Genomic DNA, 1,085,392 nt, shown 5'->3' with positions numbered 1-1,085,392 from the left:
AAACTATCTTGGATCAAAAAATGTAGAATTTATATGGGTGGAGGTAAGAAATAAAAAAGGGAAGAGGCCATTGGTAGGAGCAGCTCATAAGCCCCCTAACAGTAGCTATTTGGTTGGACAGAGCTATAAATCAAAAGTAATGCAGACATTCAAAAGGCAGAATGTTAAGTGTGGGTGGCTTTAATCTTGTAAATTGAGATAGATTGGCAGATATGGCCACAAGGAAGAATTCATAATGTGTATTTGTGAAAATTTCATAGAGCAGCTTGTTGTGGATTCTACCATAGATCATGTCATATAATGAGACAGCTTTAATAAATTATGTCAGAGTAAAAGAGCCTTGGAAACAGTGACCATAATATGGTAGAATTTGGCACTTCGTTTGAGATGAAAAACTCAAATCAGAAACAACTATGCTAAACCTACATCAGTCTAATTGTGGAGGAAAGAGGACAGATCTGGCTAGAGGGGGCGGGGACTGGGAAAGGGGCTTAGCAGCCAGGACAGTTGAGAAAAATGGCAGAAATTTAAGAAATAGCTCATGGTTCACAGCAAAAATATATCCCAGTGAGAAAGGAGGATTCTCGGAGGGAACTAACCAAGCATGGTTAACCAGGGAAATTGAGGTTGGCATCATATTGAAAGAAAACACATAGTGTGGCAAAGCTTTGTGGTAAGATGACCAAACAATAATAGATGGAGAAGATTAACGTTTGAGGACAAACTTTTTTTTTCTCCTTCATGGGATGTAGACATCACTGGATGGGCCAACATCTGTTGCCTATCCCAGAAGGCACTTTTATGGAGTTCAGAGTTACATGTAGGCCGACCTGGATAATAGCATAGTTCTTTCTCTGAAGGGCATTAATGAACCATTAGGGTTTCTAAACAATCAAGTGGTCACCATTCGGCTACCTTTTTTTAAAATTCCAGATTTTATTGAAGCACATCACTCCATTTGTCAAGTAGGATTCAACTCCTGTCCACAGATTATTATCTTGTGTTACTGAATTACTCGTCCTGTGACGTTACCACAAGGCTACCGTCTCCACTGTTGTACGTCATATTAAGACAGACGGCAAGCTTCTTCAAATGTATAAAGCTAAGTTAGAGCCCTAAAATCATGTGCAGCCCTTAGAGAATGAGGCTGGGGGAATGATGGGGAACCAGGCAATGGCAGAGGAGTCAAATAAATACTTTGCATCTATCTTCACAGTAGAAGATATTAATAGCGTTCCAAAATTACTAAATAATATAGAGCAAAATGAGGTGGTTAGTTTGTCTCTTATTGGTGATGATCATAGCCTGGCCAGTTGTCAACCCAAGCCTGGATATTGTCCAGATCTTGTTGCATTTGTACATGAACTGCTTCAGTATCTGAGTCGTCATGAATGGTGCTGAACATTATACAATCATTGCACATCCCCACTTCTGACCTTATGGAGGGAAGGTCATTACTGAAGCAGCTGAAGTTAGTTGGGCTTAGGATACAATGCTCAGGAACTCCTGGAGCTGAGATAACTGACCTCCAACAAAAATAACTATCTTCCAATGTATCAGGTGTGATTGTAACCACCAGAGAGTTTGCCCCCCGGGTTCCCACACTTGGTTGAATACAGCCTTGATGTCAAGGGCTATTGCTGTCACCTCACCTCTGGAGTTTAGCTCTTTTTTTTTCCATGTTTGAACCAAAGCTGTATGAGGTCAGGAGAGGAGTGATCCTGATGGAAATCAAACTAGGTATCATTGAGCGAGTGCTGCTTGATAGCAATGTTCATGACACCTTCATCACCTTACTGATGATCGACAGTAGACTGATGGGATGGTAATTGGCCATGTTGAATTGGTCCTGCTTTTTATATACAGGACATACTTGGGTCATTTTCCACATTGTCGGATAGATATTAATGTTCCTGTGCTAGAACAGCTTACCTAGGGGAGCACACGTCTTCAGTGTTATTGCTGAAATATTGTCAGGGTATGTAGCCTTTGCAATATCCAGTGTCTCCAAGTAAATCAAATTGGTTGAAGACTATTATCTGCAATGCTGGTGACTACTGGAAGAGGCCGAAATGGATCATCCACTCTGCACTTCTGGCTGAAGATTGTTGTGAATGCTTCAGCTTTACCTTTTGGACTGATGTGTTGGGCTCCTCTGTCATCCTGTTGTCTGCCCCCCATTTCTTCTCCCACCCCCCAAGTCAAAGCAAAATGCTCAGAGTCTCAGTATATTTTTACCTCCTTCACTTTTATTCTGGGCCCTGGAGGGAGAGAGAACGATCTCCCATATGCACAGAGACATGAGTTCACAGTTTTCTCTGGAACAGCAGTTTCTCAATTAAATATATAGTCATTTTACAGGGAGGAACATCCAGATAATTGTTCATCCAGATAAGGCAACATGCATATTAATTGGGTGACCATTACAGTCAATGAGTATCAGTGGTAAAGATTGAGCCATCTGCTGTTATATAATAAATACTTTTCACCTCGTTAACTGACCTTGCAAACTAAATGCTTCCAATATTGTTAGATGGCTCAAAATAATGACTGCTTTTCCACCTTGTTAACCCATTATGCATGCCTCCAGCACCCCATTGTTAATTGTAACTTCTTATCTGATCTGAGTCATGCTCAGCTGAACCTCTTGTTTCGCAAAACTCAGAACGTAACTCTTCCCCTGCTTGCTTATACCCTATACACATTCTTGCTTCCACTATTGAGGATGGGGATATTTGTGGAGGCTTCTCCTCCAGTTAGTTATTTAATTGACCACCACCATTCGCAACTGGATGTTGCACGACTGCAGACCTTAGATCTGATCCATTGTTTTTGGGATCGCCTGACTCTAATTATTTGCCTCTGCTTTTAGGGTGTAGGTTTGCTCGCTGAGCTGTAGGTTTGGATATCAAATCTTGCAAACCTTGCATTTGCTTCTGCTGTTTGGTAGCTTCACTCGGTTGATATCTCATCTGCAGGTATGCCTCATGCTGCTCCTGGCATGCCCTCCTGCACTCTTCTTTGAACAAGGTTTGATCCCTGGGTAGCTAGTAACGATGGAGTGGGGATAAGTTGGGCCATGAGGTTACAGGTTGTGCTGGAGTACAATTCTGCTGTTGATGGCTCACAGTGCCTCATGGACGCTCACTCTTGAGTAGCCAGATTTGTTCAAAGTCTGTCCCATTTAGCACTGTGATATTGCCACGCAACACAATGGAGGCTATTCTTAATGTGAGGGTGAGACTTTGTCTCCACAAGGACTCTGCAGTGGTCTCTCTTACCGATGTAGTCATGAACAGATGCATCTGCAGCTGGCAGATTTGGTAAGGATTGGTGTTGTGATTTTTAACTCTTATCAGAAGAAGTTGAGTAGGTTGGGCTGTATTCGTTGAAATTTTAAAAGAATGAGTGAGGACCTTTTTGAAACACAAGACTTTTGGGGAACATGACAGGTTAGGTGCAGAAAGGTTGTTTCTAGTTGTAGGAAAATCAAGGACCTGAAGGCATAAACTCAGAATAAGAGGTCACTCTTTTAAGGTAGAGGTAATGTGGAATTTCTAGTGGAACTCTTCAGTGCAGAGGCTGGATTGATAAGTATATTGAAGGTCTAGATAGGCAGAATTTTAATCAGTAAGGAAAGCAAGGGTTATGGGGAAAAGGCAGGAAACTAGGGTTGAGGATTAAAATATGAGCCATGGTCTCATTGGTGGAGGAGACTCAATGGGCTGAATGACCTGCTTCAGTTCTTGCATGTTATGGTCTGAGAATTTACTGCCTACTTGTTTAAACAGCCAGCAGTTGCACCTAAACGTAAGAAAGTAGTCACTAAATGTTGCTAATAGACCGAGGAGCTAATGTTCACAACTTTATCGAGTGCACATAAATTGTCACAAGGTGTGGGAAAGGGAGAGTGTTGGAAATATCTTGCACCTGAGTAGTTAACTTTTAAAAATTAGTTAAGATGTACAATATAGATAGAAGTTTGAATTTCTGTGAGAACATGCGACTGTTATACATTGAAAACATATTTGCTGATAATCAATGAAAAATGATACAGCATCCTTTGAGTCTAGCACTTAAAAGATCCCAGTTTGGCTCAGTTCTTTGTCTATTCAGCTTAGCCTGAGGTCAGACAAGAGGCACTTATGATTCTCCTATTTCTTTGTGAACAATTCCAAATTTTCTTGTAACGTTCAGCTTATACTGCACTTACATTTTAATCTTCGGGCAAATGAAAGAATAGCATTATGGACAGTTCACCAAAATCTCTAACAACTATATATGCTGAACTGTGTAACATAGAATAAATAGATTATGATGCAAAAAATCATGTTCATTCAAGTGGTTAGAAATAACTACTAGAACATTTAAGATATAAGCGTTGCAATTTGGAAGAAGCATATTGTGAATCAGAGCTGTTAGAGTTGGCTAGTTCAGCCTTGATTGTAGCATGTTAACACGTATGTGGAAACATGCCTACAAAAGGTATGGAAGTTTGAAGACATTTCTGCCCAAAGTTATGGTAAACTGGTTCAGCTATTTTGCTAATTTAGTAAGCCTATCTTATTAAATTATCAATAACAACAAATGGTGAAAGAAAACCAAATTGTTTTGTTAGATATTTCTGGAATTATGGTCTTTTCATTGTGGCTCAGAATGCATACAGATTAGCTAATTGCTCAATTTTCTGATTTGTACAGAACATAGTTGTCTCCTTAATTATGCCTGATCAAAATTGAACTGTAGTAACACCACTGTATTAACTGTACGTATTGTCTGGTGTTTCAGACCAAGTACTACAAATTTTGTACAGTCTATATATTTACAATAACAAGTCTTACATTATCATATTAGAGTCAGGGATCTCTCTTCAGAACGTCAGTGAAGTCTTCTTTTGTATAGTGCTACAGGCTTAACTGTTTGAACTTAACACTAGCCTGACAGTCAGCTTAGTGGTTCCAATGTGTTCCAAATTGAGAGTTTGCTAGCATAACAATAACATATTAGAAATATTTTTTGTGTCCATCACACAACCTTTGCATAAGCTTAATTTTTTTTTCCCAGAGTGAAAATTAGAATTTTTGTACAAGCCAATTGTGATCTGGAATACAGTGCCTGCAAAGGTGATGTAAGCAGTTTCAGTAGCAACTTTCAGAAGGGAATTGAAGGGAAAAAAATTTGCACAACTATGGGAAAGGGTAAGGGTATGAGATTGACTAGATAATGTTTTCAGAAGGGCCAGCACATGAATGGTGGATAGAATGGCCGCCTTTTGTGCGGTACAATTCTGCATTTCAGCCATCTTCCAGAGTTAAGCAATGGTTTTACATTTACTATATTACTTATTTGTAACTGTAAAGTATGCTGTATTGTTTGACAAAAAATTTAAGTCATTGAAGCATGTCTTTTTTTAATAGCAGTACATCAAAATTCCTGCCCCTAAATCAGACTACCATGATGGTGTGCGATGTTTTTCATTCTACTTGTCAACTGACAGCAAGGACAAGCCGCAAGCAAGTTTTGACTGTATTCACCAGTATGTTTCAAGGTAAAAACAAGGCATAGCTGTCAAAGCATTATTTTAAGTGCCACTATTGTCGAGCATGTACCTTCTACGTATTGGGCTAAGACAAATCACTTGAGTAAGCACCAATTGACTGAAGACTTCTGTTGCTGTTTTGAAAGCTTGTTTTATAAAGCGTGAAATCTCTTGAAGTTGGATTTTGCAGGCTAACTGTTAGTTTTTACTTCTTTCACATTCTTGTTGCTCAGTTGTCCACTTGTATCTTCCTCCTCAGTCTTAGATTAGATTAGATTTTCTTCAGTATGGAAACAGGCCCTTCGGCCCAACAAGTCCACACCGACCCTCCGAAGAGCAACCCACCCAGACCCACTCCCCTACATTCACCCCTGACTAATGCACTTAACACTACGGGCAATTTAGCATGGCCAATTCACCTAGCTTGCACATCTTTGGACTGTGGGAGGAAACCGGAGGAAACCCACACAGACATGGGGAGAATGTGCAAGCTCCACACAGACTGTTGCCTGAGGCGGGAATTGAACCCAGGCCCCTGGCGCCGTGAGGCAGCAGTGCTAACCACTGAGCCACCTTGCCACCCAAATTGTCCCCATTCTTTCCAGTGAAATCTGGAACATGGAGATCTTATACTTTTTGCCTGTTGCTTTCATGTAGATTTCTGCAGCTAGAAATTTTGATTTGTTACTTTTGACTGAGTTCTCAAAGTTTGTTTAGTCCGTGCTGGGTATTTAGAAAGAATGATGTTCCAATTACCCACAGAAATATCAAGTACTTCATTGATGGATTCCTCCAGTTTAATTATTTAGAGATAAAGCTTTTGTGGTGTCATGGAATCCTTAGTGTAATTGCCACTGCAAATTTCCATTGAGGCTTCTGATTTGAAGTAAGGAAACAATCGAACTAATTAGAAGCATAATATCAAGAACCTTCCATATTCATATATTATGGTTGACTGTTATTAAGTTGTGTCGCTGCTCAGAATTTATATTTTTTTCTTCAAAACAGTTGTTTAAACTGGAACAAAGGAGCTTTATAGGGCATTTTTCACATCCTTCACATGTCCTCAAGTGATTCACAGTCAATGTATTATTTTGGAAGGGAGGTTACTGGCTACTGTCTTCGCCAAGAAAATCACACTGTGCAAGGTCCCATAATGAGAGAAATGGCCAGGTAAATCAGTTTGGTGTTGATCCTTCTCTTTTGCACCGACCAAAATAGGCCTCAATTTAATATTTTGCCCAAAAGGTGGCACCCGTGATAGTAGAGCACATTTTCAGTACTGTATTCCTGTGCTCAAGTCCTGGAATGAAGCTTGAGATCATGGCCTTCTGGTTCTGAGGCAGGAAATCTATGAATGAACTCAGCTCAAACTTTGTTTTTAAAACTCTGATCACAGTGCAAGCATCTTCAATAATTTGCTACCAGATCTGCCACTTTGGTGTTAATGGTGTGCTAAATTTGTCTCTGTATAAAAGCTGTTTTGTTTAAGTACACAATCTTCCTTATTCACTGCTAGAATTGAATGACGTCTGGAAAACATTCTAGGGAAATCGAGTGGTGGGCTATTCCCCCACTAGCCATGTGTTGAGAGCAGAAGCTTATTTCCCAGCCAAGAATAATGTTCTGCTCCCCTTAGTATTGCCTTAATAACAGATCTTTCTTTTGTTGATATTCTTGCGTTTTAAAATTAGAAAATGAGATTCAAGTAAATGAACGATTAACTTTTGTTTTACATGTTAATGAAAATATAAGTCTCTTTAATTTAATTCACATCTTTTTTGATATTGCTAATATTGTCTTTTGGGTTTGCTAGCTGTTGTGGTTGCTTGTTTCTGTTCAATTTCCATTGACATTTTATTAATATTTTAATTTTTAACAAAGTTAAATTAAAAAGTGAACAAGTTCACAGTTGCCTTGTTCTTGGTTAACGTCATTTTAATGTGCTTTTCTATCTGCACATCAAAAGGGCAAGTTAAGTTGTTATGATGTTGCTCATGGATAAAAATGTCAAAAACTGTATTAATTAAGCAACCCACTGGAATAGGAGGCTCCACAAATATCACCATACTCCAGAACTTGCAGCTGCCCAAGGCAAGTTCTTCCAGTACAACTACAACACTGGCGTCTACCCAACATTGTGGAAAATTGCCTAGGTGTATCTGAAATTAAATGGTGTAGCAGGCTGGAAAGGCTGAATGGCCTCTTGCTGCTCCTATTTTCAATCCTTCTAAGGGAAGATCACTACTTTCAACAATGATTTGCAGTTTAGTTCCATGGAAACCACACTTCAGCTATATGGTCATTCGAAATGAAAGGCAAATCAAGAACACTTTGAACACATTTGGATTTCCTTCTAAAAATAGTCCATTTCTATTTTGACCATGTAAATTGTAATTCCTTCATTTTATCCATTACCTCTTAAAGCCTCACACGAATGTCATTTCCACAATGTGCAGCCCATTAGACCTTGTGTCTGACTGCAGAATCTGCCAAGTCATTTTGTCCAGGAGCCAATTGAAACCAGCTTCTAAACAAAGGTTATAGAACGGACAGTGGATGGTAATGAACACTCTGGCAGAAGGCTGCATCTCTCAGGAGATGGAAAGATGCCCATGGAATTTTGTTTCGCCCATTCAGTAGTGCTCTACAGCATTTGAGTTAGCTTCTGTTAACAACTTTTCAAAGTCATTTGCGTAGAATAATTTCTGAATGTTGGTAAAACCTACCAGGAATAGACCTGTCTGGATAGCTCCACAGAGAGTTGACGTGGACTTGATGATCTGTCTAACTTGTCTCTTACTGAACTATAATTTCTGCCCATTTGTCACAGAATTTTGATCGGATAGAATATGCAACTTGTGGCATTTATATAGTGCATCATTAAGATACTTTGTGGCTTGGCATAATACCAATGTCATAGAGGGCATTGACCATTATTAGAAATCATCAGTGTGACACTGCAAAGTGTGTACAGGATTGTGTATGTTTTGAGTCAATCCTTAAGTTGCAGACAGAAAAACTGCAGATGCTAGAATCTAAAGTAGACAAGCAGGAGGAAAGAACACAGCAAGTCAGGCAGCATCAGGAGGTGGAGTAGTCAATGCTTCGTATATAGAGTCATAGAGATGTACAGCATGGAAACAGACCCTTCGGTCCAACCCGTCCATGCCGACCAGATATCCCAATCCAATCTAGTCTCACCTGCCAGCACCCGGCCCATATCCTCCAAACCCTTCCTATTCATATACCCATCCAAATGTCTCTTAAATGTTGCAATTGTACCAGCCTCCACCACATCCTCTGGCAGCTCATTCCCATGCATGTACCACCCTCTGTGTGAAAAGGTTGCCCCTTAGGTCTCTTTTATATCATTCCCCTCTCACCCTAAACCAATGCCCTCTAGTTCTAGACTCCCCCACCCCAGTGAAATAACTTTATCTATTTATCCTATCCATGCCTCTCATGATTTTATAAACCTCTAAAAGGTCACCCCTCCAGCCTCCGATGCTCCAGGGAAAACAGCCCTAGTCTATTCAACCCCTCCCTATAGCTCAAATCCTCCAACCCTGGCTACATCCTTGTAAATCTTTCCTGAGCCCTTTCAAGTTTTGCAACATCCTTCCAATAGGAAGGAGACCAGATTTGCATGCAGTATTCCAACAGTGGCCTAACCAATGTCCTGTACAGCCGCAACATGACCTCCCAACTCCTGTACTCAATACCCTGACCAATAAAGGAAAGCATACCAAATGCTGCCTTCACTATCCAATCTACCTGCGACTTCACTTTCAAGGAGCTATGAACCTGCACTCCAAGGTCTCTTTGTTTAGCAACACTCCCTAGGACCTTACCATTAAGTGTATAAGTCGTGCTAAGATTTGTTTTTCCAAAATGCAGCATCTCACATTTATCTGAATTAAACTCCATCTGCCACTTCTCAGTCCACTGGCCCATCTGGTCAAGATACTGTTGTAATCTGAGGTAACCGTCTTCACTGTCCCGTACACCTCCAATTTTGGTGTCATCCGCAAATGTACTAACTGTATCTCTTATGCCCCCATTCAAATCATTTATGTAAATGACAAAAAGTAGAGGACCCAGCACTGATCCTTGTGACACTCCACTGGTCACAGGTGTACATTCTAAAAAACAACACTCCTCCACTGTCCTCTGCCTATGAGCCAGTTCTGTGGGGTGAGTGTAAGGGGAGCTGCAGATAAAGGGTGTAGGGGGATTGGGGCAGGTTTTGGTGGGGAGAGGGGTGGAGTGTTGGTATAGAGATAGGTGAACAAGGGAAGATGGTATGATCTGGTTGGTTGGTCGTGGGAATGAATCTGGTAGGTAGCTGGAAGCAAGGATCGATCAGAGGAATGGAAGGGAGGGGAGGGAGAGGGACTGGAAAAGGAGTCAGGGGATGGAAAAGGAGGTTATTTGAAATTGGAGACCTCAATGTTGAGCCCTGTAGGCTGCCCAGGCAGAAGATAAGGTGGTGTTCCTCCAATTTGCCGTCTGATTCGCTGTAGCAATGGAGGAGGCCAAAAATGGTCATGTCGGAAAGGGAGTGCGAGTGGGCCTGGCTGTGATGCTTGGTGAAATGTGCCCTAAGCTTACATTTGGTCTCACCGATGTAGAGAGCACCACGTCGGGAGCACCGGATATGGTAAACTATGTTGGAGGAGAGGCAGGTGTCTCACTTGGAAGGACTATTTGGGGCCCTGGATGGAGGTGACAGGGGTGGGGTGCTGACAGGTTTTGCATCTTTACCGGTGCAGAGGAAGGTACCTGGGGGTCGGGACAGTTGGTGGGGATAGTGGCACGAGCTAAGGATTGGCAAAAGGAACAGTGCTTGTGGAAGGCAGAGAGGGATGGGGAGGGGAGGGGAAGATGTTCTTGATTGGAAGGTCTAATTGAAATTGGTACAAGTGTTTAAGGATAATGCTTTGGATATGGAGGCTGGTGGGGTGGTATGTGAGGACAAGGGCGACCCTGTCTTTATTGCGTTTGTGGGGTGGGGCGGGGGTTTTAGAGCAGTGGAGTGGGGAGTGGAGGTAGTGTGATGGAGGGCGGGAGGAAGCACGTTTTTCAAAATAAGTGAATGGTTGGGAGTGGAATGTCTCCTCGTCCGAGCAGCTGCGGTGGAAGAATTTGGGAAAGGGGATGGAGTTCTTGCACAATACTTGGCAGGGAGAGGTGTAGTCCAGGTCGTTATGGGAGTCTGGGTTTATAGTAAATGTACATATGTACATTTGATGTACATATGAGATGGAAACTAAAAGGTCAAGAAAAGGGAGGGAGGTGTCTGAGCGATCAAGTGAATTTAAGGGCAGGGTGGAAGTTGTGGGCAAAGTTGATGAACTGCTCCAGTTTAGCCTGGGTGCAGGATACAGCACCAATGCAATCATCGATGTAACGGCAGAAGAGTTGGGACACAGTGCCTGTGTAGGTACTGAAGAGGGACTGTTCAATGTAGCTGACGGAGACAGGTGTAGTTTGAGCCCATCTGAGTGCCGTGGCCACCCTCTGGTTTTGGAGAAAATTGTAAGACATGCCATAAGACATCATCCCATTCTCCCCATTTAGAAAATAGTCCATTCCTGTACTCTTCCTACCAAAGTTACCTTCCTACGTCGTACTTCATCTGCCATTTCTTTACCCACTCTCCTAACTTATCTACATCCTTGTGCAGCCTCCCTATCTCCTCAATGCTACCTGTCTGCAAACCCAGCCAGAATGCCCTCAGTTCCTTCATCCAGATTGTTAATGTGTAAAGTGAAAAGTTGTGGTCCCAGTATTGAGCCTAGCAGAACACCACTTGTTATTATTTACCATCCTGAGAAGAACCCTGTTATCCCCACTCTCTGCTTTCTGCCAGACATCCAAGCTTCTATCTATGCTAGCACCTTGCCTCTAATGCCATGGGCCCTTATCTTAGCAGTCTCCTGTATGACACCTTGTCTTGAAATCCAGATAGGTAACATCCGTTGGCTTTCCTTGATGTAACCTGTTTGTTACTTCCTCAAAGAATTCTAGGATATTTGTCCAGGATGACCTCCACTTGGTGAAACCATGTTGACTTTGCCCTGTTTTACCGTACACTTCCAAGTATTCATAAATCTCATCCTTCACGTGGATTCTAGGATCTTACCAATGACTGAGGTTAGGCTAATCAGTCTGTAATTTTCTGTCTTTTGCCTTACTTTCTTTTTAAACAGGCGTATCACACTGATGATTTTCCAGTCCTGTGGGACCCTTCCTGTTTCTAGCAGTTTTAGATTAGATTACTTATAGTGTGGAAACAGGCCCTTCGGCCCAACAAGTCCACACCGACCCGCCGAAGCGCAATCCACCCAGACCAATTCCCCTACATTTACCCTTCACCTAACACTATGAGCAATTTAGTATGGCCAATTCACCTAACCTGCACATTTTTGGATTGCCAGAGGAAACCAGAGCACCCGGAGCAGTTCCTGAAAGATCACCACTAACGCCTCTATTATCACTTTAGTTATCTCCCTTAGGATTCTGGGGTGTATTCCATCTGGTCCAGGTGATTTATTCACCTTCGGGTCATTCAATTTTTCGAGCACCTTCTCTTTGGTGATGGCTACCCTACTCAGCTCTGACCCCTCAGTGCCTTGAATTTTTGGGAAATTACTTGTGTCTTCTACCTTGAAGGCAGTTGCAAAGTAATTATTCAGTTCCTCAACCATTTCCTTGTTCTCCATCACTATCCCTACAGTGTCATTTTGCAGCAGCCCAATGTCCAGGTTTGGCGCTCTTTTTTTCCCCTTTATCTAAAGAAACTCTTACAGTCTTCCTTTATATTACTGCTAGCTTACCCTCGTTTGTTCCTCTTGCCCCTTACCCCTTATTTCATTTTTTTGTTGTCCTCTGTTAGTTTTTGTAAGCTTCCCAAACCTCTGGTTTCCTGCTCCCCTTCGCCACATTATATGCTTATATGCTTTTGTGCTATCCTTGAATTCTCCAGTCAGCCATGGTTGCCTCATCCTCCCTGTACCATGCTTTTTATTTTCCTCAGGATGAATCTCTGCTGTGTCTCCTGAGTTACTCACAGAAACTCCTGCCATTACTGTTCCGCCGTCTTCCATGCTAGGGTACATCTGATTCTACCTTCTCCCCCTCAAATTGCGCATATTAGATCAAGCTGAAATTGTTTTATACAAAAGGATTTGTTTAATTTTTGTAAGGATGCCATTAAATAAGCATTTACCATTTATGCTCCAGTATCTTTGCAATAATGGTGATGCTGTAAAAATGTTGTCATCACTTGTTAGCAATCCATAGTCCCCTGAATCGCTACCTGATCAATATTCCATGTTATCAAACCAAAGGCTGCAGTGCCATTCTCATTGACTGCAATCATCAGGAGACTGGAGAAGCAAAGAACTGAGCCCGTTGTTTCTGAACCGCAGGCTTATGGGCCCTAGAGGTCTAGCCCTTCTAATTTGTATGTTCATAATTGCCGTGAGTGGATGAAGCACTTCAACAAGATACAAAGAGAAAGATGTGATTCACAAATCCTAACTCCTTTATCAAACTACTTTTTGAAAACCAACATGCCTTAATAGTGTTGAATTTCCATACGTTTAATTGTAAGTTTTCATGTTTCCTGTGCAGCTACAATAAGACGTTCTAACTCTTATAGGCAATGCACTGTCATGCAGGACCTGATCAGGTGTACTGTAGAGCTCTGTGGGAAGTTAGGGAAGTGATTGCTGGGCCACTTGCTGAGAGATTTGTGTCATCAAGTCAGGTGAGGTGCCGGAAGATGGAGGTTGGCTAATGTGGTGCAACTATTCAGAAAGGTGGTCAGGAAAAGCCAGGAAACTATAGAATGGTGAGCTTGACAGTGGTGGTAGGCAGGTTGTTGGAGGGCATCTTGAGGGACAGGATTTACATATATTTGAAAAGGCAAGGACTGATTAGGGATCATCAACATGGCTTTGTGCGTGGGAAATCATGTCCTTCAAAACACTCGATCAAGTTTGAGAAAGTAACAAAGAGGATTGATGAGGACAGAGTGGTAGACATGATATATATGGACTTTTAGTAAGGTGCTTGACAAGGTTGCTTATGGGAGACTGGTCAGCAAGGTTAGATCTCACGGAATACAGGGAGAGCTAGCCATTTGGATACAGAACTGGCTCAAAGGTGAAAGAAAGGATGGTGGTGGAGGGTTGTTTTTCCTGACTGGAGGCCTGTGACCAATGGAGTGTCACAAGGATCGATGCTGGGTCCATTACTGTCCGTATTTATATAAATTATTTGAATGTGAATATAGGTAAGGTTAGTACGTTTGCAGATGACACCAACATTGAGATGTAGTGGAAAGAAAGAAAGTTACCTCAGATTACAACGGGATCTTGATCAAATGGACTTAGGAATGGCAGATGGAGTTTAATTTAGATAAATGTGAGGTGCTGCATTTTGGAAAAACAAATCAGAGCAGGATTTATACATTTAATGGTAAGGTCCAAAGAGACTTTGGAGTGCAGGTTCATAGTTCCTTGAAAGTGGAGTTGCAGGTAGATAGGATAGTGAATAATCCATTTGGTACGCTTTCTTTTATTGGTCAGAGTATTGAGTACAGGAGTTGGGAGGTCATGTTGCGGCTGTACAGGACATTGGTTAGGCCACTGTTGGGATATTGCATCCAATTCTGGTCTCCTTCTTATCAGAACGATGTTGTGAAATTTGAAAGGGTTCAGAAAAGACTTACAAGGATGTTGCCAGGGTTGAAGGGTTTGAGCTATAGGGAGAGGCTGAACAGGCTGGGGCTGTTTTCCCTGGAGCATCCGATGCTGAGGTGTGACCTTATACAGGTTTACAGAATCATGAGGGGCGTGGATAGGATAAATGGACAAGGTCTTTCCCCTTGGGTGCGGGAGTCCAAAACTAGAGGGTGTAGGTTTCGGGTGAGAGGGGAAAGATATAAGAGAGACCTAAGGGACAACATTTTGATGGAGTGTGGTGTGTGCATGAAATGAGCTGCCACAGTAAGTGGTGGAGGCTGGTACAATCACAACATTTAAAAGATATCTGGATGGGTATATGAATAGGAAAGGTTTGGAGGGATATGGGCCAAATACTGATAAATGGGACTAGATCAGGTTAAGCTATCTGGTTGGCATGGACGGGTTGGACCGAAGGGTATGTTTCCGCACTATGTAACTGACTGACATGTTTCTAAATCCCATTCACCCCCACTCCACCTCACCGTTGATACCCTTACTAATCAAGAACATGCATTGCAGTGCAAAAGATTGGAAGGGACAGGGAACTGTGGGAAGCTGGCCCACTTGCACCAGCTCCTCAAAAATTGTCATTACCTATAGTCAAAATCTCCTGACGTTTGCCCTTGTACACGCACCCAATTTCTAACTAACTAACTAATTTGAATGCCTCAACTGAACTTGCCCCCACCCACCCCATCTCCAGGCTGTACATTCCCACACCCTAAATTCTGTCTCTATCTTAAGGGACATACTTCAAGATAGGTCCAGTATAAAATTACGATGCAGTCAAATTTCTTTGAGATATTTCTATATTCTGGTTTTGTGTGTGTGCATGTCTCAAATTATTATTTGAAAAATAGTTTAGAAATTACCTCCATTTTTGCTTTCTTACAGGAAGAACATAATAGTGTATTTTGCATAAGTTCAAAGGAAATGTTTTTGAGTCTTCAATTTGTTTTGCTTTTATTTAAACCAGTTTCAAAAAGGATCATCTTGACTGCTTGGGAAGTATTCAGGATAAAATCACAGTTTGTGCCACTGATGACTCTTACCAGATGACTCGAGAACGTGTGTCACAAGTAGAAAAGGAGTCATGGAGTCGAACAACTATAGAAATTAAGCCAGGCTCATCATGTCAAGGTATAGAAACCACACAAATGAAATCACTGTAAATCCCTTCCTAAGGGCATTGAGTTGATCTACAGCAGGTGGACTTGAAGCAGTTCAAGAAGGCAGATCATCACCACTTTCTCAAGGGCAACTAAGAACAAGCAATAAAGGCTGGCCAGCCAACGATACCCACCTCCTGTGAATAAATATAAAGAAACTATTTAAGTTCTTAATTCAACAAAATGTGCCTGTTGTAACCACACATTCAGCTGGTCTAATTTGTTTCCAGTTGAAATAAGCCCTTGTGATTTGTTGCAAACTGTTGGAAAACTAAATTGTGCCTGGTCTCACAATTTCAGTTGTGGCATGTTTTTAGGAATATATATTTCTGTTGTGATCATAGATACATTTTTGATAAATATTTCCTATTTTGTTATCATTGTAGTACATTTGTAAATGTATGAATTTCCATATTATGAAATATTGTTCGTATCTTCCCAAATAAATTAGTCACTAAAATGTGTAGAATAAAATATGCACTAATCACACTTTATTTACTCAACCTGCACATCAGAGTTTGTGCATCCTCATTCTGGAAACTGAAGACCTGTGGCAAAGTAGTCGCTTAATAACCTATATCCAAATTACAGAATACAATAATGATAAAGTCATTGTTCTACTTTTTATTGTTTTTACTGCTTTGCCAGTGCTGTCCAGTTAATTTGCTGAGCAGTTGCTATATAAATTAACCTGTTTCTGTTGGTTAATGTGAGAGCTGGGCTGCTGGATTTAGTTTTCTAACTAACTGTATCATACTTAACACTTCCAAAGTATCAAGTAATTGTGAGGTTTTGACCAAAGTATATTTTTCATGTACTTTGTGTACATGGCAACCTTAGTTTTACAGGAGGTAAGCTCAAAACGTTTAGAGCAGGGGGGTATTTGAGCCTGAAAAGAAAGAAGTGTTATTTTAATTACTTGGACTACAATGAAAAAGGCAACTGTGAAACCAACCAAATACTTCTCAATGTGGGTAAAAATAACAAACAATACGAATCTTAGTTGTTGTAGAAAGTACACCAAAGTAATTGTAGTGATGAGTTAGTATAAATGCTGATTAGTTTTCTTTTTAAGAAGGGGCTGCTCAGTGGCTAGCACTGCTGCCTTAGTGCCAGGGACCTGGGTTCATTTCCACCCTTTGGCACCTGTTTGTGTGAAATTTGCAAATTCTCCCAGTACCTGCGTGAGTTTTCTCCGGGGGCTCTGGTTTCTGCCCCCCAGTCTGAAGATGTGTAGATTAGGTGGATTGCTAAATTGCTTGGAGTGTCTAGGGAAGTGTAGATAGGTAATCATTGGAAAAGCAGAGTTACAGGATAGGGTAGGGGTGTGTCAGCATGGGCTGCTGTTTGGAGGGTTGGTGTGGACTCAGTGGGCTGAATGGCCTGTTTCCACACTATGGATTTGAGTGAATGTTGTCTGGACTTTTGCATAACGTGGCTCAGTGGTTAGCACTGCTGCCTCACAGCACCAGGATTGATTCCAGCCTCGGGCGACTGGCTGTGTGGAGTTGGCACATTCTCCCTGTGTCTGCGTGGGTTTCCTCGGGGTGCTCCGGTCTCCTCCCACATTCCAAAGATGTACAGGTCAGGTGAATTGGCCATGCTAAATTCACCATAGTGTTAGGTGCATTAGTCAGAGGGAAATGGGTCTGGGTGGGTTACTCTTCGGAGGGTCGGTGTGGACTTGATGGGCTAAAGGGCCTGTTTCCACACTGTAGGGAATCTAACCTAAGAGTAGAAGTTGGGCTCACTGATCTATTGCTAGCAATGGAACAAAATAATTGTAAAATGTACTAGAGCTGTAATTATAGGCTGATTGTCTTTGGCAGCAGCGTATGGTTAAGAATATTGAATAGAGGATAGAGTTGAAAAGTTTATTCACTAAACTTCAGCTCCTTTTTATAAAGAGTTGATAACTATTTCAATTAACTATTTCAGCAATATCTCAGATTTCTAATCATGTCCTACCTTCAGTGTAACCCAAAACAAACGCACCTGTTGCTCTTGTAAAGGTTGACCCTATGTTATTTGTCCTAAAATGTTGGTTTTTACTGCAAGTATACAGAATAGGTTTTATATGATAATACTTAAGGTAAATGAGTCAATTCAATAATAATTTTTCAGGTATATTTACAGCTTTTAAAATCCAGTTTTGTTTTCTAGGTGTTCGAAAGCCGGTCCATTTTCGAAAGCAAACTTCAAGCCCTGCTGGTGATGGCATTCCACTTCGAAAACACTCTCCTACCATGAATTCAGGCTTTGGTGTGAAGAAAACCTATGCTAGTACAGTTACCCAAAGACCTCTTAAAGATCGTGTCATCCATCTTTTAGCTTTGAAACCCTATAAAAAGCCTGAGCTGCTTCTATGGTTGGAAAAAGAGAAAGCAAATCCAAAGGACAAAGCTGAACTGTCTTCTGTATTGGAGCAGGTGAGAAAAACAAAATAGAACTTGAATTTCTGTGGTGCCTTTCCTGGTTTTAAGATGAATACCTTGTGTGTAACAATGTTCTGTTTGTCACTGTATGCCATTACTGAATTTATTTTATAAGATTGTCACAAATTTGAATGTGCTTCTCAATTTCCTTATACATTTCAGTCTTTCCTAATTTTGTGGAAAAGATTGCTTTGATCAACCTTGTATGCAACATTATTTTAAAATGTCAAACAACCTTTTGACTTTTTACAATTGTTTAGTAAATTCAATCTTTGAAAACCTTCAGTTTATAAAACGTATAGTTAACATTAAATATTTAAAATACACTGTTACTAACTCTTATTGCTGGACCAATTAACATGTTCTTATGCTGTGCTTACATAGTTCTTTTAGATGCTTTACAGTGATACAAAGCTGCTTGTGTCTCCTCTTGAGAGAATGGGGCAGGTGCTCTGGTGAAACTGAGTAAGGGTTTAGTTGAAATCTATTTTCAGAAGTTAGACATGCTGACATGCTATTAAGAAGCCTTAAGTGAAAAAAAAATATGTTGCTAATTGGTAGATCATATAATTAATTAACCCAAATTAATTTCAATGGGAATATAACCTGGAGGAAGAAGCTCCTTGCCAGTCGGAATATTTCAGTAACATTCAGTACTTCGCTGCAAATGTCATATGTTACCTGATAAGAGTCGCAATGGACACACTTTTTGCTATGCCACTTTTTTTAACTGATCTCTGCCAATTGTTTATAGTCAATCTGTTCCAAATCCGATTCAGATTCTGTTTTGTTGACATCTTCACAGTAAGAATGTTTGTGCATGTAAAATAACACTCCATGTCCCAACTGTAGTGCCTACTTAAAGAAATATTACTTACCTTGCTTGATCTGAATTAAAATCATCAGAATTTGATGTAGTCCTCTCCTGTGCCAATTCCTTCCTCATGCTTCTTAATGTTACAGTTTATTAGCATTTTTGTAATCGTGGTAATCCCAAAAGGTATCTGATTTTCACAAAAGGCAAAGTGCCTTGGGGCATCTAACTATTTGAAAAAGGCTATTGATATTGTCACCTCTATTACTCCAGCTCCACTCTCTGTTCAATAGTTCAATTGACCAATTGCTCATTTCTGTCACTGTTATGTTTCTGTTGTCCAAGATTGATATTAATTTCAAGTTTTTGAACTTCTTCCATTCCTGTTCCAATTCAACAATTCTAACTGATTTCTTGTGTAGTTTTAGAAAAATTCCCTTTCTCAGTCTGTGAAAACCCCATTGACACTCAACCCATTCACAAACCTGCTCCCTGATGTGAACCCTCTCAGATATTTAGCTTCAGTCAATGGATTCATTGCTACTGTCAAAGCAGTGATTTCTTTCTGTTGGCAGTCCTGTTCAAGGAAATCGACTTGCTGTCTCAGCTGTGGGCTGGACCCACTGCTTTAAGAACTGTCCTCGTTCTGTGGAAACCCTTCTGCTACCAGAGCGAGTGGCAGGCTCTGCTTACTGCCAAAACATTGTTTTTCAGCACTGAATTCAGATCTTAACGTTGGCAATTCATCACTGTGCCTTGTCTCCAAATCAATTCTGCAAGCCCCAGTGTCAGTTGCTAATTCCTGCCTCCTTTTTTCTTCTCTCCTTGTTTCCAAGATTGTCCCTTTCACTGCAAGAAGTATCTTTATTGTTATTTGCTTATATTTAAAGATGAAAGAAAACTGCCACCAGTCGTGTTAAAAGATTGATTCATGTGTAGAGTAAAAGTTACTGAGGAAGATGCTTTATAAAGTCATAGAGAACAGAAACAGCCTTCGGTCCAACTCATCCGCCCTGGCCATGTGTCTTGCAGAACAGACATTTCATAAGTGTATGCACCCTACAGATTCAACAACTAAAATCAATATATATTCGCTTTGAGTGATTATTGGAGATGATTTCAGTCAGATTTATCTTTGTACAAGTCATTCTTTGTTATCAGGTCCTGCGACAGTGCATATTGTCTTTTTACTTGCTGCGTTGAGTGTATTGGTCACATTCGAGCAGTGTTATGCTTGCATAGTCAGCATTACATTAGCATCAGATTGACCTTAGTACATCCTTAGAATAACAAAATTATTCAGAGCACTTTGAGAACCTATCCTTAATAAAATAAAAAAAATTTGAAAAGTTTTGAGACAAATAATATAAATAGTTTGCTTCTAATTAGTCTCCACCTATCAGATATCCAATCACTGTTTCCATGTCACAGAAAGGTTATAGAATATGCAGGACATTTGTATAAAAGCCTAATATTAAAAAAAAACAGCATATTATCCCATTAGTGTGATTGATATACTTGGAGGTTAGCTTGTTTTTGCACCAGGATCTGTCTATGTACCAAAGTACTACTTAATTGTTTTTAAGTCTGAACAGCACAATTGCATACTACAGTATTTGCAGTAATTTGAAATTGCTTAAATTGAACCATTTGAACATCTGAACACGTTAAGGAACGAGCCGAATAAGCTTGTATTGTTTGTGTTCTGGTGGAACCCATTTCTCATGCAGATTTTGCTAATATGAAGTTGTTTATTGTAGAGCATCTGCTAACTGTAAAATGACAATTATGCCATATGGAGTATCTAAATTCAAATACATATTAAACAGTTTGTGCAAAGCATGCACTTCTAACTACAAGATTTACTTCCTGCTACACAGCTTGTGTCAACATTTGGCGTTGATACTCCTAGTTAAAATTTAAAATCTACATCTGTTTGTATTATAATTCGAATAGCATTCTAAGCACTTAATGATTTTTGTGCCATGATTTGTTATCAATGTTTTTAGAAAAATTTGCTTCGGTACTATTTTTTCACGAAAGTCGATGTCTATTGTCAGACTAAGGTATTTTTAAAAATTTGTTAAAATATATTACGTAATGGTACGGAAGAACAATTTAGATTTATATGCGTCTTGGGCCATTAGAAAGTATTTTACAGCTGTTTAATTACTTTGGAATATAGTCCTGTGTTTTGTAGGCAAATACCACAGTTGATTTGTGCAGAATGCCACAAACAACCATGAGATAAATGGCCAGTTAATAAGTAGTTGAAAGAGCAGAGAATACATAACATTGAAGCATTAAAGCAATCAAGATGTAGCATAATTGGCTGACAATGCATAGTAGCCCCCTTTATTTTGAAAATCTGCTTTTAACTCTTTTTGCAATGTTTAAAATCAACCAAATGCAGTAATTACTATGTAAGCTTGTGTTCTCAAGTCATTTGGAATAAAGGTATTTATCACATGCTTTAGGGTATTAGTGAGTAATAACTTGATAGCTTGCTTTCAGATTAAGACCTGCTATGGAAGTGTTTCAGCTAGTCTAAATAATGCAGTAACGTTCCATTATAAAGCGTTAAGTGTGCATGATCAACCCGATGCAATGTAGCTGAATTTTAGCTGAACTATGGCAGTAAAATTTACTCTTTTTAAATATTGCATTTAAAAATTAGTGATTACTACGTCTTATCAGAACTTTGGACTGTGCTGACAATGAGTCAAGCAATCTTGCGAAGTGTATCATAAAACTCTTTAACTTTCTTTTAAATGTTTTAGTTGTGCTAAAATTTGTTGACTCTTAAATGGATGTTGTGTCAAGTTGACCATGAGTGCTAAGGGTTTACAATGGGTTATGGAATATATTACATCTGACAGCTGAAATTCTGGCTTCTGTAACAAGATATGAGCAAGCCACACTAAGCTGTCATAGATTTTGTTTTTTCTTTTTATCTGATCAAAGATGTCATTGCACACTTCTGGAGCAGGTAGGACTTGAACCTAGGCCTTCTGACTCAGAAAGAGTGACATTTGAATTGCACTACCAGACTTTTTAAAAAATTATTCATTGCTGACACCTGGATTTGAACCAGAGACGTTTCATTTCCAGCCTGAGGGTCTTCCAATAAAGTTATTTCGATGGTGTGGTCAGGCGTGCAGACAGTTACTGTGTTCCTGAATTGGCACTTCATGTCCTAATAACAATGTAAAAAGTAACTCTTGACCTTGGCATTTGATGTTTGTGACCTTAAATGTATACCCATAACTGACTCAAATAAATCACAATGCTCATTTATAGAAATATCCAAATTCAATGATCAGGACTGCAGAATGAGTAGTTTGCTGCAGTACGTTTTTACTTTGGAAAAATTGATTTCAACATGAAGTAAGTTTTAGTCCAATGTTGTATATTACTTTATACAGCATGGGAATGTTTTTTTGTGTTTGAAGAATGTGCTTGTTTATTTAATAAAATAAAATTGAAACATAACTGTTGTAACACCTATTCTGTTGGAACTGACAATATAGTACCCTGGAAGTTCACTATGTAGCAGTAAAAAAAAATCTATTTTGCATGACTTTTTTCTGCAATCATCCATGCGTGCACAGACTTTCAAATAAGATGACGTTAAAGTGTCAAATCCTGGTTTGGTACCAACTTGTTATTTGGTTACTTCGTTCTGACGATGCTTAGTATTTTCTCCGTCCAGGTAGCAAAAGTGAATGTGAAGGACAACAACAGCTATACGTTAAAAGATGAGCTCTACAAGGAAATCCAACAGGATTGGCCTGGTTATAGTGATGAAGAAAAACAATTGATTCGAAGACAGCTGATAAGGTAGACATTTGTAATTATTACATAAATCTGCATAGCTATGCTTTTCTCCCAACTCTAATTGCAAATTATTGAAAAATGTTTTGGGGGGAAAGGGAGAAGCACTGTCAATTTGGGCAAGGTTTTCAGACTTCACTTTCACCTCTCACCTAGACCAAGAGTCTGGGATTTATAAGCAAGTGCCGATCTGGATACATTCCAACAGCAATTAGGCTGTAGTTAATCTCCAAATATATTTGTTTAAAATGCACCAGTGGAGGCCTGAGCAGTGAAGTGGTTTATATAGATGTATATGTAGAGATGAATTAGGCATTGGCCAGACTAGCCAGTTCCACCTTCACAGATGTCATATCCAGACTACGCTTGGGTAATCTCCTGGGAACTCAATGACAATATCTCCCATTAAATTGTTTATCTAACTGATACAAAATGCTCATTTACAATATTATATCAGTCATTTTAACTCCGTGTTCTACACTGCTGTGGTGAAGCTGTGTTTAAACTGCTCTGTGTCATGACGTCAAGAAGCTCATTATCATTGTTTTTTTTAAGCTATTTTATCAAACAGATTTGTCACATCCATGTATGATTCATATTGACAAAATAGCAATGAACAGCAAAAATAACATCATAAAGAAAAGCTCAAAATTCATTCAAATGTCTAAACTAACAGTGAGCAGTCAGAAAACACTGCCATTACCAAGGAAACTAGCAATCTCACTGCAAATTATTTTCAACAGCATATTTGCCTTCCATCTCAAGTTTTGTCACAGATTCTCACCCACAATGCACTTTATAAGCCTTAAAACTACAAAATTCATGTAATTATTACTTTAATGACATGATAGTATTTTATTCAAAGTGAATACCCTGAATTCTGACTTCAGGTTAACCATCACCACCTCACATGCTCTCGCATGTGCATTTACACTCGGTCCCTCTCCATCTCCCATTCACTTGCTCCCATTCTCTCTCCCTCGTGCTCTATCTCTCCCACATGCTCTCTGTTTTTCAATCCGATAGAATCCATACTGTAGGTACTTTTCCGAGCTACATAGTGCCAGATAGCTGACTGAGCTAACTAGCTTCACCATTTTGATGGTATACCTTACAAAGTAACAACACAACTGATGAAACTGCACAAATATAATACATAGATCTGCCTTAATCATTGAAATCTAAATGCCTTTGTTTTGGTTAATTGACAAACTACAAGTTAGGGAATGCATGAAACTGTCTGGATTTTAAGCCAGTTTAAATTGGGTTAAATTATTATGTCAAGCAATAATACTTCCTTTGAAGATCCAGATTCACTCTGGAAGGTTTTCTGTCTTTTGTCCTTCTCTAATATCAGTACAATAATCAAATGTATTGTTGAAGTACTGTAAAGTTTCTTAATTTAAAAATTTAAGGAAATGAAGTAATATCTTGTTTGAGCGCCAGAAATTTAGTATACTGAGTTGTGAAAGAAGCTTGTAATACTTAGTTCTGCTACTAGTTCTAGTACTACTACTAGTTTTAGGGCCAGCTGTATAACTGTCTTTCTTGTGTGTCCAACATCCGCAATAAAAACACCGGAAAACCAGAACCTATGCCAAAATATGAGTCATCAAGAATATGAAGTTATAGTTTGCATGTTTTTGTCTGTCTGCTGTTTTTGCAGATGAAAGCCTTTTATATCTATCAGTGGGCTCTGTGGTTGAATTACAGTCCATAAAATCTCCTGCCTGGGACTTTCCAGTATCCATGGTTAGCAAACTGTGCTTTATTTATCGTAAAAGTCCCCTTTACCAGAAAACCTGCAATGCTTTATACCCGGAAGACATTTCTGTAGTAATTTGTGTTTGTCTGGATCTGGCGAGAATACTTAAGACAGTCTGCTTCCTTAGATCTCAGGAAATTGAGTAGAGATGTGTTGTTGGAATAATGCAGTGAACACCCAAAATTGTTATTGAACATGGAAATAGACCCTTCGGTCCAACCCATCCATGCTGACCAGATATCCCAATCCAATCTAGTCCCACCTGCCAGCACCCGGCCCATATCCCTCCAAACCCTCCTTATTCATATACCCATCCAAATGCCTCTCAAATGTTGCAATTGTACCAGCCTCCACCACATCCTCTGGCAGCTCATTCCATACATGTACCACCCTCTGTGTGAAAATGTTGCCCCTTAGGTCTCTTTTATATCTTTCCCCTCACCCTAAACCTATGCCCTCTCGTTCTGGACTGCCTGACCCCAGGGGAAAAGACTTTTCCTATTTACCCTATCCATGCCCCTCAATTTGTAAACCTCTATAAGGTCACCCCTCAGCCTCCGACACTCCAGGGAAAACAGCCCCAGCCTGGTCAGCCTCTCCCTATAGCTCAAATCCTCCAACCCTGGCAACATCCTTGTAAATCTTTTCTGAACCCTTTCAAGTTTCACAACATCTTTGCGATAGGAAGGAGACCAGAATTGCACGCAATATTCCAACAGTGGCCTAACCAATGTCCTGTACAGCCACAACATGACCTCCCAACTCCTGTACTCAATACTCTGACCAATAAAGGAAAGCGTACCAAATGCTGCCTTCACTATCCTATCTACCTGCGATGCCACTTTCAAGGGCCTATGAATCTGCACTCCAAGGTCTCTTTGTTCAGCAACACTCCCTAGGACCTTACCATTAAGTGTATAAATCCTGCTAAGATTTGCTTTCCCAAAATGCAGCACCTCGCATTTATCTGAATTAAATTCCATCTGCCACTTCTCAGCCCATTGGCTCATCTGGTCAAAATCCTGTTGTAATCTGATGTAACCTCCTTTGCTGTCCACTACACCTCCAATTTTGGTGTCATCTGCAAACTTACTAACTGTACCTCTTATGCTCGCATTTATATAAATGATGAAAAGTAGTGGACTCAGCACTGATCCTTGTGGCACTCCACTGATCCCAGGTCTCCAGTCTGGAAAAACAACCCTCCACTACCACCCTGTCTTCTGCCTCTGAGCCAGTTCTGTATCTAAATGGCTAGTTCTCCCTATATTCCATGAGATCTAACCTTGCTAATCAGTTTCCCATGGGGAACCTTGTTGCACACCTTACTGAAGTCCATGCAGATCACATCTTCTGCTCTGCCCTCATCAATCTTCTTTGTTACTTCTTCAAAAAACTCAATCAAGTTTGTGAGACATGATTTCCCACGCGCAAAGCCATGTTGACTATTCCTAATCAGTCCTTGCCTTTCCAAATACATGTACATCCTGTCCCTCAGGATTCCCTCCAATAATTTGCCCACCACCGAGGTCAGGTTCACTGGTCTATAGTTCCCAGGCTTGTCCTTACCACCTTTCTTAAACAGTGGCACCATGTTTGCCGACGTCCAGTTTTCTGGCACCTCACATGTGACTATCGATGATACAAAAATTTCAGCAAGAGGCCCAGCAATCACTTCTCTAGCTTCCCACCTGATCAGGTCCTGGGGATTTATCCACCTAACCTTCGAAGTAGTGCACCCTATCTGGACTTCCTTAAATTCTCTATAAATTCTTAACAGTGTTTATTGGAATGTGTCAATTTATTTAGCCAGTAAAAACCCGCATGCAGACATTTACAATTCAACGATTGAGTAAACCTATGTATCCTCACGATAGTTGTTTTAGTTGTCCTGTTGTTTTATAAGACATTCCACCAAAACATGCAATTAGTGTACATTTCCCACAGTCACACTCCCAGATTCACCTTTTGTTTATTTGATAATTAAATAATTTTGTTTCCATTAGTTATTGAGAAACTTTGTATTAGCATCTGGCCTAAGTTATTTGTTACCTGCTTTCGTGCTTGATAACTCTAATGCTAAGTACGCAGTTAACCTTTTCAAATATTTTTGAGAGTGTAACTAAACAGATTCTGAGATTTCATTGCTTTTCTTTACTGTTTAGTAGAGTTTATGTATATGAAAGTGAGGGTTACTAGCATTGGGAAATGGAACATTTTTCTATTTTGGTTACCCAGTGTCAACACCAAGCACTCAGTGTGGTTTCAGCATGCCTGAATACAGAATGAGCTTTTCTCCATGGTGGTAGACCTGAGTGGAAACCTAAAGAGCATTCCTTGACTGTGCCACTGCAGTGTTTTACCAATTCCTCTGGAAGTCATCCTGTTTGTCCTCCTTATTGAGTCATTTTGTGTGGTCAGTAATGTCAGACGTTACTGGTACTTCACACAGAGGCTGACACAAAATACATCTGCCAGCATATGTTACATTTTAGAGTATAAGTTTGAGTAGGTTCAGTTGAAACCATTTACTATGTGTTCTCACTGGTGATCTGATTTTTCTTCACATTTTGCTTTTTTTGAATATTGCCATTTTAAACATGCACAACAGTGTCGGACTCTAAACTATCTAAACAGCTGATCTACTTGAAGAGTAATAGTCTTCCTTACTGATTTTGCATAAAAAATTTGCTAACCATCTTGTGAAAATCCAGGTAAACTTTGTATTTGATTATCCAGTCCCTGTACTCTAGCTTGCCAGGCATTTCCAGTGGGTTTGCTAGGTATGGCCTTTTAATTCTAAAACTGTGTATTTATCTGTACTGCTTAAGTTTTCATTTTCAGTATCCTGTGCAATGCCTTCTGTACTTTCCTACCTATACTCAATGTGTTCTTCGCTGCAATCTGGAGCATTTGAACTACATTTGCTGTCTCTAGGTCTTCTGACATGACTCCTTTTTGTTTGTGAGGTAGATCACAGTGTCATTAGTTTCCTCCTCAAATTCTCAACAATCTATTACCCATCCCATCATGTTCGTCAGTAATCTTGTTAGAAGTTAAATATTTCTGTTTTTGTGAAGCATGTTGCTTATTAGCTTTTGTAGTCAAAACATCAATTTATTATAATGAAAAGTTGTTTTTATCCTATTCATTTTAGAAAGCAATTCTGAAAGATCCATCTACATTTGCCACATCCAAAAATAGATTCAGTAGTTTTATCACCTTGTCTTTGCTGAAGTTCACCATTCAAAGGAATTATGAAGAAAGATAAATTGACCACTATTATGACTGAATTAGGAGGGGTAGACTATTCTTTTCCATGGCCACCCCTCTCAGTTTGAATTTTAACAAGGTGATCGTGTCAGCTGTGTTGGGTATACATCTGTATAAATACGCACTTTTATATTTGTTTTATATAGACTGCAATATTTAGTATTATGTGTATGTATACTATAGTCTGTGTGTGTGTATGTGTGCACTTACTATTATAATAAACATAGATCATTATATATCTATCAAACTATCTAGCTCAGTATCAGAAAGAAATCCTCCAGGTTCCTGTAGTGCCAAATGAAGAACTAGCTTATTGCAAACAAAACTTACTTGAGCAAAAATGTAGCAATGGTTGACAAAAGGTTAAAGCTGTCCCATATATATACAGCTGTCTTTCTTGAAAACTAGTATGTGCACGCATACATGCCTTCCAAAACTGTATTAAAATAGCATTTTAAGGACTAGGAAGAAAATTGTAATTCATTTAATGTCTGTTTGGCTAATTCTTTTTGCAAGGCAATAGCATTCTAAACATGAATTGATAAATCTCTTTGTATACTTCAGACTAGCTCTAACCAATGTCTCCTTATTGTAGGAAGCGGCAACCATCTCATTCTAGTCAGACCAAGAGTTCTCAACTCAGTTCTCCATTCCAGAAGTCCTCAGGGGAATCTTCACCACAATCTAGCCCTGTCAAGAATTCTTTATTGGTATAAAGTGATATTTATTGTTTTTATGTCATTACTGTAATTTCCTGCATAACCTGCCTGCTGCAGGTTATGGTTTGGACGTTTGGGGAGCTCTTTTGAATTTTAATAGAATGATTGCCTTGTTAACATTTCCTTAACATTAATATGTGATGTTTTAGTGGGAACTGGGATACTTTTGAAAATGAACAAGCACGGAATTTGACTTAGTTTTAAGGTGAAACTAGAAATGAGCTATATATATTATCTGTGTGTGTAAATGGATGAGGTTGAAAAGGCATAGAATAATAGTTTATGTGAAAGGAAATGCATGATAGAAATTGAAGATGTTTGATTCAAATGAGTAAGGATCCAATTGTGTTTGGTGGTTATAGGATGTGTCTTTGAGGCTGTGTTTCATAACTCATGTAGCCTAAGCTTTTTAATTTCTGCAGTGCAGCAGCTGAATTTACTAAATCAGTTCTACTCAGACTGTTAGATATGACAGTCAAGGAAGTTTGACTGATGGTAGGTCTGGATTTTGAAACTAGTTGTGGTATTTGACTGGCTTTGTTACAGGAACATTGTTGCTTCTGTTATTGGCCCAATATTTAAGCTAAAACCAACCCAAACCAATAAGCCCAAGATTTTCCAGAATTCAGAGATTAAAATATAACTTTTAAAATAACCTTTTTGTAAAATTCAGTGCACCGAGATACCCTATTCACATTGGCCATTAAAATTGGATAAAGCTGAAACTGTTCCAAAGATATATGATCTTTTTACTTTTTTTGGATGGTTCAGTGTCCTTTGCCCTCCCCCAGAACTTTCTCTTCATCTATTACAATTAACTTCAGCAACTAACCACTTTAAAATGTGGTATTTAAACTAGTCTGTGTTCATTAAACTTAGATCTCACCACATGAATTGTGCTTGTCATCGAATTCAGTTTAACTCAATTTCTCCACAGATGCTGCCAGACCTGCTGTATTTCTCCAGCATTTTCTGTTTTTAAACCCTGATTTCATTGATTTTTTTTTTGATTGGCAAATTTCAAATTTGAAGTTGAAACTGAAAATATTTAGTGTTTAAACTTCATATTATTAAATTGCAGATCTCATTATAATGTCAAAATATAGCGGAAACTAGTGCTGCTCGCTGGCACCAGTACTGAGAAGCAGCTGCTCAATAAATTCAGAACATAACATTTGTGCCCTATGCATCATTGTCATCCCTCCCATCGTAAACACTTAACTGGAATTAAATTGTGGTTGCTACAGAGGGCCTAGTGAAGTTGGGTCAAGGAAGCCAACATGTAAATGGTCTCCCTTGCATATGGTGTCAGTAAAATATTATGTGCCTTCTATCATGACTACATGAGATAATATATTGCTGTAGTAAAAGGATTGCAGCTGTGTTCACTTTTTTAAAAAATAAAAATGTGCCTTTATTCCAGAAAAGACCAGTGCCTTTGGAGCGGATAGATTTGCACACAAACAAAAGAAGTAAAGTATTACAGTCCAAGGATCATCCACAGCCTGTTTTAAATGGACAACATCCTCATTCAACATGCCTTACTGCCACGGCAAATTCCTGTGTAACTGTTAAAACAGAATTCCAGCAGACTCGTACTTCACTGTCTGGGTGTCCAAATGAGTTTAATGAACCATTTAAAGAGTGCAACAATTCTTCAAGTGATGTAAACAGAAGTGACAAAGATTTCAAACGCAACAGGGATATTACTGGTAACCCCAGGAGCCAGGTTACACAGGCGAGTTTAGAACAGACAGCTTATCCTCTTAGAGAGAGTGCGGAGCTCTCTTCTAGTCACAATAAAAAGAAATCCAAAAAACACAAAGAAAAAGTGAGGCAACATGCAAAACCTGAAATAAGAACGTGGCGAAAGGAGAGTCCAGCACATCAGGTTGGAAATCTACGTGAGACAATTGAAGGTAACATCTGTGTCAGAGATTTTGAAATTGCAATGCTCCTACCTTTTGCAGTGTTCTAAGTCATTAAAATATCAGTCACTCTGGATGAATGATTAGAAAATGTTATCACTAGCTCTGAATCTTGTAGAGGTGGTTTTGATACTTCTCATTTTAAATTTTAAATGTAGCGAGTTTAACATAGCTCTTGATAACTGTTTGCTTCCTCCCAATCCTGCATCTGTGTTGATGAAGCTACTCTGGAAAATAGATTTTGTTAGGGAAAAGTATTAAGGAATACAGAGCTATGGTGAGTAAATGTAACTAGAATGTAGAGCTGGTGTTTTCCATTTGAAGGCTGAAGAGATTGGAGGGGTTGAATGGCCTATTCTAATTCCTGTGATCCTTGAAGTCTCAGAGACCCATAGCCAATAATGAGGGCATAATTAAATACCGATTGCTCAGTAGTAGGTAGGAGAGCAAAGGAAGATGGATGGGCATGAACAGAATTGATGAATATAATTTCATATGAAAAGGGCAAGACCCCTTAAATATATAATTGCAGCTTGAAGATTTGCTGCAGTCACAACAGCAGTGACCGGGGTTGGCACCAGCATGTAATTGTAAGTGAAATTTAGAGTATTAATTTTGAGTTAATGAAATGAGATTAACTATAAAGTGTTAATTTTACTGTACCTTTTCGAAAAGTATGTTACTTAATACAGCTTTGCAGGAATATCATTCAAATCTGGTAGATACTAACCTGTATGCTCTTCTGTAGGTTTGATAATAGGAGATTAATTACTTTTATTTCCAGCTACCTTAGCTGTTCAAATATCGTGTCTAAGGTTCTGTGAAATGTGACAGGTGCAGTATACACAAAGTGCATAAGCTTTTTTTGTTTTGTTGATTACTGGCAATAAATAACTATGAACATCCATTAACCCAAGCATCTGATGCCAGTGAAGTCTTTAAAAGAAATTGATCATACATTGTTACCAATGTCTATTACCAAAAAAAAGCCTTGTAATTACTAAAGGCAATTAGTAAGGTCCATTGACATTTAGTATTTTAGATAGTCAAATAACCTGTATGATCTTATCTACAGAGCATGAAACCACAAATACATCTGCAACCGCTAGTTCAACAGTGGAAATGCCTGACTATTTATTGTGAGTAGTATTAATTCAGTAAAAAAAAAAATTTGCATTAGGAAATTGCTATATTTAGTGAAGGTACTGTTTCTTTGAATCTGTAGACTAATGCATGTTGACAATAATTTTTCAGAAAATACAAAATGCTTTTGATCTGCACACTGAAGTTTCCCTAGTTTTATACAATGTGGTGTCTAAGCTGCATTGTTGCTCACAGTGCATCGAGAACTCAACTACTGACAAATCAAGTGCCAAAATGCAGTGTAATTCACAGGTTTGAAGGTGGAAGATCCAACTGCTTGCATTAAATTTTTTGATGTTGACAGAGAAGACAATCTGACCTTTGTGGATCCTCTCCAAACTAACTTACAACAGACCATTCCACAAAACATCACTGTCTTGAGTGAGCAGCAAAACTGTGCAATTATTCTTTCACCCAGAACAGTGGATTACTTTGCATGTTACTTATACTGTCCTGCAGTGCGTTTTAAAAATGGTAGTAAGTTGACCATTTGATTATCTACATGAGGGAAGGAGGAAAAAAGACACACTTAGCGATGCTGCTGTTTTAAAATATAAACACAGGGTTGAGGCCTCTTTCCCCCATTCTGAGGTACAGCCTTGTTCTGGAATAATTTAATCATTCTTCTTCAGACTTCACAATGACTAACAAGTGGACAAGTTCCCAGTTTCTAGTTTTGATTTCTCCTTCAAATTCCTAGTTGTTAACTGTGTAGCAATGTTCGTTTATTTTAAGATTTAGTTTTTGAAGACTTGTGTTGCCTGCTTTCAGTTGATATCCAGAGACTTCAATAGACTGGATTGTGTTGGTTAAAGATTTTCATCAAGTGGGATTTATTCCTGTAGCAGTTGTTCATGCTGCTGTCCATTGATGTTCTTGATATGACTGTCTTGTTTTCCCTGGTGGCTTGATTAGCAAGAGACTTGAGCAGAGGTAGAGATTCTATTTGGTAATGACCATTTAAAGATGCACTGGCTGAATAATGCATTGTGCTATTCAAACCTCAAGGGAAGAGGCATTTGTATCTCATGAGTTGTCATTTCCTTATCTGGTCATAGATTCATTCAGTATGGAAATAGACTCTTCGGTCCAACTCGACCAAGTTTCCTAAACTAGACATAGTTCCATTTACCTGTGTTTGGCCGATTTCCCTCTAACCGTTCCTATTCAGGTACCTCTCCAAATATCTTTTAAATAGTGTAACTGTACCTTCAGCTACCACTTCCTCTGGCAATTTGTTGCACCCTCTGTGAAAATATTGCCATCCGATCCCTTTTAAATTTTTCTCTTCTCACCTTAAAAATGTGCCCCCTAGTTTTGAATTCCTTCACCTCATCTATGCCCCTCATAACCTTAAACCTCTATGTTTCAGCGATAAAAGTCCAGCCTACCCAGCCTCTCCTTATAACTCGAACTGTCCAGTCCTGGCAGTATACGGTAGATCTTTTGTGAACCTTTGCCAATTTAATAATATCCTTCCAATGACAGGGCAACCAGAACTGCACACAGTACTCCAGAAGTGGTCTCACCAATATCCTGTACAACATTAACATGATGTCCCAACTCTTATGCTCTGGTCTGAGCAATGAAGGCAAACCTACTAAACGCCTTAACTGATCTGGTGATCAAAAAGATGTTAGTAAGCAGACTTTGTCAACGAGTCTGCTATCCGATGATTCCACTATTAAGTGATCAAAGGATCTATGTGACGAACTGACTACAATATGCAGTTTGATGTTTTTTGCTTAGGAAAGCCTAGTTTGCAATTTAAAATTGCACTAGGATACCCCAGATAAATGCAAGACATTTGGCGTCAGCTAATTGCACCTGCTATCAATTATTCTTCAACTGCAGGATTAGGTTTTTCTGTAAATATCAGTTAAATCACTGCTTGGCGATCAATCTTTCTGTCAAAGAGTAGTAGTAAACTGGATCTATCTTCCCCAAAAATGCTAGGATCAGTTGAGAAAATTTGAAAATTGGAATTTGAGGCTGAGGACATGAGATACTTTTGTTAGGTAAGGATAGCACTGGAAATGGAGATCAGGGAGCTAAATAGATCTGACAAACTAAACATTGGTGATGTTGCCGAATGATGGACAAAACTGCATGAAGCTGAATGCTGTTGTTGCAACCAAACTGGTGACTCTGTACAAATTGCTTTCAGCATTAAACTGGATAGCTGTGTTTCAGCCAGAACAGACCCAATGGACCAAATGGCCACTTTCTGTGCTGAAGGTTTTGATGACTCTGTGCTTCAACAAATTGGATTAATTGGCAGGAGACGGAGTGGTAGTGGAGGATTCTTTTTATGGGCCTGGAGGCCTTTCGCCAGTAGTGTTTCACAGTCATCGGTTCTGGATCCTCAGTTTGCCATTTGTATTTATGGTTTGGATGAGAGTATAGAAGGCATGGTTAATAATTTCGCAGATGACGCCAGAATTGGTGGCATAGTAGACACTGAAGAAAGCTTTCTAAGGTTACAAAGGGGCCTTGATCAAATGTGCCAATGGGCTGAAAAATAGCAGGAGGAGTTCAATCTGGATAAATGTGCAATTGGATTTTGCTACAACAAACAAGGGTAGGTTTTATGCAGTTAATGGTAGGGCCTTGAGTCGAGTTGTAGAATAGAGGGATCGAGGGGTGCAGGTACATAATTCTTTGAGGTTTGCATCACATATAGACAGGTTGGTTAAAAAGGCATGTGGCATGTCTGCCTTCATTGCTCAGTCCTTTGTATGATTTGGGAAGTCATGTTGAGGTTGTACAGGACATTGGTGAGGCCTTTTCTGGAATACTGTATTCAGTTCTGGTAGTCCAGTTGTATGAAGGATATTATTAAGCTGGAGAGGGTTCAGAAGAGGTTTACCAGGATGTTACCGTTTATGGAAGGTTTGAGTTAGAAAAAAAGGCTGGATAAGCTGGGGCTTCTTTCACTGGGGCATAAGTGTTGAGAGGTGACCTGATAGAACTTAATAAAGTAATGAGAGGTGTAGATAGAGTTAATGGTAGTTACTTTATCCCTAGATTAAGGGATTTCAAGACTGCGGGTACGTTTTTAAGGTGAGAAGAGAGATTTAGAAAAGGCAAGGGGGGCAAATTTTTTATACAGAGTGATTCATGTGTGGAATGAACTTCCTGAGGAAGTGGTGGATGTGGGTACAATTAGTGTTTACACGACATTTGGATAGTTACATCAGTCGAAAGGTTTTGCAGAGATATGGGCCATGAGCAGGCATTTGGAACTGATTTAGCTTGTGATTATGTTTGGCATGGTCTGGTTGTCCAACAGTGTTTTGTGCTGTCTGACTGTATGATTCTGTGGTCCTTGGGTTCATATTGATCAATGAGTCTTCTCTGTTTTTAAGCCTGAAGGGTTTTAAAACTTTATCTTGTCTTTGCAGATGTGGGTACCAATTGCAAAGAGTAGATGCAAATGAGCACAAGTGAGAAGTAATCGAGGTCTAAAACTCTGGGGAGCCGACTCCTTATAGCCTTTGATTCACTGTTCTGCACAGCTGAACAAAAGGCTGTTGGTATTGGTTAGTGTGTTTAGATTGGTCTACGTTCCAGTTCCTCCCTCGGTTCTATTCAATTTTCATGTTGTCCACTTAAAGGTAATTTGAAAAAAAATCACTGTAGACTGCTTCAGTGAGACTAAGGCATGACATATAAAGGTACTCTGTGTAAGATATAACCAACTATGTTTATATGTCTTCCTACCGTGGCATAAGATACAATCAATGAATGCTGAGTGTGACTGTATTAAACTATCTATGTTGGCTAATAGCCAAATGCCTACAATCAGGGTCAGGTACTCAAACATTGTCTGCCTCTGACTTGGACTGGGGTGGACAAAGTTAAAAATCACTCAACTATTGGTTACAGTCCAAATGTTTATTTGGAATCATTAGCTTTCAGAACATCACTGGCGCTCTGAAAGCTAGTGCTTCCAAATAAACCTGTTGGACTGTAATATGGTGTTGTCTGATTTTTTAACATTGTCTGCCTATATTCACCCAATTGAGGTTTTCAAGATCTCAGACAGAACTCACTTCAGGGTCTAATTACCTGTAGCTAATCTCTTCCATGGCAAAGTTTGTTTGGGGAACAAGCTACTTCTGCCTTGAAATACTTGTCTTTTTAATGGAGGGTTTCCAGGTTAGGAGGGCTAAGAAAGTGGGATGTCAGGCAGGGGTCAGAGGGCTGAGGAGGTTTTATTTTAAGGTGATGATGAAGCCCTGACTTGGCACCTGTATAAGAAGTAATTCAACAGGTGCAATTCCTAGTCACTGTCTAACTTCATCTGACATTACAAGACTGGATCATCGAGACTGTTTTGCCAGGTACCCATGCCAGTAGGATGAGTGAATGGCACCACAGTATTTTAATCAGTGTCCTGAATCTGCCAAGCTATGTGTTAAGTGACTCTAGGGTTACACAGCCAAAACATTATAGCTTATATTGCAGATGTGCATTTTTTTTTTGTTTTTAGTTTAGCTTCTTTCTAGTGTTTTGTTTTTCCTTCAATTTTATTCTTTTGCCTTGTTTCCATGATGGTGCAGGGCCCTGAAAGCGTGTGATTTCAAATAAACCTGTTGGACTACACTCTGGTGTCATGTGACTTCTGACTACATGAAAGAAGTCACAGGCCTGATACTGAATCTTTTGAGTGATGCTGAAGTCAAGCGGTCCATATTTGTATTTTTGGATACTTAGATTTAAATCTGGATATTGATGAAGGATAACTCTTTTTACCTTTATAGCTACCATCCTTCTCACTGACTGCAGGGTGCCTTTGTTCACAGTGCATCCTCCTTGTGCCCATATGTTACAATGGGATGGCTAGGCTTAAGGTTGAGGCATGCATGGTGCATATACCGAAGACGCTGTTACGTCTTCTGGGGATAAGAACCGAGGCTTTTGGCAAGTGAGAACATTAGAGTTATCCTAGGCTTTGGACATAAAGTGACACTTGTGTCATAATGTCCTCATGTAGATGGATAAATGCATTTGTGTCTTTTATTCATTCATGGGATGGGAGCTTTGCTGGTTAGGCCAGCCCAGACAGGAGGTGAAAGCCATCTACATTGCTATGGATCTGGGAGTCGTATGCAAGCCATATCAGTTAGTGACAGCAGATTTCCTTTTCCAAGGGACATTAATGAACCACATTTTTATTTTACAACAGTTGACAGTGGTTGCCATTAGACTAGCTTTTTTTTAATATTTCAAATTTTTATTGATTTCAAATTTCACCATTCCATCATGGTGGAATTCAAAACCATTTTCCTAGAAGATTAACCTGGGGCTCTGGATTTCTGGTACAATGGGAAATGAGGAAAATGCTCTTGGAGTGAATATTGGGGAATTCCAATACAATTGTCTTGTCTCTGCTTAGTTACATTTAGTCTTTGAAATGTTAACTGAATGTTTTTGTTCAATGACATCTAGGAAAGTAGCAAAGCTTTATTACTGATAAACTTTAAGGATATAATGCCTTTGATTTTCTTTCGCTAATTTTAAAAGCAGAGTCAGTAATTTTAAATTTTATTTGCAAAATGTTTTGAAAGTTTGTATGGTGACTGGCTGTTTTAAGCTTGTTTTATTGAACTTCCTTTTTTTTGTTGACTTTCTTGAACTCAGCTGTGGAAAGCACATGTTTACTACTTGATGTTTCATAATTGAGTGGATTAATACATTTTTGCAGAAGTGAATAGAATGATTGTCACAGACCCCTGTAATAGATTCTTACTGGCTAATTCCAGGGATCTAGTCTACTTGAAGGAAAAAAAAAGCTAGGCGCAAGTTTTGAGAGCATTTCTCAGGAAGACATGATCTAAATATTCTATGCTGTCCTTCCACAGTACGAAGGCTTGACCTTGGTATGGTCATTTTGGGTCTTTGTTCTGTCAAAACCTGGTGTCATCTGATGTTTCCATCTTGCAGTATTGACTGTCAATATTTATAACACTGACCCTTGCTGGAAGAAAATAGCTAGTTATTATTTATGCAGTACTGAATGTTAATTCATTCTAAGTATAAAGAGGAAAGTATTCAGAAAGGATATTTTAGTGATTTGTTGGAGCTTTTAAGAAATTAAGTTTGTTTTGCTGGTGAGTAGCATAGGTCCAGCCGACCAAATGGATATGGCAGGTTTACAGTCCAATGTTGTGCATTAGGTGTTGTTATGTCAAGGGTTCTATCATCATATTTGGTTAGACTGCTATTCCAGCACTTGACTGAATATTGGAGGGCATTGGTATAGCAGGGCACAACACCTGAGAGGAAAGAAAAATTGGGAAAACCAGTTTTGCTAGTATTATAGGTGGAGAGAATTCAGGGTTATTGTTTTGGTTCGAATGACCCTTACTTCTGAGTACTTACTTGACCTGAAACGTTAACTTTGATTTCTCTCCACCGATGCTGCCAGACATGCTGAGTTTTCTAGCAATTTCTGTTATTGTTTTTGGTTTATAGCATTCACAGTTCTTTCAGTTTTTATTTGCTAGTAGTATTTTATTTTAATTGGGATACTTATTGGTCCATAATTAGACTGCTGACATTTCCTGGTTAAAGGGATAATTTTTATTGTTTTATAAGTATTTGCAAGGTGAAAAGAAAGATGAGTTTCTTAAGCTTTCTGACTTGTACTAGTCAGGAGAAACGCAAGAATGCCAAACTTTAAACAATCGCTATTTATGCTGCAACATAAAAGAATGCTGTTTGATTAGCAAGTCATCTCTGGTTGAGATGTTGCCATGGAAAAATCATGAGGGAATTATAGGCTCCCTAACTCTAGAGTAATTCAAAAAAAGATTTGAGTCATCCTTTTTATTTGCAGAGATTCGGTCCCTGTATAGGAATGTGTGTCACCTTTGACTTATCTGGGAGCTTCAGGAGCTCACTACTTCCTGTTGCATTATCTGTGGCAAATTTGGCATTTTGTCTTCGAGTAAAAGACCAAATGTTTTGGCAAAATGTCTCTCTTTGCAACCATGTTCAAGTCTGTACTGCCAAGAGATTCTACACAAGTTGCGTAAAACTCAGTGATAAAACTCAACCAAACAAAATAGACTTGCGGTAAAATCTATTTACCAAGTGCCTTCATAAAACTGTTCCAGGAATTGTAGGACACTTGTTCTATCATTTCAACAATGAACTAAATTATATCTGGGGCACAGTTTTGATGTGGCCTGTAAAGCCATATGACATTTATGGCGATAGCCTATCCTTTAAGACTATGAGACTCAAGAGCAAAAGTAGGATACTTCGTTCATCAAGTCAGCTGTACCATTCAATGAGATCATAGCTGATCTGGCAATTTTCAACACCAGTTCCCTGCCTTTTTCCCATAGGCCTCAATTCCCTTTCTGATTACAAAATCTTTCTACCTCGGCCTTGAATATATTTAGTGACCCAGCCTCTACAGCCCGCTATGAAAGTATTCCACAGATTGACTAATGTCTAAGAAAAAGAAATTCTTCCTTATGTCTGTCTTAAGTGGACAGAAGCCCCTTTTTCTGAGACCTTTCCCTTTGACCCAAGACTCTACCACATGGGGAAAAAAACTTTCTGTATTAACCCTGTCAAATCCCTAAGAATCTTGTATTTCTCAATGAGGTTGCCTCTCATTCTTCTAAACTTCATTGAGTACAGGCCCAACTTACTCAGCATCGGCTCATAACACAGTCCCTCCAAACTCAGGATAAGCTTCATCAACCTTTTCTGACCTGACTGCAAAGCCAATATATTGCTACTTAGATAAGGGAAACAAAATTGTTTACAGTTTTGCAGCTGTGATCTGACTCATGCCTTACAGTTTTAGCAGGATCTGACTCTTTTGATACTCATCCCTTCAAAACAAAAGCCACAACATTCCCTTTGCCTTCTCTATTAACTGCTGAACTTGTTTGCTATATTTCAATGATTTATGATTGATGAGTCACAAACATCTCTAGTTTTGTGCAATCTTTCTCCATTTAAATATTATTGAACGCTTCTAATATTCCTGCGAAAGTGCATAACGTCACATTTTCTCACATTATTTTCTATTTGCCAAGTTCTTTGTCCGCTTCCTTAACCTCTCATATCCTTCTCCAGAGTCTTTGTATCAAGCTTTCAACGTGCTATCCCATGTATTTTGTGTCACCCAAAATGGAGGGCCATATAGTGCATTCACTTTCCTTATCCCAAGTCACTCATATAGATTGTAAATAATTGTGCCCCCACAATTGATCCATGTACTACTCCATTTTAAGCTTCATTCCTTGCTGACACATTCTTCATTTTTGCTGCATTCACTGATTCTACCAGTTCTGAGAAATTAATACTTTTAAAAATCAGATTCCTAACCTTCAGGTTTTATATTCTAATAATTTCTAGAATTTTCTTTCCATTTTAAGTTAAATAATGTCTACTTAAAAGTTAGAGACAAAAGTGATGTTATTGTTTCTGAAAAGGCATTTTGGGCATATATTTTGTTCAGATTGCTTCTTCATTTAATTTTGGATGTTGAAGTGTTTTTGTGTGTTAAAACAATGCAAGAGAAAATTCTACATATAATACAAATGTTATGTACAGCAGAAAAAAGCAAGCTGGACAAAATCTTGTTAAACTTTCACATTTGGGCTGTATTAAATCATATGGGTTAAGAGTTTGAGAGTCCTTGAGTAAAAGTTAATATAAATTAAAACAATTATTGTATCAAAGAAATTGTAGAAATCCCAGCACTTTCTTCCCATCTGCCCGTCAACAAATTTCCCATAAATAGCTAGAGTGCTTTAACACAGAAAATTGAAGAACCTTTGTTTTTTCTTTGTTTTGTGTTCAGTTATTGCTTTAGAATTCTGTGGTTTTGGAAGCTTGGTAACAACATAATTATTTTTGCAGAAAGTACACTGCCATTTCATCTTTAGAATTATATCAGAACTATCGGAATGACTTTAATGCAGAATACAGTGAATACAGGGATCTTCACGCAAGAGTTGGAAATATAACTGAACAATTCATGCAGTTGGGATCAAAAATCAAAGCACTTAACCCGGGAACAGAGGAATACAAGGTAAGAGAACGCATTTATTTGATAGAATTTGATGCTGTTCAGTTGTCTCCCACTACACACGCAATCTTCTCCCTCATAGATCCGCCCACCCACTATCGCCTTACCCTTGCTCTTGCTACCGCCTTTCCCCTGTCTCTCACCCCTGCCCAGCCTCTTGCTCACCACCTATCACTTTCAACCCCCCCTCCACCTATCTCTTTCGTGTCCCCGTTTGAATTTATTAATAATCATATTGTAACATTGGTTTTACCTGCCCTAGTACAATGTGTTAATTCAGTAGACCTATTGTGTTAAACATGTTGAAGTGATAGGTGATTTATTAAAATGGAATGATGTGCAGCTGCCTTCCTGTTTGATTTGTGCCAGTTCAGGAAAGCTGCAGAGCTAGAGCAATTTCATTTGCTGTTCACCGTACTCCATGTCAGACTTTAAACTGAAAGAACAAAGACATAAACAAACCATAAAATGCTGCTTCAGTTTAACCTAAACTAATGTTTCTGACGTAATAACTGGATTCCTGTTCAATTATTCAGTGGCCAGGCTGCTTCACATTTGCTGTTCACGACTCTAACCCAATTTGTGACTTCCTTTCTTAAAAATCTGAATAGGATTATGTTCAATAGACTAGTCACTCCAACATGTAAAATTGAGTGGTAGACTGAATTTTCAAAAGAAAATTACAATAATTCAAAGAGAGTATACTTTTCAAAACAATGTAAAAGTTTGAAAAACTAAAGGATTGAGAGCCCATGGTAATTTCCATAGCCTGTTCATATTGCCCAATGGGCATGAAGTAATTGGCAATAGTTGTAATACAGCAACCACTAAAGTGAATGAAGTCAGTTTGCTTGCTGCAGATCAGTACTAGAAGATCAAGATTGATCTATTCTATGCATAAGTGATGTAAACAGCTCTTTCTGAAGCTCTAAGTCACAGATCTTGAAGAGGATATGCTAGCAAATAAGAAACAGGAGCACCAAAGTAGAACCCGATAATCTGAACCTCAGGAGACAGATTGTAAGGGCAAATGTGGTCCCAATCTGAACACACTCCCTTAAACTTTTAATTGAATTTCATGAAACTATATTTCCAACTAATTGATTACTTATAGTTTAAGACCATAGTCGTTTAGAATAAAATTGGCTCTATTCTGTTTAAATTCTGCTAAGAATGCTTAACTAATGACTTATATTTAAAATAGAATTGGTGAAATACAAATTTAGATTGCCATTTAAGTTGGTAATATTGGAAGACCATGGTTGAATTTCATTGCAGTGCATATGTATTTTGACTTGGTGTTAAAAGATGTAATGTAACCACTTCTGTTTTTGAACATCTCAATTATTTACCAACAAGCTGTGGCCTGATGAATTGATAACTTAACATGGGTGAGGGGGTGATTCTGGATTAGTGGTGCTGGCAGAGCACAGCAGTTCAGGCAGCATCCGAGGAGCAGTAAAATCGACGTTTCGGGCAAAAGCCCTACATCAGGAATACAGGCAGAGAGTCTGAAGGGTGGAGAGATAAGTGAGAGGAGGGTGGGGAGAAAGTAGCATAGAGTACAATAGGTGAGTAGGGGAGGGGATGAAGGTGATAGGTTGAGGGGGGAGGGTGGAGTGGATAGGTGGAAAAGAAGATAGGCAGGTAAGACAAGTCAAGGGGACAGTGCTGAGCTGGAAGTTTGGAACTGGGGTGAGGTTGGGGAAGGGGAAATGAGGAACTGTTGAAGTTTTCCAAGGCGGAAGATGAGGCGTTCTTCCCCTAGGCATCTGGTGGTGAGGGAGCGGTGGTGAAGGAGGCCCAGGACCTCCATGTCCTCGGCAGAGGGGGAGTTGAAATGTTGGGCCACAGGGTGGGACACCTGCATCAATCAGCCACACCGCCGCACCCTCACCCTCACCACGCCTGGAGGAAGAACGCCTCATCTTCTGCCTCGGAACACTTCAACCCCAGGGCATCAGTGTGGACTTCACCAGTTTCCTCATTTCCCCTTCCCCCACCTCACCCCAGTTCCAAACTTCCAGCTCAGCACTGTCCCCATGATTTGTCCTACCTGCCTATCTTCTTTTCCACCTATCCACTCCACCTGCCCCCGACCTATCACCTTCATCCCCTCCCCCACTCACCTATTGTACTCTCTGCTACTTTCTCTCCACCCCCACCCTCCTGTCACTTATCTCTCCACCCTTCAGGCTCTCTGCCTGTATTCCTGATGAAGGGCTTTTGCTCGAAACGTCGATTTTACTGCTCCTCGGATGCTGCCTGAACTGCTGTGCTCTTCCAGCACCACTAATCCAGAATCTGGTTTCCAGCATCTGCAGTCATTGTTTTTTTATGGGTGAGGAGTGAGTTTTGTATCTAATGCTTAATGTCTGAAACCATGTTTGAATGTTTGACATGATATATAAATACACTTATGTTTTTAAAAACTTGATTCCTGTTTTATTGGTATTGTATTTTAGATGGTGGAGGACCAAATATTTGAGGAATATAAGAAATTTAAGAAGGTAGGTTACTCATTTTGGGGGGAGTGAAGGAAGCTTTACCAAATTTTTTGATCTTGTAAATTTGGAAATTGATTTATGCAATTGGTCAGAATTAAAGTTTCTGGATAACTTAGCTGTTTGTCTTGCTGATTTCTTAAGCCTTAAATTAGAAGAGACTATTTCATTAACTCTCTCCAAATCAAGTGCTAGATTTTGTTTCCTTCAATTTCACAGAATTACAGTATAGAAAGAGGCCATTTGGCCTATCCTGTTTGTACTTGCTCATTGAACATTATGACTCTGTCCAAACTCCTGCATGTTTTTCTATTTAAATAGTCATCAAATTCCCTCTTGAATTCCTTAGTAGAACCTGTCATCTCCACAGTTTCATGCAGTGCACTCCCAACTTGGAACACTGCTCTGTGAAAAGATTTTTATCTTGCTTTGTATTTGCTACTTTTGCATAACGCTTTCCTACTGTGTCGTATGGTTTTGATCCTGTTTGAGTCGGAACAGTTTCTTCCATCTTTTGTGTCCGTACTCATGATTATGAAAACTTATGTCAAATTCCCCCCTTAACCTTTTTCCTCTGTCCTAATTTCATCAGTCTATCCTCATAATTGAAGTTTCCCATCCCTAGAACCATTCTCGTAAAGATTTTCTGCATGTTCTCCATTGCGTTTATATCCTTCCTGAAGTCAGTACCCAGAACTGTACACAGTACTGCTGCTGAGGTCTATCCAGGTGTTCTCCATAGGTTCATTGTAATCCTCCTACTCTTGTACTCTATGCCACTATTAGTGAAGCCTAGAATATTATATGCTTTAACAGCTTTCCCTTCCTGCCTTTCCACCTACAATGACTTATACACCTTTTAGCATAGCACCATTTTTTATACTGTCTCTCCATGTTCCCCGCATCAAAGTGTATTGCCTGTCAATTCTCCACATTTGAACTTTTTCTGCACCTATCTGCCCACTCCACCAACTTGACCATGTTTGTTTTGAAGTTGTACGTAACCATCCTTATCACTTACAGTTCTTCCCAGTTTTTTTGTCATCCACAAACTTTGAAATGGTCCCATTTTTACCATACATATATCAAGAAAAGCAGAAATCTCAATACTGACCCCTGGGGAAATTCCATTATAAATCTTCCTCCAGGTTAAAAACAAAAACCATTACTTTCTGTTTCCTTTCCCTCAGTTGTTTTTTTTAATCCACATTGCAACTGTGCCTTTTATTCCATTTATGTATCACTTTCCTCTAAGTGTCACATATTTGAATGCCTTTTGAATATCCATGTCCACTATATCAATAACCTCGCTCTTGTCAAATTTCTCTGTTACTTCATAAATGTTAGTCAGATACAACGTTTCCTTAACAAATCCAAATAACTCTTGCAAATTAATGCCCATTTTCTGTGACTATTATTGCTGTGCTGGATAATTGTTTCTAGAAGCTTCTTCACCACCAAAGTTAAACTGACTGGTCTGTAATTTGCTGGATCTCTTTGCAACCATTTTTGAACAAGGACATAATGTTTCCAATTCTAGAAACCATTCCAGGACTATCCCGGAGTCTGCTGAAGGTTGAAAAATAATTGCCTGTGCTTCTGCAATTTCCACTCTCCCATCTTTCACTCTCCTTGGATGCATCCCATTAGGGCCGGGTGCTTTGTCAACCTAAGTACTAACGGTTTATCCAATACCTCTTCCTTAACAACTTAAAAATTTCCTTCTCTATCACCATGGCCTGGGCAGCATCTACCTGATAAGTAAATTCAGATGCAACGTATTAAAGTCACACCTCAACTATGCCTATTGCTTCCATTATAAATCAGCTTCTTCCTTAATCAGCCTCCTTTTTATCACCCTTTTGTTATTGATCTGCTTCCAGAGTTCTCTTTGTTAGCTGCTGGACTTTTTTCATCATCTGTCTTTGCCTGGGAATGTTGTAATGTGGGAAATGGGTATTTTCAAAATACTTCAGAGATGATTGTTTTTGTTTATCAGTTTAATGTTGATCATGTTTTATTTTGCATACACTCCTTTACAATGCAAAAAAAAATCTCAATTTTGACAAGGTCCATTTTTCTATTTCTCAGCTTAATCAGCTCTCCAGATTTATTCAGTAACTTTATCCTATTGTTCAATTGTCCCCTGACTCTTCTCTTGTTTCTTTCAGTATCACCTGAGGTCATCAATATCTATGGAAACTTATGTCCTTTTATCACTATTTCTAAATTAGCAATGAGTGCAACTACCTTCTCCATCTAACCCATTATCTCTTGTACACATTGTGCAATTTGGTTGTGGCTATCATCACAAGCTATTTGTTATATGTTGTGCTTTTTGGCAATTTTGGTAGTGTGAATTTTTTTCCTCCCATCTTTTGAAACAGACCCATCCTGCATATCGGGAAGAGAAGGTTCGCTGTGAGTACCTACACAGGAAGCTATCTCACATCAAACAGTTAATACTGGAATTTGACTCAAACCAGATGTCATCATGATGTTCACTGCCAAGACTTCCTTTTCTTAAACATTAAGACCAACTTTGTTGCTTCTGGACACCAATGCAAGAGAACTTATTAGTCTGGATGACAATTTGTAGCATTATTTTATTACAAGTGAAGCCTTTTGACAGTTGAAGTTTGACCATTGAAAGTGATAGTCTGCTATTGAAGGACTTGAGAGTCTCCATGTTTGTGACAAGGTTTGACTACCTGCGATTAACAATGTGAACTGAGCCAGAAGCTGCATGTTGTTTCTACACTTTTTGCAATGTATATATGTACTACGTACCAAATCTCCAAGCCAGAAAATAACACTGTTTTAGTATTTTGGCAAATGTTTATCTCCTCTAAGATGCCTTAATATGAATTTAAGACATTAGTCTGCCATGCAGTTTTGTGGGGTCAGTCTTTATATGCAGCATGCATTTCTGATCATAAATTCACCACCTAAGGTTACAGTGTCCTAGATTAACAGCTTCAGGTGACATTATCATGGTACCTAAGACACAAATACCTAGCTTTAGCAGTAATACTGCCTTAAGGTGTTTCTACTTAGAAATAACACTAGTATGTGTTTTCTAGTGACTTTTGCTTTGGCTTAGTTTGCTTTTAAACCAGTCAGACATGATTTATTGTCATTCGAGGGAGGCGATGACCTAGTGGTATTAAAACTTGACTGTTACTCCAGAGACCCAGATAACATTCTGGGGACCCAGGTTCAAATCCTGCCACGGCAGATGGTGGAATTTGAATTTAATAAATATCTGGAATTAAGAATCTAACAGTAACCACAAATCCATTGCTAATTGTCAGGAAAAACCCATCTGGTTCACTAATGCCCTTTTGTGAAGAAAACTGCCATCCTTACCTCGTCTGGCCTATATGTGACTCCAGACCCACAGCGATATGATTGACTCTTAACTGCCCCCTGGACAATTAGGGATGGGCAATAAATGCTGCCTAGTCAGCAACTCCCTCATCCCATGAACAAACAAAGATTCTAGATAATAAGTGTCACATAAATGTCTTTTAATTTGAATAATATATTCATCCAAGATTGCTTACAAAGCTTTTGAGGTAAAAAAACAAAATAGTAAATGTGTTCATGTTTTACCCAATGTGGATTTTTTTATATTTAATTACAATTCTCAAAATGCTTAAGAGGAAAAAGAAAAGTGATTTTAAGTTCAAGAAAATTTAAAGCCCAATTTGGCAAACATTTTTTACAAATAATGTTGAGATCTTCAGATTGACTGACTGCACAGTGTTTTTGATGCAAGATTTCCTGTATATTTCACTTAGTGAAATATGCTATCTATACTCATTTAAGCTGCTGCATCCTTGTGCATCAGCAGATTTACCTGATCTGAGTACAAAATAATTTATTGCTCAAATGTTTTGCTTTTTTGCACGATCAGAACAAGATGATTTTAAAATGTAGGTGCCTGAGCTAAGTATGAAGTATGCAGACTAAAAGATAATTATGTATATAACTATACATATAATGGCAGAGATATTCACCAGAAAGAATTGCATACCAACTTCATAAACTTGGTGTAAGACCCTAACATGGTTGTGACTCCTCCGTCTTTGCAGCAAGAGCTCTGGCTGTCTCCTGTTTTACCTTGGCTGTGCAGCATTGTAGCATGCACAGGCAATGAAACATGGCTGGTGTGCTTTACAATAGTTCGTATGGTGAAATGATCATAAATAACCATGCTCTGTGAACTGTACCCTGTGTGGTTGAATTGGTGTTTGCGAGATATGTAATCTGTTTTATCACTGAAATTGCATATCAATGAATGAGAGCCATTCTGATATTGTTCGTGTAAATTTGATAGTTTTGCTGAAAGTTTGATATGAAAGCATTTCTGGGGTTTTGATAATCATGTTATTGCAGGTGGAGGAATGGAGAATGTGTTATCCCTGGCCAAAAGATCTTGATTAGATCAATCACGCAGAATGTTGGCATGGTGAAACATAGCAGCATTCCATGTTATGTCTGATTTAATATTTTGTCAGGCTGAAGACTTCAGTTACATGAATTTCCAAAGTTCAAAAATGCTTGTTGCTGTTCGGCATTACTGAAATCTATTAACTGTTTTTCAGGACAGGAATTAATTAGTTTCATTTTCAGCCTTGTTTAATCTTGTTTCTATCAATTATGTGATAGGAGGTTGAAATTGGCTTTTACAATGTAAAAATTGAAAAACAGCAGTGTCATATTGTTGCTTCAATATGCTTTCCAGGCATATCTGTGCTAATAATTCCCATTTTTAGGTACCACTTAGGTACTAGCCTTAATTGAATTTTCAGAGGTATGCTTCACCCTGAACTTCTGGTTTGAAATTGTTATTCATATAATTGCCATCACCATTAGTTTTATTACCAACTTCATTTCATTTCTTGGATCTTTCTTTATTCATCTCTCATTTCCTTTTCATTGTCCATTTCTTGCCACTTGGCACTTCACAAAATGAATTCCTATGTGTACATGTGAACTACATTTGACCCGCACTGTTCTGAGCTGAAAACCACAATAAAAATAATGAAACAGATACAAGACACATTGGAAACGAAAAGCATTTGTGAGAACACGAGTTGACATTTGGAATCCCTAAAACCTCAAGCCTTGTGTTCACTCGGCAGACACTGCCTTACATCCTGAGTTTGTCTCAAGTATTTAGTTGTTTGTTCACAAATGTTATTGTTTTGTTAACAGATGTAACTGTATTTGGCAGAGAAATATTTGTAAATCTGCTTGGGAGTCTTTTTTATGTATCAGGGGCTTTATTTGCATTTCTTTCTGAAAAAAGAACCTAATTTAAACCTCCTGTTCTCAAATGTTTTTGAGGATCTGGGATTTTGTTTTACTGAAAGATTTTTGATCTTTATTTAAGCTACTTGATCTACTCCCTGAATTTCCTTAGGTGCAAGTCAAATTATTTCACTACACAAACGTCTAAACCTTTGGTTTGCTTTCTTAATATTAAAAGTCACGTGGTTAGCTCTGACGTTTTTGTGATAGATTGCAGTGTGTATGAGGAATAATGCTGTGCTGTAGCAGCAGTGTAGTAATAACTTACCTAACTTTGCAAGTGCAGAATTAGCTCTATGGTTTGTATGTGTTTGCCTCTGGCTGATTGCCACAATGTGGCTCATAATTTGGCTTATTGAAAGAGTATCTCTATAATGGCATCAACTAAAATTTGCCTTCTGCCAAACCATGACCATAAGATTGAGATATTTTGACTATATCAAAAAGAACTCCGCATTTTTTTAAAAGCCTTTCACATTTTAGAATTTTTTTAATGTTGTTAAATTCCATGTTCCTCCTTGTGTTTTCTTATTCCACACTGTTTGAATGTCACCCTTACTGAAGGAGTTTGCTGTAAGGTGAGTTTAGTATGTAACAGCAGGGAATTATTGGGGAATCCATTAAAATTGAGCCCTAACTTATCACGTGTTGTAATGTTCCTGGCTACTATTTTCCAATATTGCACCACAACGTTAGATATTTTCAGTAGGCCACCATTTTGGAAAAGGCCCTCTCCTGCTTCATTCTATTTTAGAGCGCAATTCACTGGAGTATAGACTTTAAGTATTGCAGAAAATAGAGATGTTTGTAAATGTTTTTCATGTTGCACTCATCAGATGCAAAAATACCAAATTTCATAGGGAACAACAATTTATATTGCATGAACTTTACCAACAGAAAATGACCAAGCATTGCACCTTTTTCAGTTAAACAAAATATTGGAAAACAACTGTTTCCTGGTGCATTTCCCACAATAAATGTCTTAAAAAATCAGATTTGACTTGTCAGTTTTTATGTTAAAGAAAAGCTTGGGAACAATTCCCAGGTCCTTTTTCCATGACTGTACCTGGACCTATTTGTCTGCTTGCAGACCAATCAGTACCTTTTTCCCATGCAATACATGTTGTTGTTCCCTTTGAAATTTGATATTTTTGCATATGTCCTGGTAAGTGCAGGATGAAAACTTTTGACATGTCTGTTCCTTCAGTACACTTCACAATACAATTATGGAAACTTTTGAGTGTATCTTAAAATACAAATTGGGGTGAATGGTCTTCTAAACTTGAAATCATCCAGAACTTTGCCCAGTCCCAAATTGCACCAAGTCCTGTTCCCCGATCAGCCCTATTCTCTGACCTACATTTGCTGTCAGTCAGTGCCTTAATTTTAAAATTCTCATCCTTATTTTCAACTCCCTCCATCTTGCATACATAGAAACTACACACAAGGAAGTCCATTGTGGACAAATACAAGGAAAATCTCTCTCGAGATGCTGTCATGGACATACACTTGTGGACACTCAACGCGCGAGCACACACACACACACACGGATAGTCACATGGGAGACTTTGTAAACATGTAGCTTCTTACCTGCCTACCACTTGTAATCTCCTCCAGTGCCCCAACATTCCATATCTAATCCTAGCCCCTTGTGTACCCCTGCTTTCAATCACTTCATCATTGGTGACCATGTCTTCAGTTCTTTTGAGGACTTGGAATTCCCTCCTGACACTCTTCTACCTCATCTCCCTCATTTAAGGCAATTCTTAAGTCCTACCTCTTTGACCAAGCATTTGGTCATCTGACCTTAATATCTCCCGTGTGGCTTTTATGTTCTTATGTAGGACCTTGGGACATTACATTAATAGCACTATATAAATATTAGTAGCTCCATAGGCCATAACATAATTCCTTAGTTATACTCTGAAGAACAAAATATATAAATGGAAAACACAGTACAGCATAAAGCAATTGTTGTTTTCCAGTCGTCAATCAACAGAGCCAAATCCAGGTGCTTTCTTGTCACTTTCTGACTGGAACACCTTACTGCATTTTTCATCAGAGCATTTGCCTCGAGTGGTGTTCAGTTGAAACCTTTTCTAATAACTCTGAAAAGTCATACTCCATTCAGAGTCCTTTTAGATACATCAGCTGCTCTGGGCATGAAGTACCCTTTGAAACAGGCTGTGTTGAGTGCAGGGACTGAGTTAAATACCAACTACTAATCGCAATTGAGGCAGCCTTATAATTTTCAAGATTGAATGTAGGACCGCAGAATGATACATCCAGACCTCCCCTATCTTCCTGACAACACTATTGGTATCATGTCCAGACAGTTAAACCACTCTCTGCTACAGCTCTTCTAATCTACTTACTGTAGCACAGCTTTAAACTAAGCTGTGGTCTTGATTTAAAAAGGAAAGTTTTGCGCCTGTGTCTCTGGACATTTCAGAGTCTTGGATCACCAATTTAAGTACTTTGTGTCTGTCACCGTTATGATATAGGAAACATGGCAGCTAATTTTACACACCGCATGATGCCACAACTGCAATGTGATCATGTTCAAATTTTGTTTATTGGTTTGAATTTGAGGGATAAATGTTAGCCATGACACCAATGAAGTCTCCATTTTCTCAAAACAGTGACATGGAATCTTTAATCTCCACCCCAGAGGGCACCAGGATCTTAATTTAACATCTGATCTGAAACAAACAGCACCACTAGCATCTAGTGATAAGATCAGAATCATACATTTAGTTAAACTTCAATAACAACCTGAATACAATTACAAATCAATGAACCTTGGCTGTTTTTCTTAAGCGATCCCCATTTGAACCAATGGGGATCGCTTAAGTTTCTAGGTGAGGAATGCAAATTGAAATTACATATGTCAAGACACCTCAGCCTATTTTAGGGATCCCTAAGTAGAATGCTAACTTTTCACATATATTAGGAACCCTGGTAAAAAGATGCACTCTTCTGTCCAGCACCTGTTCATTAGCCTTTGGAGTTTGGTTTTTCTCTGTCAGGTGGGAATGGTTAGCCTGATTTTTGTTTTCATAAATATTCACACCCCCATTGAACAATCTTTGAAATCTGTAACTTTAATTAGCAATATTTGCGTGTGACTGTGTTAGTATGATGCTGTCTACACATGGCACAATCTCTCAGTCCAGCAGCTGTTTGTATAATTGTGGTCAATTCTCCTTTGTGTCATGTTGAGCCTTAGATACTTACAGAAGATTGAGATGGAATAGTTTTGTTTCCCTGGGTGACCAGTTCTGATATTAAAAAGTCCCAGTTTTTCAAAAGACCACCGTTATTTCAAATAACCTCCAAACCTTCACATTTCACTTCAGAGAGACTTTTGATTCCTGGTTGTCATAGAAACTGACATAGGTGTAAACTAAATGGCTGAGACTCATTGAGTTTAAACATTACAAAACTAAGTGTGCTGGTATATGGCATATATTGTGTTTGGACTCATTTCGGCATGCAAATGCTATTCATTGTACACAGAAAATATAACATGTTGAAATAAGGTATAACAGCAATCCAGTGTTTTCATAATTTTAACCATACATCATTCCTTTCTTTAAAATCATTCCAGTGTTGTAGATTGATCCCTCTCTGGGTTCAGTAGGAAAATATTTACTTGCACCTTGTGCCCAGTTGCTCTGGATCCCTTCACTGATTGTTAAAAGGAAGCCCCAAAATAATTCAGCGACATTTGAGCAATCATTGTCAAATCAGAAATGAGGACTACTGCTACCTAGCTTGAACTCCTTCCACTAAAAATACTTTGCAGGATGCTAACAAATGGAATTATATTTTCCTACCTGAAACGTTTTTGCTTTGTCAGTGAAGTTAGCTCTGTTTGGCAGCTTTGTGAACTTAACAGGCAGTTCCTGATTATTCAAACAATGTGATTTATCAACTCACATTAAGTAACAAAAATAACACAAGTAGATGTATGGTGCTCAATGATTAAGTAGCTTGAATTGGGTTGACTGTAACAAATATGGATAATGTACAAAGTTGAATCCCAAAACAGAAACCATAGGAACCCTTCAAAGTGTTGCACCCTTTTCAGATGCACGTTCTACTGCCATCATGGATTCTAATTTTTTTAAATAATTACCCAAAGACACTTTGCCATCCATAACTGCCCAGACATCTTTCAATTCTGCTAACATATTGCTTTAAAAGATTGGTCTACCAGCAATATAGTTTAGGACATTAACATTCAGTGAGTGGATGATATTTAATTCCACTGACTTTAAATCTTGTGCAGAAGATTATTCAGTACTTAATTTATATTAAAAAGTGTTTTATTTAAATATTTATTAAATAGGCAACACTATTATTCATCAGGAATGAACCAACATAATTGGATAAAATTAGATTGATGATATAAATGGTCCTATGTTTAATCTGAACTATTCTGAAAGAAGACTGGCCTCTCAATGTTCAGATCAAATACTTTCATGTAAATGTGATAAATGCAGCTTAATTTTATCTAGTATTTGTTTGCTTTGCCATTTATGTTTCCTTACACAGCAGTTGGATTTGTCCATCGATTTTGTGAAAATTTTAAATTGTATTACTGCAAAATGGTCAACAAAGTAGATGAAATTTCAAAATGTATTTTTCTTGTAGCAGCTGTACTTTGTTTCGTCTTAATAAAGTACCCTTGATTTTAAAAAAAAAAATGTGCATTTTCAGCCTGAATTGTATAACCATCAAATCTAAGTGTATTAATGGCTTATTTAGAGTAAGGCAGGAAATTTATTGGTTTCAAGTGACTATTGTCTTCATGCCTTCTCCTTGTGACTTTTTTATTGTGTGAGGTAGCTGATAACTAGTGATTTCTGATGAAGCAAAAGAAAACTTCTGCCTGCATCAAAAAGAAAAATATGAAAAGGGGAACACCATCCCTTTTAAAATATTGTATTTAATTCAGACCTCAAAGGTTTTCATTTAAACTTCAATAAAAGCAGACAACACACACAGCAGGCCCGACAGCATTTGTGAAGGCTTAATGTTTCAAATCTTCTTTGGCTTATTTTTCTTTGCTGCTTGGAATAATTTACACATGCTAGATTACAGTGAGGGGTCACAGTTCTTAAACTTCATCATAGAACAGTACAGCAGAGGAACAAGCCATTTGGCCCCCACATCTGTGTGAACCATAATGCCATTCTAGACTTACCCATCCACCTGCAACAACAAAAGCAGAAATTTCTGGAAAAAAGCAGCAGGTCAGGCTTTGTCTGTAGGGAGAAATCAGAGTTCATATTTTGGGTCCAGAGACCCTCCTTCAAAAATGGTTTCTTCAAAACTAGCTTTCCCATCTGCCTGCACATGGGCGGTATCCCTCTATTTCTTGCTTATATGCCTCTTAGAAGCAGTTTGTCACTTCCCCGGCAAAGCATCCACATGCCTACCACCCTCTGTTTCTTAAGTGCCTCACCCATCTCCTTTAAACTTTCCCGTTCTCAACTTAAACCTATAATCCATAGAATTTGACACATCCTGGGGAAAACACCTCTGACTATCGACACTATCCAACCTCATAATTTTATACAACTCTTATCAGGTCACCCTCCCAGCTTCTGACAATAGTGAAAACCATCCAAATTTGTCTAACCTCTTATAACTAATACACTCCAATCCAGGCAGCATCTTGTAAACTCCTTTTGCACCCTCTCCAAAGCTTCCATATCCATCCAATTGTGTGGTGACCAGAGCTACACACAATACTACAAATACAACCTATCTAAAGTCTTATATGTCTGCAACATGACTTGTCAACTTTTATATTCAGTGCCCTGACTGATATAGGCAAGCATGCCATATGCTGCCTTTGCTGCTTTATCCACTTCTGTTGCCACTTTCTGGGCACTATGGGGCTTGCTCCCCAAGATCCCACTGTATATCAATGTTCATAAGGATGCTGCCATCTACTGTATCCTCTTGCATTTGGCCTCCCAAAATGCAATTTCTCACACTTGTCCAAATTTACATTCATCTGCCATTTCTCCACCAACTTTCCACCTGATCTATATCCTGCTGTATCCTTTGACAAACTTCCTCACTAACAACAACTCTTTCAATTTTTGTATCTTTTACAAATTTTCTGATCAGAATCATTTATACATATTACAAACAAGAGGTCCCAGCGCTGATCATTGCAGAACACCATTGGTTAGAGACTTCCAGTCAGAAAAACACACCTCCACAGCTACCCTCTTTTATGACCAAGCCAATTTTGATCCAAGTTACTAACTCTGTGGATCTCCTGTGACTTAATCTTCTGGACCAGCCATGAGGGACCTTGTCAAATGCTTTACTAAAGTCCATGTAGATAACATCAACTGCCTTACCCTCTTCAATCATCTTTGTCACTTCCTCATGAAACTTGATCAATTTTGAGACAAGACCATGCTAATATTCTTCATAAGTCCATTTCTTTCTAAATGAGTAAATCCTGTTCCTAACTATCTCCAATAATTTCCCTACCACCTGATGAGGTTCACCAGTCTACAAATTCCTGGATTATCTCTGGTGCCCTTTTTAGACAAAAGAACAACACTGACTATTATCCAGTCTCTGGGATATTGCTTGTAGCTAAAGAGGATACAAAGATCTCTGTCACGGCCCTAGCAATCTCCTTCCTTGTCTCCCTTAGTGTCCTGGGGTTGATCCATCAGTCCCAAGGGATTTATTTACCTTAATTTTTTCAAGATCCTCAGCACTGTGTTTTTCTTAGCATTGATATGCCCTACAATATCAACATACCCCTCCCAAATCTTACCATCATTCATGTCCTTTTCTCCTCTTGGACCTATCCTTTGCCTAGCTACCCTTTCGTGCCTAATATATGTATAAAATACCTTGGGATTCTCTTTAATAAAGTCATACTGATGTACAGCATGGAAGCATACCCTTCGGTCCAACTTGTCTAAGCCAACCACATATACTAAATTAATCTAATCCTGCTTGCCAATACTTGGCTCATATCTCTCTCAACCCTTCAAAGGTTGTGAGAAGATTTGTAGCTCGGGTGCTCGTTGTGGTTCTGTTCGCCGAGCTGGGAATTTGTGTTGCAGACGTTTCGTCCCCTGTCTAGGTGACATCCTCAGTGTTTGGGAGCCTCCTGTGAAGCGCTTCTGTGATGTTTCCTCCGGCATTTATACACATAGACAAGGAAGAAACTATGGTCTCATTCGATGTAACGGCATTGTTCACCTCTATCGACAAAACCCTAGCCAGAGAAACAATAGCCAACCTGCTGGACATACAGAACAGACAACAAGACGATGAACCTATCAACAACGATGCATACTCAAACTACTGGACCTGTGCCTCACAACGCACTTCACATTCAACAACCAAATATATGAACAAATCAATGGCTCACCCATCTCTGGACTCATAGCAGAAGCTGTAATGCAAAGATTAGAACAAACAGTCTTACCGCAAATTCAACCCAAACTCTGGGTCAGATATGTGGATGACACCTTTGTAATCATTAAAAACACAGAAATAGAGAACACACACCGGATCATCAACTCCACACTCACAGGAATCCGATTCACTAGAGAGGAAGAAAAGGCCAACCAACTCCCATTCCTAGACATGATGGTACAAAGAACACCAAATGGAGAATTCACCACTAAGGTACACAGGAAAGCCACACACACAGACCAAGTCCTAAACTACGAAAGCAACCACCCCAACACACACAAATGAAGTTGCATCAAGACACTGTTCAAAAGGGCCACAACATACTGCAGCACACCAGAACTGCAAAAAGAGGAAGAAGAACACCTCTACAATGTATTCACCAAAAACAGATACCCCCGCAATTTCATCAACAGATGCCGAAGGGAAAGACAATGGAATGAGGACATGCCACAACCCAAAGGACTAGCCACGTTACCATACATCAAGAACATTTCTGGACTGACAGCCAGACTACTACGACCACTAGGACTCATAACAGCACACAAACCAACAGCCACTCTCAGACAACAACTCACCAGGACAAAGGACCCGAAACCCAGCATGAGCAAAACCAACGTAGTGTACAAAATCCCATGCAAGGACTGCACAAAGCACTACATAGGACAAACAGGAAAACAGCTAACGATCCGCATCCATGAACACCAACTAGCCACGAAACGACACGACCAGCTATCCTTAGTAGCCACACACGCAGATGACAAGCAACGTGAGTTCGACTGGGACAACACTACTATTATAGACAAGCCAAACAGAAAACATCCAGGGAATTCCTAGAGGCATGGCACTCATCCACAGATGATATCAACAAACACATCGACCTGGACCCAATATACCGGCCACTGCAGCGGACAGCTGGAACTGACAACCGGAAACGGCAGATACGAACCACTATAAATGCCGGAGGAAACATCACAGAAGCGCTTCACAGGAGGCTCCCAAGCACTGAGGATGTCACCTAGACAGGGGATGAAACGTCTGCAACACAAATTCCTAGCTTGGCGAACAGAATCTCTAAACCCTTCTTATTATGCACTAATCCAGACGCCTTTTAAATGTTGTAATTGTACCAGCCTCCACCACTTCCACTGGCAGTTCTTTCCATACACGGACCACCCTCTGAGAAAAAGCTGCTCCTTAGGTCCCTTATAAATCTTGCCCCCCACCCTAAATCTATGCCGTCTAGTTGTGCCAAAGACATTACATTGGCCCTTCTCACCCTCCTAATTCCTCCTTTAAGTACTTCCTTACTTCCTTTTATATTCCTTAAGGGCCTTATCTGATTTCAGTGTCCTAAACCTTACATATACTTCCTTTTGATTTTTGTCTAAACTTTCAATATCTCCTGTCATCCAGGGTTCCCAAATCCTGCCATCCTTATCTTTCGTCCTCACAGAAACATGCTGATCCTGAACTCTCATAAACCGTCCTTGAAAAGATTCCCACATGTCAGATATGGATTTACCTGAAACAGCGGTCCACAATCTAATTCCTCTAGTTCCTGCCTAATATTGTAATTAGCCTTCCCTTAATTTAGCACTTTCAAACAAGGATCAGTCTTATCCATAACTATCTCAAAACATTTAGAGTTATGATCACTGTTTCCAAAGTACTCTCCCACTGAAACATTGATTGTTTCATTCCCCAATACAGAGTTAGCATAGCCTCTTCCCTAGTAAAGCAATCTGTGTGCTGTTTTAAGAAACCATCCTGAATGCATCTAATAAATTCTCCTCCATCTAAGCCCTTGTTAGTAAAGGGGTTCCAGTCAATATTGGGAGAGTTAAAGATCTGTTGTTTTCACAAGTTTCCATGATCTACCTATGTATCTGTTCTTTTATCTCCTGCTGGCTATTGGGGGGCCCGTCAGATAACTCTATCATAGTTGTTGAATCTGTCTCATTCCTGAGTTTACCCATGTGGCCTAGCTGGATGAGCCCTCCAAAATATTCTGTTAGTGCAGCTGTGATTCTCTGTATTCAGAACTGCAACTCCCCCATCACCCTTTATCATGCCTGAAACATTTAAACCCTGGAACATTGAGCTGCCAGTCTTGCCCTCTCATAGTCAAGTTTCTGTAGTGGTGTCACAGTTTCAAGCACTAATCCAGGCTCTAAGCTCATTTGCCTTATCAGTTATACTCCTTGCATTAAAGTTAGTATACTTCAGACTGCCACTCTGCCATGATTTGGAGGTCCAGTGTTGGACTGGAGGGTACAAATTTCAAAAATCACACAGCAGGTTATAGTCCAACAGGTTTATTTGGAAGCACTAGCTTTCGGAGCACTGCTCCTTCATCAGATAGTTGACTACTGGGTAAGGAAGTACTGCTTTGTTTCAGATGTGCCTAATCCAGCAAGATCATGTCCTGGTCTTAGTGTGGACTTTACCCTGAATTATAGGCACTAACTGCATCGAAAACTCAATTGGGTGACCTGATACAAGTGCCTTGGTCCTCACTCTTGTGAGCAGTAGTCAGTAAACAAAAGGGGAAACTAATCTTTCTATCCAACTGAATTTCCATCCGTTTGCCGTGGCCTCGAATAATTTTGCCGCAGACTGTGAAAAATGTTTTTGTTTTCGTTGTGCTTGTCACAAAAATAAGTCAGACCTTTTTGCTCTCAGCTGCTGTCACTCCTGAATGATTTCACAATGAACTGGAGCAGCTCTCAAGGGAAGTAAACTTACAGATCTATGGGGATAAAGGCAGGGAAAAGGACGGATGGGATTACTCTGGTGCGGACTCGACAGGCCAGATTGCTGCCTCTGTGCCTGTAGTGACTAGATTTTGCATCATAAAACAAAGGTTATCAGGTACATTTCCTGTAAACAGCAGTATTTATGGAGTCATAGAGATGTACAACATGGAAACAGACCCTTCGGTCCAATCGTTCGTGCTGACCAGATATCCCAACTCCATCTAGTCCCACCTGACAGCACCTGGCCCATATCCCTCCAAACCCTTCCTATTCATATACCCATCCAAATGAATTTTAAATTGTACCAGCTTCCATCACTTCCTCTGGCAGCTCGTTCCATACACGTACCACTCTCTGTGTGAAAAGGTTGCCACTTAGGTCTCTTTTATATCTTTCCCCTCTCACCCTAAACCTATGCCCTCTAGTTCTGGACTCCTCCACCCCAGGGAAAAGACTTTGTCTATTTATCCTATGCTTGCCCCCCCCATGATCTTATAAACCTCTGTAAGGTCACCCCTCAGCCTCCAATGCTCCAGGGAAAACCGCCCCAGCCTATTCAACCTCTCCCTATAGCTCAAATCCTCCAACCCTGGCAACATGCTTGTAAATCTTGTCTGAACCCTTTCAAGTTTCACAACATCTTTCCGATAGGAAGGAGACCAGAACTGTACACAATATTCCAACAGTGGCCTAACCAACGTCCTGTAGAGCTGCAACATGACCTCCCATACTGCTGTACTCAATATTCTGACCATTTGTAGAAAATGTTCATGACGTTGTGGACTGACAGACTTCACTGTGCTGCCCTTTCGCTCAGTTCAGTGAGTGGACTCCTCTGACAACTCTTTACCATGTTCCCCAAGTCAGGCAAACCCTGCCCCACCCTGCCTTCTGCATTTAAACCAACATTTTCCTCACCACCATCAGTTCTGAAGAAGGGTCACTGGACCCAAAACGTTAACTCTGATTTCTCTCCACAGATGCTGCAATTTCTGGATTTATTTCTGATTTCCAAGCATTTGCTGTTCTTTCAATTTGAGTACAGCCAGAGTCGCAATGTAGGAAACACAACACGACCTGTTCTTACGATGTTGACTAACAGATACATATTGGCTGGGACATTGAGTGTAACTCCCCTACGCCCTCCCTGTCAGTAGTGGGATCTTATGCTTCCCTCTGAGGCAACAAGCAGACTCTGCGTTTAACATGAAAGGAAAGTCATTACCTCCCAATGCAGCAGTCAGGTCCCTCAGTGCTGCACAGGAGTGACAGTCTTTGTGGTGAAAAGGGGCTTGAACCCAGAACCTTTAGAGTAAGAGGATCAGAAACTGAATGAGTCGAAGTAGTCTCACCGTATATAAATTGGTCATTAAACCAGTTTAATTTTCTCAAGTGTCCAGTTGTAGTCTCGAGTAACTGTTTAGCAACAATAAAATTGCTGCTTTTGAAGCTGCTACTCTGAAAATATTTCTTCACAGTGCCAGTGAAAAATTGGCAAGGAAGCATGGTTGGTGGCTAGGACTAAAGGACAGTTGTTGATTACAAGCCTTTCAAAGTTCCGAAACTCACATTGAGGTTTCGTACATCACTTAGAAATCTACACTTTACGCGGTCATAAAGTGTGGTGCTGGAAAAGCACAGCTGGTCAGGCAGCATCTGAGGAACAGCAGAGTTGTTTTTTTGAGCATAAGCTCTTCATCAGAAATCGATGTCGATCCTGCTCCTCAGATGCTGCCTGACCGGCTGTGCTTTTCCAGCACCACACTTCTTTTATTCTGATCTCCAGCATCTTCAGTCCTCACTTTCTCCTACTTTTACACGGTCAGCAAAGGATACCTGCTCAATCGGAGTGTCTGAATGGTTACCGGGCAAAATCGAAGGATGTTTCCCAACCACGTTACATTTTGATATTTGAGATTTAAAATTCAGATTTGCTGTGACTGTTTAAATTGTTAAATCAAATTTAATGCCTTTCATGTAAATTCCCATATGGGTAATTCAATTATTTGAGTAATAAAGAAATAGGATGTCAATAAATAAATAACATGCAAATAGTAAATTCATTTCATTTTGATCTCAGAACTTTAAAACTAGAAGCTAATAGCAATTAAAACATAAATTAATGGTTGTCAAAATGAATAATGGATGTGTTTAATCTTAAACATGGAGGTCTATTAATCTTGGTTTATCTGTTGGGGATACCTTTACTACTTTGTATGGAAAAGGTTCTTGCATCAAAAGCCCACAACAAAGACAGATTTACAGCATGAGTTCTTTTTGACTGGTAAATAATTCCCAGACAGTGATTGAATGCTGCCATCTGGTGGGGTATGATATATATAGCTGTGCACAAGGTTAAACTATTGTCAACAATTGATGTGAATTGGGCACAAGGAATGAGCCTGAACTATTCGGCCCAAAGGAAACCAATTTTGGGCCATGGATCTCATTCAAAGGAGAGAGGCAAGCTTTGGTCACCTATAGGCCATTCCCCAACAAACTCCCTGGAAAAGAGTAGGGAAAGGGATAAGCTAGGAGGCAGGAGGATACTGAGACGGAGTGGCAATCAGATGCATTACAATATCTTCTTTTATGCAGTTAAAAATCACACAACACCCGGCTATAGTCCAACAGGTTTAATTGGAAGCACTAGCTTTTGGAGTGACGCTCCTTCATCAGGTGATTGTCTTTTATGCACATCCTTTTTAGGGAGGGGGTGGGGGTGTCCTTTAGGGATCATCTGTTAAGTTGCCTGTACTTTTCGTAAACACAGCCCAATCCAAGTGTCTTAGGGCCAGAGCCGTACAGGAGAGACTTGATGGGCTGATTGGTCTCTTTTTCCACACTGTAGGGATTCTATGATTATTGACTGAATGTCCTGCATTAAAACCTGCTACTTCTTTCATTCGTGATCTACAGTGACTTCTATTAGAGAATGGCTAATCCATCTAGCCTGCACATCCCCAGACCCTTCAGGTCATTTCCCATTGCCAATCTTTATAACCTGCACATCTTTGAACTGAGGGAGGAAACCGGAGCACCTGGAAGAAACTCACCCAGATGGGGGAGAATGTGCAAACTCCACACAGGCAGTCACCCCTGGGTGGAATCGAACCCAGGTGCCTGGTGCTGTGAGGCTGCAGTGCTAACCACTGTGCTGTCCTAATGGGGACGTACAGCCATTTATGGAAGGTGGAGAAGTCGAGTTTCGGAATAGTTGAGATGAGACGTGACGAAGGAGTAGATGGGAGTTTTAGTCAGGGCCGAGGTGGGCAATGTCACAGATCAAGAAGAGTGAACTGTTTGCGATAATGGTGGGAGTCAGTTTGGAAAGAGGTCATTGATAGCCTGGTTCAACCTGAGACAGCAACAAGTAAGAAGATGAGAGCCAAAGTTTGCAGGTATTTTCAAACACAATGTCAGGAAGAAACTGAAGGTCTTCACCATGGACGTCCAGTCCCTATACGCATCTATCCACCACAGCGAAGGGTTCCAAGCCTTCTGTTTCTTCCTCTCCTGGTGTCCCCACCATTATCCCTCCCTGACACTCTCATTCGTTTGGCTGAACTGGTCCTCGCCCTCAGTAATTTCTCCTTTGAATTCTCCCACTTCCTCCAGACCAAAGGGATAGCCATGGGCACCCACGTGGGCCCCAGCCATGCCTGTCTCTTTGTCAGCTACGTGGAACAGTCTATCTTCTGCAGATCCACTGGCACCATTCCCCACCTTTTCCTCCACTACACCAATGACTGTATCGGTGCCCCCTCGTGCTCCCACAAGGAGGTCATCAACTTCACTAACACATTGCACTTCAACGTTAAGTTCACCTGGACCAGCACAGACACCTCCCTCCCCAACCTGGACCTTTCCATCTCCATTTCCAATGATCAACTCAACATGGACATCTACTTCAAATCCACCAATTCCCACAGCTACCTGGACTACACATCCTCCCACCCTGCTTCCTGTAAAAGTGCTATCCCTTATTCCCTATTCCTCTGCCTCCACTGCATCTGCTCCCAGGATGACCAATTCCACCACAGAACATACCAGATGGCCTCCTTCTTCAAAGCCTGCAATTTCCCTTCCCACGTGATCAACAATGGCCTCCAGTGTATCTCATCCACTTCCTGCACCTCTGCCCTTGAACCCCACCCCTCCAATCGCAACAAGGACAGAACCCCACCTGATCCTCACCTTCCACCCTACCAACCTCTGGATACATTGCATCATCCTCCACTATTTCCGCCACCTACAAACCGACCCCACCACCAAAGATATATTTCCCTCCCCACCTCTATCTGCTTTCTGTAAGACTGTTCCCTCTGCAACTACCTGGTCAGGTCCACCCTCCCTAACAACCCACCCTCCCCTCCTGGCACTTTGCCCTGCTGCCATAGGAATTGCAAAACTTGCACCCACGTATTTCCCCCCCCCCACCTCCATCCAAGGCCCCAAAGGAGCATTCTACACCCATCAGAGATTTACCTGCACATCCACCAATGTCATTTACAGCAGCCGTTGCTCCCAATGCGATCTCCTCTACATTGAGGAAATTGGATGCCTTCTCGCAGAGCACTTCAGGGAACATCTCTGGGACACCGCATCAATCAATCCCACCGCCCCTTGGCTGAACATTTCAACTCCCCCTCCCACTCTACCGAGGACATGCAGGCTCTGGGCCTCCTCCATTGCCACACCCTAACTATCCGGCACCTGGAGGAAGATCGCCTCATCTTCCACCTCGGGACCTTTGAACTCCAGGGCATCAATGTGGATTTCACCAATTTCCTCATTCTCCCTCCCCCAACCTTGCCCCAGTTCCAACCTTCCAGCTCAGCACCATCCTTATGAGCTGTCCCATCTGTCAATCTTCCTTGCCACCTATCCACTCCACCCATCTCTCCAACCTATCACCTTCCCCCCCACCTCCATCCACCTATTGCACTCTCAGTTACCTTGGAGCAAAGAAGGATGAGAGGTGACTTGGTGGAGGGAGGAGGGACTTGGGGGAGGATGTGGTGGCCATGAATTTGTGGTGGACTTGTGGTGACCATGAACCCATTAGCGATTGTCAGGGGAAAACCCGTCTGGTTCATTCATGTCCTTTGGGAAAGGAAGCTGTCATCCTTGCCTGGTCTGGCCTACATGTAACTCCAGACCCACATTAATGTGGTTGACTCTTAACTGCCCTCTGGGCAATTAGGGATGGGCAACTAATGGTCCAGACAGTGACATCCATGTCCTATGAATGAATAAGAAAAGACCAGTGCCTCTTCCACGGATATTCTATTGAGGTGTATCTTCTACATCATAGATTAGCCCAAGACAAGACCCGAGGAGAATCATGGCAGCAAACTGCCCAAACCCAGAACCACACAACGGTCATGTGGGGAAATACCACAAGGTGCGAAGAATGATCATCCACCCCTCCCTCTCTCTTCCTTTCTCCTTCCATCTCTTCCAAGTTGTAAACACAATGTGTGAATTAAAATTCTCTATCATCCACTGATGTCATTCTAAGGGGGGGGGGTGACAAAATGCTTTCCGACTTTTCGTGATTTTTTTTTCTGTCAGTAAAGCCACGAGGTGGGGTGTCTCTGTGGCAGAGAGTCACACTCCCTGGGGTGAAGGGCAGGATTTGTGTGGAGCTGGAATATTCTGGAAAATGAGCCAGAATTCTCAACTGGACAGCTACTCCATGTGCAATAACTACACGATATTTTGTCACAATGTAGGAGCAAGTTACTGCAGATGCTTGAGTTTGTACTGAAAACAACACATGCTGAAGATCATAGTGGGTCAGACAGCGTCCTTGGTGAGAGAGAGAAAGCCAACGTTTTGAGTCTCAAGGACTCTTCATCGGTTGTTTAGGCTTGGGCATAGGTTGAGGGTGAGAGGGGAAAGATATAAAAGGGATCTGAGGGTCAACTTTTTCATGCAGAGGGTGGTGCATGTGTGGAACCAGCTGCCAGAGGAAGTGGTGGAGGCTGGTACAATTACAGCATTTGAAAGCCATCCAGATGGGTACATGAATAGGAAGGGTTTAGAGGGATATCGGCCAAATGCTGGTAAATGGGACTAGATTAGGATAGGATATCTGGTCGGCATGGACAAGTTGAACTGAAGGGTCTATTTCCATGCTGTACATCTCTATGACTCTGCAACTTTCTCTTGTCCTTTATTGATGTGTATGAGTTATAATTTGAACTAAAGCCTGTCACCAAATTCTGCGACAGGACAGCTAGGCCAGCAGTTGTCCTCAATTCTCCTTCCTGCGGACATGTGAATTATTGTAGTCTTGATGCTGCCTGAGCAAGGTCACAGCTGATTATGTGCAGATTGACTCAGAAAATGCTGGGAACAATCAGGGGGTCAGACTGTTGGCTGGAGAGAAAAGTACAGTTACCAGGTGGACCTTGACTCTCTGACGTTGGTCTCAGAGTTTTCCCACCCGTGAGCTCACCAACCTCAGTAGGACTCCGGAGGCTGGAGGCTTGTTTCAACGCCAACCCCACTGTGGAGTTGGCAAGGGAACGTCGACAATGAAAGAGTGCCATCTTGCTGCTGTGGGGAATTTTCATCTGGAGCAGAGGGGGCTGATGCCAAGCAGGAATCTTGTGGCCTGATCGGGGGCCTCCATATCCTTCAGAGAAACTCCCAAGATGTGCCCTTCAACCCCCCTCCCCATACCCTGACCATCCCATCCTCATGTACCCGCTCCCCTTGCCTGAACCACAGGCTCTGTGGACCCTCTCTGGTCTTTGGGACTGAGCGCAGTGCTATAGCTATAAAGCAGGTGAGACAAGAGAGTCACTGGCCGTTTGATGTTTTTTTTGTGTTGGACCTCCTCTCCTATGAGCACAGAACTTCCGCCTCATGCTAATTAAAGGCCCCAATGGGGAACAGGCCAAAGATAAGTGAGCTCTCTGCTGGCTTTTATCCCGTGTGTCAAAATCCCAATCTCTTGAGTAAATCCATGGATTTGAGTGCAATATTGAGGGAGTGCCACATTACTAGAGGTGCTGTGAGTTTGTGAGATCGAATGCATTTGCCCTCTGGAGGTGGAGACCCCAGGGGAGTTGAGTGTGTGGCGCTGGAAAAGCACATCAGGTAAGGCAGCATCCGAGGAGCAGGAGAATCGATGTTTCGTGGAAGGGTTTATGCCCAAAACATCAATTCTCCTGCTCCTTGGATGCTGCCTGACCTACTGTGCTTTTCCAGCGACACACTGTCGACTCTGATCTGCGGTCCTCACTTTCTCCTAGTACACCCCAGGGGAGATAATGGTACTATTTGGAAGAGGCATTTTACCTGGTGTCCTGGCTAATATTTACCCTGCGTTCAATATCAGTTGTCATCATCACATTGCAGCCTGTGTGAGCTTTCATCAAACAAACTGGTTGATGTATTCCATACATTACCGCAGTGAACAGACTTCCAATATTTGCCCGTATTGAGACATGACAAGGTGTAAATGTTCACCTTACTTGAACTGCATTGATGATGCAAATTGCACTTTTTTTTGTTGTGTTATTTCTCAGAGGCTGGCACCAAGCCCCCCTTTATTTACTCGTGCCCAGTCCACTGGCTGTGGCCAGCCAGCTTGGAGTCAGTCCCCTGAACTGCGAAGATTCTAAATCCCCTCATTATTGTCTTTTTGTTATCCCCACACTATTGCTGCACAACAATAGCACTTACTTTCCCCCACAGCACTGTGGAAGTTGGAAAGCCACTAAGGGATCAGTTCCATGTTTTACTTCTCTTTCAAGGTATACTGGGGACTCAAGGGTTAAACATTCCACTACCAAAGAGAGTCACTGCTGTATCAATTGCATGTCTGTCCTCCTCTTACAGAATAAACAGAACATCTCAGTAGGAAGGAGGCTGGCTGAACCTTACAGAAGGAATCCTCAGACAGAAGTATTTGTCGTCCCCAGACAAGACTGAGAGCTTTGGCCACAATCTTGTTAAACTGCCTCCTGCTCTCATTATCTTGATTCCCTTCCATACTCGCACAGATATGTGAATTCCCCACTGAGACTAGGTGAAACCCTTCTATTTTAATCTCTTCCCATCAACACATGATCATGAAGAATCTAATAATCAGTCCCTGTTATCCATTCACTTGTTAGCACAGGACATCGACATTCACCGGGCCTTGTAAAATTATAATTGACTATCTTAAACAATATAACGACAATCAACCATGTGACTTATAGACCTATTGTACTATTCATATAAAAAGTACTGTCTTTGTGTGTAGAGCAGAGAGTCATGGAGAAGTGTCACCACAAGTAGACACATGACTACTTTTGGGGACATTGAGAATCTCTCGCTGGCTGTCCGATAATAAAGCATCTACCGTTGTACTGAAACTTGTGTTGTCCGGATCTGTGGAACAAAATACACATTAACATTCGGTGCCGTGACTCGGATCTCAGCATAGGGAACATCTCACTGGGCTGAGTAAGTGACATGAAAGTCTGAATCGAATAGAACAGAGTGGTAAGGGCACCCCAGGGTATTGATATGGCCGGTGGAAATTGTTTATAGCACAGCAAGGAGTCATGAGGTAAAATGGGACAGTCCGTCTGTGCAGTTGGAAAGCGGGATAATCTGTGAGAAAACACCTGATCAGGAAAATGGTTATAGGGGTTGTAGGCCCCTCTGAGAGATTGGCAATTTTGGTAAATTGTTATATACAAGTTAAAGGATATCCAGTTTGATTTTTTTGAGTGATTGTGATGATATGTGTGGTGAAAGCTTTCATTTGAATGGTGAATTTATTCCAAAACTATGACATAGTTTTAATTGTTTTAATGCGACCTGAGTGCCAGTGTTTAATCCTGTCTGTGTGGGTTTTGTGTTGTTGTTTGTTCTTTGTTTCTGGTTTATTTGCTTACAGAACGCTGGGCTGGACTCTAAAATGCCAGAAAAAGGCTGCCCCCCCCCCCGAGGAAAATAAATCTTGTCCCACTGAGAAGGGTGGCCAAGCATCAGTCTTCTTTCTCTCTCTCTCCTTTCTCTCTGTCTCTCTGAGATAGAAGTGTCCCGTTGCAAGAGTAAAGTGGGGGGAAAGGAAATACAGAGGGTGGGTGCAGAGACCCTTTGTAGGGTAGGATTCGTGTGATCCAATGCCTGGATGTGTTTGGGAACGTGTTTGGGGGTCATCAGTCCCCTACAATTAAAGGGACTGCTGACAGCACCCCGAGGGCTCTTTCTGGAGACCCTCCCACCACCCCGTCACCCTATTCCCCTCAGTATTCCCAAAGGTACCGTCACTGCTGAGCAATCTGACCCTCAGGTGGGCGAGGTCGCTGCTTTGGTCACTTCTGTCCACTCAGGGAGAGGCTGTTACAATTATCAACACTGGGCTACAAATGTCAGTACCCAACAGAGCTGAAAAATGTGTTGCTGGAAAAGCGCAGCAGGTCAGGCAGCATCCAAGGAGCAGGAGAATCGACGTTTCGGGCATAAGCCCTTCTTCAGGAATCAATAGGGTCCTAGTGTCCGGACGGAAAGGAATGGTGATTTGTGAAGCTTATCTGCTCATTCCTTAACAAAAAACATTCCTTAACCTAACATTGAGGAAAATCGCCTCAGACCTTCACATTTGTTCATTAAGTGGAGGAATTACAGTGAACTTTATATAGTTTAATTTAAAAAATTGTAAAACAGTGTACAAAGGTGGATCTGGATGTACCAAACCAGCAATATTGTTTTCAGAAAATGATACTGGTTGAATTGAATCTTCATTTCGGACTCATTTACCTCCACTTAATTTTCAGACTGCTGCATCTCCTTTGTCAGTGTGGAATGCCATTATCCTGTGTCAATTTCCCTTCCTCACTAAGAACTGAAATGTCAGTTCAACATTATCTTCCAAACAAAAATCATGTAACAGGAGTTAAGATACTGTTGTAAATATCTGTGTCTTTGGGTTAGTCATTATTTGTGCATATGAAGCATCTTGACAAGACTTTTACTAATGCTTCTGCAGTAATTTCACAGCCTAGGACATTATAAATGAGCAATGACTGATCAGAACTGCTTGGAAAAAGAAACAGAATGGGGATTTAAATTGAAAGACTAGAACCAGGTAATTATAATGTAGTTCAGAGTTGTAAACTGTTGACATTCTCCATTATAGCTCTGGATTTTGATTAAATGTATTAAACTCCTACTCAATAGGAAAAAAACTTGTGATTTGGTCAGCTGAATGCATGTAATTGAACAATCCTGCTATAATTTCATATATACAACACTAAACAGATTTGAATAATTTCTATGACTTTGAAAGCTGTTTGTTCATTCTTATTATTTCACAGTGCGATATCTAGTCACTTGTTCAGTTTTCCATCTCTCATTGAATATGCTTTTTACTTAATATTTTAAACAATTTGTACTATCCCGAGCTGTATTATCACAGTTAATTAATTAATGAATTGGCAAGGCTTTATACCTTTCCACGTTGTCAGTGATCTGTGTCATTGCCTTATTGTTACTTCAAAGGATGGCTGCATTGATTAATGTCTAATTGATGACAGAAGCTATGGCAATATGGGGAAACATGTAGGTAGCATAGCGAGTGAGGAAACGTTAAGAGAAAGTGAGACTTTGTGTTCCTTGTGCAAAGCACTGGCCCTGAAACAAGTGGTTGAAGACCCTTCTCTGTGGTAGCCACCTTTAGTTTTACTCGATAAGCTTGCCTAGGAGTAGGACAAACCGAATTGATGGGATTCTTTACACTACTATTTCTGGACAGTATGAACACAATACTTCTCTTAGATGTTGAAATTGGATGTATTAATAACATATTTTTAAAAAAGGGAACAGTAGAAACAGCGTAGAGCTGTATAAGATAAACAAGAAGGGCTAAAGCAACAAAACTGTAGAGAGAACCTCAGCTCTTCTCAGGATCCCAAGCTCACATCTGGCATTCCAACCCTGTTTGAGGGAGGGATGGAATGATACCGAGGTTGAGGGGGAATGGGGATGTTACCCTAGTGCACCGGTGCCTCCTGTTGAGCCACCTAAGACTCCGTCCCCGCTGCTGTACCCGAGCCCCTGTATAGCTGATCAGGTTAAGAGGTGCTCCAGGAAACCAACGGCACTCTATTACCTTTGCACTGGAGTTCACCATCTCCATGTCACCCTGCACCCTAAAACTGTGCTCCCCATAAGACAGCTACTGAACCCAAGTCAAATGAGGAAGATGAGCCACCAGTTATCGGGGTCAATGTCCCCTGGAAACCCCAAGAGATGATCGTGATAATGAATCGGGCTCCGGATCGCTAAAGATAGATCTGCCCAATTCACCCAATATGTCCGGCACACAATTCAAATGGACAACGCAACAGCCCAGGATCTGTTTGCCCTCGGTTGTATGATCTTGTCACCAGAAGAAGTTATAAAATGGCAGGAACAAATGGGTGAGGGAGACAGAAAGGGACCGGTCCACAATTATGATGATTTAAGCGACAGATTCAAAGAGGACACCTCGAGTGTTGCAGACATGGTAAGCACATATTACGTGGATTGGTCTGAGAACACCAGGACACAGATGAGGAGAGCCTTTCTTTATTACTGGGATGACCAAGGTGACCCCAAGTTGCGCTGTAAAGGTCACACAAAAACTGAGTTTGTTCAGCTGCCCCACGATCACAATGCACCTTCAGCCAGTACTGACGAATTTCATTGGGAGCGGGATAACACAGACCTTCCACTTGAACATGTGGATGGCAGCTCTTTTATTTCACCCACAGGTCAGTAATTCTCCGGATACACGATTGCTATGGATTCTGAAGTGGTTGAATGTGCAGGCTTTGAGACTCCGCTGTCAGTACAGAAGGCTGAATTGTCTGCCCTCACTCAGGCTAACATCCTGGTGGAAGGGAGTTTGGCCAATATTTATACAGACTCTCGCTATGCTTTCAGTGTTGCCCATAACCACGGTGCCTTATGGGAGTATAGGGGATTTTTAACCTCTACGGGATATCCCATTAGTAACACTGTTTTTGTGCATATTCTTTTGCAGGCCTCACAGTTACCATCCAGCCTAGCAGTGATCAAGTGTTCAGCTGACACTGGGGCCGCTGACAGGATGCCCAAGAGCAACGCGCAAGTAGATGCCGCCGCCAAGCAGGCAGCCTTACACCCCACTTTCCTGGTTCTGTCGGGCTCACAGCAACACCTCGTTTCAAAACGCATGAGGATGGGTATGCCAGACCTGGGTGAGATACGTCACTTACAGAGGGACACCCCTGCAGAGGACTGTGGGCCACAGATAAGGTGCACCCTTGATGTTCATACCAAACTGTGGGACAAGTCTATGTTCCTTCTTTGCTTTTACCAATCTTGGTGGATTATGTACATAACTGTACACACCGAGGCACAGAGGGAACGGTCAGCACTTTGCTACAAATCTGATCGCATCCCTGATTCGCAAAGCAATGGCTGAGAAATGAGCCAAAGCATGCTTGATCTGCAAAAAGAGAAATGCTGGAAAAGGGATGCCTTGCAGTTCCGGGACTACCCCCTTGCCTGGTGGGCCTTTCAATTTGTCTACAACTAGATTTCAGAGAATTACCCAGGGTACTATGTTATAAGTATTGTTTGGTAATAATTGATGTCTTCAGTCAATGGATTAAGGCAATCCCGAAAGGGACAACACGGCTGCAACACTGGTAAAAATATTGTTGAGGGAAATAATTCCCTCCTATGGACTCCCAGAGTCAATAAGCTCAGACAATGGACTACACTTCATTCCTAAAATGAACCAGGGGATCTGCAGGGAACTCGCAATAAAACAACATTTCCACTGCACTCACCACCAAAAACCCGCTGGAGTGGTGGAATGAGCAAATGGTACCCTAAAAAATTAGCTGGAAAAACTAAAACAGAAAACAGGCTGCAGTTGGTTGAAGGTCCTACCCTTGGCCCTGTTCCACATAAGGGTTTATCCCTTCAAGCAAAACCAGTCGGTCTCCTGCTGAGGTGGTTTATGGGAAACTCATGAGGATCCCATGGGGACCTGGGATAGTCCGAACCCCCCCCCCACCCTCTCCCTGAGAGACTAGACGTGAACACCCTAGGAGGTGGGGGTGTACCTACAGAGGCTAACCAAATCTCTCCAAAGTTTGCATTCACAGGTTTGCCAGGTTCACCGAGAGAGCGACGATCTGCCTGAAGGAGACTACCCAGCCAGAGGACTTCATCCTGATAAAGAACTGGGAGCAGAAGTAGCTGGGACTGAGATGGAAAGGACCTTTCCAGGGGCTGCTGACCACTCCCCACAGCTGTGAAAGTATAAGGGCACCCCTGGTGGATGCTCAGAACCGACTGCAAAAGAATCAGCATGGAAGCCGACACCGATTACGGACAAGGATGTTTTCCATATTTGTGACTTTGGTGACTTTGGGAAACCGGGCCTTGGGAACAGATGGACTTCAAACTGACACCCCTCAGCATAATACCTGCTTGCACCTGGCCTACCAGACAGCCTGTATAACGGGGAGAGACACCAGCTGCTGGGTATGTGCCAACATGCCACCGCACTGGCACGAAGTGGCTGAATGGCTATCGCGTCGAGGCCTTTCTGGTGATCTTGCTAACATCGATGGTGCACAGGAATGGCAGTCAGCAGGGTATAACCTGACTTTATTCAGGTTATACCTGAAGAAGAGCTCATACCCGAAACGTCGATTCTCCTGCTCCTTGGATGCTGCCTGACCTGCTGCGCTTTTCCAGCAACACATTTTCAGCTCTGATCTCCAGCATCTGCAGTCCTCACTTTCTCCTAGATGACCTTATTCAGGGACTGGTATCAACCTAATTACAACCAATCACATACAGCACCCTCCCTTGTCATTCTCAACAGCACCATCGACGACACCATTTGTTTCAGACGGGAAGGGGAATCCCTCTAAAGGTGCTTATGTGGGGACGAGTAAATGCTGTTTTGCTATCCCCCGGTCAAAGCTATTCAGAATTTAACAGAATATGGCGACTTTGTATTTGATTGGTCTGCTGTCCCAAACAGAACATCAGGCTGCCTCTGGAATAACCCTGCTCCCAGGCTTTTGGGGGAGATGGGGTACACAGTTTCCACCTTGACAGCTTACAGTGGCACATATTTTATTTACAGACTGAAGCCTACCCCTGGCTTCCCTCCGATTGGAGGAGGTCGTGTAAATGGGGTATGTTGTACCCTGCATTCACGTTTTGGACAACTTACCCTCTCCTCCAAGACCTAGAAGGTCCCTTACCGGGTTCCTCACTTGGGTGGGAATGTTCTCTACCCCAACAGGAATCTATTTACATGCCCAAGAGTTTGGTAAGCTCAGGACCGTTATGGGAAAGAGTCGCCAATGATACGGCCAGTGCCTTAACTGAAGTTAACGCATAGCTACTTGCAGCCCTCCAGAATCGTTTGGCCCTGGACTTCCTGCTAGCCAATGAGGGTGGTACCTGTGCTATTGCTGGGGCAGAGTGCTGCACCTACATCCCTGACGAGTTCACTAATATCACTGGCCACTCCAAACACATCACATGGAAAATCCAGACTCGCCAAACTATTGACAATGGGTTTAGCAATGGCATGGAGGAGTGGCCACCAGGGAGCATTCCTGGACGACTGGGAGGCCTGCTGGAACATATTGGAATTGCAACATTAATTGTAATCACCTGCATTCTAGTGGTCTGGTGCTTATGGCCACTATTGTCCGAGTGTTTTCGTTATAGGCTCTGAGGGGACTTGGTTGATCATCGAATGATCTGTAGGAGGGAATGAGGAAGTTAGAAAGCCACCGAGGGATCAGTTCCATGTTTTACTTCTCTTTCAAGGCATACTGGGGACTCAAGGGTTAAACATTCCACTACCAAAGAGACTCCCTGAAGTATCAGTTGCATGTCTGTCCTCTTACAGAATAAACAGAACATCTCAGTAGGGAGGAGGCTGGCTGAATATTAGAGAAAGGATCCAATGGAGCCTCAGGCAGAGGTATTTGTCCTCCCCAGACAAGACTGATAGCCTTGGCCACAACCCTGTTAAACTGCCTCCTGCTCTCATTATCTTGCATCCCCTTTGTATTAGCATAGGTCCCATTGAGAACAGGCAAAACCCTTCTGTTTTAATCTCTTCCCATCAACACATGATCATGAAGAGTATGATAATCAGTCCCTGTTATCCATTCACTCGTTAGCACAGGACATTGACATTCACCAGATATGTAAAATTATAATTGACCATCTTAAACAATGTAACGGCAATCAACCATGTGACTTATAGACCTATTGTATTGTTCCTGTAAAAAGTACTGTCTTTGTGTGTAGAGCAGAGATTCGTGGAGAAGTGTCACCACAAGTAAACACACGACTACTTTTGGGGACATTGAGAATCTCTCGCCGGCTGTTCGATAATAAAGCATCTACCGTTGTACTGAAACTTGTGTCGTGCGGATTTGTGAAACAAAATATACATCAACAGCACCCGTGTGGTATGTGTGTGTAAATGCAGGGCCTCAGTGAAGACATCATTGTGCAAATAATTTTATTCAATATTTCCACGACCAGGAAACCTCACCCCCCCCCCCTCCCCCCCACCCCCCCAACCAAGTGACCAGGGAATGCAGCTACAAGCAAAGCCTAGTAGGGGCAATGCTTATGTGAAAAAATGTGAAGTGGGAGGGTGGGGATTAAATCAGAATGGAGTTGGAGGGGGAAATGAGGACCCCCATTGCCCGTGATGCTCACCTCTTTCAAAGGGCATTGAGAGTGCTGGTGGACACTACGTGCTCCCCCTCCAAGGACACCTGGGTTTGAACATAACTACAGAAGAGGGGCAGGCAGTCAGCAATGATAAGCCCCTCCCCGGCCCGCTGCCTGGACCTGTTTATGGTCAGGGAGGAGAAAATGAGGACTGCAGATACTGGAGATCAGAGCTGAAAAATGTGTTGCTGGAAAAGCGCAGCAGGTCAGGCAGCATCCAAAGAGCAGGGGAATCGACGTTTCGGGCATAAGCCCTTCTTCAGGCCCAAAACATCGATTCCCCTGCTCCTTGGATGCTGCCTGACCTGCTGCGCTTTTCCAGCAACACTTTTTTCAGCTCTGTTTATGGTCAGTTTGGCCAGGCCCAGGAGCAGATCCTCCAACCTGCCCTTCCCCCTCCGCACCAGGTGCCCAAAGATCAGGAGGGTGGGGCTGAAGTGCAACCGAAGGCATAACAGAAGGTTCTTCAGATAACTAAGAAGGGAGTGCAAGTGCCTAGAACTAATATATACATGGCCTACAGATTCCACAGTACCACAGAACAAGCAGTTGGGCTGGGAGTCAGTGAGTCACCGCCATCTGTGGTTGCAGGGGACCGCTGCGTGCAGCACCCTCCATCCCAGATCCCTGAGGGAAAAGGAGAGGACTCCCACATCGAGAGCCCTCCACTGGGGATCACCACCGCAAATGGGCACGCCAAGGTGTGCCCAGGTGGTAGATAAAGGAGAAGAGGTGGATGGTGTGCAGCAGCAGTCTGTACGTGGCCCTCCGTTTCACTTCTCTATAAGACACACGACATATATCCCAGAGGCAGCTCAGGTTTTGGGGCATGGACATCTGGGGGAGCTACGGGATACTGGGGTCAATGTGAAATTCTGTCTGAGCCAGGGTACATGCAGACCTACACTGATTTATTTAGTTTTTTTGGATTAGTTTGATGGGTCAGAACTATCCTCATGTTTAATTGCGCAAGAAGATGTACACAGTTGCGCAATGTTCCTAAATCTCCACTTTTTCTCTCATTTAGTAGGAATTACTGATCCAATCTCACAATTGTTTTTGGAATAATTTTAATAATGCACAGAATCTTCTGCCAATATAACCTACTGTATGTATCTTATACATCTTTGTTCGCATACACATTGTGTACACGTTATACACACGATACTTATTACACACACAATACTGTTAGTTTTACTGAAAGAGAAACATTTGAGGCCAGATTTTTGAGAAGGAACGAAAAGCATCACAGAAAGACGCGCTGTGTTCATTTTGACATGGGGATGTGGGGTGATCCTGTGAGGAGCAGGATACATGACAGGTCACACTGAGCCTGAAAGAAACCACAAGGAAAGCCCCTGGTTGGGGACTGATTTTAATCAGCCTGGTAGCTCCACAGCCAAAGGCAATGGTCAAATAACTCCACAGAGGCCAGTATCCCATCACCCTTTATCTACACATGAACAGTCCCTGACTTTAGTACTGCATCATTCAGAGTCAGCTATCAGAATGGCAGTACCTTTGACCCTCCTCTGTTTATATCTGTCAGCCAAGACTCCCTGACTGGATCAGTTTAACAGTCCCAATCAGGGAACTCATACTCTATGAAGTCCAGCTGGCTGACCTCATTATAATCCCTCCGCCACTGAGTCTGAGGACATCGGCCAGTCCTTTCTCTTGGAGAGCCCCTGGGGCATTATGGCACCGGGACAGGTGTCTCTGACTTGCTGTCCGATATGGGTGGCGTGTAACACACAGGAACTCACCCCTTGCACCGAGAGCACCTCAGGTAGATTTTCACTCTATTCTTCTGGTGGCAAAGACTTCGAGGTGTCTACATTGTCATGTCCATCTCGTCAGCACTTGATGGAGAGGGAGAACCCATGGGTTCCAGAAGCCTTTCCGAATGTTCCAGGGGCCAGGGCATATTTTGCTCTTGCATTGTTTGCAAATTTGCAGCTTTCATATGATCCTCGCGTTCGTTCAGATTCTCACACCAACCTGAATTTCGTACGTCACTGATCCTGACCTTGTGTCGACCATGCCATGATGGGCCATTTCTGTGATTTTTACACCAAACGTCATCCCCTACACAAAGTTGTCTCTCTCCCTTGTGGATCCAGCATTGACGATCCTGATGTCATTTTACCCCTCCTCCCTAGGTCAAGGAAGATCAGGATTATCCTGGTGCAGAGTCTTCTCCCCATCAGCAACTCTGCTGGAGCTATCCCTGAGATTGCGTGAGGTGACCCCATAATCAAATCGGAACCAGGATAGTTTGGTATCGAGTGAACCTGTAGGCTGTTTCTTTAAGCCTTACTTTGGACTGCTCTTTCTGCCAGACCATTAGATGATGGATGGTATGGAGCTGTTCTGATATGTCGAACTTTAGGAAATACTCAAATTCCCTGCGGGTAGACAATGGCCAGTTATCTGTGACCAAAACTTGTAGGAGTCTGTGTATTTCAAAAGATGTGCACAGTTTTTTCTATCATCGTCCCTTGTCTGACAACTGAACTCTATGCACATCCAGCCACTTTGAATGGGTGACTACAATGAACATTGGGCCCATGGAAGGACCTGCACAGTCGACATGTAACCGAGCCCAGGGTTTACCTGGCCATTCCCCTGAATGCAGGGGAGCTGCTGGCATAATTTTAATCCATGTTGGCACTCTGGGCACTGCCCCACCAACGCAGCTACATCTGCATCCAATCTTGGCCACCTGACATCACTTCTTGCCAACATCTCCATTTCAGTTAACCCTTAGACGACCCTGGTGGAGTTCAGCCAGTATCTGGCAGTGATCAATGCTCAGGACAATCACTCTTCCGCCCCAAAACAATGTGCCATCCTCTACTGTGAGGTCTAGTCTCTCCGGGTCCAAAAAGGTTTCAATTCAGGTTGTGATGGCTCTTTGGTTTCCCCCATCACCACTAGTGGTTTCAGTTTTGCCAGGATTGGATATTTCTGCGTCCAGAGTCTGATATTGTCAGCTGTGACTGGAAGTGTGTCCAGAAAATTTAAAATAATTATGGACTCTTCCAGTGGCAGTCCCACCGGCGGTGTATCTGTCAGTGGGAGGCGCCTCACAGACGGTGTTCCAACTTACGTTGATTTGCACTGGGTATTAGAGCCCATGGTTAAATTTGGCCTGAAGCTATGTGGACACTGACCTGTCCTCTTTAAGTAGACCTAGCAGGAATTTATAGTATTATTACAAATTTACATCCGTAAATGTATCAGTGGAACTTGCTGATTCCAAATATAACCACCAAACATTCCTTCTCTATTTGCATTAGCCAAAGTCCTGGATGCATGTGCTTTGGCTCAGTGGTTAGCACTGCTGCCTCACAGGGACCTAGGTTCGATTCCAGCCTCGGGTGACTGTCTGTGTGGAGTTTGCACATTCTCCCCTGTGTCTGCATGGGTTTCCTCCCGGTGCTCCGGTTTCCTCCCACAGTCCAAAGCTGTGTAGGTCAGGTGAATTGGCCATGCTAAAGTTGCCCATAGTGTTAGGTGCATGAGTCAGAGGGAAATGGGTGTGGGTGGGTTACTCTTCGGAGGGTCGTTGTGGACTGCTTGGGCTGAAGGACTTGTTTCTACACTGTAGGGAATCTAATCTAAATTGTCCCATAGTGTTCAGGGATGTGTAGGTTAGGTGCGTTTGTCAGGGGTAAATGTAGAGTAGTATGATAGGGGAATGGGCCTGGGTGGGCTGCTCTTTGGAAGATTGGTGTGGATGTGATGGGCCAAAAGGCCTGTTTTCACACTATAGGGATTCTACGATTCTACTGAATATTCCTCTACATTGGGCTATCCATGAGCTAATACTATCTCGGTGCCATACGGGGAGATATTGCATGTCAATACCTGATCTTAGCGATTTTTGAGAAGATTTGTCGCTCAGGTTTAGGTTTTGGATGTAGGTTTGCTCGCTGAGCTGGAAGGTTCATTTTCAGATGTTTCGTCACCATACTAGGTAACATCTTCAGTGAGCCTCTGGCAATATTATGGTGACGAACCGTCTGAAAATGAACCTTCCAGCTCAGCGAGCAAACCTACACCCAATACCTGATCTTGTTTGGGATCACAGCGTGCCAACATTTTCGAGGATGAGAGCTGTTTCTTCACTGCCCTGAAAGCCATGGCTTGGTTATGCGACCATTTCCAAGGCTGACTCTTTTTTAGGAGATGATGTAAAAGTGCCAGGATGGAGGGAAGGTTATGTATGAACTTCCCATAATAATTCACAAGCCCAAGGAAAGACTTAAAGTCGAGTGCAGTGGGAGCTGGGGCACTTTTGATTGCTCTCACTTTATCTTCAATGGGTGGCACCTGGTCTTATCGACTCTGAAGCTGAAATAGGTCACTGGAAGGGGGGAGGGGGAAGGCATGGACAGACATATTTCTCTTCTTAGGTTGGAAAACTGCCTTAAGATTGCATCCAAGTTCTTTAATTGTTCCTTAATAGTTATCCCTGTTATTAGAATGTCGTCTAGAATAAAGGCGACCCAAGGTAGACCTTGCAATATTTCTTATCATCCGCTGCAACATTGCCCAGGCTGACAATACCCCAAATGGCAGTCTCCTATATTGGTACAAATCCTTATGGGTATTAATTGTGACTTACTTCTGGGAATCCTCATATAACCGCTATTGCAAATACGCATGGCTCATGTCCAGCTGTGTAAAGGTCAGTGTCCCCCTCCCACCAGCTTTGTGTATAAATCCTCTGTGCGAGGGATTCGGTATTTATCCAGCTGCGAAAAGTGGTTTACCATTTGTTTAAACTCCCCACAAAAGCAAACTGACCCATCAGGCTTCAATACAGGTAGCACCAGTACTGCCTCCGCTACAAATTGACCTGGTTTGATGATTCCTTCACTTTCCAGGCTTCGGGTTTCCATCTGTACGTTTGCCCGCAAGGCAAATGGCCTTGCAGCATTGTGGAACTGCTTCCTGGTCAACATGTCGATTGGCCTAGGAGATCAAACCTAGGACTGAGCCTCTTAATGCAGCCACTGCAGAGACTCGATATTGATTCCCAAAGCCTTCTGAAAAGAAATACTCGAGAGAAACAAAAAGTTTACATTTACATAGCGCCTTGCAAGCCTTAGAGTCTCCTAAAGTGCTGAAGTAAAGAAAGAGAAAATAGTGAAGAAAGCACCAGCAAATGTGGTTTGAACTGGGAGAGAGTAATGGCATTAAAAGGACAACAGGTGGCACCACGAACAAGGCCACGGGTTTATTTTACTGACTTTTTATGGCTTTTGGAACAACAACATTGGGCTGGCTTTTCCCAGGCATCAGCAGTGTTAGGTTTGGTGAGGTCTGTGATGAATTACTCTCTGTGAGGCCTCACACAATCCTCTCAAAACTCGCCTCATTAACTATTCACCACCATCAAACAGCCCCCCACCCCCCCCCCCCCCCCCACGCAAATCATCCGAATTGCCCACTCTCTTTTGCTGGAGATACTTTCCACCCCCGGTCACCCCCTGCACCCCGCCTCAATTCCTGGCACCACCGCCATCTTCTGAAAGGCCACGTTGACCTGGACGATGTAGTCAGTCTGGAGCTGCCCTGCACCGTTGGTGTCATTTCTCTGGACGTGGCAGACAAGAGGAATCCCTCAACCCATGAAGGAAGCAGGGGCGACGCCCCCAGACCCTGACTGCGTGGTCAGGGCAGTCTCTACATGGGGGACAGCGTCAATGACCTCGGAGAGTTGAGTAGATGAGGATTATTTTCATTAGAGCTTGAGGGGGGACCTGATTGAGGTCTACAAAATCATGAGAGGTATAGACAGGGTGGATAGCAAGAAACGTTTTCCCAGAGTGGGGGACTCAATTAGTAGGGGTCATGAGTTCAAAGTGAGAGGGGAAAAGTTTAAGGGAGTTATGCGTGTGAAGTTCTTTATGCAGAGGGTGGTGCGTGCCTGGAACGCATTGCCAGCGGAGGTGGTAGAGGAGGGTGCAATAGCTTCATTTAAGGTGTATCTAGACAGAAACATAAATGAGCAGGGAGCAGAGGGATACAGATCCTTAAAAAATAGGTGACAGGTTTAGATAGAGGATCTGGACCGTCGCAGACTTGGAGGGCCGAAGGGCCTGTTTCTGTGCTCCAATTTTCTTTGTTCTTTGTTCTCTGCTCTGCCCGAGAGAGTGCCACACTCTGCCACCCTACACTTACTCTATCACCATTACTGCGCCCACCTCCCATCAAGGTTCATGTTCTATCACTGTCACTGTCAGGTCCAGCTCCTCCCCTCACTCACTCTCACCCAAACCCCACCCCCAGTAACTAATCTCTGCAGGGTGTCTGTGCTGCCTACCCACTCACTCACTGGGAACTCCTCACCACCTTTGTGCCAGCTACGCCAATACTCCAAGCGGTGGCCACCCACGTTCACCTCACTCAATCCCTCCCTTTATCTCATTCCAGGAGAAAGTGGCCCAGAATGGAGCAGAGTGAGGGAGGGGTAGGAAGTGAAGTCCCTCACCCCTTACAATGAGAGGGTCTTGGCAAAGCCTGAGCTTGGTTTCCCGTGGAGATGCTGAAATGTCCCTGTCCTGAGAAACCTCTGTGAAGCATTGCTCATTGGAATACTCTCCCAGCTTGTCCACTATGGGCGTATTACTAACACCCAGGAACTCCTACCCCTTACTAACAATGTTCTCTCTTCTGCCTCCTGCTGGAATAAGTGGTATCAGCACCTTCTCCTTGGCCAAGAGGCCACCCACTGCCCCTAAGACAGCCCCTTCTCCACGTCCAAGGGACAAACCACTGATCACCGAGACGCTCCATCAGCTCAGATACTGACCCCTCGGTGGGGATGTTACCTGGGTTAGAGTCGAGAGGACCCGCCGGGCAGCAGATCGCTGCCATGTCTCCCGTGCCAGTTGAGGGAGAAATGGCCCAGATCATTGGCACTCGTAGGATTGTCTCCTGTGAAGGAGAGGAGCCTGTGGTGACATCCATTAGCAACCCCTTAATGGAAATGCACAGGCGGGGAGAGAGAGGCACCAGAGCAGTTGGCAGGTTTGTCAGGAGCATTGGGCAACCTGACCCAGAGGTTATGGGATGGCAGCAATGTGGCTGGGACCCTGCTGCCTCAGGTATTTGAGCATCTAGCTGTCAGCATGGACAGGATGGGCAGAATGGACAGGGTGGGCAGAATGGACAGGGTGGGCAGGATGGACAGGATGGACAGAATGGACAAGGTGGGCAGGATGGACAGGGTGGGCAGGGTGAGCAGGATGGGCAGGATGGGCAGCTGTCAATGTAGAGCCAGGTCCAGCATCTTCCAAGCTGCTCGATATGGGCACAGAGCCACATTTCCTAACTCTAACCTTTGGTGCTCAGTAGTGGTGCCGGGGAGGGCATGGGGAGTACACATGGGCCATTGACCTCATTCCTTTTGGCCTTTCCTCCCGAGAAGATACTTGGCCTTCCCACTTCGGCAGCCACCTCCATCTCCCTCATACACTGGTTACTTACTGCACTTCTCACACTGAGATTCCCCGGCTCAGATTTGGTGAACCCTCAAACCTACACATTCTCTCCTTAGGAACGCTCTCCACCACCTCCATCGGCTTTTAACTTGCCCCATGTTCTCATCTGAGGTGTCTCTCATGATCATCGTCTCCCCACATCAAGTCAATCGAACAGGTATCCTCGATACCATTCCCTTGTCAAACCTAGGACCTTGAGGAGAAAGTGAGGTCTGCAGATGCTGGAGATCAGAGCTGAAAATGTGTTGCTGGAAAAGCGCAGCAGGTCAGGCAGCATCCAGGGAACAGGAGAATCGACGTTTCGGGCATAAGCCCTTATTCCTGAAGAAGGGCTTATGCCCAAAACGTCGATTCTCCTGTTCCCTGGATGCTGCCTGACCTGCTGCGCTTTTCCAGCAACACATTTTCAAATCTAGGGCCTTGTTGACTGTCGATCACACCTCCCTCCCACCCCCCTCCCCCACCATCCCACATTACCTCTTTCCATCCTGAACCCCCTTTCACAATTATTATCTCACCTTTTGCCTCCGATTTGCATAATTGAGTTCCCCGGCTTCCCTCCCATAGCAGTGGACCCTGATAAGTCAACCTTGACCTTTAGTGGCCACCAGGAGTTTTGGTGAATTATCGAAGAGATGGTGTACACTGCTGCCACCATGTGTCCACAAAGGAGATTGCATATCTAAAGCAGAGATTTGGTGAATACCTGAGGTTGTGGAATACGTAGGGGGAAAATTTGGGAAACAAGGAGTGCCATGCCAGAAGGTTTGAGATGAGACAACTCGCAGACCTCAGTACTGCAACTGGGAATATATCCCTGTGCTAGGACCCACTGTATTTCAGCTCTTGGGCAAATGGAGTGGGACAGAAAATTTAAATACAGTAATCAAAGTTTCCCTTCCCACCCTCTGCCTACCTGCCCTGCTTTTTCCAGCATTGAACTGGTAGGATGAGGAGGTGCCAACTCCTTAAAGATTCCCTCTGTGCAGCTGTCGGGTGTACTATCAGGGAGGCTTCTCTCACTCCCCCCCCCCCCCCACCAACCTAATGGACCATTCACATGCAACCTGTACCTGATCCAATCGGGTTGACCTATCTGTCCTGGGAGGGGAGGGGAGCAGAGCAGGGTCCATGTTAAGACAAGTGAGATGGTGCCATAGTAATCACCTCATTCGACCACGATGCAGAGGTGCAGGCTAATGCTTCTGGGACTATAATTCAATTAATAAAATCTGGAACTGAAAGCTCCGAAATGACAAAACCACCATCAATTTTCATAAAAATCCTACAGTGTATTTCCCGTAAAGAAATCTGTTGTCCTTATTCTGTCCAGTTGACACAGGGGTGCAGGGTCATTGTTCTTTGAAAGTGGAGTTGAGGGTAAACAGGGTGGTGAAGAAGGTGTTTGACACACTTGTCTTCATTGGTCAATGCATTGAGTATAGGAGTTGGGATGTCATGTTGCGGCTGTACAGGACATTGGTGATGTCACTTTTAGAATACCGTGTACAGTTCTGGTTGCCCTTCTGTAAGAAAGATATTTCTAAACTTGACAGAGTGCAGAAAACATTTACAAGGATGTTGCCGGGACTAAAGGGTCTGAGCTGCAGGGAGAGGCTGAATAGGCTGGGGCTTTTATCCCCAGAGCATCGAAGGCCGAGGGGTGACTTTAGAGAGGTTTATAAAATCAAGAGGGAGCATGGATAGGATAAATAGACAAGGTATTTTTCCTAGGGAGACCAAAACCAGAGGGCACAGGTTTCAGGTGAGAGAGGAAAGGTTTAAAAAGGACGTGAGGGGTATGGACGAGTTGAACCAAAGGTTCTGTTTCCATGCAGTATGACGCTACGACAGACAACTCCAGACCCATGTACGGTGTGGTTGACTCCTGACTGCCTCTGAAATGGCTGAGCAAGCCTCTCAGTTCAAAGGGCAATAAAGGATGGGCAAGAAATCTGTAATGCCCACATCCCACGATGAAAGAAATTTCAAAGATTGTCCTCTGCTAGGGTCTCAAAGTCTGTGGGAAAATCCAACCCTGAATGTCATTGATATTGATAACTAATGATCTTCAGCTACTGTAATTTGTGATCATTTTTAGTTATCATAACGTATGAATGTGGTGTGTGTCAGGTAGCACTGATAAATTCAATGGGTTTTTAGGTGGATTTTTACTTCTACATAGAAACATGACAATCGCAGGCCCATGGGTGAGTGGGGTAAAGCTAAGTAATTCAGATGGTCTGGAGCATGCTTCCTTAACATGTCATACTGTAAGAGGATGCTGTAGAATGGCGACTGAGATTCTTATGCCACTAGGTCAAATATCATGAGTCTTTTCCTTAAAGGTAATTGACAACGAGACATTAAAATAAAAACAAAGCAGAGAGTGATGATTCAAATAGCAGAATTGAGACTCCCCATCTCGACATTTGAACAACCCAACAGTTTCCTTATCATGATTTGGGCTCTGTGGGCCTTTCCCAATGATTACCCACACCATGCATGGCAGCACCTGCTTGGTTCACCTGGGTTCTGTCATTCTGTGAAACATTTCCAGTTGTGGAGAGTCAGTTTCTGTTTGAGAGAGACCCCAGAACCAGAGAGCACATTCTCAGAATACAAAGTCGCTCATTTAAGTCAGGGATAAGCAGGATTTGTTTCTGTCAGAGGGTAGTGAATTTGTGAGATTCTTTACCACAAAGAGTCATAGAAGCTGCGTATATTCAAGGCTGAGACAGACAGATTGCTAATCAGTAAGAGAATGGGAGGTTATCAGGTAAGTCAGGAAAGTCAAATGAGGATTATCAGATCAGCTGTGATTCGATGGAATCCCTATAGTGTGGAAACAGGCCATTTGGCCCATTGCTTCTCCGAAAAGCATCCCACTCAGACCCATCCTCCTCCCCTATCCCTGTAACCCTGCATTTCCCATGACCAATCCACCTAACCTGCACATCCTTGGTCTGTGGGAGGAAACTGGAGCACCCAGAGGAAGGCCATGCAGACACAGGGAGAACATGTAAGCTCCACACAGAAAATTGCCCGGGGGTGGAATTGAACCCAGGTCCCTGGCACTATGAGTTAGCAGTGCTAACCACTCAGCCACTGTGCTGCCCCCCGACTGAGCCATCATGCCCCCCCCCCCCCCCCCCCTCCCCCCACTGAGCCACTGTGCCGCCTTGATGTTGAATGGTGGAACAGAATGTGTCTAACAGTCTACTTCTCCTTCTCTGGTCTAACAAAGGTGGCATCCTCAGACCAGCCTAGAATAGTCTGGCATCATACCCAACGCTGCTGGTCCTGGTGTAAGAGGATGTCCCACCTCTTCCCCAGGATCTCCAGGTCTCTGCCTGTAAATCCAGGTACCGATTTCCCAGATGTGCCACATCCAGGACAAATCCCAGGCAGCTCCTGAAAGGCATGTTTGTTCAGATGCACCACAGGCTTGTGGATGATGATGTTCTGGGAATGGTGTGTGATAAGATGGGAGCTGAATCAGACATCAGGGCTGCCATTGATGCTGGGTAGATAGTTAATTAGGCACATTTGGTAAGATGCAGTGTGAAAACACGTTATGCCTTATGGTGGAAATCCCTCCAAAAACCTTGGACTTAACCACAAAAATATATAGGTCTTATTTTCTAACCCTCAGGTTTTCTATGTTCCCTATTCTTTACAAAGTTAGGCTTGTAGATTTTTAAGATGCCTGAGTAGATTAGATTCCCCTATAGTGTGGAAACAGGGCCTTTGGTCCAACAAGTCCACACTGAAGAGTAACCCATCCAGATCCATTTCCCTCTAGCTAATGTACCTAACACTATGGGCAGTTTAGCACAGCCAATTCACCTGACCTGCACATCTTTGTATTGTGGGAGGAAACTGGAGCAAACCCACGCCGACACAGGGAGGATGTGCAAATGCCACACAGACAGTCACCCAAGGCTGGTATCAAACCTGGGACCCTGGTGCTGTGAGGCAGCAGTGCTAACCACTAAGCCACCGTGCAATTTCATCAAGGATTTGACTTGTATCCTCATAATCAAGCCAGTATGAAGTGAAAAGTTTTTTTATCACAAAATGTGAAGTTACATAAAATTGTTTGTGACATTTGATATTGGAAGAGAGAATATAACTTAAGGTTTCAGATTAATTTCATCCATCAATAACTAATTTACAGAACTATGGCGTATTTTCCCATTGGATTTAATGTGGAAACACCTTACATTTAAGCAAATCATATTTAAAATAACACTAGGCATTCGTAAAATTAAATGAACTTGCCTTGTGCTCTCAAATATTAGGATCTTTTTAAATTAAGTTCCAGACCAGTACCTGTAGGAGGAAACATACAATATGAGCAAACAGTGGGAAAAGATGCCATTTGACAGTTTGTGCATTGGGACCTACAGCACTCATATCAAATTATACTACTGTGAGATTACAAATTAGTTTTACCCCTGGTGTAAAACAGCCTTTAGCTCTGCTGAATAAAATTTCATTGTACTGTATATTTCAAGATTACTTTCTTGCTGTTGCCACCATGGTTTTCATGATCTTTCAGGGAGGAATGATTGTATCTGATGCTGGCTAATAATATGGACCCCTCCTCACCATCCAAGGGCCTAAAACAGTCTTTCCAGGTGAAGCAGTATCTCACCGCCACCTCCTCCAATCTTGTGCATTGTGTTTCCTGCACCCAATGTGGCCAACTCTACATTGGAGAAACCAAATGCAGACTGGGTGATCGCTTTGTAGAACACCTCCGGTCTGTCCGCAAGCATGACCCCGCCCTTCCCATAACCAATCATTTTAGCACAGCGTCCTGCTCACGTGCCCATTTGTCTGTCCTTGCCATGCTGCAGTGTTCCAGGGAATCATAGCGCAAGCTGGAGAAACAACATCTCATCTTCAAACTGGGCACTCTACAACCTTCTGAACTCAATATTGAGTTCAACACCTTTAAATTGTGAACCCACTCCCATTCCTTCCCTTTCTTTTAGCATTACTTGTTACAATCACCATGTCGGCAAAAGTGAGGACTGCGGATGCTGGAAACCACAGTTTAGATCAGAGTGGTGCTGGAAAAGCACAGCAGGTCAGGCAGCATCCGAGGAGCAGGGAAATCGACGCTTCAGGCAAAGGCCCTTCATCAGGAATAGAGCCTGATGAAGGGCTTTTGCCTGAAACATCGATTTTCCTGCTGCTTGGATGCTGCCTGACCTACTGTGCTTTGCCAGCACCACACTGATCTAAACATTCACCATGTCCCCTTTCCCCACCCCAGTGGGACTGTCTGTTCTTTCCAGTCTGGCAGTTAGACACACCATTGTTCTGCCATTCTCACATTCCGGTCACTTAGTCTGAACTGTCAACATCTTTTCTCCCCTAGCACTCCAACCCCCCAGTATTGTGTAAATGCTGCCCCCTCCACACTTCACTTCCGCTCTGGTGAAGAGTCGTCTAGACTTGAAATGTTAGCTTGCTCTCTCTCCAAGGATGCTGCCTGACCTGCTGTGAGCTCCAGCATTTGTTGTTTTCAGCACAGATAACAGCACCTGCAGTCATTTGCTCCTCCAGAAATTTGTATATCTTAGATCTATAATTAACAATTGGCCCACATCAATCATCATTTGAAGTCAAAGTATCTACTACCTCTCGTGGAATGAAATATTTCCTAATGTCAATCCTAAAAGGTCTGGCTCTATGTTTTTGGCTATGTCCTTTAAACATCATTTCCATAAACAGAAAAATTTTTCTTTTCTCTAACCAGCCTTTCTGTTCCTAATACCATCATGAAAACCTCAATTAAATATCCCTTTTATCTCATTCCAAGAAATACAGCCAAACTTTGTGGAATCTTGCTTTGTATTTCAATGCTTAGACTCCAGGTATAATTCCAGGCAAATCATTTTGCTCTCTGCTCGAAGTCTTATATCCTTCTTTACCTGTGGTGCCAAGGACTCTCACAGTATTCCAGATGTTCCATTGTTTAAAGGTTCAAACTGGATGCTGAGAATGAAATCCTTCTGCCTTCTGCCTCTTTTGCCCATTCATTTAATGCATCAATGTTTCTGTAACTTGTAAACACTGTAAACACTGGAAGAAAGTGAGGACTGCAGATGCTGGGGAGTCAGAGTCAAAGACTGTAGGGCTGGAAAAGCACAGCCGGTCAGGCAGCATCTGAGGAGCAGGGCTTATGTCCAACACATCGACTCTCCAGCTCCTCAGATGCTGCCTGACCAGCTGTGCTTTTCCAGCACCACACTCTTCTACACTGTAAACATGGCCTCCTATTTCTGTGTTACTGGTAAATTTTGAGGTATGGTTTCCCCAACATACATCCACAACAGTCATAAAGATGGTGAATAGTTGATGCTCCAACAGTGACCCTTGTAGAAGTCTAGCAGTTACCTGGAGTACCTGCCTACGATCCCAGTGGTCACTATAGTTGATGAAAGTACTCCGAGCATGCTGTTAGTATCAGCATTTATAGAGTTGGACATGACCGTGAGATTATGAAGGAAAATGTTCATGTGCTACACTTGGTTTTGTACTTGAAGTATTTCCTCTTATTATACATTGGCAGTCTTAGTTTGGCATTCCCACTGATCAGAAGAGGATATGGCACTCTATTCAGGAAAATCCCATTAACTCTCTTTCCCTGAATTGCACCATCAAAGGCATCATCTAGTCTGATCTACACTATGAATTAGAATTAGAATTAGCATTATTCTCACATGTATTCGCAGTGAAAAGTGTACAAGTAGCCACTGACAGCACCATCTTAGCTCCACAGGTCCCTAGGTACAGCTTCTTCAGTTATAGTTCTTAGAAAAACAGAGAAGTAAAATGCCCAGCTTTGCAAACTGTAGGAATGAATTATAAAATGGAGAAAAAAAACAGAGCAACTGTCTTCCCGTCCAATCCACGCTGGCACCTGACATCCAGTCTGTCCTGGGCCTTGATTCCAGACCACACCAGGCTTCACCTCAAATAGGAGGATCTGTGGGTACGAGAGACTCATGGTCGATGTGTTGCTTGTCAGGGTCTGGGATGTCTCAGATTGTGTTTTCGGAATCCTTCAGGGGAGGATGAGCAACCCCAAGTCATGGTCCACATATGCACTAACGACATAGGCAGGAAATGGGATGGTGTTTGAAGGCAGAAATTCAGGGAGCGAGGGTGGAAGCTTAGAGCTAGAACAAACGGAGTTGTTATCTCTGGTTTATTGCCCAAGCCACGTGCTAGTGAAGTGAGGAATAGGGAGACAGAGCAGTTGAACACATAGAATCATAGAGTCATAGAGATGTACAGAATGGAAACAGACCCTTCGGTCCAACCCTTCCATGCTGACCAGATATCCCAACCCAATCTAGTTCCACCTGCCAGCACCCGGCCCATATCCTTCCAAACCCTTCCTATCCAAAAACCTTTTAAATGTTGCAATTGTACCAGCCTCCACCACTTCCTCTGGCAGCTCATTTCATACACGCACCACCCTCTGTGTGAAAAAGTTGCCCTTAGGTCTCTTTTATATCTTTCCCCTCTCACCCTAAACCTATGCCCTCTAGTTCTGGACTGCTTTACCCGAGGGAAAAAACTTTGTCTATTTGTCCTATCCATGCCCCTCATGATTCTGTAAACCTTTATGAGGTCACCCCTCAACGTCCAACGCTCCAGGGAAAACAGCCCCAGCCTGTTCAGCCTCTCCCTATAGCTCAAATTCTCCAACCCTGGCAACATCCTTGTAAATCTTTTCTCAACCCTTTCAAGTTTCACAACATCTTTCCGATAGGAAGGAGACCAGAATTGCACGCAATATTCCAACAGTGGCATAACCAATGTCCTCTACAGCCGCAACATGACCTCCCAACTCCTGTACTCAATACTCTGACCAATAAAGGAAAGCATACCAAACGCCTTCTTCACTATCCTATCTACCTGCGATTCCACTTTCAAGGAGCTATGAACCTGCACTCCAAGGTCCCTTTGTTCAGTAACACTCCCCAGGACCTTACTATTAAGTGTATAAGTCCGGCTAAGATTTGCTTTCCCAAAATGCAGGACCTCGCATTTAACTGAATTAAACTCCATCTGCCACTTCTCAGTCTATTGACCCATCTGGTCAAGATCCTGTTGTAATCTGAGGTAACCTTCTTCGCTGTCCACTACACCTCCAATTTTGGTGTCATCTGCAAACTTACTAACTATACCTCTTATGCTCACATCCAAATCATTTATGTAAATGATGAAAAGTGGTGGACCCACCACCGATCCTTGTGGTACTCCACTGGTCACAGGCCTCTAGTCTGAAAAACATCCCTCCACCATCACCCTCTGACTTCTACCTTTGAGCCAGTTCTGTATTCAAATGGCTAGTTCTCCCTTTATTCCGTGAGATTTAACTTTGCTAACCAGTCTCCCATGGAGAACCTTGTCGAACGCCTTACTGAAGTTCATATAAATTACATCTCCTGCTCTGCCCTCATCAATCGTCTATCTTACTTCTTCAATAAACTTTCCAAATACATGTAAATCCTGTCCCTCAGGATTCCCTCCAACAACTTGCCCACCACCGATGTCAGGCTCACTGGTCTATAGTTCCCTGGGCTTGTCCTTACCACCCTTCTTAAACAGTGGCACCACGTTAGCCAACCTCCAGTCTTCCGGCACCTCACCTGTGACTATCGATGATACAAATACATGGTGACAGTGATGGTGCAAGAGGGAAGGATAATTAGGAGTCATTCTGGGGTAAGTGGGACCTCTATAAACAGGATAGTCTACACCTAAACCAGAAGGGTACTAATATCCTTGAGAAGGAAATTTGCTAATGCTGTTCGAGTGGGTTTAAATTAATTCAGCAGGGGGGTGGGAACCAAAATTGTAGTTCTAGTGTCCAGGAGGTTGAAAGTAGTGAGGTCAGAAATGAGGTTTCAAGGTCGCAAGAGTTCACAGGCAAGCAGGAAGGTGGTTGAAATGTGTCTACTTTAACGCCAGAAGCATCTGGAAAAAGGTGGGTGAACTTGCAGCATATGTTAGTACCTGGGACTTCGATGTTTTGGCCATTTCAGAGATGTGGACAGACCAGGGACAGGAATGGTTGTTGCGGGCTCCATGATTTAGATGTTTCAGTCAGAACAGAGAAGATGGTATTAGAGGGGGAGGTGTGGCACTGTTAGTCAAGGACAATATTACAGTGGCAGACAGGACCTTTAATAAGGACTCGTATACTGAGGTAATATGGACTGAGGTTAGAAACAGGAAAGGAGAGGTCACCCTGTTGGGAGTTTTCTATAGGTCTCCAAATAGTTCAGAGATGTAGAGGAAAGGATAGCAAAGATGATCCCTCAATAGGAGTTAGAGTGACAAGGTAGTTGTTGTGGGGTCTTTAACTTTCCAAATGCTGACTGGGAATACTATAGTTCAAGTACCTTAGATGGGGCAGTTTTTGACCAATGTGTTCAGGAGGGTTTCCTGACACAGTATGTAGACTGGCCAACAAGAGGTGAGGCCAAATTGGATTTGGTACTAGGTAATGAACCCAGCGAGGTGTTAGATTTGGAGGTAGGTGAGCACTTTGGTGATAGTGACCACAATTCGGTTATGTTTACTTTAGTGATGGAAAGGGATAGGTATGTACCGCAGGTCAAGAGTTATAGCTGGGGGAAAGGCAATTATGATGTGATTATACAAGATTTAGGATGCTTAGATGGGGAAGGAAACTGCAAGGGATGGGCACAATTGAAATGTGGAGCTTATTCAAGGAACAGCTACTGCATGTCCTTGATAAGTATGCACCTGACAGGCAGGGGGAAGTGGTTGAGTGAGGGAGCCATGGTTTACTAAAGAAGTTGAATCTCTTGTCAAGACGAAGAAGGAGGCTTATATTAAGATGAGATGTGAAGGCTCAGTTAGGGAGCTTGAGAGTTGCAAGTTAGCCTGGAAAGACCTAAAGAGAGAGGTAAGAAGAGCCAGAAAGGGACATGAGAAGTCATTGGCGGATAGGATCAAGGAAAACCCTAAGGCTTTCTATAGGTATATCAGGAATAAAAGAATGACTAGAGTAAGATTAGAGCCAATCAAGGATAGTGGTGGGAATTTGTGTGTGGAATCCGAAGAGATGGGGAAGCACTAAATGAATATTTTTCATTAGTATTCACACTGGAAAAAGACAATGTTGTTGAAGAGAATGCTGAGATACAGGCTACTAGACTAGATGGGATGGAGGTTCTCAAGGGGGAGGTGTTACCAATTCTGGAAAGTGTGAAGATAGATACATCCCCTGGGCCAGATGGAATTTATCCTAGGATTCTCTGGGAAGCCAGGGTAGAGATTGCAGAGCCTTTGGCTTTAATCTTTATGTCATCGTTGTCAAAAGGAATACTGCCAGAAGACTGGTGGATAGCAAATGTTGTTCCCTTGTTTTAAGAAGGGGAGTAGAGACAACCCTGGAAATTATAGACCAGTGAGCCTTATTTCGGTTGTGGGTAAAGTGTTGGAAATGGTTATAAGAGATAGGATTTATCATCATCTAGAGAGGAATAATTTGATTAGGGATAGTCAACCTGGTTTTGTAAAGGGTAGGTCGTGCCTCACAAATGTTATTGAGTTATTTGAGAACGTGACCAAACAGGTTGATGAGGGTAAAGCGGTTGATGTGGTGTATATGGATTTCAGTAAGGCGTTTGATAAGTTCCCCATGGTAGGCTATTGCACAAAATATAGAGGCATGGGACTAAGGGTGATTTAGCGATTTGGATCAGAAATTGGCTAGCTGAAAGAAGACAGAGGGCGGTGGTTGATGGGAAATGTTCATCCTGGAGTTCAGTTAGTGGTAGTGTACGGCAAGGATCTGTTTCGGGGCCACTGCTGTTTGTCATTTTTATAAACGACCTGGATGAGGGCGTAGAAGGATGGGTTAGTAAATTTGAGGATGACACTAAGGTCAGTGGGGTTGTGGCCAGTGCTGAAAGATGTTGCAGGTTACAGAGGGATATAGATAAGCTGCAGAGCTGGGCTGAAAGTGGGCAAATGGAGTTTAATGCGGAAACGTGTGAGGTGATTCACTTTGGAAGGAGTAACAGGAATACAGAGTACTTGGTTAATGGTAAGATTCTTGTGGATGAGCAGAGAAATCTCGGTGTCTATGAGCATAAATCCCTGAAAGTTGTCACCCATGTTGATAGAAGTGTTAAGGTATATGGTGGTTAGCTTTTATTAGTAGAGGGATTGAGTTTCGGAGCCATGACGTCATGTTGCAGCTGTTCAAAACTTTGATGTGGCTGTACTTGGAGTATTGTGTACAGTTCAGTTTGCCACATTATAGAAAGATGTGGAAGCATTGGAGAGGGTGCAGAGGAGATTTACTATGATGTTGCCTGGTATGGAAGGAATATCTTACGAGGAAACGCTGAGGGACCTGTGGCTGGTTTTGTTAGAGAGAGGGAGGTTAAGAGGTAACTTAATTGAGACATACGAGATGATCAGATGATTAGATATGGTGGACAGTGAGAGCCTTTTTCCATGGATATTGATGGCTAGCATGAGAGTGCATAGCTTTAAATTGAAGGATTATAGATATAGCACAGATGTCAGAGGTAGTTTCTTTACTCAGAGAGTAGTAGGGGTGTGGAACACACTGCTTGCAACAATATCAGACTCGCAAACTTTAAGGACATTTAAATGGTCATTGGATAAACAAATGGATGAAAATGGAATAGTGTAGGTTAGATGGGCTTCAGATCGGTTTCACAAATCGGTGCAACATCGAGGGCCGATTGGCCTGTACTGCGCTGTAATATTCTATGTTCAGCAACACACCCCTTTAACTAAGTAACTCAGTTATGTATGTTTTTGAAGAGAAAGACAATTAGGTCAGCCCAAGTAACTCTGTTAAGAATGTAGGTTTGCTCGCTGAGCTGGAAGGTTCATTTTCAGATGTTTTGTCACCTTACTAGGTAACATCTTCAGCGAGCCTCCTTTTGTAGACTCACTGAAGATGTTACTTAGTAGGGTGATGAAATGTCTGAAAATGAACCTTCCAGCTCAGCGAGCAAACCTACATCCAGAACCTCAACCTGAGCTACAAATCTTCTCAAAACTCGCTAGCTCTGCTAAGGGACAAGAAGTCCTGCTCCAGAATAGAAACCAAAGGAGTTCCCTCCAATGTATATGGTGGATCATTGTGGATGGCAGTTAGAAATATCGGCACTTGGTCTGGGAGTTCATGTCAACCAAAGGATAACATGGATCTGAGCTGTGAAAAGCAGACCCAGGAGAAGAAATAATCACCATCCAGAGGATATATTTGTGAAAGTTAGGTAAAGTTCATCCATGATTTACTCATTTTCGTCTGTGTTTTCTTTGTTGATGTTTGTACAGGAAAGGTTTTTTTTTGGTATTTTCATTTAATCCTGGATCCTTAGCTGCTCAATTTCTTACCTTTACCTCCTCCATGCATTATATTTTTGGGCTGTCAAGGCAGATCCTAACAGCTACCTAATTTTCCACCACTGCCACGACTTGGGCTGTAATGTTGAGTCTAGATTAGAGTGGTGTTGCAAAATCACAGCAGGTCAGGCAGCATCCGAGGAGCAAGAAAATTGATGTTTCGAGCAAAGGCCCTTCATCTGTAACGTTGATGCGAACTGGGCATTTGCAGCAATTATTACTGAACAGTAATCCTTAACTTCAGCAACTCAACTTTACTATGACAACAACAACTGCCCCTAAATGCAATTTTGAGGGTAGCTCAGTGGTTAGCACTGCTGCCTCACAGTGCCAGGGGCCCAAGTTCAATTCCAGCCTTGAGCGACTGTCTGTGTGGAGTTTGCGTATTCTCCCTGTGTCTGCATGGGTTTCCTCCCATAGTTCAAAGATGTGCAGGTCAGGTGAATTGGCAAATAGTGTTCAGAGATGTGTCAGACAGGGGCAAATGTAGAGTAAGGTTGAGGAATGGGTTTACTCTTCACAGGGTTGGTGTGGGCTTGTTGGGTCGAAGGGCCTGTTCCCATACTGGAGGGATTCTGTTCTAATCTAATTCAAAAATGAGAAATTCAGATATCCAGTATCACATCCAGCCACTTTATTCTTTACAAAGTTATAATACCAATGGAAACTGACTGAATATTAAACCAACATCACTTTCATAAATAAGATTAACTTTGTGTCCTTTGCAGTCGGGAGCAAACTTTTCATCAAGCAATAAAATTAGTTAATTATGTTGTGTTTTAGCTCGGACGTTCTCTGTAAATTGTGGAAAGTGTCCACTACGAGCAAATTCTCTCCTGCTGAAAGAAAACACAATTACTTTGAACAGAATGTTCCAGAGAGGTAACATGAATTGAGGAAAATGAAAGCACATTGGCATGTTGAAGCAGTCTCACAAATTAACCACAAATTCCGTTCAATTAAATCTAAATTAATGTTGAAATTGTGTCCCGGTTTACAGATGGAGTAGGATGTACTTTTCATTTCCATCAATATGCAAATGACTGTTTTATAGATTTGCCATCAGTGTAGAATTTATTTTGAAGTCTCCAAAAGATCATGCAACGCATAAAACATACTTTAGCAATACACCAAAATATTCATTATCAGCTGGTGCGCACTTTCGAAGGGTTCCCAATTAACTCTGTGCATCATACCTGTAGCAGAGTCTGCATTAAGGTTAACGTTAGGGTTAAAGTACTCACAGACCACTTGTATCATTATCTTGTTTGCCTTAAAGTTGGCAGTGATAATGGATAGGATTCAAATCAGCAATGTACCTGCTGTCTTTAAATGCTAATAAAAGGTATTTAACTGTCTTTGGAACAACTTCTGATTAAATGCAATCAGCACTGTCTTCTCAAAAAGCCACCTCTCAGCTTGAACATCTTCTCCATCTGCTGCTGCACAACTGACCTGCTTTGAATACCTCTTCACCTCCCAACATTATGCTTGAAAACTGCCTGTTCTGATGCCATGTATCTAGCAGGTGGCCTGCTCAAAACACCAAAGACTGCCCTGCCCAGCATCTCAAACAGCTTCCTCTGCAACAAAGGTGTGTTAATGTTCCTTATCCTCCTTCACCTCTCTGCAATGTTTGATATTGTCATCATCTTACTTCCTCATTCCCTCTTGGTTATCCAGCCCGAGAGTTTTCCTGATTTATTCCCAGTTCCAGCAATGACCTGTCCTCTGGAGGACCCATCGCTTTCCTAATACCATCCACATGCTGGATGCCATCATCTTCAGGTATAGGCAGGTGACACCTAGATCCACATCTCCAACACTTGCCATTTGTCCTTTGTAGAAAATAGGAGCATAGCAGGTTTTTTTTAGATAGATTTTTTTTAGATTACTTACAGTGTGGAAACAGGCCCTTCGGCCCAACAAGTCGACACCGACCCGCCGAAGCGCAACCCACCCATGCCCCTACATTTACCCCTTACCTAACACTACGGGCAATTTAGCATGGCCAATTCACCCGACCTGCACATTTTTGGACTGTGGGAGGAAACCGGAGCACCCGGAGGAAACCCGGATATATTGCTGATTTGAATCCTATCCATTATCATTGCCAACTTCAGCCCTTCGAATCTGTTCCGCCATTCAATATGATCCTGGCTGATCATCCATCTCAGTAAGCTGCTCCTGCTTTCTCCCCATATCGTTTGAACCCATTAGCCTAAAAACTATATCCAACTTCTCTTTGAAAACATTTAATGTTTCGGCCTCGACCACTTTCTGAAGTAGAGAATTCCAAATGCCCAGAACTCTCTGGGTGAAGAAATTCCTCCTCATGTCTGTCCTCACTGGCCTACCCTGTAACCTTAGACAGTAACCCATAATTCTTGATTCCCCCAGAGGTCCTCAATGAATATTTCTCCTCAGTGTTTACTGTAGAGAAAGACATGAAGACTTGGAAACTTGAGGAAGTTAATGGTCATATCTTCGGGACAATCCATACCACAGTAGAGGCAGTGTTGGAAGTATTAGAGTGTACTCCTGTTTCTAACCAGGTATATTCAAGAACACTGCAAGAGGCTAGAGTAGAAATTGTAGGGGCTCTGGCTGATACTTTTGCATCATCATTAGCCACACGTGAGGTCCCGGAAGACTGGAGGATAGCAAATGTTGTGCCATTATTCAAGTAGGGCTGCAAAGAAAAACCTGGGATCTATAGATCAATAAGCCTAACCTAATGTATGTTAATTGAGAAGAATCTGAGAGATAAGATATTCATGCATTTGGAAAGACAGGGTTTGATTAAGAGTAGTCAACATGGCTTTGCGCATGGGAGGTCATGCCTCACAAATTTGTTAGAGTTCTTTGATGAAATGTCAACAAATGTGGTGCTAGAAAAGCACAGTGGGTCAGACAGCATCCAAGGAACAGGAGAGTCAACGTTTCGAGCATCAGCCCTTCATCAGGAATGAAGAGCTTATGCTTCCTGAAGAAGAGGTTATGTTCGAAACTTAGATTCTCCTGCTCCTCGGATGCTGCCTGATTGGCTGCACTTTTCCTGTGCCACACTTTTTGACTCTGATCTCCAGCAGCTGCTGTGCTCACTTTCTACTAATTCTTTGATAAAGTGACCAGGAAGGTTGACGAGGGCAGTGCGGTAGACGTAGTCTATATGGATTTCAGTAAGGCCTTTCATAAGGTTATACATGGTAGTGCTACAACACGGAATTGAACCTCTCTGTTAATTAAACCAAACACCCAGAAAAGCTCACTACGCCTCATAATCTGATAAAATATGAGTGACAGAGAACTCCCAAATTCTACTATTTGAAGAAAAACATCAATTTTCTTAACTCTAAAAGTGAACATTAAACACCATCTATTCACAACCCTAAGCCCCCTTTCTCTTTCTGCTTACTATCTGCCTCCAACTCTATAACAATATGTTTTTTCAATAGGATGCTTATTACAATTAAATCAACTTAATTTCAAAACCACACAGTTGCTGTCTTCTTCTATGTCTTCACTCTCCCAGCTGAGGATCTCCCTGGTTGTCTTCCTTCTTTTTACTGTGTTTCACATGAAAGGCAGCTTTGATAGAGAGTGCTTCCTAATTTCTTTGACAGCAAGATGTTATAATGGCAATTAGCTCTCTGGCTCTACGGCAGTTGCTCTCTGACCAATTTTCAAAGTGTCCGCATTTTTATACCCCAGAACATCAGATTGTTTCATTGGTTCAATATTGGCAAATCAATAAATTCCAACTCTATTGGGTTGTAGTTCTCATGGGGCATAATTTAAACTGATTGGTTAAGTTTGAATTGTTGTCAAAACAGCGACTAAAATTCAGAGGTATCCATTTCACAGCCAAATGTTACATATTTTAAGTTTTCCAGAGCACTCTGGGATTGCCATCTAGTCATGTACACAGGTGCTTGTAACTCTCAGTACAGAACAGCATTCTCTCTCTCTTAAAGGTACATTACATGTCTTCAAATGCATAACGTAGGCTGCTCTGGAAGGTTAGATTGCAAGCAATCCTGGGGGAGCTGACAAATTGCTTGCACAATTCCCTTGAGGGTAGGAAGCAGAGAGTAATAGTGGAAGGATTCTTGTCAGACTGGAGGCCTGTGGTTAGTGGGGTGCCTCAGGTGTCGCAGCTGGGCCCATTGCTGTTTGTTATCTATATCAATGATTTGGATGAGAATGGACAGGCATGGTTAGTAAGTTTGCTGATGACACTAAAATAGGCCGTATCGTGGACAGTGAGGAAGGTTCTCAGAAATTGCAGCAGGACCTTGAGCAGCTGGGGAAGGGGGCTGAGAAATGGCAAATGGAGTTTGATACAAATGAGTGTGAGGCCTTGCATTTTGGCAAGTCAAATCAAGGTAGCAGTGTCATGATGAATGATAGGGCCTTAAGGAGCGTAATGGAACAGAAAGACCTCGAAGTTCAGGTGTATGGTTCTCTGAAAGTGGAATCACAGGTAGACAGGGCAGTGAAGGCGGCTTTTGGCACACTGGCCTTCATCAGTCAGGGCACTGAGTACAGACGTTGGGAAGTTATGTTACAGTTATACAGAACGTTGTTGAGGCCGCACTTGGAGTATTGTGTTCAGTTTTGGTCACCTTGCTATAGGAAAGATGCTGTTAAACAGGATAGAGTGCAGAAGGAATTTACAAGGATGTTGGCAGGACCCAGGGTCTGAGTTATAGGGAGAGGTTGGACAAGCGAGGAATGTTTTTCTTTAGAGCGTAGGAGACTGGGGGGAGGGGAGACTTGTAGAATTTTATAAGATCATGAGAGGCATGGATAGGGTGAATGCGCTCAGTCTTTTTCCCAGGGTTGGGGAATTGAGGACTAGAGGGCTTCAGTTTAAGATGAGAGGGAAAAGAATAAAAGGAAACCTGAGGGACAATGTTTTTACACAGAGGGTGGTACACATATGGAATGAGCTGCCAGTGGAGGTTGTTGAGGTGGGTACATTAACACCATTTAAAAGGCATTTGGACAAAAACATGGATGGGAAAGGTTTAGAAGGATATGGGCCAAGTGCAGGGAAATGAGGTTAGAGTGGATGGACATTCTGGTCAGCGTGGACTAATTTGGGCCAAAGGGTATGCGATAGGACTCTATGACTTTATGACACTATGATTCTATGAGGTCAAGAGCAGTCTTTCTGCTTTTACCCTGTCTAGTCCTGTTGAAATTTCTGAGGTTTTGATGAGAGTGTGGCCCTCTCTCCAATTCTGCTCAACCCTAGTGAATATAATCCTAACTAATCCAGTTTCTCTTCATATGTCTGTCCTGTCATCTCAGGAATCAGTCTGGTAGCTTTTCATTCCACTCCGTCCATAGCCAGACATTCTTCCTCAGATAAAGAAACCAAAACTGTACCCTGCTGCTTCAGGTTGTGGATTATTCATCATTTATTCCATTGAACTTGGAATGTAGAACAGAAACAATGAATCAATTCACCACGGAAAGCTAAAAGAGATTCGAAAGTTCACAAAACTTTCTGGATATTCTGGAGGCATACTGGAAATCCCACATGACTGCTGAAAATATTGAATTCTGCGGATAATTATGCAGAAAATAAATATTCAGTTTTACATAAATTAAAATGTTTTTCTCAATTTCACTGTCAGGGTGCTACAAAGTTATTGGGATCATTGATGTCACACTGTTGTCTACGAAAGAACAGGACAGAGACTGGGATTCGACTATATGTGGCTGATCCGCTGAAATCTGAAATCCTTTCCACAATCTCCAAGGCTAAGTCAGGAATGTGATGGAATACACACAATCACATGTTTGGTTGGGTCCAACTGCAGCAACACTCAAGAGCTTTACATTACCTCTAACCCTATCGCAGGTTTAATTCTAATTCATTCACAGGATGAGTGTGTCGCTGGCTAGGTCAGCGTTTAGCGCCCATCCCTAATTGCCCCAGAGGGCAAACAACCATATTGCTGTGTGTCTGGAGTCACAGAGCAAGTAAGGATGGTTGTTACCTTCTCTAAAGGGCATTAGTGAAACAAATGGGTTTCCCCCAACAATGACTTCATTGTCATCATTGGATTCTTCATTTCAAAAATTTATTGAATGCAAGTTCCATGATGAGATTCGAACCCACGTCCCCAGAACACTACCTGAGTCACTGGATTACAGCGTACTATGCCATTGCCTCCCCTTAAGGAGCTGTTTGAACTTTCCTGACTGTCCACTGCCCCTGAACTCAATAACTGCCATCTCCATTCTGTGGCTGCAGTGAGTAGCATATACAGTTTGCACTGCTGTGACTCACTAATCTTCTTGTAAAAGCTCTTTTCAGTTTAACAACCATTTCCAGCAAGGACAACAAAAGCAGCAATACTAATCCCAACAAGTTCTTTAATGCACCATCCTGACTTGAAAATAAATCATTCTTCTTTGTGCGTCCAAAAACTGGAATTTTCTAATATCCTGGTGGGAGCACAGTCCCCCGCGTTGTTTCAGTATCTCAAAAGGCAGCCCATTGCTGAGTTCTGGTCACCACGTACATACTGTATTACCAAAGGACATGAAGGTCCTTGAAAGGGCATAGAAGAAATTGACCAGAATGGTTACAGGGTTGGAGGGGATGGGTGGGGGGGAGGGGGGGTTGCGTGGGTTTAGCCGCATGGTTAGACTGGAGAAGCTACAGTTGTCCTCTTGCGGGTTGATGGGAGATTTGGTAGATAGTGACAGGTTTACATCCCATTAGCTGGTAATCAGGGTCACAGATTTCAGGTTTTGGCTAGGCAGCATGGTGGCTCAGTGGTTAGCACTGTTACCTTATAGCACCGGGGACCTGGGTTTGATTCCAGCCTCTGGTGATTGTCTGTGTGGAGTTTGTACTTTCTCCCCCCCGATCTGCATGGGTTTCCACCCACAGTGCAAAGACATGCAGGTTAAATGGATCTATTCCTGATGAAGGGCTTTTCCTGCTCCTTGGATGCTGCCTGACCTGCTGTGTTTTTCCAGCACCACTCTAATGTAGACTCTGGTTTCCAGCATCTGCAGTCCTTGTTTTTACCAGGTTAAGTGGATCAGCCAAGCCAAATTTGCTGAGGAAGGGCTTTTGCCCAAAACAGCGATTCTCCTGCTCCTCGGATGCTGCCTGACCTACTGCGCTTTTCCAGCACCACACTCTCAAGCTAAATTACTCCTAATGTCCAGGGATGCGCAAGCCATGAGGGATGTGAGGTTACGGGTTAAGGTGGGATGCTCTTTGGAGGATCAGTGCAGACTAGATGGGCTGAATGGCCATCTAGGGATTCTATAAAGGGGACAATGTGAAGAACACTTCCATGCAGCAAGTTGTAAAGACCTAGAACACATTGTCCATGAGGCTGTAGGAAGACCATCAATAATTTTAAAAGAAATTTGATGAACACCTTGAGGGGAATAAACCTGCAGGACACCTGGGATACAGCAAGGGAATGGGACTGCCTGGATTGCGATACAGAGAGCTGGCATGGACTTGGTGTCTGAAATGAACTCCCTTGGCAGTGTAAGAAGGCGTGGCCATCACAGCCCAAGAGATGGACTAGTTTCCACGTAAATACTGAAAGAAGCAAATCTTTGAACCTGGTCATTTCAATTCTCAGTATCTGCAACCGCTCTATTTGCATTTGTTATTTCATCTGCCATTCAATATGTGACAATGCAATGAGCCGAATGGATCTTCAGGGTTCTTGTGATCCACTGGGAATCTCAAAAACTGATCTATATCCAGTCTATTCTCGGACATTGCCCTGGCATGAGGGCTTCCAATCAATGGAAATTCCCAGAGATTTACTTGAAATTCACCTTTGGAGTTTGAAGTTTCATGCAGGGCATCTTTTCATGAGGTAGAGATTGTTTTATCATGTTTTCTGTTACTTTCTTAAAAACTGTGCCACTTGACGCTAGTTCATCCTTAACCAAAACAGAAATGGCTGGAGAAACTCAGCAGGTCAGGGCAGCATCTTTGGAGAGTTAACATTTTGTGGTCAAAATTGGACATTCTACCTTAACTCATGGCTGGAGAAATCAGGCCTGACAGAAAATTGGCCAAAATAAGTTGATCAGCAACCAGCAGCTATTGGCTACAAAGAGATTGCAAAAACGAATCCAACTTTGGGCAACTCGTCTGCGTAGAGTCTGCACATTCTCCCCGTGTCTGTGTGAGTTCCCTTCAGAGTCCTCCAGCTTCCTCCCACAGTGAAAAGAACTGCAGGTTAGGTGGATTGGCCATGCTAAATTGCCCATAGTGTCCAGAGATGTGCAGGCTAGGTGGGTTATCCATGGGAAATGCAGGGTTATAGGAATAGGCTTGGGGCGGTGGGTCTGGGTAGGATGGTCTTTAGAGGATCTGAATGACTTGATATACTGAATGGCCTGCTCGTTCACTGTAGGAATTCTATGATATCTATGAAAAGTTGAAGGGGAATCAGTTACAAATAAATGAAGGCTCTGTATTGGAGAAGTGTTGGTCTGACATCTAGACTACCTAAGTATGTGCACTTAACACCTCCTAGTATGGCAACGGTGAAGGGTGTTGGTGTGACCTCATTGGCCAAAGGCCATAGAAAATTCCAGAAGGTCCAGTGTGAAGGGGAATAAGAACACACCTGGGCTGCAAGACCCGTGGTGGAAGACCAGGAAGACCTGACAACCTAAGAAGACCTGCAAGAACCACCATTGTGGAATAGAGCCAGCCTTACGTTGTAGAGGAAAGAGATTGCAATGGCCCAGCTCAGACATGTGGATGGTTGTAGATAATATCCATTCTCAGGTGGATAGAGCTAAATAGAGAGTAAATTTTGTGGGAATTTGGGAAATGCTCACATGGTGTTTTTAATACGAAATATTGTATTAGTAATATCGAGTTGAACTGCAGTCAAAAACAGAAATTGCTGGGAAAGCTCAGCAGGTCAGGCAGTATCTGCAGAGAGAAATCTTTTCAGGTCGAGTGACCCTTCCTCAGAATTGATGGTAAGTAGGAAAATGTTAGTTTATATACAAAAGATGGGGTGGGGGTAGAGGGTAGGAAGTAAACTATAGGTGGGGATAGAGCCCAAAGAAAGAGAACAATTGGACAGAGTGGATAATGATCTGGCTGGGAACATGAATAGCTGTTAATGGAGACTTAATGGCAAACAATGGGTGATGTGTAATAGTAGACTATATGATAACAAGGCCTGGTATGGAGGGATTTGGAGTAATGACATAGGACAGCTCAAACCCCAAAGTTATTGAACTCGATATTGAGTTGCAGGGTCCCCAAGTGGAGTTGAACTGCAAACTGAATTCTATGTCCCTTTCTCTGTGTCACTGACAAGAGTATTTGGGTAAAATGTTCAGAGAAGCTTCACTCAACTCATTCGTGGGATGTTGGAGTTATTTTATGAAGAAAGGTTAAACAGATTGGGTCTTCACCCATTAGCACTTAGAAAAATGATGACTGGTCTAACAGTTGGATCCTGAGGTAACTTGACAAGATGGCGTCTGAGAGAATATATTCCCCCGTCAGAGAGACAAGAACTAGAGACGCTTTTTAAGAATAAGAGCTCTTGCTTTTAACAAGGGTGAGAAAAAATGTTTTTTCTCTCAGGCAGTCACTGGTCTTTGATTCGTCTCTTTTGCAGAAATCTGTAGAATGTATTCAAGACTGATTTTAGGCAGATTTTTTTATAGGAAGAAAAATCAGGGATTGTGGGAGACAGCCATGTTTTCATCGGGTGCAGTGGATGCAATTCTGCAAGTAGGCGGCCTGTCTCCCCAATATAGAGTCTGCAAGTAGGCAGCCGTATCTATTGCATCCGCTGCACCCGATGTGGCCTCCTCTATATTGGGGAGACAGGCCGCCTACTTGCGGAACGTTTCAAAGAACACCTCTGGGACACCCGGACCAACCAACCCAACCATCCCGTGGCTCAACACTTCAACTCCCCCTCCCACTCCACCAAGGACATGCAGGTCCTTGGACTCCTCCATCGCCAGACCATAGCAACACGACAGTTGGAGGAAGAGCACCTCATCTTCCGCCTCGGAACCCTCCAACCACAAGGGATGAACTCAGATTTCTCCAGTTTCCTCATTTCCCCTCCCCCCACCTTATCTCAGTCAAATCCCTCGAACCCAGCAACGCCTTCCTAAACTGCAATCTTCTTCCTGACCTCTCCGCCCCCACCCCACTCCGGCCTATCACCCTCACCTTGACCTCCTTCCACCTATTGCATTTCCAAAGCCCCTCCCCCAAGTCCCTCCTCCCTACCTTTTATCTTAGCCTGCTGGACACACTTTCCTCATTCCTGAAGAAGGGCTTATGCCCGAAACGTCGATTCTCCTGTTCCTTGGATGCTGCCTGACCTGCTGCGCTTTTCCAGCAACCCATTTTCAGCAAATACACATTGATGCCCTGGAGTTCAAAGGTCCTGAGCTGGAAGATGAGGCGTTCTTCCTCCAGGCGCCGGATAGTTAGAGTGTGGCAAAGGAGGAGGCCCAGGGCCTGCATGTCCTCGGTGGAGTGGGAGGGGGAGTTGAAATGTTGAGCCAATGGGGGGTGAGATTGATTGATGCAGTGTCCCGGAAATGTTTTTTTTTAGATTCCCTACAGTGTGGAAACAGGCCCCTTTGGCCCAACAAGTACACACCGATCCTCCGAAGAGTAACCCACCAAGACCCATTTCCCTCTAACAAATGCACCTAGCACTATGGGCAATTTAGCTTGGCCAATTCACCTAACCTGCACATCTTTGGACTGTGGGAGGAAACCGGAGCACCCGGAGGAAACCCACGCAGACACGGGGAGAATGTGCAAACTCCACATAGACAGTTCCCGAGGCTGGAATCAAACCTCGGTCCCTGGTGCTGTGAGGCTGCAGTGCTAACCACTGAGCCACCGTGCTGCCCCACCGTGCTGTTCTCTGAAGTGCTCTGCGAGAAGGCGTCCAATTTCCTCAATGTAGAGGAGATCGCATTGGGAGCAACAGCTGCTGTAAATGACATTGGTGGATGTGCAGGTAAATCTCTGATGGGTGTGGAAGGCTCCTTTGGGACCTTGGATCGAGGTGACGGAGGAGGTGTGGGCGCAGGTTTTGCAATTCCTGCAGTGGCAGGGGAAAGTGCCAGGAGGGGAGGCTGGGTTGTTAGGGGGCGTGGACCTGACCAGGTAGTTGCAGAGGGAATGATCTTTACAGAAAGCAGATAGAGGTGGGGAGGGAAATATATCTCTGGTGGTGGGTCCGTTTGTAGGTGGTGGAAATGGTGGAGGATGATGTGATGTATCAATAGCAATGTGTTCAATTCCCACACTGGCTGAGGTTACCATGAAGGGCTCGCCTGATGTATGGTGACCCTTAGGTTAAACCACCACCAGTTATCTCTCTCTGTTGAAGTGTAGGGTCCAATAGAACAAATGGCAACTTTTCTCTTCAAGTGGGACTATGAGTTTTTCAGTCAGGAATATTTTTTGAGTTGCACCTGGGAAAGCATGTAATGTGTCAAAGAATCATTAGAAACCTTTCCGGAGATCTCTTTACATTCAGCAGCCTGTAGAATTAGATTGATAGAGTTCTTATTTTTGAAGCTTGAAGTATGATTATTCACCAAATTCAGAACCCATATCATAATTGGTAAGTGAATCTTGTGAGAATAGGGTTGAGAAACATATCAGCCATGATTGAATGGTGGAGCAGACTGGATAGGCTGAATGGCCTCATTTCACTCCTATACCTTTGGTCAATTTATCAGATAATTTTCCATCATTTCTACTTTGACACTGTGGAACTGCACCATCTCTTTTCTACACTTCATCCAGATCACACAAGTTCTGATATTCAGCCTAATTGACAATCTCAAAGATCAAAACAGAAAATGCTGGAATTCTTCAGCAGATCAGACTCTGTAGTGAAAGAGAAAATCAGAGTCAACCTTTTAAATTGTTGACCCCTCATTATAAATGAGGATAGTTAGAAATGCAATAGGTCTTGATCAAATGAAATCAGAAGCTTAGGTGATCTGTCAGTATCTGTAGCATTGGATCCCTCCAGTGTGGAAATAGGCCATTTGATCCATCGAGTCCATGCCAATGCTCTGAAGAGCATCCCACTTACACTCATTCCCTTACCCTTATCTCTGCATTTCCCATGGCTAACACATCCAACCTACACATCTCCGAACACCATGGGCAATTTAGAATGGCAAATTCATCTATGCTGCACATCTTTGGACTGTGGGAGGAAACCAGAGCAACTGGTAGAAACCCATGCAGACATGGGGAGAATGTGCAAACTCCACACAGCCAGTCACCGAGGCTGGAATCGAACCCAGTTCCCTGGTCCTGTGAGGCAGTGGTGCTGACCACTGTGCCACTGTGCGGAGAGAGAGAAACAGAGTTAACGTTTGAATTCAATTTCACTCCTGAGGGACAACTTTTTTACACAGAGGGTGGTACGCATACGGAATGAGCTGCCAGAGTAAGTGATTGAGATGGGTACATTAGCAACGTTTAAAAGGCATTTGGACAAATCCATGGAAAGGAAAAGTTTAGAAGGATATGGGCAAATGCAGGGAAATGGGGTTAGAGTGGATGGCCATTTTGGTCAGCATGGACCAGTTTGGGCTAAAGGGCCTGTCCTTGTGCTGTAGGACTCTATGACTCATGTTCAGAAACGTTCCTCTTATTTCAAAGTTAATAATCACACAACACCAAATTACAGTCCAACAGGTTTATTTGGAAGCACTAGCTTTAGAAATACTGCTCCTTCATCAGGCGATTGTGGAGTAAAAGTTGTAGGACATAGAATTTATAGCAAAAGTTGACAGTGTGATGCAACTGATATTATATATTGAAAAAGACCTGGCTTGTTTGTTAAGTTTCTTATCTTTTAGAATGGGCATGTTAGTTTCAATTCTTTCATATGGTAATTCCAGAACTTTCTTAAAGTTACATTCTCAAGTGAACTTTAACAATAGGTGCTATGTTGGCCCAGATAATGTATTGAAGGTGTGAGGTGCCCTGTGTGAGTCTGCCTGTACCCCAGTGGTCAAACTGATTCTAATCTAAGAAAGGGAATTACAGAATCTCACATGGATTCATGGAATTTTTGAGCAAAATAGCATATAATTCTGCAAGTACAAATTCACCCCACAAACTTGGATATGTGTGTGGGTGCGTGTGTGCAGGGGTGAGTATGAGTGTCTTTGAGAGAGTGTGTGTATATGTGTGAGTGTGAGTGTAAAGGGGTATAAGTCTGTGAGAGGGTGTGTGTGGGTGTAAGTGTGGGAGTGTATGTGTGAGTGTATGTGTGTGTGTGTATAGTGCAATGGGCTCACCTGTAGTGTGACATGAACCCAAGGTGCCGGTTGAGGCCATCCCCATGGGAACCAAACTTTGCTCTCAGCTTCTGCTCAGCCACTCTGTGTTTTAGCCTGTCTCGAAGTCCCCCTTGGAGGATGGTCACCCAAAGTTCTGAGGTCGAATGTCCGAGACCACTGATGTGTTCCCCAACTGGAAGGGAACACTCCTGTCTGTTGATTGTTGTGCGTTGTCCATTCATCCGTTGCCGTAGCCTCTGCTCAGTCTCACCAATGTACCATGCCTCAGGTGTATGACATAGACAACGTTGGCCTGGTCACATGAGTACCTGTCACATACACAGTGGGAGGTGTCCCCACGTGTAATGGTGGTGTCCGTGTCGACACTCTGACATGTCTGCAGCGTCTACTGTGACAAGGTTGTATGGAGTTGTCCTGAAAGCCGGGCAGTGTGCTACAAACTATGATCTGTTTGAGGGTCGGTGGTTGTTTCAAGGCGAGCATTGGAGGTGTGGGGAAGGTCTTGGCGAGGTGTTCATCCTCATTGATAAGGTATTGAAGGCTGCACGAACATGGCATAGTTTTTTGGCTCCTGGGAAGTACTGGACAATGAAGGGTACCCTGTCGGTTGCAGCACCTGTCTGTCTCCTGAGGAGGTTCATTACGTCTGAACTGGCAGTTGATGAGTTGAGCGTCATACTCTGTTCTTATGAGGACATCCTTGAGTACCTCCAAGTGCCTGTCATGTTCTTCCTCATCTGAACAAATCCTGTGTATGTGTAGGGCTTGTCCGTAGGGGATTGCTGTTTTAATATGTTTCCAGTGGAAGCTGAAAAAATGTAGCATTGTGAGGTTATCCGTGGGTTTGTGGTAGTGTGAGGTGCTGAGGTGCCCTTCCTTGATGGAGATACATGTATCCAAGAATGAGACAGATACTAGAGAGTAGTCCATGGTGAGATGAAACTTGTTGGTATCACTGTGTGGTTGTTTCAGTGACTCCTCGCCATTGGTCCAGAGGAAGAAAATGTCATCAACGTACCTGGCGTATAGTATTGGTTGGAGGTCCTGTGTAGAGAAGAAGTCCTGTTTGAACCTGTGCATGAAAATGTTGGCATATTGGGATGCAGATTTGGTCCCCATGGCTGTTCCACGTATCTGGAAAAGGTGAAAATGTTGCAGTTGAGGATAAAGCGGATGAGTTGTCAGACGGTGCTTGGAGATTGACAATTGTTGGTGTTGAGTACCGAAGCTGTTGCCGCGATGCCGTCATTGTAGGGGATGCTGGTGTAGAGTGCTGAAATGTCCATTGTGACGAGGAATGTTCCCAGTTCGACTGGTCCGTGGGTGCTGAGTTTCTGTAAGAAATCCGTAGTGTCGCGACAGAAACTGGGGGTCCCCTGTACAATGGGTTTCAAGATGCCTTCGACATAGCCAGACAGTTTCTCACACTGGGTCCCATTGCCTGATACGATGGGACATCCTGGTGTGTTGGCTTTGTGTATCTTCGGAAGGCAGTAGAAGTCGCCTACGTGAGAAGTACGTGGGATGAGGGCGCATAGGGAACTCTGAAGGACTGGATCCAAAGTCCTGATCAATGTGGTTCACAAGTGTGCTGTTTGGTCGGATCAGCCAGTAGTTGCCTGTAGTGTTATTGGTTGTTCAGTTGTCGGTACACGTCTTTGCAGTAATCTGTTCTATTCTGAATGACAATGGCTCCTCCTTTATCTGCTGGTTTGATGACAATGTTGTGATTGGTTTTGAGAGTATCATTGTGATCAAGTGATGTTTTGCTTTACCCACACCTACTATTTCAGATTTCCAACATCTGTAACATTCGTTTTTATTTGGTCTTGAGCAAGTTGAAAGGGGGAAGGGAGACGGAGTAGAAAATGGAAGATGTATGATTGGGTGGAGGGCAGGAGTCAATGACAACATTTTTTGGTGATGGGTAAATTAAGGAAACAAAAGTCCCGATGAGCTGTGAATGGCTGGGAAGTAGCATGGCGAATATGAGGTGAAGAATAAAAGCAAGAGAAACTGAAAGAGAAATTAAATTTTGAAACTAAACATGAAATGCAGTGGAGGGTAAGGCTATGATTTAACATTGACCAACTCAATAATGAGTCCAGGAAACTGTAGATTACTGAATGGAAAGAAGAGCCACAGCTCCTTAAGCTTAGGTAGAGTTTCAGTAAGACTTGTGACATGAAACTGACTGTTTTACCCGCTGGCAAGATCAGTGTCGAGCTCTCAGTCTTTGCTACAAAGCCAGTGGAATTATACTTGGGTCATGAACTCTGATTAGTTGAATTTGGAACCTGCAATTCATGTTCGGAAACTCACACTTTACCACTACATGTTGTTCCACTCCCACTCCTGCTCCTACTTGCGGCTGAGTTGAAATGAAGTTGTTTCATCAGTATTGGGTGTGAAATAACTGTCTGTTGCTACTTTGGCACTGTAACTGTATGGGCTGGGGCTGTTTTCCCTGGAACGTCAGAGGCTGAGGGGTGACCTTATAGAGGTTTATAAAATCATGAGGGACATGGATAGGGTGAATAGACAAAGTCTTTTCTTGGGATGGGGGAGTCCAGAACTAGAGGGCGTATATTTAGGGTGAGAGGGAAAAGATTTAAAAGGGGCAGCTTTTTCAACACAGAGAGTGGTACGTGTATGGAATGAGCTTCCAGAGGAAGTAGTGGAGGCTGGTACAATTACAATTTATTTGGCATCTGGATGGGTATATGAATAGGAAGGGTTTAGAAGGATATGGACCAAATGCTGGCAAATGGGACTAGATTAGTTTAGGATATCTAGTCAGCATGTCTGAGTTAGACCGAAGGGTGTGTTTCTGTGCTGTATATCTCTATGATTCTACAACATTGCCCTCTCCCACCCTACTCAGAGTGCCAGTACATCCTTTTGCTTCCTAACTATTGGAATGAGGGGAGAGCTCTGAACGCCACTCATTGCCCCTTCAAACACTTTTGGCCAATTTATACCAGCAAAAGTCTGCACCGAATACAGATTCTGAGAACATGGCATTACTTTTCCAAGACAGAAACAGGCTACTCAGCCCAACTGGTCCATGTTGGTGCTATTATCCACACTAGCCTCTTCCCAATTTACTACGTCTCAACCCAAGGCCAGTCACACAAACCATAGATCAAAATAAGAGTTACAACACAGGAACAGGCCATTTAGTCCATGCCAATTTTGTCTGCCCATGGATAAAGTGAATTGTCGAGGTCTTTTTCTGAGCATGGGGGAGTCCAGAATTAAAGGGCATGGATTTAATGTGAGAGGGGAAAGATTTAAAAAGGATCTGGAGATCAACCAATTGCAAGGTTTGTGAAGGTTTGTAGCTCAGGTTGAGGTTTAGGGTGTAGGTTTGCTCGCTGATATCCAGACATTTCATTACTTGGCTAGGTAACATCATCAGTGGCAACCTCCAAGTGAAGCGAAGCTGTTGTCTCCTGCTTTCTATTTATATCTTTCTCCTGGATGGGGTTCCTGGGGTTTGTGGTGATGTCATTTCCTGTTCGTTTTCTGAGAGGTTGATAGATGGCATCAAGATCTATGTGTTTGTTTATGGCTTTGTGGTTGGAGTGCCAGGTCTCTAGGAATTCTCTGGCATGTCTTTGCTTAGCCTGTCCCAGGATAGATGTGTTGTCCCAGTCGAAATGGTGGTTTTTTTTCTTCCGTGTGTCGGGCTACGAGGAAGAGAGTGTCGTGTCTTTTTGTGGTTAGCTGGTGTTCGTCTATCCTGGTGGCTAACTTTCTTCCTGTTTGTCCTACGCAGTGTTTGTGGCAGTCCTTGCATGGAATTTTGTAGATGACGTTGGTTTTGTCCATGGGTTGTACTGGGTCTTTTAAGTTTGTTAGTTTTTGCTTGAGAGTGTTGGTGGGTTTGTGTGCTACTAGGATTCCGAGGGGTCTTAGTAGTCTGGCTGTCATTTCTGAAACTTCTTTAATGTATGGTAAGGTGGTGAGGGTTTCTGGCTGTGTTTGGTCTGCTTGTCGTGGTTTGTTCTTGAGGAATCTGTGCACTGTGTTATTTGAGTATCCGTTCTTCTTGAATACATTGTATAGGTGGTTCTCCTCTGTTTTCCGAAGTTCGTCTGTGCTGCAGTGTGAGTGGCTCGTTGGAATAGTGTTCTGATACAGCTTTGTTTGTGTGTGTTGGGATGGTTGCTGGTGTAGTTAAGTATCTGGTCAGTGTTTGTCGGTTTTCTGTATACGCAGGTTTGTAGTTCTCCATTGTCCTTTCTTTCGACTGTGACGTCCAGGAATGTGAGTTTGTTGTCAGTTTCTTCCTCCTTGGTGAACCACAACACCATAAACAAACACATAGATCTAGATGCCATCTATCAACCCCTCAGAAAACGAACAGGAAATGACATCACCACAAACCCCAGGAACCCCATCCAGGAGAAAGATATAAATAGAAAGCAGGAGACAACAGCTTCGCTTCACTTGGAGGTCGCCACTGATGATGTTTCCAGGTAATGAAAGATCTGGATATCAAAGCTACAGCTCAGCGAGCAAACCTACACCCTAGATCAACCAATTCATGCAGAGGGTGGTGCGTGTGTGGAATGAACCGCTCAATGAAGTGATAGAGGCTGGTACAATGGCAATATGTAAAAGGCAGCTGGATGGGTATATTGATTGGAATGGTTTAGAGGTATATGGGCCAAATGCTGGCAAATGGGACTATGTCAGATTGGAATGTCTGGTTGGTGAGGATGGGTTGAACCGAAGATTTTGTTTCTGTGCTGTATGACTTTATGATTATATTTTCACTTGTTTCATAGCCTTGAAGATTACAACATTACAAGTGCAGATGCAAGTTCCTTTAAATACATTGAGGGTTTCCACCTCAACCATTGCACGCCACCTGTGCAGTGATATCCACCCTCTAGGTGAGAAAAGCTTTTCCTCATATCCTGGCTAATCCTTCTACCAAACACCTTAAATCTGTGCTCCTTGGCCTCTGCTTCCTTTCTCCTGTGTATACAAATCCAGAATCTCCTTAAACATGTGTATACTAGTACCCTCAAGCACTCCCTATTATAGCAAGATTCGCATTCTAGCTACTCCCCAAGTCAAAATATTTATCTTGAATTCTCTACTGTTTTTTTCATGACTAGTCTATAATCCCAGACCTTAATTTTGAACTCCTCACATGTGGAAATATCTTTGCCATGACTACTCCATCAGAAAACAAAACAAAATTATTAATTTGCACCTCAACTTTTTTTTTGCTGTGAAAATTCTATGCAACACTGCATTGGAGATCCTACAGAAAAGGCTGTTTCATGTGTACAGCAGAGCAGTATGTTCAACATGAGGTCTTCATTGAAGTGAAGCTTCAGATATTTGCCTACAATGCGGGTGGAGGTTGTATGACTGTGGCAAGCAAGGACAGACATTTGTGCACATTGCATTTCAATCAACACACAGTCTATTAAACCATTTATTTTCCCCATTTGTAGCCACTCTTCTCAATCTTCATCATTAATGTGTGTGGAATTAGGTTTCAAATAAATTTTGGGTTAGTCATTCACGGGATGAGGATGTCTCTGGCTAGGCCCATCCTGGATTGCCCAGAGGGAAGTTGAGAGTCAACCACAGTGCTGGAGTCCCACATAGGCCAGACCAGGTAAGGATGGCAGTTTCCTTCCCAAACAGATATTAGTGAACCAGATCGGTTTTCCTAACAATCTATAATGGATTCACAGTCGTCATTAGAATCTTAATTCATGTGGTTAGCACTGCTGCCTCACAGCACCAGAGTCCCAGGTTCGATTCCAGCCTCGGGCGACTGTCTTTGAGGAGTTTGCACATTCTCCCTGTGTCTGCATGGGTTTCCTCCGGGTGCTCCGGTTTCCTCCTACAGTCCAAAGATGTGCAGGTTAGGTGAATTGGCCATGCTAAATTGCCAGTAGTGTTAGATGCATTAGTCAGAGGAAAATGGGTCTGGGTGGGTTACTTTTTGGAGGGTCGGTGTGGACTTGTTGGGCCGAAGGGCCTGTTAGGGAATCTAATCTAATTCCAGATTTTCTTCTTTTGTTAGATTCAAATCCTGCCATCATTTGAACCCAGATATCCAGAACATTACCTTAGTCACTGGAATAAAAGTTCAGGGATAATGCCACTAGGTCTTTGCTTCCCATAGCGGGGCATAATTGACATAATAATGGAACATAATTTGCCATCACTGATGAGGGAATGCCATGCACTGTTTGTTAGATTTGCCTTTGTTTCAATTCCATTCAATTTCACTTTATTATCCAGACAGGAATTCATTTCAGCTACATTGCTCATTCATTTAAAAAAAAAATCACATATAAATGAACTACAACAATAAAAGGAAGAAATTACCCTATCACGTAAGTCTGACTTTAATTAAAATATATTAAAAACAATTCCAATGCATTAATACGATTAGGGAGGGCAATCATAAATGTCTATCCTCAACCATTTATCAAATTCCTGTTAAAGGTTCTTATGGTGAAAGGCGCTTGAAAACTGATCTTTTCTGCATTCCATGAATGCATTCCACAGGAATACCCAAGATAATGGGTGATTTGGAATGAGATCAGTCTAGGATGTCTGGTCGGCACAGAGGATTCGGACCGAAGGGTCTGTTTCTATATTGTATAACTCTGACTCCATGACTCCTTGCTTGCATCAAAATTTGCGAGGGCAGATTTCATCAAGAAAGACTTGTTAATTAAATTTGCGTCCTGTCAGGGCAAATAAGCTTTGTGCACTTTCCTCAATCAACAACAGAAGGACACACTTGGAGTCATAGCGTTGTACAGCACGGAAACAACCCGTCTATGCCAAACTGATGTTCTAAATTAATTTAGTCTAAAAGCGATAGCAATCTCAAGGACAGAGAGAAAAATTTCCGTGAGTTTTTTCACTGCAGTTTGCTGTAAATTAGAGCCTTAAACACCAGAATCTCTTCTCCTGGGGATTAGAGGTCAGGGAATGTTCACTCCTGGGTATGGAGGGACTGCTTCATGAGGAGACGTTGGATGGGTTGGACTTATATTCACTGGAGTGTCGAAGAATGAGAGGGAAACTTGAAACATATGATACTTTGGGAGTTTAAGCAAGGTAGATGCAGCAAGGTTGTTTCCCCTTGTAGGAGATTTGAGGGCCAGAGGACATAATCTCTGAATAAGGGGGAATGAGGTGGAATTTCTTATCTCAGGGGTGGAGATTTTGTGGAATTATTTACCACAGAGGGTTTTTGAGGCAGGACCATTAAATATATTCAAAGCTGAGATAGACACACTTTAATCAGTAAGAGAATCAAGGGTCACGGTATAAAGCAGGAATATGGCGATGATGGTTATCAGATCTCATTGGAACAGACTCCAGGGGTTAAATGGCCTAGTTCTGTCTTACGTCTTATGGTCTGATGATGAACAGGAAAAGCAACTGTGTCTTCTTAATCAAGAAGAGTCCGACCAGGAAGTCTCAATAGTATATTATACATTTTGACTTTTACTTCAGTAGAGGCTGAGATCATTCTAATGGTCCATAAGAGACAGACAGATGTTTGCGGTCTTTCTGTATTACAGACTTGAGGTTGTGTTCTTAGGAATCAATGAAGCGAACACAGATAGCCCAAAGTTGCATTCACCTGCCCCCATCCCTCTGTGAATAGCTGGCCCTCTGTAATTCCGCGTCTCCGTCTATCCTGAAGTCTCAAGGGAATTAATACTAACTTGAACCCCATGGCCATACAGGTCACACAGAGCAATCATTCTCGGTCCAATTCCAATCATCGAGTTTCACTCTCAACGACATGAAGGAAGAAGATAGAGGGGGGAAAAAGGAGAGAGGGAGGAGGAGAGGGGATGAAAACTGAACCTTTGAGGTAGAAACAGCAGCATTTTGGGGCCTAGGCCAGCACTAACACGATAGGCTGAATGTTCTTCTCCTTCAGTGCTCCATGTTTCAATGATTCTCAAAGGCTGTGCTTTAAATGTAAAAGCAGTAAATGTAAGGACTGCAAGACCAAGGCTCAGAAAAGAAAATTAGACTGCATGAGGGAGAGAACTAAATGTTAACACATAAAGAGTGAGAGCGACAGAAAGCGAGGGTTACACTGACTCCCATCATTAAAAACAAACCTCCACTACCACTCTTTATCTCCTGCTGTTAAGCTAATTTTGTATCCAGTTGGCAAGCTCTCCCTGAATTCCATGTGACCTGACTTTACTGATCAGTGTACCATACAGACCCTGGTCAAAGTCCATGTTGACAATGTCTACTGCTCTGCCCTCATTAATCTTATTGGTTACATCCTCAAAAAACTCAATAAAGTTTGTGAGTCAAAATCTAAAGTTTGTGAGACACGATTTCTCACTCACAAAGCCATGCTGACTATCCCTAATCAGGCCTCTCCAAATACATGTAAATGTTATCTCTAAGAGCCCCTCCAACTGATGTCAGACTCACCGGTCTCCAGTTCCCTGGCTTCTCCTTACAGTCTATCTTAAATAAAGGCACAACATTAGACACCCTCCAGTCCTCTGCCACCTCACCTGTAGCTGTTGATGACACAAATATCTCTGCTAGGGGTCTTACATTTTGTTTCCTAACTTCCCATAATGTCCTGGGATACATTTGATCAGATTCTGGAGATTTATCCACCTTTATGTTTTTTAAGATCTCCAGCACCTCCTCTTCTGTAATGTGGACTGTTTTCAAGACATCACTATTTATTTTCATGTTCTCTACCCTCCATTTTTCTCCACAGTAAAAACTGATGCAAAATGTTTATTTAGTATCTCTCATGATTCCTGTGATTCCAAACATAGATGATCACACGGATCTTTAAGGGGCCCCATTCTGTCCCTAGTCATTCTTTTGCTCTTAATGTACTTATTGAATCTCTTTGGATGATCCTTAACCTGATCTAATTAATCTAAGTAACAAATTGATCAATGCTATGCAGACTCACGGATGCATTGAACAGCTATGGCTCACATCACAATGGAAAAGTTGCCAAAAAAAGCAAATGCAACCCTGTGGTGATTGTAATGAGGTCGGTCGGGTGGACTCAGAGAATGTGTTCCCTGATTGGGTCTGTTAATCTGGTCCAATCAGGGAATCCTGGCTGACAGAGATATGAAAAAGGAGTGTCAGACATCCTGTTCACGCTGAGAACTGGCTCTGAGGGAGCTGCCAAGTGTCAAAGGCTCTCCCTGTATAAATAAAGGGCGACTTGGTGATGGGATACCAGACTCTGTGGAGTTATTTCAGTGGCGATGAGAGAAAAATAAGCTCCTGAAGAAATTTGCTCGTAACAGTTCTCTTTGAGCTTGGGTAAGCATTTCTCACATCATGCCATTATTTGGGAAGCTTGACTCATTTGATCCTGTCTTCAAAGGCTAGGCCCAGTATGTGGAAAGAATGCATTAATTTTTCCAAGCAAATTACTTTGGAGCAGATGAAAAGCAGTGTGCAATTCCCCTAACAGCCTGTGGACCTGCATCCTTTTCAGTTATTAGGAGCCCAACTTCCCCTGAGGCAACAGATGCTCCAACATTTCAAAAGTTGACAGATTTCTTTAAGGACTATTATGACCCTAAATTCCTCTAATTCTGAGACACTACCCTTTGTACTCGGCAATTCGAGGAACCGGACAATCTGTAACTGGATTTTTGACGATATGAAGCCAACTGGCAGAGGCATTTGACTTTGGTTTAACCCTTAATGAGATGCTGAGACACCATTTGTTATATGAGCTTTATTGTGTAACCATGCAAAAGCACCTAACACCTGAACCCCAACTGGACTTTAATCAGAAACAAAAACAGAAGTTGCTGGAAAAGCTCCGCAGGTCTGGCAGCATCTGGGAAGAGAAATCAGAGTGAATGTTTCGAGTCCGGGGGGCCTTCCTCAGACCTGGTCTGTAAACACAGGACGGACAATAGAAACACTGCATGGATCTTTTGTAATACATGGACTCCTGGAAGTGTTGGTCACAGATAAAGGGATATCATTTACCAGCAGGGAATTTGAGTATTTCCTGCAGTTGAATGGCATTTGACATATAAGGACAGCTCCATGATTCAATAGTCTGGCAGAAAGAGCAGTCCAAACTATGAAGTCAGGCTTAAAGCAAGAGCCTACAGCTTCACTAGATACCAAACTGTCCCAGTTGCTGTTTGATTATATGACCACGCCTCATACAATGACAAGGGTATCACTGGCAGAGTTGCTGATGGGGAGAAGACTCTGAACCAGTTTAAATCTGATGTTTGTAGACTTTGACGAAGGGGTTGTGAAATGATGTCTGGAACGTCAATGCCGGGCATAAGACTCCAATGAGCAAGAAAGACAGTTTACTTCAGAGGACAACGTTTGATGGAGGAACAACGGGAATGCCATGGTCAACATGAGGTCAGGTGCAATGACATCTAAAGTTCATGTAGGGATGGTGGTCCTGAACAAGCACGTGAACGATATGAAAGCTGCAGACATGTTAAGAGTGAGAGAGCTAAATGTGCCGGGCTCACTAAAAGGCTGGTGGAAGAGACCTCAGAATCTGAGATGGATATGCCAGATGTCACCACCTCAATGCCTTTACCGCCTGAAGAAGAGAATAAATTTCTCCCAAGCCACTCTGGGTGCAAGAGGCAAGCGCATCTGAGGCAGAGTCAGAGGAACCCTCCAATTTGCTAAAATGCCCCAGGAGGACCTACAAGTAAAAGGGCGGTGCATGCAACGCATTGTAATGAGGTCAGCCAGGTAGACCCTACAGATCATGAGATCCTTGATTGGTGCTGTTAATCGGGGAGTCCTCGCCGACAGATATAAACAAGATTATCAGAGGCTCTGTTCACTGTGAGAGCTGGCTCTGAGGGAGCTGAATCAGTGTCAAGGATTCTCCACATTAAAATAAAGGGTGAGTTGGTGATCGGCGTTTGTGTGGTTAGTTCACAAACAATGGTAGATCGTAAACATAGATGGGAGAAATACTAAACGAGTATTTTGCATCAGTATTTACTGTGGAAAATGGCAAGGAAGATATAGAATGTAGGGAGATAGATGGTGACATGTTGAAAAGTGTCCATATTACAGAGGAGAAAGTGCTGGATGCCTTAAAACACATAAAAGTGGATAAATCCCCAGGACCTGATTAGGTGTATCCTAGAACTCTGTGGGAAGCTAGGGAGGTGATGGCTGGGCCTCTTACAGAGATAGGAGAAAGTGAGGACTGCAGATGCCATGGGCACCCGCATGGGCCCCAGCTATGCCTGCGTCTTCATAGGATATGTGGAACAGTCCATCTTCCACAGCTACACAGGATTCCCTCGTCAGGTCCACACACCCCCACCAACCCAACCTCCACTCCTGGCATCTTCCCCTGCAACTGCAAGAAATGGAAAAATTGCGCCCACACCTCCCCCCTTACTTCCCTCCAAGGCCCCAAGGGATCCTTCCATATCCGCCACAAATTCATCTGCACCTCCACACACATCATTTACTGCAACTGCTGCACCCAATGTGGCCTCCTCTATATTGGGGAGACAGGCCGCCTACTTGCGGAACGTTTCAGAGAACACCTCTGGGACACCCGGATCAACCATCCCAACCACCCCGTGGCTCAACAATTCAACTCCCCCTCCCACTCCACCAAGGACATGCAGGTCCTTGGACTCCTCCATCGCCAGACCATAGCAACACGACGGTTGGAGGAAGAGCGCCTCATCTTCCACCTAGGAACCCTCCAACCACAAGGGATGAACTCAGATTTCTCCAGTTTCCTCATTTCCCCTCCTCCCACCTTGTCTCAGTCAAATCCCTCGAACTCAGCACCACCTTGCTAACCTGCAATCTTCTTCCTGACCTCTCTGCTCCCACCCCCACTCCGGCCTATCACCCTCACCTTAACGTCCTTCCACCTATCGCATTTCCAACGCCCCTCCCCCAAGTCCCTCCTCCCTACCTTTTATCTTAGCCTGCTTGGCACACTTTCCTCTTTCCTGAAGAAGGGCTCATGCCCGAAACGTTGATTCTCCTGCTCCTTGGATGCTGCCTGACCTGCTGCGCTTTTCCAGCAACACATTTTCAGCTCTTACAGAGATATTTGTATCATCAATTGTCACAGGTGAGGTGCCGGTAGACTGGAGGTTGGCTAACGTGGTGCCACTGTTTAAGAAGGGTGGTAAGGACAAGCCAGGGAACTATAGACCAGTGAGCCTGACGTCGGTGGTGGGCAAGTTGTTGGAGGGAATGGATGTACATGTATTTGGAAAGGACTGATTAGGGATAGTCAACATGGCTTTGTGGGTGGGAAATCATGTCTCACAAACATGATTGAGTTTTCTGAAGAAGTAACAAAGAGGATTGATGAGGGCAGAGCGGTAGATGTGATCTAGATGGACTTCAGTAAGACGTTCGACATGGGAGACTGATTAGCAAGGTTACATCTCATGGAATACAGGGATAACTAGCCATTTGGATACAGAACTGGCTCAAAGGTAGAAGACAGAGGGTGGTGGTGGAGGGTTGTTTTTCAGACTGGAGGCCTGTGACCAGTGGAGTGCCACAAGGATCGGTGCTGGGCTCTCTACGTACGGTGGCACAGTGGTTAGCACTGCTGCCTCGCAGCGCCAGAGACCCGGGTTCAATTCCCGACTCAGGCGACTGACTGTGTGGAGTTTGCACGTTCTCCCCGTGTCTGCGTGGGTTTCCTCCGGGGGCTCCGGTTTCCTCCCACAGTCCAAAGATGTGCAGGTTAGGTGAATTGGCCATGCTAAATTGCCCGTAGTGTTAGGTAAAGGGGTAAATGTAGGGGTATGGGTGGGTTACGCTTCGGCGGGTCGGTGTGGACTTGTTGGGCCGAAGGGCCTGTTTCCACACTGTAAGTAATCTAATCTAATAAATGATTTGGATGCGAGCATAAGAGGTACAGTTAGTAAGTTTGCAGATGACACCAAAATTGGAGGTGTAGTGGATAGCGAAGAGGGTTACCTCAGATTACAACAGGATCTTGACCAGATGGGCCAATAGGCTGAGAAGTGGCAGATGGAGTTTAATTCAGATAAATGCGAGGTGCTGCATTTTGGGAAAGCAAATCTTAGCCGGACTTATACACTTAATGGTAAGGTCCTAGGGAGTGTTGCTGAACAAAGAGATCTTGGAGTGCAGATTCATAGCTCCTTGAAAGTGGAATCGCAGGTAGATAGGATAGTGAAGAAGGCGTTTGGTATGCTTTCTTTATTGGTCAGAGTATTGAGTACAGGAGTTGGGAGATCATGTTGTGGCTGTACAGGACATTGGTTAGGCCACTGTTGGAGTATTGCATGCAGTTCTGGTCTCCTTCCTATCGGAAAGATGTTGTGAAACTTGAAAGGGTTCAGAAAAGATTTACAAGGATGTTGCCAGGGTTGGAGGATTTGAGCTATAGGGAGAGGCTGAACAGGCTGGGGCTGTTTTCCCTGGAGCGTCGGAGGCTGAGGGGTGACCTTTTAGAGGTTTATAAAACATGAGGGGCATGGATAGGATAAATAGACAAAGTCTTTTCCCTGGGATGGGGGAGTCCAGAACTAGAGGGCATAGGTTTAGGGTGAGAGGGGAAAGATATTAAAGAGACCTAAGGGGCAACGTTTTCATGCAGAGGGTGGTATGTGTATGGAATGAGCTGCCAGAGGAAGTGGTGGAGGCTGGTACAATTACAACGTTTAAGAGGCATTTGGATGGGTATATGAATAGGAAGGGTTTGGAGGGATATGGGCCGGGTGCTGGCAGGTGGGACTAGATTAGGTTAGGATACTTGGTCAGCATGGATGAGTTGGACCGAAGGCTCTGCTTCTGTGTTGTACATCTCTATGAGTCTATGACTCGATCTGAAATACATATTGATAATACTGGAAAACATGGCGCAGGTCTGACAGCATGAGGAGTGATAGAGAAACAGAGTTGAAACATCAAAGACAAACATGAATTCTGTTTCCTTTGCTGCAGATGTTGAATATTTTCATAATTTTGGAAAGAGAGCTTTTTGCTTTTGTGGTCTTTTGCTTCACAGCATTGAGGTCCACCTGTCAAAACAGACCAGGCAAGCAGCGTGCAAATGGTACCTTCACCACGGTGTCAGCATGAGCCATGGTGAGAGAGGGTAACATATTGACAGAGAGAAAGAGAGAGGGTTACATATTGATGGAGAGAGAGGGAGAGGTTTATACATTGATGGAGAAAGAGAGAGAGTAAGAGACAGAGAAACAAAGAAAGAGGGTTACATATTGATGGAGAGACAGAGAGAGAGAGAGAAGGAGGGCCACACATTGGTGGAGAGAAAGTGGGAGGGTTACACATTGATGGAGGGGCGGAGACAGAGGGAGAAGGGTTTACACATTGATGGAGAGAAACAGAGAGAGAGAGACAAAGAGAGAGAGGGTTACACAATGATGGGGAGACAGAGAGAGAGAGAGCGAGGATCACACATTGATGGAGAGAGAGAGAGACAAAGAGAAAGAGAGTGTTACACAATGATGGAGAGACAGAGAGAGAAGCAGAGTTACACATTGATGGAGAGAGGGTCACACATTGATGGGGGAGAGAGAGAGAGACAAAGAGAGAGAGAGGATTACACATTGATGAAGAGAGAGAGAGAGAAGAAGGTTTACACATTGATGGAGAGAGAGAGAGAGTTACACATTGATGGGGAGACAGAGAGAGGGTTACACATTGGTGGAAAGAGAGAGAGGGTTACACAATGATGGGGAGACAGAGAGAGGGTTACACATTGATGGAGAGAGAGAGAGGGTTACACAATGATGGGGAGACAGAGAGAGGGTTACGCATTGATGGAGAGAGAGAGAGGGAGGGTTACACATTGATGGAGAGAGAGAGAGAGTTACACATTGGTGGAGAGAGAGAGAGGGTTACACATTGGTGGAGAGAGAGAGAGGGTTACACATTGGTGGAGAGAGAGAGAGGGTTACACAATGATGGGGAGACAGAGAGAGGGTTACACATTGGTGGAGAGAGAGAGAGAGTTACACATTGGTGGAGAGAGAGAGAGGGTTACACATTGGTGGAGAGAGAGAGAGGGTTACACATTGGTGGAGAGAGAGTTACACAATGATGGGGAGACAGAGAGAGGGTTACACATTGATGGAGAGAGAGAGAGGGAGGATTACACATTGATGAAGAGAGAGAGAGAGAAGAAGGTTTACACATTGATGGAGAGAGAGAGAGAGTTACACAATGATGGGGAGACAGAGAGAGGGTTACACATTGATGGAGAGAGAGAGGGTTACACAATGATGGGGAGACAGAGAGATGGTTACACATTGATGGAGAGAGAGAGACAGGGTTACACATTGATGGAGAGAGAAAGAGAGGGTTACGCATTGATGGAGAGAGAGAGAGGGAGGGTTACACATTGATGGAGAGAGAGAGACAAAGAGAGAGAGGGTTACAGAGTGATGGAGAGACATACATTGATGGAGAGAGAGAGGGTGGGTTACACATTGATGGAGAGGGGGAGAGAGAGAGACTGTTACACAATAATAAGGGAGAGAGAGGGTCACACATTGATGGAGAGAGAGAGAAAGAGACAGAGAGAGAGAGGGTTACACAATGATGAAGAGACAGAGAGTCACACATTGATTAGATTACTTACAGTATGGAAACAGGCCCTTCGGTCCAACAAGTCCACACCGACCCTCCGAAGAGCAACCCATCCAGACGCATTCCCCTACATTTACCCCTTCACCTAACACTACAGGCAATTTAGCATGGCCAATTAACCTAACCTGCACATCTTTGGAGTGTGGGAGGAAACCGGAGTACCCGGAGGAAACCCATGCAGACACGGGTAGATTGTGGAAACTCCACACAGAGAGTTGCCCAAGGCGGGAATTGAACCTGGGTCTCTGGCGCTGTGAGGCTAACCACCTGTGCCACCCTGCCACCAATGGAGAGAGACAGAGAGAGAGAGAGAGAGGGTTACGCAATGATGGAGAGACAGAGAGGGAGAGGGACTGGGTCACACATTGATGGAGAGAGAGAGAGACGGAGGATTACACATTGATGGAGAGAGAGAGAGGGTTACACATTGACGGAGATAGAAAGAGAGGGTTATGCATTGATGGAGAGAAAGAGAGAGGGTCACACATTGATGGCGAGAGAGAGAGAGAGAGGGTTACACATTGATAGAGAGAGAGACACACAAAGAGAGAGAGAGGGTTACACAATGATGGAAATACAGAGAGAGAGAGGGTCACACATTGATGGAGATAGAGAGAGAGAGTGGGTTATACATTGATGGGGTGTGAGAGAGAGGGGAGAGGTACACATTGATGGAGAGAGAGATAGAGGGAAGGTTACACAGTGATGGAGTGAGGGAGATAGAGAGAGAGGGTTAGACATTGATGGAGAGAGAGAGCGAGGTGGACAGTTACACATTGATGGGGGGTGTGGTTACACGTTGATGGAATGAGATAGAGAGAGAATCACACATGGAGATAGAGAGATAGAGGGTTACACATTAGTGTAGAGAGAGAGAGAGGCTTACACATTGATGGAGATAGAGAGAGGGTCACACATTGATGGAGAGAGAGAGAGAGGGTCGCACATTGGTGGAGAGAGAGAGAGGGTCGCACATTGGTGGAGAGAGGGAGAGAGAGGGATGGTTACACATTGATGGAGAGAGGAAGAGGGTTACACATTGAAGGAGAGAGAGGGTCACACATTGATGGAGAGAGAGAGAAGGTCACACAATGATGGAGAGAGAGAGAGGGTCGCACATTGGTGGAGAGAGGGAGAGAGAGGGATGGTTACACATTGATGGAGAGAGGAAGAGGGTTACACATTGAAGGAGAGAGAGGGTCACACATTGATGGAGAGAGAGAGAGAGAGGGATGGTTACACATTGATGGAGAGAGGAAGAGGGTTACACATTGAAGGAGAGAGAGGGTCACACATTGATGGAGAGAGAGAGAAGGTCACACAATGATGGAGAGAAAGAGAGGGTTAGGCATTGATGGAGAGAGAGAGAAGGTCACACAATGATGGAGAGAAAGAGAGGGTTAGGCATTGATGGAGAGAGAGAGTTACACAATGATGGGGAGAGAGAGACAGGGTCACACATTGATGGAGAGAGAGAGAGGGAGGGTTACACATTGATGGAGAGAGAGAAAGAGGGTCACACATTGATGGAGAGAGGGAGAGAGGAAGGGTTCACATTGATAGAGAGAGAGAGAGGGAGGGTTACACATTGATGGAGAGAGGGAGAGAGGGAGGGTTACACATTGATGGAGAGAGGGAGAGAGGGAGGGTTACACATTGATGGAGAGAGGGAGAGAGGGAGGGTTACACATTGATGGAGAGAGGGAGAGAGGGAGGGTTACACATTGATGGAGAGAGAGAGAGGGAAGGAGGGTTACACATTGATGGAGAGAGAGAGAGAGGGTCACACATTGATGGAGAGAGGGAGATAGAGAGAGGGTCACACATTGATGGAGAGAGGGAGATAGAGAGAGAGTTAGACCTTGATGGTGGGAGAGAGAGGTGGACAGTTACACGTTGAAGGAGGGGGGTTACATGTTGATGGAATGAGAGAGAGAGAGGGGATCACACATAATGGGAAGAGAGATAAAGAGAGGGTCACACATTGATGGAGAGAGTGAGAGAGAGTGAGAGTTACACATTGATGGAGAGAGAGAGGATCACACATTGATGGAAAGAGAGATGTAGAGAGAGGGTCACACATTGATGGAGGGAGAGAGAGTGAGGCTTACGCATTGTGAGGCTTACGCATTGATTCAGTTAAAGAAGAATACTTTTTCTTTGACTACCAAATGATTTGGATCCTGCATCTTTACCCAATGAATCTCCAGAGGGAGACAAACTATAGGAACAATGTGTGTTATATGGAAGCAATGCAGGAGCTGAGTTGGGACGTAAGGTTTGCTGCACGTTTGCTCAAGTCTGGAGTGACCAGACACGTTTGCTCAAGTCTGGAGGAGAAAGGCAGATGGAAAAGTTTGAGAGATTTGCTTTGAAGAGTGGTTTCAAGACTGGGGGAGGTTACTAATCCAGTCACAGATTCCACCTGTGGGCTGATTGTTGGTTTGTTCATTTATTGTAACTTTTTTTTCGTAACATTAAGGCACCAGTTGTACTGATGGTAACAATATCCGATTGATTAGATACAAGGCATTTGAAATAAAGGGGAAGGATTATGGATTATGACCAGGGCATGTTACGTATAATCTCTTCCATGTCAAACAAACTCAAATCTCCTTGGTCCTTTTACTGGCTGAAGGTAATTCTTTGTGCTTATGTCAGTCTCTCTCAGCTTTTCCCGATTTCCTCCCCTTCTCATGACTCAATCATGCTGACTTTGTATTCTCCTCTTGAGTGGTGAACTACCCTCCCTCAATCAATCCCTACCTCTTACCGTGTCTTCCCACCCTTGCTAACAGTTATACTTCCTGAGTCGACAACCTTTGTGTCTGCTCACAGTCGTATTTGTTGCCATTTCCTCTCTCACTGACCAACTTCCTTCCTGTTGTGTTCCACCTGACCCAGCATTGTCCCCTTTTACTCTGACCAACAACCACCATCCCTTTTCACATTGTTTCTGTATGAATGGACAGCAATGTCCACGTGTGTATAAACATTGGTATCGACAGCTCGTCTTTGACCAGGTCTTGGTTCACAGCTGGTGAGACTTTGCCCGGTCTTACCTCACTTGGTTTTTATTTTCAGTAGGGTGAAAGAGAAAAACCAGGATTTTTGAGAACATTGAGTCTAACACCTGTGGCGAGAAGTGTGTTGGAGTCCCTAATCAATGATAGGGTAACTGAAGGCCTTGAAACTTTCACTTGCTCAAGTAGAGCCAGTATGGAATCATGACAGGTAGGCCGTGCCTGACAAACCTCATTGAATTTTTTTAAGAGCTGACTAAGGTACTGTACAGGGGAATGTCTATGAATGTTGTTTATGTGAACTTCCAAAAGGCACTTGATAAAGTCCCACATAAGTAACTGTCAGCTAAGGAGGAGGGTCACGGAATTGAGGGCAAATTACTGACACAGCTGGGAAATCGGTTGATTGGCAGGTGACAGAAAGTAGGGGTAATGGGTAGAATCAGAGAATCATAGTCTAGATTAGAGTGGTGCTGGAAAATCACAGCAGGCCAGGCAGCATCTGAGGAGCAGGAAAATCGACGTTTCGGGCAATCCTGATGAAGGGCTTATGCCCGAAACGTCGATTTTCCTGCTCCTCGGATGCTGCCTGACCTGCTGTACGTTTCCAGCACCACTCTAATCTAGACTTTAATCTCCAGCATCTGCAGTACCCACTTCTGCCTCATAGAATCATAAAACCCATACAGTGTGGAAACAGGCCACTAGATTCTCCTAACTACACATTCTTCCACATTATTTGGTCGATAATAAGGCAAGGTATGAGGTTCATCTGATAGACCACTCTCCTCTGAGCCAGAAGGTTGTGCATCCCACTGTAGTGACTTGAGCACAATCCAACTTGACACACTGGTGCCTTGCTCCATGAATTGCTGTCCTTGGGAGAAGACGTTAACCTGAAGCCTTGCTACCTCTTTCAAGTGGATCTAACAGATCCTGGCAAGAGTTTGAAGAAGAGCACAGGAAATTTCCATCAGCGTCCTTGACAATATTTATGGGCAGGTGATGGTCTAGTGGTATTATCTCTGGGCTGTTAATCCAGAGATGAAAAGGGTGGCTCTGGGCCGGCACAGTGGTTCAGTGGCTAGCACTGCTGCCTCACAGCACCAGGGATCCAGGTTCAACTCCAGTCTGTGTGGAATTTGCACATTTTACCCATGTCTGTTTGGGTTTCCTCCAAGTACCCTGGTTTCCTCCCACAGTCCAAAGATAAGCAGGTTTGGTGAATTGGCCATGCAAAATTGCCCCATAGTATTCAGGGATGTGTAGGTTAGGTGCATTAGTCAGGGGTAGAAAATGTAGAGTAATAGGGTAGGGGAATGGGTCTGGATGGGTTACTCTTCGGAGGGTTACTGTGGTCTTGTTGGGTCAAATGGCCTGTTTCCACATTGTAGGGATTCTATGGTTTCTAGCACAGCAGGCCAGGCAGCATCTGAGGAGCAGGAAAGTCAATGTTTTTGGCATTAGCACTTCATCCGGAATGAGGGGGGGGAAGGAGGATGAGAGATAAATAGGATGGTGTGAGTGGGGCTAAGGGGGGAAGGCGATGTAGGTGGGAGGTGATAGTGGTAAGTCGGTGCTGAGGGTGAAGTGGATGGTGGGAAGGAAGATGGACAGTTCAAGAGGGCGGTGCTGAGTTGGAGGGTTGGATCTGGGATGAAGTGGGGGGGGGGGGGAGATGAGGAAACTGGCAAAATCAACATTGATCCCGTCAGGATGGAGGGTCCCAAGGCGGAAGATGAAGCGTTCTTCCTCCAGGCATTGGATGGCTTGGATTTGGTGGTGGAGGAGGCCAAGGACTTGCATGTCCTTGGCGGATAGGGATGGCGAGTTGAAGTATTCGAACACAGGGTTTGTTTGGTGGGTGTGTCCCAGAGATGTTCCCTGAAACATTCTGCGCGTTAGCGCCCTGTGTCCTTAATATAGAGGAGACCACATCGAGAGCAACAGACACAGTAGATGAGGTGAGTGGATGTGCAGGAAAATCTCTGCTGGATATGGAAGAATCTTTTGGGGCCTTGGATGGAGGTGTGGGGGGAGGTGTGGGTGTAGGGTTTATACCTCTTTGGTTGGCAAGGGAAGGTGTTTGGTGTGGAGGGTGGAGTGGTGGGGGTGTGTGGACCTAACGAGGGAGTCACGGAGGGAATGGTCTCTGTGGAATGCAGTTGGGGTGGGGAGGGAAATGTATCTCTGGTGGTGGGTTCATAGCTATAAAAATGGCACTCATGCATTTGTTGACATGAATGCATGGTAAAATCATCAGCACCAGCCTATGTTCTCAGGAATATGCTTAAGATGTATTCACCTACTGATCATTTTATACCATCTGATGCTACGTAGCATTATAATTTTTAAAAATTCTTTTCAGATGTGGATGTCATTGTCTGGACCAATATTTATTGTCAACCTCTAGTTGCCCCTGAGAGGGTGCTGGCAAGCTGCCTTTTTGAAATAGAACCCCTACAGTGTGGAAGTGGGCCATTTGGCCCATCGAGTCCACACTAACCCTCTAAAGAGCATCCCACCCACACTCACCCCGTCCCTATAAGCCTGCCTTCCCCACAGCCAATCCACACATCTTCGGACTGCGGGAGAGAACCGGAGCACCCATGCAGACACGGGGAGAATGTGAAAACTCCACATAGACTGTCACCTGAGGCTGAAATCAAACCTGGGTCACTGGAGCTGTGAGGCTAACTACTGAGCCACCATACTGTCCTCTATTTACTGTACTCGGGTGGAGACAGCCACAATACCATTAGGGAGGGAATATGGCAAGTAACACTTGGTGAAGTATTTCCAGGTTGGGATGGTGAGTTGGGGGTTCTTGCTGGCGTTGATGTTCCCATGTGCTTCCAGATGGAAATGGTCATGGGTTTGGAAGGTGTGGTCTGAGAATCTTTGGTGAATGTCTTCAGTGCATCTTGTAGATAGAACACACTGCTGCCACTGAGCATAAGTGGTGGAAGGAGTGACTGTTTATGGATGTGGTACCAATGAAGTGGGCTGCTTTGTCCTGAATGGATGTCAAGATTCTTGAATATTCTTGGAGTTGAACCCATCCAGGCAAGTGGAGAGTATTTCATCACACTCCTGACTTGGGCTTTGTAGATGGTGAACAGACTTTGAGGGGTGAGAAGGTGAGTTATTCACCTCAGAATTCCTAGCCTCTAATTGCTCATAGTATTTAAATAGCTGGTCCAGTTCAGATTCTAGTCAATGGTAATTCCAGGGTATTAGTAATGAAGGATTCATTGATGGCAAAACGTTTGAATGTTGAAGGGTAATGGGTTAGATTCTCTCATTTGGAGATGGTCATTGCTGGAAATCTGCATAACACAAAAGTTACTTGCCATATGTTACTGCAAACTTAGATGTTGTCCACGTCTTGCTGCATTTGGACATGGACTACTTCAGCATCTGAGAAATCATGAATGGTGTTGAATATTGTGCAATCATCAGCAAACACCCCTAATTCTGGAAGGAAGACCAGCTGAAGATGGTCAGATCAAGGATGCTATCCTGAGGATCCCCGGCAGGTATGTCCTGGAGCTGAGATGACTACAACTATCATTTGTGCAAGGTGTGACTCTAACCAGTGGAGAGGTTCCTCCCAATATCGATTGATTCCAATTTTGCCCTTGATGCCACATTTGGTCAAATCTGGCCTTGATGTCAAGGGCTGACACTACCACCTCACCTCTGGAATTCAGCTCTTTTATGTATTCTAGAGGTCTGTAGCTCTAATGAAGCTAGGAGCTGAGTAGCCTTAGCAGAATCCAAACTGAACATCAATGTACCTCTACACTGTGCTCCTGAGAGGGTTGAGTGTCTGAGGACAACATCGATTCATAATTATATTGTGCTTTTACCAGAGCAAAACATCACAAAAACTTCACTAGAGAATTATGGAATAAAATTTCATACTGAGCCACATAAGGAGATACTTTGCACATTTATTTATTTATGGGTTGTGGGTGTCACTGGCTGGGTCAGCATTTATTGTCCTATTTGCCCTTGAGAAGGTGGGGATGAGCTGCCTTCTTGAACCATTGTAGCCCACTTGCTGTGGGTTGACCCACAATGCTGGTAGGGAGGGACTCCCAGGATTTTGACCCAGCAGCAGCGAAGGAATGGCGATATATTTCCATGTCAGGATGTTGAGTGTCTTAGAGGGGAACTTAAAGATGGAAGTGTTCCAAAGTATCTTCTGCCCTTGTCCTTCTAGATGAAGTGGTTGTAGGTGCTGTCTGAGGTACTTTGGTGCATGATCAAAGAGGTAGAGATTAAGAATTGTCTTAAAAGGGGAAAGATAAATGAAGTGATTTAGGGAGAGGGAATTTGTGAGTTTAGATCATAGACAGTTGAAGACACAGCACCAACGATGGAAGAATTATAATTCTAGTAGCTGAAGCTGCCAGGATTGGGCAGACCAAAAGGATTCAGGAGGGATTATAGAGTTGGAGGAGATTCTAGAGTTAGGGAGGAGGAGAGTGATTTCTAAAGAAATTTAAAATCAAGATATTTCTTGAACGGGAACCAATGTGAGCCAGTGGGTAGGACTGTGCCAGTACACAGGCACGTGGGGGATGAGCCAAAAATGTTCCAGACTCATCTGAACCATGGGGTGGCACGGTGACTCAGTGTTTAGCACTGCTGCCTCACAGCGCCAGGGACCCAGATTTGATTCCAACCTCGGGTGACTGTCTGAGTGGGGATTGCACTTTCTCCAGCTCTGGGTCCTCTGGTTTCCTCCCACAATTCAAAGATGTGCAGGTCAGGTGAGTTGGTGATGATAGATTGCCCATAGCGTTAGGTGCGTTAGTCAGGGGTAAATGTAGAGGAATGGGTCTGGGTGGGTTACTCTTCAGAGGGTTGGTGTGGACTTGTTAGGCCGAAGGGCTTGTTTCCATACTGTAGGGAATCCAATCTAGTCTGGCAGTAATAAAGGTACAAGTGATGGCTTCAGCAGCAGATCAGCTGGGGCAAGGTCAAAGTGGGACAATAATGTTGTGGAAGTGAAAATCTTAGTCTGAAGCTCAACTTTAAATAACACATGACAGTCAGGTCGTGAACAACCTGGTTCAGTCACACAGTTGCCAGGGAGAGGGATGGAGCTAGTAACTAGGGAACAGAAACTGGAATGAGAGATTGAAGGAGAATGTGTCTTCATGTTTTTAATTGGAGGAAATTTGCTCACACAATTCTAGACAGGACGAGGGGGATAGCAGCCTTTATTGAGGAGGGAGCGGTGTCAATGTTAAGATCTGTTAAATAATAATTGTTTGGTGCAAATCTATTGATATTAAATTAAAAAATCTTGTCAACAAACTGAAAAGCCAAATTAATGAGGATGCTGCAGGGTTTTTTTTTAGGTTAAAAAGAAAGTATCTTTTACATTTCACTCTCTGGGTCCTGTGGACCCTGTTGTGAAAGGGATCGTGAGGGCACAGGTCCACGTTTCTGACTGACACAGGCATACAAGGGGAGAGAGAGTGCACACATTACACCCACACTGGAGCCTGGCAGAGCTGAGCATTTACAATCGGCAGAAACAGAGGACCTCCCCTTTAAGGTCTGGATGAGGAAGTGAGAGAGAGGGAGGCTTCCCCTGACTGAGGCTGGAGCGAGGGGGAAGAAGACACAGAGAAAAGGCACAGCTGGCAAGAGCCCTCAACACTAACGAGATGGTCGCAGAAGGTGTGTGCATCTTTATAATCTCTCTAATTGTTGCATTTAATCCGTCTCTCTCTCTTTTTACAACCGACTGCAAATCGGCCAGTTTCCTAATTTGCAGAATGCATGTTTGAAATCTCCTGGTTAGAGAAACCCTTCAGCTGTAACAAAACAAACAAAGCCTGAAGTTGGTCAATCGAGTCGTGAGTTTGCAGAACTTTGAATCATGTGGACTGAAATTCACACTCTCCTGTCTTCTTAAACAACAAGAACAAAATTGCACTGGTTTCACCAGTGAATTCAAACCAGCAGCGATTGAGGAGAAAGATTGATGTGTTCCAGCCACATTTAGTGTAGTCTGTCCATCTGTGTGTTGTACGTGGTTGCGGCTGAGGAGATAGAGTGAGGGATCCAACAAACTGGGTCCTCCCTATTCGGTCTAATGTTGAAAGTGCCACCACATCAACCATGTGGAATATTTAGCCTGCCTCCCTCTGTCCAGTCTGGCGATGCATTGTGCAGGGCAGGAGCACTGCTTTGTTTTTAAATCTCCTGCTTCAGAGATATTCTAACCATCAAAAACTGCTCTGAAGAGTGCAGATATGAATCATGTGTGCTGTGGTAATCTGTTACTAAATAATACTTGCTTTTTGCTACATTTTGCACTTGTGAATTCACAAGTTGAAGTTGTTATTATTCATTTGGGACATTTATAGAAACATATTCTCAGCTCTTCCAACATGGGTACAATGCCAATGACCTAATTTTAGAGGAATAAAAACGTGTCATGAGAGAAACATAAAGCATTTTCCTGGTCACGGATAGTAATTTCTAGGCTTTGCTCTTGGAATGAATCATTTGCTAATATAATCACATATTATAAAACAAAAATAGCTTTTCATTGCAGTTATTGCCACAAAGCCTTTACATCTTCACCAGTATTTGGCAGGCCATGCTGTTGTGACCTTGTGCGATTTACTTTGCATTTCTGGCCTCAGAATCCTTTGTGGTTATAGAAAGTTTAATTTGAAAGTGTGTCAGAACCAGTGGTGACACAGTTGGCAATTTGAGGGGTGCCGTTTTAAGATGAATGACAAAAGATCTAGTGGGGATTTTAAAAAAAAAATCGTCAGGATGTGAAATGTGTTGCCTGAAAGGATGACGGGAACAGATATAACAATAACTTTAAAATGATGAAAGTATTTCCAGTTTCTGGACAGGCCATTTGGCCCGTGACAGTATTATTGCTCCATATGAACCTCCTCCCACCCCCTCCATTTAACTCTGTTTGCAGATTCTTCCATTCTGTCCTGCATGTTTAGTTAACTTCTCCCATTTATAATAAATCGTGCATTCTATGAGAGATTTGTGTGTTATTTGTCTCATTTTCTGTTTCTGGTAGTCAGTTCACCATCTCTGGATAATGAAGTCTCCCCTGAATTCCCTGCTGAACTTATTAGTTATTGTGTATGCTTTGTGTTACAGACCTTAAATGTTGTTGAAGCAAGAAACATGCTGTCAAAGATTTGCATTTCACATTCATCAGGACAAACGCAAGAATACCAAATTTCAAACATTCTCAGCAAATTATACTCCTAAGAGAAAACAGTGCTGATTGGTTGGTAGGAGAAAGTGAGTACTGCAGATGCTGGCGATCAGCGTTGAAAAGTGTAGTGCTGGAAAAGCACAACAGGTCAGGCAGCATCCAAGGAGCAGGAAAATCGACGTTTCGGGCATAAGGCCTTCATCAAGAATATGGGTGGGGGAAGGGGACTGAGAAATAACTAGGAGGGAGGGGGTGGGGGAAGGTGATAGTTGGGGGGTGATAGTGATGGAAGGGTGGAGTGGATAGGTGGGAAGGAAGATGTATAGGTAGGACAGTTCAAGAGATGGTGCTGAGGTGGAGGGTTGGATTGGTTGTTGAGTGAACTCTGGCTGTTGGTTGCATGGGAAAAGCAGCAGAATCATAGGCATCGCAAGCTCCTTCTAATAGTTTCAGAAATAAGGCTTGAACATATTCCTTTTGTTTGCAGCAAACAGACTCCTAGTGTGAACGTGTGTCAGCTTTAGCAGACGTAAATGAGCCACTTTATCAGCTCGACAGAATGGTGGTGTGGAAATCCTGTTGCCATTCCCATTGCTTGGTCCATGGCAACACATTGGCCCAACTGAGCCAAGTTGCCCTTTGTTCAGGAAGGGATTGAATCAGGTTCTATCTAAATGATGGAAAAAACAGAATCAGGGATCCTTGGTAGAGTCTGGGCACTTATATCATTAAAATATTACAGCAGGTAGATAAAAAAGAATCATAAAGACGAACAGAATGATAACCTTCAAATCTAGAATACATAGGGTAGAGGTCATGCTTTGCCTGCCCAAACCCATGTTTAGACTTTACCTAGTGTGTCATGAGCAGGTCTTGGCACCATACTGTGGGATGGATGTATTGGTCTTGGAAAGAGTGTAAAATGTTATCTGGACTCCAAATGTTAAACAATGAAGCGAGATCACACTGGAATGTTATTCCAATGAATTTAGGTTAAAGAATGACTCAATCAAATTATTTTCAAGGTAATAAAGTGAACAGATAGACTATGAAAAATGATTTTCCCTGATAGGATTGTCCAGAATGCAAAGTCAAACACTGGCCTTTCTGGAGTGCAAGTAGGAAATAATTCCATGCACAGGAACGTTGAAACTTTTATTTTAGAATTTTCGCAGACAGCGATTAATTTGAAATCTGAGAGTAATAGATATTTGTTAAATAAAGATACTAAGGAATATGGAGTAAGAATGTCTCTTATGGGCTAACGTTGTAGACCAGTCGTCATCCCACAGAGTGGGGGCTCACGTGTTGACTTCTGCTCCTGTTTTTAAGGAGACATTTCCCTCTGAATCATACAGAGGTACCGGCCCTCCAATCTGGCACCCTGAGGTATTGCCAGGTGGTGGAGGCTGTGATCAGTTCAGGTCAGCCTGGGGCTGGTGGGATCAAGGGCGAAACGCTGGCTCAGTGGTTAGCACTGCTGTCTCAAAGCACCAGGGACCCAGGTTCGATTCTACCCTTGGGCGACTGTGTGGAGTTTGCACATTCTCCCCATGTCTGTGTGGGTTTCCATTGGGAGTTGCGGTTTCCTCCCACAGTCCAAAGATGTGCACGTAGGTGGATTGGCCGTGCCAAATTGTTTGCAGTGTTCAGGGGTGTGTAAGTTAGGTGCGTTAACCATGGGAAATGCGAGGTTATGGGGATAGGCTAAGGGGATGGGTCTGGGTGGGATGCTCTTTGGAGGGGGTGGACTAGTTGGGCATTCCTGAAGAAGGGCTTATGCCCGAAACGTCGATTCTCCTGCTCCTTGGATGCTGCCTGGCCTACTGTGTTTTTCCAGCATGACATTTTTCAACTCTAGTTGGGCGGAATGGCCTGTTTCCACACTGTGTGGATTCAATGGAATATGAGAGGTCTGTTCAGAAGAGTTGAGTGGAGCATGGGATAGAGGGCATTCATAACTGATACACGTCTGGATCCATACAGCTCTGATCTGGATAGACAAAGCAAGTTATTTGTTTATTCTGAAATGGCCTGTCTGAGACACCCTCAGTGTCTGGATAACCTGAAATTATAAGGAAAATATTTGGAAGGCTATGGGGAAAGGACAGAGGAATGCGATTAATTCAGTAGCTGAGTGTAGGCATGAGTTACATAACGTTTTACTGTTTGAGTTCTTCACCCAGTTGGCGAATAAAGGGTTTCAAATTAATTCGCTATTGCCTGTGGTGGTACCACTATTCCCAGCTAGAGGTTAATTTCCCCATCAAAGGTGCCTGGAGACAGTATTGTTGTGAGTGACAAAGAATATATATCTACTCACCACAGCTGGCTGGAGAAATTATCTTGGTTTCATTGTTGCTGTGGATCCTGCCTGAGGATCTATTTGCTGTAGTTTATGATAGATTTTTTTTTGAAAAGAGACTCTTGATTGTTTGTTATAGTATGTGCTACAGTTTGCTGAGTGAATAGGTTGATTCAGTGAACAATGTGCGTACAGCTCCACCTCCCACATTCACTGACACATCAGTGGGCACTCGGTTAATTTATACTTGTCAAGTCTGTTAAGGTGAGATTCAGTTAGAAGACTTGGAAGAGGTGTTTCTGTTAGAAATGTTGATGGCCATTTTCTTTTTTTAATAATGGAGACTGCCCACGCCAAGATGTCACATTTTAATTCCAATCCCTGGAGATGGGAGAATTCAGTCCCTTGCCACGGCTGGTGTGTATGGCGTTTACACGTCAAAGGGGCAACTTCCCGTTCAGGTCCTCGTAGGCCTGAGGTGCTAATTCTGTAGAAGTGGGTCATCGTTTGTGGAAGGTATGTTGTTGAGGACTGAGCAGTAACTTGCTTGTAATTTCAACAGTGGGAAGTGTTTTAGGAATTAATTTAAACAGCCATTTAAAGCTTTTTGATAGGTTTCCTGTCAAAATTATAGTCCACAATTGATGACTCTTCGGAAATCCTGCTGTGATTTTTATGACCCTTAGTGTAAAGACATTCTTTTCAAGCAAGCCTTTGGACACAGTGGCGGAGTGGTTAGCACTGCTGCCTCACTGCACAGGGACCTGGGTTCGATTCCAGCCTGAGGCAACCGTCTGTGTGGAGTTTGCACATTCTCCCAGTGTCTGCATGGGGTTCCTCCTGGTGCTCTGGTTTCCTCCCACAGTCTGAAGATGTGCAGGTTAGGCAGATTGGCCAGGTTAAATTGCTCATAGCGACGAGGGTAGGTTAACCATGGGAAATGCAGGGATAGGGTAGGGGGTTGGGTCTGGGTGGGATGCTGTTTGGAGGATCGGTGTGGACTTGATGGGTTGAATAGTTTGCTTTCACTGTCGGGATTTTGTGATTCTGTGATCTCTCCTAATATGGTGGTTCATATGGGGTAGTACAGTGGTTAGCACTGCTGCCTCAGGCTGCCTCAATTCCTGCCTCAGGCGACTCTGTGTGGAGTTTGCACATTCTCCCCGTGTCTGTGTGGGTTTCCTCCGGGTGCTCCGGTTTCCTCCCACAGTCCAAACATGTGCAGGTTAGGTGAATTGGCCATGCTAAATTGCCCGTAGTGTTAGGTGAACGGGTAAATGCAGGGGAATTGGTTTGGGTGGGTTGCGCTTCAGAGAGTTGGTGTGGGCTTGTTGGGTCGAAGGGCCTGTTTCCACATTGTAAGTAATCTAACCTAATTAGAATATTTTAGTACTGCTGATAAGGCACATTTTGTTAAAGCTTTTTACCTCTCATTTCAGGACAAATCATAAGAATACCAAATTAAAGGGAAAACCTCATTTAAACTGCATGAGGGGAGAGTGCTGATCAATTAACAAGTGGACTCTGGTCCATGGTAAAGCCTTGACCAATGAGAATGCACTTTCCAACCAATCAGCACTCTCTTCTCATACTGTGTAAATGCTGATTTTCTCCTAAATTAGTATTCTTGAGAATTGTCCTGATGTGTGTAAGACAAAATGATTGAACAAAATGTTGTTTCTTTTTCAGCAAAACTCAAGTCCTATGCTAACGATTGTCTATTTGTATAACATTTTGTTTGATAATTCTCCATCTTGGGATGTTTTATGCTGTCGCTGTTGAAGATGCTGTATACTTAGATTAGATAAGATTACTTACAGTGTGGAAACAGGCTTTTCGGCCTAACAAGTCCACACCGACCCGCCGAAGTGCACCCACCCAGACTCATTCCCCGACATTTACCCTTGCACCTAACACTACGGGCAATTTAGCATGGCCAATTCACCTAACCTGCACATCTTTTGGACTGTGGGAGGAAACCGGAGCACCCGGAGGAAACCCACGCAGACACGGGGAGAATGTGCAAACTCCACACAGTCAGTCGCCTGAGGCGGGAATTGAATCTGGGTCTCTGGCGCTGTGAGGCAGCAGTGCTAACCACGTGATTGTTTTATGCCTTTGCCGTGGACAACAAAAGTGTAATCTTGGCATGCCAGAGGAGAGTTGCCACTCCTTGAATTTGACTGTCGAATTACTCAGAATTACTTCAACATCTTTCTGGCAGAATGTTAATCCTCGTTATAATGCGACGTTGCCTGGAGGAGGACCATCATGCAGTGCAAGCTGGTGTTAAATGGAAGACAGATCTGTTTTTCACTCAGTGGCTGGTGAGGGAGGTTAGATTATTTCCTGGTGAATGTTTTGTGCATTTTCAGAATTACTGGATTGGGAGGGATCTCAGAGACTTCTGTGTTGTGGATTGTGGTCTTGAGCGGATTTGTCAAATAAAATATTTATTGGCACTCGGTCAACAGAATGTTTCTAGTCAATCTTCAGTGTAATTTAGGAGTGTTCTAGTCAGCAGGGTGATTGTGTAATTGTAAAATAAAAGGAATCATTACCTATAATTTTAGACGTTTCCAGTGAACTTTTTGGAATAGAGCCTGTTTGAAATATTGCTGCCTCAAGGTAATAATAACTTGGCTTCAATCATTGGAATGTTTCTGAGTACTTAGTTGTGATGAAAGTACAGAACATGCACAAGATTGAATGTGTTTAATTGGGCTGATTTTAACTTGTATAACCTCATCCAGATGAGAAATATTGTGCACAGTATGTGGAATCCTTAATTTAAAAATAAGGACTGGTCTGTTAAAAAAGTGAAAAGGTAATAATTATTATTAGGATCGTAATCATGTAAGAAAGACTTGCATCTATGTAGCTTCCTGAAAGCGTTTTATAGTCAATTTGCACACAGCAAGGAGATAATAACCAGATAATGTGGGTTAAAGAATTAATATTGGCCATGACACCAGTGGTAGTGTCCATCTTAGAAACAGTGGAAAAGTGCTATGGAGCCTTTATTTGTTCATTTGAGAGGCTGGATTTGATTTGATCTCCCATTGGAAGATGGCACCTGTGATAGTGCAGTGCTCCCTCAGTATTGCATTAGAGGCTCGGCTATAAGTTTAATTCTTTGGGGGAATACATGATCTGATCAAAAGGATGACACAAAATAAGTTATAATGCAAGGCTGTCAGAATGTTATTGACCATAAAGGGAGTTCGTCACCTTAGAGCCATTGAAATGATAAAGCAGAAAAGGGGGCTGTTTGGTCCATTTTGTCTATGCTGACCCCAAAACATCTAGCTGCTCTTTCTAATCCGGTCTTCCTGCACACTGTAAGGTGCAGTTCAGGTATTGTATAAAAGAGTTTGGGGTCTCTTCCTCCACTAGCAACTCAGGCAGCGAATTCCAGATACCCACCACCTCTCTGTATAAAAATGGTTTTCCTCATGTCCCCTTTAATCCACTGAGCTGGGATCTATGACCTCTGGTTTTTTGAACTGCTGTCAAAAGCTTGCTATTTCCTGCTCTCTCACCCGGTATTTCTCAGTCAGGGAAATGAGCAAGAACATTTAGTCTCAATCCATTTGAAAGCGACTGAATGTACCAATGACTTGGATTAATGTGATTCTTCTGTGTTTGAGAGCCTCACTCTGTTTAGATCCATTTTAGTTGGATGTTGGAGCTTTAATCTGCTTTTGCTCCTGATTCCTTTGTGTGTCAGACTGACTTTCCCAATCATGGGTTGTCAATCCTGGTGTGAAAGACAGTATAGTGCAGTGTCATAGTCATAGAGTCATACAGCACAGAAACAAACTATCCAACCAATCCATGCTGACCATAATCCCAAGCTAGACTAGTCCGACCTGCCTTTCTATATCCTTTCCATAACAGGGTGATCAGAACTGTCACAGTACTCCAGAAGAGGTGTCACCAACATACTGTACAACCTCAACATTCCTTCCCAACTCTTATACTTAAAGGTCTGTGCAATGAAGGCAAGCGAGCTAAATATAGTCTTTAACCACCCTGTCTACATGTGCTGCAAATTTCAAAGAATTATGTACGTGAACCCCCCCCCCCCCCGCCCCTGGTCACTCTGTTCTACAACACGTTCAAAAACCCTACTTTTAATTGTATAAGCTCTGCTCTTGTTTGCTTTACCGTGGGCAGCATGGTGGCACAGTGGTTAGCACTGCTGCCTCACAGCGCCAGAGACCCGGGTTCAATTCCCGCCTCAGGCGACTGACTGTGTGGAGTTTGCACGTTCTCCCTGTGTCTGCGTGGGTTTCCTCCGGGTGCTCCGGTTTCCTCCCACAGTCACAAAGATGTGCAGGTCAGGTGAATTGGCCACGCTAAATTGCCTGTAGTGTTAGGTAAGGGGTAAATGTAGGGGTATGGGTGGGTTGCGCTTCGGCGGGGCGGTGTGGATTTGTTGGGCCGAAGAACTTCCACACTGTAAGTAATCTAATCAAAATGTAATACCTCGCATTTATCCAAATTAAACTCCACCTACCACTCCTCAGCCCATTTACCTAATCGATCAAGGCTGTCAGAATGTTATTTTGGTCATGATTTTGGTCATGATTTGGAGATGCCGGTGTTGGACTGGGGTGTACAAAGTTAAAAATCACACAACACCAGGTTATAGTCCAACAGGTTTAATTGGAAGCACTAGCTTTCAGAGCGACGCTCCTTCATCAGGTGGTAGTGATGAAGGAGTATCGCTCCGAAAGCTAGTGCTTCCAATTAAACCTGTTGGACGATAACCTGGTGTTGTGTGATTTTTAACTAATTTTGGTGTCATCCACAAACTTACTGACTCTGCCTTATATGTTCTCATCTAACTCATTTGCCTAAATGACGAAGAAAAGTGGACACAGACGTCCAGTCCAAACAAAAAACCCTCCACCATCACTCTGTCCCCTGCTGTTAAGCCAATTTTGTATTCAGTTGACAAGCTCTCTTTAAATCCCATCTGATCTAACTTTGCTCATGAGTCTACCACATGGAATTTTGTCAGAAAGGCTTTCATGGTTTCAGCAGCTGTTCAAACTAAGGTTCTAACTCATTCTAGTTCACAAAATCTCAATTGTGACAGCGCAGAAGGTGGCCATTCAGCCCATTGTGCCTGCAAACATTGTTACCGTGTTGAAGTCTGCTTTGTTCCACAAATCTGGACAACACAAGTTTCAGTACAACAGTAGATACTTTATTATCAGACAGCTGACGTGAGATTCTCAATGCCCCAAAAGTAGTCGTGCGTCTATGTGTGGTGATACTTCCCCATGAATTTCTGCCCTACACATAAAGACAGTATTTTTTATAGAGATTAAACAAAAGGTTTATCAGTCATGTGGTCAGTTGTCAGTCCATGGTTTAATGGGTAATGATGAATTTACAAAGCCCAGTGAATGTTGATGTCTTGTGATAATGTGTGAATGGGTTACAGAAACTGATTATCGTATTCTTCATGATTATATGTTGATGCGAAGAGATTAAGACAGAAGGGTTTTGCCTGCTGTAAATGGGGATTCACATACCTATGCTAATACGGAGGGGAAGTAAGACAATGGGAGCAGGAAGCAGTTTAACAGGGTTGTGGCCAAAGCTGAGTCTTGTCTGGGAAGGACAAACACCTCTGTCTGAGGCTACAGGGGAATCCACATGTGTGGCTCCACTAGGCTCCTCTTCTGGGATACAGTCAGCCTCCCTCCTACTGAGATGACCTGTCTATATTGTAAGAAAACAGGCTTCCAGTTGATACTGCAGTGAGTCTTTTTGGCAGTGGAATGTTTAACCCTTGAGTCCCCAATGTGCCCTGAAAGAGAAGTAAAACATGGAACTGATCCCTTGGCTTTCTAACTTGCTCAACCGTGTGCCATTCTTCCTGCCTTTTCCCAAATCCCTCCACTCCATTTTTATCTGGATAACCATCCAGGGCCGTCTTGAATGCCTTTAATTGAATCTGCCTCCACCACGTTCCCAGGCAGTGTATTCCACGCTCGCTGTGTGAAAATGTCTATTTTTCTCTCATCACCTTTACCTTATTTACACATCACTTTAAACATCAGCCTTGTGATTCCTGTTCCTTTTACAATTAAAAGGTAGCATCTCCCCCTCGACTTTGTCCAGCCCCCTCATGATTTTGAAAACCTCAATCAAATCTCCTCTTAGCCTTTTCTCCAGAGAGAACAATCCCTACTGCTTCAGTCTCATCCTCATAACCTGAAGTTTCTCATTCCTCCAACCATTCTTGTAAATTTAAAGAAGTTTTATTGAAAAAAATACTTGGATAAAGTAAACAGTAACAATCCTTAAACTTGCCAGGATAGTTTGTGAAGTGGAGAAAGTGAGGACTGCAGATGCTGGAGATCAGAGCTGAAAATGTGTCGCTGGAAAAGCGCAGCAGGTCAGGCAGCATCCAAGGAACAGGAGAATCGACGTTTCGGGCATAAGCCCTTCTTCAGGAAGTGTCAGTGAAGTGTTTCTGCGTTTAATCATTTATAGTTTCATTTTCTTCTTAAGTACTGAAATTAAGCTTCTTGTTAGCTGTTCTGACAGGCTGTTGGTCTGTGTTGCAGTTTCAAGCACCAAACAAATTTTTGTTTCTCGATTATACATTGCCAAGGCATTGTGCTGGACCTGTTTAAGAAAGAAACTGTTGACTAGTGATAAACGGTGACTTTGCAGCGAGTCTGCAGGAAACTAGTTTGTGGTACGTTCATCTGAGATGAGAAGTGAAAGGAGTTCCCATTAAACTGTCAGATGTAGAGTAACTGAACTGTCGTTACAAAGTTCATTCACACGTATGCTTTCAGTCATTGACAAACATGCTTTACAATACTTAGAGTCATAGAGATGTACAGCATGGAAACAGACCCTTCGGTCCAACCCGTCCATGTCGACCAGATATCCCAACCCAATCTAGTCCCACCTGCCAGCACCCGGCCCGTATCCCTCCAAACCCTTCCTATTCATATGCCCATCCAAATGCCTCTAAAATGTTGCAATTGTACCAGCCTCCACCACACCCTCTGGCAGCTCATTCCATACATGTACCACCCTCTGCATTAAAACGTTGCCCCTTAGGTCTCTTTTATATCTTTCCCCTCTCACCCTAAACCTATGCCCTCTAGTTCTGGACTCCCCAACCCCAGGGAAAAGACTTTGCCTATTTACCCTATCCATGCCCCTCATAACTTTGTAAACCTCGATAAGGTCACCCCTCAGCCTCTGACGCTCCAGGGAAAACAGCCCCAGCCTGTTCAGCCTCTCCCTGTAGCTCAGATCCTCCAACCCTGGCAACATCCTTGTAAATCTTTTCTCAACCCTTTCAAGTTTCACAACATCTTTCCGATTGGAAGGAGACCAGAATTGCATGCAATATTCCAACAGTGGCCTAACCAATGTCCTGTACAGCTGCAACATGACCTTCCAACTCCTGTACTCAATACTCTGACCAATAAAGGAAAGCATACCAAACGCCTTCTTCACTATCCTATATACCTGTGACTCCACTTTCAAGGAGCTATGAACCTGCACTCCAAGGTCTCTTCGTTCAGCAACCCTCCCTCGGACCTTACCATTAAGTGCATAAGTCCTGCTAAGATTTACTTTCCCAAAATGCAGCACCTTGCATTTATCTGAATTAATCTCCATCTGCCACTTCTCAGCCCATTGGCCCATCTGGTCAAAATCCTGTTGTAATCTGAGGTAACCCTCTTCGCTGTCCACTACACTTCCAATTTTGGTGTCATCTGCAAACTTACTAACTGTACCTCTTATGCTCACATTCAAATCATTTATGTAAATGACAAAAAGTAGAGGACCCAGCACCGATCCTTGTGGCACTCCACTGGTCACAGGCCTCCAGTCTGAAAAACAACCACCACCCTCTGTCTTCTACCTTTGAGCCAGTTCTGTTTCCAAATGGCTACTTGAGTGAGTTTAAATGCTTGAATAACTGAATTGGGCAGAATTCCTAGTCCAAGGTTTGATTTCTTAGCTGCTGCTTGAATGTTTTAAACAAACCGGGTTTCTGGCTGTGGAAGCAGGAACGATGCGGCTACAGAAACTGTGATCTCAGAATCTGGTTAGTGTGCAGTCAGTGTAAAAGTCACCAGCACCAGACTTTGCAGGATTTTAAAACAAATAGTATTTTTTTATTTACGCATGCTCAGCTGGGAAAGGCTATGACACACATCCAACAAACTTGTCAGAAAGATGTATTTTAAAGGCAGGAATCCATTTTTACCAAAATAGTAGAACCAACCCAAACATGTTTCCGCTGATGGGTGAGGGCCGAACCAGAGGACACAGCTTAAAAATACGGGGTAGACCATTTAGGACAGAGATGAGGAGAAACTTCTTCACCCAGAGAGTGGTGGCTGTGTGGAATGCTCTGCCCCAGAGGGCAGTGGAGGCCCAGTCTCTGGATTCATTTAAGAAAGAGTTGGATAGAGCTCTCAAGGATAGTGGAATCAAGGGTTATGGAGATAAGGCAGGAACAGGATACTGATTAAGGATGATCAGCCATGATCATAATAAATGGTGGTGCAGACTCGAAGGGCAGAATGGCCTACTCCTGTCTAATTAGCCATTCACATGTCTGTAAGAACCTGATGGCGTAGGGACCTTGCTCTCACTGTCGTGTTGAAGTTCAGGTCTGTTCAGATGGTGGCGGTCAGAGCTTTTGCATAGTGCCTTTGAGATAAAGATGCTCCAGCATGTTATGTAGATAGCTCCTGGTAGTCCTTGTAACCAGAAGTTTCTTTATAGACGAAAATGGTTTAAGAAAGTTTTTAACAAATTTAAAGGCTCTTGAAATGACAAGAAGATCTAGCTTTGTTTCTGCTGTTCTTTTGCAGACTGCTTCAGAGTAAGCAGGGTTTAATCAAAACAGTCATAAAGAAGGTTTGATTACATGATGAATGACTGTTAGTGAATGGTGAAAATTGCTTACGCGATCAAGAAGTTATTGATACGCCATAGAAGGTAGATACTTTAGAACCAGTCTCAATAGCCCTCCTTTGTTACCGGAGTAGACTAAAATGAGGGCGGCTTGGGGCTGCTTATCTCTGTGTCTTGTGTAAAGTGTAGAATATCAGGTGTGGAATAAAACAGAAAGGTCCTGCTTTAAAAATGTCCATTATCATCCACTTTGGAAGTTTCAAAAGCTTTATTACTGTTGCAGGCTGGAAAGTCAGCTGACCATTCAGCAGCCAACTTGTAGTCCCTTGAAGAAGGAATAGAGTTTTAAAAACATGTAATAATTATTTGCCTGCATTTGTCATATTGTAGCTTCAAGACAGTGTCCTCTCAGTTTTAATCTGTTTATCAAAGATGGTCTGCTTTTTGTGTAGTTACGAGCTGACAGCAGGTAAGAGGAAGTACTTGGTAATAAATGAACCATGAATGTGTTATTAAAGTGTCAGTGCCACAGACAAAGATCAACATGATTAAAAATAATTTACCCATTAAAGCTAGCCTCATTACAGTCTTATAAAATTGTCCATAATCTTAAATTAGATTGGACTTAGTCCTGGTGGTTTGTTGTCTGATGCTTGTGTATCTCAGTGGGACGCAGAAGTTTTACTGTACAGAGTGCTGGTGAGACCACAGCTGGAATACTGCGAGCAGTTTTGGTCCACTGGTTTAAGGAAATATGTCATTTGATTGGAGGCTATTTAGAGAAGGTTCACTCAGGTGATCGATGGGATGGAGGGATTGTCTTATGGGTAAAGGCTAAACAGGTTGGGGGACTCTGTTGACTAGAATTTAGAAGACTCAAAAGTGATTTTTGTTGAGACATATCAGATTACGGGGCTTGACAGGATATATGCTGAGGGGACATTTCCTCTCAATGGAGAGTTCATGCCCATGGGTATAATGTCAGAGTACAGAGAAGGAGAAAATGAGGACTGCAGCTGCTGCAGAGTCAGAGTCGAAAAGCACAGCTGCTCAGGCAGCATCCAGGGAGCAGGGGAATTGACGTTTTGGGCGTAATCCCTTCCACAGGAATGGGGAAGGGGAAGGGGGCTGAGAGATAGATAGGAGGGTGTGGGTGAGGCTGAGGGGAATGTAGCTGGAGAGGCGATGCATTGGGGATGATGGTGATAGGTTGGAGGGGAGGATGGAGTGGACAGATGGGAAGGAGGATGGACAGGTAGGACAGTTCAAGAGGGCGGTGCCGAATTGGAGGGTTGGATCTGAGATAAGGTGGCAGGAGAGGAGGTAAGGAAACTGGTGAAATAGACATTGATCCCGTGTGGTTGAAGGATCCCAAGGTGGAAGATGAAGTGTTCCTCCTTGGGTGGCTTGGATTTGGTGGAAGAGGCAGCCCAGGACTTGCATGTCCTTGGTGGAGTGGGAGGGGGAGTTGAAGTGGTCGGCCTCAGGGCGGAGGGGTAGTTTGGTGCGTGTGTCCCAGAGATGTTCCCTGGAATGTTCCATGAGTTGGCGTCCTGTTTCCCCAAGGTAGAGGAGGCAACATTGAGAGAATAACGGACACAGCAGATGAGGTGATTGGATATGCAGGAAAATCTCTACCTGATATGGAAGGATCCTTTGGGGCCTAGGATGAAGGTGAGAGTGAGGTGTGGGCACAGGTTTTACACCTCTTGTGACAGAGGAAGGTGCCGGGAGCGGAGGGTGGGTTGGTGGGAGCTCTGTAGGGAATGGTCTCTGCGGAATGCTGATAGGGGTGGGGAGGGAAATATATCTCTGGTGGTGGGATCTGCCTGCAGATGACGGAAATGGCGGAGATGATGCACAGTAGCCGGAGATTAGTGGGATGGAAGGTGAGGATGGAGTGGGGTGGGGTAGGGGGGTTCTATCCTTGTTGCGGTTGGAGGGGTGGGGCTCAAGGGTGGAGGTGCGGGAAGTGGAGGAGATGTGCTGGGGGGCATTGTTGACATGTGGGAGGGGAAATTGTGGTCCTTGAAATAGGAGGCCATCTGGGATGCTCTGTGGTGGAATTTTTGCCTCCTGGGAACAGATACAGCAGAGGCTGAGGAATTGGGAGTAAGGGACTGTGTTTTTACAGGAGAGGGGGTGGGATGAGGTGTAGTTCAGGTAGCTGTGGGAGTCGGTGGTTTGAAGTAGATGTCCGTGTTGAGTCGGTGGCTGGAGATGGAGAGGTTCAGGAAGGGGAGGGAGGTATCAGAGATGGTCCAGGTGAACTTGAGGTCAGGGTGGAAGATGTTCGTGAAGTTAATGAACTGTTCAACCTCCTCGTGACAACATGTGGTCGTGCCAATACACTCATCGATGTAGCGGAGGAAAAGGTGGGGGATAGTCCCAGTGTAACTGCAGAAGATGGACATACCTAACAAAGAGGCAGGCATAGCTGGGGCCCATGTGGGTGTCCATGGCTACCCCTTTGGTCTGACGAAAGTGGGAGGATTCAAAGGAGAAATTATTGAGGGTGAGGACCAGTTCTGCCAATCGAATGTGGGTGTCATTGGAGGAGTATTGGTTGGTTTGGCGGGAGTGGAAGAAATGGAAGGCTTGGAGGCCTTTGCCATGCAGGTGGATGTGTACAGGGATTGGATGTCCTTGGTGTAGATGAGGCACTGGGGGCTGGAGGAACGAAAGTCTTGAAGGAGGTGGAGAGCGCGGGTATCCTGAACGTATGGAGGGAGTTCCTGGGCCAAGGGGAACGGGGCGGTGTCAAGATCTGAGGAGGTAGAGGCGATGGGTCGTTCGAGACAGTCAGGTTTGTGAATTTTGGGTAAGAGGTAGAATGGGACAATGCGGGATCCGGGACTATGAGGTTGGATGGGAGATCCCTGAGATGACGAGGTTGTGGATGGTCTGGGAGTTGATGGTTTGATGATCGGAGGTGAGATTGTGGTCAAGGGGATAGGAAGTTGGTTTGTTGGTGAGGTTGGGGTTGGAGTGGAGGGCTGCGCGTTGTGAGGGTGAGAGGTTGGAGTGGGTGAGAGAGGTGGACAGATTGAGACAGTCACTGTCGCAGCGGCAGTTGGAGATAAAGAGGTCAAGGGCAGGTAACAGACCAGGATGAGGTGTCTAAGTGGCAGGAGAAGCGGTCCTCAGAGGGTGGGTGGGAGTCCCGATGGAAAAAGTAAGTGCGGAGGTGGCAGAAGAAATGTTCAATGTCACGACACGTATGGAATTCGTTGACCTGGGAGCATAGTGGGATGAAGGTGAGACATTTATTGAGGACTGCTCGTTCATCCTCAGTGAAGGGGAGGTCTGGGGAGATGGTTAAAAACACAGCAGGGCTGAGGCCTGGGGCCTGGTGTAGAACTGGAGTGGAGACGGAGACTGTCCCTGGAGTGGGTGTGGTCATGGTATCATTAGTGACATCAGAGTACAGAGTGCCAGTTTAAGACTCAGATAAGAAATTTATTCTCAGGGTGTGGGTCTTTGGAAATCCTTGCCACAGAGAGCTGTGGGGGCAGAGTCCGAGTGTGTGTATAAGGGCCCGATAGATTCTTAATCAGTCAGGGAAATTAAACATTACAGGGAAAAGATACAAAAGTGGATGTGAGGAATGTTGGATCAGACATGATCCAATTGAGTGGCAGTGCAGGGTTGAGAGACTGAATGGACTACTCCTGTTCCCATTTCTTGTAGTTTTATATGGTCTTATGGTATAGTGTTGTAGATGGAATATTTTCTGAGCTAGGTTAGGGTGAGTTTGTCACCAATAGAATGTCTTATATTATTTCCTGTAACACAAGCCATATTCGGATATTATGGTATTAAAAAATCTAACAGATACTTAGCATAGCTAACTTCTATAACATGACATTGCTAAGGCCATCTGAGCATCTGGGCTAATACTAAGCTATAAATTTCAGCAGTGCAACATGCTTCCAGTAGAGTATCTTGCTTCAACCACTCTGAGGCAAGACTGAGTCTGAGACCTTTATACCCCTGGGTGACATGCTACGATGCCATGTCTCTTAAAGGTATACTGATTGTGACACAGAGGTTGGCTTGAATTGTAGAGTTCATTGTCTCCCCATATTTTCATGAGTAAAGTGTATTCTGAACTCCTTATCCAGTTGAAAAGGATGGGGTTAGGGATAACTGATAATCTGGCCAATGTACGAAATGGCTCTTCTTAATGGGCTGCTTTTCCTGTAAAACAGTGACTCCCCCTTAATGGGGAGTGAATCGCCCAACTTGGCGTGTTGAGCCTTGTGTTGCCGGCTTCACATGCCTGAGGTGAAGTTGGTCAGGGCAAGAATGTGAGATGGATAAGATTGCATTCCCTCCTTGGATTGGGTGTTTTCTGCCTTTCACCCATTCTCGAAAAACGACCTTTTCAATAAATGTTTTTATTTTAAAAGTCTGGCGAGGATGGGGCATGGTCAATAACTTCATTATCTAAGAGATGGAGATGCTGTGAACTCCTGACTGTAGTAGCTGGAGTATCTGGTTCAGTGTCAGAGTCATTACAATGCAGAAGGAGACCATTCAGTCCATCGAATCCATACTTGTTTTCTGCAGAACAATCATCTTTGACGTGGGACTGTTCCAGCAGTAATTGTGACCTCTCCTCATGGATATTTGAAAAATATCAATCATAGTTTTCTAGTCCCTTTTGCCTTTAAGTGTTGGGTGAGCTTATCACCAAGAAAAGATGAATTAGCTTGCACAGAAGTTATGGGAATCCTCCTGTCCCTCTCTGTGGTATGGAATGATCCAACAGGCACAGGGAAATGAGTCCGTTGTAAAATGGTTGAGAAAAGAAAAGAGTTTTCTTGCATTTGTGTAGTGCCTTTCATGTCACCAGGTCCTCTCTGAAGTGCTTTTCTGTTAACTCTGTACTCTTTGAGAACAATGACAATCATAATATTTTAAAAAGATGCATGGCAGTCATTTTGAACAGACCAAGTTCCTCCAAACAGCACTGAGATTAATGAACAAATCTGATTGAGTTTGGCTAAAAGTAGCCTGGGAGAACAGGAGAAGTCCAACCATTTTTTCAAAGGGTGAGATCTTCAGCATCCACCTGAATCTCCAAGGAAATTGGTGGGGCCTTTAGCCCTTGGGGTCCGAAGGGTAGCGCCTTTGACAATGCTGCACTCCCTTAGTAGGCCGAATAAAAATAATATTCTCTTGCGTTGGGGCCAAAAAGGAGGGAGCAATATCACTGAAACACGTTGTAAAGATGTATATTTTTATTTTTCTGTATTTTTGATTGTGGACTGAAATGGGAAAAGGGCTGTGTTTTAAAAGCCAAGGATTACCACACCTTTTTAAAAGTAAGTGACTTGACACTCATACTAGACATGGCCGTTTGTTCAAGCAGTGGAGAATGTCTGTCTGCAGATGAGCTTGAGCTATGGGCGTGTCTGAATGGAGTTTCCACCGACAACAAGGAGCTGATTGGTCTGTGATGACGGAAGCCTTTTGCATATAAATAACTGTGATTGGCTCCCCGGTAGCTGAACAACTTCTGGATTTGAATGTTTGGGAGAAGTCAACAGATCTTCCAAAGCTGTCCCCTGTCTCTGCAGTTGAAAGCACTTCAAGTTTTAAGAAAGCCTGTTTATTTCCCCATAACAGTTACTGTAAGCTGTTTCTTTTTAAACCAGTAAGCCAGGGGCATGATAAATATGGATCAGTCACCCTGTGTCTCCTGCAAACCAGTAGAAATATCTGGAGAAGGAAGATAAAGGGACAACCAGTCCTGACAAGCCAAAGATCATCTCAGTGAACTCTGGGGTTATGGACCACTGAACTGTCTTCCTTGTCTGCTCCTCTGTCCAGGGCACCCATTTTTTAATTGTGTTTGTGTGTGTGTGCATCTGTGTTAGGGGAGGTTAGAGTTTGTAATAAGTATAATAAAACTTGTTCAGTCAGAAACTTGCTCCATGCTTTCTGTCAACCTGGTTCTGAAAGACAGCTAAATTGGGGAATTCCAAATACTTTAAAATAATCTGTAACTTTTGTGATGACTCCAGCTTGCTTATCCCAGTGAGGGATAGTGACATGTCCTACACAGGAATTGTTCCTGTCTGTGGTGCATTTAATAGCATTGCCAGAGGACTTATGAAGAACTGTTTGAGTTTAGTTGTGATGACTGGAGCCAGGAGGACTCTGTCCTGTAAGTCCAGTTTGTGCTTGACCGCTGGCCAACAGACACCCATTGAGTGTCTCTGCTGAACTGAAACCCTTTCCTGGATGTGCAGAAATTCTGATTGCACTTGATTTCATTGTCTGCGTTTCGAAAGTGTGAGAGGGTGATTTACCAAAATGAGACCCGGAGTGAGGGACTTCAATTCCGTGCAGAAATGTGAGAAGCCTGGATTGTTTTATCTGGAGCAGAGAAGGTTAAAGGGAGATTTAATCCAAGCGTTCAAAATTGTGAAGATTTTTGGCAGGAAAAGGTTTCCAGTGACAGAGAGGGTTAGTGACGAGAGGAAATGGATTTAAGGGAATTGACAGGAGAACTAAAGGCAAAACGTGAATTTGTTTTTAACACAACAAGGCTGTGGAAAATGATTCACTAGTAATGTTCTAAATAGAACTGGGCAAATACTTGCTGGAGGAAGAGATTTCAACTACTGCGGAAATCATATCATGTCTACCTTTGCCCAAAGGCAGATCCTTGGCACGTTGTCAGTTTTGTCCTGAGAGATTTTCTTGGCAGTTTTCATCAATGGTCAGTGGTATTTGTCCCTTTGACTCTCAGGGGCAGGCGACAGGGGCCTACTTCAACTGGAACTGGAGCCAAACCTGCCTCATGTTTGTGTTATTTTGAATCACACATTGGCCGTTGAGCTAACTGTCACACACACGCACACAGCTTCCCCCCCCCCCCCCCAGATCTTTACAAGGGAATCCAAAAGTCGCCCATAGTGGGTGGGCGTTAGTAGTCATGGATTTACATGTGGAGTTGAGAGTGTGTTGCTGGAAAAGCACAGCAGGTCTGGCAGCATCTGCGGAGCAGAAGAATCAATGTTTCGGGCATAAGTCATTCCTGATGTAGGGGTTATTCCCGCAACATCGATTCTCCTGCTCCTCGGATGCTGCCTGACCTGCTGTGCTTTTCCAGCACCACACTCTCGACTCTGATATCCAGCTCTGCAGTCCTCACTTTCTCCTAATTTACACGTAGAGACAGAGTGCATGCAGAGGGAACTGAGTGAGTCCTGTGCACTGACTACTTCAAGGAAGTCAATGTTGCTAATATTTCAGTGCTGAGGGTAAATTGAAGTCAGGACTGTTCTCCTTAGAGCGAAGAGGGCTGAGAGGTGATTTGAGGCATTTGAAAGGGCACTGGATGGTTATTTGTACATAAATAGCATGCAGGAATATGGGGAAAAGGACAGAAATTTGCACGAGGTAATAGAATTTGTACCTTTGTTTTAAACTAAAGCACTTTAGTTTAAAACAAAGGCACAAATTCTATTACCTCGTGCAAATTTCCGTCCTTTTCCCCATATCCCTGCTAATTATTTCCAACTTACGTTGAATGTGGGTGTCGCTGGCTCAGCCAGCAATGTTTTGCCCATCCCTAATTGCCCTTTCTCTGGTTGGCTTGCTCGGCCATTTCAGAGGGCAGTTCAGAGTCGCCCACTTTGCTGTGGGTCTGGAGTCATGTGTGACGATAGCTTTCCTTCCCAAAAAGGACATTAGTGAACGTGATGGACTTTTACAACAATCGACAATACTTAGACGGCTGCCAGTTGTCTAATTTTCAATTCCGGATTATCTTATTGAATCCAGTTGCCATGGAGGGATTCTTGCTCATATCTCCTGGGTTCTGGAGTTCTAGCCCAGTGACTTTACCAATAAGCCACTGCTCCCAGGAGCAAGTGGCTATACACTTAGCACAATTTTCTTTTATATTCATACAGCATGGAAACAGACTCTTCGGCCCAACCAGTCCACGTTGAACATAATCCCAAAGTGAAATAATCCCACCTGCCTGTGCTTGGCTGATATTCCTCCCAACATTTCCTGCTCATAACCTTATCTAAATATCTTTTAAATGTTGCAACTTTGCCGGCATCCTCCGCTTCCTCTGGAAGTTCATTCCACACAAGAATCACTCTGTGTAAAAAAAAAAAATATCCTATACCCTCGGGGAAGACACCTACCATTCACCTGACCTGTACCCTTCGTTACTTTCTGAACCTCTATAAGGTCACCTTTCTGTGAAAGAAGCCTATCCAGCATTTCCCATAACTCAAACCCTCCATCAGAACATAGAACATTACCGCGCAGTATAGGCCCTTCAGCCCTCAATAGTCCCACAGGTCGATGCAACATTCTGAAGCCCATCTAACCTACTCTATTCCATTTTCATCCATGTGTTGATCCAATGATCAATTAAATGCCCTTAAAGTTGGCGAATCTACTGCTGTTGCAGGCAGGGTGTTCCATGCCCCTGCTACTCTCTGAGCAAGGAAACTACCTCTGACATCTGTCCTATATCTATCACCCCTCAATTTAAAGGCATTCTCGGCAACTTCCTGGTAAATCTTTTGTGAACCTTCTCCAGCACGATAATATCCTTAACTTTCCAAATGTGAGCTTTGTTTAGTAGGTAGGTAGGTACACTTTAGTTCATGCAGTGCTGGAGGACGCTGTTGGGGAACGTCTGGGTCTCAATGTGGTCCCCATGTGGAAACCATTCCTGAAGCTGTGATAAACCACCTCTTAAGTGCCTCAGCCAACCTGAACCTATTGTGTTTCTCATTTTGGTGTCTGCACTCCAGTTATGCTTCCCCTTTCTCTTGTCGTTGGGTTTCTGCAGGTGAATTGCCTTAGCCCCACATTGCCGGCAAAACGTGTGGGTCTTGTTCTGCTTCCTACCAAATGACAATGTTCCTTTTGTCGGAACAAATCACTGCAGATGCTGGAATCTGTGTTGAAAATAACGAATGCAGGAGGTCATGGTGGGTCAGACAGCATCCGTGGAGAGAGAGCAAGCTAATATTTCGGGTCTCGGTGACTCTTCATCAGAGCTGACATGAAGTGTGGAGGGGGCAGCATTTATTGTATAGTTGAGGGGTGGGGAGTTGGGTGCTGTTGTGGGGCATGCGGTTGTGGGGGTGGTGGGGTGCAGATAGTTCAGATTAGATATCAGCGCAGTGTTCCCTTTGTCAACTTCGCTACAGGCTCAAGTGTGAAGCCAACTTTTGATCTTTTCTTTTGAAGTTCTCCTTTTGTTTTATAGTTTAGTTCTGTGATCTGATGAGCTGTTTCACTAAAATATTATCTTTAATTGATATATGTGATTTTTGCAACTATAGTCATAAATTACATTGTTACCATAAAACCCTTACAGTGTCAAAACAGGTCATTCAGCCTAACAATTCCACACTGACCCTCTGAAGAGTATCCCACCCGGACCTATCCCCTTACCCCATAACCTTACATTTCCCATGGCTAACGTACCTAACCTACACATCCCTGAACACTACGGGCAGTGTAGCATCACCAATTCACCTAATGTGCACATCTTTGGACTGTGGGAGGAAACCTACACAGACACGGGAAGAATGTGCAAACTCCACACAGACAGTCGCCCGAGGCTGAAATCAAACCTGGGACGCTAGTATTGTGAGGCAGCAGTGCTAACCACTGAGCCATTGTGCCCCATTGTTGCTAATGGGCATGTTCCTTTGTGTCAGCAAGTGCAGTCATTATCAAAGTTTTAATCTGTTGTGACCTGGCATACACTGAGGGCATTGGAATCAATCATGTCTTTTGAATGATTGACTCTGTTTTTAAAAAAGCACCTGCAAGGTGCAGTGGAGCTCATTAAAATTAATTTTTGGTTTTAAACCCATTTCTTGCCCAGGACTATCTCACAAAGAGGATGGGGGGTGAACAGCTGCTATTTGTGTGATAGTGCCTCCATATTTTGTTTTTCACTGAATTGAAAGCAGGATTGCAATTTCAGATAGTGGGCGATGATGCATGGAATTCGTGACTTAAGATTTGGATGAGAGGCATCGACATTTGAGCTTGGACTGATATGTGCCAAGTATCAGTTGTATCGTTTGAGTGCCAGGCAATGACCCTCGCCAATAAGAGGAGAAAGTGAGCACTGCAGATGCTGGCGATCAGAGTCAAGAGTGTAGTGCTGGAAAAGCACAGTCGGTCAGGCAGCATCTGAGGAGCAGGAGCGTCAACGTTTCGAGCATAAGCTTTTCATCCTGGTGAAGAGCTTATGCTCAAATGTCGATTCTCCTGCTCCTGGGATGCTGTCTGATCGGCATCACCAACCATCCGCATTTGGCATTCAATTGTATGACCATCATTGGATCCCTCAATCAATATGCTGTGGGTTACCACTAACCATAAACTGGACAGGGCTCACCATGTAAGTACAAGGGTAGGTCAAAGCTTGGAAAGTTTGTGGCAAGTAACTCACCTCCTGGCTCTCAAAAGCCTGTCTACCATGTACAAGGCTCAAGGGGGAAATGTGATGGTATGCTCTCCATTTGCATGGCTGAGTGGAGCTTCAACAATGCAAGAATCTTGACACCATCCAGAACAGAGCAGACCTCTTGGTTGGCATCACTTCCATCATTCACTCCTTTCATCACCGTCTACAAGGTTCACTACAATAACACACCAAGCCAACCTCAACAGCACCCTCCAAACCCATGGTTCCTACTATCCAGAAGGACAAAGGCAGCAGATACATGAGAGAATCACCCCTTGCAAGTTCCCCTCCAAACCTGAAACCATTCTGGGTTGGAAATATATCACTGTTCTCTGAATGTTGTTAGGTTAAAACCCTGGAACTCCCGTTCTAACGTCATTGTGGATCTACCTACACCACATAGGAATCTCACCACCATCACCTCAATGGCATTTGAGGTTAGGCAATAAACACTGTCCTAACCAGCAATGCCCACACCCTGTGAATGAACAATAAAAATAAATTGCAAGTTATATTTTTTCAGGCAGCACAGGTCTCTGTGACGTACATTGGAAATTAGACAATGTCAAGTAAAGTGAATCAGTGCCTCTATGTTGTATTTGCATCTGATTGAAGTCTGTCCCCAGAACTGCACTTTACACTGACATTGATAGACCGAGGGAGAGGGTGATGTCGACATTGGAGAAGTAATCCAAGATTATTCTCTGGGAACCAAGGGTTTATATCTCGCATTTGACCTTGCTGGAATTTAAATTCAATTCATAAAGTCTGTCTCCAATGATGGTGGCCACCATAACAACTATTAATCTTTGTAAAATTCTTCTTGGCTCACTGAATGTCCTATAGGGAAAGAGACTGCCATCCTTTCCTGGTCTGGCCTTTGTGTGACTCTAGACTATGTTTGACTCAACTGCCCTGTGCAATGGCCAAATGAACCATTTAGCTCTTAAATGAATAGGGCCAGGCAACACACTGCCAGCGATGCCCACCTCATGTGAAAGTTTTTTTTAATGTGTAAGAAGTCTAGCCATCAGCGCTTTAGGCCAACTCTTCTCACTTTTTCTGATGTTTCTTGCACGGCGATTCCTTCATTATTCGAGTCATTTTTTTGACCCTAAGGTCAAAATTGCTTGACTTACACGGGTGTCTTTTTACTTGCTGCAATGGAAGCTGTTGGGTTTGAGGACAGTGTATTTCCTGCCCCAACTGCTGTTTGCTATCTGTTGTGGTCTCGAGTAGGTGAGCAGTGTCAATGTGGAAAGTTGCTTGTATATCTCGTCCTCTGGTGTGTGGCAGCTCTATTCTATTTACAGCTCGTTTTGGTTTCGTTCTAGGAGCTGTGTTGTTCCATGAACTGCTCTTTGCGGGTCATACACAAACATTTCTAATTCTGGAACGGCACTTCTCTAGAATGAGGCACTAAGACTTTTCTAATCATACAATCTCCCTCAATCGTAAGGGAATGACACCTTGTACATCCCAAGATGTTAAAGTTCACCCTGAGAGGAATCATAGACTGCGGTTGTCATCAGCATTAAATTTTGACCTTCAGGACCTATTCCATTTCCCTAACAAAGGCAAGAGGATGTCTGGATCATATAACACCTAACTTATCTGATTAATTATTGTGGTTCCAATGGAAACTTTAATTGTAGCGTTTTGCTTTTGACTTCAGTCACCTTTTCTTAGCCTGATTCAAATATGACTTGCAGGCTACAACCTTTCACGTCTAGTGAGTTTGAGAAGATTTGTAGCTCAGGCTGAGGTTCTGGATGTAGGTTTGCTCGCTGAGCTGGAAAGTTCATTTTCAGATGTTTAGTCAGTAACTAGGTAACATCTTCAGTGAGCCTCCAGACAAAGCACTGCTGAGGATTCCTGTTTTCTAATTATATGTTTGGGTTTCTTTGCGTTGTTGATGTCATTTCCTATGGTGATGTCATTTCCTGTTCTTTTTCTCAGGGGGTGGTAAATCGGGTCTAAGTCAATGCGTTTGTTGATAGAGTTCCAGTTGTAATGCCATGCTTCTAGGAATTCTCGTGCGTGTCTCTGTTTGGCTTGTCCTAAGTTGAATGTGCTGTCCCAGTCAAAGTGGTGTCCTTCCTTATTTGTATGTAAGGATTCTAGTGAGAGAGGGTCATGTCTTATTGTGGCTAGTTGATGTTCATGTATCCTGGTGGCTAGTTTTCTGCCTGTTTGTTCAATGTAGTGTTTGTTACAGCTCTTGCACGGTATTTTGTAAATGACATTAGTTTTGCTTGTTGTCTGTATAGGGTCTTTCAGGTTCATTAGCTGCTGTTTTAGTGTGTTGGTGGGTTTCTGGGCTGCCATGATGCCAAGGAGTCTGAGTAGTCTGGCAGTCATTTCCGAAATGTCTTTGATGTAGGGGAGAGTGGCTAGGGTTTCCGGACACATTTTGTCTGTTTGGGTTTTGGGTTGTCCTAGGACAAGACAAACCGAGGCATGCACGAGAATTCCTAGAAGCATGGCGTTCCAACCGAAACTCAATGAACAATTAAATTCAATGATTAATATGTCACATTTACGTATCTAGTTTTGGACCAAAACTTAATTATTCAAGTAAAAACTGATGAAACTGCAGATATTGGAAACCAAAAATATAAAAGGAAATTGTTGAAAAGGCTCAGCAGGTCTGGCAGCATCTGTGGAGAGAAATCAGAAGGAAGGGTCTGTGGTAGAGATATTGAACCTGAAACATTAACTTTGATTTCTCTCCACATATGCTGCCAGTGCTGCTGAGCTTTTCTAGCAATTTCTATTTTTGTTAATTATTCAAGTTGTAACTTTTAAATTCTTCAAGGTTTAAAATTGATCAGTTCTTTTCACAAAATGTAAACGTCTTTGATTTATCATTTGTTCCTAATACTCAACTTTTCATAAAATATACAAATAACTTGAGTTTCTTAACCTGCACTTTTTTTTACGATAAGGAGAAAATTTGGTGGATATTTTTCAAGTTGATCTTTATTTTCTGTGGAATGATTCCTGCTGCTTGATAGGGTCTACCACTTGTGCCATGTACGATACTCGCTCTTAGACGCAAAGCAAATGGTGATCGAGAGAAGATGATGTGGACAATGGGGAGTTGTTTCCTTGGGGGAGACAGTTTCTCATTGTTGTGCAGTTCTCCTTCGCTGTGCGACCTGCTGTATTCCTGATCCAGTGAGGCAGAACTGCACCAGTAAGATGATGAATGCAGGGGATTGTGGCTGTAGGTGTACTGCTGTCAATCAGTCAAGTCTTGACTGGCTGAGTGCAGAGAAGCCTTGTCCCCTGGTGATTTTGTCATGCAGTTTTGAGAATGCAAAATGGGTGGTGGTTAGGGGGTGTGAAGTTGCTCTGCCTCCTCTTCCCTTCACAAATGTTGAGGGGGAAGGTTTCAAATACTCTGTGGTGACATTACAGCAGACCATAGTTTTCTCCATATTTGGATAATTTACATCAGTGGAAATTCTCAATATTTATGACGCATCCACTCTACCTGCTTATAATTATGAGTTAGCTAAATGAATGGGTTTGTATATAACAGATGCAACACAATGTCAATAAATGCGAGATTATCCACTTTGGTAAAAAGTACGGAAGGCAGAATAACACCTAAATGAGGAGAGGTTGGGAAATATTGATCTCAGAATCCCTACAGTCCCTTTGGCCCATCGAGTCCACACTGACTCTCCATCCAGATCCCTGTAACCCAGCATTTCCCATGGCTAACCCACTTAACCTCCACATCCCTGGACACTAGGCAATTCAGCATGGCCAATCCACCTTAACCTATACATTTTTGGACTTCGGGAGGAAACTGGGGCATCAGAAGGAAAACCATGCAAATGCACAAACAGTCACCCGAAGCCTAAATCGAACCTGTGTCGCTGGTGCTGTGAGGCAGTAGTGTTGATCACTGAGCCATCATGATGTCACTAAATAATGCACTCCCTCTTGGGGAATTGAACACAAATTTCCTGCGTAATAGGCGTGGGTACTAACTGCTATACTAACCAGGAAGTGAGATGTTCATAGGGGTCTAGGTGTCCTATTCAAGTCACCATGCTGACCCAGCAAGCAGTTAGGAAGGCAAGTGGAATGTTAGCCTTCATTGCAATGGGCTTTGAATTCAGGAACAAAGACGTCTTGCTGGCTTTGTATAGAACCTTGGTGTGACTGCACCTTTTTGTACAGCTTTGGTTCCCATATCTGAGGAGTGTTGTACTCGCCATAGGAGTGCAGCAGAGGTTCAGGAGGATAGTGGACAGCGAAGAAGGTTACCTCAGATTACAACGGGATCTTGACCAGATGGGCCAATGGGCTGAGAAATGGGAGATGGAGTTTAATTTAGATAAATGTGAGGTGCTGCATTTTGGGAAAGCAAATCTTACAAGGATGTTGCCAGGTTGGAGGATTTGAGCTATGGGAGAGGAATTGAACACCAGTCTCCTGCATGATAGGTGTGAGTACTAACTGCTATACTAACCAGGAAGTGAGATGTTCATAGGGGTCTAGATGACGTACAAAAGTAGGACCTAGTGTCTAGGTAACCTACAAAGCCTCCAGTCTGAAAACAAACCCTCCACTACCACTCTCTGTCTTCTACTTCAAGCCAGCTCGGTATCCAAATGGCTAGTTCTCCCTGTTGGAGCGTTGGAGGCTGAGGGGTGACTTTATAGAGGTTTATAAAATCATGAGGGGCATGAATAGGATAAATAGACAAAGTCTTTTCCCTGTGGTGGGAGAGTCCAGAGCTAGAGGGCATAGGTTTAGGGTGAGAGGGGAAAGATACAATAGAGACTTAAGGGGCAACTTTTTCACGCAGAGGGTGGTACGTGTATGGAATGAGCTGCCAGAGGATGTGGTAGAGGCTGATACAATTGCAGCATTTAAGAGGCATTTGGATGGGTATATGAATAGGAAGGGTTTGGAGGGATATGGGCCGGGTGGGACTAGATTGGGTTGGAATTTCTGGTCGGCATGGACATGTTGGACCGAAGGGTCTGTTTCTGTGCTGTACATCTCTGACTGTATGAGTCTCGAAGAATGAAAGGTGACCTCATTGGAGGTTTAAAAAGTCCTTTCAAAATGTGACCCTTTTGATAGCTGCAGAAAGGATGTTTACCCAGGGTGGGGCAGGTGACATTACCTGAGAATATAGACAATCCATGTAAGACTGCGATGAGAAGGAGTTTCTTCATTCAGAGGACAGTGAATCTTTTGGAATTTTTTTACCCGAGGGAGCTGTGGAAGAACTGTCATTGAGTAAGTTCAAGTGAGTAGATTTCTGGAGACTAATGGCATCAAAAGATAGGGGGACTGTGGGGAATGCTGACATTGAGGTAGATGCTCAGCTGTGATCTAACTGGGTGGCAGAACAGGATTGAAGGGCTGAAAGGCCTGCTCCTGCTCCTATTTCCAACTTCTCAACTATACATCACTTTGGAGGTAACCGACTCGAGAGGTTCCTCCTTCACTCAACATTACCAGAAGAGCATAAGACAAAGGAGCAGAAATTAGGCCAATCGGCCCAACATGTCTGCTTCACCATTTAATCACAGCTGATATGTTTCTCTACCCCATTCTCCCACTTCCTCCCTGTAACCCTTAATCACCTTGACAATCAAGAACCTATCTATCTCCGTCTTAAATACACTCTATGACCTGGCCTCCACAGCTTTCTGTGGCAGTGAGTTCCATAGATTCACCATTCCTGACTGGAAAAAGTTTATCCTTCTCTTCATTCAAAAAGGTCTTACCTTTACTGTAAGGGTGTGCCCTTGGCATAGATACTGTCAAGAGTGGCAAGTCAACCATACCGTCATACAGCACCGAGACAGACCCTTTAGTCCAATCAGTCCATGCTGACTATAATCCCAAGCTAAGCTAGTCCCACCTGCCTGTGCTTGGTCCATATCCCTCCAAACCTTTTCTATTCATTAACCCATCCAAATATCTTTTAAACATTGTAATTGTACCCACATTCACAACTTCCTCTGGAAGTTCATTCCACACACGAACCACTCTCTGTGTAAAAATAGTGCCCCGCATGACTTTGTTAAAATACCTCTCCCCTCACCTTAAAAATGTGCCCCTAGTCTTGAAATCTCCTACCCTAGGGAAAAGACACCTGCCATCCACTTTATCTATACCCCTCATGATGTTATGAACCTCTGTAAGGTCACCCCTCAACCTCCTCTGCTCCTGGGAAATAAGTCCCAGCCTATCAAGCCTCTCCAAGTTGAAATCCTCTAAGCCTGGCAACATCTTGGTAAATTTCTTCTGTACTCCAGAACTGGCCTCACCAACATCCTGTCCAATCTCAACAGGACATTCCAACTCCTATACTCAAAAGTCAGCAAAGAATCCGACCTATTGCTAGGCCAGAGCATCACCAATTCATGTCCTTCTCACTAGTTGAAGGTATTGTTTCTGTCTGATAAGCAGCAGGCCCGCCATTAGTGAACTGTCCTCATTGTCCGGGAATATCATTTTGGTTCAACTCTGTCACACCTGATGGGGCTGCATGTGTACACTTTTTATTCAAAAACAAAACATCAGGTTAGCCTTGATGCTTGTCATAAATAACATAAATTGGCAAGGCAGCAGTGTTGTCATAGCGACAGAAAAGCAAACCTTAGCAATCAGGACGCGGTTATCAAGTCTGCCCTGTGGAGAAATCCACGCCTTCTCTCTTTCTAAACTGTCTTTGAATGCCTCACGCTTCATACATTGACATAATTGTGCATGATGCATGTTTTTAACTGAAGTGATATTCTGGTGTCCAACTCTCTGGCCTTGTGGGAGCCTGCTGTCAATGACCAGATCTCCAGAGCCATCTAAACCTGCCCTAAGGGTCTGTGTGCACCATCTAATTTGATCCTAATGAATCTTACTTCCTTATCTATCACCCATACAGACATATCTGCTCAAGACACAGACACACACACACATATTATACGCACACACAGACGCACACATATACACATATATATACACACACACACATATACAAACACTCCTCCAATGAATATACCTTATGTACAGTTTTAAGCAGTTTTGGTTGTGCTGGTGAAGATTAATGATATGTTGTAATCTTTCCATCTTTTTAAAAGGAACCCTACAAAACCCATCACTGTCCAATCAGAAGCTGTCAAGATTTATCCTTTCGGATGTTAACTCTCGACATCGAGAATATAGTGAGATCTTCCATGAAGGAAGGGTGGAGATGTGGACTGGCTAGGGGTGGGGAGGAAGGGAGTGGGCTTTGGTAGTGAAGGGGATTATGTAGCAGTGGGGCTGACCAACTCTGGTGAGAGGTGGGACTGAGTGTGGCTCGGTGCGTGGTGTATGGACTTAATGCCCAAAGTATGGATAATTGATGTGGTGGGGAATTTGGCCTGGAAGAGGGAGTTGTAAGCAACTGGCTGTGATATTAAAGAGTTAATTTGCTCTGCTCCTGCAAGAAATTGAATGCCGTAGGGGTAGGGTGGTGTGTCTTTGTCTTATCAGTGGAATGTGAGAGGTTTACATTCCCATCGCCTGCCATTCAGGGATGATTTACATTGTCATCCAGAAATCAATAAGAGCATTATAGTTGGAATTCTAACTACACCCTGTAGTTAAAAACACAATTCACACCAGATCTGGCCATTAAGGGATGATTTGCATTACATTGTTTCTGCAGGTGAGGTGGTCACTGCATTGTATCTTGAGCGGCAGGTGACTGTGAGGGAGTGACTGGGGAGGGGGGTTATCTTGTAGGCATTACTAACTGTGATGTAAAGATCTTGTATAAAGGAAGGGCTGTTTCCTTTGTTTGGGAAGAGCGCTTGTCACGATCCCCGTAAGCCGTGTAAGGTGTATGTTAAAGGTTCCACCAGAGATACCCGTGGACATGCCTCGCAAGCGTGGCGAGGAGGATTCAGAGTTCCTCCAAAGCTTGTGCTGTACTGTGCTTAATAAATTGTTGTTCACAGAAGTTGGTGGTTTGGAGCTGCATCAAGTATGTAAGAACCTCAGGAAAAAAAAACTTAACGTGGCTAATGGCTGTGCTTGGGGAAGGGAGTTCCATACTTCCTGCTCACCTTTTGGGCACACAGTAGACTGTTTAATTTCGGCCCACGTTCTTGGTGTATGTGGTGTTACGGCTAAATCAGTTGCTTTCCTGAGGGTGATGTGAGAAGGTTGGCGGAAACAGCTACCCAACAATGCAAATTAAGTGGGATATCTTATCATTTGAAGATTCATTTTCTAAAGCAATCTTCATTCACGCGGTAAAATACAAAGTTCTAATTGCTTTCAGTAGGAAAGACAGGTTGAAACAAGTAAAGAATATGCTGCTGAATGTGTTTATAAAGTCACCCTGCTCCTCATCTTACAGCCATCACTGCTTCTGCACAACCTCGTGACATTTGTTTATGTTATTATTTTGCTGTTCAAAGGTAGTATTGTGATTAGTGGCCAGTGTTTGGATTCTGAGCCAGACTCTTGAACTCCAGATGTCTCCTTGACCTGAGACACACTGTTAATTAATCTTATCACAGAAGTTGCCTAATCTACTTGGTTATTTTCCCATTTTTTTTCTGTTTTTATTTTGGGTTGTCTTACTATTCGACTGTCACCTGTGATATGACCGAAGCTTTGTGTAATGATTGGAACGAGCTCAGCCAGGTGGTCCTCATAGAATTTGAGTTCCCTGATTGGGGCTGTTAACCTGGTCCAATCAGGGAGCCCTGGCTGACATATAAACAGGCGTATCAGAGGTTCTGATCACTCTGAGAGATGGCTCTGAGGGAGCTGGACCCATGTCAAGTACTATGTGTAAATAAAGGGTGAGTTGGTGTTGGGATATTGTGGAGTTATTTCACTTTGGAATTGCATTGTGAGGTCATATTGTGTTTGGGTAGTGTTTAGTCCTCATAGAAACCTATAAAATTCTAAAAGGACGGGTTAGGCTAAATGCAGGAACGCTATGTTCGTTGACCAGGGAGTGCAGAGCCAGGAGTCACATGCTAAGGGTACAGGGTAGACCATTCAGAACTGAGATAGTGAGAAATTTCTTCACCCAAAGATTGGTGAGCCACAGAAGGTAGTTCAGGCCAAACATTAAATGCCTTCAGGAAGGAGTTAAATATAGTTCCTCGGGCTAAAGGGATCAAAGGGTATGGAGAGAAAGCTTGAAGAGGGTACTGATCTGGACCATTAGCCATGATCATATTGGATGGGGAAGCGGGCCTGAAGGGCTGAATGGTCCACTCCTTATTTTCCATGTTTCTGATGTATGTGCCTCTGAACTTGGAAGTTCCAGGTTCAATTGGGGCAGCACAGTAACTCAGTGGTTAGCATGACTGCCTCACTGTGCCAGGGACCTGGGATTATCGAAGCCTTCCCGCGAGCTTCAGTGGGTAAGGGAGGACTCCCTACTGGAGTCTACTCAACCTTCCCTTGTTCTTTCCCTGAGATCATTCAATTGCCTGAAGTAAAATTTTTACAAGACGACCATTAAAGGTTTAGCACGTTTAAATAAACATTTACGACAGTGTCACAGTTACAGAGTAACAAGATACCAAGTCTGAGTTTAAGCCGAGGTTCTACAACCTCAGCAGAGTAGCGGTACCCAGCACTTACTAACCTCGTGCACTCTCAGACTACTCTGAAAATGGCACTCTCAATCTTGAGTATCTATTCGGTTTTTGCCCTCTAAACATGTCAATTAAACTCGTGCTGATGAACGTGATGTCCTCCCCACATTCCTGATGTGCTTGTGATGAACTTGTTAGTCTTTTGTTGACCGATCACATTACTAGAATAGCGATAATGAAACTGCCCTTGTACTGACTCAGGTAATGACGTTAAGTGTTGAAATTCTCTAAAGTTTGGTCACATATTCATCAGCCCATGTCTTTGCTTAAACCTGATTATTGATCTTTTTACGTCTTAAACCCATTCCTCATTGCTTTCCACCTCACACGCTTGGTCAGTAAACTCTTTATTCAAACCCTTACTGTCTTTCTTCATAGGTACTTGATCTGGCAAAGGCTTTTTTCCTCCTTGATGACTAATTTTTAAGATTCGAAGCTGCCTAAACTTGTTCTTGTACAGAGCTGGATTTCCTGCTTTTCCCAGCAAAGCTATCTTACTTAATACTTTTTCCTTTTTCTTTATTTCTAACATTCTTTGCTTTCTTTAATTCCATGCTTTCCCTTCGTGTCCTTTCGCAGGATCGATTCCAGCCTCCAGTGATTGCCTGTGTGGAGTTTACACATTCTCCCCGTGTCTGCGTGGGTTTGCTCTCTCAGTCCAAAGACGTGCAGCTGAGGTGGATAGGCCTCCTGATGAAGGGCTTTTGCCTGAAACGTTGATTTTACTGCTCCTCGGATGCTGCCTGAACTGCTGTGCTCTTCCAGCACCACTAATGCAGAATCTGGTTTCCAGCATCTGCAGTCATTGTTTTTACCTAATGTTAAAATTACCCGTAGTGTGCAGGCTATATGGGTTAGCCATGGGAAATGCGGGATTACTGGGATGGAGTAGGGGGTTGGGTCTGGATGGGATGCTCCTCAGTGAGTTGGTGTGGACTTGAAAGGCCGAATATCCTGCTCCTATACTGTAGGAATTCTTTGAATTGGCCACCAAGTCCTGAAGTGGCAAGGAAGAACAGCAGAGACTATACTTTTTGTTTTCCTGAGTTGATGTTTGAAGGACAGAGGTTGGCTAGGATACCAAGGAAGAATCTTTCCTGCTCTTTTTTTTGAACAGTATGTTGGGAATTTTTACATCCACCTCGAGAGCTGACAAGATTTCACAGTTCAATGTCATGTTCAAAAGACAACAGCACCATCCAAAAAGCACTGCTTCTGTCAGTGCCAACCACAATAATTTTTTTTTTGCTCAGGTTTTTGGAAAGGGGCCGTGAATGCACAGCTTTCTGACTCTGAGGCTAGAACACGACTCAGCAGTGGTATGTCATTTTAACTAGGACGGGGGTCAAAAATTGCCCCACACCACAGCAAAAGCAAAATCCTCTTGATGCTGGAAATCAGCTGGGGACATAACACAAGGCAACCGGAGAGATAAAACTGAATAAAACTAGGCACCAATATAGAGATTTGAAGCATTTGAGGTAAATTGTTTTAATTGACTCGCAGGGTGTAGACACCTAAGGCTGTGTCAGCATTTATTGCCGGTCCCTAGTTACCCTAAGGAATGGCAATATATTTCCAAGTCAGGGTGGTGAGTGGCTAGGAGGGGAACTCGCAGATGGTGGTGATGGTCTTATGTATCTGCTGCTTTTGTCCTTCCAGACGGAAGCGGCTATGTGTTTTAGGTGCAATCTGAGGATCTTTGAATATCTGCAGTGCATCTTGTAGATAGTACACACTGCTGCTGCTAAGCACTGGTGGTGGTGGGAGTGGGCTGCTTGTGGATGCAGTGCCAATCAAGTTTGCTTTGTCCTCGATGGGGTCAAGCTTCTTGAGTATTGTTGGGGCTGTACCCACCCAAGCAAGTGGGGAGTATTCTATCGCACTCTTGACCTATCCCTTACTTGTGGTGGACAGACTTTGGGGAGCCAGGAGGTGAGTTACTCACTGCAAGATGGTGAGACTCTGAGATACATTTAAAGGGAAGCAAGACATTGACATGAGGAATAGAAGAATCCAGAGGAACCTCGATTATCCGAAGGACATGGGCAGGGAGTATTTCATTCGGTCAATCGCATTCCAGATCATCAAATGCTGGATAGCATGGTTTAGCCAAGCATCAGGACCTTGCGATCTTGCCGGATAATCTGATATTCGGATACTCGAATGCCAGATAATCAAGGTTCCTCTGTACATTGATGGGGTGACATGAAAGGGAGAGGAGGAGGAGGAGGTTTGTGTGGAACATAAACAGCAGCAGCAGAGATTACTTGGGCAGAATGGCCTGCTCCTGTGCTTAATCCTATATTGTTATTTAGAAAGGTGTATAGTGGAATGGAACTCTGCTATTTCTATGAACTTGAAGGAAGTAAAAGCATAACTGGAATAAATACCTGTTTTAACGACTTGAATTTTTCCTATATACCGTTCAGAGAGGATAATATTTTAGTTAAAGAATTCTTTACTTCTGTGCCAAAACCGTGCTTGCATTTGAAATGTTATATTGTTGTTATTTTGTTGCTTTTAATAATGCTAGATAGATCTCTCAGTTAACACGCATCTAAGAGGGAGAATTTACAGAACTAGCTGTTGAAAATTGACTTATTCTGGAAGAACTTTAACATTATATAAGCATGAAGGAAATGTTATGAATTAACATATCCTGAACTTTGATATAGGGGATAGATTTTCCAAAGTAATGTGTGATGGAGAAAGAAAGATGCCAGTTATTTTAATCCTTTGGTAACAAATATAAAGCTAATAAGATTTATGTTTCAGGGCTGTCTCTAATTCAGGTTAAAATAGAGGATTGCGGGGGGAATCATGTGACATGTTCTAAACTCTATTCAACAATAAGCTTAAGTGATTTGGAGGGAAACCCAAGTCGTTTTACATGGAAGAAAGTGCAAGATGCTTTTAGTGACAAACAATGACCAGAGCAGCGCTGCTGTTGCTATGGAGTCATACAGAATGGAAACGGACCCATCAGTCCAACCAGTCCATGCTGAACATTATCCCAGTACATGGACTGTTAGTCTCAAAGTACTAAGGAAACTCTAACAATATCAAGTTTTGTAAAGAGCTATACTTTAAATTTTCTGTTTAATTCTAAGATAGAAAAGACCTGACGTCTAGAAAATAGCTAATCAGTGTTTCTACCTAGATGCAAGGCCCATGTGATTCATGTTGTCATAGAGATGGGTTTTGAGCGAGTAGATGTCTGTGGAATTGAGTTAGATTTTCCTGAGAGGATCTTTCTCACTCCTTTTGAAAACCCTTGTACACTGTCTGGATTCAGAGTGGAGAGTAAAGAGGTAAAGGCAGCAAACCTCTCTTGTCTACCTTGTAATGGGAGATCACCTTCTGACTGAACAAACAAATTTCATGAGGGTTTAAACGAAGCTGGCAGATTGGCCTAGCTTTGGCTGGGAAAAGTGACTTCCAATTTGTCTGTCACCATGAAAGCCAGTTTGGGATCCTTAAGTTATCTGGCAAAAGCAAAAGGAAGTTAGAATGTCTTTTGGCTGTTGAAGAATGAACTTTTCACCGAAGGGGAAATGTGTAAAAGTGAAAGGAGATTTTTGGTTCTTTAACATGTGCAATTGAAGGATCTGTTCCAAATTATTGAGTTAGTATTTAGTCAGTTTTTGTTGCAATTGTTTCGTCCCCTGGCTCGGCGACATCATCAGTGCTTGGGAGCCTCGGCGAACAGAACCACAACAACGAGCACCCGAGCTACAAATCTTCGCACAAACTTAGTATTTAGTCAAATAAACCAAAGAACCATAGACACTAGAAAGCAGAAGCAAACAGAGAAGTTGCTGGGAAAACAGCAGGTCTAGCAGCATGTGTGGTGAGAGAGGCAGTTAGCATTTTGGGTCCAGTGATTCTTCTTCAGAACTGACTGTAGTTGGGAACAGATTGGTATGTATATTGAAGATGGGATGGGGGCGGGGGGGAGAAGGAGGAGGAGTAAACACAAGTTGGAGAAGAAGTCACTGTTGCTTGCCACTTCCTGTTGCCTGCCATTTCAACATACCACAGTGTTTCCTGGCTAACATCTCTGTCTCAGGCTTGCTGCAATGCTCCAGTGAAGTTTAGCACAAGTTGGATGAACAGCAACTTCCTTTCCCCTTGGGGAGCCTACAGCTTTCAGGATTCAATATCAAGTTCAATAATTTTAGCGCTTGAACCTATATCCTCTCTACAACCCCCATATACCAGGCCTTGTCTTCACATGGACTGCTTCCACAAACAAAACTGTTCGCTGCTAACCATCCCTATTAATAGCTGTTGATTCCCCGAAGCTGACGTTTACCCACTCCTTTGTCTGTCCAACTCTTGTTCTCTCTGTCTGGGCTTGATCTCCACCTCCACCACCTCCTCCTCCTCCTCCCCCCCCCACCCCACCTTCAGCATTTATACCAACCTTTCCCAGCTACAGTCAGTTTTGAGGAAGAGTCACTGGATCTGAAATGTTAACTCTGCTTTCTGTCCACAGATGCTGCCAGACCTGCTGAGTTTTCCCAGCAATTCCTGGTTTTTGTTAGTTTAGTCAATGTTGCTTTGAGTTTGGTATTAGAATAAAAGTCCTACAATTTTTGAAACCTTCTTATTTGATCCTTTCAGTTATTCATTGGAAATTTCTTTTCAAAACATTACTGATTTCTATAGCAACAGTAACACTTGCCTTAATTTTGTTACCCTCCCTCTGAAAGCACATATTCTAACTTTGTGTAATGGCTTTAGGACATTGGAGTTACCTTGTGGTGATGTCTTGGAGCTACTCCTCACTGGGTTTAAAAAGTGCAGTGAGTGGGGAGTTTAAGAGCAAGCTAGAAAGAAGTGGAGAGAGTGACTGAAGCCTGATGTTGAGCCATGTTGTTTGAAACTTGTGGGGAAAGGTTGAGTAGACCAACCAGCATTAGGTGTAGGGTTTATAGAATAGTCTTTTGATAACATAACAGAAAATTAGAGCCTGGTGTATGTCTGAGTACGATGGATTCTATTTAGTTGTAACACGTCATAATGAAAGCCAAAGCTGGAAGATAGCTTGTGAGACTACCTTCTCTTCGACTAGCCTTGAACTTAAACTAATGCGTAATGTCACAGAAAATAGGACTAACGTAATGGACAAATCTGCTTATTCAATACCCATTGTTATGTCTGATGTTTAACTGTCTCATCAAATGTTATCCCATCGAAATATATAAAATTCCTAAAGGAAGCTTGGTTATGGAATCTAGAATGAAAGGTCACAATCTCCTAATAAGTGCTAGGACTGAGGTGAAGAGAGACGTCCACATTCAAAGGATTACAGATCTTTGGGATTCTCCACAGCAGAGGGTTGTGACTGTTCAGTTGGAGTGGATTGTATCCCTAGAGGATTGCTTCACATAGCCATCCAGCCGTACAGCCTTTTTATTCCTGTTTATCCCTGGGGAATATTTGATGGAAGTGACAGTAACCGCCTTTTTTAATGTCTCAGTAATTTTTCTCCAGGATTGCACGCAGCATTATCCTTGAGACTGGTCTTCAGTAACTGAAGATCAGGCCAGGTCTGTTGGGTTGGAAAACTTCGTGGCAGAGTATGTTCGAGGCTGAAATGCACAGATCTTTACAATCTAAGGAATTCAAGAGATCTTAGGTTCGTGCACGAATCATAGAATTGCTGCAGTGTTGAAGCCATTTGGCCCCTCCTGTCCACACCGACCCTCCGAACAGCGTCCCACCCAGACGCACCCCCCCCCCCCCCCACAATTTATACATTTCCATGGTTAATCTACCTAGTCTACACATCCCTGGACACTACGGGCAATTTAGCATGGCCAATCCACCTAACCTGTACATCTTTGGACTGTGGGAAGAAACTGGAGCACTGGGAGGAATCCCACACAGACACCCGTCCAAAGGTGGAATCTAACCTGGGTCCCTGGTGGTGCTAAACACTAAGCCACTGTGTCCACCCACTGGGGAGGTGGAGCTGTCGTGAATGATCATCTTGAATCTCATTGTTTTGTGGTGCAGGTCAGGCAGGTAGTTTCTTACATTATTACCTTGGCGGAGTTTTGAAAGCATTAGCCTAGCTTTGACGAAATCGGGTTCTGTTTTAGCTGAGCAAGAAAGGGACGATGAGTCAGGATCTGCCAGGTAAGATAATATACTGATTGCAAAACCACAGTGCAGTAGAACAAAATGATCAGTTTCTTAGTGGAAGTTTCTTCCGTGCCAACCGTGGGACATTAATCCTTGCCACGGATCAGCGCGGCTGGTTGCTGTTAATTAAAAGAGCAGGTTACTCGGGTTTCTGAAAAGGATATTCAAGCTTTGTTATTGGTGAAATTGAGTATGTACTCTCGCCGATGTTATTGTAATTCAGGAATGTTAAGTCTGCACAAGCAGGCAAAGTCAGTTTGGTGCAGAAAATGAACAATTGTGGATCAGGTCATGGGGAACCAATAATCTGTTGGGTTTCGTGAGCTGCATTCAATGCAGTTGCACAACCTTTTTCACCAAATGATTGGCAGAGGATTCATTGGGAAGGAGACTGGATGTGCTTCAGGGCAAATTGTTTTCAAATAAAGAAAGATGTCTTTTTGTTTGACGTGACTCAATCTTTGATGCCTTCAGCAAAAGTAGAGGAACAAAGGCTCAGGTTTGCTTTTCTTACGACAGACGTGGTGTATATGGAGGGCTAGCACCAGCAATAAATGTAAGTGCAAACTCCCTGTATTGCAGCTCAACTTCCGTGTGATTGTTCATCTCTAAACAGATGGTGTCACGATGCATTCAGTTACTCTGCAATTTCTGACCAAGTATCTGGTGGACTCTAAAAGCTTGAGTAAGAGTCCAGAAATGGGAACACCATCCCAGAAGCTGTTTCAGTTTTAGTAATTTCAATTTAATATGTTTTTCTTCAGTACTTTACCATTTATACAGCTTATTCAGAACTTTATTCTGTAATCCGAGATGGCGCCAAAACATGGCGACATTATTCACTTTTCACTGTGTGCAAGTGACAATGTATTAAATAACCCGAAATCTAAATGAATCAAAGTGGTGACTACATTCAAGAACATCTTTGTCAGGTCCAAGGTTTAGAGTCAAAGTTTATCTTTCATGGTGAAATCTGATACAGCAGGAAGGTGAGGGAGTGAAGAATTTTTAAGGCCATATGGAGATGCATGGGGCGGGGGGAGTGGGCCTGGTATAGTGGCTCAGGGAGTAGCACTGCTGCCTCACAATGCCAGGGACCCGGGTTTGCTTCCAGCCTTGGGCTGTGTGGAGTTTGTACATTCTTCTCGTGTCTGCATGGGTTTCCTCCATGTGCTCCGGTTCACTCCCACAGTCCAAAGATGTGCACGTTTAGAATTGGCCATGCTAAATTGCCCCATAGTGTTCAGGGATGGGTAGGTTGGGTGCATTAGTTAGGGGTAAATGTGGAGTGGTAGAGGAATGGGTCTGGGTGGGATACTCTTTGGAGATTGGTGTGGACTTGTTGGGCCGAATGGCCTCTTTCCATATTGTAGGGATTGTATGATTCAATGCAGCCTTTTTCACTAAGTGAAATCCTTGAGTGAGCATGCTCAGATTGACAGGAAACTTTGAAGATTCAGAGGGAAGGAGACCTGATTTAAAGTGTGGACATGCTGTAAGGGGAAATTGTTTTCAACTTGGCAATAAAAAACATTTTTTTTCACGCAGTTCAATCTTTGAACCTTTTATCCATTGTGTTCCCTCACTTTAACAGAGATGTCAGCTGTTCCCAGAAGAATGTCAATACTGTATTAGCTTCACAACATGGGAATAAATAAATGGCTACCAAAGCTGAGTAAGCTTGTAAAATTTGAACTAATGAGTTCAGTACTGAAAGAGCTATTCTGACCCATTGGGAAGCTGTGCCGTTCCTTTTTTATTCCCCCCAAACTGGGAACTCAAGGTAAAAATAACCACAGATGCTGGAAATATGAAATAGAGAAAAGGATTCTGGGTAATCCAAGATGGAAGATGGGAATAGTTTCTGGCTGTAACAGGCTATTCCTTTTTTGAGGTATTTTAGGTGTTGGAGGTTATTTCCTCAAATCCCAGGATCAGCAATTACTGTTTTATGTGCTGTTGCATTTTTTGGAATTTTGGAGAAAAAAGCAATCAAAACAACAGCACCTTTAAAAGAGAGAGGAATAGACAAAGGCCGCACGTGGTGAGGTCAGTGCAGGAGAGAGAGAGAGAAAGAAAGAAAGAAAGAAACCCACACTCCTCCCTGACACAGCAGTAAACCTGCGAAGTTACTGCCTTTGCTGTTTGAATTCATGTATTGCTCGACACCGGAGTGCATCTGGGAAAAGTTTTAAATGTGGCCTTACAGTAAGTCTGCAGTAGTGAGTAGAGTGGGTTCTTTCTTGATTATATGTTTTATTGAGATATGTTTCCTGATTAAACTTAAAAATATCAGCCATAAGTGTTAAGTTAGCCTGGAGCAGTGTTTTGTAGAGGAATAAGACAGTGCTATTTTCTGGGTCTGTAGATTGGAAGAAGCAAAAATGGCCTTTAGTAGAGTGATGTGCTCTTCTTGTCGGACGTGGGAGTTTAGGGAGAGTTTACAGGTTACTGAGGATTATATCTGCAATAAATGCCATTAGTTACGAATCCTATCAGATCGAATGGATCAGTTGGAGATACAGTTTTTTTGATTAGATTCCCTACAGTGTGGAAACAAGCCCTTTGGCCCAACCAGTCCACACCGACCAATTAGAGGCAATGAGGAATTTGCAAGAGCAGGGGGATGTGATGGATGGCAGTTATAGGAAGCGAAAAATGTTGCATATGGAGCTATGAGGGAGGAGCTGGCCAAAGTTCAATGGTGCAATACCCTAGCAGGGATGGCAGTGGAGCAACAATGGGTATTTCTGGGTATAATGCAGAAGATGCAGGATCAGTTCATTCCAAAAAGGAAGATATATCCTAAGAGGAGGCAGGGGTGGCCGTAGCTGATGAGGGAAGTTAAGAATCACATAAAGTCAAAAGAGAAAAAGTGTAACATAGCAAAGATGAGTGGGAAAACGGAGGACTGGGAAGCTTTTAAAGAACAACAGAGAATTGCTAAGAAGGAAATACACAGAGAAAAAATGAGGTACAAAGGTAAACTGGATAAAAATATAAAGGAGGATAGTAAAAGCTTTTTTAGGTATGTGAAAGGAAACAAAAATGGTTAAGACTAAAATTGGGCCCTTGAAGACAGAAATTAAATATATTATGGGGAACAAAGAAATGGCAGAAGAGTTGAATTGGTACTTCAGATCTGTGTTCACTGGGGAAGACACAAGCAATCTCCCTGAGGTAACAGTGGCTGAAGGACCTGAACTGATGAGAATTTATATTAGGCAGGAAATGGTGTTGGAGAGACTGTTAGGTCTGAAGGCTGATAAGTCCCCGGGGCCTGATGGTCTACATCCCAGGGTACTGAAGGAGGTGGCTCGGGAAATCGTGGATGCGTTGGTGATTATTTTCCAGAGTTCGATAGATTCAGGATCAGTTCCTGCGGATTGGAGGGTGGCTAATGTTGTCCCACTTTTTAAGAAAGGAGGGAGAGAGAAAGTAGGGAATTATAGACCAGTTAGTCTGACCTCAGTGGTGGGAAAGATGGTGGAGTCAATTATAAAGGATGAAATTACGACACATCTGGATAGCAGTAACAGGATAGGTCAGAGCCATCATGGATTTATGAAGGGGGAATCATGCTTGACTAATCATCTGGAATTTTTTGAGGATGTAACACTGAAGATGGACAAGGGAGATCCAGTGGATGTAGTGTACCTGGATTTTCAGAAAGTCCCACATAGGAGGTTAGTGAACAAAATTAGGGCGCATGGTATTGGGGGCAAAATACTGACTTGGATTGAAAATTGGTTGGCTGGCAGGAAACAAAGAGTAGTGATAAACGGCCCCCTTTCGGAATGGCAGGCGGTGACCAGTGGGGTACCGCAAGGATCAGTGCTGGGACCACAGCTTTTTACAATATACATTAATGATATAGATGATGGTATTAAAAGGAATATTAGCAAATTTGATGATGATACAAAGCTGGGTGGCAGGGTGAAATGTGAGGAGGATGTTTGGAGATTACAGGGTGACCTGGACAGGCTAGGTGAGTGGACAGATGCATGGCAGATGCAGTTTAATGTGGATAAATATGTGGTTATCCACTTTGGTGGCAAGAACAGGAAGGCAGATTACTACCTAAATGGAGTCAAGTTAGGTAAAGGGGCAGTACAATGACTGATTAACAAGAACACCGAGATCTCAACGAAAGCAAGCATGCAGGTACAGGACGCAGTGAAGAAAGCTAATAGCATGCAGGCCTTCATAACAAGAGGGATTGAGTATAGAAGCAAAGAGGTTCTTCTACAGCTGTACAGGGCCCTGGTGAGACCGAACCTGGAGTATTGTGTGCAGTTTTGGTCTCTAAATTTGAGGAAAGACATTCTGGCAATTGAGGGAGTGCAGCATAGGTTCACGAGGTCAGTTCCTGGAATGGTGGGACTAGCTTATGTTGAAAGATTGGAGCGACTAGGCTTGTATACCATTGATTTTAGAAGGCTGAGAGGGGATCTTATTGAGACGTATAAGATTATTGAAGGATTGGACACACTGGAGGCAGGAAACATGTGTCCGCTGATGGGTGAGTCCGAACCAGAGGACACAGCTTAAAAATAAGGGGTAGGCCATTTAGAACAGAGTTGAGGTGAAACTTCTTCACCCCGAGAGTGGTGGGTGTATGGAATGCTCTGCCCCAGAAAGCTGTGGAGGCCAAGTTTCTGGATACTTTCAAGAAAGAGTTGGATAGAGCTCTTCAGGATAGTTGAATCAAAGGTTATAGGGATAAGGCAGGAAGAGGATACTGATTGTGGACGATTAGCCATGATCATAATGAATGGTGGTGCTGGCTCAAAGGGCAGAATGGCCTACTCCTGCACCTATTGTCTATTGTCTATAGATACAGTCACATAGATGGGTTAACTTCTGGAAAGGTAAGAGAGGTAGGCAGGCAGTGCAGGAGTCTTCTGTGGCTATCCCCATTTCAAACAAATGTGCTGTTTTGGAAAATGTTGGGGGGTAAAGAACTCTCAGGGGAATGTAGCAACAACAGTCAAGTTTCTGGCATCAAGACTGGCTCTGATGCAATGAAGGGTATGTTGGGTTCCAAGAGATCAATTGTGTTGGGGGACTCTTTAGTCTAAGGCAGAGACAGAAGTTTCTGTGGCCAGCAGTGAAAACACAGAATGGTGTCTGGCTTCCCTGGTGCCAGGATCAAGGATATCTCCGAGTGGGTGCATAATGTTCTCACGGGAGAGAGGGACCAGCAGGAGGTCATTGTACACATTAGAACCAATGACATAGGAAGGGAAAAAGATGAGATTCTGAAGGGCGAATATAGGAGTCAGGCAGGAATTTAAAAAGGAGGTCCTCGAGAGTAGTAATATCTGGTTTACTCCCAGTGCAATGAGCTAGTGGGGGCAGGAATAGGAGGATAGGGCAGATGAATGTATGGCTGAGGAGCTGGTGTATGGGAGAAGGATTTACATTTTTGGATCATTGGAATCTCTTCTGGGGTAGAAGTGACCTGTACAAGAAGGACAGATTGCACCTGAATTGGAAGGGGACTAATATACTGGCAGGGAGATGTGCTAGAGCTGGGATCTAAGTGGGACCTCCCACCCTCGGCTCCACCCCCTCCCCCCATCTCTCCCCACCCCCCCCAACACACACACACACACACACACACACACGCACACTTTCCCTGGGTTCCACACAGGGATGAACCGTAAAACCCCCACTTCCCCAGATAATCTCTCCAACTTTATTGTGTACAGGGCAGAGGTCGAACCTGTCAAGAAATTGTGTGTGAGAGTGTGTGTATATACACGTGCACTATTTGGGGGTAGTGGTGGGTGGGGATGGACGGGGGTGAATGGGGTGGGAGCAGAGAGTATTGGGGGTGGCGGTGGGTGGGCTCTCATACACAGTGTGCTTTTTCCTAGTCTCCTGAACGGGGAGCAGACTTCACAGAAAATTCTGAGACTCTGAGGAAATCATTAACCGAATAGTCAATTATCAGCCCATCTCGTTCAAATAGTCAAGGTTCCCCTGTGCATGTATTTGGAAAGGCTAGGACTGATTACGGATAGTCAACATGGCTTTGTGCGAGGGAAATCAAGTCTCACAAACTTGATTGAGATTTTTTTTTGAAGAAGTAACGAAGAGGATTGATGTGGTGGATGTGATCTTTATGGATTTCAGTAAGGCATTCGACAAGGTTCCCCATGGGAGACTGATTAGCAAGGTTAGATCTCATGGAATACAGGGAGAACTAGCCACTTGGTTCGAGAACTGGCTCAAAGGTAGAAGACAGAGGGTGGTGGTGGACGGTTGTTTTTCAGACTGGAGGCCTGTGACCAGTGGAGTGCCACAAGGATCGGTGCAGGGTCCAATACTTTTCATCATTTATATAAATGATTTGGATGTGAGTATAAGAGGTATAGTTAGTAAGTTTGCAGATGATACCAAAATTGGAGGTGTAGTGGATAGTGAAGAGGGTTACCTCCGATTACAGCGGGATCTAGATCAGATGGGCCAATGGCCGGAGAAGTGGCAGATGGAGTTTAATTTAGATAAATGTGAGGTGCTGCATTTTGGGAAAGCAAATCTTAGCAGGATTTGTACATTTAATGGTAAGGTCCCAGGGAGTGTTACTGAACAAAGAGACCTTGGAGTGCAGGTTCATAGCTCCTTGAAAGTGGAGTCGCAGGTAGATATGATAGTGAAGAAGGCGTTTGGTATGCTTTCCTTTATTGGTTAGAGTATTGAGTGCAGGATTTGAGAGGTCATGTTGCGGCTGTACAGGACATCAGTTAGGCCACTGTTGGAATATTGCATGCAATTCTGATCTTCCTATTGGAAGAATATTGTGAAACTTGAAAGGGTACAGAACAGATTTACAAGGATGTTGCCAGGGTTGGAGGATTTGAGCTATAGGGAGAGGCTGAACATGCTGGGGCTGTTTTCCCTGGAGCATCGGAGGCTGAGGAGTGACTTTATGGAGGTTTACAAAATCATGAGGGGCATGGATAGGGTAAATAGACAAAGTATTTTCCCTGGGGTGGGGAGTCCAGAAGTAGAGGGCAGAGGTTCTGGGTAAGATGGGAAAGATATAAAAGAGACCTAAGGGGCAACTTTTTCACGCAGAGGGTGGTACGTGTTTGGAATGAGCTGCCAGAGGAAGTGGTGGAGGCTGGTACAATTACAACATTTAAGAGGCATCTGGATGGGTATATGAATAGGAAGGGTTTGGAGGGATATGGGCCGGGTGCTGGCAGGTGGGACTAGATTGGGTTGGGATATCTGTTCGGCATGGACGGGTTGAACCAAAGGGTCAGTTTCCATGCTGTATATCTCTATGATTCTTTGACTTTCAGCAGAAAATACTGGAGAAATCTGACAGGTCTGGCAGCATCTATGGAGTGAGAAACAAAGTTAATGCAAAGTTAACCCTTGTCACCATTTTGTGGTGACGCTGTTTTTCGGTTATCAATGCCACTGACATGTCGTGACTTGATTATCTTTTAAATTTAACCCTCTTAATATTACCATAGTCTGAGTTGTGAAGTTATTGTATTTTATGAATAACTATCAATAACTTTAATCGTTAAACCATTTCCCCTCAAAAGCATTTGTTAAATCGTCTCAGTGGCTTATTGTGATGAATCCCAATTTCTCACCACAGTTTCTGCAAAAATTGATTTACAAATTCTTTATCGGATTTATTAAGCACTGCCTTTACTTTTATGGTCTCCCCAAAATAGGAAATGTTTCTGTACATTTATTCACTTGCAGTTTTGAAGGCTTCTGTGAGTTTCATTGTTGTTTTTCCATGGGGACACATGCGCACAAAAACAGGTGTACGTGCATGCACACACACATGGTCACGCACGCATGCATGAATGTACACAGACAAAGGCATGCACGTACACGTACATGCAAAACACACATGAGTGCATGCAAACACACAAAGAAAAGATATGCACATACACAGGCAGGTGCACATACACACACACACGTGTATATACAGACGTGTACGCACGCACACTCCTCCTTGTTGAAGATGTTGGAAGGATTAGCAGGCTCGTCATCAACCTGTTAGCCTCCTTTTTGATACTCCTCCATAAGCAAAACATTGCAGATGCTGGACATCTGAAAAAACAACTAGAAAACAAATTGGAAAATATTGGCCGGTCTGGCAGCATCTGTGGAGAGAAACAGCACGAACGTTTCAGAGCAACGACCTTTCATCAGAACTTTGGAGAACTGGAACTGTCCGTCTCTCTCCACAGCTGTTGCCTGGTGACCTGAGATTCCATTTTCTCTTTGTTCTTATTTCATGGACATTTGGTTCTGTCATCAGCAAGACTTGAACCCAGAGCTTCCAGCTCCGAGATAGGGAGCTCTGTGAGATTTTCTCAATCAGGCCATCTCTCAGTTATCATCTTTTCAGAGAAAGGATTTCCAGACTATTCAGAATTTTCTGATAGTTATAGCATCTTCAATGTTACAAACCTGAGGGAGGGCCTTGCCCTGAGCGATCACAGCCTTTGTCTTTGATGCAGCCTTTTGTTGTAAAATTCTGTGGTAAGTTCAAGTTGTACATTATGTGCCAGGCATTGTGTGCGTGGTATAATGGCTCCTTGCATCGAGGTATCTCGCCAGTTTTCTGTCTTTGCTGTTTCTCCAATCTTTTGCTTATTAATGAATGCACAAAGTGGGAGTTAGGGGCTGAATAGGTAAATGTTGACTCTGAAATGAGTCATACTTTTCACGGTCAATACATTGCAAGATGAATAAATCCATTTCATTGATTTGCAGGTTTAAATTTTTGGATTTCATAGAATCCCTACAGTGTGGAAATAGGCCATTCAGCCCATCAGTGATCTTCCGAACAGCATCCCACCCCAACCCATCCGCCTACCCTATCCTTGCATTTCCCATGGCTAAACCATCTAATTTGCACATCACTGGACACTATAGGCAATTTAGCATGGCCAAACCACCTAACCTGTACAGCTTAGGACTGGGGGGGGGTGGGGGGAAAAAACTGGAACACCCGGAGGAAACCCACGCAGACGTGGGGAGAATGTGCAAACTCCACACCGACAGTCACCCGTGGCTGGAATCGAACCCGGGTCCCTGGCGCTGTGAGGCAGCAGTGCTAACCGCACTGCCCTGTTTCATCCACTTAAATTCATCAGCTGATTATTTGTCTCAAAAATCACACTTCCAGGTGCTTGTGATCTATTTGTACTTCAGATTTAACGGGAGAAACAGTTTAGAGTGTTGCATTCAACTAAATTTCCTGCAAATGTCAGTGACCATCAACCAAACGTTAGACTTCTCCATATAGTGAACGCAGCTTAACGTCTGTGATAGGAAAATAATAAAGTTTGTTGCAATGCATAGAACACCAGAACATTTTGAAATGAGAAGTCTGGTAATGAAAAGCATGGATTTCAAAAGTGAGAAACTTACTTAACCGAGCTGATTGAAGAGTTGAGGAAGTCACAGAAGAGTAGATCTAGCAGACGTGACAAATATATTGGTCGTGCAGTATTTTTGGTTTCTCTTAAAGACCTTTGGTGACTCATGATCATCTAACAAGTAAGGTCTGACAATGTGGAGACAGTAGACGAGTGGCCCAACGAATTGCTGGCTGCTTTCGAGGTCATGCAGAGTGTCGGAGTGAAGGGAATTTACTCAGTAGCAGAAAGTGGGAGATGACACAAAGACAGAAATTGCTGGAGAAACTCAGCAGGACTGGCAGCTTTTACGTGAGAACATAAGAACTAGGAGCAGGAGTAGGCCGTCTGGCCCCTCGAGCCTGCTCTGTCATTCAATAAGATCATGGCTGATCCGCCCATGGACTCAGCTCCACTTACCTGCCCACACAACATAACCCTTAATTCCTTTACTTTTCAAAAATCTATCCATCTTTGCCTTAAAGACATTCAAGGAGATGGCCTCAACTACTTCACTGGGCAGAGAATTCCAAACATTTGGGTGAAGATGTTTCTCCTCAACTGAGTCCTAACTATGTTCCCCCTTATCTGGAGGCTGTGCCTCCTCATTCTAGTTTCACCTGCCAGTGGAAACAACCTCCCTACCTCAATCTTATCTATTCCCTTCATAATTTTACATGCTTCTGCAAGATCTCTCCTCGTGCTTCTATATTCCAAAAAGTATTGTTCCAATCTACTTAATCTGTCCTCACAAGCCAACCCTCTCTATGGCAAGAAAGCAGAATTCACATTTTGAGTTTGGTGACTGTTCATCAGAAGTGGGCAATGATGTTTCACTAGGATCAGTGCATTGTTTCGGAGTGAAGGGTGGGCACTGGAGACGTTGCAAGGCTTGGCTTAGGCAATGCAGATCCTTCATTCAGAGATGAAAACCCTACTGTGAGGTTGGCCTCGGGAGTCTTCGATGCAGGAGTTTTGGAGTCAGGCGTGAGATCCTGAAGAAGGGTTACACCCGAATGGTAAACCTCTCCACCCCCTGATGCTGCCTGGCTTGCTGTGTTCTTCCAGCCTCCTGCTTTGGGTCCTGGGGCAGTTTGAGTCCGTGTTGGTGTAGGGTATCTGTGGAGTTGCCTGCATACAAGGTTACAGTCAGTGGTGAGTTGCGGAGGGTCAGTTTAATAGTTACCCAGGAGTTACAGTAGATGTTAATCCCTCTACATAGTCCTGTACCTCAGGCAGAACTCTGAGGTCTCTGACCCTTTGTCAGAGTTGCAGTCTGTTTTGGAGGATTCCTGACACTGTTAATTGTCCGTCTGAAGTTTTGCCTTCCGGGGCAGTTTGGAGGGAGTCAGCTGAATCTGGATTTAATTCTTGAGTTCCCTGCTGTAATAACTGGAACATTGGGTCCATATGCGAGCACTGCAAAGTGAAGGGAGCCTTTGCCTCATTCATTGTAAGTTCCTTTTGAAGAAAGGTGAATAAATGTAAATGAGTTTTAAAATCACCTCAGGCAGATTTAACAAGAGCCTCACTTGTGGCTTGTTCCTGACCCGTTTAGCTGAAGACACCAAGCTACATTCAGTGGAAAAAACCCCTCTTTACTCTCACAACCAATTTCCGCTCTGGGATGTGCTAATAAATCTCAATCTAATGTGAACAGTTGTGGCTCTGTGGTAGTATCCCCATCTCTTAATCAGGAGAGCCAGGTACAAGTCCCACCTGCCCTGGAGTTCTGCCTGAGCAGGTTGATTGAAAATATCATTTTATAATCTGCCTCCACCATACTCTCACGCGGTGCATTACCGCTCCTAACCATTTGCCGCGCAAGTAAATTTGAAGGGCAATTTTTGTGCACTGGTATTGTCCCTGCCTCTGACTGTAAGGTGCTGGAGGGATCTAGGATTGAGTCCCATCTGCTCCAGAATTTTGGCTCTTGATTTTTGCTGTCCAACTATTGGTTATCCTACCTTCAGCTGCCAAAGCCCCAAACTCAGGAATTCCTTCCCTAAACCTCTTTGCCTGTTTGTAACCTGATCCTGAAAACTTGGAAGCACTAGCTTTCGGAGCGCTTTCAGTGGACAACCACCTGATGAAGGAGCAGCGCTCTGAAAGCTAGTGCTTCCAAACAAACCTGTTGGACTATAACCTGGTGTTGTGTGATTTTTAACTTTGTATACCCCAGTCCAATACTGGCACCTCCAAATCCTAAAAACTTGGTTCTTTTGATCATCTGTCATGATATCTCCTTGAAATGTGGCAAATTTATTCCCAATAATGCTTCTGTAAAGCACCCTGGGAAATGATGTACCACATTAACAAAGCAAGTTAGTGTATTGTTGCTGTTCCTTCTGCTCACCGTTCTTACAAGTTTCAACTGCTTTTGTGAAAATGGACCTTCACAGACAGCTGGAGTGTTGGCTGAATTAAATCTGAGTTAAAGCCAAATTTAATTTAACAGCGTTACAAATTAGCCACAAGCTTCTCCGAAATATAAATCATGAACAGACAATTCAGCCTCTTGAGCCTGCTCTTGTTATTCAATACCATCATGGCCCTGTCTCATCTCGGCCTCATCGCCACTTTTCTGCCCACTCTCTGTAACCCTTTAATCCATTACGAACCAAAAATATGTCCATCACCTCCTCCAATTTATCCCAGTCTCCACTGCACTCTGGGATGATGTGAGAGAAGTGGTTCCTCCTTATCGCTGAATTAAATCTACCATAAGGTAAAAACAATGACAATGACTGCAGATGCTGGAAACCAGATTCTGGAATAGAGTGGTGCTGGAAAAGCACAGCAGTTCAGGCATTAAATCTACCATCCCTTACGACCTGTCGTTCTAGATTGCCCCATAAGGGAAACATCTGTTTGACATCCGCTTTGTCACTCTCCTTCAGCGTTCTGGATCAATTCGATCTCTTAGCCTTCTCAACTCTAGTGAGCACAGGCCTAAACTGCTTGATCTCTCTTCACAAGACAAGCCTTTTATCTCTGGAATTAATCTTGTGAACTGTCTCTCAAAAGCATTTGCACCAATGCAGTTGCATCTTTCCTCAAATAAAGGGATCAAAACTGCTGTACAGGAAGTCCCTGGAGTAGGAACGCCCGACTTAGAAACGTCTCGTACTTACAAACCTACCTCCGGCTACTCATTTTTAAAAATTATTTATAAAAATCCGAGTTACCTACAATGTTTTGTCCTAACGAATGGGTGGACTAATGAGCTCGTATCTGTTCCGAATTGCACACAACTTCGGCTTATGGACAGCGGAAAAAATGGAACTCATTCATAACCTGGGGACCTCCTGTACTCCAGATATAGTCACACTAACGCATTGTCCAATTGCAACAAGATTTCCCTATTTTTACACTTCCTCCATTAGCAATAAATGCTTAAGTTCTATTAGCCTTCCTTTATTACCAATTATACCCACATACTAACTTTCTGCAGTTTGTACGAGGACACCCAGATCCCTTTGCACCGAAGCATTTTGAAGTTTTTACTTAAATCCATTTGGACAATAAGTTGCCTTTCTATTCATCTGATGAAAATTGATTACCTCACACTTTTCCTCATTAAACCCTATCTGCCAGATTTTGGGCCATTTACTGAACCTATACATATCCATCGCCCACAAACCTACCAACACACTGAAACAGCTACTGACTCAGTCCCAACAGCCAGCAAAATGAACGTCATTTACCAAATACCCTGCAAGGACTGCAACAAACATTACATTGGACAGATGGGCAGGAAGCTAGCCACCAGGATACATGAGCACCAACTAGCCACTAAAAGATACGACTAGCTATCACTAGTATCCTTACACACAGATGAAGAAGGACATCACTTTGTCTGGGACAGTGCATCCATCCTGGGACAGGGTAAACTGAGACATGCACGGGAATTCCTAGAGGCCTGGTATTCGAACCAAAACACCCATCAACAAACACATTGATTTGGATCCCATTTACCAACTTCTGAGAAAAAGAACCAGAAATGATATGACCCACCGTAACAGACCAAGGCACAGAAATAGAAAGTGAGAGAGAACACCAGCGCCTCACCGGAGACTCACTGATGGTGTTAGCGAGCATGGTGACAAAACGTCTGAAAACAAGCCTTTCAGCTCAGCGAGCAAACTTACAACCTGAACCCTCAACCTTCTCGAAATTTGCAAACAACCAACCCAACCTATCCATATCCATTTGCAAGTTTCTTATTTCTTCATTGCAACTTATACACGTGGCAATACACAAGTGTTCTACAGGTATTGCTGTAGTGGAAACTGTGAATATGTTTCCCAAACTGGAAATGTTTGAAACTATAGGCGTTCAGCACAGATTGTCAGAACTGATGGGAGGACCCGCTGGGGTTTGAGTTGAGAATGTTGTCCTCGGGTGTTGCCCCTAGTCAGAATTATACGCTCTCCCAAAAACTGCAGGTTAACAAGATGAAGGGATGCTTAATAGACGACCGTTAGTGGAGATTAGTTTGAGTATAACTAATTTTGATCAGTTTGAGTATAACTAATTTTCACCCAGCTAAAACCTCATGTCAAAGCATAGTGAGAGTAATTGAGTTTGTGTAGCTCATTGGTTGACCAGTTTAACCAGGAATTGGCTGTTCATGTTGGGATATTGGATGGTCCTGCAGTGGAATATGTGACTAACTGTTCAGACGCATTTGGAAATCAGCTCCTCCGAGCTTTCCGTTTGAAATGAGGCAACCTGTGTTTCACTTTACCCGCATTCTGGTGTTGCAACTGCTGAGCTGCATCCTGCATTCAACAAACTTATAAAATTGTTCACCTTCCCTTCGGGTGAATTCATGTTGATTAGCCAGATTTAAAGAAAAATAATGGACCTCTTGGAAGGTTTTACAGTATGGCAGGTTTCTGTTACCTTAATGTCTCCAAATCTTGGACATTTACTCCAACTTTCCACACCTGCGTGTACGTACCATAAACACACCTGACAATAGCCCTTTCTGGGGAAACGCCAATCCATTTAAACTTGCCCATTTGGCCCGGTTATAGTTTGGCTGTGATATCTGGAACGTGCCAGTTTGAAATGAACAAGTACCATGTCTTGCCAGATCCTGTACAGTTGTTACTGAATTCCAAGAATTGTATTTTTAATGAGGTCTGATTTTCAGTTTGATTCCAGCCTCGGGTGACTGTCTATGTGGAGTTTGCACATTCTTCCTGTGTCTGTGTGGGTTTCGTCCAGGTGCTCTGGTTTCCTCTCTCAGTCCAAAGATGTGCAGGTCGGGTGAATTGGCCGTGCTAAATTGCCCACAGTATTAGTTGCATTAATCAGAGGGAAATGGGTCTGGGTAGGTTACTCTTCGGAGGGTCGTGTGGACTGGTTGGACCGAAGGGTCTGTTTCTACACTGTAGGGAATCTAACCGAATCTAATCTTCCATTAGGGAAGGATCTGCAGCTACAGTGTTGCTCCCCTGCTAGTTACCCACTTCCTCTGTTGTCACCTATTGCTGGAGATCACATTAAATATTAGGAGCACAAGTGTGTCATTTAGCTCTGTCAAGCTTGCTATGCCATTCAGAAAGACCATAGTTGATCTCAGCTCTGATATACTAAATTCTGTGACCAAGCATAACCCTCTGGAACTGAGAACTCATCAATTTCTTTACTTAGGATATTTTCTTCAACTCTGTCCTAAATAGCCTTAAACTGGGACTATGAACTCTACTTCTAGACTCCCCAGCCTGGGAATGTAGTGAATGTAATCCGGTCAGCCAAGTGAGCTCACAGAATATGAGTTCCCTGATTGGAACTGTTAATTGGATCCAAACTGAGAGCCCTGACTGACAGATATAACCAGGTGTGTCAGAGATGCTAACATTCTGATACCTGACTCTGTATAAGGCAGTACTACTGTCAAGGATTGTTAATAAAGGATGACTTGGTGATGGGATACCGGCCTCTCTGGAGTTATTTCAGGGCGGTCAGCAGAGAACGTAGGCCCTTCCAATTTATTTCAGTAGGTGTTGGGAAATGAGAGACTTAATCACAGCTTGGATGTTGGCACCCATAAAGAAGGCAGGGGAGAGGATGAGCGATGCACCCTGATCCCCTCAGGTTAGCTAATCTTACAGACAGTATAGTCTGCAAGGGCCTGTTGGGAGGGCCTGGATTTGGGCCTTGAAGGGTGGGCCCAAATAGAATGAGGTGGATGGCTCAAAAACTGTATCGCCGTTGACTTGATGTTAAACTAATTCCTTCTCCAGCAAGCTATTTATTCAGAGTGACTGTTGGAAACTAATATTTGTGCAGTTTCCTGCTTACTGGTCCAAACATGAAAATCCTTTGTCTGCCCACTTGTATAGCCTAATGCGAGCACTCTGCACTGCCATGCTAGAGATATTCTTGTTGAGTTGTTAATTTGTTTTTGGATGAGGTTATCTGAGGGATTCCAGCACCAGAGAGTAACCTCATGCCAGTTTAGATCTGACATGGGCTGGCATTTTTGTTTTAGTGGTGGGAGACGGGAGAGTAAGCTGTTTCTAGTCCCCCACCCACTGCCTCTGGGGGACAAACAGGCGCCCTTTGGAACTTTGACGAGGGCATCTCTTTAAATGTCATGACGATGGATGATTAGTCCGAACCTCTCAAAGCCATCGTGTCTTTTGTGAGGAACATTCAGTTGCCCTAAATGGGAGGTAACTGAGAGGCTTTTCCACAGGAAGGTTTCCCTCTTAGCTACTTTTTCAAAATTTAAACAAAATAAAGAATATTAAAAAAAAGCCAGGCTACAATATGGCTGTGGGGGAGGGAAGGGCTTGTTGGCCTACCTGGAGTGCTAACTCTTTGCCTGCCATTAGGTGTCCACATCCAAAAAGGTGCTAAGCAAATGCAGTGTCTTTCTTTCTTTAGATTGTGTCTTAGAAAGGTACTGTATTGTATTCCTGCACAAAAGTCCCTTGTTGTACAGTCATTCCGCACGGAAACAGGCCCTTCAGCCAACTTGTCCATGCTGACCAGATTTCCTAAACTGACTTGTTCCACTTGCCTGTGTTTGGCCTATATTCCTGTAAATCTTTCCTACCTATCTACCTATCCAGATGTCTTTTAAATGTATTGTATTCGCCTCTACCACTTACTCTGGCAGCTGGTTCCTTACATGTACCTCCCTCGGTGTGAAAAAGTTACCCCTCAGGTCCCTTTTAAATCTTACCCCCTCACCTTAAACCTAGGCCCTCGAGTTTTGGGCTCCCCGACCCTGGGGAAAAGACCTTAACATTCACCTTATTTATGCTCCTCATGATTTAATAAAGTTCTGTATCGTCGCACCTCAGCCTCTAACGTTCCAGGAAAAAAGGTCTCAGCCTATGCAGCCCATCTTTATAACTCAAACCCTCCAGTCTCAGTAACTTCCTTGTAATTCTTTTTTGCAGCCTTTCCAGTTTAATAACATATAATCCTATTGCAGGACGACCAGAATTGTGCGCATTACCCCAGGTGTGGCCTTAAATGTGGCGTACAGCTATAACATGCTGTCCCATAATCATGAACTCCGACCAGTGAAGATAATGGTGACAAACGCCTTCTTCATCACCCTGTCTACTGATGACGTCACTTTGTCTTTTGTATCTTACTGATGCTAGTCCTATAGAGGTATGGCTTCATCTCTGGCTTTGGTCTTTAAATTAGCTTCCCTTCTGTTTTAGTCATCTGTCATTTATGTTTGACCCATTGTGCCTTAACAATGTGTATGTCCTATTAATTGTAAATGGTTGTAAAGACATGGAAGGGAGATGTAGAGAAAAAAGGCAAACTATACCAATAAGGTAAAAACAATGACTGCAGATGCTGGAAACCAGATTCTGGATTAGTGGTGCTGGAAGAGCGCAGCAGTTCAGGCAGTATCCAAGGAGACTATACCAATACTCTAACAACATGAGGATGTGTATATTTCATTAAATGTCAGATCACATGGGACTGAGGCCTGATGGGACGAGGCCTGATGGGACAAGGCCTGACTGAAACCCTGGTCTGCTATGAGTGTGTACATCATTGATGATATTAATGGAAGAGGAGATTCAAACTGTGTTGGTCTGAACGTGCTTCGGAGTCCATGTGGGATCAGTTGGTTCTGGAGACAGGCACTGAGGAAAGAGATGTGGCTGTGGTAGTGAGTCTGTTTGAGGACGTGGTTGAAAAGCTTCAGGGCAGAAGAGATGACCTGGGAGTTGCAGCGAGAGAGCGACTCACTGAGATCCTTGTACAGGGAGGAGCAGAACTTCTTCAAGGTAAAAATCACACAACACCAGGTTATAGTCCAACAGGTTTATTTGGAAACACTAGCTTTCAGAGCGACGCTCCTTCATCAGGTCGTCATGAACAATGACCTGATGAAGGGGCAGTGCTCTGAAAGCTAGTGTTTCCAAATAAACCTGTTGGACTATAACCTGGTGTTGTGTGATTTTTAACTTTGTACACCCCAGTCCAACACTGGCATCTCCAAATCATGACTACTTTTTCAAGGTAGGCTGTGATGAAGGGCTTTTGCCTGAAACGTTGATTTTCCTGCTTCTCGGATGGTGCCTCACCTGCTGTGCTTTTCCAGCACCACTCCAATCTTGATGGATATTAATGGTTTGCACTTGCCTTGTGTTCAGCTCTCAGCTCCTTATACTAGCCCACAAACTTCTCTGTTTAGAAAGCAAAATTTATCAATTCCTCACAAGGCCCAGCTGCCTCCTGAATCACTTCTGTTACCGGCAGTGCATTTACTGTGTGAAGTGTCTGGTTTTTAATTTGCCCTTTATAAGTAGAAGATTTTGTCTTTAGCACTAGTGTCATGGTACATCTTGAAGTATTACACGGCTCACAGCAGATTGTTGTGTCACTTGCTCACTGCCGTGTTACTTTTTCCTGTTACTTTAAGTCTTACTCTCACTTTCACTTTCTGTCTGTGCCTCTATAATTTTCTCGTTGACGTACTATGCCTGATTTTTTGATGTTTCAGCAGATGCCCCTACAACTGGAATCATCTGAAAACATTCCCAATGTGGAGTTAGGGCTGTAGATTTTAGATGATCCTCATATAATTGGCCTAATAGTTCACCAGGGGGCGGCATGGTGGCTCAGTGGTTAGCACTGCAGTCTCGCAGCACCAGGGACCCGGGTTTGATTCCAGCCTCGGGCGATTGTCTGTGTGGAGTTTGCACATTCTCCCCATGCCTGCGTGAGTTTCCTCTGGGTGTTCTGGTTTCTCCCACAATCCAGAAGATGTGCAGGTTAGGTGGATTGGCCAAGCTAAATTGCCCCTTAGCGTCAGGTGCATTAGTCAGAGGATCTGGGTAGGTTACTCTTCGGAGGGTCTCTGTGGACTGGTGGGGCTGAATGGCCTATTTTCACACTGTAGGGAATCTAATCTAAAATAAGAGGAATTAAAACCTACTTGAACTCTTGGGTAACCAGTAAATGAACCCCATCACCATTTACACTTGACCGCTATGCACATTCTGGTCTCTGCAGTCAACTTACCACATTGGGAATTGATGTGTCTGCAAAAAGCCTTGGAGCTTGATGATAACATTGTGTTTGATTCTCATGTTTTTATTGTAACTCAGACCATCTACTGAAGGAAGGGAACTCCCTCTTTTGTTTTCACAATACAGAACTTCCACATACTCCTATTTGTCAGTCACTTCGTTCATCCGTATTGACCACAACTGCTGGAAATAATCTGTCAAAATCCTCTCAGCTTCACCTCCGTGACTACAGTCTCTACTTGTGAAGAATGAAGGGAAGGTTTTGAGGTACAACACTTTCCAGGTTCACAGTGCTGAAAGCGGTCTTCCAAATCCAGCTCAGAGCAAAGATAATTAGATTAGATTAAATTACTTATAGTGTGGAAACAGGCCCTTCGGCCCAACAAGTCCACACCGCCCCGCCGAAGCGCAACCCACCCATACCCCTACATTTACCCCTTACCTAACACTACGGGCAATTTAGCATGGCCAATTCACCTGACCTGCATATCTTTGGACTGTGGGAGGAAACCGGAGCACCCGGAGGAAACCCACGCAGACACAGGGAGAACGTGCAAACTCCACACAGTCAGTCGCCTGAGGCGGGAATTGAACCCGGGTCTCTGGCGCTGTGAGGCAGCAGTGCTAACCACTGTGCCACTGTGCCGCCCACTAATAATCCGCTTGACTTACAAATGGAAATTGTCAAAACTGAGTTCAAATCTAGTCTCCATGTTGATCTCATTCATTTTGGTCAGAGTAGAGCAGATTCAGCAAGCCCTGTCTACTAATGGTTAACTCAAGGAAACCATCATCAGGAATGGCCCAAGCACATTCATCTTCATCCCTGAGCATGTACTTCTTTTCTGCCCACTCAACGGTGAACTAGGAATATCTAGGAATGTAATTTTCAAAGGCAATCGGGTAAGTTTTCCACAAGCACTATGTTGAGATCCGCATGACCACATACATGTAGGTCACATGGGCACTGAAAGAAAGATCAGCGATTGGCACGTGATCTGTCTATTGGCCCGACATCAATAAGGACATGAAGCAATTGATCGAGTCATATATAACATCTTAATCAATCGAGAGAGCCGCTCATCCCACATGAAATTCCTTTTGAGCCGTGATGCAAAGTTGTGACAGACCTTTTCCATTTCGAGAAGCCAATCACACCCTGACGAATGATCATTTCACCAAATTCTCTTCAGTGAGATAAATCAAAGATGGCACTACTGCAATAGTCATTGACACATTAGCCACCATATTCATTATGTTTGTTCCTCAACAGGTTGTTAGGTGACAACAGTCTGTTGTACACTGGCTGGGACAACTCCAGTGTTTAAAGGGCATCTGGATGTGTACAGGAATAGAAAGAATTTAGAGGGATATGGGCCAAACGCTGGCAAATTGGACTAGATCAGCTTAGGATATCTGGACAAGTTGGACAGAATGGTCTGTTTCTGTGCTGTACATCTCTGACTGTGGTGCACCTTTCCAAGACAAATACAGGAAGTGGGATTCATTGCATTATCTGTTTCATCACTACCCTAAGTGTAATGGTCTAGCAGAAAGTACTAGGCAAAAGTGAGGACTGCAGGTGCTGGAAACCAGAGTTTAGATCAGAGTGGTGCTGGAAAAGCACAGCAAGTCAGGCAGTATCCGAGGAGCAGGAAAATCGATGTTTCGGGCAAAAGCCCTTCATCAGGAATGTTATCTCCATTCCTGATGAAGGGCTTTTGCCTGAATCGTCGATTTTTCTGCTCCTCGGATGCTGCCTGACCCACTGTGCTTTTCCAGCACCACTCTGATCTAAACTCTAGCAGAAAGTACTGCTCGTTCAGTAAAGGCCCTGATGATTAAATGCAAAGCTGTTTGCCAAGACTTTCAGCTTACCGTAGTAAATGTCTAAGTTGCTCCTGAAGGTAATGGTTTACCCTTACTGACCACTCTCCATTTGGAATATACATATCCTTCCCACTCTTACCACTCAGCCATATTTCATTGCACTGTTGGAAAGAAGTGGGAAAGTTGTAAAAGAGAGAGGTCACTGAGTATGGAGACAGTTTTCCCAACTAGAACCAAGACAAAGCATCAGAGTTGAAGATTGCTCACCGATTGTGAGAGTCTGTGGAAAGCAACTGAGACATTGTGTCCAGCCCATGATCAAACTCTGCCGTAAAACAGATGACACATCTGAAATATGCATGACCTCCTATCCATCTTAAAAGCTGAAGACTCTGAAAGAATCACACCATACATCCATTACCCATGATAAACATCTATCCACCACGTAAGATTTCACACTGCAGAATGAAGCTGCACTACTGAATTATGACATTTATATGAAGAGTAAATGTGGTTGCGTCGTGAGGCTGCCAAAGTGTTATTGTGAAGTCTGAAGTGAACATACTAATGTGCATTTCTTTTATTTTGTAAAATCTATCAAACCAGTCTCCGTTCTTCGAAGGCAGAAAGAGGGAATGTAACATTCTTGTACAGATCTAAAAAGGGCACTAAGCATTTAAGACAGTGAGATAACATCTTGACATGTGATGCAGTATGTAAGAGGTCTCCAACTTTATCTTTCTCAGTCAGCAGCTTAGCAAGCAGCCAGCTAATTTGCTGACCGGTCTGTTCATCAACCAGACAACTGTGCACAATAATGATAGAAGTACGCATAACTCCTAGTCTGGATATGTAAGTTGAAGGGAGTTGTTAACAAACTTCCAGATAACTGACTCAATATGGACCAGATTCTCAGGTGCTGCAAATTGGTCAAAACAAATTGGTAGGAACGATAAGAAGAAACACTGTTAGAAATAGCTTTAACAAAATAAAGAGTCACAAAAGGAATTGAGTTTTCAAAGTAAAATAGTGAGAGAACAACATTGAGACAAATAAAAGTGGACACAAATGAGGGAACATAGGAGGCCTGCAGTGCATCTCCAACTGGGCCAATTACCTGCAGAAGGGAGCTGGAACCTGAGGGGGCAAGGTCAGTACGGAAGTAAGTAGAAATCATTGGAACCACGCAGATTGGGAAATGCGAGTGTGTGGACTAAATGAGTCATCACTCGGTGTAATAAATAGAACTATAGCATGTGAAAACTGGCACAACAGAAAGATCGCAACAAGCAAACTATATGGGAAAGAAGTGTGATGCTTCAAGAATATGTGCGCTGTATAAAAAGAGAAGTATAATAGTATAATTGAATCTTTGTAAGTATTTGCTACTTTGTAATGAATGGGTGTGATTTACTGAACAACTACATCTCTCAATGTCCCACCTTTAACACTTGGTTGTGCAGGCAACACGGGTCCACTCAATTTGCAGTGACTTTCGCTTGTTTGTCTACAAATGTAATGTGTCATCGGTCTGCTAACTTTATTTTTATTTTGTGTTGTTTGTGAATTCTTGCCTTTGCATCAACTCTCCTCCCCACCCTTTTGTGTCAAGGTACATTGCGTTTCTGAACTCAACTCATTGTAAATTTAAAGTATTAGTGGTTTTTGGATCAATCCTTGCAGTTTTCTTTTAAATCATTCCGGGGATTTGGTCCTTGCTGGCTTGGCCAGCAGATCACCCATCCCTAGTTTCCCTTGAGGAAGTGGTGATGAGCTCTGTGCTGACCACCTTCAGTTCACTGCTGAGTATCTGTTCATTCATTGCTTTCTTCACAAGTACCTACATTTTCCTTCACAGTACTCTTCTGCAGGTCTGTTTAAATTCTCCACTGGTGCAAATTTTGAACACTTGTTTTAGATTAGATTCCCTACAGTGTGATAGCAGGCCCTTCGGCCCAACGAGTCCACACAGACCCTCCGAAGAGTAGCCCACCCAGACCTATTTCCCTCTGACTAATACACCTAACACTACGGGCAATTTAGCATAGCCAATTCGCCTGACCTGCACATCTTTGGACTGTGGGAGGAAACCGGAGCACGCGGAGGAAACCCATGCGGACACGGGGAGAATGTGCAAACTCCACACAGTCACCCGAGTCTGGAATCGAACTTGGGTCCCTGGTGCTGTGAGGCTGCAGTGCTAACCACTGAGCCACTTGTGATGGGCCGTAGATGAATATGTGCCTTGGCCATTGTCACACAGCAACAAGTCAGTGAGTTTACATCTCTACTTTGATGTTGGGTGACACGGTGGGTTGTCTTCCTTCCTATGTGATTTTGAGGGAACCCTGTTTTGCCAAAGCTGATGCCCCAGGAGAAAATGAAGTCTGCAGATGATGGAGATCCGAGTCGAGAGTGTGGTACTGGCAAAGCACAGGAGGTCAGGCAGCATCCTGAGAATCGAAGGGGATATTTGGGCATAAGCCCCTGATGGAACATCGATTCTCCTACTCCTCGGTTGCTGCCTGACTTGCTGTGCTTTTCTAGCACCACACTCTCAAAGCTGCTGCCCTTCAAGTTAACCTGAATCCTCCTCAATCTGTGATGTAGTGAGCATCTTCCCTTGTTTTGAACCAGAAACCCCTGATTTGAGTCCTGCACCAGGGCTGGTGCCTGTGGAAGGAGCATTTCTAACTTAAGAGTATCAACCTGTAAATCTTTCCAACGTGCCCAGGCACTAACGAAAATCAATGCAGCCCTTGAAGCTCAAGCAAGGCCCAATTCTTCGAAGCGAGAACGAAAGAAAAATCAAACTGACGATTGGAAGAAGAGCAGAAGGCTGTCTGAGTCATCAGTCTTCCCTCGAGCATCACCATTCGTTACAGATTCATTCATGTTTGTAAGCTGCAGGATTGCACCAAGAGAACGTGTCACCACAATTCCTGACAAACATTAGTCACTACGCTGCAGGCTGGTGAGTGGGTTTGGACCACATTGGGGAGTCCTGAAGATGTGAAAGGTCTAATGTAAATAAAATATTTCTTGTTGGTTATAGTCACTGGTGCAATAAAATGAGACTAAAAATAGACAGAATCCAGATTCCTTGATGCCCTTGTTTAGGGAGATGGTGATATGGAGGTCATATCTCTAACTGGACCAGGCATCCAAAGGTGCAGGCTAATGCTGTAACAACCATATGGCCATAAGAAATAGGAACAGGAGTAGGCTGTTTGGCCCCTCAAGTCTACTATGCCATTCAGTAGGATCACTGCTGATCATAGGGTGGTACGGTGGATCAATGGTTTGCACTCTTGCCTCACAACACCAGGGACCCAGGTTCAATTCCACCCTCGGACAACTGTGTGGAGTTTGTGTATTCTCCCTATGTCTGGGTAGGTTTCCTCTGGGTGCTCTGGTTTCCTTCCACAGTCTAAAGATGTGCAGCTTAAGTGAATTGGCCATGCTAAATTACCCATAGTGTCCAGGGATGTGTAGGTCAGGTAGATAAGCATGGTTACAGGGATGGCATCAGTCTGGGTGGGATGCTGTTCGGAGGGTTGATGTGGACTCATTGGGCCGAATGGCCTGCTTCAGTAATGTGGGGATTTTGTGATCTGACATTCCTCACGTCCATTTTCCTGCCCTTTTCCCCATAACCCCTGATTTTCCTTTTGATCAAGAATCTATCTCAGCGTTAAATATACACAGGGACATATGTGTGTGTGCGTGTATGAATATGTAGATCTATATGTGTGTGTATGTACACAAATATAAACATATATATATATATATATGTTGTTATTCTTGGATGAGATGTTAGCTGTCTTATACTGTATAGTAAAAAAAAAGAAATTCAAATATATCCATCTCCATTTTGAAAGCTTGAAATGTAAGATAAAGAAGATTAGAATGTATATGGATCTCTCTAGCATTAGAGATGTGGTATGTAAAAATCTTCAGTGAAGAATGCTATGTAATAATGAAAAGTCAGCAACAGCCATATGAACTGATCCTGGTGCTCGAGAGAAGCAAGCAGAGCCTTTTTTGGGAAGATTGCGATTTTTTTTTCCCATTGCCTCCCTTCCTGTTTGCTAGTGTGATTGACCTGACTGTAGGACGTGTCCACCCGTCGATTGTGCTGCCAGAGTAACTTGTTTCTCTGTAGCTATCCTGCTGAATCTCTTGTCATAGTTTAAACATATTGATCAGATCACTCCTCATTCAGAAAGCCAAGTTTATCTAATCTGTCCTCATCATTTCATACTTGAGTTGGCTTAAGTAATTATCCAGTTATTGAAGGAAAAGCTGTCAAAACATCTCAACTTGCGCTTATCAAAACCTGCGTAGGAATGCTAAATTTCAAAGGGAGCACTACTATCCACAGCATGAGAAATGGGTTTTGATTGGCTCTGATTGGTCAAAGGGTAGCACGCGGTACTGTGTGTGTTTTGCTGCTGACATAAACAATGATGATAAGTCTGATACTGTACATCCCATTGCATTAAATTGTTGAGTGAAGCTAAATGCTCAGTGATATTGTGTAAATTGTATAAAGAGTAGCTGACAATTTGGGGCTGACACCCAGTGACCATTTGTCCCTCCATTTCTCACTGACAGATCCTGCATAAACAAGAGGCTGAAGAGGCCGTCTCTGAGAGAGCAGGACCATCGAGGACTTGGCCGAGTGCTCAGCGACATGGAGTCGCAGAAGGACATTACCACGTGGGAATCCTTCCGTGCCAAGACCAAGCCCTTCCTGCAGAACTTAAAGAAAGGCAAAATGTTGAGCAAGAGGAAAGAAGGGAAGAAGAGGCACCTTCTGGACCAGCGGATGAGCGTGTCGGAGCCAGACATGGTGCAAGTGGGCAAGACGTACAGTGAGAGCTGCTCCCGCATAATTGTCAAGACCTCTGCCATCAACTACTTCAGCAGCCCGTCCACCCCAGTTAAGAAACGGGATCAGGTCATGGTGCCTCAAATTTCAGTCTCGCCAGGCCACCCTCAGAAACCGGAGAACTCGTGTCCTGAAAAGGAAGCTTGCACACCCACTACATTACCTGAGTTAGTCAAGGAATCCAGCAGCAATAGCGCTGAAGACCTGGTGGAACGCAGCTTCTATCTTGGAACGGATGACAAATATGCGGTAGGTGTTTAAAGGAAACGCAGAGGCGCATTTCCTCCTTTTTTGGGCTGGATGGTGGATTTGTAACCAAATCCAGCCGAGGTACATTTGGCGCCTGCCCTGCGAGAGAGGCATGGAGCGGGAAGCCGCCACTGACAAAAAAAAACCTGCTAAGATTAACAGTTTGAAATGAACTTCGGCAGATACTTATCCAAGGGTGTAAAGTCATCCAGAGGAACGAGTGAGACCATGGCTGGAAAACTGTGAACAGGTTTGGTCCCCATATCTCAGGAAAGATAGACCACCATTGGAGCCAATCCAGAGCAGGTTCTCTAGGCTAATATCAGATTTGGAAAGATTGTCTTCTGAGGAGTAGCTGAGTAGGTTGGGGCTTGTGCTCATTGGAGTTCAGAAGTATGAGAGGAGAGCTTATTGAAACACTTATGATTATCAAGGAGTGTGACAGGGTAGATGTGGAATTGTTTTCCTGTTGTGAGGGAGTCTTAAGACCAGAGGGCATCATCTCTGATTGAGGAGCTATGCATTTAAGACAGAGATGAGAAAGAATTTGTTCTCTTGGTAGTGAGTCCGTGGAATTCTTTACTGTTGAGTTGGTCATTTAGTGTATTCAACGCTGAGACAGATTTTTAACTGAAGTTTCGAATCAGTCTGTTCTGAGATGCTATTCGAAGCCTCTGGAGCAGGTAGGACTTGAACTCAAGCCTCCCAGTCCAGGGGGAGGGATATTACCACTGGGCCACTAGGGCAGTAAGGGAATATAGGGTTACCAGAAAAAGGCAGAAGTTGGAATTGAGGATTATTGGATTAGCCATGATCTCACTGAATGGTGGAGCAGACTTGGTGGCCTGAATGATCTGTTTCAACGTCTGTGCCTTTATGCTCTTACATATGGCCTCACGTAAAATACAAACAAAATTCATCCAGAATCGGAGTCTTGAACAGAGGGCATTCTCCAAATCCGTCTTTCCAAAAAAAAAAGCTTTTGGAAGTCTGTAATTTTCACTCCCATCCACCCCCCACAAAAAAAAGAGAGGAGAGAGGTTCGATCAATTGAAAATTTCAAAATTGGTATTGGTTAAGGCTTTTGTTGGTTGAGAGTCAAGAGCCCTGTGCCCCCTCCTATTTATCTCTCAGTCCTCTTGGGATACCCCCTCTCCCCCCGCTCCCCCCAACATTGCTGATGAAGGACTTATGTCAACTCTCCTGCCACTCAGATGCTGCCCGACCGCCTATGCTTTTCCAGGGCCACCTGTTTTGACTCTGCTGTCCAGCATAGGGGCCGCACAGTGGCTCAGTGGTTAGCACTGCTGCCTCACAGCACCAGGGTCCCAGGTTCGATTCCAGCCTTAGGTGACTGTCTGTGTGGAGTTTGCACATTCTCCCCATGTCTGTGTGGGTTTCTTCCCACAGTCCAAAGATGTGCAGGTCGGGTGAATTGACCCCATGCTAAATTGCCCATAGTGTTAGGTGTATTAGTCAGAGGGAAATGGGACTGGGTGGGTTACTCTTCGGAGGGCCGGTGGGGACTGGTTGAGCCGAAGGGAATCTAATCTAATCTGCAGTCCTCACTTTCTCCTGGTTATAGAGTCATACAGACTAGAAGAGCGTCTTTGGCCCATTGAGTCTGCACCAATCAGCTTGCATTAATTCCTCGTCCTCGCACTTGGCTCATAGCCTTGAATGTTAAGCCTTTTCAAGTGCTGCTCCTTGTAATTAGGGTTACAGAATGAGATGGCCAAAATGGATTGACTGATTCTGATCTTCTGAAACAGCTTGATGGGCTGTGACCTGTTTTGATGATCATTCTGCTTTTTCTCTCTCTCTCTCTCTCTCTCTCTCTGCTCTCTCTCTCTCACACACACACACACACACACACACACACACACACACACACACACATTCTGTCTTGCTCTCTCACACACGCACATTCTCTCTTGCTCTCTCTCCCTGCAGATGCAGCCGGCCTGTCTGTTTTCACCATTTTCTGTGTTTCATTTTGCCTCATGTTTGCAATGGCCATGATATTTTAATTTTGTAGATTAAGGGGCTGAATGGCCTTTAACTAGTTCCTGCCTTGCTGTAATGGCAGAGTCTTGCTATTGACTCACAGGAGAATTCTGTATAAAGACACAAAAACTGGAGTGTCCCCTTTTGGAGTCAAAACAGTTTGGTGCCTGGTGAATAATTTGGAAATGAAAGTCTGTTTTGACACAAATAAGGTCTCCACAATAACCTGGGGCTTATGGTACATGGATTGAAAACTCCAAGTGTGTAAATTAGATATTATTGTGGGAAATTAGAAGTTTTGTATAAACTAAAATCTAGGTGTAACAGGATTCATCTTTCAATGAGAAGTTCATGGGCCGACAAGTGATTTAACTGTTCTCACTGTGGAGGGTTTTGTTTAGAGTGGGTGTGTGTGATTACTGATAATTTATTTCCTTGTTGACTGTTTTGCAGTATGTAGGCAGAATGTGTCAAAATATAAAAATCCCTTTCAAATCGCATGACCCTCAGATTAAGGATCCTGACCTAGATTCTCTGAATTGCTGATTTACAGATCGATTAGGATTGGTTCAAATGCTGTCTTTATCAGCAGCAAAAAGCATTTGTTTGATGCACAAAGTGTTTATTCTGTGCCGTACGCATATGAATCTGAGTCATTGTTGTATATCGGCTAATACTATCTTGGAAAGGGACAAAATATTTTCTTTTTGAGAGGTTCTTGGGACCACTGTTTGTTTTCAGGGGTTAATTTTCATTCTCATCAATTTATAATGCAGTACAGCCACTTCGTACTGTCTGTGTTTGTATTAACATGTGAGGTTTCAACTCTCAAAGAAGCAGAAATTGAATAATTTATCAAAGCTCTCAATTATAAACCCTACGTCAAACTTCAAGTTACAGCATTCAAGGAAAACATTAATTTCCTAGGCGTGTTGTAATTACATAGGTGCAAGATAACAGACTTAAGTTAGAAATAAAAGTTGCTTTCAAAATGACTGATTCACTTCAACATGCAAAAAACCATCACTCAAAGCACACCTTCCATATCGTATGAAGTTGCATTTCCATCACATATGTCCAAAACTGAAAGATTTTAACTGGAGAGTCACTACCATTTGCATTTGAGATGTAAATTGGGTAATTGACAGTGTTCATTCCAATGGAATATGCCCCGTTATTCCCCCATCTAGCAGCTCCTGAACATATGCAGCCTTAGGCTAAAGATTCCACATCCATTTACCTGCAATCCATTACCTTTAGTTTTCCTGGCTCCAGGTCAACAGTGCGTTACTTAGTTGGCAGGTTTTAAACTTTCTTGCTTCTTCACTGTCACCTCTCTCTGCCATCACAATTGCCCTCTTGTCTTCATGTCTCTTGTAGATTCACACCACCCCCACTTGACCCTGAAAGTCCCCACACATCCGACGGATGGAATTCCTGACATACAGGTCCCTGCTATCATCCCTCCCAATCCTGCTCCCAGAAAAAGGCCTTCCCCGATGTTTCACTCACTTACAATCCTCACTCTCACTTTCACTCTTACTCTCACTGTCGCTCACTCTCTGTCACACTCACTCTCTGTCACACTCACTCTCTGTCACACTCGCTCTCTGTCACACTCGCTCTCTGTCACACTCGCTCTCTGTCACACTTGCTCTCATGCTCTCGCTCGCTGTTGTGCTCTCACTCGTTCTTGCGCTCACGCTTGCTATCATGCTCTCTTTCTCTTGCTCTCGCTCTTTTGCTCGCTTTCGCACTCTCTTTCACGCGCTAGCTCTATCGCTTGCATGCTCTGTCACGCTCTCGCTCTCACCCTCACCCTCGCATGCTCACTCACTTAGCCAGCTCACCGCTGCTGTAGTCACAGACTGGGTCTCTCTTTTACCCATGAAACCCTAATGCTAGAGAGAACCAGCCCATGATTGGAACAGCCCCTCTCAGATTCTGCCCATTCAACTCGCTGGGAAAGGTTTGTAATTGTTCCCGCCCACAGAGTCATTGCAGGGATAAGGTTTGTAATTTTCCTGCCCACAGGGTCATTGCAGGGATAAGGTTTGTAATTGTGCTTGCCCATAGGGTCATTGCAGGGATAAGGTTTGTAATTGTGCTCGCCCACATGGTCATTGCAGGGATAAGGTTTGTAATTGTGCTTGCCCATAGGGTCATTGCAGGGATAAGGTTTGTAATTGTGCTCGCCCACAGGGTCATTGCAGGGATAAGGTTTGTAATTGTGCTTGCCCATAGGGTCATTGCAGGGATAAGGTTTGTAATTGTGCTCGCCCACACGGTCATTGCAGGGATAAGGTTTGTAATTGTGCTTGCCCATAGGGTCATTGCAGGGATAAGGTTTGTAATTGTGCTTGCCCACACGGTCATTGCAGGGATAAGGTTTGTAATTGTGCTTGCCCATAGGGTCATTGCAGGGATAAGGTTTGTAATTGTGCTTGCCCACACGGTCATTGCAGGGATAAGGTTTGTAATTGTGCTTGCCCACAGGGCCATTGCAGGGATAAGGTTTGTAATTGTGCTCGCCCACATGGTCATTGCAGGGATAAGGTTTGTAATTGTGCTTGCCCATAGGGTCATTGCAGGGATAAGGTTTGTAATTGTGTTTGCCCACAGGGTCATTGCAGGGATAAGGTTTGTAATTGTGCTCGCCCACAGGGTCATTGCAGGGATAAGGTTTGTAATTGTGCTCGCCCACACGGTCATTGCAGGGATAAGGTTTGTAATTGTGCTTGCCCACAGGGTCATTGCAGAGATAAGGTTTGTAATTGTGCTTGCCCACAGGGTCATTGCAGAGATAAGGTTTGTAATTGTGCTTGCCCACAGGGTCATTGCAGAGATAAGGTTTGTAATTGTGCTTGCCCACAGGGTCATTGCAGAGATAAGGTTTGTAATTGTGCTCGCCCACACGGTCATTGCAGGGATAAGGTTTGTAATTGTGCTTGCCCACAGGGTCATTGCAGAGATAAGGTTTGTAATTGTGCTCGCCCACAGGGTCATTGCAGAGATAAGGTTTGTAATTGTGCTCGCCCACAGGGTCATTGCAGGGATAAGGTTTGTAATTGTGCTCGCCCACAGGGTCATTGCAGGGATAAGGTTTGTAATTGTGCTTGCCCACAGGGTCATTGCAGGGATAAGGTTTGTAATTGTGCTCGCCCACAGGGTCATTGCAGGGATAAGGTTTGTAATTGTGCTTGCCCACAGGGTCATTGCAGGGATAAGGTTTGTAATTGTGCTCGCCCACACGGTCATTGCAGGGATAAGGTTTGTAATTGTGCTTGCCCACAGGGTCATTGCAGGGATAAGGTTTGTAATTGTGCTCGCCCACACGGTCATTGCAGGGATAAGGTTTGTAATTGTGCTTGCCCACAGGAGGAGGCTGTTTGGCCCCTTGACTCTCATGTGCCTTGAAGCATTCGAGAGGGCGTTGGATGGTTCTTTGGATAAAAATAACATGCAAGAGTATAGGAGTAAAGCAGGAGATTGGTATGAGGTAATGATGCTCGTTTATCAGTTCAGACACGATGGGACCGAATGGTCTCTTTCTGGGTGTAATACTTCTGTGATTCTGAGTCCATGTTCTCTGTAAAATATCGGAGATCAGGAAGGAACTTGGGTGCTCGGTTGGCCAAAACTGCAGTGATCAAAGTGGGTGCCATTTTCAAGATCAGCCCCTATCCTACTATTGCCACGTCCAGGAAGGCAAATTGCAAATATATCATTTTTAAAAATGGGATGTGGCCAACATTGATTGCCCATCCCTAACTGCATGGAGGATATGTAAGAGTTGAGCATGTTGTTGTGGGTCTGGAGTCACATGTACCCCAGTTCAGGTAAAGATGACAGATTTCCTTCCCTAAAGGCCATTAGTGAACCAGATGGGTTTTTACAACAATCGAGGAGCTGACTGTTAGACCTGTTCTTCATTCCAGGTTTTCTGCCTTGAAGGGATTTGAACAGTGTCCCCAGTGCATCAGCCTTCAATTCTGCATTCTAGTCAAGTGATGGTTCGTTGAAGTTTGTGTCACAGGGAGACAGGGTGGTTACGAAGGCGTTTAGCATGCTTGCCTTCATTGCTCAGACCTTTGAGCGTCGGAGTTGGGACCTGATGTTAAGGTTGTTCAGGACATTCGTGAGGCCTTTTGTGGAATACTGTGTCGAGTTCTGGTCACCCTATTATTAAGCTGGAGAGGGCTCAGATAAAATTTACCAGGATGTTGCTGGAAATGGAGCGTTTGAGATATCTGGAGAGACTGGATAGGCTGGGGCCTTTTTCTCTGGAGGTTGAGCGGTGACCTTGAGGTTTATAAAATTGTGAGGCGCATATGCATAACATTAATGGCAAGGGTCTTTACCCTGGGGTAAGGGGGAGTTCAAAACAAGGGGATAAATTTTTAAGGTGACAGGAGAAAGATTGAAAAAAAAGGTAAGGGGCAATTATTTGTTTACACAGAGAGTGGTTTGTATGAACTTCCAGAGCAAGTGATGGATCGGGGCACAGTTACAAAGATTAAAAGTCTTTGGATGTGTATGTGAGTAAGAAATATTTGGAGGGATATGGCCCAAGGGCTGGTAGGTGGGACTACTTCGGTTTGGGAACATGGTCGGCATGGACTGGTTGGACCGAAGGGTCTCTGTTTCCTTGCTGACTCTGTGACTCTGCAGATGGATAACGGTCACTATTGGTCTGGCCTGACTGGATTAACCAAACGCAGGCTTCCTCGGGACTAAGAGATCTTCAAAGAGACAGGGCACCTGTCCCAAACATGGACATCGAATTCCTCCTTTCCTGCTTTCCTAATTGACGCTCTGGAAATGTGAACATAATAATTTCTGCTCAGTGTTTTGGGGACTTAGTAGGTTGTTTCCTACCCAAAAAAAGACTTTTCTTGGCAGACTATAACACTTAACAAATGAAATCATCAGAAAATGATTTGTAACATGCCAGGTGTAGATCACCAGAGTGGATGTTCAGTGTCATCGCCTGTGTTTATGACAATTCCATTCAATATCACTTGATACCAGACTGTAGTTCAGTCTATTTTTTGATACTGGATCATGTTCAGTCGGATATTTTCTAGTCAACCTTCTCAAAAATGTTATTACATACCTCTGGAGCAGGTGGGATTTGAACACAAGCCTCCTTGGTCAGTGGTCAGGACACTACCACTGCACTACAAGAGCCCTTTAGTTCCTACTATATTGCAAAACACAGCCAGCTGGTCAAAATTGTTCAATGGCCAAAAGCTGTGATTCATATGTTAATGCCTGTACGTTTCTTTGCCTGTAAAATACCACGGCCAGGGTGATATCATATGAATGTTGTCATACATGTTAGCCCTTATAACATGCATCTCAGAGTCTGGATTCTTTATGAGACAGATATGTTGAAATTTGTTAATTATTCGACTTCAATGAAAGATAGAAAGAATCTGGAATTGAGAATCAACTGATGACCATGAAACCATTGCTGATTTTCTGAAAGACCTGTCTGTCTCGTTGGGGAAGGAAATCTGCCATCCTTAGCTCTTCTGACCTTAATGTGACTCCAGACCCACAGCAGTCTATTTAGCTTTCAACTGCCCTCTGGAATGGCCTAGCAAGCCACTCGGTTCAAGGGCAGGAAATAAATGCCGGGCAGCCAGCAGCACCCATGTCCCATAAGTGAATCAAACAAACTGCGCAATGATGTGATGTCTCGGATTTGCACGTAGCCTAGGTTCTACACTTAGTGTATTACTGCTACATTCTATACCAGCTGGGGCAGGGGGTCTGTTTAGCTCAGTTGGCTGAACGGTTGGTTTGCGAAGGCGGTGTGATACCAAACAGTGTGGGTCCTTGCATTGGTTGAGGTTAACATGAAGGACTTTCCTTCTCAAACTCTCCCCTTGCCTCTGAGGTGTGGTGACCCTTGGGTTAAATCACCACCAGTTGTCTCTTGCTAATGACAGAGCAGCCCCAGGGTTGGTCGGATTATGGCTAATTGACACCAGCTGAAAGACTGGGGATAAAATGAGACATTTTATAGTAGACCATCCCATTTTGTGATGTTGATTTCACTCTTAAAGGTACAGTCCCATTCTGAGGTTCTGCAGTGATGCAGCATGTATAACATGGTGAGCAATGTCCCTGTTGGTATTAGCCAAAATATTGATGCCACTTTCTTAGCATTGGGTGCTTTGTTCTTTTATCCACTTCCAATGTGCTTCATTTAATATCTTGGTGCTCAGTGCGGTATGAATCTCTCACCGGTCAGGCCTGACTATTGTGCAGTGAGAAAGCAGTATGTTATGATTTCAAGACCACATACAATCCGTTGCACTTGCTATTTTAGTCAGATTTTTGGTATTCTCTCTCTCACTGAGCCTTTAGTCACGTGAACAAATGCCACCTCCTTTGGCTTGGTGTCAGGTGTTGGTCGTTGTGAAGCACCTTTGGGAAATTTTGCTGCGTTCAAAGCGCTGCAAGTTTGCGTCACATTGATCCGCACTGGAATTTAAAAGTTATTCTTTAAGGCATACCTAGAGAAACCAGCACAATTTGACATCTTAGGCACAAGACATTTCTTCAGGAATGGCTGGAATGTTGAGAGACTGGTTCCGAACTCTTCAGATTTGCTGCTAGGCCTGCTAAGATTCTTGTCATAGAGTCATAGAGATGTACAGCACGGAAACAGACCCTTCGGTCCAACCCGTCCATGCCGACCAGATATCCCAACCCAATCTAGTCCCATCTGCCACTCCTGGCCATATCCCTCCAAACCCTTCCTATTCATATACCCATTCAGATGCCTTTTAAATGTTGCAATTGTACCAGCCTCCACCACTCCCTCTGGCAGCTCATTCCATACACGTACCACGTGTGAAAAAGTTGCCCCTTAGGTCTCTTTTATATCTTTCCCCTCTCACCCTAAACCTATGCCCTCTAGTTCTGGACTCCCCGAACCCAGGGAAAGAATTTGTCTATTTATCCTATCCAGGATTCCTATTTAGGAATAAAAGAATGACTAGGGTAGGAATAGGTCCAGTCAAGGATAGTAGTGGGAAGTTGCGTGTGGAGGCGGAAGAGATTGGGGAGACACTGAATGAATACTTTTCTTCAGTATTTACTCAGGAACAGGGCATTGTTGTAGATGAGAATACTGAGTCACAAATAAGTAGAATGGATGGCTTTGAGGTATGTAGAGAAGAGGTGTTGGAAATCCTGGAAAAGGTGAAAATTGATAAGTCCCCTGGGCCTGATGGCATTTATCCTAGGATTCTCTGGGAAGCAAGGGAAGAGATTGCAGAGCCATTGGCCTTGATTTTTATGTCCTCTTTGTCTACAGGAGTAGTCCCAGAAGACTGGAGGATAGCAAATGTGGTTCCCTTGTTCAAAAAGGGGAGTAGGGATAGCCCTAGTAACTATAGGCCGGTGAGTCTCACTTCTGTTGTGGGCAAAGTCTTAGAGAGAATTGTAAGGGATAGGATTTATGCACATCTGGATAGGAATAATGTGATCAAGGATAGTCAGCATGGTTTTGTGAAGGGCAAGTCGTGCCTCACAAACCTTATTGAATTCTTTGAAAAGGTGACGAAGGAGGTTGATGAGGGGAAAGCGGTAGATGTGGTATATATGGATTTTAGTAAGGCGTTTGATAAGGTTCCCCATGGTAGGCTACTGCAGAAAATACGGAGATATGGCATTGAGGGTGAATTGGAGGTTTGGATTAGGAATTGGCTGGATGGAAGAAGACAGAGGGTAGTAGTTGATGGCAAAGTTTCTTCATGGAGTGCCGTCACTAGCGGTGTTCCGCAAGGATCTGTTTTGGGACCATTGCTGTTTGTCATTTTTATAAATGACCTGGAAGAGGGGTTAGAAGGTTGGGTGAGCAAGTTTGCGGATGATACGAAAGTCGGAGGAGTTGTTGACAGTGAGGAAGCATGTGGCAGGTTACAGCAGGATATAGAGAAGCTGCAGAGCTGGGCAGAAAGGTGGCAGATGGAATTCAATGTAGCTAAGTGCGAGGTGATTCACTTTGGGAAGAATAACAAAAAGATGGGGTACTGGGCTAATGGTCGGATACTTGGTAGTGTGGATGAACAGAGGGATCTTGGTGTCCATGTACACAGATCTCTGAAAGTTGCCACCCAGGTAAATAGTGCGGTGAGGAAGGCATATGGCGTACTGGCTTTTATTGGTAGAGGAATTGAGTTCCGGAGTCCTGAGGTCATGATGCAGTTGTATAAGACTCTGGTACGGCCGCATCTGGAATATTGTGTGCAGTTTTGGTCGCCATACTATTGGAAGGATGTGGAGGCATTGGAACGCGTGCAGAGGAGGTTTACCAGGATGTTGCCTGGTATGGAAGGAAAATCGTATGAGGAAAGACTGAGGCACTTGGGGCTGTTTTCACTCGAGAAAAGAAGGTTTAGGGGTGACTTGATTGAGGTGTACAAGATGATTAGGGGGTTAGATAGGGTAGACAGTATGAACCTTTTCCCGCGTATGGAGTCGGGTATTACAAGGGGGCATAGCTTTAAATTAAGGGGGGGTAGATATAGGACTGATGTTAGGGGTAGGTTCTTCACTCAGCGAGTCGTTAGTTCATGGAATGCCCTGCCAGTAACAGTGGTGGACTCTCCCTCTTTATGGGCATTTAAGAGGGCATTGAATAGGTATATGGAGGATAGTGGGTTAGTGTAGTTTAGGTGGGCTTGGATCGGCGCAACATCGAGGGCCCAAGGGCCTGTACTGCGCTGTATTCTTCTATGTTCTATGTTCTATGCCCTTCATGATTTTATAAACCTCTATAAGGTCACCCCTCAGCCTCCGACGCTCCAGGGAAAACAGTCCCAACTTATTCTGCCTCTCCCGATAGCTCAAATCCTCCAACCCTGGCAACATCCTTGTAAATCTTTTCTGAACCCTTTCAAGTTTCAGGATGCTGATGGTGGTGTTCTGGTAATGTCACTGGACTAACAATGCAGGGACCACAGGCTAAGGCATTGGGGGTTACAGTTTCAAATCCCCTCTGACCTTAAACATATGGCCTCTAATTTTGGACTCCCCCTACCCTGGGGAAGAAAAAGACCTTAGCTACTCATCCTTTCCATGTCCCTCACAATCTTATAAGGTCACCTCTCAGCCTCCGATGCTCCAGGGAAAATAGCCCTGGCAGTTGGTGGAATTTAAATTCAATTCATTAACCTGACAGCTAACACAGAAATGGTGACCATATTAATTGTTTTTGTAAAATCCCATCTGATTCATCCCAATGTCCTTCAAGAGGTTTCTGAGCGACGCGTGAATCTAGACCTACAGCAATCTGTTTGACTCTGAACTGCCCTCTGAAATGGTCTAGTGAGCCGTTCAATTCACGTGCAGTTTGGTATGGGTATCAAATGCTGGATTTACCATATTCCGTGAAAGAATAAAGAAAATGAAAGGTAGGCCGAATCCCACAGGAAACATGTGATATTTAGATGAATGCAAAAGATCTCATTCTATTTGAAGAACAGGGAACATCTCCATCTCTTTTGGATAATATTTATGTCTGACCCAAATTATCAAATCAGATGAACTCTTAAAGAGTCATATTTGATTATTTCTTTCTGACAGAGAGACCTGGCCCTGTTGAGCTTTGAGTACTTTCCTCTTCACAACCATTTTGCTTTAGAAACAGGAGTAGGCCATTCAGCCTATCGAGCCTGCCCCAGCCGTCAACCCAATTGATTTGGTTTATCAAGTACTTTATCCACCCCATCTCCTTCATCCTGTACACCACTGGTCATCAGCAATCTATTGGTCTCTATCTTAAATACACTCAAAGACTGACCCTTCCATATCCCTCTGTGGTAGGGAATGCCAAAGGTTCACACTGCTGAGTAAAAATCTTTCTCCTTGTCTTAGGCCTAAGTGGCATCCTCCCTTATTTTTAAATTGTGCAGCTGGTGAAAGAACTCCATGAAGGCCCCGTCACCAAGTCACCCTTTATTGACATGTGCAAAGGACATGGCAGTGACCCATCTAGCTCAGAGCTAGCTGCTGGAGTGAAGAGAATCCCTCAGATTACTGTATTTTTAAATTTTATTAAACAGTAGACAGCTTAAAAACCATTAACATGGACAGCTGTAGGGAGAGGAGCGGCAAAGCCAAACCCTACTGTTCAACCTGTTTTCAGGGAAATGGGACCAAACTTCAAATCTCACTTTCAGTCATCACAGAGGTAACAGTAACAAATACATACAGGACAGTCCAATTAGATAAGAAACAGTGCATAGAATACAGACTCTCCCCAGCATGCCACCTGTCCCTCCCACCTTCTGGCCACTCTAAGGCAGCCAGCCCCTGTGCCCCTTCTGGCTTTCGGTCCACCCTGACACACCTTCCAACCATCTCTAGGACAGCCTGTCCTGTTTCCCCAACTCCTCCCAGTACGACAGTGGTCAGGACGAGTTTCTTTCAAAAAAAGGACAATAACTACATTTGTTGACTGTAGATGCCTTAACTCTGTGTTTCACCATGTCATAATACAATTTAATTTTCTTTCTTCTGCAATACGAATGAAAGTAAAAATTCCTGCTTATGCATTTTCTTTGGGCTAACGAAATTTAGACAAAATATTTGGAAGCAAAAGTAATTTCCTTGCTCTAAACTAAGCCTCACTCGAAAATCAGTTGACTTTATTCATGTAGAAATCAGTGAGTGACTGTAAGATCAATGAAGCCCATAAACTTTACTTATCGCCAATATCTAACAGCGGTGCCAGATCTGTTAGCTGCTGTTTTCTTTCTCTGAAGTTTATTGCTCATTTGTTTGTTTGTCTGTGGGAAATGAGTGGCATTTAGTGTCTGCACAGTGGGAGGCTGGGCTTGTGGGAGACTATTAACTCAGCTATTGAATGGATTGGTTGAGACATAGAAGCCAGACTGCTGTGTAGTTGGAAGCTGTCAGAGCTGGTGTAATGTGTTGTTGGCCCTTGTCTGGCCCAGTACAGAGGGCACAACCTTGCACGCCAATGGTCAAGAGAAAACATTGCAGCAAATGACAAAAGGGATGTGGTGGCTTCACAGCGCCAGGGACCCAGGTTCGATCCTAGCCTCAGGCAGCTGTCTGTGTGGAGTTTGCACATTCTCCTGGGTGTGGGTTTCCTCCAGGTACTCTGGTCGCCACCCACAGTCCAAAGGTGTGCAGGTCAGGTGAATTAGCTATGCTGTACTGCCCATAATGTCCACGGATGTGCAAGCTGGATGGATTAGTGGGGTTATGGGTACAGGGTGGGGTGGGGGGGGCGGTGGGGGTAGGGTAGCTGGGTCTGGGTGAGATGCTCTTTGGAAAGTTGGTGCAGACTCGATGGGCCGAATGGTCTTTTTCTGCTCTATTGGGATTCTGTGGTTCGAGATCATGAGACTGATCCTCCTGGAGAATTCAGCTCCCCTCTCTCCAGGTTCTTTGGGGGGTGGGGGAGGCGTTTGCTGTTGTCTTCCTGTATTTCCATGGTTTGGGTGCCGTGTTCCCTTAATGCTTTTGCCTTCTGCACAAACTGCTGGGGTGTGTGTGGGACAGCGACTTCTGAGACCGGAATGCAGACTGCCGTGTTTAGGGAATGGCGGTAGTGCTTATTGGATGTTCAGACAGGAAGCTGGTGCTGTGCTTCATCCTGGGCAGTGTGGCCTAGCAAAGGTGCAGAGGGAGAGTGAGGACTGCAGATGCTGGAGATCACAGTCAAGATTAGAGTGGTGCTGGAAAAACATGGCAGGTCAGGCAGCAACCGAGGAGCAGGAAAATCGACGTTTCGGGCAGGAGCCCTTCATCAGGAATGAGTCTCATTCCTGATGAAGGGCTTTTACACGAAATGTCGATTTTCCTGCTCCTCGGATGCTGCCCGACCTGCTATGCTTTTCTAGCACCACTCTAATCTTGACAAAGGTCCAGAGGGAATCCATCACCACGCCATCGAAAAGACACAAGTGGAATTGGGCTTCCTCAGTTTTGATGGCAATAGGTATTACCCATCCCTCCTCTCAACTTGTCGCATACAGCATGAAAACAGATCCTTTGGTCCCAGCCGACCAGATACCCTAAATTAATCTAGTCCTATTTGCCAGCATTTGTCCTGTATCCCTCTAAACCCTTCCTATTTTTCCCTCACTCCTTCCCCCTCAAAGCCGGAAAGGGAAGAACTAAATTGTCTCAGGGTAAGGGATTGGGCATTTTGGATTGAGATGAGAAACATTATCATTCACATCGTATAGATTATTTACCTTGAGAGAGCCTGTGGATGACCTCAGGCTGATTTCATTCAAGGCTGAGGTTATTATTTTTTAAATGTGGAGGATATGAGTGTCAGGGTGAAAGCTTGAGGTTGAAGATGTTTGTACTGAATGGTGGATGGAGAAGGCTGGAAGAGAAACGCAGAATGGTTGAATTGCTCAGCAGGTTTGCTAGCATCTGTGGAGAGAAATCAGAGTTAGCCTCCCTCAACCCTTTACGTGAACTCTGATTTATCTCCACAGATGCTGCCAGACATGCTGAGCAATTCCAGCAATTTCTATTTTTGTTTCTGATTTACAGCGTCCAAGGTTCTTTCGGTTTTTTTGTTAATCTCTGATTGGTTTGTCCAATGTATTCCCATTCTAAACGGGATGTCCTCATCCTGTACGAGGTGGTGTGTGGGGATGGAGTGGGATGGGGGGGCGGGGATAGTATACTGGCTTTCCTCCTTTATGCAGCCACCTCCTCAGTTTGTCTTGGTGAGGGTCATTTGAAATGGAGTGTGTGAGAGATGCCCAAGATGGCTGACAGAAATGGCAGCTGCCTCCTGTACTCTTACCGATGGTGCTGCCGACACTTGGCCATTTGCAGCCATTGCCCAGGCTCTGAATCAGCCGTCGGACTGTGGTGGGTTGCAGCGATGGTGAGGCAATCACTGTAAAAGGAAGTAGAGAAGCTCAGGATCGAGATCAAGATCATTTAACACGAGAAATGCTCCCTTCCTGTTCTAACATGACTCTGCGGCCTGCCTCGTTCTCAGCAGAAATAATTTAATACAAATACTGTAGATTATACATTTCATTGGAATTTAACAGTTGTTAAATTCCGGGGTGGCATGGTGGCAAGCACTGCTGCTTCACAGTGCCAGGGACCTGGGTTCCATTCCTGTCTCAGGCGACTCTGTGTGGAGTTTGTACATTCTCCCCGTGTCTGCGTGGGTTACCTCCAGGTGCTCCGGTTTCCTCCCACAATCCAAAAGATATGCAGGGCAGGTGAATTGGCCATGCTAAATTGCCCACAGTGTTAGGTGCATTAGTCAGGGGTAAATGTAGGGTAGGGGAATGAGTATGTGTGGGTTACTCTTCGGAGGGTTGGTGTGGACTTGTTAGGCTGAAGGACCTGTTTCCACACTGTAGAGAATCTAATCTAAATTGTCACTTTCCCTGTTAGAATGTCTGGTAGGTATTTCACTTGACCTGTTTGTGCATGCACTTATTTTCCACCATCTAACAGTGCTAATTATACAACACACACCCTAATTTGATAAGAATCTCTGTCCTATGGCCAATTTTGTCTGACCAAATGAAAGTATACTTTAAAAGGGGCCAGGGTTTCTTGCGTTAACAAAAGAGTTATGATTATTGATTACTAACCACAATCAGGAATAAAAATACAGACTTAAAATAAGAAATGAGCCCAAAAAACAGTTTAAAAAAATACATCGCAGCTTGAGTTACTCTTGAGGATAACGTTGCAGCCATGACAATAGACGTTTGAGTAGACATTGGCTGTTGAGCAGGTGATTTTGAGATTTCTGGGGTACTTGCTGTTTTTGAGTGTAGATGCTGTGTTAGAACACTATCAATAGGCACTTATTCATCAAAAACACACTGTAGGTTTGCTGCAGGTGTATAGTCTGGAATTGGGAATTGGACTGAAATAACTCCAGGAAGGACATTATCACATTATCAAGTTGCCCTTTATTGACATGTGGCGAGTCCTTGACACTGATCCAGCCCCCACAGTGAACAGAAGCCCTGACACTCCTGTTTGTACTTTTTAATACATTTAAAAAAAAAATAAAGTACAGTTGACAATAAGCAAAAAACAGCAGTTCATAAGAAAAACCATTATACAGGGGAAGGGGCAGAAAAGCCAAACCCCAAAGTTCAATCAGTTTTCAGGGAAATTTGGTCAAACCTCAAGTCCCACTTTCAGTCAAAGGTAACACAGTAACAAATACAGTTCACAAAATCCTCACAATACAGTTTCCAGTATCTAGGCAGAGTCCACAACACACACGCAGGTGTTCAGTCTCCACACAGGCCTAGTCCATCCGAAGGACCCGGCCCACTTACAGGAATACATTGTAAAGGCACAGTTAACTTCCAGGGGTTTAGTCCACTCTCGAAGGCAGCAATTGCTCACCTCTCAGCACCCGCAGGTGTTCAGTCTTTAAACACCTAGTCACCCACAAAGGGCCAGGCCTAACCACAGAAACAGCTCATCTGGAAAGATGTATTCTCTCACAAAGTCTCAATCCAAACATCAAAAAAGCGAAACCACATTCAATAAACAAAGAAAACCAGAGTGCAAGGGCTAAGCCCTGACACAAAATCAACATTGTCCTTTTCTCAAAGTAAAAGAGAAAAGAGTAATGCACAGGCTGTAACCAGCCAGTGAAACAACAGTTTCCTGATGAAAACTGAATTACACATGTAACACATTGACTGGGTAAATCAGCCAGTTTAAAAGTCAGTCCTCAATAAAAAGGAATACCAGTTGACAATCTGGCTATATGGTTCAGCCAGTTCGGGAATCGGGGTTCCTCTAAAAAAGACAAATAGAAAAAGACAAACAGAAACCAACAACAGCAGTACACACTGGATGTGGGCAGTCAGCTCAGAGTCAGTCCCCTCCCTGACACAAATGGAGAGTCCTTGACACTGGGCTAGCTCTCAGAGTGAACAGTACCCCTGACACTGCTGTTTATATCTGTCAGCCAGGGCTCCCTTAATAGACCAGGATAACAGCCCCAATCAGGGAACTCATTCCATGAGGTTCAGCTGGCTGACCACATTACATTCACAACAGGACATTGTGAAAGGGTCAGTTAGTTCAGTTTGCTGGACAGACAGTGTGATACAGGATGATGGCAACAGTGTAGGTTCAATTCCAGCCAAGGCCACCGTGAAGGACCTTTTTTTCTCAATGTCTGCCTTGACCTGAGGTGTGGTGACCCACAGCAGTCCGCTCTCTCTCACACACTCTTGTCTCTCCTCTTCCTTTCTTGCTCTGACATGCTATCTTTCTCTCTCTCTGTCTCTCTCTGTCCCTACAACGAGAGAGCTGTTCTCACAAGCAGCTTAACCTTTATTCCTGAGAATTAGGAGTGGGTTTGGCAATGATCTGATCCAAGTCTGTGCCTGGATCAGTTTACTTAGAAATGTTTCTGTATTGTTCCAGCTAGCTGGGAGATGACTTGTTTGCTGAACCGTACAGACTGGAAACAAACTTGCCTTATTTCAGAGGCTCCACGTAAAGCCAGAATGATTAAAATGCATGTGATTTTTGCTGGTAACATTCATTTACTTGTGCTACTATGGGGATGTGTTACTTTGCTCATTTGCTTATTCTATATTGTCTGCACTGGCTTCTCTCGCACCATCGAGCTGAAAGCCCCAGGATTGAGTGGCATGGAATCGTAGAATCTGTACAGTGTGGAAGCAGACCATTCAGCCCATCACATCCCCATCAATCCTCCAAAGACCATCCCACTCAGACCCACCTCCCTACCCTATCCCTGGCTAACCCACCTAGCCAGCACATCCCTGGACACTATAGGCAATTTAGCACAACCATCCTACCTAACCTGCACATCATTGGACTGTGGGAGGAAACCCATGCAGACACGGGGAGAATGTGCAACTCCACAGAGGCAGTTGCCTGAGGTCCCTGGCGCTGTGAGGCAACCGTGCTAACCACCGAGCCACCATGCCACCCTGGTAAATCCTTTCACTGGACCAATAAAGAAAAAGCTGAAATTTCTGAACTCAATGCAATGTCCAGCTGTAAAGCATCAAGTCAATAGATCCTTTAGCTTCACTGGAATGGTGAAGGAGACTGAAAATCGAGTGGGAACACATTGGAGAGTAAACTTATCAAAAATTGCACCCTTTACCCCACTTTCTTCTCTTCACTGGTTTTGCTTTCTTGTTCCAGTTTCTTTTTTTTCCTTCTCGGTTTTGTTTTCTGATGTGTTAGCTCTACGTGATTCTGCCATTAACACCTCCTCTAGGCAATTCTTTTATTTTCTTTTTTGGTTCCATTACCATCCTCTTTGACACTGCACCGTGAACCCTTCTCGTCATGTCATCTTTCCCGTCTTGCACCCCGTCACAAGCTAATCATGTGGGCTGTGATTGGTTCAAACGTCACCTTCAGATGATACCTTCAGCAAGTCTGTGTGATTCAGAAGTGGGGGATGTTTGTGTACTGACTGTAATAAGTGAAATGGTTTCACATAGTGGGAAGCCCTTACTACCACAGACTGCTTTTGACCAAAATGTCCAAGAGACTTATTCCTGAAAACACTAAGGAACATTAACAACCTCAAATTTGTCAGAGAAGCAATGGAGCAGAGGACATTTACCAAGTCTTTGGATTACATAACTAACTTCAGTATTTAGGAAGCAGGAAAAATAGAACAGCTTGTAAAGTCATTGGACAGCTTACTTGGAGTGATGCACAGAAAACTGACTTCTAAAGTGCAAGTCACCTGTAAAGTATATGTAAGCTCTTGCCGCTCAATCAAGTGCCAAACAGGACCGAAATCGAAAGAGGGAGGGACGGACCAGCATTGCTGCCTCAGACCCGGGGTAGATTGGTGTGAGACGCTGGAAGGGGTTCCATGGTGAAACATTGAGGCATTATTGGTCGACACTTCTAAAAACAAATTAATATGAAATAAAAATAGTGGAGCTTGAGCATGCGTTGGTGCTGATGACACTGTGCACCTAGTGTGATGACATCTGCGATGCATTGGCAGATTAGATTCCCTTCGGCCCAACCAGTCCATACTGACCCCCCGAAGAGTAACCCACCCAGACCCATTTCCCTCTGACTAATGCACTTAACACTATGGGCAATTTAGCATTGCCAGTTCACCTGGCCCACACATCTTTGTGACTGTGGGAGGAAACCCACGCAGACACGGGGAGAATGTACAAACTCCACGCAGTCACCCGAGGCTAGAATTGAACCTGGGACCCTGGTGCTGTGAGGCTGCAGTGCTAACCATTGAACCACCATGCCACTCCAGATGATTTGGTTTGATTTGATTGGATTTGATTTATTATTGTCACGTACCAAGGTACAGTGAAAAGTTCTGTACAAAGTGCATTGGATGCATCTGGAATCCTTTTGTGGCCAACTGATGTCATTGGCCATGCCTGGACAGGGGCAGGTGGCCATTTTGGCATTCGGAGTAATTTCTGTAAATTATGTTGAATATATGCAGGTAGAACACATTAAATTGGGATTTCACTTGTGCACATATAAAGTGACGCAAACTGGAATAGTAGCGCGGTTGAGATGGGAGGTGTATGCTTGTACTGTTTTACTCTAAATAAATTCATGATTGAGCAAATTTTGGCTCAGGTACACTACTTGCTTTGGGGAGTTGCACATCACTGACCTTCTCTTCCACGGTGCTTTCATTCTGCTTTTATTTCACGTTTCTAGCGACCACAGTATTTTGCTTTTGTCTTTCTGGTGACAATATTTGCCGATTTACAAATTGAAGACGTCAGTATCAGCTTGAAGAAATTTACTGCTGTTAATCATGTCAGTGCTCTCAAGTTGCCAGATGGAAACTCAGTACGTTTTCTCTGTTTAAGGAAAGTTGTCTCGAATGATGTGGATGAAATCATTTTTTACATATTAAAAACTGTCAGGCTCTCTTCTCTTGAATAGTCAAAACTTGGTGGTGGGGGGAGGATGGGTGAGCTGATCATGGTTTAAGATTACCAATTAGGCAAAGATTGGGACAGAAATAAAGCTGCTGTTTTTATTTGTAAAAGAGACCAAGCCAATATGATAAAATACAGCAGCTACTGACAAATCCAGCCAGAGATACAGGAGAGAAAAAAATGTTCTTTTTCAGATAAGGACTTCCTTTAAAATAAATCACATACTGTAGAGGTGGGAGATCTGAAATATAAACAAAGTGCTGGAGAATCATTGCAGGTCTGGTAGCATTAAATTGAATGTGAAATTGACCGAATGTTTTGAGTCTGACTCTGTCTCAGAAGAAGTCACAATGGACTCAACCTTAACTCTATTTCTCTCTCAGCAGATGAGGCCTGATTTGCTACCAGCACTTTTGTTTTTATTAGAGAATTTCCTTTTTGTTTTTTAGAGTGTGTAACTTGCTACTGCCTGTAGTAGTTGAGGCACACAGCGCGGAAGCAGTTGAGGAGAAACGAGAGTAAACACATGAGGGAGGAAGTAATAAAAGAGAAGGTAGGAGGAAGCTTGCATGGAGTAGAAGCACTCGAGTCAGCTGAGCTGAATAGCCAGTTTTTGCGTTTTACATTCTACATAAAACTGCATCTGCTGACACTGGCCTCCTGCACGTCCCTGACATTCCCACCTTCGGCGGCCGTGCCTCCTCCTATCCAAGCCTTGACACTGGAATTCCGTCCTTAAGCTTCTCAACACATCTATCCTTCACTCTTTCTTTAAAGCATTAAAATATTCTCTTTCAACCAAGCTTTTGACAATCTCTCCTACTATCTCCTTAATATGGTTTGATTTCAGATGATTTTGATAATGTTCCTACAGTGCATCTTAGAATATGTTACTGTGTTAGTGATGCAGTAAAATGCAGTATTGTGTCTGTATGTGTTTGCGTGTGTCTGTGTATATATGCATCTGTGTCTGTACGTGTGTCTGTCTGTATATACTGTCTGTATATATGTCTGTCTGTATGTGTGTGTCTGTCTGTGTCTGTGTGTGTGTATATATATATGTGTGTGTGCGTCTGTATGTGTGTGTATGTGTGTGTGCGTCTGTATGTGTGTGTATGTGTGTGTGCATCTGTATGTGTGTGTGTATGTGTGTCTGTGTCTGTGTGTGTGTGTGTCTGTGTCTGTGTGTGTGTGTGTCTGTGTGTGTGTGTGTTTATGTGTGTTTATATGTGTGTCTGTGTGTTTGTGTTTAGTCAGTGCAGGACTCGTGAGTTAAGATACAGCTTGCCGATTTGTTGGCGATCAGGTTTATTGAGGCAGAGAACGGAAGACAAACCAGAAATTCTTTTTAACTCTTTTTATAGTAATGGGTGAATCACTGATGTGCGGATTAGATACAGGAATTCAGTGACGTTATTGCAGAAGCTAACTAATCTATAATCTAATGCACCACAAGCTGAATGCATATCTCAGTGGTGTTGAAGTTGTGTGTTGGTAAGCAGAATTATACTTGGCTCAAATACCCACTTTCTGTTCAATCACACACCAGTCAAATGCTTGATAAGATGTGTGAACAAGTCAGTGGGTGAAATTAGCAATGAAGAATAGGTAATCCCCTCAAGTTTCAGATTTTACAACGAAATAACTATCAGTAAATAGACCAGACAATTTTTAAAAAATCATTCACAGGACATGGGCATAACTTGCCAGACCAGCTTTTATTATCCATCCCTAATTGCCCATATTACTGTGGTTCTGGGGTCACCAGATGAGGAAGGCAGTTCCTTTCTCTAAAGGGCATTAGTGAACCAGATGGGTTTTTCCGACAGAGAAAATGATTTCATTGTCATAATTTGACTCCTATGTCCAGTTATATATATTTAATTCAAATTCCATCATCCTCTGTAGCAGGGTTTGAACCCAGGTCCCTAGTACATTAGTTAGGTCTCTGGATTAATAGGCTAGCGTTAATACCAGTAGGCCATCAAGTCCCTTTACTGAGAAAATTTCCTCATGCTGTTATCAGCCACCATTTCTTCATTCAAATTACTTCATACAGTTTGAATTATGTATATAACTCAACAAAGAATGAATCAATTATTTTGAAGAAATCATTAACTTCCTTATCATTTATTTAATAGGGGAGATGTCTGAAAAACATTCCGCCTCCACGTTAGAGTCTGAAACTTGAGTTGATGCAGTAGTGAGACAGTATGGCTGGAGTAGGCCGAGGCTTGTATGTGCTGCCTGCTGGAAAGGGTGAAACTCGATCCTTGGCAATGTCACGTCAACAACAGCTTCTGCTTTTGAACTGAAGAGGAAAGAAAAAGCTTTTAATCAGGAAAGAATTGGAGTTGAGTCATGAGAGTTGAAGAGGAGGCAGTGACATAGTGGTATTGTCACTGGACTAGTAACCCTGAGTAAAAACAGAAATTGCTGGAAAAGCCCAGTATGTCTGGCAGCATTTGTGAAGAGAAATCAGTCACCGGACCCAAAACGTCAACTCTGATTTCTCTTCCCAAATGCTGCCAAACCTGCTGAACTTGTCCAGTAACTTCTGTTTTTGTTTCTGACTTACAGCATCCACATGTCTTTCGGTTTTTATTGAGTAATCCTGAACCTTCAGCCAACGTTCTCAGGATATTGCACCTTTTCAGATGGTGAAATTTGAATTCAATAAAAACACAGAACTCTGTAGGAAATAGAGGTGGCCATTGTTGTAAAGACCTATCAGGTTCACTCATTTTAAAGTGATTTGCTAAAGAAGAAGCAAGGGTGTAGTGAGGAAAGCCTTCTTCACTCAGTGAGTAATTTGAGAATGAAATGCAGTGCCTGGAAAAGTGGTGGAGGCAGGTTCAACTGAGACTCATTTCGTAGAATCATCGAATCCTTACAGTGTGAAGACAGGCCCTTCGGCCCAACAAGTCCACACCGACCCTCCGAAGAATAACCCACCCAGACCCATTCCCTGTGTTTTAACCCCTGATTAATGCACCTAACCTACACAAGCCTCAGCACTACGGGGCAATTTAGCACAGCCAATTCACCTAACCTGTACATCTTTGGACTGTGGGAGTAAACCAGAGCACCCAGAGGAAATCCACACAGACACAGGGAGAATGTGTAAACTCCACACAGTCAGTCACCTGAGGCTGGAATTGAACCCGAGTCCCTGGCACTGTGAGGCAGCACTGCTAACCACCAAGCCACCGTGCCACCAAAGAAACCTCTGGATAAGTACTTAAAATGCCAAGGCATAGCAAACTGTATACCAAGTGCAGATAAATGAGATGTGTAGTTTGGTGTTTATTGGTGAGCAGGGACATGGTGAGCTGAAGGGCCTCTTTCTACGCGACATAATTCTATTAAAGAGAGCATTGAATTGCTATTTGGATAAAATTCATGTACAAGGGTATTGAAAGGAAAAGCAGCAGATTGGCATTCAGTAATGATTTTCCCTTTTTCTCGCAATTAAGTCCTGTTGGGCCGAATGGCCTCATTCTGTTAGCCAATCCACCTAACCTGCGCACCTTTGAATTGTAGGAGGAATTTGGAGCAACTAAAAGAAACGCAGGCAGACACTGGGAGAATGTGCAAGTTTCACACAGACAGGCTGGAACTGAACCCAGGTCCCTGGTGCTGTGAGGCAGCAGTGCTAACCACTAAGACACCGTGCCATTCATTTAAACTTGCCTTGTGGTACCTAGTACCACCTAAAGGGGTTGCTGCTTGCCTTTGATTTGTATCCCCTCAGTCCCCACCACGAGGGTGTTTCTGCAGCTCTCTAGGAAGGTCACTGTGTTTCATGTTTCTGACAAAACCAGTCTTGGAATACCAGGCCAGAAATGCAGAGCAATCTCATGGTGGGATGTCAGGACTGTATTGGCCATCCTGGCAACGGTTGCCATGTTGTGGAATGTCTGTTTGTAAGAGGGGTCCTGTTGGAAGATTAAGGTGTGGGCTGAGTGGTACAATGTTCATCTTAGTACCACAACCGTTTGTAATCTACGCCCCTAACTTTGATTCGAAAAGGTGAAAAGTGCTCAAATTTGCAGATGACACACAAGGAATGGGTGAGCGAACAAGCAGCTTAAAAATGGCAAAATAATTTGGATAAACCATTGAACGGTGGCTGATAAAACTCAATGCAGGCAAGTGCAAAGCATTGCATTCTCCTTTTTAGCTGTTTCAGTACCATTCCAGATGTTGAAAGAGGGAGCCCAATTCCCTTTGACACTCACCTTTGCGAGCACAAGCGTATCTTGTAATGGTTTTTGTGAATTTGCCCAAATTTCCGACACACTCTTGCAATAATTGACCCCCTATTGCAGCATGGTCCAGTATTCACCCTCCTTGACTCCACTTGGTAGTTTGCTGAAGAGCCAATTATTCACGAATGCATTTCAGCAATGGGTTTTGATTGATTTTTGTTTGACAACGGTTTGATGTAGTGTCATAATGGCACAGAAGGATACTGTCGAGTCAGGGCTGGCTACGCATAGGGCAATCTGGTCAGTCCCCGATCTATTCCCATAGCCCTGCAGAGTTATGTCCCTGATGTTTCCTTCCATTGTCTTTTCGATATCATTCATAATCTCTGCTTGCTGGGTGCGTTTTACCAGCAGGACTTGTTGCTGGATGATCAGGCATGGCAGCCCTAGTAATTTTCCCTTTCCTCAACCAAGGCTGCTGTTGACTTCCTAACCAGGGGTCAGGGCATCAATGGCTGTCTTCTCATCATTGGATAAATTCTTTAGGTGGCATCAGTGTGCCCCTGCTCCTACTCCTCCGCCCCCCCCCCCCCCCCAACCCATGGTTGATTGGGTGGTGGTGATGAGGTGGGGTCCCACCCACTTCTTCCCTAATGAAAGCTATTGTGGAAAGGCCTGTAGACTGTGTCCTGGTCTGGTGTGAGGCACAGCGATGGGCAAGGGGGCTCATGCTGATGAGCCAACCCAACATGGAGACTCATGGGGTGGAGGGATTCCTCTTTTAAAGGCACCCCGGGGAGATGTGAGGAGGTGGGGGGATGCAGGCGAGGACACTTGGCACTGTCCTTGCAGCCAATCCTCTTTGGCCTCTTCTCATCCTCAAGTTCCCCGCTCCTCCCGCTGTTGCTAAGCTGGTGCCCGAGGGTCCAGTGTTGATCCCAGGCTTTGGGCGGGTGGAGCTTCCTCTTTCCTGGCAGAAAGGAGCACGGAAAAAGCTGTTTGCCTCAGAATGACAGCCGTCGTTCGCTAATTCCTTGCTGTGTGTTCCCTGACCCTGAGGGAAGGCTCACCGATGGCGTGTTGGTGCCTGAACGGCAGAGGATATGGAAGATTGTCTCAAAGGGGTAGGACATGTTTCACGTGATCTCCAACCCATCACATCCACTGTAAATCACCTATTGACACACCAGAATAGTTGGTTGATGAATGAATCCCTTCGTCATAGTCTCTCATTAGCTTGGTGTTCAATCACTGACTTCCTTCATCATTGATGGTGGAGGCACTGGGTTAGTAATTCAAAACCAAGCTAACATTTTGGTGACATGCGTTCAAATCCAATGACGGTAGACATTGAGATCTGCAAGAGGGCATCGATTTAAAATGGTCTGCAAAGCAAGTAATGGAACCGTTTGGAGTTTGCACATTCTCCCCGTATCTGCGTGAGTTTCCTCCGGTTCCTCCGGTTTCCTCCTACAGTCCAAACATGTGCAGGTCAGGTCAGTTGGCCATGCTAAATTGTCCATAGTGTTCAGGGATATGTAGGTTAGGTGCATTAGTCAGGGGTAAACATAGAATAGGGGGAATGGGTCTGAGTGGGTTACTCTTCGGAGGGTTGGTATGGACTTGTGGGGCCGAAAGGGGTTCTATGAAAGATGACTTGCAGCTAAATTTTAACCTCTCACTCCATCCCAAGTTAAAATTTCTGCTTGGAACCACATATAGTGTTTAGATTTAATTGTTGTACCTCACCTGCAATGAGAAAAGGGTTTTGTTTTAAAAGTGCATGTATCAGTTGTGTTTTTTAAATGGTATGATTTCTTATTGAGATTTTTACATCTCTGCCCCTCCTCCTGGAGAATCTTGTGAGGTAGTGGATGAATTCCTGGCCCAATTAATAGATCCTCCTTCCGTTACTGGGTTTCTTGGCTGATTTGGAACTTGTTACAATCGCTACTTTCCCGTTGCGCTTCAAACTGGAAATCAGGGAATCAAACCCGAAAGAACTGCGGACGCTGTAAATCAGAAAGAAAAACAGAAATTGCAGGAAAAGCTCAGCAGGTCTGGCAGCATCTGTGGAGAGAAATCCGAGTTCAGGGTCCAGTGACCCTTCCTCAAAACTGAATGTTCTCTGGGTTCAGCTGGGCTGGAGTCATCTTTGCATCTGAGCATTGTGTGTAAAACTCAAAAACAGGCCATTTGCCCCCCCCCAGTGGCATTTGTTCTACAAGAGTGTTCTTCTATCCTCTTTCACACCTTTCTCCCTCTTCAAGTATTCATCCAGCTTGCCTCTTACGTGCATATATTTTCATCTCTTCAATTACTCCGAATGGTCATGTGTTCATCATCCTTGATGTTCACCAAGTAAAATGTTAAGACTTTATTTGATTTTTAGTGACCATCTAATGTATGATTTCTAGCTTCGGTCTTCCTCTCAAGTGGATACATTTTCTCCTTCTATAATCTCAAAGACCCTTCACTAGGCCCATGCTTCAATCTTCTAGTTCCCAGATAAACAAGCTAGTCTCTTTGGACTTTCCTGATAGTTATGACCCCTCGGTTTTCATTTCATCTATTTTTGAATCACTTTTGCACTTCTCTGCAAGTCAGAGACCAGAACTGTTGTCCCAGCTGTGGCTTGACTAAGATTCAAGATAAATTTTCATGTGAATTTTCAGCTTTTTAGTTCTACCTCTTTGAAACAAGCATTGCATTTTTTTGGCTCTAGGAGGGAATAGTGCTCACTAACCGAAAGCCTTATCCTTTCTAAGAATAAATAAAAGGTGTTTTCAGAACTGTTGACCAGAAAAGACAGAGGGCTGAGGTGATCAGTATGGGATGCTGATTATGGATTTGCATTAGTTGAGTCGCTACAGCAAATATATTGATCGACATAGGCACACATTGTTGGTTTTGCACACATCAGGACATAATCGCAAGAATGCCAAATCTCAAAGGGCATGATAATTTGTACTGCATGAGAAGTGGATGTCGATCGATTGGTAGGTGGATTCTGATAGAGGTGTTGCTATGGCGAATGTACCAGGGAACAGTTAACTGTCAATATTTTGTTTAAATTCAATCCAGGCAAGTGGACTCTGGTCAAGCCATTACCACGAGGAATGCCTCAGGAAATCACTGCTCCACAAGTATTTTTTATTTAGGTGAAAAGACACAACACATGGTTTTATTTGTTTTGTTTGCAAAGGGCTGGGCCCAGAATGTGAAGTTGGGGGACGTGTTATATGTTAAGGCCTAGGATATTTACTGAAGGTGATTATAAAGTGTCCAGATGGGAGGCAAATGGAAGGCTCACTCCCACATACTGTGGTGGGTTAAGGAATAGATTTCTTCCTTCACCGATTGTACACTGGCCTTCACAGACCTCTATTTGATATCATTCTGTTGAATCATGGATTTTTTTCTTTAAATATTGCATCAACAAAGCAAATAGCCTGCTTTTGTTATGACAATTTTGACTTTGTTCATTGACTTGTAAATTAGTAACTCCCAGCTGCTGGGAGTACCATATTTGTCCTTGACCAGATTTCCAGCAACTGAATCATTGCAGTGTTTTCCAGTATTCCTTTTGGCTCTCTTGTCCTGTTTATTTCAACAAGGTTTTTTCTTGGCAGATTGTAATTTCTTGACCACGAAAGTAGATTTGGTTTTCTTCCTTTTCTCCTGGAGTTTTGCTTTTGTTTCTAATTTGAAAATTCCTTTTTATTGTTGCATTAAGTTTTATTTTGAACACATACTCAACTTTCTTCCGTGGTCTGCTTTTTGATGACAATGCCAATTATTTTGTTATGAAGAATTTGTGTGATTGTTCATGAGGGATGCAGTTAGATGAGAAACTTAAATTTCTTCGTAATCCAAACTAAAACACTGTATATATCCATGTAAATGTTGAATTGTTTTCACTAGAGTCATAGAGTCCTACAGCATACAGACAGGCCCTTCAGCCCAAACTGGTCCGTGCTGACCAAAATGTCCATCCATGCTAACCCCATTTCCCTGTACTTGGCCCGTAGCTTTCTCAACCTTTCCTATTTGTCCAAATGCTATTTAAATGTTGTTAATGTACCTGCCTCAAACACTTCCACTGGCAGCTAATTCCATATGCATACCCCCCTTTGTGTAAAAACGTTGCCCCTCAGGTTCCCTTTTATTCTTTTCCCTCTAATCTTAAACTGATGCCCTCGAGTCCTCGATTACCCAACCTTAGGAAAAAGACTGAGTGCATTCAACCTACTTATGTCTCTCATGACTTTGTATACTTCTGTAAGTTCCTCCCTCAGTTCCCATGCTCTAAAGAAACAAGCCCTTGCTTGTCCAATGTCTCCCAATAACACAGACCATTGAGTCCTAGCAATGTCCTTGTAAATTTCTTCTGAACTCTTTACAGTTTAATAACATCCTTTCTATAACAAAGTGACCAAAACTGAACACAATACTCCCAAGTGTGGCCTCACCAACATCCTGTACACCTGCAACATAACTTCCCAACGTCTGTACTCAGTGCCCTGACTGATGAAGGCCAGTGTGTCAAAAGCCTTCTTCACTGCCCTGTCTACCTGTGACTCCAGTTTCAGAGAACCATACAACTGAACTCCAAGATCCCTCTGTTCCACTACACTCCTTAAGGCCTGAACATTCACCATGAAGCTCCTACCTTATATTTGACTTTCCAAAATGCAAGACCTCACACTTATCAATATTAAGCTTGCTTTGTCATTTCTTGGCCCACTTCCCCAGCTGATCAAAGTCCTGCTGCAATTCCTGATAACCTTCCTCACTGTCTATGATACCACCTATTTTATGTCATCTGCAAGCTTACTAATCATGCCTTGTACATTCTCATTCAAATCATTGATATAGATAACAGACAGCAATGGGTTCAGCACCGACTCCTGGGCACTCCACTAATCACAGGCCTCCAGTCTGACAAACATCCTTTCACTATTCCCTTCTGCTTCCTACCATCAAATCAATTGTGTGTCCAATTTGCCAGCTCGTCCTGGATTCCATGTGATCTAACCTTCCAGAGCAGCCTACTATGTGGAATTTTATCAAAGGCCTTACTGAAATCCATATTGACTATGTCTACCACCTTGCCCTCATCACCTTTCCTGGTCACTTCATCAAAGATCTCTAACAAATTTGTGAGGCATGATTTTCCACTCAAAGCCATGCTGACTATTCATAATCAAACCTTGTCTTTCCAACTGCATATATATCTTATCTCAGATTTTTAAGGTTAAAGTTATGGGGTTGACTGTTGCATGGATACTACTTTTGAGGGGCCACAGTCCAAAATACTGTGTCATTACCAGAAGCCCAATTGATCTCTAAACAAATGAAGAGAAAAAACACAATGAATTACAGTAATTACTGGATAAAGGCAATAGAAACAAAAATAAATTAGTAAACTTTATACACTTAAATCATAATTATATGGTACATCTTAAATTAAGCATGTCAAATACAAAAGTCAATTAAAATCCTGCAAAATCACACTGTTCAACATCTTCAGCACCAAATATAGGTTCATAAGCATCAGGATGAATGATATCATCGTCTGGATCCTCTTCACGTTTGGTGTCCGTAGTTAGCAGTAGCACATTATTGGCTTCTTCTCCATCTGTGTTATCCCATGGACGATCGTCCTCTCTACCATCCGATGCATTTCAACTTTCACGTTTCTTGAATGATTTGGAAATAGTGTCAGCTTTTACTTCCAAGGATCCATTTCCCAATCAGTGGCAGTGATGGAGCCCACATACTGCCTCCTTTTGTGTATGCTTTTATCTTCATCACTCATCCAGTTATTCCACTTCATTCTCATCGTGTCCTTAATGGCTTATTGATACCACCATCTATTCGTTGCAAAATCCGGGAATTACAGCTACGTTAGTGTTATGTGATCGGATGTTATCAACAACATTCCTCACTAGGTATGATCCAATGTGGTCCCAGATAAGCAAACTCTTTTCCTTGTGAAGTCCACCAGGTCATAAATTCCAAACTCCCTTTATCCATTTGATACACCCACCTTCCTGCATCCAGCCTTGTGGATGCGCGTGGACAACAATTCCGTTTGGAAATTTCTCATTTGGCAAAATTTTTCTCTTAAAACAGCCACAGGTTTTAACTGCCAGCAGCCATAAACTACTTTTCTCATGGTCAGTGATTTTCACCAATAGTTTTTTTTCTCCTTTTTTGGTTCATGGTCCGATTCTCAAGAGTAATAGGCGCTTGGTCCATGTTTCGAATGCGTGGTAACTTGTAGCTTCCCTTCAGCTGATTTCTGCTTACAAACTGGTGAAACTGTGATATCTTCAGGTAAAAACAAAGACTGCAGAGAAGGGCTTTTGCCCGAAACGTTGATTTTCCTGCTCCTCGGATGCTGCCTGACCTGCTGTGCTTTTCCAGCACCACTCTAATCTAGACTATGATATCTTCAGGTTCAGAGGGCAGCTTTTGTGCCGAAGTACTAAGCAATGCCTTCTCAGGAACCTTGTGCACTGTCCAAGACTTGCCTTAAAATCTGAAATTCCATCCTTCCTTGATTGGTTTTGTACATGAATTCGGTTGGCTTCACAGCAAACACGTTTTCCATTTTGGCGATTTTCAAGTACCCACTCAGCAACTTTTTTCTCCAGTTGTGGTCACTAGCTGGGTTTACCTCTGTTGGTTCGATATCATTCCCTAGTTTCTCTCCAGTTTCTCTGAAACGTAGTTCAGTTGCTGTTACTCCATTATTTGTCTTCTCTGCAACTTCAGTGACTTTCATGTTTAAACTTATTTTTTTCTGGAGGGCATTTTTATACAAAATAATGGAGAAATTTAAAAACCCCAAATAGGTATATAACTGTATTCCATGTGTTCTTTGACACCTGACTCTGACCCTGACTTTTAAAACTTTCTCGTCAAATTAGTGTGAATTGTACATCAAAACAGATAATAGCACAAAGAAAAATATAGTTGTACGTTATAACATTGATATACCGGATAATACCTTGACTCACAAATGTTGATCTGCTATCTTTGAAGAACTAGGGTCGACGTTTACATGAAATGTTTGGAAAATTCCAGATTTCTTTTGGCCAAAAATAGGGGTCGACCTTGACATGAGATTGACTTTTACTCGAGTACCATATATGGTCTGTGAACTGGGTTGAATTTGTCCAATTTGGTACGTTCTTTGACATTGTGATTCCACATTGCAGCATTAAAGATATTAGGTCTAAGTTTATGGATTACTCATAAAAGAAAGCTATCAAGTTATGCAAATGAGTCTTTCTTTGACCAGTATATGTTAAAGTGTAGTTGGAGAACAATGATTTAATGTTCATCAAAATAATTTAATAATGCCATTCTAGATTCTGAAGGTTATGTTCTCCAAACCATTAGATTTGTAAAGTTTTTAGAGCACAGAGGAAAGCTGCTTCGGCCCATCTTGCATGGGCTGGTCAACAAACATTTATCTATTCCAATTCCATTTTACAGCACTTGGCCCATACCCATTTTTGCTATGGTTTTTCAAGTGCTCATCTCGATAGTTCCTAAATGTTTTAGGATTAGGTTTTATTGTCGCACGTACAGAACAACTTCGGTTATCCAAATGTCAATTATCCGAACTTCGGATTAACCGAACAAGATCTCGAGGTCCCGTGAAAAATGTTGTCAGTTATCCGAACAGTCAGTTATCAGAACAAAATACTCACTGCCCATCTCATTCGGTAATCGCGATAATCAAGTGCAGGAATGCAGTTTACAATGTCACCATTCACAGCGCCATCTTCGCTGCAAGGTACGAAATCTCAGAAAAAGAATAGTAAATAAGAAATAAAGCTAAAAGTTCCAAATAATATTGGGCGGCACGGTGGCACAGTGGTTCAATTCCCGCCTCAGGTGACTCTCTGTGTAGAGTGGGTTTCCTTCGGGTGCTCCGGTTTCCTCCCACAATCCAAAGATGTGCAGGTCAGGTGAATTGGCCATGCTAAATCGCCTGCAGTATTAGGTGAAAGGGTAAATGTAGGGGAATGAGTCTGGGTGGGTTAAGCTTCGGCGGGTCGGTGTGGATTTGTTGGGCTGAAGGGCCTGTTTCCACACTGTAAGTAATCTAATCTAATCTAAACAATCCATTCTTAAGCCATGGCTCTGAAGTCACTCCACATGGGCCTGATCTCTCGATCCTCATGCCTCTGTGCTGCCTCTGTACCTCTACCACCCTTTTTGTCAGGCATTATTAGAGGTCTCTTGACAGCAAGTTTTGTATCAATGGAGTGTTGGATGGCCACTTATCTGGTGGCAGCCTGTAGACCTCAACATTAAGTTGTCTGATTCGGAGAGCATGTGTCGAGAGTGTGGTACTGGAAAAGCACAGCAAGTCAGGAAGCATCTGAGCTAAGATTTGCTTTCCCAAAATGCAGCACCTCGCATTTATCTGAAATAAGCTCCATCTGCCACTTCTCAGCATCACTGGCCCATCTGATCAAGATTCCATTGTAATCTGAGGTAACCTTCTTCGCTGTCCACTACACCTCCAATTTTGGTGTCATCTGCAACGTTACTAACTGTACCTCTTATGCTCACATCCCAATAATATATGTAAATGACAAAACGTAGAGGACCCACCACCGATCCTTGTGACACTGCACTGGTCACAGGCCTCCAGTCTGGAAAACAACCCTCCACCACTACCACCCTCTGTCTTCTACCTTTGAGCCAGTTCTGTACCCAAATGGCTAGTTCTCCCTGTATTCCATGAGATCTAACCTTGCTAACCAGTTTCCCATGGGGAACCTTGTCGAACGCCTTACTGAAGAAAGATCACATTTACCACTCTGCCCTCATCAATCCTCTTTGTTACTTTTTCAAAAAATTCAATCAGGTTTGTGAGACATGATTTCCCACGCACAAAGCCATGTTGACTATTCCTAATCAGTCCTTGCCTTTCCAAGTACATGTATATCCTGTTCCTCAGGATTCCCTCCAATAACTTGCCCACCATCAACGTCAGGCTCACTGGTCTATAGTTCCATGGCTTGTCCTTACTGCCCTTCTTAAATAGTGGCACCACGTTAGCCAACCTCCAGTCTTCCGGCACCTCACCCGTGACTATCGATGATACAAATTTCTCAGTAAGATGCCGAGCAATCACTTCTCTAGCTTCCCACAGAGTTCTAGGGTATACCCGATCAGGTCTTGAGGATTTATTCACCTTTATGCGTTCCAAGACATCCAGCACTTCCTCCTCTGTCATATGGGCATTTTGCAAGATGTCACCATCTATTTCCCTACAGTCTATATCTTCCACATCATTTTTCACAGTAAATACTGATGCAAAATACTCGTTTAGTATCTCCCCCTTTTTTATGGCTCCACACAAAGGCCGCCTTGCTGATCTTTGAGGGGCCCTATTCTCTCCCGAGTTACCCTTTTGTCCTTAATGTATTTGTAAAAACCCTTTGGCTTCTCCTTATTTCTATTTGCCAAAGCTATTTCATGTCCCCTTTTTGCCCTCCTGATTTCCCTCTAAAGTATACTGTCTTTATACTCTTCTAAGGAGTCACCCGATCTATTCTGTCTATACCTTACATATGCTTCCTCCTTTTTCTTAACCAAACCCTCAATTTAGATTAGATTACCTACAGTGTGGAAACAGGCCCTTCGGCCCAACAAGTCCACACCGACCCACAACCCACCCATACCCCTTCACCTAACACTACGGGCAATTTAACTTGGCCAATTCACCTGACCTGCACATCTTTGCACTGTGGGAGGAAACCGGAGCACCCAGAGGAAACCCACGCAGACACTGGGAGAATGTGCAAACTCCACACAGTCAGTCGCCTGAGGCGGGAATTGAACCCAGGTCTCTGGCGCTGTGAGGCAGCAGTGCTAACCACTGTGCCATCGTGCCTTCCCTTTCACCCTGACAGGAATATACTTTCTCTGGATTCTCGTTATCTCATTTCCGAAGGCTTCCCATTTTCCAGCCGTCCCTTTACCTGTGAACATCTGCCCCCAATCAGCTTTTGAAAGTTCTTGCCTAATACTGTCAAAATTGGCCTTTCTCCAATTTAGAACTTCATCACTATTTTAAATCTAATGGAATTATGGTCGCTGGCCCCAAAATGCTCCCCCACTGACACCTCAGTCACCTGCCCTGCCTTGTTTCCCAAGAGTAGGTCAGGTTTTGCACCTTCTCTAGTAGGTACATCCACATACTGAATCAGCAAATTTTCTTGTACACACTTAACAAAGTCCTCTCCGTCTAAACCCATAACACTATGGCAATCCCAGTCTATGTTTGGAAAGTTAAAATCCCCTACCATAACCACCCTATTGTTCTTACAGATAGCTGAGATCTCCTTACAAGTTTGTTTCTCAATTTCCCTCTCACTGTTAGGGGGTCTATAATACAATCCCAATAAGGTGATCGTCCCTTTCTTATTTCTCAGTTCCATCCAAATAACTTCCCTGGATGTATTTCCGTGAATATCCTTCCTCAGCACAGCTGTAATGCTATCCTCTATCAAAAACGCCACTCCCCCTCCTCTCTTGCCTCTCTTTCGATCCTTCCTGTAGCACTTGTATCCTGGAACATTTAAGCTGCCAGTTCTGCCCATCCCTGAGCCATGTTTCTGTAAGTGCTATGATATCCCAGTCCCATGTTCCTAACCATGCCCTGAGTTCATCTGCCTTCCCTGTTAGGCCCCTTGCATTGAAAGAAGTGCAGTTTAATTTATTAGTCCTACCTTGTACCTGCCTGCCCTGACTGTTTGGCTCTCTTCTGTTCTCAGCTGTACCCATCTCAGATTGATTTGTTTCCTCACTATCTCCCTGGGTACCACCCCCCCACCTTACTAGTTTAAATCCTCCCAAGTAGTTCTAACAAATTTCCCTGCCAGTATGTTAGTCCCCTTCCAATTTAGGTGCAATCCGCCCTTCTTGTACAGTTCACTTCTACCCTAAAAGAGATTCCAATGATCCAAAAATGTGAATCCTTCTCCCATACACCAACTCCTCAGCCATGCATTCATCTGCTCTATCCTCCTATTCCTGCCCTCACTAGCTCGTAAGCACTGGGAGTAATCCAGATATTACTGCTCTCGAGGACTTCCTTTCTAAATTCCTGCCTAACTCTCTGCAACCACTCTTCAGAATCTTTCAACTTTTCCCTTTCTATGTCGTTAGTTCCAATGTATACAATGACCTCTTGGTGGCCCCTCTCCCCCTTGAGAACATTCTGCACCCTCTCTGAGACATCCTTGTTCCTGGCACCAGGGAAGCAGTACATCATTCTGATTTTTCGCTGCTGGCCACAAAAACGTCTCTCTGTACCTCGGACTAGAGAAACACCTAACACAATTGATCTCTTGGAACCTGATGTACCCCTCGTTCCATTAGAGCCAGTCTTAATACCAGAAACTTGGCTGTTCGTGCTACGTTCCCCTGAGAATCCATCACCCAGTCCATTTTCCAAAACAGCATACTTGTTTGAGCGTACCTGCACCAGGTGCCTACCCCTCTTACCTTTCCTGGAGTTAACCCATCTATGTGACTGTACCTGAGACCTACCCCCCTTCCTATGACTACCATTCATCACATACTGTTGTTGTTGCAAATTCCTCATTGCTTCTAACTGTCTCTCCAACCGGTCCATTCAATCTGATAAGATTCGCAGCCAACAGCATTTATTGCAGATATAATCCGCAGTAACCCTTAAACTCTCTTTAAACTCCCACACCTGACAAGAAGTACGTGTCACTGCAAAGGCCATTTTTCCTCCTCCACAATCTACAGACCCAGAAAATAACATTGTCTTATTCCTCTACAAAACACTGCCCCAGGCTAGATTAATAGTTATGGCTTATATTTTAAGTTTAATCAAGAGACATAACTCAAAAACATATAATCAAGAAAGAACCCACTCTATTTAATACTGCAGACTTTCTGTCAGCCACTCAAAACAATTAACTTATCTGACTCTGTGCTGTGAACTTCGCCCAAACAGTTCCTCCATGATGAGTTGTGAATTTCACTGTTTGTTAATTTTCCCAGACGCACTCTGATGTCCAGCGATACATGAATTCAAATAGCAAAGGCAGTAACTGAAGGTTCATTGCTGTGTCAGTTTCTTTCTTTCTCTTTCTCTCTCCTGCACTGACCTCACCATGTGCTTCCTTTGCCTGTACTTCTCCCTTTTAAAACTGCTGCTGTTTTGACTTTTTTTTGCAAAGTTCCAAAACAATGCAACAGCATATAAAACAGTGATTGCTGCTCCTGGAATTCGAGGAAATCACCTCCAGCACCTAAAATACCTCAAAAAAGGAGCAGCTGTTATAGCCCGAAATTTCTCCGTCTTCCAGCCCTTCAGAGATAGAGAACAGCAGCCTTGTCTGGTCTGGCCTATATGTCACTCCAGTTCCACAGAAATGTGGTTGGCTCTTGACTGTCCTCTGAAATAGTCTGGCATGCCAACTAATGCAAAGGTTACTTGGGATGGTCAACATAGACTGAGGGAAAAAGTGAGGTCTGCAGATGCTGGAGATCAGAGTTGCTGGGAAAGCACAGCAGGTCAGACAGCATCCGAGGAGCAGGAGAATCGACGTTTCGGGCTGAAGCCCTTCATCACGAATGAGCGTGACAGTGACAGGCTGACGTGACAGTGATGCCATGAAAGAATACATTAAAAATTATGTATTATCTTTTCTATACATATCATTTCTATATCTATATGCTATTTTACATGTTTATTATTGTTATTATTATTTAAAACTTCTAATATATTTTCATATGGTGCAGTCCAAGATTTTCACCTCCATTGGTACAATTTACCATGTTTACTTCTGAAGCGGAACTTTTGCCCGAAACGTTGATTTTCCTGCTCCTCGGATGCTGCCTGAACTGCTGTGCTTTTCCAGCACCACTCTAATCCAGAATCTGGTTTCCAGCATCTGCAGTCATTGATTTTACCTAGCTGGATCTGACTTAAAATGCAGAATCACCGCTCAGTTCAGGAACTGCAAAGTTTGACTTGTGCTCTTTTAACACTTCTAAAAAGAAAATAAGCCAATCTGTTGAGGTGCTTGTGCGGTCAAAATTCAGAAGTCACACACTTTCTGCTGGCAGTTTTGCAGGAACAGCTTAAATGAGTTCATTACTCAATATGTTTCCAGCACAGTCCAGTTTCCATGGTAAATATGATGAGACTCAATGATCTGTCGTTTAAAATGAATCTTTTAATCTCCTGTCACATCATTAAACTAGTGAACTGCATTTATTCCACTCTGAGAGTGATAGATTTGAAATGGTTTGCTCTAATAAAGTATAAGAAGCTTATGGCCAGATGCTGTGTGACAATGGAGACACAGAAGGAGCATTCTGGAACATTGAAATGCTGATTTAGAGATTTCCAATTCACTGGCTAACTATTAATGACAAACTGCTCCTGTGGCTAAAAAGGAAGCATTTTTAATCATTCAATGATTGCAGTGCTCTCTGAGATTGAGAAACAAGTTTGCATCCTTCATTTTTACAAAAACACATTTCATTCATGAAATTTTGTAAAAGTATGTTTCAAAGATTGAAAATGATATGGCAATAAAAGTCAGTTTGTCTCCATACATCATGCTCCACTCTTGGGTCCCTCAGTACATTGCTGGTATTCCTGATGAATGGCTTTTGCCCGAAACGTCGATTTTACTGCTCCTCGGATGCTGCCTGAACTGCTGTGCTTTTCCAGCACCACTCTAATCTAGACTCTTAATATTACAATGTATTTTCAATATCACATTTGTAGCCTGAAGGAAAATCATTTCAATTTTTTTTTGAATACTACTTCCAATTGTGGACTCCCTGCTATCGGAAAGCTGTTGTGAAACTTGAAAGGGTTTGCAAGGATGTTGCCAGGGTTGGAAGACTTGAGCCAAAGGGAGAGGCTGTATAGGCTGGGGCTATTTTTCCTGGAACGTGAGAGGCTGAGGGGAAGAGTTCTTCCAGAGGTTTCTAAAATCATGAGGAGCATGGATAGGGTAAATAGACAAGGTCTTTTCCTCAGGGTAGGGGAGTCCAAAACTAGAGGGCATAGGCTTAAGCTGTGAGGGGAAAGATTTAAAAGGGATCCAAGAGATATCGTTTTCACACACAGGGTGGTGTGTTTATGGAATGAGCTGTCAGAGGAAGTAGTGGAAGCTGGTATAATTACAGCATTTAAAAGGCACTTGAATGGGTATATAAATAGGAAGGGGTATGAGGGATATGGCCCAAGTGCTGACAAATGGGACTAGATTAGGTTAGGATAACTGGTCGGCATGGGTGAGTTGGACGGAAGGGTCTGTTTCCGTGCTATACAGCTCTGACAAAAAGTGCGATAGAATCAAACATTTTCTCCCTGCAGCATTTCCTACTCTGGGTGTCAAGAGTGTGTTGCTGGGAAAGCACAGCCAGTCAGGCAGCATCCGAGGAACAGGAGAATCGACATTTTGGGCATAAGCCCTTCATCAGCAATGTGGCTTGTTGGCCGGGGCTGAGAGATAAAAAGCCTCATTCCTGTTGAAGGGCTTATTTCTCATGAGTGAGAACTCATGGGACACCTTGGGAAATATAAATTTGAGAGTAATTCCTGATATCCAGGAGTTTGGTTTGGATTTCTGGGTTGTAGAGCTCTGTAGCCTAATTCTTTCAAATGTACCGCACCATCCCCCACCCCCTCGCCCCTTACTGGTAGTTGAGGATTGCTGAAATTCCCTTGTATTTATCTTTCAATGCACTTATCAGGAGGCATTATCATGGTACCGAAATGGATATGTTCCTAATGAAGCAGTTTCTCCTGCAGTCCCCTTTGTGCAAACGTGATTATTATCTCCTGTTCTCTTTCCTGCTGCATTGTATACAGTGACTCAGACGGCAGCATGGTTCCAAGAGGGAATTGGCAGCTCTTTTGGGCCTTCCTTAAGTGACCATTCATCAAGTGTAACCTTTTGGCAGTAAACGCTGGCTATTAAACATCTGTCACATGTGATTCTGTCTTGACACATGTTCGCTTTCCAGCTCAGCTCTCTGTTGAGCGGTTGGAAGTGCCAGTTCAGATTGAATATTACAGCAGAAGATCAAGCTTTTTGGCAATGTTCAACCTGTTCCTTTTCTCTTTATAAAGAAAAATCACCGTGTAGGAAATCTGGTTTCATCCCATTCCACTGTTGTCTTCACATAAATGTTAGTATTAATTCTTTATCCCCAAGCAACATTCTTTTTCAAACTGTGTGCGGGCTGTTGCCTCTTTGGTACTTTCTGGGAGGCGGTTATTCTACATTTTGAGAAGAAAGCAGTGCTTAAAATTTAATTGAGTTTTTTTTCTGAGTTTTTTTTTCCAAAGCTGGCTGATCTTTATAAATGTGCATTTGCCTCATGTTTTGGTGTCTGTGTTGCTGTCTGACGTGGGATGAAATCAGGCCTCAGGCTTACCTCATCTCAACTCTTGTTCTGCGTGATGTTTGAGTTTCATCACTGGACCACTTTAACACTTTTATTTGACAGCAAAACACTGAAGTTAGAGCACCAATAACACAACCGACCAATGAAAATGTCACAACTTTCAGCTAGAACAATAAATAAGTGGTTATTTTGAAAGCTCTTAATGGTCCAAGCCCAAAACAGGCACAAGTCAACATCTACTGTGTCCATACGTTTTTGTGTTATTCCTTCTGTCTGGGTGTGTGCGTATGTGTGTGCAATATACTGTCCAAAATGTAAACTTAGCCACCTGCCAATAATTTATTGCTTCAGTTTTTTTTATTTTGTTGAGTTTTTTGAACTCACTAATTGATTATCAATCTGATCGTCAGAATTTTGTTTTCACTGACCATGTCTGGGTATAGCTATAGTCCCACAAAATAATGTTACCTGATCCCCATCACTAAACTTGTGTTTAACATAGAAAGTAAGAGCAGGAGTCGGCTACTCAGCCCTTCGAACCTGCGGCTCCATTCAGTATGATCCTGGCTGATCATCTAACTCAGTCCCCCCGTTCCCGCTTTCTCCATATGCCTTGCTCCCTTTAGCCCCGAGAACTATTAGTGAGTTTTGAGAAGACTTGTAGCTCAGCTTGAGGTTTTAGATGTAGGTTTGCTTGCTGAGCTGGAAGGTTCATTTCCAGATGTTTCGTTACCCTACGAGGTAACATCTTCAGTGGGTCTCAGGCGAAGCAATGCTGAAAATTCCTGCTTTCTATTTATATGTTTGGGTTTCTTTGGGTTGGTGATGTTATTTCCTGTGGTGATGTTATTTCCTGTGGTGAAATCACTTTCTGCCCCTTTTCTCGGGGGGTGGTAGATGGGGTCTAACTCGATGTGTTTGTTGATGGGGTTCAGGTTGGAATGCCATGCCTAAAGCCGGATTTAGGGCTGGAGTTCAGTGTAGTGGAAGCAGGTTCAATTAAGGCATTGGAGAGGGTAATGGATAAATATTTGAAATATTTGAAATAGAAACAGTTTGGAAGAGTCTGGGAAAATTACAATGATGGTTGGATAGCCAGTACAGATCCAATGGGACAAATGGTCGCCTCTGCACCCTAACAGTTCTGTAATTGCGTGAATCATTTCCAGGAGAACCGGGTAGATACTTGCAGGAATATATACTGAAAATCTTCGTTTTAGGGTTACTGGCTTGTTTCCAATTCTGTAAAAAGTCAAGATGCTCTTGATTGAGAGAGATCTCTTTTGCCGGCCTTTCAGAAAATACTCCAATCTCTCTCTTTTGTCAGAGCTGTTTCAGGAAGGTTCATTTGTGTTTCTCTGTTCTTCACTGCAAGTCTTTTAACTAATCACTGGGTAATCTCAGTGAGTTACAAGACAGGCACTTCATATGTTTTAAATGTGACAGCCATGATTGGCTCTGGGAAACAGAATTTGCTTACTCCGGTCTCCTCAGTTCCTTCCTGCCCTTCTGAGGTTGAACGAGAACTGTCACTGGGGAACCACACAACGGAACTGTCCCTGGTGCCAAAAGAAGGTGAAGGTGGTCAAAGGAGGGTGCCCACTGTGGTGTATTCTGCTCTTTTTCCCAGTTCAGAGTTTTATGACCTGTTATTGAACCACCTCCTGGTATTTCTCTGGCGTCATTGGTCACAGATAACGCAATGAGATAATCCCACACGCTCAGCAGGATCCCTGTTCGAACTCAGCATCCATCTGTTGCTGCCGTGTTTAAAGAGGAAAATTGATTTAATTTATTACCCCAAATGAGTACAGAAACTGTAGGAGACAACTCAGAATCTCTAAGTGATGGCAGATTTTTTTTCTCTAAGTTGGTATCGCTAAAGGTCAGGAATTATTGCTCATCCCTAACAGCTCTTCAACTATGCAGCTCGCTAAACCATTTTCAGAAGGCAATTAAGAGTCAATCCCATTGTTGTGGGTCTGGAGCCTGATCGGCTAAAGATGGTAGAATTCCTTCCCTGCAGGGCGTTGAAGAACCATGTGGGTTTTTGCACCAATTGTTAAAATGCAACCAGATCTTATTGAATGGTGGAACAGATTCAAAGCACCTACTGGCCTACTCTTGTTCTCTGTGTTTCAATAAAAGCAAAATACTGCAGAGGCTGGAAATCTGAAATAAACTGTGGCTGAATAGTTAGCACTTCTGCCTCACAACTCCAGGATCCCAGGTTTGATTCCAGCCTTCCTGAAGAAGAGCTCATGCCCGAAACGTCGATTCTCCGGTTCCTTGGATGCTGCCTTCAGCTCTGATCTCCAGCATCTGCAGTCCTCACTTTCTCCTAAGAGGGTGGGATGCTCTTCGGAGGGGTTGGCGTGGTCTCAATGGGCCGAATGGCTTGCTTCCACACTGTAGGGATTCTGTGATTCTTAAAACAAAGTCTGGAGAAACTCAGCGGGTCCGGCAGCATCTGTAGGGAGGAAAAGAGGGTTGACAGAGTTTGGAACAAGGGTGTAATGAAAGCAGGGGAGGAATGGGCCTGGTGAAACACAAACTGCTGGTTGAGCCGGTAGTTTGTAGAGTAAGTGTTCCTCGACAGCACTGTTGCTGATATATATTCTGTCTCTTTGGTGATCGAGAGGAGGCTGATAGGGAAGTAGTTGACCGACTGGATTGAGTTTGCCTTGCTATTTCTAGATGTATCACGCTGAGCTATTGCCGGGTAATTACCTAGAGGATGGGAAAGAGAAGTGGAAGAGGATGTGAAAGAAGTCAGAAAATAGTTAGGGTAGCAAAGAGAAACTTCAAAACTATTGACATGAAACATAAAGAGTGAAGTGTACTCCATACAGATTCCAGGGCTGCAGTGGTAGTTTGTCTGCATCAGTGTTTCCTGTGGAAAAGGACACGGAAGATGTAGAATGTAGAGAAATAGATGGTGACATCTTGCAAAATATCCATATTACAGAGAAATAAGTGCAAGATGTCTTGAAATGCATAAAAGTGGATAAATCCCCAGGATCTGATCAGGTCTACCCTAGAACTCTGTGGGAAGCTAGAGAAGTGATTGCTGGGCCTCTTGCTGAGATATCTGTATCATCGATAGTCACAGGTGAGGTGCCGGAAGACTGGAGGTTGGCTAACGTGGTGCCACTGTTTAAGAAGGGTGGTAAGGACAAGCCCAGGGAACTATGGACCACTGAGTCTGATGTCAGTGTTGGGCAAGTTGTTGGAGGGAATCCTGACGTACAGGATGTACATGTATTTGGAAAGGCAAGGACTTCTCCTGTTCCTTGGATGCTGCCTGACCTGCTGTGCTTTTCCAGCAACACATTTTCAGCTCTCATCTCCAACATCTGCAGTCCTCACTTTCTCCCCTGATTAGGGATAGTCAACATGACTTTGTGCGTGGGAAATCATATCTCACAAATTTGATTGAATTTTTTTGAAGAAGTAACAAAGTGGGTTGATGAGGGCAGAGTGGTAGATGTGATCTATATGGACTTCAGTAAGGCATTCGACAAGGTTCCCCATGGGAGACTGGTTAGCAAGGTTAGATCTCACGGAATACAGGGAGAGCTAGCCATTTGGATACAGAACTAGCTCAAAGGTAGAAGACAGAGGGTGGTAGTGGTGGAGGGTTGTTTTCCAGATCGGAGGCTTGTGACCAGTGGAGTGCCACAAAGATCGGTGCTGGGTCCACTACTTTTCATCATTGATATAAATGATTTGCATGTGAGCTTAAGAGGTATAGTTAGTAAGTTTATAGATGACACCAAAATTGGAGGTGTAGTGGACAGTGAAGAAGGTTATCTCAGAGTACAACGGGATCTGGATCAGATGAGCCAATGGGCTGAGAAGTGGCAGATGGAGATTAATTCAGATAAATGCGAAGTGCTGCATTTTGGGAAAGCAAATCTTTGCAGGACTTATACACTTAATGGTAAAGTCCTAGGGGGTGTTGCTGAACAAAGAGACCTTGGAGTGCAGGTTCATAGCTCCTTGAAAGTGGAGTCGCAGGTAGATAGGATAGTGAAGAAGGTGTTTGGTATGCTTTGCTTTATTGGTCAGAGTATTGAGTACAGGAGTTGGGAGGTCATGTTGCGGCTGTACAGGACATTGGTTAGGCCACTGTTGGAATATTGTGTGCAATTCTGGTCTCCTTCCTATCGGAAAGATGTTGTGAAACTTGAAAGGGTTGAGAAAAGGTTTATAAGGATGTTGCCAGGGTTGGAGGATTTGAGCTATAGGGAGAGGCTGAACAGGCTGGGGCTGTTTTCCCTGGAGCGCCGAAGGCTGAGGGGTGACCTTATAGAGGTTTACAAAATCATGAAGGGCATGGATAGGATAAATAGACAAAGTTTTTTTCCCTGGGGTCGGGGAGTCTAGAACTAGAGGGCATAGGTTTAGGGTGAGAGGGGAATGATATAAAAGAGACCTAAGGGACAACTTCTTCACACAGAGCATGGTACGTGTATGGAATGAGCTGCCAGAGGAAGTGGTGGAGGCTGGTACAATTGCTACATTTAAACGGTATCTGGAGGGACCTATAAATAGGAAGGGTTTGGAGGGATATGGGCTGGGTGCTGGCAGGTGGGACTAGATTGGGTTGGGATATCTGGTCAGCATGGACGGGTTGGACCGAAGGGTCTGTTTCCGTGCTATACATCTTTATGACTCTACCTCTGAGTCAGTAGATAGCAGATTCAAAACTACTTGCACCAGATATGTATCATACTAATCTCTGAACAGTTTGATTAAACTAAATACAATACTGTAAATATCAAAACATAAATTAAGATAGGAATAGAGTGAATAAGGGATGTAGAGGATAAAGCTATGAGAGAGTAGAAATATAGACCGGTCACTTTGCCTTTGTCTTTACGGGGAGACTAAAGTTCTATATGTGATCTTTGAAAATGCAACAAAGAAGATATCACAGAAGATTATTGCTGAAGTAATCATGAGGGGGTGTGGATAGGGTAAATAACCAAGATCTTTTCCCTGGGGTGGGACAGTTCAAAACTATAGGGTATAGGTTTAAGGTGAGAGGGGAAAGATTTAAAAGGGATCTAAGGGGCAACATTTTCACGCAGAGAGTGGTGCGTGCATTGAATGAGCTGGCAGAGGAAGTGGTAGAGGCTGGTACATTTACAACATTTCAAAGGCATCTGGATGGGTATATGAACAGAAAGAGTTTAGAAGGATAGGGGCCAAGTGCTGGCAAGTGGGACTGGATTAACGTAGGGCATGGATGAGTTAGACTTAAGGGTCTGTTTGGAGAGAAAGTGAGGTCTGCAGATGCTGGAGATCAGAGCTGGAAATGTGTTGCTGGAAAAGCGCAGCAGGTCAGGCAGCATCCAGGGAACAGGAGAATCGACGTTTCGGGCATAAGCCCTTCTTCAGGAAGGGCCTTCTTAAGGGTCTGTTTCCATACTGTACATCTCTATGACTCTATGACTCTAATCAGACTTGGTAAGGGTAAAGCCTCTATGTATATTAAAAGCTTATAACTCGCAGCAAAAACTGAACTGGCCAGAGCTGTCTCTTTTACTTGAAAGGAAAATACAGAAGGGTGACCTGAGAGAGGGCTTTAAATAATAACTTTTCATTTGTTGGAAGACCAAAACTCACAACCATAAATGTAAAATAACTGCCGATTAAATCCAATAAGGAAGTCAGAAAGTCATCGGGAGAGCAGTGAGGTGATTTACCTGACTAACACGAAAGGGTATTTTAGGAGGAAGCTCGATAATGAGGCAGAAAGGAATAGAAGATCATGTTGATCGAATGAGATGAAGAGATGTTGGGAAGAGGCTGTTATGGAATAGAAATGGCAACAGCGAGCAGTTGGGCAGAATGGCCTGATCTGTGCTGTGGTTTCTATCCAAGCTCATACTGCTCATTCTGGACACGTCCCCTGGGACCATGAGTCAACGTTCAGGATGTCCAGGGAATAATTATAACTTTGGTATAATACAGATGATGTGAAGTGGACTCCTCCATTACACATTTCTGTTCCATTGAAGTGAGTCGGAAGGATAATAAGGTGGATATATAATGTTGGCCTGCTGTCCCACTATTCACACCATTGTCCAGTAATAAAACGAGCAGCAAGCATTTTGGTAAGGTAATATAGATGGGTTGATAAAATGGGAGTTTGTAAACCATTATATTGAGTAGCAAATTCCATATCATTTTGGTATTCGCACAACAGGACGGATACCTTGTTTTACTGGAGATGTTGCTGCATAATTGATTGTGTTTCCATGGTACAGAGAGTGACCCACAGCTCAATGACAGTGTGTATGGAGCACTCAATACCTTTGTTCCACTTGCGAAGGCAAAAGGTTTCACTTGTAACAACGTGTCGACTGTGATTAATTAGACTGAGCACTGTAATTATTCGCCCACAGACAGATCTATTCAGCACAAGTGTATTGTTACCAGTTTGGTCTTAAACAGTGCCCTGCCTTACCTTGCAGCTTCTAATTACCTCCTTTGTTTTCCTTTTGTCTGCTAATGGTGCGCTCACTTTAAAGAGCAGTTGCTGATGGTGATGAGCTGAAATCTTGACCACAGGGAGACAGTGATTCTGCCCAGAAGCCTGTGCCCAGATTTTGAATCTCCTCCGTTGGGGTGGCATGGTGGCTCAGTGGTTAGCACTGCTGCCTCACAGCGCCAAGGACTCTTGTTCCACTCAGTCCTTGGGCGACTGTGTGAAATTTGCATGTTCTCCATGTATCTGCGTGGGTTCCCTCCAGATGCTCTGGTTTCCTCCCACTGTCCAAAGATGTGTGGGTTAGGTGGATTGGCCATGGTAAATTGCCCATAGTGTACAGGCTATGTGGATTAGCCATGGGTAATGCAGTTTCAGGGTAGGGGAATGGGCTGGGTGGGATGCTGTTTGGAGGACCATTGTGGACTCAATGCGCTGAATGGCCCGCTTCCATACTGTGGGGTTTCTGTGATTCACTTGTTCAGATATTGGGCACAGCGATTGATGGAATGGTGGGTAAAGCGAGAATCTTTAAGGACTGCAGGACAAATAGAATCCAACTGCTCCATCAGCCTCCTGTCAATCATCGGCAAAGGTGTGGGTGACACAAAACAACTTAATTAGCATCAAGCTGCTCATGGGTGCTCACTTTGGGTTTGCCCAGGAACACTAGCGCCAGATCTTGTAGCTGTGTTGGCCCAAACCTGGGGGAAAAAAACCCAATTTCAGAGGTGAGGTGCAAGTAAGTACCCAGATATCAGGGCTGGATTTGACTGGCTGTGCCAACAAGGAGACCCCAGTAAAACTGCAGTTGGTTCTTCTCAGTGGAAAACTCTCCACTGGTTGGCACACTAGAAGATGGTTGGGATTACTGGAAGTCAATTTTCTCAGCTCCAGAAAATCTCTGCCGGAGCTCTCCAGGGTAGGTACATTTAATCAGTCTTCAGGTATGCTATGATACACCTCTGGAGCATGTGGGACTTGAACACAACTTCCATAGTACTTCAGCACAGTCCTAGGCCCGACCATCTTCAGCTGCTTCAACAATGACCTGTCCTCCATCCTAAGGTCGGAAGTAGCGATGTGCAATTATCACTGAACAATGTTCAATTCCCTTCACAGTCTGCAGATAATGAAGCAGTTTAAAGGCTACTCTGCAATATTTTTTAATATGAAGCACAAATTAAAACAGCAGGTTTTAATTTGGCAATGATCTAAATGTTTCAAAGCTGATGTTGGAAATAATCACTTGGAGAGTATTCTCTTAAATTCTGGAAAACAAATATTTAGCCTCGTGTCTCATTGTGTTGCTGTGATTCATTAATTTCAATTTGAACACTCATTAGATTTACAAATTTGACTTCCTTTGCTGTGATTTCTAAGGATTACAGCGTTTATCTCTAGTATATTAAAGGAAGAACTTTATAAAACATTTTCTGAGACTGGAGGACAGCTTGCAGCCCCTTTTATATCCAATGGTCTGTTTCTGAAATGTATTAATAAGTGAAACAATAGTATTTAATTTGTGTGCAGAATGTTTTTTGGCAACAGGAATGAAATAATATTCAGATAGTTTGTTTTGAGATTGCATCGTTGGTTGTGGATAGGCTTTGTCCAGGATATGGGCGGATCCCTCTGGCTACCTTTCATTAAACAGTGCATGGGATCTTACCGATCTATCTGAGTTTGTGGACATGGTCTAAGTTTGCTGTTTTGTTTTAAAGGTGACCTCTCCGTCAGTGCAGCATTCCCTCAGTACTGCACAGCAATTAGTGCCTGAGGAATGTGCTCCAAATGTAAGGTGATGCATTTAGGCAAGACTAATTCTAGAGCGAATTATACAATGAACGGAAGAGCCTTGGGAAAAGTTGATGGGCAGAGAGATCTGGGAGTGCAGGTCCATTGTACCCTGAAGGTTGCTGCACAGGTGGATAGAGTGGTCAAGAAGGCATATAGTATGCTAGCCTTCATTGGATGGGGTATTGAGTATAAGAGCTGGCAAGTCATGTTAATATTGTACAAGACATTGGTTTGGCCGCATTTAGAATACTGTGTACAGTTCTGGTCGCCACATTACCAAAAGGATGTAGACGCTTTGAAGAGGGTGCAGAGGAGGCTTACAAGGATGTTGCCTGGTATGGAAGGTGCTAGCTATGAAGAAAGGTTGAGTAGGTTAGGTTTGTTTTCATTAGAAAAAAGGAGATTGAGGGGGGGACCTGATTGAGGTTTACAAAATCATGAAGGGTATAGACAGGGTGGATAGAGACAAGCTTTTTCCCAGGGTGAGGGATTCAATAATGAGAGGTCACGCTTTCAAGGTGAGAGGTGGAAAGTTTAAGGGGGATACACGCGGCAAGTATTTCACAGAGGGTGGTGGGCGTTTGGAATGCGTTGCCAGCAGAGGTGGTAGAGGCAGGAATGGTAGATTCATTTAAGATGCGTCTGGATAAATGCACAAATAGGTGGGGAGTAGAGGGATACAGATGCTTAGGAATTGACCGACAGGTTTAGACATTACATTTTGATTGGCTCAGACTTGGAGGGCCAAAGGGCCTGTTCCTGAGCTGTAAATTTTCTTTGTTCAGTCTCTACATTGGGTCTTGAGATCTCAGCCACCTTGATTATAGAGTGTGAAGGCTGTGCTTAACACCTGGCAGGACACCATCTGAAACCCTTTGGCTTCAGTGAATCAAAAAAATGGCTCATTGCTATTGCCTCGAAGGCAGTGGGGATGGACGATAGATGCTGACTTAGCCAGCTATACCCACATTCTGTCAACAAGTGGAAAGAATCCCTGATACAATTATATTCTGGTCTAATAAAATAATTGGACAATGCTATAGCAGCAATAGCATCTACAACACATCATGTGGCCAATGTACTTGTCACATATTGCCAACTGGGAAGCTGGCTGCAGCTAGAGTTATAGAGTCTTGGAGATGTACAGCACGGAAATAGACCCTTCAATCCATGCCCACCAGATATCCTAAACAAATCTATTTGCCATTTGCCATTTGCCAGCACTTGACCCATATCCCTCTAAACCCTTTCTATTCACATATCCATCCCGATGCCTTTTAAATGTTGTAATTGTACCAGCCTCCACCACTTCCTCTGGTGGCTCATTCCATACACGTACCACCCTCTGTGTGAAAAAGTTTCCCCTTAAGTCCCTTTTAGATCTTTCATCTCTCACCATAAACCTATGCCTTCTAGTTTTGGACTCTCCCACCAGGGAAAGACTTTGTCTATTCACCTTATTCATCCCTTCATGATTTTATAAATCTCTATAAGGTCACCCCTCAGCCTTTGATGCTTTGGGAAAACAGTCCCAGCGTATTCAGCCTCTCCCTGTAGCTCAAACCCTCCAACCTGAGTAACATCCTTGAAAATCTTTTCTGAACCAATTGCATTTCTAGAATCAGAGTTAGACACCACAGAAACGGATCCTTCGGTCTAACCAGTCCATGCTGGTCATAATCCTAAATTAAACTAGTTTTATCTGCCTGCGGTTGGCCCATATAATCCTAAACGTTTTCTAGTTCATGTACTTACCTGAATGTCTTTTAAACATTGTATCTATATACGCACATCCACCACTTCCTCTGGAAGTTCATTCCACACATGAATCAACTGTAGGAGACTCACCAACTTTAAGGGCATTTAAATGGTCATTGGATAGATATATGGACAAAAATGGAACAGTGTCGGTTAGATGGGCTTCAGATTGGTTTCACAGGTCAGCGCAACATCGAGGACCGAAGGGTCTGTGCTGCGCTGTAATGTTCTATATTCTGTGAATCGTACTCTATAAAAGGAACTGTCCATTGTGTCTTTTTAAAATCTTTCTCTTTTCACCTTAAGAGTATGCCCCCTAGTCTTGAATTCCCCCACCCGAGGCAAAAGACACCTACCATTCACTTTATCCAGACTCCATGATTTTATAAAACTCTATAAGGTCACTTCTCAGTCTCCTACGCTCCAGTGAATAAAGTGCCAGCCTGTCTGGTAAGCGAAATGTAGTATAGACATTGCTGTCAGTCATGTGATCTCAGTACTCATTTACACAGCATGTGCATGATGTCAGTGTTAACGTTTTTGTCTGTATTGTGGTAAAATAGCAAGGTGATAAACAGGGGTTGTGTTGCCTGCTTTGCTTCCATCACTTAGAATGGTGGGAGAGATTTATGTAATTATACACCTGGAAAGCACGTTTTGCGTGTGGGTGTGTGTGAGGCAGATAAAGTAAGAAATTCTATGCAAAGAAAATTAAGTGCAAACAAGAAACTTAGTGTCCTATTGGGACATGTGGGAGTGTGAAGAAATGGGTACCACCAGAAATGAGATGAGTTCAGGATTAATTGGAACATTGGAGCCAAGGAAAGCTTGCCTAGTTGCTTTGGTATTTTAAAAGATTAATATTGATAATCAGATTTGAGCTATTAACAGAAGTGAGGTTCAGAAATATTTGAGTGTTGTGCACCATGCATTTAATGTGTCTGGAATTAAATTCCAAACGATAAGTTCTGAGCATTGCTCTCTGTCTCTAGATTTGAGCAGCAGTTTAAACTGGTACGGGGAGATAGCAGTATTCTGTAAAATGTATAAGAGCAGGAGCAGGCCATTCAGCCCCACCATATAGTATGATTATGGCTGATCAAACACTTTAAAGCCTTTTACCAGTCCCCAACCTCATAGTCCTGTACACTACTAGGAATCTGAAAGCCAACAATTTCTATCTTAAACACATTCAAAGACTGAGTTTGCACAGCCCCCTGTAATAGAGAATTCAAAAGGTTCACAAACCTCTGACTTAAAAACAAAATTTGCCTCATCTCGGACCCAAGTGGCTTCTCCGTTTATTTTGAAATAGTGCTGCCAGTCATAGACTCACCTAACCAGGCAAATACATCCTACCTGCATCAACCCTGTCCATTCCTTTCAGTATTTTGTAAGTCTCAACAAGATTCCCTCTCATTCTTTGAAACTTGAGAGAGTCTAGGTCCAGTTAGCCTAAACTCTTCGGAGGACAGTCCCGTCACCCCGGGAATGAATCTGGATGAATCTAGATGCACTCTCTCTATGGCAGCAACATCTGTCCTAACAAAAAGAGACCAACACTGCACAACTGAAGCAAGACTTCTTTATTCCAGTACTCAAATCCTATTGCAATAAAGGCTGACATTCTATTATCCTTCCTGATATCCAACTACACCTGCATGCCAACCTTCAGTGACTTATCAATAAGGACACTTGAGGTGATAAGAGTCATAGAGATCTGCAGCACTGTAACAGACCCTTCTGTCCAACTCAGCCATGCCAACCAGATTACTCTAAATTAATGAGGAAGAAGGGCTTATGCCCGAAACGTCGATTCTCCTGTTCCCTGGATGCTGCCTGACCTGCTGCGCTTTTCCAGCAACACATTTCCTACTCTAAATTAATCTCATGCCATTAGCTAGGATTTGGCCCACTTCTATCTAAATCCTTTCTATTCATGCACCCATCCAGGTGCCTTTTAAATGTTGTGGTTGTAGCAGCCTACACTACTTCCTTTGGCAGTTCATTCCATATACGCACCACCCTCCGCATGAAAACGTTACCCCTTAGGTTCCTGTGAAATCTTTCCCATCTCACCTTAAACCATATATATCAGCAAGGCGGCTAAACCCGAGACTCTACTACTGTAGTGTCTCCCACCTGCCCTCCTTCTCTAACCTAGGTCATAAGTAGGAAGAGCGGGAGCGATGACCAGGGGACTGCCGGTAATATATGTGGGCAGTGGCTGAACCCGAGACACTACACGTGTTGTGTCTCCCCCCCCCCCTCCTCTAACCAAAAATAGGACTCTGGTTTGTTAAGGTAAGGATTTTCTATTTCTTTATCGGTGAATGGTTGGTTAAAAATTTACTTTTTATGGCTTATCTATTAATTGGTTTTTAGAAAAAGACTACAGCAGAGAGGTATCAGAAAGTATTTTAAATCAAACCTATACAAAGTAATAAAGTAATTAACTAAGCAGAGATGGCTGGGCAGGTGATGTGCTGTAGCTGTATGATGTGGGAGCTGGCTGATCCCATTGTGAATGGCAGTGACCACATCTGCAGCAAGTGTTGGTTGCTGGAAGAACTCTGGCTCAGAGTTGATGATCTGGAATCTGAGCTTCAAACACTGCGGCACGTCCGGGAGAGGGAGAGTTACCTGGACACTTTGTTTCAGGAGGCAGTCACACCTGGGAGATTAAGTAATTCACATTCATTTAGTGATCAGGGACATCAGAGTGTGACTGTAAGTGAGGCAGGCAGGGAGAACTTGAGTTCAGGAGTGGAGGAGCCTCAGCCCTTGACCTTGTCCAACAGGTATGAGATTCTTGCTCCCTATACGGATGAGGAAAAGGGCTCTGGACAGGATGAGCCAGCTGACCATGGCACCATGGTGCAGAAGGCCATTCAAGAGGGGGGAGCAAACAGACAAGTAGTTGTTATAGGGGATTCTATAATTAGGGGGACAGATAGTATCCTTTGCAAGCCGGATCGGGAGTCTCGCATGGTGTGTTGCCTACCCAGTGCCAGGGTGCGGGACATCTCCGACCGGCTTGAAAGGATATTGAAGCGGGAGGGGGAGGATCCAGTTGTTGTGATCCATGTTGGGACTAACAACATAGGCAAAGCTAGGGTGGAGGACCTGTTTGGGGATTATCAAGCACTAGGAAGGAAATTGAAGTACAGGTCCTCAAGGGTCATAATCTCTGGATTCCTGCCCGAGCCACGTGCCAATTGGCATAGGGATAAGAAAATTAGGAAAGTAAACACGTGGCTAAGGGATTGGTGTGGGAAAGAGGGATTCCATTTCATGGGGCATTGGCATCAGTTTTGGAACCGGGATCTGTACCGTTGGGACGGTCTCCACCTGAACCGATCTGGTGCCAATGTTCTAGCGAAGAGGATAAATAGGGTGGTCAATAGGACTTTAAACTTCTGAGTTGGGGGGAAGGGAAAGTGAAAGCGATAGGGAGTATGGAGTTAAATGGAAAGATAAGCAGCAGGATGGCATGTATGCAGGTGGATTTAACCTTGAGGCAGATTAGGAATGCACCAAAAAGGAAGGATAACTTAGGACATCTTATGACTTCCAATATCTCTAATGATAAGAATGTTAGCATTAAGGCACTTTACCTGAATGCTCGTAGCATTCGTAACAAAGTAGATGAACTAACGGCACAGATCATCGTGAATGATTATGATGTGGTAGGCATCACAGAGACGTGGTTACAGGGGGGTCAGGACAGGCAGTTAAACATCCAAGGGTTTACAACTTATCGAAAAGACAGGGAGGTGGGCAGAGGGGGCGGGGTGGCCTTGTTAGTTAAGAACAAAATTAAATCTATGGCACTGAATGACATAGGGTCGGATGATGTGGAGTCTGTGTGGGTGGAATTGAGGAACCACAAAGGCAAAAAAACCATAGTGGGAGTTATGTACAGACCTCCTAACAGTGGTCAGAACCAGGGGCACAACATGTCCCAGGAAATAGAGAAGGCATGTCAGAAAGGCAAGGTCACGGTCATCATGGGGGAATTCAATATGCAGATGGACTGGGTAAATAGTGTTGCCAGTGGATCCAAAGAAAGGGAATTCTTGGAATGCTTACAGGATGGCTTTTTGGAACAGCTTGTCATGGAGCCCTCAAGGGAGCAGGCTATTCTGGACCTAGTGCTATGTAATGAACCAGACTTTATAAAAGATTTTAAAGTAAGGGAACACTGAGGAAGCAGCGATCATAATATGGTAGAGTTCAGTCTGCAGTTTGAAAGAGAGAAGGCAAAATCGGATGTAATGGTGTTACAGTTAAATAAAGATGAGGGCATGAGAGAGGAACTGACGAAAATCGACTGGAAGCAGAGCCTAGCGGGGAAGACAGTAGAGCAAAAATGGCAGGAGTTTGTGGGTATAATTGAGGACACAGTACAGAGGTTCATCCCCAAGAAAAGAAAGATTATCCGGGGAGGGATTAGACAGCCATGGCTGACAAAGGAAGTCAGGAAATCTATCAAAGAAAAAGAGAGATCCTATAAAGTGGCCAAGAGCACTGGGAAATCAGAAGATTGGGAAGGCTACAAAAACAAACAGAGGATAACAAAGAGAGAAATAAGGAAGGAGAGGATCAAATATGAAGGTAGGCTAGCCAGTAATATTAGAAATGATAGTAAAAGTTTCTTTCAATACATAAGAAACAAACGACAGGTAAAAGTAGACATTGGCCCACTTCAAACAGATGCTGGAAGCCTAGTGATGGGAGATAAGGATATAGCTGGAGAACTTAATAAGTACTTTGCATCAGTCTTCACAGTGGAAGACATGAGTCATATCCCAACAATTAAAGGGAGTCAGGGGGCTGAGTTGAGTATGGTTGCCATTACAAAAGAGATAGTGCTAGAAAAGCTAAAAAGTCTTAAAATTGATAAATCTCCTGGTCCCGATGGGCTACATCCTAGAGTTCTGAGGGAGGTGGCTGAGGAAATAGCAGAGATCTTTCAAAAGTCACTGGAGTCAGGGAAAGTCCCGGATGATTGGAAGACCGCTGTTGTAACCCCCTTGTTCAAGAAAGAATTAAGACAATAGATGGAAAATTATAGGCCAATTAGCCTAACCTCGGTTGTTGGTAAAATTCTAGAATCCATCGTTAAGGATGAGGTTTCTAAATCCTTGGAAGAGCAGGGTCGGATTAGAACAAGTCAACATGGATTTAGTAAGGGGAGGTCGTGCCTGACAAACCTGTTGGAATTCTTTGAAGAGGTGAGAAGTAGGTTAGACCAGGGAAACCCAGTGGATGTGGTCTATCTAGACTTCCAAAAGGCCTTTGATAAGGTGCCACACGGGAGGCTGCTGAGCATGGTGAGGGCCCTTGGGGTTCGAGGTGAGCTACTGGTATGGATTGAGGATTGGCTGTCTGACAGAAGTCAGAGAGTTGGGATAAGAGGTTCTTTTTTGGAATGGCAGCCGGTGACAAGCGGTGTCCCACAGGGTTCAGTGTTGGGGCCGCAGCTGTTCACGTTATATATTAATGATCTGGATGAAGGGACTGGGGGGATTCTAGCGAAGTTTGCCGATGGTACGAAGATAGGTGGGCAGGCAGGTAGTACTGAGGAAGTGGGGAGGCTGCAGAAGGATCTACACAGTTTGGGAGAGTGGTCCAGAGAATGGCTGATGAAGTTCAATGTGAGCAAATGCGAGGTCTTGCACTTTGGAAAAAAGAATACAAGCATGGACTACTTTCTAAACGGTGAGAAAATTCATAAAGCCAAAGTACAGAGGGATCTGGGAGTGCTAGTCGAAGATTCTCTAAAGGTAAACATGCAGGTTGAATTCGTGATTAAGAAAGTGAATGCAATGTTGTCACTTATCTCAAGAGGGTTGGAATATAAAAGCAGCGATGTGCTGCTGAGACTTTATAAAGCTCTGGTTAGGCCCCATTTGGAGTACTGTGTCCAGTTTTAGGCTCCACACCTCAGGAAGGACATACTGGCACTGGAGTGTGTCCAGCGGAGATTCACACGGATGATCCCTGGAATGGTAGGTCTAACATCCGAGGAACGGCTGAGGATCCTGGGATTGTACTCATTGGAGTTTAGAAGGTTAAGGGGAGATCTAATAGAAACTTACAAGATAATACATGGCTTGGAGAGGGTGGACGCTAAGAAATTGTTTCCGTTAGGTGAGGAGACTAGGACCCGTGGGCACAGCCTTAGAATTAGAGGGGGTCAATTCAGAACAGAAATGCGGAGACATTTCTTCAGCCAGAGAGTGGTGGGCCTGTGGAATTCATTGCCGCGGAGTGCAGTGGAGGCCGGGATGCTAAATGTCTTCAAGGCAGAGATTGATAAATTCTTGATGTCACAAGGAATTAAGGGTTACGGGGAGAATGCGGGTAAGTGGAGTTGAAATGCCCATCAGCCATGATTAAATGGCGGAGTGGACTTGATGGGCCGAATGGCCTTACTTCCACTCCTATGTCTAACGGTCTTATGGTCTTAAACCTATACCCTCTAGTTTTGGATTCCACTACCCTGGAAAAAGACTGTTGCTATTTTCCCTATTCCCTCAGCCTCTGCGCTTCAGAAAAAATAGCTCCAGACTATTCAGCCTCCCCCTTTCACTGAAACCCTCCAACCCTGGCAACCAGATCCCTTTGAACATCTATACGTCACAGCTTCTTACCATTTGATAAACGGTCTGAAGAGAAACACTCTGTTTCTCTTAACAAAGTGGTTAATCTCACATTTTTTCCACATTAGAATCATAGAATCCTCACAGTGTGGAAGCAGGCCATTCAGCCCATTGAGTCCACACTGACCCTCCAAAGAACATCCCACTCAGATCCACCTCACTATCCCATCCCTGTAACCCTGCAATTCCCATGGTTATTCGACATAGCCTGCACATCCCTGGAAACTATGGGCAATTTTCCATGGTCAATCCACCTAACCTGCACATCTTTGGATTGTGGAAGGAAACTGGAGCATCCGGAGGAAACCCACGCAGACACTGGGTGAATGTGCTAACTCCCCACAGGCAGTTGTCTGAGAGTGGAATCAAGCCCACTGCTCATCACAGAGCCAGCATGCTGCTGATGAGTTGGTAGCCCATCGTGCATCTCTCCTTATTGTTGTTCCCGTCAAAAACGGTGGAAGGCTCAACTCAGCACAAGAGAACAGGTTTCTGTTTAAATTTAATTCAAATCATGCTTTCTTCGAATCCTCTATGGCATGAAATAGCATCAGTCTCAACTTGGAGAGATTGTGCAGTGCCGGTCTTCGGCAAGTTTATAGAATCATAGAATGCCCACAGTGTGGAAGCAGGCTACTGGGACATTAGAATGTCACGCTTCCTGCAGAGGTAGAGAAGGTGTAGGATTTGCTGGCCTCTCGTTTTCCCTGGGCCCTCTGTTTTGGTGAGCTGAGATTAGATTAGATTAGATTAGATTAATTAGATTTCCCAAAGTATGGAAACAGGCCTTTCGGCCCAACAAGTCCACACCGACCCTCCGAAGACCATCCCACCTAGACGTATTCCCCGACATTTACCCCTGACTAATGTACCTAACACTGTGGGCAATTTGGTATGGCCAGTTCATGTAACCTGCACATCTTTGGATTGTGGGAGGAAACCGGAACACCCAGAGGAAACCCACGCAGACACGGGGAGAATGTACAAACTTCACACAGTCGCCCTGGGTGGGAATTAAACCTGGGTCCCTGGTGCTGTGAGGCAGCAGTGCTGTCCACTGAGCTATCGTGCCACCTTTAGAGATGTTTGTTTCCATCTGAGTGTTCCATGGCCCCTCCTAGTACTCTGCCTTCTCGAGGTGATAACTGTCAGCAGCAATCCCCCCAATGTCAGTGTCAATGTCTGCCATCTTCATGGAAAGGGAAAGTCAAGGCGATAACATTATTGTTTACCTCCCTCCCAGAGAGTATCTCGCAAATATAGGCTGTGGCCACAAACGTGTCATTTTTGATGGAGGCCTTCATTGACTTACCTCTTACTGAGCAGATTCATTTTATCACCTGGGTGAGGATAGAACATGGTGTCACCATGTTCCTTCAGAGATGACTCTATTTCTTCTTATTAATTCACACATGGAAGGAATGTGGGTGTCGCTGCCTGGGCCAGCATTTATTAGCCATCCTTAGTTTCCCTAGAGAAGGCCGGGATGGCATTTTAAGCTCCTGCCCCTGGCAAGTGTGAAGGTAGGGGGCATTTAATCAGGTGCAAGGATTCCTGGTGGGGACTGGGGAATGTCGCATCCTTTCTGATTAGGATGGTGGCCTGACCCCTACACTGGTCAATGACCAGAAAAAGGTCTTGACCCGTTGCCAGTGGTGTTCATCCTGTGGGAACAATATACAATGGTTGCTCAGTGTCCTCTCTTTCAAAGGCCTTTGGTGCTTGGCTTTGTGAAGGATGCAGCCCCTTTTCTTGCCTCTTTCCCATTCTCCCTGAAACCCCAGCCTCCATTTTCTCACACCAAGGGCACTTCCTGATCAAGTCATGCCCAGCCTCTGATGAGTGTAGCATCACTGCCTCACCAATGGCACTGCCATTTAGTAGGGTCACCAGTCTCTGAATGGCAGCTCGCAATTGGTTGGACGTTCTGTGCCCTGGGCTCCTGATTCTGTGCAAAGCCCACTGATGCCCTGATTCGGCTTGTAATTCAGCCTTCCACCAAAGGAGGCAATGTGGGTCTAGCCACTGGATACAAAATTAGCTTGGCGGTAGGAGATAGGATGTTGGTAAGGGGTTGTATATGGATTGGAGGCCTTTGACCAGCGGTGTGCCGCAAGAATCGACGCTGGGTCCACTGTTGTTTTATTTATATAAACGATTTGGAGGAGAATGTAGGAGGCATGGTTAGTGATTTTGCAGATTACATCAAAATTAGTGGTAGAGTGGACAGTGAAGAAGGTTATCTAAGAGCACAACAGGATCTTGATCAGCTGGGCCAAACGGCCGAGGAGTAGCGAATGGAGATTAAATCAGATAAATGGGAGTTATTGCATTTTGGTAAGGCAAATCAGGGCAGGACATACACCGTTAATGGTAGGGGCCTGAGGAGTGTTTTCAAATAGAGAGACCGAGGGGTGCCGGTACATAATTCCTTGAAACTACTGTCACAGGTAGACAGTATGGTGAAGAAGGTGTTTGCTTTCATTGGTCAGCTCATTGAGTACACGAGTTGGGACATCATGTTGTGGCTGTACTAGACATGAATGCGACCACTTTTGGAGTACTGCGTACAGTTCTGGTTGCCCTGTTATAGGGAGGATGTTATTAAACTGGAAAGGTTGCAGAAAAAAATTTACAAAGAAGTTACTGCTACTGGAGAGTTTGAGTTAGAAGAAGAGAGTGATTAGCCTGGGACTTTTTTCCCTTGAGCATTGGAGGTTGAGGGGTGACCTTACAGAGGTTTACAAAATCATGAGGGGTATAGATAATAGCCAAGGTCTTTTCCCCAGGGTGGGGAGTCCAAAACTAGAGGCATAGGTTTCAGGTGAGAGGGGAAAGATTTAAAAGGTACCTGAGGGGTAACTTATTCATGAAGAGGGTGGTGCAGATATGGAATAAGCTGTCAGAGGAAGTGGTAGAGGCGGATACAATTACACATTCAATAGACATTTGGAACAGATACAGAGGAACCTCGATTATTCGAACATCAATTATCCGAATTTTGGATTATCTGAACAAGATCTCAAGGTCCCATAAAAATGGCATTAGGCAACTCAGCATTCAGTTATTAGTTAAACGGCATTATAGTGTGCATTGCTGGATAAGCAAGAAATGTTCGGATAACCGGCCTTCATGGGTTACTGCTTGTTTACGATCAGATTGATTATCCGAACAATCAATTATCCGAACAAATACTCCCTGCCAGTATCGTTCGGATAATCAAGGTTCTACTGTATATGAATGGGAAGGGTTGACAGAGATATGGGTCAAACACATATGGCCAAATGGGACTAGTTTAGCTTGGGATGGGCATGGGCGAGTTGGAGCCAAGGGTCTGTTTCCATGCTGTATGACATTGACTCTCTGGCACAAATGGCAGAGGAGATGGCTTAGAAATGGCCAGGTTTAGGTATTTTGGCATCAAAATGTTATTCTGACTTAAATCCGATGTTCTGCTCTAAATGCCTCATTTGTACAGTTAACAAGAATTTTACAAATGGAAATCTGAAGTATCCCATTGTATTAATTTGCAGCAGCTATAGAATTTGCAATGAACTGTAAACCTGGTGACAGGTTGGCATCAGTGAGTTTGTTGATGCCTTTAGCTGGTACAAAGCTGGAGCTATAAGCAGCCCCTAGAGTCCTGCCTTCCTACGATGCCACTGCACTATAAATGGAGGGTATGCCTGAGGACTGGCTTTAACATCAGATGGCAATGTCTCCTCACCTATATGGAATTGTCCTGCTGTCTGATGGGATCCCATCCTGAAACACTCACCGTCACTCTATCTGCAGGGTGTCAGCTTTGGCTAAGTGGGTAGCATTATTACTTCTTGAGTCAGAAGATTGTTGGTTCAAGACCCACTCGGGACATCAGAGCACACATGAGCCAAACTAGTGCAGGAAATCTTTTATTAAATGGGGAATGTGTGCAGAAGCTCAGCTGGTCTGCTGCAGGTCTGGTGAGAGAATGAGTTCAGTTGTGAGGAAGAGTCAGACTGGACTGGAAACGCTAACTCGGTATCTGTGGAGAGAGAAACAGTCAGACCTGCTGAGTTTCTCCAACATTTCCGATTTCCAGAATCCACAGTATTTTGCTTTTATTTTTTAATATCATTCAAAACCCCGTCTGATCTCAGTGTTGATTGAGAAAGATCATGCTCTTCTTTAACTGATTCCTCATCAAGGTTGCCCCAGTGCCTTGGAAAATATTTACCCCTGACCAACATCCGTAAAAATTGGTTGTTTGGTCATGCTGTTGTGGAAGCAATTATTGGCTGCCGTGATTCAATAATCATTTTTCACAAACATTTCCTCACCTCTAAAAAAACCTTTGAGAAGCTCCAAGCTTGTGAAAGGCTCTGTACAAGAATAATTTATCTGTTCCTCTTTTTAAAAAAAATCTCCTTGTATGGTTCCAAGCCACAGTTAAACACGTGAAATTTTTCCTGTATGTTGTTCAATTCTTGCTGTCCGCTTTATGTAAGTCCCCCACCCCCACCACCCTGCTCCATTCCCACAATATGATTGAAATGGAGCAGAATCTAAAATGTTAGCAACCTCCGCACATTGTGCAACTAGCTGCCAACAACTGCGAGGCCTGTGGGCCAGGTGAGATGCAAAGGCATGGATTTGAATTGCTCCAAGTCTCATTTATTTTGAATAGGGTTCAAATGTCCTGAAGCACTGTTTTTTTTTTAGAGGTAGCATCATATGGAAATTGGAAGTGATGAACCATTTTTAATCACCCAAACTGATTTAAGAAAAATTGTGGCTTATTACCTACCTGACCTTTAAATCCAGTGTCATAATGTCCCTTTAATTATACCTGAATTCAAACTCCCTAGTGTCAAGCTGAAGGTGAGGGCACTTGAGAAATGAATGGTTGCCACAGAAACAGCACTTTCTGAAGTAATGAGCGGTTCTGAAATGCAGCTCGACATGCTGTGTCTTAATGCAGGGCTCTTTTCTACATCTTTCTCCCACACATCCTGATTCCTGAATGCTTCCCTCCCCATTAATTTGTCATTTCTCACCATGCCTTCCTCGGTTTAATGTTGCCAGAGGGACCGTCTGCTGATTGGAGGCGAAATTTCAAATTCAGAACAAGAGAAATGATTGCATGTGTTTGACTCACTCGTCTCTGAGTTAGTTCATGCCTCACTATAAAGGGAAAGTGCATGATCTTGTCTCACACTTTGAGATTCAGTGGGTCTTGCTGAACTGAGGACCACTGTGTCTGATTAGGTGGCTGGAAACTATTTCATGGCACTGCTTAAAGGAGGGAGTACCTCTCTTGCTCTCCCTATGTGTAGCTGTCTCATTCCCTTCTGAAACATCAATATAACAGATTAAAGGCAACATGCTGTGGATGTTGGGAATCTGAGACAAACACCGAGATCACACAGTGATTTGAAATGCCAACTCACGACTCATAACTTCAGATTCTCTGGTAAATACTCAATAGGTCCCGCAGCATCTGTGGATGCAACAGATTAACTGGTTATTGACTCATTTGCAGTTTCTGGGATCTTTCTGTGTGTAAGGCTGCTATGCCTATGCATTAAAAAAAGACTCCATTGCCAGAAAAGCGTAGTGACTATATAAGGCAGCATTGCCTGCACGTAAAAATACTCAGTTCTTTGAAAAGTATGGGAGGATTTAATAAGGCTGTGATAATGAGCTTTATTAATACAGATTCTTTATTTGGAGCAGACAGGGACAAGTGAAAGCAGCAACCTGACAATGACGTTCTTAGTAAACTATACATCAAATGTACGAGTTCAATGTCTTTCAACTTTTTCATGTAACAGCAGGTTGCTAGTCATTTCTGTCAGAAGTTTGCAACATTAATCTAATCCGAACCTGTTGTAACAGGTCTGGTTGTCAATGGAAATTGAAGTAGGCCTCAGTTGGTCAACTACATTGGGTCCCAGATGGCTAGTTACTATTGGCCCCAGATATCAGTTGAGGTGCAGAAAGCTCCGCCTCTTCTCTATTTTGTTAATCGAGTTCCTGCTCTGACATTAAACCTTGATCCATTGGGCATTGGCTTCATCTCAATGAGCTGAAAATGTGTTGCTGGAAAACCGCAGCAGGTCAGGCAGCATCCAGGGAACAGGAGAATCGACGTTTCGGGCATAAGCCCTTCTTCAGGAAGGGCTTATGCCTGAAACGTCGATTCTCCTGTTCCCTGGATGCTGCCTGACCTGCTGCGGTTTTCCAGCAACACATTTTCAGCTCTGATCTCCAGCATCTGCAGACCTCACTTTCTCCTCAAAGATATCATCTCAATGAGTAAAGGCAGTTCCGCAGGGATCATTCCCTCCGCGACTCCCTTGTTCAGTCCATGTCCCGCCCCCCCCTCCAATCAACCCATTTTCCACATCCAGCACCTTCCCTTGCCACTGCAAGAGATATAAAAATCTGTGCCTACACCTCCCCCCTTACCTCTGTCCACCGCCCCAAAGGTTCTTTTCACCTTGGCAGAGATTTTCCTGCACATCCGCCCACCTCATCTACTATGTCCATTGCTCTCGATGTGATTTCCTCTACATTGTGGAGACAGATTGCCAACTTGTGGAGCTTTTCAAGGAACATCTCCAGTACACACGCACTAAAGAACCCCATTGCCCTGTGACTGAACACTTAAACTCCTCCTCCCAGTCCCCTAAGTCCTGGGCCGCCTCCACCACCAACTTCAAGTCACCTGATCACTGGAGGAAGAACGCCTCATCTTCTGCCTTGAGACCTCCAACCACATGGTATCAACGTCGACTTCACCAGTTTCCTCATGTCCCTTCCCCCACCTCATCCCAGATCCAACTCGGCACCACCCTCTTGATCTGACCTACCTGTCCATCTTCCTTCCCATCTATCCATTTCACCCTCTCCACCGACCTATCACAATCACTCCTTACCTGCATCCACTTATTGTCTTCCCAGCTGCCTTCCCCCCCCAACCCTACTGTCCTATTTATCTCTCAGCCCTCCTCCCCAGCCAGTGATGCCCACATCGCACATGTGCCTTAAAACGTCCCGAGGTGAATCACAAAAGAGGAACAGTTGGCTATGTTCAAAAATAATTTAGCTCAAAGAGGATATGGTGTGTCGAGGTAATACTATTGGACTCGTAATCCAGAGGCTCCGGTAATATTGGGGTCACATCAACTGGTAGAATTCAAGATCAATTATTAAATCCAGAATTGAAAATTGTAGTGATCATCAAACTCTCGATTACTGTAATTTACGGTCTTCTTTATTGTATAAGGACATGGTCCTGACGTGGTCATTTTTGGAGACTGCATTGAGCCCTACCCAGTCTGATGATGTCATACAGCCTTGGGTAGGGACAGGTAAAATAAGAGGAGGTCTCATGGGGTGAAACCCTGTACCTGCAGTTCGCTTCTCTATCTAGCTAACAATGTTTGTCTTACTAATATAACTTGTAACTGGTGGTGAACATGAGATAAATGACATGATAAGGGCGTCTTCACGTTAAGACTCTCTAGCGGTTGACACTCCAGCATTACTGTGAACCCCATAGGCCCTTGAACCCAGTCAAGGAAAGAGGATTGACGACAACATCATTGTATTGTCAAATCCCAAATAGGTCACCCTTCAGGGAAGGAAATCTGCCATCCTTACCTGGTCTGGCCTACATGTGTTTCCAGACCTACAGCAATGTGGTTGACTCATCCTTGCCCTCTGATATGGCCTGTAGCAAGCCACTCAGTTCAAGGGCAGTTGGGGATAGAGAACATAGACTGGGTTTGCCAGCAACACCCACATCCCAAGTCAAAGTGAAGATTTAAAAAATGAAACCGATGTTTACCCCCAACAGAGAGAGAGAGAGAGAGAGACAAAGAGATGCTAACTAAATTAATAGATCATGGTCGCCAAAGGGATTGAGACATAAAATGGGTCTGGGTGGGTTACTCTTCGGAGGGTTGATGTGGACTTGTTGGGCCGAAGGGCCACACTGTAGAGAATCTAATCTAATCTAATTATCATCTCTAAAGAGCACTTGAAAATTTGAAATGTAACACTGTTGAAGGCAGTAGGATAGTACAGTGTCTCAGTGGTTAGCACTGCTGCCTCACAGCATCCAGGGACCCAGGTTCGATTCTGGTCTTGAGCGACTGTCCATGTGGAGTTTGCACATTCTCCCTGTGTCTGTATGGGCTTCCTTTGGCTTCATCCTATACTCCAAAGGTGTGCAGATTAGGGTGGATTGGCCATTCTGAATTGCCCTGTAGTGTCCAGGGATCTGCAGGTTAGGTGGATTAGCCATGGGAAATGCAGGGTTACTAGGATAGTGTAGGGGAATGGTTCGGGGGGAATGTTCTTTGCAAGGTCGGTTTGGATTCGATGGGCCTAATGGCCTGCTTCCACACTGTAGGGGCTCTATGATGCTTCTATGAAGGAGAGTGGTATAACAAGTAAAAAAAGGCAGCACTTAAAAAAAGAGTAAGACTGAAAAAGGAATAGAAAAAGAAAGATGCATGGGGTATCAAGGATGAAAATTTTCTTTGCAATTATATTAGGAGGAAAAGAGCAGTGGAAGGTACCAGAAACTGAAACTGCTGGGAATGCTGATTAAATCAGACAATATCCCTGGGGAGAGAAACGGAGTTAATGTTTCACATCCATCCAAACGGGAAAAGCTGGAACTGTAATAGGTTGTACATAAAGGTGCCGAATGAACATAAGGGGTAGAAAACTGGAGAGATTAAATGATGAGAGTTTGTAATGTCAAAAGGACTGGTAAAGAAGTGAAAGATTTATCGACCGGACGGTGTAAATGCTGAATCATGTGAGACCGCCAAGGAAAAGAAACAATTAAAATTAAAATCTTCAAAGAGCAAGGAAATGAAATGGGGACATAAACAGCGTGGGTGTATAAACAAAATGGAAAATTGTTGAATTGAGTTATTGAAAATTTTTTGATTTGATTTATTATAGTACCGAGATACAATGAAAAGTATTGTTTTGCATGCTAACCAGATAAATCATCCTTACTGAAGCACATCAGGGTAACAGAACAGAATGCAAGATATAGTGTTACAGCTACAGAAAAGGTGCAGAGAAAGACAATCTCTAATATATGAGAGGTCTGTTCAAAAGGCAGCAAAGTACCTTATTGAAAGCTGAGGACCTGTTCCTTGAACTTCAGTGAAACATAGAGGAGGCTGAGGATAGAGGTGAGTGTGGGAGCAAGGTGACAAAGCTTAAAATGACAAGCTCAAGGTTACGCTTACAGATTGACTTGGATGTGTTGCACAAAGTCATGGTGCGGTTTGTAGTGGTGCTCCTCACGTGGTGGTGGCTGATGCGAACACAGGAGACTAAATCGAAAAGAGTACATGTGGTGCAGTTTCACCCAGAAGGAGTGTTTGGGATCCAGAATAGTGAGGAGAGAGAGTGTACGAGGAAGGGTGCTGCATCTTCCGCACTTCCACAGGAAGGTGCATCATGAGGGGTATTGTTTTAAAAACCGATTTGGTGACTGTTGTAAATGGAAATAATAGAGCTGTAAGGTAATTACTTTGTGTTGATCTTTGCAATAGAGAGCGAGGATAAATTACTTGCCTTTATCCGGGGAAATTAATAATGAATCGAGGACTGAAATACATTAGCGTTAACATAAGCAAGAGAACAAGATTGACAAATTCTCCAGAACAGAATTGCAGTTCGTGGACTCAGAGGGTCAGTGTCAGCATCATCTTGCATTTTAAAAAAACAACTATTGGACCGAAACAATGCATTGTGACAAATGGTTATTTATCAGACTTGGTTGTCCAAGTGTAAGTGCTGAGGGGGCACTTTCTTTTTTGGTGTGTATTAATGCTTTGAGCATAAGAGAACAAAGTAAAATTTCAAAATTTGTCAATGGTACTGTGAAGTAAAGGGTTAACTATACTTTTAATCACAGACAAGCTAGTGGGTATGAGCATAGGGAGCTATATCTTAGTGATGTCAGGTCACATGGAGCATGAACCTGGCTCTGTAAGGTTCGAGATGAGGGTCTGTCTTACCACCTTATGCATTTAATTAGCGTCAGTCAAACCTCTTAATGTTCATTTAGCTGAATGTAGACCTGATTCATGCTTCAGGGACCAGACGTAGAGATGATACCACTCAGTTGTGACAAGAATACAGAAATGAGCAGATAGGACAGAAATGTGGCAGATGCAATCCATTACTGAGAAAAGTGAGGTGATCCATTTTGGCAATACAGGTGGGAAAAGGCAGTATAACATTAATAGCACATTTGGAAAGAATGTGCAGAGACATGGGACCTGGGAGTTCCCATGCATCGATATTTGCAGGATAGGAGGGAGCAGTCACCAAAACACAGCCAATCTTGAAATTAATATAGATATTGAGAACAGAAGCAGAGAGGAGATGATGAAGTTTATAACGCTTTAGTTTGGCTGCATATAGAAGTCTGATTTTGGTCACTATACCTTATGAAGAATGTGAGTGTCCTTGAGAAGGTTCAGAGGAGATTAACCAGAATGATTTGTGGTTTGAAGGATTTTAGCTTTATGGCTAATTTGGAGATGCTGGCATTATTTTCCTTGGAGTGAAGGGTCACTGAGGGAGATTTTATGACCGTGTATAAGGTTGTGATGGGTTAGGATGAGATTGAGAAAGAAAAAGCTGCTCCCATTAGCTGATGTTGACGGATTACGAGAGATAGATTTGAGGCTTTGGGCAAGAGATACAAGGGACTTTTGAGGTTAAAAGTTAGTTTTTAATGCAGTGAGTGGTAATGATCTGGAAGTTAGTGGAAGCAGAAATGATAAAATCATTTCAAAAGGAAGTTAGATGGGCACCTGAGGGAATGAAACACACAGGGCTAGAGGAAAGAGTGGGACTGGACTGACTTGATGACTCTGCAGGGAGCCTATGTGCACCTGATGGGCAGGTTGTTCCCATCTGTGGCAAAAATGATGCTCTGAGGCAGTGGTTTAAATGTCAGCCCTGTCACCTGACTGTAGAACTAAAATAAGGGAAGGTGGGAATCCACATAGAATCCCTACAGTGTGAAAGCAGGCCATTTGGCCCATTAAGTCCATATTGACCCTCCAAAGAGCATCTCACCCAGACCTAGCCCCTCACCCCCCCCCACCCAGACCCAACACCCTCATTGTAACTCTTCATTTCCCATGGCTAATCCACCTAATCTACACATCCCTGGACACTATAAGGCAATTTAGCACGGCCAGATCACCTAACCTGCACATCTTTGCGCTGTGGGAGGAGACCGGAGCACCTGGAGGAAACCCACACACTAAGGGGAGAATGTGCAAACTCCACACAGACAGTCACCCGAGGCTGGAATCGAACCTGGTCCCTGGCGCTGTGTGGCAGCAGTGCTAACCACTGAGCCACCGTGCCGCCCCAGTGGACTCCCAGTCTGAACCAAAAGGGTATAATCATAAGTAAAATTCAACAGGAGGACAGTCTCCAGTGTTTGTTCCAGCTTTCTTTTCAAAAAAAGAGTATTGTTGGACTGTGGATGTTGTTTGTGTTATGTAGAGCGAAGTGAGGGATTTACACACACCATTGACATCATTGTAGACCTGTTGGGCTGGAAATTCTGTTTCTGAGCCATGAATTTACTGCAGTTTTATGTTTCTTTTTCTAATTTTGAATTATTTCCTGGTGATATCCTGCTGTGAATCAGAAAAGAAGTCATGCAGCCTCTGAATGTAGCTTTAGCGGTATTCGAATTATAAAGGATGGATGAGGTAATGGACGTTAAACGTGAATAAGTGTGTAAGGTTATAATTCAAAAACATTCAGTCACCAGTTATGAAAGGTGAGAGTTTTGCTCCTGTTTTTTGTGATTTAATATGAACTTGTGCAGTAAATTACACTGCAATTACTCAATCCCATATATTGAGAAAACGAGATAACCTCTGCTCCCTTCTCCCGCATGTATTTATGTTTGACGGGATTAGATGAAGAGGGCTATGAGGAGGTTGATGTGGTGCAGAATAGACTATTTGGGTTGAATGGCCTATTCCTGTGCAGCCCATTCTCTGTTATTTGTGTGTAATATGTTGTCCTATTGGTTATCCCCAATACCAGTTGTGAGTAAATATGTGTGACTGCCTGTTTGGAAAGTTGGGATTAACCTTGAAATGTAAGCTTTTGGCGTGGTGACAAGGACTTCCTGGGAATGTGGGCGAACATCCAGTTTGTGCTTCCCTGGGATTTCCCACCCTCCTCAAGGTAATATACACAGAAAGTCCCAAACAGGTCAGTCATCTCTCAAAGCCTGCCCTCACATTGAGGTGTACTGCATCAGCAGCACTAACCGTAGGCTCCTGGTAATTTTCATTTAGGTGTGGAGCAATGTATGTACAAATAGTCCTGGGCAATATTGATGTCATGTAAATTGGTGAAAGAAGCTGTAATTTGTTTTGAACTGGAGCAACCACCTCACTCCCAAAAGATCATTTTGCTCCTTGATCCCTTTGTTAAGTAGACCAAGGATTAATTCTGAAACATTGCTAAAAAGAGGCGTGAATCTGAAATGTCTCCAGTTTTGTACGCATCAGGACTGAGACACAAGAAAAGCGAACTTAGCAAGGAGCTAACAAATTATGCAGTAAGAGATGATGGGATGGATTGGTTGTCAGTGGGAACTGTTGATCTTATTGCTTTTATTCAAACCAGTCAAGTCAACTCTGATTGGCCAGGGTATTGCCATAGGTTATGTTGTGATGCAGGTCTAGAGTAGGGATTGGTCGCATTTCTACCACAAAGGTAACTGATTCAATTGTTCCAACCACATATACAGTGTTTAGGGATCGTGGGAATTAGTGGATTAGGAAAGACCAGTTTCCAGCTTCTACTGACCTGTCAGTGACATGTCACAGTGATGGTCTCGATCAGTCAAAACAGACAATCTCTTCTAATGCCATGGAAAAGATGTGAGGAATGGGGGGAACATTTTACCTTGCAAGGAGACCCCATTTCAAACATGGAGTGCGCTTTGCTACCATCCAACTTGCAGTTTTATGAAGGACATTTACTTGACCTCTGTCATTCAATTAATACAACCTGTTTTCGCTGTCTCTCTGGGAACTCTGTTCCATTGATTGACCACTCGCTCATCGAGGGGAGTGGCTGGCAGACGATGGATGATAAAATTGGGCACCATAGCAGTAGTGCCTACTCACCTCCATGGAAGTTTTGACAGTGGTAGCTGCCCTTCCATTGGGATCTCTGGAGACCACTGAGATACCTGTTTCTGTTATCATAGGGATGTTACCTGCACAGCCAGTCCGATGGCCTTGTGGCTGGGTGAGATGCACGTCTCCTGCTTGGATACCCTATGTCTAGTCCAGGCCCAATCCCCCACTCCACTCAACCACTTCCAGGGAGTCAACCCTCATTTTCCCAGCCCCCCCCCAACAAGGCTAAAGTTTGCTCACCCCCACCTGCCGAGGTCTGCCAACCCTACCCCAGTGAAACCCCGAGCTTAGGGTTAAGTGCAAGCCCATGGTGTCTTTTCTTCAGGGACCGACTGCAGTCCCAGTGATGACCATTGCTCCTGGTGGTGCTGCTGCAACTGCAGCCAGTGCCTGAAACCTCGGAGAGCCGTTGGCCTTCTGATTGGATGGTTGCTTTTAGAGTTGTGCTTCCTCCCTGTTTTAAGGGTATTGTGGGATAAACATAGAATTTATGGCTGGAGCCAATTAATTGCTCACCAGTTAAATGACTGCACGGTGACCAAGCTGGGAAGGAGGGTTGTTGGCCAATACCTACCAAAATTCTAGACACGTTTTCAACCAATTCAGATTGAGGTCCAGGACACGGGAACTCCAGAAGTACAAAATTCCTGTCACTGCTCCCACATTCTTTGATAGTACAGGCTGTGCCAAGATTGGACAGTTCTACGGTCAGTGATATGGCAAGTGGATTAAGTTAAAATTGGCTGTGTAATATTGGCTTGGAGCTGAACCAGACGGTGCAGGAAGGACCTGCTTTGAAATTATAAACATTGAATGTATTTTCAGTTAAGATTATCGTGATGTGATTTGTCTGCATTGCTATTGGGTGATTTTAAAAATAAGTCTTTGATTTGGGAATGTTTCCTGTAAGGTCTGCCTTTTAACAATGAGCAACATGTTTTGATGAGGAACACACGCCATGGATTTGTTGTTATATCGAGTGAAACCAGAACAAAGGAACTCTGAGAAAGGAAAAAGTTTTTGCACTTTTTTTTTCAACTAAGTAATTACACCTTTATTTGTAATTACAAGCCTGGATTTAAAGATCCTCAGAATACATTGAACTGACTTGATAATTCGGAGGGTGAATTACAGTGTTGACATGTTTATTTTAATACTGTGGGAGTTGAAGCTTAATTATTTGCAATCACGCTTTCTCTGGTAGTACTGTTATGAAACTTAAAATAAAGAATAATTCTGTTAGTGTGCCGTTAGGTGTCAGATGCATTGAGTCACCTGGTGGACTAATTCTCAAAAGTAACTAGGATGTGGGAGAACATTGGCTTTAATCACCGTGACAGAGACTCCTTCGATGTGGTGACAGTTCATCAAAACCCACAAATTAAGACAATAAATTACAGGGCACTGGAGCAACACAGTTGCTCTGTTTGATAGTTATACAAGTTTCAATTGGTAGAATTGATTGTTCACTCGCGTGGATTCAGGCGTGCTTAAAAGGTCTTCCTTATGTAGGTGGGTAATACAATTCTACCACAGAAGGTGGGAGCAGAACTCTTTCTTGTTTGTTGGATGTGGGTGTAACTGACATTGCTGCATTTATTGCCCATCAATAATTGTCTTCGAGAAGGTAATGGTGAGCTGCCTTCATGAACCGCTGCAGTCCATGTGATGAAGGGGCACCTGCGGGGTTGGTGGGGAGGGAGCTTCAGGAGTTTGACCCAGCGACACTGAAGGAAAGGTGATCTGTTTCCAAGCCGCAATGGTAGGTGGCTTGGAGAGGGATTTGCAGATGGCGCTAGTGGCCCCATGTCCCTGCTTCCCTCGTCCTACTGCAACAGAACTTCCCAACCCGTGAGCCCATCTTGGTGTGTAAATATTGGTGCAAGCCCCGAGTGTGTGCAGGTTGGAAGACGAGGATGGTTTTGCCCGTAACTATTGTGAAGATTCTGATAGGGCACGGCACCATTCATACATGCATGGTGGAGCCAATCCCAACACTGTTCCCACCAGACTCCCCACTCAACAGACATTGTTGCTGCTTCAGGAGCTCACAACTCCAAACGATTATCCCGAATTTCCACTGTCAGACATGAACCCTGTTCTTCATGGTTTGGAGCATCAGAATGAGTTATTACAAATACTTCTCTGTGCTGAATCTTATGGACTTTAGACCTCACTGCAGGGGTGCACCAGAGGTGGAGGGTGTGAATTGTTTATTTTTTAAGCTGTGTTGACCAAGAGGTGTTGCTTTGTCCTGGATGGTGTGGAGCTTCTGAGTGCTGTTGGAGTGACAAATGATGCTCCCCTCTGACTTCTCCAGCTTTTGCACAGATCTGTGAGGTACTGTGGGTGGTAGTGCCCGGGGAGAGCTGGCAGTGAAGACATCAGCACAGTGGCATGCTGAAGCCCTCCTCTGCTAGACAATTGACGAGCAGGCCTGATGTTTGCCTTGTAGATGATGGACAGATCCTGAGGAATCGGGACCCTGTGTTAGACCATCCGTGTGACCTCGGTGTTAAAGTTGAGGAACCTTTTGCATCAAATGGACAAAACTCTGCCAGATTGAAAGGGATTAAAAATGCCAAAGCAGCCCAAGGAAGGATGTTGTTTACAAAAACTGGGTAGACCCCCGTTTATGGAAGGCTGCAGGCCCCTTTGAACCAACACTGCGACGGTCAATTGATTTCTTTTTGAATGGTTATGGTAAAGTCGTTTCGAGGTTAAGAGAAGATTGTCTCTCCTCAGTGGACTTGCTTGGTGCCATGCTGAATGGATCACCCATTCGGCAGGTGTATGGCTATTCATGGATCTCGTTTTTCCTCAGATTTTTACCATTTGTAGTCATCTACGTCTGAGTGGGACTTGCCTTTAAAAAAAAAAGTGTTTCTAAGTTCATTCAGTTCCAGGATGTCGGTGCTGTTGACATGACTAGCATTTATTGACTATCTCTAATTGGCCAGTAGAAGGTGCTGTTGAGCTGCCTCCTTGTGCAACTGCAGTCCATGTGGTGTCAGCATATACAGAGTTCTGTTAAAAAAGGGAGAACTGATCCAATGCCAGTATGGTAACAAGTCAGGATAGTGAGAGACTTGGAAGTGAACTTGCAAGTTGTGGCTATTCCCAAGTGTCTGCTGCCCTTTAGGGGTGGCACAGTAGTTAGCACTGCTGCCTCACAGTGCCAGAGACCGGCTTCAATTCCCGCCTCAGGCAACTGTCTGTGTGGAGTTTGCACGTTCTCCCCGTGTCTGCGTGGGTTTCCTCCAGGTGCTCAGGTTTCCTCCCACAGTCCAAAAATGTGCCGGTTAGGTGAATTGGCTGTGCTAAATTGCCCGTAGTGTTAGGTGAAGGGGTAAATGTAGGGGAATGGGTCTGGGTGGGTTGCTCTTCGGCGGGTCGGTGTGGACTTGTTGGGCCGAAGGGCCTGTTTCCATACTAATCTTGTTCAGACGTAGATGGCTACAAATGGTAAAGGTTGTGGGTTTGGAGGGTGCTGTCTCAGGAGTCTTTGTGCAGTGCATCTTTTAGATGGTACACACTGCTGATACTGAGCAGCAGTGTGGAGGTACTGAAAGTTTGGAGGTACTGGCAATCAGGTAGGCTGCTTTGTCCTGGATGGTGTCAATCTTTGTGAGTGTTCTTGGCGCTTCACTCACCCAGGCAAGTGGGGAATATTCCATCACACTCCTGACTTGTGCCTTCTCGATAGTGACCAAGCTTCAGCGATTCAGGAGGTGAGTTACTCACAGCAGGATTCCTAACCTTTTGACTTGCTTCTGTCTCTACGGTATGTATGTGGTGAGTTCAGTTCAATTTCCAGTCAATGGTAACCTCCAGGATGTTAAAGGAATCAACAAGGATAGTACCATTGAATGTCAAGAGGAAATCGATGCCTTGTGGGAATTAGCTGTGGAAGAATGAATGCTTTCCTGTCCCAAACACTTCATGGTCAATAGACCTTTGAAGTATAGTCAAGGTTGCAATGTAGGAGACAGGGAGATTTTATTACGTAAATAAGATCAAAATCATCTTCCTGACGGGAGTGTCTGCGATTAGAGGACAACGAGTTAACAGAATTGGCAGGCGAAACAGTGAGGAGATGAGGAGAAATGTCTGTGATTTCTGATTATCTGGAATCCAGTGGCTGAACAGATGGTGGAAGCAGATTCGCAAGTAACTTTCAAAAGTGAATTGGATCAATATTTGAAAAGGAATAATTTGCAAGGCTAAAGGGAAAGATCGGGGGAGTATGTCCAATTGGCTTGCTACTTCAAACAGCTGACATTTGCATGATGGGTTGAGTCTCCTTCTGTGCTGTTGGGTTTCAGAATGACTTCTCTGACAAGAGCTCCTCTTCATCCATATTGGCAATTCTGACTTCCATCCTCTAGTTGCTGTTTGTGTCCAGCAGGCTCCATTATTTGGGGCCCAATATTGAGGTGATTTTTAGGCCTTGTTGATCTGAAACAAGGGATGCACATTATACCCCCACACACAACCAAGACCATGTTTCAAAGCCATGCTATCTGGTTCAAACCAGAAGAAAATACCACTGTTACACATTGGATTACATGATGTGGAGGTGCTGGTGTTGGAAGGGGGTGGATGAAGTTAAAAATCACACAACACCAGGTTATAGTCCAACAGGTTTATTTGAAAGCACAAGGTTTGGGAGGTAGCTAGTGGGGCAGAATCATAGGACATAGAATTTTTACTAAAAGATCAAATTGTCATTCAACTGATTCAATTGAACAAATGTGGATTGATGTTCAGTCTTTAATCACTTAAAATGGGAATATAGGTTTGGGGGCGGCATGGTGGCACAGTAGTTAGCACTGCTGCCTCACAGCGTCAGAGACCCGGGTTCAATTCCAGCCTCGGGTGACTCACTGTGTGGAATTTGCACATTCTCCCCGTGTCTGTGTGGGTTTCCTCCGGGTGCTCCGGTTTCCTCCATCAATCCAAAAATGTGCAGGTTAGGTGAATTGGCCATGCTAAATTGCCCGTAGTGTTAGGTGAAGGGGTAAATGTAGGGGAATGGGTCTGGGTGGGTTGCGCTTCGGACAGTCGGTGTGGACTTGTTGGGCCGAAGGGCCTGTTTCCACACTAAGTAATCTAAGTAATCTAAATCTAATCTAAGTAAAAAAGTAATGCCTTGTGGGAATTAGCTGTGGAAGAATGAATGCTTTCCTGTCCCAAGCACTTCATAGTTTGATTGAAGTATAGTCAAGGTTGTAATGTAGGAGACTGGGAGATTTTAGTATATAATGTAACGGCATTAACCCCCCACCCCGCCAATTTAAACCTGCAACACAGAAATGATTTAACCCCTGCTGTAATCTATAATCTATAATATAATCTATTGGGACGAGATGCAAAGAACTATCCCAAAAGTCACTATTTAAAGTACAAAAACAATTAAGAACTTTATTCTTTAAGTCTAACGTAAATATTAACTAACAACTATTTACAACTCCTTTCTCTCATTTATCTTTTACTTTCCCTTCTCCAATACTGGTCCAATAAAACCCCAATTAAAAATAAAATTTCAAAACCAGCCAGCTGTCGAACCTTCTCTTTATATCCTCCTCTGTCTTCTTTTCTTCTTAGGGATTTCTGTTTCATAGGTCATTGATCGATAAAGGTACCTTTTAAAAGAGCTATTCTTTGGGCAGTCTGCACATGCTGGTGGTTGGGCAGTTCTCCTCCAACTGTTCAATTTTTCCCAGTCTTATACCCCAAAACATCAGCTTGTTTTGTTTGGCTTAATATTGTCAAAATACTAAATTCAAACTTGATTGGAGGTTATTATCTTGGGGGCATAATTTAAATTGATTGGCTGAATTTGAATTTGTTTTTTTGTCTCATAACAACCTGGATACTGCTAGCTGCTGGATTAAATGTTACATTGTAAATTCTCAAGTACTCCGTGTTCTTGCTAAGTCCATCAGTTTTCTTAAAGTTACAATACCCCTTACACCTTCATAAGAATAAATAAGATCAAACTCATCTTCCTGATGGGTAATCTTTTGAAATCCCATTCTAAGTAATTAAAGCCATAACAGCAATCTAGCTTTGTTCAATACTTTGCATCAGTTGTATGACACTTTGATCTTTCACTGTAAATTCTGTGTCATATGGTCCTGTTCTACAGCTACTAGACGAAGGAGCTGTGCCTCGAGAGCTAGTGCTTCCAATAAATCCATTGGACTGTTACCTGGTATTGTATGAGTTTTAACACTGGATTGCATTATTGTTAAATTATATATTCAAAGCATTTTTAATGGAAATGATTGTTGCGTCAGAAAAACATCAACATTGATTTCATATTGTTGTGACTGTGATTGAATTCCATGTTTTGATGAATGGGCTAAATACTTTGTTCCCTTTTTCAAACAAAAAAACCCTGCAAATACAAGACATTGGTCAGGCCACGTTTGGAATAATGTGTGTAGTTCTGGTCACTCTATGATAGAAAAGATTTACCAAGATGCTACCTAAACTGGAAGGTTTGAGTTCTAAGGAGAGGCCGGATAGGCTGGGACTTTTTTCCCCAGGCGCGTAGGACACTGAGGCATGACTTTGTACAGGTGTATGAAATCATGAGAGGCATGGATACGATAGATAGCTAACAGCTTCTCCCCATGGTGGGTGAGTCTAAATCTGGGGGGGCCATAGGTGTAAAGTGTGAGGGGTCCATTGTTTCACAGTGTTTTGCAGTGGGTAGCCAGAGGTAATGGTGGAGGCGAGTAAAAATTTTGTCATTTAAGAAACATTTCGCAAGGTACATGGACAGGATAGGTATGGAGGGATGTGGACCAAATGCAGGCAAATGGGACTAGTTTAATTGTTAAATCTGGGCAGGATGGGCAAATTGGGCCGAAGAGCCATGGAAACAGGCCCCACGACTCCGTCTTTCCCTGAATTGCAAATGTGGCCTTCAGATTGACCTAGCAAGCTGACATTTCTGACGAGGCAGCTGTCCCTCAGGATTGTGCTGTCTTGCAATTTAAGATTACATGCTCAAGTCATGAGACGAGGTTGGAACTGCATGGGCACCTCCATCCCACAGTTTTCCAGCAGCTTGAGTTCTGGTCTGCAAAGGTTTGTAAAATCAGTCCTTCCAGGAAAAATATGCATTAAACTTTGGACCCTCATCCCGATCTTGTGTACAGTGTAAACAGGAAATCTAGAGATGGGCTTTATTAAGTGCAGAGTTTTTTTACTCGCTGGACAGCGTCCCTCAAATCGATTCCAAGGAGCTCCCTCAGTGGAGTGGGGGTTGGTTCCGGTTCGGGTGAGCCAGTTTGGGATTCTGTGCTTCCAGACCAATGCTTTTCCAAGTATTATATGATATGTGTACTGTTATGGAACCCTCTGCTTTGAAGTGGAATCATAGAATACCTAGAGTGTAGAGGTAGGCCATTCAGCCCATCAGGTGCATACCAAAGCTCTGAAAAGCATCCCATCCAGACCCAGCCCCTCCCAGCCTATCCCTGTAACCCTGCATTTCCCATGGCTAATCAAAGAACAAAGAACAAAGAAAATTTACAGCCCAGGAACAGGCCCTTCGGCCCTCCAAACCTGAGCTGATCCAAATCCACTGTCTAAACCTGTCGCCCAATTCATAAGCATCTGTATCCCACCTTCTCATGCATCTGTCCAGATGCATCTTAAATGAATCTACCATGCCTGCCTCTACCACCTCTGCTGGCAATACGTTCCAGGCACCTACCACCCTCTGTGTAAAGTACTTACCGCGTGTATCCTCCTTAAACTTTCCACCTCTCACATTGAAAGCATGACCTCTCGTTATTGAATCCCTCACCCTGGGAAAAAGCTTATCTCTATCTACGCTGTCTGTACCCTTCATGATTTTGTAAACCTCAATCAGGTCCCCCCTCACCCCCCTCAATCTCCTTTTTTCTAATGAAAATAAACCTAACCTACTCAACCTCTCTTCATAACTAGTACCTTCCATACCAGGCAACATCCTTGTAAGCCTTTTCTGCACCCTCTCCAAAGTGTCCACATCCTTTTGGTAATGTGGTAACCAGAACTGTACACAGTATTCTAAATGCGGCCAAACCAATGTCTTGTACAACTTTAACATGACCTGCCAGCTCTTATACCCCGTCTGATGAAGGCACGTATACCATATGCCTTCTTGACCACTCTATCCACCTGTGCAGCAACCTTCAGGGTACAATGGACCTGAACTCCTAGATCTCTCTGCCCATCAACTTTTCCCAAAGCTCTTCAATTTACTGTATGATTCGCTCTAGAATTAGACTTCCCAAAATGCATCACCTCACATCTGCCTGGATTGAACTCCATCTGCCACTTTTCCGCCCAACTCTTCAGTCTATCTATATTCTCATGTATTCTTTGACAGTCCCCTATGTTTTCTGCTACTCCACCAATCTTTTTGTCATCTGTAAACTTTCTGATCATACCAACAGTGCCCTCTTCCAGATCATTTATCACAAACAGCAGTGGTCCCAACACTGATCCCTGTGGAAAACCACTGGTCACCTTTCTCCATTTCAAGAAACTCCCTTCAAGTACTATTCTCTGTCTCCTGTCGCTCAACCAGTTCTTTATCCACCTAGCTAGAAATACCATGTGACTTCACTTTCTCCATTAGTCTACCATGGGGAACCTTGTTAAACGCCTGACTAAAGTTCATGTATATGACATCTACAACCCTTCCTTCATTTATCAACTTGGTCACTTCCTCAAAGAACTCTATTAAGTTGGTAAGGCACAATCTCCCCTGCACAAACCAGGTTGCTTATCACTGATAAGCACATTCTTTTCCAAATATAAATAAATTTTATCCCTCAGTACCTTTTCCAGCAACTTTCCCACCATCAGACTCACTGGTCTGTAGTTACCTGGAATATCCCTACTACCCTTCCTGTACAGGGGGACAACATGAGCAACTCTCCAGTCCTCCGGCACCTCACCTGTGTTTAAGGATGCAAAAAAAAATCTGTCAGGGCCCCAGCCATTTCCTCTCTAATCCACCCAGCCTGTACATCCCTGGACACTAGGGACACTTTAGCATAGCCAATCCACCTAACCTGTACATTTTTGGACTGTGAGAGGAAACCAGACTACCCAGAGGAAACCAACGCACACACTGGGAGAGTGCCTGTATGGCGTTTGCACAGTCACCTGGGAGGTGGAATTGAACCTGGGTCCCTGATGCTGTGAGGCAGCAGTGCTAACCACTGAGCCACCGTGCCACCCCGCTTCACCTTGTAAAACTGTAGTTATATCTATTTTAGTTAACTTCTCCATTTATGGGATACTTGATGAAGTTCCCTCTCATCCAGCTTCCTGGTGAGTGAATGCAGGATTTGCAATTCAGCAACACCTTTTGGCCAACTATGGGAGATTGGCCGTGTCAGTAACATTAGAAATATGGCAACATGGCCACGGGAATAGACATTGAGGGGCGCTGTACAGTGAGTGAATCTACGGGACAGTCTCATTTGGGGAAGAAAGGGACAGCTGGAGTGTTGGTTTACTGCTCGGGTTGACCGATGTGCACTGGAGACCTTGGGTCGTGTTTCTTATAACCTTTCACTCCGTGGAGTCCATTCCACAACAGCACACCATTGCAGTGCTGCTCAAATATGGATGCCACCAGGGTCAGCACTCCAAACTTCTCCACATCCTGTAAGCTGACCATTTTCAGCTTGTTCAATAACTGGCCAATTACAGCTGTCAAAAGGAATTCATTTATAGAATCATAGAGTCAGACAACATGGAAACAGACCTTTCGGTCCAATCAGTCCATGCCGACCGTGATCCCAAACTAAACTAGTCCCTCCTGATTGTGCATGGTCCATATCCCTACAAACATTTCTTATTCGTGTACTTATCCAAATGTCTTTTAAATGTAACTATACCCGCATCCACCACTTCTTTTGGAAGTTCATTCCACACGCGAACCATTCCCTGTGTTTAAAAAAAAAGTTGTCCCTCATGTCTTTTATAAATCATCTTCTCCTTAAAAATATGCCACCTAGTCTTGAAATCCCTAGGATCGAGCAGCTTTAATATTAATCTAGAGACTGTTTTGGCTCCTTTGAATCCATTTTGTCATTGTCCTACAAGAAGGGGATATTATAGTCTGTATAGGCATGAGCACAGGCCCCAGAGGAGTTGCATTAGTAGCTGTTAGAATTGGTGTGATCTGTAATGTTCTCTACCTCCACACCTACTGCTGCACATGTCAGCCTGTCCGGGCTGATGGGAAGATAATGTTTTTTTTTGATCAGTCTGTGAGGTTGGAATGTCTCTTTGGGGAAGTAGAACAGAAGAAGTGTCTTTTTGTTACAGAGCGTCAAACTGACATCTGAGAAGTAATCTTGTTTTCATAAGAGGTTCTTTGTAATGTCTCATTCACTTTTGCTCAGAACTGTAGTCCTGGATTATAATGTTCATCACTCTTATTTCTTTGCTCATCCATGAGATGTCCGCATTGTTACTGAGGTTGGCATTAATCACTCGTTCTCGAGCTGCCCCCAGAATTTTTAAGGAAGTTTCTTAAGATCCATCTCTTTAAATCAAATTTTTAGCTAACTCTCATCGGAACATTACTTGATTAGAATTAGCTTTATTGTCACATGTATTCATGTGAGCACAATGAAAGGTTTGCACTTTCAGTGCCAGCTTAGGTACCAAGGTACATAACTACAGATTCTCAAGTATAGATTCTGAGGCAAAAAATATTGAAAAATAAAGATAAAAGAAAACAGTCTTTTCAAACCAGACTGCACTGGGCTTCACCTTGAGGCTGGGATTCCAGGCCTGCGATTATTAAAGATCTTGACTGACCCATTGTCATCATGTGGGTGATAGTGTTGGGGGTGGAAAACTCCACCTTTCCTTTGTTTTAGACATACATAGATGGAAAATATAATTGAGGGGTGATAGGTACAGGACACGTGTCAGGGGTAATTTCTTTACTCAGAGAATAGTAACAGCATGGCATGCCCTGCCTGCAACAGTAGTAGACTCGACAACCTTAAGGACATTTAAGTGGTCATTGGATAAACACATGGATGATAATGGAATAGTGTAGGTTAGATGTGCTTTAGTTTGGTTTCACAGGTCGACGCAACATCGAAGGCCAGGGGGCCTGTACTGCGTTGTAATGTTCTATGTCCTAGGTAGAAGGAGACCATGAAGCCCTTGGGTCAACTCTACCTTTCTATCATATCATGGTTGAACTATTCGTGTTTTGAATTCCACATCCTCATCTACCCAAGATTCTCCTGGGTAAGTAGTGTCACAGAATTATCGAACTGTTAGAGGGAGGCCATTCAGCCCATCGTGTTTGCACTGGAATCTATCAACCACTGCCTTAAAAATATTTAATGACCTCACCTTCTCCACCTTTTTGAGGCAAAGAGTTCCAAAGTCTTTCAGAACACGAGAAAAAAAAAATTCTCTTCATCTCTGTTTGAAGTATTTAGTGATTTTGCTAAGTTGACAGGCTGTAATTATTATGACTGACTCGCTAGACTAGACTGTAACTAAGATTCCACCATTTTGATGTGCGACAGAAGTTAGATTAGGGAGTAAGGATAGCAGGGGTCATCCTTTCCTGAACGGTACCAATGAACCAGTTGGCTACTTAGGATTCCCTATTCATTTCCTGAACTTTTTTTTCTGCCACCAGGTCTTTGTTGAACTGGATAGAAATGGCTTATATCTTTAGAATTTGGGAACGTTAAGCTTCTAAAGTAGAATCATACAATCCTTCCAGTGTGGATGCAGGGTATTCGACCCATTGAGACCTTCCGAAGAACTCCCCACCTGTACCCACCCCCACCCTATCCTTGCATTTCTCATGGCTAATCCACCTAACATCCCTGGACACTACAGGCAATTTAGCATGGCCAATCCACCTAACTTGTACATCTTTGAACTGTGAGAGGAAACCGGAGCACCCGGCAGAAACACACTAAACACAGGGAGAATGTGCAAACCCCACACAGACAGTCGCACGAGGGTGGAATTCAACCTGGGTCCCTGGCGCTATGAGGCAGCAATGCTGACCCAGCTGCCATTTCTTGGTGGTGGAATTCATGGATTTGGAACATACTGTTGAAAATGCTCAGGTGATTTACTGCAGTGCACCTTTTAGATGGTACACGTGACTACCTTTAATCATTTTCTTGCGAGAAGGATGAACGTTGAAAGATGGCAGGTAGACTCGAGAAGTAGATGGGTTTTGAAGGTGATGTTCCTTTTAAAATGGTCACAATTTTTTTTTAAACAATGGTGAGCTTAAACAGTAATTTCAAGAAATCATGTGACTTGAGCTGAATGAGTAGACAAACAATCGAGAGACAGAATAGCTGATTTACTAAGTTGAGCTTTTGTGAGCCAGTGTGGGTGGGGGGAGAGGCCAGAGACAACTTCAGCTTGAAGGACAAAATGTCTATTCCATCTGTTTAAGAACCTCAAAGTAACTGCACAAGAGCCATGTATATTTTGCCCTAGAGATCATTGAGGAAATTTCAGTGAGTTAGCTTGTGTCTGAGACTGTTGGGGAGAGACAGCAAAGGTCATATCTGAGTGAGTGTGCACAGTTTACTGATAGGAATGTGAATTTAGGAAGAAATTAAAGAGTGATGATGAGAGTGATACCTCACTGGGATAGAGTGTCAGTAAAGGATATTGCTGGGAAGAAGGGTTGAATCTTTTTGGTATTGTGATAAGATGTTTGCACTATTTTTAAGAAGAGCACAGAAGTTAGCCCAGAGTTCTGCCCAGTATTGATTCCTCAATTGATGTTTCAAAGAAGAAACTGACCATCTGGTCTTTATCAGATTGGAGAGCTTGCTGCGTGCAAATTGACTGCCACATTTCCTATACGATAGCAGTACAGTTGGTGGGAAAAGTCTTTGAAATGGCTAGTGATGGTAGAAAGTGCTTTATAAATGCAAGTTCTGTCTGGGGAAATCCAGAATTTTACAATTTGAGGTTGGTGTTTCAGGAGAGAAATTGGGGAGTGATTCCTCGACTGCGGAAATATGGGGGTGTCCTGCCCCACCCTGCCTCAAAAGCTTTGGATTCTGGGTGTTGATGAAAACTGAGGTGGAGGGCTTTTTCACAGGCAATGGTTGAAGGAGAAGGAGCAATATTGGGTGAAAGGTGCTGAGGCACAGGTTAAGTGATTGATGGAATGAGGGACTGGACGGTCTGGTCTTGTATCTACACATTCTGCTTTTACTGCTGTTTTATTAATTGAATTTTCTTGAGCTTGCGTGGCCTGATGATTGTCCGTTGAACTAAGCATTCACGTTGCTGGAGTGCAGTACTCTCTGTGCATTGAATTAGTGAATAAACTGTCAATGTTCCCACTGATAAAGCAACTGGGGCAAACCGGATCTAAGATTATGGAGAGAAAGTGGGATCAGGCTATTGAGTTGGACGATCAGCCATAATCGTGATGAATGGCAGAGCAGGCTCGAAGAGCTGACAGAGATTTTCTTGAAGGCAAATTGGAGGGCAGCCCGAAGATGGACGTCAAGAGCGATTTGCAGTGGACTGTGAAGGTGGTACAGAAATGGTCCAGTGTGACAGAATAGCTACATAGAGCAGGCACCTGCTACTGGGATCCTGATGAAGGGCTTACGCCTGAAACATCGATTCTCCTGCTCCTCAGATGCCGCCTGACCAGCTGTGCTTTTCCAGCACCACACTCGTCAGTCCTCGTCTGCAGTCCTCACTTTCTCCAAGAAGTCACACGACACCAAGTTACAGTGTAACAGGTTCATTTGAAATCACAAGCTTTCGAAGCGCTGCACCTTTGTCAGGTGAAGTCTGTCAATATTCTTGGAGATCCTCTCCGCTTTGAGCCGGCAGTTTACGGTGTCATAGGAACATAGAAGATAGGAGAAAGAGGAGACCATTCAGCTCTTCGAGCCTGCTCTGCCATTCATCACGATTATGGCTGATCGTCCAACTCAATAGCCTGATCCCACTTTCTCTCCATAATCTTAGATCCGGTTTGCCCCAGTTGCTTTATCAAGCCACCTCTTGAATCCATTCAATGCTTTGGCATCAACTACTTCCTGTGGTGATGAATTGCACAGGCTCCCCACGCTTTGGGTGAAGAAATGTCTCCTCATCTCCATCCTAAATAGTCTATCTCAAATCCTCAGACTGTGACCACTGGTTCTGGACACACCCACCCAGTCTAGTCCTGTTAGAATATTATAAGTGTCTGTAATATCTCCCCCCCCCCCCCCCCCCCCCCCCCCCACCCCACCCCCACCCCACTCCTCTGAACTCCAGTGAAAACAATCCTAACCGAGTCAATCTCTCCCCGTACGTCAGTCCCACCATCCCCGGAATCAGCCTGGGAAACCTTTGCTGCACTCCCTCGAGAGCTAGAGCATCCTTCCTTAGAAAAGGAGATCAAAAATACACACAATAATCTCGATGTGGCCTCACCAAGGCACTATCTATCTCCGTGGTGGTAGCCATGATGTGGAGGTGCCAGTGTTGGACTGGGGTGGACAAAGTCAGAGGTTACATGACACCAGGTTATAGTCGGGCCCGCAGGTTTATTTTAAATCGCAAGATTTTGGAGCGCTGCTCCTTCGTCAGGTGAAGTTCGGGATCTTTGTGGCAGTGAAGTGTAGCATTGTCTTTTCCTGTAAACAGACTTGCCTGCTGACATTCATGATTATCCGCGGCACTGAGTGGCTGTGCCAAGTTTACGAGTGAGCACGGTGCCCAATGCCATTACAACAAGATCAATGCCATTGCAATTTACTCCTCAGATATTATTTGTATTTTTCATTTTTGTTGAGCAGCAGATAGTAGCAAATCAACTCTATTAATAGTAAGGGCATCCTATTAAAATTGTATTTGTACAAAGTGAAGTACTAGATTTGATGGAACTCTGATCTAATGCACTTAGTTAGAAGGATGTTTGCTCCAATAAAAAAAAACCATTACACCTCAAGTCTGTGCAGTTGGCTTTTTAAGTTAATAACCCATTTATCATCTCTCAATACTCATTGTCACCTTAATAAAAACCACAAAAAAAGGTTAATTTTTTGAAACGTTAACTCTGATTTCTCTCCATAGATGCTGCCAGACCTGCAGAGCTTTTCCAGCAGTTTCTGTTGTTGTTTCTTCTTGTCACCGTGACTGTTAGTATTGGGCTTGGTGCTGCTGGGGAATGTTTAATGTGGTGTCCTTCATGTAACTAAACTGAACCTTTTATCTTTCAGGATGATCTCAGTGAAAGCACTGACCTCGAATCATCGCAGAGTTCACAGTTCCTCGAACAGGTAAATGCTTGTGTTTAATTGCTGAAGAAATTAAAGTTCCTTAGCTTAGAATGAAATGTTATTGACATCGATGTTTGAACACGTTTATATCAAATTCTTCTCAAGATTATTTCAATTCAAGTAAATTCTAGGAGATGTATATAAAATTTGGGATTCTAAGGCTAAATTTTTAGTTAAAAACACAGGACTTGACTTTTACACAATTAATATTTTGGAGAATTTAGCTTGCTTTGGTGGAGCTGCCAGGTCAGAGTTTTCCCACTAAGCCACCTCTAACAGGAGGAGCCAGATGTCCAGTCAAAACCAGAGGTTGCCTTGTACATTCTGTAGAAAGTGAGGACTGCAGATCCTGGAGGTCAGAGTCGAAGATGTCTTGCTGGAAAAGCACAGCAGGTCAGGCGGCATCCGAGGAGCAAGAGAATCAACGTTTCGGGCACAAGCCCTTCATCGGGAATCCTCGGATGCTGCCTGACCTGCTGTGCTTTTCCAGCACCGCACTTTTCTACATTCTGTAGTTCTGTCAGGAACTGAAGGTTTTCACCTGAGTGGGTTTGACTTTAGCAGCGAGTGGGTAGTGAGCAGGAAGAGTTAGCGGGGGGAAGGTACGGAGGAAGCAGAGGTGTGGTCAGTGTATCTTTTGTTTATGTTATCTGGCTGTTTCACTCAGAACAGGCAGTTTCAATTTTGCTTCAGTGTAGACTATCTTACTGGAATGAGAACCTATTGGGAATGAATCTTTGTGAGGCCTGCACTTTGTGTAGAGGACATACGAACTTTATCACCCCCCATACACAATCCTCTGTGTGGATTCATTGGAGAAATGCAGCCTAAACATTTCCTAGCTTCTTCCTAAAGGAAGACATCTACAGTGGGCCTCATGGAACCTTGTGGCAGGAAGCAGTGGGAACAAAGTCACAGCAGGTGAAGGATGACTTTTCTCACATGGTAGCTCTGAGAGGTAGATTGGGTAACCATAACAAAACGCTGAGGTATCCACAGTGGTGAAATCTGAAAGAAAATTGCAGAAAAGCACTTTGCTTTTGTCTAAGAATCGATCTCCAAATAATTTTATACTTCGGAGAGTAGCTGGAACCAAGGAGAGGTCAAAGTTGCTTTTGTGGGCTGTGGAATGCCTTTGCCTTCATTCCTAGAGACATGAATAAACCAACATCAACAGCTTTCTCGGGGAACGAAGGAACTTTCTAACAGGATCGGCCATTTTGCCTATTGAGCTGAACTCACCACTTAATCCAATCATAGCGGATGAGAGAGCATTCTTCTAACTTCTCCATACCCTGCGTGTGTAGAAGTGCTTTCTATCATCAGCCCTGAACACGTGCTGTAGTTTTATGGTTATATCTTGTTGTTCTGGGCTTCCCCCAAGCAGAGGAAATGGTTTCTCTTACTCTCTCTGCTCAAACTCTTTCTAACCACGACCGTGAGATATTATCTGTCTTTATCCTCATTAACATTGTCGGGCTACATAACCAGTCAGTGTCTCCTACTCCACTGTCTCCTCTCTGTGTGTTTCAACTCTGTAGATCTTCCAGGGAGCTGGTGGTGTAGTGATAATGTCACAGGCCTAGTAATCCAGAACCCTAGGCTAATGTTCATGCATTCTCACCAGCTGGTGAGGTTTATTCAATTGAAAAAAAAGTCTGTAAAAACCCATCTTGTAGAATAATATCACTGAGGGAAGAGAATCTGCCATTTTTATTTGGTCGAGCCTGTATGTGACTCCAGAGCCTCTGCAATGTGACTCACTCTTAAATGCTGACCCAGCCAGCAACACAATATCCCGTGGACAAATAAATACAAAGCTGACTTTTCCTCAATTCCTACTTGTCCTAATTTGATGTCATTTCAGCAGCTTTGCCACCCATCCCCTATCCTGGGTTTCTCCTTTTGTGATCAAAGAAGCCACAGGTGGTTCACTCTGCCTATGAGTGTTCTGAAATTAAGACGGTATAACAGACTGATCTTTGTGGTCACAAATTAGCCCTGGCCTATCAACGTGGGACAAAATATAGTCCGGTCAGCAATACGGTGCCATCATGCTCGTCCCTGATATTGTAGAGGTGAGTGCACACGGGAGTTAAATCATAGAATGCAGGCTGCGCAGGAAGAGGCCATTTGGCCCATTGCATCCGTACTGACCCTCTTAAGAGGTCCCAGCCAAACCCACCAACCCAATCCCTTTAACCCTGCATTTCCCATGGCCAGTCCACCTAACCTGCATATCTTTAGAATGTGGGAGGAAACTTGAGCAGCCAAACGAAACCCACAAAGACACAGAGAATGTGCAAACTTTATATAGTCACCCAAGGGTAGAATAGAACCTGGGTCCCTGGCGCTGTAAGGCAGCAGTGCCAACCACTGAGCCACCATGCCATCCCAATGGATGCAGCCAGCAAATAGGACCTGCAGCAAATAGGTTGCTGCAGACATAACTGAGAGCATGACAGATAGGCACAGCTCAGCTTGGACTCTTATTCGTTATTCTCCAGGATAGCTTCCCTGTGCACCTGAAGTTGAGACCGCTGTTAATGATTCATTGTTAAATCACATTGTTAAGTGAATCCAGCGGAAATTCACACAGATGATCCCTGGAATGGTGAACGGCTGTGGATCCTGGGATTGTATTCATTAGAAGGTTGAGGGGAGATCTAATAGGAACTTACAAGATAATGCATGGCTTAGAAAGGGTGGATGCTGGGAAGTTGTTTCCGTCAGGCGGGGATACTAGGACCGGTGGACACAGCCTTAGAATTAGAGACGGTCAATTTAGAACAGAAATGCGGAGACATTTCTTCAGCCAGAGAGTGGTGGTGCTGTGGAATTCATTACCATGGAGCGCAGTGGAGTCTGGGATGTTAAATGTCTTCAAGACAGAGATTGACAAGTTCTTGATCTCGTAAGGAATTAAGGGCTACGGAGAGAGTGTGGGTAACTGGAGTTAAAATGCCCATCAGCGTGATTAATTGGTGGAGTGGACTCGATGGGCCGAATGGCCTTACTTCCACTCTTGTGCCTTATGATTTTAAGGTCTTAAGTTGCTTCATGTCTTTATTTGACTCGTTAATGCGTGAAGCAAGTAGGATCCTTTTAAACCTGTAACTTCAGATCTGAATTGTTTTAAAGTATGATGTATTTGTGACACAAATGTTTTAATTGCAGTCCTTCGAACATGAAGAGCCAGGTCGAGAACCTTCTGCGTGTGGTTTGCCCTCGTACCTTCTGACCATCCAGTTGAAAGAGGGACGGAATCTGGTAATCCGGGATCGCTGTGGTAAGATCCTGAGTTTCGTAGCTCAATCTAACTGGCTGTGTCGGGACACTCAACTAGCAGCAAGCGCAATGAGACTCACCGGGGATTGGTTGAATGTGGAAGTACTGTCTGCGTGGTCTCCTCCTCCTCCTATTCCCCAGGCAGTCGGCAGGAGCAAGCTTAGTTGTAGAGAACTGGCTGGAAAGAAAATAATTTGGGCAACCTATCTGTGTGGTCAAAGCTAAAAACATCGCACAACACCAGGTTATAATCCAACAGGTTTGTTTGGAAGCACTAGCTTTCGGAGCGTTGCACCTTCATCAGGTGGTTGTGGAGGTTAAGATCATGCTCACAGAATTTGTAGCCAAAGGAGTCCAGTGTCATGGAGATGTGATACAGCAAACAATCTGGGACTAAAGCTTCCATTTTTTTTAATATATAATGGGATATGCTGGTTTCTGTTCTTTGACATGCAAATCCCAGAACTTCTCTTAAATTACATTCTCAAGAGAGCTCAGCTTTTTAAACAGTGTGTGAAATCTGTCTGTGTCCCGATGCTATGTCAGACTGACAAACCCTCTGTATAGTTTTACAGAGATTTACATGGATTCATGCAGATTCATGCCGTACCTGCGTGGTGTTTGGCTTAGATAAGAACTGAGGAGATAGCAAGTGCAGAAAGCTGAAGAACTGAGCGTGGGGCAGTTCTCAAGTGGAACGATGAATATGTCTGTGGCTTGAATTGAAGAGAAACAGTGAGGTGTACAAATGGGTAAAGAGCTGAGAGACCAAGTGAGGAGATGTGACCAAGGTTAGGGGGGAGAAATAGAAATCAAGATTTTTGCATCTTTAATTTTTTTTTGATAAAATAATTTATTGATTTCCTCTCATCCTGCAAATGCTCCTTATGTATTTGTATCTGTTCGGGCAATTGATAGCCATCGCTTATGCCTTCTTAACTTCAAATAACAACATGTAGCTACTTAACAATGATACATTGGTCTTGATTTGAGGTGCATTCTTGAAGAATAATGGATAAAGGTTTGGGCTGAGCTGTACCTATCTTTTTGTGTTCTCTGTTATGTTTGGAGCAATCCAGTCAATCCTTTTTGCTGGCTGGAGCCAGGTATGTTAATTTACTTCAAAGCCACTTTCCTTTTGAAATCATTCATCAGCTCTGCTCCCACTCTCCTTTCGGTCAGTGAGTTCCAGGTCAGTGCGAAAACAGCTTCTTCCTCGCATTCCCTCTCCACTGTTGGCCCAAAATGATAGCTCCTGAGGATTGAGAGATTTGACGCTGGTTGGGTCCGTGAAGCAGTGGAGGAGGGATGGTGGTGCAGGCCTTGTTGATGGTGCTGAGCTGGCTCAGGACTGGTGGACTCTCTTCAAGCTAGACCTTTCTTTTATTTCCTTATTCGTAAGCTATCCAAAATGGCGCCGTATCGTGATGGCAAATTAAAGCTTTTCACTGTATTTTATTGTGGCCTTACTGTAAAATACAGGTGACAATAAATCATTCATTCAATCAAAACGTCAAACCTGTACCTCACAGTGTTGTAATATGAAGAACCATTCCTTTCCGTCTGCCTTTTCCAAACTTTTCATAATTTTGAAACGTCCATCAAATCTTTACCTCGATCTCCTTTGTGCTTAGGAGTCCTTGTCCTCATTAGGACTTGGCGAGTTAGAGGAAAAGGCCATTTCATTGGTTGGGGAGTCACGGTATAGGTCCAGCTTGAGATGGCAACTCTGAGGTATTCTTGGTTGGCTTTGTCACCCAGCAAAATGATCTGAGCAAGCGGTAGAAAAACTAGTTTCCTTTGCAACACCGAGGAATGTAACAGATTTACCAAGGTGTGACTGCTGGGTGTCTCAGTCAACATTTCCACAGATCCTGCCCCCGTGGGAAATGCTGCAGGACCTTAGCACTAGTTAAACTTCAGATCTATGAACAGTGTTCACTGCTGACCTTTTTCTAAATAAATGCGACTTTAAAAATAAATCAACCTCGAGGATCGGTGAAGTATCAAAGGGTGGGGAACAATTTTAGATTGTGGGATTGGTCTAAAACTGGAATCATGTAATTTTTCTGCCTAATGCAATTTTCAGTTCAACTGAAGCTGTCCAGAATTGGTATCACCCATTTTATCCCATTGTCAAAATGTAAAATTATCCCTAGAACAGTAGGAAGTTTCATTTCTGATGTTTTTGGGTGACATGGTGGCTCAGTGGTTAATGCTGCTGCCTCACAGTACCAGGGACCCAGGTTCGATCCCACCCTCGGGCAACTGTCTGTGTGATGTTTGCAACATTCTCCCTGTGTCCGTGTGGGTTTCCTCTGGATGATCTGGTTTCCTGTCACGGTCCAAAGATGTGCAGGTTAGGTGGATTGGCCATGCTAAATTGCCCATAGTGTGCAGGCTGGGTGAGTTAGCCATGGGAAATGCAGGATTTGTGGGATAGAGTTGGGTTGGGTCTGGGTGGGATGCTCTTCGGTAGGTCATTGTGACTCGATGGGCTGAATAGCTGCTTCCACGCTGTAGGAATCCAAGATTCTATGATCTTGTTTATTGTGTGTTATTGAGACCACACTGCGAAAGATTTTTGCTTTTCCTTTTCTCCTCGCTAGCCAAGTGGTCTGGTGTTTTAGATTCATGGTTTGATTGCTAAATTGTTCGCTGAAATGTTTAAATTCTGTTTGTCCAGCCAAGACAAAACTGTCGCAGTAGATCGAGTTGGATATCTGCATTCTGTCAGATCCTGACAGAAGATTGAAGCTAATTGGAGTCTTTTCTAATGTTTGAGGCAGCTGATATTGTGCCAGACATGATTACAAAATGCAACCTCGCCCCTCATTGTTGTCTTTACTTGGTTTTATGTCGATTGTTGGAAGCGATCGGCCATTTGAATCTCATCACTGAAAATACAATAACTCTTCAGTGATAAAAGCATTCACTTAGATTAACAAAGCCATCTGGATGACTCCAATTAACTGTTGTTCTATTATTTGATCTTTGACACAGATCTTCAACTGCAGATCGAAGCCAAACATTTGTTGTTACTGTTTGTTGAATGTTGGATTTTGTATAGGGATTAATGTTGGCCCTCCATTTAAAGTTACATTTTTAACCTCCAGTTCGTCACCTGCAGTATTTCAGTCCACTTATTTTGAATGTTAACACAATACTATAGGATTGTAGAAGAATTATAGCATGGAAGAAGGCCATTCTGCCCTGTTAGTTCCCCCCTTCAAGGGTAGCCCAGCTAGTTCCACTCTCCTGCCTTTACCCTGTAGCCTGCAAATTTTGTCCACTCAGTATGAGCAGTAGAACTGTGTTCAGCCACAAGTGTCAGTTAAATCTAGATGTTGTACCTTTTTATAGAAATTAAAAATAGCATGGTTAGCACTGCTGCCCCACAGCGCCAGAAACCTGGGTTCGATTCCAGCCTCGGGCTGTGTGGAGTTTTGCACGTTCTCCCTGTGTCTGCATGGGTTTCCTCCGGGTACTCTGGTATCCTGCCACAGTCCAAAGATGATTTGGAGATGCTGGTGTTGGACTGGGGTGTACAAAGTGAAAATGACACAACACCAGGTTGTAGTCCAATAGGTTTAATTGGAAGCACTAACTTTCAGAGTGCTACGCCTTCATCAGGTGGTGCCAATGAAGGAGCCGTGCTTTGAAAGCTAGTGCTTCCAAATAAACCTGTTGGACTATAACCTGGTGTTGTGTGATTTTTAACTCAGTCGAAAGTTGTGCAGGTTAGGTGAATTAGCCATGCTAAATTGCCCGTAGTGTGTTCAGGGATGTGAAGATTAGGTGCATTAGTCAGGGGTATATATAGGATAATAAGAGAATGGGTCTGTGTGGGTTACTTTTCGAAGGTCGGTGTGGACTTGTTGGGTCAATGGGCCTGTTTCCACACTGTAGGGATTCTCAAAGACTTTCTAAAGTATCAGTTAGTGCCCTTGAGAGAGTGTGTGTGAGAGTGTGTTTGTATGTGTGACAGAGAGAGAGAGAGAGAGAGAGAGAGAGATTGTGATTGTTCAGTTCTCATTCGATAGCTGTGTATAAATCTGCTTCACCTTACTCTCAGGAAATGCATTCAGATCTTAACCTCTTGATGAATAAAAGAAAAATGTTTATCCACTTTTTGTTGGTTCTTTTGTGAAACACCCTCAAATCAATCTCCTCTGATGCTTAACCGTTCCGTCAATAGAAACGGTTTTCCCCATTGTGTTTGTGGACCTCTTGTATTTGCAAACCTTAGTCAGATCTCCTCTCAAATTCCATTCTTCTGAGGAGGAACCTCCCCACCTATCTCATCCGTCTTCGTAACTGAAGCTCCCTCAGCCCTGGCACCATTCTCGTCAATCTTTTCTGCACAGTGTTTAAAACCGTTAGACATAGGAGCAGAAATTAGGCCATTCATCCCATTGAGTCTGCTCTTCCGTTCAATCATGGCTGAGAAGTTTCTCAACCCCATTCTCTCGCTTTCTCCCTGTAACCCTTGATATCTTTGATACTCAAGAACCTATCTATCTCAGTCTTAAATAGACTCAATGACCTAGCCTCCACTGCCTTCTGTGGCAATGAATTACATAGATTCATCACTCTCTGGTTGAAGACGTTTCTCTTTATCTTCATTCTAAAAGGTCTTCCCTTTACTCTAAGCCTGTGCTCTCAAGTCCTAGTCTCTCCTACCAATGGAAACATCTTCCCAACATCCACTCTGTCCAGGTCATTCAGTATTCTGAATGTTTCAATTAGATCCCCCCCGCCATCCTTCTAAACTCCATCGAGTATAAACCCAAGACCTCAAACGTTCCTCATATTTTAAGCTTTTCATTCCTAGGACTATTCTCGTGAACCTTTTCTGAACACATACAAGGGTCAGTACATCCTTCCTGAGATATGGGGCCCAAAACTGCACACAATACTCCAAATGTGGTCTGACCAGAGCCTTATAGAACCTCAGAAGTACATCCTTGCTTTGATCTTCAAATCCTCTCAAACTAAATGCCATCATTGCATTTCCAGGTTATAGTCCAACAGGTTTAATTGGAAGCACACTAGCTTTTGGAGCGACGCTCCTTCACAACCACCTGATGAAGGAGCGTCGCTCCGAAAGCTAGCGTGCTTCCAATTAAACCTGTTGGACTATAACCTGGTGTTGTGTGATTTTTAACTTTGTACACCCCAGTCCAACACCGACATCTCCAAATCATCATTGCATTTGTCTTCCTAACTACTGACTCAACTTGAAAGTTTACCTCGAGAGAATTCTGGACGAGAGCTCTCAAGTCTCTTTGCACTTCAGACTTCAGAATTTTCTCCCCATTTATAAAATACTCCATGCCTATAGTTTTCTTACCAAAGTCCTTGACTTCACACTTTTTCCCCGTAGTACTCCACCTGCCACTTCTTTGCCCACTCTCCTAACCTGTCCAAATCCTTCTGTAGCCTCCTTGTCTCCTCAACGCTACCTGTCCCCCTAACCTAGTGTGCCTTTAATTATAAAGACTAGAATCCTGTAGGTCTTATTAAATATCAACATTGCGTACCATCTTCACTGATATTTGAGTATCTGCAGCTCCCTTTGCTCCTGTACCCTTTTATTTGGAATTGTTTGTATCGTCTCTTCCTATTCTTTCATCCAACTGAACTATCCAAGCCTTGTTTACATTGAATCCAAGACTGCTCTGTGGTCAGTATCACAGCTGTTTGTGAGAATGTGTGGGGGAGCCGGCTGGGAGGTTTCCTACATTATTGACCGTGATTGTATTTCCAATGAGATTTGAGGTTTCTTGAAGTTGTGAAGGCGCTGTGTAAGGCAAGGTTTTGATTATGTTGTGAGTGAATTGCATTCAGTGGTCTTGGAGTTTCTGAAAACATTTGCAGTAGTTTTCTTTGAAAATAAAACTGCGAAAAATAGGTCTCGCCCACAAGATTAGTCAGTACTTCTCTCTTTCTCTTGCTCACTCTCTCACTGACACCCTCACTCTTGCACTCTCACACTTTGAAACACTCACTCTCACACTCTCATATTCACTCACTCTCACACTCTGCCTTTCTCTCTCTCATTCTCCCTTTCTCTCTCTCTCTCTCTCTCTCTCTCTCTCTCTCTCTCTCACTCTTGCACTCGCTCTCATTCTCACACTTTCACACTCACTGTCACATGTACTGTCACGCACAAACACACTTACACCTCTCTCCCACACGCTCTCTCGCTTGTGGGCAAAAATGGTACTTTAGAAATCCTGAGCAATGTTTTAATTTTTGTAAAAGGTATTACACTAGATTATGCTGAGCTTTAACTTACAAACAGTCATGGAACTATACAGCAAAGAAACAGACATTTTGGCCCAACTTATGTGTGCTGACCAGATATCCTAAATAAATCCAGGCCCAGCTGGCAGCACTTGGCCCATATCCCTCTAAACCCTTCCTATTCATATACCCATCCAGATGCCTTAGAAAAGGTTGTAATTGTACCAGCCTCCACCATTTCCTCTGGCAGCTCATTCCACACACGCACCACCCTTTGCATGAAAAAGTTGCCCCTTAGATCCCTTTTAAATCTTTCCTCTCTGACCTGAAACCATTGCCCTCTAGTTTTGGACTTCCCCACCCTGGGGAAAAGATCTTGTCTATTTACCCTATCCATGCCCCTCATGATTTTATAAACCTCTATAAGGTTACCCTTCAGCTCCTGACACTCCAGGGAAAACAGCCTCAGTCTATTCAGCCTCTCCCTATAACTCAAACCCTCTGATCCCTGGCAACATCTTTGTGAATCTTCTGTGTGGCTGAAAACATTGTTGCACTTCTCGTCACACAGCAGGAACTTGGACTTGTGAAATTGAATTGTGATTTCTGTGAGCATCATTTACTGAGCTAAATGGAGGGACATGGCCCATCAATGTCATGCGGCAAGATTGACTTCTTAAATGAGCAATTCCATTGTGATCCAGTGATTTTGAGAGGAAAGTCTTGCTATCATCTTGTCAGGCCAACTAGGGATAAGCAATTAGTGTACCTTACATGCGTCATTCATGTCCTGAGCACAAATTGAAAATAGAAGTTAAAAAAGGAAAGAGCTTGTCTTTTTTAACAGTGGTTGTTCCTCTCTCAGTGACACGGAACACTGCAATCCTGCTGCTATAAATTCTGTGTCATATGATTCTGCTGCTCCACCACCTGATGAAGGAGCAGTGCTTCGAAAGCTAGTGCTTCCACCTGTTAGACTATAACCTGGTGTTGTGTGATTTTTAACTTGTTACACCATGAGAGAGAGGCAGTCACCTGGGCAATGATTGGCTAATTTAATAACAAGAGGGCAAGCGCACTGTTGACTTAAGGCTGGCTAGCAGGAGGCTAGAAGAACACAGCAAGCCGGGCAGCATCAGGAGGTGGAGAGGTCAATGTTTCAGGTGAAACCCTTCATCAGGTTACTCCATGCTTCAGGTTACACCCATTGACTTCTCCACCTCCTGATGCTGTCCGGCCTGCTATGTTCTCCCAGCCCCCTGTCCCTCTACCTTGGATCCCAGCATCTGCAGTTTTTTTTTGGTCTCAAATTAAGGATGGCTGCCAGCCAGTGGAGGGTCGGTAGGAGACCAGGCAGCTTGGGAAGTGCAGGAATTTGAATTTCAGGTAAAAGAGAGCGAGGGAGAGGGGGTGGCTGAAGGTGAATGCACCCCTTCAACAACATTTAAATTTTCACATTGGCCTCAGCAGTTGATCCAAAATGGCAGAATTGCTGTGAGTCGCAGTTTCCAAGTCAGGGCTGGGCAGAAACCCTGAGTTGATGAGAATCCTCTATGGCATAAAGGAGGGTTGAAGAGATCCTTCAAGGCTATGAAAGGCATGAGGTTAAGCAACCCAGAGCAATAGTGAGCTGAGTTAGTAGTGTGTTTAAAGCTCTTGGAGAGAAATCAATTGAGGAGATAGCATTGAGTGAATGCCCAAAATCTTGCTGAAAAGGAAACTGATTGTAACAATTCCATCTGAACAAGGCGTTTTAATTTGGACAGCGGGCTAACCCTTCATTGAGCTTGAGTATCTGTCAGGTTATTGTTGGGGTAAAAGAGTTGAATCTTTTCTTTCTTCCTTCTTTCATAATGAGTTCATTTGAAATATTTCTTCTCCCATACAATATAGTTCACTTTACGTTTGCATACACTGACAGTCTCGTGTGAATTAGTTCAATGACTGATCTCCGCAGTGAGCATTGTTGGGAAAAATATTTTGTCTGTTAAGCCAGTTCTCAGTCTGACAGTATTGCCACCAGCATGGATCGTAGCGTGAGATCCTCAGTCCCAGCTTGTAAAGAGCAGGTCTGTTTTGCGTCCCACCTAATCCATTACCGGTAGTCCTTGAGTACACGGCTTTGATTAATGCATTTTCACCATGCCATGGCTTGTAACTCCACCACCAGTCATTCCATTAGTGCATGTCTGATTCAGGATAACACAGTTCTTATTCAATTCCTGGTAGCATGGAGTAATAAACGCTTGCCAAAGCTCAGGGCTCCTGTACAGCTTTTGGTTCATTCAATTCATTTTGGTCATTATCTGCCTCACTGAAGGCTGGATAGTCTTGGTCCACAGCTTTCCATCTCCAGCTTAGCAATCTCGTGAACAAGGCAGAAACATTAAAAGTTGTTCCTTGTATGTATTTTCTTGTCTATTTTGGTAGTTCTTTAACTGCATGTTTGCAACCTGTACTTTGCTTTTGATTAGATTCCTCATATTATGGAAACAGGGCCCTTCGGCCGATCAAGTCCACACCGACCCTCTGAATAGTAACCCCGCCAGACCCACTTCCCTACACTTACCCCTGACTAATGCACTATGGGCAACTTAGCACGGCCAATTCACCTGACCTGCACATCTTTGGACTATGGGAGGAAACCAGTGCACCCAGAGGAAACCCTCGCAGACACGGGGCGAATGTGCAAACTCCGCACAGTCACCCGAGGGTGGAATCGAACCCAGGTCCTTGGCGCTGTGAGGCAGCAGTGCTAACCACTGAGCCACTGTGTCACCCATTTCCAGGAATGTAACCCTATGGATACAGGCTGGGCAACTTAAGAATGCGATGAGAAGACGTTTCTACACCTAGAGTCAATCACAGAGACATACAGCACGGAACCAGACCTTTTGGTCCAACCACTCCACGCCAACCATGATCCCAAACTAAACTAGTCCCAGCTTCTTGCTCTTGGTCCATAACCCTCCAAATATTTCTTATTCATGTACTTATCTGAATGTCATTTAAATATTGTAACTGTATCTGCATCCGCCACTTCCTCTGGAAGTCATTCCACACATGAACCACCCTCTATGTAAAATAGGTTGCCTCTCATGTCTTGTTAAAATGTTGCTCCTTTCACCTTAAAAATATATCCCTAGTCTTGCAATTCCCCCAACCTAGGGAAAAGGCATATGCCATTCCCTTTAACTGTACCCCTTATGATTTAATAAACTTCTATAAGGTCATCCCTCAACCTCCTATGCATGAGTTTAAAAAATTCCCGGCCTATCCAGCCTTTCCTGATGACTCAAACCCTCCATTCTTGGCAACATCCTGGTAAATCTCGTCCGAACCCTCTCCAGCTAAATAATGTCCAGAGAGTGTTGAGCCTGTGGGATTCATTACCACAGAAAGATTTGAAGAAGGAGATAGTGATAGTTCTGGGGGAGAAAGGGATCCAAGTGTCTGGGGAGAAAGCAGGAACTAGGTACTGAGTTGGGTACTGGGTACCGTTCCTGTTACCTATTTTTCTAGTTTCTAGCTCAGGCATTTATGTGGATTTCTGTGTGTTTTGCTTAACACAGTTTCACTTGACGAGTTGATTGCATTAATTGAGGATTACCCATGCTCAGAATGTCCCACTGCAAAGTATTGGCCTGGAGATGGGGTTTTAGCACCATGTATTCCCCCCTCCCTATTACATGAGTGACCATACTTCAAAAAGTGCTGTGTTGTTGGTAAAATACATTTGGAATCCTAAGGTCACTAAAAGCATTGTCGAAATGCAAATCACTATTTTATGTCTTGAGTTGGCAGACAGTGAACTATTTTACATTTCCTTTTACCAGCGTGATTCAGATCTGTTGTACAAAGGCTGTTAGCGAATAAAGTTTTTATTTAATCGAGAGGGCCAGTTGATGCTGTAACTTTAATTAAAGAGCTATTGAAGCTGTTGGATGTTACTGAGACAGTTGGAAGTTCTCGGGCTGTTGGACTGTGAATTACGATGGGCTGGGAAAGAGCATTGTCTGTGCTGGTAATACAGGTGATCTGTTAGATGCTACTGCTGCTCATGTGTGATCTGTTACTTGTGTGTAAGTATTTAATATCACACGGCAAGGCTTGAACGCAATCTCAAGATTTGCATTTTGGGAAGCTTGTAAATAGAGATGCAGATTTGCTTTATTTTTGAAATCGAGAGGCTTTACGCTCCCTTGCTGAAATGGGCTGTTCCCTCTCTCCTTCCTGACCCCATGTCTCTTTTGTGATGTGACGAAGTGGTAGCTTTTACTGTTCTCGAAGCCTGGGAGGACACCACAGATATTGTTAAGAGTTGTCGACACTTGTTTTTTTTCTTCTTAGACACTCCTTGGGGACTGAGGGCGGACTTCTTCCAGTCCGCTGTTGTGGATCCTGACGTGACTGAACACTGTTGAGAGGCATAGATAGAGTGAATAATCAGAGACTTTTCCCCAGGGCAGATATTGGCTATCACAAGGGGGCATAATTTAAGGTGATTGGAGGAAGGTTTCGGGGAGATGTCAGAGGTTGGTTCTTTACACAGAGATTAGTGGGTGTGTGGAATGCGCTGCCAGCAGTGGTAGTAGAGTCAAATAGAGTAAAGCTCCCAAGCTGGGTCATGTAGGAGTTAAGAGTGTTGAAGCACGTCCCAGTGTGACAGACACGTGGGGAGACTAGGCAGAAGGACATTTAAGTGACTCTGGGATAGGCACATGAAGGATATGTAGGTTAGTCTGCTGTTAAGATTGGATAAAAGCCAGCACAACATCTAGGGCCAAAAGGCCTGCACTATGCTATATTGTTTTACGTTCTATGTTCTAACAGTGTGGCACTAAATCCACACACACTGTTGTAGGTGGTGTTTGAAGATGTCCTGGGGGTTGGGGATGCCTTACACATCCCTTTAATCTCGTATCTGCTCATATGACCTGATGTACACAGAGGCTGAGGGCTCTGGCCTTTTCTATTTGAATTCCTAAGACAATGTAACTGTAAATGCAGGGGGAATGGCCTATATCTTTGTAAGACTAGAACATAATAAATGTGAACGAGAGTAGGTGAGTCAGTCCTTTCAGCCTGAGTTGCCATTCAGTCAAATCCTGGCAAGTCTGATCATGGCTTCTACTCCACTTCCCTGCCACCTGTAAGCAAATACACAAGATGGCCTTCTGCGTAGTCTCCCCACGTGTCTGTCACACTGGGACGTGCTTCAACACTCTTAACTGCTACATGACCCAGCTTGGGAGCTTTACTGACTGAGTTGTTAGACGGGTCCTGTGGTGTTGTGCAATGCTCTGATGTGCAGTACGTACAACATTCTCGTACATATTGTATTGTTATGAGGTCAAAAGCATGTATGTTTACTTTAAAATGGGGAGTGTTTTCTGAATTTTGAAGTAAATTAAAAGCGCAGGTTCAGCTGCCTGAGCAGAGTGGCTGGGAGATGAGCTGTTCCAAAATAGCTACATGTAACAATCGTTTATTAAATGGATACTTAAGTTTTAGTTGTTGTTTTGACAACAATTCAAATTTAACCAATTAGTTTAAACTATGCTCAGGTTACTAAAACACAATCAGTGGGGGGTATAAAAACACGGCCATTTTTGACAATTGGTCAGAGCAGTTGCCACCGAACTGAAGAATTAACTGCCCATCTAAAATCTTGCTCTCGAAGAAATTAGAAGACACTTGATCAAAATTACCTTTTCCTGTAAAATATACTCATCGTAAAAGGAAAGAAGGTCACCCAGGAAGATCATCAGATGGAAGTTTGAGGACAGCAGAGAAGGCAGAGACAGTGTGGATTTGAAATTAAGTTAATATAGTATTTAATATGTGTGTTATTGGAACGGCATGTTAATAAAATTGTGTTCAGTTAAGGGAAAGAGTGTTCGGTTTGTTAATAGTTTTGTTTAGTGTTCACTATTAGAATTTGGAAAATAACTTGTTATTTTTCTTTAAATAGTGGGAGTTAGGAGTTCTCTGTCACTCTCTCACATTTTAATGGATTATAAGGCAAGGTGACCTTTTCTGGGTGTTTGGTTTTAATAAACAGAAGGGTTCATTCTCCACATTGTAACAATACACTTGGTTTAAAATTTAGATGTACAACTCCATGTATGAAACCTTTTGAAATAAAGTAAAGCTATTACAGGACAAATTAAGTTCACTTTTTTTTTCATGGGAAAGGGGCAAGACCAAAGTTCTTTGCCCTTCCCTCGTGGTACTGGAATTGATCGACCATGTCAGAGGGCAGTTCAGAGACCAGCGCATTACTGTTTGTCTGGAGTCACGTGTAGTTAGACCAGGTAAGGATCTGATGCATTCAAGAGAAGGTCAGTTGTTTATTTGGATAGAGTTAGTGTGCAAGGTAATAAGATAAAAGCAGGAGTTGACACTAGGTAATGATGCTCACTGGCACTGATGGGCAGAATGATGTCCTTCTGGGCCCCTGCAATCCTGTGATTTCTGTGAGGGGCAGTCGCTCTCTTTCCCTACAGCTTCTCAATAAACCAGATGGTTTTTAGGGTAATCAGAGTTTCATCGTCACTATTATTAATTGCATTTCAATTCCCAGTGTGATTACTAGTCCAGTGACATTACTAGTACAGTCACCATCTTGAGATGTATTTAAGTATAAATGTTTCCATTATGAGATCCCCTGGCAGAATAAAGGTTGTGGGTACAGGGGCTGCAAACACCTCAAATGTTCCCAACAAGTCATACATCATCCTGACATGGGTATGCATTGCCATTCCTTTGTTGTGTCGGTGTCAAAATCCTAAAATTCCATTTCTTAACAGGGAAGTGGGAGTCTATTTACACATTCTTCAGTGCTTCAAGCAGTGACTCGCTACTATGCTCTGAAGTGAGACTACAGAAGTGGGCATTAAATGCCAGCTGTACCATGTGGTGCCCAAGCTCAATAATTAATATTGTAAAAGTTGCAGGTTGTTTGTTCGTTGTGGTGATTAAGATTATTTGCAAAAATATTTACCTGTGAGGGAGCTTCAGTGGTAGTTCTGGTGGTGGGAGGGGACCCTTCCAATGCCACTGTTAATTCTGAATATTTCACGCTCGGTTTCAATCCGTGTCTATGTGAAGCTGGGAATGATCATCAGTAATGTCTGTTCAAACCAAAGGTTGAAAGGAGATAATAAATATTATGTAAATTCAATCATGCCTTATAAAAATTGTGGGTGTATTTGTGGAACTCTGCACATTTTAAGATTGATCTTGAGAAGACTACTTAAGTGTAAATGTTATTTGGTTCAGAACTTAGTGCCGAATAAAGTAGTGCAGTTAACCTTTAGCAAAGGAGCAAGTCACGTTATAAATTGCACGTGTTCCCGGGTTTATTCAAGCCCATCAGGAAACTAATTGTGATAGATTTGTATTAAGTCAGCTCGTCCAGTCGTTTTGCTTCGGAATGTGCAATGTGTTTAGTGAGGAGTGCTGCTTTCATCAAAAGGGGATTAGAATTGAACACTACGATGTTTGATTGAACCTTAACAGTAAGTCTGGTGCTCTGTTTCTTTTCCTTTGGAAATCCACTTGCCTTCAGAGCTAAGGGTGCCACCTGTGGGCAAAAGCAGATCGTTCTCTTCTCCAACAAGACCTGATCAAGTCCTAAGGCCCTACTTTGCCACCTTGTCCAGCAAAAACCTGTCCACTGTAGTTGTAACATTGTGTGAGAAGAGCGTGCTCAGTCTCCACTAATGCTCGTGTGAAGACTTTTGTTTATTTCAAAAATATACTTTATTCATAAAATATTTTGATGATCTGTACAATTGGTCATGCCATACATACGTAAACATTCCATTTCTTGGCATACAGAGACAGAGTAATCATTCCTATATACAGGTCTGTACGATTACTATCCACATATTTAGCTGGGGGGTCAGCAGAGCCCTCTTACTGCATCGGACCCCTGTGCTTAGGCAGGCAGATGTTACACGGTGGTCTTTCCCCACCGCGCCTTGGCGGCAGCTGCCTCAAGCTTCAGCGCGTCCCTCAACCCGTAGTCTTGGACCTTGGAATGTGCCAGTCTGCAACACTCAGTCGGGGTCAACTCCTTCAGCTGGAAGATCAACAGGTTTCGGACCACCCAGAGAGTGTCCTTCACCGAGTTGATGATCCTCCAGGCACAGTTGATGTTCGTCTCGGTGTGCGTCCCGGGAACAGGCCGTAGAGCATGGAGTCCCGCGTCACGGTGCTGCTTGGGGCGAACCTCGACAAACACCATTTCAGTGAAGACATGTTTCCGAGACCAACCCTCGGAACAGGTAGCTTTAGCCAATGCATCTATCATCATCCAGGGTCCAGCTCAGGAACCCACAATAAATAGCAGCTGATAGAAGCACGAGAAGAAGATCTTGTTGATAATGTTGCTATCTCCCAGTTAGAAACTCCCACCTCAGGACTTGATGGTCATAGTGCATAGGCACGTAGACAAATAGGTGTGTCTGTCCATCTCCCAATATTTCGGTGGTCGGTGGTGAGAAAGGGAGAATCTCCTCGTCAGCCAGACTGTGTAATAGATTCACTTCTTGCGTCCTCCTCTTTGAGGGACTGAGGCACATCCAACTGTGAAGAACACTGACAGGTGCAGTGAGGATGCTGACTTTGTCCCCTTACTATTCAGTCCCAATATCAGCAGACACTCTCTTTGTTGAGAGTCTGACAGTGGGGAATTCAGTGATGGTAATACCAGTGAATGTCAAGAGATGATGGTGAGCCATGATTGTAATTTGCCATCTATCAGACCGAGGTGGGGCATTGTCCAGGTCTTGCTACAAATGGATACCAACTGCCTCAGTATCTGAGAAGTTCCAAATGGTGGAAGGTCATTGATGAAGTAGCTGAAAGTGATTGGACCTAGGACAGGGCTCTGAGGAACTCCTGCAGAGATATCCTGGAGCTGAGATGATTGATGTCCAATAAACACAATCCGCTTCCTTTCTGTTAGATGTAGCTCCAACCAATGGAGAGATTTCCTCTGGTTTCAATCGACTGTAATTTTGGTGGGATGCATTGATAGTGTAGTTGTTCAAGTGACTGCCTTGATCCAGGACAGTCACACACTCATACAAAGATACATTTCTGACAAATGGGTTCCTAAGGACAAGGTTGAGTAGGTATGGTTTTCTCCCTTGTTGGTTCCCTCACCACCTGCTGCAGACCTATCCTAACAACTGTATCCTTTAGGACTCAACCTGCTAGGTCAGTAGTGGGAATACTGACCTTGACTCCTGACCCTGGCCCACAGTGTCCAGACCTCAGACTTTGACCTTGTCCCAGTGTCCAATACTGGAACTACAGGTTAGGAGAAAGAGAGGACTGCAGATGCTGGAGATCAGAGTCAAAAGGTGTGGCGCTGGAAAAGCACAGCCGGTCAGACAGCATCCGAGGAGCAGGAGAATTGACGTTTTGGGCATAAGCCCTCCATCAGGAATGAGGGTGGGGGGATGGAAGTGAGGTAGCCGGGAAGGTAAGAGGTAGATGCAGGGGGGGGGGGGGTGATGGTGGTAGGTTGAAGGGGAGGGTGGAGCAGATAGGTGGGAAGGAAGGAGGACAGATAGGACAGTTCAAGAGCAGGCAGCCGAGTTGGAGGGTTGGATGAGGTGGGGAAAGGGGAAATGAAGAAACGATTCTGCCATGAACATGCAAGTCCTGGGGCTCCTCCACTGCCAAATCCAAGCCACCTGACGCCTGGAGGAGGAACGCCTCATCTTCCGCCTTGGGACTCTCCAACCATATGGCATCAACGTCAACTTCACCAGTTTCCTCATGTTCCTTTCCCTCACCTCATCCCAGATCCAACCCACCAACTTGGCACCACTCTCTTGACCTGTCCTACCTGTCCATCTTCCTTCCCACCTATCCACTCCACCCTCCCTTCCAACTTATTGCTATCACCCCCCAGCTGCATCTACGTATTGCCTTCCCAACTACCTCACTCCATCTCCACTTTCCTATTTATCTCTCAGCCCCCTTAGCCGCTCCCACGTTCCTGATGAAGGGCTTATGTCCGAAATGTCGATTTTCCTGCTCCTCGGATGCGGTGCTTTTTCAGCAACACACTTTTGGAGCTGCAGGTTGTCTGGGAAAGAGGGAGGTGGAGGATCAACCTCAGTCCTGACTCTAGGAGTGACCTTGCATATCTCTTTGAGGGGCGTGGGCAGACTGGGTTTGAAAGACTGTGGTATGAGGGGAAGAGGTGAGTTAAAGGAGGAATGGTGTACTGTCAAAAGAGGCCCCCTCCCTCACTCACCCCCCCCCCCCCCCCTTCTCACCAGCTGCTGTTGCAGTAAAAGGTACCGGGGCTATGAGCAAGACAGAGGCCTCCCCCTCACTGTGGATACTCTTCACTGGCCACATAGGGGATGCAATCGGTTGAAATGGGATTGGGGAGTGTGGGTTGTGAGAACCCCGCCCACTGTAAATTGGACCAGGATAGATGCCAGCTGTTCCATTTCATGAGAGCCACCCCCTCCACTGGCTGGGAGTGGGGTAGCTCAGCCCATCCCATTCCCTCCGTCTCTCTCTCTGTATGTTGCTGAGTCTTTCCAGCATGTTCTCCTTTGTCCCTGTGTATTGCCTCTCACTGAATGTAATCATCTGCCATCTCCAGGCCCTTTGACATTTTGTCATCTCAAATTGATCATTTTCACCAAAACATAACCGTGAGAAAACTAAACCTGTGCCAAATCCGCAAAAGCCAACGATGAGATGCCATTTAGCTACGGGACATTAGCCTGCTGGTTTTCTGTTGTCATGGCGCCTAATTACATTTTGGCCAATCCTTGATGTTGTTTTCTTTCCAGATTATTCCAAAGATTTTTCAGTTCCGATAAAAGTGGTTTGATTTTCTGACATCTGTTCTAAATTTACTTTTAGCATTATAATCTGACTTCCTGGCACTGGCTTCCTTTACGTGCTATGAAGTAATTAGGTTTGCTTTATCTGCTAAGTTTAGCTTTTTTTATTTACTGTTTACCTTCACAACCCTCTTTCTTGACTGTGTTATAAAGTTTATATAATCTTCATAATTCTCTGCTTACAGTTGCTTCCACTGCTATTTTCTGGATTCTTTTTAAATTTAAATTTGAGTTGAACTTGGGTAGATTTTCAATTTGATATATAAACATGTGCAACTTCATGTTCATTTGAAAGGCATAAGAGGCCCAGTGGGACCATTAGATACACTTCATGGTGTACATATGTAACTTCATGTTCTCGCATGGGATATGGGTGTCCCATCCTTCATTGTCCTTGTGACTAGTCACTTTGAACAGCTGCAGTCCCTCTGGGCAGTCCAGGAGGGTAGTTGTGCTGTTAGGGAGTGAGTTTCCAGGGTTTTGACCCAGAAACACTGAACGAATGGTGATGTAGTTGCAAGTCGAGAGTGTAGTGCTGGAAAAGCACAGCATCCGAGGAGTAGGAGAGTCGACGTGTTGGGCATAAGTCCTTCATCCGATGTAGTTGCAAGTCACCATGGTGCGTGGTTTGCAGGGGAACTTGCAGATGATGGTGACCCACATGTATTATGGGCGGCACGGTGGCCCAGTGGTTAGCACTGCTGCCTCACAGCGCCAGAGACCCGGGTTCAATTCCCGCCTCAGGTGACTGACTGTGTGGAGTTTGCATGTTCTCCCCGTGTCTGCGTGGGTTTCCTCCGGGTGCTCCGGTTTCCTCCCACAGTCACAAAGATGTGCAGGTCAGGTGAATTGGCCATACTAAATTGCCCATAGTGTTAGGTAAGGGGTAAATGTAGGGGTAGGGGTATGGGTGGGTTGCGCTTCAGCGGGTTGGTGTGGACTTGTTGGGCCGAAGGGCCTGTTTCCACACTGTAATCTAATCTAATCTAATATGCAGGCTAGGTAGATTGGCTGTGGGAAATGTAGGTCTGAGTTGGGGGGGTGGTCAGTGTGGTCTTGATGGGCTGAATGGCCTGCTTCCACACTGTAGGGATTCTATGATTCACCCAGTCACTTTGTTTATTTAGCTCACTTTTTGTCACTCTGTTATTTCTGTCTTGAAACACTCTGCATTGATCCCTGCTTCCCAACATCGTGTGCATTTGGTGGCAGCTACTGTGTGTAAGTTTGTGAGACTCTTTAGTGTGAGTCAGCATGAAGTCCAAACAGGAATTGAAATAAACCCTTGTATAAGCAGCTGAAATGATTTTGAGCAAATTTTATTATTATGCCTTGTGTTTGTTCAATGTTTTGCAACATGTTTGCAATAACAACATTATGTTTAATTAGTGCTGCATCTACAGAACAGACCTCCTGTTTACTGCTAATTCATTGGTGCATCCTCTGTCTCCACAACTCCCTGTTTTTATGTCATTGCCTAATTAGAATGAGCGCCTATGTCCGAGCAGTTCTTTAGATCAGGGACAAAGCTTGCTTGAGCACTGACAAGTGGGTGGCACAGTGGTTAGCACTGCTGCCTCACAGCACCAGGGACCCAGGTTCAATTCCCGCCTCAGGCGACTGTGTGGAGTTTGCACATTCTCCCCATGTCTGCGTGGGTTTCCTCCGGGTGCTCCGGTTTCCTCCCACAGTCCAAAAATGTGCAGGTCAGGCGAATTGGCCATGCTAAATTGCCCCTAGTGTTAGATGAAGGGGTAAATGTTGGGGAAGGGGTCTGGGTGGGTTACGCTTTGGCAGGTCGGTGTGGACTTGTTGGGCCGAAGGGCCTGTTTCCACACTGTAAGTAATCGAATCAAACATTGAGTGTATACTCGATATCTTGTTGAATTATGCTTCTCACAACTTAAAATGATATTGCCTCTTCCGTACAATACCCCCAAGATACTTCAGCAAATGTAGGGAGCAAGAGAGCTGTGAGGTGAGAGACGTGATAGGAAACATAACAGGTCAATGCGGGAGAGAAGGTGCTGAGTGAAGTAGTGACAGTGAACCAACGGCGAGGTCAGGTCGGTGTGTGATTTGGCAGAGAGCAGACAGACAAACGTAGGCCATTCAGCCCTTTAAACCTGTTCTGCCATTCAATAAGATAATGGCAGACCTGATTTTAACCTCCACTCCACATTCCTGCATATTTTATGTGGTCATGGTCTTGCTGTCTTTGTCCTTCTTGGTGGTAAATGTCATGGGTTTGGGTCAAAGGAACTCTGGTGAGTTGCTGCAGAGTGTCTTGTAGATGGTGCACATTCCCTACTGCTGTGCCCAAGAGGTGGATAGGGTGCCTGTCAAGTTGGTTACCTTTCCCTGAACGCTGTTGAATCTCTTGAGTGTTGAAAGCACCCCATGATCTGTTAAGAATATGGTGACTTTACTTGATACAGGATTCCTAACAGCCCGTCTCCTCATTCCCACACTGTTTATATGGTAAAGAGGTTAATGAGAAATGATCAAAGTGTGAGAGGGTGTTGACTAAGGCCCCGTTACCAATGGTGGATAACTCAATGCAAGGAGACCGGAGCTGGCAAAGGGGGAGATGGGCCCCGAGAAGATTCTAGAGGTGGAGGGGAGCTAGATTCCAGAGGAGTTGAGAGATGAGGTGCTGGCAGCCGAGGAGATGGATGGGTATTCGTGAAGTAAGGCACTTGAGGATCTTTGTGCAGTTTTGGCTATCGGGTGCGAACTTGTACAGGAGTTGGAATTTGTGTGGAGAGCGTTAGAAACATCTCACCCTGGGAATGACTGAGATGTTCCTGAGCGTTACCTTGACAGCAGGAAGAGATGCGGACATGGCCAATGGCTTCTCGGTAGTGGAACAGTCGCCATCTTGTTAAGGGGATTGGACTTGTTTTTTGAATTGGAGATGCCAGTGTTGGACTGGGGTGTACAAAGTTAAAAATCACACGCCACTAGGTTATAGTCCAACAGGTTTAATGGAAGCACTAGCTTTCGGAGCACTGCTCCTTCATCAGGTGGTCAGTTGATGAAGGAGCAGTGCTCCGAAAGCTAATGCTTCCATTAAACCTGTTGGACTATAACCTGATGGCGTGTGATTTTTAACTTTGTTTTTTGAAACTCAGCTCAGGGTCACAGCCAGGAAGTAAGGTTGTACGCCATCAGGAAATTCTCACTTCCTGACTTTTTAATTCCATGCCTGTTGAGATTCAGGTGGGATCCTGGATGCGCATACTTTTTGTGGAAGTCTTTCCTATGGCAAGAACCTTGTGTTAATGTCATGCCAGTGTGTAGTCTGTGGTGGAGAATGGACTGCAAACAAATCCGAACAACAGAGTCTGATTGTGGGACAACAGGATGCAATTTATTACATCGTTGTGACTACAAAGGGCAGGCCCCAAGTTACGGATAGACTCTGCTCATTCGCAAGTCAATTTGCACACATATTAATACGACCCTACATGGGATCTGATTTGTAAGTGCAAGCATTTATAAGTTGGACCTTCTTAAATCAGGGACTGCCTGTACATAAAGGTTACATTAACTCTGTGAAATATTTAGCTATTACCATCAAGAGGTAGACACCAGGGTATCTCCATGAGACCCTGCTCACAGATTAATCCTTTCATGTCTGTTGCCTTCTATAAGGGATGAAGTTTGCGTTGTGTGACACTATCACTATGATCGGTTTTGAATAGATCTAGCAGTTCAAAACCTGCATCGGAGAGTCCCTGTGAGTCTGTGGCATTACTGCATACAACTACAACCTGTAACATTGTGGCCCAGTCAATCCCCCCTCTGCCAACAGCAAGACTCTGCTGGGAGATTAAACCAGGCTTAACGAAGAGTTTCTTCTTCAGGAACACATGACAGGAGCAGCAGCGTATCTAAACGCAAGGTGTCAAACTGCTCCAGCTACAGGGCTAGCTTGATAGAGTCATACAATGGAAATAGACCCTTTGGTCCAACTTCCTCTGGTATTTCATTCCACTACGCACCACTTTAAACAGCGGAAGCTGCAAGTGATAGAGAGGTTTAGGTCATCTGACAACTGATTGAGATCTGAGCTTTGCAGCACATGCAGTTGTAAATGCTGGTGGACAATTACCACAGCAATAGGAGGAGGAAACTCCATAAGTAGCCTCATTGTCAACAATGGGGGAGTCCTTCAGATCAGTGCAAAGGGCAAGGCTGAAGCATTTGTATCTTGTTTTCAGTCAGAGGTGCCAAGTGGATGAGCCACCTCAGCTTCCTGAGGACTCCAACATTCACAGATACTGGTCGTCAGCCAATTAGATTCACTCCACGTGACATTAAGCAACGGTTGGAGGCACTGGATGCTGTCAAGGCTAGGGGCTCTGACAACGTTCCGCAATACCATTGAGGATATGGTCCAGAACTTGCCGCTGACCCTAGCCAAGCTCTGTCAGTACAGCAACAACACTGACCTCCAGCTGACAATGTGGAGAGCTGCCCAGGTATGTGCTGTATGCAAAAAGCAGGACAAATCCAACACTAACTCTAACACTTCATCAGTCCACCCTAAGCCATCAGCAATGTGATAGAAGGTCATCAATGGTACTATTAAGATTCTCTTGATTCTCGCCAATCTGAGCTTGGGTTCCACCAGGGCCATTCAGCTCCTGATCTCATTACAGCCTTGGTTCAGACATGGACAAGAGAGCTGAATTCCAGAGGCAAGGTGATCTGAGAGTGACAGCTCTTGACATCAAGGCTGCAGTTGACCCAGTGTGACATCGAGGAGCCCTGGCAAAACTGGAATCATTAGGTATCAGGGGGCAGGTTTTCTGCTGTTTGGAGTCATACCCAGCTCAAAGGAGAATTTGGAGGTCATCATCTCAGACACATCTCAGTCTCAGTACAGAACTGCAGGAGTTCCTCTGGGTGGAGTGCTAGGACCAAGCATCTGCAGCTGCCTCATTAGCGACCATCCTTCCATCAAGTCTAGAATTAAGGATTTTTGCTGACGCTTGCACAACATTCAGCACCATTTGCAATTCCTCAGATGCTGACGCAGTCTGTGTCATATGTCAGACAACATCCAGGCTTGAGTTGAAGTATGTATCATCTAGAAGCAGCAAGTCAACCTCTGCAGCATCCTCCAAGTTTGTGAGATCCACCATGGGCAAAACATAGGAAGATGAACTCCATCCAGGTCACCCACCATCCTGAGTTATACCGCTATTACTTCAGTGTCACTGAGTCACAATCCTAGAATTCTCTTGCTCACAGCCCTGTGGGTGCCCCTCTGCCTGAGGAATAGCAGCGGGGTTCATGAAGACAGTGCTCCACCGCCTTTTGCGGGGAGCTGAAAGTGGTAATAAATGTTACCATCGCCAGGGACACCCAGTCCCCATGGCTGAATAGAAAACAATTCAAAGGGTGTAAACAAAGGACTAAAACATCTGGGAATCCACACCAGGCCAGTGAGCCTTGCAGAGAGGAAGCAAGTTCATGTTTCAAATTGGTGACTCTTCTTCAGAATTGAAGACAAATGGAAATGTTTTGCTCCTCTTCACAGATGCTGTCTGACCTGTTGACTTTCTCCAGCTTTTGGTTTTCCTATTTCAGTTCTCCAGTGTCTATGGCGTGCTGCTTTTGTGTGAATAAATGAATTGCTGGGACACTCTGGGGGGGATTAATCAGGAAGCTGTGATGTGTCATGCTGCATCCTTTGAATGAACGTGCTGTCACGGAGAGGCTGTGTGTCTTGTTTTATCTTTCCCCATCTGAATTGGCTGCAGTGCTGCCAGAGAAAGTGGTGAATGCAAGTACATTAAAAGACATTTGGGTAAGTTCATGAATAGGAAAGATTTGGAAGGACATGGGCCAAGCGCAGGTGGGTGGGACCAGTTTAGTTTGGGAACACTGTTGACGTGGACTGAAAGGGTCTATTTGCATGCTGTATGACTCTATATTTAACACCGTGTTCAAATGTTGCGAAGACCCCAAGCAAGGTGTCTAGTTTGTGATTGAGACCACCAGTATCTAGTTTATTTACCATCCTCCAACTTGTGAAGAGGATTCATTTTTAAAATAATTGTTTCTATTTTTTTTCTTGGGGTTGCTGGCAATTTATTATCTTTTCCTACTTGTCTGCTACCTGTACCCTTCCCTGATGCAGGATATATACGTCCACCCACAATACTTTTGTTTGTAGTAGTTTGATCCAATTGATTGGCTTGCTCTGCCATTTTAGAGGGTGGTTAAGAGTGAACCACATTGCTGTGGGTCAGGTGTCACATGTAGACCAGGTAGGATTGGTAGATTTCCTTTTCTAAAAAGCATTTGTCAACCTGAAGGGTTATTTTTTTCATGATCATTATTCATCAGACTTGCAATTTCCCACAACTTTATTAATTCAGTTATTGATTTTTTTTGAGTTGCTGTGGTCGAGATTTAATGTCATGTCCTTAGACCTTCTTCACTCTAGTTCCTGGATAGTACTCCAGGAACATTATTCCAATGCCAGTACTCTGTCTTTGCACAGGCCTTTCCTCCTGTAAGACCACAGTGATTGTTCTACATTAGAGATAGTCCCCCAACACAACCTTGAATCGATGCCTCTATAATGCAAAGTTAATTGGAATCTACTCTTGTTCTCTTTCCCCAAACGTTCAACATTCGTTCCTGCTACCTCAGTCCTCGTGAGCCTATGTTTAGCAATGCTTTGTGGCGATCTCCCCTCACAATTCGGAGATGCCGGTGTTGGACTGGGGTGTACAAAGTTAAAAATCACACGCCACCAGGTTATAGTCCAACAGGTTTAATTAGAAGCACACTAGCTTTTGGAGCGACGCTCCTTCATCAGGTGGCTCAATCCTAACACAGAATTTATAGCAAAAATTTTGCAGTGTGATGTAACTGAAATTATACATTGAAAAATTGATTGTCTGTTAAGTCTTTCATCTGTTAGAATACCATAATAGTTTCACTTCTTTCATGTGTAAATCACAAAACCTTTTAAAAAGTTGCATTCTCGGGTTAGCTGTTAACAATGGTGATAGCTAGACAATATGTTGAAGGTGTTAGCCCCCTGTGTTCTCTGTCTATGCCATGATGTTTAGATTGATTCTAATCTAAAAAGTGAGATAACGGAGTTTTACATGAATGCATGCAGTTTTTGAGCAAAGTACAATGTAACCCTGCAAGTACAAATTCACCACACAAAATATATTTGTGCATGTGGGTCTTTGTGTGTGTGTCTGTCTGGGTTGGGGGTTGAGAGTGTGAGAAAGTGTATGTGTGTGTGTTTAGTGAATGTAGAGTGTCTTAAATCTGTGAGGGGGTGCATGTGAGAGTGTGGGAGTGTGTGTGTCTGTAAGGGTGTGTGTGGGTGCCTGTGTGCGCGTCTGTGTATATGTGTGTGTGTGTGTATATATGTGTGTATAGGAGTGTGGGTGTGTGTGTGTATAGGAGTGTCTGTGTGTGTGTGTATAGTGCAATGGTGGTCACCTGTAATGTGGTCTTGGGCCACACTGTAAATCTTTGCTATAAATGCTGTGTTAGGATTGAGCCCTCCACTACCACCTGATGAAGGAGCGATGCTCTGAAAGCTAGTGTGCTTCCAATTAAACCTGTTGGACTATAACCTGGTGTTGTGTGATTTTTCACTTTGAGCTCCCCTCACAATGCTCACATTTTCCCAAATCTCACTCTGCAACCTGTGATGTGCAGCTTACGCCTTGGGGGAAGTGTGTGTAATTTTAATTCCACTTTCATTTAACCCAAAGGAATGGCCTTAAAATTCTCAAACAGGCAACCTGCAATACACGAGTTAGGTGATCAGTTAACGTGCTGAGAAAGTATTCATACGCATCGTTTAACTAGAACCTTCAGCACGCTATTGTATTTTAATGATACACTGCACTCTCTAGCTGCTGGTATCCTGCTGGAACATTCGGGGAATGTTTTATTCTGTGAGTATTGTGCTAAGGTTCCTAGCAAATCAGCTCCATTACATAGAGTAATGCTTTGGGTGAAATTGTCTCAAGTCAGATATGGATGGTGCAAAATTCTAGTTGTTGAATTTCTCGATTATTCTCACTGATGGAACAGCAAATCCTATAACATGCCCACTTCCATTTCACATAATTATGTAATATGTTACTTGACTCAGCTTATTATGTGGCCACGCAGATCAATCAGTAAGGTGCTGGGCCATATACACCGGGAAGTCACAGGGCAGTGGACAAGCCAGCCTCTGGTGTCGAGACTCCCTGTGAAATGAGGCGCCAAATGGGGAAAACCCTCCGAGAAGGTTACAAGTGTTGTCGATCAGAGAGATTTTGATACAACAAGTAGGAAAGCACAAGCCAGACATTGTAAAGGAGAGTGAAGTTCCACCAGTGCAGCTGGTCCACTAGTTGCAAGACAGAGCAAACAGTTTGGAACAGGTCCATCAGGCAGGCATTCCCTGTCTGCACCTGAGGAAGGGTTCAGCTGATTGTTAAAGATGCCTTGCTAACACAGTGTAAACCAGCACTGCAGCAACTCATCAAGGTCCTGTCAGACAGCGCCTCCCACTGTTGGGCTGATGCAAATACACAGCTTGCTCAGTGATGTCCTTCAGGCAAAGAGAGCTGTCATGCTTACCCTGGCTGCTCTACGTAGTGACCCCTGACCTCCAGCCACATGCTAAACTTTTGATGGTTCTCCCATGTGGCCTGGTGAGCAAAAATACCTCTCATTTCTCTTTGGAGTGCGTGCGCATTTTTATGTGTGTGGCCCCTTGAAATTTGTTTGCGGCTGGATATGTGCACATGGTAACGCCAAGGGGCAGCTGGGAACCATTGGGCTGCTAATTGGTTGCCCAGTTCAGAGGGAAACTTGCCGGTCAGTCACTACTTTGTAATGCTGAACCCCTTTGTCTCCCAGGCTAAAGACCAACTGAGCTACCATCTCAGGGCAGCTGGGATGAATAATAAATACAGACAGTAATCTCCAGGAATGTATGAATTCTCAGTAACCAGGCCTGGCTATGGGTGTCAGATGGCAATAAAAATTATAACTTGGAAAAGCACTCAGTAGCGCACTTGGCTAATATTTATCCTTTGACAGTGTTGCTGTAACAGATAAGATGTTTTTTTTATCTCATTGCTGTTTATGAGATCTTGCTGTGCATGTGTTGGGTTGATGTGTTTCCTACATTATGATGAGGAGTTAGCTAGATGGTTAGTTTGTGATGAAGAGTGACACCAACATCGTGTCTTCAATTCCTGCACCAACTGAGGTTACTGTGAAGGACAAATCATCTCAACATCTCCCCTTGCCCGAGGCATCGTTACCCTCAGGTTAAACCACCACACGTTGCCTCCCTTCTAATGAGGGGGTGGCCTTATAGTCTGGAAGACTATGGTGACTTTGTCCTTTTGCATGATGATGGTGACGACAGTTTGTGATTGTGGATTGTGAAGCACTTTGGAAATCCTTGAAATCGTAAGCGATGGCGTGTAAGTGATGCCTTTCATTTCTTAACACTGCTATTGATTTGTAAGGAATAATCAAGAGAGTGACTGACAGTTTCTCTGTGATGACGTTTACTGGGTTGCTTGAGTTTTCTGTGTTTGAATGAGGAGAAAGTGAGGTCTGCAGATGCTGGAGATCAGAGCTGAAAATGTGTTGCTGGAAAAGCGCAGCAGGTCAGGCAGCATCGAGGGAACAGGAGAATCGACCGCTTCGGGCATAATGAGGGAAGCCTGGTGACTCAGTGGTTAGTTTTGCTGTCTCACAGCACCAGAGATTGGGTTCGATTCCAGCTGTGTGTGACTGTGTGGAATTTGCATGTTCTCCCTGTGGTTGTTTGGATTTCCTTTTGAGTGCTCTGGTTTCCTGCCACAATCCAAACAGGTACAGGTTGGGGTGGATTGGCCATGCTAAATTATGTGTTGCTGGAAAAGCGCAGCAGGTCAGGCAGCATCCAGGGAACAGGAGAATTGATGTTTCGGGCATAAGCCCTTCGCCCGAAACGTCGATTCTCCTGCTCCCTGGATGCTGCCTGACCTGCTGCGCTTTTCCAGCAACACATTTTCAGCTCTGATCTCCAGCATCTGCAGACCTCACTTTCTCCCCATGCTAAATTATCCAAGGGTGTGTAGTTGATATGGATTAGCTATGGGAAATTCAGAGTCAAGGGGGAGTTGGGATGGTCTTCAGAGGATTGTTGTGAACTCGATGGGCTGAATGTCCTGCTTCCACATTGTAGGTGTTCTGTGAATGCATGGTTTGGTGTTGCGTTGTGGTTTGACGTTTATTACAAACGTATGAGTGAGAGCAGGGATAGACTACTCTATCCCTCTGCCTTTTCCACCATTCAATAAGATCATAGCTGATCTCACCTACCCTCCCCCCCCCCCCCCCCCCACCACCCCCCACCAACCTTGCCAAATAACATAACCTGCATCCCCCCTTTCTTGTCAAGAGCCAACTACCTCTGCTTTGAAAATATTCAAAGACGCTGTTTTTGAGGATAGAGAATTCTAGAGATGACCCTCAGTGCAGGGGAACAAAAAAATTCTTATGTCTGTCTTAAATTCACTCCTTATTTGTAACTTTGTAGCAAAGTTAAAAATCATACAACATTGGTTACCTGACTAGTTACCTGGCGAAGGAGCAGTGCTCTGAAAGCTTGTACTTTCAAATAAACCTGTTGGACTATGCGTGGTGTTGTGTGATTTTTATCCGTATTTTTAGGCAGTGACCCTAGTTCCAGACTCTGTTGAACGAGAATGCAAATTTTTTCACCTCCACCCTTTGAAAACCCCTCAGGATCCACCCTTTGAAAACCCGTCAGTCAGTGAAGCTGCCTCTTACTCTTTAGGATGAGATTCCTGTTGTATGCGTCTCAGCAGTAGCTTTCTAAGTGGTGGTGACTCCGTCAATCATGTTTAGCCACAGTGTAAACTGTAGAAACAGCACCACCCTTGGGATAAACTGGGGATTGCCACAGCAATAGTCAAACTAAACACCGAGTGATAGCAGCAGTCAGACAGATAAGTGATTTTATCATGTACTCCAGCTAATGATATAATGTTACAGGTAGTTCTATTGAAATTGTAATCTTTCACATTGTCAGCTCTGTCTACACTGCCATGCACTGTGTTTATTTTCTACACGATTAAAATGCTTATTACAGTTTTAATTGCATTTCATAAGGCGACTGAACAAATCCAAACATGCCTTGAGGTCTTCTGGATGGAGTGACACTGTTTATTGTCAGCATTATTAAAAACTGTGGCTCTGCTTGTCAAAGAGCTCACTTCTTCCAGACTGCCCCCAGGCTGAACTCCCCCACCAATGAGATGCTAATTGCTGAACTTCAGGCTGGTTCGGGAGATATGAGTATAGAATCACAGAATCCCTACTGTGTGAAAGCAGGCCATTCGGCCCGTTGTGTCTACACTCACCCTCTAAAGAGCTTCCCTCCCAGATCCAGATCCAGCCCCCTATCCTATTCCTGTAGCCTGGAAGTTCCCATGACTAATCCACCTAACCTGCACATCCCTGGACACGGTGGGCAGTATAGTATGGCAAGTCCACCTAACCTGCTCATCCCTGGACACCGTGGGCAGTATAGTATAGCAAGTCCACCTAACCGGCACATCCCTGGACACCGTGGGCAGTATAGTATGGCAAGTCCACCTAACCTGCTCATCCCTGGACACCGTGGGCAGTATAGTATGGCAAGTCCACCTAACCTGCTCATCCCTGGACACCGTGGGCAGTATAGTATGGCAAGTCCACCTAACCGGCACATCCCTGGACACCGTGGGCAGTATAGTATGGCAAGTCCACCTAACCTGCTCATCCCTGGACACCGTGGGCAGTATAGTATGGCAAGTCCACCTAACCTGCACATCCCTGGACACTGTGGGCAGTATAGTATGGCAAGTCCACCTAACCTGCACATCCCTGGACACTGGAAGAATACTGGAGCACTCGGAGGAAACTCACGCAGACACAGGGAGAATGTGCAAACTCCACACAGACATCTGAAGAAGCCATGAAAGGTGAAAATCAAGATGAGAATTTTAAAACCAACACCAGAGTACAATTATCCCTTGTGCTTTAATATAACACCACTTAAACATTGACGTAGATCTGGTATGCCAAGGCCTGTTGATGATAGATCAAACATCAAAGAATCGCATTATTATAGCACATACTGTAAAGGTTCTGATGTCAGGGCTGCATTATCCCTGAGTGTTCCTGACCACTTATCCCCATTGTCAATCCTGCTTCACCCCAGAGCCACGCACGAGCATGTTTGACTAGTAAATGGGTGGCAGCCATTTTTAAAACAATTCCGTCACATTAAAGAGAAATGTACAGTCACTCATAGCAACAATCTGTGGAGCCAGCTGGAGTATTTTCCCTGCGGCTCTTTGAATGAGGCTGTGGGATCTTCCCATGCACCTGGGAAGGCAGCCAAGATGAGTTTGACATCTTCTCCGAAAGCTGTAAGGTTGCAGCTGGCAGTGCCCCAGTGGTCAGTCCTGAGACTAGAAATACTGGCATTCCTGGGGCATTGCATCACATTCTCTTGGAGCATCTTAAAACATGGCTTTCATCAGAGAGTTTATGATCTGCCGGAACTGATAGATGCATTTTCAGGGGCTGTTTAGGTGATAAACAGCCTCCCTTTCCTGAATAAGCAGTTTAATATTATCGTCAGTGATGATTTCTGTGTTAGAATATATATTGGTTTCCAAATCCACTGGCTCTCTTCATTCTGTTTAGACTACAAGAGCGAAGATGTTTTGCTTCAGTTATGTAGAACGCTGGTGAGATGGCAGCTGGAGTACTGTGTGCAGTTCTGGTGGCCTTGCCAAAGGAAGTTTAGAGGGAGTGTCGAGGAATTTCACCAGTCTGATTCCTGGGATGGTGGGAGTGTTCTGTAAGGACAGATTGAGGAGGTTGGGCCTTTATTCCCTGGAGTTTAGAAAAATGAAAGGTGCTCTCAGAGAGAGCAACAAATTTCTTAAAGGGAGAGACAGTGTTGGTACAGAAAGCATATTTCTCCTGGATGAGATCCAGAATCTGGGAATGCAGTCTCAGGATAGGAGAGAAGCCTGTGAAGACTGGGATGAGGGGATACATCTTCACTCAGAGGGTGGTGAATCTTTGTAATTATATACTCCAGAGAAAACTCTGTCATTAAAATAAGTTCAAGACAAAGATTGATATATTTCTGGTTAGTAATAAGATCAAGGGATATGGATCGTCTAACAGGGGAATATGGTATTGAGACAGATGGTCAGTTATGATCTAGGATAACAGAACAGACTTGAGAGGCTGAGTGGTCTAATCCTGGCCCTAAGGTCCAGAAGGGAAGCAGACCATTTGCTCAGAATCTACACCTGAAGTTTATTCACATTAACCTCGTTTTGCTGTTCGGTTGGAACAGAGAAACATTAAAAATAGATCTCTTTAAAAACGGCAGTAGTGATACTCTTTCCATTGTTTGAAACTAATTACATTTAAAAGGGCGGCTCAGTGGTTAGCACTGCTGCCTCACAGCACCAGGGACCCGGGTTCGATTCCAGCCTCAGGCGACTGACTGTGTGGAGTTTGCACATTCTCCCTGTGTCTGCGTGGGTTTCCTCCGGGTGCTCCAGTTTCCTCCCACAGTCCAAAGATGTGCAGGTCAGGTGTATTGGCCATACTAAATTGCCCATAGTGTTCAGGATGTGTTGGGTGCATTAGTCAGGGTTAAATGTAGATTAATAGGGAAGGGGAATGAGTCTGGGTGGTAACTCTTCGAAGGGTCGGTGTGGACTTGTTGGGCTGAATGGCCTGTTTCCACACTATAGGGATTCTATGATTCTATTCAGTGAAAATATTAGTTTAAACTCAAAGTGGTGAGTTGATGGGAAGTATTTTTTATGCATTGAGTTTTGTGATCTAGAAGGCACTACCTGAAAGGACAGTACCTTTTTTTCCATCTATTTTAATTGAGTAAAGTTTAGGAAAGATAACTTTTGGTGACAATTCAGTAGGGTGCTCTGTCGGTACTGAGTGGTCCTAGACTAGTTACCCACTTCATGTGTCACTCTATGACATGCTCCAAGTGAACCTTCACTCCACTCGACTTGGCCTCACCCCAACTGAGAGGGACCAGTGAGGATAAACCATTGTCTAGAGAAGTAGCAGGTACATTTAACATAGCCATCAGGAAATCATGTCATGTCATTTCATCTCTTCAAACATTGATAGTCAAATATGATGTGTTGAACATTGCATTTCCTGCACATGTCCTGGAAAGGTGCCCTGCTGTGTTTTGGACTGTTGTTAGGTACAATTGATTGAGGAACAACCAACAGACCTAATTTGGTGGTTGGTGTGTTAGCAGAGGTATGTTGATTTGTTGCACAAAGACAGTAGTTCAAGAAGGCAGCTCAGCTCTGTCTTCTCAAGGACAACTAGGGACAGGCAATAAATGCTGGTCTAGCCAGCGACGCCCAGATCCCACCAGTGACTTAAACAAAAACGAAAGGAAATCGGATGTAGTCAGTGATCAGAATGTAATTGTGTCTTTGGACATGGACAATATGGGTCACGATTTTGCACCACAGTTCAGAAATAATTTTGTGTGAGTGGACAGAGTCTCTCGATTGTTGGGATTAACAGGCCCCAGTGTTGTGGTCTGGAATCTTTCCTGTTGCATCTGATGAGTTTATTACCACATGGATGACAATATTGAGAATGGTGTATGCTAACAGACCAAAGATAATTGGTCCAGCTTTTTCAGTGATGTGAAAGGTTTGAGGTGACTGTTCTGAGCCAGGTTAAGATTGAAGACGGATGATGCCAATCCAGTGGAAGCTGTTTATCATGTGTGCATTGTCTTTTCCCTGTTAGAGCATCGTGGGATGATACTTGTATGTACACCAGATTCTAATCAATCTGTTTAGAGATGGAGCAGGTCTCCTGGGTAATGTTGACATATGAGGCTGTCCATTCCTTTTGAGGTAAATCACTTGGTTGGAGGCAAAGGCTTCAGCTTTTCTGACCGTGTTCATGTGGTCTGTTTGTTTGACAACATGTACTGTCTGTGACTTCATACACATGATTGTGGGCAATCCTGGAATTCCCTCCCTAAAGGCATTGTGGGTCAACCCCAGCAGGCGGACTGCAGCGGTTCAAGAAGGCAGCTCACCACCACCTCAAGGGTGAATAGGGATGGACTATCAATACTGGCCCAGCCAGTGACACCCGCATTCCACAAATGAATGATAAGCAAAGGTGGAAGTTTGGAAACATCCTTGACATTGTTCCTCAGTTCACCCTCCCCCCCCCCCCCCCCCCCCCCCCCCCATGATGCTGTAATACGTTGGGGTTCTCTAAGCACTTGGATTTCTTGTAGGTTTTATCCTTTTGTAGAACATCGCTCGCGTACGTCGCAATGTTTTTTAATCCATCCATTCACGGGATGTGGGCATTGCTAGCTAGGTTATTGCCCAGGGGGGCAGGTAAGAATCAGCTACATAACTGTGGGTCTGGAGTCACGTGTGAAAAGGTCAAGTCACCGTAGTCTTACCAGACAATAGGACTGCTCTGTGGTGGTTTAACCTGAGGTCACCATGTCTCGGGCGAGGAGAGAGGTTGTGAAGGAGAGCCCTCTAAGGTAATCTCAAACAGTGCAGGAATTTAACCCATACTGTTGGTGTCACTGTGTGTTATAGACCAACTGTTCAGCCAGTTGAGCTAACCAACCCTCTCTTAGAGTCACATGTAAGCCAGACCAGATATGCATGGCATTTTCCTTCCCTAAAGGGCATAAGTGAACCAGAAGGGTTTTTCCAACACTCAGTAAGAGTTTCATGATCATCATTAGATTCTTAATTCCAAATTTTTATTGAATTCAAATTCCACCGTATGTCATGGTGGGATTCGAACCCAGGTCCGCAGAACTTTTTAAACAAAAAATTGTCGTGGGATGAGGATGTCCCTGGCTGGGCCAGCATTTATTGCCCATCCCTAATTGCCCAAAGGTCAACACGTTGCTGTGGGTCTGGGGTCACATGTAGGTCAGACCAGGTAAGGATGGCAGTTTCCTTCCTTAAAGGGCATTAGTGAACCAGATGGGTTTCACTGATAATGGATTCATGGTCATCATTAGATCAGAATTCCAGATTCTAATTCTACCATCTGCTATTGGCAAGATTTGAACCCAGGTCTCTGGATTAACAGTCCAGCGATAATACCATTAGGCAATACGTAGGTGTCTGGATTAACAATGTGAAGAGGCCATTGTCTCCCCAGAACACTGGCCTGTTATATGAGGCAAGCCACATCTTTTTGAGGATTTTGATATTTTACTGAATGTGTTGATGGGTGCAGCAGTGGTTTTGGAATCAGGCATCGGGAGGTGTTGCTGACCATGTACAATTACTTTGAGCTTGTGTCCTTCTCAGAGGAGATTATAAATAGCATGGTCTTCAGGTTTGTTTAGAAGTGCTTTTCTGAACAAATTGATGGGTACAGAGGCAAGTTTCAGCCTTCGGCTGAATTCACTTTGGGGAAAGCACACCATTCTTTACCTTGAAATCTGTTCAGGAAAACATCATCGGGATCTTTGTGGGCGTCATTAGAAAAGCTGGGGGATATTATCATTCTTGAACCTTTCTTTCCCAAAGCGATATGAAGTCTGACTGTCTGCCTTTCCTTAATCACCAGGATAGATGTGGGATATGGGCATTTAAGATCAAAGTTTGCTGACTGCTCCCTCTGAGTCTAAGATTCTGCCCAGAACGCAAAGTCCTGTTTGTAACACTTTACATTATTACTTGTTTTTCCAAGGAATGCAGACATCATTTGCTGCCCTTCCCTAATTACCCCCTCGGCCTACAGGACTATTTCAGAGGGCAGTTAATTGCCAACTGTAATTGGTTAGGCCTGGAGTCACATGCTAGCCAGACCAGGTAAGGGTGGCGGATTTCTTACCTTTACAGGACACGATGAACTGTTTGGTTCTTTTCAATAATCACCACGGTCACCATTATAGCGATTAGCTTTAAATTTGAGGTTTTATTAAATTGAATTTAAATTCCTCGAGTTGTCATGATGGGGTTTAAACCCATGGCCCCTTGAGCATTAATTAGCCTGGGGATCTGGGTGACTAACCCAGTGATGTGACCACTAGGCCACTGCAGCCTCCTAAGCAATCAGGCTACTTCAGAAGAAAGATTAATCAGTCTCTACTCAGGGCGGCACGGTGGCCCAGTGGTTAGCACTGCTGCCTCACAGAGTCAGGGACCCGGGTTTGATTCCACATTCTCCCCATGTCTGCGTGGGTTTCCTCCAGGTGCTCCAGTTTCCTCCCACAGCCCAAAGCTGAGCAGGTTAGGTGAATTGACTGTGCTAAATTGCCCATAGTGCTCAGGAATGTGCAGGTTAGGTGCTTTAGTTAGGGGTTAAATACAGGGTATGGGAATGTATCTGGTTGGGTTATCCTTCGGAGGGTCGGTGTGGACTTGTTGGGCTGAAGGGCCTGTTTCCACACTGTAGGGACTCTGTATAAAATTCTGCTCTATATTCCAAATGAACTGTGACCTAACCTGAACTCTGGAGGCCAGCATTTCCCTCACGGAAAACTGGAATGAATACACATCACTCTCTGTTAGTAACAAAGGGGTTAAAGAATCTATCATGCAAGTCCTGAGTGGCCATGATTTTAATGACAGGATGTTACAATGAGGAAAAGTGAGACTCCTCTATTTAGCATTAAAAGGAATATTTAATATTTGTGACAAGTACTTTACTGAGTGCCATTATGTCGTAAATAAGATTCAGTGAAGCCCTCTGTTATCCTTTACCATAATGGGCGTCTATTGAGTCGACAGAACATTGCTGCTCGCTGCGCATTGTTCAAATGCAGGAGCCCTCTGGTGGCTTGCTTGTGAAGTGCATGATTGAAATCATTTTACTTCCATCAGGAAATTTGCAGTGAACTACGCTTAGGGTTTTTAGGAGTGAATGAGGTGCCTTTGCTAAGTTCATGTTTTATTAGTGTAGGCGATTCAGTTTGAGTTTGTAATGTGCTGTATTTAGGGGACTTTCTCCTGCACAGTACAGGGAGCATGGAAGAATTGCTGTTAAAGTCTGAGATGCTCAGTGTAGTGTTTTAGGGTGATTACACCCTGACTAACTTTCAACCAGTTTTCACTAATCCTTTCTAACTTGGGGCGTTATATGGTGAGATAGACAAAGGGGACAAGAGTCAAGGAAAGGTCCAACACAACTTTAATGAACACTTTATCAAGGAGAAACAATATTTTTCAGATTCTACTATTGTACTTGAATTAAACTCTATCAATCTCTTCACAGGACTCTTCAGTAAACAGTTTTATATCTCCTAAGTAAACAGTCTTAAATCTTCTGACACATACTTCTGAAGGTTTGCTTCACCCTATCCACACGTCGGTACAGCTGTATTTGAGCTGTTTGTCTGAAAGGGTTAGTAATTCCCATTCAGTAAGGCTGGGGCAGACTGTTCCTCGGTCTTTGAGGGTTGGCTGATGTTTCAGGATCTGCAGTTGTCGATTTGGTCTTCCCATGTCATCTAGGGCTGGTTCTGGTCTTCGGGTCATCTCATCGAGGTGGTCTTCAGGGGCTGGTCAGTCTGGTGATGCTCACCACGAGGTACAAGGAGCTGGAGATGCTGTGCAGCTCGGCTGCCAAAGGGGCTCTCTGGGGACGCTGTTGAAGAAGGTACTAAAGCAGAGCCAGGTTGGGACTCCAGATTGCCCACTTATCCCTCTCTTCATTCCCTTCTTGAAGATTCTGTGGCCTGTGTCCAATACTAGCATCAGGCAGGGGCAGGAAGATCCAATGAGGTGGCTGTGTTCCATATTTATAGATGGCAGAACATAGTTTTGAAACTTCTGCTGTTGAGTGCTGTCCTTGCTACACTGTACCTCTGGCCTCCTACTGAGCTGGGCACCACCAAGTCTGTGTAACATGCTTCTAGCAAAGCACTTGCACTGGAGTAAACAGTGTGGCCATTAACATCAGGCCAGGCAGCTCCAGGCCTGTCTCGGTCTGATGGAAAGTTGATTGTCCAAAACCTGGCGATGTGAATACTGTCTGTTCCAGCTGTACAGTTTGCAAATTGCAGAGTCCAGTTCGGTTTCCACATTTCAAGTTTTATCCATGCTCATGACAAAATGTCAATATGTCTGTAACAATCCCAGAACTCAAGAGTCAGCTGACCACAACAAGTCTTTTGAAGTCTCTAAACCAGAGTTGTCCAAAAGCTAGGTGTTTTTAGACCGTTCAGCTAGGTGCTGGAAGGTTCCAGACTTGTCTGTTTGGCTGCTTACACATCAGGCAGCACCCGAGGAGCAGGAAAATCAACCTTCATCACAAAGGACTTATGCCCGAAACATCGCTTCTCCCGCCCCTCGGACGCTGCGTGACCTGCTGTGCTTTTCCAGCACCACACTCTCGATTCTGATCTCCAGCATCTGCAGTCCCCAATTTCACATTAGTCTGTTTTTTTACACAAAAAAAACTCATTTCCAGGATGTGGGCATCACTGGCCAGGCTAGCATTTATTTGCCCATCCCTAACTAGTTCAGAGATAACCACATCGCTGTGGGTCTGGAGTCAGGTGTAGGGCAGACCGGATAAGGATGATTGTTTCCTTCCCGAAAGGGGGTTAGTGAAACTGATGGGATTTTACAACAATCAGCAGTTATTTGGTTGCTATTAAAGCAGCTTTTTATTCCAATTTTTGTTTTACTGAATTCAAATCCATCTGTCATGGTGATTCTGCTTCAACAGTGCCTCATTGGGTGTGGAGCACTTTCCAATGTGCAGTGACTGTGAAAAGTGCTTGATAAATGCCACATTGCTGTTTGTGGGGCCTTGCATTCTTCAGATTGGCTGCTACAGGGCTAGGCTGACAGCAGGCGCTACATTTCAGAAAGTATATAATGGGCTGTGATACACTGTGGTTGATCCTGAGACATCACAGATGCGATATATCTGGGCTTTCTGTTTCACTTTCTCTCTCTCTCTCTGAACTCCCTGTCTGTGGATCTGGAGGATAATGCCAGGTGAAATTGGTAATGAGCAAGGCAGCACCCCCCCTTCCTTCAGGATAAATGAACATTGTCTGAAGCCTGAAGTGTGTTGGACCTTCACTGAGACAGATCTGGCCTACTTCAGAACTGGCTTTCAACACCTTGTACAAAGGCTGCCTTACATGCACAACCAATAAGGAAATGTGAAACTGCGTATTTGTAACTTACGCAGTGTGCTCAGACTTTGTCCACAAATTGTATTTCTTTTATTACTGTTATTGTATTTACTGAATCAATAACACAGTGTAATTAGGGGATGGTGATGGCCCAGTGGTATTCTCATTGGACCATTTAATCCAAAGTCCCAGAAGTATCTGGTGACCTGGGTACAAATCCTGACTCGGCAGATGGGGTAATTTGAATTCAACAAAAACAGCTGGCATTCAGAGTCTATTGATGACCATGAATCCACGATTGTTTGAAAAACCCATCTTAGATCATAGATCATAGAATCCCTGGAAACAGGCCTCTTGGCCCAACAAGTCCACAGTGACCTTCTGAAAAGTAATCCTCCCAGACCCATTTCCCTACTCTATTACTCGACATTTCCCTCTGACTAATGCCCCTAACCTACACATCCCTGAATACTATGGGCAATTTAGCACGGCCAGTTCCCCTAACCTGTACATCTTTGGACTGTTTGAACTATCTGGTTCACCAATGTCCTTTCGGGAAGGAAACTGCCGGCCTTACCTGGTCTGCCCTACATGTGACTCCAGACCCACAGCAATGTGACTGCCCTCTGGGTAATAAATGCTGACCTAGCCATCGGAATCCACACTCCATGACTGAATAAAGGACCAGCAGGGTTCTGTGGCGAGTGTGTTGAGAGCCCATATACAACACCATAAACCATCTGTTAGTGTCCTTTATGTATTTTAAACCTCTGATTGTGTGAACTTCTTGTCATTGTTTTTCCATTTGTAAACCCTTAGACTGGAGCTACCTATGTAAACATGCCACACTAACTGCAGCGTCTTCTCCCATATAGAGGCACTGCAGCACCATCACTGGCAATGAAGTTGATTGCAGTGTGACACGTTTACATTGAAATTTATGGTGGAAATTCCGGGGCTGAATGTCTGAGCTGAAAAGGGAGCTCTGCGTCTGTGTGTCCTATTGCAATGACCTCTTACCCTTTTACCCTTGAAGAATGCGCTAGGAAATAGATGCAGTTGGTCCAGCAGCCCCTCCTCGATAACTGTCAGATTTTGTCCTTCATTAAAGCTTTGGCTTAAATTAACTGCTGTTTTGGTGCTGGCTATGTGAAGTCTGGGTTCCATTTCGCAGTAACTTTGTATTTGTGGTTTCATTCTACATTGCAAACTTAATTCAGGTCCTGTAAAACACGAGAGTAGATCGTTAGTCTGCGGAGTGGATTGCTTTTCCGATGCTAATTCTTTCTCGCAAATGCAAATATTTTCTCTTGTTGGTAATTAATTGTGATTCAATATTTCTGTCTGAGTAAATGATACACCAATCTGCAGCTCGACAGTCTAATTCCCAGTTACAGGTTTAGAGTCAGGAAGCATTTGCAGCACAGAAAGGGTCACTTGGCTTGTATTGTCGGTGTTTTGAGTAATAAGCAACCCCTGGATCTCACTTTCCAGTGGGATAGAATCAGTGACCGTTTTCAGCACAGGTTTTCCATATGTACCAACCCCTCATTCATCAAATTAATCTCAATGCCCAGGAGTAGTTTAGTTTGTGAAAGTTGGTCGGCGTGGACCGAAGGGTCTATTTCTGTGCTGTACAACTCTTGAGTAGGAAGGATTGTGCCTGTGGCATTGTAAACCTCTAATAAACAATAACTGACTGTTACTTATTTCATCGGAGCTCTTGTGGCTTGCAGATCCAGGTTCTTCTTTTCCAATCATTCAAGGGATGAGAGTATGTTTGGCCAGGCCATGTTTAATTGCCCAGAGGCTAGTTAAGAGTCAACCACATTGCTGTGCGTCTGGAGTCACGTGTAGGCCAGACCAGGTAAGGAGAGCAGCTTCCTTCTCTGAAGGGCATTAGTGAACCAGATGATTGTTCCCCCAACAATTGACAGTGGAGCCATGGTCATCGTTAGACTCTTGATTCCAGATTTTTATTGAATTCAAATTCTGCCATGTGCCGTTGCAGGATTTGATCCTGGGTTCCCAGAACATTACCTGGGTCTCCATGTTAACAGTCTAGCTGTATTATAACTAGGTGATCACCTCAAGTCACAGAATCATTGGAGTGTTACAGTGCAGAAGGAGGCCATTTGGCCCATCATACCTGCTGCTGACCTGGAGGTGTGGTATTAAATGTTGAAACAGGTTGGTTTAAGTAATATTTTATAATCCTGACAGAGGTTTTCATCTCTTGTGGCATGTGATCGCTATAAAACTGAGACTGGACCATCCTCCAACCGACTCTGCCTGTCTGTTTTCATTTAGAACCATTTACCTGCACTCCCACCCTGGAGCTCAAGGTAGAAGGACAAACATGGGCCTCTGCTGTGTCTGCTTTGGACGCTTTGTGGGAAATGAGGGGCCAGGCTTCCATTTGAGATCTTATGTGAATATGATGTAAATATCCTGTTCCTGTTTCTGAACCTTATTAAATGGCAGAGTAGGTTAGAAGGGCCAAATGGCTATTACTGTACCTACTAAACCCTTCCCTATTCATATACCCATCCAGATGCCTGTAATTGTACCAGCCATGCTAAATTACCTATAGTGTTTAGGGATGTGTAGGTTAGGTGGATTGGCCATGCTAAATTACCCAGAGTGTTCAGGGAGGTGTAGGTTAGGTGGCTTGGCTATACTAAATTACCCAGAGTGTTCAGGGGGTTGTCCATGCTAAATTCCCCATAGTGTTCAGGGATGTGAAGACCAGGTGAATTGTCCATGCTAAAGTACCCAGAGTGTTCAGGGGGATTGTCCATGCTAAATTGCCCATAGTGTTCAGTGATGTATAGGCAAGGTGGATTGGCCATGCTAAATTCCCCATGGTGTTCGGGGATGTGTAGGTTAGGTGCATTAGTCAGGGAAAATGTAGGATAATAGGGTAGGGGCATGGGTCTAGGAGGGATACTCTTCAGAGGGTCAGTGTGGACTTGTTTCCACACTGTCAGGAATCAATGATTCTATGAAGTGAACATATGTAACAGAGATGGGTCCCAACAACGTGCAGTAACTGAATTTCAACTGTAAATTGGGGCAGAGACTGAGTGAGTTTGGTTCTGAATTCTTGTATGAATTGAATTCCTTCAGTACAAACTCTGGCAATTATAATTTGATGAAGAATCTGATTACAAATGTCTATAGGTGAGCTATTGAGATCCTAGTGAAGACCCTTGTTGGGAGAGAGTTGTATCCTCAGGAGCAGTGGTCTGTGAAGGTTCACCTCCAGTTTTTGTGCTTGTGCATTGGCTCCTCGTGACCTCACATGGATCATGGTCAACTGAGGCCTTAAGATTTAAAATTCTCATTGAATGTTTTCCATCGTCTCACCCTCCCTATCTGTGTGACCCTCCCCAGCTATGTAAGACAACCGGTCCCTCCAAAGGCCCCTGTTTGAAGGAAAGGGCACTCACCCCTGTAGAGTGAGTGTCTTTTCCTTCAAACAAAAGCAGAAATTGCTGGAGAGACTCAGCAGCTCTTGTAGCGTCTTTGGAGAGAGTCCAGTGGCCTTTCTTTAGAACTGTGCTTTCCCTCCTTGGGTTTCTCCTCAGAGAATCCCTACAGAATGGAAGCAGGCCATTTGGCCTATCGAGTCCACATCGACCCTCTGAAGAATGTCCACCCAGGCTCACCCTCCTACCCTGTTCCTGTAACCCTGAATTTGCCATGGCTATTTGACCAAACCTGCACACACCTGGGCACTGTTTAGTATGGCCAATTCCCTCAACCTTTTTAAACACAAATTAGGAAAGGGTATTTCTGTTATTTGCCAACTTTGGTGGCCACATTTGGAGGTGGAGGGGGACTATCTGAATCCAATTATTGGGCTGCCATTGCCAAGCAGCTCTCAATTCAACATTACCTCATATCCTGTGCTCAAGGTGAGAAGCCAAGCAAACATCTGTTTCAGTTCTAGAGAGGTACAGTCAAAAAGCAGAGCAGTTAGGCTAAACCTGTACAGGGCCTCAGTCAGAGAGCGCTTGTGTTCTGTGAATAGTTCTGGTCTCCGTACACCATTCACCACCTCCAGCGTTGGCACACTCTGGTTGCTGCAGGTACTGCCCACAGGTAGCACTGCAGCAACGTGCCAAAGTTCCCTCACCATGAACTTCCAAACCCATCAACTCAACCAGACGGAAGAACAAGAAACATGAAGGGGCAGTCCCCCCTACAAATTTCTTTCCAATTCTTACATCATCCTGACTCCATCCATGTTCATTCACATTTGCTGTGTCCAAATGCTCAAACAGTGGATCTCCATATACCAGGGCAGGTCATGTCTTACCAACAGGATTGGATTTTTCGAGGAGGTGTCAAAGATGATTGATGAATGTAGACTAGTGGATGTTGTTGACATGGATTTTAGTAAAGCTTTCGACAAGGTCCCTCATGGTAGGCTCATCCAGAAGATTAAAATGCATGGGATCCACGGTGACCTGGCCACTTGGATTCAGAATTGGCTTACCACAAAAGGCAGAGAGTAATGTTTGAAGGGTGTTTTTGAGGCTGGAGGTCCGTGACTAGTGGTGTTCCACAGGGATCCATACTGGGATCTCTGCTGTTTGTGATATATATATATATATATAAATGACTTGGACGGAAATGGAGACAGGAGGTTTTGTAAGTTTACAGACGATACAAAGATTGGTGGAGTTGTGGATAGTGTAGAAGGATGTCAAAGGGTACAGTGGGATATAGATCAGTTTCAGATATGGGGGGAGAAATGGCAGATGAAGTTTAATCCAGCTAACTGTGAGGTATTGCACTTTGGGAGATCAAATGTTAAGGAAAAGTGCCAGGACTCTGAACAGCATTGTTGTACAGAGGATCTTGGGGTTCCAGTCCAGAGCTCCCTGAAACTAGCCATGCAAGTAGATAGGATGGTAAAGAAAGTGTATGGTACACTTGTCTTTATTGGTCAGGGAACTAAGTACACGTGTCAGGATGTCCTGTTGCAGTTTTGGTTCGGCCATGTTTAAAGTATTGTATTGAGTTCCACTCACCACATTACAGGAAGGATGTGGAAGCTTTAGAGAGGGTGCAGAAGAGGTTTACTAGGATATTGTCTGGATTAGAGGGTATAAACTATAAGGAGAGGCTGGAAAAACTCTGGTCGTTTTCTCTTGAGCGGGCAGAGGCTGAGGGGAGACTTGATAGAAGTTTATAAAATTATGAGATGGATAGATAGAGTTGACAGTCAGAATCGTTTCCCAGAGTTGAAATGTCTAGGAGGCGTGTATTTAAGATGAGGGGGGGGAGATTTCAAAGGAGATATGAGAGACAGTTTTTTTTAAAAACAGTAGTAAGGGTCTGGAATGCACTGCGAGAGGTGGTTGTGGAGGCAGATACAATAGGGGCTTTTGAGGGACTTTTAGATCACAACGTGAATATACAAGGAATGGAGGAATATGCAGGCAGAAGGGATTGGTTTAATAGGGCATCATGTTTGGCACTTCGTGGTGGGCCAGAGGGTCAATTCCTATGTTGTACTGTTCTGTGTTCAATGTTCTGTGTTCTACCAGAAGGACTGCAGCTTTCCACCTTGTTGAGGCCAGATACAGATGGGCAATGGATATTGGCCTTGCTCTCATCCCATGACCACATCTAAAAAACCAATCACTGTTCATACCAGTGACTCTTCGCAGGATGGTTTCGGTTCTCCCTCATTGGAGATGGTCACTCCTTGGCATTTGTTGGGTATGGTTCCTTCCAGATGAGTGGGAGAGTATGCTCACTCCCTGCTTCCCATGGATTGCTCCCTGTGGATTGCTCACTTGTTTTCTTTCCCTGTTGCCTTGTTGGGTCCTGATTGTGTGGTCCTTCATGGTAGATAGTAGACTTCCATCATAGCGGTGCCAGCTGTATCTATTAGGTATGGGAGGTCCATGCCCTGAATGAGAATTCAGGGTACTCCCATCACAATCCTGACGTGTGTCATGCAGAGGTTTTAGGGAGTTAGCGGGTGAGTTACTAGCTACAAGATCCACTGGACAATGGCTCAATTTCCCGATCTTGGGAGGCTTCATTCAAAGAAACATAAGACCGTTGAAACAGGAGTAGGCCATTCAGCCCCTCGGGACTGCTCTGCCATTCTAGATTACAGCTGATCACCGACTTTGACAACATATTCCAGTGTTATTTCCGATATCCCTTGATGTCATGAGTAACTAGAGATCTAACAAACTCTGTCTTGAACTTGCTTTAATAACTTAGCTTCCACAGCTCTCTGGAGTACAGAATTGCAAAGATTGACCACCCTCTGAGTGAAGCAATTCTTCCTCATCTCAGCCCTAACTGGCCAACCTCTTATTCTGAGATGGTATGCCCCTGGTGCAGGACCACACAGCCAGAGAAACATCTATTCTTTAAGAATTGTGTAAGTTTCTATGCAATTGCTTCTCATTCTTTTAAACTTCAGTGAATACAGGCACAGTCTCCTCAATCTCTATTCACAGGACAGTCCCAGCATCATGGAATCCATTCTGTGAATCTCCACCGCACTCCTTCTGTAGCAAGTGTATTCTTGCTATATTGCAGGAACCAGAACCCCCCCACACCCCCCTCCATGGGTTCTCTGCACCATTGAAGCAAGACTTCACTCCAGTTCTCGCAATGGTGAGGGTAAATGTTGAAGATTCAATAAGGCGTCACTGTGGGCTCTACCTTTAGCTGTCTCAGCAACCGTGTGTTGGAAGATGAATACAGCAAACCTCACACCAAACTCTTAGACGAATGTCAGCAGTGTTACCTGAAATAATTCCATGAGGGCCATTACCAAGTTACCCCTTACTTGCATGTGGAGAGTCCTTGACACTAATCCAGCTCCCTCAGAGCCAGCTCTCAGAATGATCAGAACCCCTGACACGCCTGTTTATATCTGTCAGCCTGTGCTCCCTGATTGGGTCTGTTAACCTGGTCCAATCAGGGAACTCATATTTTGAGGTTCACCTGGCTGACCTCATTACAATCACTCCATTACCCACCCTCCTGCATTTGTTGGATATGTGGATAATGTATTGCAGTTATTGCAAATCCCAAGGGGAATATCACTAGCGTCCTTCTACAAAGTCCTACAAATCCCGTGGTAGGCTGTGTGATCCAGTACCTGGATATCTTTTCCGAGTTGAGAATCCCCAGTATTGAGGCTCGATTTACTGTCAGAATGCTATGGTGAATGGCATCAGCTGGAGCAAATTTGAGGTCTCTGAGAGAACTCAAGGATTTTGGGCGTTCGAAAGGATGGAAATCTCAATGCCACTGGACAGGAGAAGACGAGGCACAACAACACATGACAGCAGGGGGTCAGGGGTCAAATCCTTGGGTGCACCTGAGCAACTGGAACCAGGAATGTTGCATTTAAGGAACACCTTTCGGTTGCATGGAAAGGCATGTGGTGTAGATGTTGTTTCTATGGTTTTTCAGCTAGTTGTTTCACAAGGGAAAATTGAGCTTCATGATTAAAGTGGATATGTAGCAGTATGGGTAGAAAATTGGTTGAATATTCACACTGTGGAAACAGACCCTTCGGCCCAACAAGTCCACACCGATCCACCTAAGTGCAACCCACCCAGACCCATTCCCCTATGTTTACCACTTCACCTAACACTATGGGCAATTTAGCAAGGCCAATTTGCCTAAACTGCACATTTTTGGACTGTGGGAGGAAACCGGGGCACCTGGAGGAAACCACGCAGACACAGCGAGAATGTGCAAACTCCTCACAGTCAGTCGCCTGAGGCGGGAATTGATCCCGGGTCTCTGGCGCAGTGAGGCAGCAGTGCTAACCACTGTGCCACCCACATGGTTGATGTTTGATGTTTGGGTAAATAGGTGTTCCTCGGTCTGGGAATAATGTATCCATGTGGTCAGTGCTGACTCCAGCTTTGTTGACAGTGACATTATAAACAGTTTGTATTTATCCTGAGCTTTCTAACAAAGGGACTTCTCCCAAGGCATTCCTCTGAGTGACTGAAAGGACCTTGCTGACACATTTTCAAAATGGCGGCAACTTGCCTGTCAAGTTACAGCAGACTAGGAGGGTACACTGGCTTAATGAGGAAGCAGAGCAGTGGTAGCGAAGTTAAAGAAACGAAACAAATTCTGGACTCCGTATTCTGTTGTCCCTAGAGACGTCCTGGCCCGCGTTATCGGCCCATTTATTTACAGGGTTATTGACCTGTTACATTTTGGGGAGGCGATGGCCTAGTGATTACAGAGGTTTATAAATCACGTGGGGCGTAGATAGGGTGAATAACCAAGGTCTTTTCCCTCAGTGTAGGGGAGTCCAACACCAGAGGGCATAGTTTTAGGGTGAGAGGGGAAAGATTTAAAACGGACCTGAGGGCACAATGATGATGTGTATGTGGAATGCACTGCCAGAGGAAGTGATAGATGCAGGTACAGTTACAACATTTACAAGACATTTTGATGGGTACATGAATAGGAAAGACTTGGAGAGATATGGGCCAAAGGCAGGCAAATGGGGTTAGTTTAGTTGGGGAAAACTGGTTGACATGCACAAGTTACACTGAAATGTCTGTTTCAATGCTATATGACCCTGTAGTATTATCACTGGAGTATTAATTCAGAGAGTCAGAGAATGTCCTGGGGAGTTTTGAGAAGAATTATAGCTCAGGTTGAGGTTCTGGATATAGGTTTGCTCGCTGAGCTGGAAGGTTCATTTTCAGACATTTCGTCACCATACTAGGTAACATTTTCAGAGAGCCTCCGGAGGAAGCACTGCTGATGATTCCTGCTTTCTATTTATATGTTTGGGTTTTTTTGGGTTGGTGATGTCATTTCCTGTTTTTTTTTCTCAGGGGGTGGTAAATCGGGTATAAGTCAATGTGTTTGTTGATAGAGTTCTGATTGGAATGGCATGCTTTCTCGTTGGAATTCTCGTGCATGTCTCAGTTTGGCTTGTCCCAGGATGGATGTGTTGTCCCAGTCGAAGTAGTGTCCTTCCTCATCTGTATGTAAGGATTTTAGTGAGAGAGGGTCATGTCATTTTGTGGCTAGTTTTCTGCCTGTTTGTCCAATGTAGTGTTTGTTACAGTTCTTGCACAGTATTTTGTAGATGACATTAGTTTTGCTTGTCTGTATAAGGTCTTTCAAGTTCATTAGCTGCTGTTTTAGTGTGTCGGTGAGTTTGTGGGCTACCATGATGCCAAGGGGTCTGATGCCAGTCATTTTCGAGATGTCTTTGATGTAGGGAAGAGTGGCTAGGGTTTCTGGATGTGTTTTGTCTGCTTGTTTGGGTTTGTTGCTGTGAAATCTGCAGACTGTGTTTCCTTGGGTACCCAGTCTTTTTGAAAACACTGTATTGGTGATTTTCCTCTGCTCTGTGTAGTTCCTCTATGCTGTAGTGTGTGGTGGCTTATTGGAATAATGTTCTAATGCAGCTTCGTTTGTGGATGTTGGGATGATTGTTTCTGTAGTTCAGTATTTGGTCCGTGTGTGGTGTTTTCCTGTAGATGCTGGTTTGAAGTTCCCCATTGGCTGTTTGCTTTATTGTGACATCTAGGAATGGCAGTTTGTTGTTGTTTTCCTCCTCATTAGTGAATTTTATGCCAGTAAGGATATCATTGATGGTCTTGAAGGATTCCTCTAATTTGTTTTGTTTAGTGATGACAAAGGTGTCATCCACGTAGTGGACCCAAAGTTTGGGTTGGATGGTTTGCAAAGTCTCTGTATTGCTGTCTCTGCTAAGAACCCTGATATCGGAGATCCCATGGGTGTTCCGTTGGTTTGTCTGTAGGTTTTGTTGTTGAAGGTGAAGTGGGTGATAAGGCATTGGTCCACCAGCTTGATGATACTGTCCTTGCTGATGGAGTTGGTGGTGTTTGGTGTATTTGTCTTTGGGTCTTCTAATAGTGCAATCAGTGTTTCCTTGGCTAGGTTGATACATCAAAGGAACCCATTATTTCTTCCTCTTCAATCTTGGTGTCTTTGATGGTCTTCAGGAATTCTTGTCTGAAGTGGATGGAGTGGTGTGAGTCTTCTACTAAGTGTTTTAGTCTTTGGTGTAGCTCCTTAGCCAATCTGTATGGGTCTGAGGGGGGGGGGGGGGGGGCGGGCTCCTGGTTTGTGAATTTTGTGAACATCAACTGGCCATGTGGCTCTAGACCACAGCAATGTGGTTGACTCGTGACTGCCCTCTGGGCAATTAGGGATGAGCAACAAATGTTGACCTAGTCAGCAACGTCCTCATGCTGAGAATGAATTTTTTAAAAAAAAAGAGCCCAGTGGGCCAAGAATGACTGACTTGTTTTGGTAGATGTGGATCCATGACAGGAACTCATGTCCTTGAGCTGACTTCATCCTGGAATTGAGTGACAGCCTATGACAGTGAATAGAGTATCCACGCTAAACGAAAGGAAGGAACCTTCAAAGAGGTAACCATAAATTTTCTCACTGACTTAGACCCTCCTTCAGAACTCCTTTAAAACCACGAAGTAGAGAGTTTATGGAATGGAATTCCGAAATTTAGAGTCTCAGTGGCTGCAAGTATGGTTACCATTGAAGGATGCCTAAGAGGTCACAGTTGGAAGATGGTCAGTTTTGGTGCTGCCTAACAAGTCAGGGTTGGAAGATTGTCAGATTTAGTGCTGCCGGAGGTTACAGTGTGAGGAAGTGGTGAGACCATGAAGGTATTTGAACTTAAAGATTTCATATCTGAGATATGAATAGACCAGGAACCAGTGAGGGTTTGTGAGCAAGGCTAATGAGTGAGGAGTGAAATTTGTGTTGCTGGAAATGCGCAGCAGGTCAGGCAGCATCCAAGGAACAGGAGAATCGACGTTTCAGGCATGAACCCTTCTTCAGGAATGAGGAAAGTCTGTCCAGCAGGCTAAGATAGAAGGTAGGGAGGAGGGACTTGGGGGAGGGGTGTTGGAAATGCGATAGGTGGAAGGAGGTCAAGGTGAGGGTGATAGGCCGGGGTGGGGGTGGAGAGGTCAGGGAGAAGATTGCAGGTTAGGAAGGCGTTGCTGAGTTCGAGGGATTTGACTGAGACAAGGTGGGGGGAGGGGAAACGAGGAAACTGGAGAAATCTGAGTTCATCCCTTGTGGTTGGAGGGTTCCAAGGTGGAAGATGAGGCGCTCTTCCTCCAACAGTCGTGTTGCTATGGTCTGGCGATGGAGGACTCCAAGGACCTGCATGTCCTTGGTGGAGTGCACCAAGGGATAGAGGTAGTTGATGTTTGAGAAGTGGGTATGAGCATATCTATTCCGTTCACTTTCATGGAAATGTGTTTAGAACCTGGGTAAATGGAGCTCCTTGGTCTTTGTCCATGGTTTCAGCTTAATCACAATCTCAATTTGCTGACAAAACAAAAATAGGAGATTTAATTGGCAAAGATTGAAGAAAGCCCTCAAAGATATCGGGAATACACGAGTGGAAAGGAGCGACAGCTGGCTGATGCAATTTGATGTAAATAATTCTGAAGTAACAGATTTTTTTCTCGCCCTCTCTCTGTATCTATTTGGAGTCAGAAGAATAAACACTGGGCTCGTGTTAACCCCTGGAAGTGTGAAGGCAGGTACAAAAATGGCAACTAGAGTTTTGGATCTTATGAGTTGGGATATCAAGTGTAAGATTAAAGATTTGTAGGGTGTAGGTTTGCTCGCTGAGCTGTAGCTTTGATATCCAGACGTTTCATTACCTAGCTAGGTAACATCATCAGTGGCGACCTCCAAGTGAAGCGAAGCTGTTGTCTCCTGCTTTCTATTTATATCTTTCTCCTGGATGGGGTTCCTGGGGTTTGTGGTGATGTCATTTCCTGTTTGTTTTCTGAGGGGTTGATAGATGGCATCTAGATCTATGTGTTTGTTTATGGCGTTGTGGTTGGAGTGCCAGGCCTCTAGGAATTCCTGGCATGTCTTTGCTTAGCCTGTCCCAGGATAGATGTGTTGTCCCTGTCGAAATGGTGGTTTTTTTCATCCGTGTTTAGGGCTACGAGGGAGAGAGGGTCGTGACGTTTTGTGGCTAGCTGGTGTTCGTGTATCCTGGTGGCTAACTTTCTTCCTGTTTGTCCTACGTAGTGTTTGTGGCAGTCCATGCATGGAATTTTGGAGATGATGTTGGTTTTGTCCATGGGTTGTACTGGGTCTTTTAAGTTTGTTAGTTTTTGTTTGAGAGTGTTGGTGGGTTTATGTGCTACTAGCATTCTGAGGCGTCTTAGTAGTCTGGTTTGTTCTTGAGGAATCTGCGCACTGTATTATTTGAGTATCCGTTCTTCTTGAAAATGTTGTATAGGTGGTTCTCCTCCGTTTTCCGAAATTCGTCTGTGCTGCAGTGTGAGTGGCTCGTTGGAATAGTGTTCTGGTACAGCTTTGTTTGTGTGTGTTGAGATGGTTGCTGGTGTAGTTAAGTATTTGGTCAGTGTTTGTTGGTTTTCTGTATACGCAGGCTTGTAGTTCTCCTAGTAGAAGAGTCACAGCACTTCATCCACTCCACCCAGGAATTCCTAAAAATCATCTAAAAGACCAAAATAGAGGAAGACGAAGCAATGATCTCATTCGACGTAACAGCACTGTTCACCTCCCACTTCGACCTGGCAAAGGAAACACTTACCACACTTTTAGAAGAGACCATCTCACACACCCCAACCACCATCAATCACATTACCAACGAAAACATTATGAAGCAAGTGGACCTGTGCCTCACCACCCACTTCACTTTCAACAACATAGTCTACAAACAAATCAACGGCACACCCATGGGATCTCCGCCATCAGGATTCATAGCAGAAGCGGTAATGCAAAGACTAGAACAAACAGCCCTACCAACCATCAAACCAAAAATCTGGGTCCGCTACGTAGATGACACCTTTGTCATCATAAAACGAAACAAGATAGAAGAGACATTTAACATCATCAACAACACCCTCACAGGCATAAAGTTCACCAAGGAGGAAGAAACTGACAACAAACTCGCATTCCTGGACGTCACAGTCGAAAGAAAGGACAATGGAGAACTACAAGCCTGCGTATACAGAAAACCGACAAACACTGACCAAATACTTAACTACACCAGCAACCATCCCAACACACACAAACAAAGCTGTATCAGAACACTATTCCAGCGAGCCACTGCAGCACAGACGAACTTCGGAAAACAGAGGAGTACCACCTATACAACGTATTCAAGAAGAACGGATACTCAAATAATAGTGCGCAGATTCCTCAAGAACAAACCACGACAAGCAGACCAAACACAGACAGAAACCCTCACCACCTTACCATACATCGAAGAAGTTTCAGAAATGACAGCCAGACTACTAAGACCCCTTGGAATCCTAGTATCACACAAACCCACCAACACTCTCAAACAAAAACTAACAAACCTAAAAGACCCAGTACATCCCATGGACAAAACCAACGTCATCTACAACATTCCATGCAAGGACTGCCACAAACACTACGTAGGACAAACAGGAAGAAAGTTAGCCACCAGGATACACAAACACCAGCTAGCCACAAAACGTCACGACCCTCTCTCCCTCGTAGCTCTACACACGGATGAAAAAAGCCACCATTTCGACAGGGACAACACATCTATCCTGGGACAGGCTAAGCAAAGACATGCCAGAGAATTCCTAGAGACCTGGCACTCCAATCACAAAGCCATAAACACACAGATCTAGATGCCATCTATCAACCCCTCAGAAAACAAACAGGAAATGACATCACCACAAACCCCAGGAACCCCATCCAGGAGAAAGATATAAATAGAAAGCAGGAGACAACAGCTTCGCTTCACTTGGAGGTCGCCACTGATGATGTTACCTAGCCAGGTAATGAAACATCTGGATATCAAACCTACAGCTCAGTGAGCAAACCTACACCCTAAACCTCAACCTGAGCTACAAACCTTCACAAACTTTACATTAAAGAATTGTCTATTTATATCAGTAACAGGCCATGGTTTTGATAATATTATATCTAAATGCAGGCCTTCCACTACACACAGGAGTTTGAAGCCATAAACACGCACATATTGTGATTTCACCAAGTCACTGCTAGGAATGGGGATCCATGGTTAAGTTGAGAGATTTGAGGCTCTCCAAGAGCAGAGAAAAGCTCAGAAGTTGAATAAGCAGAGGTTGTTTAAAAAAAAAACAAGAATTTAATAAAAGTGAACAGGGGAAGTTGGTTTTCCTTTGATGCAAATGAGAAAGAAGGCTTGTCAAAATGGTCACTTATTGACTGAGAAGGGACGTTATTGGGAATTCCCTGAAGGAGAGGGTTGCTTGGACTTGCTTTGGCTGAGACAGAGACCATTGTTTTTTGCATGGGAAATGGTATAAGTGCTTAAATTAGAGAAAGATGCCCGACGGTGAGGAGATAGCGAGGTAGTAAGATCAGTTGCAGATTCCACAGCAGAAAATTGATGCAGACAGTGGCCTCTTTCTGTGCTTTGCATGTTGTCACTCCATAATTCTGACCTCTGCGGGAAAATGTAAATTTGATGTTTTAAAACCGTAAACATATGCGGAAGTATGTTTAGCTCAGCTGGATTGGTGGTTAAAATGTGTTTCTGAACGACGCCAATAGCACAGGCTTGGGGCCTACCCCTTTGCTCTGTGGGTGAGTGGCCCTCTAACAATGGCAGGAGCTAGCTGGAGAAGAAGGAAAAAATACTGTAAAGGGAAGACTCAAGTTTGGGACTGTGGGTATATAGATTCTTTGGCATTGCATGCAAGGTATTTGCTCAAAAATGTAATCAGGTGGAGCAAAACTGCACCCTACTTTTAACGGAATAGTTTCAGACACAATCACCATACCCAGTGTTTGCCTGAAGTTCAAGTCATAATTGCGATGACCTGAAGCTTAGCTGCATGATAGCTGTGCTCATAATTAACACGAGAGGTAAAATAACATTAAACGTTGGCAACCGGAATGTTGGTCAGATCGGGAGCAATTAATTATTTTCATTCACGGAATGTAGGCATTGTTGGCCATGCCAGCATTTATTGCCCATTCTGAATTGCCCAGAGAGTAGTTAAGAGTGAACCACATTGCTGTGGGCCTGGAGTCACATGTAGGCCAGACCAGGTAAGGATGGCAGTTTCTTTCCCTACACGTCATTGCTAAAGTATCGACTGCAGCTCCAGTTAAACTTAATGTGTAGCTGGCTCCTGGTGGCCTTATTTTACAACAGGCTTATTTGATATTCTGTGATTCGCGTTGAGGACAGCGATGGGGTAGAATTTCCTATTTGTCGCCCAGATATCAAACTCCTGACGGAAATGAAAGTGGAGCAGTTTCTGTTGTGGTTGACCAACTGGTGGATGCTGCTGTTACATTCAGATTGCAAGCTAAAAATCCATTGCAATTTTTTTTGAAAGTATACTTTGAAAAAGTACTTAGTCACAAATGCAGTTCGGTTCTGTACAGCACCCTATCAAGAAAGCAAACAACATTGGAGTTTGACTCTATCCAAACAAGCCAAATCCATCTCTTACATATACAAGACAAATTTAGATGCCTTGAGGCACTAGGAGAGTCCGATAACTGAAGAGACCTCCATTTGCCTTCAGCAGGAAGACCTCAGGCAAGGTCTTTCCCCACTGGGCTTTGACAGCAGTTGCCCCAAGCTTTAGTTCAGCATTTAGTCCTGGACCTTGGAATGTGCCAGTCTGCAACATTCAGTCAGGGTCAACTCCTTCAACTGGAACACTAACAAGGTTTGGGCAGACCACATAGCCTTTCACCAAGTTGATGATCCTCCAGCCGCTGTCCCTGTTTGTCTTAGCGTGCATCCCGGGGAACAGACTGTAGAGCACAGAGTCCCATGTCACAGAGCTGCTCAGGACAAGCCTTGACAAAAATCCATCCCAAATATGCTTCCATTAATAGAACGTGCGATGAGGAAGAGTGTTAAACTGAAAGTGAATGGTCATTGCGTGATCCAGACATTTGGGGTAATAATATGGTAGGGGTGATTACATGACATAAATATTATGGCACTTGGCTGCATGCTCTCTGCCTCACAATATTCCAGGATATTCACTTCGTTAAAGTGAATGGAATTGAATTTCAGACAGTGATTCTAGTGGTACTACAGCTACTGTGCCATGGTCAAAGTGGATTTGTACCCTGCAAACTCTGAGCCAGGGACCTGGGTTCAATTCCACCCTCAGGTGACTGTGCAAACTCCACACAGACATTCTCCCTGTGTCTGCATGGGTTTCCTCCGGGTGCTCCGGTTTTGTCCCACACTTCAAAGATGTGCAGGTCAGGTGGATTGGTCATGCTAAATTCCCCACTGATTCAGGGATGTGTTGGAAGGCCACAGGGAGGGGAGCGAGTCTGGGAGGGATGCTCTTCGGATGGTCAGTGTGGACTCGATGGGCTGAATGGCCTGCTTCCATGTTGTAGGGATTCTGTGATTGTATGACTTGCTGGATCTGCAATGAGGTTTTGCCTGTTTGCAGGAAGAGCACTCTGCCCTCCCTCTTGAGTCATTTGCTTCCCTGTAAAACACTGTAATGATGAGCTGAGCAAATACCTTTTTATTGCTGAACTATTAATATCTAGCTTCAAACCTCATCTGTGAGATTAATGCATAAGGAGTTTTATTGTGATTTGTTTTCATAAACTCTTTGCTGTGCCAAATTTTAAAATCTCTGCAAACTAATAGACAGATATGTTTTTGTAACCAAGGACCTTGAGATGTTAATGTCACAGTGTTTGACAAGCCTGCTTTGAAGTTATAAAGATTATGTGCTTGATATCTAAGAAGTATATAACTTCTCTTCTTTTCTAGATTTTTAACACATGCTGAGTGAACCTCTAGGGTCAAACTTTTTTCATTGTTTTTCTGTATCTTAATGTCATAAGATTGTTCGACTTCCTTGACATCTGCTTTCAGTAAACTTCAAACAATCCCTGTTCAGAAACTCAACACTTTTGATTTTCTAATTTGTTATAAGAAGTGATATGAGGGCACGAATCCCGGAAACAATGTCCAGAGATCTGAGACGCTCTTAACTGGTGTTGTATCAACGCCAGTGCACTCGTTCAAGTAAAGTGCAGGGAGAGAGAAAGGAAAGGAGCTGTTCATTGTTAGAAGGTCTCAGAAGTTGACTGGAAACATTTAGTAAGGCATTTGCAACACTTTGTGCATTGAAATCATTTACAAACAGTGGTTTTGAGGTGCTATCGCTGAGGCCACTCCTGCCAGTCCAATTTTTCTTCAACTGTCCGTACAGAGCCTCAGATTTCCTTGAAGGACTTGTGAATATAAATCCATTTAGCTGGCACTCACCCGCCACCCGAGCATCTGAGCGTTACACCCCATTACACCATTGTAATGTCTAGGAACGGTGGAAATGCAGGAGATGGTTACGAACGTTGAACATTGCTGAAAAGAGAGACATACTACCAAAGCTTTTCGTCCTGCGCCCATCAGGACAAATGCATAATTCGCCACAATTCGGGTGACAATAGGTTGGCATGTCAACCTTGCTGTTTGCGACGTTGACATGGAGAGAGCTGCAGATTCCCCAGTTCTTGGAGTAATTTAAAAAGGACCGAAATGTGAAGGAATGACCTTGAGAAGTTAGTGCCACTGAGTGGCTGTGAGGAAGAGCCAACTAGACTCAAATGGTAGCTTGTTCCCTGTCCATGGATGATGCTTGATCCGCTGTAATTTCCAACATTTTTTGTTTTCAGTAATGCTTGAACATATTCCTTTAGTTTATGGAGTTTGGAACCTTGTGAATGGTTGTATTTCACCTCTAGTAAGTCTCCATGAGCTGTGTTGCAGCCTCAAGTAAGTAGTGGGCTTTTAGCATGTTGGTGAGGCCACTTATGGAATGCTGCATGTAATTCTGGTCTCCCTACTATATAGGAAGGATGTGAAACTTGAAAGGGTTCAGAAAAGATTTACAAGGATGTTGCCAGGGTTAGACGGTTTGAGCTACAGGGAGAGGCTGAACAGGCTGGGGCTGTTTTCGCTGGAGCGTTGGAGGCTCAGGGGTGACCTTTTGGAGGTTTATAAAATCATGAGGGCTGTGGATAGGGTAAATAGCCAAGGTCTTTTCCCCAGGATGGGGGAGTCCAAAACATGAGGGCATAGGGTTAAGGTGAGAGGGGAAAGATTTAAAAGGGACCTATGCAACAACTTTTTCACACAGAGGGTGGTATGTGTATGGATGAGTTGTCAGATGATGTGGTGGAGGCTAGTACAATTGCAACATTTAAAAAGCATCTGGGTGGGTACATGAATAGGAAGGGTTTAGAGGGATGTGGACCAAATGCTGGCAAATGGGACTAGATTAATTAGGATATCTGGTTGTCAAGGACGGATTGGTCTGTTTCCGAGCAGTACAGCTCCATGACTATGACATCTCATGTAGTTCAGTGGTAAATTTGACACCTTGAAAGCAAGTTGGATACACTTGCCTTAATCAGAGAGCTCTGAATTTGAAATCCTCTCATTGCTCTGAACTTGATCATCCGCTGAATTTTTTGATCAGTTCTGGACACCATTGTCCTGCTATGTTCGGAAACTTCCCACTATGTTATGGGATAACGCATAATCAAGACACAAGAAATAGGAACGGGGTAGACGCTGACCTGCTGGATCTGCTCCACCATTCAGTTTGATCCTGGGCTTCAGCTCTGCTTTCCCACCCGCTTCCCATTCCCCTGATTCCCTGAGTGATGAACAAATCTGTCCATTTCAATCTTAAAAATATTTAGCAATGAAGTATCTGCCGCACTGTATGGTGGGCAACTTCATAAATTCACAACCCTTTACATTAAATAATCTCTCTTCACCTCAGTCTTAAATAATTGCATTAGAATTAGATTTTATGTCACCTTGGCCCCTTATCCTGAAAATGCTTTAGATTTCTGACAACATGTGTCTACCCTGTCAAACCTGTTCAGCATCTTATATGTTTTAATGAGATCACCTCTCATTCTTCCAAACTCCAAAGGATATAGGCCCTCAATTTGCTCAGGCTGTCATGATAAGACAACACATTATTTGCACTGTTAAGGATGCCCATGAGTGAGCAGCACAAGATGGCCGCCAGCTACCCATGGCAATTGTGGCAGAACATGGCTGGCAGCACCATTTCTTCCCCTGCACCACCGCCCCACAACCTTTCTCATAGCAGGGCCCAATTGTGTGAACCTTCACTTACTGCCTCCAATCCAACTATAATGTGGAGACAAGACTACACACAGTCCTCCAGATGTGATCTCACCACAATTCAGTAAGACCTCTCTATTCTCTTATCCCTTTGCACAAAGGCCAACATGCCATTAACCTTCCAAACTGCTGCTGCACTTCACGCTGACTCTGCGCTCCTTGTCCAAGCATGCTAAATGTCTGTGAACATCAACACTTAACAAATGAAACACTTATAAAACATAATACTTGTAAGTATAATAAACCATGAAAAGGATAGTGATACATTTCAAATAGCTGATGGGAGCAGGGCAGGTGCTGAGAAGGGTGCGTGAAACACCTTAGAAAGTTGGGGAGAGGTAATAGGTGGAATTCTAAAAATCACAGGTACAGGAGCAGAGGGTCCTGGCACTCTATGTGCACAGATCATTTGAAAATGTTTGGGCAAGTTGAGGAAGTATGTGGAACTCTGGGCTTCATAAGTTGATGCAAAGAGTACAAATGCAAGAGTTCAGATAAACTTGCACCCTGGTTTGACTGGAGTAATGTGTTTGCCAAAGCTTTGGGAAAGGTATGAAGGCATTAGAGATGGTGTGGGAAGGATTTGTGAACATGGTTCAAAGGATGAGGAATTTCAATAATGTGGATAGAGTTGTAGAATCCCTACAGTGTGGAAGCAGACCATTTGGCTCATTGAGTCCACACCAAGCCACCGAAGAGCATCCCACCTAGACCCATCTCCCTACTCTCATCCTTGTGACCCTGCCTTCCCCATGGCCAATCCACCTAACCTGCCAGTCTTTGGAGTGTGGGAGGAAACCGGAGTACCCGGAGGAAACTCACACAGACACTGGGAGAATGTGCAAACTCCACGCAGACAGTCAGCCGAGGCTGGAATCGAACCTGGATCCCTGGCACGGTGAGGCAGCAGTGTTAACCACCACGCCGCCCTTTGGGGGTGATAGATGAAGAAACTGGGGTTGCTCTCCTTGTAGAGGATTGGATGGAGAGTAGATCTGACCGAGGAAGCGGTGCAAAATCAGGAGGGTTCTGGACAGAGAGCACACACTCAATGGGCTGCATGGCCTCCTTCTGCATTATAATTATTCTATGATCCGCAGGTATCGCCAGGAAAGCCCAAGTATCATTGGAGCCAATTTTTGTAAAATTGGATCTTTAGGAGACTGTTCTCATTGCTGGAAGAATAAAGAACCAGAGTGCACCACTTTAAAATGATTGACCAAAGAAGTAATGCTGGCCTAAAGAAAAACCTCTTTAGGCAGAGAGTGGTCAGGATCTGAAATGCACGGCCTGAGGGTGTGGTAGAGACAGGTTCGATCATGACTTTCAAAAGCGAGTTGATAGAAATCTGATGAAAAAATTGCACAGTGTTAGAGTGGAAAGGAAGGTGTGTGGGATTATTCAAGTAGCAGAGGATTAACAAGAATGTGATGAGTTGAATGATTTTCTGTACGGTGTAACCCACTCTGAGGTTCTATGAGTTATTTACAAGGTGACATTAGTGATTAAGATTGCTGGAAGATTGCAGATTAAACAAATTGAGGCTACAATTTGTCCTTGATGCCTACAAGCACTTGTACTTGTAAGTGTCTATAATATATTAAAATGTCCTGAGATTTTCCACAGGAGTGTTCTCAAACAAAATTTGACGCCTGAATCTCAAAACAGACCTTCAGGACAAGTGGTCACTATGGTAACGTCATAAAGGAGGAGAGAGTGGAATCTTACTTCACCCATTTGTCAGGGGCAGAAAGATCCAATTTTACAAAAATTGGCTCCAATGATACTTGGGCTTTCCTGGCGATACCTGCGGATCATAGAATAATTATAATGCAGAAGGAGGCCATGAAGCCCATTGAGTGTGTGCTCTCTGTACAACAATCCAGTCAGTCCCATCCTCCCACTCTAACCCTGCAAATTTATTTCCAACAAGTGTCAAATTGTTCAGTTGAGACCCAGTTGGGCCCAATTTTAAGTGAGCCTTAGAGTTCGGGTAATGTGCATCTTTTTTGGACTCAAAATGGACTTAAACAACCTCCCCAGCCTTGCATTTATCCATGGAAGCTCAAATTTGTTTGCAGAGTTGGTTTGTGATGTTTTATTTTTAAAGTGCCATTTAATGATAAACATACTTTGAGTGCAAGGATACCGATATTTTAATACTACAGGAGCTGCAATAGTTCCCTCACTGACTTTTGATGGTTGCTTTTGTGTTTTAGATATAATATACTGACCTTAAAAGAAGTGCAATATCCTTTTGCACTATTATGTGAATGTCTTGGCTCTGTGACTGTGTTTTATAAGCTTTCTCTGTTAGTGAGGGAGCAATAAATGATGTATATTTGCATCGTGGGCTATTATGGCATCAGATGTAATGCAGAGATTGTCCAGAATTCTTCCATTAGAACTATAATAATTTCACTGCACGTGAAATCTCTGAAGACACAAAATTTGTCTGAGAGGCTTTAATTGAGGGAAAAGACAGGCATCGAAAAACTATCTGCTGCAGTGTATCAATTCCCGGATTTCAAAAATGGAACGTTAATTGCCATCAATGATTGAGGCAAAACCTCCATCACCTCATGACCGGAAATTAGAACTTGTTAATCAGTCAGTGAAAATGCTGAAAATAGAGCACATCAGAATGATAAAGCAAGAAAGGATTCTGGGAACACACTCCTGGCTCGGAGACCACTTTTGATCTCTGAAATAAAGAATTTTCATTTATACAGGACTTTTCATGATATCAAATTTTCTCTAAGTACTTTAAAACCGATGAAGTGCTTTTGAAGTGAAGTCCATGTTGTATTGCTCAGAAACTGAACTGGACCAGCCAGTGTAGATTCTTTGGTGACAAGAGCAGATCAGAGGCTAGGAATCCCCCAGAGAGTAACTCACCTCCCCAGGGCCTGTCCACCAGCTACAGGGCACAAAGTCAGGACTGTGATGAAATATACCCCACTTGCCTGGATGAGTTCAGCTCCCAAAACAAAAACTTGAGAAGCTTGACACAATCCAAAACAAAACAGCCCAGTTGATTAATACCACATATACCACCTGAAACATTCACTTCCTTTACCACCCATCCACAGCGACAAGGGTGTTTACCGTCGACAAGATGTCCTGTAGTAACTCACCTTCAACGGCAACTCCTGAACCTGTCACCTCTCCTGCCCAGAAAGAAATGGGCAGCAGATGTTTTGGAGCAACAAAAAGAGGAGTTTTGAGCATTGCAATCTGTAACTAATGGAGTGCTACAGCGATCGGTGTTGGGCCACATTCACTTATAATAAATATTTATGACCTGGATGAGGAAAGTGAATATTCTTTGGCCGGATTTGCAGATAACGCAAATAGATAGGAACACAAGTGGTGTGAATGATACAAAGAATCTGCAGAGGGCATACAGATGGGTTAAGCGAGTGGGCACAAACTTGGCAGATGAAGTATAATGTTGAGAAATGTGAGGCTATGACTTTGGCAGGAAGGATAAAGGAGCTGAATATTAAGTGGAGAAAGACTGCAGAAAGCTGTACCTGGGGAGTCCTCGTGCATAAATCACAAGTTAGCATTCACGTTCAACAGGTAATAATGAAGGCAAATGGGATGTTGGCCTTTATGCCAAAGGAATCGGGGGATAAAGTAGGAAGATTTTGCTGAAGCTATGCAAGACCCAAGTCAGGCTGGAATACTGTGAACAGTTTTGGGCCCCTTATCTAAGGAAAGATTTACAGGCATTGGGGTCAGTCAGGAGAAGGTTCAGTCAGCTGACACAAGGTTTGGGGGGGAGGGTCTGTCATGTGAGGAGAGGTTGAACATGTTGTGCCTGTACTCATTGGAGGTTATAAGAATGAGAGGTGACCTAATTAAAACTTGACAGGGTAGATGTATCAAGGTTGTTTCTCCTTGTGAGAGAGTCATGTACCAGAGGGCATGAACTCAGAATAAGTGGTCACACATTTAAGACCGAGGAGGAGGAATATTTTTTTATGATGGCGGTGAATCTGTCGGATTCTTTACCGCAGAGGGCTGGCAGTGCTGGATCATTAAGTTTATTCAAGGCTGAGGTTTTTAATCAGTAAGGGAATCGAGGCTGACTGGGGATAAAGCAGGAAGGTGCAGTTGAAGGTTATCAAATCAACCATGATCTCAGTGCGGTGTGGAGCAGATTTGATGGGCTGAATGGCCTACTTCTGCTTCTGGTCACATTGCCAGCATCTGTAAGTTCTCCTTCAAGTTCTGCCATCCTAACTTGGAAGTATATCGCTGTCCCCTCTTTATTGCTGGGTCAAAATCTTGGAACGCCTTTGCGAATGTCACTGTGGATGTACCTGCACCATATGGATTGCAGTGGTTCAAGAAGGTGGCTCAACCAACCTTCTCAAAGACACTTTGGGACGAGCAATAAATATTAATGCGAGCCATTATAATACTGATGCCCTGCAAAAGAGTACGAATGGTAGTCAGTTTGTGCACAGTAAGCGCCCACGGACATTATTGACTAAGATAGCATTTTTTGTTTGTGATATTGATTATAGAATCGTAGAGGTCTACAGTATGGAAACAGGCCCTCTGGCCCAACTGGTCCATGCCACTGATTTTTCACAATTTATACTCGTCTCATTTGTCCACTTTTGGTCCAAATCCCTCCACACCTATCCCATAGTTAAAGGATAAATATTGTTCAGAATACGTGAGTGCTATAGTAACCAGCAAACGACACAGCCAGGGACTTTGGCAATAATCTCTGTCTAAGAGTGTAGGCAGGATCTGGGTTTGAAGTCTCGCTGGTGGACAATATGTCTTACGTTTCTGCATTTCTTGCAATGCATTACATTTGTATGTCCACTTGATTTGGAGAGTCAGCCTCAGCTACATGCTCAACTCTCTGGTACGGCACTCAAACCCACTACCTTCTGATCCAGGTGATTAGATTAGATTACTTACAGTATGGAAACAGGCCCTTCGGCCCAACAAGTCCACACAGACCCTCCGAAGAGCAACCCACCTAGACCCATTCCCCTACATCTAACACTATGGGAAATTTAACATGGCCGATTCACCTAACCTGCACATCTTTCGACTGTGGGAGGAACCCGGAGCACCCGGAGGAAACCCACGCAGACACGGGGAGAATGTGCAAACTCCACACAGACGGTTGCCTGAGGCGGGAATTGAACCCAGGTCTCTGGCGCTGTGAGGCAGCAGTGTGAACCACTGTGCCACTGAGGCACAGATGACACTGAGGGTGACTGTGCATACGATATGGTGTCGGTTTTTTAGTGTATTGTGTTGAGTTTTATTGTTCTTCCATTTGTGTTCTGTCTGTAGCACCTTATTGCTTTTGTTGAGTTGTAGTCAAGCCAAAATAGTCGGATTTTTGAGGGAGTCAATACCGCAGAAAGAGAGAGGTGTGTAAGCTTGTAGACTTGCAAAGAGTTTACTTGCATAGTTTTCCTGAAATCTTTATTTTTGTTGCATCGGGTGAAGTTCAAATCCCTTCTGTAACATTGCAAATAGAGTTATAGAGATGTACAGCATGGAAACAGACCCTTTGATCCAATTCGTCCATGCCAATCAGATATCCTAAATTAATCTAGTCTCATTCGCCAGCATTTGGCCCGTATCCCTCTAAACCCTTCCTATTTATATACCCATCCAGATGCCTTTTAAATGCTGTAATTGTACTAGCCTCCACCACTTCCTCTGGCAGCTCATTCCATACATGCACCACCCTCTGTGTGAAAAAGTTGCCCCTCAGCTCCCTTTTAAGCCTTTTCCCCTCTCAACTTAAATCTAAGCCCATTAGTCTTGGACTCCCCTCCCCGGGGAAAAGACTTTGGTTACTCACCCTATCCGTGCCCCTCATGATTTTATAGACCTCCATTAGGTCACCCCTCAGCCTCCGGCATTCCAGGGAAAGTAGCCCTAGCCTATTTAGCCTCTCCCTGTAGCTCAAACAGTCCAACTCTGGCAACATTCTTGTAAATCCCGAGTAAGGATTACTTAACTCAGATTTCACTCCACAGATGCTGCCAGACCTATTGAGCTTTTCCAGCAATTTCCATTTCTGTTTAGATCCTTGTAAATGTAATTGTCCAAGACAGAGTAGGGGGTGAGATCATGGAGATTTCCAAGTGAGCTTTATGTGGTGCATGTAGGGGAATTAATAACTTTATTCCAATGCTGAAGAGAGTAGCAGCTTCCTGCATCCCAGTAGAGATTAGTAGAGGTCACTCTGTTGGCTGAGAAGTGCATGAGAATGATCGATGAAGGCGCTACATAAATGCACGTCTGCCTTTCAAGTTTGCTTTGCTTACGCGGTGAATTGCGGCGAACGGTTCGCAACATTTTGATTCCTTTCAAGATCACATCTTGCTCTGTTTGACTGCACCAGTTGCTGTGTGTTTTGCACAGCTCCTCCAGCCTTCGTTGATAACTACATCATTATCTGTGGAGCACCAGCATTTTGACAGCGCCACTCTCCAGTGTAATTCAACAGGACCTGAGTGACTGTCGAATCTCGTTGAAATAATCCCATCGGAATATATTAGTTATGCCACAGAACTAACGTTGGCACAGGCAAAAGATTTGTTTCTCTTTCCCACAGCTTTCCATCAGGTACTAATTGAGTCTTGCAGCCCTCGTTATTTGTCTTGTAATTGAATTATCTCAACACTATCTTGCTGAAGAAACTTTTTAATTACTACACCGCAATCTTTATAAAAGAGATGTGATTGATTGAAACACTTACTTTTCCCACCACTGGATTATATAGAGTAAAACTCAACAGTGTTTCCATTTTTCACAAAGCCCCTCTCTCTTTCTCTGGTGTTTAGACCAATACTGGTCTTTTTTTGTTGTCTGCTCTCCCTTCACTGCCTAGTTGAGATGTTACTTGTTTGACAGGAGACACATACCTTCTGTATACAATCACCACACACATTTCTCCCCCAATTATTTTACCAACAGTCAAGGTCCACTAAGTTGACACTTCTCCTGAGCAGCTTTGTGAGGCGTAATCCTCCCCTATTAATGCTGAGTTTAATATCATCATTCACTCCAGTGTTTTATTATTCAAGCTTTCCAATTCTTGTAACATTATTAGCCTGTCAAATGTTGTGTTCCACCTGTCTGGGGGATTACCCATTATCCCTTGCATGCAGGGAAGTGACACTGATGAGTGAAGTTTTGAGATATTCATTTAGTGTTTAATCTGACGGGCATGACAGCTGATCCCAAAGCTCCTCACTGATTAAAGCTAGGCCTCTCTGCCTCTCCATCCCATCACGCCTCTGAATACAACAGTAAAGGGATAAAGCTGCCAGTGAAAGGTGCTCCAGGCAGATTTGCATAGGCTCCACGTAAGTGAAACTAACAGACTGATTATGTGTTGTTGCACAGGAATTTATTCAGTGGAAAGGAAAAGTTGGGGGGGAGGGAATAAAAAAAGGGAAATCAGTCAAGGCCTGCTTCAGAGCGCTGGGCATTTTCAGTAACCGTTCTTCCACTTAAGTTAAACTTTGATCTGCACCTCCACACAGCTCTTCAGATGTCAGAAGTTGTTGTGGGAAAAGTACGCAGTTTAGGAGAAATTAAACTCTCAGTCTTGCCCTTTTTTTGACACTGCAGTATGCAAGGGGACGCTATTCCCTGACTTACTTTAGCTGTCGTTTTTATATTTGGGTGAATCCAGGGAGTACAGACAGTTACAACAAAGTGATCAATCAAGAGATATCTGCTCTTAATGTTTGTTCAGATATTTTGAAAATGTTTTGATGTTGCAGTGCGGGGGTTGGTGCATAATCATTTGCTGTTTTGGCTGGGCAGCATTGTGTTTCGTTTGGTTGATCATGTTTAAGCAACTTTCTGTTGCTCACTCAGTTTCCTCTCTCTCCCTCCTCCTGTCTTTCACTCACTCTCTCTGTCTCTTTTTCTCACTCTCTCTTTTCCATCTCTCACTCTCTCTCTCTCTCTTCCCCTCCTCCTGTCTCTCACTCTCTCTCCCTCCTGCTATCTCTCACTCAGTTTTCTCTCTCTCCCTCCTGCTATCTCTCACTCAGTTTTCTCTCTCTCCCTCCTGCTATCTCTCACTCAGTTTTCTCTCTCTCCCTCCTGCTATCTCTCACTCAGTTTTCTCTCTCTCCCTCCTGCTATCTCTCACTCAGTTTTCTCTCTCTCCCTCCTGCTTGCTTGCACTGTTGCTTGTTTGTGTCTTCCCCCTCTTGCTTAAATGCAGAAATTTCTCTCACTCACATGTTTTTCACTTGCTGTTGGTCGTGTTTGCCCGTGTTCTGTCTTCCTCACTTGCATTTTTTTCTCCATCTCTTCCCCTCCTTTATCACTGTCTTTTCCTCATTCTCACACCCCCATATGTTGCATTCTCAGATAGCACTCCTGCCACCATGAGATACTCGGCTTTGAGTAGCTTACTGCCTTTTGTTCACGCTGGGTCCAGGAGTTGTCCAGCGATCAGGGGATGGATCACTAATGAGTCCAAATGAAAGAGGCACTGACAACACCAAATGTTGGAGATCATAGCGATTCAGACAGCATCTATGGAGAGAGAGCAAGCCAGTATTTTGAGTCTAGATGACTCTTCATCAGAGTTGAAGTGAAGTGTGGAGGGGGCAACATTTATGCAATAGTTGGGGACAAAGACAGGGGAGGGATGTAGCGTGCTGGGGGAGAAAAGGTGTTGGACAGTTCAGACTAAGTGACTGGAATGTGAGAATGGCAGAACAATGGTGGGTCTAACTGCCAGACTGGAAAGAACAGACAGCCCCACTGGGTTGCTGGGTGGTGGGAGGGGACATGGTTATTATACCAAGTCAAGCTAAAAGAAGGGGAAGGAATGGGAATGGGTTCACAATCTGAAGGTGTTGAACTCATTATTAAGTCCAGAAGGCTGTAAAGTGCCCAGTCTGCAGATGAGATGTTGTTTCTCTAGTTTGCGCTGAGATTTTGTGGAACACTGCAGCATGCCGAGGACAGACACTTGGGCACGCGAGCAGGATGCTGTGTTAAAATGACCGGCTACAGGAAGGTCAGGATCATGCATGCGTTCAGACCGAGGTGTTCTGCGAAGCAGTCACCCAGTCTGTGTCTGGTTTCTCCAATGTAACAGATTTCAGCATCTGCAGTAATTTGCTCCGACCGGGGAGAGGCACTTGTCTGACATAACCAGTGGTTATGGTACGTGGTAGCAGTGGGTACAGTTTACATTAACTTGCTGGCTGCTAGGAACTGGATCGTTCTGTCTGGGTCCTTCTGCAAATCTCAACTGTCTTCATTCAGAGACTGAGAGACATGAGATTGGCAGGAGATCAATGTAACATGAACATTAACTCCTTCTTTGCTATTAGCTCATAGAACGCACATGCACACACGCGCGTGCTCCCCCCCTCTCTCTCTCTCACTCACTCTCTCTCTCTCTCTCTCACACACACACACACACACACACACACACACACACACACACACACACACACACACACACACACTTCTCTCTCATATACACACACACACGCACTTGTATCTACAGCATATTTGTAAAGGTCCAAATGCTGTGAGAGAGCTGTGTTGTTTTTCTGAAGAACTCTGGTGGCTATGTTGGAATGTCTTTCCCCAAATATGCAATCCCAGTTTGCATCCATTATTAAACTTTGTGTGCAGATGTTCACAAAAAGCTGTTTAGAACTTCCAAGCGTGACAGAGTTTTTATTGAGCCTCAAAAGACTATGTTACATTTTGGAATCCAGGTTGTATTGATTGTAATGAGGTCTGCCAGGTGGACTCAGAGAATATGAGCTCCCTGATTGGGGCTGTTAATGTAGTCCAGTGAGGGAAACCTTACTGACAGATAAGCACAGGAGTGTCATGCATCCTGACAGTCTGAGAGCTGGCTCTGAGGGAGCTGGATCAGTGTCAAGGACTCTCCAAATGTAAATAAAGGGTGACATGGTGACGGGATACCAGCCTCTCTGGAGTTAATTAAGTGGCATTGAGGGCAAAGCATGCTCCTGAAAACATTCACTCACAACAGTCATCTTTGAATTGGGGCAAGCATTTCTGACATCGTGCTGTTAATTGGGAAGCTTGACTCATTCGATCCTGCCGTCGAAGACTGGGCCAAGAATGTGGAAAGAATGCGTTATGTTTTCCAGGCAGATGATGTCGGGTCAGATGAAAAGCAAAGAGTAATTCTCCTGACTGCTTGTGGACCTGCAGCTTTTTTGCTTATTAGGAACCTTAATTTTCTTGAGGCAGCAGATAAGAAAATCTTTCAAGAGATGATGAATTTAGTTACGGAATATTCCAACCCCAAGCCTCCTGTAATTCTGAGTTGTTATAGTTTTTACTTGGCACTTTGAGAACCCAGGGAATCTGTATTGGGATTTTGGTTTAACCCTCAATGAGATGCTGAGGGTCTGTGGTATGTGGGGTTAATGATGTAACTATGCTAAAACACCTGCTAGCTGAAGCCCAACTGGACTTCTAACAGAAACCACAACTGGCTTTGTCATTAGAAAATACGGCAAGTGGAGCATATGAGTTATAGGATATGATGATGGAAGTGGACACACTTACCAGTCCGACTGAACTTGGAGAAAATTATTTGAGTGCAGGCAATTGCACAGCCTCACTGAGGACATCCTGAATAGAAGGACTCTAAGTCAGCCCACAGAAAAACCCAAAACAAAGCCAAGTCTCAGCCAAACAGTTAAATGTTTCTTCAGGATCTGGGCCGACAAGCCATTGCAGTGGACGCGAGACAACAAGAGAGTCCCACTAGACCTAAATTGAGTAACAGAACTTACAGGCCATTATCCAAGAGAGTGCACACCCTGCAAAGTCCAGCTACATTTGGTTTGGAAATGTTAAATTGCATAGCAACATCCAAATCAGAACCAATCAAAATAAACGTCTGATTAAATAGTCATTGGGCTTTGATGGGGATCGATACCAGCGCGGCCGTTTCAGTGATCGCAGAACCAGCCTTTAACAAAATTCCCTCTGGACTCCAAGCCTTAAGGTTACACTAGATCTCGGCTAGACTGAGAACCTCTTCTGGGGAATCTTTACAGATTAGGGGTACAACTTCAGTTCCGGTCTCTTATGAGAAACAGCTAGTTCAATTGCTACTGATTGTAGTAAAAGCCTCGGGCCCAAGCTTGATGGAGTGAAATTGGTTGAGAAAGATACACCTGGATTAACTCAACATTTTTCGATTAGAAAATGGCTGCCTGAGTGAGGTCCTAATTAAATGCACAGAGGCTTATCAGGAGCGTCTAGGGACTATCAAAGGAGATGAGGTCACCTTGCATGAAACAATTGCACGATTCTGCAAGGCCTGTCCAGTGCCATGGGCACAAGTTGAGACAGAAATCGGGAGGCTGAAAAGTGAAGGAGTCATCAAACCAGAATGGGCAGAACTGGTCAAACCGATTGGAAGCTTAATGGATTATTTTGTCTCTGTGAGGATTTTAAACCAAAAGTAAACTGCTTTTTGTGGCTGGATATATACCCAATTCCTCGCACAGAAGATTTATACACAAAGCTGATGGGGGGGGGGATGTCTTTCACAAAGTTGGACATGAGCCATGAGTAATTGCAATTATGGTTAGATCAAGAATCCAAGACGTATGCTACAATTAATACTCATAAGGGTTTATACCGTTTTACAAGACGGCCATTTTGGGGTATTGTCAGCTCGTGCCACTTTCAGTGAATAATAGAGAAAATTTACAAGGTCTACCCCACATTGCCATTTATTTAGATGATGTGTTAATACCAGGGGAGACCAATAAAGAGCACGTAGAGAACTTGGACATCGTACATTCTTCGTAGAGGGCACATATCTTAAAAGGGAAAAATATGTGTTATAGGCATCCCAAGTGACCTACTTGGACTACAGAGTCGACAAGACTGGGTTACACACGTTGGAAGATAACGTGAGAGCAATCAAAGGGGGCCTGGCTCCAATGTTTGTACCGGAGCTCAGGGTCTTTCCTTGGGCTGGTGAATTATTGTGGAAATTCATACATAACCTGGCCTCCATTCTGGCACCTTTGTATCAACTCTTAAAAATGGGTCAGCCTTGGAAATGGTCACGTAGCCAAGCAATGGCTTTCAGGGAAGTGAAGAAGTAGCTAGCATCTTCGAAAGTGTTGGCATGCTGTGATCCCAAATGAGATCAGGAATTGACATGCGATGCCTCCCTGTATGGCACCGGGATAGTATTAGCTCATGGATGGCCCAATGCAGAGGAACACTCGATAGTGTATGCATCCAGGACTATGGCTAATGCAGAGTGTTAATAAGATCAGATAGAGAAGGAAGGTTTGATGATCATATTCGGAGTCAGGAAGTTCCACCAATACCTTTACGGGCATAAATTTTGCAATAATAACAGACCACAAATCACTGCTAGTTGTACTTAAAGAGGACAAGGTAGAGCTGCCCATAGCTTCAGGCTGAACTCAGTGGTGGGCTCCAATAATAATTGTGTATAATTACAAGTTGGAGCCTGGGAGGCCAAATAGCAAATGCCGATGCATTAAGCCGCCTCCCACTGACAGATACACCGCCGGTGGGACTGTCACTGGAAGAGTCTGTAATTATTTTAAATTTTCTGGACACACTTCCAGTCACTGCTGACAATATCAGACTCTGGACGTACAAAGATCCGATCCTGGCAAAACTGAAACCGTTGGTGCGATGGGGGAAACCAAAGAGCCATCACAACCTGAATTGAAACCTTTTTGGACCCGGAGAGACCAGATCACAGCAGAGGATGGCACATTGTTTTGGGGAGCAAGGGTGATTGTCCTGAGTATCAGGCACTGCCAGATGCTGGCTGAACTCCACCAGGGTCATCCAGGGGTTTCCAAAATTAAAATGTTAGTGAGAAGTTATGTCTGGTGGCCAGGATTGGTCGCAGATATAGCCGTACTTATGGGGCAGTGCCCAGAGTGCCAACAAGGACAAAGATTACTGCCAGCAGCTTCCCCACACCTGTGGCAATGGCGGAGTAAACCGTGGTGGACCTGGTCACATGTTGATTTTGCAGGTCCTTTCATGAGCTCAATGTCCTTAGTCATTGTGGGATGCCCATTTAAAGTTGCTGAACTTGCTTTGAGTTCATTCGTTAAGAACTGTGCGCATCTTTTGCAATTCCCAGACTCCCGGAAGTGTTGGTCACAGATAATGGACCATCGTTTACCAGCAGGGAATTTGAGTACTTCCTAAAGTTGAATGGTATTTGATATATCAGGACAGCTCCATACCATCCATCGTCCAATGGTCTGGCAAAAAGAGCAGTCCAAACGTTGAAGGCAGGTTTGAAGAAACAGCCTACAACTCCACTTGATACCTAACTGTCCTGGTTCCTATTTGATTATAGGATCATCCCTCATGCACCCACAGGGATATCTCTGGCGGAGTTACTAATGGGGAGAAGACTCTGAACCACGTTAGATCTGATCTTCCCAGACTTGGGACGGAGGGTGAAATGACATTGGGAATGCCAAAGCTAGACACAAGACTCTGCTAAGCAAGAGACAGAGTTTACTTCAGGGGATGAGGTTTGGTGTAGGAACCATGGGAATGGCCCTGCATGGGTAGGCTGTATGGTCAACACGAGGTCAGGTCCCGTGTTGTATAATGTTCGGGGAGGTGCGACAGCTCTGAATAAACACGTGGACCATAAGAAAGCTGCAAACGGCACCGGAGCAAAACGTGCCCAGCTCTTCGACTGCCTTTCTGACTGTTCCAGGACCCATTGGTTCTCCCTCTCCAAGCGTTAAAGATAACTCGGAATCTGAGATGGCTACGGAGGATGTTGCTGCCACTATGCCTTTGCAGCCTGAAGAGGAGAATGAATTTCTTCCACCGTGTTCTCGGTGTGAGAGGTGAGCTACTGTACATTGCACACTGCCTGTATCAGAGACAGTGTTGGAGGAATCTGCCATGGTGCTAAAACACCCCTGGAGGAGCTACAAAAGAAAATAACCAGTCTATGCCCCAGACTTAGAGAGGGAGGGAAGTAGTGATTGTAATGAGGTCAGCCAGATGGACCTGATAGAGTATGAGTTCCCGGATTGGGGCTGTTAATCTGGTCCAATCAGAGAGCCCTGGCTGACAGAAACAGGAGTGTCAGCGATCCTGACACTCTGACAGCTGGCTCTGTAGGAACTGGATCAGTGTCAAAGACTCTGTGTGTAAATAAAGGCTGACTTGGTGACAGGATACCGGCCTCTGTGAAGGTATTTCACAGGTCGTTTAGATAAATTCCTTATAGCCGATGGTGTCTCCACTTCAGCTGCCTGCTCCAGGTTCATCAAATTGGAGACCCCCCAACCCAGAGTGAGCACTGCTTCCCAACTGGCTGTTGACTGTCCATTCAGTCACACCTGACTGTGGGCGATTTTGACAATGCACTCTTCAATCCCATTGTTCCAGTTTGATTATAAACTCCAGGGTGTAGTTGCCTGAACTCTGAGATGAAAATGGGATTAAAATTGAATGTGTTAGAATAGAAACCATCTCTAACATCTTATTGTTGTGTGAGAATCAGTGGGAAAGTTCACTTCTGCTGTAGAAAATACGGGGGCAGTATTCTTTTCAGATAATGTTTTGCTGATAGTGCCTGGTCCATCATTGCTTGGAGTGCTTTTTCTCTCACAATGTTCTGCTCTTCACCTCATTAATTGTACGTCTACACTCTTGTTTGTCTCTCTTCGGGAATAGTGCCAGCAGAGACCTGGGAGTGCTTCCAGCAGCTGGGGCCTTGCGTCTTTCTGGCCCCCAGGTTTACAACCCCAGCTGCTCACCACGTCAGGTACTGCAAACCAGGAACTGTCTCCCACCCTGTAGTGCCCCCACCATTATCACTGAGGGCAAATATCTCAGAAGACAGGAAGGCTCTCCGTAGGAGTCTGGAGATGTTTGCTGGAGAGGATGGCGAGAGGAGGATAATGCTTTTCCCAGCTGGCTGACAGAGGAAGCCATGCCACTGGACCAACTCAGCTTGGACACGCGTGGCAGCCTGTATTAGGGCTGTGTCTGGGGGGGGGGGGGGAAGCCATGCCCAGCAGGAAGTACCTCTGTGCTCCACAAGGCTAGGTGTCACCACTTTCTGTTCTACCGCCTCCTAATCACTTGAACTCTGTCACTGTATGCACCTCATAAAAGCTCATTGAAAGTTCATTGGTATGGTGGCTCAGTGGTAAGCACTGCTGCCTCACAGCGCCAGGGTCACGGGTCTGATTCCCGCCTCAGGCAAATGTCTGTGTGGAGTTTGCACGTTCGCCCTGTGTCCCTGTGGGTTTTCTCTGGGTGCTCTGGTTTCTTCCCACAGTCCAAACATGTGCAGGTCAGGTGGATTGGCCATAGGAAATGCAGGGTGACTGGGATAGGTAGAGGATGGGATGCTCTTAGGAGGGTTGGTCTGGACTCAATGGGCCAAATGGCCTGCTTCCACACTGCAGGGATTTTATTCTATGATGGAAAACAAATGCCATTATTCCACAAATCCACTCAACAGCTCTCTCCACCTCATTTTCCCAAACTACTAAAACCCTCCCTGTCTTCTGCACTTCTCCCTTCTGCTCCTGCCTCACCACTAACGTCTCTTCTGGTCAATTTCATCATACTCAGTCCCTCCCTTTGCCATATTTGCAGGAAGAACTGGTCCACCCCTTTTCCCCGATTGATGGCTCAATGCCCTATTTGTAATCCCCAGACTGGTCACTCTCGACCTTAAGACTGACCATAGCCCAAACCCTGAACTGCAGGGACACGGATCTCAGGACTCTGGTAAGACTAAGGGCCTGACTGACTGTAGCCAATCCCTTCTAGAGTGACAGTACCCTGCAACTTCTCTTATTGTGCACCTCTGACTTTCGCACATGGCTATTAACTTGAAGCACATGGAGTGCGCTACCCACCTAAGCTGCTGGCTCCAGTGTGACGCTGATGTGGCGCAGTGCCACACAGACATGTCTACTCCCTTGTCCATTCAGTGCTCCCACCGTCGCAAGCTGCCCAGCTCTCCCTCCGCAAAGCTGCGTGAACTCCAGAGGCTGGCCGCTAGGTAACCGGGCGCTGAGGACCCATGAGCTAAGAAAGCAGTGTGACCCGCACAGAGGCTAGCAGGAAGTGGGAATGCGTGAGTGCTGGGAAAGCAAGCTAAACGCTTTGCAGTGTTGCGCGGATGCAGGCTGAGGGAAAATGGTGTCCAGCGACGTTATTTGTGAAGAGGCGGGTGAGCCACTCTGACTGGCTTGTGAGGGAATTTGCACTGTCTAATTGATTACTTTCAGAAGGAGAGTAGAATTAGAAATGGTGTAAAATAAGGAGAGAGAGGTTTGGATGGAATGAAAGGTGGGGGTGAGCAGAATTATTTTTCTTGATGTCAAAAGTCTGGAGTTTTCATTTGCACTATTTTTCTTCAAAATAGTTTCTCAAGTAACACCATATGCTGTCATTGATACTTTGGAAACCTGACTGAAGTTAGCCCTTAATCTTCTGAATTCCAGGGAATTAAAAACCTCGCAGGTTAAATCTCCCCACATAAAGTAACCCTCAGAGTGCTCTTTACATGCAGTGCTAAAGTAACCAGCTCTATGTTCTAAACAGCTCAGGGGGAGGGAATCAAATACAATGGATATTGAATCAGCAGAGGCTATGCATTCATGCTTGTGATGGGCAGTCAGAAATAGATCAGCATCTCTCAGATAGAGTTGTTTGCCCAGGACATGACATTCACAAACGACCTTTAATGAACTTGACCAGGTTCACCGATGAAGATCGGGGTAGGATGTAGCTCATCTGAAAGACTCTTAAATAGTTGTGACCAGTAAATGTAAATGGATATCGGATTAGTGTGGTTATATTTCTCTTGGGAAATGGTGTGTCCCGTTTTCCCTTTCAGCAGCGAAATAGATCAGCCAAAGTTCTGGTTCATCTGGACAGTATCTACTTTTCAAAAAATCACATGGGCGACTTTTCTGATCATGATGAGAAAGATTCTACCTCTGAAGTAGACGATTGGTATTGTTGTTAACAACAGCTTGGGCCCTACAGGCACAAAGTGGAGTTAATTAACTGAGTATTAGAATCATTCAGATTGAAATGTTGAGGTTTTCTGTATATTTTAGTTTCAATTAACTTTACCTTGTGTCAGGTCAGTGACCTGTGGTTACTAAGGCCTGATGCTGACCCCATGTTTTCCAGATGACATGGTAATGGGTGGGCTGAGAATTGAAGCAGGTTTGAGAGTGTGGTGCTGGAAAAGAACAGCAGGTCAGGTAGCATCTAAGGAGCAGAAGAATCGACGTTTCAGGCATCGGGAATTCCTGATGAAGGGCTTTTGCCCAAAACGTCGATTCTCCTGCTCCTCGGTTGCTGCCTGACCTGTCGTGCTTTTCCAGCACCATGCTCTCGACTCTAACCTCCAGCATCTGCAGTCCTTAGGTTCACCTGAGAACTGAAGCAATTGAGGCAGTGACTTAGCTGGATTTGTTTTAATCTTTTTCATTATGAAAACCTTGCCTCGAGAATGTTATTGAAGAGAATTGAACACGATGTTGAGCATACTTAAGAGTTTATCCATTCACCATAACACAAGAACCCTTTTTATACACTGCTGTTGGTGAGTGAAAAAAAAATTCAAGTTTTGGAGCTGTTCCCAAAACAGAGAGCAAGGAGGAGGAAAATTCTGTCCTGTCACCTGCAATCACGATAGCTCAGATCATTGTGGACTGCTCTTGGTAATTGGTTTACTTTGTTCAGCCGTCTAATGAATTGCAGCTCTGTGAGGTCTCTCTGGCTGCTCACAGACCTTCCTCACTATCGGACATGATTAAAGCCGCTGTAATGGAAGACAGCAGTACAAGTATAAGTCGAACTCTGGTTTCCTAATCCAAGCTGGCTCGACATGCCTTTGCCTGGAGTTGTCAAGGAGATTTGGCAGGATGGTGATAAATAGGAGAGCTGGAACCCAGTGGAAAAAGCACGAGAGTCGATTAAATACCCAAGCTTGAATTGATCCCTGAGAAATGATCAGACAGTATCAGGCTTATGGACTGTGCCAAATGCAAATGTATTTCAGCAGTTCCATCAGATTTTGTGGATAGTATAATTTGCCTCTGGTCAAACCTTCATCCTATTTGTTTAGTACGATGGGAAAAGCTGTCCACTGAAAAAGGAGCAACTCAAAGATGGTTTTAAGGTAGGCCTTAGGCCTTGTGAATGCAGAGAGGCAGGTGTACGTGCAGCTTGATGTAGCTGCAGATCTAAAGAGCCCTTATTTCTTTTTAAAAAAAATGCAGAAATTAGAGTTTTCTGTAGTGGAGAATGTTAACTAAGTGTGATGTGAATTCTTGAGGTTTTATATTTTTCCATTTTCCTCCCAAAATGTGTTGACACATTGGGTAATATTTGACTGTATCATTGGGATCTTGCCCAGAGCTGAGAAGAACTCCACTTGGGCACAGGTGGGCCATCCCTGGGATCAAGGAGCCGAGGATACAAGTCCCATCTACAGAGAGTTGGTCGTCCAGCACTCGCCCATATCGCTCAGAGCCAGTATCCTTTTGAATACACCATTGGTTTTCGGAGGCAGCTATATATGTTAAAGTGGAAATGTCCTCCAATCGATCCAGGTTTCACAAATAGGATTCAGAAAACAAAACTTGTGTGCTTTAAACTTTTCACAAGAAGTTTGAAGCTGTCAGAGTTAATTGGAGAGATGGGATGCCTTTTAGATAGATCCAGGAATAGGTTCAGAAGAAATGAACTCAGGGACTGACCGTGCTGCTGGGGAGGCACCTGCCTTGAGATTGTTGACATCACGGATCCCAGGCCACAGTTGATGGACAGCAAGAGGGAGTCACCGTAAGAGGCCTGTGGTGGGAGTGGGAGTGAGGAAGGGAGATGGCAGCGAGTTTGGTGAATGACTCTCACTGGACCTATCCCCTCCCGATCCTGGGCCTCTTATTCAGGGAACTGAGTGCTATTATGCAAGATAGCCCCCTCTCCCCCACCCCTTCAAAACTCACATGTAATCCTGTACAGATCTGTGAATCTTGCTCCCTGCGTCATTACACCAGAAGACATAGGAGCAGAAATTAGGCCATTCAGCCCATTGAGTCTGCTCCGCCATTCCATCATGGCTGATCAGTTTCTCAAGGAGAAAGTGAGGACTGCAGATGCTGGAGATCAGAGCTGAAAGTGTGTTGCTGGAAAAGCGCAGCAGGTCAGGCAGCATCCAAGGAACAGGAGAATCGATGTTTCGGGCATAAGCCCTTCCTCATTCCTGAAGAAGGGCTTATGCCCGAAACGTCGATTCTCCTGTTCCTTGGATGCTGCCTGACCTGCTGCGCTTTTCCAGCAACACATTTTCAGCTCTGATCAGTTTCTCAATCCCATTCTCCAGCTTTCTCCTCATAACCCTTGATCCCCTTGATACTCAGGAACCTATCTATCTCTGTCTTAAATATACTCAATGACCTGGCCTCCACAGCCCTCTGTGGCAATGAATTCCCTAGATTCCCCACTCTCTGGCTGAAGAAGTTTCTCCTTGCCTCCAATCTAAAAGGTCTTCCCTTTACTCTAAGGCTGTGCCCTTGGGTCCTAGTCTCTCCGAACAATGGAAACATTTTCCCAACATCCACTCTGTCCAGGCCATTCAGTATTCTGTAAGTTTCAGTTAGATCCTCCCCTCATCCTTCTAAACTACATTGAGTATTGAGCCAGAGACCTCAAATGTTCCTCATATGTTAAAGCTTTTTATTCCTGGGACCATTCTTGCACCATGGAAATCCAAACCCCCCTCCCCCCACCACTACCTGGTATGGTACTTTAAACTTGTATTCATGGGATGTGGGTGTTGTTAGCTGGCCCAGCATTTATTGCCCTTTCCGAGGTGTCCTTGAACAGGCTGGTGAGCTGCCTTCCTGAGCCGCTGCAGTCTGTGTGCTGTAAGTTGACCCACAATGCCTTTAGGGAGGGAATTCCAGGATTTTGACGCAACGATACCCGAAGGAACAGCGATGTATTTTCAAGTCAGGATGGTGAGTGACTTGGAAGGGTCTTGCAGGTAGTGGCGTTCCCATCTACCTGCTGCCCTTGTCCTTCTTGATAGTAAAGGCAAAGTCACCATTGTCCTACCAGACCATAGGGCGCTCTCTCATTAGGGAGTGACAACTGGTGGTGGTTTAACCTGAGGGGCATCATGCCTCAGGCAAGGAGAGAGGTTGACAAGGAGAATCCTTCATGGTAACCAATCCACCCTGTTGGCGCCACTTCGTATGAGTAACCTGCCATCCAGCCAATTGAGCTAACCGTCTCGATTGTAGTGGTTATGTGTTTGGAAACGGCTGCCCAAGGAACATTGTTGTATGGTAACAAAGGGTTTTTCATCCATAAATACACAGGTTAAGGATGGAAATGATCAGCATGCATCTATGAATGATTGCCAATTAAATTGATCACTGTAAGAATACCTTAAGATATTTTCGCAGATATCATTGATGCAATGTATTTATTTTGTCCCACAGGTACGAGTGATCCTTATGTTAAGTTCAAACTGGCTGGCAAAACGCTGTACAAGAGCAAGATCATGTACAAAAACTTAAACCCTCGATGGGATGAGACCTTTGTCATACCAGTCAAGAACTTGAATCAAAAGCTGTATGTCAAGGTAATAAAGAGCTGCATGTTCAGAAATGATATACTGATTCAGCTAAATACTGTTACTTTGGGAGTTAAACTTAGTGTGGTTCAGTGCTTATGTTTAGATGGTTTGGTTTGATGGTTATGATATAGTTAGGATCGGTGATGGGGTCAATGGTCCATTCTTTGTTTGGGATTCACTGATTAGAATTTTGGTTGATTTCACTGGCTACGGTCAGTGGTAATCGTTTTAGGTCACCCGACCCGGTATCAGTGGTTATAATTTGGTTTGAGGTCGCGCGCAGTGTTTAAAAACAGTTTGTTGCATTTCTAATTCCTGTGTGACAATAAAACAAAGTATTAACACTCTGCTACTTGAATGGTTAGGATCTGGAGCGCGCTATCTGAGAGTGTAGCGAGAGCAGAGTCAGTTGAGGCTTTCAGAGGGAACTGGATCAGTATCTGAAGAAAGAATATTGATAGGGTTACCGGGACAAAGGCAGGGGGTGTGGAATTAGCTGAGTTGTACTTACAGGATCAGTTTCCATCCTGAAAATGTCCCCTTATTCCTTATTAGGCAGATGGGACTGGTTTAGTTTGGGATTATGGTCAGCATGGATTGGCTGGACCGAAGGGTCTGTTTCTGTGCTGTATCACTCTACAACTCCTAGTCTTCTATTAGTTAGCCAATCCTCTGTCCATGCTAATCCAACATAACGAGATCTCAATAATTAGCGCTGATTTAAGGTTGTGTTAATAAAACGATGTAAGGGCCCTAGCCAAGGTGTGACAAAGACTTAAAAGGATGGTCCTGGAACTGAATAGACTTAAATGTTTAGCTCTGAATTTTTGTAAAGACTCCAGCTTAGCCAGGAACCAGAACACTGATTCTGGAAGCCCTGCTGTGGAACACAACACCCGCCCATATCACCCAGGGCCCATTGGTTCATGGTTCTGGATGTAGGTTTGCTTGCTGAGCTGGAAAGTTCATTTCTAGACGCTTCGTCACCCTTCTAGGTAACATCTTCAGTGGGCCTCTGGGCAAAGCACTGCTGGTAATTCCTGCTTTCTATTTATATGTTTAGGTTTCTTTGGGTTGGTGATGTCATCTCCTGTGGTGATGTTATTTCCTGTTCTTTTTCTCAGGAGGTGGTAGATGGGGTCTAACTTGATATGTTTGTTGATAGAGTTCCGGTTGGAATGTTATGCTTCTAGGAATTCTCGTGCGTGTCTTTGTTTGGCTTGTCCTAGGTTGGATGTGTTGTCCCAGTTCATTGTTCATGAAGGCAGCTATATATGTTCAAGTGGAACTTTATGAATAGGATTCAAAAAACAAAACTTGTGTGGTTTATACGTTTCATGAGAAGGTCTGAAGTTGTCAGTTATTTGGGGAGATAGGATACCTTTTAGATAAATGCAGGAACACTTAGAACAATTGGAGTGCCTTTTGGGATTGTAAATAATAGAGAGGAATATGCATAAAAAATGGATAAACTCATCACAACCTTCAAGCTATCGAATCATTTCAAACTACTGACTTGTACCTTCAAGCAGTAGGAAAAAATGCATTGCATTTAAAAAAAAGTCCGTTCTAGCTATCTTACTCTGTGTGTTGAAGTAAACCTGAGGACCATCATTATAGGATTAGTGTTTCGTGACTGATGTTACTACCTATCATTATCACAGTGGGTGGCCTGTCAGTTTGCAGTTTGTTTAATAGCTCAAATTGCTTATATGACCAATGGAGCTATGAATATAAATGCTTATTTTTATACAGGATTAAGTAGTTGAAGAAAATTAAATATAATGAATCAGTTTTTATCAATGAGAGCGAAACTCAGGACAAATGCAGGCCTCATTATTAAACTAACCCATTCAAGACCTTAAGCCACTTTAGGAGAAAGTGAGGACTGCAGATGCTGGAGATCAGAGTCACAGAGTGTGATGCTGGAAAAGCACAGACGGTCAGGCAGCATCTGAGGAGCAGGAGAGTTTACATTTTGGGCATAAACCCTTCATCAGGACATCAGATTCTGTTACGCTGCAAATTATTATCCTGATTAGCTACTGACAGAATATAAATATTCCAAACAGTCGCTTTCAGTAGGGGGAAAAGAGAATTAAGTTTGTGCGCAGAATATGACTAGATAGATGCAATATGCAACCCAATTGGCTTGGCATGTGAAGAATATTTTAAATATGGGATGTGTCAATGGCTGCTAAGGCTGTGCTTTCTCACTTCTTCAAATTTGCAATTAAATTAACAGAGGGGATTTGTTGAGGAGAAAGTGAGGTCTGCAGATGCTGGAGATCAGAGCTGAAAATGTGTTGCTGGAAAAGCGCAGCAGGTCAGGCAGCATCCAGGGAACAGGAGAATCGACGTTTCGGGCACAAGCCCTTTTGTTGTTCTGAAGTGCCAAGAATTTGTCAATCATGTATTGTTGAAACTCTTGCAGTTCCTGAAATATCGCAGGATTTCAAGTGATTCTGAATTCTGTGGAAAATTTCGTCCACGCATGTGCGTACACACCTACACACACACGCACACACCTAACATGAATACACACCTACATGAATACACACCTACACGCACGCACACACACTTACATGAATACACACCTACACGCACACACACTTACATGAATACACACCGATGCGCACGCACACACCGACATGGGCGCACACACCGACACGCGCGCGCACACACCGACACGCGCGCGCACACACCGACACGCGCACACACACTACACACACTGCAGTATGTTTCCATTGATCAAAGAGAAGGTTGGGCTGATGCTGAAGTTGATGTTCACATTTGGGACCAACTGTAGGAATTAGTTTTGGGCTGATCCACAGTTATTTCGAGTTAATGCGTTTTGTGATTTCTCATTTATTATTGTGCTCAGCTCCATATTGCAATCGACTTACAGCACAGATTTGGACCATTCGGCCCAACTATCTGTGCTGGCGTTTATACTCTACATAAGCTTTCTCCTGCTCTGTTGCGTATTAGCTTAAACATCCTGCTAACGTTGTCTCCCTTACATATTTATCTAGCTCCAGTTAATGTCTGTTCTATTTGCCTTTACCACTTCATATTCTGGGGGTATGCTACTTGGGTAATGCAGCTAAACTATGAATAGAGCGCTTTAGTTTCTTATTGTAGATGTCTCTTTGTAGCAGGTATGGTAGCTCAGTGTTTAGCACTGCTTCCCCACAGCACCAGGGATCCCAGCAACCCGTTTCCTGCTTTGGGTGACTGTATGGTGTTTGCATGTCCTCCCCTTGCCTGTTTGGGTTTCCTCCGATTTCCTCCCACAGCGCAAAGATGCCCAGGTTAGGGTGGATTGGCCACGCTAAATTGCCCCTTAGTGTCCAGGAATGTACAGACTAGGTGAGTTAGCTATGCTAAATGCCGGGTTACGAGGAAAGGGTAGAAGGGTTGGGACTGGGTGGGATGCTCTTTGGACGGTCAATGTGGACTTGATGGGCTGACCAGCCTGCTTCCAGGCTATAATTCCGATCTTCTGACAGGACTTTTTGTGTGATCCTTATGTCAGGAAAACTGCTCATGGAGAGGGACTGAGTGGAGGTTGGCTGCGATAGATTTTGGAGCAGGCCTATTGTGGCGTGGTGTGGCTCTCAGCTCCCGTGGTATCTGACAGAGTGTAAATCTAATGGACCCACATTGTTACACAATTGCACCTCAAGCCTGAGCAACCAATTCATTGTACGACAAAATGATCCAGTGTTGCTACCGCAAACATGGCAGAATGTAAATTGGATGCCTACACGCAAGCCAAGTATTTTGTGCCACACTCCCTTTCCCCTTCTGATCTCACAAAGTGGCTACTGAAGACACATCCTTCTCTGGCCCATGAAGAGTTGCGAAAATAATTAAGAGTCTGTATCCTGAAACAGATGTGTCGGTGCTTTTTTTACCTCACAAAATGGGGCAAAATTGGTTGCCGGAGTGAGTTGGGATGTCGATCAGCTTTGGTTAACTTGGGTACATCAGAGAGTCCAGGAAATTACAGATATTCTGGGCAAGCTGCAGAATTAAATGTGATTGGTTTATTTAGACAGAGTGCTTTCACACTGTAACGGCAAAATCCACTTTCACGTCTTCATATTGAAACTTTGGATCTACCATCCGAGAAGCAAGGGAGTCGACATTTCAGGCAGGGCCATGAAGAAGTCTTGTTCCTCAATTGCTGCCTGACCTGCTGTGCTTTTTCCAGCGCCACGCTTTATCAACTCTGCCTCTCCAGCACCTGCAGTCCTGACTATCTCCTACTTTGGATATGGTGTCAATGTAACCTCATTCTGGAATCACAGCAGTGACTCATACCAGACCAAAGTGTCTCGCTGGGATAGTGAAGGCTGGTTGAGCGTTCATATTTGCTTCAATCTCTCTACTACATGTCTGTGATGAGCTACAATCCTCTTTGAGGCAGAGACAAAATTGTGGCATTGCAGCTGTAGTTCACCTCCACATACTGCAACAACTTGAGGATAGTCTGTCCTTCCTGTGATTATGAGAAGCTCCGTATTCAACCTTTTGAGGCTTCTCTGTGTTTTGGTTTCAGTGCCAGATCCAGGTATTCCCTTTTGACTGCAGTGCAGCATTGTCTGTCCCATATAAGCATTAGGAATTTGTGTCATCGCCCATCCATTGACCTGTTGTGTTTACGTTCAGCCGTATGCTCACCTGTGATACAACTGAGGGCCAAGGGTCTTGTGGTACAGTGGTAATGTCCCTACCTCTGGGCCAGAAGGTCCACTTGCCTGGAGGTGTTTCATCATGTGTCCACACAAGATGAAGAAAATAATGGACACCTAAGAGTTTACGTTCCTCTGTTTTTGTAGAGTGTTCAGTGGAGCCATAATGGGTCATGTCATGTCATGGTATGACCAAGTGATGTTGGGTGACGCATTAAATTCTACTGAAGGTAGGACTTTGGAAAATCAAGAAAGCTCGTACAGGGAGTTTTGTATGAAAGAGGACATTTGGCCCATCTTAATTAACCAGACTCATTCCTCTGCTGTTGTCTCCATTATTTTTTTCAGCCATTGCAGTTTAATTCCAGTTGTTGATAACTCTACACACAAGAAACCTCCTGATGCCAGTCTTAAATTGCACTTTTACTGCCTTACCGTTTAATTGAGAGAGGCATGATAAAGTAGCATCCCATAATATTTCTTATTTTACAGACCCTGATTTTCAGACTGAAAAGCCCAAATGTCTCCACTCTTTGCTTATAACTCGGACTCTGACACCACTGCCCAGCCTCATGACTCCTGTCATTGCGACTGGTGTCTGAATGTCTCCGTGATTTCTTGACCATTGGAAATGGACACACATCTCCGGGTGGGGACTGATCGGAGCACTGAATTATTTCCTTTTGACTGAGGTGGTGATCATAAAATTGATTCTACAGGTTATGGTCCTAAAGCATTTGTCTTGAACCACGTGTTCATTCACTCTCAGTTAACGTAATAATGAAATAAAACTCTCTCCGCAAATAGGTTTACGACCGAGATTTGGCCACGGACGATTTCATGGGTTCTGCATATCTCAGTCTGAGCGAGCTTGAAGTGAACAGGTTTGTAATCTAATGGTGAATAATACTTTACTGTTTGTGTACTGTTGGTTTGTTATCGAGTGAGTGATTGAAGAGGGTTATCTGATAGAGCAGTACCTGAGCTCTGAATATTGAAAAGTGTTCCTTGGATTTAGGCAAGGCAAATAAAAGATATGAAGTACTCAGACTCAATTGTCTGGAGCTAAGTGCTATTAAAAGCTCAGCAATTGTTCACTGGCCTGGAGGGATTAAGAGATATAAATTATAAATTAATGGAGACTGGATTTATGACTGTGTTGGCATACACACAGAACTTCAGTGAAGTGCTGATATGACTTATAATAAGGCACGGGAACTGGGCTAAAGTTTTGAAGTGTTTGAGTTAATAGATTGACTAAAACTGATGGTGATATGATGAAAACAGAGTAGTGACTTTTGATTTAGCTCGTAGCTGAATATCTGGTCTATTACAGACATATATACGCACACATTAAAATGGTGAGTGTAAAGTTATGATATTGAAGCAGGCAGTTCAGCCCATCAAGCCTGTGCTAGTTGTTTATTTTTGGAGATGTTATCCAATTAATTCACTGTGTTCTCTCCTCATATGAAAGTTTCAATAAATAGAATGAAACCAATCACTGTTCAGCAGGTGAATCTCGAATCTTACCTCACATTAGTTAGAACTGGACAGATCCTGCACCAAGAGGGCTGCACAGTGTTAAATGGTGGATTTGTGTTTTACTGTCATACATTCACAGTGAATACAGTTTCCCACTGGGGGTAGCAGGATTGCAGACTTGGCCCTTAAAGAGTGCTCCATTAAGTAGAGAAAGAGCCTGATCTTGGCCGTCTATTTCCATTAGCAGCACATTTACCATTGTACACTTTGGTGTTATTCAGATTGAGTATTTTCCCCTTTGACACCACTGAATTAGTAATGAATGTGTAAATGGTATGTTAATGATCTATTGAGGAGGGAGTGGGCAGAGAAATGGTACAGGGACCGAGCACATTGACTTGATAAATGAATTCAATAGGATTGGGTTTACAATTTTGTAATAATGGGAATAACATCTCCCAACCCTGTGGCAGCCATTTTGCTTGTCTGCCTATTGGACTTTTATATCTCTGTGGTATCCAAACTATGAGTGCGTTTCTATTTGATTGTTCAGTAATGCTGGAAAAAAAGTTTATATTCTTTCGAATTGAACTCTACATACTGGCAGCAAATATTGAGCCTTATACTCATGGAAGCCTATGCGTTCCTCACAATTATTTGCCTGGTGAAATTGACGCTGGTTTTGTGGATTAATTATGACCCAAAGAAGGCCTACCTGCCCATCTCGTCCATGATAGCTCTCTGTAGAGTCAGTCAGTCCCATATTCACTGCTAACCCTGCAAGTTTTCTTCCATTCCATTATCCATCCAATTGTCTCTTGTAATCACTGCCTCATCTTCTCCTATTTATATTGGCAATGGGTGTGAAATTCAAATTTTCAATCGTGTTATGGTGTTATCATGAAGTTTTAGGCACTCGCAGCTTATTTATGAAACCTAGGGCCAGACTTCCATTGTTGCGGCTGAAAACCTGAGTTGTAAAATTTCTCCACTCATCCCCTTTACCTCTCGATGCAGTTTGAAGGTGACATTTAGGACAGGCAAGTGCTGAGGTAGACTGAGTCATCGCTCTTCTCTGAAATAGTGGCCCAAACCTAATGCTACCACAGCACAAATAAGTTTGCCTATAGCCTGTACTTACCTAGTATCCACTTCGGGCTCACTTCAGCCCCATGTGGGGATGAAAGAAAGCATGGACGTGTAACCAGCTGTTACATAGCTGATACTGCAATCAAGTCTCATTCAAAATACCCAATGATAAAACGGTTAATCCGTTGTAAAAACAAAAAAGCTTCTATTACGAACCACATCAAAGACAGTTAATCCTTTAAAAGCCTCTTAAATCTGCTAGTCAAATCGTGAACTCTGTACCCCTGCTGAGATAACGTGGATCTTTCTGGAAATCAGTCAAGCATCAACAGTTGGCCTACCTGTAATAACAACCCTTGGGAAATATCAACAATGAGATGTGTTAAAATGGCAGAAGCAGATGGTGATTTTTTTTTTGCTCCAATCTAATTGAGATATCCTTTGAATCTATTGAATCCAGCAGTGGGTCTACATAGTTTTTGTTTTCGTTGACAGCTGCAGCCTGTTCTTATTTTCTTTTGGAAAGGAAACAATTTGTGAACCTTTAACAGATCTTACCTTCCCTCAGGGTCTTGTCTGTGTCCTCCATAGAGTCGCTGTGGGTTGAGTTGCATTCTCCACAAAATGTGGGGTCTGTTTGAACTCAGCACTTGTCACAAATAGCTCTGCTGAGTTTGGGATTCTCAATCTGGCCACAACTGATAACAATGAGAAATGGGAAAAAGACCATGGCTATTCACCCTATCCATGTCCCTCATGATTTTATAAGCCTCCACAAGGTCACCCCTCAGCCTCTGATGCTCCAGGGAAGATAGTCCCAGCCTATTCAGCCTCTCCCTATAACTCAAACCCTCCAACCATGCTAACATTCTGGTAAATCTTTTATGAATCCTTTCAAGTTAAACAGCATCTATCCTATAGCAGGAAGATCAGAGTTGTATGGGGTATTCCAAAAGTGGCCACACCAGTCTCCTGTACAGCTGTGACTCCTATACTCAATGCAATTGACCAATTATGGCAAGTGTATTTCTTCACAACTCTGTCTACTTCACCTTCAAGAATTCCAGAGCTGGAGTGACTGAATATCTGGTTTCTATCCTCTATAGTTCAAAGGCTGTCGGCATGATTTGAAAACACTTTTTAACCTGTTGGTCTGCTCCCTTCTCTTAGCACGGTACTAAAGCAATTGCAGCTCGATGATCCAAATAGCCTGGAGGAAGACATGGGCGAGATTATCCTGGAGATAAAACTTGCCAACAAACCGAGGGACGGCATAAGAAATGTGAGTAAAGGGTTCATTCTTTCCTGCTGTGCGTTTATTCCTACATTTTCATGTGTCATTAGGTGTTAACTTTGGAAATTATATAAGGTGAAAGGAATTGTTTTTTTGCATACGCAAGAATTCATAATGCATTCCAGGGTAGCATGTGTCAAATAATATCCACTCTCACTATCACCGATGCTCAGTAACAGCAGTGTGGACCACCTATAAGATGCACTGCAGAAATTCACCAAACACCTTCCAATACCTTCCCCAGGCACAGTCACTGCATCTAGAAAGGCAAAGGCAGGCAGTTACATGGAAAAACCAGCAATGCCAGTTCCCTGCGGAGTCACTCACCATCCTGATGTGGAAATCTATCACCGTTCCTTCAGTGTCACTGTGTCAGAATCCATGAATTCCCTTCCTTGTGGAATTGTGGACTGCATGTCTCACCACCACCTTCTCTAGAGATGTGAAATAAATGCTGGCCCAGCCAGTGAGACTCATGTCCCATGAGTGAACAACAAAGCAGTGTCAAGTACCAAAACTTGGATTATGATGTGATTTAATTAATGATGGGAAGTTAGGGATGAACAATAAATCTAGTGATGCCCATATTCTATGAATAAATATAATTCAAAAACTTGCAAACTTGTTTCTTTGGATTGATTGAAGACTATAGTAACTAACTGAACCATCAGCAACGATGGACAGCATGTGAGGAAGCTCAAGGCTTCCAAGAACCCACAATGTACATCACCTCCAATTGGTACTGACCACAGGGAAGATCAGATTATTGTGCACCCATTAATCTGTGAAGTATTCTCTATTACTTTGTGTTTCAGGCTGCCTCCCATTTGGATTTATGCTTTTTAGAAGGTGATAGGCTTAAGTCCAACTCTAGACACTATATCCTGCCTGATACTCCAGAGTAATACGAGCATAAGAACTAGGCGCAGGAATAGGCCCTTCAAGCCCGCTCTGCAATTCATTGCGATTATGGCTGATCTTTTCATGGACTCAGCTCCATTTACCCACCCTCTCACTGTATTCCTTAGATTCTTTTCTGAACAGTAAAGAAATTATCTTAGCTTTAAAGACATTCACTGAGGAAGCCTCAACTATTTCACTGGACAGGGAATTCCACAGATTCACAACCCTCTGCGTGAAGACATACCTTCGCAACTCAGTCCTAAATCTGCTCCCCCTCATTTTGAGGCTATGCCCTCTTGTCCTAGTTTCACCCGCAAGTGGAAACATCCTCTCTACTTCCACCTTATCTATTCCCTTTCTAATTTTATGTTTCTATAAGATCGCCCCTCATTCTTCTAAATTCCAATTAATATAACCCCAGTCTACTCAGTGTCTCCTCATAAGACTCAACTCTGAAATCAAACCTAGTGAACCACCTCTGTACCCCCTCTAGCACCTGTACTTCCTTTCTCAAGTAAGGAGACCAAAACTGTGCGCAGTGCTCCAGGTGTGGCCTCACCAGCACCCTGTACAGCTGCAAGATAATCTCCCTGCTTTTAAACTCAATCCCTTTAGCACTGAAGGACAAAATTCCATTTGCCTTCCTAATTACTTGTTGTACTTACAGACCAACCTTTTGTGATTCATGCACAGGGACACCCAGGTCCTTCTGCGTAGCAGCGTGCTGCAATTTCTTACCATTCATGTAATAGTCCTTTTTACTGTTGTTCTTACCGAAATGGATGACTTCACGTGATGGAGCCTCACTAATGACAGGTTGTGACAGGGAATTCCCATTCGCTATTGGCCATAAACCCATGGCCCAGGAACCCATCAGGCTTGCTGAAGGAATAAAAATGGTGTGAAAGTTTACTTAGCTGGGGTAGTTTCAGGTGTGAGGTGTTGGTGCAGCCAATTGGCAGTAAAATTGATCTTTGAAACCCAGTGGATTTTTATCAGATTTGCTACAATATCTGTGCACCAGGCTTCACTTCTGAGTATTTTCTCTTGAATTCATTGCTGTTGGTTTATTAATGATCTGGTATTGACACATGGGTGCGTCCTGGCTGCTCTGATTCCCCCCCTGATCCCAGTTGCTGTGAGTTGAGCTATTATTGCCTGGTTTCCCTGTAGCTGCTTGGTGTCATTCCCCATGGTTAATGGGATCTATAACCAAGAAGAGTAAGGGGACGCTTATTTTCACTAAGAGGATGATGGAGGTCTAGAATTCACTGTGTGAAAGGTAGGGGAAAGCAGGAACACTTACCGCATTTCAAATATGTGGCATACATTTTGAAAAGCCATAACTTACAGTCCAGGAAGCAGAGAGTGAGATTAGGCTGGATGGCTTCTTGTACAGCAAGGATGGGCTGAATGGCCAGCTTCCATGCTGTAAAATTGTTATAGTTGATGTCAGCTTCGAGATTATCCTGCTGTTTCAGCATTCATGTAAAGTAGTGTCTGGGTGTAATTGACAGTGTAGCTTAGTTTAAACAAATAGCAGTCATGATTTGCAGTCCATACACAGCCTTCCACATTCAGTCCCTTCAACACCGACGCACAGCAGCATCAGTGTGTACCCTCCAAGAGGTGCACTACAATAACTCACTGGAAATCCCTTACAGTCTCACAGCCTCTTCTACACAGCAGATACGTGGGAACACCACCCTCTCCAGCTTCCCCTCCAAGCCACCCGCCATCCCGATTTGGAAATATATTGCCGTACCTTCAGTATCGCTGGGTCAAAATCCTGAAACCTTCCCTGAGAGCACTGTGGATGTACCTGCACTAGTGGACTGCAGCAGCTCAAGTAAATAACTCCCCACCACCACCTTCTCAAGGGGCAGTTGAAGATGGGCAGCATATGTTGGCCTAGCCAGGGAATCTCGAGTCCAATAAATGAATAAAAACTTCTGCGTGTGTTAAGGACAGGTGGGTGGTCTTGAAGGTGGGGAGTTGGGCTTCATGTTGTGTTCAGTATGCCTCCAGCCTAGTACTGATGGTGCACTCTTTATAGCTTGTGAAGCATCAACCTTCAAGCACTTTCTAATCTGGACATTCGATGACTATCTCCCATCACTTAAAAAAACAGGCAGAGTGTTGTGTATATGGACTGTGGACCATAAGACTGGTGGCAGTGCTTGCTCAGTAAACTAACATGAGTCTGCCAGTTGAACATCTTAACTGCGCAGGGCCAGTACTGGTGGGGGAACTGCAGCCTAACGTTATTATGAACCTTAATTAAAATAAAGCCCAATCTCCGCTCTGACTCTGAGTGCCAGTTCGGACCCTCCTGTCGATTTACTGAGGGTATTTACTCTGCTGTTCCCGCTGAGGGGAGATGATTATCTTCCGTGTTCCTGAGGAGATTGGGATTGCAGCAGGTTTTCTGAATGGCACTTGGCAGATTCCAGGATGGTGGTGGCATGTTTTGAGATCCTGGAGGTTAATTTGCACTGGATTTGCCCGTCCAAAAAAATTAGCAGCATAACCATGTATTGTTGCTGGCAGCATAATCGCTCGTCATCCTGCTGTTAAATCCCAGCATTAAAAAACCAGCAGAACAGAAAATGACAGCAGTGTAATTAACAAAAAGGGAATCACACCAACCAGGTCTATCTAATTAGAAAAACATGAACCAGTGCAGAAAGCCACATGACTGGCACAAGAAGGTTAAGTGACATTGTTTGGAAAGGTTTGTATTTATACAAGACTAACTAAACCTTCATTTTCATTAAGCCTTGTAGCTTCAATATGTAGATTTAACTCGGGGAATCCGTGTTTGCTGATACAATGTGCATTTATAATTAACATTGTAACACATCTCAATACGTGTCACTTGAGAGCAATCAGTCAAAATGTGATAGTAAAAGTATCCGAGCCTTGTAGGGAAGCCTGGCTCCGGTTAGCTGTGGAAGCAGCCCTTTTGCAGGCTCTCGTGGTGTTGCTCAGAAACGCCAGCGTAACCCTCGCTGCGATTTATTTGCAATTATTTATTCGGATTCCAGAGCAGCTTCGGTGCGTGTTCTCTGTTGTTAGGCAAGACCAATCCCTTCAGAAACGGCTAATTTGTCATTAACAACTGCATTCCTCTGTTCATTCCCATCTCCTGCATCCTGTGCCACCTTGCATCCCATCTGTTCACCAGGCCGGTCCAGTCAGGAAGAAGCGAGGGACGCAGACAAAGGTAAAATCTTAAGTCTTTTATTGATTGTTTTCTTAGTTTGATGCTTTTGTCAGCCAAATGTTTCTAAAAGAAACAATTTATTGACAGTGTCAGGAATTTTGTTGAGTCTATAGACAACGTAATGTTTGTCATGTTGATTCACCATTTGCTAATTGAGTGGCCAGCACCATTATTACCAAGTATCACAGAGAGTTTTAATTTGTGCTCATTCCTTGCATTAGGTTGTTCGGAAACAGCCGCTCAGGAAGTTTCCAAGGGTGAATGTTCCATCTTAGTCCCTCAAACAATTCTGATACATGTTGTCAGCAAATCACTTGCATTTTCGGTGAACTAAACGTTTTTTTTGTGGCAGTGATTTGCCAGGGTAGGGTTTGACACTTTGATTCGATGTATTCCTGGGGATTAAATCATGTGATCCATGTCCACATGACCTCTTTATAGTTTCTGATCATGTGACAGTTTCCAGTTCATGCTACATTTAATGCCGAACAAAAGAGGCCCATATTGTTGAGGGTTATTTGCATTAGGAGTTCAGTTTACACTTGCAGCAAGTCCTGTGCCAGTCTTGAGCGCCTGGGTCAAAGGTCACAGCATGATTCCGATAGGAATTCCCACTGACTAGGGGATTGTAACCAGTTTCCAGGCAAGGTCCACCGATCCGCAGCTCCAGGCAGCATGCTCTAATCTGTTTATTTCCTGGATGAGGAGTGAGGAACGGGCTCCCCACTCTAGTGACACAACTTCTTGGTTGGTTGCAAAAATGCCTAAAAAAGCCACATTGGACTCTTGACAGTGGTAGGCCCAGAGCCTGGACTCTCAGTGGTGGTAGGCCCGGAACTTGGACTCTCAACGATGTAGGCGTGGAGCCTGGATTTTTGGTGGCGGGGGTGCCCATCACAGAGTTTCCTGGTGATGGTGGACCCAGTGCCTGGGCTCTTGGTGGGAGTCTTCGAGTACTAGAACACCTTTCAGAGACCCTGAAGCTATGCTTTAGACCCCAATCTGAACAGAAGGTGAACTCTTACTTGAGTAATTTCTTTTTATCCTCATTGTACATCAAAATGGTGTAGGATTGAGGCGACAAAATACCTTTCCCTGTATCTTTAAGATAGATGTGATAATAAATAAATCATTCATTCAATCTAGTGAGCCTCCTGAACCATTGAAATACAAACATATCACCAGGTACGTCAAAGTGAGCTCATAGAATCTTTGCACACTACATCGAAATGACTGCGTGTTAGGAGGGATTATCTCACCTGTCTTGTACTGAGGCCAGCCTGGAGGCTGGGGAAGGTTGACAGCATTGGAGTGAAGGAGCTGTAGGTTTATGGTGTGTTCTTTGGATTTTTACCAGCAGGCACCTGTGTGTAGGGTTAGCAGGAACTACTCAGTTACATATCTCTACACGTGTGCCTGGAGGTGTCAAACTCATGACAATCACCCCATTCCTCTGCTTCCACCAATATGTGCATCTTCAGAGCTAACTGCCATTCCCCACCAAGTCCTGCTGCTATAGAAACCTTTGTTTGTGTTTCCGATATCTCTAGATTTCACTGTTTTAATGCCTTCCTCAACTGGCCTCTCATGCTGCACTATACAATGTGCTGTAATACCCCGATCATTTCAACTCCCAATCCTGTCTCTCTCTGCTGCAGTCTTCCTGGGCAGTAAGTACTGGCCCAATCAGTGAAGGCCCATAATCCCTGAGTGAGTTAACAGAAAAATCAGAATGGGACTAGATTCTTCATATTCAGTTGTGTGAGTGTTGAGTATCATCCACCTATTGTTTGATGGTGCAGAGTTTTAGTATTGTTGGAAAGAGAAACATGTTGCTGGAGTTTTTTGTCCTGCACTCCTCAGGACCAAATGCAAGAATGCCAAAGTTCACAGAATCACCGCCATTTATTATGGAAGAGAAAAGATAAAGGTATAGTCCTCACAATCCCAGAGAACTACAGGGCTCCTCCTCTCATTCGAGAGAGATGACTCATGGTGAATTTAACTGATGGCCACCAAGATTCGGTGAGGGCAAGAATGAGGCAATGGGACCTTCGTGGTGATCTTAGCCAATACAGGGATTGACCCTGTGCTTTTTGCATCACTCTGCATAGGGAGCCAGCTGTCCAGCCAATGGAGCTAACTGACCCCGAATTACAAGAGAAAAGGGCACTGATTGATTGGCATTGCTTCTGCCGATCTATGCCACCATGCCACGTTAAAGGCACCTCATCCTAACCTTTTTCTCCTGTGGGATAAATTTGTGTGACCTTTTGAAATTTGGCATTCTTGCATTTGTCCTGAGGCATGCAGGACTTTAGCGACGTATCTCCTGTCAGCACTAATCATTCATCACCTCATGGTCTGGGATCCTATGTTCCTATAAAGAATAGAAAGTGCTCACGAAAACATAAAAAGCCCGGATAATATCTAGATATTTCTCCCACCGTTTCTTGCAGCCTTGTCCAGGAGATTCCTAAACATTCTTGGAGAGTCTGGAATCCTGGCAGTGCTTCAGGATTGACTTGGAGAGCAGGGTTTGTCACTCTCCACCTTGTGTCTCTGTTACATTATTGAGCTTTAAATAAGTGAAGGAATGCGTGTAAGCAGAGGAGAGAATGTGTTTTTGGATTGCTTACAGATATTGCTCCATTAACCACAAGTTAAACCGTGTATTTAAGTTGAGAATGCAGAGCATGGACAAGAATTACATGAGCATATATAATTTGAGAGAGTATATAAATTGAAATCAATATTATATGTCAATTAGAAAAGCAAAGTTTAAAATCTGAAATGAAAGCAAGGACTGACAGCATCGTGCCTTAGCACCAGGGATTCAGGTTCGATTCCAGCCTCGGGTGTCTGTCTGTGTGGAGTTTGCACTTTCTCCCTGTGACTGTGAGAGTTCCTCCAGGTGCTCCGGTTTCCTCCCACAATCCAAAGATGTGCAGGTTAGGTGGGTGGGCGATTTAGCATGGCCAATAGTGTCCAGGGATGTGCAGGCAGGGTGGTTTAGCCTTTGGAAATGCAGGGTTACAGGGATAGGGTAGGGGGATGGATCTAGGTGGGATGCTTCTCCGAGGCTCTGGACACAATGGGCTGTGGGGTGGCACGGTGGCTCAGTGGTTAGCACTTCTGCCTCACAGCGCTAGGGTCCCGGGTTCGATTTTCACCTTGGGTGACTGTGCAAACTCCACACAGACATTGTCCCTGTGTCTGTGAGGGTTTCCTCTGGGTTCTCTGGTTTCCTCCCATAGTCCAACTGTGTGAGGGTCAGGTGAATTAGCCATGCTAAATTGCCCATAGTGTGAGGTGCATTAGTTAGGTGTAAACATGGGGAACGGATCTGGGTGGGTCACTCTTCGGAGGGTTGGTGTGGACTTGTTGGGCTGAAGGGCCTGTTTCCACACTGTAGGCAACCTAATCTAATCTAATAGCCTGCTTCTACATGGTAGGAATTTTATGATTCTGAAAGTGCACTGTGGGTATATTGAGATTTGTGTAGATTAATGGTGTGGCACGGTGGCTCAGTGGTTAGCACTGCTGCCTCACAGCATAAGGGTCCCAGGTTCGATTCCAGCCTTGGGCGACTGTCTGTGTGGAGTTTGCACATTCTTCCTGTGTCTGTGTGGGTTTCCTCCGGGTGCTCCGGTTTCCGTCCACAGTCCAAAGATGTGCAGGTCAGGTGAATTGGCCAAGCTAAGTTACTCATAGCGTTAGGTATACTAGTCAGAGGGAAATGTGGGTGGGTAGGTTACTCCTTGGAGGGTCAGTGTGGGCTGGTTGGGCCGAAGGGCCTGTTTCCAGGGAATCATCATCAAAAAGAACAAGATAATAGTTTCACTTGATACTTAACTGATCCCATGTTTCTCCTGAAGCTGTTTGACCCTGTTACCTTTTGAATAAAAATTTGATATAAATGTACATTATAAATGTTTTAACAGGCACTCTGGTTCCCTCAGCTGTGTAAATAGAAATACTGAGTTCAGTAAAAGTTTGGAAGTTTTGCTGAAGCATTTACAAGTTACTGATTATGCCTCGATTGGAGTAATATGTTCCATTCTCTGGATCATACTTTTGGAAAGATGGCCAGAAGCAGATTAGGCATCAAGACAGGAGAAGCTGGCATTGTTTGCCTTAGAACAGAGAAGGTGAAGGTAGATTCAACAGAGGGTAATGAAATGCTTCAGTAGTATTTGGGGTGGCACGGTGCCTCAGTGGTTAGCACTGCGGCCTCACAGCATCAGGGGACTTGAGTTTGATTCCCGCCTCGGGCGACTATCTGTATGGAGTTTGCATTCTCCCCGTGTCTGCGTAGGTTTCCTCCGGGTGCTCCGGTTTCCTTCCACAGTCCAAAGATGTGCAGGTCAGGTGAATTGTCCATAGAGCTAAGTGCTGAAAAATGTGATGCTGGAAAAGCGCAGCAGGTCAGGCAGCATCCAAGGAGCAGGAGAATCGATGTTTCGGGCACAAGGCCTTCTTCAGGAAACCCGAAACGTCGATTATCCTGCTCCTTGGATGCTGCCTGACCTGCTGCGCTTTTCCAGCAACACATTTTCAGCTCTGATCTCCAGCATCTGCAGTCCTAACTTTCTCATAGTGCTAAGTGCATTAGTCAGAGAGAAATGGGTCTGAGTCGGTTACTCTTCCAGGGTCGGTGTAGGGAATCTCCAAGTAAGGCAGGACTGTTTCCAATAGTAGCAGTGTTGGTAACTGGAGGTCAGGCAAATATGTCTCACAAATCTTCCCGCCCATTTTATTTTTCATTTCATGGGGTCATGTGGATGTTGTTAACATTTGTTGCTCGTTCTTCATTGCCCTTGAAGTGAATGACCTGCTAAGCCATTCCAGAGGGCATCTACGAGTCAGCCACTTTGGGTCTGGAGTCACAGGTAGACCAGACTGGGTAAGGTTTTCTTCCCTAAAGGACACCAGTGAACAATTCAGGACACTGCCTTGATCATCAATACTCAGGCCGGTTTTCAACTCCATGTTTAAATTTAGATTTGAAGCGACCTGCAAAAGAAGCAAGGGTGAAGTAAGGAAATCTTTTTTCACTCATGAGTCCTTTGGGGATGGAATGTGCCGTCTGGAGGTGTGATGAGACATGTTCAAACGAAGGGCATTAGATGGTTATTTGGATACAACGAATGCACATGGCTATGGGGGAGAAAGCAGATTGGCACTAGGTAATGATGCTCCATTGATGATGGGCCGAGAGGCCGGCTCCTGTGTTATAGCCCTTGTGTGATTAATTAGACCATCGTACGACCGCAAGAAATAGGATCCCGAGTAGGCCCTTTGGCCCCTTGAGCCTCTCCTCCTTTGCAAAAATGATTTGAGTGGGATTTGTGCCCACAGTCTCAAGGAGTTAGCTTGGGCCTCTCTATTACTACTTCAATGACGCTACCACCTTCCCCTGTGCAGTAAGGTGGAACAATTCCAACTTCTTTGATCAATACTGGATTACCAATCTGCAGCCAGCCCAGTCCAGTGCGTCATTCACTGGCTTTCACATTCTGTGGCTCAACCTGTTATTGGTCCTGCTGTGCTAAACGCTTTTGAAATGTCAGTGTACGGTGTGTGTAAACACAGAGAAAAATTCCATGGTGTGCACTAGGGGTTTGGAGATATGACTAAGCAGCTGGTTGGAGAGGTGGGAGAGAAATAGCGAGGGCAAAGGGTTGAAGGATAAAGGTCTTTTCAGCTGAAAATTGAGGACAGGCAGAAGTTCAGAACTGACTGTCGGCTCGAAAGAATGGACTGGTAGGTGGGGCTGGAGGAGATTGGAAAGTACAAAAACAAGTGGTTCACTCAACATGTTTCTGCCTGATGAAGAGCTTATGCTCGAAACATTGACTCTCCTGCTCCTCGGACGCTGCCTGACCTGCTCTGCTTCTCCAGCACCACGCTCTCGACTCGCATGTCTCTGCCGGGGTTTGTACTCCACACAGACCTCTCCAATTTTTTTTTTTACAGAATCCCTACAGTGTGGAAGCAGGCCACTCGGGCCATCGTGTTCACACCGACACTCCGAGCAACATTCCCCCATCTCCATCCCCATCCCCCTCCCCTATCCCTGTAACCCTGCATTTCTCATGGCTAACCCACCTAGCCTGCACATCCCTGGATGCCTTGAGAAATTTAGCGTGGCGAGTTCACCCGACCTGCACATCTTCGGACTGTGGGAGGAAACCCACACAGACAACGGGGAGAAAGTGCAAACTGCATACAGGCAGTCGCTCAAGAGTGGGTCCCTGGCCGTATCAAAATACCTGCACCCACGCTGCATCCCTGTATTCTCTGCCTTGTATACGCATTAATGTTGGAGCAGGCACCAAGACAGGAAGAGTGGCCGGTCAGTTGTGAGTTAGAATAGAAACTTGTTAAATTGGCTAAAGGCCAAAGAACGGTGGATTGTTGGAAGACAAATTGCTGGAAAATCTGAGCAGGTCTGGTAGCATCAGGTGGAGAGAATTGTGGAGGTTCGGTGACCCTACTTCAGAACACTGGAGCAGTTCTCTTTTCTCCGCAGATGCTGCCAGACCTGCTGAGTGTTCTCCCCAGCCAGTTCTGCTTGGTTTATGCGGGAGAGAGGAATTCAGAAGCTGAAAGAGACGTGAGGGAGTTGGTATGTGACTGCAGAGAGAGGTCGTAGAGCCTGCTGCACGTCATATAGTGGGGCTTGACTGAGAGATCTTGTGGTGCAGTGGTAGTGTCCCTACCTATGAGCTAGGAAGTACAGGTTCAAGTCCCACCTGTTCCAGACATATGACAAAACATTTCTGAACAGATTGATTAGAAATATCTACAGTGAGAGGCTGATTGATGAGGGCAGTGTGACATGTGATCTGGTGTTAGCAAAAACACAAGCGAGAGGCTGGTGGCTATTTCCTACTTAATTTTAAGCAGCTTCTCTTTTGGTCCCAATATCTTTCATTTTTGTTTGTGTCACTTTGGAGCCGATTGTTTTGATTCCTTTTAATTTATTTTCACTTGCAACTCAAAAGCTTCCACGTTTCCTTCAGTTTACTGCCCTGAGATTAGTCCTTTGTGATTATTTTATAGATTTTGTTTGGCTTCAGTTGGAGTATGGAGGCAGTGGCTGATGGTATTTCAGCAAGAGTGGGGCTTGAACCCTGTGCTGCTGCTGTTAGCCTGATCTGTACACTAGCTGTCTAGCCAGCAGAGCTAAACCGAACCTTTCCCCAACCCCACCATTCATTAGAATATTTCTGTCCTTCGACCTTCGCAGTCTGACCTAGAATGCTGCTGTGCTTTGGTCATTCAGTCCTGGGTCAGTGATCACTAGAGGGCAGTATTCAACCAGCATTCAGTGACCTGAGCCACTTATTCATTGAGAGTTTGCTTTTCAGCTAACAGAGATTAATAATGATTTTTAACAAAATCCATGTTAGTTCCATTATGTCTGACAGCTCCTTCATTCCTTCCTTTTGTAATTCTCTATTTTAATAAAGCTTTATCGATGACAAATACATGATTATGTTAACGAAGGCATGTCTAAAAGATTACTACATTTTGGATTAGTGGTGCTGGAAGAGCACAGCAGTTCAGGCAGCATCCAAGGAGCAGCGAAATCGACGTTTCGGGCAAAAGCCCTTCATTTTACCTAAAAGATTACTACATACTGCTCCTGTCCTTAATTAATATAACGTACAAGATATAGTTCCCAAATGTGAATTTTGCCCCAAATATTCTACTTTGGAACTGTTCACATGCATTAAAATGAAATATACAGTCTTGTCAGCTTTTTCTTAAATGTTCGAAAGTTGGAAGGGAATTGCAGGAGGGAGGCTTGTCTCTTTTACGCAGTGAAGGGTTTTTAGCTGTCAATTGTTCCTGGATATATTTCCAACTTTTGGATATTCCAGCACTTAACGTGCATCAGAGGAAGTTGGAGAGCAGCGCAGATATCAGCAGGTTAGAAAAACGCTGCTAAAATTAGCACAGCGTGGCATGTTAGCCCACTCCAAGCAATATTAGTCAGGTATTTGTGTATTTAAGTGGTCTAGACTCAAGTAGATAGACTCTAGTCAATAAACATTGACAAGGGCTTAGCATTTGCGATATTGGTCTTAGGATTTGGGGTGGCAGAGCCTGGCAAATTTGGGAACAGGCAAATAAATTGGGGCCAAGTTCCGACTTTCCTCGCAAATTAATCTGTGGCTAAAAAAATGTTAGCTTTGGAGTTACAGTGTAATTGAAGGGATCTGTGCTTGTGTACACACCAGGATGGAGTGTGCTGACATTCAACCACGGCTTTGGATGTGCAGTGGGTTCTCACGAGAACTTAGAAGCATTTTGCCTTTGGAAGGTGCTGAACACCCGAGTGACGTTGCTACTGGCTGCTTTCTGTGAAGCTTGAACGCATCACTTCGCTTGATAGCTGCCCAAATGGTGCATCCATTCCCAATGCAAACAAGGCTACAATACTGGGCAGCACGGTGGCCCAGTGGTTAGCACTGCTGCCTCACAACACCAGGGTCCCAGGTTCAATTCCAGCCCCGGGCGACTGTCTGTGTGGAGTTTGCACGTTCTCCCCGTGTCTGCGTGGGTTTGCTCCGGTTTCCTCCCACAGTCCAAAGATGTACAGGTCAGGTGAATTGGCCATGCTAAATTGCCCGTAGTGCTAGGTGGATTAGTCAGAGGGGAATGGGTCTGGGTGGGTTATTCTTCGGATGGTCGGTGTGGACTGGTTGGGCCGAAGGGCGTGTTTCCACACTGTAGGGAATCTAAATAAATACCCAAGCTGGACTAAAATTCCAAAGAAAGTTGCTGAGAGTTTTACATTGAGGATAAATAAAAAGCCTGATTCTGTTGATGCTTTAAAAATGCATTAATAGCCTCCTCCATAATCAATATCCTTTGTATTAGGTCTGACTGAGGGAATACTGCTTCTTGAAAACTATGGGAGCAAGTTTCTTCGGAACATTTTATTTCCCCTGCATTTTCAAGAAATTTACTCAAGTAGTTACTTTGCAAATGTTTACATCAGGAGAGTTTCTGAAAACAAACATGGTTAACCTTCCACCGACAGCAGGGAATGGGAGAGGAATATAAAGTGCAAAGCAAATTATTTTATCAAGGAATCTGAATGTAATTATATGATGTGAATGACAACATAAACTTTAGAGTTACCTCTAAGGATCTGGCGTTGAAGCAGTCGGAATGCTGCCCTGTTTTATAACATACCAGACCCCTGAAGACCTGTTGACTAACTTCGATTGAAATTGTAATGACGGTTTCTCGGGGCCCTGCTAAATGAGGTCATTGCCATTTAAATTGTCACCTGTGCCTCTTCAAACATAGATACAAGCTGCTGGCCTTCTGAATATCAAAAGACACTGGAAACTATCATTCCTTGGGCAAATATTGCTTTTGCCTTACTTGCAGAGGCTTGAATTGCTCTCTGGTGTTTTTCAAGTTATTTTAGACGTGAGCTTCAAGGCTTGAGCCCTGAGAGTGCAGCTCTGAGATCTTCAAAGTGTCCTGGGAGGGAGGAGGGGGTGGGAAGGGCGCAGGGAGGGAAAGAGAGGAGGCGACGGGAGGGAAGAGAGTGGGGGAGGGCAGTGTCGTCTCTCTCAGCGATGAGAGTATGTCGACATTTCCCAGCATCAGCAGCAATAGACCAGATGTGAGAACGTTATAAAGAGGCTGTCAATAGATCTAGCCGGTGTGGAGGCTAACTCCAGCTCTCTCTGCCTGCAATCCCCGCCACCCCCCCCCCACTCTCATACTGTTCAGCCATATGGAAGCAATCTTCATCTTCTACCAACCCCCCACACCCACCCTTGGCCCTTTAATGGCTAACTTTGGAATCCATTTTCACGAGTCTCGAAGGGCTGAGGGGAGCAGTCTCATGAATTGACCAGATAGAAGTCACTTCCAAGATAAACATTCGATTTAAAAGTTAGACATACCAGGCTGCAGATTTCTTTTGACATATTTCAGAGAAAAATAAGCACTGCTATCCATCTTCAGCAGATGCCAGGCATCAGCAGGATACCTTTGATCCTCTTTGAAAAGTTATTCCCCCCCCCCCCCCCCCCCCCCCCCCTCACAAAAGTATAAATCCACAAGTGTTCTCCTACACTGGAGGGTTCAGCCCCTGCCCTTTGAAGTTTGACCCTAAGAACAGCCCACGGCCTTCGCTGTAAACACTGCCTTTCTTTTTATATCACGCCTCCCGTTACCTCAGGAAGTCCAAAAGGCTTTGTGGCCCAGGATACGTCCAAATTGCAGTCACTTGAATAATGTGGGGTGTTCAGCACTCCATTCACACAGAGAAAGCTCCCATTAAGACTGGTGTGACAGTGATTGGATAGGGACCCTCTGGGTATTCATATCCAAATTGTTGGAAGTGAGAGGTCAGGTATAAGACATTGAGGGTTTTGTTTATTCCGTCATGGAGTGAAGCCTCGGCTAGCTAGGCCAGCATTGATTAGATTTAGATTAGGTTTTATTGCCACTGTACTCAAATACCAGAGTACCTGAGTACAATGAAATGTTTACAATGTCAGAGAAAGTGAGGACTGCAGATGCTGGAGATTAGCATCAAAAAGTGTGGGTGCTGAAAAAGCACAGCTGGTCAGGCAGCATCGAAGGACCAGGAGAGTCGAGCTTTGTGCATTTCGTCAGGAATGTGACGATGTCCTGATGAAGAACTTATGCTTGAAACGTCGACTCTCCTGCTCCTTGGATGCGGCCTGCCTTTCCCAGCACCACACGTTTTGACTGTAATGTTTACAATGTCGCCACTCCCGGCTCCATCTTAGGTACAAAGGTACCTCGTACAGAATCATAGGTACAAAAATAGGAATATAAAGTGACGTTGAAAATGAGTCATTATTGTACTTCTTCAACTCTAATTGCTTACAGGGATTAACCAAATCGCTGTGGGTCTGGAGTCACATTTAGGCCAGACCAGGTAAAGATGGTAGTTTGGCGAAAGTGAGGACTGCAGATGCTGGAAACCAGAGTTTAGATCAGAGTGGTGCTGGAAAAGCACAGCAGGTCAGGCAGCATCCGAGGAGCAGGAAAATCGACATTTCGGGCAAAGGCCCTTCATTAGGAATAGATGACTGGCCTTTGCCCGAAACGTCGATTTTCCTGCTCCTCGGATGCTGCCTGACCTGCTGTGCTTTTCCAGCACCACTCTGATCTAAAGGATGGCAGCTTCCCTCCCTAAAAGACATAGTGAACCAGATCGATTTTACAAAAGTGGGCTATGGGTTCATGGTCATCATTTAGACTTTTAATTCCAGATTTTTATTCGATTCAAATTCCACTATCTGCCATGGCAGGATTCGAATCCAGATCCCCAGTACATTACTTTGGTCAATAATCTAGTGATATTACCACTAGGCCATCGCCCTGCCCTATTTTGATTATAGGATAGGAGCAGAGGGAGTCCCTCACATAAATACACACTTTTGTTGTTGAAAGTGGGAGGTTAGGTATACGACACTGGTTAGACCTCAGCTGGAGTACTGCTGTGGACACTGCCTTGTGGGAACTCACTGGGGAGAGAACAGAAGCGGTGAGGAACGTCAGCTATGAGGACAGATCGAAGTAGTTGGGGCTACTTTTGGAGAGAAGGAGGCTGAGAGGAGATCTGATTTAAGGTTTTAAAAGTTATGGTTTAAAAGGTTGGATAGAGAAGATAGGGTGGAACTGTTCCTGATCATAAAAAGAGCAAGAATGAGGGGGTGGGGTGTGGTGGTCTAGATTTAAATCAAGGGTGAAGTGAGGAAAAATGTTTTCACTCAGCGAGAAGTTCGGGGTGTGGAATGCACTATGTGAAGGTGGGGTGGAGGCAGGTTCAATTGAGGCATTCAAATGGGCATTGAATAGTTATTTGGAGAAAAATAATGTGCTAAAGTTTGGGGAATTGGCAAGAGATTGGTACAGGAGGTTGATGCTCATTTAATGAGCTGGTGCAGCCATGATGGGCCGAACGCTCGAACCGCCGTAACAAATCTGTTAAATTAAATCCGAGTGTAAACGGAATCATGGCACTTTCTAAATGAAAGCATAGAGTACAAAAACAAGGAAGTTACAATGACCTTTTCCCCATCGTGGGGGATTTCAAGATAAAGGGGCGTGCTTTTAAGTTGAGGATAAAGATTTTGAAAGGACATGCGGGGCATTTTTTTTTTAACACAGAGGGTGGTTTGTGTGGAATGAACTGCCAGAGGAAGTGGTGTACACAGGCACAGTTCAACCTTCAAAAGGCATTTGGATAAGCACGTGAATAGGAAAGGTTTAGACGGATGTGGGCCAAGTGCTGGGAGGTGGGACTAATTTTGTTTGAAAACACGGTCAGTGTGGACCAGTTGGCCCGAAGGGTGTGTTTCCATGCTGCATTACTCTATGACTATTACCATTTATCGAACACTGATTGGGACGAAGCTGCAGTATTGTGTCCAATTCTGGGCGTCATGTTTACGGAAGGGCGTGAGGGCATTAGGGAGTGTGTTGAATAGGTTTGTAAGAATGTTTCCATGGATGAGGATAGATGGGAAAAGCTGGAGATTGAGAGAAGATTTGACAACAATGATTCAGATTACGAGCAGTCTGGACGTCGAGCAAGAGAGAAGCTGTTCTCGATGACTGAAGGGTTAAAGACCGGACGCACTGACTGAAGGTGATTGGCAACAAAAAAAGCAGTTGTGAGGAAGTGTTTTTACACAGTGTGTGTGGAGTGCGTTGGCGAGAGTGGAGTGGAGGCAGCTTCAATTGTGGGCAGCATGGTGGCTCAATGGTTAGCACTGCTGCCTCACAATACCAGGGAGTTGAGTTCGATTCCTGCCTCTGGCAACTGTCTGTGTGGAGTTTGCACACTCTCCCTGTGTCTGTGTGGGTTTCCTCCCACAATCCAAAGATGTGCAGGTCAGGTGACCTGGCCATGGGAAATTGTCCATAGTGTTAGGTGCCATGCTTTGGACATACCAGTGTTTAACTGGGGTGTACAAAGTTAAAAAATCACACAACACCAGGTTTAATTGGAAGCACTAGCTTTCGAAGCACTGCTCCTTCATCAACCACCTGATGAAGGAGCGGTGCTCTGAAAGCTAGTGTTTCCAATTAAACCTGTTGGACTATAATTTGGTGTTGAGTTATTTTTAACTGGGTTAGGTGCATTAGTCAGGGAGAATGGGTCTGGGAGGGTTCTCGTCGGAGGGTCGGTGTGGACATGTTGGGCCGAAGTCCCTGTTTCCATACTGTAGGGAATCTAATCAATCATGGCTTTTCAAAGGGGATTGCGATAACTGACAGAGTGAAGTGAAAACATTCACAGGGTTGGTGGAACTAGCTGAGTTATCTTACTGAGAGGCAGGATGGCCTCTTGTGCTGTAACCATTAGATGAATCTAGAATTTTCTTGCATCATTCACATTCACCGTTTGACCTGTGTGATAAGTGAAGAGAGCATGGGTGACATTTAATGGTACATTAGCAAGATTTGTTTCTGATGTCTGATTTTAGATCATGAGTGAGGGGTGTTGGAGGGAGTGTTTTGATCTAATTCCAGAAAAAAAAACTTTTGGGAAAGCTCCAAAACAACTTAGGGGGAGGAGAGGTGGGTGATACCATGTTAATCGTGCGAGTGATTTGAACATGGATTTGTTGCTGCAATTAGCCTTTAGTATCCCAGACATAGTGGGCTGTTTGCAATAGAGACAAGAGAGGGCCCATTCCAAGGCTTGTTGGAATGAGTCAATAAACTGTGCTGATTGGTCACCCAAAGATGTTGGGATAAATGGATATCTGCCTTTTGAACTGAGGGGAAGTGTGGCATTGAGGAGAGAATGGGAAAAAAAAGAACTGTTGTGAGGGAAATGGAAAATGATGGCGTCTCCTCAGAAAAATATCCTAGATATCCAAAGGGAAAAGAAATCAAAACCGAAAAAGCTGTGGATGCTGCAAATCAGAAACAAAAGCAGAAATTGCTGAAAAAGCTCAGCAGGTCTGGTAGCTTCTGTGGACCGAAATCAGAGTTAATGTTTCGGGTCTAGTGACCTTTCCTCAGAAAATCTGTCACACTTGGAAATGAACGTTTTGGTCATATTGGGCTCCGTCTTGTAGTATACAAGCTGAGTCAGAACAGAATGTTACATTTGCCAAATTTACTTGGTTTTCGTTCTGTGACAGATGTTCCTGCAGATGTTTAGTTGGATCTCAGAAACTGGATAAACTTTGATAAAAATAGTTATTGTTAAAATGGAAATGTGAATCCACGTGTTAGGAATCTTCGAAATATCTTCCCCATCAGCGCTCTCAATGTTGCGCAGAGATGATAATCCTCTGACATTTTCATGTTTAGGAATGGGCCTACACCCTTTTTAACCCTGATGTGGAGCTGCTGCTGTTGGACTGGGCTGGACAAAGTCGAAAGTCACTCCAACATCAGGTTATAGTCCAACAGGTTTATTTAAAATCACAAGCTTGCACCTGATGAAGGGGCAGCGCTCTGAAAGCTTGTCATTGTGAATAAACCTGTTGGACTATAAGCTGGTGTTGAGTGACTTCTGAGTTTGTAACCCATTTGCAATTTCAGTTTTTTAGCTGTTTCTGCCTCCTTGCTCAACTCCCAACTAAATGCCTCTGCACTTGAATAAATACCTGAACTATTTGTTCATTGGATTCCTCTGGCATCAGTCCATTCTTCATCCCTTATGTGTAATACTTTTCCAGGATGTCTTTAAAAATAGACAGTCTTATTTTCTATCCCACATGTAACCAAAAGCTGTTTGCTTGTGTGATTTAAATGATTAAACCGATGACAGTGAAGTTGTTGTTGACTGATATGAGTCATGACTTTGAAGTTACCATCGCTCTGTCTTCTGCATGTCTCCGTGCCTGTGGTTTGGTGGAAAAGACTAGCCTCATCCAGAATATCCGCCTGTCTGATACCCTTCGGAAAAGCCAGTTGTGGGATAGCATTGTCACCATCACTCTGTTTGAAGGAAAAGGGTTCAGAGAAGATGCAGCAGAAGGATGCTATGTCAAATTCAGGCTGGGAGAGGAGAAGTACAAAAGTAAGGTAAGCAACAAGGAACATTACTACATTTATATAGCACCCAGCCATATGTTCTTGGGATGACCCAAAACATATTGCTTTTGAAGTGTCGCGTTTTTTTTTGTTGGGGAAATTGGCCGTCCGATTTCTGCTCAGCAATATTGCAGATTGTGGATTAAATAAAACCCGAAAGAACTGTGGATGCTACAAATCAGAAACAAAAACAAATTGCTCAGCAGAGCCAACAGGATCTGTGAAGAGAACTCAGAGTTAATATTGCTCGGAAACATTAGCTAGCTCGGAAAATCCCAGTTTATATGAAAATAGGGTGGCGGGAGGAGGTCAGGAGGAAAGGATAACTGGGAATCTAGCCCAAAGAGAGAAAAGAACAGTTGAAAAGACAAAGGAGTGGATAACGACCTGGCTGGGAGGGTGAATAACTATTAATGGGGACAGTTAATGGCTAACAATGGGTGGTAATAGCAGACTGTGTGATAACAAGGTCATTGGCTGTCCAGCTATTCTTCCCTCTCTTTGGGCTCTATGTCTGCTGATCATTTACTCCTTATCTCTTCCTCCCCCCCCCCCCCCCCCCCCCCCCCCCCCCACTCTTACCTTCTGCATCTAAATCGAGCAACCATCAGTTGTGAGGAATGGTCACTTGACCTGAAACACTGACATTGATTTCTCTCCACAGATGCTGCCAGATCTGCTGAGCTTTTCCAGCAATTTCTGCTTTTGTTGTTGTTGCACATCCTGGAGTCGGATTTTAAGCTGGTTTGTTGGTTTTGGTTGTGAGTTCAGTGTTGGCCAACAATGAGAAGCTCCCATCTTCATCTTGGGATCTGGGACATTCGAACTTGGTTTAATCTCTGGGTTGGAAGATGGCAGCCCTCTGAGTAATTCTCCACAGACTGAGCCCAATGTACTCCAACATGCGCTGCAAATTAATAGGCCAAATCTCACTGGAGTGGGACATCTTCTGTCATGTGGCATGAGTTCAGCTGCTGCTTGTCCCCTTCAGGTTGAATGTAAGTGCTTTGTAACGTGCTGCAAATGCACAGTGATAGCATCTGGGACCCCAGTGAAGGATGGGAACATTATTTGGTTTTGTTAAACAAAGTGATTTAAAGATTGAGAATAGAGCAAAAATAAATTGGAGACAGAGGGTGAATGTGATTCTGCATCACCAAGGGAATGAATGATTATTGGAGATTTGCGACCCTGTAGAGTTGAGGTTAAAACCAGATCAGTCACAATCTCATTGAATGGCATAGCAAGCTTGAAGGACTGAGTGGCCTCCTCTTGGTCATTGTCTATGTGTTTTAAAGTCAGATCAGACATAAAGTGAAATAGTGATGGAAAGAATGATTGGATTAAAAGAGAGAGACAGAGAGACAGACAGAACAAAATGTGTGGTAAAATTTGGAATGTCTTCAAACTTAAATATGCAGGAAAGAGATTGAGCAGCTCATGTTGTTCCCTTTCTGAGCCCAGAGGGGAATTTAGCAAGAACATGATTGCGATGAGGTCAGCCAGGTGGAATATGAGTTCCCTGATTGGGGCTATTAATCATGGAGCCCTGGCTGACAGATATAAACAGGAGTGGTCAGGGATTCTCCTCACTGAGAGTTGGATCAGTGTTAAGGGCTCTCCACGGGTTAAAACAAATGGGTGACTGGGTGACGGGATACTGGCCTCTGTGGAGTTATTTCAATAGCAATATTAGTATAAGGGTCTGGATTAGTGTGGTACTGAAAAAGCACAGCAGGTCAGGCAGCATCCGAGGAGCAGGAAAAAAAAGGTGTTTACTGTCACACCTGAGCTATGCCTTCAATTAAATAAAGAATTGCTCTGCAACTCTAGCATCTCCTTAAAAGTAACGAGATGTTAATCATGTGTTGTGTGAATTGCCTAATGACGTTCGGCATTAATACAACTCCACAGTGCACTGAGCCTTATCCATTGACCCTGCTGTTTGCATGTGCATATTAGTGTGTGTCTTTAACTTGCTGTTAATTACAATGGGAGGTTTGGCCCAAGTGTTACGATGTCACTCTGTGCAAGTGTAGAACAGGAAAGTAAATCCATGTAAATTTACTGACGAGAGAGACTTTTGTATTATCAAAACAGATTGAAGTGATGATGTGGAGGTGCCGGTCTTGGACTGGGGTTTACGAAGTTAAAAGTCATACAACACCAGGTTATAGTCCAACGGGTTTATTTGGAAGCACGAGCTTTCGTAGCGTTGCTCCTTCATTAGGTAGTTGTGAAGTATCTTACGACATTATTCTCCACAACCACCTGATGAAGGTGCAGCGCTCCGAAAACTAGTGCTTTCCAATTAAACCTGTTGGACTATAACCTAGTGTTGTGTGATTTTTAAGATTGAATTGAATTAGCTTTTCTATTGTGAGGAAGGGTCACCAGACCTGAAACGTTAACTCTGATTTCTCTTCAGATACTTTCAGACCTGCTGAGCTTTTCCAACAGCTTCTGCTTTTGTTTCTGGTTTACAGCATCCGCAGTTTTTTTTAGTTTTTCTCGTCACGTCCTCACATGCATACAGTGAAAAGTTTGCAAATTGCCACTATTGGCACATCTTAGGTACAGAGGTACAGATTCTTGAGTACAAGTTCTTTGGAAAAGTATTAGAAATTTGGCCAACTTTCCGAGCCTAGTATCATTCTGTGTGTATTGTATGTTTCTGGAATCTGAGACACTTTATTAAATAGCAGGTGAATTCGTATGTCTAGAGATCAATAAATGTTTGGTATTTTTGATGTCAACCCCAATCTGCAAAAGATACTCCCTGCATTTTGAAAATTGTTAGAATGGTTTTCAGAACTTTTCCATATCCCAGCTCGGAATTCACATCCAGGCCTCCTGCACCCATCCAGCCTTGGTCCTTTGTGCATTGTTGATTTTTGTTGCTTTACCACTCGCGGTCATGTTTTCAATTGCTCGAGGTCTCAAGCTCTGGAATTCTCTTCCGCAGCTTCTTATTCTGGCGCTGTCTCTGTCTGTCTGTCTGTCTGTCTCTCTCTCTCTCATACTCACTCACACACACTCACACACACACACACACACACACATACTTACTCACTCACACTCACTCACTCACTCACTCACTCACTCACTCACTCTCTCTGTCTTTCTCTCTCTGTCTCACTCACTCTCTCTCTCTCACACACACACACTCTCTCTCTCTCTCTCACACACACACTCTCTCTCACATTCTCTCACACACACTCACATTTTTTCTCTCTCTCTCTCTCTCTCTCTCATACTCACTCATACACACACACACATACTTACTCACGCACTCACTCACTCTCTGTTTTTCTCTCTCTGTCTCACTCACTCTCTCTCACATTCTCTCACACACACACACACTCTCTCTCTCTCACACACACACACACACTTTCTCACATTCTCTCACATTTTCTCTCTCTCACACACACACATACACACTCTCTCTCACTCTCTCACACACACATTCTCTCTCACACACACACACAAACACACGCGCACACACACACACACTCTCTCTCTCTCTCACACTCTCTCACACTCTGTCTCACACACACTCACATTGTCTCTCTCTCTCTCTCTCACACACACACACACACACACACACACACACACACACACACACACACTCTCCCTCACACACACACACACACACTCTCCCTCACACACTCTCTCTCACACACACACACTCACATTCTCTCCCTCACACACTCTCTCTCACACACACACACTCACATTCTCTCTCTCTCTCTCTCTCTCTCTCTGTGTAAACTACCTCTGTGATAAGAATTTCCTGAAAGCTCTACATCTGTCTTGGTATCATATTCTCTTTGGTAACCTTCCTGTAAAGCAGCTTCAAATGTTTCACCATGTTGGAGGTGCTACATAAATGCAAATTGTCATTGAGAGATGTAGAAACTCTCATCATGCACCCAAAATGCACCATTTACTGCAGCTTGTGTTGATTTGTCAGATTGTGTCCTCGGGAACCACTAGCAGTACGGCTCTGTTACCTAGTACTGTAGTTGTCCCATTTCTGAAAGTGGCATGAACTCCAGTAACTTAGCCGTCAGACCTCTGCTCTTGGAAGTCACTCGAGATCTGAACGTCACTTCACATGTTGTCCATTTTCTCTTCCCAAGGTTCTATACAAATGCACAAATCCTCAGTGGAGAGAGCGGTTTGATTTTCACCTGTTCAATGACAGGGCGAGTATTTTGGAAGTTGAAGTCTGTGGGAAAGTCAACCAAAAACAGGAAGCAAGCTTTGGCATGTGAGAGTGCAATTCCTTATTTGTTATAATTTACTGGTGAATTTTACAAGGTTGAAAAGAAAATGCTGCTGGAATAAGAAAAGTACTTTAGCATTTAATATTCATATTCTGCCTAAATCGCTGGGTTTGTATTATTTATTTCTGATGTGTTGGTGCCATTGCTAAGGTTATACATGTTGCCCGTCCCTAATTGTCCTGAAATCATTATGAGTTAATCACAGTATATTCAACTGGAATAGGAGAGTCGGAGTTCTTCCCTCAAGGACACAGAGTCAACCGGTTACTTACTGTTCAATAACACTTGTGATCAGTTTCAAGGTTTTAGCTCCTAAAGGAGACTGAGAGTTTAATGGACACAAGACCACCCACTCGGCTTCTCTGTCCTTGTTACATTTCACCCCACAGTCTCACTTCACTACGCCAACCAGAAAACCACTGAGGTTGATGTATAGTTTGAGGTCTCTACTTCAAGCCCCTTCGGAGGATGTTAGGGGAATCATGGATGGCAGGAGTTAAGTCACCAGGAATGAGAAGCCTCAAGCCATTTATCATTGATGTAAAATTTAGAGTCATAGAGATGTACAGCACAGAAACAGAACTTTCAGTCCAACTCATCCATGACAACCAGATATCCTAATCTAGTCCCATTTGCGAGCACTTGGCCCATATCCCTCTAAACCCTTCCTGTTCATATACTCATCCTGATGCCTTTTAAATGTTGTAATTGTATCGGCTTCTACCACTTTCTCTGGCAGCTCGTTCCATACATGCACTGCCTTTTGCGTGAAAACGTTGCCCCTTAGGTCCGTTTTAAATTTTTCCCCTCTTACCCTAAATCTATGCCATCCTTTTCTGGACTCTCCAACCTGAGAGAAAATACCTTGTCTATTTACACTATCCAAGTCCCTCATGATTTCATAAACCTCTGTAAGGTCACCCCTCAGACTCTGACATTCCAAGGAAAACAGCCCCAGCCTGTCCAGCCTCTCTCTGTAGCTCAAACCCTCCAACCCTGGCAACATCCTTGTAAATCTTTTCTAAATCCTGTCAAGTTTCACAATGCTTCCAGCCTGCTAACAGCAGATGAGGGCTATTTAATGCCTGAAGGTCATGGAGCATGATATTATCAGCGCAGTGGATTAATCTCAGCCTGAACAGCACAGGGGCAGGAGGAAGTGATTGGTTGGATGAGACACGCTTAAGTTTTAATGCTTTTGCCATCCCTTCAGCCAATAATCCTGCTGACTGTTTTGCCAAGGAATATCAGGGTATACAATTTACATGCCATTATTTACAAAGGAGATGTTTGGCCCAAGTGTTAAAATGTGATTTGGTGGAAGTGTAGAGTTTACTGTTAATTTACTGATGAGAGAGATTTTGTATTATTGAAACAGATGTCATCAGGTCAGCACCAAGAATCCATAGTCTTAGATTGAGCTAAATTTTAGCTTAAATTTTGGGTCAAAGTTTAGTGAGGTGGGCAGAGAAGGCCTCAGGTCTTTGGCCTCCCAGGCCCCAATCTTTGCCTCTTGGCAACCCATCGCACCAGGCTTTGGATTATTTTAGGCCCACCTCAAAAAGTGGCAGAATAGCTCAGCCTGGCCTGCTTTTAGCTCTTTTTCACTGACCAACCTCTCAGTTAATGTCAGGGCAAGTGGGCAGTGCTTGTTCAAAGTCACTTACTGGCTGTTTCGCACACTGATGGCTGGGACATGATAAACATGGCAGTTTTGAACTTCTGCATTACCCTCATTCTAAACTATTAATCTTCGTTTACGCGATAGTCAAGCCTCAGTACAACAGACATCTGCTGATGCAAAGGCTGCTGGTTAAACGTATGGACAGAATGGACACTAGAAACAAGAGTAGGCAATTCTGCCTCTTGAGTCTGCCCCACTATTTAATATGATTGTGGCTCCTGTGCAGCGATAACATCCCCTTTAAATTCTGGACTGTATGAAAACCATGGGTGTCGCGACTTGACTCCAATGCAACAATTAATAGGAGGATTAAGAAAAGAAATTTAAAATGTTCAAGAAATGTTAACAACAACTCAGCAGGGTCAAGCAGCATCCGCAGAGGGAGCCAGATGAGGTTCATGATTCATATCTGCTGGTGGCAGTAGAAGGGTTAAAGGTTGGGATTTGCATGTGCAGCAACAGCCACGTGATGTTGTTTGTGGGAGTACTCGGCTATTGAGATAGAGAGGGATTTCTTCCAGTGGTAAAACCGCACATTTAACACAACACCACAACATGTACTGGTGTGTTAATACCTGGAGCTGGGAGGAGAGTTTCCATGGTGATCTCTTTATTCTTTCATGGAATTGCTGGCTAGAAATTCACTGCCCATCCCTAACTGTCTAAAAAAAAAGTCAATTAGCAGATAATTGGTGTTAATTGATTTATTAATTAACTGGGCAGCGAAGGAAAACGAACGACCGGGCAGAGTCAAAAAAAAAATGGGTGGAATTGGTGTTTGGAAAGAGCTATAAGACTGAATTGTCAATAAACTCTACCACAAAGAAAGATTTCTATTTTAACGATTGGCTTGAATTTGAGTTGATAGAACATAGAACATAGAACGTAGAACAGTACAGCACAGAACAGGCCCTTCAGCCCACGATGTTGTGCTGACCACTGATCCTCATGTATATACCCTCAAATTTCTGTGACCATATGCATGTCCAGTAGTCTCTTAAATGTTCCCAATGACCCTGTCTCCACAACTGCTGCTGGCAACGCATTCCATGCTTTCACAACTCTCTGTGTAAAGAACCCACCTCTGACATCCCCTCTATACTTTCCTCCAACCAGCTTAAAACTATGACCCCTTGTGTTATTTCTGCCCTGGGAAATAGTCTCTGGCTATCGACTCTATCTATGCCTCTCATTATCTTGTATACCTCAATTAGGTCCCCTCTCCTCCTCCGTTTCTCCAATGAAAAAGTCTGAGCTCAGTCAACCTCTGCTCATAAGATAAGCCCTCCAGTCCAGGCAGCATCCTGGTAAACCTCCTCTAAACCCTCTCCAAAGCATCCACATCTTTCTTATAATAGGGCGACCAGAACTGGACGCAGTATTCCAAGTGCGGTCTGACCAAAGTTTTATAGAGCTGCAACAAGATCTCACGAACTCTTAAACTCAATCCCCCTGTTAATGAAAGCCAAAACACCATATGCTTTCTTAACAAACCTGTCCACTTGGATGGCCATTTTAAGGGATCTATGTACCTGCACACCAAGATCCCTCTGTTCCTCCACACTGCCAAGAATCCTATCCTTAATCCTGTACTCCGCTTTCAAATTCGACCTTCCAAAATGCATCACCTCGCATTTATCCAGGTTGAACTCCATCTGCCACCTCTCAGCCCATCTCTGCATCCTGTCAATGTCCCGCTGCAGCCTACAACAGCCCTCTATACTGTCAACGGCACCTCCAACCTTTGTGTCATCTGCAAACTTGCTGACCCATCCTTCAATCCCCTCATCCAAGTCATTAATAAAAATTACAAACAGTAGAGGCCCAAGGACAGAGCCCTGTGGAACACCACTCACCACTGACTTCCAGGCAGAATATTTTCCTTTTACTTCCACTCGCTGTCTCCTGTTGGCCAGCCAATTCTGTATCCAGACAGCTATGTTCCCCTGAATCCCATTCCTCCTGACCTTCCGAATGAGCCTACCATGGGGAACCTTATCAAATGCCTTGCTGAAGTCCATATACACTACATCCACAGCTCGACCCTCATCAACTTGTCTAGTCACATCCTCAAAGAACCCGATAAGGTTTGTGAGGCATGACCTGCCCCTCACAAAGCCGTGTTGACTGCATTTAATCAAGCCATGCTCTTCCAGATGGCCATAAATCCTATCTCTCAGAATCCTTTCTAACACCTTGCAGACGACAGACGTGAGACTTACTGGTCTGTAATTGCCGGGGATTTCCCTATTTCCTTTCTTGAAGAGAGGAATTACATTTGCCTCTCTCCAGTCCTCAGGTACGACTCCAGTGGACAGCGAGGATGAAAAGATCTTCGCAAGTGGCAAAGCAATTGCATTTCTCGTTTCCCAAAGCAGCCGAGGACAAATCTGGTCCGGGCCTGGCGACTTGTCAATCTTAATGTTTGACAAAATTTTCAACACATCAGCTTCCTCTATCTCTATCCATTTCAGCATGCACACCTGCTCTTCAAAGGTTTCATTCACTACAAAGTTCATTTCTTTCGTAAAGACAGAAGCAAAAAACTCATTTAGGGCTTCCCCTACCTCCTCAGACTCCACACACAAATTCCCTATGCTATCCCTGATCGGCCCTACTCTTTCTTTGACCATTCTCTTATTCCTCACATAAGTGTAAAGTGCCTTTGTGTTCTCCCTAATCCGTTCTGCCAAGCCTTTCTCGTGCCCCCTCCTGGCTCTCCTCAGACCACTTTTGAGCTCCTTCCTCGCCTGCCTGTAATCCTCTAGAGCTGAGCTTGACCCTAGCTTCCTCCACCTTATGTAAGCTACCTTCTTCCTTTTGACGAGAAGCTCCACCACTCTCGTTATCCAAGGTTCCTTTATCTTACCACTTCTTGCCTGTCTCAGAGGGGCATATTTATTCATCACTTGCAACAACTGTTCCTTAAACAGTCTCCACATGTCTATAGTGCCTTTACCATGGAATAATTGCTCCCAATCCATGCTTCCTAACTCATGTCTAATCGCATCATAGTTTCCTCTTCCCCAATTAAATATCCTCCCATTTTGCCTAATCCTCTCCTTCTCCATAGCTATGTAGAATGTGAGGCAGTTGTGGTCACTATCACCAAAATGCTCTCCCACCACAAGATCTGATACCTGCCCCGGCTCGTTTCCGAGCACTAAGTCTAGAATGGCCTCTCCCCTTGTCGGCCTGTCAACGTACTGAGTTAGGAAACCCTCCTGAACACACCTTACAAAAACAGCTCCATTCAAATCTTCTGCTTGAAGGAGGTTCCAATCAATATTAGGAAAGTTGAAGTCACCCATTACAACAACCCTACTACGTCCACACTTTTCCAAAATCTGCCGACCTATGCTTTCTTCCATCTCCCTGCTGCTATTGGGGAGCCTGTAGTAAACCCCGAATGAGGTGACTGCTCCCTTGCTGTTCCTAATTTCCACCCATACTGACTCGGTAGGCAGATCTTCCTCGACAATGGAAGCTTCTGTAGCTGTGATACCCTCTCTGATTAGTAGTGCTACACCCCTTCCTCTTTATCCCCCCCTCCCTTTTCTTTTTAAATGCTCTAAACCCTGGAACATCTAGCAACCATTCCTGCCCCTGGGAAACCCATGTCTCTGTTATGGCCACAACATCATAGCACCAGGTACTGATCCATGCTCTAAGTTTGTCACTTTTATTCCTGATACTCCTTGATGTTAATTCCTTTGAGATGGTTGTCATCCAGTAGCTGGCCTTTCTAGGATCACATCACAAGTGCATTCATTGTCCCTCAGTTAGACTCTCGGGTTGCAATATTCAATGGCAGCAACACAAAAAACTATGAAGCCTGGCAGCTATTGTCGAGAGAAAAGCAGTGTTAACGTTTTAAAGTCCACCAACACTTCTTCAGATTCACATATTTTAAATCAGTTTGATTCTGAAATTGATCCCAGAGGGATAAAACCTTGATTCAGATTCTCCTTACGCAAACCCGAACCTTACTGGTCCAAATCACTGGAAATTTACACCTCAGGCCATTTGGTCCAGTCGCTTTATACTGGTCTTAATGCCCCATAGGATATAGGGGCAGAAGGAGTCCATTTGGCCCATCCAGTCTGATCCACCATTCAGAGAGTTCGTTGCTGAACTGATAATCCTCAACTCCAATTTCCTGCCTTATCCCCCTCATTAACCCTTAATTTCTGTAATGATTAAAATTCCATCTCTTGGCCTTTAATATATTTAACACCCAGCCTCAACATCCCCTGAAGAATTCCACGGATTCTCTCCCCTCTGAGAAAAGGAATTTCTCTTCATCTCTGAAATGTGTGAACCCCGAGCCTGAGGTTATATCCTCTGATCCTGGACTTTCTGACAAGGGGGAAACAAGCTCTCTGCATCTACCTTGCCAGACACCCTGAAAAGTTTACAAGCTTAATTTTTCTGAACTCCAATGAGTGCAAGTGTGTGAGCTCCTCGGGAGTGGGTCCCAACTCTCAGTTTACTTCATCTTTCCTAATCAGCATATTCTATTATCTTTCACGCACTCATTTATTTATCTAGGTTTCCCCTTAAATATATCCTCTGAAATATAGTCATGATATGGAGATGCCGGTGTTGGACTGGAGTGTACAAAGTTAAAAGTCACACAACACTAGATTATAGTCCAATAGGTTTAATTGGAAGCACACGAGCTTTCGGAGCGACGCTCCTTCATCAAGTGATAGTGTCTCTCCGAAAGCTCGTGTGCTTCCAATTAAACCTATTGGACTATAACCTGGTGTTGTGTGATTTTTAACTCTGAAATATATTTATGCTGCTTGCCTCAACCATTCCATGTCATTGACAGTTCCCACACACCATTTGCCTGAGTGGCACCACTCTCTGGATAAATGTGTTTCTTCTGATTCTTTCTTTGCTTTATTATTGTCTGTGCTTTTACGTTCTGGATCTGAAATTTAGACTGTCTGATATGCACAAATCTCTATCTCTAATGTAGTCACTGTTTTAAAGGTTGCCAATGGGGCTTCTCTCAAGCTCCTCTTCTTAAGGTAAGTGTTTCATGGATACAGCTATAACAATGAGGCTGAACCTCAGGAAGGCTGTTGAGGTCTTGAGGTGGATGCAGATGGTATTTGCTAAAGTGGCATCAGGAACATGGGACTTCAGTTACAAGAAGAGATTGGAGAAGCTGGGCTGTTCTCCTCAGTATTTGGTAAAGTATTTAGATGTGCACTTGCAATGCTAAGGCAGGCAAGGTTATGGGCCAAGTTCTGGAAAATGGAATTAGAGCAGTTGCATAGAATCTCAACAGTGTGGAAACAGGCCATTCGCCCCAATGAGTCCACACTAATCCTCCGAAGAACATCCCACCCAGACCCATCTCCTTCTAACCCTGCATTTCTCATGGCTAATGCACCTAACCTACACATCCCTGAACACTATGGGCAATCTATCATGGCCAAGATTAGAGTGGTGCTGGAAAAGCACAGAGGTTGGCAGCATCTAAGGAGCAGGAAAATCGACGTTTCGGGCAGGAGCCCTTCATTACAATTCCTGATGAAGGGCTCCTGCCCGAAATGTCGATTTTCCTGCTCCTCAGATGTTTCCTGACCTGCTGTGCTTTTCCAGCACCACACTCATCTTGACTCTGATTCTCCAGCATCTGCAGACCTCACCTTTGCCAAATCTATCATGGCCAGTCCACCTAATCTGCACATCTTTAGACTGCGGGAGGAAACCCACGCAGATACTGGGAGAATGTGCAAACTGCACAAAGTTAGTTCCCCCAGACTGGAATTGAACTGGTCCCTGGCACTGTGAGGTAGCAGTGCTAACCACTGAGCCACCATGCTGCCCAGTTAATTTGTAGTTTTTGACTCGTGTAGATTTGATGGGCCAAAGGGCCTTTATCTATGCTGTAGACCACTATGATTCTAAAGTTAAGGATAGATTTAGAAGAGGTGATCTAAAATATGAGAAATTTTGAGTGAATAGCTAGGGAGGAAGGTCGACATCAAAGGATGCAGAATTGAAATTATTTGCAAAAGAATTAAAGAGGAGATTCTTTTCCCCACACAAGTTGTTTTGATATAGAATACACTTTGTCAAAGGGTAGGGAAAAAAGTTCATCAAAAATTGCCCAGAAATGGGCCATTTTCATTACAGTGCTAAAATCACAAAGCCTAATGCCTGAAAACCAGCTGAATCTGAGTCTGGCATTTCCCAGACTTTTCTGGCAATCGAAATGAATGCTGACCTGAAGGCTTAATTAAGAGAGCTGAACATTACAACTGCTAAGGAAATTGAAGTTGGCAATGAAAGAAAAGCTTTGTGCCAGGACCCCAAGTGAACTCTTATCATTAGGTCCAAGTATGACCAGTGCGCAAGGTTAAGAAAAAGGTAAGCATGTTGTGTTCATTACATAGAGGAGGATTTTGTCAAAACCCACCAGGAAAAGTAGAACTAAAAACAAATGAAGCATCTATGAAACCATATATTGACCGCAGTACATGATGTCATTCTTGAAGACTTGGTTTTCCCCAGTAGAAATTGTGGATGAGAGAGAATGTGTTAAACTGGGTGGTACAAGACTCATGGAAAAGACACAACAGAACAATCCATAGGATGCCTATTGTATGGAAGCATGTCATTCCATACCAACCATCTGAAGAGCAATCCCATCCAGACCCACCCCATCCCTGTAACCCTGCATTTCCCATGGCTCATCTAACTAGCATGCAGATCCCTGGACACCATGGGGCAATTTCCCATGGCCAGTTCACCCGACCTGCACATCTTTGGTCTGTGGGAGGAAACCAGAGCACCCGGAGGAAACCCACATAGACACGGGGAGAATGTGCAAACTCCACACAGACAGTCGCCCGAGGCTGGAATCGAACCCGGGTCCCTGGTGCTGTGAGGCAGCAGTGCTGACCACTAGGCCACCATGCCACTCACACACAAAACAAATTCAGCTACCTACAAAAAACTAACAGGCAAAGGTGTTGTATTGTCCTAGAGTTCCAACTGTAAATTGTAAAGAATGGCTCAAATAAAATAAAAGGTCAATACTAAAAAAAAACTTTCAGAGGAGAATTGATTACAAGAACCTGGAGATTATGATAAACTTGTATAAAACATTAGGTCAGCCTCAGCTGGAGCATGTGTGCCCAGTTCTCGGTGCCACCCTTAGGAAGGATGTGGACTCATTAGAGAGAGTGCAGAAAAGATTGACAGGAATGGATCCAGTGATGTGAATGTTCATTCACAAAGATTGGGAAAATTGGGACTGATTTCATTGGACAACAGGAGGTGCAGAGGGAGTTTGATAGAGGTATTCAAAATCGTGGGCATCTGGGCACAGTCGATGGTTACACATCATTCCCACTGGTGGAAGGATCATGAAAGGGAGGGCTCAAGATTTAAGATAATTTACCAAAGAGGCATTGGAGATGTGAGGGGAAACTTTTCCATAGAATCCCTGCAGTGTGGAAGCAGGCCATACGGCCCACTGAGTCCACAGAGACCCTCCAAAGAGCATCCCAGCCAGACCCATCCTGCTCCCTCGTTCCTGTAACTGTGCATTTCCCATGGGTAATCCACCCAGCCTGCACGTCTGTGGACACTGGGCAATCCACCTAACCTATACATCTTTGGAATGTGGGAGGAAACCAGAGCACCACCAAGGATATTTCCCTCCCCTCCCCTATCAGCGTTCCGGAGCCCCACCACCAAGGATATATTTCCCTCCCCTCCCCTATCAGCATTCTAGAAAGACCACTCCCTCCACGACTCCCTCGTCAGGTCCACACCCCCCCAACAACCCAACCTCCACTCCCGGCACCTTCCCCTGCAACCGCAAGAAATGCAAAACTTGTGCCCACACCTCCCCCCCTCACTTCCGTCCAAGGCCCCAAAGGATCCTTCCATATCCGTCACAAATTCACCTGCACCTCCACACACATCATTTACTGCGTCCGCTGCACCCAATGTGGCCTCCTATACATTGGGGAGACAGGCCACCTACTTGCGGAATGTTTCCGAGAACACCTCTGGGAACCTGCACCAACCAACCCAACCGCCCTGTGGCTGAACACTTTAATTCCCCCTCCCTCTCCGCCAAGGACATGCAGGTCCTTGGCCTCCTCCATCGCCAGACCATGGCAACACGATGCCTGGAGGAAGAGCACCTCATCTTCCGCCTAGGAACCCTCCAACCACAAGGGATGAATGCAGATTTCTCCAGCTTTCTCATTTCCCCTCCTCCCACCTTATCTCAGTCCCAACAGCACCGCCTTCTTGACCTATAATCTTCTTCCCAACCTCTCCGCCCCCACCCCCTCTCCGGCCTATCACCCTCACCTTAACCTCCTTCCACCTATCGCATTCCCAACGCCCTCCCCCACGTCCCTCCTCCCTACCTTTTATCTTAGCCTGCTTCCTGAAGAAGGGCTTATGCCTGAAACGTCGATTCTCCTGCTCCTTTGATGCTGCCTGACCTGCTGTGCTTTTCCACGAACACATTTTTCAGCTCTGATCTCCAGCATCTGCAGTCCTCACTTTCTCCTAGGAAACCAGAGCACCCAGAGGAAACCCAAACAGACACGAAGAGAATGTGCAAACTCCACACAATCCGGGTCCCTGGCGCTGTGATGTAGCAAAGCTAACCACTGAGCCACTGTGCTGCCATTCCAAGCAGTGATTGGTTGTGGTGTGAAATGTGCGTATGGTGGTGGCGGCAAGTTCAGTTAAGGCATTTGAGATGGAAAATTATTATTATTTATTATTAGAATAGGCAGGACTAAGGTAAGAAGGGGGATTGGCTCTAGGAGCACTGCTCATTCGGAGTAGTAACATAGACATGGCAGGCTGAATGGTCTCCTGTGCTGTGATTTTGTGTTTGCATTTGAAAGATTTGCAGGGCTTTGGGGAACGGGCAGGTGAGTGGGATTATTAACTAGCTCTTTCGAAGGGCCAGCACAGGCACGATGGGCCAAATGGCATCCTTTCTTGCTGCATCAATCTAAGACTACACTTGATTATTAACCATTCCTTGGAGAGATGGTTCAGTTGTGCATAACTCTGCATTTCGTCTTTTTTCTTCCTGCTTTGAACGAGGATTTGGTTTTATATCATAATTACTTTGGCATTGGATCAGTTTTCAGTTGAAACCTGACCTTGGATTGTTTCAAAGAACAGAGAAGCTGATGTAGACTTTTCAGCCTCTTGAGTCTGTTCAACCATTTTAATAGATGATGGCTGATCTGTACCTCCAAACCATTGCCTGCCTTTGATCCCGATTTCATGGCATCTTTACCTAATAAAAATCTGTCGATCTCAGTCAAACTGAAAACTATTTCTGAGCGGGCGAAGTACTGCTATTTATTACCTCTCTGTAAGTGTACCACAATATATACAGACTTTGAAAGCACAATCATAAACACTTTGGCTTAATGCAGAAAAGGTATCAGTCAAGAAGTGAGCAGAATGTCGCACTGTTTTATCTTAAAAAGAAATGAATGTTGAAATGTAAATAATTGCATACAGTTTGGAAAATATAAAGGGATCTGGGTTTCCTAGAGATCATGAAAAGCTAATCTGCAGATCCAGAAGTGATTAGGAAAGCTAATAGAATGTTATCATTTATTGCAATGGGTATTGAATACTAAAGATTATGCTTCAATTATAAAGGAGGGTGGTGAGACCATGATTGGAGGACTGTATAGTACTGGTCACCTTATTTGGGAAGGATGTAATTATGGTGGAAGCAGTTCAGAGAGAGTTAACCAGAGTAGTATCTGGAATGGGCATGTTATCTAATGAGGAATGTCTTGCAGGGGAGGTAATGGCTGAGTGGTATTATTGTTAGACTATTAATCCAAATACCCAGGTAACATCCTGGGGACCAGGGTTCAAATCCAGCTGTGGCAGATGATGGAATCTGAATTGGTTTCCCATTTTAAAAAATCTGGAATGAATCCGCGGTCACTTGTCGGAAAACCCACCTAATTCGCTAATGTCCCTTAGAGGAGGAAACTGCTATCCTAACCTGGTCTGTGACTCCAGACCCACTGTGGTTGACAGTTGATTCAGGGATTGGCACTAAATGCTGGCCTAGCCAGCAATGCCCTCATCTCACGAATGAATAAAAAAAGGACAAGCTAGGCTGAAATCCACCAGAGTTTAGACTCAATTGAAGCTTCTAAGATACTGAGGGATCCTTACAGGGGCAGTGTGGAGAGGATTTTTCCCCATGCAAGAAAATCTGGAACCACAAGACACTGTTTAAAAATGAAGGGTCACCCATTTAAAACCGAGATGAGGTGAAATCTTTTCTGACAGAGGGTTGTGAGTCATTGTGGCTTTCTTCCTTAAAAGGAGGTGGAAACCGATTCTTTGAACATTTCTAAGTCAGCGTTGGGTGCATTTTTGCTAAGCGAGGGGGTAAAAAGGTTAGCACAGGTAATTAGGAATGCGAATTTAAATGTTGAGATAGACCTCGCTGTGAATTGTTCTCAATGTTAAAGTAGACCCGGGGGTGGGCAGCCGAAGGAGTTGGTAAAGGTCAGCATGGGAAAATGAATAGTCGCTAATGGCGATCGTTAGCAGCTGATAATGAGTTGTTATGGTTGCAGGTCATGTGACGACAAGGCCTGTTGTCTGGTGGGTTGGGGGGGAAGGACACGTGACAAGGTGCTCAGGCCCCGAAATTATTGAACTCTATATTGAGTCCAGAAGGTTGCAGAGTACCCAAGTGGAAAATGAGGTGTTCTTCCAGCTTGTGCTGAGCTTCACTGGAGAACTGCAGCAAACCTGAGACACAGATGTTGTCCAGGGAACATAGTTGAAATTGCAATAGACCTCACTGGACCTTTTACACAATTTTGCTACATTCAGACCTTTATGTGATTGCAACCAAAGAACAAATAGAGTACAAGTAACAAAAGTAATGCATAATCTGCTGTTATTTGCTATTTAGTACATCAGGTGTCTACTGTCTGTAAATGTTTATCATTTTAAGTTTCTTGCGTCATTGTCGTTCAGACTGTGAGATGGTAATATCTTTCTGCAGAAAGATGTGTCAGAATGGCTGAGTGCTAGTATCTGCTGGCAGAGGGATGAATAATAGCCAGAGCAATTGGGGGGGTTGGGGGTGGGGAAGAAATCTGACTGACATCTTCTTCTTAAAAGATCTCTCCACCCTTCAGGCTCTCTGCCTGTATTCCTGATGAAGGGCTTTTGCCCGAAACGTCGATTTTCCTGCTCCTCGGATGCTGCCTGAGCTGCTGTGCTTTTCCAGCACCACTCTAACCCTGACGTCTTCAGTTGAACCCTTTGGGGTATCAGGGAGAGTCCAGAAGTTCCCGTTGTTATTACTGGCCAACCCTTGTTGGAAGTGACCTTTACCCAAGGGAGAGACAATCCTGGCTTTTTCTTGGTGGAACTTGGTGAATTGTGCTTCACGGCCTGTTTCACATGCCTGCAGTTCCTTCTGAGAACAGAAACTGTCTTACATCGAACCTTGTTACAACCTTGTGTAATCTGTAGTTGCAATTCCAAAGCTGCCTTAACTTATCCAATTGAAATAATTGTTCTGCACAAGGTGAGAGCAGTTTTCCTCATCACTTCATAAACCTCACTCAAATCACTCAAGCCTACAAATGCCCCAGGTGCCAGGAATCTGAAGCAAAAATACAAAATACCGGAAACACTGAGTACGTCAGATAGTTCTTACTCTCCACAGGTGCTAACACTTCAACTAAATAACTCTTCATCAGAATGGAGAGGACAGGAATAGATTTTGAGCCAATGTGGGAGTGGTGAGGGTGGAGAAAGAGTGAAAAGGGCCTATCTGAGACCGGTAGGTGATGAGAGAAATTGCATGGCAAATATTTTCATGATGAAAATCTAAAGGGAGTGGAATGGGTGAGTAAAGGAGCAAAATGTAAGCCCCCCAAATCTATACTTCACAGGAATAGTGAAGGCCATTCAGTCCTTGAACCTGAGCCATTCATTTAGGTCATGGCTCGACAGTATCTCAAATTCCTGATTTGTGACCTTTAACACTTGCGTAAAATCTTTTTTAGGTTGAACTATGACCTTGTTTCTGAACAACGATCATGCTCAGTTTAGAAGTTTTTGTTTGACCCAGTCTCAACAGGTGACTTCATTCCAAAAATAGATTTTCTGGGAATTGCTAAAATCACTCGGGGGATTAACCCATCTCAGGAAGTGTACCTTGGCCTTGTCATCTCTGATCACATATATCTCTTGACTACCTGCCCAGTTAAGTGGCCCCTTTCTCTGCAATCACCAATAGTTTTTGAACTAGGGTTAGGACTAGGGTAGGAGAAAGTGAGGACTGCAGATGCTGGAGATCAGAGCTGAAAAATGTGTTGCTGGAAAAGCGCAGCAGGTCAGGTAGCATCAAAGGAGCAGGAGAATCGACGTTTCGGGGATAAGCCCTTCTTCAGGAAGCAGGCTAAGATAAAAGGTAGGGAGGAGGGACTTGGAGGAGGGGCGTTGGGAATGCGATAGGTGGAAGGAGGTTAAGGTGAGGGTGATAGGCCGGAGAGGGGGTGGGGGCGGAGAGGTCGGGAAGAAGATTGCAGGTCAAGAAGGCGGTGCTGAGTCCGTGGGTTGGGTCCCCTCCCCCCACCTTTTCTCAGTCCCAACCCTCGGACTCAGCACTGCCTTCTTGACCTGCAATCTTCTTCGCCTCCACCCCCTCTCCGGCCTATCACCCTCACCTTGACCTCCTTCCACCTATTGCCTTCCCAACACCCCTCCCCCAAGTCCCTCCTCCCTACCTTTTATCTTAGCCTGCTTGGCACACCCTCCTTATTTCTGAAGAAGGGCTTATGCCTGAAACGTCGATTCTCCTGTTCCTTGGATGCTGCCTGACCTGCTGCGCTTTTCCAGCAACACATTTTTCAGTTAGGATGAGGGTATTACTATTTGGACCAAAGGAGATCGAGAGGATGTTTCCTCCAGGTGATAGGATGTTTCCTCCAGGTGAGAGGATGTTTCCTCCAGGTGAGAGGACTGTGGCAGGTTTGGTGAAGTTTAAAAATCACACAACATCAGATTATAGTCAAACAGGTTTATCTGGAAGCACTAGCTTTCGGAGCGCTGCTCCTTCATCAGGTGGTTGTGGAACATGCACATATGGCACAGAATTTATAGCAAAACGGTTACATTGTCATGGAGTTGTAATTATTAATTAAAAACTTTAGTTAAAAATCACACAACACCAGGTTATAGTTCTTAAACTAATTTAGATTAAGTCTTTCATCTTTAGGGTGTAGGTTTGCTCGCTGAGCTGTAGGTTTGATATCCAGACGTTTCATTACCTAGCTAGGTAACAACATCAGTGGCCACCTCCAAGTGAAACGAAGCTGTTGTCTCCTGCTTTCTATTTATATTTTTCTCCTGGATGGGGTTCCTGGGGTTTGTGATGATATCATTTCCTGTTCGTTTTCTGAGGGGTTGATAGATGGCATCTAGATCTATGTGTTTGTTTATGGCGTTGTGGTTGGAGTGCCAGGCCTCTAGGAATTCCTGGCATGTCTTTGCTTAGCCTGTCCCAGGATAGATGTATTGTCCCAGTCGAAATGGTGTTTTCTTTCCTTGTGTAGGGCTACAAGAGATATGGTTGTTTAGGTCTTTTATCTGTAAATCCCAGAATTACATTCTCAAGGTGGCGTCAGCTTATCTATTAATAGGTGTCACCTCAGCTCAGACCATGCATTAAATGTGTGAAGGTACAGTCTGTACCAATGTTGACTCAATTCTATTTCTAAAGTGGGATTTACAGAATCTTACATGGATTTATGCAGTTTTTGAGCAAAATAAAATTAATTCTGCAAATACAAATTCACCCCATAAATTCACTCCAAGTCAGGTTTTGTTAAGATGGACTAGAAAAGCTGTTCCCTTTAGCTGATGGTACAAGACAATTTAAGGCTTTATCCAGGAGATGTAGAGGGAATGTGAGGAAGAAATTTTTTTTTTTACAGCGAATGGGAATGACCTGTAACTTGCTGTCCTCCAGGGTGAGTTGGAAGCTGAGAAGAGGAATGATTTCAAAAGGGAACTGGATGGTCATTTCAGGGAAATAAACTTGAAGACCGAGGGGGCATAAGCCAGGAAATAGGATAAACCAGATTGCCCCATGCCCATGATTGGTCTCATCCTGGATTGTAAATGACTCTATCACCGATTGTTGAGTTTTGTCAAGTGCAAAATTCCAGCACAACGCACAGTATTTACACAGTTGAATATGAGTCTGATTGGACTCCATCCAAAATGTTGTGTTTTAAATGTTTGGTCCTGTGGTATAATGAGTTACATGAGAGTCATGATCTGTAAATAACCACATCTGTCCTGGAGTTATGGTGCAGTGGAAATGTCCCTACCTCTGAGTCAAGAGACTGGCGTTCAAATCCCAACTACTCCAGAGCTGTATCATGATATCTCGAAACAGATTGATTAGAAAATGTCTATACTGGTCATAATACTCCCACACTTGATTGAGTTTTTTTGAAGAAGTAACAAAGAGGATTGCTGAGGGCAGAGTGGTCAACGTGATCTATTTGGACTTCAGTAGGGTGTTTGACAAGGTTCCCCATGGGTCACTAGTTAGCAAGGTTAGATCTCATGGAATACAGGGAGGACTAGCCACTTGGGTCCAGAACTGGTTCAAAGGTAGAAGACAGAGGGTGGTGCTGGAGGGTTGTTTTTCAGACTGGAGGCCTGTGACCAGTGGTGTGCCACAAGGATCGGTGCTGGGTCCACTACTTTTCATCATTTATATAAATGATTTGAATGTGAGCATAAGAGGTACAGTTAGTAAGTTTGCAATGACACCAAAATTGGAGGTGTAGTGGACAGCGAAGAAGGTTACCTCAGATTAAACAGGACCTTGACCAGATGGGCCAATGGGCTGAGAAGTGGCAGATGGAATTTAATTTAGATAAATGTGAGGTGCTGCATTTTGACAAAGCAAATCTTAGCAGGACTTGTACACTTAATGGTAAGGTCCTAGGCAGTGTTGCTGAACAAAGAGACCTTGGAGTGCAGGTTCATAGCTCCTTGAAGGTGGAGTCGCAGGTAGATAGGATAGTGAAGAAGGCATTTGGTATGCTTTCCTTTATTGGTCAGAGTATTGAGTACAGTTGGGAGGTTATGTTGCGGCTGTACAGGATATTGGTTAGGCCACTGTTGGAATATTTTGTGCAATTCTGGTCTCCTTCCTATCGGAAAGATGTTGTGAAACTTGAAAGGGTTCAGAAAAGATTTACAAGGATGTTGCCAGGGTTGGAGGATTTGAGCTATAGGGAGAGGCTGAACAGACTGGAGCTGTTTTCCCTGGAGCATTGGAGGTTGAGGGGTGACCTTATAGAGGTTTATAAAATCATCAGGGGGCATGGATAGGATAAATAGACAAAGTCTTTTCCCTGGGGTCGGGGAGTCCAGAACTAGAGGGCATAGGTTTAGGGTAAGAGGGGAAAGATATAAAAGAGACCAATGGGGCAACGTTTTCATGCAGAGGGTGGTACGTGTATGGAATGAACTGCCAGAGGAAGTGGTGGAAGCTGGTACAATTACATTTAAAAGGCACCTGGATGGGTATATGAATAGGAAGGGTTTGGAGGGATATGGGGCGGGTGCTGGCAGGTGGGACTAGATTGGGTTGGGATATCTGGTCGGCATGGACAAGTTGGATCGAAGGGTCTGTTTCCATGCTGTACATCTCTATGATTAAATCATCAATTTATATGGTCATGTGAAGAGAGGGCTCATCAATATTACGCTGGAGAACTGCATTCGATAGCCTACTGTGTACAGATATAAATAAAGGAGTGCTGCAGTATGGAGGGAGTTGAAGAGCTGTGCTTATGTAGGGAACAGTGTTCATGCAGATGCCCACAGCCCAGAGGAGATTCCAGACTGCTGTCTCAATGTACCGCCAACAGTATTAATGTAAAGTACAGAATAAAGCAGGTACCACTTCTAAAGACAACTGGAGTACACTTGGAGTGGGTGTAGCACAAATTCAATGAAATGATAGATGGACTAATAGGGTTAAGCCATAAGGACAGATTGGCTAGACCAGCTTATGCTTTCAAGTTAAAGAATGGTTGAAATGCGGTGTATGAGGTGATTAAAGAGTAGATGGTGAGAAATGATTTCCTTTTGCTTTTTAGTCCAGGCATGAGACCCAAACAATTTCTAATCCATAAAGAATCACCGGAGATCTACACACAAAAAGGCCTTTCGGCCCTTCAGATTGAACTATTCTACCCCATTTTCCAGCACCTGGCCCATAGACTTGTATGCCTTGGCCATCTGGATGAAGTAGGGATTGAACCTGAGCTTACTGGTCCAGAGGTAGGGACACTGCCACCGATCCACAAAGGTGCTACAGAACAGGGGGTGTAACATTAGAAGTGACACTGATTGTTTGGGGTGATGACAGGTAATTTTGTTTTCCCACAACATGGTGGAAATGTGGAGTTGCTTATTGCAAAAAAAGCTGTTGTCTTGGGTGAAACTGTTGAGACTTAAGTTGATTATTTTAGACCAGTGAGCAAATGGTCCAAAATCAAAATAAGCAAATGAAGCCATGGTCTAAATCAGCCACAAACTATGAATGGCAGTGAAGAGGCTGGATGGCTGATTCACGTATGACTCTTTGGTGTCACTAGCATTGGTCTAGCGCAATATAGTTTAAATTATCTGTCTCACAAAAGTTGTCTTAATCTCTTCTGGGTGATCTTTAGACATCATGCTGACTGAAAGCTGTAACACCCCTCTGAATAGGTATTGAACCGCCTCTTAATTGCCTCCTATTGTTCGTCTGACAACTCACTGATTGATCTTTCACTGCAAACAACTGCAGCAATTAAATGGTCAGTTGCAGCTGAGCGCTGTTGTAAATATTTCTGGATTCGAACTGTAGACGGGAAAGATAGGGCAAAGTGCCCTCCAATCGCACAAAGCGAGGAAATGAACTGGATTCAATGCGATTAAGTGAAAACATTGCAACAAGTCAGCACCTTGTTATCTGAAGTTTTTCCAAAGTTGACAAATCAATCAATCAGGTTCTACTGGAATGCAAAGACCTGTCAGGAGAATGCAACAGTGTTTGCCACAGAGTGTGACCGCCTGGGTAGCACCAGGGCTGGAGATGAATGTCTGGCAGCATCTGACTGAGGAGCCCTGGCTGTTTGAAGAGGAAGAAAATGGAGAAGCTGAGAGAAGGGAGAGGGGCAGAGATTCTGGGAGGATTTTGCCTCGTGGGTGGGCCGACCAGCAGAAGGAAGGCCCCCTGAAGATTAACAGTGGCACGTGGCTGATATTGGACGGCAGAGAATGTTCTTGAATGGCATTGGGCAACAAATGCAGATTGTGATTCTGTTCTGTTGCTCCGTTTAAGTATTAAGCATGTGTCTGTGGTCAGAGTGGAATTAGAAACTGGGTGATTGATGTTTTTTTTGTAAATTGGAAACAGAATGGGACATGGCAGATTCATATCAATATATTGAATAGTTTTAATTGTATTTATGTTAAGCATTCGATTGAAATATGTGAAACAATTAAGAGAGCAAATTAAACCAAGAGAGAATGATGTAGAAAAATATTTACAAATTGTGTTAACTTGGTAAGCAGAAGCAAGAAGCTATTAAGAGCATAAGTAAAATATGGTCATATTTCTTGTTTACTGCTTAGTGGCTAACTGCCAAATTGGATCATCAGTTCATTCCTCTAAATTGTCTTGAGTTTCATTCCCGCGACCTCAGCAGAAATTAGAATCGCTGGGCGCTGCTAAATTAAGCCCCTGAATCCTGAAATGTCAATTCTCCTACTTCTTGGATGCTGCCTGACCTGTTGTGCTGACCACACTTACAACTCTGATTTCCAGCATCTGCAGTCCTGAGGTAACCTACTTCCCATTCTAGGGTTCTGCATGTTCATGCCAAACAACGAGATTGGAAGTGGCCCTTCAGGTCCAGAGTCCTGGAATTCACCAAGGATTGGGTGGTGGTGGGGGCGGAGGATCGTGCAGGGGCTTTATTAATACCTGCCTGTACTTGCAGGAGGAGTCTGGTGTGTGGCCTCCTGTCGATGCTTTCTGTCGGCAATGCCCGGACACGATGCAGCGTGACTCTAAACCCTTGGGGCTGTTGGAAACAACTTCACGCTTTGTTTAGGAGTCACTAATTCTCATGTCATAGCCACAGTATATAATAAATACTGTGCAATGTTTGCATTCCTTCTAAACGAAACTGGGAGAAAAAGAATTGGATTTGATCAATGTTATCCCCTCAAGATCTTACGTTGTTTGAAATGCATGTATCTGATTAGAATTTCCCTTTGCTCTACCACCTTGTGAATATTGTTAGACTTGTTTAAGGGAAAGCTAGATAAATACATGAGGAAGGAAGGAATAGCAGAATGTGATTAGCTAAGGGTAAACGGGGAGCTCATGTGGTGCTGAGTAACCTGTTTTGCTGCTGTTAGCCTTTTCCTGTGCACTCTGCCAGTCACTAACTTGTGTTGCAGGACGGAACAGGTAGAAAGCTTGTGGAATTTGAGAGTGAGTAAGCCCAGTCCATTACGTAAACCAGCCTTCCATCCATTGACTCCATCTATACATCCCACTGCCTTGGGAAAGCAGCCAACACAAACAAAGACCCCTCCCATTCTAGTTATACTCTCTCCCACCCTCTTCCATATTTGAATACATGTACAAACAGCTTCTTCCCTGTGGTTATCAGACGTTTGAATGGCCTTCTCCAATGTTAATTCTAATCTCTCTCTCTCTCTCTCTCTCTCTCTCTCTCTCTCTCTCTCTCTCTCTCTCTCTCTCTCTCTCTGTCTTTCTGTATCTTCTCTGCAGCTGGAACACTATATTCGGCACTCTACTCTTACCCTGATGCACTTTGTATGGTACGGTCGGTCTGTACCTGTATCACAGTGCACGTAACAACAATCATTCAATCAAAAGAGATAGGACCTGGAATTTTATACTCTAAAGGGGAAGGCATGTGGGTTTTTAAACATGGTGATAACAGGCAACTTTCAATTTACCATGATAAAGGGTTTTTTTTAGATTAGATTAGATTACTTACATTGTGGAAACAGGCCCTTCGGCCCAACAAGTCCACACCGACCCGCCGAAGTGCACCCGCCCAGACCCATTCCCCTACATTTACCCCTGCACCTAACACCACAGGCAATTTAGCATGGCCAATTCACCTAACCTGCACATTTTTGGACTGTGGGAGGAAACCCACGCAGACACTGGGAGAATGTGCAAACTCCACACAGTCAGTCGCCTGAGGCAGGAATTGAACCCGGGTCTCTGGCGCTGTGAGGCAGCAGTGCTAACCACTGTGCCACCGTGCCACCCAAAAGGTCTGCTTTGGGATTGGGGATAGTTAAAACGTGTTTGTGGACTTTAGAATTGACTGTCATCTTTGTGACTGTTTGGGATGCAATGTCTGATAGATATACTTCTGGATAACAAGTAAGTACCAATAACTAAAATATCATTTGGAAAGCAGCTTGGCAACTGTAGTTACAGCATAGTGTAGTTCAATCTGTAGGAAAATCGAGACTGTCAAGTTCAGGGGGATACATTTTGAGCAGAAATGTGAACGATTGTTACTGGGTAAAGTGCAAAGAATAGGTGCAATAGGGTCAAAACTACAGTCATCACAGTAACTGCTGGGTTGGCTTGGCAAATAAGTGTAGGAATCAATGTGGGTGCTGGTAGTGGCGTGCAGGGGAGAGAGAAGGATAATGATGATTGCCCAAAATCAGGTCAACAGGCACAGTGGAGGTGAATCTTTCAATAACGTCAAAGAGATTGAGAAACTGGTGAGGACTTTAAATAGGAAGCCATATGAAGATTGATGGAGCATGAAAAGACAATTATAAATACTTTCATAATGAGCAGAGAAATGATGATTCCGGAAAAAGAACATTCACTCGAAAGAACCCGAGTGTAACGTGATCACAAGAGACCAAGGACGTGGAAGTTATCCTGGATTATTCCTCTGTCTCAAAGGAAGGGTGTCTGTATATTCTTATTGAAGGGACATTGCAACCAGTAATCCTGTTGGCCTTCTTCAAAGAGGAAATAGACCTAAAAGATTAAAGGAACTTGTGTTATAAAGTGGGACTTTGAAGACTATCCTGGAGATTGACGAGGTGTCACTGCATTTCAACAGCGGTACTGTAGCTGTGTCTCTGCACCATAAGCTTTTCTTTAGCCCATGTCAGGTTGGTACACACGTGGTTTTAGGTGCAGTTAATGACTCAGTGAAACATGCAGGTAATCCAGTTGTGATGCTAATGACATCCTTGGTGCTCTGTAACCATTTCAATGAGCTATTGCACTGAGAGGAATCCAGTACCCTCCTCCATCACCGATTGGATCGATTTCCCCACTGACAATGAATTGCTGCTTTCCCTGAACTCTTTACAATTTGTATTGTGCGTTGTATCTTGTTAACTCTCTCTTGCAACTGATTTGAGTACAGTCAGCTTTTTAATAAAGCTGAAAATATTCCTTGGAAAATCAAAGCAAGAATAGAGGAAAGATCAATTTGGGTTTCCCCTAAATACACTGAGGGAGACTTTCAGATTGTTGAATTATATCAGTGAGATAAATTGGGATAGGTGTAAAACTGCACTCACCCCAAGTCCCATTGTATACCACTGGCTCGTCTCTGTTGAAATTGGGTTATTAGTCATGGTGACGCACAAGGTTAACCTCTCTCATTTTGTGATATTCACATTTTTTTCACTTCCATCAAGAGATTTTGACACCAATTGGGTACTTTGGCTGATTTTTGTTTAGCATCTTCTCGACCCAGGACTCCTAGGGCACTGACCAAGTGAAGTTTGAGTCTAATTCTATTCCCCTCTTGCACTCTTTTGAGAATTGCAAAGAATTTCATTCACTGAATCATTTTTAAGCCAAAATTAAATTTACATTAATGATGTGCTCTTATTAAAGTTAATTTAGTATTGTAAATGTTTAAGTTCTGATCACTGTCTTATTTTAACATGTTTCAGGTGCAAAGTTAACCTTTTGACGTTCTCCAAGGGACAGGCAAACTGTAAGGAGCTGTCGCTGGAAAATGGACAGGGTTCTGTGGTTTTGTTGATCACAATTAGAACGTGCAACGGGGTCTACATCTCTGACCCCTGTGTCAGCCCACTGCATGATGAGACTGAGAGGCAGCAGATTATTCAGAGATATGTAAGTACAACAAGAGTCGTTTAAAAGCCTTGACTGTAGGTGGCAAGTGGGCACTTTATAGTAGACACTAGAACTAGGGGACACAGCCTCAGAACGAGGGGGAGCAGATTTCAGATTGAGTTGAGGAGGAACATCCTCACCCAAAGGGTTGTGAATCTGTGGAATTTCCTACCCAATGAAACAGCTGAGACTGTCTTATTGAATGTTTTTAAAGCAAAGTTAGATTTTTGAACAGTAAAGGAATTAAGGGTTATGGTCTGTGGATGGATAAGTGGAGCTGAGTCTATGAAAAGATCAGCTATGATCTTATTGAATGGTGGAGCAGGATATTCCTGCTCCGATTTCTTATGTTCTTACGTACAAACTGGCAGCAGAAGAGGGATGATTACTGTCTATAAGGAGAGGAAATACACCAGGCAATGCAACAACTTTGAGGGAGAAACAGTTAACTTTTTAAGTTGATGATAAATGACTTCTTGATTCGTAGAGGCTGCTAGACCTGTGGAGTATCTCCACCATTTTCTGCTTTTATTTCAAAATTTCACCACTTGTATTATATGAAGCTTAAGAAGAAACCCTTTCTTCAGGTTTAAGGTTTAGATTTAGCCCAACAGCAACTTGTTACTGCTCTACTTGAAACTTATTCCACAATAAGGACGGCACAGTGGCTCAGTGGTTAGCACTGCTGCCTCACAGCACCAGGGTCCTGGGTTTGATTCCAGCCTCGGGTAACTGTCTGTGTGGAGTTTGCACATTCTCCCCATGTCTGTCTGGGTTTCCTCTGGGTGCTCCGGTTTCCTCCCACAGTCCAAAGATGTGCCGATCAGCTGAATTGGCCATATAGAATTGCCCATAATGTCAGGTGCATTAGTCAGAGGGAAATGGGTCTGGGTGGGTTACTCTTCAGAGGGTCGGTGTGGACTGGTTGGGCCGAAGGGCCTGTTTCCACGCTGTAGGGAATCTAAAATCAAATAATAACAGAGCTAATGGTCCAGTTTACAAAGGTGCCAACCTACCTCATAAAATCTGTAGCAATGCAAGCTTTTTCTTTTTGACTTTGCATCATTTTTAGTAAGCAGACCTCGGGTGGTGAGGTTGCATTAAGTTGGACACAGTGAAAATAATTCAAAGTGAGTTGGCGTTCTGCCCTATATTAAACCCTGGTGCGATTGTACCCATTAACAAGAGGCAGTGAGATAATCTGGGATCTTATTCTAAGAATGATGCTATGGCTGAGAATTTCCTGGGTGGCATGGTGGTTCAGTGGTTAGCACTGCTGTCTCACTGTTCCATGGTGCCAGGTTTGATTCCAGCCTCAGACGATATCTGTGTGGAGTTCTTCCTGTGTCTGCGTGGTATTCCTCCAGGTGCGATGCTTGTCTCCCAAGGATGTGCAGTTTAGGGTAGATTGGCCATGCTAAATTGACCATAGTGTCCATGGATTGCAGGCTAGGTGGGTTAATCGTGCCAAATGTAGAGTTACAGGGATAACATTGGGATATCCTTCAGAGGATCAATGGCGATTCTATGAAACAGATCCCTTTTAAACTCAGGTCCTGGCAAAGTATGAGCAGATTTACTCCAGCATATGTAGGATGCTGTATTTCAGTATAGGACAGAATCACCTCTACAGTGTGGAAAGAGGCCATTCAGCCCATCGAGTCCACACTGACCCTCCAAAGAGCATTCTGCCCAGACCTACCCCCCCCCATGACCTCATGACCTCATATCTCCCATGGCCAATCCACCTAACCTGCACATCTTTGGAGTGTGGGAGGAAACCCACGCAGACACGGGGAGAAAGTGCAAGCCCCACACAGTCACCTGAGGCTGGAATCGAACCCGGGTCCCTAGAGCTGAGAGGTAATAGTGTTAACCACTGAGCCACCGCGCCAGCAGAAGGAGCCGTGCTCCCCATTGAGATCATTTTGGCTCTTCGTTTAGTTATAAGTCAGAAGCTGTAGTGAATGATGAGCTCTTTATTCTCTATGCTGTTTGGTGAACTTTTTTAACTGAAGTTTTAATTTTGATTTTCAGTGTTTGAGAAACACCTTCCAGGATATAAGCGACATTGGGTTCCTGCAAGTACAAGTGGTAAAAGCTAGTAACTTGGCAGCAGCAGACTTTGCAGGTACTTTCTGGGACGGCACGGTGGCTCAGTGGGGGGAGCAGCACGATGGCTCAGTGGTAGCACTGCTGCCTCTCAGTGCCAGGGACCTAGGTTTGATTCCCGTCTCCTCAGTGTGGAGGTTGCACATTCTCCCCGTGTCTGCGTGGGTTTCCTCTGGGTGCTCCGGTTTCCTCCCACAGTCCAAAGGTGTACAGGTCAGGTGAATTGGCCGTGTTAAATTGCCCGTAGTGTTAGGTGCATTAGTCAGATGGAAATGGTTCCCGGTGGGATACTCTTCAGAGGGTTGGCATGGACCTTTTGGGCCGAAGGGCCTGTTGGCACACTGTAGGGAATCTAATCTAATCTTTACTGTGAACCTCTTTAATCTGGCACCCTCAATTGCTCACAGTCACTGCTTCACCTTTTGGTCCCCCCACCTCATTCTTCTATCCTTTTACTCCCTGTGTTGTCTCTTCAATGTAATATTTTCTTCCATTGGGAGTAAGTTTAATTTTGGATGACATTGGACCAGCTGACTGGGTTAATGTTTCCTATTTTACTTCAATGTCCAAGGGCAATGTTAGGTTTTTGTTTCTAATGCTCTCTTTGAATTTGTTTCAGTCTTTCACATTTTTTCCTCATTCCTTGTCCCATTGCCCCTCTATCTTCCCACTCCTGTTCGTTCAATCAGATATTGGTAGACAGGGTAATGAAGAAAGCATTTGGTATGTGTGGCTTTATTGATCAGAGCATTGAGTAAAGGAGTTGAGAGGTCATGTTGTGCTGTACAGGACATTGGTTTGTCCACTTTTGGAATATTGTGTGCAATTCTGGTCTCTCTGCTATAGGAAAGATGTTGTTAAACTTTAAAGAGTTCAGAAAAGATTTACAAGGATGTTGCCAGGGTTGGAGAGTTTGAGCTATAGGAAGGGACTGAATAGGCTGGGGCTTCTTTCCCTGCTGTGTCTGAGGCTGAGGGATGACCTTTCAGAGATTTATAAAATCATGAGGAACTTAGATAGGATGAATAGACAAGGTTTTTTTTTATCCAGGGTAGCGGAGTCCATAGATTTAAGGTGAGAGGGAGAAGATTTGAAAGGGACCTAAGGGCCAACTTTTTCATACAGAGGGTGGTGCATGTACAGAATGAGCTGGCAGAGGAAGTGGTGGAGGCTGGTACAATTACAACATTTAAAAGGCATCTGGATAGGTATATGAAGAGGAAGGGTTGAGAGAGATATGGGCCAAACGCTGGCAAATGGCACTAGTTCAGCATGGGAAACCTGACCATCATGGATGCGTTGGACCTCAGGGACTGTTTCCATGCTGTACAATGTTATGAGTATATTAGTGGTATTCCGGTAAACTACTCTTGCAGTAAGAAACATGTTGATGTGTTTATGTTTATATTTTACATTTTGCTTTGATCCTTAATTATTTTGTAGAAGGAAGTTACCTCATTGTTTCAAATTAAATGTGCCTTCCTCCATCAGTGCCTTTTGTGAGTGGGAAAGGGACGACTTGCATTTATATGGCACTTATACAGCCTCAAGTTGACCCAAGCCTCTTTAGAGATGTTTAGGTTCTTTGAAAATGTTGAACGACTTCAGAAGTGCTTATCAATTGTACAATGCTTTGGGATGCCCTGTGTTGTGAGGGGTAATTTTATACTTGCATTCTCAGAAAGCAGTGCAATAGTGACTTGTTTTAATGATGTTGATGAAAGGATAAATATTGTCAGAGACAGTGGGAAGACAGCCCTCTCCATACCTTAACAATGTACTGGATCAGGGAGTGCCATGAGGTCCTGAATGCACTGTTTCATCCCAAGGATTCCTTGCTGACAGTGCAGCACTCCCTCATTACTGCACCATTGTGACAGATTAGAATTTATCCTCTGGCCTGGATATGTCCCGTAAGGAATTCATTGACCATTTTAAAACCGACAGTAAACGCTGGAGTGCACAACCTTACAAAGGAGTGCGATTAGGGACGGAAATGCTGGTTGGCACAGATATTAGTTCAGAAAAGAGTCTGTTATGGGGCATGACAATGAGCCATATGCGATTACCTCTGATCATCCGTTCTCTCGTTTGCAAATGAGAGGAGGGTCTTTAAAATTCAAACTGGATGAGTAATGCAGCATCAGGAGCAAATCCGTGAAGCATTTATTCTACATCAGAGGTGAGTTATATTAATAATGCAGCTCTGTTCTAAATAAGGATCAGAGACACTGTGATATTTCACTGTTAATATACTGCAGCCTTAACTGCCTGACAGTGAACTGTGGGAATAGGTCGACCTTGTTCACCTGCCCTGCTGCCTTCATGATGGACTTCTTGCAAATTAGGAGCTTGATTTGGTACCATATGGTGCCTGCAGTGACCCTGAGAGAGGTGCTGTGCTTAGTAAACGTATCAGACTCCTGTCTGTACATCGAACATATTTTCTCTGTAATGAGCATTTTTTTTTGCAGTGGGATCAGAACAGTTCAGTCCCAGTCCTTCAACTGAAACCATATGAAACCCTGCAGTAAACTCAGGTTGTAAATGGAGTATCATCTATTACTGTTTGAAACAGGGTATTCCTTGTCTGAAGAATAATTAAGCATTTGGTGATGTGCTTCGGTCATAAGATTAGCCATCTGAAATGTAACTTTCCTTCTAGAAATAAAATGATTATGCATTTCCAACAGAAGACAATGTTTGAATTCACTAGAAATGACCAAAGCAAATAGCATAGGCCCATTTTCAGGGAACGTTCGGCAAGTTATTTACTTCCTTATGTACTTTCAGAGGTCAGTGCAGCAGAAATGTTCAGTGATGTAGAATTTGATGTCAAGACTTGAGTTTCTATAAAAGCATCCTCAAGTCCTTCTCCCACACATGTCCACATCCACTCCTGTAGGGTCATGCACCCACACAGAAAGTTGGTCCCAACTTGAAATCACAACACCACGTAGAAAATGTGTCAGTATTATTAGAAACAGACTCACCTGTGGGAATCACAATCATGAAACTAGTTGGAAGCTTTTAACTTAACGAGCTTTCAATGAAGGGTTGTTGAGTTCTCTGACATGCTGACTTTCAAATGCATGATTGTTGAGTGGATTCCGTTATTAATCTGTCCACTCATTGGCTGTCCCTCCATTCAAAGACCCCATCTATTCAGTGTCATGGTTTCTGCTGCGAGTCTTTGTGTAACTAAAGAGGACGACTTTTCAACCACAGTCTTAAGGATGGATGTGGCAAGACGTCCCACCGGATCCAGAATGTAGAATTTGCTTCCTTTATATTTCTGCCCAGTAATAGGTAATTAAAATTTAATAAAATTGCTGAAAAAGGAGGCAAGCTGCTGAGGCTTTTGATCTTACTTACATCAGGACAAAGGCAAGAATGCCAAACTTCAAGCTGTCGTGATTGGAATGAGGTTGGCCAGGTGAAATAGAATATGAATTCTGTGATTGGTTGCTAACTTGGGCCAATCAGGGAGTCATGGCTGACAGGATTCTTAGGGATTCTCTTCACTCTAGGGACTGACTCTGGTCAGAGTCCATGTACTGTACACATGTAAATAAAGGGTGACGGGATACTTGCTTCCGTGGAGTTATGTCAGAAACAATCAGCTATAGAGAAAAGCATGCTGTTTGGTTGGCACGTTGATGGTGATTCTTGTGTTAGTCCTGAGGAGGGCAGTAACAGTCACTTGTTTGCAACAAAATTTCAGTTTGGTCCCACCAAGCGACTATTTAAAATATGAACCTTTGATCTGTGTTATGAAGTATGGAGGTTTCTCAGGACTGACTGAAGAGTGACAATTGCTAAGAATCACCTTTTGTGAGCTGAAGGAATGTAATCAGAGTCTCGGTTGGCTGTACATTCCCTGTGTGCTATTCAGTAGGATCATAGCTGATATTCAACTTTAGTCCATTTGCCTTCCCTCCCCCCACCCTGTCTTGTTTCTCTCAGTCCCCAAAAATCTATAACTTTCTGTCTTGAATTACGTAATGGCTTTCTGTGGTTTGTAAAATTCTGGCAAGCCTGAAAGTTGAGAGATAAAAATCGTTGCCATATAATTGCAAAATAAAAGGTAATGATGTTATCAGTGATGGCAAGCCTCAGAAACTCACTGGGTGCTTTATTGTTTTGACTGATCAATAAGCATTACGTTTCTCAGGGTGTTGAAAATATTGGGAGAAATCGCTCCTATGTTTCTTTGGACGTGCTCTGATCATTCTTAAACCAGCCCTGATTGACTGGGTTGACTTTTGGCCTTGTTTGTCAATCATTCAGCTTGACATGACTACAGTACACAGACACCACACACACACTCGCACTCTTTCACACACTGTCAAACATACACATAGACAACTCATTCACACTCTCTTCCCCCCCACCTCTCTCTCTCTCTCTCTCTCTGTCTCTCTCTCTCTCTCTCTCTCACACACACACACACAGACACTTATTGTTAAATATCACTGACTTTGGAAATATTTGTGGCTGGGAAGCAAGTGAAGGCGGCATTTCGAACTTGAATGCAGTTTTATCCTTCTGAAATAAATTTCCTTTCCGATTTGTGTATCATACTATAAAATAAAACTTGCAGTTTGTCCTGTTTCTTGTATAGCAACAGAATGCTACCAGTGGAAATGACCCCTTCCTCTGGTTAGGACACAAAGCTAGACAAGCTGAAACAGAAATTGCTGGAAAAATTCAGCAGGTCTGGCAGTATCTATGGAGAGAAAACAGAGTTAACATTTTGGGTCCAGTGACACTTTTTAAGAACTGCCTGCTTTGCCTAGTTTGATAGGATCATTACTGATCACCTGACTGGATACATTGTATCTCCATTTGATCGGATCATTGCTGATCACCTGACTGGATACAGTGTATCTCAGTTTGATACCTTCAGCTGTCCAGACTTTGAGCTTTAGAATTCATAGGATTGTCACAGTAAAGAATGAGGCTATTCAGCCTATCATATCAGGACTGGCTTGCTGAATGAGCACTCGTCTCTTTGTCAAATGTCTGTCCAATTCCTTTTTGAATGTTTTCTTTGAAAACTGCTTCCAGCGAATACGCAGGCAGCCATGCTCCAGACCATAATCACTCGCTGCATAGAAAAGGTTTCTAACATTCCAGTTGTCGATAACTTTAAACTTGTGTCCTCTCGATATGACCTTTAAACAATTGAGAATGCTGTACGATAAGCAGTCCTAACTTTTCCAGTTACCCTGTCCCTGAAATTGTTCTCATGAACCTTTTCTGCACTTTCTCTAATGATTTCACATCCAAAAATGCGATGCCCAAAAGTGGATGTAGTACTCCATTTGAGGTCACGCTAGTGTTCTATACAGTAGCTTCCTTTCTCTTGTACTCTTTGCCCCTATTAATAACAACGATATGCTTTATTATCTGCACTCTCAACCTCTGTCCTGTCACCTTCAATGATTTAGACACATGTACACACAAGTCCCCATGTTCTTCCTATCAAAATGAATCATCTCTCACTTTTCTGCATTGAACTTTATCTGAACAATCTGCCCATTCCACCAACTTGTCTATATTCTTTTCCAGTTGTACACTACCCTCCTTACAGTTCACAGTGATTTCAAGTTTCATCCTATGTGCCAAGTGCATCAAAATCTACGTCATTGATGTACGTTAAGAAAAGCAAGGGACCCAATGCTGACCCCTGGGAAACACGGTTAAAAAATTTGTTTCCACCCATGGAGCATGCAGCAACTACTAGCCTCTGCTTTGTGTCAGTGAGCCATTGGACGGGTTGGACCGAAGGGTCTGTTTCCATGCTGTACTGTATGACTGTATGACTCTGTGATTCAGTAAACGGGGCGAGGTCAGTCAGCTCCTCGACCCTGCTGCATTATTCAGTATCATCATTGGCCAGTCTGACTGAAACCTCAACTCTGCAATCTCACCTATCTCTGATGATCTCTTGCATAATGGAAATCCATCTACCTCCGCATTAAAATAATTCACAGATTCTGTTTCAACCATAGTTTCAGAAAGAAAGTTCCAAAGACTCAATGTTATCTGAGAGAAAATAATTTACCTCATTTCTGTTGTACATGGGAGACCCTGATTTGGTTTTATAGTTTGTATCAATTATTCCCTCCCTGTACTTCCCAACCCCCCCCCCCCCCATCTTTTCTCCTCTTTGAAACCATGACTTAAGAACTACCTATCTCTTTAGCCAAGCTTTTAGTTTAAACTGATCTAGCATCTTTTTACTTGATGTAGTTTAATTGAGATATTATTACAATTCTGTTGAGAACTGTTAAAACTTAAAGAATTCCACACAATCAACTGACAGAAATTTGTCACAAGGTTTCAAAATAATCGCCAACTTTAATGGAGATCAACAAAATGAAATTAAGAACTATCAATTTAGTACTATAGCTTGCATTTGTCTGATGCAATGACCACAGTTCTGTTTTGTATTTGGCTCTAAGAATTCCTTAGACTTATAAAATCTTGACTCACCAGTCAAGGGTAAATGTCATTTATTTACTTTTCTTGGCACCAACTCAAAAGGTGTGCCACAACCCTCCAGAATTTACTTTGACTCTGCTTTGAATTCCAGCTTTTCTTAAAGGTCGAAATTCGATTGGGTGAAGGTGTAGTTCTCCATTTGTTTCGGGGCCTTGCAACCCTCTATTTTTTCTTTATAGACCTTGGGACTGTGGATGTCTCGGCTTCTTGTTGAAGTTGTCAGTGGATATGCAGTTGCATCTACCAAGTGCCCCTAAAATGGGTCATGCATCCTTCAAATCTTTGTACCTGTCCATCTACCCTTGTAACATAAACTTCAAGTAGCTTTTAACTGCAGTTAATTCCCAGCTGGTTTGAATTGCATTCATATAAGAATGAATACTTGTAACTTGCTGAAACTTAAAATTATGTTCGAAAATCTGTGATTTTGGTATTCACAAGAGCAGCTTGGGAAATCGTACATTACAGACACTATATAAATTCAAGTTGTTGAAGGAATACGTGTGTATTTGCTGAAAGTGATATTGTAGACCGTTCTTGAACAATAAATTGTGGCTCTTTGCACCTGTAAACAATCTTTGCCCTGAAAGCAGCAGACATATAATTAGTTTTAATATGTCATCCATATTTTTGCCTCCCTAATAAATAACACACCTTTCAGCTGGAACAAACGATACAGACTGTGGAGGTAAATGTTATTGTTACTGCTCCTTCGCAGCACATGAACCTCATTAGTCAGTACTTAAACATGGTATGGAAGCATTCTTTTGGCGATGGCTCTCTGAGCTGCAATATAAATCATGACACTTTCGTAATAACGCTGGCACTGCCTGCTAATGGAGCGTGTGAACCCGTTCATAAACAAAGAACAATAACACTGCTGCATGATTCATTACCTCATAAGGTGGTGTCTGCTAAAATTTTGTGCTTTTGTGACTTGCACTATAGTAAAGATTCACAGGGGATTCTAGGGAATGACATTTACCCTTGACTGGTGAGTCAGTCAGCTCTGCTTTGATGCAAAAGTAAAGGAGATTAACTCCATGTGATACAATTATGTAAAATTGCTGTCTGCACTTCCCTTTTTGCCTTATTGCCTCCTTTTAAAGTAAACACCAACAATTCTCCCTAGCTCAATCAGAACACAAGAATCTGTTGAATTTGGTCATGTATGTTTTACGCATATTTTTAAGGACCTCATGTGCAAAGTACTTTATCTTTATTTTTCATGGAGAGGCTACTGGCAGTTGCTGTTGTTTTATCTATAGGCAGCCAGTGGCCCAGGAGCTCCTTGGGGAGAGTGTGGAGGCCTTTCAGTCAGAGACTAAAGGAGAAAAGACCGTAGGAACCCAAGAGAAATTGTGTAAACAGCTGGCAACAGCCTGTTACATATCTTGGATTTCACCCGTTTCCACTGAAGTTACAGTGGCTTAATCCCTGAAAAATATTCGTATGTATAATATAAAATGTGTACTTCTGTACGTATGAAGTAGGATGCTAGTCCTTGAGGAATGTGTTGAAAGATTCAGGTGAATAAACAGTGCAGAAGATCTAGAAATATTATAAGGTTGAGATTTTAGGAGCAAAATAATGATGGTTTAATGAGGAAAGAAAATTAATAAAGAGAGCTGACTTTTTTGCATTGTTGCAAATTGGACAGAATTATACAGAGAGTGAAAGTGACGTCAGTCAAGATGCTCGATTCCAAAGGAGTACATGATTTGCCAAATCAGGTTAACTTTTCAGTATTGAAGGTATTATTATTGAAACTGGAAGGTACTCCTACAGAAAGTCAGCCGAGGTAATTTGAGACACAATTCGACTTTGAGACTAAACAGTTAAATCTTCTGTGAAGGGCAACAAATATTTTTCCTGTGGGTTTTAACTTGAATAATTTGGAGATCCCGGTGTTGGACTGGCGTATACATAGTTAAAAATCACGCAACTCGAGGTTATAGTCCAACTTCCAAATAAACCTGAATGGGGCAGTACAGTGGCTCAGTGGTTAGCACTGCTGCCTCAGCACCAGGGACCTGGGTTTGATTCCAGCCTCGGGTTGCAGATTGCACATTCTCCCCTGTGTCTGCATGGGTTTCCTCCCACAGTCCAAAAATGTGCAGGTCAGGTGAACTGGCCATGCTAACTTGCCCATAATGTTAAGTGCATTAGTCAGAGGGAAACAGGTCTGGGTGGGTTACTCTTCGGAGGGTCGGTGTGGACTGGTTGGGCCAAAGGACCTGCTGCCGAACTGCAGAGAATCTAATCTAATCTAAACCTGTTGGACTCTAGCCTGCTGTTGTGAGAGTTTTAAACTTGAATGAGGTTAAATTGAGCAAAGCGAAGGGGATGGATGAACGAAAGGAGTTGAAGTGGGTGAGGTTGCGAATTTCTAAATGGTGGAGTCACTTTGCTTAGGGTAGGAATTTTGAAATAATGCTGTATGAAACTTTGTGAAATGTAAATTTATCGAGTGACAGATGGTGAACCCCAGGCAGACTTACAGCCCAGATTCTACGTCTTGCCTGTTTTCTTCAGGAATGTTTAATTATTGCTCATTTATCTGAGCAGACTATTTTAGAACCAACTAATTTTTATAAACATGATAAATTTGCACTTCGTTTTATGACAATAAATCACTGGCTTGAAACCCTTAATCAATTAGTCATGGAGTCATAGAGATGTACAGCACGGAAACAGACCCTTCGGTCCAACTCGTTGACCAGATATCCGAACCCAATGTAGTCCCACCTAACAGCACCCGGCCCTTATCCTTAGGCTACTTTTGGAGTATTGCGTGCAATTCTAGTCTCCTTTCTATCAGAAGGATGTTGTGAAACTTGAAAGAGTTCAGAAAAAGTTTACAAGGATGTTGCCAAGGTTGGAGGGTGTGAGCTACAGGAAGAGGGTGAATAGGCTGGGACTGTTTTCACTGGAGCGTCGGAGGCTGAGGGCTGACCTTATCACAAGGGGCATAGATATGTTAAATAGACAAGGTCTTTTCCCTGTGGTGGGGGAGTCCAGAATTTGAAGGTATAGATTTAGGGTGAGAGGGGAAAGATATAAAAGGGACCTAAACGGCAACTTTTTCACGCAGAGGGTGCTGTGCGTTTGGAATGAGCTGCCAGAGGATGTGGTGGAGGCTAGTACAATTGCAACATTTAAAAGGCATCTGGATGGGTATATGAATAGGAAGGGTTTATCTCTGCAATTTAAGAGTGCATGGGCCAGGTATACCATAGAATCATGGAAATGTACAGCACGGAAACAGACCCTTTGTTCCAACTTGCCTATACTGACTAGATGTCCTAAATAATCTAGTTCCATTTGCCAGCACTTGACCCATATCCCTCCTAATCATATACCCAACCAGATGCCTTTTAAATGTTGTAATTGTACCAGCCTCCACCACTTCCTCCAGCAGCTCAACCCATACACATACCACCCTCTGTGTGAAAAAGTTGCTCCTCAGGTCCCTTTTAAATCAATATATTTGTAATCATGTAATCATCAACCCATTTAATTTTCACCATAAACGTATTGAGACTTTTGAGCATCATCTTCTCTGTTTTTATCTTTTGTTGACTTTTTCTGGGATATTTGAAGGGTCCAATCATTATCATTGCTGAGAATTTGAAATGATATTGAAAACATTAATGGGCGGGACTTCCCCATATCACCTGTTAAAAGTAAGGGCAGTTTGCTACCTCGTTCTTGGGTAAGTCATCATTTGGTATTACTTGCACTTCAGGCTTTCACTGTGCCATATTTGAATCTATGCGACAGTACGTGCATTAATGTACAGGATCCTGTAGTTGGCAAGCAGAAGGAACATTGTATTCACATAAGGCCTGTTTTAACTCAAAGAAAGAGATGGCAGCCATTTTCTGGTTTCTGCCAGGGCACATCCTTGACTAATCAGTCAGCCTTCCTGCATAAAAAAGGTATACAAAGGTTGTCAGTTAACTGTCACTCATCATTAGCAGGTGCACTCTCCATGGCAGTGTCATAATCCACTTAACCAATCAATCAGCACTCTTCTCTCATGCAATATAATTGTTGCTTTCCCTTTCCTTTGCTATTTCTTGTGAATTGTCCTGACCATTGCCGAATAAGCGCATCGACAAGATGTGCCTCTTTTTTCAACAAGCTCTCAGATCATAATGCTCCCATTGTCAAGATGAACTGGGGACATGACATGCTAAATCTGAGTACTGTATTCCTGTTCAGATGGATAAGTGATCTCACAGCATTACTTGATGAACAACATGGGAACTCTTAAAGTGCCTCAACCAACATGAGTCCCGTAACCAGTGCTAAAATAGGGATGATCCGCTTACTGAAGCTTTGTCTTCTGTGGGAGCACAGTATGTGCAAATTGGTTCCTCCATTTTCTGGATTACAATATTGACAGCACTTCAAACATCTTTCTTCAGACACAGTTTTTTTTTGGAACGCTGTGCGGCTGAGAGAAGCGCTATTTCACAGAATTCACAGATAAATGCAAGTTTGTTTTGTGTGTGGGGATGAATAAATATTTGTACGTTAGTCACGAGGAATATATTCTATCGTTGTCTCACTTGTGTCAGAAGGAATAGGGAACATTGTAACCATAAAGCAGGATCTTACCGTGGACTTCAGGGCCCCGAAGTTGGGTATGAAGTAGGTGCCCCTAATTTGCATTTGATGGCATTGACACCAGGAGATTGATTTTGAGAGGAAACCTGGAGGTTCAGCAGCTCCAGTTGTGGGTGCTGCTGAGGCAGGTCAGAGATTGAGAAGGTCCTTCCGCATAGAGACAATTTAGATAATGACAGGGAGGTGGGGCTGAGTTTAAAATTAAATCTCTCGGGGACCAAGCAAGCATACCCCTCCAAAGCTCCCTGACAGCAGCATTTGGTGCATAAATGTGATCCTCACTTCTGACAGCCCTCTGAATGGATCCTGCAGTTCCTCGAGCTCCCCAGCTTAGTGCAGAGAGGGCACCTCCATGGTTAATGGCTATGGTAGTGAAATACTGACATGTACAAAGGTGACAGTAATGATAGTGATCATTTACGAGAGTCTGAGAAGAGAGGTGGAGTAGAATCCCTATAGTGTGGAAGCAAGCCATTCAGCCCATCAAGTCCTCATTGACCCTCATGAGAGCATCTCACCCAGTTAGACCTACCACCATCCCTGCAACCCTGTATTTCCCATGGCCAATCAACTTAACCTGCACACCTTTGGACCATGGGAGGAAACCAGAGCTCCCAGAGGAAACCCGCACAGACATGGGGAGAATGTGCAAACTCCACGTTTGCCTGAGGCTGGAATTGAATCCAGGTTCCTGGTGCTGGGAGGCAGAAGTGCTAATCACTGAGCCACCATGCTACCAGTGGTCTGTGCAATGTGTTATTTAGTGTAAAAAAAAAGAAATCCAGATAACATTCAAAGGAGAACCAAATTGTTTAGACTGGGGTCCATACTGCTGTTAGCATAATACCAGTGAGTACTGCACTGTAAGTGTGCACAACCTAGTCCCTTAAGTATACAGGTGGACTACCCACCACCTAGCAGTAGCCAATAAACCGGCCTTCCAGCTCACCTCCTGGAAACCTCCCCAGGGGTAACAGTACACCCAGGATCCCTCCGAATGTGACTCCCTCCTGTTTCTCCAACCCTTCCCACTTCTATTAACTTGCTGGGTCCAGGAAAAGTTGACTACTGCAATTTAATTTTATTTTTCATTCATCTAGTGGCGATTGTCATGAAAGTCACATTTTTGAAGGCACTGCACTTTTGTCCTTCTGTGCTTCATGCTAATATTATCAGATTGTTAGATGCAGCTATGAATCACATTAAGCAGAACATACAGTATGGAAACAGGCTATTCAGACAGGCCAGCCGTGTTCATGCTGGAAATAAGCCTCCTTTCACCCTGCTTTCTCAAACTCTTATCAATATACCAATTTACTTTTTTTCCCCCTCAGTTACCGATCTCGTCTTCCCTTCAGTGTAGTTACGCTATTGACCTCAGCTACTATTCCTCAAGGACAGACATTTTTTCTATGTCTATGTCAAACCCTTATGTAATTTTATGGTCTTTGCATTCATGTTTCCTGATATTTATAATTATACAGAGCTGATATCATTCTTACAATTTTTGTTGTACCTTCCCCTGTGTGTCTATATCCTTAAACAACTTAGTTTAGCACTTAAGATATGCTCCACTGCTTTTTTTTCTTAACCAATCTTAACTGGTCATATGCAGGGAAAAGTGATCCATTCTGTGTTCTGGAGCTGGGCAATGATAAGCTACAAACTCACACTGTGTATAAGAACCTCAATCCTGCATGGAACAAAGTCTTCTCGTTGTAAGTTGTACTTAAAATTAACCTGAAAGTTGTATCTCTTCATTCCCCCAAAGTGGGGATCGATTTTTTTGAGGGTTACATATAAGAAAATCATGCTTTTCAAGCCTTAAGCAGCACTACATGATAAACACCTTGATTCCTTAGTTATTGCTGGCATCATTCAATTTTTCTGTGTAAAATCCTTTTATCAGTACATTATTTAATATCAAGTAATATTGAAATTTTCTATTAAATATTATGTAAAAGACCTTCAGAGTGAATTTAATCACAGCCTTAAATTATGTGCTATTAAAAGAGCATTAGCCTAATCAGAAATGATTGGACATGTTGTGACAGTACATACTTTCTAATTGTGTCTTTTTGTCTTGTTTATAGTAACATTAGGGACATCCATGATGTCCTTGAGGTGACAGTCTTTGATGAGGATGGAGACAAGCCACCAGACTTTCTGGGCAAAGTTGCAATACCCTTGCTTTCCGTAAGCTCGACATTTTGTACTCGCCATTGGTTTTACTTATAGGTGTTGCTTTTAGAGATTTGTGTTCATCAGTTTTTGTTTACACCAGCACCAAGCCCATGTCTATGTGATATCAAAAACCCTTTCACTTAAGCTGAGTGGGTGAGACTCCTATTGCCCTGTGATTATATTCAGATTCTTGCCTAAAAGATATTGACAGGCAGCAGAACTTATAAAGACTAAAACTTTGCCACGTTGTTATATGTAACCTATGGTCCTTCTACGAGTGATCTGTAGAAGCCCAAGATAGCCAAGATCACAGTTTTAGTTTGTTCTGCTTATCAGCTCTTGACCCTAACAGTTTAAGTATCATAACCTGTCTCCAGCTGCATTCGTTCCCTTTCCAGGCAAACAGGGACATAACTGGCCCATAATGCATTGCCAAATTAGTTAATGTTGTGTCAAGTAAAGGGTGATGCTGTCCTGAGAGTTACATGTTTAGCTTTAAGTTGCTTAACTCTTGAGGAATGGGTTATTATCGGTCAATCATTTTAGAACTGGAGGTGGAACAAGCAAGTTAACCCTAATTTCAAGTTACTTGGGTCCAAACTGACCAAAGATTCTGACACATTTACATTGAAGGGAAGGAGGATAGCCCTATCCTGGTAAACTATAGACAGAAAGCAGCTAAGAAACGTTAGAGGGTGGTGTATGTGACTACTCAACCAATATAAATGTTACCTTCTTTTGCTCCAAACTCTAGTGGTCTAATGCCAAAAGGCTTGAGAAATTTCAAGGCCCATAAATTATGTGTAGAATGTGCAATGGTCAATCAGTGTTCATTATAAACTATTACAGCTACGTGGAAAAGCTGAGCATCATCGAACCTTATGTCACGTCTGGGGAATCAGCCACACATTAGAGAACCATCACCCCCTCTCCCGGCTTTGATTTAATTCCTCATTCTCTGCTGACCAGCCAAATACAGTGGAAATTTTCTCATGGAGATACTTTCACTGGTTTCTCATTCTCTGTGATTTCAAACCCAATCTCAGCTCATTGTCCTCGCTACTCAGAGTTCAGTACTTTCTTATCTGGAGGATAATGTAAATCATGTGGAGCCAGAAACTGGGGAAAGATGTAGTGCAAGGGGTTATTGTTAATATGTAAATAAGAGGGTCTATATTATTAATGAGGTAAATTCACATGATTACTGGAATTAATGAGAGCTTGTTCCAGGTGAAGCCTCATGTAAATCCTTGTTCTTGTATAGTTGAAAGACAAAAATAAAAGATAAAGATTCCTAACTGCTTAACCTTCCATAGTCTCCATTAATTGTCAACCCAAACAATGACCCATGATGATGATGATAACAAATGAACTTTCCTTAATGCCTCCTTCAATTTAAATGCACCAACTCATTGATCTTGCTATATCATGGGACCTTACTACTCGAGGGCTATCACTGATTACTTCCATTCACCTTCCCTTTCCTCCTTCCAACTCAATTCCTGTTGTGTTTCCCCTGGTAAGAAACAATTCCTCTGTCCACTCTCAGCTGCACTTTCTAAATCACAGCCTAGCCCATCAACCCCACAATAACCAATCTTCTTGAACGTATGCTCACATCTGCATTTCTATTCCTAGTTCTCTTTTAAACAATTACTCTGTCTCACAATGTGAAGTCAAGCAGCTTCCAAACAACCGATTGAACTAGGTGAGTGAATAGGTCACTGAGGTGTATCTGGCTTTATTTTACATTTTGGTACATAGTTACATGAGGATAAACATTGTCAGATTCATTTAGTTAAAGTGTAAAGGAGACCTTAACCCTAGGGTCACGACCTGGGTTAACATTGAAGCAATAACCCTGGAGGAAAGACTACATTTCAGACTCCACCTGACCCTTTAAACATTCCCAATTTGAACATTGGTACACAAACAATTTTAGCTTTGCAACAGCTTGCTGTGTGTGTGTGTGTATATACACACAGTCACTGGGTTGATCCTGCCACTTCCATTTTTATAGGTGAGTGAATGTGCGAGTTTGCATTGTTAAGTTTTGTTTCCACTGAGCTTTCTCCTTTGTGACTCTAGATCAAGAACGGTCAAGAGACTGCCTATTTTTTGAAGAACAGAAAGCTGGGCCGACCAGAGAAAGGAGTTCTTTACTTACAGATGGATATTATCTACAACCCGGTGAGTGAGAAAGGAAATACTGCAGCACAGATTTCTTTGCAACCCTGTTGAACAGGCTGTGATGTAATCATATTTCATGACCTTACCTTAGTGGGGAATATGGTCAGAGGTTCACTGTAACTCTGACAGTGGCAATCATGTTGTACTGAACTATTCTAGGCTTCTTCAATGCCACCAAGGTAATATATAGGCCCAACACTTCTGACCTCAAATCAGTGCAGAGTGAGGATGGAACCCTTTCAAGAGACGAGAAAACGTTAGCCTTTGATGGGAGAGAACACTTGAAAGAACTCCTAAGCCACGAGACCATCGTAAATAAGAGCCAGTTTGAGGAAGTTCCCCAGCTCCCCATCAAAGATGGACTCAGACTCCCATCTAGTGGGGCAGAAGTCAAAGCTACCATTGGACAAATGAAGCATAGGAAAGCTGCAGGAATGGAGGGGATTCCAATGAACATTTCAAACTTGGAGGAGTAGACTTTATCGGTCATCTCCATCAATTGTTCCTGAAAATCTGGAACAAAATGAAAATCTCTGCTGGTATCAAGGATTTTGCCATCACCACCATCTTCAAGAAAGGAGACAAAGTGTACTTTGGAAAGTACCGAGGGATCTCCGTACTCTCCATCGCCAGGAAAACTATCATGTGACACCTCTCAATGGAGCCCGGCTGATTGACAGCAGCTCATGGACCAATCGGTGGAGGGTGGGCAGGGCTGACAGACCAGACAGGAGCAGCTGGTCTTCTGACCCCATGACCATTAACCTTGCCATGAGCTTTCTCCCAGACTCTGAAGTGATCCTTCTGGAAAGATAATGTGGCTTCTGACCAAACTGGAGAACTATGGACATGATTTTCACTGCTCGACAATTCCAAGAGAAATACCGGAACACGAACCACTTGATTGAATCTGCCACTTTGCATTTGGAATATTGTGAGCTGTTTGGGGCCCTCTGTATATGAAGGATGTGCTGGTTTGAGAGGTAGGTCTAGAGCACGTTTACAAGAATAATCTTGTGGACGGAAGGCTTATCATATGGGGAGCAGTAGAAGAATCTGGGTCTGTACTTGGAGTTTAGAAGGATGAGGGGGACATCTGCTTGGAACTTACGGCATACTGAGAGGCCTGGATAGAGTGGATGTGGAGAAGATGTTTCCACTGGTAGGGGAGACTAGGACCCAAGGGCACAGCCTCAGCGTGAAGGGACGACCCTTTAGAACTGAAGGAATTTCTTCAGCCAGTGGGTGGTAAATCTATGGAACTTATTGCTGCTGAAGGCTGTGGAGGCCAATTCGTTTATTATATTTAAGACAGAGGTAGATAGTTCTTGATTATTAAGGAGATCAAGGGTTACAGTGAAAAGGCAGAAGAATGGATATGAGAAACATATCAGTCATGACTGAATGTTGGTGCAGACTTGATGGGCTGAATAGCCTCATCCTGGTTCTATATTTTATGGTTTTGTTGCTGCCACCAGGACATGAACTTGTAATGTTTGCGAGAATGGTGTGGAGAGTCAGTACCATCCTTAGACACCCAATATCATTAGTAGCTATTTTAAAACTGAAGTACAGAAGTGATGGGCTATTCATTGAATTTAGTCGATGTAACTGAATCACAGTAGCACTGAATAGTCTGTTCCTTTGGCTGTTTTGTTCGAGTAAGCTGAAGTATTAATAGTCAGTATATCCGGCAATATCAAACTATGCAGAATATAACAGTAAAGCTTCGCTTTGCTGGCTATGGAAACCAGTGGCAAGGCCGCTATTTTCTCCCCATCCTTTGTTACCCTTGAGAGGGTGACTGAAAGCTGCCGTTCTGAACCGCTGCTTGAAGGTGCCTCCTCAATACAGCTCAGCTGGGAGTTGCAGCATTTCGACGATGAGGGAATGGGCGACATGTTTCCAAGGTCAGGGAAATGTGTAGCTTGGGGTTGATAGCGTTCTCATGCCTTTGATACATTTATCGTCCACAAAATGCTTGAAGCCATTTCTGCCACTTTTTGTTTTGAATTATTGTACTTTCTCTGATCATCGAAATCAGTGTTTCACTGTTGAATTTCAGAAACCAATTCCCTGAACACAGTGGGCAGTAGTTAAGTGCATTTAGATCCACAGGTTTTGGTGTTGTTTCTGTACGGTAGACCTTCAATTAATCTCAGACCACTGCAATTAATCTCTTTAAATAAAAAATAAACTGTGGCTTTAACTTTAGAGTGAAATCTTCAAGATTGCTAAATCAGTGGTATCCCATTGTTGTTATTTGGAAACATCAGTACTGATGGTTCTTTGTTACTAAACAGATAATGACAAGCTGCTAACTCTATTACAGAACAAATTGTGTGAAAACACTATTTCTGAATAGACTTCAACAGTGATATGCATTACACAATGCTTTTTAAAAAGAAACAATTTAAATGCGTGAGAAATTATTGAGGCTCTGGTTTGGATTGCAAGTGAACCAGATTTTTTTTTGTTTAATTGGATGCTTCGGTGAATTTCATTTGAGATGTGGAGTGTTCAGGTTCCAGTGGAACACAACGATAGACACACAAGGGCAACTCTGACTGACGGTTAAAGACGTCTCACTCCAAATTTAGATATTATGCATTCATTCACTGCAAATTATGTGATTTTCGCATCTGTTTTTCTAGAAGTGGATATATCCTGTGTGAGAGAGCTGGAACATCTAAAGTGACTTTGTGGGGAACCAGCAAAAAGCAGAACTAGTGTTTTGCTCACGGTGCAATGATGTTAATGTGAATATGTCTGTAGGATTATGTGGGAAAGACCTCATGTCTGGAAATAAGGCAACTTTGGATTCTCTTTAATAGTGTGAGGTCAAAATTTAGACCTTTTTACACTGATTCTTCTATTTGCAATTAAAGTCAGAATTTGCAGACGAGAATGCAAAAGCTTGGGTTACATCAGTGTAAACGATTGCGTTCTACAGAGAGGGTGGTGAATATTTCAGCTTTCCAGCATCTGTAACACTTTGTATTACTGTAAATAAAGGCAATGTCTTAATTTATGTTCCTCTTATATTGTATATGGTATTTAACATTTTAATATTAATAATAATATAAAATGAATGGCAGGAAGAAAAGCTGGAAGGAAGAACTGAAAGGCCTGTTGCTTTTGCTGACTGTTTTGCTCAAGTGAGTTAAAATAGTTACAGTCAGTACATCCAGCAATATTAAACTGTGCAGCATGTAACTGCTGTCCTCTGGCTGGATTGCAGTCTTAAGTCCTTCACTATTATTTTATATCCCTCATATCTTTTATGAGGCTTTGGTTTGACGGCATGGAACTATCAATTAAACAAGGTGCTTTGAAGAAAATGCAAAAGCAGAAACTATTAATGGTGTATGTTTTGGGACTCAAAAGAAAAAAGATTCCATGGTATAGTCAATGACCCCCCCTCCCACCCTGGTTATAATCTCTGTTGGGCAAAAGATACAAAAACTTAAACACAGAACCAACAGATTCAAGAACTGCTTCTTCCCTGCTGTTATTAGACTTCTGAATGGACCTCTCAAATTTTACATTTAATGTTGATCTTGCTGTTTGTGCACTTTCTCTGCAGCCATAACATTATATTCCTCACCCTTTTCTATTACCCTATAACCTTTGTATGGTATGATCTGCCTCTACTGCGTGGCACAGTGGCTTAGTGGTTAGCACTACTGCCTCACAGTGCTAAGGACCTGGGTTCAATTCCCACCTCAGGCAACTGTTTCTGTAGTTTGTGCATATTTCCCATGTCTGTGTGGGGTTCCTCCCCCAGTCCAAAGATGTGCAGGCACGGGTAAATGTAAAGTAACAGGTTAGGGGAATGGGTCTGGCTGGGTTATTCTTCGGAAGGTCAGTGTGGACATTTTGGCCTTAAAGGCCTGTTTCCACACTGTAGGGATTCTATGATACTGTGTGCAAAAACAAAGTTTTTCGTTGTACCTGGGTACATGTGACAATAATAAATCAAATCAAATCGAAAGGATTTTTGACAAATTTCTTTTTAAGACCAGAGATAGTGGTTTGTGGCCATGCTGCACATAAACTTTATGTTTCTTCAGAACAAACATGGAAACAGGAAACTAACTTGTCGATACGTAGTTGTCGGTGAGGGCTGGAGCTATGTCCAATATATAGTCCAGTTCAAGCAAGGGCTGATGCAGCAGCACTCAGTCAAGACAAAATGAGGAAATATGGAAGGAGTTATGAAAGATTCAAGTGAAGAGGTTAGCATTGATACAAATCCAGTTTTCTGGATGTTTACATGACTGGCTATTGTGGTGAAATTATTTTATCCCACAATGCCTTAGATAACCAGCAAACCAAGAAGTAAATTCATTGAGACTGAACTTTCAGATGAGAGTCATATTCTAAGAAAGCACAGCTTATTTTTGATCAAAATCTCAATACATGTCAATCTTCAGACAACAAACATGTTTCTTCCATCGAATATCTTTTATTATTAGAGTGTGGGTCCTATGGTGTTGTTATGCTGTCATCAAGCCTGGCTTCTAATGGGGACACAAAATGGGTGAATTTCCAGCAGGTTTGCTGGATCATGTTCTCTTACACGTGGAAACTTTCTGAAAATGCTCATTTTGTTTTTAAACTTCCTCAGATTAAAGCAAGTATCCGGACATTTAAACCCAAAGAACCAAGAAATCAAGAAGAAAATGCCAAATTTTCCAGAAAGGTACTTGAATATTCTACACCGACAGATGTAATTTGCAAATTTGTTGTTTCTCAATTTACTTGTTGAGCCCATAGTGTATTCTTATTGACGGTTCCTGCTGTTAGAGCCCTGAATGATGTAACAGTATAGGTAATGTCACCATAGTCCCAGAGTACAGTAGAGTTGCTCTCTCATTAGAGAGATGCAACTGATGGTGAGTTTAGCCTGAGGGTCACCATGCCTCAGGGAGGGGAGAGGTAATGGTCATCTCACCTGGTATGGGAATTGAACCGGAGATTTTGGAATCAGTCTGCATTGCAAACCAGCTAACTGAACCCCTTTAACAATTATGAATGGAGGGCATGATTATGGGGTCACTGGTGTAAAATTTCAGGCACATAATTTTATTTTACCGAGGGCCTGGTGGAAGCCCTTACCCATCTATATAATAATATGGAATCTCTAGCTTAAGGCTGTAAATATTCAGGAACTAGTCTGGGGAAAATGCAGTGGATGCTATTGTAATAAATACTGATGACTGTTAATTAAGATCTGAGATGCAGTAATAAGAATAGTAGGTTAAAATTTTCCAGCTTTGTGAGTATGTGATGCGAAGGCATAAACTATGCCCTTACAAGTGTTTTGAAGCTCTGTTTAGAGAGATGGCTTAATGTGTGTACAGATGTATCTCAGTTATACAATGCAGGAAAGTGAAAGTGAGGAGTGTCCGATCAGCCATAATCCTATCCAATGGAGGAGCAGGCACAAGGGGTTGAATGGCCTACTCCTGTTCCCATTTTTAAGGGATATTTCTAGATATTAAAGATATAAACAGATGTGAGGATATTGCGTGCAAAAAGCAATGAGGTTTTAGGTTTATGTTCAGTGTCTTGTATGCTCAAGCACGGGGTACAAGAGTATAGTGGAAAGTGTACAACGTCACCACGCACAGCGTTATCTTGGGTACAAAGTACCTCGGAACAAAATCTTAGTTACAGAAATAGCAAACTAAAGAAGTAAGTTAAGAAGTTCAGCACAACAGTTTTCTTTGCATAGAAGTAGAAAAATAAAGAAATAGAGTTAAAGTGTCAAATGTTCCGGTCCTTTCTTGAGCCATGGTGCTGACAGATGTCCCAAGCTGGGCTTCCCCAAGAGAGCTCGCTTGCTCTCCTCTGCATTTGCCCTACTTTCACCTATGCTGAGGTAAGACTAATGAGGTGGATGATCAGCCATGATCTACAACAGCATTGGGGAAATTTTACATCTATCTTAGAGAGCCTTGTTATCCAGGTAAACTCAAGTGATTGAGGAGGGAGGAAAGGGGTGGGGAGGGAGAAAGGTCACAAAGTCTTCGCTGCTGTCTGACTATTAAGCATGGCCTTTGATGGAATCAAACCCCTTCGTGCTGAATCATTCGTCCGAGAGCAGTGAAGGCAAATTGGAGCACTGCTGTTAGACTGCACAACTACCATTGATCCAGTCTCTTCCCCCTGTTTGTTTGATGTTCACAGACATTAACGAGGAATGTTCGGCGTGTTCGGAATATCACCAGGGCGATATGGAATACTTTGCAGTTCATCCAGAGCTGCTTTGAATGGCATTCTCCCCAGAGAAGTTTAATCGCCTTTCTGGTAGGTGGTATTATTGCAATCTATAATTCTCATCTGCACAGAAGGAGAACAGTGTTCTGACCATTAGGAACTTCAAATATGGTACAGCAGCCTTTAAGCTACACTGCAATATCTTAATATAGAAAACCTCTAAGTTAACAGTCTTCAATACGATGATCGCGTGGTCCTGCTGCTTCAAGAAAATACACATAGACTCATGCAGCATGGAAACAGACCCTTCGGTCTGACCAGTTCATGCTGAACATAATCCCAAACTAAACTAATCCCACATCCCTGCTCCAAGCCTCTCCTATTCATGTACTTATCTAAGCATCTTTTAAACATTGTAACTGTGGCCGTAGGGGTCTATTGCAGGCTATCCACTTGATTCTGTTAGCACTGGGTCCTTTTAGTAGAGAAATCAAGGTTATACGCTTACATTGGGCAGCCTCTGTCGGCATTTTGAGAAGCGCCCAGCCTGCATCTACACCCCCTTTTTAATTGATAGTGCAGCCAAGGAGGTTATCATCTGGTTAGTGCAAAATCATTGTCACTGTCAATGAGGAGCAAAAGTACTCCCCCTAGTGTCAGGCCAGTACCATGGGCCCTGTTAACCTGGGAACCCCTCCTTTTCTTTTGTGTCAGGCCAGTTCGATCTCCAGCCTAATGAAGACAAACCACTTGATGTTGGAAATCTGAAATCAAGACAGAAAGTGCTGGAGGTACTCAGCTGGTCTAGCAGCATCTGCGAAGAGAGAAACCGAGTTAGTGTTTCAAGTCTGGTCTAATTCTTCTTCACAACCAGATCTGAAGCCAAGTCATATCGGATTCAAACCCATAACTCTCTCCCTCTCTCCGCAGGTGTTGCAAGACCCTGCTGAGTTTCTCCAGCACTTTCAGTTCTGGTTTTGATCTGCAGGCGGCTAACCTCTGCGATGCTTCAGAGTGGCAAACTGGAGGGGCCTGTCATAAGCAGCACATGATGTGTCAGTAATGTGATCTGGTCTGTAGTTTGTACGGGGATATTCGCTGGTCGAGCTAGCACACCATGCTGCCAGATGATAAAAATGTACCCTCTTGACTTTGGTTTTTCTGAAACTGTTGTGCCATCTACCATACAGTTAACCGTCTGAATTGCTGCCATATTTTAGTCCTGGTTATCACCCTTTCAAGTATATTTGGATATTATAAGAGTAATGAATTTGCAAGATCATAAGAAGATATTTCTAAAACAACCAGTTGTGTACTTCTGAAGTATATCCTATGTTGTATGGCTGTCATGTCCCACACTGTGGCAATTTTGCTTTCTTCTTCATGTTGGTTGGGAAATAAATGTTGGTCAAGATCCTGGGCAGTCTTCTCTGCTCTTCCTCAAAATAATCCCTGATCTACGTTGCCTACATCTGTGAAGGCATTTGCCACATCAATGTAGTTGTCCCTCTGATAATTCAGAGCTGGAGTATCAGCCTGGACTTAGTACAGCAATTTCGAATGGGGTATGAACGTAACCTCCTGACTCAGTGAATGAGTGTATCATCCACTGAGACAATTTAGGCTTGACTCACAAAAGTGACAGACTGTTGCTCGGCAGCATTAATTGCAATCTTTTGGGAGAATGCCAAAGATGTATCTTTGTGCAATTATCAAACTCAACACCTCTGCAAAATCAAGGGTTGGATGGTTTGGAAAGCTTCTGGTTGATTAGCTCGAGTTAGGTGGCAATGATGTGGGTTGTGATGAGCCATGGTTGAATATATTTATTGGCCTAGTGTTCAAATGCATTGCACTGGACAATTTTGACTCTCATAAGTGTTCAATTATAAATTTTATTTTAGAAAACTGCCAAATGCTTGTCAGCTTGGATTTTAACATTATTCATCGGATACGAGTTTCTATAGCGTTTGGTTGTAACATTAATAATCGAGAGAGTTCTAAGAATTTTGAGAGAGTCAAAATAAACTATTTCCCTGTAACTAGCTCGAATATCACCAGTCCCACTTTCCCCTTGAATAACAAGGTAAAACCTAGGTTGTTATGAATCTTCCTTCAACTTTTCAATGATTGTAATAATGTTGTTAGCCCCAATTTAAAAGTGATTTCTGTCTTCCTTCATGTCTCTCAACTACTCCCCCCATTGATGAGCACATTGGGAATCTGCTCACTATTAGGGGTGTAGGTACAGCAGCAGGCTATTCAGCTCCTTGAGTATGCTACGCTATAAAGTTTGATCACCATTGGTCTCTCATGAACCCGTCTAGTGAAAAGGTATCAGTTCCAGTTTTGACATTCCACTTGAGATCTCTCCACCCCACCCACCATCACTGATAGTTTTGAGGTGAAGTGCTTCTGATCTTCACTCCTCTGTGTGTGAAAATGTTTGCTCTGATGTTCCCTTAGATTGAACCAGTTCTAAGGTTCACTATGTGACCTCGTGTTACCAACATTGTTTTTGAACCACTTGCTGAGATGATGTTCAGAGAGTGACATGGGTTACTTTCCTTTCTAATGTTCTCTGCCTTCCTTGGTAATTGTTCTGTCCTTACTGTCCAATTCCCGGAAATAGCTGAACTAAGAGTAGGGCACTGACAGTGAGGAGTTCTGCTGAGGAATTAGCGGTGTACTACTCAGTGACTTCATAGGATCCCTACAGTGTGGGAGTAGGCCAGTCAGCCCATTGAGTCCACACCAACCGTCCAAACAGTATCTCATTCTGACCGAACCCCTGCTCTATCTCTGTAACCCTGTATTTCCTATGGCTAATCCACCTATCCTGCACGTCCCTGGATACAATGGGCAATTTAGTATGGGCAATCCACCTGACCTGCACATCTTCAGACTGTGGGAGGAAACCAGAGCACCCAGAGGAAACCCTCACAGACACGGGGAGAATGTGCAAACTCCATGCAGGCAGTCACCCGAGGGTAAGAATTGAACCCAGGTTGATAACACTGTGAGGCAGCAGAGCTAACCACTGAGCCACCGGACCATCCTGTCAGATTTGTGCACCAGCATGTACCAATGAACCAACCTCATTAGCAACAACCAATTATTTTGGAAACTGATGACCCTGCCAGTCTGTCTGAGGTGGACCCTCAAATGCTCTGCTTGGCAAGCACTTTGAGTTAAATTTGACTGAGTCTGGAGTCCCCTAATGGAGGGGCTGCAGATTGTCCGGAACATTTTTGACCCTGAAACAATTTAAAAGGATGCAGCCACTTACAGGGGCCTAAAGGTTTGGCAGCCTTGCCATGGGCTCTAGCATTTGGGTAGATGCCAAAGCAAATCTGGCAAGAAGGCAGAATTTGTGGGCATTGAGTGACGTTGCAGCTTCTGAATGGCCTATCGCAGCTGCTATTTCTTATGCTTTGATGTTTGAACAGATGCATGAGATTGACTGAATATCGTTACATGCCTGTAAGCTTTATTTGTCCCTTTAACGTCTTAAAACTACTTCTCCGCTGGCATGTCACAATAGCAATAAGATGGAGCGGAGCTGCGAGGTTTAAGATCCTTGATCCCTTGAAGAGCCCATTGAACAGTAAAGAACAACAAAGGGGGGGAAGAGGGCGTGCAGTGTGAAAGCACAAGAGGGAAGGTAAGAGGAAGCTTGGCATCTTCGCTAAACAGTACAGCACACACTGCATGACCAAGTTCATCCCTAATGCAGTCTCTGGAAACAGATGTGGTGGAAGCTGGCACATCTGTCAAGTGCCAGGGCAGTACTGCTACCCAGCAAGGCTACCCTGTAGCTGGCATACATCTGCATATTGTACAATATTATCAAAATCTGCTGGCCTCAAGCTGAACTTTTAATAAATCTTACAGCTCTGTAATGTGAGGGTTCGAGTTAGAGGCTGAATAGATTGGGGATTTTTTTTCGCCTGCCGCATCAGAGGCTGAGGGGTGACCTTATAGAAGTTTACAAAGTCATGAGAGGCATGGATAGGGTGAATAGTCAAGATCCTTTTCCCAGGGTATGGGAGTCCAAAATGGAGGGCATAGGTTTAAGGTGGATGGGGAAAGATTTTAAAAGGACCTGAGGAGTATCTTATTCATGCAGAGGATGATGCGTGTGTGGAAAGAGCCGCCAGAGGGAGTGGTGGAGATGGGTACAAATATAACATTTAAAAGGCAACTCTATGGGTATGTGAATTGGAAGGGTTTAGAGGGATATGGAGCCAAATGCTGGCAAATGGGACTAGGTCAGATTGGGATTACTGAAGGGTCTGTTTCGATACTGTATGACTCTGTGACTCTACCTGCCTGTAACTAAGGGAATCTGGAGCTGGGGCAGCATTTTGGACTAAGTGGTCTTCCATTTGATATGGAGAAGAGGAAACATTTCTGCTGTCAGACAGAAAGTAATCTTTGGATTTCTGTATGTCTTTATTGCAAATGAATGGAATATAAACATAGGGTCCCCTTGCTACAATGGCATTGGTGAGACTGCATGCAGCCAATGCTCCTTAAAAGTCGCTGGGTCAAAATCCTGGAGCTCCCTTCCCAACAACATGCTGGGCCTACCTCCACCCAGACGGACTGCAGCGGTTCAAAAGGGCAGCTCACCATCACCTTGTCAGGGCGCACCGAGGGACAGGCAATAAATGGTGGGCCAGCCAGCGACACCCACATCCCATGAGTGAATTAAAAGAAAACATTTTGTTCTCATGAGAGATGTCCTTGTATTTGAAGTAATTCAGAAAGTTTTGACAAGGTTGTATCCTGGGATGAAAGGTTCATTGTCTCTCTGAGAGGAGATTGAGGCAAATTGGTCCTGTCCTCATAGGCATTTAGAAAACTCTTATCAGAACATGTCTGACTCTAAGGGGGATTGGCAGGGCAGGCCGAGAGGATGTTGTCCTTTATGAAGGAATCTAGAATCTGCAGTTTCAAAAGAAGAGGGTCTCCCATGAGGAGAATCTGTTCTCTCAATGCTTTAGATATCTGCATGCCAGACTGCAACAGAAGTTGAGTCACTCTGTATACACCAGGCTCAGCTAGACAAGTCCTTAATCAATAGGGGATTCGAGTGTTATGGAGAATAGGCCAGAAAGTGGATTTGCGGTCACAACCAAATCAGCTTTGACCTTCATGAACGGTGGGTGAGGCCCAAGGATCTGTAAAGTCCATGTGTTCCTGTATGTTCTTCACTGGCACAAGGGCTGGGCTGAATATTCAGCACATGCTTATTACATCATAATGATGAGGCAATGACCTATTGGTATTATCACAAGGCTGTTAATCCAGAGACCCAGATAAGGTTGTAGGGACCCAGGTTTGAAATCCCACCATGGCAGATGGTGTAAGTTCAACTAAGTAAAATCTGGAAGTAAGAGTTTAATGGTGATCGTGAATCCATTGTCGATTTTTGGAAAAACCCATCTGATTCACTAATGTCCTTCAGGGAAGGAATCTGCCATCCTTGCCCAGTCTGGCCTCCATGTGACTCCAGACCCATAGCAATGTGCTTGACTCTTAACTGCCCTCTGGGTAATTAGGGATCGTCAGTAAATGCTGGCTTAGCCAGCGACACCCTAATCGCGTGAATGAATGAAAAACATTTACTGTATTCTCTAGTGCGAATAAATGGGATTAGTGTAGTTTGTTAGTTGACATAAACATAATGGGCCAAAGGACTTGTTTCTGTTCTGCATGATTACATTAGAATCCCTACAGTATGGAAATCCCTTCGGCCCAACAAGTCCACACCGAATCTCCGAAGAGTAGCCCACCCAGACCCGTTCCCCAACATTTACCCCTGACTAATGGGCCTAACACTATGGGCAATTTAGCATGGCCAATTCATCTGACCTGCACATCCTTGGATTATGCGAGGAAACCCACACAGACACAGGGAGAATGTGTGGAGTTTGCACAATCATTTGCCCGAGACTGGAATGGAACCTAAGTAGCCACGGTGCTGCTCACTGCTGAATGAAGAAATTGCTCCTCACTCTAAATTTAATGGGAAACCCCTTATTTTGATATCATATCCCCAAGCTCTGAACTTCCCCACGAGGGCAAAATGTATCTACCCTGCTCTATTGTTCCTACCCGGCATCGCACACTTGCTTCATACAGAGAATGTAATGTCAATACATGGAAGGTTCCACTTCTTCAGGCATCCTCATCAATATTTACCTGCAACCTGTTTATCTGTGCCGTTAACCTGGCTGTTGTCTGTGGGACCTTAGTATGTGCAAACTACTCTATTTTCTGTATTCACTACATTTTTAAGGTATTGGTGGGTTGGAGGATCTATTTCTGTGCTGTACTGTATTGTATTATACATAATGGGCTGTGAAGTGCTTTATGATGTCCTGAGGCCATCTTGGTTTGTTAGCAATATCCATACTTTTGAGCCTTAGTAATAGTTAACCAGGCTATAATATCAGGTTGAAACCTGCCTTTAACACATTTATAATGTCCACATGGAACTTATAGAATATGTCTTGGAGATACTGATTCCCTGTTGAGATGGATGGGGTAAGTGTTGTGGATTTAACCTGCAGGAGCAGTTCTCAAGATGGGAGAGTGTACTGAACCCTTTCTGCAGAGCTATTCTTGCCTTGCTCTATCTGCCAAGTCTCCTGAAGGCCAGTGATTAAAAACAGAAACCACATAGAGTCATAGAGATTTACAGCATGGAAACAGACCCTTCGGTCCAACCTGTCCATGTTGATCAGATATCCCAACCCAGTCTAGTCCCATCCGCTAGCACCCGGCCCATATCCCTCCAAACCCTTCCTATTCATATACCCATCCAAATGCCTCTTAAATGTTGCAATTGTACCAGCCTCCACCACATCCTCTGGCAGCTCATTCCATACACGTACCACTCTCTGCGTGAAAATGTTGCCCCGTAGGTCTCTTTTATATCTTCCCCTCTCACCCTAAACCTATGCCTTCTAGTTCTGGACTCCCCAACCCCAGGAAAAATACTTTGTCTATTTATCCTATCCATGCCCCTCATAATTTTGTAAACCTCCGACGCTCCAGGGAAAACAGCCCCAGCCTGTTCAGCCTCTCCCTATAGCTCAAATCCTCCAACCCTGGCAACATCCTTGTAAATCTTTTCTGAACCCTTTCAAGTTTCACAACATCTTTCCCATAGGAAGAAGACCACAATCGCACGCAATATTCCAACAGTGGCCTAATCAATGTCCTGTACAGCTGCAACATGACCTCCCAACCTGCTCTCCAGGGTCTATTTGTTCAGCAACACTCCCTAGGACCTTACCATTAAGTGTATACATCCTGCTAAGATTTGCTTTGCCAAAATGCAGCACCTCGCATTTATCTGAATTAAACTCCATCTGCCACTCCTCAGCCTATTGGCCCATCTGGTCCAGATCCTATTGTAATCTTAGGTAACCCTCCTTGCTGCCCACTACACCTCTAATTTTGGTGTCATCTGCAATGTGAAGTTCCTATCCCCAGTATTTCAATGGATGAATGGATGTTGACTCTCTCCCATCCCATGTCCATGAAATCCAGGAAAAGTTAAGGATTGGATTGAAGATTTTCTTGAAGTTTGCCATCGCCAAAGAACCCAGTCCTTTCCCTTTCTCTCCAATACCGGGGAGACATTAAAATGGTAGGTCTAAATTAAATGTATAACCACAAGTAGACCTGATTTGGAGATGCTGGTGTTGGACTAGGGTGTACAAAGTTAAAATGGTAGGTCTAAGTTAAATATATAACCACAAGTAGACCTGATTTGGAGATGCTGGTGTTGGACTAGGGTGTACAAAGTTAAAATGGTAGGTCTAAGTTAAATGTGTAACCACAAGTAGACCTGATTTGGAGATGCTGGTGTTGGACTAGTGTGTACAAAGTTAAAAATCACACAACACCAGGTTATAGTCCAACAAGTTCCCGCTTCAGGCGACTGACTGTGTGGAGTTTGCACATTCTCCCCGTGTCTGCGTGGGTTTCCTCCGGGTGCTCCGGTTTCCTCCCACAGTCCAAAGATGTGCAGGTCAGGTGAATTGGCCATGCTAAATTGCCCGTAGTGTTAGGTAAGGGGTAAATGTAGGCGTATGGGTGGGTTGCGCTTCGGTGGGTCGGTGTGGACTTGTTGGGCCGAAGGGCCTGTTTCCACACACTGTAATGTAATGTAAAAAAATGTAATGTAAAAAAAAAGTTTAATTGGAAGCAGTAGCTTCCTATGAAAGCTAGTGCCTCTAATTAAAACTGTTGGACTATAACCTGGTGTTACGTGATTTTTAACTTTGTACACAAGTAGACCGTTTGAGAAATCGTCTCCAGGTAGGTCTTTGAGTTTTGCTGCAATTTCACAACTCAAAGTGTGATGTTATTCTGAACTTAGTGGGATAATCAAGAATAACCAATTTGGTGAAGAGCTGTGAAACTGGAAGTCGAACTGAGTTGTGACTCTAAGAGGAATCCAGCATGTGGTAATTAATGGAATACTGGCTGCAGTTCAGAAAATTTGCCTCAGGGAGCCTAAGTATTTCATGCAATAACAGCCTTACTGTGTGACAGCCCCACTGTGTGGCCTGATGTCACCTTATCCAGAACATGGTTACAGCCACAGTGTAAGAAATGGTTGACCAGAGCTGTACAGGAAGGTGTAATATCCACTTGGAATTTCCCTCCTGTCCTGCAGGCCTCGACTGAGGCAGCCAGCCTTCCTCACTGCGATACTAACTTTGGGGGAGAGATGTAAAACAGGTTGTCAAATGACTATCCTGTTTTACAGTGTTGCATACATTTGAAATCTATGCTTATTCATGGGCTTGAAAGATGATAATGAAAAGTGAGAGCTTTCAAGGCAATTCTGATGTAATCTTTAATAAAAGCCCTGGGATTAGGCTGTACATTCTGCTCCTTGTGAAGACTTGCTTGCCCCCCCCCCCCCCCAAATTAATTATCTTCAATCTATCCTAAATTACTCACAAGTTGTGTTCTTCCAAACCTGATACCCAAGGTATCCGTTCTTCAGTGAACAGATAATTTCAAAAATCTGAATTTGATTAATTTCCACTCGACAAACATATTAAGAGTTTGCTTAACCATGAGGAAATGCAGCACGGTCCTCCCACAGTCGAAAGATGTGCACGTTGCGTGGATTGGCCAGGCTAAACTGTCCCATAGTGTCCAGGGATGTGCAGGTTGTGGGTGCATTGGCCGGGCTAAACTGTCCGATAGTGTCTAGGGATGTGCAGCTTGGGTGGATTGGCCAGGCTAAATTGTCCTGAAGTGTCCAGGGATGTGCAGGCAAGGTGGATTGGTCAGGATAAATTGACCCGTAGTGTCCAGGGATGGGTTAGCCATGGTTAAAGTAGGGATGGGAGGAGCTGTTGGATCTAGGAGGAATGCTGTTCGGTGAGTCAGTACAGACATGCTAGGCTGAACGGCCTTGATCTGCACCGAAGAGATTGTATTCAATCGTACATTGTATTCTATGTTCTGTTCTATTCCATTCAATAACATAAAGCAGCTATGATCTGACTGAGTGCTGGAAGAAACACATGGGTTGAGTAGCATCCTCCTGTCCATTCTTTAACGTTTAGAGAGATCAGCAAGGTTCAGGCTGAATGTAATGTTGTTTAATATTGCTTTAGTTTGTCTCCTTGCTGACACGAGGACTTGATCTGAGGAGCCCGTCTAGCGATTCTCAGTCCTGCCAGTCTGCTGTGTACCTTCACAAGATGAAGATAACTGCCCCCCTGATAACTAGTTTATTCAGCATTTTAATACAGGGTGCCCATTCCCTTTCTTTCTGTCTCCATTCTCTGTCTGAGCATTAATGGAAGTAAAGTGTCTCTGTTCTCTGAATACCTGTGCAGCAGTCAGTGGATCACAAAAGGAGACTCAGTAACCTGAGTGCAATAGCGTTTAATTATCGTCTCAGAAGACTGATACCTTGTGTGAACTGTGACCCTTGTGAAGAACTCACCTTGTACCCAGATTTCCATATAATGTAGCCTTGTCTCCTCAGCGACTGAGATTTGACTGTCATTTTGTTCTGAAGCTGTCATTTTTATTAGTGTGGCACACGGTATTTTTTTTGTTTGAGACGCACGTCAGACGGTTTTATGTTGTCTATTATTTTCCCGGGTCTTTCCGAAAGCTGCCTCTTTTCATTGCAGTTGGATGTGGGCGTGCTTGATGTGGGTAGGATGTAATTATACTCGCTGCAGGTGACAGTTACAAGAAGGCTTTAGCAAAAACGCAACTGAGTGATGGAAAACTTCGAACAAAAACGCACCTTGTGGTCTGGAAAAACAAAAAGAGAAACGTATTTCTCCAATCCGTGGCGGAGTTTAATGTGATTTTAATGTTGTTTGCTGCCTTGACCTGTTCTGCATTTCTTAATATAATGGATTGTATGGATCTCTTTGCCCTGTCTCTCCAGCATCTTGCCTATTGTGCACACAAGCAAAAAAATAACAAAAAGACATCTTCTGTGGCAGCTACTTTGTGTGTCACAGTCATATAAAGCAGTGTTTGGGTGGGAATGCTGCCACAGTCTTGCTCCGTGGCCTCACAGACAGGGCACCTACTTTGCTCTTGCTGACCCCACAGATTATTCACTGTGATTTAGCCCAGTTGGAGGGAAAATGTTCATTATCTGTTTCAGCTTGGTTTGGTTCAGTTTAGCATATTGATTTATGATGCACCATGGTAACCACACTTGACTAGGATTATTGTGCCTGTTCTAAAGTATGATCGAAAATATCTTGCATTGCTTTGTTTGCTGCATATGCACTGAATGGTGTCGCCCAGGTTATAGAATTTATCCGTGAAAAATGCCTTCTATGAAACGATTGAGACCCAATACGTCGGGCTGGAATGCTTAATGTTTGGAGTGGAGGAGGCCGAGGAGCGGGGTTTATGGAGCTGTTATTCCCGTTCTTATATCTGGGTTTGTGACCATTCAGGATAAACTGGTGTAAACGTGCACCGTCTGCAATTCCCAGCAGCAAAGGAAATGAGAGTGAGGACATTCAGGGCTGTGCTGCCCTTGTGCACCCAGTGCTGCGGCTGCTGGTGCTCCAGCTGGTGCTGCTGGCATTCCCAATACTGCTGCTGGTGCTCCAGCTGGTGCTGCTGGCATTCCTAGTGCTGCTGCTGCTGCTCCAGCTGGTGCTATTGGCATTTCCAATGTTGCTGCTGGTGCTCCAGCCGCTGCTGCTGCTGGTATTCCCATTGCTGCTGGTGTTCCTGATGCTGCTGCTGGTGTTCCCATTGCTGCTGGTGTTCCTGATGCTGCTGGTGGTGTTCCTGATGCTGCTGCTAGTATTCCCATTGCTGCTGGTGTTCCTGATGCTGCTGCTGCTTTTCCCATTGGTGCTGGTGTTCCTGATGCTGCTGCTGGTGTTCCCATTGCTGCTGGTGCTCCTCACCTGAAGTCCATTGTAAAGGTTCATTATGTGCTCCTTTGCTGCCGTGGAGGCTGACAGCATGGAAGTGCAGGTCAAAGGCAAACCTGTCCAAGGATACAAAAAGGTCAGCAAGAGTCTGAGAAATCACTTCTCAAGCTGGCATACACAGTCTCTATTGAGTCCCAGCTGATGGCTATTACTGAACAAGTTAGATTGCAGACTGAATCTTGCTTGATAGATCATATTTTGTTTTAATTTTAATGAGGTGGCCTCCCATTGAACCAGGAACATGCGATACAGGAGATTTGATTTTACCAAGAAAACCAGTGTTTGTTTCACAAAAGAAAATTGAATAAGCCCAAACTATTTACATATAATGCAAACTAAATATTTTAAAACACAAGGTTAGAGATAAATAGACAAGGTCTTTTCCCCAAGATGGGGGAGTCCAGAACTAGAGGGCAAATGTTTAGGGTGAGACGGGAAAAATTTAAAAGGGACCTCAGGGACAACCATTTCACACAGAGGGTGGTACGTGTATGAATTGAGCTGCCAGAGGAAGTGGTGGAGGCTGGTACAATCACAACATTTAAAAGGCATCTGGATGAGTATATGAACAGGAAGGGTTTAGAGGGATATGGGCCAAGTGCTGGCAAACGGGACTAGATTGGGTTGGGATATCTGGTCAGCGTGGATGAGTTGGAACAAAGGGTCTGTTTCCATGACTCTATCACTATATAATGACGGCAATAGCCAGTAGCATTGTTGCTAGATTCGTAATCCAGAGACCCAGGTAATGCTCTTAGGAGCCATGATTGAAGACTACTATGGTAGATGGTAGAACTTGAATTTAATAAAAATCCGGATTTAAAAGTTTAATCATGACCACTGTCCATTATTGTGAAAACCCATTTGGTTCACATGCTCTTTATGGAAGGAAATATTACTCTTCAGAGGGTCGGTGTGGACTTGGGCCAAAGGGCCTGTTTCCATAATGTAGGGAATCTAATCTAATCTAATCAAATCAGTGTACTTTTTACAACACCTCACTCTGTTTGATTTAACTATGACTTTGATTTCCAGTCTCAAAAATCTCAAAACTTTTCCTCAAGCTTTCCTTCAGACCTGAGTTTAAAAACACTAAGTTTCCAATAATGTCTTCAGGGTTTTGTCCAAACACCTCTGGTTTGGAACTATTACTAGCCTCCTTACTCTGAGGTAACCTATCCTAACTGTCTTCCCAGGAGCACTTTCATCTTCATTCTAGGACTTCTGCAGAACTACCTCAAACTGGAAATTTGAAAAACAAAACCTTTGTTTTTTTGGCCAGGGGTGTTTCCATTAAGCTTAAACAAAAAACAACTCCTGGCATTTCTAACAGAAAACCTGATGCACAATTATTTACCTTGCTCGATTGTAAACGCTGCAAAGGTACACAAAAACTTATTTCATTCGGAAAGGTAATCCCTTCAAGCTGTTTTAAAATAAATCACTGTGGCTAAAGAAATGGCTACAAGTTCATCATTAAACTTTCTGACACACAAAAAAAACCCATATGTCACTCATTCAAAATTCAAACATCCAATCTTAAACTAAATGATATATATAAATATATAAATCATGCATGCTACATCACAACTGTTGGAACAAGTTCTGAGAGTGAAATCCTTTCATTTAAACATGGAAGAGAGTATCATGGTTCAGTATGTAAAAGCTTTCTAGCCTGTGGATTTTAGTCATATGCCCTTTGACCTGTATTAATTGCAGATCTACCTATTCCTTCTGGATTACAGCATGCTATTTTAATATGGAAGTCCCTTCAGGTCTGACAGACTTACTTTTTTTGTTTTGTTTCAATTCCTTAAGCATCAACGCTGTCTGCAGATTAAAATTAAGCCTGATTGACGTTTCTCCCCCCTCTCCCTCTACCTTTGTTCATTACCCCTCTTCCCTGGTCCTTCCCCATCCCTTTCCACCTTTCTTTATTCATTCAAGGGATGAGGGTGTCACCAGCTAGGTCATTTATGGCTTAGAGGATGGTTAAGGTTTTGGAGCTGGAGTCACATGTAGGCCAGACCAAGTAAGGATGGCAGATTTGTTTCCATAAAGGGTATTAGTTAACTAGATGGGTTTTTATGGTAATCATTATTGGTTACATGGTCACCATTTCAGCTTGTTTTTAATTGAATGCAAATTTCATCATCTGTTATGGTGGGTTTTGAACCCATGAGCATTTGGCTGGGGTTCTGGAGCACATGTCTTATGGTATTACCAGTAGGCCGCCCCCTATCCCAAGAAGATATCAAAGCAGTGTAGAGCTATGTAGCAGTTAATAGTATATTTGGCGGTGGTGGGACTTGAACTCACACTTCTAAAGAGACTTTTTTTTTAGATTAGATTACTTGCAGTGTGGAAACAGGCCCTTCGGCCCAACAAGTCCACACCAGCCCTCCCCTACATTTACCCCTTCACCTAACACTACAGGCAATTTAGCATGGCCAATTCACCTAACCTGCACATCTTTGGACTGTGGGAGGAAACCGGAGCACCCGGAGGAAACCCACGCAGACACTGGGAGAATGTGCAAACTCCACACAGATAGTTGCCCGAGACGAGAATTGAACCTGGGTCTTTGGCGCTGTGAGGCAGCATTGCTAACCACCGTGCTGCCCTGTTACCACACTTCCGCAACTGAATGTGGTCACTGTTTTAAAAGTTGCCAATGGGGCGCCTCTCAATCTTCTCTTTTTCTAAAGAAAGGAGCCCGACCATGTTGAGGTAAGTGTTTTCATGGATACAGCTATAACAGTGAGTTTGAACCTGGCACCTCAGGAAAGCTGTCGAGGTCTTGAGGTGGATGCAGATAATGTTTGCTAGATTGGCACCATGAATGTGGGACTTCAGTTACATGAAGAGATTGGAGAAGCTGGGCTGTTCTCCTCAGTGTTTAGAGAATTATTTAGATGTTCACTTGCAATGCTATGGCACACAAGGCATTGATTGAGAGCTGGAAGTGGGATTAGAATAGTTGGATTGATTTGATTGCCACAAGTTTGATGGGCCGAAGGGCATCTGTCTCTCTTCCCCCCCCCCCCCCCCCCCCCCCCCCCCCCGCACCCCCCCCCTCCACTTTTCCTCTCTTTTCTCTTCGTTCACTTTTTTTTCCACTCTCTAATTACTCTTCCTTTTTTTTCCTGCTCCTTCTCTCATGCCTCTCTTCCCCCTCTTCCCAAGTTCCATTAGCATCGATTCAGGAGTTTGAGATGGAATTGGAAAGGAGATGGAAGGAAGGAATGCACAAGATGATACTGCTACTGTTGCTGTGTTCACTGTCCTCCAGAAAGTCCTCCAGCTAACGCTGACACAAAATGGAATCTATCTTATTTGGTTGCTGTTACAAATATTGATGAATTTGTGTCATTTTCCAGGACTGTTAATGTGAGTGAACACAACTGTGCATAATCTCAGATATTTGGTCACTCGTAGGTCCTCCTATGGACCAGCTCCGAGCTCTGTAACCTCCTTGGGATTCCATCCTAACACACGCTCATTCTCACCGTATTATGCGATGTATGTATCACAGGCAAAACTCATACATGTTACCCATCCCTCACTGACCTTCAACTGAATAGCTCTCTAGGCTCTGTCAGAGGCCAGTTAAATAATCAACCACCTTATTATGGGCCTTGAGTCACATCTCCGCTCAGCCAGGTAAGGAAGGCCAGTTTGCTTAGCTAAAGGACATTAGTGAACCAAGTGGCTTTTTTCCAATAATCGATTATCCATTAAGCTAGCCTTCAATTCCATATTTTATTGAATTCACTTTCACCATCTGTCATAGTGAGATTCAAATCCATATCTGCTGGCCGTTAGTCTGGAGCTGCGTTCAGTGACATTACCTCAACCAACCCACAACCGCTGAATGACTTCTGCAACCTCCATCTACCTGATTACACTCACCTCCTCAACTCTGTAACCCAGCTCATTAACCCTGCCAGAAATCTTCAATCCCATGCAAGCATTCACTCACCCCTCTCTCTCTCTCACTCTGCTTTTCATTCTCTCTCACTCTGTCTCTCACTTTTTCTCACACTTCCTTTCACATTCTCTCTCCCCCTCTCTCTCTCTTTTGCATCTACCTCTCACATTCTTGCTCACATTCTGTCACTTTCTCTCTCTCACTTTCTCACTGTCTCTCTCATAGTTTCACTCTTTCATTCTTTCTCTCTCACCTTCTCTCACACTCACATTCTCTCTTTTTCTTACACACAGACACACATACACTATCTGGAAAGAAACACTCGAGGGTTCATTTTTAAGCTGTTTTTGATACTTGCTTGCTTAGGTTTGTGTTGGAATAAACTCGTGTGACACAAGAGTGATGAAGCCACAGTGACATTTGGTTTCTAATTAGCTGTTGGAGAGTATCTGTGTAGGCCCCACACACAGAATGGTCAGTTTCCAACCACAACCTGTTCAAACATTAACGGCAACATTTCATAGCACTACACTTAGCGCCGTGTTTTATATTATAACAAATTGCAGCTTCATCAAAAATCATTCCTACTAATTTACAAATGTGTTTTAGGTGGAATTGTGTTGCAACTTTGCAACATTAAGCGTGTCGAACATGCAGATTTCACAAAGAATTATGTATGGCACTTGCATATAATTTTAATCCTAAATTAATATTTTGGTTACGCGAATCAAAATAAGGATTGCAGGTGAAAAGAAATTACACTGCCGTGAATGTAAACAGCCATTCGCTCCTCTGCGTTTTGTAGCGTCATAATTTGTCGGCTGTCTGACAGTTTCAGGAAACTGATTGGAAGTCAGGAGCGCTTTGCCAAACCTCGAAAACCACAAGCCGTCTTAGGTGTCCCCGCCTTCCTCACTTTGTACATACACTCAAGCCTGACCACTTTTGTGAGACGAGGTTCTGTAGATCCCCTCACCGCATTCTGTGGCCTGAAAAAGAAATAGCCCCCTCTTTCACCGAATCACCGCACGATTTGGGAAATATCACCCGCTGTTCTTGTGGTTATGGTTTTGGGATTTTTTTTTGTCACAAGAAGTCCCGTGACGTAGACGTATTTGAGTGTTCACTTGCAAATTAGCTGCACACTTTGTAAAACAGCGACTGCCCATCTCAGTGAATTCATTGCCAGGAAAACACTTCAGGAGATTGTGAGTGATATGTAAATGCAAGTCTTTTTCTCTTAGCCAAGACCACAAACTTAACCATTGCTACGAAAGTGAACGTTACCGTTGTGCTAGGGAATTGTATGCTGTTCTCAAGTCCTTCCACTCCTCAATTTTAAGAAATGCATCTGTAATTCTCTCCTTTTCCCTCTCTTTCTCTTTCATGTCCACTGTCTCTCATCTCCACCTCTTAGTCTCGTTCTCTCTGTCCATCTCTCTTGCCTCTATAAGACCATAAGACACAGGAGCGGAAGTAAGGCCATTCGGCCCATCGAGTCCACTCCGCCATTCAATCATGGCTGATGGGCATTTCAACTCCATTTACCCGCATTCTCCCCGTAGCCCTTAATTCCTTGTGACATCAAGAATTTATCAATTTCTGCCTTGAAGACATTTAGCGCCCAGCCTCCACTGCACTCTGTGGCAATGAATTCCACAGGCCCACCACTCTCTGGCTGAAGAAATGTCTCCGCATTTCTGTTCTGAATTTACCCCCTCTAATTCTAAGGCTGTGTCCACGGGTCCTAGTCTCCTCGCCTAACGGAAACAATTTCCTAGCGTCCACCCTCTCCAAGCCATGTATTATCTTATAAGTTTCTATTAGATCTCCCATTAATCTTATAAACTCCAATGAATACAATCCCAGGATCCTCAGCCGTTCCTCGTATGTTAGACCTACCATTCCAGGGATCATCCGTGTGAATCTCCGCTGGACACGCTCCAGTGCCAGTATGTCCTTCCTGAGGTGTGGGGACCAAAACTGGACACAGTACTCCAAATGGGGCCTAACCAGACCTTTATAAAGTCTCAGTAGCACAACAGTGCTTTTATATTCCAACCCTCTTGAGATAATTGACAACATTGCATTCGCTTTCTTAATCACGGACTCAACCTGCATGTTTACCTTTAGAGAATCCTCAACTAGCACTCCCAGATCCCTCTGTACTTTGGCTTTACGAATTTTCTCACCGTTTAGAAAGTAATCCATGCTTCTATTCTTTTTCCCAAAGTGCAAGACCTCGCATTTACTCACATTGAATTCCATCAACCATTTCCTGGACCACTCCTCCAAACTGTCTAGATCCTTCTGCAGCTTCCCCACTTCCTTAGTACTACCTGCCTGTCCACCTAACTTTGTATCATCGGCAATGTATCTCTTCCTATCTCTCATTCTCGCACCCTCATAGTCTCCCTCGTGTTCTCACTCACACTGTCATTTGTTCTCATACAGCCATTGTGACACTCACCATTGCCCCTTGTTCCTGGTCCCCTTGGTGCTAGTTCAGTAGATATATTCAAGAGGGAGCTGGATGTAGCCCTTGCTGCTAAAGGGATCAAGGGTGCAGCAATGGGAGACTGAGATTACGTGATCAATCATGATCATATTGAATACTAGTGCAGACTCAAATGGCTGAATGGCCTATTCTTGCATCTGTTTTCTATGTTGCTATGTTCTGTCAGTCTCATTCGCGACAGTATTTTGTCCTTCATTAGAGAGAGACGGTTGGTACTGAATTTAACCTGAGGGTGACCATGCCTCAGGTGAGATTGAGAAGATGAGACAAAGGCAGAGATTGCTAGAGAAACCTGCACGTCCAGCGAGATCTGGAGGGAAAAGCAGAGATAACGTTTGGAATCTGGTACAATTTGTCTTCGTAAGAGTTCTTCAGTTCTGACTCTTCAGAACTCTCTTTCTTTCTCCCCCCCTCTCCCTCTCTCTCTCTCTCCACGTGTGCTGAGTTTCTCCAGCATTCTCAGTGTTTGTTTCAGGTTTCCAGTATTCACAGTATTTTAGCTTTATTTGAGAGGGGAAGCCTTCATCATTACCTCAGTTGTCATGGGAATTCACCTGTGCTGTTTGACCTCACTCTCCATTGCAATCCAGCCAACTGGTATCCCAAACAGTACAGTCTCGACATAGATTTGGATTAACCCTGGACATCGTACAGACCCATTTAAAACTTGGCTTTCTCACCCTAGTGTTCGTGTGTTTGGCACTTAGATGTCGGACTTGAACACTGTGACAGACATGAACGAAGCACTGTACTGCGCACCATTGTGGGCGAGTTTCAATTGTCCCTGTGAGACCTGGAGCTCGTTATTTACAGTTTTGTTGCATTAGATCTGACCAGAAAGGAAGAGCTTTGGGTATTAAAAGATCAGGAGGTGTTATGGGTGGATTGGACATCACCTCCAAAGGGCAGAGGCACCTGGGCACAGTTGGCAAATCACCTTTCTGTCATGTTATTTGTTTTGTTTGCCGTATCTGTTCTGACGTCTTGTCGATTGTTTCCGTATTGTGGATTCCCAGTGAATTTGGAAGCTAGAAATAGGGGCTTGGCCTTTCAACACTGGCTATGGTGAAGGTAGTATTTTGGTTGGCAGCAGACTGGCTATCTCATAGAGCCCTTACAGTGTGGAAGCAGACCATTTAGCTCATCGACTCCAACTGACCCTCCAATGACGTACATATTCTGCAATGTCCATTGTGTTCACTTCAGTGGAGAGGGACAAGAGGCAGGGCATGTGACGGGCATCCACTGTCTGACTTACAACTTTAACCTGAGGGCTGTATCCAAGCTCTCTCACCCAGTGACTTTCAACAATTAAATGCTGAAAAAGAGTGAAATATAGAAAATGGTCTGAATGAAAAACTTGATAATTTAACCTATTCATGGTCACCTTTGGATCAGTCAATCAGAACCCTCTCATTTTCTCTGTTCTTGAATTTTTGCAACAAGTCCTTTCACTCCTCAATTTTAAGTAATTTGTGTGTAATTCTCTCTCTCTTTCTGTTTGAAACCTACCGTCTCTCACTCCATCTCTTAGTCTCCTTCTCTCTGCCTCTCTTTCTTGCCTCTCTCACATGCTGTCTCTTTCTCTCACTCTTGCTGATTCTCAATCTCACTCACCACTCCTCCTCATTCTCTCACTCACACTCTCACTTGGTTTTTCAGTCACTCTCGTTTTTTCCCTCTCACATTCTCCCTCCTTCTCACTTAACTGTCCCTCGTTCTCTCACTCTCCCTCGTTCCCTCACGCTCCCTCGTTCCCTCACGCTCCCTCGTTCCCTCACGCTCCCTCGTTCTCTCACTCTCCCTCGTTCTCTCACTCTCCCTCGTTCTCTCATTCTCCCTCGTTCTCTCACTCTCCCTCGTTCTCTCACTCTCCCTCGTTCTCTCACTCTCCCTCGTTCTCTCACTCTCCCTCGTTCTCTCATTCTCCCTCGTTCTCTCATTCTCCTTCCTTATCTCACTCTCCCTCCCTTATCTCATTCTCCCTTGTTGTCTCATTCTCCCTCGTTGTCTCACTCTCCCTCGTTGTCTCACTCTCCCTCGTTGTCTCATTCTCCCTCGTTCTCTCACTCTCCCTCCTTATCTCACTCTCCCTCCTTATCTCACTCTCCCTCCTTATCTCACTCTCCCTCCTTATCTCACTGTCCCTCCTTATCTCACTGTCCCTCATTCTCTCACTCTCCTTTCTTATCTCACTCTCCCTCCTTATCTCACCCTCGTTCTCTCATTCTCCCTCCTTCTCTCACTCTCCCTCGTCCTCTCACTCTCCCTCCTTCTCTCACTCTCCCTCCTTCTCTCATTCTCCCTCCTTCTCTCACTCTCCCTCCTTCTCTCACTCTCCCTCCTTCTCTCACTCTCCCTCCTTCTCTCACTCTCCCTCCTTCTCTCACTCTCCCTCATTCTCTCACTCTCCCTCGTTCTCTCACTCTCCCTCGTTCTCTCACTCTCCCTCGTTCTCACACAGTCGCTCCCTCTCACACACTGACTTGCCTTTTTTATATCAGTTTCACTGTATGGCATTAACATCCTGCTAATGGGCCTGTAATACTGGAAGATGTAAAGCAGACACTGCCAAGTTTCATAAGCAGTCAGAGTTTTATGGCATTAATCTCTAGAGATTTGAGTACTTTTTTCCTTGAATTACACATGACCTGAGAACTTATGTTTTATCTTATTCCCAAGTGAAAATATTACTCAAACAACGTATGTAACCAATTTCTAGTTTTGCTTGTGAATAAGGAATTGGATTAATACTTGCTGGACACAGCACAAGATGAAATTAATACCTAACTAGCATCGACAATAAGGAGCTGAATGTCCCTCCTATTATCTAAGCTTGTCATCTTAAACTGAGTTGGGGAAGGGGGGCAAATCGATAGAAATTCTTGTGGCAAATAGACAACATGCAGGTCTCCTACTGCCATTCGCAGTCTCCTGAATAACAATCCGAAATCTCTTGCTTGAGAGGTTTGAAAGGACATTAATGCTGCAACTCTCATTTCCACCGGCAAAAGATATCCAGGTCAAAAATCACATGACGCCAGGTTATAGTCCAACAGGTTTATTTAAAATCACAACCTTTCAGAGCGCTGCTTTCAAGTCCTGTTGGACTATAACATGTGTTGTGTGATTTTTGACTTTCTCCAACCCAGTCCAACACCCGCACCTCCACAACATAACAGATTATCCAGGGTTTCAGTAAATGCTGGGAACACCCTGCAGAAAGGTGATGAGGTGCATTGTGAGGTTTTGGTATCGTTTCCCTCGCTTCAGCAGCTGAACTCGGTAAAGCTTTGTGTTTCCTGAGGCTGTGGTTTGCTTCATTACCCTGTTGGAATGCAGTGAGTCTGCTGCCCCTGCTCCGTGCTCCCTCGGCAATAATGCAGGATGACTCCTTCAGCATGTTTCCCTTGTGACCTCGGCAGTGCGCCGGGGTGTCTTACCCCTGACACCGAGGTCTTGGCTGGTGGGGTGTGGAATGATGGATGGATGGATGTGGAGGTGCAGTCAATGCCGGTCTTTAACTCAACCATTCAGTGTGACTCAAATCATAGAAACAGGCCATTTGGCCCTTCAAGTCCACACCAACCCTCCGAAGAGCATCCCACCCAGACCTCCGCCACCCTATCCCTGTAACCTGCATATCCCACGGGTAGTCCACCTTGCTCACATATCCCTAGACACTACAGGGCAATTTAACATGGGCAATCCACCGAACCTGCGCATCTTTGGATTGTGGGGGGAGCCCAGAGCACCTGGAAGAGAAAAAAAAACACACACACATAAAATGCACACTCTATAAGGACAGTCACCTGAGGCTGGAATCGAACCCAGTCCCTGGTGCTGTGAAGCATTAGTGCTCACAACTGAGCGACCCATGCCGCCCCAGATATCTGGATAATTCTCAAACATAACAGTTCGGTGTTTGGGGGAAGAAGAGCAATAGGTTTTCTATCAATGAAGACCATCTCATTTGGATATCTGTGGCAAACTGGAGGGGTGAGTGGCCTATCCATCCCACCCTCAGACTTCCCAACTTCCGGCCCTGCTCCGTTTGTCTGTCTGTCAGCTGAAGGAACCTAGTCTGCTAAGTGCAGCCACCCCTTCTGCAAAAGGGTTCTCTTCTGAAGGTTAAAAATTGGCTTTGATCACAGTAATATACATCATCCCCAAAAAAATGTTCCATGATGAGTTATGTAAAAATATACTGCAAAATGTCCTGAATTCGGTATTTCAGGAAGTGCAGTCATATTCAACTTTCCCAGAACTGAGGTACCTGAATACAACTTCAATAGGTTTGATAATTGACAGTACATTCCATGGCATGTAAAAAACCTCTGGGGTTTAACCCAGTTTTCACCCCTTCCCTTTGGGGTACTGTGGCTGAGAGGTCTGCATCAATGGGGCTGAGGTGGAGATGGTTGAAAGCGTCAAGTTCCAGGGAGTGTTGGTCGTCAACAATCTGTCCTGGTTCACCCACGTCAACGCGATGGTCAAGGAAACACAACAACGTCTCTCGTTCCTCAAAAGGCTAAGGAAATGTGGTATGTCCATAAAGACCTTAACAATTTTTATAGAAGCACCATGGAAAGCATCCTGCCTGGATGCATCATGATGTGAACAGCAACTGCATTTCCCAAGACGGCAAGAAACTACAGAGAGCCGTGAACACAGCCCAGTCCATCCCACAAAGCAGCTTTCCATCCATTGACTCCATCTATACTTCCCACTGCCTCAGAAAAGCAACCGACATAATCGAAGACCCCTCCCACCCCGGTTATACTCTCTTCCACCCTCTTCTGTTGGGGAGATACGTGTATGATCAGATTCAAGGCCAGCTTCTTCCCCTGCTGTTATCAGACTTTTGAATGGAACTCTCAAATGTTAATGTTGATCTCTCCCTCTGCACCTCCTTTGTTGCTGTAACCTTGTGTTCTGCATTCTGCTCCCTGATGTACATTATATGGTATGATCTGCCTGTAATCCACAGCACTTTTCACTGTATCTCGGTGCATGTGACAAGAATAAATCAAATCAGTATGTAGCTGTTGACCTTGGAATGCGCCTGTCTGCAAATTGTCTGGAGATAACTCTCTTCACTGGGCAACCAAAGAGTGTTAGGCACTGAACTGATGATCCTCTAGCCTCTCTACAAACAGCCAGTAGGAGCACAGAGTCCTGCATCACGGGAGTAGATCAACCTCGCAAAGAAGATTCACTGGATCCTCAGGGAACTGGAGTTTTGTATAAGAACAATCTTCTTAGGTCTTTGTCCTGCCTCTCCACCATCAAAGTGACATTTGGAGCTCTATTGGGGACGGTCCTGAAAGTGTTAACCCCCCCCCACCCCCCCATGACATAGAAGGAAGTCAGTGCTTCTGGTAGCTTTGCTCCCACTGCACCCCATTCAGAAAGGTAACCCGAGGAATGTGGAGCCGAGTTACCAAATGAGGCATTGCAGGAGTTTACAACGATGCTGAGGAGCGAGGTACTCAGTAAAAACCAAGCACCACCAATCGCTGTACTAACATGTATAAACCTTTGACACGCACCAGTTGAGGTTTAACCTACCCCGGTGATGATGTGTAGGAACACCCAGCCTGAAGTTGTGGTGGACACAGATCCATCGGTAACTTTGGAAGAAAAATTGCCTGGTTGTGGGGAACTCATTGAACAACGTTTTCAAAAAGCTAGTATAAGTGGGGCAGGCTGAATGGTGTCCGATGCCTTGGACTTTTGTTCATCAACCTGTTCAGTGATGTTATTACACATCTCTGGAGCTAGTGGAACTTGAACCCTGGCCTCCCGACTCAAAGGTAGGGGCACTACCACTGGACCACAGCGCCTCTCTTATATTGTTGTATGTTACCCTGAATTACCAAGTGAATTGTCACCCAGCAGTCACTGCGGTACACTGGACACAGTGACGAGGGAGGATATTGACCTGTGCACATTTTCACTGCGGTGCACCCCAATCAAGGACATCATGGAGTTTGAGTGATTTGAACTTCATCGAGGCTGAATAGTTCAGGAAAGGGGAAACCTGGAGTTGAAAGCTTCTCTTTGAGAGGGTCTGCTGATTTACCGTTATGGAGCTGTAGGTGGCAGCATAACCACACGAATCAACCTGTTCTTTCGTTTTTTTCACCTACCCACATGGGACTGTGGTGTTCAATTCAGTTGCAGTCAGCTTGCGTTGTGGAGACTGTATGACAACTTGATGTAGTTGGCTAATAGGTGATGAATTGGTTAACTAAATGAATGCTTTGTTGGTTGTCAACAATACCTTGCCAACTGAGAAACCACTTTATCTTTACAGGTGTGTTCTGTATGTCTGACCCAGAACTCTGTTCTTCCTGTTCATTAGAGGTTTAGATGTCGTTTTCAATCAAGTAAGCTCAAGTTTTACTCAGGGATCAACAAATCAGATTCACGTGTGGGGAGCTGCTTTTTATGGTCAGTTGTGTGTGAGGCGAGTAATCAGATAAACAGGTTTTGAAAGGCATGCTCAATATAGTGGAGCAGAGTATATATTGCTGAGGCACTGGCAATGGAAACAGCTAATGACCAAACCATTTGGTTCCAGTTTAACTCCTAAATCACTCTGACAGTGACCATGCTCAGTGAGTATTCTTGAAGAAGCAGCCAAATATAATTACCTCCTGGGCACGCAGATTTCTCAGATGAGAAAGAGCCATGATGAAGATAGCATTTCTTGTCATAGGGAGCGGCATTCCTTCACTGAGCTGGTACAGGCAGGACAGGCCAAATGTCCTGGGTTTCCATGGCTCCCCAGTCCATCCATTATAATGGGCTGAATGGCCTCGTCTTTGTAGCAGGGTTTCTGTAACTCTCTTGTAAATTTAGCATTGCTGCTCACTTGGCACCCCTGGATGTAAGATTTGTAAACTGCATAGGATACCACTGTGCACTTCACCCAGACATCCCATTGCAGTGCTGGTGGTACAGTGCTTTATCCTGCACCAACTGTGGGGCGTCCTGGGGGCCGTTTACCCTCTACTTGGCCCTTGGACACATGTCTGATCAGCTGCTGAAGGATGTGTCTTAGTTGTGGACTTTCCAGGTTTGGATGGCATGAAAGACTAACCTCCGGCAGAATGCAGCAGTCTGGGAGAAACCTCCCCCTCTCTTTCTCCCCCCCCCCCCCCCCCCCCCCCATTCTTTGATATTTCAGTTTATGAATTCTTTAGCTGTGAAGTTTGAATTAATGGTTTGTAGAGAATTTCTGCTGGATAACACAACTTCCATGGTGACATGTTAAGATTGCTGGCCATTGGAACAGATAGCACATGGGGAGAAAAGCACACATTGAGATGATCATCCCAGCTGGTCAAGTTAGATCCCAGAATGAAACCTGACGTGATAGACCTCTCTCCATGGATACTGCCTGACCTGCTGCGATTTCCAGCATTTTTTTTGTTTGCAGCACAGATTCCAGCATCTGCAGTAATTTGCTCCTACCTTGATAAACCTGAACCTGTGTTTCTAAACAATGGAGATTGGTTACTGTGCACATTAACAAGAGTCTGCAAGTGTACTTTTAGGATAAACAAAAAAAGTTGATTTAACAAGGATAAAGCATTAACTGCATTTCCTCTGCCACTTTTGCCACCTCCAGCAGGATACCACAACCAAACAAACCCTCCCCTCATCTGTCAGCATTCCACGGGGACTATTCCATCTGCAACACCTTGCTCCACTTCACTGTCACTCCAACAGCTCTTTAGCCTCCCTTTTCCTCCTCTTCAAGGCAGTCATCGATGTTTTGACATCTAGCCCTTTACCTCCTTTCTCATGACGCTCTAAAGCCCCAAACACACCTTCCAGGTGAAATTGTCTTTCGTCCAGTCTCGCCTACTGTATCCCTGCTCAAAATGCGATCTCCTCTACATTTGGAGAGACCATTGCAGATTGAGTGGCTACTTTGCAGAATACCTCCACCCTAAAGCTCCACACCAGCTAGACGAACAGAGTCTCATTTTCCACCTAAACACTTTTACATTATTCAGACTTAACATTTAGCTCAGCAGTTTCAGAGTATCAACTCTGACCTCCAGTTGATTCGCCCTACCTGCCACTAAAACCCCATTTCCTCAGGTGCCTTGTCAGCACACGTTTTCTGTCGGATGAGCTGATTGATCCTCTGCTATTAGTTTAACACCTATTCTTCATCTGTATATCTTTCAATTACCATTAGTATTGCCTTTTGATATGGGACCCTTTTGTCATCTGTTCCACTTGTTTCTCCTGCCCCTCTGACAGCAGCAGAAGACCATCACTTTATAATTCCTTTCAGTTCTGTAGAAAGCATTAGAGGCACTACTGTTTCAATCCGTCTACTGGGGTACATAGTGAGACTGTCACTATTTCTTTTATCGCAGCAATATCCTCAAAGGCAGCAAATCACAGTGATGATTCATCACGATCTCTATGTTGAGGCTTCTTGGCACAACTGCAACATGATTCCGTATAGGCAAATTACTCTGAAGGAATACCTGCTTTTCTTCAGCTGGTAGCTCTCCCTGTGGCACCTACAACCAACTGCAAAACAAACCCATCATAATTGTAACTTCTAAGCAAATATACAAGCTCCTCAAACTCAGTTTTCAGCAGAATTGCAGGACTTCTACCCAGAGAGTTTAAGCTTCCTGCTTCTCTACTGACTGACGTTTGGATTCTTCTGCCCTTCTGCCTGTCTCTGGATTCCTGTTGCTAGGTAACAGTGAAGATTCCTTTCCTACTTTTCCTTTTAAGACACTAAATCATCAACTCTCCCCTCTTCCTTCCAAGGGTTGTAAAACCTTATTAAGTCATATACATATATAAACAGGCTTCCAGATTTCCGGGCAGCACAGTGGTTAGCATTGCTGCCCACGACACCAGGGACTGGGGTTCGATTCTACCCTCTGGCGACCTTCTGTGTGAAGTTTGCACATTCTCCGTTTCTGCTTAGGTTTCCTTTGGGTGTTCCGGGTTCCACCCACACTCCAAAGATGAGCAAGTTAAGTGGATTAGCTACGCTGAATTACTCATTGTGTTCTGGCATGTGTAGGTTAGGTGGGTTGGCCGGGGGTGGGTGTGTAGGGATGGGGTGGTGGGATGCTGTTTGGAGGGTCAGCGTGGACTTGTTGGGCCGAATGATGTTTCCACACTGCTGGGATTCCATGGACATCCTGTCACCAAAGCTATCAAACAATTTGAAAAATGAAACTAAAATCATGTCTTCCCTTCCGTAGCACAAAAAAAAACAAATTTATACATTGTCTGGAACAAGATATAAACGCCTATATTTTAATCATCGGTTCAATGGGATAATGGCCCAGATAATCTGTTAATGTTGGTTGAGGGATAGATTTTGATCAGGACAGTGGTGAGAGCACTCAGTCTCACTTTATCAGACAAGGCCACTGGAGCTTTCACTTCTGTCTGAGAGAGTGAGGGTTACAACCTAAAAGTAAAACTAGCACCTCTGACAGTGCGGCACTCCCTCAGGACTCCATTGGCGTGGTGGCTTAGAATTTGCTCACAAGTCTTCACATCTGGTGAATTGCAAATCACTTATTGGAATTGAGAAACTTGAAAGCACAGTGTGGGACCCTGAATAAATATTTAACGTTTTTGTTACTGATCCTATTTGTTTTTATGGTTGACTCTTTCATGAAGATCACGCAGGGACAATATCAACGATTTCTCATGACACACAGTCTCGCTAGCCTTGTGTTTTTTCATTTTAAAAAATGACACTATTTGAAATAACAGTGCACTTTCAAAAAACAAACAACTTTTTACTTCAGGTGCATTGTATAAATGAAATCATTATATTACCTTGTGGGAGCTCATAACTTCCATGACTTTCCCTAAGGTTTTTTTTACAAGTGCTTTGACATTGTGAGTACATTTGTCTAGAAAGTTCCAGTTTCCACCTTGGACCACCTTGGCAGTCAATGAAAAGCAAGGTGTCATAGAGGGTACCTTCCAAGCCAGAACTTTGGAAACCTATTGTCCACTTCCATGTTTAAGAATTTGCATCTTAAAACCGCCTGTTCTAGTTTAGAGAAAACGTGTGCCATAACGAAGAGAAAGAGCATGTTTGGTGTTCATGATATGGAGGTGCCAGTGTTGGACTAGGGTGGACAAAGTCAAAACTTACCCAACACCAGGTTATAGTCCAACAGGTTAATTTGAAACCACAATTGGTATTGGCTCTCTGCAGCTAACAAGCCTTAAACTGGGGATTCAGCTATCTTAGACACTTCCTGAAAGAAGTACCTCCATATATAAAAACATTGAATCCTGGCTATTGGAGTTATGTAGATATCTTAAGCAACTGTCCATGACTCCCCTTTCCCCAAACTCTCCATTCCCCAGATGCGAACGTTTTGTACAATTCTCCCTCGTCCCATCATGAGTGCCTGAACCCACATGCTGTGGTATTCCCTCCCAAGAGCTATCTGCCCCGTCATCTCCCTGTGCTCCTTAAAAAACACCTTCAGAAAGCTCCCTATTATTCTTTCTCCCTGGCTCAAAGGCTGGTTTACGCATTACACTTCAGGCACGATGCAAAAAGGTGCCATACAATCATTACAAGTGGTTGCTTTTTACTGAAAGGGAAGAAGAAGGAGATATTTGCTGTAAGGCAATAACTCAACCTTATAAGAGCACTTATAGAGTCATAGAGATGTACAGCATGGAAACAGACCCTTCGGTCCAACCCGTCCATGCCGACCAGATATCCCAACCCAATCTAGTCCCATCTGCCAGCACCTGGCCATATCCCTCCAAACCCTTCCTATTCATAGACCCATCCAAATGCCTCTTAAATGTTGCAATTGTACCAGCCTCCACCACTTCCTCTGGCAGCTCATTCCATACCCGTACCACCCTCTGTGTGAAAAAGTTGCCCCTTAGGTCTCTTTTATATCTTTCCTCTCTCACCCCAAACTTATGCCCTCTAGTTCTAGACTCCCCGACCCCAGGGAAAAGACTTTGCCTATTTACCTTATCCATGCCCCTCATAATTTTGTAAACCTCTATAAGGTCACCTTTTCAGCCTTCGACGCTCTGGGGAAAACAGCCCCAGTTCATCCTCTCCCTATAGAATGTGGAAGGAGCAGACAATGGACAATTTAATGGAGGGGAATCCTCTGTAAGTATCCCATCAGGCACAGGGGGCGGTGCTCTGGGTTGTGATTGGACATTTCTGGGTAAATATAGGTGATGATTATAATGCACGATCATTATCTCAACAAGACGAGCAATAAGTTATGATGGTAAGATATTGGTTGTTGAGAAGAGGGACTTCAATCCTTCCCATTCTTCGTTGAAGAGACTATTGGTTAGATAAAACAGATTAGACTCCTGCAGTAAAGAGTTGAAAATGCAGATAAATTTTGCTTTCAGCTGTTGGTGCCAAAAGAAGAGAATTTAATACCCTCTAAAAACTGGATTAACTCCCTTCCCATCGTCAAGTAAATCCCAATGAGGTGGCGCTGATTCCTGTTCCCTGAGGTGAATGGACAATGTTTAACCCACTGTGGCACTCTCTCCCTAACTATAACTCAAAGTTCAGATACACACTTCCTCTCAACCACCTTCTGTGCTGTTGATGACTGGAATTTAAATAAAGTCCTTTTGCATAATCAGAGGGTGTGCAATTGCAGGAGCTGAGTTGCGAGTGATGGAAATCGAGTTCCAGTCACAACTCAGAAGCGTCCAGCATTTGAGAACAGTTTTCCAGCTGGAGAGAAGTCCCTTCCCTGGGGTCCAGCAGGAAAGATACGGCATTGCTGAGCAAGATCCCAAAAAAACCTTTCCTGATGTCAGTCAAGGAATGGGGCTTTATTTTCAGGTCGAGTGAAGAAGGGTCACTGGACCCGAAACAGTCAACTCAGATTTTTCTCTGTCCACAGATGGTGCCAGATCTGCTGAGCTTTTCCAGCAATTTCAGTTTTTGTTTCTGATTTCCATACTTGCAGTTCTTTTGACATTTTTAGGGTTTTCTTGTCTGGGGGAATGAAGATGCCCATACCCACCCACCCACTCAGGCCAGGCAAGTTGCTCTGCACATATCTTACTAGTTTCTTGTAGAGTTAATGATGGACATCATCACCGAGATGCTCAGCTCTACTGAGGATCTGCTAGGGCATTTGCGTCCCTGCAGTTACAACTGTGGGATCTCAGTCGATGGACACTTAATGCGTTTGCCTGAAATTCCTCCCCCTGCTATTTTGACAGAAGCATTGAGCCGTTTATAAGATGAGCACAACACCGTATGGACCCCAGTGGCTTTTGCTGAGGGTTACCTCACCACCTCAAAGGATAACTAGACTTGGGACAACCTTGTGAATGATGCCCACATTCTCATCATCAACCAAAAAAAACAGAAAAGAATTCTGGACAAATGGGTTGTGGTCTGTTATTGTCTTGTGGAAACTATGTCAAATAACTCTGTGGAGGCCAGTATCCCATCACAAATTTACTCTTTATTTACACATGCTCTGTACATGGACTCTGACCAGCTGGCTCAGAGCCAGTTCCTAGAGTGAGGAGAATCTCTGAGATTCCTGGCTCAGGTTAACAGCCCCATCAGGGAACTCATACTCACTGAGAAGGGCTTATGCCCGAAACGTCGATTCTCCTGCTCCTTGGATGCTGCCTGACCTGCTGCGCTTTTCCAGCAACACATTTTCAGCTCTGATCTCCAGCATCTGCAGTCCTCACTTTCTCCTCACTGAGATCCACCCAGCCAACCTCCTATGAAAGCAAATGACAGGATTATGTCTATAGTTTGAATATCATTATCGTGGAAAACAAAAATGACTTTATAAAGTGTGCCTCCCTCCAGTGACTAGTTAAAAGCCAATAAAGATACCTAAGAATCTCATTGACTTCATAGGTTACACTGGTAATCATTAAGGCTTTACTCAGCCCAGCATCATGGAATAGAGCTTGCTGTTCAAACTCACTGGGAAATAGCATCATGGGTGTTGTAGTCTTCCTGTTACTGGGATTGTGCAGCATCTGGGTTTTAACTTTTGTTTTAAAAAAAACACAATAAATCTGCCTTTCTGTTTCTCAACCCAGGCTTATATACTCCGGTTGCGTCTGTCACTGCTGTTTGATGGATTTGATCAGGCTCTCTCAAGATAGAACTAATCACACAGAGACACAACATGGTCTCAAGCATCTGATGGAAACCAATATATATGTATTAAAATTGGACCAGATGTACTCAACACTGACTGCGTGCAAGAAGCAGGCTGCATGCATGAAATCTGGACTGTATGTATGAGGGAAGTCTTTCAAATGTGTGGCAATCAAACACCATGATGTTGGTGTGCACTGTTTAACTAAATCCCTGTTGCATTGACAATCAGACAGCAAGATCTCACTCACGTCCTACCTGAGCATCTTCCTGTCATCTGCCCTTGATATTGCCAAATCTCTGCTGTTTTGGTCCACTCACAGAGTCATTTCAAATTATAAAGTCTTGTTTCTCAAAAGGAGCTACTTGAGTTAATCCCCACCATGTTTTTGATCCATTGTAATATTCTTGCCATTTAGAAATGTCATCACACCGTTAGCAGTCGGTTTCTCCAAAGATTTAACTTAATACTTCAAGCCTGTCAAAGAGCTTTGGGAGCAAAGTTTAAGGCTCTTTGTATAAGCTTAGTATTTTTGGAAACATGAACTTGCTGTACAGTGTGAAGCAGACATGCTTGATTACACATTTTCTCTTCAGATAAGCCGAGCTAAATACAATAAATAAAAAACCCGAAAGAACTGTGGAATGCTGTGAATCAGTCAAACAGAAAATGCTGGAAATGCTGAGCACGTCTGGCAGCATCTGTGGAGAGAAATCAGAGTTAACGTTTCAGGTTGAGTGACCCTTCCTCAGAACAGAAATACAATAAGATGGGATTTATGGTTTTTTTTTCCCTTATTTTAAATAATTTTATGGCTTCATCGAAAAGGCCAGGGTTTGTTATTCATTTTGAATTACTCTTCAGAGAATTGAAGAGTCACCCATATTGCTGCAATTCTGGAGTCATGTTGCCCAGACCAGCAGCAGATTTGCTTCACCCTAAGGTGATCTGGAAGCATTTTTATAACAATCAGTGATTGCTTCATTGGCAGCCTTTGAGAAATTAGCTTGGAATTCCAGATTTTAATTAATTGAGTTTAAATTCCACGAGTGGGATTTGGACTCAGCGCGGTCCCCTGGATCTCTGGGTGATAGTCCAGTGACATACCCACTAGGCTTTACCACTTATGTGGCCTCAACTCCATTTTCCTGCCCTCAATCCACTACGAATTACAAATATTTCTTCACTTCCTTAAATTTACTCAATGTTCCGGCATCCCTCACACTCTAGGGTAGGGAATTCCACAGCCTCACAACATTTTGAGAAAAGTAATTTCTCCTCACCGTTGTTTTAAATCTGTCACTGCTTTTTCCTAAAAGTACGACCTCTCATTCTAGATTGCCCCTACAAGAGGAAATTTCCTTTATATATCGACTTTGTTAATCCCCTTTGGCATCATATACACCTGAACCTTTTTCCCAAGATGGCGGTGGAGTAGGACTGCCCCAGCCAGAGCTTGTCCACTGTGTCCACTTATTTCCTTTTTTTCCTCTTTTCGTACGTTTTATTTCCTTTTTTCTCCTGAGCTCCCGTCCTTGAGCCTTGAGTGAGCCCCGGCCTCTGCGTGGATTCCTATGCATCCACATTTTATGTAAGAATAATAAAATAAACTAAACTCATCATAGAAATTTAGGGACTAATGACATAATGGCACAAGGAAACTTCAGATAGCGGGAATTTTCTTTGCAATGTTTCAACTACTTCGACCAGAAAGGGAACAAATAAAACTAGAGTTTTGCTGTTGCAGGTAGTAAACCTTCCGCAAAGTTCAGTTGTTTAAAAAGGAAGTAATTTCTTATCTTTGCCTTTCTGTCTCTCTCTCTCTCTGAATCCAATTTTTCTTTCCCTCTCTTTTTCAGTTAGATTGACTGTCAGTCTGACTTCTCACTAGGATTCCAGATGTGCTGTTGACTTCACCACACACTTCCATTAGTTTGTGTGGGTAAAATTTGTTCTAACTGAAAGATGAGGAGGAAACATTAAAAGATATGACATGCCATAAAGTGCTGGATTGTTGCACATTATGGACTGTGTGGTGCAGAACAAGCTGCAGTCAGTGTGTTAATATTGGGCAATCTGTGCTGCCGTCAGTATCTTCAGGTCGAAAGGTTACTGAGGAAATCTATTACTTGATTTCTTCTAAACTCTCAAATCATTTTTAAATGGAACCACATTGATACTTTTGCTGGTCATTTTACCTTCCCGGGTTTGCCATTATTACACTGCTTTTGGATTAAAGCATGTCCCTCTCCTAAGCAATGAGCAATAAAGTTAAAATCTCAAAAAGACCACAGGCTAACCTGTGACAAAAGCAATAGGCGTGTTCTGTTGTGACCTGATTGCATAATGGCTCATTCTGGAAATTTCTAAGAGAAAAGATACCCCATTGGCCTTTGACTGACACTCCCTTTACTGTGTGATGAGGTGATTCAAGTATATAACAAGAATCAACTAATTAAATAAGGCTTTAAGTAGGAGTTTTCAAAAAAGGAAACCATTTCACCAAAAACACCTCTTGTGGAAAATTGGAAAACATGTTCAGACTGTGTAAGTTTAGCAAACATTAAGTAATAGTAATCATAACTAAATACAGACATTACAAAAATACCATTGTAGATTTTTAGTGCAATGTATTCCTGGATTTTTCTGTCTTTCAGTTGCAGCAAAGTATTTTGAACACCAGAAAAATAAACACTCAATTTTATATTAATCTTCCCATACCTTTCAGGATGTAGATGATCATATCTCCTTTTGAAAAAAAGAGTAAAATCCGCATTTAACTTTCATTTGAATAGGGAGAGACTGGACAAGGAGGTTCTCATGATGTTAAAAACCACAGGGTGAAACTGTGGTGGTTCTCAGAAACTCCTCAGATGATGCAGTTGGGAAGTTTTGACAAACCATGCCTTGACTTTGTTGCTTATACCTTAGTGTTTGCTGTTGATGTGTTGACACCAGTGCTCTATATTTGAGCAGAGTCCCTGATGAAAATAAGATTATTTTAATTATATCAGAGGCAATAACCTTCCTGTGCCACATGGAGTTTTGCTGGAGTAATTCACTCTTGTTACAATAATTCAGCAGATTACACAGTAAATGAAGAGCAGAGCAGTATTTAACAAAACTATATAGACAGGCTGGGGCTGCTTTCCCTGGAGCGTGGGAGGTTGAGGGGTGACCTTATAGAGGTTTACAAAATTATGAGGGGCATGGATAGGATAAATAGGCAAAGTCTTTTCCCTGGGGTCGGGGAGTCCAGAAGAGGGCACAGGTTTAGGGTGAGAGGGGAAAGATATAAAAGAGAACTACGGGGCAACTTTTTCACGCAGAGGGTGGTACGTGTATGGAATGAGCTGCCAGAGGAAGTGATGGAGGCTGGTACAATTGCAACATTTTGGATCAAAGGGTCTGTTTCCATGCTGTACATCTCTATGATCGTGGGAGTTCATTATTACACTCCTCCTTTTGAACCTGACAAAATTACTTTTGGGCGGTAGAAAATTGCACATTTTGATTAAAGTGCCACCCTAAATTTCTCCCTGAACGGTTTGCAAAAGAAAATTCACTTGCGTTTCTTTGGCTATTCAAAAAAAATAAAACAAAAGCTGCAGAGGAAACTGCTGAAGTGAAGAAAAGTTGAGGTTCCACATTAAACTTCCCAAGTAAAGATGCATGCTAAGGGAATAAATTGTTTCCAGTATAGTGTCGATATAATATTTGCACAGAGAACTGTTTATAGATCTTTCACCAACAGAGCCACTAGCTTGTATATTAACAATGCTACCAGTGGGTGATTTAACTGGAGGACTTTGATATATTCCAGAAGAACTTAATATTAAAGAGAAAAACTGTTGTAATAGTTTCAATAGCAAACACAATAGCTTGGAATATTGTTACACTAAGTGGCAAACAATTGCATAATGATGATAATGCTGGATTACAAAGCCCAGAGGCCAAGACTTGGGTTGAAATCCCAGCATGGAATTTAAACTCAACTAATAATTCTGGAATTGAGAAATATTGTCAGTAGCTGTGAAACTAGAATCGATTGTGGTTTAGAAACCAATCTGGTTTGCTAATGTCTTTCAGGGAAACGAAATCTGCATTCTTAAAATGGCCAAGCAAGCCATTCAGGTCAAGAGTAAGGGGGGATGAGCAACAAATGTTGGTCTCGCAGACAATGTTCACATCCCATCAAAGAATAAAGAGAAGCAAAATTGTATTACAACAACTTTAGATAACCATCTTCCCACCTGACAGGGCAGCATGTCAGTGTTTCAGTGGGAAATTGGGTTTCTCTTTAATTGTTTCTATGCATCTGCTCTAATGTCTGAAGTAGAAGCCAAATGCTGGAGAAACTTAACAGGAACAGCTGCATCTGTGGAGAGAGAAACAGAGTTAATGGATGATGATTCTTCAGAACTAATGGCTTGACGAGGCTGTGGTGTCAGAAATTGAGTTGAGAATTTCTTAGAGCAGAAGCATAGAGAGTGAGCCATCAGAGATCAGTGGGAGGTGCAAAGGATAGAGGTGATAGAAGGGTCAAAATCCTAGAACTCCCTCCCCAAGGACATTGTGGGTGTACCTACAGCAAATGGACTGCAATGGTTCAAGAAGGCAGTTCACCACCACTTTCTCAAGGGAAACTAGGGATGGGAAATAAATGTTTCTAGCCAACAATGTCCATATTCTCTGAATGAATGAAGAGAAGGTGGCACGGTAGCACAGTGGTTAGCACTGCTGCCTCAAAGCACAGGGTCCCAGTTTCAATTCTAGCCTCGGGCAACTGTCTGTGTGGAGTTTGCACATTCTCTTCATGTCTGCGTGGGTTTCCTCTGGGTGCTCCAGTTTCCTCCCACAGTCCAAAAACGTGCAGGTCGGGTGAATTTAAATTCCCATGTTAAATTGCCGATAGTGTTAGGTGCATTAATCACATGAAAATGGGTGGGTTACTCTTCGGAGGCTCAGTATGGACTGGTTGGGCTGAAGGGCCTATTTCCACACTGCAGTGAATCTAATCTAAACTTGTATGCACAGATCTAAACAAATATCTGTACAGAACATATATGTTTCAGAGTAACAGACACATATTTGTAATTTATATAAATATTATTTTTAATATACTAGGATTGGGCAATTAATGCTGGCCAGCCAACGATATCCACATCCCACAAAATGAATAAATAAAGAAAAAGCATATTTAACATTCTTACATGTGTATATTTATGTATATCAATTTGTTTTTGCATAAATATGGAAGGAATAACAAAATGTATATGGATCACCTCTGTCTAGTAGTTGGTCAGCAGCAGGTTTTGAACTGAAAATTGAATACATTCGATGAGTTATAGAATGAGATGTACATCTTTTGTTAGCATGTTATCTGCTGGAAGTTGGTTCTCATAATGATGCGCGAATAGGAGCAAGAATAGGCACTTTGGTTGCTCTGCCAATAAGTACAATCGTGGCTGATTTTCTACCTCAACTCCACCTGCCACACCATTCACCAATCCTTTTATTCCCTTGGTACTCCGAAGTCTATCATTCTCTGTCTTGAATGCACTCACTGACTCGCAGCCATGGCCTCAACAACACAGTGCTGACTATGTGACAGCACCGGCATGAGTCAATATTTTGCGGAATCGTTTTGTAGAAATCAAAGGCATTTTACAGAAAATTAAATTTAAAGGAAAGATATTGTGAAACTTGAACGTGTGCTGAAAAGAGTTACAAGGATGTTGCCAGGGTTGGAGAGTTTGAGCTATAGAGAAAGGCTGAATAGGCTGGGGCTGTTTTTGCTGGAGCGTCGGAGGCTGAGGGATGACCTTATAGAGGTTTATACATAAAATCATGAGGGGTATGGGTAGGGTGAATAGCCAAGGTCTTTTCCCAAGGGTAGGGGAGTCCAGAACTAGAATGCATAGGTTTAGGGTGAGAGGGAAAAGATTTAAGAGAGACCTAAGGGGCCAACTTTCCACACAGTCTTGCATGTGTGGAATGAGCTGCCAGAGGAAGTGTTGGAGACTGGTACCATTACAACATTTAAGAGGGTTTAGAGGGATATTGGCCAAATGCTGGCAAATGGGACTAGATTAATTTAGGATATCTGGTCAGCATGACAAGTGGACTGAAAGGTCTGTTTCAGTGCTGCACATCTCTATGACTCAATTTGTTCGCTATTCTGGATTTGTTTTCTTTAAAGCTCCTAACGATAGACTTCTTTTTTAATCCTTGGAACTTTCCCCCCCTCCCTTATCAATTTGTGAGGCTGGATTTCCTGCTAATGACGAATAGATGTTGCACATCTTTGTGGCTTTACTTATTCTGGCGATTGTGCTAAAGTGCAGTTTCCCATTTCAGGAGATGCTTTTACTTTCGTTCACTGATCCATGCAGGAAATTGGAATTACCGCTCCTTCTGGGTCCCACAAGTATATAAAAATAGAGCCACGATCGACAGCCAGCTCCAGACTGTGTAAAGCAGCTCTTTTATTCCATCCCTAATATGCAATCATAAATATTCCTTTGCTTCAGCCTTGATACGTAAAAGCATGTTAATTATTCCAAGGAAGCGCAGTATTGCTTTTCCACTGTATGAAGCCACTACATGCACACAGAGTGACATGCCAATTCAGCTAACACTCCTGCTTAAAAGCCTAGAGGGAGCATTACGCGTCCAGCCATCTGATCTATCATCCGGGAGGTCGAATGGTGTTAATGCATCCAGCACAGATTACAGACCCCCTCTAGATGTTGTTAATGCAAGACACACTTTGTGAAGTATTTAAATGGACACCGGAGGTGATGGTTCATGTCAAGCAGCAGCAGAAAGGCTGAGGGTGGATCTCATTGTCTACAAACGTAAAGATTAAGAAACCTGAGCACTGATTATACACTAAAGCGTGGCTCATACTGTGGGTGACAATTCTGACAGCTTGTTTATCTCACCTTTACCTGTCTTGTAAACTGCGGCCTGATGTAGCACTGCACAGCTGACGCTTGAATGGAAAATGCATCCTGACAGTAGCATTTAAGGCTTGCCATGTTGTGTCAAAAAAATTACTGCTTATTAATGGATGAAGACGATTAACACTGACCAGAGATGCTAAGGCCTCTAGCTCTTCCCTTCCCTAACTCTTCAAGTGTGGAAAGATATCTTCAGCTTTCTGCATCTGCATATTATTTCTTTCATCTGAAACTTACAATGGCGAATTTTTTGCAACTTAAAGCAAATTTGGCAAATGGAAGAACACATCTGATTTTTGAAGGGATAAGGATGTAAAAATGATCAAAATGCGATCATTTCCTTGTTCTAAAAATGCCATTGTCACTTTCAGAAGCGTTCAAAATGTTGAAAAGTTTCTGCAGGCCAACCCCCTCTCGTTACTACAGTGCAAGATCGGTCATGCTTTGAATCATATCATTTTGTTGTTGTTCGATGCAGGACTTATGCTGAGTTCCTGCTTAATTTTGATTGGATTACTGAAAGGATTCCTTTGACAGTCGCTTCTCCCAAAGTCTTGCAAAAAACATAAAAAGATAGAAGTTTGTCTTATGTCCCAATGCACTGGGGGCCCTAATAGTCAGCATATTCAGAATATTCAATAGGGGCATCCAATAGACAAATCAACATAATGCTGTCTATATTCGATTAAGAAAGACCAACTTTTTTAAAGCATCTATTGTAAACTCAGGCTGCTGCAATATATCTTACAGCCAATGAAATATTTTTGATATTTTGTATTTTAAGAAATGCAGCAACCAATTTGCACATAGCAGACTCCCACAGCAGTAAGGCAACAATGACCAGATAATCTCTTTCTCATAGAATCCCCTACAGTGTTGAAGGAGGCCATTCAGCCCATCGGGTCCACACTGACCCTCCGAAGAGTATCCCACCCACACTCAGCCCATATTTCCCATGGCTAACCCACCTATAGCCTGCATTCCATGTGCACTTTAGCAAGGCCAATCCACCCAACCTTCACATCTTTGGACCTTGGGAGGAAACCAGAGCAGGGGGCTTGCGCAGACACACGGAGAATGTGCAAAGTCACCCGAATTGAACCTGGATCCCTGGTGCTGTGAGGCAGCAGTGCTAACCTCTGAGCCACCGTGCTGCCCACTCGCCCATTTAACAGAAGGCCAAACCATTCAACAGAACCTCCCCAGCTTTTCTTTGGAAGTGCAGTGGGATCACTTGTATCATCCTGAGAGAGAGAAGACATGGCCTCATTTAACTTCTCAGCTGAAAGTGTTTCTGTAATATAGTGTCAGCCTTGACTTTGTAATCATAACCACAGGGTGGGACTTGAACCTCAAACTCCTGACTGAGAGGTAAGGCTACAAGCCACTGAACGACAGCTAACCAGATAAATGTCTGCAGCAAAGCACAGATTATTGTTCTTTGCTTTCTCTGCCATTGCTAGTATCTAATAATGAAATTAATAGGCATGTAAGTTACTGTTTTCAAAATAGCACTCCATGTTAAGAGGTTGTAAAATTTATTTTCTAAGTTGGTTTGAAAAGCATTGCTTGCTGAGTGACCGAGTGACATTGAGAGTCATGATGTTGGCTCAGTGGGACCCTTCTGTAATCATATTTCTATAAATACTTGGATAACGCAGCACTTTGTGGAGTGAATGGCAGGTGTCCCTGAACTGTGTAGTCGCTACATTGAGCAAAGCTGGTTTGAAATATATTGAGTGATGTTGGGTTTGATTGAGATTGATCGCTGTTCAATGATTGTTAGAGAAAGATTACAGCCTCAGGTACCCTCAACCAGATGTCTCTTTTAATGTACTCTAAACACCCCATGCAGAGAGATTTTGAGATACATCTGGAGCAAGATGGACCTGAACCTGGGCCTCCCTGTCTAGAGTAGGGACACTACCACTCCCCCCTAAGTGCTTTGACTAAAATTATTCCTTTACTGATGTAATTCAAGCCAAAGGAAGGATGTTGTGGAAATTGAAAGGGTTCAGAAAAGATTTACAAAGACGTTACCAGAGTTGGAGGGTTTGAGCTATAGAGGGAGGCTGAACAGGCTGGTGCTGTTTTCCCTGGAGCATCGGAGGCTGAGGGGTGACCTTATAGAGATTTATAAAACAATGGGGGACATGGATGGGTTAATAGACTAGGTCTTTTCCCTGGGGTCGGGGAGTCCAGAACTAGACAGCACAGGTTTAGGGTGAGAGGGGAAAAATTTGAAAGGGGCCTCAGGAATAACATTTTCAGTCAGATGGTGGTGAATGTATGGAATGAGCTGCCAGAGGAAGTAGTGGAGACTGGTACAGTTACAACATTTAAAAGGCGTCTGGATGGGTATATGAATAGGAAGGGTTTAGAGGGATGTTTGCCAAGTGGTAAGAAATGGGACTAGATTAGTTTCGGATATCTGGTCAGCATGGACGGGTTGGACTGTGGGGTCTGTTTCCGAGCTGTATGTCTCTTTGACTCTCATATCCTGCTTGTGGAACCTTGCACTATGTTTGCCCCATTTCAAGAGTGCCACCCCTTGTGCAATATGGCTCAGTCAGATACGATTTTTTTCTTATTGTTGATAGGTTGTGCATTTTACTAGAAAAGCCAGCGTGTATGGGTAGTCAAGGGCCTATTGGCATTATCACTAGCCTAGTAATCCAGCAACTCAGCTCATGTTCCAGAGACCTGGGTTCAAATCCTGCTGTGGCAGATGGGAGAATATGAGTTCAATAAATAATTGGGAATTAAGGGTCTAATGATGACCTTAAAACTATTGTCGATTGTTGAGGAAAATCCATCTGGTTCACTAATTTCCTTTAGGGAAGTAAATACCATCATTACCTGCTCTGGACTACATGTGACTCCAGACCCACAGCAATGTGGTTGACCCCTAACTGCCCTTTGGTCAATTGGGGACGGGCAATAAATGGTAGCCTAGCCAGTGACTCCCACATCTCCTGAATGAATAATAATAATGCACAGAACAGCTTACTGGATCACCTGAGATGGCTGTTAAGAGTCAACCAAATTGTTGTTTAGAAATATGGATCTAGGGTCCTCTGTGGCAAGACCAGATAATGAGTATCCTTCGTTGAAGGATATTAGCAAACCAAATGAATTTTCACAATGCTAGATGATTGTTTCATAGTCACCAGTACAGTCATAGAGTCATTGAGATGTACAGCATAGAAACAGACCCTTCGGTCCAACCGACCAGATATCCCAATCCAATCTAGTCCCACCTGCCAATACCCAGCCCTTTTCCCTCCAAACCCTTCCTATTCACATACCTATCCAAATGCCTCTTAAATGTTGTAATTGTACCAGCTCCACCACTTTCTCTGACAGCTCATTCCATAAATGTACCACCCTCTGTGTGAAAAAGTTGCCCTTTAGGTCTCTTTCATATCTTTCCCCTCTCACTCTAAACCTGTGCCCTCTAGTTGTGGACTCCCCCACACCTTGGAAAATACTTTGTCTATTTATCCTATCCATGCCCCTCATGATTTTATAAACCTTTATAAGGTCACCCCTCAGCCTCTGACACTTGAAGGAAAACAGCCCCAGCCTATTCAGCCTCTCCCTGTAGCTCAAATCCTCCAACTCTGGCAACATCCTTCTGAACACTACTACAATTGATTTGTTGATCATAGCTGCCCTTGAAGGATTTGAGCTGACTTCCCCCATGGGAGTCATCTGAATTACTGGTCAAATGCACTAGAGGAAATTGAGTATCCCAAAGCTATAAATGCAAGCTCTTTTCTTTTATCAGTCTGAGCCCGGCCTCTAGAACCTCAACCGTGGCTAGTTACTCATTCATTCAGGGTGGAACTGTTAAGGACCAGGCCAGAACCTCTCAAAATATTTTAAGAAGGTAGCTTTAACTTTTTCTTATTTGAAAGGCAGACGAGAAGGGTCGTGCCAGCTGGTCAAACTGCTCAGCTCTAAGCAAAACAGAATTTATTTAAAAACTACAGTTGAAACATGAACAAAAGAAAGTGGAATTTAGAATAACTTAACTGTTGGAAAACTTAACCCACAGCAACTTAACTAATGAACTGTTCCAATCCAGTAATATCCCATAAACACAACCCTTAGCAAAAAGGTAAATTCAGACACAGATTCTTACAGGCAGTCGGGGACAACTTCCAGAGAGAGGTTTCAGAAGAAAATCAGAGTAGTTCTTTACTGAAGCTTGCAACTCCCCTGGACTCACATCTTGTGACTGCTACAGCTAAAAACAAGCCAGAAAAAGTCTGAACTAGGAGAACTGGCCACTCTCCTTTCATTGTTAAATTAGACTCTTCAGCAGCTCTGCCTTTATGACCTCTCTTCAAAACAAAAGCAGGACAAAATAACCTTTCTAAAGTGACATAATAGTCACAGGAACCTGATCAGTAAAGTAAGTGTTACCATTTTAGCGACAAAAGCTATTGATCACGCACCAGGTCTGATTGCAACATACGATGCTGTAGACAATGATTTGAAGTGAGATGAATTTTGACAGACCTGAACCTTTTCATTTTCATAGCGCCACGTTAAGTTTTAGGCCATAATGCCCAGACAACCCTTTTGTTGAATGAATGATGAATTAATGATTTTGTGGTCACAAATATCTGGTGAGATACAGTGCAAAGTGTTTTATCTCCATTTTAAGTTACGAAAAGAATAAAAAGAACAAGGTATGCATAACCAGGAGACAAGTGAAAGACTGACAGGAAGCTCCCCTGAACTGAGCTTGATGGATGCTAGCAGCAGATATTGTTGGGATACAAACCTACTGCCTTTGCATTTAAGGTCATTACATAGGTATGTTAAAATGGAGTGTTTTAATTGAAATGATCTTTGTCTACGTGCAGCACCCTTGTTAATATAATTTGCATTTCACGGGTTGTTGCAAGTATTTTAGCCCAGTTATCAAGTATATTAATAACGTACAATTAAAAATTATTTTGAAATCCACAGAGTTTATCTTTTGAGTACCTAACCATATTAGTATTCAGCAGATGCCATCTCTGGACAGAAATAATTAATAAAAGTTACACACTTTAGCAGCAAAAGGCTCATATTTTATTTATTAGTTTTGCATCTCCAGTAAAACTACAGTCAAATCTTATTATTACAAACTAGCAGGTTTGGCAAAACAGACAGTTTTATCAGGGGCTCCTCTATACTTTGAGATTCTCTCCTGACTTCAATTGACCTTCAGTGAAGACCAGAGAATACTTTAGTTATAATGAGGCAGGACGGGATTCAAAGTGCTCATTTGCTAGCCTTATGTGCTGAATCTACAAGGGACACCTAGTAAACCGCACATTATATCACATAGGAGCCTCCTGTGGTCATTTGTTTATTGAGATTTAGTTTCTCCACATCTCTGTCCAGTTTTAAATGTTTTGTTTTATTTCCAAATATTTTTAAAATTCTGATCATCTCCCTCTTTTGCTCTACGTTAAGAAGGGGACTGACTGAGACCATTTCCATGAGTGCATTCTGGATGATGGAGGGTGTGCCATGGTTACGATGGGGCTTGTCAGGAGTACATGGCACAAGATGGCTTCAAATTCACTTCGGAATTGTCACTAGGTGTAGCTGATGAACCTAGCCCTGTGTTATTCTGGTTCTTGTCAACAGAGTTAAGCTGAGTCCTTGATGAAGGCTGGGGATTGATGAATGTCTGTGATTGACCCTTCGTTAGTTGATGCCAGTGAACAACATGGTAAATTCAAAATAAAAAACCGAGAGAACTGTGGATGCTGGAAATCAGAAGCAACAACAGAACTGCTGGAAACGCTCGGCAGGTCTGGCAGTATCTGTGGAGAGAAATCAGAGTTAACACTTCAGGTCAGGTGATCCTTCTTCACAACCCTTGAACAAGGTCAATTTGCCTGGTTTTCTAGTTTAATCCCCCTAAGACTTCAGGAGTGAAATCTGTTTTGTGTCGTTCGCTGATATTTTGTTCCGTGAACTGACCTAATGCTTGGGTTCCAGGTTCCTACTGTTCAATGTGAGCCCAAATATTTGTTTAGTTCAGCACCAGGTATTAGGCTAGCCATTGTCACTGATTGAGTTGACCCATTTTGAAAGTCAGCTTCAAGTTTGTCCTCTTCCATTCACTGTCAGCTGTTGCCTTGACTGTCAGAGTCCACTATGAATAATGACTTTATTGACATTAAGTCCAATATTTCCTCTGTGACCAGCAGGAAGTGAGTATGAGTCAGCGGAAACAAGAAAGTTTTTTTTTCTAAAATCGGTTTTCTAATATAAGGTCACGTCTGTTATTCTGTGGTTGATACATTTTCATTTAATCTGATAATGGTTTGTGTTTCCCAGTAATCCATTTCTCTTGATTATCCAGTTATTAAAGAATGCCCTTTACACGCTTAACTTTACAAAAACCTGTCTCTTGCATGTAAAATGTATCTGGTTTCTAACAGGGATTATGTCGAACATTTTTCCTTGTGTAGGAATGTTTTCCGTTTGCTGTATAAACCCTGAAGACAGCCTTGTACATTCAGTCAGTTTTTTTTTCCCTCTTTTAAATCCACAGTGCTTGAACTGATAGTTTAAACACATTCTCCGTCTTTTCTACCACCCAGAAGGCCACCTTTTTTCCCTTGCCATAAGTATTGCTCCTTTTGAGAATATTATAAAGCAACCTGATGCTAGAGTGTCAGGTTTTGAAACAATCTAGGGACACACCTGAGCTGACGGTTTGGTATTCATAGAATCCCTACAGTGTGGAGGTTCAGCCCGTTGAGTCTATACAGGACTTCCCACCCAGACTCACTCCCTACCCTATCCCTATAATCCTGCATTTCCCATTGCCAATCCACCTAACCTGCACATGTTTGCATTGTGGGAGGAAACCCACACAGACACGGGGAGAATGTGCAAACTCCACACAGACAGTCGCCCGAGGGTGGAATCGAACCCAGGTGCCTGGTGCTGTGAGGCAGCAGTGCGAAGCTCTCTGCCCCCTTGTATACATTACAATAGTGACGCATAACCTGGGAGCTCAATGATGATGCACATTGGTATAAGCAGAGTTGATATTTTGGACCAAGCTGTGTCACTGTTGCACAAGGTAGTTGTGCTCAGGGAATCTCAACTTTTCTCAATTGTATCCGTGTTATCGCGAGTCTAGAATTGCCCATTCAACTGTAGAACAAAAACTTACCTGCATGGGCCATTTCTGGGCACGTTAGCACCCCACAGTGTTCCCAGTATTGGTTAATTGTTTGAGAATATTCAGCAGAATTGAACCGTTGCCCTCCTCATAATTTGCAGGATGGGGATTCCAGGAGGGAGGAGCTGTAAAATTCTGCAGTTATCTTTCCTGCCCATTGCTGTCTCACTGTGCCACAAGAGTCTTGTCTTCAGTGTCTCTTTGTAAATTTATCTGGCCCAGAATTAGTGGCGCTACCACTGCGCCATGACTGTATAAATATTTTGGACATATGATACACTTCCAGGGTGAATTGAACTTGAACCTTCTGGCTCAGAGACATTGCCACTGCCACCAAAAGAACCGTCCACATCTCTTAACATGAGCTCAGTTAATTAAACCTGTTCAGCAGTGTTATGATTACAAACTGCTGGAGCAGGTTGGGGTTTGAATTCAGACCAATGCACTACAAGAGCCCTTAAATGACCCTCTTAGGTTTTCTAATCAATCTATGTCAGAGATGTTACTACACACTTATAGAACAAATGGTACTTGACCCTGAGCTTCCTCCTGACTCAGAGGTATTGGATCACAGGACCCCAGAAATAATATTTTGATCAGCATGTTTAGAGATGTGCACTGAGTATAGGAGTTGGGCTGTCATGTTGCAGGTGTGCAGAGCATTGGTTAGGTCACTCTTGGAATACTGCATTGAATTCTGGTCTGCCTGCCATAGGAAAGATGTTGTGAAACTTGAAATGTTTGGAAAAGATTGACCAGGTTGTTGCCAGAGTTGTTGGGTTTGAGCTGTGGGGAGAGGCTGAATAGGCTGGAGCTATTTTCCCTGCAGCATCAGAGGCTGAGGGGTGACCTTATCGCGGTCTATAAAATTATGAGCGGCATGGATAGGATAAATAGTCAAGGTCTTTTTTACCAGGTTAGGGCATCGGTTTAAGGTGAGAGGGGAAAGATTTAAAAGGGACCTGAGGGGCAACTTTTTCATGCAGAAGGTGATACATGTATGGAATGAGCTGCCAGAGCAGTAGTGCAGAGGTGGTACAATTACAGCATTTAAAAAGCATCTGGGTGGGTACATGAATGGGAAGGGTTTAGAGGGATGTGGACCAAATGCTGGCAAATGGTACTAAATTAATTGAGTATCTGATCAGCATGGACGAGTTGGACCAAAGGGTCTGTTTCCGTGTTGTTCATCTCTATGACTCTGTATTATGATACCCCTGTGGAGCAGATGGGACTTGAACCTGGGCTTCCAGAGATGGGGGCACTACCAATGCACTACAATAGCCCTTTATATGAGCTCAGGTGAACCAAATGAATGCCTCCATTTGCATCTAACACAATTGATATAGACAATTAACACTTTAGAGAGAGAGGTGGGCAGTGTCTTCTCCTTCAACTCCAGTCTGATTTAATCCCCTCCCTCACCTTTGGTGGTACTGCGCTACTCCATTTTCACATTACCCATATTTCCGGCTATTTATTGATTAATTTCTTGAATGTTGATGAAGGCGAAAAGTCAGGCAGGTGTTTTGGGGGTGAAGAGAAAGCACTTCTGGATATTAAAAATACATACATTTCACAAGGTCCATAAGGGTGTGGAGCTTTAATCCATTAGTGAGAAAGTGGGTTTGTCATCAGGCCCAATTGCTGCTTAAAACTGCCCTCCTTCCAGATGGTTGTTGGTCACGCAAAGGGGCAACCTTATGCCTCACCCACTTATCCACGCAATAGCGATCTGTTGTTTAATAAAGATGTCTTAGTTACCAGGAAAGATCTCTGATTGATTCTTCTTCATTAATGATGCAAAGTAGCAAGTTATGACTCTTAAAAAAGACTGTGTACTAATAGCTACATGCTGCTTTAGAATACGTCTTGATTCATGACCGCCTATTTTCAAAACCAAAGTGGCTTGCAACAGTGAGATTGACTTTTTCCTGTTGCCGCAATGGAATTAGAACTTTTAAAAATATGATACACTTAAAAATGAAATGTTTTTGTAGCTGGTTTCATTGGATTGGGAGTCTAATTGTATTCTTCCCTAAGGGCTAAACAATGAAATATTTATGATTAGATCACTATTATAAGTGGTTTGTAATTTAGTTACAACAGGATTGTTGTTCAATTAAATTATATAGTAGCTAAACCAAGCCATAGCATTTTTTCCATTTAATTGAGAACCAAGCTTCTGTGTTTTGCATTCCTATTCCACTGTAAATTCTTGGGTGTAATTTGGACCATCTTTTGGCTTTGGAGCCATAAGGAGGCAGAAAGGAAGAATTTAAATGTATAAAGTGTCATTCGTTACTTCAGAACTTTACAAAGTGCTTCATAGTCATTACAATTGAAGAGTAAGCTTGTATACTGTAGACAATTAATTTCTGCACAGCAGAATCCCACCAAGAGCTCTGAGGAAAACATGCAGATGAATTTTTATGGTGGAATGAAATGAAGGATAAATTTGAGCTGAAGACGAGAAAAGCTCTGCCTCTCTTTCAAAGCAAGTCCCATGAGGTGTTTTACATTCAGGAAATAAGTAGAAACTTGGTTTGAGAACTGTGAACTATAGGAGCGCCAACTGTGTCGATGGAATGCAAATGGAGAACATTTAATCGTCAGTGTTTACTAAGGAAGAGGGTAATGATACAATTGTTTTTGGGATGTGGACATCTTGACCTGTTACAGTCTGTTTGCTCTGGAAAGACTCACAATGCCATTCAGGAGGGAGTTCCAGGATTTTGACCCGATGATAGTGAAGGAACAGCGATGTATTCCAAGTCACAATGGTGAACGGGCTGGAGGTGGAAATGTCCCTATGTATCTGCTGCCCTTGTCCTTCTAAATGGAAGTGGTTGTTGGTTTGGAGAGCACTGTCTAAGGAGCCGTGATGAATTCCGGCAGTGCATCTTGTAGATTGTATATGCTACTGCTACTGAGCGTCTATGGTAAAAGGTGGGATTGTTTGTGAATATGGTACCAACCATGTGGATTGTTTGACCTGGATGGTGTCAGGCTTCTTGAGTGTTGTTGGAGCTGCACCCATCCAGACAGCTGGGAGTATTCTGTCACATTCCTGACTTACACTGGTAGATGGTGTACAAGTTTTCCAGCAGGTGAGTTACCTGCTACAGTAGTCCTAGCTTCTGATTTGGTCTTGCAACCACATTATTTATGTGGCGAGTCCAGTTCAACTTTTGGTCACTGGTAACCCCAAGTTGTTGATGGGGGAGAATTCAGTGATGGTAGTGCTATTAAATATTAAGAAACAATGGTTAGATTCTCTGTTGTTGGAGATAGTCTTTGCCTGACGCTCATGTGGCACAAATGTTACTTTCCACTTCTCAGTCCAAGCCTGGATACTGTCCAGGTCTTGCTGCATTTGGATATGGACTACTTCAATACCTGAGGAGCTGATCCGAATCTGGCATCTACCATGCTGGGAACCACTGGAAGAGGCTGAGATGGATTATCCATTTGACACATTTAGCAGAAGATTGTATCAAATGCTGCATCTGATGTGTGGAGCAATATTAATAGAAGTGGAGGTGGTAAAGGTAATGGATGGGGTGAAATTTGACAGGCATGAGGTACTGGCAAGGCTGGCTGTGCTAAGTCATAGAGTTCAGATTATTTTTTGGGTTTCATAAATAAAGGCATTAAATGCAAAAGCAGGGAAGTTATTCTGATTGTTAGGCCATATCTACAATATTGTACTCAGTTCTATCATGCTTTATGATGAGGGAGTTGTTCAGTGAGAGGGGCACAGTGAAAATTTAGCAGTATGGTGCAGGTATAGCGAAAATTAGATTTTATACAAAAGGAGGTCAGAGTATGAGTAAGATGATACTGTACAAGCTAGACCTGCCCCACATCAGCAGAAATGATGGGAAAGGAACTTTGTACCATACACCCTAAGGCCATATCAGCTTTTGGTGCAGACTAGAGAGTTTAAACAGATTTCTTTCGTGAAGATAAGAGGAAGATTTCTGTTTATTGTACAAGCATGAAATGCAAACAATATACGAATGCATGATCATGGGGATATAAATGTTGATGGTTCTCTGTATGCATTGGATAGATGTATGACAGAGCTGGACTGAGTATCATAGAGTCATACAGCACAAAAACAGACACTTTGGTCCACGTCAAACATCAGACTGAGTTCTGTTTAGCAAGCCTAAGCCAGACTCTCTTCCCGAGGTTCTGTTAATAAACACAAAGTTAAGCTGCGTGCCTGAGACTGCCTGTGGCCGACATAGAAGATTGACCATGTCAAAGTGTTGAGGGACTTTAGCAATGAGGTGAGGTTGGAGAAGCTTTGCAGTTATACTTTGAGCAAAAGAGATTGAGACTATATTTGCATGAGCTGCATGTTGTTGCAACAGTTTTAGATAAGGAAGGTGGGGAAAAGCTGTTGGCAGTAGCTAATTGTACAAGGGGCAAACAGATTTAAGGGTTTTACTGGAGTGGGGAATATGATAAAGATCTTCTTTAACATGGTGAGTGGTGTTGTCCTGGAACCTGCAGCCTATAGTGATGGTGGATATAAGGACAGTTGGATGGGAAATTAACATGCATAGTGACAGGGATAGAAAAGGGAATGGGATTGACTGGATTACTCTGGATAATGTCTCTTTTAAAGGGCTATCCATTCAGAAATATTCTCCTGCTCACATCAGGAGTATACATCATCATGAGAGGTCTAGACAGGGTAGATAGGGAGAAACTGTTCTCACTGCTGATAGAACTGAGAAGCAGAGGGCATAGATTTAAGATAATTGACAAAAGGAGCGATGGAGACATGAGAAAAAACTTTATCACGCAGCGAGTTGTTGAGATATGGAATATGCTGTCTGATAGTTGTGGTGAAGGCTGGTTTAATTATAGCATTTAAGAGAGAATTGGATTATTATCTGAAAAGAATTTAGGAACTAAGAGCTGAAGTAAGCCATTTGACCTCATACACAATCCTATATCAGCTTGCTTTGCCATTAATCCATGAGCTCGATGGGCCAAATGATCTCCTTTAATGCTGTAATGACTCTATGATCTTCTGATTCAGAAATGAGAGTGCTCAGACTGAACTGCGTTGATACTTACAATTCGGTTTCTGCAGTTTGTTCTTTGATTATTATTTTAAAATCAATTATTTTACACATAAAAACATAAAAGATAGATTTGAAAATGCAGGACTTTACTTTGTGACTTAAAGCCGTCTTGATAGCTCAGACTGTTCAGATGGAAGTCTTGGTTATTAGATTTCATTGCCTGAAGTCTGATCCTGAGAATAATGTTGATTAATGCCGCCAGTTACAGATGAACTCAGTTCTGATCTTTTATTTTAATTGGCACTTGTTGCAGATGAAGAGGATTCAACCGATTGTACCTTCTGCCTCTCCATTCCCCTATCAAGCCTGGGTACAGCATTTGTACACTCCAAAAACTTCCAGATCAAAAATGAGAGAATACTTGAACAATGTAAAAATACATAAAGCCATTTTGTACAATCAGTAACATTCTAATCAAGGCTTTTGTGCGTTCCTTTATAATAGGAATTTTGATTAAGGGAGATTAATGCTTGCAGAGTAGGGTAGGACACTGGATTGGTTTAAAGTTTGATACTGAACCAGAACTAATTTAGCAATCACCAGTCTAAAAGGATGAAGATGGAATCTCCAGTTTCACCTGCCATTGATTGACTGCGTCATTCAGAAAATGAAAAGGAAGTACTATTAATTTTGATTTGTAGGTTAGTGTTATCAGTGAAAATATGCTTTCGTGTTCCTTCATATTTGAGTTTGTTCTCTCCTCCGCAATCCCCATTCCAGAAAATAATTTTAATTGATAGTAGAGGCACTGAATTTGTTTCTTTGTCCTGTATCATTCTTGCTATGGGAACCATGGACTCAGGAGTAGGAATAGGCCATTCAGTCCGTCGAGCCTGATCTGCCTGTCGATAAGGTCAGGTTGTAAGCTCAACCTCACTTCCCTGTCTGGCCCTCTAATCCTTGACTCCTTTCTCAGTGAAGAATCTATTAACTCTACCTTGAATAGATTCAATGATATAGCCTCCATTGCCCCCTGGGGAAAAGAATTCCAGAGACTAATGACCCATTGAGAGAAAATGTTTCTCCTCTTCTCAGGTTTAAATACTGTTAGACTAGACATTCAACTCATTCCCTTCAGGTAATAAAATCATAAAATGGACTTGAATGAGATCATTTGGCCCATCACATTCATACTGTCTCTTTTAAAGGGCTATCCATTTAGAAATATTCTCCTGCTCACATCAGGAGTATACATCATCATGAGAGGTCTAGACAGAGTAGATAGGGAGAAACTGTTCTCCCTGCTGATAGGACTGAGAAGCAGAGGGCATAGATTTAAGATAATTGACAAAAGAAGTAATGGAGACATGAAGAAAAACTTTATCACGCAGCGAGTAGTTGAGATTAGAATATGCTGCCTGATAGTTGTGGTGAAGGCTGTTTTAATTATAGCATTTAAGAGAGAATTGGATTATTATCTGAAAAGAATTTAGGAACTAAGAGCTGAAGTAAGCCATTTGGCTTCATGTACAATCCTATATAAGCTTGCTCCGCCATTAGTAGAAACGTGGAACTTAGAAAAACACAGAAAATAGGCACAGGAGTAGGCCATTCGACCCTTTGAGCCTGCTCCCCCATTCAATATGATCATGGCTGATCACCCAACTCAGTCCCCTGTTACTGCTTTCACCTTATACCCTTTGATCCATTTAGCTTTAAGAACTCTATCTGATTCCTTCTTGAAAATATTCAGTAGTTTTGCCTCAACTGCTTTCTGTGGCGGAGAATTCCACAGGCTCATTATTCTGTGGGTGAAGAAAGTTCTCCTTATCTCAGTCTTAAGTGGCCAACCCTGTGACCTTAAACTATGATCTGTAATTCTGGAGTTCCCAAATCATCAAAAACATCCTTTGATCATCCTATCTAGTCCTTTTAGAATTTTATAGGTTTCTATGAGGTCTGTTCCCACCACATTCGCGCCACCCCCCAACCCCCTTCTTCTGGACTACAGTAAATATAGTCCTAACTGACCCAGTCTTTCTTCATGCGTCAGTCCTGCCAACGCAGGAATCAGGGGGGAAGTTGAGCACTGCAGATGCTGGAGATCCGGTGGAAGAGTGTCGTGCTGGAAACGCACAGTCAGTCAGGCAGTATCCGAGGAACAAGAGAGACGACATTTCGAGCATAAGCTCCTGATGAAGAGCTTTTCCATCCCAGGAACCAGTCTGGTAAACCTTTGTTGCACTCCCTCTAGAGCCAGAATATCCATCCTCAGGTAAGGACACCTAAACCTGCACACAATACTGTCACCTCACCAACTGCGGAGACAATCCCTGACTCTGTCCTGAGAACAGGAATGTTTGATTGCGTGGGGAGAAGCGTATCTCAGAAAGATGTACTGGACACGGATCCTGCATGTGCACAAATCTGGCTTATTTTCCACTTTGAAGCCTGAGAGTGACTACCTTTATGAACTCAAAGTATTCAACTGGCTGGTTTTCAGATAGCCAGACTTTGAACAGTGCATTTGTGGATTAAATTAATATTTCCCTTGAGATTCCTCACTGTTGGTTTCCAACACCTTGAAAAGGCTACCCCTTATGATTATATTGATTAACACTTTTGAATTGTCCAGTCCTTTATGTTAATTACTGTCCACAAAACAGTTACTACGTACTGAGCGGCTGTTTTTCATTGATTAAGGAGTGAAGTAGGATCTGCTCTCTTCTATGCTGAAATGCCACCCTTTGCTTGTGCAGAAACGTACAGCATAAATGAGCATTAGTTGAAGAGAGCCATGAGTTAAAATGTATATCTTTTCTGATACAGCTATCAGGTAACCCACAAGAAGTATCATTTAGGATATCTCTACTAACCAAACTAGGCACTGAGAAGTTGTCACCAAGTTGTAAAGGCAACTCTTCATATCTAGCTCAATAATTAGGCGTGCTCCAGCCCTCAGAATGCTGAGATAATTGCCAAAAGGACTTGGAGGAAGATGAGGATGGTTCAGTAGTCAGAGGAGACAGGTCTTGGGTAACTGCAAAGAGAACAGAGTTGGGGTGTCATGTTGAGGTTGTACAGGATGTTAGTGAAGCCCTTCTGGAGTATTGTATGCAGTTCTGGTCACCATGCTATAGGAAGGATATTATTAAACTAGAGAGGGTTCTGAAAAGATTTACCCGGAAGTTGCCAGGACTGGAAAGTTTGAGTTATAAAAATAGACTGGAAAGACTGGGACTTTTTTCACTGGAATTTGAAGGGTGACCTTATAGAGGTTTATAAAATCATGAGCAGCATAGATAAGGTGAATGGCAAGGTTATTTTCCTTATGGTGGGAGAATTCAAAACTTGGGGGCATCTTTTTAAGACGAGAGGAGAAAGATTTGAAAGGGACATGAGGGGCAACTTTTTTACGCAGAGTGTGTGGAATGAACTGCCAGAGGAAGTGGAGGATGCAGGTAGAGTTACAACATTTAAAAGACACTTGAGTAAGTTCATGGATAGGAAGGGTTTGGGAGGATTTGAGCAAAGCGCAGGCAGGTGGGACTAGTTTAATTTGGAAACATAGTCAGCGTGGACTGGTCAGACCGAAGGATCTGTTTCCATGCTGTAAACGCTATGACTTTATATAAATGAGAATTTTTTAAAACATATAATCTGTCATGCTTTGCCTTAAAAGGTGCTTGAAGCAGATTAAGTAGGAACGGGGAAAATACTCAAAAAGAGGATATTTGTTTGGTAATGGGGAAGGAGCCGGAGAGTGGGATTAAAGTTCTTTCAAAGGACTGGATGGCCTTATTTATGCGCTGTGAGAATCTGGAATGGGTATGTTAACCTTCAGAAAGAGCGTGAGGGACATTGGGATGGGAAGGTAGTGGTGGTGATGCTGGACATCAACAGCTATTGAGTCTTGTTGTGCACCCAGCTAAAGGGAGATGATTTTATAATTGTAAAACGCAGGATCCAATAGTTTGGTTTCTGTTCAGTTGCCTGTGAAATCGTGCTGGCCTACTTCCCGTGTTTCTAGTTTTCCCTATTGCAAAGCAATCCCAATCACTCTTTGCCTCCGAAATAAAGTCGGAGGCTGTGCTATTCAATAAAAACTAATGATTTTTTGCAGTGCACCAACTTTTCAAGTCTCCACCTTTAAAAGAATCTTGTAATCACTGTGTGCAATATTCAGTGTTAGTTTGTTTACCTGTAAAAGAGAATTGGACAGTATATTTATATAAGAACATGTATATAACACACTGTACGCAATATATGTTTTACATTCCATATAAATCATATTTCCATCTCAGGGTATTTAACTAGAACCTTGGCCTATTAGAAATATTGGAGTTGATTCAAACAGGATTCACCCACTAGACTGAAGCTATTGATCACATTGCTGACTTTACATCACCCACTTGATTCTGCTATCCATTTAAAAAACAATTAACCCTGTCATGTCACAAAAATAGAAATTGCTGTAGAAACTCAGCAGATCTGGCTGTGAAAGCAAAGTCCATGTTTCAGGCCCAGTGACCCCACAGTATCTTTGCTTAAGTAGTTGAAGCTTTTATTACATGATTAATGTAATTTCTAGTGAAAAAGGGTGAGCTTTGGGGACAGAATGATCACAACTGTGGTATTGAATTAGCAACTCAAGCGCTCTCACATTGTGCAGTTGCAATTCAATAAATTCGTAGCTTGTGTCTCAATTCCAACAGCAATACAGCCACCACATTCTCTGGATTCACCTGGAGATTTGAACAATGCTAATGTCCCTCTTGAAGCCAGCTCCCAAACATTAGATTAAACTTCCAGTAAAACCAACTAGGACAGACTGGACTCTGGATCCAGTGTGATGCCTGAACAGCATCTCCCTTGCCAGTCCCTGAACTCTCAAATGAGCATCATTCAAGTCAAGAATAAAGTCAATGCTCTGAAAGCAGTCTGAAGCTCCCTTTGCTGTGTGGCAGCATTGACATGGATGACCGAGAGGAGCCAGCCAGCTGTCTTTCAAGATGCTGACGGTTTGTCCTAATGCTTTAGCATTGAGGCAGAGCAGTAACAGAGGAGGAAAGAGAAACAAAAAGTCAAGGGAAAGCCAGCCTGGATCTCACTGCCTCGAGGGGTGACCTTCCCCTGTGATCTCAGATATCAGTAGGGTGTGAGTCAGCCTGATCAGTCACATGAAAATCTGTGGCTGAAACCTACAATCCTGAGGCAGCATTATCCTCCAATCAAGAGTCAGCTGACAGTGGCTTGCATTGGAAAGAAAAACAACCTTAAATCTGACTGATCGATGTGTAAAAAAAACCCCAAAGAACCACGGATGCTGGTGATTGGAATTGTTGGAGAAACTCAGGTCTGGCTGCAAGTATAGAGAGAAAGCAGAGTTAATGCTTTGCAGTGACACTTCTTCAGAACACAATTGATGTGTAAACCTGGTTGATTGTCTATTGTGAAGGGCAGCGACCACGCCCACGTGCTGTGGCCTTTGGCCATTCTAATGCAGTGTCTACACTTCCTGCAATGGTGCAAGAATCTACGGAGCTGCCAGGGAACAGACTGTAGCACCAATTCAGAACAACTAGACTGGGCATGAGGCAGAGCCTTGCCTGTGCTCCTGACAGTCAAGACCAAGAAAGATATAAGCACTAAGTTTCACAAGTGTGTCACAGGCTGGGGTGACAGTTGATTCATGTCTGTGAACTAGTCCTGAAATACATCTTGGACAGATAGATGGCTGCTGCCTCACAGTGCCAGGTTCCCAGGTTTGATTCCACCATCAGGCGACTGTCTGTGTGAAGTTTGCACATTCTCCCTGTGTCTATGTGGGTTTCGTTCGGGTGCTCCAGTTTCCTCCAGCAATCCAACGATGTGCGGGTTAGGTGAATTGGCCACGCTAAATTGTCCCATAGTATCCAGGGGTGTGTGGGTTAGGCAGATTGTCTGAGCGAAATGCAGGGTTACAGGGATAGGATAGGGAGGGTGGGCCTGAGTTGGGTGCTCTTCAGAGGGTCGGTGTCGATGGGCCAAATGGCCTGCTTCCACACTGTAGGGAACCTATGACTGGGCATTCTCAGCTGATTAAACTGGAATCTCTTTGTGTTGCTTCCCCGTGATAGTTTGGTAGAATAATGGAGAACTTTTCTTTGCTGTTCCTCAAATCTGTCCAAAACTGGCAGTAGTGACGGTGTTGCTTCTTCACTTCAGGGTAAACATTGTAGGTGATGATTACATCAAGAAAATTAATTCTGAGCAGAATACGCTAGCAGCTGGTCCCACGTTGTTTCGTCGGCATTCAGAGGCTTGTGTGAGAATCCTCAACTTGGAGCCTGAATGTAAGCGTGTGAGACAGTGAGACTCAGCCGCTCTTTTGATTGATTTCGAAGGTTGAACGAGGGACAAACCACTTTCTTAGACATTTGCTAGTCAACCTGCTCAGTGATCTTATCCATCTCTGGAGTAGGTGGGATATTAACCGGCGCCTCCCGGCTCAGAGATAGGGACATTACTACCAGACAATAAGAGCCCCTTGGACTACTTTACTTTTCTAGATCTGCAAGTGCTGTCACACACAACTGAACAACTTTCCCACCAACCAAATCACCATGACCTTCTTTTCCCCCTTTTTAACTATTAACCACCATGTGTAATCACCATGCAGCCAATCAGAAATTTATATGCAACTCAACCAATCAGAAATGAATTGGGGGTGGGGGGAGATGGTTATGGAGAGTGGGAAGGGGCTAAATCAAAATGGCGTTGGACTACATTGTATCTTAGTTCTCTAATCAGTCTATTCAGAGGTTTCATTTTGGAGCAGGTGGGACTTCAACCCAGGCCTTTGTGTCCAGAGATAGAGACTCTACCTCTGCACCACAAAAGAGCCCCCAATGGACTCATTTTTTAAAAAACTTAACCTATTTTCTTAATCGACCTGTTCAAAGACGTTGTTACTCACCACTGTGGCAGGTGAGACTTGAACCCAGATCTCTTGGTTCACGGGTAGGGACACTACCTCCACCACAAAAGAGCTCCTAAAGGACTACTTTTTACACCTTCTAAAAGATACAAGTTTCACCGGGTAATTGGGCCTAAGCGTGTGTGAATTGTTGATCTCTAGGTGGCCCTTAGCATTTCAATTTGAGCTTCTGTCTTTCTGTTAGCCTGGCACAAATGAAAACCATTCAGAACTGAATTATATGGATACAATTGGATTGGCTTATTCATAACTTTACTCACCATTGTCAGTATCAGTGCTCCAGTTTTACCTAAGACACATCTGGAATGTTGGTCTAGAGTGAGTTATTTTGAATATTTTTTCCAGCTTTTTTTATTTCTTTTAGATATTACCCCACAGTGGTCATTTGTGCTTAACTGTACTTGTTCAAATTTATACCAAATTTCTTTCTAACGAGGAAGGATTTCCACTGGTACTTTACCTTGTGCATTAAACCAACATTGCTGCCGGCACATTGAGAACTAGTTTTTAAGAACCTGTACCTCAGTACTTTTGTATCTAAGATGTCTTTCTGTTAGCCTGGCACAAATGAAAACCATTCAGAACTGAATGGTAAGTGGCAACGTGTAAACTTTTCACTGTACGCATTTGAGTACAGGTGACCATAAAGCTAATTTGATTCAATTCAATTCAGCCTTGGATACATGTAAGCCATTGGTGTCTGACAACATACTGTGTCCCAAACTGTTCCTTATCATTATATATGACTATTCAACTCCTTATCTACTGTGACACTCATTTATTTGCATCTGTACATAGTAGGTTTTCTAGTATAGCCCTCTAGTGCAGTGGCTAAGACCTCTCTCTTCACACCCTCCTTCTGGACTGAGTTTTTTTGTCATACTGATGTTAGAGTCATTTGTTCTGTGACATCATCATGACTTACATGAGTTTCATTGTGTCACTCTGGGTTTTTTTTATCAAATCAAATTTGCTAATTGTTGCCTGAGTTGCTGGCCAGGCATTAGGTAAAATTGAGGAATAATCTCTCATTTGTAGTGTTGTGAGATGTAAGCTTTGGGAATGTGGACTTGAGCAGCATTGAATTAGATAAGATAAAGGTGTATGGCGTTAGCATAAAATAAAGATGCATGGTGCTACAGGTAAAGTATTAGTGTGGATAGACGATTGGTTGACTAACAGGAAGCAAAGAGTGGGGATAAATGATTGTTATTCTGGTTGGCAATCGGTAACTAGTGGTGTGTCTCAGGGATCAGTGTTGGGGCCACAATTATTCACGATTTATACAGATGATTTAGAGTTGGGGACCATGTTTAGTGTGTCAAAGTTTGCAGATGACGCAAAGATGAGTGTCAGAGCAGAGTGTACAGAGGACTTGAAAGGGTTCAAGATTTACAAGGATGTTGCCAGGATTGGCGGTATAGGGAGAGCTATAGGGAGAAGCTGAACAGGTTGGGGCTGTTTTCCCTGGAGTGTCAGAGGCTGAGGGGTGACCTTATAGAGGTTTATAAAATTATGAGGGGCATGGATAGGGTAAATATGCAAAGTCTTTTCCCTGGGGTTGGGGAGACCAGAACTAGAGGGCATAGGTTTAGGGTGAGAGAGGAAAGATATAAAAGAGACCTAAGGGGCAACTTTTTCACACAGAAGGAGGTACGTGTATGGAATGAGCTGCCAGAGGAAATGGTGGAGGTTGGTACAATTGCAACATTAAAAAGGCATTCGGATGGGTATGTGAATAGGAAGGGTTTGGAGGGATATGGGTCAGGTGCTGGCAGGTGGGACTAGATTGGGTTGGGATATCTGGTCGGCATGGACGGGGTTGGACCGAAGGGTCTGTTTCCATGCTGTACATCTCTATGACTCTATGACTATGAAACCTTGCAGAGGAACATAGATACTTCAAGTGAGTGGGCAAAGGTCTGGCAGATGGAGTAGAATGTCGAGAGTATGGTGCTGGAAAAGCACAGCAGATCAGGCAGCATCCGAGAAGCAGGAGCATCGATGTTTCGGGCATGATTGAAGGGCTTATGCCTGAAGTGTCGATTCTCCTGCTCCTAAGATGCTGCCTGACCTGCTGTGCTTTTCCAGCACCACACTCGACTCTGATCTCCAGCATCTGCAGTCCTCACTTTCTCCTAGATGGAGTACAATATTAATAAATGTGAAGTCATTTATTTTGGTAGGAGTAACAGTAACAAGGATTATTACTTAAATATAAAAAGTTGCAACATGCTGCCATGCAGAGGCACCTGGGTGTCATTGTGCATGAATCATAGAAGGTTGGTCTGCAGGTAGAACAAGTAATTAGGAAGGCAAATAGAATTTTGTCCTTCACTGCTAAAGAATTGAGTTTAAAAGCATGGAAGTCATGTTGAGCTGTACAAGGTGCTGGTGAGGCCACACCTGGGGTACTGCGTGCAGTTTTGGTCTCGTTACTTGCGAAAGGATGTACTGGCACTAGTGGGGGTCCCGAGGAGATTCACTAAGTTGATTCCGGAATTGAGGGAGTTGGCTTATGAGGAGAGACTGAGTAGACTGGGATTATATTCACTGGAATTGAGGGTAATGAGGGAGGATCTTATGGCAACATAAAATTATGAAGGGAATTGATAAGATAGAAGTAGAGAGGATGTTTCCACTGGCAGGTGAAACTAGGACAAGAGGGCATAGCCTCAAAATTAGGGGGAGCAGATTTTGGACTGAATTGAGAAGGAACAATTTCACCCAGAGGGTTGTGAATCTGTGGAATTCCCTGCTCAGTGAAGTAGTTGACGCTACTTCAGTAAATGCTTTTAAAGTTAAGATAGATTCTTTTTGAACAGTAAAGGAATTCAGGGATACGGTGAGAGCACGGGTGAGTGGAGCTGAGTCCACAAAAAGATCAGCCGTGATGTTATTGAATGGTGGAGCAGGCTCGAATGGCCAGACGGCCTACTCCTGCTCCGAGTTCTTATACTCTTGTTTACTCTGGCAGCTGGTAAATTCACCTTAATGGCTCCCTCCATCAATACAACCATCAGTCTCATGGCTGGGTTGTAGCCACCTTGGTTTTCAGCTCTGTAATCCCTCTGTGTCTCTTGACCTATCCTTTCATCTTTAATACATTCCTGAAAACTCACCTCTTTGACCAAGCTTATTGTTCACGTGTCTCTTCATATGATGCCGTGCCAAATCTTATTTCATGCTGCTCTGAAGTTACTTAGGGATTTTTTATTATGTTAAAGACAGCGTAGAAGTGTCAGTTGTTACAGTAATAAGAAGATAGCTGCTGCCCAGTGGAGCCAGGTTAATGATGAGAGTGTGTCCATAGGCACCAACGACATAGGTAGGAAGAGAGATGGGGATTTAAGGCAGAAATTCAGGGAGCTAGGGTGGAAACTTAGAGTTAGAACAAATAACGTTGTTATCTCTGGTTTGTTGCCTGTGCCACATGCTAGCGAGGAAAGGAATAGGGAGAGAGAGGAGTTGAACACGTGACAACAGGGATGGTGCAGGAGGGAGGGTTTTGGATTCCTCGATAATTGGGGGTCTTTCTGAGGTAGGTGGGACCTCTACAAACAGGATGGTCTTCACCTGAACCAGAGGGGTACTAATATCCTGGGGGGGATAATTTACTAATGCTCTTCAGGTGGGTTTAAACTGATTCAGCAGAAAATGGGAACCGAAATTGTAGTTCAAGTGTACGGGAGGTTGAGAGTAGTGAAGTCAGAACTAAAATTTCAAGATCGCAAAAAGGCACTGGCAAGCAAGAAGTTGGTTTGAAGGGTGTCTAATTCAACGCCAGGAGCATCCGGAATAAGATGGGTGAACTTACAGCATGGGTTGGTACCTGGGATTTCGATGTTGTGGCCATTTCAGAGACATGGGTTGAGCAGGGACAGGAATGGTTATTGCAGGGTCTGGGATTTAGATGTGTCAGTAAGAACAGAGAAAAAGAGGGGGAGGTGTGGCACTGTTAGTCAAGGACAGTATTACAGTTGCAGAAAGGATGTTTGTGGACTCGTATACTGAGGTAATATGGGCTGAGATTAGAAACAGGAAAGGAGAGGTTATCTGTTGGTAGTTATCTATAGGCCTCCTAATAATTCCAGAGATATAGAGGATAGGATAGCAAAGATGATCTTTGATAGGAGCAAGAGTGACAAAGTAGTTGTTTTGAGGACTTTAGTTTTCCAAATATTGACTGGGAACACTTTAGTTCAAGTACTTTATTTAGATGGGTCAGTTTATGTCCAAAGTATGCAGGAGGGTTTCCTGACACAGTATATAGACAGGCCAACAAGAGGTGAGGCCACATTAGATTTGGTACTGGGTAATGAACCCAGCCAGGTGTTAGATTTGGAGGTAGATGTGCACTATGGTGATAGTGACCACAATTCGGTTATGTTTACTTTAGTGATGGAAAAGGATAGGTATATACTGCAGGGCAAGAACTACAGCTGGAAGACAGGCAATCACGATGAGGTTAGGCAAGATTTAGGATGCATAGAATGGGGAAGGACACTGCAGGGGATGGGCACAATTGAAATGTGGAGTTTATTCAAGGAACAGCTACTGAAGATCCTTGATAAGTATGTACCTGTCAGGCAGGGAAGAAGTTGTCGAGTGCGGGAACCATGGTTTACTAAGGAAGTTGAAATTCTTGTCAAGAGGAAGAAGAAGGCTTATGTTAAGATGAGAATTGAAGGCTCACTTAGGGCACTTGAGAGTTCCAAGTTAACCAGGGAAGACCTAAAGACAGAGCTAAGAAGAGCCAGGAGGGGACATGAGAAGTTGTTGGCAGATAGGATCAAGGAAAACCCTAAGGCTTTCTATAAGTATATCAGGAATAAAGGAATGACTAGAGTAAGATTAGGGCCAATCAAGGACAGTAGTGGGAAGTTGTGCTTGGCGTCAGAGGAGATAAATGAATGTTTTTTGTCAGTATTCACACTAGAAAAAGACAATGTTGTCGAGGAGAATGCTGAGATACAGGCTACTAGACTAGACGGGATTGAGGTGTTAACAATTATGCAAAGTGTAAAAATAGATAAGTCCCCTGGACCTGATAGGATTTATCCTAAGATTTTCTAGGAATCCGGGAGGAGATTGCCGAGCTTTTGGCTTTGATCTGTATGTCGTCTTTGTCTACAGGAGTAGTGCCAGAAGACTGGAGGATAGCAAATGTGGTTCCCTTGTTCAAGAAAGGGAGTAGAGACAACCCTGGAAATTATAGACCTGTGAGCCTTACTTCAGTTGTGAGTAAAGAGTTGGAAAGGGTTATGAGAGGTAGGATTTATAATCATCTAGAAAGGAATAATTTGATTAGGGATAGTCAACACAGTTTTATGAAGGGTAGGTTGTAAAACCTTATTGAGTTCTTTGAGAAGGTGACCAAACAGGTGGATGAGGGTAAAGCGGTTGATGTGGTATATGTAGATTTCAGTAAGGTGTTTAATAAAGGTTCCTCATGGTAGGCTATTATACAAAATATGGAGGTATGAGATTGAGGGTGATTTTGAAGTTTGGATCAAACGTTGGCTAATTGAAAAAAGACAAAGGGTGGTGGTTGATGGGAAATATTCATCCTGGAGCTCAGTTACTAGTGGTGTATGGCAAGGATCTGTTTTGAGTCCACTGTTGTTTGCCATTTTTATAAATGACCTAGATGGGGGCATAGAAGGATGGGTTAGTAAATTTGCAGATGACACTAAGGTCGGTAGGGTAGTGGATAGTGCCAAAAGATGATGTAGGTTACAGAGAGACATGGATAAGCTGCAGAGCTGGGCTGAGAGGTGGCAAATGGAGTTTAATGTGGAAAAGTGTGAGGTGATTCAGTTTGGAAGGAGTAACAGGAATGCAAAGTACTGGGCTAATGGTAAGATTCTTGGCAGTGTTGATGAGCAGAGAGATCTCAGTGTCCAGGTACATAAATCTTTGAAAGTTGCCACCCAGGTTGATAGGGTTGATAGGAAGTGTGTTAGCTTTTATTGGTAGAGGATTGAGTTTCAGAACCGTGAGATCATGCTGCAGCTGTACAAAATTCTGGTGCGGTCACATTTGGAGTATTGCGTACAGTTCTGGTCACTGCATTATACGAAGGATGTGGAAGCTTTGGAAAGGGTTCAGAGGAGATCTACTAGGAGGTTACCTGATATGGAGGGAAGGTCTTGCGAAGAACAGCTGAGGGACTTGAGGCTGTTCTTGTTGGAGAGAAGAAGGTTGAGAGATGTCTCCATTGAGATGTATAAGATAATCAGAGGGTTCGATAGGGTAGACAGTGAGAACCTTTTTCCTCAGATGGCGATGGCTAGCATGAGGGGACATAGCTTAAAATTGAGGGGTGTTAGATATAGGACAGTTGTCAGAGGTAGTTTATTTACTCAGAGTAGTAGGGGCGTGAAACGCACTGCCTGCAACAGCAGTAGACTCGCCAACCTTAACAGCATTTAAATGGTCATTGGATAGGACGAGAATGGAATAGTGTAGGTTAGATGGGCTTCAGATTGGTTCCACAGATCAGCACAACATCGAGGGCTGAAGGGTCTATGCTGCGCTGTAATGTTCTATATTCTATGTTCTATGCTCGCCAACCCCTACATCAGTCTTTGAGCTGCCTGTTAGCAGTCAGGAAATGCTAACATCTCACATTCCAGTGAGGCCACCACAGGGACAATGGCTGAGCCTTTCACAAGAGCTGGTTGTTCATTGCGCACTCAATTTACATTTTTAGGTGGAAATCAGTCTCCTCTGCCTCTTTATTTTCATTGATCCCTTATTTAAGAAGTGATCTGATTGGAGATCTAAATGGAGATCTTTCTGCCTGTTATGTCAGTGTCAGACTATGAAGGAGCTCAGTCACATGCTGCTGTTCTCTCCTCACACGTTTCACCTTTTCAAGTATTTATCTCCATTTGCATCTCCTTTCAAGCGTCTGCTCCAGGTTATAGCACAACATGTTGGAAAATCATTTCTCATTGGTCTTTAGTGAATAATGGTAAGTCTTTGCCTTCAGGTTACCAGCTGATGTTTCTTTTTGTCATTAACAAGCCCCCTCATAACTTTGACCTCAATAAACGTGTCCTTTAGCATCCTGTGCTCTAAGGAGAACCATTCCAACATTTCTAGCTTAGCCCCATAACTGAATGCTTCCTACTTGGAATCTTTTCTGATGGTCCTTCTCCGAACCCACTCTTAGACCTTGATATCCTTCCTGTGACGTTATCTTACCCAGAGTCTAAATAGTGTATTGTGAGTTAGGTTGTTCATTCGATGCCAAATAAAACCTTATCGACATGTCTTTAAGGGAGTTAGTGTATAAACCCTCAGGTCTCTGTGCACTCCCTTTAAAATTATGCTATTTCATTTATAATTTTCTTCCCAATATTCATCCTATATTATATCCTCTACAGTCTGGAAACACACCCTTCAACCAAACATCCACTCTGACCCTCCGAAGAGTAACCCACCCAGACCCATTCGCTTACCCTATTATCCTACATTTACCCCTGACTAATGCACCTACACATCCGTAAATACTATCGGTAATTTAGCATGGCCAATTCACCTAACTTGCACATCTTTGGACCTTGGGAGGAAGCTGGAGCACCTGGAGGAAACCCATGCAGACACAGGGGGAATGTGCAAACCCCACACACAGTTGCCTGAGGCGGGAATCGAACCCAGGTCCCTGGGGCTGTGAGGCCATCCACTGAGTCCACCATGTTGCCCACAAAGCATCCTCCTGCAAAGCATGTCTTCACACATCTCTCCGTTAAATTTTGTTTTGTTTTTCATGCCTATTTCATTTACTTTGCCTACAAGAATGCGAGCATCCTGACCAGTTCCCAAGAATAAAGACAATTTTGGAGAGGTTCCTTTTTTTGCTTTTCTGCGCTTTATTAGCAGCCTTCTATTTAAAAGCAAGGAATGGTGGTTTAAATTCATTTTTAAACAGGTTCACAGCCTTAACTCTTTAGTGCTCCATATGACATTGTTCACTTTATTTGTTTTTATGTTAGATTCACTGGGACCATTTCATTGTTAATATTGCTAAACCTGAAGGAATCAGATCTAGGTCAATTTTATATTCATCCCTGAATATTCTGCCCTCGGGCTACAATGGAGACAGCATTCTTTCCTGTAATTCATTCAGGTTACAGCACCTCAACAAACCTGAAACCTTAAAAATAGAACATGACCTGAAAAGCTCAGTTGCAAAGTCACCAGATCATGAACTAACCTTTGAATGCATTCCCTGGCCCTGTGTATACCCCTGGGCTATCAGCACTCCATCCTTTCGTCTATTTACGTTTCTCTTGATTTAACCCTGTTTCTTGCTGGTTAGCACCACATCTTTTGTCATCTAAATCTGTTTGTACTTCATCGCAATCTTTTGTAGCACTGACTTCTTTTACTTCAAGGACTATTTCAGAGTTCATCTCCAGAACACTTGCACGAAACAACCCAACCACCCTGTGGCCGAACACTTCAACTCCCCTCTCCCACCCCTCCTTGACCTCCTCTGTCGCCAAACTGTAGCCATTGGACGCCTGGAGAAAGAACGCCTCATCTTCTGCCTTGGGACTCCCCAACTGCATTGGTTGATTTCACCAGTTTCCTCATTTCCCTTGCCCCCGCCTTATCCCAGATCCAATTCTCTAACTCGGCACCGCCCTCTTGAACTGTCCTACCTTTCCATCTTCCTTCCCACCTATCCGCTCAAACCTCCTCTCCAACCTATCATCATCACCTTCATCTACCTATTGCATTCCCAGCTGAACCTCCCCCCCCCCCCCCCCCCCCCTCAACCCACCCCCCTCCCATTTATGTCTCAGCCCCTTTGGGCTACCCCCTCATTCCTGATGAAGGGCTTTTGTCCGAAATGTCAATTCTCCTGTTCCTCGGATACTGTCTGACTGACTGTGCTTTCCCACTCTTTGACTCTGATCTCCAGCATCTGCAGTCCTCACTTTCTCCTATTCTTGCATTACTGGGGAACAAAAGAGAACAAAAGTACTTAGCATTGATGGAGCTTTGGGTTCAGTTGGTCTTTTTTTGATGTGAATTACATTGAGCTGTATTACCATCTCCAGTGAGTTGGAACGTAGCACCAGTAACCACCGAATGCTGGTTACACTATAAAAACGAATGTTCCATTTTGGTTTCCTTTCTACATCTCATTTGTTTGCCTCAGCCTGTTCAGCGTAACAGATTTACTCCGCAATGTGGCCACACTATAGTATTGGGAGGAATTCTGACTTAACCTGCCCACTGTGGGTTTGAGTGTCTGACTTGCTTTGTGTCCTTTTCAATTTTATCCCATTGATGGTAACTGAACAATATTGGATGTAGCGAATCCCAGCATTCCACCTTCTGTGAATTCCCTGCACAGAGAATTAGGTTGAAGTTACACTTACGTGTGACGCTTATTGGAGTATCGGAAATGTGTGCCAGCTGAACTGTGCACAGCAAGATCCCACAAGCAATGATGCAGTCATAACCAGAAGATCTGTTTTTAATTAATTGGTTGAGAATCAAATCCCAGCTAGTACAGCAGAGAAGATTCCAGTGGCTTTTATATGAAACACAAGCTCTCTTAACTGATTTGATTTAATTTATCATCACATGAATTTATTATAAATAAAGTGGAAGTGTTGTTTAGTGTTGCCACTCTCAGGCGCCATCTTAAAACGCAGAAAATAAACCAAAGCATAGATGATAAAGGCAGAAAAATGGAACAACAAAGTTTAACCTATAGTCTGATTTTAATAACATGAGGTAATCTTTGGAACATCTTTTGCTTCTGGCTCAGGCCTGGGCCTGGATTTGGATTCCTCCACCCTGATGCCTCAAGTCCCTGCAGCTAAACTGTCTGCACTGCTCGAACCGTGAGTCGCCGCTCTCCGGTGCCATCTAGTCTCCACCAACCCCACCACCACCACGACTTGACACTGGGCTGACCTCACCATTACAGCCTCTGCTGGTGCAGTCGCAGAGTCCTGTGCTGGCAGCAAACTTACCGCATCGCCATCTCCACTGTCCTCACCGTCAGGCGCCTGGGCCTAGCTGCGAACCTGGAGCCTCAGCTCAGCCTGCGAGTCCGGACCAGGAGATTAAGCCTGGGACCTGCTTCTCGCTCCCTGCGAGTCCTCATCCTGGCTTTGCTGCCACCAGACATCACCTCCTTCATCATTTACTCAGCCTCCGCTTCCTGGGCCCGCACTGCCATCTTCATCCATCATTCTACCTTGGACCCTGTCTTGCCCATGCCTGTGAGGTCAGGTGTGTTTTGAGGTCCCACCTCTAAAGATACTCCTGCGGCAATGCTGCACTCCCTTAGTCCTGCACTGGACTGCCAGCCTAGATTTAAATCTCTGGAGTGGGATCCAAACACTCAGCGCTGATTCAGAGGGAATGCAGCCCACTGGGCCACTAAACAGCTGGTATTCAACAGTACCTACCTTTTATTAAAATCGTTCATTGGGTCCACTCATCATTTGCATTTACTTGCCCTGCCAATACCTAGACCATTGATATAAGGCGGGTATCAGTGAAGAGTTATATATGTTGCTATGGATCTGTAGTCCAAATGTGGGCAGGGCTCAATAAGGGTTGTAGTTTCCTTTCCTAAAGCCATTCAGGACCTTGCTGAGACCATGTCTAGTGTGTACTGTGTGAAATAATTCCACGAGGGCTGATATCCCTCAGCAGGTCACCCTTTATTTAAACGTGTGTAGTACCTGACAGTGACCCAGCTAGCTCGGAGCCGCCTCCTATGGTGAGCAGAACCCTGACATTCCTGTTTTTTATTTTTCTTCTGATACTTTTTTTAAATCTTTTTATCCCCGTGTTACCCCCTAACTGCAGTAGTGCTTATTTTTTCCCCAGCACCCATGTTGTGTGTGTGTGTGCAGGTGTGAGACACCGTGAAAGACACAAGGTGCATGAATCTTTATTTAATTTCCACCACCAGGAAGAAAAGAAACACCCAAGTGGCCAGTGACAAGCAGTGCCCTTCACATCAAAGGGCAATGCTGTGTGATCAAACAGTGAAGGGGAGGGCAGGGATTAAATCAAAATAGAGTTGGAGAGGGAAATAATGCACTCCACTCCCTGCGGCGCCCACCTCTCCCTGAACAACTCCAGGGTGTTGGTGGACACTGCGTACTCCTTCTCCAGAGACACCCGGACTCTAACGTAACCGCGGAAGGGGGCAGGCAGTCGGCCCTAATGACCCCCAACATTCCTGTTTATATCTGTCAGCCAGGACTCCCTGACTGGACCAGATTAATGGCCCCAATCTGGGAACTCATATCGTATGAATACCACCTGGCTGACCTTACAGTCATAGAGTCATAGAGATGTACAGCATGGAAACAGACCCTTCAGTCCAACCCGTCCATGCCGACCAGATATCCTAACCCAATCTAGTCCCACCTGCGAGCACACAGCCCATATCCCTCCAAACCCTTCCTATTCATATACCCATTCAAATGCCTCTTAAATGTTGCAATTGTACCAGCCGCCACCACATCTTCTGGCACCTCATTCCATACAAGTACCACTCTCTGGTGAAAAAGTTGCCCCTTAGGTCTCTTTTATATCTTTCGCCTCTCACCCTAAACCTATGCCCTCTAGTTCTGGACTTCCTGACCCCAGGGAAAAGACTTTGCCTATTTATCCTATCCATGCCCCTCATAATTTTGTAAACCTCTCTAAGGTCACCCCTCAGTCTCCGATGCTCCAGGGAAAACAGCCCCAGCCTGTTCAGCCTCTCCCTGTAGCTCAGATCCTCCAACCCTGGCAACATCCTTGTAAATCTTTTCTGAACCCTTTCAATGTTTCACAACATCTTTCCGATAGGAAGGAGACTAGAATTGCAAGCAATATTCTAACAGTGGCCTAACCAATGTCCTGTATAGCCGCAACATGACCTCCCAACTCCTGTACTCAATACTCTGACCAATAAAGGAAAGCATACCAAATGCCTTCTTCACTATCCTATCTACCTGCGACTCCACTTTCAAGGAGCTATGACCCTGCACTCCAAGGTCTCTTTGTTCAGCAACACTCCCTAGGACCTTAACATTACACGTATAAGTCCTGCTAAGATTTGCTTTCCCAAAATGCAGCACCTCGCGTTTATCTGAATTAAACTTCATCTGCCACTTCTCAGCCCATTGGCCCATCTGGTCCAGATCCTGTTCTAATCTGAGATAACTCTCTTCGCTGACCTTGTTTCAATTAGGACTGTGTGTATGGTTTTGTCTCCTTATTTTAAAACAAATATGATTTCTTTGGAAGCAGTTCAGAAAAGATTCATCTGACTCATTCTTGGGATGAACGGCTAACCTCATCTCGAGTGGTTGAACACATTGGGCCTGTACCCATTGGAGTTTAAAAGAGTACGATAAGAGTCAAAGGGAACGCAGTAGGTTAGAGACTGGGAGGATGTTTCCACTTATGAGAAAATATTGGAAGAATATTTAAAAGTCTGAAGTCTCACTTTTAAGATGGAAATGGGAGACTCTTTTCATTTGAGGGTTGTTAATCGAAGGAATTATCTTCCCTAGAAGCTAGTGTTTATAGAGATTTATAAAATCATGGGGGTGTGGATAGGGTGAATACCCAAGGTCTTTTTCCCCAGGGCCGGTGAATCCAAAACTCAAGGGTATAGGTTTAATATGAGAGGGGAAAGATTTAAAAGGACCTGAGGGGTAACCTTTTCACGCAAAGGGTGCACGTATGGACTGAGCTGCCAGAGGAAGTGGTGGAGGCTGGTACAATTACAACATTTAAAAGGCATCTAGATGGGTATATCATAGATCAAGAGGGATATGGGCCAAATGTCGGCGAATGAGACTAGATTAATCCATATCTGATCAATGTGGATGAGTTGGACTGAAGTGTCTGTTTCCGTGCTGTACATCTCTTGACTCTAGTGGAGGTTGAGTTCATGCAATTTGTGTTGGGTTGGAAAGATTTTTGATAGACAAGGAAGTCAAGAATTATGGGTTAAAAATCACACAACACCAGGTTATAGTCCAGCAGGTTTAATTGGAAGCACTAGCTTTCGGAGCACTGCTCCTTTGTCAGGTGGTTGTGGAGTAACGCATACTCCATAACCATCTGATGAAGGAGCAGCGCTCCGGAAGCGAGTGCTCCCAATTAAACCTGTGGGACTATAACCTGGTGTTGTGTAATTTTTAACTTTGTCCACCCCAGTCCAACACCTCCACCTCCGTATCAAGCGTTATGGGGAGCAGGCAGTAAATTGGGGTTAAAGCCATGACAAGATCAACAATGATCTAATTGAATGGTGAAGCAGGCTTGACGGGCTGAATGGCCTAGTATACCTTATTTTCCTAAACATGATAAGTAAACTAAACAGACTTTCCTAGTACTCAGTTTTGTAGGTACCATCACTGAGGACATTTTTAAAAAATGTTTTAAAAATTAATTGCATTTAAACTCCAGCATCTCCCATGATGGAATTTGAACGTATGTCCGCACAGAATTAGCCTGATCCTCTGGATTACTAATCAAATGACGTGACCAGTGTGCCAGCATTTCCCCCTTTAATCTGTTCACACGTGGATGTGAGATTCGAACAGGACTGGTTGGGTGTAACTGCTCCTGTGCATCAAATAACCAACCAGCTACCATGCACTGCAGAGTACTAAGTGAATCACAGACGATGGATGGTGACTTGACTGAGCTTTCCAAGAGCACAAAAACCCAGTGTTCATGTGAGTCACTGATCTGAGCCTGGGAAAATGTTGGGACAAACAGTAATCAAGCAGCAAAAATAGGAAAACCAGAGAAAAAAGACAGAACAAACACTTGGATCCGGATAAGAGCAGGGAGAGTGGAGCAAATTGATTAGATTACTTAGTGTGGAAACAGGCCCTTCAGCCCAACAAGTCCACACCGACCCTCCGAAGAGCAACCCACCCAGACCCATTCCCCTACATTTACCCCTTCACCTAACACTATGGGCAATTTAGCATGGCCAATTCACCTAACCTGCATGTTTTTGGATTGTGGGAGGAAACCGGAGCACCCAGAGGAAACCCTCACAGACACGGGGAGAATTTGCAAACTCCACACAGAGAGTTGCCTGATGTGGGAACTGAACCCGGGTCTCTGGCGCAGTGAGGCAGCAGTGCTAACCACTGTGCCACCGTGCCACCCATTGGAAACCCTTCTCAGGAGATAGCACAAGAAATAATGGGCTGAGTGATCTCTTTTTGCACTGCATTATTCCACAAAAGATACAGCACCAAGTAATGCCTTTGTCAATTATTTCTTTTTTTATTTAAAATGTAGTTTACAATTATATATAGATGCATTCCCTGCGCCTGCCCTAGTTTACTACAATGTGCTCCTTTTTTTTAAATTGGTTAGTTTTTCAAGCTGTATGACTTCAGCTTTCTAAATGTATTCTCAGTGACTTAGAAAGCATTTGCATTTTATTTGGCCTGCACTGGGTATGTTAAATTATTCCCCTGGCGGAAGGTTATTGGATTTTTACACTTTATTTTAAGGCGATTATTTTTGCATGAGCTTACAGTACGATAGTTACACTTAATAAGTGTTTTTATTACTGAGCCTTTAGCCATAATATATGGGCCATTTGCTGCTCTAAACAAGGTATTACTTACATCTTTTCTATCTGCAAGTGTGACCCATGAATAGTTTCATAAAATAATTACTAGATCTGCTGTGCACTTTAAAACATTTTGAGGAAGGGCAAGTTTCAAATCCAGGGAAAAAAAATGCAGATACCAGATGTGTGTTTAAGCTGGTGAATATTTAATTTTTATTGGAGAATGAAATATGAAACCTAATTTTACAAGGTTTTCTCTCTCTCTGTTCTGCCGTTAGAAATCTTACAAGTTCAGAAAAAAAAGAATGAGATTCAGATGAATTGATGCTGTTGCTTTGCTCAGTCAGTTGAGCCAATATGTGAGAACTGAAATTTTTAAAAAATCATTTTAAACATGTATAAAAGCTGAAAGAACCGAGGCAGCTGTAAATCAGAAACAAAAACAGAAATTGTTGGAAAAACTCAGCGAGTCCAGCAGCAACTGTGGTGAAATTTGAGTTAAGTGGAAGGGTCACTGGACCCGAAGGGTTAACTCTGATTTCTCTCCATAGATGTGCCGGACCTGCTGAGCTTTTCCAGCATTTTCTGTTCTTATGTTAAAGCTGGTATCACCTCGGGTTTGGTTGCAAATGGAATATAGTAACTTCTCATTGTCGCTGTGCCCAGATTTTAAAGCAGGACAGAGCGGAAAATGAAAATCCTGCCTCTATTTCCACCCCATCCTCCCACACTATCCTCGCCATTTCCAGGCACTGTGTTCCTGTTTCCATTCATTCCCGGATGTGAGCATCATCCTAAGTTGGCCTGAGGTAGCGGTGAGCTGACTACAATTCAGTGGTTTGCTCGGCCATTTTGGAGAGGCTATTAAGACTTAACCACATTGCTGCGTGACTGGAGTTACTTGTAGGTCAGACCGGACAGATTTTGTTCCCAAAGGTACTGATCATTCTTGAATGTTTTCCTGCTGTGGCCACATTTTAACACTGGGAAATTGCTGTGCTCCCAGATTGAGTGGGCGGGTGAGGCGGGGGGGGGGGGGGGGGGGGGGCAGGGGGTGGGGGTGAGGTTTGCTGCAGCAAAGAGTCAGAGCTGCTGGAGGTTTCAGAGCTGGGATTGATGGAGCTATGAGGGGACGATACCAGGTTGTGAAAACTGGGAAGTACCATCAAGGAACTGGGAGAACAGCAGTGGGCCATTTCTTTCCCCAACAATTTTGCAGGATCTATTGGAGGCTGTATCGGGATGTTGCAGCTCTTTCCCTTAAGGCACACGTTCCACAGCAGCATGGGAGAACGGGAACACTGTTGTCATGGGGTCTCAGAGCCAAACCGAGCCCTGACCCCAGTTCATTCTGGAAAACAATCTACCAGAGTGGTTCCAGGAATGAGAAACCTTCCTTATGAGAATAGCTTGAAGATGTTGGGACTCGTCTCTGTGGAGAGAAGAAGCAGATTTGAGAGAGGTTTCCAAAATCATGAGCAGGCTGCTTAGAATATCTAAGGAAAAATGGCTGTTACTTGTAGAGAGGGTAGATTTAAAGTGAAGTGCAAATGAATTAAGGGTGAAAAAATGTTTTCGCACAGTGAGGCCAAAGTCAAAAATCACACGACACGGGGTTATATCCCACAGGTTTATTTGAAACCGCAAGCTTTTGGAGCAGTGCTCCTTCCTCAGGCGGCTGGTAAGAGATAATACATTGGATCCAGAGTTTATAAGTAAAAGATTAAAGGGTCATACAACTTATGCGACTATATTGAACAAACCTAAATGGCTATTAAGCCTTTAATCCATTAGAATGAAGGTGCAGTTTTGATTGATGAATATGTAAATCCCTGCCTCAAGATAACTTCAGGTTTTATCAGAATAAGGTAACACCTTAGATCAGACAATGTATTTTACATGTGAGGCCATGTCTCAGGTCTGTTTGTATCTCATCCTGGAGCCAGAGTGGTTTTATTTTCAAAATGAGGAGTTAGGGATGGAATGCAGTGCTTGGAAATCTGCTGGAGGTAGGTTCAAGAGGGCAATGGATTTTCATTTCGGTATGAATGGTGCGCAGCGATATGGGGAAAGGTTGGGGGTTAGCAGTAACCAATAGAACCAGGGTTGGCACAGTGGGCTGAATGGCCTCCTTCTGCACTTTAATGATTCTCTGACTGACTTTGAGGAACCTCCTAAAGGAAATTAGTGCCTTTTTTTAGCAACAATCCAATGGTTTCATGATCCTTATTAATCATCTAGCTCCAGAATAATTAATTAATTTGTTTAATTTACATTCCTCCAGCTGCTTTGATGGGATGTGAACTGAAAACCTCAGACTATTAGTCTGGACCTCTCGCCTGGCTTGGTGACACTGCTGTTTGGCATACTGGCTTTGGATAAGGCTCCTGTGGAAGGCTGGCAGGAGTCTACTTCAGATACTGAAGTTCCGGACTGATAAGCTCAGCACTGCCATGACCTAATTTGAAGATGTCTCTCTCTGTTTGCTGCTTAGCAACAGCAACCTGGCACAAGGAGTTGACTGATCAGAAGAGGCAAAATTAAATTTCGAAACTCGGCCTTTGCCCAGAGAAGGAATAAAAAAGTTTAAAATCAAACAGTAATACTTGGAAATTAAGGTACTGGTCGTACTGATCCTCCATACAAGGCAAATCTGACCAGTATGTCCCATTCGCTTGTTTTACTGGTTTATCCTCATGGGTTGTAGACCACCAAGAGAAGCAGAGCTTATGTTCCACCCATGACAAGGAGTCTGTAAAGCCCTACCGTCTGGTAATCACCCCAAATGTAGAGGACATGTGGCCTGCTCCTTGCACCAAAGACTTTATAACCAATGAAGTCATTTGAAGAGAGGACACAGTTGTATTGGGGGCACATCACGCTCCACAAACACAAATAATGACCAGATCGTCTGCTTCTGGTTAAGGGATAAGTATTGACCAAAGGTAGGGATGATGCTATTTGTGAAAACAAAGTTGTGGAATTTTTTACATTCACCGGAGAGAGCAAATGGGGCCTCATCCAAATGATTGAAAACACAGCAAACCGCAGCATGTTTTATTGCAGTTTTGTAAACCTCTACAAATAGTATTTGCTGCTGGAAGCATTTTATTCTTTGAAGGTGAACTGTTGGAGCTAATAGTACACAGCTATTTCATTTGGCCTTGATAGCGATGCTAAGTTTCATTTTAGTTTAGAATGAATACCTTTTGTGATTCTCCTGCCATTTGCTGCACCTACAATGAGCTGGCAGATGGATGGAATGTATTGGAATAAAGATAAGTCCAGACTGCGGGAAGTTGCGTTCACTTTTATCATATCAACGCTCAACTTATGAGGTGAAAATAGAGGCATGTTGTCGAAGTGTTTTGTTTTACCATCAGCCATGATCCTATTGAATGGCAGAGCAGGCTTGAGAGGCCAAGTAGTCTGGTCCTGGTCCTGTTCCTATTTCCTCTGGACCAAATGCAAGAATGCCAAATTTCATACACTTACAACGATTTACGCTGCAGGATATAAAGATGCTGGTTTGTTGGCAAGGCTTTGGCTCATAAACAACAAACTGCTGGATTCAACTGGATTGAATCATATCTTACAGCAATCCACTGCATTTATCTTTGACAGAGCTGCCAAATTGGGTTCTCTCTATTGCTCCAAAATGCACACTTTTTTTCAAAAAAATTACATTAAGAACCACTTCAAGTCATAATTCTTTGTGATTTTGGTCACCCTGCTGTAGGAAAGTTGTTATTAAATTGGAGAGGGTGCAGAAAATATTTACAAGGATGTTACTGGGACTGGAGGGTTTGAGCTATAGGGAGAGGCTGGGACATTTCTCTCTGGAGCATGGATGGTTCAGGGTGACCTTCGAAAGGTTTACAAAACCATGAGGGGTATGGGTAAGGTGAATAGTAAAGGCCTTTTTCCCAGGATGCGGGAGTTCAAAACTAGAGGGCTTAGTTTTAAGATAAGAGGGAAAGGTTTAAAAGGGAGCTGAGGGTCAGCTTTTTCACACAGAAGGTGGTGTGTATCTGGTATGAGCCGCCAGAGGAAATGGTGGATGCAGGTACAGTTACAACATTTAAAAGACATTTGGACAGGTACATGAATAAGAAAGGTTGAGAGGGATATCGACTGAATGTAGGCCAATGGGAAACTAGATTAATTTGGACCTCCCATGATCAGCACAGACAAGTTGGAGTGACGAGTCTGTTTCCGTGTTGTATGACTCTGACTCAATTTGAGAATGCTCAAAGTTATTCTTCAAGTTTCCAGAGAAGAGAACAGTGTTTTTAAACTTGAACTGTTGCCATGTGTGTTGTAATAAGAGTTCCTGCAGGGATATCCGCTAAGCAATTGCAGGATATTTTCACAGTTCAGATGACAACACATGTCCAAGTCAAAATTGTCTGTACTTTGCACTGAAATGTGGCGGTAATAGGATTCCCATGATGCCTCTGCTGCTGCCCTTCGTGGTGACAGAGGCTGGAATAGTGAGAAGACTTGCAAGGAGATTTTGGAAAGGTTTTTCTTTGTCAGTGACAGCAACAACTGGCATTCATACAGCACCTTTAATCTAGTACAGCGACTCAAGGCTCCTCACAGCTTTGTAATACTGAACGACACGAGGTAGTTGGACAGGTGACCAAAGGCTCGGTCAAAGTAATTGGTTTTACAGACTGGCTTAAGGAAGGCGAGAGACAGAGAGGTTTGAAGAGGAAATTCAAGAGCTTAGCACATAGAAGGCTGAAAGCAAGAAGAAAGTGAGGACTGCAGATGTGGGGATCTGAGCTGAAAATGTGTTGCTGGAAAAACCCAGCAAATCAGGCAGCATCCAAGGAGCAGGAGAATCGACGTTTCGGGCATGAGCCCTTCTTCAGGAATGAGGAAAGTGTGCCAAGCGGGCTAAGATAAAAGGTAGGGAGGAGGGACTTGGGGGAGGGGCGTTGGAAATGTGATAGGTGGAAGGAGGTTAAGGTGAGGGAGTCGAAGGAGGGTGTCAGTGGAAGGATACTGGTTGGTACGGCGGGAAAGGAAGAAGCGGAGGGCTTTGAGTCCTTTGTGATGGGGGATGGAGGTGTACAGGGACTGGATGTCCAAGGTGAAGATAAGGCTTTGGGGACCGGGGAAGCGAAAATCATGGAGGAGGTGGAGGGCGGGGTGTTGTCCCAAACGTAGGTGGGGAGTTCTTGGACTAAGGGGGACAGGACCGTGTCGAAGTATGCAGAGATGAGTTCGGTGGGGCAGGAGCAGGCTGAGACAATGGGTCAGCCGGGGCAGTCAGGTTTGTGGATTTTGGGCAGGAGGTAGAAACGGGCGGTGCGGGGTTGTGGGACTCTGAGGTTGGAGGCGGGACAATGAGTCGGCCGGGGCAGTCAGGTTTGTGGATTTTGGGCAGGAGGTGACAATAGGTTGGCCGGGGAAGCAAGAAGGCCAATGGTGGAAATTACCACTAGCCATCAGGGAAGTTTTAAGGGTGATTCATAATGCATTGATTTTATTTCTGAGGTTACTTGAATCTGAAGTTACTGCAATATCACTTGCCTTCTGTAAATTTGAGTGGAATATAATTTATGATTTATTGTCCCTCAAAACACGTTACGTCACTGTACTCACCAAGTAATGCAGTTCTGAACGTAACAGGCTCTGACTTCTACTCAGAAAGCCCCATCAGCAAATGTCACAGCTTTTGAATGATCACAGTCATTTCTGTGTCAACACTTGTTGGAATCTCCCCCTTAATTTAACGAAGAGTGACATTCTAGGGTACAAGACTACTTTCATTTGCGATCTGTTTATTACATACAGAACAACATCCTGCACGGCTGTCCTGAAGAGAACTTTCAAAAGATGCCAATCTGACGATGTCCTTTTTTAAAAGCTGTAAATCTGACCTCCTTTTTCCCAGATATCCAGGATAGTTTTCATTCTTTTCCCCATTAGCTTTCCTTTTGAGTGTTAATGCAGTTTTTCTTTCTTTTTTCTCTTTCTTTTCAGTTGTATTTGGTGATCGTCTGGACATTTGAGATCTACATGATCCCACTTGCCTTTTTGTTGCTTTTTGCCTGGAACTACATTCAGAAAGCCAGAGGGAAAGTGGTCAGCCAGCACTACATGGTGAGTTTTGACAGGACTCTTCTTTTCCAGTGCTTTTTCAAAATAACGAATAATATCCCAGATCGTAACCAAAGGCAAAAGTCTCCCTCTGTTAAAATGGCGCATATAATACAAGAGTTGCAATTATATAATGGCTTGTATGACTACCCCGGTCATCCCAAACTGTGTTATGGCTACCTCAAAAGTATTTTTGAAGTGTAGTCATTGTTATACAAAACATAGCAGTCAATTTGCGCATTACAAACACCCAGAAGGGCTCCTGATCAGGTACCCAGTTTGTGTAGCGATGACTGGGGGATACCTGTTGACCAGGGCACCAGGAACAATTCCCCTGCTGTTTTTCTTCCATGGGCTCTTTTACGTCCACAAGAGAAGGCAAATGGGGCCTTGGGTTTAGCATTCAATCCAAAACACTGTATCTCCAACTCTGCAGCACCCCCTCAGTACTGCATAGGAACATCAGCCTTGCTTTTGGACTCAGAGCCATGGACTGGGTCTTGAACCTGAAACCTCGTGGCTCAGAGGTGAGAGTGCAACTTACAGAGCCACCACTGACACTTAATCATAGCAGCAAGTAAAGGATTAGATTCCTTACAGTGTGAAAACAGGCCCTTCAGCCCAACAAGTCCACACCAACCCTCCGAAGAGTAACCCACCCAGACCCATTTGAATGATGCACCTAACACTATGGGCAATTTAGCATGGCCAATTCACCTGACCTGCATACCTTTGAACTGTGGGGGGAAACCCACACAGACGCGGGGAGAACATGGAAAATCCACACAGATAGTCATCCGAGGCTGGAATGAACCTGGGTCCCTGGTGCTGTGAGCCACTGTGCCACTAAAAGATGCTTGTAAACATAATGATCCTGGCCCAGATAGCCCAGTAGCTGTGATAGTCTAGACTGGAGTCATGTTTCAGGTGCAGTTGATTCATGGGGGAATTGCCTGGAGAATTAAAGATTGGAACCTTTGGAAAAACTCCCTCAAAGTTGGAACTTCTGGAGGGGCTTTCACTCCTAGGAAATGGTAAAGGATTAAAAACCTAAGTGGCACCCTATCCCTCTCCTTCACCCAACTGGCATACTACCCCCATCACAAACCTGGCATCCTGAACTCATCACTCACCTGGCACTCTACCCCATCCCCCAACTGGCACCCTGACCCCATCACCCACCTAAAGCTGTATCCTGTCACCCACTTGGCAGCCTCACTCCCCCCGATTACCTCTGACATCCTACCTCCTTCACCCAGCTGGTACTCAACCCAAAAACGGAAAGTCTGGAGAAACTCAACTGGAGAAATTCAGCAGGTCTGGCCGACCCTGTGAAGAGAAGGAAACGGGGTGAATGTTTCGACAACAATGACTTTTTGTCAGCAAAGCACTACTCACTGACCTGGGCGGCCTACTGAGCTCATCCACCTGACGCCCTACATCCCTTCAGCCAGCTGGCATTGTACCCCCTACCCTACCACCTACCACCCTAGCCCCACATTTACCTTGCATACCTATTCTTTCAGAGGAACTTTCAAAGTGGTTGCTGGACTTTTAAATAACTGCTCTACATTTTCTGGGCCACTATGTATTTTAAATCATTGGAGGACTCCTCTTGTTCACTGGATTCACAGCTAGATCAGAGTTGGCCTTTGTTGTGATATAAAATCTGTTGATCTCTTGAGATTTATTTGGGATTAAGTATCCATCTTGATCTCTGTTTGAAATTCCTGTGGTCTGAGTGCTGTATCTGAAGCAGATCAGTGAAGCCAATAATGGGCATTGATGCCAGTACTCTGAGGATTTAAGCAAATTCTCCCGAGAGCTATAGTAGGCAATTACAAAACCCACCTGAAAGCTCAGTGTCTGGGTTATCTGAGTTTTACACTGGGAGATTGTTCGTTCCTCTGCTTTCTCTCTGTCTTTTACTCCTCACGCCATTTTTAGGGGGTGCGATGGGCTAGTGGCATTATGGCAGAAAGTGAAAATTGAATTCAACAAAAAAAATCTAGAATTAAAGAGTATAATGGGAATCATGAATCCATTACCGATAGATGGGTTTTTCCAACGTTCACTAATGTCCTTGAGACAAGGAAGCTGCCGTCCTTACTCGGTCTGGCCTTCATGTGACCCCTGACCCACAGCAATGTGGTTAACCCTTAACTACCCTCTGGGCAACCAGGGATGGCAATAAATGCTGCCTAGCCAGTGATGCTCTCATCCAATGCATAATTTTTAAAAAGTGCTGAACATCTGCGTTTCGTCCAAAGTCCTTCTCAGTTTGTTGGCCACAAAGTGGCATGGATATAACCTGACCATAGCAAGGTCATTTTGCCCTCCTGTTACATTATATCGCAGTAAAAGGCCATAAGCTACAGTCACGCTGCTCTTAATTGCACTGTGCTCCTCTGAGCTGATCAGTCTGCTGCTCACTTGGCTGGGAAGGTAGCAGGAAGCAAATGGACTCTTTGCAGTGCAGTTGGAGCAGTTACGAAAGACGTTTCTGGTCCTTCTGTGTCAGGTTTGTCCCGGAGCTCAACCCAAAGTGAACCTGATGATGTCTTTCTTGACATGTTCAACTTGATGAGTTTGAGGAGGAAAAAGACACACACATATCTTTGGTGGCAATAATGCCATAACCATGCTGTATCTTTTCAAACATGTCAGTGCCTGTGGTCTTGTATTTGAAAGGAAGTTTGATAGGTGGGTGATGGGAAATAGTCTGTCAAACATTCCTCTACCATGAGTGCCGCTTTTAAGTCTGTTTTTGCAGCAGTGTTGGTTTCTATAACACGTTGTTCAAGTGATCTCCCCGACCTTGACTCTCTGGCCTACGGTTCTTACAGAGCGTTAAATCACAGCCCTGGAGCCAAGGACAGAGGTCAGCCATGTGACTGCACAAAACAATATGTGTTACTGGAACTCATCACTGCATCAAACTCTTAATAACCTCGTAACCAGAGGGAGTGGACATTCTTGACAGGATTGTTTTAGTGGGGGAGGCAAAAGATTTGGCAAGGTGCCCGAGTTGCTTTTCTGAGGAAAGGCGAGTTAAAATGCACAAAGTTCTTGCAATATGCCGATAGTCGTATCTTAATATTTCATCAAACATTCACTTTGAGAGTTTTAATATATGCCCCCAACATTATTTCCTTTGATAAGAAACAGTGATTTTTTTCCACCTTATTTCTAGACTGAGTGTTGCATAGATTCACAAAGGCTACAACACAGAAACTGTCTATTCAACCAGGGTGCAGGATAGTGGTTCGGTGGTTAGCATTGCTGCCTCTCAGTGCTAGGGACCTGGGTTTGATTCCATTCTCGGGTGACTGTCTGTGTGGAGCTTGCACATTCTCTCTCATGTCGCTGTGGGTTTCATCCAGATGTTCCGGTTTCCTCCCACAGTCCAAAGATGTACAGGTTAGGTAGATTAACCATGCTTAATTGCCCATAGTGTGCAGGCTAGGTGGATTGACCATGGGAAATGCAGGGTTACAGGGGTAGGTCTGGGTGAGATGATCTTTGGAGGGTTGGCATGGATTCGATAGGCCAAATGACCTGTTTCCACACTGTAGGGATTCTATGATTTCTCTTAGCCTGTGCTTGTACTCAACAGTCTTTATTTAACCCTATCATCATGTCATTCTGTTCCACCCTCTCCATTAAAGTCCCCTTTAATGCCTCTATATTATTTGCCTCGACTATTTCTTGTAGCAAGCCCCACTTTCTGAATGAAGGTGTTTCTCCTGAATTCCCAATTGGATTCATATGTGACTATCTTAAATGTGTGATCCCTGGTATTGTTTTCTCCTACAAATGGAAACATCTCCGACCGACCCTTTCAGAATTTTAGAGATCTAAATCAGGAGAACCTTCCTCTCTTCATGGGCGAAGAGACCAAACCCAATGTGAACCAAGTCCCTTGGTCTTCGAAAGGTTCCGTTAATTCACAATACCACAACATTCTTTACCAGGCAAAGTTTTCTGGAAAGCTGTTGTAATAGTGATTATCATGATCGGAGCTCAAGAAGGTACAACCCTGGTCTCCCGTCATTTCCATTCATTTCCTACATGGCCTTTATCCTTTGTTACTATGTTTGAACACCAGCCAATAGCAGTCCAATGCTAACACCTGCCTCTCCAAGGGTCTCCAGTGGATTGCTCATTTGCTGATGGATTTGAGGGTTAAATCCACATTGTGTATGATGGTATGGATGTTGAGCCACTGGATTCAGCTGCAGAGACTTGGACGAAAAGTACCAATCCGGTGACAGCTGAATCTTCAGCTGGGTAAACCACTGCTGTGTGATGCCGAATTTGAAAAGTTTGGTTCCATCTTGCTGTGACTGGCATTCACTGTGGGGTACGTTCAATGTCGTAAACCATTTGGTTGACAAAGGGGTGACCTTCTTGAAGTTTATAAAATCATGAGGGGCATGGATAGGGTGAGTAGTCAAGGTCTTTTCCCCTGGGTTGTGGAGTGCACAACTAGAGGGGGCATAAGCTTAAGGTGAGAAGGGAAAGGTTTAAAAAGGACCTAAGGGGCAACTTTTTCACGCAGAGGGTGGTGCGTGTATGGAATGAGCTGCCAGAGGAAGTGGTGGCAGCTAGTACAATTACAACATTTAAAAGGTATTTGGATGGGTATACGAATAAGAAGGGTTTAGAGGAATATGGACCAAATGCTAGCAAATGGAAGTAGATCAATGTAGGATATCTGGTCAGCATGGACAAGTTGGACCGAAGGGTCTGTTTCCATACTGTACATCTCTATAACTAATTGGTAGACTTTATCACTAGCCCATTGGAGGTGAATTTGTAAAGTGCATGCCCAATAATATTTTTAGGAACAGGAGTAGGCTGTTCCCATTATCAAGGTTGCTCTGCCATTTAATAAGATCAGGGCTGATCTGACAATGGAGATAATGAAGACTGCAGATGCTGGAAAGTCAGAGGTGATTAAAGTGTGGAGCTGGGAAAAGCACAACAGGTTAGGTAGCATCAAAGGAGGTGGGGAGTCAACATTTCAGGAAGGGTCCTGACAAACGCTTGATCTGGTCTGACTATGGCTTTATTGGCACTTTCTTCCTTTCTCTTATAACCTTGACTCCCTTGTCAATCAAAAATTTGTCCATATGTAATGAACCAGGCTCTGCTACTCTCTGTGGAAAAGAATTCCAGAGATTAATGACTATTTGCAGGAAGAAATTCCTCCTTATTGCAATCTTAAAGAGAGTTCCCTTACCTTTAAACCATGCCCCATGTTGTATTAGGTGTTGTTTCTGAACACGTTAATGTTGGAAACTGCTTTAGGCTTTAATCAGTCTAATGATGTCTTCCACTGTTTGGGTGAAGAATGGGGAGTCTAGCTTGAGATCCTAGTGGATGTAAAATACCAGGCTGGAAGGATAGAGTTAAAAACAAGGAGAGCATACTGCTCACAGTGAGCATTGCTGCCATCCCAAATGGGCACCACAAGACAGAACTCCAGTCGAAGTGATGTCAAGGACCATTACATTAATTGATAGCGAGGTCACAGCATCAGAGACATTGCAGAGCAGATTTAAGGTGACAGCAATTGCTAACAAAAGGACAGTTTAGAAGATTTAAAAGATGGAGTCTGACGGAAGAAGAAGGTAGAAAAATTTTAAGTTTAGGCTGATCAGGTGATACATCAATTAAATTGCCGATTTGGTGGGAAAATGTATTAAGTCCACAACTGTGGATGTTTATTTTACAAAATTGAGGTATGAGTATGTACTGGCCATGAAAATGGGTAAAATATTCATTTTGCCCAGGAAGTGGTGAGAAACCTCTTTCTGGTCTGCAGAAGGTGGAACAGCTCCCAAGCGCTCCTCTAGAGAAGTTAATAGCCCGTGTTCCAGCTAAACCCAGTACAATATCCTCTGTAAAGCGGAACCAAGAGACTAAAACCAAATCCTCCTGCGGAGAAATGATTAACAGATGATCAAAATGAAGCTCAACAGGCAAAAAGCCAAAAAAACCTAATAATCTTTGGCTCTCTCGGTTGTGTAACTCAACTCAATTCATTAGTGGTTTATTCTCTATAACTAATAACCAATCATGTCCTCAGACCAACTCGGGGAAAGAGGATTGGTTGCCGCACACTATCCCAACTATTGGTTGTTGTGGTTTACTGTTACTACACATCAATCAGTCCGTAATTCTAGATTCCCTCACAAGTAACTCCCCTGTCGAAGCCCCTCAGAATCTTAAATGTTTCGATAAGGTCACTTTTCATTGTTCTGAACTCCAATTAGTTAGCCCCAACGTGCTCATTGCAAGACAGCCTTTTCATCCCGGGAATGAACATCAGGAACCTTCTCTGAACTGCTTCTAATGCAAGTGCATTCTTCCATAAATAAGGAGACTGAAACTATACTGAGTTCTCAGGTGCAGTCTTACAAATGACCTGCTCTGGCAAGACCTCCTTACTTTTATATTCATTGACTTTGCAACCATTCTGTTTGTCTTGTTAATTACCTACCAAGCCCGCGTGCTAACTTTTTCTGATTCATGAACGAGCAAATGCCTGCATCAGAGAGACCCCAGTGCCAAAAAGGCCAAAGGCAATTGCAACTGAATACCCCCTTGGGAAGGGGTTTCTGCTCCATACTAAGCACCCTCACAGATCTGGGTTTGTTTTTCATACTCCTGCTGGAACCTTTTGCACAGGTCTCCATTTTTGGCTGGCTTGTCAGTGTTCCCACACTTTAGCTGTGCTCACCTCTTCCAGTGTAAGTGCCAGGCCTATCCTGCCTCATTATCCCTTCCATGCTCAGCAGCCACCTCCTGCAGGCAGACCGCTAGCACCAGCAGAGGTAGTTCCTGACACTCATGAATTTTCAAAACCTGGAAGATTCTGGTCTTTGAAACTGAAATTGCTGTGGAATTTTTCCAGAGTACGATTTTTACCGTGGTAAGTGGAGGCCGCAATGAATCATTCCTCGACACAGACCGTTTATTTTAAGATTATGCCCTCTGGTCCGAGACTCTCTGACAAAGGGTAACCTCCTTTCTGTTTCTCTTCAGGTGGTGAAAGATTGCCCCTGTATTTGCCATTCCAAACCAATCTGTAGGTGAAATGTGTAGAGTGGATGTTCCACATCAGAGTGCACAGCTATTGAATGGTGGGACTTTCCTCCATACCAGAGATCCTCTTTAACTAGCAAGTGCCAGTCCACTTCTCTCCAGAGGGAGAAGCACACTGATATGACGTAAAAACATTGGAGCACAATCCCATTCCCACTATCATCAGAGTGGTAGGTCCTCTTTCTGTTCTGTGGCTACTTACAGCAAAGAATAAGATGGGTTTTTACGACAATCAACCTTAGTAATGTCAAAACAAAGAAGAGTGCAAAGTACAGGCCGTTCAGCCCTCAATGTTGGGCCGGCCTTCTATCTTACTCTAATATCAGACTAACCTACATACACTACATTGTACTAACTTCCATGTGCCTGTCCAAGAGTTGCTTAGATGTCCCAAATGTATCTGACAAACATGTTGAGCATGAATCCAGCTTTAATTTCAGATTTATTAATCGATTTTATGATCCACTAGTTCTTATGGCTGGCATTGGACTCATATCACCACAATGTTAGTGGGGCATTAGATTATGAGCCTAATGACATTTCCAAGACACTAACAGCATGGGTTTGATCCAGTTCCAACTGAGGTAGATTTGAAACGTAAGGTGACTAGCAAGTGTCTTTTCCCTAGGGTTGGGGAGTTCAAAACTAGGGGGCATATTTTTAAGGTCAGAGGGGAAAGATTTAAAAAGGGGCCTGAGGGGCAGCTTTGTCACACAGAGGGTGGCTCCTATATGGAATGAACAGCCAGAGGAAATGGTTGATACTTATACAATTATTTTAATGATATTTTGACAGGTTCATGAGTAGGAAAGGTTTAGAGGAGTATGGGCCAAGCACAGGCAAATGAGATTAGTTTAGCTTGGGCAAATTGGAGCAAAGGGTCTGTTTTTGTGCTGTATGACTGGATGACTTTTATTTGTCTAATGTGCCCCTGAAAGTACAAAGCAATGGGAAAACACCACTGACAAAATACTTCTTAGAAAAGTGCTCAAAATGGATCCAAGGATGTCCCTGTGGGCGGAGTGCACATGAAGGAATGAATGAAAAAATGAATGAATGAATGAACCCACAATATAACTGTTTGTAAGATGCTGAAACAAGCCACCCAATGAACAAGCAGGCTATAGCATAATTAACTTGCAAAGTAATAAAACATTTCATTTAAAGCAGATGTCTTGCTATTAAGAGACATCACTGAAATTGAACAGTGCAGATGAACACTACTGAGTACAGAATATCTTTTGGAACTTGCTCATTTCATTGAATCAGAATGGATACAGAATACAAGCTGGCCAATGATCACTGACTCTCTGCAAGAGCATTCCAGCTCATCCCATTACCCTGCCCATGGTGGTGTTTGTTTCACACCAGAAGTGATGTTCATTACTGTGACAGACATGGTGGGCGTGTTGGCGAGTGTACTGTACAGTCAAGTCACATTCGGAGAAAGGGAGGACTGCAGATGCTGGAGATCAGAGTCGAAGAGTGTGGTGCACAGACGGTCAGGCAGCAGCCGAGGAGCAGGGGGATTGATTCAATGTTTCGAGCATAAGACCTTCATCAGGAATGAGAGGAATGAGTCAAGTTACATTGTTTAGGCACAATTTATGATCAGTGTAAAAAATATCGTGGCCTTTTTTCATGTTTGAGCACTACTTTAAAGCATCAAACACTTTGCTTGGGTTGTTGTAATGATCTAGAGTTCAAAGCATTTTGCTAGTATAAGAAAAGAAAGTTATTTAAGGCTAACTATTCATTTCTCTTCTTGTATTTTCTGTGTCAGGAGGATTATGACGTGGACATTGATGACGACGATGAGGAGGATGAAAAGGTAACGGACAATGTGTCTAATTATTTCTCAACAAGCAGGCACGTTGTTTGTGGATGAAGGATCTCACGATTCACTCGCTTGTTTCATTAAAAGACCCTGGTGCGGATTTTCTCTGTCAGTCTGCCAATTCTCGTTCTGTTCTGCAGAGTTCTCAAAGCACTGAATTGAAATTATTGGCAGCTACCACCCTGAGCTTAAGTGCATTAAAATAAACTTGGCAAATGCAGGAGATATGCTTAAAGCAGAAACCCATCCTAAGTAGATGGTTTGGATATCTTTAAGCAAGTATTTAAGATTTTAATTTGTATTTGTGTCTGAGTGTTACAGAATCACTTCCAAATTCCATGTCAGCCATTCACTGAAGGCCTGTATTGTTAAACACTGGTAAAACATCTCCTACTGTGAGAGCTAGAAATGGTTTAATACAGGTGCAAGCAACAGAAAGCCTGTCTGTGTAAGGGAAAATTTTAAATTGGTAACACTTCAAAGGGCCAAGTCCACTGAAGTCAATGAGTTATGAATTAGCACTGACATTCTCATTCTCCCAGCAGTAGCTCTGCAACCTCTTGTAACGGAAATGCCAGAATGCCTATTGCATTTACTTGCTTGAGAGCCAGTGCTGTCACCTCTCAACCTGCAAACAACAAGCATTGTGAAAAAACATTTGTGTATGGAAAAAAACATGGTCTTAGAGAACAACACCAAGGACATAGGTAAATCAACAAGCAGTCTGCCTGATTTTTCTTTAATGTTGGTTCTTGCTCATTTAATGACACCATCCAGTGCCAGTTTGCAACGTCATCTCCATTTCCTCCCATTACCCGTAATCAGTCACAGAAGATTCACTATTAATACATTAGATCTTCCAAAATAGTGCCTTTATCTTTTCTCTTACAGCTCAATCATCACGTGGAGATGCTGGTGTTGGACTGAGGTGGACAAAGTCAGAAGTCACGTAACATCAGGTTTTAGTCCAACAGCTTTATATGAAACCACAAACTTTCGGAATGCTGCTCCTTTGTCAGGTGAAGTGACTTGACCTAATGAAGGAGCCGCGTACTGAAAGCTTGTGATTTTAAGTAAACCTGTTGAAATATAACCTGAGGTCATGTGACTTCTGATTTGCAACTCTAGAAGAGCAGTACTCTGGAAAGACAGTGTGATGTAGTGTTAGTATTGTTGGACTAGCAATCCCAGAGATCCAGGTAATGTTCTAAGCACCTATGGGTTGAATCCCACTATCACAGATGGTGGAATCTGAATTCAATAAAAATCTGGAATGAAATGTTTAAAGGTAACCATGGAACAATTGTTGATTGTCATAAAAAATCATCTGGTTCACCAATGTCCTTTAGGGGAGGAAAGTCTGGCCTCCATCTGACTCCAGACTCACAGCATTTGGTTGACTCTTAACGGAAAATCTTTGAAATGTGGCTCAGAAATCTACTCCATTCCATCAAATACTGGAAAGTCTAAAGAATGGAATGGAATAGGACAGACTGCTTGGGTGGACTAAGGCATGGAAATGTTAGTGACTAACACAGTCCTGTTGACACTGTAAAGTCCGCCTTACTAATATCTGGGGTTCAATACCAAAATTAAGAGAACTGTCTCATAGTCAAGTCAAACAACAGCCTGAAACACACTCATTTACAGAATCATACTTCATAGACAACATCCCAAAAGCCCCATTACCATCCCTGGATATATCCTATGCCACTGGCAAGACAGACCCAGCAGAAATGGTGGCACAGTGTTATGCAGTCAGGAGGAAGTTGCCGTGGGAATTCTCAACATTGATTCCGGAAACCCATGAGGTTTCATGGCATCACATGAAACAAGGGCACGATTACCACCCACGATGACTCCCCAAAGCCAGCCCACCATCTCCAAGCCACACGTCAGGAACACGTGTGATAGAAACTCTCCAGTTGCCTGGATCACTGCAGTTCCAACAACACTCGAGAAACTTGACACCATGCAGGGCAAAGAGGCCCGTTGATTGGCACAACACCCACTCCCATCACCATCGACGCTCAGTAACTGCAGTGGGTGCATTGCAGAAATTCACCAAGACTCCTTACACAGCAGGAGAAAGTGAGGTCTGCAGACGCTGGAGATCAAAGCTGAAACTTTATTGCTGGAACAGCACAGCAGGTCAGGCAGCATCTAGGGAACAGAAGATTCGACGTTTCGGGCACATGCCTGAAGAAGGGCATGTGCCCGAAACGTCGAATCTTCTGTTCCCTAGATGCTGCCTGACCTGCTGTGCTGTTCCAGCAATAAAGTTTCAGCTCCTTACACAGCAGACAGCACCTTCCAAACCTACGACCAATGCCATCTAAAAGGATAAGGGCAGCCGATACATGGGAACACCACCATCTGTAAAATACATTTCCAACCTACTTGGTAATATGTCACTGTTCCTTCACTGTGGCTGGGAGTCATGGAATGCCTCCCAAATGGCATTGCGATTGTGCCAACACCTAATGGATTGCAACGGTTCAAGAAGGTAGCTCACTGCCACGTTCTCAAGACCAGCTAAGGATAGGCTATAAATGTTGCCCAGCCAATGATGCTCATGTCATGAGTGAATTACAAGAAACAACTTTTACCTGCAACACCGTCCTTTGCACCATTTATTAAGGTGCAATCAGAGATGGTAGTCTCTCTGAAAAGCTTAGACTTAAGTTCATCTTTTTTTTAGAAGAAGTTAGCAATTTGATCTATGCTAGCAATGTGCAGAATGCCACAGTCTGAGTCTGTGCAATGTGGAGAATCTCCCACCATGATCCTCCCAGTGATGATGTGCAACTCTTTGAAGTGTAGCTTTCCTCAGCGTATCACATTAAACATAAGCTTCCATTGTTTTAAAATGACTTGAAAACAAGATGAAACCTTTCCATCGCAGTTACATTGATAGGAAATGCCTCTTTGCTTCATCAACAGGCTAAATTGCAACAGCACCTTCACTCGATTTACTTGCATTGCAAGTAGCGACTGTTCACAGAACAGATTTATTTATGCAGCTGTGATTTGTTAAAATCTAGTTCTATTGAGTGTGGAAAAGAATAACAAGTTATTTTCCATGCTTCATTGCCTTGAGGTAGAGCTAATACCTTTCTAATTCAAGATCAATAAGCTTTTACCACGATTCTAACCCAAGACGCCTGTTTTACCTTCAGCTTCATCATCAGCTGCAAAAATATTGTCAAGTCAGCCTTGGATGTCATGTTCTTCCATGTGGCCATTCTGCATTGCACGTGCAAATGTTTGGCTGAAATGTTGCCATCGTTAGACACTGACAAGTAGAAATCAGGTTGTATCAAGAGAAAATCTATGAACAGGAGGAGGCCATTCAGCCCCTCAGGTCTGTTCCATCATTCAGTGAGATCATGGCTAACCTGTGGCCTAACTCCATAACACCTGCCTTTGCAAATATCCCTTAATATCTTTGTGTAATAAAGGATAATGGGGAGACAATTATCAGTGGATTGGTAATGTTCTGGGGACTCAGTTTGAAATCCTGTCACAGCAGATGGTGAAATTTGAATTCAATTCATAAACAAAGTCTGAAATTAAGAGTCTATATGATGACTATGAATCCATTGTCAATTGTCAAAAAAACCCATCTGATTCATTAATGTCCTTTAGGGAAGGTAACTGGTCTGGCCTCCATGTGACTCCAGACCCACAGCTAAGTGGTTGACCCTTAATTAGGGATGAGCAATAAATGCTGGTCTTGCTTGCATTGCCCTCATCCTTTGAGTGAATTTTTAAAAATCTATCTCAGATTTTAAATCTAACATTAAAATTTAGCGTGACGATTTAAAATTAATAACTGATCCAGCTAACCACTGCCAGTAAACAGTTTCAAAAAATGTAAATTCCAGTTCCAAAGAGAAGCAGTAGTGGTGAGGATCAGAGAGGAAACCAGCGAAATGTTTCAAGTATTACTGTTTGGAAAACGTTTCTGATAGTTTGGTTCATCAGCCAAGCTGGGAATTGGAAAATGAGTCTGCAGAAGTCATCGGCTAGATTGTGCTTTGAAGCTAATGGTGCACGCCATTATGATGCAGTGAAGCAACTTCCAGAGTCTGGATGCATGCAGTTGAACATGGAAATCTTGATGTTATAATCCAGCTAACCTTGCTGTTTCTCAGCCTGCGTTATAACAGAATTACTTGAAGTGACTCACTTCTGAATCAAAGTAAGGGAATGATGTTACAACGCTTAACCACTAAATATGCCTGAAAACTTCAAGGTTCCTGGAATGAGGTGAATTTTTAATGGTATGATCAATCATAAGTGCTGCACTGAAATATTTCCAATTAAGTATATAAAATATGGAGTCTCATTCCTTCAACATTTAATCTCTGCTAGAGATTTATAAAAATTGTTTTACTTTTTGCTTTTGCTCTTTTATTTCTTTCTGTTAATCTCATATTTCTTTCCCTCTCTTTATTTCCTTTATTTACACAATCTAAATCTGATGTAGCCTTCCTAATTTAAACTCTGTGGGCTGAGATCCAAGATGGCGGCAATCCAGTAGGTCTGCCTTGCTGAGCTCTGCACCATAACCCAGGCAAAGTGATGCAGTTATCCTCCCTTTCTTAGCTGTTGTGGTAAAAGTTGGTAGTTTTAGATGCCCAGAATTGCTGTGTGTCAGTTTTGTTGATTAAGGAAGATGACCAAGGGAAAAGGACAGCGAGGATCGAAACAAGCAGGGCACTCCCCTGCCGCCATGGACACGCTTGCGACCCCAGCGTCAGCCTTCACGAACATCGCGGGGGACTTACCTGTGGAGCAAAGCCTGGTCTCGGAGTTCATGAAACTCTGAGAGAAGATCGATTCAGCGATGGAGGAGACCCGGACCAGGCTGGAACTGATCTCGGTCATGCTGCAGAAGCGTCTTGGGCAGTGTGTCATGGAGGTGGAGCAGCTGGCTTCTGAATCCTTGGTGGGTTGGGTCCAGACCCTGGAATGGCGGGTGCGGGCCTTGGAAGAGCAGTTCAATGACTTTGAAGGTAGAGGTCGTCAGAAGAACATCCGCTTGATTGGGCTGCCGGAGTGGGAGGAAGAAAGCCAGCTGATCCACTTCTTGGAGCAATGGCTCCCACAGTTTCTGAGGCTGGAGTCTGAGGTAGACCAACTGCGGGTTGAGCAGGCCCACCGGGTCACAGTGCGCAGGCCCAGATCATTCCAGTGCCCCCACCCCCCGGTCCTAGTGTGACTCCAGCATTACAGAGATAGTGATGCTGGAAGCCTCTAGAGCACTGGGGAAGGATCCTCAGGCTCTCACATACAAGGGATCACGAATTATGCTTTTCTAAGACTTCTCTCCGGTCGTGATTCATAAGAGGAAGGCCTTTGATGAAGTAAAGAGGAGGCCAAGGGAATTGAATATTCAGTACTCTTTAAGATATCTGGCAATATTACATTTCAGGCACGGCGGGTCCATGTTTAATTTTGACGAATCAGAAAAGCTAAAGGTCTTCCTGGATACTTTAAAATAGACTGGCTGGCTCAAATAATATGGACAATAGTGTTTACCTTGATTTCTCTGTGGTTTGCCTGGTTTTGTTTTTTTAATACATGGGGGTCACCTTTTTTCTTTTTCTCTCTCTTCTCCCTTCTTTCTCCCCTTCCATTATCTTTTTATTTATCATTCCCTTTTCTTCTCTCTCTTGATGTGGGATGGGGGGGGGTGAGGGTTTGAGGGTGGTTTTTTTTTTATCGACCAGGATTGCCCAGGGTCAAAGTATGGATGGGATGGGCTGAATGCCCACTTTTAATTTTCTTGTTATAAGATGCATGTGATTTGTTTTGTCTGGGTTTGGAATGTGGCTTCAGCTTGAAGGAGCCATGGAGGGGTTAGTGGGTTGTGTGAGTGTCCCCCGTGAGCAAGGGGAGAAGTCTCCTTTTATTTGTGTTAAATGTTGATTCATTGTAGAAGTAGTTGTTAGAAGTTTTGATTTGGTAGTTTTTGTAGTTGTATTCTCAAGTTTATTTGAACTGTTTACACTCGGCGCATTATGAGAGGGATTCTTCCTCCCAGGGGATCACGGACTGTTTTGGACGGCTATGACTAATAGGTTGTGTAAATGGTGCACCTGGAACATTAAGGGGAATCATTCACCGATTAAGAGAAAGAAGAGACTTTCAAGCCTTAGTAAAGAAACGGTTGATGTAGCCTTGCTGCAAGAAATACATCTAACCGATAAGGAGCACTTATCGGTTACAGCAGGAAGGGTCTGGCTGGGTGTTTTTCTCATCCTTTAATTCTAAAAGCAGAGGAGTTGCTATACTTATCCAGGAGAATCTCCCATTTCAACTGTTAGACCAAATTAAAGACGAATATGAGTGGTTTCTGATCCCGAGAGCTTCGATACATTGAGTGGAGTACAGGATTTTGAATGTATATTGCCCCCCCGGCACACCCCCCTCAAATTTTTAACGGATACGCCCTCCAGGTTGATGGCCCTTGGGGTGCATCATACAATTATAGAGGGAGACTTTAACCGACTTATGGACCCCGAGGTGGATAGGATACCGAGGGGTCTCGCGGGTATACTCCCACAATCCAGGCAGCTAATGGACCTGAACAAGGAGCTGGGGTTGGTGGATGTGTGGAGATGTCTTCACCCAGAGGGTAGGGACTTTACCTTCTTCTCTAACCCACACAAGTGCTACACTAGGATTGGTATGTTTTTTGCTCCGTCAGCCTTTTTGAATTCGGTGCTGTTCAAGGGTGATCAGCTGTCATGGTTAAATAGCTGTCAGTGTCTCCATGCTGTGGGTGTTTTCAGCAGTACTGAGTTTGCGAAAGTGAGCTGAATTGTATAAATCCTAGGCGTGAGTCCTGATGGATAGAGATTGTTGGTGAGTAATCACTGTGATTGGGGGTAAATTGCATAGTGGCTAAGACTGTGGGGTGGGGGCATTGATGGTATATTAGTCTTGAAGCCCTGTTATAGGAAGGATGTTGTTAGCTGGAGAGGGTTCAGTTAGCAGGATGCTGCCAGGACTGGAGGGGTTTGATTTATAGGGAGATGCTGAATAGGCTGAGGTTGTTTTCATAGGAGTGTAGGAGGTTAAGGGGTGACCCTATAGATGTTTTTAAAATCATGAAGGGCATAGATAAGATAAGTGGCAGGTGCCTTGTCCCTAGGGTGGGAAGTTTATAAAAAGACATGAGGGGCACATTTTTTACACAGAGGATGATTCGCATGTGGAATGAACTTGCTGAGGAAGTGGTGGGTGTGGGTACAGTTACAGTGTTTAAAAGTCATTTGGATAAGTTAATGTATAGAAAACGTTTGGCTGGATATGGGGCAGGTGGCAGGCAGGTGGGACTATTTTAGTTTGAGATTATTGTTGGCATGGACTGATTGGACCCAAAGAGTCATTTTCCATGCTGTATGACTCTATAACTTGCTCTTACTCACCTTGTGTTGTGGCATTACATCTAGATTATCGGGTTTGACTCCCAGCATTGCAGTTCCTATTGCCCTCTGACCAAATGACTGGAGGACATACTGCACATACAGGGCATCCCTCTTCCTCTCCATCATCTTCACGATGACCTGCCATGCATTGTCTGAAAACTTTTGGAGTCCACTCTGCCTCATTTTGTGCCATTACTCATTGTTTGCCACGACTAGGTTTGCTTTCCATGTACCTCTCAGTGCCTGCCCCAGCCACATTGCCCGGAAGAGGTACAGACCACCTTTAAACCTTAAAAAAAAACACCATTCCGACTGGGACAACACATCAATCCTGGGACAGGCTAAGCAAAGACATGTCAGAGAATTCCTAGAGGCCTAGCACTCCAACCACGATGCCATAAACAAACACATAGATCTAGATACCATCTATCAACCCCTCAGAAAATGAACAGGAAATGACATCACCACAAACCCCAGGAACCCCGTCCAGAACAAACATATAAATAGAAAGCAGGAGACAACAGCTTCGCTTCACTTGGAGGTCGCCACCGATGATGTTATCAAGCTAGGTAATGAAACGTCTGGATATCAAATCTACAGCTCAGCGAGCAAACCTACACCCTAAACCTCAACCTGAGCAACAAACCTTCACAAACCTTGCACCTTTAAACAGTGTTGGCTAGCTTCTCATTGCACTAATCAGCGTCAATATTAAACCCATTGGTGTCACAAGTAGCCGATAAAGCAGCATGTTCAATGTTGGCCGCATACAAATATCATTTTAATGCACAGGTTGAATGTTGCTGGTATGTTGATTGATTTGCAATCCCAACAGATATGGGTTTATAGTGCATTAATTCCCTTTGCCCATTTCAGGGGCTGTACCGTTAGCGTGGTGGTGCGTATTAGCTAGGATCCTTCACTTTGATTGGTTTCTGCCCCTTGTTCAATCACTGATTCCAATCTGCTGGAACCCTCACAGAATCTGGTGAGTTCTGGAATATCAACCAATACCTCTGCTATCTCTGCAACCAATTCTTTTAAAAAGCTCACATGCGGGCCATTAGGTCCTGGTGATGTGTCTGTCTTCAGTCCCATTTGTTTGTCCAACATTGTGTCCATTGTGATAGAGACTGTTACAAAAGACCTTTCCTCTCTTTAGCACCTTGCTGCCTATTATCTTCAGCATGCTTGTCATGTCTTCCACCGAAGACCAAAGCAAAGTATTGGTTTAAATTATCTACCAGTTCTTTTTTTTCCTCATTATCAATTCCTCAATTGCATCGTTCGAGTGTTTTGCTCTCACTTCCCGCTCTGTTTCCTTTTGTATAGTGGGGAGTTATTGACAGTTTACTTGCACAACCAATTTTCTCCCTTTTTATATTAGATTTTTAATCTTCCTCTGCTGATTCCTCCAACATTCCTAGTCCTTTGGCCTACCACTAGTTTTTGCTGCTTCATTTACCTTGGATTTTGTTTGGATACTCTCCTTGACCACCTTTGTTAACCAGTGCTGGTTCAACCTCTTATCAAGTAATTTTTTAACAAATTACTCCATGTTAAGAAATATCTGTTTAAATGTCTACCTCTGCTGACCTTTCTCTTAGGAGGAGAAAGTCAGGTCTGCAGATGCTGGAGATCAGAGCTGAAAATGTGTTGCTGGAAAAGCGCAGCAGGTCAGGCAGCATCCAGGGAACAGGAGACTCGACGTTTCGGGCATAAGCCCTTCTTCAGGACCTTTCTCTTAGTCTATTTTACCATTCTTTGTCGACATCTTTTTCCTCATTTTGCTTATTTCATTTGAGAACGCTAGTTTGAGACCGAGTTGTTCTCCTTCAAAGTGAATTTAAAATTCTTCTATCTTGGGATGACTACCCCCCAAGAGGGACCGTGACTATGAGGATGCTCATCAGTCCTAGCTCCTTACTCATGACTAGATCTGAAATAATCTATTCCTGGGTAGGTTGTGTAATGTACTGCTCTCAGAGACAATCCCTCTGGAATTTACTGTTTGGTCTTCCATGTTACCCTTGCCCATCTGATTTGTCCAGTCAATGTACTGATTAAAATCGTACATGGCAATTGTTGTCTTAGAACAGCAACAATAACTTGCATTCATATAGTACCTTCGGTGTAAGGATGACTTAAAGATGTGCAGCAAAGTAATGAAGAACTTTGCAGCGAGTGGAGCTGACAGGATTTGGTGATGAAAAGGCACGGATCCAATTGGTCACAACTTTGTAACGTCCTTCAGAATAACTTGAAGACAGTGATAACTGTATGAGTCCAAGTGTTTTCAATACCCTCCACAAATTTAAAACACTGCTGCTCCTATCCTAACTCACCCCAAGTCCCGTTCACGCACAACTGCTGCAGTCGCTGATGGACTTTGGTTCCCAGTTGCACAATGCCCCAAATTTTAAAATCCTCCCCCTTGATTTCAAATCCCTCCATGGCCTTGCCCTCTATATCACTGCAATCTCCTCCAGACCCTCAACCCGCTGTGTTATTTGTATCCATCTGTGTCTGGACTTGGGCGTGTCTCAAATTTTCATGGCTCCAGCACTAGGGGTCATCCCTTTAGCTGAGTAATCTACAAGCTCTGGAATAGCCTGTCTTCACTTCTCTCTCCTTATTTCACTTTCCTCTTGAAGAGATGCTTCTGATAACCTGACTGTCTGGCCAAGCTTTTTGTCATTGTCCTAAACTGTGAAGCTTCCTGATACTGTTTATTATGGTAAAAGGGTGCTAAATAAGTGCAACTTGTTTGTTTAATTTCTGTCTGAAAGTTAACCCACATAGAATATTCAGTCCTTCATGGGTGGGGGTGGGAAGGGTGGAGGGGTTTGTTGCTGGGGGAGTTTGGAGGGATGGATGGTGGCTCAGTGGTTAGCGCTGTTGCCTCACAGCACCACACACCTGGGTTCGATTCCCGCCTCTAATGACTGTCTGTGGGGAGTTTGCACATTCTCCCTGTGTCTGCGTGGGTTTCCTCCAAGTGCTCCGGTTTCCTCCCACAATCCAAAGATGTCCAGGTTAAGTGAATTTACCATGCTAAATTGCCGTAGTGTTTGGTGCATTAGTCAGGGGTAAATGTAGGGGGATGGGTCTGGGTGGTTTACTCTTTGGAGGGTTGGTGTGGACTTGTTGGGCCAAATGATCTGTTTCCACACTGTAGGGAATCTACTCTAACCTTCCTTCAGTGCACATATGCAGAAGTATAAACTGAAGGGATATGATTAGTGTAAGGTTTTTGTAGCCATAAAATGCACCCTCTTAGAGTCATAGAGTCATAGAGATGTACAGCATGGAAACAGACCCTTCGGTCCAACCCGTCCATGCCGACCAGGTATCCCAACCCAATCTAGTCCTACCTGCCAGCACCTGACCCATATCCCTCCAAACCCTTCCTATTCATATACCCATCCAAATGCCTCTTAAATGTTGCAATTGTACCAGCCTCCACCACTACTTCTGGCAGGTCATTCCATACACATACCACCCTCTGTGTGAAAAAGTTGCCCCGTAGGTCTCTTTTATATCTTTCCCCTCTCACCCTAAACCTATGACCTCTAGTTCTGGACTCCCCGACCCCAGGGAAAATACTTTGTCTATTTATCCTATCCATGCACCTCATAATTTTGTAAACCTCCATAAGGTCACCCCTCCGCCTCCGATGCTCCAGGGAAAACAGTTCCAGCCTATTCAACCTCTCCCTATAGCTCAAATCCTCCAACCCTGCCAACATCCTTGTAAATCCTTTCTGAACCGTTTCAAGTGTTACAACATCTTTCCGATAGGAAGGAGGGGTTTGTTCTTTCAACCGTAATGGAGATTGTAGAGGTCTGAGCCGGTACATTTCCATTCTTGATAACTTCTGACCCAAATGAATTTCATTGATGCACTCCATTTGTCATGAGTCAAAATCGACTTCATCTTCCTTTATAAATCACTGCAGTGCATCAACAAAGAAACCCTCACAGTATTTCCCAGTAGTTCAGTTATTTCCCAATAATTAAAAAAAAATCTGAACACTGAATTGCTCCAAGTTACACTTTGGAAAGTGTGAACTTGCATTCTTCTTGTAATGCAGATGGAATACAAAATGCTCGTGAAAGCCTCACAGAGGTTTATCAGGATTGAGTTCAAAGGCCCGTCTCTTTTGTTGTCGTTCCAACATTGCTTTTGGGGCAGAGTGGGTGAGACCTGCAGCTAAATGGCAGTGACTCCTTTATACCCACAGCATTGGTGAAAATCACAGAGTGCACGCAACGTATTGATTTATTTCTGCTTGATCACTTATCAGAAGAGTGAATGTCTGTGTAGATTCCCCGAGGTCTTCACTGTAAAAATAGACATGCTGTTTCAGTTCAAAAAACCCGAAGAACTGCAGATGCTGGAAATCAGAAACGACCACAGAAATTGCTGGAAAAACTCAGCAGGCCTGGCAGAATCTGTGGCGAGAAAGCAGAGTTAATGTTTCGGGTTCAATGATTCTTATTCAGAACTCCATTAGACATGCCACATAAATACAGTAGCTACAGGAGCAGGTCAGGGTAGGATTACTGTGGTGAGTAACTCACGTCCTGACACCCCAAAGCCTGCCCACCATTTACAAGGCACATGTCAGGAGGGTGATGGAATGCTCCCCACTTGCCTGGATGGGTGCAGCTCCAACAACACTCATGAAGCTTGATGCCATCCAGGACAAAGCAGCCCACTTGATTGGCACCATGTCCACAAGCACCCACTCCTTCCACCACCGACGCTCTGTGGCAGCAGTGTGTATTATCTAAAGATGCACTGCAGAAATTCACTAAAGATCCTCAGGCAGCACCTTCCAAACCTATGACCACTTCCATCTGGAAGGACAAGGGCAGCAGATATATGGAATACCACCACTTGCTTAAATCAGTTTAGAATTTCGAGTTTATTGTCAGATGTGTTTTTACAAGAAAAATACAATGAAAAGTGTTCTAAGTTGCTCGAACAATGCTGCCTATATTAATGACAGAAGTCATGGTAAAATCACAAGTTACAAAACTAAATATGATAGAGTTCATCAAAGTTCATTTCCTGGTCTCAAAGATAGCCACAGGCGAATGAGAATGCTTCTGCCTGGTGTACGAGGGTGGAAGAGAGTATAACCTGATTGATCACTCTGCCTCAGTGAATTGCTTTTCCCACTTCAAAGCTCACCAGATCTGGGAGCTGAAGATCCCCTTCCACTGTCCCAATGAATGAACGCTTGCATTTACGTAGCACCCATAACATAAGAGAATCAGCTTATTAGGGTGTGGTCAAACAAAATTTGACAAGCTCCACAATTTAAATGGTTTTCAACAGTCTTACAGAAGAGAATGATAGGCAAGCAGAGAGGCTTAGGGGAAGGAATTCCAATTCATGTTGACAGCTGATTCTGTGGCCATCATCGGCAAAGCAGTGAAAATTCCAACGGCTGGAATTGGAGCATCACAGGGATCTTGGAAGATTGTAGAGTGTTGTAGTAATAAGGAGGAGTGGGGCTGCGGAGGAATTTTAGAAGTGCGGTGTAATTTAAAAATTGCAATGTTGCCAAACTGAGCAGTGGTCAGCAGCAGAATTTTCGATGAATTGAAGTTTCTGAAAAAGTGCTCTAACAACTGAGCGACCAAATGAGCAGCAGTCAAGTTGATCAGCTCAACTTTAAATTGGTCCCATTTGGAACCATGAGTTTAGAAAACAGACGTGAACTGTATTTTGAAACCAATTTTAAAGCTCATCTTGTCTTCATTTTCTCAGTAGCAATAGTTCTGGCATTATATTAAATAAAGGTCTAAAAAGTTGCATTTAGGTGCTCTGCATCGATGGATAGTACACAGAAATGGTTTGTTAAGCATTGCATCCATTATGTTTTGAAAGGACCATTCGAAAAGCAACTCTTGGATTTTAGTTTCATTATAAACAAAGCCACGTTACTTAATCATATTAATTGTCTCCGAAACCGGTTTCATCAAATTCTAATTTCCTGTGAACACCAGAAGATGCTCACACACCAGTGGTGATGCAGTGAGGGTTAAAGTATAATCAAGAACTGCAGATTGAGTCAAAACCAACTGTGGTCCAGAATAGCTCAACACATAATAATGTTTGAAAGACAGTGTCCCAGTATTCCTAATATTTGAAGATGGTGGGAGAGAAAGCTCTTCAAGTAGATAACAATGATTGAGGAGGGGAATGTGGGGGGCTCAGAGTCAATACAGGAAATTGGAGCCACAAATAAACTTTGTTCAGTTAATGCTACGTTTGATGATTAGCTGTCCTGAATGTAAAAGGAGTCAGCTGCGTCGACGTTGAAAATACCCAGCAACCGTTTCCAAAAAAACGATTCAGTTTTTACTTTGTGACACAGTGCAGGAGGTTAGTGCCCTTTTGTGTTTTTTTTCCCCCGAAAGAAGAAATGTGTTTTATTAAATCTAAAGACGGAGCCCTTCTGGCATACTTTATATATAGCAGATGCCATTTCTGCTTTTTTAATCAGTCCTTGAGGGGAGAGCTGTTTACCATTTATAAACATACTGTTTAAGACAAAAACAAAAGACCAGCACAACTCCCATTTGCCTAAACTATGAATCTGAAATGACGCACAGTGTTTAATTACCAAAACTCCCAACACTCTCTCAACATTATGCAAAAGATAAAAGTTCATTTGTTCCCACTGGCTCATCGTCAATGCATATTTTTCTCATGGATTTTTTTTTAGCATTTCGTTTAAAGAAAGCCAGGCTGGAGTCTTAAAGCTGGTTTCTGTCAGCTTTGAACTGTCAGAGCTTGCATTTCTCTGCAATTAGATCACTGTAGCATCTCCATCCCAGAAAAGAAAATCTGCACCAACCGAGCTTTTCCCAGTCACGTTGCCAGGCCTGGGTCTACGTGACTACTTCCCCGAAGGGATCACGGTGAGGGTGGTGCCATGATGCCCACACTCGAGTAGGCTCCGAGGTCTCAGTCACCTCGACGGCAGGGCGCGTTACCTCGCTCACTGAAATCAGCCCGGGAAGATTGTAATTATTCAGCGTGCAATGTTGTTAGGCTGGCATCTCCCCAGTGAAACCACGAAGATTCTGCAGCGTTCTCATGAAAGCTGGAACAGTGACCTTGAAAACGGCAATAAACTGTTCATTTAAAAACCGCAGCAAAAAAGTATATCAAAAATCAACAATGATTTAGTAACTAATTAGAATTTTGTTTCGAGGCGCTGCCTAATTTCTAATGGGGACAGTAATTCCAAACAATATTTGCTGTACAGTTAACCTCTATTAAGGTGCAGTCTCTACAGCATGAGCTGGATTCTAATTTGCTATTTTTGTGCCTCTGATTCTTTTGCCTTTGATGCTGCTGGCACAAAGTAATCCATTGGGGTATAGGTACAGTGCCGATGCGGCTAAGTACTGCATCGATGTAGAGTGAGGATTTGGGAGACTTCATGGCTCTGTCAGGTTTTTAAAGCAGCACTGTGCTTGAGTTATTGCCCGACAGAACTGGCTGTCTCAGTGGGGAGGGGGGGGGGGGAGAGTCAGAGCCTGCACCAGAATGGAAGCACAAGGGGCTTAAAACATTTGTCAAACAGTGCAGCTGGGGAGGGGTCCTATTAGAGAAGGTGGTACACAAAAGATTGGCCAAGAGCCCCATCAAAGGGACAGAAGTTGCGTGGCTCACTCATATTCCCATGTGACCAGTTCACCTTTCCCCCCCCCCCAAGAGGAACTGCATCCAGGCTGTGGCTTGACAAAGATTGGGAAGAGTCACAGAGCTGTACAGCATGGAAGCATTCTTCAGTTCAACTCATCCATGCCGACTAGATATCCTAAATTCATTTAGTCGCATTTGCCAGCATTTGACCCATATCCCTCCAAACCCATCCAGATGCCTTTTAAATGTTGTAATTGTACCAGCCTCCACCAATTCCTCTGGCAACTCATTCCATGCACGCACCACCCTCTGTGTGATAAAGTTGCCTCAGGTCCCTTTTAAATCTTTCCCCGCTCACCTTAAATTAGAGGGCATAGGTTTTGGACTCCCCCAACCTGGGGAAAAGACATTAACTATTCACCCTATCTGTGCTCCTCATGATTTTGTAAACCTCTATAAGGTCACCTCTCAGCCTCCAATGCACCGAAAAATAGCCCCAGCCCATTCAGCCTCTCCGTACAGCTCAACCCTTGTAAATCTTTCTTGCATCCTTTCATGTTTAACAACATCTTTCCTATTGCAGTGAGACCAGAATTGAACAGTGTGGGTGATATTCCAAAGCTGGAGATCTGGGGCAGAGTGCAATGATGCCATATCCAGTTGAGTCAAGCTGTGAACTCTATAGAGACAGAGAGAGAGAGATCTGGTAAAGAGAGGTAGACAGTGAAGGTTGGAAGAAAATGAAGTGAGAGAGAGAGATTAGAGAGAAACACAGCAGTCCTGATGTTTTCAACTTCACCATTTGTCTTTACTCAGCGAGTCGTGAGTTCATGGAATGCCCTGCCAAGTAGCAGTGGTGGACTCTCCCTCTTTATGGGCATTTAAATGGGCATTGGATAGGCATATGGAGGATAATGGGCTAGTGTAGGTTAGGTGGGCTTGGATCGGCGCAACATCGAGGGCTGCGCTGTATTTTTTCTACGTTCTTTCTATTTGACAACTGTGAGCTGTGTGAGAGAGCTAGAAGAGTGTTCCCCCTCTGCTGCGTAAATGCTATATTTCAATAGTTCCCAGAACCGTACTTGCAGCCCACACAAACTCCACACGTCCAGGCAAGCACTCAGCAAAATGCGATCAAAACCTCTGTTCCCTAGATCATTGCCCGAGAAATGTTGTCGGAATTCTATCAAGCCTCCTCCAGCCAATCATTCTCATGTTACAAGAGGCTGTGAATATGTGCTGAGGTAAATACTGGCTCAGAAATTAAACTGCTGTCCTGCACTATATCTCCAAAAGATCTCTGCAACCAAGTATTGATTTTTTTCCCTTCTTTCCACCTTTAATTCTTATCCTTATGACTTTTGAGGTTCCTTCTGTCATCCAATAATTTGTCCCTTTCCTGCTGCTGGCTTTTGGCCCTCCACACCTATCAGGACGCTCTCTTCAATTCTCGCTGTGTTCTCCCTTCCATAAACTGGATTGAAATAAAGTGCCAAATCTGTGTCTTGTTGTGGCCTCAAAGCTCGGCTTCAATCTGCCGTGTTGCGGTGTTTGAAATGTTCCATCCCCCTTAATAAATGTTAGATTCTTTTGAAGTAGTCACAGCACTGGGGTCTATTGCCCTTCCACAATATGACTTCAAGATCTATCCCTTTTACCAAGCACTTGCCCTAATACTGCCTGATCTTGCTAGATGTTACAGTTTATCAGATATTGATCCTGTGAATTGTCTTAGGATATTTCATGACATAAAGCATGTTATCGACGTTGTTATTGGGACCAGAGTTTTCGTTACGTCATTTGTATTTCTAGAGAATAATAAGAGTCATGTGACAGCATTCTGCACAAGTGGCAACATTGGTTATCAAGTCACGGTGGCCTCCATTTCATTCTGAGATACCCAAGGTAACCTCTGCAGATCTATAAAATTCCCTGGAATGGTTGCCAATGTTATTTATTTAGTTCTGCTTCCTTCTGCTCCTTTGGATAGACGAACCAAAAAGATTGCTGATATCATAGAGTGGCTAAGTCAACTCCTCTTCCCTTCATGTCTGTGCTGGCTCTCGATAAGGGCATCACAGCTAGAACCACACCCACCATAGCCCTATAAATTTTTCCTCTTCTGCTAATTATGCAGTTTTCTTTGAATTAGCTCCTCCATGCCCTCAGGCAGTGCATCCAGACACCAGTTATTCACTGCATCACAAAGATTTTCCTCATCTCACCTATGATTCTTTTGCCAATGAATTGGCGTTCCAGGTTTTCAATACTTTGATCAACGGGAACAGTGACTTCTCAGTTCAGACTCATAAGTCTCTACATGTCCTCATGTCTGAGCAGATCAGCTCCAGTATCTTCAGTTTTTCCTCAGGAATGACACCCCCTTCATCCCTAGAAACATTCTCTCAAATCTGTTTGACACACTCACTAATGCGCTTGCACCTTCCGAAAATATGGTGCCCCGAATTGGACTCAATACTGCAGTTTAGTCCCATTCAGTGTTCGATAAATGATCATCATAACTTCCTTGCTTTTCTACTGTGTTTTTTGATTTATAACCTTACAGTGTGGACTTTCTCTGTCCTGTATTTTTGTAGAATCAGTTAATAAATCCTTTCCAATCATGGAAAGGAAGATCACTCGGTACTGAAAACAAAAAAAAGTGCTGGATATCACAGGGGTCAGGTGGCAACCGTGGAGAGAGAGCAAGCTAACTTTTCGAGTCTAGATGACTCCTCTTCAGAGCTGGCTGCTGCCTGACCCGCTGTGATTTCCAGCATTTTTTGTTTTCCATACAGATTCCAGCATCTGCAGTGATTTGCTGCAAGACCATTCAGCAGGTAGACTAGCACTGACAAAGAGATGATGCAGCACAAGAAGCTCATTCTGTAGATTATCAAACACTGTCACAACCACTGTGTGATAATACTGTGTATTCAGGCAAGGCTGATTCCTTGATGCATTTTGACAATGTTACTATGGACGTACTGCTTAAATGTTTCACATTGTAAAAAGTACCCAGATTAATCTTTTTATGTCTTTTCACCGTAGTGTTTTCATTGCTCTCCAAAGGGAACAGAACATAATCCTTAGCACATTTTTTTGATTTCTTCATTTCAGCACATGCTTGACAATGCTTCTATAGTCAGTGAGACCCATGGTTCCTATATTGCCTTCTTTACTACACATTGCTTATTTTTTGTTCCTATTATTATTGGAGTCTATAATAATTTAACATGCTTGTGAAGAAATTTGTGGATAAAAGAAAGGGTACAATCAACATAAAAATCTAACATTGATAGTGGTTATTAACTGGAGTCCTAGTTCCATGCTGCTTCTTTTATTAAACTGGGTTTAAGAACTAAAATTACATCATATCATGCCTGGCTTTCATTTTTCCGTCCTTTAATTCACACAAAACGATAGCATCCTGTAGCGAGCACTTACTTTGGACACTTGCAAATGCAGGGCTCATCAGAGATGTTTTAAATGTCCTGCAGTGTCTTTTTTTGATTACGTTAAAAAGAACACGGTGTCATTTTCAAAGAGTTTGTCACTCAGTAATTGGTGGTATTTAGAAATTATTATTTTACCTACATATGTAACAAAGCTTCACTACATTAAACTTATTGTTTGGAGTCAAAGGGAGGGAAATTAACTAGCAAAGAATTGTTCCTAAAAGTATGAGCGTATGAAATAGGTTCAGGCTTAGACCATTCAGCTTCTGAAGTCTGTTTGGCCATTCATGTTGAATTCCATACTTGCACCTACTTTCGATAAAGGTTGGTTTCCCTACCTTAGAAGAATCTATCCACTTCCATCTTAACAAATGTTCAATGATCTCTCCTCCACTGCGTCCTGAGGCAAACAGTTCAAATGTCTGAGAAAAATTTCTCATCCAGTCAATGTGGAGGACGTGGTGGTAATGTTGCTTGACTAGTAATCCAGAAACCCAGGTTAATCATAGAGTAGTAGTGTCATAGATATGTTCAGCATGGAAACAGACCCATCAGTCCAACTTGTCCATGCCGACCATCTTAAATTAGTCTAGTCCCATTTGCCAGCATTTGGCCTATATCTCTCTAAACTCTTCCTATTCATATACCCATTCAGATGCCTTTTAAATTGTACCAGCCTCCACCACTTCCTCTGGCAGCTCATTCCATACACACATCACCCTCCGTGTGAAAATGTTGCCCCTTAGATCTCTTTTATATCTTTCCCTTCTCACCTTAAACCTAAGCTCTTTAGTTTTGGCCTCCACTACCCTGAGGAAAAGACCTTGTCTATTCACCTTATCCATGCCCCTTATGATTTTATAAAGCTCTTTAAGGTCACCCCTCAGCCTCCGATGCTCCAGGGAAAATAGCCCCAGCCTATTCAGCCTCTCCCTATAGCTCATACCCTCCAACCCCGGCAACGTCCTTGGAAATCTTTTCTGAACTGCTTCAATGTTTCGAAACATGCGTTTAAATCCCAGCATGGCTGAATGGTCTGAGCCTATTTCATACGTGCAGACCTTTATAAATGATTCTCTGCTCATTACATTTTCTCCCTTTGACTCCAAACAACAGGTTTGTCTAATTGCAGGCATGTAACCATTGTCATAAAAACCCATTTGATTCAGTAATTCCTTTTCGGGAAGGAAATCTGCCATCCTAACCTGGACTGAGCAGCCATGTGAGTCCAGACCCATAGCAATGTAATTGATTCTTAACTGCCCTCTAGGCAATTAGGGAGGGGAAATATTTGCTGCAATAGCCAATGACATCTATATCTTTTTGACTTGATTCGATTTATTATTGTCACATGTACCTAGGCACAGTGAAAGGTTTTGTTTCACATGCAGTACAGGCAGATCATAACATACAAAGGGAATAAAGGTATCACAACAGAGTGAGGAATGTAATGTTGTGGCTGCAGAGAAGGTACGTAAAGAGTGAGATCAACAACCAAAATATAATAAATATGGTTGTTTTTACATTATTCTTAATTGGTTTCTGGAATGTGGCACCAGTGTCTAGACCATCATTTATTGTCCAACCCTAATCACCCTGCAGCAAGTAATGGAGAGCTGCCTTCTTGAATTGCTAACCTTTTGGGCTATAGGTAAATCCACAGTGCTATTAGGACGGGACTTCCAGGGGTTGACACCCCACAGCAACACTGAAGCAACAGCAATATATTGCCAAGTCATGACGGTAACGGTGGCTCAGTGGTTAGCAGTGCTGCCTCACAAGCACCAGAGTCCCAAGTTCGATTCCAGCCTCGGGCGACTGTCTGTGTGTAGTTTGCACACTCTCTCCGTGTCTGCGTGGGTTTCCTCCTGGTGCTCCGGTTTCCTCCCACAGTCCAAAAGATGTGCAGGTCAGGTGAATTGGCCATGCTAAATTGCCCATAGTGTTAGGTGCATTAGTCAGAGGGAAAATGGGTCTGGGTGGGTTACTCTTTGGAGGGTCAGTGTGGATTGGTTGGGCCGAAGAACCTGTCTCCACACTGTATGGAATCTAATCTAATTTAGTTGGCTTGGAGGGCATCTTACAGGAAATGGTGTTCTCACATATCTGCTGCCCATGCCCTTTGAGGTGGTAGAGCTTGTGGGTTTGAAGGGTGTTGTTGGAGCAATGTTGATGAGTTGCTGAACTATGTAAATTCTTTCCCAGGTTTGGGATGTTGCAGAGCACCTTATCAGCAATGAAGTACTTTTGAAGTGGTGCGATTACAGTCATACAGGAACGATAGCAGTCAATTTGCACATAGGAAGCTCCCACAAGCAGCAATGTGAACATTATCCTATTTTAGCCTTATGATTTAAGAAGTAAGCATTAGCCAGTATGCATTGGAGAATTTATCATTTTTTTTTAGGGAGGACAAATGAAGTTTAACCTCTCATCCAAAGACAGCTGGATCTTAGAACCGGGAAGACGCAAAAGCATAGTGGGCAGTTTGCGCTGCTTCCGAAGACAAGAGGAGATGGATGACACACAGGGAGTTTTTTTTTTTGGCACCATTTCATAACCATCAACTTTTCCAGTCCAGTGTAGCAGCCCATCTATGTTGCTGAGATTTTAAATAGTAAATTGCTATATACTTGGTTTAATCTATGCTAATTTTGAGCTGTGCAATTAGATCTTTTATACACTGGACTGGATTATCATGGAAGAAACTTGTTTTTCTGACATAACAAAGTAAAATGCTTATTATTGATAACTCTATGATTTCTGTCTCTTTCCATGGAAACTGTGCAGTGCATTTTCAAAAGAAAACCATTTTGATCTTTTAGTTCTTATTTCCTGTGTTTGCAACCTGGACAATGTCTTCTCCTAGTTATAATTTCCTTCAGATCTCCCCTACTATTATGACAGCAGGTTTTCATGTACCTTTTGCAAATTGTTTTTCCATATTTAACCAGGATATTATTCCCTTCTGTATCAGCTCTCCTCTGTCACAACAGCTGCAGTTCAATTGCTAGCACCCTTGCCTCTCAGTCTGTAGGTTATAGTTTCAGCTCCCACTCCAGAGACGTGAGCATTGAAAAGTAGACTGCACTCTGACAGAGGACTGAGGGGAGTTGCAGACTTTCAGATGTGATGTTAAACCAAATGATTCCTCTGCTCTCTCTCAGGTAAAATTTTTTTTAAAAAGCCCATGTCCATTATTTGGGAAAACAACAGGAGAGGTCATTCTGCCTCACTGAAACTGATGACTGATTCGTTAATACAGTGTTTATTATAGTGACTGCAATGTACAAATACTTCATTGAATGTGAAGCACTTTGGGAGAGCCTGAGGTTGTGAAAGGTGCTATATAAATGCAGTCATTCTATGTAGTCTTAGTAGTAGATTTGCCTGTATTTATTACATTGCGTTTATTGTCATTTCTTTTCCATCTTTTTGAATTTAGAAAATTAGTTTTTCATTCTCTAAGCTTTGTTCTTAGATCTTATAGAACTGCTTTGACCCATTGGCTTGTTTGTTTTAATTCCCATTACATGAACGTCTAAGTTTGTGCAGTTTTGAATCTCCTCCGAACTTCTACCCTACCTTTGTTCTTCCTTCCTCTGGTATCTGCTGCGTCACAACCACTAGCGCTTGAGTCATTCTCCATTAACAACTGTTTGACCTGAAACGCGGTTAACCACTTCTTTCCCTTTACCCCACTTGTGCCTCTTCCTACCTAAGTGTTTTCATTTTACGCCAGCGCTAATCTTTGCCCAGGTATTTTTATTTTTTGCTCTGATGTCCATGGTTTCCCCCAGGATGCAATTGATGTTTCAAATGCAGCTTCAGTTGTACAGTGCACGCCCGACAGAAGGAGGCTTCACAAACTCTCACAGTCAGAGAACCCCTACAGTATGGAAGCAGACCGTTCGGCCCATTGAGTCCATGGATCCTCCAAAGAGCACCCCCCCCAAACACCACCACCACCCAGTAACCCTGCATTGCCCATGGCCAATCCACCTGAACTGACTTCAGACTTTCCTTCACATGGCTCTTGGTTCACCGTGAGGGGGCAACAAACCCCAGTGTATTCTTCATAATGATGAAGTGAATGCGTGTTACTCATGCAAAATGATCTCAATATGGTCTGACTCAAAGAACCATGCTTGACGCAATTGCCTTTAAAGGGCTGGTAGACAGGTACATGAGGGAGAAGGGAAGAGACGAATATGCTGATGGGGTGATCTGACACACAAAAAAATCAAGATGCTCAGGTGATTGTGTCTATTTAGGCCCACTCTCCTGTTTCGGAGTTGTAGATTCAATGTAAAGTTGCATCACAATGTTCACTGTAATATTTTATTTGTTGTTCTGTGATCTGTTCTTTTCAACGTGTGGTATCTTTGTGGTTTTGCACCCATAATCTTAGACAGAATAACCTGTGCGCAGCTTCTAGATTATTACTCATTTTTGTACCCAGGCAGTTTAAACTGATCACAGAATAGATATCATTCCCCCACTTCTGACCAGTTGTGTTTGGTCGCAGAGACTAACCAGAATTGTCTTCTCAAGGGATGGCACGGTGGCTCAGTGGTTAGCACTGCTGTCTCACAGCACCAGGGTTCCAGGTTCAATTCCAGCCTTGGGCGACTGTCTGTGTGGAGTTTGCATGTTCTTCCTGTGTCTGTGTGCGCTCCGGTTTCCTCCCACAGTCACAAAGATGTGCAGGGCAGGTGACTTGGCCGTGCTAAATTGCCCATAGTGTTAGGTGCATTAGTCTGAAGGAAATGGGTCTGGGTGGGTTACTCTTCGGAGGGTCGGTGTGGACCTGTTGGGCCGAAAGGCCTGTTTCCACACTGTAGGGAATCTAATCTAATCTAGTGTTATGGAGGCTGATCTCAGATTTCTGAAACCTCCTCAATTTTAAAACAAAAAAAAATGTTTCCCTTGTCTTGTTCATGCAATTAACACTGACTGTGTGGCTGTTGTCATCTCGGGTAAACTGCTAACTCAACACAGACCACAACTAAACTTTGCTGATTTCTGCCCAGATTCTATATCATTGTCACGCATGTAAACAAATTGAACATTTCCCTTCCTCTCAACTCATCGGCTAACTTTATAATCTGTTAGCAGTATGCTCAAGGTCTTCTGTTTCTTTGTGCTTTGTGATAAGCCTAGCTATAAGGACTTTGATCAATTTTTACAAGTGGACAGAGATGATTAATGGTAGTTAGTCACTTAAGCAGAGAGAGACTTACATATTCTAAAATTATTGACCCATTTTGATATTACAGTAGGTGATTTTAACATAAAGTGGCTGCAAGTCGATTTATAATATTGCACCAGGGTAGTTTTTAATCTTTATTTTTGCATGACATAAACATGCAAATAAAGTGGCCAGTTCTTAAGTGGACAATTGATGTCCACTTCAGAATAGAATTGTTAGAATGCTCTTTGCTTTGGTTTTTACTTTGAAAGCATCGATACCCAAAAGTATGGCAATACCTTCAAGGCAATAAAATTAACTGTGAATCATTGCACACGTAGACTCTGATTCATGAAGAATTTCAATAATAAATCAAGATTGATACAACTTTGAAAGTTTTTCTTCTGTCCAGAATGTTAAATGTTTCTGGGAGTAAAGCATTAAAGAAAGGAACTTGGTTCTTGTGGTTTTGAAATGCTGGCTGTTTGATATATTCCCCAGCTACCTGAGGCCAGTGTCTTTTTGCTTGGCTTGCAATTACCTCTAACCTATTTTCCACTCGAGTTCCTTAATAAAACTCAAAATGTTACAGGCTTGGAGGAACATGGCTTGTTAACTATAAGGTGGCATTTTACAAACGCTTCGGAGTGTCTCCATGGCCCTGTAAATGTTAAAAGCTGAGTGTTAACCTAGATTTTTATTCTAACTGGTCTAATTTATTGTGAAGTGGCTCATGCTCACTTAGGGTCAAAGGCCTGGACATTGATGTGCTTCCTCATAAGGGAGTAAAGGTTACTTTAGATATCAATGAGGAAAGTAAGTTGGCCTTGATTGGCCTGAGCACAAACCTGAAATTAAGCTTGATCTTTTTAATTCACTGGTATGAAAATGCTTCATTTCACTCACTGTTGGTCTCATTTAACTAAGTCAATTGCTTTTTATTTACATATTTTTGATTCCCCAGTAAGATTTGAGTGGCATGAACCATACAGTGCAAATGGAAAAATCGCACTTGCTTTGTCAGGAGAAGCATTTCTGATTCACTCCCCTTCGGGTTTGATCAGTGAGTGCTGAATCTTGTTTATGAGTGGCAACTACCTTATTTCCACACGTTTGCCTCTCATTACTAGCTAAATTCAACTCATTTTTTATACAACTGCAAATTTTCCCTCCTTTCCTTCCCGACATGAAAGCCGGAGCAATTGCTGACAGTAGCAGCTGGCCAATTGTTTCTCCAGACCTTTGGACAAACAGACTCTCACCATAACTGGAATCTCCATGAATACCATCCTCTTCCACCCTCCATCCGTGCAAGCGGGCATCACCAAGCCACCAGCCTTGCCACATCTTCAGACCTACTCATGCACCACTTCAGCATTTTGCTTTGGAGATTGGGCGCTATTTCCCACAGGGTTAGCCACTCATGTGGCTGCATAGAGTACACCTCTTATCTCTTGGAGTCATACAGCACTGAAATGGACCCTTCGGTCCAACCAGTCCATGCCAGCCATAATCCCAAACTAAACTAGTCCCACCTGCCAGCGCTTGGCCCATATCCCTACAAATCTTTCCTACCATGAACTTATCTAAATGTCTTGTAAACATTTTAACTGTACCCACATCCACCACTGTCAGTCAAAGGGATTGTCTGATTCCAGTCCAAGGGGCTTGTTATCATTCCCGCGGGTCAGGAGAAAACATCCAGGGGATTGCGGGTATGTAGGTCAGGGAGCTGTGGAGCTCAAAGGGTTGGGTCAATGCTTCCTGCAATGAGTCAAAGGGAGGGATTGAGAATACTCAAAGTGAATGGAAAAGCAATTAGGTAGGGAGGTGTCCCTGGTGAGTGAGTAGGAAGTGCAGAGGGTAGGAAAGGTCATTCACTTGAGAGGATGATATGGGTGTAAACTATGCATGCCATAGTGAGACATGCAGTCCATGAGCCTTGATAAGAACAGTATGCAGTGGCAGAGTATGTGGTGGCCTCTGAGTATGAGAAATGCTGATGATACATACGCTTGTGGAGTGCAGAAGATCATTAACCTTCTCCTGTTCAACTATGTTTTGAGTTTCACTGAAAACATTGCACTGTCCCAGGCCACTGTCTCAGTCCAGGTTGGTGACATGGCCTCCTCAGCAGAAGTAGGCACTACCCTCCATCTGTCCAATAGCACCTTCTGGTCCCTGTGGATAAACCGGTGAGACAGCTTGCCTTTCTAGGCCATTTCTTTTGCACTGTCAGTGCAGTAGCCCAGTAATTCCTGGTTAGTAGTATCTGAAGTGCTGAGGAGCTGCTGTTTAAATAAAGCACCACACATCCAAACAGTGAAAACTTCATCAGAAATTAGAAAACACAGCCTTGTATCAAAGTCTAACCGTCATGATTTCTTCCCTTATGCAACACTGACTTTTAAAATTTGATCTTGGGAAATGGTTATTTCTGGCCGGGTCACATTTATTTCTGTCTTCAATTGCTGTGAAAAAGTAGTAATGATCTTCTTGGCACCACTGTAGTTCGCATGAGTATTGTTGTCTCGATGGTTTTGAACTGGAAATTTAAGAATATTGAACAATTGCCAATGAAGGCCCAGGCCAGGATGGTGTGTGTCTGTAGACATCTTGGGACCATGTTCCCACGATAATGCTGCTCTTGGTGGCAGAGCTGGGAAATTCTATCATAAGCGGTTGGTGACATTAAACCGGACATGTGCAAGCCAGATGGGAAGCAACAGACCAGATTCTCAGATGCTGCCTGGAATTGTCGAATCCCTACAGTGTGGAAGCAGGCCGTTCAGCCCAACAAGTCCACGTTGCCCCTTCAAAGAGCATCCGAACCCGTCCTTGTGACCCTGCATTTTCTGTGGCCAATCCACCTAGCCTGCATGTCCCTGGACACCATGTGCAATTTAGTGTGGCCGGTCCCCCTAACCTGCACATCTTGCAGGTGGGACTGTGGGAGGAAACTGGAGCACCTGGAGGAAACTCACATAGACATGAGGAGAATGTGCAAACTCCACGCAGACAGTTGCTTGAGGCTGGAGTCAAACTCGGGTCCCTGGCATAGTGAGGCAGTAGTGCTAACCACTGAGCCACCATGCCGCCAATTGGCAGCAATTTGGTTGGACATTATTTGATTTGGATATAATGCAATGTGAAGTAAAAAAAGTGATAGAAACATAACGCTTGTCCTACCTTTCTGGGGAATGTCTACGGACTTCTCTGCACCTTTGCAATGCAGACCCCCTGATCTGCTGTCTTTACCATTTAGCAAGGCAACAACCAGATGTACTGTAGTTCCAAGCTGCCTTTTAACATTATAATGAGCTTCCACCTTCCACCACCCCCCGATGCTAGTCTGGAGTTGGGGTGCCATAGTCACTCCCACCCACTTAGATAATTCATGTTTCTAAATTACATTGCTGCCTTAATGGAACACAGAGTTTATTCAGTCAAGTGTTTGTTCACTGTCTACCCACAGCATTTACGACAGCCATGGTTGCAATTGAGCTTGCTTCTTATTGGAGTCTTTTACTTAATTCACAAAGCACCATCTGCCAAGCTGGGATTCAATCCAGAATTTCAGACTGTGGTTCTGGATTACTAATCCAGTGACATTGCCACTCTCCCTTCTCTCATTTGAACTTCCATTTTATTCTCTGTGTTTAACTAATATTATTTTATCAAGTAAAGATAAACTTGACAACATTGTACTGTTTGTGTACAGTAACCAAACATCAAGGCTCATTTATAGACCAGGATTTCATGAGATTAAAAAGAATTGAGTAATCATACAGTTTTGATCTTTCAGATTTATATAGGTGTCAAGGCAAAATGTGTAGGCCACATGAGGCTGTAAATTAAAACATCGGTTCAGGTAGCTTCTACTTAGATTATAATTTGTGTTTGCTAATGTAGAAATGAAGCAAAACATAATTTTCATCTGATCATTCAAATTGGAACAGTCAGTTAAGAAACACGTAAACCATGGACTGTGCATGCCTTTTAACTGGAAAGAGTTGCATGCTGTTTTTACAATCCAATACATATCTGAGTTGAAAATTATTTTGAGAACCAATTAAACTGCTTATTTGCAAGGTCACAGCTGGATCATCTTTTTGAATATCATTTCATAACTTCTAGATTTCATTCAAAAGCACACATTGGCTTTACAAAGATGAATCCAAGATTCCTAACTGAAAATATATTTTTGGCTTTTTTTACAGAGAAACACTTGGCCCAGTGGTTAGCACTGCTGCCTCACAGCGCCAGGAACCCGGATTTGATTCCACCCTCGGGTGATGGTCTGTGTGGAGTTTGCACAGTCTCCCCATATTTGTGTGGGTTTCCTCCGGGTGCTCAGGTTTCCTCCCACAGTCCAAAGATGTGCAGGTCAAGTGGATTGGCCATGCTAAAAGTGGTCTCGTAGTATCCAGGGATATGCAAATTAAGTGAACTAGCCACGGGAAATGCAGGGTCACAGGGTTAGGATAGTCGGGGTGGGCCTGTGTGGGATGCTCTTTGGAAGGTTGGTGTGGACTTGATGGGCCAAATGGCCTGTTTGTACACTGCAGGGATTCGATATCTGATCCAATTGGATTTGAAGCACTGGATAAAGATTGAGAGAGTAAATGACTTCTTATTTGAGAGCGATTGACACCAGCGTTATTCAAGTCTGATAGTAAGGGAGTCTGAATCCAAGAGGGTAGATATTCTTACTCATTCTTTCAAGTCCCTCATCATTTTGAAATGCGCATTAAATATCCTCTTATCCTTCTTTTGCTATATGATGGACATCCAAGATTCACAAACTTCCTCATCCCTGATTAACCCTCTCTGTACCCTGTCCCAGACTTTGCTATCTTTCCTAAAGTATAGTTCCCAGAATTACACAGTAGTCCAGCTGAGGTCTAACCAGGGATGGACCTTAACACTAGTTAGGGTCTTTAGTTCTGTGCATATTCCAGGAAAATGCTCAATAGTGACTTGAGGGGTGAGGGTGTGGAAACAAAGACCTGCATAAAAGTTTGCACCCCATCCACTCCCGTCATTTTCTCTTCACTGCACCTAAGAGGTGATCTGTCTCCAGGTGTGACGAAGAGGAACATATGTATGTTTGGCTGTGGAGATAGGGAAGGACATGTCGGATTTATTGATTGTTAATTCCTGATGAAGTGCTCCGACCCGAAACGTCAATTTTTCTGCTCCTGGGATGCTGCCTGACTTGCTGTGCTTTTCCAGCAACACACTCTTGACTCTGATCTCCAGCATCTGCAGTCCTCACTGTCTCCATGTCGGATTTATCCTCATGTTCTCTCACAGTTGAGTGATGGGGGATAGTGATGGCAGGGAACAGAAAAATATTCAAATCTATACTTCCTAACCTGCAATTCGGCAGATTCTTAATCACAACCTGAAGGTGATTTCCTTGGAGCGTCGGAGGCTGAGGGATGACCTTATAAATGTTTATAAAATCATGAGGGGCACTGGATACAGTGAATACCAAGATATTTTCCCCAGAGTTTGCTAGTGTAAAACTGGAGGACACAGAAGGCAAAGATTTAAAAGGGGCCTAAGGGGCAACTTCTTTCACACAGAGGGTGGTGCATGTATGGAATGAAATACCAAAGGAAGTGGTGGAGGCTGGTACAATTACAACATTTAAAAGGCATATGGATGGGTATATGAATAGGAAGGGTTTAGAGTGATATGGGCCACGTGCTGGCAAATGGGTCTGGATTAATTTAGGTTATCTGGTGGGCGTGGACAAGTTGGGCAGATGGTTCTGTTTCCGTGCTGTCCATCTCTATGACTCTATAAATGTTTCCACTTCTCTCCACCATGCCTATGCACATTGCTATGACATTGTGACAATTACTTTGAACGTATTGATCTCATGAATAATTTCAAAGATTATTTTCAAAGGTACTCTTAATGAGACTTTGGTCACCTTGAAGCTTTTTCTTGGGTCGGTGAATAACACTCTCGACTTTGAGTTCGCAGGTTATGGTTAACTATATTATGTAATCCAAGTTGACACCCCTGCATAATACTGAGAGAATACTGCACTGTTGAACAGTGTTGTCCTTTACAGGAGAGATTAGAGAGCGACCCTATTCCCATTTTCAGGCAGACATAAGAAATCTCAGTATCACTTTGGAGAACCAATTAGAAGTTCACCTAATATCCCGGGTAGTATTTATCTCTCAGTTTTACTCAATCAGGTTATTATGTCATTATCGCATTGCTTGTTATGGCACTTGATGTGCACAAATTGGCTGCCATATGCTATATGCTTAAAAAAAGTCACATGGTGAAGGATTGAACAGGAGCCAATCTTTACTTATCGTAATATTTATTAACAGAGTGAAACACTCCATGCATGCACCTGCTATGTCCTAACTCATACGCAGAGTCAAGAAGTGTGGTGTCGGAAAAGCACAGCAGGTCAGGCAGCATCCGAGGAGCAGGACAGTCAATATTTCAGGCATAAGCCCTTAATCTCAAATACAGCCCAGTTTCAACATGTGTCTGCTGATATTTGCTCAAGTGATTAATATACTCTTCCCTGATTTAATGAAGTACCATTAATGTGCAGTTAAAATATGTTTTCAGCCTTATAAACATTTGAGAAGTATTTTATAGCCTGTGGATGACTATGGGATATCCTGAGGACAGAAAAGGCATTAGGAATCGATAAGCATTCCTCTTTCTTTCTCAGTCATCATGCTTGTGCATGTTATTTTTGATAGTGACATATTCAATATCTATATTTTTATGCTTTCATTGCAAAATTATAGTTTTAATGCTGCCCTTGTATTAAAAAAGTTCAAATTAGACCCTTTTCTTATATGTCATCATCCAGTTCTGAATCAGTTGGCTAGAAGCAAGAGCACCACTCAAAAGTCAGCCTAGTTAACACTCCTTGGCCATGACCAGTTCAATATTAATGGGTGGCACAGTGGTTAGCACTGCTGCCTCACAGCGCCAGAGACCTGGGTTCAGTTCCCACTTCGGGCAACTGTCTGTGTGGAGTTTGCGCATTCTCCCCGTGTCTGCGTGGGTTTCCTCCAGGTGCTCTGGTTTCCTCCCACAGTCCAAAAGATGTGCAGGTCAGGTGAATTAGCCATGCTAAATTGCCCGTAGTGTTAGGTAAAGGGGTAAATGTAGGGGAATGGGTCTGGGTGGGTTGCTCTTCGGAGGGTCGGTGTGGACTTGTTGGGCCGAAGGGCCTGTTTCCGCACTGTAAGTAATCTAATCTAATCTAATTATACCACAGTGGGCAGAGAGGTAGGATTATGGGAGCATTTGGGATTCCTGAACAACTGGGACAGTCATTTTGGGAAAGGAAAGCCTTTTAATGAGGCAAAGTATCAAGTTCAATGATTCCTTTTTAAAACCCTATTCTTCCGTGCCATATGGCCATTGCTGGCAAGAATGGAATTAGTTGCCTGTCACTAAATGCCCTTGACCACTTCAGATGCAGGCAACAATCAGCCACATTGATGTGGGTCTGGAGTCACATGAAGGCCAGACTGGGTAAGGACGGCAGATTTCCTTCCCTAAAAGGCATCAGTGAATGAAGCAGGTGTTCTCTTTCAGTGAAAATCAATAATAGTTTTGTGGTCACTATTACTTAGACTAGCTTTCAAAATTCTAGAATTATTAATTTGAATATAATTTCCACCAATTGCTTCGGTGGGATTTGAACTATGCTCCAGATTTTCAGCCTGGATCTCTGGATTGCCAGTTCCGTGATATTACCACTGTGCCACCATCTCATAGAGTCAGACAGCACGGAAACAGACCCTTCGGTCCAACCAGTCCATGCCGACCATAGGCCCAAGCTAAATTAGTCTCACCCTGCCTGCTCCTAACCCATATCCCTCCAAACCTTTCCCATTCAAGTACTTATCCAAATGTCTTTTAAACGTTGTAATTGTAAAATTGCTTCCTGTTTTTCAGCACTAAATCATAAGCTTGTGTGAAGCATGAACACTAGCATGCAACATTTGGGCTGAATGGCCTGTTTCTGTGCTGTACATTCAATCTAGTTGTGGGTGAGATTGATGAGCAGGCCTTATTCCTGTCAGAAGTATATTGTCTCTGCCACCCATCTGTGACAGACAGCTTACTTTCATATTCTCTGGCTGTCTGCTGGCATTCACTGACCTTGGCTTCTGGACCTCATTTCAGGAGAGGTGGAGATTGTGACCTCCGCATATGGATTTTTCACATCATCGTGTCACCTCACCCTTCAGGGCTCATATCAAAGAAGGAAATAAACTGTCCAACCATATAACTGGCAGGATTGCATCTTTATCCCGTATCTGTTTACAGAGATTAATGCTGGGCACTGCATTGTCTCTTTGCAAGGCTAGAACTTTTCAATGCTGTTCAAAGATGACAAAACTGAAAAAAATACCAATTTTCATCAGGAATAGGAACATGCAAGCAATCTGATTGTGATACATCTAATTAGTATGTACTCACCTGACCTTGCAAACTCTGTCTGCGCTCTGTATTAAATGCCTTCTCTTGGCTGGCACTTGCTGCTTAGTTGGTGCTGTTGCTGGGTGTCCCTTCACCCACTCTCACAGTGGCTCTGCGCATAGCATTGTTTGCTATGAGCAAAACAGATGCTGCCTGTAACACCAAGTGGATGGATTTGTGGAAATTCACACATGATGTTTAGCACATCACTGAATTGGCTGAGATCAAATCCATTCTATTCCTCTTGGGAAAGAAGGTGTGCTCTATGACCTTGATGGTGGTATTCAGGGCTCTTACTATACTGTTTCAATGACCACATTCAGATCTTCAACGAATACATCAACCATTGCATTTAGAGTTGAGAGTGTGGTGCTGGAAAAGCACAGCAGGTCAGGCAGCATCTGAGGAGCAAGAGAATTGACATTTCGGGCTTAAGCCCTTCATCAGGAATGAGGCTTCTGGACCAGGAGGCAGAGAGATAAATGAGAAGGGGGTTGGTGCTGGGGGGAAGGTATCAAGGAATGCAATAGATAGATGAAGGTGGGGGAGCAGGTGATAGGTTGGAGAGGAGGGTGGAGCGGGATAGATGGGAAAGACAGGTCGAGAGGGGTGCTGAGTTCGAGGCTTGGGACTGGGATAAGGAGAAGGGAAATGAAGAAACTGGTGAAATCCACATTAATCCCTCATGGTTGCAGGGTCCCAAGGCGGAAGATGAGACGTTCTTCCTCCAGGCATCGGGTGGTTGGGGTTTGGTGGTGGAGGAGACCCAAGACCTGAATATCCTTGGGAGTAGGAGGAGGAGTTCAAGTGTTCAGCCATGGGGCGGTGGGGTTGGTTGGTATGGGTGTCCCAGAGATGCTCTCTGAAGCGAACCGCAAGTTGGTGTCCTGTCTCCCCGATATAGAGGAGTGTTGCATTTATTCCATCTCATAATAGCACACTAAATCTTCCTCAGCCCACGGAGAACACAGTCCTTCTGGTTAGCCAATCCTGTCGATCCTCATATGGAAGCCCCAGAAATAACATCATTTGGGTCAGCACTGTCCGGGAACTTGTTGCCTGTAAACTGGCCTGAAACGTTCCTGTCTGTTTTTTACATCGACCCTAACCCTAACACGAGCACTCTCCTCCCATCCCAGGAGGTATGTTTCCTGGGGATTGCTGTTTGTTCACTATCAATCATAATTCCTCTGATAATCAAACAGTCTGTTCGAACATGCAGCGTAGAATCTCTACAGTGTGGAATTAGGCCATTCAGCCCATCAAGTCCACACCCAGCATCCACCTAAATCCACTCCCATACCCTATTCTATCCCTGTAACCCTGCAATTCCCATGGCCAATCTACCAAACCTGCACGTCTTTGGACTGTGGAACGAAACCCACACAGACATGGAGAGAATGTGCAAATTCCATACAGGCAGTTGCCCAAAGAGGCAATCGAACCAATGCCTCTGGTGCTATGAGGCTGCAGTGCTAACCACTGAACCATCGTATCACCCTGGACAGCACTCAAGCTTGGGCTCCTCTTGTGGCAAGTTACTCTGATGCCCACACAAATGCAGGCAATGACCGTTTCCAGCCATCTCCCCACGACATTGAGAGATGTTCTTTCACTGGATTACAACCCTGGAACTCTCTCCCAAACAGCCTAATGGGTGTGTCTACACTTCACAGATCACAGCGGCTCAAGAGAGCTGCTTAGCTTCTCCAGGGCAATTCAGGATAGACAGTAAATTCTGGCTTTGTCAGTGATGCCCACATCCTATGAATATAAACAGTGAGTCAGTTTAATTTGTGCAAGATGTGAATTTCCACTGACAGGTTTCTTAAGAGATCTGTTGCATCCCTGGTGCCAGACTAGATCTCCCAAGTAGCCTAGACCCATCGGTATAAAACCTCTCACAAAGTTATCTTCGAGCATTCATAAAGCAGCATCATCGATAAAGCAGACATGGCAGTGGTTTTCCAGTAGTTGTTCTAAAACACCGACTGTTACCTCACCTCATTGTGAAATAATATTGCGTCTACAACAGGTGATAAAATAAAGATTGGGTTCTTTGCTCAAGAGGAGAAAGTGAGGACTGCAGATGCTGGAGATCAGAGCTGAAAATGTGTTGCTGGAAAAGCGCAGCAGGTCAGGCAGCATCCAAGGAGCAGGAGAATCGACGTTTCGGGCATGAGCCCTTCTTCAGGAATTCCTAAAGAAGGGCTCATGCCGGAAACGTCGATTCTCCTGCTCCTTGGATGCTGCCTGACCTGCTGCGCTTTTCCAGCAACACATTTTCAGATCTTTGCTCAAGAGTTAGTTAAAGCTTTGGGGACACTGTTGTAAACTGTGTTTAAAAGTAGGAAGAAAAATGGCAATTCAGAAACCAGTATGTATACATGACGGTAAATTCAGAAGCCGAGTCAACAGAGGGTAACTAGATCAGTAAAACACAACCTGCCAGAGATTTGATTTTTGTTTTATAAATAGCAAATAGACTGGCTTTAAGAGGTGAGGTATTGACACAAAGTGGAGCCCTAAAAGAGCGCCTGAGATCCTGTGCAGTGTTCCTCTCTTAGTGCTACAGTGTCGGGTACAGTGCAGTTTAGAGTTTACAGTGATTACAGTCTGAGATCTGTATCCAGAAACAGCCATGCGTTCTGCTGTAAAGTAGTGTTTTCATCTTGTTGTGCTGTTTGATCAGAAAGTGTGAATAAGCCCAGCAGGAGTCTCGCCTCCTGCTCTCAGCTGTACTTTGCACTTACAGCTACAAGTGTAAACTTGTCCTGGAGGTTTGTGGGAAGCATTACTTGACTCCATCACACAAACAGCAAGCTTCCCATTCTCGCCTTCTGCAAACGGCAGACAGGGATACATTGGTCCCTTCCTCTAACATCCAGCAGCTTGTCCTATCTGTGGATATCAAACCGCATTGGCTTACCAGGAGCAGAGCAAGCAGTTCCAAATGAACATAAAATGCACATATAGCTTTTATAGGTTTTTCAATTATTATTAAGAATTATTAGTTAGCGATTTTTGAGAAGATTTGTAGCTCAAGTTGATGATAAGTATTTAAGTTAGCTCGCTGAGCTGGAAGGTTTGTTTTCTGACATTTTGTCACCATACTAGTTACATCATCAGTGAGAGTCTCACCTCTCTATCTATGGTTCTTGATTTCATATGGTGGGTGATTATTAGTCATTGAGGTGCATTGCCTTTAAATATTTAAGATAAAACCAGATAAATATGTGAGAGAGAAAGGAAATGAAGGATATACTGGCCAAGTTAGATGGAAATAGGCTTGTGTAGAGCATAAATACTTCAAATTGAGTAGCCTTGCACAGTCCATCGGTGGTTATTCTGATTAACTACCAGCACTGCGAGATCATCACTATTCCTTTGGGAGAAAGCAAAACTAATGGTTCAAGTCTCGAGGCCTTCCTGCAGAAAGGTCACTATACCTGAAACATTAACTCTGCTGAGTTTCTCCAGCAATTTGTTTTTGTTTCAGATTCCCAGCGTCTATCACATTCAAAAATGGAAGAATGGGAACGGATACATTTTGTTGCTCAGTTTTTATTGAAAGTTTTCAATGCCTTTCCATGTCAAGGAGATGATCTGGCAGGGGAGATACCATGATCACTAAGATGGTCCTCCCAGGACGAGGCTATCCCATTGCACTTCGGGTGTGCTGACGCGTGCGATGTCCCCAAATGCGGGATACTCGACTGCAACATTTGTGGTAGTGGGGAACTGCGTTTGCACTCTAAGTATACTTAAGAGGGGAATCAGGAGGGCAAAACGGGGACATGAGATAGCTTTGGCAAATAGAATTAAGGAGAATCCAAAGGGTTTTTACAAATATATTAAGGACAAAAGGGTAACTAGGGAGAAAATAGGGCCCCTCAAAGATCAGCAAGGCGGCCTTTGTGTGGAGCCACAGAAAATGGGGGAGATACTAAATGAATATTTTGCATCAGTATTTACTGTGGAAAAGGATATGGAAGATATAGACTGCAGGGAAATAGATGGTGACATCTTGCAAAATGTCTAGATTACAGAGGAGGAAGTGCTGGATGTCTTGAAACGGTTAAAGGTGGATAAATCCCCAGGACCTGATCAGGTGTACCTGAGAACTCTGTGGGAAGCGAGAGAAGTGATTGCTGGGCCTCTTGCTGAGATATTTGTCTCATCAATAGTCACAGGTGAGGTGCCGGAAGATTGGAGGTTGGCAAACGTGGTGCCACTGTTTAAGAAGGGCGGTAAATACAAGCCAGGGAACTATAGACCGGTGAGCCTGACATTGGTGGTAGGCAAGTTGTTGGAGGGAATCCTAAGGGACAGGACGTACATGTATTTGGAAAGGCAAGGACTGATTAGGGATAGTCAACATGGCTTTGTGCGTGGGAAATCATGTCTCACAAACTTGATTGAGTTCTTTGAAGAAGTAACAAAGAAGATTGATGAGGGCAGAGCAGTAGATGTGATCTATATGGATTTCAGTAAGGCGTTCGACAAGGTTCCCCATGGGAGACTTATTACAAGGTTAGATCTCATAGAATACAGGGAGAACTAGCCATTTGGATACAGAACTGGCTCAAAGGTTGAAGACAGAGGGTGGTGGTGGAGGGTTGTTTTTCAGACTGGAGGCCTGTGACCAGTGGAGTGCCACAAGGATCGGTGCTGGGTCCTCTACTTTTTGTCATCTACATAAATGATTTGGATGCAAGCATAAGAGGTACAGTTAGTAAGTTTGCGGATGACACCAAAATTGGAGGTGTATTGGACAGCGAAGAGGGTTACCTCAGATCACAACAGGATCTGAACCAGATGGGCCAATAGGCTGGGAAGTGGCAGAAGGAGTTTAATTCAGATAAATGTGAGATGCTGCATTTTGGGAAAGCAAATCTTTGCAGGACTCATACACTTCATGGTAAGGTCCTAGGCAGTGTTGCTGAACAAAGAGACCTTGGAATGCAGGTTCATAGCTCCTTGAAAGTGGAGTCGCAGGTAGATAGGATAGTGAAGAAAGCGTTTAGTATGCCTTCCTTTATTGGTCAGAGTATTGAGTACAGGTGTTGGGAGGTCATGTTGTGGCTGTCCAGGACATTGGTTAGGCCACTATTGGAATATTGCATGCAATTCTAGTCTCCTTCCTATCGGAAAGATGTTGTGAAACTTGAAAGGGTTCAGAAAAGATTTACAAGAATGTTGCCAGGGTTGGAGGATTTGAGCTACAGGGAGAGGCTGAACAGGCTGGGGCTGTTTTCCCTGGAGCGTTGGAGGCTGAGGGGTGACCTTATAGAGGTTTACAAAATTATGAGGGGCATGGATAGGATAAATAGGCAAAGTCTTTTCCCTGGGGTTGGGGAGTCCAGAACTAGAGAGCATAGGTTTAGGGTGAGAGGGGAAAGATATAATGGAGACCTAAGGGGCAACGTTTGCACGCAGAAGGTGGTACGTGTATGGAATGGGCTGCCAGAGGATGTGGTGGAGGCTGGTACAATTGCAACATTTAAGAGGCATTTGGATGGGTATATGAATAGGAAAGGTTTGGAGGGATATGGGCCGGGTGCTGGAATGTGGGACTAGATTGGGTTGGGATATCTGGTCGGCATGGACAGGTTAGACCGAAGGGTCTGTTTCCATGCTGTATATCTCTATGACTCTATATACCCTTTAAAATGGAAAATGTTTGAATAGGTGTAAAAGGGAGAAGGTATGGAAGGTTTTGAGTTATTAAGAGAGGCTGGATAGGCTGAGATGTTTTCCACTGGAGTGTTGGAGGTTGAGGGGTGACCTTACAGAAGTTTAGAAAATCATGAGGGAATGACATAAGGTTAATGGTAGGTGTGTTTTCCCTCAGATGTGGGCTTTCAAGGTGAGAAGAGAGAGATTTAAAAAAGACATGAGGGACAACTTTTTTACGAAGAGGGTAGCTTGTGTGTGGAATGAATTCCTACGGGAGTGGTGGATGCAGGCACAGTAACAACGTTGAAAATACATTTAGGTAAGCACATGAATAGGAAAGGTTTGGCCAGGAGCAGGTAGGTGAGACTAGTTTAGTTTGGGATTATGGTTGGCATGGACTTGCTGGATCAAAGGGTCTGTGTGATACTATGACTTGACCAGTTATCTGTCCTATTATTTGCCTTACCTGCGCTGCCATCGCAGAATTATATTCATTCACAGAGTTATATTCATTCTCAAAGTTCTACTCATTCACAGAATTATTTTAATTTGCAGAATTACATACATTCGCAGAGTTATTCATTCAGAGTTACATTGATTCACAGAGATATATACATTAGCAGAGTTATATACATTCAGTTATATTCATTCACAAAGGTATATTCATTCGCAGAGTTAAATACATTCACAGAGTCATATACATTTATCGAGTTATATTGATTCACAGTTATATTCATTTACAGAGTTATATTCATTCACAGAATTATTTTCATTTGCAGAGTTATATACATTCGCAGACTTATATTGATTCGCAGTCATATTCATTCACAGAGTGATATACATTCGCAGAGTGATATTCATTCGCAGTTATATTCACTCTCAGAGTTATATTCACTCTCAGTTATATTCACTCGCAGAGTTATATTCATTCTCAGAGTTATATATATTCACAGAGTTATATTCATTCATATGACTGTCATAAACTGAGCAGAAACTGAAAACACTTGAAGAGCAGTGGTCAAATACGAGTGATGCCATAGATGCAGACTTTTCATCATAGAAACCTCCTAAAACACCTCCATTGCATTTTGTTTTTATCATATCCTACATGAAAAATATTCATATTTGTAGTACAGGTAGACAACCCTTTATCCGAAATCCCGAAATCTGAAAAGCTCCAAAATCCAAAGGTTTTTCTTTTGTGAAGTTTTTATCTCATTAACAAGGTTGTTTGGCGTGCAAACAGTTAATCCAACTCCACACCCACTGGATGTGTGTCACTGATATGCGACATGGGGGTACATGGCTCAGCACTGACAAGCCTCAATTCTGTCTCAGGGTCCGTAACTCACAGTGAGTCTGCTGCCTGGTAAGACTTTTTAACAATTTCACCATTGAACTGTCACTTATTCCGAAATTTGAAGAATTCCAAAACCCAGCTGGTCACAAGCGTATCAGATAAAGGATTGTGTACCTGTACTTGGATTTGTGAATCCTTGCCATTATTTTCATCATTACCTTTATGCAAGTTCAGAGAGTGGGGAGCAAGGGCAATCAGTCATCCAATATATGTCTCCCTGGAGCTTTTTTTCTCCCCACTGATGTTAAATGGCAGGTTTTGATTCCGCCATTTCAGCCTATCAACAAAAATTGAAAAGACTCCCAACTGGTTATGTGTCAGCAGTATCAGAATGGAATCTCACAGAGCTTTTTTCATATCTATAGTCCAACCTTGTGGATATTTAAGAGTCAGAATATGAGCAAAGTAAATTCCATGGAATTAAACGATGCTTAGTAGATACAACAGAATCTACTTGTGCCATTACCATTTGTATTATAGAATTATTTTTATCAAGAATTTTTAGCTTGCAAGAGAAAATTGTGTTTTAGAAGGCTTAATTGCATGATGAAAGAATGTCCATATTTATAGATCCACAGAGTCATACAACAGATTCTTTAGTCCAAGCCTGTCCATGTCGACCAGGTTTCCCAAACTGATCTAATTCCATTTGCCTGCTCCTGGCCCATATCCCTCCTATTCATGTACTTGTCCAAATGTTTTCAAATGTTGTCACTGTTCCTATATCTACCACTTTTGTCTGGCAGTTCCATAAATGCACCACTCTCTGTGTGAAAAAAGTTGCCCCTCGCGTCCCTTTTAAATCTTTCTCTTCTCTCCTTAAAATTATGCCCTCTAGTTTCAAACTCCTCAACCCAATGGAAAAGACCTTTGGTATTTATCCTATCCACGCCCCTCATGATTTTATAAACCTCCAAAAGGCCACCCTTCAGCCTCCGTCGCTCCAGTGAAAAAAGTCCAAGCCTATCCAAACTCTCCATATAACTCAAAGCCTCCGGTCCCGGTAACTTTTCTGCACAATGTCCAATTTAATAATATCCTTTCTATATAGAAGACAACCAGAACTGTACGTGCCAATTTAAGGTGACACGGAGACTGAAACCTTAACTGCTTTGCCTTCTTGAGCTTTATTTTATTCCTTTCCTGTGAAAAGATCATTGGGTCCAACAGAGTGCGTTCCTCTTTCGTTCAAATTCTTCCATTACACAATTTCAATGTCCCCAACCATTTATTCCATTAGCAAATTATTTCAAGTATTTATCGCCTTCAGCCTAAAGAATTACTTTGAAATAAAGAATCTGTTTTAATTTAGATTTCACTAATTACGTTTTTTCTACTGGTTCTCTCCACCTGACTAACTTGAAGCAATCTTACTATCTAATTAAGCATTTTCAATTTGACACATAGTCCAATATGTATGTGAGAAATGGTGAACAAAGAGCTGAAGAGAAAGATATCAATTGATTGGGGAAGCATCCATAGGGAATGGGGCAGGCAACTCGGGAACGAAGAATGTCTCTAGAGAATGAAGAAGGAGCCTATGGAATGGAGTGTGTGTCCAGAGGAAAGGGGAATATGTCTGTAAAATGGTGGAATTTAAATTCAATAAATATCTCAAATTGAGAGTCTAATGATAACCGTGAATCGATTGTCACAAAATCCCATCTGGTTCACTCATGTCCTTCACGGAAGGAAACTGCCATCCTTACCTCGTCTGGCCTACATGTGACTCCAGACCCACAGTGGTGTGATTGACTCTTAACTACCCACTGGGTAACTAGGAATAGGCAATAAATGCTGGCCTAGCCAGTAATGCCCTCATGCCAGAATGAATTTTTTAAAAAGTCATTGTGGGTAGTAGGCTTTGTATGTACTGCTGTGTATTTCACCTCCTCGCACCTTATTTACCTGCTATGCTCTCCTGATAGTGTGTTTGTTGTTGTTTCTAGGACTCTGAAAAAAAAGGCTTGATAGGCAAGATCCACATGGTTCAAGACATTGTTATTACAGTCCAAAGTGTCCTGGACACAGCAGCATCGTTTGGTGAAAGAATCAAGAAGTAAGTGTTGTTGTTGGCTTTGAGCTATATAAAGCTATCATTTACTGATCATGCATCCTTACCGTGTGTCAGTTGATATTTGACGATATCACAATGGTTAGATATTTATCAACCAATAGACTCATGGAGTCGTACAGCACAGAAACAGACCCTTTGATCCAACCAATCCATGCCGCCATAATCCCAAACTAAACTGGACCCACCTGTCTGCTGCTGGCCCATATCCCTCCAAACTGTTCCTATTCCTCTACTTACCCAAATGTCTTTCAGAAATCGTAACTGTACTCGTATCCACCACTTCCTCAGGAAGTTCATTCCACAAGCGAACCACCCTCTGTAAGAATGTTACCTCTCATGTCTTTTATAAATCTCTCTCCTCTCACCTTAAAAATGTGTCCCCTCGTCTTGAAATCCCCCATCCTAGGGAATAGACAACTATCATCAACTCCATTTTATACCTCACATTATTTTATAATATTCGATCATGTTGCTTCTCAGCATCCTACACTGCAGTGAAAAAAGTCTTAGCCTGTGCAGCCTTTCTTTATAACTCAAACCTTCCACACCTGGCAACATCCCAGTAAATCTCTTCTGAAACCTCTTCAGCTTAATCATATCCTTCCTATAACTGGGTGACCAGAACTGGACACAGTACTCCAGAAAGGGCCTCACCAGTGTCCTGTACAACCTCAACTTGACTTCCCAATTCCTGTACTCAAAGGTTTGAGCAATGAAGGAAAGTGTGCTAAATGCCTTTTTAACCACCCTGTCTACATGTGATGCAAACTTCAAAGAATTATGTATCCAATGAAGTGTTAACGTGATGGACAAGTTACATTTCCTTCCTTTTGAAATAAGTTCACTGTTTTCTCTTTGCTTGAATTTCATCTTGTTACAACAAAGTTTGATGGGGTGAGTAAATTCCTTGTATTCCATAGGTTGGTATAAGCAGTAATTTCTGAATTTTTAAAAAGGTGCGGTTTTTGCCCAATTCCTTCCACACTTGAGCAAAATTCAAATCTACAAAGAACATGCCAGACAGATCTCCTTGAATTAATGAGAAATAAGAAATTAGTTTATTGAAACTGATGATTCTGGATGTAGGTTTGCTTGCTGAGCTGGAAGGTTCGTTTTCAGACATTTCGTCCCCATACTAGGTAACATCATCAGTGAGCCTCCAGTGAAGCACTGGTGGAATGGCCTGCTTTTTATTTATGTGTTTAGGTTTCCTTGGGCTGGTGACATCATTTCTTGTGAAGATGTCATTTCTTGTGGTGATGTTATTTCCTTCCTGTTCTTTTTCTCAGGGGGTGGTAAATGGGATCCAAGTCAATGTGTTTGACAGAGTTCCAGTTGGAATGCCATGCTTCTAGGAATTCTCATGTGTGTCTCTGTTCGGCTTGTCCTAGAACGTATGTGTTGTCCCAGTTGAAGTGGTTTCCTTCCTCATCTGTATGTAAGGATACTAGTGAGAGAGGGTCATATCTTATTGTGGCTAGTTGATGTTCATGTATCCTGGTGGCTAGTTTTCTGCCTGTTTGTTCAATGTAGTATTTATTACAGCTCTTGCAAGGTATTTTGTAAATGACATTAGTTTTGCTTGTTGTCTGTATAGGGTCTTTCAGGTTCATTAGCTGCTGTTTTAGTGTGTTGGTGGGTTTGTGAGCTACCATGATGCCAAAGGGTCTGAGTAGTCTGGCAGTCATTTACGAGATGTCTTTGATGTAGGGGAGAGTGGCTCGGGTTTCTGAGTGTGTTTTGTCTGCTTGTTGCTGAGAAGTCGGCGGAGTGTGTTCATTGGGTACCCGTTCTTTTTGAATACACTGAAGGTGATTTTCCTCTGCTCTGCATAGTCCCTCTGTGCTGCGGTGTGTGGTGGCTCATTGACAAAACATTCTAATGCAGCTTCGTTTGTGGATGTCGGGATGATTGCTTCCTGATGATTCTTCTGGAGACAGCCATACAGCAGCTTTCAATGTTTTTAAAAGATCTCAGATCACAGTCAGTTTTCTCTCAGGACTGATCAATTTTTGCAGAACTTGGCATCACGTTTAAAGAGAGAGAGAGAGAGCGAGAGAGTCTTTGTAATTAATATTACTGCAAAGTCTCTTAGACAGAGTTCCAAATCCATGTCTACTATCATCTAGAAGGAGATGAGCAGCAGATACATGGGAATGCCACCCCCTGAAAGTTCAACTCCATACCACTTACCATCCAGACTTGGGAATATGTCGCCATTTTTTCATTTCCACTGGGTCAAAAATCCTGGAACTGGAACCCTTATAAACTCCTCACTCCCCATAGCCAGTTCACCATCTCCAAGGTACAAGTCAGGAGTGAGATGGAAGACTGCACTTGCCTGGATGGGTGCAACTACAACAACACTCAAGAAGCTAGACATCTGATACTAAGTGTCTTCTACGGAATTACTGAAAGTTTTATGGATAGGGTGCCAATTGGCAATGCCCCAAATCAATCAATCGACCCTCTGATCAAAGAATGAAGATTGACCAGAAACTTGTCTTTCCTGCATTTCTCTGCCAATCCTGCTTGATTGACACCCCTTCAGTGTCACTGGATCAAAATATTGGAACTCCCTCCCTAATGACTTCATGGGTCTGCATATTGCATATGAATTGCAGTCGTTCAAAAAGATAGCTCACCACTACCTTCGCAAGGGCAGCAAGGGATGGGTAATAAAAGCTGCCCCGCTATGAACACTCACATCCTGTGAATTAATGCAAAATGTTTCTGGATGCTACTCCATGTTGTTCCCCTTTTGTTTCTTTAGCACCAAGCCACAGCTTATATCATGGCCATTCACTGGATACAGATGGGTGAAAACTTGACTGTTGGTCCACAATGGGGACAATCCATTTTTACAGAGTTTCAGAACAGAAGATAAAACGGTTGTTAATGGGGGTGAAGGAGAAAGAAATGTGAAGTGTGTCTGAAAGCGGGATCCTCTCTCCTAAGAGGAAAATCAAGAAGGAATTGTGTGGGCAGCAGGGGGGAAGAATCTGTGAAAAATGTGGGACAGAAATAATAGTCAGTTTCCTGAAGTTATCATAGAATCCCTGTTTGTGGGAACAAGACATTTGGCCCATTGAGTCCAACTCTCTGAGGAGCATCCCATCCAGTACCACCCTATCCCTGTAAATTCATGGACACTATGCGCAATTTAGCATGGCCAATCCACCCTAATCTGCACATCTTTGGACTGTGGGAGGAAACCTACAAGACACAGGGAGGATTTGCACACTCTGCACAGACAGTCACCCGAGGCAGGAATCAAACCTGGGTCCCTGGCGCTGTGAGGCAGCAGTGCTAACCAGCGAGCCATCATGCCACCCTGCAAATTATGGAAGCATTGAGACTTCAAGGCTGTAAAATTCTGAAGTGGAAAATAAGGTGCTGTTCCTTGAGCTTGCATTGTGCTTCATTGGAATATTGCAGCAAGCCCAGCAGAGAAATGTTACCATGAGACCACAAGCAGTTTATGGAAATGGCATTCATAGAAGATGTAACACTTGCCCATTCCCCTCCTCCCTCCTCACTGTCCAAGACCCCAAGCACACTTTCTTGGTGAAACTGAATTTTACTTCTTTCAATCTGCTCTACTGTGTTTGCTGCTCACAATGTGGCCTCCTTTACATTGGTGAGAACAAATGCAGACTTGGTGTCTGCTTTGTGGAGCACCTCTGCTTTGTCCATAGGGATGACCCTGACCTCCTGTGCTTGCCATTTCAATTTGTAGCGATTACCATTGACCAGAAAATAAAATGGATGTGCTATAAATATTGTGGATATAAGAACAGGTCAGGGACTGGGAAGAATGCGGTACACAATTGATCTTGTGACTCTGTAAAACCAGTCTGTCATCTCTGAGACGGAAGGAAAAAGTGAGATAGAATACTCTCTACTTGCGTGGACGGGGAAAGGACCCAACATTGCAATTGCCTTCCTAACTGCCAACTGAACCTGCATGTTAACCTTAAGAGAATCCTGAACTAAGGCTCCCAATTATCTCTGTGCTTCAGATTTCCGAAGCCTGTCCCCGTTTAGAAAATAGTCTACGCCTCTATTCTTCCTATCAAATTGTGTAACCTCACACTTTCCTACATTGCATTCGATATGCTATTTCTATGTCCACCCTCCTAGCCTGTCCAGGTCCTTCTACAGACTCCCCATTTTCTCAACGCTACCTGTCCCTCCATTTCTCTTTGTGTAATTTGTGAACTTAGCAACAGTGCCCTCAGTTTCCTTCATTTAGATCATTAATATATAACATGAATAGCTGTGGCCCCAATATTGACCCTTGAATAACACCACTAGTCACCAGTTGCTATCCTGAAAAAAAAACCCTTTATCCCCGCTCTCTGTCTTCTGCCAGTCAGCCAATCCTCTACCCATGTCACTACCTTGCCACTAAAGCCATGAGCTCTTATCTTACTTAGCAGCCTTGTGTGCAGCACTTTGTCAAAACCCTTCTGGAAATCCAAATAGATCATGTCCACTGACTTTCCTTTGCTTGACTTGCTTTTTACCTTCTCAAAGAATTCGGACAGACTTGTCCCTTTGAGGTAACTGTGCTGACTCAGCCCTATTTTACTGTGTGTTTCCCGAGTACTCTGCAGTCTCATCCTTCAAAATGGAATCTTACCATTGGCCGAGGTTAGGCTGACTGGCCTATAGTTGCCTGTCTTCGGTCTCTCTCCCTTCTTCAACAGTAGTGTTACATTAGTCACTTTCCAATCCTCCGGGACCCTCCCTGACTCTAGCGATTCCTGAAAGATCGCTACCAATGTTTCTATAATTTCTTTAGCAATCTCTTTCAGAATTCTGGTGTGTAGCCCATTCTCTTTAGGTGATTTATCCACCTTCAGAGCTTTCAGCTTCCCCAGCACCTTCTCCTTGGCGATGGCCACTACACTCCCCTCTGTGCCCTGACTCTCTTGAAGTTCTGGTATGCTGTTGGTGTCTTCCACTATGAATACTTTTGCAAAGGACCTATTCAGTTCCTCTGCCATCTTTTTGATCCCCATGACGATTTCTCCAGCCTCATTTGCCAGTAGTCCAGTGTCCACTCTTGCCTCTCTTTTACCATTTAGACTTCGAAAAAAAAACCTTGCAGTCTTCTTTTATATTACTAGTTAGCTTACTCTAGTATTCCAGCTTCTCCCTACTTAATGCTTATTTCATTATCCTCTGCTGGTTTTTAAAGGCTTCCCAATCCTCTGGCTTCCCACTAATGCTGTTCCTGACCTCCCTTGTCAGCCGTGATTGCTTCATCCTTCTCTTTGTATGTTTCATTCTCTTTGGGATGAATTTCTGCTGTGCATCCCGAATTACTTCCCCCCCCCCCCCCCCCCACCCACCCAGAAACTCCTGCCTTTGCTTCACTGTCTTCAATGCTAGGCTCCCCTTCCTGTCAACCCTGGCTAGCTCCCTCTGCATTGAAGGTAAGGCCTGTACTGAAACATCAGTTTGCATTTGCCACCTGCCAAAACACAATAAATATTCAGAGATGATAAAGTACTCAAGGAAACAGTGCCTGTGGCTGTTGACCAAGGATTTTCAGAACGAACAAGAAATAAACACAGATCACGTGTCTTGGAACTCCCATGGTAACACAACAATTAGAATCTTTGTCCAAAGACATCGCTTAACAACTACAGCAGGACCTGAAAGACTCTGAATGTTTCTCTCTGCACTTTAATGAATTCATTGATATGCCAACACAGTCCAGTTGCTTGTTTTTGGGTGCATGGCTTTTAAGGAATTAACAACTGAAATAGATCTTCTCACCCTTTAAAGGGAGAAACAAAATTGAAGATATCAAAAACAAATTCAAAAGATACGTGTTTGAGAAAAATATTCTAATGAAGAAGCTGATTCCCATAATGGTGTGCAGTGTAGGCTTTGTGGCATTTTCCAGAAATTATCCTGATTTCTATCTTCTGTCGATTGTCACTGTATTATCCCACAGCAAGCATTTATGCGTAAAGCTCTAGAATTTTTCATGTAATGACAGTTGTTAAGATTGTAAGCTCGATTCAAGCAAGAGCCCTTCAGCACTGCTTGTTTAAATCCTTACTCCACAATGACCATCACCAATAAGAGACACCATAACCACCGCCCCTTGACATTCAACGGTGTTACCATCACTGAATCCCCCACTGTCAACATCCTTGGGGTTGCCATTGACCAGAAACTCAACTGAACTCACCACATAAACTCAGTGACTACAAGAGCGGTCAGAGACTGGGGATACTGCGATGAGTAACTCACCTCATGACACCCCAAAGTCTATCCACCACCTACAAGGCATAAGTCAGGAGTGTGATGGGATGCTCTCAACTTGCCTGGAGAGTGCAGCTCCAACAACATTCAAGAAGCTTGACACCATCCAGGACAAAACAATCCACTTGACTGACACCACATTTACAAACATTCAATCCCTCCACCACCAGCGCTCAGTAGCAGCAGTGTGTGCTATCTACAAGATGCACAGCAGAAATTCACCAAAGATCCTTAGACAGCACCTTCCAAACGCTCGACCGCTTCCATCTAGAAGGACAAGGGCAGCAAGTACTTGGGAACACCACCACCTGCAAGTTCCCGTCCAAGCCACTCACTACCCTGACTTGGAAATATACCACCGTTGCTTCACAGTTGGGTCAAAATCCTGGAATTCCTTCCCTACCGGCATTGTGGATCAACCCACAGCAAGTTGACAGCAGTGATTCAAGAATGCAGCTCTAGGGCAAATAGGATTGGGCTATCAATGCAAGCCAGCCAGTGATATCCAAGTCCCAGAAATGAATAAAAAAAAGCTTAAAGCTGTCTACAGTGAACTAATCCTTCATGCTGATGTGAGGTATTAAGGTGAGAGACATGTTCTGTAAAGAATTATAGGTCTGATGCCTGAAATCATCACTTTTCTTCAATCAAGAAATGAAGTGCTGCCAGACAATGTGTGGTTACTCCACTTTGTGTTTCTTATAGACCCAATGTCAGAACTGAACTGAGCTGCAGACTTAGCACATAGATCAATGTGATGAAGGTATTAGAATTGAAACTGGGTCTATGGTTCTCCCAATTTAAACAAAATGCTGTAACACATTTGAGTTTCAAAAGAATACTAGGGAAAAAAATCAAAAGAAAGAAAATGGCTTGAAGCAGTAAGCATCTATGCACACCTAAGGAAATTAGCAACAAGACATTTCTTGAATTAGATGTGATGAAACAATCTGTCACGTTTGTCTCAAATCCATTCATTCAACTTGATGGTTGGTGGGTTGGCTATCAAATTCCAAACAGGTGTTTGATTTATGAATCAGTGGAATTAATGCAGAGGTAATAGCAATGCAAAATGATCCCCCGCTTTTCGAATGATTGCTTTATGCAATTTCTCTTTTACGAAAGAGCTACATTAGTACCTGTTGTCGCAAATCCGAAGTGGAATTTCGCTTTTACGACAAACGGCGATGCTTTTTCCCACATGAGTCATGCACCTTTGCTTTACGCCATTTTTGGCTCACAAAAGGTTTCCTGAGAACGCTCTACTTTCGTATAGCAGGGCCTACCTGTGTTCAGCTGAAAGTCAGACCAACTTCAGACTTTTGGGAACTTGGAAACTGAAAAATATCCACTCCTATCGCCTGTGTTTTGAAAATGAAAGCTTTGTTTGGTTCCACGCACCTCTGTGAGACAATCTTCTCCCAAATGAAGACAGTCAACTATCCATGTTCACACTGGCCTCTCAGATACCCATTCGTTGGAGAGTACATGACCAGCAACTCAAATGATAACCCAGACTTCAACGTACTGGCAGATAATGTGCAGTCACAGGTGTCACACTGAGATGTTGGTGAGTAGAAGGCAAAATAAATTATTTTAGATTTATGTATCACTAAAAATAAATTCTTCATTTGAAATTTTCCCTGGGGTAGATCCTGGTTTGCACTTAAATCCAAAAGGTGTTCTTGTTTGTAAAAGATTTGAGACCGCTGTTCTTGGATGTTCTGAAAATATTTAGAAATCGAAATCATGGACTGGAGCTTCTCCTTACTCAATGACCCTGAACCAGTAACGAGGATAGGAATCCAGTTTTGAATAGGAGTCATTATTGCAGAAATTAAAGGTTGTAATTTGGATATGTCCACTCCAGACAAGACATATAATAATGGATATCTAAAAAGAAAGCCTCAAGCTGGATGAATAGTACCATAAAGCAGATTGAATAACTTCTTAAAAATACGCAGCCAACCTCCATTAAAATCAAGTTTACTTTTTTGAACAATATATCTGCATTACAATTCCTTTTCCGAACGTTACAGTTTTCTTTTCAGAACTAATGCGTGGCGATAACTTACATTCACGGCTTTGAGTGCAAAATCTAATTTAGCCCAGAAATTAACTTCCTAAAAGTTGTAACAAAATTTCACTCATAGCGCAATTAAAACGGAGAATTATCTGGCTTTCTTTGGAAATTGAGTGCACTGAAGTGGATGAACATCAGGAAATTGGGACAGAAATGTAACAACTCTTCCAGGACGTATTGTTAAGTGGAATAACTCTTTTGTTGACTTTGTATATTGTTTGTCAGTACGTTTTGGAGCATTGGTTTTTAATATATTTACAGTATATTAAATCACCTTATTAAAAGAGGGTACCCGAATTAATAAAATATTCTTCCTGTACTTTCATATAATCTTTCTTGCACTTAGCTATTAATTGTAGCTGGTAAGTACACACAAACACAATTCATCATCCAGTGATCATATATTGCTGTGAATTAATCAGCTACTAGTAGATTGTAGTCATTGATTTTTGCACATAATCACATCTATTAGTCTTTGTATTTTGCAATAGCATTAGGAATATATCGACAGTGTGAAAACCCACAACCCAGATTGGAAGCATATATCAATTAGCAATTTTTTTTCTGCAGCATTCACAAAATACAAATATTATACCAGACAACAATATGTGAATATTCAATTGATGTAACCTCAATCATTTGTTTCAACATTCATTAGGTGATCAATCAACCTTGTCGAACATCTTGACAATTTATAATCTGTCATTTACAAAGATGGATTAAGAAGATGGATTTGAATTCCCTCTAAGCAGATTAGCTCACTTCATGTTGAACCACAGATCAGGTCAATGTAAAACATTCTGATCACACAAGAGGGCTTGTGTGTGAAACCACAATCTTCCCAGTCCTCGTCAGATCTTTAGAGCTGTGGTGGGTAACTGTGAATAACTCTTGGGCTGTTTCCTAAAGGAGCTATATCTCTGTTTTCTACACAGTGTGCAGTTTTAGGTGAGGCTCCTGTAAGTTAATAACATTAACAGCTAGTACAAATTCTGTAACAGCAAGATTTAGGACCAAGTGTCACAGACAAGGTCGAAAGCAAAGTCTAACAGGGACACCAATCGCCAATGCCATTAAACTATGCTAATGCAAGAGAGGCCAGTAATGTAGCATGCAGTGGTGTGACAATGTATAGAGGGAATGTCAGGTTAGGATCAGGAGTTTGATGCAGGGTTGTGACTCACATTAGGCTTGGTGGCTTGAAAATTGTAATATCTGCAAAGCTAAATCCTGTTCAGAGGATGAGAATGCCACTATTGGAATGTCAGCCATCACATTAACAAGGTCCTTGGAATGTGAAGCTTCTGATGCAGATCCAGTAGACTTTCAGGAATTGACAATTGATCAGACGGTCAAAACAGTTAAGTATGACCCAGTGAGGGTGAGCCTTTATCAACTCATATGATATCATGGTCTGATAAAGTTGCCATAGTACCCCAGATCACAGGGCTGCTCTGTCATTGGAGAGAGACAACTGGTGTGTTTTAACCTGAGGGTCATCACATGTCAGACAATGGGAGAGATTGAGAAGGAGAGTCCTTCATGGTAACCTCAGCCAGTGTGGGAATTGAACCCATGCTGTTGGTGTCACTCTGCATCATAAACCAGTTGTCCACCCAACGAGCTGACTGACTTCTGTTTCCATGTGGTATGATAAATGCTAGTATAATTGCACTTTCTCCTCCTGTAAGTGTTCAGTGTCTTTTTTTTTAAATGGCAGCCCTCAAACTCGTCTCATCCCACATGTTGACTTTCTCAGGTAGTTAGGATTGGGCAGTATTTACTGTTGTGCCAGAGTTGTCAATATCCTGAAAACAGAGAACAAGAGTTAGATAATGGACTGGCAGTGACATTCACAGAGGCTTCCCCTCTGTCACTGAGATGACAATTCCCTCAGAGTATTGGGGAAGCAGGAATTATTTTCGTGCATCTTTAAAAAAACTTTGAAAGCTTTTGCCTTGAATAGAAGGCAACAGGTGTGACTAAGAAATGCATTCCCTCAATCAACCATGCATCGTGAGATGATCTCTGTCTTCAGGGTCTGATGCAGCTGGGTATATAGATTAAACTGGAATGATGGATCAAACTAGGCCACTTTATTGTATCTGTGTGGATAGTGATCATGTGAGAAAAAGAGCAGTCAACCATAGATCTGAAAGCGCTAGACTGAGAGGTCTGGAATAATGTCCCTCTTCTATCATTATTGATCTGATGGGAATAGTATATTTAATCTACCTGTTGAGAGCTCCTATGGCACAGTGGTAATGTCCCTGTCTCTGAGTGAGCAGGTCTAAATTCCAGTCCTATGTGTTTCAGAGATGTGCTATAACATGGGGCAGCACAGTGGCTCAGTAATTAGTGCTGCTGCCTCACAGCACCAAGGACTTGCTTTCAATTCCAGGTTTGGGTGATTGTCTGTGTGGAGTTTGCACATTCTCTCTGTGTCTGTTTTGGTTTCCATCTGCAGTCCAATGATGTGCAGGCTAGGTGGATTGGCCAGGCTGAATTGCACGGTAGTGTCCAGGGATTAGCAGACTGTGTGGATTAGCCATGGGAAATACAGTTATAGGGGAGCAGGGTGGGTCTGGTTGGGCTGCTGTTCAGAGGGTCGTTGTGGACGTGATTGGTTGAATGGCCTGCTTCCACCTTGTAAGGATTCTATGAACACATCTGAATAGCTTGATTAAAAATGTGAAAGGTAGTAATTTGATTGCACTCACGAGCAGTCCATCACATCCTCAAAACACACAGCACTGGTTTTCCATTTCCTCTCTCCAACCTTTCCTGTTGTGTTTTCTCTCAGAGTGAGTACATTAGTGTTGCAAAACAAAATGTGGTTCAGTCCTTGCTGCTGTGTGACCTCTTGTCTGTTCTCAGTCAGCCTGCTACCTTGTTCAAACAGCCAGGTCTCTGGGAACTAAGAGTGACACCACACCGTGTGCACATGGAGAACATCGTAACAAGGCCTGATTTTGTTCTCACCAGAAACTCAAAGACATGCTTCTGAAACTGGGATTTTGAGCTTGCAATAAAGACCCCAGAAAACTGGGGTCCACTACAGTTGTAAGCCGTCACTGCTGTCCTGGGTGAGCTCAGGTAACTCAGTCCAGATTTTGAATCTTCCTGTCCTGAGGGAATGCAGAAATGTGCAGTCTACTGGATGAGGTATTAAAGACAGGCTCCCATCTGCCTGTCCAGGTGGATACAAATGATCCAGCGGCACTATTTTGACAATGAGAAGGCAAATTATCCTCCGTTCCCTGGTCAATAGCTACCTCTCAATCTACTTGACACCGAGAACAGATTATCTGCTCATTATAACATTGCTTCTTGTGATGCTGATTGGCTGCTTCGTTTCTTCGAGGAGAAAGTGAGGACTGCAGATGCTGGAGATCAGAGCTGAAAATGTGTTGCTGGAAAAGCGCAGCAGGTCAGGCAGCATCCAAGGAGCAGGAGAATCGACGTTTCGGGCATGAGCCCTTCTTCAGGATTCCTGAAGAAGGGCTCATGCCCGAAACGTCGATTCTCTTGCTCCTTGGATGCTGCCTGTCCTGCTGCACTTTTCCAGCAACACATTTTCTGCTTCGTTTCTTACATTACAATAGACTCCTCAAAACTGAGCTGTCAAAAGTTTTGAGACATTTGTCATTCACAAGAGCACTATATTAATGCAGGTCTTTTTCTACGTAATATCCTTATTAATCAAACAATTTGTGAAAGGCTACTTTTGAATAAAGTCACATAGTCCAACTGGACCATGAGGCTGCTCTCTTACTAAAGAGAGGTAACTGTGGTGGTTTAACCTGAGGGTCACTATGTTCAGGTGAGGGGAGGAATTGAGCAGAAGAGTCCTTCATGGTAACCTCAACCAATGCACAAATTGAACCCACGCGTTTGGTGTTGCTCTATATTGCAAACCTGCCATCCAGCCAACTGAGCTAACCGACCCATAAAGTCTATGACCCTTTAAGTCAGAGTGAGTACATTAATGCTGCAAAACAAAAAGATACCCTTACTATTTGGACAAACATGACATAGAGTCTTACAGCTGGGAAAATACGGTCCCACCAGTCCACGCTGACCATAACCCAAACTAAACTAGTCCCACCTGCCTGCACTTGGCCCATGTCCCTCCAAACATTTCCTATTCGTATATTTGTCCAAATGTTGTAACTACCCACATTGACTACTTCCTCTGGAAGTTCCTCTGTGCAAAAAACGATTGCCCCTCATTTATTTTTTAAACCTTTCTCCTCTCACTTTGAAAATATTGCATCCTAGTCTTGAAATCTAAGTGGATGTAAAAGGTCCCATGACACTGTTTCCAAGAAAACTGTGAGAGTTTGACCTGGTATTCTGTTCGATATTAATCCCTCAAACAACTCCTAAAGCAGAAAATCTGGCCATTCTCACATTGCTAACTGTGGGAGCTTGCTGTGCACGATTGCTGGTGTGTTTCTCGCTGCAACAGTGTTCCATGTCAGAAATACTTCATTGGCTTACAAGAGCTTTGGGGTGTCCTGAGGTCATGAAAGGCATCATCTGAATACAAATTATTTTTATTTTACCAAAATTGACATTTCAGCTGGATTTACTCCTTTCAACCCTGAAACTATAAATAGACCCAAAAGTTCATCATGACCTGAAGTTGAGACCAAATGACTGAACAAAGCAAAATTCCATCAGTGAACCTGTATGTTTTCATATCGCAATCATTAAAATATATATTTGGTGCTTGGGTCCTTTAAGAACACGATTCTGACTAATCCCTTAACTTCTACACTGTTACAGAGAAATACAGCTGACTTGTTGAACAGCCCAATCAGATCATATTATTTCAATAAACTATCTACTAATAGGCTTGTGCACACATCAAAACTCATCAGAAAATGATAGAGTGGTATATTGTCACAAGAATTTAATCTGATCTGACAACAATCTTGAGTTTGCACATCATTATTGTGTTTTACGTTGTGCCTATATTAATCCTGGAATACATTATTGAGCAGTAATTAATTATTGCTTACTTTATTGACAAATAGGAAGGAGGCTGCATTCTCATAATCATAATGTATTGAGGACATTCTCCTTAGCCCTGTCCCAGCTGCATTGTCATGTACCTCACAAGGGTGATAATGAGGCTGTGAGCATGTTATCGGATGTATTTCCCTGGGGTTGCTGGGATTTCAAACACAAGAAATTAGTATTATGATTCTTTCATTGGAAAATGCATATATTAATGTGAAGTGATTAAAGTTTGATTACACCATGTCACTCTGGGTTTTTAATTAATAAAATTCCAGTTTTATGTGAAGTAGGTGGGTTTTCTCAGGCCATTCTCATTCCAGTCATTATACAAGAGAGGATTAATTCTACACGCAAGCCACATTCAGGGTTGTGGTTCCAGTTACACTTTGATAAAAATCAGCTCGGCTGAAAAGTGTTTGTTTTCAAACAGCTGTTGGAACATGAAAGATTGAACGGAAAAGGATCGTTCACTGTTCAGAAGATGCGAGTTGGATGGCTGGTTCTGATACTCTGTGGGGAGAAAGATCTTTCAGTAATTTACCCTGTCAATGGAGCAGCTTGTATTCCTTTTGCCATACTTATATTCATTCTCCAACATTACAGCCACTGAAGGCTTTGTTAGTGAACAGCACAGAGCATTTAACTTGGAGATCCATGCAGAGGATGAATATTGCTCTTGAACTGGGCTCCCGCTCAGTACTGATGGAGCGCTGTACTGTGGGAGTGACACTCGGTGAACAAAAGCCCCATCCACACTTCCAAGGGACGTAAAAACATTCCCATGACAACATTGAATTATTGTGATATTTAATTAAACCGCTTGACTCCTGGACGGAGGCTGATCACTACCATCCTCCCATAACACCCCTCGCCAAAGGTATCATCTTCTGCCCCACCAATGCTTCCTGCCAGTATTGTATTCAGTTTCTATCTTGAGAGTTGACCCTCCAAATCCTCTGGGCTGCTGACCTTGGTATTAGATGGCTATTTTTCATTGCCTGGGAGGCCTCTTCACAGCTACAGTCAACAGGATTTGTTTGGCTGTGTCCCTTGCTCTACAATGGACGTCAACCCTGAGGTGATTGAGACACAGACAAGTTGGCCATTTTACACCCGCTGCTGGACAGAGGGATTTCATTGGATCAATAGGCAATTTGTAAGATGGGTCAGATTGAGACCTCTGAATGATTCGCCTCCCATTCAATCCAAACCCGCCTATTTATTTGGGATTAATGCTACCCCTAGAATTCCCAGTTGGATTGACTGCCAAAACTGAAAACGGAGCATAGGCACTATTACTTCATTTAGCTATAGTAAGATAAATCTACAACTTGGCATTCTTGACTCCAATCTGGAGGGAAAGTGGTGAACCCCAGGATCTCCCCCCGGCCACTGTCCCAATGTTTCAGTATTTTTGGCAGGACATAGACCCAGGTTATTGATGTGGTCTGTTCCATTTAATTCAGAGCTGGTTCCTTGGCAACAAATTACATAATTAAATATAGGAGACATGGTTAGTAAGTTTACAGATGACACTAAAATTAGATTAGATTACTTACAGTGTGGAAACAGGCCCTTCGGCCCACACCGACCCTCTCAGAGCAACCCACCCAGACCCATTCCCCTGCATTTACCCCTTCACCTAACACTATGGGCAATTTAGAATGGCCCATTTAAAAAAACCTGCACATCTTTGGAATGTGGGAGGAAACCGGAGCACCTGGAGGAAACCCACGCTGACACACAAACTCCACACAGACAGTTGCTCGAGGCGGGAATTGAACCCAGGTCTCTGGCGCAGTGAGGCAGCAGTGCTAACCACTGTGCCACCGTGCTGCCCCTAGTGGTATAGTGGACAGTGAACATTATCGAGATTACAAAAAGCTCTTCATCAAATCGATCAATGGGCTGAGGAGTGACAGATGGAGTTTTTTTTGGGTAATTTTGAGCTATTGCATTTTGGTAAAACAAACACAGGCAGGATTTATACAGATAAAGGTAGGGCCCTGGGTAGTGTTGTCGATCAGAGAGACCTAAGGATTCAGGTACATAATTCTTTGAAATTTGCATCACACAGAAACAGGGCAGTTAAGAAGACATCTAACACACTTGTCTTCATTGCTCAGACTTTTGAGCATAGGAGTTGGGACGTCACGTTGAGATTGTACGTGACGTTGGAGTGCTGTGTCCAGTTCTGTTGCTGTGCTTTAGGAAAGAAATTATTACGCTGGAGAGGGTTCAGAAAAAAATTACCAGGATGTTACCAGAAATGGAGGGTTTGAGTTCTAAAACTCGAGGAGGTAGACTGGGATCTTTGTCACTGGAGCTTAGGAGGTTGGGGGCGGAGGTGAACGTATAGCGATTTATAAAGTCACGCGGGCGTAAATAAGGTCTTTTTCCTCGGGTGGGTGAATTCAAAAGTAGAGTGCATACTTTTAAGGTGAGAGGAGAAAGTTTTGAAAAGGACACAAAAGATGATTTTTTTTACACATAGAGCGGTTCATGTGTGAAATGAACTGCCAGAGGAAGTGGTGGATGCACATACAATGTTTAAAAGACATTGGGATAAGTACGTGAAAGAAAATATTTGGAGGGATATGGGCCAATCTCAGGTAAGTGGAACAAGTTTTTTTGGGAACATGGTGGGCATGGACTGGCAGGACCGAAGTGTCTGTTTCCGTGCTGTATGACTGTGACTCTGAGGTGTAGGATGCATTCCTGTGCTATAACCTAGAATTTCTTGTAAAGTATAATGGAAGGAAAAGCTTGGTAAAGCGAAATTGTATTTATCATTTTATGGTCCCTGTGTCAAAATAAATAAGCACGCAGTGGGAAATGGAGGCCAACGGTATCAATAGTTATAGCACTAATTAGCAACAGCAGCAAGTGAAAACATTGTAATTTTAGTATGAAACCCTGTAATGCTGATAGTTAGGGTCTGAATTACATCTTTATAGGCTGCTCCTTAGAGTGCTCCTTTAATGGAAATATACTCAATCCTTGTCATAATAATACTTACAAATCAATAATTATGTAAAGTGAAGTGAGTTCATCTGGGAAAAGAGCAGAGTGGAGGCAGTAAAATAAAAGCAAAATATTGCGGATACTGGATGTGCCGATTGATTTATTGTTGTCATGTACTGAGATACAGTGAAAAGTGTTGTTTTTGCTGCTGTACAGGCAGGTTGTACTATATAGAGTGCGTTAGGGTAGCGAAACAGAGTGCAGGACACAGTGTTACAGCCACAGAGAAGGTGCAGAGAGAGAGATCAGAATTAACATTTGAGGGCTCCATTCAAAAGTCTGATAACCAATGGAGAAGAAGCTGTTCTTAAATTTGTTCACATGTGTATTCAAACTTTTATATCTTTTGCCCGATAGAAGAGGAAGGAAGAGAGTATAACCAGGATGGGGGGGGGGGGTCTTTGGTTATGTTGGTTGCTTTCCTGAGACAGCTGGAAGTATAGCTGGACTCAATGGATGGAAGCTTGGTTTGCGTGTTGAACCGAACTGTGTTCTCAACTCCCTGTAGTTTCTTGCAGTCTTGGATAAGCAGTTGCCATACCACACTGTGATCCATCCAGATAGGATGCTTCCTATGGTGCATCCATAATAATTGGTCAGAGTTCTTGTAGACATGCCGAATCTTCTTGGCCTCCTGAGGAAGTAGAGACATTGTTGCACTTTCTTGAAATCAGTGCAAAGTCCAGGAAATACTCAGCAGGCCTGGCAGCATAGTGCAGAGAGAAAGAGAGAGACAGACAATTAAGCTGAACAAAACTGTGCTTCGAAGAGTCATTGACTCCAAACATGAACTCTGTTTCTCTCTGCACATACACTGCCGGACCTGCTGCGTATTTATATTTATAGAACAGACGCAGTGTTGGTAGGGTTTATGAAATGCCCTTAGACAATTGGTTTTATCATTTCCTGCACTATTTTGATCCTTCCCTTAAATGCATTGAATGTTTTTAAAAGCAGCACATTCTGTTACGGAGTTGTTGGAGTTAAAGGAAAAAGTAACTTCAGAAAGTAAATGTCTTTGACTTCAAAGCACTATGCAGAGATTGTATCACTGTGAATTGCATTTTTAACTTTAATGTTCCATTTTCCTTTTGTTTTCTGAACCTTCCAGCACTTTCAACTGGTCAGTCCCGTTCCTTTCCAGACTTGCCTGTACTGTGCTTGCTGTCTGCACGCTCATGTTATACTTTGTCCCACTGAGGTATATCCTGCTGATCTGGGGTAAGATATTTTTCTCTTATTGTTTATAATAATACAACGGTGAATCATAACATTCTACAGCATAACAACAGGTCCTTCTGCACATCATCACCACACCAGCGATCAACTAACTATTCACTCTTAACCCAATTTCCAGCACTTGTCCCATAGTATTTGTTTCAAATGTTTATGGAAGTGTTTCTATGAGAGCTCCCACCCCTACCGCCTTTTCGGGCAGTGTGTTCCAGATACCCACCACCCTCTGTGTGGACAGAACTCTCCTTTAATCCCACCTCAGCCTTCTTCCCCTTAGCTTAAATCCTAGCCTCCTCTGGGGTACTGGCCCTTCTGCTGTGGGAAGAAGTTTCTTCCTATTGATCCTATTTACACCTCTCATAATTTTGTGCACCTCTATCAGGTCATCCCTCAGCCTTCTGTGCTCTAAGGTAAGCAGCCCCGGCCTGTGTCATCTCTCTTCACAAATGAATCGCTGCAGCCCAGGCAACATCTCTAATGCAATCACATCCTTCCTATTGTATAGCGACCAGAACTGCACAGAGTGCTCCAACCTGCCCAAGCTAACATTTTTTTACAGCTCCATCATAATCCCTCTGCACTTGTATTCAATATCCCAATTAATAAAGGCAAGAGTCCCGTGTACTTCCTAAACCACCTTGTCTACTTGACTTGCTGCCTTCAAGCATCTTTGGCAATGCACACCAAGGGTCCTCTGGACTTTCCGAGATCCTTCCCTGTATCGTGATTTCCTTTGCCTTGTTACCCTCCCAAAATGCATTCCTCACACTTTGCAGGATTAAATTCCACTTGCCACTGTTCAGCCCTTCTGAATAACCCTGTAGTCTAAAGCTTTCATCCTCACTACTAACACCGACAGTTTTCATGTCATCTGTGAACATGCTGATGAAACCTCCCACATTTATACCTCAATCATGAATGTATACTGCAAACAGCAAGGGACCCACGGTCAGAGTAAGAAATGTTTTGCGAGCATGTTAAATGCTGAAACCACAGCCTGAGGTATTCACGTGACGTTTGTTGGATTGTTAAGGTCTGGTTATAAATTTGCAGCTAATGATATGACTGTACTCAGGTTGTCTCAGTTCACCTCCTTGTGAGATTCAGAATAGTGGAAAATGACCATTTTTTCATCTTCAGCCGGTGTGGGTGTTGCTGATAAGCCACCTTCTTGAAAGGTTGTCGTCCATGTGTCCCACAGTGCTGTTTGAGGTAGAGTTCCAAGCTTCCTACCCAGTGATGTTAAGGAATGGTGATATAGCTCCACATCTTCATCGTGGAGAGAAACTTGGTGGTAGTGGTGTCTTTATCAAGTGACCAGCAGTTGCAGGTTTGGAATCTAAGACTGCTTGATGAATTGCTGTGGAGAATAATCATAGAATCCCTACAGTGTGGAAGCAAGCCATTTGGCCCCTCGAATCTACACCAAGCACCCTAAGACCATCTCATCCAGACCCAACCCCCAACCTATCCCTGTAGCCCTGCACTTCTCATGGTCAAGCCACCTAGCCTGCACACCTTTGGACTGTGGAAGGAAACTGGAACACCCAGAGGAAACAGGGGGAGAATGTGCAAACTCCACACAGACAGTTGCCTGAGGAATTGAACCCAGGTCCCTGGTGCCGTAAGGCAGCAGTGCTAACCACTGAGCCACCGTTCTGGCCCAATAATAACTTCATCACCCACTCTGTACCAGTGGTTCATCAAGCTTGACACTATTGAGCTTCTTAAGAGTCGGTGGGAGTTCCACTGATCCAGCTAAATGCAGAAGATTCCATCACAAATAGTGGGCGGCATGGTGGCACAGTGGTTAGCACTGTTGCCTCGCAGCGCCAGAGACCCGGGTTCAATTCCCGCCTCAGGCGACTGACTGTGTGGAGTTTGCACGTTCTCCCCGTGTCTGCGTGGGTTTCCTCCGGGTGCTCCGGTTTCCTCCCACAGTCCAAAGATGTGCAGGGCCAGGTGAATTGGCCATGCTAAATTGCCCGTAGTGTTAGGTAAGGGGTAAATGTAGGGGTAGGGGTATGGGTGGGTTCGCTTCGGCGGGTCGGTGTGGACTTGTTGGGCCGAAGGGCCTGTTTCCACACTGTAATCTAATCTAAAAAAAAAACCTTCTTTCATTTGTTCACAGGATGTGGACTCATTGGCTGAGCCAGCCTTTGTTGCTCAACCCTAATTGGCCCTTGGTCATTTTTGAAGGCACTTAAGAGTCAGCCACCTTTGGTGTCATATGTAGGCCACGCTTCTTTCCCAAAAGCGCATTAGTAAATTAGACGAGTTTTTAAGACAGAATTCACTATTTTAACTATATCAGTTCTATATTTTTTAAAATTCATATTTTACCATCTGCTATGGTGGGATTTGAACCCATGACCCCAGAACATTAATCTGAGTTTCCGAATTGCTAGTCTAGTGACATTACCACTCCTGCACTGCCTACCCACCAGTTGTGCCTTGCAGATGATGAGCATGTTTCAGGGAGTCTTGAGGTAAGGTATTCTTTGTGGAGCTCTGGGCCTTTTATAGTCACAAGATTTATATGACAGATCCATGTCAGCTTTTTCTCACCATCCCCCTACACCACCTGCAAGATATTGCTCATGGAGAATTTAGTGATCATAACACCATTGACTGTCAAGATGAGATAGTTAGAGTGTTCTTTTTTGAGCTGGTAATTGTCTAGCATAAATGTGGCATGAATGTTACTTACCCATTGGACCCAAGTCTGAATGTCGTCCATGTAGTTTTTTTTAATGCACTAGACTGTTCAAGAGAGATATTAGGAATCATCCCTACACATGAAATTTGGAGCTGTGTTCAATAAACAGCGACTGATGCAAGCTCAGTTGTTAATTTAAATTTGAGATCAATAATTTTCTGTTAAACAAAAGTATCAAGGGATACAGGCCAAAGGCATGTGTATGGAGTTAGGCTGCAGATCATTCACGGTCTCATTGAATGGAAGAACAGGCTTAAGGGGCTGAATGGCCTACTGCTGTTTCTATGTTCCTTTGTTCTGTTAGGGTATGGCCATCACTGACTGGGCCAATATTTGTTGCTTATTAACTTTCGTCTTGCTGTGTGTGGACATAGACTTCTTGATTATCTGAGCAGTTGTGCATGGACTTGAATGCTATACAAAGGTCAATGAATATCCTCACTTCTGACCTTATGAAGGAGGGCAGTTGGTCTAAGGGGACAGTCTTGAAGAAACACCCTGGGACAGAGATGATTGCCTCCAACAACACAAGCATCTTCCTTTTATGCTGAGTGAATCCGCCCCAATTCCCATTGCCTTCAATTTTGCTGAGTAGACACGCAGGAAGCTGGAAGAACACAGCAAGCCAGGCAGCATTAGGGGGTGGAGAAGTTGACGTTTCAGGTGTAACCCTTCTTCAGGACTGGGGTGTGGGTTTAGATACCATGGCTAATCTCTGTCTTAAGCTGCTTAATGATGTAGCCCACAATGTTCCTGGTCAGTATACAACCGTAAGATATCGGAGCAGAATTAGGCCATTCAGCCCAACCAGTCTGCTTCAACATTCAATCATGGCTGAAATGTTTCTCACCTTATTCTACTGCCTTTTCCTTGTAACACTTCATTTCCTTATTCATGAAGAATCTATCATCACTTTATTAAATACACTCAACAACTTCTCCTCTACAACCTTCTTTGGCAATGAATTCCACGGATTCACTAGAAAGAAGAAATTACTCCTGAACTCAGTTCTAAGGGGTTGTTCCTTCTCTCTGAGGCTGTGCCTTTGGATCCTAGTCTTTCCAAATCTTGGAACCATCTTCTCCACCTCCACTCTATCTAAGTCTCTCAGTATTCTGTAAGTTTCAGTCTAGTCCCCTCTCATCCTTCTAAACTCTATCAAGTATAAACCCAGAGTCCTCAACTACTCATCTTATGATAAGCACGCCATCCGTGGGATCATTCTCGTAAACCTCCTCTGGAACGGCTCCAAGGTCAGCACATCCTTCCTTAGATATTGGGCCCAAAACTGCTCATAATATTCCTAACAAAATCTTATATAGCATCAATAACATATCTCTCCTCATGTACTCTAGCCCTCTTGAAATGAATGCAAAGATTGCATTTGCCTTCCTAACTGCCAATTGAACCTAGGCCCTTTGTGCTTCAGGTTTCTGAAGCCTCTCCCCATTTAGAAAATAGTCTATGCATCCATTCTTCCTAACAAAGTGTGTTATCTCACACTTTGCCACATAGTATTCCATCTGCCTCTTCTTTGCCCATGTCCAAGTCCTTCTGCAGCCTCCCTGCTTCCTCAACACTATCTATCCCTCTACATATCTTTGTGTTATCTGCAAACTTAGCAATAGTGCCCTCTGTTCCTTCATTCAGATCATTAATGTATAATATGAATAGTTCTGGTCCCAACATGGACCCCTGCGAACTCCAATAGATATCTGGAATTGATATAGCAAAAATGGCGATGATTGTCATAAATCCAAATAGATTACATTCACTGGCTGTCCTTTGCTTAACTTGCTTGTTACCTCCTCAAGAATTCTAACAGATTTGTCAGATTGACCGCCCCTTGATGAAGTTGTGCTGACCCAGCCCTGTTGGACTGTGCAATTCCAAAACTCTACAATCTCATCCCTAAAAATGGACTCTTAGAATCTTACCAAATGTCAAGGCCAGGCTAACCTGTCTATCGTTTCCTGTCTTCTGCCTCCCTCCTTTCTCAAGCAAAGGTGTTACGTTAGCCATTTTCCAGTCCGCGGCGACTCCAGTGATTCCTGAAATGCCTGTACAATCCTGTACGATGCCTGTAAATCTCTTCAGCGATCTCCTTCAGAACGCTGGGATATAGTCCAACTGGCCTGTCTGGTTTATCCACCTTTAGACTTTTCAGCTTCCCCAACACCTTATCCTTAGTGATGGCCACTACGCTCAACTTTGCCCTGCTCCTCTTGAAGTTCTGGTATGTTGCTGGAGTCTTCCACTGTGAAGAGTAATGCAAAGTACCTACCAAGTTCCTCTGGCATCTCTTTGTTCCCCATGATGATTTCTCCAGCCTCATTTTTTAGCGATCTTTCGTCCATTCTTGCCTCTCTCTTACCTTTCAGATACCTGAAAAATCTCTTGCAATCTTTTATATTACTAGCTACCTTGCTGTCATATTCTATCTTCTCCCCCCATTGTATTTTTAGTTATTCTCTACATGTTTTTAAGGGTTTCCCAATCCTCTGGCTTTCCACTGATCTTCTACACATGTCTGCTTTTGCTTTTATGCTGTCACTGACTTCCCTTGTCAGCCATGGTTACCTCATCCTCCCCTTACTACGTTTCTTCTTCCTTGGGATGAGTTTCTCCTGTGCCTCCTGAATTACTCCATAAAGTCCTGTCATTGTTGCTGCAGTCTTCACTGCTAGGCTCCCCTTCCAATATATTCTGGCCAGCTCCTCCCTCATATATTTTTAGTCAATTGTAATGCCGTTACATCTGACTCCAGCTTTTCCTTCTCAAACTACAGGGTGAATTGTATCATACGTGGTCACTGCCCCCAGTAGCTCCTTCACTGTAAGGTGTCTGATCAAGTCTGCATTGATCAGCTAATCTGGAAATGCCTGCTCCCGAGTGGACTCTACCACAAGCTTCTCCAAAAAACCATCTCGTAGACTTTGTACAAATTCCTTTCGTTGTGATCTGCCCACCAACCTGATTTTCCCAGTCCATCTGCATATTGGAGTCCCCCATGATTCTTTGTAATAGTGCCTTTCTTACATGCCTTTTCTATCTCATAATTTATTTACTGCCCCCACATCCTGACTACTGCTAGGAAGCCTGTTCACAATTCCCATTGGAGTCTTTGTTCTTTTGCGGTTCCTCAACTCTAGCCACACAGATTCTATGCCTTCTGACTCGATATTACTTCTTGCTTTTGATTTAATTTCATTTCTTACATACAATGCAATCTTGCCCCCTCTGTCCATCTGCATGTCATTTTGATAGGACATGTTTCCTTGGATATTTAGTTACGAGCCCTGATCCCCTTCCAGCTACATAACTGTGACACCCACAACAACATACCTGCCAATTTCAATCTGTGCTACAAGCCCATTTACCTTGTCTAGTAAGCTGTGTACATTGCATAGTGGCTCAGTGGTTAGCATTGCTGCCTCACAGCACCAGGGTCCCAGATTTGATTCCAACCTTGGGTGACTGTCTGTGTGGAGTTTGCACATTCTCCCACACCTGCGTGGGTTTCCTCCGGGTGCTCCAGTTTCCTCCCACAGTCCAAAGATGTGCAGGTCAGGTGAATTGGCCATGCTAAATTGCCCATAGTGTTAGCTGCATTAGTCAGAGAGAAATGGGTCTGGGTGGGTTACTCTTTGGAGGTTCGGTGTGAACTGGTTGGGCTGAAAGGGAACTGTGGGGAATCTAATCTTAAAAAAAACGCCTTCAGTCCTGCGTTGAAAGCCCCTGTCTCATAGTTGCCCCTTTATTTGCTGAGCTGAAAATATGTTGCTGGAAAAGCACAGCAGGTCAGGCAGCATCCAAGGAACAGGAGAATCGACGTTTCGGGCATAAGCCCGTCTTCAGGAATGAGGAAAGTGTGTCCAGCAGGCTAAGATAAAAGGTAGGGAGGAGGGACTTGGGGGAGGGGCTTTGGAAATGCGATAGGTGGAGGGAGGTCAAGGTGACCTCCCTCCACCTGACCTCTCCGCCCCCACCCCACTCCGGCCTATCACCCTCACCTTGACCTCCCTCCACCTATCGCATTTCCAAAGCCCCTCCCCCAAGTCCCTCCTCCATACCTTTTATCTTAGCCTGCTGGACACACTTTCCTCATTCCTGAAGAAGGGCTTATGCCCGAAACGTCGATTCTCCTGTTCCTTGGATGCTGCCTGACCTGCTGCGCTTTTCCAGCAACACATTTTCAGCCCTGATCTCCAGCATCTACAGCCCTCACTTTCTCCCCTTACTTGCTGAGCCTGAAGTTAGGCTCCTGAGCCTTTCCATACTATCTGCCCTGTTACTTGTTCTGAAAATTTTAATGATCTCTGTTGAGCCCTCTCCTTTTTTCATAATATTTTCCATGCATCTGACCCCCCCCTCCCCCCAACTATTTAGTTTAAAGCTCCACCCTCTCTATCTCTGGACATGCGATTCACTGGGACTCTGGTCCCAGTATGATTCACATGGAGCCCATCCCATCGGAACAGTGCCTTCCTTCCCCAGTACTGGTACCAGTATCCCACAAATTCAAACCCTTTTCTCCCACACCAATCTTTGAGCCATGCATTTGCCTCTGTAATCTTGTTGATCTCATGCTAGTTTGCTCATGATGCAGATAGTAATCCAGAGATTATTACCTTTTCGATTTTGCTTTTTAATTTAGCTCCGAGCTGCTCATATTCCCTTGGCAGAGCTTCTTTCCTCTTTCTACATATCATTGGTACCTACATGGGCCACGACAACTGGATCTTTCCCCTCCCATTCCAAATTCCTTTGCAGCCCAGATGAGATATCCTGAACCCTGCCACCAAACAGGCAATGCAGACGTTGGGACTCGCAATCCTGGTCACAGAGGACAGTGTCTATTCCCCTGACTATACTATCCAGATTACAACTCCATTTCTCTTTTCAACCCCTCTATTGAATGGCTCCCAGTACCACATTGCTATGGCCAGTTTGCCCATCCTCCCTACAGCCCTTGCTCTCATCTGCACAGAGAGCGAGAATCTCGAACCTCTTAGACAAGCTCAAGGGCTGAGGCTCCTTCAGCAGCACCTCATGGTCCCTGACCAATGACCATAATATTAGTGAATCAGTTAATCTGCGGTGTGTGACTGCCTCCCGAAACACAGTGTCCAGGTCACCCTCCCTCTGCCTAATGTGTCGCTGTGTTGGAAGCTCAGACTCCAGCTCATCAACTCTGAGCCGGAGTTCGTCAAGCAACCAACACTGGCTATAGATATGGTCACTATGAGCCACATTGGGGTCCACCAGCTCTCAAATCAAAAATATCACCTGGCCTGGTATCTCCATTTTAATTATTTTTTTAAATTACACTGGTTTTTTACACTAGTTTATACCATGTAAGTATTTCCCCTATTTGTCTTCAATCTGAAACTTGTCAAATTAGTAGCTATCATCAACCAATGAATTTACAGTTTACCTGTGATGTCACTCTTCTGTGTCGGGCCCCTGATCCAGAGCTTCAATTTATTCTGTTTATAAAAAATCCTTCCAAGTTAGGAGGCAAGGAAACAAGCACCTCTGCTCCCTGCACCTCATTCCCATGTTGCCACTGAATTTTCCAAAGTGTATACTCACTTGGGCTGCTGTCCCTCTCTGAATATGATTTCTTCTTTTTGACAGTACAAAACTTACTGACGACTCATTCAGTCTCATTTTTTTAAAAAATTCCAGTTGATGCAGCTTTCTGGAGCAAAGAGTTGCACTACCCTTTGTGTGAGGAAGTGCTCCCTTGTCATTGTTCTTCGGCGTTCTATCTCCAACGTTAAGGATGCGCCCTTCTGTGGTCACTAACATTTCTATCGACCCAGTTGCGAAAGTGGCATCTAAAGTTGGCTTGGGTTGCCTTGTCTTCTAATGTTTCTATCCCTTATGGTCTTTGATACCCAATTCCTGCCAATAGCCACACTAAGCACAGGGACTAATATGGTGAGGAATTACTGGCAGTGTGCCACTCAATTATATGAACCTTGTGTCAGTGGGCTGAATGAATGAACCTAATGGTTACAAACCAACTTTTCATGTAAATCAGAAATGGAAGATTCTCATTCTTCTGGAATGGAACCTCATTTCACATCCATGGCAAGCTTATACCCTTACTTTGGAATAGGGGTTGATGTCGTAAATATGTAATATTATTAAGAATTGACCTAGGGCATATTGTGAGATATACTCTAGGGAGCATTATTGGATCCAAGAATCCACTTAGATAGAATTTCAGACATGTTATGACACAGAACCATTTGATCTATCACATCTGCACCAGCTCTCTGAATGAGCATTTCGTCACATTCTCCTGTCTTTTTCCCATAGGCCCTAAATATTCCTTCCATTTAAATAACCATTTACTGCAGTCTTGAATGCCTCAGTTGACTTCTCTCCCCCAGCCTTCCCAACTGGCACCGTAACCTCACACTTACTTGACAGGCCCAGTGGCTCAGTGGTTAACCCTGTTGCCTCACAGTGCCAGGGACCCGGGTTCAATTCCACCCTCGGGCGACTGCCTGTGTGTGTGGAGTTTGCATATTCTCCCTGTGTCTGCGTGGGTTTATCCTGGGTGCTCTTTTTCTTCCATTCCTGAAGAAGGGCTAATGCCCGAAACGTCGATTCTCCTGTTCCCTAGATGCTGCCTGACCTGCTGCGCTTCTCCAGCAACACATTTCCAGCTCTTTTTCTTCCCACAGTCCAAACTATATAGGTTAGATAGATTAGCCATGCTAAATTGCCCATAGTTTCCAAGGCTATGTGGGTTAGATGGATTGTCTATGGGAAGTACAGGGATAATGGGTTGGTATGGGCCAAATGACCTGCTTCTACACTGTGAGGATTCTATTGTACTTACCTTTTTACAGGAACTGTCTGTGCTGCAGGTCATTTCAATCAGAATGCAGCTACTGCCATGGAGGGAAGGGTCATGGTTTCCCTTTCCCTGACTATCATGCACAACCAGGGCGCAGTTGGATTTAAGGTAGTCCCCTCATTTCTGCAGGAACTGCAACTGGAATTTTCTACCAGAAATGAGGAGGTCGCTCTTAACATGATAAAGGAGGAGTAGGCTGGCAATCTGACTGTGATTGCCACTCCTCAGAACATGCAGCCCATTTTGTCTGACAACAGCCTCAATGTAATTATCTTGTTTCAAAGTGAACAAGTGCTTCCTAACATCAGCCTCGGCCAGTTTAGTTCAAGTGTTAAGGTCGGTTCCCAGTCGTTAATTTTCAAACAAGGGGAAAGCGCTTTCAGTCATGTGCTTTGTCAAACCAGTACGTTTTCAAACTCCAAAGCTGAATAGTTTGATATATTTGTCTTTGCACATTGTATTATACAAAGAAGCACGATAATCTTTAAGTGTAGCAACTTTATAAATACAAGATTCTGGACCAGGTTGCACCCAGTGCTGTTTGACTCAGGAGCACGTTTGTAAATGGCAAGTGGTACCTGATTCCAGAATTCTTGATCCAATTCCTGAGCTTTCTGATTTTGACTAGAACCTTCTAAGAGTGTAGGTTGTTTCAGGTTGCAAGACCATACTTGACCTGTTCCATTGTGTAGATGACTGGCTTACTCCTCCATAGTTTTCATGGAGATTTGTAAAGGATCACGGTTGACAGCACTTTGGAGACATCGAGAACCCTTAACTTCATGAGGGAACGTTTTTAAAAGAACGGGAAAAGATTTTCCGCATACTGCGTCCACTCCACTTCCTCCCTCTTGCCCAGGTAGACCTAAACTTTACCCTGTCCTATGGCCCATCATTTCTCCAGTGCTGAGCAATGATGTTTCCATGAACAGTGACTCACTACAGAAACAATGAGCTTGTTAATTACAGTTTTATGTGTTAAAACAAATTTAAAAATAAGGATTCATAACCTCCCACTCTGTTAAAACTGCTGTGTTTTAAAAATACCCCCAGTGTAGATTCCCAGGCACAAGGGTGTTGGGTGAATAGTGCTAGGGCAAACTATAAGCTATCTCTCAAACCATTATGACTCCCCATTAAAAATGACAGGGTGAGTTTTCCATTTAAATATCACGAGGTTGCATAAGACTACCATACAACCCTTACGTGTTAAGGGTGCCCCCCCCTAACCTGGATACTGTATTGTTTATGAAGGCATTTCAACTGTGTTGTTGGTTTTTATCAGATTGAAACCTGCATGTAAATAGGACATAATTAGACCTTAGCCCAGTTAGTCACCCGTGTGTGATCTCTATCAATGCAGGAGCCATGCTGGTAATATTCACCCAGCATCCTTGTGCTTAGGAATCTACACGAGAGATATTTTGAAGCCATAATGTCAGGAAACACTCCATTTTTGAATCTACCACTGCGGTCGGATGCAGTTAATGAGGAAAGCCTTTGTTTGGATTGTTAACGCTCCTTGAATGCAATGAAATTTGATATTGCATTTCACGCGAATGTGATACTGCACTAAAGGCTGTCTACATTTGAAAACAATTCACTCTAATCACTTCGTCCTCACACAGCCGCACAGAGTTGGCAGGCTCGTCGAAGTAGTGAGACCATCAAAAACAAAATAACCATAAAGGAAAACTGTCACACAGGATGTCTGAACTTTTTGTGCATTCCGTGTTTAAACCTTTAAGACAGATGTGCTTTTAATCCGTCAGCAGATTAATAAAGTGAAGCCATTGTTAAAGTAGAAGTCCTGAATTCATTGGCCCACACCGATAAACAGTTGAAAATGAAAACTTAAGATTCCAAGTCTTTTAAACTCTAAACCTGAAGGAAACTTCCAGCCCCTTTAATTCACGGTCAAGGTTATTGAGGTGTGTGCCAAATAAAAACTGTTGTTTCTATTCAGATATGTTTCAGTGCAGATATATATTTAAAGAAGTTGCAAGTGCATGGGTGATTTTATTTATATGTTGATATTTTTGCATTTAAATGGAAATCACTGTTACGCCTCCCTCAGTTGGACATGCTCTCAGCCAGATGAGCCCCAGTTGGACCTGGTTACCTATTTGCTGTCAAAACTGCTGACGTTTCAGCTTGTCGAGACTCGCTTGGAGTCTTGAGCATTAAGGCGACCAACAGACGTTTATTTAATGAAAATAAAAAATTCTCCAGCGCTGTTTACGTGTGAAGGCAGCAGGACTGAACATGCTGAGGTCAGAGGGAGTCTGAAGCCCACTGGAGTATTCTGGAGTGGCTCAGCACATACCACGGAAATGTGCTGTTGATAAACTCCCATTTGAAATGCAGAGACCAAACACTAATCTTATCTTATGGGAGAGGTGAGGACTCTCCTGCTGTTGCTTTTGTAATGGATTTTGCAATTGAAGAAAATGAGATTTTATGTAAAGAGGGTATTTGTTAATGAACCCAGATGACAGAACAGGGAGTGGTAATAAGGTTGAGACATGAGTGCTGGCACACATGTGTGACTGCTGCTTTGTAATTGTTTTCTCACTAATTTTCACTTGCAAAACTGTTCCTTCTGTCTCAATGCATTTTTTACGAAAAAATTTTAATTCTGTTGACAGGCATACACAAATTCACGAAGAAGCTAAGAAATCCATACGCCATCGATAATAACGAGCTGCTTAACTTCCTCTCCAGAATTCCATCAGATGTCCAAAAGGTAGGAGTTTTTTTAAAATGTGTGTTCTTGGGAACAGTGTGCCACTGGGAAAGCCAGCATTTCTGGTCTGTCCCTATGCCCTGAGCTGAAGGTTTTATTAGACCATTCCAGAGGGCTGTTTAAAAACTAACCAAGCTGATATGGAACTGAAGATAGGACGGACTGGGTAAAAATGGTAGGTTTCTTTACCAAAAGGATGCTATTGGACTTGTTTCACCGAGGTAAAATTCATTAACTGCCCTAAAGGGATTTGAACTTGCTTTAATAATCCTGTTACTGAATAACTTAATTATTGCTCTCTGAGGCATTTTCACTTTGGATTTCCAGCAAATGTAGCTGTCTTGTTTCAGCGCCTGTTCCGGTGGAATGTTGGGCTACCTGCGGACTTTAGAGGAAATAGATCTTTGGTCAAGGATCACAAACCAAGCAATCCAGTGTGGAAGCAGGCCATTCGGCCCATTGAATCCACATCGGCCCTCTGTGATCCACCCTCTCTACCCTATCCCTGTAACCCTGCATTTCCAATGGCTAACCCACCTCGCCTGCTCATCCCTGGACACTATAGGCAACTTAGCATTGCCAGTCCACCTAACGTGCACATCTTTGGACAGTGGGAGGAAACTGGAGCAACCAGAGGAAACCCACGCAGACACAGGGACAATTACCGGAGGGTGGAATCGAGCAACGATCCCTGGCTCTATGAGGCAGCAGTGCTAACTACTGAGCCACTGCGCCACCAATAGTTTGTTCAAGTTTGACAAAGCCAGAATCAATGAGCACATCACCACCAAAATCACATCTCGCTGTTAGTCACTGTGTGCGCAAATCCTCTTGGGAATGTTAAATCTCTTGCAGTCTTTTCTTCAAATGATCCAAGTTGCTGTTAGTTTTCAGATGCTGTCAGAGGAACTAAATCACTGTTGGTAACAACGAGAAGGAATGCTTTCAGTCAGTGATTGTATGAGTCGCGCACTCTCCCATTGGGGACCAGCGCCATTGGCACGAGGGCTAAGGCACATTGGAGAAGACCACATTTTAATGTTGAATCAAGCTCAGGAAGGAACTGTGTTTTTTTGTCTGGAAACAATGTTGATGACAAGAAACCCATGAGCCCATCTCCTTGTGTCTCCCCGCTTCCTTTCTTCATAACATAGGAGCAGGAGTAAGCCATTCAGTCCTCTGAGCCTGCCCCACCACTCTAGATCATGGCTGTCCATCCATCCTGCACCAAATTCCCTCAGTATCCCTATATTCCTTGTTTAGTATCGAGCAATCTATCAAATTCTACCTTGAGCTTACTCAATGACTGATCTTACCAGCCACAGAACGTGGAAGCTCAGTTACTGAATAGGTTCAAGACAGAAATTCTCTCAGTGGTAGAGAATTCCAAAGATTTTCTACTTTCTGAGTGAAGAAAATCCTCAATTTCAGTCTTAAATCATTGGCCACCTTTTCAGGTCATGTACTCTGCTTCTCAATGGCACAGCCAGACTATTTTCACAGTGATCTGACAGACAGAATGCCACTTCCCTCAGTACAGAATAAAAGTGGTCTGAATATTTTTTTGTCATCTTTTTTAACCTATTGAGTTTTTGCCTATGTCCTATTTCTCACTCTTTCTTTGTCATCATTTCCCTCTGTTATGTTTGCCTTTTCTGCACCTATTCCAGCTCAGCGAGCAGACTTACAGCTAGAACCTCAACCTGAGCTACAAATCTTCTCAAAACTCCTTTTTTCTCTCTCTCTATTCCCTTGTCTGAAACTAATTTTTGACCATCTTGTACCTTCTCTTACTTTCCATCTCACAGTTTATCTGTAAGCCTAGCCCTCATGTGTTTTTTATAGTGGTTTCTCAATTATCCAGCTCTCTACAGCCACTAGTGAGATTTAGCAGCAACTGACAATCTTGAGCAGCAGAGATGCTCAAATGGGTCTGGGACCTCCATGGAGTCTGAATCAACTGGAGTTGAAAGTGCTGCAATTGGAGCAGCAGTTCATATTGTCCTTGATTGCTTTGAAACTCACAACGATGATTTATTTGGTCTGTAAATCTACGAATCATTGGACTAACAATAATCCAAAATCCTCGACTAATGTTCTTGGGATATGGGTTCAGATCCCACAACGGCAGATGAGAAATCTGACATCAGTAAAAAAAATCTGGACTTAAAAGTGAATATAGTGACAATCAGGTAACCGCAGTCAATTTTCATAAACACACTTAGCAACAGATTCGAGAAGAGCTTCTTCCCCACTGTTATTAGACTTCTGAATGGACATCTCAAATTTAAAATTTAATGTTGATCCTGCCCTTTGTGCACCTTCTCTGCAACCGTAACATTATATTCCTCGCTCTGTTCTATTACCCTAACGCACTTTGTATGATATGATCTGCCTGTATTGTACGCAAAGCAAAACTTTCACTGTGCCTAGGTACTTGTGACAATAATAAATCAAATCTGGTTCATTGATGTCTTTTAGGCAACAAAAGTTACCTTTCTGAGCTGGTTGGACCTACAGGTGAATGCGAAACTACAGTAATGTTGTTGACTCTCCACTCCACCTAGAATAGCCTCATGAACCAATTAGCTCGAGGGCAATAAATGCTAGCTTAGCAACGCCCATATCCAAGGAACAATATTTTTTTCATAAAAAAAGAAATCGAAAGCTCATGAACTTAGATTAATGACAGTACTAGTTCTGCTATTTATGGCTTTCATTTGTAATGCTGGAGTGTTCATTATTTCATCTTGTAGTTTTCGACGTGGCCCTTTTGATTGAATTTTTAATACACCAGCCACAACCTGGACTGTGGGTTGATCCTTGTAATAACCTGAATCAATAAACAGCATCAGATTGTCATGTACAGTTTCAAGCTTTATCTTAAAAAGCTCTCTTTCCACTTACTTGATTTTTTGAATTCTTTGATGGGATCACTGGCCAGGCAGGATTTGCCACCATCCCTAATTACTCTTGAACTGAGTGGCCCTTTCAGAGAGCACTTGAGAGTCCATTACATTATGGGTCAGGAGTCACATATAGGCCAGACCAGATAAGGACAGCACACTTTCTTCCTGAAAGGTCATTAGTGGATCAGATGGGTGTTTAAACCAATCAGTGGTAGTTTCAAGTCATCATTAATGAGACTAGCTTTCGATTTCAGAGTTGTACAAAATTGAAATGCTGCCGTCTTGCCTGAGATTTAGCCTGCATCCCTAATTAGTTTCATGATGTTATCGATAGGTCAGCATCCCTCCTCAGTAGCCGAGGAGGTTGGATCAGTAGGAATGATTGGTCATAAAGTTATGCGGCATGGAAACAGACCATTTGGCCCAACCCATCCATGCAAACCAGATTTCCTAACTCAACTAGTCCCATTTGCCTGTATTTGGCCCATATCCCTCTAAACTTTTCCTACCCATGTACCTGTCCAAATATCTTTGTGATATGGAATCCCAGAGAATATCTAGCACAAAACCCAATGATGATAACCTACTTCATGGCCTGTTAACATGCAAAGTCAGAAGTCACACGACACCAGGTTATTATCCAACAGTTTATTTGAAATCACAAGCTTTCAGAGCGCTGCTCCTTTGTCAAATGAAGTCACTTCACCTGACGAAGGAGCAGCACTTTGAAAGCTTGTGATTTCAAATAAACTTGTTGGACTATAACCTGACATTGTGTGACTTCTGGATCAGTGGTGCTGGAAGAGCACAGCAATTCAGGCAGCATCCAACGAGCACTGACCTTGTCCACCCCAGTCTAACACTGGCCCCTCCACATCCTGTTAATATACAGTTGTGAAATGCCTAATTTGTCATGATAGATCGGTAATCTGCCAAAGACTTAACAATACTTAGCAAGCTATTCTAAAATGTACAAACCTGTCAATATAATTCATAAATAGATACTCTTGTGGAATAATCCAATTAAACGAATAACGTGGCTGGAGCATTACAATTGAACTCCATCTTCCTTTCCTTCTTCATCGTCACCCACAGATGTGGAAGTTGAAGGGTGGATTTTCTTAGATTTGACATTCAAATTAGTGGCTAAAACATCAGTGGTAAATCAAGGAAAACTGACTGTGAGTGATTTCCTCATTCTCAACCTGACTGGAAAGGGGCCAGCAATATAAATCACATGCTGCTGTCAATCAGTCGGTGCTACCTCCAACTTTCCTGTCATCACCCGTTCAATGAATGTGATATCTCGCCAGAGATGGCTGAGACCCAAATATTCTTGGATAGTAACTGTGCAACTTGGTGCAAATTGACACCACTTAGGGTCAAAGAATCATACAGAACAGAAACAGACCCTGAGGTATAACCAGTCTATGCCAAGTTTAATCCCAAACTAAACTAGTCTTGGCTCCCTGCACTTGGCCCATATCCCTCCAAACATCCCTTATTTATGTCCACATCCAAATGTATTTTAAACGTAACTGTGCCTGTCTCCACCACTTCCTCTGGAAGTTCACATGAACCATCCCTGTGTAAGAAAGTTGCCCCTCATGTCATTTTTAAATCTGCCTCCTCTAACCTTAAAAATATGCCTCCTTAAATCTCCCATCCTGGGAAAAGACACCTGCCATTCACCTTATGGGATGGCACAGTGGCTCAGTGGTCAGCACTGCTGTCTCACAGTGCCAGGGACCCGGGTTCGATTCCAGATTCGGGGTGACTGTTTGTGTGGAATTTGCATGTTCTCCCCGTGTCTATGTGGGTTTCCTCCGGGTGCTCTGGTTTCCTCCCACAGTCTGAAGATGTGCAGGTCAGGTGAATTGGCCATGCTAAATTGCCCGTAGTGTTAGGTGCATTAGTCAGAGGGAGATGGGCCTGGGTGGGTTACTCTTCGGAGGGTCAGCGTGGACTTGTTGGGCCGAAGAGCCTGTTTCCACACTGTAGGGAATCTAATCTAATCTTATCTATACCCCTCATTATTTTATAAACCTCTATGGTCACCCTTCAACCTCTTAACCCTCCAGTGAAAAAAGTCCCAGCCTATAACTCGAACCATCCATTCCTAGCAACATCCTGGAAATCTGAAATCTCTCCAGCTTGTTAATATCCTTCTTATAATAGGGCCAACACATCCTGCACCTTTAACGTCCTCTCGCTTCACCACGCACTCATTGTAACAGCAGGGTGTAGCATCTTCTGCACTAACTTCTCAAAGCTCTCGTGACAGCAATTTCCAAAACCTTCAACCTCCATTACCAGAAGTACAAGCGGAGCAGATACACCCTGCAATTACCCCTCCAAAAAGCTCATCATCCTGACTTGGAACTATATCACCATTCTTTCAATGCCACTGGGTCGCAATCTTGGAACTCCCTCTCGAACATCCATTAGATGTCCCTATGCCCCAGGCATTCACCTTCTCTAGGACAATCAGGGATAGGCAATAAAGACTAGCCTAACCAGCAATACCCACATCTCATAAATAAATAAAAAATGTCTTTTTCACAATTTTGTTTGAAGTAATTTCAGTCCCGATGAATGTTTGTTTCTCATGCTGTTATAATTTGAGGGTAAGGCAAGAAAGTCTGGTTGTGGTTTATCGGATCAGCAATGATCCCATTGAACGGCAGAGCAGCGACGATGGGCAGAATGGCCCACATCATATGGTCTTATAATTCAGGGCTGAGGCTGAAGATGGAAGGGAGCGAGAGAGTACAAGAAACTGTCCAACTTGCCCTTTAGATTCCTGACTGGCAGGGTCAGCAACTCTCCATTTGTGGCTTTGGCTCATGCCAAAGGTCATTTATCTTGTTGCATATTTACTTAAAAAAACAACAAATTGATCTGTATTTGAAGACAATGTCCCACTGAAACAGTAAAGGAGCAATTATATCTCTGTAATACAGCCCATTTCTTGCAACACATCTTCTTCAATTATTGAAGTCTATAGATTTTGTGTAAGTTTCAGGTGCACTTAGCCTGCAGCTTCATGTCCTCAGTCAATTTGTCTGACAAGCTGTCAGTCAACTATTTAGGTCTACAGACTGAAATCAATAGTATTGTGCAAAGAATACTCTGAAGCAAGCACATGCATTTATATAGTGCCTTTCACAATTTCCAGATGTTCCAAATGAATACAGACAATAAATTGTTTACTGTTATCATGTAAGGGAAGACTTGTCCTTATGCACACAAGGTCCCATATGTGTTCAATGTCATTGCCATCACTAAATCTCCCACTGTCAATATCCTGGAGTTACTATTGACCAGACTCTGGTCTGGACCAGCCATACGAATACTCAAGCTGAGAATTCTATGGCACGCCAACTCCTAACTCCTTAAAGCCAGCTCACCATCTCCAAGGCACAAGTCAGGAGTATGGTGGAATACTCTCCGCTTGCCTGGATGATTGCAGCTCCAACAACATTCAAGACGCTTGACATCATCCAGGACAAAGCAGCCCTCTTGATCGATACCACAACCACCACCTTCAACATTCAGATTGGTTCCACAGGTCAGTGCAACATCGAGGGGCGAAGGGCCTGTACTGCGCTGTAATTTTCTGTGCTCTATGCTCTATCACAGCCCTTGTTAAGTGCTTAGCCCTGGGCCTGGATCTGGGAGTCTTCCACCCTGACGCTGAGACCACCACCAACACAAAGCAGTTGGCCAGCCTTGAGACCCTTCGCTGTGCCACCAAACTGTGTCGCTATTCTTTGGTGCCATCTTGCCTCTACCAACAGCGATGCCACCTTGACTCCACACTGGGCTGATTTTGGAAATGCAAACGCTGCTGAAGCTGCCAGGCATTGGGCTCAAACTCACCTCCCTCTGCCAACATTCACTCCCTTCACCACCTACCTACAGTGGCTGCAGTGTGTAGCATCAACAAGGTGGATTCACCAATGCTCCTCTGACAGGACCCACCAAACCCACAGCCTCTACTTCAAAGGATAAGGCAGCAGATGCATGGGAGAACCAGTACCTGGAGGGTGCCATCCAAACCACACACCAATCTGAGCTGGAATGATATCACTGTTCCTTCACACTCACTGGGTGTAAAGCTCCCCTCTTCAAAGCATTGTGGGTATACCCTGAGAACTGTGGCTGTTCAGGAAGGCAGCTCACCATCACCTTTTCCAGGACAGTTAGGGATAGGAACTTAATATCTGCCCAGCGCAGAGTACCAGGGGAGCATTTCAGGCTCGTGAGCTCTGAGCCCATCCACTCCGTCCACTTATCCTTTTTTCCTCCCTTTCGGCGGGGAGTCAAGTCCATGTTCCCGGTGGCAGAGGGAGGCAAGTTTGGGCCCAATGCCCGGCAGCTTCAGCAGCGTCCGCATTTCCGAGATCGGCCTGGTGCCGTCTCAAGGTAGCATCGTTGTTGGTAGAGGCAAGATGGCGCCGAAGAATAGCGACACAGTTTGGCAGCACAGCAAAGGGTCTCAAGGCTGGCCGACTGCTTCATGCTGGTGGTGGTCTCAGAGCCAGGGTGGAAGAGCCCGGATCCAGTCTTAGGGCTTAACAAGGGCTATGACAGAGCATAGAGCACAGAACATTACAGCTCAGTACAGGCCCTTCGGCCCTCAATGTTGCGCTGATGTGTGGAACCAATCTGAAACCCATCTGTTTTTCTACATTTATACTCTTATGTCTGGTTCATTTCTGTGTTTTAAAATGGTGCCAGAGTGGCAATATTATACACTTATCACTGCATTTGTAACAAATACAAAAACAAATACACGTGACAATAAATAAATAAATCAGTCAATCAACAAATCCTTTGTTTTCAACCTTTACCTCACCAGCTTCCCTTTTCATTGGGTAGATGTTCTACCATGTCAGCCAGCTCCTGAGTGATGGCACCATTGGAAGCATCTTGCCCACCCCCTTCTTCATTCCAAAGGGGCACTTCCCTCGCCCTCATTCAGATCCACTCCTCAGTTATCCCTAACTGCCCCTCTCATTCCTCTGTGACCTTTCAATGCAAATGCAGTAGATGCAAACCCAACCTTTTCCATGCTTCCCTGTCACCATCCAAGGACTAAGCATTCCTTCCAAAGTCGTGGTTTATTTGCCCTTCTCGTAATTTAGTACACTTGGTCACAATGTGGTCTCCTCCCCACAGGTGAAACCACATTCAGACTGGGTGATCACTTTTTGTGCAGTACTTGCATTCACTCCACATGCAAGACCATGAGGTTCCTGTGGTTTCTCATTTTAATTCCTCACCTTTGTCCTACTCTGACATCTCTGTCCTTGGCCTGCTGCAGTCTCCCAGTGAATTGGAGTGGCTTGGAGGGGAATTTGCAGGGGGCGGTGTTCCCATGTAGCTGCTGCCCTTGTCCTTCGAGATTGAAGTGGTTGTGGGTTTGGAAGACGCTGTCTATGGAACTTGGCCAAATGTCTACAGTGTACCTTGTAGATAGTGCACACTACTGCTTCCTAGTAAAAGTCGATGGTGGAGGGGGTGATTGCTTGGGGGTGTAACACCAGTCAAGTGGGCTGCTTTTTCCTGGATGGTGTCAAGCTTCTTAAGTGCTGTTGGAGCTGCACCCATCCAGGCCTTTGGAGAATATTCCAGCTTACTCCTGACTTATGTCTTGTAGATGATAGACAGTCTTTGGGGAGTCAGGAAGTGAGTTACTTGCCACAGTATTCCTAGCCTCTGGTCTTGTAGCCACTCTGTTTATGTGGCGATTCCAGTTGAATTTCTGGTCAATTGTATCCCCCCAGAGTGTTGATAATGGGGATTCAATGGTGGTAACAGCATTGAAAGTCAAGAGGTGGTGGTTAGGTTGTCTGTTATTGGAGTCGGCATGGCATTTATGTAGCATGAATGTTACATGTCACTTCTCAGCCTAAGCCTGGGTATTGTTCAGGATCAGGGTTAACCTTAAGGCTTTCCATAGGTATGTCAGGAATAAAAGAATAACGAGAGTTAAATTAGGGCCAATCAAGGATAATAGTGGAAAGTTGTGTGTGGAGTCAGAGGAGATAGGGGAAGCACTAAATAAATATTTTTTGACAGTGTTCACTATAGAAAATGAAAATGTTGGCGAGGAAGATACAGAGATACTTGCATCTAGACTAGAAGAGATTGAGGTTCACAAGGAAGAGGTATTAGAAATACTGCAGAGTGTGAAAATAGACAAGTCCCCTGGGCCGGATCCTAGGATCCTCTAGGAAGCAAGAGAAGAGATTGCCGAGCCTTTGGCATTGATCTTCAAATCATCATTGTCTACAGGAATAGTGCCTGAGGACTGGAGGATAGCAAATGTGGTTCCCTTGTTCAAAAAGGGTAGTAGAGACAACCCTGGTAATTACAGACCAGCGAGTCTCACTTCTGTTGTTGGTAAAGTGTTGGAAAAGGTTAAAAGAGATGGGATTTATAACCATCTAGAAAAAAATAATCTGATCAGGGACAGTCAGCACGGTTTTACGAAGGGTAGGTTGTGCCTAATGAATCTTATTGAGTTTCTTGACAAAGTGACCAAACAGATAGATGAGAGTAAACCGGATGATGTGGTGTATATGGATTTCAGCAAGGCGTTCGATAAGGTTCTCCACAGTAGGCTATTATACAAAATGCGGAGGAATGGGATTGTGGGAGACATAGCAGTTTGGATCAGTAATTGTCTTGCTGAAAGAAAACAGAGGGTTGTAGTTGATGGAACATCTTGATATCCAGTTACTAGCGGCGTACCGCAAGGGTCGGTGTTGGGTCCACTGCTGTTCGTCATTTTTATAAATGACCTGGTTGAGGGCTTAGAAGGGTGGGGTAGTAAATTTGCAGATGACACTAAGGTCAGTGGAATTGTGGATAGTGACGAAGGATGTAGTAAGTTGCAGGGAGACATAGATAGGATGCAGAGCTGGGCTGAGAGATGGCAAATGGAGTTTAATGTGGACAAGTGTGAGGTGATACACTTTGGACGGAGTAATCGGAATGCAAAGTACTGGGCTAATGGTAAGATTCTTGGGAGTGCAGATGAGCAGCGAGATCTCGGTGTCCATGTACACAGATCCCTGAAAGTTGCCACCAGATTGACAGGGTTATTAAGAAGGCATACAGTGTTTTGGCCTTTATTAATAGAGGGATTGAGTTCCGGAACCGGAAGGTTACGCTGCAGCTGTACAAAGCTCTGGTACGGCCACACTTGGAGCATTGTGTACAGTTCTGGTCACTGCATTATAAGAAGGATGTGGAAGCTTTGGAAAGGGTGCAGAGGAGATTTACTAGGATGTTGCCTGGTATGGAAGGAATGTCTTACAAGGAAAGGCTGAGGGTCTTGAGGCTGTTCTCGTTAGAGAGAAGAAGGTTGAGAGGTGACTTAATAGAGTCATACAAGATAATCAGAGGGTTAGATAGGGTGGACAGGGAGAGCCTTTTTCCAAGTATGGGGATGGCAAACACGAGGAGACACAACTTTAAAGTGAGGGGAAATAGGTATAAGACAGATGTCAGAAATAGTTTCTTTACTCAGAGAGTAGTAAGGGTATGGAATGCTTTGCCTGCAACGGTAGTAGATTCACCAACTTTAAGTACATTTAAGTCGTCATTGGACGACATGGAATAGTGTAGGTGGGATGGGCTTCAGATTAGTATGACAGGGCGGCACAACATCGAGGGCCGAAGGGCCTGTACTGCACTGTAATGTTCTAATTTCTATGTTAACGTATGTGAACATGGACTGCTTCTCTTTTTGAGCAGTTGTGAGTGGTGCTGAACATTCATTGACAAACATCTCCACTTCTGAGCTTATGATGGAGGGAAGGTCATTGATGAAGCAGCAGAAGATGGTTGGGCCTAGGGCACTATCCTGAGGAACTCCTGCACAGATGACCTAGAGTTGAGATAACTAACCTTGAACAATAATAAATATCTTCCTATATGCCAGGTATGACTTCAACTACTGGGAAGTTTTCCCTCTGATTCCTATTAATTCCAGTTTGACAGGGCTCCTTAATGCTACACACATGGTCAAATGCAGGCTTGATGTCAAGGGCTGTCACTTGCCCCTCACCTCTGGAATTCAGGTCTTTTGTCCCAGTTTGAACCAAGGCTATAATAAGGTCAGGAGCTGAGCGGCCCTGGCAGAACCCAAACTGGGCATCACTGAGCAGGTTATTGCTAAGTAGACTGATGGTGTAGCAATTGATTGGGTTTGATTTGTTCTGCTTTTTGTCTACAGGACACACTTGGGTAATTTTCTGCATTGTGGGGGAGATACCAGTGTTATAGCTATACTGGACTATACTTGACTAAGAGTTCTGGAGCATAAGTCTTCAGTACTATTGAGAACCAGAAAGTTGTCAGGACCCATAGCTTTTGTAGTATCCAGCACCTCCAACCTTTCCTCAATTTCCCACAGAGTGAATTGAATTGGATGAATAGTGGCATCTGTGACGCTAGGGACCTCTGGAGAAGGCCTACATGGATCATCCACTGGGTACTTCTGGCTGTAGACTGTTGTGATTGCTTCAGCCTTATGTTTTGTACTGATATGCTGGCTCTTCCATCATTGAGGATGAGGATGAGGGTGTCTTTCATTTGTCCCGATAAGTGTAAGTTGAACACATTTGAGAACAATGCACAGTGTGTGATTGGCAGTGACTATATCTTTGGTCAGTGAGGTAATATGCCACCTAACCATTCTGGCCAGCCCATTCTAAATAAAGTTCAATGTTTGGTCTGAGACTGGGGTCACAAAGAAAGACAGCTTCATACCTCAATTGACATTAGTCCCCAAGTACAACCTCATCCTGCAACATGGGTTGGAGGATTTGAGCTATGGGGTGAGGCTGAACAGGCTGGGGCTGTTTTCTCTGGAGCGCCGGAGGCTGAGGGGTGACGTTATAGACCTTTACAAAATTATGAGGGGCATGGATAGGATAAATAGACAAAGTCTTTTCCCTGGGGTCGGGGAGTCCAGAACTAGAGGGTATAGGTTTAGGGTGAGAGGGGAAATATATAAAAGGGACCTAAGGGACAACTTTTTCACGCAGAGGGTGGTACGTGTATGGAATGAGCTGCCAGAGGAAGTGGTGGAGGCTGGTACAATTGCAACATTTAAAAGGCATTTGGATGGGTATATGAATAGGAAGGGTTTGGAGGGCTATGGGCCTGGTGCTGGCAGGTGGGACTAGATTGGGTTGGGATATCTGGTTGGCATGGACCGAAGGGTCTGTTTCCATTCTGTACATCTCTATGAGTCTATGACTGCAAACCGTTCCAATCGTCTGACTTTCCCTTCCTGTATGGGGTCAGATTCCCCTTATGGCTGATCTGTGAGCCAGGTTACATCCATGTGACTGGAAGAAAAGCTCAGCGCACAGATTGAGAAAAACATGACCACAAAAAGCAAAGACAGGTTAACAGAATGGGATGTTATGTTGAACGTAGACATTGAACGTAGCAGCTATTGTTTTAAACTGCTGACCAACTGTGGATTTTTCCAAAGACAGGTTAACAGAATGGGATGTTATGTTGAACGCAGACATTGAACGTAGCAGCTATTGTTTTAAACTGTTGACCAACTGTGGATTTTTCCAAATATTGTAGGCAGCATCAAAATTAGGCCGGACCACAGGCAGGCAACTTAGATCTGCATCTACAATCCAAACATGAGTCAAGTCTTCCTGTGCGCAATTAATAGCCTATGCTTTCTGACCTTGAAACTGATTAATTACCTTTGAACCCTCCTGAAGTTTCCTTTGGGCTTTCCTCAGGGAGCCATTAGGTAGCATACCGAGGATTGGAGATACCTAACTGGAACGTGACATGTGTTTGTTTTAACAGGTGCAGCATGCCGAGCTGAAAATGAGCAATGGCCTGACTCCTGTTAAGAAGAAAAAAGGCAATTCATAACTCGTGGAGTAAGATGGAGGTGCTGATATCTTGATTGTTCGGCTGAGAGCTCCCACTTTGAACTGTCCACTGTCAAGCTTGTTGTCTGCGTGGGTCTGGATGTCTATCTTATTCAGCCAAGATCTAAAAATAACTTTTGTTTCATTCAGTGGAAATATGTGCAATATTTTGAGTTTGACATATGATTTGAATTTAAGATATTTGGGTCAATTTGAGGTCTCTTACGCTATTTTGCCTTCAGTGGGTATTATTTTGCCCCTTATGTTCTGAAACCTTGGGATCTGTATGTGTTTATGCTGCTTGTCAGTATTCTGATAGAGGGCCCACCTTTTGATCACCCTGCAGATTTTTTGTTCTGTGAACTCAGGTGAGTTCTTTAAAAGACGGCCTGACATCAGTGCACCAGATTCCAGCCCAGGTAGGGAAAGCAGCAACCTACCTCCCTCATTGTGAACATTTCAGGAAAAAAAGTCCGCATTGTCCCTGTTTACTCTCTTGGTGTGACATGATTCTTTCTGAGTAAATTTTAGACCAGTCTTTTTTTTTACCCCCTTTCTTCCAAACAGGCTGTCAGATTGTTGATCACCTGTTTTGTGCTGCTGCCAAAGACCAGTTTCACTCCCCGTTTGCTTTCCTGTTACTTTCCTGCTCATTTCTTTTGCCTTAATTCCTTTTGCTGCATCTCTCCCTTTTATCTCAAGTATCATGAACTAAGTTTTGGCCCCATCGATTCCAGCTCGCAGTGAACAAAGCTTCAATTTAGAATGGACGCAATGGTTGGACTTTCTCTTGCTTTGAAATCTTCCTGCATCTTTCGCTATATAAAAGACAAGGTATCTTACTGCGCCAGATTGGAAGCTGCCAGCGTGATTTCAATGGCAATTCTGTGGGTTTGTGTCAAGTCTGGGACTCTTGCGTACTGGCTGTGGTCAGATGGGAACCATAGATACACTAATTTATGCTGCTGCCAGTTTCAAACCTTGCCTATTTTCCCTTATCTCCTCCTGCTCATTTCTTTTTAACCAGTCCATCCAGTGCATTCCATAGATGAACTCGGAACGATCCATACCCCCAGAAGATCACCACGCATTCAGAGCCTGGACAGGAGAGCCATTAGGAACGAAGTGTGGAAATCAATAACCATGTTACAGAGGGGCATTTGGAAAAGCACCAGCAAGGAGTTGGAACCACAGATATGTGGCACAGAATCGCAACACACTAGTATCTTCAGGCTTTGCTCAGCGCCATGTGCAATTCCGTCAGCTTCAAAAGTAACTCCATTGTGTTGAATTTTTTAAACAGCAGAGGAACAAAGATGGAATATGAAGCATTAGCATTTTTTCTTCTTTGTTCATAGGATGTGGGCATTACTGGCTGGGTGAGCATTAATTGTCTATCCCTAATACCCCATAGGTCAGTTAGGATTAAGCCACATTTCTATGGCCCTAGAGTCATATGTAGGCCAGACCAGGTAAGGATGGCAGATTTTCATCCCCAAAGGACATTAATCAGGGGTTTTACAAGTGACAGTGGTTACCATTAGGCTATTTTATAATCCCAGATTATTTCATTAAATTTGTATTTTGTCACTTGGCATGATGGGATTAAGTGTCCCAGAGCATTATCTTTGGGTTTTGGCTTATTAGTCTGAATTACTAAGACATTACCACTATGTCACTTGCAACTGTTTCTAATTACATTTTCTTAAAGCTGCTTAAACAGTTCTGTCCAGGAATCTGCAGTTTGTTACATTAGCAACTGTATTGGGTAACTTATCAAAAGCTTTGCAGTGCTTTAGTTTTCAAACACAGTACAAGAGCTCTGCAGAACCTTTGTGGGTGAAGTGTATAGTTGGTCATACTGATGGCCGCCTTAACCATTCACTTCCTCACTTTCTGAATGAATGAATTCTGAAGCCAGGAGTTTTACAGCTGTGAATAGGAATTGAGTTGCCAAGCGGCTGTTAACTAATGATTTACAAGCTATTTATTTGCATTATAAACATTTTTTTGCTCTTGGTTACAAGACTGTTTGAAGTGTCTGAAGAATGTTTGGTTAACATAGACACCCTTAAGTAAGGTTCTTGGCTCCAGTTCTGTAAGGGAAAGGAAAGGTTTCCAAATGGAATGACAGAAAAAGAGTAGCAGAGATGCTGTGGCTCTTTGTATAGGTGTGTATTTAAAAAGTCAACCTCCTTGCTCTCACTTTAAAAGGGCAGTATGGATTTGTTCCACACTCTGGTTTTAACTCCTCCTGCCTGGCAGGAACTGATTGAGACAGTCTCACAAGGCTAGTAGTTGAAATGAGGGCAGTCACTTTGCTTCTGTGACTCTGCTGTCTTCCCATCATGTCTCTATATTAGCCCTGCCTGGTAGAGGAACCAGGAGTCTTGCAATGCACTTCAGGTCACAGTGCAGTCACCATAGCAAAACATTTGCCATCTATTATCTAAATGGCACTTCAGACTGTTCCCTATGCCCAGTGTTTGTTATCCATATATTGACAGAAGAAACCCCATTCCCTTTTCCATTTTTGGAACTTGGTGGGGAATTAAACTCGGACAATATAAGTGTTGAAACCTAGGAGTTACTATTTCAAGAAGCTCAGAGTTTATGGAGTGATTATCACAGAAATGTTTCAGTACAGCATGAGGCGATTCTGGTCCATGTGTCTGTACTGAGTATTTTAACTCAGTGCCAGCCTTCTGTCTTTTCCTTGAACACTGTTTCTGTGTAAATAACCATCTGATGTCCTCTCGAGTGCCTCAGTTGAATCTGTCTCCACTACATTTGCAGGCAGTGCATTCTGGACTGTAACTACTGGCTTTGAGAAAAATGTTTTTCCTCACTCAGTCTTTTGGAAAACACTTTGAAACTGTGCTGTCTGGTCCTTGAGCGATTTGCAAATGAGAACGGTTTCTCCCTATCCAGTCTATCCAGTTTTCACCACATAATTTGTTTGAAAACATCTATCAAATCTCTTATCAGCATTCTCCTCTCCATGAAAAATGCTCTCAACTTCTCCAATTTTTCCTCATAACTGAAGTTTTCCATCGCTAGAACCACTCTTGTAAAACTTTATATTCTGTCAATGAATTCACATTCTTCTGATAGTGGGGACCCAAACTCTGCACAGTACTCTCTGTGAGGTCATAGAGTCACAGAGATGACCTGCAAGGAAACAGACCCTTCAGATCAACTCGTCCAGGCCGACCAGATATTCTAAATTAATCTAGTCACATTTGCCAGCCTTTGGCCCTTTGGCTGGGTTCGATTCCAGCCTCGGGCGACTGTCTGTATGGAGTTTGTACATTCTCCCCGTGTCTGTGTGGTTTTCATCCACGTGCTCTGGTTTCCTCCCACAATCCAAAGATGTGCAGGTTAGGTGAATTGACCATGCTAAATTGCCCATAGTGTTCAAGGATGTGTAGACTAGGTGCATTTGTCAGGGGTAAATGTAGAGTAACAGGGTAGGGGAATGAGTCTGGGTAGGATACTCTTCAGAGGGCCAGTCTGGACTTTTTTGACCGAAGGGCTTGTTTCCACACTGTAGGGATTCTAAGATCACCCCTTAGCCTCTGACACTCCAGAGAAAATAGAGCCTGTCTATTCAGCCTCTCCCTATCGTTTAAACCCTCCAACTCTGGCAAAACCCTTGTAAATGTATTCTGAATCCTTTCAAGTTTAACAATGTCTTTCCTATAGCAGGGAGACCAGAATTGAATGCAGCATTCCAAAAGTGGCCTAACCAATCTCCTGTACAGCTGCAACATGATCTCTCAACTCCTATACTCACAGCACTGACCAATAAAGGCAACATCTTCTTCACAAACCTGTCTACCTGTGACTCCACTTTCAAGAAACTACGAACCTGCGTCCCACGGTCTCTTTGTTTGGCATCACTCCTCAAGACCTTACCATTAGGTGTATAAGTTTTGCCCCCAAACGGTGTTTTCTATAAGTTCACCAGAACCTTCCTGTTCATGAATATTATGCACTTATTTATGCAGCCTAGGGTACTCGATACTTTATCAACTGTTCTATGTACCTTTTCTGCTATCTTTAATAGTTTACGTATACATGCATCCAGCTCTCTCCGCTCCTGCACACCCTTTAGAATAGTAAACTTTTACTTTATACTCTTTCTGTGTGCTTTGTACGTCATACTTTTCTGCTTTGGACTTCATCTGCTACCCATCAGCCCACTACACCAACTTGTCAATGTCCTTTTGGAAGTATACACTGAGTTCACACAGATTACAATTTGAGTCTAGCCACTGCTCGAGTTCTGACACCCAGAGTTTAAATTTGTGTAGCTGATGACACTTCCTGCATATAGGCATTCCACTTGGTCAAGCTGCCCTACTGTACCTTAATTTTACCATTTTGTAGTAATATTAAGTAAAACTGAAGATTTGCAGAAAGTACAACATTCTTTGAAATTTAAAACAAAAACTCTTGAAAACTAAAACTCTTGGAAATTTAAACAGTGTTGAACAGTAATTTCACAACAACCAATTAACTCTTAACTATGTGTGACATTCGCTCCCTTCCCCTCTCTCCTGCTGTTTAAGGTCTGGTGATTGTCTCTGGATCCTATCACTCTCCCACTCAGTAATCCATTGTGCTCAGCTGAAACATAGTGGGTTCAGGCCAGGAACCTGTTTCATCTTCTACTCCATTGACTTCACACAGGGCGCACTCACTAGCTATATCCAGAGTAAAGATTCAACTCCCTTTACAGTCACAAGTTTGAAAGCCAGCCAACTCTTCATTATTCAGTTGGATAACAGTAAGCCAAATTATCATCTCTCTGTAGTTTCATAAGGATAATTAAAATAATTCAGAACAAATGAGGAAAAAAATGCTTTCAAAATACCTTTGGGTGATTTCTACCCCATGTTTTGCTTGCACCAATGCCATGAAGGTCATTGTTGAACTCCTTGAGATCCCAAGACCACCGCAGAAAGATTAGCAATCTGCAAGCATTGTATAAGGCTCTTGATCAGGTATCGTGTTAATCTGAGCATCTGCTCCCTGTTTCATATCCCTCCATGCCTGACCTCTCCCTAGCTAAATTCCTCCAAACCCAAAACCCTCTGAACTAACTACTGTCATCTAATTCTGGACTCTGGTACATGTTGGGTATTAAGCGCTTTAAATTAGTGGCTGTGGGGCTCAAAATCTGGAATGTATTTCCTCCACCCCGCTTTCGCTCGTTATCTCCTTTAACACTTGATGTGTTAATGATTCCAAACCAGACAATCAGTGTATCTTTAAGGGAGTTACTTAACATCACAACATGTGTCACTCTATTATAACAGTCCTTGTTTTCAATCACTCTCAGTGCAATGGAGTCAGCGTAGTGTGTTCAGTCAGTCAATTATTTATGTGTATATGTAATATACAAGTAATAGTCAGTAACCAACCTGTGTAAATTTGAAATATCATACAAGTGTAAATAGTTAGTGTTGTTAATAAACTTGAAGACACTTGCCTCAATATAATCCAGTCTCTGTTATATGTTGTGTGAGCTCATATATAGGGAAGCACTCGGACTATATCAAACTGGCAACAATGTTTGACCCAAAAAACCCTTTTTGTTGATCTAAAACTCCTTCTGTGATTCAGAATCATATTTTATTTCATACCATTCCCGTGAATCGCTTTGATATATTTAGTTGTACTTACAAGTGGTGTCGTTTTCCATTTTCACTCGAATTTTGCAGTTATAAAAAATGAGGGTGAAGTGGCGGTTTGACTGACTGCCACTCAGTCAGATAATGAAGAGTTGGGTTGTTGGAGGAAAGGTGAAGCACATGTTGATGAATGTTTTGGGCAGTTCAGAGGCGGTTGTGTTGGAGAAAGGTCACTGGGCACACTCATCGCTTGGTAACTCACATTTAAATACCCTCATGATCAGGTCTCACAGGAGCTGACACATATGAACATAAGAACATTAAAAGTCACACTATCAATAGGTTCATTTTTAACTTTGCAAAGTAACCGACTACCATACCTCAGTCTTTCTAGAAGATATTATGTAGTTCTTAAAGAAAAATTGAACATCAAGTTATTCAACAGTAGTGGATAGACAATGGTTAAATTGATTATTTTTGTGATAAATCAATTCTTAAATGTATTCCACATCATATTACCACGATTAAATATCCTAGAAAGTATCTCATATAATAAAAATTCTAAAAATAAACTACACTTTAAAACTCTGTCTGATTTAATCGTGTAAACTTTCTCGTTTACACTATGCAATTGAATGAGCGGAAATGCAGAAGGTGAAATTGCTCTACAGCCAAAGGGGTATTTCGAAGCATGGTCATTGTTGTAATGCAAGGCTGAAACTTTATTGCTGGAACAGCACAGCAGGTCAGGCAGCATCCAGGGAACAGGAGATTCGACGTTTCGGACACAGGCCCTTCTTCATTCCTGAAGAAGGGCCTGTGCCCGAAACGTCGAATCTCCTGTTCCCTGGATGCTGCCTGACCTGCTGTGCTGTTCCAGCAATAAAGTTTCAGCTTTGATCTCCAGCATCTGCAGACCTCACTTTCTCCTCCATTGTTGTAATGCAACAATTCCGACAGCTAACTTGTGCACAGCAAGCAACATAATAAGTAGTTTATTTAATGCTGATTGAGAGAAATATTGGCCAGGTCACCGGGGATAACTCCTCTTTGAAATTGTACCCTAGGATCTTATACGTTCCTGATGAAGACCTTATGCTCAAAATGCCGACTCTCCTGCCCCTCGGACGCTGCCTGACCTGCTGTGCTGAAAATTACTCAGTACTGATCGTGCTCAATGTGGAATCTCTAAGTTTGTAGATGAAATAATCATTGTCAACCACTCATATCCCATCAGAGCATTTCTGATGCCATTATGTGAGGTCCTGCAAACAAGTCCCTTTTCTTACTTCAATAGAATGAGTATTTTGATCTTTTACAGCAAAAGTACAAAAGTCATGAAAAATCACAAATATCTAGCCTGGCAAGTACTGACAAGGCGCTGTCTTTTGGATGAGGGATTAAGCCAAGACCCTATTTGCCTTGTCAGGCAGATGTAAAAGTGGAGAAACTGAGGACTGCAGATGCAGTCAAAATGTGTGGTGCACAGCAGGTCAGGCAGCATCTGAGGGGCAGGAGAGTCGACATTTTGAGCATAAGGTCTTCATCAGGAATGTATAAGATCCTATGGCACAATTTCAAAGAGGAGTTATCCCCGGTGACCTGGCCAATATTTCTCTCAATCAGCATTAAATAAACTTATGATTTTGCTATCTGTGGGACCTTGCTGTGCATAAGTTAGCTGTCAGAATTGTTGCGTTACAACAATGACCATGCTTCGAAATACCCCTTTGGCTGTAGAGCGTAGAGCATGCTGAAATATCCTGAGGCCAAGAAAGGAGCTATATAAATATAATTTCTTTTCTGGGTTAAAAAGAGAGAAGCTGGACAGACCAACTGACCAGGTGTTACTGAGCTGCGATCTTTCTTGTGAGGTTTTCTTCAAAAGAGGAGGCTAGATCAATGAAAAGTTTCTTGTTTTGGAATTTGCAGCTTACAGATCTGTCTTTAGCCCATCCAATACACGTAGACTATGTTGGATTTGCCACAAAAAAGTACTTTATATCAGAATATCCATCCACCTTTATTATAGTCAATTTTAAAAGACTTTAAAAATGGCTTAATCAATTTTGCACTATTAGTTTAATGTTTGAGAGTTTCAGGAATAGAGGGATGGGATATTTTTCTACACTTACCCTTCCAATGAAATGTCCTCATTAAAACAACACAAAATCCATACATTCTGTTCAAAGCTGAGCGCTGTCAATTCAGTGCTTTAATAGGGATTTGTTTCAAAAATTATGCTTAAAAACTTACAATCCCTTAGAGTGATTTGACATAAATTAACAATCTTACAGTACTTCACTCACAAGTTACATCTGAAGTGCAGTGTACTCTATACAAGCAAGTAATGGCAGCCATTTTATCACTGAGAAACCTCGGAGGTAAGATTACTGCTGATTCATTTATTGGTATTCCATTAGAGACAGTAGACGTGAATTACCTCCAAAATGCAGAAAAACAAAAACACTTGGTGTCAGGTTTTTTAAAAAAATTGTTTTGTTTTTGATTATTTATGAGGGGAAAATTTTAATTTTGTATGGCAGTGGAATTGTGAGCTGTAAAAACTATAGCATTGTAAAAATTGTAGTACAGATAATTTGCTTTCATCCTTTTTATGATTCATTTCAATAATTCAGTGTTCGCAATAGTAGCCAAATGTTTGAAATAAATGTTGGAATGAATGATTCTGAAATTTATAATGAATGGAAAATTTGTACAGGCAATAAAAGTGAATTCTATTTTTTAACATCCCATTTCTGGTGTTTTAATTAAACTATTATCATCACTAATTCCAGCTTTCTATTTCCTTGTATCATGGATTATTTAATCTCATCCTCTTTATCCTTTGTTCAGAGACGATGGATCCTTCGGTAAAATTCTATGATGCTTCTATCTACGAATGCAAGAAGCGTGACATTGATTCATTCATAAATCTCCAACATTAATTTTCGACTCCATTGACACAGGTCTTTGTTTTTAACCTCTTCCCTCATCTTTCTTTTTTACAAAGGATTAATTTCAAAAATCCAGCCTCAAACTTTTGAGAAAAACCTTCTCTGGAATAAACTGCAGCTAAGTACAGTTCAGAAAAGAGTGTATTGTGCTTTTCCAGAAGGTTCTATTCTTTCAGAGAGATTTTTTTTTCCCGTTACTCCCCAACACCCCCACATACACACATGTCTGACTAGCAGATGACACATTTCCTCCATTCAGGCAGTTGCTGTACTGAGGCTGGTGAATGGTAAGATAATGGAAATAACCCAAGTGTCAGTTATTGACAGGACTTGAACTGAAAAGCTTATTGACTTGAGACGAATTCCTGCTTGGCATCTGTACTGAGCTTCCCTTCAGTCTGTAAACATTCCCAGGCATTGCATTGATCTTGATGTGAAGCTCTTACTTTGAGAAAGAGGCCGTTCTCTACTTAGCAATATTAATTGGACAGTTTAATTAAACACCTGCCAACAGATGTGTCCAAATGAGAAAGACAGCACTGGGAGAGTTAATTCTGAGGTGAGATTGCAAAGGACGTGCTGGCTATCTGTCAGAATTCTCTTTCTTTCTCACCATCACATTCCCCCTCTTCCAGCCAACCGAGCTGTTTGCGTGCTACAAGATTATGCGTTGATTTGTACAATCTTGCCATAGTTCGTTCTTTCTTCCTGTCATGGCAGGGCAAGTTAAGTGACTGGAGAAAATAAAACTAGGTGAGTGCACTTCATAGAAAGATTAGAAGTTCCACATGAGGCACTGCGCTCCACACAGTTGGAATAAATACCTCTTTAATAAATTATTACAGCTTATTGATTACTACAGCAGATGTTTGCACATTAATCCTATTGAGGTGAATTGCATGGAGCTTTTTGATGCTTATCTCTTTAAGCTAACAGCAACAAAAAGCAGCTACATGACGTCCCGGTCACATTTGGGAATAACTTTGCCTCTGACAAGAAACCACCAATAGAAGAACTGATCTGGCTCAATAGACACTGCTATTGCTTTCCACACCAGGTGTAATGTTGATTTCACCTGGACAAGAGGAAGCTGGAATAAAATCATGAGATAAGGTGAATGGCAGGTATCTATTCCCTAGGATGGGGAGATTTCAAGACTAAGGTGAGAGGAAAGGGATATTTAAAAAAGACACGAGTCAATTTCTTTTCCACAAAGGGTGGTTCGCACGTAGAAGGAACTTTCTGAAGAAGTGGTGGATGTGGGTACAGTTACAATGTTTAAAAGACACTTAGATAAGTACATGAACAGGAAATGTTCAGAGTGATACAGATCAGGAGCAGGCAGGTGAGACCAGGTTAGTTTGGGATTACATTTGGCACAGACTGGTTGGACAGAATGGTCTTTTTCCATGCTGAACAAATCTGTGTGAGTTCTGGTGATGGGGTAGGTGCACAGTGTGGTACAGGACAGATAGTGTGCAGCAAAAGGCAAAAGTGATCAAGTTGATTCCCCTGTGACTGTAAAGGTAGCCAGCAAACTGTTGAAAAGTCAGAAATTCTTGTTCACTGAACTGAGCAACCAGGACAACCCAGGGAACTTTCTGTCAACAGTTAATTCTGAAAATACTGAGACTGCAAGCACATTGGGTACATCTTCTGATTTAATATTGCAGCACATATTTGAGAGACACTAAGGTGGGCTTGGAATGTTCTTAAGCCTTTGATGGGACTTTTAATTGTTTGGAGTTCCCTTGACAAATGAACTGGATGAGAAATTAGATTTTTTTTCATCTATATATAGACACAACAAGCTATGATCTAGAAGCTGTCTGAAGGGTAAATAGAAGTAGATTCAGTTGTAACTTTCAAAAGGATATTGAATACGTACTTGAAGTGAGAAGTTTGCAAGTCCAAAGGGCAAGAAAAGAGGAGTGGGATGAATTGAATAGTTCCTTTAGAAAGTGAGGCATGATGGGTTTGTAGTGATTATAATGAGGTCAGCCAGGTGGACGCAGAGAATTTGAGAGCCCTCATTGGGGTTAACCTGGTCCAATCAGTGAGCCCTAGCTGACAGATATAAACAGGAATTTTCACGTGCACACACACACCATGGGTGCTGGGGAAAAAATAAGCACTACCGCACTTAGGTGGTAGTGTGGGGGTTAAATTAAAAATAATAAATAAATAAAACATAAACAGTAGATTCAAGGGCAGTAAAAAAAAAGAAAAATAAATAAATAAACAGGAATTTTCCCTACCCTCCACTTCACTGTTTTGATCACACAGCACTGCCCTTTGATGTGAAGGGCAGTGTTTGTCACTGGCCACCCGGGTGTTATCCTATCTTCCTGGTGGTGGAATTCGAATAAAGATTCGTGCACCTTGTGTCTCTCACTGTGTCTCACACCTGCACACACACACCATGGGTGCTGGGGGAAAAATAAGCACTACCGCATTTAGGTGGTAGTGTGGGGGTTAAAAAAAAAGGAAAAAAAAACAGGAATTAAAAATCACATAACACCAGGTTATAGACGAATAGGTTTATTTTGAAGTACAAGCTTTCATGGTGCTCCTCCATCAGGCAACTGGTGGGGCAGGATCATAGGACACAGAATTTATAGTAAAAGATCAAAGTATCATACTGATGAGATACATTGATTAAAACTTGATTGCTGTTAAGTCTTTAATCAGTTAGAATGGGGATGCAGGTTTCGATCAATTAATATGTAAATCCTAGAACTTCATTCAAGTCACAGTCCCTGAGATAACACAGTTAAAAGTCCCTGTGATTTTTAACTTTGTCCACCCCAGTCCAACAGCAGCACCTCCACATCATAAACAGGAGTGTCAGAGGTCCTGTTCACTCTGATAGCTGGCTCTGAGGGAGCCAAACCAATGTCAAGTACGATGCACATATGTGGGATACCAGCCTCTGTGGAGTTAGTTCAGGTTGAATGTCCTCCCACTGCGCTGTATCTTGCTATCTGTGCACTTAATGGTTACCTTCATTCCCCTGAACGGACATATTGTCAATCTATTAGAAATGAAGTTCCACAATTCCCCATAGTGGAAAAGTTAGCCCTCCCTCCTCTGGCCAGGTCACCCCAAGCCAATTTAATGAATAGCCAGCCCACCGTTGGGCTATGGGCCAATCTGATGGCCTACAGCTCTCTAGTCCCAGTAACAGTTGGCGGAGTCAGTTGAGAAGGTACGTTGAGGTCTTCTGCTGGGACCAAACTTGCAGGACCCAGTCAGGGAGGTGAAGGAAACTGCCAGCAAACAGTATGAAGGTGGAAATTGTGCAAAAGGCCCCAGAAAGAACCAGCAGGACACCTGCTGCTTGTTAAATCCCAGTGGTGATGGGCGGAGGTACGTAGTGGCCAATAATTGAGCAGAACCCTCGGGTAGGGGAATTCAAAACTAGGGTCTATATTTTTAGAGTGAGAGGAGAAAGTTTTAAAAAGGATGTGAGGGGCAGCTTTTTTTTTTGCACAGAGAGTAGTTCATGTGTAGAATAAACCACCACAGGAAATAGTGGATGCAGATACAGTTACAACCTTTAAAAGGTATTTGGATAAGTACATGATTAGGAAAGGTTTGGAGGGATTTGGGCCAAATGCAGGCAGATGGGACTAGTTTAGTTTGGGAATGTGGTCGGTGTGGATTAGTTGGACTGAAGGTTCTGTTTCTGTGCTGTTTCACTCTGTAACTCAAATTCCAATCCCTGGTAATGCTGGCACTCAGTTAATGGCTTTTTGGAACTTGCTACAGGTATGGTTTGGTTGGAATGTTCAGTCCGCACCTTCTAATCTCAAAGAACAATCAATGATAGCGTGGAAGTGCCATTATCCATTTTTCTTGAAACGTAAAAGCCAATGTTACGAGAGGCAAAGAGGAGCATTACACAGAATCATAGGATTACGGAGCCCCCTGTTCTCCTCAATGTGAGGAGGTTTTTTGGTTCAAATCTGGTGCTAACATGCATGACATTGTTTCTGACATAGTGGACAATGTGCATACACAAACAACAACATCCCTATGTTTTATGTTTGGGAGTGCTTACTAAGTGTCTGGATTATATTATCTTATCAGAAAGCACACCACATGTCTCCAGGATATTAAAGTGATAACCATGATGTAGACTTGCTAATTACTTCGGAACGAAATGACCACAGTGAAATCTCAGCCATATTTACCGGGCAATTATTACTGCATGCTAATAATTGCTGGCACTCGCATTTCACCTAAATTATTGAGTGGGAATATTGCTAAGATTGTCAGTTGTATGTGAACCCCAGTAAAACCTCTCCTATTTGTTGGTTTCCCTGGGACATTGAAAGTAGTTTTAATGATGTCCCAGGGTAGCACCACTGGTCTACCCAGTGATGCCAGCTCTTTAATTGCAGCACGGGGACTGCAAAGGGCGATTGGTTGGGCACTTATTTTTTACATAATAACCAATATTTTTAAGTTTTTCTACATAAATGAAGTTATTAAGCTTTCTGTAAATGGAAGCAATTCCTTTGTGATATATGCTGATGAAAGGCACTTCTTCCAAGGGGAGAAAAGACACAGAGATCAAAAGTGGTCATTGTTTGCCTTGCAACTATCTTGTCATTCTTAAATATCTTGCAGAATGCTTAGGTGAAGAAGTTAACATATTTACCAACTATGAGATGATGTTTTTTTTTCATAATTATCTCATTTTAAAAATCGGAAGAACGAGGCTGGAGTTGTAAAATGAACGTCTGCGGTCCCAACTTTGATCTTGCAAAGAAGTTGTCAATAGCTGACGGTATAAATTCTATAGAACCTGGAATCCTGGACCTTATCAGTGTTTGACAGAAACTCTTTGTAGCTGAAATTAATAGTTTATGAGATGTATGAATACCAAATGCTTTTCTTCACTGTTTCAATTGCTATCTACACTCGTTCCCCTGGGGGTAGGGAAGTGCGGATGGTTATTGCTTAAACTCTTCTGCTTTCTGTAGTTTGTTTAACCCCTTCCAAGCCCAGGTTCCATCCACATATCCTGTTATGGCTGATATAATTTGTAAAATATTTGTTTGTGGCAGTTTTGTGGTTCTATTATGTTAGATTAAAAACCTTGGTTTTTGAAAAGTGATAATGTGGATTTCCTTCAAATTGAGATGTTTCCTGTCTGTATACTAAATAAAATATTGCACACTGAGCTCCAACTGAGCAGTTTTGTAACAAAAAAAACCTGACAACAGGATCAATATGCCTTAGCATTTCCACCGTGTGATTGAACATAATTAGTTCAATTGGCTGTCCCAATAGGTTTAGACCTGAGAATTCAAAAAGGCTTTCTTTTCAATCTGTTTTAAGAGGAAAATATGTTTTAAAAATTCAGAAAGTCTGGTATAACTAGTTATCAAAACCACTCATAATCCTGTCACAACCTGGCTTTATTGAGGGTTATTACGTTTGATCAGCTAAATGTCCTTGAAATGTTTGTAAGAAAATGAATATTCTATCAATAGAAAAGCAATATTGAAATATAAAGGTCAAAATAAGATTGTTTTAGTGGACAATTAGTTTATTTTAGGCACCTATTTATTGGGGCATTTCTCACTTACAGTAGGATACTTTAATTAAGCCCCTCTAAAGCAAAATCTGTTCAAATAATGGAGACTATTTCTAAAGCAATTTCAGATTGCAACGTGTGAGGGAATCAACCTGTCAGTTGCTGTAGGTCAGGCCCAATCCCCAGCATCCTAACAGACTCAGTTGTCCATCCTTGGAGATGGGCTGTGATGTCTTCATCAGCCTGTCAAAGGGAGGGCCTGAAGCAGTGGCAGGTCCCCTGAAACCTGTCAAGCTTGGTTTCCATGGTACCCCTTCAGGCAGTACTGTAGGCGTACTGTGCTGGAGGACCCCTGCAACCTGTTCTTGCAATCTCTGTAATGTTGAGCCCTGAGGCAAGCTTCAAGCCAGCATTGATGAGCTTGAAACCTTTACCTTGTCCCAGGTACAGAGCTTGTCACTCCCACAAGATGTGTGACATTTCTTAATAGGCCAAATGTTATTTAAGCAGCATTTTATTGTTAAAGAAGACCTTTCTCTTTTAGCAAATGTGTATGAAGGATTGCACAGAACCTTTCAACCACATTTTAAGAAGTCATTATTAGTCTTTGAAGATTTTGAGTATTGATTAGACAGAGAAACCTTCAGAAGATTGCATTTGAAGCTATTACATTTGATCATTAATGCTCCAAATCATTTCAGGTGGCTTACAGAATTAAACCTCTGCTGTCAGAATAAATGCTCTTGATTGCCCTCAAAACATGTATTTATATCAATTAAAGATAATGTTTTTCATTTTGACGTTTTAGCTGGTAGTTTTTGCTGAATTAATCTGTGTACGTGCATGTGTGGGGTGTACGAAAGGACAGAGGTTGCGAGTTTGTGCGTTTTTGTAAAGTTCAAACTTGCCCGAGTGCCATCTGAATTCCGCAATGAGCGAGGAAAGGGTATTGATTGTGCTGAGCTGATGTGACGCACTGTGAAAGCAGCAACAGCTTCCCATTCTGCAGCTGCCCTCTGATATTCACACTACCGCATTGCGGTCTGAAACACAGAGCGTTTGATTATTAAGTTTTAGTTACTAAAAGGGCCTGTAAGTCATTAAGTTGGGGAAGGAGTGAAGGTATGGAGTAATGATTGAGTGGGGGTGGGTTGGGGGAAGGTAGCGTGGGTGCTAGGCAGGAGAAGGGTGCATCTAGTAGGAGCAGGCAAGTGGAACTAGTTTAGTTTGGAATTATGTTCAGCCTGGACTTTTTGGACCGAAGGGTCTGTTTCCGTGCTGTATGGCTTTGTGACTCTATGCAGAAGAGTTGGAATCTAACCTAATCCAGTCCTTGGAAAAGCATCCTATGCTAACTGCCATTAAAGGCATGAAGTACGCAGTGAGAACAGGGCTAGCAATGCCCAGACCTGTCAGGCGAATGTCAGACTGTTGCCAGCAGTGAAAGGAGAGAGGGGATCCAGAGTAAACATCCTTTCTGTGGCTTCTGAGTGAAGTCAGCAAGCTTTCTTTACCATTCTTTCATGGGAAGTGTTTAGGGCTGGCTAGGGCAGCGTTTATTTTCCATCCCAATTACCCTGGAGAAGGTTGTGGTAGACCATCAAATGGAATATTAATTAAACTCCACTGGCATCACTTCCGTTGTATGCCTTTATGCCCACGTTTGTGAACTTGAGTTCAAGACAGACTAGATGAGGAGAAGGCAAGGCCAAGAATATACAGAGGAACCTCGATTATCTGGCATTCGATTAACCGAATTTCGGATTATCTGACCAAGATCGCAAGATCCTGGTGATTGGCTAACTATATTATCCGGCACGCGATTATCCGGAATTCGATTAACTAAAAGAAATACTCCCTGCCCATGTCCTTCAGATAATCAAAGTTCCTCTGTATATTCCACAAATTCTACCCCTAAGTGCTGGTTGGTGTTTCCAAATAATTTTCTCTTCCTTCTCCCTTAATTCTACCCACACGGTACTAATTATACTCAGTGACAAGCCACTTCATGACATCATCACATGGTTGCTCGAGGGTCCTGAAGCACTGATCCAGTAGGATCCATCAGCGTTCTCCACTAAAGTACTGGAAGGCTTTGACTCATGGTTTTTCTTTTGTGTCCAGTCTTGGCTGAAGAATTCTCTAATGTGGCCTTAAGAAGCATAGCAGGTGGCATTCTCAGACTGGTCTTGGAACTCAGGCAGGCAAAAGTGAGGACTGCGGATGCTTGAAACCAGAGTTTAGATCAGAGTGGTGCTGGAAAAGCACAGCAGGTCAGGCAACATCCGAGGAGTAGGAAAATCGACATTTCAGGCAAAAGCTCTTCATCAGGAACAGAGGCAGGAAGCCTCGGGAGTGGGCCACTCTGGAGGCTTCCTGCCTCTATTCCTGATGAAGGGCTTTTGCCTGAAATGTCGATTTTCCTGCTCCTTGGATGCTGCCTGACCTGCTGTGCTTTTCCAGCACCACTCTGATCTAAACTCTGTTCTTGAAACTCACTTGACATGCCATTTAATCTGGGAGGAAATGGTCTGAAGGTTGGTCCACTCTCCTGCCATATGGAAAAAGCAATAGACAGAGGAATCCCAAGGACAATGTTTCTGGACAAAGTTAAAAATCACACAACACTAGGTTGTAGTCCAATATGTTGATTTTGGAAGTACTAGCTTTCGAAGCGCCGCTCCTTCATCAGTTAGCTATCTGATACCTGACATCAGGTACCAGATGAAGGAGCAGTGCTCTGAAAGCTAGTGCTACCAAATAAACCTGTTGGACTCTAACCTGATGCTTTGTGATTTTTAACTTTGTCCATCCCAGTCTAACACCAGCTCCTCCACATTATACCAATCTTTCTGGAAACCAATCCAAAGTCCCAGCAGGAGTTTGACTCTCATCAAAATTTTGTGGATTTTCTAAGTTTTATGATGTTTTTTCAATCTTTTTATTAATGTCACTAACCGAAACGTTGGTCAATTCTTCAAGTTTATTCCAACAATTCTCACATGAAGTTTTTATTTAAAGCATTAGTGGACTAGCTTTTGTAGATTGAATCTCATGGTAACATTAGCAAATAAGTGGAACTGTAACAGATTCTCTCTCACTTCACTCAGTTTTGTGTAAGTAACTATTGCTGCTTGAGTTATCACTAATTGACAGCGTGAATTAGGAAGCAAAACCAACACCATTCCGGATGTTGCCTTCCTGGAACTTGGTAACCTTTGAAATTACTGGATGGAAGGGTGCAGCAATTCTACTGCCTAGGACCCAAGCTCCAGAGATTTCTCCAGCTCTCACTCCTCCTTGGCAAAACCGCCTTGGTTTAAATGGAACTGTTAGATGGAAAGTTTCTTCAGAGGAGGTAGAGGTCAGCTTGGGCTGGGAACACCAATCCCAGAAGCAGACACAGGCAGCCACTGAGGTGGGCGGCTGGTCAGGCAGGCTGGTTAGTCATAGAGTCAAAGAAACGGACCCTTTGATCCAACCAATCGATGCCAAGCATAATCCCAAACTAAACTAGTCTGATCTGCCTGCTCCCAGCCCATGTGGCCCCCCAAATATTTCCTATTCATATACTTATGTAAGTATCTTTAACCTTTGTAACTGTGCCTGCATCCGCTACTTCCCCATGAGGTTCATTCTACATGTGAACCACTCCCTGTGTAAAATATTTGCCCCTTCATGTGTTTTTTAAATCTCTCTCTTCTCACCTTAAAAATATGCCCCCCAATCTTGAAATCCCCTATCCTAGGGAAAAGATGCCTACCATTACACCCCTTATGATTTTCTCAACTTCGATGTGGTTCTCCCTCAACTTTCTATACTCCAGTGAAAAAGGTCTCAGCCTATCCAGCCTTTCTTTATAACTCAAACCTTCCATACCTGGCAATATGTTGGGAAATCTCTTCTGAACCCTCTCTAGCTCAATGATATCTTTCCTATAACAGGCAGCTCACCTTGCTTTCCACAGAATTAGTCTCAGTTGTTTTCAAAGCTGTGAAGGAGTCTTATCAAGGCACAGTCTTTCAATAAATGAGCCGTCATTTATTCATAGAGTCATAGAGATGTACAGCATGACCAGCTATCCCAACCCAATCTAGTCCCACCTGCCAGCACCCAGCCCATATCCCTCCAAACCCTTCCTACTCATATACCCATCCGAATACCTCTTAAATGTTGCAATTGTACCAGCCTCCACCACTTCCTCTGGCAGCTCATTTAGAAATTGGATGAGGAGAAATTTTCTCATGCAAATGATGTTGAGTTTTCGGAATTCTGAACTCTAGAGAGCTGTGGATGCTCAGTTGCTGAGTATAATCAAGACTGAGGTCAATAGATGTTCATGGGTACTAAAAGAATCCAAGGAAAGGGGGAAAGTTTGGGCAGCTGAAGACAATGGCAAAGTCTGTTATCATCGTACTGAATATTGGAACAGGTTCAATATTTTTAAAAAGTTTGTAAGGGTTAGTTCAGGAAGACAGTGAAATGAATTGTTTCTGAATAATAACTAAATTCTCTTTTGTCACTTAGATTAATAAAGTTACCACATATCAACATTTCTAAATAATTAGTCTTCTTTCAAATAGGCAGATCACCTAACTTCCTTAGGATGCAGCATTTTATATTCAAGACTGACGTAAACGTATAATTTCTGATGCCCAAACCGTCGTTATTCCAGTGTAAATGGAAGTCGGGCACAAAATTCCCATTGCAGTAGACAGGAACTAGCTGAGAAATTGATGATTCCCTTCAGCTATCCCTTTACACCTGGAACCATCAAAAGAATCCATTTAAACTGGAGGCTTACAATGAAATTGAACAAATACTCACTCAAAAAATATGAGACTAATGAATGCATAATCCAACTCCAGAGTAGCTATTAAACTGGCCCCGTATGTATTTCATCCACTTATTACTACAACTTTCCCATACCTTACCTTCCACCGCCAGGCTCTGATCTGACTTCTCCCTATGGCCTGACACTCTTTCTTCTGCTCTTCACCCAACTCGTCTTTTCCTCATCACCAGATCTGATCTCCACTTTCCCCCCTCTTTCACCACTGGATACTGACCCTCTTTCCTCTTGCTGAGGATCCATTGCTTGTTTTGCAACTCTCCTCCCCCGTGGCCGTGCTCCACCCATCACATGCTGCCAGACTCTGTTACCCTTGTCTGTACCTGTATCCTCGCCTCCCACTGCTGCACTCAACCCCATTCCCTGCTGCTTCCTTTGCTCCCCACCCTCACCCACACTGCATCTAACCTTCCTTCTCAATCCCAGACCCTCTTTACACCATGCTGGACCCAATAATCCCCACCCAACCCAGAGTTATCCTAAATAATGCATCACTCACCTGGCCCTCTTTTTATCTTGAACCCTGGCACCATTCCCACTTGGCACCTTACCCTTTTCCCATTCTATTCAACTGACACCCTACCTACCAGTCACCTACCCACTTAGCATCTTACCCACCTGGCACAGTAAGCCTTATCCAATTGGTGCCCTGCCCACCTGGCATTGTACCCTCTTAGTATACTACACCAGACTTTCCTTATGTACTTTTCATTTGACAGCAGCTGTTAAAGTGGCTGTCTCGATCTTTAAATTTCAGCAGACGGGCGCTGGGTGTTGTGAAAAGGGAGCATGTTTTGTCTTTTCTTGATGATTCTTCACTAAGAAGGAGCTGCTAGAATGGAAGTAAAGTTTTAGGTTTCCGAGGGAGCCCTGATCCTTTGGTAAACAAAGAAGGAACACACTGGCAATCGCTTTCCAAATTTACTGCTTTCGCAACAGTTTTATTTCATGAATTGTTTCTTTCAAATGTGAATCAATTTTTAAAAAAAGTGTACTCATTTAGATTTACTTTGAAAATGCAAATATTAGAATGTCGAGCTTTATTTGGCACATTTCTAAGATACATTTGTTGCGTTTTGTCCCATGATTATTCTGTTGATGTACCTTTAACAGACAAGCTCATGTCATCTTCATGCATTGTATCATGTGACCTGAGGGTTTCCAAATCCATCTTGCTTTCATCACTAGAAGCATGATACTCTATTATAAGCTTCCTCTTCTGTTGTAAACTAATACCTCACTTTCAATCCAGGCATTTCTATGCCTGAAATATGTAATGACTATATATATATAATTATGCAATAAATAGTCTGTTAAGATTCTTCAATACCACTCCTACTTTTTTTAATATTACAAGGGAATATATTACAAGCATTTCTGTATCTGGTGAAACACCCAACTGGGGACAAAGGCTCTCTAAGTATTTACTAAATAAATGCCACATGGCAATAGTTACTTTTTTACAAGCAGACTTGTCTCAGAAAAGTTGTAAAACACTTCATGGCTTACCTTGTTTTAATGTACCCTTCTTCATCACATCAAAGGGGATGAGCTAAGTAGCCAAGTTTAATTTCTAACTGATTATAGATTGTGATATCATCTATTACCTACAGCCTACTTTCTGAGTCTCCACCTCAGTGCCTTCTGTTGCAAAACAAAATCATGCTCATTAAAATCTCTTTTGAACTGAATTCTTTCACTGGGTTGATGAAGTTGAGGGTAATTTACACTCTGGGTATTTCTTTTTCTGTGCAGTGTTTGGTTTCTCCATGTGAATTCTTGAGGTGCTGAATAAGCCATGTAGATTCTGAGTGATTCAGATATGTGGCAGACACTGTCATGAAGCACAATAATGATGAGTACACCATTACACTATTACTATAGTGACACTGTAAATTAACTGTCTTTTTTATTCAGTCATGGGATATAGGCATCACTGGCTGGGCCTGCATTATTGCTCATTCCTCGACGCTGTTGAGAAGATGGTAGTGAGCTACTCTCTTGTACCATTAAGGTTCATGTGCTGTAGCTATACCCACAATGACATTAGAAAAGGAGTTCGAGCATTTGGACAGTGATGTTGAAGGGATGGTGATATATTTCCAAGTCCGGGTGGTAAGTAGTTTGAAGGGGAACCTGCAGGTGGTGTTAGTATTCTCCTGTAACTGCTGCCCCTGTCCTTCCAGATGGAAGTGGTCATGGATTTGGAAGGTGCTGCCTTAGGAGCTTTGTGAATTTCTGCACACTCCTGCAACTGAGCATCGGTGGTGGAGGGAGGAGATGTTTGTGGATATGGTGTCAATGAAGAGGTCAGCTTAGTCATGGATGGTGAGGAGCTCCTTGAGTGTTGTTGGAGCGGCACCCATCCAAGCAAGTAGGGAGTATTCCATCACACTCCTGACTTGTGCTTCATAGATGGTGGACAGACTTTGAGGAGCCAAGAGGTGAGTTGTTTACTATTGGAATCCTAACGCCTGATCTGCCCTTGTAGCCACTGTATTTATACGGCTAGTCAGTCCAGTTTCTGGTCAATGCTAATCCACAGAATCTTTATGGTGGAGATTCAGCAATGGCAATGCCATTAAATGCCAAAGGATTCTCCCTTGTCAAAGATCATTATTGCCTGGCACTTGCATGGTGCCAATGTTACTTGCCACTTATCCAGGTCTTGGTACATTTGAACATGGACTACTTCGGTATCTGTGGAGTCGTGAATGATGCTGAACATCTTCACTTCTGACCTTACAATGGAGGGAAGGTCAATGATGAAGCAGATGAAATTAGTGATGCCAAAGACACCACTCTGAGGAATTCCTGCAGTAATAACCTGAGATAACTGACCTCTGACAACTGAAATCATCTTCCTGTGTGCCAGGCACAACTCCAACAATTGGAGAATATCCCCCTGATTTCCATAGATTCCAGTTTTGCGAGGGCACCTTGATGCCACGCTCAGTCAAATGCAGCCTTGATGTCGAGGGCAGACAATCTCACCTCGCCTCTGGGCTGGATTGCCCACTTTCTGGCAGGATAGCTCTGGGTTGAAATACTGCTTTGAATCTACACTCGCACCTTTACCAAAATGTTAAATACATGTACAGGTAAACTGTTTTAGGAAAAAAAATTCTTCTCCTAAGTTAATCCCCACAGATCCCTGTCTCAGTAAGCTATCTTGTGACTGATCACTTCTCGATCAGTTGCAGATTAGTGATTTATTCAGTGCCTCAGTCTCATTTAATCTTCTACCGTCTAATTGAAGCCCTCAATTAAACAGTTAGGATGCCATTGATTTGTGTGCACAGATATAGAGCAAGGAACAACTTAATGCAACTGAAGTTGTAATGAATGTAGAATTCCTACAACGTGGAAGCTGGCCTTTAAGCCCATTGAGTCCACACTGACCCTCCAAAGAACATCCCATCCAGACCCACCCATCCCTGTAATTCTGCATTTCCTACAGCTAATCCACCCAACCCACACATACCTGGACACTAGGGGGCAATTTAGCATGGCCAATCCACCTAACCTGCAGATCCCTGAATTGTGGAAGGAAATTGGAGCACCCGGAGGAAACCCACACAGACATGCGGAGAATTTGCAAACTCCATACAAACAGTCACCCGAGGGTGGAATCAAACCCGGGTCTCCAGCACTGCGAGGCAGCAGTGCTAACCACTGAGCCATCATGCCACCCCATTAGCCATAGTGTTGCCCCACATGTATACCTTTTACACAACATGCATGAACATATACCTCAGTGACTTTCTCGCTGATCCTATCGTTTGCTGTGATTCAGAAGCATTCTGCCGCTAGTCATTAATGGTTTCCAATCTCAAACGGAAACTAAAGTTAGAGCGATAATGAATTTGTAATGGTACAAAGGACTTAGAGATAGCAAAACAACATGAGGGTCCTATGTGCAAAATGATGATAAACGTAATGATGATAAAATGATGATAAACTTCTCCTATAAACTTAATCCTGAGATTTTGCAATGGTTGGACCTTAGAGGAGAAATGATCAAAGCGGAAAAGTTAAATGTAAAGGAGTGATTTTTGTCGAGTGAATATTGTTGAGTCAGAAGTTATGGAATATCACTAGAGTTCTACAGCATTGGCTGTGCATTTCATCACTACTTAAACATGCCTGAAGCCCTTAAGCACTTGTCATTGAAGTTGTAATCCTTCAAGTCAAACATCATAAATAGGTGTAATGCTTCTTATTCCATTCCAGTCAACGTGATTTTGATAGAACAGCAGCAAAAGAAAAGTCTATCAAAAGGAGCTGATCATTAATGTACAGCAGCACCAATTGCCTTTAATTCAGCGATAACAGCATATTTCATCATGTTTGTGAAATGCAAAACAAATTCATACCGTCACACCAGACTGAACAACAGCAGCCACCTCAGCCGACTGCATAGCTTTGATAATAAGAGGAGCATTTTTCTCAAAAAGAAAACTTTTCAAGTAAAGCTCCTATTGAATACATTCGCCTTTAAAAATGATGCCACGTTGTCAGTGCTTTATTAGCATTGATGGCATCTCATTTTTGTCGTGGCCCTGCTACTTTCGCATACAGTATGTTTCCATTTCTGAACCAGTTCAATTTGGTTTGATTCAAAAATCAGAAAAGAGGAAGGTAATGTGTAAGAAAGTGATGACCGTGAATAGTGGTACTTGTGTACCAGCTTCCTTTATACCAGATATGGCTTCAACCAGTGGAGGACACGCTCCCTCCTACATCAGTGGAGCTGAGTTGGAGATGGTGGAGAGTGTAGAGTTTCTCAGGGATGATAACCAACAATCTGTCCTGGACTTCTCACGTAGATGTGACAGTCAAGAAGGCACAATAAAGCCTCTTCTTCCTCGGGCAGTTTAGGAAATTCAACATGTCCGTAAGGACCCTCACCAACTTTTGCAGATGCACCATAGAAAACATTCTACCCAAGTGCATAACCGCCTGGAATGGCAACTGCTCTACCCAGGACAGTAAGATACTACAGAAGGTTGTGCACACAGCCCAGACCATCACGGAAGCCAACCTCCTATCCATGGACTTCAGTTACATGTCTCGCTGCAGGGAAAGCTGCCAACATCATCAATCCCTCTATCCCTCTAATATTCCCTTCCAACCTCTTCCATCAGGCAGAAGATACAGAAATTTGAACACATGCGCCAACAGGTCAAAGAACAGCTTCTTCCCTGCCGTTATTAGACTGATGAATAGACCTCTCTAACTTCAAATAACGTTGATCTTGCTTTGTGCACCTCCTGTACTGTGTAACCCTTTATGCCTTGCTCTGTCCAAGCACCCTATGATCTATATGTCCTTGTTTGCTATGATCTGCCTGTTTTGCATGCAAAAACTAAACTTTTCACTGTACTTAGATACATGTGACTATAATAAGTCAAATCAAGTCAAATCAGTGTAGCATTTCTCTCGACTTCCATTGCCCTGAAGCTGAACCACTCACTTTTGGTCTGCTTGGCACAAGCTGAGTTTCATTTTGGAAATTTCTAAATAAATGTTTGCCCCTCTTCTATTGTTGGTAGCTTCAATAGCTGAATGGAATGGCTAAAAGGCAAAGCAGTGAATATACTTTTATCTCCTGTAATTTTATTTAATTCTTCAAGGCCTGGGTCTATTTCTGCTGACCCATTGCTTAAAGGATATGGGAAATCGTAACGTTAAAAATTGTAAGTATTGCTCCCTGTTAACCCACTGTCACTTGTGCTGTGTGGACACAAGAGTATTTATTAAAATTGAAGGGACACAGCATTAATAAAAACTATTAGTAAAAAACGACAATATTCTGCACTCAATAAGATTAATGTCAGCTTTTTTCATTCCCTTGTCCATGGCCTTGGTTGTTTCTTTGTTATCAGTCCAATCGGCTTGGCTTGAAGCAACTGTCGGTTCATGTTGATGTGTCAGTGGTGGTCTGGAGAATTTTTGGCCAAGTTTGTTGATGTCCTTGGGCTGCTGGAAATACCAAGAATATCCATTTCCTTTGACATTTAGGAATGGTCTTTCCCCCTTTGTTTGAAACTAAAATTTTAGTCGTATTGACCAGTTTACTGATGTCAGAGAGACTAATGGACGAACTGGGAAAGCTGTTCTGGTGCCTTGAGTACACAACTTATTTATTTTGTGTTATTTTAAGCTCATGTAGCGCTATAAATAATATTTAATTTTTGTGGGGAAATAACAGATCTGTGCCCTTTTCTCAAAATGTTACATAATTCACCCTCCTGCTTCAATGGGACGTAACTCGTTGTTTCCAGATGGTTTGGAGACAACCTTCAGGTCAGCCCAGTCCAGATTTCAGCTGCTGTGTCTTCGAATCCAAAATCAACCAGCCAATTAAGATCGAAAATAAATGGTCATTTTCTTCCCATTCCCCAATCCCATTGAAAACTGGTCAAATGGAGATGGGCACAATAATAACTATTTATGTAGCACCTTTAACAAGAATTGACATGTCCCAAGTCTCTCCACAAGCATGTTATTGAACTGAATTTGAAATTGAAAGCAAATAAGGAAATACTAAGATAGGTGTCCAAATGCTTGAGTAAAGGGATTGCTTTAAGAAGCTATTTAAAGAAAGAGATAGAGTCAACAGGACTGCAAATGGATTTTGATACTTAGGGCCCAGGCACTTAAAGTCAAAGCACCAAAGATGGAGTCATTAAAATGAGGAATAAGTAAGAATCTGGAATTAAAGGAAAGCGAGATCACAGAGGGTTACATTGCTGAAGGAGGTTACAAATATAGAGAGGAGTGAGTCCACACAAGCTGGGTGGGAAGGGAATTCCATTTTTGTTTAATCTAAACTGCTGGAATATGAAATTATCCCACAGGATCCTATGAAATCCCTTCGCAGGCTCACTATTGACACTTTTCCCCGCTAGATTTTCTCCAGAACCCCCTAAATGAGTGCTCTGAAAAGCCTCTGTGAATTTTCCACAACGAGGCTTACAGGATATTTTGATAAGGGTCGCATAATCAGTTACACCGGGAGTCGTGGCTAAATAATTTATGTGGCAGCGTGGGATCTGACATCATGAACTTCCATGTGATGGCAACGTCTACCTTGGATTTTTTTTTCTTGTGCGTGTGTTTTAAAATACCAGAGTAGCAGCCAACAAGAAAGGATTGCTGCGGCTTTAATTTTAATGACTTACAGGCATCAATCAGCCAGATCTGAGGGCATGGGCTACATTTCTTTCTGTAGCGCAGGTGTTCATTAAAGATTTTTGAACCTCTCAGGCATGCCCAGTGCTGGTACTGCAATCAGAGCCACCATCTATTAACAGTCCATACTAATTACTGCCTTCTAACGATTCCTGCAGTTCCATGACACAATATCCTTTAATTTCTGATAAAAGTCTTGTGATAGTACGGTGTTGCAGGTAATTAAGGAGCCCTTTTCAATCCGCCGCGTTGTGATCACGGTCCTGAAAGTCCAGTTGTACAGACGATTCGTCGTGTTTGTTTTAATTATGTTCTGCAATGTCGCCCACAAGAGTCCAATTAACTGGCGACAAAAGCCTACCTCATTTTCATGTTACTTTCAGTAAGAGCGAGAGTAACCCATCTCACAGTCCCTGGCCTGCAGTCATCCAGACTCTGTGTGTGTGTATATATGTTTTCTCCCTCTTGTTTCTTTTTTTTTTAACTCCAATTACAGCTTCTTCTTGGATGACATCAGTATGCCATTGAGGTAGCCTCCCTAGGTTTTCTGCCAGAGGCAAATGAATACAGTATTCAGTGATGATGTACAGACCGTTCGGATCTGTTAACTTTGGGACTATTTTGGATTCCGTGCCTATGCCCAGGATGAAAGGGAGCTTAGGGCTGACTTTCAGTTGTACTGACACATGGGATGGCCTACTGAGACAAATGCATTAGGCTTTAACATGTTTAGCACAGAAATGAGCTGCTTCATGTAAAGAGTATGCATATGTGAACGAGGTATTGGTGCACTGGATGCTTCTGAACCAGGCTGTTAATGCTTATATACAATCATCACGACTCTTGATTCTGCTAAGCCACCTTCACCGTACATCACTGTCCCATTAACCCTTTATTCACAATTAGGTTTCCTAGAATATAATTGCATTTCTTTTGTCAAATGTAGAAACATATACCATTTCTATTTTACAATTCAAATGTATTTGAAAAGGCACAGATTACAATCCATGAAAAAAAGATATCAAAATAACACAACGCTATTAACCTGAATGTTTATAGCAATTCAGAGATGTGTTTCATTAAAGTATGTAGATTATAAGTATTCTGCTATTTTACAGATATGAGTATAATTTGTCCTCTTGTACTGTGTTCTCCTCCTTACAGTTTTCAAGTAGGGCACTTTAGTCAGTGAGCTGTTAATTTCATCCTGCAAATATATCCCATGATTGTTTTTGATTATCTATTTATAAAGGCTGTTTCAAAATGAGCCCAGCTCTCCCTGTAAGATGTCGGGAATGTTGAGCGTGTTGCATGAGGTACGGTATGATAGTGATGCTGAGACTTGGCCATTCTCCTGTTTTGATTTTTTTGAGGGTCTTCACATTGTTACAATTGATGCTAGATTGAGGTTGAACTTATTGTCTCCGTCTGAGATGGTGCCCTGTTTATGGAACGACTTGACCAGATCACTCTGACACTTGGAAGTGCCCCTAGCCCCAGCATTTTCCATTGCAGAATTAGAATTAGCTTGATTGTCACAATGTATTCACATGAATACAATGAAAAGTTTACAAGGCCACACTTAAGGTGCCATTTTAGGTATCTAGGTACAGATTCTTAAGTTCAAGTTCTTAAGGAAAATTTAGAAAAATAAAGAGTTAAGAAGTCCATCACCAGGTAAAGGTATAAATAGGCAGTGACCTGGTATCACCAGTAACTAAAGCACTGAGGTTCCACCACATGGTCATGCTTCATCGCCCCTAGGTTTGTCCATCACTAGCACTGGTCCCCTTCACTCAATGTTTAGACATAGTCCTTTGGGCACTGTTGGGTGCAGACTTTCAAACAAGCATTTTACTTTGTTCACCCAGTGGCCGCTGACTCATCCAATGACTCGTACCATCTCCCATAAAGGAACCAAGGGTCCCAGCATTCAGCAATCCATTCCAGAATTCTAAAGGTCAGACCAATTCAGTCAGATTGCTCTGCCTCATCTCCAGCACTACATTAGGTTGGTCTTTTTAAAACAATCCCTGGCCCCAGAGTTGCTCTTGTCATTTGTTCAATAGTAAAATTGTGAAAAACAAACGTACTCAAAGGTTTGCAGCCTCCTTTCTGAATCAGCGAGGAGCAGTCAGTTGCCCATGGGAACGTTCTCAAATGAAAAATAAGATTAACGAAAAGCCAAAAGAAATTTTACTCATTTTAAGCCGGCAGAAATGTTTATGCTTCTGTGTTCGTGTGACTTTTAGATTATACTCCCGACAGTGTGGAAACAGGCCCTTCGGCCCAACCAGTCCACATTGGCCCTCTGAAGATTAACCCATCCAGACCCATTTCACTCTGAACTAATGCACCTAACACTATGGGCAATTTAGCATGGCCAATTCACCCGACCTGCACATCTTTGGACTGTGGGAGGAAACCGGAGGAAACCCACACGGACATGGGGAGAATGTGCAAACTCCACACAGACAGTGTCCCAAGGCTGAAATGAACTTGGGATCCTGGTGCTGTGAGGCAGCAGTGCTAACCATTGAGCTACCATGCCACCCCTCTTGAGAAAACTTTCTTGAGAAAACTGAGAGTTTTATTTTAGTTTTATTTAAGTACATCTTTAATGCCAAATAGTAGTTAGGCAACTGTGGTAGGTTTCGGATTAGATTTAGTTAGACACCATTTGAAATTTCTGCTTAGTAGATTGCCTAGAATTTTGGTCAGGAATCCTGCTTTGTTTCTAAGGATTGTTCACAGGCTTTCATTAGAAAGCTCAAAAATTGTCACCATGTGATTTGATATTTAGCTCATCATTCGAGTCCTGGGGGGAGGATGGCGGTGCATGGCTGAGCACTGGGCCTAGATGTGGAGACCCTGCATTTTCAGTAGCTCAGCATCATCCACATCTTAAAAGGGTCAACTTGTGCCACACAATCAGTCAAATGGATAGCCTGGATCTGAGTACACATGCTGGCGGAGACAGATTAGAGGTCAGGGCTGGGGGAGAGAGCGGTTGGAGGTCAGGGCTGGGGGAGAGAGAGGTTGGAGATCAGGTCTGGGGGAGAGAGGGGTTGGAGGTCAGGTCTGTGGGAGAGAGAGGTTGGATGTCAGGGCTGGGGGAGAGAGAGACTTGAGGTGAGGGCTGGGGGAGAGAGAGGCTGGAGGTCATGTCTGGGGGAGAGAGTGGCTGGAGGTGAAGACTAGAGGGAGAGAGGGGTTGGAGGTGAGTGCTGGGGGAGAGAGGGGTTGGAGGTCAGGTCTGGGGGAGAGAGTGGCTGGAGGTGAGGGCTGGGAGAGAGAGAGGCTGGATGTCAGGGCTGGGAGAGAGAGAGGCTGGGTGTCAGGGCTGGGGGAGAGAGGCTGGAGGTCAGGTCTGGGGGAGAGAGGCTGGAGGTCAGGTCTGGGAGAGAGAGAGGCTGGATGTCAGGGCTGGGAGAGAGAGGTTGGAGGTCAGGGCTGGGGGGAGAGAGAGGTTGGAGGTCAGGTCTGGGGAGAGAGAGGCTGGATGTCAGGTCTGGGAGAGAGAGGCTGGGTGTCAGGGCTGGGAGAGAGAGGTGGAGGTCAGGGCTGGGGGAGAGAGAGGTTGGAGGTCATGTCTGAGGGAGAGAGAGGCTGGATGTCAGGTCTGGGGGAGAGAGAGGCTGGAGGTCAGGGCTGGGGGAGAGAGAGGTTGGAGGTCAGGTCTGGGGGAGGGAGGCTAAAGTCAGGGCTGGGGGAGAGAGAGGCTGGAAGTCAGGGATGAAGGAGAGATACTGGAAATCAGAGCTGGGATAGAAAGGCTAGAGGTCAGGTTGAGAGGAGAGTGGCTGAAGGTTAGGACCGGGGGGAGTGAGGCTGGAGGTAAGAGATGAGGGACATAGGATGGAGCTGAAAATGTGTTGCTGGAAAAGCGCAGCAGGTCAGGCAGCATCCAAGGAACAGGAGAATCGACGTTTCAGGCATAAGCCCTTCTGGAGACCTAGGATAAGGGAAAGAAGGTGGACTTTGCCTCTGGGGGATAGAGGCTGGTGATCAGAGTTGAGAGAAGCAAACAACTTCCTTGTGGGTCCAGAGGGAGTAATGTTGCCAGTCTGAAGTTGGCATTAAGGTTCAGTTTAAATCAATGCTCTTGCTCCTCCAGGTTTATGCAAAGTGGCTATTGCAGCACAATATTATTAATTTGTTCTAATTGTTTGCTGTACAGTTAAGAGAATACTCATTGAGAACCCCTTCAGTTTGCTATCCTACAATCGCTACCTAATTCATGAGATTACCATAACAAAAGTTGAAGAAAAAGGAAAGCCATACGCTGAATATTTATCACTAGCCGTTCCGGGGGAAAAAAAAATTAGAGAAATGCTAACCTTGTCAAACTTGTCAAACGTAGTGACCCACTGGTGCGAGAGCCCTCAAAGGGACTCTCTGCACTTAAGCACATTGGGATTGTCATGCAAGGGAGCGTATGCAAAGTTGCCTTTATGAATATTTAGAATTCAAGGGATAAAGGCAAGGACACCTTGAAATGATAACTTCAGGAGTGCAATTTTTTTTTAAGATATATCCAAAGTTCTAACTGTGCTGAACAGCATTAATGCCTCTCTCTGTGCCTTTCCAGGCAGGAATGTTGTAAGAGGACACTTCAATGTAGCAAAACACAGAGATATTCCAAAAAAAAATGTAGCCACTGCCTGGAAATTTAGTGATAGCAAAGACAGGTTTCAAAAATGTCAAAACCAAAACCACAATTTCACAAATGGTTATTGATATCCACAAATTATGCAACTCTCTGTGTGTGTGTGTGTGTGTTAATAACTCTACCCTTTAGTTTGGGTTTCAGTTGTACTTCAGATGAAGGACTCTCACAGTATGTAGGTCTTGCAATTTGACTTGCCCTTTGGCAGTTGTAAACTATTTCTAAATGCTGTGGACAGGTATTGACCAAACCATATGCCCAGCAGATGTGATTTCTGACTGTTATAGACAGGTAATGACAGTTCTGGCATAAGTGATGAAGCTCCAGCACTTACTGTCAATTTCATCCCCAGGAAACAGTCGGCCCATCAAGATGAGGCTCTAATTGGAATAAAAGCAAAAGAAATAGTCAATTAATCTCCGAAGAATTCTGACAATTGCTTTGTCCATGCTGGCCGGTAGTTCTGTCACATGGCTATCAAATGTGTGTATATTTATATGTGTGCTTATGTAATGATGTATCTGTGTGCATGCATTTCTATTAAATTGAGTATACAAGGTATTTATAAAGCATTCCTGGAGAATGCAAGATTTCCCTGTGTTTGATTGACAAGTAAATAACTCTTTTAAGGAAATGCGGATGCAGGATTCTGAAGTTTGTTTGGCAGGTGTAAAATGAATAATTAACAAGAATAAACCTGTCGTCACAGCTATGTGTTTTTCTTATCTGTATCTGTTTGCTTCTCAACCACATAACGGTCATTGAAGATTTCTTGATTAATCTCCTTTGGTGTCTATGGTGGACAAACTGCATGAAAAATACAATAAATATTAATATAAAACAAGAATAAAGGCAAGACATGAATCTTTCAGTATCTAATACTGAATTTCAAGTAAATTAAATCCTTGAGGGTTTTGCATGTATTTCTGCACTTTGGAAATCAGGAGCAATTACAATGTTCAGTTTATGCAAATAATACAATTAGTAAGGCAATATTTGAAGTTTATGTCAGGGTAGTCAAACTCTTCTCTACACATCCAACTATCTTTAGGAACTATCTGAAAAAATGTCCAAGTGACAGAGTCTAACTGAAACAGAGGTTTATATGATCTTATCTCCCACAGAGACTGTAACAGTGGGTGATGTTATGGAATGATAGGAAGTTCCTGTGTGTTGATTATATAAGCATTCACCTCAGATGAAACTTTGTTTGTGCAACTATGACAATTAGAAGTATATCTAGAAGTGCAGCTTGACTTGTCGGAACTAGGATGAGAACACAGAATCAGGATAATTCTCAGCTCTGCAAATCCAAACTGTGCGAAGGTGACACATGGGGCTGTTTGTTCGAGGCAGGGGGCGTTGGGCTTTTATGATAGCTTTGGTGAACTCCCTTGACAACAGTGCAGAGGCTGTTGGATAGAGGTGGACTGAGCAGAAGGTCTGCCTCGCTGTTCTGGCATGTTCTTTGAGAAAAACAGCAAAATGATAAACAGCCCTTAAGCTCTCACCCTTCATGCCTCCTTATCCACACACACACACACACTCTTCATGGTCCATTCCTGAAAATCCATGTCATTAATAGCCCCCAGCGAAACATGGCTCCATGCCCTCCATGACAACCTTTGACCTTATATCCAACTTCCCTTGGCCACTCATACTTCCATACAAGTCTCTGCCTCTCCACTCACACCTTAACCATGCATAGATAATATGCCAATTTTTGTACCAGTCCATGGCTATTCACGATGCTTTGCTCTTGTACCTATTTCGAAAAAAATTATCCGAATTGATCAATGCAAATTCACTATGCTTAACTCTGTTTAATTCCTTGTAAACAAAGGTGACATAAGTAGAATTGATTGGAATTCACAATCCCATTTCATAGATTGTGTAACCATTTGAAGTTGTCAAACTGTTCACTGGCAGGCACTTCATTACGAAAATCAAAGTTTGTGAAATCAGCCATGCAGCATTAACCCTCTGATTAGGATTGCTGGTTTATTCAAACAGATAGAGCAAAATAAGAAGCACCATATTTTGATCATTCCATACTTTATCAAAAAATTCTTTAAAGGGCAGGAGCTTTAAATGCATTTCCCGCTCTTTTTCTTTGCTCTTTTGATAATTCCAAAATGTTTATGCAGTTCTATACACAATCATGTCTACTTTTAACAATCCCAAAGAGCAATCTCTCTAAAAGGACACCTGGTTCCAGAGGTGTCCCAAGTTGTTAGCAAAAAAGGATATTTTGCCACTGCAAAAGTGTACCTTATGCCTTCAAAGGACTCTGGCAGCTTCAGAACTTTCTCTATCATGTCAAAAGTCACAATTCATGTTTTAGACATGCGGCTAGTCAAACTCAGATCAACCAGCAACACCTGCTTTTTAACATGTACAGTTGGCTCAGGGATTATGCAAATTAGGTCTCAGACCCAAGCATCTGAATTTTTAGTCAATAAAAAGTCAATCTGGAAAGGTACAGCAGGTCAGGCAGCATCAGAGGAAAGTTAACAGTTCGGGTGAGGACCTTTCATTTATTCTTGGGTGTACTCAAGTACAGATATACAGGAATACAGTGAAAAATGTATAATGTCGCCATTCCTAGGTACAAAACCTTAGGTACAAAAATAGAAAAATAAAGAAACAAGTTAAAAAGATCATCACTACAGTTAGAGTCATAAAGATGTACAGCACGGAAGTCAACCCTTCGGTCCAACCTGTCCATGCCGCCCAGATATCCCAACGAAATCTAGTCCCACCTGCCAGCACCCGGCCCATATCCTTCCAAACCCTTCCTATTCATATACCCATCCAAATGCCTTTTAAATGTTGTAATTGTACCAGCCTCCACCACTTCCTCTGGCAGCTCATTCCATACACGTACCACCCTCTGTGTGAAAAAGTTGCCCCGTAGGTCCCTTTTATATCTTTCCCCTCTCACCCTAAGCCTATGCCCTCTAGTTCTGGACTCCCCGACCCCAGGGTAAAGACTTTGCCTATTTATCCTATCCATGCTCCTCATAATTTTGTAAACCTCTATAAGGTCACCTCTCAGCCCCCGATGCTCCAGAGAAAACAGCCCCAGCCTGTTCAGCCTCTCCCTATAGCTCAAATCCTCCAAGGAGAAAGTGAGGACTGCAGATGCTGGAGACCAGAGTTGAAAAGTATGGTGCTGGAAAAGCGCAGCAGGCCAGGCAGCATCCGAGGAGCAGAAGAATCGACGTTTCGGGCATAAGCCCTTCCGCTGTCCACTACACCTCCAATTTTGGTATCATATGCAAACTTACTAACTGTACCTCTTATGCGTCTTCTTGGTAAAAAGTAGAAAAATAAAGAAATAAAGTTAACAGTTAAACGTTACCATCTTTTTCTCAGCCATGGGTTTGCAGTAGCTGGACTTTCCCCATGAAGGCTCAACCTCCCCCCACACTGAGCTCACTCTCCCCTCACACTGAGCTCATCCTCTTTTTGCGCTGAACTCTCTCTCTGCCTGCGCCGGGGCTCAGTCTCCCCTAGTGCTGGCCTCACTCTCCCCCAGCGCTGGCCTCACACTCCCCCTGACGCTGGCCTCACTCTCCCCTGGTGCTGGCATCACTCTCCCCCAGCGCTGGCCTCACTCTCCCCTGGCACTGGCCTCACTCTCCTCTGGTGCTGGCATCACTCTCCCCCAGTGCAGGCCTCACTCTCCCCCTGGCGCTGGCCTCACTCTCCCCCTGGCGCTGGCCTCACTCTTCCCTGGCACTGGCCTCACTCTCTCCCTGGCACTGGCCTCACTCCCCCTGGTGCTGGCCTCACTCTCCCCTGGCGCTGGCATCACTCCCCCATACTGCTGGCTTCACTCTCCCTAGCACTGGCCTCACTCCCCCCACGGTGCTGGCCTCACTCGCCCCCCGGTGCTGGCCTCACTTTCCCCTGGTGCTGGCCTCACTCTTCCCTGGCGCTGGCCTCACTCACCCCCGGTGCTGGCCTCACTTTTCCCTCGCTCTGAGCTCACTTCCTCCTGCCGCTGGCCTCACTCTCCCTCTGCGCTGGCCTCACTCGCCCCCAGCGCTTGCCTCACTCTCCTCCTACGCTACCCTCACTCGCCCCCCACCCCCCCCACGCTGGCCTCACTCTCGCCTCATGCTGAACTGACTGTCCCCTCATGCTGATATCACTCTACCCTACCCCCCATGCTGAGCTCACTCTCCCCTCATGCTGAACTGACTGTCCCCTCATGCTGATATCACTCTACCCTACCCCCCATGCTGAGCTCACTCTCCCCTCATGCTGAACTGACTGTCCCCTCATGCTGATATCACTCTACCCTACCCCCCATGCTGAGCTCACTCTCCCCTCATGCTGAACTGACTGTTCCCTCATGCTGATATCACTCTACCCTACCCCCCATGCTGAGCTCACTCTCCCCTCATGCTGAACTGACTGTTCCCTTGTGCTAATATTATTCTACCCTACCCCCCCATGCTGAGCTCACTCTCCCCTTGTGCTGATATCACTCTCCCCCCGTGCTGAACTCACTCTCCCCTCACGCTGAACTGACTGTCCCCTTGTGCTGATATAACTCTACCCTACCCCCCCCCCATGCTGAGCTCATTCTCCCCTTGTGCTGAATTCACTGTCCCCCCACACTGGGCTGAGTCTGCCCTCATGCTGAGCTCACTCTCCCCTGCTCTGGGCTCACTCCCCCCCCCCGTGCTGACGATAACTTCGAGCCAGCATCGCCATTCATTATGATCATGGCTGATCATCCACAATCAGTATCCTATTCCTGCTCTATCCATCTCTTTCTTGAATGTATCCAGAGACTTGGCCTTCACCGCCTTCTGGGGCAGAGCATTCCATACACCCACCACTCTCTGTTCTAAATGGCCTACCCCTTATTTTTAAATTGTGCCCTCTGGTTCTGGACTCACGCATCAGTGGAAACATGCTTCCTGCTGCCACAGAGTGTCCATTCCTTTAATAGTCTGATATGTCTCAATCAGATCCCCTCTCAGCCTTCTAAACTCAATGGTATACAAGCCCAGTCACTCCAATCTTTCAACATATGATAGTCCCGCCATTCTGGGAATTGACCTCGTGAACCTGCGCTGCACTCTCTCAATAGCCAGAATGAAAATGTGTTGCTGGAAAAGCACAGCAGGTCAGGCAACATCCAAGGAGCAGGAGAATCGATATTTCGGGCATGAGCCCTTCTTCAGGGCTCATGCCCGAAACGTCGATTCTCCTGCTCCTTGGATGCTGCCTGACCTGCTGCGCTTTTCCAGCAACACATTTTCAGCTCTGATCTCCAGCATCTGCTGTCCTCATTTTTTCCTCAATAGTCAGAATGTCCTTTCTCAAATGTGGAGACCAAAACTGCACACAGTACTCCAGGTGCGGTCTCACCAGGGCCCTGAACAACTGCAGAAGGACCTCTTTGCTCCTATACTCTATTCCTCTTGTTATGAAGGCCAGCATGCCATTAGCTTTTTTCACTGCTTGCAGTACCTGCATGCTTGCTTTCATTGACTGATGTACAAGAACACCTAGATCTCGTTGCACTTCCCTTTTATCTAACTTGACTCCATTTAGCTAGTAATCTGCCTTCCTGTTCTTGCCACCAACGTGGATAACCACACATTTATCCACATTAAACTGCATCTGCCATGCATCTGTCCACTCACCTAGCCTGTCCAGGTCACCCTGTAATCTAACATCCTCCTCACATTTCACCCTGCCACCCAGCTTTGTGTCATCAGTAAATTTACTAATATTACTTTTAATACCTTCATCTATATCATTAAGGTATATTGCAAATAGCTGCAGTCCCAGCACCAAACCTTGCGGTACTCCACTGGTCACTGCCTTCCATTCCGAAAGGGACCCTTTTATCAATACCCTTTGCTTCCTGTCAGCCAGCCAATTTTCAATCCAACTCAGTATTTTGCCCCCAATACCATGTGCCCTCATTTTGCTCACTAATCTCCTATGTGGGACTATATTAAAGGCTTTCTGAAAGTCCAGGTACACTACATCCACTAGGTCTCCCTTGTCTATCTTTATAGTTACATCCTCAAAAATTCCAGAAGATTAGTCAAGCATGATTTCCCCTTCGTAAATCCATGCTGACTCTGACCTATCCTGTTACAGCTATCCAAATGAGTCGTAATTTCATCTTTTATAATTGACTCCAGCATGTTTTCCACCACTGATATCAGGCTAACCGGTCTATAATTCCCTGTTTTCTCTCTCCCTCCTTTCTTGAAAAATGGAACAATATTAGTCACCCTCCAATCCATAGGAACTGATCCTGAATCTATAGAACATTGGAAATTGATTACCAATGCGTCCATGATTTGTAGAGCCACCTCCTTCAGTACCCTGGGATGTAGACCATCAGGCCCCGGGGACTTATCAGCCTTCAGACCTAACAGTCTATCCAACACCATTTTCTGCCTAATATAAATTCCCTTCAGTTCATCCATTATCCGAGTTCCTTCAGCCACTATTACATCTGAGAGATTGCTTGTGTTTTCCCTAGTGAAGACAGATCCAAACTCTTCTGCCATTTCCTTCTTCCCCATAATAAATTCACCTGTTTCTGTCTTCAAGGACCCAATTGTAGTCTTAACCTTTTATTTTTCTTTTCACATACCTAAAAAAGCTTTTACTATCCTTCTTTATGTGTTTGGCCAGTTTGCCTTCATACCTAATTTTTTCTCCGTGTATTGCGTTTCTCGTTATCGTCTGTTGCTCTTTAAATGTTTCCCAGTCCTCCGGCTTCCTGCTCGTCTTTGCTATGTTATACTTCTTCTCTTTTATCTTTATACAGTCCTTCATGGCTGCCCCTGCCTCCCCTGAGGATCTTTCTTCCTTTTTGGAATGAACTGATCCTGTATCTTCTGCATTATACACAGAAATACCTGCCATTGTTGTTCCACTGCCATCCCTGCTAGGGTATTGTATCATGGAACTTTGGCCAGCTCCTCCCCCACAGCTCCATAGTTCACTTTATTCAACTGCAATACTGACACTTCCGATTCTCCCTTCTCCCTCTCAAATTGCAGATTAAAACTTATCATATTATGGACGCTACCTCCTAATGGCTCCTTTACTTCGAGGTATGTGATCAAATCCGGTTCGTTGTACAGCACCAGATCCAGAATTGCCTTCTCCCTGGTGGGCTCCAGCACAAGCTGTTCTAAGACTCCATCTTGGAGGCACTCCACAAACTCCATTTCTTGGAGTCCAGTACCATGGCCACCCCCACTCCCTCTGCCCGTCAGTCTGTATAGCATGTATAGCCTTGAATATTCATTTCCCAGGCCCAGTCCACTTGAAGCCACGTCTCAGTTATCCCCACAACATCGTAACTGCCAATTTCCAAAAGAGCCTCAAGCTCATCCACCATTTTTCTTATGTTTTGTGCATTCATATGTAATATTTTTAATTTGTTACTCTCCTCACCCTTCCTCTCAATCCCTATTTCACTTGACCATCCTGTATGATCCCTTCTTGAGTTTTCTGCTCTGCTGATTCTGTTGTCTTTCTTAACTCTCTTATTCTCACTTTCCCTTTAACTTCCTTCTTGAATTTCCAGTTTGTCTTCTCCCCCCAACTACTTAGTTTAAACACCCCTGTGTTGCAGTGGCAAACATGCCTGCGAGAATGCTGGTTCTCCACCTATTAAGGTGCAACCCGTCCCTCTTGTATAATTTATCCTTACCACAAAACATACCCCAGTGATCCAAGAATTTAAATCCTTGCTTCCGGCACCAGTGCCTCAGCCACACATTCAAGTCCATTATCTCCCTGTTCCTGCCCTTTCCAGCCCGAGGAACTGGAAGTAAACCACCCTGCAAGTCCTGCTTTTCAGCCTTCTTCCGAGTTCTCTGATGTCCCACTCTTCTTCCTGACGTCATTTGTGCCGACATGCACAAGTACCTCTGGCTCTTCACCTTCGCCCTTGAGGATTCTGTCGGTGATATCCTGGATCCTGGCACCAGGAAGGCAACACACCATCCTCAAATCCTGCCTGTTGTCACAGAAACCCCTTTCAGTCCCTCTCACTACTGAGTCCCCTATTACCACGGCTTTGCATGATGTCTAACTCCTTGGTTCTGCCTCCAAACCAATTTTCAACGGGCAGACCTGTCCGCCTCTCGGAATGGCAGTGTCATCTGTCTCGTCAGTTTCCAGGAATGTCAACCTGTTCACGAGAGGTACTTCCCCTGGGGTCTCTTGTACTTGAATCATCCCTTCCTTCTTCATCGTCATCTCCCTTCTCTGTTCTGGTATGCTCGGTATAATGACCTCGCTGAAGATCCTGTCCAGAAGATTCTCGTTCTCTCAGATGAGCCTGAGGTCATCTAGTTCTTTCTTCAGTGCTGCAACATGCTCACTCTCTCCCCCACACTGGGCTCACTCTCCCCTGGGCTGAGCTCACTCTCCCTCGTGTGCTGAGCTCACCCTCCTTTTGCGCTGAACTCTCTCTCCCTCTGTGCCAGGGCTCAATCTCTCCCCGCATTGGCCTCAAACTCCTCTCATGCTGAGCTCACTCTGCCCCCACGCTGAGCTCTCTCTCCCCCGCGCCTGGACTCAGACCCCCCCCTCCCGCCGTGCTGGCTCACTCTCACCTCCCCATGCTTGGCTCACTCTCCCCTCATGTTTGCCTCACTCTCCCCCCATATTGGCCTCTCTCTACCCTTGCACTGTTCTCATTCTCCCCTTGCGCTGCCCTCACTCTCTCCCTGCATTGGTCTCACTCTCGCGTGCGCTGAAATCACTCTTCCCTCGCACTGGCCTCACTCTCCCCCGTGCTGGAAACACTCTCCCCCCGCACTGGCCTCACTCTCCCCCTGTGCAAGCCTCACTCTCCTCCACACTGGTCACACTCTCCTCCTGCGTCGGTCTCACTCTCCCCTGCGCTGGCCTCACTCTCTCCCTGCGCTGCCCTCACTCTCCCCTTGCACTGGGCTAAGTCCCATCCAGGCTTGAAGCTGTTTGGCTGCTGGCCACCATCCGGGCACACGCTGGGCCCCAGGGGCCACATCACTCTCTCACCGTCGCTGCCTCCACAACTGAGCCATCTCCAAAAGGTCAGTAAAAACACACCGAGAAACTGAAAACAAAACAAAGAAAACAAAGAAGCAAGTGAGAAAAGAAGGAACAATAGAAAAGCAGATGGAATGGACGTGACCTACTGCCTACTCCACTGCTCCCATCTTCGTATTGTGAGCAGTCCCTCTCTTTGCATCTCCGTGAGGGTGATGTGTTGGTTGTCTCAGCCAAGTTACAGGATTTCCAACGAATTAAAAGGTTTTAAAATTATATCTCAAAAAACAAAGGAATATAACTTTGTGTCAATGTGAAGAAAAACAATAAAAACGAGGGAATACATGATGAAAGGTAGGATACTGCAATGCAGTGAGGATCAGAGGGACCTTAGTGTGTGTGTCCACTGGTCCCTTAAGGTAGCTGGATTAGTAACTGGTAAAGAAGGCATATGGGATACTTGCCTTTATTAGCTGAGCCATAGAGTCGAAGAGCAGGGAGGTTGTGCTGGAAGTGTATAAACCATTAGTTGGGCCATAGGTATTGTATGCATTTCTGGAATCCACACGAAAAGATGGATTTTATTGCACTGAAGATGGTGCAGAAGGGATTTATCGGACTTCGTCTGAGCTGGAGAGTTCTAGTTATGATGAGACATTCAATAGTCTGGGGTTGCTTTTCTTGGAACAGAGGGGATATGATTGAAATGTACAAATCTATAGACACGGTAGGCAGGAAGAAACCTTTCCTCTTGGTGGAGGAATCAATGACAAAGGGTCATAGATTTAATGTCAGGAACAGGAGGTTGACAGGAGATGTGACAAACATTTTATCACCCAGAGGATGATGGGAATCTGGAACACAGCCTGTAAGGATGATAGGCCCAGAAACCCTCACAACAGTTAAGAAGTATTTATATGTGCACTTGCAATGCAAGGCATACAAGGCTCTGGCCCAAGTGTTGGGAAATGGGATTAGGATAGTCAGATGGTTGATTTTGACCAAGTAGTTGACCAATGGGCAGAAGGGCCTTTTTCTGTGCTGCAGACCTCAATGTCTCTAAAAGCATTGGAAGTAGCAGACAGTTCATTCACCGTTCACTTTGGTCATGACTGATTTTCAAACTCAACAACACATTTCTGCCTGAACTTCATATCTTATGGTTCTCTTAAAGCCCACACATCTGTCAGCCTAGATTATTTTCAGTGACTGAGACGTACAGCTCCATTGGGCAGAGTGTTCCAGATTTCCTGAACCACCTTGTGAAGATTTTTCTCCAAATCACAGTCATAAATAGTCAATTACTTATCCAAACCTGATTCTAGACTCCTTAGGCCAGGCCACTCTTTCCATGTCAATCCCCAGACTTTGTCAGTGTTAAGAACTTCAATGGTGTCACCTCCCATTCTTCTAAACATTGGAAGTGTAGGCCCACTTGATCAGGTGAAACATCGTTGCGCTGTCTCAAAGAGATGTGCAGAGTGCAAAACTGAACACCTTTAGGAAAAATCACAGAATCATTCTGGTGCAGAAGGAGGCCATTCAGCCCCAGGGATGTGCAGGCAGAGAAACTCCCTCTGGCAGTAATAAGTGACTGCCATGTGAGGTACATACCGTAGTTGCCTTCCAGCTGGAACCCCTCGATTCAGTGAAGCAGCAGCAGTTGAGTGTCAGGTGGGGAAAGGATTAATCCTTGGCGCTATCACCTCTTCCAAGTACAAGCTCAACCAAGAGCCGCAACCTTCTCTCACCTCATCATGAGAAGCTGCACTGTTCAATGATCAATGCCACTTTACCCTCCTTTGCTGCTGCTCCTGGCCTGTGCCCCTACTCGCAGGCTTCCCAGGATGTATATAAAGTCAGTCTCAGTAGGGCCATCAGTGATTGTACACACACTGATGTTACCAATGATTTCTTTGCTTTGGTATACTTTGCTCTGATTGATAAAAGATGCTGTATGCTTTGTTAACAGTTTTCTCAACTTGTCCTGCCTCCTGCAATGATACTTTATACACCCAGGTCCCTTTGCACCTGCACCCTCTTTAGGATTGAACTCTCTTTTATGGTCTCTTTGCAACCTGCCTACCAGGATGAGTCCCATTGCACTTCTCTGCCTTAAATTTCGTCTCCCCATGTGATGTCCATGTGAAGTTCTGTACCATCCTCCTCATGGTTAACAATGCTTCCAAGTTTCATATCATCCGGAAATGTTGAAATTGTGGCCTTGATCCCACATCTAAACTATTAAAAATTTTACGAACAGCTGCCAAAAGAAGCTAAGATGAATATTGATGTTAGAAAATAATAATAAATGATAGAAGGATGCGGAAGGTGATCTGAAGCAGGTGGGCCTGGAGGCCAAACACATCCTGCCCTGCTGCTGCCAATATTAATACTATTCAACATCTAAATTAGCTCCCTTTTCACCATCTTTTCAGCATCTTCTTCCTTGATAAAGACAGATGCAAAATACTAATTTCATGCTTCCACCATGCCACCTGCCTTCATGCTCTGAGGCATCTGTGCAACTATCATTCCATCCTTCTAACCAGAATTCCATCAATAAACACATCAATTTAGACCCTATCTCGCTTCCCTTGAAAAGAAAATGGGAAATGACATCATTCACCTTAAGAAACCAATACCTATAAGTAGAGAGGCGGGTAATACCACCAGCACTTCACTGGAGACTCTCACTGATGATGTTTCCTAGTATGGTGACGAAATGTCTGAAAACAAATATTCCAGCTTAATGAGCTAACTTACATACTTATCATCAACCTGTTCGACAAATCTTCTCAAAAATTGCTATCATTGCTATCAATAGACATTCCTAATTATAATTGCTCTGCCATTGTTGGCTGCACCTTCAGTTGCTAAGATGGTGGGGGAATCAAGCTCTGTAAGCTTTTGGTTACCTGACCTAATATCTTTTGATGTAATTCAGTCATATCTTGTTTTATAAGGCTCTTGCCAATCATCCTGAGACAACTCACCAGTTAAAGATGTTGAATCAATATAAATTGTTGTTGTATGCTTGATTTCAGAGATACAAATGCTGTACACACCCAGAGTAATAGAAAAGTGAAACAAATAAAAGTTACTTCTAAGGAAGAGTTACTCGACCCAAAACATTAACTCTGAGTTCCCTCCACAGGTGCTGCCAGACCAGCTGCTCTTTTCCCGCAGTTTCTGTTTTTGTTTCTGATTTATGGCATCCGCAACTCTTCCAGTTTTTAAAAGTTACTTGTCCTCTGCTTAACTCAGAATATTGCCTTGGACTGAAAAGGGGCACGTGATATTTACCTCATACAAGTGCCAGGCAAAGACCATCTCCAACACAGAAGGACTTAACCATTGTCCCTTGACATTTACTGGCATTACCATTGCTGAATCCCCCATTATCAACATCCTGGGGTTAACAGTGACCAGAAACTAAACTGGAATAGCCATATAAATACTGTGGCTGCAAGAACAAGTGCAGCAAGAAACTCACCTTCTGACTGCCCAAAACGTGTCCACCATCCACGAAGCACAAATCAGGAATGGTCCCTATTTGATTGGATGGATGCAGCTCCTGTAATACTCAAGAAACTTAACATTATCCAGGACAAAGTCGTCCACTTGATTGGCACCACATCCAGAAGGATTTGTTTCTGTCCACCACCTGTGCACAGTAGCAGCAGTGTGTACTATCGCCAAGATATACTGCCAAGACTTGTTTGAAAGCACCTTCCAACCTTATGAATATCTGGAAGGGCAAGGGCAGGAGATACATGGGAACCCCAGCACCTGCAAATTTTCCTCCAAGCCACTTACCATCCAGACTTGGAAATATATTATTATTCCTTCACTGTTGTTGGGTCAAAATACTGGAACTCCCTATGTAAAAGCATTGTGGGTGCTCCTATACCAGATAGACTGAAGGCAGCTCACCTCAACTTCATCAAGGATGACTAGGGTTGGGCAATAAATACTGATCCCGCCAGCGATGCCCACATCCTCATAAATGAATAATTATAGAACACTCTCCATTGGAAGCATGCCAATTTGTGTCCATTACGCACCTATGTACACGTGACTAGACATATCTGTGTGCATTTCTCTATGTAGATGCTCACATGCATGGTCTCAGTTCCAAGGCTCGAGGCCAGTTTTCTCTGAATGTGTTTTTGTGTCAGTTGTGACCCGTGAATATTTTAACTCTGAGCTTGAGTACATTGCATCGGCCAATTGGCACAAGTTAGCCTTGGAATTGGAGGCTGCCTGCCAACCAGGTAAATGTGCAGGATTAGCTGTCTCACCGTACAGTGAGAGGCTTCAGAGTTCCTTGTGGGAACGGAACCAACTCTCCTATTTCTACTGGTCTCACAAAGACTATTTTTAAAATATAAATTTCTTTTTTCATTCCTGTTATGGACCTAGATATACTTCCTTACTGAGCTGGCAGAAAATTCAGTGCCAGTCCCTACTTGAGTAAAAATTGCTGATGACAACATTGGAATCTGATATGCACATGAAAAGAAAATGTTTGGAAACATTTCCTTACCACCCACTTGGGGGAACAAGTTAAAGTTGGCTGTTGGTTCTCAAGTCATGTTTAAGGGATTCAGGCAATTTTAATTTGCCACTTGACCTGTATGGAGGTTACAATAGCTCCCCTCTTTTTATGTGTTTAAATGGTTTTATATCTCTTTGTGGAATCTTAAATTGCACATAGAAGTAAATAAACTGCACATAATAGAGAGGAATTAACAAGTCCAAATTTAATTTGGGAATCAAACATCATTGCATCTTACATTAAATCCAATCCTTTGTTCCTGTTGGTGTTTTGAGTGTATGATACGGATTTTGTATACTGTGTATTCACTCTTTCCCTGTATCTTCCCTTTTGAGTGGAGCATATTGTTATCAGAAATGTGAATGCCATTTTCCAACATAACCACAAATATGAAATAATGACCATTGTTGGACTTTAATTGTTCAAGTAAAAAGTTAAAGAAGCAAATTAACTACTCATGCAAACAATTGTTTGCAACTCACATAAATAAATAATTGTGTGTTTGAGCTTCAGTATCTATATATTCAAGGAACAGAACTTTAATGCAACACTTCCACAAAAGTCAACTACCCCATTCCTGTTATTTTATTTTTAAGGCATTTTTGTGGCATAACATGAGCAATTTATCAAAATTTTTAAACTCTCTTAATCTAGCTAAGAATATAAAACATTTTTCTCTATCTCTTCAGACTTTGTTCTATTTTCCTTGGAGACTTCCTGTTTTTATGCCAGTGTCTGATATTTTAACATGTGTTTTCAAAGCAATTTGTCATACCAAACTTTGAACACAATAAAGTCTACAGAATGGATAGCTCAACAGGACTCCAAGGAGAAATCACAGTTTTAAACTGATTTCTGCTGATGGAATAAATTGCAAAACTTAGCAACAAAAGTATGTTGTCTCTAATATATTGCCTGGAGATCAAAAATCCTCTTAACCCACCTGCATATGTGTAGCTTTGGCTGATCAAAGAACAGAGTAACTTCACTACGAAATGCACTGAGGTCTTTGATTGTTATAGATGCTTTACTCTTTGAGAATCAGCAATGCAAGGTATAAATTAAAACTTGACTGAATTTTCACTCCTGGGTATGTAGACTTGGGAAATTTTTCAGATTTCCACTACCACTTCCGGAAACATGGCCTGAATTTCAGGATCTTTGATGTTTGGGAAGGCTGGCGAGCTTGGTAATGCTGTGGTTGACCCAATCCCACTCCTGAAAGAATGCTGAGTCACACACCATGTCGCTAACTTTGTCCCACGTGTGTTATTCAATATCAGCCCCTTTGCCCTAACCACCTCATACTCCTCATTCCACGCTCAATTCCTATGCTTTGTCCGTGCCAGTTCATGATATCCCGTGCTCCCGATTTACCCTTAATGGCCCTATAGAGCCCACATATGACTTCCATTCATCCCCAATTGCCTCTCAATCTTTCCATGCCAACCCATCCATCTCAACCCACTTTAATAGCCCCTTCATAGCCTCCATACAACCCATGCCCCAACACTCATCCTATGGCCCCCTACTGCCCATATCTCAACAAATTACCTTCACCTAACAACATTTGCTGTTGCTTCCTCCATAAAAATAGATCACAATGGCAGACTTTAGAGGTGATGCTGAATTGAAACAAAATGAAATTCTAAGTAGAGATTCTGTGGCAGTGAGAGTAAATTTAGGATGGTTTGTTGTTTTTCTGGTGCTCGACTTAAGAATGTCTCTAAATGTTTCAAGTATCTTGTTAAAGGTGAGATTGAGAAGCCAGACATTATTGTACACATTGGTTGGAGTGACATCTTTAGGGAAAAAAAAGCAGTATAGAACGAATTTCAAAGGCCAGGCAGAAGATTAAAAAATAGAGCCTTAAAAGTAGTCATTTTTGGTTCACTCCCAACGACAATCTCAAAAGAGGGAAGGAACAAAATGTTAAATGAGATAAATAAATGGCTGAAGAGCTGATGTAATGGTCAGGATTTTTGGATAATTGGAATGTCTTTTGGGATAGAAAAGTCCTGCTCAAAAAGGATGAGTCTAACCTAAACTGGAAAGGGACCAATATCTTGGAGAAAGATTTGCTCTTCCATTAAGGGAAACTTTATACTGACACAGAGACGGAGTGGGGGAATTCTAAGTAGCAGTGTAAACAAAAGGATTGATGGAGAAAGTTCTGAATGTGATGAGAGCATGACAATTAGAAAAGAAAGATAACAAAGGGTCAGAGTATGTAGTAATTCTGAAGAACTAAATTGCATTAAGGCTGATGAACTCAGGGCATGTTTAAGAAAATGGGATTGGGTCATTTTAGCTAATACAAAACTTGGCTGGGAGATGATCGAAACTGGCAGCTTAATGTTCTGGGAAGGATAGAAAAGGAGGCAAGAAAGGAAGGGTGGTGTTTTTGATTAAGGAATATGTTACTACTTTAACTAGGGAAGTTAAAAAATCACACAACACCAGGTTATAGTCCAACAGGTTTAATTGGAAGCACTAGCAAACTTACTGACGAAGAAGCAGCGCTCTGAAAGCTAGTCATTCCAATTAAACCTGTTGGACTATAACCTGGTGTTGTGTGATTTTTAACCTTGTACACCTCAGTCCAACACTGGCATCTCCAAATCTTAACTAGGGAAGATATTTCTGAAAGAATATCCAGTAAAATATATAGGTAGAAATTACAAATAAGAAAGCAAAGATCACTTTGATGGGATTGCACTATAAGCCCCCCAGTAGTAAGAGAGAAATTGGGAAACAAATATGTAGTGAAATCTCAGATATATGTCAGCATAATGAAGTTGTAATAATGGGGTATTTTAATCTTCCAAACATTGACTGGGGCTATCACAGTGTTAAAAGTTTGGATGATGAAGCATTTGTCAAATATGTTCAAGAATTTTTTTATCAATACTAGAGAAGGAACAAAACCAGGCTTTCTTTTGGGCAAAAAGGCAGGGCAGGTGACTGAAGTAAAAATGGGGTATCAGTTTGAGTCTAGTGATTATAATTCTATTAGTTTTCAAAATAGTAAGGATAAGTTTTCCATAAAAGCTAAAGATTTTAATTGGAGTAAGGCAAATTTTAATGGTATGAGACAGGAGCTTTCAAAAGTTCACAGGTAAAAAGACATCTGACATGTTGGAGGCATTCAAGAGTGTGATGACAAGAGTTCAGAGGCACTATGTTCCTGTTAGAGTGAAGAGTAAAGCTGATAAGATTATGGAACAATGGATGAATAAAGATATTGAGGTTTTAATCAAGAATAAAAGAGAATCTTATTTTCGATATAGATAACTTGGTTTAATTGAATCTCTTAATCAATATAAAGAGTGTAGGGGCATTCTTAAGAGAGAAATCAAGAAAGTAAAGAGGGGATGTGAGAAAGCAATGGCAAATAAGGTTAAGGATAATCCAAAAAGATTCTACAAATACATTAAGAACAAATGGGTAAATAGAGAGAGGATAGGGTCATCTTTGTGTTTAAGCCCAGGAGATGGAAGACATACTAAGAAAATATTTTGTGTCAGTTTTTACTATGGAGAAAGAAATGGAGTCTAGAGAATGCAGAGAATTAAACGTTGGTGTTTTTAAAATAGTTCACATTACAGAAGAGGAAGTTCAGGAGGTCTTAGAGAATATAAGGGTGGATAAACGTCCAGGACCTGATCTAATGTATCTCAGAACATTGTGGGAAGTAAGGGTTATGAAATTATGAGACCCTTTGCAGATGCTGGGTCCTCTACTTTTTGTTATTTACATAAATGATTTGGATGTGAGCATAAGAGGTACAGTTAGTAAGTTTGCAGATGATACCAAAATTGGAGGTGTAGTGGACAGCGAAGAGGGTTACCTCAGATTAGAGCAGGATCTGGACCAGATGGGCCAATGGGCTGAGAGGTGGCGGATGGAGTTTAATTCAGATAAATGCGAGGTGCTGCATTTTGGGAAAGCAAATCTTAGCAGGACTCATACACTTAATGGTAAGGTCCTAGGGAGTGTTGCTGAACAAAGAGACCTTGGAGTGCAGGTTCATAGCTCCTTGAAAGTGGAGTTGCAGATAGATAGGATAGTGAAGAAGGCATTTGGTATGCTTTCCTTTATTGGTCAGGGTATTGAGTACAGGAGTTAGGCGGTCATGTTTAGATTAGATTAGATTAGATTAGATTACTTACAATGTGGAAACAGGCCCTTCGGCCCAACCAGTCCACACCGACCCGCCGAAGCGCAACCCACCCATACCCCTACATTTACCCCTTTACCTAACACTACAGGCAATTTAGCATGGCCAATTCACCTGACCTGCACATCTTTGGACTGTGGGAGGAAACCGGAGCACCCGGAGGAAACTCACGCAGATACGGGGAGAATGTGCAAACTCCACACAGTCAGTCACCTGAGTCGGGAATTGAACCCGGGTCTCTGGTGCTGTGAGGCAGCAGTGCTAACCACTGTGCCACCGTGCCGCCCATGTTGTGGATGTACAGGACATTGGTTAGGCCACTGTTGGAATATTGCATGCAATTCTGGTCACCTACCTATCGGAAAGAAGTTGTGAAACTTGAAAGGGTTCAGAAAAGGATGTTACCAGTGTTGGAGGATTTGAGCTATAGGGAGAGGTTGAACAGGCTGGGACTGTTTTCCCTGGAGCATCGGAGGCGGAGGGGTGCCCTTATAGAGGTTTACAAAATTATGAGGGGCATGGATAGGATAAATAGACAAAGTCTTTTCCCTGGGGTTGGGGAGTCTAGAACTAGAGGGCATAGGTTTAGGGTGAAAGGAGAAAAATATAAAAGAGACCTAAGGGGCAACTTTTTCATGCAGAGGGTGGTACGTGTATGAAATGAGCTGCCAGAGGAAGTGGTGAAGGCTGGTACAATTGTAACATTTAAGAGGCGTTTGGATGGGTATATGAATAGGAAGGGTTTGGAGGGATATGGGCCGGGTGTTGGCAGGTTGGACTAGATTGGGTTGGGATATCTGGTCGGCATGGACAGGTTGGACTGGAGGGTCTATTTCCATGCTGTACATCTCTATGACTCTATGACTCTAAATAATTGCATCATCTATTACTACGGGTCAGGTGCCTGATGACTGGGGGAGGGTGGCTAATGTTGTACCTTTGTTTAAGAAAGGTTGTAAGGGGAAACCAGAGACTATAGACCTGAGAGTCTGAGTGTGGGTAAGTTGTTGGAAGTGATTATAAAAGATAGGACTTATGGACATTTAGAAAAGACATTGATTCGGAATAGTCAGCATGGTTTTGTGTGAGGAAACCGTGTCTCACAAACCTAATTGAGTTTTTTGAGGAAGTTACCAAAAAGGTTGATGATGGCAGAGCAGTAGATATTGTTTACTTGGATTTTAGTTTGGAACCTTTGATAAGATTCTGTGTGGTAGACTAATTAGTAAAGTTAGGTCACATGGAATTCAGGGTGAGCTTGCAAATTGGATACATAATTGGCTTAATGGCAGGAGACAGGGAGTAATGGTGGAGGGTTACTTTTCAGACTGGAGGCCTGTCACCAGGGATTAGTTCTGGGTCCTCTTTTGTTTGTCATTTCTATAAATGACTTGGATGAGAATACAGAAGGCATGGTTAGTAAGTTTGCGGATCACACCAAAATTGGTGGCATAATGGACAGTGAAGAAGGTTTTTTAAGGTCACAAACGGATCTTGATCAAATAGGCCAATGGGCTGAAAAATGGCAAATGGACTTCAATCTTATAAATGTGAGGTATTGCATTTTGGTACAACAAACAAGGGTAGGACTTATACAATTAATGGTAGGGCTTTGGGTAGTGCTGTAGAATGGAGGGACCCAAGGGGTTCAGGAACATAATTCTTTAAAGTTTGTGTCACACATTGATGCATTGAATGCACACTTGCCTTCATTGTTCAGTCATTTGAGCATTGGAGGTTATGTTGAGGTTATACAGGGCATTGGTGAGGTCTTTTCTGGAGTACTGTATGTAGTTCTGGTCACTCCATTATAGGAAGTGTATTATTCAGCTGGAGAGAGTTCAGAAGAGATTTACCAGGACGTTGCCAAGTATGGAAAATTTGAGTTGTAAAGAAAGGCTAGATAGGCTGGGACATTTTTCACTGGAGTTTAGGAAATTGAGAGGTGACCTGGTCGAAGTTTATAAAATAATGAGAGGTATAAATAGAGTTGATGTTAGTTATCTTTCCCCTAAGATCGGGAATTTCAAAAATGGGAGCACATTTTTAAGGTGAGAGAAGGGAGATTTAAAAAAGACATGAGAGGCAAATGTTTACACAGAGGATGGTCAAGTGTGGCATGAGCTTCCTGAGGAAGTGATGGGTATGGTTAAAATTGCAATGTTTGAAAGACATACCTGAATAGGAAAAGTCTGGAGGGATATGGGCCAGGAGCAGGCAGGTGGGACTAGTTTAGTTTGGGATTATGTTCGGCATGGATTGGTTGGACGAAAGGGTGTGTTTCCGTGCTGTATGACTCCATGACTCTTATCTGTTATAGACTTTACCACATAAAAGCCCATTTAATACATTTTAACCCCTGAAGTACTTAATCACTTAATAAAATAAATATTTGTATTTGTAACTCCACATCAAACAGCTAATCCTTTAATAACCTTTTGGAGTTGTGTGTCAAACTGTGAATTTACAGCTACCCCACTTTTGTGTGGGGTAGCTGTAAATGCCTTGGAAGCAGTTAAGCAGTAAAAATGCTAGAATTATAGCCCTTTGGGATTACCTCAACAATCAACTATTGAAACTGTAAGCATTTATCATTTTTAACTCTGAGGCAAAGGTAGGGTTTATATTTTTTTTCATAAAACCTTAAAGGATAGAGGATTTAAATGACTTTTAATTTTTTTTTCATTTACAGATGAGTGTGTCATTGGCTAGGGCAACATTTATTGACTGTTCCTAATTGTTAAGTGTCAATCACATTGCTGTGTGTCTGGAGTCACATATAGGCCAGACCAGGTAAGGATGGCAGATTTTCTCTCCTAAACGGTATTAGTAAATCAGTTGTTTTTTCCCCCTGACAATTGTCAATGATGGCATTGTCACCATTAGACTCTTAATTCCAGATTTACTTTTCTGAAATTAAATTCCACTATCTGCTATAGCAAGATTCGAACCCAGGGTCTCTGGATTAATTGTTGAGCAATGATACTACGTGGGTTTCCCCTCCCCTTTAAATACCTTCAAAGCTTGACAGTTGCACAGACTTTTTTGTTGAACATTTATGCCTTCTCTAAAATCATAAATCATGCACATCAGGATAAGACTGTTGTTCCACTGGAAGAAAGAGCCTGTCTTTATTCAATACTGAGTTCAAAATGGACTTGCTGGGTTTGGGTTTCCCAAGTAAGTTAAATTCTGCTGCCACTATTTCCAAATGGTGAAAGTAGGAGCTGTCAGGAAATGGAGGTAGTTCTTTCAGATATGGAGTCCCAGTGCCATTTTCAATATGGCATGGACTACTGAGGACTCCATGAAAATCTAGGCACGACTCCAAAACATTTCCAAGTGCGGGCTTTTTATGATCAAATTTTTGAACTTAAGTGTTTCATTTTCATTCACTGCTTCAACTTGTTGAAGATGGGGGGCAATGGGCACTGAACATGTCTGTAGATTTGATCTTTGATTTGTCTGAACGCTTTCATTTCTCCAGATCATTGGTTTTCACCTTCACCAGTTATCTTCAAGGCAGAAATATAAGACTTGGATTCCTCCATAGTTAATGCATATTTTTAAATACTGTTCATGAAACAGACCAGTATTTTGTACTCATTGTTAATCACCCACAGAGCAGTTAGGAGTCAACCACATTGCTGAGGGCACTACCCGGTAAGGATATCAGAATACCGTCTCTAAAAGGCATTGGGAATGATTTGGTTGTATGAAACAATTGACAATGGTAACTTGGTTGCTATTAAGCTAGATTTTTATTTCAGATTTTTATCAAATTAAAGTTTCACCATCAGGCTTGGTCGGAGGTGGGCCATAACAGGAAGTTAAACAGGGAAACTCCTAAGTTAGATTAGATTTCCTACACTGTGCGTGGAAACAGGCCCTTCTGCCCAACAAGTCCACACTGACCCACCCCCCTACCCTATATTTATCACTGACTAATGTACCTAACACTACGGGCAATTTAGCGTGGCCAGTTCACCTGACTTGCACATCTTTGGATTGTGGGAGGAAACCAGCACAGACACAGGGAGAATGTGCAAACTCCACACAGGCAGTTGCCCGACGTGGGAATTGAACCTGGGTCCCTGGCGTTGTGAAGCACACCCCCATTTATCTCTCAGCCCCCTTCCCCCCACCACATTCCAGATGAATGACTTATGCCCGAAACGTCGACTCTCCTACTCCTCGGCTGCTACCTGACCTGTTGTGCTTTTCCAGCACCACACTCGCAACTATTGCTTCACTGCTCACAGTCTCTCCATCATCATTTGATTTACTTACATCTATACTAACATAGTTCCGTGTCTATACATTCAAGTGTTTTCCCCCTCCAGGTCAGAGAGCTAAATGTACTGGGTCACCTCTTGTTTAGCATAAATCAATGGTCACAGTCAAGTTAGAGATATCTCCTTTACCGTGGAAGAAACAATGATTCACTTCTTATTGAATATCCATGTTAGTGTCCAGTGTGTCCTTGTCACTCTATGGAACATGGTTGAGCTTATAAACTGAGCTGGCCTTTGTTTCTATGAAATGTAAAGGACATTGCCTGAGATCACACTCAGTCAGAATAACTGGAGTGTTGAAGGTGGACTCAAAGCCCTGTCAGGACCCTACTGACCAACACCTTGAGATGGGTGCACTTTCAGATAGTACTTAGACTGCCCTTTAGGCGCCATCATTCTCTTACCTTGGTGACTGACCCACCCACAGCCAGGATGCCAAGCCCTTTGGAATTTACTCATCCATGCCACCAATCCCTTTTCACCAGCCCCTGACTCTGTCTTACTGATGCTGAGCCTCCATGTCAGATGTCATTCTCCTTCTCCTCTTCCCTGTGCCATCATGATTAATGAGGAAAACACATAGCAGCTAATTTATGCCAGACTATGAACTGGGTGCCACAAGATTCCTGTGCCTTGCTGGCTTTGTGGTGAGGGTAGGAGTTTATGAAAATGCAGTGTTTGAGCCCATGCAGAAGATAAAATACCATCATTAAAGCTGACCATTGTTATCCATCCACACATGCAAGTTTTAACTCATTATTATGCACTTTCAGACATTATTATGCATTTTCAGACAGTTGCAAACCTCAAGTTGTCTTTGTTGCAGCTCAAAGCCATTGTCTTTGAACAGGTGAAGAGCTATATGCAAGAAGGTGGCAAGGTTGGATACATACAGGATGCAAATAACACCTCCCCAGATGGATAAATGATAGTAAAGTATAAGGATTTTAATTAAAATAGGGAAAAAGAGCTATACAAAATTCCAAACATAGTCAGGACTTTAAGGCTGATCTCAAGGGTTGATTGCAAAGGTACTTTCACTTATATTTCTTGAAAAGACACGGTATATTGCACCGGACGCCAAGTTTATATAAAAAAACCACAATCCATGTTTGTGTGTGAGTGTGCACTGCTTTCCCGATGGTGACATGGGCCATCAATGATGGCTCTTGCAAGGGTGTTCATGGCATGTAAACATATTGCAACATAATCTATCTAACATGCCATTGACTTCGGGTTGAACATTAAAGTCTTAGAGTCATAGAGTCATACAGCATGGAAATAAACTCTTCAGGCCAACTCATCCAACTGACCAGATATCCGAAATTAATCTATTTCCATTTGCCAGCACTTGGCTCATATTCCTCTAAACTTTCCTATTCATGTACCCATCCAGAGGCCTTTTAAATGTTGTAATTACACCAGCCTCCATCACTTCCTCTGGCAGCTCATTCCATAAACACACCACTCTCGGCATGAAAAAGTTGCCCCTGAGGTCCCTTTTGTATCTTTTCCCTCTCACCTTAAACCAGTGCTGTCTAGTTTTGGACTCCCCTACCCTGGAAAAGACCTTGGCTATTCACCCTATCCATGCCCCTCATGATATTATGAACTTCTATAAGGTCACCCCATAGCCTCTGATTCTCCAGGGCAAACAGTCCCAGATATCAGCCTCTCCCTATAGCTCAAACCTTCCAATCCTGGCAACATTCTTGTAAATCCTTTCTGAACCCTTTCATGTTTCATAACATTCTCAAGCTGTTTCCGGATCTCATCAGCCACTGGAGAGGTGCTGAAGAGATTCTGCTGTCCCTTTTAGGAAGGTCTGCAGAGCACAAGCATTCAGGCTGTATTCAGGCCACTTTCAAAGAGCTATGAACCTGCACTCCAAGGTCTCTTTGTTCAGCAACACTCCCTAGGACCTTACCATTAAGTGTATATGTCCTGCTAAGATTTGCTTTTCCAAAATGCAGCACCTTGCGTTTATCTGAATTAAACTCCATCTGCCACTTCTCAGCCCATTGGCCTATCTGATCAAGATCCTGTTGTAATCTGAGGTAACCCTCTTCGCTGTCCACTATACCTCAAATTTTGGTGTCATCTGTAAACTTACTAACTATACCTCTTATGATCACATCCAAATCATTTATATAAATGATGAAAAGTAGTGAACCTAGCACCGATCCTTGTGGCACTCCACTGGTCACAGGCCTCCAGTCTGAAAAACAACCCTCCACCACCACCCTCTGTCTTCTGCAGAATACAGTTCTGTATCCAAATGGTAGTTCTCCCTGTATTGCATGAGATCTAACCTTGCTAACCAGTCTCCCATGGGGAACCTTATCGAATGCCTTACTGAAGACCATATAGATCACATCTACCACTCTGCCCTCATCAATCCTTTTTGTTGCTTATTCAAAAAACTCAATCAAGTTTGTGAGACATGATTTCCCATGCACAAAACCATGTTGACTATCCCTAATCAGTCTTTGCCTTTCCAAATATATGCACATCCTGTCCCTCAGGATTCCCTTCAACAACGTGCCCACCACCGACATCAGGCTCACTGGTCTATAGTTCCCTGGCTTGTCCTTACCACCCTTCTTGAACAGTAGCACCACGTTAGCCATCCTCCAGTCTTCCGGAACCTCACCTATGACTATCAATGATACAAATATTTCAGTAAGAGGTCCAACAATCACTTCCGTAGCCTCCCACAGAGCTCGAGGTCCTGGGGATTGATCCACCTTTATGCGTTTCAAGACATTCAGCGCTTCCTCCTGTGTAATATGGACATTTTTCAAGATGTCACCATCTATTTCCCTACATTCTATATCTTCCATGTCCTTTTCCACAGTAAATACTGATGCAAAATACTCGTTCAGGATCTCCCCCATTTTCTGCGGCTCCACACAAAGGCCGCCTTGCTGATCTTTGAGGGACCCAGTTTTCTCCCTAGTTACCCTTTTGTCCTTAATACATTTGTAAAATCCCTTTGGATTCTCTTTACCTCTATTTGCCAAAGCTATCTCATGTCCCATTTTTGCCCTCCTGATTTCCCACATAAGTATACTCCTACTGCCTTTATACTTTTCTTAGGATTCATTCGATCTATCCTGTCTACACCTGACATATGTTTCCTTCTTTTTCTTAACCAAATCCTCAATTTCTTTAGTCATCCAGCATTCCCTATACCTACCAGCCTTCCCTTTCACCCAAACAGGAATATACTTTCTCTGGATTCTCGTTATCTCATTTCTGAAGGCTTCCCATTTTCCAGCCGTCCCTTTACCTGCAAACATTTGCCCCAAACAGCTTTTGAAAGTTCTTGCCTCATACCGTCAAAACTGGCCTTTCTCCAATTTAGAACTCCAACTTTTAGATCTGGTCTATCCTTTTCCATCACTATTTTAAAACTAATAGAATCATGGGCCCCCTTGTGAAATTTCCATGTTGTTCAACAATTTTATATTGAGGAGTCTCTGTTTTTGAGCAAAACCAACCACGCAGGAAAATGTCTTGATTGAAGGCTGACGCTTTTCTTGAATTCTTTTCCTTACACAGAAAACTTCCCCTTCCACTGCAAGCCACTAAGAGTCAGTAACGAGGGTTATGCACTTCTGCTTTCTGCCCTGGGTCCTATTCCACTGCATTCCCACCTGTTCTGAAGTAAGTTGGAATTTGGCCTTTAACTCAATCAACATTGTTGCATTCTTTAAAGTTCCTCCTCTGTGAGTTCCCTCTCCTTACAAGTTTGGCCCGAGGCTGCAGGAATAGGCCCTGTCGAAATGTAGTCGGAGCCTTGAAGACTTCACACTGTTTTGGCTCAACCTTGTTTGACAGATTCCATTGTCCTCCTTTAAGACATGTCAGGGAGGCTGTGTCTGTCAAAACACAAAACAGACCAAATTATCCACATTCCCTTCATCCCAGGAAAATGAATGCAGGTAAAAAGCATTGTGCAAATCCTTTGTTGGCCCCGTATGATTAAAAAAAAAGCAATGGTTATCTTGAAACTTCTGTGGCATTCTTATTCTTTCATTGATAATGGGTTTCCAACTGCTTACGACTGCAGATGGTGCCTATTCAGACAGACCCACTGATGGGAGTTGTCATTCATACTGCTTTCTCTCTTTCTCAATTACCCACCAGTTAGTGCATGATAGCCACAACTTTAAAAAAGCATTTGTTTTATACAAACTTTCTGCGCCTTTATATTTTAGTTGGACCTCAGAAATGCATGACAGGCAACCAGCTGGCATTCAAATGTTGTCGAGAAAACTATGACAGGAGTTCAAAACATTTTTAAAAAATGTTCTTCCAGCTGCTGAATTTTGCTTGTAATTTTAAAATCCATACGCAAGCTACAATTCTTTATTTGAAGCCCAACATCGAGCAGGATTTCAGTGAGAGTATGTGCTTTTCTATTAAATTATGGCATATTTCATTTCGCTAAGTGGGAGAATTTTGATCCTGTAATCTTTGACAGGTGTTGTGAAGAAAAAGAGTTTGTAAATAAGCTAAAATTGTACACAGTTTTCCTGCAAGTGAATTTTCAGATGAGAGCACTGATTGTACCTCTGATCATTAACTTTTATCAACCACGTTAAGGAAAAGAAGTTAATAAATGTGCTAAAAAAGCACAAGCAAGAATTTATTTTGTAAAAAGAGATGGACATGTGCTAAAACAAGCCCTGCAGAGGAGATTAAACTCACCTTCACCCATAATAATGATTTTTTTAAAACAAGTGGAGATGAACTTTTTGTTAACGAAGCAGTACACACTGTTTAACTATTATCAGTTCTGAATAAAAGCCATCAAAAAGGAATTTTCTTCATCAATTGAAACTGTTAAACACACAATCAATTAAATTGCTGGATAAGTTTCATAACTTACACACAAATGGAAATGAATGTAATTTGAGAATTTTGATTCTCGCCATTAGACTTGCTGATTTAAGAATCACTTTCAGCACAGAATTTGGCCCATCATACCTAAATTGCTATTCTCAGTTACTAATTAATTGTACCTTCCAGGTTTTTCTAAATATCTTTGCAATGTATTTTTTTATTAAACTATTTATTCAACTACTTTTTGAATCTGTGTGTGCTGCCCTAGCTGCCACCAAATGTTAAAATTCCATCCTACTGCATTATATTGTGTTGGCTGTAGATGGCACTAACGAGCCATGATGGAAGAAACCTGCCACTTGGTACTATGAACTTATTCAAGTGAAGGGCATTTCCAAAATCCTGTACTTGATGCTTTTTTTTAAACATAAGATCGACTTCAAAGGTCTGATAATTCAAGCTTTGTCATACTGATTGATTCACACTGGCCACCTATCAAAGTAAGAATGTTTTTGAATATGTATGATGTGCTTTTTGATTTTATTTTACAAAAATGACAAATTAAGCATAAGAGTTGAAGTTTGTGAAGAAACAACATAAAATACAATACTTGTTCATCTCTAATGTTTTCTTTGACAAATCGTCAAAATAGCTGTCATTTAAAAGTGGGAGTGAAGTGAGGTTTGATGTTGAGTTTTTTATTATTAAGAACAGCTGCCACATCTTTAGTTCTGGAGTCTTACAAATGAGGCATTGCATAAAATTTACTGAATCCCATCGACAGGGGAGAGGGATGAACAAGTGGGTGCTCCAGAACTATCCTGAATATCAGAGTAGCATTGAGGATCTGACCCTAAGCAAAAGCTGTTGTCATGATTCTGCAGCACTGCGCCTTGCAATATGTTTAACTCACTCCAGCAGAAGAACCACAATGAAAATGTAATCAGACGAGCATGTTGCTGGCAAGTCTGATTTTAGCAATCCTTTTTTTTGTTTGGAAAGGCATTATTGAAGCTCTTCTTGCAGCATTTAGTATCCTTTCTTTTATTTTTAAAATAAAACAATGACCGGATGATTCCCTCTGTTTGTACTTCGACCCTGGACTTGCACGATGGAGATCACCTTTGGTGTGCTTTTAATGGAATGGTTTCCCTCTTCCCCTTCCCCTCCCCCTCCACCCCCCCCAACACATCGAGTGACTGTAGACTGCTCTGTCAGAGAAGCTTCTTATTAGTCCAAAGTAAAGGAGCTGATCTAGGGTCAAGCGATGCTTCTTAATGTGTATGGCTGCTTTCTGGAAGAGGTATAAAAGGATCAGAATTGAAAGAATACTGTTAATCCACCGCCTAATGAATGTCGATTACACTGTGTGACAAATGGCCTTCTCTGATTTGTAAAGAGCACCTCTCAATTTATGTTTTGTGCAGGGCACAGGATTCTCCAAAGCACATCAGAAGGTCTATATATTTCCCTGCTCCCCCATATCCCAATCTGCTCTGCAATCAGTGACACCTTGCTCACTTACAATTCTGCAGGAGATAGAGTGCTTTTTTCAGATCACGTTCAAGAGGCCACTCTGGTCCCAGCACTTGCAAGGGCTATTATAACAATGGTGGCTTGCTCTGCCTTACCACTCATAAACATAGCAGTGGCCCAAAGTGCTTCAGCAAATGGAATAGTGCACCCTGAGTCAAAGAAGAAGATATTAGAAGGAGTGATTGAAAGATTACGCTAAATGGTGGCTTTTAAGAGCAGACTTTAAGAAAGTTGCCAAAGCGCAACCATTAAGCCTTCTCCATCTGGAAGGACAACTGCAGTAGATACAATGGGGCACCACTCCCTTAAACTCCCCTCTAATCCTAACTTGGAACGTAACAGTTGAATTCAGAGCTGGAGTAGACCATTCAGTCCCTTGTGTCTGCTCATCCATTCAATAAGATCATGGCTAATTTGATCCCTCTGCATCCCTGTCTATCTCTGATAACCTTTCACACCCTGCCCACTCAACAAAAATGTGTCTACCTTGACCTGAAAAATATTCAAAGACTACTCTTCTGCTACCTTTTGAGGAAGTGAGTTCCAAAAACTAGCAACCCAATGTGAGAAACAATCTCCTCACATTGTCTGATATAGGCAAGACCTTCTCATTAAATGTTGACTATTGGTTCTAGATCTTCCCACGAGTGGGAATTTCTTTTTCACATCTGCATCTTATATGTTTCAATCAAGTTGCCTCTAACTCTTCTAAACTCCAGGAGATACATGCCTAGCCTGCACTACATTTAATCATAACACAAATAACCCATTCTAGGTGCTAGTCAGGCACGATGTCTTTTAACTGCTTCCAACATATTTGAATTTTTTCTTAAGTAAATAAAGTGACTAATACTGTACACAATACTATAGATTTAGTCTCACTGGTGTCCTGTATAATTGAAGCATGACCTTCCTACTGTAGTATTCAATCTCCGACAATGAACAATAGCATACTGTTTCTCTCCTGATTACTTGCTGTTTCTGCATACAAACTTTAGTGATTCATGCATTAGGTTATCCAACCTCTTTGTATCCCAGAGCTCTGCAATCTCTCAATGTACAGTTAAATGCTTTCTTAAACATTCATTCCACCAAACTGAACAATTCTACATTTTCCTACATGATATTCCATTTATCAGATATGTTAGCTTATCTATATCTTTTTGTAACTTCCTGGTGACCCTTTTGCAGCTTACATCACCACCTATCTTTGTGTCATGAGCAAGTTTAGAAACAGTGAGTCAAGTTTATCCAGTCATTAATATAAATTATAAAATATTGCAGCCCCAGCACTGATGCTGGCAAATGGGAATAGATCAGTTTAGAATATCTGGTTGGCATGGATGAGTTGGATTGAAGGGACTGTTTCTATGCTGTTTCACTCTATGATTCTCTGATGCCTGTGTGACAGACCACAGATTAAATCATGTCAACCAGAAAATGACTCAATTATGCCGACTCTATTTCTTGTTGGTCAGTCAATCTTTTCTGTCAATGTGCTACCCTTTTCATTAAGAGTCTTTATTTTCCACAATAACTTTTGAAATGAGATATTATCAAGTGCTTTCTCAAAATCTAATTATAATACATCCACTGGCTCCCCTTCATCAACAGCATGTTTAATTCCACAAAGAACTCCCATAAATTGATTAAAAATCATTTTACTCCCACAAAGCCTGTTGAGTCTGCCTGATTAGCTTCAGCCTATCAAAGTGCTTGGATGTTATATCTTTTTAAATAGCTTTTAAAATTTCCTCTATATTTAATTTGAGCCAACTGGGCCACTATTCCCTCAATGTCAATGTTAAAATCCTGGCGCTCTCTTCCTTAATAGTGCTGTGGTTATCCCTACACTAAACAAACTGCAACTGAACAAGAAGGCACCACCATCTCTAGAGCAATTAAGGGGTGAGAAGAAATGCTAGCCTGACATCTATGACCTGTGAAGAGTTAAAAAAAAGTTAGAAACAGAACATCCAACCCAATTTTTACCGTATAAAAATTGAAGGCCCATGTGGCATCCATCTTTCAGAACCTGGACAGTTTGAGAGGCTGCCTGGAACTGGGAAAGTATGAAACAATCAGAATCCCTCCTTATTGGAGGTTTCAGCAGGTCCCCTTGCTCACCCCCTGCTATCCAACACTACAGAGAGAGCAGTTCGTTGATGTCGATGAGAGCACGTCAGGATGTCCCGAAGCCAAAGTTCTTTATAGCCGACAAAATACTTTGGTTGAAGTGCAGTCACTGTTGTCATGTGATTGCCAACTGGCACATGGTTAGATCTTACATATGACACTGAGAGACATGGCCTGGCCATCTGTTTTACAAGTTGGTTGCAGGATAAGTGTTGGCTGTGGTATTTGCTCTTGTTTTTGTAATGCCAAGGGACACTTCATGTTCACCCAGGAAGACAGACAGAGCCTCAATTTAATGCTTCATTCACATGAAAATTCAATATTCCATCAGTACTGTGCTGAGATGTCAATCCAGATTATGTTGGTAAGTTTTTGGACAAGAATAAATCTAGAACCTTCCGATACAAAGATGAGCTGACAGGATAGCTGAAGGATAGCTGACAGCTTCTTAATTTCAGTTTGACGCCTTTCACTGGAAACATATCATTTTTAAGTGTGCCCAGCAGGAAGGATGCAGAGTTAAGGGTTTAAGTTAATTGGAAACATAACCAGAGAGGAGCTGGAATAAAATCTTTTATTTTTACATAATGATTTGCTATGATCTGGAATGCACTGCCTAATGAAGTGATGGAAGTAAATTCAATTGTAAAATGAATTGGAAAATACTTGAAGTGGAAATATTGTGCAACACCATGAAAGAGCAAGAGATTGAAACTAACTAGATAGCAAAGAATTGACCTGATGGGCTGAATGGTCTCTGTCTTTTGATTCCATGATAAAGCATTGTTCAGTGATTGTGCTCTTATCTTCGTTTTGTAATGACTCCCGTTTCCTGAAACCCAAACCATTGGGCATAGCAACTCAACACTTTGCAAAGTGAAATGTCATTTGTTTAAAGGCAGAAGTCTGACAGTCTATCGAAGGTTATTTGTTAACAATTATATGTCTATTAAGCAGCACTTGATCAGTCAATGTGCAAATAGCAAGATCTCTTGGGTTTACTTATTGACAGCTGCCTGCCAATAACCAATCCAGTATGCTTCAGGAAGCACTGCAGCCCAAGGAGAAATTAGGTGGACAGAATAATCATTAGTTTAAAGTGTCTGAAGTCTAACATTATTTTTAGTTTGCATCATTGAATATAAGTTAGCAACTGTTGAAAGCAATGTGCTTTCTGAGAATGAGCTAATTATACTTGATTTCACAGGATGAGGAGAACAGTTTGCCTACAATTTACATTGTGTTCAAATTTATAACAGACAGTGACATGTGTATAATGTATTATTAGAGTCCACTTGTGTTATGGTGCCCCACAGGTTACAAAGCCTTCCTCACTTACAGTGCACAGCTCTCCACAGTTTGGCTCCCTTGTTCTCGTGTCGCCCACACTATCTGCCATATGCTAATAGACTGGTGGGACAAATGGTCATTCTCTATTGATTTATCCCTCATTGCGAAACCAATGAGTAGCTGTACTGTGTGCTTAAAGTGCAACAATGCTAATAAATTTCAAAAAGACCACATCTTCCACATCCTGATCTTAAAGATTGTTGTGAAGCTCAGAGGACTAATGGACTGACATGTATCAGTTATCTTGTATAATTATGAATTACAGCTCATTTTCTTTGTGCTTTGTTGCAAAGATTTAAGTTAAGGCTATTCCATCCGGTTATACCTTTAAGAGAAATTTGTTATAATTTCATCCTCATTTTCAGGCCAAAATTGATCTGATCCATGACGTGACTGAAAGCCAGTGGCATTTGGCACAGATGTTTGAAGAAAAGTGGGGCTCTAAATCTCTTCATTTGATATGAGCAATCTACAAAGGAATTAAAAGGAACTCCCACAATGTGGAGGAGGAACACCTTGATATGACTGGAGCCTCCTCTTCACATTGTCATGAATCTGAATGGGAGCACTGTATGAAACGTGGAAGCAATCAGCCATTTTGAAACACTGCAGATTATTTAGCAGGGCCTTCAAGGACATCATTACCCTTGGTCACTCTTAAAAATGTTAACTATAACTCTAATGAAGGAAAATGTTTCCCAAATGTATGCTTTACTTCAGATTTTAAAATATCCTTTCTTAAATCCTTTGAAGTGAGCAAGACTAAGAGAGTGAGTGCCGACTGTTAGGCATCCCCTTTTACATTGCCTGTGCCAACAATAACATAACGTTCAACATTAAATCTGAGTACAATATTAATGATTCACTAGAGCTTTCTTTTCCAGGATATCAGTAGCAACATCTCATGCTCACAGTGTTATTACTTAAAGTAACATTCTTCCTTTCATTGCCCTAAATGGGTGACTTTTAATTGCTGCCAAATTAGTCATCCATTAGGCACTGAACAAGAATGTGGATCCTATTCGAGTTCCTATATCTCGTTTTGTGTGTATGCATATTTATATATAATATCAGATATAGTAGCTTTGTCTGAAATCCAGCCAAACTCTGCCAAAAGATTGTTGCACCTAAACAAGTGAATGCAGTTCCTCCCTCTCTGGTATCACTAGACAGTCTAACAGTGAGTACAAAACCATTTTCTGTGTAATGATTTGAGCGGCAGTTTTTTTGCTGTCAGTTTATTCGGCAGATGACAGAAACATGTGAAGAAAATACACTGCGTGTAAACACATCTGCGTCAATCACATTTATTTTTCTGTGGGCTTTGTGACAAAGTTAGTGTATGCTAATAATGATTTAGAGTGAGTCTGATGTCTTGCCTTTTAAAAATGGAATCTAAATAGTTCTCTCAGTGTGGTGTGGTATTGTCAGCGTTTACTGAGACAGCTGGACATAAAGAGAGCTAGAACAAAGCTGCCTTCACTGTCATAGACTCAAGTAATACATTGGTATTCAGATAATAAATGAGAAAAAGATGATTAATTTATTTGTAAAACACTTCTGTGCAGGAATAAATCTATTTCTGTCATTTTCAAGTTAAGTGCTATGTATTTGGAATGCACATTAACTAATTTACTCTGCATGCAATATTTTAAAATGGATGCCTCGGCTTTTGTTCTGTCAGGTGCATTGTAGATATTGTATGACAGAAAACTTCGGAATTGTAAAATACAGACAGTGACACATTAAAAAGTTTCGATGTAGCAATTCAAAACAGCCCTCAGCTCAGGCCTACTATTGTCCTTCGTATATTCAATATGGGGCAAAGGGATGTATTCAGGATAGAAATGATAGAAAAGAGTAAATCAAACCCGCTGTGTAACTATTTGAGAATATCCAATCAAACAACGTTAAAAAAAATTCAAAAGCTCCATAATGGTAAACATTGTCTTTTAGAAAATCTTATCGAATACGATCAGGGACACTTTATCATTGCTCAGACTCCGTGCAATCCATCTGCATTCATAAACCGGCAGTATTCATGCCAGCTGTCATGTGTTATCCAAAGCTCTGAAATATTTTACATCCATTAATTCGGAATTACTCCAATTACAAGCTTTCGGTGTGTCAAAGCCCCTGCACAACAGAGACGAGGTGCAGAGCACACTGACGCACCAATCACAGCGCTTCTCTGGCGTCAGGACCAGATGCAAGCAATTTACTTTTATTTCTGCATATTCAGTTCGAGGCAAGCTCAAGCTTCACCTTCGACCCTGAGCCTGCAGGATTCTAACCTCCCCAAATTAAACCTCTTTGCTCACTTATTCCTCTGCGCTCCTTCCCCTGCTAAGCATGCATTTCACTCCATAGCAACCCGAGGCGGGCGTGCTGGTTCATACGACCAACATAATCAGCAATTATTGGAGAAGGGGGAGGGATGGGGGTAGAAATACAGTACTATAATATTATTAGGTGCCGTACAGGAAGTACAATTGAGGTCTTTCCCTCGCCAGTGATTCTCTCACAGCCTGTGCTGTACCATTTTTTACGTGGCAATCTTATCTCGCTGACAACAGCTCAAAATTCCACGTTTATTTTTCAGCCACCAAACATCGAGTACGGTTTGCAACAAAACAGACCTCGTTGAAGATCTTCTCCAAAGCATATTGTTGGCATCATAAACATCTAAAAGGTCATAGCTGGTAGGCACATTTATCCGCACAATCTGCATATCATGACGATTAGACTTGCTTTTTTAATATTAATCTTTATCTGGACAATAACTGGGATTCCAAGTGATGTGTGTTTTATAATACAAAGTGCATTTATTTATTGGATGAGGTGAGATTTCTGTGTATTTTAGCAAGGAGTTAAACTGAAAATTCATTAAGCAATTAAGTCATTCAATTATTTGCCTGTGGCAGATAAAGGTTTTGCCCTGAATTCCATTGGCCTGGATTATGTTTCTTCCTTACAATGGTGCTTTATGCTGCTGATGAATATTAATTGCCAATCTCAGAATTCTGCATCATGGGTAAGAAGGGGAAGGAGTGGGTTAATGTCAGGGGGTTAGTGGAGATAGTGGAATGGGGGGGGGGGGGGGTTCATCAGCCTAGCTTCCTTCTTCTTCTGCTCTCTACATCCCACATTCCGAAGCTAATTCCCTCTGTCAAAAGGCTCCTCCTTGCTGTTCTCTTCCATTGCCTCCTCTCCAGCTTTGTCAATTCTTCTCCTCCTCTGCTCCTCATCTCTGCTCAAGGGCCTTAACTATTTACCGGCACAGACTGCGGGGAGGGAAAAATGTCAATAACAGAGGAGGAAATGTAAAATAGGGAGGCGAAGAAGAACATATTTAAATTTCCAATTCCCGTTATGCTGGAATTTGCATTAATAAACATAAGACTATGCAACAACTGAGGAGAAATAGAGACAAGATGAAATGTCTCACTAAAGTGCTTGGCATTTGTTCTGCTTGTCTCCAATGAAGCTCATCAATTGTTGGTCTTTGTTGAATGATCCAAATTTTTCACTGTTCAATCGACCTTTTAGCCTTTCCTTTCCACATCGCCCATGACAATCAGGTTACTGAAAACTGAAGACCTCACTTGAATTTCTTCACAAGATTTAGGTCCATTTGTATCTGGAGCTTCAAGCCAATTTCTGCTTCCTCAACCTTAAAATATGTGCCCATCTTACTTAATGCCTTTAACTCACACCTAGGTAATTCCAAAGTTGTATGATATTAAGTTTTATGAAATTGAGGTAAGTTGAATTTTGCTCATTTGATATCACTGTATGTACAGCACTTTTCAAAAAAATACTAGGTGAGGAAAGCTCCAAGCCTCTTTACGCTTCCCCATTCTTTTAATGACACCTTTTGATATACAACTACAATTTGTTTTTGCCTGAACAAGACAGTTCACTGTATGTGAAGCACTTTGGGGTTTCTGAGGAGTATCATAAAGTTTATTTTTTTATTCAGACGTTTGTGAGCATCATTGCCAAGATTATAATTTTAATTCTGATCCCCAGCTTGCCTTGAGAAGGTGAGATTGGTGAGACACCTTCTTGGACCATGCTGATCACAATGTTGTCTGCCAGTTTCAATGAAGCTACATTGCTTACCTGGTCATTTCTGAGGGCAGTTACCAATCAACCACATTGCTGTGGATCTGGATCACTGATGAGGCCAGACCAGACCAGACCAAACCAGACTAGACCAGACCAGATAAGGTTGGCGGAAATTCTTCCCCAGAGGTCATTCATAAACCAGCTGTTTTTTTTTCCAGCAACAACGTATTTTCACAGATGTAATGACTTCTTATTTCATTCCACAGTCAGACTTTAAATTCCTTAACAGCCCTTGGTGAGATTTGAATTGATTTTTATGGATTGTCCACCCCAATTGGGGAACACAAGCCATAATGGTTAAACTTGCTGTATGAGTGACAAATGAAAAACCACAAATAAGATTCTACTTTTTAGAGCATTTATTTTAACATACATAAGAAACAGTATGAATAAAAATGAATTAACAGGCAAATAAAATGATCAATTTATTTTTAAATAATCTTTACATTTTTGATACCGTTTATGTAACTACAACTATTTCCCCTCAGCGGGTGTGGCATTACATCGCTACACAGTGCCACAAGGTCCTGTAATTTACTCACACAGAGTCGAATAAGAGCACTATCTGAGGACAGCTTTAACTTGCAAATTTCACAGATATAATTACGATAAGCAAGTTACACTTCTCTCAACACTCTTCCTCAGGTCATGATAGTCCTGATGGTGTAAGATTCCAGAGTTCCTTTTCAACTGACTAATTAACAATACCCTACTTCATGGTTTAGCCAATTCTGAGAAAATACTCAGCTTTTTCACAAAGCTAAACTCTTCACATATCATTCCCAGTCTCAAACTGGGTGTGATATCTTGAACCTCCAACAACCCCTGTCTCTTTTTCTGCCAAACAGAATGACAGACTTAAAGAGATCTGCTTCTTCTCCTCCAAAGAATTAGCTGTGTTCTTCTTTCTGTCTGTGTCCTCATCTTGTCTGGAGAAGAGAAGAATAAAAAAAAGGTCTTCAAAACATTATTGGTACACAATTCCGTCCAGCTGACAAACCACAAAGCTGAGTAACAGTTGTGAAGGAAGAAGCTTTGGATAGAAAACATCACTAGAGGCACTGAAGGACAATGTAAGTCACACAAAAAAAATTTGCAGACAGCAATAGAGGAATATCACCTTTAAAAAAAGCAGTAAGAGCAGTAAAAGCTCATAGCAGGCAAATCAACTGACCCTGAAACAAGGCTGACTATCAGACACCCAGAGTAGATTTGATCCCTGAAGGGAAGATATGTTTTCACATGAAAAACTAGGCTGAGGAGCATTGTTCAGACTTCTAAACATAATTCCTGAATGATTTAATTGATGATAAACTTATCACCAGCAGGTTAAGACAATTTTTCAGATACAGACTCAAAGAAAATCGATTAACAAAGGAAAAAACAGATAAGAAATTTGCAATATCAGAGACTCAATAGTGGAGTTATCAAAACCTTATTATTTTGACAGAACGACTAAGTACGTTTATTGATCTTATGAATTAAAATACAAAAGATTGGTTAAAGAAAAAGAGCATGAATCTAATTATCTGGTGTTGAAGTTAGTGTAAAACTATCTTGGACACTAACATCAACTCGAATGAATTCATGGCAGCTATATTTAATACTTTAAAAAAACATCATTGAATCTTTTGGATAAAGCCATTTTGGAGACATTCTAACCATAGGTCCTTGGGAAGTTCTTCAGCCAACTTGGAAAAGGTTTTTTTTATTGGTTTCTAAGAAGACCCTACAAAATTGGTAAAGGAAATATGAAATTTACATTGAAAACAGCATTTTAAAAAGTAGGAATAGTTTGCAGGTTTAATACATAACAACAAAGACTCAACCGAAACTAGATGATTAATTCCACAAGATGACAAAATTATCAACGACTTCAAGTTCCAGTCTTCAATCAAATACTGCATGACATTTGCTATACCAATCTTTCTACATAAAGAACTGTTAGCCTTCTGGTCCATTTGGTAAATCAATGAATTGGAGGACGTGGAAAACACGATTCTAAAAATTTCCTTTAGCTTCTGGTTTGGATGCCAAGTCAAGTCAATAGGTACATTCATGCCTTAGAACAGAACCTTGAAGAGCAAATCAAAACCATAAGAGATCAACCTTGATGTCAAGAGCAACAGTGCATGGATTGACTTATTCACTTCTTGTGAAACTTCACTTCTTTCGAGGGAATGTCATCTGATGTTAATAATGGAGCACAAGAAGTATAATTGTAAACATAATTCTCATAAACTCTTACAGTTACATCAATGCATGTTGCTTCAGCCTGCTCAATTGAATTTCTGAGCCAGTAGAAAACATTGAAACCACAGCTTTACCTCAAGTATTTTTATAACTTAATGTGGACTTTCCTTATGTATCTATCAGCACAGACAAATCTAGTCAAAGACTTGGAAAAGACTCTCACTGACCACATGGTCTCTACCTTTGTCTTTCTTTCTCCTTTTTAAAGTGTTGTTGTTTCGATCTTCTTTCTTCTAAGTTCCAAAGCAATGCAATAGTTTATAAAACCGTAATTTCTACTCCTTGAATTTGAGGAAATTAGCTCCAAAACTTAAAATACTTCAAAAAAGGAGCAGCTCTTACAGCCACGGTTTTATTTTTCCCATCCTCTATCTTGGATTAGAATGACAGCAGAAAGATTTAAAAGGGCAACTTTTTCACGCAGAGGGTGGTGCGTGTATGGAATGAGCTGCCAGAGGAAGTGGTGGAGGCTTTACAACATTTAGAAGGCACCTGGATGGGTACATGAATTGGAATGGTTTAGAGGGATATGGGCCAACTGCTGGCGAATGGGGCTAAATTAATTTTGGATATCTGTTTGGCATGGACGAGTTGGATTGAAGAGTATGTTTTCATGCTGTACATCTCTATGACTCTATGACCCAGAGAGATAAAGAAAGAAGTGTAAGGTAATTTTTGTCATGCAGTTATAGTCACAGAGGTTTTCAGAATAGAACGTGCTCTCAGCTCATCAAGCCGATGCTGGTCAAGAATAACCACCTAACTATTCTAATCCAATTTATCGGCACTTGGCCCTTGACCTTGTATATCTTGACATTGTAAGTGTATATCTAAATACCTCTTAAATGTTATGAGGGTTTCTGCCTCAACCACCTTTTCAGGCAAGGACTTACAGATTCCCACCACCTTCTCGATGAAAAAAACATTTCTCCACATCCCCTCTAAACCTCCTGCCCCTTATGCTAAATCTATACCCTGATTGGTTGATTCCACTACCAAGGGGAAATGTTTCTTCCTGTCTGTTCCCCTCATAACTCTATACATCTAAGTCGTGTTCCCCCTCAGTCTCTTTGGCTCCAAGTGAAACAATGCCGGTCTATCCAATCTCTCTCCATAACTGAAACACTTCAGTCCAGGTGACATCCTAGTAAATCTCTTCTGCACCCTCCCCAGTGCAATGACATTCCCTCCTATAATACAGATTCCAGAACTGCATGCAATACTGTGTCTGTTACATGACCAACGTTTTTATACACTTCCCAGCACAACCTCCCTGTCCTTAAATTATATGCCTCGGCTAATAAAGGGAAGTATTCCATATGCATTGTTAACTATTGTAATGACCTGAACTGCTACTTTAAGGGATCAGTGAACATGCGCACCAAGGTACCACTGATTTTGGTTCTTTTAGGTTCTACTGTTCATCATGTATTTCCTTGCCTTGTTATAAAAAAAGTAATCTAAATCACTCATTTGAGTATATGATATATATGTTAACAAATGTTTACATTAGAAGAAAGCTTCTTGTGGATAGATATTGAGTAAGAGTTTCAGGATCCTGCACATCACTGAGTATAAATAGCACAGTATAGGCTAAGTTAGAATATCCTAGATTGGGAGATTCACGTCAGCACATTGATATGAACATACAAAGATGATGGGTTAGTCCTTACCTAACACAACTACAGGGCAGAGCCTGGTATATCTATGATGACCATATATATCAGTATTTAATATTAATGCGTAATAAATAATGCTACTTTGAAATCCAAGGCTGAAAGCAATTCTTGACTTTGCCTTCTTCTCTACAAAGTCTGTCTTAAACTCAAACTCAATGTCATTAAACCACGTGATAAAAGAGTCTGTGTGCATTTTAAGAAAGCATTTTTCATAAATGGTTAATCAAATTGAGACTCATGGAATAGAAATGACATTGTCAGCTTGGATTAAAAAAAAGATAAACGCACAGAAACAGTTTTGGCAAATGGCTGTTCTCCAGAATGGAAGACAGTAGAAAGTGGTGCTACTTAAGACTCTGGTCTTCCTGCTATAGGAAAGAAATAAAACTTGAAAGGGTGCAGAAAAGATTTACAAGTGTATTGCCAGGTTGGAGAGTTTGAGCTATAGGGAGAAGCTGAATACATTGGGGCTGTTTTCCCTGGAGTGTCAGAGGCTGAGGGGTGACCTTGTAGAGGTTTATAAAATAATCGGGGCATGGATAGGTTAATAGACAAGGTCTTTTATTTCCCAGGGTAGGGGAGTCTAAAACTGGAGAGTAAGTTTAAGATGAGAGGGGAAAGATCCAAAAGGGTCGAGGGGCAACTTTTTCACGCAGAGGATGGTGCATGAATGGGATGAGCTGCCAGAGGAAGTGGTGGAGGCTGGTACAATTACAACATTTAGAAGGTATTTTTGTATGTGCGTACAGAAGGGTTTAAATGGATATGGGCCATGTGCTGGCAAAAAGGACTAGATTAATTTAGGATATCTGGTCGGCATGGATGAATTGAACTGAAGGGTCTGTTTCCATGCTGCGCGTCTCTATCACTCTTTGACTCTAAGAGTAAAACTTTGAATCACTGCTGCTCTCGATGTATATACATTACTTTAATATAAGAATGAGGTGTGGTGGTTCGAAATATAGAAAATAAGAGCAGGATTATGTCATTTGCCCTATTAAGCTTGTTCTGCCATTCAACACAATCATGGCTGATCCCCTATCTCCATGACATATTCCCATCCTCACCCCATCCATTTTGACAATTTTAGCTTCTAGAAGTCTATTCCTTTCTGAAATATATTAAATGACTTCTCCTCCAACACCTTATATGATAGGAAGTTCCATAGGTTCACCATCCTCCTCATCTCTGTCCAAAATGGCCTCCTGTGTATCCTGAGACCATGACCCGTTCTTCTGGACTGCCTGACCAGGGGAAACCTCATTCCTTCATTCAGTCTGTCCAGACATTTTGTATGTTTAAATGAGATTCCTCACATTGTTCTGACCTCTAATGAGTGCAGGCCTAGTCAATCCAAACCATTCTCATTGGGCAAACCAGCCATCCCAGGAAACAGTCTGGAGATGTAATGTACTCCCACTATGACAAACCAGTGAGTGTGGTCTCACTAAAACCCTGCTCAGCTGAAGTAAAGCTTCTTTGGTCTTACAATAAAATCTTCTTGCAATGAAGTCCAACATGTTAGTTATCTTTCTAACTGCTTTCTGCACCTGCATGCTTGCTTCCGGTGGCCAGACTGCAAGGATACTCAGGACCCTTTGTGCATCCATATTTCACAAATTGTCATCATTTAAATAGTACTCAGTCATTCTGTTCTTACCGAAGTGGACAGCTTCACAATTATACTGCATCTGCTGTGCATATGTCCACTCACTCAACTTGTCCAAATTGCCTTTGAAGGCTCTTTATTGTCTTACTCACCACTTACAATCTTACCTAATTCCGTACTATCAGTAAACTTGAAAAAATTGCATTTGATTTCCCCATCCACCTTATATATATTGTGAATAGCTGGGGCTCATGCTTTAAGTCCTGCAATGCCCCATATTTCACTCCAGAAAATACCCATTTATTCAAACTCTGTGATGCTTGTTTGCTAAACAATGACTCAACCCATGACAGTACATTACTACTAATGCCATGTGCTTTGATTTAACACTTTGACCTCTTCTGTGGGAAAAAGCCTTCTGAAAATCCAAATATACCACATCTGTGGGTTCTCCCTTATCTATTCCTCCAGATACATGCTTAAAAAAACTCTAGTCAGTTTGTCAAACATTATTTCTTTTCCAGAAATCCATGTTAAGATTTGTGTAATCCAGTTGGTATATTCCAAGTGTCCTATCATCACATCGTTTGCAATAGTGTCCAGCATTTTCCCTGTTACTGATATTTAACAGATTAGATTAGATTACTTACAGTGTGGAAACAGGCCCTTCGGCCCAACAAGCCCACACCGACCCACCGAAGCGCACCCACCCTACACCTAACACTATGGGCAATTTAGCGTGGCCAATTCACCTAACTTGCACATTTTTGGACTGTGGGAGGAAACCAGAGGACCGGAGGAAACCCACACAGACACGGGGAGAATGTGCAAACTCCACACAGTAAGTCGCCTGAGGCGGGAATTGAACCCGGGTCTCTCGCGCTGTGAGGCAGCAGTGCTAACCACTGTGCCACCGTGCCGCCCACATGATGTGCACTTTTCTCTCTCCTTTCTTTTTGAATCATGGTGTTACATTTGCCACCTTCTAATCTACTGGAACTGTTCCAGAATCCACAAAAATTTAGACAACAATGACCAAGACATCCACTATTCCTATAGTTATCCTGAGATATGGTTTATCAGGCCTTGGGGATTTATCAGATTTCAGTTCCAACAATATTTTTTACAATAATTAATCTCCTTCAATTCCTCTTTCAAAATAGACCCTGGATTCACTCGCTTTATTTTTACAAGTTATTTGTGTCTTCTTCTGTGAAGACAGAACAAAAATAATTGTTGAATCACGCTTCCATTTCAGTGATCTCCATTATTAATTTTCCCATTTAGGTTGGAAGGGCTTACATTTGTCTTTACTATTTTGTACAGACAAAAGAAGCTCTTACACTCCAATATTCTTTTTCCTTGCAATTTTACTCAAACTCAATTTTACCCTCTTTGTTCTATTTGCTAAGTTCTAAACTGCTCCCAGTCATCAAATATGCTCATTTTTCTAGCAATTTTATCAAACTCCACTTTGGATCTGATAATCTCTTCAATTTCTTTTGTCAATCATGTCTGGGTTATGTCTCTTTTAATGTTCTTTTGCCCAAAGGAATCTTTAACTGCTATAATGCCTGCGGTGTTACTGGCTCAAATGATGTGAAGATTTCAGTTTTGTGTACTTTCCACAGTGACTCCTGATCTGCTCCAGTTTGGGTAAGATGCTAAAAGAGTGCCTCTGCCTTTGGAAGCAAACTTCTGATGGAAATGTAAATAATTGAAAACAGCTCAGTTGTTTAGAAGTAGATATGTTCACAGAGGCTCAATATTGGATGAAAAAATATTAAAATGTTACCTCATTATCCAACCTCAGTTCCAGAAATAGAGAATCAAATCATGGAAAGAGCATGGGAAAGCAATGGGAGAGGGATAGGAGACAGAAAAGAATCCAAAGGCCGACAATAAGTGAAAATGTGAGACACTTAAGAATCATCGAGTTATAAAGATGTACATCTTGATCCAACTTGTCCATGCTGACCAGATATTCTACATTAATCTAGTCCTAGTTGCCAGCATTTGGCCCATGTCCCTTTAAATCCTTCCTATTCATATAGCCATCCAGATACCTTCTAATTGTTGTAATTGTACCAGCCTTCACCACCACCTCTGGCAGCTCATTCCATACACACAGTACCCTCTGCATGAAAGATATGCCCCTTAAGTTCCATTTAAATCTTTGCCCTCTCACAATAAACCTATGTCGTGTAGTTTTGGACTCCCCTTTCCTGGGGAAAAGACCTTGCCTATTTACCCTATCCATGCCTCTTATGATATTATAAATCCTCTATAAGGTCACCCCTCAGCCTCCGATGCTCCAGGGATAACAGCCCTAGCCTATTCAGCCTCTCCCTATAGCTCAGACCCTCCAACCCTGGCAACATACTAGTAAATATTTTCAGATTCCTTTCAAGTTTCAGAACATCCTTCCTATAGCCGGAAGATCAGAATTGCATGCAATATTCCAAAAACGGCCTAACCAATGTCCAGTACAGCTGCAACATGACATCCCAACTCCCATACTCAATGCACTGACCAATAGAAGTGATGGACACAGCCCTTGTTACACATTGGCAGATATTTACTAGTGCAACCGAATTATTTCAAATGAAGAATCCAACTCATTCATGAACGCCTGCTTGGAAAATTGATATTATCCCATTTGAACTGTACGGTAGCAATCTGACTGTAATCACAATTTCATAATTACTTAAACATTTCTTTTACATGAGTTTTAACAAACTGAATCAGTTTGGAGGGTTTAATTGCTCATTTAATGAATTCATCATTGGATAAGCATTGATTGTCATTCTAGAAATGAGTTGATGTGGTGAGTTTCAAATAAATTCTTTTAAAAAAGTTACTATTGTCAGAATTAAGCCTCTCTGTGCATCCTGTCTTTCAGATGATCTGATTCCAGATACAGTTTTTACGTTTAAAATGTTAATGTGACACAGACATCAAACATCATATGTCCCAATCCCTTCTAATTCCAACATAATCTGTGGCATTGATTTTCAATTTCTCAATGCATATAGCATCCAGGTAGTTGACCTCAATGTACATATGGCCTCTTCTCACTAGGAAAACCACTACTAGGTTTATACTCATGCAAATGGCCTCTGAAATTGTGATACTCTGTGCTGGCCACGTAGAAATACTTACATCATAATGTAGTCACCGTCATTACCCTACATGACCATAAGATGGCTAGATCCTTCAAAAAACAAAGGTCCATTGACCCAACTTTTATATTCATGACAAACAAGTTTGAAGTTCATGTGTACTCATGGAAAACTGGGAAAGAGAGGAAAAGAACATTGGAGTAGGTGTAGGCCATTACTTCCCTCGAAATTGCTCTGTCAGAGGTTTGGGGTGGCATGGTGGCTCAGTGGTTAGCACTGCTGCCTCATAGCGCCAGGGACTCAGGTTGGATTCTAGCCTCAGGTAACTGTCTGTGTGGAGATTGCATGTTCTCTGAGTGGATTTCCTCTGGATACTCCAGTTTCTTCCCACAGTCCAAAGGTGTGCAGGTCCGGTGGATTGGCTGTGCTAAATTGCCCATAGCATGCAGGGCTGGCTGGATTAGCTGTGGGAAATGCAGAGGTGCAGGAATAGGGTGGGATGTTCTTTCGAGGGTTGGTTTGGACACGATGGACCAAATGGCCTGCTTCCACAGTGTAGGGGTTCTATGATCAACTACTTTAATTATATTTTTCCACACAATCTTCATTTCTGTTGGTGCAATTGGTGTCTAGGAATCTATTGATTTTGATGTTGAACATTACCAATAACTGACCTACAAGGGGAACAGAAAAAAAAGATAGAGAGGAACTGTTTCAATTCGATAGTGAACCTAGGATTAGGTAGGTAGGTAGGTACAGTAAGAGCCAGGCTTTTCAGGAGTAAAGTTAGGAATGCATAAATTCCAAACTGCAATTGTTGCGAGATAGATGATTAGATTTAAAAGTGAGATTGCTAGATTAGAAGTATTTGCAGGTCACGGCTGTTTATTAGCTCAGGTTGTTTGCAATGCCAATTCAGCAACATTGACTTCCTGTACAGGCTGCTATTACAATGAAAGACTCACCTTCTGAATTTCTCTCCTCCCCTCCCCTGAGGTCAGGTGACTCTCAGATTAAACTACCACCAGTTGTCTCTCTTTCTCTAATGGGAGAGCACCCCTGGGCTGGCTTTACCTTTTACAGGAAAGAGTGTCCTTCAAAAACAATGACTTGCTCTTGTGTAACACCTGTGATATGTCATGGTGTTTCACAGAAGAGTGGACAAAATAACATCAAGCTGAAGTCGGAGATCATAGATCCAGTCCTGATAACAATGAAAGGAATTCTTCCATTTTTAGTACAAGTGTTTTGGGATTCATGGTGCCTGGACCACCATCGGTTGGAGTGACTTTTCTCTCACAATCTTCTGCTCTTCCCCTCAATAAGGTCTCCTAGGCAAATTTCTCAGGGGGTTGTGTGAGCAGAGGGGTGATGCTGGGACCTTCCTGCAGCCATGCCATTGGCACCGTATGTAAAATTCATTTGCTCATCACTTCAGACATTGCAAGCCAGGAACTACCCATCATGCTGTGGTGCTTGACCATTTCACTGAGAACATAGATCAGAGGAAAGGAAACCTCACCTTCCACTTCATGGAGAGGAAGTCTTGGTGGGCAGGGTGATGGAGGGAAGGGGGTGGGGGCAATATTTTCTCCAGGATGCCATACCACCACCAGCCTAAGCAATTCTGGACACAAACTGCAGCACAGTGCCATGTGCTGGGTGAAGTTGGATGCCCAGCAGTCATTGTTGGTGCTCTGCCAGGGTTACTGGTACCACCTTCTTTGCACTATCACCTCCCACTCTAACTTCGCCATTTCACAGGTCCCTCACCAATTCGGATAGACAGCGAATCTCAATTGTTGCATTATTCACTCACTCATTATTCACTCAACGGTTCTTCCCCAACTCATCCTCCTAAACTGTTATCCCTCCTTGCCCTTCACTTTTCCTAACTCTCACTGGGGATACCATGCCACTTCTTCGGGTTGTGCGTCACCACTGGCTGCTCTTCCATTCTGTGCCCCTTACTGCTCCCACCCCAAAACTCTGGGCTGTCGTCTCCACAGCATCCTGACTGACCTACCTGGAATCTCTGAATCTTTGGCAGTTGACCTGAAAGACTGACCATAGCTCAATCTTTGGACTGCAAGGACATGGATCCTTGTATCCATGATACTGTTAGCAGTATTTATTATAAACTGGAACTATTCACTGCACCCTCACCTCTCTGTTAGCATTCCATTTTCCTTCACTTTATCATCATCATATTCATATGATATCCTGTGAAAAGTCATTTGATTGATTTGACATAGATTGTTAGTTCAGGAAATGTTGCCCATATTTCAGTACTCATTTGCATTAGAATGTTTGATAATCTCCTTCATGGTTTTATAGCTAATCCTAAATTTGTGGAGGTTAACATTTTGTCTGTGTGTGTATGTATGTGACTGCTTATGTTTCACTGTATGTTTGTGTGTGTGCACAGATATATGTGTGTGCTCATGTGTGTTATTTGTATGCGCATGTCACTGTGTGTATGTAGATTTGTATGCGTGCATGTCACTATGTCTGTATGTGTGTGTTGTTTGTCACTGTGTGTGAGCACATGCTTGTGTCTGTGTGTGTGTGTGTCTGCGTGTTTGTGTATGTGTGTCACTATGCATGAGTATATGTGTCTGTGTCTATGTCTGTGTATGTGGTCTGTGTTGCTTGTATATTTGTGTTTGCGTCAGTTTATGTCAATGTGCATGCGTGTCTGTATGTCACTGTGTCTGTATGTCTGTATATGTGCATGCATGTCGTGTGTATGTCTGTGTGTCACTGAATCTGTATGCCTGTGTGTGTATGCATGTTGTGTATATGTCTGTGAGATATGTGTGTGTGTGCGTGCGCGTGTGTATGTCTGTGTGTGCGTCTGCATATGTTTTGAAATCCAGAACATCTTTCCTCAGATAAGGAGACCAAAGCAGCCTACACAATACCCCAGGTGTGGTCTCCCCAAGATCCTCTACCACTACAACATGATGTGGGTATCCTTGACAAACTTAGCATGGGGCTTCTGCCCCTCAGCATCCTTCCCTCAAGAGCTGTCAGTCAATCTGACTGGCCAGCAACTAGTCCAACACCAACAGAACTGGAACTCAGCAGAGGGTGCTGATGGGATAGTAAAGGAATCCTGGGAGGAAGTTCATGGTGATTCAGCACAGGTAAGGATTGGGCACCTGGAGGAGGCAGGTAAAGGGTTTTGAGTTTGGATTTGGGAGATGAGAAGAGGAAGCAGAAAATGGGAGGGCTACAATACATTCTAGTATGGGGTGGTGATACAAGCGGGGCACCTTTCAATGGATGTAACCCATGTTTGTGCTTGTGTTTCACCACTTGGTTTAAAAACCAACCTTCTTCCTCCTGTCTGCCTTCAGCTGCCAGTGTATTGTAGCCATTGTGACAGCTGGAGAGCCTTTGCCATTTAATGGCATCGATAGATCTAAAGGTGTGTGGGTTTGTGCATGCTGACATACCCTTTTAATGAACCAGGAGTAAGCAGCAAGTCAGTGGGCTATGCTCTGATCGGTTTTAAGTGACCCTCCCCCCCAAAATGATAGCCAGCCTGGACATTGAGGGGTTGGATTTGTAGGTGGTGGATAATTCTGTCCCATATGTCTGTTGTTTTTGAGAACAGAAATTTCAATGTGCTGGTTCTGATTGAGGTTGGCACCATGTATGTATGGATCACCCACCCCACAGCTGAAAATGTGTTGCTGGAAAAACGCAGCAGGTCAGGCAGCATCCAAGGAGCAGGAGAATCGACGTTTCGGGCATGAGCCCTTCTTCAGGCTCATGCCCGAAATGTCGATTCTCCTGCTCCTTGGATGCTGCCTGACCTGCTGCACTTTTCCAGCAACACATTTTCAGCTCTGATCTCCAGCATCTGCAGTCCTCACTTTCTCCTCACCCACCTCACATACATGCTTGTAGCATCTGGTCATAGACGTCCGACATTACTTCCTCCTTCTGCAGAATGCCCACTTGTCTCTATGCTCAGCAGGCAGAGTTTTTCAGAAACCACATGGTGATTAATACCAGTCTGCTTTTCTTAAAGGCAAGCTGACTACCTGAAAGGGAAGCTGAATAACCTTGGTGGTATTTCAATTATAGAAGTTTGAACATCAAAATAACAAGAGGCCTCCAGGGTGACCAACGTGGGCTTGTAGACATTACTGATGCTATTACAGTAGAGAGGTGATACCATGGTTTTATGGCAATAAGGAGAGGATTTTGGTAAGGCCCACACTCAGAAGGTAATGGGAGCAGTTGGCCTGGGAGGTCAACTCCTGATAATTAGACCTAGAACCCCCAGCAGTGTCATAGAACAGATAATGAGTGATAAGTAAAGGTAATTTAATGTATCTCCAACTGTCATCTCTTACACTCTGCCAACCTTTCACTCTGTTCAGTAGACCATACCTCTATCGCTTATCCATCAATGCTCCTTGGCACTCAGGGCCTATAGCTAACATCCAGTTACGCCTCTTCAACCTCACACACTTACCAATGCTTCCAGTCTCACAACCATCTCTCACTGCATCCACATGCCTCCAGCTATTCTGCTAGAACTGGAGCAACACTCAAACACAATGGAGCTTAACCACTGCTTCTCTGTTCTCTCTATTGCAAAACAGGTAGCACGTGATTGTAAAGAAGCAGATAAAAAGGACACATATATCTCCTAATCCTTATGGAGGTGATGCACTACACCAATATGGGGCTGACAGAGAGAGACCCTGGAAGTTGCAGAGTGACCATTTTATTGGGCTGATGGGCAGGGACTGAACAGACAGAATGATAAGAATGGCCTTTTATTACTTTGAGGAGTGTATTGGAGGAGCAACCCAATGTCCCAGGGCATCATAGTGCAACACAAATAACATCATAACCCAGTCCCTCCATTATATCCTGCCTTCAATGAGTTGCTGCCAAGACATTCTTTTCATGCAACTGACATCTAACCATTTTCTTCAAACACATACGGAGACGTTTACTGCTGTACTCAGAATTGCTTTCACCTCCTGTATTCAGGATCCATCCCATCTCCTGTATTCAGGATCCCTCTCACCTCCTGTCATCTGCTGGTTACCTGGTTCTGGAGTATTCTCCGTCTCTGTAACCTGCTCCTATATTCCATCAGCTCTGCGTGAAGGTTGGTGCTGACCCTATTTATATGTATGTTCATGTGAGAGGGAGAAACAGAGTCTTAATCTGAGTCCAGTCTGCATTAACTGCTCTTTTCTAGTTGTCCATTATTGTAATGTGGGCCCAGAGAGCAGAGCTGATCATTTCACTTCCGTTCCTCATAAGTGACAGCTACCGAGTCAATAAAGTGATAATTGCCTCATTTTGAGGACAAAGATGTTCACACAAATGAAGTACAGGGGAATTTTGCCAGATTGTACTTCGATTGTGTCCATACTTCTGCCCTCAAATAAGGTGAGATACTGTGATATATGCTAAAATAAAGAGTGCATTTATCTAGCACCTTTGACAATCATTGGAGACCTCAGAACCTGTTACAGCTGACAAGGTACATTTGCAGCATAGTCATGATTGCAATGTGGGAAATTTGCACATAGTAAGCTCCCATACACAAAAATGAACAACACTACTTTCTAGTCTTATCAGCACAATGATCATTTCCCCTCTATAATTGGAGTGAGTCCACATCTACTGTCATTTATATCTTTTTGAGTTGTAGGAATTCAGCAATCTCAGTACTTGGATGCTTCTTTATAAAAGTTACATGTCGCATGTATGCGCTGAGATGGGAAAGTTGCTGTAAAATTATATGTTTTGAAGTGTGGGCAAAATGCTGTGCAATAATTGAGTTAATAATTGATCGCTTAAACAAGTACTGTATTTCCCAGTAGTCCTTGGGTTAAATCCCCTGGAGGTTTGGGTACTAACATCTGAAATGTTTAGCTTGAAAATGTGTCAGAGGAGTTGTCACCAGATCAGGCCTGCAAGCAGTTATGGATCCTTCTTTGCTTCCTAACACTCATGCCAGTGACCCCTTTCGCCTCTGGTTGTGCTGAATCCATACCAGCACTAATAGAAACAAAAGCAGCGCTCACACATACTCAGGGAAGGTCACTTAAAACAGCCAACAAGGCAGCCATCGTTATATAGCTGCATCACCTCTGCCCTTTGTCCTCTGCACTTTGCCCCTAATTTACAACAGGTCACTTTGTAACAACCGGTGTTTGCACAGGTCAGCACAAATGTCTACGGTGGAAATGACATTAAAAGAAAGGCAGCGCCATTATGAAACATTTACAAGGCCAGTTACATCTGGTTTGCCTCAAGGAAAAAAACGGCAGAACATTCACCAAAAATACACACCAGTGTTGATGAGAACAGCAGAATAAACCAACAATTTGCAATTAAGCCATCAATGTGATGTTGCTATAATATAAGGTTTTTGATGTGTATATTCGTTACTTGATATATAATACAAAAGGCTTTATTGCAAATACCTAGCAGCACAACCCTGTCTGACATTCCTGTGGACCCCATTTCTTTTCCACTCTACTATTAAATTCTTTCTTAAAGATGACTTGGAGATGCCGGTGTTGGACTAGGGTGGACAAAGTTAAAAATCACACAACACCAGGTTATAGTCCAACTGGTTTATTTGGAAGCACTGGCTTTCGGAGCCCGCTCCTCCATTAGGGGTTGAGATGAAGATGCGTGCCTTCAGCATACTGAAAAAGAACCAAAGGATTTACAAGTGAAATCTCCAGTTTTAAAGCAGCTCATTTGCAGCTCACTCCCACAGTGGGCAAACTAGAATCAGGAACTTGTGGGCCTAGAGAGGGAAGTAAAGGGTGAACAACTTTTTTGGGGAGAGTGAGGCTCTGAGCTGCAGAGATCAGGGAAGAGAAAAATCAATAAACTAGAAAGCAAAGCACCAAACTTGCTGCATGTTCAGAGAGGTCTGTGTTAGGCTTTGAGAGTACAATTCATGAAGTACCATCAATGGCACATTTATTAAAAGGAAAAGGTAGTTTTCTGGGGATAACTAGGGATATGTAAACCAGGCAATTAATGCAGTGGCCATGTTTGCAAATGATGATCACACCTCGCATGTAAGAAATCCATGAATTTCTCTGACAACTGGTTGAGTCTTCCCTTCTGTTGCCTGCTCTATTCCTTTTGCTAGTTCTGAGGAATTCATTGGATTCAAAACATTAGCTCTGCATTCTCTCTACAGATGTTGCCAGACCTACTGAGTTTCTTCACCTATTTTGTGTGTTTCTGATCTCCACCATTGTGTTACATTGTTTTCTTATCAATAACCTTCTCAAGATCCAAATTAGCCAGGCAATCATCATCTGTGTTTCTCCTAATGGGACTGAAATGCTAACTATTGTTTCATGAACCTGTTGCAGAGACAATGCCTTACAGAAGAGCATTGCAGGTTTCTCCCATCCTCTATGAAGCTGTGTCAATGAATTTCCACATAACCTCTGGGATGGGCCATAGACAGTCCTTTCCCTACAGTGACTGCCACAGGCTGAACCATTTTAGCTAAACAATTCTGGAAAAAGCATGTTTTAAGGCTCCTCCCCAATATCAAAACCCCCAACTCTGGGCTACAAAATGGTGAACTAGTCATTATGTTTCAGTAACAATTCCTCTGAAGATCTGCAAAGAGCTATTTTGGGGACAAAAACTGCCTCTAGCTCCTCAACTGCCAGCGAGCTAATCAATCATCCACATAAAGGGATTTCAGATTGCTAACTTATCTTTGGTATTTTTAACTCCATCTTAAGGATATTAAGTTGGAATCCCTCTGTTACTTTCTTCTTACATTGTTGCTAAAAGAATACCTTCTGAATCCTTTTTGATTTAATCTCTCTTCTCGTATGTTAGTGAACATTAGTGGTGAAGCTCTGTATTTAAAGAGTGAACCCTGTTTCTGGTTTTACATTGCAACAAGTGTTGTTATTGCTCTTACAGAGTTAAAGTCCACAAACAGAGAGAATAGGAGAAATGTTGCTTTCAAAGAGAAAAATTAAATCATAATTTGCTGATGGACAGTTGGTGAGAATAGGTAAAGAGTTTAGTTTGAACACTTGCAACCTATCTGTAGCAAACTTGTTATGTCTATGCTGATTTCCTCAGATTGTGTGGAGGTGCCATTGACCCATGGCTAAAGAGGAGGATCTGGACTTCAGCTGAAAAAAGCTGTCCTTAACTTTGTACAATACAATATTGTTTATAACATGATACGTTCCAAAATGAAGGCATCCAGATGGCTAGTTAGGAATTGAGCATTTACTGGCTTAATACACTGCTGATGGTTACAGACATTGAGATTGTAGTGATTGGAACAAGGTCAGCCAGGTGGACGTCATACAATATGAGTTCCCTGATTGGAGCTGTTAATTTGATCCAATCAGGGAGCCCGGGCTGATAGATATAAACAGGAGTATCAGAGGTTCTGTTCACTCTGAGAGCTGGCTCTGAGGGAGCTGGATCAGTATCATATCATGGAGTCTCCACATGTAAGTAAAGGGTGACTTGGTGACAGGATACCAGCATCTGTGAAGTTATTTCAGAGGTTTTACCAACAATTTGGTGATGGAGAGGAAGATAGAAAGCTGGTAAAATGGGAGGTAGGTGCTGCGTTGGGGGCTCAATGTCTTGATTGCCATGTCTCATCACCAACGATGGGAACCCCAGTTGTTCAGCCACCAAATGCATGGCCTAATTTGCCAGGAGAAAGTAAGGACTGTAGATGTTGGAGATCAGAGTCGAGAGTTGGGTGCTAGAAAAGCACAGTAGGTCAGGCAGCATCCGAGGACCAGGAGAATCGACAAGAGCCCTTCATCAGGAATGGCCTATTTTGCCAATTGAATGCTCCTTTATGAGCCACCTTCCCTCTCAGGAACCACATGGGTGTAATGCCAAGTAAATGTCAACAGCAGCCCAGAGGGCTCTAGAAGGAGAAGCCTTCTTTACTTCACCCTATGATGTATGAATAAGCCCCCCATCATGATACAGATTGCCCTTGTGTCTACACACCACCTATTGAAGGTGGCCCTCTCCACTGATTGCTGTTGATACTGTACATAACACATAACCTCCTGCGGGCTCAACGTTTTCCTTTGCCCTGCATTTGCCATGCCTAATGGTGGCACCTACCAAATCTGCCAGCCTTCTGATTGGATAGGCAACACTTGAAAGTGGGTTGTCATCCTTCATTGGTGACTGTCACTTAATTAGCCACGACTAACAAAACCCCATACCCGGAGTCCTTCATAGCTGACCACGACCAGATACCTTGTTTCAGGTGTAGGTTGGTAGATACGTATCAGTCGGGATTGACTCAATCTCTCTTACTGCCCTTCTTCCAGTGTTGCCATGGGATTTCTTTTACGCCACCTGAAAGGGAAAATAAGGCCTAGATTGAGCATCTCCGATAAAAGATAGTGCCTTTAATAGTGCAGTGCACTCTTGGTACTGCCTTGGATTTCACCTTAGAATCTGATCTTACAACTCTGGAGTAGAATGTGAAGCTACAACGTCCTGACTCAGAGGTAAGAGTCAATTGAACCACAGCTAACATATACTCATGGTCACTGAACGGATACAGTGCAAACTATATATTGCATCATTATGCATTCATTTGTCTGCATCTACTTACAGAGGAATAGATGCTGCCACAACATTTTACAGATGTGACCAGATATTCAGGACAGGATTAAGGGGAAAATGGGTTTAAGTCTGCATTAAAGAGCTCTAGCTTGATTGACTTGATTTACAAGTATAATTCACAAGACAGCAGGCTACCAAGTCTGTTCATTCGTAACTAGAAGTCTGACACAGTAAGTTAGAATAGTAGGCAATGGAAATCCCAGAGAAATTACTGGATTGTAATGGCAAAGACTGTGAGTTACAATAAATAACATAAAGATAAATTCAATCAAAGAAGCATTTGATCAGTGCATATAAGTGTTCTCATAGCTTCTGGTCCTATTTCAAACATTTCATTTATTCAAAACAATTTATTCCAAATCTATGCTACAGGTGATAATTTGAGCAAATTCAGATTTTTGAAATAGAGCACTTCATGCAACATGCAATATTCATGTTCTGAAGAATTCCGAAGAAGCGTCACATCAGACTTGAAACAGACACTCCGTTTCTCTCCAAACCGATGTTGCCAGACCTGCTGAGTTTCTCCAGCATTGTCCGCATTTGTTACAGATTTCCAGCATCTTCAGTATTTCGCTTTTATGGAATATTCATTTGTCCACCACCAGAGGAACCAAAGTATCTACCCCTTGACATACTTTTTGCATTGATTAAGCTTTGGTACTCTAAGAAAATGGCCGAATGAATAATCAATAAGAATGTTTTGATGTCCTGAATAATTCTCCACAACGTGCAACAAAATAATAATCTGCAATATTGCAAATGACTCATCGGAATAATTTCTGCGTCATCTTAACAACTAATAGCTAGCCAGAAATATCAGATGAACTGTTTTCCAGCTCGCTCAATTTGTTCAAGAAGTTCAAATGGCATTGTTAACCAGCCAGGCCTAAACTAATTTCATCCAAGTTTGAGTCTGATAATGGCCCACAGATGACATGATAGCATCTAATGCTGCATTAGCTGAATCTATTTCAGACAATTCACCAAAAATGTATAACCAAATTAGAGTGGACTAAATAGTCATTTCTTTGACCTGCTTCTGAGATCAGGATTAGTTCATTTATGCCTTCATTTAATCCTTTTTTAAAATAAAATCGTAGGAGTGAAAGAAAAAGGAAAATGAAAACACAGCCTTGTTACTCTACCCTTGCTGACTTGTTCCAGGATTGCAAGGATAAAAGGAACAATAGCCGTTTTATGTAGAAAAGGTTTTTTCATGGTCAGTCGTAGAGATCTAACAGATTACACTATGCCTCACCCTCCAAAGTCAGAAGCCAGTGTCAGAAGAATGAACAGGCAAAGTTCTGTTCAAATTGTGGCTGGCCCTTGCTTTCATCCCATATTCTCCCACACATGCCCTTATTTTTCTATGATCACCCACCAATGAGGGCCCATCTGTGGCAGTGACTAGGGCCCACATCAAAGAACTTCTCAGCTAGCAGTTCACAGATAATGCTGGCACTATTGAGTGCAGTAGAGAAGAGAGAATGAAAGGCCCACTCCTTACACAAGGATGCCAAAGAATAGAACAAAACCCTCTATTCTCTCTCCCAGCATAATACCACAAATCAGAATCCTTGTATACTGCACATCTGAGGATTTTCTGCATTAAAACTCTTTCAGTTTACAAACAAGCAGCCTAAATGAGGAGAGAATTGAACCCAAATGAGAAAACAGTCCACCGTGAGCTTCATAGATATTCATTAATTCAGCAAACTTAAAACCTGCTAGACATTCCCCTCCAGTGATATCATTTTGCAGACAATGTGTGGAAGACCATTCCTTTTACAAATGATGGAGCATAAAAGCAGATTGCTTCAAATGAAATCCGATCAATGTAATACCGCAATGCAAAGTGCATCTTGTACAACAGGCTGAAAATTGACAATTCTGCAATGCCAGCTCCCCTCAGTCTTTGCCTTTCTCACAATTCCAGTCAATCATGTGATGCTGTGCTCTCACATGGGCCCAGTCTTTTCCCATGAGACTGACGCCATTTCACACTGCCATCCGACAGTAAGCAGGAAGAGGCATCTTGTGCACTTCCTGGGGAAAGAGGAGCCTGAGGGCTTTGTATTGATAAACAAAAAGGAAAGCACTGACTGTGTCAGTGAGGTGAGGACACATGAATGAGAAAGAGCCAAATAAACATGCTATCGGAGCAAACACAGCAATCAGCTGGTGTGCTGCACAAAGCAAAAGGTGTAAGAGAAGAAAGGACATTTCATTGGAGTCTGTTAGAACCTGGCAAGGTATAATGTGGGTGAAAGCCTCACCATTTACACTGTGAATCAGAGAGCTCCCGATAATTTTTCTCTTTCCTCTCTTTCCTGTCACAGCTATCCTTGATATAATCATCTGCTCCACAACAAAGGCAATATTTAACCTAACTCTGCTAATGGAACCCGCTAGACACAATTTTGGGCAGACACGAGACACAGGGAATCAACACAATTTTTGTCTCTGTTTGCTGACACCGCCTAGACAGTAGCTCTCACCCAGAACTCTCCAACTCAGAAAGGGGAATGCTGCTGTGGATGAAGCAAAATGCCGCAGATACATAACAACCAAAACTCAGCAGCATCTGTCAGAAAGAAACATAGACAGCGTTTCAAGTCCAATATGATTCTTCACGAGGTAGAGAATAATGTTTTTTCACACTGTTGATGGGGGAGGGGACATGGTGTTTACTTGTTGGTAGGAGGAGTAAGTGGAACACATTATAATAGTGTCCAGAGCAAATGGCAGAGGGATTGATGAAGGGGGTAAAAGAGGGATAGAAAAATGAAATGGGTGTGTGTGAAACTGATCTGCAGAGAGCAAAGTTGACAACACGTGACTTGGGAAAATGGGGCAAGGAAGAGAAATGAAGGATAGAGGTCATACTCTGAAGTTGTAAAACTCAAGGTTGAGTTCTAGAAGCTGGAAAATGCCAAAGTGGAAAGTGGGGTGCTGTTCCTCTAATTTGAGTTTAGCTTCTTTGGAGAACTGTCGCAGGTCAAAGATGGAAATTTAGTGTGGGAGCAAGGTAGTTATTGCTACTAAGGAGCTGAGGTTCACCCGTGACTTTAAGGCTGTGGCAATGATATTTCTTTAAGTTATTTGATGTTTAGCTATGCATCTTAATTCACATGCAAGTAATGTACCACATGGTCTGAACTCACAACCTTCATTGCAATTCAGACAGTGGAAGATTGAAACAGGAACATATTTCTTCTGGACTTCGAAATAAAGCCAACAGAAAGGGCAAGAGTAGCTCAGTTGTGGACCATTTTAAATTGTCCTTTGGAAGCTCTGCATTTTAATGCTCTACGATACTGTAATTAAAAGCTGCAAATCTGCTGAATTAAATCTTTGCATTCGGGGAAGGAAAAACACCCTGTACAGCAAGATTACATTCAGAAACAGTGAAATGTGCCACCTGCTCATTATAGGCCATTTAACCATAATTAGTTCCGATCCGTGTTCTTCAGTTCAATTATATCTCAGAACTTCATTAGTTTCTCGGCACTGGCTTGCAGAGGTACAATGCTCTTTCAAACAATCACCTTGCTTCATGTATATCCTAATTAAAGCGGTGATGAAAATCGTCACATCTTTGGAAATGGGAACTCATGGGAAATAGAGAGACCAGATCTTATTTCCCATCCTGAGCACTCCACCTTCCTCGTTTTCCAAAGTGGCTACCTGAAACTCGCGACGTACAATGGCACGTAGATCCACAACTGGTACCAGTCCTTTACTGCACCGTTCAAAGGGGTCCTTATTCTGGGTCAATGAGAAAAAAAAACATAGCTGCATAGAGCTGCAAGCACATAGATGCATGGAGCCTCAAGATATACCACAGCACTTTCTAGGTTGAAACTTTATTGCTGGAACAGCACAGCAGGTCAGGCAGCATCCAGGGAACAGGAGATTCGACGTTTCGGGCACAGGCCCTTCTTCAGGCCTGTGCCCGAAACGTCGAATCTCCTGTTCCCTGGATGCTGCCTGACCTGCTGTGCTGTTCCAGCAATAAAGTTTCAACTTTGATCTCCAGCATCTGCAGACCTCACTTTCTCCTCACAGCACTTTCTAACCAACACAGCACGTGTGGTCATTATTGTCATTTTGGAAACATGGCAACCAATTTGTATAGAGCAAGCAGTAATGGGGTAAGGACCACATCATCTGATTTTCTGATATTGCTTGTGGGATGACTATTGGCCAGCATTCTGAGGAAAGTTCCCTGCTGTTTTTTTCTCAAACAAATGAGGACAAGACCTTTCACTTAAGCAGTTTAGCAGCTCATCTGATGACATGTCCCCTACTATTTCCCTGGTGTATGGGGCTAGATTTTATTGTCCTGGTGTATCAGGCTAGATTGTATTATATTGAGCTAGATTTTATTGCTCTGGTGTATTGGGCTAGATTTATTGTCCTGGTGGATCGGGCTAGATCTTATTGTCCTGGTGTATCGGGCTAGATTTTATTGCCCTGGTGTATCGGGCTAGATTTTATTGCCCTGGTATATCAGGTTAGATTTTATTGTCCTGGTATATTGGGCTAGATTTTATTGCCCTGGTGTATCGGGCTAGATTTTATTGCCCTGGTATATCAGGTTAGATTTTATTGTCCTGGTATATTGGGCTAGATTTTATTGTCCTGATGTATCGGGCTAGATTTTATTGTCCTGGCGTATCATGCTAGATTTTATTGTTCTGGTGTATCGGGCTAGATTTTATTGCCCTGGTGTATCGGGCTAGATTTTATTGCCCTGGTGTATCGGGCTAGATTTTATTGCCCTGGTGTATCGGGCTAGATTTTATTGCCCTGGTGTATCGGGCTAGATTTTATTGTTCTAGTGTATCAGGTTAGATTTTATTGTCCTGGTGTATCGGGCTAGATTTTATTGCCCTGGTGTATCGGGCTAGATTTTATGCTCACTGTCTTTGAAGTGGGACTTAAAAGCACAGAAGTGATGCCAACTGAGCCAAAGCTAACAAATCCAGATGAGGTGACAATGCCTACGTTTGTTTGATCTGCAATATTTTATCTCTGGACATGGATGCATTTATTTTAAACGTGTTGAATTAGGTGATCCAATAAGCCCCTATTTATTCAATGTTAAGTGCTTGCCAGGTTATCTATAATGAGGCTGACTCTATTTTGAGAGCAATATCCTGCCAGATATACTTCCCCGTCACAATAAGGAGGTAAGAATCACACTGTAGTACCCCTTGGAGCACCCCCAACTATAGTACTGGCAATGTTCAGCCAACTCAGACACATCTGGGTTGAGAGAAGCTCCTTCTCTTCAGCTTTATGATTATATTTGAAGAATCCTGCAAATGTCTAGTATTATTTTGACAGCACATGGACTGCAGCAGTTTGAGAAGGTGGCTCACCGCCACCTTCTGAAGGATAATTAGAGATAGCAACAAATACTGGCTTTGAATGAAAAGGGATGGCCAAGTGGACAAAGTGAGATGCGAAGAAATAATATTAAAATAAATCATCTTTAAATGCAAGTGCAAAGACAGCTTTTGTGATTGATTGAATTGAACACGATAACAATTTTTAGTTGAAATAATCTACCTGTTTGCCTACCTCAGTTCATCATTTACTGGACAAGTGATCCATACTTATAGGTTTGATGAAGTGATTTTTGGCAATCATAAATCTACCCCAAATTTGACATATTCACATGTGAATATCACTTTTCAGAGAAGTTTGCAGAACAGATATGTCAGAAAGTGATCTCAGGTGAAAGTTAGGACATGTTGAACTTACTCAAGGTTTAACTTACACCCTGCAAAATGTCATGTCTACTTGGAGGATTTTGCATATTATAATCAAATATTAATCTGTTATTTTTTAAACAGATACATTTTCACATTATCTTAGTCTAAATTAACTTAATAAAATATAAATTATGAATATTTTTAAGTTCACATGAGGAGATATTGATTTAATAAACAGGATTCCAAGGGTGCTGGTTGCAATTGCTTGCACACAGTTCTGTCAGGAAGCATTGGATAGATTTTACACAGTATCACTGTGAGATAAACCATTCTGGAAAATAAGTTTTAACTTTGAGGCTTCCTTGACTCTCTGGGAGAGTCAGAGGAGAACATTCTGAGGTATATTTTTCCACATCTCCTGGGAAATGGGGCTGAGGGAGGGCTGCTATGTGATGATTAATCAGACAGAGAAAACGTTATCATGTCCATGGGGTCTAACTCTAATTAATAAATCAAATACAAGTTCTTAAATCCATGGCATTTCTGACAAGAGCTCTTTATAAGCCGCCAGTGAGTGAGAGAGGGGTGGAGGTCACAAGCTAGTGATCGCAGGAAGTACGATGGATGTTGATAATAAGGGAAGTGGAGTAGCTGACACTGGGTCATCAGTCAGAACCTAAATGTCTACTTGAACAAGGGACCCCCTCTCAGGCAGATCACAGTCCAACATGATTGAAAATTGGATGTCGAATCTCATTTGACAATATTGAGGCAAATAGTCAAAAGCCTGGTCAAAGAGATCAACTTTAAGGATTTCTTGAAAGGACAAAAGAGAGATCGGGAGACTGAGGCTGAGAATTACAAAATTACAAAATTACAAGTTGATGCCATGGCTTCCAAGATGAAGCAATTAAAATCAAAGATACATGTGAAGTCTGAACAGGCAGCGTGGAAGGTATTGGAGCTGGAGTAGGATACAGAGATAGAAAGGGCATGAAGCCATTGAGGAATTTCAGGCTTATTGGCCCGGATATTCCGAAGGTCAAACAATGATCAGCATGTACTGGAGTTGTTCATCAGGATCATGCAGGTCCTGGATCTCCGACACAGCTAATGTTGAGACAACTGCCCAGTAGACCTGACACCCCTTGCCATGAGCCAGATGCCCATCAAACCGACATTCCATCCCCCTCTCAATCTGACCTCTCGAACTGTCCTAAACACTCATAAACCTTTCTCACACCCCCCACTCTTCACCTACCTAGTAGCCTACCCTCTCAACTCCTTGGCACCCCAACAACCTTCACCCACCTGGCACTCTACCTCCCTCACCCACCTGGCACCTCACCCTCCTAACTCCTGCTGTTCACCTGCCACCCTCCCTGTGAACATATCTTTCACAGGAGATGTCCAAGAGAAGGGCTATGAAGCAGGACATTTCAAAGAAGGAACACAGCTCCCGGATTGCTGCATAAGAAGGGACAGTTTGGGATGACAATCCTTTCCCCTTTTGGCTACTGGAGCCTCTGGACAGATCTATCCCTGTTTCGTAATAGGAAGTGCCCTTCCAGAAATGTCCACAAATCATGTCAATGTTTCTGTGTTTGTTTTTGTCTGTTTGGAATCAGAAATAGAGTTTCTGACTCTGATCAGAATTTCTGGACCACTTAATCCAGCTTACGTAGAGTTGTGGGAGGCAAGTCTGACATACGTAATAATGTTCTTAGAGGTAATAATGTAATCTGAAGAAGTACAGTGGAAGTTCTGTATATGGGTATTTGGATGATGCTGCCTAGAAAGTTTGTTGATTAAATGAAGGTGTATTCTGTCAAAAGAAATGAACATGATGAAGAGGTTGGATAACATGGAGAACAATGCCAACAGATGCTTCGCAGAGCAGGGAGATGTGAATAGTAATATCTCCAGCGGCCAAAGTTGAGATCATTTTTCTTTTTGATTGATGTATGTGATCTGGATTTAGATATTGGGGCACAATTTCAAAATTAGCAAATGGCAGAAACATCAGGACTAACTGTGAGGAGGGGTCCAAATGACTTCAGAAGGATGTAAATTAAAATACAAAACCCAAGACTTTTCAGTTTTTGGATTAAATTTGAAAGCTGGAGAGTTGACCAGCAGCGAACACATGGTTCACCTTTGTCAGAAAACCCACTGGGTTGGCTGCCAGTGGGATTTCCTCTGAAAATATAAATCTGGACTAAATTTAGTTTAAGAATGCATGCCAGGAGTTGAGCATGTGCTCGTCTTTTCTCCGCAGTACATCAAAGCAAACTTGTGACAAGGTTGAAAAAAATTCTTTTTCACATTTCATTTGAGAACTTAAGGACTGAAGAACATCACACTTTTAGGAACCTCCTGCAAGTGATTTTGTGGAGTTTGAGCAGTTGTTCCACATGCATGTAAACAGTTTAGTGAGTTAGCGCAGTAGATATTTGAAGAAAGTCACTTTGAAAGCATGCTTGGGGACAATGAGTCAATTCAAAGCAAACAAAGAGCACTCATAATTGCAAACAAAGTGAACCCTTTTGACTGAAAGTGAATAATACAGGAGATGAGAACACTGTCAAAGATTCCATCACCAGGATAGGACCAGGTGACTTTGGGGTGGTGGGATTGCCAGTTTGATGGACAGTGCTGAAATTGATGAGATCCTGGACTCATATCGATTCCACAGTTGGAGTATTGTGTGCAGTTTTGGTTGTCCTACTTTGGAAAGGATATGATTAAACTCGAACGCATGCAGAAAAGATTTACTCAAGTGCTATCCGGAGTGGAGGTTTGAGTTATAAGAAGAGGCTGGGACATTTTTTCCATGGAGTGTCGGAGACTGAGGAGTGACCTTTTAGAGGTTTATAAACTCATAGGGGTATAGAAAAAGTTGATAGCTATTAACAGTTCCCCATGGTTAGGGAGTCTAAAACTAGAGGGCATAGGTTTAAGTTGAGAGGGGAGAAATACAAAAGAGTCCAGAGGAACAATCTTTGCATACAGAAGGTGGTGAGTGTCTGGAATGGGTTGCCAGAGGTAGTGGTGGAAGCGGTTCTTAAAACATTTGAACAGGTGGATAGGTCTGGAGGGATATGGACCAAACACCAGTAAATGGGACTAGTTCTATTATGAAGATTGGATGGCATGGGCAAGTTGGGCCGAAGGGTCCATTTCCATGCTGTAAACCTTTATGACTCTGAAGGAGAAAGTGAGGACTGCAGATGCTGGAGATCAGAGCTGAAAAATGTGTTGCTGGAAAAGCGCAGCAGGTCAGGCAGCATCCAAGGAGCAGGAGGTTCCTGAAAAAGGGCTTATGCCCGAAACGTCGATTCTCCTGCTCCTTGGATGCTGCCTGACCTGCTGCGCTTTTCCAGCAACACATTTTTCGACTCTATGACTCTACCTTGGAGCGCAACTTGGAGGAGAGGCGACAACAAAGTTTGTTCAATCAGAACCGAGTGCATTTCAGCATGTCCTCATCATTCCTCAGTGCAGTGTATAGTAAAGACAGTGCCATTGACTTCTGCAGAGAGCCATGCGTGCTCCTGCCTATTAGGATTTCCGAGCAGATGAGGTACCAACACTGCCAACTACTCGCTTGGCAGGAAGGAATGCCAGTTCAATAGAAATAATGAACTCCGATTCCGTAACTAGATTGCAATTTTCCTGACAACACAGCTCCCTCACCAGTTCCTGACAGGAGCCCAGATATTTTGCCGAGGCAAATTCCCAGCAGGTGATCCGAGCTGTGAGACCATGTGAGCCCTTTGGCTAAATTAAACTGGCATCCTCAGGTCAGTAGGTATGCCATTGCAGCCCCCTTTCCATGGAAACTGATTTCTTTGCCAAGGCAGCTCTTGCTTCCATGGCACTTACTAACTCCTAACTGTAGGAACCCTCATGGCATGGCACCTGCTGACACTCCTGTCACTGTGATGGCACTGTGAGTGTATCTGGTGGCCCTACCCATAGGCTATGCCCAATGGTCTTCCCAGTTCTAGAACACAGATTGGGAATTGGCTGTTCGTGACCATCCTGTCGCAACTGCTTCCTAGTCCCTGAGCTGGAATAGAGGAGGGCGTAGGGTTTGTGACACATCCATGTGGATTCTGTCTAACGCTTCCAGGCAATAACCGTCCACCAGAAAAAAAAAGACATTTTTGCTGAAGGATTAGGCAGACAAGTTAACTCTAATATGAAGGAATACGAGATGATATATTTTGAGAGCAGGAAAGTGGAGAGGAGATCTATATTGAATGGTAAAACATTGACAGGGGTTACGGGAAAGAATGACTTCAGGGCTCAGATCTCTAACCGCCAAAATGCAAACCACTGAAGCTGTTACAAGTCTTATGATTCTGGAATTCATGTCTAGTGTTCAGAGTACACAGCGATGGCTGTGCTTTTCCAACCCATCCCCCCCCCACCTCCACTTCAGCTCCTCTTTCTTCCAATTCATCTTGCCAGGATTCTTTACCATTTATCCCTTACTATCCACTGCTCTGTAGAATGCTCATGAATTTAATAAGGAAGCTATGAAGAATAATTATTCTCAGTGGCACAAAAACATTCCCACAGAGGCGTTGAATTGTTACAATAACCCAATGCATACCAAGTGCCCTCTAGACATGGAGCAATGTAACTTGGCAGGATTACTCTTCACTTAGGGCAATACTTGTTATCCGCACAATCTTGGATACCTCGTGGGTTGTCAATATTTTTACACTGCTCTAGCTCAATCCCTTAGTTATTAAAAAATGACAAATTAATCTAAATCAACTATTGTACATGGGAGCATGGCAGTGAGAAAGCTGTAACAATGTCCTCATCATGTTTCTGAAAAGGTCAAACTCCGGGGAGACCCCTGGCTTGCAGTCAAATAAAGCAGGCTCATTCAAAGGCTTCAAATGCATCATGGGATTTCATTGGGAATATGCAGAGGGGAAGTCAAGGCTTCAGAGAGAGCACACCAAACTTCCAAAGAGCCCCATCTCCCATCCCTTCAAGTACAACCCCATCCAAATAATGCAGAATCTCTACATCGTCTATCAGACCCCCATTGAACTGGAGTAGAAGCAGGTCCAAGGACTGCCTAATAAGGCAAGATTATTTTAATTATTGTCCAGAAATTATTTACATTTTGTTACAGAAGAAGTCTTCAAGAAGAAGAAGAGCTTAAGTATCTTGAATCAAAACGATGCTTCTTGCATTTTGTCCAACACCGGAGATGATTGTCTGTCAAAGGGTAGCCTGATGTGAATTTTGGAAGATGACCTCCTGTAAAATTGGAAATATGTCAGAACCTGATACCTAATAGCCAAGTGACAGCACCCCGGTATCAGTATAGGTCTTAGTTCTGACCTTGGAAGAATGGTCCCTTTACTATTTCAATCTGATGTCACTTTTTATCTATTTCTCACACCAGTCACTCCTTGGCCTTCCTGTGTAGCATTGGCCATTCACACTGAACTAGGGTCAGGCTTGAGCTGTAGGGTCCATTGGAACTGGGCAGACGTGTCCCAAAAGCAGATTGTGCAGTGGATAGAAGGCACTTCTTTCTTGTCATCGTAAGCTGGTCTTCATTTCAGTTCAGGGTTATATTTGAACATAGATCCCAGGTCTATGGCAAACACCACTGAGTAGCCCACAGCTAGGCTTCTATTGAATCACAAAAAGTATCACTCAACAAAACTTTACCACAGGCTTTAGACCCCTGATGTTGGAACCACATTAAGATCCCAAGCCTGTATTTCCTAGGAGCAAGATGGGCAGCATATTCTTCCCAGATGGGTGATTCCTGATGGACAGTCTCCCTATTTGCCATCCTATTGACAATGGGTGTAGAGACCATGCCTTATCAGGAGTGAGACCCATTGGATGAGGTGGGCACTGTTAAGGCTGATCAGGGGCCCTGAGGACATCTTCACATGAGGCACCCCAAAACTGGGCATTCTAAATTGGCCCACAGCCGAGAATTCAGGCTTGACAGGAAATTGACCCACCTAAATTAAACAGCAGCCAGCAGATATCAGCTACATTGGTTGGAAACCAAGCTCAAGGAGGTCACAAAGGTTCAGATGGAACCAGTTCCAACTAGCCTGAGGGTTGTGTATTTGAGGAGTATTGATCAGACTTTCTGGCACCTTGACTTCCAACAGTGCTAGAGGCTGTGCACTTTACAGCTCTCCGGCATGGCAACAATGAGGGGTACTGGCATGATCCTATTGGATGCTTTGGACGCTGCTGACACTAAAGGCCACAGAAGGTCCAGGGCAAAGGAAGATAAAAGCACACGCACAAACCACCCCATCAATGAATATTCACAGCAAGACTCATGGCAGAAGATTGTGCAGCAATCCAAGAAGACCCAGGAGAGGATTCACCTTAACCTGCGGGATCCATCTTCATGGAAAAGAAGGAGATTCCAAATGCTCAACTCAATTGCATTGAGAGTAATGTCCTTTCTCAGGTGGATAGACTGAGGTAAAGAGTAAATATGGTTGGAAGTTAGGAAACACTCACATGATGGTATTAATAAGGAATATTTTGTTAATACAATCAAGTTGAACCACAAACTAAATTCTGTGTTCCCTTATCTGCCTCACAGACAAGGGCACTTGGGTAAAGTGTTTTTAGCATGTAAACTGGTCAATGTGGCCAACAGCACATAGCTTTAAAGGTAATGTTTTTAGGGGTGAAATGCCTCATCCTGCAGAATGGGTTGGAACCACACAGGATTGATTGGCTTGCTCCATTAAACTGGTAATCTTCACACATGTAGGGAGCTTCGCTGCTGGTGACCACAAAAACACCTTTCGCATGTGCCCTTAATTGACTGCACACCTTGATTGACAGACAATCCTATTCTTCGTTCAGACATGGGAGGGTTTGCAGGAGGCAGGGGTATGTTGGGGACCAACCCTTGTTATTTGTTGCACGGAGATTGAAAGTATTTCAGAAATTATGAGGTAAAATATTACCATGGATGCTGAAGTTTCGTCTTTTGAGGTGGCTGGGATCTAGGATTACTCACCTTTGCTGGTCCTGCAACATATTGTTGAAAGTGTGGTGCTGGAAATGCACAGCAGGTCAGGCAGCATCCTACGAGCAGGAAAATCAATGTTTTGGGCAAAAGCCCTTCCATCAAAAATGAGGCTGGGAGCACTCTCAGCTACCTTCCACCCCAGCCTCACCCCCTTCCCATTTATCTCTCCACCCCTGAGGCTGCCAGCCTCATTCCTGATGAAGGGCATTTGCCCAAAACATCGATTCTCCTGCTCCTCAGATGCTGCTTGACCTGCTGTGCTTTTCCAGCAACACACTCTCGACTCTAATCTCCAGCATCTGCAGTCCTCACTTTCACCGACAACGTATTGTGGGGAGCTTTTGAAATTGAATTGAATTGAATTGCCAACTAAAAAGTATATTTTTCTCCATGTATAAAGTTCCTTTGCTAAACTATGATGGGTGAAGTAAAGAATTTTACACACACACACACACACACACACACACACACCATTCCCCAGTTCCCAGAAAGGGCTCATTCACCGAAGAATTAGTGATTGACTTCTGGCTATAAACCCAAAGTGCACTCATCAGTGGTCCAAAGGGTACAGGTCATTGCCCTGTGGAAATGAGTTGAGAGAAAGTCACCCCTTCCAACAGACAAACTTGTGATATAAGAATAAAGTGTTATTGACTGCTAACCTTCCTGCAACCTCTTATCGATTGACTCCATTGACAGAACCTATTCTATTTACACAGGAATTACAAAGAAGAATGATAGGATTTAATCATGTCCTAGCGTTGCAGTAAATAATGCCTGTCTGAAAAACAAATTGATGAATTATTATCTTGTTTTCATGTAGCAGTATAGTAAATGTTAAAGTTCTAAGGTGCGTTTGTATCCTCTTGTTTCCTGTTTACTGCTGTCAGCTCACTTGTTTGGTGTCTACAGATGTTATTATTTCCATCTCTAGTGGTTTCATAGATTTACATCTGTATTAAATCATTTCTGATATGATCGCACCTCTGTTACCCAAAAAAAACTTAATGCTAAAAAAAATAATCTCGCGTATAGTAAAGTTTTTAAAAGTTGAAAGATAGGACCAAGGCTGAGATCAGTAGATTTATACAAATGACGAACATAAAGGATGACAGAGATGGCACAGTGGCTCAGTGGTTGGCACTGCTGCCTCACAGCACCATGGACCTGGGTTTGATTCTACCTTTGGGTGACTGTCTAAATGGAGTTTGCACAATTTCTCCATGTCTGTGTGGGTTGCCTCTGGGTGTTCTGGTTCCCTCCCAAAGTGCAAAGATGGGTAGGTTAGGGTGGATTAGCTGTGCTAGGGGAGGGGAGGGTGTGTGTTTGGATGGAATGCTCTTCAAGCATTGGTGTGGACTTGATGGGCATGATGGCCTGCTTTCACACTGTTGGGACTCTATGCAGTAGAATGGGCAAATTCTTTTGAAGTAGGTCAGTTTTGATCTCTTTAAAGGGTGGAACAAGTTTGAAGGGCTGAAAGGCCTTCTTTTGCTTCTATTTCTTATGTTCTTAGAGAAAATAAGTTTGAAATATTTTTCGAGCCACTGGTTGCTTGAAAATAGGAATAATTTATGTGGTAAATCCAAAGACGTTTTCCTTTCATGTCAACATTTTCATGATCATGTCTGTACACTGGGGGCTTTGGGAGATTTTGTAACTTGGTCAAATATTTGGGATTTTCGATTTGTTCCATACAATAAAATTCCCAGCATGAGTTAGCAGAGTGGTAATACTCTAAAGCACAACTACGTGAGGTCTATAGTGATCTCCCCTTATTACCATTTCATGTCAGATTCCCTGTGGAAATAAATGCAATAATTCAACCAGGCTGAATGGAACCGACGCTCTAAATACGATTACCTACAAAAGAAACTGGTATGATTCTAAAATGACACAGGTCTGTCCAGCAATTTGCTTTACTTACTATTGAAATCCTGAAACATGGAAATGGATTAGAAACAAATGTTATGCTCTAGTGGTTCAAAATTGATTTGCACCAAGTAGAGTTTTGCAATATGCAATGTGATATCAGTAATTTCTAACCATGAAGCAAAAGGAGTCTTCCTAATACTTGCCAATGAACATTAAGTAACCTTCCTTCTCAAGATTCATAGTCTGATGGCTTGGTGTTTGTGATAGCATTCCGCAACTTTACTTTGTGAAACTGTCAGCAACCTCTGGCATTCCCTTGTGAAATCACCAATTGCATTCAGTAATTCCCTGCTCTTCCACATGGAGTACTCTTGAAGTCACAACAGAGCAAAACTTTGAAAATTTCTCAATTTAATGTAAGCTTCTACTTTTGACACTCTTAAACTTGGTGGAATGGCATTTGAAAAAGTTATGCCTTGTTGGTTAAGATAGAAATAAGTTTTTAAAGGTGTTCTGTAAAATAATTATTGTTGAACAACTTCTCCATCCCCGATAATCTAACTTCATATTTGTGAAATGTCAGATTTCTCAGTTGTGATTAAAAATTGATTTTTTTAATGCTATTGCGGCCTGTTTATTCAGCTCCGTCTTTAATTTATATACTTATTTATATTTACTTTGATTTTTGATAAAAAGTGAAGGATCATTCATGTGTTTCATTTCTGTCTTTTTACTTTTGTGCTTTTTAAAACTGTAGGTGAAATGAAAAAGAACCATTTTAAATCTAATGTTTTGAAAGGCCGACTGCATGTTTTGAAAAGCAAGCAGACTGACACTTATGGCAAACATGTTTTGAAGAGCTGCTTGACTAAGCAATAATTGAAATTTAGTTTGCAGATGAGTTGGAGCTGAAAGGTTTTGTATTCAGACGGAGCTTTGGTTGTCTACAAGAAGCTAATTGGTCTATGGTCTTGTGACCAGTTTTCAAGTACAAAGGTTCTTTGTCTGCCAATATCTGTGGGATTGGTTCTCTGATAACTGAACAGTTTGGGGCTGAGAAAAGATTAGATAGAAAAGTGATTAGTTCTCCTCCAGTTCAGAAGCTCCCTCTCTCTGTTCTCTGCAGTAAAAATCTGCTATAAACCTAAAGAAAACCAGTTTATTGTCCCTTCAGTGGTTGCGATATGCTGTGACCTTGAATTGTTAAGCAGAGACCTTTTATAAATTAACTTATCACCCTGTAACTCTTGCAAACCAGTGAACGTATTCAGAAAAGGAGAGTTCAGAAGAAAACTTTGGATAAGCAAGAACCAACTGAGTAGATCTCGTCAATACAGGCTATTGAATTGCCTTTCTAGTCCATGTTACTTTTTCCCTGCTAAAATCTGTTTGCCAGTATGTGTGTTAGAGGGGATATACAAACCTTTATATCTTCTACCTAATGGAAAACGGTAGCAGAGAGCATAACCAAAGTGGGAGGGCCTTTTGATTATGTTGGTTACTTTTCCAGGGTATTAGAGAGAGGGATAACCAGTATTGATTTAACCTGAGGGTCACCACACTTCAGGCAATGGATGAAGTTGAGAAGATGGAACTTTCCTGGTAGCCTCAACTTGCATGGGAACTGAACCAAAACTGGACCATAACCAGCCATCCAGCCAGTTGAGCTAATACTCTATGACAAGGCTAGCCTGTGACCTATAAAACTTGAGTACAGTTTCTCACCTTTTATAGTCAATGTCTCTATTTACAAATTCCTTATAAAAGCAAAATGCTGGAAATCTGAACAGAACGCAGAAACCATGCAGATCTGGTAGCATCTATGGAGAGAGAAACAGTGTTAATAGTTTGAGTCTAATATGATTCTTCTTCAGAACTGATATTAGATTACAGATTAGATTACATTACAGTGTGGAAACAGGCCCTTCGGCCCAACAAGTCCACACCGACCCGCCGAAGCGTAACCCACCCATACCCCTACATTTACCCCTTACCTAACACTACGGGCAATTTAGCTTGGCCAATTCACCTGACCTGCACATCTTTGGACTGTGGGAGGAAACCGGAGCACCCGGAGGAAACCCACGCAGACACGGGGAGAACGTGCAAACTCCACACAGTCAGTCGCCTGAGGCGGGAATTGAACCTGGGTCTCTGGCGCTGTGAGGCAGCAGTGCTAACCACTGTGCCACCATGCCGCCCACTCTGTTAAGGACTCTCAACCCATAGGCAATTCTCCATCCTGAGTCTCAGTGTGTAACAGTGAGTGCAGCATTTTCCCCTTGATAAGGTTGTCCTCACTGAAATCTACCAGTTGCTAAACAATTACCTCAAATGAGAATAAGGATAGAATTGAAAGTGCAGTCGCTTCCTGATTTATGAATGCTCATTCATACCTATGATTGTGATCCTATACCAAGAATGTAATTTTAAAGATCCAACGTGTGAACATTTCCTGTACCTATGAATGGCAACCTTTGAATGGACTGAAGCCTAGAACCCATTTGCCTGTAACTGTGACAAACTTTAAAATATCTGGTCCCCTTCCAGTTTTTTAGCTGATGATATTACAACACTTTGTGGTTTTCCTCTCCACTGTTTCGTAAGAGAGGTTACAGAGATTCTGAATTGCAAGAGAATTAAACACATTTCCTTCGATTTTCCCAGAGAGAAGGTAAAGTGAGTTTCCCATGGTACAGAATGGCATTGACAGCACACATGTGGCTTTGATCAATTCCCGTGGGGCACCACGACTGGAAAGAAAAATCCACTCCGTCAACATCTAGTTTCTGTGTAGTCGGACACACAAATTGTACAAATATCCAGAGACCATGACTAGAGAGCATTAAACCAGAGAGGCTCCAGGATGGCACGTTGCCTCAGTGGTTAGCACCACTGCGTCACAGCACCACGGATCTGGCTTTGATTCCAGCCTCTGGTGACTGTCTGTGTGGAGTTTGCACATTCTCCCCTTGTATGCATACGTTTCCTCCAGGTGCTCTGGTTTCCTCCCATAATCCAGGTTAGGTGAATTGGCCATGCTAAATTGCCGATAGTGTTCAGGGATGTGTAGCTTAAATGCATTAGTCAGGGGTAAATGTAGCGTAATTGGGCCACTTTTCGGAGGGTCAGTGTGGACTTGTTGGGCCAGGTGGCCTGTTTCCAATGATTCTATGAAATACACCAAACCGGGTGCCATTATCAGACTCTTTCATGCTCCTTGATGGTGTTTGCAGTCTTTTTTGCCAGGCCTACAATGCACCATGCACCTGGGTGTGCCTACCCATCAGTCTTCTTCTGTGGGCTGCCCACTGATGTTTTCCTCTGTTTGCATGTGACCTTGCCCTCTGCCAAACTAGCACCAGTGCTCCTGTAGTCTCTTGCCCCAGCTTTAAGCCATTCATGCGCACTCCCTGAAACATGCAGCTTCTGGCACGAGAGTACACACAGTGTCAGAATCTGAACTCTTTGCTCCGTATGTGAAAGTGTTTCGTCAAAGGTATGAGTTGAGCGCCATCTCTAGCTGGCACTCAGAACAAATCATGGATTGAGGAGAAAGTAGAGAATAAGAGGGGAAGTTCAGTATAAGCAGTATTATCCTCACAAGTTCCAGCCTTGTCGCTGACTGAATCATCAGTGCCCCAATGGTGGTGAGCTCAATCCCGATCCTGGAGGTGATCCCAGGCAGCCATATCTGACCCCACATGACAGCTGTTAGTCCCTCTAATTATGCACAATGTTCTCCTGCAAGAGAGGGGAGTTACGTGTAGTGCACTGTGTTTGGCTGATATGGCTCTCATGGTTGAATAGTTTGTGTGCAAGCTGTGGCATCTGGGTGTGAGACTTGTAGACATGCTCGGTATGTGAACTATAAAATATCTGGTCCCTTCCAGTTTAAAGTTGAAGATATTGCAACATTTTGTGGTTTTCCTCTCCATTGTTTTGTAAGAGAACCATGAAGGCGAGGTCTGAGTTCTGATTGGTAGAGGTTTAGGCTGTTGAGTAATGAGGGTGAGTGCATGGAGCAGTATTGATGACATTGACCAGACACTTAACTGGATCAGCCACATAAATACTGTAGCAACAAGAGTGGGTGAGAGGGTAGTTATTGTCAAATACTAGACTTCCTAGAACCTGTCCGCCATCTACATGACACAAACAAGGAGTGTGACAAAAACACTCCGCACTTGTCTGGCTGAGTGTATCGCTGGAGATTAGAGTCAAGACTAGAGTGGTGCTGAAAAAGCACAGCAGGTCAGGCAGGATGCGAAGAGCAGGAAAATCGACCGTTTTGGGCAAAATCATCACTATTCCTGATAAAGGGCTTTTGCATGAAACGTCAATTTTCCTGCTCCTCGGATGCTGCCTGACCTGCTGTGCGATTCCAGCACCACTCTAATCCTGTATTTTACACCATCCTGGACAAAGCAGTCCATTTGATTGACATCTGATCCACTACCTAAAACATTTACTCCCTTCAACACTAGAACACAATGCCAGTAGTGTACTATCTAAAGAGTCACTGCAGTAACTTACAAGGATTTTCATCAACAGCACCCCCCCAAACCTTCCACTTTGACCATGCAGGAGAATAATAGAAACAGACACTTTCAAACATCAGCACCTGCAAGCTCCCCGCCAAGTCACACACTACCCTGATTTGGACAAATATGACAATCACTTATCATCATTGCTGAATTAAGTCCAGTAGCTCTCTCTCTGAACTGAAGGGAGTCCCTTCACCACAGAGATAGCAGCAGTTCAAGAAAAGGACCTGTGGTCACCTTCTCAGGGATTTCTATGGATGGATAATAAATGATGGTATTCTAGGAGCACACATATCCCATAAACAAATGACTAGTGTGTGTAGCTCCCGGTGTAATTGCCAGACATGGCACTTGGAGATGCATTTACTGCCTTGACTATTGACATGAGCTTCTTGAACTTCCAAGGTATAGAGGTATTTCCGCCAATACCCTTCACTGCTGTTTGCTTCTGTAACCCCTTAGGGTTCATCTGATGGGAACCTTCACCCCTTGTGGATAGATTGCGTTATTCCTGCGCTGAAACCTCTCAACCAAGGCTTTCCATTTGGAAATTTTGGAGTCTTCTCTCTGCAATGTTTAGTAATGTTTATATCTTTCTAAGGTCAAACTCAGTGTTGCCATGACATTGAGCACCTGTTCGAGCCAAAATTCCCATCCACTTTAAGTGGAGCAGGTTGGTTTTAAGGGATATTTTTAGATTAGATTAGGTTCCCTACAGTGTGGAAACAGGCCTGTCGGCCCAACAGTTCCACACTGACCCTCCGAAGAGTAACCCACCCAGACCAATTTCCCTCTGATTAATGCACCTAACACTACAGGCAATTTAGCACGGCCAATTCACCTGACCTGCACATCTTTGGACTGTGGGAGGAAACCGGAGCACCTGGAGGAAACCCATGCAGACACAGGGAAACCCACGCAGACACGGGGAAACCCACGCAGACATGGGGAAACCCACACAGACATCTTGAATGAGCCCAGCCCCTCACAATTGTGTATGCCTCCTGCTCATGTCCTCGACAGTGAACTTAGCACGAGGTTTGTATGCTTCCTGCATTACAAGTAATGGGTGTGGTTAGTTGTGCATTGTCATCCTTGTGACTGTTTTCAGGTTGAAATGAATTTTATTATCCAAGTCTCAGCTGGTGACACCTTACAAAATATCATCAATATTTCTTTACATGTTGGTGTTAATTTGTGTGCCCACTGTCCCTGTATGTGAATGCTGGCAGAATTCTGACATCTCTTCCTCTGTCTGAACCGTTCGTGTGGTGCTGAACCACTGATAGTAACATTAAACAGCAAAGTTAGAACAAATTGCATTCATATAGCATCATCAAACAACATCTGGCACTGAGCCACACAAGTTGCTTTTAGGACAGTGTCCATAAGATTGCTTGTGGGGATAGGTTTGAAGGATATCCTATAGAAGAATGAGATAGAGAGGGAAAGAGATTTAACTGGGGAATTCAATAGCTTAAGAGCCTAAACAACAGAAAACATGTGTACCAATTGTGCTACAATGAAAACTGGAGATCAACAAAAAAAAACACATTTGGAAGGACACTGCGTTTTCACAGGATGTCTGAATGGAAACAAATCCAGAGTTTATGAGGGATGAGATCATGGAGGGAATTGTAAACTATGAGAATTTTAATCTGTGACTCAATGCTCCATCCCTGGCATTGAAGTAGCTCAAAGACTCACAGGAATCTTAACAGAGTCATTGGAACTAGGCAGCAATGGGAAAACTGCTGACAGATTTGGGGCAGGAGGAGTTTACAGACAGAAGGAGAGTTTTGGTCATGGTCAGATTTAAAACTAATACTAAGGATTTGAAATTTGAGGTGTTGCTTATTGCAGGTCATTAACGCACGGGTGAATGGAACTTGGTGTGAAATAAAATACTTTATTTTCAGTAATGACAGGGGCCACAACACCCAGATCATGCCCGAGTCCTGACACTGCAGCTCACATGATGCAGTCTTCAAATTTATATGCCTGACTGGGCTGGCAGTGAGATAGGCACCCAAGTAGTGGCAGTAAGCTCTTACAGGAGAGAGGAAATGCCTGCAGAGTGTGAATGTCAAAGCCATGATAGTGCTTGTGGCTGCCTTACAGAAGAGAGAATTTATAAATCATGAGGGGCATGGATAGGTAAATAGATAAGGTCTTTTCTTTGGGGTGGGGGAGTCCAGAGCTAGAGGGAATAGGTTTAGGGTGAGAGGGGAAAGATATAAAAGAGACCTAAAGGGCAACCTTTTTCACGCAGAGGGTGATGTGTGTGTGGAATGGGCTGCCAGAGGATGTGGTGGAGGCTGGTACAATTGTAACATTTAAAAGGCATTTGAATAGGAAGGTTTTGGAGGGACCTGGGTGCTGGCAGGTGGGACTAGATTGGGTTGGGATATCTGGTCTGCATGGACGGGTTGGACCGAAGGGTCTGTTTCCATGCTGTACATCTCTATGATTCTATATCTGAAGGGGAGCAATTTCACTGTGCACAAAGTAACTAAACAATCAATCGAAAGCTTATGCACCCATTCAGCACAAAATCCCAAATGCCAAATCATTTTCATGATAAAGCAATTAGATTAGATTCCCTACAGTATGGAAACAGGCCCTTCGGCCCAACAAGTCCATATCGACCCTCCAAAGAGTAACCCATCCACCTACTCCGTACTGATGCACCTAACACTATGGGCAATTTAGCATGGCCAATTCACCTGGCCCACACATCTTTGGACTTTGGGAAGAAACCAGAGCACCCAGAGGAAACCCACACAGACACAGGGAAAATGTACAAATTCCACTCAGACAGTCATCCAAGATAGGAATTGAACCTGGGTCCCTGGCACTGCAAGGCAGCAGTGCTAACCACTGAGCCACTGTGCCATCCCAACTTGGTTGCTTCCCAACTTCAACCCAACAGCTATGCACTACTGTGCACCCTTCTCACCTGTCCTTGCTTTGAATATATCAGAGACATTGGGCCATTGCTATGCCGGCTGAGTGCAATACTCTTAAAATACAATCCCTCCTCTTCTTTCCCCCAGCAGTGGCTAGAAATTCCAGGATGGGGTCATTAGAGTTTTGAAGGAGCTCAGGTTTATAGAGGATGCAAGGCTGTGCCCAAAATCTTTAAAACGCAACTATTCCATCTATGTACTTGTGATAGATTTATGATCGATTCCATTTCAGTTCCTAAAGAAACCCAAGGTCGGTGATTATGTGATCCAGCCCTTGCAGAAGATACCCACTACTACCGGATATGTGTAAAGTTGAAAAGTTCAATTGTACTCTTACGCTTTCCAGAATTCTTTTAAGAAGAACACTGTTTATTTATAAAATATGGAGAGTAGCAGCGTGTTTAATTTTACTCCCATGGGCCATGCAATCTTCATCATCTGTGCTCAAAGCATATTTAGCTGTTTCCCACTATGTCCTGAGTACATCCCAGTGATAAATGTCAACACTGAGTAACAGAAGTCAGCATTAGATTCTGCACTTTCCCACAATATAGTGAGAGAGATATACAGTCATGTAATGAGTGTTGGGGAGGGAACTGAAGACAGTCACTGTGTGATTTTAATGAGACAGCAAGTATTAAGTAGATTGCAGAGCTCAAATAGCGAGAAGTTAATGTTGCCTTTTCACTCCTCCCCCCACACCCCTCGAACATGGAAGTTAACAACCAGGAGAAACAGGATCCCTACAGTGTGAAAGCAGGCCATTCAGCCCATCACGTCCACACTGACCCTATGAAGAGCATCCCATCCTACCCCTGCATTTCCCATGGCCAATCCACCAAACCTACACACCTTTGGACTGTGGGAGGAAACCCATGCAGACACAGGAAGAATGTGCAAACTCCACACAGACAGTCACCCAGGCTTGAGGTAGCAGCTCTAACCACTGAGCCACAGAAGATTTAAAGTAATTGGTCAAGAGATTAATGGAGGCTTGAGGAGAATTGTTTTCACTCAGAGGGTCGTGAATGTTTAGAAAGGATAGTTTAAACAGAAATCCATAATCCTGGGATATGTTCCTGATGCAACTGTGATGCAACGGGACTGAATTAATTATGATGACGTACATGACAATGCAATTCTGACATCAATAGTCATGTACTATCAGGACTCATGAATAGAGAAATGAATGAATTGTACTTGAGAGCTGTAATTGACATTCTGTATATCCAAATGTCAATAATGAATTTCCAGGACTTTTACAGGGAGTCAGACAGCAGTTTCTCCAAGTAAATGCAAAGACAAAGATGCAGCAGATCAGAGTCTAGCTAAATAGAACTGCCTCAATAGTTCTGTAGAAGCATCTAACACCCAGACTTCATGATAGGCAGAATCAATGAGGGTAAAATAATGCAGGTTTGAGACTACATGATTAGCAATCTCTGATAACAGCAACATTCGAACAGATCAGCAACCTACAGTGCCCCGGATCCAGGTCAGGAAAATGGGCTGAGGTTGAGTCACTCTGTCTTTTCTGGCAAATATATGATGAGCCTGGACCAACTCTCCAAAGGACATCCCACCCAGACCCATTCCCTCCGCTCTCCGTAACCCCTAACCTACACACCCCTAGATGCTACAGACAATTTAGCTTGGCCAAATGGCCTCTTTCTCTGCTGTAAATTCCTTATTTTGCTGAGCATCTTATTTTACTGTGCAATGCCACCACATGCAAAGCTGAATTCAGGCAGTTTGTATTCTGACAAGTGATAGCAATTCTCCTTATATCAGAGCACTCCGAGGACTGTGTAAGGTGTGGGTTCCAGAGGAAGGTTTTTCCAAGAGATTGTACGATACTGATTTCAAAGTAATTAAGTTGAACCTTTATTGTACTTTTCACAGCTGAGATGGAGCTATGTGAGGAGAATGTTAATGACTACGGGAAACAGTGAAGACCTGACGTTCCAGAAACTGCATCAACAACTGGCTGTGATGCTCATAATGCAGAACAACAACATCAATTCACACGGAGGTGCAACATGGCTCTTGATGCTTTACATTGCTGTAATGATGTATTTAGTATACACTAATGCTTCTTTAGTGAAAGACTGTTGAGAATATGGCATTCCCTAAGGCGTTGCAAGTAAATAGCATTGATGCATTTAGGGGGAAACTAGACAAACACACAAGGGAGAAAGGAATAGATGGGTATATTGATAGAGGTAGATGTGGGAGGAAGTTAGTGTACAGCTGACATAACCTGTTTGGGTGAACAGGCTGTTACTGTGGATTGTACACAATTCTATCTCACTAAATGATATCCTATGCCTCTTTCTATAAGCGATTCTTTCTAAAGTATATTTATTGTATAATATATATTACACAATAAGATATATTCAAAACATTGGCACAAAACTTGACTTTCTGCTTACATAATTCTTGTCTGTCAACATTTTGAGTGACTGTTTAAACTGGAAATTCCTGGTCATGTGCCCTAACAGTGGGAGTCCATCCCACTGAGTGTGCCACACTCTTTAGTCCATGTAGCTTCAATGAAACAGCCTCTTCATGTTAAACGGCTCTGTGCACAATTTTTTTTGTCATGAACTGTGTCATCTTCATTCTGAGGAGCAACTACACACAATATTCTAGGTATATTTGACTTTACTGATTGCTCTGATCATGACTCAAGTTCAGCTTAACCTACCTCATGGTCAATTTCCCTGAAGATATATCAGTACATCTCAAAGAGTTCCTGATTTTGGTTACCTGCCAGGGGTGTGCTTCTTTACTGTGCTAAAAATCTTGCAACTGCAGCAATTCCTCACAATAAAAATTGCCTCCCTGATTTCATTCTTGCAGCACAATCTTGTGCTTCAGAAGTCCTCGCTTGAAGTTGAAACTATGTAAACTTGCCTGTGACTGTCCACTGCAATTGTATCACCTTACCAATGCAAATGCTGCAGTGTCTTCAGCTTAGTCTCAGCCTCCTAATTCTCCTGCGCTGTGAGAAAGCTATTTTTCTCTGGGTCAAATCATGATGTACGTTGTGCTAATTAGCTATTGATGATGATGTAAAACCTAAGTCATGTACAATAATAGACATGAAACACACGATGGAGACTGAATTATTTCTGTGCATCCCACTCAACTGTCATGTCATTACACCTGAAGCCAGCATTGCATCAATTGCCTATGTACAGGCTCAGATCTCATGGTCTTAGATTTATTCATTAATTTTCTCAGATATAATCATTAAATATCAAAACATTTCCTCCCACTTTCCGTTCTAACTGTAATATTACTAATACAGCAACTTTGAAAATCATAAGAACAGAGAAAACAGGAGCTGGAGTCGGCCATTTGGGCTTTTGAGTCCACTATTCAGCAAGATCATGGTTGATTTTCTATCTCAAAGCTATTTTCCTGGACTATCCTTTGATATCTTCACTATCTGGAAATCTCTGTCCGAAACATACCCAATGACTAAGTATCTACAGCCCTTTGGGGTAGAGAATTCTAAAGATTCACACCCTCTAAGTCCCTCAATCCTAAGGTCCTTGGTTCAATTGACATGTTTCTTTCCAGGGGCGAGGGATTCCAAAACTTGGGGGCATGGTTTTAAGGTGAGATGGGAAAAGTTTAAAAGAGACCTAAAGGGGCAACAGTTTCATGCAGAGGGTGGTGCATGTGTGGAATGAGCTACCAGAGGAAGTGGTGGAGGCTGGTACAATTGGATGGGTGCATGAAAAGGTAGGGTTTAGAGGGATATGCACCAAATTCTGGCAAGTGGGAACTAGATTAATTTAGGATATTTGGTTGGCATAGATGAGTTGGACTGAAGGGTCTGTTTCCATGCTGTACAATTCTGTGAGTCTATGACTGTTTTGCATTATATCATTCTTCTGATGTCATTCTTTGCTGCCATGATAAGATTACAACAGACCGATAGATTTTTCAGTCAAATTGCTAAAAAAAATCAAGTAATAGTGGTTGCTATCATGGTTGTTAAGGGTCAACACACCACTTTTGTAAATGTTGCAGCCCCCTCTCCCGCCCCATTGAATCCCCACCCCTTTCATCTAGTCTCAATTGGCAATGGCTTAAAGCCTTTTCAAAACCACAATGCCATGACCAAAGCAATCACACGTTTCCAGACAATCAATGAGATTGCTGCAGACTATTGTTAATGGTTGAAAGGTCACAGAAACATTACTGCCCAATGAAATTGCATAAAGCTTCACTGACAGTTGAAAGCTCGTCCAAGTAGACAATTACTCAGAAGGCATTTGACCATCATGCTGGAAACAAGCAGTTGGAAAGGTTATCCAGTTAGTCTCACTTGCTGCTTTCTATTGATAGCTTTACAATCTGCTCCCTCTACAAGTTATTATCAAAATTCCTTTTGCGAGTTTTTGCATTTGCTTCGAGAACCTTTTCAGGTCGTGCTTTCCAGAACCTAGCAATTTGCTACTTAACAGGCTTCCTCACAACTTACCTCCAGGTTCTTTTTTGCGCCAAGCACCTTAACACTGTGTCCTCTGGGCTACTCACCCTTTTACCACTCGGAACTTTGCCTCTCCTTACTTGTTCAAAACCCGTCATAATTTTGAACAGCGTGACTAAATTTCCCCTTGATCTTTTCAGTCCAAAGGAGAACAATTACAATTTCTCTAATTTCTCCATGATATTGAAATCATCATACCATCTCCTCTGCATTCTTTCCTAGGCTTTGATATTACAATCATTTACTTTTACTGGCCAAAGACCGCAAACATTAAATATGTTAAACATTTGTCTGTGGTAAGGCAATTGTTGGAGGAATTTCAAATACATTAAGCAGCCACATATAACTTGGCATAAACTCATTGAGATACCCTGAGATTAAATCTGACTTTGGAAATGCCATATTATTTATACATTTTATATACATTGTAGTAATTTGCATGTAGTGTTTTTCTTCCTTGTTCATGGGATATTGCTGACAAGACCAGTATTTGGTGTACAATTTCCCCTGAGAAAGTGGTGTTCAGCTTTCTTAAACCAATGCCATCCATCCAGGTGCTGTTTTGTAGAAAGTTCTAAGATTTTGATGGAGAAACAATGATGGAATAACAAGATAGTTTCCAAGTTAGGATGGGGTAACTTTTTGTCTTTCTGCTTTTGCTACTGCCGTTCTTCTATCCAATGGTGGGTACGAGTTTGAAGGCTACTATTGAATAAATCTCAGTGAGTTGCTGTAGAGTATCTTATGGATGCTGTGGACATTGTGCATCATTGATGGAGGGAGTGGATATTTAAGGTAGTGAAGGGGGGTTTGATTTGTCCTGAATAGTATTAAGCTTCTTGAGTGTTGTTGGAGCAGCACTCATGTAGGCAAGAGCTAGGACCTTTCTCATTTGAGCAAAGAAGGGTGAGAGGTGACTAGATCAAGATGTACAAGATGATGAGAGGCATAGATAGAGTGGATAGCTAGAGACTTTTTCCCAGGGTGGAAATGGCTATCACAAGGGGACATAATTTTAAGGCGTTTGGAGGAAGGTTTAGGAGAGATGTCAGAGGTTGGTTCTTTACACAGAGAGTGGTGGGTGCATGGAATGCACTGCCAGCAGTGGTCATAGAGTCAGATACATTAGGGACATTTAAGTGACTCTTGGATATGCACATGGAAGACAGTGGAGAAAGTGAGGACTGTAGATGCTGGAGATCAGAGTCGAGAGTGTGGTGCTGGAAAAGCACAGCCGGTCAGGCAGCATCCGAGGAGCAGGAGAATTGACGTTTTGGGCATTCCTGATGAAAGGCTTGTGCCCAAAATATTGATTCTCCTGCTCCTTGGATGCTGTCTGACCAGCTGTGCTTTTCCTGCACCATACCCTTGACATAGAAGACAGTATGGTGTAGGGCATGTATGTTAGTTTGATCTTAGAGTAGGGTAAAAAGTTGTCCGAAAGTCAAGGGCCAAAGGGCCTGCACTGTGCTATACTGTTCCTTGTTCTATGTAAGTAGGGAGTATTCCATCACACTCCTGACTTCTGCCTTGCAGCTGATAGACAGTAAATGGGCAGTGATGATGTCGAATTCATCACAAAATACTCAGTCTCTAACCTGCTATTTTAGCCACAGTACTTGCGAATCTGGCCGACTCAAGTCTCTGGTGATCTCCAGGATGTTGATAATGAGGGATTCATTGATGGTACTGCTGTTAAATGCTAAGAGAAAACAATTAGATTGCCTTTTTGGAATGGTCATTGCCTGGCAGTGGAGTGATATAAATACTGTAGTATCTGCCACTTCGCAAGCTTAAATTCTATCCAGGTTTTGATGCATATTGGTACTGACTGTCTCAATATCCAAGGGGCTGCAAATGGAACTGATTAGTGTGTGATCATCAGCCAACAGTGTTCTGACCCCAGACCAGCTTGCCAAATTTAACTTGCAAACAAACATAGAGGATGCAGGAGATACTCAATATGTCTGGCACTGCCTGCAGAGAGAGAAGAACAGAGTTAACATTTTGTGTCTGGTATGACCCTTTCCCAGAACTGATTTAAGTTTAATTTAAATTGCAGTCTAGGCTAGGGATCAGTAACATTTTTCTTTAAAGAAAATAAAGTGTGAGAACAAGTGGATTTCCTAAAAGGACAAAGTCAGAAGATGCTATGTTTTTAAACAAACGATAGGAACAGTACTATAGTCTACCAGACATGTACAACTTATTTACAGCACCCTAATTTAACATGTGGTAAATTTCTAATAGATGTTGATTGAACATTCCACTGTGCTAATCAAATAGTTACTGCAACCAAACCAGATTCCATCAGTTTCTCAACAATACCTCCAGATGATAATAACACAGTGGATCATCAAATTTCATGAAACTTCAAAAGGGACCACAATTCTTCACTTTGCTAATCTGGCCTTGAAACTCCTTCTAGAAAGCTATTTTATTATAGACTGCCTCAATGATTGTTCCCTTTTTGGTTGAACACCCTCCTTTCGTTGTAGCTCAAAACTGCACTCCAATGTCCTTCAAGAAGAGAGATTAAAAAGCTGGAGGCGTTTTCTAGAGTTTAGGTGGAAGAGGGGTTAGATGGATAGCTGAGTGCATGGTCATCTAATAGCACTGTGTCTGTCCATTTCCTGAAGAAGGGCTTATGCCCGAAACATCGATTCTCCTGTTCCCTGGATGCTGCCTGACCTGCTGCGCTTTTCCAGCAACACATTTCCAGCTCTGTGTCTGTCCCGCCCTTACATAGACTACAGCACTTTAAAAGGGCAGATCTTCTCCACGTCTAATGAAATTAGGGATGGGCAATAATTGTGGCCTTGTGGTAAACACCCACATCTTATGGGAGAATAAGTTGAAAAGCAAATCACGATTGAACAGTGAAAGATGGGGATGTGCAAGAGACTAGCATTGGAGAGAACAGAGATCTCATTTTTGTAAGGCTGGAGGAGGTAAGAGATAACAATTGTAGAAACTATGGAGTATTTGAACACATAGACAAAAGTGTTAACATTGAAGCGTTGACAGATCATAAATCAGTCATTGATTTCATCTTCTTGGGATCTCACCTCACAGGCAGGTCTGACGTCATAATCTCCACCATGTAGAAGAATAAGATACAGGTCAAAGATGCAGGCTTCATTTCTGATTAAACTCTGCATTATTTGTGACAATCTGATGACACCATCAACTGTACTCCTTAACCACAATCCCTCCACCCTTCAAAGGAATCTGAGATACTATGGAAATGTGCATTCCAGCATGTTCCAGAGCCATGGATAGTGATGGGAAAGACTCTGATTTTCTTCCCATTGCATGACTGTTGACACATGTTGGAAGGATTTGCAAGTTGGCCTTTCAGCTGCCTGGCTATATTACAAACACACCTTCCTTGGCAAATGCCACTGCAATCTGAAATCTGCAGGCGAGGTAGGTCAGCCATGGGAAATGCAGGGTTACAGGGATACGGTAGAGGGGTGGGTCTGGGTGGGATGTTGTTCGGAGGTGGGTGTGGACTCGATGGGCCAAATGGTCTGCTTCCACACTGTAGGGATTTTATGATTTTCAGAGACAAGGATGCTACACTGTGCCACAAATCTTCCTATTGATTTTGCAGTGCTATAAATACAATTTGAGTGAATATGTAATGTAGAACAGATTGACAATGACAGATAAAAGTACATGGAAACATATATGTACAAGTTTGGCAAAATGAAGTGTTCTGTGCTGTCACTTTATAGAACTCAAAATAGCTTCTCATTATCAAGTCCTCTTAAACATTTTAAATAGATCGCACATTCCTAAAATAGCTCTTGATGCAAACTTTATTGTGTAACTTCTGAAGTTTGTTTTTGTTGTTACTTATTGTCAAAAGTATTTCACCTCCATATTATTCCAAAGTGAATAGCAGCTGGGCATGAGTTAAATGCAGGAAAATGTGTAACAAAAGACCATGTTTTATATTCCGACCTGCAGCAATCTTCAATCCTGAGTTCTCAAAGTTAATGTTTCATTCAGGAACTCAGTAAACTAACTGTAGCAGAAATACTCAGTGACTGAAGTTGGTGAAAATAGATACAGCTCAGAACTTCCAGTTGAGTTGAACGGTAATGTTATATGCTGTAAGTTCTGAGTGACTCTCTGAACTGGGTTTAATGCTCGGGATGTGGTGTAAAGGCCAGGGGTCACTCTACCCCTCTTTCCTGACTCTGCCTGCTGTCAGTTAATGCCTGATGGACTTGGGTAGGGCCTACCAATCCCATCTCTAGTCCCAGGAACACCAGCAGGAATAGGGACTACTGTTGAGTCGACAGACTTCTCTCAATGTTGAAAGGGAAGATAAATCAAGTATGAAGGTAATTGAGGTATAGAAGTGACTCTTGCGCTGTGGGACAGAAAGGACAACTGTGGGGGTGAAGATAAAAGGTGGACAGGACAGGTGAATAAAGGATTGGGAGAATTTGGACATAGTGCCCTGCAATGGGCATGGGAACCCAGGAAAGGAGCACTCTATCCCTCTTCCCTTCCTGGCACCAGCCTGACCTCTGGAAAATTCCAAGCTGCATAATTGTCACCAACCTCCCCCCTGCCAGGTTTTCTGTCGATCGTATAGATTGTAGTTTTAGAATAAGGGGTAGCTGATTTAAAACAGAAATGAGGAGAAATGACTTCTCTCAATGCATGGTGTACCTGTGGAATTCACCACCCCAGGGTGCAGTTGGTACTGGAGCACTGAATAAAGTTAAGGAGGATATAGATTATTATTAGTAATGGGTCAAGGGTCATGGAAAGCAGGTAGGAAAGTGGAGTTGAGGCTGAGATGAGATCAGCCACAATCGTATCAAATGAGGTAGCAAGGGGCTGAATTACTCACTTCTAGTCCTTAAGTTCATTTGTTCCTGCAAAAGTTACACTGGAGAAATCTCCAGCATGAAGTACTAATGCTGATGTAGAGCCCAGTGGAAATGACTGTACGAGTCTCACAGCATCCGATAGATTTTCTGACCAGTAATTTACCTGAACAGAGGATTCACCAGGTCCCATTGCAAGTGTGAGATCGTCAAGGCCTAGTGTCCATCAGTGTGCTTTCTCTCAGATATTCTTTATGTTCCAAGCCCAAAAAAAGAGTAACCTCTGACCCATACAATGCTGGCTGCATTCCTTGCTGCAATACAAGTGTTCATAGTTCATGACTGTAATCCTGAGAGCAATGTGAACTTCAGGAGTGGCAGGTATTGTCAAAGATAACAGTGATCCTGAAAACAGAAGGTGCTGAAAATTCTCCTCCAGTGAACACCTGAAAACATCAGCCTCGCTTTATTAAATGAGTGTTGGCAAGAAAAGGAATTAAATGTTTGATTACAAATATCCATTGTGGATTAATGGAAATTCAAATGTGTTAGCAAAAGTTTCAGCGCATTTTGGGATGGAAAACTTTAACTCCAGGCAAAGAGTATTGTTCTGAGATTGCAAACCAATTAAACCAACAAAATTTGCCTAAACTCTTCAACTAGGTGTCTATTACAGGTCTATAATAGGCTTATTTATCGTACTCAGTCCATTTGATGACAGTTAATAATAATAAACTAGTTTCAACATTTCCAAATGACAGGCTCCCCTCACATAGGCGCTCTCAACACCTCTCAAAATTTCAGTCTGGCTTCATACAGGGTCACTGAAGCGCAGAGCAACTCCCACTAAATCCAGCTGGAAGATCGAAAATGGACAAAGCTTGTTCAAACTATGAAAATGCCAGAAAAGGGCAAAGTCTGTTTCAGGCTGTAAACAATGAATGTTGGCCCTGCCTATTATTCAGCACCCTAAGGGGAAGGGTTACTTGCACAGCTAAAAGAAAAACAAATAGTTACTTAGAGGAAACAAAATTACAGTATCAACTTGTCAAAAAAAACTTTTTCCTCAGTGGCGTCCAGGAATGTTCTTTGTTTAAGAAACATAGTGATGAACTTCAAAGTGCTGTATGTTTGATCCCACAATGGAATAACTTGAGCTTGGAATTCTTCTCTTTTATTCACTCACGAGACATGACTGTCGTTGGATGGGCCAGCATTTGTTGCTTGCCACCAGTTGCCCTTGAGAAAATCGTGGCGAGCTGCCTTCTTGAACCATTGCAGTCTCCATGATGTAGGTTGACCCACAATACCAATTGGAAGGAAATTCCAGAATTTTGACCCAGTGACAATAGAGAACGGTGGTACATTTCCAAGATAGGGTGGTGAGTGACTTGGAGGGGAACTTACAGGAGGTGGTGTTCCATTGTATCTACAGCCCTTGTCCTTCCAGATGGAAGTGGTCTTGTGTTTGGAAGGTGCTCTGGAAAGGTTTTTGGTGTATTTCTGCAGGGTATCTTGTAGATAGTACACACTGCTCTACTGAGCGTCGGTGGTGGAGGGAATGGATTCTTGTGATGGTAATGCCAAACAAGTTGGCTGCTCGGTCCAGGATGGTCTAAAGCTTCTTGTTAGTGCTGCACTCATCGAAGCAAAAGGGAAGTATTCCATCACGCTTCTCATTTTTGCCTTGTGGATAGTGGACAGGCTTTGAGGAGTCAGGAGGTGTGTTACTGCTGCAGTATTCCTATTCTCTAAACTGTTCTTTTATGGCAAGTTCAGTTAAGTTTCTAGTCAATATTAATCTCCTGGATGTTGATAGAGGGGGAATTCAGAGATGGCAACCCCATTGAGTGTCAAGGCATGGTGATGGATTATTTCTTATGGGAGATGCTATAAGAAACTGCCTGGTATGTGTGCCACAATTGCTACTTGCCATTTGTCAGCCAAGCCCGAATATTGTATAGATCTTGTTACGTTCGAACATGGACTGTTTCAATACCCAAGGAATTGTGAATAATGCTTAGCATTGAGCAATCATTGATGAACATCCTGCTTGTAACTTTATGATGAAGGGAGGGTATTGATGAAGCAAATGAAGTTGAGCCTAGGACACTACTCTGAGGAGCTCCTGCAGAGATATCCTGGAGCTGAGATGATTGACATCTAACAACAATAACCTATGTGCTAGGCGTGACTCCAATCAGCAGAGAGTTTGCCCCATTGATTCCAGTTTTGCTAGGGCTTCTTGATGCCAAACTCAAATGTGACCTTGATGTCAAAGGCTGTCATTCTCACCTCACCTCTGAAATTTAGTTATTTTGTTCATATTTGAACCAAGGCTGTAATAAGATGAGGAGTTGGGTGGCCCTGGTGGCACCCAAACTGGGTGTCACTGAGCAGGTTATTGCTGAGCAGGTGTTGCTTGATAGTGCTGTTGATGACGCCATCCATCATTTTACTGATGATTGAGAGTAGACTGATGGGTCGGTAATTGGCTCGGTTGGATTTGTCCTGTTTTTATACACATAACATATTCGGGCAATTTTTCACATTATCTGGTGGATGTCAATGTTGTAACTATACTGGAGTATTGGCTAGGAAAGCAGCAAGTCCTGGGGCACATGTCTTCAGTTTTACTGCTGTCAGTGCCCATAGGTTTTGTAATATCCAGTACCTCCAACCTTTTCTTGGAGTGAATCAAATTGGCTGAAAAATGGTATCTGTGACACTGGGGACCACTGGCGAAGACCAAGATGGATCATCCACTTGACACTTCTGGCTGAAGATTAGGGCGAGTGCTTCAACTGTATCTTTTGCACAGGAGTTCTGGACACGTCCATCATTGATGATGGGGATATTGGTGGAACCTCTTCCTCCAGTGAGTTGTTTAATCATCCACCATCATTCTAGATCGGATGTGGCAGGACTACGAGGTTAGATCTGATTGATTGGTTGTTGGATTGCTTAAGTCTGTGTATCACTAGCTGCTTGGCTGTTTGGCATTGCAAGGTGATCTGTTTGGTAGCTTCACCAGGTTGAGACCTCATTTTTAGATGTGCCTCGTGCTCTTTCTGGTATGCCTTCCTGAACTCTCCATCAAACCATGAGAAAAGACTGACAAGCAGGACTTCTACTCTCAAGAGATGCCTGCGAGGTGACCTCATTAGTGGCTCTTAAAATAACGAAGGGATTTGATAGGGTAGATATACAACATCCCCCTCCATTTTGTGCAGTGTCCAAAACTGGCAGCCATGAATATAGAGTGGATACTAAACAATTCAGTCAGGAAGTCATGAGAAACTACCTGAGAAAACATAGACTGTGGAACTCAGTATCGGAGGGAGCGATGGGTCCAAAAATTATGGATGCTTCTAAGGGGAAGTTAGATAAAGACATGAGGGAGAAAGCAACAATAAAGTCTGTTGATTGGGTGAGGTGATTAGATTAGATTACTTACAGCGTGGAAACAGGCCCTTCGGCCCAACAAGTCCACACCGACCCGCTGAAGCGCAACCCACCCATTCCCCTACATTTACCCCTTTACCTAACACTACGGGCAATTTAGCATGGCCAATTCACCTGACCTGCACATCTTTGGACTGTGGGAGGAAACCGGAGCACCCGGAGGAAACCCACGCAGACACAGGGAGAATGTGCAAACTCCACACAGACAGTCGCCTGAATTGGGAATTGAACCCGGGTCTCTGGCGCTGTGAGGCAGCAGTGCTAACCACTGTGCCACCGTGCCGCCACCGTGATATTAGGTCACTGAAAATCTTAGGTGGAACACAAAAAGATCATTTGGGCCAAATGGCCCGTCGATACACAGTAAATTCGACATAATTGAAATTTTGTGTCAGTGACATTGAATTACCAATGGGCTGAATCTTACGTTTGTTTTTCGCTAACTGCAAATTGTGTTGAATTGTTTAGAAGGTGTCACACCATGAGGCTTCTCACCACACCTTACAAAACTCACCTCATTTATAATGTACCCTGCATCTAATGGTGTCCCACTTGTCCAATTTGAGCCCCACCTTACCACACTCCATTCCAGGGATAATTCACCCTGCTGAAATATCCTGGAATTGACTGATGTCCCCGCTGCCATCTTTATAAGGACATTCAGTTTCCAGACTAGCACCATCAATTTGGAGCTGCCGTGCATAGTTCCTGACATTGTTCTTAGACATAGCAGACAGGAGGTAATTAGAGCTGCACTTTGTGGTCAGGGATCTGGAGATTAGGGTGGTGCTTAGGCAGGACATCCTCCTCTCCCTGGACTATTAGAGGAGGCCAGGGCATTAGACCATGTTAGCCTGGTCTCAAGTTGCCACCTGAATCAAATTAATTAACTTAATCGTCTTCTTCAAAGGTGTAACAAATAAAGTGAATAATGTGGTCCTGCAGATGTAGTATATCTGGACTTCTAGAAGATATTTGGTGAGGTGCCACACTTAAGGTCAATGTGCAAGATAAGGTCACATTGGGTCGGGCGCTAATATATTAGCTTGGATATATGATTGCCTAACACAAAGTTACGATAAATGGATCTTTTTTTGGTTGGCAAGATATATCCCATGGAGGTGGTAGTGGCTTTGGTCCACGGGCCAACTATTTAACATCTATATTAATGGCTGGGATACAGGGATATAACGTACTGTAACAAAACTTGAAAATGACATTAGAATAGGTGGGAAAGGAAGTTGCACAAAAGAAAGAAGTAATTCACAAGTTGATAAGGATAATTGTTGTGAATAGGCTAAAATTTGGCAGATGGAGTTTAGTGAGCATAAATGTGAAGTTATCCATTTTAGACAGAAGAGTAAAAAAGGCAACTTATTATCTTAATGGAAAAAACTCCACAATATTTCAGTGCAGAGGGATTTGGGTGTCCATGTGCATGAATCACAGAAAGCAAGTATGCAGGCTAGGTAAATGGAATTTTGGCATTTATTGCTAAAGGAATGCAGTATAAAAGGAGTGAATTGTTGTAGCAGTTGTACTAGGCACTGGTGAGACCAACTCTGGAGTACTGTGTATAGTTTTGGTCCCCTTACTAGAGGGAGGATGGAATTCCATTGGGAATAATTCAGAGAAAGTTCACCAGATTAATTCCAGAGATAATAAAAAAGCTTGTCTTATGTGGAGAGAGTCAGCTGTTTAGGCCTAGACTCCCTGGAATTTGGAAGGATGTGAGGAGATCTAATTGGGGTAATTAGATGCTAAAGGGGGATTGACTAAGAATGGATGTTTCTGCTTGTTGCACAGTCCAGATCAAGAACTCCAAACCCCATCATAGCTCTTCACCCCTGAAATGAAGAGCATCTTGACTCTGAGCTCCCCAAGTGGCTGACTGGCCTGTTTTCCTCTTGAAATGAGAGGGAAGCATATATTAAGGGAAATGAGATGGGTGGCATAGCTATTAATTTTGGTGCATTTGGGAAGGTAACCTGAGCAAATAAGTTGTCAGCATGCAGGGGGCATGCAGGGTTAGTTGTGTCGAGAGTCAGGGTGGGTGATGGTGAATGAGGGAAGATTCTGCAAGTGATAATGAGAGTAGTAGAGCAAGAGACTTGGTGGGAGGTGGCTGCAGTAGTGGAGTTAGAGTACATGTGAGATATTGGATTAAACATGGTGGCACTTATAGAGGAAGAGTGAAAACTATCATTGACCTTCTTCCTACATTGCCGGGCATTCCACCAGAAGGGTGAGACTGCAGTGTCCCTGGGAACAACCTGGGTCCAGGCTCATATGGTCTGGTGTGGTGGAATCCTCTGCTGGCCTGGGGGAAGAGGGCATTCTACTTCTGCACCACCCTTCATGGATTGCCTTGCGGTAGTATCACTGGATGGTTAGGCCAGAGACCCAGGTAATGTTCAAATCCTGCCATGGATTTGAATTTAATAAACTTCTGTAATTAAGATGACCATGCATCCATTGTCAATTGTTGGAAAAATCCATCTGGTTCACTTGAGTTCTTTAAGGAAGGAAATTGCCAGCCTTACTTGGTCTGTCCTACATGTGACTTCAGACCCACAGCAATGTGGTTGACTCTTAACTGCCCTCTGGAGAATTAGGGATGGGCAATAAATGCTTTCCTAGTCAGAGATGTCTAAATCTCATGAATGATTCAAAACACTCTGCCGACAAGGACCTTCAGGACCCTGCAAATGGAGTGCCAATTCTCCCTTGTCTGCCATGTTGCAGGCCAATGTCGAGAACCATTCAGGGCAACTTCGGAATGACAGAGCTGCACAACACCCTTTTAAAGATGACAGGAATGCCAGTCCATTCCAGGTTATCTTGACAGTGTCGAGTTATGCTGGGTACAATGAGTGGTAGATAAGGGCTAGAATTGGATGAGAAGGACACTATAGGATTGGGGTAGGTAGATAAAGAGATGAGTTTGTTCAGATGCAGCGACCTAACTCTCGAGGCCTCGCTGAGAGAAGCCCTTCATGAAATTTGATAAAACTGAAACTTAACAAAACAAAACCATAACATTTAGCCCAATGTTCCCGAGAGATCAAAGGGCTAGGCTGCAATTAACTTGCATCCAGCTATGTAATAACAGATTCAGGTGTTGTTGCCACTTCAGTCTTGCACTGGAAACATAAAACACTTGTCTATATCTATGTGTGGGCGCTATGTTTCACAAAGTTGGTAGGCTAGCCATAAATTTACTGATACCACGAGCTTGATCTCAAACTATTTTGAAGAAATTAACAAAGTATATGAAGGTATTTAATCTGAATGAATATTCATTTATTCATTCACGTATTGCTCTCAAAGGCAGGTCCTTGGTGCATTGACTGCAGATGTTGGCAGCTTTTGCAAGTAATGGTTTACCATAGTTCAGATGTATAGATCGGTAACTAGTCCCAGGTAATATATTAGAGCCATTTAATTTTGTCTTGCCAATGATTAAAATCATGGCTTTTCTATAACTCCATTTTTTTTGCAGCAATATTGCCTTTATGGGCTGAGGTAATTGTACATTATCACATTATCAATTTATCCAGGAAATATCTCCAGTGGTGCGTCCTTATTTGTTTTGAAAGCATTTTTTGCTTTTGAGAGATTAATAGATCTCTGGTAAAACATCCAATGATTGTGAATATCATTATTAGGAATTATTATACAAAAAAAGTGTTTGAATGACTTTGACAGTCTGGTTTGGTTTTTTTAAATCATTCTCCGTGGTTCGCTGTTTTCTTTTAAACTGTACACTTATGTTGGCGTTCTGGGAGCCTTTTCTTAAAAATTGTCTTGCATCAATTCTTTGTTTTTGGTCAGTACTTAGAAGACATGATGACTACTTTGTGTAACTGGGGCTTACATTTGTGCTGATGTTAATGTTTTTCATCCGTTTCTTCATCTGAGGAAGTCTCACACCTGCACTCCCAATGTACCTGATTTTCATATGTCTAATTTGTGCTGACACAGAATCTCAGTGTTATTGCCCTTTCATGCTTTGCATTCTTGGTTTTATTAGGACCAGGTGAAACCTGGTCTTAATAAAGCGCAAAACCTACATAGAGCATGGATTACATTCACCAGGCCACACAGCCTCACTGCAGCTGAAGATCATTTCTTGAGGAGAGCTTTAATGCAAAATTGAGAAAGGAAATGAAATAAAATGAAATGAACTTTTTATGGAAAATCTATCAGCCTTACATAGCTTATGGAGTTTTCAGGTTCACAAGTCAACCCTAAATATAGATGAGATTAAAGAAAGATCCATTTTGGATGTGTACCAGCAAAGGAGGATTTTAGTGTCAGATTTATGCATTGTTATTAGTGTAGTAGGGAGCTCGTCTGCTTAATTTCTTTTGCTCATTTATTATCATTGAAAAAATTAGTCAACATGTTATGCCTGACTCCGTCTCTTGAGTGGAGACAGCGACCAATCTCTTATGAGCCATGATCTATAAGACAGCACATTTATGAGTTTTATGATGCCATTGGCTGCTCCTGTATAGAGGTGTACACAACTTGGCAGTATATCTCTTTTATCCCAAAACAACTCAGCATCTTGTTTTGTGAGCATGCATGCAATAACACGCTGGTTGAGCACTCTGATATTTTTTTGAGATAGAGTTACAGAGTTGTACAGCACGGAAACAAACTCTTTGGCTATTGCTCAATCTCTTTTTGGAAAGTTTAATACTAAAGAAATCTCTCAAAAGTGTCTCATATATTTAAATAAGCATTTTAAATTGAGCTTTCTTTGAAGATTGCAACAAATTAGCTTTGATGAAAGAGTTACAGTCTTCAACCATGATTGATGACTCTTGAGATTCAGGATCAATTTACTTCCTCTGCAAAGTGCTGGAGTATGTGGTTGCCAGGATCCAACACTCTGGTTCCCTTGTGCCAAGATGCTCAATGTATTCAGATCAGAAGAATATAATTTTTAGACAGATTTCTTGGCTTTCATTTCAACATTGTTAGGACTTTGGAGGAGGAGAGATTTTCACAGGGCCTTATCTCTATTGACTTGCAATGATTCACCTCCCTCCAGAAATCAAATAGAATTCACGATAGTGGTATATGGCAGCGGACAGGCTCAATGTGCCAAATGGCCTTCCCCTTCTCCAAGTTAATTTACAGCTTATGGAAATATGCTTGCTTTGTCCACTTGAAGTGCAAATAAAAAAGCCTTCATCTGATGTGTTTTAACTCTGGGACCAAAAATCTGCTTTTGAGAGTTCTCAAAAGCACTATAAACTGACAACTTGTCTTTCCAAAAATCAGAACATCCCAGAATACTTCACAGCCAATGGAGTACTTTTGAAGTATGGTGACTATTAAAATAAAGAAGACACACAGCCAACTTACAGTGCCATCTTACAAGCAGCAATGTGGTGATGACTATACAATGCATTTTAGTGATGTTGAAAGTGGGATAAATATTGCACAGGGCATCAGGAAGACTTTTTTTTAACACCTTTTTGAAACATTACATGGGACGTTAAACCTGTACCATTGATGGCAGACAGGACCTCAGCTTAACATCTCATTTGAAAGACAGGACCCCTGACATTGAAGCACCCCCTCAGTACTGCACTGGAGTGACAGACCAGAAAACCAAGTTCAGCCTATCAAGATAAGAGCAAAATGGCACGGATAGTACCTCAATGCCTGCTTAATTCTATCAGCATAGAATCTAGAATGTGGAGTCCAGAAAACTGTAATAATAAAATATTAATTAAATGCAAATTAAAACCAGTTTTACAAAAGGGTTATGTAGGTTTTGCGCTTTATGCTTATGTGCTTTTCTCAGTAAGAGAATACAAATTTTAATCAATACATTGCAAAAAAAATGTTGCTCAGATTCTCTTCTCATGGTCTGTAAAGTAGTTGTATGCTTTAATGTTGGAATTGCTTTAGGTCTTCCATGTGTGGTGGGTGAGAATCACCTCAACTACCAAATTTACTTGTCACTCTTTCAGCCTCATCTCAGAAGTCCTGTTAGTTAGGAGATTGAGTCTGTCACTGTTCCTTTGACATGGGCCTCTATCATACCCATGTATGCCTGTAACATCTCTTCCTTCTTATGTTTAATGGAGACATTTTAATAAAGAAACCACGCAGAGATTTTCAGTTGTGAAACTTGGGTGTTTTACCTCATTTTGCATCTCTGCCTGCCTATGAATGTGTTTTCAATCTGTTGTGTCTGGTTATGCATTGAAACAGAGTGTGTAGATTATTGTTCTCATCACTAGGCAGGATGTTCAACATTCTTGAACAGGAAATACTAGCAATAGAATGTAAATTGTTGCACCTTCACGTGATTCAGCTGAAAACCTGCAAGTTGCAATGATAACATTAGCACTGAGAAATTTAAAACAATTTTGAAGAGGCAGAAATTCGACTTGGCAGAAAACAGCATCTTTAAATAAGAATCGATAAATTGAAACCAAAATCTTACAAGGCCATTGGTTGTCTCTTTATATTGTATCCTGTACGAGCACTGCTCTCAGTTAATACCCATATTCTGCACTATTAAGGGCATTGTGGTTCACCTTCCATTTTCTTTGGTGTCAACAGAGTTGCCATTTAATAATATTGTCTGTTCATTTATAATGGACATTAAAGATTAACATGAATAACAGCCAGAAAACTAGCTCTTAAAGACATACTGGGGTGGGAGGATTTTATTGCCCCTTGCTGACATTTTACAGGTGGGTCATGTAAAGTAAAGTGGTTGCCTTCCCCCACTTCTTTACCCCCCAAAACCGCTAACCATCATCCACAGTACACAAAGCCTGGCTACCCCTCTGTCCACTGACGTTCTTAAATGGTCAATTCATCTCATTCCACCTTAGCTGCCATAATGCAGTGGTCAAGAGAGTGAGAATACTAGGCTAGTCTGCTCTCTCATAACATTAGGATACTTTCCTACCGTAAAGACATCCTAGTAATCATCTACTCCAGATACTCAACAGGTCCCATTGTACCTCCCCATTAAACCCTGCCCCACGCCTGGACTCCTCTACCCAACACCCGAACAGCAACTCTTACTCCCTCAACCTGTGGGTCCTGCTGGATTTCAGCAGTCACTGAGAAGTGGCTATATTGTGTGCTGGCTACTGATTCTGTAATTGACCTCAGTTTGAAACCGAAGACACAGACCACAGTGTGATAAAATATTCAAGTGGACATTGTGTTCCATATACTGCTGCTTGGTAGTGAATAGATGGCATTCAGGTGGTTGTAAAGGTACATGATTATTTTCGGAGACTGAACAGATTAATTTATATTGGAAAGCAGTGAAAAGGTGGAGAAACTTTGCATCTGTCTTCATGCAAGAAGATGCAGTGAATCTCTCCAAAATGCTAGAAATCCAAAGGACTTATGAAGCTGAGGAACCAAAAGAAATTAGATTGCAAAGAGGTATTACTTGAAAAGCTAACTGCGTTGAAGATACCCAGAAATAGAAGAGCTTCATCCCAGAGTGTTGGAGGAGATGGCTAGAAAGGTAATGGATGTTTTGGTGGTTCTCTTTCAAGAATCTAGAGATTCTGGAAAAGCTCCTGTTTACCTGTATGTAAAATAAGCTTGTTAAAGGGGCAAAATAACCTTGTTAAAGGGGCAGTATCATCACACTTGTGCTAATTTCAGCATGTCCAACCAGCCTAACACCCTACATCTTTGATGTCCTTGTTTCCAGCAAATCCTTTACTTTTCCCAATCCTTTGGACAGCCTCCATTTTTACTTATTGAAATCCTGAGATGTAGATGTAAATGTTCCTGTCCCTTGACTACAGCAAACACTGTCGTGCCTTACTATCTTCTAGAAATGTTACCCAGTGCTCTACTATCATGCTAAAATCCAAAAATAGCTCCTCTTTTTTTCCCCAATACAAAACCTAAATCTCTCTTTTCTTCTGCCACCACCCTCACCTCCAACGATGTATGAAAAGGATTATTGACCTTTTTAGCTTCCTCTCTGCTTTTCTCTTTTCCACTTGTCTACTCAAACTATTACCAGGCACCTCCTAGCCTAGTGCTTGATCCACATTTAATCCAGTTTCTCTCCTTTCACCCTCTCTAAGAGTATCTTGTCCTTATGACTCATCTCCTGCCCCCTTAATCTCATTCCTACTAAACTGTTGACCACTCAGTTCTCTTCCATAGTCTTTAGATACTGTCCATCCCCCTGTTAAAACTGCTATGTAAGAAATGTGTCTTTGATTTCTCTACCCATTATGTAGAAAACAACGTCTTATTTATGTTTGAAATTTGAACTTAAAAAAGATATTACTTAAAACCAAGGAGACTGTACAAAGAGATAGTTTCAGTTTTGAAATCAGACTTACCAGAGCACAGTTTGAGGTATATACAATTTTGCATTTCCTTGGAACAGAGATCACAAAACCAAATAGAAACGGGTTCTGAACTAGTGGCGCAAACACAGAAATTGCTGGACAAACTCTATAGGTTTGGAAGTATCTGTTGAGTGAGAAACAGAGTTAATCATTTGACTCTAATATGATCTCCTTCATCAGAGAGCAGTACTGAACTTGAAACATTAACGCTGTTTTCTCTCCACAGGTATTGCCAAACCTACCAAGCATTTTCTATGCTTGTTTCAGATTTCCAGCATCTGCAGTATTTTGCTTTTCTATGTTGTGTTTGGCTGTTCTCTGGGTGACCATGGTTGTGTGATTAATAAAATGCTGTAAGATGTTCCTCTTCTATTCAAGTTGTTGAAGTTATTTTCTCTCCATCAGTGCTTCTAGATCTAAGTTATATCTAAGTAATATTTGCTTGCAAAAATCAACGTAATTTGTTTGTGATATTCTATCTTATGATCTAAAATACTAAGTTCAGGCATGAGATCATTCCATATTTCACAAGGAACCTTGCTATTTTCAGTTGATTTTATCAAGGCATTTTCCTCTCCTAATTTTCTTTTGCTTGCTTTTGAGTGCTGTTTTCCTTTGCTCAGACCCATTGCTGATTTTTAACGGATCTCCTGAACATGATGCAGTGCATTTGGTGTAGTGTGCCTTTACCTTGAGCATTATGCTAGTTCAAAGTTAATGTCTTGCCTCTAAACTTCAGTTTGCATTTGTTCTGCATGTGCGCATTAGGTTCAAGTAACATGGCTGTTTGTTTGAAGGTATTACCTGACAGAAAGTAAATAAATCACTGTCCCACAAGCCACATGTCTGGTATAAACTGTGTTCCATCCAGCTGGTGTATATGCCTTTGAAAAATGACTGATCTTTTTCTTGTAACCTGTAGGGACAAAGCTTCTGTCCTATTTGCCAATGTGATGGTGTCCAGTGATTTTCAGAGGTGGAGCTCTGCTCAAGTCGCAGTCCATCGTTCAAAACATTGTGGGTGTAATCAATAATATTCCATGACCTTGAAACAGGAGGAGCTGAAGTCATCCAATATTGTCACAGAGTGCAATGTTAGTCCACTCATGTATTGGCAGGACAGCCTAATACTTTCTACAGTTACAGAAAGCAACAGTCTCCTGTTGACTGCCTTTCTTACATTAATACAGCACCTGACTGTTAATCAGATTGAGTTTATCACAAACTATTCAATATCCTTGCTCTTAAACAGCTTGAATGGGATTGTTCTTTGTGTGATTTTTAATGAAGATTCTTCTGCAAGTAAAACTGATGTTTCATTCCACAGTTTGGAATTAAAGCATTAATGCTATCAGTACTGATAAATTTATCAGAAAGCACTGAAAAAAATGTTTTATATGCTTTGTGGGCAGGAAATTATACTTTAAGCTTCTGGAAAAAGAGTTAGAATTTCAGCTACAGTGACCAGCCTGGTTAAAACTGTATTCTTCTTCAAGTTCTTGGCACTCGGGAATTTTGAACCAAAGCTATCTCTGTTCAGTTCTGTCTTTGTTAAAAGGCAGAAATAATTTAAACTTGTTCAACTTTATCATTAAAAAGATGTACAGTACATCAATTGAGAAACAGCAGAAACTAATCAAATTTCTATCCTCCCACACAGAATCCTCTGGTATTTGTTTTAGCTTAACGCAAATGTTAAAGAAATTTACTGTGCCGTTCAGTTAAAATTTAAACTGTGGTGTGTACTTCAGTTGATTAAATTACAAAAAAAAAGTCAAAAACTGAAGCTAATTTTGAATGGCTTTGGGTTCGGCAAAGTTTGTTGGTTTGTGGCCACTCTAAATTAAAAGTAAGAGTTTAACAAACCCAAGATAAGTTGTGTCGGAGTTAACAGGTTAATTCAAACATTACTTTGAACAAAATCTGTTTGAACTGTATAATCTGGATGTTCAGCTGAAAAGCTTTGTGGTCAAATCACATCAATCACATAACACAGGGCTATCCAGTGACAGCTGGCGTTCTGCTGTTTGTAAAAGTCCTTTTACAACATGCAGTTTCTCATTTCTACACACCATCAAAGTAATTAGCTGCCAAACAGTATGATGTACACCACAGAGTACCAGTGCCGCTGTGGATTAACGGAGATGTCTCATCTGACACATCTGGGCACAGAAACTAATCGGAACAGCTGCTTCGGCCCATATGGCAGCAGGGCTGGTGTTATGGAGTGCTGAGTCTGAACGATACCAACCTGCGGCAAATTATCCATCATTAATCCAAAGATCTGACCAGCTTAAGTGCAATTGCTAGTCAAAACATCTGTACGCAGAGAGGTGGGACGTTTCTAAATGCAAGAGAAATTAAAAGAGACAGTTTTTGCATCATGAGTGTCCTATCGACTAAACTAAGACAATCACAATCTGCTGAAGGTTTCTGTTACTCCCTCTAATCTATATTCTACCATCAGCAGCTCCAGTGCGATGCATTCCTCTGTGCACACAAAATATTCCCCAGAGCCAGATGATGATATTTACTTAAGATTAAAAATAATACCCAAATGATATTATAATGTTACGCAATGCCTGATTTTAAAAGAATAACCTGTGAGGAATTTGAATTTGTTGCATATTGGGAATCTATGCTATAGTGTGAATGTTTGCTAAAAACAAAGATATATATCTCCATGTTGATCTTATTTGTGTTCACAGCCCTGAACCAACTTAAGATCATCTCTGGTGTATCTCAAACACATTTTTGTTTTGCTTTCTTTTTGAGAAAGTTTTTTTAAAATTTGTCAGAAGGCAATATTTCTTCACAAAATGTTGTTTAGAACAATTGGAGGGAAATATATTGTAAAAATATATTGCAAAATATATTGAGATATTGTAAAAAATGCCAAGTGATTTTCAAATGATACAATAAGGATTGTAGTGCCATGTCTTTTATGAGATGATTTCCTGAGCTATGTGAGTAGAAATTTTAACCCATTTGCTCTCAATCTCTTTGCTCAGTTTGGTCAAGAAATTAAGTTCAATGTCAAGGTGATAATACTGTTAGTGCTATTTTATAAAATATCACCATGATTATCTTCAAATGGTATCAATCTGAAATAATTGAACAAACAAGAAATTTGAAAAGTGTTTTCCAGAACTCGTTCCAGCTATCATATTTTTAATTTCTTTATGAATTTCTGAATTATAATTATAGTTACTTAGCACAAGTTTTTTGCTCACTAAATCAACATTGGAAAAGTGGTAAATAGATGTTAATGGAAAGAAATAACATATTTATTTCGTTTCTTCATGTCTTCAGGATATCCCGAAATGTTTTCCAGCTAATGAGATATTTCTTTCTGAACTGCATTTTGCCTGTGAGAATGTTTAATTATTGTGAAATATTCAGTCAAGTATTTTGCATTTACAGTTTCATGTTTGTAAATGAAAATGTGCAAATATGAATCAAGCACAGAACAAAACCTTAACATATGATTATGTCAATTTGTAGGTTTCTCTTCATCAGGACTTCCCTTTCAGCAGGTCATACCTGATTTAGCTAGTGCTAAATGCTGGTTGAGTTTAATGCCAATGCAACTAAAGCAGAAACAAGGGATTGATCACTGAATAATCTGTGTGATATGCTAAAACAAAATAACGCACAAACATTCTCAAAACATATTAAAAGTAGGATGCTTTAAATAATCAATTAACACCAATAATGAAGTTCCTGTGGGGTTTTTGACATCTAGAGACTTACTTTTGAAGTCTCCACATCTACTTTAATATATTGCAATTACTTTGAACAACACAAGTGTTTTTATGTAATTTGAATGACATGGTTATTGTTTGCATTGACAGGTAATAAAGTGGCATAAAAGGGGTTTACGCTCCATGCCAAGGAGCGGGGGGATGTGGGTGAGGGGGTAAAGGTGCATCTTAAGACTAATTTGTAATAAAATTTTAATTGTCTACAGCTGTAGTCAATTAATGTTTGATTAATCAACTAATTGTTACCCCCTTGATATCTGTGGTTATGGATGAGGCTGTCAGCCAGACCTTGGAAATTATGCACCTTTGCTAAATCTACATCACTGAAAAGTGAATGTCTATTTAAGTTAATCAATAAGTTATCAATACCCATGCAACCCAGAGATATTTTGTGATTTTCTTAAGTCACTTTGCACTTATAAGTCATATTCTGATTAAAATAAAGTCGTAATTAACCATACATTGCAAAGGACAATAGGCATGTCTCCCTCTACTTGACAGAGACAATGGGTATATAAAGTTTGAGGAGCATGGGCAATGCCAGGTGTCAGGCCTCTATGAACCCAGAACAGCTGGTATGGAGACTGTGCCCAAGTCATTGGTGTCATTCTGCATGACCCTTTAACCAACCGAGTTAACTGAGCCTGGGGGATTCTGCTTAGCTAAATAATTATTATATCTTGGCTAATTTGGGTAAAAGGTAAGGTCATTTCAAATTGAGCAACTGCAAGAAGCACAGTGCAATGTGCTAGCACAAACAGCATTCTGTAGACTGAAAGGAAAGGGAATATGGTGCTGAAGGTGGACAAGAATTCAGTTGATCCAAAGAATGAGTAACAAGTCATTTTGCAGTAGGATATTAGAGATAATGTAAATGTTTATGTGGGGTACTTCTTTATCCATTTGTGGGAAGAATGCGTCACTGCCTAGGCTGGCATTTAGTGTTCACCCCTAGTTGCTTTTGAGAAGGTGTTGGTGAGGTGTGTTTTTTGAACAGCTGAGGTGTATTTGATGTTAGTAGACACACAATGCTATAATGGAGAGAATTCCAGAATTTTGTCCCAGTGACACTGAAAGATTGCCGATAAATGTCCAAGCTGGATGGTGAGTGACTGGGAAGGAAATTTATAGGTGGTGGTGTTCCCATGTATCCACTGTTATCTACTTTTTTGTTAGTGCTCATTCATTTGAGTGGTGCTATCTAAGGAGCCTTGGTGAATTTCGGTAGTGCATCTTGTAGTTAGTACACACTGCTGCTACTGAGAGTCGGTGGTGGAGTGAGTGATTGTTCGTGGATGTGGTGTCAATGAAGTGGATTGCTTTGCCCTGGAAGGTATCAAGCTTCTTGAGTGTTGTTGGAGCTGCACCAATCCAGTCAAGTGGGGAGTATTTCATCACACTCCTGACTTGCTTTGTAGATGATGTTCAGGCTTTGGGGAGTCAGGAGGGGGACTACTTGCCAGAATTCCTAGCCTCCGACCTGGTTTCATAGCCATTCTATTTATATGATTGGTCCAAGTTGAGTTTCTGGTCAATGGTGACACTTAGGATGCTGATAGTGCGGCATTCAGATTTGGTGATCCCATTGAAAATCAAGTGGTACTGGTTCGATTCTCACTTTGTCATTATCTGGCCCTTGTTTGGTACAAATGTTACATGTTATCCATCAGCCCCAAGCCTGCTGCATTTGGACTTGGAGTGCTTCAGTATTTGAGGAGGCATGAGTGGTGCTGAACACTGTGCAATCAACGATGAACATCTACTATTCTGACCCTGTGACGGAATGAAGATTACTGATCAAGGCACTGAAGTTGATTGGACCTAGGACACTACCTTGAGGAATTCTTGCAGTGGTGTCCTGGAATTGAGATGACTGATTCTCCAACAACCACAACCATCTCCTTATGTTCTAAGAATAACTCCTACTAGTGGAGAATGTTTTCCCTAATTCTAATTCCTAGTTTTGCTCTTTGATACCATACTCATTCAAGTGCAGCTTTGATGTCAAGGGCTGTTGTTCTCACCTCACCACTGGAATTCAGCTCTGTTGTCCATGCCTGAACCAAGGTTGTAATTGGGTCAGAAGCTGTGTGGCCCTTGTAGAATCCAAATTGGGCATCACTGAGCAGGTTATTGCTGAGCAGGTACTACATAATATCACTGTTGATGATGCCTTCTGTCACTTCAGTGATGATTGAGAGTAATCTGATGGGGTGATAATTGGCTGGGTTGGATTGGTCCAGCCCTTAGTTTACAGGACGTACTTGGAAAATTTTCTACATTGTTGACTAGATGCCACTATTGTAACTATATTGGAGAGGGGCACAGCAAGTTCTAGAGTACACGACCTCATTTCGATTATCAGAAAGTTGCTAGGATTCATCACTTGTGCAATCTTCAGTGTCTCCAGCATTTTTCCATTTGACGTGGAGTGAATCAAATTGGTTGAAGACTGGCATCTTTGATGCAGGGGAGCACGAGAGGAGATCAAGGTAGATTGCCCCCTCAGAGTCATAGAGTCATAGAGCTGTACAGCACGGAAACAGCCCTTTGCATCCAACTCGTCCATGCTGACCAGATATTCTAAATTAACCTAGTCCCATTTGTCAGCATTTAGCCCATATCCCTCTAAACCTTTCATATTCACATATTCTTTTAAATGTTGTAATTGTACCAGCCTCCATCACTTCTATGGCAGCTTATTCCATACATGCACCACCCTTAGTTTGAAAAAATGCCCCTAGGTTCATTTTAAATGCTTCCCCTCTCACCTTAAACCTATGCCCTCTAGTTTTGGACTCACTACCCTGGACAAGAAGATCTTGTCTATCTGCGCCCCTCATGATTTTATAAACCTCTATAAGTCACCCCTCAGCCTCCGATGCTGCAGGGAAAATCGCTCCAGCCTATTCAGCCTCTCCCTGTAGCTCAAACCCTCCAACCCTGACAATATTCTTATAAATCTGTTCTGAACCCTTTCAAGAATCACAACTTCCTTCTTAGAGCAGGGAACCGAGAATTGCAAAAGTGGCTTAATCAATGTCCCGTGCAGTTGCAGCATGACCTGATTGAAGCTTGTTTTGAATACTTTAGTTTCATCTTTTCTTTTGCATTGACATGTTGGGCTCCCCATCATTGAGGTCAGGGATATTTGTGGAGCCTCCTCCTCCCATGAAAGGTTTAATTGTCCAGCACCATCTTGCCCGGATGTGGCTAGATTGCAGAGCTTAGATTTGTTATTTACTATAATGAATATTACAGGTGCATCACTCTCTGGGTGAAATAACATATTCTCATGTAAGTCTGAAATGGTTTATTCCTGTCCATCAGGAACATCCTTTTTGCAATTGTCCTGTTTATATCATGCCTCTGTGTGATATTTTGCTCAGATTTATGGGCTCACCATATTGTTGGAGATGAGATCAAAAATTAAGTGAGCGATATAATATAAATTCTCTCTTGCCTACTGAGCAGGATGAAAAAGATCCTAGCACGGATTCAATTTGACAGTAAAATTCCTAACACGGAATTCATTTCTCGACCAAGAGAGGAATGAGATTATGTCATTAACAAGGAGTTGAAGCAATTAGCATGGATGTCTTAAGGAGAGGCTGGTGAACTATAAGGGAGAGTGCAGAATAGAAGGTTTTGTTGATAAAGTTTGATGAAGAGAGGTATGAGGAGGCTGTTCTGAAGTTTAAATACTACAATGAACCAGTTGGGTTGAATGGCCTGTTTCTGCGCTGTCCATTTTATGTAATTTAATGTAAATCACATTGTGGATCATTCCAATTGTGTTATGACTCACAGCATATTAATTAAAAGTGGGGTTCTGGCTCTGCACTTTTTTCTAATTCCAGGAACTCTGAACATTACAGCTACTGCTTTGATTGAGGTTTGTCATCGGCTGTATCTTGTTATGAGCATAATGTCTATTCAGATTCAATGTTTCTGTCATACATCTTTATGTAACTAGATAGTTAATTCTCAACCCATAGATCATATCTTTCTTTGTTTCCTTTCCTGCTGCTCTGATTCATCATTCTGACTTTGTGACTCTAAGCATCATACAGCTTGATAGACAAGCCATCTCTAATTTGAACAATTGGTAGCTGCATTGGCTGAAGATTGCTGCAAATGCTTCAACCTTGACTTTTGCACTGATGTGGCGAAAGTGAGGACTGCAGATGCTGGAGATTAGAGTCAAAATTAGAGTGGTGCTGGAAAAGCACAGCAGATCAAGCAGCATCCCAGGAGCAGGAAAATCGATGTTTCGGGCAGCAACCCTTCATCAGGAATTTGCAGTGATGTGCTGGGCTCTCCCATTGTTGATAATGGGGATATTTCTGGATATTCCTCCTCCACTGAGTCATTTGATTGTCCACCTTCATCCCCAACTGGATGGAGCAGGATCGCAGAGCTCAGATCAGATCTGTTGGTTGTGCGATAGCTTAGCTCTCTGTATCACTTGTTGCTTATGATGTTTGGTACGCAAGCAATCCAGTTTAGTAGCTTTCCTGGATTGAGACCTCACTTTTGCATTGCCTGCCTGGATGGTAATGGGAGAGTGGGGGATATACTGGAGCATAAGGTTGCATACTATGCTGGAGTATGATTCTGTTGATCACCCACAGTGCCTCATGGATGCCATTCTAAAAGTGCTAGATTGGTTTGAAGTCTGTCCCTTTTAGGACAGTGATAATGCCACACAAGATGATATAAGGTACTGTCAATGTGAAAGTGAGATTTTGTCTCCACAAGGACTGTGTGGTGTTCAGTTTTTACTGATACTATCATGGATACTATCCGCAGCTGGCAGAGTGGTAAAGATTAAGTCAAGGCTGTTTTTTTCCTTACCACCTGCCACAGACTCAGTCTAACAGCTATGTCCTTTCGGACCGAACCAGCTTAATCAGTAGATCTGCTGCTAAGCCACTCTTGAAATTGAAATCCCCCACCGAGAGACCACTTTTCACCCTTGATACCCTCAGTGTTTCCTCCAAGTGTTCACCAAGGAAGAGCACTGATTCATCGGTCAAGGGAGGATGGTACTTGGTAATTAACAGGAGGTTTCCTTGACATGTTTGATCTGACATCATGAGACTTCACAGGGTCCGGACTCAATGTTGAAGACTCCAAGGGCAGTTTTCCCCCAACTGTGCTGCCACTTCAACTGGGTCTGTCCTGCTAGTGGGACAAGACATATTCAGGGATGGTGATGGTGGTATCTAGGATATTGTCTGGAAGGTATAATTCTGTGAGTACTGTAATGCCAGGCTAGATTGACTAGCCTGTGAGACAGCTCTCCCAATTTTTGCACGAGCCCCCAGTTGTTACTATTATGGATCAGGCCAGACCCTCTCAAAACATTTCAAGAAAGTAGCCTGATCCTAACTTTGCTAGTTGTTTTAAGCAGGTGTCAAGTGTATATTCCAGGAGTGATGCAATTGGCCCAACCACTTAGTTTTAAACAAAACAGAATTTATTTAAAAGATTACTGAATGAAACACAAACAAAAAAGAAAAGAATAAAGAATAAATTAACATCTCCGAAAAACCACCAGGTTATCCCAACTTAATGATGCTGTTCCAAGTACTTGCAACAATCCCCATAAACACCCCTTGGCAAAAAAAGGTAAAATTATATACTGAGTCTTACACAAGATAAATCAGAGAGACGGAGGATCAGCATGGACCTGCTTCTTTGGATCCAACAGTTCACCACTGACTGCCTGCTTTCAATGAACAGCCAGACTGCTAAGGCCAAACCAAACCAGAGAAAAGCTGAGCTGGGAAAACTGGCCACTCCCCTTTCATTGTCCAAGTGTTTTTTTTTAAAGAAAACTTGAAAGCCATTTAAAGTAGATCAATCCCAGACATTTCAGAACCTGTGTCTTTATGATCTCCTGAAAAGAAAACCAAGGGCAAATAACCTTGTTCAAGGAGCAGCGATGTCACATTACTAAAAAGGATTTTGCAGGGACAACAGGGCTTGTTCCTGCCAAATCATTTTCTGACACCTAGGTCAATGCCGAAGAGGGATGGGTGGAAGGCAGTCTGGTTTAATTTCTTTTTTTCTTTCTGGCAGTTTATACAACTGAATGGCTTGGTGGGTCATTTCAGAAGGCATTGTTGTGGGCGTGGAGATAAATGCAGACGAGACCAGGTAAGGATGGCAGTTTCCTTCCCTAAAGGACATTAGTGAACCAGATGAGGTTTCCCCCAATCATTGGCAACAGTTTCATGATCATCATCCGATTCCAGATTTTTATTGAATTCAATTTCACCATCTGCCCTGGTGGGATTTTAAAGCAGGTTCCCAGTTTTTGGCTTAATACCTAATGATAAGACCACCAGGCCACGCCTTTCCCTTGTTTGAAAATATTCAAGGGCAGGCAGAATTATTTGAGATTTATCAATTCAATAAAGATTTTGGGATGTTTTGGTTGTACATCTTAATGCTATTTTCTATAATTCAATTATTACCTGAGCTTCAGAGGAAATTCAATAGCATCTTTGCCCAGAGCTAATATTGTTGATAGTATTTGCTATTGTTTTCTAGGGACTTTGCTTTGAAACCTGTCTTAATCAAACTGATTATGTTTGTGTGGTTCAGCCTGCTACATGTTCTGCCAGGAGATTAATTCCATTAACAGTGCACATATACATTTGCACATACATTTCCTGCTCCATTGTTTGGTCCTCTCTCTCTAGTCCTCTTTGCAGCCCTTCCCATTCATGGGAACTTAATGTTCTTCATTGAGACTTCTGGAATCTCTCTATGCTCTATTTCTCTAACTTCTCCAAAACTCTTCTTGAGTTACCTTAACAACAAGACCTTTAGTCGCCACTCGTTAGGATTTTCACTTGACTTGGCAGCATTGTTCTGGCTATTTATTGTATAACACTTTGCAATTCCCATATTTGAAAGCCCCGTTAGTTGCTACTGTGTGTTTTTTGTGCAATTTGCTATCTCCACAATGCACAACATTTGCATTTGGAAGTTAACTTAGCTAAGTCTCTTGTAAAACAATACCCTGAAAGTGCAAACTTTCAGTCAACAAGATATAGACATTCCATTCAAAGCACTGCTTTAATCAAGAGCAATGATTATTTTGTGCCTAAAACAAGCTGTTCCTCTGAATGGAGCCCATCTCAATGTATTGTGCAGGCATCGTCAGCCAGAACCTGAAAGATGACCATATCTCATGTAAACAATGTTCTACAAGTTGCTTGACTATAATTACAGGTGTCAGCCAATACCAGCAACATGGTAATTGGATTCTCCCTATCCTGACATGCTTGGCTGTCCATCTTTGGAATTCCTATAGACAATTAGACTTTGAAAGCTTCAACTGTGACAGTGAAAACAGCCGTGACTATGAGTAGAGTAAACAGACAAGGCATGAAGGCTGTTGCTCTATGTTCCATGGCCCATTTGCCATGAAGCATCTGAAATTTTAGAAGACGTTTCATTGGAAATGATTTCAAGACTTTTTGTGAATTTGGGCTCATGCTGTGTCCTTTATAGTTTGCAAGATCAGCATATTGATGAACTAAAACAGCTTTCAGTGTTGCTGAACAGGGGAACTCAGCGTAACAATGCTAAAGCGTGAACCGGAATCTTGAAGGGATGTGTGAAAGTCATTTACCCATGTCCTGATGCTCTGGGAAGATGTTGTTCTGGTCATTGTGTTTGTAAAGAAATCATGTGATTGAAAAGCTTAAGTGCACTTTATAGCTTTATTAGCAAAACAATTAGTAGATATGAAATGCACTGAAGTACATTTTCATGGCTCCATATTCTTACGTCAATATCACATTTTTTTGCCATTGATACATTACGATTTAAGTAATAGCATGTACAAAATATAGACATCCAAAGTAGAATTGATATATGGATTTAGAGTGAACCTAATGTATAATGTGGTTGCATTTGACTCTGAGGTGATGATGATGAACTTTAGTTCTTATAGTGTGTTACATACACAATACAAAAATTATGTTAACATACCATAATTTTACGACATCATTTCACTGTGTACACTTTTGGATCATGTAAAAGTGGGTATTGTATCTCATGATGAGCCACAAAACTGCTGAGGTAAAACAGTGATAGATTACTCCAGATCCCATTACCTGCTGGGACATCCTGGCCCATATGCCAAAGGAAATGTGGGTTGAGAATTGACCTGTAAAGATACATGAAGACCCATGGCAGAAACTCATGATCCTGCATAAATACCATCCTCACACCTCGGGACAGCTGCAATTACTGATGACGACTGATCAATTTCTTGATTCTGCAGGTTGTTACAATTGATGTATGCTGACTTCAGTCGAGAAAGGAATTCAAAGGTAGAAAGTAGGAGCAACTGTAGGCCATTCAGCCCTGCAAGCCTGCTCTGAATCAAATGAATTAGAAGAAAAAAGTAGACCAAATAATGACAAACAATTATTCCAGTTTACCTGGTCCTCTACATGGCCTCAATCTTCCTGGTGCTCTTTGTGCTGTTAGTTTGGAGGGTTTCAACAACTCTTGAAGATGATTAGCTATAAAGCTCTTGATGCAATGTATGAGGGCACTCCCTTACACTAGTTGCTTCCCATGCTACTATCACTTACAGCCTCAGATTACATAAGTGTACACCACTTCCTTCGTACTATGACAGTTATTCCAATATGGAACTCCATTTAGTATAGTCCATTATACTTTAGCGAGAACAGAGCTTCAACACAAGACTTTTCAGATAAACCAAATGAAAAGGGACTCAAACAGAAGTTTTATGCTTTGTAGATACTTACTTGTTACAGTCATCTGGGTTGCTCTTCTACAAACAGCCAATTACTTATCAATGCAATATGATTTCTTTCTGTTTGGATTTTGTTTGCATTTTTCCTAGATGTATCCATTGTCCATTGGAAAAAAATTAGGGCATAGTAAACTAATGGCATAGATTCAAGTTTAATAAGACACACACTTTAAGTGAAAATTCCACACAAATAAATTGTGGAATTAGTACCCAGGAATAGATATGGAAGCTGCCACAGTATAAACCTAATGAGCTATCTTAAGGGAAGGCAACTTGCTATTAATGCTTGACTTATCTTATTTTAGCATTGTCGCACACGTGGTTGGCTTTAGATGCTCTGAATCTAAATAGGGTTGCACAAATGTTACCTCATGAGTAATACCCATATCTCAAAAATAAAGTTATTTTTAAAAAGACACAGCTCTCATTTTTTGATTCAAAGTAACATGAATTTTGTTGAACCAAAAGCTTAAATTCCAACTGCAATACCTGGCAAATGAAAGTGTACAAAGATGTTACAGTTTTAAGCTCCTACCAAAAGAAAATAAACAAATAGATGAAATCAATTTTGAAAAGACAATAACACCAACCACATGTCTTCTTAAGATTGACTGGTAAATCAATTGACTGTAAGAATTGAGGAGTATGTTAGCAACAACGAATAAACATAATGGTTTGATCACCAATTTGAGACTTTTCAAATGTATAACTTCAGTATGAATTTAAAATCTGACTTGTTACTGAAATATATGAAATATTAATAAAGGATAGCCCTGATACTCTTTGAAGCATTTGTTTTTAAATTTGTTGGATCATGTCCACTAAAAAGAGGTTAATAATGAAAGAAATTGTCTCTTCAAAGTATTATTAAATTCAAGTCTTAAAGGTGTGTGGTAATAGAGTCCAAGCATTTTAGATATAATTGCTGTGTGATTTACCCTTTTGAAAATGTCCATGGAAGCTTACTGTGGTGAAAAGCTGATATCATTTCATAATCGTAACCCAAATGCAGTTCAGAGCCATGTCTTGCTATATGTGCAAATTGAATGTCTGAATTTATTATGTCTTAGGAGTTTAGTAGCATGATCGTACCAGAAAACCACTGAGTGGCTGGAAAGCTCTCTGCAGGAGAAAGGTTTGAATTAAAGAATTGCAAACTGATGAGGATAAAGTAGTGCCTATGAAAGTAACTTTAATGGTGATTTAGCTCAAGGATTGCATAAGCCATGGTCCTCAATGCCTCTGCTTCAGTCTCTTAGTATGCAGAGTGTGGAATTTAGCACAGGATGGTTTTCATAGAATCTCTACAGTGTGGAGACAAGCCATTTGGCCTGACAAGTTCACACCGACTCTCTGAAGAGCATCCCACCCAGACTCTATCCCTGAAACCCTGCATTTCCCATGGCTAACCCACCTGGTCTGCACATCCCTGGACACTACGGGAAGTTTACATGGCCAATGCACCTAACCTGCACATCTTTGGACTGTGGGAAGAAACCAGAGCACCCAGAGGAAGCCCACAAAGGTAAGGGGAGAATGTGCAAACTCCTCACAGAGGCTGGAATCAAACCTGGATCCCTGACATTGTGAGGCAGCAGTGCAAACCACTGAACCATCATGCCACCCAGGTTCAGCAAGGTTGCTGCATTTTCCACTCCAATTTTGAGTGCTTAATTTGTAAAATAAACGAAGTGTGGGCCAACATTTACGCATAGATTTTCAACTTATATTGTTGCACAAGACAATTAGCATCTGAAAATTCATTAACTGATATCATCAGCCAAGCTCCATTGATCAGGATATAAAAGACTTTTCTGGGGAGAAGCTAACCAGTGGTGTTCAGATTTTGATGTCTGTCTCTAATTTGTTCACCAGATTGTTTTGGTCACGCTTATGTGTACCTACTCTTAAATTTAGCTTGAGTGTCTTACCAAGACCTCTCCTGTATCTTCAATGCAATGAAAAGTTCCATATAATAAGCCTATTATTGAGATTGAGGCTCAGACTTTGTGTCGGCATCAATCCTCATCATGTATTAGTGATGTAGACTAATTCCAAGAAGGAAATCTCTTGGTAGCAAATTTATCATACCACATGGTTCTGGATGATGCCAAGACTACATTTTATGATACACAACCATATTTTGATATCCCAGACTCCCTTTGACAGTAAATATTGTGCCTATGTTTACAACTGTCAAAATACTTGGAACAGGAACAAGTTTGATTTTACTTCCAAGCCACAAGGAGAATACTTTTTGAATGTTACATCATTCCCTGAGTAGGGGTAACAAGCTAAAGAAAGTTAATCTTCCTGTGCTTAAGATAATCTTCCATGTTGTATTTTTCCCAAATAAATCAATGTGCTCCTAAAAATGGTGATATGTCAGTGACAAGTCTATTGTTTGCTGCAATCATGAAAATTTGATCACTTTTTATTTCTGATTGGTGGCTGTTTTCCAATTCCCTTCCTAAATGTCTCGTCTACATTTTCTTTCCCGTTAAGATGCTCCATTACACCGACAATTCTTTAACATGTAACAATACTATTGTTTTAAGAGTGCATTTGGTGCTTTTCTTTAATGAAGAAAGGTTGACATCAGAGGTTCTGATTGGTCTGCTTCAAAGCCCATAAAATAAACAGCTGGTGAGGCCCTGGGATTTTTTCTAAAGTTGGAACAATAGAAGCGGTCTGACTGGGTGGGGTCACACTCTCACAGAACCAGGATTTTTACTTTTGGTTTCTCAGTAGCAGTTGTTGCTGGGGTCTTGAAGCTTGGTCTGGAAGCAGCAGTACATCTCTCTCGCTCTCTCACTGACATTTTAGATTAGGTTAGATTCCCTATAGTGTAGAAACAGGCCCTTCAGCCTTTTCTTTTGATATTTTTCCTCCTGGACTGGAGAATTGCCTGTGAGACAACCTATTTTACTGAATTTGCCTTTATCAAGGGTGTATTTATGAGGTGTTAATATCTTGGAATAGTTACTGTTTCATAGTTAAATAATCCATTCTTGTGTCAAATTTTCCAATAAAGTTAAGTTATTCCAATTTCTTCTTTCTTTTGTTGTATTTTAACTATAGTGTATGAATAAAGTGCTTCAAGACTGGAAGTTTCACCAATTGAATTGCTTCTGGAGCGTAAAACCTTGCACTTGCCTTTAACGTAAGAAAAACATTAGGGTCTAAGCTATTTTCTCAATATATTTTGAGTGGGTTTGGTCTGGTCTATACTGTCATAATGAGAGCGATTTTAACTCATTGAAAATCTAACCAGTGATATGTGGTTAAAATCAGGAATGTCTCATTTGGCTTGTTGTCATCTCAGTTGTCTGATACCACGTTAAAGATGTTCATAAAAAGGAAGGTTTTGTTATTCAGCCATTCACCCAGATATCTGAAGTGCATGTGCAAATTGAAATTGAGACTATCACTTATATAGGGAATGTTCCAATATTTTATTTTATTCCCAGGACATGGGCATTGCTGTTAGGGCTAACATTTTATTTTCTTATCAGTGCTGAGAGTAGGGAAGTACTCCTATGACCTTAGGACATTGTCCCTGCTTCATGTCAGATTAACGTACAAGTAAAATGTCAAGTGATTCAGAATTAGTTTACACAAATATGAGGTGCTTGATTCCTTCAAGAATCAGGTCAAAGGTTGTTATGTTTAAAAGTTGCAGACACAATTAAGCCAATAACCATTGCTGAAATAAAATGGAGATTGAACCTTCTGAGGCAAATCTTTGCAAAACAGCTTTATTGAAGTTCTCTGATTAACAGTTCGGTGAAGCATCTAAATTATTATTTACTCTGACGAAAACATTCAGAAATTCCCAGAATCTTGTTAAACGCAAATAAATGCTCACTTCAAGGCAAATGAAAGAATATGGAAAGTTTCATCTTTGTTACTGTTGTACAGTTATATCTCTTTACCCAAAAAGAAAAAAAAATGTCAAACTGACTTAACAAAATAATTAAATCCATAAATCTGCCAAGCTGTTTATTACAGGAGAGCTAAAACTGACCCATGATACCTTTATGCAAACTGACAAGAGGTTTTATATCTTTTTTTTCATTTGATTGCCCGAGGAAGCAAACAATATTAGGATAACATTTGCTCCATGATACTTCCTACAGCAAAGAACTCTAACAATCTCACTGCAACTCTTACTTAAAGGTCATTATTACCATGGTGGGTTAGAGGGTAAAAAAAAACTTCTTGTAAAAGATGCTTTTTTCTAAAAGATTTCTTGGGGCTAGATGATACACTGGGCTACTATATGTCATCACTCTTTACCTTGAAAGCATAGATTTAGAATCACACCTAATGACATCCGATGTGACTCAAATACCAGGGCAGTTGAGGGTCAAATACAAAATGAATTGTTAGCAATCTCCTACTAGAGATAGGTGACATTAGTCCAGGGCTTAGAATGGCTTTAGGTTATAGATGTATGGAATATCAGTCAGAAAAGATTGGTCGTTGTACAGTTTCGCCAAGTGGAGACAAGCAAAAAGCTGTTTCATGTGATTACAGACATGAGCTCCAACTACATATAAATTGTATCTTTCCTCACACCAGACCCCAAAATTACAGCCCAGAACATTGAAAGCTACTCTTTTACATTAGGATACCAGAAAATATTCTGTAATATTGTAAAGAATTTTAACTTTAGCTATTGAGCATATACTCATCATGCTTTATGCAGCGTCACTCCAAAAGATATTGGAATCTGACAAAGTTCTTGGTATATCTAACCTTTCTTTAGAATCTTGTCATCTCTGAATATGTTAAAGACTTTGGATTAACAGGATAATCTACCAATTCAGTTGTACAAATTAGCGTTCTTACACATTTAACAATGTTAACCATTTCAATTGCCTGTCACAAAAACTGTCAATCAGAAAAATGGTGCCGGTAACCAATTTCTATTATTGTATGTAAAACAGGAATATCAGTATCAAAATAAACTTAGCTTAGACAATTCTATTTACATAGAGTATTTCTATTGTGATACTCTGTCACTCTTGTTCTTTGTGCATTTCAGTATTGGTGGGGTAAAGATCATTGACTGCAGGATGCACGAGTCTGGATTTTGAGCCTATGCTGAGGTCTGGATTGGAGACAAGAGAGCATTAAAATAGTATCATTGGCCTGAGGCAGGTTAACCAGATTTAATCAGTTCCTGAGCTATTTTCCTAGAGTCAAACTGAGGTGGGATGTGGCTGTGGTGACATGGCTACTTGCGGTGGCAACTTAAGACCAACTCAAAGTGGCTGACTTCGAGTTTGCCTCCAGTTACACATAAGCAGCACGAGTTGGCACAATGGTTCAGTGGTTAGCACTGCTGCCTCACAGCGCCAGGGACCTGGGTTTGATTCCCACCTTGAGCAACTGTCTGTGTGGAATTTGCATGTTCTCCCTATGTCTTCATGGGTTTCCTCACACAATCCAAAGGTGTGCAGGCCAGGTGAATTGGCTATGCAAAATTGCCCATAGTGTTAGGTACATTAGTCAGGGGCAAATATAGGGGAATGGGTCCGGGTTGGTTACTCTTCAGAGGGTTGGTGTAGATTTGTTGGGCCAAAGGGCCTGTTTCCATACTGTAGAAAATCTAATCTTAACAGTGTAAGGATGCCTCCAAGATGGGGGAGGATGGCAAAAACTTAAGTTTGAAAATGTTGAAGAGGTGAGGGTTCCATTTTGAATATCCCTATCTCTTGTCAATGTTATAAGTGATGCTCTCACTGAGAATGAAGCAAAGCATTCTTCAGAGATTATAGAAGCAGCTGATGCTCATTTGGAGCATATTTTTTGTTTTGGCCAGTCAGAGTTTGACGCACTTATCTCCTCTGAGCCAGGAGATCCTGTTTCAAGTCCTATCACTTCAGAAGAGTGTAATAGCAACTGTGAACAGGTTGATTAGAAAATATCTAAGGCCTAGAGTCATAGTCATAGAGTCACTCAGCACGGAAATAGGCCCTTCAGTCCAACCAGTCCATGCCGACCATAATCCCAGACTAAACTAGTCACACCTGGCCCATATCCCTCCTACCGTTTTGTATTCATGTACTAACGCAAATGTTTTTTAAACATTGTAACTGTACCTGCATCCGCAACTTTCTCTGGAAGTTCATTTTGCACACGAACAACCATCTATGTAAAACATTTGCCTCTCATGTCTTTTTAAAAATCTTCCTTCTCTCACTTTCAAAATATGCCCCCTAGTTTTGAAATCCCCCACCCCAGGGAAAGGACGCCTACCATTCACTTTATTGATATTGGGCTTTGGAGGGCTGTTCTGGTGCGGTAGTAATGCTCCTACCTCTCAACAAGGAGGTCTTGGTTCAAGTCCCACCTGCTTCAGAAGGGTGTAAAAGTGACTGTGTATGGGTTGATTAGAATATTAGTAATTAGTATAGCCATTTATTAATAATATCAAAGAGTTGACTTTTCCTAAAATGATGATTGCTCAGGAAAGGGAGAGAGCTAAATTGTGATTGGGCAGACTGACTTTTGCTTCCTGTTTCAGTTGATGGAACCTGGTGATTTAACATATCTCAGTTACCAGTTATAAAATCCTGCTATTTATTTAAAGCTAGAAAGCACCGGATTTCCCCAGCTGCTTTGAGATTCTGGACAGCAAGCCTGTGCTCTGGCCATTAATTGACCATGATGGAGACAAGCATCCTAATCCTTGTCAAAATCCCTGCTCCTGTACTGTTGTGGAATAAAGTTACTATGGAGCTGACCTTTTGTGGAACTGTTGCGAGATTTCCCTTGCTACACCCCAAGCCAATCTAATCCATACCACCTTCAGCTGGTTCAACAGCCTTATGTACTCAATGCCTCCCAGTAGTTTCACCTCTGCCCTTTAGAAGCAGTGCATGGCTACCATGACACAGAGTCACTACATCACTCATATCTCTAAGCAGTTTGTTCAGCTTTCTCCTTCAAGGTCCTATGTGACACTTGATTGTTTCAGAATATCAGTATTGCCTAAAACTTTCTGGAAGCCAGTTATTGATGTGCATGACTCTAATATACATTTACTTATTTAGATATGTCATTTTATTCGTAGCATGAAAAGAAATGTTGCATTCATTGATGCCCCGAATTGTAGGAAAATGCAGAGAGCACTTTAATTTAAGATAAGACTGCTGCTCCTTGGTAATTCTGATGTGCATCCAGCTATGTGTTTATTGAATTGAACATTAATAGGTTTTATAACTTGGCACTGGATGGCATTGGAGTCCTCCTGCCATTTCCCCAGTTGGTTATATCTGCTGATCTTCATACAAACATCATTCAAGTCATCCCTTGGTGTTCCAAAGACACTAAAACTAATCAGGCAAAATAACAAAAACCATAATCTATTATGATATACAAGCTTAAACACACGTACCAACAAGTTCAAGAACAGCTTCTTCCCTGCTGTTTTTAGACTGCTGAATGGACCTCACAAATGTTAAATCTAATGTTGCTTTTTAAAAATCTTCAATGGAGCCATAACTTTGTATTCCTTGCTCTGCCTAGATCTTTGTATGTTTTAATCTGCTCGCAAAACACAACTTTTCACTGCATTTAGGTACATGTGACAAAACTAAATCAAATCAAATCAAATTTATACCTGTATGATAAGTTTCAATTATGGAAGTGAAAGGTATTACCTACAGTTGCCAAGTTTTGAAACTAAGATGTCAGGCATTAGAAGGCACAAAGTAGTTGACTGTCTGGAAGGTGTTTTTTGGCAGAACAGGGGAGATGGATTTGTGACAGGAAAGAATTCGAGAAAACCCTCTCTCTCTCAGTCTTTCAAGAAGGAAGGTGATCAGTAACAGCTGATTAAGAAGAAATATTAGGAAACTGGGAACTTAAGGACAACTAAAATGTTTGCTACTGTTGAGTATACAAGATATTAATTGAACAACTGTGGCTCCCAGGTTAAGTCCTTTATGTTTTAAGGACATGCTAAGGATATTAAAATGTGTTTTCCGAACAGTTTCTTTTTGATTTGACCTCCATTTCTTTTCAATCTTATCTGTGCTTGCAAGGATGCTCACCTTTGGCTCTGTTTTTCTTGAAGTAAGTAATTAAACTGTTCTTTCTTTAACTTAAGGAAACCTTATTGGCTGCTTTCTGTTTCTGGTGAATTAGTTCACTACATTTTAATTGGAGGGAGGTACAGTCTTATGCTGGAAGGATAATGAATCTTTGTTACAGTTAACGAGGGAGTTTGAAATGATGGGAGCAATTCCTCACCTGGTTGTACATGTGGTAGGATAAGGTGACATAATATGAATATAAATTGTTTTCTATTTCCTTTCCATATACACTGAGTCTTCAACACAGGATTAATCCCACTGATGTAGCAGCGCTGATCCTTGCTGTCACATTATTAGGTTTTCATTGTTTTTCCTTGCAAAGAATCAAAGATACTGAGGGAGCTGCCCTGAAAAATGCTCCAGTCTTTGTATTTTAATGCTAACTTGAGCTCTTGCTGTGAATTTGCATCTTCCCCAGTTAGAAAACCTAAAATATTCTTTCATTTGGCATGTACTGTTGATCATAGAATTATGGAATCCTTACAGCAAGGAAACAGGCCATTCAGCCTATCGAGTCTAGAGAAACCCTCCAAAGAGATACCACCCAGAGCCACCTCCTTACCCTATCCCTGTAACTCTGCAGCTCCCATGGCTAATCCACTTAGCTTGCACATCTCTGGACACTATGAGCAATTTAACACGGCCTATCCATCTAACCTGCATATCTTTAGACTGTTCATAGGTGAATCATCCCATTTCTCCACATTTAGAAACACACTCTTTTCTCTTCAAATGCTTGGAGGACAATCTCTTTTTCAACTTCAATGAACAATGAACAGCAAAGATAAAGAAGCCACTGGCCCAATATCTTCCTCTTATACGCTTTCAAGCCGCGGAATTCATCAATGATTCACTGCCAGTAAGCAGCATACTCCCTCCACGTTTTTGCGCTGTCACCATCGCCACTGAAAGTCCTTTACTATCTGCAAAGAGAAGAGCATTTGCATTAATATATCCAGCTTCTAGTAAGTGAAAGTGCAACAGCATTCTAGATGCTTGATACCATCCAAGAGAAAGTGGCCTGCATGATTGGCACCACATTCCCAAATGTTCAGTCCTTCCACCATCACTGACCCTCAGCAGCAACAGCATTTTTACCAACTTATAACCGTAAGCATATGGCATTTATGAGATATGGAGAAGCAAGCAAAACAGCAAGGACACCCATCCCCAAAGTTCTCAAGCAACTTTGCTATCCTCAATGGACATGTATGAAAGCTTTAACAGGATTTTAACAATTATTTTTCATTAAAGACTGCACAGAAGTTTTGAAACGTACAGAAACATTGTAACCATTGAAGCATTGATGTCTAAATCAGCAATTACTACTTAATAACATGCTTATCTGCAGCCATTACATTTGAAACCGAAAGAAAAATATACGTCAATTGTTTCTTTGATAGTGTAGGGAATTGGGGATTCAATTCCATTAACATTATAATCAGACATGTGTTTTATCTAATTTTGAGAGTCCAAAAGTTGCTATTTTTCACTGATGGAGTCAAAACGTTTCTTGAAGATATTAGCAATGCTCCAATAATGTGTTCATTACTTTAAATTAAGCACATGCCTGATCAGTGTTCGACCATCAAAACATTCCATCATTAAGTTCTTATTTGATCAGATTTTTTAAAGTGTACGATTGTCAGTTGGTTGTCCATAACTTGACTATTCCTGGAAAAAAAATACTTTGTTGGAGCTGTATGTTTTGCACTCATTAGGACAATTCACAAGAATTACTAATGGAGAGGGAAAGTAACATGGATACGTTATGAGATGAGGGTGTTGATTGATTGGCAAGTGGACGCTGATTGGTGGAAGTGTTGCCCTGAGAAATTTTTCTTGAGTTGAAACAGGCACACAATAATCCAGGGACAGTCTTATCAAACTCCTATACAATCAAAGCAAGATTCACTAATCCTGTACTCAAATCCTCTTGTGATAAAGGCTCAAATTCCATTCTGCTTCCTTATGGCTTGCTGCTCCTGCATGTTAGCTTTCAGTGCCTTATTGATGAGAACACTCAAAACCCTTTGCAGATTTACACATCCAACCTCTTACCATTTCAGAAATACTCTACACATCTGATTTTCCTGCGAAAGTGGGTAACCTCACATTTTATCACTTTAAATTCTACTCTACATGTTCCTCCCCAATCACGAAGCCTGTCCTGAAAACACTTTACAGATTCCTGCTTAGCTTTGTATCATCTGCAAATTTGGAAATATTACTTTGGTTCCCATGCCTAAGACACTAATATACATGGCCCAAGTACTGATGCTTGTGTTGCACACTAGTCAGTGCAAAAATGACTCATTTATTCCTACTTGCTGTTAGCCAACCTTTTATCCATGCCTGCATATGACCTCCTATTCCATGTGATTTATTGTACTTACAAATTTCCTGTGGGGGACTCAATTAAAAGCCTCTGAAAATCCAAATATATTATTCAAAGATGAGCATGAGAATTCACTCAAAGCATTGCCTAACGTTTATTCCTTAATCAACATCGCTAAAACATGTGTTCTTATTATAGTTCATGGGACCTGACTGAAATGTATCCCGTCACTAAGTCACCCTTTATTTACACATGCATCATACTTGTTGCTTGTCCAGCCTCCTCACAGCCAGCTCCATGAGCATACAGAACCCCTGACACTCCTGTTGGTATCTGTCAGCCAGGGGAGGTATTGCCATGTCAAAACCGGATCTCGCTTGTGGTCACAATGTGCCAACACCTTAGATGTTGATAACTGCTTCTTCACTTCCCTAAAGACTATGTTTTGGTTATGAAACCATTTCCATGGCTGACCATTTTTCAATAGCAAACATAAGGGTGCCAGGATGGAGGACAGTTTACGTATGAACTTCCCATAATAATTCACCAATCCAAGAAAACACCTAAGTTCCTGGACAGATGTGGGAGCTCGGCACCTTTTGATCGCCCTCACATTATCTTCCAATAGGTGTAACCCAGTCTTGTTGACTCTGTAGCCCAAATTAATCACTTGGGGTGCCTGGAACATACATCTTTCCCTTCTAAGGTTCTGATTTGGATGGTGCTAAGCAATTTAACTGTTCCACCGGCCAATGAATTCTCTTACTTAATTCAGGCCAAGAGGGACCTTTTTGCTGAGCAGAGTCCACATACTGGCAGCAGCTACAATGGCTTGTCAGCACAGATCCTGAAGAAAATGTTAACGGTTTGGCCAAGGCTTGGCTTTGTCTTGGGGTTGTGTTGTGGGCTGACCTAGAGTCCCTCAGAATATGTCTTCACTCAAGTGATTTACTCCAAACCCAATCGCCCTGGTGAGAATGTCCACTTCTATTGACATACCTGGTCACTCTTATGATCCATTTGCTGCATTTTCCAATGACAAAACCAGTTGGGCTTCACCTAGTCGGTGTTTTTGTATGGTTACATCATTAATCCTCCTCTTGTCATGATTGAAATAACTCGACAGAGGCCGAGATCTCCTCACCAAGTCACCCTTTATTTACACGTGCAAAGTACTTGACGTGAAGACGACTCCCTCAGAGCCAGCTCTCAGAATGGAACCTTTGACACTCCTGTTTATATCTATCAGCCAGGGCTCCCTGATTGGACCAGGTCAACAACCCCAATCAGGGAACTCATATTTTATGAGGTCTATCTGGTTGACCTCATTAATTCCCACACTTACTGTGCGTAAATTGGCTGTTACATTTCTCTTTGTTGCAAAAATGGCTATCACTCAACAGTGCTTGATGGGCTACAGTGATGTTTTTAGCATCCTGATGTTGTGAATAGGGCTGTAGAAATGCTATATTTTTTTTTAAAAATGATGAATCGGTGTTTCAGTAGTGGTTTTATTCGATATAGGCAGGAGTCATGATTATTTTAACTTGTGCTTGTTGAACAATTTCAACTGTCCAAGGTTACTTTCTCCAGCTGCAGTATGCCCTTGGGTGAACAAATACAGTCACTGCACTATTGGTCAGTGGGAATTGATGGGTACTTGAAAACCTTTGTTTAAAAAAAACAGACCAAACGAATAGGGAGATGAACATATTTGGCCTTCAGTGCTGGATGAATCACTGTTGTTGTATGCACCACAGATGACTTTGCTTGAATACAAGGAAAGACCTTGAGACTCTCGGCTTTTCACTTCATCTGTTCCTAAGTGGAACCTTGGAGGGACAAAATACAACAGAAAGCATCACTGGATTAAAAGTATTGAGTTTGTTTTAACTGCCCCTTCTCAGATAAATAGAGATGGGAGGACAAAAACACTTAACTCAAGACTCAAGTACAGTCCTTTCCCCTAGGCCAGAGTCTATTTCAATCCAGCAGCACTCCATTAATAACAGACAGCATTTCATTAAATGACATACTTTGTTCCTCTAGGGTAGCCTTGTTTTCTGTACTGATCATTACAAAGAAATCACTTGGGGACTTGACACAGTGTGATCTATGTAACCGCCTGTATAGATTTTCATATATCACATGCTGGCCACAGAATTATAGCACTCAGTCTACCAATTCTCCCTTGTTACAAAGTAAAACATTGCACCATTTTGATTTTTATTCAGTCCAGGTGTTGATGGACAGCAATGAAAAATAGTGCACTGACAGGAAGCGACCAGTCCTTACTCATAATTTGGAAATGCCAGTGAACTAAGTGAAATGCCGTACTGTGTTAAAATGAGGTTATATGCACAATCTATATGGTCATTTTCATTTGATTCTTTACAAACAGAATTTTATGTTTCCTGGGAGCAGGTTGGTAGATAGACAGGAGGCAGAAAATGGGGGGTAATGGCAGAGTGCTTTCCTTGTATCCACTCTCCACAATCCTCCAACCCCTGACCCCGATCCCAATGCAGTTTTTAAATACAGTGGAGAATTTTTGCACAGCTCACCTGCCCTTGGGTTAATTGAGGTCCTTAAATAACCACTTAATGAGCATTTAGGGGTTTTTTGCCCTCAGCGCTCTGAACCCAGTGGGAGGCTTGAAGAGCCTCTAAGTCTCCGCTCTTTGTACCAATAGCAGATAAGTATGGGGAGGTGGGGAGAGACTCCCTTTATGGACCTGCTTGACCCAATGGAATAGGGGTGGGGGATAATGAGGGGAGAATGCAGTGAGGTAGTGGATGTGGATTCACCATTGACTTTATCACTAAATTTGTGGGGAAGCACAAAATCTGATTTTATAGTTAATGAGAAAAGTTCTGTAGATACCAACTTTTATAATACTTGTGTGGGATTGCGCTTGTAATGAAAATAATAATGACTTTTGGTAAAAGTTTATTAATTACGTTTGCAATGTTGACTATCCCATTTTAATCTGGCATGTTTATGAACCTCTGGCCATAAGATTCTGAAGATTACAGAGAAATTCACAAATTTTCGTGTTCTTGGATCAAATTGATCATTTTCTGCATGACTTGGGGTGCAAATCCTGGAAGGAGTTGACAGGTAATCGTACGAATTAACATACAACCCAATCGATTAGCACTTGCATGAGCTGGTGGACAAAGATGTCTGACATCATTTCATGCTGTAATCTGTGAGCTTGTCAAGGCAATCTTTGGCCAAGATACAATTTCAGTAATTACAGTGCATTTATCCTTTTGTAAATTGTGCCCAGCATATTCAGCATATTCAGCAGTTTTGGTTTCCAAACTTTGTTTCTTTGTCAGATTTAGCGATCAATAAATGCTTTGAATGCCCAATACTTGGTGTTGAATGATTTTTCACTTTGTTACATAGTCTCAGTCTTAAACATATGCAGGGCAGACTTACCTTAAGTAAAGACAGGCTAAAAGTTATCTCTGTGGCAGAAAGGGTGTACCCAGATGTACTAACATGAATGGGACCACTTTGCACAGGTACGTAGCTGCCTTAAATCAATCTTACTGCCCAAATATGCTCAGTGATGAATGCTATTGTACCATGGAACAGCAGGCATGGAATCAACAGATGTTGATGGTGGCAGCATCATGGCGATATTACTAGATTAGTAACCCAGAGGAACAGACAAATGTGCTAGGGTCATGGGCTGAAATCCAAGCATAGTCACTAGTGGAATTTAAATTCAATTAGTTGATCTGGAATAAAGATATATCCTTAGTTATTGGTATTGCATGGGTAAAGGTTACAAAAGGGTTAATGTTGACAATTGCATTAGTGTTCAAGCAATGTGACCATTTGATACAGATTTGGATGCAGAATCAAGGAGTACAATTTGAGATTCTGATAGGATCAGATGTCTCATAGTTGACTGTCTTAGTAATTATGCGGAAGCGGGTACTGCAGACGGTGAAGATTAGAGTTAAGATTAGAGTGGTGCTGGAAAAGCACAACAGGTCAAGCAGCGTCTGAGGAGCAAAATCAGGAACAGTGTAGATCGAGATGACAAAAGGCAAATTTAGCATATAGAATTTGATAGAAGGATATAGTCTGAAGAGTTTAAAATTGTGATATCATCAGGCGATGCATACATTAAACTGGTGGATTTGGTGGGAAGAATTATTAAGACTCTAGCCACAGATGCTTATTTAGACAATTTGGTAAAGGGTTTGGCATTGTGTTTTAGGTTGCGATAAGTGGGAAAGCATCAGTTGTGCCCATGAAGAAATAAAAAGCCTTCAACCAGGCTTTAAAAGCCAAGAAACCACTTTTTGATCAAACAAAATGTGGAACCCCCCCCCCCACCCAATAAGCAATGCAAAGATACAGCATTGTTAGTTAATAGAGTTGAAACATTATGGGGAGAAAATAAAACATCACTGCATTTCTGCAGAAGTTTAAAATCTCATCAGCTTAGGCAAGAATATAGTATTGCTATAATAGAGTTTAAAATTTTGAGTAGTGTTCATAGAGGCAGATTAATACAATAGTGAAATCCTACAATATTAAAATCTCAAAAGCAAGATTACAAACCCATTGAGGTGCTGCAAGTTTGGAACAACTTTATAGCATTAGGAATAAATAACGACAAGTAGGAGTAATATAGGTAAAATCGTAAAACTACTATAAGACTCTGAAGAAGAGTCATCTAGACTTTAAACATTAGCTTGCTCTGCCTCCATGGATGCTGCCTGACCTGCTGTGATTTCCAGCAATTTTCTTTTCCCAGTGCATATGCAACTATCTGCAGCAATTTGTTCCTACACTACTATAAGAGATGAGCTAAAAGAATGCAAGATTAGACATCTTGCAGAAAGCAGTTCTTATAATACAGAATTGCTTCAAAATTAAATGCTAAGTCACATGCAGAAGGAAGGACACTATTGTATTCAGTATCATGTGAAGTGGATGGAATTATAACATTTTAAGAAATTTTATTAGTTTTTGATAATTACTTACTCTGAGACCAAATAAAATTCTTGAAGGAGTTGAAGTTTAACAGAAGTGTTAAACATGAAAGGGAATCTGTTGATATTTCATTAACGAACACCACAGATTCATAAGAAATTATGAATATGGAGCTTTGAAATCAGAGTTCGTAAGTGACAGAATTATACATAAAGTTATTGATCAGTTTTCATCACATTTATTACAGACCAAAAAAGCTTTGACTTTAGAGAAAGATTTTCATATTCTGCTGAATGCAGAAACCAGGATGATTCACATATAAGTCCTGCAGTTGGGAAGGACAGCCTCATGATATGAGAGCAACAGAATCCATCCACTTGAAAAAATACAAACTCTCTAAAGGACAAGTAACAAGTCAATACAGGGAGTAAGGCCTGATGTTAAGAGTGAATATCAACACCATGGAACAGAAAAACCTCACAGACATAAGTGATGCCTAATTTGACAGAAGAATATCGTATTTGTTAAACTGAGTGACATTCAGAAGATGTTCAGAAGAATGACATCGTTTCAAAGCAGCAGAAATGCTTGTAGTTACCTCATTAAGGTAGAAAAACACCACTGAAAAAGAGCCATTACACAGATCATAGAACATAGAACATAGAACAGTACAGCACAGGAACAGGCCCTTCGGTCCAAAATGTTGTGTCAAACACAATGCTCAATTAAATGAATCCCTTCTGCCTGCCCTTGGTCCATATCCCTCGATTCATTACATATTCAGGTGCTTATCCAAAAGTCTCTTAAACCCCCAATGTATCTGCCTCCATCACCACCCCGGCAGCTGATTCCACACTCCTACCACTCTCTGTATAAAAAATCTTGCCCCTCGTGTATCCTTTGGACTTTCCCCCTCTCACCTTAAATGCATGCCCCCTAGTGTGAAACAATTCAATTCTGGGAAAAAGATTCTGACCGTCAAACCTAACCATGTATCTCATAATTTTATAGACTTCTATCAAGTCTCCCCTCGGCCTCCGTGACTGAAAAGAATTCTGAAAGGAAATTGGTGATTTAATTGACTTGAGTTTCACAGAACTTGGTTGTGTCAATGGACAGCTCATGGACTTTAAGCTTGAGACAGGAATGGCTGTCATATTCCTATACCATGGCTAAAGAAACAGATGCTACAGTCAGACTGGTAAGATTACATATGGCAATGGTATAAGGCTCAATAATAAAGATATGCTACATTAACACTGAAGCTCAAAAATTATATGCAAGTTGAAAATGTATATGTGACGTAGGTTTGCTCGCTGAGCTGGAAGGTTCATTTTTAGATGGTTTGTCACCATACTAGGTAACATCTTCAGTGAGCCTCCAAATAAAGCACTGGTGATGAAGCCCACTTTCTATTTATATGTTTGATTTTCCTTGGGTTGGTGATGTCAAACCCTGTGGTGACATCATTTCCTATGGTGATGTCATTTCCTGTTCTTTTTCTCAAGCGGTGATAGATGGGATCCAAGTCAATGTGTTTGTTGATAGAGTTCCAGTTGGAATGCCATGGTTCTAGAATTCTTGTGTGTGTCTCCGTTTGGCTTGTACTAGGATGGATTTGTTGTCCCAGTTGAAGTTGTGTCCTTCCTCATCTATATGCAAGGATACTAGCGAGAATGGGTCATGTTGTTTTGTGGCTAGTTGTTGTTCATGTATCCTGGTGGCTAGTTTTCTGCCTATTTGTCCAATGTAGTTTTGTTATAGTTCTTGCACGGTATTTTGTAAATGACATTAGTTTTGCTTGCTGTCTATATAGGATCTTTCAAGTTCATTAGCTGCTATTTTAGTGTGTTGGTTGGTTTGTGGGCTACCATGATGCCAAGGGGTCTGAGTAGTCTGGCAGTCATTTCCAAGATGTCTTTGATGTAGGGGAGAGTGGCTCGGGTTTCTGGACGTGTTTTGTCTGCTTGTTTGGGTTCTTGCTCAGAAATCAGCAGACTGGATTCATTGAGTACCTATTCTTTTTGAATGTACTGTATAGGTGATTTTCTTTTGCTCTGCGTAGTCCCTCTGTGCTGCAGTGTGTGGTGGCTCATTGAAATAATGTTCTAATGCAGCTTTGTTTGTGGATGTTGGGATGATTGCTTCTGTAGTTCAATATTTGGTCTGTATGTGTTGTTTTCCTGTAGACGCTGGTTTGAAGTTCCCCATTGGCTATTTGTTTTACTGCGACATTTAGGAATGGCAGTTTGTTGTTGTTTTCCTCCTCTTTAGTGACTTTTATGCCAGTAAGGGTATCATTGAAGGTCTTGAAGGTTTCCTCTAATTTATTTCGTTTAGTGATGACAAAGGTGGCATCTATGTAGCGGACCTAAAGTTTGGGTTGGATGGTTGGCAGAGCTGTTTTTTCAAGTCTCTGCACTACTGCCTCTGCTAAGAACCCGATATCAGAGATCCCATGGGTATTCTGTTTGTTTGGCTGTAGGTTTTGTTGTTGAAGGTCAAGTGGGTGGTAAGGCATAGGTCCACCAGCTTGATTATACTGTCCTTGCTGATGAAGTTGGTGGTGTTTGGTGTATGTGTCTTTAGTTCTTCTAATAATGTGGTCAGTGTATCCTTGGTCAGTTGATGTTGATGGATGTGAACAGGGCTGTTATGTCAAAGGAGACCATTATTTCATTCTCTTCTATCTTAGTGTCTTTGATGGTCTTTAGGAATTCTTGGGTGGAGTGGATGGAGTGGTGTGACTCTTCTACTAAGTGTTTTAGGCTTTGGTGTAGCTCCTTGGTCAATCTGTATATTGGTGTTCCTGGTAGCAAGACTATGGGTCTGAGGGGGGGAGGAGGGGGGGTCCTGGTTTGTGAATTTTGGGTAATCTGTAGAAGCGTGGTGTGTTGGATCTGTGTCGTTTCATTTTTTGGAAGTCAGTCTTATTTATTTCTCCATATTTCGGATGTTTTTTGAGTTGGGCTGTGATTCGGTTAGTTGTGGGGTCGAGTCTACCTCCACCTGTTGGTAAGTGTTGGTATCTGCCAGTAGTGCATTTGCGTTCTCAATGTAATCTCTTTGATTTAAGATGACTATCAAGCGTCCTTTGTCTGCAGGTAGGATAACAATGTTTTTTTTTAGTCTTTTTAGTGCTTTCTTTTCTTGTGTATTGAGTGTGTTTCCTTCCTTTTTCCTGCTTAATGTTGGCGCGACTGCCTGCCTGATTGTTTGCTGCATTTCTTCTGTGAGTTGATTATCTTCTAGTGTTGTTTCTAATGCTGCTAGTAAATATTTCTTGCCCACATCCTGGAAGTTGTCATTTAATCCTCTTACTAATTGAGCTTTCTTAGTGTCCATTAAGGATCAGTAAGATACGTTTTTTATCCATGCTTCTGTGTTGTCAGTGTTGTTATTTTGTGTACGTTAGTCTAGTTTTTTCTGCAGGTTTAATTTTTTTCATTTTCTGTGTTTGTCACTGTCTAATATCTACGGCACTGTGCCTGTCCATTCGTGGTCTGTTGCATTAGTGAGTAAAGATTTTTGGTGCAAAATTTCCCGGTTTCATTTACAGAGTTTGTTGTAGGCATCATTAATCATTTCTCTAAGCATTCTGCGGCTGTTTTGCTCTACTATTCTTTTGGCTAGTGGGATGTTAAAGGGAGGTTTGTATTTAAGTAACACCTGTTTCCTTAGGCATTCATTCAGGAAGTATAGCTGTTCACGGGTGGTGCTCTGTTGGATGACATTTTTGGGCCAATTTTGGCGTATTGTGCCCACAGCTGTTATTGAGTTTTGAGAGGATATGTTGCTCAGGTTGAGTTTCTGGATATATAGATTTGCTCGCTGAGCTGGAAGGTTCATTTTCAGACGTTTCGTCACCATACTAGGTAACATCTTCAGTGAGCCTCTGAATGACGCACCGGTAGTGCAGCCCACTTTCTATTTATATGTTAGAGTTTTCTTGGGTTGGTGATGTCACTTCCTGTGGTGACATCATTTCCTATGTTGATATCATTTCTGGTTCTTTTTCTCAGGAGGTGGTAGATGGGATCCAAGTCAATCTGCTTGTTGATAGAGTTCCTGTTGGAATGCCATGCTTCTAGGAATTCATGTGCATGTATCTGTTTAGCTTGTCCTAGGATGGATATGTTGTCTCAGTCAAATTGGTGTCCTTCCTCATCTGTATCTAAGGATACTAGTAAAAATGTGTCATGTTGTTTTATGGCTAGTTGATGTTCATATGTATCCTAGTGGCTAGTTTTCTGCCTGTTTGTCCAATGTGGTGTTTGTTACATTTCTTGCAAGGTCTATTAATAGAAAGTGTGCTACACCACCAGTGCTTCATCCGGAGGCTCACCGAAGATGTTAACTAGTTATGGTGACGAAACATCTGAAAATGAACCTTCCAACTCAGCGAGCAAACCTATGTCCAGAACCTCAACCTGAACTACAAATCTTCTCAAAACTTGCTTATGTGTATGCGAGTCACAATCAACATTACTCAGTTGTGAGTCTGCATCTATGTCTTGACCTTAACTCCTTGCAGTTGCAGAAAGACTTCACCTCATTCCAAGAGAATAACTGATTCAGTTCAAGATCCTGCCCCAATGACCCTCTGTCTCTTGATAGTTTTAGTAATTATGTTTAACGTGCCATGGTGAACTTATAGAGTTATCTAGCAGGGAATCTTGTACTGCTTTCAAACTATATCTAGTTGTTAAGAGAAGTGCTTCTTCTTGTTAAGTCTCTTACATTGTTGGTTGCACATCAGTCTCACACGCTGAATTTACTGGCAGCCCCTGTGGAGAGGGGCAATCAGTTTGTAAGGCCTTATTGTGATTCTGCTCCTGGGCTTAGCCAAGGTTCTCATTAATAAGTGCTGGCAGCAGGTCATGGAGGGTGCTTGACATCCTGTCCCTCTTTTGTGGTCACATCCACCCTGGTGACACTTGAAAGGGGGCATGCAGTAGCATGACAGGGATGGGGTGCATCATCACCCCAGATACTATTATTGTGGTTTAGAAAGTTTCCGTTCACCATATTGACATGGTTTTGTCAGAGCGCCCCATGATAGGAGTAGAATGGAGGATTATTGGTAGCATTCTAACCCCTCCACTCATCCACCCCAACCATTAGCAAGTCGTGATTGTTTCTACAAGCACATCAACAATTGATGCCAAGGCACTATTGCTGATTTTCAGAAAAGTCCACCCAGTTCATGAATGTTCTTTAGGGAAGAGAATCTGTCCTCCTTACCCAGTCTGACCTACCTGACCAACAGCAATGTAGAATGACTTCTAACTGCCTTAGCAAACTATTCAGTTGATGGGCAATTAAGGATGGGTAACCAGTTGGGCACATATGACCCATGAAAGAAGTAGAGAACAGTAGTTTGCTAAAATTACATAACAGCAATGTAAAATCTCTATAGGGTGGAAGGAGGTCATTCAGTCCATAGAGTCCACACTGGCCCTCGGAAGACCATCCCACCCACACTCACTCCATCCCTGTATTTCCCACGACTTAACCCACACATTCCTGGACACTATGGGCAATTTAGCAATGCCAATCCACCTAATCTTTGGACTGTCAGAGGAAACTGGAGCGCCCATAGGAAACCCACACAGCCACAGGGAGAATGTGCAAACTCCACACAGACAATCGCCCGAGGCTGGAATCAAACCTGAGTCCATGGTGCTGTGAAGCAGCAGTGCTAACCACTGAGCCATAGTGCCACAATGCTACAGTATCAAGTGTCAGCCGCTCAGTTTGGAATGAGACAGGACTCCAATGAAATAAAACAATTTAAAGATAAATTTACTGAAGGTTTCAAATGGTCTTCACATAACAATATGTGTCAAGGTGCAAGAAAGTAGTATGTAGAGAGTAGTGCACGCAGAAGATATTGGCCTAAGCCAGGACATATCAGAACAGATGACCCAAAGATATTAAGGAGCATCATAAAGACAGAGGAAATTTTCTTGATGAAAAATGTCAATTTGAATCAGACCCTAGAGGCTGACTGATAACACTGACACAACATACCACCCATTTCCAAATACTGTTCTGATGCAGGCCAAATGTCAACTCTGATTCTGTCTCCATAGATACAGCCTGACCTGCTGAATCTTTTCAGTGCATTCTGTTTTTAATTTTAAAATGTTTTGATTGATTTGAACACAAATAATCATTTGTTCTTTAAACTGGACAGAACTTTCATTTAACACTAGGCTGTGGAACAGCTGTGTCTAATCACTTTGAAATATGGCAGCACTCCAGTGAGTTGAAACACTTAGAAGAAAAATTCACCAAATGTTTCCAACTAAGCGTACCAGACAGGATTTAAACATTCCTTACAAATCGACCTCTGCATTTTGAAATTAGTTGCTTTGTACATCCCCCAACTAAATCAATGGTGAGTCAAAAGAAAATTCTGTTTCCGGTTTTGTCTCTTCAATGGCTTTGATATTCATAGGATTTTTTTAAAAAAAATGCACCTACCTAAAATTCCCCATGACAGTTTTTGACATTAAAATGTCAGTTGCTGCTCTTTCACTGAGAAGCAAGTATTCACCACAACAGTGATCCATTCAGGTTATGTAGCCATGCAATCAATAGCTGTTAAGTGCTGCAGTAGTGCAATTAAAAGTCCACAGGTTATTTTACTTTGTTCTTCACTCAAAACAGATGGTATGTGCCACCGTGGATCACAATGAAAGTGCAGATCCATTGGGCTCTGATCATCTGCACATCAAAAATAATGATTACGTCAATAATATTGACAAAGTATTTGCGTACTGTGGGATAAAACTTTGATCCTTGTTAGTTGTGAGTGTGTTGTTAGTCAGAATGTATCATTAAAGTAAACATTCAACTATCAATAATTCTTCTTTTAAGTTGTGGGAAAACATGAGTTAACCAATACATCTAGTTTTATGTATTAAATTCAATTCTACCTTCATTTCCGCAATAAAATTGAGGCTGTGCAAAACAGTAAGGTTTAATGCAATAGAAAAACAGTACTTGTTGGAAATTCGAACTGGAAACAGCAAATGCTGGAAATACTTAATATGTCAGATTTTATCTATGGAGGCAGAAACAGAGTAAGTGATTGGAATTTAATGGCTGTGGTGGATGACTAGTGCAATGGCACCAAGATGGCGGCGGTGTAGGACTCCTGAACCGGAGATCAGATGCTCTGTCCGTTTCTTTACTTTCATTCTCTCTCTTTTCGCATTTTCTGTTCTTTGATCTTTTTATCTCCCATCTTCAGGTGGCATTTGCGATGTTCCAGGATGAAAGCCAGCATGGATTCCCGGCCTCAGTGTGGACTCGGATTCCCGGCCTCAGTGTGGACTCAGACTCCTGGCCTCAGCATGGATTCCCGGCCTCAGCATGGATTCCCGGCCTCAGTGTGGACTCAGACTCCCAGCCTCAGTGTGGACTCAGACTCCCGGCCTCAGTATGGATTCGAATTCCTGGCCTCAGTGTGGATTCAGACTCCTGGCCTCAGCGTGGACTTGAATTCCCTGCCTCTGCATGCACTCAATATCCTGGCCTCAGTGTGGACTCAGACTCTTGACCTCAGTATGGACTGAGACTCCCAGCCTCAGCTTGGACTCAAATTCCCGGGCTCAATGTGCACTCAAACTTCCAGCCTCAGCATGCACTCGAACTCCTGGCCTCAATATGGACTCAAACTCCCGGCACTACTGCCTCGAGGTGAAACCTGGCGCAGACTGAGTTGGAGGGACTGTTATTCTGAACTCTATTTCTCTATTTTCCTAAGTTATTGCTGGCCCCTTTACTTGTTTATTTTTCTATATTTTTCCTTGAAGAATCTGTACTTAAGAATCGGTACCTAAGGAGGCTCCTTAAGTGATGACTTGTAAACTTTTCAGTAAACTTTTACGGCATTAGTTTGGTCTATATTCACTGAAATTCAAAAGAATGAGGGTGGAGTTGCGTAGAAACCTAAAAAAATTAACAGGGCTAGACAGAATAGGGTGACATAGTGGCTCAGTAGTTAGCACTGCACCAGGGACCCAGGTGTGATTCCACCCTCGGGTGACTGTCTGTGTGGAGTTTGCACATTCTCCCTGTGTCTGCGTGGGTTTCCTCCGGGTGCTCTGGTTTCCTCCCACAGTCCAAAGATGTGCGGGTTAGGTGAATTGGCCATGCTAATTTGCCCATAGTGTTCAGGGATGTGTAGGTTAGGTGCATAAGTCAGGGGTTAAATGTAGGATAACAGGGTAGGGGAATGGGTCTGGGTGAGTTATTCTTCAGAGAGTTGGTGTGGACTTGTTGGGCTGAAGGGCCCATTTCCACAATGTAGAGATTCAATGAATAAATGTAAGAAGGATGTTCCTGATGACAAGGGTCACAGACGAAGGATATGGGGTAAGCCCTTTTGGACAGGATTGAGGAAAAATTACTTAATGCAGAGAGCGGTGAACCTGTGGGCTTCATTAACACAGAAAGAGTGTTTTCAAGAAGGAATTGGATGTAGTTCTCCAGGCTAAAGGGTTCAAAAGTACGGGAAGAAAGCGGGTTGCTGTGTTGGGTGATCAACCATGATAGTACTGAAAGGTGGAGCAAGCTTGAAGGGCCAAATAGCCTACTCGTCCTTCTTTTTCTATATTCCTACAAGTGCATAAATGATGAACTTGTCCTACCAGGGCTCCCTGATGGTGGGTGTGGCATTGCGTAGCCTCTACCTGATAATTACCAGCAATGGCTGTATGTGGGGTAAAAGAGGACTTTCTGCGCTTAGATGTTCGCTGAAGGGCTTTGGTTTACCCCTGGACAAACTGATCATTCTCAAGCCATCCCACACCAGACTACAGGAAGGATGGGCAGTCTTCAGCCTGCATATGCCTGCCACCTCCAAAACAACATTGGTGTTGGGGGGTGGGGAATGTGAAATTATGGTTTGTCCAAATTTTATGTTAATAGCTTCCCAATCAGGAACTGCAAAGGAAGACCAGTGTAACAGATTCTGTCTAAATATCGAGAGAGAGAAATGGGTGAGGAGGAAAGAAATAAAAGGAAGTTCTGTGATATGGTTAAACCACAAAGAGGAATGATAATGAAGAGAAGGAAATAAATAAAAAAAAAGCAATGGGAATAAAATCAGAATACTCTATGGGATAAGCAGGAAAATGGAGAGAGAAATGAAGCAGATTGGTTAGATTTTGCAAGGCGATCTCTGTCCACCCCTCTGCCCAACTGAATGTATGTGTATATCCCACCATATCCTCACAGCTACACTGCAATAATTTAACACCAAGCACAACATGACCTCAACAGTGAGTTAAATTGGATGGAGTGTAAAACTAATGTAGCCTTAAAACCAATTCAGTTTTCCATTGTACGAGTGAGGTTAAACATCCCCCTCAATGTAAATGTGAACAATGACCAAGAAACAAGGGGAGAGTATTGCTGAATTTAGTCATGATTTCACTGAGGTGGCCCTATGGCTCAGTGACTAGCATTGCTGCCCCACAGCACCTGGGACCTGGGTTCGATTCCACTCCTTCTGCTGTTTGTGCTTGGTCTATCAGAGATGTGTCAAATGATTGGTTCCTTCATGGCTGTTCCTATTACAATTAGCTGGTCTTGGATCAGAGATTCTGGATGTGTCAGTGAGGACATGGAGCGTTTTCAGCAAGAATGCCTTTAAAGCATTTCCTCGACTCTCCTGGTAATCACTTGCTGTGATGAAACTTGGAGTAAAGAGTTTGATTTGGAAGCTTTGGGTTAGGTGTGTGGATGATGTGGCCCATGGAATGCAGCTGATGGGACTGTAAACCAGTGTTCTGGTGTTGAGAATGTTACCCTCAGAGAGGACACCATTACTGTAGTGCCTCCAACTGTCAATCAATAGGCAGGATTTTGTGAAGGCATCGCCGGTGATATTTCTAGAGGGACTTGAGGTGACTTCTGTACATTGCCCATGTCCCCGATACATGCAGCACGGTGGGTAATTCCGCTCCCCTGTAGACCACGGGCTTGATGCTGGGTTTGATGCCTTTGTCATCTTTTCCTCAGATGGCCAAAGACTGTGCTGGCTGCCTGGAGGTGACATTGAGTTTCATCAGTGATCACTGTTCTCCCTGAGAGGAAACACTCACTGTATGAGAATTGAGTCACTTGGTGCAAAGACTCATTTGATTGCTCAGTGGGTACAAGGTGATACAGAATATCTGTCTTCTGGATGTTTATCCTAAGGTCCACCTATCCTGAGGTAGGGGTTTGTGGGCTTTAAATATTTGCATGCCATCATGTGGCAAGCAGAGCACGGTGACAAATTTCTGCAGGCAACCAGATTTGAGGAAGACGTTCCTTGTTCCTCCTGGCTGACAGAGACTGAAGGTCCTTGAGAGGTCAAAGAAGGTCACATAGAGAGGTTTCTGTTGTCCTTTTATAGAGACTCTATTAATATGGGTGATTTCCCTCTTTGACGTCTGCTATGAAAACTCTTATTCAGCAGCTAGTTAAATCGTTCTTCGCGGGGTGAAGTTCAAAGGTCGGACTCCATCAAAGAGCACTTTTCGGAACAGAGTTGTTCTCAGAGAATTTCTGTTGAACACAAATTCTGCAAAGACCTGAGTACTGACTTGAGTGCCTATTGAACTGTTCTGGTCAAGATCAACTCTTAACTTCAGTTCACCAGGTTAAGAGTCATGGAATGATATGTTAATGGGGCTTAATGAAGAAGGAGTCAGAGGTTCATGTTGTACACAAAGACCAGCATGAAGCTACTGGGCTGAATGACCCATTTCTGGGTTGTAAATAGTTTGTAATCTTGCCTACTTAATGAACATAGAAAATACAGAATGAAAACACATTAATTAATCGTAACATTAATTTACCATTTTCATCCTGCAGTGGAGAATTGCACTACAAGGGAATGAGAGTCAGAGAGTGTGTGTGTGTGTGTGTGGGTGTGTATAGAGCCAACCACTGGCAGCTTATTATCAGAGTGGAGAGTTACCTCTGATCCTCCGTTCAACTCTTTTAAATGAACAAGAATGGTATAGACAGCCGCTGGTGAGCACTGTAGCAAAAGGTTAAAAGGTCAATGAAAACTTTCAAACAGAAACTTGTCAAAATTAAATGCTGCAACTCAGCTTACTAAGTCAAAGAGGCCTGTTTGGTTAACACAAAACAAAAATAACTCATAGTCTTAGCAACAGGATGAAATTTATTGAGTGATAGCGATGAGTATGCATTACGTTGCCTTGTTAAACTTAATTACTAAGCATGTCAGGAGTCAGTCATGTAACATCTGACACCATTAGAGTCTCGATCTTTGATTATCCACCTAAGACTGCATGACGTCATCAGATTGAGTGGAATTGAATGGGATCTCCAATATTGCATATTTGTGGAACTGTAACCTGATGCAACAAGAGACAGGACTGCCATATTGGAATGCTGATATCTACACACTGCCACCTACCGCGCCCCACCCCCCCCCAACACCCTCCACCATTACCACCCACCTCCCCTTTCCATGCTCCATTTTTGTAAGCAACAAGACAGTTTAATTGGAAATCTGCAAGGACGATGCCCTGGTGTCGGTATTAACATCCCAACATCCTTAATATCTTCTCTAATCCAGCCAGAAAATCTGTCCGAAGTACTTATAAAACTCTTGTTTTGTCTCAGTTGGGGGATTGTGACCAATTCTGAGTACCATACTTGAGGAAGAACGCCAAAGGTGCTGAATATATTTACAGAATGGTATCAGAATTGAAGCATCTCAGTTCTGTGGAGACACCAGAGAAGATGGAGCTTTGTTTTAACTTGTTGAACATCACTGGTTTGGTTAGCATTTATTGCCTTTCCCTGATTGCCCAAGGGGAGGCAGTGTGAGCTGCATTCTTGAACTGCTGTAGGACCACCCACAGCACTGTTTTGGCGGGACTTTTGAATTTTGATTCAGTGACATGAAAGGAACAGTGATACAGTTCCAGGTCATGATAGTGTGCGGTTTGGAGAGGAACTTGCTGGTGGTGGTGTTCCCATGCATCTGCTGCTCTTGTCCTCCTAGATGGCACTGTTTAATCCTCTGGGTGCAGAGAAGGTGGGATTGACTAGTGGGTGTTCAACATCAGGAGAGGTTTTAATGACGTGAATAAAATAAATCATTTCCATAATAGGTGACTGGCAACGATGAGAATAACAAGGAGGAATATTTTGATGCTGTTAGTTGTTTTGAACTGGAGTTCACTGATTTTTGGAGATGTGGAAAAGATGCAGTTAGAAAGGAAATTGGATACAAGATGTACTAGGAAACAGAAACAATTAAAGGGTTATGAAATTACAGAGGGAAAGGCACTAATTGAATAGCATTTTTACAAAGTTGGCACAGGCATAATAGACTAAATGGTCTTTTTGATTACTGAGTTTTTTGGTCCTCTGACCTAATATCACCATTATACCTTAGTTACATACTTTGTTTTTTAATGCACCTATGAAGTATCTTTCTATATTATTTTAATATAGCCTTTACTATAAAATAACTTGTTGTTGCAGCTTCAATTAGAAATGGAGGTTCCTTCTTCGATCACCAGAATACACCTGTGACACTACGGAGTGCATCTTTTACTCCTGTGAGTGGGGGCGGCGGGGGGTGGGAAATAACAGCAGAAGCCACCGTCTAAATTGATGAAATAAAGAGCATGACATTGGTCCAGAATGATGTGTAATTTGGCACATATGTAACTTGTCCTTGATGAGGATCACATTTCATTATTTACGAGAACAATGTGTCTTTTTTTCTTTTTCTTTTGGTGGCCATGTCATGTTCCACTTTACCCCTATATGCCCTCATCCCACTTGACAAATTCTATTATTGATTCCAGAGAATAAAGGGAATTTACAGTCAGTGTATTTGTATAAGTATGACTCATGGATGGTGGGTGTTTAAGTTCAGAAATGTTTACATTCCAATTCACCCTGGTGACAGCATTCATCAATTCAAAAGTTAATGTTCCATAAATAGATATTGCCAACATCTGTATAATTTGAAATCGCCATGTCTCAGAATAGTTTTGCAATAATACAATTGTGATAGCGCCTTCCACAAAACCAGGATATTTTTGTTGAGCTAACCTTTAATTCTTTAAGATAACTCAGTAACTACTGAATTGTTTTGGTTTCCCTTTTCAGTTGAATGTGCACAGGAACATAACTGAGCATATAAGTCAGCCACTCAGGCAAAACAAGTCTATGTTCTGGGGAGCAAGTTACTGCAGATGTTGGAATCTGTACTGAAAACAAAATGTGCTGTAAATCACATTGGGTCAGGCACCTCCTGTGGAAAGAAAGCAGGTTCGAACCTAGATGACTCTTCATCAGAGCTGACATGAAGTGTGGAAGGGGGCAACATTAATGCAATAGTGGGTGGAGTGATGGAGTGCTGGGGGGAAAAGGGTATTAATGAGTCTATGTTCTATATCAGAGTCCTTTTGTTTCACTCTGCTTCAGCCTAGGAAGATTTCTCGTGATGGTTAGCTCTGCCATTTCAGAGGGAAGTTTAGAGCCAATCTCATTTCTATGGGACTGAAGCCTCATGTAGGTCAGACCAAGTAAGGACAGCTGATTTCTGAATCCCGAAAGGTCATTAGCAAAGTGGCTGAGTATTTAAGACTCTTGTGATTGTCAAATTCAAACTCCCCTCTTTCTTTGGTTGGATTTGAACCCATAAACTCTGAAACATTCCCATAAAAAAAATGACAGTTAAAGTGATGAAGCAGACATCCTGGCTTGACTCATCTTGTATACTTCAAAATGGAGCTCCATTGCTACCAGTACATTCATTCTCAAGGTTTTCTTGTTAATTGGTCTTTCCTTTTGGATCAGTCTGTGCCTCTGAGCTATTAATCCAATAACATTGACATTGCATTACTGTTACCATCATACATCAGGTCAGATTGATTGCTCATGACCTTCAGACAGCATTTGGTCTAAAAGTGACATTGTGGTAGTTGGAAGCCAGTAACCCAGCCTCAAGAGATCACTAAAGGAGTTCCTCAGGACAGACATTTTCTAACCAACCTATACAGAGATGTTAATGTATACCTTTGGAGCAGGTTGGGACTTGAACTCTGGTCTCCTATCTTAGAGGTAGGGACATTGCCACTGCACTACACTGAGCTCCCAAGTTTCTCAGGGTAGTAACAGAGGCTTTATCATTGTCAGCTGCTTCATCAATCCTTCCCTCCATCATACGGTAAGAAGTGAGGATGTTTGGTGATGAATGCACAATACTCAGTACTATTTCTAACAACTTACGGCTCCGCTGGTACTGAAACAGTCCATATCCATAAGCAGTGAGATCTAGACAACATTCAGGCTGTTTGTGGCAAGTGGCAGGTGACATCTGTGTCATCTAAGGCATCATCTCCAACAAGAGTCTAACCTTGATGTCCAATGACATTGCCATTACCTGCATTCCCCACCATTAACAAAATCAAGATTCTGGAACTGTACCCATCAGAGAAGCATGTGCATAACTACAGCACATGACTACTGTGGTTCAAGGTGGCAGCTCATCACCATCAAGATTGATTAGGATGGTTCATAAATGTTGTCATCCAATGATGCTCACATCATTTCAACAAATTTAGTTTAAAACATATCTTTTCACTCTTTTGTCTAGTATTCCAGTGAACGAAGTTATGCTATTTGCCTCAAGCACTCAAAATGCTTGGTGAGTCTACACCCTAACCATCTTCTGGGTAAAGAGATACATCTTGACCTCTTTACTAAATTTATTAGTGATTATCTTATATTTATAGTTGATAGTTTTGGGCTGTTATTAGGTCGAAACAAACTTCCCAATATCCGTCCTTAGAAGCTCCATATTGTCGTGAAGACCACCATCAAATGACTTTCCTGCCATAATTAGGGAGCGTCTTGTATTGTCTGATTGGTTCCTCCTAGTTATCCTTCATTTCAATCCAAAAGGATTCTGCTTCTATCTTAACTTTAATTGTGCCTTTGCTTAACTGTCTTTATTTATCATGTTTTTCAATATTTCACTCCAATTCTTAATACCCCCATTTCTCATGAAGTACTTCTTGGATTTATTTGTGACTTTCACAGTTATTACTCCAGGCTTTTAGTTGCCATGAAATTCTTCATCCCTTCATTATTTTAAATATCTTGATCCGGTCACTGATTTCCCTTTTCCAGGGATTAGAGTTCCAATTCAATCAATCTTTCATGACAACTATACCTTGTTAAAATTAATAAATTGCCCATGTTGTTACCTGCTGGTAATATTCTATAGGATATGGTGGGATGATGTGGACAACCCCAAATTGATGCTACTAAAGAGGAGCTTTGCATTCTTGATGTCACTTACTGGGAAATTGTCTTCAACCTAGAATGTTTCATGCATAATGGATGTGGAAAAATGTACAGATTACATCCCAATTTTCCATATGGATTGCTGATGGTAATTTTGAAATTCAACCCTGACATTTATTTCCTATTGATTCCCAGTTTTCTGTATCCAAGACATTATTGTCAGGTTGTAATTTCATTTAAGATTGAATTAGACTTTTAAAAACTAATTTAAATGGCTTATTAAATAGCTTGATGTGATTACAATAATGATTTAAGATGTATGATAGGGCTCTTGTGGCTATCTGGGTTAGAAGTCTTTAATTCATGTTCTAGCTGCTCCAGAGGTGTGTTCTGACAGACCTGGTTGGTTAAAAATATCTGTCTGATATACGCTGGCTGTGGAATACAATTTCTTTAATCAATGATAATTCTGAAAAATTCCATGTCTAAAACACTGCATGGTACGCCTTTCATAAGGATATGAAAAAATAATGTTTAAATGCAAATAAAACTGAAAGGAAATGACGGGTTTCCTGAAATGTGCGCTTCTTGTTTCACAGCTGAATGCTCGGGATTTTGACATAGAGAATTCCTCTTCTGTAATTGGATAGGGTGGAGTGGATAGGTGGAAAAGAAGATAGGCAGGTAGGACAAGTCATGGGGACAGTGCTGAGCTGGAAGTTTGGAACTGGGGTGAGGTGGGGGAAGGGGAAATGAAGAAACTGGTGAAGTCCACATTGATGCCCTGGGGTTTAAGTGTTCCAAGGTGGAAAATGAGGCGTTCTTCCTCCAGACGTCGAGTGGTGAGGGAGCGGCAGTGAAGGAGGCCCAGGACCTCCACGTCCTCGGCAGATTGGGAGGGGGAGTTGAAATGTTGGGCCACAGGGCGGTGTGGTTGATTGGTGCGGGCGTCCCAGATATGTTCCCTAAAGTGCTCTGCTCAGAGGCGTCCAGTCTCCCCAATGTAGAGGAGACTGCTATCGGGAGCAACGGATACAATAAATGATATTGGTGGATGTGCAGATAAAAGTTTGATGAATGTGGAAGGCTATCCACTCCACCCTCCTCTCTGATCTATCACCTTCATCCCACCCCCATTCACCCACTGTACTCTTTGCTACCTTCCCCCACCCCCACCCTCCTCTCATTTATCTCTCCACCCTTCAGGCACTCTGCCTGCATTCCTGATGAAGGGCTTTTGCCCGAAACGTCGATTTTCCTGCTCCTCAGATGCTGCCTGACCTGCTGTGCTTTTCCAGCATCACTCTAATCCAGAATCTGGTTTCCCGCATCTGCAGTCATTGTTTTTACCTGTTTTTACCTACACCATCAGTGAGTCATGATTTGGAGATGCCGGTGTTGGACTGGGGTGTACAAAGTTAAAAAATCATACAAGACCAGGTTATAGTCCAACAGGTTTAATTGGAAGCACACTAGCTTTTGGTGTTGTGTGATTTTTAACTTTGTACACCATCAGTGAGAGTCTCCAGTGAATAGCTGGTGGTGTGGTCAGTGAACTAACTTACAGATTTATCATCAACCTGAGCGACAAATCTTCTCAAAAGTTGCTAAAGCTTTTTTTTCTCTCAGCGAGTTTTGAGAAGACATTTTTTCCTCTGTTTCAGCTTATCACCAGTTCTGGCTAACTTTTGATTTCAACTCAACAGTCTTGAGTTTGGTAGAGAGAGATGGTATTGTTGAATTTGGCAGCAGAGTTAAACATGAGTATTTGCAACGTATCTGGATCAGTTCTCAACGAAACAAGTTTACTGTTGGGAATCAATTAATACTAGAAATAACTTCTTAGTGCAAGCAAATATAGAAAGTTGGAGCTGTAGTCTCTGTTTTGTGCTAATTCCATTCTCCTGGCTGATGCTGAAATTGTACATTTTGGAAATTAATGTTTAAATCCTATGATTTCCCACTGATTACAAATAACTGCAAGTTTGTGAGAGTGCCGTTTTACGATCTGTTGGCTCCAAGCAAAAATCAACGTTTCGGGCATAAGCCCTTCTTCAGGAAGAAGGGCTTATGCCCGAAACGTCGATTCTCCTGTTCCCTGGATGCTGCCTGACCTGCTGCGCTTTTCCAGCAACACATTTCCAGCTCTGATCTCCAGCATCTGCAGACCTCACTTTCTCCTCCAAGCAAAAATGCCTCAGAGTTGAATTCATCCTCGAAGTTTCTGAAATCTCCACACCTAATTTTCGTGGTGCCTGAAAGATTTTCAATGAGGAAAGCTAAATGATCCTCTTTCCCTTGTCTCACGATTACAAGATCCTGACCCTCAACAAATTTTAACAGATGGAGGTATTCAAGATCATGAAGGATCTTCTGGGCAGAGTAGATCAAGAGGAACTGGTGGATAGATTAAGATCTGGGCAGCACAGATATAAAACAATTGCAAAGGAAATAATGGACATAAGAAGGAAAAATATTTTCTTGCAACAAGTGGTTACAGTTTGGAATGCACTGTCTGAGAGTGTAGTAGAGGCAGATTCAATTAAGACATTCAGAAAGGAATCGGATCATTATTTGAAAAGGGAGAATGCACAAAGCCAGATGGAGGAGGCATGCAAGTAAATGGCAGGAGGGGAAGGTCTCCTTTAGAGAGTCAGTGTAGACATGGAATCATAGAATCCCTTCAGTGTGGAAGCAGGCCATTTGGCCCATCCTGAAGAGCAACTCATCTAAACACCCCACCACCACCCTATCCCTACATTTCCCATGGATAATCCACTTAACTTGCACATCCCTGGACACTATGGGCAATTTAGCATGGCTAATCCACCCGACCTGCACATCTCTGGACTGTGGGAGGAAACCGGAGCACCCGGTGGAAACCCATGCAGACATGGGGAGAATGTGCAAACTCCACACAGACAGTCACCAGGGTCTCTGATGCTGTGAGGCAGCAGTACTAACTGCTGAATCAAATGCTGCCCCATGATAGGCCAAGTAGGCTCCTTCTATGCTGTGACCATTCTACGGTTATTTGTTATTCATTTTGATTGATTGTGTAATTGTATTTGCACTGTAGCTACTGCCACCAGTGTAGAATGGGAGGTTGGTGCCAGTCTGCCTGGAATATGAAACCAGAGATATGTACATGATGGGGCTGAGGTCATAGTTGTACATTTGTCAAGTGAACCCAATTGCTTGCCCTGTTGGCTGACTCCTCACAATCCCATGTCTACCCCACCCACTGCCCTGTGTGCTGTCCACTTGCACTGAACCAAAACCACACCCTCTCCATTCATTTCTACATTATTATAATGTGAGGAATGTGGTAGCCAATTTCCACACCACAAGCTCCCACAATGGGCGATGTCATAATGATAAGAAAATCCGTTTCACTGGAGCTGATTGAGGGGCAAATATTGTTCAGGGCACTGAAGAACATTCCCCTGCAATTCTTGGAAAGAGTGCCTTGGAGTCAATTACTTAGGAGGCAGAAAGGGATTTTGTTCAACATCTAAACTAGACTTAGCTTCTACATCAGAGCTAGTGAGTGAAAGAAAGAAACCTTTGCAGCAATGAAAATGTACTTATTGAGTCAGAAAGGGAGTAAAACCATTAATCTAATGCCCCGGTGTATTAAACTGGACATGTGAGCTGAAAGTAATTCAAAAGCATTTTAGGTACATGTGGACCAGCTTCCCATTTGATAGTGCAGCTGTGCCTCTCACTTGTATTTGTACTGGCAGTTATTCAATAGTCATCCTTTAGATATGCAAAGGAGTTTAACGACTTATGCAAGCGTAATTCAATCTCATTATTGAACACATTAGTGTATGTTATAGCAGATTTTAACCCTTCATTATCTCTTTGCCAGTCCTGTAGTATTTCTAATTGACTTAATTGAACTCATAATGTTGAATTGACAAACCAACAACGCATTGCTTTACATGCGATGTATGTTTCAGTAGCACTTAGGACTGGTCTCAGGTTTAGTGACATATGGCAATGAAGACACTAATCTCTAATTACAGAAAAAGTACACTTAAGATGGTTTTACATTGACGGGTTGTTGAAGTCAGATTGTGGTAGATTTGGAGGCCCATGAGGACTGGCTTTCTGATCCTGCATTATGGATAAGAGAATGGGGATTAGCATTGCAGGAAGGCAAACTGATGCATGGATATTGATCTCTCCTGATCCATACTAAACAACTGGTGCTATAAAAGCACAGTGAACAGACGTTGACCTCCAGCCATGGAGCAGTCACAGTCTGTACCAGAGACTGATTGAAAGAAGAGTAAGGCAAATCAGACCAAGACTTACACACTTAATGGTAGGTTCCTGGGGTGCGTTGCTGAACAAAGAGACCTTGGGGTGCAGGTTCATTATTCCTTGAAGGCAGAATCACAGGTAGATAGGGTAGTGAAGAAGGCATTTGGTACACTTGTCTTTATTGGAGTTGGGAGGTGATGTTGTGGCTGTACAGGACATTGATTAGGCCATTTTTAGAATACTGCTTTCAATTTTGGTCTACTTGCTATTGGAAAAATGATGTTAAACTTGAAAGGGTGCAGAGACGATTTACAAGTACGTTGCTGAAGTTGGAGGGGTTTGAGCTACAGGGAGAGGCTGAATGGGGTGGGGCTACTTCCCCAGGATTGTCAGAGGCTGAGGGTGAACTTATAGAATCATGAGGGGCATGGATAGGGTGAACAGCCAAGGTCTGTTTCCCAGGGTAAGGGAGTCCAAAACTGGAGGGCATAGGTTTAGGGTGAGAAGGAAAAGATATAAAAGGGACCTAAGGGGCAACATTTTCACGCAGAGGGTGGTACAGATATGGAATGAGCTGCCAGAGGAAGTGGTGGAGGCTGGTACAATTTAACAGGTATCTGGATGGATACACGAAAAAGAAGGGTATGGGCCAAATGCTGGCAAATGGGACTGGATTAATTTAGGATATCTGGTCGGCATGGACTAGTTAGACCAGGGGGTCTGTTTCTGTGTTGTACATGTCTATGACTCTAAAATGTTTGCTGATGCAAATTAAAAGCAGAAAGTTGTAGAAATACACTGTGGATGCATCAGTCACTGAAAAGAGAAATACAGTCTATGCATTATGTGTTATCATCTAGGTGTAGAAATCAAGGTAATTCATAACCTGAAACTTTAGCTGATATTTTTTCATGTTGGGTGCTAACCAGTTTTTGACTATTATACAATTCCACCCTGAAGAACCTGATTTGTGATTAGGAAAGTTCAAAGTTTGTTTACCTATTTACCTATTTCCTGTAGTTGCTTTTTAAATTGTATCAGATACAATTAGGCATGCAATGTTGTCATCATGTCACCAATCAGATCATTGTATAATCCTTTTCTGCATCACAGTTTTATTTTTTCTACATTTCTACTGAGTTGTAGGATTGATCCTATGAGGCAATGCCCCACAAACTCTCTTTTGTAGAAATAAAACCAATTGATGACACATTAGCATTAGCACTGACTGCTATCAAGAAAGAAAGAATTTGCGTTTATTTGGAACCTGTTGCTGGAAGAAAGTCAAATCCATAAGAGATGAAAAGTTGCTGAAGAAAGGTCTAGTAGTTGTGGCAGGAAGCAATTCAACTCACATCCGTCTGGATGATGTCATCATTATGTCAAACATTTGTTGGAAAATTGCCTCCTGGATTGGTTCAAAGGGCTGAATAGTGTTGGTGTAATCCTCAAGGATCAACTTAGAGGTGTTTTTTAAAACAACCTAGATTCAAAATTCAGATGTAGCTATCCCACATGAATCAAAATGCTAGGTGTTCTGTTTCCTTCAGACAAACTCTCATGGAGACAGGAAAACCTATGCTTGAAGTGTTTGTCTGACTATGATTTGTTAGTAGTCTGGGTGTCTACTAGTGAAATGAAAGGAATCAGTGACTGCCACAGGGACTTCCTCTGTTTCCTTTCCTCCTGGAAGGTTTAACAGATATTGCATAGAGTGAGATTGTGATTGAGCAGAGGCAGTTCTGGAGACAAAGTTTCTGCAGACAGATCCAAAGTACTGATGGTCGGGCATGTTACACAGGACTGACTAAAAGGTTGCTTACATGGTGTCTTATTGTGAAGTTGGGTTGGAGCTGACAGTGACTACTTGGAAACAAAAGCAGAAAATGTTGGATATGCTTATTAGGTCAGTCAGAATGACCATGGTTCACTGCTGTATAGTGAAATTGGCCACAATTGTTAGTGTTGCCTGTAACTCAGAGGGCCGAGGGAATGCCGCAGTTACCAAACAAATGGAACATGTTGGCAATGAGCTAATAAAAGAATGACAGATGGCAAGGTTTATTAAAATGAATGTTGTCTTTCAGAGTGTACGATGGATGTGCAAGAGATGTTATTAATGGAACATTCTGTCTTATCTACTGTTGAACTTGTGTTTCATAAAACTGACTTTTTGATATTTACCATCTGCTGCCATTTTGATTAATGGCTGACAGTTTTGCAAAACTAAACTAGCTTAGAATCTGCTTGAGCACCTTGGACATAGGCTGGATTTTAAGATGTTGGATTCCTCTTGATTATGATTAAAGATTTTCATGAGAAACCTGCCCAAGTTCCTAATGGCTGCTCCATGGTAATTTAACACTGGAAGCTGTGTTCATCAATTCAAAGTGAGACTTCTGCCCCTTTCTTGCAGTCTGCCTGAAGAAGCTGCTAGCCAATCAGATAGCTGGCAACCTTGTAGTTCCAGTAATGGCCAGTGATGGCACTGCTGGGGGATCCAGCACACCAAAGAGCTCCGCTCAGTTCAGGATCCGAAGCCTCAGTGAGCCCTGCTAATTTATCCCTGCAATGGGATGAAGGGATGTGGGAATCTGGGCTTTAGATGTCGAGGATGGGAAGAGAGGAAGGATTAAAGCAGAGATGATCTGAGGGGTGATCCTTTAGTGTGCCCAGAAAGCCCTCAAAGTATGGACTTATCCTGGCCCAGGTAGAATACTGGCAACAGTGATTGAAATAACTCCAGCGAGGCTGGTACCCTGTGACCAACTCACCCTTTATAGATACATGGAGAATCCTTGACACTGATCCAGCTCCCTCTAAGCCAGCTCTCTGAGTGAACAGAGCCTCTGACACTCCTATTTATATCTGTCAGCCAGGGTTCCCTTATTGGACCAGATTAATAGCCACTGCCAGGGAACTTATATTCTTGTTACAGTCACTGCAGTGAAGAGGCCCTTAAGTCAGGGTGATGATGTCCTAGTGGTATTTTTGCTGGACTGTTAATACAGAAACCAAGGTAATGTTCTGGGGCCCTGTGTTAGAATCCCACCATGGCAGATGGTGGACTTTGAATTCAATACAAATTTGAAATTAAGTATCTGATGATGACCATGAAACCATTGTTGATTGTTGGAAAAACCCATCTGGTTCACTAGTGTCCTTTAGGGAAGGAAACTGCTATTCTTACCTGGTCTGGCCTATGTGTGACTCCAGGCCCACAGCAATGTGGTTGACTCTTAACTGTCTTCTGGGCAACTAGAGATGGGCAGTAAGTGCTGGCCTAGTCAGCGATATCCTCACCCTGTGAATGAATTTTAAAAATAGTGATAATTAATAAGGTTTCAATCAATCCATGGGCAAGTGGGCACCCAAAATCTCTCCCACCCTTCAGTCGGGTCGGGTCATGGTTTTTCAAGGAAGGTAGTCCACTGTGTCAGTGAATACCACCATACTTTGTTCACCAAAAGAATATATGCAAGAGAGGAGTCTTACCAGTTCATGCCCCAGTCACATGTGATTTTACATCATAGCTCATTGTTCACATGCTCAGTAGCTGTTAGTTGAGTAGTGATATGATTATATTGCTTTATGTTACATACCTCTGTGTGGCAGATAGATAGTGGGGATGTTCCCCACTAGATTTTATATGTGATTGCTTTCCAATCCACCACCAGAAAGCATAAAATCCAACCTTCTGTTCTATGGTTATTGGAGTGATTGGGATGAGCAATGATAGAAATATCAGATGGACTACAACACACACCCATAGCGATCACTGGCCAATTGCTCATCTGATTGAATGTGTTTCCTCCTCACTCTCAGACACCACATCAGTATCCTTTGGTTCTTGACCCTTTGGCTAATGGGAACAATTTCTAATTTTTCTACACTTCTTATGATTTTCTATCAAATCTTTCCTCAAATTGCCTTTCCTAGGAGAACAGTCCTGGCTTCTCCATTCTGTCCATGTAACCTAATTCCTTCATTTCAAAAACTATTGTCATGAGCATTTCTGACTCTCTAATGCCTTAGGATCTTTTTTATAATGTGGTGCTCAGAGTTAGGCACAATTGTCAGTTATGGCCTAATCAGTATTGCTCATAACTTACTTGCCTCTGTGCTCCATACCTCTATTTATGAAGCCTGGATCTTTGATCTGAGCACATTCATCCACATGTCTGTCTGCTCCTACACCTTGTTTAGAATTTTAACCTTTGTTTAATATTATGTTGCTTCAAATTATTGAGACACATGACAAACTTAATCCAGGATCAATAATTCATGACCATCAGGAAGAAACGTGGTCCAAGATTGAGTCAAAGTCTGCGCATGGATGCTTGAAAAATCTTATGCACATTGCTAATGAAAAGATCCATCACATCAAATTATGGTAAACACTATGATCTCAATTTCTTCTCAATTCCTAATAATGGTTTTAAAAACCTACTTTTACGGCTGATTGTTGTCAAACATTATTGTTAAAACTACCTACCTGGTGAATTCATCAATGATTAGAAATAACATCAATGAAAATACCGTTTAGTACTAAATATGAATGCAGATCCTTTTTTTTTCAAATAGTGTGTGGGATGCAGGTGTTGCTGGCTGTTGCCTTGTAGCTAGTTAAGAGTCAATCACATTGCTCTGAGTCTAGAGTCACATGTAAGTTAGACTAGTTTCTTTCCCTCAGGGACTTTAATGAACCAGATAGGCTTATTCCTGACTATTGTCACCATTAGATTCTCAATGTCAGATTTTTATTGAATTCAGGCTTGGCCATCTGTTATATTAGGATTTGAAACTAGATCCCCATGACATTATCTGGGTCTACTGGATTAATACTTTAGTGACAATACCACTCGGCCATTGCCTCAATTCTCTATGCAGTTGAACTTCTTTTTGATTCTACGCATCTGATAATAAGAACAGGGCAGAAGCAAAGTTTTTTTTCTGTTAAAATGGGCTCAAATTATATCAGTGATATTTGTTTTGAGAATTAATCAGTATTGACAGACATACCAAAGTTGATTAAGAACAAGTAAGGAGAGATGTCAGTTTGTGACATTGTCTGACGCGTAGGATATTACTGTTGATGGAATGAGAAGGAGGTAATGAGAAATTGAAACCATTTTAGAGTGGAGTCAGAGAAGCTAGTATCCAGTCTTCTCAGACAAAGTTTTGGAAGTGAATTCTCCTATCAATTCTGCAACAAAGTTGTAAGAATGACACGGAAGGATACAAAATGCAGGATCAGCTACAGCTGGAAGCCGGGACATGAAATCAATGAGGTGAATTAATAATGTTGTAAATCTAAGGATATATTTTCCTAAAATTGCAAACAGCTGTTGATGAGTAAGTTAATGACATGTTGGAACACAGTCTATTGAAGCTTTTTGAAAGACAGGAGTGCAAGGAGGAAAATGTGCCTATGAACTGCAGAGCTGAACATATAGAAGGCTAAATTAAAATGTTGGCAATAGTGTAAGAAGATGAATATTAGACTGACTGCACCTTACACACCACTTCTGTTCAATGGAGTTGATGGTCCATTAGTTTCTATATAACTCTAGTCTTGCGTACATTCCAGTGCCCTTACTATACATTGGAAGAAACTCGAATCACTCTGTTCTATTTGTACTTATCCTGATAATTTCAGGTTCTCCTGAATCTTGAGAGCCTCTTTTAAAAAAGAAACTAATCTTAGTGTCATTGCCTAATTATAGGATAAGTTCAATAGCTAAAAAAAAAACTAAAGAACTGCGGAAACTGGAAATCAGAAATAATAACAGAAGACTGCTGGAGAAACTCAGCAGGTCTGGTATCATCTGTGGAGAGAAAGCAGGCTAAATGCTTGGAGTACAGTGACCCTTCTTCAGAATACATTAACTGTGCTTTCTCTCCACAGAGGCTGCCGGACCTGCTGAGTTTCTCCAGCAATTTCTGTTTTTGTTTTAAAATCGAAGATCTGTAGCTGTCAGCTATCGGATGTACATCCATGCAAATGGGGATGCGAAATTGAACTTTACTGAAATAATTCTCTGCGCACATATTGACAGAGGGGAAGTCTGTATCATTCACATCCATAACAGAGACATTTTTTTTGTCTCCCATGGATGCATAAATTGGGCTGGGAAGTATGGAAATGTGATATTTCTGGCTGCAGAAGCAAATCTCTTCTGGCTTACTTGACCTCGTTCTAACTTCATCTGATCTTTTTACTGGCTTTGAGAGCAGCACATACATATCGCATTGTTGAGGGTGGGAGCACCATTGTGAGGACTTTGGCCATTTGAAACTCTTTTCCTCTGCTTTAGATGTGTGCAGCTGTGGGTTTTGAAAGCCCTAGAAAACCCCTAAAGCTTGAGAGGTCATCACCATTGTTGGGAGCTTGCTGATGATTCAGGAGCATTCTGACAGTTGGGTTTTTAATATTTTGACACCTTCAGATGCAATAATTTAAAGCAATTATTGATTGTGAGGCTCTGTCCTGAAAAGATAAGTGCTGCAATTGTTGACAAGTATTGCATTACGTTTGCCAATGGAGATAGCAACATACTGAGAGATAGTAAGTACTGCAGATGAAAAGTGAAGCTGAAAAGGCATCCAGATGAAGGGTCCTTACCTGAAACATTGACTTTCCTGCTGCTCCACCTACTGTGCCTTTCCAGTTCCATATCTTAAATTGAAGCAACATACTTGAACTGCAGAAAAATGTGCTGACAAACTCTGACAGAGTCATTGAGATGTATAGCATGGAAGCAGACCCTTGGGTCCACCTCATCCATGTTGACAAGGTATCCTAAATTAATCTAGTCCCATTTGCCAGCACTTGGCCCATATCCCACTCAACTCTTTCTAATCATGTACCCATCCAGATGCCTCTTAAATGTTGTAATTGTGTACCAGTCTCCATCACTTCTTTGGCAGCTCATTCCATACACGCATCACCCTCTGCATGAAAAAGTTGCCCGTTAGGTCCCTTTTAAATCTTTCCCTTCACTGTAACTTAGTTGCTTGGACCTTTTGTATTTTGAAAAGTATTTCTTTGATATTGAACATTAAAAACATTGTGTTATTTATTCATGGGCATCAATGGTTGAGCTAACATTTATTGTCTCTCCCTTGTTTCCCTTAGAAAGATGGTAGCGATCTGCCTCCTTTAACCACTACCCTAGTTCGAGTCACAATTCTCTTAGAGAAGGAGTTACAGGATTTTAACCCAATGACGTTGAAAGAGCAGCAATATATGTTTCCAAGTCTGGACTGTGGATGTCTGTCGGGGAACTTGCAGGTAGGTGTTGTCCCATTGTATCTGCTCCCCATGTCTTTTAGATGGTAGAGGCCATGGGCTTTGGAGGAAAGATGTCTTCTATTTTCTCAAAACTGTGAACAGTTGTTGATGAGCAAGTTAATAGCAATGTGGATAACAATCCCTGAAAGTAGGAGTAAAGATCTAACGAAGGAGTGTTGGTGAATTTCTGCAGTGCATCTTGTACATGATAAACACTGCTTGTACTGAGCATCAGTGGTGGAGGGAGTGGATGTTTGTGGATGTGGTGCCAATCAAGAGGGCTGTTTGCCGTGGATGCTGTCAAATGTCTTGAGAGTTGTTGTAGCTGCATTCATTCATGCAAGTGGGGAGTATTCCGTCACACTTGGCTAAAACCCTGAAGGGATTTATTCAAAGCTTAGAAAGTCTAAGTCGAAATGTGTGGCTCTGGAAAAGCACAACAGGTCAGGCAGCATCCGAAGAGCGGGTGAACTGACATTTCAGGCATAAGCCCTCCCCCACATTCCTGATGAAAGGCTTATGCCTGAAACGTTATTTTGCCTGCTCCTGCCCTGTGTGCTTTTCCAGTACCACACTTTTCGACTCTGATCTCTAACATCTGAAGTCCTCACTTTCTCCTTAGAAAGTCTAAGCTCAATTGTGTGAATACTCAAAGTCAAACCGAGAGAAATAACAGAGAACACAATTCTCCTGTTTGAGTACTGTAAATGGATTCTGTTGCGATTGATGGAATATTGAACTTCTGTGTGCTTCACAATCTTTCAAATTGTTTTCTATATAAGTAGCTTGATTTATGCTGTTTGTCGGCTTTTTTTATAAACTCCTGTGAGTTTGCTCGCAGAGCTGGAAGGTTTGTTTCCAGATGTTTCATCACCATACGAGGTAATATCATCAGTGAGCCTCCAGTGACGCACTGACGGTATGGCCTGCTTTTTATTTATGTATTTAGGTTACCTTGGGTTGGTGATGTCATTTCTTGCGGTGATGTCATTTCCTGTTCTTTTCCTCAGGGGTCAGTAAATGGGATCCAAGTCAATGTGTTTGTGGATAGGTTTCCAGTTATAGTGCCATGCTTCCAGGAATTCTCATGTGTGTCTCTGTTTGGCTTGTCCTAGGATGGATGTGTTGTCCCAGTCGAAGTGGTGTCCTTTCTCATCAGTATGTAAAGATACTAGTAAGAGTGGTTCATGTCTTTTTGTGGCTAGTTGATGTTCATGTATCCTGGTGGCTAGTTTTCTGCCTGTTTGTCCAATGCAGTGTTTGTTACAGTTCTTGCACGGTATTTTGTAAGTGACATTAGTTTTGGTTATTGTCTGTATCGGGTCTTTCAAGTTCATTAGCTGCTGTTTTAATGTGTTGGTTGGTTTGTGGGCTACCATGATGCCAAGGGGTCTGAATAGACTGGCAGTCATTTGTGAGATGCCTTTGATGTAGGGGAGAGTGGCTAGGGTTTCTGGATGTATTTTTGTCTGCTTGTTTTGGTTTGTGGCTGAAAAATTGGCAGACGGTGTTCATTGGGTACACGTTCTTTTTGAATATACTGTATAGGTGATTTTCCTCTGCTCTGCAGTGTGTGATAGCTCATTGAAATAATGTTCTGATGCAGCTCTGTTTGTGGGTGTTGGGATGATTGCTTCTGTTGTTCAGTATTTGATCCGTATGTGTTGTTTTCCTGTCAACGCTTCTGTAGTTCAGTATTTAGTCAGTATGTGTTGTTTACCTGCAGACACTGGTCTGAAGTTCCCCATTGGCTGTTTGCTGTACTGCAACATCTAGGAATGGCAGTTTGTTGTTGTTTTCCTCCTCTTTAGTGAATTTATGCCAGTAAGCATATTATTGATGGTCTTGAATGTTTCATCTAATTTGTTTCATTTAGTGATGACAAAGGTGTCATCCACGAAGCGGACCCAAAGTTTGGGTTGGCAGAGCTGTTTGTTCGAGTCTCTGCATTACTGCCTCTGCTAAGAACCCTGAAATCAGAGATCCGAATAAACTCCTGTTTTATTGTTAAAATCAAATCTGTCTTATTGTGTAGTTGTGTTCCCATGAAAGATCACCTCCTCAAATTAGAAAAGAAAACAAAATGTTTAATCGAGCCAGATTTCAATCTTGGATCTGATTTGTCTCAAAATACCATCATCTGGAATTATAGCAATAGCCATTATAAATGGTCAGGTGAATCCTAAAAACCTCTCAGCAAAACTCTGTTGATGTAACTCAAGGGAGAAAATGATAGTTGTAGGAGGTTCAATATTACAATGTCATTTCGGAATATATTGTTACTGATTTACGTAAGTTATTGGACATCTCAGAAATTAAACTTGTTCTTTCTATTTTTTGCATAATAAATGAAAGATACATTAGACTGTAAGAGATTTAAATATTTTTCACTGCACCACTTGCTTTTACCAGGCTGCTGAAGCCACTTGATGGTCGATATTGGGTATGTGGCTCTACTGGATACATGAAGAAAGTGAGGACTGTAGATGCTCGAGATCAGAGTCGAGAGTGTGCTGCTGGAAAAACACAGCAGGTCAGGCAGCATCCGAGGAGCAGGAGAATCGACATTGACGAAGGGCTTAGGCCCAAAATGTCGATTCGCCTGCTCCCTTGATGCTGCCTGACCTGCTGTGCTTTTCCAGCACCACACTCTCGACTCTACTGGATACATGGGGGAGGTCCATGAAGAGGTCATAGAAGGTTTGAGGCATTGTGAAAAATATGAGGGGGCATGGAGGATTGACTGATTGAGGTTTAAGGCTTATGGGAGGAATGTTGAGAACTGGGCTATTGTTCCTGTGAACTGAGACAGGTCCTCTAACCAGCTTACATCTGGACCCACATCTCCCCACACTTCTTTTGCAATTGTACTCTGGTTTGCAAACTGGGAGCAAAGATCTTTTGAAATACCACAGGAAGGTGGAGAGGGAAGCTGTTTCTAGAACAGCAATGTTGTACCCACAAGAGGCTAAGTTTAAGTTATTGCGATCGTGTAAGATGGCCAATAATGGATTGGCTGCACTTTGCTGACAGGATTGAAAATCACAGGCAAGATCAATCACGAGTCTATTGTGCTTTGAGGAACTGCAAAGAAAATAACGAACTTGCATTTTGTGAACTGGGAGGGAAATCCACACCAACATTTCAAAGCAAACCCTGGAGAAATTTCACCATTGAACAGTATACTTGCCCCTGTCATGTTAGATACTCTCAATGAGTAATGTGTCCCAAAGTTGGCACAAACATAATCCCAATGGATTTGGCCTTTGAGACTCCACTATAGATATTTACACAACTCATCGAGACCAGTGTCTGAATACCACCTATTATGTTGCATTTATGGTGCTATAGTTTGAGATCAGTAGATTACATTTAGTTTACAGTCTGGTTTTGATCAAGGTGAGGAACGTGTGCAGCAAATGAGTTGCTATCACTCATATATGGTCAGATGCTTGGATTTTCATGGCCTCTGGGAGCTAAGAAGTAAAGTAGGACTCAAATAAGTGCAATAACTACTAATGTTTTTCATGAGCTATGTCATAGAGTAATCCATAGCGATGAACCAGATGGAAGAGGGAGGACTGAAACGTGGCTTCATATAGAACAGGTCTGGCAGTGAAATATTATATGTTCAGAAGAGATCAGAAAATAAGAAGATTTAGGGATGATATAATGACAGGAAATAGGACATAACAAATGTTAAGATAAAAGCCAAGTTCATATGGATTGAGATAAATGATGACAAGGAATTTGTCAAGCTTTGAAAGTGTGCTCCAGATCATCTAATCATTGGAAGGGAATTTTCTGTTAAGTATTTTTAGTATTTAGATATAGTGATGATATCTACATTTGTGAAGAAGTCCAAAGTCAGGGGCTGAAGTAACTCCAAAAAGACCGGTACCCCATCACCAAGTCACCCTTTATTTACATGTGGAATGTACTTGATACTGCTCCACCTCCCTCAGAGCCAGCTCTCAGAGTGAACAGAACCCCTGACACTCTTGTTTATTTTTTTTTTCTCTTTTTCTTTCTTTATACACAGTGAAAGACACAAAGTGCACGAATTTTTATTCAAATTCCATCACCAGGAAGATAGGAAAACACCCGGGTGGCCAGTGACAAGCACTGCCCTTCACATCAAAGGGCAGTGCTGTGTGATCAAAACAGTGAAGGGGAGGGTAGGGACTAAATCAATATAGAATTGGAGGGAGAAATGATGCACTCCACTCCCTGCGGCGCCCACCTCTCCCTGAACAACTCCAGGGTGTTGGTGGACACCGCGTGCTCCTTCTCCAAGGACACCCGGGCCCTAACGTAACCGCGGAAGAGGGGCAGGCAGTCGGCCCTAATGACCCCCTCCACGGCCCGCTGCCTGGACCTGTTGATGGCCAGTTTGGCCAGGCAATCTTGTTTAGATCTGTCAGCCAGGGCTCCCTGATTGGACCAGGTTAATGACTCCAATCAGGGAACTCAATCTATGATGTCCACCTGAATATAAGATAGTTACTGATGAGTCCAGTAAGGAATATAGGAGAACTTCTCTATTCACAGAGAATGTGGACCTGGCCATCACATGGACTCTATGTGGATATTATCATAGATTCAGTTAAAGGGAAACTGGAAGGTACATAATGGAGAAATGTATGTTGCCACGGGCAGATTAAGCAGGGTTGGAGGAACCTCGTGTGGAGCATGAGGACCAACATAGACCTATTGGGCTGAATGACCCTGTTTCCGTTTTGTAGAATTCTAATTAGTTTAAAAAACAGAAAGTGTTGGCAAACCTCAGCAAGTCTGGCAGCATTTGTGGGAAAAAAGCAGATAGAACATAGAACATAGAAAAATACAGCGCACTACAGGCCCTTTGGCCCTTGATGTTGCGCTGATCCAAGCCCACCTAACCTACACTAGCTCACTATCCTCCATATGCCTATCCAATGCCCCTTTAAATGCCCATAAAGAGGGAGAGTCCACCACTGCTACTGGCAGGGCATTCCATGAACTCACGACTCGCTGAGTAAAGAATCTACCCCTAACATCTGTCCTATACCTACCACCCCTTAATTTAAAGCTATGCCCCCTCGTAATGGCTGACTCCATACATGGAAAAAGGTTCTCATGGTCAACTCTATCTAAACCCCTCATCATCTTGTACACCTCTATCAAGTCACCCCTAAACCTTCTTTTCTCCAATGAAAACAGCCCCAAGTGCCTCAGCCTTTCCTCATACGATCTTCCTACCATACCAGGCAACATCGTGGTAAACCTCCTCTGCACCCGTTCCAGTGCCTCCACATCCTTCCTATAGTATGGCGACCAAAACTGCACACAATACTCCAGATGCGGCTGCACCAGAGTCTTATACAACTGCAACATGACCTCAGGGCTCTGGAAGTCAATTCCTCTACCAGTACGCCATAGGCCTTCTTCACCGCACTATTTATCTGGGTGGCAACTTTCAGAGATCTGTGTACATGGACACCAAGATCCCTCTGCTCATCCACACTACCAAGTATCCGACCATTAGCCCAGTACCCCGTCTTTTTGTTACTCTTACCAAAGTGAATCACCTCACACTTACCTACATTGAACTCCATTTGCCATCTTTCTGCCCAGCTCTCCAACTTATCTATATCCTGCTGTAACCTGACACATCCTTCCTCACTGTCAACAACTCCACCGACTTTCGTATCATCCGCAAACTTGCTCACCCAACCTTCTAGCCCTTCCTCCAGGTCATTTATAAAAATGACAAACAGCAATGGTCCCAAAACAGATCCTTGCGGAACACCGCTAGTAACTGCACTCCAAGATGAACCTTTACCATCAATTACTACCCTCTGTCTTCTTCCAGCCAGCCAACTTCTAATCCAAACCTCCAACTCACCCTCAATGCCAGACCTCCGTATTTTTTGCAATAGCCTACCATGGGGAACCTTATCAAACGCCTTACTAAAATCCATATACACCACATCTACCACTTTACCCTCGTCTACCTCCTTAGTCACCTTCTCAAAGAATTGAATAAGGTTTGTGAGGCACGACCTGCCTTTCACAAAACCATGCTGACTATCCTTGATCACATTATTCCTATCCAGATGTTCATAAATCCTATCCCTTACAATTCTCTCTAAGACTTTGCCCACAACAGAAGTGAGACTCACCGGCCTATAGTTACTAGGGTTATCCCTACTCCCCTTCTTGAACAAGGGAACCACATTTGCTAACCTCCAGTCTACTGGCACTATTCCTGTAGACAATGAGGACATATTGGGGAAACGAACTCTGCGAGTTAATGGGATATGAATTATTTCCAGGAATTCCAATTACTTATATTAATTGATGGAGCAAGTTCAAAAGAAGAGGTGATGGGATAAGTAAAGAAAGAAACATTGAGGGTTCCTGGGGTGCAGTTGTAGTGCTCCTGCAGTTGGCTAAAAGGTTTGGGTTCAAATCCTACCTACTCTAGAGATAAATAATAACTCCCCTGAACAGTTACTTTAAGAAAGATAAGCAAAACATTTATCTAGAGAGGGTCTGAAGAGATACCTCTGAACTGCTACCATACATTGCAAGACAAAGGGGAACAATTTAGAGTAAAGCCAAATTCTGGCAGATATTCCTATATGAAATTGCTGAATTCAAGCTAAAGTCTGGATGACTGTTGCATGCCAACTTGTAAAATGCAGTGGTCTTTCTCATACTTACATTGAGCTTCACTGAAATACTGCAGGAGGCAGGAACAGCAGATCACTGTGAGAGAAGACTATTAAATTAAAATGGGTGACCAGAAGGTGGGAGCAGTGTAAGTGGACTGAATAAATGGTTGGTCCCCTTCCTGGGTGGCACGGTGGCACAGTGGTTAGCACTGCTCCCTCACAGCGCCAGAGACCTGGGTTCAATTCCCACCACAGGCACCTGCCTGTTTCGAGTTTGCACATTCTCCCCGTGTCTGCGTGGGTTCGCTCCGGATTCCTCCCACAGTCCAAAGATGTGCAGGTTAGGTGAATTGGCCATGCTAAATTGCCCGTAGTGTTAGGTGAAGGGGTAAATGTAGGGGAATGGGTCTGGCTGGGTTGCTCTTTGGAGGGTTGGTGTGGACTTGTTGGGCCAAAGGGCCTGTTTCCACACTGTAGGGAGTCTGATCTTATTGGAGATCACAATACAATGTTCTATTAGATTCATAGAGATAAACAGCACAGAAACAGACCCTTCAGCTCAATTTGTCCATGCTGACCAGATATCCTAAGTAAGTCAAGTCCCACTTGCTAGCATTTAGCCCAAATCCCTCTAAATCCTTCCTATTCATATACCCATCAAGATGCCTCCCACCGTTTCCTCTGGCAGCTCATTCTATACACACACCACCCTCTGTATGAAATAGTTGCCCCTTAGGTCCCTTTAAAATTTTTCCTCTCTCATCCTAAACCTATGCCCTCTAGTTCTGGACTCCACCACACAAGGGAAAATACCTTGGCTATTCAACCTATCCATGCCTCTAGGGAAAAGACCTTGGCTATTCAATCTATCCATGTTATTTTATAAATCTCTACAAGGTCATGCCTCAGCCTCCAACACTCCTGGGAAAATAACCCCAGCATATTCAGACTCTTCCTATAACTCAAACTCTCCAATCCTGGCAACATCCTTGTAAATCTTGTCTGCACCTTTCAAGTTTCACAACATCCTTCCTATAGCAGGAGACCAGAATTGAATGCAGTATTTCAAAAGTAGCCTCACCAATGTCCTATACAGCCACAACAAGACCTTTCCACTCCTATACTCAATGCACAGACCGATAAAGGCAAGCATACCAAACATCTTCTTCACTATTCTGTCTGTCTGACACTCAACTTTCAAGGAATTATGAACCTTCACTCCATGGTCTCTTTGTTAACAACACTCCTAGGACTTTACCATTAAGTGTATACATCCTGCTCTGATTTGCCTTTCCAAAATGCTGCACCTGGTGTTTATTGAAATTGAACTCCATCTGCCATTCCTCAGCCCATTGGCCATCTGATTACAAACCCATTGTACTCTGAGGCAACCTTCTTCACTATCCATTGCACCTTCAATGTTGGTGTCATTTGCAAATTTACTAACCATATCTCCTTTGTTTCTATCAAAATCATTTATTACCACGTGCAGAGAGCAATCCAGAGTACTGAACTTGTATTCAAGTCGGTCCATAGCCCTTTCACCAGCCATTGATTCAACTATTCTGGTTGCACAACTCCAAAACTTGATCGAAAGGAAACTTGAGAATGGCCAATAAATGGCACGGTGGCTCAGCAGTTAGCACAGCTACCTCACAGTGCTAGGGAGCCAGGATCATTTCCATCCTTCGCCGACTACCTGTATGGAATTTGTACATTCTCCAAGTCTCTGCGTGGATTCACTTCCAAAGTCCTATGATATAGAGGCTAGGTGGATTGGCCATGGGAAATGCAGTGCTATGGGGGAGTGGTGGTGAGATGCTCTTTGGAGGGTTGGTGTGGACTCAATGGGCCGAATGGCCTGTTACCAAATTGTCGGGATTCTATGATAAAAGCAAAGTAATAATGTATTAAAATATAATGAATAGTCACAATTCAAATTTATGGCAGTTCCTAAAACCAAAAGCTCTGGTGTGTTTGTAATTGTTTGATTGCTACAAAAATAAAAATTCTGTCAAATGTTAATCTCCAAAGGACCCATGGGTGAATTGCAGAAACTGGTCATTGCAATCTTTGGGTAACTGGTTGATTGAGTATAATGTGCTCTAAGTGAAGCAACATCAGGTTAAATTGAACTGGTGCACATGCCTAAACATAATGCAATTAACTACTGACAGGAGGTATTGTCTGTTGCCATGGCATTAGCCTTCTTCCATTTCATGTTACAGCCTATGTAAAGTGCTAGCTGTTTTCAATTAGTAAGGCATAATCTTTCATTCAGTTAGGAAATTATACTGCACTGAAGAGCTTCAGGTGAAGCAAATGCAAAATGAACCTTTCCAAGATTAAGAATTAGTTGGATCTGGGCACATATAAATTACACCTAAAGATAAAGAGGATGAAATTCCTTCAGAGGATCTAAGTAAAGTAAGCATTAATGCTGAGCAATTTGACAGATTTGCTCTTACAAATTGTAGATGATATTTGCTGAAAATCCACCCTTACGCATCGCCACCATTACAAAGTGTTCCAAAAGGCTTGAATAACTTGGTAGTGGCTGCTAAAATCCAGTTAAGAGCACCACAAGGAAAAATACTAAGGGCTTCCTTTTCGTTCTGCTGAACTTAACTGAAAGTACATAATCTTTACCCACGATTAAAGGACTGCAGAATTTTAAATACAAATGTGTTCACTGCAGCCTCCGTTTCTGTGACCTTTCAGCATTTTCCCTGTAAACTTTGATCCCTCTCCTGATCAAGAATCTATTTCAGCCCGAAATGCACCCAACGTCTCTGTCCCAGCAGCTCTCAGGAGCATGGAGTTGCAAACACTCAGAACTCTCTGGGAGAAGAAATTCCTCCTCATCTTAGCCTTAAATTTGCACCCCTTTAATCAGAGACTATGCCCTCTGATCCGAGACTGTCCCATGAGGGAAAACATCCTCTCAGCATTTACTCTGTCAAGCTCATTAAGAATCCTGTATGTTTCAATGAGACGCCTCTCATTCTTCTAAACTCCAGTGGACAGAGTCCCAATGTGTTTAGCTTTTGCTTCAAAAGACAATCCCTCCAAACTGGCGATCATCCTCATGATCCGTCTCTGAACAACCTCGAATGAATTAATGCCTTTCCTGAAATAAGGGGACCAAAACTGCTCACAGCACTCCAGATATAGTCTTACCTGCAGCTTGTACAGTCGCAGTAAGACTTCCCTACTCTTACACTCCAACCCCCTTGAAATAAGGACCAAGATTCCATTAGCCTTCGTGATTACCTGCTGTGTTTGTGTGCTAGCTTTCTGTGTTTCCTGCAACGCAGGTTCCATTGTGTCATAGCTTTCTGCAGTTTCCTCCATTTAAACAATACCCTTTTTTGTGCTCCCCTCCAAAATGAACAATTTCACATTTTCCAAAACTATATTTCATTTGCCAACTTTTTGCCCACTTACTTAATCTATCAATAACTCTGCAGACTGTTCGTCTCCCTCTTGCAACTTACCCCTCCAATGATTTTCATGTCATTTGCAAATTTGGCTACAACGGTTCTTTTCTCCGAGTCACTGATTTGTATCGTACACAGCTTTAGAACAATTTTAACATTTTAAAGAATTGTTTGATTTTCATTGTGTTTGAAGGAAACTGACTATTGCACTACAATACAAAAAGTGAAAGCTTCTGCAAATTAGATTGATGGATTAGACACACTGGGTGGAGACGTTCAGAGTTAGTCCCTGCCTAACAAGCAGTGGCAATCAGTGATTAAGCAATGATAGCATCTCTGAGAGAAGAAATATTCTGAACGGCAGCCCTTTCACTTGGCCAAGGCTGAAATCCTTCCGATTCAAAGCATTCCAAACCTATAAATTTCACTAAAGAGGTATTGGTTGCTGTGGGCTCACCTTGGTGACCTGGCAAGTTGCTGACAGGTTGGGAAGTTATGATATCCAGAAATCAGTGTTAAACTAATATTTCATTGGCTTTTGAAGTATTTCAATTGGTTTCCCACTAGAAGCAAAGGGTTCCCCATGGCCTTCAATCCTGTCTCAGCAAAACACAGATCGGGATTGTAATGTGTCAGGGTCCTGACCTAGTGTCACTTTTAGGAGTTTTAAAATCATCTCATGCCCATCATGTTGAGGTTGTGCAGGACATTAGTAAGGCCTATTCTGGACAGTGTGTGTGCAGTATTGGCTTTCCTGCAATTGGAAGGATATGTGAGTTTTGAGAAGATTTGTAGCTCAGGTTGAGGTTCTGGTTGTAAGTTTGTTCGCTGAGCTGGAAGGTTCATTTTCAGACATTTTCTCACTATACCAGGTAACGTCATCAGTGAGGATTCCTGAAGAATGGCTCATGCCCGAAACGTCGATTCTCCTGCTCATTGCATGCTGCCTGACCCTCTGCGCTTTTGCAGCAACACATTTTCAACGTCATCAGTGAGCCTCTGGTGAAGCACTGGTGTTATGACCCACTTTTTATTTATGTATTTAGGTTTCTTTGGGTTGGTGATGTCATTTCCAGTGGTGAACCCAAACAAGCAGACAAAATGTGTTGAGAAACACTCACCACTCTTCCCTACATCAAAGACATCTCATAAATGACTGCCAGACTACTCAGACCTCTTGGTATCATGGTAGCTCACAAACCAATCAACACACTCAAACAGCAGCTAATGAAATTAAAATACCTTATACAGACAACAAGCAAAACAAACGGCATTGACAAAATACCTTGCAAGAGCTATAACAAACACTACATTGGACAAACAGGCAGAAAAGGGTTATGGAGATAAGGCAGGAACAGGATACTGATTAGGAATGATCAGCCATGATTATATTGAATGGCGGTGCAGGCTCAAAGGGCTGAATGGCCTACTCCTGCACCTATTGTCTATTGTCTGTCTATTGTCTAAAAGTAGCTACCAAGATACATGAACATCAACTATCCACAAAAAGACATGACCCATTATCTCTAGTATCTTTACATACAGATGAGGAAGGACACCACTTCGACTGGGTTAACACATCCATCCTAGGACAAGTCAAGTAGAGACAAGTACAAGAATTCCTAGAAGCATGGCATTCCAACCAGAACTCCATCAACAAACACATCGATTTGGATCCCATCCATCACCCTCTGAGAAAAAGAGCAGGAAATGATGTCACCACAAGAAATGACATCACCAATCCAAGGAAACCTAAGCACATAAATAGAAAATGGGTCATAACACCAGTGCTTTAGCGGAGGCTCACTCATGATGTTACCCATGGTGATGAAATGTCTGAATTTGAACTTTCCAGCTCAGCGAGCAAATTTGCATCCATAGGAAGGATGTTATTAAATTACAGAGTGTTCATCAAAGATTTACCAGGATGTTGCCAGGAATGGTGGACTTGAATTATAAAAATAGGCTGGATAGGCTGGGACCTTTTTCACTGGAGCATAGGAGGTTGAGAGGTGATCTTGTAGAGTTTTATAAAATCATGAGGGGCATAGGTAAGGTGAATAGTAAGTGTCCTTTCCCTAGTGCGGGGGTGTTCAAAACCAGAGGGCATACTTTTTAGGTGAGAGGTGAAAGTTTTAAAAAGGACATGAGGGGCAATCTTTTTCCAGAGAGTGGTCCATGTGTGGAATTAAATGTCAGAGGAAGTGGTGGATGTGTATACAATTAGATCATTGTAAAGACATTTGGATAAGTTCATGAATAGGAAAGGTTTGGAGGGATATGGGCCAAATGCGGGCAAACGCAACTAAATTGATTCGTGAACATGGTCAGCATGGATTGGTTGGACTGAAGGGTCTGTTTCCATGCTATATGACTCGATGACTCCCAATACCTAGGATAGATGCCCCTTCTTCCAGTGAAAATGCTTTTATTTTGTGATAGATCCATTTTCAGCTGAACCAACCAAATTTCTACTTGTTATCCTCTAAGGGATATTTTCAAAGGTCAAAAATATTTTCAAGTTCTAAAATGCTACCTGGTAGCTCTATTTTATGGTGAATTCTACATTTAGTGATACTGAAAAGAGTTTAAGAGGAAACCTGAGAAAAGGACAAGATTCAAAAACTAATGCAATTTGAGCCCAGAACTCTCACTGTACTGAGTAGGAACTCTACCTCAGCTTTGCCACATTGGAAAATTAATGTTCTGAAATTTCTCTGGTCTTTAAAATGAAATTATTCAACTACGTGGAAAGAATCCGTGTGTAGAAAAAAGAATAAATCTCAGTCCCTGCCCTTTTGTTCTGTTTCAATTAATTATCTAACATATTTTAATAAGGATGTTAGGTAATTAATATTCAAAATAGCAAATGTTAATAAGAATAGAATAGAGGAAGGATTTCAATCCTATTTGATTAAAGAAGAAAATCAAAGTATTTCCTCGAGGAATGTCAACCTCTGCTTGCTCCAGTATCAAGACAGCGTTCTAAATACAGATTTATAATGTTTCTGGAACATTCCCAAACATAAATTACTGGCGTACATGGTGTGGAGGGTGGAAGGTAATGGGGAAAATTTATTTGGTCCCCAACCTAAACATTGATCAGTAAGATTCAGCTGGCCCACAGTGAGATTACACTTAGGAAGGCCCTTAATTGGGTTTAGGGTGAGATCTTTGCCCCATTAGAAGGAGAGCACCAGTTCAGTGAGTTGACAGCGAATCTGATTGGCCAGTAGCTCTGTATTCCCATCAGCACTTGAAGAGAATCATAACTAGTGCTGTTCCAAAGAAGAGGGGTGTCTTTCAGACTTCAGGCGAACCCAGAAACTGTAGGTAGAGCCTGGAGAGCCCATGCTGTGGGGGGAGGGGGTGCTGGGTTAGCAAGACTGAGGGGCAAGGAATAGGAAGGTGAGATACGATTTTGTGAGAGCACTTCTGGGCACTGGGGAACCCTCCTCCCTACCAATGTAACTACCCAGTTTTTTCTACATGCAAAAACTGTGCAGAACTGTTTTATTACCTTGTGTATATACATAAAGATTTTGTCTAATGAATAAAGTTTATTTTTTCAATAAAGAAAACTACCCAGCTTTCTTATCTGACCCTTGCCCTTACAGTCAAAGCTGCAAGCCTGCTCACCTGACCCTTTCCTTCTCCCTTTCATGTGAAGGTCTCAATAGGCCTAAAGCCTGAGAGGCTGTCAGACATATTCCCTGCATCCTATAATATGTGGGACAGCTCTGGGTTTGATGGGAATATGGTGGGATGGCCACCTGCTTTATTTTATGAACCCACCAACCCTACTCCTTATCGCTTTTGCTGTCACCTTCCACAACCCGCCATCTTTACCAGCTCAGTAGGAAAGGGCACCAAAGTCAGTGGACACACCTGAAAAATCCCCTCCAAGACTCACACCGGCCTCACTATGTACAGCACAGGGATTCAAAAACAATTTCAATTGAACATATTATATTCAAATTTACCTTCTCAGCTGCCCCCTGGCTCGCACTCTCTCTACTCCCACTACTGAAATGGAGGCTGCTGATTCATCAGGTAAGTATTTAATATTCAAACTTACTTTTTTTCTCCTTTAATAAGATTTTATTATAAACTACAGAAGACAAACAGTGCCTCAGAAGGCACGAGTAATGTAGTTGCTCCAGATGGATTCTGTAAGCAAGTTTTAGTCTTTGCATTTCATTTATGACAGAAGAGATTAAAGTCTAATAGTTTCCTCATCAGTTAGAATAGGCCGTATAGAGAATACAGTTAACCCAGCCATCCTGCTTTAGGATTTGGGGCCCAATGGTATACCCTAGATAACTTTGTCAAATAAAGCAAAGTAAGATAGTACACACACATTGCACTTTGCATTATATGGTAGTGTAAGCATATAGTACATAACACGCTTAAATGACCTTCCTCCCAGTCCTTCACCCACATAACTTGGAGTAATTATCCAAGTAACTAACTCCATTTTGAAGATTGTTCAACAGATTTTGAATTTGAAACCGGATCATTAAGTTTGCATCCCAACATGATCTATAAGTGCCATGGCTAATGCCAGAGTGTTTTGACTGTCTGCTGATTACCTGCATTATTCAGATGTGAAAAGACCACAATAAGAAGAATGTCAAACTGACACAAGTTAAACAGCATAGTACTTCTGCAATGCTTCCTCTAACTTCCTCTATTTCAGCAGTGGGAGTCGAGACAGCGCGAGCCAGGGGCAGCCGGGAAGGTAATATAGAAAATAAAATACTTGTCTTGTGTACCGGCAGAGCGAAGGCTGAACAGGAGCAGAAGTGGACATGGGCAGCTGCTGGGTATGTGAACGAAGATATTTGTGCCGCGGCTAAACCCAAAAAACTACACATGTAGCGTCTCCCACCTCCTCCTCCTCTTCCTCTAACCAAAAAGATAACTCTGTGTGGAGGGTTGGTATGGTAAAGGTTTTTTAAATCTCTTTTGGCAGTTTAGAGCAGAGGAGATGGGGGCTAGGGCAGTTGCATGCTCCTCTTACAGGATGTGGGTTGTAAGGGCCACCACTGGTGTCCCTGCTGACTTCACCTGCGAGAAGTGCACCCAACCCCAGCTCCTCACAGACCGCGTTAGGGAACTGGAGCTGGATGAACTTCCGATCATTCAGAAGGCTGAGAGGGTGATAGACAAGCATTATAGGGAGGTAGTCACGCTTAAGTTACAGGAATAAGGTAGCTGGGTGACTGTCAGGAAAGGGAAAGGGAATAGGCAGTTAGTGCAGGGACCCACTGTGGATGTTCCTCTCATTTGTGGGGGGAGCAACCAACCAGGGGAAAGCCACAGCCACCACTTTTCTGATACTGAGCCTGGCTCTGTGGTTCAGAAGGGAAGGGGGAGAATAGGAGAGCAATAATGATAGGAGATTCAATGGTGAGAGGAACAGACAGGACATTCTGTGGTTACAAGCGAGACTCCTGGATGGTATGTTGCCTCCCGAGTGCCAGGGTCAGGGATGTCTCGGATCAAGTCTACAGGATTCTTAAGGGAGAGGGAAAACAGCCAGAAGTTGGAGTACATATCAGGACCAATGACATAGGTAGGGAAAGGGAGGAGGACCTGAAAAGAGAATATAGGGAGTTAGGTTGGAAGCTAAAAGGCAGGTTGAGCAGAATAGTAATCTCAGGATTGCTACCGGTGCCACGGGCTAATGAGGCTAGGAACAGAGAGCGAGTGTAGCTGAATACGTGGCTGCGGGGTTGGTGTTGGAGGGATGGCTGCAGATATGTGGGTCACTGGGATACCTTCTGGGGAAGGTGGGACCTTAACAAAGAGGACAGGATGCACCTGAACTGGCGTGGCACCAACATCCTGGGTGGGAGGTTTGTTACAACTCTTCAGGAGGGTTTAAACTCATTTAGTAGGAGAATGGGAACTGGAGCTAAGGATCAGAGGATGTGGTAGCTGGTGAACAGGCAAATACAGTGTGCAAAGAGTCTGTGAGGAAGGATAAACAATTGATAGGGCAAATCTGCAGTTAGTGTGATGGATTAAAGTGTGTCTACTTTAACATAAGAAGTGTCAGGAATAAGGATGATGGACTTAGAACATGGATCAGTACTTGGAGCGACGACCTTGTGGCCATTACTTGGATATCAGGGGCAGGAATGATTGTTGGACGTTCCTGGGTTTAGATGTTTCAAAAGTAATAGGGAGGGAGGTAAAAGAGATGGGGGAGTGTTGACGAGGGTTTCTCTACTGAGTCAATATGGGTGGAAGTCAGAAACAGGAAATGAGCTGTCATTTTATTGATAGGTTTCTATAAACTCCTGAAGAGCAACAGAGACATGGAGGAGCAGATTGGGAGACAGATTTTTTAAAGGTGCAGAAGTAACAGGGCTGTTGTCATGGGTGACTTCAACTTCCCTAATATTGATTAGATCTGCCTTAGTGCAAATAGTTTGAATGGAGCAGACATTGTCAGGTATGTCCAGGAAGGATTCCTGACTCAATATGTAGATAGGCCGACTAAAGAGAGGCCATATTGGATTGGTGTTTGGCAATGAACCAGGTCAGGTGTCAGATCTCTCGGTGGGAGAGCATTTCGGTGATGACCTTTACTATAGTCATGATGAGGGATAGGAGCAGACAGTATGGGAAAATATTTAATTGGGGAGGGGGAATTACAATGCCATTAGGCAGGAACTGTGGAGCATAAACTGAGGACAGATATTCTCAGGGAAATGCACAACAGAAATGTGGAGATTTATTTAGGGAGTACTTGTAAGTATTGGATAGATTTGTCGCATTGAAGCAAGGAAAGGATGGTAAGGTAAGGAACCTTGGATGACAAGACATGTGGAACATCTAGTCAAGAGGAAAAAGGAAGCTTACTTAAGGTTGTGGAAGCAAGGAACAGACAGGGCTCTAGAGGGTCACAAGGTCGCCAGGAAGGAACTGAACAATGGACTTAGAAAAGCTAGAAGGGGGCATGGGAATGCTTTGGTGGTTAGAATTAAGGAAAACCCTAAGGTGTTCCGCACTTAAATGAGGAAGAACTGAATGGCCAGAGTGAGGGTAGAGCCAATCAGGGATAGTGGAGGAAACTTGAGTCGGAGCAGGTAGGGAAGGTCCTTAATCAATACTTTGCTTCAGTATTCACTACTGAGAGGGACCTTGACGTTTGTGAGGACAGCTTGAAATAGGCTGAAACGCTCGAACATGTTGATATTAAGTATGAGGATGTGTTGGAAACTTTGAAAAACACGAGGATGGTGTTTTAAAAAATTCTCAAGGTCAGGTTCGTAGGAGAGTAGTCTGACACAGAACAAACGACCAAGAGGCGAGTCTGCTAGAATATGGGCATTTTATTCCCCGCAGCGTCGCCAGAACGGGTCTGGCTTATACTCACTCTACATGTTACCAAAACTGGGAGCCGTCAGTTCTCGTAGAGCGGTTGCCAACAACCCACGCTCGGCGGTTAAACGTAACCCCGGAGCAGACTCACCGAACTGGAGACTTTTCCAGCTGATATACTCTTTTCCAGATATAAACATTCATGTGAACAGCAGAGCAAGGCTAAAAAACACATTCCATTCTGGTTACATACAGATAAGAAGATTCACACGGGACTAAGCAACACCTCCATTCCGGTTAGATTCACACATGTATTGGGACATAATTTTTAACCGTTTCACCACATTCCACTGCTTGGAATTTTACACCACAGATGGATAAGTCCTTTGGGCCAGATGTGATAGTCCCAAGGTTACTACAGAAGGCCAGGGAAGAGATCGCTGCACCTTTGGCGATGATCTTTGTATCGTCACTGTCCACTGGAGTAGAACCAGATGATGGGAGGGTGGCAATTGTTCTTTCCTTGTTCAAGAAAGGGAATAGAACATGGAACATAGAAAAGTACAGCACAGTACAGGCCCTTCAGCCCACGATGTTGTGCTGAGGATTAATCCTAATATAAAATAAACTAACTTAACCTACGCACCCCTCAATTCACTGCTATCCATGTGCATGTCCAGCAGTCGCTTAAATGTCCCTAATGACTCTGCTTCCACCCACCACCGCTGGCAACACATTCCATGCATTTACAACTCTCTGCATAAAGAACCTTCCTCTGGTGTCCCCTTTATACCTTTCTCCTAATATCTTAAAACTATGGCACCTCATGCCAGTCAATCCTGCCCTGGGGAAAAGTCTCTGGCTATTGACTCTATCCATTCCTTTCATTATCTTATATACCTCGATCAGGTCACCTCTCTTCCTCCTTCTCTCCAGAGAGAAATGTCCGAGCTTAGTCCACCTCTCTTCATAAGGCAAGCCCTCCAGTCCAAGCAGCATCCTGGTAAAACTTCTTTGCACCCTCTCCAAAGCCTCTGTATCTTTCCTATAGTAGGGCGACTAGAACTGGATACAATATTCCACGTGTAGTCTCATCAGGGACTCGTGGAGCTGTAGCAAAATCTTGTGGCTCTTTAACGCAATACCCCTGTTAATGAAAGCCAAAACACCATATGCTTTCTTAACAACTCTCTCCACTTGGGTGGCAACTTTGAGGGATCTATGTACTTGCACACCAAGATCCCTCTGTTCCTCCACACTGCCAAGAATCCTGTCTTTAATCCTTTACACAGCATTTGAGTTTTATCTTCCAAAATGCATCACTTCATATTTATCCAGGTTGAACTCCATCTGCCATTTCTCAGCCCAGCTCTGCATCCTGTCTATGTCGTGCTGCAGCCTGCAGTAGCCCTCGATACTATCAATGGCACCTCCAACCTTTGTGTCATCTACAAATTTACTAACTCACCCCTCAACTTCCTCATCCAAGTCATTTCTAAAAGCTACAAAGAGCAGAGGCCCAATAACAGAGCGCTGCAGGACCCCACTCAACACTAACCTCCAGGCAGAATACTTTCCATCTATAACCACTCTCTGCCTTCTGTCAGCCAGCCAATTCTGAATCCAGATAGCCAAATCTCCCTGTATCCCATACTTCCTGACTTTATGAATGAACTTACCATGGGCAACCTTATCAAATGCATTTGATAAGGTTGCCCATGGTAAGTTCATATCCACTGCTTGATATGGTAAGTTCATATCCACTGAAGTCCATATCCACTGCTTGACCTTCGTCGACCTGTCTTGTCACCTCCTGAAAGAAGTCAATAAGATTTGTGAGGCATGACCTGGCCCTCACAAAGCCATGCTGACTGCCGTTAATCTTGCTATGTTTTGCCAAATAGTCATGAATCCTATCCCTCAGAATTCTTTCTGAAACTTTGCTGACCACAGATGTAAGACTGACAGGTCTGTAATTGCCAGGGATTTCTCTATTACCCTTCTTGAAAAGTGGAACAACATTCGCCGCCTTCCAATCCTCCAGTACGACTCCCGTGGAGAGCGAGGAGGCAAAGATCTTTCCCAGTGGCTTAGCAACCTCCTTTCTCACTTCCCAGAGCAGCCTCGGATAAATCTGGTCTGGCTCTGGGGACTTATCAATCTTAGGGATAACCCTAGGAATTACAGACCAGAAAGTCTTACATCAGTGGTGGGCAAATTATTGGAGAAGATTCTGAGAGATGAGATTTATGATTGTTTGCAAAAGCATAGTTTGATTAGAGATAGTCAGCATTGCTTTGTGAGGGGCAGGTCATGCCTCACAAGCCTTATTGAATTCTTTGAGGATGTGACAAAGCATACTGATGATGGTAGAGCAGTGGATGTGGTGTAATGGGTTTAACAAGGAGTTTGATAAGGTTCCCCACACTAGGCTCATTCAGAAGGTAAGGAGGCCTACAGAAGACAGAGGGTGATAGTTCATGGAAAGTATTTATCCTGGGGTTCGGTGACCAGTGATGTTCTGCAGGGAACTGTTCTGGGACCTCTGCTTTTTGTGATATTTATAAATGACTTGGATGAGTAAGTGGAAGGGTGGGTTAGTAAGTTTGCTGATGACACAAAGTTTGGTAGAGATGTGGATAGTGTGGATGACTGTTATAAGTTACAATGGGGAATTGACAGGATGCAGAGCTGGACTGAGAAGTGGCAGATGGATAAGTATGAAGTAATTCATTTTGGAAGATCAAATTTGAATGTAAATTACAGGATTAAAGGCGGGATTCTTGGCAGTGTGGAGGAACAGAGAAATCTTGAGGTCCATGTCCATGGATCCATCAAAGTTGGCGGGGTTGTTAAGAAGGTGTATGGTGAGTTGGCTTTCATTAGCAGGAGGATTGAGTTTAAGAACTGTGAGGTTATGCTGCAGTTCTATAGAGCCCTCGTTAGACCACACTTGGAATCTTGTGGTCAGTTATGGGTGCCTCATTATTGGAAGGATGGGGAAGCTTTTCAGAGGGTGCAGAGGAGATTTATCAGATGCTGCCTGGACTGGAGGGCATGTCTTATGAAGAAAAGTTGTGGGAGCTAGGGCTTTTCTCATTGGAGCTAAGAAGAATGAGAGGTGACTTGATAGAGGTTACAAGATGATGAGAGACCAGTATAGAATGGATAGTCAGAGACTTTTCCCCAGGGTGAAAATGGCTACCATGAGTGGGCATAATATTAGAATAATTGGAGGAAGGTTTCAGGGAGATGTCAGAGGTAGGATCTTTACACAGAGAGTGGTGGGTGCATGGAATGTACTGCTAGCAGTGGAAGTAGAGTCAGATACATTCGGGACATTTAAGCAACTCTTGGATTGGCACTTGATGATAGTAAAATGTTGGATATGTCGGTGAGTTTGATCTTAGAGTAGGATAGAAGGTTGGCACAACATTGAGAGCCAAAGGGCCTGTACTGTTCTATGAATTTATTTTTTCTTTTATACACAAATACGCTATAAAGTCACCATAAAAACTACTTAAAGTTTGTTGTCCTTTTTGGAAAAAGATGTGATTATTTTAGAATAGTTCAGAGAAGGTTCACCTGACTCATTTTTGGATGAAGGGTTTATCTTTGGAGAGAAGTTGAACAGGTTAGGCCTATATCTATTAGATGTCAGAAACAGTAGATGTAATCTTATCAAAACAGATAAGATCTTGAACGAGTGAATATGGTGGATATCTGAAAGATGTTTCCCTTTGACGGGGGTGGGGGGGGACGACTAAAAATAGCTGAAATAGTTTCAGAATGAGAGATCCTTTATGAGCTGAGGAGATTTGTTATCTCATTGAGGGCCATTAGAATGAGTTAAATAGATTTTTAGTAAACAAGGGAGTGCAGTCAAGAAGGTAGAGCTGAGATCGTATTGGCCATAACATTATGGAGTAGGCACGATGGGCCAAATGACTTCCTCCTGCTCCTGTGTCCCTTCGCCATGGAAACAAAAGCCTTGGTTGATTTTTGTGCTTTCAAAATGGAGCTTTTGAAAAGTAGCTGCATTACATGACCTGTGTCTTTCTCTGGAAGTATGCCATGTACAGAAAATAGTTTGAAAACCATCAGTACTTGAGAACCTTCCTCACTTCAAAAAGACATTAGGTAAGGTTTTATTGACAGTGCTCCTTCAGTCAGTTATCCATACCTCTATTGTTACTATTGCCATTTAGAGTACCCTTCTTCCATAAACTTTCAGAAATGAATTTGGTAAACATTTCTGATTGAAGGTGACGATTGATATTTTCAGTAAATGTTTTTCAAACTGTTTTTTGATTTTTGTGAAACCAGGAGCTGAACCCTTTGTATTGCTGTTTATTATATTGCTATTGATAAAAGACAATCCTTCATGAAACATACACAGCCTGACAGTAGAATGTTATGCTTCATCATCTTAAAATGTTGGCTCTCAGGAGCAGAGCTGGAGTTCTGATTTGAATGGAAAATTCAAGGGGTTTGAATGTCATTATTTCATTTCACTAATAACTTTATTTGATCCTATTTCTCTTTAGTGAATTCATTATTATGTCACAGACAGCCAAAGTATTCTGGCTTTAAATACTTTAAAAGTCTCAGATTTTCCTGAGGCAAGTGATGTTCACTGGAAGTTCAGTCATGTGAGATGTGCAAAATTTGTTCCTGTGTGGTATTGGGCAAAATATGAAAGAAAACTATTCTCTCGTACATGCTATGTAATAACTAAACAAAACCAAAAGAGATTATGATGGATTTTCAATTGGTTACCAAGTAATGAAGTTGTGGATCAGCTGCAAGTTATAGCAGCTGCCTGATTTTCATTTCAGCTTTTCACCTGGGAAACAGAAAATCTAACCCAATTTTTGAGCTGCTTATTTGTCAGAAAGGAATGTGTAATGGAGAGGAAGATTTTTTCAATGTTGCTGTGTGCGAGAGATATCAATATGCATGGAAGCTTCAGGGCTAATTTCCATTCAAAGCGCAAAGCACCTTCGAAGAGCTGGTTCCATCAGGTTTGTTGGTTGTGCCTAATTCAGAATAGTGAGCTCCTTGCCTGCCTTAACCACATCTACTGATTCCTGATTCCTGGAACTGAGATGGAAAAGTCAGCCATGGCTGTGTTGGGCAAGAGAGCTATGGGGAGAGTTTGAATAGGCTGGGGCTATTTTACCTGAATTTTGAGGGGTTACCTTATTGAGATTTATAAAATCATGAGGGGCATAGATAAGGTGATCAGCCAAGGTGTTTTTCCAGGAATGGGGGAGTTCAAAACTGAAGGATGTAGGTTTAAGCTGAGAGGGGAAAGATTTAAAAGGGATATAAGGGGCAATGTTTTCACCCTGAGGGTGGTAAGTGTATGGAATGTATGGAAGTGGTGGAGGCTGGTACAATTGCAACAATTAAAAAGCATCTGGATGGATATATTAATACAAAAGTTTTAGAGGAATAGGGTCAAATACTGGCAAATGGGATTAGATTAATTGAGGATATCTAATCGTAATGGAAGAATTGGACTGATGGGTCTATTTCCATGCTGTACATCTCTATGACTCTGTGACACTAAATCTGCAGCAGATACAATGGCCAACATGATGGAGATCTTTTCTCAGGCTCCATTGAAGAAACCTCCAGTGGATGAGCCTGATATTGTGTTCAGGCAAAAAAAGGACTTGCTGATAGAATTTGGACATGCTTTGTTAGATCCTGCGATTTGAAAGCTGTACATGCACTGCTTAAAAGTGCTCTTCTCTGGGAGACCTCTTAAAGCGAGTGCCTGACTGCTCAAGGATTAATGAAAGAAAATATGGGGTGAGGCACCCCACCGTCATTGTTATTTGGATGAATGCAAGTGCAGGCAGTTTCTGTGAGCCCTGCATTTTAATTTATTTCCTATTCTCTCTATTCTCCTTGCGGGACCCTACCCCTTCTCCTATCTGTGCTGTTGGTACTGACATGGACCATGACCTCTGGCTGTTCACTATCCTGCTTCAGAAATTCCTGCAGCCACACAGCGATATCCTTGACTTTGGCACCAGGGAGGCAATGCACCATTCTGGGTCACATATCTGGTCACAGAAATGTTCTTCCTGTAGAATCCCTTATCAATATTTTTTTCTCAATCTTTTATTATCCCCCAATCCCATCTTGCAGCTGAGCCAATCCCATGAGAAACCATCTCCCTCAATACAATACAAAATGGAAAATCTATTAGAAAGGGAGATGGCCCAGGAGACTCCTGCACGATCTTTCTGGCGTTTTTACTCTGTGTGATGGACACCCATTCCTTTTGGTCTGTGCACTCTTCACCTGCAGTGTGATTACCCTCAATGTGATGGGTAAGCACAAAGATGCCACCTGTACAGTTACTCTAATTTCAGACTTCCAGTAGCTGCAACTGGCTACACATCCTGACATGGGATACCCCGCGACACAGGAAGTGTCCTCTCACTTCTCACACGACATGGAGGAGTATTCCATCATGCTGAGCTAGCTTGCCAAGACTTACCTTTAAATTACTTTCTTTCTGTTTACTTCCTTTTGCAAGAAAACTAAATGTAAACCTGGGTCCTTACCTTATTCCCTATGCTTTAGACTCTCTTAATCTAAACTAAAGACAACGTTTAACTTGAGAAGCTGGAGCGTGGAAATACTGACCGGGTCTTGTTTACCAAGGTCATCACTCAGTCCCCGCTGGCTCCTGGTCCCACTTGATGAACTTATGTTTTCTCTGCAAAGTCACTCATGAATATCTTCACAACTCACCCCTCTTTTGCAGCCTTTCAACTCCTGCCCTCCTTGAGGCTGGTGCCCAGTGAGATCACATTCCCAATTTTCTATTTATCCCCAATGGGAAATTCCCCACTGCTGTCTTGCTGTGTGTTTTATATTTCCCCAATCTCATGCTGGCCCTTGTTATGTTATTCACTTGCCTTTATTTTCTATTATAGATTTTAGTAACTTTACTATTAATTTGTATATTATGTTAACATTCAAGAATAGAAGTATCTTAATTACTTCCCAGAAACTCACCAAATAGCTCCTCTTTCAGTGATTTTTATTTATTCCAAAAATATGCATTATTTATTAAAAATTCTTTATGCATGTACATAGACAGTAAAGCAGTTTGATGCTGTGTAGTAGCATTTGGAGAATTGACTCTATCCAATCAACAAAACCAAGGCATTTCCTACTTAAACAGGATTTTATTTACATATATTTGAAGCACCAGGAAAGTCCAATAACTGAACAGACCCCCAGTAAACTTTGACCAAAAGATCTTAGATAGTTGTCTTCCCCCAACTGTGCCTTGGGAGCTGCTGCCCCAAGCCTTAATGCATCTTCCGATCAGCTCCATTGTAGCTAATTCTGCCGCTGACTGTCTGTCATATGGTACTTCCCTTGCCAACTTCTCTCAGTGATGTTCACTTCACCTACTCAGAGTGAAGATTTTCATGCAACTGCCCTCTTACTGAGTCCTTGTATTTAAAAAAAAAGGCTCAAGCTTCATAGACGATGTTTCAAGGATTTCTCACTGCATGCAAAAGGAATTAAAGCATCTGCTCCAGGATTCAATTCTAAACTTGTTCCACTGCCATTTACATAACAAAACTCATTCTGTGACTCTGTGAAATCAAGGAAGTTAAGTTTTAGACATGTCATATCCCTCAGGAAGAATTCATCCTGCCAGTCCACATCATTTAATGCTGACACATCATTTGTGCAGACTTTTGCTGTCTGTGTTTAATTGTCTCTGCTCTTTGTACTTGCAACTCTCTGGGTTGGATTCTTATTTGTGCAGTTCCTTCATGATTTGGACTGTGCCCACCACTTGTGGTCCTTGCTGTTGCATTTTGTCCCCCCTAAATATTTGCTTCTTTCTCAAACCCATAAATACATTTGTTTCTGAACTACATTATTTTATTGTGGTCATCACGTCGTAGAGTCATACAGCACGGAAACAGACTTTTCGGTCCAACCTGTCCATGCCGACCAGATTTCCTAAATTGAACTTTCCACTTCGAGTCACTGCATCATAGAGATATACAGCATGGAAACAAGCCCTTCAGTCCAACTTATCCAGGCCGACCAGATATCCTAAATTAATCTAGTCCTATTTGCCAACATTTGGCCCTGATGGAACTGTACCTGTATCCACCCCTTTCTCTGGCAGTTCATTCCACACACTCTATGTGAAAAAGTTGCCCCTCCAGTCCTTTTAAATCTTCCTCCTCTCACTTTAAAAATATGTCCCCTAGCTTTGAACTCCCCCATCCAAGGGAAAAGACCATTGTCATTCACCTGTGTATAATTTTATAAACCTCAATAAGGCCTCAATCTCCTATACTGCTGTGAAAAAAAGGTTCCAGCCTTTCCAGTCTATTTTTATATCTAAAATCCTCCATTCCCGGCAACATCCTGGTAAATCTTTTCTGAACCCTCTTCAGTTTAATAATATCCTTCCTATATCAGAGACCACAACTGGACACACTCTTCTCCAGAAGAGCTCTCACCAATGTCCTGCATAACTTCAACATGACACCCCAACTCCTATACTCAAAGATCTGAACAATTAAGGGAAGCATGCTAAAATCCTTCTGGATTATCCTGCATACCTGTGATGTACATTTTAAAGGATTATTTACCTGGCATCCCATCGCACAAAGTACCTTCATTGAGAAAAATACTACTGTGGTGTAAATGACCCTTACACTGATCATACAGGCTTCATAAACCAGAACAATGCAGCCAGGTTAATTTTGGAAGAGAGCCAAATTGTGAGTATTCTTCCCAAATTGCACTAACTTGCTTGTGCAGTGCTACCAAAGAGCTTCACACTTGCAAATGCCAATGTTCTGAGTAAAAGATGTGTAATCTAATGCCTTACTGCCCCAGTCATTGTTCTTGATGGTTCCCAGAAAATGAACAATAATTTGGTCTGCCAAAGGAACTTGTTCCATGACAATCCTGGGAAGGGTTCCAGTTTCTAATTGTCAGTCTTAGCGCATTATTGATGTTACGTTCTGTCCAACTCCCAGGAAGATCATATACAAAAACACATCATTTTAAACAGAGCAAACCTCAGGGTCAGAGCAACGTTAAAAGTTCCACATGTAGCATATTTATGAATGAACTAACAGTCCTCTTCTTCCAGTGCAAAAAAAAACCCTGCAAATGATAAATAATTGCAAGAGAGCCTGGACTGCATGGCAGTAAAATAATATTTGACCAGCGAGACAGAGTAGGTAGAAATGCATTGACTGCTCGTGGTTACCAAAGCCAGATATTAAACCCCACTGCTATAGTAGGTGATGCCATGTGATAACAACAATTTATGTCTGTGCCTGTTCCTGATTAAACTTTGGACTGCTCTGAAATGCATTAACAATGCTCCAGGATCAGATTTATATTATTTTGGCGAATGGCTATGCTAATAATAATGTGTCAGAGTAGAAGCAGTGCAAACGAGAAGCTCAGCAGAGGAGCATTGAAAGTTGGTGTGCCTCAGGAGCAATACTGTGCTGGAGAGCTGAATTAATATCTGAATGTGAAGGGGTATGGACAGTGATAGTCTTACTCCGCTTCAGGAACAGCCAGGTAACCTAGTGGACCACAGCAGAGCCATGACATAAATCTCTTGAACAGGCCTTTCCAAAGTGGAGGTTGGGACCCCAGGCAGGGTTATCAGGTGAAACTTTGATATTGTCACTGCTGAGGCAGTGGTTTACGATTAGGTTCTTACCCCACTCCTCGCATATTCTCACCATCCATTTTTACCATATCCGCTGATCTCAAAGGTTTTCACTGAAACGCAATCTCAAACTATCAGTTTTCATTGAGGAGTCACAGCAATATTCAAGCCTCAAAATAGGGTCAGAGTGGAGAAAAAGCTCAGCCCAAGAAACTCAGATGGAGTACAATGCATACCAACAGTTCAAAATGTGCAGAATTCAATCATAAACAGCCATCCACGTAACTCCTTTCACAATGAAAGTGGAATATATATATAAATAAGTGTAGCAAGATTTTGAATGCAGGACAAGGAGAAAGAGAAACATCAACATTCACCACTGCTGATAACAGGACCTACACCCAAACTCCTGAGAAATTCCAGTGAGGGGTCATATCCTGTATCGAGGATGACATGTATTTAACAATGACTTACAAATCCTGAAATCAAACAATTTAGGAGCGTAATTTGAAACTGGTTATACTAAAAGTCATAATTATTGGCAGATTCCCAGTGACATGTCTCAGGGAAAGTTGGATGATACATTGCTTTATGATGGCAACAGTGTTATGCCATTTAATGCACAATGTAGTTTTATGTAATAAGTGGAGGAGTGTTTACATTTTAACGACCTTTAACTAATTGGTACCTTGAGGAAAGTTGTCTGCCGTTAAGATGGTGCTGTGTTTAATGTGGCTAATTCCTTTAAAAATATCAAACTGGACCCAAACATAAATCTTCTAACTGCTCAATCAGTCCCTAAGGAGAACTAATCTAAACAGTCACATCCTTCGGTCAATTAGTAGCTAATTGTTGTTGCTTAGGGGAATACGTCTCAAACCAACAACAGTGACTTTTCTTTCCCAAAGAGTTTGCTTGTTCATTGTTCAGAGCGAATACCTGTTCAGTTGGATTCAGTTGCCGTTTTCTGCCTCTGAGATTTAAGATCGCTAAGTTGCAAACGTGAGCAGGTGCGGGTTTGAAGACTGTGCATGAAAATTGTTGCACAAATTCAGGTTGATGTTAATGGAGAGGAAACGCAACGAGTGGAGAGGAGCTGGTAGGAAATCTAATATGCACCGAACCTCAAATAACTTGATGAGGGGTGATTGAGAGGGAGGGTAAATATACAGAAGGTAGTGCTGCTAGCAGCAGGGCCCTGAACTAGCAGAGTGGGGAGGGTTACATCACAGCCCAATAGCTGGGGTCCAGAGATTTAGGGATCCATTGTGCTCAGGCCGGGTGGTGAGGGCAAGCTGGAACCATGACCAGGACTTGCACCAGGGCCTACAGTTTCTCCCTCTGCCCTGGTTGGTGCTGGGTGGAATGGTTTTTGTACAAGAATTGGCATCAGCCTCACTAACTTTCTATCCCTTTATTGGTTTTATTTTAGAGTATTTGACCTCCTTTCCCCTTGTGTAATTGCAGCAAACTTATGCTTTAAATCCTGTCCTTGAGCAATAATTCTTGTGGAAAACCTTGTAAGAATAATGCAAAAAATATTATTATTGTTACTCAAAATGAAAGAAGAGAAGAAAGTCTGCACTCATAGCACTTTATACATCAACTTAGAAAGGATTGTATGATACGAAAACTGAAGCTATATAGAAGTTCTGAATGTTACATTTTTGTATCAGTTCAGAACGGGACTATTCATTGTCTTTGTTTCCATTTCATTGATTTAGAGGCTCTTGAGTTTGAATTGTAATATCATGAACAATTGAAACACAAATATCTGAGAGTATTAGCTTTTTTTTCTATATAGTGCAATCATGATGTTATTATAATCCATCCACGACCTTATATATTAAACACCTGGCATGCTTGCCTTCAATGGTCAGAGCACTGGGACACCATGTTAACGCGGTACAAGACATGGGTAAGAGCTACATTTGGAGTACTGCGTACAATTCTGGTCGCCCTGCTATCGGAATGTTGTTATGAAGCTGGAAAGAGTGCAGAAAGTATTTACAAGGATTTTACTGAGACTGGAACGTTTGAGTAATAAGGAGAGGCAGGATAGGCTGGGACGTTTTGTTCCCTGGAGCGTAGGAGGCTGAGGGGTGACCTTATATGGGATTATAAAATCATGAGGGGCATAAATAAGGTGAATAGCCAAGATCTTTTCCCCAAAGTAGGAGAATCCAGAAGTAGAGGGCATAGTTTTAAGGTGAGAGAGGAAAGATTTAAAAGGGACCTCAGGGGCAACTTTTTCACACAGAGGGTTGTGCATATGAGGAGCGAGCTGCCAGAGGAAGTGGTAGAGGTGGGTGCAATTACAACATTTAAAAGATATTTGGACAGATATATGGAAAGCAAATGTTTAGAGAGATATGGGCAAAACAAAATGGGACTAATGCAGATTAGGAAGCCTGGTCAGCATGGATTAATTGGGCTGAAGGGCCTGTTTCCATGCTGAATGACCCAATGACACTATGAGACTGATGCACAGTGGCAGCAATGTGTGCCAACCACAAGATGTACTGCAGTAACTCACCAGGTTTCTTTTCACAGCACTTTCCAAACCTATGACCCTTATCACCTAGAAAAACAAGGACAGCAGATGCATGGAAGCAAGACTCATCTATAAGTTCCCGATAAAGCCACTCACCATCTCGACTTGGATCTATATCACTGTTCATTCACTGTTACTGGGTCAAAGTACTGGAACTCTTTTCTGAACAGCACCATGGGGTGTACCTACACCTTGGCTATTGTAGCAGTTCAAGAAGGTGGCTCACCATTGACTTATCAAGGGCTATCAGGTACAGGCAATGTATTCTGGCTTGGCCAGAGATGCTCCCTTCCCATGAAAGAAGTTTTAAAAGTGTATTTCACTTCTGACACAAATACATTTAACCAGATCAAATCACCTAGAATCTGTGAAAGGATCACTTTCTTCCAGTGCATGGCATAATTTATTTGTAAATGTGAGATACAGGGCAATCTCGATTATCTGAATTGGGCGGGGAGTATTTTGTTTGGACAATCGAATGTTTGGATAACACAATTTACCCAAATTTCGGGACCTTGAGATCTTGTTCGGATAATCTGAAATTCAGATAATCGATGTTTGGATAACCGAGGTTGTTCTGTAGATTGATTGGGAGTGGAACTCCAACAAGAATTGAGAAATAAATGAAACTTTAGACGTAAGTGAAATACAGGACGACAGTGAGGGCAAACCTGACATTTGTAAGCCACCAGAATTAACTGTAGCATTGAGACAAAGCGTCTCCTTCCTTCTTGTCCTTAAAGCAGTATCTCATGCTGCAACCTTGTTACACAATCTCTGCTAGGCGTATGACCACTCGTTATAAATAGGCAGGGACTGGTTTAATGCTGGCCTAATCCAGGCCTGCCCAATCCCGAATATGTGCACACTTGCAGCAATTTCTTGATTGGAGATCACGAGTGGTAACTACGAACTATTTCCCTGGCTGTAACCTTGTCTGCCATCAAGTAACTTGGCAAAGAGTTGCCCATCTTTGAGTGAAGTCCTTGTGTGTAAATCAGCACCAGCACTGTTGGTTCTGGTTAGAATAATTTCTCGAGCCATACAGGGAGAAAATGAGGGCTGCAGATGCTGGAGATCAGAGTCAAAACATCTGGCGCTAGAAAAGCACAGCAGGTCAGACAGCATCCGAGGGGCAGGACAGTTGACGTTTCGAGCATGAGGTCTTTATCAAGAACGTCCTGCTTCTACTCCTCGGATGCTGCCTGACCAACTGTGCTTTTCCAGCACCACACTCTTTGACTATTGAGGCATACACTCATGCAGCATGGAAGCAGACTCCTTGGTCCAAATTGTCCATGCTGACCACATGTCCCAGTCTGACCTAGTCCCATTTGCCAGCATTTGGCCATATGCCTCTAAATCCTTCCTATTCATTCACACATCCAGATGCCTTTTAAATGTTGTAATTATAACCACCTCTGTCACTTCTCTGTCAGCTCATTCTACACATGCACCACACTCTGCGTGAAAAAGTTACCCCTCAGGTCCCTTTTATATCTTTCCCATCTCACCTTGAATCAATGCCCTCTAGTTTTGGAAACAACTTCCCACTCTGGGGAAAAAGACCTTGGCTATTCATCCTATCCATCCTTACCTCATGATTTTATAAACCTCTGTAAGGTCACCCCTCAGCTTCTGACAGTCCACGGGAAATAGCCTCGTCCTGTTCAGTCTCTCCCTCCAGCCGTGTCGATATCGTTGTAAATCTTTTCTGCACCCTCTCAAGGTCAACAACATCTTTCCAGTAGATGGGTGGCCATAATTGTATGCGGTATTCTAAAGTGGCCTCACCAATGTCCTGTACAGCTACAACGTGACATCCCAACTCTTACACTCAATGTTCTGACCAATGAAGGTAAACGTGCCAAACACCTTCTTCACCACTCTGTTTACCTGCGACTCCACTTACGAGGAACTATGCAGCTAAACCCCTCGGTCTCTTTGTTTGGTAATGCTCCCTAGGGCCATACCATTAACTGTATATGTCTTGCCCTGGTTTGCCTCACCAAAATGCAACACCTCGCATTTGTCTAAATTAAACCCCATCTGCTACTCCTTAGCCCATTGGCCCAGCTTATCGAATATTTTGCTAGGGTCATCACACACCAGTGTTCAAGGTGATGTTTAGCCCAATCAAATTGTAGGTTAGACAATGACTGAAGTCAGTAGTGAACAGTACTGATGTAAAATGGAATCTAAAGCAGGCTGCTCATTTATGGTAGCCATATGTTCAGGATGTTGATTTTTTTTAACTAACTTAATTTGGGAAATTATTTTATTTTAATTACTGAACACGGGCTAATCTAGTATTCAGGTCAAACACTGCAAGAATCATGTTAAGCAATGTAAACATCTGAAGGAAAATAGATCTCCATTAAAAATGATTGTAGTGGAAACTATGGAATTTGGCTAATGACTTCTCTCTTCCCCCTCCACCTCTTCCTTTGTCTAATTGGAATAATTTTCTTCCTTTTGATAATATTTTTGCAGTTTTCGAAGTTTTATTTTTCCAGATGTTGAATGCGGCTGAGCTCCCATTCTTCATGTTCACCAGCTGAGGTTTTCCTTCTGGCTACTGTTATTTTTGTGAATGTCAGCAATTTTCCTACCCTTCCTTTTCAGCTTTACAATTCACAGTGACCTTTCAACATTTTGGTTGTACTGAAGAAACAAATGTTAGCATTGAATTTCAGAAGCAGCTTCTGTATAACAAAATGAGACGCAAGACCGTAATTTAAGGGCTTTGACCATTCTGCTCCGACTTTGTTCTTGAGATATGGGAAATGCTTACAAGATAATTTTTATTCCCCATCATAGAGAAGCAGGATTGGGACAGTCAGCATGTTCTGCCATTCAAAACGATTATGGATCATCATCCATTTCAATAACAATTCCCACATTCTCTCCATATTCTTTATGTCATTGGTATTTGGAAATCTTTTAATATCTCCTTCAAACATACTCAATGGCTGACCTTCCACAGCCCTGTGGGATAGTCAGTCCCCAAGATTCACAACCCTCTCATAAAACTATCTGCCTTCATCTCGATCTTAAGTGGTTTTCTCTCATTTTGAAATCGTGTTCCCTGGTTTAAACTCGCCAGGCAGAGGAAATATCTTACCTGCAGCTATCTCATCTACTTCTCTGAGTATTTTGTAAGTTTCAATGCGATCGCTTCTCATTTCTTCAATCCAGTTTGCCAATCTCACTTCATGGGGCAGTCCTACCAACCCAGGAACAAATGTGATGAACTTTCAATGCAATTGTAGCAATTATATCATTCCTAATGTAAGGAGAGTAAGGCTGCTGTGTGGGGTAATCGAACTACAATTATAAACAATTGAAGCAAGACTTCTCTGCTCCTATACTCAAATTGTTGTGCGAGTCACCTGTGTCTGCATGTTAGCCTTTGGTGACTTATAAATAAGGACAACCAGGTTCCTTGTATGTTCAAAGGATACAGCAAGATATAGATCAGTTGCAGATATGGGTGGAGAAATTGCGGATAGAATTTAATCTGGGTAAGAATGAGATGCTGTACTTTGGGAGATCCAATGTTCAGGCAAAGTATACAATGAATGGCAGGACCAAAGCATTGATGTACAGAGGGATCTTAGGATTCAGTTCCATAGCTCTCTGAAAGCAGCCACACAAACAGATTAAGCTGGGAAAGAAGGCTTATGGCATGCTTGCTTTTATTGATCAGAGAATTGACTTCGAGAGTCAGGAGGTTAAGTTGCAGCTTTATAAAACTTCGCTCAGGCCACACTGAGAGTATTGCATTCAGTTCTGGTCGCCATATTACAGGAAGGATGTGGAGGCTTTGGAAAGGGTACAGAAGAGGTTTACCAGGATGCTGCCTGGATTAGAGGGTATGAGCGATAAGGAGAGGCTGGAAAAACTCAGATTGTTTACTCTGGAATGGTGGAGGCTGAGGGGAGACTTGGTGGAAGTCTATAAAATTTGAGATGCACATAAGGTTGATGGTCCGAATCCTTTTCTTCAAGTTGAAATGTCTAATACTAGGGGGCATGCATTTCAGGTGAGAGGGGTCAAGTTCAAAGGAGATGTGAGGGGCAAGCTTTTTACATGGAAGGTGGTCGGAGTCTGGGACATGCTGCCATAGGTGGTGGTGGAAGCAGATACATTAGAGGCATTTAATGAACTTTTAGATAAGCAGATAAATATGCGAGGAATGGAGGGACATGGACCAAGAGCAAGGGCAGGCAGAAGGGATTCATTTAATTTGGCATTATGTTTGGCACAACATTGTGGGCCGAAGGGTCTGTTCCTGCCCTATACTGTTCAATGTTCTATGTTCTGTGTTCTATGTTCTATGTTTTATCTACACTTTTAGCTTCTTAACTTCAATCAAATACTCTGCACATCTGTTCTTACAACAAAATGGACATCCTCACATTTTTCAACATTATATTCTTCAAAGTTTGTGAGAAGATTTGTAGCTCGGGTGCTCATTGCTGTGGTTCTGTTCGCCGAGCTGGGAAGTTGTGTTGCAGAAGTTTCGTCCCCTGTCTAGGTGACATCCTCAGTGCTTGGGAGCCTCCTGTGAGGCGCTTCTGTGATGTTTCCTCCGACATTTACAGTGGTCTGTCCCTGCCGCTTCCGGTTGTCAGTTCTAGCTGTCCGCTGCAGTGGCCGGTATATTGGGTCCAGGTCGTTGTGTTTGTTGATAGAATCTGTGGATGAGTGCCATGCCTCTAGGAATTTCCTGGCTGTTCTCTGTTTGGCTTGTCCTATAATAGTAGTGTTGTCCCAGTCGAACTCATGTTGCTTGTCATCTGCGTGTGTGGCTACTAAGGATAGCTGGTGGTGTCGTTTCATGACTAGTTGGTGTTCATGGATACAGATCGTTAGCTGTCTTCCTGTTTGTCCTATGTAGTGTTTTGTGCAGTCCTTGCATGGGATTTGTACACTACGCAAATTCAACCCAAACTTTGGGTCAGATATGGAGATGACACCTTTGTAATCATTAATAACACAGAAATAGAAAACACACACCGGATCATCAACGCCACACTCACAGGAATCAGATTCACTCGAGAGGAAGAAAAGGACAACCAACTCCCATTCCTAGACATGATGGTACAGAGAACACCGAATGGATAATTCACCACAAAGGTATACGGGAAAGCCACACACACAGACGAAGTCCTGAACTACGAAAGCAACCACCCGACACACACAAAAGAAATTGCATCAAGACACTGTTCAAAAGGGCCACAACACACTGCAGCACACCAGATCTGCAAAAAGAGGAAGAAGAACACCTCTACAATGTATTCGCCAAAAACAGATACCCCTGCAATTTCATCAACAGATGCCTAAAGGAAAGACAACGGAATGAGGACGTGCCACATCCCAAAGGACTAGCCACACTACCATACATCAAGAACATTTCTGAACTGACAGCCAGACTACTACGACCACTAGGACTCATAACAGCACACAACCAACAGCCACTCTCAAACAACAACTCACCAGGACAAAGGACCCGATACCCAGCAAGAGCAAAACCAACGTAGTGTACAAAATCCCATGCAAGGACTGCACAAAACACTACATAGGACAAACAGGAAGACAGCTAACGATCTGTATCCATGAACACCAACTAGCCATGAAACGACACGACCAGCTATCCTTAGTAGCCATACACGCAGATGACAAGCAACATGAGTTCGACTGGGACAACACTACTATTATAGGACAAGCCAAACAGAGAACAGCCAGGGAATTCCTAGAGGCATGGCACTCATCCACAGATTCTATCAACAAACACATCGACCTAGGCCCAATATACCGGTCACTGCAGCGGACAGCTAGAACTGACAACCGGAAGCGGCAGAGACAAACCACTATAAATGCCGGAGGAAACATCACAGAAGCGCTTCACAGGAGGCTCCCAAGCACTGAGGATGTCACCTAGACAGGGGATGAAACATCTGCAACACAACTTCCCAGCTCGGCGAACATTGCATTCTATCTGCCATATTCTTGTAAACTCTGTAAATCTCAAACTCTTCTCAAATGCACTTTACATCTCCCTTACAGCACACATTCCCAATTAGCCATTTGTTTACTTGGAAATGTTACATTTGGTACCCACATCCAAATCAGTGATGTGTCCTGTGACCAGTTGAGGCCCAAGTACTGATCCATATGACACACTACTGGTCATAGCCTGCCAACATAAGAATGACTCATTTATTTCAACCCCTTGTTTCTTGTCTGTTAGCCACTCCAAGTATATTACTTTTGCCAATCAGGTTTTTTGAGAGACTTTATCAAAAGCCTCCTAAACATGCAAGTATACCAAATCCACGTTTTACAATCCATTTTCAATTTCACTCATAGGAAAGTGGGCATCACTGGCTGGGCCAACATTCACTTCCTGGCCCTAGATGCCCTTGAGAAGGTATTGGTGAGCTGCCTTCTTGAACTGCTGCAGTCCATGTGCTGTAAGTAAATCAACAGTATCATTAGGAGGAAATTCCAGGATTTTGACCCAACGACACTCAAGGAATGATAAAATGTTTCCAAGTCCGAATGGTTAGTGGCTTGGATGGGGATTTGCAGGTGTGTTATTTACATGTATCTGCTGCCTTTATCCTTCTAGAAGGAAGCAGTTGTGTGTTTAGAAAGTGTTGTCTGAGGATTTTTGGTGAAATTCTCCTGTGCATCTTGTAGGTAGTTAACATTGCTGTTACTGAATCTCAGTGGTAGAGTGACTCGCACCGCATCCACATTCAATCAAGTGGGCTGCTTTGTCCTGGATGGTGTCAAGCTTCTTGAGTGTTGTTGGAGCTGCACCCATCCAGGCAAGTGGCGAGTATTCCATCGCATTCCTGACATGTGCCTTGTAGATGGTAGACAGTCAGGAGGTTAGTAATATCTTCAAATAATTCCACGTCAAACACAATTTCCCACCTTTAAATGCATGTCAACTATGTCCAATTAGATCATTATTACCAAGCAGCCATTCTCACATCCTTCATAAATCGTCACATTTTCCTCCCCCCTGATGTGAGGCTGACAGGACTGTTGTTCCTCATTTTGTTTTCTCTCCCATTTTGCCTAAATAATGGGGTGATATTTGTTGCTTTCCATGAACCATCCCAGAATCTATACAGTTTCAGATGATGATCACCAATCATTAGTTAACTCAAGGACATTAGATTAGATTCTCTACAGTGTGGAAACAGGCCCATCGGCCCAACCAGTCCATACCAACCCTCTGAAGAGCAACCCACCCAGACCCATTCCCTTACATTTACCCTTGACTAACTCACCTAACACTACGGGCAATTTAGCATGACCAATTCACTTAACCAGCACATCTTTGGACTGTGGGAGGAAACTGGAGCACTCGGAGGAAACCCATGCAGACACAGAGAGAATGTGCAAAATCCACACAGACAGTTGTCTGAGATGGGAATTGAACCCAGGTCCCTGGCACTGTGATGCAACAGTGCTAACCACTCAGCCACTGTGCCATCCATAGTCAATCAAATAGTGTGGAACAGCAATCATAAGCTAGGTCAGGTAAGGGTTACAGTCCCAGTTGCCTTTATTTACCATTAGATTAGATTAGATTACTTACAGTGTGGAAACAGGCCCTTCGGCCCAGCAAGCCTACACCGACCCGCAACCCACCCAGACCCATTCCCCTACATTTATCCCTTCACCTAACACTACGGGCAATTTAGCATGGCCAATTCACCTAACCTGCACATTTTTGGTCTGTGGGAGGAAACCAGAGCACCCGGAGGAAACCCATGTAGACATGGGGAGAACATGCAAACTCCACACAGTCAGTTGCCTGAGGCGGGAATTGAACCCAGGTCTCTGGTGCTGTGAGGCAGCAGTGCTAACCATTGTGCCACCGTGCCGCCCATTCTTTAGGATGACACAGTGACTCAGTGGGTAACACTGCTGCCTCACAGCACCAGGGACCCGGTTTTGATTCCACCCTCAGGTGACTGTGTGGAGTTAGCACATTCTCCCTATGTTCTGCGTTGGCTTCATCCCGGTGTTCCAGTTTCTTCCCACAGTCCAAAGATGTGCAGGTTAGGTGGAATGGTCATGCTAAATTACGAACAATGTCTGGGGAGTGTAGGTTAGGTGGATTAGCCATGGGAAATGCATGTTAAAGGGTTGTGTCTGGGTAGGATGATCTTTGGTGAGTTGGTGTGAATTTGATGGGCTGAAAGGCCTGTTTCCATACTGTATGGATGATATGATTCTATGTCGCCTTGCAAATGTTTACTCTTTAGATAATAATCCAACTTCCGCTTTGACTGTCTAAATTTAAATCTGCTTCTAGAACACTGTGACTGTGCATTCCAGATTCTAACTATTCATTGCATTAAAAAAAAGGACTGAGTCATGTCACCACGAATTCTTGTGCCAGACACCTTAAATCTGTGTCCTTTTTTCTCAATCCTTCACAACTAGGGATACTTTTCTCCTTGTCTGCTCTGTCTCAGTCTCTCAAGTGAACCAGCTCACACTGAATGGTATTGACAATACTCAGAATACATTGCTCTGCCTAATAAAGACAATGTCCAGAAAGCAATGTGGCAACTGCACCTGTCCCCTGCAAAAGAAGGGTTATAACTTTCTGAGTGGATTTCTGCAACAGCATCTTGAATTGGCTACAGAACAGGGGCCCTCCTTATAATCTCCAGAATGCAATTCAATATCATGTGTGGCCAGAGGGTCTTTGAACCCAAAGTTTGACATGGCTTGTATGCACAAGAACAGAGGAAGAGAGGAGCTAGGAGCCCCTTGTGTTTATATAGCTGACTTCACATTATCATAACATACCAATGTACACTGCAGCTAATAATATCATTTGAAGTGCAGTTACTGTTGTAATCTAGGTAAATCAAAGAATCCTTACAGTCTGGAAGCAGGTCATTCAACCCATCAAGTCTACACTGACCCTTCGCAACGCATCCCACCCAGACTCACCCCATCCCTGTAACTTTGCATTTCCCATGGCTAATCCACCCAATCTGGACATTTTTGAACTGTGGGAGGAAAGCAGATAACCCAGAAGAAACCCGCACAGACACAGAGAGAATGTGCAAACTCCACACAGTCATCGCCTGAGGATGGAATGGAAATTGGGTCCCTGGCGCTATGAGGCATCAGTGCTAACCACTGATTGACTGTACCAAATAAGGCTATCACTTTACCAAGCAATCTCGCACAAAGCATTATTTAATCTATAATGTCGGTTGACAAACATATTGTGGCCCAAACAAAGTGGAAAGATTCTCAGAATCCTGCACGCATATCTACTTCAGAAAGAAGCAGTCTGCCCTAACTCCATCATCCTTCCATGCTCCATCTTGGTTTGCCAGCATATCCTTCCATTCCCTTCCTTGTGTGCTTATCTAGCTTCTTTTTAAACCCTTCCATCTTTGTCATTTAAAAGTGTCATGGAGTCTTTTATTTTTGCCTGAAACAGCATTTGAGGCTTTTGATCAGCTCCTCATTCAAAATCCATCGCCGGGCAGTACTGCATTGAAGTGTCATTTTAGATTATGTGCTCAATTCTCAGAAGTGGCATTCAAACCTTTGACCTCCTGGCTCAGAGAGTGCCAATGCCGAGCCGTGAGATGCAAAGGACTCTTGAGGGGGTTCTTTAATGTTAGGAGAGAATTCCCGAATTAAATCAAGCTCCCAAAATGCAGCAAATTATCCAGTCTGACAACTCCCGGGAGAGTGAATGTAGGCTGTGCGTGCCTAAATTGTCAGATGTTAGGAAAGGTAGAACTATGTTGGTGAATACCTTTAGTGAATTAATTTTTCAGTTGAACTATCTGCGATATGTAAAAGGAGGGTCTACTATAGTTTATGCTGACTGATTGGTTGCTATTATTCCTGGCAATTAATTCTCATAGTTGTCGTCATTTTCAGCAATCTTCCTGTGATTTTAATTGATGCATCCAATAAAATCAAGAAAATCAAAAGATTCCAATTGTAGAATAAAGGCAGATCCTCTAAAAGCGACCCCCTGAAAAGAATCCCACCCAGACCCACTTCCTTAACGTATCCCAGTAACCATGTGTTTCCCATAGCCAATCCACCTAATCTGCACATCTTGGAAAAATGGAAGTTACTCAGTGAGCACAGAAGAAGCAGAAACAAATATGTCACCAATATTCAAAGTAATAAGAGTAAATTAACTAAATAGTTTCTGTCTACACATTTTGTACAAGATTAATTTCCAGTTTCCTTTCAATGTATTTGAATGTGTATATAATTAAAGTTCACCTCCCATTTACTGTGAGGTTTTGTACTGAAAGAAGAGACAGCTAAAGGTGTTCTGAAGGCAATACTTCAATGGAACAGCCCTGATGGCATCATAGACTGTGAGTAGAATATTAAGACTGAATTACTGCATTAAACCACTGTCTGGAATTTGTCACATTTTAATTTATACTGAATTGAATTTGTTTGATTTATTTGGATAATGTTTGCTTTGAACATTTCTTATGAGGTGAAAGAGATGAAGATGAAAGGGTAACAACATTTATCAAGCAGTTTTATGGTGTGTTAGTAGTACAGCTTTCTTGGGGAGCTGGATGATTGATAATAACTGTGACTTAGCTTTATGCAACATCTCATGCTATATTGTGAAATATGAGAAAGTAAATGATGGAATTTTAGCTCTGATCAGAGCTGGAAAGCTATAGAAATCCCTTCCAGAGGGCAGCAGAAAGAAGGGCTGTGCTGGGCATGGTTGGACAATGGATGTCACAACGCAGTTGTAGTGGATGTGTGAGGATGGCATAATGCGACAAACATGGCACACCAAGACAGCAGCAGATCTCCTGGCAGGAGTAGCTACCAGCTGCAGTAATTACAGAGCACACATTACAATTACACTGGTTTATAACGAGAATAGAGCCCAAAAAAGCATAATCTTAACAGACCAGAGTTAGGTTCAGTTTTTACAGCTGGTGTAATTTAAGAAAAACATATTTTTGGGGAGCTCTTTTGGGGAGCAGTGGTAGTGTCCCTACCTCTGAGCCTGGTTTCAATTTCCACCTACCCCAGGGATGTGTAATAATACCCCTGAACAGGTTGATTAGACAATATCTAAAACACAACTTGGGAACTTGATACTTCATATCATGGCATAATGTGCAGAGAGCCATACAATACTGCAGTGTAGAAGATTGCTATTCACGTATCATTATTTGAGCTTTTATGTCTGTGCCAGCTCTTAAAAAGAACTATTCCATTATTTCACCTTCACTACTTTTACCCGAAAAACTTGGTCCTTTCCTTTCCAAGTATGTGCCCAATTCCTTTTTGAAAGTTACTGTTGAATCTGCTTTATTATTTCAGGCAATCCCGATCATAACAAGTGACTGCCTTAAAAATTAAAAAAAAATTCTTGCCTTCTCTTGATTCTTTGATAATTTTAAATTTGTGCTGTTTGGTTGTCAAGCATCCTGCCTGTTGAAATACTGTGTCTCTGCTTTTTCCTCTCAAAACCCCTCATAATTCTGAACACCTCAATTAAACTTCTCCTTGACTTTCTCCTCTAAAGAGAACAATCCCAGTTTCTTCGGCTTCTCCACATAGCCTCAAGGACTTGATATCTTTTTGAAAGTATTCTCAGAATTGAACACAATAGTCTAGCTGAGACTTAAACAGTAATTTATGAAAGTTCAGATAAAAATTTCCATGCTTTTGTATTCTTTACCTCTATGTATAAAGTTCAGAACCTTTTAATTTACAAAATGCAGCAAATAAATCTATCCTGTCATCTGCAAAGACATGTGCTTGTAAACTCCCAAATATCCTTGCTTCTGCTTCTCTTTATAAACGTACCACTTAGCTGACCTTATTAATAATAAGAATTCTGGACATTTCCAGAAACCATATTCAGATATATGTTTTGTGGTTAGCACTGCTGCCTCACAGCACCAGGGTCCCAGTTTCAATTCCAGCCTCGGGTGACTGTGTGGAGTTTGCACATTCTCCCCGTATCTGCATGGGTTTCCTCCGGGTGATCCAGTTTCCTCCCACAGTCCAAAGATGTGCAGGTTAGGTGAAGTGGCCATGTGAAATTGCCCATAGTGTTAGGTGAATTAGACAGAGGGAAAATGGGTCTGGGTGGGTTGCTCTTCAGAGGGTCAGTGTGGACTTGTTGGGCCGAAGGGCCTGTTTTCACACTGTAAGGAATCTTAATCTTAACCTAAATGCCTGCGTCTGGCAACAAGAGCTCGGCAATGATATTAGGCTGGTTTACAAGATTTGATTCCCTGATGTTAGCAGCCCCTGGTCATACTATATCTGACCATTTTGAGTTAAGTCTTCTTCATCATGTACTTGGGAATTCCTGTATCTTCCCAGTGTTTTTTATTCAACCTTTGCCATGAAAAAAAAATTAAGAAAGTTTTTTAAGTTCGTGAGTGCAACATATTTTCAAGTTTCACTTCAACTGTGTGTTTTTTGACCACAACATACAGAGAGATACAGACTACCCATCTTTATTACTTTATACACATTTGGAAATCCTCTCCAAGAACAGAACAAACTTTAAGTTGGTCACTGCAGCTATTCCTTCCAACAGTCTGTTGGTAGGGTTATGATTAGAAGCTGTTAACTATTTACATAAAAGCCATACTGAGAGTTTTTCATTGGGTAAGACATTTGGCTGGGCTAGGAAGTTGTGTGTTCAGGTCTCACTCAGGAGATTTGTGCATGTGGGGGGGTGTGCTGCATTGTTAGAGGGGGCCATTTTTCTGACAAGGTATTAAACCTGCTCTCCCAAGTGGTAACATGTCATTTTGCATTATGCAAAGAAAAACAGAGGTCTTGGCAAATATTTAACTTCCAACTAACAGGTTGCCTGGTCTTTATCATATTGCTGATATTGTGAGCCTGCTGTGTGTGATTTGTATGCTGTGCTTTCTGAACTGCCTCCATTCCCAAAAGTTGACCGTAGTGCATTTTGGGATATCTCCTCAAGTTGTGAATAGTTTGGTCTGAATGGAAGTGTTTACTTTTTCACCTCACTTACGACCATAAGAACTCTGGTCACGAACATGCTTGGCCCATCAATAAGATCATGGCTGATTCCACATTCCTCACATTTACTACCCTGAGTTTTCCCCATAACCCTTGTTTCCCCTAATGGTCAAGAATATGTCTACCTCAGCCTTAAACATACACAAGGACTCTGTTCCCACAGCTCTTTGGGATAATGAGTTCCAAAGACTCTCAACCATCTGGGAGAAGAAATTCCTTCTCATCTTAGTCTTAAATTCTATTAATTCTCCTAATTCTAAGACTATGGCCTGTAGTCCGAGAGTCTCCAATGAGCAGCAGCATCCTCTCAGAATTTACCCTGTCAGGTCCCTTAAGAATCCTATTTGTTTCAATGAAGTCAGCACCCATTTTCCTGAACTCTAGTGAATAGTGTCCCAACTTGTTCAACCTTTGCTCATAAGACAGTCTCTCCATACCAGAGATCACATGAAGTGGAGATGTTCTGAATTCCTATTCATTACTCCCAGAAAGACAACTTCAAGGTTCCCCAGATCACATAGTTTACTGAAGACAGGAATGACAAGCAAACGTAAACTGACAATTTAATTGTTCGATCAACAGAAATATAGTGGTGAATAATTAAGGGATATTTCAGAAAGCATAGAATACTTTCCAACAGATAAGGATAATTCTCAGGGATGGATCTACCATCTGTCGTTACCTAAAAAGTCAAAGATAGTACCAAACTCAGAAAAGTAATAACTGTGCAAAACTAAGTGGCAGGTCAAAAAACTGTACAGAATATTTTTTAAATGGCAAAGCATTACCAAAGGTTAATAAGGAGGGGAAAAAAGTATGAGTTTGAGAGAAATTTAGCCAAAAATATATTAAAAAGGTAGGAGATATTTCTTCATAATGTAAAAAGAAAACAGTTAACAATGTAAGTGTTATCCTATATAAAGTGAGTCTGGGGAATTATTAATGGAGGAGAAAGTGAGGACTGCAGATGCTGGAGATCAGAGCTGAAAATGTGTTGCTGGAAAAGCGCAGCAGGTCAGGCAGCATCCAAGGAACAGGAGAATCGACGTTTCGGGTATAAGCCCTTCTTCAGGAATGAGGAAAGTGTGTCCAGCTGGCTAAGATAAAAGGTAGGGAGGAGGGACTTGGGGGAGGGGCATTGGAAATGCGATAGGTGGAAGGAGGTCAAGGTGAGGGTGATAGGCCGGAGTGGGGTGGGGGCGGAGAGGTCAGGAAGAAGATTGCAGGTTCGGAAGGCGGTGCTGAGTTCGAGGGATTTGACTGAGACAAGGTGGGGGTGGGCGAAATGAGGAAACTGGAGAAATCTGAGTTCATCCCTTGTGGTTGGAGGGTTCCTAGGCGGAAGATGAGGTGCTCTTCCTCCAACTGTCGTGTTGCTATGGTCTGGCGATGGAGGAGTCCAAGGCCCTGCACGTCCTTGGTGGAGTGGGAGGGGGAGTTGAAGTGTTGAGCCATGGGGTGGTTGGGTTAGTTGGTCCGGGTGTCCCAGAGGTGTTCTCTGAAACGTTCTGAGTAAATTGCTGGAACTAAAAGTCTCCAGGTCCTGATGGCTTCATCATATGGTCTTATAAGAAGTAGCCAGTTGATGCATTTTTAATTTTCCAAAATCCATGAGCTTCAGGGTAAGTTCTTTGACATTGGAAAAGATTTAATGTAACTCATTTATTCAAAAGGGAGGGAGAGTGAAGGCACAAAACTGCAGGTCAGTTAGCTTAATATCTGATATGGGGAAACTTAGAAACTATTATTAAACAAGTTATAACAGGGAATTCAGATAAGCTCAAGAAAATTAGGCAGAACCAACATGGTTTTGTCAAAATGTTTAACAATTTATTGTAGTTCTTTGAAGAAGTAACTTGTGTTGAGGATAAAGGAGAACCAGTGGATGAATTGTATTAAGACTTCAAGAAGGCATTTGATAGGTGCCACATTTAATCATATTGCAGAAAATAACAGCTCAATTTGTAGGGGTGACATATTGGCATGGTTACGTTGGCTTGCTAACAGGGAACTGAGAATAGAAATAAATTGATCTTTTTCAGGTTGGTGATTGGTGTGCCACAGGGGTTAGTACTGGGTCACCATCTCTATATAACATACATAAATTATGTGGATGAAGATGTTGAAAGCATGGCAGTTAAATTTGTGATGACAATGATAAGTAAGAAAGAAAGTAAGTAGTGAAGTGGTCATGAGCTTGCACAGGGACATAAATGAGTTGGCAAAGATATGACAAATAGAATATAATGTTTGAAGGTGTAAATTTGTTCATTTTGACAGAAAGAATAAAGGAGAAGCATATTATTTAACTGGTGAGAGGTTGGAGAGCTGTGAGATGCAGAGGGATCTGGGTGTCCTTATGCGTGAGCCATACCTACAGAGGGATGTTAATGCATTGGAAACAGTTCAGAGATTGACTCAATTAATAACATAAAATGAATGGATTGCCTTATAAAGAAAGGTTAGACAAGCCCGGCCCATCTGGAGTTTAGAACAGTTAAAGATAACTTAACTGAAAGATATAAGATCTATAGGGGATGTGACTGGATGGATGTTGAAAGCATGTTTCCTCTTCTGGGAGAATCTAGAAGTAGATGTCTTAGTTTAAGAATAAGGGTGTACCCATCTAACACAGGAATGAGGAAACATCGTTTCTCTCAAAGGGATGGGACTGTTTGGAATTCCCTTCCTCAAAAGGCAGTACCTGCAGAATCTGTAAATATTTTTAAGGCGGAGGGAGATAGATTCTTGTTGGCCAAGGGGATAAAACATTACTGAGGATATGCAGGAATGTAGAGTTAAAGATAAAATCATATCAGTGTGGCCTTGTTGAAGGTCAGAACAGGCTTAATGGGTCGAGTGGCCTACTTTTGTTCTTTGCATATATGACTCGAATAAAGCAGGCGTTTAATGGTTGATGCCTTGGTTAACTGTTGCATTCTCCTCGGTGGTTCTTCAGAATTGGGAATGACTTTCTCCCACATTGGTGTTGTCAGTTTTGAGGTGTTTAAGCAATTCACTACTGGATTTGCCCACTCTGCTGCAGGTGATTTTGGCGGTGGATAGGATTCTTGGGGTTTTTTTTACACCCTCATTCCACTGCTTACATTTGATGTCCTTCTGGGCCTGTTCCAGATGCTCAAAATAGTTGGATTTTTTTGTGGATCCTTTAGCCAATTAAGGTGTAGTCGCAGAAGGGGGGTGATCCAGCCCATGGTCTCCTTGCTGGACTGAAAACCCTCAACTTCACTTTCCTGCCTTATCCCATAACCCTTGACCTCTCTTAAAATGCATCTATCTCAGCAATGAATGTACAGAATTGAACTCACAACCTCGGGTTTACATGACCATCTAGCCCTTCTATTTAGGAAGTCAGAACTGTACAGAGGCAGGGGACCTTGACCATAGACTGCTTTTAAACTTGGGGCTGGAATCAAGCGGGCAGGCTGAAAGGGGGTGACCAGCCACCCTAGAATGTGAAACTGAATGGTTTTTATCTCCTGGGCTCCCTGTAAGGGTAACATCCAGAATTAGCCAGAATTTTCAGATGGCAGCACTGGTCCCTGGCACTCAGGTAAAACAGAGAAAGGGGAACTTGGGGAGAACCTTATGTTGGGGAACAGGAATTGAGGTTAACTCTTTCATCACGTAATCAGTCCCATGTCTGTTGGTGCTGATCTCAGACAGCACAGTAGACTTAGTGGCAATTGCAGGAACCAGGCTGTAGTGATTGGAACAAGGGCCAGGTGGATCTTATTGGATATGAGTTCCCTGATTGGGATTGTTAACCTGGGACAATCAGGGACTCCTGGGTGACAGCTACAAACAGAAGTGTCTCACATAGCATTGCCCTTTGATGTGAAGGGCACTGCTTGTCACAGGCCACTTGTGTGTTTCCTTTCTTCCTAGTGGTGGAAATTTGAATAAAAATTTGTGCACCTTGTGCCTTTCACTGTGTCTCACACCTGCACACACACAACATGGGTGCTGGGGAAAATATAAGCACTACCGATGTTAGACAAGAAAGAACAGGACTGTCAGAGGTTCTGTTCACTCAGAGAGCTGGACAAAAAAAATAAACAGAAGTGTCAGAGATTCTCACCACTCTAGGGACTGGCGCTGAGCAAGCTGGTCCATGCATTGGGTGCATGTAATTAAAGGGTAGCTTGGTGTCAGGACATCAGCCACTGTGGAGTTATTTCATAAATATTAATTTATCAGCATCGAGTTACTTGGGTTTCCCTTCTTAAGCTGCTGAAACCCCTTCTAGTTATTCAGATCCATTCACGATTCTACTCAGTTATATCAAGCGCAGGTTGTCATTCTAAAGTGTGAGGCATAATCACTGGCCTTCCCTGAAATGAAAGAAATTAAATCATGTCACATCTTTCTTTAAAAGAGAAGTTAGAGGACACAGACATGTTGGAGTACAGAACTGAGCCGTTGATCAAAGTGCACATACACTGTACCTTCTGCACTTTAATATGAAAGTGGCTTCAGTTGAATCCATGTGCATTCCAGACTCCCAGACGAGGCGAGGTGATGCCAGCCCCTATTACACTGACTCAGTCAAGCTTTTCCAGGTTTTATGACACAAGAGCAAATTGAATTTAGGCTAGCGGACAGAAATAACCCAAGAGGCATATCTTGGAGCTTGTATGCAGCTTATTCTGGGAAGTTGTCCAATTGTCTCTTTAAGAACCTTTCCATTACCTCATGCTGGGTGAAGTCCTGAACTGGATGAGCACCTCAGCATGGTTCGAATACAAAGTGCCTCCAGACAATCTTGATATTTTTGACTTGATAGAAATGTTATACATGTCAGTAAATGGGTAATGACAGCTTGTAAACTAGATAATGCTTCAATCTTCTGACAATTGCAAATTCAGAATATTCCCAGGCCTTGAAGGTGAAGAGTCCAGGAGATAAAAAAAAATCACTCTCACATTCTAGGGTGGCTGGTCATCCCCTTTCAGCCTGCCCGCTTGATTCCAGCCCCAAGTTAAAAAGCAGTCTATCGTCAAGATCCCCTACCCCCTGTACCGTTCCTGATTTCCTAAAGAGAAAGGCTAGTTCATAGAACCTGTACAGTGTGGAAGCAGGCCATTCAGCCCATCAAGTCTATACAAACACTCTAAAGAGCATCCCACCCAAACCCATCCCTCTAACCTTGCATTTCCCATGGCTACCCAATCTAGGCTGGACACTATGGGCAATCCACCTAATCTGTACATCTTTGGACTGTGAGAGCAAACCAGAGCACCCAGGGGAAACCCACACAGGCAGAGGAAGAATGTGCAAACTCCACACACAGTCACCCAAGGATGGAATCGAGCCTGGATCCCTGGTGCTTTGAGGTAGCAGTGCTAACCACTGAACTACCCTGCTACCCTTAGTTCTTCCATCCATGTTGAGTGGTTATGCTAACAGAGGCTGGAGATCAGAGATACTGAGCGAGAATGTGGTGACCAAATATCTGATCAGTCACCCTTTAGGTTCTGCCTATGTTGCCAGCATAATAGCAATGACTAGACGTCCAATGTACATAATTTGGCTATAAAGCACTTTTAAATGTCTTGAGAACATGAAAGGTGTTGTATAAATGCAGGTTCTTCCTCCATTGTGAGTGTATGATCATGGAATTAATACAAAATAGAACATTTTTTGTTTAACACAATATTTATCGAAGACATGACGGATTGTGAATTCAATAAGCATTTAATTCTCATAGTCTTGAGTGGATTATGTATGATTTGACTGCTGTGGACTATTAAGTTTATTGTTATCATTCAGTCCATTGGAGTACATAAACTCTGACACCAGACAAATGTCTGAAGTCCAGGTTCAAATTGCTGTAAAGCATTGTTGCATTTAGTGACATCAATATGGATTGAATTGACAGCAAACCAATAGAAACAATTTTTAATAGATTTTGCTGTGTGATAATACTACCGCAGTCAATTAAAAACCTCCTTCATTGTGAAGTCCAGTCACTGGTTATCTGCTGGTTACTTTCATTAGCCTTTACTAAGGATGTAGATATGAAGCCTGACAAATTCAAATCATAACCTCCATCCCTGCAGTGATTCTCTTCCCTTTGCAGGTTTTATTTACTGGTTTGTTTCTCCTCTCTCTTTACTTTTGGCTTGCAGCTGCTCCTCATTCTGTCATTCACACTTTGTCTGGGTATGCATTTAGTTTTTTGGTCATTTTTAATCAACCTCTTCAGACATGTTATGATACACCTCTGGTGCAGGTGAGATTCAGACCAGACCTTCTAGCCCGTGGGTAGAGACGCATATATGTAGAGTTCAGTATAAATTTGATGTTAACTCTCTTTTTGAAGAGGTTAACAGTGCAATTTGAATGCAATTCATATTGTGCTTGTGACGATACTGTGGCTTTAAGAGGTATATTTTATCCTGGGTTTTCTTTGAGAAGAGATTTTAAGACAGAGGTACGGAGATGTCCATTGAAACCCTATAGAGTAAACAGCTTGTGAGGCCTTGGGCTTTTTAAAAATAAAAACAATAGAAGCAGCCTGAATGGATGGGGCAAGCATCCACAGGACCAGGATTTTTAGTTTTAGTTTTTGATTGCATTTGTCGCTGGAGTCTTGAAGCTGGATTTGGAAGTTGTATACATCGGTCCCTGCTAAACAGAGTTTTCTCTTGATGCTTTTCCTTCTGAACTGGAGAATTGCGTATGAGACAATCTATTTTACTGAACTTGCCTTTGTCCAGTGGATGTTTATGGAATGTTACTATATTGGAACAGTTATTTAGTGGTAGTTAATAACTTAATTATTCTGTTAAGTTTTCCAATTGAGTTGTTATCCCAAATACTTCTTTCTTTTGTTATATTTAGTTGTAGTGGATGAATAACACATGTTTTGCTTGAACACTGGTAGTTTGACCAGTTAAATTGCATTTGGAATGCAACACCTTACACTTTAAAATAAGAAAACGTTAGATTCTAGACTATCTTCTGAATATCTTTTGAGGGTATGTGGTCTGGTCCATAACACACTGCACATCTGAATGGCTACTTGTAATATTTTTTCTAATTCAGAACAGCGGTGGCGATTAAATAGCTGACATCTGCGGAAAGGGTTGCACCGAATTCAGCAAGCGCAGGGTTACATTTGGCGGTGAATTTATCAGATTGCTTGAGCTGTGGAAAGAGTGTTAGGTTTGGCCTGGAGAAAGGATAGAACTTGGATGAACTAGGAATTTTGAGATGATTATCTTCATTCATAAACAAAATGATTGGTTTTTGAAGGCCTGCTGTAAAATGTCAATCAATCAGTATTGCTAAGATGCCAGCCCATCAACTCAACCACACGCAACTGTGACCTGACTGCTATTATGGGATATTGTACAGCCTTGACCCTCTCTGTCTTGGAAAAGATGAACTACTGAATATCAGTCTACTTTTACCTTAAATGCATGACCTTTTGTGCTCCCCACATTCTTGCAATTGGTGTTAACCTTGCCAGAGGTGTGCTATCTATTCTTTCCAAGTTTTTTACAATCCTGTGCCCTATGTTGATTGAATACCTCATTGACATAAGTAATATTGAACATAGAAAATTATAGCTCAGTACAGGCCCTTCAGCCCACGATGTTGTGCTGAAGATTAATCCTAATCTAAAATGATATAACCTAATTTACGTTCCTCTCAATTCACTGCTATCCATGTGCATGTCCAGCAGTTGCTTAAATGTCCCTAATGACTCTGTGTTCATCACCACCGCTGGCAATGCATTCCATGCGCTCACAATTCTCTGCATAAAGAACCTGCCTCTGACGTCTCCTCTATACATTCCTCCTAACACCTTAAAACTCTGAGCCCTCATGGCAGTCAATCCTGCCCTGGGGAAACGTCTCTGGTTATTGACTATCCATGCTTCTTATTACCTTGTACACTTCGATCAGGTCACCTCTCTTCCTCCTTCTCTCCAGAGAGAAAAGTCTGAGCTCAGTCAACCTCTCCTCATAACACAAACTCTCCAATCCAGTCAGCATCCTGGTCATCCTCCTTTGCACCCTCTCCAAAGCCTCCATATCTTTTCTTTAATAGGGCAACCAGAACTGGACACAATATTCCAAGTTTGATCTCACCAGGGTTTTGTAGAGATGCAATAAAACCTTACGGCTCTTAAATTCAGTCCCCCTGTTAATGAAAGCCAAATCATCATATGCTTTCTTAACAACCCTTTCCACTTTGAGGTACTTATACACTTGAATACCAAGATCCCGCTGTTCCTCCACACTTCCAAGAAACCTGTCTTTAATCCTATCTTCAGCATTCAAGTTCAACCTCCCAAAATGCATCACTTTGCATTGATCAAAGTTGAACTCCATCTGCCATTTCTCAGCCCAGCTCTGCATCCTGTCAATATCACATTGCAGCCTGCAACAGACCTCAATACTATCAGTGGCACCTCCATCCTTTGTGTCATCAGTAAACTTACTAACTCACCCGTCAACCTCCTCTTCCAAGTCATTTATAAAAACTACAAAGAGCAGAGGCCCAAGAACAGAGCCCTGCAGGACACCACTCACCACTCCAGGCAGAATACTTTCCATCTACAACAACTCTCTGCCTTCTGTCAGCCAACCAATTCTGAATCCAGTCAGCCAAATCTTCCTGCATCCTATATCTCCTGACTTTATGAACGAGCCTACCATGGGGAACCTTATCAAGTTCCTTGCTAAAGTCCATGCGCACCACATCCACTGCTCGACCTTCATCAGTTACCGCCTTTGCTGTTTGAATATTTGTATCGCTGGACATCGGAGTGCATCTGGGAAAATTAACAAAGTGAAATTCACAACTAATTTTGGAGGAACTGTTGGGCGAAGTTCACAGCACAGAATCAGGTAAGTTAATTGTTTTTTAAGTCTGTCCAAGGGAAATGCTGTATTAGTGAGTACAGTGCGTTCTTTCTTGATTATATGTTTTTGGAGATAAGTCTCTTGATTAAACTTAAAATATAAGCCATAGCTATTAATTTAACCTGGGGCAGTGTTTGTGGAGGAATAAGACGATGTTATTTTATGGGTCTGTAGATTGTGAAGGAGCAAAAATGGCCTTTGCAGTGATATGTACTTCTTGTCAGATTTGGGAGTTTAAAGAGAGTTTAAGGGTTACTGCGGATTATATCTGCCATAAAGCTGTTGGATGCGAATCTTATCAGATCGAGTGGATCGGTTGGAGAGACAGATAGAAGCGATGAGGAATTTGCAACTGCAACAGTATGTGATGGATGGCATTTATAGGAAGGGGGGAAAGTCTCAGATACAGTCACATAGATGGGTTAATTCCAGGAAGGGTAAGAGAGGTAGGCAGCTACTGCAGGAGTCTTTTGTGGATATACCCATTTCAAACAGGTATGCTGTTTTGGAAAATGTAGGGGGTGATGGATTCTCAGGGGAACGTAGCACGAACAGCCAAGTTTCTGGCATTGAGACTGGCTCTAATGCAATGAGGCATACGTCGGCTTCCAAGAGATCAATTGTGTTAGGAGATTCTGTAGTCCGAGGTACAGACAGACGTTTCTGTGGCCAGCAGAGAAAAAGCAGAATGGTGTGTTGTTTCCCTGGTGCCAGGATCAAGGATGTCTCAGAGAGGGTGCAGAATGTTCTCACAGGGAAGAGGGGCCAGGAGGAGGTCATTGTCCACATTGGAACCAATGACATAGGAAGGAAAAAGGTTGAGATTCTGAAGGGAGATTACAGAGAATTAGGCAGAAATTTAAAAAGGAGGTCCTCAAGGTTAGTAATATCTGGATTACTCCCAGTGCTACAAGCTAGTGAGGGCAGGAATAGGAGGACAGAGCAGATGAATGCATGGCTGAGGAGCTGGTGTATGGGAGAAGGTTTCACATTTTTGGATCATTGGAATCTCTTTTGGGGTAGAAGTGACCTGTACAAGAAGGCCAGATTGCAACTAAATTGTAACGGGACTAATATACTGGCAGGGAAATTTGCTAGATCTGATTGGGAGGATTTAAACTAGTAAGATGTGGGAGGGGGTGGGACCCAGGGAAATAGTGAGGAAAGAGATCAATCTGAGACAGGTACAGCTGAGAACAGAAGTGAGTCAAACAGTCAGGGCAGGCAGGGACAAGGTAGGACTAATAAATTAAACTGCATTTATTTCAATGCAAGAGGCCAAACAGGGAAGGCAGATGAACTCAGGGCATGGTTAGGAACATGGGACTGGGATATCATAGCAATTACAGAAACATGGCTCAGGGATGGGCAGGACTGGCAGCTTAATGTTCCAGGATACAAATCCTATAGGAAGGATAGAAAGGGAGGCAAGAGAGGAGGGGGAGTGGCATTTTTGATAAGGGATAGCATTACAGCTGTGCTGATGGAGGATATTCCTGGGAATATATCCAGGGAAGTTATTTGGGTTGAACTGAGAAATAAGAAAGGGATGATCACCTCATTGGGATTGTATTATAGACCCCCCCAATAGTCAGAGGGAAATTGGGAAACAACCTTGTAAGGAGATCTCAGCTATCTGTAAGAATAATAGGGTGGTTATGGTAGGGATTTTAACTTTCCAAACATCGACTGGGACTGCCATAGTGTTCAAGGTTTAGATGGAGAGGAATTTCTTAAGTGTGTACAAGGCAATTTTCTGATTCAGTATGTGGATGTACCTACTAGAGAAGGTGCAAAACTTGACCTACTCTTGAGAAATAAGGCAGGGCAGGTGACTGAGGTGTCAGTGGGGGAGCACTTTGGGGCCAGCGACCATAATTCTATTCGTTTTAAAATAGTGATGGAAAAGGATAGACCAGATCTAAAAGTTGAAGTTCTAAATTGGAGAAAGGTTAATTTTGATGGTATTAGGCAAGAACTTTCAAAAACTGATTGGAGGCAGATGTTCGCAGGTAAAGGGACAGCTGGAAAATGGGAAGCCTTCAGAAATGAGATAACAAGAATCCAGAGAAAGTATATGACTGTTAGGATGAAAGGGAAGGCTGGTAGGTATAGGGACTGCTGGATAACTAAAGAAATTGAGGGTTTGGTTAAGAAAAAGAAAGAAGCATATGTCAGGTATAGACAGGAGAGATCGAGTGAATCTTTAGAAGAGTAGCAAGGAAGTAGGAGTTATACTTAAGAGGGAAATCAGGAGGGCAAAATGGGGACATGAGATAGCTTTGGCAAATAGAATTAAGGAGAATCCAAAGGGGTTTTACAAATATATTAAGGACAAAAGAGTAACTAGGGAGAGAATAGGGCCCCTCAAAAATCAGCAAGGCGGCCTTTGTGTGGAGCCACAGAAAATGGGGGAGATACTAAATGAAGAATTTTGCATCAGTATTTACTGTGAAAAAGGATATGGAAGATATAGACGGTAGGGAAATAGATGGTGACATCTTGCAAAATGTCTAGATTACAGAGGAGGAAGTGCTGGATGTCTTGAAATGGTTAAAGGTAGATAAATCCCCAGGACCTGATCAGGTGTACCCGAGAACTCTGTGGGAAGCTAGAGAAGTGATTGCTAGGCCTCTTGCTGAGATATTTGTATCATCAATAGTCACAGGTGAGGTGCCGGAAGACTGGAGGTTGGCAAACGTGGTGCCACTGTTTAAGAAGGGCGGTAAGGGCAAGCCAGGGAACTATAGACCGGTGAGCCTGACCTCAGTGGTAGGCAAGTTGTTGCAGGGAATCCTGAGGGATAGGATGTACATGTATTTGGAAAGGCAAGGACTGATTCGGGATAGTCAACATGGCTTTGTGCGAGGGAAATCATGTCTCACAAACTTGATTGAGTTTTTTGAAGAAGTAACAAAGAAGATTGATGAGAGCAGAGCAGTAGATGTGATCTATATGGACTTCAGTAAGGCGTTCGACAAGGTTCCCCATAGGAGACTGATTAGCAAGGTTAGATCTCTTGGAATAAAGGGAGAACTAGCCATTTGGATACAGAACTGGCTCAAAGGTAGAAGACAGAGGGTGGTGGTGGAGGGTTGTTTTTCAGACTGGAGGCCTGTTACGAGTGAAGTGCCACAAGGATCGGTGCTGGGTCCTCTACTTTTTGTCATTTACATAAATGATTTGGATGTGAGCATAAAAGGTACAGTTAGTAAGTTTGCAGATGACACCAAAATTGGAGGTGTAGTGGACAGCGAAGAGGGTTACCTCAGATTACGACAGGATCTGGACCAGATGGGCCAATGGGCTGAGAAGTGGCAAATGGAGTTTAATTTAGATAAATGCGAGGTGCTGCATTTTGGGAAAGCAAATCTTAGCAGGACTTATACACTTTATGGTAAGGTCCTAGGGAGTGTTGTTGAACAAAGAGACCTTGGAGTGCAGGTTCATAGCTCCTTGAAAGTGGAGTCGCAGGTAGATAGGATAGTGAAGAAGGCGTTTGGTATGCTTTCCTTTATTGGTCAGAGTATTGAGTACAGGAGTTGGTAGGTCATGTCACGGCTGTACAGGACATTGGTTAGGCCATTGTTGGAATATTGCATGCAATTCTGGTCTCCTTCCTATTGGAAAGATGTTGTGAAACTTGAAAGGGTTCAGAAAAGATTTACAAGGATGTTGCCAGGGTTGGAGGATTTGAGCGACAGGGAGAGGCTGAACAGGCTGGGGCTGTTTTCCCTGGAGCGTCGGAGGCTGAGGGGTGACCTTATAGAGATTTACAAAATTATGAGGGGCATGGATAGGATAAATAGACAAAGTCTTTTTCCTGGGTTTGGGGAGTCCAGAACTAGAGGGCATAGGTTTAGGGTGAGAGGGGAAAGGTATAAAAGAGACCTAAGGGGCAACTTTTTCATGCAGAGGGTGGTAAGTACATGGAATGAGCTGCCAGAGGATGTGGTGGAGGCTGGTATAATTGCAACATTTAAGAGGCATTTGGGTAGGTCTATGAATAGGAAGGGTTTGGAGGGATATGGGCTGTGTGCTGGCAGGTGGGACTAGATTGGGTTGGGATATCTGGTCAGCATGGACAAGTTGGACCGAAGGGTCTGTTTCCATGCTGTACATCTCTACGACTCTATGATAACCTGTCTCATCACCTCCTCAAAGAACTCAATGAGATTCATGAGTCTTGACCTGCCCCTCACAAAGCCATACTAACTGCTTTTAATCATGCTATGCTTTTTCAAATAGTCACAAATCCTATCCCTCAGAATTCTTTCCACAATTCTCATTTCAATATCATGGTCAGAATATTTGGGCCCCTCAGGGGGCTAGCATAGAGGGGGAATGGACCTGAATTTTCTGGTCAGCTTCCAGTCTCTAAACTGGTGGGAGTGGCCTTGTTCTTAGCCTGTGTACATGCTGTATCTGAATTGCTAACACTCTTGCCTCTGCATCACAAGGTGTGGGTTCAAGTCCCACTCCAGGCTTAAGTACAAAAATCAAGGCTGACTTGCCAGTGTAGTACTGAGGGAGTACAGCATTGTCGGAGGTGCTGTTTTTAGAATTGCGGTATTAAATTGAGGCTGCATTTGCCAGCCTCTGGTGGGTGCAAAAGATCCCATCAAGTTATTTTGAACAACAGTCGGGGAACTAATCCTGACATTCTCCCCAATATTTATCCTTCAATCAAAAACAAATCATTTGGCCAATGTTGCATTCCTGCTTTTTGACGTTGTTTTGGATAATATTGTCAGTCACATTTCTTGTACTACAACAGTGAGCACATTCCAAAAGTACTTCATTGGCTGTAGGGCATTCGGAGAAACTTGGTTGATCATGAAAAGCATTATGCTCTAGGTCCTTTATTTCATCACCAGGTCACCTCTACATCTATACTGATTTAAAGAAAATAGACCTGGTTGTTTAAACCTGTTTGAATAACAGAGATTCCTTAAGCCAGCAGTTATTCTTATAATCCCTGCTGAAACTCTTTCAAGGCTCTTATATCACTCACCATCTGCAGAACCCAGAATTGGTTACAATACTCCAGATGTGGTCTAACCAGTGAGCTGTGTCATGACAGAATGCTGTCTTTTGATTTGTACTGAATGCTACTATTAGTACAACTCAGAACTTAGCTGACTCCTGTTTCTTTACATTTGTATATATGAGATTTTACCTCATTATTTTAATGATGGTATAAGATGATGACCAAATGTATATCTGCCCTTGTAATGTCTTGTTTATTTTGATAACAATAGCAATGTTGACTGATGACATTTTGTTTCAAAAAATGTTGAATTCATATTTAAAACACCATGGATAGATCTTAGGCACTTTTTCAGTCAGCTTTATAAAACCTATAAAATGCAATTAATCCATGAAACATCCACGTTGTGCTATTGGTAGATCTTTTCATTGTGGTAGGGGAAGAAATCACACTCAATTTCCACAAGTTTAGAAAGATGCTGAGCATTATTATCTATTATTCAATTGGAGCTTTGCAATGGTATGTCAATCAGGACCTCCCAGCTTCAGAATGTCAGGTTTGGCATCATTAATTTGACACAATCATGTCTCCTTTGATATCTACATAAAGGTGAAAGGAATAACACTGCCGATGTCTGAGAGAAACTTGCTCATCATGGAGCTTGACAAGAGCAAAAGGAGAATCAGAGTTGTCCATAGGAGCCAGCTCAGCAAACACACACTATTGACCCCCTGTTTTTTAATTATAAGTTCTGTGGGTGGAAGGCAACATTTATGGGTGCCACACAGTGCTAGGAACCGGGGTTCAATTCCAGCCTTGGATGACTGCCTGTGTGAAGTTTGCATGTTTGTTCTTACGTCTGTGTTTCCTCCCACAGTCCAAGGATGTGCAGGTTAGGTGGATTGGTCATGCTAAATTGCATTACTCCAGGGGTGTGATTAGCCATGGGAAATGCAGAGATTGGGTGGGATGCTCCTTCAAGGATTGGTATGGACTTGATGGGCTGAACAGCCTGCTTCCACACTGTAGGAATTCTATGATCATTTAGCTTCTCATGGAGAAAGTTACAGCATCAACCCATTTTACCTCACATTGATTACACAAACTTAACAGACATCATTCCACAAACATTTCTTGTTTTGCCTGGGTACCATGATTGCATTTCGAGTCGGGTGGGTACAGTGCTGTGTGTTTATGTAAATACCCAACTCTCCAAACACCAAATATCCTGCGTCTGGCACAGTCTGCAGAGTACGCATTGCACTAGCACATATTGCAGTCAAATGAGAGTGGAAACAGCTCATCCTCCATCATGGCACACTGCCTAAGAAGGAGAAGATGATGATCTACTGATAGAAATACTTTCTTAAGATGTTTGCACCTCATGCATATGGAGATGATAAATGAAGTGTTAACTTCCCTCTAACCCGATTCATAGGAAGACATTTCTCAGCTTGGTTGTTCTGGTTGGGGGAATGTCTTTCTTCAGTAATCCATACTGATATGATGTAGTGTTGTACTTTTTGATTCATGGTTCAAGGTCCCTTCATATTTGGTTGAAAGCTATGATGAAGCTTGCTGTATAAGGTAGTAGGTTTGAAGGGGTTCATTTTCACATTACATTGGCTCCACCCATTCTATTAACCTCACACAGTCTGGGGATTGGAGACAAGGAGCTCCACTCTACCTTTCAGATAGAACAGATGTACTTACACCAGCTTCCTAAGGTCCTCCTAATCATGCCTGCTCAAATGCACTTGTACTTATGGCTATCAAGGACTAAATATTGTTGTTATCTAGGAACAGTGTATCTTCTGTAGATATTCTCCAGGATGTATTCTCTACCACTAATTACGAGATAAGCACAAGACAATGCAACAACAAAGCTGGATTTGTGGTAGTGAACTACCTTAAACAACACATAGCCAGTACCACATACTGGTAGAAATGGCAAATATCACAAGGTACCAAGAATTGGCATCTGGAAAAATACCACAGAACCCACTTGAACAAATAGGAACAAATTTTCAAAATTAAAAAGAAAGTATTGTGTTTGACAACTATGGCAATAAGAACATTCAGCTTTTGGTGAGAGATTTATGACACCATTTCCAACAGTTAGCAGTGACAGTAGGCAATTTACATTTTTTTTGCAAAACAGTGCCCATATTTCTTCAACTGGCATTATGTGCCCAAATGTGCAACTTTAATCCGATTATGGATTCACGTCTAGGGACACTCCCCCTAGATTGTAAATAGGTCCCATTCCTGAGTATGTTCACAAGTTGATTTGTACACAAGTCAGAACCCAATGCAGGATGATATGAAGCAGCCATTCATAAGTACAAGAAGTGGTCATGTGTTGCATATTTAAAATTACACCCCAATATGGGATTGTGCGGGTAAATATCGGCATTCATGGGTCAGATGTTTGTAAATCAGGAACGTCCTGTAAACTTTGGACTCCTTTCCATGCAATCTACAACAGCATGGGGGCATATCCTTACAGAAGGTCTGATCTCTTTGACCAAGTGTTTGATCATCATCTCAGAAGCCCTGTTTATTTGGCCAATTTTTTTGATTCCTCATGTTTCTGTGAAGAAAGAAAAGTGAGGGGGATTATAACAGAAACATAAAATTCCGAAGGGAATGGACAAGTTAGAAGCAGGGAGGTTGTTTCCACTGGTGGGTGAAACTAGGCTTAGGGGGAACAACCTCAAAATAAAGGGGAGCAGATTCAGGACTAAGCTGGGAAGGAGCTTCTTCACCCAAAGGGTTGTGAATCTGTGAAATTCCCAGCCCAGTGGAGCAGTTGAGACAACCTCGTTGAATGCTTTTAAGGCAAAGATAGATTTTTGAACAGTGAAGGAATTAAGGGTTATGGAGATTGGGCAGGTAAGTGGAGCGAAGTCCATGGAAGGGTCACATCTTATTGAGCATGCTTGAGGGGCCAGATGGCCTACTCCTGCTCCTATGTTCACATGAAGCACCTTGGAAGTATTTTCTTTTCTGTGTAGAATCCACTTAATGAATGAAAGCTGTTGTTTGCTGAAAACTGCTTATTCGATTAGATTACTTACAGTGTGGATAACAGGCCCTTCAGCCTAGCAAGTCCACACCTAACCCTCCGAAGAGCAACCCACCCAGACCCATTTCCCTACATTTACCCCTTTACCTAACACTACAGGCAACTTAGTATGGCCAATTCACCTAACCTGCACATTTTTGGATTGTGGGAGGAAACCCACACAGACACGGGGAGAATGTGCAAACTCCACACAGACAGTTGCCTGAGGTGGGAATTGAACCCAGGTCTCTGGCGCTGTGAGGCAAAAGTGCTAACCGCTGTGCCACCGTGCGTTGTATATTCAGTGTATCTGTTGAGATAGCTGCAGGAACTACCTTGTTTTAACAGCATTTCAGAGCAACATTTATCAGTCGGTCTGGCCACATAATTTCTGACCTCAATCAGAACAGTCATCCATTATGATCATCAAGGTACAGAAAATAAAATGTTGATTGTGAATTCAATATAAGACAAGTGCCATTTTAACATATTGATGGAAATGTTTTGCTCTGAACTGAGAGAGTTAAAACCTGGTTGAACTTGGTAAATGAATGGGTCACAGATATACCTCAACTTAATCCATAATTCAGGTTGTCACTGAGCTGTTATAAAGAATCTGCCTCTCTCCCCTGGGGAAACGTTAAAAGTTCCTCCTTTCCAGAAAAAAAAAGGCCAAGACCGTGATACAGAACAAACAGCATAAAGTCACTGATGGCGAAATGTCTGAAATAATATTTCCTGCCCTTTAGCTTGCTTCAAATAATGAATTAAAACATTGAAGTGTCGTGACAAGGCTTACTCTAAAATCCCTATGTATGACAACAGTTAAAAGGAGTCTGGAGATACAGAAAGCATTGTGAGTATCTCCTTTGAATTTTCATATCAGTGTTTCATGTTGGTCTGCACAGAATAGATTAAAGTGACCATGGGATGATAGTCAACCAGGAGCAGCAACAATCCCTCCTGTCAAACCAGCTCTGATGATTGGATCAACTCTGATGAAATAAATGCTGACTGCTGACTTTCGCAATTTCACGCAGAGCCTCTGTGTCACCAGAGTGCCTTCTCGCAGATTGAGATATTTGTGAGCTGTCATCTTTGATAAATAACTGCCAGGAATGAAGCCACAGCCCTTGACTCCAAATTTAACAAGTCAGGACTGAGTCTGCAGAAATTCATCACATGTGATAGGTGATTAGCAATGAGATCATCCCTGTAACGTTACCCAGAAGACCAAGTGTCAGATACAAGTGGCAGAGGCTGCAGGAGATGCAAATACATTTGAACAGGAGTGATGGCAGTCTAAAAAACACTTCATTCATCTTTGCAAATTACACTGGGGCCATGGATTGACAGCATCTTTTCTGGCATTTCCCTGAAATCCTCTTTGCTTCTCTCCTACTAATCGAAGGCAAGTGGTTAGAAGCAGCTATAACAGAAGCTATAACAGAATCGTATTATCCATGCCACCCCACTCGCAAAACTACTCTTGATATTCAAGCCTTTTAAACCAGCAGACCGAGGGCTCTGGTTTGAGAGTTTACTGTTTTAATGTGCTACCTATCCTTCACTCACCCAATTTTCTATAATATCATAAAAACCCACACCTTTTCACTTTTCATTACAATCCACATATCTCTCTCTCTCTCTCTCTCTCTCTGTGTCTGCGTATGTGGCATCTCACCAAATCTGACAAGAGCGTTACACCAATATAAAATGAACTTAGCATTAAACCAGAGGTTGCCTTAATGGTGGAACACCCTGAAGTACACTCACTATTCTGTTAATGGGATTGAAGTATGCAGGCTATGTATTTCCGCCCACAGGATGTACCATGGTGATCGAGTGCTGATCAGTTTGTTGACTAGATTTCTAATTTGTCACACGTTTGCTGCATGATCTTATCTTTGAAGGGAAGCTAGATGATCAGGTAGACAAAGAAATAGGAGGATACATCAATGAAGCACTGTGAATAAATACTTGTTGCTATGAATACGCTCCCTCTATGCTGCAAACTCTTCAACGATTCATAATTCTGTGACTGATGTTATTTGCAGCACGGTGGGCGGCACAGTGGCACAGTGGTTAGCACTGCTACCTCACAGCGCCAGAGACCCGGGTTCAATTCCCGCCTCAGGCGACTAACTGTGTGGAGTTTGCACATTCTCCCCTGTGTCTGTGTGGGTTTCCTCCAGGTGCTCCAGTTTCCTCCCACAGTCCAAAAATATGCAGGTTAGGTGAATTGGCCTTGCTAAATAGCCCACAGTGTTAGGTGAAGGGATAAATGTAGGGGAATGGGTCTGGGTGGGTTGCGCTTCGGCGGGTCGGTGTGGACTTGTTGGGCCGAAGGGCCTGTTTCCACACTGTAAGTAATCGAATCAAACACATAGCACATTATTTGCTATCAATAGAGGCTGCCTTTATTTCTGTTTCTCTATCTGCCAGAACCTCTAACATCATTTTGAAGCAGTTCAAGCACCATCTAAAGCAGTTACCTCGGGTGCAGTTTCTCCCTACCTACTTCACATGGAGGTGGCTAACACTCTGAACCAAGAGTGCAGGCTGTACCATGCTGAAACACCAGGGGATGCTACCTGGCAGAAGGAGGGCATGTTTGCTTTCCTGACTGTAGGAGGAGCTCTGCCTCTGGCACAAGGGGCCCACCAGCTGGTTTGTATATTCCAACCCTGTGCAATCCCGAATGAAGAGTTTATAATGGCATAGATTATAATGATACCGGAAGGCATGGTAGTTCAGTGGTTAACACTGCTGCCTCACAGTGCCAGGGACCCAGTCTTGGGCGATTGCCTGTATGCAGTTTGCACATTCTTCCCGTGTCTGCGTGGGTTTCCTCCCACAGTCCAAAGATGTGCAAGTTAGGTAGATTGACCATGCTAAATTGCCTAGTGTTGAGGGATGTATAAGTTAGGTGATTTAGCCAGGGGAAACGCAGGGTTACAGGAATAGGGGGTTGAGCCTGGGTGTGATGCTCTTCAGTGGGTCAATGCGGCAGAATGGCCTGCTTCCACACTGTCAGGATTCTATGTTCCCCCATCCAACTCATTAAGTAATGATGTTCCTTAATTTGGAATCCTTCGGCTCCATTCATTTATCCACGAACCCATTTTGATGGGATTGTGCTATTCTTATGTCAAGCACTTCCAGGTTCAGAGGTCCTGTCCAAATGATCCATTCAACTATCTGTTACAAGTAAGTCTGGACAAAGCTGCTAGGAATTCCCTAGCTATCAATCATTCCCTTCCTGCACCAGATCATTGGGCCCTATGGCAGTGGCATGGAGGATTTGCTGAAAGGTTTCTCATCAAGAGAAACCTTCTCTGATTTATTTCCAACTGCAAATCAGGTTGAAGTGTATCATCATATTACTTGTACATAATGTCACTAAATTGGAAATGAGAGAGTCATTGGGCGCTCTTCTTCTGCAAACAAAAGCAGTACTTTTTTTCAAGAGGTCAATTGTTGAACTCAAAGTGTAAAACATGAAATGACTCCCAAAAGCAAGATTAAGCACCTGAGGAAGAAAGCTACATTGAAATCTTGTCAGTTTGTGAATTCAGCATGTACAAGTTCCTACATAGCATACAGTCACAGAGAGTCATAGAGATGTACAGCACAGAAACAGACCCTTCGATCCAACTTGTCCATGCCCACCAGTTATCCTAATTTAATCCAGACCCATTTGCCAGCATTTGGCCCATATCCTTCTAAACCATTCCTATTCATATATCCATCTAGATGTCTTTCAAATACTGTAATTGTACCAGCCTCCATTACTTCCTATGGCAGCTCATTCCATACACGCACCACCATCTGTGTGAAAATGTTGCCCCTAAGGTCTCTTTTATATCTTTCCCCTTTCACCGTAAACCTATGCTGTCTAGTTCTGGACTTCCCCACCCCAGGGAAAAGACCTTGTCTATTTATCAGATCCATGCCCCTCATAATTTTATAAAACCTCTATCATGTTACCCCTCAGCCTCCAACGCTCCAGGGAAAACAGCCCCAGCCTGTGCAGCCTCTCCCTATAGCTCAAATCCTCCAAACCTAGCAACATCCTTGTAAACCTTTTCTGAACCCTTTCAAGTTTCACAACATCCTTCCGATCGGAAGGAGACCAGAATTGTACATATTAGTCCAAAACTGGCCTAGCCAATGTCCTCTACAGCCTCAACATGACCTGCCAAGTCCTATACTCAATGCTCTTACCAATAAAGGAAAGCATAACCAAACACTTTCTTCACTAACCTATCTACCTATGACTCTACTTTCAAGGAGCTATGAACCTGCACTCCAAGTCTCTTTGTTCAGCAACACTCCCCAGGACGTTACCATTAAGTGTATAAATCCTGCTCTGATTTGCTTTCCCAAAATGCAGCACCTCGCATTTATCTAAATTAAACTCCAACTGCCACTCCTCAACCCATTGGCCCATCTGATCAAGATCCCGTTGTAATCTGAGGTAACTTTCTTCGCTGTCCACTACACCTCCAATTTTGGTGTCATCTGCAAACTTACTAACTATATCTCTTATGCTCACATCTAAATCATTTATATAAATGATGAAAGCAGTGTCAATGAAAAGCAATATAAATTCTCAAACTGTTTATTTGGGCTGTGTTTCTATTAATCCTTTAGCAATTATTGATACACTTTAGCACTTAAAGGGCATAAGTAATTTGATAGTTAACCTGTAATGATAATTTGCTCCTGATTAGCCTGGACATTGCTATGAAAGTAGTACATAACTGAGGCAGGTGTTTGTGGCACAGAGTTAGTGTCCCTATCTCTAGTGTACGGTAGCCTTATTTCAAATCCCACCTGCTTCAGTGGCATGTAATAACATCTCTGAACATCCCGCCTCAGGTGACTGTGTGGAGTTTGCACATTCTCCCTGTGTCTGAGTGGGTTTCCTCCGGGTGCTCCGGTTTCCTCCCACAATCCCAAAAAAAATGTGCAGGTTCGGTGAATTGGCCATGCTAAATTGCCCGTAGTGTTAGGTGATGGGGTAAATGTAGGTGAATGGGTCTGGGTGGGCTGCGCTTCGGCGGCTCGGTGTGGACTTGTTGGGCCGAAGGACCTGTTTCCACACTGTAAGTAATCTAACCTAAAAACATTTTGATTAGGGGAAATATCTAGAGCATGAAGGGTTAGCCTGGTAATAATTCAGGGATTATGGCAGTTAAGTAGGAAATGCAATCTATACCAGATTTCCTCATTATACTGTTCCATAGGCTGGTATTACAGCAAAGACTTTGGATCAGTTAAGTCAGTTGATGCCAGTGTACTTCTTGGCTACTAGGGGCATGCACCATATTCCCAACACTACATATTGTTTTCAATGTGTTCCCACATGCCCATTGGCAATTGAATCTGGGTCAACAAATCTGCAATGGAAACCACCTAAACTGCACATGAACAGGGATAAGATGGCCTCTTGGTTTCTTTTATTTGAAGCGCATTGATTACTGGTGTTTAGATGTCTTTTCTAAGTTTGCCTTTAAGAGGGATCTGGATCCCTTTTCGAAATAAAGAAAAACAGCAAGTGCTGGAGGAACTCGGCAGGTTTGTCAGTTTCTGTGCAGAAAGGAATAGAGTCAACATTTCAAGTTTAGTATGATTCTTCTTCGGTGGAATATAGTGAAGTATTTCAAAAGTATTGCACGGGATAGTACAGAAACGTGACATGGGAAATAGAAGTGACAATACTCAGTAAATCTAGCCACCACGAAATAATGATAATGGCCGCTTAAGAAAAGGAAAAAAAAAATAGTCTCACAGTTGATCACAAGTCTTTTGTATGCCCTCCCTTGAAAGGTGTTGGAAACAGAGTTATGGAGTCATACAGCAGGGAATCAGACCCTTTGGTCCAACCAGTCCATGATGGACATAATCCCAAACTAAACTAATCCCATTTGCCACCTGTACTATCCTGTGCAGTACATTTGAAATGCTCCACTATATTCCACTGAAGAAGAATCATACTGGACTTGAAATGTTTACTCTATTCCTTTCTGCACAGATACTGACAAATCCTTGGCCCATTTCCCTCCAAACATTTCCTCTTCATGTATCTATACAAATGTCTTTTAAATGTTGTAATAGTGCCTCACCCACTTCCTCAGGAAGTTCATTCTACACCTGAACCTCCTACTGTGTAAAAAATGTGCCTCTTATATCTTTTTTAAATCTCTCTCCCCTCACCTTAAAGATGGGCCCTCTTGTCTTGAAATTCCAAATCCTAAGGAATAGACAAATACCATCAACTCTATTACTCTCATTATTTTATAAAGTTCTATAAAGTCACCTCTCAAACACCTACACTCCAGTGAAAAAGGTCCCAGCCTGACCAGCCTTTCTTTATAACTCAAACCTTCCATACCCGGCAACATCCTGATAAATACCTTCTGAACCCTCTCCAGATTGATAATATCCTTCCTATAACTGGGTCACCAGAACTGGATACAGTGTTCCAGAAGAGGACTCACCAATGTCCTGTACAACCTCAACATGACTTTCCAACTTCTAAAGTCAAAGCACTGAGCAACAAAGGCAAGTCTTTGAATCTTTATTAGCAGAGGTTGATAGCATTTTTTTAATTTCAAAAACATACTTTATTCATAAAAAAAATAAAGTCACTAAAGTAGTTTGGCTCTGTACAGTAGCGTATGAAGAAAACAACAAAATTGGATTTTTATTCTCTCCACAAACAAACCAAAGGCATCTCTTACTTGTGTAAGATTATATTGACACGTAATTGAGGCACTGGAGTGGGGGTCCAATAACTGAACTGACCCCCATTTAGCTTCAGCAAAAAGACATCAGAAAATGGTCTTTTCCCACTGTACCTTGGTGGCAGCTGCACCAAGTATGTAGTCCTGGACCTTGGACTGTGCCAGTCTGCAACATTCAGTTGGGGTCAACTCCTTGACCTGGAAGACAAGCAATAGTGAATAAAAGGTTATCTGGGGTAGACGGGATTGTGGAGTGATCAAATCTACCGAAAGGTTGGACAAGTGCCTTTCACTTCCTGTTATTCATTTTAAATACAGGGAAAAAAAACATTTATTTTACAATCAATAGGTTCCTGATTATTCTCCAAACACAGCTGAAGAACTAATTACAGAAAACAGTAGGGAATCAAAATCCAAACAATTTTATTTCCCCTCGACCCAAAAATAAGCCAGACACCATTCTCTGAAATGTGAAACATTGTGTGTTTCTTCCATTTTTGTTGGTATAGTTTTCCCATTAATAAAATCCCTCTCATTCTTGGCACTCAGCAGCTTAGTTTTTTCTGAGTTTAGTTAGCTTAACATCAATATTAAACACCAGCATAAAGGAACGTATATCAGAGAATCAAGCATTGTGCTTGTCTGAGAGCTTATACACAGCACACTTCAGACAGAGTAAAGTTTTTGCTGTTCTGGCTTAACAATGTATCTTCACCCTCAGCCCCTGGAAGATCATCCTACTGCATCAATGTGACATTTCAATTTCCTACATTAGCCATCCTTATGACATTTCTGATTGAAACTGCCAACTGTCAAATTATGTTTGGTGTTATGCTGTGCTTGACACCCAATAGGAACTGGACAGAGGCAATTCAAACTCATTTCCTGCAGACCTTTACAGCTGTCAGAGACGGGAGAGACCTTTGCCCTAGCAGTTGATCTGGATTTCAACTCAAGTTTCCAAGGTAAAGGGATACTATTTAGTTTGCCTGGTTCCTTTCCCAGCAAATTGACTGAAAATGTTCAAAATAAGCTCCAAGGGTTTGAATGATCCAATGGGTTATCATCTCGCTTTATACCTCAGGAATCTGATTTCGAATCCAGTACAAACTGTATGAGATGGAAGTCTCCCGTCTCCAGAGCATATTAAAAAAAAATCCTTCAGGAAATTAAGTTTGCCCATAGTTAGGAATCTCCACAGCTTAAAAATGCCACCTTCCAAAATTAACTTGGTGGCTGACATCATCAGCAAAAAATATATGGAAAGCAAGCAAATAGCACAGGAGTCTGGTTTTAAAAATAAGTGCAGCCAAGAATTAAACTTAATGTTGTTTTTACTCAATTCATAGATACTTCACTGACCGTAAGACTGTTTGAACTACAATTTGTGAATGGTATTTTATAAAATGTTTCTTTTCTTTGAAGGTATTTGCTGTGATCATTGCATTGGGCTACTTTAAATATTCTTTCGAAAGACATTTCCCTTAAAGTAATAACTTCTTAGAATCCTTTGGAGAGATTTAACCCACAAAGTTGGGCAGGCTGGTGCTGACGTGATGTACATAATACTTAGAAATCTCAAATTCAACTCAAAAACTGCCTCCAAACTGCCCACTTCTAATATTATCAATAAAGGTTTTTCAGGGGTTAAGGAGTTCCATTTTAGAAGGCTTTTTTTTTAACCCATTGAATTAGCTATTCCGGGGTTTGAAGTGGGAAGGAATAGATCCCTGAGGTAAATTGCTTGTGGTCAGGAGGAGTCGGTGTGATTCTCCCTGTGTCCTGTAATGTTCCACTTGCCCCAATACATGTGCTCAGTCATTGATTTCTTCCTCCTGTGTTTGCCAGTCCCTCACAAGCCCGTCTCCAATTATCCCTCAATGATCTCTTCTGACTCCTTCTAACATTGATCTCTGACACGTCTCATTGTGAGCTCTAAACCCCCCCAACACCCCCAGTTTCTGACCCCAGCCACTGTCAATTCCTGAGGTCCCACACTCCATGATTTCTTACTCAGCTGGTATTTGCATATCACTGAATTTCCCACGTACAGTGCCAACATGTCTGTCAGTCTCTGTGTCAGGCTGAAAACACATTAGATATTCTGCTATTAAATTTTACATGAAGTCTGAGGAACCCACACCTCCATGTTTTTCTTCTGGAAGTCCTCCCCAGACTCACAGCCCCCAGAAAATATCAGAATCATATTCTCTTCCAGCACAGAGAGAGGTTATTGAACTTGCAATGCCTGTGCCAGCGTTTTAAAAAGCCTCTCAGTTAATTCAAAATCCCTGTTCTTCTGTACATTGGACATGGTGGGTAAGCAAATAATCATATAATTCATTTCACTGTTTAATTAAACCCTCACAGTGAAAAGAATTTTAGTTCCACAAAATAAAATATCTTCCACAATTTCTCCTATTATTTGTCAGGGGGAGTTCTAGATAACAGTATTTGGAACAGTGTTAAATTTAACACCTATCTCTAGACAATTGTTACACTAATGGCCCTGTTAAAATCAATATATGTCAGTTGACTAGTGAGCACTAAATCAGAATGGGAAACATTTACAGTTCCATGTTTAATTGTGCAGGTAACTTAGAATGTAATTCAGCTACTTTCCTGGTTTATGTAGAATATGTCTGCCAGCCTTGGATAACTAACTGGATAACTAACGCAAAAATCCTCCAGAGAAGGGGAATTTGAATTCATCTGTTTGAGACTATTGTTTATACCAATAATCTGGAAATAAAGATGTGCAGGTCAGGTGAATTGGCCATGCTAAATCGTCCATAGTGTTAGGTGCATCAGTCAGAGGGAAATGGGTCTGGGTGGGTTACTCTTTGGAGGGTCGGTCTAGACTTGTTGGGCCGAAGGGCCTTTTTCCACACTGTAGGGAATCTAATCTAAAAGGCCTTGAGGGTCAGGACTTTGTCGTCATGAGGTAAGTCTTGTTTCTCAGACCAATCAGTAAGTGATAACCGTGGGATTGCAGCGGTATCATTGGCAGAGCAGTAGCCACTGAATAGGTTCAAATTGACTCAGCTCCTATTACAGATGTTGGGTGGTCCAATCAGAATCGGTCCTTTGTAGCATTGGCAGCTCAAGCTATTGAGGTGGCAATGGACAAAGCTCTATTGGGAAAGAAAGGTGCTTCCATATCTTAAAATTGGTTTTGCTTCCTGGTAGCTGGGCCCTAGTAATTAGAGGCTGTCTTTATGTCTGAAAACCTCAGGTAAACAGGCCCCCCCACCCCTCTATTAAACTCCACCTCCCCAAACCCACTCCCCAGAATAGGGGTCTGTGCCACTTCTGCCAAAATACCAGCAGTCCAGAGAATCATCCATCATTTCAACCTTTAATCATTTAAATTGGCTGTACTAATTTTAGTCAAGATTAGAGCGGTGCTGGAAAAGCACAGCAGGTCAGGCAGCATCCAAGCAGCAGGAAAATCGACGTTTTGGGCCAGAGCCCTTCACCAGGAATGAGGCTGGGAGCCTCCAGGGTGGAGAGATAAATGGGAGGGGATTGGGCTGGGGAGAAGGTAGCTAAGAGTGCAATAGGTGGATGGGGGTGGAGATGGAGGTGATAGGTCAGAGAGGAGAGTGGAGCAGGTAGGTGGGAAGGAAGATTGGCAGGTCGGACAAGTCAAGAGGATGGTGCTGAGCTGGCAGGTTGGAACTGGGGTAAGGTAGGGGAAATGAGGAAACTGGTGAAGTCCACATTGATGCTCTGGGGTTAAAGTGTTCCAAGGCGGAAGATGAGGCGTTCTTCCTCCAGGCGTTGGGTGGTGAGCGCTGGCACTGAGGAAGAAGATGTGGCTGTGGTAGCGAGTCTGTTTCATAACAAGGTTGAAGGACTTCAGGACAGAGGAGATGACCTCGGTTTGCAGTGAGAGAGAGAGACTCAATGAGATCCTTGTGGAGAGAGGAGGAGAACTTCTTCAAGGTAGGCATCCTTGCAAGAAGATTCGCAGTAAGGTTAAAATCAACTACACAAACGTGAGGACTGCAGATGCTGGAGATCAGAGTCAAGATTAGAGTGGTGCTGGAAAAGCACAACAAGTCAGGCAGCATCCGAGGAAAATCGACATTTCGGGCAAAAGCCCTTCATCAGATATGAGGCTGGGAGTCTCCAGGGTGGAGAGATAAATGGGAGTGGGGTGGGGCTGGGGAGAAAGTAGCCAAGAGTAAAATAGGTGGATGGAGATGGGGATGAAGGTGAAGGTCGGAGAGGAGGGTGGAGCGGATAGTTGAGAAGGAAGATTGGCAGGCAGGACAGGTCATGAGGATAGTGCTGAGCTGACAGGTTGGAACTGAGGTAAGGTGGGGGTAGGGGAAATGAGGAAACTGGTGAAGTCCACATTGATGCCCTGTGGTCTGCTCCCTACCAGCCCCTTCTTTACTCCATCACAGTGGGGACAGCTTACTGCTTTCAGTCCAACATTAAACCTTTCAAATTCACATACACTTTTTTAATGCACCTATCCTATTAGGTCTTTATATTATGAAGGACCTAGGGACAATTTACAGTGTGTTTGTTGGCAGAAATTGTACAAAACAAAACATATATTTTCACATGAATGTTGATAACATTTGTTGCTATATGGGTAACTATAGAGTTTAATAAATATGTAAAATGAGACCCTGAGGTGAATTGTGGTGTTGCTGTAACCTCTGTAGTCTTGTGTTAGTCTAGCTGCTGCCAGATCTTCCCAAGAAGTGAAAACTGGGACTTGTTCTGTGGAGAAACAGCAACCTCCATGTCCCAGCAATCAATAAGAAGAATTATACATTGCTCTGCTACGTTTCCATTCCCCACCCCCAACTCTGAATTTATGGCTAACGTGTCACAACTTCTAACACTTGGTCAGGACGTGTTCTCGTTTTCATATGCTAGAAGTAGAAGCAATATGTCCACACTGGTCATCGTCAAGAGGGCCATCCCTTACGACATTCCCTCCTCCACCTCTGAGGAAGGTAGCACGGAGATTTCAGCAGAAACACTAGCAAGGCTGCCTCCTCCACCCTCCAACAACTCAGACACCAACATCTCCGAGGGATTTTATCATGATGAGAGTCAGGAGAATCTGCTATTGAGTGCATCACCACTGCATCTCTGCAACATGCCAAAGGAGAAATCGTCCTATTCACTGGCACTTGGAATACGCCAGAGACAGGTACTGGGTCACCTCAGGGACTGGAGGTCCCCCATGCTGTTGCCAATCTGGAATTTGACACAAATGCACATGAACAACAGGCAGGTTTGTCAGGGGTTATGGGACTGCTGCTTCAGGCATGTGGGTGCCTGGCTGCCTCCATGGACAGGCTGGTGACTGTTGTCCAGTAGCCTCAGATTCTGCTGGACATAAATTATTAGATTAGATTCCCTATAGTGTGGAAACAGGCCCTTCAGCCTAACAAGTCCACACCGACCCTCCGAAGACTAACCCACCCAGCCCCATTTCCCTCTGACTAATGCACCTAACACTATGGGCAATTTAGCATCTAACCTGAATACCTTTGGACTGTGGGAGGAAATCTGAGCACCTGGAAGAAACCCACGCAGACATGGGGAGAATGCGCAAGCTCCAAACAGATAGTCGCCCGAGGCTGGAATTGAACCTGGGTCCCTAGCACTGTGAGGAAACAGTGCTAACCACTGAGCCACCGTGCCACCCCACATGTAGACCCACTCTCCATCAATTTCCCCATTGGTCCTCAGCACCAACAGCAAGGGGATAGGGGGATGAAGGACTTTGATCTCGCTCCAGGCACCCCTTCCTCTCAAGGAGACAAGACAGTACCAACAAGCACCAGCTGGAAGAGGAACCCCACACAGGACTCACAGATGACTCCTCTCAGGCCACTCAAGACAGCTGAGCCTTTCACTTCCACCCTGCCTGCCACTGTAGGAATTCGACATGAGGGTAGTGCGTCTGCTTCTGGGCAAGACACACTCATCACATCTGGGGCTTCTTGGCAAAAATGGTCTGGGGTAAAACAACCAGACCACCAAATCAGTGGGCAGCACTGTAGGGCAGTCTCCTTCTAGCCCTTCTGTGGAACCAGAGAATGCACTGAGGCATTGTAGGAGGGAAGGAAAGAGAAAGACCTGAAGACGCATTGTTGGGACATCCATGAACCTACATTTCCACTTTTGTAAAGATATGATCACTCTTCCCCATCAGCTGTGTGTGTGTGTGAGTCTCTGTCTGGCCACAACTACAACATTGAAGGTGCAGAACCCACCCGGCCTTAGCTGCATGATGGTAGGTGTGCAGTGAACAGCGCCCATTACATGTGCTTTTGGCAACCTGGCCCTACTTTTCCAGAATCAACAAATGTGCATGACAGGCATTAATAGGGGGATTCACTTGTTACCTTGCATAATATTTCTAGGAGGGCTTGGGAGCAAGGAATTGGATACACACTAATGCTGAAGGTTCACAAAGCATGCATGAGTTGCTGATGTGTTTCAACTTCCCTGCATAAATGTCTGTAATAGCTTTATCTTTGAAGGGCCTCATGTTGCTAAAACTCAAAGCACCTCCCTCACAGAACAAAGCATTATCCTTCCTGCCCCTGGTGTGGGTGCAGACATTCACTCATGCTCATTCATTATTGAGAGCACGATGGAAGGCAACAACGTTGTTCTTCAACCATTGAGTCCCAGGCTCATGTCTCTGTGTTGGTGAGGAACATAAACGTTCCCTAACATAAAACAAAGAACTGCGCTGGAAATCTGAAGCGAAAACAGAAATTGCTGGAGAAACTCAACCGGTCTGGCAACAGGTCGATGGAGAGAGAAATAGAGTTAACATTTCAAGTCCACTGCCCCTTCTTCAGAGATAGAAGAAAGATTAGAATGGAAATTTTGTCAGAGAGAGGAGCATTCCCGTTTTGGTAGTCCTTCTGTCAGCTCTATAGGTTTTGCTCTTCCCAAGTCCCCACCCAACACATTGAAATCTTCATTTGCCCATTGTAACAACCCTGTCCCGGATTCAGGCATATCAAGTAAACATGCTGATCTGGTAACACTGTTCCCTCATGGACGATGACCCTACTTTCCCTCCTACATGACAGCTTTCTCCTTCATTGTCTATTGTTTCCCTCTCTTAAAAAATCTTTACCATGGCCCCCTTCAGTATTATTGCCCCCTCTGCATCCGAGGATTCTGTGAAAACATTTAAAATACATTTACATAAGTAGGTGAATAGGAAAGGTTTGGAGGGATATGGGCAGGCAGGCGGGACTTGTTTAGTTTGGGAACATGACCATTGGGGAATAGTTGGACCGAAGGGTCTGTTTCCATGCTGTATGACTTGATGGCTCGATGACTATGACTCCAAGCTCCCCAATTGATATCAAAACCAGAAATTGCTGGGAAAACTCAGCAGGTCTGGCAGCACCTGCAGAGCAAAAGCACAGAAATGTTAACTCTGCTTTCTCTCTCTACAGATACTGCCAGACCTGCTGAGTTTTCCGAGCAATTTCTGTTTTTTCTCTCTGATTTCCAGCATCTGCAGTTCTTTTCATTCCCCCACAACTGATATGGCCAGAGTTCATCCTACAGTGATCCCTGATAACCCTCTCGTGCACAGACCCCCAAGACTGACTGCAGCCCACATCCTTTGAACGACTTAACGGGACAGACCTGAATCACAGCCCTGACTGATATCTGTACAACTCTCCAACTCTCATGACTTCCTGGACTGATTGTACTGAATTGTGGTCGGTGGCCCACACCTCAGACTACCATGGTTCTGACCACTGTGGTACCTTCTAAAGAAGAAGAATCTATTTCTGTTGAGCTTCCTAATAAAGAGTTATGTCCAGCAGGGTTTTGGAATTTCAGGAGGAAGGTGTTGTAGCATCTGACTGTCCAGACAATGCTGCAACATGCTCAGGTTTTTCTGATTTTCTTTCAATCTAAGGTATGCATGGTTTTTCAGGTACTGCCACAGAACCCCAGGTAATGGGCAAAATGCAATGTTTTTGAAGAAATAGAACATGCAGTTACATCAGAAATACCAGTCTGTTCAGTTTTACAGTTCTATCTGGTTTTGCTGACACTGTATAAGTTGACCTCCTGCCTACCTTTACCACAAAATAAAGTCCTGCTCCATTCTCCAATTTATCTGTTCTATTTTACTTCATAGTTTCACAGAAGGATGCTGTAATAAGTCAACAATCTTTGTTCTATTCCAGTGTCACCAATTTTAAAAACTCAATATATCCTGATGTCTTCTGCTTTTCAACATTTGTCAAATGTGTTTCGAAATTATTGGTCCGGATTTCTGTGGAGTCAGTCAAATCTGTTGTTTTATAATCTCTGCCCTGTTCGGAATACATGTTTAAAACTTACAGCTAATTTAATTGTGGGAACATAGCCATACCATTTTCCAACAATACCCCGATGTCCTTTAATGCCTTTAATATCTGGAAATCTGTCTGAAATGTAACCAAATGACATAGCCTTCATACCCTATGAGGTAAAGCATTTGGAGGCTTTTATTCCCATCTTTCCTGGTTTAGACGGTAAGAATGGGAGAGATTCCTGGTCAATCATGTAAATGAAGGAATGTTGGAGCCTTCAGATTACAATACACATGTGCAATTACACGTGCCCAAGGTGACCAGGGTGAATGAGAACATACCTCTAACACATCAACCTTTACAGCACAGAAATAGGTCATGTGGGCCACTAATCTATATTGCTGCATATGGTCAATACATGTGTCCTCTCAGCAAACATCATCTCATCCTGTGAAGATTCTGATATTTCTTCGATTTCTTTATCCCCCATATGGCTATCTGCTTTCCCTTAAAGGCATACAACATACAACAGCTTGTAGACATGAAGGATATTTTAAATTTGAAAGGGTTCAGAAAAGATTTATAAGGATGTTGCCAGGTTTGAAAGATTTGAGCTGTAGGGAGAGGCTGAATTAGAGTCCCCACAGTGTGGAAATAGGCCCTTTGGCCCAACAAGTCCACATCGACCCTCCCAAGAATAAGTCACCCAGCCCTATTTCCCGACCCTATTTTATTTTACCCCCAACTAATGCACCTAACCTACACATTCCTAAACACTATGGGCAATTTAGCATGGGAAATTCACCTGACCTGCACATCTTTGGATTGTGGGAGGAAACCGAAGCACCTGGAGGAAACCCACACAGACACAGGGAGAATGTGCAAACTCCACACAGTCAGTCGCCTGAGGCTGGAGTCGAACCCGGGTCCCTGGTGCTGTGAGGCAGCAGTGCTAACCACTGAGCCAACATGCCGCCCATGAACAGGCTGGAGCTGTTTTCCCTGGAGCGTCAGAAGCTGAGGGGTGACCTTATAGAGGTTTATAAAGTCATGAGGGACATGGATAGGGTAAATAGACAAGGTCTTATCCCTGGAATGGGAGAGTCCAGAACTAGAGGGCCTAGGTTTTGGATGAGAGGAGAAGAATTTAAAATAAATCTATGGGGCAACCTTTTCACGTGTAGGGTGATGCATGTCTGGAATGAGCTGCCAGAGGAAGTGGTGGAGGCTGGTACAATTACAGCATTTAAAGGGCATCTGGATAGGTATATGAATAGGAAGGGTTTGGAGGGATGTGGGCCAAGTGCAGGCAAATGGGATTAGATTAATTTAGGATATCTGGTCAGCATGGACAAGTTGGATTGAAGGGTCTATTTCTGTGCTGTACATCTGTATGACTCAATGACTCTAAGAACAGCTTCATCCTCGCTGTTACCAAACTTCTGAATGGACTGCTCAAATGTTAAATGTAAATATTGATCTTGCTCTTTGTGCACCTTCTCTGCAGCAGTAACATTGCATTCCTCACTTGGTTCTATTTCCCTACCGCACTTTGAATGGTATGATATGCTTGTATTGCGTGCAAAACAAAACTTTTTCACTGTATCTAGGTACATGTGACAATAGTAAATCAAATCATTTGTACATTATTGTTGGTTTTAGAGTTTCGGCTATATGTATAAAGCCTGGGAACAGAAGCGGACAAGCTCCGTATTATATGCTGCATTTGTTCAAGGCAGAAGATGCGGTAAGTTTAGGATGCATTGGATTGACTTCCATTGAATTAGACCTTGTAACAGTAGTAATAAATGCTGGAAACGTGATGCAGGACACTTGGAGAGAACTCTTTGCATCATAAAGTGGAGATGAGAAGAGCTTAACTCACGAACTTAGGAATACCAATTCCACAGATATGAATGACAGCTCCCACACAAAACAGGGGACTTAACACTACAGACACCTCAAATTCAGCATCCAGTCCAACTTTTAATACTCCGATATCTTTGCTCTTGTCATTTTCTCAGCTGATGTGTCTAAACTCTTACAGTATTATCCCCTGTGTATAACACTTATGTATAACATCATGAAAAATATTCTCAGTGTCGAGTCACCCGTCGCTATGGTCACGGCAGACTGTCATTATCTGTCTACAACAGTTGGAAGTGACATGCAGTGAGTATTTGATATGTTGGCTTTTTGAAGAAATAAAATATGGGCAACATAAGTAAGGGTTACCGAAAACTAGAAATGTCACAGTGTAATATTGTGACAATGTGACAATTATCAACATATTGTGAGCTTTTTAATGTGTCTCTGCAACAAGAAAAAGATTACACTCAGTTGGAATCTGCACTAGATCGTGCCCTACATAAATGAAGTATTTTTACTTTCTGTCAAAGTCTTCTTAGCTGACATAAGGTGAACATTGAAAACAGTTTAGCTCATTTTGCAGCTCTTTTAATATTTAATTCTGGTTAACCTATTCTTGCTAAGTGAATCAGATTTGTGAGCCAACAGATAATTTATTTGAAAGGATTTAGCTGTGACCCTGTATTTATGTCCGAATGGTTATTAAATTTGACATAAATAATTTTTCTTGGGTACATGCAATTTTCTGACAGATAAAAAACTTAAAGATTCATGTGCAAATTTAGAGGAATGAATATTATAAAGGTATCGTCTAAGGTTTGTTTTGTGATTGGCATTCCCACTGAGAATTCCTACAACAAACCTACCAGATAAACTAGTTATTGGGCAGTGTAGTGAGTCACTGGCCATCAATATGAAACTAAGCCTGACAGGAAATTGCAGCATAATGTCTATTTTAAACACATTTTAGATGTCTAGCTCCTTTTAAAAGCTTGAATAAAGCTATGTTCTTTCACATCTACAAGATTGTTCAATCTATCCTGTGCATTTGAGATAATTTGACAAATGGGACTGCTTGAAGTACTAGTGCTGGACCCATCTAACACTGAACATCACATCACATTCAATGAACGTCAATGGTCTAATTTCACATTGTGATTAACGTCCATGCTGAGTAACTTTATGTCAAGAAAATTAAGATATTTAAGTAAATAATGAGGTTGTCGTTATTTAATAGTGTGCCTGAGATAAATACAAAATACTTTATATTTCTACATCCTTTTATGACCTCAGGACACCTTAAATTGTTCTACTGCCCATGAAGAACTTTTTGAGGTGTACTCACTCTTGTAAGAGAGGCAGTGTGAAAGTCATTTTGCACATAGCAAGATCTTGCTAACAACACCGTGATGGATAATCGGATAATTTATTTTAGTTATTTTGGAAGAGAGGTAAATATTGGTCAAACCACCAGGAAAATACTCAGTGCTTCTTTAAACACTTTAAATATTGCCATCTAAGCTTTTACATTCATTTGTGACCACAGATAATACCTTGGTTGTGTCTTATCTAAAAGATATCAGTCCTGACATTTCAGCAACTGCTCAGAACTGGCACTGAAGTGTCAATCTAGATTCTTGTTCTTGAAGCCTCTCAAGTGGGATTTAAATCTCAACCTTCTGACTCAGGCCAGACCTTATTGAGATTAAGTACTAACTAAGTACTAGACACTTGTTCACCCAGGTAATTTCCAGGCTCAGTATCTAGTCAAAAAGCAAACTTGCTAATAGGACACTCCAATTTCTCTCAGACATCGAGTGGGTTCAGCTCCTAATTCTGCACCAGTGATCATTGATGGAACTGAGTTTACATGCATGTCAATATTTGTGATCAAACTGTTCAAACATCTTATAACATACTGGTGTTACTTGAATCCAGGACACGTGTGTATGTTAATAATAGAAATTGTGCTTTATGCTGATCCTCAGAACCAAAAAGCACATTGACTATCTAGAATTGAGGGGAGGCGATTACCTATGGTGTCACCGTGGGTTAATAATCCGAAGGTCCTCATTGTCAGGAACTCAGCGCCTGATCGAGGGCCCTTGCTGTCAAATTCCTTCTCCGCTGCATCTTCCAAACTGCAATCTTCTGCCATCACTCAACTGTGCCTGGGTCCTTCAGTGATGCTGAGTTTAGAGTGGATGCAGTACTGACAACGGACAGGCATCATGGTGGTGCTGCTGAGCAATAAGGAATGGCCAACCTTTGATTAGCCAGCAGCTCTCAGCAGGCAGAACTTATCAAATGATCGACTTACCAATTTGTCAACATATCATACTATCACATTTTCATAAAATCAATGTATCATTTCATAAATTTGATGATTTACCAACGTTTCAACATCCCTAGGTCCTTCATCTGAAGTCAAGCCCACTGCTGCCCAGTTAAATGTTCACTTGGCACTAAATCTAGTGGGCTTACCAGAGACAGGACATGTAGGACTCCTGCATTCCATTCTTTAATAAAGAATCCTACATCATTTCTCTGTATCCATCCATATCCTCTGATATTCCAGTTTCCCATAAAAGATACAATGGTTCCTATCTCATCAACTACATATAAAGCAATATGTATTCCAATGACTTCCTACACAAGTAAATTCATTCTAAATTTTCTCTTTCTTTAGCGACAATTTTAAATTGATGACTTACCTGTGCCTCCCTAAACAGAGGAAGTAATCTTTCCATCTTCAATTGAAGCACTTTGTAGTTCATGCATTTCAACTCAATCTTCGTTGGCTATGGCAAAAAAGACTTCCTCACAACTATTGTTTAACAATCCTGGCATAATCTTGTTGAATCTGTGCTTTATGGATGTTATATGGTCTCAATGTTTTTTTTTTGTAAATCAAGTCTACAATCTGTGACATGTCTCTTGTACAAAGGTATCACTGTTTAATATTCCTATCATATGCAACACAGAATGATGTGGGAATTTTCCAATGGTTTCCTCTACCTGAACTCCCCTTTATAGGCAGTGATTACACATACCCCTAGATCTTCCTGTTTTAGATAAGGGCATAAAAATTAGGAGTAGGCCATTTGGCCGGTCGAGCCTGCTCTGCCATTCAATATGATCATGGCTGATCTGTTCATTGACTCAGCTCCACTTACCCGTCCACTCATCGGAACCCTTAATTCCTTCGCTGTTCAAAACTCTATCATTGCCTTAAAAACATTCAGTGAGGTAGCCTCAGCTTTTTCACTGGGCAGGGAATTCCACAGATTCGGAACCCTTTAAATGAAGAAGTTCCTACTCAGTCCTAAAATCCTAATTTCCCATATTCTTTAGCATCTCTCCATTAAGCATCCATTCCCATCCCTAATTGTCAACCCCAAATATATTACCTCTCACATATTGAATAATAGTCCTCCTTGTTGTTTCTATTTTAATAAGCAAGTTTCAATATTTTAGCACATTTGTTAAACTTGTTGTGCTGTTCTATTTGAATAGCTGTTGGTAACCAGTGTTATTCTCTCCCAAGTACTTTATACTCAAAGTTTGTGAGAAGATTTGTAGCTCGGGTGCTGGTTGCTGTGGTTCTGTTCGTCGAGCTGGGAATTTGTGCTGCAGCCGTTTCGTCCCCTGTCCAGGTGACCTCCTCAGTGCTTGTGATGTTTCCTCCGGCATTTATAGTGGTTTGTCTCTGCTGCTTCCGGTTGTCAGTTCCAGCTGTCTGGTATATTAGGTCCAGGTCGATGTGTTTGTTGATAGAATCTGTGGATGAGTGCCATGCCTCTAGGAATTCCCTGGCTGTTCTCTGTTTGGCTTGTCCTATAATAGTAGCATTGTCCCAGTCGAACTCATGTTGCTTGTCATCTGCGTGTGTGGCTACTAAGGATAGCTGGTCGGTCGTTTCATGGCTAGTTGGTGTTCATGGATACGGATCGTTAGCTGTCTTCCTGTTTGTCCTATGTAGTGTTTTGTGCAGTTCTTGCATGGGATTTTGTACACTACGTTGGTTTTGCTCATGCTGGGTATCGGGTCCTTTGTCCTGGTGAGTTGTTGTTTGAGAGTGGCTGTTGGCTTGTGTGCTGTTATGAGTCCTAGTGGTCGTAGTAGTCTGGCTGTCAGTTCAGAAATGTTCTTGATGTATGGTAACGTGGCTAGTCCTTTGGGATGTGGCACGTCCTCATTCCGTTGTCTTTCCCTTAGGCATCTGTTGATGAAATTGCAGGGGTATCCGTTTTTGGTGAATACATTGTAGAGGTGTTCTTCTTCCTCTTTCTGCAGATCTGGTGTGCTGCAGTGTGTTGTGGCCCTTTTGAACAGTGTCTTGATGCAATTTCTTTTGTGTGTGTCGGGTGGTTGCTTTCGTAGTTCAGGACTTGGTCTGTGTGTGTGGCTTTCCCGTATACCTTTGTGGTGAATTATCCATTCGGTGTTCCCTGTACCATCACGTATAGGAATGGGAGTTGGTTGTCCTTTTCTTCCTCTCTAGTGAATCTGATTCCTGTGAGTGTGGCGTTGATGATCCGGTGTGTGTTTTCTATTTCTGTGCATCTAACAGATACCTAAGGGAAAGATAACGGAATGAGGACATGCCACAACCCAAAGGACTAGCCACATTACCATACATCAAGAACATTTCTGAACTGACAGCCAGACTACACTACGACCACTAGGACTCATAACAGCACACAAACGAGCAGCCACTCTCAAACAACAACTCACCAGGACAAAGGACCCGATACCCAGCATGAGCAAAACCAACGTAGTGTACAAAATCCCATGCAAGGACTGCACAAAGCACTACATAGGACAAATAGGAAGTCAGCTAACGATCCACATCCATGAACACCAACTAGCCACGAAACGACACGACCAGCTATCCTTAGTAGCCACACACGCAGATGACAAGTAACATGAGTCGACTGGGACAACGCTACTATTATAGGACAAGGCAAACAGAGGACATCCAGGGAATTCCTAGAGGCATGGCACTCATCCACAGATTCTATCAACAAACACATCGACCTGGACCCAATATACCGGCCACTGCAGCGGACAGCTGGAACTGACAACCGGAAGCGGCAGGGACAGGCCACTATAAATGCCGGAGGAAACATCACAGAAGCGCCTCACAGGAGGCTCCCAAGCACTGAGGATGTCACCTAGACAGGGGACGAAATGGCTGCAGCACAAATTCCCAGCTCGGCGAACAGAACCACAACAACTTTATACTCGATTATGTTTTACATTTTCTGAAGTTTAACATGTGAACCTAAAATCTATTAGTGTTGCTATTATAAAATTGTAGAAAGGAATTTAGCATGAACATATTAGGCAATCATACAGAAAGAGTGTGGCTTAGAAAACATACTTTTAACATATTCATGTGAAAGTCTCCTGACGAGTAATTTAAAAACTTGTTTAATAGAAATGGCTTATGACCTTCATTAAAATATTGGACAAAGGGATTTCTCATCAATGCTTTTGTTATTGATATTCCACAGTGTAATTTACCCCAAGAGGTTTTCAATTCTTTCTTAGAAAATTACCCACTAACGATGCTAACAAAGTCTAAGTGCTTCTTGTCTAACCTGACTGGCCTTTGCTCCATCCTGTCCTCTGACAACTAATCTACAGATGTCATATTTTCCAGCAAGTTTAATTCAGCAACTCAATCAGCAGCACAAATTAAGTTACTGTCTGAAAACATTATCTCAATTTTCATCCCACTGCATCTATTGAAAAATGTTAAATTGGGCTGAAATTACCGTGGTACATTTGCCTTTTGTCTAGTCTTGTGAAATTCCTGTTTTACCCTCAGCATCATGTATCTACTCCAGTGACTCAAGCATTTATTGGCTGCTAATTGCCATTACTTCATTAATCACAGCTAATTTTTGAACTTTTAATAAATTAGATGCACTTTAAAATATTATCAACAGTACTACTTGATCTGTTGTGGCATTATTGATGAGTCGGGGGAAGTGTTGCATGAAGGAAATGTTGCAATAAAAGAAGCCAGGAAGATCTTAAATATATTATATTCAGTAAATATACATTACAAATTAGTAAAGGAATGGATGTAGGTTTGCTCGCTCATCTGGAAATTTTGTTATCAGACGGTTCGTCACTGTATCAGGTAACATTATCAGTGAGCCTCTGGATGAAGCAATGGTGATATGGCCTACTTTCTATATATGTGTTTAGGTTTCCTTGAGTTGGTGATGCCATTTCCTGTTCTTTTTCACAGGGGGTGGTCAATGGGATCCAAGTCAATGTGTTTGTTGATAGAGTTCCGGTTGGAATGCCATGCTTCTAGGAATTCTCGTGCGTGTCTCTGCTTGGCTTGTCCTAGGATGATTGTGTTGTCCCAGTTGAAGTGATGTCCTTCTTCATCTGTATGTAAGGATACTAATGAGAGCGGGTCATGTATTTTTTGGCTAGTTGATGCTCATGTATTCTGGTGGCTAGTTTTCTGCCTGTTTGTCCAATGTAGTGTTGGATGTACGAAGAGGCAATGTGGGAACTACGAAGAGCAGAGGAAAATCACCCAGACAGTGTATTCAAAAAGAACGGGTACCCAATTAACACAGTCCGTCAATTTCTCAGCAACAAACCCAAACAAGCAGACAAAATGCATCCAGAAACCCGAGCCACTCTCCCCTACATCAAAGACATAGCAGAAATGACTGCCAGACTACTCAGACCTCTTAGCATCATGGTAGCCCACAAACCCACCAAAACACCAAAACAGCAGCTAATGAACTTGAAAGACCTTATACAGACAACAGGAAAAACTAATGTAATTTACAAAATACCTTGCAAGAACTGTAACAAACACTACATTGGACAAACAGGCAGAAAACTAGCCACCAGGATACATGCCACAAAACAACCTGACCCATTCTCACTAGCATCCTTACATAAGGATGAGGAAGGACATCACTTCGACTGGGACAACACATCCATCTTAGGACAAGCCAAACAGAGACACACAGGAGAGTTCCTAGAATCATGGCGTTCTAACCGCAACTCTATCGACCAACACATTGACTTAGATCCCATTTACCACCCACGAGAAAAAGAACAGGAAATGACATCACAAACTCAAGGAAATCCAAACACTTAAATAGAAAACAGTGCTTCATCCAGAGTTACTCACTTAGTTACCTAGCATGGTGACAACATGTCTGATACCGAACCTTCCAGCTCAGCAAGCATGCAGAACCTCAACCTGAGCTACAAATCTTCTCAAAACCCACCAAGCTCCTATACATTTGAAGCAGACCTCACTACTCCCATACTGAAATTCTCTTACGATAAAGGCTAGTATTCTCATTAGCCTTGGTTTTTAACTTTCTGCGTCTGCCTAATAGTCTTCAGTGACACTTTGACAGGAACTCCCAAATATCTTTATGTATTTGTACTGTCCAACCTTTCACCACTTAAGAATTACTCTGCACATCTGTTCTTTTTACCAAAATGGGTAACCTCACATTGTTATATTCCATCTGCCATGTTCTGGCCCATTCACTATGCCTGTCAAAATCTTTCTGTACAAGCTTTACATCTTCCTCATAATACAAATTCCCACATAACTTTTTTGAAATTTGGAAATATTACAATTGGTTCCCATGACCAATTCATTGCTATATAACATGAACAGCTGAGCCCACATCCTCGTCCTTGTTGCACCCAGTACTCATAGCCTACAAATGTGAGAATGACCCATTCATTCCTACTCTCTGTTTCTGTCTGTTAGCCAATCATTAATCCATGCAAGTATATTATTTCTGATCTATGTGATTTAATTTTGCTAACTAAAGTCCTGTGGAAGACTTTATCAAAATCTTCTGAAATTCTATGTATACTATGCCCATTGGCTCTCCTTTACCAATTTTGATATTTTCAAAAAACTTTAACAGGTTCCTTAACATGATTGCTCATTCACAATGGATACTGACTATGCCCAATCAGAACATTTATTCATCCCTTTCTTTAGAAGAGATTCTAGCATTTTCCCTATTGTTTAAGATCTATAGTTCCCTATGTCTTTTCTCACTCCCTCCTTTAATCATGGGGTAATATTTGCTGCTGTCTAATCCACAGGAATCATTTGATAATCTACAGAATTTTGGAAGATAATCACCAATGCATTGATCATCTCTATAGTCTCCTTCTTCAACTGTTCTTGGATGTAGACCATTGAGTCCTGAGCATTTATCAACTTCCAATCTTATTAATTTCATCAGTACATGTTATTAGTGATGCTAATTTCCTTCAACTTGTCATTCCCTTGGCATATTTGTTGTTTCTTCTTCAGTGAAAATAAAATGACAATAAAATTGTGAATTGTACCAATTGCAATAAACTATCTTATTATGTAGAAGAATGCCTCTTCTTTTTAGATTCATCAACTGTCTAGCCACTGCCCCTGACAATTAAAGATTGTCCCGTACACTCACCATTGATGAAAGAAGACCCTGAGGAGTCTTTCGACTACTTCGTTTTATGGTTCAGCCCCTCTTTTATTTTTTAAAGGGTTGAACATTAAATCTTGGGTTGTAATTTAATCCCATATTCCTGATCTTTGGGAATGTGGAAAGGAGAATAGTGGGCAGATTGGGGGATTTCCTCATGAGCCTGCTTTAAGGCCTAGCCAAGGTTGTCATTATCAGGACCAGGCAGTAGGCCGTGGAGGTGGTTGTTGCAGTATCTGGGTGTCAGAAATCCACCAGACTGCATGTGTTCTATGAAGGGTGATTACCATGGGGTTTGGGTTGACCCAAATGACTTGTTTAATGTGAACCAAAGTTTTGTTCAGAATTTTGATTTTTGTTACAATGTCCCTTAAGAGATGCCTGCAATAATGTTGTCCAACTTGTTCCTTTTAAAACAATAGGGGAAGGAGAATGGGTGGCAGCTAACTCCCCAACCAGATTATGACAACCAAGCTCATCCTTCCTCCCAACTAGTCACTCAGGTCATATCAGACTGTAAGACATGTTGCCATCTTTACAATTCTGAATTGAACTTCAAACTGCATACCTGTTGGCCACCAAGAATGTATACATCCACCTTTGCAATATTACCTGCCTCCAAAAAGCCCAATGCATTCGAAACTCAACTTCATGCAGCAGCTTCCATTCTCTCATTCACTCCATGCTCATTAATGTATATAGTCAAATTCCCACTGTGAATTGAATTTAAAACATTTCCCCTCAGGTTCAAAACCTTCCACACTTCAGCAATCTTTATAATCTCATCCAGCTTGACATTGACTCCTGTACCTTTCAATCTTACATCTTTTTTTTACAAGGTAAGGTGACAGCCTAATTGTATTATTTCTGGATTGTTAATCCAGAGACCCAGCTAACGTTCTAGGATCTGGATTCAAATCCCACCACGGCAGATGGTGGAAATGGAATTCAATAAAAATCTGGAATTAAGAGTCTAACGATGACCATGAATCCTTTGGTGATTGTTGGCTGAGAATCCCACTAATATCCTTTATGGAAGGAAGCTGCCATCTTTACCTGATCTGTCCTCCGTGTGACTCCAGACCCACAGCAATGTGATTGATTCCTAATTGCCCTTTGGAAGGGCCATAAATGCTGGCCTAGCTAGTGCCCGTATCCCGTGAATGAATAAAATTAAAGCTTTTGTGCACTTCTTGTCTTTCTTTAACTCAAGACTATGGCTGAAATTTTAGTATTATTTGTGTCACTCATCACAATCCTTCCTTACGACCTTCTGCATCTTTGCTTTTTGCTCCATCTTTGAATCACTGCTGAAAGTCTTACTTTGCAACAAAATATTTGGATTCCTCTCTTAAATGACTCCACAGAGGCTGGTATCCCATCACCGAATCACCCTTTATTTACGCATGTACAGTACATGGATTCTGACCAGCCAGCTCAGAGTCAGTGCCCAGAGTGAGTGGAATCTCTGAGATGCCTGTCTTTTTAAAATTATTTTCTTTTGGTACTGGCCAGCGAACTGGTATTAAGCTAAGCCTGAGAAGGAGAATGCTTGCATGAAGAGAGATGCCTGTTTTTATCTGTCAACCAGGATTCCCTGGTTGGTGCAGGTTAACAGCCCCGAACAGGGATCTTATATTCAATGACTCATTACGATCACTACACTCTATTAATTGGACCTCTTACCTTGATTTCTTATCTTCCTTTTGTCAAGCACCCTGAATCAAAATTGACGCAAGCTGTAGTTGTTGGCTTTATATTATTCCATGTGATTTCAAAATTCTCTGGAGTTTGCTCCATATGTACGAACATTTTATACATTGAAGCAGAGATCTTTAGAAATATTTTAAGAAATGCGGTCATATCCGCTCTGTTGCAGAACACCTCCGCTACGTTTGCAAGCATGTTCCCATTATTCCAGTCTCTTACCGTTTGAATACACCATCTTGCTGTTGTGCTCACATTTCTGACCCAGGCTTGCTGAGTTCTTGCTGTGGAGGCCAACACAAGCTGAAGGAAAATCACTCAATTTTCTAACTGGACTCTTCAGAGACATTAGGACTCACTATTGAATTGAACAACTTCAGGTCATGCACTCTATCCTCCAAGCTGATACATTTGTCCTCCAGCGTCTGTACTTTGTTTTCATGTTTTTGCTTTCAGTCAGAGCTGACCACTATTCTACTCTTAACACCTACTTTTGACCAATGCTTTGTTTTTTCAATACAGCTATAATGACTCCCTTTACATTTTACATATCTAATGCAGATATAAGTATGTGAATTAGGTGCAGATATAGGCCTCTCAGTTGCACAAATTTTATTACTTCACATTTCTTGTTTATCAAAATTCCATTGCCTTTGCCTTAAAAATATTCAGCAACACTGTTTCTGCCACATTTTGAGGAAGGCAGCTCTAAAGAATCATGGTTTTCTGTGAGAAGAACATTTCCTCACGGGAAACCCCTTATTTGGAAGTAGCGATCAATCATTCTGTGTTCGCACATAAGAAGAAGCACCTTCATTTTAATCCTCTTTTCTCAGAGATACTATCGTTATCTTTTATATAGTTTTCTGTGATGGTGTTAGAGTCATTGTCAACCTACCTTGTTTTAATTTAAATAATGGCAGTTAACTGTCAGTTATCATCTTGCACTTTCCCCGGCAAAGCCTTGACCAATTAGTGTCAACTTGCTAAGTGATCAACACTTTCTTCTCATACAGTATAAAGTGTTGTTTCTCTTTACACTGGTAATCTTGCAAACATCCTGATGAGTGAACAATCCTGATTTGACAAAATGTATCTTTTTCAGCAATATTTAAGCTCTGCATTACTAAATGATGACTTCTATAATTGCTGTGCTTGTCTTTATATTTATTCATTGGATGTGGTCATTGCTGACTGGGACAGCATATAAAACCCATCTCTAAAAGCTATTAAGAAATGGTGTCATGGTTTCGATTATCGTACCATTAAGTTTTTTGTTATCAATTTTCATGAATTATAGCTAAGGTTATGCTTAACCTCTGCCATTGAACTCTTTTGGTAAGCATTTGTGGGTTTTGGTTGATGGAATATAAGGTTGTGCATGTTGGCAGAACAAAAATAGAAGAGCTAACTATTATTTAAATGGGGTAAGACTACAGAAAACTGCAGCACAGAAGGCTTTGGGTCCTCGTGCGTAAATCGCAACAGATTAGCATCCAAGTTCAATTGGTAATGGGGAAAGCAGATGGGATGCTGACCTTTATTTCAAAGGAGATGGACTATCAAATGAGGCAAATCTTGCTAAAACTTTCCAAGGTATTACTCAGAACACAGTTGGAATACTGGTCAAGGGTTTGGTCTCCTTTTCTAAAGAAAGGTATACCTGGTATTGGAGGCACTGGAGAGAAAATTCTAGATTGATCTTGGTTCTGGAGGCACTGTCTTATGAGAAGGTCAGAAGATTGAGCCTGTACTCATTTAGTTTGGAAAATACAAGGAGACCTTACTGAAAAATTCTGAGAGAGTTTGACAGGACAGATGTGGAAAGGTTGTTTCCTCTTGTGGGAGAGTCTTAGACCAGTGAGCATAATCTGAGAATAAGGAGTTACCCATTTAAAACAGAGGTAGAGTCATAGAGCTGTACAACATGGAAACAGACCCTTCGGTCCAACACGTCCATGCCAACCAGATATCCGAAATTAATCTAGTCCATTGCTTGCATTTGGCCCATGTCCCTCTAACCCTTCTTATTCATAAACCCATGCAGATGCCTTTAAATGTTGTAATTGTACCGACCTCCAGCACTTCCTCTGGCAGCTCATTCCATATACACACACCATCCTCTGTGTGAAAAAGTTGCCCCTTAGGTCCCTTGTAAATCTTTCCTCTCTCATCTTAAACCATTGGTTCTGAACTCCCCCACCACAGGGAAAAGACCTTGACTATTCACCCTAAATATGCCCTTATAATTTGATAAATCTCCTCAGCCTCTGACACTCTAGGTAAAATAGCCCCAGAGCTGAAACTTTATTGCTGGAACAGCACAGCAGGTCAGGCAGCATCTAGGGAACAGAAGATTCGACGTTTCGGGCACATGCCCTTCTTCAGGAATGAGCAGAGAGTGTTCAGCAGGAGAAGATAAAAGATAGGGAGGAGGGACTTGGAGGAGGGGCGTTGGAAATGTGATAGGTGGAAAGAGGTCAAGGTGAGGGTGATAGGTCGGAGCAGGGTGGAGGCGGAGAGGTCAAGAAGAAGACTGCAGGTCAGGAAGGCGGTGCCGGGCTGGAGGGATTCGGCTGAGACAAGGTGGGGGGAGGGGGGATGAAGAAACTGGTGAAGTCCAAGTTCATCCCCTGTGGTTGGAGGGTTCCCAGTCGGAAGATAAGACGCTCCTCCTCCGACCGTCGCGTTGTTGTGGTTTGGCGGTGGATGAGTCCAATGACCTGCATATCCTCGGTGGAGTGGGAGGGGGAGTTGAAATGCTGTGCTACAGGGTGATTGGGTTGGTTCGTCCGAGTGGCCCAGAGGTGCTCTCTGAATCGCTCCGCAAGTAGGCGGCCTGTCTCCCCAATATAGAGGAGGCCACACCGGCTGCAGCGGATGCAGTAGATAATGTGGGTGGAGGTGCAGGTGAATCTGTGGCGGATATGGAAGTTTCCTTTGGGGCCTTGGAGAGAAGTGAGGGGGGAGGTGTGGGCGCAAGTGTTGCACCTCCTGCGTGACAAGGTGGGGGGAGGGGGGATGAAGAAACTGGTGAAGTCCAAGTTCATCCCCTGTGGTTGGAGGGTTCCCAGAGACAAGGTGGGGGGAGGGGGGATGAAGAAACTGGAGACAAGGTGGGGGGTCAGGTGGTCTTCTTGCAAAAATAGCCCCAGACTATTGTTATGAAGGAGTAGGTGTGTACTGTACCTTTAAGAGAGAGAGGACGTTAGCAAGGACTGACAGAAAGCACAAAGTGTGCTGAACAACTTAAAAATGTAACATTTGTTTGAAACAAATGCTAGAGTTGCATTGCCATGAAACACAAACAAATTCAAATTCAGCCAATTAGTTTAAACTACGCCCCAGAGACCAAAACACAATTGAATTTGAATTTAATGTTTTGATGACATCAAATCAATGGAATGATCCAATGTTTTGGGATTTAAAACCGGACATTTTGAACAGTTGGGGGTGAACTGCCACAAACACCAACAAGGATAGACTGCTAACCGATTAGCTCTCTGAAAGGTACCTGTCCATAAGAAACGTTATGCAGCAGAAGACCAAAAAAAAGCTGACTTAGAAAAATCTACAGAGGAAAATATACAATGGTGAATTGACAAAGCTGACGAGTTTTGCAACATGATTTTTTTGGTTTTGTAAATCTTAATCAGGGTTTTCTTTTGTTGGGCCAGTATTGTAGAGTGGGAGGTAAAAGAAAGGTTTAAGAGAAAGGAGTTGTAAATAGTTGTTTAATGTTTTGTTTGGACTTCAAGAATAAAATTGTTCAATTTTACTTTAAATAGTGACCTGTGGGATAGTTCTTTGCCTCTCAGATTATGGCACGAGGTGAGCTTCTCTGTGTGTTGGGGTTAAATTAGCAGAGGGGATTACCCTGTGTTGTAACACTATTCAACGTCTCCCTAATGCTCAAACCCTCAACCTTGTAACACTATTCAACGTCTCCCTAATGCTCAAACCCTCAACCTTGTAAATGTTTTCTGAACCCTTTCAAGTTGGGCAACATCCTTCCTAGAGCAGGGAGACTAGAATTGCACATAATACTCCAAAAGTGGCTTAAACAATGCTCTGTGCAGCTGCAACATGACCACCCAACTCCTTTACTCAATGCACTGATCAATAAAGGCAAGCATACCTAAATACCTTCTTCACTATCCTGTATATATGCAACTCCACTTTCAAGGAACCATGAACCTACACTCCAAGGTCTTTCTGTTCAGCAACACTCCCAGGACCTTACAATTAAGTATATACGTCCTGCCCTGATTTGCCTTTCAAAAATGCAGAACCTCAAATTTATCTAAATTAACTTCTCCATCTGCCATTCCTCGGCCCATTGACCCATCTCATTAAGGTCCCATTGTACTCTGAGGCAACCTTCTTTGCTGGCCACTATGCCGCCAATTTTGGTGTCATCTGCAAACTTACTAACTATACTTCCTATGTTCACATCCAAATCATTTACGCAAATGACAAAAAGCAGTACACCCAGCACTGTTCCTTGTGGCACACCACTGGTCACAAGCCTCCAGTCTAAAAAACAACCCTCCATCACTACCCTCTTTTCCTTCCTTCGAGTCACTTCTGTATCCAAATGGCCAATTCTCCTTGTATTCCATGTGATCTAACCTTGTTGAATAGCCAAGGTCTGGAGTCCATATAGATCTCTACCTTCAGCAATCTTTTTCGTTATTTCTTCAAAAAACTCAATCAAGTTAGTGAGACATGATTGCCCACACACAAAGCCATGATGACTATCCCTAGTTAATCCTTGCCTTTCCAAATACATAGGTAAAAACAATGACTGCAGATGCTGGAAACCAGATTCTGGATTAGTGGTGCTGGAAGAGCACAGCAGTTCAGACAGCATCCGAGGAGCAGTAAAATCGACGTTTCGGGCAAAAGCCCATTCCTGATGAAGGGCTTTTGCCCGAAACGTCGATTTTACTGCTCCTCGGATGCTGCCTGAACTGCTGTCCTTTCCAAATACCTGTAAATCCTGTCCTTCAGGATCCCTTCCAACAACTTGCCCACACTAGCCTATAGTTCCCTGGCTTTTCCTTACTACCTTTCTCAAATAATGGCACCACGTTAGCCAACCTACAGTCTTGTGGCACCTCACCTGTGGCTATCAATGATCCAAAAATCTCAGCAAGAGGCCCATCAATCACTTCCCTACCTTTCCACAGAGTTCTAAGGTATACCTGATCAAGTCCTGGGGATTTATTATGTGTTTTAAGACATCCAGTGCCTAGTTCTCTGTTGTGTGGACATATTTCAATATGTCGCTATTTATTTCCCCGAGTTCTCTAGCTTCGATATCCTTCTCCACAGTAAACACTGATGCAAAATACTCCTATAGTATCTCCCCCATCTCTTGCAGTTCCACACAGAGGAGGCCTTGTTGAACTTTAAGTGGCACTGTTCACTCCCTGGTTACTCGTTTGTCCTTCATGTATTTGTAAAATCTCTTTGGATTCTCCTTAACCCTATTTGCCAAAGCTATCACATGTCCCCTTTCTATCCTCCTTATTTCCTTCTCAAGTATGCTCCTACTGCCTTTATACTCTTCTAGGAATTCACTCAATCCTTGCTGTCTTTTCTTGACATATGCTTCCTTTTTTTTCTGCCAAAACCTCAATTTCTCTTGTCATCCTGAATTTCCTACACCTCCAGCCTTGCCCTTCACCTGCCTGATGAAGGGCTTATGCCTGAAACGTTGATTCTCTTACTCCACAGATGCTACCTGACCTGCTGTGCTTTTCCAGCATCTCTTGACCCTTCATCTTAACAGGAACATACTGTCTCTGGACTCTCGTTACATCACTTTTGAAGGTTTCCCTTTTTCCAGCCATCTCTTTACCTGTGAACATGCGTCCCCAATCAACTTTTGAAAGTATTTCCCTAATACTGTCAAAATTCGCCTTCCTCCAATTTCAAACTTTAACTTTTACATCTCGTCTATCCTTTTCCATCCCTATTTTTAAAATTAATAGAATTGTGATCACTGGCCCCAAAGTTGTCCCCCATTGACACCTCAGTCACCTGTCCATCAGGATGGTGGAAGATATTTAATCTCTTAGAGGGTGGTGAATCTATGGAGTTATTTATCGCAAAAGTCTGCAGATGTTGGGTTATTAAGTATATTCAAGGCTGAGATGGACAGATTTCTAATCATTAAAGAATCAAGGTTAATAGGGTCAAAGCAGGAGAGAGGAATTGAGAATAATCAGATCAATGAATATCTCATTGAATGGTTGATCAGACTGGGTGGAATAAATGGGCTACTTTTGCTCCTTTGTCTTCTGGTCTTATGTTCTTTTGAAAACATTCCTCACCATAACTTGATTGTACCTCTGAGATGAAATGTATAAAACATACCAGAAAAAAAAAGAGCTGAATTGTACTATTTTCTTTCATAGAATTAAACAGCTTTGAACCTCCACTATATGTGAACTCTCAATGAAACCATATTCAATTAATTGTAGAGGAATAAATAAAAGAGGTAATCCAGTATCAAATGGCTGTTATTAATACACACAGTGTCAACTTAGACCAGTGTGCGCAAGGACTTCTTATTGATTGGCATTTCCTCCTAATCGTTTATATTCTTGGTCTCCAGCAGTCATCAAACATTTTCTGGTAACTGGAGCTAAAAGTTTCAAGTAGTTAACCATACCTAATGATCATATCACAGAGGTAGCCTTGGCTTTCCAGAAATGCTACCACTTCCATTAAATGGTAATCAGCTGGCAAACTCGAGGGAGGAATTATTCTCTTATACAAGACTTGCAATAGTCTGACAGACATGTTATTTTAGTCGTTTGAATGTGGAAAGATTCCTTAAACAAAATGTCACAAGCACTGAAAATGAGCAATAAATAGTATTAAATAGCATTACTACTGAGAATGACTCATTATTACTTACAGATATAAGCCTCATAAATATGCAATAAATTGTAACACTGGCAGTTGACCTTTAAGCCGAACCTTTGTCTAAATATCTTACTTTTCAAAGAATAAAATAGTTATTTGATATGCTAGACTTAAATCCTTTGTTCTTTGGCAGAGTGATAAAATAAGCTTGAAAGCTCATTCCAATATTTGTGATGTAACTGGTTCGAGAATTCCACGTTAAACTGCAATCTTGTCCCTTGGTTTGTTGATGACATTAACTGATGTTATGATGAAACCACATTGACAGTACACCATTCCCAAAGGTCTGTCATAGTGAAAGTAATTTATATTCTAACAGGGATAAACCATTTAATGTCATTGCTATCAGAACCTATGGCCATATCAGGAGGTTCAGATTACATGTCACATGGTTCTTTAAGAAGGAGCAGGGAAAAACCAGTGTAAAAATAATTAACATAAATTGCTTTTCAAGTGTTAAAGGACTCCATGATTCACCATGAGCTCTAACAGTTCCTATTCAATTGAAATGCAACTGGATCCCTGGCTGACAGTTGCGACCAGGCTATCAGTGGCAGTAAATGGAGATAATGGCCCCACAAGAGAGTCAAGAAATAGTTCAGCTTTGAACTGCCTAAGCATTTAGTATATCTCTTATTTTATTCACAATGGTAATGCAATATGTCACAGCACCAGTAATACATCTCTGATTTCTGTCATCTGTATGTAATGCTTATCAAGCCTCTGCCAGTTTGCAGCCCCCTTGTCACTGGCAATTATGTCTGCGTGTGCTGGGGTTATGACTGCGGTAATATTACGTTTAAAGCAAATCTGCGAAGGAATCTCACAGCTGAGTCTTAAGCAAAACTGAAAAAAAAACATGTTATCAAATGCTTCCTTTGAAGTCAATTGACTTATCAATCTGCTTCAGGGCCAGGATCATGTCTGTTTGGTTGTGTTATGATATTTACTATTTAGTTGCCTAGATGATATACTTAATCAAATATGGAATTCTGACGTGCTTTTCAGCAAAATTGCCAACTTTTATTTGAAAATGTCTTTGTCATACATTGGATGTCAGGTACATGATTTGTTTTCACACAGAGGGTGGTACATGTATGGCACGAGATGCCAGAGGAAGTGGTGGAGGCTGGTACAACATTTAAAAGGCATCTGGATAGGTATATGAATAGATAGGGTTGAGAGTGTTGTGGGCCAAGTGCTGGCAAATGGAACTAAATTAACTTAGGATGTCTGGTCGACATAGACAAGTTGGACCGAAGGGTCTGTTTCTTTGTCGTATTACTCTATAACTCTAGAATTTCCAAACTGAGTTAGCGAATTCACACTTATGTTTATCCTCTTTTTTTTTGTCATGGACACATATTCTCTCCATTTATGACAGATTAAATGGTAACTACCCTTAATGACTCCCAAGAGTACCACTGGGGTTTAACTGCCTAAAAGGGCAAAATTGACTATTTCAGAGCGCAATTGGATTTTCCTCATCCAGCTGGTACTGCCATATGATTAAGATGTTACTTAGCACCATTCTCTAGGGAGGCATTTCAACTCTTGGTAATTAGGTCTACTCTTCCAAATCTGACTGGGCGATTATCAACTCTTACAGGTTCTACAGTCCTACAGAATGGCAATCTTGCATTGGCAGGTGTGACATCTAGAAGCTAACCAAGCTCAACCGATATTGCACTTCATTTTTGTTAAAAGTGGTTGATTGGTTAGTTAATGGAAAACACGTGCAGTTTTGAGCCCATTCAATAGGCAGTGCAAATGCTGGAATACAGATCTTAATGAAGAGAACACGTGAACACAAAATTTATGAATGTGCTACCACCAATCTCTTGACCACATTATGAATATCTGTATATCATTGTAGAGTGATTCCATCTGCCCCTCTTTAACTCTATATCTGGATATTAAAATTCAGATATAAGTTCTCCAAATAAAGCCTTCAGTTGAAGTTGTCCCAAATATCAAAGCCTCCTCATCTCTTTTGTTTCAAACTGACACCTTTAGCGTAATGGAAAAACCTGCACAGATCTGCTTGCAATATTTCACTCAGCTAAATATTCCAGATATTCAATTACAATGCCATCTCACACTCATACATGACATAATCCCGCTTCTTATGCATGAAGCTTTGACAAAGGATAGTCCTTATTGCCGGGGGGTTCAAAACCAATGGCTACAATCAAAGGGTATGGGGTGAGTCATTTAGCACTGAGATGAAGAGAGATTTCTTCACCCAGAAAATAGTCAGCCTGTGAAATTTTCTGCCACAGAAAACAATTGAGGCCAAAACATCGAATGTTTTCAAGAATGAGTGAAATAAAGTTCTCAGAGCTACAGGGATCAAAGAGAAAGCGGGAATTTGGGACTGAACTGGACAACCAGCTGTGATCATATCGAATGGTGTAGCAGGGTCAAAGGCTGAATGGCCTATTCCTGATCCTATCTTTATGTGTTTCTATGTTTCTAAAGAGCCAATCGTTTGCCTCCAAGATGCTGGAGCGTCTGTTTCCAAAAAAAACACCTCTCCTACTTTCTGCAAAGCCATTTAACAGCTTTATCCCTACATTTGCTGAAAGGATGCCCTGTATTGTATGATCAGAAATGTTGAACCATGAGAGACAATTTTCATTTATCTCAAATTTTATTTGCACAGGGTGATTAGCTACATTGAAGGGAAATGTGAAAAATTGTCAGTGGCGATCTGTAGAATTATGTCCAAGCTAAACTTGGCATTCATTAGAACATCCAGAGGGATAAATAATTAAACCAGCTGGCTCTTATAACTTTCAAACAATAGCTTCAAGATGGCTAGAGCTATTGTAATATACTGTAAGCATCCAACACAAACATGTTGCAGGTTAGGCCATTGTTGAAACTGGCAATTGTGTTTTTTGTGTGGTGGTAGACTTCAAGGTTAGGTACACTACATCACTTAAGAGAGGTTGCTGATGGTTAAGATCTTTTCCAGTTAACTTATTATTCAACATTCTTTGTACTATGTACACTTGAACGAAACATGAAGTTTAGACTCCCCTCAGCTACTCTCCATCATTACATGATTTCTTACACTACTACTGATAGAGCTTATGTTCATGTTCATGTATTAACCTTTTACGCTACAGTGGTATGACCAGATCACCAGTGAAACTTCCCATGTTGTCACAGTTCTAGATTGGATACTCCAAATTGTTAAGTTCCTGAGTTAGGAAGGATGAATTGTCTCTGTCTTCTTTATTCATTCATTCCTCCCTCCCCACCCCCCCCCCCCCCCCCACCCCCAGACCTGATTGGTCACAAGAAGGTTAATTTACAAAGAATCCCCTCTATACCTTTCTATCAGGCCAAATCAACATATATTTTAAAAGGAGCCCATTTCGCCAAAGTATCTTATGTTAACAGATAATTGAATCTGTTAGTTACCAAACATGAGGAATGACAATTATGCCACCACATCCACAAGCATTAGGAATAAGACGTGAATCCCAAAAAATTAAAAGCTAATAAAAGATAGACAGATCAGTGTCTGAGTCATTCTGAAGAGTAGACAGTAGGACAATATGGCGTAACAGGAAATGTTATTGTTGACATTGAATTTGATAGTTGAACAATTGATTTTGAGATTTTTGGCTTTGCAGGTTGACAGAAATTCTTTTGTCCTGGTTACTTTTGACAGTGCTGGATGGCAGCACTCAGAGTGTATTTCCATTTCTTTAGCTGCCCTGCAGGGTGTTGTAAAGAACCTTCTCAACATTGAGACATTCACAGCTCACTCATCTGCTCACCGGGATGTCAGGCCACTGATATTATACCTTAAAACATTCCCAAAGACTGAGCTTCCACAGTCTTCTTTCGCAGAGAATTCTGAGTACCACCTAAGTAAAATGTACAGAGATCCATCCTGGACTTAAAAGGCATCTCTCTCGTTTTTAAACTGCACTCCCAGTTACAGACTCCTCAAACAGGAAAAGCATCTTCTTGCATCAACCCTATCCAACCCATTCAATATTTTGTAAATTTCACTTCTCATTCTTCAAGCCTGTAGAGAATACAGGGCCCAGTTTTCCCAGTCTCTCTACATGGGACAGTCCCACTATCCCAGCCCCAAAATCAGTGTTGTGCTGCTTCTATGGCAATAATATCTTTCCTGAGATAAGGAGACTGGAACTGTACATAGTACTTCAGGTGCAGTGTAACCAAGCCCTTCTATAATTGAAGCAACACTTAACTGCTCCTGTACTCAAGTCCTTTTGCAATCCAACTAACATTCCTTTAGCTTTCCTAATAGTTAGCTGTACCTGCATGGCAGCCTTCAGAGACTTACTGACATAGACGCCCAAATACCTTTGCACTATTCAACTTCTCACTATTTACGAAATACTCTGCAGACCTGTTCCTACCACAGTGGATAAACTCACATTTTCCCACATTGTATTCAATCTGCCGTGCTCTTGCCCATTTACTAACTCTATCCAAATTCTCCTGAAGCTACATCTTCGCCATAGCAAGTTGCCACTTAGCTTGTTTGGAAATATTACATTTGGTCCCCACATTCAAATCTTTGATATATATTGTGAACAGCTGGGCTAAAGTAGTAATCCTTTCAGTACCTCACTAATAGCAGTCTTCTAATGCAACAATGACCCATTTGTTACGACTTTCTGTGATCTGTCAGTTAATCATTAATCCATGCCTGTACATGACCTCCCATTCCAGGTGCTTTATTTTTTTCTAACCAGCTTCCAACAAGGGACTTTGTCAAAAACCTTCAGAAAATCAAAATGTATTACATCCTCTGGAACATAGAATGACACTTGGTATTTATTGGTGAATGAGAAACCATGATTGACAAACATTGGAGTTTTTTGAAGATCTTAACAATAAGGTAGCTCTGAAGAGAGGCTGGGTCGGCTTGGGTTGTTTTCTTTGGAACAGAGGAGGTTGAGGGGGGACCTAATAGAGGTGTATAGGATCATGAGGCGGATGGACAGGGTCCATAGAGAGCAGCTATTCCCCTTAGTTGAAAGGTTGATAATAAGAGAGCATGATTTTAAGATGAAAGGCAGGAGGTTTAGAGGGAATTGAAGATTTGTTTTCATCCAGAAGGTGGTAGTGGTCTGGAATTCACTGCCTGAGGGGATAGTTGAGGCAGGACCCCTCACAACGTTTTAGAACTACTTGGATGAGTAATTGAAAGGTCATAATATTCAATACTACGGACCAAGTGGGCAGTACGGTAGCTCAGTGGTCCGCACTGCTGTCTCACAATCAGGAACCCGGGTTCTATTCCGGTCTCAAGTGACTGTCTGTGTGGAGTTTGCATATTCTTCCCGTGTCTGTGTGGGTTTCCTCCGGGTACTCCAGTTTCCTCTCACAGTCCAAAGATGTACAGGTCATGTGAATTGGCCATGCTAAATTGCTGATGAAGGGCAATTCCTGATGAAGGGCTCCTGCCTGAAACATCGATTTTCCTGCTCCTCGGATGCTGCCTGACCTACTGTGCTTTTCCAGCACCACTCTAATCTAGACTCATGCTAAATTGCCCATTGTTGCAGATTAGGTGGATTAGCCATTGGAAATGCTGTGTTACAGGGATAGAGTAGGGGAATGGTTCTGGGTGGGATGTTCTTGGGAAGGTCAGTGTGGGCTCAATGGGTCCAATGGCCTGCTTCCACACTGTAAAGGTTCTATGATAAGTGCTGGAAAGAGGAATCAGTTTGGACTAAAAGTAGCTTTTGTCAGTCTAGACCTGATGGGCTGAAGGGCCTCTTCTCTACTGTATGGATCTATCATTCTATGTTCTGAAGGACATAATATAGCTTGATTTTCTGAAATTGCCTTCTCTAAAGGACATTGGTGAACTAGGTGAGTATTTTCTGGCAAAGGTTTCATGGTCATCATTAGACTCTTAATTCCAGATTTCATTGAATTCAAATTCCACCATCGGCGGTGTCAGGATTTGAATCTAGATTCCCCAGAATGTTACCTGGGACTCTGTATTAACAGTCCAGCAATAATACCACTAGGCCACCACCTCCCCTTTGTTTGATATATGGTTGAAGACAGCATCGAATTGGTTGGATGACAATAAACAACATTGCCCTACTTCTGTTTGCATTGTTTCAATGGAGCTCCAATCTACCTTATTACTTCTCAAGAAATTAAAATGCATATCCCGGATGGAACGTAAAGATTTCATGCTACTTCAAGTTTCTTCATGAGGGCAATGTGAGGGACCTGGAAGAAATCATTAGTCAAGTTGTTAAAAACTCTATAAATAAACTTTCCTGAACTATTTGTTTTATTGAATAACAAGGCAGCACAAAAACAAAAAAGTCTGTTTACTTTTGTTTCGGAACCACCTTAGGAATCGTTGATAAGATTGAAAATTATCTGTAGATTTCTGTTTTACTGGAATCCTGTTTGTGTCGATCTGACTCACAAGTACACTCTGGATGCATACACATCAAACAGAATCCCCATCTTCAGGCTCAGACAGCAAAACCATAGTATGCTGTGGCCTTTGGCACTGATTTCTAAGACCATTAACTGCATCCTCCCTCCATTGCCTAGAGGAACTTTTAAGAATTCAGTATAAATAAAATCCATGCCATTAACTAGGTGATACAGAGTGCAGTTCACTTTCTTCCAGTGAACTGGTTAATTAAGGTCTTCTATCTATACAGCACATTCCATTGGTAGTTCCAAGTTTATGCAGATAGACTACTAATGCCCATTGGGGCTGATGCCAACTCAACATAATTCTCTCTCCAGATCTCAAGGATGCCTTGAAGGGTTTGTTGAAAAGCATTGGACTTGTCAGTCACTGGCACCAGCCCAGAGAAATCCTTTCAACCACGATTCATGACAGATTTTAACCAACGGAAAAATAATTTAAGATAATTTTTGTGTAATTGCAAGCCTTTGTCGATGAACACAATTTACTGACCTGCTTCATCTCATGGTGATCCTCTTAGCCTCGTGAAAATTTCCTTCGTATTTTAGCTTTGCAGCAGCTCTCAATTGCTCTGTGAAAAAAAAACTTCAATCACTGCTTTAAAAACTGTTTACTTCAATGCAACTGCTCCCTTGCTTTCATATTTATCTTAACATGACTGAGTATTGAATAATTTGGTTGGATGTTTTAGCTTTTGTTTGTTGCTAACTCCATTGTAGAATTAAGAAGATAATCAGGTCATCTGTCATTGACACCACTATATTGCCAGTCACAGAAACCTAGCCAGTCTTTACAGTCAGCACAGTTTTTCTTGTGCTGGAGTGTCTTGGCAAAACTACCCATGAGGCCACCAGTTATTCCACCCTGACAGTTTCCTTTGTTGCGAGATCTGAACTCTGTCAATGAAGCCAGTGCTGCTCTCTTTATGAATAAGGCAATTGGTTCATGGTCCAAAATTCACAATGTTGTTAAGTACACTTGGAAAGCAAAGGATATGCTAATCTTTTCTCAGCAAATGGACCAATTGCTATGCCACCCTGAATCCATGCCAATGCAGGCAACTGCAGTGTGTAGCTCCTTGGAGGGATCTGTATCACCTTTGAAGATCCAGTATTGATATATTTGAGAACTCTGAAACAGAGTAATGGAGCATCAGGATTCCATGCTCCACAGCTATGTGACACCAAAACATTGAAATGCTCAGTTTCCTATACTTAGCACCTTGGAACATGAAGAGCAATTTAATAATTTGACCCCTTTTGTAGTCACCAGTTATAATCACTGTAGTACAACAGTTTGACATGTCGTGCCCTGAGTTTGAGCCTTCTATGAAGCAGGTGAATTGTGGAAAGCGAAACAGAAGTCCCCCAAGTAAATGGCATCGACAATCATGGCATTGTTTTAATTTTTAAATGTTAACATTGTCAGACATGATGGACATTGGTGTGCATATTTCCTCCCCATCTTATTGGAGACTTTCACAACCATTCTGGGGACAGACCCAGCCATATCGCCCATGTCCTGTGAGCAAACACAAAAAAGCCCAATAGGAAACCCGCACTTGGATACGTGAGAGTCAGTGCTCTCCCAGTTGTGCCAATGCTTTCCGGGTAGGAGTCCCGTGCTGCATGACTGCCTGTCACAATGTAGAGGTGCAGATTGGCTTTGAGTCCACGGGATGTGATCCCCCTGCTGATGTGTCCAGCCAATAAACAGCGTTATTAGAGCAGGCTGAACATTGAAACCACTGAGATTAGCAGGTAGTATTGCTGTCTGCATCGCTTTCATTGGACATGGACTAATTGTGCATCGTGATTCCTTATTGGGTTCCATCAGATTGAGACCCCCTCATCTTTCATCACAGTGTGTGTCCACTCAGGAAGAAGTTAGTGCTACTATCCAACAGAGGCAAGGTCACTTTTCTGTATGCGGCACTTTTGTAGTCAGGCTGGCACACTGCGGGCTTTTCGCATGCATGCATTCTTCAAGTTTGCTCACATGATCATTTCTGGATGCCTCTCATCACGGTAGTTTCACTTGCCAGCCTGAAATGCACCTCCTGTGGAGAGCTCACACAATGGGAGTGAGAATGCTGCAAGGATTTTCATACTGTCACAGCTATACCACTGTCTGCAGTCACCGCTTAAAGGGAAATCATTACTTAAAGGCAAGTGGCAAATATTGTCTGCCAAAAATAATTGAGCGTGAAAATCAATCTCGACAATGAAAGTGATTGCTAAAAATGTGCAACAGTAAAATGTAAGGATGGGGAAAAGCAATCAATGATGGGAACGAATCATGAGGGGCATAAATAGGTGAATAGCCAAGGTCTTTTCTCCAGGGTAGGGGAGTCCAAAACTGGAGGCGATAGATTTAAGGTGAGAGGGGAAAGATTTAAAAGGGACCTAAGGAGCACCTTTTCACACAGAGGGTGATGCATGTAACATTGAGCTGCTAGAGGAAGTGGTGGACCTGGTACAATTACAACATTTAAAAGGCATCTAGGTGGGTAAATGAATAGGAAGGTTTCAGAGTGATATGGGCCAAATGCTGGCAAATGGGACTAGATTAATTTAGGAAATCTGTTTGGAATGGACGAATTAGACAAAAGAGTCTGATTCTGTGCTTCACATCTCCATGAAAAAAGTGGAAACCTTAAATCAAATGAATTGGGGGAATGGGTTGAGGCTCTCTTTGATGGACCAGCTAATTGATGGAGTTGTGATATGTGTCTTGCTGCTCTGCAAAAGCATCCTTGACACATTCTCCAGAGAACTTGCTTGATTAAAGTTATAAATATGGCCAATGTTGTTCACAGGACCTGGAGAGAATGGTAGAAAATGGTAGTACTTTAAAAGAGCCGCCAGAATAAGACAAAAACAGGAAACGCAGTATCAAAGGCTGTCCAAGTTTATATGTACAATGTGCTTTCAGTCAATTTGTTGCCCAATGCTGTTTGCAGAACACTAGTTTTGAACGGGGCTTTGTTTAGGTGAAGCAAAACTGGTAGAGTTAGTGAATGGCTCCTTCGTGATAAGGACTATTCATTGAATTTGTGACTGATACGTTCATTAAGACTCTAGACAGTAATGCCTGGGCAAGGTACAGTAGAAGCTACCTCATTACCAGAGAGGTCATTGACAAGCCCTTCATCTCAAAGATCATTTTTGTAAGCTTCTTCTCTATCTCCTCCAAAGCCAACACGTCCTTCCTTAGATATGGGGCCCAAAACTGCTCGCAATATTCCAAATATGGTCTGACTTTTTGCAGTTTCAGCAGTACATTTCTGGTCTTGTATATTAGCCCTTTTGAAATGAGTGCTAATATTGCATCTACCTTCCTAACTGCTGATTGAACTGGCATGTTAACCTTCAGAGAATCTTGAACTAGGATTCCCAACTCCCTTTGTGCTTCAGATTTTTGAATCCTTTCCCCGTTGAGAAAAAGTCCACGTCTTTATTCTGTCTACCAAAGTGCATAATCTCATGCTTTCCCATATTGTATTACATCTGGCACTTTTTTACCCATTATCCAGGTCCTTCTGCAGTTTCCTGCTTCCTCAACACTAGCATCCTTCCACCTACCTTTGTGTCACCTGCAAACTTACCAACAATGCCCTCAGTTCCTTTTTAATTGTGGTCCCAACTATTTGGACCCCTGCAGAACTCCACTCATCACTGGGAAGTAATCATGACACCGCATGTGTGATTTAGAAATGTTGACAGATTCGGGGGCACCATTCCAAATGTCCAGAATGCCAGTTACCCATGAGTGCAGGGGTGAGTTTCACAACGTCGTGTAGCAGCAAGGACTAGAGCCCAGGGAGGAAGATGGTCCATATAAGAGGGGTGTAATATGTCAAGGCTACCATCAGCTGCACACTAAGCAGCCCAGGACACTGGATATGACCTGACTCTGGCACAATTCATTGAGTTAAAAATCACACAACACCAGGTTATAGTCCAACAGGTTTAATTGGAAGGACACTAGCTTTCGGAGCAACGCTCCTTCATCAGCTGACAATCACCTGATGAAAGAGCGTGGCTCCGAAAGCTAGTGTGCTTCCAATTAAACCTGTTGGACTATAACCTGGTGTTGTGTGATTTTTTAACTTTGTACACCCCAGTCCAACACCGGCATCTTCAAATCATGACAATTCATTGAAGCAGCTAAATCCTCTTACAGCCAAACACCCAAATGCCTTGCACGTTCCTCAATTAAAAACAAGTTATTGCCATTATAGTATTACCGGAAGGGCTGCTCTCCAATTTATGGTGGCTTAACCTGAGGGTCACCATGCTTTAGGCAAGGGGTGAGTTGAGAAGGAGAGTCCTGCATGGTAACTTCAGCTACTGTAGGAACTGAACCCACACTGTTGGCAGCACTCTGCATCACACATCAGCTGACCAACCAACCGTGCTAACCAATCCCTCGCACATTATTCAGCAATTCATCATTCTCAAAGCCACCCACTACTTGTCCCTTAATTAACAAAAAATAATTAATCTTGGTCTTGAAAACACACAGTCTTGTGACTGAGAGTTCCTGATTTGTGTCATTCTTTGTGTTAAGCGCTGCTTTTTGATTAATTCCAAAATCACCTCACTCTCCTTATGCATTCTTGACTGGAGCCCACCAAAAGGAATGCTTCCTCAGTCTCTTACCTATCCTTTAGTATTTCTGACACGTTGATTGGTTCACTCCTTAACTTTCTCAAGTAGACGCAACACAATTTCACCAATTAGCTGCTCCTTTTTGCTGAATCTGTACTGTGACCCTTCAAAGGCTAATTGTGGAAACATACAAAGCCCTGAACAATGTGGGCTATAGTGGAAAATCCGAGAGAATCATACGAGAAGTCCAGTGAGGCCTTTCTTGATGCTGAGAACAACATGTTGCATTTTTTCTAGATGTCATGTCAAGTTTCTTACTAGAAAGCAGCAAAATGCACAATGATGGGGATTATTATTACTTGTTTTCACCCTCATTAACACTAAATCTCACCTCATTGGTATGTGGGTTCCTATAATACCACAGACTGAATGGACACCAAATGCTGACAATTCAAGTCAGAGCAGACATTTGGTAACTCCAGTTTGTTGTGTGCTCCTTTGGATGCCTATCTTAGACACCCAACACCAATATCTCAGGGCACATGCCATGGCTGGAGTGGCTGCATATACACCCACTTGGCATCTGACACCTGCCAGCTGTATGCTTTGATTGACTTCTGAAGAAAGGACTTTAGATCACACCAACCCCTCTCGTTGTCCTGCTGCTGTAAGAACACCTCAGCTCACGGACTGAACCAGGGTTATTTGCACGCTGTCCAAAGCCTCCACTCACCATGCCCCTACCTGGATGCACGCAGCACCTCTGCCTTGCGATTTATTACCAACAGAAAACCAGGCAGCTTGGCATGGTTATCAGCAGTCACCAGTCCAGGGGATGTTGTTGCATAACATTATGCACCATGTGCCAGGAGGCACCCTGTATGTGCTGCAAGGAAAGAGACGTGCTCCAACCTCTCATGGCAGTAGTTCTTTGCCATGCTACGGGAGACACCTTTCTTTCCAAAAAATGCCAGACAGCTGTCAGTTAGGGGTTCGCGGCACAGTAAGTCAAGGGCATACTCTGATATCAGTCCAGGGATTTGGGCACGGTCAAGCAAGTGCTCAGGGTGGACAGGATCAGCACCCAGTTCTTGAAAGGGCTGAGGAGATGAATGTTGGGCACGCCACCATCAACATTCCCTCTTAGCACTGCTTGTTGTGTGTGTATTCAGCTGCTCTGCACACTGTGACTGGTGAGCTGACAGTGATCGCAGCATTGATTCCCACTTCCAGAGGTCACTACTGTGCAAGGACTTTGGCGATCTTCACAGGAGAAAATACATTAGTGGGAACACTGCCCACCATCCATCCAGGCTTTTACAGCCCTAATTTGGTAAATTGAGGAATTATGCACACTTACTTGAAAATTATTTTAACTTCTGTGATGATGCCTGGAATGCTGGGGCTTGATTTCTATTGTGCAGCTCTAGTGAGGCATGACAAGCTGATCAGAGTTAACCTTTCGAATCCAATCACTTTAGTTTGGATCTGACCAAGTCCTTGAGTTCCTCGTGTGCACTTTCTTTGAAGATGTGGGATGCACTGCTGGAACATACAAGAGGGCACACAGTATTTGAGGCACTGGAGGTTCAGGTGAAGGAGTCGCAGGGGTGATGGGGGGATGAATATCCGCTAGGTACATGGTAAGTAGAAGGCAGCGAGACCAATGTGCCCTCTTGTAGCACCTGTCCCTCTCTCCTGCAGCAGCTCATGGTGCTCTGCCTGATCTCCTTCTATTCTTCTTCCAGGCCAATGGGACCTGGAGCAAGAACCATAAGATGTAAAAGTGACAGAAAGGGAGTGGCATAGCCTATCTACCCCGACATCCCTGTTTCATTATTCAATAAGATCACGGCTGCTTTGATTGCAGCCTCAACTCTAATTTCCTTGCTCTCACTTAAAACCCTTGGCTCACTTTTCAGTCAAAATTCTGTTCAAAACAACCTTCATGATATTTAATGTTTCAGTTCCTACTGTGTCTGGAACAGAGAGTTCCAAAGAATTTTCAGACAAAGTAATTCTATCTTCTCTCCATCTTAATTGGAAATACCCTTGTTTTGGGAATATGCTATCTAGTCTTGGACGTCCAATGAGAGGCAATTTTCTTTCAGCATCTGCCATTTCAAATCCACTCAGAATCATATATGTTTCATCAGGATCACTTCTCACCCTTTCCAAACTCCAATCCAATCAGGATTTGTGAAGAAGGGTTATGCCTGAAACATTGATTTCTCCGTTTCCTGATGCTGGCTAGCTTATTATGTTCTGCCAGCCTCCTGCTTGTGAGATTAGATTAGATTCCCTACAGTGTGGAAACAGGCCCTTCGGCCCAACAAGTCCTCTGAAGAGTAACCCACCCAGACCCATTTCCCTCTGGCTAATGCACCTAACACTATGGGCAATTTAGTATGGCCAATCTACGTGGCCTGCACATCTTTGGAATGTCTATTTTGGATTCCATTGTCTGCATTTATTTTGTCTCTACACCATTTTTCAGCTGGTTACTACAAGAAACATTTCTTCGTTGACATCTTAGCCAGAAAGATCAATGTTCAAAAGCTTTAGGACCCTGAAGAAATCTGACAATGATGTCATGGAGCTGCATCACAAAGGGTGTAAATAACACAGTGTGGGCAGAATTAGTTAGATTGATTGAAGATCATTCGAATGTGGATAACAGTCTCTTAATAATGCAACTATGCCTAGAGTATGGTAATCTCTTAGATTACGATGTGTAATGTATAATATATAACATTATAATGCAATAAATAGGGTTCTGCAAAAATTATCTTGAAGATAATTTGTGACTTTGCACCCCCCTCGAGCAGTCTGTCTTGGAACCAAACCCTCGGGTGTGAGGCTATAAACACACGAGAAAAGATTGTGGCCTAGATATACTGCCTAGAAAAGTGTGGCAACAATGAAGAACTAAAAAAAACGTTTTCCAAAAAATCAACATACAGCTTTATTACCAGCTAGCAGCCAAAGAGCCACAGAGCGCATCAGTCGCTGTGAAGGACAAATCTCTGAACAGAAAAGTCCTGCAGAGAAATCACTAAGACTACTTTCTCACTAAGACTATGGAGAGGCACCATGGCTCAGTGGTTAGCACTGCTACCTTACAGCGCCAGGGACCCGGGTTCCATTCCGGCCTCAAGCGACTGTCTGTGTGGAGTTTGCACATTTTCCCCAATCTGCATAATTGGTTTCCTCTGGCTGCTTTGATTTCCTCCCACAGTCTAACAGAGTGTAGGTTAGGTGAGTGGCCATGCTAAGTTGCCCATAGTGTCCAGGGATGTGCAGGCTCGGTGGATTAGCAATGGAAAATGCAGGGTTACAGGGATAAGGTAGGGGGTAAGTCTGTCTGTCTCTTCAGGTTGTTGGCATGGACTTAGGTCAAGTGACCTGTTTCCAAATTATAGGAATTCAATGTATTCTACTGTGAGCCAATGAAAGGGTTTTCAAGCTAGTAATAGAGGAATCAAACTTTTAAGAGAAATGAAAAAGGGGTGAGTACTATAAAAGGCAATTAGAAGCAATGGGGTTAAGCCCAGAGTAAACACCTAGACAGAGAAGCTGATGACTGGACAGCTAGAGCAGATTTAAGCCCTTAGAGAAAAAATCTGAGAAAACAGGCTGGGAATCAAAACTAAGAATTGTGTCAAAAACAGAAAGTGTTGCAAAAGCTCAGCAAGTCTGGCAGCATCTGTGGAGAGAAATCAGAATCTCTCCATTGATGCTCCCAGACCTGCTGAGCTTTTCCAGCAATTTCCGTTTTTGTTTCTGATACTTACAGCATCCGCAGTTCTTTGTGTTTTTACTAAGAGTTGTGGCAGTCATTTAGTAACTTTAGACTGTTTATTTACCAACACGTTTATCAACAAGGAAGTTGATAACATTTCTTCAATAACAGGCCTATAATACATTGACAGATTGAAAAAAAAAATCAGAAATAAAAACCATTTCAGAATTTAAAATCTATCAGTGAAGTTAACCAAATCTCTATTACTTGGATGAGACCTGCAGGTTTTATTCAGAAAGTTTGAGTTTTATAATGTTCAATTGTAAAACAAAAGCACTTAGAGGCAAGGAGAAAAAGCACAAATCTTATCACATGCATCTGAATTTCCATTTAATATTGAACATTCTATAAAGACTGTCGTCTACTTAAACTATCAGACCAAAGGGGATAGATCTCTTGTTTGAAGAATATACGACATGTGACAGCATCAATACAAAATCCTAAGCAGTCAAATGCTACCCTCCCGAAGCGTGAAGAAACTTTGTGAATTTGTCTCCTCTCCACCAGTCTGTCATGAACCCAAACTCTTAGGTGTAGCCCTAAAACTATGCAACAATAGAAAAATTTAAAAGTGCATGCTCGAAAATAATTTAGTTGCCAATCAAAACAATAACGAGCCTCAGGATAGAAGTATGTCACATATGTTTCAACTCCTCTTTTCCCTTCGCCAATAAGATTACATGAAAGGTGTCCAATATTAAAGGGGAGATGACCACTGTAGGTTAATATTCTATCGGGACTATCTTTAGCTGTTTCGGAGATTCATTATCTCTCCTGAAATACATTGTTGGGAAGAATGTCACCTTTATCTCTATGCCTGTTCCAAAGATTTGCACTGTTATCGAATATGACATCCATCCAAAAACAAAGACTGACATCGATATGGGTCTTTCATAATCTCAGACCCTCTAAATTGCTGCCAATGGAGAGTAGTCAATACGGTAATGCCAGTAATGTTCTAGCTTCTGCAAAGACAGATGAAATGTACAAGCAGATCTCTTTCAGGATTAAGGGAACTTCCCTGCTCTTGTCCAATAGTGACATGGGATATTTAGACAGACCTTGGCTTAATATCTCAATCGGTAGATGGAATCTCTGGTTGTGTAGCATTCCCTCAGCCCTTCGTTGGAGTGCCAGCCGAAATAATGTTCTCATCTGTCAGGATTAGAGCTTGAATCTACAAGCCTCTGCCCCAGAAGCAATTGTGGCACCAGTGAACCCAAGACGCTATATCTGGAAATCATTTGATTCTTTTCCAAAGTCACATTTGAAGAAAATCCAGCTGGTGAAGGCTGCCAAGCATTGAGACATGGGCAATTTTTACTGGCAAGGATGTTTTCTCTCAATGAAGATCCAAATGTCATTTTTTAACTAGAATTTCCCAGCATGAATGGTAATACACACAATATTAGACATAGGGCAGTTGGGTTGGATTGAGAGGTAGATGCATGATAATCTGCCACTGGTATTGTCTCTCTGTTAGAATGTGATCCATGTGTGCTCATTTTATTTACAGATTAGTACTGACCTTACCCAATGATGCGAAGAGAGGCTGAAACAAATTAATTCCAGTTACGGAATGGCCAAGAGATCATCCACCAGTCCAGCTATTGATAACTGAGAGTCTCTTAGGCAATAAGCATTTTTAACAAACAGCAGTGAAAATCTATTGCCCAGATGTGTGTGTCTTATAGCCGTTCTTCCAATTTTCTGACCATGATGAAGTGAACATTTTGGGCATCTAATTTCCATCATTTATATGTTAATTATACTTACACAACAATCAACACTGAGTGCAGAGCCAATCTCACCCAATGAAGTGGATAATTCCTCTTTATTGCTTATGCAATATCTCTGCATTAGACAATATTGCAGCAACCTTCCTCATTGTCTGGTGTAATGGTTCCAATCAGTGAAATAATTGTCCTCTTTAAAAAAGCCCTGCACATTTCTTGCATTGCAGTACTGGCTGTATTATGAAAGCTTTGGTTCTTGGACTGAAAGAAATCATTTCTATGCCGTGTGTGTCTATCAAATATTTGACATTCAAATTTTACTGGAGATGGTCTTGATAGATATTGTGTGATGGCAAACAAAATGCTGACCAAAGTGCTGGGAGAATTCAGCACTCAAAGGGTTTAGCAAACTTTATTTCTTACTAGAATTTAACATTACAGCCTTAAGTCTTATTTTGATAAATGAGATCATTATTAAACACTTCTTCAGGCATTTGCTTTTCACTGTACTGTTATATAAACTCAAATAGTACTGTTGTGATGGCATGACATTATGTAGGAAGTGATGCAGTGTCCTCTATCTTTGTTAGCTATTAATTTCAGCTTAGCAAACTCTCATGAATAACTTCTTAATGAATAAATAACTTGTCCAGTACAACTGGCTATCTGAATGCTAATCAGATCGTCTGTTTTATCCTTTGATACACTGCAATCCTATCCTTTTAAAATCCATGCTGGGATATGAAATCTTGTGAGAAACAGGTTGAATACTATGTGTAAAAAGTAGCGAATAACACATAACAATAGATTGTACATCATTTCACCACGATGGAGACTGACTTCATAGCTGACAAGCAGTAATAGTACGCTAACTGGTCTGCGTTCAAATTCCAATATAAGTTAAGTCCTCACCAGAAATTTTACTGCTAGTGCCACAGGTGTACTTATAATCAGGCTCTACTTCATTTTGACAGTTAGTGAATACCTTCTGTCTATAACATATGGAACAAAATCAATGGAGACCCGATAGTGAAGCAGAACTGAACTTAGAGTGCAAGCCATAGCTTACAGTGACAAAGTTTGGCAGCGGAAGAGGACTGCATGCATGCTGAATTGAGTAGGGATAGTTTTCTGCTACAAATGTTCCTCCCATGAGGAAAAGAACAACTGCTTTGGAATTGGTGGTGGTGGAAAAGAAGAAAGCTATGTGGCTGACATTCCTTGGAGCTGGACTGTAGCATGTCTGGGCAAATTACCAAAGTGAAAATCCAAGAAAATTCCCAATACATACACTTGAGTTATTGACGTAGTGCTTGGATGGATGGAACATGTATTGTGGGCCTTTTTTGGTACAGAGATGCAAGGAAGTTGTGAAGCCTATGCTTCAGCTTACTCAATTTTCCCAGAAGAAAATGATACACATGTTATGCTCAAGTAAACATTCAAAATTTGTGACAGTAATAACTATTTGTTTTTATTTTTAGACTTCCTGAAATTTTCCAATCAAAGAATAATGTAAGTTTCAAAATAGAAGACACTGGAGCTCAAATTGTCCAATGTTCTCACCCTCATTAGGAGTCCATCAAGTATTCAGCAATTAATATCAATATGCAAGGTCCATATCTGTGGTTGGATACAATGGGAGTTTAAAGATTCCACTGGGGGTTTTAGTTTATTATTTTTATTAGTATTTCTTAATGATCTCCTCAGTTTTCTTTAAAGTTAATTATATATTTTTTTCAAAAGTTACATATGCTTGTGGTGTGCAGTTTTACAAGAAATGAAAGCTTCTAATGGATAATTGAACATTTTCTTTAGAAAAGAGTAGGCAAACTTAATTGAGGTCTTTAAAGATATGAACAAGTTTAATATGGTAGGTGTATATGTTCTCACTTAGGGGAAATGGAGGCCAAAATTGTAAAGGACACCTAAAGAATTGGCATGGAACACATCCCCAGTGATGTTGGCTGCACCTCAGTCATTTAATATAAAAAGGATAAAAGGAGCTTTCACTGGTTGGAGGCTTGATTTTTGCCTCTCGTTCCAGAGTAAATCTTGCCTCAAACCATCAAGTGACTGCTTCAATAAAGTTCAGACTAAGCAACTGATCACCAGACATGAGGACTATCAAATTAAAAAAAAAACTATTTTACAAAGTTTGGAGTTGGATGGGTAGGGATTGGCAGATAGCAATGGAAGCTATGTCTGGCATTGGTGAGGAGCTGAGCAAACCTTTCATAACTCAAAACTCATCCCCCTGTCCCTCTACTGCTCAGACAGTTGAGTTTCTGGTAAACTGTGCTGTACAGAATATTCGTTAATGCATAACATCTTCACCAGCCGCCTGTTTTCGTTACCATCACCAAAGCCTTATTTGAAGGATCAGCAGGCTGAGGGAAGAGAGAAAGGTTAAATGGAATAAATGACAACAAAGTTAACCCTACAAGCTGAGTTAAGCAAACTTCGACATGCTTGAGTGTCTGTTTATGTTTCCACATTTGTGCTCTCAAGTGTCCTCATGCTGTTGTGTCAGAATGCACTCAGATGTCTTCAGTTCAACATCATTGCAGCACAGTGGAAATAATGAACAGCATTTTGAAACTTGTAAAAAAAAATTTTTCTTAATAATTGTCCATTTTTTTTCATGAAGACTAAACCAATGTATAGAAATATGGCCTTAGAAAGTATTGGATAATCTGATGGCAAAAGAATAAAAATTGTGGACTTAGACCAATAGTGAATTAAAATGAATAGCGGTGACAAGGTCATAGAATATACTGTGTGTGTGTGAGGCTTCAATGTCCAGCCACCAAGAGGAGCTCAGTAGCACCATGGCTGACTGAGTTTGTTGAGTCCGAAAGGACATAAATGCTAGACTGGGTGTGTGGTGGTTGGTGAAGGAAACAACAAGAAAGAAAAACATACTTGACCTCATCCTCACCAATCTGCCCACAGCACATTGAGCTGTCCATGACAGTAGTGGTAAGAGTGACCACCTCACAATGAATCAAGAGTGTGGTGCTGGAAAAGCACAGCAGGTCAGGCAGCATCCGAGGAGCAGGAAAATTGACGTTTCAGACAAAAGCCCTTCATCAGGATATTCCAGCACTGATCTCCAGCATCTGCAGTACTCACTTTCACCTACTTCACATTGAATATTGAGTCAAAGTCCTGTCTTCATACTAAGGATTCCCACGTTGTCCTTGCTTTTACAGTTTGACCAGTTTATGCACCAAAAACATTTTACCCATGTGTTCTTGCTTCGAAGGGAAACAGAATTGGTTTTGTAGTTCAACTTGATTTTATTTCTTCTTAAATAAACCATGTGAGCTTTCCCCAAATTCCCACTAAATTTGCTCTTTTTCTCACTACATCCACCTCAGGAAGATTATTACCTCCAATGATCCACATATTTGAGCTGGGCCTAGGAAACTTCTTCCTTTCTGATGTAGGGCTGAGGCTCTTCCACGAAGGTGGGCCTCACAGGAGTCAGAGTGGTTCTTCTTTCTCTCTCTCCAGGTAGTTGGAGCTTCACCCCTGGACCAGGTTGAGTCCTCGCTGAAACTTCACTGAGAGGGTGGATGTCCAAGTGTGTCTTGTTATCCCCTCCCCTCACCCCAGACTTTCCAGAATATTCTGTGGCTTTGAAAAATGAGGTCATGAGCTAGGTTCAAATTGGTGTTGCTGGGCATGGTGACGGGGTGTCTGAGAACAAGTCTACCAGCTCAGTGAGCAAACATACAACCTGATCCACAACCTGAGCTACAAATCTTCTTCTAAATCACGTTCACAAGGCATTTAATGCAAAATCTAGTACTAAAACATCATAGAATCCCTCCAGTGTAGAAGCAGGCCATTCAGCCCAACGAGTCCACACTGACCCTACAAAGAGGATGCCATCTGGACCCACCCCCTTACCCTATCTTAGCCCTACCTCTCCCATGGTTAACTCACCTAACCTACACACCCCAGGATGCTATGGGCAACTTAGCATGGCCAATCCACAAAACCTGCAAATTTTTGGACTACGGGAGGAAACTGGAGCACCCAGAGGAAACCCACCCAGACACAGGGAGAATGTGCAAACAAGGGGTCCCAGTGCTGTGAGGCAGCAATGTTAACCACTGTGTCGCACCATGTAAAGCAATATTAGGGCAGTCAGCCATAAAGATAGATTTTGGAATTGTTTTAATAGTACAGATGATACAGTATAGATGATGTCACTGGATTAGTAATTCAGAGGCCCATACTAATGCTTTGAGGGCAGGGCTGACGGCTGGTGGAATTTAAATTCAATTCCTAAAATCCAGAATTGAAAATTAGTCTCAGAAATTGTCACAATGAAACTAATATAGATATAAAAACACAAGTATCTTTTGTTTTTGTGGATACTACCATCATACATTGGAACACCACCCACAACATACACAGTAGATTCTCGAGACCCAGCCAATGCTGTATATCTCATACACTACAGGCAAGGATGCTCTGAGGCATGGTATAGTGGCAAGACCATGCCAACACTGTGACAACAGATGAATGGATACCGCACAACAATTACCCAAGCAGGAATGTTCTCTCCTAGTCAGGGGACACTTCAGGGTTGTGCAGTGTTGTGGTTAATGATGTCCTGAAGACTGGGTGGTTTGGTGGTTGTTTGAAGGTGAGAATTGGAGGCGTAGGGATGATCATGGTGAGATGGTCATCATCATCGATAACATGTTGAACGCTGGCATAGTTTCTCTGCTCCAGGGAAGTACTGGACAATGAAGGGTACTCTACGGGTCATGTCCTGTTTCAGTCTTCTGAAGAGGTTGTTGCAGTTTTTCGTGATAGCACATCAGAACTGATGATCAATGAGTTGAGCATTGTATCCCGTTCTTATGAGGGCGTCTTTCAGCATCTTTAGGTGTCAATTGCATTCCTCCTCATCTGAACAAATCCTGTGTATACGCAAGGCTTGTCCGTGGGGATGGCTTCTTTAACATGTTTAGAGTGAAAGCTAGAGAAGTGCAACATCATGAGGGTATCCATGGACTTGCAGTAGACTGAGGTACTGAGGTGTGCATCATTGATGGGGATGCATGTGTCCAAGAATGAGACTGATTCTGAACAGTAGTCTATGACAAGTTTGTGGGATGCAACTTGTTGATATTGTTGTGTCGTTGTTAAAGAGGAGGAAGTGCTGGATGTCTTGAAACATATGAAAATGGATAAATCCCCAGGACCTGATCAGATGTACCCTAGAACTCTGTGAGATGCTAAGGCAGTGATTGCTGGACCTCTTACTGAGATATTTGTAACATCGATAGTCACAGGTGAGGTGCCGGAAGACTGGAGGTTGGTTAATATGGTGCCACTGGAACTGACAACCGGAAGCGGCAGATACAAATCATTACAAATGCCGGAGGAAACATGACAGAAGCACTTCACAGGAGGCTCCCAAGCACTGAGGATGTCACCTAGACAGGAGACAAAACGTCTGCAACATAAATTCCCAGCTCGGCGAACAGAACCACAGCAACGAGCACCTGAGCTACACATCTTCTCACAAACTTTGAACTGTTTAGATTAGATTACTTACAGTGTGGAAACAGGCCCTTCAGTCCAACAAGTCCACACCGACCGTCCGAAGAGCAACCCAACCAGACCCATTCCCCAACACCTAACGCTATGGACAATTCACCTAAACAGCACAGTTTTGGAATGTGGGAGGAAACCAGAGCACCCAAAGGAAACCCACGCAGACACGGGGAGAATGTACAAACTCCACACACACACAGTTGCCTGAGGCGGGAATTGAACCTGCGTCTCTGGCGCTGTGAGGCAGCAGTGCTAACCACTGTGCCACCGTGCCGCCCAGCTTAAGAAGGATGATAAGGACATGCCAGGGAACTATAGACCAGTGAGCCTGACGTTGGTGGTGGGTAAGTGGTTATAGGGAATCCTGAGGGACAGGATGTACATGCATTTGGAAAGGCAAGGATTGATTAGGGATAGTCAACATGGCTTTGTGCATAGGATATCATGTCTCACAAACTTGACTGAATTTTTTGAAGAAGGAACAAAAAGGATTGATGAGGGCAGAGCGGTATATGTGATCTATATGGACTTCAGTAAGGCACTCGACAAGGTTCCCCATGGGAGACTCGCTAGCAAGGTTAGATCTCATGGAATATAAGGAGAACTAGCCATTTGGATACAGAACTGGCTCAAAGGTAGAAGACAGAGGGTGGTGGCGGAGGGTTGCTTTTCAGACTGGAGGTCTGTGACCAGTGGAGTGCCACAAGGATCGGGTGCTGGGTCCACTACTTTTCATCATTTATATAAATTATTTGGATGTGAGCATAAGAGATACAGTTAGTAAGTTTGCAGAAGAAACCAAAATTGGAGGTGTAGTGGACAGTGAAGAGGGTTACCTCAGATTACAACAGGATCTGGACCGGATGGGCCAATGGGCTGAGAAGTGGCAGATGGAGTTTAATTCAGATAAATGCTGCATTTTGGGAAAGCAAATCTTAGCAGGATGTATACACTTAATGGTAAAGTCCTAGGGAATGTTGCTGAACAAAGAGACCTCGGAGTGCAGGTTCATAGCTCCTTGAAAGTGGAGTCGCAGGTATATAGGATAGTGAAGAAGGCATTTGGTATGCTTTCCTTTATTGGTCAGAGTATTGAGTACAGGAGTTGGGAGGTCATGTTGCGGCTGTACAGGACATTGGTTAGACCACTGTTGGAATATTGTGTGCAATTCTTGTCTCCTTCCTATCAGAATGATGTTGTGAAACTTGAAAGAGTTCAGAGAAGATTTACAAGGATGTTGCCAGGGTTGGAGGATTTGAGCTATACGGAGAGGCTGAACAGACTGGGGCTGTTTTCCCTGGAGCGTCGGAGGCTGAGGGGTGACCCAGTAGAGATTTACAAATTATGAGGTGTATGGATAGGATAAATAGACAAAGTCTTTTCCCTGGGATTGGGAAGTCCAAAACTAGAGGGCATAGGTTTAGGGTGAGAGGGGAAAGATATAAAAGAGACTTATGGGGCAACTTTTTCACACAGAGGGTGGTACGTGTATGGAATGAGCTGCCAGAGGAAGTGGTGGAGGTTGGTACAATTGTAACATTTAAGAGGCATTTGGATCGGTATATGAATAGGAAGGGTTTGGAGGAATATGGGCCGGGTGCTGGCAGGTGGGACTAGATTGGGTTGGGCTATCTGGTTGGCATAGATGGGTTGGACGAAAGGGTCTGTTTCCATGCTGTGCATCTCTATGACTCTATGACTGTATGACTCTATGAGGCTCTGTAGGCCTTCAGCAGCAGAATTATATTTGACCATAACTGAAGACCGAACATATCCCTCACTCTACCATTACCATCAAACCAGGAGATCAACCTGGTTCAAGGAAGAGTGCCGGAATGTATGCCTAAAATAACCTGATGATGCTACAAATCAGGACAACTTGTAGGCCAAGCGACAGAAGTAGCATGTGATAGATGAGTCTTAATGACTCTGAATCAAGCAATTGACATTAAGGTCTATAGTCCTGCCCCATCCAGTTTTAAATGTAGCGGAGAGGTGAACAACTAACAGAGAGTGGAGACTTTACAAATATCCCCCTCTGCAATGAACCCAGCACAATTGGTGTAAAAGACACGTCTCAAGTACCTGCATTCATCTTCATCCAAAAATGCCGAGTGAATGATCCACCTCATCCTTGTTCGGAGTTCCCAGCATCCCAGTGTCCAGTCATAAACCAATTTTATTCAATCCAAATCAAGAATTAGTTGAAGACGCTGGAAATTTCAAAGGTTATGGAGCCTGACAACATTCCAATAATAGAACTGAAGACAAGTTCTCCGGAAATGGCTACACCCACAATCAAGCAGTTCCAGTTTGGTTACAATGCCTGCTCCTACCCAGCCATGTGGCAAATTGTCCAGGTAATTCCTGTACACAAAAAAAACATGAGTAATCCAACCCAGACTAGGATTCTTTCCACACTCGTGCCAGGCAATGACCATCTCCAACCAGTAAGAATCTAACCATTGTCCCTTGAGGTTCAAAAGCATTACCATTTCAAACTCCCTCATTATCATCATTGACCAAAAACTGACACTGGAACAGTCACAGAAATACTACTGTTTCAAAAACATACTGGTAGTTAGAAATTCTGCACTGAGTAACTCCCCAGCATCCACAAGGCACAAGTCACAGTGTGATGAAGTATTCTCATTCCCTGGTTTGGTGCAGCTCCAGAAACATTCAAGAAGCTTAACACCATTTTGGATAAAACAGGGGATCTAGGACTATTTTTTCCAAGTGTCAGGGAATGAGAAGTGGGATACCACAGGGGTCAGTGTTGGGACCCCAACTATTATATCGTAATGATAAAGAAGAACACAAATGGTATATTTCGAGTATAAGAGTCAGGATGTCTTGCTACAATTGTACAGCTTCATGGTGAAACCACATCTGGAGTATTGTGTACAATTTTGGTCTCCTTATCGAAGGAAGGATGTTATGTTTATGGAGGGAGTGCAACAAAGTTTGACCAGACTGCACTTTATGAAGTGACAGAACTAATTTATGAAAAGAGACTGGATTGGTTAGGATTATATTCACTAGAGTTTAGAGGAATGAAGGGGAATCTTATAGAAATGAATACAATTCTAACAGGACCGGACAGGGTAAATGCAGGAAGTATGTTCTGTATGACTGGGGAAACTAGAACCAGGGGTCACAGTCTAAAGCTACGGGTAGATCATTTCAGATTGCGTTGACAGGAAATTTCTTCATCCAGAGAGTGATGATTCTGTGGAATCCCCTGCCACAGAAATTAATCGAGGCCAAAGTATTGAAGGTTTTCAAGAAGAAGATAGATGTAGTACTTAGAGCTAACAGGTTCAAAGGGTTTGGGAAGATAGTGGAACTGGTACTGATTTGGATGATCAGATGTGATCATGTTAACATGGAGTAGACTTGAAGAGCTAAACGTAGTAGAGTCATAGCGTCATAGAGATGTACAGCATGGAAACAGACCCTTCAGTCCAACCCATCCATGCCGACCAGTATCCCAACCCAATCTAGTCCCACCTGCCAGCACCTGGCCCATATCCCTCCAAACCCTTCCTATTCATATACCCATCCAAGTGCCTTTTAAATATTGCAATTGCACCAGCCTCTTCCACTTCCTCTGGAAGCTTATTCCATACACGTAACACTCTCTGTGAAAAAGTTGCCCCTTAGGTCTCTTTTATATCTTTCCCCTTTCACCTCTCAACCTATGCCCTCTAGTTCTGGACTCCCCAAACCCAGGTAAAAGACTTTGTCTATTTATCCTATCAATGACCCTCATGATTTTATAAACCTCTATATGGTCACCCCTCAGCCTCCAATGCTCCAGGGAAAACAGCCCCAGCCTGTTCAGCCTCTCCCTGTAGCTCAAATCCTCCAACCCTGGCAACATCCTTGTAAATCTTCTCTGAACCCTTTCAAGTTTCACAACATCTTTCCAATAGGAAGGAGACAAGAATTGCACGCAATATTCCAACAGTGGCCTAACCAATGTCCTGTACAGCCGCAGCATGACCTCGCAACTTCTGTACTCAATACTCTGACCAATAAAGGAAAGCATACCAAACACCTTCTTCACAATCCTATATACCTGCGACTCCACTTTCAAGGAGCTATGAACCTGCACTCCAAAGTCTCTTTGTTTAGCAACACTCCCTAGGACCTTACCATTAAGTGTATAAGTCCTGCTAAGATTTGCTTTCCCAAAATGCAGCACGTCGCATTTAACTGAATTAAACTCCATCTGTCACTTCTCAGCCCATTGGCCCATCTGATCAAAATCCTGTTGTAATCTGAGGTAACCTCCTTCGCTGTCCACTACACCTCTAATTTTGGTGTCATCTGCAAACTTACTAACCATACCTCTTCTGCACGCATCCCAATCTTTTATATAAATGACAAAAAGTAGAGGACCCACCACTGATCTTTGTGGCACTCCACTGGTCACAGGCCTCCAGTCTGAAAAACAACCCTCTGCCACCACCCTCTGTCTTCTACCTTTGAGCCAGTTCTGTATCCAAATGGCTAATTCTCCCTGTATTCTGTGAGATCTAACCTTGCTAACGAATTTCCCATGGGGAACCTTGTCGAACACCTTACTAAAGTCCATATAGATCACATCTACTGCTCTGCCCTCATCATTCCTCTTTGTTACTTCTTCAAAAAACTCAATCAACTTTGTGACACATGATTTCCCACGCACAAAGCCATGTTGACTATCCCTAATCAATCCTTGCCTTTCTAAATACATCCTGTCCCTCAGGATTCCCTCCGACAACTTGCCCACCACTGATGTCAGGCTCACTGGTCTATACTTCCCTGGCTTGTCTTTACTGCCCTTCTTAAACAGTGGTTCCACGTTAGATAACTTCCAATCTTCTGGCACCTCACCTGTGACTATCGATGATGCAAATATCTCACTAAGAGGCCCAGCAATCACTTCTCTAGCTTCCCACAGAGGTCTCGGGTACACCTACATCTTCTGCTATTTTCTATGCTTCTATGTTTCACCTCATCTATTACATTTTTAAATTCACTTCCTCCACCACCAAAAACAGATCACCAGCAATGTGTACCATCTATAAGATACGTTGTATGATTTGTCAAAGCTCCTTCAATAGCATCTTCCATTATAGAACTTGATGGCCAGGGGAAGTGTGCTCAATATGCAGCCAAACAGGTTAAGTATCAACCTGCAATTCCTTCTAATGCATTTCCATGACAGGCAGTGAGAGGAAACATTATAAGCCAACCGTATGATGGATAGAATTTTGGAACCTTTACCATCATTCTATATCGCCTCAAAATACTACATACATGTTGCTCCCTGACAAAATCACAGCACACCATTTAATATTAACAAATGTGCACTCTATTTGACAAAACAACTCTGTACATGTCTTTGAATTCACTATGGGCCTGATCTATCCCTTAATGTTATTTTGCTAAAGTGGTGCCAACAAAAAATAGGAAGAAAGAATATCCTTGCTTGTGGAGTTGGGCAGTTTTGTATAGTAGGGTCCTTCAATTAATAATTAATTGCGAGCCCCGCACCTTCCTGCAGGAAGCGATATTCTTGAACACTGTACGTGCTTGAATGGAACCATCATAATCAATGATTTGCGTATTGCTTTTGAGATGGAAGGGTGGAAACATAGACTGGAATTCCCAAAACTGCAGCAAAAATCTTAGCAAAACCCATAATCCCAGGTAATAAAAATGGAATTTAACATATTCAGTCACCCTAAACCAATCAATCTAATTACAAAAGGATGGAGTGTAGATTGTGATCCCCAAAACACTTGTAAAACTCACTCTGAATCCCATGTAATAAAAATGGAATTTGAATTATTAAGTCACCATAAATTAGTGGTGCTGTTCATCAATTCTGCTTTAATCACAAAGATAATATTAATTTGAAAAGCCACCAATACACATGAGCAAAACACTGTGTCACTATTTTTAACCAACTCAAATTATTTTGTGTCTCTCCATGTTCAGTACATATTAGTTCAAGATCGTTTATGCAATGTCCTTCCAGTCTCCTTCGAGTAGTCTTGATTAAGTTCCTTTGCCTTCTTTCTTAGGAGTCAATTGGGAGAACAATTGACAAGGCATAGATAGACATTGGGTAATGCAGAATCAACCTCAGTGACAGAATAAGCATCTTTAATCGAGATTGCGCAGTGAGATTCAAAGGCTATGAAAAGCACAGTTTAAGGGAGAACAATGAGCTGCTGAAAATACTGCCACTGAAGAAGAAAAGACTAAAAAGATACTTATTGGAAGTTTTTAAGAGTTTTTATTGACCACCCCAGTCTGGTCTTAGCCTCGTCTCCCACCCCGGTCTGGTTTCAGACACGTCTCCCAGACACCCCGGAGCAGTTACTTCCTCTGAATGAAGAATTGGTGAAGAAACACATTGAAATTGTTGCAGAGTGTGTGAAGAGAGGGTTAACCAGATTTTTTCCGTACCAGATAGCTGCTCAAGCATGCATGTGGAAAATATGGTTAATTTAGATATCATTGAATTAGATTAGCCTTTATTGTCATGTGCACTCGAATGAGTTTGCAGAGAAAAGTTTGTCATGTCGCCACTTTGGCGCCATCTTAAGTACAGGGTACCGAGGTACAGAATACGTTATTGTTTGTTACAGAACAGGAAGAGAAATAAAATGTCCAGCGCGGGAATACAAAATTTTTAAAAAGTACTCAAATTATTCTAAGTCCAGTAAAAGAACAGGAAGTTTCTTTAAAAAAAGTACTCAAATTACATTCCTTTTCAATTAGTCTGTGCCCACCAGGCTTCAGAATCCGAGGCCTTGCTGCATCCTCGTACTGGCCATGGGTCTGGGACTCATCTCCTGCACCGCCTTGGTCTCAGACACATCTCCTGTACTGGCCTGGTCTCAGACACATCTCCCACACCAGCCTGGTTTCAGACACATCTCCCGTACTGGCCTGATCTCAGACACATCTCCCACACCAGCTTGGTTTCAGACACATCTCCCGCACTGGCCTGGTCTCAGACACAACTCTCACACTGGCCTGGTCTCAGGCACATCTCCTGTACTGGCCTGGTCTCAGATACGTCACCTCCACCAGCCTGGCCTCCCACAACCGGCCTGGTCTCAGCCTTGTCTTCCACACCGGCATAGTCTCCAACATGTCTCCTGCACCAACCTGTTCTCCTACACCGGCCTGCTCTCCCACACCAGTCTCGTTTCAGACACGTCTCCCGCACTGGCCTGGTCTCAGACACGTCTCCCACACTGGCCTGGTGTCCTGCATGAGTCTGGTCTCAGACCCGTCTCCTGTACCAGCCTGGTCTCAGACCCGTCTCCTGCACCAGCCTGGTCTCAGACCCGTCCCCTACACCAGCATGGTCTCAGACCCGTCACCTACACCAGCCTGGTCTCAGGCCCATCTTCTACACCAGCCTGGTCTCAGACCCCTGTCCTACACCAGCCATGTCTCAGGCCCGTCTCCAGCACCAGCCTGGTCACAGACCTGTCGCTTGCACTGGCCTGGTCTCAGACTCGTCTCCTGCACCAGCATGGTCTCAGACCCCTGTCCTACACCAGCCATGTCTCAGGCCCGTCTCCAGCACCAGCATGATCACAGACCTGTCGCTTGCACCGGCCTGGTCTTAGACCCATTTCCCGCAACAGCCTGGTCTCAGACCAATCTCCCGCACCAGCCTGGTCTCAGACCCGCCTCATACACCAGCCTAGTCTCAGACCCATCTCCCGCACCAGCACGGTCTCAGACCCATCTCCCGCACCAGCACGGTCTCAGACCCGTTGCCTGCACAGGCCTGGTCTTAGACCCATTTCCCGCAACAGCCTGGTCTCAGAACCATCTCCCGCACCAGCCTGATCTCACACCCATCTCCCGCACCAGCCTGGTCTCAGACCAATCTATCGCACCAGCCTGGTCTCAGATCCGTCACCTACACCAGCCTGGTCTCAGACCCATCTCCTGCACCAGCCTGATCTCAGATCCGTCACCTACACCAGCCTGGTCTCAGACCCATCTCCTGCACCAGCCTGATCTCAGATCCGTCACCTACACCAGCCTGGTCTCAGACCCATCTCCCGCACCATCCTGGTCTCAGACACGTCACCTACACCAGCCTGGTCTCAGGCCCATCTCCTACACCAGCCAGGTCTCAGACACGTCTCCAGCACCAGCCTGTCCTCAGACCCGTCTCCTACACCAGCCTGGTCTCAGATCCCTGTCCAACACCTGCTAGGTCTCAGGCCCGTCTCCAGCGCCAGCCTGGTCTCAGAACTATCCCCCGCACCCGCCTGGTCTCAGACCTGTCTCCAGCACCAGCCTGGTCTCAGACCCGTCTCCTACACCAGTCTGGTCTTAGGCCCGTCTCCAGCACCAGCCTGGTCTCAGACCCATCCCCCGCACCAGCCTGGTCTCAGACCCATCCCCCGCATCAGCCTGGTCTCAGACCCATCCCCCGCATCAGCCTGGTCTCAGACCCATCTCCCGCACCAGCCTAGTCTCAGACCCAGCCCCCGCACCAGGCTGGTCACAGGCCCATCTCTGACACCAGCCTGGTCTCAGACCCGTCACCTGCACCAGCCTGGTCTCAGGCTTATCCCCCGCACCCGCCTGGTCTCAGACCCGTCTCCTAAACTAACCTGGTCTCAGACCCGTCTCGTGCACCAGCGTGGTCTCAGACCCATCTCCCGCACCAGTATGATCTCAGACCTGTCGCCTGCACCGGCCTGGTCATTGACCCATTTTCCGAAACAGCCTGGTCTCAGATCCGTCTCATACACCGGCCTGGTCGCAGGCCCGTCTCCAGCACCAGCCTGGCTAAGGCCTGTCTCCAGCACCACCCTGGTCTCAGACCCATCTCCCGCACCAGATTGGTCTCAGAGCGGTCTCCTACACCAGCCTGGTCTCAGACCCGTCTCCTACACCAGCCAGGTCTCAGGCACGTCTCCTGCAACAGCCTGTCCTCAGACCCGTCTCCTGCACCAGCCTGGTCTCAGACCCATCTCCTGCACCTGCCTGGTCTCAGATTCGTCTCATACACCAGCCCGGTCTCAGACCCGTCCCCAACACCAGCCTGGTCTCAGACCAGTCTCCTACACCAGCCTGGTCTCAGTCCCGCATCATACACCAGCCTGGTCTCAGACCCGTCACCTACACCAGACTGGTCTCAGGCCCATCTCCTACACCAGCCTGGTCTCAGACCCCTGTCCTACACCAGCCATGTCTCAGGCCCGTCTCCAGCACCAGCCTGGTCTCAGACCTGTCGCTTGCACCGGCCTGGTCTCAGACTCGTCTCCTGCACCAGCCTGGTCTCAGACCCATCTCCCGTACCAGCATGATCACAGACCTGTCGCTTGAACCGGCCTGGTCTTAGACCCATTTCCCGCTACAGCCTGGTCTCAGACCCGCCTCATACACCAGCCTGGTCTCAGATCCGTCTCCAGCACCAGCCTGGTCTCAGACCCGTCGCCTGCACTGGCCTGGTCTCAGACCCATCCCCAGCACCAGCCTTGTCTCAGACCTGTCTCCTACTCCAGCGAGGTCTCAGGCCCGCCTCCAGCACCAGCCTGATCGCAGACTCATCTCTTACACCAGCCTGGTCTCAGACCCGTCTCCAGCACCAGCCTGGTCTCAGACCCATCCCCCGCACCAGCCTGGTCTCAGACCCATCCCCCGCACCAGCCTGGTCTCAGACCCATGCCCCGCACCAGCCTGGTCTCAGACCCGTCTCCTGCACCAGCCTGGTCTCAGACCCATCCCACGCACCAGCCTGGTCTCAGACCCGTCTCCCGCACCAACCTGGTCTCAGACCCAGCCCCCGCACCAGGTTGGTCACAGGCCCGTCTCCGACACCAGCCTGGTCTCAGACCCGTCACCTGCACCAGCCTGGTTCCAGACCCGTGTCCTACACCAGCCTGGTCTCAGACCCGTCTCCAGCACCAGCCTGGTCACAGACCTGTCTCCTGCACCAGGTTGGTCACAGGCCCGCCTCCCACACCAGCATGGTCTCAGACCCCTGTCTTACACCAGCATGGTCTCAGACCCGTCTCCTCTACCAGCCTGGTCTCAGACCCGTCTCCCGCACCAGCCTGGTCTCAGACCCATCTCCTACACCAGACATGTCTCAGGCACGTCTCCAGCACCAGCCTGGTCACAGTCCCGTCTCCTAAATTAGCCTGGTCTCAGACTCGTCTCCTGCACCAGCATGGTCTCAGACCCATCTCCCGCTCCATCATGATCACAGACCCGTCGCTCGCACCGGCCTAGTCTTATACCCATTTCCCGCTACAGCCTGGTCTCAGATCCGCCTCATACACCAGCCTGGTCTCAGACCCATCTCCCGCACCAGCACGGTCTCAGACCCGTCGCCTGCACCGGCCTGGTCTCAGACACATCTCCCGCAACAGTCTGGTCTCAGACCCCTGTCCTACACCAGCCTGGTCTCAGGCCCATCTCCCGCACCAGCCTGGTCTCAGACCCATCTCCCGCACCAGCCTGGTCTCAGGCCCATCTCCCGCACCAGCCTGGTCTCAGACCCATCTCCCGCACCAGCCTAGTCTCAGACCCGTCTCCTAAACTAACCTGGTCTCAGACCCATCTCGTGCACCAGCGTAGTCTCAGACCCATCTCCCGCACCAGTATGATCTCAGACCCGTCTCCTACTCGAGCCTGGTCTCTGGCCCGTCTCCTGCACCAGCCTGGTCTCAGATCCATCTACTGCACCAGCCTGGTCTCAGGCCCATCTCCCGCAGCAGCTTGGTCTCAGACCCGCCTCCTACACCAGCCTGGTCTCAGACCAATCTTCCGCGCCAGCCTGGTCTCAGACCCCTGTCCTACACCAGCCTGGTCTCAGACCCATCCACCGCACCTGCCTGGTCTCATACCCGTCTCCTACACTTGCTTGGTCTCAGACTCGTCTCCTGCACCAGTGTGGTCTCAGACCCATCTCCCGCACCAGCATGGTCTCTGACCCGTCGCCTGTACCGGCCTGGTCTTGACCTATTTTCCACAACAGCATGGTCGCAGACCCATCTCCCGCACCAGGTTGGTCTCAGACCCGTCTCCTACACCAGCCTGGTCTCAGGACAATCTCCCACACCAGCCTGGTCTCAGACCTGTCTCCTTCACCAGCCTGGCCTCAGACCAGTCACCAGCACCAGACTGGTCTCAGACCCGTCTCCTTCACCAGCCTGGTCTCAGACCCATCTCCCGCACCAGCCTGGTCTCAGATCCATCTTCCGCGCCAGCCTGGTCTCAGACCCCTGTCCTACACCAGCCTGGTCTCAGACCCATCTCCCGCACCAGCCTGGTCTCAGACCTGTCTCCTTCACCAGCCTGGCCTCAGACCAGTCACCAGCACCAGCCTGGTCTCAGACCCGTCTTCTACTCCAGCCTGGTCTCAGACCCATCTGCTACACCAGCCTGGTCTCAGACCCGTCGTCTACTCCAGCCTGGTCTCAGACCCATCTCCTATACCAGCCTGGTCTCAGACCCATCTCCCGCACCAGCCTGGTCTCAGACCCATCTCCTACAACAGCCTGGTCTCAGGCCCATCTCCTGCACCAGCCTAGTCTGACACGTCTCCGCAACCAGCCTGGTCTCAGACCCATCTCCCTCACCATCATGGTCTCAGACCCATCTCCTACAACAGCCTGGTCTCAGGCCCATCTCCCGCACCAGCTTGGTCTCAGACCCGTTTCATACAACAGCCTGGTCTCAGACCCATCTCCCACACCATCATGGTCTCAGACCCATCTCCTACAACAGCCTGGTCTCAGACCCATCTCCCGCACTAGCCTGGTCTCAGACCCATCTCCCTCACCATCATGGTCTCAGACCCATCTCCTACAACAGCCTGGTCTCAGACCCATCTCCCGCACTAGCCTGGTCTCAGACCCATCTCCGACACCAGCCTGGTCTCTGACCCGTCCCCTCAACCAGCCTGGTCTCAGACCCATCTCCTGCACTAGCCTGGTCTCAGACCTGTCTCCTACGCGAGCCTGGTCTCAGACACATCTACCGCACCAGCCTAGTCTCAGACACGTCTCCGCACTCAGCCTGGTCTCAGACCTATCTCCCGCACCAGCCTGGTCTCAGACCCGTCTCCTACACCAGCCTGGTCTCAGACACGTCTCCTGCACCAGCCTGGTCTCAGATTCGTCTCATACACCAGCACGGTCTCAGACACGTCTCCTGCACCAGCCTGGTCTCAGATCCGTCCCCTACACCAGCCTGGTCTCAGACCCGTCTCCCGCACCAGCCTGGTCTCAGATCCGTCCCCTACACCAGCCTAGTCTCAGACCCGTCTCCTACACCAGCCAGGTCTCAGACACGTCTCCAGCACCAGCCTGTCCTCAGACCCGTCTCCTACACCAACCAGGTCTCAGACACGTCTTCAGCACCAGCCTGTCCTCAGATCCGTCCCATACACCAGCCTGGTCTCAGACCCATCTCCTGCACCAGGCTGGTCCCAGACCCCTGTCCTACACCAGCCTGGTCCCAGACCCCTGTCCTACACCAGCCTGGTTTCAGACCCGTCCCCATCACCAGCCTGGACACAGACCTGTCTCCTGCACCAGGTTGATCACACGCCCGCCTCCCACACCAGCATGGTCTCAGACCCCTGTCTTACACAAGCATGGTCTCAGACCCGTCTCCTGTACCAGCCAGGTCTCAGACCCGTCTCCCGCACCAGCCTGGTCTCAGACCCGTCTCCCGCACCAGCCTGGTCTCAGACCCGTCACCTACACCAGCCTGGTCTCAGACCCATCTCCCGCACCATCCTGGTCTCAGACACGTCACCTACACCAGCCTGGTCTCGGGCCCATCTCCTACACCAGCCTGGTCTCAGATCCCTGTCCAAAACCTGCTAGGTCTCAGGCCCGTCTCCAGCGCCAACCTGGTCTCAGAACTATCCCCCGCACCCGCCTGGTCTCAGACCTGTCTCCAGCACCAGCCTGGTCTCAGACCCGTCTCCTACACCAGTCTGGTCTCAGGCCCGTCTCCAGCACCAGCCTTGTCTCAGAACTGTCTCCTACTCCAGCGAGGTCTCAGGCCCGTCTCCAGCACCAGCCTGATCTCAGACTCGTCTCTTACACCAGCCTGGTCTCAGACCCGTCTCCTACACCAGTCTGGTCTTAGGCTCGTCTCCAGCACCAGCCTGGTCTCAGACCCACCCCCCGCACCAGCCTGGTCTCAGATCCATCCCCTACACCAGCCTGGTCTCAGACCCGTCTCCCGCACCAGCCTGGTCTCAGATCCGTCCCCTACACCAGCCTAGTCTCAGACCCGTCTCCTACACCAGCCAGGTCTCAGACACGTGTCCAGCACCAGCCTGTCCTCAGACCCGTCTCCTACACCAACCAGGTCTCAGACACGTCTTCAGCACCAGCCTGTCCTCAGATCCGTCCCATACACCAGCCTGGTCTCAGACCCATCTCCTGCACCAGGCTGGTCCCAGACCCCTGTCCTACACCAGCCTGGTCCCAGACCCCTGTCCTACACCAGCCTGGTTTCAGACCCGTCCCCATCACCAGCCTGGACACAGACCTGTCTCCTGCACCAGGTTGGTCACACGCCAGCCTCCCACACCAGCATGGTCTCAGACCCCTGTCTTACACAAGCATGGTCTCAGACCCGTCTCCCGCACCAGCCTGGTCTCAGACCCGTCTCCTACACCAGCCTGGTCTCAGACCCATCTCCTGCACCAGCCTGATCTCAGATCCGTCACCTACACCAGCCTGGTCTCAGACCCATCTCCCGCACCATCCTGGTCTCAGACACGTCACCTACACCAGCCTGGTCTCGGGCCCATCTCCTACACCAGCCTGGTCTCAGATCCCTGTCCAACACCTGCTAGGTCTCAGGCCCGTCTCCAGCGCTAGCCTGGTCTCAGAACTATCCCCCGCACCCGCCTGGTCTCAGACCTGTCTCCAGCACCAGCCTGGTCTCAGACCCGTCTCCTACACCAGTCTGGTCTCAGGCCCGTCTCCAGCACCAGCCTTGTCTCAGAACTGTCTCCTATTCCAGCGAGGTCTCAGGCCCGTCTCCAGCACCAGCCTGATCTCAGACTCGTCTCTTACACCAGCCTGGTCTCAGACCCGTCTCCAACACCAGTCTGGTCTTAGGCCCGTCTCCAGCACCAGCCTGGTCTCAGACCCACCCCCCGCACCAGCCTGGTCTCAGACCCATCCCCCGCACCAGCCTGGTCTCAGACCCATCCCCAGCATCAGCCTGGTCTCAGACCCATCTCCCGCACCAGGCTGGTCACAGGCCCGTCTCTGACACCAGCCTGGTCTCAGACCCGTCTCCCGCACCAGCCTAGTCTCAGACCCAGCCCCCGCACCAGGCTGGTCACAGGCCCGTCTCTGACACCAGCCTGGTCTCAGACCCGTCACCTGCACCAGCCTGGTCTCAGACTTATCCCCCGCACCCACCTGGTCTCAGACCCGTCTCCTAAACTAACCTGGTCTCAGACCCGTCTCGTGCACCAGCGTGGTCTCAGACCCATCTCCCGCACCAGTATGATCTCAGACCTGTCGCCTGCACCGGCCTGGTCATTGACCCATTTTCCGAAACAGCCTGGTCTCAGATCCGTCTCATACACCGGCCTGGTCGCAGGCCCGTCTCCAGCACCAGCCTGGCTCAGGCCTGTCTCCAGCACCACCCTGGTCTCAGACTCATCTCCCGCACCAGATTGGTCTCAGAGCGGTCTCCTACACCAGCCTGGTCTCAGACCCGTCTCCTACACCAGCCAGGTCTCAGGCACGTCTCCTGCAACAGCCTGTCCTCAGACCCGTCTCCTATACCAGCCTGGTCTCAGTCCCGCATCATACACCAGCCTGGTCTCAGACCCGTCACCTACACCAGACTGGTCTCAGGCCCATCTCCTACACCAGCCTGGTCTCAGACCCCTGTCCTACACCAGCCATGTCTCAGGCCCGTCTCCAGCACCAGCCTGGTCTCAGACCTGTCGCTTGCACCGGCCTGGTCTCAGACTCGTCTCCTGCACCAGCCTGGTCTCAGACCCATCTCCCGTACCAGCATGATCACAGACCTGTCGCTTGAACCGGCCTGGTCTTAGACCCATTTCCCGCTACAGCCTGGTCTCAGACCCGCCTCATACACCAGCCTGGTCTCAGACCCATCTCCAGCACCAGCCTGGTCTCAGACCCGTCGCCTGCACTGGCCTGGTCTCAGACCCATCCCCAGCACCAGCCTTGTCTCAGACCTGTCTCCTACTCCAGCGAGGTCTCAGGCCCGTCTCCAGCACCAGCCTGATCGCAGACTCATCTCTTACACCAGCCTGGTCTCACACCCGTCTCCTACACCAGCCTGGTCTCAGACCCATGCCCCGCACCAGCCTGGTCTCAGACCCGTCTCCAGCACCAGTCTGGTCTCAGACCCATCCCCCGCACCAGCCTGGTCTCAGACCCATCCCCCGCACCAGCCTGGTCTCAGACCCATGCCCCGCACCAGCCTGGTCTCAGACCCGTCTCCTGCACCAGCCTGGTCTCAGACCCATCCCACGCACCAGCCTGGTCTCAGACCCGTCTCCCGCACCAACCTGGTCTCAGACCCAGCCCCCGCACCAGGCTGGTCACAGGCCCGTCTCCGACACCAGCCTGGTCTCAGACCCGTCACCTGCACCAGCCTGGTTCCAGACCCGTGTCCTACACCAGCCTGGTCTCAGACCCGTCTCCAGCACCAGCCTGGTCACAGACCTGTCTCCTGCACCAGGTTGGTCACAGGCCCGCCTCCCACACCAGCATGGTCTCAGACCCCTGTCTTACACCAGCATGGTCTCAGACCCGTCTCCTCTACCAGCCTGGTCTCAGACCCGTCTCCCGCACCAGCCTGGTCTCAGACCCATCTCCTACACCAGACATGTCTCAGGCCCGTCTCCAGCACCAGCCTGGTCACAGTCCCGTCTCCTAAATTAGCCTGGTCTCAGACTCGTCTCCTGCACCAGCATGGTCTCAGACCCATCTCCCGCTCCATCATGATCACAGACCCGTCGCTCGCACCGGCCTAGTCTTATACCCATTTCCCGCTACAGCCTGGTCTCAGATCCGCCTCATACACCAGCCTGGTCTCAGACCCGTCGCCTGCACCGGCCTGGTCTCAGACCCATCTCCCGCAACAGTCTGGTCTCAGACCCGTCTCCTACACCAGCCTGGTCTCAGGCCCATCTCCCGCAACAGCTTGTTCTCAGACCCATCTCCTACACCAGCCTGGTCTCAGACCCGCCTCCTACACCAGCCTGGTCTCAGATCCATCTTCCGCGCCAGCCTGGTCTCAGACCCCTGTCCTACACCAGCCTGGTCTCAGACCCCTGTCCTACACCAGCCTGGTCTCAGACCCATCCACCGCACCAGCATGGTCTCTGACCCGTCGCCTGTACCGGCCTGGTCTTGACCTATTTTCCACAACAGCATGGTCGCAGACCCATCTCCCGCACCAGGTTGGTCTCTGACCCGTCTCCTACACCAGCCTGGTCTCAGGACAATCTCCCACACCAGCCTGGTCTCAGACCTGTCTCCTTCACCAGCCTGACCTCAGACCAGTCACCAGCACCAGACTGGTCTCAGACCCGTCTCCTTCACCAGCCTGGTCTCAGACCCATCTCCCGCACCAGCCTGGTCTCAGATCCATCTCCCGCGCCAGCCTGGTCTCAGACCCCTGTCCTACACCAGCCTGGTCTCAGACCCATCCGCCGCACCTGCCTGGTCTCATACCCGTCTCCTACACTAGCTTGGTCTCAGACTCGTCTCCTGCACCAGTGTGGTCTCAGACCCATCTCCCGCACCAGCATGGTCTCTGACCCGTCGTCTGCACCGGCCTGGTCTTGACCTATTTTCCACAACAGCATGGTCGCAGACCCATCTCCCGCACCAGGTTGGTCTCAGACCCGTCTCCTTCACCAGCCTGGCCTCATGACCATCTCCCGCACCAGCCTGGTCTCAGACCTGTCTCCTTCACCAGCCTGGCCTCAGACCAGTCACCAGCACCAGCCTGGTCTCAGACCCGTCTTCTACTCCAGCCTGGTCTCAGACCCATCTGCTACACCAGCCTGGTCTCAGACCCGTCGTCTACTCCAGCCTGGTCTCAGACCCATCTCCTATACCAGCCTGGTCTCAGACCCATCTCCCGCACCAGCCTGGTCTCAGACCCATCTCCTACAACAGCCTGGTCTCAGGCCCATCTCCTGCACCAGCCTAGTCTGACACGTCTCCGCAACCAGCCTGGTCTCAGACCCATCTCCCTCACCAGCCTGGTCTCAGACCCATCTCCTACAACAGCCTGGTCTCAGGCCCATCTCCCGCACCAGCTTGGTCTCAGACCCGTTTCATACAACAGCCTGGTCTCAGACCCATCTCCCACACCATCATGGTCTCAGATCCATCTCCGACACCAGCCTGGTCTCAGGCCCATCTCCCTCACCAGCCTGGTCTCAGGCCCATCTCCCGCACCAGCTTGGTCTCAGACCCGTTTCATACAACAGCCTGGTCTCAGACCCATCTCCCGCACTAGCCTGGTCTCAGACCCATCTCCGACACCAGCCTGGTCTCTGACCCGTCCCCTCAACCAGCCTGGTCTCAGACCCATCTCCTGCACTAGCCTGGTCTCAGACCCGTCTCCTACGCGAGCCTGGTCTCAGACACATCTACCGCACCAGCCTAGTCTCAGACACGTCTCCGCACTCAGCCTGGTCTCAGACCTATCTCCCGCACCAGCCTGGTCTCAGACCCGTCTCCTACACCAGCCTGGTCTCAGACACGTCTCCTGCACCAGCCTGGTCTCAGATTCGTCTCATACACCAGCACGGTCTCAGACACGTCTCCTGCACCAGCCTGGTCTCAGATCCGTCCCCTACACCAGCCTGGTCTCAGACCCGTCTCCCGCACCAGCCTGGTCTCAGATCCGTCCCCTACACCAGCCTAGTCTCAGACCCGTCTCCTACACCAGCCAGGTCTCAGACACGTCTCCAGCACCAGCCTGTCCTCAGACCCGTCTCCTACACCAACCAGGTCTCAGACACGTCTTCAGCACCAGCCTGTCCTCAGATCCGTCCCATTCACCAGCCTGGTCTCAGACCCATCTCCTGCACCAGGCTGGTCCCAGACCCCTGTCCTACACCAGCCTGGTCCCAGACCCCTGTCCTACACCAGCCTGGTTTCAGACCCGTCCCCATCACCAGCCTGGACACAGACCTGTCTCCTGCACCAGGTTGGTCACACGCCCGCCTCCCACACCAGCATGGTCTCAGACCCCTGTCTTACACAAGCATGGTCTCAGACCCGTCTCCTGTACCAGCCAGGTCTCAGACCCGTCTCCCGCACCAGCCTGGTCTCAGACCCGTCTCCTACACCAGCCTGGTCTCAGACCCATCTCCTGCACCAGCCTGATCTCAGATCCGTCACCTACACCAGCCTGGTCTCAGACCCATCTCCCGCACCATCCTGGTCTCAGACACGTCACCTACACCAGCCTGGTCTCGGGCCCATCTCCTACACCAGCCTGGTCTCAGATCCCTGTCCAACACCTGCTAGGTCTCAGGCCCGTCTCCAGCGCCAGCCTGGTCTCAGAACTATCCCCCGCACCCGCCTGGTCTCAGACCTGTCTCCAGCACCAGCCTGGTCTCAGACCCGTCTCCTACACCAGTCTGGTCTCAGGCCCGTCTCCAGCACCAGCCTTGTCTCAGAACTGTCTCCTATTCCAGCGAGGTCTCAGGCCCGTCTCCAGCACCAGCCTGATCTCAGACTCGTCTCTTACACCAGCCTGGTCTCAGACCCGTCTCCTACACCAGTCTGGTCTTAGGCTCGTCTCCAGCACCAGCCTGGTCTCAGACCCACCCCCCGCACCAGCCTGGTCTCAGATCCGTCCCCTACACCAGCCTGGTCTCAGACCCGTCTCCCGCACCAGCCTGGTCTCAGATCCGTCCCCTACACCAGCCTAGTCTCAGACCCGTCTCCTACACCAGCCAGGTCTCAGACACGTGTCCAGCACCAGCCTGTCCTCAGACCCGTCTCCTACACCAACCAGGTCTCAGACACGTCTTCAGCACCAGCCTGTCCTCAGATCCGTCCCATACACCAGCCTGGTCTCAGACCCATCTCCTGCACCAGGCTGGTCCCAGACCCCTGTCCTACACCAGCCTGGTCCCAGACCCCTGTCCTACACCAGCCTGGTTTCAGACCCGTCCCCATCACCAGCCTGGACACAGACCTGTCTCCTGCACCAGGTTGGTCACACGCCAGCCTCCCACACCAGCATGGTCTCAGACCCCTGTCTTACACAAGCATGGTCTCAGACCCGTCTCCCGCACCAGCCTGGTCTCAGACCCGTCTCCTACACCAGCCTGGTCTCAGACCCATCTCCTGCACCAGCCTGATCTCAGATCCGTCACCTACACCAGCCTGGTCTCAGACCCATCTCCCGCACCATCCTGGTCTCAGACACGTCACCTACACCAGCCTGGTCTCGGGCCCATCTCCTACACCAGCCTGGTCTCAGATCCCTGTCCAACACCTGCTAGGTCTCAGGCCCGTCTCCAGCGCTAGCCTGGTCTCAGAACTATCCCCCGCACCCGCCTGGTCTCAGACCTGTCTCCAGCACCAGCCTGGTCTCAGACCCGTCTCCTACACCAGTCTGGTCTCAGGCCCGTCTCCAGCACCAGCCTTGTCTCAGAACTGTCTCCTATTCCAGCGAGGTCTCAGGCCCGTCTCCAGCACCAGCCTGATCTCAGACTCGTCTCTTACACCAGCCTGGTCTCAGACCCGTCTCCTACACCAGTCTGGTCTTAGGCCCGTCTCCAGCACCAGCCTGGTCTCAGACCCACCCCCCGCACCAGCCTGGTCTCAGACCCATCCCCCGCACCAGCCTGGTCTCAGACCCATCCCCAGCATCAGCCTGGTCTCAGACCCATCTCCCGCACCAGGCTGGTCACAGGCCCGTCTCTGACACCAGCCTGGTCTCAGACCCGTCTCCCGCACCAGCCTAGTCTCAGACCCAGCCCCCGCACCAGGCTGGTCACAGACCCGTCTCTGACACCAGCCTGGTCTCAGACCCGTCACCTGCACCAGCCTGGTCTCAGACTTATCTCCCGCACCCACCTGGTCTCAGACCCGTCTCCTAAACTAACCTGGTCTCAGACCCGTCTCGTGCACCAGCGTGGTCTCAGACCCATCTCCCGCACCAGTATGATCTCAGACCTGTCGCCTGCACCGGCCTGGTCATTGACCCATTTTCCGAAACAGCCTGGTCTCAGATCCGTCTCATACACCGGCCTGGTCGCAGGCCCGTCTCCAGCACCAGCCTGGCTCAGGCCTGTCTCCAGCACCACCCTGGTCTCAGACTCATCTCCCGCACCAGATTGGTCTCAGAGCGGTCTCCTACACCAGCCTGGTCTCAGACCCGTCTCCTACACCAGCCAGGTCTCAGGCACGTCTCCTGCAACAGCCTGTCCTCAGACCCGTCTCCTGCACCAGCCTGGTCTCAGATCCGTCTCCAGCACCGGCCTGGTCTCAGAACCATCTCCTGCACCAGCCTGGTCTCAGATTCGTCTCATACACCAGCCCGGTCTCAGACCCATCCCCAACACCAGCCTGGTCTCAGACCCGTCTCCTATACCAGCCTGGTCTCAGTCCCGCCTCATACACCAGCCTGGTCTCAGACCCGTCACCTACACCAGACTGGTCTCAGGCCCATCTCCTACACCAGCCTGGTCTCAGACCCCTGTCCTACACCAGCCATGTCTCAGGCCCGTCTCCAGCACCAGCCTGGTCACAGACCTGTCGCTTGCACCGGCCTGGTCTCAGACTCGTCTCCTGCACCAGCCTGGTCTCAGACCCATCTCCCGTACCAGCATGATCACAGACCTGTCGCTTGAACCGGCCTGGTCTTAGACCCATTTCCCGCTACAGCCTGGTCTCAGACCCGCCTCATACACCAGCCTGGTCTCAGACCCATCTCCAGCACCAGCCTGGTCTCAGACCCGCCTCATACACCAGCCTGGTCTCAGACCCATCCCCCGCACCAGCCTGGTCTCAGACCCATCCCACGCACCAGCCTGGTCTCAGACCCATCCCCCGCACCAGCCTGGTCTCAGACCCGTCTCCTGCACCAGCCTGGTCTCAGACCCATCCCACGCTCGAGCCTGGTCTCAGACCCATCTCCCGCACCAGCCTGGTCTCAGACCCAGCCCCCGCACCAGGCTGGTCACAGGCCCGTCTCCGACACCAGCCTGGTCTCACACCCGTCACCTGCACCAGCCTGGTCCCAGACCCGTGTCCTACACCAGCCTGGTCTCAGACCCGTCTCCAGCACCAGCCTGGTCTCAGACCTGTCTCCTGCACCAGGTTGGTCACAGGCCCGCCTCCCACACCAGGATGGTCTCAGACCCCTGTCCTATACCAGCATGGTCTCAGACCGGTCTCCTCTACCAGCCTGGTCTCAGACCCGTCTCCCGCACCAGCCTGGTCTCAGACCCATCTCCTACACCAGACATGTCTCAGGCCCGTCTCCAGCACCAGCCTGGTCACAGTCCCGTCTCCTAAATTAGCCTGGTCTCAGACTCGTCTCCTGCACCAGCATGGTCTCAGACCCATCTCCCGCTCCATCATGATCACAGACCTGTTGCTCGCACCGGCCTAGTCTTATACCCATTTCCCGCTACAGCCTGGTCTCAGATCCGCCTCATACACCAGCCTGGTCTCAGACCCATCTCCCGCACCAGGCTGGTCTCAGACCCATCTCCCGCACCAGCCTGGTCTCAGACCCGTCTCCTAAACTAACCTGGTCTCAGACCCGTCTCGTGCACCAGCGTAGTCTCAGACCCATCTCCCGCACCAGGCTGGTCTCAGACCCATCTCCCGCACCAGCCTGGTCTCAGACCCGTCTCCTAAACTAACCTGGTCTCAGACCCATCTCATGCACCAGCGTAGTCTCAGACCCATCTCCCGCACCAGTATGATCTCAGACCCGTCTCCTACACCAGCCTGGTCTCAGACACGTCTCCTACTCGAGCCTGGTCTCTGGCCCGTCTCCTGCACCAGCCTGGTCTCAGATCCATCTACTGCACCAGCCTGGTCTCAGGCCCATCTCCCGCAGCAGCTTGGTCTCAGACCCGGCTCCTACACCAGCCTGGTCTCAGATCCATCTTCCGCGCCAGCCTGGTCTCAGACCCCTGTCCTACACCAGCCTGGTCTCAGACCCATCCACCGCACCTGCCTGGTCTCATACCCGTCTCCTACACTAGCTTGGTCTCAGACTCGTCTCCTGCACCAGTGTGGTCTCAGACCCATCTCCCGCACCAGCATGGTCTCTGACCCGTCGCCTGTACCGGCCTGGTCTTGACCTATTTTCCACAACAGCATGGTCGCAGACCCATCTCCCGCACCAGGTTGGTCTCAGACCCGTCTCCTACACCAGCCTGGTCTCAGGACAATCTCCCGCACCAGCCTGGTCTCAGACCTGTCTCCTTCACCAGCCTGGCCTCAGACCAGTCACCAGCACCAGACTGGTCTCAGACCCGTCTTCTACTCCAGCCTGGTCTCAGACCCATCTCCTACACCAGCCTGGTCTCAGACCCATCTCCTACACCAGCCTGGTCTCAGACCCATCTCCTACAACAGCCTGGTCTCAGGCCCATCTCCCGCAGCAGCTTGGTCTCAGACCCGTCTCCTACACCAGCCTGGTCTCAGACCCGCCTCCTACACCAGCCTGGTCTCAGATCCATCTTCCGCGCCAACCTGGTCTCAGACCCCTGTCCTACACCAGCCTGGTCTCAGACCCCTGTCCTACACCAGCCTGGTCTCAGACCCATCCACCGCACCAGCATGGTCTCTGACCCGTCGCCTGTACCGGCCTGGTCTTGACCTATTTTCCACAACAGCATGGTCGCAGACCCATCTCCCGCACCAGGTTGGTCTCTGACCCGTCTCCTACACCAGCCTGGTCTCAGGACAATCTCCCACACCAGCCTGGTCTCAGACCTGTCTCCTTCACCAGCCTGGCCTCAGACCAGTCACCAGCACCAGACTGGTCTCAGACCCGTCTCCTTCACCAGCCTGGTCTCAGACCCATCTCCCGCACCAGCCTGGTCTCAGATCCATCTCCCGCGCCAGCCTGGTCTCAGACCCCTGTCCTACACCAGCCTGGTCTCAGACCCATCCGCCGCACCTGCCTGGTCTCATACCCGTCTCCTACACTAGCTTGGTCTCAGACTCGTCTCCTGCACCAGTGTGGTCTCAGACCCATCTCCCGCACCAGCATGGTCTCTGACCCGTCGTCTGCACCGGCCTGGTCTTGACCTATTTTCCACAACAGCATGGTCGCAGACCCATCTCCCGCACCAGGTTGGTCTCAGACCCGTCTCCTTCACCAGCCTGGCCTCATGACCATCTCCCGCACCAGCCTGGTCTCAGACCTGTCTCCTTCACCAGCCTGGCCTCAGACCAGTCACCAGCACCAGCCTGGTCTCAGACCCGTCTTCTACTCCAGCCTGGTCTCAGACCCATCTGCTACACCAGCCTGGTCTCAGACCCGTCGTCTACTCCAGCCTGGTCTCAGACCCATCTCCTATACCAGCCTGGTCTCAGACCCATCTCCCGCACCAGCCTGGTCTCAGACCCATCTCCTACAACAGCCTGGTCTCAGGCCCATCTCCTGCACCAGCCTAGTCTGACACGTCTCCGCAACCAGCCTGGTCTCAGACCCATCTCCCTCACCAGCCTGGTCTCAGACCCATCTCCTACAACAGCCTGGTCTCAGGCCCATCTCCCGCACTAGCTTGGTCTCAGACCCGTTTCATACAACAGCCTGGTCTCAGACCCATCTCCCGCACTAGCCTGGTCTCAGACCCATCTCCGACACCAGCCTGGTCTCTGACCCGTCCCCTCAACCAGCCTGGTCTCAGACCCATCTCCTGCACTAGCCTGGTCTCAGACCCGTCTCCTACGCGAGCCTGGTCTCAGACACATCTACCGCACCAGCCTAGTCTCAGACACGTCTCCGCACTCAGCCTGGTCTCAGACCTATCTCCCGCACCAGCCTGGTCTCAGACCCGTCTCCTACACCAGCCTGGTCTCAGACACGTCTCCTGCACCAGCCTGGTCTCAGATTCGTCTCATACACCAGCACGGTCTCAGACACGTCTCCTGCACCAGCCTGGTCTCAGATCCGTCCCCTACACCAGCCTGGTCTCAGACCCGTCTCCCGCACCAGCCTGGTCTCAGATCCGTCCCCTACACCAGCCTAGTCTCAGACCCGTCTCCTACACCAGCCAGGTCTCAGACACGTCTCCAGCACCAGCCTGTCCTCAGACCCGTCTCCTACACCAACCAGGTCTCAGACACGTCTTCAGCACCAGCCTGTCCTCAGATCCGTCCCATACACCAGCCTGGTCTCAGACCCATCTCCTGCACCAGGCTGGTCCCAGACCCCTGTCCTACACCAGCCTGGTCCCAGACCCCTGTCCTACACCAGCCTGGATTCAGACCCGTCCCCATCACCAGCCTGGACACAGACCTGTCTCCTGCACCAGGTTGGTCACACGCCCGCCTCCCACACCAGCATGGTCTCAGACCCCTGTCTTACACAAGCATGGTCTCAGACCCGTCTCCTGTACCAGCCAGGTCTCAGACCCGTCTCCCGCACCAGCCTGGTCTCAGACCCGTCTCCTACACCAGCCTGGTCTCAGACCCATCTCCTGCACCAGCCTGATCTCAGATCCGTCACCTACACCAGCCTGGTCTCAGACCCATCTCCCGCACCATCCTGGTCTCAGACACGTCACCTACACCAGCCTGGTCTCGGGCCCATCTCCTACACCAGCCTGGTCTCAGATCCCTGTCCAACACCTGCTAGGTCTCAGGCCCGTCTCCAGCGCCAGCCTGGTCTCAGAACTATCCCCCGCACCCGCCTGGTCTCAGACCTGTCTCCAGCACCAGCCTGGTCTCAGACCCGTCTCCTACACCAGTCTGGTCTCAGGCCCGTCTCCAGCACCAGCCTTGTCTCAGAACTGTCTCCTATTCCAGCGAGGTCTCAGGCCCGTCTCCAGCACCAGCCTGATCTCAGACTCGTCTCTTACACCAGCCTGGTCTCAGACCCGTCTCCTACACCAGTCTGGTCTTAGGCTCGTCTCCAGCACCAGCCTGGTCTCAGACCCACCCCCCGCACCAGCCTGGTCTCAGATCCGTCCCCTACACCAGCCTGGTCTCAGACCCGTCTCCCGCACCAGCCTGGTCTCAGATCCGTCCCCTACACCAGCCTAGTCTCAGACCCGTCTCCTACACCAGCCAGGTCTCAGACACGTGTCCAGCACCAGCCTGTCCTCAGACCCGTCTCCTACACCAACCGGGTCTCAGACACGTCTTCAGCACCAGCCTGTCCTCAGATCCGTCCCATACACCAGCCTGGTCTCAGACCCATCTCCTGCACCAGGCTGGTCCCAGACCCCTGTCCTACACCAGCCTGGTCCCAGACCCCTGTCCTACACCAGCCTGGTTTCAGACCCGTCCCCATCACCAGCCTGGACACAGACCTGTCTCCTGCACCAGGTTGGTCACACGCCAGCCTCCCACACCAGCATGGTCTCAGACCCCTGTCTTACACAAGCATGGTCTCAGACCCGTCTCCCGCACCAGCCTGGTCTCAGACCCGTCTCCTACACCAGCCTGGTCTCAGACCCATCTCCTGCACCAGCCTGATCTCAGATCCGTCACCTACACCAGCCTGGTCTCAGACCCATCTCCCGCACCATCCTGGTCTCAGACACGTCACCTACACCAGCCTGGTCTCGGGCCCATCTCCTACACCAGCCTGGTCTCAGATCCCTGTCCAACACCTGCTAGGTCTCAGGCCCGTCTCCAGCGCTAGCCTGGTCTCAGAACTATCCCCCGCACCCGCCTGGTCTCAGACCTGTCTCCAGCACCAGCCTGGTCTCAGACCCGTCTCCTACACCAGTCTGGTCTCAGGCCCGTCTCCAGCACCAGCCTTGTCTCAGAACTGTCTCCTATTCCAGCGAGGTCTCAGGCCCGTCTCCAGCACCAGCCTGATCTCAGACTCGTCTCTTACACCAGCCTGGTCTCAGACCCGTCTCCTACACCAGTCTGGTCTTAGGCCCGTCTCCAGCACCAGCCTGGTCTCAGACCCACCCCCCGCACCAGCCTGGTCTCAGACCCATCCCCCGCACCAGCCTGGTCTCAGACCCATCCCCAGCATCAGCCTGGTCTCAGACCCATCTCCCGCACCAGGCTGGTCACAGGCCCGTCTCTGACACCAGCCTGGTCTCAGACCCGTCTCCCGCACCAGCCTAGTCTCAGACCCAGCCCCCGCACCAGGCTGGTCACAGACCCGTCTCTGACACCAGCCTGGTCTCAGACCCGTCACCTGCACCAGCCTGGTCTCAGACTTATCCCCCGCACCCACCTGGTCTCAGACCCGTCTCCTAAACTAACCTGGTCTCAGACCCGTCTCGTGCACCAGCGTGGTCTCAGACCCATCTCCCGCACCAGTATGATCTCAGACCTGTCGCCTGCACCGGCCTGGTCATTGACCCATTTTCCGAAACAGCCTGGTCTCAGATCCGTCTCATACACCGGCCTGGTCGGAGGTCCGTCTCCAGCACCAGCCTGGCTCAGGCCTGTCTCCAGCACCACCCTGGTCTCAGACTCATCTCCCGCACCAGATTGGTCTCAGAGCGGTCTCCTACACCAGCCTGGTCTCAGACCCGTCTCCTACACCAGCCAGGTCTCAGGCACGTCTCCTGCAACAGCCTGTCCTCAGACCCGTCTCCTGCACCAGCCTGGTCTCAGATCCGTCTCCAGCACCGGCCTGGTCTCAGAACCATCTCCTGCACCAGCCTGGTCTCAGATTCGTCTCATACACCAGCCCGGTCTCAGACCCGTCCCCAACACCAGCCTGGTCTCAGACCCGTCTCCTATACCAGCCTGGTCTCAGTCCCGCCTCATACACCAGCCTGGTCTCAGACCCGTCACCTACACCAGACTGGTCTCAGGCCCATCTCCTACACCAGCCTGGTCTCAGACCCCTGTCCTACACCAGCCATGTCTCAGGCCCGTCTCCAGCACCAGCCTGGTCACAGACCTGTCGCTTGCACCGGCCTGGTCTCAGACTCGTCTCCTGCACCAGCCTGGTCTCAGACCCATCTCCCGTACCAGCATGATCACAGACCTGTCGCTTGAACCGGCCTGGTCTTAGACCCATTTCCCGCTACAGCCTGGTCTCAGACCCGCCTCATACACCAGCCTGGTCTCAGACCCGTCCCCCGCACCAGCCTGGTCTCAGACCCATCCCACGCACCAGCCTGGTCTCAGACCCATCCCCTGCACCAGCCTGGTCTCAGACCCGTCTCCTGCACCAGTCTGGTCTCAGACCCATCCCACGCTCGAGCCTGGTCTCAGACCCATCTCCCGCACCAGCCTGGTCTCAGACCCAGCCCCCGCACCAGGCTGGTCACAGGCCCGTCTCCGACACCAGCCTGGTCTCAGACCCGTCACCTGCACCAGCCTGGTCCCAGACCCGTGTCCTACACCAGCCTGGTCTCAGACCCGTCTCCAGCACCAGCCTGGTCTCAGACCTGTCTCCTGCACCAGGTTGGTCACAGGCCCGCCTCCCACACCAGGATGGTCTCAGACCCCTGTCCTATACCAGCATGGTCTCAGACCGGTCTCCTCTACCAGCCTGGTCTCAGACCCGTCTCCCGCACCAGCCTGGTCTCAGACCCATCTCCTACACCAGACATGTCTCAGGCCCGTCTCCAGCACCAGCCTGGTCACAGTCCCGTCTCCTAAATTAGCCTGGTCTCAGACTCGTCTCCTGCACCAGCATGGTCTCAGACCCATCTCCCGCTCCATCATGATCACAGACCTGTTGCTCGCACCGGCCTAGTCTTATACCCATTTCCCGCTACAGCCTGGTCTCAGATCCGCCTCATACACCAGCCTGGTCTCAGACCCATCTCCCGCACCAGGCTGGTCTCAGACCCATCTCCCGCACCAGCCTGGTCTCAGACCCGTCTCCTAAACTAACCTGGTCTCAGACCCGTCTCGTGCACCAGCGTAGTCTCAGACCCATCTCCCGCACCAGGCTGGTCTCAGACCCATCTCCCGCACCAGCCTGGTCTCAGACCCGTCTCCTAAACTAACCTGGTCTCAGACCCATCTCATGCACCAGCGTAGTCTCAGACCCATCTCCCGCACCAGTATGATCTCAGACCCGTCTCCTACACCAGCCTGGTCTCAGACACGTCTCCTACTCGAGCCTGGTCTCTGGCCCGTCTCCTGCACCAGCCTGGTCTCAGATCCATCTACTGCACCAGCCTGGTCTCAGGCCCATCTCCCGCAGCAGCTTGGTCTCAGACCCGGCTCCTACACCAGCCTGGTCTCAGATCCATCTTCCGCGCCAGCCTGGTCTCAGACCCCTGTCCTACACCAGCCTGGTCTCAGACCCATCCACCGCACCTGCCTGGTCTCATACCCGTCTCCTACACTAGCTTGGTCTCAGACTCGTCTCCTGCACCAGTGTGGTCTCAGACCCATCTCCCGCACCAGCATGGTCTCTGACCCGTCGCCTGTACCGGCCTGGTCTTGACCTATTTTCCACAACAGCATGGTCGCAGACCCATCTCCCGCACCAGGTTGGTCTCAGACCCGTCTCCTACACCAGCCTGGTCTCAGGACAATCTCCCGCACCAGCCTGGTCTCAGACCTGTCTCCTTCACCAGCCTGGCCTCAGACCAGTCACCAGCACCAGACTGGTCTCAGACCCGTCTTCTACTCCAGCCTGGTCTCAGACCCATCTCCTACACCAGCCTGGTCTCAGACCCATCTCCTACACCAGCCTGGTCTCAGACCCATCTCCTACACCAGCCTGGTCTCAGACCCATCTCCTACAACAGCCTGGTCTCAGACCCATCTCCTACACCAGCCTGGTCTCAGACCCATCTCCTACAACAGCCTGGTCTCAGGCCCATCTCCTACACCAGCCTGGTCTCAGACCCATCTCCTACAACAGCCTGGTCTCAGGACAATCTCCCGCACCAGCCTGGTCTCAGACCTGTCTCCTTCACCAGCCTGGCCTCAGACCAGTCACCAGCACCAGACTGGTCTCAGACCCGTCTTCTACTCCAGCCTGGTCTCAGACCCATCTCCTACACCAGCCTGGTCTCAGACCCATCTCCTACACCAGCCTGGTCTCAGACCCATCTCCTACAACAGCCTGGTCTCAGGCCCATCTCCCGCAGCAGCTTGGTCTCAGACCCGTCTCCTACACCAGCCTGGTCTCAGACCCGCCTCCTACACCAGCCTGGTCTCAGATCCATCTTCCGCGCCAACCTGGTCTCAGACCCCTGTCCTACACCAGCCTGGTCTCAGACCCCTGTCCTACACCAGCCTGGTCTCAGACCCATCCACCGCACCAGCATGGTCTCTGACCCGTCGCCTGTACCGGCCTGGTCTTGACCTATTTTCCACAACAGCATGGTCGCAGACCCATCTCCCGCACCAGGTTGGTCTCTGACCCGTCTCCTACACCAGCCTGGTCTCAGGACAATCTCCCACACCAGCCTGGTCTCAGACCTGTCTCCTTCACCAGCCTGGCCTCAGACCAGTCACCAGCACCAGACTGGTCTCAGACCCGTCTCCTTCACCAGCCTGGTCTCAGACCCATCTCCCGCACCAGCCTGGTCTCAGATCCATCTCCCGCGCCAGCCTGGTCTCAGACCCCTGTCCTACACCAGCCTGGTCTCAGACCCATCCGCCGCACCTGCCTGGTCTCATACCCGTCTCCTACACTAGCTTGGTCTCAGACTCGTCTCCTGCACCAGTGTGGTCTCAGACCCATCTCCCGCACCAGCATGGTCTCTGACCCGTCGTCTGCACCGGCCTGGTCTTGACCTATTTTCCACAACAGCATGGTCGCAGACCCATCTCCCGCACCAGGTTGGTCTCAGACCCGTCTCCTTCACCAGCCTGGCCTCATGACCATCTCCCGCACCAGCCTGGTCTCAGACCTGTCTCCTTCACCAGCCTGGCCTCAGACCAGTCACCAGCACCAGCCTGGTCTCAGACCCGTCTTCTACTCCAGCCTGGTCTCAGACCCATCTGCTACACCAGCCTGGTCTCAGACCCGTCGTCTACTCCAGCCTGGTCTCAGACCCATCTCCTATACCAGCCTGGTCTCAGACCCATCTCCCGCACCAGCCTGGTCTCAGACCCATCTCCTACAACAGCCTGGTCTCAGGCCCATCTCCTGCACCAGCCTAGTCTGACACGTCTCCGCAACCAGCCTGGTCTCAGACCCATCTCCCTCACCAGCCTGGTCTCAGACCCATCTCCTACAACAGCCTGGTCTCAGGCCCATCTCCCGCACTAGCTTGGTCTCAGACCCGTTTCATACAACAGCCTGGTCTCAGACCCATCTCCCGCACTAGCCTGGTCTCAGACCCATCTCCGACACCAGCCTGGTCTCTGACCCGTCCCCTCAACCAGCCTGGTCTCAGACCCATCTCCTGCACTAGCCTGGTCTCAGACCCGTCTCCTACGCGAGCCTGGTCTCAGACACATCTACCGCACCAGCCTAGTCTCAGACACGTCTCCGCACTCAGCCTGGTCTCAGACCTATCTCCCGCACCAGCCTGGTCTCAGACCCGTCTCCTACACCAGCCTGGTCTCAGACACGTCTCCTGCACCAGCCTGGTCTCAGATTCGTCTCATACACCAGCACGGTCTCAGACACGTCTCCTGCACCAGCCTGGTCTCAGATCCGTCCCCTACACCAGCCTGGTCTCAGACCCGTCTCCCGCACCAGCCTGGTCTCAGATCCGTCCCCTACACCAGCCTAGTCTCAGACCCGTCTCCTACACCAGCCAGGTCTCAGACACGTCTCCAGCACCAGCCTGTCCTCAGACCCGTCTCCTACACCAACCAGGTCTCAGACACGTCTTCAGCACCAGCCTGTCCTCAGATCCGTCCCATACACCAGCCTGGTCTCAGACCCATCTCCTGCACCAGGCTGGTCCCAGACCCCTGTCCTACACCAGCCTGGTCCCAGACCCCTGTCCTACACCAGCCTGGTTTCAGACCCGTCCCCATCACCAGCCTGGACACAGACCTGTCTCCTGCACCAGGTTGGTCACACGCCCGCCTCCCACACCAGCATGGTCTCAGACCCCTGTCTTACACAAGCATGGTCTCAGACCCGTCTCCTGTACCAGCCAGGTCTCAGACCCGTCTCCCGCACCAGCCTGGTCTCAGACCCGTCTCCTACACCAGCCTGGTCTCAGACCCATCTCCTGCACCAGCCTGATCTCAGATCCGTCACCTACACCAGCCTGGTCTCAGACCCATCTCCCGCACCATCCTGGTCTCAGACACGTCACCTACACCAGCCTGGTCTCGGGCCCATCTCCTACACCAGCCTGGTCTCAGATCCCTGTCCAACACCTGCTAGGTCTCAGGCCCGTCTCCAGCGCCAGCCTGGTCTCAGAACTATCCCCCGCACCCGCCTGGTCTCAGACCTGTCTCCAGCACCAGCCTGGTCTCAGACCCGTCTCCTACACCAGTCTGGTCTCAGGCCCGTCTCCAGCACCAGCCTTGTCTCAGAACTGTCTCCTATTCCAGCGAGGTCTCAGGCCCGTCTCCAGCACCAGCCTGATCTCAGACTCGTCTCTTACACCAGCCTGGTCTCAGACCCGTCTCCTACACCAGTCTGGTCTTAGGCTCGTCTCCAGCACCAGCCTGGTCTCAGACCCACCCCCCGCACCAGCCTGGTCTCAGACCCATCTCCTACACCAGCCTGGTCTCAGACCCATCTCCTACAACAGCCTGGTCTCAGACCCATCTCCTACAACAGCCTGGTCTCAGGCCCATCTCCTACACCAGCCTGGTCTCAGACCCATCTCCTACAACAGCCTGGTCTCAGGACAATCTCCCGCACCAGCCTGGTCTCAGACCTGTCTCCTTCACCAGCCTGGCCTCAGACCAGTCACCAGCACCAGACTGGTCTCAGACCCGTCTTCTACTCCAGCCTGGTCTCAGACCCATCTCCTACACCAGCCTGGTCTCAGACCCATCTCCTACACCAGCCTGGTCTCAGACCCATCTCCTACAACAGCCTGGTCTCAGGCCCATCTCCCGCAGCAGCTTGGTCTCAGACCCGTCTCCTACACCAGCCTGGTCTCAGACCCGCCTCCTACACCAGCCTGGTCTCAGATCCATCTTCCGCGCCAACCTGGTCTCAGACCCCTGTCCTACACCAGCCTGGTCTCAGACCCCTGTCCTACACCAGCCTGGTCTCAGACCCATCCACCGCACCAGCATGGTCTCTGACCCGTCGCCTGTACCGGCCTGGTCTTGACCTATTTTCCACAACAGCATGGTCGCAGACCCATCTCCCGCACCAGGTTGGTCTCTGACCCGTCTCCTACACCAGCCTGGTCTCAGGACAATCTCCCACACCAGCCTGGTCTCAGACCTGTCTCCTTCACCAGCCTGGCCTCAGACCAGTCACCAGCACCAGACTGGTCTCAGACCCGTCTCCTTCACCAGCCTGGTCTCAGACCCATCTCCCGCACCAGCCTGGTCTCAGATCCATCTCCCGCGCCAGCCTGGTCTCAGACCCCTGTCCTACACCAGCCTGGTCTCAGACCCATCCGCCGCACCTGCCTGGTCTCATACCCGTCTCCTACACTAGCTTGGTCTCAGACTCGTCTCCTGCACCAGTGTGGTCTCAGACCCATCTCCCGCACCAGCATGGTCTCTGACCCGTCGTCTGCACCGGCCTGGTCTTGACCTATTTTCCACAACAGCATGGTCGCAGACCCATCTCCCGCACCAGGTTGGTCTCAGACCCGTCTCCTTCACCAGCCTGGCCTCATGACCATCTCCCGCACCAGCCTGGTCTCAGACCTGTCTCCTTCACCAGCCTGGCCTCAGACCAGTCACCAGCACCAGCCTGGTCTCAGACCCGTCTTCTACTCCAGCCTGGTCTCAGACCCATCTGCTACACCAGCCTGGTCTCAGACCCGTCGTCTACTCCAGCCTGGTCTCAGACCCATCTCCTATACCAGCCTGGTCTCAGACCCATCTCCCGCACCAGCCTGGTCTCAGACCCATCTCCTACAACAGCCTGGTCTCAGGCCCATCTCCTGCACCAGCCTAGTCTGACACGTCTCCGCAACCAGCCTGGTCTCAGACCCATCTCCCTCACCAGCCTGGTCTCAGACCCATCTCCTACAACAGCCTGGTCTCAGGCCCATCTCCCGCACTAGCTTGGTCTCAGACCCGTTTCATACAACAGCCTGGTCTCAGACCCATCTCCCGCACTAGCCTGGTCTCAGACCCATCTCCGACACCAGCCTGGTCTCTGACCCGTCCCCTCAACCAGCCTGGTCTCAGACCCATCTCCTGCACTAGCCTGGTCTCAGACCCGTCTCCTACGCGAGCCTGGTCTCAGACACATCTACCGCACCAGCCTAGTCTCAGACACGTCTCCGCACTCAGCCTGGTCTCAGACCTATCTCCCGCACCAGCCTGGTCTCAGACCCGTCTCCTACACCAGCCTGGTCTCAGACACGTCTCCTGCACCAGCCTGGTCTCAGATTCGTCTCATACACCAGCACGGTCTCAGACACGTCTCCTGCACCAGCCTGGTCTCAGATCCGTCCCCTACACCAGCCTGGTCTCAGACCCGTCTCCCGCACCAGCCTGGTCTCAGATCCGTCCCCTACACCAGCCTAGTCTCAGACCCGTCTCCTACACCAGCCAGGTCTCAGACACGTCTCCAGCACCAGCCTGTCCTCAGACCCGTCTCCTACACCAACCAGGTCTCAGACACGTCTTCAGCACCAGCCTGTCCTCAGATCCGTCCCATACACCAGCCTGGTCTCAGACCCATCTCCTGCACCAGGCTGGTCCCAGACCCCTGTCCTACACCAGCCTGGTCCCAGACCCCTGTCCTACACCAGCCTGGTTTCAGACCCGTCCCCATCACCAGCCTGGACACAGACCTGTCTCCTGCACCAGGTTGGTCACACGCCCGCCTCCCACACCAGCATGGTCTCAGACCCCTGTCTTACACAAGCATGGTCTCAGACCCGTCTCCTGTACCAGCCAGGTCTCAGACCCGTCTCCCGCACCAGCCTGGTCTCAGACCCGTCTCCTACACCAGCCTGGTCTCAGACCCATCTCCTGCACCAGCCTGATCTCAGATCCGTCACCTACACCAGCCTGGTCTCAGACCCATCTCCCGCACCATCCTGGTCTCAGACACGTCACCTACACCAGCCTGGTCTCGGGCCCATCTCCTACACCAGCCTGGTCTCAGATCCCTGTCCAACACCTGCTAGGTCTCAGGCCCGTCTCCAGCGCCAGCCTGGTCTCAGAACTATCCCCCGCACCCGCCTGGTCTCAGACCTGTCTCCAGCACCAGCCTGGTCTCAGACCCGTCTCCTACACCAGTCTGGTCTCAGGCCCGTCTCCAGCACCAGCCTTGTCTCAGAACTGTCTCCTATTCCAGCGAGGTCTCAGGCCCGTCTCCAGCACCAGCCTGATCTCAGACTCGTCTCTTACACCAGCCTGGTCTCAGACCCGTCTCCTACACCAGTCTGGTCTTAGGCTCGTCTCCAGCACCAGCCTGGTCTCAGACCCACCCCCCGCACCAGCCTGGTCTCAGATCCGTCCCCTACACCAGCCTGGTCTCAGACCCGTCTCCCGCACCAGCCTGGTCTCAGATCCGTCCCCTACACCAGCCTAGTCTCAGACCCGTCTCCTACACCAGCCAGGTCTCAGACACGTGTCCAGCACCAGCCTGTCCTCAGACCCGTCTCCTACACCAACCGGGTCTCAGACACGTCTTCAGCACCAGCCTGTCCTCAGATCCGTCCCATACACCAGCCTGGTCTCAGACCCATCTCCTGCACCAGGCTGGTCCCAGACCCCTGTCCTACACCAGCCTGGTCCCAGACCCCTGTCCTACACCAGCCTGGTTTCAGACCCGTCCCCATCACCAGCCTGGACACAGACCTGTCTCCTGCACCAGGTTGGTCACACGCCAGCCTCCCACACCAGCATGGTCTCAGACCCCTGTCTTACACAAGCATGGTCTCAGACCCGTCTCCCGCACCAGCCTGGTCTCAGACCCGTCTCCTACACCAGCCTGGTCTCAGACCCATCTCCTGCACCAGCCTGATCTCAGATCCGTCACCTACACCAGCCTGGTCTCAGACCCATCTCCCGCACCATCCTGGTCTCAGACACGTCACCTACACCAGCCTGGTCTCGGGCCCATCTCCTACACCAGCCTGGTCTCAGATCCCTGTCCAACACCTGCTAGGTCTCAGGCCCGTCTCCAGCGCTAGCCTGGTCTCAGAACTATCCCCCGCACCCGCCTGGTCTCAGACCTGTCTCCAGCACCAGCCTGGTCTCAGACCCGTCTCCTACACCAGTCTGGTCTCAGGCCCGTCTCCAGCACCAGCCTTGTCTCAGAACTGTCTCCTATTCCAGCGAGGTCTCAGGCCCGTCTCCAGCACCAGCCTGATCTCAGACTCGTCTCTTACACCAGCCTGGTCTCAGACCCGTCTCCTACACCAGTCTGGTCTTAGGCCCGTCTCCAGCACCAGCCTGGTCTCAGACCCACCCCCCGCACCAGCCTGGTCTCAGACCCATCCCCCGCACCAGCCTGGTCTCAGACCCATCCCCAGCATCAGCCTGGTCTCAGACCCATCTCCCGCACCAGGCTGGTCACAGGCCCGTCTCTGACACCAGCCTGGTCTCAGACCCGTCTCCCGCACCAGCCTAGTCTCAGACCCAGCCCCCGCACCAGGCTGGTCACAGACCCGTCTCTGACACCAGCCTGGTCTCAGACCCGTCACCTGCACCAGCCTGGTCTCAGACTTATCCCCCGCACCCACCTGGTCTCAGACCCGTCTCCTAAACTAACCTGGTCTCAGACCCGTCTCGTGCACCAGCGTGGTCTCAGACCCATCTCCCGCACCAGTATGATCTCAGACCTGTCGCCTGCACCGGCCTGGTCATTGACCCATTTTCCGAAACAGCCTGGTCTCAGATCCGTCTCATACACCGGCCTGGTCGGAGGTCCGTCTCCAGCACCAGCCTGGCTCAGGCCTGTCTCCAGCACCACCCTGGTCTCAGACTCATCTCCCGCACCAGATTGGTCTCAGAGCGGTCTCCTACACCAGCCTGGTCTCAGACCCGTCTCCTACACCAGCCAGGTCTCAGGCACGTCTCCTGCAACAGCCTGTCCTCAGACCCGTCTCCTGCACCAGCCTGGTCTCAGATCCGTCTCCAGCACCGGCCTGGTCTCAGAACCATCTCCTGCACCAGCCTGGTCTCAGATTCGTCTCATACACCAGCCCGGTCTCAGACCCGTCCCCAACACCAGCCTGGTCTCAGACCCGTCTCCTATACCAGCCTGGTCTCAGTCCCGCCTCATACACCAGCCTGGTCTCAGACCCGTCACCTACACCAGCCTGGTCTCAGGCCCATCTCCTACACCAGCCTGGTCTCAGACCCCTGTCCTACACCAGCCATGTCTCAGGCCCGTCTCCAGCACCAGCCTGGTCACAGACCTGTCGCTTGCACCGGCCTGGTCTCAGACTCGTCTCCTGCACCAGCCTGGTCTCAGACCCATCTCCCGTACCAGCATGATCACAGACCTGTCGCTTGAACCGGCCTGGTCTTAGACCCATTTCCCGCTACAGCCTGGTCTCAGACCCGCCTCATACACCAGCCTGGTCTCAGACCCGTCCCCCGCACCAGCCTGGTCTCAGACCCATCCCACGCACCAGCCTGGTCTCAGACCCATCCCCTGCACCAGCCTGGTCTCAGACCCGTCTCCTGCACCAGTCTGGTCTCAGACCCATCCCACGCTCGAGCCTGGTCTCAGACCCATCTCCCGCACCAGCCTGGTCTCAGACCCAGCCCCCGCACCAGGCTGGTCACAGGCCCGTCTCCGACACCAGCCTGGTCTCAGACCCGTCACCTGCACCAGCCTGGTCCCAGACCCGTGTCCTACACCAGCCTGGTCTCAGACCCGTCTCCAGCACCAGCCTGGTCTCAGACCTGTCTCCTGCACCAGGTTGGTCACAGGCCCGCCTCCCACACCAGGATGGTCTCAGACCCCTGTCTTATACCAGCATGGTCTCAGACCGGTCTCCTCTACCAGCCTGGTCTCAGGCCCGTCTCCAGCACCAGCCTGGTCACAGTCCCGTCTCCTAAATTAGCCTGGTCTCAGACTCGTCTCCTGCACCAGCATGGTCTCAGACCCATCTCCCGCTCCATCATGATCACAGACCTGTTGCTCGCACCGGCCTAGTCTTATACCCATTTCCCGCTACAGCCTGGTCTCAGATCCGCCTCATACACCAGCCTGGTCTCAGACCCATCTCCCGCACCAGGCTGGTCTCAGACCCATCTCCCGCACCAGCCTGGTCTCAGACCCGTCTCCTAAACTAACCTGGTCTCAGACCCGTCTCGTGCACCAGCGTAGTCTCAGACCCATCTCCCGCACCAGGCTGGTCTCAGACCCATCTCCCGCACCAGCCTGGTCTCAGACCCGTCTCCTAAACTAACCTGGTCTCAGACCCATCTCATGCACCAGCGTAGTCTCAGACCCATCTCCCGCACCAGTATGATCTCAGACCCGTCTCCTACACCAGCCTGGTCTCAGACACGTCTCCTACTCGAGCCTGGTCTCTGGCCCGTCTCCTGCACCAGCCTGGTCTCAGATCCATCTACTGCACCAGCCTGGTCTCAGGCCCATCTCCCGCAGCAGCTTGGTCTCAGACCCGGCTCCTACACCAGCCTGGTCTCAGATCCATCTTCCGCGCCAGCCTGGTCTCAGACCCCTGTCCTACACCAGCCTGGTCTCAGACCCATCCACCGCACCTGCCTGGTCTCATACCCGTCTCCTACACTAGCTTGGTCTCAGACTCGTCTCCTGCACCAGTGTGGTCTCAGACCCATCTCCCGCACCAGCATGGTCTCTGACCCGTCGCCTGTACCGGCCTGGTCTTGACCTATTTTCCACAACAGCATGGTCGCAGACCCATCTCCCGCACCAGGTTGGTCTCAGACCCGTCTCCTACACCAGCCTGGTCTCAGGACAATCTCCCGCACCAGCCTGGTCTCAGACCTGTCTCCTTCACCAGCCTGGCCTCAGACCAGTCACCAGCACCAGACTGGTCTCAGACCCGTCTTCTACTCCAGCCTGGTCTCAGACCCATCTCCTACACCAGCCTGGTCTCAGACCCATCTCCTACACCAGCCTGGTCTCAGACCCATCTCCTACAACAGCCTGGTCTCAGACCCATCTCCTACACCAGCCTGGTCTCAGACCCATCTCCTACAACAGCCTGGTCTCAGGCCCATCTCCTACACCAGCCTGGTCTCAGACCCATCTCCTACAACAGCCTGGTCTCAGGCCCATCTCCTACACCAGCCTGGTCTCAGACCCATCTCCTACAACAGCCTGGTCTCAGGCCCATCTCCTGCACCAGCCTAGTCTGACATGTCTCCGCAACCAGCCTGGTCTCAGACCCATCTCCCTCACCATCATGGTCTCAGACCCATCTCCTACTACAGCCTGGTGTCAGACCCATCTCCCGCACTAGCCTGGTCTCTGACCCGTCCCCTCAACCAGCCTGGTCTCAGACCCATCCCCCGCACTAGCCTGGTCTCAGACCCGTCTCCGCACTCAGCCTGGTCTCAGACCTATCTCCCGCACCAGCCTGGTCTCAGACCCGTCTCCTACACCAGCCTGGTCTCAGACCCATCTACCGCACCAGCCTAGTCTCAGACACGTCTCCGCACTCAGCCTGGTCTCAGACCTATCTCCCGCACCAGCCTGGTCTCAGACCCGTCTCCTACACCAGCCTGGTCTCAGACCCATCTCCCGCACCAGCCTGGTCTCAGACCCATCACCTACACCAGCCTGGTCTCAGGCCCATCTCCTACACCAGCCTGGTCTCAGACCCATCTCCTGCACCAGCCTAGTCTCAGACCCGTCTCCTACACCAGCCAGGTCTCAGACACGTCTCCAGCACCAGCCTGTCCTCAGATCCGTCCCATACACCAGCCTGGTCTCAGACCCGTCTCCTGCACCAGGCTGGTCCCAGACCCCTGTCCTACACCAGCCTGGTCCCAGACCCCTGTCCTACACCAGCCTGGTCCCAGACCCCTGTCCTACACCAGCCTGGTTTCAGACCCGTCCCCATCACCAGCCTGGACACAGACCTGTCTCCTGCACCAGGTTGGTCACACGCCCGCCTCCCACATCAGCATGGTCTCAGACCCCTGTCTTACACAAGCATGGTCTCAGACCCGTCTCCTGTACCAGCCTGGTCTCAGACCCGTCTCCCGCACCAGCCTGGTCTCAGACCCGTCTCCCGCACCAGCCTGGTCTCAGACCCGTCTCCTACACCAGCCTGGTCTCAGACCCATCTCCCGCACCAGCCTGGTCTCAGGCCCATCTCCTACACCAGCCTGGTCTCAGACCCCTGTCCTACACCAGCCATGTCTCAGGCCCGTCTCCAGCACCAGCCTGGTCACAGTCCGGTCTCCTAAATTAGCCTGGTCTCAGACTCGTCTCCTGCACCAGCCTGGTCTCAGACTCGTCTCCTGCACCAGCATGGTCTCAGACCCATCTCCCGCACCAGCATGATCACAGACCTGTCGCTTGCACCGGCCTGGTCTTAGACCCATTTCCCGCTACAGCCTGGTCTCAGACCCGCCTCATACACCAGCCTGGTCTCAGACCCGTCTCCCGCACCAGCCTGGTCTCAGACCTGTCTCCTACACCAGCCTGGTCTCAGGCCCATCTCCTGCACCAGCCTAGTCTCAGACACGTCTCCGCAACCAGCCTGGTCTCAGACCCATCTCCCCCACCATCATGGTCTCAGACCCATCTCCTACAACAGCCTGGTCTCAGGCCCATCTACCGCACCAGCTAGGTCTCAGACCCGTCTCCTACACCAGCCTGGTCTCTGACCTGTCTCCTCCACCAGCCTGGTCTCAGACCCATCTCCCGCACCAGCCTGGTCTCAGACCCGTCTCCTACGCGAGCCTGGTCTCAGACCCATCTACCGCACCAGCCTAGTCTCAGACACGTCTCCGCACTCAGCCTTGTCTCAGACCTATCTCCCGCACCAGCCTGGTCTCAGACGCGTCTCCTACACCAGCCTGGTCTCAGACACGTCTCCTGCACCAGCCTGTCCTCAGACCCGTCTCCTGCACCAGCCTGGTCTCAGACCTGTCTCCTGCACCAGCCTGGTCTCAGACCTGTCTCCTACACCAGCCTAGTCTCAGACCTGTCTCCTGCACCAGCCTGGTCTCAGACCTGTCTCCTACACCAGCCTGGTCTCAGATCCGTCCCCTACACCAGCCTAGTCTCAGACCTGTCTCCTGCACCAGCCTGGTCTCAGACCTGTCTCCTACACCAGCCTGGTCTCAGACCCACCTCCCGCACCAGCCTGGTCTCAGATCCGTCACCTACACCAGCCTGGTCTCAGACCCACCTCCCGCACCATCCTGGTCTCAGACCCGTCACCTACACCAGCCTGGTCTCAGGCCCGTCTCCAGCGCCAGCCTGGTCTCAGACCTATCCCCCGCACCCGCCTGGTCTCAGACCTGTCTCCAGCACTAGCCTAGTCTCAGGCCCGTCTCCTACACCAGTCTGTTCTCAGGCCCGTCTCCAGCACCAGCCTGGTCTCAGACTCTTCTCTTACAGCAGCCTGGTCTCAGACCCGTCTCCTGCACCAGCCTGGTCTCGGACCCATCTCCTGCATCATGCTAGTCTCAGACTCGTCTCATACACCAGTCTGGTCTTAGGCCCATCTCCAGCACCAGCCTTGTCTCAGACCCATCTCCCGCACCAGCCTGGTCTCAGACCCGTCTCCGACTCCAGCCTGGTCTCAGACCCATCTCCTGCACTAGCCTGGTCTCAGACCCGTCGCCTGCACCGCCTGGTCTTAGACCTATTTTCCGCAACAGCCTGGTCTCAGACCCATCTCCCGCACCAGCCTGGTCTCAGACCCGTCACCTGCACCAGACTGGTCTCAGACCCGTCACCTGCACCAGCCTGGTCTCAGACACATCTCCTGCACCAACCTGATCTCGGAAGCCTGTCCTACGCCAGCCTGGTCTCTGGCCCGTCTCCAGCACCAAAGTGGTCTCAGACCCTTCTCCTAAACTAACCTGGTCTCAGACCCGTCTCCTGCACCAGCGTGGTCTCAGACCCATCTCCCGCACCAGTATGATCTCAGACCTGTCGCCTGCACCGGCCTGGTCATAGACCCATTTTCCGCAACAGCCTGGTCTCAGATCCGTCTCATACACCAGCCTGGTCGCAGGCCTGTCTCCCGCACCAGGTTGGTCTCAGACCCGTCTCCTAAACTAACCTGGTCTCAGACCTGTCTCCAGCACCAGCCTGGTCTCAGACCCGTCTCCTACTCGAGCCTGGTCTCTGGCCTGTCTCCTGCACCAGCCTGGTCTCAGACCATCTACTGCACCAGCCTGGTCTCAGACCCATCTCTTGCACCAGCATGGTCTCAGACCCGTCTTCTACACCAGCCTGGTCTCAGACCCATCTCCTGCACCAGCCTGGTCTCAGACCCGTCTTCTACACCAGCCTGGTCTCAGACCCATCTCACGCACCAGCCTGGTCTCAGACCCGTCTCCTATACCAGGCTGGTCTCAGGCCCGTCTCCAGCACCAGACTGTTCTCAGACCCTATTCCCACACTAGACTGGTCTCAGAACCGTGTCCTACACCATTCTGGTCTCAGACCCATCCCCTACACCAGCCAGGTCTCAGACCCGTCTCCTACACCAGCCTGGTCTCAGACCCCTGTCCTACACCTGCCTGGACTCAGGCCCGTCTCCAGCACCAGACTGTTCTCAGACCCATTTCCCGCACCAGACTGGTCTCAGACCCGTGTCCTACACCATTCTGGTCTCAGACCCATCCCCTACACCAGCCAGGTCTCAGGCCCGTCTCCTGCGCCAGCCTGGTCTCAGACCCATCTCCTGCACCAGACTGGTCTCAGAGCCGTCTCCTACACCAACCTGGTCTCAGACCCGTCTCCTACACCAGCCTGGTCTCAGACCTGTCTCCTGCACCAGCCTGGTCTCAGCCCCGTCTCCAGCACCTGCCTGGTCTCAGACCCAAACCCCGCACCTGCCTCTTCTCAGACCCGTCTCCTACGCCAGCCTGGTCTCAGACCCGTCTCCTGCGCCAGCCTGGTCTCAGGCCCATCTCCTGCACCAGCCTGGTCTCAGACCCGTCTCCTACACCAGCCTAGTCTCAGTCCAGTTTCCAGCACCAGCCTGGTCTCAGACCCGTTTCCTACACCAGCCTGGTCTCAGACCCGTCTCCTACACCAGCCTGGTCTCAGACCCACCTCCTGCACCAGCCTGGTCTCAGACCCGTCTTCAGCAACAGCCTGGTCTCAGGCCTATCTCCTACACCAGCTTGGTCTTAGACCCCTGTCCTGCACCAGCCTGGTCTCAGCCCCGTCTCCTACACCAGCCTGGTCTCAGACCCATCTCCTACACCAGCCAGGTCTCAGACCCGTCTCCTGCAACAGCCTGGTCTCAGACCCGTCTCCTCCGCCAGCCTGGTCTCAGACCCATCTCCCGCATCAGCCTGGTCTCAGACCCGTCTGTGGTGAAACGGTTAAAAATTATGTCCCAATACATGTGTGAATCTAACCGGAATGGAGGTGTTGCTTAGTCCCGTGTGAATCTTCTTATCTGTATGTAACCAGAATGGAATGTGTTTTTTAGCCTTGCTCTGCTGTTCACATGAATGTTTATATCTGGAAAAGAGTACATCAGCTGGAAAAGTCTCCAGTTCGGTGAGTCTGCTCCCGGGTTACGTTTAACCGCCGAGCGTGGGTTGTTGGCAACCGCTCTACGAGAACTGACGGCTCCCAGTTTTTGTAACATGTAGAGTGAGTATAAGCCAGACCCGTTGTGCGACGCTGCGGGGAATAAAATGCCCATTATTCTAGCAGACTCGCCTCTTGGTCGTTTGTTCTGTGTCAGACTACTCTCCTACGAACCTGACCTTGAGAATTTTTTAAAACACCGTCTCCTACACCAGCCTGGTCTCAGACCTGTCTCCTGCACCAGCCTGGTCTCAGGCCCGTCTCCTACACGAGCATCATCTCAGACCCCTGTCCTACACCAGCCAGGTCTCAGGCCCGTCTCCAGCACCAGCCTGGTCTCAGACCCAAACCCCGCACCTGCCTGTTCTCAGACCCGTCTCCTACACCAGCCTGGTCTCAGACCCGTCTCCTGCGCCAGCCTGGTCTCAGACCTGTCTCCTACACCAGCCTAGTCTCAGTCCAGTCTCCAGCACCAGCCTGATCTCAGACCCGTTTCCTACACCAGCCTGGTCTCAGACCCGTCTCCTACACCAGCCTGGTCTCAGACCTGTCTCCTGCACCAGCCTGGTCTCAGGCCCGTCTCCTACACGAGCATCATCTCAGACCCCTGTCCTACACCAGCCTGGTCTCAGACCCGTCTCCAGCACCAGCCAGGTCTCAGGCCCGTCTCCAGCACCAGCCTGGTCTCAGACCCATCTACTGCACCAGCCTGGTCTCAGACCCATCTCCTTCACCAGCCAGGTCTCAAACCCGTCTCCTACACCAGCCTGGTCTCAGACCCATCTCCTTCACCAGCCAGGTCTCTGACCCATCTCACGCACCAGCCTGGTCTCAGACCCGTCTCCTATACCAGCCTGTTCTCAGACCTGTCTCCTGCACCAGGCTGGTCTCAGGCCCGTCTCCAGCACCAGACTGTTCTCAGACCCATTTCCCGCACCAGACTGGTCTCAGACCCGTGTCCTACACCATTCTGGTCTCAGACCCATCCCCTACACCAGCCAGGTCTCAGACCCGTCTCCTACACCAGCCTCTTCTCAGACCCCTGTCCTACACCAGCCTGGTCTCAGACCCATCTCCCGCACCAGCCTGGTCTCAGACCCGTCTCCTATACTAGCCTGGTCTCAGACCTGTCTCCTGCACCAGGCTGGTCTCAGGCCCGTCTCCTGCGCGAGCCTGGTCTCAGACCCATCTCCTGCACCAGACAGGTCTCAGAGCCGTCTCCTACACCAACCTGGTCTCAGACCCGTCTCCTACACCAGCCTGGTCTCAGACCTGTCTCCTGCACCAGCCTGGTCTCAGGCCCGTCTCCAGCACCAGCCTGTTCTCAGACCCAAACCACGCACCTGCCTGTTCTCAGACCCGCCTCCTGCGCCAGCCTGGTCTCAGACCCGTCTCCTGCGCCAGCCTGGTCTCAGACCCATCTCCTGCGCCAGCCTGGTCTCAGTCCCATCTCCTGCACCAGCCTGGTCTCAGACCCGTCTCCTACACCAGCCTGGTCTCAGATCCAAATCCCGCACCTGCCTGGTCTCAGACCCGTCTCCTACACCAGCCTGGTCTCAGACCCGTCTCCTGCGCCAGCCTGGTCTCAGTCCCATCTACTGCACCAGCCTGGTCTCAGACCCGTCTCCTACACCAGCCTGGTCTCCGGACCATCTCCCACACCAGCCTGGTCTCAGACCCATCTCCCGCACCAGCCTGGTCTCAGACCTGTCTCCTACACCAGCCTGGTCTCCGGACCATCTCCCACACCAGCCTTGTCTCAGACCCATCTCCTACACCAGCCTAGTCTCAGACCTCTCTCCTGCTCCAGGTTGGTCTAAGACCCGAGTCCTGCACTAGGCTGGTCTCAGACCCGTCTCCTATACCAGCCTGGTCTCCGGACCATCTCCCACACCAGCCTGGTCTCAGACCCATTTCCCGCACCAGCCTGGTCTCAGACCCATCTCCTACACCAGCCTGGTCTCAGACCTGTCTCCTGCACTAGGCTGGACTCAGACCCGTCTCCTGCGCCAGCCTGGTCTCAGACCCATCTCCTGCACCAGCCAGGCCTCAGACCTGTCTCCTACACCAGCCAGGTCTCAGACCCGTCTCCTACACCAGCCTAGTCTCAAGCCCGTCTCCAGCACCAGTCTGGTCTCAGACACATCTCCCGCACCAGCATGGTCTCAGACCCATCTCCCGCACTGGCCTGGTCTCACACCCATCTCCTGCACCAGCCTTGTCTCAGACCCATCTACTGCACCAGCCTGGTCTCAGACTCGTCTCCTGTGCCAGCCTGGTCTCAGACCCATCTACTGCACCAGCCTGGTCTCAGACCCGTCTCCTACACCAGACTGGTCTCCGGACCTGTCTCCTGCACCAGCCTGGTCTCAGGCCAGTCTCCTACACGAGCCTCATCTCAGACCCGTCTCCTACACCAGCCTGGTCTCAGACCCGTCTCCTGCGCCAGCCTGGTCTCAGTCCGATCTACTGCACCAGCCTGGTCTCAGACCCGTCTCCTACACCAGCCTGGTCTCCGGACCATCTCCCACACCAGCCTGGTCTCAGACCCATCTCCCGCACCAGCCTGCTCTCAGACCCGTCTCCTACACCAGCCTGGTCTCCGGACCATCTCCCACACCAGCCTTGTCTCAGACCCATCTCCCGCACCAGCCTGGTCTCAGACCCGTCTCCTACACCAGCCTGGTCTCATACCAGTCTCCTTCACCAGGCTGGTCTCAGACCCGTCTCCTGTGCCAGCCTGGTCTCAGACCCATCTACTGCACCAGCCTGGTCTCAGACCCGTCTCCTACACCAGACTGGTCTCCGGACCATCTCAGGCACGAGCCTGGTCTCAGACCTGTCTCCTGCACCAGCCTGGTCTCAGGCCCGTCTCCTACACGAGCCTCGTCTCAGTCCAGTCTCCAGAACCAGCATTGTCTCAGACCCGTCTCCTACACCAGCCTGGTCTCCGGACCATCTCCCACACCAGCCTGGTCTCAGACCCATCTCCCGCACCAGCCTGGCCTCACACCCACCTCCGGCACCAGCCTGGTCTCAGATCCCTGTCCTACACCAGCCTGGTCTCAGGCCCGTCTCCAGCACCTGCCAGGTCTCAGGCCCGTCTCCAGCACCAGCCTGGCCTCAGACCCGTCTCCTACACCAGCTGGTCTCAGACCAGTCTCCAGCACCTGCCAGGTCTCAGGCCCGTCTCCAGCACCAGCCTGGTCTCAGACCCGTCTCCTACACCAGCTGGTCTCAGACCAGTCTTCAGCACCAGCCAGGTCACAGGCCCGTCTCCAGCACCAACCTGGTCTCAGATCCAAATCCCGCACCTGCCTGTTCTCAGACCCGTCTCCTACACCAGCCTGGTCTCAGACCCGTCTCCTGCGCCAGCCTGGTCTCAGTCCCATCTACTGCACCAGCCTGGTCTCAGACCCGTCTCCTACACCAGCCTGGTCTCCGGACCATCTCCCACACCAGCCTGGTCTCAGACCCATCTCCCGCACCAGCCTGCTCTCAGACCCGTCTCCTACACCAGCCTGGTCTCCGGACCATCTCCCACACCAGCCTTGTCTCAGAACCATCTCCCGCACCAGCCGGTCTCAGACCCGTCTCCTACACCAGCCTGGTCTCATACCAGTCTCCTTCACCAGGCTGGTCTCAGACCCGTCTCCTGTGCCAGCCTGGTCTCAGACCCATCTACTGCACCAGCCTGGTCTCAGACCCGTCTCCTACACCAGCCTGGTCTCAGACCTGTCTCCTGCACCAGCCTGGTCTCAGACCCGTCTCCTACACGAGCCTCGTCTCTGACCCCTGTCCTACACCAGCCTGGTCTCAGACCCGTCTTCTGCGCCAGCCTGGTCTCAGACCCGTCTCCTACACCAGCCTAGTCTCAGTCCAGTCTCCAGCACCAGCCTTGTCTCAGACCCGTCTCCTACACCAGCCTGGTCTCCGGACCATCTCCCACACCAGCCTGGTCTCAGACCCATCTCCCGCACCAGCCTGGTCTCACACCCACCTCCTGCACCAGCCTGGTCTCAGACCCCTGTCCTACACCAGCCTGGTCTCAGGCCCGTCTCCAGCACCTGCCAGGTCTCAGGCCCGTCTCCAGCACCAGCCTGGCCTCAGACCCGTCTCCTACACCAGGTGGTCTCAGACCAGTCTTCAGCACCAGCCAGGTCACAGGCCCGTCTCCAGCACCAGCCAGGTCACAGGCCCGTCTCCTACACCAGCCTGGTCTCAGACCCGTCTCCTGCGCCAGCCTGGTCTCAGTCCCATCTACTGCACCAGCCTGGTCTCAGACCCGTCTCCTACACCAGCCTGGTCTCCGGACCATCTCCCACACCAGCCTGGTCTCAGACCCATCTCCCGCACCAGCCTGGTCTCAGACCTGTCTCCTACACCAGCCTGGTCTCCGGACCATCTCCCACACCAGCCAGGTCTCAGACCCATCTCCCGCACCAGCCTGGTCTCAGACCTGTCTCCTACACCAGCCTGGTCTCAGACCAATCTCCCGCACCAGCCTGGTCTCAGACCTGTCTCCTACACCAGCCTGGTCTCTGACCAATCTCCCGCACCAGCCTGGTCTCATACCAGTCTCCTTCACCAGGCTGGTCTCAGACCCGTCTCCTGTGCCAGCCTGGTCTCAGACCCATCTACTGCACCAGCCTGGTCTCAGACCCGTCTCCTACACCAGACTGGTCTCCGGACCTGTCTCCTGCACCAGCCTGGTCTCAGGCCAGTCTCCTACATGAGCCTCGTCTCAGACCCCTGTCCTACACCAGCCTGGTCTCAGACCCGTCTTCTGCGCCAGCCTGGTCTCAGGCCCATCTCCTGCACCAGCCTGGTCTCAGACCCGTCTCCTACACCAGCCTAGTCTCAGTCCAGTCTCCAGCACCAGCCTGGTCTCAGACCCGTCTCCTACACCAGCCTGGTCTCCGGACCATCTCCAACACCAGCCTGGTCTCACACCCACCTCCTGCACCAGCCTGGTCTCAGACCTCTGTCCTACACCAGCCTGGTCTCAGGCCCGTCTCCAGCACCTGCCAGGTCACAGGCCCGTCTCCAGCACCAGCCTGGTCTCAGATCCAAAACCCGCACATGCCTGTTCTCAGGCCCGTCTCACGCACCAGCCTGGTCTCAGACCCATCTACTGCACCAGCCTGGTCTCAGACCCGTCTCCTCCGCCAGCCTGGTCTGAGGCCCATCTCCCGCACCGGCCTGGTCTCAGACCCGTCTCCTACACCAGCCTGGTCTCAGACCTGTCTCCTGCACCAGCCTGGTCTCAGGCCCGTCTCCTACACGAGCCTCGTCTCAGACCCCTGTCCTACACCAGCCTGGTCTCAGACCCGTCTTCTGCGCCAGCCTGGTCTCAGACCCATCTCCTGCACCAGCCTAGTCTCAGACCCGTCTCCTACACCAGCCTAGTCTCAGTCCAGTCTCCAGCACCAGCCTGGTCTCAGACCCGTCTCCAACACCAGCCTGGTCTCAGACCCATCTCCCGCACCAGCCTGGTCTCAGACCTGTCTCCTACACCAGCCTGGTCTCAGACCAGTCTCCTTCACCAGGCTGGTCTCAGACCCGTCTCCTGTGACAGCCTGGTCTCAGACCCATCTACTGCACCAGCCTGGTCTCAGACCCGTCTCCTACACCAGACTGGTCTCCGGACCCGTCTCCTCCGCCAGCCTGGTCTGAGGCCTATCTCCTACACGAGCCTCGTCTCAGACCCCTGTCCAACACCAGCCTGGTCTCAGACCCGTCACCAGCATCAGCCTGGTCTCTGGCCCGTCTCCAGCACCAGCCAGGTCACAGGCCCATCTCCAGCACCTGCCTGTTCTCAGATCCAAATCCCGCACCTGCCTGTTCTCAGACCCGTCTCCTGCGCCAGCCTGGTCTCTGGCCCGTCTCCAGCACCAGCCTGGTCTCAGACACCTCTCCGACAACAGCCTGGTCTCAGACCCATCTCCCGCACCAGCCTGGTCTCAGACCCGTCTCCTACACCAGCCTGCTCTCAGACCCGTCTCCTACACCAGCCTGGTCTCAGAAATGTCTCCTGCACTAGGCTGGTCTCAGACCCGTCTCCTGTGCCAGCCTGGTCTCAGACCCATCTCCTGCACCAGCCAGGCCTCAGACCTGTCACCAACACCAGCCAGGTCTCAGACCCGAATCCTACACCTACCTTGTCTCAGGCCCGTCTCCAGCACCAGCCAGGTCACAGGCCCGTCTCCTACACCAGCCTGGTCTCAGACCCGTCTCCTGCGCCAGCCTGGTCTCAGTCCCATCTACTGCACCAGCCTGGTCTCAGACCCGTCTCCTACACCAGCCTGGTCTCCGGACCATCTCCCACACCAGCCTGGTCTCAGACCCATCTCCCGCACCAGCCTGGTCTCAGACCTGTCTCCTACACCAGCCTGGTCTCCGGACCATCTCCCGCACCAGCCTGGTCTCAGACCTGTCTCCTACACCAGCCTGGTCTCAGACCAATCTCCCGCACCAGCCTGGTCTCATACCAGTCTCCTTCACCAGGCTGGTCTCAGACCCGTCTCCTGTGCCAGCCTGGTCTCAGACCCATCTACTGCACCAGCCTGGTCTCAGACCCGTCTCCTACACCAGACTGGTCTCCGGACCTGTCTCCTGCACCAGCCTGGTCTCAGGCCAGTCTCCTACATGAGCCTCGTCTCAGACCCCTGTCCTACACCAGCCTGGTCTCAGACCCGTCTTCTGCGCCAGCCTGGTCTCAGGCCCATCTCCTGCACCAGCCTGGTCTCAGACCCGTCTCCTACACCAGCCTAGTCTCAGTCCAGTCTCCAGCACCAGCCTGGTCTCAGACCCGTCTCCTACACCAGCCTGGTCTCCGGACCATCTCCAACACCAGCCTGGTCTCACACCCACCTCCTGCACCAGCCTGGTCTCAGACCTCTGTCCTACACCAGCCTGGTCTCAGGCCCGTCTCCAGCACCTGCCAGGTCACAGGCCCGTCTCCAGCACCAGCCTGGTCTCAGATCCAAAACCCGCACATGCCTGTTCTCAGGCCCGTCTCACGCACCAGCCTGGTCTCAGACCCATCTACTGCACCAGCCTGGTCTCAGACCAGTCTCCTTCACCAGGCTGGTCTCAGACCCGTCTCCTGTGACAGCCTGGTCTCAGACCCATCTACTGCACCAGCCTGGTCTCAGACCCGTCTCCTACACCAGACTGGTCTCCGGACCCGTCTCCTCCGCCAGCCTGGTCTGAGGCCTATCTCCTACACGAGCCTCGTCTCAGACCCCTGTCCAACACCAGCCTGGTCTCAGACCCGTCACCAGCATCAGCCTGGTCTCTGGCCCGTCTCCAGCACCAGCCAGGTCACAGGCCCATCTCCAGCACCTGCCTGTTCTCAGATCCAAATCCCGCACCTGCCTGTTCTCAGACCCGTCTCCTGCGCCAGCCTGGTCTCTGGCCCGTCTCCAGCACCAGCCTGGTCTCAGACACCTCTCCGACAACAGCCTGGTCTCAGACCCATCTCCCGCACCAGCCTGGTCTCAGACCCGTCTCCTACACCAGCCTGGTCTCAGACCTGTCTCCTTCACCAGGCTGGTCTCAGACCCGTCTCCTGCGCCAGCCTGGTCTCAGACCCGTCTCCTACACCAGCCTGGTCTCAGAACCCTGTCATACACCAGCCTGGTCTCATACCAGTCTCCTTCACCAGGCTGGTCTCAGACCCATCTACTGTACCAGCCTGTTCTCAGACCCGTCTCCTACACCAGCCTGCTCTCCGGACCATCTCACGCACCAGCCTGGTCTTAGACCCGTCTCCTGCACCAGCCTGGTCTCAGACCCGTCTCCTGCGCCAGCCTGGTCTCAGACCCATCCTCCGCACCAGCCTGGTCTCAGATCCGTCTCCTAAACAGCCTGGTCTCAGACCTGTCTCCTGCACCAGCCTGGTCTCAGGCCCGTCTCCTACACGAGCCTCGTCTCAGACCCCTGTCCTACACCAGCCTGGTCTCAGACCCGTCTCCAGCACCAGCCAGGTCTCAGGCCCGTCTCCAGCACCAGCCTGGTCTCAGACCCAAACCCCGCACCTGCCTCTTCTCAGACCCGTCTCCTACACCAGCCTGGTCTCAGACCAGTCTCCTGTGCCAGCCTGGTCTCAGACCCATCTCCTGCACCAGCCTGGTCTCAGAACCGTTTCCTACACCAGCCTGGTCTCAGTCCAGTCTCCAGCACCAGCCTGGTCTCAGACTCGTTTCCTACACCAGCCTGGTCTCAGACCCATCTCCTGCACCAGCCTGGTCTCAGACCCGTCTCCTACACCAGCCTGGTCTCCGGACCATCTCCCGCAACAGCCTGATCTCAGACCCGTTTCCGACTCCAGCCTGGTCTCAGACCCGTCTCCTGCACCAGCGTGGTCTCCGACCCATCTCCCGCACCAGGCTGGTCTCAGGCCCGTCTCCTACACCAGCCTTGTCTCAGACCCCTGTCTTACACCAGCCTGGTGTCAGGCCCGTCTCCAGCACCAGCCTGGTCTCTGGCCCGTCTCCAGCACCAGCATGGTCTCAGACCCATCTCCCGCACTGGCCTGGTCTCACACCCAACTCCTGCACCAGCCTTGTCTCAGAACCATCTACCGCACCAGCCTGGTCTCAGATTCGTCTCCCACACCACCTGGTCTCAGACCCATCTCCCGCACCAGCCTGGTCTCAGACCCGTCTCCTACACCAGCCTGGTCTCAGACCTGTCTCCTGCACCAGGTTGGTCTAAGACCCGAGTCCTGCACTAGGCTGGTCTCAGACCCGTCTCCTGCGCCAGCCTGGTCTCAGACCCATCTACTGCACCAGCCTGGTCTCAGACCCGTCTCCTACACCAGCCTGGTCTCAGAACCCTGTCCTACACCAGCCTGGTCTCAGACCAGTCTCCTTCACCAGGCTGGTCTCAGACCCATCTACTGTACCAGCCTGTTCTCAGACCCGTCTCCTACACCAGCCTGGTCTCAGACCAGTCTCCTTCACCAGGCTGGTCTCAGACCCATCTACTGTACCAGCCTGTTCTCAGACCCGTCTCCTACACCAGCCTGGTCTCAGACCAGTCTCCTTCACCAGGCTGGTCTAAGACACGTCTCCTGCGCCAGCCTGGTCTCAGACCCGTCTCCTACACCAGCCTGGTCTCAGACCTGTCTCCTGCACCAGCCTGGTCTCAGACCCGTCTCCTGCGCCAGCCTGGTCTCAGACCCATCTCCCGCACCAGCCTGGTCTCTGACACGTCTCCTACACCAGCCTGGTCTCAGACCTGTCTCCTGGTCCAAGCTGGTCTCAGGCCCGCCTCCTACACCAGCCTCGTCTCAGACCCCTGTCCTACACCAGCCTGGTCTCAGACCCGTCTCCAGCACCAGCCTGGTCACAGGCCCGTCTCCTACACCAGCCTGGTCTCAGACCCGTCTCCAACACCAGCCTGGTCTCAGACCCGTCTCCAGCACCAGCCTAGTCTCAGACCTGTCTCCTGCACCAGCCTGGTCTCCGACCCATCTCCCGCACCAGCCTGGTCTCAGGCCCGTCTCCTACACCAGCCTTGTCTCAGACCCCTGTCTTACACCAGCCTGGTCTCAGGCCCGTCTCCAGCACCAGCCTAGTCTCTGGCCGTCTCCAGCACCAGCCTCGTCTCAGACCCATCTCCCGCACTGGCCTGGTCTCACACCCATCTCCTGCATCAGCCTTGTCTCAGAACCATCTACCGCACCAGCCTGGTCTCAGATTCGTCTCCCACACCACCTGGTCTCAGACCCGTCTCCTACACCAGCCAGGTCTCAGACCCCTCTCCTGCAACAGCCTGGTCTCAGACCCGTCTCCTGCGCCAGCCTGGTCTCAGACCCATCTCCCGCACCAGCCTGGTCTCACACCCGTCTCCGACACCAGCCTGGTCTCAGACCTGTCTCCTGCACCAGGTTGGTCTAAGACTCGAGTCCTGCACTAGGCTGGTCTCAGACCCGTCTCCTATGCCAGCCTGGTCTCCGGACCATGTCCCGCACCAGCCTAGTCTCAGACCCATTTCCCGCACCATCCTGCTCTCAGACCCGTCTCCTACACCAGCCTGGTCTCAGAAATGTCTCCTGCACTAGGCTGGTCTCAGACCCGTCTCCTGTGCCAGCCTGGTCTCAGACCCGTCTCCTGCACCAGCCAGGCCTCAGACCTGTCACCAACACCAGCCAGGTCTCAGACCCGAATCCTACACCTACCTTGTCTCAGGCCCGTCTCCAGCACCAGCCTGGTCTCAGACCTCTATCCTACACCTGCTTGGTCTCAGGCCCGTCTACATCACCAGCCTGGTCTCAGACCCATCTCCCGCACCAACCTTGTCTCAGACCTGCCCCATACACCAGCCTAGTCTCACGCCCGTCTCCAGCACCAGCCTGGTCTCAGACACATCTCCCGCACCAGCATGATCTCAGACCCATCTCCCGCACTGGCCTGGTCTCACACCCATCTCTAGCACCAGCCTTGTCTCAGACCCATCTACTGCACCAGCCTGGTCTCAGACTCGTCTCCTGCGCCAGCCTGGTCTCACACCCACCTCCTGCACCAGCCTGGTCTCAGACCCCTGTCCTACACCAGCCTGGTCTCAGGCCCGTCTCCAGCAACAGCCTGGTCTCTGGCCCGTCTCCAGCACCTGCCAGGTCTCAGGCCCGTCTCCAGCACCAGCCTGGTCTCAGACGCGTCTCCTACACCAGCCTGGTCTCAGACCAGTCTCCTTCACCAGGCTGGTCTCAGACCCGTCTCCTGCGCCAGCGTGGTCTCAGACCCATCTACTGCACCAGCCTGGTCTCAGACTCGTCTACTACACCAGCCTTGTCTCAGACCCCTGTCTTACACCAGCCTGGTCTCAGGCCCGTCTCCAGCACCAGCCTAGTCTCTGGCCGTCTCCAGCACCAGCCTCGTCTCAGACCCATCTCCCGCACTGGCCTGGTCTCACACCCATCTCCTGCATCAGCCTTGTCTCAGAACCATCTACCGCACCAGCCTGGTCTCAGATTCGTCTCCCACACCACCTGGTCTCAGACCCGTCTCCTACACCAGCCAGGTCTCAGACCCCTCTCCTGCAACAGCCTGGTCTCAGACCCGTCTCCTACACCAGCCTTGTCTCAGACCCCTGTCTTACACCAGCCTGGTCTCAGGCCCGTCTCCAGCACCAGCCTAGTCTCTGGCCGTCTCCAGCACCAGCCTCGTCTCAGACCCATCTCCCGCACCAGCCTGGTCTCAGACCCTTCTCCTGCGCCAGCCTGGTCTCACACCCACCTCCTGCATCAGCCTGGTCTCAGACCCCTGTCCTACACCAGCCTGGTCTCAGGCCCGTCTCCAGCAACAGCCTGGTCTCTGGCCCGTCTCCAGCACCTGCCAGGTCTCAGGCCCGTCTCCAGCACCAGCCTGGTCTCAGACGCGTCTCCTACACCAGCCTGGTCTCAGACCAGTCTCCTTCACCAGGCTGGTCTCAGACCCGTCTCCTGCGCCAGCATGGTCTCAGACCCATCAACTGCACCAGCCTGGTCTCAGACCCGTCTACTACACCAGCCTGGTCTCCGAACCATCTCCCACACCCAGCCTGGCCTCAGACCTATCTCCCGCACCAGCCTGGTCTCAGACCCGTCTCCTGCACCAGCCTGGTCTCAGGCCCGTCTCCAGCACCAGCCAGGTCTCAGGCCCGTCTCCAGCACCAGCCTGATCTCAGACCCAAACCCTGCACCTGCCTGTTCTCAGACCCGTCTCCTGCACCAGCCTGGTCTCAGACCCGTCTCCTGCGCCAGCCTGGTCTCAGACCCATCTCCAGCACCAGCCTGGTCTCAGACCTGTCTCCTGCGCCAGCCTGGTCTCAGGCCCGTCTCCTGCACCAGCCTGGTCTCAGACCCATCTCCTGCACCAGCCTGGTCTCAGACCCGTCTCCAGCAACAGCCTGGTCTCAGACCAGTCTCCTTCACCAGGCTGGTCTCAGACCCGTCTCCTGCGCCAGCGTGGTCTCAGACCCATCTACTGCACCAGCCTGGTCTCAGACCCATCCCCCGCACCAGCCTGGTCTCAGACCCATCTCCTGCACCAGCCTGGTCTCAGACCCATTTCCTACACCAGCTTGGCCTCCTGCCCATCTCCTAAACCAGCCTGGTCTCAGACCCAGCTCCTAAACCAGCCTGGTCTCAGACCCATCTCCTTCACCAGCCTCGTCTCAGACCCCTGTCCTACACCAGCGTGGTCTCAGACCAGTCTCCAGCACCAGCCTGGTCTCAGACCAGTCTCCTACACCAGCCTGGTCTCAGACCCGTCTCCTGCACCAGACTGGCGTCAGACCCAATTCCTGCACCAGACTGGTCTCAGGCCCATCTCCTGCACCAGCCTGGTCTCAGACCCATCTCCTACACCAGCCACGTCTCAGGCCCGTCTCCTACACCAGCCTGATCTCAGACCCATCTCCAAAAACAGCCTCGTCTCAGACCCGTCTCCTACACCAGCCACGTCGCAGGCCCGTCTCCTACACCAGCCTGATCTCAGACCCATCTCCAAAAACAGCCTCGTCTCAGACCCGTCTCCTACACCAGCCACGTCGCAGGCCCGTCTCCTACACCAGCGTGGTCTCAGACCCATCTCCCACAGCAGCCTGGTCTCAGACCCATCCTCTACACCAGCCACGTCTCAGGCCCGTCTCCGACACCAGCCTGGTCTCATACCCATCTCCCGCACCAGCCTGGTCTCAGAATCTTCTCCCGGACCAGATTGGCCTCAGACCCATCTCCCACACCAGACTTGTCTCAGGCCCATCTCTTACACCAGCCTGGTCTCAGACCCATCTCCCGCACCAGCCTGGTCTCAGATCCGTCTCCTAACCAGCCTCGTCTCAGGCCCGTCTCCTACACTAGCCTGGCCTCAGGCCCGTCTCCTACACTAGCCTGGCCTCAGGCCTGTCTCCTGCACCTGCCTGGTCTCAGACCCGTCTCCTACACCAGCGTGGCCTTAGACCCATCTCCCGCACCAGCATGGTCTCTGATCCATCTCCCGAACCAGCCTGGTCTCAGACCCGTCCCCTGCACCGTCCTGGTCTCAGACACATCTCCGACAACAGCCTGGTCTCAGTCCCATCTCCTACACCAGCCTGTCTCAGTCCAGTCTCCAGCACCAGCCTGGTCTCAGACCCGTTTCCTACACCTGCCTGGTCTCAGACCCATCTCCTGCACCAGCCTGTGTCTCAGACACATCTCCCGCACCAGCATGGTCTCAGACTCATCTCCCGCACCAGCCTGGTCTCTGACCCATCTCCAGCACCAGCCTGGTCTCAGACCCATCTCCTTCACCAGCCAGGTCTCAGACCCGTCTCCTACACCAGCCTGGTCTCAGACCAGTCTCCTGCACCGGCCTGTTCTCAGACCCATCTACTGCACCAGACTGGCGTCAAACCCATCTCCTGCACCAGCCTCGTCTCAGACCCGTCTCCTAACCAGCCTCGTCTCAGACCCGTCTCCTAACCAGCCTCGTCTCAGACCCATCTCCTGCACCAGCCTGTCTCAGGCCCGTCTCCAGCATCAGCCTGGTCTCAGACACATCTCCCGCACCAGCCTGGTCTCAGACCAGTCTCCAGCATCAGCCTGGTCTCGGACACATCTCCCGCATCAGCCTGGTTTCAGACCCATCTCCTAAACCAGCTTGGTCTCATACCCGTCTCCTGCACCGGCCTGGTCTCAGACACATCTCTGACAACAGCCTGGTCTTAGTCCCATCTCCTACACCAGCCTGGTCTCAGACCTGTTTCCTACACCAGCCTGGTCTCAGACCTATCTACTGCACCAGACTGGTGTCAGGCCAGTCTCCTGCACCAGCCTGGTCTCAGACCCGTTTCCAACACCAGCCTGTTCTCAGACACATCTCCCGCACCAGCCTGGTCTCAGAGTCTTCTCCCGGACCAGACTTGTCTCAGGCCCATCTCCCGCACCAGCCTGGTCTCAGACCCGTCTCCTGCACTAGCCTGGTCTCAGACCTGTCTCCTACACCAGCATGGTCTCCGATCCATCTCCCGCACCAGCCTGGTCTCAGACCCGTCCCCTGCACCGGCCAGGTCTCAGCCCATCTCCTGCACCAGCCTGGTCTCAGACCTGTTTCCTACACCAGCCTGGTCTCAGACCCGTCTCCAGCACCAGCCTGGTCTCAGACCTGTTTCCTACACCAGCCTCGTCTCAGACCCGTCTCCTGCACCGGCCTGTTCTTAGACCCATCTCCCGTACCAGACCGGTGTCAGACCCATCTCCTGCACCTGACTGGTCTCAGGCCCGTCTCCTGCACCAGCCTGGTCTCAGACCCATCTCCTACACCAGCCTGGTCTCAGACCCATCTCCTACACCAGCCAGGTCTCAGACTCTTCTCCCGGACCAGACTGGTCTCAGACTCTTCTCCCGGACCAGACTGGCCTCAGACCCATCTCCCAAACCAGACTTGTCTCAGACCCATCTCCCGCACCAGCCCGTTCTCAGACCCGTCTCCTACACCAGCCTAGTCTCAGGCCCGTCTCCTACACCAGCCTGGCCTCAGGCCTGTCTCCTGCACCTGCCTGGTCTCAGACCCGTCTCCTACACCAGTCTCATCTCAGCCCCATCTCCTACACCAGCCTGGTCTCAGACCCATCTCCCGCACCAGCCTGGTCTCAGACCCATCTCCCGCACCAGCCTGGTCTCAGGCCGTCTCCAGCACCAGTCTGGTCTCAGGCCCGTCTCCTACACGAGCATCATCTCAGACCCCTGTCCTACACCAGCCAGGTCTCAGGCCCGTCTCCAGCACCAGCCTGGTCTCAGACCCAAACCCCGCACCTGCCTGTTCTCAGACCCGTCTCCTACACCAGCCTGGTCTCAGACCCGTCTCCTGCGCCAGCCTGGTCTCAGACCTGTCTCCTACACCAGCCTAGTCTCAGTCCAGTCTCCAGCACCAGCCTGATATCAGACCCGTTTCCTACACCAGCCTGGTCTCAGACCCGTCTCCTACACCAGCCTGGTCTCAGACCTGTCTCCTGCACCAGCCTGGTCTCAGGCCCGTCTCCTACACGAGCATCATCTCAGACCCCTGTCCTACACCAGCCTGGTCTCAGACCCGTCTCCAGCACCAGCCAGGTCTCAGGCCCGTCTCCAGCACCAGCCTGGTCTCAGACCCAAACCCCGCACCTGCCTGTTCTCAGACCCGTCTCCTGCACCAGCCTGGTCTCAGACCAGTCTCCTGTGCCAGCCTGGTCTCAGACCCATCTCCTGCACCAGCCTGGTCTCAGACCCGTCTCCTGCGCCAGCCTGGTCTCAGACCCATCTCCTGCACCAGCCAGGCCTCAGACCTGTCTCCTACACCAGCCAGGTCTCAGACCCGTCTCCTACACCAGCCTAGTCTCAAGCCCGTCTCCAGCACCAGTCTGGTCTCAGACACATCTCCCGCACCAGCATGGTCTCAGACCCATCTCCCGCACTGGCCTGGTCTCACACCCATCTCCTGCACCAGCCTTGTCTCAGACCCATCTACTGCACCAGCCTGGTCTCAGACTCGTCTCCTGTGCCAGCCTGGTCTCAGACCCATCTACTGCACCAGCCTGGTCTCAGACCCGTCTCCTACACCAGACTGGTCTCCGGACCTGTCTCCTGCACCAGCCTGGTCTCAGGCCAGTCTCCTACACGAGCCTCGTCTCAGACCCGTCTCCTACACCAGCCTGGTCTCAGACCCGTCTCCTGCGCCAGCCTGGTCTCAGTCCGATCTACTGCACCAGCCTGGTCTCAGACCCGTCTCCTACACCAGCCTGGTCTCCGGACCATCTCCCACACCAGCCTGGTCTCAGACCCATCTCCCGCACCAGCCTGCTCTCAGACCCGTCTCCTACACCAGCCTGGTCTCCGGACCATCTCCCACACCAGCCTTGTCTCAGACCCATCTCCCGCACCAGCCTGGTCTCAGACCCGTCTCCTACACCAGCCTGGTCTCATACCAGTCTCCTTCACCAGGCTGGTCTCAGACCCGTCTCCTGTGCCAGCCTGGTCTCAGACCCATCTACTGCACCAGCCTGGTCTCAGACCCGTCTCCTACACCAGACTGGTCTCCGGACCATCTCAGGCACGAGCCTGGTCTCAGACCTGTCTCCTGCACCAGCCTGGTCTCAGGCCCGTCTCCTACACGAGCCTCGTCTCAGACCCCTGTCCTACACCAGCCTGGTCTCAGACCCGTCTTCTGCACCAGCCTGGTCTCAGACCCGTCTCCTACACCAGCCTAGTCTCAGTCCAGTCTCCAGAACCAGCATTGTCTCAGACCCGTCTCCTACACCAGCCTGGTCTCCGGACCATCTCCCACACCAGCCTGGTCTCAGACCCATCTCCCGCACCAGCCTGGCCTCACACCCACCTCCGGCACCAGCCTGGTCTCAGATCGCTGTCCTACACCAGCCTGGTCTCAGGCCCGTCTCCAGCACCTGCCAGGTCTCAGGCCCGTCTCCAGCACCAGCCTGGCCTCAGACCCGTCTCCTACACCAGCTGGTCTCAGACCAGTCTCCAGCACCTGCCAGGTCTCAGGCCCGTCTCCAGCACCAGCCTGGTCTCAGACCCGCCTCCTACACCAGCTGGTCTCAGACCAGTCTTCAGCACCAGCCAGGTCACAGGCCCGTCTCCAGCACCAGCCTGGTCTCAGATCCAAATCCCGCACCTGCCTGTTCTCAGACCCGTCTCCTACACCAGCCTGGTCTCAGACCCGTCTCCTGCGCCAGCCTGGTCTCAGTCCCATCTACTGCACCAGCCTGGTCTCAGACCCGTCTCCTACACCAGCCTGGTCTCCGGACCATCTCCCACACCAGCCTGGTCTCAGACCCATCTCCCGCACCAGCCTGCTCTCAGACCCGTCTCCTACACCAGCCTGGTCTCCGGACCATCTCCCACACCAGCCTTGTCTCAGAACCATCTCCCGCACCAGCCGGTCTCAGACCCGTCTCCTACACCAGCCTGGTCTCATACCAGTCTCCTTCACCAGGCTGGTCTCAGACCCGTCTCCTGTGCCAGCCTGGTCTCAGACCCATCTACTGCACCAGCCTGGTCTCAGACCCCTGTCCTACACCAGCCTGGTCTCAGACCTGTCTCCTGCACCAGCCTGGTCTCAGACCCGTCTCCTACACGAGCCTCGTCTCTGACCCCTGTCCTACACCAGCCTGGTCTCAGACCCGTCTTCTGCGCCAGCCTGGTCTCAGACCCGTCTCCTACACCAGCCTAGTCTCAGTCCAGTCTCCAGCACCAGCCTTGTCTCAGACCCGTCTCCTACACCAGCCTGGTCTCCGGACCATCTCCCACACCAGCCTGGTCTCAGACCCATCTCCCGCACCAGCCTGGTCTCACACCCACCTCCTGCACCAGCCTGGTCTCAGACCCCTGTCCTACACCAGCCTGGTCTCAGGCCCGTCTCCAGCACCTGCCAGGTCTCAGGCCCGTCTCCAGCACCAGCCTGGTCTCAGACCCGTCTCCTACACCAGGTGGTCTCAGACCAGTCTTCAGCACCAGCCAGGTCACAGGCCCGTCTCCAGCACCAGCCAGGTCACAGGCCCGTCTCCTACACCAGCCTGGTCTCAGACCCGTCTCCTGCGCCAGCCTGGTCTCAGTCCCATCTACTGCACCAGCCTGGTCTCAGACCCGTCTCCTACACCAGCCTGGTCTCCGGACCATCTCCCACACCAGCCTGGTCTCAGACCCATCTCCCGCACCAGCCTGGTCTCAGACCTGTCTCCTACACCAGCCTGGTCTCCGGACCATCTCCCACACCAGCCTGGTCTCAGACCCATCTCCCGCACCAGCCTGGTCTCAGACCTGTCTCCTACACCAGCCTGGTCTCAGACCAATCTCCCGCACCAGCCTGGTCTCATACCAGTCTCCTTCACCAGGCTGGTCTCAGACCCGTCTCCTGTGCCAGCCTGGTCTCAGACCCATCTACTGCACCAGCCTGGTCTCAGACCCGTCTCCTACACCAGACTGGTCTCCGGACCTGTCTCCTGCACCAGCCTGGTCTCAGGCCAGTCTCCTACATGAGCCTCGTCTCAGACCCCTGTCCTACACCAGCCTGGTCTCAGACCCGTCTTCTGCGCCAGCCTGGTCTCAGGCCCATCTCCTGCACCAGCCTGGTCTCAGACCCGTCTCCTACACCAGCCTAGTCTCAGTCCAGTCTCCAGCACCAGCCTGGTCTCAGACCCGTCTCCTACACCAGCCTGGTCTCCGGACCATCTCCAACACCAGCCTGGTCTCACACCCACCTCCTGCACCAGCCTGGTCTCAGACCTCTGTCCTACACCAGCCTGGTCTCAGGCCCGTCTCCAGCACCTGCCAGGTCACAGGCCCGTCTCCAGCACCAGCCTGGTCTCAGATCCAAAACCCGCACATGCCTGTTCTCAGGCCCGTCTCACGCACCAGCCTGGTCTCAGACCCATCTACTGCACCAGCCTGGTCTCAGACCCGTCTCCTCCGCCAGCCTGGTCTGAGGCCCATCTCCCGCACCGGCCTGGTCTCAGACCCGTCTCCTACACCAGCCTGGTCTCAGACCTGTCTCCTGCACCAGCCTGGTCTCAGGCCCGTCTCCTACACGAGCCTCGTCTCAGACCCCTGTCCTACACCAGCCTGGTCTCAGACCCGTCTTCTGCGCCAGCCTGGTCTCAGACCCATCTCCTGCACCAGCCTAGTCTCAGACCCGTCTCCTACACCAGCCTAGTCTCAGTCCAGTCTCCAGCACCAGCCTGGTCTCAGACCCGTCTCCAACACCAGCCTGGTCTCAGACCCATCTCCCGCACCAGCCTGGTCTCAGACCTGTCTCCTACACCAGCCTGGTCTCAGACCAGTCTCCTTCACCAGGCTGGTCTCAGACCCGTCTCCTGTGACAGCCTGGTCTCAGACCCATCTACTGCACCAGCCTGGTCTCAGACCCGTCTCCTACACCAGACTGGTCTCCGGACCCGTCTCCTCCGCCAGCCTGGTCTGAGGCCTATCTCCTACACGAGCCTCGTCTCAGACCCCTGTCCAACACCAGCCTGGTCTCAGACCCGTCACCAGCATCAGCCTGGTCTCTGGCCCGTCTCCAGCACCAGCCAGGTCACAGGCCCATCTCCAGCACCTGCCTGTTCTCAGATCCAAATCCCGCACCTGCCTGTTCTCAGACCCGTCTCCTGCGCCAGCCTGGTCTCTGGCCCGTCTCCAGCACCAGCCTGGTCTCAGACACCTCTCCGACAACAGCCTGGTCTCAGACCCATCTCCCGCACCAGCCTGGTCTCAGACCCGTCTCCTACACCAGCCTGGTCTCAGACCTGTCTCCTTCACCAGGCTGGTCTCAGACCCGTCTCCTGCGCCAGCCTGGTCTCAGACCCGTCTCCTACACCAGCCTGGTCTCAGAACCCTGTCATACACCAGCCTGGTCTCATACCAGTCTCCTTCACCAGGCTGGTCTCAGACCCATCTACTGTACCAGCCTGTTCTCAGACCCGTCTCCTACACCAGCCTGCTCTCCGGACCATCTCACGCACCAGCCTGGTCTTAGACCCGTCTCCTGCACCAGCCTGGTCTCAGACCCGTCTCCTGCGCCAGCCTGGTCTCAGACCCATCCTCCGCACCAGCCTGGTCTCAGATCCGTCTCCTAAACAGCCTGGTCTCAGACCTGTCTCCTGCACCAGCCTGGTCTCAGGCCCGTCTCCTACACGAGCCTCGTCTCAGACCCCTGTCCTACACCAGCCTGGTCTCAGACCCGTCTCCAACACCAGCCAGGTCTCAGGCCCGTCTCCAGCACCAGCCTGGTCTCAGACCCAAACCCCGCACCTGCCTCTTCTCAGACCCGTCTCCTACACCAGCCTGGTCTCAGACCAGTCTCCTGTGCCAGCCTGGTCTCAGACCCATCTCCTGCACCAGCCTGGTCTCAGAACCGTTTCCTACACCAGCCTGGTCTCAGTCCAGTCTCCAGCACCAGCCTGGTCTCAGACTCGTTTCCTACACCAGCCTGGTCTCAGACCCGTCTCCTACACCAGCCTGGTCTCAGACCCATCTCCTGCACCAGCCTGGTCTCAGACCCGTCTCCTACACCAGCCTGGTCTCCGGACCATCTCCCGCAACAGCCTGATCTCAGACCCGTTTCCGACTCCAGCCTGGTCTCAGACCCGTCTCCTGCACCAGCGTGGTCTCCGACCCATCTCCCGCACCAGGCTGGTCTCAGGCCCGTCTCCTACACCAGCCTTGTCTCAGACCCCTGTCTTACACCAGCCTGGTGTCAGGCCCGTCTCCAGCACCAGCCTGGTCTCTGGCCCGTCTCCAGCACCAGCATGGTCTCAGACCCATCTCCCGCACTGGCCTGGTCTCACACCCAACTCCTGCACCAGCCTTGTCTCAGAACCATCTACCGCACCAGCCTGGTCTCAGATTCGTCTCCCACACCACCTGGTCTCAGACCCATCTCCCGCACCAGCCTGGTCTCAGACCCGTCTCCTACACCAGCCTGGTCTCAGACCTGTCTCCTGCACCAGGTTGGTCTAAGACCCGAGTCCTGCACTAGGCTGGTCTCAGACCCGTCTCCTGCGCCAGCCTGGTCTCAGACCCATCTACTGCACCAGCCTGGTCTCAGACCCGTCTCCTACACCAGCCTGGTCTCAGAACCCTGTCCTACACCAGCCTGGTCTCAGACCAGTCTCCTTCACCAGGCTGGTCTCAGACCCATCTACTGTACCAGCCTGTTCTCAGACCCGTCTCCTACACCAGCCTGGTCTCAGACCAGTCTCCTTCACCAGGCTGGTCTAAGACACGTCTCCTGCGCCAGCCTGGTCTCAGACCCGTCTCCTACACCAGCCTGGTCTCAGAACCCTGTCCTACACCAGCCTGGTCTCAGACCCGTCTCCTACACCAGCCTGGTCTCAGACCTGTCTCCTGCACCAGCCTGGTCTCAGACCCGTCTCCTGCGCCAGCCTGGTCTCAGACCCATCTCCCGCACCAGCCTGGTCTCTGACACGTCTCCTACACCAGCCTGGTCTCAGACCTGTCTCCTGGTCCAAGCTGGTCTCAGGCCCGCCTCCTACACCAGCCTCGTCTCAGACCCCTGTCCTACACCAGCCTGGTCTCAGACCCGTCTCCAGCACCAGCCTGGTCACAGGCCCGTCTCCTACACCAGCCTGGTCTCAGACCCGTCTCCAACACCAGCCTGGTCTCAGACCCGTCTCCAGCACCAGCCTAGTCTCAGACCTGTCTCCTGCACCAGCCTGGTCTCCGACCCATCTCCCGCACCAGCCTGGTCTCAGGCCCGTCTCCTACACCAGCCTTGTCTCAGACCCCTGTCTTACACCAGCCTGGTCTCAGGCCCGTCTCCAGCACCAGCCTAGTCTCTGGCCGTCTCCAGCACCAGCCTCGTCTCAGACCCATCTCCCGCACTGGCCTGGTCTCACACCCATCTCCTGCATCAGCCTTGTCTCAGAACCATCTACCGCACCAGCCTGGTCTCAGATTCGTCTCCCACACCACCTGGTCTCAGACCCGTCTCCTACACCAGCCAGGTCTCAGACCCCTCTCCTGCAACAGCCTGGTCTCAGACCCGTCTCCTGCGCCAGCCTGGTCTCAGACCCATCTCCCGCACCAGCCTGGTCTCACACCCGTCTCCGACACCAGCCTGGTCTCAGACCCGTCTCCTGCACCAGGTTGGTCTAAGACTCGAGTCCTGCACTAGGCTGGTCTCAGACCCGTCTCCTATGCCAGCCTGGTCTCCGGACCATGTCCCGCACCAGCCTAGTCTCAGACCCATTTCCCGCACCATCCTGCTCTCAGACCTGTCTCCGACACCAGCCTGGTCTCAGAAATGTCTCCTGCACTAGGCTGGTCTCAGACCCGTCTCCTGTGCCAGCCTGGTCTCAGACCCATCTCCTGCACCAGCCAGGCCTCAGACCTGTCACCAACACCAGCCAGGTCTCAGACCCGAATCCTACACCTACCTTGTCTCAGGCCCGTCTCCAGCACCAGCCTGGTCTCAGACCTCTATCCTACACCTGCTTGGTCTCAGGCCCGTCTACATCACCAGCCTGGTCTCAGTCCCATCTACTGCACCAGCCTGGTCTCAGACCCGTCTCCTACACCAGCCTGGTCTCCGGACCATCTCCCACACCAGCCTGGTCTCAGACCCATCTCCCGCACCAGCCTGGTCTCAGACCTGTCTCCTACACCAGCCTGGTCTCTGACCAATCTCCCGCACCAGCCTGGTCTCATACCAGTCTCCTTCACCAGGCTGGTCTCAGACCCGTCTCCTGTGCCAGCCTGGTCTCAGACCCATCTACTGCACCAGCCTGGTCTCAGACCCGTCTCCTACACCAGACTGGTCTCCGGACCTGTCTCCTGCACCAGCCTGGTCTCAGGCCAGTCTCCTACATGAGCCTCGTCTCAGACCCCTGTCCTACACCAGCCTGGTCTCAGACCCGTCTTCTGCGCCAGCCTGGTCTCAGGCCCATCTCCTGCACCAGCCTGGTCTCAGACCCGTCTCCTACACCAGCCTAGTCTCAGTCCAGTCTCCAGCACCAGCCTGGTCTCAGACCCGTCTCCTACACCAGCCTGGTCTCCGGACCATCTCCAACACCAGCCTGGTCTCACACCCACCTCCTGCACCAGCCTGGTCTCAGACCCCTGTCCTACACCAGCCTGGTCTCAGGCCCGTCTCCAGCACCTGCCAGGTCACAGGCCCGTCTCCAGCACCAGCCTGGTCTCAGATCCAAATCCCGCACATGCCTGTTCTCAGGCCCGTCTCACGCACCAGCCTGGTCTCAGACCCATCTACTGCACCAGCCTGGTCTCAGACCCGTCTCCTCCGCCAGCCTGGTCTGAGGCCCATCTCCCGCACCGGCCTGGTCTCAGACCCGTCTCCTACACCAGCCTGGTCTCAGACCTGTCTCCTGCACCAGCCTGGTCTCAGGCCCGTCTCCTACACGAGCCTCGTCTCAGACCCCTGTCCTACACCAGCCTGGTCTCAGACCCGTCTTCTGCGCCAGCCTGGTCTCAGACCCATCTCCTGCACCAGCCTGGTCTCAGACCTGTCTCCTACACCAGCCTGGTCTCAGACCAGTCTCCTTCACCAGGCTGGTCTCAGACCCGTCTCCTGTGACAGCCTGGTCTCAGACCCATCTACTGCACCAGCCTGGTCTCAGACCCGTCTCCTACACCAGACTGGTCTCCGGACCCGTCTCCTCCGCCAGCCTGGTCTGAGGCCTATCTCCTACACGAGCCTCGTCTCAGACCCCTGTCCAACACCAGCCTGGTCTCAGACCCGTCACCAGCATCAGCCTGGTCTCTGGCCTGTCTCCAGCACCAGCCAGGTCACAGGCCCATCTCCAGCACCTGCCTGTTCTCAGATCCAAATCCCGCACCTGCCTGTTCTCAGACCCGTCTCCTGCGCCAGCCTGGTCTCTGGCCCGTCTCCAGCACCAGCCTGGTCTCAGACACCTCTCCGACAACAGCCTGGTCTCAGACCCATCTCCCGCACCAGCCTGGTCTCAGACCCGTCTCCTACACCAGCCTGGTCTCAGACCTGTCTCCTTCACCAGGCTGGTCTCAGACCCGTCTCCTGCGCCAGCCTGGTCTCAGACCCGTCTCCTACACCAGCCTGGTCTCAGAACCCTGTCATACACCAGCCTGGTCTCATACCAGTCTCCTTCACCAGGCTGGTCTCAGACCCATCTACTGTACCAGCCTGTTCTCAGACCCGTCTCCTACACCAGCCTGCTCTCCGGACCATCTCACGCACCAGCCTGGTCTTAGACCCGTCTCCTGCACCAGCCTGGTCTCAGACCCGTCTCCTGCGCCAGCCTGGTCTCAGACCCATCCTCCGCACCAGCCTGGTCTCAGATCCGTCTCCTAAACAGCCTGGTCTCAGACCTGTCTCCTGCACCAGCCTGGTCTCAGGCCCGTCTCCTACACGAGCCTCGTCTCAGACCCCTGTCCTACACCAGCCTGGTCTCAGACCCGTCTCCAGCACCAGCCAGGTCTCAGGCCCGTCTCCAGCACCAGCCTGGTCTCAGACCCAAACCCCGCACCTGCCTCTTCTCAGACCCGTCTCCTACACCAGCCTGGTCTCAGACCAGTCTCCTGTGCCAGCCTGGTCTCAGACCCATCTCCTGCACCAGCCTGGTCTCAGAACCGTTTCCTACACCAGCCTGGTCTCAGTCCAGTCTCCAGCACCAGCCTGGTCTCAGACCCATCTCCTGCACCAGCCTGGTCTCAGACCCGTCTCCTACACCAGCCTGGTCTCCGGACCATCTCCCGCAACAGCCTGATCTCAGACCCGTTTCCGACTCCAGCCTGGTCTCAGACCCGTCTCCTGCACCAGCGTGGTCTCCGACCCATCTCCCGCACCAGGCTGGTCTCAGGCCCGTCTCCTACACCAGCCTTGTCTCAGACCCCTGTCTTACACCAGCCTGGTGTCAGGCCCGTCTCCAGCACCAGCCTGGTCTCTGGCCCGTCTCCAGCACCAGCATGGTCTCAGACCCATCTCCCGCACTGGCCTGGTCTCACACCCAACTCCTGCACCAGCCTTGTCTCAGAACCATCTACCGCACCAGCCTGGTCTCAGATTCGTCTCCCACACCACCTGGTCTCAGACCCATCTCCCGCACCAGCCTGGTCTCAGACCCGTCTCCTACACCAGCCTGGTCTCAGACCTGTCTCCTGCACCAGGTTGGTCTAAGACCCGAGTCCTGCACTAGGCTGGTCTCAGACCCGTCTCCTGCGCCAGCCTGGTCTCAGACCCATCTACTGCACCAGCCTGGTCTCAGACCCGTCTCCTACACCAGCCTGGTCTCAGAACCCTGTCCTACACCAGCCTGGTCTCAGACCAGTCTCCTTCACCAGGCTGGTCTCAGACCCATCTACTGTACCAGCCTGTTCTCAGACCCGTCTCCTACACCAGCCTGGTCTCAGACCAGTCTCCTTCACCAGGCTGGTCTAAGACACGTCTCCTGCGCCAGCCTGGTCTCAGACCCGTCTCCTACACCAGCCTGGTCTCAGAACCCTGTCCTACACCAGCCTGGTCTCAGACCCGTCTCCTACACCAGCCTGGTCTCAGACCTGTCTCCTGCACCAGCCTGGTCTCAGACCCGTCTCCTGCGCCAGCCTGGTCTCAGACCCATCTCCCGCACCAGCCTGGTCTCTGACACGTCTCCTACACCAGCCTGGTCTCAGACCTGTCTCCTGGTCCAAGCTGGTCTCAGGCCCGCCTCCTACACCAGCCTCGTCTCAGACCCCTGTCCTACACCAGCCTGGTCTCAGACCCGTCTCCAGCACCAGCCTGGTCACAGGCCCGTCTCCTACACCAGCCTGGTCTCAGACCCGTCTCCAACACCAGCCTGGTCTCAGACCCGTCTCCAGCACCAGCCTAGTCTCAGACCTGTCTCCTGCACCAGCCTGGTCTCCGACCCATCTCCCGCACCAGCCTGGTCTCAGGCCCGTCTCCTACACCAGCCTTGTCTCAGACCCCTGTCTTACACCAGCCTGGTCTCAGGCCCGTCTCCAGCACCAGCCTAGTCTCTGGCCGTCTCCAGCACCAGCCTCGTCTCAGACCCATCTCCCGCACTGGCCTGGTCTCACACCCATCTCCTGCATCAGCCTTGTCTCAGAACCATCTACCGCACCAGCCTGGTCTCAGATTCGTCTCCCACACCACCTGGTCTCAGACCCGTCTCCTACACCAGCCAGGTCTCAGACCCCTCTCCTGCAACAGCCTGGTCTCAGACCCGTCTCCTGCGCCAGCCTGGTCTCAGACCCATCTCCCGCACCAGCCTGGTCTCACACCCGTCTCCGACACCAGCCTGGTCTCAGACCTGTCTCCTGCACCAGGTTGGTCTAAGACTCGAGTCCTGCACTAGGCTGGTCTCAGACCCGTCTCCTATGCCAGCCTGGTCTCCGGACCATGTCCCGCACCAGCCTAGTCTCAGACCCATTTCCCGCACCATCCTGCTCTCAGACCCGTCTCCTACACCAGCCTGGTCTCAGAAATGTCTCCTGCACTAGGCTGGTCTCAGACCCGTCTCCTGTGCCAGCCTGGTCTCAGACCCATCTCCTGCACCAGCCAGGCCTCAGACCTGTCACCAACACCAGCCAGGTCTCAGACCCGAATCCTACACCTACCTTGTCTCAGGCCCGTCTCCAGCACCAGCCTGGTCTCAGACCTCTATCCTACACCTGCTTGGTCTCAGGCCCGTCTACATCACCAGCCTGGTCTCAGACCCATCTCCCGCACCAACCTTGTCTCAGACCTGCCCCATACACCAGCCTAGTCTCACGCCCGTCTCCAGCACCAGCCTGGTCTCAGACACATCTCCCGCACCAGCATGATCTCAGACCCATCTCCCGCACTGGCCTGGTCTCACACCCATCTCTAGCACCAGCCTTGTCTCAGACCCATCTACTGCACCAGCCTGGTCTCAGACTCGTCTCCTGCGCCAGCCTGGTCTCACACCCACCTCCTGCACCAGCCTGGTCTCAGACCCCTGTCCTACACCAGCCTGGTCTCAGGCCCGTCTCCAGCAACAGCCTGGTCTCTGGCCCGTCTCCAGCACCTGCCAGGTCTCAGGCCCGTCTCCAGCACCAGCCTGGTCTCAGACGCGTCTCCTACACCAGCCTGGTCTCAGACCAGTCTCCTTCACCAGGCTGGTCTCAGACCCGTCTCCTGCGCCAGCGTGGTCTCAGACCCATCTACTGCACCAGCCTGGTCTCAGACTCGTCTACTACACCAGCCTTGTCTCAGACCCCTGTCTTACACCAGCCTGGTCTCAGGCCCGTCTCCAGCACCAGCCTAGTCTCTGGCCGTCTCCAGCACCAGCCTCGTCTCAGACCCATCTCCCGCACTGGCCTGGTCTCACACCCATCTCCTGCATCAGCCTTGTCTCAGAACCATCTACCGCACCAGCCTGGTCTCAGATTCGTCTCCCACACCACCTGGTCTCAGACCCGTCTCCTACACCAGCCAGGTCTCAGACCCCTCTCCTGCAACAGCCTGGTCTCAGACCCGTCTCCTACACCAGCCTTGTCTCAGACCCCTGTCTTACACCAGCCTGGTCTCAGGCCCGTCTCCAGCACCAGCCTAGTCTCTGGCCGTCTCCAGCACCAGCCTCGTCTCAGACCCATCTCCCGCACCAGCCTGGTCTCAGACCCTTCTCCTGCGCCAGCCTGGTCTCACACCCACCTCCTGCATCAGCCTGGTCTCAGACCCCTGTCCTACACCAGCCTGGTCTCAGGCCCGTCTCCAGCAACAGCCTGGTCTCTGGCCCGTCTCCAGCACCTGCCAGGTCTCAGGCCCGTCTCCAGCACCAGCCTGGTCTCAGACGCGTCTCCTACACCAGCCTGGTCTCAGACCAGTCTCCTTCACCAGGCTGGTCTCAGACCCGTCTCCTGCGCCAGCGTGGTCTCAGACCCATCAACTGCACCAGCCTGGTCTCAGACCCGTCTACTACACCAGCCTGGTCTCCGAACCATCTCCCACACCCAGCCTGGCCTCAGACCTATCTCCCGCACCAGCCTGGTCTCAGACCCGTCTCCTGCACCAGCCTGGTCTCAGACACGTCTCCTGCACTGGCTTGGTCTCACACCCATCACCTACACCAGCCTGGTCTCAGACTCGTCTCCCACACCACCTGGTCTCAGACCCATCTCCTACACCAGGCTGGTCTCAGACCCGTCTCCTGCAACAGCCTGGTCTAAGACATGTCTCGTGCACCAGCCTGGTGTCAGACCCATCTCTCGCACCAGCCTGGTCTCAGAGCGGTATCCTACACCAGCCGGGTCTCAAACCTGTCTCCTGCACCACGCTGGTCTCAGACTGGTCTACTGCGCCAGCCTGGTCTCAGACCCGTCTCCTGCGCCAGCCTGGTCTCAGACCCGTCTCCTGCGCCAGCCTGGTCTCCGGACCATCTCCCACACCAGCCTGGTCTCAGACCCATCTCCTGCACCAGCCTGGTCTCAGACCCGTCTCCCACACCAGCCTGGTCTCCGGACCATCTCCCGCGTCAGCTTGGTCTCAGACCCGTCTCCTGCTCCAGCCTGGTCTCAGACCCGTCTCCTGCGCCAGCCTGGTCTCAGACCCATCCCCCGCACCAGCCTGGTCACTGACACATCTCCTACACCTGCCTGGTCTCAGACCTGTCTCCTGGACCAGGCTGGTCTCAGGCCAGCCTCCTACACCAGCCTCGTCTCAGACCCCTGTCCTACACCAGCCTGGTCTCAGACCCATCTCCTGCGCCAGCCTGGTCTCAGACCCATCTACTGCACCAGCCTGGTCTCAGACCCGTCTCCTACACCAGCCTGGTCTCTGGCCCGTCTCCAGCACCAGCCAGGTCACAGGCCCATCTCCAGCACCAGCCTGTTCTCAGATCCAAATCCCGCACCTGCCTGTTCTCAGACCCGTCTCCTACACCAGCCTGGTCTCAGACCCGTCTCCTGCGCCAGCCTGGTCTCAGTCCCATCTCCTGCACCAGCCTGGTCTCAGGCCCGTCTCCAGCACCAGCCTGGTCTCAGACCCATCTCCTCCGCCAGCCTGGTCTCAGACCCATCTCCCGCACCAGCCTGGTCTCAGACCCGTCTCCTACACCAGCCTGGTCTCAGACCTGTCTCCTGCACCAGCCTGGTCTCAGGCCCGTCTCCAGCACCAGCCAGGTGTCAGGCCCGTCTCCAGCACCAGCCTGATCTCAGACCCAAACCCTGCACCTGCCTGTTCTCAGACCCGTCTCCTGCACCAGCCTGGTCTCAGACCCGTCTCCTGCGCCAGCCTGGTCTCAGACCCATCTCCAGCACCAGCCTGGTCTCAGGCCCGTCTCCAGCAACAGCCTGGTCTCTGGCCCGTCTCCAGCACCTGCCAGGTCTCAGGCCCGTCTCCAGCACCAGCCTGGTCTCAGACGCGTCTCCTACACCAGCCTGGTCTCAGACCAGTCTCCTTCACCAGGCTGGTCTCAGACCCGTCTCTTGCGCCAGCGTGGTCTCAGACCCATCTACTGCACCAGCCTGGTCTCAGACCCGTCTACTACACCAGCCTGGTTCCCGAACCATCTCCCACACCCAGCCTGGCCTCAGACCTATCTCCCGCACCAGCCTGGTCTCAGACCCGTTTCCTGCACCAGCCTGGTCTCAGACACATCTTCCGCACCAGCCTGGTCTCAGACCCATCTCCTGCACTGGCTTGGTCTCACACCCATCACCTACACCAGCCTGGTCTCAGACTCGTCTCCCACACCACCTGGTCTCAGACCCATCTCCTACACCAGCCTGGTCTCAGACCCATCTCCTGCAACAGCCTGGTCTAAGACATGTCTCCTGCACCAGCCTGGTGTCAGACCCATCTCTCGCACCAGCCTGGTCTCAGAGTGGTATCCTACACCAGCCGGGTCTCAAACCTGTCTCCTGCACCACGCTGGTCTCAGACTGGTCTACTGCGCCAGCCTGGTCTCAGACCAGTCTCCTACACCAGCCTGGTCTCAGACCCGTCTCCCACACCAGCCTGGTCTCAGACCCGTCTCCCACACCAGCCTGGTCTCCGGACCATCTCCCGCGTCAGCTTGGTCTCAGACCCGTCTCCTGCTCCAGCCTGGTCTCAGACCCGTCTCCTGCGCCAGCCTGGTCTCAGACCCATCCCCCGCACCAGCCTGGTCACTGACACATCTCCTACACCTGCCTGGTCTCAGACCTGTCTCCTGGACCAGGCTGGTCTCAGGCCAGCCTCCTACACCAGCCTCGTCTCAGACCCCTGTCCTACACCAGCCTGGTCTCAGACCCATCTCCTGCGCCAGCCTGGTCTCAGACCCATCTACTGCACCAGCCTGGTCTCAGACCCGTCTCCTACACCAGCCTGGTCTCTGGCCCGTCTCCAGCACCAGCCTGGTCTCTGGCCCGTCTCCAGCACCAGCCTGGTCTCTGGCCCGTCTCCAGCACCAGCCAGGTCACAGGCCCATCTCCAGCACCAGCCTGTTCTCAGATCCAAATCCCGCACCTGCCTGTTCTCAGACCCGTCTCCTGCACCAGCCTGGTCTCAGACCCGTCTCCCACACCAGCCTGGTCTCCGGACCATCTCCCGCTTCAGCTTGGTCTCAGACCCGTCTCCTACACCAGCCTGGTCTCAGACCCGTCTCCTGCGCCAGCCTGGTCTCAGTCCCATCTCCTGCACCAGCCTGGTCTCAGGCCCGTCTCCAGCACCAGCCTGGTCTCAGACCCATCTCCTCCGCCAGCCTGGTCTCAGACCCATCTCCCGCACCAGCCTGGTCTCAGACCCATCTCCTACACCAGCCTGGTCTCAGACCTGTCTCCTGCACCAGCCTGGTCTCAGGCCCGTCTCCAGCACCAGCCAGGTCTCAGGCCCGTCTCCAGCACCAGCCTGATCTCAGACCCAAACCCTGCACCTGCCTGGTCTCACACCCATCTCCTGCATCAGCCTTGTCTCAGAACCATCTACCGCACCAGCCTGGTCTCAGATTCGTCTCCCACACCACCTGGTCTCAGACCCGTCTCCTACACCAGCCAGGTCTCAGACCCCTCTCCTGCAACAGCCTGGTCTCAGACCCGTCTCCTGCGCCAGCCTGGTCTCAGACCCATCTCCCGCACCAGCCTGGTCTCACACCCGTCTCCGACACCAGCCTGGTCTCAGACCTGTCTCCTGCACCAGGTTGGTCTAAGACTCGAGTCCTGCACTAGGCTGGTCTCAGACCCGTCTCCTATGCCAGCCTGGTCTCCGGACCATGTCCCGCACCAGCCTAGTCTCAGACCCATTTCCCGCACCATCCTGCTCTCAGACCCGTCTCCTACACCAGCCTGGTCTCAGAAATGTCTCCTGCACTAGGCTGGTCTCAGACCCGTCTCCTGTGCCAGCCTGGTCTCAGACCCATCTCCTGCACCAGCCAGGCCTCAGACCTGTCACCAACACCAGCCAGGTCTCAGACCCGAATCCTACACCTACCTTGTCTCAGGCCCGTCTCCAGCACCAGCCTGGTCTCAGACCTCTATCCTACACCTGCTTGGTCTCAGGCCCGTCTACATCACCAGCCTGGTCTCAGACCCATCTCCCGCACCAACCTTGTCTCAGACCTGCCCCATACACCAGCCTAGTCTCACGCCCGTCTCCAGCACCAGCCTGGTCTCAGACACATCTCCCGCACCAGCATGATCTCAGACCCATCTCCCGCACTGGCCTGGTCTCACACCCATCTCTAGCACCAGCCTTGTCTCAGACCCATCTACTGCACCAGCCTGGTCTCAGACTCGTCTCCTGCGCCAGCCTGGTCTCACACCCACCTCCTGCACCAGCCTGGTCTCAGACCCCTGTCCTACACCAGCCTGGTCTCAGGCCCGTCTCCAGCAACAGCCTGGTCTCTGGCCCGTCTCCAGCACCTGCCAGGTCTCAGGCCCGTCTCCAGCACCAGCCTGGTCTCAGACGCGTCTCCTACACCAGCCTGGTCTCAGACCAGTCTCCTTCACCAGGCTGGTCTCAGACCCGTCTCCTGCGCCAGCGTGGTCTCAGACCCATCTACTGCACCAGCCTGGTCTCAGACTCGTCTACTACACCAGCCTTGTCTCAGACCCCTGTCTTACACCAGCCTGGTCTCAGGCCCGTCTCCTGCACCAGCCTGGTCTCAGACACGTCTCCTGCACTGGCTTGGTCTCACACCCATCACCTACACCAGCCTGGTCTCAGACTCGTCTCCCACACCACCTGGTCTCAGACCCATCTCCTACACCAGGCTGGTCTCAGACCCGTCTCCTGCACCAGCCTGGTCTCAGACACGTCTCCTGCACTGGCTTGGTCTCACACCCATCACCTACACCAGCCTGGTCTCAGACTCGTCTCCCACACCACCTGGTCTCAGACCCATCTCCTACACCAGGCTGGTCTCAGACCCGTCTCCTGCAACAGCCTGGTCTAAGACATGTCTCGTGCACCAGCCTGGTGTCAGACCCATCTCTCGCACCAGCCTGGTCTCAGAGCGGTATCCTACACCAGCCGGGTCTCAAACCTGTCTCCTGCACCACGCTGGTCTCAGACTGGTCTACTGCGCCAGCCTGGTCTCAGACCCGTCTCCTGCGCCAGCCTGGTCTCAGACCCGTCTCCTGCGCCAGCCTGGTCTCCGGACCATCTCCCACACCAGCCTGGTCTCAGACCCATCTCCTGCACCAGCCTGGTCTCAGACCCGTCTCCCACACCAGCCTGGTCTCCGGACCATCTCCCGCGTCAGCTTGGTCTCAGACCCGTCTCCTGCTCCAGCCTGGTCTCAGACCCGTCTCCTGCGCCAGCCTGGTCTCAGACCCATCCCCCGCACCAGCCTGGTCACTGACACATCTCCTACACCTGCCTGGTCTCAGACCTGTCTCCTGGACCAGGCTGGTCTCAGGCCAGCCTCCTACACCAGCCTCGTCTCAGACCCCTGTCCTACACCAGCCTGGTCTCAGACCCATCTCCTGCGCCAGCCTGGTCTCAGACCCATCTACTGCACCAGCCTGGTCTCAGACCCGTCTCCTACACCAGCCTGGTCTCTGGCCCGTCTCCAGCACCAGCCAGGTCACAGGCCCATCTCCAGCACCAGCCTGTTCTCAGATCCAAATCCCGCACCTGCCTGTTCTCAGACCCGTCTCCTACACCAGCCTGGTCTCAGACCCGTCTCCTGCGCCAGCCTGGTCTCAGTCCCATCTCCTGCACCAGCCTGGTCTCAGGCCCGTCTCCAGCACCAGCCTGGTCTCAGACCCATCTCCTCCGCCAGCCTGGTCTCAGACCCATCTCCCGCACCAGCCTGGTCTCAGACCCGTCTCCTACACCAGCCTGGTCTCAGACCTGTCTCCTGCACCAGCCTGGTCTCAGGCCCGTCTCCAGCACCAGCCAGGTGTCAGGCCCGTCTCCAGCACCAGCCTGATCTCAGACCCAAACCCTGCACCTGCCTGTTCTCAGACCCGTCTCCTGCACCAGCCTGGTCTCAGACCCGTCTCCTGCGCCAGCCTGGTCTCAGACCCATCTCCAGCACCAGCCTGGTCTCAGGCCCGTCTCCAGCAACAGCCTGGTCTCTGGCCCGTCTCCAGCACCTGCCAGGTCTCAGGCCCGTCTCCAGCACCAGCCTGGTCTCAGACGCGTCTCCTACACCAGCCTGGTCTCAGACCAGTCTCCTTCACCAGGCTGGTCTCAGACCCGTCTCTTGCGCCAGCGTGGTCTCAGACCCATCTACTGCACCAGCCTGGTCTCAGACCCGTCTACTACACCAGCCTGGTTCCCGAACCATCTCCCACACCCAGCCTGGCCTCAGACCTATCTCCCGCACCAGCCTGGTCTCAGACCCGTTTCCTGCACCAGCCTGGTCTCAGACACATCTTCCGCACCAGCCTGGTCTCAGACCCATCTCCTGCACTGGCTTGGTCTCACACCCATCACCTACACCAGCCTGGTCTCAGACTCGTCTCCCACACCACCTGGTCTCAGACCCATCTCCTACACCAGCCTGGTCTCAGACCCATCTCCTACACCAGCCAGGTCTCAGACCCGTCTCCTGCAACAGCCTGGTCTAAGACATGTCTCCTGCACCAGCCTGGTGTCAGACCCATCGCCTGCACCAGCCTGGTCTCAGACCCGTCTCCCACACCAGCCTGGTCTCAGACCCGTCTCCCACACCAGCCTGGTCTCCGGACCATCTCCCGCGTCAGCTTGGTCTCAGACCCGTCTCCTGCTCCAGCCTGGTCTCAGACCCGTCTCCTGCGCCAGCCTGGTCTCAGACCCATCCCCCGCACCAGCCTGGTCACTGACACATCTCCTACACCTGCCTGGTCTCAGACCTGTCTCCTGGACCAGGCTGGTCTCAGGCCAGCCTCCTACACCAGCCTCGTCTCAGACCCCTGTCCTACACCAGCCTGGTCTCAGACCCATCTCCTGCGCCAGCCTGGTCTCAGACCCATCTACTGCACCAGCCTGGTCTCAGACCCGTCTCCTACACCAGCCTGGTCTCTGGCCCGTCTCCAGCACCAGCCTGGTCTCTGGCCCGTCTCCAGCACCAGCCTGGTCTCTGGCCCGTCTCCAGCACCAGCCAGGTCACAGGCCCATCTCCAGCACCAGCCTGTTCTCAGATCCAAATCCCGCACCTGCCTGTTCTCAGACCCGTCTCCTGCACCAGCCTGGTCTCAGACCCGTCTCCCACACCAGCCTGGTCTCCGGACCATCTCCCGCTTCAGCTTGGTCTCAGACCCGTCTCCTACACCAGCCTGGTCTCAGACCCGTCTCCTGCGCCAGCCTGGTCTCAGTCCCATCTCCTGCACCAGCCTGGTCTCAGGCCCGTCTCCAGCACCAGCCTGGTCTCAGACCCATCTCCTCCGCCAGCCTGGTCTCAGACCCATCTCCCGCACCAGCCTGGTCTCAGACCCATCTCCTACACCAGCCTGGTCTCAGACCTGTCTCCTGCACCAGCCTGGTCTCAGGCCCGTCTCCAGCACCAGCCAGGTCTCAGGCCCGTCTCCAGCACCAGCCTGATCTCAGACCCAAACCCTGCACCTGCCTGGTCTCACACCCATCTCCTGCATCAGCCTTGTCTCAGAACCATCTACCGCACCAGCCTGGTCTCAGATTCGTCTCCCACACCACCTGGTCTCAGACCCGTCTCCTACACCAGCCAGGTCTCAGACCCCTCTCCTGCAACAGCCTGGTCTCAGACCCGTCTCCTGCGCCAGCCTGGTCTCAGACCCATCTCCCGCACCAGCCTGGTCTCACACCCGTCTCCGACACCAGCCTGGTCTCAGACCTGTCTCCTGCACCAGGTTGGTCTAAGACTCGAGTCCTGCACTAGGCTGGTCTCAGACCCGTCTCCTATGCCAGCCTGGTCTCCGGACCATGTCCCGCACCAGCCTAGTCTCAGACCCATTTCCCGCACCATCCTGCTCTCAGACCCGTCTCCTACACCAGCCTGGTCTCAGAAATGTCTCCTGCACTAGGCTGGTCTCAGACCCGTCTCCTGTGCCAGCCTGGTCTCAGACCCATCTCCTGCACCAGCCAGGCCTCAGACCTGTCACCAACACCAGCCAGGTCTCAGACCCGAATCCTACACCTACCTTGTCTCAGGCCCGTCTCCAGCACCAGCCTGGTCTCAGACCTCTATCCTACACCTGCTTGGTCTCAGGCCCGTCTACATCACCAGCCTGGTCTCAGACCCATCTCCCGCACCAACCTTGTCTCAGACCTGCCCCATACACCAGCCTAGTCTCACGCCCGTCTCCAGCACCAGCCTGGTCTCAGACACATCTCCCGCACCAGCATGATCTCAGACCCATCTCCCGCACTGGCCTGGTCTCACACCCATCTCTAGCACCAGCCTTGTCTCAGACCCATCTACTGCACCAGCCTGGTCTCAGACTCGTCTCCTGCGCCAGCCTGGTCTCACACCCACCTCCTGCACCAGCCTGGTCTCAGACCCCTGTCCTACACCAGCCTGGTCTCAGGCCCGTCTCCAGCAACAGCCTGGTCTCTGGCCCGTCTCCAGCACCTGCCAGGTCTCAGGCCCGTCTCCAGCACCAGCCTGGTCTCAGACGCGTCTCCTACACCAGCCTGGTCTCAGACCAGTCTCCTTCACCAGGCTGGTCTCAGACCCGTCTCCTGCGCCAGCGTGGTCTCAGACCCATCTACTGCACCAGCCTGGTCTCAGACTCGTCTACTACACCAGCCTTGTCTCAGACCCCTGTCTTACACCAGCCTGGTCTCAGGCCCGTCTCCAGCACCAGCCTAGTCTCTGGCCGTCTCCAGCACCAGCCTCGTCTCAGACCCATCTCCCGCACTGGCCTGGTCTCACACCCATCTCCTGCATCAGCCTTGTCTCAGAACCATCTACCGCACCAGCCTGGTCTCAGATTCGTCTCCCACACCACCTGGTCTCAGACCCGTCTCCTACACCAGCCAGGTCTCAGACCCCTCTCCTGCAACAGCCTGGTCTCAGACCCGTCTCCTACACCAGCCTTGTCTCAGACCCCTGTCTTACACCAGCCTGGTCTCAGGCCCGTCTCCAGCACCAGCCTAGTCTCTGGCCGTCTCCAGCACCAGCCTCGTCTCAGACCCATCTCCCGCACCAGCCTGGTCTCAGACCCTTCTCCTGCACCAGCCTGGTCTCACACCCACCTCCTGCATCAGCCTGGTCTCAGACCCCTGTCCTACACCAGCCTGGTCTCAGGCCCGTCTCCAGCAACAGCCTGGTCTCTGGCCCGTCTCCAGCACCTGCCAGGTCTCAGGCCCGTCTCCAGCACCAGCCTGGTCTCAGACGCGTCACCTACACCAGCCTGGTCTCAGACCAGTCTCCTTCACCAGGCTGGTCTCAGACCCGTCTCCTGCGCCAGCGTGGTCTCAGACCCATCAACTGCACCAGCCTGGTCTCAGACCCGTCTACTACACCAGCCTGGTCTCCGAACCATCTCCCACACCCAGCCTGGCCTCAGACCTATCTCCCGCACCAGCCTGGTCTCAGACCCGTCTCCTGCACCAGCCTGGTCTCAGACACATCTTCCGCACCAGCCTGGTCTCAGACCCATCTCCTGCACTGGCTTGGTCTCACACCCATCACCTACACCAGCCTGGTCTCAGACTCGTCTCCCACACCACCTGGTCTCAGACCCATCTCCTACACCAGGCTGGTCTCAGACCCGTCTCCTGCAACAGCCTGGTCTAAGACATGTCTCGTGCACCAGCCTGGTGTCAGACCCATCTCTCGCACCAGCCTGGTCTCAGAGCGGTATCCTACACCAGCCGGGTCTCAAACCTGTCTCCTGCACCACGCTGGTCTCAGACTGGTCTACTGCGCCAGCCTGGTCTCAGACCCGTCTCCTGCGCCAGCCTGGTCTCCGGACCATCTCCCGCACAAGCCTGGTCTCAGACCCGTCTCCTGCTCCAGCCTGGTCTCAGACCCGTCTCCCACACCAGCCTGGTCTCCGGACCATCTCCCGCGTCAGCTTGGTCTCAGACCCGTCTCCTGCTCCAGCCTGGTCTCAGACCCGTCTCCTGCGCCAGCCTGGTCTCAGACCCATCCCCCGCACCAGCCTGGTCACTGACACATCTCCTACACCTGCCTGGTCTCAGACCTGTCTCCTGGACCAGGCTGGTCTCAGGCCAGCCTCCTACACCAGCCTCGTCTCAGACCCCTGTCCTACACCAGCCTGGTCTCAGACCCATCTCCTGCGCCAGCCTGGTCTCAGACCCATCTACTGCACCAGCCTGGTCTCAGACCCGTCTCCTACACCAGCCTGGTCTCTGGCCCGTCTCCAGCACCAGCCTGGTCTCTGGCCCGTCTCCAGCACCAGCCTGGTCTCTGGCCCGTCTCCAGCACCAGCCAGGTCACAGGCCCATCTCCAGCACCAGCCTGTTCTCAGATCCAAATCCCGCACCTGCCTGTTCTCAGACCCGTCTCCTGCACCAGCCTGGTCTCAGACCCGTCTCCCACACCAGCCTGGTCTCCGGACCATCTCCCGCTTCAGCTTGGTCTCAGACCCGTCTCCTACACCAGCCTGGTCTCAGACCCGTCTCCTGCGCCAGCCTGGTCTCAGTCCCATCTCCTGCACCAGCCTGGTCTCAGGCCCGTCTCCAGCACCAGCCTGGTCTCAGACCCATCTCCTCCGCCAGCCTGGTCTCAGACCCATCTCCCGCACCAGCCTGGTCTCAGACCCATCTCCTACACCAGCCTGGTCTCAGACCTGTCTCCTGCACCACCCTGGTCTCAGGCCCGTCTCCAGCACCAGCCAGGTCTCAGGCCCGTCTCCAGCACCAGCCTGATCTCAGACCCAAACCCTGCACCTGCCTGTTCTCAGACCCGTCTCCTGCACCAGCCTGGTCTCAGACCCGTCTCCTGCGCCAGCCTGGTCTCAGACCCATCTCCAGCACCAGCCTGGTCTCAGACCTGTCTCCTGCGCCAGCCTGGTCTCAGGCCCGTCTCCTGCACCAGCCTGGTCTCAGACCCGTCTCCTACACCAGCCTGGTCTCAGTCCAGTCTCCAGCACCAGCCTGGTCTCAGACGCGTCTCCTACACCAGCCTGGTCTCAGACCAGTCTCCTTCACCAGGCTGGTCTCAAACCCGTCTCTTGCGCCAGCGTGGTCTCAGACCCATCTACTGCACCAGCCTGGTCTCAGACCCGTCTACTACACCAGCCTGGTCTCCGAACCATCTCCCACACCCAGCCTGGCCTCAGACCCATCTCCCGCACCAGCCTGGTCTCAGACCCGTCTCCTGCACTGGCTTGGTCTCACACCCGTCTCCTACACCAGCCTGGTCTCTGGCCCGTCTCCAGCACCAGCCAGGTCACAGGCCCATCTCCAGCAACAGCCTGTTCTCAGATCCAAATCCCGCACCTGCCTGTTCTCAGACCCGTCTCCTACACCAGCCTGGTCTCAGACCCGTCTCCTGCGCCAGCCTGGTCTCAGTCCCATCTCCTGCACCAGCCTGGTCTCAGTCCCATCTCCTGCACCAGCCTGGTCTCAGACCCATCTCCTCCGCCAGCCTGGTCTCAGACCCATCTCCCGCACCAGCCTGGTCTCAGACCCGTCTCCTACACCAGCCTGGTCTCAGACCTGTCTCCTGCACCAGCCTGGTCTCAGGCCCGTCTCCAGCACCAGCCAGGTCTCAGGCCCGTCTCCAGCACCAGCCTGATCTCAGACCCAAACCCTGCACCTGCCTGTTCTCAGACCCGTCTCCTGCACCAGCCTGGTCTCAGACCCGTCTCCTGCGCCAGCCTGGTCTCAGGCCCGTCTCCTGCACCAGCCTGGTCTCAGACCCGTTTCCTACACCAGCCTGGTCTCAGACCAGTCTCCTTCACCAGGCTGGTCTCAGACCCGTCTCCTGCGCCAGCGTGGTCTCAGACCCATCTCCTGCACCAGCCTGGTCTCAGACCCATCTCCTGCACCAGCCTGGTCTCAGACCCATTTCCTACACCAGCTTGGCCTCCTGCCCATCTCCTAAACCAGCCTGGTTTCAGACCCAGCTCCTAAACCAGCCTGGTCTCAGACCCATCTCCTTCACCAGCCTCGTCTCAGACCCCTGTCCTACACCAGCGTGGTCTCAGACCAGTCTCCAGCACCAGCCTGGTCTCAGACCCCTGTCCTACACCAGCGTGGTCTCAGACCAGTCTCCAGCATCAGCCTGGTCTCAGACCAGTCTCCTACACCAGCCTTGTCTCAGACCAGTCTCCTACACCAGCCTGGTCTCAGACCAGTCTCCTGCACCAGACTGGCGTCAGACCCAATTCCTGCACCAGACTGGTCTCAGGCCCATCTCCTGCACCAGCCTGATCTCAGACCCATCTCCAAAAACAGCCTCGTCTCAGACCCGTCTCCTACACCAGCCACGTCGCAGGCCCGTCTCCTACACCAGCGTGGTCTCAGACCCATCTCCCACAGCAGCCTGGTCTCAGACCCATCCTCTACACCAGCCACGTCTCAGGCCCGTCTCCTACACCAGCGTGGTCTCAGACCCATCTCCCACAGCAGCCTGGTCTCAGACCCATCCTCTACACCAGCCACGTCTCAGGCCCGTCTCCGACACCAGCCTGGTCTCATACCCATCTCCCGCACCAGCCTGGTCTCAGAATCTTCTCCCGGACCAGATTGGCCTCAGACCCATCTCCCACACCAGACTTGTCTCAGACCCATCTCTTACACCAGCCTGGTCTCAGACCCATCTCCCGCACCAGCCTGTTCTCAGACCCGTCTCCTACACCAGCCTGGTCTCAGATCCGTCTCCTAACCAGCCTCATCTCAGGCCCGTCTCCTACACTAGCCTGGCCTCAGGCCTGTCTCCTGCACCTGCCTGGTCTCAGTCCCGTTTCCTACACCAGCGTGGCCTTAGACCCATCTCCCGCACCAGCCTGGTCTCAGACCCGTCCCCTGCACCGTCCTGGTCTCAGACACATCTCCGACAACAGCCTGGTCTCAGTCCCATCTCCTACACCAGCCTGTCTCAGTCCAGTCTCCAGCACCAGCCTGGTCTCAGACCCGTTTCCTACACCAACCTGGTCTCAGACCCGTCTCCTACACCTGCCTGGTCTCAGACCCATCTCCTGCACCAGCCTGGTCTCAGGCCCGTCTCCAGCATCAGCCTGTGTCTCAGACACATCTCCCGCACCAGCCTGGTCTCAGACACATCTCCCGCTCCAGCATGGTCTCAGACTCATCTCCCGCACCAGCCTGGTCTCTGACCCATCTCCAGCACCAGCCTGGTCTCAGACCCGTCTCCTACACCAGCCTGGTCTCAGACCAGTCTCCTGCACCGGCCTGTTCTCAGACCCATCTACTGCACCAGACTGGCGTCAAACCCATCTCCAGCACCAGCCTGGTCTCAGACACATCTCCCGCACCAGCCTGGTCTCAGACCAGTCTCCAGCAACAGCCTGGTCTCAGACCCATCTCCCGCACCAGCCTGGTCTCAGACCCATCTCCTAAACCAGCTTGGTCTCAGACCCATCTCCTAAACCAGCCTGGTCTCAGACCCATCTCCTACACCAGCCTGGTCTCAGTCCCATCTCCTACACCAGCCTGGTTTCAGACCCATCTCCTAAACCAGCTTGGTCTCAGTCCCATCTCCTACACCAGCCTGGTTTCAGACCCATCTCCTAAACCAGCCTGGTCTCAGTCCCATCTCCCGCACCAGCCTGGTCTCAGACCCATCTCCTAAACCAGCTTGGTCTCAGACCCATCTCCTAAACCAGCCTGGTCTCAGTCCCATCTCCTACACCAGCCTAGTCTCAGACCAGTCTCCAGCACCAGCCTGGTCTCAGACCCATCTCCTACACCAGCCTGGTCTCAGACCCGTTTCCAGCACCAACCTGGTCTGAGACCCATCTCCCGCACCAGACCGGTCTCAGGCCCGTCTCCTACACCAGCCTGGTCTCAGACCCATCTCCTGCACCAGACTGGTCTCAGGCCTGTCTCCAGCACCAGCCTGGTCTGAGACCCATCTCCCGCACCAGACCGGTCTCAGGCCCGTCTCCTACACCAGCCTGTTCTCAGACACATCTCCCGCACCAGCCTGGTCTCAGAGTCTTCTCCCGGACCAGACTTGTCTCAGGCCCGTCTCCTACACCAGCCTGGTCTCAGACCCATCTCCCGCACCAGCCTGTTCTCAGACCCGTTTCCTAACCAGCCTGGTCTCAGACCCATCTCCCACACCAGCCTGGTCTCAGACCCATCTCCTGTGCCTCCTCCATTCTCCATTCACTCCGGGTAAATGTAAGAAGTTAAAAGTTCAACTTTGGGTGGGGGGTCAGAAAATCATCTGAAAAGCATGGGAAAAAAATGAAAGGAAAAGGAACAGGCGAAGCAGAGGAGCTCTGCCTGGAGCGTCCTTATCTGCAGCCATCTTGGGCACTTTCAATGGAGAACTGGATATATAAACGTAAGAGAGAATGGCATCTGGGTGTGCAAAGGTGATATTGTGAGATTCAAATAGGAAAGTACTGACACAAGCAGGATAGAGTAAATTGCTTCTGTCTTTGGTAAAGATAGGATGTTCTGTTGTGTTGCCCAGCAGGAAGAGCATTCATCTATTGCCACTTCATTCACAAGACACTAAATTGCACAAATCATCTGAAAGTCTGCAGCAACTGTGGACAGTTTGGTCACATTACCAAAATGTATCACTTTGCTCAAGATGAAAATATATTGATTTATCAGTTTACCAAACGTTTAACCTGATAACATCCAAATATATTCCAATGTGGCAATACATTTACAGAATTATCAGTTGGCAAAGCAATTCTCCAGCTCGTCTCTTGATGGATAGCCATCAATCCTCCTCCATGCTTCTGCAAGTATTCTCAGGTAGATCTCTTCTAAATTATCCGAATGTATTTTGCAGGACTTTGTGTTAGTCTATTCTGTTGTCTTTGTGTGATCCCGCATCTGATTCATAGACCGACTCTACACAATATATGTTCTGCGTCAAGTTTCAGTTGACATTTTTTAGTAATTTTATCAACAGAATAAAATAACACATTATCGTCCACAAATCATTCAAATAAACAAAATATCACTTACATAATCTTTCAATATATTTTAACATATTCAATGTCTTCAATTTTTCTCTGTTACAGTGATCAATAAAATTATCATGCAGCTGTAGACATTTTGTGCACTTATAATTTATTCAATTTTCTGTATTCTTTCATGGGAGGTGTGCATTGGCAGCAACCCTGAATTGTCCTTGAAGTGATAGGCTTGCTATAGAAGCCATTTCATGGGGGGAGATAAGAGTCAACCCCACATTGCTGTGGGTTTGGCATCACATGTAGGCCAGACCAAGTAAGAATGACAGTTTTTGTCATCTAAAGGATGTGAGTGAATCAGTTGCGTTTCTACCGCAATTGAGGGTAGCTGACATGGTCACCATTACTAAACCAATTTTAATTCCACATTTGATTAACTGAATTCAAATTCCACCAACTGCCATGGCGGAATTTGAACCTAATATCTCCAGAGCATCAGCTAATCCAGCAGCATTACCACAAAACGCCAGCATCTATTTATTTCAGTCTGTATATTATGCATAAACTAGTACATACATCAATCTGTACAATCTTCTATTTCAAAATTTGAAAAAATAATCTCTCTGGGTCCTACCTTAATAGTGTGGATAACTCTACTGGCATACATTAGTTTACAAGTCAATATAAAATTTATCTGTGATATTTTGCTATTTCCTGAAGTAAAATATGTTTTTTTTTAATCTGATGTCTCTCGTGTCTTTCCCATCTCATTTCATGTGTAGGTAGGAATTCTTTATCATGTTGCCAGCCCTCTGGGTTTTGCTGTTGCAGTCCCTAGAATACTCAGTTACTCAGGGGGCTCTCTTTATCCTCATCTCATCAATTTTCTGCTCTTCTCTCCTGAAGGCATAAAGATTCCTTTACTCTGCCTGAGAAATATAACTTAATCACAGCCTCAGTAGGGCAACAATCTCGGTTTTCCAACTCCCACACTAATTGCTTTCGTAGGCTGCTTGAGAAATTCTGTTAAAATAGTGCCAATTTTTTGGCCTTTTTTTTAACTGTTGTTGTGTACTCATTTGTCATATGTATTTGTATTAATTTGCATCATCCCATGAAATAGGAAAAAGAATGTAATATCATACAATACTAGCCGAATTACATTGGCTCCTGATCCACCGATGTAACGACATTAACATTCTTACCATCATTTCAAATTCCTCAAAGAATCTATCAGTATTATCTCTGTAATGTCTTCCATGTCCTGCAACCCACCAAGGACTTTGTGTTGCTCCAACTCTGGCATAGATAGTGTTAACGTTAGGGTTAGGGATAAGGTTAAGGTTAGGTTATGCAAACGTTTTTCCGCTTAGTAGAAGGTCAATAATCAGATCAACATTTTAAGGTAAAGGGATGAGGATTAGAGGTAGTTTGAGGAAAATGATTTGTCATACAAAAGGCAGTAGGTATCTGGAACACACTGCCTGAAAGGATGGTAGGGGCAGGAACCGCCAGAACCTCGAAGAAGTATTTAGATATGTACTTAAAGCAGCGTCATAACTGGCAGTCCCTCACAGATGGGAATGACTCTCTTCCAGTCAGGATGAGCTCATAGGTGGCTGTACAGACCAATATGGTTGCCACAGGCTCTGTTACATTTGGGTCAGTTGGGGAAGAGGGGAAGGGGTGGGTGGGATACTGCTGTGATTGTTTACTGCTTTTGCTGTTTTCACTTGGCTTCCATTGTTTCCCGATGGCATATTAAAACACCATAGCATACGGGCTAAGTGTTAGAAAATAGAATTAGAATAAAGAGATAGGGTGGATATGAGGGGCAAAGAGACCCTTTTTCTGTAAAGCAAAATCTCTTTGTCTCCCCACAATCTCACTTTCTGTAAGCATGGTTTTAGCCGTCAAGGTCCTAAGCACTTGGATTTCTTTTCTATTACTCCAGCTCTCTACTGACTGAAGACTTTTCTTCGGACGTATTTGTCTCAATATTCCTGACCTTGACTGTACATTACTGCTTTAATTTATACTGCATTGGTGAAGAACCTTGGAGCATTTCGCCACGTGAAAAGTGGAGTGCACAAACAGAAGGTGAGGTGGAAGCAGATTCAGTAGCAATTTCCCAAAAAGGAATCGAATACCTATTTGAAAAGAGAAAAAGGACAAGGAAAAAAAGTAGAGAACGAGTTGAATTTGCTCGCTTTTTCACAATGCCAGCACAGGAAAGAGAAAGCAACTGGCCTCCAGATATACAAACTATTTCTGTTGATTTAAAACTGCTTATCAATACAGACTGTTGCATATCTTTGTGAGAAGCCATCTTAAGGTGTTACAAAAGAAATGGATGTCAAGTTAAACTGAGAGAGGAGAAATTACTAGATGTTTAGCTAAAATGTTGTGTTTGCTGAAGGCACTTAGAGGTGGACAGAGAAATGGGGTGGTGGAGGAGTTTAGGGTTGGAAAATTCAAGGGAGTGGCCCCGAAGTAGCTGAAAGAAATGGTGAGTGGGTCCCGAAGTGCGGAACTGGAAAGTTATAGTGTTTTGGGAGGAATGGAAGAGCAAAAAGCAATAATATAGAGAAAGGACATTTCGGAGTTTGAAAATGAGAGTGGCAGCTTTTGGGTTCAAAATCAATGGGTGTGGTTCAGAAAAGAAGAGAATGTTGCAGGTTAGCAGGATTTAGTGAGGGATATGTATGAGGAGTTGAGTTTTAAAGTGAGTACAGTAATGGGTAGATCAGGAGGCTGCATTCAAAATCTGCTGAAAAAAAATGATCTTTACAATTACAAATGTTAAAATTCTCCATGAGCCAGGATAATTGAATATAATTGTTTGACTGTTTCCTTCAAAGTAATTAGTTGTGATAACTTGGTCTAATTCAGCTGAAAATGGGTTTATCACAAAAAATGTACTTTTAGCCTGTGTGCAGCTTGATTTAAAATAATTAAAAATGATTTTTAAAACCTCATTGTATGGTGAGATCTGTACTCTTCAAAGTGCACAGCAACAAGTTCTGTGGCGATAACTACATACAGAGGATGGTAAGGAAGAATATCTTGATCAGAACCAAACAGACCATTCTTCCAAGATGGCAGCAGAGTAAGATGCTCCAGTTGGTGCCCCCCAGCTCACTGGTCCCTTTCCCTTTCCTTTCATTTTTTTTCTCCTCTTTCAAGCTTTTCTCCCCCCTTCTTCCTACCCCTTCTGCCCTAATTAGAGAGTTAATTCGAGGATTGAGCATGGTCAAGTCTAGCAGCAGACCGGAGTGGAGTGGAGCTAGTCGAGTCCAGCAATGGACGGAACAGGCCGATTTCTGGAGGGATGGAGTGAGCTGAGATCAGTGGCGGAGTGAGTGAGTGAGCCAGGTGCAGGGCAGACTGGAGTGACTGAGTGAGCCGAGTCCGGGGGGGGGGGGCGGAGTGGATTGAACAAGCTAAATTTAGCGACAGAGGGAACGGGGCTGATGTCTATAAGTGGCAGCTGATCCAGCCCTGGATAGAGGCCGGCACATGCAGACAACGTGGCCTTATGGTCTGTGGTTGGTGGGCACGGACTGGGACAAAAGTACTTATGGTCACTTTCACTATCATTCTGGAGCTTTCCACTGTTACCATGCTAACCTATATATTATTTTACTCTGTAACAATAATTTTTTAATCTGTCGCAACGCTTAAAAGTATCTGTACGTGGATACTCTGTACCTAAGGTGGTGCTGAGAGGTAACAGTACAAACTGTTCACTGCTCTCATTTGAGTGCACATGATAATAAAGCCTATTCAATTCAGACTTATTGGTCTAACATCACTTTGCACATGTTCAATAGCAATGCTTAATGTAAAATTACATTTCCCTTTACTCTACATCTATTCATTTCTTTGGTGTGACGAGTTAATTTGTTTTTGCGAGTTTTGAGAAGCTTTGTAGCTCAGTTTGAGGTTCTAGATGTGGGTTTGCTCACTGAGCTGGAAGATTCATTTTCAGACGATTCGTCACCATACTAGGTAACATCTTCAGTGAGCCTCTGGACGAAGCACTGTTGAGGATTCCTGCTTTCTATTTATATGTTTGGGTGTTTTTGGGTTGGTGATGTCATTTCCTGTGGTGAAGCCATTTCCTATGGTGATGTCATTTTCTGTTCTTTTCCTCAGGGGGTGGTAAAGCAGGTCCAAGTCAATGTGTTTGTTGATAGAGTTCTGGTTGGAATGCCATGCTTCTAGGAATTCTCGTGCATGTCTCTGTTTGGCTTAAATCGAAAGCATGAACCAACAGCAATGCTTTGTCCGGAGGATCACTGAAGCTATTACCTAGTATGGTGATGAAAGATCTGAAAATGAACCTTCCAGCTCCAGCAAGCAAATCCGCATCTAGTTAATTTGTTTGTAATTTATAGAAAAATTGATATTAAGATGTTTTGAAAATGTATCTGTTTTTTCATGAAAATTAATACATTTTGAACAACAAGAAGACATCAGAAACAGGAACAAAAATAAACCATTCAGCCCCTCAAGCCTGCCTGAAAATTCAGTCAGATCGGGAACCTTCCAGAATCAGTGCAATGAATCTCACAAAGTCAAGACGGGTTTTGTGGTTTGGGATGGTCTGATTCTCAAAAGTGAAACAATATGAGAAATGCAGATATAACTTCCAAATATTTTTTGAACTTGTTTGCCTGATTCCACCTGGATTGTGTTGATGAGTACTCATGCAAAAAATGTGGGATTTCTATCAGAATCACAGTGCAGCAGGAAGCCATTCAGCCTATCATGTCTGTACCTGTTTAGTGAGCATTATGACATGATGCCAAATTTCTTCCTTTTCCCCATAACAATGCACCTTGTTTTTATTTAAAGAATCATCTAATACCTTCTTCAAGGCTTTAAATGAACTGCTTTCACAACACTTCCAGGTATCTAAAACACTGACTGTGTGAATTTTATTTTTCTCACTTCACATTTGCTTCTATTGTAAAACATCTTCAAACTATGTGTTCTGTTTGATAATCCTTTAATGAGAAGGAACACATTTTTCCCCTATCTATCTCTGCCTAGTCCTCTTATGATTTGAAAATTTCTCATCTCTGAACCATTCTTGTAAACCTCTTCTGCACCGTTTTTAATGCTTCCTAGAGTGTGGCATCCAGACCTGGTACACATTGCTCCAGCTGATGTTGAACCAATGTTCTTTATATGTTCATCATCACTCCCTGCTCTTGTACTCTATTTCCCTATTAATGAAGCCTAGAATACTGTCTGCTTCTTCAACACCTGTCTGACCTGCAAACTTTGTGACGTACACACATATACACCCAGATCCTTTTACTCCTCCACACACTGTGGAAGAGTGCTGTTTATCCTGTGATGTCTGCTCATGTTCCTTGTACCAAAATGTAACAGATCACTCTTCTCCATGTTAACCTACATCTGCCACCCATCCACCCATTTCTCCAATGTCTTCTTAAAAGCTTGACATTATTCTCCTCATAGTTTGTCATGCTCCCAGTGGACAATTCCCGACAACAGGTCTTCAGGGAGGGCAGTTTTAAAATCAAAACGAAGTTAGATTCAGAAAAGGACTGTGACAGCATTTGGGATATGGAGTTGGTGAGCAAAGAGTAGTGGACAAAGAGTATATCTTGAATCGTGTGTCTGCAAATAGTACAGGAATGGTCAGAGAAGTAATCAATCAATATTCTGAAATTAACATCTCTTATAGTGTTCTTGAACTTCTTGGCCCATTGAAAACATGTTCTGGTAGATATTCCTGACTCATTGACCTCCAGTAGGGAACTACCTCTAATCCTGGTCTTTGGTCCTGAGTCTGTGATTCGGGTGAGCTGTATGGACCTCTTCCAGCCATTTACTTCCATCTGTAAGGTTTACTCATTGTCTGTGGCAAGGCCGAATTCCCCTAACCATTAAGAGGTTCCTGTTGCTTTAAGTAATGTTCGAAATTCTTCCACCTCACACCTCAGTGCGCCATCCCCACTAATACTCAGTGAATGGTAACACTGGATAGACAACTGGATCAGTACAAAGAGGTGCCAGCACAAACTTAACTTTGTGGGACCCTGTCAACAAGCACATGTGGAGAATCATTGCTTTCAGGCACAATCACGTTTTAAAGGCCTTGGATGTTAATTTGCAACTGTCATTGTGCCAGCGCCATCAATTATGTCAGTTGCTCAAATGATGCCAAAGGAGACTCTACATCTGCCAACAGTGGGAAAGCCTTTTGCACCAGTGAAAATAGCATTAGCCTAAGAGAAAATTGGGGCCATGTATTTTAAAACTCATCTCGAAATGACATTAAGTTGACTGTCTGTACTGTTAGAGTCCTTACTCAAGATCCTATTCACAACCGCACAACTGAGAATAATACCACCTAGTCTCTCTTAGACTCTAGGGACTTGATGAGAATGAATCTGACTAACAGTGGAAGCTGAATTGTTCAACTTGTGCCCAGTTATACTGTAACCTGGGAAAACCTACATTCAAAATACTTAATTAGATAATTGGATTGTTCATTTCACTTAATATTTCAGTGCCATGTTAGCTAAATGGGCAAATTCTCAAATAAAGAGTGTTAAACGTGAATTTTTCCTTTATTCTAATGTCATTGGTTCAGGTCAGATTCCCAGCAAAAGATTATCGTTGGGAGTATTTTGAAAATAAAACTCTTTCTGTGTGTCATTAACTAAACACATTTATAATAAAGATGAAAGTTAAGGTTGCTGCAAACTGGTCTAGTCACTAACTGGAAACAGACCCACAGAAAAATATCCTGTTGTTCTGAACAGTGTGACCAAACAGGCTTAAAGCAAGATGGGGGATTCATGAGGCAATACTCTCTTTTGTTGTTAATGCCTGGTTCTATTTAGGGAAAACATGTCACATGACTTCAATCATTACAACATACAGCTGCCACTTGATGTGTATAAATAAATAGTGTTTTTACAATCTTTGGGAAAGAAAGGCATTTTAAAAATACAATTAACTTTTCCCACAAGTTCTTGAAGAAACGTTTGCTTTAAATTGCTCCAAGCTGCGATTCCCATGTGAAAGATATCAACTTATTTCATTTTTCTGTCAATCACCAGTGTCAACTACAGCTAGGTATGTCGGGTCATGCACTCTCTCTACAGGAACTACGCTCATGCTTAAAGCAGCTGAATCTTCCCGTTACAGCAATACACGTTGTACTTGGAATCTTAACCACCAAAATAAAAACATACCTATATATCCATTCATTTGTTTTTTAGACACTGACTCATTCTAAAGAGACAATTAAACAGTGCAACTGTTCTTTTCCACAGTCTATTTGCAATCAGAGATGAGACAGTTCATGAATTACTGCATGAGAAATTTAAAATGCATTAATAATTTTTTTTTATTTGATGACTTCCTAAGCTTTATTGGAGAGGATGAATGACAATTCTTCGACAATTAATAAGTTTCCTTTTCACGATTGCGCCTTTTACTTTTTAATTTAAACTTTGGATGATAAGCAAAGGCTTCCTGAGTTCATGTTAAAATTCTGCAGTGTTGCCTGATTCTGCTGCCTTGACCTCAGAAGAATGTGTTCCCTTGCACTATTTCCCACATAATCAACCCCACAATTCACAGAGTTCAGATTGCCAAAGAAAGGGCAGCTGCGTTCTTTGGGGACTTGTTTGAAACTGCAAGAATTTTTCCTATTTTTTTTTTGTTTTTGCCAACGATGCTTAACCACCATTGTGTAGTGACCTTCCTGACACTAGACTGAATTCAAAATCAGCTTTATAGGTGAGGAGAGCTGTACTGTTCTACTGTGATCACTAAACCATTTTATGCAATGATTTCTGGAGCAATATCAACCTGCAACTGTTGAACCACACCTTTGTAGAAACTCTTTCCCACATTCAAAATGCAAATCAGAATGCAATGTTTTCATAATTATTGAGTAGTGAACTCTCTCTCGCATCTTTCTTCACACCCGCATAGTTCTTTACAGTTGAGAGATATTTTGATTATCTGTCCGTAATTCTTCAATTTCACTCTTGGTTAAATTGCAAAGTTTACTTGAAGTATGAGGACTTACATCTGTAAATAACTGCATTTGCCATGACCTGAGGTCTAACGTCTTTAAGTATCTGAGAATATTTAGACCTTTGGTGGGCTTCCTGTGTCCCCTGATGACTCTGTTGTTCTTCTTTCATCAGTGTTCCTGCACTTCAGTAAAACTTCCCTAATAGCTAAATACAAAATGTTATTAAGAGCTGGAATAATCAGCCTGATAGCAGGTTAAATTCCTGGCCTGCTGCATGCTAGCTAGTTGCAGTTGTGGAAGCTATTCAGAGTGCTGCACTTGGCCTTGGCAAAGGGGTGAGGAGTGGGAGCATTGGGTGAGCAAGTGGCACTGGAGGAAGTTTTGGAGTGAGGTGTGGGATGGTTGCAGGTTAGAAATTCTAACTTGTTGTGACCAGTTTCCAACATAAGGCAGTAGTGCAAGGTCTAATTTTGTGAGGTGAAACATGTGAAATATAACAGTCACAATCTTGGCTCAGGATTGGATAGGTCTCCACTTTAAAGGTGTGCTAAGTGGCTTGCATACTCTAAGGAGAGGCCCAACATTTATTTAGGAATTCAGGATGAGCTGAATATGTGTTGGGCATGTTCACTCGAGGCTTGCAGTTCTTTCTGTGGCAGTCTGCAGATAACTTCCTTCTTTTTAATGCACCAAATGTTGGAGGGTTAAGAGTCCTGGCTCATGCCCAGCTCCAGGAAGGTTTTGGCCCGATGGTATTATCCTCGGGACGTGATACTTGAGTGGTATTATTGCTGGACTGTTAATCCAGAGACCCAGGTAACGGACTGGTGACACAGGTTTGAATTCCACCACAGCAGATGGGGGAATGGAAATTCAATAAAAGTCTGGAATTAAGAGTCTAATGATGACTATTAAACCATTTGGAGAAAAGTGAGGACTGCAGATGCTGGAGGCCAGAGTTGAAAAATGTAGTGCTGGAAAACACAGCAGGCCAGGCAGCATCCGAGGAGCAGGAGAATTGACGTTTCGGGCTTATGCCTGAAACGTCGATTCTCCTGCTCCTTGGATGCTGCCTGGCCTGCTGTGTTTTTCCAGCACCACATTTTTCAACTATTAAACCATTATCAATTATCAGAGAAACCGATCTGGTTCATTAAAGTCCTTTAGGGCAGCTAATTCCCATCCTCATTTGGTCTGGCCTACATATGACTCCAGATCCACAGCAATGCGGTTGACTCTTAACTGCCCTGGGGGATGGGCATTAATGCTGACCTAGTCAGCGATGCTCTCATCCCACGAATAAAGAAATAAAAACAATCCTTTCTGTTCTGCTCTGCTCTTCTCTCTATTGGGCATGCCCAGCTGTGCAACCAACTAAAATTGCTCAGTGGAAAAAAAGAGGTCTGCAGATGCTGGAGATCTGAGCTGAAAATGCGTTGCTGGAGAAGCGCAGCAGGTCAGGCAGCATCCAGGGAACAGGAGAATCGACGTTTCGGGCATAAGCCCTTCTTCAGAAAAATTGCTCAGTGTCAAGCAGCTGTGGACAGTGTATTGGTATCTGAAATTCACAGGAACTACACTGGTGAGACATGAGGCCCAATTTTGGATGGGCTTTTAGCATCTAGATTTAAGCAAGCTTCCAAGTGCATTGCCAATTTTCTTTCCAAAACCGAGCCTAAGCAAACTTGTAGAGTTTGATTGGATCATTATGTCAAATAAAGGACTGTGTGCTACTTACCCTTGCTTCATTGAGTCCCTTCTCCCTGTGGGAGAGTCTAAAACTTTGAGCCACATTCTAAAGGTAAGGGCCTCTCTGTTTAAGATGGTAATGAGAAGAATTTTTGAAGCAGAAGTAATTAGACTCTTGACGAACATGGGAGGCAGATGTTACTGGGAATAGGTGGGAATGTGGATTTGAGGGTACAATCAGGTCAATGTATGAATGTCGAATTCATGTCTTCAATCTATAATGGGGTCGTTTTGACTCTTGAGACCTTGTGAATATGAATTTGGCCTGTGAAGAAGATATTTGGGAATTGAAGAATGTTTAGTTCTAACAAGAAAAAAATAAATGAAGGAAAGGTTATATCTCACCTAGGATCCCAAGGGAACTTTAATAACTCCTAATGATATCTTTGAATTAGTCACAAACTCTAGAAGGGGTCTTGAACTTAAGTTTAGTGGAGGAAAAATGAACTAAAAGTTTATATTTTCTCCCATTCTTTATCTCTTTCTCTCTTTGGTTTCTCACCGACTCTTTCCAAATTGACATTCCTATTTTCATTGAATCATAGAATCCCAACAGTGAGGAAGCAGGCCATTTGGCCCAACAAGTCCATACTGATCTTCCAAAGAGCATCCAATCCAGACTTGACCCAATAAGCCTACATTTCCCATGGCTAATTTATCCAACCTACACATCCCTGGACACTATGTGCAAATTAGCATGGCCAATCCACCAAACCAGCACATCTTTGGATTGTGGGAGGGAACCAGCGCACCAAGAGGAAACCCACACAGACATGAGGAGAATGTGTAGACTCCACACAGACAGTTGCCCAAGGGTGGAATCAAACCACCTCAATGCTGTGAGACAGCAGTGCTGACTTAATTTATATTTTATTCAGTGAAGAAATTAAGGTTCATTCCTTCCCATGTCTTAATTACTCTGTCACATTCTTTGTTCCTCAACTCTGCATCTGGTACTCTTGATTTTTTTTCCACGCTTCTCAGTTCCTCTTTCCCTTTGTATTTAATATTCTATCCCCTTTGCTCTGCATTTCTGTCTTTGTTCCTTATCTCTAAGTAGCCTTTACCCCAATTATTTCCATGTGCCTCTCTACAGTTTTAACAGTTGCCACAGCAATCTCTCTCATTTGCATGTTTCTTTCTTTCAATAGTCTATAACTGCTCCCTTTTCACCTGGAAGTCTTCTGTGTCTGTCTGACAGTGTTGTTGAAGAATGCATATATATATTAGTGCAATGTAAACCCTAAGTTCCTCAAGATGGTTGGCATAGCACATTATGATTCAATGATGAAACCGCGAGTCACTGTTACAATGAGTAATAAAACAATGAATACACATACACACACACACACACACACAGACACAGACACACACACACACACACACTTTCAAGTGATGGTTTTGACCAGGTTTGGCAAGCTGGAGCCAAGGTATTGAGTGACCTGAATGAGCTGAACCAGCAGCTATTGCAATTAGATGTCAACTTAGCAGGAATGGAGAGAGACATTAAGATGGAAGGATTGGCCATGCAAATTTGCACGTAGTGTCCAGGGATGTGTAGGTTGGGTAAATTAACCATAGGAAATGCAGGGTTATGTGTGGGTCCCCTTCAAGTTATAAAGAGTCTGCAGGTATCACATGTTGTTTCGCCTGCTTTTAAATATGGGGGTTTAGATCAGAGTGGTGCTGGAAAAGCACAGCAGGTCAGGCAGCATCCGAGGAGCAGGAAAATTGACATTTCGGGCAAAAGCCCTTCATCAGGAATAGGCTTTTGCCCAAAACATTGATTTTCCTGTTCCTCAGATGCTGCCTGACCTGCTGTGCTTTTCCAGCATCACTCTGATCTAAACTCTGGTTTCCAGCATCTGCAGTCCTTACCTTTGCCTAGTTGATTTTAAATATGCCCCAGAGAGTGCTCTGTGAGTCCCCATCACCCCCCCCCCCTTACATTCCATGGTTGAAATGACTTTGCATATATTGTCAAACTGTGGTACAGTTTTGTCACACAGAGGAAATCATTGAAATGATCAGTATATTATGGACACAGTGGTAACAATATGCTATCACAGGGGTCAGGGCAATTTGACATTAGTTTTTGTGGTTTGTTATCATCCAAAGAGATAAAGGAGCCCCTGCTGCCTGGCGAGAAGTCCTGAGGGGTTGGGCTGCTGTCCTCTTCAGTGTCCTGAGGAGGAGGCCATTAGCCATTTCTTCATTCTTCTTGGAAATTGGCCTTGCCAAATGTCACGGGGGAGATTCTTGAGTCATGAGAGCTTCCGAGCAAGGGCTCCAGACTGACTGATGCTTCAAGTGCCAGGAAGAGATTGTAAATCATACAATTCAACTGGAATACGTCCCACAGATACTTGCTGTGAAAGGGTTTGTAATTTGCCACAGTGTAGCGCTGTATCACTTTTTGGCAACATTGACCGTGTCTACCAAGCTGTTACCCTGAGGTTGTCTAACTAATGATTTGACTCAAAAGTGCAAAACAGTTTCTCGAGATGGCAAGAATGTCCCTGATTCCCTCATATTCCTCGTTCTTTTGTTGAATCAATGCCAACTGGAGTCAGATCTAGAGGGGTTGACGTTTAAAGTATGTTTACTTTACTGATAGAAAGGGATATGTGTATATCATGGGGCAAGAGTTACAGCTGGGGAAAAGGCAATTACGATGCCATTAGACAAGATTTAGGAAGCATAGGATGGGGAAGGAAACTGCAGGGGATGAACACATTAGAAATGTGGAGCTTATTCAAGGAAAAGCTCCTGTGTGTCCCAGATAAGTATGTACCTGTCAGGCAGGGAGGAAGCTGTAGAGTGCGGGAGCCGTGGTTTACGAAGGAAGTGGAATCTCTGGTCAAGAGGAAGAAGAAGGCTTATGTTAGGATAAGATGTGAAGGCTCAGTTAGGGTGCTTGAGGGTTACAAGGTAGCCAGGAAAGACCTAAAGAGAGAGCTCAGAAGAGCCAGGAGGAGACATGAGGAGTTGTTGACGGATAAGATCAGAGTAAACCCTAAGGCTTTCTACAGGTATTTAAGGAATAAAAGAATGATAAGAGTAAGATTAGGGCCAATCAAGGACAGTAGTGGGAAGTTGTGTGTGGAGTCAGAGGAGATAGAGGAAGCACTAAATGAATATTTTTCGACAGTATTCACTCTAGAAAACGACAATGTTGTTGAGGAGAATACTGAGATACAGGCTACTAGACTGGGTGGGATTGAGGTTCACAAGGAAGAGGTATTAGAAATCCTGCAGAGTGTGAAAATAGATAAGTCCCCTGGGCCGGATGGGATTTATCCTAGGATCCTCTGGGAAGCCAGGGAGGAGATTGCCGAGCCTTTGGTATTGATCTTTAAATCGTCATTGTCTACAGGAATAGTGCCAGAAGACTGGAGGAAAGCAAATGTGGTTCCCCTGTTCAAGAAGGGGAGTAGAGACAATCCTGGTAATCATAGACCAGTGAGCCTTACTTCAGTTGTTGGTAAAGTGTTGGAAAAGGTTATAAGAGATATGATTTATAATCATCTAGAAAATAATACTTTGATTAGGGATAGTCAGCACGGTTTTGTGAAGGGTAGGTCGTGCCTCACAAACCTTATTGAGTTCTTTGAGAAGGTGACCAAGCAGGTAGATGAGAGTAAACCGGTTGATGTGGTGTATATGGATTTCAGCAAGGTGTTTGATAAGGTTCTCCACAGTAGGCTATTGTACAAAATGCGGAGGAATGGGATTGCGGGAGATATAGCACTTTGGATCAGTAATTGGCTTGCTGAAAGAAGACAGAGGGTGGTGGTTGATGGGAAATGTTCATCCTGGAGTCCAGTTACTAGTGGTGCACCGCAAGAATCGGTGTTGGGTCCACTGCTGTTAGTCATTTTTATAAACGACCTGCTTAAGGGCGTAGAAGGGTGGGTTAGTAAATTTGCAGGTGACACTAAGGTCAGTGGAGTTGTGGATAGTGACGAAGGATTTTGTAGGTTACAGAGAGACATAGATAAGCTGCAGAGCTGGGCTGAGTGGTGGCAAATGGAGTTTAATGCAGACAAGTGTGAGGTGATTCACTTTGGTTGGAGTAAACGAATGCAAAGTACTGGGCTAATGGTAAGATTCTTGGTAATGTCGATGAGCAGAGAGATCTCGGTGTCCAGGTACACAGATCCTTGAAAGTTGCCACCCAGGTTGACAGGGTTGTTAAGAAGGCATACAGTGATTTAGCTTTTATTAATAGAGGGATCGAGTTCCAGAACCATGAGGTTATGCTACAGCTATACAAAACTCTGGTGCGGCGGCACTTGGAGTATTGTGTACAGTTCTGGTCACCGCATTATAAGAAGTATGTGGAAAATTTGGAAAGGGTGCAGAGGAGATTTACTAGGATGGTGCCTGGTATGGAGGGAAGGTCTTACGAGGAAAGGCTGAGCGACTTGAGGCTGTTTTCATTGGAGAGAAGAAGGTTGAGAGGTGACTTAATACAGACATATAAGATAATCAGAGGGTTAGATAGGGTGGACAGGGAGACCCTTTTTCCAAGTATGGTGACGGCGAGCATGAGGAGGCATAGCTTTAAATTGAGGGGTGCTAGATATAGGACAGATGTCAGAGGTTGTTTCTTTACTCAGAGAGTAGTAAGGGTATGGAATGCTTTGCCTGCAACGGTAGTAGATTCTCCAACTTTAAGTACATTTAAGTCGTCATTGGACAAGCATATAGACGTACATGGAATAGTGTAAGTTAGACGGGCTTCAGATTGGTATGACATGTCAGCGCAACATCGAGGGCTGAAGGGCCTGTACTGTGCTGTAATGTTCTTTGTTCTATGTGCAGGTAATCTGAAACTGTGTGACTGTAACGATTGAGGAAGGTGGTGATGGAATGATACAATAGCTGCATCAGTAATCCAGGTAATGTTCTGAGGGCCTGCTTTCAAATCCCCAACACTGGGTTATAGTCCAACAGGTTTAATTGGAAGCTCTAGCTTTCAGAGCGTTACTCCTAACCACCTGATGAAGGAGCAGTGCTCTGAAAGCTAGTGCTTCCAATTAAACCTGTTGGACTATAACCCGATGTTGCGTGATTTTTAACTTGGTATACCCCAGTCCAAAACCAGCATCTCCAAATCACAGCAGGTAATGGAATTTAAAGTTCTGAAAAAAAAATCTGGAATGAAAAGTCTAATGATGATTCTAGAACTATTGTCAATGGTTGTAAAAACCCATCTGGTTCACTAATGTCCTTTACAGAGGGAATTTTGGTATTCTTACTTGGTTTGGCCCACATGTGACTCCAAACTGACAGCAACACAGTCAACTGTTAACGGCAGCAGGACATATCAAAAGTTGTGTCAGTCATACCATAAATGAGTTGTCAACAGCAAATGAGAGAATGACAACCATTGGATCAGATCGAAGCTCTGCAGTCCTGCCTCATCCAGTCATGAAGGGTATTAGGCAATTAAACAATTCACTGGAAGAGGAGTTCCACAAGTATAACAATCTTCAATTTTGGGGAGTCTAGCACATCAGTGCAGAAGATACAGCTGCAGTTTCTATGGCCCAAAGTGCTGAGTAGATGATCCATTGTGACACCTTCCAGAGGTCCCCAGCATCACAGATACCAGTCTTCAGCCAGTTCAATTCATTCCATCTGGTTGGAGATGCTGGATACTGCAGAGACTATGGGCAACATATCGGCAATAGTCCTGAAAACTTATGCTCCAGAACTAGCAGAGACCCTATATAAACTGCTTCAAGAATATATTGCATCGACCTGACAATTTTGAAAATTAGCCAAAAGCAGGAACAAATCCAATTAAGCCATTTACTGCCCCATCAGTTTCTTCCAGTCATCATGGAAGGGTTCAGTGACTGTGCTCTTAAGCAGCACTTGCTTGGCACCAATCGTCTCACTGATGTTCAAGTTGACTTTCCTCAGGGCCACCCAGCTCCTGACGTTTAGAGGAAACTCTCCACTATTTGGAGTCATACTTGGCACATAGGAAGATGGTTGCGGTTGTAGAAGGTCAACTCCGTGACATCTTTGCCTAAGTTCCTCATGGTAGTGTCTGAGACCCAACTAATTTCAGCTGCTTCATCAATAATCTTCCCTCCATCATAAGGTCAGAAGTTGGAATGTTCACTGTTGATTGCGTAATTGATTGATTAATTGACGAGTGACAATCACCATTCTTGACTTCTCTGATACCGAAGCATTCTGTGCCCAAATGCAACAAGACCACAATGATATTTAGGCTTTGGAATCTCATGTGGCAAGTAACATGCACATGATACAAGTGCCCAGCAATGACCATCCCCAATGATAGAGAATCTGACCACCGCTCTTTGGTATTCAATGGCATTACCATCACTGAATCCCCAGCTATTGATATCCCACGTGTTATCATTTACAAGAAACTGAATATTCTGAGCCATATGAACATTGTGTCTACAATAGCATGTCAGAGGCCAAAACTCCTGCAGTGAGTAAGTCACCTTCTGACTCCTCAAATTCTGTTTACCACCTACAAGTCACAAGTCAGGAGTGTGATGACATATTCTCAGCTTGACTCGATGAGTGCAGCTCGAATAACATTCAAGAGGCTTGAAATCAACCAGTACAAATCAGCCCACATTATTGACAACACATCCACAAATATTCAAGTCCTTCACCACCAATGCACAGTAGCAGCAGTGTGTGCCAATCACAAGATGAACTGCAGAAATTCTTCAAGTCTTCTGAGACCGTAGCTTCCAAACTTATGTACCATCTAGAGGGAGAAGGGCTACGTAATTTGGAACAACATACCAACTGCAAATTCCCCTCCATAACATTCACTATCCAGACTTGGAAATTGATTGCTGTTCCTGTTGCAAGATCAAAATCCTGGAACTCCCACACACTATTGTGGGTCTAGTTACTGCAAATGGATTGCTGCAGTTCAAGAATGCAGGTCAGTAACACTTTCTCAAGGAAATCTCAGGATAAGCAGTAAATGCTAGCCTTCCTGAATGGATCTTCCTATTTTAGATGGTAAGAGACTACTGTGAGGCAATATGACATTTTGAAAGATGTGGATGATTCTCCATAAGGAAACAAATCCTGGAGGACCAGCATCTCAAACCTTAGACTAATGTCATGAGTTACCAGGTAGTAGATCTCCACACTCTGACTTGCTTTGGAGACTTGAACAATCTACAAAGCAGGAACCTGAAGCAGACGAGATACACCACTAGCGCTACCTTTAAAAGGTCCTCCAAATCTGGTGGCACGAAAGATGGTCCAACAGCAGGACATCTCCCAAGCCAACATGTCCCACTTCATAGCGCTAATCACTCAAATCCAGTTCCAATGGGCAGCACATATTGTTCAAGCTTAAAGGGTAGACGTGGAGAAAGTATTTTGTCTTATGGTGACATAAGAGAACCATAGACATAAAGGGGCCATTTCTTATGAACTCAGAGATTGCCCATTTTGAAATGGTCATTAGACAAAAAGAAACAATCTCAGGATCATTGGAACGCTTTTCCTAAAAAGGTGGTGGAAACAGAGTTTTTGAATATTTTTAAGGTGGAAGTAGATAGTTTCTTGCTGAGCAAACGGAGTTTGTAACCAGATCAACTATGATTTTATTAAATGCAGAGCAGGCTTGAGGGGCTGAATGGCCTTCGCCTACTCCTAATTTGTATGTCTGATTATTCATACTCCTGGCAAAAAGCTTCCCAAAATAACTGTTCAACACAAAGCCCAGTCAAAGTAAGATATTTATGGCTCATGCCAATAAGCATATCCCATGTAAATACTTACATTTTGTCTATTAAGTAGCAAACAAATTAAATATACAGATTTACTCAGGATTTGGTTTATTTTCAAATGGTAGGATGGACTTGTTAGTCCAAAGGGTCTGTTTCCATGCTGTATGTCTCTATGTCTGTATCCAGTTGTCTTATCTTTTATAATAGATTATACCATTTTCCTTCCTACTAATGTAAGACTAACGGATCTATAATTCATTGTATTTTTCTCTCTCCCTCCTTTCTTAAATAGTGGAGTGATATTTGCTGTCTGCGAATCTTCAAGAACCATAATCCCCAACTAAACTAGTCCCACATGCCTGCTCCTGACCCATATCCCTCCAGACCTTTCCTATTCATGTACTTATCAAAATGTCTTTTATACATTGTAATTGTACCCACATCCAGATTCATAAATAGGAAATCATATTTTAAAAATCTGTTGGATGTTTTTGAGGATTGTGTTAAGATCGGTGGATGGAGTTTACTTGGATTTTCTGAAGGATTTTGCTAAAGTTCCCCACAAGAGATGAGTTAGCAAAATTAAAGCAGGTAGGTTAGGAGAAAATGTACTGGCAAGGACTAAGGATTGGCTAACAGACAGAAAACAGAAAGTAGGAACAAATGGACCATTCTCGCAACGGTAGGCTATGATTAGTGGGATGCCGTATAGAACAGTACATGCATCACAGCTGTTTACAGTATTACAGGAGTGCTTTGGATTTGGTGACTAAATGTGAAAGATCCAAGTTTACTGGTGACGTAAAGCGAGGCAGGAATATTTGCTGAGAGGAAGATTCAAAGCAGCCCCAAGAGAATTTGAACAGACTTACTGAATAGGCAAGACCTGAGTGCATAGAACGTAATTTGGAAAAATGTGAAGTTAACCACCTTGCTCGGACAAACAGATGAACAGAGTGTTTCTCAGATGGTAAGAGGTTAGAACAGGAGAAAGTGAGGTCTGCAGATGCTGGAGATCAAAGTTGAAACTTTATTGCTGGAACAGCACAGCAGGTCAGGCAGCATCCAGGGAACAGGAGATTCGACGTTTCGGGCACAGGCCATTCCTGAAGAAGGGCCTGTGCCTGAAACGTCGAATCTCCTGTTCCCTGGATGCTGCCTGACCTGCTGTGCTGTTCCAGCAATAAAGTTTCAAAAGAGGTTAGAACAGTTGATGTACAGTGGCCTGATGGCTTAGTTAATATATTACTGAAGCCTAATGTGAAAATGTAGCAGACAATTAGGAAGACAAATGGAACGTTAGCTTTTATCATTAAAATATTTTAAGGGCTGGAGTAGTAAAGCCTTGTGTCAATTATAAAGGAGTTTGGATAGACTGCACGTAAAACATTGTGTGCAGTTTTAGTCTCCTTATATTAAAAATCATATCTTATTGTCATAAAGAAAATACAACAGATGTTCTCCAGTCTTGTTTCCAGGATGGCTGGACTGTCCTGGTAAACCTTTGCCTGTATTTTCTAACACTTTGAAGGATGAGAGGTGATCTGTTTTAAACTAACAAAAACCACAATAGAATAGGATAGATGCAGGTTGAATGTTTCGTCTGGGAGTATAGAACTAGGGGATGCAATTTCAAAATCATAAGAAGTCACTTAGTTCTGAGGTGAAAAATTGCTTTTTTTACTCAGAGGGTTGTGAACCTAAGGAACTCTCTACTCCAGAGAGCTATGGAAGCTTAGGCATTGAGTATGTTTAATGTAGAGATTGACAGATTTACAAATACTGATGATGTAAAGGGATGTGGAGATGGTAAAGAAAAGAGGCATTGAAGTAGATGGTTAGCCATTATATATGTGCAATGCAGAACAGGCTGAATGGCCTACTCCTGCTCCTAGGTTCCTATGTCTCATCATTCACTAAAATTAAGGTTGAAAGATAACCTAACTCCCTATACTTATCTTGGTCCCATATCCCATCATATCTTTGGTTAACAAATGTCTATCAGTCTGTGTTTTACAAATAACAATTGATGTGGTGCTTAAGAATTCCAAACCTCTACTGGCCTTTCAGTGGAAAATTATTTGCTAACTTCCCTGCTGAAAGGTCAGACTCTAATTTTTAAACCATTCCCCCTGGTTCTTCACTCCTCAACTAGTGGAAATAGCATTGCACCTTTTGTGTTTCCTTTACCGTCTTAAATACTTTGATCACTTCACCTCTTGATTTTCTAAATTCCACAGAATATAACCCAAGTGAGTGCAGTCCTTGTTTGTATAATTCCTTCACACAAATTAACCCTTGGAGTCCCACTCTCATTACGGTAAATCCACTCTGCATGCTCTCCAAAGAAAGTAGATCCTCTTTATGTGTGGTGCACATAATTGCTACTAATACTCCAGCTGTGGTCTAACCAGGACTTTATATAACTAAAGAATTACTTCTAATTCTATATATTCAGTTCCCCTAGATACAAAAGTCTGTATTCCATTGGCATTTTGTGAATATTTTCTCTACCTGTTGATGATACTTTAATGATCTGCTCCTGATCTTCATGCCACACAACCCCACCCATACCCTGAGTCTTTATCGGCTCCTGAAAGCTACCTAGCCCTACGTCTGTAGCCCTGTAAATTCATCACTTTCAAATATATATCCCACCCCCGTAGAGAATCCACCTCCAACACTCTCCCCAGGCACTGCATTCCAAATCCTAACAGTTCTTGAAGTAAAGAGTTTCTCCTTATCTCACTTCTAGCTGACTTGCTGACAATCTAGAACTTGTGACCCCTTGTTACAGACAAACAAACCAGTGGAAACAGAATACCCTTCTTTACCCTGTCAAAATTGTTCATACATACGCACACCTCAGTAAAGTCACTTCTTAATCTTCTCTGCTCCAAGGAGAGTAGGACCTATTTCCCTATTCTTTCCTTATATCTAAAAGTCATGATTCCTGGTATTTATTGTAGTATATATTGCCTTTGCACTCTCTGCAGGGCTTTAACATTCTTTCTGAAAAAAGATGCCCAGAATTCATTCTAGTACTCCAAATGTGGTCTGACCAATGATTTGTAGAGGTGTGGCACCACGTCTTTGCTTTCACACTCTGTGCCTCTATTTGTAAACCTAAGGATCCTAGAAGCTAACTTAACTGTTTCAAGCTGCTTGGCCACCTTCAGAGAATTATGCACATGAATCCCGAGGTCCCTTTGCTCCTGCACTCTCCTCAAAGTTGTACTATTGAATCCATATTGTCACTCCATATTTCTTTGACCAAAATGCAATGCCCTCATATGTTTTTGCATTGAATTTCACCTGCCAAGTGTCTAACCATTTGGCCAACTTGACAATGCCCCTCTGAAGTTGCTCAGTGTCATCCTCACGATTCACTATTCTCCCTAGCTTAGTATCACCTGCAAATTTAAAGATTTTGCCCTCAATGCCCATCTCCAAATCACTCATATAAATCAGAAAAAGCAAGGCTCCCAACACTGATCCCTGGGGAACACCACTTTCGGCTCAGCTCCAATCTGAGAAATGCCAATCTATACATACCCTCTGTTTCCTATCTTTTAGCTAACTTCTAATCCATGCTGCCAAGGACCCACCTATCCCAAACATTTCTAAATCGCCAATCAATCTGTCATGTGGCACCATATCAAAAGCTTTCATTGTACTACCTATATCCACTGCCTCTGTCACTTCATCAAAGAACTCAAGCAAATTTGTCAGATGTGACGTTCCGAGAACAAAGCCATGTTGATTGTCAAGTATTAACTTATTTTTATTTAAGTGTATATATTCCCTATCCTGTATTAGTTTCCCCACTGTTGACATCTAACTGGGTTATCTTTTACCCCTTTCTTAAACAATAGTGTCACATTTCCAATCCTCCAGTCCCTTGGGAATAATCCTATGTTCAGAGAGGCATAGTATTCAGCCAATTTCCTAAATGATCAACAATTTATCCTCAATTTTAAAGTTTCATTCTTTTATTAGAGCCTTTGTCAAATACCTCCTGGAAGTCCAGATAAAAGACATCCACAGTTATTCCTCTGCCCAATGGTTTAATCACCCCTTCAAAACGTTTGTTCAGTTTTTTTAGGTATGACATATCCTTTTCAAATCCATTCTGGTTCTCTGAACAGCCGAATATTTTCAACCTGTTCATTCAGCTATCCTATACTCATTTACTGACCGTAAGAATGTTTGAACAGCTGGTAAAGGTTTCTCTCTATCACCTTTCTTAAACAGCAAAAGACGTGCACAATTTTCCAATTGAAAGGAATGATTTTCAAGTCAAAAGATTATCATGAAGGCATCTGCAATGTTCTCCTTTACTTTCTTTAGAACCCTGGCAGGAAACTATCTGACTTTGGGAACCATCATTCTTCTGTTACTTGATTCAGTATCGCTATTTCATTTACTCTAATTTTTTTGGTGATACTCCCATTAAAGATTTGTTTCCTTAAGATTGTTGACATGCTGGCCTTTTGCTCTATTGAAAATACCGAAGCAAAATAATTATTCAATATATTTGTTTTCTCCCTATTTTCTTCGACCATTTGTCAGGAGCCGACAATGCTCACGACCACACTTTCCGTTGTTAAAATTGTAAAAAATGTTTCTTAGTTAGGCAGCTGAACTTGCTCTCTGTCATAACTATTTCAACTTCCTAAATGTCTGCAACTCAGCTAAAGGTTTTTCGTATTTTTTTAGCTAACAGTTCTGCATTAATTTTGTCCTGAAGAAGGGCCCAAAATGTTAACTTTTCTTTCTCTCCACCCATGCTTCTAGACCGGCTAAGTTTTCCCAGCAATTCCTGTTTTTGTTTCTGAGTTTATTTTGTTGTGTGGTTTCATGTCCACATCTGAGAGTTTAGATTCAAGATATCCTAATGGAGGTGAGTTTAGGAATTGTCTTCAAGCTTAGGCTTCTGTTTATTACATACTAAGGCTAAATACAAAATTACTGTGCATGGTATTTAGAGATATTGCTGGTTCAAAATTAATGGATATCTTTTTTTTTAAATTATTTACATGCCTCAATATTGGTGATTTCTAAGGAAGGAAAGAATCTACAGACAACATCGAGTGGGTGAAATGGCCCAAAGGAGGTCTAGAATCACTGCCTGATCTCACGGTCCAAGCTCAGTCATCCAAAACCTTTAATTAACTGTAAGTACATTAATTTCTCTTCAGCGTTTTGGCACAACCATTTCAGGTATTCCGTGTTGAGTGTGTGATGCTGGAAAAGCACAGCAGGTCAGGCAGCAACCGAGGAGCAGGAGAATTGATGTTTTGGGCTGGAGCCTTTCATCAGGAATTCCTGAAACGTCAATTTTCCTGCTCCTCGGATGCTGCTTTTCTAGCAGTACGCACTCAACTCTGATCTCCAGCATCTGCAGACCTCACAGTCTCCATTCCCTCTAAGAATGTGAGCAATCACATTTGCTGTTTCCCTTTGTAGATTTCCAGGGCAGATTTGGCTTCCTTAGACTATATAAGTGTAGGATTGGTGCAATGGTAAGCTCCCTAGCTCTGGGTTCAAGTCCAGTTCAAGATTTGATAGCTATGAAGGCTTCTTCAAAACATTGTCAAACAGGTTGATTATGAATCTATAAATCTTCCAGTACACCTAATAGCAGGTGATAGGAGCAGGAGGGATTTCTGGTCAGCCATCCAGCAGAAGGAAATGAAAGACTGATAAAAGGATGCAATAGTTTGCCAAACATAATCACAGGCCAGTATACTGGAAGTTGACAGTTTCCAGTGCTCCTTGAAGGCATGGTACCTGAAGAGAAAGCGAGGATCTATCTGGAGCACATTTTGGCCAAGTTCTATATCTATGATCGTTTCCTTTTATTGAAAATACTAACCCTGACTTGAAAAGGTAGTCTTTAAAATCATATCTGAACACTGATGGGATAGGGATGGAGTCAAAAAGATTTATCATATTTTAGTTATTTTTGTTGCTCCAGACAAACTTTTCCTGGGCTCTGAGCTTCCCCAAAGCCTGACTCAAGTCAACTCAATCATTATTTGCCAACTTTACTCCCAGCCTCAGGCATAATGATTAAACATGCTAGATTTAGTAGTGTACTGCCTCTCACTGAAGCCAGGGCTAGGCTGACTGTCATTGACACCCCACCCAATGCATCATCCTTTCCATCAATGTTATACCATCCACCCTCCTTATCTAATGAGGTGTGCCCCGTTCACACTTGCAATCCCTTCTGCTTCCCAGCATTCTGCTTCTAATCCCCAAATTGAGTTTCCCTGGTTCCCTCTACAACAGTATTTCTTGACAATTAGTGGATAGAACTGCAAGAGTGCCTATGACTCACCATCTAACCCTCTTGAGCTCAGAACAATAAATGATCAGATCCCTGTTTGGCTCTACCACTGTAGATTCATGAGTCCTCAGACTAGTCTCACTGGACCATGGCCTGCTCCCCAGACAGTACAGCGACTGACCATTTGAGCCTGACCATCCTGCGTGGATGACTGACTGCTCTCAAGGGGCTGGACTGATCTCAGAAGCTGCCATTGACTTCCTGTGCTGGATGCACTGCCTGAAGGATGTATCCCTGGATGATACTGAGAACTACTGATAGATTTTGAGGCAGAATCATTTGCTTGAATCACATGTTTGCACAGTTGGCATGTATTGTAGGTGGAACTCTGACATAGCATAGTACCACACAGCAACACTTCTGTCCCTTGACTGATGGCTTCTGACAACCAGGATAAATCACCTGACTTTGTGTTTGTGCTAAAAAGCAACTCAGAAAAGAAATAATGTGATTTTTCAAGTTCTGGCTGAGGGAACAATGTGCCAAAAGGCAAGATAATGCATGGCAGAACAAGGCACGGCAGGGATGTAGTGAGCATTTAATTTTGCAAAATATAAGTGAATACTGAGTGAGCAAACAAGGTCATAGAACCACAGACATGTACAGCATTGAAACACACCCTTCAGTCCAACTCGACCATACCCATCTGATATCCCAATCTAATGTTGTCCCATTTGCCAGCACTTGGTCCATATCCCTCTAAACCCTTCTTATTCATATGCTCATCCAGATGAATTTTAAATGTTGCAATTGTACCAGCCTCCTCTGACAGGTTATTTCATATACCAACTACCCTCTGCGTGAAAAAGATACCCCTTAGGTCCCTTTCATATCATTCCCCTCTCACCCCAAGCCTATGCCCTCTAGTTCTGGACTCCCCCACCCCAGGGGAAAGACCTTGTCTATTTATCCTAAGCATGTTCCTCATCATTTTAAAAACCTCTATAAGGTCACCCCTCAGCCTCCGACGCTCCAAGGAAAACAGCTCCAGCCTATTCAGCCTCTCTCTATAGCTCAAATCCTCCAACTCTGGCAAAATCCTTGTACATCTTTTTTGAATCCTATCAAGTTTCACAACATCTTTCCAATAGGGAGGAGACCAGAATTGCACGCAATATTCCAAAAGTGGCCTAACCAATGTCCTGTATAGCCGCAACATGACCTCCCAACTCCTGTACTCAATACTCTGACTAATTAAGGAAAGCATACCAAACACCTTCTTCACTATCCTATCTACCTGCGATACTACTTTCAAGGAGACATAAACCTGCACTCCAAGGTCTCTTTGTTCAGCAAGACTCCCCAGGACCTTACCATTAAGTGTATAAGTCCTGCTAAGATTTGCTTTCCCAAAATGCAGCACCTCGCATTTACCTGAACTAAACTCCATCTGCCACTTCTCAGCCCATTGGCCCATGTGATCAAGATCCAGTTGTAATTTGAGGTAACCTTCTTCGCTGTCCACTACACCTCCAATTTTGCTGTCATCTGCAAACTTACTAACTATACCTCCACTGTTCACATTGAAATCATTTATATAAATGACGAAAATCGGAGATACAACATGAGATGGATGCTCATCCCTGTACATAATGTGTCTTGGCAGCAGCATTACAGGAATGTTCCATAGTGCAACACTGAAAAGCAGAAGTGTATCCTGATGATGTGACAACTCTGCCATGTATCGGAGAAAATGAGGAGTGCAGATGCTGGAGATCAGATTCGAAAAGTGTGGCTCTGGAAATGCACAGCAGGTCAGGCAGCATCCGAGTAGTAAGAGAGTCGATGTTTCAGGTGTAAGCATTCCTGATGAAGAGCTTATGTCTGAAACACTGACTCTTCTGTTCCTTTGGATGCTGCCTGACCGGCTGTGCTTTTCCAACGCCACATTTTTCGACTGGCATCAATCGGATGCCAGTATCCATAGTTGTGGGGTTTGTGTGGGAATTGTCCATGGAGAGTGACTGAGATGTTTGTGACTAATACCCAAACTGGAAGTCCAGAGGAGCAAACAATAAGCTGGAGTCTACAGGTAGCCCTATCGCTTTCATGCTGCAAATTCTCATAATCTGTTTTTATCTGGTGAGTGGGAGAGAATGGAAACCCCATATGAATGTGACAGGTTTAGGTGATATTGAGAGTGGTAATGAGCAATAACTGACGCAAATAGGTCTCTCGCAACTCACCTGCACAAATCTCACTCACTCTCCAATATTTGGTTTGGACAGTAAAACTTGGAGTTCTCGGCATCGTGGAGTTCGTCGTTAAACATCTCACCTGATTTCCGCAAAAGTTATCTCTTGGCCCACATTGTTCAGGGGCTTGGAAGATTCTGCCCTAGTTTTATTGTCACTCAACTTGTCCAAATATCTTTCACTTTTCCAAAAAGAATTCTCAATGTCATATTTGCTTGTTGTTTCTCCTATTCAATTAATTTACTTGTTCCTGTTTTCCCCATTTCTAGTACTCTCATGATAATTGTAATGCTGGAGCTAACTTTCTCTGATTTCTGTCCAATGAAATAGATTGATTTTGCCAGTAATGTTTGATGCTATTCTGTTACTCTCCCCTCCCCTCTCCCCACTGTATCAGTCCCAATAAACTTTGTACAACAATTTTCCATTCTTAGTTCTTCGCTAATTTTTACTCTCTGGGTGTTATTACAATAATGAAATTCTATAACATGCCTAATTTTAAATGCCACTATGTTGTATACTTAGGAGCTGGATGGTATTTAACTGTTTCACATTACCCAAAATTTCTAGCCAATGGTCTAACTTGAAATCTAATATTTCTTCTCAATTTTGGGCAGGATATTCCCAGACCTGCCAGAGGGACACAGTGGGGGGCCTGAGACAGTAGTGAGACGCCGTGTGAGGAGAGCAGCCACTAAGCATTGTTCTGGATGTGGGCGGGCAAATGAGAGCCCGGGTAGCAGTGATGTTCCAAGCTTGCTACATTTTAATGTTGGAGGAGCTGCCGCATGCAGTGGATGCAGGCTTAATGAAGGTACTCCATCATCCAAAAAGATGGATGTGGCAACAAAGATAAACTCCTTCACCCAGAGGCACCATTCAGATGGATTCCCCTCCTCAGATTGTCATAATTTCATCTCCCATAGCGAGCTTGCCTTGAGATTTCCTACATGCTTTAGCTTCCATTTGGGTCTCCAAAGCTCTCGGCTCTTGGTTAAAATTAAGACATAGTCCATTTAAGACAAAGATGAGGGAAAACAAAAAAGAAAACTCTCAGAGTGATGTGACTCTTTGGAATTCCTTCCTCAAAAGGCAGTGAATGCAGAATCTTTAAATATTTATAAAGTAGACGTAGATAGATTCTTGCTTACCAAGGGATGGAGGATCATTAGGGATATGCAGGAATGTAGAGTTAACGTTAAAATTAGATCAATTGGCTAATGCCCGAAAGGTCGATTCTCCTGTTCCTTGGATGCTGCCTGACCTGCTGCGCTTTTCCAGCAACACATTTCCAGCTCTGATCTCCAGCATCTGCAGACCTCACTTTCTCCTCTCCGTTAAAATTAGATCAGCCATGTTCTTATTGAATGATGAAATGAACTGGAAGGGACAAGTAGCTAATCTTATTCTCTACTCAAATGTTTGTATGATTAGAGAGGACCAGTTGGGTGGATGAATCCAGGAAATCTGCTGAACTGGTCTCCCTGCTGGCAAGTTAGGTTTATGGACCTTCATTCGGTTCTGAAACCAATGATAACATTTTCCCCATGAAATTTCCATAACCAATTGAGTTATATACAAATCTATAAATGGTTATAATCAGGGCATTTTCCAACCAGTTATTTTGTCTGACAAAATGCCAACTTCACTGACAAATTGCTATTTCATAGTCAGTGAAATTGACTTTATTAGCGAAGTGCTCTGAGATAGCAGGTAACCAGGCACTGATGAAGTGTAAGGCAGAAAGAGTAGCTCAGTCCCAAAATGAGGCATGCACTTTGCTTTTTAAATTCACACACTGATTCTTTTTGGATGGATAAGATAGAATTGATGAAATGATTTCCTTAATTTTTACACATATTTTACTTTGCAAATTGCTTCATGAGAATTGAACATTTTGGCATGAAAGTTTGTGATGATTTTGGAAAATAATCCCTATTTTGCTTTCATAACATTGTGCGTCCTTTGCAAATATGTACATCAACAGCTGTAACCAATCATGCTAAGAACCCTTCAGTCTACAGCTGTAGCTGATTTTATTTATCTGCTTTCACTTCAAGTTTGGATTCAAAATATAAGTTGAAGCTGTTGAGATGGAGGGTAATTGATGCAGGGCCATTTTGATATGTTTTTATCTGCCACTGCACCATTTTAAAACAATGCAGGCACCATTTAAACTCATCCGTCTGTATTGTCTTTTATGTTTTGTGATATCTTAAACAAACATCAACTCCCTCTACTAATGATGTTCAGTGGCACCAGTGTGTACCATCTCCAAAATTCACTGCAGTAACTCACCAAGGCTCCTCAGACAGCACCTTCCAAACCCATAATTGTGACCATGTAGAAGGACAAGGGTATCAGATACATGGGAACACCATCACCTGCAAGTTCCTTTCCAAGCCACTCACAGTCCTGACTTGGAAATATATCGCTGTTCCTTCACTATCATTTGGTTAAAATCCTGGAACTCTCTCTCTAACAGTATTGTGGGTGTACCTACACCAAATGGACAACAGTAGATTAAGAAGGCACCTCACCAGCACTTTCCTAAGGATAGCTCAGGATATGCAATAAATGCTGGGACAGCCAGCTACTCTCAGATCGCAAGAATTAATTAAATAAAGAAAAGATATTGGAGAGGAAGTACAGCAAAGCTTTACCAGACTGATTCTTGAAATGTTGTATGAGAAGCTATTGGGTTGATTGGGCCTGTATTCACTAGAGTTTAGAGGAATGAGAGAGGAACATAATGAAAGACATCAAATTCTTGCAGAACCTGAGACTGCCTGAAGGGATGATATTTCTCCTGTTTTTGGGATCCAGAACTCTAAAAAATATGGGGTAAGCCATTTTAAATTGAGATGAGGAAATGTCCACATTCAGAGGCCAATGATTCCATAGCTCAGAGGCACTACAGAAGAGGTTGAGTCACCGAATATGCTGAAGAAAGAAATTAATGAACCTTTACAGACTAAAGGCATCAAACATTATGGGCAGACAGCAGGAGGATAACTTTCAGATAGAGAAGCAGCCCATGAACACTTTGAGTAGTGGGATGGGCTCAATATGCCGAATGATCTACTCCTGTTCCAATCTTCTATGTTTGCATGTGCTTCACAAATGAATATCAATAAATGAAGTAACTGGTTGAGCTTCAGCAGATATGTAGAATGGAACATTGCTTGCTAAATCTGTCTATGAAAGAAATATTTTTAAAATTTGATTGTCTATCAGCTGATGTGTTGAGGAATGAATGCTATCATCACAGTTAGATCTTCTAGATAAAAACAAGAAAACTGCTCTTTAATCATGTTCTGCCATTCACTGCTGCAATGGTTCTGTTTATCTGGTGTGCCCAGGCTGAACTTTTTATACACAAGCGACTACAAACACATGGCACATCTTCCACACGTAAGAAAAGCCTGATAATGGGGTCATTTGCAGTCATCATCTTGATCAGATGACAGTATCATCCCTTCACACCTGAGAGACAGAGCTGCCCACTGTGATAACAATTGTTAGAAATTTTAGTCGGATACAACACATTGTGTCGTGGAGAACTTGAATCCAGGTCTCTCGCCCAGAGGTTAGGACGCTATCACTGCACCCACAAGAATGGATGCAGCTTCACAATGCAAAACCAAGAGTGGAGTTTGATCCCAAGCATGCAAAATGCAATGGATTATCAATTCATCTCTTTCATCTCTCAGCCATCTCACTGTGGGGAGACAATTATACTATTGTCATTTTTACACCAAATTAATTGATGTATTGAGCCTCTCAAAGGGAAAGGTAAGTGACAGACTTAGGCTGGAGTCTTACCAGGCTCTGAGTGAGATGGAAAATGCTGAGATATGTGTAACACCAGGTGAGATGGGCATCTCGATGTTGCAATCACCTCATCACAACTCCGTCCTTTTGCTTTAGTGGCGTGATGAAATTCTCACCAGGCAATGGAAAGTTGCCAAGTGATACTCTTTATTACTTGTTAAACAGCTTGTTAACCATCCAATTCACCACAGATTGTGATCTTACTAAACTTGACAGAAAAAAACCTCCACCTGAAAACCAGCTTAGGTTCAAGGCAGATTCAAATTGCCACTTTCTCCAAAAGATCTCCATGGTGGAGCGCTCACCTTGTGCGAAGTTTCCTCTGATTTATTTTCTAGTGCATGGGTGATTTGTTTGAGTTCATAACCTCCCTAATTTTCTTTTCTACCACCATACAGCAAGTGGGTAATGTAGGGGTGAACTGGTGGGCTATTTCAAGGGCTGTCTGACCATGCAGCTAAGAGGGATAAGTAATCCTCTGTCTTCTCCAACACAAAAACTTCCAACTTCCACCAAGAAGCATTTTCCACCCTGACCTGTGTCTCAGCCCAGATCGAGAATCTAAACTCAGCACCGAGAATCTAAATTCTTCATCCAAAATTTTTTATGACCATATTGCTGTAACTCCCCCCCAGTCTGAGGGGGAAGAGCTCTCAGTATTGATCCAAATCTGATCTCTCTCCATCCTTTTGCCACACCATTCGCTCCCAGCTTTAGTATTTCCAATTCTTCCTTTCACATATGCCTCCTTCTATAAGACCTACTACCTTCACCAATCTTGACCCATCCGCCCCCTTTAATATAATATTTTCCGTAATAATTTTTGTCTGTGTTACATTTCTAATGGTCAGACTTACATGTTGAAATCACTGGATAAATGCTGTTGTTGTGATTGAGAGGGAGTGTTACATTGAAGCCTCCATCATGCAAGTGAAATTTAATGAGTGACATGGTTGACAAGATTTGTTTTAACTTGAATAACCACCCACAAGAGCTGCATTTATTCAAATGGCCAACTCCCATCTTCCCAACTTCCAAGTGACTTCTGGCAGATGGTTTGACTGATTGAAAACAGTCCTTCCTCTAAGGATGGAAAACAGTTGAAGTGCCTGCATTTAATAGTATTCTGCATCTCCTGTCTCAGGAATATTTCAAAGAGTATTGCATTCAGTGAATTGCTTGGAACTGCAGTCACTGTTGTTTTGTCGACAAAGTATGAAAGCTGTAGATATGAGTCAACCTGACTTTATCCCTTTTCTTTTTTTTTATTTTTCACAGGATGTGAGTATTATTGGCTCAGATAGCAATGTTTTGCCTATCCCTGGTCAACAAAGTAAGTTAGAACAGCCACATCAGCACTGTAATAAACTCAACATAACAGGCAGGTTCCTACTGAGGGACACACTTGTCATGAATTGTCACTTTGTAGGCACAAGGTATTGCATCAGATGTTTGACTGTCTCACAACTGAAAATTGTTCCCAATGTTGAAAGCTCTGAGAAATCGTGATAATCAACTTTGAGCTAAAATGCTTACTTTTCTCTGCAGCATAGGTGGTTTGGAACATTGTGCAATGTATCTTTACTTTTGCCTCATCAAGACCATAGGGCATCCCAAAATACCTCACAAATGAGGATTTAATTTTAAAACATAACCACTGTTACTCTGTAGTTAAACTCATCAAACAACTTCACATAGCGGTCCCATAGAAATAATAGCTAAATGAAAATAAATTATTCTTGTCGGTGATACAGTTTGAAGACAAACTATCAGGAAACTGATAATTTCCTGGCTGGAATGATAAAGCACAAACTCATCACTGCTGACATTTAAGGAAGATTTCATTTTTGGTCCTTAACTGTAGCAATTGGAACCATGGCCGGGTGGATCTCATTGAGTTTGAGATTCTTGACTGGGGTTGTTAGCCTGGGTCAATCGGGGAGTCCTGGCTAACAGACATAAATAGAGAATCAGAAGGTTTCTCCAGTCGAGGAGCTGGCTTTGAGTGAGCTGCTCAGAGCTGATATACAGTGTCCATGTAAATAAAAGGTGACTTGGTGACGGGATATCAGCGTCTGTGCAGTTATTTCATGAACAGATTCAACATTTAACCCCCAACCACTTATTCCACTTTACGGGGAGAAATTGCTTCACAATATGCAACTTCGAAAGGTACTACACAGACTCACATTGATTTCTAGGGTGCTGGAGACCTGTGTGCTCTGTGTGCCATGTTCCATTCAAATTATTAAATGTTGCCCTTACAGTTTAAGGTCTTGAGAAGCAAATGGAGAAATATGGGAACTGAGGGTCTAATGAGAGTGAAGAACTTCATACAATTACTTCGTAAAGAACTACTAAAAAAAGTAATGGAACTGATAGTCACAATTCTCCTGGATTGAGGGTGGTATACGTATGGAATGAGCTGCTAGAGAAAGTAGTGAAGGCTGGTACAATTACAACATTTAAAAGGCATCTGGTTGGTTATATCAATAGGAAGGGTTTGAAGGGATACGGGACAAGTGCCGGCAAGTGGGGCTAATTTGGGATATCTGGTCAGCATGGGCGAGTTGGACTGAAGGGTCAGTTTCCGTGCTGTACATCTCTATGACTCTATGATGAGAATTTAAAGAAGGTAGTTTGTTTATATTCATTCACAGGAAATAGATTGCTGGTAAGGCCAGAATTTACTGCCCACCACTAATTGCCCAAAGGATAGTTAAAAGTCAATCACACTGTATTGGGTCTGTATTGCTTCACAATATGCAACTTCGAAAGGTACTACACAGACTCACATTGATTTCTAGGGTGCTGGAGACCTGTGTGCTCTGTGTGCCATGTTCCATTCAAATTATTAAATGTTGCCCTTACAGTTTAAGGTCTTGAGAAGCAAATGGAGAAATATGGGAACTGAGGGTCTAATGAGAGTGAAGAACTTCATACAATTACTTCGTAAAGAACTACTAAAAAAAGTAATGGAACTGATAGTCACAATTCTCCTGGATTGAGGGTGGTATACGTATGGAATGAGCTGCCAGAGAAAGTAGTGAAGGCTGGTACAATTACAACATTTAAAAGGCATCTGGTTGGTTATATCAATAGGAAGGGTTTGAAGGGATACGGGACAAGTGCCGGCAAGTGGGGCTAATTTGGGATATCTGGTCAGCATGGGCGAGTTGGACTGAAGGGTCAGTTTCCGTGCTGTACATCTCTATGACTCTATGATGAGAATTTAAAGAAGGTAGTTTGTTTATATTCATTCACAGGAAATAGATTGCTGGTAAGGCCAGAATTTACTGCCCACCACTAATTGCCCAAAGGATAGTTAAAAGTCAATCACACTGTATTGGGTCTGGAGTCACACGTAGCCCAGACCAGGTAAGGATGGCAGTTTCCATCCTTGAAGGGTATTAGGGAACCAGATGGGTTTTTACAACAGCCAATTCATGGTCAACATTAATTTGTTAATTCCAGACTTTTATTGAATTCAAATTTCACTACCTGCCTTGGCAGAGATTAAATCAGGGCTCCTGGAAATTTACCTTGATCTCTGGATGAAGAGATTAGCAATAATATCACAAGACCATCCCTAGGCGGTTGCTAGGAATTAGGTTTGATTGTCTAGAAATCTCTCGATTCCAAATTTGTATCCATGCACTGGAAAGTAGCAAATGCAGCACAGCTGTTCAAGAAAGGAGGGGAAAAAAAAGCATATACAGTATTACTGACCAGTTGGCAATACATGAGTAATAGATAAAGTGCTAGAATCAATCATGAAGCGCATGGCAAAGGATATGTGGAAAGTTACAACCATGACTGGGCAGCATAGGCAAGTTTGATAAAAGTGAAATCATATTTAACAAATCTATAAGGAAGTTGAGGGAGGAAAGCACAGTAAACAATTGAGAACCAATGAAAGCGGAAAATTGGATTTTCAGAAGGGATTCAATCTGCCACATTGTTAGAATCTGCTGTGCGGGCAGTGTTCCATCTAAAGTTAATAACATCTCATGGTCATTGTGACCTAATTATATGCATTAATATTAGAGGTTAGCTGGAACGTTGGAAATAATTAGCAGATAAAAATATTTGTTAATATCAAATTATTTGGCTGACAGCTTAGCTGCAATAATGGAGTCTGAAAATTGACGGCTAGCAGTTTCATTAACCATTTAGGATTCCAGGACATCACTTGTTCTGTTGTAATGTCAAGCAGGAAACACCAGTTAAATCAATGAAACCATCAAGATGGTTAGTACATCAGGCCTGGCGATTTGACAGAAAGGAACAGTGCTCCATAAAGTCTGAGCATCATGTGACACGATTGACAATTGTAGGTACAGATCATGAAGGAGGTCTGGAAAGTCTTTGCACAGGTGCATAAGAAGAATTATAGAAGAACTTGTAGCAAGCATCTTTCTGATGAGCTCACAGGACATTTGGAGGTTCAACAAATACTTCACTATGATTCTGCAGGGAATCAGGCTAGATGAGTCCATTCTATAACTGAAACTCTTATTAGGGGGTCAGTTAATTGGACAACAGGTCTATGATACAGATTGACACCACCAGTGTGGGTTCAATTTCTGCACCAGTTGAGGTGACCATGAAGAATTTTCCTTCTCAATCTCTCCCCTTGACCGAGGAGTGGTGACACCCAAGTTAAATTACTGCCAGTCATCTCCCTTGAATGAAGGAAGAAGTCTACGGTCCGGTAAGACTATGACTTTTAATAGCTCTTATACTATTGGTGAATGAGTAATGGGATGTGGGCTGATTTTGACCTGGTGACAGTGAAAGAATCTGATAAATTTCCAAGTCATGATAATGTATAACATAGAAAGGAACTTGCAGATGGTGATGCAGTCATGCAGCGGATGCCTAGGTGAAACAGATTGTGGGTTTGGAAGGTGTTGTTGAATGACTCTTTGTCAGTTACTACAGTGCACCTTGTAAATAGTATAAATGCTATGCTGTGCATTGGTGGTGGAAGGAATTAATATCAAAGGCAGTGCATGGGATGCCAATTAAGCCAGATTGCTGTGAACTTCTCACTTGTTGTTGGAGCCACAGTCATACGGACAAATTAAGTGAATCATACCTCTGACTTGTGGTTTGCAGATGTTGGACAGTCTCCAGGGAACCAGGAGTTGAGTTACTCACTGCAGGATTACCAGCTTCTGACCTGCTCACTGTATTTCTATGATTGGTCCAGTTCAGTTTCTCGTCAATGGTAATCTCCAGAATGTTGATTATGAAGGATTCAGTGATAGTTGGATTCTCTCTTGTTGGCCAAAGATCAGTGGCACATGTGACATGAATGTTGTTTGCCACTCATCAGTTTGAGCCGGGATGTTGCTTAGGTCTTGCTGGATATGGACCCTAGCTACTTTAGTATCTGAGAATTTGCAAATAGTGCAATCATCAGCCTTCTCAGCCCATGATAGAATATTGATAAAGCAGCTGAAGATGGTTAGTTTAAAACACAACTCTGAGGAATGTCTGCAGAGAGATCCTCAGTCAAAGATGATTGACTAATTTGGATGATCTACTCAAACTTAAACAGGAAGGAATAATTTACTTGAATTCAAATGGATTTCTTTATTCATATAAAATATTTTAATACAAGATTAAGAATGATTAGATCAATGTTATATATTAAAATGGATTGAGTATTGGTTAAGAGGCATAAAATAAAAATGTGATAAATAGGTCAATTTAGGATGTCTTTTTATAATTCGTGGGGCATCATTCAGCCTCTGCCATTCACAGTCTAAATGAGGGAATGAAGTATGATATATTCATGTTTTCTGCTGATGTATAGCAGGTAGGGAATGAAAACTGTGAGCAGGTTGCAAAGGGTCAGGAAAGGATTATAGAGCAATTCAGTGATTGGGCACGAATGTGCGTTTGACATATATTGGAGGGATATGTGAGATATCCATATTGATAGAAAAAAATGGAAGACCAGAATATTTTTTAAAGGTAAGATATTGGTAAATGGTGGTAAGCAGAGGGATTTGCAAATATTTGTACATGAAGCACAAACATAAAACATGCAGTTGCAGCAAACAATCAGCAATGTAAATGGAAGGTAAGTCTTTATTGCAATGAGTTTGCATTATAAGAGAAAAGTTGAAACTTTATTGCTGGAACAGCACAGCAGGTCAGGCAGCATCCAGGGAACAGGAGATTCGACGTTTCGGGCACAGGCCCTTCTTCAGGAATTTCGACGTTTCGGGCACAGGCCCTTCTTCAGGAATCCGCCCCCACGCCGCATTCCGCCACCACGCCTAACTCCGCCCCCCGGCCGAGTTCCGTCACCGCGCCTAACCCCGCCCCCCCGCCGGTCTCCATCACCATGTCCAACTCCGCCCCCACGCCGACCTCTGTCCCCGCCCCCAGGCCTAACCCCGCCCCCACATCCAGCTCCAGTCCCACACCAGGTCCTAGCTCCCCGCCCTGCCGTGTGTTCACCATCCCTCCAGACTTGCCCCTCTCTGAGGATGAAAGATCAGTCCTCAGCAGAGGTCTCACCTTCGTTCCCACACGTTCTCGGGTCAATGAATTCAATACACGGAGTGACATCGAACAATTCTTCCGCCGCCTTCGCCTCCGTGCCTTCTTCTTCAATCAAGACTCTCGCCCACCCTCTGACGACCCCTTCTCCCACCTCCAACACACCCCGTCCACCTGGACACCCCGTGCTGGCCTCCTACCTGCCCTCGACCTCTTCATAGCAAACTGCCGCCGCGATATTAACCGCTACCTGAACTCCCACACCCCTCCCACCCACTCCAACCTCTCACCCTCGGAACGTGCAGCCCTCCACTCCCTCCGTTCCAACCCCAACCTCATCATCAAACCAGCTGACAAGGGAGGTGCAGTAGTAGTTTGGCGCACTGACCTTTACATCGCTGAGGCCAAACGCCAGCTCGCAGATACCTCCTCCTACCGTCCCCTTGACCATGACCCCACCCCCCACCACCAAACCATCATCTCCCAGACCATCCATAACCTCATCACCTCAGGGGACCTCCCATCCACCGCCTCCAACCTCATAGTCCCACAACCCCGCACCGCCCGTTTCTACCTCCTGCCCAAAATCCACTTCTCCTCTCCCATTATAAGAGAAAAGCAAACTGGTAATAATTATATATCACTGTTCCTGTTTTTTTTATCAGAAGGCTGTTATTGCTAAGGATTTTGCTAATTCCATTTATACTAATTCTGGAATCACCTTTTCTTTCTTTACTCCTCATCTCATTTTTGCCTTGTCCCATCATCCCAATTATCTGCTGTTTCCTCCCCATCACAGATTTTTTTGCCCCTTTTGTTCTTTTCCCTCTCACACCCCTGTTACTTAAAATCTATTACCTTACTAGCGTCCAGTTTTAATGAAAGGTCATGGATCTGAAACCGTTTCTGTCTCTGCAGATTTTGCCAGACCTATTTCCAGTGCTTACTGGCTATATTATTGAGGGTTGACCTTAACTGTTCTAGAGCTGGGTAGGTCAGAAAATATTCAAAGGGAAAGAGGACCAGATTATAAGGTGGCAGGAGACTATCTAAGACTGCTTTTTCTGATGTTTTCAACTCTTTGCAAAACTTCCTTTCTCTATGTAATTACTCATCTGGGTCAGTTAAAATTCTGCTGATGGTGTGTCTTCGATCCTGGGCATCACACCACACAGGTTCCAGGTAGTAACAGAGTGTTATGTTGAACATTCCAACATACTTGTGAGAGGCCACGGTGGGTCAGTGGTTAGCACTGCTGCCTCATAGCACCAGGGTCCCAGGTTCGATTCCAGCCTCGGGTGACTGTCTGTGTGACTGTCTCCCCGTATCTGCGTGGGTTTCCTCTGGGAGCTCTGGTTTCCTCCCACAATCCAAAGATGTGTGGGTCAGGTGAATTGGCCTTCTAAGTTGCCCATAGTGTTAGGTGCATCGTTCAGAGGGAAATGGGTGTGGGTGGGTGAGTGACTCTTCGGAGGGTCGGTGTGGACTTGTTGGGCTGAAGGGCCTGTTTCCACACTGTAGGGAATCTAATCTAATCTAAAAAAAAGTGAATTTCCGTAATGTATCTGTATCAATCTGACAGAGGTTTGTGTCATATATATGATCTATCGCAAAGACAGTAGAGACACTATTCCCACATGAACTAAGAGAAAGGTTTTCTGAAAATGTTCTGTTTGGAGTGATGAGTAAATATGTCTCATGTGGTTGGGATACATTGAATAATTCAATAATTAGACCAATCACTGTCAGCTGTAAAATTCCCTAAAAGCTATTAGACAAACACAAAGCAAATTTATTGTCCCTCAGGGCATGTCACCGACATCTTTAGGTTAACAGACTAAAGCAGTGGGAAGTTCTCTGTCAGGTGCAGGTAAACACAGGTGTTCTGCACGGTTTGCTCATGGATGAATGGGAGTCTTTTGTCTGTTCAGTCATCCATTTTAAGCAATACCTCTGGTACAGATGTCTTCCTTACATTTCTTGCTACATCACTTAAAAACAATAACCAGGCCAAGAAAGCAAGGTATTCAGCTGTCTTTTATCAATCATGGTGGACAGATTGCATGCAAATCATAATGCAATTGAAATCTATTTCAGTGCGGCTCAGTGAGTTTTTATAAAATCTTTTCTACCTTAGTATGTGGAAATGTAAGCAAAACCAATGTTTGTGAATCACAAAGGCACACAAGCGTTAGAGAAATAATGATACAAACATTGTGATAGCACAAGGAGAGACATACTGCAAATAAGAAACCAGTAGCTTAGCCTGGAAAACGAATGAAATGAATATACATGTGGAGTACACTGTGTAATCATGCAGCGATATTTGATTTCCGGAGCAAGAACCATGTATACTGGATTCTTATTAGACGCAATAGCAATTTGACTTTTCTGCCAAACCAGCTCTCAGAGGCAATAGAGACTCTACAGGGAGGTGCTTTGCATGTGAAATATTTCTTTCTTTTACATCTCAGCTCTATAATTGATCAAAAATCTCCTACCTGCTCAGGGAAATCATTATTAATATTGCTCCACTATACCACTGAGGAGGCTAACATTTCACGTTGAGCAGAGCTTTTGATTCATACTCAGTTTGTTGTCAATCAAAGGACTCCATCAGTGACCACCCGCTTTGTCTCAACGGGGACAGACATCTCTTTCTTATTCCTGGATACTGACTCAAAACTGTCAGTCATTAAATAACTCAGCAACGGTCATAAATTTCTGAGGCCCTAACCAGTGAAACTATGATAAAAATCATTGAATTATTGCTGGCAATCGAATACTGGGACATTATGCATGATGACAGATTGCTGAATCTCTTAGGTCCAATAATAGCTTTTTGCTAAATAATTATACTCACATTTTTACAAATATACCCATATTGTGGATAATGGGTCAGTGAGTTTAAATAGCAAATAGCCCAGCCTTCTAAATCAGCCGAGAATTAAGCATTGCTTATATCCTTCGTTTCTGCTGACTTGCTTGGAGCAGAAAATGAGTGATGCAATTGCCTGTAGCTAAGAAAAGATTAAATTGTGCAAACTCCTGATCACTATATTGTGATACCCTGCCCGATGTGTTACTGTGACCCCAGCTGACGCTATTACTGGACAAGTGAGATCCCAGGTTGAAATTTGGCTTGATAGAATGTATCTTGTTTTTAACAAAGTGGTCTCTCACTAAAACACAAGCATACAATAATAGTGTTGATTTTTAGCAATAATCAAAAGTCTATCAATAAAAGAAATGAAGGTAAATAGAATGTACCAAAAATTTTACCTTTAAAGATGTTGAAATATTAATTCCAACACACTGCTTTATAACTCTGATGAAGAGTCATTTTAATTCAAAATGTTAGCTTGCTCTCTCTCTCCATACACGCTGCCTGACTTGCTGTGATTTCCAGCATTTTTTTGTTTTCAGTACAGATTTCAGCATCTGCAGTAATTTGCTCCTTTACAGATCAAAGAGACATTTTCTTACAGTGATCAAAAGCTCCCCTTGTACAGTACTCACACTAGATTAAAAAAACTCATTCTCTTAAAAGCTCAAAAGGCTTAAGTTAACTGTAACTTCAACTCCTAGGCTGGAAAATCTAATAGTCTTTTTCTAGAGCATTCATACATCTGAATTTAAACATTCTCAGTTTTAAATAACCTCTTCAGAGTTTTACCCAAACATTATTGATTTGAGATTATCACTTAATTCCTTACTCTAAGGCAATATTGTTTCAGCATCTTCGCCCCTTCTCAGGGGCATTGTTTTATCCATCCATCGTCATCCAAGTTAAAAATCACACAATGTCAGGTTATAATCCAAGAGATTTATTTGGAAGCACTAGCGTTCGGAGCACTGCTCCTTTATCAGGTGTTTGGAGAGTATAAGACCATATGACATCGAATTTATAGCAAAAGATTACAATGTGATGCCACTGAAATGATACATTGAAAAAAAAACTGAATTGTTTCTTAAGTCTTTCATCTTTTAGAATGACCAAGGACTTCTGCAGAACTGCCCCAACCGAAGCAGAAAAACGTTTACATTTGAACTGTGGGTGTTTCCTCTGAGCTTAATAAAAATGTTGCACATAAACTCTGATGGGCAATTTTTTTTTTTACCTTGGTCAGTTAGAAACTCTCCGACCATACACAGAATCCCATTAGATTAACAAGCTACCTCTCTATCAAGTTGCTTTAACATAAATCACCATGAATGTAGAACCACTGACAAGTTAATTATTGAACCTCTCTGGCAGATAGTAAATTCAAAATACAGAATTAAATTAAATGATGTTAAAAATGTATATAAATCTCACCAGTTATATATTCATGGTATAAAATACATAGACATTGAATAAGGGTTGAAATGGACTCAGCTTGGCCGTGATACCACTCTTGGTTAAGTGTCTTGTTGAAATGCTCCAGCAAAGCTCAATAGATGAACTCTATAGATGAACCATAGCCCTTGAGAGAGTCATAGAGGGTGTCTGGTCCTCACAGTATTATACCTTTGCAAGGAAGTAGCATCTTCAGCAAATTAGGAGTGGTGGAGAATTAGGAAAATACTTTTTAAAAGGTAAGTATTTGTGTACAAGGATTACAAAGAATTGACATTTAGATGTGTTATTCTTGTTCTCAGAATTTTCCAAGTGATATTATGGTCAATGAATTGCTTTTTCAATGTTACCACTGTTGTTTTACAGGTGAACCAATGAGATGCATGTTACAGAGTCTCACAAAGCAAAACAAAATGAATCCGTTCATGATTATTTTAGTTGGAAGGTAAAAATTAGTCAGGATGTAAAGTGAATTCCCCTTTTGTCATTAGAGAACAGCTCTGTTATGTTCACTTCAGAGGGATGGTAAACAACATCTTGAGTCATCCTGTAAGATGTCTCCTCCAATGATACAGTGCTCACAATTAAGCAAGTAGTTTGAAAACATGATAATGTTGCAAGCATTAGGGCAATAAACCATCTCCCATCTGACTGTAAAATCTGGTCTGAAGATCTCCCATCATTCTGTGACTGTTAGCAAATTGTCGACAGGAATTGAAGAAATTGTGTAACCCATTCCATTGTCTGAAAACAGCTTTTGACCTTCAGCCTGTTATTCCTATTTTGCCTTTTTTTTCCTAATCTATGGAAAGGGGGCGAGCAACCTGATTGAATTGGGCCTTCTGCCCTGAGTGCCATTTCCAGGAGGCCATGAAGGTGGGCAGTGCTGAGGCTATAGGTTAAAGGCTTCCATGGTTTCGCTAAGACTTTGTCCTAGTTTTAATAGGCTTTCAGGACCTCTATCCCTCATTCCTTACCCTACCCACCCCCCTTCCCCCCACCCCCCCACCCCCCCCCCCACACACACATACCATGCCTCCTTATGGACATGATCCATGCTTATGTCCTGTCACAGACTGCATGCTGTCTCCAAATCACTCCATCCCCTTATGCCACCTGTATGCCACGTCATACCAGCCCGTCTCTCCTCCATAACCATTTATACACTCATTCTACCTCCATGCCACTGCACAACCTGGCATGCCATCACTATAACCACTGACTCTTACCTACAATAGACAGACCTGTGTCGAAATGAAAATAAAAATAAAAATTCCAACAATCTAATATACCTTTCACACATTCACACTTCATATATAAAAGTCATATCTCTTTAATGAAATCCATTGAAAGACTTTAAATCTCTACAAATTATCAATCTATTGGAAAAAAACAACAACTTCTATTCAGCAGCCATATCAAAAATTGTTAATTCTTACACATGCTCTTGGAACTCAATTACAATGTAAACTCAATATCCCTTCTGTAATAAGTGATTATAGACCCTCAGAAACTCAGGTAAGCATTCAACAGCAAGCTCTATCGAAATTGCAGGAGATCATAATGTATTTTTTTTTCTGTTTTGTAACCCAGAAATAAAAAAAAGAAGTTTAATCAGAATAGTTGAAACAGTTGCCTATCAATATGTGAGACCAGTTGGAAATGTTCAATCCCACTCATTGAGCAGTTATGTATTCTCTTGGCTGGACGTGATTGACACTTTTTGGGACCAGCCACTCATTATAGATTGGAAATGGTCAACAACGATGAAGTGGTCAAGCTCCTGATGAAGAGCTTACGCTCAAAATGTCGGCTGTCCTGCCCCTCGGATGCTGCCTGACCGTCTGTGCTTTTCCAGTACCACACTTATCGACAGTGGTCAACAGTGGTTGGGAAGGGTCAACTATTACCAGTTAGAAATGATCAATATTTATCTGTGACTGGTCAGCATTATTAGTTGAAAATGTTCAACAATGGTTGACATTTGCCAGCCATAAATCTACAGTCAATTTTACAAGAATAAATATATAACGAATACATAAACGGGAATCAGTGAACCTACCCTAATGAATGAAGGTCTTATGTATCAACATGATGGTGCAATCTGGAAAATTCAACTAAAAGAATCTGATTGTAGCGCTTGGTTTCAAACCATTATTGGGAAACTACAATTAAGGTAAGCAACAAACACAATTAAAAGTTTCATAAATCAGACAGGGAAATTCTTTCTTCAAAGGATCAAGGTGACATCTGTCCAGACGATTTTCTGCTGACGATTTTCATAGCGAAGGTTGGGGATCCGCCATTGGTCTCCATGACCAATGGACCCTCCTCTTCCTCTCCATTGATCTTACCCTGATTCTCCAGGCTCTCCAGGTTTCGGCAACACTGGTTGTTGTCAGACAGGTTATGGGTAACTGGCCAGCTGCTTCCCCAATAATGCCAATGCCTTATTAAGCTTGTGTCAGCATGGAAATAAATCAACAGATTACAGTGCTGGAAAACTATTTGGTAGCACAGGCATCCTATACTGTGTTCACCAGTGTTAAAGTTTCAGACACATTGCCTCAGCCACATTCCACGGGTTTTGTGTACAGCTCAACATGTGAGAATATTGTCTGTGCAAATGAAAAAAATGAGTAATTGATGATGAACATACATGTGAAAGAATTTTTCTTTTAGATTATGAGTCATACATTACCTGGTAAATATATACTTTAAATGTTGCAGACTGAATAGCCGCTAAATGTGCCATAGCTTTAAGACTATTAGGCATCTTATTCTGGTGAAACTAGTTGTTATTCGACCCCAGTGCTGAACATAAAGCAGAGCAGCCTCAACAGCACTCATGCAGCGTAGGAAATTTGCACCGGACTATTTTAACCAGTCAGTCTCAGAACACAGATTGAACATTCCCAATAAATCACAATTGGTCACGGCTGAAGTTGACTGATAGAATCAGGTTTCTGTTTGGACTTCCTAATGCATGCTGATCTTTCTGGATAGGTGCAGATTACACATGGTTACAGTTTTCAAATGAGTTCTCCTTCTGAAAAGCTACACCAGATGGTCTGTCAATCAATGCACTTTGTTGACTTTTTTTGTTATTACTCCAACAGAGATGCAATTCATTTTTTAAAAACATTTTGAAAAGTCAGAGATTCAAATAATTCCAGGTCACATTACTTACCTATCAATTTGTAATTCCTGTACTGTGGTATCAGCTTCTTGGAACAGCCAAAATGGAGTCTGTCAGCACGAATTTCAAATGAACCTGCTGAGACTGGGTTTACTTCCTGTGTGATTCACACCCTGCTGTCTTACATTATGCCACAGAAATGGCATCAAGGTTTCTAAGTCAGGGTCATGCCTGCCATTTGCAAATGCTGCCAAAGTCAATCCTATAAATCCCCTGGATCTATACTCCCTGACCAGTACAGGATTGCATATACGCATCATATTTCATATTCCAAGGATGTCCTATGGCATTTTATAGTTGATGACACACAATAGTTGTATTGATGTAGCCACTGCTTTCGTTGTACAACCAGTTTGCACAAACAACATGAAAAATGAATGTTCAATGAGAATGTATTTGTGGGTTAAATTAAAATGTTGGGGGAGCTTTTACATGATGTATCCGTTTAAGACAATATCTGAAATGTAGTTATTCTGATGATGCAATGATCCTTCAATGTGTCAGGGATGATAATGTGCTTTAGTTCTTGAGCAGAGCACAAACCCAAAATACTCTGATTCCAGAGTACAGCCCCTGCATAGAAACGTCATGATCACCTCACAATTATCTCATTGAATTGTCAGCTTTGATTTAGCTACAAATTTTATTTCATAATGAAAGGATCAAACCAGAATCTTTTCATCTAAGGTTTCAAATAATGAGGGATGGGAGATGGTATCGTAGTAAAAATGTCACTAGACTAATAATTCAAAGGCCCAGGTTAGAGTTGTGAGGGTATCTGGGTACAAATCACATGTGGAATTTAAATTCAGTGAGTAAAAGCTGGAATTGAAAGCTGGTGACAGTAACGGAAATAGAAAAGAACAGCACAGAACAGGCCCTTTGGCCTATAATGTCGTGCCGAGGATTAATCCTATCTAAAGTAAAACAACCTAACTTATTCGGCCCTCAATTCACTGCTGTCCATGTGCATGTCCAGCAGTTGCTTAAATGTCCCTAATGACTCTACTTCCACCACCATCGCTAGCAATGCACTCACAACTCTCTGCGTAAAGAACCTACCATCTTCTCTATACCTTCCTCCCAACAGCTTAAAGCCATGACCCCTGGTGGGAGTCAATCCTGCCCTGGGGAAAAGTCTTTGGCTATCAACTCTATCCATGCCTCTCGTTACCTTGTACACCTCGATCAGGTCCCCTCTCTTCCTCCTTCTCTCCAGAGAGAAAAGTCCAGGTTTTCAACCTCTCTTTGTAAAACAAGCCCACCAGTCCAAGCAGCATCCTGGGAAACCTTTTTTGTACCCTCTCTGAAGCCTCCACATCTTTCCTATAATATCATAGTCAACAAGTACTGATCCATGCTCTAAGCTCATCACTCTTATTTCTGATACTCGTTGCATTAAAGCAGACACAGTTTAACCGATTCCTTTGTTTCATCACATGTAAAACCTCCCTGATAGATTCACTACATCCTGTCACTGTCTCACCTACAACTCCCCCCCCTCTCAGATGCATAGCTCTGGTTCCCACTCCTCTGCCAAACTAGTTTAAACCCTCCTGAACCATATGAACAAATGTCCTCCCCAGGACATTTGTGCCCCTCCAATTCAGATGCAACCCGTCGTTCATGTACAGATCCCACCTTCCCCAGAAGGCATCCCAATGGTCTAAGTACCTGAAGCCCTCCCTCCTTCACTAGCTGCGCAGCCACGTGTTAAACCTGTTCCTCATCTCACTATCTCGTGGCATCAGTAGCAAACCTGAGATCACTACTCTACTCGTCCTGCTCTTCAGCTTCCAATCCAGCTCTCTGTAGTCACTTTTCAGATCCTCAATCCCTTTCCTGGCTGTGTCATTGACGCCAATATATAGCTATATATTGCTCAATGGTGACCACAAAACTGTAAACAAACTGTTGTAAAAACCCATCTGGTTCATTGATGCTGTTTTGAGAAGGAATACTTTCCTGGTCTGGCCTACAGATAGCTACAGACCGACGGTAATGTTGTTAATGCTTAACTACATTCTGAAATGGCCCTAGTCAGCCCTCAGTTTGAGGGTAGTTAAGGAATGGGCAACAAATGCTGGCCTTGCCAATGACAGATGTACCCAGAGAAAGAGTAAAGAAAACAATGAATTAGTCTACGAACAGCCAATTATAAATATAGTAGTTATGTCCAATTTGAAGGAGGTAACTAAAGTTATTTTACAATGGAATGGGGAGGATTGAAAAGGTGGTTTACCACCACATTCTCATTAAAACATAGAAAATAGGAGCAGGAATAGGCCATTCGGCCCTTCAAGCATGCTTTGCCATTCAATGTGATCATGGCTGATCATCCAAATCAGTACCCTGTTCCTGCTTTCTCCCCAAATCCTTTTGTTGTGATTGGGACCAGATGGATCTTATTAAGTATGAAATCCTTGAATGGGGTAGTTAATCTGGACCAAACAGAGAGCCCTGGCTGACCAATATCAAACAGAGGATTGAGAATCCCCTCACATTAGAGCCTGAATCTGAGCTAGCTGGCCACAGCGAGTATACTATACACATCTAAATATACAGTAACTCGGTGACAAGATACCGGCCTCTGTGTAACTATTTCACCTTTGATTCCTTTAGCCTGAAGAACCATATCTAACTCCTGCTTGATACATTAAATGGTTTGGACTCAACAGGGAATTCCTTACCCTTATCACTCTCTGGATGAAAACATTTCTTTTCATCTCAGTTCTAAATGCCAAACACTGTAACCTTAGCCTGTGACCCCTGGTTCTGGACTCCCTGATCTTCAGGAACATCCTTCCTGCGTTTATCCGGTCTAGCCCTGTAAGAATTTTATAGGTATCTTCTCTTCTCATTCTTCTCAACTCCAATAAATATAGTCCTAACTGAACCAATCTATTTTTTATGTTAGCTCTGCCAGCCAAGTGGTAATCAGCAATCAGCAATAAATGCTGGTATATGGACATGGCCCATGTCCCATGAAGGATAAAAAGTCCTGATCCAGTTCAAATCAGATCCAAAGCAATAAAATCTGAATCCAAAATGCTCCTCTTGCTGAAACCATGATTGACATTATTTATTATTTATTAATACACATAACCATGACTTAGAAACTTGAGGAGCATTTCTATGATCTAAGTATTTGCCTGTTAATGCTTAATATCTGAATCATTACTTAATTCTTCATTAAATAAATATTCATTGGAACACAAGAGCATGTGACAGAAGAACATTACAAATCCCAAGATTCCAAGTTAAGCATTTTGATTTACCTTGTTCTAGAAGGAAATAATGTATGAAAATTGTGTGCAAAAATAGTCTACAATTGTTTAATGAAATTATTTAATACATTTATTCATTTAATTTTAGACATGATAATACCATATGACTACATGTTAAACATTTAATCGCCATGACTTGGAGGTGCTGGTGTTGGACTGGGGTGGACAAAGTTAAAAATCACACAGCGACCTGATGAAGGAGTGGTGCTCTGAAAGCTAGTGCTTCCAAATAAACCTGTTGGACCATAACCTGATGTTGGTGTGATTTTTAACTTCAAACATTTGGAAAATCGTAGAGTTATTCAGCTCGTAGGTCGTCCAGTTGGCCCATCAGTCCAGTTCAGTCTTTTTAAAAGAGCTATTGAAATAAACTCAATTCCCCTGCTCTTTTCCCACAGCCTTGCAAATTTTCCATTTGAAGTATTTATCGAATTCCCTCTTGAACCCACTGACCATGTTTCGACCACCCTGTTAGGCAGTGTTGTGTTAACAAGCTTCTCATCCGTCCTCTGGTTCTGAGGCCAATTACCATTAAAATCCATTATTAAGGAGGAAATAGCAGGACATTGAGAAAACCACAATACAATCAGGCAGAGTCGACATGGGTTTATGAAAGGGAAAACATATCAGAATTGTTTTGAGGATGTAGCAAGCAGAGTGGATAAAAGGTTACCAGTCAATGTAATGGCCCCAGTTTTTGGCATGGTCTGTCAGCCAGGATGAAAGAACTGAAAGAGGATTACCCAGATCCCAGCATCCCTCAGTTTCACAGAAGCATGATTCAGCAGGACCATATTTCACATGTATGCCAAGATGTAGTCTGACTTTTATTTAAATGACTATCTACCTCCACGGATCCGAAATTTTGGAAACTCTGACGTCCGTAACCTCAAGAATAAAGATTAGACTAGGTAAGAGCAGGTTTGCTCTCAGTGCATTATTTTATTAAAAGTAATCAGGTATTATTTTAGGGGCAGCGCGATGGCTTAGTGGTTAGCACTGCTGCCTCACAGCACCAGGGTCCTAAGTTCGATTCCAGCTTCGAGCGACTGTCTGTGTGGAGTTTGCACATTCTCCCTGTGTCTGTATGGGTTTCCTCCCACAGTCCAAAGATGTGCAGGCCAGCTGAATTGGCCATGCTAAATTGCCCGTAGTGTTGGCTGCATTAGGGTCGGTGTGGACTTGTTGGGCCGTAGGGCCTGTTTCCATACTGTAGGGAATCTAATCTAAAAATAAGGATCCACTGTGGATATGGTCCAATGAAACTTTCGGGGTGGACATCAAAGATCCTTTATGAGTGATTGGCCATTAGTATTGTTTAGAGAATTTAGTCACAAATCCTTAGGGGAGTAACCAAGTGTCACTGGGATTGTCACCTACGCAGTCGAAGAGTGTATTGCTGGAAAAGCACAGCTGGTCAGGCAGTATCTGAGGAGCAGGAGAGTCAATGTTTTGAGCATTAGTTCTTCATCGGGAATCCTCGAAACTTTGACTCTCCTGTTCCTCAGATGCTGTCTGACCAGCTGTGCTTTTCAAGCACCACACTCTTCAACTCTGATCTACAGCATCTGCAGTCCTCACTTTCTCCTAATTGTTAACTGCACAAATAGTTATATGTAAATGGTGCATAAATCCGTTGGAACTGATTAAGTTGTCAAGAACTGTCAAGTGCCAATGAACTTCAATATTTCAAGAAATATCTCAATGTGCTGAAATACTTATTTGTGAATTACAGTGCTTTTCTCAATGGAGAATAGGCTGCAATTTAACAATTTATGTAACAGAACTTTATTTTCCCCTTACTTGCATGGATACTTGTGAATTTTTCATATTTGAGATGTGGGCATACTGGCTAAGCCATCATTTATTGTTCATTCCTAATTACCCAAGATAAGCTTGTACTGATCTGCAAACTTGAATAATTAAAGTCCTTGAATTATAAACTCCAGGATTTTGAAGCAATGAACATAATGGATATAATTCCAATTAAGAATGGTGAGTGACTCGCAGACGAACTTGCAGATGATGGTATTCCCAAGCACCTGATCCTTCCAGGTTTTAGAAATCATGGATTTGGTCGATGCAAACTAAAGAGATTTTGTGGGTTGTCCTACTGCATGTTGTAGATGGTCCACACTGCTGTCACTGTGCTCCAATTGTGGAGGGAATGAAATATGGTAGATTTTAGATAGGGAACCAATCAAACCAGCTGCTTTGTCCTGGATTGTATGAAGTTTAGTCATAGAGTCATAGAGATGTACAGCACAGAAACAGACCCTTTGGTCCAACTCGTCCATGCTTACCAGATATCCAAACCGAATATAGTCCTATTTGGCAGCACTTGGCCCATATCCCTCTGAACTCTTCTGATTCATATACCCATCCAGATGCCTTTTAAATGCTATAATTTTACCAGCCTTCACCACTTTCTCTGGCAGCTCATTCCCATTCCAAACCTGCACCACCCTCTGTGTGAAAAAGATACCTCTCAGGTGCCTTTTATATCTTTCCCCTGTCATCTTAAACCTACACCCTCTAGTTTTGGACTCCCCCACCCGAGGGAAAAGGTCTTGCCTACTTACCCTATCCATGCCCCTCATGATTTTATAAACCTCTATAAGGTCCCCCCTCAACCTACGACGCTCCAGGGAAAACAGCCCTAGCCTATTCAGCCCTAGCCCTATTGCTCAAATCCTCCCACCCTGGCAACATCTTGTAAATCTTTTCACAACGTCCTTCTGATAGGAGGGAGGCCAGAATTGCATGCAAAATTCCAAAAGTGGCCTAAGCACTGTCTTGTACAGCCATAACATGATGTCCCAACTTCTATACTAAATGCTCTGACCAATAAAGGAAAGCATACCCAATGCCTTCTTCACTATCTTATCTACCAGCGACTCTACTTTCAAGGAACTATGAACCTGCACTCCAAGGTCTCTTTGTTCAGCAACACTCTCCAGGACCTTACGACTAAGTGTATAAGTCCTGCTCTGATTTGCTTTTCCAAAATGCAGAAACTCACATTTATCTAATTTAAACTCCAACTGCCACTCCTCAGGCCATTGGCCCATCTGATCAAGAACCCGTTGTAATCTGAGGTAACTTTCTTTGCTGTCCACTACACCTCAATTTTGGTGTCATCTACAAGCTTACTAACTATACCTCCTATGTTCACATCCAAATCATTTATATAAATGATGAAAAGCAGTGGACCCAGAACCGATCCTTGTGGCACACCACTGGTCACAAGCCTCCAGTCTGAAACACAACCCTCCACCACCACCCTCTGTCATAGAGTCATAGACATAGACATAGAGGTGTACAGCATGGAAACAGACCCTTCGATCCGACCCATCCATGACCACCAGATATCCCAATCAAACCTAGTCCCACCTGCAAGCACCTGGCCCATATCCCTTCAAACCCTTCCTATTCATGCAAGGTTTGTAGCTCAGGTTGAGGTTTAAGGTGTAGGTTTGCTCGCTGAGCTGTAGGTTTGATACCCAGACGTTTCATTCCCTGGCTAGGTAACATCATCAGTGGCAACCTCCAAGTGAAGCGAAGCTGTTGTCTCCTGCTTTCTATTTATATCTTTCTCCTGGATGGGGTTCCTAGGGTTTGTGGTGATGTAATTTCCTGTTCGTTTTGATAGGTTGATAGATGATATTTAGATCTATGTGTTTGTTTATGGTGTTGTGGTTGGAGTGCCAGGCCTCTAGGAATTCTCTGGCATGTCTTTGCTTAACCTGTCCCAGGATAGATGTGTTGTCCCAGTTGAAATTGTGGGATTTTTCATCCATGTGTAGGGCTACGAGGGAGAGAGGGTCGTGACGTTTTGTGGCGAGCTGGTGTTCGTGTAGCCTGGTGGCTAACTTTCTTCCTGTTTGTCCTACATAGTGTTTGTGGCAGTCTTTCCATGCAGGCTAAGCAAAGACATGCCAGAGAATTCCGAGAGGCCTAGCACACCAACCATAACACTGTAAACAAACACATAGATCTAGATACCATCGATAAACCCCTCAGAAAATGAACAGAAAATGACATCACCACAAACCCCAGGAACCCCATCCAGGACAAACATATAAATAGAAAGCAGGAGACAACAGCTTTGCTTCACTTGGAGGTCGCCACTGATGATGTTACCTAGCTAGGTAATGAAACGTCTGGATATCAAACCTACAGCTCAGCGAGCAAACCTACACCCCCTTCCTATTCATATACCCATCCAAATGCCTCTTAAATGTTGCAATTGTACCAGCCTTCTCCACATCCTCTGGCAGCTCATTCCATACATGTACCACCATCTGTGTGAAAAAGGTCTCTTTTATGTCTTTCCCCTCTCACCATAAACCTATGCCCTCTAGTTCTGGACTCCACGATCCCAGGGAAAAGACTTTGTCTATTTATCTTATCCATGCCTCTCATAATTTTGTAAACCTCGATAAGGTCACCCCCTTGGTCTCTGACACTCCAGGGAAACCAGCCCCAGCCTGTTCAGCCTCTCCCTGTAGCTCAAATCCTCCAACCCTGGCAACATCCTTGTAAATCATTTCTGAACCCTTTCAAGTTTCACAACATCTTTCCGATAGGAAGGAGACCAGAATTGCACACAATATTCCAACAGTGGCCTAACCAATGTCCTGTACAGCCGTAACATGACCTCCCAACCCCTGTACTCAATACTCTGACCAATAAAGGAAAGCATTCCAAATGCCTTCTTCACGATCCTATCTATCTGCGACTCCACTTTCAAGGAGCTATGAACCTGCACTCCAAGGTCTGTTTGTTCAGCAACACTCCCGAGGACCTTACCATTAAGTGTATGACTCCTGCTAAGGTTTGCTTTCCCAAAATGCAGCACCTCGCATTTATCTGAATTAAACTCCATCTGACACTTCTCAGCCCATTGGCCCATCTGGTCCAGATCCTGTTGTAATCTGAGGTAACCCTCTTTGCTGTCCACTACACCTCCAATTTTGGTGTCATCCGCAAACTTACTAACTGTACCTCTTATGCTCGCATCCAAATCATTTATGTAAATGACAAAAAGTAGAGGACCCAGAACCAATCCTTGTGGCACTCCACTGGTCACAGGCCTCCAGTCTGAAAAACAACCCTCCACCAGCACCCTCTGTTTTCAACTTTGAGCCAGTTCTGTATCCAAATGGCTAGTTCTCCCTGTATTCCAAAAGACCTAACCTTGCTAATCAGTATTCCATGGGGAACCTTGTTGCACACTTTACTGAAGTCCATATAGGTCACATCGACTGCTCTGCCTTCATCAATCTTCTTTATTACTTCTTCAAAAATTCAATCAAGTTTGTGAGACATGGTTTCCCACGCACAAACCCATGTTGACTATCCCTAATCAGTCCTTGCCTCTCCAAATACATGTACATCCTGTCCCTCAGGATTCCCTCCAACAACTTGCCCATCACTGAGGTCAGGCTCACTGGTCTATAGTTCCCTGGCTTGTATTTACCGCCCTTCTTAAACAGTGGCACCACATTTGCCAACCTCCAGTCTTCTGGCACCTCACCTGTGACTATCGATGATACAAATATCTCAGCAAGAGGCTCAGCAATCACTTCTGTAGCTTCCCACAGAGTTCTCGGGTACACCTGATCAGGTCCTGGGGATTTATCCACCTTTACCCATTTCAAGATATCCAGCACTCACTCCTCTGTAATCTGGACATTTTGCAAGATGTCACCATTTATTTCCCTACAGTCTATATCTTCCATATCTCTTTCCACAGTAAATACTGATGCAAAATACTCATTTAGCGTCTCCCCCATTTTCTGTGCCAGTTCTGTATCCAGATTGTTAGTCCTCTCTGTATTCCATGAAATCTAACCTTGCTAACCAGTCTATCAGTTTCTTGAGTGTTATTAGAATTGTACTCAACTAACACTTTCAATTAATCAGTATGATGGCTGAAAGGGGAAAGGATGATAGGTAGAAGTAGGTATTAAATTTGCATAATGGCATGAGAGGCCATGAGGGATGGTATTATATTGTGTCGCCATAGTCTTACCAAACGAAAGGCCAGTTTTCTCATTAGACAGGGCCAACTGGTGTTGATTTAACCTGAGGGCCACCATACCTCAGATGAGTGGAGAGAGTGAGAAGGAGAGTCCTTTATGGTAACTGCCACAGGTACAGGAATTGAACCCAGACTGTTAGCATCACACTGCTTTGTAAACCAATTATCCAACCAACTGAGCTAAACAACCCCCCCCATGAGGGATAGGTAGAGGGCATGAGGTTACACGGATGGGCTTGGAGGTGCGTGGGATAGTGTGTGAGGATTGAGAAGGCGGTGAGGGCTGGCAGATGTTTCACCTTTCTTCCCTTTTGAGGAAGTACTGTATCCTTTAGGATCTGACCCGAGAACACCTTTGATGGAAGAAAGGGACTCTTTGGCATTGTGAAAAAGTATGCTTGCATGTAAAGAGGTGTATTGGGATTTGCTAAGCTGTTAACAAATTTTACCATCAAAAAATATGCAGTTTCAATAAGTGTGAGTTATTTTAGAGCATCTAAATATCAAACCATTATAGGATTTGTGCTGCATGACTGATATCCCAAAATATAATTTTCACAATGGGATGCCTATTGATGGACAGCTCCAAATGCTTATTGAATCAAAATGTTTGTTGACAAAAGGACATTAAGCAATTCAATAAAATGTTTGCTAACTAAATTCATTGAATATTAGAGTGAAATGCTTGTTTTTGTAAGGGATCTGTTGATGCACATAACCTGTATTAGATGTTTGGTTTGTATCAATGAGAGTGCACTGTTTCAGTTGTGACATAATCAGTGGAGTGATAATTTTACTCTTTGTCACGATGCTTCCTGATTAATATCCATACTCGATAATGAGGGATGGACTCAAAGTGATGAATGGGAGATATGATTCGACACTTAGGTGTCATGCTGATTATAAAGGGCCATGGAGGTGACTGGGAACAAATGGAACATGGGCATAGGTTGCTATGAGGGGAATAAGGGGGTTATGGATGTGGGTAGATAAGCCTAAGGTATCATGGGGGGGAGTATGGAGGTGAGTGTGGAGTGTTTGTTTAGCATGGATGGAGAGTAGAGAGTGAGGAGGTGTGAACAGGAGTGATGTTTTTGATTTTCATCTTTATTTTCAAATTTTAACCTCAGTGCTGGGATCCCCAAACAGCCTTTCTGACCAGCTCATCATGAGACCCTTCCTAGATTTCCAGGCCTGTCAAATGATCCATTCCAACCCCCTTGCCCCCACCACCCTATACCCCTGAAGGGAGGGTTGTGATTTTGAAAGTTGGTTTTGTGCATCCAGGATTTACACAACTCTGAAACCCTGAAACAATAAATTTTGGCTGGTATACTTGGATTTTCAAAAGACATTCAAAAAGCTGCCATATAAAACATTAATGCATTAAATACATGCACATAGTATATATTAACATGGACAGAGGATTAGCTAATGAACAGTCAGTGAAGAATTAGGATACTTGCATTATTTTCATGCTGGCAAACAGCCAGTATAGTGTGATTAAGCTGTGTGATATTTATATCTTTCAGTATTATTTATTTTTAAGTTTGAATTTTTGTATTTGAAATAGTGGCATCTGGGTTTTCTGTGCATGAATAGGTTAATGATTAACTCTTATTTCTGTCATCATTTCACACATTTAAAACATAATATGAGAAAACGACATCTGAAGAGAAATGGGTTTTTCTTAGATTAGATTACTTACAGTGTGGAAACAGGCCCTTCGGCCCAACAAGTCCGCATTGATCCGCTGAAGCGCAACCCACCCAGACCCATTCCCCTACATTTACCCCTTCACCTAACACTACAGGCAATTTACCCCTGACTAACTCACCTAACACTACAGGTAATTTAGCCTGGCTAATTCACCTATTTACCCCTGACTAATGCACCTAACACTATGGGTAATTCAGCACGGCCAATTCACCGAACCGACACATTTTTGGATTGCAGGAGGAAACTGTAGCAAACCCACGCAGACACAGGGAGAAGCTCCACACAGACAGTTGCCCGAGGTGGGAATTGAACCCGGGTCTCTGGCGCTACAAGGCAGCAGTGCTAACCACTGTGCCACCGTACCGGGAGAATTTTATGAGTGAACAAAGTAAACAGTTCTGCATTAGGCTCAACTTTGGAAAGTCAAAGAGAAATTAATATAATAACTCAATATTGAGTTCCAGGAATTCAGAGTATTATCTCTATCCTCCATTTTTCTTGCATCCCTCACCTACCTTCTGTCATGTCTTACTTGTATCTTGTTGACTTTGCTTTCAGTGGAGTGAACCCATTTTTCATTTTCACAGCTTTATTGAGACCCATTTTATATTTCTGTATATCCCTTAATATCATTGTCTCTCCCTTTGTCTTTTCTTCTGAGCTCCCACCTAATCTGTTCCACTTACTCTGTCAACAGCATATTAAAAAAATCCAGCTCCTTTCAGTTCTGAAGAAGTGCCATTCTGGGCTCAAAATATTCACTCTGATTCTCTCACTAAGATACTGCCAGACCTGCTGAGTTTCTCCACATTCTCCATGCTTGCTTCGGATTTCTAGCATCCATACTATTTTGGTTTTATGTAACCAAACCAAATGTGCTGTAGTATGACCCTTCCCCCCAGCATGCCATGCTGCAAGAAGACGGAGCTCAGTAAGATGGAATCATAGAATCCCTACAGAGTGAAAACAGGCCATTCAGCCCATCAGGTACACAGTGACCCCCTGAAGAGTATCCTATCCAGACCCATCACCCACCCAAACCCTGTAATCCCTGCATTTCCCAAGACCAATCCATCTAACCTGGACATCGTTGGACTGTGGGAGGAAACCCACACAGACACAGGGAGAATGTGCAAAATCCACACAGACAGTCACCTGAGGCTGGAATCAAACCTGGGTCCCTGACGCTGTGAGATAACAGTGCTAACCACTGAGCCACCATGCTCCCCCCACTGGAAGCTGAGAGTGTTAATACTATGAGATCATATGTCAACTTATGGTGGTGATATCCTTCCTCTTATAGATATATCACATATTTGCTGTGAGACATAGCACAACAAGGGGAAGGACTTTCAAGCAAAATGTGGGCTGCAGACAAGGAAGACAACACTTGAGCCCCCAGCCATTTTCAGTTCAGTGCTGGGCACCCTACCCCCAAATATTTTACCTTTTCCCTTATCTATTGCAGGCAGCTGGTACCCAGTCTGCTTCAGCATTCACCACTGCTCCTGATGGCACTGCTAAGATGCCAGCCCTCTGACTAGGTTGGCAACACTCAGAGCTATTTGATTAGGTTCCACACATAAACACAGGGAGAAAGTCCAGCCTGCTACTCATGCATGCCAATGAAATGCAGTTCTTGTAATCAGCCCGTTCATTGAAAATATTCTGTCTGTTTGCTCTCTGCATTCTCCGATCAAAATCCTTCTACATTTTCTTTCCTCTGAGCAGGGAAATGCTGATTTCCCTAGTCTCTCTGTTTACTCATTTCTAAATGAATCTTCTCTGAAGCCTCCCCAACATTGTGACTTTCTTCCTAAAACCTGGAACAATTGAAAACGATACTCCAGCGGAGATTGGCATATGTTACCCGTCTAGCCTGGGTTCAATTCTCGTGTGCTCCAGAGATGTGTCATAATATGCCAATCAGAAATCAAGTAAAATAGTCAATGATCAAAAACACAAGTACGGTAGGCTTTCCCAAAGGAGGAGCTGAAAATGTGTTGCTGGAAAAGCGCAGCAGGTCAGGCAGCATCCAAAGAGCAAGAGGATCGACGTTTCGGACATGAGCCCTTCTTCAGGCTCATGCCCGAAACGTCGATTCTCCTGGTCCTTGGATGCTGCCTGACCTGCTGCGCTTTTCCAGCAACACATTTTCAGTTCTGATCTCCAGCATCTGCAGTCCTCACTTTCTCCTCTCCCAAAGGAGGCCCAAGGTTCTAATCCTGACTTCTCCAGTGGTGTATCATACACTGTCTGAATATCTATCTTGTCATTTCTAGGCTGGGATTTACTATTTTTGGACAATTATAAATTTCCCAGTTGTATTCTAAAAGCTCCTCCTGTCATTTACTGTACAGTCTACACTGATATCACAGTGTACCTTCTCCCTATGTGGTACCTGGCAATGCAATTGTCTCTCTGAGCCCATCGCCATCACTAGATAATTTCAAATGGTGTGGAAGTAGATTAAAGTGGACATCACTTAACCTTTGAGGGTAAAAAAATAATCTAGTTTGGAAATAGAGACTAGGTTAAATCCAATGCACATGTCCTGAGACTAGTATGGAGCTTCATGTTGTCAGCAAAGCCACGTTTATTAATTCTGTAGTGGAGACGGTTTGGCCAAATTTAACCAAAGCCATCCAAAGAGAGGACTAAATTAATTTGTATCCCCTTAAACCCCTGGAGAGTGAATCCTGATCTACCTTTATATGAAAGAATGCAGAAGCCTGTCTTATGTCTTATTAATAAACTCACATGGCTTTGTGGTGGAAACCCAATTTCTCCAGTAACTGTGGAAAAGAAGATAGCTGTTTATGTATTGAAGGGAATAAATGTGGAACTTGGGTCATCTGATTTCTTCTAATTATTACCCTTAGGCATTGTACAAAAAGAAAAAGTATTAAAAATTAAAAGCATATTTGTCTGCAGAGAGTCTCTCAACACTCCTTCAGTCTTGACCTCTACAGGATATCATTCGTGCCAAAAATGATACTGGAGGAACAAGCATCTTTCAATATCTTAATCGACAGTCTCGAATCATCTGTCTCATAGCTGAAGAGACAGGGTACCAGTCTTACTGCAGTTTTGTATCTTACTATGCACCCCAATTAGAAACAGTTCAGGTGCTCCTGTCACAATGATGACAAGTTCAAATGGGCTACGAATTCTGAAAAAACTGCACATTTGCATCTTTCCAAGCGTATAGGATACGACTGTTTGTTGCTTGTTCATGCGAGATCTTTACTGAAAGCCCGAAGAGCTTATGAATTTTAAAATAATATTTGTTTCATTCTGAAGTGGCTGGAATTTTAATTGACAATAAACAGAGATTAAAATTTGACAACCATTTTCAAAGTTGTTTTTGACAATCAGGAAGTGCCCAATGCATGTTTGAACAAGACCAAACAAAGAATTATCTTATGAGAGATGCCAATCATAATTATGACAGAAAGACCATTATCAGTATTCACTAACATGCGAGTACCATTTGCAAAAAGAATGTTGGTTTAATTAAAATTGAGTCCAATGGATTCAATTCTGCAAAAACATAGACTAAGAACAGTCACTAAAGCATGTTCCTTCCAAGCTCTGGTTAAAATGTGAATGAAGTAATTTTATCAACAATCTTATCAGATGGTATAATTTTCATTCAACCCTGTGTAAGGACTGAATTCCATAAGCATTCTGTATTGTAAATTCTTGCTTTTCACTTAATCATTCCAATGTGTTTTAAAAATGCAATCACATAATTTTTATTATTAAAAAGAGAATTAGAAACATAAGGGTCAAGAAATTCAATTGCACTATATATGTTTTTCAGGAATAAAACTAATGGTTGGGGGTCTAGTATGCTGAGTAGTGTGAAAACACCCATTCCACACTGGAAGGACGCTGCCAACCATATTCAAACAAGCTGCTTTGTAGAAGCCCAGGGTGCACTATGAAGCAATTCAACAAGTTCATTAAGATATATAAATAAGACCCCTATGATGGCTGCAGGATTCGTCAGTAAAATTGGACTAACCCAGTCTCTGATTTGCATTGTGATAAATTTGCTCAGCAATTCATGGGGTCAGAGCTCTATTCTAAAGGTGCACCTCATTTATGCAGATTAGTTACTGTTACACTTCTATTTCAACTCTGCAATTTTACTGGCTCTATTTTATACTGGTGAATTCCAACTTAGAGTCATAGAGATGTACAGCATAGAAACAGACCCTTCGGTCCAACTCATCCATGCCCACCAGATATCCCAACCCAATCTAGTCTCAGCACCCAGCCCATATCGCTCCAAACCCTTCCTATTCGTATACCCATCCAGATGTCTTTTAAATGTTGCAATTGTACTAGCCTCCACCACTTCCTCTGGCAGCCCATTCCGCACACGCACTACTCTCTGTATGAAAAATTTGCCTCTTAGGTCTCTTTTATAACTTTCCCCTCTCACCCTAAACCTATGCCCTCTAGTTCTGGACTCACCCACCCCAGGGAAAAGACTTTGTCTATTTATCCTATCCATGCCCCTCATAATTTTGTAAAACTTTTTTAAGGTCACCCCTCAGGCTCCAATGCTGCAGGGAAAACCATAAGACCATAAGACCATAAGACATAGGAGTGGAAGTAAGGCCATTCGGCCCATTGAGTCCACTCCGCCATTCAATCATGGCTGATGGGCATTTCAACTCCACTTACCCGCATTCTCTCCGTAGCCCTTAATTCCTTGTGACATCAAGAATTTATCAATCTCTGCCTTGAAGACATTTAGAGTCCCGGCCTCCACTGCACTTCGTGGCAATGAATTCCACAGGCCCACCACTCTCTGGCTGAAGAAATGTCTCCGCATTTCTGTTCTGAATTGACCCCCTCTAATTCTAAGGCTGTATCCACGGGTCCTAGTCTCCTCGCCAAACGGAAACAATCTCTTTCCAAGCCATGTATTATCTTGTAAGTTTCTATTAGATCTCCCCTTAATCTTCTAAACTACAATGAATACAATCCCAGGATCCTCAGCCGTTCCTCGTATGTTAGACCTACCATTCCAGGGATCATCCGTGTGAATCTCCGCTGGACACGCTCCAGTGTCAGTATGTCCTTCCTGAGATGTGGGGACCAAAACTGGACACAGTATTCCAAATGGGGCCTAACCAGAGCTTTATAAAGTCTCAGTAGCACATCGCTGCTTTTATATTCCAACCCTCTTGAGATAAATGACAACATTGCATTTGCTTTTTTAATCACAGATTCAACCTGCATGTTTACCTTTAGAGAATCCTCGACTAGCATTCCCAGATCCCTTTGTACTTTGGCTTTACGAATTTTCTCACCGTTTAGAAAGTAGTCCATGCTTGTATTCTTTTTTCCAAAGTGCAAGACCTCGCATTTGCTCATATTGAATTCCATCAGCCATTTCCTGGACCACTCTCCCAAACTGTCTCGATCCTTCTGCAGCCTCCCCACTTCCTCAGTACTACCTGCCTGTCCACCTAACTTTGTATCATCGGCAAACTTCGCTAGAATGCCCCCAGTCCCTTCATCCAGATCATTAATATATAACATGAACAGCTGCGGCCCCTACACTGAACCCTGCGGGACACCGCTTGTCACCTGCTGCCATTCCAAAAAAGAACCTTTCATCCTAGCTCTCAGCCTTCTGGCAGACAGCCATTCCTCAATCCATACAGTAGCTCACCTCGAATACCATGGGCTCTCACCTTGCTCAGCAGCCTCCCGTGTGGCACCTTATCAAAGGCCTTTTGGAAGTCTAGATAGATCACATCCACTGGGTTTCCCTGGTCAAACCTACTTGTCACCTCTTCAAAGAATTCCAACAGGTTTGTCAGGCACAACCTCCCCTTACTAAATCCATGTTGACTTGTTCTAATCCGACCCTGCTCTTCCAAGAATTTAGAAACCTCATCCTTAATGATGGATTCTAGAATTTTACCAACAACCAAGATTAGGCTAATTGGCCTATAATTTTCCATCTTTTGTCGTGATCCTTTCTTGAACAAGGGGGGTTACAACAGCGACCTTCCAATCATCTGGGACTTTCCCTGACTCCAGTGACTTTTGAAAGATCTCAACGAACGCTACCGCTATTTCCTCAGCCACCTCCCTCAGAACTCTAGGATGTAGCCCATTGGGGCCAGGAGATTTATCAATTTTAAGACCTTTTAGCTTTTCTAGCACTTTCTCTTTTGTAATGGCAACCATACTCAACTCAGCCCCCTGACTCCCTTTAATTGTAGGGATATTACTCATGTCTTCCACTGTGAAGACTGATGCAAAGTACTTATTAAGTTCCCCTGCTATTTCCTTATCTCCTATTACTAGGCTTCCAGCATCAATTTGAAGTGGCCCAATGTCTACTTTTGCCTGTCATTTGTTTCTTATGTATTGAAAGAAACTTTTACAATCATTTCTAATATTACTGGCTAGCCTACCTTCATATTTGATCCTGTCCTTCCTTATTTCTCTCTTTGTTATCCTCTGTTTGTTTTTGTAGCCTTCCCAATCTTCTGATTTCCCAGTGCTCTTGGCCACTTTATAGGATCTGTCTTTTTCTTTGATACATTTCCTGACTTCCTTTGTCAGCCATGGCTGTCTAATCCCTCCCCGGATAATCTTTCTTTTCTTGGGGATGAACCTCTGTACAATGTCCTCAATTATACCCACAAACTGCTGCCATTTTTGCTCTACTGCCTTCCCCGCCAGGCTCTGCTTCCAGTCGATTTTCGTTAGTTCCTCTCTCATGCCCTCATAATTATCTTTATTTAACTGTAACACCATTACATCCGATTTTGCCTTCTGTCTTTCAAACTGCAGACTGAACACTACCATATTATGATCGCTGCTTCCTAAGTGTTCCCTTACTTTAAGATCTTTTATAATGTCTGGTTCATTACATAGCACTAGGTCCAGAATAGCCTGCTCCCTTGTGGGCTCCATGACAAGCTGTTCCAAAAAGCCATCCTGTAAGCATTCCATGAATTCCCTTTCTTTGGATCCATTGGCAACATTATTTACCCAGTCCACCTGCTTATTGAAGTCTCCCATGGTCACCGTGACCTTACCTTTCTGACATGTCTTCTCTATTTCCCGGTACATGTTGTGCCCCTGGTCCTGACCACTGTTAGGAGGTCTGTACATAACTCCCACTATGGTTTTTTTGCCTTTGTGGTTCCTCAATTCCACCCACACAGACTCCACATCATCCGACCCTATGTCATTCAGTGCCATAGATTTAATTTTGTTCTTAACTAACGAGGCAACCCCGCCCCCTCTGCCCGTCTCCCTGTCTTTTCAATAAGTTGAAAATCCTTGGATGTTTAACTGCCAGTCCTGACCCCCCTGCAACCATGTCTCTGTGATGCCTACCACATCATAATCATTCACGATGATCTGTGCCATTAGTTCATCTGCTTTGTTACGAATGCTACAAGCATTCAAGTAAAGTGCCTTAATGCTAACTTGCTTATCATTAGAGATATTGAAAATAGCCCTAGGCTATTCTGCCTCTCCCTATAGCTCAAATCCTCCAACCCTGGCAACATCCTTGTAAATCTTTTCTGAACCCTTTCAAGTTTCACAACATCCTTCTGATTGGAAGGCAGATATAATCCTCAGTAACACGTAAACTCTCCCTAAACTCCCATATCCAACAAGAAGAGCATACCATTCTACTAAGGGCCATTTTTGCTTCTTCCAATCTGCAGACCCAGAAAATATCACTATCTTATTCCTCTACAAAACACTGCTCCAGGCAAACTTAATACTTATGGCTTGTATTTTCAAGTTTAATCAAGAGACATATCTCAATAAAACATGCATCTAGGATAAGAAATTATGCAGGTGCAAACGTGTCTTTGTCCCCTTTGGAAGTTTATTCTTGTCAAGGCAGTCAATCTGTTTTTGGGGTTGGAGCTGGAAGAGGAGAGCAATTGAAGACAATAGAAAACTGGAACTAACTGAGTGAAGAGGGAGAAGGAAGGCAGTGTACAGGAGGTACATTGATAGTAGTCTACAGTGGGCATTTCTCATACTTCAACATCTCGGAGCAGAAATGGTTTAGAGATCTAAGCCTGACCAAATAGGTTATGGTTGAGTTATGTCACCTGCCATAACCACAACTATAGCCTTAAACTAAGACATGGGCCACTGTGCTAGCGACTATTTTTAAATTCATTTGTGGAATGTGCATTCGTGGAATATCATTGGCTGGGCCAGCATTTATTGCCCATTCCTAGTTGCCCTTGAAAAGGTGGTAGTGAGCTGCCTTCTTTAGGGGGTGGAGGAGGGTTATGGAGGGTGTTCCAGGACTTTGACAGTGACATTGAAGGGACGGCAATATATTCCCAAGGCAGGAGGGTGAGTGGCTTAGAGGGGAACTTGCAAGTGTTGTTATTCCCATGGATCTACTGCCCTTGTCCTTCTAGGTGGCACTGGTCATGGTTTTGGAAAGGGCTGTCAAAGGCAACTTGGTGAATTTCTGCAGTGCTTCTTGTAGATAGTACACACTATTGTGACTGAGTATCACTGGTGGAGGGAACTGATGTTTGTGGATGTGGTGCCAATCAAGTGGGCTGCTTTGCCCTGGATGGTATCAAACTTATTGAATGTTGTCATAGCTGTACTAATCCAGGTAAGTGGGGGGTATTCCATCACTCACCTGATTTGTGCCTTGTAGATGGTGACAGGCTTTGGGCTTTTAGGAGATAAGTTACTGCTGCAGGATTCCTAGCTTCAGACATGTTTTTGTAACCACTGTATTTATATGGAAGTATTTATAGTTCAGTTTCTAGTCAATAGTAAACTGTTGGGTGTTGGCAATGGGCTGACAGAGTCAAAGAATCCCTACACTGCAGAAAGAGTAAATTCGGCCCATTAAGTCTGCATGGACACTTTGAAGACCTTCCCATGCAGACTTACACCCCCTACTCTATCCCTGTAACCCCACATTAACATGGCTAATCCCACCTAGGCTGGACTTTCCTAGTCATTACGGACAATTTAGCATAGCAAGTCCAAGTCATTGTGGCCTTTAATGTTATACCACAAGCCAAACTGCAACAGCATTAGCAATATATCAGAGTTTGCAGTGCTTGATGGGAGGGGAGGGATGGCTAAGAGCCTCTTAATAAGGTAGTCTCCATGGACAGAGGTAAGAAGGCCAATGAATCAATAGGCATCACCAATAGTGCAGACTTTTCCTAAGTGTAGTGATACTGTCCAGTGCGCTACCTGTTATCATCTTGGCATCACTTTCAATTAAGAGGAATTCCAAACCTCTAAAGTGCAATTTATTTGTGATCACAGGCAGAATATCATTAATTTCTGGCTGGCAGTCAGGATTTATTCATCTTGTGAGAGTCTTTTGTGGCATTTTTAGTCCACCTTCGTCCATCAAGTCATTGGTTGGCTAAGTTGCAACAAGGGATTACATCGCTCATTACAGTCAGGGAGCTACAGACATAGACACAGAGCTGGCCTACAAGGAGAGCTATGTCATCACCAAAAATCTCATTGTGTAGACTTTCGCCATGCTGAAACCAAAGGCTCATTCTCTGGAATCTTTTGGACCCTGAATGTCACACCTATTTACATGGAGCCAACATTGACTTTCAATATCAGTTTATTCTCTTGAGAAGTTGCCATTATTGCAAAACCTGAGAAAGTTTAACATTTTAAGTATTAAAATAAAAAGAAATCTCAAACAAGTTAAATAATCAAGCTCAAAAGGCACCTTCTAGTGAAAAACATTGAGAATTATATTGTTTCCTTGTACTGATTTTGTGGTGTTGTCTCTGTACTAACTTAATTGCAAATGTAATTCATTAACTAAATTGAACTGAACTTACTTTTAATTTGCCAAGTCAAAAGTGAGTACAAAGTTGTACATCAGTATTTCCAAGTGTCCTAAATAATCGTTCCAAGATTCAACTGTTTGTGGGTAAGCAGGAAAATATGAGGGAAGCAGAATTAGTAAGTCTCTGTTGTTTCTCTTTTATCTACATGGTATTGAGTGAAACACAACCCCAAACTTGTTTTCACTTGGTTCACCCTCTCCTTCTCTGTCATCATGAGCTTTTACTGAATGAAGATTAATGTGTGGTATGAAGGAAGTCCTAATCTTTTTTGGCTTTACCGTCACTCCAGCTTGCAGCATTCGGATCAATTGGTACATCTGTGTAGTCTGACACAGACTGGGCAGAGGCCCAGGAAAGTTTTCCCAGCCTGTGAGAGCAAAAATAAGGATAGAGTTGTAATCTTCTGGAATCCCACGGAACGGAAATTCAAAATTAATACGTGGGCGAGATAACATTAAGTACTGCACACGTTGGAAAGGGAAAAAAAGAAGTCACTTCTAAACCATTGCCAATAGAGACTGCAACCAATCAAAACAAATTCAGAACCATTGTGCCTAGGAACTTGACTTCAAGAATTTGCAAACCTGCCAGGTTAAGCACATTAATGATAATTAATGACGTTTTATGTGTCAAATTGCATAAGTTTTATTCTGATAACACAAGCTGTATGATGTTTGTCGGATTGCTATGGTTTGTTGGGGCTGTGTCTTTAATTTTGGAAATTGGAGGAGTCATGTGAACTGTTCTGACTTCAAGATGATTACTTCTGGAGTGCTGTTTGCTAACTTTTTACTTATTACATAAATTCAGATTGCAACACCACATGAGCCCAGTAAGAACTTAATACAGACGAGCAGATGCAGACCATTGAGCTCATCACATTTGCATCACCATTCAAACAAATAAAACCACATCTAATCTGATAATCCCCTTTCATGCCTTTTCCACATTAACCTTGATTCCTTTAATGATTAAAATAAAATCTGGCTATTTGAGTCTTGAAAATATTTAATGACCCAACCTCTCCAGCCCTCTGCAGTAAAAAAATCCACAGATCCACTATCCACTGGGAAAAGAAATTCCTCTGCTATCTCTGTCCTACTGTCTCTTACTCTGAGATTATGACCTCTGGTCCTAGATTCTGCCAGAAGAGGAAACAATCTTTCCACATTTATCCAGTCAAGTCTGCTAAAAATCTTGTTTCAATAACATTGCCTTCCATTCTTCTAAACTTCAATGAGTACAGGCCCAACTGACTCAATCTCTCATCGATACCAGGGATCAACCTAATGAACCAACTCTGGACTGCCTCCAATGCAAGTATGTCTTTCCTTAGGTAAGTAGGTGAATATCACTCACCGTTTCTAAGTGTGGTCTGATTAGCCACTTGCATGGGTTTAGCAAGACCTCCCTAGTTTCATCCTCCATTCTGTTTGAAATAAAAGCCAACATTCCATTTGCCCACCCTATTACATGCTGAACTTGGATGCTAACTTTCTGGACTTATGCACAATGTCCCCCAAATCCCTTTGTGTTGTAGCTTTCCGCTATCTTTCTACATTTTAATAACATGAGGTCCTCTACTCCTTCTTCCAAAATGCATTAGCTCACACTTTTCCACATTATCTTCCATCTGCCAATGGTGCCCACTTGCTTATATCAATTATGTCTATATCCCTTTGCAGACTGTGTCATCCTCCCCCCTTGCCCTCCCAAAGTAAACGGTGACATTTCTGTCCGGTACAAGTTGCCTACAAAATAGTATTTAGTTAACAATGATTTTGATGTGTTTATTATGGTAAATATCTTAAAACATGAAATTTTGTCACGACATCCTTTCAGCTAAATGCTGAATGTTCGAGTCACTTTTTTTTAAAGTTCTTAGTTTCTGCTGGGATAGAAACATGAGATCAATCAAGGAATTGTTGGAAGCGTGAGGTGGAGCGAGGAACATTGCTGAAAGACATAATCTCTCATTGATAACCATTAGGCCCATATTGTTATTAAGTGTAATGAGATCTCTCCAATGTACCTGAGGTCAAGGTGTTCCTTGTAGCTGCTGACTACATATTTTGGTTAAATACACAGCTGGATTCAAAATATTCCCTGAAACAATGTTTAAGTTGTGTGCTTTATGAAGCAGAAAGAAGCAGCGAATTGCAAGAAGCATCCTATGCATGTTCTAAATCAGAGGTGGCATTACAAACTGCCAGAAACACAAAAACATTTGAAAGAAGATGAATGGAAAATAGCAGGTATGAAAACAATAAAAAAAAAAGACTCATGCCTCAAAAATAACAACTCTTAACCAGAAACTCACTTAAATGAGTTGAAGTTTAATGAAAGTTGGTTGTATTATGTGCTTGCTATGAATGATGTGGAGGAAGGAGCATTATAGATCAGTTATGAAGCATGCTGTTCTGGATTTTGGTTTGCTTCTTGCAGAGTGCATAATAGTGAGGATAACTGGGAGTAAGGACAATTTCAGACATCATGCTTCACACTAGAATGTGGATCAGACATGACACATTGGCTGGCCTTTTCTAGGCTTTTTTAATTTCAAAAATATACCTTATTCATAAAAATCTACACACACATAGTCACAAATGCAGTTCGGTTCTGTAAAGTAGCACTTTGAGGAAATAAGCAAGCATTAGAGTTTGACTGTATCCAACAAACAAACCAGAGACATTTCTTACTTCTACAAGATTATATTTACGTGCATTTGAGGCATCAGGAGAGTCCAATAACAGAACAGACTCCCATTTAACTTCAGCAGAAGGACTTCAGACAATGGTCTTTCCCCACTGCACCTCTCTAACTTTGTAAAATTCAAGGGAATCAGCCTTCATTCTTCAGTGGTTTGGAGACAGGTTCCATGATCAGTCAGTGTTAAGAGAAGGGCTCTTGAAGCTGCAGGACCAATCCAAAGCACTCCAGCTTCAGAGGGGCATCAGCTACTGTATTAGATAAGTCACTTGGACACCATTTCAACAAGAAGGTGCTGTTTCAATCAATTTTTGTGGACCTCAGGCTATTTCTTAGCTCAACCCAAATAAATTCTACGTTCCATTCTTCTGATTGGAGGTGACATCTCACAAATACACACATCCTGGTCCTTGTTATCAGCACATATCCACTTTTTTCCCCCCTTTTTACCTACCCCTCCTATATCAAATATACTTTAATATTCATTTCCCAGTCTTGGTCACCCTGCAGCCACGTCTCTGTATTGGCAATTAAATTATACTTCTCGAGTTATTGATTTGCCTATCTTGTTGTGAATCCTATGCAAATTCAGATAGGATGCTTTTAATTCTGTCCTCTGCTGTTTACTCTGCTGACACACAACTGTGCAGACATGCACAGGTCAAATCACATCATCAAGTTTGCTGATGGTATGACTGTAGTGGGTCTCATCAGCAGGAACGAAGAGTCAGCATACAGAGAGGGGGTGCAGTGGCTAATGGACTGGTGCCGAGCCAACAACCTGTCTCTGGACGTGGACAAGACAAAAGAGATGGTTATTGAATTCAGAACGGCATGGAGTGACCACTCTCTGCTGGACATTGATGGCTCCCCTGTGGAGATCATGAAGAGCACCAGATTTCTTGGCGTACACTTGGCGGAGAATCTCACCTGGACCCTCAACACCAGCTTCAAAGCCAAGAAAGTCCAGCAGCATCTCTACTTTCTGCGCAGGCTGAGGAAAGCCCATCTCCCACTCCCCATCCTCAATACATTCTACAGAGGGTTCATTGAGAGCACCCTGAGCTGCTGCATCACTGCCTGGTTCTGGAATTGCATCATTACACCCTACAACAGATATTGAGAACAGCTTAAAAGATTATCGGGGTCTCTCTTCCTTCCATTACAGACATTTACACAACACACTGCCTCTGGAAGGCGAAGAGCATTGTGCAAGACTCCACACATCCTCACTTAAACACTTCTCCCTCACGCCATCTGGCAGAAAATACCGGAGCATTTGATCTCTCACGGCCAGACTGTGCAACAGTTTCTTCCCCCAAGCCATCAGGCTCTTTAAGACAGCATGATCGGACTCTTTCCAACCTGAAATTCTTTGGTATTGCTGCTAGAAAAATGTGTATTATCCTCTGTTATGGAATAACTTGTGTATCTCGCACTTTGTATACACTTTATGCCGCGTATGATTATGTAGTTTGTGCTGCCAATATTGCACCTTCGGTACTGGAGGAACACTGTCTCAGTTTTTTTACTGTATCAGAAATATGTGGTAAAAATGACAAATAAAAGCAATTCTACTCTATTCGACTGTTCTGTAAGTTGATCCTGGGTGATTCCGCGATTTGCTTCTTCTGCTTTTCACTTTCATTCACAACTCTTCCCCTTCTGATAACCAGCTTTTTAAAAATTCTATCTGAATTCCCTCTCAGGTTCCCATTCCCCCCAAGCAGCTAGGTTAAACTTTCCCCAGCAGCAGTAAATAATAAATAAGAAATCAATTATAACCAATCAAATAAAAGCAAAATGCTGGAAATTTGGCACAAACACAGAGTACTGAATTGAAGAGGTTCTGGGGAAGACTCAAAACCTTTACCCTGTTTTATATCTACAAGTGCTGTTAAGCTTCTCAAGATTCTCTGTGTTTGATACAGTAAGTCTTCCCATGATGACATTGTTCCGAGTCCTGCTAAAATGTACTTGGTCCTCTGTGTGCAATTTCCACCTTCTCCAGAACTGATTCCTATGCTCCAGAAATCCAAGCCCTCCCTTCTGCTCCCTTTTTCCAGCAATGTATTTATATTCTCAATCTTCCTGCATATAATCACTGGCACATAATATTGGGAGCAAACCTGAGATTACTGCCATAGAGGTCCTGCTATTCAGTCTCTTGCCTAGCTCCCTAAATTCTACGTTTGGGACCTCACTTTTCTTCCTCACCTTTACTGCTGGTGTTAATGTGGAACACAACCTCTGACTCTTCACCAACCTGTAAACAAATGTTTTGCAGCCGCTGGATGACAGCCTGACCCTGCCACCTGCAAGGCAACTTGGACACAGAAAGGTCTGGCTGTTCCTGTAACTATCAAGTAACATATCATGATGGCCCTTTCTGCATTGCTGACACATCTGCTTGGCTCCACCAACATTTCTTGGATGAACCATTGCCCTCAAATGCATTCAAAATGGAAAATGAGTTAGTGAGTAAGACATACAGTTGGTTCTGATATAACGTGATTGTTTCATTCTCAGGCTATCTTGCTTTAAAAGAAAATCGTTCAATAGCCACCCCATTTAAACTAATGGGACTGGAATTGTGTCATAGCCAATACAGACAATGAAAATTTGCATTCTACAAATAACGTTCTAAATTCTTCAATTGCATTTAAGCAAATTCATGTTGAAGAAACGCGCATTATAGCAGAACTGACTGAACTGAGTTTTCATTCTACATATAACAGTCTAAATTCTTCAATTGTGTTTAAACCAATTTGCGCTGAAGAAATGCGCATTATAGCAGAATCGACTGTACCTCCCAGCAGTCACCCATTCCCTCATTGTCTGCCTGGACTCGATCTGAAAGTGGTATGACTGCTTGGTCAGATATGCCTGCTGAAGCATCACAATGACTCCAGCTTGGCTCAAGTTCCAGAACCCGGAGGCAAAATATTTGTATCTGGAGACACTTTCTGCTTCTGATCATGTAATCCATATGAAATGTCCACAACTCCAACATGCATAGAATGGATATTCCACACAGCTAAGCTGTCCTGCCATCCCTTAAGCCTACTTTCATACTACTTACTTTAAACTGAGGGTGAGAAAGCAGGAAGCAAAAATACTTGCCACTCAATACCAATTAATGTAGCTATGTCTCTGATTACCTGTAGGAGAGTGAGGGGTGACCTTATTGAGGTTTATAAAATCATGAGGATCATAGATAAGGTGAATGAAAAGAGTCTTTTCCCTAGGGTGGGGGAAACTCGGGGGCATATTTTTAAGGTGAGAGGAGAAAAGTTTAAAAAGGATATGGGGGTAACCTTTTTCATAAAGTGGGTTGTGTGTGGAATGAACTGCGAGAGTGAGTGGTGGATGCCAGTGCAATTACAATGTTTAAAAGACATTTGGATAAGTCCATGAATAAGGAAGGTTTGGAGGGATATGGGCCAAGTGCAGGCAAGTGGGGCTAGTTTAGTTTAGGAACATGGTCAACATGGACTGGTTGGACCAAAAGGTCTGTTTCCATGCTCTGTGACTCTATGACACTCCTCTAGCTGATAAGACCAAATGGTCATAAGATGTAAGAGCAGAAGTATGTTATTCAGCCCATCAAATCTGCTATGCCATTTAATAAGGTCATGGCTAATCTGATAATCTTCAACTCCACTTTCTTACCTTTTCCCATAACCTTTGATACCCTCAATGAATAAAAATTTGTCTATCTCAGCCTTGAACATACTTAATGACCCAGCCTCTACTGTCCTCTGCAATAAATCACTACCACTTGAGAGAAATTTTTAAAAATCCTCATCTCTGTCTTAAATGGGTGACTCCTTGTTCTGAGATTATGTTGTCTGGTCACAGAATCTCAAACAATGGGAAACAGTCTCTCAGTATCTACTCTGTAAAGACCCTAAGCATCTTACATAGTTCAATAAGGGCACTTTTTATTTTTCTAAATTCCAATGAGTGTAGGCCTAAGAATTCATTTTTAACTGCTTCTGACTGACTGCCTTGGGGCATTTTGCTTGCCTGTCCTTCAAGATGCAACTGAACACCTGTCCCCATGTCTTGCCTCAAACACACTTCTCTCAACAAGTTGAGATTGAAGGTGTGCAGACTGTTGTAAAGGCAATATGAAGGGATTTAGAAAGAGCATTGCAGACAGCGGGGACATGATGGTTGAAGGTTTTGCCTCTGTCAACAGAGCAGATAGAGGGCAGAGCAACCACCACAGTAGAGCTGAGAATGCTGCACAGGGAAAAAAAAATTGAGCTTCTGAAAATGAGAACTCCAAAAGACAAAGGTGTGGAATTGTATCAGTCACCACATGATGTAGGAAATCAAGCCCTGATGAAAATCTGGTGAAAAACGCATGATTGCCTATGCCTCATTGAAGGGAACTATGAACCAATTGAGAAAGTGACTGGCAATACATGGGCCTGGAAGTGTGTAGGTGGAAAGAAATTGCAGTTCAGATTAACCATGAGCCCTTGAATGTATTGTTAAGAAATCTTTCTTGCCCACAGCTAAATGATTATAAAGCACGTCATTGCATTTCAGAAGAACACTCTGCAGGTTAAGTATAGCAAAGTTAAAATTATGTACATTACTAAGGCTTTGAACTGAGTTTGCATGTCAGGATAAAAACACTAAAGAACACAATGACACTGAAGTGCTCCTGACCAATTCTAAAGAAGTGTACATTGAAAATATTAAGAACAATAACATATTGCAACTGAAGCAAAATACCATAGACGTTGCAAATCTGAAATAAAAATATAAATACGGTGAATACTGAACAGGTAGAGAGATTGAAAGGGTATTTAATTAAATGTGTAAGGTTGGAAAACAAGATGAACAGAGGGATACAATTAGTTGGCAGCTAAAATATTGGTTTCCTGATTTCCTGAGTAATTGAGACAGTGAAGCATTAGTGGTGGAGAGGACATCACATCTCTCAGAGGTAGGATCGTTTTGCTGTGTGTTTGCATAGCATGAATGCTCATTAATTGGAGCCTTATCTTCAGACTAAATCCTACCTTCAGCATGAATCTGATTCTAACTAGTCAGGGATATCGGCTGACTCAATGTCCGTCAGCTGCTGGGACCTGCTGGTGTAATGATTCCCTGCATGCGTCCCTGGTTATATACATAAAACCTCTGAAACTCACAAGAGTTTTAATGCTTGGGTGGAGGATAAGGGAGGGGCAGATTACGATGCATTCTTTGGGTGCTCATGGCCTTCTTCAGAGGTGGTGACTTTATTTCTATGGGCTTTATCTGCCTTTGCCTTTGGTGAAATCTTGCAGCTTTTTTCTATTCATTCATTTGAGGTATGTGGGTGTCGCTGGCTGGTTCAGCAGTATTGCCCGTCTCTAGTTGCCCCTTGAGAAGGTGGTGGTGAGTTGCCTTCTTGAACTGTTGCAGTCTACCTGCTGTGTGTTGACCCACAATGCCCTTAGGGAAGGAATTCTAGGACTTTGACCCAGCAACAGTGAAGGAATGGCGATATATTTCAAAGTCGAGATGGTGAATAACTTGGAGGGGAACGTGAATGTGGTAGTGTTCTCATGTATCTTGTCCTTCCAGATGGAAGTGGACGTGGGTTTAGAAGATGGTGTCTAAGGATCTTTGATGAATTTTTGCAGTGCATATTGTAGATAGTATACACTGTAGCTGCTGAGCATTGATGGTGGAGGGAGTGGATGCCTGTAGATGCAGTTCCAATCAAGAGAGCTGCTTTGTCCTGGATGGTATCAAGCTTCCTGAGTGCTGTTGGAGTGTACCATCCAGGCAAGTGGGGAGTATTCCATCACACTCCTGACTTATGCCTTGTAGAGTGGAGAACAAGGAGAAATGAAGGAGCCTCTTCACTCTATCAGAAAAATAGTTTCATGCCTGTCTGTATTGGGTCGATGTTTCACTCTGCTGACTTCAGTTAAGATTAGATTAGATTCCTTACAGTGTGGAAACAGGCCCTTAGGCCCAACTAGTCCACACCGACCCTCCGAAGAGTAACCCACCCAGACCCATTCCCCCTAACTAATACACCTAACTCTACAGGCAATTTTGCATGACCAATTCACTTAACCTGTATATCTTTGAACTGTGGGAGGAAACCAGAGCACCCAGAGGAAGCCCACGCAGATACAGGGAGAATGTGCAAACTCCACACAGACACTCGCCTGAGGTTGGAATCGTAACCGGGTCTCTGGAGCTGTGAGGTAGCAATGCTAACCACTGAGCCACCATGCTGCCCCAGTCAAGCCTCACTATTTGTAACAGACTAGCCACCCTGTTCGCTCTTAAACTTCAATGCTTCCTGTTCACAAAGTGTTAGCACTTCAAGATTCATCATGCCTTCTCCGGTCTTCGTCCATCTTCCTAGCACTGGCAGTCTCATAATACCACATCACAATGTGAAGACTTGGTGACATACCAGAGCCACTGAATTCCCTTGCCCCTGTGCATTTCTTTACCATGGATCAGCCATACCTTCTAACTGGCATCTCATCACCTTTGCAGAGATTGTAACGAGATCAGATAGCTGAACATTATAAAACATAAATCCCTGATTGGCGCTGTTAACCTGGTTCACTCAGGGACCCCTGGCTGACAAAAAAAGTGAGCTTCGGGGATACTGACATTTTTGAGCCTGACTGAATATGAGGCAGTACTATAGTCAAGGACTGTTCATGTGTATATAAAGAGTTGAAAATGTTTTGCTGGAAAAGCGCAGCAGGTCAGGCAGCATCCAAGGAGCAGGAGAATCGACGTTTCAGGCCCGAAACGTCGATTCTCCTGCTCCTTGGTTGCTGCCTGACCTGCTGCGCTTTTCCAGCAACACATTTTCAGCTCTGATCTCCAGCATCTGCAGTCCTCACTTTCTCCTGTATATAAAGAGTGACTTGGTGACAGGATACCAGACTCTGTGGAGTTATTTGAGCCTTTGTCATGTGTTTTTTTGCCACGTGGTAGTGAAAATGAAGGGCACATTTTTTAACCTCTCTCCCCATTTGCACTATCCCTTGGTTTGATATCATTATGAAAAGCCCTTTGATATAACACTACTTTGCCACTCACCGAGGCTGATTTTGAGGAAGTCATTCAGCTGTCACTGAATCCAAGTTTGTGGTTAGATTCCAAAACTACTCACCCTCTGTGCGATCGCAGCTATGATCAAGCAGGAGGGTCTGCTATTGCCATCACTCGGGAAGAGCATCTCTTATCATTCCTAGCTGGGAGGGGTCGCTGAACTGTGGGGGTTCTCATTTTCTGAGCATAGACATGTTGCTGAAAGGAGGGGTATATGATGGGGGTCTGGTACGATGCTTTTCCAGAAGAAAGGATGGATGGTAGATGTTGTCAAAAGGGATGGAGTCACAAAGAAAATAACTAAGTATCCCTAAATGTGGGAAACCTTTCTCAGACATAGCAACCATTCTCTGCACCCACAGAGATTCTTGCAAAAGTGGAGTTTGGAACTGAAATGGAAGCAGCTGATAATGGGGCAGACGGTTCTGATCTGTCTTGCCGTGTCATCACATGGATGCTGTGTACCTGCCATGTGCACATGTCTTTTGGGTCATAATTACGTGGCGCCCAACATGAAGTGGAGGGTATTCTTACACCTGGGCAGCATTCTTCCAATTAAATTCCACCAAATGTTCACATTTCAGGTTGATTTCCTGTTTTACTCGAACTGGAAAATGAAAAAAAACATTCTGACAAGTTCAAAGCCAATACAGAGACGGGTAGGTCAGGACAAACAAAAGGGGAGTACCTACATTCAGGTAAAAGGCAGGTAACATCGAGAGACTGAAATTTATCACTGCCAGTAGCTCAGAATAAATGGTAACGAATGATTTCTGACCAGCTGGGGCAAGGAGTCCTCTGCAGTTTTATCTTCACAGTAGAGAATACTAGAAACATCCCTGAGCTGACAAAAAATCAAGAAATGGAAGATAGAAACAGAAGGAAATTACAATCACTCCAGGAAATAGTCTATAAATTGTTGGAACAGTGGCTGACAAGTCACTAGGTCTTGTTGGGCTTCACCTCAAATTCTCAAAAGAAATGGTTAGTGAGATAATTGATACATTTTTAAAATAATTCTAAAATTACCTAGATTCAGGGGAAGTTCCAGTAGAATGGAAAATTTGCCGGCAAACAGGAAATATGGTCATAAAGTGGTCATTTTCTGGTTTGCAAGATGTGTGATGAGTGATGTGCCACAGGGAGCCTCAACCTTTTGCAGTTTGACACAAATCACTTGGATAAAAGGTCAGGCTGGTGACACAATGCCAAGTAGGAAAGGAAGTTGAGAAGAGAGCACAACAAAAGGGATGTAGATTGGTCAGGTGAGGAAGCAAATAGCTGACAAATGAAGCATAATGTGAGAAAATGTGAAATTGTCTATTTTAGCAGGAAGAATAGAAAAGCTTCTTATGTAAATGATGAGACATTGCAGAAGGATCTGGACATCCTAATACATGTATTGCATAAGGTACAAGCAAGTACTTAGCAAAGCTTAATAGAATGTTATCATTGATTGTGAGGGAGACAGCATACTAAAGTAAGGAGGTTAAGCTTCAGCTACAGCATTTGTAAGACCATAGTGTACAATATTGCTCTCCTTATTTATGGAAGGATGTAAATGGAAACAATTCAGAGGTTTATGTGACTAATACTGGAATGGACAGGTACTCTTATGAAGAAATGTTGGACAGGCCTACTTGTATCCACTGGAGTTTGCAAGAGTAAGAAGTAAGAAACAGAAGATCCTGAGGGGTGGTCACAGGTTGGATGTCGACAGAATGCTTCCTCTTTGTGAGAATATCCAATAGCAGGCCCACTGTTTAAAAAAAAGACATTGACTATTTAAAACAAAGATATTTTCTCAGAATTGTTACAAATCTTAGGAACTTCCTTTTGCAAAGGCATAAGTAGAAAAAGTTTTGATAAGCAAGAAGGTAAAATGTTATTGGGGTGTGCAAGAATATGGAGTAATCAGATCAGCCACAATGTTATGGAATGGAAGAGTAAATGTGAGGGGCAAACAGCCTACTTCCTCTCCTAACTTGTATTTGCCTATGTGGACCTATTGGTTCTTTGGAAATGAATTGTTTTCCATTGAACTTGCATACTCTAATTAGTTCAATACCAGAAGGCATATTCCCAACATAAATTCTGGAATATTTGCTTCAGGGTTTATTTTGAGCGTAAATGCAAGTATTAAGTTATGACTGGTGAAATCATAGAATAATTTGTGATAATATTCTTTTTAAACATAAAAAAGATCCCCCTGGATCTACTTCTCTGCTCTTTCACACAGCCCAGCAAATTTCTCCTTATCAAACCTGTGTCCAGTTCCCTTTGGAGGTTGCAATGGACTCTGCTTTCACCATCTTTTCAGGAAAAGCATTTGTGATAAATTTTAAAAATCTTCCAATCCCCACTCTGGCGTTTTTCCCAATTATCTTAAATCTGTGTCCTCTATTTACCCACCAGATAATGATTTAATGTTATTTCTGTTTTTATTCATCATTCAATATCAGACTATTTACTGGGGGTGTCAATAGATCAATTAAAGAAAATAGAAGAGAGAAATACCTCTGTACAAATATAATATCCTGTAGCTTTTATCCCTGGGCTCTACATAATATCCATGGTGATTGAAATGTCATATTGCACATGACTTGTTAGCTCTTCAGTGCAGGACTAAATTTAAATCATAGGCTCCCAGAATCAGAAATATTTAATTTTGTCTGCCTTTCACAACTGCATTTGCAATGGATTAAATCTGCAAATCTGACCCCTGTAACAATTTTGATGAAGCTGAAACAAATTGATTGGAAATTACTGACCCACTGTAAACCTCTGCAGAGCTGAAGAATAAGACTCTTACCCTGTTAGGCCAATGGGGAAGCACATATTGATGATGAGCAAAGGCGTCAGCCATTAGTATTGATCTCTGATTGATTAAGCTCACTCTTCTTTAAAGGTTGCACTCAATCAGGAATGAGTCCTCTTGGGTTAACTGTTAACTGACAGTCAGTTACTTGAGATGGAAGCAGATTAACTTGAGTAAATAAGGTGTGTTCTTTTACACTGATTCTGATTATTATCTCCTTGGATCAGCCCTTTTGCTCTCAGTTAGAGAGAAAGACTGAAGCATCAATCAGGCCAGAGCTTTTAGAAGCCAGTCAAAGTTCAGGTCATTAAACACACCCTCTTGAAAGGGCTAAAAACTTGAACTGATCAATTTGCAGAGAGTTGCGGTTGAGTGAAATGGACTAGGAGCCTATCAAAAGAGTCATTAAATTCTCGTCATTCTTTGTGCAAAGCATTTTAAATCATAATAGGATCATCACAGTGCTGATATCAATACTGTCCACAAACAGTTTTTGAAAGGATTATGTATTGTATTAGCTGCTATCCCTGACATTTCTTTGCATAGTAAGGCTTCAAAACTCACTTATGCGGAGAGAGCTAATAAGGTATGCCAGAAAGCACGAGTATTCTTTCTCTGATAAGTAAAACACCTGCTTCTCACTTTCTGCATGGTTTGGTTCTGTGATAACCCGATGACAGCCTGACAGCCTTAAAAGAGTTCCTGTGACAGTATAGAGTCCATAAATACAGAAAGGACACTGTTCCACCATACTATACCTACCTGTAGGCCTCAGTGGGAGAGGAGAACCATGGAATCTACAATGAATCTGAAGACTGTTATTTCATTCAATCAAACTATTTATTGATATGTATAGAGTGAGGGCAGGAGTATTAACAGTAACTGCAAAAAAAATGCAGGGACTGACACACAAACCCCGAAACACACCTGCTTTAACCAATTGAGACTCTTTACTTCATTTAGCTCGTGTTGAAACAGATAGAAACCTAAGGAGGTGTTGGGGAAAACTTCTTGAAGACCATGGCTGTCAGTACAAATTCTTTCCATAGAAGGCAATCAGCCATTTTGTGGCACATCTTATGTCTCCAGCTTTATATGCCCTGGTTGTTCAGACCTTGTTCCTGCTGAGAAATACTCTGTGAGCAGAGCAACATTCCCTTCATCTGTAAGTCTTAAGGATTAATGTCAATAGTTTCAAATTCCTTAATGAAAGCCCACCCCAACCACAATTATGTACAAAACACAACTACGTCCAGTTGAAATATGGTAAGGTGAAGTTATGTCAGCAACAATTTACATTAATAGATATGCAATATCTATTAATGCACAAGGTAAATTATCAAAGGTTTGAGACCAAGCCACATAAGGAGATAATGATCAGCATAAGCAGTTCCATTATCTTCTGGATAACTTACACAAGAAAGGGTTTGGTAGAAAGAAGGAAGAGATCAAGTAGTCATTCTTCTGCTGATTAATGATCCAGAGCACAGGAGAATCTAAGGCAGTGCACTAGAGAGAGTGATGTCAGAAAGAAAAATAGGCATATCATAGAATCCCTACAATGTGGAAACAGGTCACTTGGCCCAACAAGTCCACACCGACCCATTTCCTTATCCTATTACTCTACATCCTCATGATAAATTCACCTAGCCTAGACGAAAGTGAGAATGGCAGATGCTGGAGATTATGGTCGAGAGTGTCAAGAGTGTCGACATTTTGGGCAAAAGCCCTTCATCAGGATTTCCTGATGAAGGACTTTTGCCCAAAATGTTGATGTTCCTGCTCCTTGAATGCTGCCTGACCTGCTGTGCTTTTTCAGCACCACCCTCTCAATTCTAATTCACCTACATCCCTGAAAGCTATGTGCAATTTAGCCTGGCCAATCCTCCTAACATGCACAGCTATGGACTGGGAAGGAAACTGGAGCACCCAGAGGAAACGGTCGCAGACACAGGGAGAATGTGCAAACTCCACACAGACAGTCGCCTGAGGCTGGAATCAAACCTGGGTTACTGACGCTGTGAGGTAACAGTACTAACCACTGAGGCACTGTGCTGCCCCAATTGTTCATCTGTTTAGCTTTTTGTCATTTGAGGTTCTGCCTGTGCAATTATGGAAAACTGGTTCCCCACAGCATCAGGGATGTGGGTTCGATTCCAGCCTCAGGCAACTGTCTGTGTGGAGTTTGCACATTCTCCCTGTGTCTGCGTGGGTTTCCTCCGGGTGCTCCAGCTTCCTCCCACAATATAGAGATGTGCAGGTTAGGTGGATTGGCCATGCTAAATTGCCCATAGTGTTCACAGATGTTTCGGTTAGGTGCATTAGTTAGGGATACATGTAAAGCAATGGATTCAGAGAATGGGTCTGCGTGGGTTACTCTTCAGAGCATCAGTGTGGACTTGTTGGGCCAAAGGGCCTATTTCCCCAGTGTTGGGGTTCTATGATCTCAGCAGCATGATATCTCTTTTTATGAACCATTGATATTGTTTGTTGTTGTAATGTGTTAATTCCTTAGGTTAATGCAGGAAGGCAACTGAGCACCAATTGAGATGAACCCTCCAGAAATCGCTGACTGATTGCACAAGAACTTCTCAGAATTGCCTATTCCATTGAAGAGGCGATCATTGGAATGTGCGTATAGGTGAAAGGAACAGGGAAAATCACTTCACTGATTCCGTCTCCACAATCCACGTGTCAGAAAATAAGGCTGGGAGGATGGTACGAGGAGCCAGAGCACTGTCCACTATTGCTAGAACGTGGGAGGACATCTGGAGCCAGGGACTGTGAAACCCTTGCTGAGGAGCACAAAATGGACATGTGCACCACTCATGCAAAGCAACGAATGTGTCGACTGCAATCATTGGAATAATTTTAACTTTGGGGTAGTAGCGTAAAATGGACATTGGTGGAATGGGCACCGTGTACACTGCTCTGAATCTTCCATTCCACAGAACCAGAACTTAAGATTCACTTCACTTGATTTTATCTTCCATTACCATTACACTTGACTTAGTGATAGGCAAATGTGGGTTCAAGTGGTCTTAGCCTAATAAATTGGAAGAAAGATATGCTCTATTATTACACCTTGCAATAGCAACTCATAGGTGTGTGTAATGCTTCTCATTGAGTGAAATATCAGCATAATGGCTCTGTTATCTGAAGGTGTACATAAAATTTAGATTAGATTAGTTACAGTGTGTAAACAGGCCCTTCGGCCCAAGCAGTTCACACCGACCCTCTGAAGAGTAACCCACCCAGACCCATTTTCCCTCTGACTAATGCACCTAACACTATGAGCAATTTAGCATGGCCAATTCACCTAACCTGCACATTTTTTGACTGTGGGAGGAAACTGGAGCACCCAGAGAAAGCCCACGCAGACACGGGGAGAATGTGCAAACTCCCCATAGACAATTGCCTGAGGCAGGAATTGAACCCAGGTCTCTGTTGCTGTGAGGTAGCAGTGCTAACCACTGAGCCACCATCAGAATGTGCAACAAATTGCTCTTAAATTTTTATACTGATGTTGTACTTTCTTCAACTGTTGAGTCTCATCCTTTGGGATTCATTCTCAAGGCATGTGTTAGTTTCTCATTCAGTTACAAGTGGTGCCCAGCTTGTCGGTGAGACTGTACGAGACAGCAATAATTTTCAGTCCATTGATGGCTCTCACTGTTAATCTGCACTCAAATGTTCTAGAAATGTTACTTTGCTCTTACAGCTCATGAATTGCTTGCACAGAAGAAACACATTTTCTGCATGCCCATTGGTCTGGCAAAATCTGCAGCTTATGGAGAGGGGATAAGTTTTCGTCTTTTCAGGTTTGATCCAAATATCCTGATAATTAGTTCTTGTGTTCAAAATCCCAAACCTGGAGACTAAATGGATGAGGATGGCTGAGTGGTACCTTGTTCTTCGGTACAGTCATTGACAGTGAGATCCTCTCATTTTGCATCCCAGGATACTTTAACGTTAATTGAATGCAAGTGCCACACTACTTCACATTAAACGCCATGCCAGAGGTTTTATAGCTACTCACAGTAGGAAAGGATGAGACAGGAAGCCCTCTGGGTCAGACTGAAGGCAGTTACATATTGAATGCAGCTAGAGATTGTACTCTGGTTAATGGAACTAAATCACCACCAGGTCACTGGAGATAGTCAGGAACAAACCACTCTGAGTAGTTCAGGTCATTATTTCCTCACAGTGGACACCCTCAACTCATCAGCTACTCAACAACAACAACTTGCATTTATGTTATACATGTCATGTAGCAATGGCACTCCACTTGATCAAACAAGGTCTGCTACCAGACCATATAAGTGGTGTGGTGATAATGATCTTAGCTCTCGACCAGGAAGCCCAGATTCAAGTCTCACCTACTCCAGAAGTGTTTAATAACATCTCTAAACAGGTCTGTAAAAAATATCTTGCAAGCCACATAAGGGAGTGATAAGAACAGAGTGATGACAAAGCTTGACCAGAGTGGTACTTTTTAAATAACATCCTAGTGGCTGGTAGCAGGATAAGGGCAATGATTTCAGGAGCTTAAATTATACACCACTGAAAGTATGACACTAATAGTGGAGTGATTAAAATCGGGTACGCAGTGGCTACATTGTTAAATCGCACAATCAGTATATCACTGTATCACAAGGAAGCATACTTATATATTATCACTGTGGCATAACATGTGACCTGAGGATACAAACACCATTTGCTCCATCTTATGTTGTCATCCCCTGAAGTGTGACTCTGGTAGAAGCATGCTCCTCTGTTGTAACCTATGGGCTTAATATTAACTCAGACACTTTGATGACTGAGGAATGTCATGCTTGCATATAATAATTAGCTCTATTAACGATCTGGTTTCTTCAATACCAAGATATTCATACTCAGTTTTTTATGTTATGGGACATGGCATAAGCATTGCCACATTATATAAAAATTACCCTATTGGAGGCAAAATCACAACATGGCACCAAAGATGGCTGTAGACAAAATATTCAAATATCTTTAAGGTGGATGTTTGAAAAACTAATTGAAGACCAATTGAAAAATAGCTTTGCCACCAGTGAATTCAGGCAATTGGACAGTTGCTCACCATTTCATTACATTGAATGGATTTCCTTGGGAGGAATGCTACAGGAGTCAGAAGGATTTGGGTTTTGGCGAGGTTTATGGCAGAATTGGATGAGAAGTCAGGCAAGGTCAACCTCAATACTGGGGTCACCTGACATGCTTCTTACAAGCAGTTAAGTGAGTTTATCTCTAGAAAGCGATAAGTTGTTTATTGCAGGGGATTAATGCTTGTTAAATGTTTTGCTCATCTCATCCCATTAATATTCAGTATTCACCTTTACCAAATAAGCTCGACTTTGAGAAAATTCATCATGGAAATCAAAGCAGTTTTTAGTGGATTAAGCTTGCTCCTTGTTCTGAAGGACTTCAGTGTTCTGTTTGAACAAACAACATCACAAGGCATGGTCGATAGGCACCAGCCATGCATACCCCTCATCAATAGGCACTGACATCTGACATTTACCAGTCCCTCATGAGCATCATGACATCATTCCAATACAATGACATGGGACTCTGCAAGCACAGACTTGCACTGTAAGATGCACTAGCCTTGAAAGGCTGCAGAGGGGACACTCTATACACATGAACAGGTCCCCAGCAGAAGGATTGGACAGGGCTACATCTCAGGGCTGCTCATTTGATCTATTAGCGATTGCTCACTTAATGCTGATCTCCATACTTGCAGCATCCATGCTTTGTCTTGCCATGCCAATTAATGTAGTGAAACAAGCAGGCAACTTGTCTTGCTCGTCAGCAGCCCTCTGTCAAGGGGTCATATATCTTCCTGTATGGCAGTGTGCTATTTCAAACTCATCCTATTGAGGATGAGAGTACTGAGGTCTCAGAGGAGGCATTGGCATTTCTCACTCGCTCAGAAACTAACACCCAGGGACTGGGGTCTGTGATGAGCACCACACTGTGACAGGTCTGCAGTTAGCCAATGAAGGAATGACCTAAGCCGTTGGTACTCAGAGGTTTGCCAGAGACCAGGTACCTGCTCAGTGCTGAATATTCTTTTCTACGTTGTTACAAATGGCACTGCTTTCACACTACATCTCAGCTGTCTGAGTCTCAGGGTAGCCCTAAATGCCATTGTTCCAGTATTTCCTGTCCGTACACAATAGACCATGGATGGTGGTCTGTGCTGAAAATCTAAAGTATCATCTGCAAGCAAGAGAAACAAGGCGTAGAGGGCAACGGGTGCTGCTGACACCATTCACTCACATCCTATAACATCTCTCTTCTTTTCTGCCCTTGATGTCCAATAATATTTGTGTGAATGAGTCAGTCAGTGATAACTGTGACAGGGAGGTGCAAAACAAATTCTTGGGCAATGCATTAGGATAATCAGGAGTTAGAGACCATGCAGGTCCCTGTCTTCCACAGTGCATAGATCTGTGCATAATACTCTTTCCCATTAAAAAAAACTAACAATGTTAGATCCTGCAGCTCCCTCCTCACTAGTCAATACTTACCCTGCCCCACTCCAATGACAGTGAATAATCTGTAGTCGGTAGCTCACAGCCTCCATGTCTAAAAATCAGTGAATTCCCTCGCATTCAAATCCCCTTCCTAGTAACCCTAACCTTAACCCGAACCCCACAGGATTTACACTTCCCAGGTACCCACCCAAACATTCTATACCAGCCGGCACCTGCCCACCTTTCGACCTCAGACCCTGGCAATATGAGGTGATCATGCCAGACTGTGCCATCAGTCCCTGCCCCTGACACTAGGGTGTTCCTGATCATGGGTAAATACCCATCCTTCTTGATCCACTTGCCATCTATGTTTCATCACATCCCCTTTGCACACACGGTTGCTTCCTATTACAGTTGTCATCATTCCCCCCTCCCTTATTTCCAGCTTGCAGCACCCAGTCCTAGAGAATAAATTTCAAGTCTCCTTCCTACAGCAGTACACCCCCCAACACCAACACCCCCTCTCCACCTGCCCCTCATCCAGTTCCCTTTCTCCATAATTTCTGCGGTTAATCCCAGGGACTGACCGTGGTCCATCCCTTTAAGTGGCCTGCCTGGACATCCCTGCATGAGGAGAGCCAAGACCCTGACAGTGGCTGCACATCTCCCTGACCACCTCTGTGCTGACTCCTTGGAATGCAGAGGCAGAGAACCCCACCCTCTGACTGACAACATCAGTATGTTATGGGAGATGACATAAGCATTGCTGCATCAAGGGAAACTCAGTTGGAGGCAGATTCCATGTAGTCAGAATTGAAGAGTATGAGGATGTTGTAGATATGGAAGAGTTGAGAGGAGCAAGGCTATGCAGCAATTTGTAAACCAGATAGTTATTTTAGATCATTTTGGTCTATGGTTAGTTATCTTTGCAATGATTTATTGACATCCAGAAACACCTATTGGATCAGGTGTTGATTATTTTAAAATTGAATTATTCCCTGTGTAGATCAGTTGTAACAGCTGCGATGATGAATGCATTTAATGAGAGTTAAGTTGTATGTAACTGAGTTTTGAATGAATTCATGATCGTAGAGGAATGAAATGTTGAATGAGGGTGTAAGGACCATAAAAGGTTAATGCCAAAGATTGCCAGAAGTGATGCCTTATATGAAAATGTCTCATGGACTCAGGCAAGAGAATAGTATTGATTCTCAAAGACCAGGTTTCAATGCTCCCTCATAGACTCAGTGACCATGTCTACCATATCAATGCAACTTGCATCTAATTGCTATGTTGTATCTTGTTTAAGAGCCAATCCTGTTAAATTACCTAGTTTTTCTCATATACCACATAAGACCAATCAGGCCCTTTCAGACTGCCATCAGGAATGAGGATGGTGGTAACAAATCGACAGGAAGGTTCCTATACCGTAATGAGCTCGGGTGAAGATTCATCTTTCAACAGGAGAAGATAGAAAATTAACCAGGACAGCATTGAAATTGATGGAGTTCTGTAGGTGATGGACATGTTTCTCTGTCAGTTCTACATTTGAATTTCTGATCAGAATGCACCAGTTCCAATGGCTAGGGACATAAACCTTTAAAATATCAAAAACTGCAGCACAACCTGCTTTATTGGGATGTCATGTACACTCAGTGAGCTTCATTTTTATTTTTACTGCAGGTAGAACATCAGTAATGGTCACCCGATCCAATAGGTATTTCTAGGTGTCAATAAATTGTTGCAAATACAGCTAACTATTGACCAAAATGATCTCAAAGAGTACTCCATAACACTTGATATTGATTTTGACATTATATCTGCCCCAGTGTTTTTCCTCTTCATCAGCCATATTCTATTCCCATTTATCTTCACAATCATAGAACCTATACAGTGTGGAAGCAGACCATTCAGCTCATCAAGTCCACACCAACATTCTGAAGAGCATCCTGCCCTGCCCCTACTCTGTCCCTGTAACTCCTGTGGCTAATCAACCTAGCCTGCACATTCCTGGACACAATGGGCAATTTAGCATGGCCAATCTACCAAACCTGCACATCTTTGGACTGTGGGAGGAAACCCACACAGATGTGGGGAGAATGTGCAAACTCCACACAGTTGCCCAAGACTGAATTGAACCCAGGTTCCTGGCACTGTGAGGCAACAGTGCTAACCGTTGAGCCATTGTGCCACTCCACATGGCATGAAGAAAATTTGAACAAGCTTATAGTGAATGGTGAAGAACATAGTAAATCCAATATGACAGGAGAAACAGATGTGCCGAGTGTATTTTACATGGTAAGATGTTGAAAGTATAAATGTGAAGGACCTAGATATCCTTGTTGATAAATTACTGAAGCTAGAAACAAAACAAAATGCAGATGTTGGAATCCAAGGCAGATAAACAGGAGGCTGGAAGAATGCAGAAAGCCAGGCAGCATCAGGAGGTGGAGAAGTCCACCCTTCCTGAGGGGTTAACTTCTTCATCTCCTGATGCTGCTTGGCTTGCTGTGTTCTTCCAGCCTCCCGCTTGTCTATGATAAATTACTGAAGGCTAACATGGAGGTAAGTAACTTATTAGGAAGGCTAATGGAATGTTAGCCTTTATTGCAAGAGGATTTGAATACAACAGTAGTAAAGTTTTGCTTCTGAATTCTGAGGAAGGGTCCCTTGACCCAAAACGTTAACATTGATTTCTCTCCACAGATGCTGCCAGACTTGATGAGCTTTTCCAGCATTTTCTGTGTTTGTTGTTGTTGAAAATAAAATTAGAATTTAGTCACTCCAAGTACTTTCTCAACACTTGTTTTCCCAACTCGGAGGCAAGTACAAGGCATAGTTCAGAGCTCGTTTTGCTTGCATTTGCTTCAATTGGAATACGGTGTACAATGTTGGTCACCTTATCTCAATAAAGATATTATTGCCATAATGAGAGTGCAAAAAACGTTCAACCAGGCTTATTTCTGAGATAATGGGACAATTCTATGGAGGGAGATTGGGGAAACTGGGCTTGAATTCTCTGGAGTTATGAAGAATGAAAGGTGATCTCATGTAACCTTACAAAATACAGAAAGGGACAGATAGGGTAGATGCTGATAAGATGTTTCCCTTGGGCGCAGAATCGAGAGCATAATTTAAAACTAAGTTGGAAGCCACTTATGTCTGAGATGAAAACAAAGTTTATTTCACTCAGAGGATTGTGAACTTTCGGTATTCTCTACCATAGAAACTTGAGGAAGCTCAGTCTTTGAGTATGTTTATGGTAGAAATCAATAGATTTTTGATTACCAGTGATGAACAGAATTATGGGGATGGGGTAAGTAAAAGGGATTGAAGTAATCAATCAACCATGATTTTGTTGACTGAATGGGCTGCTCGTATTCCTGTTCCCAATATTCTGTTGAAAGCAACTAGGAAACCTTCGCGGAAAACTGACGTGAACCTTCCAATCAAGTTGCCAAGAATTTGTTCCTCAGCATGACTCCATTTCCCTTCCACCATGCACCCTCCCCTCCCCCCCTCCTCCAATTGGAGTCAAGTTGTGGTCTAATGGGACATTTTTAAATGGTGGAAGATCGAATCAGGAAATTTCCTGACTAAATTTCCTGAGCTACTTGCTTCTATAACAAAATACAGTGTGCTTATCTGGTGTAGCTACCATTTCATCACTCAGACCAGAAGTTTTCCAAAGTCTTCACTTGCAGTCCAACGTATATTAACTACCTCCTTGCAACAATTATGATTATAGAAAAGCTCTAATTTCTTCTCGTCTTTTTCTTCTATATATTGTCCTACATTGTCTTAATAGTTTCTCTTTATGTAAGTTTTGTCTACAGAGGAACCTTGATTATCTGAGATTCAATTATCCGAATTTTGGATTATCCAGATAAGATCGCAAGGTCCCGATGCTGGCCTAAACTGTGTTATCAGGCATTTGATTATCCAAACATTTGATTATGCAAACAAAATACTCCTTGCCTGTGTCATTTGGATAATCGAGGTTGCTCTGTAAATATCATCACTTGACTTCTCATTGACTGCTCTGCAAGTGGTTCATATCTTCTTTACTTTAGGATTGATCTACTCATCTTAATTTATCATCAGAACCTAAATAAAGGTTGCTTATTCCTTCCTGGGAAATAATACTTGATTCGTATGTATTATTTATCTCACAGAAATATTTCCTCGATTCCAATTACCAGCTATCTGAGAATGTGTTACATACTTTAAATGTTTTGAAATTAAATATTAATGAGTTTTTTTACATATTTCAGTTTCATACTAAGTAAATTATGGGAGGAAATTAAAAGTTTATTTAGCTCATAAAATGGTAATATTTGGTGATGCATTGATGAATGGCCTCTATTGCAGTAAATGGTTTGATTCTACAATGTCTCAGCCTGCTCCTGTCCCACCAAACTCATCTCTTTCTACCTTGACACGGTCCTGTCCCCCTTAGTCTAGGAACTCCATAGCTATGTTCAGGACACCACCATCACTCTTCACCTCTACCAAGGCTTTCATTTCCCCAGCCCCCTATGTCTTATCTTCACCATGGACACCCAGTCCCTGTACACATCCATCTGCCATGACAAAGGCCTCCAAGCCCTCCATTTCTTCCTCTCAGGCTGTCTCAACTGGTTCCCTTCCATCGACACCCTCATCTGCCTGCCTGAAC

At 44.0% G+C, this 1,085,392-nt stretch overlaps 2 protein-coding genes, 2 long non-coding RNA genes, 1 other non-coding gene and 2 pseudogenes across 15 annotated transcripts in view; 6 read left to right on the top strand and 1 right to left on the bottom strand.

The window, feature by feature from the left end:
* Positions 1-46,440, top strand: part of LOC122541052 (RNA polymerase II elongation factor ELL) — a 79,646-nt gene extending 33,206 nt beyond the window's left edge. The window contains exons 4-13 of the mRNA XM_087981202.1: positions 5,418-5,548; positions 15,275-15,438; positions 17,631-17,896; positions 22,429-22,556; positions 28,184-28,298; positions 29,731-30,226; positions 31,311-31,374; positions 40,271-40,442; positions 42,905-42,949; positions 45,331-46,440. Coding sequence (XP_087837328.1) covers positions 5,418-5,548; positions 15,275-15,438; positions 17,631-17,896; positions 22,429-22,556; positions 28,184-28,298; positions 29,731-30,226; positions 31,311-31,374; positions 40,271-40,442; positions 42,905-42,949; positions 45,331-45,441 — 1,692 coding nt within the window. The 3' untranslated portion in view covers positions 45,442-46,440. The remainder of the gene's footprint in view (positions 1-5,417; positions 5,549-15,274; positions 15,439-17,630; positions 17,897-22,428; positions 22,557-28,183; positions 28,299-29,730; positions 30,227-31,310; positions 31,375-40,270; positions 40,443-42,904; positions 42,950-45,330) is intronic.
* An 85,149-nt stretch (positions 46,441-131,589) lies between these two features.
* On the top strand, positions 131,590-618,708 carry LOC122541051 (multiple C2 and transmembrane domain-containing protein 2-like). 9 transcript variants are annotated; one of them, XM_087981161.1, is made up of 25 exons: positions 131,596-131,956; positions 187,846-188,030; positions 190,040-190,180; positions 196,361-196,886; positions 281,711-281,770; positions 284,948-285,059; positions 362,201-362,343; positions 367,845-367,921; positions 370,782-370,893; positions 374,996-375,034; positions 389,936-390,100; positions 394,252-394,382; positions 417,164-417,350; positions 419,388-419,481; positions 432,223-432,325; positions 432,701-432,803; positions 434,880-434,981; positions 439,612-439,686; positions 441,177-441,296; positions 519,079-519,198; positions 528,092-528,139; positions 569,383-569,492; positions 587,042-587,151; positions 599,411-599,508; positions 612,276-618,708. In XM_087981161.1, the coding sequence occupies exons 4-25, from the start codon at positions 196,440-196,442 to the stop codon at positions 612,342-612,344; spliced, it is 2,625 nt and encodes an 874-aa protein (XP_087837287.1). In that variant the 5' UTR covers positions 131,596-131,956; positions 187,846-188,030; positions 190,040-190,180; positions 196,361-196,439; the 3' UTR covers positions 612,345-618,708. The 9 variants fall into 9 exon arrangements, 8 of the variants coding, with proteins under 8 accessions (XP_043533488.1, XP_043533487.1, XP_087837288.1 ...); XM_087981162.1 differs by lacking the exons at positions 187,846-188,030; positions 190,040-190,180 and having other exon boundaries at positions 131,595-131,956; positions 612,276-612,363; positions 613,392-618,708; XM_043677546.2 differs by lacking the exon at positions 190,040-190,180 and having other exon boundaries at positions 131,597-131,956.
* Positions 153,346-153,625, bottom strand: LOC122540852 (large ribosomal subunit protein eL37-like; annotated as a pseudogene).
* LOC148138643 (small ribosomal subunit protein eS7 pseudogene) lies at positions 402,219-403,091 on the top strand (annotated as a pseudogene).
* LOC122541145 (U1 spliceosomal RNA) lies at positions 563,993-564,153 on the top strand. Its single transcript, XR_006309534.2, has one exon. It is a non-coding gene; the product is annotated as a U1 spliceosomal RNA (small nuclear RNA).
* Positions 618,709-676,119: 57,411 nt separating the features above from the next.
* On the top strand, positions 676,120-795,825 carry LOC122541050 (uncharacterized). The gene is made up of 3 exons (XR_015753804.1): positions 676,120-676,333; positions 677,756-677,855; positions 795,676-795,825. It is a non-coding gene; the product is annotated as an uncharacterized LOC122541050 (long non-coding RNA).
* A 14,896-nt stretch (positions 795,826-810,721) lies between these two features.
* On the top strand, positions 810,722-1,044,186 carry LOC148138642 (uncharacterized). Of its 3 annotated transcripts, none has more exons than XR_015753802.1 (4): positions 810,722-810,756; positions 872,286-872,370; positions 1,019,290-1,019,401; positions 1,044,041-1,044,186. It is a non-coding gene; the product is annotated as an uncharacterized LOC148138642 (long non-coding RNA). The 3 variants fall into 3 exon arrangements; XR_015753803.1 differs by having other exon boundaries at positions 810,736-810,756; positions 1,019,294-1,019,401; XR_015753801.1 differs by lacking the exons at positions 810,722-810,756; positions 872,286-872,370 and adding exons at positions 1,008,945-1,009,069; positions 1,011,301-1,011,377.
* Positions 1,044,187-1,085,392: the final 41,206 nt, after the last annotated feature.

The sequence above is a fragment of the Chiloscyllium plagiosum genome, unplaced genomic scaffold, assembly GCF_037043375.1.
Source record: "Chiloscyllium plagiosum isolate Xiang-an unplaced genomic scaffold, Cpla_swu_hap1 HiC_scaffold_39, whole genome shotgun sequence".
NCBI lineage: Eukaryota > Metazoa > Chordata > Chondrichthyes > Orectolobiformes > Hemiscylliidae > Chiloscyllium > Chiloscyllium plagiosum.
Note: the sequence above shows the minus strand (reverse complement) of the source record. Positions and strands in the feature narration are given on the sequence as shown.

Bases quoted from the DNA above. Each gene is read 5' to 3' on its own strand.
- LOC122541051 (XM_087981162.1), top strand. From the start codon at position 196,440: ATGGAGTCGCAGAAGGACATTACCACGTGGGAATCCTTCCGTGCCAAG. The intron at 285,060-362,200 runs GTAAGATCCTGA...TTTGTCCCACAG, and splicing joins GGTAATCCGGGATCGCTGTG to GTACGAGTGATCCTTATGTT. The intron at 439,687-441,176 runs GTACTTGAATAT...TGATGTTCACAG, and splicing joins ATGCCAAATTTTCCAGAAAG to ACATTAACGAGGAATGTTCG.